This window comes from Molothrus ater, chromosome 2 (genome assembly GCF_012460135.2).
Source record: "Molothrus ater isolate BHLD 08-10-18 breed brown headed cowbird chromosome 2, BPBGC_Mater_1.1, whole genome shotgun sequence".
NCBI lineage: Eukaryota > Metazoa > Chordata > Aves > Passeriformes > Icteridae > Molothrus > Molothrus ater.
The window spans coordinates 19,562,719-20,704,578 of NC_050479.2; the positions used below are offsets into that span (position 1 = coordinate 19,562,719).

General features: G+C 39.8%; 7 protein-coding genes and 3 long non-coding RNA genes across 19 annotated transcripts; 3 read left to right on the forward strand and 7 right to left on the reverse strand.

Moving 5' to 3' along the window:
- Positions 1-1,691: 1,691 nt before the first annotated feature.
- Positions 1,692-22,399, reverse strand: MSL3 (MSL complex subunit 3). Its single transcript, XM_036381933.2, has 13 exons — positions 22,161-22,399; positions 20,276-20,358; positions 19,604-19,699; positions 18,939-19,039; positions 17,958-18,049; positions 17,109-17,231; positions 16,515-16,675; positions 14,453-14,611; positions 13,368-13,630; positions 12,867-12,976; positions 12,578-12,677; positions 12,057-12,141; positions 1,692-2,594 (listed from the first exon to the last, which is right to left on the reverse strand). The coding sequence occupies exons 1-13, from the start codon at positions 22,257-22,259 to the stop codon at positions 2,495-2,497; spliced, it is 1,572 nt and encodes a 523-aa protein (XP_036237826.1). The 5' UTR covers positions 22,260-22,399; the 3' UTR covers positions 1,692-2,494.
- Positions 22,400-59,914: 37,515 nt separating this feature from the next.
- On the forward strand, positions 59,915-377,114 carry ARHGAP6 (Rho GTPase activating protein 6). 3 transcript variants are annotated; one of them, XM_036381638.2, is made up of 13 exons: positions 59,915-60,418; positions 317,034-317,193; positions 335,318-335,389; positions 344,622-344,878; positions 349,425-349,620; positions 352,606-352,661; positions 356,340-356,490; positions 357,708-357,856; positions 360,926-361,105; positions 365,392-365,489; positions 371,602-371,864; positions 374,221-374,301; positions 375,041-377,114. In XM_036381638.2, the coding sequence occupies exons 1-13, from the start codon at positions 59,915-59,917 to the stop codon at positions 375,727-375,729; spliced, it is 2,856 nt and encodes a 951-aa protein (XP_036237531.1). In that variant the 3' UTR covers positions 375,730-377,114. The 3 variants fall into 3 exon arrangements, with proteins under 3 accessions (XP_036237531.1, XP_036237537.1, XP_036237545.1); XM_036381644.2 differs by lacking the exon at positions 59,915-60,418 and adding an exon at positions 217,701-217,833; XM_036381652.2 differs by lacking the exon at positions 59,915-60,418 and adding an exon at positions 256,839-256,921.
- A 23,553-nt stretch (positions 377,115-400,667) lies between these two features.
- Positions 400,668-726,113, forward strand: MID1 (midline 1). 5 transcript variants are annotated; one of them, XM_036388529.1, is made up of 11 exons: positions 586,463-586,687; positions 630,418-631,133; positions 662,086-662,169; positions 683,596-683,691; positions 695,548-695,655; positions 698,731-698,879; positions 702,212-702,339; positions 710,486-710,629; positions 718,898-719,059; positions 721,075-721,282; positions 722,843-726,113. In XM_036388529.1, exons 2-11 carry the CDS (start codon positions 630,474-630,476, stop codon positions 723,189-723,191), a joined length of 2,088 nt encoding a protein of 695 aa, XP_036244422.1. In that variant the 5' UTR covers positions 586,463-586,687; positions 630,418-630,473; the 3' UTR covers positions 723,192-726,113. The 5 variants fall into 5 exon arrangements, with proteins under 5 accessions (XP_036244394.1, XP_036244402.1, XP_036244422.1 ...); XM_036388519.1 differs by lacking the exon at positions 662,086-662,169 and having other exon boundaries at positions 722,843-723,208; positions 723,848-726,113; XM_036388501.1 differs by lacking the exons at positions 586,463-586,687; positions 662,086-662,169 and adding an exon at positions 400,668-401,063.
- Positions 726,114-735,965: 9,852 nt separating this feature from the next.
- LOC118688022 (uncharacterized) lies at positions 735,966-741,535 on the reverse strand. The gene is made up of 2 exons (XR_004980431.1): positions 739,047-741,535; positions 735,966-737,098 (listed from the first exon to the last, which is right to left on the reverse strand). It is a non-coding gene; the product is annotated as an uncharacterized LOC118688022 (long non-coding RNA).
- A 79,049-nt stretch (positions 741,536-820,584) lies between these two features.
- On the reverse strand, positions 820,585-865,207 carry CLCN4 (chloride voltage-gated channel 4). 2 transcript variants are annotated; one of them, XM_054518512.1, is made up of 12 exons: positions 865,187-865,207; positions 851,353-851,504; positions 850,896-850,995; positions 844,816-845,003; positions 839,282-839,404; positions 837,535-837,741; positions 837,363-837,443; positions 836,297-836,842; positions 834,117-834,303; positions 830,676-831,074; positions 825,809-826,025; positions 820,585-824,417 (listed from the first exon to the last, which is right to left on the reverse strand). In XM_054518512.1, exons 2-12 carry the CDS (start codon positions 851,494-851,496, stop codon positions 824,327-824,329), a joined length of 2,283 nt encoding a protein of 760 aa, XP_054374487.1. In that variant the 5' UTR covers positions 851,497-851,504; positions 865,187-865,207; the 3' UTR covers positions 820,585-824,326. The 2 variants fall into 2 exon arrangements, with proteins under 2 accessions (XP_054374487.1, XP_036258753.1); XM_036402860.2 differs by lacking the exon at positions 865,187-865,207 and adding an exon at positions 862,639-862,734.
- An 810-nt stretch (positions 865,208-866,017) lies between these two features.
- WWC3 (WWC family member 3) lies at positions 866,018-965,156 on the reverse strand. Of its 3 annotated transcripts, none has more exons than XM_036382673.2 (23): positions 964,775-965,156; positions 927,776-927,885; positions 922,876-923,079; positions 919,796-919,872; positions 917,621-917,700; positions 911,340-911,469; positions 905,718-905,867; positions 903,591-903,664; positions 894,380-894,622; positions 891,360-891,449; positions 889,635-890,209; positions 883,582-883,702; positions 882,733-882,807; positions 881,639-881,725; positions 879,124-879,316; positions 875,533-875,700; positions 874,751-874,902; positions 873,940-874,099; positions 872,676-872,840; positions 871,463-871,555; positions 870,213-870,440; positions 869,336-869,463; positions 866,018-868,521 (listed from the first exon to the last, which is right to left on the reverse strand). In XM_036382673.2, exons 1-23 carry the CDS (start codon positions 964,981-964,983, stop codon positions 868,455-868,457), a joined length of 3,579 nt encoding a protein of 1,192 aa, XP_036238566.2. In that variant the 5' UTR covers positions 964,984-965,156; the 3' UTR covers positions 866,018-868,454. The 3 variants fall into 3 exon arrangements, with proteins under 3 accessions (XP_036238566.2, XP_036238554.2, XP_036238560.2); XM_036382661.2 differs by having other exon boundaries at positions 875,551-875,700; positions 964,775-965,048; XM_036382667.2 differs by having other exon boundaries at positions 883,654-883,702; positions 964,775-965,047.
- On the reverse strand, positions 875,932-879,105 carry LOC118686451 (uncharacterized). Its single transcript, XR_004980173.1, has 2 exons — positions 877,641-879,105; positions 875,932-877,610 (listed from the first exon to the last, which is right to left on the reverse strand). It is a non-coding gene; the product is annotated as an uncharacterized LOC118686451 (long non-coding RNA).
- Positions 965,157-983,797: 18,641 nt separating the features above from the next.
- LOC118701981 (uncharacterized) lies at positions 983,798-1,017,382 on the forward strand. The gene is made up of 2 exons (XR_004982617.2): positions 983,798-984,052; positions 1,016,839-1,017,382. It is a non-coding gene; the product is annotated as an uncharacterized LOC118701981 (long non-coding RNA).
- CLDN34 (claudin 34) lies at positions 994,687-995,331 on the reverse strand. Its single transcript, XM_036406975.1, has one exon. It carries the CDS (start codon positions 995,329-995,331, stop codon positions 994,687-994,689), a length of 645 nt encoding a protein of 214 aa, XP_036262868.1.
- Positions 1,013,634-1,129,792, reverse strand: SHROOM2 (shroom family member 2). Its single transcript, XM_036406963.2, is given in 13 exon segments — positions 1,013,634-1,016,461; positions 1,020,352-1,020,624; positions 1,025,190-1,025,370; positions 1,026,242-1,026,793; positions 1,030,453-1,031,202; positions 1,048,464-1,048,567; positions 1,050,445-1,052,232; positions 1,052,234-1,052,263; positions 1,052,265-1,053,087; positions 1,057,336-1,057,467; positions 1,059,570-1,059,674; positions 1,083,067-1,083,218; positions 1,129,497-1,129,792. Coding segments are annotated over 13 exon segments (5,376 nt in total). The 5' UTR covers positions 1,129,716-1,129,792; the 3' UTR covers positions 1,013,634-1,016,194.
- Between the last annotated feature and the right edge of the window lie 12,068 nt (positions 1,129,793-1,141,860).

Genomic DNA, 1,141,860 nt, shown 5'->3' on the forward strand with positions numbered 1-1,141,860 from the left:
ACTGGCTGTATAGGTACATTATTAAGCTTCCTGAGTTCAAGAACCCTTGAACATTATATTCCAAGTGAATTTTGAGGCCCACTCTGGTAAGTCTCTATATATTTGAAGACCAGTAAGAACTATCCCTCTGGAGCACTCTGTTTCAAGTTTTTGAAAGTGACTCCTGCTGCTGCAGCTTAAAAAAAATTTAAAAATCAGGTATTAAAATGTTGAATGCCATAAATGAAGAGTGACAGGAAAGAGGGATGTCAAAGTTGCACATTACTGTAATTGAATTTATAAAACTAAACTTTTAAAATTCAAATATATATTCAAATATGAAAGTTATATCAGTTAGAGGTGTTGAGAAGCACAAAGAGGTACAACTTTGGAAAAAAGCTTTTGGTTTTTATGAAAGTAAGATAGTTTGGAATATTATATACAACAGCAGCCTCAAGAGAATTTTATGAAAAATTCTGTTCACAAAGACTTGCTATAACTGGACCATCAGAGTTCCTCACATCTTTTGAGCATCGCCACAAGGCAATACCAATGGTACTCCTGACCCCTTGATGCAGAAATGTTCATTTCAACAGTTAAACACAGTCACACAACAGGACTCAGTTTGTAATGCGTCTTATACTCACAGGTGCAAAAAATGGAACAAAACCAGATCTGTCCTATTACACATGAGCATTCTTAAAATAGAAAGGATTAATTTTGAAGTTTCAGGCAGCATTCCTAGACTCATCTCGTGTTAGACAGTTTGTTTGTATTTTGTTGAACGCTTTTAGAGAAACAGCATTTAAACCTAGAATGAAACATGTTGGCAAAGTTTTGATGTACATGGATTCTACTAGAGACTCAAAACTTCTGTCATTTGAGAATGATGAAAGCTTACAAATATGGGGTTTTCTTGGTACAAGAGAAACATGTTTAAAAAAAGAGTAGTGCTGCTAAATGGCAATTTTTAGAATTAACAACCATCAAATCTGCATGCATCCATGCCACTGGTTTTACAACAACTGAGTTCAGCAGACTCTTCATGGAAGTTTTTCTAAAAAGGAGAACCTAATTTACTAAAACCCAAGTAATCCTAATCTTTTGAGTTCATAAGCTTGAGCATACCACAGAACTCTGAAAAGTGACAATGAATATCAACAGCAGATTTTACATTTCTTTTGGCCTTTTAGCCTGAGCCTGCCATTTATGTGTGAAAGAGGATGCCTTCAAATGACTAGTTTCTACAAATGTGAGGAAACTTGAGCTCTGCATTATAGGTGGAAGGTTTCTGAACCAAGAAGGATTACAGAGTGATTAATGCAGTCTGTAACCCAGAGTCCTGTTTTTTCTCAATGCTTTTAAAATCTGTGTCTATATTGATACAGCCAAGGATTTTGAAGGCCAGTGTTCTAAGTCCTGCATGCGGTTTCAACAACAAGAATTATGTTTCAATTAATTTCTACTGAATGTGTTGTCACATTTGTAGGAACTCAGTTCTCACTGAACTGCTATTTCCAGAGCCAAAGTGTCTAAAAAAGTCTAAAGAGACATCCTTCAAGTCTGCAGAAGAACATCCAATGATACAGAAAGGGCTCCTCTCCATATGTTGTCAGTGCTCCCACCTCTCATGATACGCACACTTAGCACCCTCAAAAATACTAATTGAGCACGAACAAGATGTTTTAGACAGTTAAAATCACACATCCACACAGCAGCCACTGTGAACTTTATTAAGAAAATAAATGTTTGCCAATTAAACTGCAATGACTTCACTGACTTCCCCATTTACTTGTAGAAAATGAGTTCTTTCATAACGGCTCTGGAAATCATTTATTGCCAGGTAAATGCAGAATCCCTGGCTGTGGCTGGTCTGCTCAGAACCCTGTCAGCTTTACCATGAAAGGTCTATATTCCTCTCTGCAAAATGCAAAGTCAGCAACACATCTTTCATTCAAGCAACAAAGTCATTTTTGAGGCAGATGTCACACTAGCCAAACAGCAACGTCACCTTTACATTAAGCAATACTTTCTATCATGACAGTTCCATAGATGAAATGTAATTTTTGAGGAAAAGAATCCATAAGATACCAGTCACAAATTCTCTTCATGTAACTGTTTAGTCAAGTCTTATTTCTCAGGCAGGAGAGGCTGAGCTACAATGAAACACAGCATGGTGATTTATCTTCATGAGAATGTCCTGTTGCCAATGCATCTGCTTTTGCCTCCTTTGCTTTTTATTACTCTGTGTAGTCCTGTGCAGTAAAGTCAGAACAAGGCTTCTTCATTCATCTGGAGTCAGATTTATATTCAACCCTCTAAGTGACTCACACCACTGTTTATACACATCTGTGAAAAGTAGTTCTCCATTCCTAAGTAATCCAATCATCATAAAGATATTTTCCAATGTCTTCAGCTCCAGAAGTTGTTTTAATTCCTTTCTCATCTTGTAGCCATGTAGCAGAATAGCATTGTCATGGCTATGTATAGCAGGATTTAATCCTTATTAATAGCTTCAGTAGATGGCTCGAGGATTTTTAGTACTGTAGTAGGCTTCACATGCAGCTACATAAGCAGATTCTGGGAAAAAATCATCATGGTATTCTGCTAAAAACCTGAGAAGAAAGCACACCAAAAAAAAGAGAAGAGAATATAAAACATTTAAGAGAAAAGCTTTTTTCCAATTGATTTTTAAGCTCAGCAAAAACACAGCCTGGGAATTAAGAATTATTACTCTTTGAAATTTGGCATACAAAGGATTTGCCCTATTTTTTACAAGTTTCACATAGTGAAAAACAGCCTTCCTCTTGCATTCTGAAATCCAACAAGAATTTGAAAAAAATTCCTCAAGATCAATAACAAAAAAAAACCCCAGAAAGTTAAACTATACTCAGAAAAAGAATTCAAAGAACTAGCACAGAAGGAAAAAGAAGAGATCTTTCTGCAACTTCTGCTCAGCACACTACTTTCATTTATGCCCAAACCAGTATTTTCAGTTATCACTTTTTCAGTATCTTATACAAATAGCCAGGATTCATTAAGGAGCCAAACTATATCTTTTAAGGCAAGTAAAGCTATGAATTTTCATATATTTCATGTGCCTTTAGGGTCTCCATCTTTCTGATTTAAATGTGGGTTTCAATGACAATACACATCTTTCGCAAATTCAGTTCCTTAATTTCATATTACTGCAAGATGGTCTGCAAATACTATTCAAACCACCAAGCACCCAATATTTTATCAGGTTTTCTTGCTCTGCTAGCACACAACCTTTTCTTTGGTTTAGGACTGAAAATGAAAATAAACAGTGCTGCTATGAACGCCAGTAACAAACAGCTAGAATGACTATAAGCTCCCTACTCCTTCCTTTGATTTCAAAGATACTAGGTATATAAATGGGGGAAAACGGGCAAAATGGTTATTAAACTCAAGATTATACTCAAGCTGTACTTCAGAAAAAAACACAGACCTTCAAAAATACTTGGATATTAAAGATCAGCATCAATAAGCATGGCAAAATGCTAGCTACATGTTGTAAGAGTAGGAAGCAAAAGAAAAAACAGAAAACAACGTCATTTACAGAATCTGTGTTCTCTCAAGAAACAGTGGCTGGGGTGATGACTTCACTATTGGAAACTGAAAGTATCAGTTGTGCATAGCCAATACTTTGGACATAGAAAGTCCAATTTAAAAAGAAAATATTCATGTGAATGGCATAAAAAATACAGGCCTTCTCCAACCTCACTCACTGCTGCACTGCCTGAACTGGGCATGTTCCTTGATCTAAAGAGAGCCAAAGCATCAAAGAATATTGGCAAGATCCTCTTAAATAAAGCACTTATATTCAATAAGAAATATATTAATTGCTCAGAGCTCATAGAAAATGGTGACAGTACAAAACTGCAGATAAATGAAAAAGGGTTGATTTTCCCCCAATCCTTGCAAGTGCAAGGTTTCTGATGTAAAACGTTTCAAACCACTAAAAAAGAATAGCAATTTAGAAGCTAATAAAATACCCAAGTCATCAACTGCTATGACCTCTGGCTTTAGTTAGCTATAAATCACTTTCTAGGATGAGGGGTTAGTATGGAGCAAGTGTGGAAAAGCCTAAAACTTAACAGACTTGAACCTAACTTTGAATGTACTTAGATTGTATAAAGTTAAGATGAGCAACAAGTAGTATTTGATTAATAATTCTTCATTAACACACATTAATGACTCCAAGACATTAAAAAAAAAATCACAGGGGCTGATGAAAGTCTTACTATCTTTGGATAACATTCAGTAAAACACAGTACTAAGAGCTAGATCATGCAAGGAAACATGTTTTAAAAGAACCATCAGAGGGCATTTGGGTAGCTGACAGTTCCAAGAATTTTAACAGCAAGTAATGGGAAAGGGTGATCTTTCTCTTACAAATTTCCTGACTTTTGCTTAAATCATCAGTGATACATGCCAGTTTGCTGCATGCTAGAGTGACAGCTGGTACAGATGAGAAATTTTAGCTGAGATGGTGTGCCACAGCTACAACTCAAAAAAAAAAAAGGCACACAGTCAAACATACATCTCCCTGTTTTTCATGTAACAGTTGTGAAAAGCAAAATACCCCAGAGCTAGCAAATTATTTTCTGCAGAGTAGGAGGAGAAAACTACTGAAGGAACACAGCCAGCCTCTGTCCCAGTCCCTTCTATACCTGCATACAAAGAGCAGGGGCCCTTCTGAAGCTGCTTTCTATTCAAAAGGCATCAGAGTGCAGAATGCTGGCACAGAAATATTAAGAGTCTCCTAAGACTTTTACCTACCAGATATTTGACTATTGCTTTGCTCTTGGACAAGCTAAAACAGCACCAAGATCAATTACACTGCTACCTGAAAGTCATGAGCCAAGATTTAAAGACAGAGGGAGCTGTAATTAGCAGACAGAGCCAATGTTCAGCAATAGATCAGAAAGCATACTGCTATCGAGCTATTCAGAAATTGTTTCATGATTAACTTACAAATCTGATCCATTCAGCCACCTGTTGCATTATTACCCTTTTCATTTTCATACTTTTTACAGAGTTCATATGCATACATCTATAAAGCAAGACTGCTGATGAGCAACCAAGTTCTGGGATGCACAGTCCATATTGATTTGAGACTGCATGCATTTTTCATAATGAATGTTCTTAAAAACAAACTCATGCTTTATACCATGCTTAGAGAACCGAGAACAGAGGTAACATGGCACAATGCAGTTATTTTCCTCCCTACCACATGTTCCTAGAAGAGCAACACTTCAGAAAGGTCTAGAGGGGATGGAGACAAGGGAAAAAGATGTGGGCAACTTAGGAATTCTTCAAGCTATGTTCTGATCTTCAAGTGTGGGTGTTTTTAAGCAAGCAATAGCGTCACAAATACACTACCATCTGACTGACTTATACAGGTAGATCTACCAAAAAGAAGAACTGAATTATCACTATCCACATTAGAAGGCCATTTGACACATGTCATGAACATATCTCAACAAGAGTCACTGAATTAGTATGAGTTTTAAGAGCATATTCTGGTGGGCCTTGCCTTGACACCACCAACAAAATTTATTACTGGAAGTCTCTGAATGAAGAAAAAGAATTCTTTTAAATGTCAGCTACCATCAGATGAATAAATTTAGGGACAGCCCAGAAAGTGTGAAAATGACAAAGAAGAGAAAACCTTAGTTTTTAGAAAGACATCCTCAGCCATTATGGTATAAGAAGACAGAATCCAAAGGAAAAGTTTCCAGGAAGGTGACCTTAAAAACTTCTCCTACAGAATTTTAAAAGGTAAGCAGATGCTTTGATGAGATCAGTGACCTGTTTGAAAGGCTACTGTAATGATCTATCTAAATTTGCTAGAAGACCATTATGAGTCCTAACTCTGTGAGTCACCTCATCAAAAGAAATGTCATTTGCAGATTAAGAAGTTACCTCATCTCTGACACTACTACTCAAATGCAGGATTTGAAAACTAAAAGGCTTTAGGTTCATGAAGAAATGTATATGCCACCATCTGACCCTCACAGCTCCCCAGTTTGTAGGCCTGTCTCCATCTGGAAAGCTGTTCAGGGTAAAGATGACAAAGTCCATCATAACCTCATTGCAGTCAACAGAAGAAGTGAATTGAGGTTTCAGATGTTTGTTCTAATACCCAATGGCTCAAGAACCATGCTAAAGGAGTAAACTGGCCTGTTTTGTTGACTGGACTCTTGTCACTCACTGATATATAGAAACTGAGATAATATTCCTTGGCCTTTTAAGAGGAAATGTGGAGAACCCTGAAGATGACAAGCTACCATCATAACATTTCCAAGAATCAGACTGAGTGAGCAAGAATTTAATTTTCCCAAAGACCTTTTGGGAAAACAGTCCTACAAGAGCTCAATACAGGAGTCCTTGGTTTGCCTTGAGGATGAAGACCCCATGACCAGGCCAGCACAGGTCCCTAGAGCTGCCTTCTAAGAAAGCTACTGCAACACATTTAAAGTATTTGGGGCAACCTCTAAATGTAGATACATGATCCAATCTCAACTATTGACTAGCAATATGCTCATTCAAATTCCCAGGCAACTGATGATTTGGAAAGCAGAAGGAAGAGAAGCAATCCACATGGAGAGGTTCAGGAACAGTTTATGGCAATGCAACAAACCTTAGTTGAGGACAAGAAGCACCAATGAGCACGCTGTGCAGACCAAGCAGCCACCCAAGCCCACTGAAAGTAAGAACCTGCACAATACCAGGTACTCACTAAGAAGCATTCTACCTAAAGGTGCCAAAAGTTTGAGAGGGCCCCTTTCTACTCAACCGAGCAAAGAGAATTCCTTCAGTTCAGTGTGTTTCAAAACTTGGAAAAAAATGTTGCTCTACATATTTGTGCATTCTAAACCCATGTCTCCATTTATACTCAAACTTGATTTTCTCACATTTAGGTTCCAATTCCATGAGGTTTTCTAGTGTGTCATAACCAAGTAACTGGTTAATCCAAAAAACTGAGAGGAAAAAACCCAGTATGATTCAACAATATTAATCAGTTAATAATACAATATAAGAAACATTGGCACAATGGCATGCTTTTCCATCTTTCAGAATGTGATTTTTAATTACTTGTCCTTTTACAACTGAAGCCACAATGACTCACAATGAACAAAGCAACTTTGCCTAACTAAAGATGTCTTCTAATTCATTCACCATTTGCAATGATTAATTTTTTCATTCTCAGACACAAATAACCTCTCATAATTGTACATTAGCACAGACTAGTGGTGATGATTCACCACTGCAGTTATATATAATAAAAATTACTACACAAAATTTGCTGTCAGCACCAGAGATCTATTTCTTAAGGTTATATGAAACAACTTGTCATCTTTGTATATACACATTTTATTTTTACAGTCCTCTGATTTGGCTTCCTTCTCAGAAAAATTCATCAGTATCAAAATATTTTCCTACCCATGGAGCAGAGTGGCACAATAGATACAAGCAGATTTTAGAGCATCAGTGGGGAAAAAAAAAGAGGTTTAAGCTTAAAGGAAATACTGACTTTGAAATACCTGTGGGTTTTTAACAAAACTAAAATATTTGACTATTAGCTCTCCATAATCTGAACTAATACACTGGCCTCATCTAAAAAAAAAAAAAACTTACTAGAAATTTTAGAAGCAATAATTTAATTTGAAGCAATAATTTAAAATAAAATATTTCATCACTCATTTATTCTTCTGTACGTCATCAAAGTCAAAATATCTGTCTATGCATTTCTATACCACTTCATTTTGCCTTTTTTCCCAAAATGCAAACGACATTCTCTGAAATTACCTCAGTGAAGAGGGGTCTTACTCTTGTACAAACAGGCATACTGTATCCTCCTCCTAACTCTTAATAGCTCCTATTGGTTAGCAGACTTGGGAGGGGGCCTCTGATTCCAAAACAGTTTTCCAAGCCAAGGCTGTGTGTAAATTAATGGAAACAGCAAAATAGAAATGGGCACCTTCCTGCCAGTCAATTCTCACCACTGAGACAACCTTTGGAAGCATGTTAGGCACCTTACAATGCCAGGGAATTGTAAAATAGAGCTTATTGCAGCATTTTATTTCAAAAGCGGCTGAAATAATGGAATTAGTTTAAAGCTAATACTTCCTCTTACTCTAAAGCTATTAACAGGCCAGGAGATTTAATCAGGGGTCTTTCACTAGTCCAATTACCAGTTAGCACCAGTAAGCACCAGCTAAAGCATTAGCTCCCACAGACTAAATGTGCACCAAGTGAAATTCAGTGAAACCAACTGGTTTATTTTAGACTGCAAGTACTATTATTTCAGAAGTAAATAATTTAAGATTCAGAGTTTTGTACTTAATTTGAGAATCTGATTTTCTTCTGCAAATTCTGTTATTGAGAAATCAATTTTCCTGTTCTCCATTAAGAAATTTTCATTTTGCACACTTGTAGAAAGCTGGACTAAGCACAGAGGGGTAGAGTTTCTACTTAACAAAAAAGTCAAAAAGATGCATTTCATACATTTCTTAAAAATATATGTTGTCTGGGAAATTGAGAAAAATCTTGTCTAGCAGCAGTCTGAGGGCATGACTGGAAAATATTATCCATATAGCATCTCAAAGCTAATTTAATGCATCTATCATGAACTAAGCAAACTCGAGACAACAAGCTCCCAGAAAAAGTATTACATTACACAAGTCTCAGTTTCTCAGCCCACAGGAGATTTATATTATAAATGGTAAACTATAAATTTTAGCCACAAAATCATAAATCAGAGTTATATCAGTATCTATGCAAGAACTAAATCAGTTGTGTACTGCATGCAAGTTTTATTTAAGAATACATAAACTGCTAATGCTTGGACTACTCTACTAGACATCAAAGAAGATTCAGGAGTAGTTTAATTAATGCAAGCAGACCCATAAATCCTTTGCCTGCTATTAGAGAAATTAAAAAAAGGAGAGTACTTCAGCTTCTCACTCAAGAGCAGTTCACTAAAAAAAAACCCCAAAAATAATTAAGCAGTCCTAAGTAAACTGGCTGCTGTTACCTAATACATACAGATTTTGTAGGAAATGCATACAGATTTGTTGTAGGAAAGATCTTACTGTTTCAAAAGTTAAGCCAGAACAGAACTGATATAAAATATTTATAATAATCATCCATTAATCCCCAAAAAGGAAAAGACAGAATGTGAAAATTGAAGAACTAGTACTGATGCCTAAAGATTTTTAGGTTTTTGTATCTTTCATGTATCTTTCATGAATTTATAGCTTTGTAGATTGCTAAAGCATGGCTGTAGTTTCCAGCAATTTTCCTACCTTTCTTCCCTACATTTACAAACTATTAGCTAACCTTATAAATAGTGTTTAGTCTTACTCCAAGAAGAAAACCAACTACACAGACATTCTGTTTTCCAACCAGAACCTGGACCAGACATAAAAAAAGTGGGGCAAAAGAAACCTCTGCCTTCAGTGGGCCAGGACCCCAGGGATTATTACCTAACCAATTAACCTTTTAATTGGACAGTATATGGTAAGTATAATACCTGAGTGACTTTATAAAAATTGTGGAATTACTATACCATGTGCAATTTTTGCCACATTGTCTACCTGAAAGCTTTCAAGTAAAGGTTTGCTTTTATATTCACTCCAACATTGTTGGGAACATCTATTTTCCAGGCATCAGTACAAGATGTCACCTCAAACTCAAGTTTTCTTGTGATTAGAAACAGATAAATCAGAACTATTTCTGTGATAAAAATCAAGCATGAACAATTGTCTAGAAAATAATTTTTTGACCACTTTCAATGATAAGCGGCATGAAGAAACAAATACCCAAATGAAAAACTTTTCAAAGCCCCATGTGAATACATGTTGAGAAAAAAGTATCTAATAATTTGTACTGGTTTCTGTTGCCCAGTAGCATAGCTGACAAGGAAAGCAGACTAAGAAAAGTATTTATTACAAAGCTACCTAAGATCAAATGCTTCCTACAGCAGTAACTGTAACTTTGAAGCTTTCTTGACACTGTCAAAAAAGAAAGTGCTTGGAAAAAAATAGCCTTCAAATATTTTGCTGTAACAGATACATGATATCAACATTATCCTTGCCTTGTGGGGCTCATTTGGTTTTGTTCTAGCCTGGCCTCAAGGACTGAAGCACACCCCTGGTTAAGTGTTTTCTGAAAGGAATGCAGGTTGTGTATTTGGAGGACTGTCCACCACGACACAAAGCATGGAAAAGGCGAACTACTGAAAGATTTGCTTCAAAAGCACAGTTCTATCTCCTCTAAAAATGCTGATGTGGAAACATGATTTTTATTTCTATTTATAGATGACTACACATTTCAATTAAATGCTCAGATGGAAAAGTAAAACACATACAGATACTATCACTAGAAATTTCAGTTACCTTAATCAACCCTTTTCCAATAGGCAACCTTTATTTTATGGGCTGTAGGGGACATGTTTCTCCTTCTATCTATTCTACTCCATTAAAGCTTATCCATAGAATGGATATGAAAACATGGTATTATAGGGGGACACAGTATGGGTAAATGAAGTAATGTAGAATGTAATCTTATCCCCCAATGAGTTGCAGCTGGACCCTATTACTAAAGATTAGGAGCAGGCCGGATGATTACAGGCCGCACCTGTAACCAATAAGAACTGGTGGAACAAAAGAGAAGGCAGAGAAGTCACAGGAGTCAGATGGCTGCTGTAAGGACCAAGAACAGCCAGTGCTTAGAGGAGCTGCCTGCGAGAAACTTTGAGGAGGTATGAAACTCTGAGGCTATAGAACCCTTGCACCATAATGATAAAAGAACTCTTGATATATAAGACAACGTATAATAAGAGAACTGTTGTAATATATAAGAGAACGTGGTATTAAAGACACTAAAGAACAGAGATCTGCTCTGATCAACACTCTGAAGAATCTGAACAGTTAAAAGTCTGATAAAAACTGATCTGATCCACAGTGAGTTAAGCTCTCTAAAAAATATTCACTTCAAGCAAAAATAGTCTTCCAAAAATGAGCTCTAATTCTTTTAATTTAAAGGTATTTTGAATGCCAACAAGGATCTGACAAAAGAGATGCAAAATGGAATCAGTAAAACTTGACAACTAACTGCTCCCAGAGCAAAACTGTGTTTTGTAGAAACTCTGACATTGGAAACATCTTTTATTTTCAATAAGCAATTAAACTAAAAGCATTTTAAAGCTTTCATTTCCCTGATATCTAACACAAGGTTTTTTTTATGCTGGTGTAATACTATGTTACCTTTCCCTAAGTGGCTACTGAAGTCACTGACCGAATTTAAGTTACAGTTTCCATATCTGTTCCATTACCATCTACAACACCTTCTACTCAAAGTTTTCCTAGGCAATTTTGTTTTCCAGTGTACTGACGCTGCACAACACAGAGCCAACACTAGATATCTAACCACATCCTCAATGTCATGCAGCAATACTAATTACAGTACCTGATAAACCAATCTGATCATGGGGCAGATATGACCTTACTGACTCCAGTGGTGGAGCTAGTGTAGTCACACAGAGTTGTGTATCCCTACAAACTGCATTGTGTATCCCACTGCACAGCATTACAGAGAAACCTTTCTGTTCAAAGTTCAGTTAAGACAGACATTTCTATTAAGAAATCACCATAATTAAAAACACGTTTTAAAGAACAAGTTTCTCCTCCTGCTAATATTGATAAAAATACCAATGCAGACTTTGCATTTCTTCACATGCTACTTAACCAAGTCAGACTTGTCATGCTATACATATCAACAAACTTTCACACTTCAGTTCTATATCAATGTGTTTATCAAAATTCAAAGTAGAAAATTCTGGTTCCCTTCAACTGGAATTAAAAAAATAAAAAAAATCTTATAGTCATCTTTACTCAAACTGCTATTGTTAAAATGGTATACTAATTTTACCCTAATCTTGTAGTTATTGAAAATTAGTATCTCATTTTAAACCCCCTTAGCCATTCCAGGACATTTATATCTATGTAACAATAGAAAGACTACTATGGTACATTGTGTCACATTACCTCAGAAACATCTCGAAGTGTTTTACTAAAGCCTTTAGGTTTTTGTCAGGAAAGCACATCTTCCCCAGTATTTCTGGTAGTTTTACTGTGAATAAAAGAAATAATGTTTATACCTCTTCTTGTAAATGCAACTTCAAATTACTTTTATACACTACATAGAAAAGAATATAAAAATTTCTTCTCACCACAGACCCCACTTTTCCTTGCAAGCTACTTTTTTATCTTTCAAAGCCTTACTAAATAGAAACGTGCTGAGAAGGTGAATGCTGCTGGGTTTAATGATGTTTGATAGTGTATGGGAAGTAACACTGCTTTGCCTTTCTTAAATGAAGGCTTACAGAGCCAATAAAAGATAACCAAATCTATGAATAGCCTAAAGTTCCAAATAGATTAAAATGTACATTCCTCCAAGAATAAAAATAAATTTAATAAAGCAAACAGAAAAAAAATCACACAGATATCGGGACTGGAAAAAAATATAAAGCAACTTTGATTGAGCAGAGAATTTTGCATTAGTTTACCAAACATCCTCAGCAAATGTTGAGATCCATAGATATATGAAGGAGGTGGTGGTTGATCGCTTGGTGGATAATTCTCTGGCATCAATTTCCAGGACAAAACCTATAGATAAAATATGAAAATACTGGTTATGAAAATTTTATAACATCATAAATAATTTAGAATGCACAGAACTTCAAATTCAAAGATGAAATAAGTAATACCAACAAAATCTTTTCTTACATAGCCCTACTGTGAGGTCCACAATCTTTCAATCCTTGAATGTGAGACAGTAGCATCAAAATCTGTTACCTCATTCAATTCGTTGTTTCTTCTACCTTCAAAGCCAGTAAACACCGTGCTCCCTTCTTTGCTAGGAGTCAAAGTTATAGGTGAAGATGACCCACTATGGACAGGGGTTTCTTCAAAATGAAAGGAAAAACAAAACAAAAGAAAAAAGAAAAATTTTATTACTTGTAAACTACTACCTGGAACTATAAGCCATTAAATGCATCTAAGGCCTGCTGCTAAAATGTTTGAAGTTGACGTCTTAAAAACACTGAAATTCAATTAAGGTTATCCTAAAATATACTCTCAGAAAAGCAGCTCATTGCATTCTCTGGAAAAATATACCCAAGTACTGACAATAGCCTTGTATTTCTCTCTTTGGTAATAAGGCCTCAGAGTTAAAGAATTGATACAAGAAGTTAATGACTTCCATTTCTTTCACTGAGTTTACAGCCCATGCAGCACTAAAAGAAGAACAGAACTTTATGCTTTGTTTAGGCCCAGAATGTAAAAAGAAAAGCCTACTTTTTTCCAGGTGCAGGAAGAGCTTTGGCATGGACGCGGGGGTGTCGAGGTGCCGCCGTTTGGGCTGCGGGGACGCGCTGCTCTCCGATAGCCTGTCACAGTTGGAGCTGTGGCGCGTCGAACGCCTCAGCGACTGCAGGATTTCGGGCTCAGCTTTCCGCCTCTTCGGCGTGGCTGGCTCCCCTGTGGTGGGCTGGCTGTCAGTCGACTGAGGCGTGGGTGGATTCAGCAGAGGAGGGCTTGGGGAAAGTTCCTCCTGATTTCTAGGAAATTAGGGCAGGTTTACAGAATTGACAAGGTCAGGGCTCTAGGCTCTAGGCTCTCAACAAAAGAAATTCTTCTAGTTTTATTGCCCCTCTGCCCACAGGGCAGGCTTTGCCCCCGAGCAAGGCAGCATGGACCAGATAGCTCAGTCCCTCTTGGGGACAGTGTCCAAATACCCAGGCTGCTCGTAGCTGTGGCTACCTTAAGCAAGCTTAGTGGATATCAGCTCTTTAGTGATTTATCAGCTCCCTTAGTATTTCAGCTCTTTGCTTGCTAAGGTGCCTGGCAGGCTAGAGAGGAAGCAGACAAGAGAGGAGAAGAAAAATCATCCTGGGGTTCCACAGCCATGGTTTTATTGAGGGGTCTGTGAAGGGCTCCAGTGACAGCTCTTCCTCTGCTGAATGGTCTAAAACAGCCCCTTTTTATAGGGTACAAAGGGATCCAAACTTGTCAATAGTAGGGGTTAGGGGAAAGTGACCTATGGGGTTACAGAGATAAACTAGGGTCCAAAAGGCAGAAAAGGCAGAGACGGGCTTATTTTGCTATCTCATCATGACTCAGCAGTTCTTACCATTAAGTCTCAGCCCTCCATGGAGCCCTGGCCAATTCCATGGAGTCTGCTACATAGTTTCACAGATCTTATTGAACATTTTTATTCAGGTAAAACAGTCTCCTCCCAATAACTATTAAAGTGATGAGGTCTTCTATTAAATTCTATTTTCCAGAAGTGTACTTATCTTCAAATCAGTTAAAAACCATGAATACCATATTCTCCTATTTTGTGAGATAAAGGAGTATTAAACTTCTTATATCTAACCTACCTGTTTGTATTTGTTGAGTTTTCTTTGATAGGAAGAAAGAATTTTGATGAAGTCACCTTCTTAAATTGAGCTTGTTCATAAGGATAGAGCAAAATTAAGGGAAGTGTGAAGTCAAAGGTTATTCTCAGCCCATCAACCATCTCTTTACATAGCTCGACACTAGAGGGGAAAAAAAATATGATTTTCTAAGTTGCATGGCACTATTTTTCAGCATAGTTGCACAAAATTGCTCTTTAATACAGTCCATTAACATCATAGCTACAATATACTGATTCAATCACTAAGTAATGATAAGCAAATAAAAACACACTTAAAAAGAAGGTGATTGCTCTTGTTAGCTTCAGAAATACAAGTTCTTTTAAAAGGTCTGCTTCATAACCTCAAACAAAATCACACAACTGTACTATTACATTATTCACTAAACTAATAAAATCTACTGTGGAGTAAATAAAGTTAGATGTTTTTCAGGTAAACATTATTTTGGTTTCCAAGTTCACTACACTGAAAAAAGAGGCACCTGCCAGAAAAGTAAGTACAAAACAGACTGAATCTCTGTTTAAAAGGCAAAAACAGAATTTGACCTATAGCCACTAAGCTGCAGTTAAGGCTGTGCTCAAGAGGTATCCAGTGAACCAACAAAACCAGATAGATTTGCATGAGCAGTTTCCAATGGTCTGCTCTGCTAATCAGAGCACTGCATTTGGAGGCTACCGGGAATTTCAGTTTCAGGTCTGTGTGAAAGACTTACAAAATTAGATATGAGTACATGAGCTATTACAAGAACCAAAAACACAAAGTGCAGCACACCTGCAACACCTCTAACCTTTGTGAAGGTCTTCCCTTCTCATGTTTCAAGTGCACACATGTGTATTGTAAGAGAATTTGATTCTGCCAAAATGATCCATGTTAGACATTCCAAACCTCCAATATTTCATATCACCTACTAAAACTGATACACATGAATTGGGCCAGGGGACCATCAGGTGCAGAAATTCTATAAATCCAAGAAGGTCAATAACCTTCAGTGTTAGAGCAGTAAGACAAATGCAATGAAGATGTCAGTTGAATCTCTCCTACTTAATGATCACTGAAACTATACCAGTTTTTTTTACTAAAGCACTGTTTTTTATTGAGGAAGTGGCTTGAACATGAACCTGTAAAAATCATAATGTGTGTAAAACCTTCTGTTCGTATTTCTGATATTTTATCTAACCTTTTGTTTGGGAGATTATACTACAAAGAAGGAAAAGTGTCAATCTGTCAAAGAATGAATGACACCAACATAAAACAAGACACTCAGGCTAAAATATTGCAAGGAATAGCATAAATACACACCATTGAAACAGAACACGAACACAAGTCAGGATTTCTCATTGATAAAAATAACAAGATTTCACCCCATTGTACTTAGATAGCAGCAGTCTCATCTAATATCAAAAATCTTTAACGTAAGAGAAAATAATCCCCAAAACAATCAAAAACCACCACACTGCAAACATGTATGGTCAGTGCATTTTTTAACATGGTAGAAGAACATACAGCTCAGCTGAGAAAACAGACTAAAACACAAATTTCAACAAATCACAATTTGTGTTACCACAGTTTTGCTATATACTGTCTCTAGGATTTAAGAGCATATATCCATTTAAAACAAACAACTTGCACTTGGAATTCTTTAGAAGTGTTTGTATTAAATTTTTATCCTTTTTAAAACATGAACCTGTTCAAGTTTATCTAAGCAGGGTATTCTTATATCAGATATGAAATTCTCCACATTGACAACAGCAACACATTCTTCAAAACAGATCTCAGTATTTATAAGAATTTACATGATAAAACAGAATATTGATACTTTTGCATAACAACTTTTCAGAGTACAGGGACTCTCACTGGTAAACAAATTCTCAGTGTTACTCTGCTATAGTTATCTGTCAAATACTTTGAGCCCTGTAAATAGATATACATTATGGTATAAGCTCACAGAAGTGACAGCTATAAAACTGAACACAGAATGCAAGGTCATTCTTCTTGTGACAACAGCAGTGGACTAAAGATTACTCACTTCTTCTCTGGTGGCACATAATGAAGATTCATATTAGCATGTGGAGTCATCTGATGGTGCCGAGACCTTTCATTGGCTGAAAAAGCAGCATTAATTGCAAAGTGTTTTACATATGACTCCAAGATGGTTATTATATTTGTCTGGCAAGGAAGCTTCACTAGCTGAAAAAGAAACAAAAAAAAAAAAAGTCTTACAAAACTAGTAAGTTGTAATGTACCAACTGATTTAGTAAATATCTAGTGCATAAAGCAAATTCAGGACTATAATTTCAACACTTAAACTGCATTTTTTATCAACATGAGAAGAAACAAGAAACATGGTCAGATTAACAAGTCTGCTGCATTTCCACCTTTCAAAAGCAATCTGCATTCTAAAGCACCATGAGGAACCACAACAGTACACTGCTAAATATGACAAGCCACTGTTATAGCTATAGAGAACGCTACTCCCTACACTTTATATTCTTCCTTGCCCTGTCAACATGGAGCTAGAAAGGTGAAGTTAAAAACCTCCAGGAGTTGTATAAACAAAAACTACTTTTGACACCCTCCTCACACCTCCATGCACATTAGAGCCCCAACTTTTATTTTATACCCTTTTTCTTCTATTAATATAGTAGCAGTCTTCCTCAAGCTTCTTTTTCAAGACTTCAGGAATTTCTATGCTTATTGCTCTTTCTTCCATGTCCCTTTTTGTATGAGTGTCTTGTTCTTCTTTCTACAACAGATCAGTAAAAGAAAACAATATATTGGTTGTGAAACAATAACTTCAATAATGATACAAGTGGATAATAGCCTTAAACTATTTAACAATACTGCTCTTGAAAACATCTGCAAATTAATTTTAATTTTTTTTTTAATTTTACGTTCTCTTAAATATTTAACTAAAGAAAAAAAAAAAACAAAACAGAAATTTGTCAGGTGTTGCTGCTTCAGATCACCCACACTGTAGCAGTAAAAATCTACACATCTTCACACCAACTGTTTACAGGTAGAAAAATAAATGTTTCTTTTTCTTGAAAAAAGTCCTCTCTACCTTTTAATTTAAGACCAGGGTTGATATGCCTGTCTTACAGTAAAATACAAGACAAACATCCTGCTGCTATCAGGGTTTGTTCAACCTGCATAGACAAGTAAATTTTTACAGCATCCACAAAAGTGGAAAATCTAGTCTGCTACATTTTCTCCACATAAGCCTTTTGTGTAGAATGAGAGAAAAAGAAACAAATGTGTATTTTTAGCATAATATCATACAGTTCTATAAGAAAATGACATTGTATAATTTTCAAAATCACAATCAGAGTAAACACCAGGAATAAGATAATTATGCTTTTAATTATCGCTAAATAACCAGTTGTGGCCTATATTTCATCTACTTCAATTTTTCCAGAGTTTCAAGTGCAGATGTTTAAATTCTATTAACTTAAGGAACACACAAAAATACCATTTCTGTCCTCTCATCTATGTCACTTTCTTCACTCTTTATTTCTTCATCTGTTCCTTCATCACTGTCATCAGAAGAAGAACTACTTATAGCTGCATAAAAGAGATTTCACATATTCATTAATACATTACAGAGCTTATGACCAATCAGTTTGAGGCCTCAATGCAAAAACAACCCAAAAAACCAAAAAACCCAACCCACTAAAACATCACAATTATCTTGTTATATTTAATGAGGATGAGTAATTCTAATTGAATTAAACATGCATTATTTACAGCCCACTACAAATATTTTAAACATGTAAGATGACTTAATAGGAAGTATTCTTCCTCTCTAATTGAAAAACACTCACTTTTAAAAGCTCCCTACATTCCTGAGCACCCACATTTTCATTGGACTTTAGTTCTGCACAGGGGATTAACATATTAATCGTTCAATCAAAGGGCATGAATCTGTGCAGCAGCAGTTCCCAGAACATCAGTTATGTGCCAGCCAATATTCCTGCTGGCTTTCTAGTCACAAAGGAAAATGCAGGAAATTAAAAATCTGGCTTGAAAGTGAAATCAGCCAGTCAGCTGACAAGAAACAGACCTTTGTGTGAGGTAGACTGGGGGAAAAAATAATCTTATTGCCCTCAAAAATACAAAAACACTAGCAGGGAAATGTTGTGTTTCCTAACCTCAGACAAAGAAATATGAGGGGTTCTCACACCTATTAATACTACACTAAAGAAAACAGCACTGAGCTCTGAAATCACTGATTAGAACAGCTGAGTAGAAGAGATGCAAGGAGAAGCCTCTAGATTACAAGAAGAAAACAGATATTCCAACTTAACAGATGCTTAGCATGAAACATAGTTCTCACTCTTCATATGACTGCCTTTGAATATTTCAGAAAGGACCAGGATACTCTCATGGCAAGTGACACTTATCCCCATGTCAAGGCATCCCACCAGTTACCAAAGGATGAAAACAAACTCACAGTTTTCGCTACTCTCATCATTTTCTTCAGCAGGAAGGCTTTTTAACACAGAGTCAACACCAGGCAACCTGCAGCGTCTCTTCTTTCTTCCCTTTCTTCTCCTACAGAACATAAAATGGTTCACTGACATCTGGGTAATATTATTTCATTTGTTTATCCTAACTAATTTGATTATGTGCAAATGCACAGGAAACCTATGTTTGAGCTATTTTCATTAATTAAAGCTGAAATTATTTGGACAACACTTATTTGAGAGTGGATACCCCAATATCTGTACATTATCTCACATGCATGTTCTCAAGCAGATCCTTGGGCCATGGCCAACCAATATTAGATTATTGCCTTTGGCTCAAAAATACTTCAGGTTTTTCCTGCAGTGCTTTGCAAGTACATTTCTTTGGGAAGATGCAGATCCAATACAGAGGCATTTCAGAGCAATAGTTAAGAATAACACAGCTATTGAGTTGTTAGTCTTTTAGAGTGTTAATAGCAATCCACAGGTCTCTAGCTTAGAGTAGCTCTCTAGAATGCACTGACTGCATTATGCATCTACCTACCACCTACAGCATGAGCTCAGATGCCAAGCTCAGTTGTAGACACCTGGATGTATGTGTCTGAATCTGAAAATGAATCTCATTTCTTTTGAGGCCAAAAGGATTCCTTACATGCGAGCCACAGCCTTCCGTGCCAATTTACGCTGTAATCTGCGGTTTTCGTCTGTATCCCGAAGAACATGGTCTTCAGCTGCCCATCTATCCCAGCTAAGGACAGGTCAAAAGAAAGTATAAAATTACTATGAATATATGCCACTCATGATTACCAATGAATTAATATACTTTAAATCTACAAAGGACTCATTTAATGTCATTCAGAAGCAACATCTGCATCACAAGGTTTGCACTCTTCTCTGTTGACATGGCTTCAGCTCTCACATTGCCATCTGAAATCTCTCAAGCCTTGACTTAACCCAAAACAGCATTTCTAGCACTGACACATGCTATCAACCACAGCCAAGACACTGCAGTCATGTACTGATAATCAAACAATCCAGAGCTAGATTTAACAAAGCATAAAACTTTTGTTAATGGAAACTTAGGTGCCATAAGTATATGGCATAGGCAGATATCCCTTAAGGTTTAAACTCACATCTATCAAACCAATTACACTAAAATTTATGGATACAGACCAATGTCAACATGAGCGACTACATTAAAGGCATTCACAAAAATAAAAATACTCCTGCAAACATTGGCTCTTTGATATTCCATGCAAAGCCTGTCTTTGCAGAATAAAATAGAAGAAATGGAAGAACTGAAGCCACACGTATAGGTTCTTACCTTCTGTTCCAACCGTTAAAATGGATCAGATATTCTGGAATCTTTCTGCCTTTCTCATCTTTTCCAACAACAATATCAACAATCTGAAACAAATATTGAAGGGTACATATTAAAAAGCTTGAGAGAAAGTAAGCCTTCGGGTATTTAGAAAGTTTATACACAAAGAAAGAAAGAAAATTAAATAGACTTGATATTTTGCCAGTAAATATTGACATGAACAGAACGATTATACTAAATTATCAGAAAACCTAGCTTTCTTGCTGACTACTCTTAACATTGCAGACTGCTCACTATCTTCCTCCTATCCTCAACGGTCCCACAAGGGAGACATCAAACAGTGCAGTAGCACAGTATGAATATGCAGATTTGGGCTACTTACACTTTCTCTCCTGTGCTGTCTGCTCAAGCCCCCTAAGTTCTCTATACATAAACCTCAGAAATACTGCTCTGTTGAACATCACAGACTCTCAGCCACAAAACATTAAGAGGCTTTGGGAATATCTCAACCCTTGTTTTCTTCCATTTTCACCAATGTGCAATGGCAAGAATGAAAGGGCCTGCACCTCAAAAGAAAAAGATGTGGTGCCTGCACTTGAGTGGCTTTCAATAAATCATTATCAGTACTTAGGCTACAGTGATGTTTCAATTTGGGTGCCCAGAATTTAAGAACTACTGATGGACTCACAGACAGTTATGCTGTTTACAGTACTAGGCAGTAAAGAAGAGGTACAATGCATTTTTTTACTCAGGTTATAGGTTTATAGGGACAGCAACTACAGCTGTCAGGTTGTTAGGACACTGGAGTAAATGTACAAACAAAAGGGCAGCCCAAAATATTACAGGATGGTGGCATTACTAAACAAAGATGTTTGAGAAACATGGATAAGCACAACTCGCAAACCTGCAGCAAAAAGTACTAATTTCATCAAGAATCCAGTTACAGCACTTCCTTTTTTATCCCCCTCTGTAACAAAAAAACACCCAGAATTCTAAGTCAGACACAGATGACTTAGGATTGAAAAATAACCTTGTGTATCACTGGTACCTTAAAACAACACTATTTACATAAAGCTCTATCATTACTCTCACTACCCTTACGGTTAGGCCCTAACTGAGGCAGTCACCTCTTACTGCAACACCTACGGCCCACCGCGCGCTGCTCACTCTCCTATTTCCGTATATTCTCCTTCGCCAACGGTACCACTTATACCTTTCTGAAACGCAGAGGGGCGGGCAGTAAGCGTGGGAAAGCGTGAGAGGAAATAAATCCAGCTACACTACAAAACTGCAGGGGCGGCAGTAAGACTTCAGAATTACTTTGCAGGTGTTCAGCCGGGAGCGGAAGGCGGGAAGCGCGGCCGGCACTCCCAGGGCGGCTCGGGGCCCCGCTGTCTACCTGCCGCGGCGGGCAGGCCCCATCGCCAAGGCCCAGAGGCTCCCAAACAGCTGCTACGCGCACCCCCACCCCCGGGGCTCCCGTGGCGCGGGGAGAGAGCTGAGCCCCACCGGGGCACCGGCCTGAGCCGCCCGCACGGAGCAATAACGGAGGGAGGCCAGGCCCGGCGGGGACGGCACCGCCTCGCTTCGTCTCCCTGTCCCGTGGCGGCCCCCGCACCGCGGCCTCCCCGCCTGCTCCCCCCTCCCCGGGCCGGCGCCCGTTTTCCCGCAACAAGTGCAGCTGCCGGCGGAGCCGCCTCCCCGTCCGGGCCCAGAGCCGCTTCCCGCGCCACCTCCCGCCCGGGGGCGCGCCCAGCGCCCGGCGGGAGCAGTAACGGGAGAGCAGGAGCCGTAACGGGAGCGGGCGGGCCGCGCGCCGGCCCCGCCCCACGCCCTCCCGCCCGGGGAGACGCGGGAGGGGTAGGCAGGAGAGCGCGCGGCCGGTCACCTTGGCATCATAGAGCACTTTGGCTTTGGTGGGGTCGGGCTCGAAGCAGAGAACTCTCTCTCCCCGGTGGAACTTAAATTTCATTCCCCGCGAGGTCATTTGTTCATCATGGCGCAAAGGAGAGGAGCCCCGCCCGCTCCCGCGGGGAGGCGCCGCGGACGGCCCGGCCCCGCCCCGCCCCCGGCTCCTCCGGCGGGGGCGGGCGGCCGGGACGGAGCGGGGATGCAGCGCCTGGCTTCCTCTGCCCTCGGCGGGGGAGCGGCGTTCGGCCCCGGGCGCTGCGGGGACGGGCCGCCCGCCTGTGCCCGCCCCGCCGGTCACGCGGGGTGCGCGGCGCGGGATGCGGGAGCCGGCGGCGGGAGGGGCGGCGGCGGCGGCGGCGTGGGGGACGCGTCCCGCCGGGCGGAGGGGCGGCCGCCCGCCCTGGGCCGGGGGAGTCCCTGCAGGAGGCGAGAGCTCCCGGCCCTGCCGGCGGTGCCTCGGCGCCAGGGGGCCGGGCCTGTGCCCGCCAGCGGAGCGGGGCGCGGGTGAGGATTAAGTGCACCCCGAGAACAACAGCGGCCCTTCTCTCTGCTGCTGCTGCTTTCCCTAAACATCAGCAGACATCCCCATCCCTCACCCTCTTTCCCGCGTTCTCCGCTAAGCGAAGAACCGCCCCTACTCCCAAGATGGCTTTGTGTACATTGTAACTTCCCGCAAGGTTTGTTTTGCTCTCCGTTGTTCTTTCAGCCTTCCTTCAGGAAAATAAAACCAGGAATAAATAGGGTGTTGGGACTAGAAACCCAATCCGCTGTTTAATTTCAGATTCTACAAGCACACATATAGTGCAGATAATCAAAATCAATACACAGCTTTCTTGCCAGTTTATGCTGCGTGATGCCTGGAAGGGACCTCATGGGGCTCAGCCAGGGGAACGCTGCAGTTTCCCACACGATGTTATTAGATGCTCCCTCAGGCTGTTGCAGTTTTTATGCGAATTCTGGATTTCTGATTTACACAAGACCATAACAGGGCTGGGAGGCCTGGGCTCAGCCAGCCTTGTGGAAAGACCAGTTAATTTGTGATTATTTAGCATTTCTGAAGTTGTTTTTCTGTGGAAGCTGTTCAGGAGATGGATGACTCTAGACCGTGCAACTGTGCATACACTAGTTTGGTGCTAAGGAGAAGAGGATTTTAAATCCTCATATCTTTTTTCTGCTCACTGAGGCTGATAGCAAAGCTGGAAGCTGTAAGGAATGCCATGGGAAAGAACATGGAGTTCTAGTGTATTACCAGAAAGTTTCTTAAGGTAAAAAGTGATAGGGGGTACCAGAAAACAAGACTCTGAGAAGGTGACTGCTCCTTGGGATAGGATGGACTGAGTACTCAATTTCTTTTGATTCAAAAGATACATATTTTTATAGTGGGAATGGTAGGAAAAGCCTGTAAACCTGCTGCTAAGACTGGGTGGGGTGAGAGAAGCCAATTAATGGAAAAGAGTGAGAGAAATTAAGAAAGCATTCCTGAAATACACTGATGCTAAGGTTAGAAAACAGACTCCAAAAGTGCATGGATGCAATGTCAATTGCAGGAAGTGTTACCTAAGCTGTTTTTTGGGGGTTTGCTTGTTTGGTTTTTGTTGTTGTTGTTGTTGGGGTTTTTTTCTTGGTTTTTTGGTTTTTTGTTTGTTCGGTTTGTTTGGGTTTTTTTGCAAGATAAAGAATATGGTGTTTGGAGAACAAAGCTGCTTCCATGCCTTAAAAATGGGGCAAAACCAGCAACAACAAAACAAGGGAAGAATCACCAACTTGTGCTTGTGTCCCTGCCTCCAACCTGGTGAGAAGAGTACTCACACAAGAGGAGCCTCACACCACTTCTGCATAAACAGCTTATGTGTTTCCACACTGCCTCCTAGATTTCTCCTTTTCCTTCCTCCTCACTGGTATCCACTTGCAAACTCTGCTTTTTGTTCGTCTCAGCTTCTCCTAGTTCACCCCAGCCCACTTTTATGGCTCCCACCCACTCTACTCCTCAAATCTTTGGACTCAAATTTCTTTCTGCTTGGGTCTCCTAATATTATATACAGCTCTCTGCCATAGCATTTGAGATCCAGTTGTTGCCCTTTCTACTCTCTCCCTGCTCCCACTCTGGGATAGATGCACATGTACATCCGTCTTATCTCCCTGAGCCACCTTGCTGTAGATAATCCTTGCCTGCAGATCCCTGGTCTTGCCAGATCTCCTACCAAGGCTCCTCCTCTAGCAGGGCTTTCAAAATCCTGTATGTGAGCTGTGCTTAACTAAGATCCACCCAAAGGGACATGGGAGAGAAGAAATGCTGGTGTGTTTATGGAAAACCTGTGATAGTGCTACCCAGGCAATGCCTACTTCTAGATAAAATACAGAACGTGGACTTTTCAAAGGTACGGAGTTCTCCATAGTGAAGACTGCCAAATGGCTGCCCAAAATCAAAAATATAGAGCGATAGCCACTTGGAAAATGGTGTTTGTGTGTGTATGAACATACTGCCCATGTAGCACCTCCCGTGAGTTGTTCCTACCATGTACAGCACATAAACAAAAGGCCCAGTATAGATCTACGAGATTTAGCAAAGTTTGAACTGCAGCTCCTCACTCACAGGCAGCAAGGAGACAGCACAGGCAGCAATGTCGGGCAGCATCTGCAGGACCATCGTCCCAGACACCGAGGAACAGTGAAGGGGGGTGGGTGGTGCGAGAGGCCGGCGGCCGGGTTTGGTGAATATTGCTGAAGCAGGAGATGAGCTGACCCACCACGTATTTTGAGGACATTCCCAGGACACTCACTACATCGCCTCCAGGAAAGAAAAGCAGATTTACAGCTCCTCTGGGAGGCAGAGCAGCCCGCGAGTGGAGACTCCGGCCTCTTGCCAAAGTGAACCCAGCGAGATCATGAGGGCTAATTCGGCTAATTCGAGGATCTATTTCAGCTGCCCGCCTCCCCGGAGGCTCAAAGCACGCTCTGAGAAAGTTTTGTTCAAGGACAAGTTTTATTTCGACAAGGCGTTGTGTTTGTGAGGGGGAAGATGGAGGCGGCGCAAGGCTCGCTGGGAGCTGTAGTCCTGCGGTGGGCGCGGGCAGCGCCCCGGCCCCGCGGGGAAGAGGTGTCGGGGTCCCCTGAAGAGGGAAATTCCCCACCTGGATCCTTCCTGCCCAGAGCACTGGGAACACCAAGAGGAGAACAGGGGTGCCCGCGGCCTGCCCACGGTCTGCTCTGTGCGGAGCCTCCAGTGCCGCGGTTACGCTGTGTGTAACCTCATTTTTACCCGCACGGCTGCTGGTGCCGGGCTTCTCGCTGCACGTCCGCAGGCAAACACAAAGGTGGCAGCAGCCTAAAGACACACCCGGATAGTCTGGCAAGATGCAATATGCAAACTGTTAGTTCCCGTTGTTGTTTGAATCTGCCCTGCTTTTCATTGTTTCTCCTGGGATCGCTGTTCGGGTGCCAGGTGTGTATTTACCTGGCTCACCTGGATTGGTGCGGTGCTGAAGGGAAGACACGGCAGTAGAGACAAGGGATGTTTCCATGAATCCCAGCACACACACTGTCACTGCTGCTTGTAAATCCCGGTGAGATTTCAGTTATACCTAAGCAATCAATAATTCTTTTAGCCCTGCACTGAGTTCTGTAAAATCCCTCCTTGATTTTGTTCAGCCTGGAAATGGCAAGCAGACACTTTTAAGCATTCTGAGAGTATTTTGGCTTTATGAGGCTCTCATCGCATTGGCCACATTGGAATCTCAAAACTGTGTAACTTTCTTCCTAAACTTTTATACTTTTATTCAACAGCCATCACCTGCATGTTATCTTCTATGTTTTGCTTGTTAGAAAGCAAAATTATTTGTTCTGGTATTGATTAGGACAAAATAATGTGTATATATACATATATATATATATATATATATTTTTTTTTTTTTTTTTTTTTTTTTTTTTTTGTAGAGTGCCATTCTTCTTTTTTGCTCCCTCATTTTTTAAAAGTAATTATAACCAGGAGTTTTAGTATTAGGATCATGGAAATTTCCCCACTAATATCACAGGACACTCAGAGGAAGCAAAGGACATCCACAATAAGCAGGAGGAGGAGGCAGTGAGTGTCAAAGCACAGCTCACAAGAAAGAGACTACAATCCTTTAAGAATATTGTATTGTTTAAAAATCTTGCTGTATTGCAGTGCAGAGAATACAACTTCAGTGAGTTTCTGCACATTTAATGAAGCAATAACCCACTTGTCTTCTCCCTGAAGTTAATAAAAAATTAGCCTAACACCAACATAATGCTATCCTTGATTATTTGAGAAAATCCTCAAAAAGCTGAAATGGTGAATGTTTAATAAGGGGAACACACTTCTTCAGGACCTCTAAACTATATATATATACATAAATACTAAGCTATCTGCTTAATTTTATTAAGGCAAACACTGCTGCTTAATTATTTGCTTGATTTTATTAAGGCAAACCCTGTTGCTTTCAAATCTCCTAAAGTTAATCCCTAATGTTTACACTCATTTTGCTGTTTACATTGGCTTCATGAACCTTCAGTGTAAACAGAGAAAAAGAAGTAAGGATTCTTCCCATGAAACAGCTCAAGAAAGAAATTCTGATATCACTTAAATGAAGCGTGCTTCCTGTTTCAACATAATTAAATTCTGACATCTTAAAAATAAAAACAAAGAGAAGGAAAAAAAACCACCCTAATTTACTCTTAAAGCTACAGACATCTCAAGGATAAAAAAGAACTACAGATGGCGAGATTATTGTTACCTATGAAGGACATTCCTCCTGGTGTTCTTATTTGGGTGTCTGTTTAAACAGAGAGGTTTCAGCCAAAGCAATTGCTGTTTCTAGGATCAAAACTAACATTTGTTCTGCACAAGGAAAAACATATTTCCTGGTTCTAATGCCCTCACAGAATCACAGAATATGCTGAGCTGGAAGGGACCCACAAGGATCACTGAATGCAGCTCCTGGCCCTTCACAGCTCCATCCACCATGTGCCTGACAGTATTGTCCAAATGATGGTGACCTTAACGTCACAGGTGCCTTCTGCCATCCCTGTGAAGGTAAGACCAGATTCTTGCAGCTGGACTATGTTTATAACACCAAATAAAACAAGTGAAGGCACTTGGCTTTTTGGCCAAGTACCAAGACCTGACCAGATCCATTTTATAAACCAGTTGATTTCTTTCCATGGACCTACAATACAACTGTTAGCATGTTTGTGCTTTTTTTATTCACTCTTTCTTTTCCTGAAAAAAAAAGGGTTATTGGAGTGACATTTTCATAGTATGAAGCTGAGAACACGTGTCCTATGCTCTGGAGAGTCTGAAGGCAGTGAAAAAAGGTGATTCTAGGCACAGGAAGAGAGAAAAGGGGAGGCTGGTCTGGTGTTTGCCTGGGGTATGCTGGCTGCTGAAATGGGCTGCACACTCAACATCTCCTGGTCTGGATTCTGTCTGGGACAGTGGGAGCTGACATGAGCCAAACCTTTTCCAGGACACATGCTTGCAGTTAAGCATAATGGGCAATTAGCAGTTCAGTGCTTAAGCTCATTTCCAGGCCCTATTTTTTCTATTGCTGTGGTCATAGCTTTAGAGTCCTTTGGGCAAAAAAAAAAAAAAACAACCCACCCCACATTAAACTGCATGTGACTGGTAGAGATTTATTTTATTTTAGAAGGTCTCAGGCCAGGATTCCTTGAAGAAGCTTAAGAAGTTTCTGCTGCTGGCTGTTTGACCCCTCCACCACCAGCTGTCCTGGCATGGCTGTGTGTGCAATAAGGAGCCTCCTTGGAATATAGATTGAGCAAATATAGCTATGGCAAAGTTGAGTAGAAGCTTGGGCTGAAGTACAAACAACATATAGTGACAAATATTCTTAGAAACTAATCAAGATTTAAATAACTCCAGGTAGAGTTATTACAAATACACATTACTTTTGACTTCAGGATTTTTGCTTCGGTCCCTGTCTTATGAAATAAAGATAAAACTTCAATCTAGCAGAGAGCTAAAGCTAAAATTTTTCTACCTTTCTGGACTGTAAAGGAATCATGCAGTGTGAAATGGTGCTGGCATCAAGGCATGGGGCCTGCAGGCATCCAGGCAGCAGGCTGTACAATCTTCAGGCCTTCAGTTGTATTTCCAGTTTTACCTTCAGGTCTTTGGTGGCCCAAGACTTTTAGGAGAAAACATACTGAACACACTTATTGTGAGAGAGGCTTGACCACCGTAGCTGAGTGGGGTCAATGAAGCTGCAGAAGTACTTGGGGGGGAGGGGAAAGGATAAAATAATCATAATCATAAGTAATTCAAAGGTTGTGCATTGAGGCTTTATAAATGCTCATCCCCATCTGCATAGAATAAATACAAGAAAAATAGACAAAATTTTGCTGGTTTCCTTTAGAGTCTGTCATTATTTTATGTTGCTACGGAGGGCAAAAGTTGCAGGAGAAGAGGTAGAAATATTTATACATACCACGTATCATGGAAATTATTTGTCTGTAGTAGAAAACATACTCTGGGTGTTAGGATTGTGCATACTTTTCATGGGAAAGAAGTGGCTCTCTTGGAATGCAAGCCTCCCTCATTCCTGGCCTTCACACTGCAACATTGTAAATAATACAGCAAGCTGCTGCCCCAAAGTCAGAGCTTGGAAAGGAAGAAAAAGATACAGACCTTGTGTGCCTTGGTGAGCAGAGAAGTGCTGAGCAAGGCAGGGTGTGTAAGAGGGCATGTGCAGTTCCAGTCAGGAGAGAACAGCTGGGGCCACTGAAGGAGGGTCAGGTGGGTGTTGTGTGGCTCACCAGATGCAGCCAGTGCCAGAGAGAGCGGAGAGCACCCCAATGCCCGGAGACTGAGGGCAGAAGAAGCTGCTTTCTGCATTTGTGGAGCATGGCCAGGCTGTGCAGCAGCAGGCATCCCCCAGCTCTCAGCCTGGGTCACCCAGGCTCTCAGGAACACAGCCTTGGAAGCCCTTTCCATCCTGCAGGCCCATAGCACAGAAGCGTTCTTTGCTTTCTTCTTTTCTGCAGAGCCACTCCCTGGGTATTGATGCTTGTGTTGCTCTAGAGCCCCTAGAAGTTGCAGGCAGTCCCTTGATGTGGTCTGCAGAGAAGTCCTCAATTCAGGCAGTTGCACAGGCTGAGGTGAAATTCTTTACTTTTGGAGGGGTCTTGGGATGCACTCATGGCTCTTGTTTTCCTCTTTAATGTAACCTCTCTAACCCCAGCAGTCCTGCTTTTTACCATCTCCATTTTCTATTTCAACACTGTTTAGTTTTTCCCCTTTCATTTGTATCACTTGTGATCCCACACAACCATTTGGTTTTTCTGAAGTGTTTTTCTCACCCACTTTCTGTTTTTGTAGGGTGGGGAGAGATGAACTGACACTTTGTTCCATAACAAAATGGGCTGCTATTTCTAGCTGGCATGTGACAAAATTTGCATTTGCTTTTTCACCTAAGCCTTTTTTTCATTCCCATTCTTTAATAATAATAATAATAATAATAATAATAATAATAATAATAGTAAAGTAGCTTGAGAGCACCTCCCTGAAGATTTCTAGTAGTGCTCAGGAAAGAATCCCAACAAAAGAAATTTGCCCATGCCACAGCTTCTGGTCTCCTCTCATAGCCTTCAGCTCCTCTGACATCACACTCTCTTGGTTGGAGTGCATGTTCCCAGGATTGTCTTTGGATGTAAGGGTTTTTGCATGACTCAGAAAGGGAAAGGTGAGAATATGCACAAGTTCAAGATTTTTCCTCATGTTGGTGTAAGAGTATAAACTGGTAATTAATGAAAATAAATCGCGATTGATTAAAAAAACAAACAAACAAACAACCCAAAACTGACTTTGTGCATTTATTAAAAGAGGCAGAAGGGTTATTATAAAGTACAGGTAAACAAATTACACCTTCCCTGCTTGATCTATGAAATTACCTTTTCCAAAGAAAGGCATGTCCTCATGCTGCCAAACATACTGTGTAGTTTCAACTGATGTACTGGTACAGTAAAGTCTTTCTTCTCATATGCCCATTCTTTTGCTAAGCTCTATTTTTCATAGTCACCTTATTCCAAAGTATGAAGTAGGGGAGAGGCTTTAAAAAAGAAATACCTTAGATAACAAGATACAATGTGGTCTTTTATTCTGAAAGATCACTCAGTCGAAACCTTCTGTTTCTCCCTTTGCTTCTTTACCTGCACATTGAATGAGTCAGCCAAAGCAGTTTGAAAAGTCAAAGTACAGAGTGATATTGAAATATGATTTAGCTAAATATTCTTGAAATGTTTAGCTGTTTCTAATACAACAGGATGTGAACTATACTTGAAGATCAATGTAAAAAGTTACCAGGGTAACCTTTGGAAGACCCAAATAACAAGCCTGCTATAATGAAGATATATTTCCTTGAAGCATTCTTAACAGTTTTTCATTTGACATGACAAGAGCATTTCTGAATTATTTCTAAATGAACTGAAAAGGAAAATTCCACATGGGGGAAATTGTTTCATGACTTAACCTACTTTTACTCTTTTCATTAAAGAAATAATGGTGGAGATAGGACCAATTTTAAAGCTTTAAATGAACATTTTCATGTGTTTGTAATCTGCCCAGTAGTTTGATATTTTCAATGCTTTATTTGACCCCTATGCTTTTAAGCGATTCTGTCTTTTCAGAATTCATAAACTGTTTTTAGGCATCTCTTAGGTTATTTAGACCCTAAACATAAATTTCCATGAGTAAAACATTTTTGGGATATATATTTCCTTTTCTTCCTTGCTTGGATAGCTTCAGAATGACTTGAGCTACAAACTTGGCATGCAGTTGCTTTGGAACAGAATGTCGTTTTTCTGAGCGTGCAAAAAGAAAATTCTCTCTGAAACAGTGAAGCTCTCCATGCCCTTCCCCACATGACATGTATTTGCAAAAAGTACTTCAGAGTGGCAGTCCTGATTTCATGGGAAATAACCATGAATGGCCTTTGCTATCCTCAGAGTGAGGATCTGACTGATGGCTCTTAGAAAAATAAGTATAGAAAGGAGTGTAGTTCTGGAAGCAGTTATGTGTCTTTCCATATTTTCTTCATCTCTTCCCAAGCTGAGACAAATTACTGTGGACAGACAATAGCCCTGTCTACAATTATAAAATGAAGGATATTTGGCATGAGGTAGAGGTCAGAGGTGGGTTTACGAGTCAAGGACTAGGAGTGGTGAGCAGCAGATGGTGTGGGAAAGAATTTGAGAAGCCAAATTGATCTCTGTGGTCTCTGTCTTTGTGGTGTGAAATCCAATCCTTTCAGTCCTTCCTTTGCTTCCAAGCTCTGACTTGGAAACCAGTTCAGAAATAAAGTTTACAAGTTCCCCATCCCTTCTTCCCACTCAGTCCATCCTAATTAATTTATAAGAAAGGCTACACAAACCAGTCTGAAAATGAGAATGGAAAAATAAAGCTTTTGTTTTCCCCACACCCTCATTGCCAGAGATTTTCTCCCATTTCTTAGAATACCACCCAACATTCAATTCGCAAAGTTGTTCACAATGAGCTTTCTTCAGGCTTCCCTTAATATTGCTTCACTGTGTATAAATACTGCTGTGAAAAAAGACTCAGTGATGGGGACTGACTGCTCAGGCCACTGGCTGGGTCTTTCCTCCAGGAGGCAGGACCTGGACCTGCCCCTGCTCCAGGCAAGGTTCGTTCACAGAGGCTGATAGATGACAAGAGTTAAAACTGTCAGTCTAGCCTAGTCCAGGAGATGAACCACAGCAATTCCTCAGATATGAGTAGAGGAGGATTTAGATATCTAAGGCAGAGAAACTACCAGAAAAACTGCTCTACCCCACCTCCAGTGAATTCTCTTCAAAGAACTGAAAATAACAACTTTCCCTTCTGGGATTTTTTCCCTAATCAAACCTATCTAATACCTAATATTTAAATTGTTTTCCCAGTTAACATGAATTTTTGATTTTTTTCTTTCACTCCATTTTAGATATAAGATTTATAATTCATAATCTAGTAATATAGATGTTCCCACTGTCTTTTATTAGTAGAATTGAGCATGTAGTTTATGCTAATTTAAAGCAATTACTTCCTCTTTTTGATTACTCAGGCTGCTGTCACTGTTACATAAAGAATTAAAAATGTGGGTTCATATTCTTTCAAGCCTTGAGTAATTCCTTTCTCAACATATTTATTTTGTGCTAAATGAATGTGTCTTTGTTCTTTCTTGTCATTTCTGCCTTCTAATATTACTTGGCGCGCTCTGGACTAACCAGCCTTTCCCAGGGAAGAATGGTTCAACTAAAGAACACACAGTGCAATTTATTTTTTTACCATTTGCAAATACAAGTAAACAGAGGTAATGCACCCTGGAAAGAGGAAGAAGGAAGGCTTCTCAGATGGTGGCCTTGCCTCTGTTCTTTGGTTGTTTTGCTGGAGGCTGAAAATTCAGCAAAACACATGATTAGCCCATATTTGAAAGTCTCTGTTTTGTTGGAAATGAAGCAAAAGCTGAACTCTGTTCCTATTCAGCAAAGAGTATTAACACATGGTGAAATATTAGTAGCTACTTCAGTGTGACAACACTGAAGGTCCCTGCTTTGTCACATCCAAAGTCAAGAGGTGAACATCATCCCTGTTTGTGTACATGGATTCTCCAGGGACCCTCTTGGGCTCCTGAGGGCAGAAGGACAGACTTGAGGGTGATGTCCCATCTGTAGTGGGGACAGGACATTAAAGGACAAGTTAATATCCTAATTAAATCAATCACAAGTAGTTTAGCCCTTCAACAAAGCTATATTTAGTAGATACTGTACTATGATGGGGTGAAAGGGGAATTACAGTCAATATATAGGCAGTAGCCCAAGGCCAGGATGAAACATGTCAAAAACAGTGGACCCAAGTCTGGAGAAAATGTGAAAATCTTTAATGGTGATCTTCTTGGCAGCCTACTAAGAAAAAAGAAATACATAAGATATCTTGGAGTCAGCCAGCAAGACTACAAGATGTGTTATGCTTATTTTCCTTGCATGTGCCAGTTAAGAATGACTAAAGGTGGCTGGCTAACAGAGGCCTTCAAGCCCCAGAGGAGCAGGGGCCCTCAGCCCTGGTACAGCCCTGCTCCTGCTAGGCCCAGCACCTCAGTGTCAGGGCTCCTGGGGAGGGCTCTGGGATTCATCTCCATCAAGCATCAGACAAGGGCTGTTTGGGGACTTCATGACAAAACCTGCAAATCCAGGAGAGCTGGTGCTGGCTGAAATCTTCTTGGGCAGTGGGTGCTGAGATGCGACTTGGGGTCTTCTCAGATTGTGCATAACATAGGAAGAGAGCTGAGAAAGGCTGAATAAGCCATGAAGTGGATCACTCCAATAGCCTAGAATATTGTTCTTTCCAGTACTGATATTGGAAAGACAGGATGTTGGGATTACAGAGAAGCTACTTGGAGTAAGTGGCTCATTTTTATCCAATATTAATACAGTATTTGGCATCCAAAGTATGACATTTTGCACTTAGATTTCTGTGTAAACTAAATCACATTACATTACACTGTTGTTTTTTATATTTCTACTTAATTTATTTATTGAATGTAATTGTTTATCAGACCACTCATGCAATGTCCAAACTTCTTTAGATCATGTATACTAAGAATAGCCATGGCTACTGGAAGTGGCATGGATTTATATTTCATACATATCTGAGAATATCAAGGACTAGAAAATAGTTTCTGAGAAAGTTTTAAATATCTTTTGAAAAGGAAACAAGAAAACTGACTTATGCCTATAGGGGATCATATAGCTAGAGCATAAAATGTTAAGAAACATATGGTCTGTATATAAAACATGAACTTAAAAATGAAAACTGAAAGACATTTTATTGATTGAGTTCCAGAAAAACCTAACAGATGTGAAAATGGTTATTTAAAGCCTGAAAAAGGAACTCAAATACTCTTGGATTCTGACTATATTTCAATGAGTCAACAAATGCAGTCCTTACTCCACAGTAATGTAACCTGTCATTCCAATGCTAAACACAGTCTGAGGAAAGGAAAACACTTCATCTGATTGCTTTATGGCCATGTCCCACACTTTAACGATGTCTTGAAGTGAAATCTAAATGTGAGCAAGCTACAGAAAGTGTAGATTTTCAACTTAAAAGACACCATGAATTGTTATAGTTTACTTCCAGGGAGGAACTGAAGCCCATTTATCTCCTAAATGGGATATAAATGCCCAAATAAACGGCCTGGGCTCCCCAGGCCAGCTGAGGGTACTGCAATCTTTCACCCTGCTGGGGATGCTGTCCCTGACTGTGAGCACTGTGGCACTCCCAGCAAGTGGCTGCTGCTGCTGAGCCCCTTCTTGTGCAGGGAAGCAGGGCCTGATGGAAAACTACAGCTTTCTCCTCACCTTTCTGGGGCTTCTTTGTGGCACTGTTTTTTTCCTTGTGCAGTAGTTAGTTTTCAGCATTTCAGGACAGCTCTGTGTACTCTTGGCATGGATGCAGTAAAGTGTATGGAAATGCCTTCACTCCAGCTTGGCATTGCCTGGCCTTAGCTCGGGTGCCAGGTGTTAATGGTGTTCTGCTCTGAGTTCAGACAGACTATTTCAGGGAAAAGGCACAGCACTAAACTGATTACCAGATTACATTTTATTTGTTAAATGTTTACTGCCAACAGTTTATAGCCTCTCTGGAGACAGATGATTATGTTTTCCACCATATTATGAAAATAAATCTCCTCTCTTCCTCAGGATGTTTTCTGTTTAAGCAAAATTGAGTATCTGATCTTTTGAGGGACTTGCTGTGGTTACATCACTGCCTATATTTCCTTTAGTAGTGATTTCAAGGGAGTTTGGGAAGATAGTAAAACTTTCTGCAACACTCTTAATTAATAGGGCTGAACAGAGCCAAAAGTACAACTTCCAGTATATTCACCCCCAGCCTGGCGTGGTTCTGTGTTGTTAGCAGTGTAATTTAAGCATACTGTTGTATTTCCTGGACTTTGGATTGGGTTTTTCATGATGTTATAGGATAGCATTTTTCAAAGAGATCATTTTTGGTGCAAATAATTTGCAAAGACATCCTTGATTCTTGTGGAGGCAAATGCAAACATTCTTCCTGATCTTTGGCTTCTTCTATTAGAGAGCCACATAAGGGAATGAACAGCACTCCATATTTTAACAACAGGGAAACACTCTTCTAGGATGTGCCCTTTTCATATTTTCAGGTGCAAAGTGTGCCTCTGATACCACTGAGAGCTTCTGGACCTCTGGTACATGAACCTTTTGAGAACCCCAGCTGCAGAGATTGCAGAAATGTGTTATAGCAGCACTGTTTGAATCTTACCAAGCAGAAAACTTCTTGTTTAGTATTTCCAGCTGAGGGTGGAAAGATATCCTTCCAGCCTGGAATGATCTCTGGGATATTAGCTAAACATTGCCAGGTTTATGGCCAAACTGAAATGTGGAAATCATCAGTTAACCTCCCTTTTGTGCAACTTCTCAGCTAATTACTTAATTCTGAACATGAGGAGTTCCCTTGACCATGTGTGAGTTTTCTGTTTTCAGCTACATGACTGTGCTTTTAAGATTGAAATTTTGTTTGAAATAGCTTGTTTTGTTATCTGCTCAGGCTGTGGTTTGACATGATTATTTAGGGTGTTTCATACCCTATCTAATAGACACAAATTGCAAAGTGCTGGGCAAACTCACTCTGCTGGTTCATACTGGTTCAAAAAAATGTATGTAGGAGGTATACGTCTTGTCCTAGACTTACACAGGCTGTTTGTATTCTTATTACATAAGCTATATATATGTAAGATATTACATAAGGTATTATAACACTTTCTTTTGGCTGTGGTATTGTTTGTTCTCCTGTACCTGGCAAGAAATCAACATACCTAACATATTTTTCACTCTGATTTGGCATAATGCAGAGGTGTTCACATCTGATACCAGATCTGTGCTGCCGGGTGATCCAGTAATACAACTTCTGTATCCATTACCATGACTTACATCACTTTTTATGGGAGAACCTAATCCAAAAATGAGCAAAAATCTCTCTTCAGTCAGATGGCTTTGGATCAAGTCAGTCTCTTATTGCCTTGCTTCCTCCAGGTTGAGACAGACTGGGGACCTTAATAGGTTTTAAAAGAATGCTTAATTTTTCAAGAAAATGATTTTGACTTAAGGTCATTTAGTAAAATGCTATAAAAGTGAATTTGCCACAAATGAGGAGCAGAACATTTTATATTTAACACTGGAATATCTTAGCTAATTTTTTAAAATTATGTATTTATGGGGTTCTTGAAAGTAATCGTCAGTGTAGTTATTGACTTGTTCATACACTAGTCCTGGGGAGAGCAGGAAAGGAACATGTGGTATGATTTCAGTCATGAGATCACCCCTGACTCAGCCTAAGACAGATAGCTAAGGTGTCTAATAGCAGTATCTGCTTAAGCTACAAAAATTAGATGTAGTTTGGGATTTCAAAGACCTCAAATTATGGAAGAGTTTCAATGTGGTTTTAGTTTTCACCTGGCTTAATTACAATGCTCTGTTACCACAGGCTGCTGCCGGTTTCTATTCCTGGCATCAAACCTGAATGCACTCCTGATTCTCTTGAAGTCATACCCATGATAAGGCTCTTGAATGGAGTAAAAAATAAAAGCTGCTCACAAAGCTGTGCCTCAAACCTTTCCAGACCTGTAGAATATTCCCAAGATATGTTTCTCTGCCTTGTCTTCAAAAGGAGTGCACCTGCCATGCCGAGTGGGGCTGGTCTTATCAAGGAGCTCATGGAGTCGGGGAGGTTTCGCATTGCAGTGAAACCACATTGCCTCATCTCTCCAGATAATCATTCACCTGCTTGCACACACATGCTGCTGGCTGCAGACTCACAGTGTGACATGCTGAAGCCACAAAAAAGGGCTGTAGGTTGTTGTGGGAATAGTTGGAAAAAACAGTCAGCAGGCATTTGTGGCATTTCCTTTGAATTCCTGCATTCTCTGCTTCCCTGGAACATGGCAGCTTATAGACCTGAAGGCTTGGAAGTGGAAGGGGAGCAATGAAGCCAGTTTAGGTAGTATTATGGGCATATAGGGCACACTGAAAAAGGACATTACTGAGTGATGGCAGTACCAATTAACAAAAAAATGGCTGCAAAATTTATGATACCTCCTGCACCAGCACAGGCTGGGAGTGACCTGCTGGAAAGCAGCTCTGTGGAGAAGAATGTGGGGGTGCTTCTGTCCATGAGCCAGCAGTGTGCCATTCTGGCCAAGAAGGCCAGTGGGATCCTGGGGTGCATTAGGAAGAGCATTGCCAGCAGGTTTAGGGAGGTGATCCTGCCCCTTTACTCAGCCCTGGTGAGGCCACATTTGGAGTGCCATGTCCAGTTCTGTGCTCCTCAATACAAGATGGACATGGAGCTCCTGGACTTGGATCCACTGGAGGGCAACAAAGATGACTAAGGGACTGGAGCATCTCTCTTGGGAGGAAGAGCTGGGGAAGCTGGGCCTGTTCAGCACGGAGAAGAGATTAATGAGAGGGGATCTCATTAATGTCTGTTAGTATCTGCAGGGAGGGTGTCAACAGGACAGAGCCAGGCTCTGCTCAGTGGTACTAAGCAGTAGGACAAGAGGCAATGGGCAGAAACTGATGCACAGAAAGTTCCACCGAAAGGTAAAGAACTGTCCTGCTGTGCATGTGACTGAGCACTGGACTGCTCAGAGAGGCTGTGGAGTCTCCCTCACTAGAGATATTCCAGAACTGTCTGGACTCAGTCCTGTGCCGTGTGTTCCAGGGTGATCCTGCTTGAGCAGGGAGGCTGGAGCTGATGACCCACTGTAGTTCCTTCCAACCTTACCAATTATGTGCTTCTGTGATTTGCTTCATCTGTCCTCCTTACTCCCACTGTGCACCATTTTACCTCTGTGATTTCTATTAGCACAAGAGTATTTTTCTGTGTTCTTTTCTGATTAGAGACATGAAAAGCCTTAAAGATGTATGTATGTATGTATGTATGTATGTATGTATGTATGTATGTATGTATGTATGTATGTATGTATGTATGTATTGCAAAACCAATGCCCTGTTTTCACCCAGGCTGCTTAGGAATGTCAGTGGGTGAGATGGAAAATAAAGCATCAGGAGGAACAGGAGAATCTCCTAATCTGAGTGCTGATTTGGGAGAGCAAATGCAGGTGTGAGGGAACCCAGTGGGGACTGGGGTGTGGGCCTGGGGAGGGACACAGTGTGGACAAGCATGAGGACCAAAAGAGATTGAGAGGGACATTGATGGCATTCCTCACATGGTGGGAAGAAAGATCAGGTGGGAGGACATGCAGAGCCTCAGGCAAAGCAAGAGAAGCAGAGGATGGTGGTGTGAGGGGATGGGGTGTAGAGAGGCTCTGGCATAGAACATGAGGAGACAGTCGTGGGAAACTGGGTGCATGGTGAAGGTCCCAGTGGTAAGGCAAGGAAAAAAAACTTCACAGTGGTGTTTTTCATCAAATTAACAGTAAAAAGAATTTTTAAAAATTAAAAAAGGTATTAATGACAGAGGCAGAAAGAAACAAACAGCATAGTGACTATGTGTAAAGAGAAAGCTCAGAGGAAACTTTAGAAGAGGAATAGTTCAGATTTAATAATTAAATCTGTACTGTAGGTATGTATTGACAAGGAGCAAATGGCATCCTTGAAAGGTGCCTTGTCAAATTATTGTTTCTTCCTCATCAGTAAGAAATAGGTCTGTGTCTTTTTACCCCTGACAACTTTCTCTGGATTTTTTTTGCTTAAAAGGAAATATTTATTTCTTCAGAAGAACAAAAATTCAGCTTAAACAGACTGAGAGTGCTTTTTCTTTTAATCTCTTGGTTTGTTTAAGGAGCTGAAAAATCAGTCTGAGGCTCAGCCAGAGCAGTTACAGATACTCTGCTAGCTGCAAAAATTCATCCCTCTCCAGAAGAGGCTGAAACACATCTCTTAGCAAGGCAGAGTGGGAGCACACACAGAGTTACTGACAAGCACTTCCCTGGAACTCACTGACACGACTTGGAAACATGCCTCATTTCCATTGCTTGGCTAAGGATTTGTTCAGCACGTCCTGAGGAGAATGACAAAGTGCCTTCATACCCAGGGGCTGCTGCCAGGCTGATCCTGAGGACTGTGCTGCATTTCACTGCTCTGCAGTAGGGACCCTCCTGCCAACAACAGGCATATTTCAGCAGTGCACCGAGTGTGACCTCTTGCTTTCAAGCAGGCATGGCTCTGATGCTGGCAGGGGACCAGATGAGTGCAGTGCAGGGCCAGCATTGCTGATTCATCAGCCATACATCTTCCCACACCACCGAAATCCTCAGCTGACCTGTAATCAGGGCAAAGGAGGATGCATCCATTGCTAATGCTGTAACTCAGTCTAGCTTTATGATATTAAAATCTTACCAATTAGTGATGCACTGTGGGATGGGTCTATATAGCTAATCAAAAGCAGAGCTCACAGCTTAAATTTTCAAGCCAAAAACAAATGAGTACCTAAATGTAGTGGGAACAAAAAAGACTAACAATACATAAATAACCATTGCAATATATTGTCTGTTGGTTTGCTAGGACTTGTTACAGTATTCCTGCTTAAACTGAAAATGCAAATGTTAGCTGGATATGAGTATGCAGGCAGTTACTGGAAAGAATGGGCAGATTCTGTGTGTTCTTTCTTTTGATTCAAGATACCAAACTACTGCACATGCATGAGAAGAAATACACTTGAATTCTTGCTTTCCACTTTGGGCAGCTACTACCTCACTATTTCCATTCCAAATGTTCATTTATTTTGTTTATCTTTTCTCATCTCTTTCCCAGGACACATGGCTGTCTCCAGAACAATTTCTCCCTACTAAATATCTGCAATGTGTCAGAATTTATTCCTCCAGCCAAAACAACAATCTGTGTAATAATTTCTGCATTATGAAAACAGGCCAACTACTAGGAGTTGGTAAAAATCAAAGTACTCATTTGTTATTTGCTCTGTAGTCTGCGGAAAGAATGAAAATGAAAAGACTATCAATGCCCCAGGAGGATAGTGAACACTCTTATTGGCCAGGAAATGAAAGTTTACATTGAAACTTTGTGAATACCATGCCTGTGCATGTGAAGTTTCATCCTGTTTTAAAAAAAGACTTTCTTTTTTTGATGGTGGGAACTTTTCCTGGGATATAGGAATGATAAACACCAAGAGAGAATCCAAAAGACACTGTCTTACAACTGTTCATGGTCAGATTTTCTGTCCTCATGCTGCTGCCCAAGTCGGTCCAACTGGAGGTGCCTTTTGTGATGCACTTGTGAGATGGTAGCTGCGCCCCCCAACCACCCCAAATTTCAGACAGGGACTGCTGTTGCAGTTAATAGATGTAACACACCCATGAGTAGTGCATCACCTGAGGCAGCTGACTTCCCAACAGAAGATTCTCTCTCTGCTTGAGAGCTGGGAAAAGTCTGATGGCTCCAACAAACATTTCTGAATTGCAAATGCAGCTTTGAATAAAACAGACACATATAGCTATTTATTTATTTATTTATTTGTTATGCTTAGACCATTGACATTTATTTAAAACTTGAGAATGAAATCCACTTGGTATTTGCATATAAGAGTTTACATTTATATAAACTTAGATTTATATTTTGGGGGGAAGGAGAGTAAAGGTAGACAGGCACAATGTTTTGGCATCCTGTACAGCAACTCACAGCTCAATCACATGCAGGTTTAGTCATTGCCATGGCTGGGACTGGTGTGACTTGGGTCCAGTGCTCTCCTATGTTAGACTGCTTTGTGAGTACATCCTAGCTCTGTACCTCACACCACAGAGGTGCACAGCTGCCTTGCCCAAAAGCCACAGATGGGCAGCAGTTCACCTCCTTTGTGTTCCTGCTGGCGATGCTGTTTATAGCAAGCAGGGATTGGGACTCATCAGGACCCACATGCCCAGGATGCTGCCACAGCTCTGTGGCACCTGATGCCAGGATCAGCTCAGCTGTCTCTGCACAGGGCACCTCCCTGCTCCTGCAGTGACACTGAAAGTCAGGGAGCATGCAGAGAGGCACCTCCAGGGATTTTTCATCTGTTTCTTTTCATATTGATATTGGCAAGACCTAGTATTAATCTGCTTGCAAGTCTGGATGAGAGAAATTCAGTGCAGCTTTACCAAGGACAATACAGCCCAGCTACACCAAACGACTCTCGAGAGGCATCGTGTTGCAAGTGTGGACTGGCTGGTACAAGTCATGTCTTGGGAAGGCCCAGGAGTCTCCAAAGGAAAAATCCACCCATCTGGAATCACTTGTATGAGAGCCCATGATTTCTAAATCCCTAAGTGCCAGATCCTACAGTCTGCAAATACCCAAAAATATGATTAGCATTGACAGGGGAAACAGCTGCTTTAAGCAATCTCGAAATGAGAGCTTATTTGTGTTAAATACAGATTAAATTCCGAGTTTAAAGCAGCAAGCAAGTTTTTAATTGCTCCTTTCAGCTGTGGTTTTCTAAGAAGTAGAAAATAACTGCACAAGTGTTGGTTAACTTAGAAAAGTCTACTCGGAAAGGAGATTTTGCAAAACGTTCAGAATAATAAAAGAGAGCCATTTTTGCATTGTGCCAGAAAAACTCCAAGTTAACAAAAAAAAAAGTCTGGCTCCAGGCCAGACCACCAAAATAGAAACTAAAGACAGTGCTACAAATATAGTCTCAGAAACTGGTTCACGTAATTTGTTTATCCTCTAAGTAAATAGAGAAATTATTTTAAAATTGTTTTTAAAATGTTTTGAAACATCTCACTAATATTACAAACCATCTTCATTAATGGAAAAGCCAAGACTCATGTTTTGTAACCAAACACACCTTTATGCAGTAAAAAGTGCATGAAAAGATTGTTATAATGTATTTCTAGGGCTTTGCAGTAAAGTGGGAGAAATTTCTGTGCAAATTCCTAGATCACTCAATTTTCCTTTCAGGGTGTAAAAAGGAAGAAAACATCTTAGAATAATTGAGAGGGGTTTTCAGGACCTTTTCTGTTTTATAGGAATTGCTTTTCTCTGGAAGAAACAAATAACTTTTCTGATGCCACAACCTGTTAAAATAACATCTTCAACAATGAAAAGACTCAATTGGAAAATCAGAAATAAATAAATGTACATGAGTGTGCTGAACATAAGAGGCTCATCTGTTGAGAAAAAATGGAGTAATTTTTATATAGCTGCAGTAGGAGCAGTTTCACTTTGAACAAAATGGGCTGAATGATATTTTTTTGACATAATGCTGCATCCTAGGTCAGGTGACTAAGCTTTGTTTTAAGAAAATGAGAAGTAAAACCTTGCACTGTAAAGAACAGCACAGTGTGTCAGAGGACAAGAGACATGACAGGAAGAAAATAAACTCACACACAGAAGTTGAGCTTCTCTTACCCACTACCTAGCAGAGGTATTTAGAGATGTTGGAAACATGTTCATTCAGAAGAAATTAGAAGGAACACTGGGATATTTGGAAATTTGTGGGTTGAATAATTATCTTTAAAGGAAACTTTAAAGAGAAATTGCCAAGGACCCTGGAAAACTACACTGAACAACAGGAGGTAAAATCCACCCTACATAAAAGCAAAGGAGCACACATGAAAGGTAAACCATGAGTGTATCTAGGAGAGCTCTAAAGAGTTTCTACTCAGGGCATTGCCACTGACTGCCCCTGGGAACTCCTAGTTAAAAAAAAAAAACAACAAAAAAAACTGCAATAAGAAACAACACAGGGAACAAATATTCATGTACCACTCTCAATAATTTGATCTACACAATGCATCACTATAATTTATCTCTCAGTATTGACTGTCTTTAACATGACACACAACAAAGTCTTACAGACTCAATTTTCTTACTGCTTGAAAGACGCCTCCAAATAACAGTATTTCCCCTAGTTTACTGTTTTCCCCTAGTAGACTATGTTTTCTCCAACCTCCTGTGGCTCTGTAGTTACAATTTGCAATACTTACTTACGAATTTGCCAAGCTCATCTTTTCTAGACATCAACTAAATTTCTGCTTCCACCATGAGCTCCTAGAGCATGATGAGCTCAGGCAGTCGTGCAGCCTTGGCACAGCACAAAGTGATTTCCTGTACTGCTCCCACCAGCCCTCAGCCACAGCTCACCCACCTCTCCCAGCAGCACCAACTGCTCCAGCATCACCTGGAACTCCACAAGCCAGGTGTCACAAGGAACACGGCTGGTAAACTGACCTCTTCCTCCTGCCAAAGCCTCTGCAGCAAGCATGGCAAAGAGGCAAGGAGGGAAAGCAGGGAATCTAAAGCCAGCTCCAAACTTCACCCCTTTTCTGGAGCTCTGTGTAAGTACTAGTGTGTGGAGTGGGTGCATTTCCTACTTCACCAAATCCTTAGAATGGACACCATAGGTGAAAGTTATTAAATATTGGCAACTTTCCCATCCTTACCTATCTCAAAGGGCTCACTCCTCCTCACTGACCCACTCGGGTGCTGCTGGCTCTTTGCCTCTAGTCCAGCCTGTTTTCAAGGTGCAGCAACAGAGAGGAGAACATCAGATAAATGGCACTCTCTGAAGCTCCCTAAGTCAGTCCAGCCTTCACCTTGATGTCTGAGGTGCTCCCTTTTCACACTGGCATCTCTCCCACAGACTGGGATGAGGGAAACAGGGAAAACAGGAGGGAGGGGGTGGAGGAAGGGAGATGACAAATCAGAAGATTAGGTCCTTTGACTGCCGTGCATAAAATAATTAATCAATAATGACACTGTAAACCTGTGGCGCAACTTCACAGGCATTAAAATATGAATACATCAGTTAATTTAATTACCAGTAGTCTTGAGCAGAGCACACTCACAGATGAAGCATCTACAGCAAACATTTCAAAGCTTTCAGTTCTTGCTTGACAGGGCCCATTACTTGTATCATCACTTTTAAAACACTACATCAAAAAGGCACACACACTCAAGGCAACAACATCCTCTCAAGAAAGTAAGTTGTGCATTTTGAAAGAGAATTAAGACATGTTTTACTTTCCTGTGGCTTGCCAGGTTAAGCCACAGAGTAAGCCATCTTACCAGAACATATCTGTTGAGTAATTTTTACCTCCTACCACAGCCAAATTTTCCCATGCTCATGCTATTCAATATACAGGGCATGCTGTGGTACTCTCCTGGACAACACAAGCCACAGCAATAAGTAGGTTTACCTTTTCTGATCCTCTATCACTGGGAGATATTAACCAGGCTATAAGAAACAATTCCCAGACTTAGCAAAGCTAAGTAGCATTGCGCTTTTCTTACACTCAACAGTAAACGTCTCAGCCGTTTCTGTTTCTCAGTTACAGCACTTCTTGCAGGAAGGACCTTCAGAGAACAAGGTGTCAAGACTGAAGCTGCAGAACAATTGGAGCAGGGAGAGGGGGGAAAGTAACACAAAAGGAAAGTTTCTTTGTTTCCATGCTCTGCAGAAACTGCTCTTTCAGGGACTGTGGGCTGGGGAGATCAAGAGAAACAAAAAGGTACAGTTTATCCCAGCCCAGCAGCTCTGACGCAGTGAACGCGAGGGGAAGCAGGTGACCCAAAGTCTCCTTCTCAGCTTCTTCGTTTGGGGAAGCACTCTGCATAAACAGCTTCCTCATGCAAGAGGCAGGTAAAGGATGTGCCCATCCATTCCTCCCCCTCTGATGGTGAACAAATGAGATTATTTACACCTCTGTGCAACACAGGCCTGTGAACAACTTGTGCTGTTCTCAGCAGTGCAACAGCCTTGCAACCTGCTAAGGGTTTGTTTTCAATGCCTTGAGCACTGACAAAAAACCCCAAACAAATCAAACATGCTTTTAAATGCTTGCTAACAAAACTAAAGAACATTTTGTCTTAACACATACAATTTACTTATGTGTTAAGACAGACATACCTGTCGTAACGCACAGGTAAATTGTATTGTTTTCTAACACTGAAAGATTCAATTTTACTCCATTTCATTTGCAGGTAATCAAAATGTTTAAAACAGAAAATGCATGGTAGGAAATGGTACATATCAGGTATCACTCACTGTCCTCTTGAAAAGCGTTTGCAACTGTATTTCATTCTTACAATGAAAGTACTTTGTGGCTGTGTGGTTTTCTGTTGTTTTGGGGTTTTTTTAAAGCATGCTAAGGCACAAGAAGAAGAGTGGTCTTTTAAGGTCCCTCCTTGGGCTCCATAGTTCTGTAATCAGTTCCATGAAATGCCCTCAAGCTTGGTGGATCAGCATCACTGACGGCCTGGTCAGCTTCACCCACTGGCCAGGGCTCCTTTTTCTGCTCACATATTGGCCCACAGAGCACTTGCAGCAATACTGGTGCACGTGTAATTTACTTTCTGCAACCAAACCCCCTTGAGATATTCTGCCCAAAGCTTTTCCACTGGCCACACTAAGCCATAAAGCTGCATTCTCTTTTCCTCAGTGGGAAAATAATTGACAGACTGGGTACCTTCAAAGTCACTATTTTTGCCTTTGAATACCACCAAATTTTTTGTGCTGCTCCTGGAAAAAACTTCATGATCTTACAGGTGTAAACTCACTCATTTCTCCCAGCAATCCCATGTAATGGTAGTGAGATTTCCCCTGTTATCCACCAATGCTCAATAACAAGGTCACATACCCCACTTGGGAGAGTGCTGGTGAGGGAGAAAGGACAAGGAAAATGACACAGGCAAGGAAAACAAAATGCTTCTCCCAATTCAAGGACTCTATTGTTTGAAGTCCACTCAGTCACAGCAAGTGCAGCAAGACACACACCTGCATGCCCTGAGCAAAGGCACCCTCAGAGATTTCCCCACCTCAAACCAACCTTACTTTATTATTGCCAGTGTGGACTTGCTAACATTTGTAATCCCAGCACCTCTGTTAAGTACTTGTGTAATTATCATTCCACAGCTAAAAGATGGGGAAAAGAATCTTTTCCCTTAGCACTGCATTGAGCATCCCAGGGAGGTGCACACAGCAGAGAACCATCTGCCTGCCCTGGTGCTATTTGTTTGCTCCACACACCATCAATGACATTTCACTGTTACAAAGTGAAAAAAAAACCCCAGGAGCTGAGACTAGGCAGGTATGGTGGAAGACACATGCCAGAATGCCCAAGTGCAAGGTGGGAAGTTCAGGCAGAGGAGGTTGGAACTCTTAGCTCATGTTACACATTTCAAGGACACGCCTTGTCCCTGTTTATGCCAGCAACAACTACTCCTGGACACACAGTCCAGGTCCTCTGCCACCATGTTGCCTTTCAGGTTATCAACTAAGCAGCCCTACCAACCAACATCAGCACACTTTACTGCCCACTACCTTCATGTAACCTCATATTTGGGGGTAACAGAGGGCATTTATGGACACTGAGTATCAGCAATGCAGATGGTGCTTCTATCAAAAGCACTTACACTACAGCCAATGTAAGCAATGTAGCTGGTTTTAAACAACCACTCCTGACTTCAGATCATTAGAACTGCCATTTGAAGTGGCAGGTGGAATCTTCTACACCTGCTGATGTAGGTTCAGATAAAATGTTCACATTGCACTGGTTCAGAAAATTTAAAAAAAAATTCTGGAAACTGAATATGATCCAGGTTTAGCTATGAATAGAATAAATAACAAGCAACCTAAGTTTTGTGCAAAGGATTTTATGGACGCAAATGTTTGCAATTAAAAAATATAAAGAAAACACTTTGGTGTTTTTATGTAAACATTTCCCTGCTGCCTTGGAAATATTGACACAGCAATAGTGCACTGAGATGTTGCAGAAAATAAAGTATTCTTCACAGTAAAGAAAGAGCTACAACCACCAAAAAAGGTAAAAGTACTTATTGAATTATTTCAAGTTTACAAATAGTAAGACATTGTAAACACGTTCCAGCTATTTAAGTCTCTGCTGCTCTTTAGCTGATTGCCCAGTAAACTGCTAAACTGCACCAATGCCAAGTGTTTTTGATGAGAATTTCCAGGTGAAGAAAAAAAAAAATCCTGGATCTAGATTTTATGGATAAAGTGTCCTTTACTGGGTTGGGCTGAGGCATGCTAAACTTCATGACAGGGTAAAAACCAAACCTTGGTACCAAAACAAGAGTGGAAAATAAGATATTTATCGTTTCTCCAGCCAAGTTTTCAGAGACGTAATCTCTTTGTAGGAAAAGTTACCAAAAAGCACTCCCACAGACACTATCAATTGTTGCAGTCCCGGTTAAGCCTATGACCTGAAAAGAAGTTTGGTAACTTCACCAGGCAACATCTCCACCAACACCAAGGCTGTTAGAACTGAGTTGTATCCCTTCCTTCAATGGTTACATTACAACAGCCTCTGGGGCTTTTGGGTTTGATTTTACCAGAGGAGTGGACAGAAAAGAATGCTGGCAATGCCACTGGCTTGTCCAAATCACACAAGCTTTGCAGGTAGCTGGGGAGCCTCCTGTGTGCTCTCCACCCAGCCATGCTTAGACACTCTCTGACTTCCTTCATGCTAGACTACACAACCTGGCAGAACTACCCATGTGTGAAAGGCTCCATAAATACAGACAGGCTGATGAGATACTGCTCTCAGATGTCTGCTGTGCTCACCAGATTTTTATAAAGAAGATAACCAAGTTGGTACAATGATTCAAGACAGCAGAAGATGGGAAAGCAATGTTTGAAGCTTAAATTGGAAGTCACACTGAGAAGAACTCATCAGATACTGGAAGCAATTTTGCTCAACTGCAGATGCAACAGGCTACCTCATACAAAACATTCTGCTATCACCTTATCTTTAAAGACACATCATTGTACAAATAAGGCCAGAAGAGTAGTAACAGCCTTGTCTTTTCAGATGCTTTAAATACCTCAAACCGAACTGCTGCACACCGGTGGAAGTTAGAAATCCCAATTACTTGACTCTACTTCTGCTGCAGCTCAACTCTGAACTCCCCAAGCACGTCAGCTTACTGAAAGAACTACACATTTTAGTCTTATCCCTACATTGCAACTTGTTTTGTGTTTTGACAGAATCACACTGCGTTAGTTTTGATTTGTTCTTTGCAATAACAATGCATATAAATCCAGCACATGAAAAAGCATATCTGTGGGGAAAAAAAAGCTATCCTGCTAGAAATCCCTAGAAATAAACTTATTCGAAATTACTCCTCAAAAGTATGCTCCTTAATTCTAGTTAACTGAGAGAAAACTGTTTTTCTGTAAGCTGCTGGTCCTCCCATACAAATAAATTCCCACACATTTCACAAATATTCCCAACTGGAAATTCCATCAGTCGTAGGGAAAAGTTTTGCAGCACCTTTGAACAAATGCTCAAAATCTTATGAGCAAAGCATAAGAAATTGCAACTATACCAAAGACATCCCCCCATGCTATGAAATAGCACTTAAAGAAATAGTATTTGTAGAAAAATAACTCCCTATGTATCACTGGTTTCCACTGCAGATCACACTTACTCTGAGAGGAACAGAATCATGTTCAATCCCAAACCTCTCTCCAAGTGTGTGCCCTATCCTCACACAGCACTTTAAATTAAAGTGTTATCCCCAGTGTCAAGGATAGAGGCAAATCCATGCAGTAAACTAACTGCTGAAATTTGAAGAAATGCCTTGAAGTCCAACATTTTAATGAGAAACTAGTCTAGAAGGAAATTTCCTGCAGAATCTTACAGCACAGCAATGAGAGGCAAAGCACACATGCAACAATAAACCCTAATGCAAGGATACACAAGTACCACAGTGAAATTACAGAGTGGCTCAGAGTGAGGAAGAAAAACAGCAAAGAGGAGAGGAGATCCCACATGTTGCAAAAACATCACTGCCAATGACATGAACTACAACTTCATTATGAAAGCAGGCAGTGATTTTAAAGCAGCCACTGGCACTGGAGAGCAAGGTAGGCATCTGGCAATTCTCTACAGCAGATATGGAAGACAGGGTGGTCCAACCCAGAATTAGCAGCAAGGAGGAGACTGGGTGGTGACAGCGCCAGGAAGGGCACCAGACTGTATGAAAGCTGCAGAGAGTAACAAACAAACCCAAAACATTCTTGGCAGAAGGACTCAGCAAAGAACATTAGAAAATGTTTTAGACTCCAGCTGGCTATGCTGCTTTCAAAGCAGATACAAAAAATAAAACTTGCTGCTTTGCTGCTCTGAGTCTGTAGGTTAAGACCCACACTTGTATAATTCATCAGGGAGACAGATGAGACCAGTTTTTGTTCACTCTTCCTCACTCCACATCCACCTCTTCCCAGACCTCTCCCCAAATCCTGACACTACAGCACTTGCTCAGGCAGAGATCCCTGCAGTGATGGAGCAGCCATGTGTTTCATGTAGCAATGATGGTAACAAACACAGCACAGACCAGTGAGTAACCATGTTCTGATTTCTTAAAACAGGAGGACAAGGGAAAAATAGCATGAGTGATCAGATGATTGAGCTTAAGCCCCTCTTGAAAACAAAAAGTACTTTTGTAACGTGTAAAAGTGCTCTATATTCTACTGTATCAAATGCAGGAATCTCAGCATTCACTAGATCAGTTTTGGAGACCATTAAGTATTTTAGTACAGAAGCTATTTCATTTTCAAGGCCCAATATGTACTATCACTGTCTCAAAAACTGGCAGATGAATAAGCTACAACAACTACAGCTACATTATGAAGTCTTTATGCAAAATATTGGACGAAAATTCCAAAGGCTAATTTATTTTCACTTGTTAATTAAAATTCAGTTGTGTTTTAATAACTGAAAACCAGAAATTGTGTAAAAAGTCAGCTGATAAAAAAAGCGAATACAAAAGCGAAGTGGCAATACAAGAACAAGGGAGGAAAAAACCCGGTAAGATTAAGAATAGCATTTAAATATAAAAATTTATTTAGGTGAAGTCACAAACAGTTTGATATCAATTTACAAACACTTTATGTTATGCATATTATTGGAAATATTGAGAAAGGGAGAGGACATAAGGGCAGCTTTCTCCTGAAACAACTAAAGGCAAACCCTTACCATCATGAGCATTACTGGATCATAGTATTACCTTGACCATACCCCTTAGTATGCAAGGATAAAGGAGAAAAAAACAACATGCTGAGATGCAGAATGAAAACTGTGAATCAGTGAAAAAGATTTTCATGAACACCAGACTACAAAGGTCTAGTCTGATGGTCAGGATTTTAAGTAATCTACTAGGATAAAAACAAAATTATAACTTAGGTCAATCATTATAATTGATGAAGAATTTTGTAATGCACAATTGGGCTATCTGACAATGACAGTAATGGTTAATGCAGAACAATGGAAAGAGGATACTGAGCCTAACAGAATAATTCTGTTGACAACCTGAGTTATTATCCCAAGTGTATGATACTTTTCTGAGTCAAATACACATTTATGTTGCAGATACTCTCAATGAAATGGCAAAAGTAACAGCTGTAACAAGACAAGTTATGATTTATTTTTTTAAACAAATATAATACATAGGGTTTTGAAGTGTCCGGTTGTGATCTGCAAAGATCCAGGATTGCACACAAGTTTGGTCAAATGAGAAGGTTTAATCTGCGCATTAAATTGGCTTTTACTTTCAAAGTAGTATTTTAGGGCAGGATTCTCCTCCGGGAGAGTGTTCCTGACCTCATTCAACCAGTGTTCAATTTATTCACCTTCCTGAATCTTTGCCCTCTTTGGATAGTCTGTGACAAGTGCTGCGCTGCAGGAATTCCTGTTTTCCAGCAAACTGGCTTGCTCTGCAGGTTTGTAGTCCATTGTTACAATTGCTGATTGGTAAAATGAATTTCCTACGTCTTCTCTAGCACAGCTTGCAACGCAACAGAAGCAGAGGTAAAAGAATGCACTAGAATACCAGAGCTCCACTTAAACACCAACGGAGTCAGGCTGTTGGCACCAATAAGAAATTCTGTATTTAACAAATCTGCAAATATTTAAGATCCAAAGTTATTCAGTTTTATAAATAAACTCACCCACTTAGTCTGACTCCCATCCCAACTGGTCTTCTGTTTTCATGGAGTCTGAGGAAAAAAAGAGAGTTGTCTGAAGTTATACACACAGACATAAATTTGCAGGAATGACTCTCACCTATCCTACACACACACACACACACCAATTATCGCACTCAAACTACAACTAGGATTTCCCACTTTGTTCTTTCCACGTAATGCAAAGTTACAGCTCTCACCAGTGCCTTAGAAAGGACAGCTGTGCTCAGACACAATGCTTTCTACACTTTGACTTAATTTTTACTGTTTAACCCTCTGTGGAAATGCAGAATTAGAGATACAGGCACTAAATTAAATGATACTGAAATTTAAGGAGTCTTGGACTAAAAGGGGGAATGAAATCCAGTCAGGCTGCCTAACACTATCCCTCAAAACTACAAAAAGAAAATAATTTCAAAATAACAGCCTGGTAATAAAGGTTTTTGTAAAACACCTCCTCTTCCTCTTGACAGTGTGAATGTTGAAAAGCTTAGGTTCTGTCCAAAGTCTTGAGGCCATAAAAGGCTATTCTCTCCCATTTTATTTCTCCAGTTCTTTTGCCCAAGTGTGATGTCACATCTTTTTGTGCTGAAGTAGTTTTACACAACAAAGAGAGCTTGCAACAAAGAGATATGGGGAAACACATAGGTCACCTCCAAGAAAATATTTCCTTGCTATGACCATGCCAATGACAAATTCATGCTTTATCCTAGGACTCATCTACATTCGACAGCTGCCTAAACCATCATTTCATTTAAGGACATTTTTAAATAGTTATAAGAGACTAGATGCTACCAATTAAAAACTGCTCTAGTAACAGAAAGGTGGCTGAAACCATAACAATTAATTGCCCAAGTTTTACTTTTTCATTGTGCTGCTAAAGTACTACTCATTTTACAAACATTAAACTTTTGATATTTTGTAAGAGTTAAAATAAACATGTTTATTTTTTTCTTTACACTTTCTGGGGGAAAAAAATACAACAATGCCACTCATAAAAATCAACTAGGAGGTTTCCATGAAATCAAAGGGGATTGAGACCCCTGGTGCCTCAGCAGAAAACCCAGCAAAGCTCAGCACTGACAGACCAGCTGCTGTGGAAGAAGTTACAAGAGTGGTTAACATGACAAGCTGAAGGTCCAGTCTCACATGAGATGAAAGCTATAAGCCATTGCCCATCTGGTGCTCACATAAGATCTGTAGGAAAATAAGAACTAAGCTGTTCACCTTGAGAATGAAGAAATGTAAACAGACATATCAGAAAAAGTTGCAGAACACAGAGCATCAACCACAGAAGGTGCAAGGCCAGCAGGCCTGGGTTTATCTATCTTACTGTGTGGTGTTTGCTCCCTTTCTTTGTCACAGGTTGGCCTAGAGAAGTTACTTTTGATATGTACCAAAGGCAAGACTTGCTGTGATACACCAAGCACTTTCAGATGCCTTGAAAGGGACCAGGCTAACATGAGTCAAAGCAAAGAACTTAGTCCCCCTGTGCTGGCAATCAGACAAGCACAGCATCTGATAAAGCAACAAAAATTCTTCTGGAAAGCAAAGGTTCTTTCTACAATTGTAAAAAATAATTGATTAGAAATAAACCATTATAAAATAGCCATTATAACAGAATCTCTCTGTCACCATTCAGCTGGCATGAAGCTCAGCGTTCAGCTGAATTTTCTGTGCTGGGGATTTGGCAGACTGCAGTCACTGGTGTAACAGAAGCAGCACAACCCCTCATACAGACAGGCAGCCTGCTGTGGCTGTGGAGCTCAGCACCATGCCTCAGGCAGGAGAAAGGGCAGACCTGCCTGCATCCACCACAGATTATACCAATGCATATAGTGATGCCTGTACTGAAAGCAAACAAAGTACACAAAATCCTCCCTGCTTCTCCTAATCACACTCATCTTTTCCCACAAAACAGGCTCTAACTTGTGGATTAAATCTAGTGAGCCCCAAAACAGGTTTAATCTTCAAATCGTGGTGAATTTGCACACCGTGGCCATTCTTATTGAAGGTTATCTTTATTCATATCAATTTTTTGCCATCCCATGCTGTCTGCAACTGCCCACATGCTCCCATAGTAACAGGAGAGTCTGTACTCTTTGCCTTACATACAGGTAACTGTATTGCTGAGAAAGTTGATTTTTAAAGACAACTCGGAGGAAAAGAACAAAACCACAGAACATCTTTCTTCTAATGTCTTCAGGAAAATGCAAAAATACACCAGAAGGAGGAATTAATGGGATTCCTATTTTCTGGTGAGTGGAGCAAAAAATGCTCAAACATTCTCTCAGAGCATCCATCCGCGTGCACACCTCTCACGGTGGCCAGCTGGGCACCCGTGATACCGTGTCCCTAAGGTCAACACGAGCAAAGGGTCAGTGCCATGAGACGAGAGCTGCCGACCAAGACAAGGGCACCCCAACTGCCCCTTTCTCCTCTTCCCATCCGAGGGAGCACCATGCCCAGCCAGCAGAGCAGAGAAACACGCGGCCATCGGCCCATCACACCTGGCTTTTCTCCTCCTGCTTGGGGCTCTGGCCCGGCGGTGGCGGCTGGGCCGGCGAGGCCTGTGTCTCGCTGTCAGTACGCAGGCGTCTGGGGACAAGCGACTTGAGGGGCGCCATCCACTTCATCCACAGGTCCAAGTCAACGTCGCCCCAGGGCAGCGAGGGGTTCTTGGCCGCCCGCCGCCGGAAATCCTCATCGTAGTTCATCCAGGAGGTGCCCCCGTAGGTGGCGTGCAGCTTGCGGATGGTGTCCAGGTACTTGAACATGGCTCCGCAGCGCGCCGGGTGCTTCTCGCACAGCACGCTGGCGTACACCAGGAAGGCCGAGACCCACTGGTCCAGCGTGTCCCCCGGGCGCGGGCCGTGCTCGGGGGCCAGCTCTGTGTGGAGCAAGGAAAAGAGGTCAATGAACTCCCCCCGCCAGATCCGCTCCTTCGTGGCCTTGGCCAACTTGTAGCCCAGCGGCCGCCGCAACCCCACGTAGGGGGTGGCCGCCGCCTCGGCCTCGCCCTGCCCCGCCGCCGCTGCCGGAGCTGGGGCCGGGGCCGGAGCAGGGGCTGGGGCTGGGGCCGGGGCCGGGGCCGGGGCCGGGGCCGGAGCCGGAGCCGGAGCCCCGGCCGCGCCGCTCGCCGCTGCCGCCTCGGCGCAGGGGCTGGCGGCCGCCGCCGCCGCCGCCGCCGCCCCCAGCGCGGCCTGGCGCTCCAGCCAGCGCGGGTTCACGTAGACGGTCCGCAGGCGCGGCGCGGCCCCGGCCGCCGCCGCTGCCGCCGCCCGCGCCGAGCCCTCGGCGCCGGGCTGAAGCCGCAGCACGGCCAGGGCGGCGGGCGCGCCGGCGGGCAGGTCGCTGCCGTCCCGCCGCGGGGCCGGCTGGGCCGCCGCCGGCACCTGCAGCAGCGAGGGCGCCGCCCAGGGCGGAGAGCCGCCCCTAGGCCCGGCCGCCGCCGCCAGCGCCTCTAGGCCCGGGAGGCCGAGCCGCGAGCCGGGCGCCACCGCGCCGAGCACCCATCGGGTCTCGGCGATCCCGGTGCGGTCCCGGGGGCTCCGCGACCTCCCCTCCTCGCGGCGGCCGGCGAGCGCCGTCCCCAGCGTTAGCGGGGCCGCGACTCCGGCCCGGCGGCGGCGGCGGCTCCGCCGCCTCCCACGTGGCATCGGCACGGCGGCTGCGGGCGGCGCGCGCGGCGGGGGCGGGGCCGCGGGGCGGGGCCAGAGCCGAGTCCCCGCCCCTGCCCGGCCCCGGTCCCGCCCCCCGCGGTTCAGCGATCCCCGGGACGTTCCAGGGGATTGTCCGGGCGGCGCTGGAATGCCCGGAGGGGAGCGCAGAGAGCGGAATACTCTGCCTCTCTCTCAAAAAATGATCCCCAATCCCACTGTATATATGTGCATGCTCTATACATACATATGTATATACGCACACATTTACAAATATGTACAGCACATTTAGTTATATATACGATATGCTATATATTAGATTGGCATGCTGTATATATAACTTCTGTAAGGATATGTAGTAGGCACCCCGATGTCATTATTGTTCCTTCAGATTAGCAAATGTTTTGAGGAGTAAAGGCATTACATTGCTTCTCCCTTCCATTATAAATAAGCCTCTTTTTCTCTTTACAGAAAGTGGTGCTTTTTAATTTTTTTTTTTTGAGTACTGTCACCCCAAAAAAGATTCAGCTTTCCTAGCTAAGCACTGAGTAGGTCACCAGCTGGGTGAAGGCTGAACCTCACTGGAGTAAAAGCTGGGTGCTGGCTCCTTCTGTGGACTTATGCATCCCACTCCACAGCTGCTTCCACAAACACTTCTGTAGCACTCTCCTGGAGGAGCAGCCTTGAGTCCTGTGCTGAAATGTTTATAGATCAATTGCACTGCAACAAAGACAAAAGTTTTGTAAAAAAATATTACAGTTCTTTCATTTTCACAGAAAGACTAGAAGAGATACATTTTAGATTAAATCCTTTTTGACCAAAAAATCAAATCCTAGGAATGACAAACAGAAATTCTTCTGTAAGAAAAAAAAAAAGGTAAGGTAAAAGAGTGGCTTTGGATTTTTTTTAATGCTTAATAAATTCTAAATAAATAATTAGAGTAGCAAAAAGTTACTATTTTCCAAATCACCTTTATTTTCAGGGATTTTTCAGAAGTCTGAACAAACCAGGCTTTTTTTCATTCTTGAGATGAATACACTCTCATTTTGATAAAAAATATTTTTTTTAAATTCAACCAATAACAGGAGACAGTCACTCCTTCCAATTTCAGTTTAATGGGGCATTAATAAAACCAGACATTGTTAAAATAACAATAAGACCATAGTTTCTCTAAAACTTAACCATGTAACATGCTTTTTATAAAGTCAGGTAATAGCCATTTACACAAAGTCTCTGAAAATTTTCTGAAGATTAAGATTTTCTTGACTTTGCTTCAAAATTAGTATTTGTTTAGAACCAGAAAGTGATTCAAGTTGGAGGGAACCTCAAGAGGTCTATACTCCAACCTCCTGGTCACAGAAGGGCAAAAACTAAACTGTGACAAGATTGCTTAGTGCCTTTTTCAGTTAGATCTTGAAAACTATCAGTGATAGGATCCCATAACCTGTTCCAGTACTGATGATTACCCTTGGTAAATCCATGCTGAATCTTTCCAGTCACATTTTTCTCCTCCATGTGCCCACGAGTTCTCTTCAAGAGAACTTTTGTGATTTTCCTGAAGTGAAGCCACCAACCTTTAGCAGCTTAGGTAGTCCTTGCTCTTTTTGAAGACAGGTGCAACTTTTAGCCTTTTCCAAGCCATTAGGTACTTCTCCAAATTTTGATGGCCTTTCAAATATAAAAAGTGGCCTTCCAGTGACATTATCCAGCTACTTGAGCCTCCTCAGATTCATCCCTGCTGGTTCCTAAGACTTCATTTGTCTGTGACTCCTCAAGAAAAGATCCATGACATGGTCCTTTCCCCCTATTTAGAGGTTTTTTCACCTTGAGGCACAAAGGGCTGGGAGACTTTGTTGGTGAAGGTCGAGGCAATGAAGGCATAAATAGAAATCATTTTGCGCCAGTTCTACAGGTTTTTTAAATACCTCCAGGGACAGTGCCTCCACCACTTCCTTGGGCAGCCTGTTCCAGTGTTTTGCCTCAGAAAGGAAGGGCTAGCAGCATCAGATCAACTAGTATTATCTCACTAATCCTCTGCAGATTTGGCTGCCCAGACAGTATCTTGTGGCTGGAAGTTATCAGTAAAATTTGGGAATTAGGACTGTGTTTTTGTCCTGTGCCTGTACCATGCCCACTAAGAGCTCAAGCCTATTTCAGGATGGTGATGCCAGGTCTCACAATAATGCAGCTCATAGTGATAATGAACAGAAACTTCAAAAATAATCAGTAAGTGCTTTTATTTGCTATTACCCCTGAAAGATGCAGACAGCAGCTAAGAGCAGCAGTGAAGTTGACTACATGGAGCATGTCTATGCATATGCTGCATTTACTCTTTGAATTGCAGCTGTGATCCTCTCTGTCTCATAAAAACTATAATTTTCATGGAGGCTTTCATGAAGAAAACCAGCTGGGCAATAAGTAATACCTGGGCTGAGCAGGTGGAAATAAGAATGCTTTGCCTCCACTTCATTTAGAGCTGCTATTTGTGACGTATGCCCCTAACAATGCACTTATCTGATCGTTTCAGCCTCCTTTCACAGGCTGTGTGCGCAGCGTGTAAGGCTCTGAACTGGAAACTTGGGGGTTTGCCTGCTGGCAACCGGCTGTGCCCAGGAGTGTCAGCCCTTCAAAGTGGGCAGGGCACCTCCCTGCTTCAGGGAACTGCTTCTGGTGAATCTTGGAGGCAAATGTGATTGTCCTCTCTACTCCTCATGTGATGAGTTCCTTACAGCTCTGAATTTCCCTCTGTGACTTTTTCCTCATGTCTTCCTGCCCCTTTATGTTCCCATGATGATTGTACAGGACAAAAAGAGCAAATACTTGGAGCCAAATGTACGTATATTTGTATTGCAGATGTGTCTCTCAACTAAATTGCTAGAATAGGCTCAGAACGGCAAAAACAAATGCAGATTGTCTTATGCTTCAGACCTTCTTTTAGTCTCAAGCATGAGACCTTATTGAAGGCATTAATGAAGAGGCAAAATGAAATGAAGCTCTAAACAGAAACAGCTGCAACCTTAGCTGTGAAGGAACTTGGAATTAGGCAATAGGACAGTTCATGAAAATAAGAGGGAAAAGCTACTTTGCAGACCAAGAAAAAAGAAATCTCATTTGGAAACATTACCTAAAAGCAGAACACCTCCCTTTGAAAGTGGATGTACTTGTGTGCTGTTGCTGTTCATGAACCTTAAAGAAAGCCTCAGAGGAGAGAACTTCCTACTCTATTGATGAAACCAGAAAGTGCTGCCATAGAGCATTTACCTGCATTGGCTCCAGGACCACAAAGAGAACAATACAACCCTGCACTAGGGTTTGAGGAGAAAATGCAGCATAAGGAGAAAATAACCCTTGTGTCATGTCTTTTTTTTTTTCTTCAAAATAACCAGTCTTTTTCTAGGCAGATTTTCTAAGAGCTGCCTGCAACAGTTTTTGGGAGACTGGGGGTTTGTGGAGCTGGTGGGTTTTCAAGTCAAAAGAAGGATGCTTAGGCCCCATGGAATCAGCAGTCTAACTGTGAGTTCATCTGAGACGGGAGAGGTTTGCCACTTCACAGGGGTTATCCTTGGGCATCTTCCACTTACTCCATAAATAAAAGTATAGGTCAGGAAAAAAACAGGATTTGGTGCTGTGTGTTTTGCTTTCCAACTCAAAAAATGTAGTGGCTGTAGCATTCACTGATGCAATAGCAGCAGAACCAAACCCACCCATGAAGCTAAAGGTTACTTAATAAAGTTTAAACAGAGTAAATGATGGTGTTGGAGATCCAGGAAAAAAATCTGACAAACATCGCTGCTGAACTCCCCCAGTGAGGGGAGGAGGACTGTTAATATTCCCAGCTAGGAGCAGCGGCAGGAGCCAGATTCTGCAGCTGAGGGGCTGCTTCCTTCACTCCAGGTGAGAAGGAGCTGGCTGCCTTCATGGAGCTGCCTGGTATTGTCCCTCTCTGTGCATTCTGCTTCTGCCTTTCTTTACAATTTTGCTTTCCCCAAGTTTGTTCTGTGTCTCTGGTAGATGTTTCCTTGCCTATGCTTGCAGTGGGAACAGAGAAAGTCTCAATGGAAGATAAACAAGTTCAGTTACTTGTCCTGAGGAGGCTTAGCTTCACTGGTCCCACTCTTACCTTTTCTGTGGCAGTGACCTCAGAACTCAGCAGAAGAGTTAAAGGTCTCGGTGACCCATGCTGCCCGTGGGGCTCACGTCCATGCACCCACAAAGGAGGCGTTCAGAGGATGGAAGAGAGACGTGGGCCAGAACACAGCTACAAGTCGAGCTCCGTTGAAGACCCTGTCCCGTGTGCTGCACAGTGTGAGTATCCTGTTTGATGCTGGAAGTTTTCTCAGGAGATACCATCTCTGCCCTACACAGGTGGGGCGGACGGGGGGTCCATAAGCAGCAGCGGGGCCGGAGTGGGACGCGGTGCAGGGCTCGGGAGCGATCGCTCCGGAGAACAGCTGTCCGCCGCTGCTCGATCCGTCCCCAAAACGCAACTGCACCGTCCCAGGGCGGCAGCGCCCGGGGCCCGCAGCGCCGGTGCCCGCGCAGTCCGGCGGGGCTGCCTCCCCCGCGCCCCCGACGGGGGCGTCCCGCGGCACAGCGAGGTGCGGGCGACACCGGGAGCGGCTCTTGCCGCCCCGTGAGGGGAGGCGGACGGGCCCCGCCACCGCCGGACCCGACCGGCTGTGTGTGTGGGGGGAGGCCCGCGACTCCCTGCGCATCGCGGCCGAGGGGGGAGTGACTCTGGCAGCCTGCGGCGAGCCCAGATAAAAGCTCCGCTGCTGCCGTTTTCCCTCCCCTTTTCTCTCGTAACTTTTTTTTTTTTTCCCTCCCTCTCCCTCCCAGCAAAGTGACCGCGCCGGCGGCAGCCCCGGAGCAGCCCCAGCGCCGGACGCCGCCATGAGCCCCGCGGTGCCGCCGTCGGGCCGCGCTGCCGGGGGCTGAGCCCGGCCGAGGGGGACGCCCCGAGGGCCGCTCCGCGCCGCCCTGGCGGGGGCTGGAGGCAGAGCCAGCGAGAGCCCAGGCAGGACCCCCGGCCGCCCCGCCGTGCCCGGGGCAGCGCCCGCCGCGATGTCGGCGCAGAGCCTGCTGAGCAGCGTCTTCTCCTGCTCCTCCCCGGCCGCCGCCGCCCCCGCCGCCGCCAAGAGCCTCTCCAAGCGGAGGCTCCGCCAGACGCGCAGCCTCGACCCCGCCATCATCGGCGGCGGCCGGGAGGACGGCGAGGGCGCGGGGCGGACGCCGCGGGCGCGGGCCGCCGGCAGCCCCCCGGGGGAGCGCCGCGGTCCGCGGGGCGCCCCGCCGCCCCACGGCGCCTCCTTCTCCACCCCCTGCACCCCACTGGAGCGCTCGCCGCCGGGCAGTGCTCTCTTTGACGAGGAGAGCCTCCGCGGGAAGCGGAGTCCCGGCTGCGAGCTGCCCTTCCTGGCGCGCACCCCCTCGGCCCTGGCGCTGAGCGGCACCGCCAGCCCCGCCAACAGCATCTTCTCCTCGCCCCGGCGCTGGCTGCAGCAAAGGAAGGGGCAACCCTCGCCGCCCGAGCCTCGCCCCGCCGCCTACGTCGTGTGGAAATCCGAGGTAGGCACGCCCGCCCCCGGGGGACGGGCACCCGCCGCGCCGCCCTCGCCCCCGTGCCCGTGTTTCGCCGCCGCCCGCCCGGCCCGGCGGGGCTGCCCCGAGGGGCTCCAGCAGCGCCCGCCGCGGTGGGTGCGCGGCGCTGCGAGACCCAGGTGGGGCCGCCCCGTGCGGCGGGGCCGTCGAGGCCGCCGCGGGTGTTGGTGCCGGGAGCTGGCATCTGCGGCGCTGGAGGGTCGGATATTTGAGGTTCCCTCGACGGATTCCGTGTGTATGTGTCCCAGGCCTGTAAAACCTTCCCCTCCCAGTTTCACACCTCTTAAACTGAAGCATTTGATGGCTTCTAACAAGATCGACAAATTGTTTTTAATGTGCACACACCCAGTGAGTTGTGATTTATTTGAAAACGCACATCTGTCAGTACCACGTGAAGAGCAATTGTATTCCAAGACAAATCCAACTTTGCAATGCAAATATTTATTCATTTAACTTGGATGTCATCGATGTTGGGCTGCAGATACCATACCATGTGGATGAATGTTTCAAAAAATGTGGCATTGTTTCCTGGTAGCAATTGCTCATCGAGTTGGTTATGCTGAGCCCTTTGTAGCAGCAGAAGAAATTTCTTTGTTTTGAGAAATTGTCCATCCTGTTCATGTTGATGAGGTTTCCCGCTTAACTGTTTAGTAATGCCTTCTGGAGAACTGGGATCAGAAAACAGCATTTCCTTTTCCATTTCAGATGAAGTTATTATAAATAGTTGGTAATAATTAGATGCATCAATAAAACAGCCCCATTGTTGCAGTGGGATGTGGAAGTCTTTGTAAAATGGTTACCTTAATCAGATCAAAGCCAAACTGGGCATCATGATAGCACAAGATTACAAAATGCAGTTTTCATAGGCAAAGCTGCATCTTACCCTGAGCTCCAATATCTCCCTGTTTGCTTGGAGTATAAAAGTTAGTGTCTGCCAATTGGGATGGAGTGTCAACATGTGGGTGGGAACTTCAGGCATAATGCTGGCTAATGTTGAAAGAGGTAGGTGAAGAATCTTAGCAGTTTTAAAAAATGGATTATTATGAAGTCTTGTAAGCAGAAGTTACTCTAAGCAATACTTCATCCTGATGCTTGAATTTTAAGATAGTAAAAAAATCATGGTCTCAAAGAATTTTGTGGGATTTGTAGCATCAGTGAACAGTGAGAAAATAGGTGATCACACTAATTAAGGATAAAAACCTCCAGTGGACAGTGAGATAAAAAGTGATCACGCTACTTAAGGATAAGTTTGCTGCTTATCCACTAATGATGTTATAAGATCTATTGAAAAGTGTAACATACATAGGATTTCCTGTGCTGAGTTTCCTGACTGAGTCCAAGACTCACAGCATGGCTTCTGATATGTAAATCTAAGCAGCTCTTCCTTTTTTCACTGAATCTATGGTGGTGGACACTTGGGGCATTTTTTTTCAGATCTGCTGTGTGTCAAAACACACAGCACATCTTCAGGCTGCATATTGCAAAGTACTGGTTCTTCCTTAATTTGGTGTGTCTTGAGCATTTTTAGATAGTCAACCCTTCTTTTTGGGAGGGATGTCATTGTCCCAGCAGTCATGGTAGTGAGGCTGTGATGTCAGGAGCGGGGTGTGCTGGCCTCCTGCAGTGGGCCAGTGTTGTCATTGTGAATTTTATGTCAGTCCTCATTTAACCTGATAGTCGCTGGTTTCAGAGTTGCTATTTCAAGACATTATACAGGTATGAACTTAGTTGTTCAGCAAAGATATCTACAAATTATATTAATCTATATTTTAGAAGAAACTGCTCATACATAATATTTATCTTATTCTCCCTATTATTTTAGGGATGCATCCTAATGGTCATTCAGCCTGGTCTCATTATAAAATAGCATTATTAATAAAGGACTTAGTTGTTTGCTTCCTATTTAGTGTTTATTTGAAGAGGTGCATTTTTTTGTAAGTAAAGGATTTTTTTGTCTCTACAGCTTCATCCTGGCTGTGGCAAAACAAGTGTGCTTGAGGAGGTGGAAAAACCCACATTTTATTGGGTGAAAAGGAAGTAACTGTTTATAATATTATAGCTTTAAAAGGTCCCATTATTCAAATTATTGTATTCTCAGCAGAAAATCTGTAGTTCCATTTCTGTTCAACTTAGGAAATAAAATACATCACAATAATGATTTTACTCGGCCGTAAAAAACAACTGAATGATGACTGCCTAATGAAAATGAACATTGAAAGTTTTAGTTGTAATCCTTAAAAATTCCCATCCTGTAAGTTGGGAATAAAATAAATGCAAAATCAGTTTTCTTTACCTTCATTCCAACACCTTCAGTATCATTGCCCTTTTTAGGAAATACTGCTCTACACCCACTGTGGAAGCAACAGGGTTATGGACTAGGAGATAAGTGTGGTAATTATTTTCTCCCCCGCTACCTTAAAGGAGTAAAGAGAAGTAAAAATGCCATGGAAGTTCCATTCAGAACCCCTTCAACATTATAACTTCTGGGCCAGACCTCCTGCACCTATCCCAGGCTGGATCAGTGTGGTGGCATCCACAGGGACGTGTTGAAGGTGGGGTTTGCAGCCTGTGCTGGATGAATCCTGCCCTGGGACAGCTGGTACCTTGGGGCTGCAGGGGTAGGGCACTTGGCCCAGCTCTAGTCAGGTTTTAAAGCAGGCATGCCCCACTGCTCTGAGATTTCTGTATATGAGGCCACAGTGTCCATATTAGCTTTGTTATGACAGGAGAATAAAATGGATTGCTTATTTTACCTTTTTTTCATTGTAATTCTTTGACTTCTGCATTTTATATGACAAGCCTGTCTACTGGCCTAGGGAGAGAAAGGTTGCTGCTAAGTTCATGCCACCATTCATAAATAATTTTTAATGGAATGCCTGAATGCACAGGGGATTTCCAATTTCAGCAGCAGGTCACACCTAAATGTGTTTGCCCTGTATTCTTACGTCGACAGATTTTTGAATGTGAAGCATCATCTGACAGATGTGTCTCTCACTGTCCAGTGACCTGACAGTTCTTTATTGACATGTTTTCTTCACAAGAACCTTTTTACAACTATAAAGATTATTTTTTGGCAGAACTTTACTTCTCTTACAAGCATTCTTTCACCTTTCTGTTTTCTGCTTATGTATATAAGCTGCTTAAATAAAAAACCCGTTCCTGGGTTTGTGTAAATCAGCAACTACATTTCCAGTGGTTTCAGCAGGACAAAGCCAAGGGGGATTTTTAATAAGGAGAAAAAGCATTCATCTTTAATTCCCATCTGATCTCAGCTGTCCTTTTATGCTGTTTTCCTTAAAGAAAATTCACTTTCACTTGCAAAATTAAGTCTATTATCCTTTCATTAAGTGTTTCATATGCTCAGGTAAGTCTCTAAGTAAGCTAAGTATCATGGATAAGATGGTAAAAATACCTAGAAATACTTTAATGCCTTAATTCTGCCAAAATTTGTCATACATTTATGTCTATGTATGTAAAATGTCTAACATACCTGAGTAGATCTGCACAAGTTAAAGATGCAAGTGTTCACACTGACTGACTGGCTGAAATGCATTTGCTGGGTCCAGAGTAGCTCAAGATTAATAGATCTGTGTGAAGTCTCAAGTTGTGTTAATTCTTGTGCTTACTTTTCTGTCTTAAAAACGGTAATGGAAAGCCACAACAAGTGGATAAAAAAATATGGCAGATCATGGCAATGTATCCAAGTAATCTATTTGTTGTGAGAAACCAAATCTACACACTTAAATTTATATGGTCTGATTATTTTGCTGTCATAATCCGTGCGTTACTAACTAGTTAAACATTACCATCTCCAGCTAGTATGCTTTTTTTGGGGTAGAGCTGATTTTAAAGTAACGGTAGCATAACATCTGCAGCCTTCCCACCTGCATGCCTGGCCCCTGGGAGGCAGGGGGCAGTATCCTTAGTTTGCAATTTGCTTTTCAGTGAAATCGGGTTGCTGCAGGTGGACGGCTCAGCCTTCCACACCTCCTCCTCCTCCTCCTGACTTACCCTGTGATCCACTTGCTCGCCCAGTTTTCTTGCTCGCACTACAGGAGGAGTTTGCATGGAATGGGAGGGAAGGTTGCCTTGGTTCCTCACCAGGTTTTGGGGGAGAAGCCAGGATTTGTCCAAGTGTCTCCTGCACTGCTGGCTGGCCAAGCTGTGATGAGCTGCAATGATGCTGGAGAAGCTAATCTGCACTACCAGAACCACATTGGTTTAGCTAAATTATTTTATAGCATGGCCATCAGAAGTAGTGAACGTTCACAGCACAGGTTTCAGCTGACAGGTGCCTTGGCAGGTCAGCTTTGGTAAATTCACTGTCTTGATACTTTAGGAGTTTAATCCATTGGGAAGGCAGTGTAGATTCTCTCTTTCCTTGTAGCAAGTGAGGGTTCTCTCTTCTCTCAGGCATGTAGTGCCAGGACAAGAGGAAATGGCCTCAAGCTGTGTCACTGGAGGTTCAGGTGGACATCAATTGTGAGAGCAGTGTCTGTTACCCTTAAGCACCTTGATAGCTAACCCAGAGATCTTGCTGTATGGATAGAAGATATGTTGGAGCATATTCCCTTGCAGAGCTCTGATTAACTGTCCTGGAAGCAAAATGGGGGGTCTAGCAGGTTTAAATCTATAACTTGCATTTTTTCTGTTGAGGGGCCTTCTTAATGAGATGTGTGAGAACTGTACTTTGGAAGATTTTTATATTTTTATTTTTATAAACTAAAAACTGTATGTTCTGGTATTTACCAATGAACTGCTCTGCTCTGGAGAGAATATATATATATATATAAAGCACTGTTCTGCTTTATTTTCTTTCCTAAGACATTCCAAACCACTGGACATGCAGATTAGTTTCAGCCTGAGTCCGTTCCATTCAATGCAGTAAGTGTTCTATAATTACAAAATTTGGTGGGCAGGAATGTTGTGGGTCTCTCATGACAGGAATGCAATTAAAAGGAACTAAATATATTCAGTATTTCCGATTTTGGCAAGTGGACTCTTCCCATTCTCGACTAAATTACGTCTGAAGACATTGGATGAGAATATGGGGGTTGATGGCTAGGACAGACAGAATTTTTCAAGTGTGCATTGCTTAAGTAATGGGAAAGGAACTTGTGAAAATAATAGAAATGAGACTGAAAAGTAATTTTGAGTAACCTCTAAAATATTAACAACCCAGACTGCTGTCTTGACTTCATGGTGGAGTTGAAGCACATTTAGTTTTGCAGACTCTATTGGATGAGAAGATCTGCAGCTGTGACAGCTTGCAGGTGAAGAACATTTCAGAGGTCTCTTCTGCAGTGTTCTTGCTGTACAAGTATTAAGGCTGTACAGGTATTAAGCCTGTTTGGGGGATTTGTTTTTTCCTTCCAGATGTAAATTTCATAATTGAAACCAGCAGGGGGGTCTGAGCAAGGAGGGCTGAACAGTCATGGCATGGTAGTAACTTCAGTGTATTAGTGTCAGAGTTGTAGAGTTAAAATCTTAGTTAAAAAAGGTACTAAAAATCACAATCATAATGGCAATCCTGTCTTAGTCTCCTTAAACATGATATAACGCTGCTCATATTTGATTCTCTGGCTATGTGGCACAGTATTTGAGAGCATAAGCACCACTGGAATTAAGCTAACATTTTAAAATGCAACTTTTATGCATCCTGGGTTCCACTGGTTGCTAGCTGGACCAGGTGTCTGGATTGTGGGAGAAGAGGCCAAATATTCCATTCAACTTGTAGAAACTGTAAGGAGAGCAATAAGGAGGTTCAGAGCAAGGTTCAGACTTCATTTGACTTTGCAGCTTATTGGGCAGTTTTGGAAGGTACTGAGCTTTCAGACTTCAACAGAGTACTCAAATGTGTGCCTTCCATTTAGTCCTAGGAATTTACTTTCTTCACCTCACTTTAAAACTTTTGTATCAATTATTGTGTACAAATGTTTAAACTGTGCTTGTTCAAAATAATTTTTATTTTTTTAATCTTTTCTTATCCTGTAACAATAATACATGTGAATGGAAATGTATGTGGAGGCTTTCTGTTTGAGTTTTAGTTTTTCCTAGATGTGTACAGACTGGCTATTTCAAGTTACATGTTTTTTCCACTCCGGTTGTCAGCTAAGAATTATTAAATCCCGGGAGAGTTGAGAGTGTTTTTGAAGGATTTGATGAACTGGAACTAGATGTTGGGTACCACATGTTTGTGTTTTTGGACCTAAGTAGGTTAGGTACAGTGTCTCTGGCTCATAAAACCAAGCATCAGTTTCACACCCTACAGCTGTCATCCCTGGGTCATCATCCTCACAGTCCTGGCCATGGGAACAGCTTGCATCAGCATCCCCAGTTATGAAACCAGAACTGTCTTTTCTGGATCTTCCTATTTCTTCTCATCTGTATCCTCTCAGAGAAAAGACCTTCTGACTTACACTATTTACCCATGAGGACTCTGAGTGTGTGAGGTCAGAAAGACATTTTTGAGCACTGCACTTAGTGAGGAGGCACATGAGTGGTCAGTCCAATGCACAAACTCTTCTTGTGGATGCCAGGAACTTGCTTTTCTCTTTCTCTCTTCTTAGGTTCTGAGTTCTGTTCCACATACTTGGACCTTTTTAAGTTGGGCTTGTCTTTTATCCATTTCTAATACAGCTTGTTATGCATAGCTTCCTTTATCCTCCCTGCCAAAAATTAAAGAGGAAGATACTGTGTCTTGTTCCTTTCATCACCTGAAATTCATACTGAAAAAGAAAAAAAAAAGCTGTTTTACTGTAGATGTTGCCTACTATTTGGATTGGCCAAGTCAAATTATAAGTATTTTTCTCATAATTGGACAAACTGTTTTTCAGCAAAGTACAAAGTATGTTGCAGACCTTGCTAACAAAGGAAGGATTTAGTTTTAGGTTTTTTAGTGCAATTAAGATTTCTTTTGCATTGCCTTGGAATTAGCCTGGACTTGATTTTCAGTGATGGAACTACATGTACCTCCGCTGAGCACATATAACTGATTTTGCAAGAGGAAGACTAATACAAAATTTCCATTTCTATTTTCAGGTTTTATTTACTTTATCCCTTTGTTTTCTGCCACTGTTGTAATATGGCAAGATTGTTTCTGAGCACTAACTTTTTCATTTTTTCTCTGAAGGGTAATTTCAGTTGAGTAGCACCCTACTGAGACTAATGTGGTGAGAAACCAGTTGGCTGTGCTGTGTTCAGTTTTCATTTGCCTCTCTCTGTAAAAATTTAAAAATACTCCTCCTACAGGAAATGTTTTCAGTTCTGTTATGTCTCTTGCTTCCCATAGGAGGTATTCCTTTTAATTTATTGAGTAAACCCATAAAAATTTTGGCACAATAGGATCTTTGGGCAAGCTGTTTAAGAGATCTCACCATCTTCTGTTTTTAGAAAATGTGCAATTGTTTCTTTATACAGTGCTATGAGGCTCTGGGGCCAGCTAACAATTATGTGAAATGGGAGAATTTGAAGCTAAAGAGTGTGAATTGACACATCTGCTGTCACTTCTCAAATATTGTTATTTTGATTGTTCGTATTTCATATTTATCCTTCTTAAACCATAATCAATCACTTTTCTCTTTCCTCTGTCTTCAATCTTAAAAGGATTCTGGGTAATATTTTGCTCTCAATCTCATCACCACAATTCCTTTTGTAAGTGTATGTGTCTATAGGAAGGTTAAATCCTCATAATGTCCTGGTTGGAAATCAGCTCTATTTAACTGTTAATTTAATTTGATGACAGGGCAGACTACTATTTGAAAGGGGTGGTGGGGAAAGAGAGATTGGGATAAATTACATTTTCATGCTCCAAAATAAGACCCTATCTACTCTATCATAAATTAGAAAAATGTGGTTGAGTTTTCTTGTGGCTGTTTCATAACATTCCTACCGACAAAATATGGCGTGCCTCTTGCTCATTGCTTCACTACTGTTTCTCAAGCATGTGTTTGTGTCTGCATCCAGTGACAGCTTTTGTTCCAGCACACCACAGGGACATGTCTTGGAGGTCTTTAGAAGGGGGCAGTGACTCAGAAATGCTACACAGAATGGGCTCTGCCAGGGAGTGGGTACCAAACCACAGCAAGCCAGGAGAATGAGGCAGCCAATTACTGAAATAGACACAATTAGATGTTTTAGTTATTTCAGAGATAAAGGGCCTTAATTCTGTATTCACTAAAGGAATGCAATGGGCAGCCAACATATATGGAGGGTTTTAAAGACACTTTTTAGCATAATAGTTAATAAGATTTACATTGGCAAATTGACATATTTTGAGTCTCTAGCACACTGTCCAAAAGGCTTCTCAGTGCTTTTCTCTTCTTGAGGGATGAGCACATATGATTTCCTCGCCCTGCCAAGGCTCAGATGAAGTCTTTCTGTTCCATAAACCTCTCCTGAACAGAGGCAGAGTGAATGTAACAGATAAACATACCTTTTTTTCTTGGAGTAAATTGTGTAACAGAGCTTCCTGCCTGTCTTTTAGCCCAAATGCAGATAAATTATACCACCTCACGTGGACTAGAGGAAAGAAGCTAACCTAACTCATTTAGTGAGCTGTGGAAGGTGTGTAGTGTGGAGAGCAGGATACCTGTGTACTGCATGAGCAGAAAGGTAACAGACAGGTCAAGGGAAGGGACTTCACCCTTATGAGGCCCCATCTGGACTCTTTGTACAAGGGAGATGTTGACAAACTGGAGCAAATGGACTGGAGGGCCATCGGGACAGTTAAAGGATGAGAATGCTTAGTGCATGAGAAAAGGATGAGGTTTGTTTCAGCCTGGAGAAGAATCAAGGGGGAATGAAAATCCACTTTTACTACCTACATGGGGACTAAGGAGAAGGTGCAGCTGGATGTTGTCAGTTGCACAATGACAGTCACAAGTTGCAGCAAGAGGAATTTTGAGTAGATCTAAGTAAAAAAGCATTCACAGCAGGAGTGGTTTACTTTTGAGATGGGCTCCCCAGAGAGGCTGTGGAGTCTCTGTTCTTGGAAATTTTCAGCCCTTGACAGGTCAAGGCCCAAAGGATTCAATCAAATTTTGAAGATGAGACCCAGCTTTGAGTAGAAGATTGGACCAGATGACCTGCAGAGTTCCCTTCTGACCTAATATTTTCTGTGATTCTGTGACTCCAAGTATCATTTCTTTCCACAGTAGAATGAAAACTGCTGTTCTCCCTTGTGCTGCAACATACCTTTGATGGGACATAAGTTGCTGAGTTGCAGAAATTATGATGCTCTCCAGCACCAGCATTGGAAGCAGGCTTGTAGGAAGAGTAATTTTTTTCATTCAGTCATTCTCCAAAGCTGTTGTTCTGTTTCTACTCTGTGAGGCATATCCTTACTCTTACTCCTACTCTCCTGGTGTCTCACAAATGCAAAGAAAGCCAGGGTAGCTCTTTAAAGGTGTCAGTAAAATTCAAAACAAAGCCCAACCAAACCTTTCTGAAATCCAAGTGTTTTGCAGAGGCAGATAGACAGTGCCATAGCAGAACTTCAGCAGGGATTTGGCCGGGAACTTTTCAGTAACTACTTGCCAGGTTGGTTTCCTGCCACCTCATTTAACCAAGCCAGCCTGCTTCTTCCAGCACCAGGGAGCCCAGGGCTAAGAAGGGCTTACACCTTTAGGACAGCGTGTTGTTAGGACAGACTTGTTCTGACATTGAGCTCATCTGTTTTTGTGGCTTGTTTACATTTAAAATATTGAATGTATGGCAGAACACCGTTAACTTTTCCTACCATTTCATGGTAGCTCAGTGTGCTCATGACAGGCCGTGTGATGTGCTGCCTAAAACACTTCAGTTCAATGCCTGTGATAAAATGATGGTACAGAAGCATTGCTGTCAATTTAGCTTTTCTAACTTCCATTTGTGTCATCTTGCATTATGAAAGTAAAAATAACCTGTGAGAGAAATGGAAGAAGGAAAAAAATTGAAGAGGTATGCAAGAAGGAAAGGAAATCTCCTGCTGAGCTTTGAGCTTGGAATTGCATCAAATACACAGAAAAATGGGTGTGGCAATGGGACTGTTCAGGATTTGCCTATATTGTGTTACACAGCAAGAGTTTAACCTGATACTGACCTTGCGATTTATGAGCTTAAGGATACAGTTATGTAACTGGGATCAGTCAAAGCTAAACGGAACTGGAATAGGCAGCTGGGGCCACACAGCCTGGAAAAAGCTGGTACCAAATTGGCTTGCTGAAATAAATGCTTCCATTCTGCTATTTAAAAGGAGCACAGGTCACAGTTTGCTGCTGTTTACAATGCAGCAGTGGGCTTTTTTGGGCTTGTGAAGCATGTTGATCAGTATCAGACCTGTGTGTCTTTTCCTTGCTCTTGAGAAATTATTTTGGCAAGTCTTCATTTAGCTGGCAGAGGTTTTGTCAAGCAGGTGCAGCCTCCAGCATTGAGTATGAAAATGGGCTGACAGAAGGATCTTGCCCACAGTAAAACAAAGCTTGGACTCATAACTGTTTGCAGTCTTGGTAAGTACTTTTTTCCTTCATGGACCAGAACATAAGAGGAAGAAAAGGTGATTCCAGCTATGTGGTTCAAATAGAAGAAGACAAGGAAGGGCAGAAGTCAGCACAGTATGGTAAATGAGTAGCTAAGTGAACATCATTTGGAAAGCAGGATTGCCACTGAAGTGCCACCACCGCCAGGCAGAGGAGAGCTTTGACTTCTGCTTGGGTGTCCCTGCCCTGTTTTGCTCATGGTATGATGTCCTGGTTTACTGCTGGGAGTGCTGAGCCCACGGTGCTCAGGTCATGGTGTGGTTCAGCACGCTGTGGCTCTGCTTGCTTGACCTGGCCCTCAGTGTGGTTCAGTCAGAGGAAAAGCTGGTGCTGGACCCAGCGGTGCGTGGTCTGTCCTGGCTGCCGCAGTGCTTGGTGCTCCCTGAATAGTTCTCACCATCATCTCTGCAATGAGATTTTCTGAAGCTTTTGACTCATTTTTGAAGATGAACCTTGAGTTCCTAGATTATTTGGATAGTTTTTGAAATCTTAATCTAGATCTTCTGTATTACTTTCTGTTACTGTAATTAGAGCCTTCTTTCTTTCTTCTTCCTTCCCAGAGAAGGACTCTAATGCTGACGTCTTCCACACAACTGAATAAATAAATGTTTTTTAATGGTAAAGGGGATTTAAGCCTTGTTTATGTGTTTCCTTGTGCAGTTTTTCATTTTAGTAGCATTTTCAGCTGTTGTTGTTTTAAATGTTCATGCTTCATTTGTGCTTGTTTTGTGATGGTAGATATGTGCTTTAGCACAACTTGCTAAAATGTATTTGCCTCTACTATGATTGGTTATTTTTGCTTGTGATAGCTTACCTGCTTTTTTTTTTACAAACACATCTGGAGGCTGTATCAGTGCATTGTTGAAGTCCAAATGCATTCACTTTAGCTCTTTAAACCAGGAGGATCCAGCTGATCAGATAGTAAATGGAAATTCTGATTTCTGTAGAATATGGGGTGTAGAATAAGTGCCAAAATTAAAAAGAGAATATCTGCTGTTCTTTGGTAACTTAATGTTCTTTGGTAACGTAATGTTCTTTGGTAACTTATGTGTGATAGCTGGCCAGGAGGGGACTTTCAGAGAGGGAGCTAGGCTGCACTGCTGTATTTGTCAGAGCTTCCTCCCTGGAAATCCTTTTTAAGCAAAGCTCTCAGGTGTTTGAAGGCCTGGTTGTTTGGGAATTTGTCTGACAAACTGGCTAGAAACTAGACAGCATTTTGCTTTCTACCAGGGAAGTCCTTCCCTTATCCTGACAGGCTGCTGAAGGCTGCAGCCCTGCAGGGGCAGTGAGGTGCCGCTGCCAGAGGGGTGGGTGGAGATGACAGGGAGATAACAATCCTTACTGCCTGTGCTCCACAAACACAAGCTTTTCTGCCAAAGCTGCTGAATCCTGATGATGGGGTGGGGAACAGAGAGATCCCTCATCACCTGGCAGGCTGAAGAGCTGTTGAGCCCTGGGAATAGAAACACTGGGAGCAGCAATGAGCTTATCTTCATGGCCATACTGCAGTTGTGGTGGTCATGGTCTCAGGTGGCAGGACACCTTTCCTAAGTGGTTTGAGCTCTTGGAGCCCCTTCTTTTGGACCAAGTCCAGCTACTTGGACTTAGCATACAGCATGAGATTTAACTATAGAACTTCTTTGAGCTGAAGATAGGAGGCTTAAGATGAATTAACTTGAATTTTGGGTGAAAAGAATAAGATTACTTCAGTGAATTATTTATTTCTGGCTTCCTTACAGTTTTTTGAAACACACTCCCTTAGCTGAGATGAAGGCATTTAATAACCATATTGCTCTGCAAGAGGGTGACTGGCCTCTTGTGCTGGATCTGACTCAGACAGATGGAGGTGGAGTGGAAGCCAATGGGAAAGAAAAAATATGGTTGTCAACATGTGGGCCAAATCAAAGAAAAACTGGAAGGGAGCAATTTGTCAGGATGTTCCCAAGGAGAATGTGAGGATTTCTGTAGAAGGTGCATAGCAGGGGGAGCTACAGAAGGGCTTGCTTGCTGACCCCTCTTGAAATAAAGTCTAAGGCTAGAGGAGGCTGAAAACAGAAAAGCAGAGGGGAGTTTGCATGACATGTTCCTTGGAGCCAGCGAGAAAGGGCCAGAAGAGCAAGGGAAGGGATTTGCTTCCAAGTTTAAGTCCTGGGGTTGTTGGTGCAGCAGAAGCAGCTGCTGAACTGTTGAGGACACAGAAAATTATCAGCATGTGGGAAGTATAATGGGACCTTCCATCAGGTCCAAAGATTATTTAAAAATTTTTTTTTACCATTTTGGTTATTTTATAACCCAGCCTTTTCTGGCAGAGAAGCCCTACTGGGGAAAGGCGTGAAAGATTTTGGAAAGACTGGGATGACTGAATAGAGATCTCTAGATCAGTGAGCATGGTGTGAGGTGGAACTGGGTTAGCTGTTCCAAGGCTTTGAATGTTGATGCACTCAAAGTGTCATATATATATTTCAGGATAAGCAATTGAATTGCTAGGGCTTGCCTTAGAAGTGAAGATTATTGTGTGCAGTGGCAAAGCACTCTAATTTATTTTTCAAACCTTAATGAAGCTTGAAATTGAACCCTGGAGGAGAGAAATTGGGAATTACATCTCTACATTATCACATGCTATGTGAGGTGTAGTTGCCCAGGAAAGCCAGGCTGCAAATGTTTGATGGGAGAAAGGAGAAGACTTTAGGAGCACAATAAGGGTAAAGGAAACTAGAGGTACTTTGGGATGCTTGAAATTGTGAACTGCAGGGGAATTACTTAACCTTTGTGACAAAACATTTTGACTGTAAAATATATTTATATTTAATACATATATTATTTCTTTCTTTCTAAACTTGGAAATTATGTTTGCTATGTTATATTTTTGCATGGGAAATACTCATTGTGTCTGTATTTTTTTCTGACATGAATGATTACCACATGGAAAAATGTTAATTTAACCATTTCACAATAATTTAAGTACATCTGGAGTCCAGGTTACTAAAAAGCTGTTACTTATACAACATTGAGATGTACAATGTCAGGGAAAATAAAAATAATACAAAATGTACTATTTCTCAATAATGTAAGTCAAGATTTTATTGTCCATCTTTTTCATTCTGTCAGGAGACATCTCCCAGCTCTGAGATGCTGTTTCCTGGAGATGAAGCACTGCAGAGCTGGGTGGGTGAAGGTTGTAGTGGGTAGAGCCAGGGCTCCTCAGAGGTGTGTGAGTGCTCACTGTGGTGAGTCAGTGGCATATTGCCCTGCATTCCAGTACAGCAGCTCCACAGCTCCGGGCTCCCCACCAGGCACCACTGTGCTCACTCCAGGTGACATTGGGTGTCCCGACCCAACTCCTTCAGATGCCTCCCATGGAGGAGTTTCCCAAACAATGAGGGACAGGAGTGGTTGTGAGATCAAATAGCTGGAGGTCACTTGCTCCCAAAGACAACTGGAGGGCTTTTGCCTTAACTTTAGAGTGAGGATTTGTGAATTATGCTCAACTGGCGCAACATCAATGTGTAGAAGGGGATCTAACATACTGTATTTGAAAGAAATGAAGAAATATTTTTTCCATGCTTTGTATTAGGATAACTCTGGAAATATTCTGTTTCTGATTTTGCTTTTGTTCTTCCCAGCTTTTTAGGAAATATTTGAATTAAAAGGGTTGAGACAGTGCTCAAGACCATTGAGGGAAAAAATATTTTGCTCATCTTGGAAAAGGATCAATTACAGATTTTGCTGCAGGGACTAAGAACTTTCTGCATATTCCTTCTTCCTCCTCTGGTGCTATAGATTAGGGCTACATCCACTCTGTAAGAATATATAATTTATTTACAGTAGGCACAGCTCAGATTAGAAGTGAAGCAAGTGTTGGAGTGTCTTTTGACTTCCTCCCAAAGAGTGGGACAGAAGCAGTGGGCAAGTGATTGCTTGGTCCTTAGGAGCTGCCTGGGGGTGCTCACTGAAGCACTGGGGAGGGACAAGGCTTGAAAAACCAGAGCTGCAGATGAGCCTGTGGATGTGGTGGCTGATCCACACAGGGCTGTGTGAGAGCCAGGTCTCTGTGCCACAGGGCCCTACAGAGGAGGGCACTGGGGCTTGGGTTTGGCAATTGCTGCTGGGTGTGTTTCCCTGATGGGGGAAGGGGATGCAGCATCAGTTATTTCTGGAAACCACACAGCCTAGAGAAATGATATTTAGATGTTAGATAACTGGTTTAAATTGGGATTATGCCCAAATTAGGGATGAGACAGTAAAAGTGAGTGATAAGAGTATCTGTTTCTGCCCTGACTGTGGGGGGCTGAGGGACAGAAATGGGCATCCAGCAGTGTGCAAATCCATACAGAATCCAAAGAATTTGTGTGGGCATCCCTGCATCACAGGTTGCCCTGCATTGCACAGGTGATTTTTACATTACCATAGTATCTTGGCACGCTATTTGTGGGTTAGGACATCCCTGTACAAGGTGTATAAACACACGAGACTTTTATTTCCAGAAGTTTTACATAAGAGACAATAGATAGATACAGTTGCACCAAGATTTGTACAGAGACTGTTTTGTGATATTTAGTGGACTCAGCAAGCAAATGTTTGGCCTTGCTAAATTTTAGAGATTCTTAAACCATGGGGATAATGTTATAATAATAAGCATAACAATAAATATAATAAAATATATTAATAAAGATAATAAGATAATAATAAAGATAATAATAAAGATAATAATGAATATAATTAATATAATAATATTTAGTGGTAATTTCTTCAGAAATGAGAGGAGAAGGAGATAAGTTGCCAGTGCAGAAAACTGGGTAACAGAGACCTGACATGGTGGAATGAACATAGGAGTAAATGAGGATGAAGAAAAGGATGGGACTAGTTAGGAAGAAAAATGCCTAATAATTGGTGTGATAACAGGCTGAGATACAATGGAATGCTACAAAGAAAAGGTGGCATTGTCAAAGCCAAGATGCCTTTGCAGAGCATTGTGGGTGAATGTAAGCAGAGCAGCATTGGATTGGAAAGGTGAGGAAAGAAAATACCAGAGCAACAGAGAAGAAAGCAGTCTGCACAGATTTCTACCTGGTTTTTGTATTGAAAAGGCTGTGTATTAATAATTTGTACATAAATATAGCTTTCTTTAGCTCCTAGACAAGGGTCAGTGATAGGAGGAATATGGCAAATACTGATCTTTGTTACCTGCCTCCCTTTTCACAGGCATCAGATTTTCCCAGTCCTGGAGACTGTGTGTAGATGCACAGTGTGGCATGGTGTGAAGATCTCTAAATTGAGAAGCTGATGCAGTGTATGGCTGTGCCACAAGGTCTGTTGAGATCCCAAAGAAGTGCAGCCACAGTCCCACAGTGACCAAGCTAAGAAATATAATAAAACCTACTTATCTGGTAAATCACAATAATAATAAGTTAAAAGTAAATGTATTTAAGGATCAGTCTACTTTTATTTCTACAGAACTGAGTCTGTTTGGATTAGCACATGTTATAGCTTACTTGGGTGGTGTTGGATGATGCTTGTGCTGTGAAAGGAGTTTGACACCTTTATGTGTGAGACTTCCCAGAGATGAAGCATAAAACCAAGTTCAGCTCCTGCCCATGTAGGGCTAGCTCACCACCCCCCTTGTCTCCTGTCCCAACTGGCTGGATCTCTGACAGCTCCTCCCCTGGGGCAGTTTTACTCCTCTTCCCAAGAGGTGTTGTACAATCTTTTTTGATCCCCCTGGGCAGTGTTGTTGTTACCCCATCAACACTGAGTGTATGGGATGGGGCTACTTATGAACCAGTTACCCAGGTACTGTGGTAGCTGTTTGCTACCACCACAGGGTACCACCCTCTCTGGTAGGCAACTGAATCCTGGTGTCTGGTTGACACTTGATACAGCCCCATTCTGCCCTTTTGGCTGGCAAAGGCAGAGCAATCATCATCAGAAAAGGAAGAGGTTATATGTGTGATTTTAGAGATTATATGTGTGATTTGAAGTGCACAAATAAAAACATTAGGCAGAAACATTTTATTTAAAAAAAATTCAAGAGCAGCAAAAGAAAGTCTTGATGAACAATACTAATACAGAAAGCAATTCCTTTTGTTTGAAAGTTATCCAGTTTATTCCAAGGACCTTTTGCAATGGTCTCTTTGCCCATTAAATGTCTTACTGGAGAGCTGGCATCTTGCTGTGAATTATTAACACTTACCTAATGGGTGTTTACATATGTTTGCCTTGAAACTTAGCTCTGTAATTCAGTATGAAAACATTGAGTTTGCAAGCCTGCGCTTTAATGAAGGTGCAGAGGATGTAGAAGAAAGTGTCTGTTGGTTTTTTTATGTGTAACAGTCGTGCTGAGCCTCCTCCAGTGTTACTGTTAATGAACTTTAGGGTTTTTTACCTGCTTGTTATGACCACTTAACTACTTCTGACCTGTTATTCTGTCAGCAGCAGCAATAGTAAGCCTCTTCTCTGAATACCTGTTTCATTATTCCTCTATGAGAGGGTAAACCAGCCTTCAGCCATACCCGGAGTGCTCCATTCCCTGGAGCCCCATTCCTGCCCATACCCCGTGCTGCACCACAGCAGCTGTGGGGCACAGAGCCAAGCACAGCATTTCCCTTGTCAGCACCTCAGCCCTCCGACAAGGAGAGGTGCACACCAAAGCTCCTCACTGTCTTCATTTGGATGGGTGTCTGTGTTCTCCATTCAGTACCTCTCTGGGGACAAGAAAGCTTCTGTCAAGCTTCCACCTTGTAATTACATCTCTGAAGGAAGCAGGTGGGTATTATAGCCAAGGTGGCTTGCTACAGTTCTTGATCCCAATCCTGCTGCCTTTCAGAACTGTCATCCTCCCCTAACCAGGGACTACTTCTGTGAGAGCTTGCTTTGATAAGAAGGAAACTTTAAAAATTGGTTTTGCAGTGGCCACTTTGTAGTACTGGGGGGAAAAAGGGAGAAAAAGATGCAACAAAACCACCACAACCTGAAGACCCTTCTCTGTTTAGAGGCAAAATATCTTACTTGGAAATGCAAGTTCAGAATGTGACTTGAATTATTGGTGCCTTATCACTTGAGAATTAATTGTTGAGAATTTATTGTTAAGAATTAATTGTTATCTTTTGTCCTTGAAGATGGGGATTTCAGTTCCTTGATTGAGGAGAACTTAGAGTGGGAAGCTGGAGTGGAACAGGAAGCTCCTCTTTCCAATATTTCAGCCTTGTTAGGGCACTGATGGCTTTTACAGAAGTCCTTGCTCTGGTAGTTAGCCATTACCAAGAGAAATCAATCTAATGATTTACCTTTTTCTGGACAAACATCTCCTGAAAGGAGAGCAGAAAGGATCCAGTGGCAGATGCAGTGAAGCCTGTTCTGCCAGCTCTAAATCTGTTGTTTTGGAGGCAAAGCCTTCCCTGTGCAGTGGTTGTGACTCTTGGGACAGCTCTGTATGCCCAGGCTCAGTGACTGCAAGGTTGCTCTGCAGCAGTGGTGGCACTGGTGACACAGCTGAACATCCCTGGCTGTCCTTGGGTGTGTGTCCCCATGCCCTGTGGGATACCTTTCTCCTCAACACATGCAATTCCATTAACAGGACAAGAAAAATGACAATCTTGAGTGCATATTTAAATACAAGATTTTGCATACTTTTATTTTTGAATCTTTTCATCTTAAATGGCAGCAACCAAGTTGAATCTTAGAATTCGCTGAATTATGTATTTCATCTTAATTGATAAATCTCTTTATACTATTTGAAAAAATAAAAACTTCAATTTTAAAGGAATACAGTTGATTCTCCCTAAAGTATCAGCTTCTGTTTGATTTCTGATCCTGGGCTCCAGTTCTGCTCACAGACATAGGAGAGAGTTGCTCACATGAAGAATTAATTAGTATTTGTGGTACATTTATCCTGCTAGAATGTGTCCAACTTCAAATAGCCATGCTTTGATTGTTTTGCAAAAAAGGCATCAGTCTGTAGGAAAAATATTTCTAGTCGGAAAATCGGAGAATTTTGTAGCAAATTCTGCTTTTTTTTTAAACAAAACAAAAAACAAAAACAAAACAAACCAAAAAATAAAAATAAGATTGCTATGGCCAAGAAATATGAAGGTTTATCAAGCAGCATGCTGATATTAATTGCCTTGGTGTCTTTTTTAGTGGTGGTCTTATTTAAACCACGTCTTAACACCTTGTGGAATCAGTTAATTATTAGTTGCAAATGATACGGTGTTTCAACAGATGTGTAAACACCCTGCCCTTCCTAACAGGAAAAGGTCACAAATAACTCAGCTTTAAAGTTAGGGTTGATAGTGTAATGTTCATGAAGGAAATGTGTTCTTTTATACTGGAAAAATAGAGGGTATCCTGGTTCCTATTTTTGGGACTGAAGCAATGTAATGTTTGTCAGGGAATCACAACACATGGTCCATTTTTAACTCATGTTTATTTTAATAAAATGAAAAGTATTATTCAATAAAAAAGCTCTGGTGTGATGTTGTCAGTCAGGACTCTGTTGCAGTGTTCATTGACAGTATTTCTTTCTGTCTGTGACGGGAGTTTGTTTTTACAGTTAATTTGCCTCCCCATAGTAGGGAGGAATGTATTTATTAGATCTTACCCTGCCTAATCTAACCTGAACACCTGCTGGGAAGCTGTAATACAATGTCAACTGCAGTGGTGAGATAAGGACCTGATTTGCTTTTACTTGACACTGTTTCATATTTACCATATTTCTTTAAAGAACATTTTGAAAATTTTGGTTTGTGGGCATATTTGTTTAGGCTGTCCCATCAATCACTGCTGTGTTTCACTTCCATAAGCAGTGCTGTGGCTGACTCCAGTGTGTCCCTGCATGAGTGTCTTGGTAATCTTTTATATGAGATGCAATCTGTCTCCTTCCAGACTTCATACATCCACAGGCTAATTTAATTTTGAGACTTCTTTCACTTCACTGTTCTTTTTTGTGTAGATAACTCAGTACTTCATGGCTTAGGCAATTTTCATAGAGACACTCAATGATATTGCAAGAGGAGTAAGCAGCATTCATCTAGAAAGCATGTTACTCCTATGACTTGCTCCAAGGTATGATTATTCAGTTACCTGTTGTGCTGTTTGCAGCTGGTCAATTAACACATGAATTAATTTATGAGATAGCATTTGTGATAAAATATTTTTCATCATTTTTGTATGGAGTATTACATAGCTTTTCTTAGATGTCTTACCACTCTTGGAGGCAGACAGTTGATATGTCATTCATATTAGAAATAGCATTCAACAAGATATGTATTATTTTCTCTCTATATATACAAGCAATGTTATATTCTGTATTCCCTGAATTGAAGGACATTACTCATTTTGATGCTTCCATATAAATATATTTTCACTAATACATGCTGAGACCAGAAACAAATATGCAGCTGAAAAGATAAGATTTGAAAGAACAATACCTTGTACATCTGTATATTCCTGTATAGATTTGTGCATGAATATTTTTGTGTGTTCAAATGAAGGACGAAGTGTTTCCACATTTAGCTCTGGTAGGCTGAATTTTATGTGTGAAAACTGGACAAACATAAAGATTGATTATTGACCTCACATCTGAGGAAGCTCTAGAGCATAATATTTTCCTCCAGGGACCTCTTTAGGCTTTTATTTAGTACATGAGCTTCAGATCTTCTGTTCATTGCTATTCTAGCACAGGAGGAGGAGCTTTGGCTTATCAAATACTGCCCAGCAAACTGAGGAGTGTAGCACATCTCCACCTAAGTTCTGTGTTAGGACAGGGACGTGCTGGGGAGCTGATCCCCGTCTGCTGGCATCCAAGAGCCACCTGAAGAGGTTAAATCTTGCTTCCCAGTGTCTAACTCCTTCCTTCATGTGGAAGTGAAGAGGCCAGGGTGTGGGCTGAGAAGGTCTAGAGTGAACCAAGGTCCTGCCCCTGGGCTGGGAGAAGAGCCTGCAGGACCAAAGGGCACAGAGGAACTACTGAGTCTGTCACTGAATTAGCTACTCCATGTAGCTAATTTAGCTGAAAATTTAGTTTGGCCATCTCTTTGCATTCTTAATGCTTTTCTGTGAATGAGGGAGAAATCTCTGTATAACTGATGACTTCTATTATGTGACTTTCACAAGTGCTCTTTGATTTTGCATGCGACTGGTTTTTCACATGATGTGTCCACTGCTTTTTCCAACAACAATGCTATTATGTTTAGAGTTACAGAAAAAGCCTGTAGAGCATTGTGCTAGAGAAATTCTGGTGATTGTGTACTTACTTAATGACTGCTTCCCACTTGAGTTTAGAGTCAAAGTTACACGAGCAATTTTATCATCAAAAGTTTCTGGGTTTGAACACTTTGTCTTCTTCTGAGGTGGCCTCTCATGTGGGATTAAATTTACCAACTGCCAAAAAGCCTAAAAGAGAAGGATGCCATTTTTCTTTTTTTATTTCTCTAAGTCAGTTTATCCGGATCAGAATTCTGGGAACATTCAAAAAATAACATTTACTTTGTTACAGTTCTATATATGTGTGGAAATGTGGAGTGGTTGCAGTTGATTTTTTTTTTTTGGGTGTTGTTTTATTTGGCTTTGTTAATGGTGAGCTGCCAATGAAATGATTAAAATTCCATCCACTTCAGCACAATCTGTATAAACATAGGCCTTCAGAAGGCCAGGGCTCTTTTAGTTTTAATCTGAAATATTTTCAGTCTTTATTTAGTGTCTTCATTATCTTTTTTACACTCTGATCTGCTTTATTGGGGTCTGCTCCATTAAGATGATCCAAAATGCTTGATGCTTCCCTGGCTAATGACAGGGGTAGGTGAGGTGTCGTCTCCTATTGCCAGTCCACAGTTTCCCTGGTTTTCCTGTTGTTTGTCAGAGCTCAGGTGAATTGTAGATTGGCTATTTTTGTGAAAATGCATTCACCTTTAACTCTTTGCAATGGGATTAATTTCTTTAGGGTAATGTAATTGTGGGTTGCCAAACAGCCTTCAGGAATAAAGGACAGACTTCCAGGGAAAATGTAGCTAATTTGAAGTGATTTGGGGGCTCTCATCAAATAGCTTTGGCAAAGATTTCTTCTGTGTTTTGAGTAGGTAAACATCAAAACTTTGCCTTATTCCACTGCTAAAATACATGTAACTGCAGACATGAGCTGTGGTTATCTGGAGAAACAAAACTTCCTTTAATCAAGGAAAAGAGAAGGAAAGTGATCACTGGGACTATCACTAAACCTGTAAAATTTTTCTGGAAAATACAGACAAAAGTGTGAATCACATCTGTAATTTCATTAAAATTACAATAAATTAGAAAACTAAGAATTATTCAGTTGTCTTTTGTCCTCAGGTGCTTTTGGCATTCTCTAAGTTTGTTATTTGGTCTTTTATGAGAACTTCACAAGTGCTAAGGATGTCATATGGTGTCTATTATCTGAGTTATAATCCTTTGTCTCTTGACTGGGTCTTCAGTTACGTTTTTATTAGTAGACCTTTAAATCATATTTGAGTTTGCAGTTTGATTTTCATCACTGATTTTAAATGTGTACTTAATTTAGTAAGTGAGTGGCTTAAAACTTTTTGGATCATATTTCAGAGTTATTTTTCTTGGAAGATGATTTGTATTGATTGATAGCTGTTTCATGTGTTGAGTGTCAATGGCAATATAATCTTTTCCTTAATTTAGTACTTATTTTGCTGTTCAGCCTGACAAATTACATACATACTTTTTTTTATAAATGGTGAGTAATATATATAACATGTGGTTTTATTTGTGATGATGTCTTGGAATTCAGTTCATAAGGCAGAAAATCAGTATTGTAGAATTGGTTAAAAAATACTGAGTACATAGAAGAAGTGGAAAATGTGTAAAACCACATTGTTATTGAAATTAAGGGAATTATCAGAAAATCAGTTAATGTGCATTAAAATGATGAATTTAATTTGGATCAGGTGTGTGTATTTTGAACCACTCTGTTGGTTATCTGCACTCATTGAGCTTGATTGGGTTCACATCCTGGAGCAGCCTTGGAGAATGGGGATGCAATTGTTTTTATATGAAATTAGACTGCCAAAGGCACCACTGTGTGCTCAGCCTACATCAGGTACTCAGGATCTTTGAAAAATCAAACTGTGCTTTGCCTCTACAGCTGAGGGCAGGTTGTTAGATCTCTTGGACAGCATCTGTAGATAGGAATATGTAGGTGTCTGAATGGACTGGTTTTGGTCTCCATTTCTTTTTTGGAGCAGTGTCAGCCTCTTCTGCCAAGTATGTATAGATTGGAAGTTAGGACTTTTCCAAATCAGTTCTCCAAGCTTTAAGGAAACCTGTTCTTGAACTGAGCTGAACTAAAGAAAATGCTCTTTATTATCAACAAAATAGTTTGTGATTAGAAGTTTGTTTCCCTGTTGAGTGTTTGCTTCCTTGCAAACTTCATCAGCAACTATTTACTCTTTGAATTTAATACAAATTCTTTAATACAATAAGAAAACTTTAGTTTATAGTAATGAAATTTTCACATTCTGAAATTTAATTTTTTGGAGATATTTTCTGAGTGTTAAGGACAGTCATACACTGTCTGTAGCTGAGGTATAATGACTTGTGTGCTGTTTTAAAGTTTTTATCTCTACAGAAATAGTTATCTGTTCTGTCAGTCACTGATACTTCTAGTCTCCAAAACCCTTGGATGCAAATTATACCTAGCCCTCATTATTTCTGCTCTTTCTCATGTTCATCTCTCAACAGTATATTTCAGAAAGAGTAATATGGATGTTACTTTGCTAATATCCTTCCACTATAAATATATAGGATACAGAAGATGCAAAGAAATCAGTCATCCTTTGTGTATTTTCCTTATTTTCCTGTTTTCCTTTCTTGTACCTATTTTGTTTGCTGTTATTTCAAAGTGGCTCTTCCAGAACATGGGTAGGAGCACCCTGGGCAAGTCAAGGGAGATGCTTCTTCCCCTCTACTCTGCTCTTGTGAGACCCCACTAGCAGCACTGGATGTGCTGCATCCAGCTCTCAGGCCCCCAAAATAAGAAGGACGTGGATCTGTTGGAGCGGGTCCATAGAAGGGCCATGAAAATGATCAAAAGACTGGACTGCCTCTCCTGTGAGAACAGGCTGGGAAAAGAAGGCTCCAGGGAGACCTTGTAATACCCTCCAGTACCTGAAGGTGATAGGACAAGGGTGAATGGCTTTAAAGCAAAAGGGGATAGGTTTGGGTTAGATGTTAGGAAGGGATTTTTCACTGTGAGACCAATGAGGCACTAGAACAAGTTATCCAGCAAAGCTGTGGATGCCCTATTCCTGGAAGTGTTTGAGGCCAGGTTGAATGGGACTTTGAGCAATTTGGTCTACTGAAAGGTGTCCCTGCTATGGTAGTGGGTAGCATGGTCTTTAAGGTCCTTCCATCCCAAACCAGTCCCTGATTCTGTGTTTCTAAGATGCGGTCTTGGAGAAAATGAACTCTTCTGCGCTCGTACTCACATCAGCAGGGATGTAAGCATAGAAGTGTCAGGGATGGGTGAGAAGAAAAATCATGCTGCTGCTGCCTCCTGGTGACCAGTTGTATCAGCATGGGTGTCCCATATACTCAGAGCTGTCTGTGTCCTCCTGAGATGGCTGGCCCTGGGCTGTGGCAAATAGAGCAAAGGAGCAGTGCATCTGTGTGCTGGCAAGCAAGAAGCATTTCTGTGGCTGTGGCCCCCTGGTCTATCCTTAGTGCATTGTCAGAACTGGCCCCATGGGCTTGTTGCAGTTGGGACAGCCACAATACACAGAGCATCACCATAGAATATCAGAAGGCTTTAAGCATCCACCCATACAGAGTAACACTGTAGCACATGGGAAGGCATCAAGGACCTGCCCATACAGAGTAACACCATACCACTTCTGAAGGCTGTACATGTCTGCCCTTCTTGTTCTTTAGCCCAACCTTTTATACCCTTCGTGTTCATGCATTGCACCTGGGTGCCTTCTGTTCCCTTTGGTAATTGGTCAGTGCACTCTGCACTCCATGGCTCATTGCTGTCAATGCTGCTCACCTGCTTTTCACAGCTGTAGCCCATTGGGGATGGGGCTCTGCAGCAGCGCCACTCCCAATTACCACAAACTGTGTACCTGCATGGGCTAGTAGGGACTGCAGGGGGGGGAAGGACAAGTGGTTTTGGGTTTGTGGCTTTGTACTTTGCATAGCAGAGTGTGAGCCCCAGCCTGGAGCTGGCCAGGCAGGCAGTGTATGAAACTTTTGTGTAGTATCCATATATCCCATGAGAGCACAGACTGTGTGCCCAGTGGGATGCAGATCAATAAACTCATTGTCCTTGTACTTACCTGGCACAGGGTTGCAGTTGTCTGTATATGCAACAACTGAAAGTGGAGGAAAAAATTCCCCTGTTGCTTTTGGGTTTCCCAGGTCCAAGGTAAGCACTGATACTGAAAAAGAACACTATATTTTGTTCAAGTGAGGTCTTTGCAAAATCTATGCTTTTGTCTACTAAGGAAAGTAGTAGATTCCTTTCAGTGTTTCTTTCTTCTAGCTGATGAGTGTACTTGAACAATGTGTTAAGCATCACAGCTCTTTTGAGTAGGGAGTACTGTCAACTCTTGGCTTATTTTCTCATTTTCTCATGTTTGACTACAGCAGCAAAATTTCACAACGTGTGCACAGAGTTTTATGTCCATTCTCTATAAAGTTTTTCTTTGGCATATTATGTGCTGTCATTTGATACTGCAGTTTTATATTCTTCCCTTCCTTTCCTACCCTGCCCCTTCTGTGGTTTTCATATCTGTTGAAGTGGCATTATGGCTATTTGCAGTTATTTACCTTTTTCACAACTCTAGTTCAGTATGGTTTGTATTTTCTTCCAGCTTGTTACATTGCACTTTCAGGTCATTAATCTCTACATTCTCTGCCCAGGGAGATTGAGGAGAATCAGACCTCGATGGTCTCCTGGAATTTTCTTTAGCGGAGTCCAAGGTCATGAGGCTGAATGCCTTGTTTGAATATTCATCCAGCAGGACCTTTGGATATGCAGTGACTGAACTCAGCTGAGCACTGCTGCTTGCAATGATCAGTCTTTGTTTATTTAACCCAGGCTGTACTTTAAAGAGGTTTTGGTTACAGGCATATTTGGAGTCCTTTACAGATCACAGCATCACCAATGTCCTTGTATTATCTCTGAGAATCTTTATTGTTGAGAGGGAGGCTCTATTCTTTTCACATGGTTATATAATTAATGAGTTATTCTAATGGTTTTTAGATCTTATTATTCAGGGATATTTTCAAAGTACAAGGTCATCATTTCAGAAAAAAAGTGAGGCTGTATTTTATAGCTGAGGGAGTAAGACGCCTGCATTATCAGCTCCAGTAGAATTTAAGTTCAGCTAAAAACATCTGTAGTTCTTTTGGTTTCAGGAGGACCTCTCCCCCAGATGTGCTGAGCTAAAAGCTCTTTTCCAGATTTTGCCATTAGACAGCTCTAGAACTTGCCACTTCACAAACTTTGCCAAACTGCAGACAAGTGATTCTGATAACATACTGGGCAGTTTCCCTGTGGCTATTTCAATCCTTGGGACAGAGAGGAAAATGGCAACAGTCACATGTGCTTCCACTTAAATTTCTTCTGGATGACAGGAATAGTTATAAAAGCTAGTTCATGAATATTCACAGGGAAGGAGAAATAGAAACACTAAAAACTGGAATAGAGGACTGGAGGTACAGGCTTAGGATGCCTTCATCCTAGACCCAAAGTCTGAAGAGCTCCTGATGGGGAAGATGGATCATCTAGAAGGAGGGAGGTAGATTTTGGGATGTTTCCAGGGAGATTTCTTGTAGGACATATTGGGAACACTCATTCCACCTTTCATACATATTAAGAGGTTGTTTCTTTTAAAATGATACATAAATGAAAGAAATCTGCCAGACCTGCAGTGTTCAGCACTTCAGTCCCTTCGGGACTTTGAAAAGACACCTGCTCAGAGCAGGTTTGGTGTTTGTCTGTAGGTCTGTGGGGTGCTGTGTCTGTAGGTGCAAACCCGTGACACTTTGTGATGTCAGACAAAGAAATAGGGTTTTGTGTCCTGCTTATGATCACACTGCCTCTCCAGCTTCCTGAGATGGAGAAGTCCCTGTCCAGCTGCTCACAGGCTGCTCCTACCTGCACAGCAATGCTCCAGGTGAGCAGCACAGCCACTTGTGGGATCCACGTTGTGTTAAGTCTCAGTTGTCTGGGCTAGCTTCCAGTACTGCGCTCTCTTAGTGCAGCTGTTTCTGCTGAAAAGGTGCTGGAATTCTCTTGGGGGTGGCTGTGCCAGCCGTGCAGGGCAGGTGCTAATCTCCAGTGAAGGGGAGATGACAGGCAATGGGGCAGGCCAAGGGCTGTAACCTTTGCAATCAGCACAGCTGGCATGGCAGAGCAACACATGGCCAAATATCTCATCTTTGGGAAGGCATTTAATACCCACTGTGCTTTTATTTATCACTATACATACCAAATATTTTATCTTTAACTTATGCAGTGAGGGGTTTTTGTGCTGGGGATATTGATTGCAGCTCATTGATTTGCAATATCTATCCATTTTGCATGGGATATAAGAAGCATTTTGCAGTAGGAATAGTTGCAATATAAATGTAGGCTCCACTGCAGCCATTTGAAACATTTTGAATGGTTATGGCAAAAAGCATCAGGAAATGCAGTATCTGGACATCACTATAAGTTAGTGCATGCTGCTGAAGGAGCTCTGCACTAGTCAGACCTTATGCTGTGGAATCAGTCATTCTATCACTGGCTGTGCCTGATGCTCAGTTCTGTAGAAGCAGATGAAAAATTCATAATGCAAGTGTGTGTGCCTGTGTGAATACAATTACAGAAGGAATTCATCTACAGTAACTTCAAAGAGCACTCTCCAGCAGGCAGAAAATCACAGTTTAATGCATGGAGTCTTCTGTCCCAAGACATTTGTCCGTGTTGCCTTACAGGGCACAGTTTGTCTTCTCCAGCAGATGCAGTACAAATGATGCAACCCCACTTTCAAACACTCAGCTGAGACACACAGCCCTGAGAAACACTCATTATTCCTTGGCTTCACTCTTCCTTTTATTTCTTATTTATTCAAACAGATTACATTCCCATTTGGATAGGATTAGCTGTGGTTTGAAAGTATTGCTGCGGTTTGTCCTGTGAACATGAGCGTAGTATTTAGCTGAGTGAGGTCTGTTTCATGACCTGAAACCTCTTGGATAGAGCACACAAGAGTGTCAACATTTGAATCTAACTAGATTTCTGTTGTATAAAGGCATGAGGCACATTTGGGGACCTCTAAGGAACTTTCTCATGGGGTAGAAACAGCATTTGGGGGTTTCTTTATAGCTTTTTATAGGAAACGTGGAATTTTTTTTCCTCCTTTGCTGTTGAGCTTCTGATTAACATTAACAAATGTATTCAGAGCAAGTGAAAATAGTAGTGCTCAACTTTTTGTTGTGATGGGGCACTTAAGAACATCCTGCAGAGTGACCTGCCTGTGCATGCATGTCCCCAGTGTGCCCCCATCCCCATATGGCCTAATGAAACCTGTATACAGCTGTTTTATAACAGTCAGCAAGGTGACTTTGTCCTCAAACAATTCCATTTTTAGGATTAAAACTAACCAGATAAGTGCAATAAGTGTGATTTATATTTCTGTGATTTAGTATGGCAAGTCCCAATTTTTTTAGGCTTATGCAGTTTTTCTTCTAAATTAATTTTTCAAAATGCACAACAGGGCATTTAATCTGCTCTGAATAGCTGTGTTGCTCCTATGAACATGAAATATTTTTCCTAATTTCATGTAATAGTTTTATTTTGGATACAAGTAATTTTGTTAGTGTTGGAAACCCATGCACTGTAACATAGCTCTGATGTTGAAGAACTGAAACTCTAATTGACTGGCCTTGTCTCTCTAAAGGCAGAGTGCAGTGTAAACAAGAAAACATGAGCCATAAATGGTGAGAAGCTTACTTTTTGGATTTTAACCTCCTGAGCTAGACTACTGAAAATTGGTGCTGGGAACTAACCTCAGTGTGAACTCACACTGTTATTTTAATAGGAAACATACAGGTTTTTATGCTCTGTAATTGAGATATTATCAAAGCACAGTGTAACTGTTTTATGCTAAATATGTGTTTCTTAGCACAAATTAAATTGTTCCTAGAGCCTTCCTTGGCTCAAATTGAAGTAAAGTAAGAATTTGTTAATATTAATATTAACAGGGTGCAAACTAAACTAAGCTCAATAGCAGTCTCTTCCTTGCCCTGGGGAAGCACTTCCAGCACCCCAAGGGAAATTTGTGTCCATCTCAGGCCTTCCTTCTGCTGAGGGGGACTCGCTGTACCTGCACTGCTGTTCTGAGGTGGATGGCATAATCCTCAGGAAGTGAAGCATAATCCTCACATTAACTTAAGTGGCTTTAACAAAGCCACTCTGAGAATCCCTATCTTTAGGGAAGATATGATTACCTCTAAAGGGTCTGTGTCTGAGGAAAAAAGTTTCTAACCTTCTTAAGCATAGTCTCAGGAAGAATAAGATGTTTTCTTGCCACTTTGGTTTTGTGTAGCAGCAGCCACAGATACACCACAAGATGACAGGTTATAAACCTGGATTGCAGCTGTACATCTTAAGTTATGTGAACTCAGGCACAGTCAGTTCTTTTCCTGACTATGTTTGCTTAAATGAAGTCTAAGACACAGCTTAAAAATTTAAGAGTACCCGAATGTCTACAGCCTTAAATGGGAAATAAATGCGTATACCTGGTTACAGTGCTTTGTTCTGTACAATCCAGTATGTTTTTGATGTCCCAAATAAGTCTCTATCTCTTCATTTTAATTCATGAGCTCTGAAGAAACTTGTGGCTAGTATTACATACAATGACTGTTGCAGAATTCAGCATCAGGAATGTGAAAACTCTGCTCTGGTGTCTTCTTTTAGCATTTCTGTGCAGTTTGGCTTTTCTGCCCACAGCCAAATATCCTTTCTTCCCATAGGCATCCCTTCAGGGTCTTCCTTGTGATGGAGACTGCTCTTACCAGCTGTACCCCATCAGGTCCTGATGTTGATGCTCTATAAATGATACTCACCTTGTGTGGTCCTCTGTACCTGATGTAAAGCTATCTGTAGTCAGAGGGAGACTTAAGTGAACTTTGTGTCAGACCCTTTCCCAGTAGCTGAAGCTACACCAAAGAACCCCCATTCCCACCAGAAACTGGGACAATCTCAAAACTCTCCATGTTCGCGACTGATTGCAGCTCCCATGGTAGAGCTTATCTCATCCTGAGTAACACTGAGAGCCAGAGCTTACTACTTCTCCAAACTGAACCTAGAAGAGGAGAATCAGTTCTTTGTTTCTGTTTTTATATCCCAATGAAAAGCAGTACCTAGTACTTAATAGGAAACCTCTGATTTCTAACTGCAGTCCACTCTAAGAATCAAGGAACTGGAGACTGGTTCCTCATTTTAATTTTTCCTAGACTGTTCCCATCACCTTGAGCCAGTGAATAAATTGCCCCTGTGCTGTCTTGGCTATAATATGTCCTTATTGTACTCCACAGCTGAAATGAATTGTCAGAGAGCAGGAAACTCTTTTTTCTAAATGCATTTGTAGTATATCCTTATTTTCTTGATGAGGATGGCCTCTTGAACTTTTTCTAGTTACCTATATGTATACATTTCTTAGGAAAATTGAATTAGTCCAATTCCTTGTTTTATCTATATGACTCTTTAACAACATTCAGATACACATGATCAAGGTGATGAAACTGTTTTTACAAGAATCCAGCATTGAAAGAAGGGTGATTCTTTGCTTTCTGCGATACTAAAAGAGAGAACCTTAAGTGTTTTAGCAGTATAAAGTAAGCCAGTGTATTTTTGTATTTCAAATTGTTATGTAAAGACATTTGAAGCCTCCTGTAGTTATTAGGCTTTTTCAGATGGATCCAGGGATATCATGCAGAGCTGCAAAAAGCATTTTATGATTCAGGTTGGTATCTGGTGATGCAGTCTTCAGAAGAACTGCTTGATGCTTTCCAACTTTACATTTTAAGGTATACTATTAATTTTCCAAATACGTTCTGAAGGGCTGGTAGCATTTCAAGAATGTGCAGAGTGAGGGGGTGCAGACTCTAACAGGCAAAGAGAGGTGAGGCTGCTGTGGCTCTGTGTCCCCAGGTGTGGTTGTATCCCCAAGAGGCACATGTGCACACTGTATATATGTGTGTGTGTGTATAAACACAGTTACAGGCACACAGATCAGCAGAGACAGGATACACAGCTGTAACACAAATAGGAGTGCCCTCGATGGCCTGGTTGGTTTGTCCTCTCCAGCTGTGGAGGGTGAAAGTCAGATACAGACATCTATATAGCACATCCTTGTACACAAATATACAGTGTATGCCTGTAGATACATGCTCTCAGTCTAGCCTGTAGCTGTCTCTGGATCCCTCCCAGTGTCCCCAGCTGCTGACACCTGGGCATGCAAGCCAGTGCAGTTGCTGGTACCCCAAAATGGGGACCTCTCTGCCCAAACTGCTGCATTCAGAGCCTTCTACAAACATGTGCAGGCAGAACAGACTTCCCACAGGGATGGCCCCCTCTTGTGATAGCTTGGGGGTGATGAATATCTTTGGTAATTAATCAGCCACCCTAATGAAGAGGTCTGTGCTCAGAGCTGCTGAGGCTCAGGCTGTGTGTCTCAACTGAGATGTTCCTCCTATTTTTTTACCAACTGGTGGGGTAGGCAGGAACCCTGAGGTGTGCTGGTACCTAAAGGTTATGAATTATGCTCATTTCCTTAAGGACTCTGTTGAATATTTGTTACAGCACTGTTTGTCTTCTTTTATTTCTTTCTTTTTTTTTTTTTTTCCTGGAAAGCTGAGTGTAAATATGATTTCTTTTGATATTCGAGTTCTCAGATTTTCTCCCACTGACTTCACACTGCTGAGAGAGGGGGACTGCACAGACATAGCTTTTGAGAAACTATAGCTGAAACCTTGTGCCCCTGTGGCAGACTGCTGGGAGGCTTTCAGGAAGGCTTTGAGCTATTCAGTGGGAAACAAAGAGAGCACTGGTTTGCCCTGGAAAGATGAGTCGGTACCCTGGAAAGAAGGAGGTCTTGGTGTGTGTCATATTACTCTGAGTCAGCTTTATCACTGAGGAGGTTTAATGATAAAAGCATGTTTATTCAAAATACAGATTTACAGGAATGGAATGAAGTCATAAAAAAAAGTTAAAATCACAAAAACATATTGCTAAGGGTACACAACTCAATTTTTTCTTTCCAGCTTCAGCAATTTAGATTTGTGAGGCTATTTTGCTCTTGTAGTGTGCTCTGCAAAGTACTTCTAATTAAATGATGAGTTATGGGGATCTGGCTTTGGTTTCCAGGGAGAGCTGCTTTGGGTAATCCCCTCCATTGTTGGCTCAGGAGGGAACAAGCTCCTGCCCCTTTCCTGTGTAACTGGCCCTGGTCCCTGTGGTGGGTCAAAGTCACTCACACCCACATCTCACCACCCTAGATTGATGAGCATTTCCTCATAGCAGTGGTTTAAGTAGGCATTAAACTGCTTTCATTGTGTTTTTATACTCAGTGCAGCATGTGACTTAAGGGTTTTATTTCATGAACAATAACAGTAATAGATTTTTTTTCTTCACTATATTGGTTGTACTTGCTACTCTGCAGAGAAGCTACCCCAGGTCTGTAAACTCACGGAAAGAGGAACAGAGCACCTGGGCACGGTGATCTTTTCCTATCTAAAAGATTAACATCTCCAAGGACCTGCCAGAGTCTGGTTCTTACTGAGTTTGCTTTGTTTTGCTGCACTGGAAATGGTCTTTGATGGAATGGAAATACTGAAGAGGGAATGCCTAAAGAAGAGGAAGTGAGCTTATTAGAAATTTTGAGCTTCAGATCTGGTTTTGGAACTTGAAATAGTCAACACTTGGTTGAAATTAAAGTACAAGCCCTTAGGCTGAATTTGTGACTGAAACTGAAGGGAAAGACAGAAGATAGGCTGACCTTCAGATATTAAATAATATGATTCTTTTTGCATTTAAGGTGAAATTAGAAAGGACTTCTGTCCTAAGTGAGTGAAATTAGTTGATCCAAGGGGACCTTTTCAGTTCATTGCACTGGTTGGCTGTCCTGTAGGATGAAACAGCTGAGGACCAGAATCATGGGGATAACATCACCAGGAAGGTGTATTGATTAGTAAGATTGTCCTGAGTTGTGAGCTAGTAAACTGCATTTCAAATATCAACATTTAGCCTGAAACAGTGAACCAGCCTTGAAATTAGAACAGTTTTAATTACATAATGATGGGAGTGCTTGCAGATAGATATTTGAGATGCATACCATCTGCTGCACCAACATTAACTGTAGTCCTCAGTTTTGATGTGCCAAGTGCCTTCTATAGCCTAAATGTATGAGTCTGTGATTATATCCAAGGTTGCTTTAGTCATGATAGCTGCTGATGTGCACTGTCTTTCTGCATGGAAATAACATCATTCAAGCAGTTTGTTCCAGCTGCTGCCTCTCTCAGTAGGTGTCAGCTGGAAGCAATGCATTTGCACTAGAAGACTCACTGTTAGAGCAAAATTTGTGTCAGTGCTTCACTGCTTACTTGGTTGACTTCATCTCGACAATTTTTTTCCATTAGCTTTGAGAGCTATCTTATATAATGCTCTGCTGAACTGCTGAAATCTCTGGTGTCCTTGGTGGGACAGGTCTGTTCAGTTTTTCTTTCAAAATTCAAGGAGGTTCCCTAGGTCCTGTGTTGTGAGCATCTGGAAGGGATTTATTTATTTTTTACTGTAGGAAACACTGGATTGAAATGAAAAAGCAATAACTTGACCTTATTTTAATACCAAATATTGATTTTCCCCCCCTACTGATAAATGGGCTTTGGCAGTTGGTAATCAATAGTTTCGACCTTTTGAATGTTTGTGGGATGCTGCACTAGATGCAGAGTGTTAAATTGTTTCTAGTTGCTGGAGAGGAATTTGAATGTTCTGCTGGCCAATGATTAGGTTTTATGGATCTTTCAACTCTGGTAAGACTCCAAAAATGTGTAAAAACTCTGTTTTGTAAATTAAGATCAGAAACTATTATTAGCTTTTGTTTGTAGTTCAAGCATGATGTCATATTTGGCATAGAGCTAAAGAAAAACTCCCAGCTCGTGGATCTGTTCTTTCTCAACTTGGTGTCTTTGGTGTTTGCTCTTGAGGCTGTCTGTCTCTCCAAAAGAGGAATGGTTTGTGTGATAGCAGCTTTCTGAGAGCTGATTTAGTGTTATCACCCTCATGGGAAGAGGGACAGGAGGCTTTGTTTGGAGCTGGTCATGACTGCATGATTTCCAGCCAGCTTATCCTTGCATAAAAGTGTCACAGCTTCAACTTTTTATGCTGGTATAAAGTTCTCTAAGGACATTCCAGATGGACAGCCCTGGCCTTTGTGGAAGGGGTGCACAGGATTTGTTGACTAATTTAGGGTTAAAAAGACTTGAGGAAGCATAATATCACAAATCCCTGCCCCGTGTTTGGTTTTGTAAAGCATCACAGGAGACAACATTCTTCCAACTTCCAAGAAGTTGCAGTGTGTTAATGGCCCTTCTGTAACATCTTTTTAAAGTCTTGCTTTTACCCCTCCACAAGGAGGGTGGAGGCTGCTGAATTTGGGAGTAACTACATTAAGTACGAGTCACTGTAGTTGTGGAGAAGTAATTTGGTCTGTAGTAAGTCTCTCTTCTATCATTTGAAGTTTTCTGTAATATTTATTTGAATAAAATTTGAACTACAAAAAGCTTGAAACTCTCCTGTGTATTGTGACTATTAAATTTAATTTTTTAATTTAGTTTTGCTACAATCAGGTATAAACAAAGTCTGTTCATTGGAAAGGCAAGTATACAGAAAGAGGAATACTATTTATCATTCACTTAAAAAAAGATTCTTTCAAACCAGTCACATGATCAGTTTGTAAGGACTGTCTTACTAATTTTCTGAAATTATTGTTTCAAAGTTCATTGGCCAAGTATGCATGTGTGTTTAACAAAAACACTGTAGGGTTTGCAGTTAAAGGTAAAATACATATTTATCAGATGACTGGTTTCTCTGTTTAGTTTGCTGGCTGAAACATCCTCTTTACTGTTGTCTACAGAAATGTTTCCTTCTTCAAAATGTGGAGTTTCTTTCTCCTATAAGGTTGAAAAGTATGTGGTAGCTTGAAGGGCAGAGGAGCCAAAATATAGTATATTAAAATAATGGCAGATGTACAGCCTGGTAACTTGTGACTTAGTAGGACCATAAAAATAAGCCTCACACTACTAGAAAGCAAGCACTCAGCTCTTCCTAGAGGAATTGTCCAACATTTATAGTTACAGTGTGTCCCAAGAGGAGGCATTTTACATCATTGTTGTATTGGGCAAAATAGAGGAAATACTAAAGAAGTAGACACTGAAGAGATAAAGAGAAGGGTAAATATTTCAGAGTTGGAATTTACATTTGTAACTCCACATGAAAGCTAGATGTCATGAATGAAACAGCTCAGCCTCGCAGGCGTGTGGACAGAAAAGGCAGCCCAATGAATTATCTTTGTTATGGCAATGGGGAGGCAGGGCATTGTCAATAAAAAATGGCTGATGATGTTGTGTCTCAACCTCACATGGCTCCTGCAAGACCAAGCAGTCATCTCTGCACTGCTTTGCAGCATTCCCTGTCAGATAAGGGCTGTGTCAAGAACTGGGACCAGCCCTTGGGGCTGCAGAGGTTATGTGTGACTTTTGTCTTGCTGCTGCCCACTGCAGGCTGGAAATTCTCCTGGCTGGATCTCACTACAGAGATTAATACAAACCTTCCCCGAACGGTAATGACTTACAGAAAACACTTGACAGCTGAGCTTTGTGAAAGGCTTTTGTTGACATTCACTAAAGATAAACAACATCGTTCTTTGGTGGTTTTGCAAGTCATGAGCAGTGACATGATTTTGGACTATTCTGTTAAAGCCTTTTGGCCATAATGGCAGTGTGTGCATTGTGCAAGTACTGCTGTTTTGTATAGGCTGTTTAAACTCTTAACAGGTGTCTTAAAGGCACTAACAACTCCAGAGCATTTTTGGAAATCATTATTGTATTGTAGTGTGCCATAAGTAGTCAAAATTAAACAAATGTTCATCTTCCATGTTCCTGTAAAAGTTCTGCCTCAAATATTCAGCTTAGCCTTGTAAATAGTCCTGATGTGGCTTGTTTTACGTTCTACATTATTTGCATTTGGTCAACTCTTTCTGTGAAATATAACCCTGATATTAAATTTCCAGTTTTCAGGGCTCTACAGAAAGTAACTGCTCATGAAGTACTACCTCACCTTTTTGCTTCAGTAGCTCTAGCCTGGATGGTAAGAATCTCATAGTGTTACAAAGGATGGGGTCATAACAAAGCAGCACCAAGACAGTTAACAAATGTCACCATGCACACAAATGTTATATTAATAAAATAAGCCATTTTAAAGGCTACACCAGTTGTTTCTCTAAAAAAGCCCCAACAGCTTTTACTATGATAATTTTTTAAAACTAAACTTCAGGAGAGGTGAAGAATGTTCTCTGTACAACTGTGCTCACACTAACTGTTTTAGAAATGGCTTTCCAAATAAAACAGTTGGATTTTGTGTGTGTAATGGTCTTGGTTTCTAACTAATGTAATACTTCAGTCAAGGAAATTCAGTATGAAAACTGTAATGTAAATATTTTCATTCTCCTGATATATATATATATATATATATATATATATATATATAAAGTTCTGATTGTGCTGTCAGATGCTATAGGCTAATGTTTTCTGAGCCCTTGTGAGGCAAAGGAGGTCGCAACTCTCTGAGCTTGTTTAGTGCTCTGTTTCATATCCTTCCAGATCAGAAGACATTGGGATTTATTTTCCCTCCCTGCTCCAAGTATTTGCAACCTCAACAGCCAGCAAAGAAAGGATAAAGAGTGACACTGCCGAAGGACATTCATGCAGGGATTCATCTAAATTCCTGCAGCAATTGATATATCTATTGGGGATTCATCACATTTCTGGGTACTAAATAAACCCAGATGTTTACAGTTGATATGAAGATGCCATTTGTCTCACAGCCCAGCATGATTGGTTTTTTGTGGCTCTCCTATCACATAGTCAATAAAGGAATTAAGAAAATGGTTCTTGGATCTCTGCTGCTTTGCTGTTTAATTGCTGTTCATAATAGTTGGAAGAAGCTTTCTGTCTGTTACTGACACATACTTACTCCAAAATAATTGTGAAAATCAATGGCCTGTGGAGCACATTACCAGCTTTAAAAGACACCTCCCACACCCCAGGCTGGATGTCCACAGAAGGTATTTTGTGAAGTTCTCTGTCTGAACTTCTAACTTAAGCAGTCTTCTCATGGAGCCCCAAATATGCCAAGTTAATACAGGGTGCTTACCATAGTCCACTAAGGTTTTGAACTTTGCCAGCTTCTGAACAGAATATTATGCCAGAAGTGTTTCTCTCTTTTTTCTTCTCCTCTTTTCTTCCTGACGTTCAGTAGTTTCATTTGGAGTTGAAGACACCTTAGGCTCTTTTATAGTGCTTTGCGCAAATAGTCGTGCAGTTCAAGTTTATAGTAATTAATTGAATTTAAAAATTCTAGAAATGTGATACTTGCAGGTTTATTTTCCTCCTTAATTGTGCTTTATATGTGTCTGATGGTGGATTTGTATAAATGAGCTCCAAAAAGGACAGTAGCATTTCCTTACCTTATTCCTGATGCATCTGTTCCCAGTAGTTGACCCATCTGCTGACCTTTGTTATCAAGTTAAGTTTGTGCTGCCGAACCAGCTGATTTAAAACAGGGAGTTTATTTATTGATTGTGAACTGAAATTTTTGCAGTTTGCCCACAGTTTCACAGTGTTCAGTCTTTGTTCTTATTTTCTAAAAACTCTTGAATGGTTATTCTTTACTGCCGTTTCAGTACATACAACAAAGCAAAAGAGGTCCAGGTCCCTACTAGGCTGCCTCCCAGAATATCATTCACAAATCAGGAAGAGGAAAGTTGCATGTAGAGGATTATCCCAGTGCCAGAGATGTCCTCACTGGACTACAAACTCTGTAACTACACCAAATAAAAAAACTTTTGACTTTCTGTAATGCAAGGTGAATTCAAATGAACTTGAGATTTTTTTGGTTAATTGAATACATGATGGAGAAAACCTATAGTGATTATTTAATGATGAATGCCAGGAAAAATTTTTAGTATTTATGTTAGATGAGAGCAGTTAGGTTGATGAAATACAGCCTCCATTGTCACCCTCTTCTCATGTTTGTGAAATCTGAGCACAAATTCAGTTGTTACTGATTTGCTCCTCCACATCTTTAGGCGTTGGAATTGGGATAGCAGGAAATTCAGCTGAGACACTGTTATTTTTGTTCATCATACAGGGTTTATATTTTAAAAATAAATAAAGTTCTTTTTACAGAAGGGCAATAATGTGTGTGAACATGACAGAAAAATCACAGAGGAGACATCAAATCTTTAAATGTTAAATAACCTGCTTTACAAATTAGAAGAGTTATGCCAGTTCCCATCCTATCTGAGACCTTTCTGCACTGAGAGTTTGGAAGACTGAAATGTGTGTTTTGCAATAGACAACAGTATATATTTCTGCTTTAGTGTTTTTCTTTTTTTCAAATGCAGATACATAAAGAAAATTTCCCTGTGTGCTCTTCAGATTAATTTCTGCTGTATCCAAAGTAATGTATTAGAGTTTAAGGCAAGAATGGAACATGATGATTCAGGTTGACCTCTGTTGAGGCCAGCTGTTCCCATATCTATCCCAGCATCTTGTAGTTGAAATAAATCAGCTTGTGATATTTTTTTCATAAGTACAAAATTAAATGCAAATGAACAGTTCCACTAATATTTGTTAGATACACTGGCTCCAGATGTCAGGTAAATAACCTGTTTGAAAATTTGATCCCTTTTTTCCCCTTAGCCTTTTTGTGTTGAATAGAAGACGTGTTATTGTGGACTGGATGACCTAACTAAATGTTTGATATAACTTACTCATAGTGAAGCTAAGAAGGGCATTATAAAAAGAGCCAAAAGCCTGAGAGCCTCCTGGTCCCCAAAATTCTATCCTGGCTGGCATAACTTTAAGGCAGAATAGGTACTCCCTGTCATCTGGTAACTGTTCCTGGGATGGGAAGATGGTTAGAAACATTAGTGGTTAAAGGAAAATCATTAGGAAAGCAGGACACAATCAGAACAAAATCTCCACAAGAGTGGAGAAAATACTGTGACGAACAGGTTTTTCAGGCTAAGTGTTGACAGGATAGGTTTGGGAACTGTTAAAGAAACTCTCCTTGCATTGATTGTACTGTGTAGAAGGGGAAAGGGCACTGCATGCTTTTTGTAATAAAGTCGGGCTTTATTAGTCAAATGCACAGTCCCATTGTGGTTTATTTTTCTGACACAATTAACATTAAAAGCAGAAATCTGATTTTATGGGTTAGAAATGCATAAATGCTTATATGCACAATATGCACACCTTTGAGCACACCTGTAACTTACACTTCTGATACAGCAGATTAACTAGACAGAGTTAGTAATGAAGGTCAAAATCTAATAAGGTTGTCTGCTTCATTATAATGTATTTCATTTCAGTACAGAAATGGTGAAGCTGGACTAGACGTCTAAGCCAATACACATGCAAAACTAATGAATTCATTTTGTACTAATTGACACAGTTTGTCTTGCTCAAACTTCTTTGGCTCCAGGAAAAAAATAACTATTGACCTAGTTCTAAAAATATAGAGGATCAGGTAATATCTTAATTCTGATTTATTTGGTTCAAAATTTGAAACGCTATCACTTGCAGCTGGAAGATAAGCAGTGGTAGGGAACAGTGCCATCATGAAATGCTGCAGACTGAAAAAAATCACCTGCTTGTCCTGGGATGAGTGCCATTGCTGTCTGATGGAAACATTGGGCTGGTCTCTCATCCTCTAAAAGGGATGCAGATGTTTCTAATGGAAGAGGAATTTACCTGTACAGCATAGGGGATGATGCAGCAAGAGGTGACACGTAGCATTTTGCATGTGACTTCTTGTATCCAAACACTGGACTTGTTTCTTTTTTTCCTTTTCTCTAAAGGCAAGCCCACAACATGGTAAATATTAGAAGCAGATTGCTCATATACTGGCAGAGATTCTTGGCAGCTGTTTGTTTTGGCTGACTCCATTTTAAAATAAATACCTAACAAAATAATGGAAAGAGTATATTTGGAATATTGTACCTTTGTTTGGCATTTATGCTATAGTGAACAAAGTTGCATTAGAGTTCTCATCATCATTTTTACATGGTAGTTGGGCTTTTAGTCAAAACCATGTATATTCATAAATAACAGGCCTATGCCTGGAATATTCTGGCAATATATGACATTGGTTGTCCTTATTGCCCTTGCTTTGCTCTTTTTTATTTTCTTCACTTTTTTTGGGCTGGGCATTAGATTTGAGATCTGGGTCCAATGTTTGAATCCAATTATTGGATTATTTCAGTTACTCCTCTCAGCCATTTCTGCACAATCCTTTGATTTCTTGTATTGAAAGTGGGCTGCAGTTAATCTTCCAGGATGTTCTTCCTGGACAGGGAAATTGAGTGGATTTATTGATGTTTTCCCATTTTTCTCTATCTCCTTTTAGATCCCAACCAAAGGTGAGACAGCAAAATGAAAATCAAAATCCTGGAGTCTGCAGATTAGAGATAGAGATACCAATCTCTTGCAGTCCCTGAACACTTGCTTCAGCAATCTCCCACCAATAGCCAGTTTGTTCTGTAGCATATTGCAAGCTGCTTTTTATTACCTCTGTTGACAACCAGTTCCTACTCTCCATGCATGCAAGAAGGTTTATGGTCCCTGAGCTGTCACCTTGCCTCCCCTTTGAACTTGCATCCTTGGATGAAATCTGGACCTTCTTGTAGACCTTCTTCCTTGCTTATTTGTTTAATTTCATGCTGAGTTGACTGACTTCTTGCTCTGGACTTTGTCTTGATATGACCACATTTTGTTTTCAGTATATAAAGTTGCAGTAAACCTATTTTCTGTTTTGTTGTAATTCTTTATTTTAGTACATTTTAATGTATCTGTCCATGGTTTTTTTCTTGTGTATATAATATCAAATAGGAAAGAAAATTCAGGATGATTTGAAGGAAAGCTTTATCAGCACTAACATGGGAATAGTTCTGTTATTTTTGGGCAAGGGCCAGCAAATGAGTTATTCGGGACATGATAAATGAATGGGAAACTATTCTAAGAAACTTCTCTATCATGTATAACCCACATAAATTACTGTATATATGGAGAGGAATACTTTCAAGAACTTTAAATTCTTGTTAAAGACTAGAATGAATTCAAAATATAAATGTAAATTTATTAGAACAATCCTATTGATTGAAGAAGCTGATGGTTTCTAGAGCAGTTTAGGTGTGGTGAATTCTTACCAAAGGAATTCAGGGCTCCAGGAGATGCTTGACTTGATGGGATTACTGGCTGACTCCCTTGAGGACCACATCTCCATCTCCAGTACAGTTTGTCTGTTGTGAGGTCACCACTTCCAGAGCCCATGGGCCTGAAGCAGGAGATGTTCCAACTAGGATGACCCCAAAGTCAGGAATTTCTGTCGCTTCTCGTACCTGTTTGCTCATTCCCAACCTTTGTCCTAGCACCCCTGGTGCAGCCCAGTTAGGCACACTGTCACTGCATCTCCAGCAGCAGTGTGCTATTTTGCTGAGCAGGCATAAGAGGAACCAAAGAGTGCTTGTATTTTTAGCTGAACAACATTCTAGGCCAGGGTTGATTTATAATGACTTTTATAAGGATCAGGTTCGCTCAAGAAAGAAAACAAATGCACTTGAAGCACGCAGGCAAGACCCACAAAGTTTGGTAAGACATGATTTTTGTCATCTCTAGCAGGGCCTCTTCCATGTTGTGCAACTAGGATCACTGGCATACCTTGGCCCTTTGCTCCAGGGACCCCTTGGAGCTGTGATGAAACACACATGTTGCCTCTGACTTGAGGAGCCTCTTTTTCCAAGACTGGATTATTTAGCTTGGTGCAATTGGAGCTTGGGAAACTTCTCTGGTGGTGTAGGGGACTTCCTTTCAGTCCTGCAGAGATGTCAGCAGCCAGACTTATTCATGTGATGACCTTGTTTGTAAGAGTGCAGTTTCTCTTCCTGCTTTTCACCGCGCTGTCTTGCCCAGTGCCTCCAACCATAACATTTTTATTCTGCAAAGTGGAAGAAAATAACATCTTCTCTGAGATACTTAGTCAAAATAAGTAGTTCATTTGAAGCTCACTGACGATCAGGAATGTTGAGAGAAAATCTGGTGGAGGAATTAATTGTGGTTTTGGGGATGGGATATATTTGATCATAACTGTGATCTGATCCTTAAAAGAATGTACAAAAAGCTGGGCGTGGTTCAGGTTTCTTATATGTAATTTTTCACTGCTGATAGTGGGTCTAAGCAATTTGATGGGCCTTAGGAATAAGGTCTTAGGTTCATAACAGCTAATTTTTGTAGACACAGTTCAGTAGCTGTCAAAAAAGAAAAAAAAAGGTTAGAAGTTATAGAGAAGGAACAAAGAACAACCAGAAACAATTTTTGAAGCAGTTGCCTGATGCATCCCTGCCTCCTGTATTTTGGCTTACCTGGGAGTAGCTTCAGGGCTACTGAAGCTGAAGTTGTTTTAGGTGAAACTCACCCAGAAGATGGACGTTGGAAGCACACCTAATGTTTTCTATGTGCAAAAGGACATTGACTCTTACCTGTTCCAAAATAGCCCCCCCAAACAGGTATGTAGGGCCAGGTCCTCCTCTCTGCACAGCAGCCCCTGTGGAGTTGGAGATGGCGTGGCCAGGAGTGTGCTGCATGGCTGAGCTCTCTGTGCCCCTGTTCTCCTCCCTGGGTGGCTCCAGGGACTGGGGACCTGACACTGGGCCAGGCTACACCTGTGGGCTGTTCTGCTTGGGTGAAGGATCTCAGGACCTGAATTGTAATGGAGATACTAATAGAAATATTACTGAGAGTTACTGAAAAATCAAAACGGCCAAAATTTTTTTGGGTCGTTTGGGTCAGTTTTTCTTTTTGGGTCATTTGATAACTAGGGACATTACCAGGAACAATGTATTTGTTGTGTCCCTTTCTCCATGTAAGAGAGAGGAACATGCATCCTGTAGCTAATACAGTCCACATCCCTCATTAAGCACAAGCTTATCTCTCTCATGAGAATTAGATTTACTGCTGCTGTTAGCAAAGGCCTGGGAACGGGATTCTCTGGCTGAGCTGCACTCCAACTCTGTCCATCCTGGAAGTTTTCCCTCTGTAACCTTTTCATGTCAGAGGATAATTTTTTCCTCCTGGTGATGCTCCAACTTAATTCATTCTGTCCTATGTAACTTGAATATAGTGTCCTAGTTAATTGTCACCATCTGTATGTAAACCACAACAGTTTTTTTCTACCATGTCACAACAGTGACTGAACTCTGGCTACTTGAAATGTGCCCAGAAGCAGACACCTAACTCTGATCCTTTGAGTTAGTGTCAGTCACTACTTCTATTTGCGAATTCCACATGTTACTTGGAATCACAGGACCAAAGAATGGTTTGGGTTAAAGGTCTCTTAAAGATCCCATGGACATGAGACTCCTCTCATGGGCAGGGACACCTTTCACTAGACTAATTTTCTAAAAGCCTCATCCAACCTGGCCTTGAACACTGCCAGGACTGCAGCATCTACAGCAGTGCAACCTGTTTCAGTGTCTCATCACACTCATCATAAAAAATGATTCCTCCATGCCTAGTTTCAACTTTCCCTCTTTCTTTTTTAAAACTGTTACTACATGTTACTACATGTTGCTACATGCCCATGGGGAGAGTCCCTCCCCAGTTGTCTTGTAGCCCCCTTCAGGTACTGGAAGGTGCTGTGAGGTCTCCCTGAAACCTTCTCTTCTCCAGCCTGAGCAAACCCAGATCTCTTAGCCTGTCTTCATAGGAGAGGGGCTCCAGCCTTGGACCCACTCCAACAGGACCATGTCAGTCTTGTGCTGGGGCCCCCAGAGCTGGACACAGAATCCAGGTGGGATCTCACCAGAGGAAAATAGAGAGGCAGAGCAGAGTGGAGGGGAAACTTAAGCTCCTGCACTTTGGTGACTTGTTTTATAAGTCTCAACTTGCTGGGAGTGGAAGAAGTATAGACAGTATGTGTTTTCTGAGCCACAAGTTACATGAAACTGCCTGGGAAGCACAACCTGGGGACAGTTAATTATAGGGGTATTTCAAGTTGCCTCCAATGTCTTGACACATAACAGCCTTTCAGTTTGAGGCAGTTCCTTGGTGCAGTGCCCAAACTATGTGCCATGAGGCTGAAGGAGGTTTTCAGCAGCAGAAGGTAGGCAGCAGTTTGAGAGGAAGGGGGTAGGTACAGATGCATAGAAGATTTGAAAACCCCCAATTGCTCCAGTAATCAACAAAGTGAACATTTTAAAACAGAGCCTTCTGCAGAAATTGTGAGACTTGAGGGAAGGCTCTGGCTCCATGCTCTCAAGCAGTTTTTCTTTCTCATCCAGGTATCCTAAAGAATTTTCTCAGTGGCCTGCCTACATGAGCAGTGAGGTTTTTGCAGATGTCAGTCCTATTCATTCCAAGGTCATAGGCCCTGGTATCAATCTTGGATTTTTAATATAAAAATGATTAGTAACTAACATGCATATGCCCATATAGCAGGAATGGTGCTGATCAGGTGATGAGCTGTCAGTTCTCCCTCTCTCTCCTTTTCTCTAATTTATGTGCAGGCCTTGGCTGCCATCCCTGGAACCAGCTGCTATCAGGCTGTGGAAGATCTGATGCCAGCAGCAGCATCTGGATGCCTGGCACAGCTCTTTGAACAGTTGTCTTGATTTCTATTGCGGTCAGCGTGCAGCTGGAATTTTTTATCCTGCCTGGGCAATTTTTCTCTTTGGCTCACCTTGAATTATTTGGAATTTGTGTGTTTCCATCTCATGAGGGAAACAGGACTCTCTGCAGTTACTTCTCAGTACTTGCATAGAGGGTCCTTGCAGTTGAAATATAGGGAGAACTCCCTTCTGCCTTTGTGTTTGTATGTGGTTTTTACAGGAGAAACACACTAAAATTTACTCTCACCCTGAAGCTATTGCACATTTACAGAGCACAGGCTGGGACTGTGAGTACAAAATGAGAAAATTTTGTAGAGATGGCTGAAATTTTTTAAAATATGCTTTATATAAGAAATTTCTAATTATACAAGCAGAAACTTTCTATATTGTGTATTTTTTTGGATCTAGGGTAGGATTCCTACTGGCAAATACAGATATGAGAGCAAGAAAAACCCTATGAATTATTAGAGATGAACCTCTCCCACCCCATCATCTGGGTATGAGGAGCCAGGTTCAAGGTCTTTCTCTACCCTATTCAGTGCTCTAACAATCTGGCTGAAAATGCAGGATGTTTTCCATAGCAGCCTTTTTTTAGTCTGGCTGAGAGGTAAGCCCCATAACTTGCTGAGGAGCATGTGTGCCTGAGAGACAGGGGCTTCCCTGAACCAAGGGGTGAACTGGAGAGATGGAGGAGGATGTGTCTGCCCCCACAATGTTAAAGAACTATGTTTTGTTCTTTAACAGGCAAAATTAGGTATCAATGCTGCAATTTCTTTATTAGGGGTTTTGTTTATGGCCTGGGCCATACTGAAGCACTCATTCTTTTCTCGTGCTTCCTCACTCTTTGACTGCATGTAGGCCCAAGATGTCTGGGGTGCAGGTTTCATCATCCTAGAAATTCACCTCCACTGCCCTTTGCTGTGCTGAAACAGATCCTTGCCTGGCAGCAGTTTCCTTGGTCTGCAAGCAAACACAGCCCACAGCAGGAGAAGCCAGAGGATTGCTACCAAATTAGGAGACCGGGTTGCTGGCTAGGTCAGCAGAGATACTGTGGAAAAGTAAAAGACAGCTTTCAGATCCACAGCTGCTCTGAAGAGGCGTGGAGTAGTTTCTGGATCAACTAGCTATTTTTGGGATTCCAGTGGAAGAGAGCAAATGTTATTGGGTTACCTGGGGCTTCCTTTACTTAGAGCTGGGTGGTTGTCACTTTTGGCACCTTTGGATGTCTTTGTTTTGGAGAAAAAACTTCATTGTGTACAAAATGGATTCCCAAACTGCACTGGGGGACTCCTTCCTGGGAAAACACAAAGCAGGGTGTTGGCACTTGTGGTGTGGCTGCTGCTGGGCTTGCAGCTGCAGGCAGTGTGAGCTGGGGGCCCAGCAGCCTGTGCCCTGCCCAGCTCAGCTGCTCCTCTGCTGTACTGGGTGGAACAGAGGGAGAAGGGGGTTTGGCCTCCTCAAACTCTTGCATCTCTATGGAAGTAGCCAAGGACCCAAAGGGAGATTTTTGCAGGTGATTGCTTTGAGTTCCACCCCCCTGAGTTGTTGATGGCAGAAGAAGGAAAGGAGAAGCTGAGTGTGAGCAGCTAGGAATATCTGTTGGTCCCATTGACAATGGACAGGCTGGGGACTGCTTTCATTTGTCCCCACTGGCCCCTGTCACCCAAGGTCCCTCCCAGGCAGCAGTGATGCCCCTGCCTCCCCATGGCTAGCCCCTCCCAGGTGATTTTGGGGTGCAGATCAAAACAAGGCAGAAGTCTTGTTAGCAGGTGTTCATTGTAGCTCTGACCTCTTCAAAATAATAGGCTTTATTTGGCTTTTGAACCAAAAAGGTTGGGACACCTTCAGTTCATTTTGTGCTAACAGCAAGTCAGCAGCATTACTCACAGGACTTTCTGCAATCTTCCTTTCCTACCTGTGTTAGCTCAGTATTCCCCTTGCTTGGCAGATGTGTTAACTGAAATAATAAGGGAAGATGTGACTGTGGTTGCACATGGTGCTTGGCAAGGACTCTTTGTCCTGTACGTTAGCCACAGATTTATCCTTCTGCTATGCATACCGTCAGTTTTTCATTTCCTCCCTTTATTCTGTATTCCAATTTCCCTTCTTTTTTTCATCATTATCTTTTCCTTTGCCTAGCCTTGTTTCTCCCTGTGGTTCAGTGACTGCTGTCTGTTACCTTGGATCTCTCCTTAAGCACCAGGGAGAACAGAGAGTGTTCACACGTACCACACACAGACATTTCACAGACATTTCCAGCACACACACGCACACACCATGCACTGGGATCCCTGCCCACGAGGACATGTGCACATGCCCAGCTATGTCTGGTTGGTTTTGCACCAGTAATTTAACCTAAGCCAACCAGCTTTTATTAAACCCACGACTGTCAAATAGGGTATAGGCAAGAACCACAAACCATATGTTTCTTCTGTTCCACCACATGCTGCTCTGCATGCGTCTTAGAAGTAACGTGGATATACCCCTAGGGAAGTTACAGCAAGGTGGGGTGTAACTAGAAGACAAGGTGGGGTGTAACTAGAAGATGATCTTGGGATTTGTAGTTTGGACTGATCATACTGCAGATAAAAATCTGTATGTTCTGTGCGTTTCAGCTATCAGCTATTATTACTACAGGCTTTTATTTTTTTTCTTTTAGCAGGTGAGGAGTAATTCTAGAGTATTTTGTAATATATTGCTTGTAACTCAAAGGTAGGTTCTCTGAAACATGAAGCTGTGTGCTAATTCTAGCTCAATTCTAGAAGATATACATTTAGTTAAAGAGGAGGCTTTAGATTCCTGGGTGCTATCCAGAGCTCAGTCCAATGACACTTTAAAAGAGTCAGAGAAAAGAATAATTTCAGTAGTTTTTCTTTCTAACAGGCTGAGAAAATATTTTCTCAGTTTGATAGAAAGAAAAATTACTGAAATTATATAAAATAAAACCTGAGGAAGGTTTTATATTGTTTTCATGGGCAATTTACTTTGTGCCATAATTAACTGGCTCTCCTGGTGATATATACCCAATCTAAAAACCTCCCTTAATTTATAAACTGCATTGGAGAATATCCTTCTCCAAAATTGTGTTGCTATTTTTAGCTCTGTTAGTGTTGGTGTATGGAGGATGACTGACAAGAACTGAACATTAACAGTGATCTTAGGCTGCTCCAGAGAATCGTAATTGCTATCTGAAATGTCCTTTTTGAATATGCTGTTTGAGGACTTGGTAACATGTTAATAGTTGTGTTAAAGGGCATTAAGCTCCACTCAGACTTATAGAAAAGAGAGATCAGTCTGAAGCAATTTTCATTGTAGGAGAAGTAGAGGACACTACTTTGTCTCCCACAGACCTGACTGAGCCCACAAGGAGGGTGAATGGCTGTGTCAGGTCCTCTCCATCCCTCCCACTTGTTGGTTAAATCTTCCTTTCCTTGATTCTCTGAATTTCTGAAATTCAGGTTTCTGTTTCTTTTCTGACTGAGCAGTTCTAGTCTCATAAGATTTTTAGGAAATAAAGTCTGGACTGGTTATGGAAAACACAGGCAGTATATTGAACATCTTAGTAACTTTTCTGAAGGCAAGATCATTCCTTGGTTAACCATTTATTTTCTTACAAACTGAGTTGCTGTTGCAAGATTTTTTTTCCTCGTACTGAATGCAGGGCCTGTCACAAATCCATCTAACTTTTTGATCCTAGTTATCAGGGTAATGCTGTGGCCATGTGGAGCAAAGCAGTCATCCAATATTGACTTCTTCTGCTCTTTCAATATTTAGGAGTTTACCTTATGCCAGCAAGATTTCTCTGTGTTAGATGTTGTTTTGGCTTTCTGCAGCCTGCATAACAGTATAGTGACGTGGCTTATTCAACAAAAATGTAATTGTGTGTCTGTTCCTGGCCTGGATCAAATTTCTATTGCTGTCTTATCCAGCAGTGTGCAAGATGAATATAATGGTGCATGGAACCACCCATGATCAAAGGCCCTTCCTGGGTGTATTTTCATAGTCTTTGCTATGACTGGACCAGGAATGAAAGGGTCCATAGTGAAATGTAGATCATCATTAGCAAATTTCAGAGTTTTGTCTGTTAAAGCTAATGTTATTCACACTGCTCTTGGTATTTAGCATGCAGGGTCAGGCAGGCAACTCTGCACTTTTAACACTCCAGTGATAAACCTCTCTGTTTTTGCATCTGCTTGGCCTGGAAAGAGTTGACGTTTCGTGCTGTGTGAGCTGCCTGTGTGCTGCACCTCTGTGTGTGGGACAGATGTTTTCAGCTACCACAAACAGAAGCTAAGAAAAAATAGTGGTGATCTTAGTGTATCATCTCACTTTCTTGCAAGTGGAGAGATGACAAATGGAAAAATAATACTGTTTTCATAATATTTCATACTTCCTGACCGCTGTGTTACTACTCAATCCTGAATAGTTAGAAATTTCAAAGGGGAAATACAATAAAATGAAAACATTAAGAATTTTTGAATTGTCTTGCTGTATCAATTTAGCTCAGAGTACTGAGCAATGTTGTATTTTAAACCATAAAAGTTTTGCTTTCAGTGGTGCTGTGAAATTGAGCTGCCAGTCTACCTCAGTTTATTTTCTCATAATCGTGTCACTGCTTCTACAGAAGCAGCACAAAATATTGGTTTTCCCTACCGTGATTAAGATTCATCATCTTGGGGAGATTTCATTTTTCCTTCTATTTCCATGATAAAGCAGTGACTGATCAAAATCGTATCCTTGAATACTAGCTGAAAAATTTTAAATTGACAAAAACCATCAGTCTAAAAGAGAAACTAGCTTTGCCATAACATCTGTTTCTTTCAAGGAAGCAATAGTTTCATTTGGGATGGAAAATATGTATTCATGGATATGAAAATGTTCTTTTGTGGTATTTTGGTGCATTTGCTACATTCCAACACTGCATTTTATGCTACTACAGACAGTTTAATGCTTATAAAAGAGCTGTCTCTGCTAACTGGTAGATGATTAACCTTCATAATGCAATTCATACCCCCAAGCATTTTTCACTGTAGCACATTTCCCCAATAATCCTGATTTTGTTACTTGAGCACCTGTATCATCCAAAATGGATGATTGCTTTAAGCATTAAATTCAGAGGGAAAAGCTCTGTAAAATGAAGTTGTTAAATAACATTTATCCAGGCTGGGAGGTTCTCTGACAAATGCTTTTCAAGACCTTTGGTTGATGTATTGAATTGTTACAATCACAAACCACTCTTCTCAAGAGGAGAGGTGACAAGGAAAATAGCCAGGCACTGATTTTGGGAGGAGAAAACTCTTATTGGCTGGACCATCATGGCAAAGGCCATGAGAGCAGCAGTGAGTAAAGCAGGGCGTGGTGAACCTGTGCTTCAGGATGCTGACTGACCTCACTGCCTTGGGCCTGAGCACGTGTGGATGCCCATGGATGAGATAAAGCATGGTCACTACAGGGCAGGGGAGGAGACAGAGGCAGGAGGTCAGGCACAACTACTCTGTGAGCTTGGAGAGCTGGCTGGGGCCTGGGACCACAGTGGGACAGAGGAGCTGTGCTGGAACATAAAGCTGGCACACATTAAGACTGACCCTTTCATGTGAAGTGTGTAACCTTTCCAGAACATTGTGTATTACCAGTGGGAGGCTGGAGTACATATGTTTGCTTTAAAGACCTGATGGTGCTTAATTTTTAAGGTATTGATCTTTTTTTTTTTCTCTTCACTGTTTCTGTTTATCTATTAATATCTTCTTGGGTGGTAAAACCAAGCAAAATAACTCTCAAGAAGTACAATCACTGATAATGCATCAGCTGGAGAAGTGTTACTGCTGTTCTTCTTGGAATGATCTTAACAGAAAGACAGCAAACTCTGGACATGGGCAGATCAACAAAAAAAGGGTAATTTATTACACTTGGCTGTATTTGTTGTTGTAGTGAGTGGGTGTGAGAGGAATATTTTCATGATTAGCCTCAGATTCAGGGCATGGCATTGGATCAGATTGTTAGTAATAGTGTCTGTCTGGTCTCAAGTTACTATGCTTACAACATGGGTTGCCTACAATTAATAACTTGTTCCAGGGCATAAAACTTCATTGTTTCCAGTTCCATTTTGTTGCAAGTCCTCACTTCATTACATCAGGTCACTTGTGGCACAACTCCAGCAAGGAGCTGGGACTGTGGGTCTGTGGGGTTTGTGTTCTGGGTTCATGGAGAGGGACAGCCTCTCCTTGAAGAGGAGTCCTTGTGGCTGCCAGCAGGGAGGTCAGGGCTCTGATGGGGAGCAAGAGGGCTGCATGGGAGAAAGGAGATGCCAGTCTGTGCTGCTCTGCTGCCAGGTCCCAGATGGGTGGCACCACAGGTGATCCCTGCCAGCTACCTGTTTTCAGCACCATCCCTGCTCCTTGGGGTCTCTGGGTCTCCTCTGTGGATGACCTCCCCCATATTTAAGTCTCCTGTTTGATGAAAGTTGGCTCAAAAGCATTAAGTTGCAGGAAGTGGTGTCCTCTTGTAGCTCTGTTTTCCCTTTCTATAATGTCATTGGATTCACCAAGAATCCCATCCATCTTCAGGTGAAGGAGGTGTCATCTCTTGTAAGCAAAGGGGGAACATCCTCTTTGTGGAAAAGAAAGTCAGGGATGAGCTCTAGTAAAGTTTCTTGCTCTTCTTTTTCTCTCTCTTTTTCTTTTTTTACAGAGATTAGTGAAACAAAAATACATTTGTAAGAAAGCAACTCTGGGATTTTGTAGCATACTTCAGTAATGCTCAGAAAGATGGTGATGATATGCAGCGAACATATATCAACCACTGTTGAAAAGAGTGAGGAAAAATCTTGGTGTTTTTGGAACGATAGAAACTTAATGCCCTGACTCTGTCAGGCAAAGATATGTGGAGAAAGCCTATTTAAGAGATTATGGGAATTCATCAGGCACAAACAGCTGTGAAGGCAGCCTTAAATTTTGAGATTGATGGGATTTCTGCAATACAGAACATTTTAATTACTTAATTTAGGTGCTGGTGCATTTCTTGTCAGCATGCTGACTTTTGGCACTGGTGTCACAGTGTTTGAAAACACTGCATCATATATGGAAGCAGCAATTGCCCATGCATGCCCTTGCACCGTAAAATGCCCTGGGTAGACTCGAACATTTCAGTTGTTTATCACATACAACCACGGTATGACAGGCTGGCTAAATACAGTAAAACAGGAGAAGAAGAATGTGGGACCACAGCCTTCATTTTTCTGAATTGCATAACTCCTTCGTAAAACTAATCTCTTTAAGGACAGAGGATCAAATTCTCATCTCTCAATGTAGCTGAAGTTACCCCAGCAAATCTGGAATTACTCAGGAGACGCTCAATCCCTCAAGCCCTTGATTTTTGCATAAACTCACATAGCATGAGCCACCTGCTGTGGTGTATAATAAAGCCTCTATTCTGGCCTTATTCTCAAGCAGTGCAAGATAGCCCAGGAGCCCAGTCCTCAGGGAGACAGGGTGCCCGAAAGCTGGGCTAGCTCGAGGCCGATCGCCGCGGGCTTCGCTCTAGCAAGCTTGGTGATTATGAGCTCTTTAGTGATTGCAAGCTCTCTTAGGATCTCAGCTCTTGCTTGCTAGGTAGGGAGCCCTTGGCTGAGGCTGCAGCAGACGTGAGAGAGGAGAAGGAGAGGTCCTGGCGTTCCACAGCGATGTTTATTGGGGGAGTCTGTGAAGGGTCTCAGCGACAGCTCTTCTTCTGTCGAATGGGCTAAAGTAGGGCCCTTTTATAGGGTTAAGGGGAATCCAAACTTGAAAATAGTAAGGGTTAAGTAACATAGCCTATGGGGTTACAGAGATAAGCTTTGGGGCGGGGGTCAGGGAGACAGGAACTTATGTTGCTGTCTCAGCAGTTCCTATTGTTCGATTCTCCATGGGGCCTTAGCCAGGTCCATGGGATTTACTACAGTGGTGGAAGCTGTTGGGCTGCAACAGCCAGAAGGACCAAGAAACCTTCAAAGTAGCAGAAACAATTGAGTTCAAAGTGAATCAACTTACCTGTCTTGTTATTCTGCTTTTGTTACTAATTTTTTATCCTTTTTATCCTTTCTCCCATTTCACTGGCCTTACATTATATATTTATAGATTGCAACATATATGTCGCCCAGCAGTGAGCCTCCTTAAACATTTATGTCAGGCTAAACTGAGTAAGTATTGCGGACTGCATCTGTATTTACTAAAGCACAAAGCAAAATATTCAACAAGGAAATAATATATAATGACAGGCAGCAGTAGCAACAAAAAGATGGTAAAAACAGGTAAGGGAGGCTGCAAACATCGAAGACATTCCCTCTGCCAGAGGAGTTGCAGGACCTGCTCCATCCTTGCCCTCTTTCCACACTGAGGACCAATGCTTGTCTTGGCTAGCAGGAGGAAAGGCACCTTCATGAAGCAAAACCCAGCACCTCCAGTAGCACCTCCAGTGGCAATCTGTCTTGCAGACTCTGCAGGAGTTTCTGATTATGCTTGTGGTCATCATCCCCTGCACAAAACCCTTTTGGGAATAAAGCTCGTGTGGTGCAGAGCAGGAGGGAGCCCTTTGCCCTGGGACAGGGGCTGTGAGGTGCACTGGAGTACATGGGGTGTGACACAGCAGTGAAGCTGCAGGCATGGCTTTTGCCAAGTGCCAGTTAGACACATGCCCATGGACATGCTTCATCTTGCCTTGAAATGCCTTCTGGGATGCTTGGGATGCCTGCCTTGGGATCAGCTTGTAAAGTAGCCTCCTCCTACTCTGTCCATCCTAAGAATGACCTTGTTTCCTTGGACAAAGAGTTCAGGCATCATGAGCTTATTAAAGAATTCATTTTACCAGAATGGTATTGAAATGCTTCAGCCTCTTTTAGCAAAGTCCTTCAAAGCCCATGGTTTTCTCTCAAAGGAAAGAAGCGAGTAGTGTTATTCTAAAGTTTGCCTTAGCTAATCACATATTTTACAAGCAGGTCACCATCTGCACTGTAATGATTTTCTTCCAGGAACATTCCTTTTGTTATGTTCAAATAAATTTTTATAATGGAATTGTTATTCACTTAGCTTCCAGTAATGCTGCACTAAGAGCAAGAAACTCTACTAGAAAACCTTCTACCTCCATGTCAGTCAAATTGTGTAAGTCTTATTACAGTATTCCTATAAACGGCTTAGTAGCTGAAGAATATTTTCAATGAAGAAGTATTTTACTATTGTAACTTTTTTAAACAGCAAGTTTTGACTGGTATTTTGCTTGCCTCACGAAATAAAAGCACCAAGTACTGATTTTTGAGGTTTTATATCTGTGTGTGCCAATGATGAAAATATATTTAAGGTCGTGGAAGCCATTTTTTTCTGGATATTTTATAACATCCCCACACAAATTGGGAACTAGATTTTCTGATGCCAGAATTTAGGTTTTTTTCTTCATCTGGTTATTCCAGTGTTATTCTCGCTCTTCTAGTACTACAAAATAAGAAATGCAAACTTTTGCTGCCAATCTTGATAAAAGATCCTCACTTCTGAAATATGCAAAAATACATTTCTTAGCTTCCAGTTTCAGATATCTGCATTACAGCTGCTTGCTTTGTACCTTGCTCTTGATTCAGCACAGAAACTTCAATGTGATTATTAATTAGATAGTAAGACATGACAAAAAAAGTGTCCTGGAAGCAGAGTTTATAGTAAACAACATACTTTTCCATTTCTTATCTACATAATAAGTGTCTTGAGAGAGCACCAGGACTTTGCAGGCAGCACTTCAGCTTCCATCTGCTTTGCAAGTACAGCTAGAGTGAGTTTCAGTGTTGGGTCAGCAGCCTGCTCCTTGTGGGTTACTGCTGTGGCAAAGTCTTCTCAGCCACCTTTGCCTCCCAGTGGAGCTATCCTTGCTCTTCACTTTTGGGCTGGCCTTGCAGGTCTCTGGGATGAATGCTGACTACAGTGGGGTTTTTTATAGAGCAAGTAGATCAGATGCTAAGGACAGGAACATAGAATCATAGAACGATCTGGGCTGGAAGGGACCTTGGAAGATCATCTTGTCCACCCCGCTGCCATGGGCAGGGACACCAGGATGCACTGCTGAAGTCAAGGTGGAAGCAAATGTCTGGGGACTACACTGCTACACTGCTTAAGGGCATAAATAAAGTGTAAATTTTTACATCAGCCAGACCTGAGGAGGCATTTGAAAGCCCTGGTAGTGTCACTGAGATGTCCTTTCACCCTCTGGTTTGCAGTGTATTGTTCCTGTTCCCCATTTGCAGCTTTGCAGCCTGCGCTTTGGTTGTGCTGGAGAATCCCACACACTGAAATTTGTCTACTGCTTCCCCAAACTCTGATCTAGCCAGTCCCTCTACTCCTCCAAATACTGGTATATGAAGTGGGTTTTTTTCCCAAATGTCATTTTCAGCTTCTTACCCACTTACTAGTCACTGAAACAGTGGGAATCATTGTCACCACCATTTTGCTCAATTATTATTTTTCTTTCTCTTGCTAATGTCTTTGTTTGTTTGTTTGTTTGTTTTTAAGGAATAGTGTTTTATCAGACCTGGATGTGGTGCCAGAGATCTCTTACCTAAGGAGAAGGAAAGACATCACCACAAGGCAATCAGATCCCCATGTAAACAACTGGGGTAGGACTGTCTGGGGCCATATAAAACATTTATAACCTGAGGAGGTTAAAGTCCATCGTTGCTCCTTTGGTGTCCTTCCTATACATTTCTGCAGCAATGCTTGATATTTTGATTTCCAATTTCCACTTGAGTTTTACTTTTTTATGGGTAATAGTACTTGTTTTGGAGGAAATGAAAACGCGGTGCTTATGTTTCTATTTGTAATTTACTTATAATGAGTAAATTATCTTAATTATTATTTTAATATAATCTTAATTCTAGTTTAACATATCATTTGGATAGAAAATTTGCTGTGTCATTTCCAGATATTGTTTAGGTCTGGTATTTAAAAAATATGAATTGCTTTTTTTGTGTCATGGAAAAATAAGGAAAGCACAAGTTTTAATGTGCCTGAGTCACTCTGTCTTGCCTATCATATATAGAATATATGATATCATGTTAAAGGAATATCCTTTTAATTGAAAAAGAAAAAAATCAAATCTGAACCTCTATGAAGCAACTCTTTTTCTTTCAAGCTTCCTGTCTAGACTTGTAGTTGGAAAAAACTCTCCAGGAACCGGCTCTTCCGTTGCTGTCTCTGGCACGGTGCTCCCTTGGGCTGGGTGATAGGCAGCTCCACTCCGTCCATTCAGCAGCATCTCCTGCATCCCTCTGAAGAGTCCCAAGAAAGCAGCACCATCTTTAATCAGATGTCAACAGGCTCCCTGGGGGAAGAGAGAGATGGTTTCTTATCTCTGGAGATGTCACTACAGTGTTTACATGGCTGATGAAGAAAGGTGTGGGACAGCACTTGAGCCTACCAAGGACTTTGCAATGGTATGTGGGTGTCTGATAGTCCCTAGGTGAAGATCCCCAAAGGGCCTCTCATATCTTGTTTGATGGTTGGGGTTTTTTCATCTTATTTATGTGGATTTTTTGATATTTTTGTTTAAAATATCAAGGTAAAATCCTGGCATCCTGCTGCAGTTGGTGGGAGCTTTGCCAGTGGGTTTAATGGAATTCTGTAAATATAAAAATATTTTCTTCTGAAATGTTGCATTTCATGTTTGTAAGAAGCCCTCCTGCTGGCAGAGCAGGAAGCTTGGGCTTTGTTTGGAAGCTTGGGCTTTGGGGCTGCCCATGGACCATCAGGGCAGCCCGAGGGGCTTTGCAGCCAGCCTGCTCCTGAGCTGCTCAGCCCAGCTGGCTGGGCTGGGCTGGGCTGGGCTGGGCTGGCTTCTGCTCTAGCCAGGGGCCAGATCTGGCAAGAGTTGCCTCGTGCTGCTTGCTAAAGTGAGCTGGATGGACTCTGCAGCTTGGTGAGAAGTTTGTGAGCAAACTCAGAGAAGCACTGGCTTTTGAATGCAAGGGCTGGGAAAGCCAAACAGGTTGGTGTAACTCCTTGTGAACTCCCAGGTTTTTTGAATCCTCTCTTATCCAGTAATTGCTGCTTAAACATTGAGAGTCAGAGAAGCATACTGGCTACACCCATAAAAAACACAGGCCCTTGCCTTGAGGAGAACTCCTCTGTTCATTTTACACGTGAATTTACTTTGTGCACGTGCTTTAGGAAATAGCAGAAGGTACTGCTGTAATTCTCTGCATGGCAGAGACCCTTCTTGTGACCTTGTCTAACCCCATGGACTTGTTTGAGCTCTAGGCTGGTCTTCAGCTCCAGACCTAATTAGGAAATCCTGTTCCCTTCCCAGCTCCTGATGGAGGCTGCTCTCAAGGAGGTGTGGATGCTCCTTCAGCTCTCCCCTGGGCAGCCTGAAGTGCACCATTATCCCAAGGAGGGTACATTTGGCTTTGCAGGCAATGCTAGTGCTTAAGGAAGCAGATAATAAGAGTATGAAAGTATTCTATGCCTGAATTTATCATCAAGGCCAACTGGAGAAGATAATTCTTCCAGATGTCTTCTAAATGCAAATTTGTTATTTTTCATAATAGTGCTATTATATTGTGATCAGAGAAAATCAAAGCAAAGCTGCAGTTCTTGTTTAAATGGGAATTTAAAGCAGACTTCTAATGGACAGAAACCAATTGCATATTCTGTAGCCTTTGCATGTGGCTCACATCATTGCTGTTTCTTGCACACGCTTGTTTAGTGTTTTACTACAATCTTTATTCCTCCCCCAAAATTCCCTTTGGCTCTTTTAACATCAGGCTTTGCTTCTGACTGAAGGCTATAATAGACTGAGTCCTCATAGCCCATTCCTCTTGTGATCCTCTTGGAGAAGTGTTTCTGGGAACTTGGAGAGTTTTTGCCTCCAGCATGCTGCAGGATACAGGGAAAGGAAAATGTTTAATCCATCCTAAAATGGTAGAAGTGTGTGTTTAAAAACATAGGTTTAGCACACAGCATCCCATTTCACACAAGTTTTCCTTTTTTTACTCTTCTGAGAAGGAAGCCCGTGGGGTTGTCCCCTGGTGCTCCTGGCAGCTGGCCATATCAGGAGACAAGATTACAGCCAGGAGAGAGGCAGAGGGAGATACCTGCCTCAGCCTCAGGTAAGGCCAGGAGACTCATGCACTTCAATTTTTAAAAATATGTATGTCAAAGAGAAGGGTAATAGGAAGAAACTAAAAGGACTTTATAGGTAAAGGGCTAAATTGTAAACTGTTCCCTTTTTGAAAGTTGAAGGATATTGAGGTTGTGACCTGATACATGATCTCAGAGAGGACTCAGCTCCAGATGTTGTTTTTTTCCTCCTTGAATGCTTATTATGAAGAGGAAATGTAAATTTCTTCACTAAGAATTCACGTGATGATTCTGGGGCTTCCAAAAAAAATTGGTCTGGTTGTTACACAGTGTCCTGTCTGGAGGTGTTGTAAGCGCTGTGCAGAAGGGATAAGAGCTCTCATAGCTGCAGAAAGGCTGTACATTTTGATCCAGACTGATGAACTTTAGCAATTATTTACAGTGCTCACTTCCTGAGTGAGAGGGGTTTTGGAGCAGTGCCCTGGTTTTGCTGGATGCAGGAAGCCTTGTCTGCCTACATGGTGGACACTGTGCTTTCTGCCCATCCAAGGAGCAGGGGCATGTTGCCTGGCCATTAATGGTGCAGTGGGGAACCTTGGCAGAGTGCCTATGGCTGCACCATGCTGATGAGGTTTTGTATGGGGAATGTGAGGGGCAGTGGGATTCACACCAGCAGACTTCTGGATGAGGATATCGGGCTGGTGCTGGGTTGCTGCACTGGAGCGTGATGCCTGGGGACCCTGGGGAACTGGTGCTCCATGCTGCCAGCACAGATTTGCTGGTGAGAGCTGTGTGGTGCTGTGGGTGTTTTGCAGCAGGGCTGGACGTGGTCACCACCATGGTGGCTCCCAGAGGAACAGGCTGCATGGAGATACTGACATATGGTCTGTGCTGCCCATCTCTGGTGCTTCCTCCTTCCAGTCCATCTGCAGCTGCTGAATGGTGCCCTGGTTGGCCTCAGCTCCAACTTCCTGCTTTTCAGACATGTAATGATGTTTTTCAAATGATGACAGTATGTTTTGCTGTTTCCTCCCTTGTGCTCAGCTGCTCTCATTACCTTCAATAAAGGTGTGGGTTTCAGGCCACTCAGCAGAGTTTGTAATTTCCCTTCTCCTGTGGCTTTTCTTTCATTCCAGGCATTTTATCTTATAGGAGACTGAAGTAGCATTATTAATAGTTGAATGTTTTCCAAGCCCTCATTTAGCACACCATCCAACTTAGACAAGCAAAGGATAAGTAAAGACAAGTAAAGGATGATGGGGCCTCAACCAGGCCATGATGAAGGGCTGGATAAATGGACATAAGCTCAGTACAGTCAAACAGAGTCACTTTAGGAACTCATGAAAATGGAAAATGCTTCCTCTCTTCATAGATATATATTTCCAGATGATGTTTCAAAAAGAGGACTTTTTTTTTTTTTTTTAATGTGAGGACCAGGAGAATCCTGAGCTGAAATCTGCTCAAAATCTGTAAAAGTACTTGTCCATACATATTGTGAACTGGTCTCTGCTTTCAGCCTTCCATTCTGTTTATATTTTGTAATTATTTGTGGTCCAGCTGTTACTGCTCTGTATATATAAGAAACTAATGAAAGTTAATGGGCTTTCTCATCTGAAACCCTTCAGAATGTGTTTTGTTATTCTTGCATGTGCCATCTGTTTTTAACAAGAAGGGCTTGGATTAATCAACTATAACAACTGGTTTAGTGGTATTATATTTTCTAAATAGATCAGTTTCATAAGTGTGATTATATTTGGCATGAAGAGCTGGTAGATCTTATTCCTGCATATGTAGCTTTTTCTTTTCTTCAAAGGGAATTAATTCTTTTTTACTCTGAAAAATGTCACTGTCACTGAAGAAATGTACAAAAGAGGAAAATTGTGTTTCCTCAGGCATCCTAATATCCTCTGACTCCCTATCAAGGCCATTCCTGAAAGAGTTTCTAGAGCAGACATCATTTAAGTCCTTTGTCATATAATGAATATACAATTTATCAATAGTTGTTTCCATATATTTAGAGATTATAGTCAGAAATCGTGGGGGTTTTTTCCCCCACGTTTTAGTATTGCCCCCCTTTGCTTTCAAAGAGGATGGTAATTTATTTGCACTCTTCCTAAACTCAGCTTGAGGCAGATGAGACCCATGTGTGAGCTAATAATTCTAGATACAGGGCATGGATGGGATCTGAACATTTGTTTCTCTTTTTCATTCTTCTACTGGTCTATATTGAGTGGTTTTGCTAATTTATTGTATCAAATAAAATAAACAGTCCTTTAAGAAGTAGTAAATTTGTGTCAGAGAGTTTGGTTGAACATGGAATAAAAATGACGTACACCTTCAGTGAATAATTTCAGCTGGAAAAACAAGGAGACACATTACTGAAAAATCAAAGCATTTGTCATCTTAGAAATTAATGTTTCATTTCTTTTATCGTGAAATAGCACTTGACACTGAATATAAATAAAATCTATTTAAAAGAAAGTAAAAAGTAGCCCTTAGCTTCCTAGAAGAAGGAATGGGAAAGACTGAGTTGATGAACTTCTTGATTTAATTTATAGTGATATTGATTATAGCCAGTTGTTTCAGGAAGAAAACAGAAATAGCTTCTGTACAAGAAAACTGTATTTTCTGCAATTCTTCAATTTTTACATTGATTCAGAAAAATCAGTTTATGACATGAATATAGCAATACATGTAGTGTCTCAATGCCATAAGGTGTCAGAATCTTACTGGTCTTCTCATTTTAAGGATATGTGTGTAATAAACAATACATATATAAACAGAAACTGCTAATGTGTAGAATCATAGAATGATTTGAGTTGGAAGGGACCTTAAAGATCATCGACTTCCAACTCCTTGCCATGGGCAGGAACACTTCCTCCTAGACCAGGTGGTATCCAGCCTGGCCATTGAACACTGGGGCAGCTACAGCCTCTCCGGGCACCTGTTCCAGTGCCTCACCACCCTCACTCACAGTAAATAATTTCTTCCTTATATCTACTCTAAATCTACCCTCTTTCAGTTTAAAACCATCACCCTTTGTCCTATCACAACAAGCCCTACAAAAAAAAAGTCTGTATTCTTTCTTGCTCTAAGGTCTCCCTGGAATCTTCTTGAGACTGAACAACTCCAGCTCCCTTAGTCCTGTCCTGACAGGAGAGGTGCTCCAGCCTCTCCTCACGTCTGTGCTTCTCCTCTAGACTTGCTCTTACAGGTCCCTGTTTTGCTGAGCTGAGGACCCCAGACCTGGGTGCAGAGCTCCAGGTGGGATCTCACAACCTGAGACATTTATGTCACTCTTGCTGGCAACCAAAGAGTCTCATCAGATTGTTCTGACTTGATGAACACCGTTGAAAGTTTGAATATAATATTATAGCAGATGTTGACATCATTTTGGAAATGAATCTGTTTAAAGTTGGGTAAATACATCTATGTTAAAAGACATTTCAATTTGACAGCATTGTGTAGTTTTATAGCATTTTATTTTTATGGCTTCTTATGGTCTCATTTCAGATGTGAATTGTAGCATAAACACATAAAGTAAGTTGTTAATGATCTGGGACTTGAGGTTCTGTTTGGATTTAGTCCAGGTGTAGTAATTTTACTGTACACATAAAATGAAAAGCACATGGCTTGAAACTTCAGTGCTTTGCATATAAATGGTTTATTGCAATCACTATGGCTTCATGAACGTGCTATCTGCAGGATACCCTCCATGTACTGAAATATGGAAGTTGTGAGAAAAATGTGTTTACACATGACAGAAATAGAAAAAGAGTGTATTCATAGCTTGTGCCAGAGAAAAAACCCAAACTGTTTATATACTGGTAAAATAATTAGATCATATGATTCACATTTTGGAGGGGCAAATTCGTATAGCAAACAGTTATTTCTATTTTAAATGTCATTGCATTAAAAATGTACCTAGGTTAATTTTCTGCTAAGTTTAACATCTAATTTTAAAATTATAATTTCTTTTTAGGATGAGAAAATGTGACTCTAATCTTACTGTAACAAATCTGCATACCACATACATACATATATATATATACACACATACATACATGGGCTTGAAAAATATTTAACATCCTGTTAATGCTGATGACTATTGAGGTAGGCTAGAAAAAGTGTTATTATGGTACTTCATTACTTGAGGAGCTGTGGGCATCTCTTGATGCCATCTAGAGACTCAAACTGCTAGTGAGAAAGGGAATAAGCGTGTCACTTTACCATTTCTATGTCACAGTACTTTGTTTTCCAACCCTAAATTGTTGACTAATTGTTGTCCCTCTGAAAGTCCAGCAGCAGCTGTGCAGAGTGGGGGACTGAACTGTAGGTCAGCAGCCGTGCTGCAGCACCACAGAAGCTGGTGCTGCTCTCTGAAATGAGAAGTTCACATGTGGGACAAGGCAGCACAGCTGCTTCTCAGGTTTTTTTGCTAGTGAAGGCTCATCTTGGTTGATGTGGTGAGCCAGTGCTGTTTCCATCCCAGCCCCAGGGCTGCCTGCACTTGGGGCAGTGTTGCTTTTGGTTGGAAGAAGCAAAGATTTATGATGCTCATTTTACTCTGGGAATCCTAATACTGTGGTCCCAAGAATTTGTCTGGTTTGTCTCACTTTAGGTCCTGAGTGGTTACATGTCTTTCAGATGTGTTTAAAGGTGAATCTCCACTCCTGGGCCTTTTCTACTTCTTGCTCATATTTCCTTGGAACCAGTGCATGCTGCCAGGTCACTCTTTTGGCCCTTTTGGTGGAACTAATGCCCTTGTGTCACAGCCTGGTGGTGCTTGGGGCAAGGCAGAGTTGGTGTGACCCTGCCCTGGTGTTTGCAGATGCGCACCAAGGGCTGCCAGCCCCACTCAGCCTCCTGGTGCTGGCCAGGATGCAGACTGGGGCACTCTGCAGCACAGGCTGCCTGCAGCTGCATTTTGACTCCAGGCTTTATAGAAGTTAAAGCAAGATTTGCTAAACCCCAAATATTTTGAGAATGCTTGTTCCTCGTTGCCTTCAGTTTCTCATCAATAAACAGAGGATGAAGTGAGTGAGACCACTAATGCATGTACAGGGGAGGCTGCTGAAGAAACAAAAGCACCAGCTGTGTTTCTCCCAAGGAGCCAGCATGCTGACATAGAAGGAGAATATCATAGTCTGCTTGGCACTCATTACATTCATATTCTAAACTCCTGCTTTTAATAATTTACATGTTAGTTTCTACTTTGCCACTAATTATGCTCTATTTTTGTGTCTACTTCACTTCTTAATATCAGTTCTTCCCTTAAATATGTTCGACACGATTATCTCCTTTTAAAGAGAAGTCCCCATTGCTGTCCCAAAAGGAAATGTGTTGGCCATTTAGATCAAGAGGCTTCATGGGTGAATAATTGTGAAGATCAAAGATCCTCACATATCTGGTGATCTTTACAGCAAATTAAGTTTCTTGGAGAAGATGCTATTTTTGCTTAGTGTCAGGCATCAGCCTGTTAATATCATGCTCTATTTACAGAGACTGCTTTCTTTCCTTCTCTGTACAAAAGCAACTTCCTTTATGTCTCATCTGTTTCCACCATCACTGTCTGCGGGATAGAAATAAATTTCAGTGAGACTGTGAATAATAAGGAGATGAGTAAGTAAACCACCCAGAGAGAAAACAGGGAGAAGAGTGCAAAGCAGCCTAATCCTTCTGCCCTGGGTAGTGGAGAAGAAGGGCTGGGGAGAGGTGCCAGCAGAGGCAGCTCTATGAGATGCCAGTGCCAATGGAGCAGCCCTTTCTGCCTCCCCAGGTGCCCAGTTCAGCAGCTAATGGCACAGGGTTCAGTTCTCCCAGAGCTGTTTATGGGCTGTAACAGGCAGGAACAGCCGTTAATGTATGGGTACAGGCACAGGGGCATGGCTGGGGGATGTTAATGTGGGCAGCAGGCTCCCTGCCCCAATGTAAAACATGACCCCAGGGCTCTCCAGCCCTTGCTTAGCACCAGCAGGTCCCCTGCTGTCCTCCAAGGGCTTCCCCTGCCAGTGGGACATCTTTAGAGCAAAACAATGAAAAGATATCTACTCTTGCATCTTTTGCAATGAAGTATTTAAATCTCTGAAGTTGGTCTTTGCATAAATTTTAAAACATTCAATTAGAGGCTGTATGAGCTGGTCCTACAATCAACATCCTCTGTTGTTTATAAATTGCCATCTGAGGAGGTAACATTTCCTGACCCAGACAGAATTGTCTACTGCCCAGGAAGAGTGCAGCTCAGAGAACACTTGCTCCTCTTCATGTGCCTCTCTCAGTTCTGTCTCCAAAGAAGAGCCAGCATAGGCAGGATCATACTCTGTGGCCTCTAAATGGCAATAATTTACCCTGAAAGAAGGAGGCAAAAAGATATTTTCTAAAGGTTGTTAGAAATGTTGGAGTAAGTGCTCCCACAGGATGAGTTTTATGTAATTATAAAGGTGGCACATATAAAGTTTTAAATAGATATCAGTGAGAGTCTTTATGCTGTCATGAGATCTGGGAGCCTGATTTTTGGTCTCCCACAGGCACAGACTGCCTGCCAGCCTAGGAGCTGTCAGGGAGGTAACAGGTACTTGGGAAAACAGGACTATTTCTTCTGTAAGGATATGGGTTTGACAATATCTGCTGAAATGTTTCATGCTCCAAGAACTGTCATGTTCCAAAGGGAAAGCATTTTGCCTAAGGAATTTTCAGGAATGATGATAGCAAGGTTTTGCGGTTTGGGATTTTTTTGGTGCTTTTTTTTTTTTTTTGTTCTTGTAAGTGGGTAAACAAAATGTATGTGAAAAAATAGCTAGAAATAGAAAGTCCAATTGCTTTATTGTAATATTCCTCTTTTCCCCCTTTCTCTGGCACTGTTGAAAAACTGTAACATACAAGGGATATAACATTTTAGTTGTTTCCCAGCTAAGTGAAAGAGTTGAATTTAGGACCTGGCTTTGTTTGTGGACTGTGCCAAGTGCCTGTGATGCCCTTGTGAATGTGGCTGACAGACTAAAAGCTGCTTCATACCACAGTGACAGATTCAGCAGAATAACCTGGGGAGATACATGTGTGTCCCAGCAGCACCTGCCCCTGCAGTGACTGTGTGTGGAGACAAGCACTTTGTTTGCTGGTGAATTTATTGAGTTGTTTTTTTCATCAGCTGAGACTGCTTTAATTTCAGCTTCAGTGTTTTAAAAACCACTATGAAGAAGCAAGTTAGGAGAACACAGCTTCATTCAGGGCAAAGATACTGAACAGTTGATTGATATTAAGGAACTGCAGCATTGCTTTTGCCTGCCCCTCCTCCTTTCTTGTCTTCAGATGGTGAGAAATTTGGAGAGATGGCACCATCCAGGCCTCCATTGTATTTCAGTGTTGCTGTGATCCTGCTTCATTGGGTTATTTTTCAAACCTATTTCAAGTCCCCATTTCTGTCAGGGCGTCCCTGTACTCTCTTAATTTTTCTGCTGTTGTGCATACTGAGCAGTGACCTTCACGCTGTCATGCTTCATTTTCGTGAAACTGACTACACCAAAGCAACAAAATGAAGCCATTTATGTTCACATTCAGTTTCCTTGAACATGGTGTTCATGAGAGAAATAAGCACCTTTGCAACACAGGGAAAAGGAGAATAAATTTTGCACACATTGAACAAGTGTTGTTATGTATTATCTGTATTTTTACACATCTTTTGTCTGCTGTGATAAAATTAACATAGAGTGAATGGTTGAGAAAACAGATCAATCCAGAAGTATTCTGTCAATAAATCAGTCTATATTTATAGTTTCTAGGTTTGGCTGGTAAATCTTTCGCATTGTTTTAGTTTGTATGTTCTATCACATTAATTTATTGCATATTGCTTTCATGGTATCTAGTATCTATCTTTAAATCTGTATATAGCTCATTTTTTCTTCCTTTGTCTTTGTGCAAATCTACAGTTTCTGGACTCACATAAAATCAGTTTCTCCATATGCCTTGGCATCTTATGTGAGAATTTGCTCCTTATCACCTATGCAGTAGAAATCTTTAGGACTTTAATTGATTCATAAATATTTCAAAGGTCTTTGCTCTCCTTGTTATCTGTTTGGTTTACATAGATAAAATGCCTAGAAGGAAACATTTGATAGCTAAAAGTGTAGGGGCTCATTTATAAACCCTTCAGAGAGAGAATGACTTCTCATTCATGTAGAAATATACTGGGAGCTCCTGCCAGCCCTCACTGCCATGAGCTGTCTGGTTGGGAACAGCTACCAGCAAAACTCCTGATGTGCAGTGAAGTGAGCACAGTGAGGAGGAAAGGAGGCTTTGGGTTGTCAGATAGTTTTCTCAGCCACAGAGGGAATCTGTTGCTGAGCAAGTGCTGCCCTGTGAGCAGGTACCTTGGAAGGGTTGTGATTTGCAGGAAAAATAACACTTTCTAGTGCGGTGCTTTATAACCTAAAATTGTAGCAGGACAGTGTCTGCTGGTAGGAGACAGGGCTTGGCAGCTGGGTGGGGAACTTGTGGCACTGCAGATGTAGAGGTCAGCAAATGTTTTGCTTTAGTGACTGAATCCAGCCCACTGCTCTGGGCATCTGTCTGCCTCTGGCTCACAGATACACACCAACACACCCTTTTACCACCTCACTTCTGGGGAGAATGGACATTGCTGGTGCCAGCACCATTCTCCTTGGGGGTGTATAGATATGCCCACATGCTCTTTTAATAGTTGTGATTTTGTTTCTTGATTGGCTGTTCACAGCACACTGAACTGTGGGCCCAAAAACTAAAACAGCAGAGCTTTGCTCTATTTTGCATCTCTATATTACTTACATATAACACCACAACAGGCTGTCCTGTGAGGAAGAAGAGTAACAGAATGTGTTCCTTTCTAAGTCTCACCCGTGACATGGTAGTCACTTGACGTGCTAGTTGCTGGCAGTCACTGATATTTCTGGTAGTCTTTCTCCCATCCTTCCCTGTATGGTCCATCCTGCTGGCACTGCTTGGCCAGGGGGCAAACGGGCCCTGTCCCTCCCAGGTCCCCTTTGATGGCCTGGCTGGCACACACAGTGACAGGCAGCCCAGCCCAGCAGGTCAAACAGACTTGTGCTGTGCTCACTTTGTGGTTTTCCCCTCTGGGCTTCTGCTTGTCAGCCAGGGATATTGCAAAGTCTGTGGCAATGCAACTCATCTTCTGCCAGTCTTCTCTGCTCCTGGAGAATATGGCTTGAGCTGTCCCAAAGTGCTGCTGTAGGAGGACTAAAGACAGACAGACAGCAAAAAGGGCATTAGCCTTGTTACCTTAGAGAACTGGACTCAAAATGGAAGAATATTTATCAAACTCCCTTTTCCAGTGTGGAGTCTTCCCTACAAGCTGTTAATGCTTCAGGACCAAGAGCTCTGCTAAAATGAAAAGCATAGAAGTGTTTGGGGCTTCTTGTCACATCAGCAGTGGTAGGAATATTAACAGATGCTGAACAGCAGGCAAGGTTGGCTCTCTGTATGATGATTATAAAATCAAACCTATAATTAGAGATATGAGAGTTTAAAAATTGATGAGATATTGTTGAATTAAAACATTTAAAATAGTTTCTTTAGGAGGAAAGACCTAGCAGCACACATTGACTAACACAGTCCATGTTACTGCTGCACAGAGACCCAGGTTTCATGAGAAGTTTTGTTACAGAATAACCCTGCCACTTTCTTTTTGGAAATCTTTAAAAAAAATAGCACACCATTGTGCTTGCAAGTACGCTGTTTTGATGAAAATCTACATAGAAAGATTTTTCTTCCTGTTACTTTTAAATTTTTGGCACAACCTCTGAAGGAAACTTAAGTAACCACATTTGCCTTATTTAGGGAGGGAGCAAAGGTGGAAGAGAAAGCTCTGGGTCCTGAGTAGTATGTGTTGCCATGTAAACCATTTAGGATTTTCATGCTTGACAATGAGGCATCCTGATGTTATTCTTAACATAGTGTTTTCAGCATGCCCAGTGGTGGGGAACAAAAGGATATATTTATGTCTACCTATCAAACATATGTATTATATGACCTCACTTAAGCAAAATATTTTGCTGCTTCTTTGTGCTGAAAGAAAATGAGATGATTTGGAACTGCAGCCTAAAAACTGTCAAGTGCCGAAGCTCTGAATGTAATTCTGTGGTTTTGCTCACAACAGCTTATTTTTAGATTAGCCTGTCTTCTCCTTGCTGGGGAAATAAATCAGAAATCATTTACAAACAGCAGATAAAGAATTGCAAAATTTCAGGCTATATACCCTTAGCACAGGCTGGTGGACGGATTCTCCTGAAAATATTAAATACTTCCTGATTTTCATCGAGCAGTGGAGAGTGCTTTGCCTGCAAATGCATTCATCTTGCAATATGTTGGATTCAGTGTCAGATTTTTTCCCTTGCCTTTTCAACTATTTCTTGATTGATTTTTTTTTTTTTCCTCTTTCCAGGGCTCATACTTTCTAAATTCCATGCAGGTGCTTCTCTGAGTATTTTTCAGGTGAAGAGGTTCATAAACCCCAGCCATTCCCACACATTCAGATATGAAGCTTTGCAGTGCAGGTGTCCCTTCAGCTGGCTGCATCAGCCTTTTGGTGGTGGTGGTGGTGGTGGTCTTCCCACTGCTTCTCCTGTGGCCTTGCTCACACATTCACCCTCTGCCAGGACCTCTGCTGCAGGAAAAGGTCTTTCCATGGTGTTATGCCATCCCCTCTCATCCACTCCCATTGCCATCTGTTGTAAAGTCACAGGGATGCCTGCTCTGTTTCTTGCATCCTTAAGCTTATACTCAGTGGTGGGTGTACACATGTGATGACTGCAGTTGTTGTCCAAAATTAAAAAATAGTTTGTTTGGACTTGCAGAAAATACCTTGAAAGATAAGGAGGACAAATAGAAACTACCCAGTAGAGGTTTGAAGTTATTTTTAGGCTGTTTTGCTCTGCGAGTGAGTCTCACACAACCACACTGTCCCCCATGAATAATTCTGATTTTGTGCAGGAGCTGGGAGACAGGGAAAAGCTCTGGTTTTGCAGAGGTCAGGTTCAGGTAGAAGAGTGGTGTGGATGAGCGTTGCCATGAGGGCAGCTCCTGGGGCAGCTCAGCAGGCAGCTGTTGTTCCCCAGGGACCCCTGTTCTCCACATCAAGGTTTTGAGGTCCTGAGTCACATTTTGGAGGGTTTTGGTTTGGTTTTCAGATGTGTACTGAAGATGGGAGAGACAGACATCCCAAGTGCACTCTGGCTTCCTGGAAGTGTCCCCAGGTCTGTGTCCCTGCCTGAGGCATGAGGGATATGAGGGGCTCATCCCACCTCGGGGTGCACAAGGAGTTCCCACCGGGCAGACACTGCTTTTAGCAGCTGGGAGTTTATCAGAGATGGGACATGGCAGTTGTCTCTGCATGGTCACTTCTCTTCCTGGATCCTGTTTTCAAACTGGTAGGAGTCATTAAACAATCAGTTTAATCTCAAAATTAAGTTATAATTATAGAATGAAGAAGCATTTCCCCTAACTTCCCCATCTTCCTTCCCTTCCACTGATTGTCCTCATTAAGGGATGTCATTTTCCTGTAAGCCAAGGGACATGGAGGACAATCTCAGAGTGGATCCAGTTACTAAGCAGGCATTTGCCATGGCTGGCTTTTGCATGCTTTGGGAGTTTTACTGAATATATTTAGTAACTGCAATTGTTTATGGTTGTGCTTTTTTGTTGGGAGTGCTTGTAAGTGTAGCTGCACTGTTTTTAACATCCTAATGTCTCCAACTCACACTGGCAGCCATGAAAATCGATAGTGTTGGATGTGAGCCTGGGTGTTACTGGTTTGTCAGCATGTCCAGAAATGCATACATTCCTTTGGGGTCAAGTCCTCAAAACTATTTAAGTGAATCCTGGATGATAAATAACAAGCATATTTATTTCAGGCTGAATGAGAAGATTAATTTCAAGGGATTTGGTGGATTTTTTGCCTTTCAAGTATTTTTGCTGTTTATGCAAATAACATTTTGAAGCTAAAAGATTGCTTTGAGGAAGAACACCAGATAATTAAAAAAATTTTGAAGCACATCAATTGTTTTGGAACTACTTATGCATTGATACAATTGTTTCATCAGTACAAAAATGGACAGGCAAAAGAATCTGATGCCACTATGACTGTGTGACATGCATTGGAAAGTCCTGAGGGAGCACTTTCATCTTGTACCCAAATCTGGCCCTACTGGTTTGGAAGTCGAGCCCCACGGAGCCCTGGGTGAGCAGCTGCTGCCTCAGGGGGGTGACAGTCACAGGGTGTCAGAGGGGTAGGTAGGTAGCCTAAACCCAAAAAGGTTAATGAGTCCCACATCAGCAGCTGAAGAACAAGGTGGTCAAGCATTAATTCACTCCTGAAGCTGCACCCAGTGTTCCTGGTGCAGAGACCTCAGCTAAAAAAGGGTGTTTGGTTGCTCATGATGGCACAGAGCTGCTTCAAGCTTCCTGAAATGACATCCCGTCATGAACAGTGAGACTTCTGCCACCTGTGACTTTGATGAGCAGTAGGGATACCAGAATTAGAGCTAGTTTTTGCCTTTTTGAGAAGAGACTATCAGGTCTTGCCTCATGCTGCTCTATACCTTGTCAAGGGAATATCAATTAAATGACTACAGTAAAAGATGCATCTGTTTGGTGCAAAGGAGGTTTACTAAGGGAAATGTCAAATTGTGGCTCCAGGAAATGATGGCAAGAATTGCAGGAAATACTCAGTGTGTTGAAAAAGACAGCAGCATCAGCCTCTCCCTAGAATCACAGCATAGCCTGCCCCTCTTCTCCTCCCTCACCACCCAGGAAAGACATAAAACCAGAGGGAGCAAACACTAGTGTGGCCAGTCAGTGCTGCAGAAATATCAACATGAAGGAATGGTATGGTAGATTTCATCTACATCTGCCCACTTCATTTATTTGAAATTTTTCCTGTTCCTCATATACTTCCTTTACTGTATTAAAGCTTTGGAGAAGGTAATTTTGAATGTTACTGGAGAAAAGATTTTAATCTGACACAGGTCAGGACAGAATAAATTAAATTTCTGTTTGGAACTGGCTGTTAGCACTGCTTCATGTTAGCTTTATTTTATCCCTTGCGACTTACTATTGGAAAATACAGCATAGGATTCCCTTCTTAAAAAATTCAAGTAATGTGTTGGCTTTTTGTTAATGATTATATGCAAATCTTTAGCACTGCAGTTCATTTCTACTCTGTTCTACTCTGCACATGCGATTTCTTAACAGAAAGTTATCATTGAGCTGTGCATGATTGAGACTTGGGCACAACTGACACTTAAAGTTGTAGTAACAGTTGATCCCTGTAGTAACCATGACAGGCTGGTCAGTGCCAGGCACAGGCTGCTGGATATGGGAAACTCCATTACAGCTAGGTGTCCATAAAACTTAACTTGGGTTTTAATCATTAACAGCAGCATCAGCTTCCAGTTAATGGACTCAGAAGCTCGCTCAGAGCAGAGCTGCAGTGGGTACTGCCTTCCAGATGAGGCAGGAGCAGCAGCAGTCCTAATTCCTGCAGGACCCCTGTCCTTCAGGATGCCACTGGAGTTCACTTTTTTTCTCCATCTTACTGAGTGGCTCTATAATGATGCTTCTGTGTAAACTTTAACCATAAGGTACTTCTCCACCAGCTGCTGGTTGCTAAAGGGTGCAGGTTTAGACCTGCCACAGGTAGATTTCTGTTTTTAAAGTGCCCTTTACAGCTTGCTAGAGAAAAATGTGTATTCATTTTCTGAGAATCCTAATTTATTTCTTAGGTGACCCTGGCACTGAGACGGGCATTTGGGGTTCACAACTGTTTGGAATCAGTTGAGGTGACCTTGGCTGTCCCACCTGGTGTGAGTCCAGCAGAGGGCTCACATCACTCTGCTTGGTCCCCAGAAGTCTTGTTTACCCTAAAGTACATTTGAAGTGGCACTAGATGGCCATGCTTAGGCCCCAGGGTGCCTCCCAAAATATATGCACACACCCATATGAGCTGGGTGTTTTAGTGCCTCTGATTCTTCTGAGATCACCCTGTTACTAGGGAGGAAGATTAAAACAAGATAGGATTATTTTAGAAAATTTTGTTTCTTCTGATTACAGAAGCATGCTAACTAATTCTTCTGATTAGAGAAACATGCTAAGAATTCAGTTCTGGATAATATTTGACTGTAAAGCTCATCAGCTGTTGCTGTGATGCTCAGCTGGTGTAGGTCTAGGACTGCCTCATCCCATCTCAGAGAGCTTTGTGAAACTATCATGTCTCTGTTCTTTCAGTACAGATGGAGATCCCAGCTGCTCTCCAGAGACACTGTACTCTCATCTTGATCAAGATGAAAGCTGCTCTCTCCTGCTTCTTGTCACTCTGCTTTTCCTGCCTCTTTCCTTTGCTGCTCCCCCTGGATTCACTTCATCTGCTGTTCTGTGTTGCTTGGAGTGACATCCAAAGCCACAAGATAAGGACAGCTTTGAGGGTTTTGGTCTAAAGTGAAGATGGCAGAAAAGAGAACACTTACATAAAACTGCCTCTTTTGTAAGGCAATTCTCTGCCTTTTGAGAGTGTCTGATGAAGATTGTAGTTTTTGTATCATTCTAAAGCTGTACATTAAGCAGCAAGACACCACTCTAAGCTACATGCAGCCAGGAATTTGTACCCTACCATACAGAGCTTAACCTTGGCATTTGTCACCTGTAGATCAGCAGAACTCTTGAGCCACTTGGTCCAGATTTTCACTGATGCTGCTCCACAGATGGTTGGTCCAGTGGGCTCTGTATATGTCTGCCTTATGGCGCTGTGTGGAGAGGCTTTTTTTAGCACCCAAGAGCAAACTGAAGGGTTTTAATATTGGAAATTTTTAGGCTTGAACACTACAAACCGTATGTGGCTCTGAGGCCATGATTTCTGTGCGAAAAAATTCTTTGACGTTCTTGTATTGAGGTTATTGATACCTGTGCATGCCAGAGAGCTTTTACAGGTTGAGAGCTTGCCCAAAGCAAGCATACATGTCCAGGAGTGCCCATGGCAGCAGCTGCATGTCCCATTGAGACCTGGAGCAAGGAGAGCCCTTGGAGCCTCCCAGAGTGGCACACAGAAAGCACAGCTTATGTGCCTGCTTGGCACAGCGTGGGAGATGGAGCCTCAGCTGCCCCTCGAGGGTGAGTGGTGGGTTCTGTGGGGTGGATGAGACAGCTGGGCCTGTCCCCTTGGTGTGGATACCATGCTGCCCCAGCAGCATCCTCCTGCTGGACACGGGGATTTTAGCTGTAAAGAACTTTTGTGTCTCTTGAGAGGAGTGCTTGTAAGAAGGGTGGATCAAAGGCATGATCAGTAGCTCCAGATGAATTGCCAGCCACCTCGTTAATCAGCTAATAAAATGCAATGAATATGTTGCACTTGGAAATCCAAGTGAGAGGCCTCACAGTCCCTTACACTGAATTTCCCACGTTGTCCTCATTTAACCTTGCTGTGCAGTGGCTTTCCTTTTTTTTTTCTTACATTATTTATAGAGTGGATATTAGTGCAATGCTTTCTCCTTCAGCAGCTGGTAGCATCTTCAGAAACAACAATCAAGTTCAAATGGAAAACAGAGGCCCATATACTTTCTGGGTATATTTTACAAACCTATTTGTAATGGCTAGAGAAGAAAACACAGTTAATAAGGAAGCAGGGAGTGGAAGCTGCATTCTTTTATCTGAATATTTGTTTTGGCAGTGATCTGGAGTTGTCTGAAACACTGGCTTAATTGTCTCTTAAGTTTGCCAACTGTAATTTTCCCTCCTATTATTAGAAATAAGGGCATTTTTTGGTTTGCTCAAAGAGATTTATTTTCATAGCAAATGCATTATGTGTATCCTGTTAATGTAAAAATAAAACTTTTTGTTAATATCTTGCATGAAGTTTATTTTATGGGCCCAAGCTCTGAGATTTAACTCTAATGTATCCAGAGTCAGATCACATGTGAGGAGCTGCTGGCTGCCAGCTGGTCCCCTCTGTGGACTTTCACACACAGCCCCATCAGAGTGTAGGGCTTTAAGGGAAAGAAGCACAGTCAGAACCTTCTGACCCTTCTGAGCACCAGCATTTTCCTCTGGTGGAGCCCAAACTATGTCTCCTACAAGGGTAGCCTCCATATCCAATAATAAGTTCCTGGCTCAAAGAGTGCAAGTGCTTGGGCCTGAGTTCATAGCAGCCCCGTGCACTTTACAGTTTTCATTAGACTTCTAAATGTGAAATCTAAAAGCAAGGAAGAAAAGCATTCATTTCACTTTTTATATGGAACCAATAGCATTTTTCTTAACACATTTTAAAGTAGTCGATGAAGAACTTTTTCTGTAATGGAATATTCACATTATTCTTGATATTAAAACTACAGCCAATTAACACTAAAACAATTACTGCCTGAGAAGTGATGAAATTATGAGAAAAGTACGAGATGATTGCCTTTACATAAAGATTTTCTCTGAATAGTAACTCTGCTGCTTACATTTCATGTAGAATGTGGAATGAGAAATCTGCAGTGTCTGCCAGAGGGGACAGCTTTGCTGTACAGTTTGGCCTCAGGGGAAGCTGAAGGAGCCATTATAACTGACAAACTTGCTAAGTATTTGTGTTTGTGTACAAATATTCACAAATTAACAAAGTAACATCCATGTATGCTTTATCCATCCTGTTTTGATGTCCTTCAAAGGAGAAAGCTTCCTCTGTCCCTCAACACCTGCTGTACTTTTGACTGCTGTGCTGCAGTTTATGTGAGGGATGTTTCTCATAAATGTTCCTTATCCATCCAAAAAGAAAACACTCAATTTTGTAATGGAGTAGAGAATCCAGTCTTTAAAAAACATCTTTCAATTTATACTGTTTGTTTTTTCTGGCAATTCCCTGTGACCATTGTGCTTTAATAAATTCAACATGTTCCCTTTTCTGTTTCCTTCCATCTTTTCCTATACTGTTAGAAGCAAAAATTAAACCAACCTTAGTGGTTTTTTTTCCTCATAGAGTGATTTGCAAGACTGAAGTGAGAGTAACTGGTTTCTTATTGTGACATCAGCATTCTCCTTAAAAATAGGGTAGGAATAAAATTATAATTTAGCATGTTTTGTCAGGAGCTGGTTGGTATAAGTTTCAAACAGCTCTTCGTAATGAGATTTCCATATTTATAGTCATCATGCTAATTGACAATATTCTTAGGCACTCTGTAATTGTATGTCTTGTAGCATTGAATGCTCTTTCTTAATAGCAAAGGACAAGTTTTGTTAAACTCTAGTGAAATTTGGTAGGATATATTAGTAATGTGGTGAGGGAATGGAACTGAATTACAAGACCATTACAGCTTTCAAATATTGCATTTGCAGTCTAAAAAAGAATTAAAACTTAATGAAATTATGAGTTTGGGAGCACTGCAATAGATACATTGGGTGTCAGTTGCATAATCACATTACTGCTGCTTCATAGTGTACTGTACTTTAGTAAAGAAGCTGTTTTGTAGTAGTGTGTGCTCATGTTCCTTGGCCATGGAAGGAACTAAGTAATCCAATTTAGCTTAGATTGCAGTGAAAGTAGGAGAATTTAAGTTGTATTACTTGCATTTATCTAACTCTAAGCACGTGTAAGAAGAGGTAATGGCACACCAGCTGGCACACAGGAACTTGTTGACTCCAGGGAAGAACCATGTGCTCAAGCCCTTAATTTTGCCTAGGAAGAAAATTTCTATCAAAACAACATTCAAAAACTTTAAGAATATTAAATGTCTTGGTCATTTTATTTCATCTTAGAAAGGAGTGGAATACCTTACATTTAACCTGAAAGTGGGGTTTATGGGCATTTTTTTGCAGTGATCCACATAAACCATGAAAAACATACTTTTGAGTTGAAAATTATTTTTGAAAATAGTTTGTCCCAAAATGGAATGTGATTTCTCCGTGCAACTATTTGGAAATTTGGGATGATTTGGTTTGGACAACAAAATGCTTCAGGCTAAAGTGGTAATTCTTCTTGATGAAGAAGTGATAATGAAGAATGAGTTCAAGACCAAAAGGACTCAAAGCCATATCAATCATCTCTTAAGAAAGTAATATGATCTACAAAATAAGTTATATTCGAGGGTATGTCACTCCTTATATCTCCTGTCAATCCTGTTCCTTTAAAAACAATAAAATAGAAGACTTACATATTTGGTGAGCCCTAGGAATTAAGGGTGGGGGTGCCAGCATGGTTAGGGCACATGCTCAGGTCTGGACCTGGCCAACATGGTTATCTGTATGCTTGCAGCAGCTTGTAATTTCCTACAGCTCAGCACCTTGCCACCCTCTCAGCTGCTGTCCTCCCTTCCCTATGGTGTTAGAAAACATGCCCAGGGAACAGGCATTTCAGTGCAAATTTTAATACTTCCTTTCCCTTGCAGTAAAATCACGGGCTGCTTTTCTTGTTTAACTTCAATGAGAAAACTTTAAAGTTTTTTCGTGTTTTTTTTCCTTAAATCAACCAAAATGTTCTTTTTCTCTTGCTGAATCTGTAAAATAATAAAGTACAAGCAGGTACTCAAACAGTTGCAATTAAGATTAATTTTGCCACCAAAACAGGTATCCCCAAATGGGTTCACTTCTCTGTACCTTTGACCCAAGCAGGGTCGTCTCTCTCATCTGAAATGTGTGGTGATCTTGCCAGCCTTGTGTGACTCCACTTGCTGCTTACTCTGCATGTGTAACTACCAAAGCTGCAAAAGATGTTGCAAATCTGGTATTGCAACAGCCTTTGGAAACTTAATCATGAAAGTAAATTCCAGGGAGTTAGGGCAATGGAGGAAAATGTTGATGGCAGTCCTGACCCTTTGTTCTGTGTCCATTTAAAACCTCTCTCCACAGCACCTCCTTGTTTGCATGGTTACTCTGGCTTATAAGAGTCTGTCAGATACACCTTGACTTTTAACTTACCTGAAAAAGAAGCATAATGAATTCACTTACTGTAAGCTGGTGAACTTTATACAAGAGATAGGGAGGAAATTTTCAGTGAGGATGTACATGATTTACTGTCCTATGAAAGGATACAGTGGGATGCCTATAACCCTGTTTAAACCAGGGCTTTCCAGCTGCCAGAAATTTGAAATGTGCTTTCTGTAGCGTTTCTGTCCTTTAACTGGTTGAAAAGTTGAAAATTAAAAATTTCAAGGCAAAATTTGTTTTTAGCTTTGGAGTCTTTTTTGATAGAATTAAAACATTTTTATACAGACGAGTCAACACATTTTTAATTTTCAATTAATTACTGTATAGTTTTGGAACATTTTTGTTTTTCAGATTCTTTGTAACAGGCAAATTTTTCATTTTTATCTGTTAATAGGATCATGCTCCCATAGTACCTGTAGCCTAGAAACAGGGTAGATGAACATTACAAACCTATTAGAATTCAAAACCTCTGATGAAAATTTTTTTTCAAATAATTTATTTTTGCAGAACTAAGTTTTCTAAATATCAATTCCAGAAGGATAAAATTGTTTTCATTGTTCAGTGTTGGTGTATGGCATTAAAAGAATGCATGACATTTTAAAGAGAACAACAGGTTCCTTTTAAAAATAGTACTTAATTCAGGAATAATGCTACCCAGTGAAAGATCATGAGTGTCAAAGCGTGTACAAACACTCACTTGAATTTATAGACTGTGTATTTTACCCTTTTTCCTAATAAATTTGGAAATTAACTGAGAAGAGATATTGCTTGTATTTTATATCTTCTATACTCTGAGATTACAACCCACTGTGTTTTGTGGTTTGTTTGGTTTTTTTTTTTAAGAATATCCCACTAAAATCAGGGGATATTTGTAGCATAAGGCAACCTATAGTAACCCAAATCCATGCTTCTCATCAGTGTCAACCAGGGCTTTCTGAATAGCAAAGAGGACTTTAAAAAGAGCTCTTGGAGAAGCCAAGCCTCCTGCTTTCTTTTAATTTCTCTATTCTGTGGGGAAGGCAAAGTCCTGCACAGTTAAGTCACAGGTGTGACTTTTTTCTCTTTTTTTTCCTGGGAGAAAAAAAGAGAAATATGTGTCTGTCAAAACTAATACATTTTGGGAAAAAAAATTAAGTACATGTTTGAAAATATTGTTCAGTTTAGAACCATCAACTTCTTCCTGGTCTCCATGGTGTCTGGACTGCCTTTAGTGTCTTTTTCTAGAGAAAAAAGTGACTCTGCTGCTTACCATGGTGTCATAGACCTAGAAGGGTGTTTTCTGTGGTGGAAGGGAAAAGGTCACCATTCCCAGCCATCCTTATGCTCTGAGATACCTCCCATGGAGGAAAGTGTAGTGACAGGGACACTCATTGTCATCGAGAACCTGCTGCCAAATGCTGCAGGCCATTGGGAAAAGTTCTTAAGAAAACTGAGGCATTTTAAAAGAAAAATTGTATTTTTCTGAGATTTTACACTTACAAAACCTGTGCTTTTTGGGTTAATTCAAGCTGTCTTTTGAAAGTTTTGCTTTGGATTTTTTTTTTCCTTTGTGGTGTGAATGTGACTTTGAGAGACCACACCCCAGTCCCAGTAGAAAGGCCAGATTCTAGCTTTCCTTTAAACCTGGCTGCCAGATTTCATGTGGGGTTTTTTACCCCCCTCTCTCTGCAGACTAGGGTGTAGCAATGATAGCAGGGACAAGCCCTGGTTAGTTTGAGGCAGATAATTTTGGCAGGGATCACAGAGGTGCTGTGTATTCCAGAGGTGCTGTGTTGCACCGAGGTGCAGTGTGCTTCATCACAAGTGCCTCCCTGCTGAGGGGCATTCAGGTCAATTCTGAGAAGCAAATAGCTCTATTAATAGTAGCATCCCTACAAATATCCCTTAGAGGTCATCAGTGACCATATCTAGTGTGATCCTAGAAAGCCAGAAAGCAAGGCAGTGACAAGTTTAAGTGGGATGAAAAACAGAGGCACAGCTCAGTTTTTACTGGGAGAGACAACTGTAATGTGCTCTTGGGATAGGTCTCTCCTCCCTTTTTTTCCTTCTGTTTATAACTTGCTTGACTCCTGTGAATGCCACTGTGAGAGCCCAATGCTGAGCTCATGTGGTTTTAAAGAGGTGCCAGCCTTTGGGATGGCAGTAAGCTTGTGTGACAGGGAAGGGGAGGAATAGTGGAGCTTGGTGGGGACAGGATAATCTCCCAGTATATGCTTGGGACCCCAAGGGAAAAAAACACAGGGAACACCTCTGGCAGAAGCTGCTGCAGCTGTGGTGTCCTGCCCTCAAACACCAGCCCTCCAGCTGGAAATGGAACTGACCACAAAAATCCATCTCGGTGTGGTGAATGTTGGACCTCCCTATTCAGGATTTCTGTGCACAGGACGCTGCCTCTGTCACTGTCCCAGATGCTGACACAGCTTTAGCTGCTGACAGCAGTAGAGATGCTGTCCCCCAAGGAGTGAGCCCTGTGCACACAGGGAGATGCTGTCCCCCAGGGAGTGAGCCCTGTGCACACAGGGAGATGCTGTCCCACAGTGGGTGAGCCCTGTGCACACAGGGAGATGCTGTCCCACAGTGGGTGAGCCCTGTGCACACAGGGAGATGCTGTCCCACAGTGAGTGACACTGCACACTGTGCACAGTGCTCTGCCGCAGCCTCACACGCTGCCAGCCCAGACCTGCTGCTCTGCAAGGTGCCCCTGCTGCCAGGTTGGGGCTCAGAGCACTTACATGATCTTGCTGAGTGTTTAAAGCACTTTAAAATAAACATGCTGGGAAAAAAATAAACACACAAAAGACCTCAGTTACAAAGACATTCCCACTCCTCTTTGCTTTCCTGTTAAAGTACTGATAGGTTATCTGTTGGGTGGGGGGTGGAAAAAGAAGAGCAAGGGTGACAAGTGAACAAAGCAAATGACTTCTGAGTTCAAGACTCAGAAGAAATCTAAGCTCATACTGCTCATACCATCTTCTTCTTCCATTGTCTTTCCTCCCAGAAAAACAATGTGATGGTAAAAAAAGAGATGTTTTCAGCAAGAGCTATATTTTGTTAGAGGGACATGGAGCAGAGCAAGGTGAATTACAACTGTCCCTGTTGTAAATGCAGGGGAGCTGTAACAATTTACTACAATTACACACAAGTTATATAGCTTGTTTATGTATTATGTCACATTTCTGCACCTGTCAAAACTTGAAATTATCAATTCTTGATAATATCATACTTCATCTTCTTCTGCATTATGCACTTCCCTTCATTTGTGGCTACTGCAATAACTCCTGGATAGGAAAATAAAGTCATTTTACTTTGTTCTGCAAAGTCATTTTACTTTGTTCTTCTATTTAATGTGCAGAACATTAGTTCTGCACATTAAATAGCAGAAGTTACTGTGAAGGCTCAGAAGTTGTTTAGCATTAAGCTTCCACCTTTTTCCTCTCCATAAGCTCTTGGTCCCCAAGGTGAGTCACTGGTTCTCATTTTATTACATTTGTGGTTTTTTTCTTATCTCCCATCTTTGGGTCTAATAAACACTGATGGTGAACAGGAGGATAAACTGGATTACCATACTAGAGCTTACAAATTTCAAATTGACTGTTACCATCTTTCTGAAGCAGACAATAAAATAAAATATTTCTCATGTGTACTGGATTTTAATAACAAGAAGGAGGAAGTTGATTTTAGCTGTCATATATTGCTGAATGCTTTGTTTCAGCCGCTTGCAACCATGGGTGGCCCTTCTGTTTAATTCTACAGTAACTGCAAAATGCTGTGATTGGTGTGGTGGGTTTCCTTCCCCAAAACAGAGGGAGCCAGTTTTAGAAGCATTAAGATAATGCCTTTGGGATTCTGTTTTCATTAGAATGCTGAACAGTCCTAGATTTACAGCTCTCTTTGCAGACGGCTATTATCTCTTTCTAATGACTCTTTTGTATTAAAGAAAAATTATGGAAATCTTCCAGTACTGTTAAAATGCTTCTAATCTTCCTTAATTTGCAGGAAGACAGCAGAAATCAGTAAAGGGTGAGAGGAAATAAATATTAGGACATCCATATAAGCTATGCTGGCTAAGGAAATGCATAAAAAAGTTTTCACCACCTGGATACAGAAAGGACCAGAGAACATTCATTCTTGGTAATAGGAGTATAGCACACCAATAATAGTAATTTTTTGGTCCTCAAAAAGAGCATGATGTCAAAAAGGCTTGCTTGGAAGTGATAGCTATGTAGGATCTGCCACTTGAGAAGTGTGTTTTTTCATTAAAGCTCATACTGCAAACAGAACACCAATCTGTGGCTTACAGAATGGGTATGCCTTCTCACTTGGTATTTGTTTAATGTTGCTCAGGTTTTATTTTATTTATTTTATTAAGCTGTTGAGGGGGGAAGAGATTTGTTTCCTTTGATATTAGTTTTACCCTCTGCTGCTGCCATCCTGTAGAAGACAGTCTCCACTAAGGACAGGGTGACCGTAGTTCCTCCCTGAATTCTTAAGACTGTTTTAGGAGTCCTGAATATTTAAGTACAGACTCTTTTAATCAGCTTAAAGCCAAATATCACTTACTGGGTTGGACAAGCTTTCAGGAGAGGGGAGCTAGAAAGTAAAGGTGAGTTACTGCTGCTCAGTGAGATTGACAGCAATCCTGTTTGGCATGCAGATGGAGAACTGGATGGTGATCAGGAAAATATTTAATGGGAGTGTTTGTAAAAAAGCAGCATGTTGTATTTTGAAGCTGAATTAACTCTGTGCTTTGAACATTTTAAATCAATTCTGCAGAGGATATGCTGAAAATTCCTGTCACCAACAGCCTGATTTTATGCCTTGCATCCTCATGATTTCACCCTGTAGTGGTGTGCAGTTTTCCTTCCCATAAGAGCATCATTTTTTGTTCCCAGTGGCATTTAAGATCACTCTGTCTCCAGAAGTGAATGGTGATTATGTTTATTAATTCTAAGTATAACTGCAAAGCTACCTCAGCAGTACAAAGAGGTGCCAGTGTCTGGTGTGTGCCTGTACTGCCAGGGCAGGGCCAAGGGCAAAGCTGAGGGCTGTGCCCAAAGCCATGTACCCATGCTGGGTTCAGCGCCTCCTGACTCCTGCCCTGCACTGCCATAAGGAAGGTGAAAGAAAGACAGCAGAGAGAGGTTTGCTTGGAAAGGCTCAGAGTGCATCATGTGCTTGATGATTTCTCCAGCAGTGGCCTGTTGGAAGGGTCTGCCCACAAGTGTGGCACAGATGACAGAGCTGGTATGGGTCAGTGCTTATTAATGGATTATTTTGTTTCTTGCATGTTATACCTTGAGGTTCAACTCCATTTCACAGATATTTCTTAATTTTAATTTCATTAGATGGCACACTCTTTAATCATTTCCCCTGTCTCTGGTCTCCCCTCCCTTTCATGTAAGAAATTCCTAAAAATCATAAAAATATTATTATTGGGTTCTTCTATGTTAATCATGGTTTTGGTGAAAGACGATAATAAGTAGTCATTTGATTGAACTGAATTTCCTGCCAAAGTTAATAAGAATGATGATACTAAATTTTTTATGTAAAATACACAGCTTGAAATTAAGAACTAGCAAGAACATGATGCAAAAACTCTGATTCTCCCAGGGAGATGCTGATGTTGTGTTTTATTATTCTGCCTTCCTTTTTCTCCCACATCATGTGACAAAACCTATTCGTTCTGAACCTTAGATACTTCCTATACTCCAACAGAAACTTAAGGCAGTTGATTTGCTTGGCTTTTCAGGCCCTTTTTAGAGAAAAACAAATATTTGGACCCAGGCAGTAAGCCTAACACTTTGTTTTTAAAACACAGTTCTTTATTCAGAATTGGATAACAGGGTAATTCTAAGACCTTCTGTAGGCCACCTTTTTTTTAAAAAAGCATTTGCTAATATTCTGTTATAGGTACTTCTAATTGTAAGAACATGTCTTGTGCTTGTTTTTTATTTTGAACAGTTCTCATCGCTGTCCAGAGGCCTGGAGATGCTTTACAGGTTTCTGCATTGCATCAGAACAGGTACTGGCATTTTCACAACTGAACTGAACTGCCTGGTAATGAGCTGTAGCAGTGCTGAGGAAGAAGGCAGGCTGCAGAGCTTGTCTCATTGCCAGCTTTTTTTGTTTACTTTTTATTATGATTAAATGCCTCTAAAAATAAGCCAGTGATTGAATCCAGTCCTTAATTTGAAAGGGATGAGATGGAGCTGGGAGTAGGAAATGTCACGCCTGAATCCCTTAATCACTAAAAATCAAAGCTTTTGCTGGTGTCCCTAGCTGAACCTTTTCTCCTCACTGGGGGCCTGTGTCTTTAAGATAAGGCAGTGGGGATGTATCTTCAGAATAACCTGCTTGGAGCCTTGGAGGAAAATCTTTTGTTTCCAAGGAAGAGGGCAAAGTGTTCTGCCACATGGGAGAAGACAGCCATACTGTCTTATACTTGAGAATAAAGTGCCAATTTTAGCATTGTCAAGGCAAACCATTACTGCTGTGATGCCATGGGCTGGAGGTCACCCCTGTGCTGGTGTGTTGGATGCTCTGATTCCAGCTGGATGTGCTGGCTTCATTGTACCAACCTGTGCCTCTGAGAACAGCTCACCCCCAGGCTCAAGCTGTACCCTTCTCATGCCAAGGCCTTCTTTCTCCCCTTCTCCTTGTCCCTGAAGGGTAGAGGTTTGTCTAGTCTAATTCTGGATATTCTCAATGTAAACCTCTGCGTGGGCATTATCTCCCCAGGGTCTCTCTGCAGTCAGTCCTGTGGGGGGCACAACACCAGCACTTCTTGTACCTGTTAAAGAATGGCATGAGTATTATCCTGGAATATCCTGTTGCTCTTGCCTTTAAAAAGCCTTTGATGAGCAGCTTGGATATACAAGGTTGAATCCTATCCTGTCAGTCCCTGATGAGGACTGAAAAATGACAATTAATTCAAAGGAATGGTTTGGTTTTGGCTTTTTCATCTGGATGCATACTCCAGTAATACTTTATGTAAATAACATGTATATCACATTTGGTTGCTCCAAGTACTAGAGTTCCAGAAGAGAGTGGAAGTGAAGGAGGCCAAATGCATGAAATCTGCCTGGAAGATTCCATATTTTCTGCTCAGGAAGGATGACCTAGAAACTGGTCTAAGAAAGCATTTGCTTTTCAGGGACTGTCTTTAGATGCCTTATAGTCTAAGAAACAATCATAATCATGCTGTCCCTTCAAGCAAGTACAATGACTCTTTTTTGTTCTTTAATCCAGAAATCCTTTGTACTTTCTGTTGTAAAACTGAGCATGCACTTCTTAAAATGAGACCTACACAGACACTTGTAGGCATGACATTTCCATGAATATTACAGATGGAATTACAGATCTGTGAGGGCTTTCTTGTTTTGGTTGTCATTTGCTCAGAGCCCATTGTGCTGTCACTTGCCACAGTGTCTCTGCTTCTGGCCAGAACATGGGTTGTGCTGCAAGTGTGCTTTTCCCATGAAGGAATTTATTCTGTAGTCCTAGGTTTTTATAAAGGGAAATCCTATCATCCTGTATCCTCTGTTTTTCTCTGGATCTGTCTCAGGACGCTTCAGGACTTCTGGCAGGAGAGGAGTTAATGCACTAGAAAGGGATCACTGCAGACAGTGTAGGTTTGGGTCTTCCCCCTTTGCTTCTTTGTATACAAAAAGCATTTCTCTTTGAATTAGAAACTAAGTTGGACCCCTGGCTTTGGGATGATAAAACAAACTCTTCCTGGAGAGTGACAAAAATAAATAAAACGTGTCCCTTTCTTTTTGAGTATGTACAGTACAGTTGCTTTTCTTCAAGAAAATATCAACAAAGCCAGTCCACAGTCTGGCCAGGATTAGTACTAATAATCCATTTCACCTTTGGCAGGGTCAGGTTGTGCTTGGGCCTTTTGATTTCAGCTTGTTTCTCTGAGTCTTTTCTGTGCTGCTCCAGAGACACGCTGGTCTTTCCCCAGATGGTTGCTGTATTACAACATTGCTTTGTGGATTTTTAGGGCTTCCACTCTGAGGACCAATCTTACAGGCTGGGTCCCATTTGAAGCTGGTGCAAAGGCAAGGCAACAACGTGCTTTGCCCTCTTCAAGAGAAAGATTCGACCCTAAGTCAATCTTGGTGTTTGGCAGTGGTGTTTCAGCTCTGTAGAAACAACATTAAATATGCACGGAACGAAGAAAGAATGAATGCTAAGAGAACACAGAATCTTTGGGGATGCTCTGGGGAGCTTTCTTTGCTTTGAATTTTCTTAAGAAATGACAGAAGAAGGGATATCACATCCTGTCCTTGAACTCTTAGGAAGCAAAAAGTTGACTGGCCTAAGAGCAGCTCTCTTATGGTGGTATACTTTAGTTCAGTCACTTATGAGAAGAACTTGTGTGTCATTAAACAGATATTGATGTTAGTGATGGCAGAATGCTGGCAAGAAAATGACCAAATGTTAAATTAATGGTAGTTGTACTTAAGCCTCATTGGATCCATTAAAGAAGTGTCTTTTAGATTGCTGGTGAGTACTTTTACTCATTAGTATGGAAGTAGACCTCCTGTATGTGTGTGTGGGTGTTTTTGTTAAATTGAAACTCTGAAAGGATGTGGGAGAGACACACTTGGAAATATTCCAGACTTAGACTCATCCTCTTCTTTTCACAGAGATTATTCATGAGACTTAAAAGCACACATTTATCATATAATCACAGCAGAAAATAATTGAAGACATGTTGCTATCACCCCTTTTCTTTACCATGTTATCTCCCAGAACTTAATCTGAAGAACCTGTAGGTTTAACACGTTAGTTCTGATGAAAAAAGAAGTTACTGCTAAAACTGTACTCTTTGTATCAGCTTTCTGATTATTCCTCATGTTTGCAGGTGAGCTACTGTGACAATGAGTTTCTGAATCAGATGAAAATGTTTTCTTGTACAGAATTTATTGCATTTTAAAATGGGGCAGCTTCCTCCAAAATGGGCTGCCATCAAGAAGAGAGAGTGAGGAAGCTTAAATGTAAACATTCATTTGGTCCTGGAAAATATAAAAGCATTTAGGGTCATTTGGGAGAATTATCCACAAAATGATCCCATATTAGAAGAACTCAGCTGTTAAGTTCAAGCTTGGTTTCATGCTGGAAACATTGTGTAAGAAACATTGTGTAAGAAACAGATGCGGGTTTTTTACTGATTATTTATAATAGTTTCTATAGTACCTATGATTCCATGGGGAAATTGTGAGCCAAATATCAAAGGATAAATTGCTTATGAGTTTATTTCCCCAATAAATAATTTCTAAATGTGGGATGTGTACCAAGCATCCTTAGCTCTTGCTGGGGTTCTGGTTTCTCACTGGTGTGAAGGTCCTGGGGCTCTGCTTTGTTGATGGACTGTGCCTGAAAGGCTCATGCAGCATGCCAGTGGCCTGTCATGTTGGAAAAACCTTCTTCAGGGAGCTGACAGGGCACTCCTACCCCATCACTGCAAGAATCAGATGCTGTGCTTTGAGGGAACATGGTGTGTCTGCCAACATCTCATCCTCCCTTTGGCCTAACCACAGGCTGGCTTTTGTGGGTTATTTTCAGAGTATAGGTGGGGTTTGCACATGAATAGGGAAGAGTTGCAAGGAGTTTTCTCCTCCAACTTTATGGACCAGGTAGCTCCTGGGTAAAACAGCATCAGTGGTGTTTACTGCATTTCTTCCATTCAGGAAGGAAGTGGCCACCATGGCCAGTTATGGCTGGTGGAAGGAACCTGGTCTGCAGTCTAGCATGAACCCTCCAAGTTTTCTTTTGTGGCTTTTGCTGGATGTGAGAACTACTCTTTCAGATCAGCAAAAAAAATTGTAAATTATTTCACCTCTGCCCCAATGTAGTTGTAGGAGAATTACTGTCCTGAGAAGGTGTGGCACTGTATCTTCCACTTAGTGGAGGCAGCTGGAACATAAAATATCTGTAATCCACAAGCTTGTATTTGTTCACACCTCAGTTTCTGGTGTTGATCAGTGAAGCATTTCACTTGCTTGGTCTGGACTGCCTAAAAGTCATTTTGGTTATTCACAGCTTTGAAGGGCAGCTACACAGTAAAACATGAGTGCAGTAAAGCATGAATATGTGTGTAGAGATAGTAAAAATTACGTATTTTAGAAGAAAACTTAGAATGATGCAGGTCAAAAGATGCAGTAAGGGAGTGTTCTGTACATATCCTGCAGATAACATCTAGCAGTACTGGCCTAATTTAGAAAAGTTAGCAAAGAGAAGAATCTTGCTTTGAAAGATCTGGAAAATCCATGTTTATAAAATGATAAGAAGAACTGGCCTCTGAGTAGGAAATGAGCATTTTCTTGAAACAGATACTGTTTAAGATAAAATCTTCACAAAAGGATCATTTAATATTGAAGAGACACAGACCCCTGAGATATTCTTCCATCTTTTAATATCTCTTTCACAAAATGGCAAGATGAAGATGTTAATATAAAGGCAACACAAAAGTCCTTTATTTCTTTATATCACTGGTGGGTAATTTCTAAAAGTAGTGTTGCAGGATAGTGAAATGCTATCTCAGTTCAACAAAAAAGCCTGAGAAAAGAAAGATGATTCTTAACAAAATCAGTTGCAAATTCATCCCCTGTAGTGCCTGAATTCTTGAAAATGTATTTTACTTTAATATAAAAGTATCCTGAAATGTGAATTATTGAAAAAGTCTCCTGCTGCTGAGGGGCAGCTGTCATCATCCTTTGGGTCACTCATTTGCGAATTCATAATCCCTGGTCTCTGATTTTTTAAATGTAATTTTTCTTAGAATTAATGTGACTTTCTGTTGGTTTTCTCTCACACAAGCCCTTGGTTCCTATGTAAGCTGTTGCGAGAGTCCTTTAGAGTGCATTTGATGCAATTTTCTTTTGATAGAGTTGTCTTTCAAAGCTCTTCCTGTGCTGGCCTCCCTTTGGATGGAGCACAGAACCTGGTTTGTGTCTGGTAGGGACACATCCTTTGGAGAGGTCACACTCTGAGCAGCCCGGGAGAGCAAACAGATTGTCCCAGAGCACACTCTGTGAATTTGTGGACAGAGTCAAGTCCTGTTCCCTGGCTGTGGGCTGGTGTGGGTGCTCAGTGAAGGTGATGGGAGATTTCCTGCTGGCTGGAGATTAAGGGTTGATAGAAAGGAAAGGTCAAAGAAACTGCTTCAGCCTTTGCTTGAGATTCTACTTCTTGAATTTTTACTTAGAAAATGAGGATGACATTAGCTAAAAAGGTTAGAGCAGTCAGATGTCTTGAAATAAATGTTTCTTCTTTGTATTTTCTTACAGAGGTAGGGTTTTCGGGGAAAAAAAAAGACATTATGAGAGCAAAAGAACTGATTTTAATACTAGTTTCTTCTTTGCTTTTGGCATTGGTGGTGGGCTGCTGTCTCATTCTGTTTGATCAGGGTGAGAGACAAAAACATTTGGAAGGAAAAATGTCAGTGTATTATCTGAAACGTAGGGCAGAAAAGCCAGTAAGTGGCACAGCAAAAAGGACTCAGGCTTGCACAGCTTCATGGAGATGAGCCCAGGGAAACTCTTCCCTCCCTCAGTCCCTGTGCCAGAAAGTCAGCATTACCAGGCTGCTGGCACTGATCATCACAACACGTGCTGAGGTTGGAAAAAGTGGTTTTTAACTATTCCTAGATGTAAAAGGCTCTCACCAAATAACCAATGAAGCTGTTAAAACTCTTTTATGTGTGGTTTGGTGAATAGTGTTAATATTACAGAGGAACTGGAGGTGGTATTTCAAGCTGAGGAGAAATGCTTGCAGAGCAGCCTACTCAGCCCAGTCAAACAAAGAACTTTTTGAGGTAGTTAGAAGCAAGCAGTGCATTTTCCACAAAGATTAGAAAAAGAACAGAAGCCTCAATGAAGGAATGTCTAAAAGTCAGAAACAGAGACCTGTATTAAAAAACCATGAATCCTGCTTGGTTACCATAAAAGAGATGTGCCAATAGTAAAGCTCTTTTTTAGAAAATAAGGGATTGCATTTGCTCTGCAGAGATAGCAGAGCAGAGAACCAAAATGATTAAATGAAAAATACGCTCCAGCTGTCAGTGATGTCCATTGAAAGAAACAGGGCTACTGGAAGCAGAGGCTGGGAGTGGAAAATAGCACAGCCAAGAGGACTCAAGTGAGTGAATCAGGGAGTGTTTCTCTGATTATTGCCAGAATCTTAAAGTGAATTAAATAGTAGATCTGACATGAATATTTAATGACTATCGAGTCTGTTAAATTGGTGACTGTCCTTAATGAAACACACAGCCAAAAACATAGTACTCAATTTTAAGAACAGATAGAAAAATGTGGTCTAGGCAATATGAATTCATTAACTGCGTTCCTCTATGACCTGAGAGCTTTGAGCATGTGTTGAAGGAAAGACTAATTAAAGAAAAAAAAAAAAAAAGGAAAATAACCTAATGCTTTTTTTTTTTGAGAAGAGCCAATTTTTGCCGCTGTGCCGGATTATTCTGACCAGCTCCCGGCACCAACAGTACAGGTGGGCTGCCCTCAGAAAACTGCTCGATCCGGGGTGCAGCTACAGGGTACGGCAGCTCTACGGCTCAGGTGGACTGCAGACTGTGCTGAGGGTAGGGACAAGGATCAGGGAGAGGCCCTCTCTACGGTTTCCAAAGACGTTTATTCTCAGAGGTTCAGTGACAGAAAGGGCCAACTCAGCTCCATACATCTGATTATAAGGGGGCGGAGGTCTCAGGGAAGGATACAATCTTAGACCAATTGGGAGAAATTGGGGGTGGAACACAAGGCGGGGAATACAATGTTTAAACCAATAAGGGACTGCAGGGGAGGAGAATACTTTAAACAAACCAGTGGGGTTTCGAAGGACACAAGATTGACAGGGAAGCTTCTAGAGAAAGAGGCAGGCTTGGGGAGGGATTGACATTCGATAGGAGGAGGAACAGGGAACAGAGGGGCAGATCTTTGGAGAGATGGACAGCCAGGGCAAAGCCAATAACGCAGGGGAGAAAGAACAATCCATCAAGAATAAAATATGCTATAACAGTACAAAATAAGAAAGATTACAAAACTGACTGCTAGAAATACAGTACAATTAAAAACCACAACGCTACATCTCCCTCTTTTTTTGTTTAAAAAAGAAGAGAGCGTTTGAGGATGCAAATAAGTTTTCGGGGTTAACAGTAATTACAGAATTAACAGTTTTAAAAAGATACAGGACAAAACCTTTTCCCTGCGAAAGAAAATTTTTCAAAGAACTTTAGATTACTAAGATTAAACAAACAATTGACACAAATTAATTTGGAATACATAAAAGTTTGAACTCAACATTTACATGGGAATTAAGATAGTGGCAAAGAAACAAGATTCAACAAACTAGCATAACTTTAACTGGTCTCCACTGAACAGCCATATCAAAACAATTGAAATTAAACAGTTAAACTCAACAAATTCATCCAAAAACAACATTCAAAGGTGTCAAAACAACTTAACTTAAAACCTAGTAACATTAAAGCACCAAAGATAATTAAATGCATTATTGATACGAAACTCATGTAAACCTAAAATAACCTAGACAACAAGGAGGAAATTTGAAAAAGGTTTCGAGTAACTCAGATAATTCGAACAGTCACTTTTAGTTCCTCTTGAATGGTGGCGAGGATGACTGCTGAACTTGCTGAAAGAGCTGACAACTAAGGAGTCTGTTTCCCGAGATGTCTTCTTGCCAGCAGCTTTCACATGTTTGATGATGATGAAGGACTGTCTGAGTCCCTGGCAGGGAAGAGGATGAAGACAGGACAGGGGAGCACACAAAACGACAGCCTCCAACAAGAAGGATCCCTGACAGGGTGGCCAGCATTGCCAGGGCAAGGGTACCAGGGAGATTGTGGGAAGCCAGGGAGAGGGTAGCAACCCTGCGTCTGCTGTGGACGGGTTGCTCCCCCAAACCCACCCAGTACAGGAGAAAAGGATTTAGGATCGAGGGACAAGGAAAAAGGGGTCTGGGTATAACTGGGGAAACCAAAGTGGCTATTTCTCCACCCTCCCTCATGTTCAGCTCAACTAAATATATATGTAACCTTAACCTAAGCCTTCTAAAACTTAAACTCTTCCTTAAATAAATAAACTAAAATCCCAAATGTGCCCCTACCCAAAAGGAAATCTACAGACGGGCAAGACAAATCTAAAAGCAAATAAGGTGTTTCTTGGGGAAAATGGAGAAGCTGCCACTTGATTAATTCTTCTAACCTCCCCTTAAAAACTTTAACTTTCCCCTCCCCCCCAAGGGTACCCACAACTGGGAAAGGATCTCCCTTTGCTGTACTGACAGATCAGCACCCAGCCTGTCAGAAACAGCAACAATCTGCCCTCCCCTGCCGTAAAACGAAAAACAAGAGTAAAAAGGGTCCCAAGAGTCGAAGGCAGCGGACTGCTCGCACTGTGCACAGTGTGTCCCCTCCCCTGGGATCAACAGCCGCCTTACGGGAGCCACTACAGCCCGGCCCACCCCAACGCCACCAGGGAAAACTTACCAAACCCTCGACTTCAGGGACAAAAACCTGCAGGAAAGGTCCCCTACCCGGGAAGCGATCCTCTAGGTGCGAGAGTGTTGCTGCTTCCCCCCTGGGAGTATTACCAACCAAAAAGTGAAGTAATCTCCCAGGGGCACTGATGCACCAGGGCTTCAGTCCCCACACCTGGGTGGTCCAGCACCAGTCCAGCCTCTTCAAGGGGTCTCAGACTGAGGCCCCTCGTTGGTGCCACAAATTTTCAAAAATGGGAGATGTACTAGACCTGATTTTTATGTTAATATTGTCTTGAAAATCCCAGGAATTGTGGAAGTTTGGTGTGCTGTGTCTCCATAACCACAGTAAACTGTCTGTGCAAGTAATGGGAATTATATACTGAACAAGAGGTCAGTCTCAATCCTGCGTCTGGAGCCACACATCTGTCACCATCCAGTATGACTTAACCTTTTTTACTAATGACTTGGAAAGTGAAGTAGAGACTAAGTTGTAATAAGAGAATAAGTTGTCCCTTATTTTGGCATTGTGCAGCCAATGCCAAAGTAAGAGAGGAATCACTCTACAAAAACTGGAGAATGGGATTAAAACTTGTTTTTCTCAGCTGGGTTTGAAATAAGATACAAGTCAAGTACAAATTTCTATATTTGTTTATGAGCTATCAAGGGCACATCCCCATGTTAGGGAATGAATTGTTTGCTTGGCAAAAGGTCTGCAGAGGAAGATGTGGTGATCATTGTTGCCTTGCATTTAATCTGTGGTTCAGAGTGGCATAAACAGGACTGCTGTATACAAAGACATACAAAGGCTGTATGCAAAGACATCTGCCTGATCTACTTAGCTCTGCTGAAGCTTGACTGAAAACGCATCATGTCCACTTTCAGGCATCCTTCATCAAGAACTATGTGGGCCATCTTGAGGTGTTTCTGATCTACCAAAAGTTTACAGAATTTTATGTATTAAAAAAGTTTGAAAGGAGTGGGTTTGTTTAATTTATAGAAAAGATGTCAGAGAAACACCCCAAGTTTTTTGCATATAACCACAGGCAAAGAGGCAATATAATTCTCAGCATCCACAGGAAATAAGACTCTCCAAAACAGAGTGAAAGGGAGACATGTAAACATCAGTATTTCTCTGATGATAAGGATAGTTCAGAATTGAAATAGATTATCTAATCTGTTCTGACCTTCTAGGTAGAGTGATTTCATGGATTTGATAGGTAGCTGTGTCTTGGAATAGCTCAGCTGCAGCTGGTTGGGGCTGTCAGGGTTTTCCAGTTGTCTTCAGTGACTTAATATTTGTATACAGCTGAGCACAAGGGTTTACACAGTGATAAGAATCAAGCAGAGAAGGTCACAATGTGTTGTTTTAGAAAGAGGAAGTGTGTGTAGGTCTTCAATGCCTAGAGTTTGTTGGCGAATTCTACTGTAAAATGAGATAGATCTGCTGTATTTTTTAAATCACCCAAAAATGCATGACAGAATGTGCCATTAAGTGTCAAGTGAAGGAATCAAAGACTGCATCAAGTCCTCTGTTAACAGGCTGCTTTACAAAAAGGATATAGCAATTAATAGCAGTGCACATTCTCTGATGTGTGCATAGCCTACGTACCCAGACACCTGAGGATTATCTGCAAATCCCTCATATGAGGAAAAAGACTGCTCAGACCTACTGGCCTGAGTGCATTTTAAACACAGCCTTTCTTGGATATGGCAAGATGTTTCTTGGGCACAGCAGTGCAGCTGCATGCAAGTCAGTCAGTCAGTCTAGCTGTTGTAGCAGGACTTTCTTTCTACTTGCTAACTTGTACATGCTGTGGCATATGGAGCTGAAAATTGATTATTCTGTATACTCATTAAAATAGAGAGCAACATCTTTTCAGGGATGGTGGGAAACATCACTTGCCTCAGAATGATCAGAAATGCAGTTCTGGCACCCATGGTATGTGCCAAAAAACACTGGCTCTATCTCCTAAGAGCTCAGCCCCACAGTGAGGGCTAGCCCAAGATTTTGGGAGTGAGAAACAAGGAGGAAAAAACCTTCTCTGCCCTTAGTATAAAGGTATGGCCAAGTTCTGCAGGTGACTCTGCAGATGTGGTTGATATGGTAAAGGAGCAGGAAGATGTGTATGTTGGCCAAACCCAACCAATGCCAAAATGCCTGAATGGAGATGAAAATCTCCAAATGCATGAATGGAGATTACATTACAGAAAGTACCTTCATAAGGTGCTGATCCAAAACTCATTTGAGTGGAAGAGGTTATTCTCTTGGTGATAGATTTGGCTCATGTGGTTTCTATTTTTATTTTCCCACTAGAGCTTTTCTTCCAAATTTGTGAAGTAAACATTTTTTTAAATGGACTGCAAAAAGTGTATGTGTGTAGGACACCTGGTATTAGATTTTCTTTCTTTCTTTCTTTTTTTCCTCTCCCTCTTGCCTATTTCTTCATAATTAGAATCAACTGAGAAAATTGGGTCAGGCTAACACTGGACAAATAGTTAAAGTACCAGAACTGAGATGATGGTAAATTTAGGTAGGAGGCTTATATGAACTATTCAAAACAGTAAGTGGATAAACTGGATTTGGCAATAATAGAGTAATTCTGGTTACTTTTGAATAACAATCACATTATAAAAATAACATCAAGCTGGTGACATAAATGAAATCTGTAACTTACTTTATTGAAAGGAACAATTATTATAGATAAACTTCATTCTACCTATTCTAGTCTCCTGTTAGAGAACAAAGACCACAATTTCTAGAAGCTGGTCCAGAGATGAACAGAAACAAAAATCATGAAGTCTCAGGAAGCAACAAAATTAGATTAAATGTGGATTCTAAATTTAAGTGAAAGAAGAAAAAAGAATTCCATCCTTGTTTCTGTGGGGAGGTTTTAAATACAAACCTTTCAGGAAAAGACAAATTAGGCTCTTTAATCAAGTTCTTACCCAAAATGTACATGCCCGTAGAGAGAATACCAGAGCAAAGGAAGTAGTGGGTAGAGCATATCACAAAGAGGTTTCTCTTTTTCTAAATTACATTTACATTAATTCAGCAGTGTAGAAATGCACTGCACATTGTGTCTTGAGCTTCCTTTTGCACATGCCTAGGGATGGGCGTGGGCAGCCCTGTCCATTGTGCATGCAGGGGTGGGGGGACAGGAATGCACAGCTCCCCCTCCCTGTGTGGGAGCCAGCTTGGGCATGCTCAGGCCTCTCAGTTTGGACTATAAAGCCTTTCAAGCAGATTTTTCTGGAATAAATATGAAAGAAAAAAGATGGTGTGCAATGTAAATGGCCCTAACCCTGGGAAGGTTTTATTCTTATTACTGAAGAGGGCACTACTGGAGATACGAAGTCTTTGGATTTTTTATTTCGGAGGAGTTGAGGTCAATATAGGAAGGTTTTGGTTTTGTTTTCCTGGAAGAGTCGGTCAGGACAGGTTCCTCTAGGCTCGTCCTCGCAGCTGTGAAGATGCTCAAGCCTGGGATAAGGCCCGGAACAAAAGAGTAAGATGAGAACAGAACTCCACAGTGAAGGAGCTGCCAAAAATGCTGGGTTCACTGTCCTGTCATAATTGTGTGCAAGTCCTTCAAGGATAAAAGCCTGATGTGCATTAGGTGTTTGTAAATAAAGACACTCTATTTCTCCACTGCTTTTCCCCACAAACACTGCTGTGGACCTCTGAAAGGGGACAACCAAGCAGACAGAACTCAGGGATCACGGTCTAAGACTTTCAGTCAAACCAGATGAAAATTAAATCCTTAACAACATCAGAAAAATCTTTTTAGGCTGTTATCCTGTAGTCTAATCCTCTATCTGTTAATATTTATTTATATGGATTCTTGAATAACAACTGGATTGATCTTTTTACTACTGACCTCCTACTTTTTAATTCTGCAAATTAAAGGGAGGGGAAAAGAGAAATTTGCAAACTAAAGGGAGGGGAAAGTTCTCCTATTCCTCATGTATTTCCTGCTAGTGCTGCATGGCTGTCTAAACAATGACCCCAAATGTTTCCCAACTCAGCATTTGTGTGTGCACACCAGTTACCTCCTTCATGCCAACTGACACATAACTTGGATTTTAAGCTTCTTTCCTCCTTCCCTACACTTTGGTTTTCCTGGAAGGAAAACAGGCAGAATGGTCAGGGCACATGGTGATGGGCTTTATGGGATGCTCTGTAGAGTCCAGGTATCTTGTTCATGTGCAGCACACAATAACACCCACTCTCTTGCCTTTTTCTGACAGCCTCAGCACACTTCATCAAGGTGTACTTGTGAGCTTGTGGTGCACTTCATTGGGACTGCTTCACTGCTTGAACACTGACATTTGCTAGAGCTCAAATGCTGTTTCAGACCTAGAAGTTGGGAGTTATTTCATATCCAAATTTTCTTCTTGTATTTCTCTGTTTCACATATAATGACAATGTTTTTACTATAGTAATCCATCCCTCTGGATTTATTCTTCGTAGAGATGATTCAACATTGGCAAACACAGTAGAATGAATTAAATTAAGCTGAAATGTCTAGTTTTTACAGCAATACTCATTCCAAAACTATCAGACATGACTGTTTGGCTAAGAAGGGGTAGCTTTGCACAGCAGCAGACTAGATTAGATGGTTGTCTCAGGTGGTATAATTCTATAAATTCAGAGCAGTAAGGTGTGAGAGATGGTAACTTCATTTGGTCATCAAGCACATCACTCAGTAGTGCTTCTCTTGCATTACTCTAGGTAGTATTGCCACCCAGTGGAGAAGAGCAATATACTCTGCTTCTGAACAAAGTAAAAAAAGCAAATAAGGATTTCTTACTAATAATGATGCAAACCCACTAATTTTGAGAAGAAAATAAGAGTTCTGTTCATTTTCTATATTAATTAATTATCTTGCTATTGTCTTACTGTGATATCTTTTTTCCTGCTGATTTTGTTTTCTTCTTAAGGTAGCTTGTATTTTTAAACTGTGCTGAAATGTAGTTTATAGATTATATTAAATTCCATTATTCCATTATTTCAAACATCTGTTTTTCATTGAATATGATGAATGCTATCTTATTTTGAAATGTTTTTATATACTTCTTAATTCCTTCTATATAAAAGAGAAAATGAAACATGCAAAAAAAGTAATAATTTAATTTTGCTGTCCATAATATATTTCTCCAGCTCCTCTATCTGTTGTCATTATATTGTAAGGTTTCATATTGGTGTCTCCTTAGTGCAAGGGTTCCATATTGCTAGAGTTTCATACCTCCTTGATGTTTCTGGTAGGCAGGTCCTCTAAGCACTGACTCTCCCTTGTCCTCACAGCAGCCAACTGACTCCAGTTCCCCTCAGCCAACCAATCCACTCTTTTATAGCACTCTTCTGATTGGCTACAGCTGTGGCCTGTTAAAGTCAGGCCTGCTCCTAATCTTTAATAATTAACCCAGCTGCAACTCTTTGGGGAGGTAAGACTACTTTCTATACCACCTTTATTTACTTATATTCTATCCCCCTACATCTATCTATGACCTCAAATCTGGTTTTCTGGCAGGAAACTGGAAAAATGCATGAGATTTTTTTTTCTTGAGATTCATAAATACTGGTTTTGATATCTTGAGATCTTATCTCAAGGAACTAATATGTTCTCAAATGACTGGTGCACTATAATTAGGTGCTTGTAGTCAAGTTTGTTCTTTTAGGTGTCACATAACATGCCATCAGTCCTGAATTTCTCTGGAAAATTAGGGGTTAACGACATTCCCAAAGGAGGGAGCTTGGCAATGTGCAGTTGACAGAAGTGTGAAGCTCTCTGCATGTTGCCTGAAGCTTCCCTCTCCCCAGCTGTGAGTGGCATCCCATGGTTTTCCATTGGAAGGCTCCCGGGGTCCTGCAGTGTCACTGGGATTGCTCGTGCTGCTTGCTGAAGGCAGCAAAGGCACCAGGGAAGGAGCACAGGTGTGATGAAGGTGGCTCTCATGTTCAAGAACTTTGGTCCCTCCTCCACCACTGCCTTCACCTGAAAGGATGGGATTTTAGTTGAACAGTCCCTGTCTGGTTTGCTGCTGAATCCCTGGAGCTGTGAGCCCTGGTTGAGCCTATCACTAAAGGGGTATCAGGGACAGACAAAGGTGATACAGAGACTCCATCATCAGAAGGCGCAAAAAGGCACTTTTTTATTTGAAATCCACGGTTCTTATAGAAACAATGGTAGACCTAAGACCTGCTTGGCCTTTAGGAATCTTCTCTCACCTATTGGTCAAGAAGGAACAACTCCTTCTGGTAAGCATCTTTGACAAATAGAGATTGTCTGCCAGGTGCATTGATTGAGGTAAAAGTTGTTTTAATACTTTCTCTGAGCTTTCTCACAGCTTCCCAGGAAAATCCTGGGAGATCTATTCTCTCTCTGTTCAGAGGATATCTGATTACCACATGAACCCAAGTGAAACAGCCCACTGTGACATCGATACTGTCCCATCCCAGAGCGCTGCCTGTGTCCTCTGTCTGATCTAAGAGTTTGTTCGGGTCTGCTCATGAGCTGCTGCAAAACAAATTAATTTTTCAAGTAATTGTTTGCTTGGCAGGTGAAAAGAGATAAAATTATTTTCACTCAGTGTTTCTTGGCAATCTGACTGTTTCTGTTGTGTTGCGAGGGAGACGCATCCATCGTGGTGGCTCACAGCCGCACTGTTAGTCATATGCTGGCCTGGGTCAGTGCTGCCCAGATTTTGGAAAAATGAATCCTCTCAGGGAAAATGCAGCCTTTGCCAGCCCAGTGGATTGATGCTGAGGGGCCACTCAACTCGGTGTATACCTGGCTTGTCTGAAGCTGTAGTTGCAGCCTCATGAAATATCACCCCATAGTGCACATTTTGACAGCTCCACTGCATCAGGTTGGATTTTTCCAGTACTGTTTTTCATGCCCTGGGTTTGCTGTTTTCAGCCCCACTGCAACTCTGGGGTTCCTCCTGGTGTGTGCAATAGGGACGGCAGGGCTGGGATAGGGAGTGGCTGCCCTGTCAGCAGGAGCCAGGCATGGTCATTTCCAAAAGAAAGCAGGTGTGGACTTCAGAGAAACCTCTCTTGCTTTGTTACTAATGTTTCAGTTAGCAAACCAGTTCCTGAGCAAATTATTTTCCAGTCTTCACCTCAAAAAAAAACCCCAAATCAGCTATTTTTTTGTTTAGCTCCTTTAGTTTTGTTGCTTATTTTTTTCATATTGCCCATGACCTCAGAGTCATGCCGTAGCCATCAGATTTGCTTTTAAAGCACCTTCTGTAAAGGTTGTGGGTGTATGTGAGATTTTTTGAAAGAAAAAAGCTGCAATTTGCCATGTGGTATTTCTTTATATGTATGGGAATAAGGAGACAAATAGTGATTGGGAGTTAGAACATTACACTGCTTTACTTTAAAGGTTGTCGGTGACTGTTCTTTGTGATGGAATAATGACTAATTTTGCAAAAATTATTAATTAAAAAGAACTCTGCTGAGTGATTTTCTTTACTTCCTGGGGGCTTGTACATGGTGTTTTGCAGTGACTCTGAATGGAACAGCAGGCCATGATTACAGCATGTACCAGTGGAGATGTGTTGATTTCAACTGACCAAAAAGCTGAGGCCTGTGCGTCAGGACGTGTGTCTTTTACAGCATGTTTGCTGCAAATGTAGGAATCAGAGCTTGAAAATGTTTTGCTTAATCATTATTCAAGCTGTAGTTTTCAAGAAGCCTGATGATACAGATATAAACCTCACTGGACTGAGATTAGAGGAGTGTGTATGCAGCTTTGTAAAGTGGAAGTAGAAAGGAAACGTCATTCTTTTTTTGTTTATGTACAGACATACACAAGTTTCTGCATCTTGAACTGTCGCAGATACTGCGGGTGCTGCACGGGACATCTGTGATGCAAAGAGTGTTCAGTGATTCACTGATACAGAACATGAGATGCCTCTGATGACTCACTTTTTCCCTCACGCTTTCTTTTCCCGTTAAGCAGAAACAAAGCCTAACAACTTTTACTAGAATTTAAGGAAAGGTTCACACAGGCTCTAGTAATTTGAGAGTTAGATGTATTTGAATACAAATTAAGTTTTCCTTGAGAATCCCTTAAGGGAAAAAAGAATCCCTTATTTCTTTAGATAAGGACAAATGAGCTAGACAAAACACTTGAGAAATGCTACAAGTATTAAGCTTGAAGCAATGCCTATTTCTGATACCTAGTTACAGGAGAGATGGCTAGTTCTTAGGAAAAAAAGGATAAAATTATATGAAGAATGTTCTGTTCTTCCAAACCCTAGCTTTTGTTCTCATTTACAGAAATAAACAGATGTTTCTGTTTGACCACCTCAGAGTTTTCCCATATAACTGAAAATGAAAAAAATTCTTTTGGGAGAAAAAAGTAAAAAACTTTGGAAGCCACCACTCCTGGGGAGGAAAAAGCTGGGCATCTGCTGTGCTGTTCAATGGCGTCTGTTTCAGTAAAAGTTTGTGATGGGATAGTCCCTCTTGAAGGGTTTAGACTTTTTTTGCCATTGTTTTCCAATGTCCCTGGTTTAATGTCAACGTTTGGCTAAAGTCGATAGAGTTTTTCCCAGCCTGCTGTTTGGTGGCAATTCTGATTCAGCTTTTCAGGAAGGAAGAACTCTTATTTCAGAGACCACATGAGGGAGTGTTGTTCTGCTTGTCTGGCTGCAAGCAGCTCTCTTGCTAGCAAGGGCGCTTAAACTCCGTGGTTTTTCACCCTGTTAAAGGAAAACATTTTCTTAAGCAGTTCTCAACCTTTTTCAGGCTGACGTAGTTTCTCAATAATCCCAAACTTTTTTTTTCGGTGGAGAGTGTTTGGAATTTGTTGTTTCATAATGGCACACCAGCTTTCCTGCCTGTGCACCAGCCGTGCTGGGAGCGTGTGTGGTGTGGGAAGATGAGTCAGGGGAAAGCAGGCAGGGTTTGCTTTGTGGGCTTCCTGCTTCTCTCTTTCCCTGCCTATAGAAGCGCAAGTTCAGTTGGAGCTGACTTGCAAACGTTCTACCTCCAGTTCACTGGTTCGTGTTAGAGCATCTGCTATGTTGGAAATGTTTGCCCAAAGTAATTTATTTTGCTCTTTAAATTTCAGTATATAATCTTCTCAGAGCACCAACCTTTCTGTGCCACAGAGCAGGTGTTTGCTTTAAAGCTTGCATAGACAGATTCTTTGGTGCTGCATTGTTGTCTCAAGCTGGCATCCTACATGAATTAAACCTAGATGCTTGGTAGCTGCATTCTCTTGAGTTGCTTGACTCTATTCTGTTGCTTGTGGCATCAAGGATGATGTTTGTATTGAAGAAACAATGCAGCTTTAAGTGCTGAGACACGAAGTTAGAACTGGAGCTGATATCTGTATTTGCATGTCTCATAGGACAGGTTGCTGCTGGATACTGCCAGGACTTGTAACTCTTCAGGTGTTAAATGAGGTCTATATGGTAGATGCACCCAGAACAAGACTTTGGGCAATTCTTCCAATATCTACTTTTCTGTTGAAGACTGGGACCTATTTTTTGGACAAAATGCTACCAAACATCAAAAGGCAAATGTGAAGAGCCCTGCAGAGACCACTTGCCAATCAGTTTGAAGAGGAACATTATCTGTGAGTGATGCTCCAGGAGAGCCCTGAGAGGACAGTCCCTTTGAAAGCACTGTTTTATGAGTCTCTCCAGAAATGTGATCTCTCCCTGCAGTGTAATTTAGCACATGTATTTCAGCTAATTTTCCTAGCTACATATGGCCTAACACTTTGTTGGTGAGAAGAAAGTACCTCTCTAGTAATGTGTCAGCCTCCTGCTGACAGATTTTCCCAAGTGGCCTCTATGCTGGAGATTGAAATATTTCATTTTTTATTTTTTTTGGTATCTTGTCCCTGCATTCCTCCTTCATGAAACTTCAAAGGTCATAATTCAAAGGCTTCAGACAGGGGTGCACAGAATTCAAAATGCTGATGTGCTAAAGGCACTGTCATGTGTGGTGGTCAGACAGAAAACTGCCAGTTTGGAGATGTGCTTTAGCTTGGCCTGTGGGAGTTAAAGCAAAGAAAGTATTCTGTTTGACAAGAGTAGTAAATGATCAAGTAATTCTCTCAGGACTCCCTAAATAGCTCCAAATTGTTCCAGGAAACATTTGGTTCATCACAGCGGAGAGATGCAAAATCAGACATGTGGATTTAGCTTCCTGGAGCAGTCTCAGTGGAGCAAATGGTAACATAGCTTTGTATAGTGGTATGATTAAAACATACAGATGAACACAGATGATAGGTTGCACCTCTTTTTACCAGATCAAGTATTCCAGTGCTCTGCAAAATGGAGTAAACACTCCACACTGGAATATCCATTTCAATCAGCCAACTTGCAGATTGTTTCCACCATACTCAGTCCCACAGGACATAAAATATTCCTTGGTATGACTTAGTTCTCTTCTTCCCAAGTTTAAAAATTTCCAGTTTTTGTGGAACAAATGCTTGCATTTTCTGAAACCAGCAAATGCATTTTTAACTATATGTCAAAAAAACTTAATATAACTCTGGTCAATCTGCAAATTAGAATATTCCAGCTTTCTGCATTCTTTATGCCTAACTTTTCCATTTTTCTTCCCTCTTTCTCCATGCAAAAGTATATTTCTTATCCAGCAGAGCATTTCATAACACAACTGCCCTTGCGATTGAAGTGTCAGCACTAATGGATCTATGACCTATTTCCTTGACAAATTCCACTTTTTCTCTCAGAGGTAGCCTCTAAAACTGCCCAAAATTTTCAAAAGTCTGTTCAGTTCCTGCTCTTGTGTATTATTCAGGATATTGGGCAAGCTGCTGTGAACAGTTCCCCTTTGAGAAAGAGAAAGCTGAGGGCATGGCTATGCCATATAACTGGTGATCTTCCAAAAGCACACAGTTGCACAACTTCTCTTCATTCAGCCACATCTCCTCTTGTTGTTGGCCAAGCTTTCAGCAAGAGGCCCCATCAGCCAGGAGAGCTGAGTATTTGTTAGGCCTCTGGTTATGAGAAGGATTTTAACCTTCTGCCCAGCTTCTCTGCTGGATAGAACAAATACTGACCTGTGTAGCAGGTCAAATGCATCTGATAACAGCAGTGATAATGAATTTATCATTATCTGTACAGAGGGACAGATCCCTTCCAGTGGAGGATCACAACATACTTTTTGCTGAGGGATGCTGAGTGGTGCTCCCAGGTTATATTTCTGCAATAGAACTGGTGTTTTTTGAAAGTGCATGATTGAATTCCTGCATGGTGTGAAGAGGAACAAGTACATAGATAAAAACCAGCGTGCTTTGAATATAGCTTGTGGCACTCTTTACACTTTGCATTGCTAGAACTGTGTGGAGAAGCCAGTCAGTGTAAGGATAACGTCATAATTGCCCACTGCTCATATGTTCTTGTTAACCATGCAGTGACAGAGGAACAGGCTGAGATCGAGCCAGCCTTTGCTCTGATACACCAGGCCTCAGAGAGACCCATTCATAGGATAGAAAAGTTGGGGTTTTTTTGTGCTGTAGCCTTCCTAAATGATGACCTTTAAATCCTTAGACTTTCAAGTGTTGGGGTATTTGCACAGCCTTCTCAATGCTACAGCTGTTCCAAAACTGTTTTAGTATAGAAATGGTAAAGATTTATGAGGAACACTTTGGAGAACGAGTTGTTTTACTGTAGTGGAATTTGAAGAACTGGAAAATGGGTTAAAAATGGAAACTACTTTTAAATTTCACAGTAAGTGCACAAATACTTGCACCTAGTATTTCCCTTCTCAGCATACTTGAGTCTTAGTATTGTTGTTTCATACCTCTACCCTTATGAGTAGGTTAGGCATCAATATGAGCTGCAGGCCACATTGCTTTTGATACAGCCCAGCTCACAGTTGGCTCTCTGGCTCCAAGAGCAGGACATGTTGAGCTTCTTGCCAACCAATACCCCCCAGGTTCTTCTCCTCATGGGGCCTCTCAGTCTGCTCTCGTGTATCGGTGATTGGAATTGTCTGTGCCCAGATGCAGGACCTTGCATTTGGCCTCACTGAAAGTCATGAGGTTCACGCAGGCCCACCTCTCCAGCCTGTCCATCCCTCTGGATGGCATCCCTTCCCTCCAGTGGGCCAACAGCACCCCACAGCTGAGTGTCGTGGGCTAACTGGCCAGAGGTGCACTGGATCTCCCTGTCCATGTCTCCAGCATAGACACTAAACACCACTGGTCCCAATACCAACTCCTAAGGGACAGCATTCATGGCATACATTATGGTCTTTGTAAAACTATTGATTTACATGTGTATATATAATTTTATTTGAAAAAGTGTTACTCCATTGTACAAAGTATGACTAAGGACTTCTTGTGCAATTTTGGGCATTCCTATTCAGGTAAAATGAGCCAGGGCTGGAGTGGATCCAAGTAAGTGCTGCTAAAATCAGAGAGGGGAAAGATCAAAAGATTTTAGATTGCTTAGCCTCACAAAAGAAGGACATTGGGAAGGCAGTAGGATTATCCTTTCTTAGTAGGGACCAAATACTAGGGATGAAAGAGAAGAGCTATTTAAGCTAATGATTTAAAGGGCTATAATGTGGCACTGAATAACCTTAGGACAGAAATTAGAAGATGGTTTCCAGATAGTGAGACTTTAGGACTCTTCAGAATGAAAGTAATGGGAGTAGAGGCAGGTTTATGAAATATTTGTCTCCTCAGGAAGCTATGATTGTGACTTGAGCAGATACTGTCCAGGGCTCTTGTCTCAGAGGTGTCTTCCAGTCCGTGAACTGTAGTTTCTGTAGCTATAGGCCAAGCCTAGTTTACTTCCAGGCATACCTTTTAGCAATACTTTTTATTTGTCAGCATGAACAGATATCCAGAAAAGCCACTAGGCACAGTCAGCACACATTCCAAATGGATTCTTTAAGCAGGCTGTAAGGCTTGCCAAATCTGTGGCTTTGGCTTCAGCTGCTGAAGCATTGTGGTAGTGTTGCTCTGTAGCAGCATCTCCAGGTGTAAGATTCTGCTTCTTGACTATCAGTGCCAACTCTGTAGGGGACAGGGGCAGTCAAGTGTGGGATGGAGTTAGGGACAGGGCTTGTGAGTCCCCAGGTAGGTGGTTACTGAAGCTCTGAACTCTGTTTGAGAATGGTGCTCTTTTGAAATGATTACAGGGTAAGCATGATTCAAGAGGCCTGTGGGAGGGAGGGCTTACCTAAAGAAGGGATTCAGTCTGGACTGCCATCAGGTGGGAGTAAAAAGAGGTCTGTGTCTACCTGGCATGTGTGTAAAAAGTGGTACAAAATCAATACATGTTGGTTCTGTTTTCTGTTGGGTTTTCTCTCTCTCTTTCTCTTTCCCTTTCTCTCTTTTTTGCTTTTTGGAGTTTTTTTTCAGCACTAATAAAATGATCCTTTAAATATCCCCAGTTTTTTTTTCTCGCAGCTTCCTCTTTCTGATTCTTGACTTTGAGTCTTGAAAAATATTGGTGTAGGAATTTATTTGCTTTGGTAGAAAGGTAAAAAAGCATTATTGTGACTGATGTGAACTCCTGTTTTTGAATAACTAGCTAACACTGAACAAAGAAACAAGAGAGGCGAGTGAACAACAGATCAAATGTAGCCCTAGAGAGCGTCAGAGATTGTAAGGAGGCTCTCATAAGCCAGTCTCCATGGTACACAGCATACATTTCCATGGTCTTGTTTATACAAAGAAATATTGAGTAGGCAGTTTAGCTGTTTTTTTTTCTTTCTCCAGGCAGTCTTACATTAGAGGATTTTAATAATGCAATTACCATTGTACTGCTTAGTACACCTACAAATTATCTTGCATTCTCCCACCTCTTCCCCAGCACAGGAGGCATACCGCAGAATAATGCTGGAGAATAAGCTGTTCAGAGATTTCCACCTCTCCCTGCTCCTCACAGCGGGAATAAACCTGACTCCATTTTGAGGGAGAGGAGCCACTTAAAGGGCTGGAAAGGGAGTCAGAGGATGACAAGACTGTTTGAAGGATATTGCAGAAGAGACTGGGTGGAAGAGGGATTTGGAGAGAGAAAGGTGGTGGCAGGGAAGCAGTAGAAATTGAGAGGCATCCCTAGCTTGATTCCCACTGATTCCTCTTGATTCCAGTAAGGACATCAGTTCTACCTGGACAGACAGATCAGGGAAGTGATGCAGCTGGACTTAGCCATCTCCTGCACAGCCTTATGGCTTTACTGCCTGTTTTAGGTGAGCACAGTGCCCTGTTACAGGCCAGAGAACTGGCTGACACACCGTGGTTCACCGCCTGGAGCCAAGGGTCAGGGCTGAGAATGTGCCAGGTCTGGGGTGCCCCTGTTCCTTCACACACTGTTATGCTCTGACACAGCAAGAGGCATTATGTACTAGTTAAAACCAAACTTGAATACAACTTTTAAAATACATTACTGTTTGGGAAAGGGGAGAACTGCTCAAAGGGCTGCCAAATGTACAAATCAAGCATGTCCCATGTACTCAGCAGCAGTTCTGTGACTGGGTCTCATGGAGTTGGTGGGACCAGAGTCAGATAGATGAGCTCCTTCTTCCCCAGATATGCCCCAAAAGGCTGTGCCAGGAATAGAGATGCCTAATCTAAAGGCCTGGAAGTGTTTGTGAGAAGGGTCATGTGAATCTGAAAGTTGGTGGCAAGTATCTTGCCCATGGGACTTGAACTTGCTGAGACATGTTTATGTAGATGGAAGTTGTTTGTCCAGATGGCACTCAAATATCTTCACTCTCCATTTCCTTGTAGCAGTAAAAGAATTGCATGTGGATCACGTTCAGGAAGTTGGCCCTCTTTATTTTTCAGAAGCCTAAATATTTATAGTTTTCTTTCTGGGAGAAAGAAAACCAGGTGAAATTGCATAAAAGTCCATCTATCAAGAGGAATTAAATGAGTTGACTCATCCTGCTGACAGAGAGGAGAGTTCTGTGGTTACAACCCAAAGCTGAGGCCAGCTCTGTGCTCCAGACCTTTGCCAAGGCAGCTGGGTCACATATGGGGTGTGAAGCTATAAGAGCCTTGAAATCCATGGTTTTTCCTGGCAGGAATGCCTGGTGTGCAGGTAGTCCCTCTGGCAAGGCTGCACACAGCTTGCTGTGTGTTTCTTCTGTGAGCTGGATGTTTTCTGTACAGCAAAAAGCAGCCCTGCTGAAACAAGGGTATCCCAGCCAGAGGCAGGTTTAACAGATCAGCCTTCCTGTGGGACTGAAATGGTTGGGAGCCTTGAGGTAGGGAAATCTAGAAAACTGGCTTGGCAGATTCCTTGTACATTTAACAATAAGTTGTACTGGGGCCCTTGGGGATGGGTAATAGTTTTCTCATCAGCTTGCTCTTGTATGTTTGTCCCTCTTGATATTCCATTGCTACATGGTAGGGCTGCAGCACTTAAAAACTCAGTTTGTTGATGAAATGCTGCATTTGTTTTCTGGAGATAGTAAAGAGTAGTCATGGGTGATTTTGTTTGCCCAGCTTGAAGCATCTTGAAAAAGGCATGGATTACTGCATGCTTTTCAGAAAATGTGGTCTGCGTTTAAAATCCTGCCAGTTTTTCAAAAGGGACTAGCAATTTTAGATGTCTAATTTAGGCCAGCAAGCTTAAGATAGAAAGCACTAGGAAAATGCCAACACTTTTAATGTTGGCTGCCACTGGACAGGATACAGTAGGGTTTATGTGCTGTGGCAGATGCAGCAGAATTCGTTTTTTATAGTGTTAAACCATGGCTCTTTTCAGTGAGGTTATTCTGTATGTTTCCTTCTACTTGCCTCCAACAAAAACACTGTAAAGTGTGGGCTGTGAGGGCAAGGAATACTTAGAATGCTATGAATGCTTTTTCTCACTTCTTGAAAGAGAATTGGCTGGAAAACTTAAGCCACAGGATGGTTTCTTGCTGAATACTGGTTCAAGTGATGTCAGTTTAGTAATTGGGGAACACATCTTCGGAATACTTTTGTGAGGTAAAGGATGATGGCAGAGACCATTGCAAGTTCAAATCCAGAGGAGCTGTGAAAAAAAAATATAAATCCACAAATTACGTGTGAAGTCAACTCGTGGCAGAGAAATACCACGTATTAATCATGTATTGAAAAATAAGTATTTTGCCTGTGAATTTGGAACATAAGATGACCCAAAATATTAACAGACTGGTTTAAAATAATGACTAAAACAATATTAACTCTCCATAGCTAGAGTATTTTTTCCTAACTTCTACTCTGCTTTGGTCTTGTTTTCTAATTCCTCCTGGAAGCAGAGTATTTCATTGGTCTGCTCAACACTTAAGGAAATGCATTGCATACATCAAGAAATTATCTTAAAATAGTTGCTCACTAGTCCCCATCCTCAGTTCCTTGCATCCCTTTCCTCCCATTGCTTCTATTTCATCTCCTGTTACTGTCTTCACACCGTGGCCTGTAGTTTTTGTGTTCCCATCCTCTTCAGTCCTTTCTCTGCCATTTGCATTGCTCAGTTGTTGATGCTCGTGCCCAGCTCCCCATTCAGTGGAAATGTGAAGTGAAAGGTAAGTCTTCCTTCTTAAGGCTCTTTTCAGCTTAATTCACAGCATTTTCCTCCTCATCTTCACTAGGTTTAGGATGAGAAGCCTGTTGTATTTTGCTTTCTTCAGCGGAGCAAGCAGAAACCTCACAGAAAAGAAAGGTACAGGTGGAAATCAGTCCACTTCCAGCTGCATTGATTCCCAATATCCCCAGATCTGGGGGACTTCTGACTATGCTGAAATCATGTAAAGTCACAATTTTCTTGTGTGGTTTATAGCCATGTACAAAATAATAGGCTTTATAAGAATACAGTGAATAATATATATTTTAATCCTACCATAAGAGCAAAATACCAGTGGCCAATAAATACTGGGATGCCGGATAAATGATATCCTTTACATTCAAGTAAAGATTTGAAGTACAGGTAGAAAGGATTTTGAATGAGAAAAATTAAAAGTGTATGGCAATATGAGTTTTAATTCACTCAGGAAGTACCCATGTTCTTTCAAAATCAGTGGGATTCCCATACTTATTTTGCATCTTTTATTATTGCTGTCTTTTATCATAGATACTGCCTTTTTGGCTAAGGAAAACCATCTTCTAAGGTCATATGTATAACTCCTTTAACACTGAGACATATGAGAAAGGAGCAGAAAAAAAAGGAGCTAATGTAGGCAGTCATATGTTTTCAGAAATAAATTAATTTCTCATTAGGTGACAGGCCAGCCTGATATCGTGATCTCTCACTGCCCAAGCTCTGGATATTCTTCTGTATTTCATTGTTCCATAAGCTTGCATGGAAGAGTGGCATTAAAAGTTTCCTGGTGGAATTCAGTTTAAAAAAGCATGAATATGAGTGAATTGGCACTGATGTGATCTTTCCTAAGGGAACAAGTCCAAAGTTGAGCTGTGAAGGACAAACTGTTTAACTATAATCTTGTCTGCAGGTTTAGAAAGGCTAGACTGATTTTTGTTAGGTACTCACAAAGATGAACATTAATACCACTGGAAAGGAGACCTTTAAAACTGATGGTCTCTCCCATTTTAGACAAAACACACACAGCGCTGTCAGAGATAGCATAACACAGTTGTCTGTTTTCACTGCCCTTTCTCCTTAAGGTTTGTGTGGAAATTAGGAGTATGCAATGTTTTATTTATCCACTTGTTCCTTCTTAGTCTCAAGTACTTCCATAAGAGTTGCAACATGCTAGTTTAGGTCTCCATCTTTCAAATTTTTACATAGCCCTAAAATTTAGTACCTATGGATAACTGCAGTGAGATCAAGTAGTTCAGTGTGTAGAAATCAGAAAGACATACCATGTACAGTTTTTGAAGCCTGATGTTGCTAACTTTTCTGAATACAACAGTTCTGCATGCCAGAAAGGTTTGTTGGTTTGAGTTTTTTAATGTATATACATACAATGGAAAGTGACAGAGAAACTAAAGCCTTCAACTGAGTTCAGTGTGCTGCAGAGGTTTTGTGGTTGTTTTTCTCACACAGACTTAATGATAGCTTGAAAGCACATTGCTATAAAAATGTCACTGAATTGTTTGCACTTATCATAGTTATTTGCTGGAAATAGTTTTTCACAGTTTCTTGCCAGAGATTAGGATGGTAAGAGGAAAGGAGAATTATTCCTGTGCTTGTCAAATTGCACAGAAATGCATTTGCCTGTGATACAGCAGTGAATCACCTTTTAAGCATGGCACAAGTGTTAAAGCTAAAACTCAAGGAATGTAGCATCTTAAATGTGAGCATATGTTGGACTGCAAAAATCCTTAACAAAGGACCAATCCTGGCTCACAGGACTCTTAAGTCACCTTATGAGTAGGTCAGGCTGAGAGCTCACATCTGCCAGAAGGGACAGACTAACTCTTTCCTCACTTGATCTTCCCCAATGTGTCTTCCCCCTCTCATTAGGTCTTGGCATTTTTTATAGTGAATCAGTTCATCTCTCAAACCCAGCCAAGGTTTTACAAGGCTAGGACAAACAGTTATTTAACCCAAAGTGACCAAACTTAATTTGACTATCAGACTATTAACTGCTACTGAACCCTGAGGTACCATTTTAGTCACTTCTCACTCAGAATGATCTGGAAAGTTCCAGTTTACCACTTGGGCATTTAAAAATGTCTTACTGTGCTTTCAGTGCCTAAAAACTTTCAGTATAAGGGACAGGAACCCCTTTGAGAATTTAAATTACTGGACCAAACTTAATTATCACAGAGAAGTCAGAAATTCAGCCTTGATGTGCCCTTGAGGCCCGGATATGAACCAGTCACATATAAACTTTGTTTTGTTGAGAATATGGGATTATCATGTTAGTCATCAAGGCTAAGATCATGGGGGAAGTGAAGAGCTAAACTGGATCATTCCCAGTGGAGTTTGTGTGTTGCTTTTTCTCCTTGTGGCAAGGAGGACACTGTGTTTGGCTAACCACAGGCTCATGAACCATGAGTTCTGTGCCCAGGTGGACAGGTCGCTGTGTAGGAGGGCAGACTGTGCACTGCAGTGACTCTGATTTGATGTCCCCACAGCAGGCTGACAGATCACCTCTCTCATACAGGTCAGGAGGTCACACAATGAGCTGGCTCACCCAGAGCTGCCATCCCACTTAAAATGAGCCAGCACAAAACGATTATTTTCAATCTAGATCAGCACATTAGCCTGTTTCACTACCCCTCCTCATTTCTACCTGTACCTGGGAGAGGCTTTTGTGGGGCTTTCCCCCCTGCAGAATGTTCCTGCTTCTTCCCTGGCATCTGTGTGGTGGTGGAGGGATTCAGATGAGCTCACAGGCACAGAAAGGAGCTGGCCTGCCCTCTGAGGCAGCTTGACATGGTCTGTGCAACCAGAAATCAAGCTCAGCACCAGGACTGGGGGACTGATAACTCGTGAGGAATGCCTCCACTTCAGTGGAGAGAGGGACCCCAGAGGGTGCAGGAGAATGTCTCTTGGAGGGGACCAAAGAATGATGTGGGTGTGCTGAGGATCCCCATCCAGCTCCTGATGAGCCACTCTGGCTAGAAGGCCCTTATGTGGGGGCTCTTTTCTGTGTCACATCTCAGCTGATGAACCCTCTCTTGCTAAGGTAACACCGTGTGCTCTTGACATTCCAGTTCAGCATGGAAGCATGAGACAATAGGAGAGACAAAGAAACCACATGCCCCAGTTTTATGGTCTGATAAGGATTGAAGGAAGGAGATTGTTCCCAATCCTAGGCAGACCTCCCAGTTTTGTGTCACCACGTTATCCAGAGGCCAAAGATAAGGTTACTGTCACCTGTCCTCCTTGCAGCATGGTTAACATCACCCTTGTGACTGCAGTGTGTTTAAAGGAACCTGGGGAAAACAGGAGAGGACATTCATAGGGATTGTTACAATTAAAATCAGTGAGGAGCTGCACTCACACCTTTTAATAGGTCTTTGTTACAATAGCATTTTCTAAAACTGAACTCGCTGCAGTCCTAACTCGAGCTGTTGTTAACCCCAATTATTTGGGTCACATTTTGGGGACCAAAGTTAGTGTTCAAGGAACTGGAGAACAGACAGTATCTCCACAGTTCACTGGTGCAGGTGACTATTGTGTCAGCAGGTGACATTGTGTCAGTGCCACACCATGTTGGTGCTTGGTGACATTTTCATTTTACAGCAGGATCTTCAAAAGTGTGAACTGGCTTGCTATAAGACATTTCTGGGATGGGGAAAACATTTTTATTGCAGGTTCTTGCTTTAGTTTCCTTTCTTTGTGGCGGCTGCTGGACTGATCTGTGCTCACAAATGGGGTCCTTGCAAACCCAGCAGACCATGGCCAGGGGTGCCCAGCTGATGTGGAGCTGCCCCCAGGTGCTGCTTTCTCCTGCTGAGGAAAGAAGCACCTCACATTTGACTTCTTCTGGAGGCAGCATCTCCTTGTCTGTGGCACAAGGCTGGGCACAAGTATGTCTCATAAATCAGTGTTTCTTGGAGTTGGTTTCATGGCAGGCTTTGTACCTTTTGGTATGTGCTTAGTTTGTAGTTCTACTTCTGTTGACCTATCATTCAATGTCACCTAAATTAGACAAAAGCAAAATTTAACATCAAGGTAGAATTATGTGGCTATATTTGATGCCAGAATTTTAAAGTTAGTATTTGTGTCAGCCATGCCCTACAGGATTGGGCATTTAATAAGGTGATAATGAATCTCACAGAAAACTTTTTCTGATTATACAAATCATAAAAACACAAAAGAAAGATGCAAAAGTGTCAGAGCCAACCATTCCCTGAAATGAAAGTATGACAATATCTCAGTAACTAATGCTGAACAAAAGCAAAATGTCTGCAAAAATGCCCAGCTTCCTGACTTCTCACAGAAAATTGCCTTGCTGGTTTTGTAGAGGTGTTTGTATCAAGCCTTTCTGATAACAATAACTGCTGCTTGTGCTCTTCTTTGCACAGAACTATTAATATACTGTGACACAGACACCCTTAATTGCGAGAGGAGTGTGAGGGCCCTGTTTGCACTGCACCCATCAGACTGCTGAGGGGTCCCTGGGGTCATGCAGGTGAAGATTTCCTTGTAGCACCACTCCCTTAACTGGACTGATGCTCTTGAGTAGCTCTAGGGAGCATACAAAACTATCAGCCACTGTTACCATATTTTGGTTAGGTTGCTATTTCATGATTTAAGGCAGTTGGTGTTTTTCTGCTTCCTGTGTCAGCACTCAGTAAAGACATGACTGCATAGCAAGTTGTTGGACCAGAGAGCTGCTCCAGCAGAAAACTCATCTTTTGCTGCTTTTTTTGCCACTGGGTGAATTTACAGTAAGTCATTTCCTTTATCAGCCAGTCACACAATTTTTAGCATTGCAATGAAGAGGAGACTGGGACCATGAAGGCAAAAATGATGGGAAGGTGTGACCATCACTTCAGGAAGCAGTTACACTAAAACTGGACTAAACAAATCAGGAAAACATCTTAATTTTTAAGCTGACATAAATATTTAGTGGCTCTCAGTGGGATATAGACAAACCTGTGCAAAGAGGTTCTCTTTCCCATAGCCAAACAGACATGCCTGTATAAACAGCCTCTTGTGAAGAGATTAGAATTTAGTACAGTGATCTCATACTGCTCTGGGAAGAGAAGATAATTGAGAATTACTGCCTCCAAGTATGCAGCTGGAGAGCTGGAGGAACAGAGTGGTCAGAGCACTCAGTGATACATTTCTGGTGACTGCTTCTTTAGCAGTGCTTGCCTGGTATAAATTTTATAAACTTTCTATGATGGAGAAATTGCATTAGAGAGGTAGAACTGCATAACAGAGAATGTGTGATTCAGGAGTGACAGCAGCATCTCAGTAGTTTTATGAGGTGGTTCTTTGATGTCTCTTCAGGTGTCAAGGTACTGGCCAGCAGTAAGCTTTACTCACCTATGCACAACTCAATCCCTTCCCTCCTATGATCTGCAGGTGGGCTTAGTCTTTGGCAGCCTTTGGATATTTGGAGACTGGCACATCCAGAGTTTTAGACCGGCAGTAGCCAAGCTTTGAAGGCCTGAAAATTCGGATGTATTCAGAGGCTGAAATACTTGTGACTATTTTTGCTTTTCTCTGTGCCTGTTTGTTTCTTTTCTTGTTGGTTTTTAATGAAAAACCTGGAATGAAAATTTCCGCCATTGAATAGGACTTCAAGGTCTTACACTCTTCGAAAGTAAGCTGTCAGGAAACCAGACTTACTTTTGGGCATCTCTCCTATGAGGAAAGGCTGAGAGAGTTGGGGTAGTTCAACTTGGAGAAGAGAAGACTCTGAGGAAACCCTACAGCATCCTTCCAGACTGAAGGGGGGCCTGCAAGAAAGCTGGAGAGGGACTTTTTGCCAGGGCCTCTTGTGAAAGGACAGGGGGAAATGGCTTCAAACTGAAAGAGAGTATGTGTAGGTTAGGTATCAGGAAGGAATTCCCTTCTGTGAGCGTGGTGAGACACTGGAACAGGTTGCCCACTAAACTTGTGGCTGCCCCATCCCTGCAAGCATTCAAGGCCAGGCTGGATGGAGCCCTGAGCAAACTGGTCTGGAGAAAGGTGTCCCTGCCCATGGCAAGGGGCTTGGAAGTACAAGATCTTTAACATCTCTTCCAAGCCAAACCATCCTGTGGTTCTGTGTTTCTATGATTTTGTTACACCCAAACAGTATTGAGGCACGTAGAATAAAAGTAGCAAGCCTTACACAGAAAGTGAAATTTGTGAATCTTGAATTCTCTTGACATTTTGTAAATGACTTAACATTGCTTTAATTTCACGTTGTTGGTTTCTTTGCTACTGCTTGTTAGCTGGACTACTAAGCAATAATATTTTCACTTAGCTTTATTTATATTCCAGTTGAAGTGGAGTTCTTTTACCCCTTACTGTTATGAAGAAAGTGCTGAAGTTTGAAGTTTCAGACTTGTGCTTCATGGTATCTAAAGTTACAAGTACGTCTCCCTACCAGGATATTTTCCAGATGAAGTAATTCTTGGCGAGGCTAAAAGACCCAGAACATAAAAGATGGTATGTTGTTGTATGTTGTATAAAACAAAACCTGTTTCTATACAGTTGGTTTTTTTTTTTGAGTAGCATTAATATGAGAATCTTGACTGAGATCAGCTTTTACTTAGAAATCATTAATCATAGTAAATTATAATATTTATACAGCAAATATTTACAAGAGTTTAGAATTTGTAATATTTGTATTATAAAGTCAGTGAACGAATAGGAAAAAATAACTTGTAGCAAAAATTAATGATAGATAATTGAGAAAAATTCACCAACAGCTCAGCTTCTTGGGAAGTACTTCTAGGTTTTGTACACTGGGATTAAGTTAGTGGAGAGCAAAATAAAAGTGGTATTTCTGAGGATTTCTGAATGTGAGAGATGGAAACAGAATCCTCACTTTTTACATTGCCCTTTTCCTTCCAACTTTCTCCACTTTCTTACCAGAGAAATTTAAGAACAGATTATCTCTGTAAACTGATGCACAGCTTTCTGATTAATTATTCCAAATGCAAACCTTCCTCTGGCACTGCCTCCTCTTCCCTACCCCTGTGCTCCAAATTGCCACGCTCTCTGCTCTGCTGCCAAAATGCCCGTGGTCTCAGTGGGCACAGCCTGTTTGACAGTGCAATCCCACACTGGCACCATGAGGTGTGGTGGTGCTCAGCCATGGGCAGAGAAGGGAAAGAGACATCAGGGAGCTGAGGATGCCCTATGCCAGTGTTGCTGCCAGAGGATTGGTTTGATAGAGGTTTGGCTGCACAAGTCTGCAGGATCAATAAATTCGGCAGCAACTCTTCTTGTGTCAGCCTTCCATGCTGCTTTAACTCAAGACAGAAAGAGAGACCTAACTCTGGCCAAGTATATGTGAAGTGGAAGGTGCCCTGCCCTCTGATTTGCATGGTGAGATTGACCTTCCAAAGCTGCACAAGGTTCACAACGTGTGTTGTGTTAGAGAGAGAAATGCAAAGAGAAATAATAAAAAGTATATGGGATAAAGAGGTGGCTATGTCACAGCCACACAAAATATGTTCTATAGGATAAAATCAAGAATCTATGGTGGTATGAGAGCATGGGGGACAGCATGAGAGTGCAAAGCTTGTAGAGATACTGCTCAGGACTGTGCTGGGTCCACCAAGTGCTGCATGTGTCAAATGTGGTGATTTGGTCTAGCAGTTTATATTGATGCTTTTAATACTTTGATGTGATTCAGAATTTTAAATTTTCATTTTCATACATAGTTCTAGTTCTACCATGGTTAGTAGCTCCTCAGCAAGACAACCCATGGGACTTTCTCTTATTTCAGAGGAGCATGATTCATCTCAGATGATGGGATTACACATGAGCAGGATTTACAGTATTGTACATTATTTGAAGTTGGGTTTGGAAATACTTTAAGAAGAGTTTCCTGGTTGTGTATGAAGAATGTACCTAAGTACATAAACATGGACTTTTCCATCTTCACCCTTCTACAGGAAAACAATACAGCCTTTCAAACAATGGGAGATTACTGCACTCCTTGGGAAGCTCAAATCTTTCACTTAGGCATGTAGAATAAGTGATATGGCAAAACTTCCTAATGTTGATAACAGCACTCACAATTTTGTCAAGAAAAATCTTTAGAAGGAAGCACATGAATTAAAAATGTTAGCATATCTCATTTGAAATGCCATATTTTATGAGAAAAACTTACTTTCATCTGCAAACTGACTGCCTAGAGTATTTGTGTGCTTTAAAGTTCTGCTGGGAAATGGGAAACATTTTCATTCCTAACATAGATTTTTTTTCATTCTGAGGGTCCAACAGCTTCCATCTTCCAGACCACTTCCAGACCATTTTGCTGGCATGACTTTAGATGTTGCCTGAAGTAGGGAAAACAGACCTGGATGATGATGCTCAGACAGGCCACCTGAGCACAGACACATCCATTTTTGTTGTCCCTGTTACAGGCAAAATATTGTCTGGCAAGGGGGCAAGACAGACAGCTGGGGATGGGAGCACCCAGCCTGAATCTGGGCTCACAGGCTTCACTGGCACAGAAAAAAGAAAAAGAGGAAAAAAGAAAAATGAAAATAAGAAAAAAGAAAAAAAGGAAAAGAAGAGAAAAGGAAAGAAGGGAAAAGGAAAGGAAAGAAAAGAGAAAAAAAATCTGCATTCCTTCTATTTAAGTCTTTTTATAAATTGTTTTTGCAGGCAGCACAACTGCCTGATGAGTACGCTTATTCCAGTAAAGCTTTAAACAGCTTCGCTAGTGCTGGCATTGGTGCTTCTGGCAAACTGCTTGAGAGAGAGAAACAACTTTCTGAAAAACCCCTGAAGTGATGGTTTTTCTTGTGTCTGAATTTCTGCTATCAGCACACTGTAAGGTCAGGCAGGAGCTGATGCAGCTGTGCTGCACCTCTTGGTGGCACTTCATCATAACCTGTAACATGGAATTGCACCCTTGATTGGCTTTAATTCACTTCATCTCCTGATTTAGGGAGATTAGTTTAAAATGCTCTTTCTAGCATGTCATTGAAGGTGCTCTCAAAAACCCTACTTCAGCTGTCTAAGTTATTCCCTCCTTTCTCACTCCATCTACCAACTGGACGTGGGCAACTCACAGCAGCTGGGGCACAATGAAACAGGATAAAAGGTCTGTCACTTGGGTGGAAACTGTCAAACCTTGGCATAAAACCACCATCAGGAGCAGCTTAACTGAGCAGCCAACACCCTTCCAAATCAGCTTTGGCACAAGTGTTCCTACAACGCAAATAGCCAGAGCTGAGGTGAAAGCCATGCCACGCTCACTTTGTGTGCTCAGACTGGGTGAAGACAAAGGGAAAAGGGGGCTGAGTATTCCCCACTAGAGGACAGGCCAGTTAGCAGATGGTTTTACTCTGTTCTGGCTCTAGTGGTTTTGGAAGATGATTTCATGAAGTATTTGCCCAAGCTTTTTCCTTTATATGGTGGGTTTTTGATGTATAGTTCTTTAATTGAACAAAATGTTTTTATTACATGGAGAATCATTATATACAATGAGTCAGATTAGTAGGAGAAAAATCTGAGATGAGTAAGGAATTGGCTAATGGGGATATGACAATTAGTGCTGGAAGCTGAAATGTTGGAACTTACTAGAGAAATTCCTGTTGGTCTTGGGAGCAATTTAGTACAATAGACCTTTGCAATAAAATAACAGTACTAGTGAAATATGCTGATGACTCAAAGTGTGGAGTTGTAATGAAGAGAAAGGAGGATTCACATATCCCTTTCTTAAGGGGAAGGAAGGAGCTGGATCTCACAAATCAGACAAATGAAGTGGTGTGATATGGGCAGCAAAGTGACTTTTTAAGGAGGTGAGATGGAGAGTTTGGCAGTTTGGATTAGAAAAGCAAAACCTGAGAGGTCAATTGACTGATTGATTGTTACCTGTCTGGAAGATAAAAATCAGGGAATGCTTAGGACTGTTTCAGTTATAGGCCTGTCCTGCTGTATAAACAGATTCTCTGAAGAGGGGCACATATAGGCTGGAAATTAGAAAATATTTTGCACCAGCAGAGGACCAAAATTCTGCAACAGCTTCCCAACAAGAGAAGTGGAGATGTTTACCTATTTCTGCCTGTGTGCTTAGGTGATCTACAGAAAGTTTTGTCTGATGTGGATGTTTGTGAGAGGAGAAGATTTAACTTGAGATGCAGAATTCAATATTATTTTTCCTGGCTGAGAATATCTGAAAAAAAAACAAAACCCCACTGGACATGATCGTAAATGCTGTTCCTAAGCTATTCAAGCTGCTTACTTCAGAGTGTGATCTTCCCTCTTACTTCTGGTAATTTCATTAGGTTGCTAACAAAGCTGACGTTGATTTATCACTGGTTTTCAAAATTGCTCTGAGCTGAGAAAGGTCACACCTCTCCCAGCTGTTGTTGCAGGTTGTCAGCAGAGCTTGTTCAAACACTGTGCCACTGGTATGCATTGAGTCAGAGCTTTGTAAGTGCTCTATGCAGCTTGGAGAGACAGGGATTTACCCAAATTTCTATCAATAATCTCATAGTTAGGAGATAAAGTATTCCCTTTGCAGGAAAGTGTGCCAGGTGTCTGAGTATTGTGCACTAAGCCCACGAGGCCACCTGGGCTCAGTAGGAGGATGTTGGCACTGTGCCACTCCAGAAGTGCCCACTTCCTGTAGGGTGGCACATCAAAGGTTCATGAACTTCAGGCAGAGGCTTTGGATGTAGCAGGGTACTGCCAATTGCCATGATCAAAGAGAATAGCCAGCTCAAATAACACTTGGATTAGGTCAGAGTGAATTTAGATAGGGTAAACAGCATGTGTGTCTGGAGATTTCTAGGACTGCTCACCTCAGTCCCAAGTTCCTGTGTCTGTCTACCTGTGAGTGCAATGGCTCAAAGTGAGCATAACAGAGCTTTGCTTATATAGAAGCAAATTCTATTAATCTTAGCTTTGTTCCTGATTTGATTTTTGAAATGTATTGCCATCACAATCTGAGCCCTTTAGCTGTAGCTGGAACCATATCTGTGGAAAGTTTGGGGACCTACTGTCCCTTACCACACCTCCATTCTATATCTATAGGCCTCTTATTGTATAGGCAAAAGAAGTCTATAAGGGCTGAGTCTTTTCCCAAGGCTTTTCCAGTCTTTTGAGTAGAAGATGTGCTCTGATAGTGTTCTTATCCTAGAGATGATCCCATTGGCTTTCCATTTTTATCATCATCTCTCTGTACCTCATACAGTCTAAATCACAAGGATTTTGCTTGGTCCAACATCTGTGCACTCTCACCTGTCCCAAACAGTATCTGTATGTGAACAGATACATGTGCTGACCACAATGTTTAAGTGCACTTTTGTTCAGAGAAGTCTTGTATATTAGAATCAAAACATCCCTGGTGATGTATGCAATTCTGCTGCAATTCTTGATGGAGGTGAAGCCTGCTTTTCCCTCCTACCCATCCAGTGCAGTAGGTAAGCTATGAGCAAGGCAGGCTGCTTGAAATGCTGAGTGACAGCCATACAGGGAGGTGGTATGACAGGCTGTTATTTCTCAGAAGTATCTATTCAGTAGAATATGTCACATTTCCAGCCTTTCATCCCATTTTAAAATGGAAAAAAGAACAGAAATACAATTTTTTTTTTCATAAAATGGATGCTTATGATTCATGCACACCTCTAATTCGTGAGATTTTTCGAAGAACTGTAACATGAAAATTAAAGTATTAGAAAATATTTTGTTGACTGAAGGAAACGAAACATTGTTAACACTTAATGAGCTCTGTTACCTGCTGCCTATAGAGCTCCATATCTAAACTCAGAAGAATGGTGCTGATGGAACAATACACAGCAATGGACTTCAACCAACCATGAATTAAATGAAATAATGAAATAATTTCAAGTGGTTTAAGTAAATGTAAAGCTATTTTTCTTTTTTGATAATTGATCTTGACTCTGAATTAATGAACCATCTATAAATTACATGTTTCCAATACAAAATTGCTCATAGAATGAAAAGATGACCACATTGAGAAATTTGTAAATTTTGTTTAAAACCAATATTAAGGATTATTTGAGAGGTGGGATGGTGTTTAAAAACCCAATAATCTTCTGTTCAAGCCACCTGACTGAACACTGATGGTTCAGTTCTCCATGTATTTCTGGTTTCCTGCAGTACTAGGCAAGGCCTCACTCTGACTTTGCTACTTATGCTCAACATCATTCTGCTTCTGTGTTTCTCTAGATGTACTGTTCCCTACATGCCTGGAAACTTTGTCAGGGCAACTGTTGAACATTTTTCTATGATTCCTTCAAATGTCTTACATCCCAAACTGAACTGCCATGCAATTGTGTAGCACCAGATTCAGGTAAATCCAGTGTTTTATGTGAGCTTTGGTCTCAGTGCCATATTTGTGGGTAATTGCAGATGAACTCCACAGAGCTGCTTGTCTGGCTACTGATGACTTAATATACTGATGACTTTATTCATTTTTTTAATTTACCACTCCAAAACTTTCTGGGCAGTCCCAAATAGACCCAGTGGGCCTAATGCTTACAGGAAGTAATAGAATTATTGCATCTGCTCTAAGCAAGATCTCTGAACCAGAGAGTCCTGGCTTGTGCAATGAAGTTCTTAATAGTTGTTCTTGGTACAAGAGCACTTGTTTGGGGTAAAACTCTGGTTTGCAATGGAATGCTCACGGAAATTATTAGACTTCTGGGCACACTTCACGTGGTAGTTACTGAAGAAGTTACATTATCAAGGTAAAACCAAATTATGTGTCCAGTCTGTTATGAAAGAAATCCTGAGTCAGGCTTCACATGAGCTTGCAGCTGCATAATCACCTTTACTATTGCTTCTTTTTCGGGCTATAAAGGAATTGAGGACTCATTGCCTCATCTGACATGTTAAGTAAATGAAACAGCAGAAAAGTGTACACAGTGGGAATTGCAGAGCTTGGAAGACTTCAGCTTCAGCATTTTTCAAAGGCATCCCTGACATCACTGCTGCTGTTCCTTGTACACGTGCATATATGATGTAGCAATCCTAGTGATTAGTGGGCTATTAGCAAAGAAGAATTTTGTTCCAAATGCTCCCTTGAGCATTGTCTGTTCTAAGGAAAGGAAGAAAGAGCCTGGTGAGGCAGACTGAGATTTCCATGCAACATGAACTACTGTTTTATAGCTACCAGTTTAATAAAGTTGTTCTGAATTACTCTGATTTTCTCTGTAGCCTTTTTATGTCCTTCTGATGACTGAAAGTTGGTGATGGCTTCTTAGAATAACTGGTGTGATTTGGCTGTAGAAACATCTTTATTTTTTGTGGGAGAGGTAGAGATATTCTGTTGCAACAGAACTGGGTAGGAGCAGGTACATCACGACCTGGGTCCTGCTCAGCAGTGTTCAGTGCTGCTGATACGTGGGTGATTCATTAATGCTTAATAAGAAACTTGTAAAGACCATGCATGACAAGAAACAACCCTAAAATGTTATAGTTTTACAAAGCAACAGCAAGTGTGAAGTTTATTATGCCACTCTGTGCAGTTGTGTTATTATAAAGCAGGTATGTTATTACTTAACAAGTATGTTAAGGTTCATTAAGGATGAGGTAGGACACCACAGTCCTTTTGCTGTGCAGGTGCAGATTCTGGAATGAAGGATGCAAAATCTTGCTGTGTTTTGGGTCAGCACAGTGGTGTGCAACCCTTAGGACAGTCTAGCTCAAGCTTGATTATACATTTCTCCTTAGATTTCTCCTTATTCACCTTTCTGAGTGATCAGCATTCATTTCCTTAAAGTTGCTTAAAACACAACTTCAGTTTTTTCCTGTTTTCTGTATTTAGTGCCATTGTTCAGGTCCCATTCAATCTGCAGAGGGTACACAGCTGCAGTTGCTCAGAGCACTCAGCACTGGCTTTACTGCAGGCAGCACAGGAGCAGTGCACTAATAGATCCTGCACCTATCCTGTCCAGTTGGTGTTCTGCTATTTGAAATGAAATAGACTGCTTTTCCTCAAAAAAGGATTAAGTTCCCTTGTACACAGCATGGCATCTGAAGGGCTTTTTCATAGTACACAAAACAAAACTAACTTTGCTCTTACTTATAGAAGAGCCACACATTTACTTCACAGCTGTATAACAGCACCTGGATGATGGTCAACAAAATCAAGGCCACAGCATAGTAAAAGATGCAACATTTCAGAAACAAAACCTACCTACTGTAGTGGATCTGTATGGGAGGGAAAAGTAGTTTCAGTTCAAAATAAAATCCATTTCACACACATTCACCTACTCTCTCATACCCATGTATGTACACAAAACCACCAAGACCATATCTCAAAGTGGTCTGGCATTCAATCACATATGACAAAGATTGCAGATGTCAAGGGATACAGGTGAGTAATAGTAATGCCAGTGTATATCTGATTACAGTGGGATTAGGAGCCAGACTGGGGGAGCTGGCAGCATTGGCCAGGCTGTGGCTGTGGGTGTTGGGACATGCAGTGGCTCTCAGGTTGTTTTTGTTGCACAGGAAGGAATGAGAAATATTCTTAATTTAAACTAAAGAGGCAAAAAAGTGGTTGCTTTATATGCATTCACCTGCCCTTGTGTTTCCTCAGATTTACTTGTAGAGCCAGGTTAATCAAACCCCAGGGATTGAGTTATCTTGAATCATTTGGGCATGAGTTGGGAAGTCCTTGGCTGAGAAACAGAGCCTGCAGGCCTGAAGGGGCTTCACCTCCTGCAGAGGGGCTGTGAAGGACTTGGGAGGCATCAATTCCTCCTCCAGGGCAGCCCAAGCCACACAGTCCTCCAGAAATCTGCTCACTGCCTTATGTCCCATCTCTGGTTGATCTGTTGTTACTAGAGTATCTTGATTTAGGAGGGTTGCTTGGACACATCTGATGTAAACACATTAACCTCTAAATTCTAGAAATAGTCATATCCATCCAGAAACTGGGTGCATAGGTCAGGCCTCAAGCAGTATCTTTCCAAATATAATTTGAAGAACTTGTGTGTCTGTGGATTTTATCAGTATTTTCAGTAAGTTTATTTCCAAGGATCGAGTGCAAAATGTTTTTGAGGCAATTATGAGTGTGCTATCTCTATGGAAGTGTCAGACTGATACAGTAACTGAAACATTTAGAAGCAGAGAACTATTTTAATTTGCTAGTGATAAAGCCATCACTTTTCTTGAATAGAATCATGTCCTCAGTGGAAGTGCAGGTGCTGGTTGCTGTGATCCCTTTCTCTTGAGCATTCTTATTCCAACTTCTCCTCCCTAAATGTCCTCTGTCCCTGCACCCTCTGATAAATTCATTCATTGGATCATGTGAGTTGCAATTTTCCTATGCGGGCCAGTTGCCTCTGTGAGCCCACAGAAGAGGTTGTCAGGAATCATTTGGGTTTCTTGGGGAAAAAAGTTTCTGAGGCTGCTCCTGGACTAGCTCACAGCTGTATTTACTAGTGTACACCTTTATGTTTGTTTGTTTTGCGAGGGCAATGCACAGCAAAAAGAGTGTTTAACCTTAAAATTGTACAACAATATATTTTACAACTATGGTTACACTCCTTCAGAAATTTCCTGTGCATCCTTTCTCTCTGTGCAGGGTGTTTCATTTCCATGCATTGAGCACTGCACATGGATGTCATTGGGGTCCAATCTGTCTCCAGTTTATGCTCTGTGCACCCCTGCTCCTCCATCTCATAGTTTCTGAGCAGGCAAAAGAGCAGCATAACTTCCAAGGGCAGAAATGTTTTGCTCTCTATGTTGGACATTGGCTAAGTACACACCAAGGTGGGAGTCTTTTGGAAAGACTGGAAGAATCTGTGTATCCACTGACTGTTTCTAGTGGGCTAAGTTAAATCTTCCCGACTTCTGAATAAGAGTTTTCATGGAAAGTTAACCGTGATCTACTTGATAGGCTTGGCTTGTATAACTTCAGCATGTTAGCTTGCATTTCTGAAACAAACAGATATGCTATGTAGAGGCCAAAGTAACTAACACAAATCTCATCCTGAAAAATACGGTGTATTGCAAACACTTTTTTTATGAAAAACCCATTATGTATTCAGGTTTTCAAGACTGTCCTGTATTAGAAATCCTCTCCTACTTCCATTACATTTCCATGTGTGTGCAATCTGTGTGAATTTAGAGCCCCTTGCAGGAGAGCTGATGGAAGAAGAAAGCCACATGATGAACTGCTGGACAAAACCCACTGCTCTGGATGCATTCTGTCACTGTGTCTTTAAGCACTACTTGCTTGAATGTCCAAATTGCACTTCCCTGTTTAACTATTCTGCTTTCTGTGTTTTGTGCTCTCTACTAATGATTTCATAGTAATTATGTCTTGCTTACTTTAAGCTCTAAAGTATTTCCTTGCTCCCATTTCGTCCACAGACATAGCAAAGTGGCTGGAGCATGTGCTGTGCTGTCAGGCACATTCAGCCAGGCTCACCTGTGAGTTTTATGCGAAGAGAATTTGAAGGAGCATAGTCCTGCTCCTTGCAGTGACTATGCAATCCCAGAAGATGGAATGGCAGGAAGACATGACATGAGAAATAAAAAGCCTTTTCCCATGTTTAATTGGGGAGCTGGCAGTTAGTGAAAGCACCCTTTAGCTTGAAAACTGTAAAAATGTGCAAAGCTAATTAGTAAAAACCAAAGAATATGGGACCCCTGAATATCATTTTAATTAAAATAATTTTTCAGAGGAGAACAGCATTTTAAACGCATACTATTGCAGCAGCCCTGAGAGGAATATTAGTAGCAATATGAACTAGAAACTGACAGTCACTTTTGGAGAAAAAACAGCTCAAATTGGTGGGCACAGTCAGATATGCCCTTTCCAGGTCCATGTGGAGCTGTAACAAACTTACTGCCCTACTCCCAGAAGCTACTGATTTCTCAGCTGAGTAATTGAAGACGTGAGCACTTACACTTGGCTGTCATAAACCAGGTTTGCTTAAATCCCCCAGCTGGGGGGGTGCTGATTGCTGACGAGATGAGGGAGCTGACAGCTGTGGCCAGTAGCTTTTAAACAGCTCTCTCTTGATTGCTTATAATTACCTACTTATAATTTGAATAAATTAAAAAATACACTTCTACTTAAACTGCCATTAAGGCATGTTGGAGCTGGGACTGTTGCCTTTTAGATCAACTTTTCTAAATAACAACAATTTTTAAAAACATCACATTTCTTTTGCTCTCAAGCACTGCGAAATCTGTTTCCATAAATTGCAACATGGTGTGTTAAGTCAGAGCAAAAAGAGCTAAAGCCTGGGAAATACTGGCATCCAGAACCAACATCCAAGGGCAGCTAGCAGCTTTCATTTGTTTCATCAGACGTTGGCAAGTCTATTAAAAAAAATATTTATCTTTGTTTTTTGTGATTCTAGGGGCCCCCTTGTCTACTCTGGACTTTTTCTTCATTTTTCCTGTCAGTCATCAAGGCTGTGACAGCCTTACCAGCCTTTGCTGACTAACTGGTTGCTGAGGATGTTTTGTTCCTCCTTTCCCAGGGCCCCTGGCTCAGGAGCCCCCACCTTTGAAGTGTCAGTGTCAGTAGGAAACCTAAACTTAAACAACGTCAGTTTTGTCATGTCCTTGTCCAAAGGCAACCTGACAGCTCAGAGGCTTCTCTGCTTGTTTCCTATGTACTGACCTGCCCTAAAACCTAGATATTTGGGTTATATCACCACTGGTAAAATAAATCCATGCTTGTTTATCCAATACAATCTTGTTATACTTTAATAATAATTTCTGCTTTCCCAGTGTCCTCAAGTTTGTTGATACCATGGAAAGTCACTGATAAGATGTGATGAGGTGGTAAGAATTCCATTGTGACAAAACCCACATAAACAAATAAATCTGTCATTTGTATATGAACACACACAGACTTCACATCCATTGAGTTTTGTTAGCTGGAGGCTTGGGTTGTGCAGTTATCCTCCGTGAGGAACATTTGTGTCATTGTTTAAATACGATATAAGTACGTATGTATTTGTGTGTATAAACCCAGCCTTTTGACCTGGAGCATGCTTTGAGGTGACAACAGCTATGAGGGTTTAAAAACCACATAAGCTGCAGCATTCATCTCTTTCATAATTGTGAATTCAAGTCACATCTCAGAAATGCTGTTAGGTCATGGCTGCTGAGAAGTCTTGGATAAATCACTGCTGTCAGCAGCTGAGCAGTCCAGGTTGGGGAGGTTTTCTGTTTCTGCTGCCGCTGTGGAGGGAGCCCAGTGTGAGAAAAAGCAGCTGCGAGCCTCAGTGGCTTTCTCTGGAGCTAGACAAAGCCTAAGATGGGAGGAGACCACACTAAGAAAGATTGGGGGTGTAAGGGGAGCAGTGGTGCCTGAAATACAAGAACTCATTCAAGTCAGTATCCTGGCTCTCTGATAAAATGAGGAGGTGGAGGTTGCTCCAGAGCTGGGCAAATCCCCTGAACCAAAGAGATGCATTCCTGGACTGCATCCCACAATGCATATCTTCAAAGCTGTGCATGTCCAACTGCATGAGTTGAGAGAAAATTGCCATTTACTGGGGATTTACCAAATCTGACATTTCTTAATATGAAAAGCTGATGCCACAGCAAATACAGATCCATGGAAAACTGAGTGAATCATTGCAGCTGTTAATGGGTTTCTGAGGAATCTCCTCTGTGCCTGGTAAGAACTGTTCTTTTATTACTTTGAGACCACTAGAACAATTTATCTGCCCTGTGGGTGTTATTAACATATGCCAAGAATATCAAGATAATATCAAGAACACAGAATGAGAAATAATAATTTAGAGACTGAAATGTAATGGACTCAGGGGGACATGTGGACTAGTGACTGAATAAAATGGGAAACCAAACATTACTGGGGGGTTTCTTTTTTCTTTCAACTATGCCACATTTAACTTCCCTGTGCATGAGTCTATAATGAAAGTACTCATGTTTACTTATCTTCAATGTGTGTCAAACCTTTGTCAGTGAAAGGCTTTACAGTTTAAAATACTGAAGATGTGCAAGGTTTATCATAGTATCTTAGCCACAAATATCCCCACACACAAAAAGTTAGTGTGGATTGACCCTGTTCCCCGATTGAAGCAGTTCTTTATTTCCTTAACATGTTGCCCTTTCCTTCAGAAAGGCTTTTCATTACTAAAAGAGTGCTTTTGTGAAATGAATATTTATGAATGAGTGTCTTGATTTATATTTATTCCATTCCATCAACCTCATAGTAAAATGAGACCTTATAGCTTCAGTCTGTGTCATTCACTTGAACTGCAGGATATTTGCACCAGGGAGTATCCCTTACTCTGTGCACACTAAATATCTTTCCTGAGCTCTTCCTGTGTCACTTCAGTATAGTAACCACGTGGAGGATCACAATGAAGGGATTACAGGAAAGGACTCTCTTATATAAAGCCTGCATTACTGCTAGATTATTTCAGCTATTTTATAGGTAAATGATGGGCTATGTGCAGCCAAGTTTGCTGATAATACTTCTAACAAGAACAGAAAGTGAGTGTGACCAAAGTTTTGACTGCAACAGATTGAGACACAGTAGTTTATTTTATTTTATTATATAGCCAAAAAAATCTGGGAAGAGCAGTTAAGAAAACAAAGTAATTTTAATATGTGGATATGAGGAAAAAAAAAGATTAGTCTCTTCACATTTGAAAGACATAGTTAAAAGTGACAATGGAAACACTGAGTGAAAGGGCATAGTATTAGTGACTGGGATAGGCTGGCATGGTTGTAATTAGCATTTAAAAGTTGTTCAGTTTTGCAATTAACTGTGAAAGGGAAGGAAATCACGTCTGCACTTTATTCTCTAGGTGGATATCTGGATTTTCTTTCCATGCATGAAGCTGTTGAGAACAGAGGTTTCATAATTTCTGTGTCTTCTTATTCAAAGTTTGTGCTATGATAACTGTGTAATTTCACAGAGAACAAAAAAAGATATTAAAGATTGCATAAAACATAATATTCCTTAAGTAGTTCAGAAATGCAAGACCTAAGCTGTATGTTTTCCATTGAGTTTTGGAAGCCACCACAAAAAAGAATTAAATATATGTGATGTTATCCCATGGTAAATGTGTGATCAAACTCCATTTTTACCACCATACTGATATAAAAAATAACCCAGTGTTTTGATAATAGGCCATGACAATATGAACTGTTGGCACAGAGGCCAGATAAAATTTTTGAAGAGAATTTAGGAGGCCCACTGACTTCACTTGTTTAAAAGCTGAGTATTGATTTGCACTTACTCAGTGTCACAAGAACACATCAGACATCTTAACTTATTAATCAGCTGAAAAATGAAAACATATCTTTATTTAATAGATATGCCTTTTAAATACCTTTTTCTCTTGTCACCTGACATTATAAGAGTGTTGCTATTTCTATCCTGATTTTTTGGGAAATGCTCTTAATACCAACATGACAGAGAACAGCTGAGTACCTATGGATGGATACTTGATAGAAGCGAAGAGCTGAAGAATATTTATTTAATAACCTATTGTCTTTACATATCTGAATTTTTTGCCAGCCTTTTTATTTAAAAGTCAGAAATTCAAAGCTTTTGGTAAGGGCCATATTGTTAGCCAAACTGAGTAAGATTGGCTGAAGTTAAGATGCCTCCATGGCTGCAGTTTCTTCTGGCTCCTTACATTGTCCACCTGCTGTTGAAAGCCACAGCTTCTAGTTTCTGAGTGATATTTTTGCTCTTCACTTCTCCACTGTGACAGCTTGGAAATATAATTTAATGTAATGAGTCAGAGGCTCAGTTTCATCACATGAAGATCAGGTGAAAGCAGCCATCAATTACGCCTGGGGATTGTGTCCCACTCATCTCTTCAGCTCCTTAGAGCTCGTTTCCTCATTTCATCCAGGGTTTACACCAGATATCTGGAAGCAACATTTGGCCACCGCTAATGCCTTGGCTGCTTTCACAATAGGTCTGCTTGGTACTTACAATTTAAAATACAAGTGCAGATTTAGCCTCTGTTGCATCTCTTTGATGATACCTGCAAGGCAAAGGCTCGAGAGCATTCCAGAGCCACAGACCCCTCCAAAGGGTCAGCTTCTGCTTCAGTGGAGCTACTAATCTCTTGTCAGTAGAGAAGTGTGGTCCTGCTCACTCTCAAACAGAGGCTCATGGTGTTTTATTGCAGGTGGCCCAGAGGAGAGGTGGGTTGATGCAGTCTTGGAGTCAACATGGCCAGAGCAGGAAAGTTAGGGGCATTACAGATGGGACCTGCAGGCATCTTGTTTTCATTGCATATTTCAGAAACACAAATTAATAACTGTTATTTTTTGCATTGCTTAGAAGAGAAATTACATAACCTTCCTGTGGAATTGTACATCTCCAAGTATGGCCTAAGTTACACAAGCTAAATGGCCTCCTTAAGGGCTGTGTCCTTGACAGTGTACTTGCAGTGCTTTTTGTTGATTTATGCTCTTGTGTTTGTCCTATTTTGCAAATGCAAATATTTTCTCAGGTATTTAAAAAGCCACATCCCTGTTTTCTGTAAAATATAGCTATCCCTCACCCTTCTAGTTATACAGAGTAAAGCCTTTAAAAGAATTAATCTTCAGCAGAGCATCAAATAACAAATAAATCACATATCCAATAATATATCCAGCACAGAACCTCTTAGTTGAATAAATACATCCATAACATTTCTAAGAATCATTGCTGCATCAAATACCTTATGATACCCTGCCTTTTCCCTCTCAGCCTCCCATGAAATTTAGTAATACCAATAGACTTGCCCTCACAAAGATGAGAATTCTTTGTGTTTGGGAAGTGACACTGACACAATTAATGGACCCTGAGAATATAATTATGACTGTGTGCAAGTTTGATCTCAAGCCCCCCGAACTGTCCTGGTTTCTGGGAGCTGTCTAGCATGGATGGATTCCTGAGCAGGGGTGTGCCATAGATTTTCCCTGGCAGGCTGAGTAGTTAGTGCCAGCAAGTGCTGTGTTGTCTGGATGCAAAAATGAAGGAGGTATTCAAGCCACAAAACAGATTACTGGGGATGCTTTTTAATTGCTGCAATTAAGATGAATAGGCCAAATCAATGTACCATTGTATGGAGGTGGCTGGCATGTTGCTCTAAAATAATACCTGTACCTTTTAAGTATAAATTATTCTGTGATGTGAATTGCACATGCCAGGTCTTATTTAAAAGGCACAGCCTGAAAGCATAGCAGCAGGAAAGAAATGAGAATGTCCCCATTCATCTTAGCTTTGATGTCTAAACAACAATTTAAATACCCATTATTGATTTGCTACAGAAACAAGGACATCCAGCAAATGGTTTTATTTCACTTTAGCTGGAAATGTTAATATTTGTCCAGTTGCCTGATTGTTCCATGTGTGCATAAGTCCATGACAGTGATATGAATAAAATATAATAACAAAGTCAATTAATATAGGCTGATCACATTCTCTTTCTGAGAATACTTGCAAGGAATTAAGGAGCTTAGTAACCAATCACTTCACATTTAAAATTAGCTTTCAAAAAGTGCAGGATACATAATTTTTTTCTGGAAATAAAAAGAATACATGTTTTGGTTAAATTTCCCTCTAACACCTTTGAATGTAAGTACTGCCTCCACACTCCACATAGCCTAGAAAGTGGGATGTAGAGATGTTTCTTCCCATGTTGCCTCCAGATGCTCCTTGGGTTCAGCACTTTGGGATACGACTGGGCTGCTTTGGAGGCACAAGCTCAGACTTCCACCCCATGTTCCATTGTTCCATACAAAGGTCCCTGCTTGGATCTGTGCTGGCTTGGGTGCCAATGCTGCATTGTGTGGCTTTATGTGATGAAGCAGCACTCTCTCTGTCTTACCCTCCACTCATCTCTTCCCCCCCTGGGGCCAGCCCAGCCACCCTGCAGAGCAGGATAGGGGCGGGTGGGGCTGCACAGGGACACTCCCATGTTACCTTCATCTCCTGCCCCTTCCCTGCTCCACGTGCCCCTGTGAACATTGGACCAGTTGGATGCTGTTCCCCTGGGTGCCCAGTGTCTGGGGTGAGGCTGCGTGCAGTAGGTGACAGCAGGTGACATTTTCCCCAGGCCTTGGCTTTCATGGAATGAGCCTTGCTCCCTGTGCATGCTCCCATAGGCAAAGAGAAAGTGATGCTGGGGAGGAGGCATTTTTCCCTATCTTAACCTTGTGCTGTTTTTGCTTTGTGTAGTGGGAAGGCTGCCTGTGGCATGGCAGGGGCTGCCAGGACACTTGACCTGCTCTCAGTCTGCCAGTGAAAAACCTCTGCTGAGCTCAGTGCCTTGTCAGACATGGTGCTTCAGGCCCCGTGTGTGGCTACATGTTTGGGAGGCCCTGTCACAATGAGGTCCTCGTGTGACAGGGGTGTCAGCATGATGCTGACATCCCACTCACTGCCAGGGACTGTGCAGGGGAGATGAAGAGGAGCAGCAGCTTTTGGGGTGGTACAGCCCAGCAGTGCAGCTGGCTCCCTCCTCCCTGCACTGCCTGGGCTCTGCCTGCCACCAGCAGAGAGAAATGCTCGTGTTGGTGTGCCTGTGTTTCATTTTTCCCCACTTTAATGAGATCATGACCCCAGTGGAGATGCTGCCCATGTAAAGGGTACTTTCAGCCATAGCATGTGTAGCTTTTGGCACCATGTGGCCAAGTAGGGTCGTGCATATGGACCATGAGACACATTTGTTGTCTCTTGTAATGCTCCATTCAGATAAAAAGAACCTAAGGAGCACTTTGGTAATTCTTAGATAAAAAGCAGATACCTCCAGTTGGTAGCTCATGTCTCTAAATTAACTTTGTGCTCAGAGGGGATAGTTCCAAGAAGGGTCTTGTGGAGGGCTGGGTCCTCAGCAGCTCTGTCAGTGCCTGGCACTGTGACCCCGTGCCAGCCAGGCTGATAAACACTGCAGCAGGGGCAACGTTGAACCACAGATTAGTTCTAACAAAAATGCATCTTTTCTTACTCCTACTCTTTGTATTCTTTGTACTGGGGTTTTGTCATTATATGGAATGGGATTTTTGGCTTATTGAGAGCTACACTTGCCTGTCTATGTTCAGTAAAAAGGGATGAATTAAGTGGCTGTGACCACAGCTTCTCTGGAGCTGAGGCCAACTGCAGCATGGTCAGGAGTCCCTTATATCCGTGGTGAAAGATAAAATTTAGCAAAGCATTTCACAGCATTAGCACAAATCTGCAGTTATAGTAGAGCACTCTGCCAGTCAGACTCTTGAAAAATCAGTAGCAAGGTATGCATTCAGTTTTTCTCAGAGAACATTATGATTTTCTTACAGTGACAAAATTAACATTAAGAGCTGGCTTCATGCAGACATTTACATGCTGGCATGAGTCATGAACTTGAAAAGGAGTCTGCCTAGGTAATTAATTTTCTCTCTGTTATTGCGGATCTTGTCTTTGCTCATGTATCTATTTTTTTTAAGGCTACATTTAAAAATTATTTTAACCCTAAGATTTTGGGCTGAATTAATTTTAATATTACTCCTCAGCATGACCTCCAATAAAGGACATGGTGGAAATTCAGTTTTAAATTCATGAGAGTCTTGTGTTTTAAGTACTTGCCTGGAATTAAGTGAATCTGCCACAGAAGACTGACCCATGTGTGTGATCTTTTGCACGTTCTTCTCTGCTTTTGTTGCCAGCTTTAAAATGAGGATAATTATATTCATTGTAAGAATGTCCCGGGAGTTGAAAGTCTTTGTGAAGAAGCTTGATTTCATGATGGCAGAGATTCCCTGATCTATTGCATGTCACAAAGCTGGGATCTTCCAGGGCCAGTGGAAATACTTTATACATCTGTGTAGAGAGCTGAGTCATTTACCTCATTCTTCTGAGGCTGTGGCAGAGTGGAAAACAAGCACAGGCTCATACCAACACTACCTTTTATAGCATCCATTTTTTTGCTTCAGACTGATGTCCCTCTGGAAATCTCATCTAGGAACACTCCTTAAGGTGCTGGGAGATGCCCTGAATCTCAGACAGCACTGCAGAGCCTTTTCTCTCCACCATCATCATTGCTTCTCTTGCCAATACTGCCCTGTAGATGAGAAGACGTTTGAAATACAGGGCAGAGCTAATGAGATCTCACAGGCAATATCTGATCAGGCAGCATCCAGTTGATGCTGAAGATCACATGAACACTGCTGAAGGGCTGATACATAAACATAATTTGTGCACATGAAGCAAATGAAAAGTTAGTTTGCATCCCTGCAAACCTCTCAAGATCCTCATTTAATTGTGCTGGCACAAAGCTTCTGAAGGCTTTCAGTGGCAGAGTCTTATTCCTGCAGCTGCAAAATGGCAGCAGATTAAAACTCATCCTCTGTTGTTGAGAATGTTACTTGATGTACTTAACATGCTGAGCCTCAAGAGTACAGTGCTGAATTTCTGGGGTATAAAAAGCACAGCATGATAGATTTATGGATTCTAGTGCAACCTACAGCACCAATGAACACAAATAAAAACACATCTACAGTAAATATGCCTACATGAGCAAATCCATCCTTAGAAAAATCCATGCTTTAGGTCTTCAACATTGCTGGCTTGGAAAAGTACTTATCAATAAACATATTTTTTAATGCTTAGATGCATATCATATTTTGGTCACTAAGGATTTCTCTCTGGATGAAAAACAAGTGGGTTTTTTTAGCTCACTGAACTTTTGAGTAATCAATTGGTAGGATATGGATACCATATATGGATATAGGTAAATGTATTCTAAAATTATGATTAGTATGGTTTACAAGTGTTAGGAGAATCAATTTGAAATAGTTTGAATACCTAATGTGATAAGAAACTGTGATCATTTGCACAATAATGTAATGTTTTTCTAAGATTTGTACTGTGTAACTTTTTTGGAACTTGCTTTCCTTCAGGAAGAAAGGTGGTTTTTGTCTGATACTACTTTGACAACAAGAAGAACTACTGAATCCTTTGGATTATTGTAGAATCATAGAAAATTGAGTTGAAAGAGATGTTTAAAGGACATCTGGATCCAATGCCCTGCAGTGACCAGGGACATGTTCAATAAGATCAGGCTCCCATCCATCCTGACCTTGAATGTCCAGGGTTCAGACATGGACCACAGGTTGCTTCCTGGGCAACCTGTTCCAGTGTTTCACCACCCTCACTGTGAAAAACTTCTTTATATCTAATCTAGATTGACCCTTCTTTATTTTAAAACCACTGCCCCTCATTCTATTGCCACAGGCCCTGCTAAAAAGCAGATTTCTCCCAGATTCATTAGTGCCAAGGCTTTTTTAAACAAGGAAAGAAAAGTGTTTGTTCTGGGGGAGATTTCTGGAAAATAAATAAGTCACAAGCACCATATTTCAGCACCACTTGTGCTTCCTTGTGGGGTGTGTGCTTGTCCCACCTGCACTGGGTTTGTGTAGAACAGAGTAGACCCCCTCCATGTGCCCATGTGCTGTGGACACCAAATCACAGGAGTTAGCCAGACCCCTGATATCCCACATGAGCATACCAAGTCACCATAAGCAAATTCACTTTTCAGATTTATATGCCTATGAAGGCGTTGCTGCTAGAAAAGGCCTCTGGATGTGCGACTTGGGTTGTTAAAAGGACACCATCTTGGGAGCAATATGCTCAGAAAAATGGTTGGGAAAAAACTGTCCTAGCCAGTATATGGCTCAAATGCCAAAATATGCAGCAAAACCAAGTTAAATAAACTGCAAAATCTATTTCCACTGCTGATTGGCAACTGCTCACTGGGTGTCATGATTCTCTCCTTTTGCTTGGGTTTACTCTTTTCCATTTTTGAGAATCCCTTTTTTGAAATCTCTGTTTACCTTAAACCAAACAAGTATGAGAAGCATGGTATCCCTTTTTTTCCTGGGTTTTGAAAAAAGGCAGACTTGAGGAGTCATCCAGTCCATATTCTTGGGCAAAAGCCAGATTTCTGTCCTTCTCACAGGCATAGCATAAGAATATGGTCTCTGTCTTCTCCATATTAGCTCAAATACCTGGTAAGTGATGATCATGATGATGATCATCAGGAAAACAGCAGGATGATTAGCTGTTCCCAGTAGTGTGTTGTCAATGCGCTGCCTTCCATGATGTCCACCACTATTCCACCAGATACTCCATCCAGGAAAATACACCTGGGGAAATACACTAGCTTCAGAGGCTTAGTGCTGAACCAGCTTGCAATCTCAGAAGTCCTCTTTTGTCTTGGAAAAGAAACTGATAGCACCTTTTCTAAGCCTGGTTCCTTTTTTGCCTTTTAAATTTTTTTTTTATTTCTCTCCAGTGGTAGAGAGAAATAGGTTAGAGCTTTTTGCTCCAAAGCCAAGAGTGAAAACAGCCATGAATTGAAGGTTGAGAAAATTTCCACTGATTAAAAGAATGCTTAAATATTCTTTCAGGACAAAATAAATTAATTGTGTTTTGTTAAAACATATTAAACCTGGTGGGAAATCATTCTGATTCCTGTCAACTGTGCTTCTTTCTCAAGATACCATTTTGAGAGGCTCACCCTTTTTCTGAAATATTTTCTAGGCTAGACACTAATTTCCCTGCTGGCTTCTATTTATCTATCTCACTTATTTATTTTCCCTTCCTTTGCTCTGGAGGAAGGGAGTGTCCATTTCAGGTTCTGGTTGCTTTTTCAGTAAACTGTGGGTTTATGCTGTTTGTGCAGCACCTGGCAGAGAGAGGTCTCAGCTCACGCCCAGAACTCTGCTATCAGAGCCATGCTGAAGGAATCATGCTGCTCTGGGAATATCACTGGTGCATGGAGCTGGGGAAGGCTGCTGCCTCCATGTGTTTGCAGGCTTCTCTGGCTTCCAGCCAGCTTTGGTGAAGTGGTCCTGATTTACAGCTGTTGTCCATTGCAAGAGGGGAGAAAGGGATGCTGAGAGGGGTGAGCTCCTCTCTGGGAGAAGTGGCTGTAGGGAAGCACCATGCATGGGTGCTGGCTTTTTGGGGGAGGCAGCAGCCACACAGACATCTCCCACCCAGTCTGACCCAAAGGCCCTCTTACATGAAACAAAATCAGTGTTCAGGAGGTTGTCTTGGTGCACGTGATTATAGGGTTGGGCTGCGTGGTAAATATTTTGGATAACTTGAACATAAGAGGTGGGAAGAGAAGATCCTTTTATTGTATTGTATTTTAAGGAAAGTTAGTTGAGTAGTTGCCAATAAGGAAAATTTTGCTTCCAGCCTCAAGGGAAAATTTGCATTGCCCTGCTTCCTTTTCCATATATATATATATATATATATATATATATATATATATATATATATATATATATATATAAAATTTATATATTATTTATATTATATATATATAATAATTTCCACATATATATAACATATTTATACACACACACATATATGTACGCATGTGTGTGTGTGTGTGTGTGTATAAATATGTTATATATATGTGGAAATTACTTTGTTTTTTAATAAGGGGTTTTTTTGTTCAGCACACTTTGATGTTTTACCAATAACTTTTTATTTTAACAATAGAGTTGCTCTAAGACATGCTATGAAGTTTTGATCATTTTTGATGGCTGTCTTCTTGACTACTAAATGTGTTAAGAACACGTATGACACATATGACATCAGTTTGGCAAGAAGTGCCAAACTTAATTGAGGAGTGGTTTTGAAATCTCTGAGCTTTCTTGTCTCCATGTACAGCAGTTTATACTGAAATTCTGCAGCACACCATCCTGAGTGCTAGAGGAGAGAGTGTAAAATTTTCAGTCCAATATGATCACACTGAACTGAGAGGACAAAAGCAAAATCTCTTGAATGATGCAGCTGAGATTTGGCTAAGTCTGAGCTGGATCTCAGGTTGTCTTATTTCTCAACACCATATTTCTCTTCTTTGCAAGTTATATTAAAAATCCTTCACCTTCCTGCACTTGCTTTTCCCTCTAAAGGGTATGTGAAGAACTCTGTGTGATGCCAAAAACAATATTAGTTTCTGGAATCAGCTTTCAGGATGTGCTGAAAGCTGTGTAATCAGCACCTTACCTCTCAGAAAGACTGGGTGCTTTACTCTCCAGCATCTCACAGGCAAGCAGGGCCTGGGAAAGTTGGTTCTTTTGGATACTCGAGAGACCTGAGTAGAGAATTAAATAGTCTGGAAGTGTATCAAAAGTTTCTCCACCCTGGGTTCAAAGCTAGCTCATCTTGACATCAGTCTTTCTCCAGGCTACAAAAATATTTGGGGGCAATAAAAAATGAGTCAAAAGAAACTTTGAAAATATCACAATAAGTAGAAGAATACAGTCGAAAAATGCTAAATAAGGTTATAATTTTTGCTAAAACTGGAGGGAAAAGCAGTAATAACATTGTGAGAAGCACTGGAAAAGAAATGTGCACCAGCAGGGGAGTGAGCTGCTGGCAGTACTGCCTAGTCTACAGGCAAGCTATGATCCAGCATAAGGAATTCAGGTGATCAGAAGCCATGGTCTGTGCTCTCAGCTTCAAAACTATGTTCCCTCTACAGACTACAGCATTGCTGTTCTAATGTGAATGTGCATTCAGAAAGCTACTTAATGCAATATAATCATATTTTACCTGCCTTTGGTGATTTGAAACAGGAGCTAGTTACTGTCATACCCTTCCTGAATTGTACCTTCCATACAGTGATACAGTGATACAATTTCAATTTAATTTGAACTACTGGGCTATGGGGCTCTAGAAGTTGCTTCAGATGTTCAGCTTTCCCTGCTGTGGTCACTGTGTCTGAGCAGCAAATGGTTGGTGGATGTCAGTACCCACTTCATCGCCTCGCTGCGTGTGAACCAGAGCTCTGACTCGCAGAGAAGCGGTTTCTTTTTAGATGGCTTAAATAATATTTGGGTTTAGATGATATTTATGAAGCACCTTGAAGTCCACATAAGATAGGCCATTCAGGACTATGCATGTGTAAGCAACTTGTCTCTCCTTTTCAGCAGCTGCCTAAGCAAGTTTCATGATTAAACGTTGTGTGTTTTGGGCTGTGGTTCCACAGTGCGAGTGGTTTGGCAGCAGCTCTGGATGAACAAGTTCCTGCCCTGGCTCTGTGCTTAGGGCAGTGCAACTGCTGTGAAGTGGGGTTTTGCCTTTGATGCTGCTGGGAGGGAGACAGTTCTTGGGCATCAAGGAATTCTGGGTCACCAGGCTTATGAATGGCTGAATGCATTTGACAGTGATACACAGTAGAATAATTATTAAGTGGTCAAATGGGACTGACAGGAGCTCACCTGGCTAGAGCATGGTGCTAATAATGCCAAGGTTGTGGACTTGCTCCTTGTGGGTCCCTCGCAACTGCGAATATTCTGTGACTTGAAAGTAGATTTTTGTTCAGCAGAGAATGCTCCTCCTGTTGCATGGTGGTTCAGAAAAGGCTGGTCCATGTTCCCCAGGGAATGAGCTGGGGGTTGGTGGGACAAATGGTGCCAGTGCTGAGAGACTGCAGCTGGAACCATACCCTGCTCCTGGCCTCCAGAGCTCACACCCAGCCAGGGTTTGTGCACAGCTCCAAGGAGGAAAAGCAGTGTGTTGTTCCTTACTCATAATAACAAACTCCTTGGTCTCAGATAATTAGAACACTTGAGGATAAGCTAGACCTGGAGATTTGGACCAGAGCATCCTGAAGGGAGAAACAGAGCCATTCAGATGATATAATAAGGGGAAATACCAGCACTTACTTATTTCTTATTTCTGCTGAGATCTCCTCTTTGTAAATGGCTAAGTAAACAACCAAGGGAGCTGCTGACCAGTTTCTTTCACTTCATTATGTAGCACAGCAAAAAGCAAATAGAGATTCTTCTGTAAACGATCAGATGATAACAGGTTGATATACTGTGGGGAATATATACTATACATATATAGTACCTTGATAGACTGTGGGCAATATATATTTTTAAAAACAGAGAAAACTTTGCAATGCTTGTCTATTTTTGAAGAAATCACAAGCTTTTTAATAAGGTAGTTGATATGAAATTCAAGGCTGGTATCATCACAGTGAAATTGAGTTTAGGAATTAATGAACACCTTTAAATATCTTTGTGTCCAGGGTAACTCCATATTTAATTTTGCTTTCATGAATGATCTGGAATTCTAAACTACTTGATTCTTGCAGTTTGTGGGAAGTTACAATTTTGAAGCACTGAAACTGCCTTGGAGAGTTCTAGCAAAATCTATGGCTCCCAAGAGGAAATTCAACATTATAAAGTTATGTTCATGAGAGGAAAAGGAAAATCTCCAAAGACAAACTTATCAATCAAAACCCAGAGAAAAAAAAAGTTATATAGTAACAATGAGGGAGAGGGTCTGGGCATTAATAGATAACAAATTAAACACACCACATAGTAATTTGCAAGAAGGCCAAGTCTGTTCCAGGCAATGCTCCTAATATTTCAGCTGCATCTGATCCAGGATTACATTCAGTTCTTCCCTATAGGAAAACTGCACAGTTTAAAGATGAAATGTGTTAAAGCAATGGCAGATTTTAGTTTCAGGTTGTATCCAGTGAGGGTTTCTAATTGGGTGTGTGCCCTGGACATGTATTATTACAGGTCATGGTAATGATTCTGAGTTCTTTTTATCCTTTGTCTTCCCTTTAAGTCCTCAAAGTGATCGTTTTCTCTGAACAAGACATAACAAGACTAAACAAGACTGGGAATGATCAGGAAACACTGGGAAGAATAGAAAGGAAATAACAAGCCACTTCAGTGAACAAGGGACAGGGATAACTTCAAAAGTTAGGAAAAATTAGGCTTAAGGTCACCTTTCATGACAAGGCAGGTGGAGCTGGAAATACACAGTCTAAGAGGAGAGCCATGAGCACTATTAAATTATTTTAAACCAAAATGTTGGTATTTTTAAAAGTAGTAACGGAAGAAAAATAATTACTGCAGGTGACCAAAGAAATAAGCCAGCAGAGAAAAAGTGAGAAAACAATGTATTTGGGAAAATATGTAAGACTGGTTAAAAAAAAAAAAAAGAAGGATTTGCATCTCCCATGGAGTTTGATGTGCTGGAAACCAGCTTAGTTCTTAGAGTGATTATAAGGAAACTTTATTTTCTATGGAAAAGTTGAGCTTCAATGACACACAATATAACCTCAAAAAGTGCTCACCATACTGAAAAAACAACTTTTCTCAATAGATTCTCTCAAATTAGAAACAAATTACTAAATGTTGAGATTTTCTACTAAAAAAATAATAATATAATCTGCATTATGTGCTGGAACAGAAGCAAAATTTTTTGTGAAGGTAAAATTTTTTCCAATCACCTCCCTGTGTGGCTTTGCTTTCCTGAACAAGATGTGGCTGTCTAATGGTGCTAAACCTTGGGGATCACATCCATGATCAGGCATCCAAGAGGGCAGAGCACCTCAAACTCTGAGCTTCCACTGTCCCCTGCTGCAGAGATGCCTGAAGGCAAACAGTGATGTTAAAGCTTCCCAGCAGTGGCTGTAAAAGGAAAGAGGCCAACCAGGAGCTCCTTTCTTCCTTGCAGCTCTGAAATGTGGCAGGAGAGCAGTCTCCATCCCCTATGGTTCTTCAAAACTGTTTTCCTTGCAGAAAAGGAAACTTCTGCAGTTTTCTGCCTTCCCTTTGCCTCACTGCCCTGGGCTCATAGAGAAAAGTATGAAAAATATGTCAGTGGAAAACAAGGAGTAAAGCTGTGGTGCACATTGTGCTTCTGTTCTGAATCCTTAGCATTTAGACAGCAAAAATAGACAGACACTCTTGAGTTGAGGTCCATATCTTCTACAAATTATCTGACTTGCAAACTCTGCAGTGTGGTGGGTTAAGTAAATGCCCTTTTGCTTCTGAACAGTAAGCCCAAATAATCAAAAAGTAATGTCCAGTTAAAAAATTATCAAACAATTGGGTTTCTTTCCTAGTCCATGCTCATAAATGGCAGCAGCCAAGGCATGCATGGGTTTTTCATATCTGAGCAGCAGTAAATGAGTGGGGCTCTCCAGGAGAGCCTTCTCCAAGCCTCCAAAGCACTTGGGAGGTGAGGGGAGCAGAGAGGGTGGTGACGGTGGGGGAATACAGGGACTGCTGGCAGCCTCTGCAGAAGAGCAGGGATGAGGCTGTTGCTTTATGTTGATCTTTCAAAGCAGTAAGCATTTCTCAAGAGACCTATCTGCTTTTTTTGTTAAACCCTGACCTGCCTCTCTCCTTCCCTGTTAGTAATTGTGCTTGGCTGTGGGCACCAAAGCTGTCTGCCGACTCTGTCCTTTCCACTCCTCCTGTCCCACTCGTGCCTTCTGTGCCCAGCTCTGTAGCACAGCTATTCAAATAAACACGGGCACGAGACCTTTCTCCTTTTAAATGCTTTTATTAAAAGTGATCAGCTCGGGTGGGGAGAACCCACGGGTCCGCGCTCACACCACCGCTGCTGCCAGGAAAGGAATGGAGGAGGAGGAGGAGGAAGAGCACAGCTTTGTCCACTGGTCTGTGGGCAGAGCTGGGGGGTCCCTCCTCAGGACAGCATTGGGAAACTTCCTGCCTATTGTTCAACACTTGAGGTGTTCTGTCTAGGCAACATCAGGTTAGGGTGAGGGTTAAAAAGGGTCTTAGCAGATACTAGATTCTGTTCCTCACATTTAGTCATCACTTTGATTCATCAATTTCGTGTTGGCTCATTGTTTTAAGGGGTTTTTGGCTAGGTTTGGTGAGGGGTCTCTCCCGTTGCATGCTGGATCCAATGTCATTTGCATGCCAACTCGATGTCCCTTCCTCTTCACCGTAGGGGTGCCATCCTCAGGGAAGCAGCAGGGGGCCACTTGACAAAAAGGGGAACTCTTAACCATCAATGACAGGTGATTACAATAACAAACAGTTAGAACTCCACCCTGGCAGCAACTAGCCCAACCTGTTAGCTCTGCAACCTTTTTTAAAAAATGGGCAGCTTTTCTACTCATAACAGCTATGAAAGCTCCGCTGCTCCCCCTGTGCCTGCTGGTCCCGGCATGGAGCCTGTGCTGGGCAGGGAACAGGGTCTGCCTGCCCTGCTGTGGCTGTGCCCTAAGGAGGCAGGTGAGTGTCAGGCTGTGCACACAACTCGGGGGGATTTGGGGTTCTGGACAGAGTGTCTGTCAAAGTATGCTATGCTCTGCCTAGGTTTCCCCATCACTGATGAATTGAAAATAGAAGAACCAATCAGCAGAGGGTCTTGTTCTCTGAATATGAGTCTATACATCAAAGGACCGTGTTTCAATGTCATGAATTAATGCAGGCATAGGTGAGCTGGGTCTCCACCAATCCTCTGGCTCCAAGTTCACCAAAGCATTCTTCTTCAAGAGTATTCTTGAGCACTTGCTTTCATTTGTAGATCTGTTTTTATAGCATCCTGATTTCTAGAGTGAAAGGCAAATTAATGTCCTGTGAAATGGGGGCAACCAGTGAACAGCAGTACTGAAATCTCTGACTGCATCTCCTTCAGCCTACTGAGACATAAAGGCCCCTTCTGCAGAGAAACTTGATCTGTCTAAACCTGAATCTTCATGCAAAAGCTTAAGTTAATACATAATGTGAAATTAAAATCAAATCTGAAGTCTAAAATTTAAAAAAAATATTTCCTCTTAGTATTTGTTCTTATTTATCCTTTTAGTAAAAAAATCATCTTTACTGATATCACTTGGTCCAAAAGCAATTCACTTTGCAGCTATTCTGTTTTCCCTGCTCCATTTTTCTTTTTGAAGACATTTGGCTTCATGGTTCTCCTTTCTTTCCTCCGCTTTTCAGGCTCCCTTTTCAAGCAACTCTTTATAGAGGAGTTCTGCATTTGTAAACTTTTGGTAGTGGAAGGTCAAGAATGCTAGTGACAGCACTGTGTTTTCTCTGAGGGTCTCCACAGATGAGGTGCCAGACTCCTGTGAGGTGTGGGTACATTAACATAAGAACTGGAATCCTGGTGGAGATGAAGAGAGGATCCCTAATGCTCTTTCCTGTGGGAGGCAGGAATGATGCTTAAAGAAAGTGTGGTAGACAGCAGAACAATTAAGAAGTGTAAGACAAAAGTTAGGTTTTCCCCTTCCTTGTGGTTAGTGATTTAGGGTCTTCTGCACAAGAGGCAGTATTGTCCAAAACAATCTGAGTGATGTTGTTTAATAGGCACTGATGGCTGGGAACATCTTTATTCAGTTTTTAAACTCCTTAACCCATTTTTACTCCTGGTTCTCACTGTTGCTACAGTAAATTCCACAATGGAATTATTTCCTAATGCTGATAAAGGCTTTCCTTTTGTAGAAAAATCAACACATAATGTCATCTCTTTTTGGAGTAGTGTGCCCTAAATACACAGGATTCGGGAAAAGAGAATGTGCAGTTGCACCAAATGTGTAATTACTCCAGTTTAAGGATTTAATTACTCCAGTTAAAAGCAACCTGAAATCATCCGTTCCTCCCACTTCCCCTGCAACACTACAGCAGTTGAGTGACCTCAGAGGGAATTGATGTGTCAGACAGTTAATCCACCACAAGACTATTAATTTCCCTTCAGAGTGGCAGCCTTGCCACAAACACACTAAACCTGGAGTGGATGGACATGAGAAGAGTAGAGGAATGCAAGGCCACTCCTCCAGTGGCAATCCACCCCCTTCATGAGTCTGCACAGAGTCTCAATGTTTGAAAGGTATAGGGCAGCTGTTTGTTTAACCTACTGCACAGATACCAAACCTTTTCAGGGCTTTCTCATTAAGTGAGAAACTTCTTTGGTATTTTTCAGTCCATTAAGACAAATTCCACCCTCAGTGACATGGGCACAACAGCCAGCTAAGTTTGAGTGAAACATAGTTCAGTCACCTCCAGCAGAACAAGGAACAAGGGGTGTCAGTCCTATTGTGCTTGACAAGGAGGAGCCTCATAAATGTAGCTCTCCAGTCTGTTTCCCTGACCTCGCTTGGGGAAAAAAATCCTACCAGTTGTGATAAAAATTGTAGCTCCAAGTTTTCCTTCTCTGTATTATTGCTCTTCAGATGTTAAATTGAGAGTTTCCATTACAACACAAGGCATGAATGTACTGCTGTTTTGTGTAATGCACAGTGCTTATCCACATATTGGCAGGACCTTTATGTTCCAGTGCTGGAGGGAAGAAATAAGAATTTACTTGCAGACAAAGTGACAGATGCTGTCAAGTTCACTTAGGTATTTGGATTTAACTTCTGAATTAAATCAAAAGAAGAGTGATTCACTTAATTTCTTTTCCTTTGGATATATCTCATATTGTTCAATTACAATAATATCAATTTTGCCATAATGGAATTGCTCATTTAGTAATATTGAACTGAAAATAAATGTGATAGTTAAAACATTAAAAGTTCCTGAGTCAGCTAAAAAAAGCCATGAAGTTCAGACCTTAAAGGATTGGGAGATTCTAATAGAGATTTTTTTTCCTATATCTATTTAAAAAATTGAGCCTGATTTTTTAAAACTGAGGGAGGGGAATATCTGAGTCTCCCTTCGCTCACTTAAAAAGTCTGCAAAGCTTTGTTAAGAAAACAAACAGAAAAGCCTCTGAGAAATGCATGAGCTCCAAAGGAATGCTATGGTCCAGCTGCAGCGAGGCTGAGGTACATCGGTGGCTTCAGTTCACTGCAGGCACAGTGAGCTTTCCTCCCTTCTGCTGAGAGTTGCCCTGCACTTGTTTTGGTTGGATTCCCACCAAAAAAGGGAGAGTGTAGGTCTGTGTGTCACGCCAGACCTCGAGCAGCAGAACTGCCACGCTCTTTTTAGCCTCCAGCAAGTGGGCACCATGGTTCATGGGCTGGCACCTCCTGCAGCATTTTTTGTGCTGCACCTCTGGCAGGATTACACACTTCAGAGTCCAAAGTGAAACACTCTGCTCCTTGGATGGTACACTGTAGGTGAATGTGGAGGGACTGATAAAAGGTCACAGCAGGGTGCAATAGTGAAACTTTTGTGTGTGGCTTTCTCCAGTTGAATTACAGTGCCTCAGAATGGGGTTCTCCATCTGACACCCTTAGCTGGATCTGAGGTCGTACAGAGGTAGCAGATCAAGCTTTGGTATAGAAGATATCAAACCAGAGGCATGTAGTTTCCTCTGCCTTTGGTTTGGAAGCAATTTTCCATGTAAATCCCATAGTTAAAATTTCCAGGGCTCACTGTGGGATTCACCACGCTGTTCTAATGCTTTATAAACAATCAAAGGCAGAAAAGAACCAAGTTAGATTTAGAATTTTAAAAGTATGAACAGTCTTTGGTACAGACATACTCAAAGCTATGTGAGTAGTTAGCTGCTACCTTGAATTACAGCCATTGTCAGCAGCCTGTGATTAAATGAAGAGTAAGAGGGAGATGTGTATGAATGTGAATGTTTCACAATGTTTTTGAAGTGAAGTAACACAATACTGAGAACATTCATTCACACATCAGCAGGGCAACCACAGCAGTCTAAAAATTATCCCATTTGTTGGAATAATCCAGATGGTAGGCACACATATACAAGCATTGTCTTCTGGGTTCCTCTAGGCTGATGGAACAGATCACTGCAGCCATCTGTTCATCACTGTACTGTGCTGGTGGGTCTCAGAGCTACCAGGATGGATGCAAGCTGGATGTTTATGGTTCAAGCAAGAAATCAGTCAAATCTTCAGTGTGGACCATTTAAGTAAGCCAAGATGCTTTTACTTAAAATTAAATAAGGAGCAGCATACAGATTTTTCTCTCTGTGGACCCATGGGATCAGTAATTTCTGTTAGCACAATAATTTACCCAGGATCACAAAAGAACTTTTTGTGCTGGTACAGCTGTACAGCTGGGAGCAGACAGTACAGAGGGAGCAGAAGAGTCTGTCGTGGGTGATTTTCAGACGTGGCTTTGTTGTTTCATCTCTTTTGTTGGAATGTTCTATAGAACGGCACCAGCATAAACACCATCATCAGCAAAATACTGCTGCTTGCCTTCTCATAAGAACCAGCAAAAAGTGACAATCTACCTTTTTTCATCTCGGACAGTGTGCCTGGGTCTCTGTCATGTGAACATTGCTCTCGTTTCGTTTGGAGTCTCCTATGGGTTGTAGCCATTCTCTCCAGTCCTCACAGGGCATTTCAAGGGTTGTAATTCCATCATGAGGCAGCAGTAAAGTTGTGCTGCACAGTGACTGATCCATATCCTTGGCTGTGAGTAGAGCTGAGCCAACAGTAATTGCTTGGACAGCCTTGCTGGGCTGACTGGGTTCCCAGTTTCAGAAATTTAGCGGTGTCTCAGAGAGGAGCACTGGGAGCTTCTGGCCATCGTGTGCTCATCTCTGAGAATTGCTCCAGCCGGCCCTCAAGCTCAGGCACTGATCACATTAAAGTGTCCATTCTCAGCTAAGGGGCAGGAATTTTGGTCATCCCTGTTGTATTGCAATATCAGTTTCTTCATTCTTTATCTGCTAATACTACCTTTCCTCACATTATCTGTCACAGCAAGGCTTAGCATGTTTGTTAACAATCCTTTGCCTGTATGCTATATCATACTTTAGTAGAAAAAAAAACAAAAACTGCATTGCTTTGCAAATTTCAGCTTAGTACCAATGGTGGATGGAGAGATGTTATAGATGAAACCTGGGGGAGGGATGCTTTCCCATCTTGCTTGCAGGCCCATGTATTACCTAAAAGGGAAGCTACAGATCCTTTGATCCTCACATCCCGTCTCTGAGTACTTTGGCGTACTTTTGACTCTAATTCTGGGTTTTATGGGTAAACTTTTACGTGACGCTCCATCGAAAGAACATTAAAGGGAAATCTTAAATTAAGGGGCACAGCTCTGGCTATGGAGTTTACAAATTCCAACTTATGTAAAGTGAAGAACTCTTATTACAGAGTGATATTCTAATAAAGCTGCTTTAGATGGCCATAGCAATTTTGAATTGCAATGGAAATAAAACATATCCATTTGATCCCTGTAATTGCATCCATGTCAAGACTTCAGCTACATGAGTAACAACTTACACTTCTAAATTGGTTTTGCAGTACAGGTGAAACTTTTCTGTGAAACTTGAGTTAAGGCAGACATGTAGGAAAGGGAGTACATGAGAGCTGCTGGGTGGGAAGGAGAAGGAAATACCTGAAAAACCTTTCCTTTCCTCCAGCTGTGCCATTTAACTGTTTCTAACTCAGAGACCAGAGCAGCAGTCTGTGAAACAGAGTGGTAAAAGAAATTAAAGAGTTAAAATGAGTTGGACAGCAGCAGAGACAGTGCAGATCTGTGGAAGGAAAATACTTCCCAAAATGGGTCAAAAATAACAAATACAAAATGTACTGAATGAACTTTTGTTTTTGCTTAAGATTAACTTAAATTTTTAGAAGAGAAAAAAACACTTTCTCTAACAACACGAACCCTGTGTATATTTACCTGAGGCTTATAGAAATAGCTCATATGACAAGTCTGGCTCCATAAACTCCGCCTAAGAAGTCTGGATCAGCAAAATTCAATCTGGAAGCTGTCTATAAATTTATTAAAACTGTCTGAGGTTTGTAAGTTAACTATTGAAGTAATATTCTGTTTGTAAAAAGATGTAAGTTTTATAAGTTAGTACTGAAGTCCATGGAAATTAACTTTCAACATTCAGTGCTTTGGTTAACTTTAGATTTAATTCTTCTGATAAAGAAATGCTAGCTCAAGACCAACTACGTAAAGTGAGGTCTATTTGCAAATGAATTTAATTGATTTTAATATATTTTTGTCTTTTTTACTCACTGGGGATTTTCAGCAGTTTCATGCTTCAAGTAAATCTTAAGGAAGAAGTCAAAGCAAGCAGTCAGCTTCTCTCAGGCCAATCAAATAGTGCTTTTCTGCATGTTTTACTGACGGATGAACAGGCAATCCCATTTATAGAGCATACTACATGTTGACGGAGAGCATTACTTCATTTTGCAGTATTGGCAATTTGAGATCTTAGCAAAACAATGCTGAGGTCGCTCTCATTCTGAATTGCCATCCTTGGAATGTGGCTTGGGTTTTCATTAACTCTCTCACTACAAGGTACTGCAGATGGAGACAGATTTTATAGCGGGGGTTGTAATAAACATCAGAGAGTGGAAAGTTGTAAACAGCCTAAATTCTTTGTCCTGTGTGGATGAATTCCTTTTCCTTAACACTTTGATGTTCTCAGCATCTTGTGGACACTTTTTCTAATTGGAGGTGAATGGGTGGATAATGGACACGGACTTTGATACCTCCCAGCTGGTGTGTGGGGAGCAGTGGTCTCAAACTCCAGCACCCAGTGAATACATGCCTCAATATAAACAGCAAAAGTTTGGCTATTCAGCCTGGCTCTCCGCTTGCTGCATTCTGGCTCTGCTTAGGAGCACAAATCGTGTACAGGATCACTTCCAAGATTTCTCCTCGACTGTTTAATCAAGGGAACAGGACAGAAAGGGAGAATAAAGAGAACAGCTCTAGCCGGGCTCTCTTTCACTGCTGCATTATTCCTGCTTTTCCCTATGCTGGCTTCATTGAAATCACCACTATTATCAAGTTAGTGTAAAACTGCAGTGAGTCTTTCCAAGGCCTTTTCCATACTTACATTTTTTCGAGTCTTACCAGGACAGTTAAAGCAATACAAGTCACTTGAGAAGAATTTAACTACAAAGGAACTGGGCGTCCTTACTGCCAAAGGAGAGCAGACTGGTGGGAGAATCTCTGGGAACAGCTTCAGCGCTTTCAATTCATAGCTTACCTTTTCACAAAACAATTGCCTGAGAATGGCCAACATTTTTATACAACCCAGCCTTTCCCAAGCTGTTTTGCCCAGGGGGATCTTCTCCTCCCAGATTAGCATAAGTGTCCTTGCTCAGCAGCACTGTGACTATACCACCTCTGGATCCCTAGATCTGGAAGGCTGTGGATTATGCTTTGTCTTCACCTTCCTCCAAAGGGAACAGCCACAGTATGGGGTACCCTGGAATAATTGCACCCAAGCTATGAGGAATTCAGTATACTTCCATCGAGTAAAGGATCCTGCAGATTAAAACAATACAGCTCTGCAATCAGAGAAACTGCTTGGATTATGGTGCATGTCTTGAATTGTGCTTTCATGTTCCTTTTGCTTTTTAAATCACTTTCTCTACAGTGCTTGCACTCAGAGCTCCAGTTTCCAGGTAACAGGGAGAACCAGACGCCCAAGTGCTGGGTGATTTAACCTTTTTTCTGAATACAGCTGGGAAGCAGTTTGAGCACTAACATATTATAACTCTTCAGTTAAACTCAGCTCTTTTGGAATGTAGATTAAATTGTGAGAGCGACATGCCACATTTACATGCAGTCACATGTAGTACAACTGTCATGGCTGCTGCAGGGGAGAACAAAAGTGCAATAAATGCACCTTTTGCTTTATGTTTACTGGGCTGTGTTTTCAGCAATGTGCACTGCTAAGTATCTAGTTGGTCCATGGGTCTTGTTGGGTAAGGTATTTATCCATTTTGCCTGGACATGTAAGAAAGGACTTTTTGCAGATCCCTTCCCCAAGCTCCAGCTTGCATTGGTTTAGATTTTAGAAACACATTACTGTTGAAAGAGGCTATCCAGGCAGTTGGACCAAAGGTCTTTAACACAGTCATTCCTACCTTTGGGTAGCACAGCTTGTTCTAGGGTTCTGTACATGAATGTGTCTGCAATGGCAGCTTCTCCAGGTGGGCACATACAGTCAGTGCACTCATCTGGGTCTGGAAATGTGTGGAGCAGATCAAACACAGCATCTACTTCAGACTGCCATGTTCCAAACTCTTTCAACTCTACTGTCTATATAGAGTAGGACCAAATGGGGCCCAAGATGCATAACTCATGGACTCTATGGACACTGATGGGAACTATCTGAATCTGAAGAGGAGTCGCACCTGGAACACTTGGACTTGGTTGTTGTTGTTGTTTGTTCTTTTCCTAACTTCTTTACAATGTTTTTAGACTTAGGGTAAGAGTCATCCAGAGTGTTTAACATTTTGCATTTCTCCATCTCCTCTTTGAGTACTGAAGTCTGTTCCCTCATATTCTCTCTCACTTGTCAGGTCAGGGAAACTTTTATTCCTGAATCTTTAGGTGACTGAAGTTTCTTACTAAAAAAAAAATATGCTTTGATGCTTTTTCAGCCTCAAGGTGAAAGCAACAATAAACTTACGGCCAGGGAAAATGATGCTTAAATAAAGCTCATTACTGCTTGAAACCCTCAGACTCCACATAGTGAAATTGTAACCATTCCTGTTCCTCAGAGTAAAACCAGACAGTGAATGTAAATTGCTAGAGCACTCTGTAAAGATGCTCATTGCTAATTTAGTGGACAGTCATATATACAAGTTCAAAATACCTCATAAGGAACTCAATGTGTGGGGTTATTGGATATGATTCTGTTTCATAAATACAAAAGAAGAAACATTTCAGAAGTCATTAATCACGCTAATGAGTAGAAATTTCCTATAGTGGGGAAAACTGATTTACTGGCTTTCAAATATTTCATTTGCAACTCCTTGAATTCACTTCTAATCAATCCGGGAAAACGATTCCTGAGTTCCAAGCAGGCTGCATTGACACTCTGGGTTTTTGACTGGGAAAAAATCCTCCTGGGCTGTCCCACAGCCCAAGGCCTGGGACTGATTCAAGAGTGTATATCTTTGGTAAAGTCCATCAAGCGATCCAAGCCCAGGCCCAGTGATCCTGAAAATTCTCAGTTCCAATCCCAGTGTGGGCTGGCTGGCAGAACTGCTCTGCAGAGGCCTCCCCAGCTACAGGACAGGCTGCCTGCCAGGGCTTGGCACCGCCAGAGATGGCACAGCCCTGCAGCTTGTCAGTGCCAACACCTCAGGGCTTCACAGGACTGTGGCAAATCCTAATTCCATAGTAATTCTCAGGCTGCCTTTTTGGCTTCCCAGGCTCCCTGCCCTGGAGCAGAGATGTACTGGGATGCCTCCCAGGGACTGTCACTCCAAGGGCAGTTTGCATGAGTGCTCTGCCAGGCTCAGAGAAAAGAGGAATTTTTGTCAGGCTCATTGCTAACCAGCAGACTGCTTCATGATTTGTCTTTATCTGGCTCAAAAAAAAGTATAGGAATTAATAGTTCACAAAAACTTTGAAAATGTTGGCTTTAGACTCAATCAGATGAAAGTCAAATTTTGAAAAGCAAAGTTCCTTCTCAGCTGGAACACTAGCTTTTCAACCAGCCTCAGTGAATGCTATGAATAATAATACCCTGACTCTTAATTTACAGTTGAAATCCAGAAGAACACAATGTCCATCTGCTTACATGATCCCCAAATTATTGACAACTACAAAAACATGATGTTTGTAACCACTTCACATATAGCCTGAAATGTATTAAACAATGACTTCATTTGAAGAGGTTTGTTAACATTATGAATATTATTATTGTGGGTCACAAGAGGCTTGGTCTTGTTCCAGTCTTGAAGTAATTACTTTTACACTGCAAAACTGGTTTATGAATTACAACATTAAATCAAAATGTACAGTAGTCACGTTACTTCTTGGGAGGTTTATTGTGTAGTTATTAGTCCGCAGACTAAATGGATTTTAACAATCTCATACTATTCATGAAACAATTTTGAATAAACTTTTGGTTTGTGAAAGAGCCCTTCCTCCTCCTAAATTCTTGTCAAATATTTAGATGGTAAATTTAGATAGGAGCCCATGCTTCTGTCTGTTGTTGATAAGCATTCTTCTTTCTAGTCTGAGCAACCAGATAATGTATCTGTGAGTGACTTGTTTCAAGTTAGTGGTTTAAAAACTTTTCTTATATAGCTGCAATTTCTGTAAAAGTCATATGTAATGAAAGAAAATTGTGTTTTTCTCCTTCTTCAGTTCTTGGAAGACATTTAAGGGAGAAGGGTAATTGCTAGTGAGAGCACAGCCCGGTTTTACTTTACAGTGAAGGTGAGTTGCAAGGAGATAAACAAGGAAGGAAATACATGGAGATCTACCCACTCTGAGGAACTAGAAAAATCTTCCAGTGAATTGTTATTTTCCCAGATGTGTATGATTTACAGAGATGAGACTTCACTGAGATTTTGGCTTGCATGCTTAAGTGTCCTAAGCTGTTTTGATACTCTTAACCTGGAAGTTACATCTCTTTCCCCCCCGCCCCTTTCCCCCCCCCACCTCCCCCAACCCCGGCATTCTTCCCCTTATTTTTATCTTGGTCTGTGTCAGCAAGGAAAAACAAACATTAAAAAAAAATTAGGCCTGAAACCTAGTCATTCATCTTCACATGGAACTGTGAATGGTTACATTTATTTAAACTGGAGCCTCTAAGGCGAGAAAAATATGACAGGATAACTGGTATTTTCTTTTGCAGCTTTAAAACCCAAATGAGTTCTAGTGACCCATGGGGTTAATGCTAATTTTTGTTGAAAATATATTTTATGCTATGTTTTAGGCTATGCTGTGTTTTTGACCTACAAGTTAGTGGTTTGTAGTTTTAAAGATATTCTAGTGAATTTTCACTGATGCTGAAAACAGAGACCATTGTGCATATGTAAGGGATACAGAGAAATTTAACCTTTTTTTAAACCAAAAGTATTTTAGATTAAATTTCTTTGCCATGCTGCTGATAACTCATAGTGCAGTAATATGCTGTAACACATGTAGGACATCACTGACCAAGAGTCAATTATACAGTATGCATATATATAGGGATTTATAAATTAAGTGTAGTGATTTATCCTGTGTGAGGTTCTGGTAGCACACCAGTGCTAACAAACTCCTGGATGTTTGCTAGCATCTTTCACATTATGGGAAAGGTTTTCCTTGGGATTGCTCCATGGGTTGTCCATTTCTTGTATCAAGCGCTTACCAGAACAGCTGGTTTTGGCCCCGGGCCATGTTGTCTTGATTCTCACCTTTCCCTGTGCCTACATTTGTTGCTGCTGCTGCTCTTTCCCGGCTGATGCCCCATCAGGCAGCAGCAGCTCTGGCTGACTGACCACAGGCAGAGGGCATGGAGAAGAGTCAAGGGTCCTCCTCTAGATATGTACTGATCACACTCTTAAGAAAAGCTGCTACTCCTGCCCCTCTGCACAGCACACTTTGCACCTTTAGGTTATAATCTGGAGTCTGGTTTGCCCTCGAGGGCTCCTCGGCGTTGGCTGTGCAGGAGTGTTCCGGGGTGTGCACAAGGTGCAGTTCCTCTTCCTTGCAGCACCTGCTGCAAGCACAGATAAGTGTTTGCAGTCAGGTTGCTTTGCACCAGCCCCCAGGAATAGGGCACTCACTTCTGCTTCACCAACTTGGGCAACTCCCTGAGAGCAGTAACAGGGTCACACTCTTCTCATGTATTAGGTCTCATATAAAGAGCTTTCAGACATCGAGGAAATTACAGTGATCAAGTCCTTTCCAAATAGGATTTCTTTCTGTCTAAGAAGATTTGCATGATTATTGTAAAGAAGCATCTCCAGGAGTGAGGTGGCACTTCATTCTTCATGGGCATTAAGTACAATTTCCCTAAGTTCTGTTACAAACTGGTGAGAAATTATCAACATATTTTGATAGGCAACAGATAAATAAAAGAAAAAAGTTCTGAACAAAATATTTTTGTAATGTATTATCCCTAAATTCCAATTCCTTAGTTTCTAGGTTTTGTTTATGGAACTTTATGCATTTCATATACTTGTCTGTCATCTTTTCTCTCTCTTCTTTTTGGGAAATAGACTTAAACCATTACTTGTAGTGACTGAATGAACATTTGGCCAGGATAAGAAAAGTGCTAATTCCCCAAGGAGGAAGTGTGCTGCTAGTATCACTCTTGGCTCTAGTTCAGCAGCCACAGAGGTGAGTCTTTTCCAGATGTGGAATTACCTCTGTATGGAAGCTGCATTCATGTACTATTGATTGGAAAGGTCAGGTGAAACAAGACCTTCATGCTTGCTTCAGGCTTTTTCACCTGAAGATATTGATTGTGTTTTCACCTGTATGGTAGCCCCTGCTTTTCTGTATGCAAAGAACCAAGGCACTGAGACTGTTAAGGACTTCTCTGAAAGTCAGGTGAGCTTTAATAGCTGGTCTCCCAGGTGGGCTTCTCCTCACTTAACTGCAGATGCCTGAAGGGCAGCCTCTGACCTGATTGTCATGGACTCCCTCTGAAGTAGCACTTCAACTTCTGTGTCCTACTTTAGATGTCTCCTTGGAGTGACATACATACACACCAGATGTGTGGGCTTCTTCCTGTGGAAGAGGGAAGCATAGAGTGGTAAGCTGAGATGGAGATTGTAGATGTTTTCATTCAGGTTAGACAAATCCTTTACTGCAGTAAGGACCATGCTGGCTGCCCTCCCAAAACAGGATGCATTTGGAAACTTTTTCCTGCCTCATCTGATGAGACATCAGACACCTTGAGTCACAAGCTCCAGGTGAAGCTCATGGCAGAGAAGTAGAGAAGTCTCTTTCCAGTTTCATAATTGTGTGCTGTCTGAAACTGTATAGCTATTTTCCTTTGTTTATTAACAGTTACTGTTGAGAAAGCACTCAGTTCCTACAGTAATATTGGAAAAACAAAACTTGGCTCCACTAATGATCAGGTAGGTAAGATTCCATTACCTACTCATTTCCCAGCTGCTGTGTTGTAAGCAACTAAATTTTAGCTGAAGCTGTTCATTCTTCTTTTCTGTTGTCAATGACAAATGATACACAGGAGAGGAGTGACAGATTTAATGAAATCTGTTTGCAGGTGTAAAGCCCACATTACAGCTCCTGAAAGCTGTGTAAGGAACAGCCACAATGGGAATCATGGAAAGCATGAATTGATTGAGTTGTCCTGGAATGAACATACAGGAAGCTAACTGTGATGCTTTGTATCCTCTCTTAAGAGAAACTGACCTGGAAGGTTTACACTTCCCAAAGTGAGCTGCATGCATTCCTTGGGCACACATTATCAGGTAAATAAAGGAGAAAGAAAATTTGGAAGGAACAGCTGGGAGGAATCATAAATGCATCATAAGTGAATAAGGATGGAATGTGAAAGGGTAAAATGTAATCAGAATGGCCAGAAAGATCTGTCTGTAAATCTTGGCTGCTAAGTGGCTGAAGAGAGGAACAGATGATTGCAGGCAACTGAGTAGTACAGCTCAGTGTGTTCCTCTTCACTGCAGACCAGGGTGGGCTCCAAACCCTGAGCAGTTTGAAATCAGAGACTCCTTGGCCACCATAAATACAGTGTAAGGGAGCTTTCTAATCACAGCCACAGTAGCTTGTGTTCAAAATCCAGAAATCTTTTGTTGAGATCTGGCCTTTGAAAACACCTTCTGTAGTCTCCAATTAGTTTTAAATTCTGATACGAGGTAGACACAGGAATCTTTTCTCCCTGTTTTTTATATTATGTGTACAGAATAAAACTGGATCTAGTAACCTGCATTTTTCTGGGTTGATACCTCCCAGTCTGTAAGTTTTTGCTCATAACTCTTCCTTGTCATCATAAAAAGTTCAACTGCAGTTTCCTTATCATGTATTCTTTATTTTTAATCTTAGCTGCACCAATGTAACAACCTGTTATTATTGCAAAGCACTTCCATGCATGCTCTTCATCTGCCCCCAGTATCCTACTCCCAACTAGACAGTCTCCAGATTTCTTTTGTGCCAGCTCTGGCACTCATCTCCTCCCTCAGAGGGCTGATTCAGTCTGCTAAATGGAAAGAAAGGTGTGTGCTTCATTTGCTGCATTGGTTTGTGAGAAGCACGGAGCCAGAGGGAGGCAGAGGGAAGGGAGGTGGTGGCAGTGTGTGGCTGGAAGAGGGGGATGAAGAGGGTTAATGGGAGGCAGACTCTCCTTTTCAGTGGCAATGATTTTCTAGGCCAAACAAGTTTGACCTGCAAAATTTCACCTTTAGTCCTTCCCCTCTCTGGCTTCTCCCTCTAGGGCATTCTTTACCTTCCTGTTTTTTTCCCCTTTCCCTGAATTACTCTGTTTTCTTTAAGTTTTGCATCTCTCCCTTTACTGGTTTGCTTCTCCTCTACCTTCTCTACCACTGGGATTTCTGCTCTCCTCCATACTATTCTTTTCACCTTGGGGTATTTATTAGAAAAAACACCCCTGTTTAATCCTTTTGCAATATTTTGCATTTCCTTTTGCATTGCATCTGTGGTTAGAAGAAGCTGGTGATGGTATAGAACTTGAGCACAGAAATCCTGCAAACCTCTTCCCATCTTGCTCATCTACTTTCTGTGGTCAAACCTGCAGAGCAGACAAACAAATATTGGGAATCAGAACATATGATATATGCAGAGTTTCCCAACTGAAAACATCTCCTTGAAATAAGAAGCAGAAATATAGAAGAGAAAATCAGGCATTCAGGGTTTTATTTTTTTACCCTTTTTTTTCCCTCCTACCTGCCTGGAGATTCTCATGATTTGAATTTTGTTATATAAGGTTTCTTTCTGTTGGGTGCTGCTTTCCAATAGATGCTCTGCAACTGCTCAAATATCTACCCTGCCTTGTTTTCCAGGAAGGGGAGTAGCACAGATTGTTCACCCGAGAGACAAAAATGGACTTTATTGGTAAATGCAGATACCGTGTTCTTTGTTCACGCCAAGTTAACTGTCCATGGGAACACTTAAAGATTATTTCCTCTGCAATAGGGACTAAGATCCATGGAAGATCCATATAACTGAAAGCTTGTTGAGTACAGTACATCAGCATCAGAGCACATAAAAACTTTGGCTCAACTGATTTATCTTTTCAGGATATATTTTGTGATATTGTACACATTTCTTTTTTATTTTTTTTCCTCAAAATACCTTCTCCTTTTTCCCTGAAGTACTGTGCTACCTCTGTTTTGAGATAATGCGATGGACTAGTGGCATTTGTCTAGATTGTAGGTTGGAAACTGATGAATTCCATTTATGTCATGCAGCACTAGGATAAGGCCACTTCCTCAGAGAACAGCTGAGAGTAATTGTGGGGGTTGCTGCCCTTACCAAGATTTGTACGGAGCATTTAAAAATTACTATAAGGGTGAAAAGGGGCTCAGGAAATCATGTAGCCTGGCCTAGGCTCTGCTTAGTCTATGCTTAGCTGAGGGAGGTTTATACATTTTTAAACACTTCCATTGATGGAATAATCTCCCCAGGCAAGTCACACAGAAGTCACTACTAATTATATAACACAGCAAAATGCAATTTTCCTTCAGAATGTGTTTGATCTTCTACAGTTTGTAAAGACACATTCATGAAAGAACAAATAGGCCATGACATAGCATTTTGTTTTGAAAAGTCTACGTGTTAAAGAATCACGAGCCAGTTCACTGAAAGTACGCACTGTAAAACCATGAACAGGAAAGTTATGTTTTATTTGTCTCTCTCTTCTTCACCTTTAGGTTCTCTCCTGCAGGACCAGGTTCCTCGCCCCCAGGTGCTGCCGGGGGCCGGTGGGCTTTGCCCAGGGCTGCGGGACGGCCCGGCTGGATCCGCGGCTGCCGGGCTCCGGGGCTCGGCACAGCGGGGCGGCTCCCCCGGCGGGCCCCGAGCCGGCGTCGTTGTCCGCCAGGGACGGCCGGAGCCGGGGACGGAGCCGCCCGTGCGGGGAGGGCTCGCAGGTGCGCCGGGCTGAGCGCCGCGGGGAGGCACCGCGCTGGGCGGGAGAAGCGAAACCGCCGCCCCTCCGGCGGCGCCGGGAGCCGCCTCCTGCCGCTGCCGCCCGGCTCTGCCGAGGGGCTGCCGGCTCCGCGGCGGGGTGGGGACAGCCGGGGGCGGGCTGCGGGCGGGAGTTACGAGGAGGGGCGCCGGGGGCCGTCGGCTGCCGGGCGGGAACCCAGCGCTGCGGCGGCCGGCAGGTCAGGGTCAGTGGCCAGCGCCGCCCGGGTGGAGGCAGCGGCGCCGCCGGCCGCCCGTTCGCGCCCATGGGGGACTCGGTGTTCAGCGAGAGGCCGGCGCTGCGCTACGCGGTGAGTGCCGGGGCGGGAGGGGGCTGCGCGGGCCGGGGCGCCCACGTGTGCCATGGGGTGGTGGGAGCGTCCGTCTGTCCGTCCGCACAGGCGCGGAGCCGCGGGTCAGGGGGAGGTGGCTGCAGTCCTGCCCCGGCGGGGACTTGATGCTCTCAGCCTGCAGGCACGGCGTTGAGCTGGAAGCTTTCCCCCGCTTTCCCACCTGGGAGTGTCGCGCTTTGCTGGAGATGACATAAAAATATATATTTTTTAATTAATAAAGGAGGGGGCGACGCGGCGCCGGCCGCGGGGCAGCCGGGCTGCAGCCGGCAGGAGCGGTGGCGGTGGCGGTGCCGCCTCTCCCCGGGGTAGCGGGGCGCTCCGGCTCACGGAGGCGCTCGGGGATCCCGGGAGCCCCGAGTCCGGCCCCGCCGCCCTGCTCTCGTCCGCGGGTTGGGGTGAGCCCGGCACCGGCAGGGCTCTCGGAGGCTGGTTCCGGCACCGCTCCCGCGGCGGTTCCGATAATAACACCAGACTTTATTTGATTTCCTTCACGAGAGCTGGTGCTGTTGAGAAGCCGCTGTACTTCCACCAGCCTTATTAGGAGCATTTTCTCGTTTGCTCCGGCAGGGAAAAAAAAAGAAAAAAAAAAATAAGCCGCGTAAAAACAACCAGCTGCCTCCTCTCCTGAAGTCATAAATAAACTCCAGCACGAGTTATTGCTTTTGCATGCAAGGGCTGGTGCCGCTCTCGTTTGCACCCATGTCAGTGATGAATACTTTTATTGCTGTTGTTAAAGTTGTGTGGGAATTGTCAGTCGGAGCAGGCTTGCTTCGCTGGTCCTGGGAGCACGGCTGCTGGATTGGCGGGATGGGTTGATGGATTTCTGATTGTATCAATTACGGGATACACTGCGATGTGCTTCTTTTTTTACTTGCTTCACTTTGATTCCTTCAGTATTGGACATGAAATTAAACTTCTTTTTATACACTCTTTTATTTTTAAAACCTTGTGTAAACAATTTGGAAGAGACTACTTGGGTTTTTTTGGGCAGCAGGGTTTAATGTCTGTCTCTATACATATTTTTGTACCCACTCAACTGTAGGTGTTAGTGCATTCAGCTTCTGTAGTAATATGAGAGTTTTTCGAGGTAATGGTAAGCTAAATTAGTTAATAGAAACAAATACCTTTGTAGTGGTAGTGATTTCATCAGGAATCTAGTGGTCATACACCAAACAAATTGGAACCACTTCTTTCAGCAGGGTAATGGTGCCATGAGTATTTCAATGTGTTGGTGACCACTGCTAGTCACGTCACATGCTAGCACCATGAAACTTTTATTACTTCCTGTGATTGTGCTTGTCAGTCTACCACTAACTACTAGCTGCAAACACATTATTATTTCTGTCAGTTGGGTATCAGTCCTGTTTTATGCCCAGAGCCAGCAGCAGGTAGTGCATTGAATTCAGGACAGCAGGCATGCAAGGGAAAAAGGATGGCCAGCCATATTGGATGACCATTACCCCTTTGACAAGACCCCTGGTCTTTGATTGCTGTATATCACAGCAAAAGGGAAATTGCATACCTAAGAATGAAACTTCAAAGTATTTTTTACTATTTTAGGATATATTTCAATGATGAAGTAGCAACACATAGTTATATCTTGGAGGTAAGTGACATAGTTGATATCACTGGCTTGCCTGGAGAATTGAGGTCTGGATACTGTGCATAATCCATGCGTAGGCTTAACATGGAGTCTGTGAAATACCTAGATGAGAAGAAAAGTGTGTTGACTTGATGATGAGCTAAGACTGTAGAGCTTTCTTGTTTTAAGACCTTAGTAATTACTGCTTAAATGTAGTGAAGTACCTTTCTCATTAAGTAGTTGCGTGGTGTAAATACAAATCAAGTTCTTGGATTGTTTTGATAACTGTGAAATAAAAATTATGCAGTGTTATAGCATTTAATAGCCATTAATTTATTGGCAGAAGAAATTATAGTGATTTCTGTGGTGAGCTTCTCTTTGGATTTTCAGGACTGATAATTAAAATTTCATGGTTTTCATAAAAGATGCACTGGCATCTTTGTTCCAAAGAGCAGTGTGCTTCTGAGGGCAGTCTCCCAGTCTTCCCCAGTTGTTTGCTTTGCTTCATGTCTCAGGCTGGACAGAGCATGGGAAACAGCATTTGTTCAGGTGATGCTGAACTGGGGAATATGCTCCTGGTGCTTCTCAGCTTGGAGGGTATTTGAGCCTCAGGACCAAGCTAGAGTCTGCTAAACTTGGAAAATTCGTGTTGTTTGGACATTCCATCCGCTGTACCAGCCCCTGAGCTCTGCAATGTGCTACAGCCAGTGCAACACAATAATGTAGCCATAAATCAACAGGGATGGCACTGTGATTCTGAGGCTTGCAAGCATAGCTTATGCAAACACAGACTTAATAGCTTAAGACTGTTATGTCAGTGGCTATGATCCCATCACCTATAGCACATTGGATCCTGTGTGTGTTAAGTGAGAGTGGAATGACTGATAATTATGTCACAGTTTGAGTTTGAACTCGGCATTGGTGTTGACTTACCTAAAGATTCCACCAGGCAAAGAGGTAATTTTAATATGCTGAAATATTGTTGTCAGTGAAAAGTAAATTAAAAGAAACCAGCCAGTTGAAAATGAATAAAAATTTATTATTAAAGGAGTAGGTGTAAGAAAAACAAACCAAAATGCAGACTGGGAGACAGTTATACTTGCATTAGATCACAGAAACCATTTTTTTCCCTCCTGATATCTTTTCATTAGTCCAAAGACTCTTTTCCCTTTCTTATATGTTTAGATGACATTTTTATGAAAACGTAGAGAAAGGTAAATAGTATCTCATTCTTGATGTATGTTGCCTGGCCAAACTGTACTCTTTAATTTTTAGACATTGGTTAGTTTACCTGTCCATTAATGATCTGGCTGAATTACTCTGAATTAAAAGCTCTTTTTGGTGTCATGGTGTTTGTAACTGATACTAAAATCTCCAAATGTTCCAGGAACAGTTTTCATATAGTTTCATTAAAAGGGATAGTCACCTTCCTGACTCAGGATTTCTTTTTGTTTATTGCTAAATTCTTTTTTTTTCCCCCTCCATTTTAGTAGCTTTATAGGGAGCTAAAAAGCTGCTTCATGTATTTTGGCTAAAACACCAGAGAGATCCATTGGTTACTTGAGATGTAGAGTTTTTTCCTGTGACAAAAAGACTCAAAACAGCCTCAGCTGTTGCCCAATCAACTGGTCCCTCAGTGGTTCAAAGCTGGAAACTTGGAGAATGATCTGGTTTGGATATAGCCATTTTAATCTTAGTGTAATATCTTTAATCTTGTTTTGTCTTGAAACATTTACCAGAAAGGATTTCCCTCAAGGGAAAGGACATTTTACCCTGATGAGGAAACTCTGACTGCCTTTCACCAGGGAATATGAGAAAATGGGGAGGAGCTGGGATTTGGAAGTGGCTGCCATGGCTTGAAGGATACCTTGGGGAATTCATCTAAGGAGAAAATATGAGACTTTCTTGGGGCCAAAAATTGAGTGTTCTGGCATCTAGAGTGGAAGGGATATGTGAGTCCTTGGACAACACAACTTTGAGTTGGTTTAAGCTTCTGAATCTATTGGTGATAATGAGGTCACCTCAAATTCAGACATTGGAGAGTATTTTGAGAAAAGAAGGAGTTTTTCCCAGCCTCCAGCAGTGTTTGGGGCATTGTATTGTGTGTTTGCTCAGCCTGTGCCCAGCTGACCCTTGCTGGGCTGATAGGCAGGCTTGCTGCTCCCTCTTTAGTGTCTTAAATCCATGAGTCTGCATGGAAGGATGGAGAAAACAGAAGAAACAGTTTTCACTGGAAACTATGACACTAGGAAACCTCCTGCTTTCTGGAGCACAGAGGGAGTAAAAAGAGGATAACAGACATTTTCCTCCAATATTCCAGTTGTAGTAATGATAACTGTACTTCATAAGAATTAGATATTAGAATAATTCAAGGTGGAATAGCAAGATTGGTGGTGATGCTGTAAACTGGGATGGTAAAAATCTCCTTGTGAGGAGGACCCAAGCACTGCCATCCTCCTGTGGGCTTGCTTGTGTTTTGCAAGAATCCTCTTTTAAAGACAGTTCCTTGTGTTTCTGATTTCAGGACACATTGCCTTATGATTTGAACCTTCAGGCACTCATGGATTTTAACAACAAACTTACATGCCACAAGCAGACCACATTTGTTACCATAATTGTAGGAAATCCTACAAGTAATTTATCTGACTGGACTAATAAGTGTGCTGTCTTCACCTAGACCATTTGACTGGTTTCTCTCTCTTCCCAACAGTCTTGCCAGCAAGAAACAGCATAGGACCAGGCTGGGCCAGTGTGTATCCAGATCAATCATAGTGTATCTTTGTGCTTAGGTTTGGTGAGGTTGAGGACAGGCTGTGGGCTGGAGAGTAAGCTCCTGTCCATCAAAAAATCTTAAACATCTCTACTTCACAAAAGGTAGCTGCTTATTTTCTCCTATCCTGAGTAGTCACAAGCAGAGTTAACTTGTTCAGGAAGTTTAATTGCTCTGTAGGTGTTGTTTTCAAATTAGGAAATTTTGAAGAAAACTATCAAATTAACAAAATAAGAAAGCTACACAAGAGGCAATTAGCAGTAGAGGAATTGTTAAATGTCAGATTTCTGGCATCTGATTCTTGGATTGTATTTGTCAAGGACTTACCTCACCTTATGCATGTTGGATTTTTTGGAAGGAGGAATATGATTTCTGAGGCAGGTTGAGCCCAGTGCTTCATTCTTCATTTGGGTGAAATTCCCAGTGACAGTGGTGACTCATGCTTGCACTTCTGCAATGCTTGAAAGTACTTTTATTGCTAATCTCTAAAGAGCATGTATAAATATAGGAAGTGAGCTCTCTTTGTCACTCAGTATGAACACCAAGACCAAGCTTTGATTGGGATTGATGGAATTTGAAGTGAGTCCAGCTGTTTTTTATCTGCTATGCAAAGTGGCCGTGAGTTAGCACCAAAGAGCTGGAATCCAGGAAGCGAGGGGCTTGTGTGTGTCGCAGGATTTTAAAAAGTTACAGGAAGTAGATTTCCATTCTGATCAGATTCTGGTTTTTTATAGCTCTTGAACACCTCATGTATTCTGGGAGCTCTTCACTGACATGTGGATATCACTGTTCTTCCTCTCATGTGCAGGAGAAAGATGGGGGCAGATGCAGGTGGAGTTGGTCAGGACTTGCTAGGTTAGGTGCAGAGTCACACTCTGGTTTATTAGTCTGCTCCCAGACACTGTACAGAAATATAAGTGGCCTAAAGTACAGAGAAAGTGGCCACCCTGTGTATAGACAGCAGGAGGTAAAGCTTCCCTTTATTCAGTATCTCTGACCCTGCAGAGCAATTACAGTTCTTGTCATAGTACTTGCAAAGAGGCTGTTTAATAAAACTCCCATGTGAGTGGATCTTCAGGGTTTCCCTGCAGAGGGGCCTACAATCATTAAGCTCAGATGTGGTGCTGTGCTTCCCCCAGGAAGGTTTATGCTGATACAGCTTCTCCAGGAGAATTGAATCAACCAGCACCAGTCCTCTGCAAAGTTTTGGGCTCAGGTCTGCCTGAGCAGCAAGGTCATGCTTGGCTAAAATCAGCACCTGTGCCAGGAATGAAGGTTAGCCATGTAGATGAAGTGCAAGATGAGGATTTCAGTCTCTGTTATGTCCTTTTTGGTGACTTTAGAGCAAGGCTGTTCTCTGGTCCTTTTTCAATTTCTTTCTTCCCTTGTGGAAATACTTCTCTTCCTAAAGAACCTGTGTGTGGAAGCATGCTAGCCTTAGTGATTGTTCAGGTATGATGGTGGTGTGAATACAGAACTACCCTGAAGTAAAAATGTTGAACTCCACCTAGTCAATATTCCCCACAAAAGCTGATTGTTTGTATTCCAGTTCTGTTTTCCAGAAGCTTTTTGAAATTTGCTGATGTGTCTTCACACTTCTTTCAGCCTGAAGAGTGAAGTAAATGGAAGATGATTGAGGTCACAGATATATTTAGGTCGTTGGTTCTACTTGTATTTATCTTCAGTTGCAAATTGGTTACCTTTTATGCACAAATGTCTGTGTAGAACTGTGAGGAAGGAAATTTACTTACTCAGGAGATGTGTTTCTGTAGAGTTATAGGTAGTAAAGTAGTTCTGCTGGCTACAGCTCTTCAAAATTTCATATATATTTAGAATTTAAATCTCAAATGAGAATGACACCTAAGGAATACTCTGGTTTACATGTCATCATGTAAGCAGGAATTTTTGAACTTCTTTCATTTGTCTGCTAAGGACATCTGTTATTCACCCACTAGTATTTCTGGGCAAGGTGTGTTTGCTGCTCTTGTTCTAATGGAGTACCTCTACCTGCAGCAGAAATACAGCTGAACTCTTAGTGACTTGGAAAAGATGTACTCAGAGTTCAAATTCCACACTATTGCTGCCTCTCTATGACATTTGAGAATATAGAAAGACATTTCACTTTATGGAGTGAAATGGCTTTTACTTGTCTAGGGAATAAAGGAGGTCTGCATGCATTGTACTGCTTACAAAAAGAATCTGACAGCCTTTCTGTAGCATGCCTTGGCTGACAAGTCCACATGGTTCACATTAAGTTTCTCTAAAGGGGTGTCAAACCTTAGTGCTCCCTTGGGAGATACCTGGATCTTATCAGGCATGGCTGACTCAAAAAGAAAAGTAAGTAATGCTTTTTCTTTCTAATGCTTACTATCTAAGTGTTATTGATACCTCACATTTAAAAGGATTTTCTGAATATATTCTCTACTAAATCAAAAAATGTTATGATATGCTGATGGAAAATTGAATATTACAGCAGTACTTAAATAGACTGTATTTAGTGTTCAGTTGCTAAGGGCAACCTAAGTAAAGTTTGGGTTTTTCAGGCTGTGGTGCCCTCAGGTATGCAGGAAGAGTAAGTGCTGATCTTAACTGCCTGCTGTTATTTCATACTTGGATGCTTTACATTTTTGAAACAGGTGATTGAAGCTGTGGAAATTATACTGGGGGCTGTTAATATTAAATCATACAATTGAATTGTTCACTTCTAAATAATGCCTCATACTTATGTGCATTAGTTTATATGAATCTGATTATCAGTCACTTTTGCTGGCACTGCCATGAAGATAGATGATCCTGTGATTTTATAACTACTACAGTTCTATGTAATTATAGTAGATTAGAGCCAGTCTTCACTGTTTCTGTTTACTGTAGATGATCAATTGCTTTGAAATCAAGCATCTTGTATAACTAAGTATACCTGTAGCACCCAGACTTTGGCCTGTCTAATCTCCTGAAACTTGCTGTAGTCTTCTTTTGATGTTGATAAAGGTATAATTCTTGCAAAGTTTTAAATATTTACAAAGTCAGTTGTGTGGTTTGGCATGTCAGGTTTGATGCAGAGACCCAAGTTAAATGGTGTTTAATGATGAGTATTTTTTCCCTTTTTCCTGTTAGTTTGTAAAAGGTCCTGTTACACTCATCTGTATGTGACTTGGCATATGGATCCAGCATCTTTGCAGGATGAAATTCTCATTTGTGTGATTACTGTATTTTTTCCAGTCTGGTCCTATTAATAAAGATCCTGAGGCTTGCAAAGCACTTTGTTCTTTTCCACAAGCTGTGGAAAAGAATCTGAAGATCATTGTTTGATTAAACTCGCTTAAAAACTTGCAAATGTATTTTTGCTTTCCAGGTGGGGTTTTGAATGAGCACAGTATGTAGAGCTATCTCTACATACCAAAAAAAAAGGCAAAAAAGCAAACCCATAAACAAATTGTGCAGGAAGAAAACCATAGGTACTTGCAGCCTAGTCCTGTTCTTGCTGAAATATGTCCCAGCTCATGGAACAGATGTGGAGTCCAACTTTGTGCAGAGGCCACACCCTCCATTTCCCTTGGCAGATTGTCTCACATTCCAGCGACCCTCTGGATAAAACCATCCTTTAACTGGTGCTCTGGCCTTAAATGTTTATTTTTTTCTTTTGTGGTAAATGGTTCTTGTTCTGTATCACTGCAGGCTGTCATTAATATTTGCATACTGTTATTATATATCCCTTTAAATGTCAGATTTTGTAGCTGCACATATTGAATGTTGGAAATATTCCCAATTTCTATGAAAGTTATCTCAAATAAAAAAGAGTGATTCATTTTACTGCAGAGTATGGCACTGAGGAACTTGTGGTAGAATGTCAGAGGGGTTTTCTTGTTTGCAAGCAGAGATCTCTATGTGTAATTGAGGAACCCCCTGATTAGCTGGTTGCTTCCTCTCCCAGATGTGTGTTTCTGTGGTCTCCTTCATGAATGCTTTTGTTGTCAAGTTCACAGCCTGTTCTATCCTCTGAGCACATCTGGGCAAATGGTAGGAACAGGTGGCAGGAGGGGAAGTACATGGCTTGGCCTTTAACTGGAGGTTGCATGTCTTTCAGAGTTGTAGCTGCTGAATCTCTTACTTCTTGTGGTGTCTGCAGCGTCTTGCACAAGTAGAGGCAGCAGCAATGACCAGGGAGTTTGGTTTCAACCCATGAGAAGCACATGTGAGCCTCAGGGGCTGCCCCTGCAGTGAGGGATGCAACATGTTCATGTCTTGAGCCCAGGTTCATATCTCAGTGGTGGGTTTGGTGGGTTTTCACTGGAGAGATGCACCAGGTGCATCTCTGGGTGACAGGCAGCACATTCCAACACCTCTGTTTAGCTCAGGAGCAGGGCAGCTGCTGAGCCCTGTCCTTGTGACCTCAAGAGCTGAATTACCTGAGCTGCCTGCCAGCTGTGACACAGACTGTGAGCAGCTGAGAATTGCACCACTCACTTCCAGTTGTACGTGATGGACACGAGCTGAAGTTTTCCAGGAGTGAAAACTGCAATGTCACACAAGTGCATGAGTCAGTCCGGCTCTCAGCATGACCTGGTAGTTTTGGATTTAAAGCCACTGGGATTTCCAGAGGCAGTTTGCAGTCCTTCTTCAGCAGAAAGTGAACTCCTGCTCAGTTGTAGTTCAGAACACACAGTTTTGTCTCTTGGGCAAGGGTCTTGCTGGTGCATCATTCTGAGCTGCTTTGTTTCCTTGTGGTGAGTGAGCCTGCAGTTGGACACTGTGGCTGGAAGAAATGAGGTTGCTAGTGATGAGCTTTGCTCTCAGAGTTACTGAGGCCTGAATTTATATAAATACTATAAATACTTTTTTTAAATATTTTTAATTTTTTATTTATTTATTTTTGCATGTCTTACCCTGAAATGTATTCACAAGGTCTGATTTAGATTGATGTAAATCTGAAATTCAGTCTAAGGCCATAGGAAGTGGAATAATTAAATGCAAATTTTTGAGCTTTATTACCCTTCACCTGTCTTCTTCCAGAATGTATCTGCATTTTAGTCAAGGTTTTCCATGCATGAATGCACAGCCCATGTGAAGCAATGTTGAATTCCTAAATTTTAGGAATTTACTATGATAAAATGTTGCAAGAGGACAGAATTAACCTCTGTCAGAAATACAGAGGAGAAAAAGGGTAAAACCAGCAAACTGTGCAGTCCTCTGCACAGTAATGTACATTGTACATTACTCTGTCAAATGTTTTTGTTACTTTATTGTAACAAAAAGAGTTGTTTATGTTTATTTACAGAAGAGATGCTCTTGTCCTTTTTGGATGCTGATCAGTTGATGATTTCACTTCTGGCTAACTATATTTTTTTGAGGAGGCATTCTTCCTGCTATGAGGTCTGAAATGAACAATGGTCATCTCACTACAGGTGATTCATGGCTTTGGAAGTGGTCTTTGCAAGTCTTTATTTTCTGATAGCACTGTAGTCTTGAAAGCATTCCTTTCTATGAGAAATTTGTGAGTCTCCAGCTACTGAGTCTTTCTGCACAATTTTGGATAGTTTATTGTGAGTGATGCTGAATTATGTATTTTACTTCCAGGGAGTATACACAATGGCTGGAGAGTATTTAAATCCTTCAGTACTAGAACAGCATTTCTGGCCATGAGTTAAAATTGCCATTATGCCTATTGGTCTCTAAATTAGGCTGAACTCGAGTCAAGACTGTGGCCCTTGCTACAGGGCTATGACTTTAACTTTGTCAATTCTGTGTGTCACATCAGTTTGTATCATTTTTCCTTTCTGCATTTCCATCATCCATGTACAGTCATCCCATTATGTATTTTTGTTGGTGCAGGCTTTCTCAAACCCAGGTAAGCATGAACTATTTTTGTGCCCTTAAATATGTCATAGGTGCCTTTAGTCATCTTCTGTGAAGTGATGGGAAAGAATTACTTGGCTGATTGTCAAATTTATTGTCTTTCAGCAACTTTGAGGTCTGTACAGCTGAATTTGAAAAGATACCTTTACTAGGAGCTGGCCCTGTTCATCTGGCCAGCTTTTTTTCTTTCTTGTATGGCATTGCCAGATAATACCCAGTAATTGTTGCTGTGCAGCAAAACGATTCTTTGCTGTTGCAACTCCTTTTCTCTCAGCAAGATTGAAAAAGGTGAAGGGGACGGTGTTTCTGCCCTACCTTAAATAAAGAGTAACTAAAATGTACACAGGGAGGAAATCTGATTAGTAACAAGCTGCTGTTGTTTTCTCTCTCTCTCTCTTGAGCATAACATCAAAGTGTTTGACAAGAAATATTATTGCCAGGAAGTCCTTACAATTATTATCTATGCTTGCAAATAGAGTGTCTGTTCCTTCAGCTAGCATGCAATATTAATCAGAGTTTACTTATATCTTACTGTATTTTGTACTAGTTGTTTAAATCATTTGCTCTTTATGTAGAATTCATGCCTGAAATTCCAGCTGAAGAAGTATTATTGAATTCCTTTCCTTTACTATCATGTTTCTGATGATGTTTTTTTATCTATTGCTTATTTTAAAGCTCTCTTAAATTCTTTCTCTTGCAGGAAAGTGAGAAAATAAACCATCATGAAATACAGATGCTCTGTAGATTATGCACAACAATTTTTAATAAAAATGCTGTGCAGAGCACATTTATCAGCCTAACTCATTCTGTATGATTTCTGTTGGAATATTTACACTTCTTGATCAACTTTCCATATACCATATAATACCCTACATTAGCTGTTAATAACTATTAATTTAAATGTGTGAGGCTTTGCAGATTAGTGTCCCTTTCACCAAAAGTCACAGGAAATAACAAAGTTTTTCACTTCTTCCAAGTTACGTATGTAATTTGGTAATACACATTCTCCCAATTTAGAGTTGTTAGAGCTCAGATCTTCATGCTGTTGCCATTTGTTAATTATATTTCCTTGAATTTTGCAAGGTGAGGCTTTGGTTTGAAATCTTCAAACTCAGATAAAGACCTTCAGCTGCAAAGGTTGATGTTAAAATGACTGCTTTAGTTTTTCTCCTTGTCTTGTACAGATTGTCATAGTCCTGTGTGTTTGAGACACCTTTAGGTTTGCTCTCTTGTCTAACACTGCCTCTCTCCTAAGGGTGCAAGGCCAGGCTAAGTCAAGGTTTCATTTTACATGGACAAATGTTTTCTTTACAGTATATATTACCGAAGTTTTCTGAAACAGTGCAGCTCTGCTCCCGAGGTCTGGTGTAAAAAAAACTTCCAAACGGAGAGCAGATTTCAGTCATTGCTTCTGAAAATCCCAGCAGTCATATGGCTGCTTGACAAGGGGTGAGGATGGTTTCAGTGTTTATGAAGCCAGATTTATAAACTGACAAGAGCAGAGTTTGTACATAGCTTGTTCTGTAAAGTGCTTAATGCATTTTGGTGCATTTAGAAGCAATAATGTGTAATAGAGTGTGTACGTATTTCCTTGGTTTTCACAAATAACCTTGTTATGTTCTTGGTGATTCATCTTGCTGTTTTCTCCCATGAAGCTTTTTTTTCCCACTAATGGTAGTACTACTCAGTTTTCTGTGAACTCAGTAGAATTTCTATTTATCTATTAAGAATGCAAAATCAAGGGGAAAAAGGGGAGGTCACATTTATTCTGGGATGAGTTACCATGAGGAATTAATGTCTTGTTATTTTGCCTAAACTGGCCTCTAGCTATCTTTGTGGATCCCTTTTAAAGCAAGCTTGAATGCAGCTTTAGCAGGGTGATTGGAGCAAGGCAACAATAAATACTCTGACTCATAACAGTGTGTATTTAGGTATTTAGACATAGATTTAACTCTAAGTGCAATTTCTCAATCTGGCTCCAAATAAGCAGACAAAGAAACAGACATTTTGATTCCATTCATCAGGCAAATGAGGTTGCTTTTATGTGAGCTTTCTTCAAATCTCCTCAAGGCTTCCCTGCTTGAAGCAGAAGTGGGTAAATGAATGGCTCTGGATTCCCTGGCACCATTATAATTGTCTTATGATGCAAATTCATTGCATTTGGGAGTCCTTTATGTCCATGTTAAGCCACATGCAGTTCAGATGGCCCCAGCCTCTACCAGTGGCACTTTGAGCCTCAGTGATGGTTATAAATAAGCAAATATAGTGAAGACTGAGATCAGGACTATCCTGACCTGCTCAGAGCTACAGGAGTGTTCACATTTGTTTCAAACAAGAGAAGTAATGTGGTGTTTGGGTGGGCATTGTAGATACAGTCCTGCTGATGGTGTGGCTGGATTTCTTCCTGAGCTCCATTCCTGCTGGCAGGATCACTGCCCCTTTGGCCAGTGTACACCAGTGTTTGGTGCCACCTCTGTCTGAGTAACACTTTAAAATAATTCCTTGTATAGAAACTGTGTTGACACTCAAGAAAGGGCTGAAAAAATACTTCTGTCCTCTGGTGTTCCATGAATCCTGAGTCTTGTCAACTACTTACCAATGTCTTGGTTTTCATTAGTCTTATGGGTTGATAGCTCTCCCAGACTTCAGCTGCAGATTTGTTTGCTCACTGGGGCATCAGCATCACTCAAGAGCAGCACTTGAGGCTGAATTACACATTCTCATAAGCAGCCCTGCTGACATACCCACGTAAATGAAGGCCAAACCATCATGTTAGCAAGGAGCAATGCTCAAAAGATGTTTCTTTGGGGAAAGATAGATCTTTGTAATCACAAGCTTGTCTGCTTTCTATATGAATGTGTATTACAATGTATTAGTTGCGTGTGTTTTTTACACTGTTCTTGTATTTTCTGTTGGAAGTATTCACTTCAGATTATCCATAAGATTACCCAATCTCCACATCACAGTTGGTTTCTAACAAAAGTCATTGGTATCAATGGCCACCACATTGGAGGAGAGAGCAAGGCTTGCTGCTTGGCCTCCTGAGGTTGCAACAAAGCTTCTTCACACTTGCTGGAAGATGCTTAAGTTACCTTGCCAAAACTAAGTTCAGCTATCCATTTAAAAATGTTTCCTTTATGAGAACAGTCATTTCTTGTATCTTGTAAAACAGAGAGCGGCGTGCCATGTTCTGATGCAAGCTTAGATTTGCTGTTCTAATCCCCAGTTGTGAGTATGGACTGTTGTGGCATTTTCAGTGTTAGTATTACTGAAACCTCACCTGTGAGTTTGGTATAATTATTTCTCAGAATTCCTTTTCCTTAAACATCTTCTCTTTCCAGTGTTAACTTTCATCAAATAAAAAGAAAGAAGAAAAAGTTGCGGTTTTGACAGCAGCAGAAGTAATTGCATTAGTTACAGAAATGAACACTATACCAACTTGGAGAAAAAGATAAGGGCCAGGTATGTGTATTAGTAAAACAGAGGTGAACTTGCAGAAATTACACTGCTGCACTTTTACTTGTAGCTGTGCTTGCAGGAGGGTGCCTCTTCTACAGCACATAGGCTGGATCTGAGGCATAAATATAATCCATCCAGAAGTTCCTGGGGTCCTTTATTAGTTTTCACAGCCTGCTTTCTGATGCCTTTTTTTGATGCTCCTCTGTGATTTCTCTACTTTGGGATCAAAAGTGTGTCTGCCATTTAGTCTTATTCTGGGGCGAAGGTGTGTGACAATCCTGTCTCTTAGTCATGGATTTCTTATACTTGTGTCAGGACTGTTTGGTAGTCTCCCTGCTCACCTGCACTTTCCATAGGTTTACATGTATGCAATCTTAAATGTATTTGAATTGCTTCCCAAATGACCTCTGAAACCTATACTTCTAGTCTTAGTAAATCTCTATAGGTTTGTGCATCAAGGAAAACAGGAGAAGAAAAAGACAAAGAAATAGCAGCTTCTGTGGAGCTCTCTTAAACATGTACATGCCCCCCATTGCTTTGGTACACATCTTTCTCCCATTTGTAGTAGGTTTAGATTGTTTTTATATTGTCCACTTTACTCTGTTTCCTGGAGACTCATGCAATTTAGCACTGCAGAGGGACTGGAGGAAATTATCTCTAGGCTGACTCTATTAATTATTGTTCTCCTGAGAGTCTGCTTCTTCTTCAAAGAGAATAGCAATAGCAAAGAGATAAAAAGCACTCTGGAAACATGCTAGTGCAATTATTACTTACACCTCTGGCAAATCAGGGGACTGATCCTTTTCCTGAAAGTTTCAAAGAAGCATATTTGTTTGGCTTTATTGTTACTTTTTATAAGAAGTCTTTGAGCCTGTAACTCTTCATAATTGTTTAAGATTGGAAAGTGATTTCTTGGGAAGGAAAATACTTGAAAAGTTAGCAGAATTCACCTGGCCAATATCTCAGAATGTAAGACATGGGACCCCTCCTGAGCTGTGGATCCCTGCCCCTTGCTGGTGCACACAGCTACGTGTACCCTCTTAGATAAACACAGCAGGGTCTGTGTCTCAGAATTTGGGTGGCTTTTTCAGTTCACTGCTTCAGCTAAAGGGCTCTTCCAGAGCCCTGTGACCAACTTTTCATATTGACTTAAATTTATTCTTGGGGCAACATGAATATATGAGCTTTTAGCTGAAACTGCACTTTTGCTGGCCTGTTAGTTATCCAAGCTTTCCTTCCTTCATTTTGTTTTGCCTGCAGAAAGGATGCTGGCTCTGCTGTGAGGGGCCCCCTTATTCTGTGTCTCTGCCTAGAAACTGTCCTCTGTGTTTGTTGCCTTCTTCAGGGGTGGACTTCGCACACAGTGTGAGAGCAGAGTGACAGGAGCTCATTTCATAGCCTGAAGTCAAAGGGAAAATGTCCTCTGTCATGATCCCTTCCTCACCCCAACTATAAATGGAGCCCAAGCTTAGCAGCTGACATCAATGCCGAGTGCTCTTCATTTAGATGAATACTGCTCTTGGCAACCTTTTCAGCTAATGGCTTTACTTTTTTCTTTTTATTTCCCATCTTTTAAATTGTTGCCTTAATCAATTTATTCTGCTCTTCCTTAGTTAGAATGAATCATCCTCTCAGAGACTGAGATCTGCTGCCTCTGCAGGTGGAGGAGGAGAGGGAACCCAAGGACCTACCTCATCTTCCTCATTCTGCTGGAGTTTCTCTTTAAATGTCTCTGTTAATGGTGCTTGGTTTTGGGCACAGAAGAGGGAGAGGTGCAGTTGGGAGACAGCAAACTGAAGATAATGGGGGACAAAAAGGAGGAGAAATTGCAAAGTACTGATAGGAGAGAGATAAGGCATGGACGAGGTGACCCTGCTGCTGTTGTATCTGGCAGCCAGCCCACAGCCCAAGCACTGATCCCTTGCAGCTGCTGCAGCCCCCAGGCTTCTCTCAGTCTCTGTGCCTTGGCCCAGGGGCTGTAAAAACTCCTGGCACTTGTAGTAGCAGCTGTGGAGGAAGCTCCTAGGTGTGTCCCTGCCACATTGAACCACAGTAGGTGAAGCAAATGTTCATTACCGTGGGCAAACCCTCTGCTCATATGAACAGGGTTCCTTTTGTTTGCACCACTGCTCCTGGGATGGTAACTCCTTTTTGTATGGATAGCTTAATTTGGAGGAAAACTTCAACTTTTGCATTTCACTATCAGTGATTATGGATACATCATCAATGGGAAAGGCACATGTCTGCCTGGAATGTAGATGTTTGACAGAGATGACCTCACCAGCTTAAATAACGTGAACATTTTCAATCTTCTTCTTAACTCATTTCAGTGGTGCTCTTCTTTCTGTTTTGCTAAACCTCTGAAAACAGAAAACATACGACTAAGAAGTCAGAACAGTACATATGCTTTAAAGAGAATCTTGTGAACCTATTTCTTTTTGAAATTAAATATATTTTTTAAAAATTCATATTGGCTTTTTTCCTCTCTTGCATGGCTACTCTTAGGATTTAGGATCATTATCTTGTGCTAATCAGTGGCCCTTTGTGCAGGCTTGCCAGGGATATATTGCATTTCTGGGGGAAATGTAATTCATACTTGCAAAATTTTATGGATGACATTACATTAAGTAAAGGTGTTTTTTGTTTGCTGTGAATCTGAATGGGTAAAGGATGAACAGATCTACATATGCCTCATTGTTTCAAGTGTAAGTGTGCCAGCTCTCTCCTACATAATTTTCCCCCAGGGCTGTAAAGTTTTAGTAGCACTTAGCAAAATGTTAAAAGGAAATGTATGCCAGTATGATTTTAAGGACAGCATAAGGCATTTGGAAGTGGTGACTCATGCAAAGTGTTAATAAATACAACTGCACTCAAGTACTTAAAGCTGCCTTTGATACACTACTAAGGTGAGAGGTTCTTCTGAAATGCCAAATTAAGAATAAATTTGCTTCAAACTTGTCTGTCTGTAATATGTCTAATAATGTTAAAAATATTTTGTTAGGTCAGACTGGCTGATTGTCTCGCATTTTTTGATAGAAGGGATCCACAAAGTTAAGAAGTTTTAAAAACCATGGCAAAGTTTCTGAATTTTTAAATTTTTCTGTCATTTGGATTATTTCAAAAATGGATTCTGGGTGAATTTTTTATGAAATAGGCAGCCCTGTTAGTTGTGCTTCCCAGCCTGTTCACCCAGTGGCAGAATGGCCTGGGGGTGGTGAGGAGGTCATCCCAGCTGCTGGGTGATGGGATGGACAAGTGCACAGGTCCCTGCTCCTTGTCCTGCTCTACCTTATCTGGGCAGGTGTGAGATGTGAGGTGCAGTGAGGGGGTGTTAGGGGTCTGCTCTAGATGCCAAGTTCAGCTTTTGTGTAGAAGTCAGCATTGCTAGAGAAGGAAATCCATATCTATGGGAAACTTTTAGTCCTTGGAGAAGATGCTATTAATAATGATAGGAAGGATATTTCTGGATATAGTAGTCAACATATTTCTTCTCCTAATAGTTACTGAATGAAAAGATCACTCCATTTCAGGCTTGGCTTTGGTATGTAGGAATGACCTTATGGAAGAGCTGACTATGAAAACAATTCTGGAACAAATGCTGACAACTTAACCGATTTCAGATGGAATTTGAACAAAACACAGGGAATAAAGTTGAGGGAATTAATTAACCAAACAGAAGAGACCAGGGGACAGTTAATTTTTTTTTTTTTCTCCAGAAAACAAAGTCCCCAGGCTTTCAGAATCATACATAAAGCATTCTATTGGAAGTGCAAATGGACAATTAACTGCCTCAGAATAAAGGATAAGCAGAGATCCTGCAAACAAAGAGGGCTAAAGGCTTCTGTGCAAATTGTAAAAGGTCAAGCTGAGTTCTTTGCAGAGGAAGCTGATGCAAATAAAAGAGGTCCTTCAGACAGAATCAGGGTCTGAGATGAAGCCATGATGCATTGAATAAGCAGTATACCTTAAAAATAATACAGAAATTATCTCAAAAAGAGGTATTTTCTATGTCACTGTCAATACAGTGGTAATGTTGGAGGTGCTGTACTAAAGCCAAGGTTATTTGTGTAAATGAGAGCCTGAAAAATAGAATCTCTGTTTTAAGAATAAAACCCAAGTGTCTGATCTTCCTGGATCCTGGGAACCATATGATGTCCATCCCTAGATGACAGTAATAATGGCACAAGGTTATCTCCCTAGCTGTATTCATTGTTGTAGAATATGTTACTTTCTCTATGAAGTTTGTGTTGGCTGTGTCATTAGACATCAGCTCAAAAAACTGTATGGGTTGACACATAAACCTTAAAATCTGATCTCAAGCATTTTTGGTAGCTCAGACCATCCGGAGCTGTATGACTGGAGAATGACAAATATATTTTTTTTACCTGTTAAAAAGAAGCAAAAATCTGACTTGAGTACCAACAAGTTGATTAATCTGACATTTGTTATGAGAAAGAGTTTAGAACAAGGAAGTCATTAAAAACAAAGAATAATGATGAATGGGCAAGGAAAATGAAGTATAATTTTACCATAGCCAGAATAATTTGATGGTTGTCCTTGATAGTTGTCGCATTTCTGAATAGTAGGGTATTCTTTTTTTGTTTTTTTCTTTTCTAACCACAAGACTTATATTTGGTGTTAGATTTCTGGGAGAGAAAGAAAAGTGTTTATAGCATTGCAAAGAGCACTGATACAGTTTCACTGGGAATATGAGTACATTTCCAGTGCCCCGTGTTCAAGAAAGATGAATTATTGTCTGGAGAAATTGTGTGAAAACAATTAAGGAAATAGAGGTGTTCTCATCCTGAGGACTGAAGGAGAATAATGTTGCTTAGCATAGTGAAAGGGAAGATGAGATGGGTGCGATTATTGACAATGATACATGAAGGGAATAAACAGAAAAGAAAGAATTCTTTCCATGAAAGCACAGCCATGAATCATAAAGTAGGCATAAATAAACTCAGGTTGGCAATTAGGAGCTGACTCCATAGAAGCAGGGTGTTTCTTGAATAGCCTCTCGGTCTGTTGCTGTTCACCTTTCTCTTGTCACATCTTCTCATAAAAAATGTTGACTGACATATTTCTGCCCAGGACTCATGGGGTCCACAAGAAATATTGATTTTCACAGAACAAGTATTTTCTATTAATAAAATTTGCATTGAGGAATTTGTGGTGGTTTTTGTGTGTGAGGACTATTAGTGTTGTATGTATCTGTTCAAAGGCTCATATTCCACACGGAATAAATGAAAAGTAGAGCTTTGAGTAGTCATGGAGACAAAACGTGCTGGAAGACATGAAAATTGAAGAAGTTAGAAGATATTTTCATCTCTAGAATTTTTTTATTATGGAATGTATTTATGATGGGGACAGATCCTATGTACCAATTGGTCTTCTGGGCTTTAAAGTACATTAATATCACAAAGGCAGGAAATGCAGAACTGAAGCCAGCAAAGATCGGTAATCAAGAGCATTAGGAAAATTAAGATTGAGCCTTAGTTTCACTGTGCCAGGAAGAAAAACTGTATAGTTTCAGTTATTTAATCCAATTACTTTTTTTTTTTGACAATTGTAATGTAATTTTAAATTATTCTTGTATTTTATAATTTATTCTAAGGTTTCTGTCAGGTGGCAGCAATGTTCCTTTGCCATCCCTTCCCCACTGGTGAGGAATGAGATGGTGGGATTGTCTGGGGACAGGGCACGGTTTGATTCTCATAAAGGGATGGAGAAGAGCCCTGGGAAGCGCTAGCAACCCAGTCCAGCAAATATGTGAGGGTTTTTTTTTTTTTTAAGACAGAAGCTATGCAGCCTTAAAAGGACTTGTTTAAATTTTTGTGTGTGTGCTGAGTATGTCAAGTTTGTAAGGAGCCAGTGATTCTTGCATCCTTTTAAAGTGAAAATTATAGAATGCTTCACATTCTGTTTGTCACCAAAATGCAGATTTCTATCTCTCACTATGAGTAGAATCATAAAAGTGATTTTAGTGAGAAACAGCATGAGGACTGTTTTGATAATTTGTTATTTAAAAATGGGTCAGGAGGCCAGGATTTGCTGGCTTCCAACAACCTTGACACAGTGCAGTCTGAAGAAACCCCCTTTCCTCCCCTTTCCCTCCCCCTGCAAATCTAAACAAGTCCTTTTAAGGCTATATGGGAAGGATGGCTGATAGCTATGGATATAGGTGCTATGTAAATCATTAAATAATGGGAGGGGTACTGGAATAACATGGAAACCATAAACAGCAGTAGAAATGCAAAGCTCTGTGAAAGTTAGCTGGAAGTTTGATGCACATCTGGGCTTCTTTACCTTCAAATTGTTTCAAGTGGCTGGGGAGCGTGTGGTTTGTGTCTGTTGTACAAACCTAGCTGAGCTAGGGCATCAAAGAAGCATCTGAGTGTTTTACAAGCCCTCAGTAGTTAGCTTCCATGAATTACTAAAGACTGCAGTGAAGGAGGCCTTTTGGATTTCAGCATATATGGTTTGATAGTAGGATCTGAGTGATGGAATACTCATTTGCTTGTCATTTTTTCAGTGTGTTTCCTTAGGTTACAGTTATTATGTAGAAGGTAAATCCTGTGAGCCTTCAAACAAGTGAGAAATGGGATTGCTGCTTTGGGGCAACTTCATTCTTTCCTATGTACCTTACATTTCTGTCTTTTTCCCACGTGGAGCTGTTGTGGTTAAATGGGGCACTTCACCTAACTTTCCTCCCACCAGGCACTGTGCTTCACTACTCTTGCATTACTACATTTAACATTTAATGCCCTCTCCAATGTGTGGTTTTATTATGAAATGTATATTGGGTTGATGGTCAGGAGGTGCTTGGCTTTGCAAGCTGACAGAGCAATCTTTTTCCTATTCTAAACTGTATTAATTTGGGTATTAGAATGGGTTTAATGCAGTATCACTTAGATAAAGCATTAAATAATTCCTGTAAATCAAATCCCTTAATGCATCTTGTGATCTGTGAAACCTCTCTGGAATGGCCTTGGCTTAGCCAAGCTGCTGTCTAGTATGGGCAACAGGCTGGGGGTGTGATCGGGCTGGAAATAAATGTAGTGCAATAAAGTCTATCCTGAAAAAATTCTTGGCATTGCTTCTATTATGTATAGAACTTCTAAAACATACTTGATTTCTGTGTGGCTTGTGGAGTACCTCTGTCTGCAAGACTCTGATCCTAATCCCTTTAACATGAATGGGAGTTGTTTCTTCTCTCGCTCTTTCTTCCCCCCCAGATACTGCTGGTATGTCAGACACTCCAGCGCAGCTTAAGCATTCCCAAGTGTCTATTTTACCTCTGGAAATGGCTTTTTTACCAGACTTTGAATAGGGTCTCTTTAACTGGGCATTGTCTGCATTTGTAATCATCATGACACGGAGGGCAGAACAACCTTTCCTACTTTACAGTACTCAGTATTTTTATTGACAATAAATATTAGCATGCCTTGGCAGTACAGGATGCAGCTGAATCCAGCTGTGGGTAAATGCTTGCTAACCTGAGAAGTTCATTTACCTCTGTTAGTAAGGAACACCAGGCTTAAAGACTTGTGCCATTCTTTTCATGTCGTCTTCTCCTTAGCATTGAGTCAACTTCCACAGCTGATGCTGTTGTGACATCAGTGAAAGTAACATGTCCCATTTGTCATGGAGTATGCAATTAGCTAGTTCTGCACATTTGAGTCCCTTTCTGTGGGAAAATGGGCTCAGGAGGTGCTGAGTTGGGACAGAGCTTTTGTGAAAAAGCATCCTGGCAGGAGGGCAAGAGACTTGATCAGGGCAGCGCTGTTCCTCCCTGAGTGTCAGCATCAGAGTGGTGCCAGGATGTGTGGGTTTTGAATGGAGCTGCCCATCAACAGCCTTGAGTCCAAATGGAAGATACCACTCCCCTATGGAGGAATTTCAAGGCAGTGAGACAAACAAAAACTCCTCAAAGGAAGAAATGGTCTGACTTTATTGCTTTGTGACTTTAGAAAATGTCAGTTTTTATTTTGAGAATTGCTTTCTTTGGTTTGCAGCAAGAGACCAGACTGTTTCCTTGGATTTCTTCCCTAGACACACAGTCTTGGGCAACTTCACATTCACATCTGAATGTAAATTATTTGAGTCAGTCTCATCATTGGCATGAAATAGTAAAATAAAATCTAAGTGAGATGGATTTCTTTGAAATGAAAAAGGTTATTAGGTTATTAATTTCTTGTAACTTGGTAATGAGTTACTCAGACAAATGTTTTTATTATGTTCCTTTTTACTTAATTTTTTTGTTTGTTCTCTCAAGGAGAACTCCTGCTTTTGGCAATGATTTTCACTGGCCACATGTAGATGAAATATAAGCATGCAGCTGGCATGCTTTCATGTGCTGCATAATGAAAAAATATGTGCTACTATTTTGAATTATGAAGAAATTTGTTTTCACAAACTTTTCAATATTCTCTGGGGTGTAATTATTTAACACAATAGGTACTTTTTATTTCAGTGTACTAATTAGCATATTAATAAATTTAAAAATTCAAGACTGGCAGTGAAGGCTTGGAGAAAATAGCATAATGTAATAATTTGGTTTTTTTTAAGTATTATTTTGCCACTTATTCTCTCAGCTGGTTGGTTAGCTAGTGTTGATAAAAGCTTCTGTTTATCTGACAGAAGAAATTTTATGGAGTTAAAACAGTTTTTCCTTTGTGAAGGAGGAAGAGTGAGGGTAATGACTCTCTTCAGTCTTCTGCTAAAGCTTTAGTGACTGACATTGTCAGCTTAAAAACCCCATATTTCTTTATATGCATTCTTACTAGTTTTACAAGTGCTAATATGACTTCTCTTTCTCCTTATTTTTTACAGAATTAGGGAATAGTTAAGATTGGATGACTTCCTCTGGAGATCATCTAGTCCAATGCTTTGTTCAGGTCAGGGTTAGCTACAGCAGCTTGCTCAGGCCTCTGTTCAGTTTTATTTTGGGCATCTTCAGAGGCAGTGACTACACAGTCTGTGTGGGCATCCATGCCAATGTTTGACCACCCTCACTGTAGAAGTTCCTCCCTATGTTTAGAGTGGAATTTCAGTCTGTGCCTACTGTGTCTTGTCCTGTGGCTGGCCACCAAAGAGAAGAATCTGTACTTGCTTCCTCCTTCAGGTATTTCTACAGATTGATAAGACCCTTCTAAGGCATCTCTTCTCTTTCAGCTCTCTCAGCCTCCCCTTGTATGAGAGATGCTCCCATTCCGTATTCATCTTTGTGGCCCTTTGCTGGAGAACTTTCTCCAGTGAGTAAGTCCTTGTCTCTCTTGTGTTGGGGAGCCCAGAACTGGATCCCACATTCCAAGTGTGTCTCAGCCATGCTGAGCAGAGGGCAAGGATCCTTTGCCTTGACTCTTTGTCTAATGCAGCTTTTGCAGGATAGGAAGCTGATGGCCTTCTTTGCTGTGAGGGCACATTTCTGGCTCAAGTTCAGAACTAGGGCCCCTTCCATAAAGTTGTTTTCCAGCTATATTTGGCTCATATGCTGAGCAGTTCTTGCTTTGCACCCAAGTTTCCCTAGAGGTCAGGCAGGTCAGATGAGATGTGGGCCTGAGAGGTGACCTTGTCATTAGGTTTGTGTGCCTTTGTGCAGCATGCCTGCCCAGTCCTGCAGGCAGCAGAGGCAGTCTGCATTCCCATCAACTCAGGCAGCATTTGTCATCTGCAGCTGGACATGACTGCAGTGACCTGCTAGGGAACATGGTCCCAGTCCTGGAATCAATCAGTACCAGGTGCTCTGTGTGTTCACACTGTGTAGACGAGTATGCACGAACTTGGTTCCACATTGAGCTTTCTCTGTGGCAGGTAGCTTTGTGCCTTACCTTACATAAAAATGTGAGCTAGTATCTGAAAGGTTTTAACACAGAGAGAAGTGGTCTTGTCCTCTAAAGCCAGTGAAGTTCTCTGATTTTTACATACCCACTTTCCCTGAGTGGTCTGTAGATGCAAGCCTTTCTTTGTAGTATGAATCTTTCAGTGACATTAAGGAAAAGCTTGTAAACCAGCAAAACTTTGTAATATTCAGCAGACATAGTACCTGTCACTACTCATGGCTTCCTGTTGTAGTTATGCTGGATTGCAGCTCACCCCTCCTCATGTTTTCATGTGTATGAAATTAAGGAGGCTGGAAAGCTTTATGCATGGTTCAGGGCCAAGAAATCCAACATGTGGACTTAAGATATCTTACAAAATCTTCATCAAACAGGAAGAATATTTTGAAACAAAAGCAAGGAAATCAAAGACCTCTAACATCATAACTTTTCACCACAGTGCTATTATAAAGGCATTTAATATTTTTACCAGATGCAGTGGTCCAATGGAAGACTGGTAGTGTCTTTCAGGAACAAGCTGTTGTGATGAGCCACGTGTACCTGTAGAGAAGAAGAGCACAGGTGTTGCAGGTCACTGAGATAAAAACAGCTGGAGCAACCATCTTCACTCAGTGAAAGGAAAGGGGAAAGAAGGAGCAGAGTGCTAAGCTTTGTAGCTGAAAAGAAATAACATTTTTGTTGTTTTGGATGCTCCTCAGTACCAGTTAGGAAGCCAAATATTTCTGGTTTAAAGTGTGAGGTGATTTGTCATTTCTTCATAGCCTTCCTCTGGACTGTAAATGTCTACTCTCAGAGGTGCACCAGAGCAAGGAATGTGCCTGGAATATATATACTGCTGTAGAAATGATTAATGATTTAGGAGACTCCTTTTCTAACAGTGGCTATTTCTACTCAAGCTGAGCAGTATTCATCTTACATGATGTGCACAAAGTTTTGGACTGAACTGCTCATACTCCTCATACTCACAGAGGAATCCCTACTAGATCTGGACTGAAATAAGAACCTGTGTGTGAATCCTGATGGTAAGTACATGGATGTGTGAAGTGAGGTAAGGATGTGTTGGAGTAGAATAGTTTCCTTCCTGCTCCCTTTTAAAGGTTTCTGCTCTCATTGAATGGTTTTCCCCATTGCTGTCCTGTATGTGAAAAGCAGATGTTTCTGATAAGCAAGCTTCCAATTTCTCCTTAGTGTTAAGATACAAGGTTTTTGGATACCTCATTTTCAACTTTTCTTTTGCAGCCCTCTGGTACCTTAGCTCCACAGAGCTCATGGCAGCTCTTGCCAGCTCTGGTTGCATGCGAGACCCCTCAGTGCAGAGATTCTCTTGATGCTGAGCCAGCAGCCTTAGTAGCTCAAGTATTCACTCAGCTCACTCTGTTGCTTAGTGTTCATTGAACCTGCAGAAAGCCTTTCAAGAAGCTGTGTTCAGTTGATGAGGGAGAGCTCTGCACATATCATCCCTTCTACACATTAACCTGGTCTGTTCTTTAGTTCTTAGCAGCTAGGACATAATCATACATTCTAGCTGTGAATGAGTGAGTTTCTGTTTGACTACCAGTGTCACATTGTTAATGTTTGGGAGGCATTAATGTATTGTTATATTGTAAAACATGAATATCCCACTGGATTTTTGGAAACATACAGAGGTTGATTTGTTGCAGTACCAATTTTCATGGAATTTAAAATGAGAAAGCTGCTAGATCTGTTCCTTTTGGAAAGCTGCTGTCTGAAGTTCGTGGCTGTGTTCCCCAGTTCATCAGAGAAACTCTTCATCAGTGTAATGAAATGAATAATAGAAATGACACTGCACTCTATCTTTACAATAGACTTTATATTCTCATTTTTTCCCCTGCAGTTCCCTGAGTGTTTTGCTCAGGGTGACCAGGGCTGATTGCCATGTACACAGAATCCTCTTATCCCTGGCAGTGGATGTGATTATTCTGCTGGATGTATTTATAACAGGACCAGGCTTAGTGTATCACTACATGAAAGAAAGAATGTTCTAACATACATCAGTTCAGTCATTCAGTTGGTAGAAGCTACTTCTTTCAGATTTTTATCAGATTCTGCTTTAGGGTTTACCTCTGCTGGTAAAAATTTTTGCATCTGTTTTTAACTCTGTTACTTAAAATATTCTTAGTTTCAAAACTACTCTCTTCGTGCCTCTGTATTTTCTTTGGTAAAGGTGTTGGAACCCAGCCCTTTGTCATCTTCACATTAGACTTTGAGAAGCTGTCACTGGTGACCGTCAGTGTAGAGAATGAGGAGATTTGGTAATTTACAAAAGTTATTAAATGATCCTTGTCATATTAGATTTTGCATGGGCTGCCTTTTGATATTGTCTTGACTGAATACCAGGATGGTGTCCAGCAAGGATCTGCCTGTGGTGGCCTGCCTGGCCTGTGGGTTCCCTCCCTGCTAAGATGCAGGGTTGGTACAATGTCATACAGAGGAGGTACTCATGGAGGAAATGTGTGCATGTTGTCCCACAAGACTGTTGATGTAATTTGTTTATGCTGAGAGAAAACCTCATATTACAGTCTAGTAGGATGGCAAACCACAGTCAAAACAGTTACATTCGTACACCATGTGAAGAAGCTTATTTAATCCTCAGGCAAGCTTCAGAGGTCAAGTCCTTTCATCCCATTGCCTCGTCTTGGCAGAGGCCCAGTGCTGAGGAAGAGTCCTGTCCTTGCCCTGTAATTCCTCCTCCAGACAGCCTTCTCAGCCAGAGGAGACTCTGTCTTCCTTGGCTGTGTTCTCTCCCTGGACCTCGTGCATGCATGCACAGAGCAGGCATACATGCATACAGCTATGCTGGAAATGTGTATTGCTCAGTCATCTTCTAAAACAGTTCTTGATGGTTCTCTTCAGGCCCCTGATCTTACCTTTTCTCCTTGCCCAAGTTGGAGAAATGGAAGTGTGTAGGGAGCTAGGGCACAGTGAGTTTCCCCATGGATATCACTGTGGGATGGCACCACGTACGAGTGGAGGTGAAAGGGCTGAAGTACTGATGCATGGGTTTAAGGTGGAAAGAAGAGGTAGAAAGTCAAGGAAAACAGCAGACAATGGCATGTAAGGGCAAATGTCAGAAGTGCTTGAAAAATTTTTTTTTCTGCCTGATTTTTAGGATGTGTGTGTTGCTCTGTGAAAAATGGGAGAAAACCTGTGAAAACTTGGCTATGTGCTGTATGATTGTTCATAAACAGGGAAGCAGAAAAACCTTGCATGTTCTCAGAGTAACTTCCATCCCAGTGGTGCACTTGTTTTGCCCAGTTGTGTTCCTTGTGAATGTGACATTCAATATATTTCCAGGAGTCACTGCTCTTGGAATGCCCCAGTTAGCTTTGGGCTGGTGGGGACAAGCAGCTGTGGTGGCCTCTGCTATCTTGGTGCCAGGTGGGGTGGCTGCAGAGAGTCTTCAGCTCATCCTGAGCTTTGCTTTCCAAAGAGTTTATTTAGCACTTGTCAATTATTTATGATGTTAAAGCTGACTTTTATGGGAGAGTCACTTTAATTCATGCAAAGTAAGCTGCAGATGTATATGGCTGAAATGTTACTGAGAACTCTGTGGCTCAAAAAGGTAAAGCTTATTCAACGACAGTACGCCGCTCACATTTCCCAGAAAACACATCATGAAGGAGATAGATTTATGTTAATTGGGTTGGCACCAAGAAATAAAAAGCTCTTTTAGGCTTGGTCTCAAGAGATATGGAAAGTTCTTGTTAAGCATTAAGTGTCTGGGGAAGCTCTCACCTTTCAGGTGCTCAGACATTTGCAGGGTTGAACACCTGGAGAACTTTTTAAAGTTTGTTTTATTGACATATATTTGCCAAGTTGTCTAGTACTTTGTTAAAAGAAAAGAGGCGGGAGCTAGTTAGCATGTATGAAGAGACGTATTAGAAAACAAATTATAGTTTTGTGGTTAAAAAGTCTTTTAGGTCTTGTAGCATTTTTTTTTTTCTTAAAAGAAAATAAAGTGTGGCAGTGGCAGATTACTTCACTTCTGTCAGGATATTCCCATCAGTGCATTATTTTTTGCTGTCATGCTGTACAACTTTTGAAATGTCAGGTTAGGGGAGGATCCTAAGAAAAATGTGATTAAACATTCTTAGTTGCTCCGAAGTATACCCAAAATGAGGTTCTGTTGCATTATTTATTATATAAGAATATTAAGTTTTTAGTCTCCTTCATTAAAAAACCCCACAACATTTGTGCAAGGTTAAAATAAATAACAGAAACAAAGTATTTGAGAGGGATTTGATGGACTCTGTCTCAGATAACAGATTTTTTTTTTTGTTTTTTGGTATGGATATGTTCTGATGCATTTTCCCTTACGTGCAAAGTAAAAGGATCAGTTGTTAATTGCAGTAATATTCCTCTACACTTCTCTGATTATGTAAAGCAGCTATTAGTGGTACAATATGTGTACTCTGAAGGTACCTTACGTGACAGCAAGACTTGAAACAGCTCTCCTGAATGATCTACATTTTGGAAATGTGAGGAAGTTCCATCAGGATAAATGTTAGTTTGTTGCATATGTGTATTAAGACATTTCTGTCCACACAAATGTGTCACTCTTATTCAGTTATGCACAGAAAGTGGCCTGTTCCTTTGTGACAGAAGGGTGACAAAGGAAGCTCCCAGTCACTGTGCAGTGGCCATGTGAGCACAGTGTTCTTTCTCCACTGTGATCTTAGCGCAGCGCTCACCCAGGGGCACTGCTGCTGCAGCTGCCTAATCTGCCTGTGTTCCATGCTAAGAAGAAATCACACTACTAATATTTTAATAAGTGCAAGAAGAGTAGAAGCAGGGGAAATGGTACTATTTTCAAAGAGATTGTGCTTTTCTGTTAATGCATTTCTAGTATATACTATGGATGTAAAAACAGGTGAAGAGGAAGATGCACTGAAGAGAGTCAAGAACTCTTAAAGAGGAGGAAATGGGCAAAGGAGAATGCAGAGCTCATCCAGGCAGATGAGATGGATTAGCAGACAAATGTTATAGAGAATGGGACAATATCAACGAGGAGTAGGTCAAATGATGCCTGAGAAAGATCCCTAATAATAATAATAATAAGCAGTGGAGCAAATAGGTAATGTTTTGATAGGTGACCAGGAAGTTTTGTAGATCAAGAAGTCAATCTTTATTGAATGAAGGAGGTGAGTAATGGCTGACTTCAGTGCTAAATGAAGTGGGTTATATTTTTAATCTTTATCTACCATGAAAGCATTTTCCTGGGCAGTTCTGGAGCATCAGCATTAAAGAGAAAATCCTGTGTGACTGAATTCAGTGTGTATAGACCTACTGACTTCAGCAGACTGTTTCTATTCTTAAGCTTTCAGTATCTTACTAAACAAACTGACAGCTTGAAATATACCTGAAGAGCTCTTTTTAAAAATTCCCATTTTGAGATCTGGACCTATATAAAGATTGTTTCTTTAACACTTACAATTCTAATTAATTATGTAAAATCTGTGTCAAAGAAATCCCCGAACTTTTTTTTTAAATTGAGAATAAGGGTATTATAACAAATCTTAAATTATAGTTGACCTTACTTGGTATGACTTATTTGAGGTTGAATATCCCACCCTGAGGCCAATATAATATGTCAATAAAATTGGGTATCCTTTTCTTTTACTGACTTTTTTGTGGGATGTTATTTCACTTCTAGGTTTAAATTTCCCTATCTCTCTATTGATTCTGAGAATGTCTGTCTGATAATTGTTCTTATTTCATTTATTAGGGATCATCATCTGGCTTTATTCCTGTTTTTATAGATGCTGCCTGTAAGAGATGCCTTTCTAATATGATTGAGATGCTCTTAAGCATTAGAACAGTAGTCACTCCAAATGAAACAAAAATCTCCAGTTTCTGCTCTGCTGGGTGAAGGTTAACTAGGTTTAAAATCTAGTGCTGGGATGTATCTTTCCAGTGAATTCTTTCAGTGAAGCTATCAGACACTGATGAAATCAGTAGAGTTCTTTATGAAGTTTTTTATAAACCTTCCCCAAGTTCACGTCCATGTCTGTGTATGTATGAAAGGTGCTTATAACAAGTCAGTAAATGTGAATGTTAGCATGCATGCAGATTACAATAAGTAGTGGGCTATGAATGGATGAAAAAATGAGTACGTTTGGATGTCTACTTGGTGCTTCTTTTTGGTGAAATTGTTAAGAACCTGGTTACAGGAGGGGAAAGAAGTTGTTGATTTTCATAACTTTTTTAATAAGAACATAAATTCTGACCTTTATGTATTTTATTCTGTCTTGAAATAAATGCCACAGTCTTTTTTCACATATATAATACAAAGTCTGCAATATACACATTTTGTCTGCAATATGCACATTTTGTTAAAGTGTTAATTTTTAAAATCATCTTGAAAACTAATCAGTCAAATGTAGTTGGTATATAATAATTCTTTATGCTTACTTTCATCTTTTCTTTGTAACCTGCTGACAGATTAAAATGAACACCTAGCTAGTAATAAGCTTTATTCTATTTTTTGTATAGAAGTTTCTAATAGGTTATGGCTTGCAGATACTTTGTCTTTGTCTGTGCAAACTCAACAGCAACCAAAAAGAAAACCCCTCTAACAACACAAAACTAAGGGTATTGTAAACTACAGTGAGATAGAGAAGAAAGATGGAAAAATCTGTTAATAACTTTCATTCCATCCTTTTGTCTTACATCACTTACCATTGTGTGACAAGTGGAAAAACTCCTTGAGTTTCTTTGAAAGAGAAAAGAATTTGTATAATTTATGGGAGCATTCTTCAAATGTATTTTTCCTCTGTGTTTTTATTACAAATTTTCAGCTGAGCTGTGAAGTGGAGCGACTGACCTAACATGCAAGATATATATAGAGAGGGAAAACATTTAAATCATGTTTTATGTCTTTCTACAATGTTTCTGTCCAGTAGAATATAATAAAATAGCAGGAAGTTGGAAATAGAGGAGAACTTGATAATAAGAAGACTTGGCTTTAAAAAAATGAAATGTTTGCCCTTAATATTTTGTCTTGCTTCCTTGCCAGTGCAATTATTTTCAGTAATCTCAGTTCTTTTTCAAATATTGTATTGTGAAAAGGCAGTTAGTGAAAGACCTAAGCTGGTACAGAAAAACTCTTCGGTCCAAACTGATCATTTTCTTTCAGGGACACAGTAAAATACTGGTTTTGAATTGTAAATGGTTCCCACATGTATAAATAACAATAGAGAAAAATAATTCAAACTTCAATTTTCATGTGACACTAATACAAAACAAATCAGAAGCTCAGCTGAGTAACTGTTTGGGAAATAATTTAAAGTTTATTAAATAACAATCTGTATAGTGTTCAGTATAGTTAATTGATTCCTTCTTGTTTTGCAAGTGGTTAAGCTTTGGTGTTTTTTACCTGGCTCTACAGGAGGCATTTTTGAGTCTCCTACCTTGCTGTCCCACATGTTTTATGAAGACAGTAAATTAGTTTTCAATGCTCAGCTGTGTCCTTCCCTTCCTTCCTTCAAATGCATCGGGGTCTGCCTTGGTCCTGCAGGATGTGGATGTGACTGTCCTGCTGCTCCCTCTTGTACCTGCACAGGGGTGGCTTCTCCTGTCCCAGGGAGGGTGAGCAGGCCCAGGGCTGCTGTGGCACGAGGCTCTCCTGCTGCTGAGTGTGGGCACTGCTGCTCTGAGGTGACAGCAGCTGGGGCACATCTGCACATCTGCTGCTGGGGCACATCTGCTGCTGGGGCACATCTGTTGCTGGGGCACACCTGCAGCTCATCTGCCCACCTGCAGCTGGGGCACATCTGCACCTCTGCACATCTGCTGGGACACACCTGCAGCTGGGGCACATCTGCCCACCTGCAGTTCATCTGCACACCTGCAACTGGGGCACATCTGCACAGCTGCAGTTCATCTGCACAGCTGCAGTTCATCTGCACAGCTGCAGCTGGGGCACACCTGCACACCTGCAGTTCATCTGCACACCTGAAGTTCATCTGCACACCTGCAGCTGGGGCACACCTGCACACCTGCAGTTCATCTGCACACCTGCAGTTCATCTGCACACCTGCAGCTGGGGCACACCTGCTGCTCCCTTGGGCTCAGCTTTGGGAGCTGCCTGCTGAGCGCCGCTGGTTGTGGAAGCACCCGGCTGTAGCTGCCCTCAATGCTGCTGCCCAGCAGGAGGATTCAGCTCTGCAGGCATGGAGGGTTTGAGAGTGAAGCATCAGAACTCACTGTCCTTTTTGCACACATATTTTTTTCCCTGTTGGTAACAGTGTTGGCTTTTACAGAGGCACATGAAAACTGTGTGGGGTCAGTGCTCCTGACAGAGCTGGGGTTTCACTTTTGAAAAGAGACATTTGGCTCAGACATAAGAAATGGTGGAGGTTCAGGTGCTGCTGGTGGTTGTCTGACCTCTCTCACTCTTCCAGCTCACCAAGGGCGAGCCTACTCTTCATTGCTTGCTGGGCTCTCTTTTCTGCTCATCACCATGTAAAGTATGTATTTATAACTCTCAAGTGTGTAAACGTTGCCACAGAGTTTATTAGCCTATCTTCTGTTTTGCTGCATGTGGTTCTAAGATGCTTTTACCAAGGACTATTAGAATAAATTATAAATAGTTAAATAACTGTTTAGAAATGTTCTGACTCAAGCTTATTGTACATACGAGGACTAATTCAATTTTTTTTTTTTTGTAAATGGCAACAATTTTCCTCAACAGTTTGAAACTCTGAACGACAGAAGGGTCTGCAAGCAAATTAATCAGGGGGAAAGTAGTAAAACCAGCCCTTCTCAGGCTTTTTTCCTCCATTCTGTGTGGGAAACATGACGTTTTCTAACCCGATAGTGGGAATGTTTTCTTCTGCAGGCCTGAGTCACTTGGGAGGAATGCTAAGATTAATGCACAAGATTAATTTTCTCACTGCTGCCTTCTCCACTGCAAAAATGGAAGTTTCCTTTTCTTTGAACTTTTCTTTCATTTCCAGCAAAATTTCAGGTACTCTGAATATTTTTTCCATACCATTTCAAACCCAGTTTTCTTCTGTAAAATCTGTAAAATTTTTCCTTGCCTTTTAGTGACCATGGGCACAGAAGTGATTAATCTTTGTTTGCTCTGCATTTTATGCAGTTTTGCAGAATACAGAAAACCCTCTGTTCTCACAGACTGTGAACAGGAGTTTTTACTTTATCAGGGTTCCCTAGATGTACAGTATCAGTTTGATCCAGTTTTTTTCCATTTTCAACCATAGTAATTATACCTAATCTATAACAACAGATGTTCTGAAATGGCTTTATATTTATTTTGGATCCTCTAAGAGAGATTACTTCTGCTATCATCTTTCTTAATTAAGCATTAACAATTAATGAAAGAATTAGTCTTAAATGCTAAAATTAAAATAAGATATAAAGGATGTCTTCCCAGTTGCTCCAGAGTAAGTAAGTAAACTCTCTATACATTGATACTCATCAAAGGCCAGATTTTAATGCACATTAATGTCATTTTGACATGCATTGCATAAGTGTTCCCATTGAATTTGAACAAAAAAGACTTAAAGCTCTATCTTAAATGAATAATCTGCCTGTTAAAGTAATTTTAGGAAAAGCAGTAGTACAAAAATGAGTTCATGTTCCCATGGCCAATGCACCTTAATTTATATAATTTTAAGATTTGACAGGTGTAGTTGAAAGGCATCATAGTGAAAGGTGTGCAGTTGGCCTTTTTTCAGTAGTTTGTAAATAACAACGTGTTCTGTACAGTCCCTGAAGGAGCAGGAGCACTTTGGGCCAGGCATTAGTTACTAATCTGCAGGGGAAATGCCTGAATCTGCTCCCTGCCCTTCCTGTGCCCCTGTGCTGCTGCCCACAGGGGAGGGATAGAAGGTGACCTGGAGGTGATAACACTGGCTTTGGACCCAACAGTATCTTTATGTCTTTTATTTGATTAAAAGGAAGTCAGTCTGGAGAACAGTTAGGAAGAAATGGAGATGCTTCAGGTGAGTATGAGTAGCTTGGTGTGGTCATGTGCAGGTACCACTGCTGTGTGTCCTGTGTGCCTCCTGATGCTCATCAGCTCTGTTCTCTGTGATGCTTATAAGGTTGGACAAGTTATTATTCCAAATAAGGCTACAAAAAAAAATATTAAACATAATTTCCATTTTACATAGGTTGCTTTCTCAGAGAGATTTATTTTCACAAAGACCTATAAAATCCTATTCCACTGATGTAGCTGAAATTTCTGCCTTGTTCTTCATTTAGGATACACCTTTACTCAGGGTTTCTTGTAGTGTTAAGGGACAGAGATTATCTTGTAGCAAATGCCCTGTTCTTGTCATTGAAGAGATTTGGTTCTCCATTGTGATGAGGAGATCACAGAGGTGAAAAAAAGGTAACATTAAAACTCTTGAAATTCTGTCTTATTCAGTCAATTAGAAGACATAATTAGTAATTGAAAGGGTAATTAAAATTTGACAGGCTGCCAAAAAATTGTATATCACCTATTTTTTTTTAATAATGTCCTATTTTTTGAGATTATTTGTGACTCTCCTGGCCTTGTTTTTTTTCTCACCTTCTTGCATCTGAATGGATTTCAATTCAATTGAAATTCATTTCAATGCTCCTCATTTTCTAAAGCCCTGATTTTTTCTCTACCTGTTGCCAACATCCTATTTCATTCTGTGTTCTCTTTGTTTACATTTGCTGCTTTTCTTCCATAGGTTTCTGACACTGTTGATTTCCTGCTCAGTCCCATATTGGCTACTCATTAACTTCCCATGAATTGTTCCCTTTGGGTATTGAATGCTTACTTCTACAGTTTTTCATTATCCTTCTTTTGTTCCTTTCTTGTTATATCACCATCAAGACTGGTCATTATTCCTGTTTACCAGCATAATTTTCTGGGACTTTTATATCATTAGGTAGAAACGAAGGCAAATTTGTATTTGGTTGTACTTAATGGGGTAGAAGTTAATTAGAAATGTAGAAGATAAAACTGTTCCCTTGCCTCTGAGACTTAAATTTCATGAGAATTTTCTATTTAGATTGCCTTGCAATTTCTGATTTTCCATATTCAGATCACCCCCTATTTTCTCCATATCAATGGAGAACTTAGTTTAGAACTTGTTCTCTGATCAGGGAAAAAATTCAGATAACATGGATGAAAACTCTAAACATTTAGTCTAAATGGGAGGAAAATTTATCTCAGTAAGACTTAGTGAAAATATCTGAAGCATCACACAGATTAATAACAAGCCAATGTGTCAGGTTAAACTGGAGAAGGAAACAGATTAAATCACAAGCTGCAGAAGACTTTCTAAGCATCTTGCTGAGGCCTTTTCCAAAGACATTTGTTTTATTTATGGTGCATGTTACTTCAGTATGTTTCTAAACAGACAAGGAAGAGGAATCAGAGTCTTAAGAGCAGAGACATGTACTTGAAATTTAGCACTTCACACTGTGTTCCAGCCTGTCTGAGAGCAGTTGCTGTAAAGCATCTGGAGAGGAGAAGGGATTAACCCTGGATCTGGGACATGGATGCACTCATACTTGGGCAGAGAGCTGCAGGGTGGGGTCTGCATCTGACACTGCTGCTGCACGGCTCTTCCTGCCTCTACAAATGGGTTCGTGCTGACCTTAAACAATTTCCTTGGGGCTCCATGAAAATAGGGAGGGAAGTGTCAAACTGCAAAGTTGAAACAGACTTTTGAAATGCTTGGCTTTTTCTGGAGGGGAAACTGCAGCCTTGAGTGAGTGCCTAAGCTCCCCTTGCAATGGAAAGGATGAAGCAGGAGCTGCATCACAGACCTGCCAGTGTGCCAGAGAGGGCTGCACAGGACCCAGAAAATGTGGGTTCACTGTTCTCCAGAGTGGCCTGGAGGGAGGTTCCAAGGCCAGTTTCTTGGAAGAGCTGCAAGCCACTAGGTTAGAGAATAGCCTAAAATTGGGAATTTCTGTTTATGTTTGCTCTGGTTCATTATGTTGGTTTGGGGTTTTTTTTCACTGGTGGTCACATCTGACTTTTGGCTTTGATTTGAGGGTTTTTGTTTTCTTTTTTTTTCATTCACCCTTTTCTTAGTTTATTTTGTTCTTTTTTTTTCAGAAATACATTCGGATATCTGTGTAGTGTTCTGAACATGAAACTTTTTTTTTCAGAATAGAGTGTTTCCTTGTTTTTGAATGAAAACTGGTCATTTCTTTGTCCTGTAAGCATGTGGCCTTTCACATGTACCTCTGGGAGACCACCTCCTGTACTTTCTGCCTTCTCAGGCACTGCTCTGTGGATCTCAGTGTGATGTGCTGGGGCTGAGGTTTGGAGACCAGACTGAGATTTTGCTGATCATGCCAGAAGGGCTCTGGAGAGCTGGGCAGTTTTCCTGGTCTAAATTTAAACACCTGTGTACAGTCCCTGTTAGGCATGTGGCACCTACCTTTTGTTTTGGTTTTCTCACATGTAAATTGGAGAGATTGTTGAGAGCTGGGAACTTCACAGGAATATGGATTGGTCCCCTCTGCTGCTCTGGATTCACTAAGCTGTATATGTTGTTATAAATGCAGATTGCAAGCTGATCATGGTTGATTTGTTCTTACTAGTCACACCTCTCAAATCCTGTGAGGTATTATTCCCACTTATTTCTAACACTGCACAAAAAGAGAGTAAAGATGTTAATTTTCAAAGTAAAATCAAGCAGTCATTTTTTATGTTCTCAAAATCTACCAAGAAACAAAGACTTGCCTTCTTCTGATTTTTTTCTTCATCGGATCTTATGTAACAACTAAAGTGATAGTCCTTAGACTGAACTTCTGTACGTTATTAATATGACTTTTCAAGATCTTGCATGCTTTTGCATATCAGACATAACATGGCATTGGGACCATCAGTAGCAATTTGGATCACTTTATCACCAGTTTTTCTTTTTACTTCATAAAATCTTTACCCAGAGGATGTGGAGTTATTCCTCAGGGATATTTGCATCTTAGGATGTCTCTAACCCTTTCTACTGAGTGCATTTCTTTCAAACATATCAAAATACATGTGGAAAAGCCTAGTCACCAAAAATTAGAACATCTGTCTTTCTTGCTTTACAAAGTGACTGAATCTGTAAGATAAAACCTTCAAGAACCTCATGAGAAGTTTGTGAACCTTAGCCTGGCTCTGTTTTTAAAAAGGCTTTCCTTGTGTCCAGTGTTTTTGCCAGTTAAGACATTAGAAAAACTTCCACTAACAAGGTGTGAAAGCAGAACAAATGAGCGTGGTCCTGCTCCAGCTAACATTTACTGAAAGATTGATGTGAGCTTCCTTTAGGGCAGAGTTGTCTTCCTGTCTATTCATTATAGAGAGAGAGAGATGGTATTGAGTCTGTGCTGGAGTTCTGTAGCTATTCCACTCTGCCATTTTACTTTTTTAACTCTTTTCTCACTGACTAACTTAGTTTACTGGCATTGCTAGGGACCCCTTTAAATGTGGCATCGTGGACAGTTTATGATTCTATTTTCTAGATTTTTGTTTTCTTGAATGATGCACAAGCAGACCCAAGTGTCTCAGAGGTCAGGAGTGTTTTGGGGTACCTCATATTTCAGATGATGAAATCAAGTTTGATTTTATTCAAAGGATGAGGGCACAGCATCAATCTGCCTCAAGAGGCTTCTCAAAGTGAATGGTTGTGATCAAAGTCTGAAGCAGCATATTTGTACAAAAAGCCATACTCCCATGTCACAGAGAGTGAGATTATCACTGTGCTCATCCTGGGGGTCTTGGTCCCTGTCAAGATTTGGGAGAGGGAATACCAGAAGCAAGATGTGATCTGTCCAAAGCAGCAAGATCTTCTTTTGTGTGAGGGAATAGAACAGACTGAAGCTCTGAAGTCATGCAAGCATTTCCTCTAGGGAAGTATAAATGTCTGAAGTATAACAGAACCCAGTTTAAACCAGGACTCTTTTAAATACATCTACTCAGAAGAAAATCGGAGCATTTTGTTCTTAAGCTTGCAAGTCATAGGCAGGATTTACGTAAGTATTGTTATTATTTACAGTGATTGTTACAACGTTTGAGTTAAATATCCTCGAGCAATCAGTAAGGAGCTAAATTTACATCCTTGCCTGGTTTTGTGTGTCACACAGTGCTATATATTAAACCTATTTGTCAGGTGAGTGTTGAGCTGAACAGAGCAGGTCTCTTGCTCAGAGCAGCCCTGCTCCTGCTGAAGTTGTGCCTTAGCTTCCAGAAATGCAATGTAATTGAATGCCAGTAGACATTGTTAACTTGGCAGCAGCTCAAGCACTGTATTGCAGTAAGGCTTGATTTCTTTTATGCCAAGGTAATGTTAGAGCAGCACTTGATTTATCCTGAGTTTACAGGACTGTGACAGACTATAATCTAGTTCTGGGCATTGGAATACTTCCCTGAAAAATAGGAGGAGTGTAGTTTACTTTTTGTAATGGTACTGTTGGTTTTTTATGGCTAATAGAATATTGTTCATATATTATATATAATTCTTGGCATAGTGCTGTGAGAGCTGGATAGTTAGTATAATATAGAGCTAAGAATACTAGAAAAGCAAAAAGCCTGAGTCCAGTTTATGAAGAATGTAGAGCAGTATGGCAGATGTGTGAATGGGAAAATTCCCTGCTTTGTAGATTCAAGTAGCATGTATATATGTCCAAAGATGGCTTTGTTGTGTTTTTTTAAATAAGAAAATAAATCCTCTCATTCTCAAACTTACCTTTGGAGGCAGTAGGACGTTTTCTTACTATTTTTCTTCAAGCCTAATCATCCCCTATATTCAGCTGTGGTTCTGAATCCAAACAGTACACCTTGGATTTTTTTACTTGGATTTCGTGCTGGTGAATAAAAATTCACAGTACTCCCCATGAGAAGCAAACAGGAGACTAAATATCTTGACCTGCAGTGTTATTTGGTTATTTAAGATTCTGATCTTCATCTACTTGGTTGAGCTGTAAGGATATTCATTTTAATGCACAGGCTAGGTGCTAAGTCATGTGAATATGAATGCTGTACATGTGAAAATCTTTACACTGGTGCTTATTCTGAAAATCTTTACACTGGTGCTTATTCATTTCAAGACACAGGAAGTTCCATGCTACTCAGCTGCTTGTTCTTCAGCAGCACTTCTCAGTGGAAGTTCAGTGCTAGAAACAATAAATTTATATTCATCAGCTTCATTGTGCAAAACTGTACAGATAGAGCAGTTAAAAGAATATGGTAGTACTGAGAAATTTACTTCTCATTTGCTTAGCTGAGGCTGGGATTCTGACTTCATGTTCTGAGTGCCTTTCAATCTGGTGTATATATGATTAATGTTGGTGAGTCACTTCTGATGGGAATTTTCGCTTTTTCTCACATTGCAAGATAGGGAGACTTTCTGCTCCTCCTACCACCAGTTCAGAAGCACTGTAGAAGACAGAAACGAGGAGATAATTTTTCTTGTTTTCAGAATTGCACTCTGTTAAAGGAACTGAGGAGATTGCCAGTCCCTTTGGCATTTGCTGCACAGGTGTCTGCAAACCAGCTAGGACAGCTGGGATTGGGATAAAGGTGTAAGTAGATTGTTATGCACTTGAGAAATGTTCTTACTGCTATTTAAATTCAGAATATAGGTGGGAAGACTAGTCTAGAAAAAATGGGAAGGAGTATTTGGGAAGGAAATTATTCTGTAGGTGCAGGAAGGCAGATCATGACTTGAATCCTTTCGGGGTTCACGGTAGGAATTGTTGGAGCTCTGGATATCTGCTTATTCCTGTCAGAAGTAAATAAATGAATTCTCCAGGGAGGAATATAATGCTTCATTAACACAGCTTAACTCAAAAGCTCTATGTAGCTGACTGTAAAATAATGTAGGCATGTCTACAGAACTTTCCCTGTGATTTTAGAAGATGCTTTTCCTCTGTTTCTGTGTGTGTCCTGTGCGTAAAGAATGCAAATACATAGGTTGATTGTGAGATTCAGTTACCACAAAATTCATCAAATAGGACAGAATAGCTTCCATATTGATGAATTTTAAAGGGCTCTACCTCTATCTGGAGACCAGACATTTGGAAATGCCTAGGTACATAAATGTACTGGAAATCCTCAGTGGTATTTTGCAGGGTTTAAAGCAATTTAATAGCTGCTGATTGCAGCAGGGCTTAGGCAACTGACTTGCTTCTGGTTTAGGCAGCCCTGCAGGACCTCTGTGTGTAATTTTAGTCCTCTAAGTAATGTCAGAACATGGTCTGATGCTTCAATGAGTACCTTCAGCTAAAATTTAAAGTCTACCTGACCTCACATCTGACACTGAGGACAGACATCTTGAGCTCGTGTCTTGTGGATTTTGTGTCCAAATCGTGTTTCATGGAGCTGTAGCTCTACCCTAGGACAGGACAAGATCACTTGAGGCAAACCACTGGTACTGCAGACAACTGCATCAGGCAATTCTTGTTGTTATAGTTGTGATGTTCACTACAAATAACATTACCAACTATTTGGTGACCTCTAGGAATTTGTTCTTCTATCTTCTGTCTGTCTTTTGGACTTTGGTATTTCAAAACTGACTCAGCAGAAAGCATATGGCTACAGTGAATATCAATGCCAATTATCATGACATCAGTAATAGTGCTGTTAGTTTGGATTCACATTATTGTTGGATATATAAGTTTAATTCATTCTACTATGGATTCAGTGTTCTGCAGTAACATTCAATTTGTATTGCTAACAGGTTGGAAAAGAAACTACCCATGGGGAAAAGAAATTTTGTCTAATATATGCACTAACAACACTTTAGAAAGCGACTTCCATAAAAAAAAAAAAAAAAAGAGTAATTAATTGTACCAGAGATTGATACTTTCCCTTCTTTCCCCTCTGTTCCTCACAGCTTTTGGAGCACTGTTTGCTTTCCAGAGGTATAATGACGTGCTCTGAGTGACTAAAAAGGCTTATTTCTGCCCTAGGCTTAAAACATAAAGGACGAATGCTTTGGTAGTGTAATGCTGATCTGAACACTAGGGGAGAAAACTGAGCTTTATGAAGATGGAAAATGAAAAGATTTTATAAATGTCTTTATTACTTCTAACATTTGTTGTCAGTATCTTCTGCAGTATTTTTTTTTCTTGAAGAAACCTATAGCTTCCACACAAGTTCCTTTGCCCTGTTGGTTTTCATGACTCGTTATTCATTAGAAATCTTTTACTACCAACAGAAGATGCGCAGGTCAAGCTCTTGGCTGCTACAAAATGCACACTAAATACTCAGTGTGAATTCTGGTGGGCATTTGCACTTACCCAGCAAGTAAGGATACTCTTGGGAACCCTGCAGAGAATTGCTCAATATTCTCTGTAAGACTGCAGTCTCCAAATTCAGACAGTGTGGACAGCATGACTCTTTGAAAAGACTTTTAAGAGTAAGACCAGAGAAAATGTTAGGAGTGGGCAAAGAAAAGCAGAACTGTGCATGTTTGGGTGAGGAGGAGAGTGTTTCTCCTGTATTCTGACCTTATTTTTTCCCTTCTCTGTATGGTTTATTCCCCCTTTCCCATGCAGCAAGGGACCCTCTGTTGTACTCTGGAACAGTTTGTGGTTCAGGAGGAGGCAGATTCCAACAGCCTTACCTGAATCAGCCAGCATAGGGGTACCAGGTCTGCACCATGGGCTGCCATCCTGGAATTTACAGTCTTGCCACAGGCCTGATGAAGGTGGTCCAGCTGACTGTTCCCTGGTGGCATTGTAAGCTCAGGTTCCCCACAGTACATGGAAAAATGCACCTCTGTGATCACACACTGTGACTGTAACACCTGCTAACTACTGTGACAGGAGCTTTCTAAACACCCTGTGTAGAGCATGTTTCTATTATTCTGAAAAGGGCTCAGAAAAATGACTGGGTACGTTGCCATCTCTGAATTCCTCTTTCTCCAGGCACTTTGAACCTGTGTACAGAGACCCTTTTTTTGTATGTTTACCTTTTCAAATCTGCATATCATCTGAATTGACAAAGGAAATACATCTTTCTGCCTTCTTTTTTCATCACCCTACAATATCCTAGATATTATACAAGGAACACTGAGAAAGAAATTGTAAAAGGAAGATGGAATAGCAGATCTGGTTTTGTAGTCCCTCTCAAAGCTTAGAGCCAGTCTGTTTTCATCCTGGCTGTTATTTCCTGGATTATGGATTATCATAATGAAAAATTACACAAAGTAAGTGGTCAGTGTGCAACAGTTAAAAATAACTAAGTGATGCCATCTGCTGTCTTAAAATCTTATTTAGCATTACATCTGACTGAATTGTTATCCTGAGAAGTGGGAACTGCCTACGCTGAGTATAATGTCAGACATGTTACCTTGATGTGTGTCAAAGTTAGGCAATATAAATATTGATTGTGATTAAATAGTAGACTATAGAATGTCAGAAGAAAATGTGATACTAGTGTCAATCCAAAACAATTCCTTGGTGAACTTACTTTGCAAGTAATTTGAGGGGTTTTTTTCCAGACTGTTTTGGGTTTTTTTTATTTCTGAGAGGAAGAAGTAGAATCTTGTGGAATAGAGGGGAGATTGGTGACACACCAACCCATTAAAGTGTATGTTTATTAAAATGTATGTGTTACGTGGTGAAATTCTTCACATTACTTCTATATTTAGTACAAGTTATCTACAGTTATCTACAGCTTTATCTATAGCACACAGAGCTTTTTTTTAGGAAAGAGTTAACCTGACCATGGTCTTCAAAGAAGTTGAAAACCACATTTCTGTAAGACATGTTGCTCAAAGAGAAGTCACTCATTGTCTCAGATCACAACATTTAAGAGTTGAATATACATTAAACTAAGCTACATTTGAAGTGGACTATGGAGTACCATGCTCAGCATTGAAATCATTCAGAGAATATTCAGAGAATATAATCTCTGAATATTGAGTGTATCATGATATTCAGAGTATCTCTGATATTCAGAGAATATCAAATAGTTACTTATTTCCTGTATGTGTTTGGTTGCTTGGGGGTTTGACAGCAAGAGTAAAGGATGTGTTCTGTTCACATGCAGTTATGCCAGAGTGCAGTTCACAGGTTGCCATTTAATAGAGCACTGGCACATGGTAGAGGGATCTGAAATGCAGTCAGCAGTGCTTAGCAGGTATAAAGGGCTGCAGAACCAGAGAGATCAGATTTAACTCTTTCTGCTTTTCTTCTCTGTTGCTTTTTGTAATGGTCTGACATAATCTCAGTTTGCTGTAGTTTTTTTTTCACCACAGTGAAAATCATCTGAGTTCTGTGAGGGTAACTATCACTATTGCACTGTTGTGACTTTATATTCTGGATGGATATGCCTTGTTTAGTGAGGTGTGAGTAAAGATATGTTTGGACGTAAACTTATGTATAACCACAGTATGAAAATGAAATGTGTAATTTCTTGTGGATGTTGGGGCTTTTTTAGTTTATTATCAGTACTGCAGTGATGTGTATTTCTGTTTGTATTTTTAAATGATACACAATCGATGTTTAGAGTTTTGTGTAGTTTATTTTTAATAGCAAAACTTATTCAATGTATAAATATTCATTTCCAGATGTAGTACACTAGAACTGCTCTCCTATTGGAGCATTATAAATAATTTGGTTTCTCTCCTTGCTGTGGGAGCATATCTGTAAAATTCACAAATGACCAAACCAACAGCAAATTAATTCTACTCTTAATCCCTCAAAGTGTTTTTCTTTCCAGCTGCCTTTTTATTAATAAGACCTGCAAATCATGCTTTGACAGAGAGAAAGCTGTGTGTGTATTAACATCTTTCTCGTAGCATGCCATAACTCTTTTAAACTACTGTAAAATTCCTTTGCAGCCAAACTGTCCAATCTGGAGCATTAAGCAATCATGAGATGGTTTGAAAAATATAGAGATGTATTTTAAAAAATCTGTATTCAATGAGCTTTTAGATTTTTGTTTTCTTAACATTCCAAACTGTCTGCACAACTCTGAGGGCTCAAACCTCGCTTTAAGAGGCAGGATAAAATGTGAAATTCAGATTTTCATGTAATTGTGGTTTAAAAACACAGAAACTTCACTGCACTTCACAGAGTTTACTGTGAATTTCCAAGTGTCCATCAACCAAAAGCTGTGACAGCATAGAATTATGATGCATTTACTTACATGCAAATCTGCTGCTGTTAATGTAATCCTAAGTGGGCATGAACTGTAAACTGTATGTTAGGCTTTATTTGGGATAGTTTCCAAATGAGTGGGAAGGGAAATAGTACTTAGTTTAGATAATATAATCTATAAGTTCCTATTATATTTCCAGGGCAAATGCTGCATTCATAATTAGAGCATCAGTAACAATGTAAGGAAATGTTATGGTCTTGGCTGTAGAAAAAGCTACCTGAAGGAAAGAGGAGAATTTAAAGGTCTTGTGAAAAAAAGCAGGAGGAGATTTTATTCCTCATGAAAACTCAAGGAGCTTCTGAGATGATATTTCAAAGAAGTTGCAAAAATGTACTCATTTTCTAATTAGCTCATCTTTCTCAGGGAATGATGACTGGCTGTTAGCAAAGGCTTTTTCTGGAAATGTCTAGGCTTTTGGGTAACACATCTTCCACCACACCAGTCTGGCTGTATGGAAGACTGAAATGGTCTCAGTCTACAGGATAATGCAGTATCAGGGTGCCCAGAGTGCTTCTGATTCTGTAAGCTGATGTGGGCAGTAGAGTATGGATTAAAGGCGTGGATGATGGGAAGGCATGACCAAGATGTCAAGGGACCAAGGGAAGATGGAAAAAACAGAATTAAAGGAAAACTAGGCTGTCAAAATTTTCTTTTCTTCAGTCTGCTCCACAAGATTTTGTGCTACGTGAATTTTTCACTATAGCAAAGTGCTTCATAAATTTAAAATGTAAACGCAGAGGATTTCTTTTTCTTATTCCCTGGTGTAATTTTTACTTTTATAACTCAAGTTCTTTTCCAGCTGAGTGCTATTTCCAGGGAAGCCAATTCATGCATTTTAGAAGTGAGCAGTGCTTTGGGAACTCTCCAAACTGACTGAAAAAATACAAAACCCTTAGTGAAGTAACAACATGAAGATCTAGAAATGCAAGGAACCATGCACATGATCACTATTTACCTTCATTCCAGCCATTCCTACTTACAGGAACAGAAACACTTCAATGGCTTGTCTTTTTGTTTGTCTGTTTGTTTTGATGCTGAATTACCAGAGATGTCTGATCCTGAGTGTAAACTCCACACTGTGAGAGGCTTTGAAGTGCTCTCTGTCACGGGAGGGGGCTCGCTGTGAATGTACCTCAGGTCTGCCTGAAAAACATCACCATGTCTGACTTGCTGCAGTCTGACACACCTGTTGGGAAGATGGAGGAATACTCATCACAGAATTTTCATCTCTGGAACAGAAAAGGCCATTTGTTACAGATGATGAACTAGATGCCAAAATGCAATTTCTCTGGTAACTTGGAGCAAATGTGTAGCAATAGTGTTGGGGGTGCTTGTGTGACGTGCTTGGCTGAATAAATAACTGATCAGGATCATGATGCAGGAGGCTGGGTCAATTTTGTTTTTCTTGTTTCTCTCTTAGTCTGATACCATATATACAATTCTTTTTCTGCAGCTGAAGATTTGAATGATGAATAGCAGCTTATTAAGCAATAATAAGGTGCTTGTGGGATAGGTTGGAATTCTGGTGTAGGATTTTATTGATTTGGAAAGATCTGCTTTAGTTCCTTCAGCATTACCCTACTTTGTCACCTCAGCTTATTTCAATAGCCTGCTCTGTGAAAATTGGATTGTATTGAGTCTCCCTCTATGATGTTGGAATTCAAATAAATATGGTGGTGTGACACCTTAGATCAAAGTTAGGATTCAGTCTATACTTAAGAAGATTTGGGGTTAAAAATGCAAAATTACATTCACAATGACTTGTCAGTTCAGAAAATAATTGCTTCCACTCACTAGGGCAAGCAAGTATGAACTTTTTCTGCTTGCTAGAGAAAAACTCAGGCAGCAGTAATTTTTAAATAAAGTTAGATAATCTGCTGAGGAACAAGAATTCTTTTTCTAGGTAAGTAATTTTCTATTGTTTCTTTTTCTTTTGCTTCTTGCCTGAATTATATCATGGAGTAAAACTCTAGCATCTTTGCATTAAAATATATATATATATATATAGTCACTCTTATTTCCTTACTCTCTTAAAATGGATGTTGTAGAAAAGTTAAGATTTTGTGAGTGTGCTGGTTTTCTTTCCTTCCAAGCAATGTTGCAAAATGCATCATCAGTTCAGCAGTGTAAGCATGGTTGCTTCTGAGGGCCTGGAGGAATCACCTTTGGCTGCAGCATTTAATTTGCCTGATTTGTGTGTGCTGTGCTTTATGAGAACCATTAACAGTGGCTCTTTGGAGAGTGTAAATACAAGAAACTGGGTACTTAAAAGCTTCAGAAAATGCCCCTTGAAGTGTGTGCATTGTGAGGTATTTCTTAATGTGGTTAGGCAGCTTCTGTCATTTGTTAAATTGCCAGGCCTTTAATTGTACTTTGTATCATTAGATCTGGACTCCATCCAGAATTAATGTTTCCCACTTCTAATATTTTGGGGTTTAGGAACTTGCATGCTTTCTGTGGGAAATTGAGGCTAGAGATTGACAATGACTTTGATAATGTTCCTTGGGAAACAAGTTAGAGCTGATGCATACTGTGGAGTTAAGGAAAGGGGGCAGGGAAAAAGTAGGCACAACACAAAACCTGTTAAATTTAGGCTCACTTTCTCTTCTTCTAGTTGCACTGATGTATTCAAACCCAATCTCTTGTCTTCTGTATAGTGTGCTGTGTTGACTATTTAGCTACTGGACAAATTTACAAGATGCTGGAAGGCTGGGAAAGGAGCGGTTTAAGAGCATGCTGGCCATGGCAGGAGAAGTATTGAGCAGAGCCAGGTCATGGCAGCTCAGTCTTTAGAAGCTTGGTAACTTCATCAGTTTTCACCTGCAGAACTGTCTTCATATTGACAGTATCAAAACTTTGTGAGGAGAAGATAAAAAAACAATTAAACTTGAGTCTCTCCACAGTACTTAGTTTCTAATGGCAAATTTATAGCACTAGTAAGAGCAGAGTGGAGTTAGTGTTTACAGACTTGGAGTTTGGTGCTAAACATAATAATTTATAATTCAGTACTGTCAATTAAAATTGGTCAATCTATGATCTGATCTGATGGTTGCAGCATTGCTTTGTTATATTGGTACAGTGTGTGCATGCAGCATTAGCACTCTGCTTAGAAATGAGAGGCTGTAACATCCCAGCTCATTGCGTGATAAACCTTCCTGCAGCAGCTCTTGCTGTCCCTGGGCTCTCTCGTTGCAGTCACTTCATGTTTGTGAAGGCTCACTTGCAGAGTGGAGTTTTACAAATTCCTGCTCACCCAGGATCTTGAGGGAAATGTAGAGTCCCCAAATGTGGGAACAGAACCTGTAGGAATCTATAAACTTGGCCACAGAGAGAAAATGACCACATCCACTGAAACATGAGATAATATCTCCCACACAGTGAAAGGAAACTAAAAACAACATGCAGAATCTGACTGTGAGAAAGGATTATCTAGTAAGTTTAAAACAGCACTGTATGTCTTTCTATTTTAAGATTATTTAACATAAATTGATGTTTTCTAACTCCACATGTCCTCAGTGGGGGAATGTCATCCTGAGTGCACAGAACATGCACACTGACTTGGAAGAATAAACAACTCTTCTTTGCTATTTTTTTTGAAATGCAAAGGCAGGAAAGAGGGAATGTGATTTCCCTTGCTACCTTTAACTCCTTCCCCAGGCCAAGCATGTGTCATAAGCTAGCAAGCAAGCAAAAAATAATTTTATTAGAACAAATAGGGAAAGGATCAGCTAAAGTTCTGAAGACATCTCAGCTTCTGAAACCTCTTGCCACTTTGCATAACCAATACTCCTAATACTCAGGATTTTCCACTGTATGAAGGTGTGGAAACCTTCTGATGATTCTTCTCAGTTAAGCCTTGGGATGAAGTGGCCTTCTCTGGGAACTGAATGGGTGTGAATCTCCATGCTGAAATCCAGAAGGTTGAGGGTGGATGGAAAACAGTCAAAACAACACTCTGGTTTTAGTAAGCACCATGGTTCCTACGTTTTCAGTTTTCTATGTACCTGGCAAGGGCACAGAGGCTATTTTTGAACTGTCTAGACTATTCTTCTAAAAGAGATCTCTTCTTTCTCGTCTTCCGGTTATTGGTCATCAGGAAGAAGGGAGTTAGCATGTCTGTTTGTGAATTTGCCCACACACTGAGCCCACATAAACATTTTACAAAGCATATTTATAGAACTGTTGTAAGAGCTTGTGTCCTCAAGAGCTGTGCATTTATAAAACTGACTTGCATGTAGTTTAATCAGTGCAGAAGCATCACTACTAACAAATTTTTGCATGGCATTTTCTATTTAATATAAAATCCACTCCTTCCCTCTACTCCCCCAGTTTAGCTTAAAAAAGTTTATACATGAACACAAAGACAAAATGTGAATGTGCAGCCCAGTAATTTGAAGTTTACACTTCTGGTAATAGATTATTTGAATAATTGATTATTCCAAAGGTGAAATCTATTTCTCCACATTTGAAAAGTCTTGAGAGTCAGATGAAGTCCCCGGTGACTGGAAAAAATGAAACATCTATTTTTAGAAAGGGGAGAAAAGAAGACCTAGGGAATTACAGACTGGTGAGCCTCTTTCTCATACTGAGAAGATGATGGAGCGGATCCTCATGGAAGCCTCATTAAGACAAGGAGATGATCTGAGACAGCCAGCACAGCTTCATTAAGGGCAAATCATGCCTGACCAGCCTGATGGCCTTCTATGATGAAGTGACTGCAGTGGTCCACACGGGAAAACTGACCAATGTCATCTACTTAGATTTCTGTATGGGCTTTGACATGGTCCCACACATCCTCATCTCCAGTTTGGAGACACGGATTTGAAAGGTGGATTAATACTCAATAAGAAATTGGCTGGATGGACACAGACAGAGAGTTGTGGTCAGTGGCTCTGTGTCCAGGTAGAGGCTGGTAGTGAGTGAGTGGTGTCCCTCAGGACTCTCATGGGACTGGCACCCTTTAATATTTTCATCAGTGGCATGGGCAGTGGGATCAGGTGCACCCTCAGCAAGTTTGCAGGTGACACCACAGCAGGACAGGATGCCATGCAGGGGGCCCTGGACAAACTTGATGAGTTGGGCCCATGAGCACCTCTTGAAGTTCAAGAAGCCCGAGTGCAAGGTGCTGCACCTGAGTCAGGGCAATCCCAGACACGAGCACAGACTGGGAGAAGAAGTCACTGAGAGCAGCCCTGCAGAGAAGGACTTGGGGGTTCCTGTGGATGAAGAGCTGGACATGAGCCAGCAGTGTTCACTCATGGCCCAGAAGGTCAGTGGTACTCTGCATCAAAACAAGGGTGGCCAGCGGGTCAAGGGAGACGATTCGCCCCCTCTACTCTGCCCTTGTGACTCCCCACCTGGAGTGCTGCATGCAGGTCAGCATCAGAAAGACATGGATGAGTTAGGGCAGGTCCAGAAGAGGCCATAAAGATGATCAGAGGGCTGGAGCACCTCTCCTAGGAAGACAGGCTGAGAAAGCTGGGGTTGTTCAGCTTGGCGATGAGAAGATTCTGAGGAGACCTTATGGCAGCCTTCCAGTACATGTTACTTCTTCTCTTTTGATAATGCTCTTCCCCACTGTTATTTTTTTTTATCCCCCTTCTCTCCACAGAAAAGAATTTAGGAGGATTCTAGGTTTCTTCTGTGAGTGTATGTGTTCATAGTTTCATTGCTATGAAAGATTGGTTCTGAAATGCAATAGCTTTTCACAAATGTCACCTTGTTGTAATCTGAGACCATACTAGCTTTTCATTAAATGGGATTGCTTCATCAAAGCTGACTGGTGTTAGAAGTTGCTGTGGGTTGCTGCTTCCTGGGTACTTAGAAACCACTTGGAGTTTATTTTGTGCTAGCATGGAAAAATGAAACTAAAATGACAGTAATGGTCTAGTTTTGAACAGAGCAGGCAAGAAGTGGTTGATAATGTTAGCTGGGGACATGATAAGTAAAGCTCTTTTCTTCTCCCTGCCCCCCCATCTTTGCCTCACTCTTAGCTTGGCTGTGTGGCCAGTACAGCCTCACACTTCCTCTGCTCTCCTCAGCTGTGTCCAGCTGCTGGTGCTTTTCTTGTTCCTGCTCTGCTGGGGTGTTTACAGACACCAGGCTCTGCTCCCCTGCCTCTGCTGGTATCTCTGTCTGACAGAACTTGTGGTGCTTAGACAGGAAATGGAGCTCAAATGAGATGCTGGGCTAGTGTGACTCTGAACAAGCCTCCTTCATGGCTTCCAAGATTGGTGTGTTTTACATAGAAACTCATGGTATGTTTTCATCCAGATGCAAAAAATGCTCTAAAATGTTACTCCTTGCAGCAGAGGCTGTTTATATTGCTTCTATTATTATTGTTAAGCATTTGGACAAGCCACTTGTATTAACCTGATCTATGACAGTAATTCAAATGGTAACTACAGCTTTAACAACATTTGAAACGTGGAAGAGCAGGACGTGCCAGGAGCAGCCAAGTGTCCAAGGAGAAAAGTCCAGGAAAATACTGCCCCTTTAAACATCCACAGATGTATTTTGTATATGTGTAGCAGGTTAATAAAAGTATATATATGCATAGTTTAACAAAACTATGCTTCTTGTAAAAATCATGTGACATGTGAGTCAATCTTTAGGGTGACAATTACAGGCAACTGAAATAGCAGATGTGCTAAAGTTTTAAAAATAGTATTATTTCTGGAGATAAGCTCCTGCTCATTTCTCACAAACAGCTATTTTTCTAATCTCTGCTGCTTATCTGGGTGGATGTAGGGGCAAGATCAATATAGATACATACATCTGACTGGTAAGTTTCTGTTGCATTTTGTTTGCAATGTATTCCTTCTGATATTCCTTGTAAAAAACCCACAAACCTTATGTATCATATCGTAGTTTCACAGTGAATTTAATACTGCTGGAATCATGATAAGCAAGGGCATTTGTAAAATAATTTCCTCTCTGAACTCTACAAGATTTGCAGGACAGAATTCAGAATGTCTTACATTCTTTGAGTGCATGTGTGAATTCCACATCTTGACATTGCAAGTGACATCACAGCTTGATGTAAATTGTATGTCAGTATAATCATGGTGTTGTTTCATCTTCCTTTCTCCTTTTCACATTTAACAAATGCTAATAGTGATTGAATATCTCAGGATTGCTTGTAGTCATTAATTTCTGAGTGCCTACATGGCTCACCTGGTTATTTTCTGCATAGATCAAGTTCTGCACTCAGATAACCAGTGTTAATTTCTGAGTAGCATTTTAATAGCTTAGTTCTGTATAAAGCAGTGAGGGATTTTCCTTTTTTAAGCTGTGTTTTCATTTTAGTAAAGCAGAACAGCCCTTGCTTTGTGAGCCAGAGATGCACTTAACAGATTTGCACCATGGACTTGATGGGGAGGGAGGTGGCACTTTCGTGTAAAAGCATTTATGCCAGGTGTGTGCTTGGGAGAGGACTATGGAGCTTCCAGAATATGGAGCAGAAAAAAAAGAAGGGGCAAGTAATCCAAGCAAAATTTTTGGGCAGGCCAGACCTGACCTGTTGTGTAGCCTGAGTTTCTGTGCTCTTACCTGCAGTTAGAAACGTGGCCAAATCCGTACACAGGTGTCATGGTACATCCATAAGCTATAGTCAGCCTTCTGTCTTCTCACAGCAGCAAAATAAATTTGATTGGGAAAATTCTTTGTGCATTAAGACTGATATTTTAGGAACTAATATTGTAGGTATGTCCTAACAAGAGGTTGGAGCTGGATTCCTTCCTCTAAAAAGAAAGTATTGACTTATTTCACCATTGCTATTCTGTGGTTCAGCAGTAGATATTCAAGATCTTGCAGTCTCCTGGTGGTTTTCTGCATCATAATGTTGACTTTATTATTGGAATGTGATTATATTGCACTTCATTGATACCTCAATATGCTGCTGGTACTTGATATCTGAAAATTTTTTTTCTTTGCTATGAAAATGTTGCTAAGGCAAGTGGGGGCTTTGTGATTTGTTTTTGTTGGGGGGGGGGGTGTGGTTTACAAACTGCCTTCAGAGGAGATGAAGCAGAAGCTGTTTAAACAATTGCAGTGCATCACCTTTGAGGAACAGTAGCTTCTCATATGAATGAAGAGAATGAAAATCCAAAAATGAAAGAGAAAAAAAAAATCCTACTTTCTCGAGAGATTGATTTTCTTTGCTTTTTGGTACTGTTGCAGGTGCTTATGTGGGGAAATCTTTAGTAATCTAAGCTTTCTTATGTTTCCTTGCCCTATCCTGGAGCTGTTTACTCCTCTGTATTGCTGTAAAACTTTTTATTTAGAAACTTAAAAACAAGAATACACTCCCCGTCCCCCCAAAGAAACCGGAAAACCCAAACAAAACCCCTAAGGGCTTGTGCTATAGTGTGTGACTTACCATGCTTTTTTTGGAAGGAGGAACTTGCTGTATCCTGGTACGGATTCAGAAGTAGCCAAGCTGCTAGGCTCAGACATTGGAGGGCATTTTCCCCCTCCTTCTATCAGGCCATATGTACTCAAACCTCCTGTCTTGGGAAATGAGTGTAAGTTTCTTTTTCTCCTTACGCCCTGGGGGTTTTTGTTGGGGTTTTGTTTGTTTGGTTGTATTTTTTGGTTTTTTGTTTGTTTGTTTGATTGGGTTTTTTTATCCAAAGGGAGCTGTCTAATCAGCTCCAGGAGTGGGATGTGTGGGGTAAGAGGTCCATTTTGGTTTGTAGGTAAAGCAGAACTCAAAATATTATTAAACATTTGCTTGTTCTAAAGGACAGATTCACTTCATTATTTACAGGCAGAAAGAGACAATGTTTTAAAGTTAAAAATCTGAAGTTATAAAAAAAAGTATTTTAACATCTGTCTCTGTAGTGAAGTTAGACAGAGACTGTTCCACATTTTATAATTTCAGCTTTTAAAGTGTCACCTTGTTTATATATGAGTAAAACTTGGCTTGAAGATGTGTTCCTTTACAATAGCTTTTAGTAAAATAATATTTGAGGCAGCAGAGCTACTTGTTGTACATTATCATTCTAAACCAACAGAATTCAAATTAAATAGGTGGGGTACTGAAAGTGAAATCAACTTTGCAACTACTGGAGCAGCAAAAATGGGTGATACAGCTCATAATGTAACATTTAACATAAAGCTGTAAATAATAGAGGAAGTATTTAAGAAAGTATTATAAATACTTGCCTTGTGCTCAATAGCTGGCTCTGTCAGCTGGCTGTCACATTTAAAATGCTGTATTTGAAGAGATTTGTGTAATCTGGACAGTTTTGTATGGGGATAATAGAAAAAAACCCTGAAATATGATATGCCAGCTGAGAAGTGGTGATGAATTTCTATGGTCAGTAACTTTGCAATCCAGTCTTTTCACATCTGGGAAAGTGTTGTGGCGTATGGCTTTGGAACTGCATGGATGTTTTTATCTTTAGGATGAAGATCCATGGCTGATTTCAGACTGATCTTAGCTGGTGAATTAATGGGATGGAGTGCTTGCTCTGCTTTGTATTTAAGCACACCGTAATGAATTAGGCTCTACTCCATCACACCTTTTTTGGATGTAAATCTCGAAGTTGTGGTTTGGGAACTTTAGTGCAAAAGACAGCAGCCCTTGTTTATTGCTCTGGTGTCCTCTATTGTAGCCTGAAACCTGACAGTCAAAATATCCAAAGGTGGCCTTGAGCTGCTGGCTGCCCTGTTTCTTCATTCTGTGCAAGATGTACAGATGCTCAGTGGTAATAGAGAGCAAATGGTATCCTGCACTTCCTTCAGGGTTGTTTCATTAGCATAGCAGCCTGAGCCCTTGTCATGGAAGTGCATGAGCCTGGATAAATCATGGGGTACCATAAAAATTAGGGACATGGTAAAAGAGGGGCAGCACCAGAAGCATGAAAGAATGGCTGAGCACAGAAAGACAAAGCTCCTTAGAGCACCTGCTCAAACACAAAATGCAAGAGAGACTAAAAGCACAGAGGTATGGGAACAGTCCAACAATCTCTTAAGTGCAGAAGAAACACATTGGCTGCTTTGAGAATTTTTGGTAGGACGAGCAGCCACCAATGCCTATTCAGTGACTGCTCTTGGTGGGCAGAGCTGGGAGTGAGTGAAAACATCCCTCAGTGCTCCTCCCTTAGCTGCAGGGAGTGATTTTTGTTCACCTGGGGAACAGACTGGTTTGTGGTTCTGAGCAGTGCTGGTGTGTCACTGCTCCCAGGAGTGAAATGACCTTGTTTATAACATGTAGCTGGGCCAGTATGCAGCTGTTTCCACTGTAAACTCCCAGAAAGCTGGGTTCAGGGTATGCTTGTGCATATTGCTTTGCAATTAACTTTGTATGGACACACATGCCCTTCTCCCATAGCTGCCTCAGTGCTTCTTGCTGCTGTAGGCAGCACAAGTGCATTGTTCATTTTTAGTTCATTTTTGCCCTGTCAGAGAAACAAGTGTGTGGGTAGAAAGGAATGAAATTGATGCTTATGGTGCTGAAGAAATGAACTACAGGGTGAAGTGGCTGGGTAATTTAGGTCTTGCTAGAGGAACCAAAAATAATTTTTAATTTAACCATTCTACAACACACTTCAGAAGAATCATTATAAAACTGGAAAAGACAAGTATATCCAAGATGGAAATTCTTTTGGAAGAGCAGAATTTGTATGTGTTTTGAAGATAATCTGTGCAATACTATGGTGCTTTCTTTTCAGAATAGCAATTAAAAATAATCATCCCATTGTGTATAACAGATTTGCTTGCATTAAGTGTTCCTAAGACAAAAAATCATTTAGGCATGAACATTTTTTTAAGCATCACATTCTAGCTAGAAATAGGATGGAACTACTAAGGATTGAAGGAGGATAGAAAGTGGGTAAGCCCTCCCTTCATTGTGCAAGCATCCTGCTCTGGGTAGTGTCCTTGAACATGTAAGAACTTCCAGAACTTTGCTTATCATTAATATTGGCATGCTGCACAAAGGGGAGGAATATGTTTTCACTTCCTCATGAGATTTTCTTCAGTAGTGTGCGATTTTGTCCTGCTTCTGACAGAACTTTCTGTTCATGCTAATGGTTTCTTCTCTGCTCTCTGTAATTTTTTGAGTGTTTTTATTTTTTTTTTTTTTGTTTGTTTGGTTGGTTTTTTCTTATATCTTTTTTTTTTTTTTTTTTTTAGTGTGTTCAAATCTTTGTCCCATGGAGTAGAATTTCAACCAGTGAGAAAAGACTTGTCCTCCCTGGTGGCAGAGCAGGGATTCCCCAGGAATGATTGAGAAGATGTGGTTGTGGAGAGGGTTTTCTCTTCAGGTGTTGGGTAGGAAGCCTCTCTCTGCTGTTGGATTTCCTGACCTAGAGGTGTTGCAATGTGTGTTTTGTGACATTGTCCCCATTGCATGGACCTCTCTCAGGATGGGAGGAATGAGAGGGGAAGGGGCATCTGACAGATGTGTGGACATTTTGTTTAATGCTGGAGGATGGAGTGGTGAATTAAGCTGACTGGAGTAACATTCTGTATAATGCAGAGAAAGAAGGGGGAAAAGGAAGAGAAAAAAAAACGAGGGTAGATGTATGGGGGGAAATCCAAGAATTTTAAGGATTTCTTAAGGATTTCTATTCTACAGGAGCAATCCTTGGAATAAAAGGCCTACGAGGGATTTGTCAGCTCCTTGGAGAGCCTCTTTTTAAACAGTGCAAAAGTGCCAGGAACCTGTCCTGTGGATGGAGCAGAGCTGTGTTGTGTGTGAGTGTTTTGGAGAAGTTCTGTATCTCGGAGGAAGAGGAACCAGAGTGTGGTTTGACAGTTGCTACAGCAACTAAGGCTTTTTTAATGGAAGGCAGGGATAAGCGACGGTATAAAGTCTTGTGTAACTGACGTACCTTCCCCCGCTTCCTGCCAATTTTCCACTATATTAAAACAATAAGTAATTTATGACTTGAGCTGAGAAATGGCTCTATGTTTGCCCAGCTCAGACTCGTTTGCAAGACTGCATGATCTTAACAGAGACAACAGAAAAGAAATTATTTACATAACAGAAAGCAGGGATTCAAGCATCTCTGAAAAGAATGCTTTTCAAGGGACAAATGCATCCCTTGTTCTGCCTGATGAAATTTTGTTTGATGTGGATGTCAGTGGGACAAGTTTTTTTATCTCATAGCTTCCTTTCTTCTCATCCTCTCCCTTCCTCCTGACCGTGATTTTTTTTTGCAAAGTTTTTAAAACTCTTTTGGTTACTATGGAGTTCTTTGTAATGTAGGAATGATGATGTATTATAGAGTAAATGAAAGATGATGCAGACCTGTGGCAGGAGGGGAGTTCTGCTGGCTGTCTCTGCAGCAGTGTTACAGAAGCAGCCCCAGCACAGATGTGCTCCAGTAATTGCTGTCCACGAGAGACTTTAACCCTCACAATATTTTGGGACTCAGCTGCTTGCTATTATCCAGGAGGAATGATACTAGAGTGGAAACCACACATCACATCCCAGAGCATAGAAACACTCACTTTTGGATTCAAAAAAGTGCCTATTGTCCGTTCACTAGTTTAAATTTACATATTTTAATTCAGTGATGGTTTTGGTTTTATTACTGAAATTTAAGGGCATTTGACAGCTGCATTTCAGGGGAAGAGAGTTTGGATAATGCTCCTGTTCTTTGAAATGTCACTGGAAGTCTTAGGCTGCAAAGGGGCACTTTGCTTCCCCCTTGAGTTCTTTATGCAAGATCAGAGGTAATTCTTAGTTAAGGTTGCTGATTTTAATTGAAGAGTAGTTATTAAGCCAGTAATACATTTGTAAATGAAACACAAATATGCACAGATATAGAGCCTTAATGTTTTTGCAGTACTTACTCAGTTTTTAAGCCTTGTTTTCATGAACCAAACATGTTTACCTAGCTCTTCAGAAGTAAGATTTATTTTACAGATGCCCTTGCTAATGTTTTGAGCATTAACAACTCATAACCAGAGCTCCCAGATTTGTAGGTTTGTTCCTGGTGTTTCATTTTGCAGTTTGAAAGAAAAAAGTTATCTTCAGTAGAATTCATGACAGTATTACACAGTGCATTTTCCAAAAAACTATGACTGAACTAAGACCCAGTTTTCAAGTGAATGACACTGAGGTATTTAACTGGAATAAGTTCACTGCTCTTGAGTTGCTGAGAAGCAGTGCATGAAGCATGCACATTTTTTTCACGGATGAAAAAGTAATAAACCTTTGCTACCAATTTTATGCATTTTAAAACTCAGTAGAGGATAATTACTGCCTTCTTGCATTCATTTTGGCATTTCGTGCATTCACGTGAGATGAGAGAAATAACTGAAATATTTGAGCTAAAGGGAAGACTGGCAAAAAGGTCTCCTTTTAGATATTTACGTGTTAGTTTTAGATATTCATGTGCAAAGTTTGAATTCTGCAAACATGAATGTGTTCCTCCCATAGCATCCTGTCTGCCATTTTCTTCCTCCTACAACCCTCTCCTCCTCCTTCCTTACCCAGACCTTGAGATGCCTTATCCTTTTTGCTTCTCTGACTCATTCACTTGCCCTGGTGACACAACCCCATCTCCAAATCTCTTTCCCTCTCACTCCTTCAGCCTCCCTCAGGGTCACCCTACCACAAGATTCTCCTTTATGTCTCACCATCTCTCCCTCAGAGGGACAAACCTGCTTTCATCTCTCTCATCTTAAGGTGCCTGTGCTATTCCAACTGCTGCCCATCTCCTTTCATGCTTTTCTATCAAATAGATTGATTCAGCTCCTCAAAGTATTTTTTCACTTCCATCTGGGCTTCCAGACTGGCTCTCATCCCCTCCATGGCCCCTGACTGCCCTTGTCCAGCATTCCATGACTGCCCAATAGCACTCCAGGTTTTCAGAGGGACACCAGCAGAACTTGCACTTGATCAATGCATTCTTGCTGCCCTTTAGGTCACACAAAGTGGAAGTCTTTCAGCTCCACTGAATTGGTAGTGAATGTGGAGTGATTTTCTAGGGATCACATAAGGATACCTGTGATAGGAAAACTATATGTAACTGAAAATGTTAACATTTCAATTCTTCTATTGTGTTATAAAAGGTAAGAAATCATTGAGAAAATGTGATGGTCAGGGTGCAATGCACAGTAGGCAAGCCTCCCATACTTTTTAAGTTAAGGGTTTCTCCTCTCAGCTGTATTTAATTGTGTTTCAGGTAAGTCTTCCACTTAATACTGTGGATTATGCTCTGGCATGAGAGTACATGCAAGTATTTATTGCATTTTTTTTCCAAAACTGGGTATGCAATTTCTTTTTCATACAATTATTGGATCTCTGATTCATGGGTACTCATCTGGAGTGTGCCAATGCTGCTGACAGCTGTAGGCATGCAGCACTTACGTAAATTGTCTGAACAACTAAACTTTTACTGGGTGATATGAATATTTTAGTGTCTCATTTAGCCAACCACTTCAGACTTTCCTTTAGATAAACTGGAGTTTCTCACCTGAAGAAATTGTATAATCTGAAAGCAAAGGCAGGTTACTTGCAGTTTGTAAGATTAATCAGTCATCACTGGCATCAGGAAAAAGCTTAGGAAGGTTGAGGCAGAAATATATGAAGATATTCAGAAGAATCTTAGCCAGTTTAATTTAGTAACCTAAACTTTGAAATAACACTAAACTAGTGTTATTTCAAATCCTTTCGGGCATGGATATTACACATGCATTTTTTTCCCTACAAAACTTGAAAGAGAAGTAGTCATCTCTTTTTACTTATTTTTTCCCCAGATTAAAAATGGCAGGAAGTTATTTGCAGTTGTCTTGAAAGTGAATTCTTGCTAAATGGTTAGAAATAGCTACTCTTACATATTTTCAAAGTAGCATTAAGCCAAAGATTTTTATGCCTTCATGCTGATGACATTACAGACCAAAGGAGTTGAACTGAAGCCCAGTTTATGCAACTAATGATAATATTTTATTGTCAGAAAGCAGCACTCCTGTCTTTATCTCCAGCATTTTTTGAAGACAGAAAACTGTAATTTGGAAAATTGAACAGAGTAATTCTATGGTTTTCAGCAAATGGTTTTTATGAAAACAGGTGGTCAGCTGTTAATAATAAGAGACAACATGCAAAGTGGTCCACAAACATTAAATTTAGCAAGCAAAATTCTGTGTCTTTAAAATGAAAGCTGACTTGGCTTGGGTTCACCTTGTTACAAATAGAATATGTTTTTCCAATGCCCTTGTCTTTCTCTAAGGTAGATGCACAAGCTCACCTGAGGCACCACTGTATTTTATTGGGTAGCAAAAAAATCTGATTTAGTTTCTATTGATTTTACTCGGTTAACAAGGTCATATTTAAAACTGTAGGAATGACTGGGTTTCCATTCTGTAGTTTCATACTAATGCACCACTAAAGACACTGATCTAAATTGAATGGTAGAAGGTTGTTATATTCAACACAAACCAGAAAAAACCCCAAAGCTGCAGCAGGGAGGTTGGGTCTTACAGGCTGCACAGCTGCATAGCAGTGAATTAAGAACATGATCTAGAGGAGATGTGTCCTGGCTGTCTCTGTGCAAGTACCCCGCCCAAGTCAGCCCAACATCAGAGGGACTTGCTAAATCCTCTGCAGCAGGACAGGGAGGGAGCTGAGTCAGTGGCTGGGGAGGTGATGCTCAAGGTGTTGGTGCTGCCAGGTGCCAGTGCAGCAGGACAGGGAGGGAGCTGAGTCAGTGGCTGGGGAGGTGATGCTCAAGGTGTTGGTGCTGCCAGGTGCCAGTGCAGCAGGACAGGGAGGGAGCTGAGTCAGTGGCTGGGGAGGTGATGCTCAAGGTGTTGGTGCTGCCAGGTGCCAGTGCAGCAGGACAGGGAGGGAGCTGAGTCAGTGGCTGGGGAGGTGATGCTCAAGGTGTCGGTGCTGCCAGGCTGGGAGGGCCCAGGGACGTGCAGAGGGAATGTTCTGCACACCTCAGGAGGAGCTTCTCCTCTCTGTGAGGGGCAGCCCCTGGTGAGTGCAGCCCCTTCCCTACTGGTTCCCTTAGCTAAGTAGTGGGGCTTTGTGCAGTGGGCTCTTGTGGCTCACACAGAGGCTGTGGTGAGGAGGATGTGCCTCTGAGGATTCCTTGGGCATCCCTTGATCCCATCCTGTGAAGAAACACTCCCTTGGCAACATCAGTGTTATACTGTAGCCATCCTGCTGTGTGGGGCTCCTGGCAGAGGTGTCCAGGTGGTGCCTGGAGCAAGGGAATTCAGTGTGGAGTACTGGAGCATGGTGCTGCATTGCTGGAGCCTCTGGGAAAAGCTCTTCCATAGCCTGTGAAACCTGGCAAGTCAATGTGCAAGCTACAGCCTTACGTAAGGGTGCAGTTACAGAGTTAGCTGCAGATAAGGGGTGACTGAGATATGCTGACTTTTGTAATTGAATAATTGATGCTCTGCTACAAGGAGTTGGATTTTAGTCTGTTGGATCAGCTGTGCTCATAGCCTGAGAGTGAAACTTTGACAGTTCCAGCCCTGTTTGGACCAGTTGCAGTAGGTCTTTTTATCTGGTCCACTATATGGAGAGTTATGGAGTGTTATCTCTGTTGCCTAATGTCTGCATATGATAAGTTTGGTTACATGAGACTGCCAAAATAAAAAGGAAAGAAGTTCTGGTAGCTTTCTAAGAAAGGCACTCAGCTCTTTGCAAGAGGAAGCTCTCTTTGATATATGATATCCTGGAGTGTTAAATGTGAGCCCAACCTTGCAGCAAAAAGGGCTGCTGTATTTTTAACCCAAAGATATTTGGAGAGTTTTCAGTGAGGCCTGGCCTTTGTTTCTAAGTGTTTATATAATCCACATTGCCTGGAATATTGATGGTTACATGCAGTTTTACAAGGGGGTGTGTTTAACATCTAATGCAACAGCAGTACTTGTGTAGGGCTGTCACGTCTTTGTCACACGTTTATTTACATTCACAGGTCTGACAAGTCTTTCATCCTGGTGTGTGTTTCTGCTGTTTCCCATACATCCTGGCCAAGCAGTGGGTTTGTCACTGCCACCTTGCCTGTGTGGTGGTGCTGGTGAGGTGTGTGAACTGTGCACACATCAAGTCTCTGACTGAAAGAATTTCCATAGCTCTCTCTACGTAACCACCCAGGTGCAGCCTGGGTGGTTACATGGCTCTCCATGTATTTATGGGTATGGAAATAATCTCTGTTAGTAGAAGCTGGTGTTGGTATACTCATCATGGGGAATTATATTAGCAAAACTGATAAGGCAAAATAAGGAGAGGATCATCAACAACTGTACTTAAAACACTCACTGATGAACAAATGCAGCTTCTGCCACCTAAATTTACAGTGCAAACTCCTAACACAAGTTATGGAAGAATAGCAGCCATTTGTTCACCCCTTCCTAGATGTGTTTACCATGGAGCGTGTGTGTTAGTAATGCCAAATTCTGGCACATTGTCAGAATACTAATTTTTCTCAAAAATAATGATTACCTTATCACACTGTTGTGAGGTCATTATTGATTTGGGTGGTAACTTCTTCAGGGGTGTAAATCAAGCCAGGCTGTAAGAGTGTAGCAGCTGTCAGCTTTTGAGAGCTTCCATACTGCCAGGATGTTGCTTTTTCTGCAGAAGCAAAGGCAGCCATGGAAGAGCCTCTGCTACTTGCAATGAGATTCCTCTTTTCAGGAGTGTGGGTCAAGGCTGCCTCTTTGCTCATGCAGGAAAGCTGTGCTGTTGGGAGTGTAGGTTCCCTTGGCAGGCAGCTGTGCTCCTGGGCTGGAGGAAACCAAGCTGGGACGTACGATGGTCCAGACTGGCCCTCTCTTCCCCAGCATGTGCAACACAGAGCATCTCAGCCTGGAAATGAAAACAGAATGGGGAAATGGTTGTACCATTTCCCAGATGCCTGGGCCTCTCTAGTTGACATTGGGTTTTCTTTCTGAAGAGTAATATGGCCTTTATGGTGATAGCCATCCCACCTAACTTGTTTAGCTTATCTCTCAGTCAAATTAAACTGTACCACTTGTTGATTGCTCGACTCTGCTAACAGGAATGTAACATAGGAGATAACAATTGAGAACAGAAGCTGGAGGTTTTTTTTTTCTGGTAGTTAAATGTGCAGGAGGTATCACCAATTAAGATTTTACATCTAAATAATAATCCTGGGCAGTTACCTTGCTGTTACAAAACAGCTGCTTGGCAGTGGAGTGGCCTGGAGACTGGAGCTCAGAAATGGGTAGGCAAACTGTGGCTGGAAAGAGGAGATGGCAGTGGCAGGTTGGGAAAAGCTTAACTGGAAAGCTCTCAGTTAATGGGATTACAATAAAAATATCGTGATTTGCTGTGCACGTAGTCAATCTAGAGATTTATTAACGTGGCCTTATTGTGGTTTAAGACTGGTCACTCATGGATTGTCCCCCTCAGGCTGTAGATGTGCTCACAGGAATGTAATGACAGGAGCTGTTTACCCATAGAGAGATAGTGCTGCATTGCCTTCATCTTTTACCTTTTGGGATCTTATCAGACAAATAATCAGGCTCTCCAAATGATAACGAATCTGGCATATTGGCTGAGGTGGTGCCAGGTTTCTTTGGCTCCGACAGCCTGAACACGTGGGGTGATGAATGGCTTGAGAAAGAAACACTTGGGTGCTCTCCTGCTCATACCCACTATTCCTCTGGGCGCTTGCAGGGTGCTACATCACAGAGTTGCTTCAGACCTGCTTTGTGTCCCAAGGTTTACTTTTCCAGTTTAGTCTGCTATTGTTTGAAATGTCAGCCACCTCCGGCCTTACCCTGCCTAAGTTGTAAAGTTTTCTCTCTCTCTCTTCTCTTGGCTCAGGAGGCGGGGAGGTTTTGGGACCATTCCAGGGCTTTTCTGAAGCTGCTTTTTCCACTGTCAGGCAGGGTCTGGCACTGAGTCAGCCACTGCTTCCTGGTTCTCACCCTTCCCTTGCAGGCAGACAGATGACCTGCCTTAAGGGAGTGACCTTTCTTGGAAGGTGAAATCGAGCACATAAATTAAATGCTGACCATAAACATTAGCCACATACATACTTACAAACACATTAATCCTGTGTTAACAGCCCCCAGTGCAGTGCTCATTGATCAGCTAGTTACTGTTTGTGCAGTGCTTGGAAGATGACAGCAATATGTACATTTCTCTAATCATTACAGATTTGCATATTACACCAAGGCAGAAACTTTACTGAGATAATTTATCCATATTCTGATGAAGGAGGTGTGTGTTTATTAGGAGAGCTCAGTGAGGCACAGAACATATTTCTTACAGTTTTGAAGAGGAAAAATTTGATAACTGAGCAGGAATCTTATTAGCCACATCTTGCCCTGTGCTGAGGAGGAATGAAGTTATTAATTTACCTGCTTCCTCTCTTTGTGAGTAATGTGAACTGACTTTTCTTCCTGCGCTGGTTCTTCTCTGGAAGGCTCCTCTCTCATTTAATGAATGTTTGAGTGCCACCAGTTTTATCTTGCCCAAGCATCTCTGGAAGAAGATGAAGGAAGACACTGTTTAAGTATCTGGATGTATCCTGGGCTGCTCAGGAAAGAAATAAGTACCTTACCTATCTCTACAATGTATGATCAAGGGGAGTTTGATCCTCTTGACATTCACCAGGGCTGAAGGAATTCCACCTTGAGGTGTTAATTTCCTGTTCCTTCCTTAACCTTGCTCTTCCTATCTCTGATCTCTTCTGCCCCCTCCATTTAGTCTTCACTGTTTAAACTGGTGCCATGCTTAACTTGATCTGAGTTCATGCTTTGCATAACTAGATGGGAGAGAAAATATGATCTGACAGTAATAGCAGGAATGCTTTTTGGAGTTACCAGTGTGTGTGTAACCATTAACTTAAGGAGGAGCTCACTTTGGTGTAAAATAACAGTCCTTACACAAACACAAAATTTAAACACTAAGTCATGTGAAAGAAGAGCCTGTGTCTAGAAATCTCCATGTTCCTGATCTTACCAGTGGTTCTCTTCATAGAGATATTGCACTTGGATGGTCAGCTGCTGCCTTCTGAGCTGCCCATGTGGTTGGGAAGGGATGGGAGAATCCAGGAGAGTGGCTGACCTTGCAGTCAAGGTCTCTATTAATTGCCTCTTTCAGTTGGGCCCTTTAATGTTTGCTCTGACTGTGGGCTGCTCTCTTTCTCAGCTGCAGGGGAGTGATTTCTACCTTATAGAGGCCTTCAAAATCATCCCTTTCTCGTCATTAATCAAGAACCTAATCAGATTACAGAGATCTAAATGGACTTCAACACTGTTTTTAAGTTCTGTGGAAATTTTCCACTCTTTAACATGTGATAACATGCAGACTAATTTAAGTTAATTGCATAATACTTCTCTCAGGAGATAATTTTCTAATTGATCTTATTGCTGGTAACATTATCTGTGGACAATTAATATCTGATGGGATCCCTTTGCTCCTGCTTGGTGAAGAGATGAAGCCTCCCAGGGCAGCTGCATTCCACAAAGAGCTGAGTTGCTGGAAATCCCTGTGGGGTCCCAAAAATTCTTAACTCTCTTGTTTTTAAAATAATGTTTTTCAGTCATTTTACATGGCTTTGATGGTAGAATGTAAGTGATGGAAAAAAAATACCTGAGTCACTTCATGCTGTTCTTTTTCGTCATGTTATGATATTTGAAACTTTGCAATTTGGTTGATTTTAGTTGTCATGAAGATAAATTTCCCATGGATACTTTAGACTTGAGAATACTTGTACTTTGCTGAAAGTTTTGGGAACAATAATAAATAGTCTTTGCATGTGAACTTGCATCAAGAGACAGAGATATTAATCTCTTGGGGAAATCATAGATGTTTTGCTTTCTAGATGAATTTCAATTAATTTCTTATTGTCTCACATGGATTTTCATCTTCTTTTTGTTAGTTCTCTCTTTTTTATTGTTTGCTTTACACCAGTGTGCCTTTTCTTTCCTGAAGTTTCATCTACTTTTTTCACTTGTCTGTAATGGGATATTCAGTTTATCTCACACTCACAGCCCAACTTGGTTCTGTACCTTAGGAAACTCCTTTATCTTCTCTCAGGTTGCAGGTTGGTAATGTAATGTCCCTTGCAATCTACTGGAGGTTTCCACTCTTTTCTTGTCATTTTTCTCCTCTTGGTTTTCTTCCTGTCCCTTTCAGTGTCTTACAGGATTTTTGTCTCATTAATTATCTTGCAGTTGGCTGAGACTGAAGAAAAGGAAAGTTTTTTTCAGGCATTTTTTGTCTGCCTTGAGTTCCAGCAGTGCCCTGTGCTAAATATGATGTGCATTTATAGAGATCACCTTTTTCCCAGCAGTAAGTCAGTAGCTGTAGGAAGAAAAAGGAGCTCAGCAAGATGTAGCTGATTTTCCTCAAGTTGTCTGCTCAATGCAAACATGTTATGCCTGTATGCTTTCTTCTGATATGAAAGGCTGTATATCAAAGGTAAAAGTGAGGGAATAGGACTAAAATCCAAGTTCATAACTTTTTTTCTGAGAGAGGAATGTGAAGGTAGTGGGTATGTTGCTTCATGGTGAGTTGAGCTTACCTTTTGTTCTTCCTTGCTTAATATGTGAGGAAATAAGAGAATAATTCTCTGTCAAGCCTGAGTTAGCAAACTGGGTCACGCTGCTTTCAAAATTTAGAAGTGGTAAATCTGTGGGGAAGGGATTCTGGAACAAGTGACATTGAAGTGGTGAGCATTTTTGTAGAAGTGAACGATGTATGAAAGAAAGATTGTTTGGAGTTATTTTCTTGTCACTTCATGTCTTTTGTCAGGGTAGTCATGAAAATGGACCTTTCTGAAATCATAGGTGACAGTTATAAGCCATTGCAAGGTGGTAGTACATGGACACCTAACTGAGAGATCACCTTCTCTTGTAAAATTTCCATCTTAGGAGACGGGTTTTCAAAAGCATGCACTGAGAGAGAGATTCATTTCTTGTGTTTCCAAATGGTTAATGTGCCAGTGTTCTTCCCAGGAGATTGTGGATCTGAGTTGTCATTTGTGACCTTGGAAGCCTGCTCATTGTAAGCCAGTAGGTAAGAAGATGCAGAGATCCCTCAAGATGTTCATATGCAAGATTTTGGTTGCCATTCACTGGCCTACATGCAGAAGCTGTTGCCTCTGGTTTTTCCAGTCTTATTCAAATGAACTCATTTTGTGTCTTCCTTTTTCTGATACCAGTTCCTGATTCTCATTTCTCTAAAAGTCTCACTTTGGTTCTCAGAAACAAATGAAGGCAATCAGTCCAGTCTTAACTTGCAAATCAGCTCTAGCAACAAACTAAGCTGAACACCTTCCACTTGAATTCAGTGTTCTTGCTTCTACTTATGCTATAAGGTTAGTACATTTTTAATCAATATTAGTTTTGTCAGTCCAATACTGCTTGTTGTTCCCATTCCCCCCACCAACCCTGATCTCTTTTTAATTGTCTTCCTCTATTTTTGTCTTCTTTGATTTTTTTATCCTGAGTAATCTCTTTTGGAAAGGAGATTTTTCTTGCCCCATTGCTGCTGCTTTTCTCTTCTTGTGAACTGCACCTCCTGTGTTTTGTGTGTAAGCATTCATTGCTGTAAGCTGCTCTTTGAGATCCAGAGGCAGACACAGGACCAGTTCAAGGGAAGCAAGTAGAGGTTAAACTCTTGTTTGTTGTGTTACATGGTGGGACAATCCCACATGGTGGAGTTAGAGAGGAATTGAAGTGCATGATCCCCAGTGCTGCAATAGCTCCTTTCCAGTTGGACTTTGAGATGAGCTGCTTGTAGATTCCTAAGGCTGGAATGGACACTAAGGAATTATCTAAAATAAGGGTATTCTGCAAGATGTCCAGTGTAGTGTAGAAAGTACTTGCCTTTTAAATAACAACACTTACCATACAGTTATTTTTAAATGCTTGATACCATTCACACTTTCTTAGAGCAAGCATCCATGCAGGGTGATGTATGTAGAATAAAAGTCTCTCTGGATGGGCAGAACAATGTGAAGGTTAGGCTTCACTTTGATTACAAAAGCAAACAGTTGGAGTCAAGTGAAGCTTTTTCCCCTCCTTCTCTCTCTAGGTGGTTGCTGCTAGTCTTACATTTCTTTCATTTTTATAACAGAGAAAAAAGTAATTTTTTTTTCTAATTGGCCATGCATTCTAAAAATACAGAATATTTTGGATGAAAAGTGGATTTGGTAGTAGAAATATGACTTTCTTTTGGCTTCAGGGGATCCTGCCCTGACAATTAAGCTAATAAGAACTAATCTTTAGCAGTTCTATCATGCACAAAGGAGATGAGAGCAGAAGATTGTGCCTTGAAGAGCAGTTTTGTCAGTGATGCTGAAGAGGGTCAGAGTTTGGTGCCTGAACCTGAAACCAGGCATTGTAGGCAGCTTTTGATGCTGCTGCTGCCAGCAACACAAGTTCGACATAGAAGCAGCTACTACAGGTCACTTTTGGGTGCTTTTGTTCCTGTTGAATAAAGCAAGAGTAGAGATGTTTAAGGGACTGGAAGTAGAGACTGCAAGGCTCAGTGGGCATCTCTGGGGCTGTGGCTGTGCACTGGGCAGCAGCAAAGCTGGGAGTGTGTGCCTGGGTGCTCCTCCCGTGGGCTCAGCACCCTGTGCTCACCTCAGGGACACACTGGGGATGGCTCAGCACCCTGTGCTCACCTCTGGGACACACTGGGGATGGCTCAGCACCCTGTGCTCCCTGCTGGGACACACTGGGGATGGCTCAGCACCCTGTGCTCACCTCAGGGACACACTGGGGATGGCTCAGCACCCTGTGCTCCCTGCTGGGACACACTGGGGATGGCTCAGCACCCTGTGCTCCCTGCTGGGACACACTGGGGATTGCTCAGCACCCTGTGCTCCCTGCTGGGACACACTGGGGATGGCTCAGCAGCTGGGACACACTGGGATTGCTGAGCCTGTGCTCCCTCAGGGACACACTGGGGATTGCTCAGCACCCTGTGCTCACCTCAGGGACACACTGGGGATTGCTCAGCAGCCTGTGCTCACCTCTGGTAGCTGAATCTCTGAATCTCTGCTTTCCTGTCACCAGCTCTGCTGCCTCTCTCCAGGAGAGCTCTGGCAGCACTTCTGTGTCACAGCAGGCTGACAGGCAGTGTGGCACTGGCTTCCAGGAGATCTTTTTACTGGAAAGGTTGAAGCCTCTTTCATTATTTTCACGGCTCTTTGGGAAAGTTCTGACAAGTGTGGCATAAATCCACTCCCAGCATGCCAGCCCAGTGATAGTCCTCACTCCATTGGTAGGAAATACCTCTCTCCTGCCTTTCCCTGAGATATGTCTGTTGAGGATGCTGGTATAGCCTGCAAACTGGCACTGTGACTTGAATTGTATTGACTTTATGGTATAAGGCTGTCAAATTTAATTTAGGGATATTATAGTTAATAACTCCCTGTGTGAGTGTGCCAATTTACAGAAGTATAAATGGTTAAGTCTCTCTTGTGACATGGAGCTAGTGAAGCTGATATAATAATTATAATATGTTTTTTAATTAAGTTCAGTTCTCTCAAAAAAAGGGTTTTTTTCTCTTTCCTCCTTAGTAAGGGAATGAGTGTGGCCTTGTGTTCTTGTATAATTTGCAAAAACAAAACTGGAAACAGTCCATGGAGATTTAATTCTCTTTTTATAAGAAGTGCAGGGTTCTTTGTAACAGTGTTATGTTCTCACTGTCTGAAGTTAAATTCAATCATGATATGCATACATGGTGTGGATTATGTATGTATTTTAAGTAATATATCTGTATTTCAAGTAATTTTTTCAGATTAAAGTTATCAGGTAGTCTTTATAATGTGTTATATTGTAGCTTTTCAAACCCCAGTGTGACCATTTTTCAGGATAATGTGTTTATTCAGTTCAATCACTGCTGGTTTTGGTACAATGTGTACCAAAACTCACCTTTTAAATACAAAGTTCATTGAAAGAATTGTTGCTTGGTTTGTTTTTTTGCTTTTTGGATTTTTTTTTTGTTTTGCTTTTGTCTGGAGGTATTTTTATTCTTTTCTTTTTTATACACTTTTATTTTTTTAAGTTAGAGTGCTCCTTGAGGAGGAGGGTTAATGGAGGTATGCACTGCTGACTGCAGGAGATGGATTGATTTCTGAAAGCAAGTGAAAATGCCTGAAATTTTTCAGCTTTTTTTTTTCTGGTTTCCTGATCTTTAATCCTGAAGGAAAAGGAAAAAATGAAATTAAAAGCAGCCTTGCAGAGAGCTCTCATGCAATAGTGATGGGGTTTGTGGTTTTTGTCTCTTCTAGTGGAGATAAGAAATGAGTTCAAAGATACTGAAAGAATGAAATTCCTTGACCTTTTCATGAGTAAAAGCATTAGTGAGCTTAAAGTATGAAATGAGGAGAAAAGTGGTGAGCTAAAAATATGTGAGCTTGTTGCACTGTTAAAAATCTCCAATAACCTTCATGCCTTCTGAATCACTTAGTGAGCATGTACTGTACTGCAGGCTTGGTTTCTTTTAAACAGAGCAGGACATGTTATTAACTCTCTCTGTTGCAAAGGCTGTGGTGCTTATGTTTATTATTTTCCTATAGGATACAAGGTCCTGCGAAGTGTGGTCTTCCCTTTGTACAGCATTGCAGGGTTTGTTAATACACGTTTCTTATTCTGAAATTCCATGTAACTTAATGAACATTGACAGGACAGACTCAAGGCTGTATTGATATCACAGCTCCACAGAGAGAGATGACTGTCAGATCAGATATCTGGCTTAATTACAAATCGGTTTAAAATTTTATCTTTTGCTCCGATCTGGCAGAAGCTAAACTGATATAAACCAATCCCAACCTGACAAGAGTGTGACTGCACAGAGATGGATACAGTGACTTAATTAACACACTCTCTGGCTCAGGGGAGGGTGGGTATGAGGGAGAAGCTTTTTTATTGCTGCTTCCTGCTTTTTCCTTCTGGTGGACTACTGTGGCTCCAGCTGTCCAGGAGCAGACAGGATGGTGGGTTCATGGGACACCTGGGCAGGTGGGATTCCCCTGCAAGTTGGGGCCACATGGGTTGGCTGGCATTTCTGGGCTGCTGAGGCTGCTCAGGTGGTTCATTTGTTCCCCCTGTGCAGTTGTGCAGATGGAGCTGGCTTGGCAGGCTGGGCTGCTGGGGAGCCACCCAGCCTGAGGGGCATCAGCTGCTGCTGGAGGGCCATAATGGGGCTGTGCTGGGGAGGTGGGGGGCTCTGCATCTGTGCCTGGTGTTGGCAGTGTAGGCAGCAGCTATGGAATTGTAGCCATAGATAAATGCAGAGCTGGAGAAAGACACGGATTGTGTGGTGTTCTTGCTGTAAATTTAGCATGTATGCTCTGGTGGCAGGTCTTGACTCTTGAGGATAGTGCCTGTTATGCTGTCTGGACTATGTAATAAAAGGTTTTGGACCACATTTTGTCTTCCCTGTGATTTGGTAGTCTGCATCTTTTTGAACCACATAGAACACTATTACATTTTCCAAAATGGAGGTCTTACTATTTTTTTAATATACTCTCTTCCTCAATTGGCAGGATGATACAATAGAAGCATAATAGTGACAGGACAAGGAGCAATGGCTTTAAACTGAAAGACAGTAGGTTTAAATTAGATATTGGGAAGAAATCCTTTGCTTTGAGGGTGCTGAGGTTCTGAAACACTTGCTCAGAGAAGCTGGCTTGAAGAAGCTCTGGATGTCCCATCCCTGAAAGTGTTCACAGCATGGTTGAATGTGGCAATCTGGTCTAGTTGAAGGAATTCCTGCCCATAGGTTGGAAATAGATGATCTTTGAGGTTCCTTACAACCCAAACCAGTTTATGATTCTGTGATAACAAGGAAGCATTGCAGATGCTTACCCTTGTGAGGTGTTTCAGGGGAAAGTGTCTGAACTCCACAGTACAGTGCCATATCTGTCCCCATGTCACATATGGCTTCATACATTGTCTTCCCTTGTGTTTGAATTCAAGCTATGGAGCATGCAGGAAAGAAGTTTCTTTTGCTTTCTCCTAGCTTAGGTTCCCATGAGAGTACTGAGGCATTTAATTTTTCAGGTGTCTTGACGCAGCACTTTTAAATGTTCAGTGTTTGGGTTTTTGTGTAACAAATGTAAGCACTGGTGCAGTAGCAATCTGCCTCTGTATACAGATTCACAGGCAGTCAGTGAATGCCAGGCTGTCTGTGATACAGATTTTGTGTATACTGACAAAATCAGAAGAAATTTAAATGTCACCTCAGGTCTCACCAGGCTCTGCTAGCATTTCAGAGGTGTTGCCACCTTCCAAAGAAGTTATTCCTTCATCCAGTGAAGAAAAGGATTCAATGATAATCCATAGGTATGTTAGCTTGGTATTTTGCCTTACCTGAGAACAGATGACAAAGCCAAGCATTGTGTTGATTGTTCTGCTATGCTCTGAGTCAGCTGTAACACCCAGGATGGCATAATTTCCTAGAGAAGGTTTTCAGTATCCTTTGGGTGCTGAACAGCCCTATAAGAAGACAGAACAATTTAAATAAAATAATTCAATGAAAAAAAGTGTTGGACTTGGTATGTCAAAACTTACAAAGTTTGAATAATTTCTGGCAGTTCAAAGATGCAGATGTTAAATTGACAACTGGCAGTTCAAAGATGCAGATGTTAAACTGACAAGGCAAGACAAGAATGTCTTTTCAGGTGAGTCTGGAAGCCAGAAATTTCTGGTTTGGAGTTGCCTACTGGGCCAATGTCATAACATTTGAGAAATTCTGAATTTGCCAGGTGAAAAGGCAGACAAGACATTGTGGTAAACTTTTTTTTGTCTTTTTCCCCAAGAGAACAGAGACTCCTGCTGTAACACATTTTGAATCTTTTGTTATGGGTCTCATGAACTGAAACTAAATTTTTTAACTGTTACCATTTCATGAGAATGAAAACCCTGTGTTTCCAGATCTGTTTCAACTTCTCCCCTGCAGTCCACAAGGCTAAAACTTAAAGCCACGTGGTCTTAGAGGAATGGGAAATATTTTTGTACTAGCTAAAACGCTAAAGCAGGAAAAAAACCCAAAACCCAGATATCATAGTTTCCAAAATCTGCAGTTTTCTTTTCCTGATGTAATGATCAAGTTTTCTCTTATGAAGGTAACCTTTTCCAAATACTCAACACTTTTGAACTTACTACTTATGTACAGGCAAAAAAAAAAAAAACCAAACCCAAACTACTCCTTAAAACGGGACAGGAATTTTGGGATTTTTCCCCTTTACTTTAAAGGATATAATGGACTTTTATGAATATGAGGTTGCCTGAATACAACTATATGAACATCTCCCATTTTTTGGCAAATTTCTTTGTCATAAAATACAAGAACCCCATAATTTAATTTACTGTGCAAACTTCCATGTTCAAAACAATTTCTGGACTGATAAACCAGGAAAATAACCAGGATATTCCTTATGGTTGGTGTGTTTTCATCTTCCAAACTTGTTTTAAAATGGATTGTCTTTGTCTGAAGATTCAGTGAGTCAGGTTCGCTTTGCTGTGCTCTGGTTTTATATCACTGGAAGCTGTTTGACACTGATGTAACTCAATGAATCACTGTCTGCTTGCTGCCAGCTATTCTAAAGTGAACAAGTGTGTCAGGAGGATAAAATACTTTACATTGTAGCTGAAATTGATAAAAACAGGTTGTATTGGAAGGTCAAGTAAACTGTAAGATGAATTTTGTTTACCTTGGAGTTATGAGGTAAAATTACCCTGAAGTAACATAGCTTTTGGCCTGGGCTTTGCTGGCTGTCTTTGAGTTCATATAACGAGTGTGGCTGTGATGAATTTGTCTCACTGAGTTACTGCTCTGCCACTAAGGGTAGGATTTTTCAAGCATGAGCTCTCTTATCTGCCAGTTAAACATATAAGGCAATTGTCTTGTACCTCACTCCAGTCAACACAGTGAGCACCTCTTTAGGTCAAAGGATGGCAGGATAAGTGAGATGATGTGCAAAATAGCTCAGCCTTACAAAACCCAGCCTACATCTGTGATCCAAGAGATTAATTGCACACAATAGATAGCAAAACTTCTCAAACTATGCATGTACTCAAATGTTTTGCTGACTGGCAAATTTGCCTTTGGTCTGAAGTCATTAGGAGCTTATTTTTACATGAAGCATTTGCAGTCAAAACAGTGTTGTTATCTCTGCTTCATTTCTATGGAAAGATTAAAAAGTTTGCAGGAGTTTGGAAAAGAAATCTTGCCCTTTGGCCTGGAATGGCTGCCAATTCTGTCACATCATGCCATTCCAGGTATCAGGAGAGCAAGTTTGGTTTTGCAGGACTAAACCTTACTGTGTGCTGGTCATGGGGAGTTTGGGAACCTTCTGAAAGTAGTGATGGCACAGGGCTGGTAAATGCCATGTGCTCCCTCTGAGGCCAAGGTGGGGGTCTCTGTTACCACCCCCCTACTGGGGAGGGATAGAATGTAAGAAAATAAAGATAGTGCAAAAGGTAATCTCACACCTGAGGAGTTGCAGCTGTACTAATCACCAAAGATTAGGCCCTTAATAGGCCACAGCTGTGTCCAATGAGAGGACGAGTGCTACAAAAGAGTGGGTTAGCTGGGTGAGGAGAGCTGGAGTTTGTTGGTTGTGCTGTGAAGAGAGATGGAGTTTGTTGGCTGAGCTGTGAAGAAGGAGTCAGGGCTGTGAGGAGCTGCCCATGAGAAATCACTGAGAAGGTATGGAACTTTTGAAATAAGTTGACAACACCCTGCACCTCCAGGGTGTGTGTGTGTGCTGCTGGGCTGTGGTTCCCCTCCATCTCTCTGACCACTGGCTGAACCCGCTGTCTGGAGGAGCCCTGGGGGTTTAGAGGAACCCTTGATCTGAAGGAAGGGGTCCTTCCCTGCACCACAGCAGCTCTCAGCACCAGGGTTCGGCCTTCCCCAGCCAGTGGCATTCATTCATCAGACAAGGCTTTCATTCCCAAGAGGTCTGCTAAAATCTGGTCAGAGCACTTTGTGTACAGATCAGCTTTATTCTTCCATTTGGAATTTTCACTTTATAATTTTGTATAGGTGTGGTTTGATGTTGCATCAGAAAGTAGGAAGAGTATTCACTGTGAAATTTAACAACACTGAATTGCTGTTGTAGTCACAGTGTGACTCTATTTCCCACTGGGGTAGCAAATGTTGCACCAAGGAGGCAAGTGGCTCAACATTTATCGCTTTGTCTTTCTCAAATTTTAGTATCTGTAACAAGAGGGGGAAAATATTGCTTTGCTTGTCATTATCAGAAGAAAATAATGGTCATATATTAGCATCTGAGATATCAAGGACAGATTTTCTGCAGTCAATTTGGAAACTCTGTTCATTTATTATTAAGTATTTAGTGAGAACAGCAAGCTGGTGATAAAATTGGACTTTGGAATTTCTCTTAAGACAGAATGCAAATGTTTGAACATTTTTGGTTTTGGTCCCCACTGTTTTTGCAATCTCTGAGGGCATTTCCCTTTAATTTTGAAGCCCTGTTCATGAGTACCAAGAGCAAAAGGACTAAATGTCATTTAAAAGTAATGTAGCAATACTTGCCAACAGCACAGCTTTAGTAGATTCTGAGACAGGAATGTGGGAGCAGTCATAGCCTTAAAAAAACAACAATAAGCTTTAGCAAATGGAGAATCTGCAAAAATATTTGAGAACTGTGCATGATGTCTTCTTGCTGTGTTGAGTTTTTGGTCTTAGGATTTTTTGTGGGTTTGGTTTAGGATCTCTTTCTTACGATCTTCTTTCTTCTTCTTAACATCTCAGAAGACTTTTTAAAAATTTGAGAAAAATATTTACTTAAGAGCTGCCTTGAAGACCACTCCCTCACTAGAATTAACTTTTTTTTTTCTCCTTTCCCTGGCTGTTTTATCTATCTTACTGTAACTTAGTTCACAGATCATAGCGTTTTGTGCCAAATTCTCATAGCGTTTATTAGTTTAATGGTGTGGTGCATTTATCTTGCTGAAAGTATTAGCTGAAGTGACCTCTGCTCAGAAGTGTGCATCAAAGTTAAGGAGGTCAAGCCTTCAGTGTGCTGCTATGAGCAGAGCTAAGAATCTGGGTGGAGTTGATATTTCCACAGCAGGAATTTGTCCCGTTCTCATAGTTTTGAGAAATAATAGGTTTCCAACAAAAAGATTTCACGGCTTCAAGATTTAGTATTTGGAGGAGGAAGAGGATTAGTATCTATTTGCAGATAGTTTTAAGTGATCACAGAAGTGTCACCCATGCCTTACCCAGAGGATGAGCACCCAGATCTCCCTACAGGGAGCATCCTTGCTCTCCCCGGTGAAGAGGAGAAGAGTGAATGGGTGAATTCCTGCATTTGGATCACATTCTGAAGGGCTTTCCATCTCCCAGCACTTAATGACTTCATGCCTTTACAAATAAGGCTTTGAGGTCATCCATCATTCACATTGTCACAGCTGGGAGCTGAAGAGAAGTAAAGTATTTTGCTTTTCTTGCAATAAGCCAATTTAGGTGATGTTCTGTGTTAGTAGTGCTATATCAGGTCATGAAAATAAGCTTAACTCTGTGGTTTGATAATATTCAGAAATAATTTCAGGAAACAAAATTTCAGCTTTTATGTATAAAGCTCCTGGCTTCTCAGGTATTTAGGCATGTATTTTGAAAGCTAGACATAATGTTTCTGCTGCCCTGGTGTGAAGTTTCAGGACAAAAATATTCAGGGTTTTCATGATGATAAAAGTTAGACTAATACACTAAATTTTTAAGTAATTTAAAAATTTTATTATACTACTCAAGTTTTCAATATGATTATATTATTAACATTATTAAAGTCTCAGTAAGGAAGAACATTCCAGGAATACTGAGTAAGGCACAGTAGATTACAGACTGTGTTTTTTCACACAATGGAAAATAATGCTATAGTAGTATAAAACAATCCAAATATTTTCTATGACATAAAATTTCATGTCCCGTGAGAGTTTTTTAATGAGCAACTAGTGTTAATGTTTTGCATTAAGTAGGAGAAGGAATTGAACAGTGGTTTGATTGGGTAGTCATTAGCTTAGGTAAAATGCTCAGCATTAACTGAACAAAAAATGACAAGTACCTTTTCTGCTGGCACAGCCAGCCTCTATTGAAAATCCTTATGCAACCTGAACTTCCTGCTCTGCATGACTTACACAGAGCCTGTTAGTGGTTTATTGTGGAGATGAGAATATCCCTTCTGCTGTTGCTTTTCAAGGAGTAATGGGATCACCTTCTGCCAAAGAGTGAGAGGAATAGCTCCTTTCCTTTGGAAAGATAATTTTCTCTGGGCTAAAGGAAAAAGATTAAATAGGCTGCAAAGCTCCTTCTTAGCCTTCTCAGGGTAGGAAAATAAATCTGGTAGATTATAGGTCTCCTTTTTTTTTTTATTTGCTTTTCCAAAGTTGAGGAAAATGTCAAACTGTTCTGTTGTCCCAGAAGAACCAGGAGAGAGGGGCTTGGAAACAGTGGAATCTCCTCTTAGTAACTGGAATACTGCAGCCATCAGGGAGCCTGTTGTGTCAGAGCAAGTCCTTCATGGGTTTTTGTTTTGTTTTGTTCTGGAATCAGGAGAATTGTGCAGGAGTGAAAATAGAAAAATACGCTGAACTGACAAATCTGGTTTAAAATGTGCAATGAAGACAGCACTGTGGCAGCACTTAGCTCTTGCAGAGCTAAGGACTGCCAACAGCAAGTCAAATACAACAGAGTGGCCAAAGGAGAAATATCCTTTGTATTTTCAGAGATTTAGTGATTTGGCTGTCACAGAAAAGAAGTCAGATGTGCGTAAGTGCTTGGCCGTGCGATTCCACTGTCTGGTGTGTGCTGCGAGCAGGTGAAAGGAGTCCTTGCTGCTGTCTGTAAATAGCACTGGTAGCTTCAGCTTTGTCAGCTGCAGTGTGCAACTTCTGTGTAACATTGGAGAAGCAATCCCAGTGTCTGCTTTGTAAGAAAACAGCATAGAATGGTAACTAATTATATAAATCACCCTGACTTGGGATACCTTGAGTCTTCTGGCATTTGACCTTAATCTAGCTGAAGGTTGGGTGAAGTTTGGAGGCAGTTTAAGAAGTTTTAAACCAGTTTTAGTGTGACCCTATCAGTAGGACTGTGAGGACCTTGGGAAGGTTGTCCTAATGTGGGTAAAATGGTAATTTTTGTATAGCACTGATATTAACAAGAAATGTAGGTTATTTTTTGTTGTGAGTTAAAGCTGTAGAGTATACACACAAGTTCACTCTTACATGAATATTTCACAAAGCTTGGGCAGCAAAAATAAACCATAAAATGCAGTATTACCATTTTTGTGCAGGTTTGAAGAATAGACCAACTCAGTCACAGGCCAGAACTTCGTTCTTTCATATGCATGCTGAAGGTGAGGCAGTAGGCAGCACGGCTCCAGTACAACCATGAAGACAGAATTAAGCCAAGAGAATGCTTCTCTCTATGCCACTTTGCTTTACTCTTGACAGTACTGCTTCATGTCTTTTCACTTGATTGCAGAGCATTTCTTGGAGATACCTCAATGCCATGCCTGCCTTTCTGCCTCCTGCTCTGCTCTCTTGGGCCATAGCTACACAGAGATCAGGCTGTGTCAGAGAACTTCCCTGGTGCTGGGACTCGATCATCTGCACCATCAGTGTATAGAGCAGGCACAGGCCAGGAGTTATTTCTGACCAACCTCTTGGACATGGCCACTCTGCAGGGGGAGGCAGTTTTGTGGTGTGGGTTAAGGCTGTTCCCCGCCAGCTGGGTCATTGCAGGAGCTCAGACATGTGTAGTTTGTGAATCTACATTACAGTCTTTGGTTGTGGGTTTGTGGTTTTCTCCAGCATGACAACACAGCACTTCAGCCCTGAGTGACAGAACCTTCTGGTCAACTGGCCATATCAGCACTGATAAGCCATGCTAGTGGGAACATCACAGGGCTGCTGAAGCTTAACAGATGGTAGAGCTAATGCAACCAACCAGAAATATGCTCTTTGACTGGCAAAACACTTTGCAACACATTCATTTTGATCCTGTTCAGGAGCTAGCAGATAGTGTCTTTCCATGGCCTCAAGTTAACAGTGCTAATGCAAGTAATAATTGCACTGTGCTGTGTTCCCCTAAATGTAGGGGCAGACTTGGGGGTCACATACTTTCTGAATATTTATATTTATAAAATACAAGCTTCTGTCATTGATGTACATGAAGCTGTGCTTGCTCTCTAGTCAGGGCTGGCACAGCAGTGACAACCCTGTGATTAAAGCCAACTTCTCTGGGCCTCTACAAACCCCTTTGGGGACAGTGGGGTCTGTCTCTACCAGCACTTAGGAACCTTCAAAATCTTCAGAGCATGATGCCATACAAGCAGGATAGGCAGGAATATTCACTATCACATGGAATAAACAAGGTGAGGTTAACTCTTAACCCACTGGAAGCCACTGCTCCTTGTGAAGGACCATGTAACCTGTATCCTGCGTGGCTCTCTTTCTGCTCAGCCCCTCTTGGTACCTTTGTATGGAAACTTGTTAAATACACAGCAAATTAAAACAGGTAACAACTTGTTACAGCATGTTATAAGTTTTAGTAGGTGGGGTTTTTGTTGTTGTTTCAGATGTTTGCTAGTGCATTAGCAAGGCACAGTGGGAATTTTGTAGCCCTAGCACATGTAGAGGCACACAATAACTCAGCCTGGGTGGGAAATGGGGGACATAGGAGAAAGCTATAAGGTCTTCCTCCTGCTTCTGAACCTGGAACAACTGAGTGTTCTTATTCTGGTTTTACTATTTTGTCAATTAATTGTTCTAAATGTAAGGTATTTTTCTCTCCAATTGGTGATGCATACCCATATCTGTAAGGCAGACACACACATATCTGCTTCCACATTTTATGTTGAATCCTTACAGCTTCTGCAGGGCTCCAGCTGTATCTGTGTTTTGCACTGGTTTCCCTGGGGCTGTTTTACTGGTGAGGCAGAGTCCAAGATTTAGAAAACAGGTCTAGGTCCAGCGCAGCACAAAACCCACATGATGGCTTAGATGAATATTTCTTGGCTTGTGGAGTTTTAAAATCCATGGTGGCTGTCAGCAGAACCAATAAATTCTGCATCCTTGGCGTTAGACAGCAGCACAGTACTGTTGGCAAGGTAAATGTCTGCAGTTTGGAGTTTATCATCTGTCCAGAAGGTATGTCTTTATACAGAGGATGCCTTTATATAAAGAAAAGTCTGTGAGGAAGTGTGTAATGTGACCAAGAGGGAAGCAGCAGATTGTGACTGTGTTTACATGAGGACAAATGTAATTTAGTAGCCTTATTAATTCAAACTGGAAGGAGCAAATCTGGTGGTAAGGTCAGTGGGGAACAAACACTCAGTATAATTTTTTACATTCAAAATGTGGATCCTTAATTATGAAACAAGATACTCAAATAAAAACATGAGGTAACATCCTGATTAATAATGTTTTCTTCAACAGCAGTGTACTACTAAGTGACCTTTCAAGCATTTTGTTCAGAAAAAAAGTCCTGTATTTATTTCAAGCATTTGCTGATTTTATGCCAGCATAATATAAATCTGAGCAGCTGTAGGTACACAGATAAGTAGATTATCAAATGCTTTCTATGCATCATGTTTTAATAAGGGCAAATACATTTTATTTTAATTTTAGGAGTTGCAAAGGCAGTTCCTGGTGTTGTCTAGAATGAGTCTGTATGGCCAGCCCAGGGCTACATTATACAGCAAAACAGTTGTCTGCTGAGAGGCTATGCTGTTTGGTGACAGAAGTGTTAGGGAGCAGGACAGAGTCATCCATTGGGGCACAGCCTGGCCAGTGGGATACAACTTGGACTGCCATTCTCTAGAGTTGCCTCAGATAATTCATTTCAGGTGGGTAAAAAGGGAATACAGTTTACAAGGGGTAATTATCTCTAAAATCATACTGCTTCTGAAATACTGCATGTGCTGTAATACAGGAGGGGTATTAAGCAGAAGATAAATGACAGTCCTTTTCCCTCCTCATCCTTCTGATTTATTGCTGTATTCTTTTGTGATGTTAAGAGCTGCTTAGTTTGTCATTTGCCTTTGTATTGTACAGCAGTTGTTTTCCTTTTGTGGTAGTCCTGCAGGGCTGAAGGGCAGGAGGGGGAGTAGTTAGAACAGAGCAGTAGGACTAGAGAAAAACATGGAAGAAAAATGGGCTAAGAGGGTTAGAAACCTAAAGTGATGCCAGCTGAGGTTCCTGTGTGCCTTCAGGACTTCCCCCTCAGCTCATGGCTGAGTCCCAGTGCTGGAGGTGGGTGCTTTTAGGGGGTAGCACCCTGGCACTGAGCTTTTGGGGGGGACAGCTGAGGCTGCAGCCCCACCTCTGTCAGCTCTCCCCTGGACAGGAGCCTCTTGTGTCCTGCAGGGACAGGGACAAGGTGTGGGATGGCTGCCTGGCTCTTGGCTGAGCTCAGTCACGCTTGTCACATCCCAGCTCCTGGTGCAAAAGGCGAGGGAAACTCAAATCGGCTGTGCGAGGTGCTGCGATGGAAATGATTTCCTCTTCTGGAATGGACCCTGCTCTCTCCTCCAGTGAGATAAATGAGCTGGGTCAGTGCCTCTTCCCTCTTCATTCTACCATCTCCTGCCCTCTTTCTCTCATAATTTTCTGGGAGTTTTTGTCTGGGTAATCTAAGGTTTAAACAAACTGTTCATCTTGCAAGTCTGAAATGATTCTTACCCCCTCACCCCGTGGTACAGTGAAAAAACAAGTCGGCACATTTTGTAAAGGCATCTTCATCAGGATGATGGATGATTCTTAGAATTACTTCCGTAATTACCAGAAGAATTGAAAATAAATGAGAACCTGAGATGTGCAGTCATGCTTTAATAGTTGGCATCTTAGTCTTTTACCTAGAGCTGAAGGTTTAGATGAAGGAGTTCACTCCTCTTTTTTATGCACCTATTTTTATAAAAAAACCTAACCAAATAGAACTTGTTGATTCTGTTCAGGTGCAATGGTAGGAAATGATTTTAAAAAACAACCTGAGACTTTTTAGGCTGGTAGAAAATCTTTATTGATTTGGAATACTGTATAATAAACTCACATTTCAGATATCAGAAAATAATATTTCAATGTGCTTTTTCCAAGGCTGTACAGTGTTTTATTGTGTGCTTTTCTGCACATCCATAAAAGACTGTTTGGGAAGGAAAGAGTGAAAATAATTTCCAGAGAGAAATGTTTTAGGATACTGGGCATTTTTCCACTGAACATCTCTGTGGAAATCTAGAAAAAAATGTTATTTCAGTTCTCTACAAGAAAACAATGTTCTAACTGCAGTGCTCTTTCCCATCATCAGTAAATTTGAGAAAATTCTTTTGTAATTATTAACTAGCAGAAAAATGGAGCTTTTTTAGGAAAGCAATTTAGGAGATTATTTGCTTTTAAACAGTCTTCTTGGAAGTGTGAACTATGGATGGTATTTGTACTATTGTTTTCTGATTTGCTTTCAGATAGAGGGCAGTTTTAGCCCTTTGGAAAAGATGAGGGAGGAGGACAGTATTAACTGTGTCAGTGCAATATGTGGATTCTCTGCTCTTTGCACTTCTCTCTGCTACTCTCTGCAGTCCATTGAAACCTGAATGCCTCCTGTGTAGGACAGACTAGCAATAGCCAAGTCCCTAATGGACTTGACAGAGCTTTGACTCTTCCTGTTGAAGGCTATGGGTGGTTTTTTGAGTGAAGACAGTAAAAGGCAAGGAGCTTAAAGCATCATTGGTTTATATTGGTTTTTAGTACTTGCTGTTAGTTACATAGCCACAATGCAGTAGAACTCATGATGAGTATATTATTGTTTCATCTGGGATTTTATTCTCTGTACTGCTGTTTGGTTTTTTTTGGGAGTTCACATCCTTAGTAACAGAACTCATTGGGGCAATTTTCAGGGTGAAATTTTTTGCAGCTGGAAACCATTCTTTTAGAGGCTGGCACTAAATTAATTGAAAGCCAGTAGGAGTTATAGTTGAAAACTGTGACTGACTGTTGTTTGTTTTCTAATAGCACAGCCAGCAAATGCCCAGCTCCTAGGGGAAAAGACTCTTGCAGCAGCTGAAGAATGCAGCCTGTGATCTCCTTCTTCCCAGGGATGCTCCACCCAGCCCCATGGCTATAAATGGCAATTGGACTTCAGGGAATTTCAGCAGTCAAATAGCTGAGCAATGGCAGGTTCATCTGCAGCTGACATTTTCACTGTTGGGCACGAAATTCATGAACTCTGGCCTTGAGCTGTTGAGTGAACAGTGCAGGGTCTGCAGCTTTGTGTGAGGCTTGGTTTGGGCTCTGTTGGGGTGGCTCAGTGCACTGAAGGTGGGGCCAGTCTCTGCCCAAGCCACTTCTCTCAGGGGACTGAGGCAGAGGCTGGGGCTGAAGGAATGCTCAGCCCTGGGAAACTTGCTGGCAAGTTTGCCACAAACCCCCAGGTTTTATCAAGGAGCTGTGGAGCTGGCCACTGAGAAGCAACTTCATGTATCTGCAGCCTCACTAGCATAGGTCAGAGCTTGGAGGAGACTTAGTGGTGCTCAGCAGCCAGGGAAAATGGTATTTAATGGAGGAATTCAGTTCATTCACTACATGTTTGCTATTTAGCCACAGTGTAGACATACACCTCTGTGCTGGCCACCTTGCACTCCCTCCCTGCATGGGAGGAAATGGGGAAAAAGGCATTTCTGGAGGTTTGCCCTTATCTCTGCGAGCCAAACGAAATTAATTGCTTCCCCAAAAGTTCCTGTTTCTCATTGCTGGTTGGAAGTGGTGCTGAAAATGTCTAGTTAGAGATGGTGGTATTTTGAACACAATCCCACTGCAGGTCTGGTCTGCTCCACAGCTGATGTGTCAGCATTTGCAACATCCATAATTAGCCTGCACTTTTGTTATCATTGGCTTTCATTTCTCTGTCAAATGGAAAAGGTGAAATTTCACAAAGTCTAAGGGATTCCTGAAGGATAATTCAGTTCGGTCTGTAATAAGTTATTTATGGATGATAACAATAATAATAATGATAAGAGTAATAGCACCAGTAACATAAGTTTCATTAATTCCATGCTGTATGAAAAGTCAGAGAGAAAAAGCATGTTTAATGTTTATTCAGTGGAGGATTTGAATGGAGAAGTGTAAGGGAAGTAGCCTTCTGTGGAATAATAAACACCAAGTTATACATTGAACAAATGCTTCATTTTTATTATTCCCTCAGTTTCCGGCTGGAAGCATTATGGACTAGCTGTATCCATCTCTACCAAAACTCCTCTTGTGTGCAGTGCTCTCAGGCTGTCACTTTCCAGCAGCACACAGAGCACACCTGCAGGCTTCTCTCTGCAACAACTGGAGTTTTATTGTATTCCTTACGTAAATACATACAATGAGATGTGCCCAGACTTTCACATACCTCCTGGAGATAAAGCTTTAAAGCAAATACCAGATACCACAAAGATATTTTAACTCATAAAAATGCCACAAAATGTGCAAGTGTTGCAAATGCCTTTAAAATCAATGTCTTCTTTTAGAAATGTACCCAATTTTCAGCTTGGCCCCTGGAAAGCCATTCTTGTAGCTGAGGATATTTATTCTGCTCCATTTTTTGAATGGGATGCAGCTGTTGAATTCTTCAGACCTGAGTAAAGGCTCTTAAAGAGTTTTATTTATATCCCTTTTTTTTCTTTCATCCTCTGTTTCTGAACAAACAGCAACAACTTCAGCTATTGAGAATTGTCACACTGCAGCTGAGGCAGGGGGATTTCTCTGAAGAGCTTGACACTTCTGTGAGTACATGTGTGTGATTATATTAAAGTGAGTTTAACTTCTGAAGGAGGTTGGCATGAGGCTGACTCTCCCCCCAGTGCAGAAGTTCATGTAGGAGATCCCTGGGGATCTGGAGAACAAGGAATGTGCCTAAGGTGATCAACTAAAACTCATCCATAGCCTGTTAGAAGCATATTGCAATGATGCTTAAGTGTATAATCCCTCTTATTTCAAAAGAAAGGTTTTTGGATTGAGTTTCCCTTGAGTATACTTTGTGATTATTAATGATCTGTATCAAATAATCTTATTTAGCTCATTAAAGGGCATAATGCAGATAAGAGCTCTTTAGACCTCATAAACCTCAAAATTAATCTCTAGACCCATATCTTACTGGAAATCTTTGATAGTAAGCTGAAGTGCTGTGATACTTTGTTGAAAGTTCAAAAGCAATATGCAGTGCTGTTATGTGTCTGTGGGATGGGGAGTTCTTTGTACAGCAGCAGTGCAAGTTTCAGCAGGAAGCTCAGCCTGGGAGGCAGTTGTTGGTTTTACAAGGATACTGCAGTGAAAGCTCTTTGACTTCCTGTGTCTGTGTGCCTTTTGTCTGCAAGAGCTTCATACTGGCTCTTAAAGTCCACACTTTTGGTTCCTCTTCTTTTCACTAAACACTTTGCTCAATCAATAACAAAAGGTAAAATTCGAAGAGAGTTTCATGGATCTTTGAGCTAATATATATTTTAATTGCAGTAGTAATAATGTTGGTGAGAGGAGCTGTTGAGACTACTTAACATAGACATATTAAAATAATTGGATTGAGGATGCTTACTAGATTGCCATTAAAAAATTTAAATAGGAGCAGAGAGTGTTGACAGCCCTCTGACAGTCAACAGCCAAGGCATATAGAGAATAAGGGGAGGGGAAGACAAGAAATAGAAGAGGGGGTAAGGAGAGGACATTGGAAAGCTTTTGTGCTCTTCATTTATCTAAAAATAGGTTTTCAGTCTGCCTTTGAGTTTGTTTATGTTTGTCTTTCCTTTGGAGACTGTGGATGGGACGTGTCTTTTCAAATGCTTTGGGAGTAGTGCCTGTGCTCTTTGAGCTTGGTTTCTGAAACAGAACTTGGAGCTGGGGTTGCACATTTGGGGAGCTGCTGCAAGCTTCTCCCTGGCCATGCAGCTCCCTCTGAGGCCTGGACAAGACTCCTCCTGCACCCTCTTTTTTAAAATCTAGTGCAGCATTTTCCAAAATGTCAGTTCAGTCCCTAGTTCTCTCTGTGCTCTACTTTCTGCAGGTCAGATATCTAAACATCTCCAAAGGTGGGAGTTTGTCCTTGCGGCTCAAGGGCTGCTGAGGTGTGGGCTGTACCTAATGCTGCTTGTCACACCTGGATTTTGGAGCTACACTAAAAATAAAATCTGCTCTGTGGTTTTATGAAAGAAAGCTGTAAAGTGGCATTTTCAGGATATTGCAATGACTGCTTTTAAAAAGTCTTGGAGAAAATGCAGAGAATCCTCTTCTTGGAGATTACAGCCCCAGCACAGTCATGTTGGAGCAAACCAAGCTTTGGTTCCTCCAGGATGGCCTTCTAGTCTCCATCAGACTTTCAGTCTCTGCAGCTCCTTATGATGTTTTCCTTTTCTGGAAAAAGGAATGATGCTGCATGTTCTCTCTTCATCTGTCTCAATGTATGGGCTTTTATTAGAGTCTAATACAACTTGTCAGAGTACTTACATCATCTCTTTTGGAGTCATCAGTTTCTGGTGATGGATAACACTTAGAATCAAGAGCTAAAAACCCCCAAGTTAAATATATTTAATTGGTTTTTATTTGCTTTCTGCTTTTTAGAGATTGTGAGGCACAGGCAGAGAGTGTCTGGAGCAGATGGGTGTTTTGTGGTTACTGGACCAGACAGCAGAGCTATAATTAAAGTGCCTTTTTTGCATATGCAACTTGCAACCACTTCTCTATTTTCACAGGTCTTAGGATCATATGAAGTGTAAATTTAATAGAGGTTGTTTTACTTCTCTTATTTATTTCTATTTTTGCATGAGCTGCTTCAGCTGAACCTAGTGCACATAACCTTGCATGACTGTGAATGCTCAGTCTGTCTCCAGGCTCCATGGTGGAGTTTAAAAAGAATGCAGGAAAGCCTAAACTAGTGTTTTTCAGTTAATTTTCATGGAAATGTAAAGATCCAGTATGTTTTTATTCATGATAGCTCTGCTGTGTCTCCTAGAAGCCATTCTGCAGGGGGTTTTATACCCCAGGTTCTTTCTAATGAGCCTGGAGGGCTTTTGGTGGTGTGATGCCATCCCTGGAGGTGGAGGAAGGAATCTGTCCTAGGAACTCCAGCTTGCAAGGGGAAAGATACATAGTTACACATTCCAAGTTCTTAAATGGCATCCCCTATGAAGCACACTGGCACATTTTGGACCAAAACCATCATTCTTAGCTGCAAATGCATTTTAGTTTTCCACCACGCCATTGTTATTGTCCACAGAAAACATATCTTTTTTGAATATTCTTTTAAGACAAAATCCTGTAATTTTTTTTTCCCACTGAAAAAAAATGAGATTTTAGGTCAATTCTGTTTCTGGAGCTATTTTTGGCAGTCCCATGAGGCATTTATATCTAGAATTGGTCATTGGTGTAACAAGAGATCAGCCAGAGGAATTCTCAATGCCTGGTAATTCAGTTCTCTTAATCCTGCACCTCTCCAGAGTGTGAGTGAGTCCTTGGAATTTTGCACAATTAAGAAACAAACTAAAAGTCCCATACTCCTTGTCTGTGAACGACAGAGTTACAATCTCAGAAGTCTGTAATTTTTCTAAGAGAATTTAGGCCAAGCTCAATTCAAAATTTTGAGATGAACATTTTTGAGTGTTCTGGGAAAAAAATCAATCCAAAGAACAAAACAAATGTTCATTTTCTCCCTTTTTGTTGCTGATAGGGTATATTTTTTATAACCTCTCCACAAGCTATGAATATTTTGTCATAACATTTAATTCTGATATCATGTATTTAAATATAAAGCTGTGCATTACTGAAAAAAATAGTTTGAAATGGCAAAGATAACTCTCTGGATGTGCTGGTAGCTAATAGAAGTTATATACAAATAAGTTCATCTAGACAGTGTAGACAGCATGCCCCTGGGTTTTCTTGTAGGAAACACTTTTAGTGTATAGTGCATAACCTGAGGAATCCAGGTTCAAAGCAGAATTCACTTTTTAAGAAGGAAACACTGTCAACCTGTATCTCCAATGAATATGAATTTGTACCTATAGTTCCAATATTGTTTCACTTTTTAAAAAATTTAAGATAAAGGGAAAAACCTGTCTCTGGAGCTCAGAAGTAAAAGTGGAAAAGGCTATCTCAATACTTCACAGACATTAAATTTTATCTTTTTGCGGGCCACCAAGAAGGATTGGTGATTTTTAGATACTTTGTTTGCAGGGCAGCTGCTCTGCAGAGCTGGAAATGGCAGTTCCTTCATCACATGGTTTGAGTAAACCAGGCTCAAGAAGGAGCACAACCCCATTTCCAGTTATATAAATAGAGTTTTGCTCATTAAGGAAACTCAGAGAATACTGGCACAAGGGATATGTGGGCTAAAGAAACTTACTTTTGAAGAAAGATTGCAAGGACTACAAATGTACAGCATATTTTTGGGAGGACTAACAGAACACTGCTCTTTGGCTGCAGCTTCTCGACAGTCAGTGACAGTACTCAGCTGGGGTTATTCAGCTCTCTCTGCAGATAGATAAGAGAGCTTGTTTGCCTTGGAAATCTTGTCTGGTGTGATGCCTAATGTGCAGCACACCAGCTGCTCTTGGCACCTCTCAGCCCTGGGCAGCAGTGTGGAAAGAGGCTGGAAATGGAGGTGAGGAGCTGCGTAATTTGAGGGTTTGATGTCGGATCTGAGGCACTGAAAATGCTGAGGCCTCTGCATTGATTTCCCTGGGCTTTTCATAAGGCTCCAGAATTATGGACAGCTGATGTCTGAGTTTGGTGCTGTGAGGAATGAGGCTGATGGCCAAGATGTCAACCCAAGAGGGACTGTGAGTTTCTGAGCTGGGGCTCTCATACCCTGGCTGGTGGGAAGCTCTTCAGCCTGCTGATTTAGATGTGGATGAAGCATCTGGGTAGATATCTGGAGAGGGGGGGGGGGGAAATCCAGGAAGCTGCACTACATAATCTGCCTTGCCATTGCTGTGAACTCCAGCCCATGGCTCTGTGTGCAATCTGATGAAGCACTAGGTTGTGCCAGCCAACAAACAAACTTGTCTCTCTGAAGAATGACTTGGTGAAAAGCCACACAGGGCAGAGCTGCCATCAGAATAATTGGTGATTCACTGTTTGTTGCTCACAAATTCCTACACTCTCTGCCCATGCACTATAGATGACAGCATTCTGTATGGGGACTGTGAACATGACAGACATTATTTATGAAGTAGTGCCTTTATCAAGGATATTTTTTTTTCCCTAGCAGACTGTGTAAAATGCTCAGTCTCTGTGTTACTGTTGTCAAATTATGTTATAAATTTATCTGGCCTGCCTGAGTAAGTTTTCAAAGGTGTTTTAAAAAGCTCTGTGCAAGAAGGTCAGGCAGAAGCTGCTGAGAGCTCCTTGCTGTGTTCTAAGGTGCCACGGCAGCTGTGTCCAGCACTCTTGGCTACTCCTGATAGAGGGAGAGTTGGGGCAGTTGCAGAGGGTTCTGAGTTTCCACATCCCCAGGTTGAAGGATTTTTGGGAGGAGATCTGCCCCTTCTGCACAGCTCCTTCCACTAGCTCAGCACATCTCTGGAGTAAGAAGCAGGGAACCCAGTCACAGCCTGTCTGTGTGACTGAGCTTTTCCTTGGGCCAACCTCTCAGCTTGCTTCAAAGCAGAGAAAGGAAAATACAATTTTTCCTCTTTAAGATTCATGACGTCTGGCAGCAAAAGGTGTCCTGGGAGTCACAGCTGCTCCAGCCAGGCTCACTCTCAGCTGCTTAGTACACAGCTGCAGGTCAACAACATTATTCTTAATTTATTTTATGATGCAGCATATCTGGATCTCTGTCCTTAATTCAAGCCTGAATATCTGATCAAATACTAAAGAACACTGAAGACAAAAGAGAGCTCAGTTAATGGGTAAGGAAAATGAATAATCTTGTATGTCATGGGATAGAGGTAAGTGATGAAGAACACGGTCTGAATGTGGTGTTCATGGTGACATCAGGTTTTATGTTTTTGGGCTTTAGATGGGCTTGAAGAGAAGTGAACATCTTTGATTCAGTGGGGGGAAAAAGCAGGCACTTACCAGGCTCTGGAAGTCCATCACCAAACTGAGAGCCTTCAAATACTGTTTGTTTTCAGACCAGTTTCCTGACCATGCCTGTTTTCATAAAGACTGAGAGTAATGAAACTATGGAATGAGAAGTGACATTAACGTTTGGAAACCAAACTCTGTAATTAGGCTGATTTGTATTTTAGTGGCTTTGTCAGGTGGTTTGCTTTGGATTCTGTGGTGACATGTTTATCCTTTTTTTGTATGCTCTGTGCATGAAGGGCACGTAACCCAGGCAGTTGTCAGAAAAATATGATGAAGATAAAGGGGTTTTGAAAGCTGATGGCATGACAGCTGCCACTGCATAGGTTCATTTTGGCAAATAACAGTTTCTGTATGCATCAGGTTTTATGGCCACGGCTGTGTTATTGTTGCATTTTTAAATTTGAGTTAACTGCATATGAGAAAGTAGAGACCCAGAGCTGTTCATCATCTGGCTCAGTCTGTGAGGAGCTTGTAACTCTAGCAATTGTTTCTGTTTTTCATAACAGTGGGAACTTTATGGCTATTTTTCCCCTCTTCTGTCCAAAGTAAACGTGCTGTTTTAAAACAAAGAAGTGGTGGAATGTCTGTTCAAATTTGGGGTCCTTCAGGTTGGAGGGGCAGTATAGAAAATACACCTTTTTCCTGAAAATTGATGTTGCAGCAGTTTTTATTAGTGTGGATCTGTTTTACATTTCTTACTTTAGAAGTCACATTTTTAACAAGCCTGCAAGTTAACAGACAATGGTGAGCTTTAAGGTGCTTTTTAGTGATCTTTCCAGGTACATACAAAGATCCATCAGTCTGACCTATAGCTATATATCCATTCAGAGCTGTTTGAATAGTTCCAGTATAGTTGAAGTGGTTTCTTAAAAAATATTTAAGCCCTGTTTGGTAATGAACTTAATGGCAAATCAGCAGAGTCATGTGTGCAAACAGTAAATTTTTTCTAAGAAATGCCAGAATAGTGCTTTTCATTAAGCTAATGTAATGTGCTGTGCTTTCCAAAAAGAGATCATATTGTGCTTCATTGCATAGGAAGAAGAGGGAAAGTAATTGTATGGATGAAAAGTATTCATAATACTAAGGAGTGCAAAGCCACCTCATTGGTACTCACAGTATTTTTCCTTGTAATTAGAGTTTGTGTATTTTCTGAGCTTTTTCCATAGAGAATCATCTTTGCAGGGTCTTCAGGAAAGAGACAGAATCAGCAAAACAGCTGCTGGTATGGGTGGAATTTGATATCCCAGATCTTACAAAACCCCCAACAAATAAAGGAAGAAACGCAGTCCCAATAAACTGGAGTAGATTGGCAGAGCACTGTAACTCACTCTCTGATACAGACTTGTCCTGGGCTGCATGACATCAGGGTAATGTTTGCACTCGTGAACATAGTGGGAGAGTAGTAAAACTGAAGTGTAGAGTGATTATTTAGCAAAAGAAGTGAAAACTCCTGTTTTCTAAAAGCTAATTTTTTACTTGTTGCATGTCTGAAATGCACTTGTCCCTACCTTCCAGAACTCCTGTGTTGCTTACACTGCAGCACTGCTGTCTGGTGAAATAAACTCATGACTCAAAGAAAACTTCCTTAAAGAAGAAAACGGCTCCTACAACCTTTTTTCAGCATTTATCTCAGCCAGTTTATGAAAAAGAGAATGGGCATGAGGAAGCCCACATGGTCACAGTACTGAGTCGGTGGGTGGTCACTGTTAGAGGTGTCCAAGTCAGCTCTCAGAGGAGCCATTCATGTAATGAGTTTGCAGATGGCTCTGGAAATCTCTACTGAGGTTCAGCATAGTAGGGATGGAGATGTTGGAGTAGACAGTGGCCTCCTGAGTAGGGCAATTGTCTGGGATGTGGTAAACCTGGATCCATGGGCCATGCCTGGCAACATGAGGTTCAATAGGACCATGTGCTGGGTCCTGCACTTTGGCCATAATGACCCCAGGCATCTCTCCAGTCTGGGAAAGATGTGTGCCAGTGGAAAAGGACCTGAGGTTGCTGGTTGACAGTGGCTGAACAGGAGCCAGCAGTGCCCAGGGGCCGAGAAGACCAATGGCATCCTGGCCTGTACCAGAAATAGTGTGTCCAGTAGGTCAAGGGAAGGGATTCTTCCCCTGTCCTGGGCACTGGTGAGGTCACACCCCATATCCTGTGTCCAGTTCAGGACCCCTCTCCAAAGACACTGAGATGCTGGAGTGTGTCCAGGGGAGAGCAGTGGAGCTGACGAAGGGCCTGGAGCACAGGTCCTTTCAGGGGTGGTTGAGGGAGGTGGGATTGTTTAGCCTGGAGAAAGAAGGTCAAGAGGGGATCTTACTGCTCTCTGCAACCAGCAGTAGGAGAGGACAGGCCCTCAAGTTGCACCTTGGCAGGTTCAGGTTGGACATTCTGAGTAATTTCTTCACTGAAAGCGTTGTTAAGCATTGAAATGTGCTGCCCAGGCAGGTGGTGGAGTCGCTGTCCCTGGAGTTATTAAAGAAATGACAGTGTGGCACACAGTGCTCGGGGTTTAGTTTGCATGATGGTGTCCAGTCAAAGGTTGGACATGATGATCTTGGAGGTAGTTTCCAACTTAATGCTTGTGATTGTGTGAAAGCCTGGTTCAGACTCTTGCTCCAGGTCAGGTCACTACTTCCCAGACTTCTTCCCAAGTCCTTTGTATTTTAGCTGTATAACTGAGAGCTGTCACTTTACTTTGCAAATGTCAGTATTTAGAGATATCTTGCATTTTGTATCTATCAAGTAAATAACACACAGCCCCACTCTCCCCCTCAAAAGAAGAAAATAACGCCCTAGAATTGTTTTTCAGCCAGATCTGGTATTCAGGTAGTCAGATGACTGTTTTCCTGTGTGCAACAGACCTCATTTTTCTTTCTGTCAGTTGTACAAGTTTATAGAAAAGACTGGTATGAACCACTTGAAACAGTAAGAGTAGAGTTTTGTATTGAATAAAAGACTATGCTGTTAGTCAGATCTCTGTTCTTGGAGCTATAGAATTATTTGATTTTTAACTTTCATTATGAGATTGTGACAGTATCCTTGTCAGATCACGTAATCTGCATGAGTCTTAAAAGCTCAAAATCCAGGAAATAAACTAGAGTACTCAAATACATATTTTTAGCTTTGTGTACAATACTTTGGCAGATACAATTTTTGCAGGCTTGGAAATTACAATGTGTACTCTTTCACATGCATTCTCTCTTTTAAATAGTAGGTAATTTCCTTTCTTCTAAAATGTTGCAATTTTTTCTTTTATATGGACAAATATATGCCTCTCTTTTATATAATACAAATAGATGCCACTCCTAACTGTTCAAAGCATTGGCTATGGTCATATTGATACCTCTAATTGTGTGCAGAAATGGTTAATTTTGTGCTGTGCAAGCAGTGATCCTCGTTGTTTCACTGGGATATTTTGTACTACAGGATCATATATCCAAATAGGACACATAATTTTTTTCATTCAGATTGTTTAAATACAGTTCACATATAGTTTCAGCCTTACTATTTTGTTTGCTTAACATTAATCTCGTTAGGCTTAGGAGAAGGAGCACTATTTCAATAATCAGAATCTCACATGAAGCTTTACATTTAGTAAGCACATGGCTTTTCTAGATGGCACTCATGGAATAAATGGATTACAGTAACCTGCAGTATTGAGCAAGAGTTGTCCTCAGGACAGTCCTCCTTTTCCATAACCTGTGGCACAGGAAAACTCAAAGAGTAGTAGATGCCAGTCTTCAGTGTATCATGGCTGTAGCTCTTCATTCACCTTCACAGGCAGCTGAACACTGAGGGCTGTTGGGATCACATCTGTGTTGGTCATAGGAACTGGTGTGGAGTCTGTTTAAGTAAGCTTTGCAACTAAAAATAATATTTGTGCAGCTATTGTATTGGATTTTGGTTCAGCTGCCATTAGCTTGCAGAGTTCTTGTTATTCCAAATGAAGCAGGAGTTTAACACTTGGAAAAGTGTTTAACACTTGGAAAAACCTAGCACCAGCCTCTCAAAATGTACAGTAAACGAACCAATAGAAAGGAAAATAATTCTCTTAATGTAACGAGACTACATTTTATGTAGTCCCACATTTTATGTGTTGAGATTGATGAAACTTCTGTAGCTCACTGCTGTGCTCTCAGATGGTTTAACTACTGCAGTTTTTCAGTTTGTTACTTCATGCAGTCATAGTTGTGACAGCACTGCTTGTACCCTTAACCTGCAGCAAAATTCACAGTATTGCAGTATGGCTTAATTCTCTATTACACATGAAAACACTCAAAAAGCTGCTAATGTGAAGACCAACAAAGTTTCAGCTGTAATTCTGAAGTTGGATTTGGGCTTTTTAAGGTGTTTTGTATCTATTTTGAAACCTCCAAAAAGGTATTTGACCATGTCTAGTTTAATTGTGTGTAAGAAATCCAAAAAAACTGACCATATATTTTGATGCATTTTAGGGGAGCTTTCTGACTTCTGGAGGTTGGTTTTTGGATCAGTTGAAAAAGTTCAGTATAGAGTCCATATGTTAGGGATGAATATTTTGCTGGGCAATATCTTTGTACATCATTCAGGTTTATTAATGTCAGAAAAGGAATTAAATACATCGCCATTACACATCAGGGTTTTGTAAGAGAATGCCTTTTAAATACTCTAAACATGAAATAGTATCCTGAGGCATTTAGAAAACTTGGAAAGGTTGATCTGGAAATATTTTCCCCTTTATTTCAACAGTTTTAATACTCCTATGAAAGCATGCTCATTGTTCTGCTCTCTGTTTATCCTTAGACCAAAGTTAGTTTTTACTCTGATAAATGGAAATCACCACTGTAATTAATAGTCTGAAATGGATATCTTTACCTGGACACGAGTTCATGCCTTCTTGCTAGATGAAGTATTTCTGTTGTGGGTGTGAATTCTGTCTCCCCTGAGTGGAATACCAGCTTCCCAGTGTTCCCACAGGGGTTGCCTTGCAGTACTGATCCTGAATACATGGGTTTCCAGCCTTGGGAATGAGACAGGATTTGAAGAAGTGTCTGTCTTTGGCAATGCAGTGGTTATATTAATTAATTGCCATTAGGTAGTTTTGATATCTCAACCAGTGTTTTGTAAAATGTGATCTTTCCAACAAAACTACACTTAAATACAATGTAGTGTGAGATAAGGCAACTTTAGTGCAAGGCTCCAAGCTACCACAGAATCATCTGGACTGTACTTACTCTCTTCCTAGAGGAGACGTTATATTAATAATTTTGCCACTGACGTCAAGGGGAACAGGATGTCACCCTAGATAACAACTCTAGTGAAGTCAGTCTTTCTTAATGAAGATTAATTGTTGAGGCCCCATACTTTGTATATCCATGTTTAGATCTCTTCCTCTGATTGCTTTAATGTCACACAGCAAGTCTTGTGCTTCTTTGTATAGTGTTGAGGTGGCATTTCCTTCATCTGAAGGAATTCTTTTGCAGTAGTAGCGGACACTTGGGAGCATCTGTGTGATCTGAGAGCATCTTGGGTTGCAGTTGTTAGCAATGCCTGCTGGAAACCAGGGTGCTGCCTGTCATGCACTGAGCTGTGGATGCTATGGAAGAGCATCTGAAATGAGGGTGGCAGAGTGAGTCAGGTCATAGCACATTTGTACCATCTACTGCTTTTTAACTTTTCCTTAATTTGCCGGTAATTATCTGGGATAGCATTAATAATAGTTTCCATGCAGTTCTTAACTGCATGTAATGCTTAAAAGACTACTTAAATGAGTTTTTCCCCTTCTCCTTCATTTTCATCCTGTCCAGGAACAGTGTTTTGTATGTTGATTCAATAGGACAGAGTATGTAGCTGTACTGAAGTGACTGACTTTTACTTTAGCAGCACCAGGGAAATGAAGAGGGATTACCTGTACCAGTAGCCAAATTGTGAGAGTTTATGCCTGAGGAGTCTGGAAATAATTGTATAGAGAGTTGAAATAAATGACATGGGGAAACAAAAGGTTGTAAAATGGCAGTGATATACAGTTTCATGAAGCTTAAAGAAGTAATTAAACAAACAGAATTAAGACACTCTAATACTATATTATTTGCAAATTGCCAAATTATTTGCAATATAATCTTTTTGTGCAAAACCACTAAGTTCTTTTATAGTGGACACCCATCTAAATACGTGCACATAGCTAAAAGTTGCTAGGATAGAAAAAAGTAGACGTAATCGGTTTTGATCTTAGTGGTTTCAAATGATTTTGAGCAAAAGACTAACGAAAAGTAGACAGCTAATCTGATAATGGTGTTCACCTAAATCAGTACAGACCAAAGTCATTAACAATAGCAATAAGGCATAAGACAAAAATTGCATTCTCCATCTTGCATTAAATTCTTTTTTATAAAACTGTGACGTGTAAGGTTTCTTATTTCCTAACCTTTTCCCATCCACATAACTCATTAATGCTTGAAACTCCACAGAAATCAAGGCTGCTCACTGCCTATAGATTTGCATTTACATTCAGCATTCTGTGCAGTTGTCAACCAGTTTCTGTATTGTACCAAAGACAGAAGAGCAAGGCTTTTCTAAAAGACATCTGCAAGATTTTCTGTTGGAGGCTCGGGAGAAAGGTCAGGCACACAAGAATAGCTTAGACATGCTTAAGAGTAATTTAAGTGCATGGTGTTACTTAAGTCAGGATGTACCACTTAATGTTTATTTTGGAGTTACCAAACATCCAGCCTATTAGAAAAATGCTTGAAGAATATCAGAAAAGCTGCAGTCTGCATCTTATTAAAAATGTGCTCATGATTGTGCTTATGACTGTGGACAAGAAGTACAGGGAAAATGGACAGATTCAGATTCTTCAGAGGCAAAGGTGCAGTTTTCCAGCAGTCTTCTTTGCTGAGTCATCTGCTCTGGTATTTTAGGTAGTTACCTGGTAAGTGAACTGCTCAGTTGAGTGGAGGAAAGATGTTAGATGTTAATGGGCATGCCAGAGAGAAAATGCAGCTGAAGTTGTGGATTTGAGAGGAAAAATATGTGACTGGTTGGTGGAAAAAAAAAAAACAGAGAAGGCTTTTGGTCTAGGTTATGGTTTCATAAAATTCTTTGATGAAGGCAGCTGTGCATTTAGCAGTTTGTGTCCTGTCAGGCTGATCACTTTATCCCAGAACAGTATTTCTGTTTGCACTCTTCTGTTTCTGTGTTGCCTTTTTTCCTTCTTGGTGATGGAATCATTTGCAGAGCATATTCAGACTTACAGTCCTATAATCTAAATAATAGAAAGCAAGCTGTGTACTACGTCTGCACACATATAAGCATGAACTTCAAAAACAAACGTCATTCTGACTTGTTGCTTAAAGGTCTTCTGCTCCTTTTAAGCTTCCAGCTAGGTCAGGCTGATGTTGAATTAGGCTGGTGAAGTGTTTCTTCTCATATGGAGAGAGAAACAGAAAATATTCTTCATGTCTGTGCTGCCCTTATCCTCCTTTGGTTGCCCCACAGAATGCTGAATAGCTTTAGGCAGATGTAATTACATGAGTACCCATTCTTCAAGGGAGTTTGACTTTTCTGGACCTCTCCCAAGCCTGGATGATTTTGCAATATTTAGAGGCTGTTTGTATAACTGTGCAGTGTTTTGGGAGGAAGATGAGGCCTGTAATTTACCCTGTGTTTTGTAAAGCATCAGAGTATTTGAATAGATTAAATTCTCAAATACTGTGTTTTGACTCCTAGAAGACGGTGATATATAAGTGATATATATTTGCAAAATGAAACAGAATTTTCCAAGGAAATGTTTCTTGAACTGTTAAAGATTGGGAGATTTCATTGGCCCTACCTACCACATGATTTTCCAAAAATATTTTAGTTTATTAGTCATGTGTTCCATTAGCATAATAAAAACCTATGTTAATGTGACCTAGCAGAGATTTTATCAAACCCATCAAGTGTTGAAAAGGAATGTCTTCTTTAGTGCACAGCAATTGGGCAGAGTGATTGCAAACCCTTTAATCTCAGCAACCAGGCATTGCAAAGTGCAAATGTTGCAAATAACTGTTTTTAGCTAGACAGTGAGCACCAAGAACATATGGGGGCCTTGCAAACTGGCAGAATAACAACCTGGGTTTTTTTTCATTTATTGTAATTGATTTTTCATTTCTTTATAAATTATTTTTCATAATTCTATTTCATTCCTGAAAAAGAGGAATAATTCATGTATTCATGCAGAATTCAGTTAGGAACTTTTGCCTAATTTGTGGTAATTCTTAGAAGTCTCATGCTGCACTTGGTTTTTGTGGTCTACAGGAAACAGGACATGTATTCTGTTACCTTAACGTTTTCTTAGGGGTGTCATTTTTGCTTCCCATTCCTGTTTTAATATTAAGGGTTAGGATTTCAGATTTTTTATGGTAGACATACCAGTGATATTTTTGTTTATAAAAATGCTCATGAGGGAGAAATAACTTAAGATAAAATACCCTAAACTCCATCATAAAAACCTGTATTTCTCTGTCTGTAGCATTTTGACTGTAGAATACTTTATATTTTATATGTTCATGAAGATTGAATGGCATACTTCTGTGCTTGTAAAGTTTCTTTTGCATTATCAGGGTTGGAAAGGAATTAGTATTGTTGTATACATTGTCTGGTTTTGGATGATGTTTTTGATCACTTTTATCTATAAATGACAACAGCTTTCTAAAAAATGTAAATGTTTACTTGCAGTTTTTCAAATAAGGTTTATGTGACTCTTGCTGGTTTGGTTTTGCTTGACTTAAGCTACACAGCTTGGCTTGTAACACTGTGCAAGCCTTTAGTCTGAGATTACTAAATCTTATTAGTCAACAGTAAGGCACCAGAAGAACAAGAACAGGTGAAGAGAAAAAAAATGAAGTAACAAATTGCAGTAGTTAAATACTGGGGTAACACAGAAGTTTTGCATATGTAGCCCACGTGCATATAAATAGTATAAAGACATTGATCATAGTACATGCATTAAGATATAGAGGTCCAGTTGTTGACATTGAGGTAGTGCCTTTATCTATTATGATTGCTTAATGACTTAAAAAAGCTACTCTGGCAAAAAAAGAAAAAAAATTCCTTGCTGAACTCAAGCATATTTTGTGAATCACAAGAAAGAGTGTTAACTGTGTAATTTCTTTAATCTGTATTGCTAAATGGTGCTGCACATTTGTAAATGGTTTTTGTCTCATGCTTCTATGTGGATACACTCACAGTCATAGATGTGCATATGTGCTTAAATGCAAATGTATGTACAGGTTGTACGTGTGTATATAAATATACATAGGCATATATGGGCAAATTATATGGAAATGTGCAAAAAGATGTTTGCATAATGCTAAGTAAAGTCTAATTTTACTGATTTTTATATTAAGGAGCTTCTACCAATAATTTTTGAAGTCCTTTGACTGCAGAACTGATGAATCATAAGTTTACAGTGAAAAAAATTAGTATGCAGTGAAGGTAAAGATGTTGAAATTTAAACTGAAAATGAGAGTGAAGTCTTTTAATTGTAAGTCTGCCATGCTGTGATAATAGGCAGGTTGTTGGGTTTCTTACCGCCCAGCTGATGTGCATCAGAGTTTTTTCATTATCAGCAGCTGCATCAGGTTATACTGACTGACAAGACTGATGTTTATTTTTTAACATGGTCAGAATGAAAAACAAATTCTTTCTCTCCCTGTACTAGTCTGTGCTCTTTGAGATGAATTCGGGAAGTTTTACGTTAATTGTCAGGCTTTAAGGTTGTGTTTGTGCTCGCTCTTCTTTTTGAGTGATGATTACTTCTCTGGCCCAAGCTGAATACTGGGAGTATTTTGGAATAGTTTTTTTGTGTAGGTTCTCACAGGTGGGATATACAACAGCTAAAGCTTTCAGTTTGCTTTCCAAGCATAATTGGTATCTTCCAGAGATGTAGCATATCTCATGCTGTTTTCCTCTATAAATGTTAACAAATAGGTTGTTATTGCAGCTGTTCAAAAACATGGAATGTCTTGTCATTTAGTCGTTCATATTCTAAACACAGCCTCGTCATAAGGAGGAGATGAGATGTGTTGGAAAAGGGGCTCTGCCAGTGCATTCTCCAAGTCTGCTGGAGTAGGATGAGCAAGATGTGGGAGAGAAGATGGATATTGTCCCTGGAGATCTGCTGCTCTGACTGATGGTGCGGGAAGAGAATTAAGTAACGTCAAGTGCTGTACAGAGAAAGTAAACTGGGAAAAGCAGACAAGGGTGCTTTTTTTTTCCCCCCCTTCCCTGCTTAGTGCTTTTTGTTATTGGAATCCTAATGTTTTTCAACAATACTTGATTAAATGGCTTCAGACAGAATTGACTTCTTGTTTTGCATGTCTGTATCCCTTTTAAGGAATGCTGCTCTAGGGAAAATAAAGATATTTGAAAAGTTAGATGTCTGAGAGAATGGCCTTTTGGTGAGAAGAACCTGTGTTGTTTTTTGTAGCAGTAAAAGAGATGGTTCTGTTTATTAAACTGTGTGCATACCATATGATGCTTCATATTTTTCCATTTGATTTCCTGTAGGGTGATTTCACTTGGAACAGCATGTCAGGGCGCAGCGTTCGGCTGAAGTCAGTTCCCGTTCAGAGCCTCTCGGAGCTGGAGCGTGCTCGGCTGCAGGAAGTGGCTTTTTATCAGTTGCAGCAGGACTGTGACCTGGGCTGTCAGATTACTATCCCCAAAGGTAAGGGCTTGATAAGCTGTCTCTATTTAGATTGTTAAGCCACTGATTTCATATCACAGCAGTAAACACTGGGGTTTTTTATTCCACAGATACTGTCTTCCATTTCAGTTTTGCTTAACCACAGTCATTATGTAAAAATGATGAGTAAAGTTGTTTGTCTGCTGTGTCCAATTTGGGCCACCTAGGGGTGGGATCATCTGATCAAGGGCAGATGTCTACGGGGTAGATAATCTAAATCAGACCCAGTCATGCCAGGATGTCTTGATACTCAGTTGAGGGAAAAATGCATTTCTTATATTTCCTGATATCCATAATTAAATGTCTATGTAGGTAGATCTTACCATAGAAATGGTTTTTTTTCACTCTGTGTAACATTGTCTGTGAAGGAAGCCAACTGTCACTAGTTCAGATAGACAGTGAAGACATTTATGTCAAATAATGAGTCCTACCAAAGTTTTCCTAAAGACAGTGTTGCTTATTTCCTAAAAAAAAAGATAATTTTCAGCACAAAACATCAAACTCCTAGGAAATAGGACATGAAATGAAAAGAAGCTCAGCTATCAGAATCCTGATGTGCATGTGGTAGACCTGTTCTTAGGTTACCATGGAAAGGATCTAAACCTCACTAATGAGAAAGTTTCTGTTGTTTCCTGTAGGCTGCAGATCAAGCATAGCAGAGATAGCTGTTGTGCAATCATCTGCAAATCTGGCTTTCCTATGGTTTCTTTGCAGTTGTATACTTACATAAGGAATAACAAAGGATCACTGAATTCTCACCTTTGACCAGAGGTGCTGTGTGGTAGCACATACACAGTGATGCCACAGAAGCAATTTTTAATGAGTCTAAGTTAAGCAGAAAAAAAGTTGTCTAGTCTGTGAAAGTAATGACATAGAAAACAAGTGTGAAAGAGACAGGCTTTTGTATTCATCAGCTTTTTAGTATCTGCAGAAAACTCCTGCCAAAACCAACAAAATCCAACTTCATGCATATAGCAAGGCATCAGTTTGTAGTGAGATGGATTTTATCAATTTCTTCAAGCCTCACCAGCTTCCCTGGTCACTCAAAAACAAGTTTGATCAACAGGAAAACAATTTTATCAGATATTCCTAGGAAAAACTGGAACACTAAGAGCATTCCAATAATTTCTGACAGTCTGAACTGCCAATGGCTGTTCCCAAGAGAAATGAACATGCACATATGGAGGTCCTGCATATGTGGATGGATGTGTGGTAATATCATCCGAGACAATTGAGTATACACATTCATAGAATGGCTTAGCTTGGAAGGGACCTTAAAGGTCACCTAGTCCAACCCCCTGCAATAAGCAGAGACATCTTGAACGAGATGAGGTTGCCCAGGGTCCCATGCAATCTGGCCTTGAATGTTTTCAGGGATTGGGTATCTACCACCTATCTGGGCAACCTGTTTGCAGTGTCTCATCACCTTCACCATAAAGTATCTTTTTTACACCTACTCTAAATCTATCCTTTTTTGTTCTAAAACCATTACCCCTTTTCCTGTTGCAACAGACCCTACTAGAATGACTGTCCCCACCTTTCTTTTAATCCCCCTTTCATTACTAAAAGGCCACAGTAAGATTTCTCCAGAGTCTTCTTTCTCTGAGCTGAGCAACCCCAGCTCTGTCAGCCTGTCTTTGTAGCAGAGATGCTCCATCCCTCTGGTGATTTCTGTGGCCTTCCTCTAGACCTGCTCTAACAGGTCCATATCCTTCCTGTGCTGAGGACCCCAAAACTGTATGCAGCACTCCAGGTGGTGTCTCACCAGAGCAGAGCAGAGGGGCCCTGCTGGCCATGCTGCTTTGGATGTAGTGTAGGATGTGTTTGGTTTTCTGGGCTGCAAGGGCCCATCGCTGGCTCATGTCCAGCCTCTCATCCACCAGCAGCACCAATTCCCTCTCAGCAGGGCTGCTCTGAATCCATTCATCTCCAGCCTGTATGGATGCCAGGAGCTGTCCAGGTGCAGGACCTCATGGGGTTTCCCTGGGCCCAGTTCTCAAGCTTGTCCAGGTCCCTATGGATGTGACCCATCCCTCAGGTGTGTCAACCACTCCACTCAGTTTGCTCTTGGTAGATTTTCTGAGGGTGTACTCAGTGTCACTGTCTGTGTCACTGACAGAGATACCATGCTCTGGGGGTGCCAATGGGGACCCCTGAGGAACACCACTTGTCACCAGTCTCCACTGAGCTATGCTCAGAAACTCTGAGTTTGAAGAGTGAGTATTGCTTTTGTGTTCTGCTTGCTGTTTCCTGCTGGGACTGCCATGAAAGCCCAAATATTTGGGGAGTCTTTCAGGTTTGCATCACACACAAATCCTAATTTTATTTTCACAGCATATATATATACATGGGTAAATATAAAACACGAAGTTTTAGATATATTGGGTCTGAAAAGTGTAATTGTAAAGGTAGAAACTAAATAAGAATATAAATGTTTGTTAAACATTTAAAAATAAAAGGCATTTCAGAAAGTCAGGAACTCCAGGCTACTGTTTCATCGCTACTGCTGGCCCCATCATTTCATGAATCTCTTGGCTCAGTTTGACTGAGAAATAAATTGGCTATTCAGTTCTGCTCTCCAGTTTGGATGTACCAGTGAGATTATTAATAAGAGGCAAATAATTGCACATCTGCATTCTTGCTTTGAATGACCAGATCATTAGATTTTCTGTGTTTTAAGGTATACATCATAAAAGAATAGCCAGTACAATTGAATTTTAAAATGTTGTAATACCATCTATTGAAGGAAGTGAAGGTAATAGCTAGAATTAAGGTACATTTCGTATTTAACTGTCCATCCTCTTTCAAAGCTTGGCACCAGTTTTGACAACAGAAATAAATAATATTTTGAAGTGGGTATATCTAATAATCACTCTGTCAATCCATCATGCTACATCTGTGATGGTACTTTGATAGGAGAATAAGAATCTACCATGTTCTGAAATTATTACAGATTGGTTTAGGCCCTTTGCAGAGACACTCTGAAGTCCATTTCATGTTCCTATAATTTTTAAATGTGTGGAATGAAAATTTATAACAAGAGTTTACTGGCAGCCATCCAGTTAATCATCACAGTCGAACATCATGTGTAAAATGGGAATTTCAAGTTTTATCCATGTGAAACTGGCTTGGGCACTTTGGACATGCAAGAATGCAAATAAAATAGAATTCCATCACAGCCATCAGGTTAAAACCAGACTCAAGTTAAAAACAGATTGTTAAAACTGTGAGATGTAGAACTAGTACTGTCTGAGAGAGCTAGAGGAGCTCTGTAGGTCTGGAGAGATCCAGAAAAATGAAAGATGTACTCTACAACTCTCTTCTACTTCAGAGAATGCCATATGAAAATATTCATGAGAGGAGGCAAGTGGAGCTATTTATGTATTAGAAAATTTAGAAATCTGTGCATAGAGTTTGACTTCTTTGTGTTTCTTTGGCTGCTTTTCAAAACTTGGTAGAGAATTACATTAGAACATGCATGTGCCTGCTGGGCATTTGCTTCCTACAGGCATTTGAATGATTACATTTACTGGCATAGGTATGGTGAAAAGTAAAAATTCATTGTTTGTGGCTAACAAGTGTTTGTGCCAAACGTGCTTGCATGGAGGTTAAACCAGAGTACAGATGCCTCTGCCTTATCTTTGCAACCACAGACACTGTTACTGGTTGCTTCTTCATAATGCTTCAGCCCTACCATGCTCAGACAGTCCCTTTGTCACAGCTAGTGCAGTTTACCTCTGCCAGGGCTTGTCTGGCTATTCCCATGCTTGTGTAGGCATGCATAGACTGTGATACCTCATATGTAATCCCTCTCCTTCACTGTATTGTAGCTATTACTGTTAATGAAGAACATTACTAACATCTCCTAGTAAAATATCCTGTGGTCACAGAGATCACTTCCCACAGGAATTTCTTTAACCAGCATATCATTTAAAATATGCTGCAATTGCACTAAAGTGTATGAATGAATTCAAGTTGATCAAGAGGTACTAGTTTTACATATACCATGAGATGTTTCACATTTGTTTCTTGTTGTCTTGCTTTTCTGCCTTTTATCTTTCAAATTCTGTAATCAACTCCTTTTTTGCTCCCCCATGTCATTCCCTCATTTTCCACCAGAAATTAGACCAAGAGTCATTTATCTTGTGTTGGTTAATGTGTTACGTTGCACGAGGATGTAATTTCCAGGCAAAGCATTATGCAGTTTCTTTACCAATTCAATTACTCTGTGAAAGATTTTTAATTTGCTGACATTCTGAATGTCACAACAGTACCATTCTGCTGATGCTTCTTTGCAATTCATGTTTACAATATAGCGTGTCTTTTCTCATTTCAGGGAAGTCAATCTTCTCTTTAGAATAGGAGAAAAAAATGGTGATGCAACTCACTTCAGGTGTGCTTACTTTTTGGTGACATTAAGATTTTGTGTATGTCCTTGCACACAATTAGTGAGAACAATGAACCTTTTACAGGTTTTCACAAGCAAATGCTAACTCAAGTTAGATGGCTTCTGCAGGGTAAAACTGGGATCAGAGCAGCAGAGGACCTCATTTTCTTCTGTTCATTGGCTCAAAGGTATCTCTTGAGCTGAGAGGTTGTTGAATGAGGTTTGATTGGATCAGTTCCTTAAATATCTCATGTTTATAATGACCATCTTAACAGTCCTGTCCCACTTTACTGACCCTGTGTTTGGAAGCAGGGGTAGAAACTACTAAGAGTTGAGCAAATGGAAAACTAAGGCTTCAGCTCCTAGAGCATCTGCCTGAGTTTTGAAGGTATGATGGGAACGTGTTGGTGAAGGGGCTTGGAAGAGGATTTGAGACTCAGGGATCACATTCGAGTCTTCTCTTTATTCAAGAAGAGAAAATCACTTCTTATGTTCTTTCCAGTTCCTAACAGGATGTTGTTCTTCTCAGCTTTGCAGTGGGGCTGGAGGATTTGTGGAGAGCAAGAATCAATGATGATAGCATTTTGGGGTTATATATGGTTCACTGGTGATTATGCTTGTGCTGGGTTGACAGTTGGGCTGGATGATCTTGAATGTCTCTTCAAACCTTGATGATTCTTTGATTCTGTGATGTTTTGGGAGAGAGAAAGTAATTCTTAACTTCACTGTCAGATCTGGTTCTCAGGTCATTTCTTTAGTTGCAATGAAGATGTTGCAAGGGTAGGTTTAGAAGCCTAAATGCAGTCCCAGTTGTTTAAGGAGGGTAATTTTAAGGGAAGCTGCTGCTGCTTGAACCTGTGGTGGTGTATGGTTTTGTATGCGAGCTTTGTGACATGTGACACCGTGCATCTGCTCACATGGAGTGAGCACTGGTCTCCTCCTGTATGACTTGTTTTAGTAAGGTGAGTGTGAAGATGCAGGCATGGATAAGTGTGTGATTACAGACTGAGAGCTGAGGCAACCCTGTCTCTGAAATGAAGGAAAACATGGCTGGGCTTTCTGAATTTTTACATTCATTTGTGTACTTTGCCCCCCCCATTCCAGTTAAGCTCTGAATAGAAAAGGGAATTAAGAGTTACACAACACAATTCTATGCTTCTGGTTTATTTTGGCAGGGCATGCTTCTTTCAATCTGTTTTTTGCTTACATTACTCACCATTATATTTCATTTTTCATTTTCCTTAACACTGAGAGTGACTGTGATTTTTATCTGGGCTTGCATTTTTGTGAGGGCTCCAAACTGCTCTTTGTTTTTAATCACTGACCATGTTGCATACATTATAGCTGTTGTGGCAGTGGAAAACATCTGAGTAAACTGTAGCATATACATTGTGGAGTTACAGGCTCAGGGACTGGCTGCTTTTGAGCTGGTGTCAGGGTATCTTCTGAGTGTAGAGGCTTCTTACCACCCCTCTTAATGCCAGCCTCTGCTGATTCTTCTCATATAAATACTGTCTCTGGCATGGGCTTATGAGTCCATAGCTTTTCTTTCAATGTAGTAGAGTTCATGAAGATTATATTTAAGACATGTAAGGCTGAGATAAATTCTCCTCCTTTATGCTGCCTTAGTAAATCTTGGCTATGCTGTATGAGACAGACTGGTCAGAGATAAAAACTGTTCAACTTGCTGATTTTCAGACTGAAACTTCCCACCTGTCCACTCCAATTTAAATATTTCATGGAAAAATGTATTTTTCTACGGATTCCTTTTTTCATTCTAAGAAAACAAAACCAAATATCTCTCAGTCTGGGTAAAAAAAAAAAAAAAGAAGGAAATAAAATTGAATTAATGTTTTAAGCTAGGAGAAGTCCCAGCTGCTGCAGGGTAGAGGTTGTGAGACACAATCTTGAACTATGCTACACAGGCATTTATCAAAGTGAAGGTGACAGGAGTTTTTCCAGGCAGAGAGATAAGAAAACAAGAAAAGAACTTTTTCATATTTTTTTTCCTCCCAGTAAGGAAATTTGCAGAAATTTTTGTCAGGATTTTTTCTTTCAAATTCACTTTTTTGTCACTGTTGATAAAATAACAAAATGGAAATACATCAAGCTTGCAAGAATATGATTTTTCTAACATTGTAACAGGGGAAATAATTTATTATCTTCAAAACTTAAGAGGGAGGGATGTTCCCTTTTTTTATTTTTGCTGTGAGGCAGTCTTTTTCTAAAAGACTCTGCAGTGCTCAGCAAATTGATTTCCGAGATTTTCTTGTGTCACATAGCATGTTTTACATGTCTGTTTACATCAGGAAGACTTTATTCAACTTAGCTATTGTGTCAGAGTTAAGCTAATAGGTTTAAAAGCAAAAGGTTTTACTCATTAAAAAAATCACTACAAACAAAAAAACCTAGTTTTTTTACTAAATAGTATTTTGTAAATAACTAGGAGCTTTGATTGATTGATAAGCAGCATGCATTTTCATTGTGCTGTATGAACACAGAACAGAGGTAGAAAATGCTGTAGGCTTCACAGGAAAATCAATGGCACTGATAAATGTAAATATGACAAAATAAGTGTATAGCTTAGCACATTTAAAATAATTTCTGAGAATTTCTGTAATTTCTGAGAACCTACCTGTTGAGTAGTATTTTGTGGAGAGAGAGGAAAGGAATGAGGACAGGGATGGACCCTGAAGGAATACTTAGCTGTGGGGCTCAGTGGGCAGGAGCACTGACAGACAGGAGTCTTTCAGTTCCCTTCATGGTGAAGGAAAGAGATCTTGCTTAAATTCCCAAGGTAAATAAGGAAATATTACAATCCATGTTTCCATATATCGTGAAAAGTTCATATGTCATATATTCATATATCATGAAAAGTTAGAGAAGATGGAACCATGACGAGGGTTTTTCATTACTAGGGCAGTTGCTTATTTAGATGCTGTCTGTTGTACATTTAGGGTACTGCTTTTGAAACATCAGATCCAGAGACATATATTTGATGTTATAAATACACCACATATATTTGATGTTATGTCCCATAGAATTTAAATATTACTTCTGAGACAGAAAAAAATTTCTATCTAATGTAGCTTCTTTAGGACTACACTTGAAATAGCTATTGACTTGAAGTATGTGTAAGTATATTTGGTATTTTGTCTGTATTAGTGTCAGACAGGAAAATCCCAGCTTTCATTTTAAAACATTGATCTTGACCATTGGCCATATTCAAAAGTTGAATAGAGAGGTAGAGAGGATCAGTGTTGGGAAGCAAAATACACATTGAGAGGCTCTAAAACTGCGTTGCAAAATTAGGTGTATTTCAGTCTTTTTCCTTTGAGAGAACGCTAGTGTAAGAGAGACATTCTTGGATGTGTTCTGCCAAATCTGTCTTTAACACTTCATGTAGTACTTACCCTTTGATTCTGAATGCCCATCTAGGCTGTCCTGTTTTTTGCCAATAGTAAAATATATATGTCTGGTGATTCGATAGTGACTTATGAATTTGTGCTTTGTTGTGGTTCAAAGCCAAAGAATAAATACCAGTAAATACATGCCAAGGAAAAAGCTTTTGAACCTTTATTAAGAGTACTGACATTGCAGCCTACCAGTTTCTATATTCTGCTTGCCTTTGGCAGAGCTTTGCCAGCATGGAACATCAGTATAACGTGTACTCTTCCAGTATACTTCTGCAAAAATTTCAGTTGTAAATCAGACTTTATTTATATTATCTTGTCTGCGTTGCTCCTTTCAGAAGTGCATTAGGGAATATTCCTGATGATTTTTTTCTTGCCTTAGGTAATAAATTTTCTCTAGTTTTTCCACAGGCATGATTTAAGTGCAGTTGTGGTTGGTGCCAGAAATGTAATGTCTCTAGATACTAATTAGGAAAGATAAAGTGACTCCAGATAGATTTATTTTATCAGAGCTGTGGTACTATATATATCTTTGTATTAGGCTTTTACACTGAAAAGGCTGCCTTGAGATTTAATGGAGATGTAATCTCCTGCTGAAGGATTTGAAGAATAGATTAGACAGATGTCCATGTGACTCTATTTCTGTGCAGGAAGTCAACCCAAGTGTTCTCTGCAGAGCTCCTTGTGTCTTTTTTCTGTGTGGTTTACATTTTCAACACCTGTTTCTGTTATGATTGATGATACAAAGGACAGGTAATTACTACAAAGAGACATCATTAGAAGTAAGATCCGTTGGTCATTTTTCAGAGGGATAACAGCTCAGTCATTTGAGCCACCAAACTGTCCAGTGAGAGACCTGCTGCAACATGATTTCACTTCTACACACTGAGAGCTCCTTTCTCATTTCATTTCTCCATCACAGCTCTGAGCAGGACAACTGTGGACTAGTTTAATTAGTCCCAGAGAGAGTAAGTTAGGGAAGCTGTTTTATTTTCTGATGTGGCTTCTTTAAAGTGAGAGTCTGAGGACAGACTTATACAAAGGAGTCATAACAACAAGATGATGCTCAGAAGACAGTGGAGACCTGAGTGCCCTGAACCATCTCTGTGACCACTGGCTGGTCTCCTAAATTCCAGAGGGTTAGAGGAATTTCCTCTTCCTTTGAAGAGCTCAACTCATGCTCACACTGAGAGCAATGCAGGGGGAAAGATTTGAGATGTGAAGAAGTTTGGTTGCTCCTTCACCTGCCAGTACAGGTGTGCAAGTGACTTTATTGATAACAGTAAATCCAAGGCCAGCTACATGCTGGTGATTGTGTCTGTTCTGGCCCTGGCCCACCCTGTAGTGTTTGGATTGAAGGTAACTCTCCTTATCAATTTCTGTAGTTCTGTAGTTGTTTTTACTTACTAGTGTAGATAATTTTTAACTTTTTTTTTTACCTGTTTTACTGTTGACAGTTTTTCTGAGTTATGAAAACACTCCAAGAAGGTAGTGTTGTTCAGTCTTTCTGAAAGCTTTCAAACCTCTGCCCATCATCACAGTTTCTGAGTGTCTTCCACTTAGACAGAGCGACAGCAACAAGGTCCCTGGTGCATCCCAGGCTATTTAAGTCAGGAACTTTCCTATTTTTGGAGATCAGGGAAACTCCTGTCACACTGTGGATACTGCTATAATGTGAAAAAGTGGTGTCTATATTTTGTCTTGCACCTGCTATTGATGTTACTCTTTCATGAATGCTGTCATCAGTGTCAGTGTAGCAAATATGCCCTGAAGCCTAGAAGGAGTGGTTCCCTCTAATTTCAGTGGGCCTAGAGACAAGTTTTACTTCCATTATTGACACAAGGCATGCATTCCATCAAAAGACCTGGACCACTTTCTATGGCTGTTTTGTTAAGAGATTTGTCGGGGGATGGGAGGTGGGATTTTGGTATTATTTTGTTAGATTTCTGTGACTGGGGATTTCTTATGGCACAGGCAATCCTGTGCTGATGCATGTGCTGAAGCGAGCAGAGCTGTGTATGAGTTGAAAATCTGAGTGTGTTTATGCACAGGGAAGTCAGACCTGACATTGTGTATCTGTTTTCCCTTCCCAGGAATCTGCCTGCTTTTTGCTGCTTTCCACTAACAGCCACAGACAAGGGCATTTGACCTTTCCTTCATAATCCTCTAAAGGCTGCCAGGTAGCTTAGCATGGGTTTTTTGAGTTACTTCCATCATCCCATCTATGTATGGCAGCAGCAGCCATTTTCCTCATTCTGGCATAGAAAAGTACTTGAGCAACTGTTTATTTTTAGGTCAAAATGAGTTTTTTCCAGGGGTCTAGCTAAAGGTTTAACAAATCAGCTCCCAGACAATTATAATTTAGTGTTTGGATACTAAAACTCACTGAATATCTTGTTCCTCAGAGCTTGTGTAATGCAGCCATCTTAAATGTATTTTTAGTTTAAAAGTATTTAAATGGCAAAAAAACTATATATGTTTTCATTACAGGAATGGCAAAATAACTGAACAGGGTTTTTTTCCCTGACTTCTCCAACGCAGTTACTTCCAGTCAATAGTCCAAATGCAAGAAGATTGAAGAATACCTTCAACAAAAAAACCCCCCAAAAATCAAATTAAAAGGAAAGATAGGAAACTTTATTCTTGGTTTTGTTGTGGTGGTTTGAAAAATTCTGCAACTATTAAAAATGTTGTTATTTTAAGGATATTTATACACAGCTTGCACAAACAAGGCAGGCATCCACTTTGTACTTGTTGAAGTGTTTCTTTTAGTGCAGCTGTGCTGTGTTCATCTGTAAGACCTGTGGCTTCCTGCACAGCAGGAGTGCAGTGGCCTGGGCAGGCCTGGGAAGCTGCTCCTTCCCAGCTCTTCTCCTTGCATGGGTGGGCTCTGACATCCCCCTCCCTCTGGCTGTGGCTTCAGGAGCCCTGACCTTGCTCCAGGGCTCAAATCCCATATTCCCTATCAACTTAGGTTTGGTTCTCACCCTTAGAATATGTTGCACCTACATTTGCCCACCAGTTAATGCAAGTCTCTTCATGACAGAGAGTCATGGAAGAACATATTTGAAAATACAAAAGTAGTTATTTCTTTACAACATATATACTTGGAGACTAATTAAGTCCTTAAATGCACCAGGGAACATGTAGGCAAATGCAGTGGGAATGTCATGTTTTCTTATGATTCCTCTAGCCACAGGAGTTGGGTAGTATTTGCTATCTGAATTAGAGCAGTGACCAAAGTAAGTTGTTGTTTTATTGGTGGTGGTGGTCTGGGTTTTTTTTTGTTTGTTTGTTTGTTTTTTGTTTTGTTTGTTTGTTTGTGGGTTTTTATGTGAAGGAGAGTTAATACCTATCTCACTGCAGTTATAGTCTATTTTTTTGATAGAAATAGGCCTTGCAAATAGTTTTCAACAGAAATAGTGCATTTTTCTAGATTTGAGTCTAGTTTGGAACTACACTTATCAGATTTGTTTTCCTAAAAGACAGGGCAGTCTACTGGTAATATGTTCAGCAAGTATAAATTGATATATCACCTTTGCCTTCAGAATATCTGTTCAGTATCAACTGATGTGTATAAAAAAATCTATTAGTACCTGGCAAGCAAATGTAGGGTTGGTTGTTTGGGGTTTTTTTAAAATTTGTATCAGAACCACAGGAGGTTATTGTGAACTGTTACTTGATAAATAAAACTGTAGTTCCTATAGGGATGCAGCTTTCTTTTGAAGTAGGTGAGATTTCCATCAGTTTTGCCTTCTAGATGAGTTCCATGGAAACTTATGAATACGTTCTAGATAAATAATTAAGTTGTCTACCACTATCACCAAGTTCTTACTGTTCAACAGTAAAGAAATCATGTATAGTGCAGCTTTTAAACTTTCAGCAGCTGAATCTCTTAAAACCTGCACAGCTGGACTTTGTAATTTGTCTGTGTTTCATTTTAACAATTAGTAGTGCCTTAGCCCAGAGGCACTGAAGGCTAGGTCTGATAAGATTCACTAACCACAGGTTACCACAGAGTCTGCTGGGATGTGGAAGAGGTGAATTAAAAGCACACTTTTGTCTGCTGGTTGTGGATTTTCTCAGGTGGTTGCACTGTGTGCAGTGTGTGTTGCTGAGAGCTTTGTTTCCTGCACAGTTGACTTTCCCCACAGCTCTCCTGGTTTCTCACGGTTGCCCTGAGAAGGGTTGGGCTCAGGTGCTGCCCCTGCCCAGCCCTGTCCCCTGTGCACAGCCCAACAGGAGGGACCTCCCTTCTCCTGAAAAACTGGCTTTGACTGCAGCTCTGTCCTTTTCATGCTGGTTCTTCTGCCATGAGCACAGTCCTCAGGAACCTCTCAGAGAGGGGAATGCTGAAGCTTGTTTGCTGCATCAGAGGAAAGCTGCCTCTGTTGTGTGTGTGGTGCCTTTGGTGAGCAGCCTCTGCCTGCTGCTGTGGACTGAGGTGAGCATCTATGAGCCAGATGGCACCTGGAAGGCCACGACTGCAGCTCTGGGATATTCTTGAATGATTATGGCTTTTCTTCCATCAGCTGCTGGCTGACAAGCACAAAGAAATGCTGATTTAAGTCAAAATGAAGTAAAGCATGGAACATAGACTGTAAGGACAAATGGGACAATAGTCCAAGGCTTCTGAATACACACAGTAATCTGCATCACTGATGGAGGTCTTGTGTGTGTATGGCTGAGGCAAAGGGTGAGTGTGAAAAGAAATATCTGAAGGCTCAGCCTTCCCCTTTTTGTATTGCTTTATGTGCCAGAATCCTGTTTGTCTGGTTGAATTTTATCTTCCATTTGTGTTGCAGCTGGCAGTGCTTTGGAAATTACTGCATGGGAACAGGGCATTTCAACAAGTTTTTAAAAATAAATATTTCAAGACGAACATTTTTAGTCACAGAAATGGCTAAGTAAAACCAGCACCCTCTTCTTCAACAGAGCAGCCCCAAGTGCATATTCAGAAGTAAATTTGCTTTGTATAGTGACCCAAAGAAGCAGCTACAACCACAAACACTGTGCAACTGTCAGTGAATGAAGTGCAGTCTTGCCTTTATTGTGCTCTGTCAACAGAATTTAGCAGTGTTTTCTGATTGACAGTCTCAATTACTTGCAGTATTGCACAGGCCACAGAGACTGCAGCTTGACATTTGGCACACAGGCTGGCTGTGGGAGGCTGGCACTTGGGAAATGAGTTGCTCTGGGTGAGTGAAGTGAACCACCAAGTGCTCAAGAGAGGTCTGACTTTGTGCTTTGTGGTGCCATTGGCAGTAATTTTCAAGAAAGAATTTATTACAATCTTAGAAGATATATTCTAAGTTTTTTTTCTTTAAGTACTGTTAGATCCATTTACTAGTGGGTATTAAGAAAAATGGCCATGAATAGAATTAGAATTACTATGAAGAAGTAGTTTAGAATTCTCACAATATCAACCTTTTTATCCATTTCTGTTTTGATAATTGAGCTATGGGTCTGATAATCACTGAGATAGGTCCTCTTTTTACACTGTGTTAAAATAGCACTTAATTGTGGAACTTGACAAACATTCTTCACTAAATGGACAAGAAACTCATTTCTCTTAAGCAAAGGAACTTGCCAGTAAATGGGAAGTTCTCTTTGTTCTCCAACCCTGTCAGCAGCATATCTCTTATGTCAAAAGCCCACCGAGTTAAATTAGTTTAAAGGATTTGTATGAATTTATGAATTAAGTTTTTGAGTAATAGAAAGTGTTGCATTAAGTGTTTGAGTAATAGAAAGTTACTTGCATGTAAGTAACATAAAAGGAATATCATTCTTACAGATAATCCACCAGTCCATGTATAAGGAAAGTGCTGAAAAATCCTATTTTTGTTACAGGTTCACTTCAAGCATATTTGAGAGGGTATTTTTTTCATTATCTGAAGCCTAATACTGTAATATTGTCCCAGAAACTATGTACAAAGCTTGGATGCTGTTGTACTATTTTACTGCATAATTTACTAATTAGTAAAAGCACTTTGGATTAGGGCTTCACAGGATATTAAGTGACATAATGTGAAACTGTTAGGCCAAGACTTTCTGGGTATTAACTTTGTGTACCACTAACTGTATAATTCTGAGCTAAAGCCCTATACCTAATTTGTGATTCTTTAGCTTATGCTGAGCAACACTTCTACCTACCAAATAGACTTGTTCATTTCCCAAAACATAAGTTGAAAAAAAAAGTACTTGAAGTAAATAGTAACAGGATTCAACCTGCACTATTCTCTCTCTTGCAGTCCTAGAAGGTAGGTGGCCAGTAGGTGGTCTTGTGCAAAGCAACAGAACAATAATTTTAAAAATGTACGAAGTTCTCTTTCTTTCTTTTCATGTTTTGACTGTCATAGCTGAAGTTTATATATCCTCAGTGTGAAAATGACTTCTTATTACCTAGCTTGTAGAACCATGGTCTTACTTAGAGAGAAATCTAAGCCCTCAAATGGTCTGTAGAAAATCTGGGATTTGATAGTATAAATACTAAAAAAATTGTGCTAGTGATGACACTGCAGGTGAATTTCAACTTTAACCCAAAATATTTAAGTTTTGATAACCTCAGAAGTCAGACTGTTCAATTCTTGTAAAAGGTCTGTAGATCAGTATAAATAATCTTGTATTCTGTAGGCTGTGTGGTTCACTGGCAGAGTCCTAAAGAGATGACCTAATTTTTCAAATAGAAAAGTCTTTTTGGCACTAACTGAACCTGGAAGTGCTCACCACTTTGGAAAAACAGGTCACGTAGCAATTTAATGTGCACTCAGGAGTTTGATTCTAGACTCTTGATCTTTAAATATTCATTGTGCTAGTCTTAATAAATAAATGCCTAGGGAGTGATGTATGCATTACAGTGAAAAATGCAGCAAACATATAAATTAGTAAGTACTGTACAGATCAAGTCCATTTCTGACAAACAAGCTGATCTGCACAGCTGTCTGCACAGGTGTCCTTCAGGAAAACAGAATGGGTTAGCAAAGTTAAAAAACCTCAGCCTCCTTCACTGTGACAGTTGTCATTTGAGTGCTTCTCTAGTCCTGCTGATGTTCTTGAGTGGAACCTGTTGAAGGAGCAGTGTATTGTTGATCTACAGAAAGAAGACATAAATTGAGAATTTATTGACACAAAAGGCTGGATAACAGCCCAACAGCTTTTACCACTTTATGTGGTTTAGACTTTTCCAAAGTGGAAATTAAAAGTAGCGATCCATCCATACCTAATAGCACTTCAGACTGATACAATGCTATTTTGCAGAAGTATTGCTAATTAATTAAAAACCATGCAGTAGGTACTAAGAGTGGGTAATGATGCTTTGCCTGTTTCTCAGTAATGTTTTGGATATTAATTATATTTTCAAAACCACACTGCAGCTAATAAATACTAAGCATTATTATTGTGAATGGGATTCATTTAATATGTAAAACTGCTGGCGTTGCATAAGTCTTTAAACACATTATGAATATTTCAGCAATGTTCTGCCTGATGTGCCCTGTATTAACATAATTTGAAAACATTTATATGTACAGCATATGGACTGTAATTTATCATGTCTTTTGCTGGGGAGGATGAAAACTTGAACTGACCTCAGACCTCTTGGCAGATCTTCTGAGCTTTAGCTTTTACTGAGATTTTCTCAGCCTTATTTTTATATGCAACTCTTTTTCTCTTGCTGTGGGCTGAACTGTAAATTTAAATGAGCATAGCAAAACACTGCAAATTTTGATTCCTTCTCTCATTTTTTTAATGTCTCAGTATATCAATAAATGGGTTTTTGGAGAATATGACTCCAAATAAATATAAATAATCTATCAAAAAGAGTCTGTGAAGCAGTAATTTGAATTTAGAACATGGAAAAGAATTTGAAAATCGTTTTATAGGTATAAAGCCAGACCACAATGGGTAGCAGGGAACCTTATAAAAACAAGCTGTACTGTCAGGTGTATTGTAAGCAGGCTACCAACTATTCACTTTGCCAAGAGGTGAAAGAATTTCTCTTAAAAACGCAATCTTAACAACAGGAAATGTCAGAGGGTGTGAAAAGTCTGGGCTTTTCATCAATCAGAGTATGACTTTGAATTATAGCCTTGTCATGTGGCTACGAAAAAAGGGGAAAATCTAATCATAGACTGCTTCAGGCAATGAATTACTGCCATTATACTGCTGAACTCTCACAGTATCAGGGTACCTTATCCATCTAGTCAGCCTTATTTCAGAGAGATGAATTCTCACCACAGCAGGTGTGGGAAAGGGGAGTAAATATAACCCATAACCAACACTTAGCAATTGTACCTCAAGACAGGAACCAAATATCCGAGTTGTGGGTGCTGGGAGCCCTTCCATCCAGGAGGGCTGATGGTATCCTGAGGTGCATCAGGAAGAGCTTTGCCAGCAGATCAAGGGAGGTGATCCTGCCCATCTTCTCACCCTCAGTGAGGCCACATCCAGAGTGCCGTGTCCACTTGTGGGCTCCTCAGCACAAGAGAAACAATCTGCTACTGGCAAGGGTTCCAGCAAATGCCTACAAAGATGATGAGGGGTCTGGAGCATCTCTCTTGTGAGGAGACACTGAGGGACCTGGGCCTGTTTAGGCTTGAGAAGACTGAGAGGAGATGTCATCAGTCCATATAAATATCTCAAAGATGGGTGCCAAGAGGATGGTGCCAGACTTTTTGCAGTGGTGCCCAGCAACAGGACAAAGAGCAATGGCCACAAACTAAAACACAAGAATTTTCACCTCAACATGACAAAGAACTTAACGCCGAGGAGGTCAGAGCACTGGAATAGGTTGCCCAGGGAGGTTGTCGATTCTCCTTCTCTGGTGACATTCCAACCCCACCTGGACAAATTCCTGTGTCACCTGCTCCAGGTGATCCTGCTCTGTGGGGGGATGGTTGGACTGGATGATCTCCTAGGAAGGGGCTAGAGTGCCTTCCAACCCTAACCATTCTGTGATTCTGTGAGATCCTGGAAATAACTGCAGAGTGCAAGTGGAGTCAGTTCAACCACCATTACAAAAAGAAAAAAAGAAATGTTACTTTTAAAATAAAAGGATATTAATTGGCTATAAAAAAGTCAGAATTTGTTGAGCAGTCTATCGGGTAATGATCTGGACTTGGTTTTCAGAAGGATTTGAGGGACAAGTATGGAGAAATAGCTTGTGTTCTCTCATTACCTCAAACTGCAAAGATGAGAGCTCATTACAGAGATCCACTTCACTCCTTTGTGGTATGTTCCTTGCTATAAAAGACTTAAGACACTGGCTTACACAACTAGGAAAATGTGTTGAGACACATTACTTGGTGACTCTCTTGCCCTAAAAGTGAAATGGATATGGTGTGCTTATTTTTGAGTTTTTACCATAATACAAAACCAGTAAGGGAAAAGGTACTTGTTCATTAAAGTTTATCTAGAGCAGTGTCTATGGTAGACTCTTTATATTACTTTAGAACTTAAAAAATTCCAAAGGTACAAGTTAAAGCAGGCCCCTGACTTAATCCCTGGTATTTGTTGAGACCTAATAAATAAAATTCTGTTTTGTTGACTTTTCATTACAAAAGATGCTGCTGAAGGAAATAATGGTAGTCAACCTTTTGATATAATTGTTTCAAGAACCAACCTGCCTCTGATATTGCTTAAAACCACTGGTCCTTAATACCTAGGTGAAAACTTGGACAATATGTCGATTGTCAGAACAAAAACTTTTCTGAGGCTCTAATCCACCTGAACCAATCTGGACATGCTGTAGTCAAGTGCCAGCTCCCAACATGAGTTCAGCTCAGATGGGTCATGTGAAGGTGGTCAGCTCTCACCCAACTGGTATGGCTGGTATGCAGAGTTTATCCTGGAGGTTAGCAATCCTCCCTTTCCAAATACTACCTTTAGTTCCACATCTGAATCACAGCCTTGTGACCATTGATGAAGGCTATTCTTTAGGATAAACCATAAAGCTTTTAGGTTTATGGTGCTTTGCTATGAAGAGCATCCAGCAAAACACCTCCATTGTTAACTCTTCAGTGACCACGCACGTGTGTGTAAATGTGCCCAGCAGCATGCTGGGGGTACATTTGTGTTCCCCACTACACCCTCAGTGTTTGGGTGAGCAAAGCCACTCTCCTTTGAGCCAGAGGACTGTGATAGTCCCCAGCTTTTGTGAAATGTGCCTCACACCCTTCCTGATCCCCAGTGCTGTGACCATCTCACTCCATGTTCCTACAGCTTGTGCAGCAGTTTCCTCAGGGTTACTTCTCTTCACTTACTTCCTTTTTTTTGTTTTCTTTCTTTTTTTTTTTTTTGCCTCTTACAGATGGACAAAAGAGGAAGAAGTCATTAAGAAAGAAACTGGACTCTTTAGGAAAGGAGAAGAACAGAGACAAAGGTAAAAATGAGTACATAGTTGGTGATCAGGTCTTAGTTTTGCATATGAGATTTCTTTAGTCTGATAAATACTTCTTGAAGTAGAATGTTGTTGAGCTGATATGCTGTCTAGGTATTTATTTTCAGCCTAAAAAGTATGTTTTATCTTTTCTGTTTGACTTTAGTGTAAGTCAGATCTCTTCAACTGAAAGGTTTTGGTTTTGATATGGTTTTGTTGGTTTTGTTTGTTTTTTTTTTTTTCCTGAGGAAAAAAGGAAGGCTTAAAGGACTGTGTCTTTTCTCCAATTTTCTTTCTACCCACTTTCACCATCCAGTGCAGAATGTGGTCTGTATAACATGATCCAATTCTTTACCTGCATTTGTACTCTCAATTTACAAAGCACGTAAACCCAGTACTGCCCAAGCAAGTCTGTTGGTATGCTTTTCTTTCTTTAACCTTAGGAAAATAACCATTGTTTAAAATATATAAATGCTTCAGTGCTACCGATCAGTTGGATTTTAATAAGCTCCACGTGACACGGATTTACAGATATGGTTGCACTCTTTTGTTTGGACACTAATCAGCTTTATGGGCTGGGCCCTAATCCAGGGCCTGAAGTTGACCTGTAATTCAGAGCCATTTGAACCAAGTCTGAATACTGAGATGCTGGAAAGTGCCTGTGAAATCGCATGTAGGAAATTGTGCATCGAATTTTGTGTTCATTTTTGGAAAAATGGTTATGAAACTCAGTATTGATATCCCAGTTTCACAAACATGCACTCAAATCCAGGAATTTGTGACAGAAGAAGTGACCTGGTTACTCTCAGGTCCTCACTTTAAGTCTAGTTTAGCAGAAGAATGGAACTTTGAAATTCTACTGTAAAAATTAACATCCCCATTTTGAAATTAGTTTACAGAGTTATCAAGAAGTTATTATTTTCATTTTAATATGTTTAATGAGTTAAAATGCATGATTATTATTTTCTTGATTTAAAATTGGTTATGGAAAATATTTGTATTAATCTTTCTAAAATGGAATGTGCCCTGACACATTGGTTTGGTACATCCAGTGGCTTCTTGTATTATTACATTGCCAGTACCAAACTTTTAATTTTTTACAAGAATTACTTGATAGGTGGCTGAAGCCACGTGCAGGAGGAGTCATTAAGGAAGAGATTTAATGATTTTGTAGCCACCTTTGGGGGAAAATCTTTTTTGCATTGTCCTATTAATTCATTACATTTGGTTACATGGTAATTAGTCATTGCTATGTTTTTTTCTGTAGTTGTTGATACAGATAAGAGTGTAAAGCAACATAATTCTGTGCAAAACCTGCTCTGCTCTTCAGTGTGCTTGCCAGATATTGATCTTCACAGGGCCTGTGAGGTGCTCCTCTGCATCAGAAAAGGCTAACCACATCCTGCGTTTTAAAATGTTTTGTCTCTCACAAATTTTTGTGTACTGAGAGCTTTCATCTTTCCTTCCTTAGGGGTACCATGACTTCGGTAGTCTCTGTTGAAAGTTTATTTTTAGAAATTTGAGAGTTAAAATACATTCTGGCTTTTTTCCTCACATTTTTTTCATTACCGTAGCAGATTTTAAAAATTATAAAGTGCTTTGATAATTCAACAAAGCCAGAATTTTGCTGTGTCACCCAAACTTGGTAGATCCTTGCAGTTGCACTTTCAGAGCTCCACCAATGCTCTTTGGTGCCTTGAGAAGTGAGAGTGTCCTTTTGGTGATGGATACAAATCCTTAACCCAGAGTTGGTCTTTATTCCAACTTCTCTGTTGCCAAAGATCTTTCAAACAATATTTTTTTCTTATATTGCCTTGCATTCTATTTTATTTCCTTAGCCATGGAAGCTATGGTTTATTTCAGCTAACCATGGTTTATTTCAGCTGACCTTTGTTTCTAATAATTACACAGCTGCACCAGTTGAGCACTTCAAGATAATATTATTTTCTGCTATTACACTTCTGCTCAGGGATTTTCTTTTGTCTCTACCTTGCATGGTAACATTTATACTCCATTCATATACTCCTCAAACCTTAGTAGGTTTGGGGATATACTTGATTTTTATTCTGAAGAGTTTTCTGAGTGCACTTTGCCTTTTAGGGTTCACTAGTTGCCACTAAAGATCAGCACTTTGTACTTATTCATCATTGTTTAAATTTATCTACTTCCTGGTTTTCAGCCTTGCTCATACTATCTGGTTACTTATACCAAGCATTTTTAGAAATCACTATGCTGATTCTCCTAATTTTAATTCCTTTTTTCTTATTATTATTTGAAATTCAGATGTTTCAAACATACTGCTTTTATCCTTTTTCTATCCCATCTGCTTTTATAATTTTTCTTCCATCTCTTACTGTCTTATTCTGAGTTATAGAAGCTTTACATGCACTCTCCACTTATAAAGTATTATAGGAGCTTCTATAAAATAATATAAAATATTATAGGACCCTCTGAGAGGAAAATATCCCAGCACTTTTCAAACAGGAGAATCTGTATTTCTCTCCTTTAGGAAAAACGTGGGTTGGTGAATAAAAGTCCAGGAAATTGGAAAGAGTCACATTCTGAACAGGTTGTGTTAGCAGAGTGAAAAGAAAGGCATATCTACTCTTACTAATTGCCAACAGCAAATGTTAGGCAAAAATAGCCCAAATAGCAGCATATGGTATCTTACTTGTCAGGTTTTCTGGCCATGCTTAGTCCTGGTGTACTTTTCTCTGTCCTTCTGAGTTATTAAAGATCATCTGCCATTCAGGTGCTTGCTGAGCAGAGTTTTAATGCATGACAGGAGAGGGAATGAACAACCAGGAGTGCTGGTTTGTGCCAGGGGGGCCATCAGCCTGGCACAGTGCCTGAAGGGTGGCTGTTTTCTGTGGGAAGCAGCAGCACCAGTTTCTCCTCCAGCCTCAGGAGTCAGGGGGGACAGTGTTGCCCAGCTTTCAGCTGATGAGTTAGCTCAGGAAAGAAAAATCTAAGGCCTTGTGCTGCTGGTCTCCATGAGGATGAGCCTGCTATGCTCACACCAGAATTGAGCCCCTCCACCTTCCCTGAGTAGTAGCCTCCATGTCACCTGGAGTCAGAGTTAACCTCCCTTGACATGCCTTTCACAGCAGGCTTGTTCTGTAGAGAGCTATCTTCCATTTCTGGGCAGCTGCTCCAAGACAAACACTCCTCACTGTGAGCATGGGTGTGCTACACAAAAAGCTGGGAGCACGCACCCACCCAGGCAGGTCTCTAGTGCTCATACCTGAATGGAAAGCCTACCTTCTGTTTATTTTGGGGGGTTTGTGGTGGGTTTTTTTAGTACCTAGTCAAGCTGCACCGTTGTGAGAAGAAAACAAGAGCAGGCCGCAGGATATCGGAGGGGGAGCAGGGAAGCTGATCACCAGACACTTCATACAGAGGTGATGCAGCTGCCTTAGTGCAGACTTCATTTCCATCCCTTCAGCATCACCTTTGTAAACACAGTTGCAATTGGGGGAGTAAATTATCCCAAACATTTTGTGTTTTTTCTATCTCAGCCTGGAAGCCCCCACACACCTGGACAAGTGGCTCAGGGGACCATGTTGTTGGTCCTGCCCAGAGTGTGGGCCACATGAAAATCTCCTTTTGTAAAGACAGACTCCTGAAGGTTAATCCTGACAGTCATGCAGCACCATGTGATCATGTGTGTGGGTTGCAATCAAAGATAGCAGGGATGTGCCTGGCACAGGAGGCCACAGAGGTGGAAAGGAAGGGCCACCATGCTGCTCTCCAGGGATGCACGATGGAGGCCTCGCTGCAGCTCTTGCCTGGCAAAGCCTCTCCTTTAGCACTGACGTGCACTGAACTGCTCCATGGTGTAGGTTTCTGGGGTTGCTCTCTCTGGAGATGTGCCACATCTCTCCAATTTGTGCCCAAGACTGTTCTTCGCCACCTGCTCCACCAGGCATCTATGCTTTAAAAGCATAACCAAAAGGAATGGTGCTCATTTTTTCTAGGACTGTTTGGAGATTTAATAACTTGTATTTTAGGACTCAGTCCAATCTATGGAATTTTTACTGTCTAAGCTTCACATTTTATTCAGATGGATCAGTCAACCTGTCTGTTAAGTGAGAGTTTCAGTAACTTGTCAAGCTTCTGAAGGCCAATAAAGACACCACAGTGGAATTTAATGCATATTAAATGAGTTTCATATATCTTTGTCCTTTTTTATATCTGTCAACATCTTGTTAAAAGTGGAGAAATTGTAAAAGAAATGTTTTTTCAATTGTTATTACATCTCTGAGTAATTCACCAAAGCAGGATATAGCAAACTTACTGGATGTAAACAGACTAAACAGGAGAGCAGCACTCCACCCAGACATTTAAGCAATATTTTCAGCTTCCATCCTTCAAGTGTTTTTGCTTTACCCGGCCTCTTTGTTATTAATGGCCATCATGACCCTCAATCCTACTGTCTACAGATGTCTCCAAACCTTGCCTTTGGCTGCTGACAAACACTACTCAGGCTGAAGGAGCAGTAACATGTCTGTGCTGCTTGGAAATAAGACATTCTCAGGATGCTGTCTGCTGGCAGCTGGATATTGTTCCCTTATGAATTCAGTGCTAATTTTTAAGGCAGCAGAAGCAGAGTCTTTTGCCATCCCTTTCCAGTGATGTGGGTGTCAGTGTAAGCAGGTCTCCTTTTAGAGTACACACAGGCATTCCTGAGAGGGATGCCTCCCAGAAATTACTTGCTCTAGAAGATTTTATCAGTAAACCAAGTTTGTTTTGCCTTGGTTCCAGAAAACCCTACAGGTTAACAAAGAGACCTGCTCAGAATGTATAATCACTTGTTATGTGATTGCTTGAGTAACTGAGAATCATCCCTTTTGCTGATGCTTCTGCATGGGATATACTTGACAGGTTCATCTCTAGGGCCTTAGCACAGCTGCTGTGTATGCAGGACTTCATGAGAAAAGGCCTTCCTGGTAAATCTGTGGCATATGCAGATCCAGCAGATGTCCAGTTTTTCTTTAGTTCAAAATTCTTGAAAATGTCTTTTGTGTTTACTTCCTATTCATGCTCAGTAAATTAAGATATTAATTAATGTTTGCATTTGTTCTCAGTAATTCAGCCTATTGTGGTGTCTATGTGCCTGGGCACAGCCTAAGGAGGGAGCTGAATAAATGAAGTTTGTTTTTTATTGTAGTTTATCAGAAATTGGTTTTTTTAAAAGCCTTTCCACTAACCTCTATAAAACCATGCCTCTATAAAAACACTTTGAATATGATTCTCATGCTCTCTGAGCATAAAAAAGAGGGGGTTTAATCGACATTGTGTCATATTTTGTACTGAAGTCAAGTAAAGTACCAAATAATGTCTTTAATTTTTTATAAAAACATCCCAGACCTACTCCCAGAAAAAAGCATATGTAATTGGGAGGGCCTTGTATTACTCCTTGAAGATCAGTGAGCTGTGAGTAGCTGAAGAAGAGATTTTCAGCCACAGAACTGATGCTGGAAACATTGTCTTACGTCAAATCTCCTGGAGTCAGTGCAGGTTTTGAAGAACCTTCAGATGGAAGGAGTTTTACAGTTCCCGTTATGGACTGAGGTTTCTGTTTTCCTTGTTTTCTGCTTCAATCACTGTCTCTACTGATCTGAAATAATTGATTTCAGTTAGCAAAACAGAGTTACCCTGTCTGCTAGCTGGGGAGATTGACTTAAAGACCCCATTTAAATATCCCTTTAAAAGCTTGTTATTCTCTGATCTCTATTCCTGTTATTTAAATAGATATGGTACAAGCACCTTAATAAATCTTGGTCACAGATTTTAGCAACCCAAAACCAGCATTTATGATGTACTTAAGAAATAACTCCAAATGCTAAGGACCCTAACCATAGTTACTTTTCACTTTATTAGTATTGAAAGACTCATTAGAATCTAGAATATAGATCTCACTGGCTCCTAATAGACTGTTAGGTTCTGTGGGATGGAAAGCAGTTTTTACCTGCTGAATCTTCAGAGAAATCTTTTAAACTATGTTTGGACAGGGTGACATGAGGTCAGGTAAGCTATAACCATGTGGGTCAAGATCCTGAATATTATCATTTGATTAACAAAAAGGAGGATTTGGGATCACTGAAACTCTTATTTGATCTGGCTAGGAATTTTTCTGTGATATGCTGCTTTTTATTAGAAAATGATGATTTACCGCCAAAGAAAGATTCTTAGGAACATATCAGTTTCAATCAAAATTTTGTTAAGAATCTTGCCTCAGCTGCAAGACTGACTTTCTGGTAAGAGAAATTATGCACTTCTCCAAAATAGTAAATTTCCTCCTTTGCCAGTAAACACTGAAAACTGGAGTGTATTAAAAGTGGTGCTGGCTAAGGATAAAGTCTGTTTCCAAGCTGATTGCCCAATCTGCCTGGTTGTTTCACATTTTTACATGATGCTTTTTGCAAAATGTCTTTTTAAGCTGCCCAGTCTCCTCACTGAATAAGTGATCAATTTTTTGTTGAGTTTACAGAGAATAACTACCTTTGTAGCTTTGGCACTCAGTATGTATACAACAGACCAAGGTTTGAGCCAGTGCTTTAAGGTACATTTCTTCATGCAAATGAAACCTCTCTGACAAAGGGATCCCCAGCACACATCTGTAAAAAGGCAGTTGGTCCTTTTACCTTTCTTGTGACACTAGAGCCTCAAACCCACACATCTTGTGATTTGAGTTAGTGCCCTTTCTCTCCCATCCAAGGGTTGCTAATTACTTCACATAAGTAGTTTTTCTTTTGTAATGAATCTGAAATGTCAGAGGGGCTAACATTCACTCTAATTACCTGTCCAACCAGGAAGCTGTTGGGATTGAATGCTTCTGAAGAGTGGTGTGTGGAACATGCTCCCTGCCACCACAGCCCATGGTGCAAGCACACACACATTTTGCTGGGAACTTGAGGCTGCAGGCAGTCTGCAGAGGGGGGAACCGATTCTCTTAATTTCAACAAATGAGCAAAACTTTACTGGGTTTGCCAACTCTTTAATGTAATTACCACTGCCAGCCAGCACCACTGCCATCTGTATTTAGTCTGAAATTCAGCCAATTGGTTTTCATCCAGTTCCACATCTCTGCCAGACACTGAGAAATTGAGGAAGTGGTTCATGTCCTCTGAGAAGGTCTACATCAGAGCAGCCTGGAGTAGAGGCTCATTGTCCTTTCTCTGGGCCACATTGAGCAAGAGCAATTAAAAACCTGGAATCCCACACCTGTTAGTTTCCAAGGAGGGACAACACCTACCTCAAAATGCCAGCCTTCACATACTGGAAGGAGAGGGTCATTTTAATGAACTTGTTTTATGAAGCAGTGCTGAGAGCTCATCTCCTGCTGATCTTGCCCCAGTTGATGTAGCATCAATGGCACCAGCCTGCTGTTGGGCATCACATGAGCTAAATAAATACTGCTGTCCTCTCCCAGTCTGAATCATAGGCAGCTCTGAGCCAAACCAGAGGAATATACTGTGTTGGCTTTTCTCAGGAAATAAAAAGGGCTGCTGGGAGTATAAGAAAGCACCTGGTTAGACAGCCAGAAGGGGACACAGGTCGCATATGTGCGGTTCAAATTTGTCATCTTAAATGTTCATTAGGAAGATAATTCAGAACAGTCAGAAAAATAATATTAATACTGTCATAATTTTGTAGACACACTCTGCTGAGTACAGGAGGGAAAGGTCTAACTGAACTCCTGGAACTGGCTATCCCTGCATTGCTTGATATCTGTGTGAGGATGATCTTTCTTGTCCTAAATTAAATGCAGATGGTTTTAGGTGTCGTTCTACTCATAGGTCACCTCCAGAGTTGCTTGATATATGAGGCACTTCTTCCTGATTTAGTTTTGACTGGCCACAAAAGTTAACTCATATCTTAACATTTCATGCTTCTAAACAGCAGGAATGTTTCTACCAAATCAGAACAATGGGCTGTTGTTTCTTTAGTGTGATAGACTAGTGTTGTCCTCATTCAAGATTCTTAAAATATCCTCTTTTTTTCAATGCCTTACTTAATACAAATCCAGAAACAATTTGCAAGTGTCATCAAAGATCTAGTCAGACTTAAAATCCCAGAAGGATTTTTGGCATTTATATGATTGTGGCAAAAGAGAAGTATAGTATCTAAGAATTTTTCTATGTGTTTCTTTTTTTTTTTTAATAATTCCTTTTTTGATGCTTAAAGAAATTTGATTTTAATCTCTGGTACTTTATTTATGCCTGATCTGAGCAGGTCTGAAGCTGGAACCTAGTAGAAGTTGCATTCATTTTCACCAGGGTGAATAGCATCAATAGCTCTGGTTTTTTTCATATCTTTTGAGCACATGCCAGTTCTAGTTGGAAATCTGTCTCAGTAGTTTTGCTTCTGCTAATCTCAGATAGATACAATTTGAAAATTATTGATGAGAATTTTGTTGTTGCTGACTGATTCACTGTAAAGCATTTTTCTATTTTGTAAAATATTTAAGCATTTTACTTTGAGATATGTGCTGGTTTTGTACATTACAGTTGTATTGATGTGAGAGGATTATGTTCTTTTTCTTAATCAAGACAAATGTGTTCTATATTTCCATGTGTCCATGCTTTTTTACTGTTACAAAGGAACTTTATACTGATATACCACTATTAAACAGGTTCAATCTTACCTGTATTTAAAACAGTATAGTTCTTCTGTGAATTTAAAACTATATCCTTGAAGGCTTAGTCTGAGTGGTGAATGTACTTCAAAGCTCTCTGAACTGTAGTGAAACCCCTGCACATGCCAGGACCCCTTGACTCTGGTGCCCTACAGCATTCATGAGAAAGGAGCCTGGTGGAGGGATCTGAAACACGAGAAAGAGCTTTGGCACAGTCCAGTGAGGCTCACAGACTCAGGATGGTTGCCAGAGTTTCTGATGTCCCTGTGCACCATCTACATGTAACCAGAAGTGCCTGAGTTCAGTTTCATTTGGTGGAAGTTAACATTCTAGCTAGATTTGATCTCAAGTGATTTTCCAAGATCCTGTGCAGAGTATCTTGCATTATGTGATTGGATCTATCATTCACATACTGTGGGCTACGACAACCTGGCACTGTTGTTGTTATTATTACTGAGTCCAATACTTCATTGGAATTACTACATATTTAAAAGGACTTCAGATTGTTTTTCTTAACAAAGAAAGAGTTAATTCTTTTTGTACTAGATAAATACCAGATGTTTGGTAACTATTAGGGGTTTGTTGTTGTTGCAGAATTTATTCCCCAGGCTTTTGGAATGCCTTTGTCTCAAGTGATTGCTAATGACCGGGCCTACAAGCTCAAGCAAGACTCTCAGAGAGAAGAGCAAAAAGATGTTTCAGATTTTGTGGCCTTTCTCTTGCCATTTGGAACTAAAAGACAGAACAAAGAACTTTCCAGCAGTAACTCATCTCTCAGCTCCACCTCAGAAACACCGAATGAATCCACTTCTCCTAACACACCTGAGCCAGCACCACGAGCAAGGAGGCGTGTAAGTAGACACATCACAATGGGGTGTGTGATTGCAGGTCCAGAGGGTCTAGCTGGACCAGGACAACCCTGTTGTGTGTGTGGACTGTGGAAGACTTTTTGTTCAAATAGTGGGTTTTTTCAGGTGGAAGTCAGCCTCATCAACATTAGAAAACTCTTCACTGTGGTGGAAATCTTCTTTTGCTCATGCTCGTGGGAAAAGGTCATATAGACCCTGTGAGTCTGTAACAGATCATAAAGAGGCAGAGAGACTATCTAGAAGTCTTCCTGTTTGCTCCCTTTATCTACCTCCTTCTAAGTCTTTCAGATTTAACAAATTCGTTCTGTCTTTAACCTCATTCTTTCAGCAGTTTTAAAGTCGAAACCTATGTGTTTGATGTTTATAGGTATATTTATCTTAATCTAGCTCTGACTTGATAATAAGTCTGACTATTAATCCCTATCCTTATATTAATAAAAATCCTCATGGTCTAGCCCATATCATATCTTCCATGGTAAGTAAGGAGTTCTCAGACTAGATTTGTGCCAGGGTCTTTGAAGGATGTTTCTGCATGCAGACTAGGAAGATGCCTTTGCCAGCAAAATACAGAGTGGTGGGTTTGGGTTGAATATTAATCTGCATGTAAAATTGATCATTTTTTAGCATATATCTGTTCCTTGTAATTAAATTTTATGCTCTGAACTTTCTAGTTCTACAGTTAGTAATTTTTTTTCTTTTGTTACCATGGAATTGAGGTTCTAGACTTTCCTGCTTTTTAATTTCATCTGCAATGGAGGGAGAAAAAAATGCATAATAAAATACTTCGAATAAAACCTTTTTTAAGAAATCTGAGCAAGAATTGAGGTACAAGAACAGACTCTGGGAAAGAAAGTATTTTCTTAAGAACTTCACCTTCTTTCATCCATAGGCTAAAACTGCTTCACAGAAATTCTCTGTTGGGCTCTTCAAACCAGGGATTAAGAGGGGTAGTACCAGAGTAAATTGCAAATTGAGAGAAGGCAGAAGGCATGTCATGGGACTCTTTGTCTAGCTGCCAGCTGAAGCCTGAAGTGTCTATATTCTGTCTGCAAAACTGAAAGCATGATGTTTACAGTCTTGTATACTCATTAATGCACATCTGTTGGTCTATACAAACCATATGAACAGGCATTTGTGGTCACACAAAAGTGCAAAGTTACTTGACTAAGTTAAGTAAAGGGAAACCCATGAACTTCTTTCAGAGTTTGGCAGTGACAAAAAAATAAAACTTTGCTGTATGTACTTGTTGGCTTCAGAACATTTTTTCATAGGAGAGAAAGAGAACTCATGTGTCCAGAGGTGACTCATCTGCTGTTCTTTTCACAAAGATTGGATTATAAGATTTCTGACATGTATTTGACCAGTGAGCAGGCAGAAGAACATGGATCCTTTGGTATGTCCACAGAGATCCATCAGGACCAAGTTTCTAGAAGCTGAGGGAGGGTTTTACATGTTTTGTTTGTTCAGATAGTTGGGGATTTTTTTGTCAATACTGGCATTGCAGCTTTCAGAGTGCAGAATTGGAGCCTTTGGTCCACAGCCATGAGGATGCAGCAGGACATGGTTCATCCACAGAGAAATAAAACTTAAGGCAGTGTGACATGAGGGAGCTGGCATTTTCTTTAGGGAATGAACTTACTTAATGAATTTCATGAATTTTCCATTATTTAACATTAATATCAACTCATGTCCCATATCTTGTCTGTCTCTATATTTCTGTTTATCGGTGCACTTACCCCTCTGCCCTGAGCTTACTTAGGGGGATGATAAGGAAGCCTGCACTTATCTTTGATCTCTTGAGCACCATTGCACTGTTTTCAACTGACAAATGCTTACAAAAAAAAAAAAAAAAAAAAAGAAAAAATTATTTGCTAGTAAATGCAACTGATACAACCAATTTATCACAAAAATGCTGCACAGACACCTGGAGTGCAGTCCTCTTAAACTTAAACTGGAGGGATTGTTTATCATTGCACCATTCACTTCTTTGCAACTGTGTCATTCACTTTTGTGTATTTCAAACACAAAAGTGAGTCTTCAAACAATGACCTGAGATTTTCAATTGGAGTTAGAAAAAGGTAATGCTGGCTGCAGAGCTCATGGTGTGAGTGCTGTGGTTCTCTCTCCAACAGCTTGACAAAAGTCACTGTTGCTGCATTTTCTGTATAGGATTTTTGCCCAGCAGTTGGAAGTTGAGACTTTAAATTCCGCTTTCCTTCATGTTTCTGTGTGCTTAGATTAAGACTTCCCCAGTGTATTTAGGTTTTGAACTCATCATGGGGGAGCAAGGACTGGCATCCATTATGTGCAAAGGTAATGGCTGGCAGATGGAACTTGATTTTCTTTAGTTGCTGGGCACTGCAGTGTGTGTGTTACTAACCTGGAGCAGTGGTGTGCAGTCTCCTCCTCCTCTGTTCCTCAGCAGTCAGGTAGGTCAGTCTGAGCCCAGACTAACAGGTCTGCCTGAGTTTCAGCTGGATTTGTAGAGTATGTTGGTAACATTTGCTTGAGCACTTGTAAAATCAGAGCTGGCCTGAACTTGGTATTGCCAAGCCATGACTTCAGTCACTGAACTCAAGGTCACTCTTCCTAAAGCCAGCTCAGTGTGCCAGTTAATCCACAACTTTGATAAAATGCCCAAGGACCACGTTGAACTGACTGTATTTGCATCTATTTTAGGGATCTGAATCCGATTTAAGTGACTCTGATAATGATTCATGAGGTGAGGATGCCTTGCAGACAGGAAAGGACCAGTAAAGGCAGGGTATAAAGGAGGGCACCTATCACACAGGGGCTGCACTGGTGAGGGTGGGGTGAGGATTTTCAGTGCCAATTAATTTATTTGAAGTTTGGGATGCCAAACTCTTAAATAAAATCAAAATATCATTCAGTTGGAATTTTATACACATGGATCATAGCCAGAGGTTCTTGTTTGGTCTGGAGGAGTTTTTTATTTGTGATTTTGTTTCCTGTTGGCAGGAAAAGGTAAAAGGAATCAAGCAGATGTACTTTTGAGAGACATCAGAAATACAGGTCAAAAGCTGGATTCTAAAGGATCCAGTAATTGTTTATAGTAATGTGGGTAAAAAAAATCTGAAAACTTCACTGTGTTTCATTTATACATCTACCATGATTTACAAGAACCAGAACTATACCTGATAAGTTAAATGGGGTTTTTTAAGGTATTAAGAACTAGAAATTTATCAATGAGTTTGAAATCTCGGTGGACTTTTTGTAAGTTTTGCCTATGAGTTGAAAATCTTCATAAAGTTCAGCTGGCTAGGCTGGTGGAACAAAATACTTTTAGAGCTTTGAATTCCCTTGTAAGCAATTCTCATTTAATTCTCAAGTTCTCATTTAATAGACATAGAGTTCTGATTAGCAGTCTATAAATTGCCTGTCAGCTTTTAACAAACTATAGTTGTCAGAAAAGTTTTGAGTAGAAATTGACATTTTCATTATTATTTCTTAGGATGACATGCTGCATCTCTGTACTGTATGTTTTATGTTATGGCAAAATTTATGCTTTGTTTCAGAAAGAAAGAAAATAGTTTACAACAGATATTTTTAATAGGAATAAAACATTACTTTTTTCTTTGTGTTGATTATGATGATGATGATGATGATGATTATTATTATTATTATTATTATTATTAGTAATGGACCCTAGAATGTTTTTTGCCTCATAAGTTTAATTGCTTTTTACCTCATAAGTTTAATAAGACTTGAGAGAAATGGTAATTTTGAAATGACAGTAATCTTGTGCTTTGAAAAAAAAAGTCTTATTTTTAAAGTGTGAAAATTGAAACATACCAGAAAACTCCAGCTGCTTGTGCTGCTTTATCCTTTACAGACTGCTTGAACTTCTGCACCTTGCTGTAATCAAAACCTGGATTTCAAAGCTTTCATTGGAATTTTAATGATTTTAAAATATTAAGATACTTGAAGTAGAATTATTTTAAAAATATTACCCCATAACTTCTCTGATGTATCTTTATTCTGTGATAGAGTAGGATTATTTCAAACTCCACAGCTGTTTGTATTTGTGATATTAACTGTTAACTGTATGTGGTGTATGGTTGTTAATCATTTTGCATAAATTTCACTGATACAATGGTCCAAGATACAGAAAAAGTAGGCCCTAAGATTTAAAAATATCTATATATCTCCATGCACATGAATATGGTACTTCTGAGGTGCACCCACAGACCATGATTCATCCTTGCCCTGCAGTATGTGCAGGCTTACATCAATAAAAGAATGGAGTGAAGGAGTGGAAAGCATTTCAATTTTCAGTATTTTAATTTGTATTCATTATAATATGATAAGAATAACTTTCGTACCATAGCAATTTTTCCTATCCATTACCCTGGTATTATAACTTCATTAATTTATAAAAATGTTGTAGCTAATGGTATTTTTATATTAGTTTGTTTAAAATGCAGGTAGGCAAAAGTCTTTGCTGGACATCCTGTGATGCTGAGATTTCCCCAGCCCTACTGATTGTTCACGTGTGTGTGTTTTACAGGGTGCAATGTCTGTGGACTCTATCACAGATCTTGATGACAATCACTCAAGATTGTTGGAGGCTCTCCAGCTCTCTTTGCCAGCAGAAGCCCAGAGCAAGAAAGAAAAGGCAAGAGATAAGAAGCTAAGCCTGAACCCTATTTACAGGCAGGTTCCCCGGCTTGTAGATAGCTGCTGCCAGCACTTGGAAAAGCATGGTAAGAATATTTTGTTTTCCCAGGAGTGGCAGATGTATTTTTACTATAATATAAATAAATGCCTATTTTGAGAAGTAAGTATATGCAAGGATGTCTTTGAAAGCTAGACATTTTCCCTCCTGTTTTGCCTCTTGCTAAAAATACTGTCTCACAAGTAATTCTGTACATGATAGCTTCCCAAACTGAAGATCTGTGCTACGAGCTTGTAAACTGGCCCATAGAGCACAGGAATAGATCCTTTCTTGGAGGTCACCCCTCTTGTACTGGGGTGCTCAGCTCTGCAGAAACAGCTCTTCACACCCCACAGGTTTACCTGTACCTTCAGAACAAAAAGTCTGAAACGCTCCAGGCAGTCTGGAGTCATGCACAGCCAGTGGATCTTAAGGTGTGAGATCTAGATTAACTATTTATACTGTAAGACTTTTGATATTTGAAGATGGGGGTTCAGAATAAGAAAGAACTCCATGGTAAATATATATTAAGCTCCAAGTAGCCTCTTCCTGTTCACTGCAAGGCTTGAAGGCTGAATACTCAGTTTGTCTCTGGCTTAATTCCTCCTGATCAGCCTCAAGCTCAGGCCTGCTCTCTCCAAAGGAAATCACAGACTCCTGCCAGCATTCTTCCTACGTGTTCACGATTGTCCAGACACAAGCCTCCCACAGCTTTACATAGTACAGAAACAGTAGTCAATCTAGCTATCTGCTCACCATCTCTGCCAGTGTATCTTAGCCTTGTAAAGTTTTTTAATGAGAATTGAAATAACTTGGCCACAGCAAGATGGAGCTATCACATGGCCAGATAATCAACAAACCATAAAATAATGGTGATTGTAACAGCAAATGATGTATTTGATGCTAATTTCACCAGCAAGGAATAATTTACTAACTCTGAATGAAAGGCTTTTGCAAGATGAGGGACTGCAATTTAAACAACAATGCTGAGCTTTCACAATTCATAACTGAAAACTATCTTCCTTACAAATGTATCAAGGAACATTGCAAAAGATAGTTGCTGTTAATCTTTTACAGAGATTAGATACCATGGCTGACAAGTAAGTATGGGATGATTAAATTTGAGATGAATGACTTCTATCTCTTAAAAAAAAGGTAGCTGAGTCTGGAGAACATCTGAGTCAGCCAAAGAAGCCATCCAGCTGAGCATCATTTGGATACTGTGATTTTATGTCACCTGATCATCTGTGATAGATTTTTAATCCTTTTAATGCACTTTCATAACAAAGTTCTTTTCCATATGATGCTCTTTATGGAAATATTTCCTTTACATTGAAGTTTTCTTCTAAAGGAAATTTAGTATGAGTTATTGTGCTTTGTTTGATTGCATCACAGTGCAATAATCTGATATAATCTGGGGCAAATTCTTCAATTTTAATCTGCTTTCCACAAGACAGTTATTGTCACTGAGAGAAACCTAAAAATGGTAGAAGGTGGACACTGTAGCAACATCATTCCTGATTCTGAAAATACTTGCCTATATGCATAAATCCTTTTTCAGCAACAAATCACCAGCAGTTTTTGATGACTGCTTTAAAGGATAATTCTGAGCATTATAGGACAAAAAATAGTTATGTTTTTAGACATAAGAGCACCTGTCCTTGTTCACCTTCCCTATTTTCCCTGGATTCACATCCCAGAGATATAAAGGCCTGGCTTTCTGTAGACCTGTAGTGTAGCAAAAACACTGTCTGTCTGTGTAGGAATGGGTAAGCAGCCTGCAGGTTGCCCAGTGTGTGTAATCTCCATCTCAGATGATTCCCTGCCAGTATTCCTGGGTTTACTAAATGATAGTCCATCAATGTAATTTTCTATTAACCAAAGAGAAAAGATTTAAAAAGAGGTCTTATGTTGAGACTAAAAACTAAAAAGCAGACTCCTATCTGAATTTCTCTGATGAAGATCTGCAACTCCAAATATTATTCAAGGTGACGCATCTCCAGCAAGCAAGTGTAGCCTAATGGCTGTCAGAAGGCATTTGTTTCACAAGGAAATTTTACACTTCCTGTATGTCAGTAGAGATTAGAGCTGCAGAGTAGCCCTTGTTAGACCATAAACTTCCAAGCTTATGGATAGTTTCATCCCTTTTGCAAAACTGTGTAACCATGTAAAATTATATTACATACATGGGCCCTTCAGACTTTAGAATTTCCCCTCACATGGTCAGTGCTAAAGACCAGGTCACCTCTCAAATTTTTCAGGTCCTGTTAGTCTGCAGGATATGTCCATTTTGAGAACCATATTATAATTTTGTGTATTTGTAGTGGCTTTCTGCAGGGCTACAAGAAGGTTTGAACTGATTTCTTATGAAATAGCAGGCAACACCAATTTCCTAATCACTTTAAGTCTAAATGACACACTTCTGCACTTTGCCTTAAGTATCACAATGCTTCTTTATAGCTTTCCCTCTATATAATAGCTGTTCCTGCCTTATAAACTGCACACAACTCCCTGTTGAAGTTCTTCCCTCTCACAGTCTGCCTGAGTGCCCTATTTAGGTACCTTTGAAGGAGACTCTCAACTTTGTCATGACAGGAACTTTAGAGCCAGGGAGTTGTCCCAAATACCAGCTTCATCCTGTATCCAAATACACAGCTCAGTGCCCAAATATTTAGTTGTTTTACTGCCTCTTTCCTTTGATATCAGTCCTGGAAGTTCAACCTCCAAACCCTGAGCAGTGCCTCAGTCTCTGCATCACTCTGTTCCTCATAGCAGTGGCACATCCAAAGTGGCATCACAAGAAATGTCACAGAGATGCCATTTTGCAGATTAAAAGTGATCCTTAAAAACCACAATTGATGGCTTCTTAATCACATCTTGCATCAATGGTAAGTACACATTTGTGGAGAAATATGTTGCTTTTCTTTTTATTTATTCTTATAAGTACACACATAGGTCCGAATGCTTTGTTTCAATGCAATTTTCAGGAGAAAATTAAACAATAAAATAGTGCTATGATGTGTTTCACTTGCAGGTCTCCAGACAGTAGGAATATTCAGAGTTGGAAGCTCAAAAAAGAGAGTAAGACAGGTGAGTGAATACAGATATGGCTTTCTTTCATCAGCTATAATACAAACAAATCTGATGCCTTTTGTTATGATTTCTTTCTCATCTGTAGCATGGTGAAATTTAGGCTTTCTGGGTCAGTGACTTCGCTGTTTTTTTGATGGCTCATAAAAGGCTATTTCCAGTATCTTTTACATTCTGGTGAAATCCTTGTCAGGTTCTCAGCAGGTTAAGTCTCTGTATGTTTTGCTCTGGAAAAGTAGCACAGGGTTGGAGATCCAAATAAACTACAGTGAAGAAATTTTCCAAAGGTCACACTGCAGGGAAAAAAAAATCTTGGCTGTTCGTTTCATCTCAGAAACAGCTGAAGCTCCCAAAGTAAACTCAAACTGTAAATCTTCTTTGGAAAACTCATGGTATGAGAAAACATGCAAGTACAGAACAATCTCTTTGACCCTAAGATTGCTGCTCCTAAATATCACCTTTCTTTTACCCCTGCTAGACTTCAAGGTCAGAGCAGACCCTTCCAAGTCTTAGTCTCAGCCAGATTATGAAAAAGCAAAGATGGTGTGCAATTAGGTTCCAGATATAAAGTCAAATGTGGGTGTTAGCTCCTAGGTATACCCACCTAGACATTGCCAGAAGCTGGGAATACATGTTGAATTAGAGCAGTGGAGGTAGTGGTTAGAGTTTGCATGATGCATGAGGAGGGGATAAAAAGATACAGGAAAATGTCCCTTTCAGGAAGTTAAGACCAAAAACATCAAACAGAAAAAAAAAGGCAACAGAAAGCTTGACTGCATCTGATCCTACAGTTTATAGTTCTTTGCAAAAAGTTGCAAAAACTTCATAGTGTAATGTTTTATCGTTCTGGAAAGTAACCTTGAATAGCTAAACTGAACTGATTTTGGCTGGCAGGACAGTATAGCCTACTAAATTGTAGCTCATTCTCCAGCAGTTTCTATTCCTAGGGTCACTGGTGTTACACTAGGCTAAAAAAACATCTACAGAGGCAATTTTCAGATCAACACTGAACTAGATAAAATATTGAATTTGCCTCACATTTGCATTGCAAGCTTCAGTGTCAAAACGTACATAATCATTTAGGGGTGAGTACAATTGCATCATACATCTGGGGAAAAAAGCAGAGAGCTTCTATCATTCACTTGTAAACTAAGCCTTATTCTGAACATTAATGACTTTCACCACTTTTTGTTCTACTTTGTTTTCAAAAGGTGAGGAAATCAAGAGATTTGGGTATCTATGTTTTTTATTACATGGACTAATTTATTGAACTAGGTAAGCTGATATATTTCATTAAAAAACAAGGAAGCATCAGCTTGGCCCTTGTAGTTACAGTAATAAATGCTGTCAACATGAACACATGGGAAAGTCTTGATTCAATTAAAATTCCACTCATTTTCTGAACCGTAGAAAGCCAAACCCAGCACTCAGATTTTGGTGTGCTTTTGCAGCTGTTCATTAGTTTTTCTTGTGTAGAAAGTAAGCATATTTTGTTTTCCTTCCTTCCCCAGTTAGAAAATGTCCTGTTTCAACTGTAGTTTGTTGCAGTAAATACATAAGTAAGTAGATATATGTGCCAGAGGTGTTTTTTTTTGGTGAGCAGGAAGAGAAAACCTAGAACATGTGCATCTCTTGCAAACCTCCTCCTTCATGTTCAGTGAGGTGTAGGACAGAGATTCCCAAGCTCACGTTGACTCAAGGTGGTAGATCTGGTGCATCAGGGGGCCAGGTACCATCTTGTGTCTGAGCATAGATGCCAAGATTGGGATGGGCAACCCTTGATGCTGGGCCTGGTGACATTGTGGCAGATTCAGCCCTGAGGATGAAGAGTGAAATAGCTGGAGCTCTGCTGTCCTATCTCCTGTTCCAGCACAAATGTCCTCATCTCTCATATCCAAGATTCAGTGGATGCTGTAGTTTAGAACCTGTATCTTCCAAAGTCCGAAAGCATTCTGTGTGAATGGAGTCTGAAAGACTCAAAGTTTAAATGTAGAATATACAGTTTTAACAGCCATGATACCTGGGCCTGAAATGTGGCCACATCTCACCAAAGCTGCTGTGGTATTTTGCTGCTGAGGACATCTCTGTAGGTCTCCCAGGACATCAGATCACAAGTGCCATATTCAAGTCTGTAACAGCAGTTTATGATTTAGCCAGCTATTTGGGAAGTCTGAATTCCTGATGCAGTGCTAATCTGTTTCCTCAGCTGCTTTTGGGCACTTAAGTGCAGAAACAATCTTCTGGATTGAGGTAATTTATGGTGCTCTGCAGGGATGTTCTGCATTTGTCACCAATCTGGAGAGTAGAATTAAGGTGGGAATGAAGTCCTCAAGTGGGCACTGGAAAATTTTTGACCGTAAATCAAATAATATTATTAGATAAAGAATATATTCTGGTCTTCATAGTGTAATTATTCATTATTAGTAATGACTGATATTAATAATGTTAAAAGTGATCCTAATAAATTAGAATGGAGGCTGTGGTTTTTAATGAATATCTGTCACACCCATTATGAAAGCACAATCTGAGCTGAAAACAAAGGATTTTCACACTGAACACACTGAAGATAGATTTGCATGTGACCAAGACTTGCCACACATTTTTACAGGCAGATATATATAGTTTGCTTGTGACTTAGCTTCTTTCCTCTCTTTGGTATGTTTGTAATATTCCTGGTGAAGAAACCTGGTACCTCAGATTTTCTTGTTTATAAGATTTAGGTGTAATCACTCTCTGAGAAGATAGGTGTGACATTGTGATACCTCATAATGTTAGCAAAGGTACAATTTTTTTCTAGGAAATAGTTTTAAAACCTCTTGACTGTTTTCAAAATGCAAAAAGAGTAAAAGGTGAAGCTGTCAGCCTGAGGAAAGTATTCTGCTCTTGCTGCTGGAAAATCCCTCCAGAAGGGCAAATTTTTACCTTTTCATAAGGTATCTTGGATTTGGAAGACTGTTTTCATCTGCCTTTGGGAAGTGATGATGCCTTTGAATTATACAGCATTTCTCTGAGGACCAAAGCAGGGGAAAAAAATTAGCAATACTTTGTAATGATGTTAGCTTGCTGTTTGTGAACTCTGTAATGATGATTACTTAATGAGCATAACTAAATCAGGAAGGCAGAACAAGGTGTGTGTGAAGGAATACTGTGAAGTCTTAGTGAACCTGTCTGCTTGCCACCTATCTTTACATACAGTCTTAAATGACAAGAGAAATGTGAATTTGGTGGATATTAACGTGATATTACTACAAAATGTTTTTCTACAAAATCATAAATGTTACAAAATGCAATTTTAGTCTTTCTGATTCCAGGGATAATACAGTAAGGTGATATAAGAACCTGTCTTGTAATTTTCCTTATTCTTTCTGGTTTCTGCCTTTGCTATGGATCTTACATTTCTGCAAAAATTATACTTGGATGCCTGTTTTCATACAAGAGTGTCATGTACTAGCTAGAAAAAAAAATTGTATTTTATTACAGCCTGGTACAAACCTTAAGTTATTTATCATGTAATAAGCAGCAATTAGATATTAATTATGTCATTGACCTTACCAAAGACTAGTCATGCTCATCCTTGAAATTAAAAATGAGTAAATATGCTTTTTTAAAGATTTTCTGTGTTGGGGTGCATTAATGAGGACAATAAGTGACTATGGTTTTCTCTGATTATTTTTTCAGTTACGTGAAGAGTTTGACCGAGGCGTAGATGTTGTATTAGATGAAGAGCACAGCATTCATGATGTTGCTGCCTTGTTAAAGGAATTTCTGCGTGACATGCCTGACCCACTTCTCACCAGAGAGCTTTATACACCTTTCATCAACACTCTCTGTGAGCTCTACAGCATCTTGATTTATCAATTTTCCAAGGCTAATGTGTTTGAATTCTTTGATCTCTACTAATAGCCTTCTTTTATTCTATTCCTTTAATGCTCTGGCCTTGATTTTCTCCAAATATTTATTTAATACACTATAAATTATATGGTATATTTAATAACAATACTATATATAATATAATACAATATAGTGCATAAGAATATAAATAATACAGTATATTCTTTAGTATAAATTTACTGAGGTCTTGGTTTTATACTGCAGAAATATAATCCAGAAAAGTAGAACAAGGGTTTCACTAACTATACATAGTTTTGCATTTTTAAGGATGGAATTCATGTTGTCTATTAAAACCTGACCCTGTCTTTGATCCAGCAGTGCCAGGTCACAGACTCCCATTTGAATCCTTGTCTCTTAAAATTTTTAGATCTGTCTACTGACCAAAGTTCCAGCTTGGCTTGAAAAATTCAAGTTTCTTCATATTGTTTCTTTCATTCATTCTTCTTTGATGGTGCTCAAAGCCATCATATTAAGTACTCCCAATTGTGTTGGCTAAGACCCAAAGGCAGACTCTCAGGGATTTAGAAAAAGTAAAGTTGGATGTTTCAAGCTTAAGCAGCTGCCTGGTATGGGTTCTTCAGATGCTTTCTAGCCCTCATGTGTGAGATCCTGCCTCTGTCCCACCTTTGTCACTGGCTGCCATTTAGATGGTAGATGGTAGAGGTAGCAGAATGTCCTTTATTTCTCTGGTTGCTCTCCAATCTCCTGGTACTTCTGCAAGATGAAAAACTGTAAGAAAACTGATTAAAAATGTCTGAAGCATAAACCTGGTTGGAATGCTTGACAGCTACTATACATACCAGTTGCTATACCTAAATGAATGGAGTAAGTAGAAAAGTAAGCAGAATATTTGAGTCCAGTAACAGTGATGGAGTGTAAAACATGGATTTTGCTCTCTTTCAGGATAAGAAAAATCTTACTGAAAAATCCTATCTTGTGAGCAAAATGTTGACCAACTAAGGCAAAAATCCCATAGCAGTAGTTCTTATAGTTTTGATGTTTCCTTAGAGTTTCTCTTTTTCTTCTGATGTTGTAAGGAAAATGGTTCTTAAACAAAGCTATTCCTATACCTTCCTTTGGGTTGGGATCAGTATATTTGTTCTGCTTTTAGGTTAGTTGGAGTGATTTCTTAGAACATATTTTTTCCCCTCTTAGTATTAGAGCCAGATGAGCAGCTCAGCACCTTACAGCTTCTCATTTATCTTCTACCTCCTTGTAACTGCGATACCCTTCACCGCCTGCTGCAGTTCCTCTCCACAGTAGCTGGCCATGCAGAAGACACCAGAGACAAGGATGGCCAAGAGGTAAGTCCTGGTCACTTGTGTCCTTTGACTTTACTTAATTCATGGTCTGAAAAGAGATCTTTAAAGCCTTGGAACATACACAGTGGTGGCATATTCCTGAAAGATGGGAGAGACTTAATCTGTTTGCCTGCACTTCTGCCATTTGTTTACTATGGGGCTGTGAAGGTTTAATTTTTGTATGACTTAACCAGTAAAGCATCTACCACTTCCTTTGGGAGATTCAGTGTACCAGCCTTCCTGTCAAGAACATCTAATGTCATCCATCCTTCCCCTGCTGCCTTGTTTTATCCCATAATATTCTATGGGAAAAGTACTCAGAAAAGGTCAGGCATACAAGGATATGCTGCTTCATTTTCTTTTCATTCTCTGTTGTTGCCTTTTTAAATGACTTTTGGACAGAGTAGTTCACTTCTTGGTTCTCTTAGCTTCCTTGTGGGCCCTGGGTAGTGAAGAATAAACAGAGGACAGGAACTCCATCTGTATCCTTGCAACTGACAGACCTCATCACTAGCTGGAGTCAGGGTTCATCTTTCTCCATTTTCTTTCTGACCTCCTTAACTCTTGCAGCCTGGACCAAATTCGGTGGAGAGTTTGATGTGCACTCATCTCACAGAGACAAGATTGCCCTCAGCTATGGGGCTGAGCTCTAGCCCTGAGCATTTTCCTGTGTGCACCCTGTGTCCATTCACACTGGAGAAGACCTGAAAATCCAGTCTTCCTGTTTCCTGCCAGGGAAGTGCCTGCATCAGTAGGCTGCTGTGTAGAAGGAGGCAACTCTGTTAAATGAATAAAATAGATATAATCTGTCAGTGCTTGACAAAAATGTACTGGTTTATCTGTGGAAGGACTTCTCAGTCCTCTGAACTGCAGCAGAGACTACTTCTGAGACTCTTAGGAAACTCCTCGAGAATTTTTTCTTCCAGATGGAAAATCCTGCTGATTTTGTCAAATTTAGATGCCTTTTGCAGTTGTCTGATTTTAACAATTAGCACTTTGAGACTTATTTTTGCCAAATTTCTGCCTCAAATCCTAGCTTCCAGTTATTCCATCTTTACAAGTCCCTAACTTCCAGTGTTGTATGTGACTTCAGGCCCATTTCATTTTTAAATCCACTTTAAATGCTACTATTTTTGTTCTCAGCAAGGAGTTGATAAAAAACTATATCACTGTGATGGGAAGCATTTAGAAAGAGCAGCCTGTAATAGTTTAATGTGCTTAAAAACATGTATAAGCCAGCTAAGGTCATGGTCCCCCTGGTCCTGCAAAGAGTTCTCTGTTGGTTCAGGAATGTACCCAAGAGGATCTTATTGCAGGGCTAGGGGATGCTGCTTAGCAGAGTTCATTTGGCTCAACCATGGTACATCAGCTTTGCCACAGGTATTTTGGTAAGGCAGGTTTATGTAAGTTATCTTGACAGTATTGTAAGCATCAGGAATATTATTTGCAACTGGATACCTTTTATAGATAATACAGTATCCTGCTCACAATTATTTAAGCTATTTCTGAAGAATTAAGTGAATAAAGGCATTCAGGGCAAGAGAAAGTATTTTATCAGACTGTTTGCTATCACTGGAAGGAAGACAGCCAAGCTTTGGCATACAGGCCCTCTTCTTGATTTCTTTCAACAACCCTTCTCTCACAAAGATGAAGATGGATGACTAACTTTATTAAAATTGCTCATTCAGTTAATTTCAGTGGAAATGTTTACAACATTTTTTAAGGATGCCCTGAGGCTGCCCTTAAGAAAAGGCTCACTGTTTGTACAAACAGCCTGCACATGCAGATCTGGGCACAGCCAGAGGCTGCCCTGGCACACTTGAGGCCCCCTGTGCATCTGTGGTGGCTCAAAACTCAGAGTTTAAAAATCAGGTCACCTGAGAAACAGCTGGGTGCTTGGTGCTGTGTAAATAAGGTTTGCTGTTCTCACAGTCATGCTGGGATGAGTCTCTAAACAAAGAGCCAACATGTTTGCTATGACTGCCCATGCACCTACCTAGTACAGATGTCTTTCCAACACTACACACTGGTCCTACCAATAAAAAGCTTTTTACTGTCATTTCTCTGCTGTCTAGTTGAGTTCTTTAAAAAATAAACCAGGTGAAGTCAGTTCAGTTTTAAGTTTAACTAGAGTATTTGATGAATGATCAGCTACAAAAAAAAAAAATTAAAATACTGCTTTGAAATCATCTGTTTTGTACAACTCACATTTGGAGTTCTATTTTTACTACCTCTTTTTGATGTCTCTTTATATCCTTTTTAAAAACTATTAGTTCAAGTGACCTCTACTTTTTATTGAAGAATGGAAAGGGAAATTAGTAGTCTAATCACAAATATGACAATGAAAGTTTTGAAGTAATAATGTATATGACATATTTTTCAGGTAATTCCTGTCTAGTCTAGTATGTATTCCTAGCCTTTTGCTTCCTCAAAATTCAGGTTACTGTTGCTTCCTTAAGCACAGGTTTATAAAAGTAGGAAAAAAGATAAAAACCCTAACAAACTAAAACAAGCCACCAAACAAGTAAATATTTGGCATGTTCTAGAAATACAGGAAAATACTCATAAAAGAAGTGACCCTGCTCCTTAATAATCTCAACAGTTTAAACATGGAAAAGTATCACTTTATATGTTTCAAATCATGAATGCTGCTTGAGAAAGCCAGGAGCTTTCAGCATTAGGTCCTAAGAGACAGTAATGTGCTAAGATGCTGAGGTAGGAGGGAGGCTGCTCTGAGTTCAGAAGTTTGCCACTGTGGAGCTCCCAGGGAATTAAGGGCAGAAAACACTTCCACCTTCTACTCCTCTAATCCACTTGAAAATATAACCAGAAAATCTACAGTGCTTGTTGCAGAGATGTTCAAAACAAGGTGTTTCTAAAAGTTGTTCATTTTTTATTGACAAGCAGCAGGTTTTGGTTTTGATGAAGGAAGCATCTACAAATCAGGGGGTACAGAGAGTGTGTGTTTGTGTGTGGGTGTTAGGGGTGTGAGTGTGTATAGATGTGTCTGTATACATATCTGTATACATTAGGGCCTATGAGACCCCACCTCATTTTTATTCTCTTTTCTAGATTACTGGGAACAAAATGACATCGCTTAATCTGGCCACCATCTTTGGCCCTAACTTGTTGCACAAGCAGAAGTCTACAGACAAAGAATTCTCAGTTCAGAGCTCAGCTCGAGCGGAAGAGAGTACTGCTATCATAGCTGTTGTGCAAAAGATGATTGAAAACTATGAAACCCTGTTCATGGTGGGTGGATATTTTTTCATATTTCTCTTATACATTTGTAAGATAAATGCAAAAATAGCTGATTGATATTAAAGTAGATGGGAATGAAACAAACTGTAGAAGCTGCATTAAATTAGGATCAACAATTATTGGTAACAAAGAGTAGTCTTCTAGCAAGGAGAATGATTTGCAGTAAGTAAAAATATTAAAAATGTGTGCTTATATCTTGCTTAGAATGGTTTCTGTGTAGGTAAAGGTACATTGTTTAGAAGATTGTGAAAATGATGGGGTTGGCCATTCAGTTGTATACTGAGCAATGCATAGACAAGACTGAAAATGATCTTTCACATCTCAGTTTTGGAAGTCAGGAAGAAAATTTTTCTGCAGGGATTAAGATATCCTTGATTAATTTAAGGAATTACCTTCCCTACCCAAGACTTTTTTATTGGTTGGATGGAGAGGAAGGACAAAGCTTTCTTGTTTATTAGTTGGGTAAAGGGAATAAAACATAAATCTGTGTAGTTCCTGAGTTCCCTTCAGTTCTTTAGCTGAAGCAAGCAAGTTCTTCATAAGAAGGCTGATGGCCTTGGAGTTGGACATGTTGTTTACTTAAGACACAGCTTAGTTAGGTCACATTTCTCATGCCTAGCAGTTACCTGAGCAGTTAATTCTGTGGCTTTATCTTATGCTCTTTTTGTGTACAGAATTGTAGGTCAGCTCAGCATGACTTGTGTCTGAGGAGCCCTGCTCTGGGGGTAGCAGAGGCCAGTCAGACCTAGTGGTGGTCTTCATTATTCTGTTTTCCTTTTTGTAAAAATACCCATTGTAACAAAACCAGTAATCTTGAAAAAGTGGAAAAAACTTTGGTTGTTGTGTCCTGAGACTAAGCAGCACTGTATTTACACTGAGGAGATAAGTTCCCAAAGCAGAAAGAACACTCTGGAAACCTTCAGTGCTTCAGCAAAGCTGAGTGCTGGAGACCTTGTTGGAAGAAGATGAACAACCCTGAACTGTGGGCTGATGGCCACATAGTACTGTAAATGGAAGATGTCTATCAGTTTTCAACAAGGGAGTAGAGCATGAGAAAGCAATCATGAGCCCTGCTTCAGATGTCTTAGCCTCAGATGAACTTCTTTGTGGTTTTCCTGCCTTTTATTTTTATTCTTATACCAGTGAGACACTTGCAGTAGTTTTCTTTATTGTTTTCTTTCTTTTTTTTTTAATGCTTTTTACAGTTGGGGAAAATGCTAGGTGCTATTTTTCCTTCCACATCAGTAAAAGAGACAGAGCTGCACTCCTGTGCGAAGGTCTGCTGGCCCAGAGTGTGGATGGCACTATCAAGTTTGAGATAATACTTGAATAAGAACACTAAATATAGTTGAAGGGTTCTTATTGTTTTATTCTCTTTAAGAACTTCTAACAGCACAGACACAGCTCAGTCCATAATACTTAAGGCATGCATTGTGACTTTCAGTGTGGAAAGGATGGATGTAGAAAGGGGCTAAGGTTAGACTAACCTGCATCTGGGCTCTAATTCTGATGGATTTATTCCTTCTTCTCTTCAGTGCTTCAGCTTTCTTCTGGAGGTTAAATGGAGTGTGGGAAAAAGAATTTCTTTTGTTTTCCAGAGTTGCTTTTACTGTTAATACTCAACATTTATGCTACATTAAAAAAAAGAACATCTGGAGTTAAGCATTCAGCTACAACTATAACATGGTGTATTAATGCTCAGATGCTTTTGTGTTAGGTTTTTTTTTTCTTTCTGTTACTTTTATATATGGGAGATTATGAAACTGTGATTGGTTTCAGCATTGAAACTGGAACCACATTTGGAACCAAACCCTAGGAAACCAAAATGTGGTGGGATACCCAGACCACAATATCAGAATGATTCTGACTTATTGGTGGATCAGAGAAATTCTGTTTGTTGGAACAACCCAGGATATTGAGCACAATTTTTACTGAGTAACTATGATTAACATCAGTAGCATACAAAAGTGGATTTCCTATAGAAGATGGAATCTGGTCATGCTTCATTGATATCAGGGATGATAATCACTTTCATATCCAAATTTTGCCCATTTCAGTGAGTCTTGGGGATGTATTAAAATGTTTCATGGGGACGTGTAAAGGACTGTTCTTTGCCAGTCTCTGCACCTGAATGAAAGGAGGCACAACTCAGCCACTCTTCATTTTTGACTTGGCTTTGCATAAAGGATGGAGATCAGCAGCTTGTTCATGTATTTCATCTCCTAGTGTCCAAATCCAGCCCTGCTGCAAAGAACTGCTAAAGAGTATATGAAATTTCATATTTTTTGCAGTTAGTTATTTTACACTGCCTCATCAGTGGCCAGGGACAGCACAAAGGAGACACTTCAAGGGTCCCTCCACCCTTCTGTGTGTCAACAGCTGTGACTCTTCTTTTAGCACCCAACCCCAAAATCTCAGAATATCTGGTACTCTGCTGGAGTCCTGACAACCCTGGAGCCCTCTGATATGTCTCTGTATGTCCTCCAGAGCTGTTTTTTCACCAGCTTCCTTGGCTTCCCTTCTGTCCCAAATTTCAATTTCTCATCCATCTACTTAGGTGCAATTACCAGAGAAACAATTAATTCAGTAATGGTTATGGTGACATCTTCCTGAGATACTGATATTGTAGTTCTATGTAAGTGTAAGTTTATAATTACATGCATATCAATTCTACACTTGCAAAGTTACTGAACTAAACTGAAGAAAATTGCTGCACAGGAGGAACCTCCAAGCCCAGTAGGCACCTAGCAAGGAGACCATCAGTACAAATCTGCTTGCAGATTCATTCTGGTAAAACCCCTATGAATCAGTAGAACCATTAAGTTTGGGGTTCAGAGAAGCTTTCTGCTGGAACTGAACTTCTGGTGGAACTTTTTCAGACTTTTTGTGATGAATTTATTATTGTTTTTTAATAAGGCAAGATATATTTTTATTTTCCTGACAAAATTCTCTCAGTAGTTTCTTACAAAATTATTTGATAAAAAGCTGAGTAGTAAGTTACAGACAAAAATGTGTGGATAGTTTTTTTACTATGAAACTTTATGTGGAGTTTCTTCTCGTGTACAGAAAGGCTGTCTAAATGGAGAAGTTACAGTACACCAGGTTTCTAAAGATTATATTCCTATAAAAAAAATTGTCTAAAGACTAGTGTATCAGTGACCATCAGTAAGATACTTTTCCAGTTCAGAGACTGAAAACAATATTTAAAAAGTGAGTATGTGGTTACACAAGTTTTTCATAAAGATTTTGGATCAGTTTGAATTAAATTATGCATATCTTTATTTATTTTCTAATTACTTCCTTATTTTAAGAAATATGCCTTTTATGTAACTAGACTCCTTAAATACCTCCCAAAATGGGATATTCCTCTGGGGAACGTCTTAGTAATTCTATTCCTATTTCCCAGGAAATGTCAGGGAAAACAAATGGTCCATGAAGTGTGACTTGAAGCTCAAGAGATTCAGGCTCTGACAGATTGCATCCAGAAACATATATTGCCCAGCTGATGACCCCTTGCTGAGATTGTCTTGCACTGGCTTCCATGTGTCATGAGTGAACCTGGGCTGTTAAAGTTTCTTGGATGGTTTCATCTGTTTTCAGTGTTTTGAAGTTTGTGTTGAACATTCTGCTGTAATGCAGACAAGCAGACAAATCCTCACTTGAAGATTGATAAGAGTCATGGAAAGTGCAGTTGGAAACACAAAGTTTACTTGTGCAGATTTTAGGGTGCCATTTCTGCTACCTGCCCAGGAGATGTTGCTATATCCTGCAGCATCTGAAGCTGTCAAGGGTTTTGAAGGTTCATACCCATACAAAGTGCAAAGAGAAAGTTAGAGCACATCAGAAGGCCAAACTCCAAAGAAGGTAACACAAATTCTGACTGAGCCTGTTGGTCAGAGTGGCTGGAAAGGCAGAGATGGAGATTGGTAAATGTCCTCAGACCTTTGAAGGGTGGTGTAAAGTGAGGACCTTAAACTGGAGCTTTTAAGATTGTGATACATAAGTAATACCACTGTTATTTCCAGATATAATAACCAACTGGATACCTACCAGTTATTCAACAGTAATCAGCACTGAACATTGTACAAAGTGATCTTCAGTCCTACTTCATCTGTTCTTACATGAAATTTCTCTTTTAAGGGAAAGCTTCTGAGTATATTTTATATACTTCCTGTAAATGTACTTGTACTTGTTCATTTAGATTAAGCATAGCACCAAAATTAATGTATATGAAAGGATATTAACCTCCAGCTAAGTAATCTTTTATTTCTTCATAGGTTTCCCCTGATTTACAGAATGAAGTGCTTATTAGCTTATTAGAGACTGACCCAGATGTTGTAGACTATTTGCTGCGGAGGAAAGCTTCCCAGTCATCGTGAGTAATCTGTTTTTTCATCATCCCTTTTTCTTCTGGGAATTTCTATCTCCCACTGGAAGTGTCCAAAAGGTTCTAGTTTTCCACAGCTCTTCTGCACTGTCTACAGTGGAGTAGAAATATGCTCCCTATTACACAGACTGTGCCAAAGAAATTATGACTCTTGTACAGCATTTTCTAAAGACAAAACTTGTTTCCCTGATTCAGAGGAAAGATTGTGTTCTGCTGCAGAGAACAGAATGACATGTACATAAAAATATTCAGTGCACTATTATCTGACAGGATGTTTTTTAGTCATCTGCTGGTTTGTGTCTTGGGTTTATTGTAGTCTTCAGTAACAGGAAGCATGTATTCCACTATCCTTGAAACACACCCTAGAGTGCCTTAACACCATCACAGCGAGCTGCTTTACCACTTTGTCATTCTTTTCCCATCCTATACATGTAGTATATTGTGAACAAGGCAACTGCCACAACAGCAGCCCTATGGAGACTTTGGATATTATTTAATTGTATGCTTTGTGAAGGATCTGAAGAGAAAAAAAATCACACTGGTCACTATAGCAGTTATGATACATAATACGTTCTTGTGTATGGTGTATATTTACCTGCACCCTTGTGCCTTAATGCTGTGAGTGTTTGTACATTCAGATTAACAGTATTCCTGGCTTTCTTATGGGACCACACAGTCATTGTCTTTATTCTAGTGAATCCCAATATGGCAGACCCAAAAATCACAAAATTTGACAGACTTGCTTTAAATAATTTTTAAGAGGGTTTCTAGACTCTAAACTCTCTGGGACATATTGGACTTAGTCTTCCTGTGTTTGTGGAAAGTGCCTAGTGCATTCAGAATATAATTAAAATTGAATTTGTGTAGTCAGCTATGATTTTTTTTCTCTCCCTCTTAACATTTTATATTTGGAGGTAATGTAATAGTGTGCCTGGCTTCAAAGGGAAAGGTATACAAGAAATATTGTTACTAACACCTTCAGGAAAAAGCTTTCTTTAACTATAAAATTCGGAAACAAAAATATGTACAGTATATATTGAGTTGTAATGGATTTTATTAGTTTGCTAACTTAACCACATGAAGTAGAAAATTATCACAGATCATCTGATTTGGGGTAGTTTTCTCTGTGTGAAGTAATTTCAGCTAGTTTGTCTGATTGACAAGTAACCATATGTATATTTAGATCACAGTAAGTGCAGGATAGTTAGAGGTACATAAACTGTCTTTTAGACTTGTTTCATGTTTGCCAGAAGCCAAGACTACAATTAGGACAGACACTACAAATCGTATGACGTAAGGTAGTGTGTTGAGACTCTTCCTTTGAGGCCTTAGTTTGGAATGATCAGATAATTTCTAACTCAAGCTAATAAAAACTTCATGCAGAATTTCACTGTCTGTATAACAAAAAGACATTAAATTGTATCTCACATGTGACTACACATACCAATTGTGCATAACTTAGTCACAAATCATTGTGGATGTAACAGGTAATTGTTTGATCCCGATTCCTTAATTGACTTTTCCTCGAATTTCCTTTCTCTTAGCCAGCATGCACACCTGCAGGAGAAAATGCAGCTTTTGTGAAAAGCTGGCCACAACTGACAAAAGGCATTTTGTAAGGAAATGTTCTGAAGCCAAACAGAAGCATATAGCTACAGTAGTACTAATTTATTGTGTTGTCAGTAATGGGCAGATGAACTATCACTGAGATAGGAAAAAATTACTGTCATTTTTTTTCTATTTTGCTGTCATGTAAGTGATTTACTTTTAGTGTCAATGAGATATGTTTTCACTGTGGTTGCAACTTCTTGGTTAAAATATTCCAGGCAATTAGAGAGAATGTTGCTTAGTGTTATTGCTAGGAGTGGGATGCTCTTAAGAGATTCATGTATTTCACAACATAATCTCACCTTTGAGGCTACAAATGTGTTGCTTATTTTTCCTGTAAGAAATGTGAGACAGCAGACTACAAGGGGATGTTTGTCTTGATTTCATAAAAATGAGCCTCCAAAATATATCTTTCTTATTGGAAATTGCCTGGTCACATACTCAAAATACAAATGTGGATCTGTGGACAAAAAACTTTATATATTCTTGAGACAGTCCTCATCAGAAGAGCTAGTTGACTCATAGAGTATAGAATCAACTTTGAGACTTTAATGTCTCAATTATTGCTTTGAAGGTCCTGTTCTGCAATTGCCCTCATATTTCTGCTCTTGCTGTCATTATAAATGCTTTCTTGGCTCTGATCTAACACAGAAAACACAATCTCTTTTCCTCCCCAGTGGAGGACAAATCTGATGTTCCTCATCTTTCAGTTCCCTTAAGAGCTAAGCATTGTGAACAGTGTGTCAGGGAATTTATGGAAATTGTTCATGATAAAGTGCTAATTACAAATGGCAGCAATTGTGAAGTGTGCTTTTGTGGATAACTTCCCAATTTTTTGTATGTTGGCTTGATGACAATGGAATTTGGGTTTACAGCTGTAAGATGAAGCATCTTTAAACTAACAAAAAATAAAATCTATTTCTTATGTTATTTAATGCTTATCATGGTTAGTAGTCCTTTCAGAGTAAATAAGTTTCAAAGTTTTTGGAAGCATTTCAAAGTTTTTTCAAAGCATTTTTGGATGTTTTTGGTTTATGATAATGAGTTTTAACCCATCCCGATCTGGGACACAAAGATGAAGCCGTACAACAGGTCATACAGTATGTGTAAATGCAGTTTTTAAAGCTGCAGAGGCTTCTTGAAACATTGAGTCCTTTACCCTGTTACAGCAGCAACCTCATCACAATCCCACAGTAATCTGCCTTGTTGGTAGCACCTGTGTTACTGAGATATGTGTGGAAATTAGTACTGTGTGCTGCCAAGACATCTCACTCCATATGATTTGCCTCTTGAAGGCATAATTGTTTTCCCACTCAGAAGCTTTAAGCTAAAAAAGAAAAGGGTTTCTGCCAGAAACAGAAAGAGATTTCCTGTTTTGATAACCTTGATGCTAGTAGAAAAGTAGGAATATCCTCAGTAGAAGCAATTATTGTGATTAACACATTTCCAGTTCACCCATGCAGCTGTACTCTGGTGGACAATATCAGTTCATAGAATGATGCCTGTTGTTTTGGAATCTGAAATTGCATTTTTTAATTTGTGTGGCATAGGTTTCTTCTGCTGCTTTCAAATCTTTCCATTGGTACTTAGCCACTTTTAAAATCTTTTCCTTAACATACTTCATAGTCCCTGAAAAATACTTTACCTCCCTTCCCATTCCTCACAGTTGATTGCACGTAATCATTTATTATTCCTTGTGGGGACAATTATCTGCCCTTCCTCATATATTGCATATAGAGGAGTGGGTATCTTACACAGTATTTATATTTGCCTTCCAATTTAGTTTCTCCCCAGTGAGTGGGTAGAGAATCTCACTGTCCAAGGGAAGAAGAATTTTGAATTGTAGTAAACATCCATTTGCTAATGAACTCAAACAGTAAAGCAAACAGATGCAAAACTTTCATTTTAAGAGATTTGTGAGAATTCTTTTTTTATTTGCAAAGAAACAAACCAAAGTCTTCTTGCAAGTTGTTTTATTTTGTTTGTGAAGTAAAGCTGCAAATGTATGAGTTCAACTTCCTGCTTTTAAGTATTTAATCCATTTTGATGGTCTCTTGTAGTAAGATTGACAGAGTACACAGCATTTCCTTTGATTTTTAAAGCTATTTTGCCTAAACAAATTTGAAAGTGATATTATTTATGTATATAAAAATAATATCCACTTACCAGCCAAAACTGTAAATCAGTTTAGAAATTGAATGTCTGAATCTTTCCAAAGACTTGAAAGTTTCCATTCAGGTAAATTTTTAGCAGGATCTCTGTCTCGAGAAGAGGTAGACTATAACAGATCATTCAAGGTAAGACATGAAATCAGTGTTTCACAAAGCTCAAGTTTATGTTCCCACATTCTTTCATTTCCATTTCCATTTCCCTTGTTCCTTGTGTTACCTTGCCATGGCTAAGTGCTGGTTTACCTCTGTCTTCGCCCTGTGCAGCAGAGTTTTGATGGTTTTGATGCTGCAAAGACTTACATGCAATAAACCTTACTGTTTGGATGACATTCAATCTAGCAGGCTGGAAAAAAGGACATTTGATCATAGGAAACTTACAGATACCAACATTTCTCCCCTTTTCTAAGTTCGAGTTCCTTCTCCCCTTTTCTAAGTTCTTCTAAGTCCTTCTAGCTCTTCTGAAAATCCCAAGACATTGCTTAAATCTCATATCACTGTGCAAGGGTTTTTAGGCCTTAGGAGGACAGAAAGAAAGAAGCAAGTTGCAAAAAACAGAGAAAAAAGGTTTGTGATAGCATTATATATACTTACAAAACTGTAGTTCCTCAGTGTGTGTCTGTTTATAGACTAATTTACATTGATTTATGTTCAGATAAGAAATTTAGTTGAGAAGTTATATAATTGAGGCTTTATTTTTTTTTTATGGTTCCCCAGCATTACCACTGTTCTCTAGGAAGCTTGTGACAGAGCAACTTTGCCAAATGGCAGCTCTGCTTTTTGAGCTTGCCTGAGTTGAACGCCAGTGATGGTTTTGTCCCTGAGAGTTACTGAGGAGTAACATTATTTAATTAATTCCTGACACATTATGGTTGCTTTCATACTGGACAAAAAATAGGAATATTGAATGACATAATAATCCTGCTGTTGATTGTATATATTTTATTTTCTGGGACATGTGATATGTAAATCAGCCAGGGAAAAAACAACAGCTTGAAAGTGGTGTTAAGTTTTGTCATTATTTCTGTATTAATATTTATTGTGCTATGGTTGGCTGTGTTTTCTTTATTTTCTTTCTTCAGTTTTATTTTATTTGTCTGGAAAGACAGTTACTGTTCCATAGTGAGAAATGAGTTTTGGCTGCTCACTACATTCAAGCTGTCTTTGGATTTGACTATGAAAAGGGCTGACCATTTTCAGACGTTTACAGGAATGAGTCTCTGTTGTATCACATTAAATTAGAGCAGATATTAATGAGAGGTCACTTAAAGAAGTGTTTGACTCAAGCAAAAGATAAGCATCTATAAAACAGAGGTGCAGAGAAATGAAAAATGAGTAATAGAAATATGAGTTAGCAAGGAACAACAGGGAAAAAAAGTGTTTATTTACAGAGTAGTTCTACATGTTCTTTGTGGATATTCAGTGACCCACAGCCTGCCTCCTACCTGCATGGCAAACTGTGACAGTTCAAGAAATCTCCATCATTGCTCCCAGCACATTTCAAAAATTAGTTGTTTCTCTGACCTTTGGCTGTACTTAGGTGGGAGTCGTGTTTGCCTTTTCTTGGCAGAATTAAAGGCAGTTCATGTTGTTGGAGGTGTGAAGCAAAAAGGTAAAAGAAGTTGTAGAAGGTATCAGTGGAATCAGTTGTTTGATGCCCCAGTCATAAGTACAGTAAGTACATAAGTACTAGTTGTCCCCTGTAGAATATTTACCTTCTTATGTCTCTAGAAGAGGATCATTCTCATAGTTTGACAGGCAAGCTGAGTGCTTGTTTTCTCTATGTAAAACTTCAGAATACAAGAATTTGTTTTAGCATACTGCTTAGCATCAAACTAATCTTCCCTATCATGCCTTCAGTTTTATTGTTGCCACAAGCTACATTGTCAAGGTAACATAAGGAATTTATTAACTGCTTGGTTTCCTCTGGTTTACCATGCAGTTGTGTGGGTTTTTGTTGTTTTCTTTCTTGACAGCAACATCTTTTGATTTTGAGTGGCCTCTGCTGGCCACTTCATGGCAAAAGTTTTACTCATGGAAAATCCACCTCAGTAACTGTTCTGAAGTGTTTTCATTTCAGCAGCTGTGGCCATTCTCATGCGTTTGATTTGATCTGTGTGATCGTAGAATCATAGGATGGTTGGGCTGGAAGGGACCTTAAAAGTACCCTAGTTCCACACCCCCTGCTGTGGGCAGGAACACCTTGCACTAGCCCAGATTGTTCAGAGCCCCATCCATCCTGGCCTTGATGCCAAACTGCACCTGTAACTGTGAACATGAAGCATTCTTTTATTAACAGTAGTTTGTTCATCAAAATTTCTCAGGAGCCCTGAGATGCTGCGGTCGGAAGGTTCCTACTCCACAGGAGAAAGACATTCTTCCACAGACTCCAACAAAGCTTCCAGTGGTGATGTCTCCCCTTATGACAACAACTCCCCAGTGCTGTCTGAGCGCTCGCTGGTTGCAATGCCAGAAGAAGTTGCCCACAGCCCAGATAAGCTGTACAAGGTACCTGAGCAGTACACACTGGTTGGACACTTGCAAACTAAGCCAAAGGAGAATTCTTCTGCATCACAGGCTGGAAAAGGTATGGTGCATCCTGCTTGTGCTTCTCTTCCTCCTCCTCAGTGACTGATGGAGACTCCTGAAATAATTGAAAAGGGCCAGATTTCAGATATCAGCTACCAGGATTTGAGGAGCAATAGTGTAAATAACCTTATAAAAAATGACAGACCAATTGTGACGGTGGTCACAGGGCTTTTCAGGTGAGGGAAGAGACGAGAATGTTGACTCCATGGTCAGAAGGCTTGATTTATTATTTTATAATATGGAATACATTAAAACTATACTAAAAAGAATAGAAGGAAGTTTCATCTCAGAAGGCTAGCTAAGCTAAGAGTAGAAAGGAATGAATAATAAAGGTTTGTGTCTTGGACAGAGAGTCCAAGCTAACTGGGCCGTGATTGGCCATTAATTGTAAATATCCAAGATGGGCCAATCACAGATGCACCTGTTGCATTCCGCAGCAGCAGATAACCACTGTTTACATTTTGTTCCTGAAGCCTCTCAGCTTCTCAGGAAGAAAAATCCTAAGAAAGGATTTTTAATGAAAAGATGTCTGTGACAACCAATAGCCTTTTTTTTTGTGTTGAGCCCCAAAGGATCTATGCTGAGTCCTTCTCATTCACTCAGCCAGCTGTCAGGGATGCTCATGGTGAGGCACTTCTCAAAACTTGGAGCCTGTCTCTGACATCATGGCAAAGTCTAGTCCTGATTCATGGGACCATAATATCTGCAAGGTTATGGTTCAGGCTTTGGAAAAAGCTCAGATTTTAAGATTTCCAGTTGTAAAGAATGACCTCAACACCCTCTCACTGGAAACCATAGCTGAGCTGCACAGCTTTACATCTGCAACCAATTACACACTGAGCAATACTAGTGCAGGGATCTGTTATTCCCATAGCTTCCTGTGAAGTGCCTACCTGAGTGATTTTTTTGGTAAAGAACTGTGGTTTAAACTAACAGCTCACCAGCACTTCAAGATGCTTTTCCTATAAAAATATATATGTTAAAAAATTGTCATCCATGAAATTTATACGTAGCGCACCAAACTTTAAGAATTTTCAATGCTTAGGGATGCACATAACTGTTTGGTAGTATTTTTAAAACCTCCTAATTTCAGATGTACTGCATAGGCACTTAATTCCCTTTGGACTTAATGGGATTTAGACTAATATCTCAATTATATGCTTTATAAATGCCAACTGGAATTTATCTTATGTATTATACATCTAAATCTCTGAACAGGTTTAAGAATTTTGTCAGATTTCTATTAAGTTGTGAACAGGAAATTACATTAAGTTTTATTGTATTAACCATCTTTTGGATTTTAATATGCATCACAATGATACTGGACCAGGACAAATTAGGAAGTTCCTCTACTGACTAGTGAAATCAGAAAAAGGCATTAAACTGTTTATAACCCAACATTTTATTAAATCTTTGTTCTGTGGCTGCACTGCTGGGTAAGAGTGGCAGCTTCCTTGGGCTTGATAGAGCATGCCTTATGGTGACCCCTGGGGCTGGGGCTGCCTGAGGGAGCTTTGACAGAAACTTTGTGGACCAAACTCCCCTGTTCTTGTGCAATTTCTCTGACTGCAGTAAGGCGGAGGACTTAAGGACTCAGCAAACTCAGGCACCCTGCCCATACAGAGCTCAATGAATCCATTGCAGGATCTGATCTTTAAACAAGTAGCTGTGAGCAAATACATAGAATCATAAAATGTCAAGGGGTTGGAATGGACCCTAAAGATCATCAGTCCCACCCCGCCCCTACGATGGGCAGGGACACCTCCCATTAAGTCAGATTGCACAAGGCCTTAACCAGCCGTGACTTGGACACTGCCAGGCTTGGGGCATCCAAAGCCTTCCTGGGCAACCTTTTCCAGTGCCTCACCACCCTCACAGTAAAAAAATTCTTCCTAGTATCTAACCTGAATTTCCCCACTTTCAATTTTGCACCCATTACTCCTTGTCCTGTCACTAATGCCTGATGGAAAGTCCCTTATTGGCTTCCCTCTTGGCCCTGTTCAGATACTGGAAGGCTGTTACAAGGTCTCCATAGAACTTTCTCTTCTCCAGGCTGAACAGCCCCAATTTTCTCAGCCTGTGTTTGTAGACAAGGTGTCCCAGTCCTCTTACCAGCTTCACAGCTCTCCTCTGGATTTTTTCATGCACTTCCATGTCCTTATGTTGGGGTCACCAGAGCTGTACACAGAACTCCTGGTGGGGTCTCATATGTGAGGTGCTTGTGTTAGGTACACAGTGAAGGTGCCACTGGATGTTAATGACTCTGATACATTACTGTTCTACTTGTGTAGTTCTAAAAAATGTCTTGAAGAGGATTGATTAATCATCTTTTCCCTGCTCTTACTGCTGTTTAGATGTTTCTGAAGATCATTTTGATATCTGGGGCACTTGGCATTCAACGCTGAAAAGTGGCTGCAAAGATCCAGTAATCACAGGTCAGTAATTTCTTAATTTTAAAGCCCAAATCTAGCGAAGAAAAAATCAATTCCTTGTTGTCAAGAAATCACAGTGAAACCAGTAGGAGAATTCACATTGTCCAGAGCTGGACTTTTAAAAGGTGACTCTTAAGTAGGATACAGAGGAGCACAGTGGTTATACTTCTCTGTATTCAGTGAAATACAGAAAACAACAACATTTCAAACTACCAAATATAATTTAAAAAGTCAGATTAAAATTGCTTCAAGAAATACTTTAACATTTTTGTAGGATTCGTAGAATCATAGAACCATAAAGTGATAAGGGTTGGAAGGGACCTTAAAGATCATCTAATCCTAACCCCCCCCTCGCTTGAGCAAGGACACTTCCAACTAAACTGGTTTGTTCAAGGTCTTACCCAGCCTGATCTTGAACACTGGTTGGGCCATCCCCAGTCTCTCTGAGCAACCTCTTCCAGTGTTTAACCACCTTGACAGTAAAACTTTCTACTTCATATCTAACCTGAATTTCCCCTCTTTAAATTTGTACCCATTACTCCTTGTGCTACCACAACTGTTCCTGATGAAGAGTCCCTCTCTGATTTCCCTGTCAGCCCCCTCCAGATACTGAAAGGTGCTATGAGGATTCTGGGCAATCTTCTCCTCTACCATGTGATCCAAGGGAAAAGCAGTAGTAGCTTGTTAAATGCCACAGGAGTGGCTCTGCAGGCTCATGTTGTGTTTCTGCCCCCACCCCCAGGTTCTTACGGGAACATTTATGAGAGCAGCTCGCTGCGGCCCGGACAGTGCTCCCTCTCCCAGGGGAACCTGGCCACGTGTTCCCCTCGCTGGCAGGGCAGCTCCTCGGACCTGGACGGCGGCAGGCAGGCGATGCGGAGGAGCCAGACGACAGCCGCCATTGCCGAGTGCCAGCTCCATCCCACGGGGTCTCGGCCGTGCGGTGACCCCCACAGGGACGGCGGCTGCAGGAGCTCAGGGCTGTCCCACTCCAGGTCGGAGCAGCGCTTGACTTTGAGCAGTGTGGAGGACCTGAGTGAGTGCGACTCGAACGCGGGTTGTTTGCAAAGCGCAGCCAAGCCCTCCTACAGGAAAGAGCGGCCACCGCCCCCTTACCCAGGCCCAGCAAAAACGAGCTCGAGTGTTTCCTCAACGCCGCACTCTTTGTGGAGACTTCAACGCCCAGAAAAGAGCTCAGGGCCAAGAGCAGCTGGAGGGCCACCAGGCAGAGCCCCTGACCAGGCCGCCTCCAGGCAGGAGCAGCCAGTCCCGCACACACAAGCGGGTCACAGCTATTCCACAGCACCTCACAGCCAGAACAGCAAAAGTGCTTCAGAGGCGGACTGGAATGAGTGGCAGAGGGAGAGGTGGCAGATCTGGGAGCTGTTATCAGCTGATAACCCTGATGCCCTCCCAGAAACCCTTGTATGATCTGACTCTGTGGAACTGCCACTCGTACCCATGCCTCCGTCTCATAGGAAAACAACGGTGACATCGGAAAATGGGGGGGGCTTGTTTGTTTTATACCAACTCAATTGCATATACTTTTTTAAAACTTTGTTCACTTTAATTTCTCAACAGCACTGTCAAGCAGTTAATTTGCAACTACAGCATGTTCCTGTTTTTCAGCAAGCTTTTGAGAAAAAACAAGGTGAAAACTTTATTGTAATAACTCTGTATTCATATGCTGTGTATAAGATAAAACTGTTGCTTTGATGTTGCTAAAAATGTATTTATATATCTGCAGTTTTGATGATTGTATATTCTGTAATGGGTATTGTATGATAATCATGTTATGTTTTCATATACAGATGTCAATCAATCGTGACTGCTTTTTAAAAAAATCACTGCACTTACATTACCATGATATGCATTGGAATTCAATAGAAAGTGCACAAGCTGGTTTCTGTGCTTATATATATATATTAAAAAAAAAGCTGTTAAAGGGTAAAGTTGTACTTCTTTTCACTGCCTTTTGAAAAACACTAAAATAAAGTGGAACATGAAAAGCCATATATTTTATAAGGGTAGTAGTGAGCTTAGAGGGGGAAATACAAAATATTTTTCTTATACATGTATTTGCAAAAAACTTTAAAATTTGATACAAGATTATAAAAGTATTTTTTTAGGTTCTGATAGGAAGCAGCTCAGAGAATCTAAGAACAGCATTGTGCCTAAACCAACGAAGTATGTAGTGCAAAGTCTGCCCTCCCATTCCAAAGGAAAACCAATGTTATATATGCAGGATATAATATATATATTTATAAATGTATGATTTTATGTATTGTTTTAAAACAATAAACTGGAATCCAAATTTTAGAAAACCAAACCTAATAAATTGAGATGCATAACACTGAGAAAGAATATGGCTTTTCCTTTGAAATAACAAAGCTCCAGTATTAAGAAAGTTAGAGAAAAGAAAAAAATTGCAGACAGACACATGAAAGGGAGTGAAGCAGAGTTTCAGGAATGAACATGACATTTGGAGAAGCTCACAACTGTGTTTCCACGAATTTTGTGCCAAAGTCGGGGTCAGTCCCACTGCCTCAGTAGCTGTATTTTGTCTTGTGTTAAATGTTGCTGTTTTATTCACGTTTTTCAGCTGCAGAGCCGCCTGTGGGCAGCGGGTGGCAATGTACTCCAGCGTTCCAGAGAAATTCCTTCTTGGCACTCCACAAAGGAAAGTGTATCATAGCAAAATAATTTCATAAAACATAGTAGTCTTAATCTTAATGAAGTTGAAGACTTATTCAGTGATGTTGTCTTTAAGTTCTATCTTGTGTCGTACTGATGGAATAAAAAGCTAAGTAAAACAATGAGCATAATCTTTGCTCCCTTTTTTTGAAGGTTTACAGGATATTGATGAGTTTTTATTGCATTTTGAGTATCTATATAAAAAAACACCTAAAAGGCATAGGAGCTTAAGGGCCACCTTCAAATGCAACTTAAATATACAAGATTTAAGGTTTTACTTTCATTTGAGGCTTAAAATCCATCATATAAAGAGTCCTTCCCTTCAGATCTCCATTTCTCATCGTATCTCCATTTTCCCAGTAAACTTATAAGATAAAACCACAAATCCAAGTAGATAGGGGCAGGATTTGGCCTTTTGACTGTTGTAGCTCTTTTTATGCAGAATAAATAAAATTCTCTTCTGATAGTTGGAAGGCATTTCCAAATATTATCGTGGTATGAGACTTGACAGGAAAAGGTTCATGTGTGTCCCTTTGTTGCAGCAGCTCTGTGTCAATTTATTCCAAAAAGAAAGGCAGTCCACCCCAAATTAAAATGATTGTGGAATATAAAGACAGACAAAAATGAGCTCTTATAATCTTCACTATTTGATGTTGCCTCAGTATTATTCCAGGCTTGATACAGATTTGCTACAGGGAATTAGCTCCCAAGTTGTCCTCAAGACCAGTCATAGTGTAAATCTTGCTGCAGAAGATACTATATTCACTAGATGTCCATCTCTTCATTTTAAACCCTTATAAATATAGGACTACCTGCACCCTTTTTAGTGAAAGATGTCTGAGGATTACTCAGCCTCATGAAGAGATAGCTTTTTTCCACTCCCTCTCATTGTATGTATTTATATATATACATATATATATATATATATATATATATATGGGTATTAACATCTACATAGAGTTTATGCAACAAAAGATGAAAACAAAAGACTAGGCCACTGCTGGAGGACAGCCTTGTGTGCACACATTTCAACAGATTGTCATGTGGAAGAGAAAAGATACAAAATAAATTCCAATAAATTAAAGTAACACTTGACAAGACTACATAATTTCTGTCATTTTCATTTGAACAGGCAGAGCAGAATTATCATGAGCAGGTTAAGAATGTAATTTTTAGTTGTAAGTCTTTCCAGGCTGAAATCAGTGGCATAATCTTTATGCCTTTTTTTTCTTTAATATATATTTTGTAAGAAAGGCAGCCATGAAATCTTGTTTCTAGTTTTATGTTGGGTGATAAATCTGTGTGAGATATCCCGTTTTAGATCTCTTAATGATCCTATGCTCTTGAATACACATGCTATTGAATAGCCATAAAACTCATTTGACAGGGAAAGTTTCCATAGTCAGGGTATCAAAGCTTTTTCTCTGACTCTTTCCCTTGGGAAGAGGATTCCTGTTTTAGCAAAGGGTCATGGTCTCTATCACACTCTCCATTAAAGGAGTGGTGGGAGGAGTTCCAGGGCTGGTTGATCTGGCTAAAACTTGTCCTGAGCAAGGAACATATAAAATTAGTGGCTCTCACAAATGGTGGCACAGAGAGGAGGAGGAGGGGGGACATGGTCAGAGATGGGGAGAGGAGAAGGGTGGGGCTGGCTCTTCTGTCAGGTGCTCCAGCATCCTTGAGGCTTGCTGCTTCAACCTGCAGCCAGGAGCCCAGCCAAGCACTTGAGAGTGGCTCTGAGGTACAAACCTGAGCCCATCCAGCTGCTGCCTTGGGTACATGAAATCTCAAGCCCTCTGCTGTCTACACTGGGAGCCCAGGCTGCCACCATAGATTAATGCCACTCAGAATTTCTCTGCTGTTGAAATGATGAAGTTCAGTGGACTGGAACTTGTGGTTGTATGGTGTGGGGAGGGAGGCATTACCTGGTTTTTCACTGGTTTTGTGGTTTCACAGGCATTGGTAGAGGTCAGAAATCTCAATTCCAGCCTTTCTGGAGCACCAGTTTACCCTGCATTGCTGGTCTGGCAGAGGATCAGGGCCTTCTTTCTTCTCTGGGGAACAGGATGTCTGAGCTTCATCCTGCTCCTTATCTCTGTCTCTCCCTCTCTTCTTTTTTGCATTAATTAAAAAAAAAAAGTAGCTCCATTGTGCAATACTTAACCTCAAAGAGCTGCAAAGCAGTGGAAATGGTTCTCAGTTGCATTAAAGAGTATTTTGACCAAGTCCTTTTACATCACTGGGAACTGTAAAGCAGTGCTGTGCTACATTTGCTATAGGGAAAAGTGTCTGCAGCCATACAGTGCTGCAGAGACCACACAGCTATTCCAGGCATGTAGACACTCAGGCTGCTGGCTCATAAAATGCAATTCTATGAGAATAGCTTTAATTTTTTCTGAAGTGCAAAGCATTTCAAAAGGTGGTATCTGCATCTGGAAAAGTTACTCACAGGCTCCCTTTATTTAGTGGAAAGAGGAGGTGGGTATTTCTGTGCCACCTTGGTACACCCTACATCTGTCTTTCTTTGAAGGACAGTCTCTTTTGAAGGGCTGCTTACTAGAAGGGCCCATTTTTTTCCTCCCCCTGCTATATAAAGGAAGCATAAATAAGTTACCCAAAATGGTAGGACTCCAAATTTGTTGGACTGAATGCCACCCTGAGGGTCTAGTAAAGCAGAAAATGGATGGTGAATGTTCAACACAGGTTTCCAGCCCCTAGGAAAAGTGAAATTTACCCAGAGGCCTCAGCATTGTGGTTCCTAGGTGAATCTGGGACTAGTGGGGCTGGCAGAGTCAGTGCTGCTCCTGGGGCCTGGGAGATGGCACACTCAGCTCTGTGAGAAACGCAGGCTTTTTGCAAAGGGAGAGACACTGCCTGGTCTGGAATTTAACCTTTGTTTTGATGTGTGACTGCTTGGTTGGTTGGTTGGTTTTTTTTCAAGTTGGATGTCTTTATTCACTGGAAACTCTGTTCCCAGATGAAGTGGAAGTTTTTAGGAACAGACAACAAATTTGAACACAAAAAAAATTGATTAATTTGTTCGGTGACTTAAAAATGAATATATGATTTCTAGAAGCAACCTAATTTGGGCATTATATATATAGAGGAAGGTGGTTTGTATTGATTCCCAAGTGGCACTGGCAAATAGAGACAGGCAGATAAATCTTTTTGCAAGATGCGTGTTAATTCTCTTTCTTCTGCTTCTGAGAAAGTAAATGTTTTTGCCACTGGAGTTTTGGAGTCAGAGAGTAGAGTAGGAAGGAGGAAAGAGGATCCACTTCTGTCTTAAATTGCAGTCGGGAGGGGTGAAATCATGTGCAGGTGAGAGCAGTATCTCCAGCTGGGTGGTTGAAACACTCTCTGGGGGAGGACTTCAGCCCCAGACTCTGTGCACTCTTCTAATGATTATTCAAACTTTTAAATAAAAGAGAATAACTTTTAACAGAGTCTCTTTTGAACAAAAGGGACATGAATAGACCCTTCAATCACCATTTCCTTTTGCTTTGTTTGCTCAATTCCATTTTCTTTTGTTTACTTCCAACCATAGCTATGGGTTTTAATTAAAAAAAAATATAATGGGCCTGGGGAAAAACGATTTCTTTCTGCATCATCTTAATAGAAATCCAAATTTTGTCTGCTTTGAAAAAGGAGTATTGACCAAACAAAGCATCCTTTAGAGTACAGAAACTCTTCAATCATTATGAAAAAAGACCACCTGACCCTGATTACTGTCTTCAAATTCACAGAGGTGAGTTAGAGACAGCATTCAAAAAGGGAGGGAGGGAAGGAAGGAAGGAAATTCAGACTAAAAAGCACTTTATCATGCAGAAAATAACAGATGCACATGGTAACCTGCCAAGCAGGGTTACTGAAGTAAAAACACTGTTCACTCGAGGACAAGAATCACTTTGGGGAGATGGAGTGTTGAATATGGAAGCAGCATCTGGCTTTTCTCCTGAAAAAAGGCTTAAAAGGGTGAAATGCTGAACAAACTCTTCCTTTCACCCACAGGCTATTTCTGTAGATCTGAACAGCAGCTAAAGGTTACCAGCTGTGCTTTTGCCCAGGGTGGTATTGATATTGTGTAGTTGTGGCCTTATTTGTGATTGCAGGGAGAACTGGAGCCCTGAAAGAGCTCAGAGTCGCAAGAAGGCTCTTCTGAAATATTCCTAAAAAAAGCCACAAAAAGCCCTGGCTCCAGTATTATGAGCCACTTTTCAGCCTGTGAAAAAAGAGAGCTCTGGAGCAGCAGCCTCATCCCACTGGGGCTTTCAGTGGGTGATTGTTATTTTGAAGGAACCTATTGCTTATAACTCTGACGTTAGCAAGCAAGTGGTAGGACCCAGCGAGCTGGGAGGCTCCTCTGTCAAAGGAACAACAAAGGTAATTTAAAAAAAAAAAAGGAAAGAAAGATGGAGACAGAGAAAGTCTGTAATGCAAAGTGAATGCTGTTTTCCCATGTCTGCCCCTAGCAGACAAGTTTCCAAATCTTCAAGTTTTCCCATCCTTGAAGAGTCAAGATGTGTAGTTGGAAACATTGAGAATTGGTGTGATGGAGTAGAGCAAGGTCCAGAGAACCCAGCAGGTGTGATCAGGCCCTGCTCTCTTGCATGTCTTGTCCTCCATGGTGCTGGAATTAATTCTGTCTGATCCTGGTGCTAGTGAGAAGATGAGTGTGAGAATCTGTGTGAATTTTCAGCCTTGCTGCAATGGCATTGCTACACAAATGCAGGGACAGAGTCACACTGTCTTTTGTTCTGCTCTACTTCTGGGTTTAGGGCGCCTTTATTCCGCCTTGTGCCCTAGCCAAGACTGAAGGAATAATCTTCAATATGTCCCTCCTGTCATCTGGTGATTTGAGCAATACTTCTGGGATGTACCAGGCATATTTAAACTCTGAGTATCTATCCTCTTGTTCTCCCATCCTGTCACTGTCATATTTTCTGAAAAATCCTTTTGCCAGGATTTCTTCTCCTGGGAAGCTGAGAAGCCTCAGAGAAAAATAAAAGCAATAATTATCTGATTAGCTTCTCCTGTGTTTTGCTGCTCTGGAATGTGGTTTGGACATTGTTTATCAACTGGTCATTGTTTGATTGATTTCATGTGAATTGTTTTGACTTATTGACCAATCACAGCGAGCTGTGTTGGGGCTCTGGAAAGAGTCACGAATGTTCATTATTGTCCTTTAGCCTTCTGTAAGTATCCTTTCTGTGTTCTTTAGTATAGTTTTAGTATAGCATAATATAATATAATATAATATAATATAATATAATATAATATAATATAATATAATATAATATAATATAATATAATATAATAATAAATTAGCCTTCTAAGAACATAGAGTTAGATTCATCTTTCCTCCCAGTGATGGGGGACCCCGAAAATAGCACACCATCCCACTGGTTAATGGGAGGGACCAAGGACAGTGCAGCAGCTGCTCAGCTCTCATCAAAGGACCACACACAACTCTCAGGTCCCACCTTCCTCAGGGCTCTCCCACTGGGCTGAATTCTGGGGACAGAATTCAGAATTGTGTGTGTGTCTCTCCCACAGCCCATGATGGCAGAGCTTAGCTGAGAAGCTGATATTTTCCTCCAAGGACAGGGAAGCACCTCTGAAGTTGGTGCTGCCCAGTACTTGGGATCTATGTGGAAGTTTCTGTGCCCTAGGACCCTTGGATACTTGCTCAGCACTGAAGATTAAATTGCCTGAGCTGTTTTGGCTTGTGCTGCACTGAGACTCCAACGCCCCAAGGGTTTGAGCATGTGGGTATGGCCCATGGTGCTTTAAGGCACAGGGAGCTTGGGAGAGCTTTGTGCGCCCTGTGCGAGCACCACATTTTGTGCTGGGAGTAAATGGAAAGCCTCATACTCTGAGGCACCCCTTGGACACCTTCAGACACCAAATGAGAGTCTTCCCTAAGAAGAGCCAGACAAGCTGAGCCAGGAGCCTTGGGAAAGCAGCAATGTTACTGCTGCAAAATGAGCCCTTGCTAGCTGGTACCAGAAATTTCTGTTTCACTCCTCTTGCAGAATCATGGGGAAGTGCCAAGGGGAGGGGTTGAAAAGAAACTAAGGATTCCAGAGAAACCTCTCTTTTGGTAGGGGTAATTCATCACTCCTGCCCCTACCCACAAAGAGACATCCAGTTGTCACTGCAGGTAAGCCCTGAGACATGGAGGCACTCTCACACCCTCCTGGGGTGGGCAGGGCAGTGCTCAGCTCCCTGCTACAAGAGCTATGACTGTGGTGTGTGTCCTCTTTGTGGTTGCTGTGGGGGTCTTGGTTTTGTTTGGTATTTCTCTGCTCTGTTCCTTTGTCTCTGTGATCTTCATATGCACAGGGAATGTAGGATCTGCCCTGTGTGCTAAAGAGGGAGCAGAAACCTGCACTCCCTTGTGAGGACAGCTGCTCAGAGGAGTTTTAGTTTAAAATTCATACTGTCCTCAGGCAATTTTCTACTCTGTGTTTTAAGGGATTGGGCAGAGAGAACGTGTAGTGGTTGTTTACTCTGGTATCAAGGGATTAGTTTAAGGCCATGGATAAGGAGCATCAGGGATGCAGATGGCAGTGGAAGAATAAAAGTAACCATAGGAGACTGGGAAGACAGAAAGCTCCACCATCCCTTTTCACAGAAAAGATTTTTTAAGAAATCTTCCATGACCATTTTTCCTTCAAGCAAGTAAGAAATACTCCATGTCAATTCTGATCAGCCAGTGGACTGAGACAGAACTGAGTACAGTATAAGGCAAGGAAATAAATTTGAGCACCACATACAATAAAACCATTCTGTTAAGGTGTTTATGCCATGTTCTGCTGTACCAAAGCTCATATCAATCATAATGGTCAAATGTGGATACCTTCTGCCTAAGTCTGGACATTTGCCACAACATACAGAGTCCCTGAAAACTAAAAGAAATAGGATGAGATCAGAATTTCTAGGTCATGATTTGTATTTGCAACTTAATAACAAGTACTATCCTCCCTCTTAATTTTTTCCTTAAAAAAAACTCCCTAGTGTTTCTATAAACTTGTCTAGGCACAGCAAGGAGGGCACTTCTCTGCAGTTCTGCATATTAGAAAAGGGCAGAAAACACTTCTGCATGTCCATTGTAGGGCTAGGTTTGGACTCAATGTCAAAAGCCAAAAGCTGCCTTGTGCTGACCCTCAGGTTTGCATTTACCTCTGAAAAAACCTTAAAGGGTATTTTAGGTGGGAGGGAGAGAGAAAAAGAAAACATGAACCACAGTCATGACGCTTTTGCCACTTGGTGCACGTCCACGTCACATCTTTGTAGGCAATTTGGTGGATTTGCCAGTGTCCTTGAGTGCTGTGGAGACACCCTCCATGGCTCTGATCCCCTCCATAGCACATCCCTCCCTGCCTGGACATTTTGTGCAGGACAAGACTCTGTGCCAGGGGGTAGGTGGGCAAAAATCCATGAGCCCCAGGATTTTTGCATCCTCAGCTCAGCTGCAGGCGGGATCTCAGAGCGGCCATGCATTCAGCTCACACTGCCAGCCCTGAGTGACCCTGTCAGATCCAGTGACTGGAGAAACCTTTGTAGAGCAGGGATGAGACTATGCTGTAAGGGTTAGCATCTCACACTCAGGACTTCTCACACTTGTTTCCAATCACCCAGCAGGGAATGTTGTTTATTTGGCAGGCCTATGCAAACACACTAGCAGGGCAACTGGAGCAGACCTTTCTGCTCAGAAAGTTTATGCTCACTGCACGACTGTGTTAATGTAAACCCATTATATTGGCATCAACAAGAACCGTGCTGAATACCTTAATTCTTCCACCAGCAAACAGGCTACTGGGCTGAGTTCCTCGTGGCTGCAGCCAAAACCCTGCCAACCTTGTCCCCTAGGAACTAGATGTTTAGTGAGGAGGGAGACAGGAAAAAAAGACTTTTCTTAAAATACATCCACACAGGCCTTTCCTTTCAGCTTTATAGATTTATTCAGTAAACCAAGATAGAAGTCACACAGCAAGACAGCAGAAAACTCAGATATCTGTTGCATGTCAGAGCCTGTGGACCTTTTCTGTAAAGTGTGAGAGTTTTAGACCATATTCCCAGGAAAGGGATTAAACAGAGAAAGAGTCTCATTACCCAGCTGTCTGCCAGTCTGGGGGCTAGACTACCTTTCATGTTTCCTGAACATTATACTCTGGTAGATGCAGCAGAACAGACATTAAATAGCTTTGTTTGTCAGATCTTTTCAAAGGGCATTAAGTTCTGTTTCAGTGTTTCCACTTGTTGTTGTCACATGTTTAACACGAGGGCCACTCTGGAGTGAATAGTGAATGGTTGGGCTGCTAGAGAAAATCTGTTTGGGGATTCATGTTAACAGGATGGCACTGCAAGGCAGAACAGACTCCTGTAACACTGACCCTTCCACCTGACTGAATGCCAAAAAGTACCATTTGGAGAACAGAGATTTCAGCTGTCAGAAGAACCAGTATAAAGCAAGTGTGTGTGCTGTGACAGAAACAGCAGCAAGTCCTTTGTGTGCTCTTCAGGCAGAGTCTGAAGCTCTTGATGGAATTATAAGCACAGTGTCCCAAGAAATGTGCTCATGGCTCACATCAAAGGTCATCTCTAACAGCCCCTTAGAATGACTGTCCTTTATGGTAGACATCCACTCCTGGATATTTTAGGGGGTATATAGGGACATTGCACGTCACAAGACAAATCCTTGCACAGCCCCAGGTGTGGCTGGGGTGCTTTCCCAATGTTTTGGAAGAGCACCTGGGGAAAAGCAACACTGTAGCCCTCCTTTCAGCTCTTCTGTCATCCCAAGCATGAGGGGGGAGCACATCCTAATGCCTGTTCTCATAGACAGGAGCAGTCCTAAAATGTTTCTTAGTATTTACCTCTATGTTGCATGATAGATGCTCAGCAAAGCGAATGACGTGGGCTCAGATGAACATCCTGTGATGTGATGCAGTAGTTTACAAAGGATTCTTATACCATAAACTTTCAGACAGCATGAAATAAAAAATTGACAAAATCTCATTTCAGAATTTTTAACTGACATTGCTGCCCTAGCTACCCAAAATGTTTGGGTTTTGCCTTGTTTTTCTCTCAGGACAAATTTATAAGCAAAGGCCCCATCTTTGGCATCATCCCAGCTGTGCTGCTGTTCCTAATTTTGCTGTGGTGTCTTGGGCATCACCTGGGATAGCTGACTTGCATGCTGGCAACTTGTTCTCTCAGAGTCTGGGATGGCCACTGTATTCTGACCACGGGGATGATGGAAGCATCCACACAGCTTCCTTTTGGAAGCTCTATCTGTAAAACAGATTGGGTTGCTATTCTTCATTAGTGGCTCCTGAGGCCTCCACTGTCATGGAAGACAAGAGCACATATGGGAGCACATGTGGTAGAGCAGAAGGTTCAGCTTCAACCTTGCTGATCCCAACACCTTCTGTCCCAGCCAAATAGGGAGTTACCCTGTTTTGTAATGTAAAACATCAGGATGAGTATTCCAAAGCGGCTCATCACCATGTCAGGAAGCTCTAGGATTTTGAAGAGGATGATGAGCGTTGGCTTTCAGTCAGGTTGTTAAAATCTACTGTGTTCACACAGTACTGTGATGGGATAACTATACCCCTACTAGTTCAACAGCCAGCTACAGCAGTTTGGAGATTTTCGTATACCTATGCTTAACCTACTCAGACAAATTACCATTTTAATTTTTTTCTATCCCTATCAAAGGAATCTTTGCTTGCCCTCTTTCTTCACACAAACTTTTTCTTTCCACAAAATCTCTGAGACTGCTGCACAAAAAGTGGGTATCAGCACTTAAGATCCTGCAGCAACTGAAGGCCTTCTGTACTGTGTTTTTTGGCTTAATCTGTCTCAGCTAAAGGATAATCCAGTGACCTTTTGCTGCCCTGACTGACAGTGGCACATATGTTCATGACAGGGACTCCCACCACCCCTTACTGATGTAGCCAGACACAGGAATGGTAACAAATGCTTTGTTGATGAAGTCCAATCCTTCCAGAAGATCCCTCATTTTAGTCCTGAGTTGTAGAGAAAGCTTCTGGGCAAGTGGTTAAGTCCTTTGTTCTACTAATTCTGTGTAAACCCCCTCCTCTTGGGACTAATATTATAGGAAATTGCCTCCCACCCTACAACTACTCCCATTGTACCAAGGACAGTTGCTGCAGCCTTTGTTTAGTGTTTACATCCATCTGTTCTTCTCACAAAATTGTTTATGAAAAAATCCTTGTTTTCTCTATGTTTTGTATATCTCTGTTTCTCTGCTCTGTGCTGTTGTACCCCTCATGCTTTCCATGCCTCTGCACTTCTCAGACATGAACCCCCCAGAAGCTTTGACACTTCTCAGCATGGAGTTGTCTTTAGGGGCCATCCTGTGCTCACCACAGTGAGATAATGATGGTGAGGGAAGATAAGGGTTTTATCTGTGCCAGGATCTGTGGTACATAATGTACCACTGCTGTGAGGGACAGGGATGGAATATGAATATTTTTTCTACTCAGGGACCAGAGAGGAGAAGGGGTGGTTTCCCTGTTATTGATCTGCCTCTAGAACTTCTCTCCTCTGAGCCCATTTTAAGAAATCCCACCCAGAGGGTCTATATTATCTTTCTTACTCTCTAAAGCAATGTACTAGATTGACTTGGCAAGATCAGTAACACTCTCAGACTCAGGATATTAGTTGCAGGTTTATTTTCTGGAACTATATAAAAAGTTCTTTTTAAAGATATTAACTATGAATGGTTCTTTATTCAAACCAAAAAATATTTTATTTACTAGATGGAGGAACTATTCTGACTCAAGAGATAAATGCTCTTATGGGGTGCTGCTTTTGTATAAGCAAGCCTGGAGGGATGGGCTGACAGATTCTTTTTAATCCCCTTGGAAACGGGACTGGGGAGAGGGATTATTTCCTTCAAGGAAAAATGCAGCTTTGGCACCCTAAAGCTATGTGTCTGAACTTGCTGGGTAGTGTGCATTCTGTTGTTTTATACTAGATGAATAGAAGGGAGGCAGTCATCTCTGCAATTTGCTCAATAGCCAGTCCAGCAGGAATGTGGAAGACCAAGTTTTGACAACTTTCTCTTCCTGAGCAGGAATTTCAACTCCTTCCCTCCTCCTCCCATCCCAGTTTTTCTGAGGACAGGTTATGGCTAAAGGGTTTGTGCAGGCAGATCTTCCTCAGGGCGAACTGGTAGTGCTGAGCCATCCATTATTAATGTGCAGATATTAGAAAAAAATAGGCAACAGTGCTGAGAGGTGAGAGACATGCTGGGAGTGTGAGACATAATGCAGCTCCTCCCCCTGGCTGGAGCCCAGTATTTTCCACAAAGCTCTGTGTTGTGAAGAAGAGAGCGAGGGAACTCTGCCCAGACAACCCTTATCACTTGAAGAACAAGGCATGTAGAAGGCAGATGATAAAAATTAAATAGCCTTACATAGAGAATGAGATTTAAACTAAATTTTACATGCCTCAGGTAAATGTCCTGGCCATTTGAATGAAGGAGTGTGTATTTGTGGGAGCACCAGCGCTGACTGAAATTTGGTTTAGGTCCTGACAAGTGTTTGCTTGATTTGGAATGAAATGTGGGATTATTTCCAAGAAAATAAAACCAACATTTTCAGTGATATGTTCTTTATTTTGGCCTAAAGACCAGCTCTTGAACTGGAAATATCCATTCCTGGGCACATGATGGTGCCTAGCAGCAAAGTGCTCATTTAGCTGCAAGATGGATAAAAGCTATAGAGTGGTCCTTCAGACTGCTGTGCCAGGGGTGCCCAGGTATCTTCAGGAGGACAGAGATGCTGGGTATGGCTTGCATGAGAAATAAATTCTTGCAAGAAAAGATATCTTCTCTCTCTTTCTTTTCCTTATCTTAGATATTTTGGGCCATGCTGAGGTTTTGGTCCTAGAGGCATAACCATTCAGTGAATTCTGAATTGGTTCCTTGCTAAATAATCTGAAAGAACTCAAGAAAGCAGAAAAGCATGACCCTAGGTTGAATAAGAGCTTGTATTCCTCTTGTTAGTTCTCATGGTTACTTACTGAAGACAACAATTCCAAATATACAGCATTTACTTTGTATGCACTGCACTCATTGTGGTGTCTGAAGGTTTATACATATAATATGTAAGAAATCTCAGAGGGCAATGAGATGTTTTGCATCTTTGGAGTGGAAACTACTGAACTCCCTCTAGGATTTTTGGAACAAGACCATGCTAAACACTAGGATATTATTTGCAAAGTTGGCCATGTAAATTTGTGCTGAAAACTAAGATTTTTTTTCCAGGTGTGTCTTAAACCTGGTTATCTATTGTAACATTAAAATCTGGCCCTTGCAAGCAGCACAGTGATGGTTAAGAAATCTGTATTTACTAAAAACATACTGGACACTGAGCATGTTCAGTCCTTGCAGTGAACTTGTCTGCCTTCAGAGTTGGCTGTGAGCAGCAGTGTGAATGCAGGTGAGAGCACCTGCAGGTATAAGGAAGTCATATTACAATTGTTGGTGGTTCTTGAAAATAAATGCTTTATACAATGAAAATTTAGCAGAAAAAAAAAATCTAGTCTATCAAGAGGAGGAAACAACTGGTATTTGCAAGAGAAAAGTTCCCAAATATTACAAATACAATTGTAGTCTATAGTCTGTAAGTAAGTAAAGGTTAGGGTGGGAATGAAGGAATAACAAGTGTCAGTTCTTTACCCTGAGGAGATGTTATCTTATCCTGTAGCATTTTCAGCTGATTTAAATATTACTGTGCCAGTTTTAAAGCCCTTGGAGACAGGTGTGTGCACATTTCTGGAAGCCCTACTTAACAACCTTTGTATTGTCAAGGATGAAAGTCCTATTTAAAGGACAACATCAGACCCTACCTGCAATGGGTGTTAAAAAGCTCAAAATATCTCTTTTAAGACTGGGAGCTCTGCCTTGGTAGTCAGCCTGAGCCTCTGCTCTTTCCTTACCTCCATGCAGTGTACCACTGTGTACCACCCAACCCTCTTCTTGCCACGAGAGCAAAGCTTCAGATGTGCTCATGTGAAACCTGCCTGCACACATGCACATTCCCCCCTTTTCCTCAGCTCATGCTGAAAGCACATCTGTGTAGACTGAAATTCTGTTCTGTTTTGGCTTATGAGACACATGACCCTTAAACAGCTCATTTATATTTTACATTGCATTTCACATAACTTCTTTTTTTTTAATGTTTCAGTTCTACTTTCTAGTGAATATATAGGTACAATACAAAATGTATAGTATGACTTTAAAGGGATGCATAATTTTACCTTATTATACTGTCAGTATACTCTCACAATCAGGATTAGATCCTTTCTTCCACAAAGACTTCAAACCTTTCTTATGTTTTGTTTATTTTTCGCCTCTTAGGTTGTTAAGTAGAGTCTGCAAGAGTTTGCTCTTCTGGAAGATAAGCACAGGAATAATCCAACTTTCCTCTCTTTAGTAACTGACTGGATTTCTAAACAAAGGTGACTGGCAATGTCCTAGCCAATGAGGATTTGTTCAATGAATGGGGAAACACTTTGAACTTCAGGAATACATGCATTTAGTGAATGATTGATTAATTGACTTCATTCTCTCCTGTCATCAGTACTTTGGGAGAATGGGCAGATTGTTTTTTACAGGAAGTTCTTAGCACAGCTCCCCAGAGTTGATCTCTGCAATACCTGCACTCACTGGGTTGCTGCTGCCTTTGCTGCACGTGCACAAAAGTTGCCTTCTCCTCTACCCCCATCATTTTGCTGCCTGTGACTCCTCTCCAGCCCAAATCCCTCCCTGCAGCCATGGATGCTCAGCTCCCCTCTGTCCCAGGCCTGACTCTCCTTGGGAAGCAACCGAGATGCCTCCAGCCTTGCTGTATCCCACAGGTGTTGGCAACAGGTTTGTGACCCCGTGGGCTGGCACACCTGGCAGACATGCATTGCTTTTGCCTTTCAGGAGCTGGTGCTTTACCAGGGTTGTCTGAAGAGGGTGTGGAGGAGAGCTGATGTCCAGGGATAATCTGGGGAAATGCAGAGCTATTCCTATGTACTGGTCAGTATCGTGGGGCTGGGACACTGATTGCCCTTCGGTAATCCACTACTCTTTTATCTTGCATCCCTTATCAGAGACTTTCATAAGCAAATAAGAAACATGAGGTCCTTGGACACAGCTAAGGTTCTCAGAGAAAAGACACCCTGAAGGTGTGCTTGAGCACTGCATAAATTTTCCTTTTATGAGGACTGAAACTATGGAAGGTTATAGGGGTAGGAAGAGAAAAGGAGAAATACAAAAAATGGCTGTCTAGATGTGTGTTTGGATGAAGTGGAAGATGTCCACAATGGAAAGGAAACTCCACCATATACCCCTGAACCCATTCATGATGTACTCTCTGTTTTCTTGTTTCATGCAAGAATGAGATTTATGCAGGTTTTAAACGGACAAAAATCACATTAAGTATGGGTTTTAAAGGTTACAAAAAAAAACACGAATTTTTGTTGTTTTGCATAATAATAGCAACAATAGTTAAAAATATTAATTAAAAACCAAGTTTTTGAAATGCCATGTCAGGATTTTTTCCCTATGAAGCGATCTGTGCTCCAATAATCGATTTCAAGGAAAAAAACCATTCATCCTCAGCAGTGGGAATACTGGTGCAAATCCCTGTTTGTTATGGCTCTAATAGAAGGGTTTTTTTGTCTGTACTCCCAGACCTTTCGTGTTTCCTGACCGCTGGACTGCTTAGTGATGGAGGAACTCTTCAGCTGTATATTTAGGGGTTTTTTGGTGTTTTTTCCTCCCTTGTAAACATCCTTATAAGGGTCCTTTCCTTTTCCCAGGTCCAGCTCAGAGTGGGGGTGGGCTGGGGCGTGGGGAGCAGCAGGCAGGGAGAGGCTGGGTGGGATTTGGAGCAGGCTGTGAATAAGTTCTCTCCAGCACAGGTAACACAGGAGATCTGGCAGCCAGTGGAGCAGGACTGACCTGACATTTTCTGCAGGTTTCTATAAAAATGGGGGCTGGTTTGTAGCCTGCTCCTGGAGGCTCTTCCTCCACTGCCCAGTGGCCCTCCCAGGCATCTGTGCAGGGGCCACTGCACCCCATGGTGCTCCATAGGCACCTTCTGTTGGGATGACTCTGGACCACAATCAAGTACATCCATGTACAAAATAAAAATGCACATCCCCATCCCTCCCTACAAACCTTGTGGTTCTTTATCAAGATGAAGGAACAGGACACTCTGGTGAAAACCCACCTGGAGTACTGTGTCCAGCCCTGAGGCCCCCAGCAAAAGAAGGATGTGGGCCATGAAGATTGTAAGAGAGCTGGAGTAACCTCTCCTGTGAGGACAGGCTGAGAGTTGGGACTGTTCTGCCTGGAGGAGTGTCTGGCACCTTCCAGTACCTGAAGAGGACCTACAAGAAGCTGCATGTGGACTTTTGACAAGGTCATGTAGAGGTCAGACAAGGGCAGAATGGTTTAAAGTGAAAGAGAGTAGATTTAGACTGGATACAATGAAGAATTTGTTTACAATGAAGGTGAGGCACTGGAACAGGCTGCCCAGAGAAGTTGATGCCCCATTCCTGTGAGTGTTCATGGCCAAGCTGAGTGAAGCTTTGAGAAACCTGCTTTAGTGGAAGGAGGTGTCCCTGCTTAAGGCAGGGCGTCTGGACTAGATGACCTTTAAAAGGTCCCTTCCAAACAAAACTATTTTGTGATTCTGTGCTGCTGTTCCAAGGCAAAGCCCTGTGCTGCCTTACATGGTGCTCACAGCCTTTGTAGTTAATATCCTTTCACCTGGTGAAACTGCTAAAGAGACTGACTGACACCCAGTATTATTGTCCTCTAAACCTTAAAATTTTGGGGTCAAAGTATTCGTACAGAAGCTGTAAAAAGAGGAAACAAAAATAAGCAGTGTGGCTTGATTTCTGCCTGAGGACTTTTTGTAGCAGCCCTCAGGAGCCTGACACAGGCTGAGGGAGCAGTTACAATGAGTGTCCATCAGGATTTTCAAAGAGGCATCTATGGTTCTTAGGGAAATCAGAAATGAAGTCATTTCAGAGAAGTATGATCCCACTTATTCCCATTTTTCTCCTTTATTTGTCTGCTAACAATTTAGGCTTCTGAGGGTTTAGAATTAAATGGTTTCTAAGCAGAGTATGTGTCCTTCATGCTGTACTCTTGGTTTGGAGATGATATCTAGCTTTTCTTCCATCTTTTGTTATTTTAAATACGTGCTCAGCATTATGTCATTTACACTTGGTGCTGATAATTACAGATACATAAAGAGTAAACAACTTTATCCAATGTCACAGTAGGAGTGTTGCTGTGAAGTATAGGGCCAAGGAAAACTTAAGGCTCAGTGCTGAGATAACTGAATGAACCCTGAATATAATCCTATTAAGAAATTGATTACAAAAACCTGAAATGAAATTGCAAACAAGGCTCTCTGTATGGCATATCTCGTCCCATCCAGATTAAGAACCAGCTGAATCCTACAAACAATTTAGAGAAAAGCAATTGCAAAGTCCTTCAGAAGATAACTGCATATCCTATTTGCAGTTTAAATTAAAGACAGAGACCTAGTCAGGCAGGCAGGCATAAGCAAATCCTTGGAGTTGATATGAGTTAGTCTGTTGAATTACTTTAACCAGAGGATTATATAGATTATTTATTCTATGTTTTTTTATGCTCGTTTGGCTCTACTACAATAACAAAGTTTTGACTGTTTAATTTTCATTTAAGTATCTATATTTCATTTGTTAAGCAAACATAGCATAGCTTCTGCATTGTAACCCTGTGTGGGTTTATATTTCTATATACACACACAGAACTGAAGAAGCCAAACTTACCTTTGGCATCCATATGTGAGGGAGCTTCAGTATTTTATTCATGATATGTGAGTCCATTGAATTTTTCTTTTTCCTGTAGACCATTTGCAAATATTCATTGTGGTAAATCCTTCCTCCCCAAATCACAGTCTTGAACACTCAATACAGCTAAATTTTGGATGGCATTAAATGAGGATGTAAGTGGTCCGTGTGAGCCTAATCTCCATGCTGGAGGTTTAGAAGGAGAGAGGTGATAGGAAAAAGACCTAAATAAGGCTTGAAGAGTTTTTTTTTTTCATATGGTGTGCAAATTTTGGATGCAAAGCCATTTGTCCCCAACTGTCTTGGAATTTCTAAAACTTTTATTTTATTTCTACTTCCTTAAGTAGGGTCCACTCAGAGTACAGACACCTAATTGCTCTGGCACACCTGTTCAGGTCCATAATAATTTTCCTAATGAGATTGTTTTTGGGATTCATTCAGCTATCTTCCTTGGATATCTGAGGGATTCAGAGCATGGAAAACAAGGTCCTTTGGAGCCTTCACAGATGTAAGCTGCTGCTTCTTCCTTCCTGCAGGGAAGCTGAACTTGCCTTGAAACATCTGGGGATGATACACAGAGGTAAGAGACAGAATGGCTTTTCTCTAAAATCCTTTTATGGTTTCCAGTTTGCCTGCTCAAAGAGGTGAAGAGAGGGAAGGCCCATGGTGGTGACTTTCAGGGAACTTGTAGAAGAGCCAAAAATCTGTTCCTTAATGCTACAAAGCCTAAAAATCAAATCTACAGGGAAAATAGTAATGCAGGGTTTGACTCACTATTCCCTCTGTCTTGAGGGGCATTATTGTCCCTCACAGCAGAGAAGTCAGGTTATTGTAATCAAAACCACTAACAGAAAAATGTTTCCTTTTCCCAAACACGACAAAATAAAAAAGTGACATATCTTTTTTTAGCATCCTGTCAATTGTATTGCCACTTTCCTAAGAAAAAGCAATACAAACTCCTGCAGCTGATTCTGTCAGTCACCAATTTTCTAAACAACCTCAGCCTCAGAATTGAAGTCGTGCTTAGAATGATGCAAGAGCAGCAGCACCTTGGTCATCTCTCACTTTCTGTGAAAAAGCATCCTTGCTTTGTATGCTACAGTGTCCAATCAAGGCTTTTCTCTAAGTACCATGGAAATGATGGATGGATGGATGAATGGATGGATGATAGATAGATAGATAGATAGATAGATAGATAGATAGATAGATAGATAAAAAGAAAGTATGTCTTTGCTCCATACACCTTATATAAGGATGGTCTGCATTACAATTGAATAATTTTTATTTATAGAAGGCAAGAGCAAGGGAAAAAGACCACAAACATGGTCATAAGAAACTTCAAATAATCTTTCTGGATGACCATATGCATCAATAAAAATTTTCAAATTTCTACCTTTAAAAACTTTCATGTCTGTAATTTTTAACTTGGGAAAAAACTTTCACAGAAAGTTTTAGAAGGAAAAATGACATTTTAGAACAGCTGGCAAAGCAAGATCATTTACACATAACTTTGTTGTTAAAGTGCTTTTATTATTGGATTTCTGTTATGATTTTATTACTGAGCAGTAGCAGATTCTTGAGATTTCTGTACAATTGGGTCAGTCTCATCAAGCTTCAGCAAACTCTTTTGTTCTTTAAAAAGAGAAATTCAGCATTAGCTAACTTTTCAGGATGTCTTTTCTTCCATTAGGAAGTGTACACTGATTTTAGCAGTGTATGTAGCACAAAAAATACCTTCAAACTTTGCATGGTATCCAAACCACTGAAATGCCAAAGTTCATACCTCTGCTGGAGGTGAATGGATTTGGTAAAAAGAAAACAGCCTCAGGGTTTGCATCAAAGTAAAAGATCAACTACAAAATGTTAATGATTTAAAAGAAACCCCCCACTCCCCCTCAACATTTGCACTTTAATTCTTCTCTGACACTAAGACCACTAAAAAGTCTCTGAAATTCAGCTTTTGTTATAGCTTTAGGCCTCATAGCAGACTGGTCTTTATTCCAGATGGGGATACAGATTTCTCAAATTGACCCAACTTTTTAGGGATTAAGCAGACCTCAGAACCTTCTGACATGGTTGATGTTTGCCCATGAGCCAGCTGCCTCCCTTTGCCATTGGCTGGGTCAGAGAGAGAACAGACACAAGGAGGTCTGTCCTACAATGGGGAGGTCCTGGGGAGAAGGATGCTCCACCTGCCCAAACCTGAAGGGCCAGGAGAGCCTGTGGGGCCTTGGCAGCCCTTCCATGCTTGACACCCAATTGCTGATCCTCTTACCCACCTGTCTAAAAGAGTGCCAGAAACTGTCACTCACACAGCTTTAGCAAAAACCCTGCATTATTAACATTGCGAGTTTTACTACTGGAGTGCTTCAAATAACTCAAAACATTCATTGTCTGACTAAGGTGGAAACGTGCTCTATAGTGTCAACACCAAATATTAATTGTATTGAAGTGGTTTAAAGGAATTTTAAATCAAAATGCTGTGTGATTTCAGCACAGAGCATAAGTGAGCATTGCCCCTATTCATGCAAGATCAAGGAACTGCAAAATTAGTGTATACAGCTAGTGTCACCTATGTGGGGCCTGAGCTTGTAGCCACTCTGTTACAGCATACTAGCCTTTGGAAGGAGTGCTGAAAACAATAGCCAAACCTCATGCCAAAAATATTTTTTATAGAAAGTGATTTTTTAAAGTGTTGAGCTGACTTTGAAGCATGTAGATTGATTTTTTTAAAAGACTGTTCTGCTGGGGATAGCACTTAAAGGAAAAAATGCGTTTACTAAAGTACTCTCTCCTTAGAGTGGGAAGTGAGTTCAGTTCTTCTATTTAATATATTCTACTTTTAATCACACTTTTTTGGTAAACCCAGTTGGAAGAGGAGGGGGAAATAAAGGGGATTGTTGTTTGTTTCTGAGCCCCAGTGTCTGCTAGAAATTATTACTGTTTGTTTCACAGCAGGGTGTGAATTACTTGGTTGCAGTCAACCATTGTTTAGAAATATATTTTGGAATGTTTCCTTTATGGAAGGTTTTCATTTGCTTAGGACTCATGATTCTGTATTTCTTTCAGCTGTTCACATATTCTGTTGCTACAGAATGCTCACTTTTATAATAATGGGTTCAACTAATAACCAGACATTTGTTTCAAACTACATCTTGAAGCATGGTGCAAAATCTGACTCCTGAAAGCTGCATTAAATCAGGATCTCCTACATTGTGCACTCTGCTAACAGTGATCCTGGGATTTAACTTTTAATAGAAATCTTCCATTATTTCCTGGAAATAATTAAATAAAAGGTGGTCCTAAGTTTTTGCAAGTGTGGTGAACATATTTTCAAATGTGATGATTTGGATTGAGCTGTTTTGGATCCTTTTAACATGTTGGAAGACAGCAGTTGTTTTTCCCATTTTGTCTGACTATATGTGAATTAGCTACATAAAATGCATCTGAGTTCAATACTGCTGAATGATCAGGGAGACTAAGGCCTAATTTTGGCAGTGGGAAAGAAATTGGGGTTTTCTTTTAAGTGTTGATTAGAACTGGATCACTTCCAGATTAATCAGTTTAATCCAAATATTGCCATTGTCCCTCCTCTCCCTCCCATTTGTCAGAGGAGGAATGTGCCTGTGGGAAGGACAGACACGTGGCTGTGCTGGTGAAGGCAGTAGAGTTGGAGGGCCTTTCTCACACAGTGACAGTGTTTGAGGGACCAAGCTGAACACCAAAATTCAGACTCCAGCTTCTGGCTCAAAGGTGCCGTGCTGGGTACCCAGAATGAATAGCTCATGGAGCTGTGCTTGCTCCTTGGTAAGCAGTTTTGAAGACAGATTTTGCCTTTGGGACTTAATGAATTTTGGCGTTCTGGAAATGAGAGTCATGGATGAAAATTAAACCTTGCTAACCACATAACTATTTTTGATCAAAAATTTTGAACTTTCAACTCTTTATCATTCTCTTGTTGTTGTTTTTTAGGAGATATTTTACTTTATTTTGGATCTACTTTACTTACTTACCTAGATGAAAGTGAGCAGGTTACCTCAGCAGAAAAAAAAATCTCTGAAATGATGCTGTGTGGTGCTTGTGTCAAAGTTGCCATCTTTCTTTGTGTTCATTATGTGGAGACATACAGATACAGATAGGAAAGGACCTCAATCACCTTGTCCAGCCCACTGCTAACTTAGACAGCCACATGATACCAACACCTGAGAAATTCATCTTTTTAGGCTTAAGTTCTTATCCCATGACTCTTTTTGAAAGGCTGCTCCACATCTTTGCTTTGTAGATTATAGAGGCCTTTTCCCAATTACATGTGAATGTTCTCAGTCAGAATTGTCCTTACAGCTGGTTTGCTGCCTCTGTAGGTTCTTCCCCCTGGGCAGAAGAGGCTATTTTTCTGATCTGAAAGTTCTTTATACTCTTTATGTTTAGTATAAATGCTGAGTCCAGATACCTGCTGCTGCAAAATGGCATTTAGATTTTCTTCCTCCTTTTACCATTTTCCAGACTGCTGCTATGTTCTTCCTATAAAAAATTAAAGGAGTTGGAGCTTAAGTTTGTCTGGATGATATTCATGTAGAAGGATTTGGTTTTTGTCCCCATGATATTTCTTATTTGCAAGTTATTGATCCTAAGTTTATTTTTAGTTTTTCTTTTACTCATCTGTTGTGTTTGGTTTGGATTTCGAAAAGTAGGTGTAGACCTTTGTGTTTGCAGCCTCAGTAAAGATGATAGTACACAAGTAGAGTACCACTGCAGGAGCCCACAAGATTGTTTCTATCCTGCTGTGCAAACTGGAAATCTTGTTCTCCTTCCTCTCACCTCTCCACACTCTCAGGCAGAGGAGGTAGATCAGGGAATAAGGACGGTTACTGCATTCCTCTGACTGTCCTGACATTTTAATTATACTGAGTGGTTCTTTTAGCAAATACCATCTTGTTTTAGCTGCAAGTCATTCTGTTAAACATTTCATATGAAATTCAGTGTGGAAGAGAAACCCTGGGCAGTCTTGAAATCCTTTACAATCCCCAGGCTGATCATCTGTCAGGGCTCCAGCATGTTCTGCAGTGCCACGGCTCCCTTTCCTGTTGGCTGTTTGCTCATGTGGGCTGGCCTGAGGGGATTCTTTCCTCTCCAAAGGAATTTGCCTTTATCTTTTTTTGCATCTACTGTACATGATTATGTTTTCTCACTTTGCTTCATGCTTTGACTTCTGATGCATATGGGATGTTCCAAGGTCAAACAGAAATGTTGTGTGTCCCTTTTCCTGCCTCCTGTGATTATCATCTCCAACAAAGACAATTTTTATTGGTGCCACTGAGACCATGCAGGGCCAATGGTTTTGTATTAGAGATGAGATTTGATTCAGAGTTTATAGTTGCACTTCCAGTTTCTGGTAGGAAAAAGCCATTTTTAGTAATACTTTGCTTTCTGATCCTGGCACATTTTGCACTGCATGCAATTTGGGTCTGTTTACATATACATAAGATTGCCAGGTCTCAATTGAAACTGGTATTTTAGAAGCATGGAGAGAACTGGCAGGCAGGAGGTGCCACAAATCTTACATGTACAGCATTTCTCAGTTTTTTGATTGGAGACTGAGCCAAATGCTGCTTTGCTGCCTGATGATACTGTGGTTTTATACCAATAACCTATGTGAAATAAATACAGTTAGGCTTATGCCTGTGGGTTTTAGTGAATATATATTTTATAGATTGTTTTCTGGAGGACCTGATTCTGTTTCTCTTGAAGTCAGCTGGAAATTCACACCTTTTGTGCCCCAAACATACAGCGTGCATGCCTAGCCAGTCAATGAAGGTGCTCTGCTCAGCTAAGATGCAGATTGGATTTAATTTTTCCCTTGGTTGGACATTATCTATTTCAGTTTTGTCTGGCTTTGGAACATAAATTGATTTTTTTTCATTTGAGTTCCTCTGGGAGATCTTTAAAATGAAATCAGAAATTGATGATAAGAAAAGCAGAGCTAATAAACACTGTGCATACCCAGCTACTGAGCTTATATCCTTGCCACATTTGGGGAAGCCTTGGGGTGTATTGGATTGGAGCCTAACTTCTTTTTATCCCCCCCTAGTTTATCATCATTTAGCATAGTAATTCTTATCAGCCACCTAGAGCACTGGGCGAAGGAAGCACCAGCTGACAATGGTCTCATGATTTGCCTTTGTCAGTACAGATGGCAGCATTCCTAAAGCTGAATTAATCAGAATCATTTCCTGCCACTGTCCATGGGGGCAAATGGAGCTGGGTGTGCTCTGAAACAATTCTCTTCCCAGACCCACTCCCTGCAGGCAATGTTTGGGAGGAAGGGAATTTGGTGAGCGCTGGAGCTATTTCCCATTAGGGGACAAACTTAAACAGTGAGATTTTGGAATGAAACGTGTGTTATTTGGACTGCTCAAGGTTATTAAACAGGAGAGAGAAACAGCCAGTTGTGACTCTTCAATTTTTTATATGATGGGATCAGTTTTTAGAGAGGAGAATGATTATGGGTGCCCTACAGTGTAATTGCTGTCAAGACCTCCAGAACTTCAATCTCTCTGGATGCTCAGAGTTATGGGTGAGGAGGGAAGGCCCATCTCAACAAACAGGCTCACTGTGTCCTGGTTTTATAGTCTCTCTTTCATAAAGACAAAATTCAGGTATATTCAGCTTGCAAATTGGGACACCTACATTTAGATGTCTATGTGTGGGTGTCACCATGTGGGCAAAGTGAGCTCAGCAGAAATCAGGCAGCTGTCCAGGAGATCACTTACAGCTCCATTTTCAGATGAGCAATTTGAACGTGGTGGGACCTGAAGCCCCAGGCTGACATGGGGTCACATACATATGACAATATATCAGTGGTTTTAGCTGAATCCGACCCTCTCTATCTATCGTCTGCTTTGCTGTTTTGGTTTTTTGTTTTTCATATAGGGCAGAAATAATTTCATTCTCCCATCAGAAGTTGAAGAGGACTCCAACTAAAATCACTAAATCCTTGTACCAGCTCATGCAAAGATTGACTTTACACACTTCTTGAAGAACCTGGCTTTGTGGTGCAATCTGGTGGGGGCGATGGTTGTGGAAGAGCAAAGGCATCAGCAGCTTTCAATATTAAAGCCCAGCACAAGGAAAGCAGAAGGGTGTCGAGGCTGTGTCTCCAAACATCTTGGGATCCACCCACCTTTATGAAGGTAAGCTGCTTCCTGTGTTTCTAATTATTCAGGGGTAATCACTTTCAGTAGTATTATTTCTCCAGCAAGATTTTACTTTGAAAAATGTCCTGTTGCTTGTGCAGCTGATGTTAAATGAACATGCAAGTTTTGGCTCAGGGCTGGTGTTGACCAAATGAGATGAACTGAGCCAATATCTGTACCAGTGAAATGAATCCAGTAACATTTAGATCAGATGTTTTCCCCCTCACGCCCCTTTGCATTCAATCCGTGTTTCACCAGTGTACTGTAGTGGCACCTGAATAAACACTTGCAAATATTTATAATTCCCCACCTTCTCATAGGGAGCTTTCTGAGATCTTTCCCACAACTCTCCCATATAAAACAGTTGAATCCCTCTTCTTTCTTAATATAAACATGAAGGTAATGTGCCCCTTGTCACAGCAGACATCTGTTATATGTATAGTAGTTATTCTGTAGCTCACAAGGTTAATCATTGTGCTCCATCTCATTTTGCACTGCAATCTGCAAATTACAATGATTCCTCGAAGAGACGGAAATCAGGTTTGTTTGTTGTATTATTAATAAACTTTAAATCACTCCCATATTCATAACTGGGTTTTTGAGATTTGTTCCAGTCTCCAGATGACAAATATTGGCTGCTAAAGACACTTTACTATGATCGCCTTTGCTAATTGCCATGAATGAATTGAATTGAACATTAAATATTTCTGTAAAGGGCTCATCACAGGAGAGCCTTCTGGACTTGTGTGAATTTATATTTAACATCCCGTGATAAATGCACGCCTTTCAACAATTGGTTTGCAACTCCTGACAAATGTTTTTATTTCATTTTATAAGTTATGAGTTCAGCCACTGCATCAAAAATAGCCATGGCTTAGATTTGCATTAAGACAAATAACTCTTGAAATGCATTTCCAGTCTTTAGGGAATCAGCAGGCTTTCTATAAAATGAGGATCTTCCTCCCATTTTTCCTGACTGTTTATGTTTTATATAACAAGACAATTAAAAATATCCATAAAGGCACTGCAGTAATTCATATGTTGGGCATGATGCAGTAAAGGAATTTGTTCCAAACCAGATCTGTGCTTTTTTTTGGATTAGGCTTAACGTTTCCATCACTGGAAAATAATTATATATTAATAGAAATACTAGTTATACTTGGGATCCATTCTCATATTGCCACCCTCCAAAGAAGGTCTTGGAGGAATGCTGGGTCAGCCCTTTTGTGACCATCTTCATCAGCAATTTTATTCTTTAGGACAGAAATTTGGTGTTCCAAATACAATCCTGAATGGTTTATTTTGCCATTACAGGAGCAATGGCAAACCTTGAATTGTGCTACAAAGACTGGTTTGCTATGGCTGAGCAGCTGAGTATATTGTACAGTCTCCTACATATAGGAGACTGTACAATATACTCAGCTGCAAATATTGGAAAGCTAACCAGAAAGATGTGATGAACACTCAACCCAATTGCTGATATGCAGCTAAAGGATATTTTAAGGTATTTTGATGTTGAAAAAATAAGAGGATGAGAATGCACCCAGCTAGCAGGAATGTCAAAGGACTGAAAATAAAATAACAAATACCCATAATGTCAAATATTATAGGTGAGTTCTTTGGGTTTTTTTCACAGCACGGTTTTTCAGAAGTCTTAACTTCAAAACTTATCCTGGAAAGAGGAGTTCAAGAGTGATTTCCATGAGATCCATTTAATATATATAGAGTATTCATTTAATATATATAACTCATATAATACCATATATACATATATGTGTGTGTGTTTGTGTAAATATGTGTATGTTTATTTATTATTTTCAATAAGCCTTTGTCACACAATTTCCCTTTGCATTTGGTTTGCATTACAGCATGGGCTAATGCCATTGCTCTTGGAGAAGACTTGTACAAATATACATCAATTTCATCTATTTGTGCTAATAGAAAGGATTCTCTGTGATTTTTTTGGCTCTGTTGAGTTTATACCACATACATCCACTTTACAGTATTGTCCATGGTTTATCTTCATTAGTCTCAGGTTTTGCAATTCTTTGTCTTTCACATGGCTTGAATTTTGTGCAGACCGTGAGGCTGCATACACTGGGAACTAGCCTGGAATTCAGGAGAAGCAGGGGTTTTTCTTTTCTATGATATTGGGCCTTTTTGACTCCAGGCAAGCCTTTTGTGCCTCTGGCTCTTCCTGCATTTCTGTCTAGTTAGAATCTGAGACCAAGCACTTCAGGGACTCTGACTTTGCAACCACATGGTGACTTGAGAAATCTGTGGATGTCTAGATGTCACCATGGCTCCTAAAAAGTGTTTGCTTTAGGAAAAAAAAAAATCAGAAATAAAATGTATTTTCAGTACTTTTTCATGACCTGCTAAGTCCACCTACAGGCTTGTTGCATGGCCATAGATGTTTTTGCAGCTACACAGAGGGAAATACGCATCCTTTTTCCTGGAATGGGGCCTCACATAGACTTTACTTCTTTGGGGACATTTGTATGCTCTCTTCCCTTCAGGGCTGTCTCATTGTGTGCTTGTTTGCAAACCTGAATCTTGCTGTGTAGATGGCAAGGACTCCTTGCCATGGGTGGAGGAAACCACTGCCGTTGTGTTCCGCCTTGGGCTCTGCAGAGTGCCAGGTTTGGGACAGTCAGCGCTGTCTCCAGAAGCTGGATCAGCTGGATCTTGAACTACAGGCTCCTGCTGCCCACTGCTTGAAATATGCCACCATTAAACTGCTTAACCCAACACCCTTAACTTTACAGGTTAGCTGAAAGTGACTGGTCCCTCTGCTGAGCTCTGCTCTGGTGTGATGAGAGCCTGGATGAGGTCGACTGCTACTATTCATGCTCTGAAATGATGCATCTGCTGTTATGTAGATTTTTGGGATGTTGTTGCTTGGGCATCTGGCAGCTGAGAAAGCTCCCTTGAATGTGCAGTGGTTTATAATCAGAGCCTGGCAGATATATTCAGTTAAAATTTAATTCCAGGCTTGTGGTTTACCCTTGAGAGGCTTCCTTCCATCTAACAGCAGCACTGAGCTCTCATCCAGACTGAAGCTGAGTCAGCTGTCTGTTTTCCAGGTACTTATCTTCTGAAGTGCTGAAACATCTTATGCATTTCACTGCCTCCTGTGTCATGGGAACCCCAGTAAAAGCAAATGACTGGAGAAGAGCTTGCCTTTCTAACATTTCCAGGCACAGCAATAAGACAAGTTCATGGAAGAACTCTTCAGCCAGGCCTATTAAACATTAGATGCTGATGTGACCATTGGCTTAGAAAGTTTTAGATTGTGCAGGGCCAGAAACTAGTAGAATATACAAGGGAAAGATCTCTGTCTGCTTTCCCTTGTCTCTTACTCTGTTCCAAAATATTCACTACTCTCACATCATCTTCTGAATTAAAAGGATCTTCAGTGTGGTCCTGCAGAGATGGATTTCTCTTCCTAACCTCTTAGAGTGTTTCTCAGCTATTTGAAAGCACTGTGTGGTCTCCACAGAAAGCTGTCAAGGGACCCAGATCACAAGCTGGACAAAATGTATGCATTGTATGACATTTAATATGAATGTTTTAGTAATCTCTAGTGGACCAAAGGAGGGATCTGCACTGAGTGGGGGGCAGACATCAGGGCTGACTAAGGACAGTAGTCTTAAACATGCAAGTTTAGCAGTCCCATCAGTGTTCATTTTTGGATCATGTGTTCCTGGATGGCTACAAGCAAAGTGAGGCTGAAGAAATCCTGCTGAATAGTCTGAAAATCAGAGCAACATAGATTGTCATGGGGCACTTGAATTAGCAGGAAAACTTGAGTCCAGAAGAAAGGGAGCAGCTGGGGAGGTAGGAAAGTATCTGAGTTCAGGGTCTCAGGACCTGCAGCAAGGAGAGGCAAGACAGAGGTTCTGGCAGAGTGGAGCTGAAACAGCTATGCAGGAGCATAGGATTTTATTTGAGTTACGATTTAGTAATTTATCTTTTTTTTCTGTGCTTGTGTCTAAAACCCCTTTAAATCTTGCAAAGTGGAGAGTCCTGCTAAAAATGTCTATGCATTTGTTATTAAACTGAGGTTGAAGTAGTAGAGGTGATGCTGGTAAACCTAGGGTATGTTGTTGCCATGGTGGTGGTAGATCAGAGTAAAGAACGGTACAGGTAATGTAGAGGGTTTGCTCAAAGAAATTTAGGAATCATATTCTGCTTGCAATAAATCACAAAAATATGGGCTTAGTTCTGACAGATGCTCCTCCTTCCTTCAGGAAGGGAAGTAGTGGGGGGACACCAAGACTCTTCCAAAGTACTGAGAAGAGTTGCCATTAGCATACGGCATCTGACAGGGCTTTTTATATATTATGGATTATGCTGTAGTTTGAGATACATCACAAGGAACATATGGGGAAAATTATTTTTTCTTGGCCCATCCCTATGTGTAATATGGGCAGAATGATATCCCTATGCACAGGCAAGCTAGAAAAAGAAATATACTGCAATAAGGTGAGCTGGTCAGAGAAGAATGGCAACAGCAATAGAGTTATTTTAGCTAATTATAGAGGAGAAAGAAAAACTTACATAAGGTTTTACCCTGCAATTTGGCTTTGTGACAAAATTCAGTCTTGCCTTGCTTTTGTCATCTGAGGAGCTGTAGAACTCACTGATCAAACAGCAGCAATTCATAGTTGTCAGAATGGATAAAATTGATAGTTTATTAATAAAAACAATTAACTGGTGTTGTAGTCCATTCATTATTGCCTGTTTGCAGTTCTTTCATAAATTAAAAGCCCTGCACAGATACTAAGCTTGGCAAGAGTTTTACTTTAGAGTGTATGGTGTGCACGCCACTCTAGAGTATGTGCTTAGCCATGGCACTTGCCAAATATGTTGTGGTCATAAAGGGAACATTTTCAGTAATAGTAGCTCACATACTGGGTATTCCTGTTGTGTTCATGGGCATGAATTGTTGAATAAGTTACCATTAGATATACTTAGCAATCAGTGACAGATTCTGCCTCTGCGAAACTGAGCCCTTTCCCTAAGTAACTGATACCACTGAATGCTTGACAGTTCCACTGTATGATCATTTTCATGAATTTCCTGCCTTTGAAATTCCAAATGGACCACTACAACCTCTGTAGAGACATTAATTTTACATCTGCTTTTTTTTCCCCCTTAGAGCTGAATTTTTTAATTAACACTAAATAAATATTCTTTACAAAGTGTTATTAACAATAGCCATGAAATCCAGTGGGTAACTGGTTTGAAGCACAGCTGTCCTGTTCCTTTTTTACATCACTGGGGGCAACCCTGTCTGTGCTTTGTCCATATGAACTCCTCTGCCCACACACCTCTCTCCTCACATTCAGACATTGTGGTTCCAGTCGAATGGCAGCCTATTAGGTCCCAAAGTTTCAAAGTATACAGTGATTTCCCATCAACATCAAAGCAAATTATTCTGATTTAGTTTCTCTTTAGAAAAGGAAGTGGTCGTTTATTTTCCCACTGCAATTTGTTCATCCTTACTAAGTGTTACTGCAGAGATCATTCCCTCCTTACAACTTCCTTTTTCTTGTTTTCCCCTTCAGTCTGAGAATTTCAGTCAGGCACTTTTATTTGCCATTTTAAAGGAATGTATTTTGCAAGCACAGGCCTCAGAGTTGTGCTCTTCTGATGTAACTGGAATAAGATGATTTGGCCACAGAGCTTTGAAAAATTTGGAAGGGATATTACAGAGCAAACAAATAAATTTATCATATTTTGTGTCATTTAAATCTCATTTTCATATCAAAATGCATAGTTTCTGAAATACTCATTTCAGAGGTTTAAATTGGTTTTTGCCCACTTCAGTTGTACTTCTTTAGGGCATATTTCCCCCTTCATGCATTACTGGACACCAGTTCACAGATACACTTTAAATGCCAGAATAAACTTTTGACAGAAATAAATCATGATAATACTGAATGAAAACCTATCTCCCTCAAGAATCAAGTTGAGAAGTGAGATTTCTACAGATTTCTAAAAGTTCTCGCTGAGATTTCTAGATTACTCTTAAAATAGGAGAGAAAGAGGGTAATAAAAAGAGGAATTGGCAAAGTCCTTGGAAATAACCAACAATGTTGAAATATTTTCCTTCATATAATTATGCACTTTTATCTGATTTTTCCGTCTTACTCAAAATTAGCTTTCATTTATGCTTTTGAGATCTCCTCAACTTCTGTAGGGAAGAGATTTAATGAGGCTGATGATTTGATGTCAGCCATCAATGTCAACATGTGCTAATGCCATTTTCATAGGCAGTAAAGTCCAGTTGTGAAAGATACCCAGCTTGACTGAAAAACTCATTCAAACTATCATCCTGCATGGTCTGATGCTAATCTTGTAGGTTACTGATGCAAAATACAAGTTCAAAGTACACTTTTGGATGAAAACTGATAGTTTCCAAAGGTTAGGCCACTGGTGTTTTCTAAGGAGCTAAGAGCAAGGCCCAGTGTGGAAATTTGGACTTCTCACTACAACTGAGGACTTTGGTCCATATCCAGCAAAGATGGGAATGAGAGACCATGAAATACAATTTTAATGTGGTTTTCCAAAAGTAATGAAAAAATGAATGCATGCATGTTTCTGGGTTTGATCTGGAGAGATTTCTGTGTAGATTTGTCTTTAGTATTTTGAATCAATTTGTCTTCCAAAATCTTTCAATAAAATCTAAGTGCAAGAGCATTCATTGTGGTTTTGCTTATTCTCTGTTTTAAAAAATAGCAATGAAAGCTGAGAGGGGACAAAGTGCAGGGGGGTTGGTTTGTTTTTCTCTATGTACCTGATATTGCAGACTTAAGATACAAGCTATGAAGAAATAATTAAAGCTCCCAGCATATTTTTTCAGTGTATATGAATAATTAATTATTTTAAAGGTAAATATAATTTTGGCAGCTTTTTCTATTTCATTTATTGGTCAAATTTTCCAGTATAAGCAGGATTTCTACCAAAATTAGTTATTGAGAAAACTAATGGCAAAATGTTTCTCACATTCATTATTTTGGAATAAAATCTCAAAGTAATAATTTTTGGGATAATTACCGTGCAGAAATGGGTTTTAGCCAGGAATAATATAATGCATGTCAAACCCCAACATCACAGTTTGCCTAGGGTTTTTTTTAACTACCCCACCAGAATATGCAGAGTTCTGCATTCCCATGCCTGTGGAGCAGCCAGCTCTGGGGATTTTGCTGGCTATCCCCAGGCTTACAGAGATAGGCAGGCAGCAGCTCAGTCTGTCTGTGAGAAAGGACACATAAGAAGTTGTTACAAAGCCCTTTGCAGATAATGACCCTTTTTCCTAATTTACAACTTAATAGTCTGGACAATTAATAATTGTCTTGACAATGAATAATCTTTACTGAAGTGCAGTGTGAAAAGCAAACGACAAGCTGTGATTCTTTAGTTTGTTTTCTATTTTACCGTTACTGCTAGAACAGTTAAAGTGCTTCCAGAGGGCACCAGGAACAGCTGGGATTTCTTCATATACCTGTTATATGGTTTGGTATACATCTTTTAATCTGCTTTGCTAGAAAAGCCTACAAAAGCAAGTCTAGTGGGAACTATAAAAGTGTAGAGCAAACCTTCCCTGTCACTACTCTTCCTTCTGCCACTGTGGCTCCCCCTCAGCTGGATGAGATCATGGCTTAGGTACCAGGTGCAGTCCAAGCTCAAAAAAAGATGCTTGGGCTTAGATCATCCTGATCATGCCCCTTTTCCTGTCATCTTAGAGACAGTCTTCATCATCTGAGCAGAGTAGTATTCCTCCTGCTGGTACAGAACATCTACTCTTGATTTTTTGCTGGCTTTATAACTACTCTGCATCCCCACTTACATGCTGTAATAAGTTAAAAGGAAAATAATTACAATTAAAAAAGCTGTTTTCTCAAAGAGACTCACGATTCTTAGGTATGCACTGAAATAGACTTGAAGAGCTGTAAGTCCCACATAGCTCTGCTTGTGTTTTGCAAAGCTGGGCAGGGTTTGACAGCTCACCCTGGCACCCAGTGCCAGATGCCATGGGGTTGGGACTATGGGTGTTTATTAGGGTACACTGATGGTGGACACCATTCCATCAGGTGCCACATCACTGCTGTGTGAGGTGGGCTGCCACTCTTCTCACAGTAGGAACAGATGACTTTTCCAGAGGGCAAGAACTTGGAGAGAGTGGTTTATATGACCAGATGGAGCCACTGTGATAATCTGGTGTGAGCTTCCAGATAATTTAATAAGAATTGGCAAGAGCAGGCTATTAGTTCCTTGATAGTTTTTTTTATGAGGGGAGAGAGTGGTGAGGTGTTAATTGAGAGGGAATTAACTCTGGTTCACTCTGGATCTACATGCTCAATGATGTGCTTTCCTCTCTTTTTCCTAGGCAGAGAACACAATGCTAGAATCCTACTGGCCTTTCTTTATAAAGATTCCAGGGCCTGAGGAGGTCAGGGGAGGGAAGCAGGGTGTCAGTGGTAATGGAGCAGGCAGTCCATCTAGATTTGCTCCCTGGAAATCTCTCTCTGGTGGCCTGACCCCGGGCAGTGAGAGAATAACAGCTCAACACCACCGAGTGCCAAGGTCCCGTGCTACTGAGGTGCTGTCTGCTATTTTGGATCATGGTGAAGCTGATAAGGTTTAAACAGGAAGTCACATTACAAGTGTCTGGGGCATGCTGGTGTTGGCTTTTTAAAATAGATGTCCACAGCTGAAGCACAGTGCTCACCTCTCTGAAATCCATCTTTGGGGTGCAGTCATACCCCTGACATGAATTCTACTGAATATGTAGCAGGGGTGCCAGAGTGATGAGGGCTTGAACTGCAGAAAGTGAGCGTGGGTGAGGGTCATTGAGGGTTTGATGGATAAAAACAGATTCCTGAGCTCCTCATTCAGGGGCTTCCTGCTGGAGCAGGGCTGTGCCAGTAGGAGATACCCAAAGAAGCTGCTTTTCTTTGGGCATTAAAAAAATAATGAGAAAAAAATAGCAAATGTCTGGAAGAAGAGCAGACTGAGAATTCACTTCCTTATAATAAAATTATCTCTTCATCTGTGTAGGCATTTCTGCTAGACTGATACTCTTTACAGACCTGAGAGCTAAATGAACAGTTGAGTATCCACTTGTTCCCTCAGCACTCACACACTAAAAACCATGGTGGAAGTGCTAAATGCTTTTCTTTTTAACTCCTGAGACAGTTTAAACTATTAAAACTCTTCAATATATTGTTTGTTTGGTAAAGAAGTGGTCATGGAAAATTATCAAAATTACATTAATTAGCAAATTGCAGAGAAATGTCTTTAGGACTTAAAGCTCCAATGTGTAGGCAATAGAACTGTAATTTATAAGCTGACATACCAATTCAGCTATAGGCAACTCCAGCAGCTGCTTTGCTACTCATTAAAATAAGTGCACAGCTATCAGACTAATTATAGCATGGAGCTAAGTAGAAAACTGAACCCAGACAGTGAGACAGGAGATCTTCTGACAGAAGTACCCCACAGCCCCCCTGCAGCCTGGAAATACTGCTGCATTTTAAACTGCTGTCTCCCTGGACATGTTTGAATGCTGCTTACTTTGTACATGTTCCTCTGTGCCTCAATTTCCTCAAAGATACCACTGAGTCTCAGAAGGGGAGTCACCAAAGGTGTGGGGGATGCGGCAGTTGCTGCTTTTGTGTTTTGCTCTTTGAGAATGTAAACCCATTCTGGTTACTCCTGCTCTTTTTATTATTAGAACAGACTTCAGCAGCTGCCTCACCATGAGGGCAAAAAAAGAGTTGTTATTTTCTCCCTCATTCCGTCTCATAAAAGGAAAGACTGCATCCAATTCCACATATCTGTTTCTGTGTTATGTTTGTGATTAGGGCCAGCGTAGTGTGCCAAATTGGTTTAGGTGAATAGATAACTCAGATGGTTCCTAATGCCTTGTGGAAATGTCAGGTTTTGTAGAAGGTGACCGACTTCTGACTTTTCTTGCATGTCAGTGGGTTAATTTCTCTGGCTACCTGTGTTCATGTTTATGTTCTTGTAAGCAGAAGTCCGGTACTACTGCTCATTTTAACTGGGCGTGTGTACAATACAGCCAAAAGTTTTGTCTCACAACCTTTTTTGATTAATGAGGCTTAACTAAGCTCTTGGGAAAAGTGCTGTATTTTATTGTCTTGGGGCAGCCAGTGAGTAGCAGGCAGGCCTGGTGGCCTCAGCTCTGCAGAAGAGGGTCCTTAGCTGCTGCTCTGCCATCAGCAAGTGACTCCAATCTCCTTCAGAGCAGCTTGGACATGCTCAGCATTCTGAGGGATTTCTTCTGAGAGAAGAAGACAGCTGGCCTTCAGCTCCCTCTGTAATGTTGGGCTCATCTTTGTGTCACACAAGCATCCTCACTTCAAGATGCAAGCTAGGCTTGCTAAATTTTGGAGTCTTAAGCTGAACTTCACAGCCTTCATTCACATCATTACCATATCTTGATTTGTACATTTTCTTAGAGAAGACATCTCAAAAGATAAAACAGATTTGGCAGCAAAAGAAAAAAAATAATAAAAGAACCCCCTCCTAAAATTATATGCATGTTCAAAAACTTTCTAATCTGTCTTGACACATCTGTTTCTTTAGAAGAAAAAAATTCCCTGGCTGCACTGGGGCCCTGCAGCTACATGTGTTGGGGGCCTGGGTGTATAATTTGTGGAGCATAATAATTCTATAATTATATTGCTAATTGTCTGCTACCCCTTTTTTATAATAACAGAGTGAAGTGATTTATAACGTAGCAGTTTTACAGGAGCTTAGACAGACTGTTAACTGAAAATGAGCTCCTGCAACGTAGCCCCTAATAACTGTTATTGTTAAGGACACACTATCAAGCTGCCCAAATGCCTCTCTGGAAGGTGTAGTTCTGCAGAAGTGTTTCAGATTTAAAATCTCAGCCTTTGTGCCTTTGTGGTCTTGCCTTTGTGAAGAATAATAGGAGAGAGGATGGAAGAAAGGTTAAGAATAAGAGGAAAGGAAGTCTGAGCAGTATCCACAATGAAGTTCAAAAGGCTGCAAATGGTAGGAAGAATCCAAATTGCAAAATGGAAGGGGTATTTGAAGTGAAAAGTGGATAGGAACTGGATTTTGCAAAGGCTAAAATACTTTTCAGTTCAGTAGTGAGGAAGAATTGATAGTTTGGGGATTAGACAGGATCTCCTCTCTCAATACTTAGATGATCTAGAATTTCCAAACTTGATTACAGAGACAAGATATTTACCTTACCATTGATGCTTTGGATTTTTGCTTTGTCTGAGCTAAATCTGGATTTGGAGCCAAAGCTGCCCCCTGTGTCTGTGGATATATTTTTTTTCTGGGTGCTGCCAAAGCTGCTGTTGCTTCCCAAGGCAGCAACCTTGTCTGGGACAGGAAGGAATAGCTGTTTGGAATCATTCAGGCAACACATTGTATGGGTGGATTTGTGTTTCCACATTATATAAGATGGAAATGTGCAGCATTTTACAGAAATAAAGGGATTAAAAACAATCTTTAATGCTTAGCTACATAGAAATTCTACATATAAAAAGCAGCAGTATTTTTTCTTCCCTTAAAAGCAGAATATTCAAGTATCTGAGCTCGTGTGTAAAGTGCATAGCAATAACTACCTGTTGGGACTTTTGACTGCATGCTGTTTGCTCTGGAACTGTTTTTAATTGTGCAATTGAAGGTGCATTATGAAAAGAACAATTTTTCTTTCATACATGGAATATTGGAAGATGAAACACATCCGATATTCTTTCCTCATTCCAGCAAGTTTCCTTTTATGGCAATGGTTCCTTAAGTATTTAATCTTTTAGAACTGATGATTTACTACACTTGGCTTTGATTTTTACTGCTTTCCCCATATAATTTCAAATATAACATGGCTTATCACTTCAGATATAATATGACCTAGGTTGTGAAATCATTATGAAAGATTGTCATTAAGAGTCATACTGGATTCTTAGAATTATTTTATTTCAAAGGATTTTTTTTCCCTCATTCATCCCTAGAGAAATTTTCAAGCCAGCTGGTTCTGATATGACACAGACTATATACAATACTCATTTTGTACTCACAGTTGCTTGATCAGTAGATTAAAGGACACGTGATTTTTTTTTTTTTTTTGGAAATACTTGAATTTGGAAACCATATTAAAATGAACATATCTCAAAAAATTAGCTCACAGTGTGTATGTGTGTTTACATGTGTAACTTAAGTATTCTGCAAAATATGATACCAGACACGTTGTCTGACTCCATCTGTATGAGTTGTTTTGGCATGTTCAGAATTTGCCTCACAGACTGAAGTCAATAAATAGGAATAACTTGTTCAGCATGTCCAGACAAAGTAGTTATAAAAGAAAGAAAGATTAGAAAAATTTGAGCAGTGGAAATATTTTAAATAAAGGGATAGGAATTTGGAGTACAAGAAGAAAAACAGAATATATGAATATAAGGGATAGTTTGGTATTCATTCTTTTTAGCTAAAGCAGTTCTGGTCTGCTCCTGCCTCTCAAAATCTGAGGCAAGGTCTCTGTTTTTGTCAATAGGCTGTAACTGTACAACCTCTATTATTCATGTCCAGCCTAGGAACAGTTATGTTTTTTCTTTTTCAGTGTGACAAAGCTATTGGCTTTGGGCTTTTACTTGTGAGAATTGCACAGTCTCTGATGGACACGTGCCATTGCTATTCCTAGAGAAGCATGTAAAGTTCTGTTGTTAGGAGGTAGGAGTTTATTTTCTGCTAAGTAGGATTTTGATTTTTTTTCTTTCCACTTACTAATAAAAATATTAAAGTAGTTAAATGCACTTCATGAAATCACAGCATTTGCCTTAGATTCTCTTAATATTATCCTGCTAACAATAATTTCCTTTATAGCTTGTCACCCACAGTGTTCCCTTGCACACTTTAATGTAGTTTCCATTCATAATCTTCACTGTTTCATTCTATTTAATCTGCTTTAGTATTTGACTTTATTGTATGCTGTTCTGTGGACCCTACAGCTACTGAAGTACACATCCAAGTGGAAATCCAGCAGACAGGAATTGAAAAACCTAAGCAAATAGGCTAATGCTCCTTTTTCTTGCTTATGCATTTCTCCATCTTTAAAATGTATATATTGCTACTTGCTTTGGATCTATGGGTGAATTTTTTGTGTGAAAGATTACCAGTATTGCCTTTTGCTCCGTATCTTTTCCTGCAGCTCTGCTTTCTACTTCAAAGTAACATGAGATGACTCTGGATGTAATTTTTGGCAGACATCTTTTCAAGCAACTTGAGAAAGTACTAGAAATTTGTCTGTACTAAATATGTACAGAAAATTGATCAACTTTTTTTTCTTGTTGACATATATAGTATGTTATAGGGTATATTTCTGTAAAATCTGCATGTCTCACACTATTAGAACTATTTATTTTTGTTATCTGTTTTTGTTCTGTAGATGAATCTAGACTTCTTCTTGACAGTGTTTGGTAAAGACAAGCATATAAAATCTTAAATATTTTCAGTCTGTTAATGTATTCCAATCTTAGAGTGAATTAATTTGATGTGAACATTCAAAGAGATTTGGTGGAGAAAAATAATTCTGAGATATTCTAAAAGCTTTAATGGAATAAAATTCCATTTCTTTCTTGAGGTGAATTCCATAAAAAGACAATAATACATTTATCAATATTGAATAGCCACAAGAAAACCCCCTGCAACACTACTATTAATTTACCTTTCTCAGAGATTCACACACAACCTGGGCTTGTATGGTCCTGCAGAAACACCATCTTAAATTCAGCAAGACAAGGATCATTTGCAAAGACTTGAGCCTTCCTCAGTCTAACCTAGCTGAGCTAGGCTCAGTTTCTGTGACCTAGGAAGGCTCATGGCAGCAAGCACAGTTTGTTTCAGGGGTGTGAAGTTAAATTTGTTGGGAACAAATGTCACTCTTCTGTATTTGCACAGTCAGCAAAGGGATGCAGGACACAAATTTAGCTTAGTGGAATTCCTGCAATTTGGGCAGGATGACCTTTCATCAGAATGTCCATCTACAGCTCAGGCAGTGTGTGTGAAGGCCAACCCATTTCCCATCAGTCACCAACCTTTACCAGTCACAGAGCCTTTTACCTAAATTAAGGCATCTTCTAGATCTGAGCTCAGTTGAGCAGCACTGTGCATAGCAGTGGTGTATGGGCTTGGCTTTTTATGTGCATTATTTAGAATTTGCTGAATCCACACTTTTCTGACAACTCAAACATCCTTTAGGAAAAAAAAACAATATAAAAAAATCTTTTGCATCAATGTACTGAATATAAAATTTCTGCAGCCTTTAAATATACTTTATGCAGGTATCAACCTAGATAATGTGTCAGAGCAGAGAGCTGAAATTTCTGGAATTATTTTTAGAGCTGCTTTCAAAGTGGGACTTTTCTGCAGTAAAAAGGCCCTTTAAAATCCTCTTTAAGTCCTTTTTAAACACTGAACTGTTGTTGTCTGTCAGATGTAGGGGATATGGGGATGTTACAAGTAACTAGGATTATTTCCTGTCTTTCCCATTAGTGAAACGTCTAATGCTGATTTTAAAGTACATTTTTACAACATAATAATTTTTAACCGGAAGACATGGCCACAAAACTGGACATTGAATATATTTATTCCTTTGGACACACTCTCTGCACCTTAAGAAAATACATCACAGTGAGTTAATAATTATTATTTTTATACTGTGTTATTTTATGGAAAGTATCTCTCACCAGCAGGAAAGTACAAGGACTTCTAGGAATCACTAGGGTATTATGAAAGTTGCCAAAAATGTAAACCAATACAGATTTTCTTATGAACCATGAAAATATTATGTTTAAACTAAAACCCTAACCTTTAGCCTTTGTATGAGAACAGCAAAAAAAAATATGGACAGGAATTTTAAAAAAGTGGGTATATAGACATCTGAGGTCTTAGGTCCTATTTATTTAATAGAAAAAAATGGCCTGAGACCTTAGAAAATAGCAGCCAACTAAACTAACATCAGAAGATCAATGAATGATCTGTGAGTAAGTGGAAAATTTCTAGTCTGATTAAATCTGCAAAATGAATCTGAACAGTAGGGTCCCCCCTTTTTCTTCTCAAGTGTTTTAGTGTGCATTTAATTACAGCAAGATACCTTTTCACCTCCATAAGGGCATTTTTTCCCTGAGATTTTTCCATTCTGCTCATACTTCCATCACTTACTAAGTCTGCAGACTTCAGCCAGCATGCCAGCAATACTCCAATAAAAGAAGTGACCTACCCAGCAAGCAGCACCCAGCAACACAATATCAGGACAAAAGAATTATTCCTCCTGAAGAGAAAAACAATAGTAAAGTTTCCAGGATGGTACTTGTTAAGGTGTCAGTGTTGAAGAATACCACGAGAGGATTTCAACTTCATGGCTTGAAGATCAACTATACAATATGGGTCACACAACCAAAGAAGGAAGACTATGAAGATATTTTAAAAAATGAGATAGATTTTTTTCAGTGATTTATCATCTTGATGAATTCAGTTGTGGATCCACTGAAGTAATTTGTTGAGTCTGTATTCATAATTACTCTTGGCAAGAACATGTGAAACAAAATTAGTTTTTTCATTTTGAAGTTTAACCATAAAAAGAACCATGTATGAGGATAAGATAGAAAATCCAGAACACTCTTGAATAGCTTCAAACTGAATGGTTGCAAAACTTGTTTCCTTTTCAGAACAGAACAAGATTTTTTTCTCTCTGTCTTTTTTGTTTGTTTGTGTGTTGGTTTTTGGTTTTTTTTTTTTTTTTTTTCAATTGCTAAAGGGAATACAGGGTTAAAAAACCTCAAAGGAAACAAAAATCAAATGAAAGTTCTGCCTGACCCCAAGCATTTTTTACAGTTCTGGTTCAATAACCCAAATGAAATATCCCTTGTTAACACAGTTCTAAGTACAAAATACCTTAACAACAATTCCCAGGAGATGTTGTAACACCTTTGTCAAATTCATTTTAATGTTAAAGTAGCTGAGAACATGTTCATTCTCTGAAATAAGAGGTATTTCAACATTTCCATTCTAATTTTGGATGAAAACAAATGTTGAAATGTTAGAATTTCCCCCAGGATGAAAATTCTAATGTTTTGTTCGGCTCTAGTTTCCAATAACTCTTACACTTTAATTTTGTAATATTTAACTTAATGTTTCCCATGTGAGTATTATAGCACTAGTGGGTGAAACTTTAGTCACCTCACAGATTAGGCATGCAAAGGAAAACAGTTCTTGTATGTAGAGGGACAGATTTCTCCCTTCACAAGTACCTTCCTCTTGTTTCCCCTGCTGATGAGATGTCAGTTCATTACAGACTTGATGAATGGAGTTTCCTTTCCCAGGAAACAGTAGTCAGGCCTATGGAAGCATTTATGTAACAGCATCCATTCCCTTCCCTCTTGTTCTCCCTTCCCTCAGCAGTGTTGGGCCGCAGTCAGAGACTGCCTGAAGAGGAAGAGTGAAATGCTGCTGCTGGGATATTTGTGGGAAACAAAACCTAGCAGTCCTGGTCTCAGGAGTGGTGAAGCCACAATTGACCCCTGCTTGCACCTCTGTGGTGCTGAGTGAGACCTTCTGCACCTCTCATCCCTCCAGATCAGGGAGGCTGATGCTGTCGATGGGAGGGCAACTTCACACGCATGTGCACCACACTGGATCTCATCACCTAAAATCTCTCTTGAGCAGACAAGTCTGCTCCTACCAGGTTGGGTCCCAAACAGCCCAGGCCTGCTATGACTATTAACACTGGGCACCTCCAAACCAGCCAACCCAAATGAATTTCAACGTGAGCTAGATCCAGTTCCCATTCAAAGCAGGTGCAAGATAATGTGAGCTTCTCCATAGCATGCACTTCCCTAGATATCAAAATACTTTACAGATTAGCTTGATTGAACTATCTCAGTTTTACAGGTTGGAAAATGAGATGTTGACACAGTTAGAGCTACAAAATTGTCCACTGTGTTCTGCAGCATAATTAGTCTTGGAGCCTGTGACACCAGACTCCAGGTCACACACTCTGTGCTGGACCATGGTCCTCAGGAGGTGTTTCACAGAATGTGTGTTAGCAGGTCTTGGTCTTAATTCTGTTTTCCTGCCTTAAATGCAGCACATTGTGCTGTCCCACATGTGCCTGTCCCAATACATGCCTTTTATTCTGATCCATGTGAAGGATGGAAAGTGCTCAGTCTGTCTCTTTCCCCAGCCGAGGAATTCCTGGTTATGGCAGCCTCTGGCAAAACTTGAGTTGTGGCTTAAAAAAGCTCAAATGGAGAAATGCTCTAACCATGGCTTCAATGACACAACTACTGCCGACTTTACTGCAATAATGTAAGTACTATTAAAGGGTCAATGCTCTCATGCCCAAACACATGAACTTAGTTCTTGATGGGATTTCAGGCTGTGGTCTTAGGTGTGCATGAGAAAACGAAATCTCAACCTCCATAATGTGTTGGTTTGTAAACATTGCTCCAAAGAATCAATTTCTTCTTCCTTCCTTTGAGCCTTAAGTACCTAAATCAACTTTTTCAGCTGTAGCCCAGGAACCAAAACTACTGATACGGTGTGGCCTGAGGTGTCCTTGCACAAATGTGAACCTCAGCTTCAACACAGTCTCTACCCCTGGGACATTCTTCACTGCCACTCTTAATGAGGGCTGTCTTATGGAGGGGCTAGATACAGTACAACTTAGAGACAATAAAAAAAATACAAAAGCTCAAATGTACAGGCTTTGGTACAGTACAGTTATGTACAGTTATGATTAACTCAATACTTGGACAAGGTTACTGAAGGTAGGTGTTGAAATATGTACAGCAGTTTATACAAACTGGTACATTGTGCATGCTAATATTTATTATGTGATGGGATACAATGATGGTACTAAAACAAAGGGCTATAACAGCAAACCTAGAAATACCTTAAAACATTTATAACCAAAATGGAAAATTATGTCACTGCTGGAAAAATGTTTCTTGATTTTTAAATTATTCTTCCAGTGCATTTTGCTCCTTGGCAAATGCAGCCAAAGAGACAGATCCAAGAAGTTCAGGTTCCTAATAAAATAATGAGTTTTTCCACCCTCCCAGTGTTCAATTCAGCAAACTACTTTTCAGGAGAATATATTCCTAGGGTGCACATAGCCAGGAAGGACTCTAAACCAATGTTGCTGATGAAGCAGAGTAAAGTGAAGGTTGTTTCATTCACTTCAATGCACACTTTGAAAGTATTTCAGGTTTATCTTATCTCAGAACTTTCCATACGTGCTATTAATAGCTTGTAAATTCTGGCACTTTTATTTTTACTTTTGAAGCTTTTTGTCTGCAAGTTCTTTATTACCTGTGGACAATTCATCATTATCTGTGCTTTGTTTTTAGTACACTTTATCACAATTCATGTATCAAATATGATTCTTTAAACAATAAACCATTTCTAAAGATTTGAAAGTATGTTTGTTTTCTAAAAAACAAATGCAGAGTTGAGCTCTAAGTCAAGTCTGTGTGAAAATCAAAGCCTAACCCTTACTGACCATGTTGCTTTTGAAGAAAAAGTAAGGGGAAGCATAGGATCAAAAAAATAATTCTTCTTAATGACTCAATGTTAGGTACTTTGATAAAATCTGGAAAATGTATTTTGAATTGGATAAGATGCTAATGTTGCACAAAGCCCTAAAAGAGATTTTAAATCTTTTTCCCCTTCAAGTCTGCTTCTAAAACCCAGTTCTGCATTTCCCTATTCCACCACACATGACATTTGGCATCACCACACTCAGCTCACAGCAGTTGTTGGTTGAAGTCTCCTGGGACTTCTTTTGTGATCTCAAGATGATGGTAGAGGGAATATTTTTGCAAGTTCAGCTGCCACAGTTAAAACTAATAAAACTTGCTTTAAATGATATTTCATTTGAAACAATGCACCAATAGCAAAGAATTTCTGGGCAGTGTCTCTAGAAACCAACCTGTGTTTGCTAGCCCTTTATGAAGAGCCAGTAAATCCCACTAATGAGCATGAGAATGGGTGCTGAAACTCCTGAATTGTTGACTTTGCTATAGATTTGTTAGAGGCTGTAATGAAACAATTTTTCTGCTGTTTTCTTATTTGTCAAATAAGAAAGGAAGCTGCAAAAATACAAACACAAGTTACATGTTTCTTAAATACTAAGTAGTAATACTGTGTAATTAAAAATTAATATCACTTAGGTGATAACACAGAACAATGATCTGCGCTGAATATTTTTGTTCCTTCCTGAGCCAAGAAGTCCTGGGTGAATATATTATATATGTCTTGTCAAATTTGTCTAACTTGTTCTTGTGGGAATTATAGTGATAGAGATCTCTGAGTTTCCTTAGGCAATCATCTTTCTCAAAAGCTTTACAGAACCTCCCATCTGACATGAACCTCATTTGTTTCAGTTTAAGACCATTTATTTCTGGTTCTGTGCATGATGAACTTGATAAACCGATTTATGGTTTTTTTAATTTCATCAGACTTACAAAGAAGATACTTATATGTTGAGTTGAAATTAAACACATTGTTTATATCAATTATAGCTTGATAAAAACAAAACAAAAACTGTTTTGTTTTTTTTTTCTATTTGAGCAAGCTTATGTAAAACAATCTTTGTTAAACTTTCTATTTTGTTTCCTCTGTATGACTTAGTAGAGGTTTCAGAAAGGTTTTTTTCTGATTAATCTTGTATTGCTAGAATGCAGATACATGTTCATGCAAAAAGATTAGTGATCTATTTTACTTGGGAGGTGATGTGTGATAATTGACCAATCCAATAGAAAGGTGTTCATAATCACAGACCAAATTCCAAGGTCCCTATCTTCTTTACACTTGAATGCTTCATTTAAGACATTCAGAGTTACACACATCAGGAAATATTGTGGTTTTGAGGAAAGGATTTTGGCGAGGCCTCACTCTGATAGCATTCAAGCTCAGGAGTTCAATATTGACACAGTCAATATGAGTGAGCTAAATTGCTTTACAATAATGGGCAGAAAGTCCATCTGTTCCTCCTTTGTGATAGGAATGATCATATTCAGAATAAAAATACTGATGTAGTAAGAACTGGAATGCTCTTTAAAAATAGAAAGTTAAAGAAATAGGCATCCCATTTAAATCCCCAAGCTAAGGACTGGAACACAAAGGTTTTGTTTTGGCACTTAAGATTCCCAGTACATCTCAACGAAGACTTCCTTTGAATTTTATTGAGAGTAGGAGCTGGTTTGTTTGCAGTTTAGCTCTTGAGGAGGCTCACAGTGGGGGCAAGCAAACAGGGCCATAGGCACTGACGTAGACAGAGGTTCTTCCAGACGTGCCACTGCTCTTTTCTCAGAGATAAAACCCAAGAGATTACAGATCCACAGTAAACTTCCTTAAGGTGAGGCCAATGGTCTAATGACTCTTCTTGCTTTACAAGTCCCAGGGTGTGTTTGGGAAGGGAAGCTATTAAAACAAATGAGGTTTGGTGATATATTGTATTCTGTGCTCCCATGGGACAAAGGGATCCTTTGATTCCTGCTCACTTCTATCCCTCAGTTGCATTGAAGAGGCCAACCTACAAACTCATTAGAGGACCAGATGTACTTAAAACCCTTTCCAAATAATTTTGTTGTTGCTGCTGCTGTATCTTAAAAGCTGGGTCTGTTGCGAGGTCCTCAAGCAGCAGTTTTTCCTGGCTGGGAAGGCTCAGGGGAGAGGTGTCTGGGTGGCCAGGGGCTCAGTGAATTGCTGGGAAAAGGAGGGGGGGGAAGTAAAACCATCGGGCTCTGTAATGATGTGATTGCCTAAGGCAGTTGTCTACAGAGATGAAGAGGAATGAGGAGATGGTGACTGCTGGCTGCCTGTGGTGTTCCTGCTGAAGAACACCTTCTGGAGTTAGTATCTGTTCACCAAATGCCTCGTGATGCTGGTGCAGCTACAGGAGGAAGCCCCAGGGGAGCTGGGCACTGCAGGATGAGTGGTGGCTGGTTCCCATCTTTGATGGGGCAGCAGGATCCTCAGGTCCAAGCTATGGGACCCTCCTGACTCTGGCTTCCTTCTCCCCACAGTACAAGGAGAACATTTCCCACAGCTTCTTTCCCAGCCGTGTCAGTGCTGCAGGAAGCACAGGGGTGTAAGAAGGAGTGGTGTAAGGGGTGACCAAGGGAAGGAAGGGGACTCTTACCGGTGGAAGGAAATGCTTTCCTTGGTGAGAATGGACAGGATGGTGAGGGGCAGAGACAGGGAATCAGGGTGTCTGGTCTGTGTGGGGTAAGGGCACTCTGGTTAGAGCACAAAGTCCCTTCTGGCTGTAGGGGAGGTGAGAGCTGTTCCTGTGCTGGAATAGAAAGGAATGTTTTAATGGGTGGTTGGGTTGGCTTTCAGTGGGGAGAGATGGAGGTCTCTGTCCCTACTGTTCAACACTGCTGGTAAACTTCCTTTCCCCTACCTGAATACCCACTAAAGCCTTACTGATATTTCCCAAAGCTGCTGAGTGATGCAAATGTTTGTGAGGAGCTTCCAGCAGCTCCAGTTCAGCCATGCATCTGTCTTCCATGTTCACACACATGTAGTTTTGCTAGAAAAGAGGAAAATGAAAGAAATTCTCTTGGTCCAATAGTAGGTGTGCATTTCAGTTTGTTCCCCATACTGTGGACTCCTCTTGGAGCAGCTTACTGTCATCAGACAGGCTTTGGGAGGCATAGCTGGGTAGGCATGGGGCCAGGTTGGGAGCATCCTTTTGGAACCTGGAGGGGTGAGTGCTCTTTGGACTACCTGCTGTGAATGGGGTGGAGCAGCCCCTTCATCCTTCCTCTGTGATCCCCTTGAGCTCAGTTCCTAGGGCAAGTTCTCTCTAATACATCCTGTCTAAGTGCTGAGCTCTTCTGAAAGATGGCAATACATGCAGCTATCAGTCTTTTGCCCTCTTCAATGCCTCCACTGAGTAAAGTGTTGCTGAGATGGATACTGCCCCTTTGTTACTGGTATTTAATTGTTCCATGCTGATGGTGTTGAGAGAAGGATATAAAAGGGACAAAGCCTGTGTAATTTGTTTTTATCCTGTGACCTATAGCTCAACCAGCATAACACTTTTTGCAGCTTTTTTCATGCCTGAGTGAATTGAGAGTGCCTATTGTTTCAATAAAAAGCATGGTGATCCTTAGTCTGAGCATCTGAGGCAGCTGTGTCTGCTGACACAGCGAGGTGCAACAATGTTCCACTGAAACACCGAGCATGGAGCACCAAGGCATGGCCACCACAAGCAGCTGAACTAACAGTTCCCTGAGGTGTGTCTAGCAAATGAACTTTAGTCTGGGAGTACATGCTAATGAATCCAGACATTGCCTGTCCAGTCCAGAGCCTGCACAAGTGTATTTGGATAATGCTGCATCGTGCCATGAAATTATCCCCATTCTTTCACAGGGAAGAAAGATGATTGAAGTAAAGGTCAACAAGTGGCAGAGCAGGTATTAAATAAGACTTTGGAAAAGAATAGAGAGATGGAGACATAACAAGTAAGCAAATGAGAGAAAAGTTACAGGAAAGTTATAAAAATATTGACATCTGTTCTGGATTTCCAAGAAAATTTTATTGTATTTGCCATCTGTATGGCAGCTGTCTTCTGTTAAGTGGGCAGTTTTCCTTATCTCTTCCACAACCACTCCTCCCTCCAGGGAGACATCTGCTGATAACAGCTACTGAATGTCACTGCATGACTGATAAGAACTACAGCATCCCATTGGGAGATGCTCTGCCCAGAGGGAGGAGCCAAGCATTCCTACTCGGATATAATCTTGAGGTCCTGAAACACCAGCACAGCTTCTCCACTGGATTTCCCAGAGGAACAGCAGCTGCCTCTTCCACTGGATCTTCAGAGGAAGACTACACCCTTCTACAGGATCCCTGCTCCAACAGAACCACACCTGACACTCCAGGAGGGCTGCAGCCACAATTCCAACTGGACTGCTACCAACACCCAGAACAACAGGGTGTCAGGTTGTATTCTGACTCTGTCAGTGTTGTTTTAGTTTACTGCATTGTTTATTCTATTTTTTTAAAATTTTCTTCCCTATTAAAGAACTGTTATTCCTGCTCCCATATTTTTTGCCTAAGAGCTCCCTAATTTCAAATTTATAACAATTTGGAGGGAGGGGTTTACATTTTTTCCATTTCAGGGGAGGGTCCTGCCTTCCTTAGCAGACACCTGTCTTTCCAAACCAAGACAACATCATAGACATTGACATGCCCTGCAGCTTAGACTACATCAGGAGGAATAGGACTTACGTGTGAATTTTAGGATATGTTACATAGTATTGGACACACTTATCCCACATGCATATTGCACAGTACCTTGGATTACTGGGATGGTGTTTGTAGCCCAACTGTTGATGTCTCCTGGGCTCTCCTTGCCTTGTCAGCCCATATTTGAGGTTACTTCTGCATATGCTGTCCATGAACAGGTGGCAGCCTTCATCCTTATGCTCCATGCATGTGAAAAACAATTATCCCCTTGTAATTTTGAATTTATTCACAAAATGAATAAGAAATTAAGCAAGAAAACAGACCTCTCTGCAGTTCACAAAACTCTCTTCCAAACAGAGCTGAACATGGGGGTTAGACTAACACTCTCTTTCTCTGAACAATTTGTAACATAGCAAGAAAACTTACAGCATTTTAATCAGGATTATCTCATGACGTCTTGTTAGATTTTAGGGCAAATGTTTTCAACTAGTGCAATATCATTTGGACAGATACTGCCTATAATAGCAAAAAAAAATAGTTACCAAAATGATGGTTACCATAAGCACATGGTGTGACTGCCCATCTCTAAGGAAAATTAACAATTGGACCAGATGGCTTAAAGACAAATCATAATTCAGGAATGCTGAGAAAGAAATCAAATACATTAATAACCATGCTTGAATCTTCTCCAAGGGCAAAATGTAAATGTGTTTGTCTAATCTTCTGTAGTAATAATAATTTTCAGTCCAGGCATTCTTTCTATTAACCATATGGTTTATCAGGCTTTTCTCCCCAGCAGCAGTCCCCAGTGGAGGGACTGTGTTGCAGTTGCAGTGCTAATACAAACATCCATGTCTGAGGAGAATGAGAATACTGTATTTGAAATAGTTGGAGTCAGATGCTGATAAGCATTGTCAATCATGTTCCCATCTTTAGTTCTTTGTAAAACAGGTATTCTTTCTTTTAAAAAACTACTTAATTGTTATGGTTACAAATTTGTATCTGACTATAGAAAGATCTGGTGATTTTTACTTGGGATGAGTGTACAAAGAAATCATTTTGAGTTCCTGTGAGCAGACCTATTTGCACTGAAGTATCCTTCATCTTACAGCTCTCCATGTATGATAACTGTGTGGGATAGATAAATCAGCCTTTTTATTAAGAAAAAACACAGGAACTCTCTCCCCCCCTGTCCCCCCAGAATGTTAGGAACAGAATTAAATAGTTAATTAAGTTCAATATTGATTTTTTTTACACTGAAGTTTTATTCCCTTTACCTTAACTAATGATAATTTTCCTCTTATTTTAATCTGTAAGATGAGAAACTGTCATTGTTTTGGTACAAACAGGATTTAGTTGATTTTTTTTTCCCTACATGTTCTTCAGCTTTGGGTTTTGTGCAGAGCCTGAGGAGAGGGGCTAAGCAGGTAATGGACACAGCTTAATATTTTGTGTTCCTCATGAGCAAATTATTCACAGCTGCAATTAAATATGCAATGACATTTGTAAAGTTGTACAATACAGATGAATTGAACCTAGTCATTCTCAGCAGACTTGTTCTTCATGGAATATAAGTACTAAAAGAGAATATGGCTTCTTTTTCCTTCTGGTATCCCTCAAGACTCCTTGCTAAAGTCATCCCCATCATACTGTGGGCTTTATTCTGGGATGCTTATGTGAAATTGATTATTTTACTCTCTCAGTAAAAAAAAAGAACTTGAAATGCAAACATGAGTAACTAAGGCCAATATTAAGCAATGTTGTGATGCCAAAGCAGCGTAAAGAGGCCTCTGTGTAAATGAAAATCAGACTTTATGTTTATGTGAATTACACATCTGCAAAATATCTATAATATAGGACATAGCAGTTGTTTAATTTTTACCTAATTAGAGAGGCTTGAAAACATCTGGCATTTGACACCAATCCATTTTTTCATTGTATCCTCTCTTGGTAAGCTGGGAATGGAATACAATCTATCCCATGAGATGCGCTTTAGTTTATGACAGGTGTGCATTTCCTAGCTGGTCATTCATTGTATGACACTATTTGTTTCCCACAGATACAGCTGGAAATACATTTATTTGGCAGTGAGGAATTTGCAAGAGGGGAAAAAATACTGGTTTAGGGGGAAACTTACATCAGAGATGTAGATATATAATGTTTGCACAGAAATCTCAATGTGGCATTTCGCAACTTTCACAGACATTTGCTTTGTCAACCAAAATATCATAAATTTAATAAAGGATTGGTGAAAATTTTCCAACATTAGTATAAAAAGTAAAATGAAATGTGTGTTGTCAAGCTATAACCACTCCTGTAGCATATGTAACTTTTTATTTAAGCACTGAGCAAGTTACTCCTGTTGTGCTTTTTGCTGCTAGGATGAGGGGATGAGTGAAGTTGTCCAACTGTTGGCCAAGGAGTGCTTTGGGCTCTGTGTGGGGTCTGTGGGCAGGCAACAGGGAGCTGAGCTTTCTCCTCCTTCCGCCTCCTAGATGATGTGGGAAGCCCTGGGACTGCATGAGAGATTGTGGGAAAAGCTTGACAGAGCTCATATGGAGACTCTCATTCCCTGATGACAGAAAGAGCAGCTCTAGATGTGCTGCTCACAGAGTGTGCTTGCTTAGGAGCAGCATCAGCCTGGCACTGGTCTAGACTGGTGCACTCACCATTGCCTGGGCAGCAGCTCTCAGCTGTGCTGGTAAACTCCTACCCTGCAAAGCAGCCATGCAGACCACCTGTTAGCAATGGACCCAAGCTGACTTCCAAATTACCCCTGGAAACAGTTGGTGAGTGTTCCCCACAGTGTAAGTCAAAACCAACCAGAAGGAAATGATACACGTGGACAAATTGTAGCGCCTGGGAGCATCCCCTTCTGTCACTTTCTGGTATAGGCATAATCCAAATGTCCTTGTGTAATTTATTGCTCTTAACATGGAGTTTCCCTAGAAAAGCCTATGAGGATACATACAGAGTTGTGAAAATTCCTAGTTTAGCTAAAATTCACAGCATAAAAAAGGACATTTCCCTAATCCAGGAATTTTTTTAAATTGTAACATTTCTGGTTTCACTGTCGTTGCTATTTTTTTTTTTCATTTTAAATGAAGCTTATCTTTATAAAATCTTCCACAAATCTTTTAGAATGGAAAATGTCATGTAGCCCCTTGCCAGGTATAAATATGCAGGACATGTGCGTGCTTTAGTCCCATATGAATATCTCATGAAGCAAATGCATTCAGACCATGGGTACTGTGAACTGACTGTTTTGTATTGCAGGCTTTCTCCTTGTCCTCAACCAAAGGAAATTACTATGCTCCAAGTTTTTCCCCTCAGATGAATGAAGGATGGTGACTAATTTTCTGTATTGGATTTGGCACAAAAAAAAACCAAAACCAAAAACCCACAAAACAAAATCCCAAAAAACCCAGACCAAAAAAACCCCACCAAAATCCATCATAACTGTGCAATTGGGAAGGGATTTTTTTTCCCCATATGGAATATGGAAAACCTTCACTCCTGGTGGAAACAGGCCCAGTTCAATGCTGCTGGATATGAAGAAATGAGGTTGGTGTGGGTTTTAATAATTATTTTTCACTGAACTGTTCATGTTTTCTCTCACTTCATTTAAAAAAAGTTAGTCTTCTGTTATTCTTCTGAAGTTTTTTCTTGTCCTGTCATGCCCTCCTGCACCCCTGAATAAAAGCAGTGCTTGATCTGATGACATTGTCAAAATGGATTTATGGATTTGTTTACTAACCAGGATTCAGAATGGGATGAAACAAGTTTGCATTTAGGAATGGATATGACAGATGCTGCTTTCTGAGAGCTGATTCTTGCCATAATTTTTAAAAATAGATTACTATTGTAAAATGATTCATGACTAAAGAAAATTGAGAGTAAAAAAAGTACTTATATAAGTTCTGAAAATGGCAGCCTGGCATTTCTAAAGCTGAGAGGTGAAATGTAACAGCTCTGTGAAAAGCATTTCCTCTTTTCTTTTTGGCATGTTTTCACTTATATCCAGGGTGGTCCTGAGGATTTGTGGGCTCAGAGAGAACAGGAAAGATTTCTCATCATGTATTCCTTTCCCTCCTGTTTCCCTCTCCTTTCTTTCTTTGTTCTTATATATATATATTTTAAAAAATGATTATTTTCTCCTTTCCTTTCCTTTCCTTTCCTTTCCTTTCCTTTCCTTTCCTTTCCTTTCCTTTCCTTTCCTTTCCTTTCCTTTCCTTTCCTTTCCTTTCCTTTCCTTTCCTTTCCTTTCCTTTCCTTTCCTTTCCTTTCCTTTCCTTTCCTTTCCTTTCCTTTCCTTTCCTTTCCTTTCCTTTCCTTTCCTTTCCTTTCCTTTCCTTTCCTTTCCTTTCCTTTCCTTTCCTTTCCTTTCCTTTCCTTTCCTTTCCTTTCTTTTCTTTCCATTTTCCCACTTTCTCCTGTTATGCATGGGTCCAAAGAGTGGCATCTCAAATGTTTGGATACAAACATGTCCTGTATCCTTAAAGGGCAACCTGTTCAGCCCCAAGCCCTTCCAGGGAACAGCTGTTGGCAGGAATTTCTTGGTGCTTGGAGCAGACAGTGTCAGCTCCCGGGGGCTCCCAGCCTTGCTGGGGTTTTGCTGCTGCTCTTCCCCATGTGCTCCCTCTGCCTGCCCTGAGGGACAGGGATGTTTTGCGTTGTGCTGCCCTGCAGGAAGCCCATGGCAGGGATGAGGTTTGATTTCCCTCTGCTCCGTTCCTCGCAACTCCATCGATATTTGGTTGTTTTGGTTATTTTGTTTGGTTGGTTTATCACTTCTCAGAATTGCACTTACAGCTTTAGCATAGTTGTGTTTTCAAGTCTCTGAATCTTCTCCCAGCTGCTTTTCTCAATCACTGTAATCTAATACTCCCTGGTTTTCACACTGAAAATTTCAGGCCTTGTTTCTTCCAAATACACATATTAAGGCTATTAAACCCTCCTAGACCTTAAACCCTGCTCAGTCACATCAGAAAATTAGCATTTTTAGCAATTGCCACTTCCATTTAATAGTATCACAGCCAAACCAGATGATGTGAGGGAGCACATTGGCATTGAAATAGCCCTTGCTGAGGAGAAGCACATTCCAGAGGAAATTGATTCTCATGTCACCAACTTACACATATTTTGAAAATTAGGTTCCCAGCCACAGGTTTCAGAGCTGATTTATTTGTCTTTATTTTTTGCTAAATTTGTTCAAATGAATTTTTAGTGAACTAACAAGTTGCCTCTGACACAGGCTGAGGAAAGGTTCATGCAGAGAATGCACAGTGCAGCCCAGTGTGTACATGGAGGTCAAGCCAGGCTTGTGAAATGCACAGAAATGGTTCATGGCAGTGTCTGACCAAGTCCACCAAAAAAACTTGGGGATTCACGAAGCCTAGGCTGGAAGGCAATAGTGTGGTCTGCTCTCTGTATCTCACAGGCTGCTACGCTTTATCCTGTTATCCATGTTGAACACATTGCTTCCTGTTTAACTTAAACATGCCTTCCCAAAGGCATCCGGTTTTGATCTGAAATTAGGGAAGGTTTGCTTTGATAGCTTTTTGTTGATGATTGACAAAGTCCAAACAAATGATTACTCTCAATTTAACTTTATCTGGCATCAGCTTCTGACCAGTGAGGATTATGCTCTTCAATTAATGAGCCTGTTGTTTTTCTCTATGACATAACTGCATGCAGCCATGTCGTCTGTCCCTGTTAAGCTCAGTCTCTATGTCTGCCTCTTGAAGATATTTTCTCTGCCTCAAATGCTTTCTTTTGTACCTTTCACAAGGTTTTCAATAGTCTTTCAGAGGCGCAAACTGTGGATTATAGCTGGGATCTTAATGTGTTACTGTGTGCCTCCTGGCAGTTATGGCAATTAAGAAAATATGCTCTTTGATATAACATATAAAAGTTGAATGCATTAAGTGAATTATCCCCATATACATTAATTTAAGATTATGGATCCAGTCACTGCCTTCAAGCTGGTGACAGTTTTCCTCCTGTCACATCAGTATGCATATGGCTGGTACTGGTTTTCAGGATTCTGTAACCATTTTAGCCTATGCCAGAAGGAATTTTTTTTCATGAAGCAGCTACATGCTTTAAATTAAAAATTTATGTTTGCCACATACTGTGAAATGTTCTCTTCATGTTCTCATCACCAGTCATAAGATGTTTGAAATTCTGCTGGCTCTCTTTTGAAGAATAAAGAAAAAAAAAAAGAAAAAGGAAAGATTATTTTGGTCTAAATTGGGTTTTGTTTGTGTTTTCATTGATAACATGATTTACTGAAGGGGTGAGAGAAGAGGAGAAAAGCTTAGGAGAAGGTACAGATAACTCCCTGGCTGGTAGGGTGGTTTCCTCTCAAGCTGGAGACTGGTGATAATGAAGGTGTGTCATTCCCATGCCGAGGACCTTCTCTGAGCTCAGATGACTTCAGCCTTGTGGAATCTCCTGCACCTCCTGCCAGCCCAAGGGAGAGAGCTCACCAAAGAACTCTTTTGCCATGCTTTGCTTTCCTTAGCTGCCATACTTTGCTTATCAGAACCATTTCACTTAACAAAGTGTGCATCCCTGGGACATAAACTTGGCAATGGTTTTGATAATTGCAGTTTGTATTGCACGTGGTCAGTGCTTTCCCCTGTCATTAATGCTCTCTTAATCGTGTCTGGAATTCTGCAAATGTCAGGAATTCAGGCAAGACATGGCCTGGATTTTTCAGGGCAGATGCACTTTAACCCTTTTTAGGAGATGATTGAGGGGAACTGCTTGAGTTATTAGTTTTCTTTATCTTCCCCCACCCTGCTTCTCCAAGTAAACCCCCCTAAATTATTCTGTGCTAGCTGTCTGCTTGCACAGCAGAGCCAGGGCTAGGAGAGCATGCTAGTGACTCTTGTAAGCAATGTATTTATCCCAGCTATTAAAGAAAATGAACTTTTTTGTGAAAGAGATATTGTAGAGGTAGGAATAACTTGTTGTATTGTACTTCTTAAATGAGGATGGGTAGGAGAAGGATTTTATCAGCAGTTCATGGCTGTCTCCCCAGTCCCAGTTGGAGGTTTCTCTTTATCTTTGTCAGCATGCCCTATTTTGCATATGCCAAATTGCTCTTTGTTTGTCACTTGCAAGTTCAGTCTTCTGGTGATTCATGTATTGCAGCTTTTGTGGGAATATTTGTAAAACTTGTTCACTTGGCTTTTGACTCTTTTCCATGGCTCAGGTCATGAATTAGGCAGATGTTCACAACCCACATCCCGTGATGAGCTCAGTGATACGACCTGGGGAGCCACAGGAGTGGTGTCTGACCTGTTTAGAATAATATGTGCCTGAAAACTAGGGAAAGGCATTCAGTATATTTGTGTCCTAACATATTAGGTCCTTTACTTCCTAAATCATGTGATTGCTAAATCAGATTGTAAATTTAGCAATTAAGACACTATTTCTGTCACATCTAGTTAGACATGGCTTCTCAAAATGTGCTTGATGTGGCTGAGCAAATCTCAGTATATGACATTATTTCTGAATTTTCATTAATACTCAGTTTCAGTTTCCCTGATCTGATTTGCTGGGAGGCTGATGTGTGAAGTGACCCTAATTCTGCAGAGGCTGGAGAAACACAGGAGATGCTTGGTATTGCCAATTTCCTTGTACTTCTGAATGAGCTTTGTGTTCTCTACCTTTCACCTTGTGGCTTTCAACATGAGAGCTAAAAGAAACTTATTATTTTTATTAAAGTCATATGTTAGTGTCACTTTGTAGTTTTCTTCTGTGAAATGATTATTGAAACTAAAGTGATTAAATTGGTATAACCTTGTGCTGTCCTCATTTGGTATAGCAGTGATCTGAGTGGATTATCTGTAAATGCTGAGTAATCCTTGCCCCAAACTGGGATTATATAGCTGGTAATAAACAGCATCGTAAAACTGACATCACTCAGCCAATGTTTTTCTTTGGACTTAAGTGATGGTTTGTATACACTTTAAAGAGAAATTTTCTCCCATTAGAAGGGCTGGGGGAAGCCACCTGGAAAGTACACTCATCTGCAAATGCAAGCTTTGAGCCCAGGGTGGTCAAATAAGTTAAAAAGACAGAGAGAGAAATGGACTAGAAGAATAAATGTGTACAATTCTCTGTCTTGCACATTTTGCAAGCAATAGCCAGAGGGATGGCTTTGACCTTAAAGTAAGGTTCACTTACAGCACCATGGATTTATCTTGCCTGATAGTTAATACTGCTCATATTTATGAAGAATGGGTTGCTTATCCAGAAAATTTGCTTCCTTTTACCTAAATCATAGTGCTAAGGAGACAATCTTTCAACATGCAAAGTGATGGTGTGTTGTTCAGCATACAATACAATTTTTTTTTTCCATAGCTGAAAAGCAAATTCAGTTTGACTCTGATTTCAGCTTTTGAAATCTTAGAATCAACTTTGTTATACTAAACATGATTTAAATATTTCATGTTATCAGTTAAATTCTGGTAGCAGAATTTAACATAAATTGACTCTACATATGTACATAAAGAATAGTGAGGTGTTCTGACCAAAGTCATAAAGTAAAAATCATAGTGAAATATTTTGCCCAAGTCATAAAGTAAAAAGCTATTGGGAAATCTCAGACTTTTAGATTCATTATCTGGTGTCCCTTGCACCTAGACCCAGTTGCTCACTGACTGATGTTATAAATTATTTGCCTCTATGGGAAAGTTTTTGGTGATCTTCCTCACTGAGAGCCAGACTGCAAAAGCTGAAAGGGGCATTTTCTATTTGCATGCAAACAGGTACATAAAGTATTAAAAAAGCAAGCCATGGGTTACATCTTTAGAATTTCATGCAGTTCACTGGGATCTCCATAAACACAACTCTAATAGGGGGCTTACTGCTGCATAGCCTCAGGAGTGAAAGCCCAAGTACTCCATAGCTAGCTCTAATAGTTTTCCCTTGTAATATATTGACTAGTTTATTTATAGTTACTTTGCTTTTTGTAGCAGGGCTAATGTCAATGACAAATGAAAGTTGTGGGAAAACTCCACTGTTTTTAGAACTTTTTTAAGATAGGCTTTATATGCAGTGATTAGAGATATATATACCAAGCATATATACCATGTATTGGTGAGAATTTACTTTTCATGAACATTTTTAATGCTTTTAATACATTGAGAATAAATGTTTTTGGCTTTGCATCCAGTTTAGAATGAAAATGGATGAAAAAGAGGACAAATGTGATGGAATGGAGTAATGAAAGCAGAGGAGAAAGATGAAGGAATAACAGAAGCAGCTGTTGGGTAGAAAGGAACAAACATAAATCAACTGAAAAACTGTATCTATCCATATATTTATATCTCTATATATAAATTTATATCTGTCTATCTATCTCTATATCTTATGCATTATCTTTTCATAAGCACAGTCTAAGTCAGAAGAGAAAGACATCAGAGTCTGAATTAAATTAATTTCTAGGCTATATCTGGGCAATATACCATTGTTTGCCTGTTCTTTTCCTAGATCAAGACCTACCTGCTAAAAGTAAACATATATATTATGGCAGGGGCAGCAAGGTTGTCTTGTACATTCTGCACCATCTGGGCAGTGTGCACTCTTCCCTTGTGCTTGGCCTTCTTGCTGCAGCACATATCACAGCTTTCTCCTCTGCTGGAAACCCAGTGTTTGTATTGGATGGAACTCAGGACAGGGAACTCTGTGTATAGGCATTAATTATAGAAATCGGGTTCATAAACTTGCCTGTTAGAAAATTAAACACAGGCTTCAATTTTGCAAAGCTGCTATTTCCTCCACACCTATTTTCTTACTGCAAGAGATTTGTACAAATTTTTTGTGGATTAATAGTGGTCAGTCCACATTTAATAGCAATATGATAAGTCAGACCTTTTAAAGAGGTCCTTGTTTGTTTCCACATCTTCAACACTGGCTCCTAAAATTCTCTGAAATGATGCAGAAACAGCTGTCTCATCCTGGAATCTCCCCACAAAGTTTGCAGATGCTTGAACACAGAATGTCTGAACACACAAACTGTTTAGGACAGCAGACAGGATGGAGGGAGTTACACCAAATACCATCTCAAATGGGAAGGGCAGCAGTGGGAGCTGGGGCTTGTGCTCCTGCAGAGAGCTGCATTCATGGCTGTGTGGGGGAGGCTTTGAGCCCTGCAGGATGAAGAGCTAATGCTGTGTTTGGCCACAGGATAAGCTGTCAGCACATCCCTGGCCAGTTCAAGCTTGTGCACAGATGCGTTCTCTGAGACTTTGATAGGTTAATAAAGCAAAAGGAGGGCAAACACTGGGGGACTTTGAATGAGTGTGGCTTAAACCCTAAAAGGAAAGCTCCTGGCAACTCGTGGTTTACTTTGGACATCTTCTCTAATGGGAAGAGGCAAAGATCTTTAATTTCTCAATTCTTCTAGTGTGTAGTGGAGAGGTGGTTGTTAGCAGGGTGCACTTCAGCCAGCAATATTTTCTGGTGTGCTGCAGTCTCTTCTATAAAGTGTGTTGCTGTAGAAAAGTTGATATGAGAACTGAGGAAAATATGTCACTATGGCAATAAAACTAAGCATGTCAGACTTTGCTTTTGTAATGTAATCCATTTGTCACTGTAAATAAGGAAGGAAATAAATTTAGATTTTAAAATATCCACAAACTTACTTTTTCTTCCTTTCCTATACTGTCTGAATAAAATCTAGTCACACAGATGTGTAATTCATCCTCTTTTTAATCAAGAGCAAATTATAAAATGAAAGTCAAGGTATTAAGCTCTTTTCTCAAACTACTGAGATGATTAGGAAATTGGAAAATTTGATGTTTTAATTTCCTATCACAGGAGTTTTACTGTTTGCCTTAGGAGGAATGCCTTAAGAGAGTTAGGTCTGTAATTCCCTAGACTCTCATCACACATTCACAAGCCTGAATAACCCCAGACACTATACCAGATTCCACTTCTCCTTTTGACAGCTATTTTTAGTCAGTCGTATTTCTGCCTTTGAACACTATCCCAGCTGAGATCCAGACTGAAAAAACTGAAGCTGCTAATCAGCATTTTGCCTCATGTGAGTGCAGATGAGCCATCCACAGTTTGTGGCTTTGTGCATCCCCAGGGATGGAGCCTGAGAACGTGTGCAGTGCTCATTGTCAGCCTTTCCTGGAGATCCATTTCTCTCAGTGTGTTGTCAGGGTGGCACCATGTCTGCCAGCACTGTCACCTCCAGCATCTGTGTCTTGTGCACCCATGGCAGGTATGTGAGTTGTGCCGGCCGTGACAGGCATTCTCACCATCTCCCCTGAGTCACTGTTGCCAGCTCAGTTCACTTAGATGAAATTTAAGGCTGAGACCTTTACTTGGAATGAGTGATGGTTGTAAGTACCTTTCAGCCCTTCCAAGATCTAGTAATTTTGTTCAGTTTGCATTACACCACAAAGTCTCAAGCTAACTTTATGCCTTGTCACCAAAAAGTGAAATCTTAACAGGAAGGGGGCGGCTTTCCCTTTTCACCACTCTCTCAAACCATAACCACTGTTGGCTGCCCCATCTGTGTGGCTATCTGACAAAAAAGATGCTGGACTTCACGGAGCCCCTGGAGGAAGGCAGAGGGTCAACTTAAAAACTAAAAAACTGGGTCAACTATTTAGTACTAAATGAACTATTGGCATTTCCCTGTTCTCACACAGAGACAGAGCCATAGGACATTATGTAGGAGAAGTAATGGATTCTTACAGTTCCAGTGTCTGTAGGGAAAATCACGAGTCCCCATGACTCACAGCAGAGTAGCTCCTTAGGACTGCAGGATTCCTTGGAAGTGGCTGGTCTCTATTCCAGGAGCAAAGCAGCCAAATTCACTACTGACTGTATTGTTTCTGATTTGGAACAAGCTGGGTTGATGCTGGATCAGGGGATCATGCACCATAACCCCCTGCACAACCTTTAGGTACTGATCCTTTCTTAGTCTTACTGATCCATGCTTAGTCACTCTGCTGAGCCTGCACTTGGACTGAAATAGCAGAGATCACACCAAAATTCACTGAAAGTCCAGGTCAGAAGTGAAGTAAAGCATCAGGATGGAGCTGATTTAGGTGATGCTGTGGTGGTAAGCTTCTTAATGGAAAAAAAGTGCACAGAGCCACGGATGCCATTTACAATGGGTCACTGAGTTAGGAGATATATTGGCAATCTGTCTCATCACATCTTGGGCACTTTGTTGAAATTATCAAAGACCTTTATAGTGTAGATGTTTGTATGGATATTTGTAGACATAAAGTATATTTCTGTATTTGTGAAGAAAGGTAACCTTGCACTGCACAAGACAAGTGCTGACTGTGTACTGCTGTGTGTGCTCAGCAAATAGCTAAGATTCCTTCAGGGTTTTAGGGGATGGATCCATTCCCCAGTGCTTTTTGACAATAGTATGCTAACAAAGGGAATAAAAAAGAAAAATAAGAGGCTTAAAACTGTCATTTACAGACTAGAAGCACAACAGATTTTCCCGTAAGGCTTTCACATCTTTATTCAAATTTCATAACGGCCAAACCAAATTAAACAAAAACTAAATAAAGTTTCAAAGGAAGACTTCTTGTAGCAGTTTATGCTGAATATTCTTCTGAATGTAAAGACCTTTCCTCTCTGCTGTTGTAATTTAGCATGGGAAAAACTGATATTCCTGCACATAGTCCTGCGAATCAAGGGGGTAGTCTGTAGCTGGGAATCTTCCAGTGGAACTTTGCAGCAAAACAAATCCCTAAACCAGTGTATCCAGAATATTTGTTCTGGCAACAACATTGATTTGACTAAAGCTCACTAAGTCTGCCTTAAATTTCTAAGGAAACAGTTTCTGTATTTCTGTTAGTTTTATTCTAATACACACCTAGGTATTTTAAGCAGATGTCTTTGAGGTTTTTTACCCATTGCTTAGTACAAATAACTTCTTCAGTGATAGTGTGAGTGGTGTCTCTGACAAAGTAATTTTCTCTGAGCTGTTATGAATGTGATCCATGCAAATTCTTTTGGTCCATCACTATCCAAATTAGGTACTGAATAATGCATATTTATAAACAATGCATATAGATAAGGGAGACATTAAAAACTCTTTCAGAGGCCAGACAATAAGAAAAGAATATTTTTCTCCCTCATTTGTTGAAGTGAAGCTGTTAGTAACTTCAGATGTAATAGGGTTACAGAGACACAGGGACAAAAGCAAGGAACAAAAAATGAAATGAAACTGCCAATAGAAGCTCTAATTTTGAAATTTGAACGCCTTGTCTCATTTGGCATGCACAGAAAAGTGCCAGTTTTAAATGGTGATGGTATTATTTGTTGTGCAGTGCTATAATAATTCCAACTCATCTCTTTAGTAGTTTCTCCTTCTCCTTTTTTTTTTCTTCCATCTGTCTCCAAGACTGAAGAGGAAATGTAGTAACATCTTAAATATTTCAGCATAATGAAATAATATTATGATTTGAAAGTTGAAACCCATGTGGTTTTGAATTCGGAAAACCTGGAGACCCAGAACTGTGGTTTGTGAAGTTTTGTATATGCTACACTGGGTTAATATTGAAGCTCCTATTTTGCTTTAATATTATATTTCACTGATTAGGGGATTCCTTCACTTGATACATTAAAGAAGGTATAAAATTAAATTAGCTTAACTCATTGAACTGAAGGATGTACCTATCATGATGCCAGTGCTGCAAGTTTTTCTTTGACTAGGAAGTGGATATTGAAGAATTTTTCAAATGTTGATAGCCAAATCTTTGCTTGAGTGAGGTTTCTTCCCACAGAGCCCCATTCTGAGAGTCTGGGTTTTGTGACAAGCTGATGTTGGGGAAACTCACTTTTGATGGGCACTTCAGACATTACAAACCAAATGAGTTTTGTTCAATTAGTTTTCTACTAATATTTCAAAGCTGTGTCTAATTTTTCTGCTGGAGCATACCATGCACGCCCTGTAGTTCTGGTCCATGCATCACTTGCATTCTTGTCTGACCCCTGTATTTGGGTTTCCTTTCTGTGGAAAGTGGGAAATGATGTTGTGTATTTGGGTTCTGTCCTTATAAGAAATAGTCTGGGCCAGGGAGACAACTGTAAAGCAGGGAAACATTCTCAAATTCCCTGATCAGATATAACCTGAGACCTCGCTATGAGGGCAAGCATTTCTCACACACAAATACAACTCATTGACACGAGCTCGTTAATGAGCAGCAGTGGGTTATATTGTCTGACATTTCTCTTTTTTGTGCATTGTTAGAAATCCTGAGCTTGTAGTTCCTTCAAATTACCCCAAATTGCCTACTGTTTTTCATATTTAAGTGACTGAATTGATCATAGCTTCTTACATGTCACGTTACTTTGACATGAAATAAAATTAAACCAAAGCTGCTTTTCTAGCTTCTAAGTCATGTGGCATATCTAACTCATCTCTGCTTTCTCATAAAACTTCAGTAATTTTATTAAAAATTATGATGTAAATAGGCTGAATCAAAACAGTAGATTCAATGTTCTTGTAAAGTTTTCCAAGAGGCCAGAATCCCCTGCCTGTGAAGAAGATAGTGTCCTTAATGTTACTGCAGGCATTACAAAAAGAGCATAGTTATTCACTGCACTTACAGCTCTATGGCCTGTCCTGTCTTGCTGGGAATCAACAGTCACCTGAACTTTTTGAGCCTCTTAGGCCAGGGTTGAAAAGTTGTGTCAATTTTTGTAGTTCAAAATAGATTATGGTTTCACAAGACAGCCTGGTTTACAGAGAAATGTCATGCCAAAGATCACATGGCCCTCGACCTCTTGACTCAAATCAGTAAGTTTCCATTAAAGCTGAATTATTTGGAACAGACTCTAGCATGAATCTAGAATGAGAATTTAATTACCTTTCCTCTGGTGTGAGATACATAAACTCTGACATGCTTCCAGTAGGAGTTTATATTATATAAAAAACATTATTTTGATACTTCCATGGAAAGTTGATTTTTGGTTTTTTTTTTTTTTTTTTTTTTACTGTTGTTCATAGCTTTTTACTGTTGGATTTCTCAGTGAGAGAAATTCTGGATGATTCTGAGATTTAAAATGAGCAGAAGTTCTCTGTGACATTTGTGAATTTATTTCTTGTGAAACAATTTTGTCAAATCTACTATTCAGCTGGAATTAAAATTAAATGAGAATTGTGTGTAGTGTAACTTAAATTTACATGGTATAAAACATAAGAAGACCACCAGGGGAGCATAATTCTGCTAAGTCCCAGGTAGCTAAAGAGGACAGCAGACAATTCATCTGATTCTGCATGCCCAAAGTGGTAAATCATCATCCCACCCTTACAACCATACATCCTATTGACTAATTTAAGCTATAAATTTGTACCCTTAAGTCTTGATCTTACAGTGTCCCTATGACCTGTGAGACTACTACAGTCTATGACACCACTAGTTTTCCTACTCCTTTCTAGGTGTCTGTCAGCCAACACATGCTGACTTGCATGGAAAGTCTCCATTCCTGTTGGATTACCTTACATTTCAGGTGCTTCAATTAAGCCAATAATTCAGATGCCTCTTGTTCTCACTTGCTAAGCAGAGTTTGAGATGAATCTTGGTGGACAATTGAAGCATAATCTGTGAAAAATCCCCATCCAGTACCTGCCTAGTCTATTTTAAGCCTAAATGTGATGCACATTTTCTCTTGTTGTCTTTCCCTGAGAAATGCCATTAAGTCTTTCATACCTAATCCTGCTTAAAATACAGAATCTTAAAATCCTAAGCTACGTGGCACTTGATGGCTCCCAAGTGCTTTAGAAGAATCTCTTGCTGCTGCCACGTGGGTGGAGCACTGCACAGAAATTGCAGTTGTAGCCAGCTTCTGAACATTATGCTGACTGGGTGGACAATGCCTCTTTCAGGCAGTGGTTAGACTTTGTGCTCCAGAGTCCTGCCTCTGCCAATGCAGCATCCAAACTATGGATCCTCTCTTGGGGATAACCTGGGGCTGAATGGGAAGTCGTGGGCAGGCAGAGAAAGCCAGCACTGCCTCTGCTGCTGAGCAGCCATGGTGACTCTTTCAGGAGTAGGAGAGTCAGACCTTGCTTAGAACTATTTTCTTGGGAGGCAGAAGAGGGAAAAGAGGCTGTTATGACAGCTTAATTGAGCACCACTCCTGTCTTTGATATCTGGCCTCCATTATTCAAAAAGGTCTTGGCCTCTGTGCATGGCATTGCATAGACTGTAAGGATAAAGTTTATGTCCTCAACAAGGCTGGTACAGAAATATTTTATGGTCATCAATTTGCTTGGGTATATATGGGTGGCTTGTTACACAAAATGGTCCATTTTTGTCTCAGACTCTGGAATCCTTTTGTCCCAGGGATCCTTCAAGGCCAGAGGCAGCCCATGTTCTAGCTTTGGACTTTCAATGACTTACTGGAGATGAATTCCCTGAGAGGTTAGGATTCTTCAGCAACTAACTGGTAGACACAAAAGCAGTTTACTGGGTTATACTTTCTATGAAGCCACTCTGTAGTATCCTGATACATGCTGTTTATGACTGACCCAGCCTTTTAGGACTCTCTTCTTTCAAAATTCTCTTTCCAGAAGCCCAGGATATATGAGCAGGCCCAAGTAAACTAAAGTTTGCAAAGTAAACATTCTCCTATAATATTGTACATTTCAGTGATGAAAATGTGCAACATGATTGTCTCGGCAAAATTTGGGCAAATATTATTTCTCCAAACTAGTCTTAACAATGTTTCAGGACTACCTTAAAATAGTGTCAATAATATCTTAAATGTAAATACGTCATTTTAAAAAGAAATACATCTCAATTCTTTTAATTCTGTTTTCAGTGATGCTTAGGTACACAGAGTTAATTTGTTTGACTAATTTTCAACTTACAATGGTATAACCCAGGTAAAGACACACAACTGCTCAAAGCTTTTAACATTTGTTTTCAACGTTAATTCTTCAGCCATGTTTAGAAAAACAATTCTTTCAGAAATCTGATCTGCACTGCTTCATTTGTAGTGCTTTTGGCTTTCAGCTGTCTTCCAAACCTGCAGTAATAGTATTCCTCTATTATTCATATTTGCTTGCACAAATCCTAGCTAAAGAAAGCAAGCAAGGAATCAAACTGTCTTCTAAATCAGCTGAGATTTGAACTGAATGAACCAAAAATACCATTCTGCTACAGTCTTTCATAGTGCTTCAATTAGCTCTTGTTAATTAAGACCATCAAACTTCTGCAGTTGTGTTTGTGTCAAAAATATAGTTCTGTTTCATTAAATATAATTAGGAACAACCTTTAGGAACAATAAAAAAAGTAAATTATGCCTTCCTAGTGGTATGGCTTACTTTGTTTAACATAGGAAGGTAGCAGTGTTTAATATAGGAAGGTAGTTTTAGTTTTTTGCCTCATCACTCTGTAAAGGAAATATTTTTCAGTCAAATCTCCCTTTATACCAGTTCCACAAATAACCTCTCACACATTATTTCAAAACAGGTTTAAACAGAGTAGAGCAGTGCATTAAATGCATCACAGCTGTTACATATACTCTTGAGTTTTGATTTACTTCTGTCACAGGAAAAATAGATTTTCATAAATGGATGTTTCATGCTTTTCACTCTAATGTATGACATACAGTGAAACTCACATTTCCCCTAAATAATGGTTTAGCCACTGTGAATCCCTATCACAGCTGTTGAACAGTGACTCCAGAGCAGATGATTTAACAGAGACAACAAGAATTCTGTGAAAGCTTCAGATTCAAACTGAATCCTTGTTCAGAGGCTCCTAAAACAAACTTTCCAGTTTTTCATCAAAAAATACAGTACTTTGGTGTTCTAAATTTTTGTTATATATACAAATGATAAATGTCAACCCAAATAGGCTTTGGGAAGAGGGCATTTTAAAATGATGTTACCTTGTGTAGCTGCTATTAGGAGAGAAAAATATTACAAGCCATAAGCTTCAAGGCTTGCTAATTTTCTCTGAAATAAATAAACCCAAGGGACTTAAGAAAATGTGACATAAATTTGTTTCAAGAAAATGTGAATGACAAAATGCCTGAATATTAATTTGTTTTACACAGTTTCTTTCTGTTAGAGATTTTGGTTTGTTTTCCTCTGGAATTGTTTTGTTGCCACAGGGTAATAAATTAAAAAATACCCTTAGACGTCTCTTTGGAAAATGCTTTATTTAAATTCTTTCTCCCCTTCTTTTAAAATTTAATTTTAAGAAGAACAATGAAGTCCATTAGTAAAGCTCTGAACTAGGGCCAAATCTAAAGATTAAGCGTGGCAGGTTAATACTTCTATAGCTTTCAGAAATTTAGATTAAGTAAGGCAAAAATACTTTATGGTCAAGTTAATGGTTTTGTGGCTATTGTTGTTTTTTTCTTTCTTTCTTATTGTGGTCTTTCAAAAATAGAAAAACCCAAATTGGATTAATTTTTTTTTAGGTTTTTTTTTTTGAAAGTGCTAAGAGTTGAAAGTCAGCAAAATATCTGGAAAACCTGTATTACACTCAATGTCAGAAGGTGTCTTTTGCCATCTTTGAAATTATTTTTTCTTATAGATTATAAGGAAGAAAATTTTATATGTTAGTATAAAAAGGTATTTGAAAATGTCAATCTGCATAATAAAGGTCTGATTTTATTATGTTTGTTTGCATATTGAGAATTTACTTTCTCCTGTGTTTTGTTCTTCCAATACCAGAAGGAACTTTTGAAGGTTGGAATATTATTTAACATAAACTGACATTTGAGAGTTCATGAAAAATAATTTAAAAACCTTAAACCAGAAATAAACTCTCATCTTTCTAGGAAAAAAGGTTGCCACACATCTGCACTAACCAGGATTCTAAGTTTGGGGATACATTTTGCTGAAGTTATCTTTTATAAGTACACTTTCTCCATTTCTTAATTCTAAAGCACAGAAGGTCCTGTCAATTCAGACATTACATTTTAACATATCCATTTAGAGAGAAATTTCATTTTTCTTTCCTGATGTCTTCTTCTGCTACTGAGGAGAAGCATCTGTGTGTAACAAGAGAAAAGAAATTTAAGCTGTAATTTTAAAGAAACTGCACTTGAAGACAATGGGACTACCAATTAACATAAAGTTAAAGAAGCATTAAATATTTTACAGTAACAACTTTAAAGGAAAATATTTCCTTGGGAAGCATATTATTGTAGGAGCTAATATAATAAAAAATTGCTTTTCGTTGCTTCTGAAACCCTCTGCTGTATAGTAATTTGTGCTTCATCAGGAAGGAGAATTTGTGCCCCAGTGTGCACTCCAGAAGAGGAGAAAGGTCACATAAAATCCAGGATTTCACAACATCTAAAACACACAGCTTGTTGCTTGCTCTTTTTTGTTTATTTCAGAAGCTGAAGTTTTTTTATTTTCAGTTCTAGGAAATGTGCCAATCTGACACTTCAAGTGACTAAGTATTTCTCATATGTCCCAAGGCTAAGCTTTGGAGAGGAAGGTTGTGAAAGAGGTAATGGAGTAATATCTTAAAATTGAAAGAGCAGGATTTTGTGCAAGATTTTAAAAGGCTTACAGTTCTTACTGCTATTATGATGAGTATCACAGTCATATCTAAAATAATATCCCAGATAGAAGTGCCATTGTTAAAGGCTGTGCAAATTTATAGGGTGAGGGAGTTTGAGAAGAGTTGAGACAAGATGAAAACAGTCATGTGGATATAGTTATTCCAGCAAGTAGATGAGGAATATAGCAGAGATGAAGTAGTTCAGATATAAACTTTTTTGATTAAAAATGTACTTTAAAAAGTATTTTGTGAGAATATCTACTTGTAGCCGAACATGACATCCTAGAGAGTTGCTTTTAAAGTTCTAATATTTTCAAATGGCACTAAAAATACATATTTGTCTTTTCCAACAGCAGCTGTGTTTTGATAAATCAAACTTTGACTAATATTATGAAAACTTTGGAAAGATAACTGAGAAAAAAAATCTTTTTTGAAAAAAGACACAAGTTTATATTTAATGATAATAACTTTTCACCAGTCACTAGATGTTTGACTTAATTCAGGCCTTGGATTTAAACAGCTCACATGCCTGAAAGTCAGACCTAGATCTGACAGATATATGTGGAGCTGTGAGAACTTCTTGAAACAGACAGAAAAATGTACAAAAACATAAAGAAGAGCACTAACCCAGTGCAATGCACTGTAAATCCACCAGTCCTACACTTTCTTATGCTATTATAAGTGTGAAGTAAGTCAGTAGAATTACATTAATTTCTTTAAAACTCATAATGCAGAAAAAGAATTTTGTTTTGTTTTTGGCCTTCTATAACTTTTTTTCCTTGTTTGGCCTGGGATTTAATTTCTTTGCTGTTCACATTTAACAAAAAAGGCCTTCCAGAATAACCATCCCTCTCTGGCATTTCATGTGACAGGAGGGAAAGAAAAGACCCTCTATACAATGCTGAGCTTAAAAATAAACTTTTCGGGTTTGCAAATAAGTGAAAGCACAATGGAATCCTGTGTTTCAATCTCGTGTGTGTATTCATCATGGATGCCTAATTATGAAGCATAGAACTAAAGCTGAACTGTGTACCCCTGGTTACAGGACCCAGGGGATGACTGGATTCACTGGTTGTAACTCGTTCCTCAGGGGCCAATTAAAAGCACACCAGGTAAAGTTAAATAAAAAAATATATAACTCCTGTATACTACAGATTTTATTCATTGCTGAAAACTGGCATCAAGAGAACCTTGGTAAACTGCACTTTTTATTAACTGCTTTATATGAAACCTTTAGCACTACCTGTAAATTCCCATTTGTGTCACCATTTATTGTGAGAAATACAACTGGAGGAAATATTTAGATACATAGTTCTTCTGCTACCCTTGTGAAAGAATTATTATCTTTGCTAAGAAATGGTTTCTGCACTCTTGCAGCCCCTACAAGAAAATATTCCTTTCTCTGCTGATGTTCATGTAGAGCACTGTACGAAGGAATTTCAGATTCTGTTTATATCAGTAATTTAATCTTAGAGTCATAAGAGTGTGTTTATTTTAGCTCTGCTGGTGATGAATTCTTTCTGCTTTCAGATAAATCATAGTTAAGTGAGTTGATGAATAATTCATCAATATAATTTTGAATACTTTAGTGTATCAGATCTCAGAAATATAAGTAGAAAATGAACAGGAAAAACATAAAGCACCCATAATGTATGGCAAATGCTTGTGCATGAAAAATATGGACTTTGTCTGTTTTCTCATTTTTATCTAGTGTTACACTGGTGTGGTTGCTTGAGTTTAATAGGACTAGCTCCCAGTCTGCAATGACTCAAATGGTAAAAGAAACAGGAATATGATCTGATATGCCTGGGTGAAATGGAAAACACAGGAGCAGATATACCCATTGCAGTAATGTGTTGGCTCATGTTTAAACATAAATGTCTGTATCAACAAGCCAACAGCCATTAATAAACAGCTGCTAACCCTGCTGGAGATTTTATCATATGCATGAGTACTTTTTGCTAATGAGAAAATGCTTCGTTTATCAAAGTAACATTGGTTTCATAGAGATGTAATTCAAAGTTTCTTGTGCTGCACTGGGAATACCAAAGGAAGTAAAGATTGTATTAATTGGTATTAGTGTACTGGAACAGATTTAAATAAAATAATTTGTGAAGAAATCTGTACTCTAGTAAGACTGAAAAATTCTTTAGCTGAGAAACATATTGTTTGTGGATGGTTTGCTAACAAGCTTGTTGGGAAAACCAACAAATATTCAAGGCAAAAAAAGGTCAGGAACACTGAATATCTGGAAACCCCTATCATTTACATTTTTGGTCAATAAAAATAGTCTGAACCATGCATTTAAATACACTCTGTAAGTAACTGGAAAAAACAAGCATTCCCAAAGGTCCCTACATCCTATCTTGGACACAGAGGTTTAAAGTCAGTGATATGAACTACTGTCTGCAAGTTCTCCTGTCTCCCTGATGCGTAGCAGAGTTGCTTACATGAGGGTCCCACATCCCTGCAGAACACACATACATTTGTTATTTATGAACAGAAAGTAACTCAGTATGCTACAAAGCACACAAGGGACAAGTAACAAAGAATTTGAAAGCAACTAGTAAATTAATAAGCAGATATCAAAATGACATTAATATTAAATGAACTTCCAATAGTTCCAATTTGCAAATATTAAGCTGTATTGGTTGTTGCACATAAGACACTCATTAGAAGCTTTTTTATTTTTCCAACAGAGCAAAGCAGCTTTATATGAATGTTGTTTCCCTTTAAGACTTTCTAAATCTGATGCTCTGAGACATCTGGACACTCACAAAAATTCCTGAGCCTATAAACTTACAGAAACTGTCTTCTGAAGGTCAAGATGAAAACTTATCCCCAGAAACCTTGGTGAATCTGAAAATCACAGACGATGCAAATAATTTTTGAAAGGTTAAGTTTTTTTGTTTGTTTTTATTTGACTGTTACTTCAGTTTGTTGGCAGGACTCCATGTTTAAAATTCAGAAAATAAACATAGATATAGAAACTATTAATCAGTCTTTGCTTTTTTATAGCGAAATTGGAAATACGTGAATATGTGAAGACTTGAGCTAATTTTATGGGAGTCAGTAGTTGTTGTAATTCCTTAATTCTTTATTACAGCTTGCAGCTGGAATTTTGCTATATTTGTTATATTTGTTCTTGACTTCTTGAAGTCTGTCAATTCTAAAGCTTTTGAAAAGAAATGTCGAGTTTGGAAAGGGTCTTTGTTAAAGAAAGTTCCATCAAGGACTTACAGAAGCTTGCGGAATCACGAGGTAATGAGAGCTGATCTTTACAAAAGTCAGACAAGCTTGGGCTAGAAGTACAGGACAATTATTTTCTCTATCAAATCACAATGGCTGTTGAGGATACCCATTAAACTGCATGTCATTGCCAATCCTTAAATATTTTTATCATGTCTAAAGGAACAATAGGGGGTTTATATGAGCTATAAATACTGAGTAAGAAATCCTCTGCTGAAAGTGGCTCATACTCAGAGCAGTGGAAAAAAGAGGAATGTGGCTGAGGAGCAGACTGAACAGAGCAGTAGTTTGACAAACATCATGGGAGCATAACCATGTTATTTATTAGCTATGTTTACCTAAGAATTTTAACATTAAGGTAGTGATCCCCAAACTATGATCCTGAGACAATTCACCATTTGCAAGCTTGTTAGAAATGGCCTCTACAAAGAATCATATCAAATATTGTCATTTAAGGCATCTTTCTGGCAAATCAAGAGTGTAAAAGTGCCAGGCAGTTTGTCATAAATTCTTTAGGCTGAGGATTTACAAATGTGAGGATGTACTGAAGGGAAGCTCCTGACTGGGGGTAGGACTGCTGTGGTGTCACTGGAATGACACCATGCCCCAAGGCACGTCCCTTGCCCTGGGCACACAGCTGTCCACGAGGTCACCGTGGCTTGGTGCACCCAGCAGGAGATCAGCCAGAGAGAAAGGCAAAAGGGTCTGGTGGCATAAGGGGCAGCACGAGAGGACCATGCACAGCACTGGCCTTACGTGTTGTGGGTCTGCTCCATCAGTATCTGGTGTTTCCTCCCTGAGCTTCTGCCCACCTGCCAGGCACACTGGTTACACCTCCTCCACTTTTCATTTAAGAGCAATGCCATCTGGTATTGCTCTTAAAGAAGCCTTAGAATGACTTTTTTTTTCCTTTTTGTGGGCTGTTTATAGCTACTCACTGAAGTACATCATAGTCCTGGAAAAAAAAGATGAGATTTACCAGATAATTTCTGTTAAGTCTTACTGTTTGGTTTCCTATTAGTTTAGATCTAAATTCTCTCTGAAGCATCTCATGCTATCCTTCTGTGAGCTCAGACAAAACATGCAATGTAGAAAAAGTCTTCTTTTTACTGCAAAGCAGACTTCAAGTAAGATGCAGAAAATATTAGACTTCATTTAGTCAAATAACCCAATCAGCATAAATATATAGAATTCTATGCACTCTAGCACATACATAAAAATGAATTTAATTGAGTTAACCAATATGAAATGCCAAATATTTGTAAAATTCTTATCAATATTATGGAAAAATAGGAATCTAGTGGTACACGTTTTATACATGACTTAAAAACATTGCTAAAATAACTGCTTTCCTAAGAGTATTGATATCTAAATGTGGATGGCTTTAGGATAAAAATTTAATTTTACTGCTACATGACCAAATTTCTACCAGAGGTTTCATTGATAGAAGAGGAAGTCAACACAAGGTGGAATATGGGAAGTCTTGATTTTGATGATACAAATTTTTATCCTGGCAGCAGGTAAACACTTTAATAGATTGCCTGGAAAGTCCATGAAACTCCAGTCCCAGAGACACTCACTGACTGAAAAAAGCCTTGAACAAGCTGGTAAGGGATATGTGTCCTTTGTGCAGGGGTGTTCAAACACTGGGTTTGACATATGGCCCTGAAAACCCCAAGTAATAACTGCTAGGAGATCCTCATCATAGGAAAAATGGTCTGAGACAAGGCTGCTCATGGCTGTCCTGTCAATACAGGCAATACCTTTTTAATTACAAAATTCAACTAGGGAAATAGGTTCTATTTACCTTTAAATGAGGTCTTCTAATGAAAGCAAACTGCTAGAGGAGTAAATCTGGTTCCATGATTTTTGGAAAATAGGATGATTTGGTGAGATATCTTGACAATGCTGGATACAAACGATCAATTTGGGTATAATTAATTTTCCTACACACTATGGGGCTCCCTAATATATTCACAGCCTTATGTAGTTGACAGATATTATGCAGGATATATGAGACTATGGCAGGTCCTGGTAATTTGGGACAGCAGCTGAAAGAGGGGATATATCCCCAAGGGAAATATGCCCATCACAGATGGTATTCGACACTTTGGGAGTGACTGAGCCAAGCTCTTGGCAGTCTTCATTCAGACCATCTCCCAGACCTTTGGCAGGGAGTGCAGCTCAGAAGTGCTCACTAATACAATGCAAAACAACTAATTCACATCATCAGGGAGTTCAGGGAAAATTGTAACCTGCCTTCCCAGAAAACTGGCTTTGAAGTGAGAATTGTTGCCAGATACATCTTGAAAAAAGAAAGAAGCTACCTCCCTTGGCATGCCCACAAAGTGAGTTTGTTTTGGAGATGGAGACTGATCCCTCTGGCTTGTGTAGCACCTGCCACTGCTCTTGGTGAGACACCCTGGAGTGAAGACAGTAGTGGGAGAAGGCAGATGATGGCAGTCCATTGTATGCAATTCCAAGATACCAGTCTCCAAGGAAGAAGCCTGAAAATTCTGATGCTAACTTGGATTCAGCTTCCAGCCCTGCCTAAATGGACTTGAAAATCCTGGTTAGAGAGAAATGAAGATTTTTCCAAGAAAATATTCTTCTTGTTGTTTGGGTTCTGGTTTTCCATTTTTTTTTCTCTTTTGATAACACCTGTGAAGATTTGAGTTCTGCTTCACTAGTTTTAAGTTCTGATTGATGTAGTGATGTTTGTTCTGTGAAGAAATAGCCATTTATTTACCCTAAAAGCAATATCTATAAATTATGTACTTACAATAAAGTGTTTGGGATAATATTCACAAGTTTTTTAATTGAAGAAAGAGTTAATAACTTCTGCTTGTAGCAAGTGACTTAAAATTCAGCTAGAGGTCACCTATTCACAGGCCCATGTAAAGTCACATTTAGTCACAGGACCAGAAATATACCAGTGCGGGTGGCAGTGAGGTTTGTCTGCCAGCTCAGCCATTTTTATGAAATTTAGCCTTATGACAGGTTTCATTCCTCTTCCTGGTCCCCAACTGGTCCAATTGCATCTCTCTACAAACTTATTTTTCATTTCTCCACCCTGCATTATTTTGCCATATCTGTGGTATTTGGATGTGGGTAGTAGTCTTTCATAGCACCCCTGAAAAATCATAAGTGTGAGCATCCTATCCAAAATAGAATTTTAACTCTGCTTTGTACCGACAAAAGCAAGAAAATCCAAAGAAAGAGCTGCTTTTTTTCATAGTGTATGGGTGGTGTAGCATCCCAGAATCAGTGAGCTCCTGTGTGTGCATGCCTTCAAACTCAGACATTCACAGGATGATGCTTTCAGTTTGGAGGAGTGTCCTTTAGAGATGGCAATATGGCATCAGTGTTACAGTGCAAGAATCAGCCAAAGAAAAATCAAATTCATTCAAACACAGTGGTTTTTGAATCCAAACTACATATATACCTGAAGCGTTTTCCAATGAATGGCTGAGTTGGCACTCAGCTCAAATCACCCAGACCTTGTGCTTTTCTAGCAATAATCCTTATGTAATTACACATTTGACATGTGAGAACTGCCAACATGGTTTGACACTGCTTAACAATATGTAATCTTTCATGCTACAATCTGTAATTTTCATAGCTGTATGAGAGACTATATGCTGTCAGCTCTCTGCAGTCTGGGCTCACTGGAACTGACAGGCTGCATATTTGTTAGCTTATTTTTGCTTGCTCAACATGAAATTGTATAATGAATTCAGACTCTAATTAAGTGAAATTGAAAGGTAATTTCTAGAGTTAGAATACTGCTAATCCACTCTTGCTGTTGTAAATCTTCAGATTGAATGGACTGAGATTACTGTTGCCTATGGAAGACAGACTACTGGGCTCTGATTCTCCATCAAAAGATTATGGTTTCCAATTTTACATAGCTGTTCTTCAGTTGATTTCCTTATAAGTAATGAAGAAATGTTGCAAGCATTATAAAATAAAGGGAGCTTTGAACTGGAGATAATTTCTGAATGTCTGACTTTCAGTCTTAATAAGAAAATTATATATGGGAGTTTCCAGACTCAAAACCCACTTTGCTTTGATTTGTACATAATATTATGAGTGGCAGTGGGAGAACAAACATTTGAGACATGACTTCAGTTTTCCTTAATCTTTTCCCCCTATATGGAAAGGTAAACATCTGATTGAAATAACTGCACAGGCTCTAGAATTGGAGAAGGGGAAAATATTTACATAATACACAGTGCAATGGGACCATTATGAAAAGTATTTTGAGAGTTTTGCAGATAGCTCTTGTACTTAGAAGACAAAAAAAATCATGCCTTAAAATCAAACAGATGCACTAAGCAAAGTCTGAGAGATTTGCTAGAAGGTAATAGTTAGCATAACTCACTGCTTCTTCCCACAATGAGCCATTACAGCTCCTGTATTTTTGTCCAAACTCGATTCTGGTACTTTAACATTTTTGGCAGACAAGTTCTTCTATAAGCAGAAGAGACCAAGTGACACTTAATTTCATGTCAACCATCATCATAATTCAATGAATACCCTGGAGGCATGCTTTTAGGCTGTACACCCTAATGACAGAACAGTTTGTTTCACTACTGGTGGCTTCTAAAAACTTGTGCAAAATGTCCTCTTCTGCTAGCTTTTTGTTTCTACTCCCATTAATACCTCTGAGACACTCTCTATGTATTCATTTTATACACATTATTTTTTCCCATCTCTTGAGTACTGCATAGGCAGTTCAGCTGCTTCTTTTATGAGACTGACAAGTAAGAGTGGCTAATCTGTGTCTAGGTAGCAAGAAGGTAGAAGACCTTGTTTGATATGTGCATGTAATTTTTGTACCAATTGAGACCTTCTCTATTAATCCATCCTGGTCAAAATCTTGTTTTCATGTAAAAACTAAGCCTCCTTGAAGACATTAATATGTTGTTGTGAGTGAAAGACTGGTTGGAAAATTGTGAAATCAAATAATTTTCAATGGTTTCCTGGAAATAAGAGATTTAAATGAAGAAGAAAGCTAAATTAGGAAAATTACATTAGAGCTCCAAGTTCAACTGTTGTCTATTCTCACTTTACTTTGTTTCTTCTATTTAACTTTGTACTACACACTTGGCCACTAATTCTTTCTCTTCTCATATTCCATTGTTTTCAGAGGGTTAAAAGAAAAGGGAAGTATGTAGTTCAGTTTCATACAGCACTTAAGTTATTCCTTTAGGAATACATTTCAGGATGGGATATGAGTTCTTGACCTTATTTTTCCTATGCATAGTTTCTGTTTTACTATTTTATGTTCTCTGAAAGCTTTATAATAGATGTGAACATTGAATTCTTCCTCTAATAGTATATTACAAAATTTTCCACCAATTAGTTGTATGAATGAACTCTTGCACTTTCATTACAAGTTCATAGAAATTAAGGTAATTTTTTGGAACAGTCATGGATGCAGTCACTATGGTATAAAATGCCTCAAATATTCACAGGCAAAATTCCCAACATTTCCTTATATTGAAGCAAAGTTAATGTGGAAATTAGTATTGTAGCACAGACAAGACCAGCTGGGTTGTGTTATTTTTTAATCAGATACTTAATCTTCCTCTCAAGCCCCTCAACCTGAATAAATGACACTTTGGGATTGACATAAAATTATAGTACTAAATTAATTTTTTCTCACGTCCTCACTGAGGCACCATCATTCCTCTTACTGTCCTGGCATCTCAATGTTTGAAAAAAAAAAACCAGTTCAATAAAAAATAATTGGAGAGGTGGAGTATGGTTGAGTGGCATCTGTACTATACGTACCCACAGGCACACATCATTTCCTGGCTCTTGGAGCAGTGGTGAAAATGTAATGCTTGAACAGTATGTTGCTATGGCTGGCTGGTTCTTTGCCAAAGACATGTATAGTTGCATGGATTTCAAGAATGCTGCCACTTTAGGGTTGGAAATGAAGCCCTAAAAATCAATAACTTGGCTTCAGTATTAGGCTGTGTACAGTAATTTCATTGTGGTTTTATTAGATCAGTAAAATACCCTCTGTGGGACAGTATCACAAGGAACTAATTCATGTACCAAGCTTGAAGCCTACTACATGACTTGGGGCTAGAGAAAGGGATTTGAAAGAGGTGGAGGAATTATATAGAGGCTTTAGTGTTTAAAAGAGTTTTCTAATGAGAAAAGAGTAACAAGAAACTAAAGTCTAATAAAGCAGATATTGTAAGATTTGAAGTTTCACATTACCTTCATTTGCTTTGTAAATTGCTAAGGAAACAAGCTCCTTGGATGCTTTCCCTAATATGCCCTCATCAGCATGTGTCTCTTTCCTTCCATCCATGCTGTACACACAGAACTGAACAATTAATGATGTTGAGAATTCTTAAGCTTATTTCAATTAAATTTGAACCAAGATTTGATTAAAACATCAGCAAATGTGTTTGTTCCAAATGTTGGCATATGTCTGCCACCTTTACACATGCTGAGTAAAGTCTGCCTGCAATTTTTGAGGTTTTGAACAAATGAATCTTTGTGATGCTCTCTCATCAGCAGTTCAGATTCTGTTCTCATTTTCATGTGTGTGCAATTTACCAAGCAACTTTCCTCTTTAGGTATGGGATGTGGAATCATCCTGGTGTTTGATATTACATTGGATTTATGTCACTGTGCTTGGAAATTGGAATTTGAGCCTCAATCAGGAGATCAAACTCTTGAGCAGAAGTTGTTCCCACAGACCACATTTCTTTCAGAATAACAATCATATTGGTCAAAGAGGTATTGCTGAAGTAAGTTGTGCCACTGGCATAGATGAGTTGGCAGAATTCCCTAAGGTACTCACAGCTATGCCAGTAACACAGCAGGTTTTTATCGAGTGAGAAACAGGAAGATTTATTTAAAATGCTATGAAATATATTAATTTATTATTTATTTCAAATGCTATAAATGCTACATATTTTATTTGCCTTATAGGGCATCAAAATGAATTTGTACATTGTGTCTGAAAGAAACATTCCTCTACCAATAAAGCATCTTAAAGCAAAAAGAAACCCTAAAGGGCAACTTGCTACTAATAATTGCTGGATGAAATATCAGTGTTTTTATAGTGCAGTAGCAATGGTAACACCTGACATGGAACATGAGGACCAAGTAGGAGGAAGCAGTGTGAATAACACTGTGTTTGGTTTATGTTCATCAATCAAACGATTTTGTCAAGAATGAAAGAAATTAAGTCTGAATTCTGAGAAATATTTGAAATTTGTCAAAAGAAACTGGGAGGAATATTTATGAGCAGTTTCACTGTCCTCCTGTATTTAATCACAAACATTTAACACTTCACAGACCTGACTTCATTCCATAGCCTTAATTACTAATTTTCTACAAGATTTACTTATTTAGTGCTCATAATCAAAAGATACAGAAGAGATACAGAAAGACCAACACACTCTGGTGATAGTGAAGTGCAAATTGTTGGCATGAATTACAATGCCACTGTATGGCAGGTGGGGGAATGTCCTGAAACCCAGAACAACGTGAGTACCAATGCTTTAATGAAAATCATGATGAAATTGTTGTTCACTTTCTGTGCAGTCACACACCACGATGTTTCTGTATATCATGAATTTTCTATAATAATGAATTTTATGCACACAGAAAACTGAATAACTGAAGACAAATAGCTGTGGAAACACTATCTGCCCGTTCCAGATACAGTCTTTGATATTCATAATTTGTTTTCAATATCTTTCTGTTTGGTAGAGAAATCCACAGGGTTTGCTTTTGCCTGTGCCAGATGCCTCTCATATGAGAGGAAGTAGTTGCCAAATTGCTCACCATGCAGCAGAAATGGCAACTGAAAGTGATTACACCCAACATATGGTCCAAAGACAGACATCTGCTGACAAAGATTAGGGATACTGTGGCAGATTCTCACTTGTTCTAATGAGCCAAATGATCCTGAGCATAAGTCCATTAGAACAAATGAGAGTAGCCATCAATGAATGAATTTTGCATCAGACCTGCCTGTCCCCATTCACGGCTGTGCTTTGCCAGCCTGGGTGTGCAGAGGTATCATGGGAGGGGTGGGTGTATTTGCCAGAAATATTTCATGAAATCATTTTAATCAGTTACAAAGGAATAAAAATAGCAAACCAAGCAGTACGGGAAGTAAACCTAACAGTTTTAGCCAAATGCAGTGAAATCTTAAGGTGGGCACTGGAGATGGTAAGTAGTACACAGGGGTACAACAGTAAGTCCATTGTTTCTCCTGTCTGGAGATGAAGTGTGCTCTTTGTTCCCAATCAGTTTCATCACTGGAGAGGCAGCACTCTTCCACAAACATTAGCAATGCAGTCTCTTAATTGTTAAGGGGGGAGGGGAAATTATTTTCTATTACAAAGTTGAGAATTCAGGGCCATGAGGTGGAAAGAGCTCAGAGTTAAGTACCTGCATGCCAGATGCCTGTCTCAAGGTGTCTTGTCTATCACAAGGTGCCAAACTCAGTAATCACTGGGGAAGCAGGCATGGAAGCTGCAATCAGTGGCATGCAATACTGCATCACCCCATGGGGCAGGAGTGGCAGAACAGGAGTGCTGGTGGAGAGAATGGCTTGAAGGAAGTGTGAGTGCTGGCCTCTGAGGAACTCTCTGCTGAGAGGTAGATCTGAGAGTGAATGCCAGGGACGGGAAGTGACTTTGAAAGCTGTGCATGCACTTTGGGAGGCACAACTTTTAAGCTAAGAACAAGAGTAGTAATACCTGGAGATGGTGAGGCAAAAGGTGCTGGAGAAAAAGAAAGAAAAGAAAAACAACCTCTAAGGTGAGAGTGACAGTAGTGATGAAACAAGATAATACTGACTGCATTGATCATGCCAAATGCAGCTGGTCAATAGAGGAAAAATGGAGACAAAGAAGTTTGGTCACTAGTACTTGCTGAGCAGTGAAAATGCAGCTGTAGCATAACCTCACTTAGAAACAGAGATCTTAATTTGACATCTTAATTGGGAAACATTTAAATAAATGTGGAATCTATGCGAAGAGGTTGCTTAACCCATCTATTATCTAACAAAAAATCACAGATGCCTGTGCAAGGGTCAAAATTAGGAAGAAACTTGGGGTAGAGAGAATGTGTGCAGCCCTGGAGAGCAAGAATATGGAAAAATGATCTCCTGCACACTTTTTTTACAACTAAAAGATTATTTTTCCACGAGATCATTTCAATGTTAAGTTACTTCATGCTATTCTTCATGTACTTAAAAAGACAAAATCAAATGGTTAAGAAAGTTATGCACCATGCTGAGTTATGAGGGAAGATATTAAAATGAGAGAATATGTGTGATATGTATACAAATCCATGAGGTGTATGTATATTACCATATATTACATATGCAGACTAAATTTGTATCTGTATGTTTAGACACAGCTATAGACACAGATATGGATGTATGAATACAATAACTGGAATTTATAAAACCATTTTAGGCTTTCTCCTCTTATGGGGAGAATATTCTGAAGTGTCTCCAGGAATATGGCAGAGTTGAGATCCTCTCCAGCTTTATGAGAAAAGAACCTCTACTGTGCAAGTCATTTTTGCTGAGTCTCTGGAGTGTTACTTGATACATTTTCAATATTGTTTGTAAAGTATGGTGGAAGCATTCCAGTAAAGAAGTACAGCATTAAATATAAGATTATTAACTTCATTCCTTTTGGTCAGGCAGGTAGAAGGTATGCATACTTTTAAACTTTTTGGGCATTTAAAATAACCTCTCTCTAAATATTTAAATGCAAGTATTTTAATGTTATGACTTAAGAGAGGTAGGAGTACATCTGTGATAATTTTTCAGTTTTCTGCATGCTTTGTTTTGATCTCATACCCTAAAAAGGATGCTAAGGATCATAAACTTTAATCAATTTGACATCCTAATTGGGAAACATTTAAATAAAGTTGGAATCAATGTGAAGAGGTTGCTTAATCTAACTACAGTCAAACAAAAAATCACAGATGCCTTTGCAAGGGTTAAAGTTTTGCTGTTTGACTTATGGAAGAGATAGAATTTTCCTTGTAGCTGCAAAAATCAATGTGCAAGATTGTTTAGATATTAACATTTCAGAAGCTGACATGTTTTCTCTTTTGATTGAAGAATGTTGTCCTGCCCTCTGGTCTGGAGATGACATTTTGCAATTTCTCTTCATGTAAATTGATAATACAGTGGAATTCAGACTTCTCCAGAGTCAGAATCAACGATCTTAATTTCAAATTTTCAAATATCTGGCTGTATTACATCTTAAAGATATTTTTGTTTTTTCCCAAGTGAAACGACGAAAGAGGACACTGCTTGTCAAACACTTAAACAGTCTGCACTCCTTCTTAGCTCACTATAGAAAATTGAAAGTTAATTTTCCTTGATATGCTTATTCAGTTGCCTGTTAGACATTGGCTGAATGTTCAGGCCAGAGGCTAAACTGGGGTGAGAGTCTTTAATCCACATTTTGCCTGCATTTACCTGGCAGATCATAAAAAGTAGTATCTTCACAATATTCCAGTGTGCAAAAGTCTCTGCATTTTTTCCTACTTTTGTTCAAGCTTAAAACCAAACAACACAGTGCAATGTTTTGGGCACCCTCTAATATTAAATTAGGAAAAACTGAGACATTGAAGGGGACTGAGTGGGTGAGAGCTGTTCTCACTGCTCTGCAGAATTAGGGCTGGGTTTTGGTGGTGTCATTTAAGAAAATATTGTCTACATTCTGCTGAAATAACTCACTTTTGTACCTCATCCATCTGTGATGTTGTTTTTTAGTCTTATGTGAATTAATATAACTTTGTAAACACAGAAAAAAACCAGATAAAAATGCAGTGTTGTAGATAATGTATGTGTGTGACCCACCCTGAGTATGAATTGCAATGGTAGGTGGTGGCAAATAAGGGACTTAGACATCCTTTGGGTATTCAGTAATTTGTTGTTGCAATTGACTTGTTTTTGAAGCATTTGGAGACTCATTTCTACTTGTAAATTGTTCTCCTAAAATGTATTTATGAGTCAATGTCTTAAATTAGGCCTTAATTGAAAAATGGATGAAGCCTTAGGTAATTCTTTCCTCCCCTAGCCATGCAAAAAAAGTTAATAACTGCTGTCTTTCTTTTTCTGTTTACTTTCAGTTACTAATTGGTTGCAGTGATCAGAATTGTATTCTTTAGACTGTAAGAAATGGAATTCCAATAGGGAAAACTGAAGTTGTCCTAAAAATAAACTGTACTCTACTAACTTTCAACCAGTGTGTAGAGTTGTCACGCTGTTTGCAAAAGGATACTTGCAGCACTCGAGTTGCTTTGCTTCATTCTGTGGCTAATGTGGGGAAATTGTGCTGCTTTGTTGCAGTAATTGTAAAAGATGAGGTGGAAATTTACATGAGTAGATTCTAAGCTGGAGTCGTTTTAAAGTGCATTGAGATGAAAAATGTTCATAACTGCGCGAAATGTTAAAAAAATAATCTTTTAAATGTGTTATAAAGCAAACTATGTGTGTGAGTAAAAAGTTGTAATATATCACTTCAGCAACCTTGTTTATATTTCCAGGTGGTCATGATGCCTAAAGAATACTATATTTAGATATATACTGAAAAAATTACTTAAGAATCCTATTCTGCTGTCCTGCTGAGCTTGATTTCTGAGCAAAGGCAGTCTCTACAAAGCAGTTAATGGAGTACAAATAGGGCTTGATTTCTACTGAACTTTATTATAGTGTGTTTAAAGCTATTGGTAACATCACTATGGTTCTACTGAGAATGCTTGCTATGGAGTTTCTCAGCATACATTTAATTTAGAGGTTGATATGATGATGTTGTGGATATCCATATCAAAGTATTCATGGTAGAAAAGCCACAGAAGTGATTTAATAGGTTTATATCTAGTAGGACTTCTATATGAAGTTGTGTAGCTTTTTATGTCTAGCATAAGTGTTTCAACTGATTTCTGAAAATTTCCATTTTCCTTATAGATCTCCTTCATTCAGAACGCTTTTCACCTGTAGTGATGTTGTGACCTACTTTTGTATCATTATCACAAGCATAGCAATGTTCATTGAGCTTCTTGGCCAATTCAATCCTCTAAAATATTTTTCAGAGTCAAATTACTGTCAATGGGTAGCTGGGAAGAAATGTAGCAACTAAGCTTTGGTTTTACTGACATCTGTGAGGAGATCTAGAAATAGGTCAAATATGGTCTCTTCACAGGGATGCAGTCTGTTAATTGACCTTCTCCCCATGAATTTCAGCTCAGCCATTTTAGCATTTGCTAGTTTGATATTAACAATGAGGTTCACATCTGAATGTCTTATACTTTACAATTCTGAGGTATGAAAGGGTACTTTGGAATCTTTGGTTTACTGAGCTCAAGCAGTGGCACTCCTATGGCTGAGACAAGACTGAATCTCCCCATTTTGTGGCATCTACTTTCCTTCTGAGATGCATCACATCCTGCACCTTGGAACAGCCCTGACCCAAGCAGTCACAACTGCAACTGCACACAGAGTTACTCTGCTGAATTTCCAATATACAGACAGATGATAATTCAGCTATACTGGATACTTTATTTGAGTATTTGTAAATTTTATTTTGCAGTCCTAAAACTGCAATTGAGTTCAAGAGGATTTATAAAACAATATACTGGATATGTTATGTAAATGATAGAAAATCTGCAATTATCAAGGATTTAGAAATAGTGTGGTATTAGAGCTCCCAAGTCATGAAAACATATTGTTACCTTATTAACATAATATAATATTCCTGCTATGGATCATATTTTATATAATTTACCAGAGAGCAGGTTTATTTGCAGTTCAACAAATTTTGAAGTTGTGCAATGTCTTGCATAAACTGAAAAGTGCAAGGCAAGAAATGCAGTCAAGGGGAATCCTACCATACCATTACTCTGTTATATTGCTGTAATTCTCCCATCAGTCAGGGAATGGATTTGTTAGGGCTTCCCTGCCCTTGGGCAGCTCAGGGAGCCATGTCAGTCAAGGAGGTCATCCTCTTGGTTTGGCAGGTCAAATTCACGAGAAGACACAGAAAAGAGGGAAGAAATGAGGGAAACACCAGGTGGCAAATGCTATTGTTGATGTTGATTGTTGATTACCTGTGGAAGCAAATAAAATTACATGTGTTTGCTGACCCCAAACTTGCAGGAAAGGGAGTTAAAATTAACTACTAATTTATTCAGTAAACTCTTATTGATTTCTAACTACAAAAGCAATAAGACGCAGGATGGCTGACAAGAATTAGCAGTCCTCTCACCACAGAAATAGTAACTTAAAGAAGCATAATTCTAAAATTCTGTACTATAGTACTATTACAATAAGACCCAGAGTATTTAACAATTTTGGGTGGAGGCAAATGCTTCTGGTTTAGTACTTCATTGCTCATCAGATTCTCAAGTGTTGATGTATTTTGGATTTCTGTCTCAAACTGCTTAGGAAGGCACATAATTTTTTAATAATATGACTAATAAATAGATCCTTGTTTGTGCAGGTTAAGCTCTTAAAAAGATTGCTCACTCTTAGCGTGCAGATGTGATGGGATGTGCTGCAATCCAGCTATACATTGCTGGCAATATTGACATCCAAGTGACAGTAATGCCAACAGTGCCTTGCCTCCAACTTTTTAAATGTGCCCACATCTACAATTCTGCAACCATCAGGGATGTTACCGAGGTTTTGTGTGATTTCATGTTGCCTGTATTCATCTTCGTGAACTAGGGCAGAGAAAAGCTTAAAGAAATCTGGGACAAGGTGGTGGAGTTGGCAAAGACGTTAACTAAGTTTTGTCTGTATCTCCTGGTACTTTCAGTTTACAGCAATGGCAATATCTACTCCCTTTATTTTCCTCATTTTCGAAGCTGCAAAAATACCCTCAAGTTCTTGCCAGTTTTAAATTTTTTGTGTTTGAGTCGTATGAGAAAATCGGCGTTGTCTTGTCATGCAATGTTTGTCACTCAGCCTGCCCCAGCTTGGAGACACTAGGTCTGCTTAATGCAGCAAATTACTTCAGCCACATTGTCCTCATCTGTCCTCAACTTCTGCTGCATTCCCTTTGCTGGAGATAGGTTAAAAAGCTGAAACATTGGTAACTGTTGGCAAGTTTTGTTTTATGTCCCATGCCTGAATCTGATCATCTGCCCTGTTCAGTAAGTTGTGTCTCAGAGTTTCTCTTCCATATGAGGTAAAGAAGGGAAAATATTATGAAACCATGGATTCTATATCTTTATCCATATCTATGTAACTATATATATAGACATAATGTTTTAAAAAGGAACTTATACTAGTGCATAGATGGGACAGAAATTTTCCATCTCATGCCTAGAAAATAGTTTGATAAGATTCTTCTCCATAACCTTTTAAATTCATCTCTTTCCTGAAAGAATCAATACAGAAAGTAAAGTTTAGTCTTCATAACTTTTTTAGTGTGTTACTTTTGTGCAATAGTGAAAATTGAATGCAGCAGGGAAGATGGAGTGCCTTTTCAGACAACTGAAATGAGCCATTCCTTAATATTATTTTTAAATTACTAATGAGTTTTCCCTATTTTCTCAAGATTATGTTACAGTAGAAAGTCACTGTTACATATGAAAGATTTTTTTCCTCTCTGTGACTGGAATTTGCTAGAATTACTCAAGAAAATTTTATTTTTCTCTCAAATGATCCACTTCTGCTATTGCTATTTCATATTACTGGTTTTTCAGGTTTGCTTGGCAAAAAGTGTACCTATAGTGTCTGTTTAAAAACATAGAGTAATTAGTTATATCAAATGTACAGAAATTATCCCACCTGCTGAAAATCTTTTAAGTTACATTTTAAAGGAAGGTACAGCTCTCATGTTGAAGTAATGGGGGGAAGAAAGCCCATGTGAACTAAAGAAAAGAGTGTCTTCACTCAGATGTTTACAACAGCTACTTCTATTAAAAAAATTAACTCCTAAATTCATCTTTGTATGTTTATAGAATCATAGAATAGTTCAAAGGGACCTTTTAAAGGTCACCTGGTCCAAACTAGCAGGGACAGCTATGAGCAGGGACTTCTTCAACTAAACCATGTTGTTCAGAATCCCTTCCAACCTAATGTGGAATGTTTTCAAGGATAAGGCATCTACCACCTCTGTGGGCAACTTGTTTCAGTATTTTACTGGAACAGGTTCTGAAGAATGTTCTGAGAACACTTTTTGAGGCCCTGGGACAATTATCAGGAACTGAGGGTTCTCAGTAAGTGTAGAAGCAGCAGTGTTTTAGATGTCCTGCTGTTACCACTGTTTGTGCTATTTACCGCTTGCATATTTTTATTCTCTTCAAATGCTTACTTTGGAGACAGCAACAGAAATAATGTGCTGAACTAGAGCCCAGTGGGTTTCCCCATTTCTTGGCTGTGTCCCTGGAGCTTGCCTATGAAAAGGCAAAAAAGACTATGCTCAATTAGTGTGGCTGAGGGCAGGTTTAAAGGCTTAAAGGTGAATGAAGACACTCTTAGCATGCAGCTCTGTAAGTATGAGGGTACAAGTTAGAGCACAACCTAAAGCCAAAGGACCTGCCATATTTCAATTTGGTCTGAATCTCTTAATCCCAAATCCAGTCTGCTGATGCATACAGGAATGTAAGCAAGGTCAGGGTATGGGACTGATGAGGGGGAGGAGATACTTTTGGATAGCCTGGGCAGCAGTTTACTTTATACTTTATTGCACATTACCAACAATTCAGTTACACTGATCAAGACTCTTTAAAAATTACTATGATGGTCTAAAAATGGCAATATACCAATATTTATGTACTAATTTTATTAGACCTGTTTATGTCTCTGTCTGTTTTAGTATCTTTGGTCCTTGTGATCTCAAAAATTCTCCCAGCTGAATTGATTTTGTGGTGGTGGAATCCTTTTTTAAGCACAATATTGCAAAAAATAATTAAAATTAAAGATTCATGTAGCTCTTTGTTTTAGAGTCATATATGTGTAACACACATGTCTATTCTTTTTTATCAACTGTTTGGAAAATACATTTATATTTACTTTTTGTTAAAAAAATTGATTGCACTTTGGAGTAAAATTACACGAACATTTAATATGGAAAATATTTTTTGGTGGGAATGATGCCCATAAAGATTTCATAATGTTTTTATTGTCTGAATATCTGGTACAATATCATGTTCAGGCAACACTTTCTATGTAATTCAATGTTAAATGTCCCAACATGATATGAAAACTCCCCAGTGGGGAGGAAATAATGGCATTGCATAACCAAATTAGATTAATGTACAAATTTTTTTTAAAAGGTCAGGGAATTGAAATCTTGGTTTAGGTAAATAACAGGTAAAACACAGCAGCTAATCTTGAGAAGGTTGCCTAAAACAATTAGGAAACTTGGACTTTACTGCCAATCAGTTTGACTAGAAAAAACCTGACTTAACATGAGTCAGAGTAATATGTGCTTGGCTTCGTTTGCACTGTGGCCCAGAATTTTGTATTATTTGCATTGTGAGAAAAGAGAAGGTTTTTTAAAGCAAAGTACGACATCTCTGCCCTGGCAACTGCAAGGGCAATGCTGTTAAAAAGCACATATATTATACAATTTGTTCTCAGTAACTTCTGTTTTCCTCTTCTTGCTTCAGGATATCAAAAAAAGACATTGTGATAAAGGGTGCAGATTTTCTGGTGGAAACTAGGTAATTTTGTCTTTCTTTGAATATTACCTCTTGTGTCCTCTGACTTTTTTTGTGACTGGAGATATTGTTATGTACCGATTTGCTCAAGAGATCTAAATGATGAAGAAATTTGCCAATGTGCAAAGATATGGTTTTGTCCAGATTTATTTTTTTAAACTTGTAGGCCATTTAGTAGTCACACATGCATGTACTGTTTCTAAATCACATTCCTTCCTTGGCTGCCTCGGATTTTCCAAGTGGAATTAAATGCAGGATGTGGTCCAGTGTCCTACGTCCCTAAACACAGCCCATCTCCCCCTCTGCCATTCAGACTGTGATTACATTTGGCCTGATCATTGGCACAGACTGACTCTCAGCACGAATGATCCCCTTGGCTTTTCCAGGCTGTCTGTATCCCAAATGCACACTTAATCCTCAACCACTGCCATCTCGTAGCATATGCTCTTTTTCTTCCTCAGAGTTTCTTGATGTGGTCGAACAGGCCCCCTGGGTCAAACACTGCAGCTGTTTGGAATTATCTTTTGGACACATGGGAAACCTAAGAGTGATTATAAATTTGGCAGACAAATCCAAGGCATAGCCAAAAATACCCCAGATCTACAGTTTGTTTGGTGAGCTATAAAAATAGGTACCTATGTCCCAAGGAAATATATATGAAAATCAGTTTTCCTCCCAAAACTCTTGGTTGTTGCTTTCTGTGTTGATACCTCCAAAACATAACAGGAATACAAGAATTGACTGTGTATACATATTATTTAGTTTCTATAGGAATAGATCATGTGACTCATCAAGGAGTGGTAGATCAAAAATTCAGCCTTACTACATGAACAACATGGTTTAGTTGAAGAAGTCCCTGCTAGTCTTGGACCAGGTGACCTTTAAAAGGTCCCTTCCAGCTACTCTATGATTCTATAAACATACAAAGATGAATTTAGGAGTTAATTTTTTTAATAGAAGTAGCTGTTGTTGTAAACATCTGAGTCAAGACACTCTTTTCTTTAGTTCACATGGGTTTTTTTCCCCCCCCATTACTTTAACATGAGAGCTGTACCTTCCTTTAAACTCTTACACCATTTTCACAGCTCCTGCAGGTTGGAAGAGTTCATTGAAGCTCATGAAGTTTAGTGTAGTGAGTCTCCTTCCACTTTTTCAAGGACTTAATCTCTGGGTGGCCTAGGACAAAGGGGAATGCCCCAGAAGTGAGGAGCCAAGTTGGAAGGTAACCAATGTCCTGTCTTCCCTATAGAATATTAATTTTTGTGGAGCAATATTCAAATGCTAAAGAGTAAACAGCATGATATGTTGTACTGAAGTGCTCTTACAGGGCACTGTGTAGTGATTGGATTCAGGCTGTAACAAGAAATTTACTCTGTATATTGTCCCTGAATGCTTAAACTGTTTCCTGAAAATACATTTTAGCAGCAGCTAGGTTGTTCAGCTTGAAAACTGTTAAAGGAACTTAAGAGACTGTTTCTATGGTTTACAAAAACACACCTTATAAATAGATTTTCCTACTGGAAAACCCTCTGTCAATTAATTCTTCCAATTAAACTTTAATACATATACTTCTTGAGAATTTGCATTTGTGCCTTAGGCAGTGGAATCATGCATAGTAATTCCATGGACTATAATAGTCCTCAGCCTACTCTGGGATCAAAGTTGTATCCTTATTCTTCCCAGTGTTTATTGGAAGCTTTTGATTCCATCAATCACACCAAGGCAATGTCAGCTTCGAAAAGGCACTGCTGGGTTACCACAAGTACTATTTTGGCATGTTTGGAGTAGTCTCAGGCAGAGCTCACAGATAGTTATTCTGCTCAACCTTTTTTCCTTCTCATAGCTCTTTAGGGTTCCATCTTCAGACCTTATTAGTCTTTTGTTGTTTTTTAAATGCTGGTATCTAGGCTACAGTAGCCTTTTAAAATATTAGATGTACCATGCAGATGACAAGGCTTCCTTTTTGAGCTGTCCCCTCCAAACTTGGTTTGGTTCCTGTAGTTTCTGAGCTGCCCTGAAGACTTATTTCTGAGTTTCAGCCAAAAGAAACCACATTATTTTGCTTTTGTGACAAAACATAAGCTGTATGTGTGGAACCCACTATCATGCTGGACTAGCTCTTTCTTCACAGTCCCTTTGAGACTAATTTTTCCATTTCCTGTCACTACAGATTGCACTCTTGGAGGCAGTTTTAAATCAGTAATGTCTTTGATGTTTTTCTTTCACCATGCCAGGAACATTCCCAGAATGACATTGATGCTCTCCCAGGCTGTCCAAATGTGTATTCATGGCAGGCTTCTGCTAAGCTGCTGTAACACTCTCCCGCTCTGTTTGCTGGCTTGCCAGATGTGAATAAGCTCCAGTTAATTGAAAATACCAGATTTTGAATAGGTTGCAGTTAATTCAAAATGCTATGGCTAATACAAAATATGATGTGGCTAAATTTTAACCATTGCATGTCTCTTCAGTGAAAATCAAATGACAGAAACATTTGTCAGATGTTTTCAACTTTTTCTTCTTAGGCTTCCTGAGCCCTTAAAGAAAAATGTACAGAGGATCTTTCCAAACAAAGCTGAATGCGTCTGACATAACTGAGGATCAGGTAGACTAAATGGACTCGGTCTTTTTAAATGGCAGCTGAAAATGAAGTGCTAACATAGTGAATTGTTTTCTGATACTGCTGTGGAGTTGCATGCCTACAGATGGGAGGCATTAACTTTCTGTCTGTTACTCTAAGAGCTTCTTTTTTTTTGCTTGTGCCCTCTAGTATGTTAAGCTGCAAACTGGACTTTCTGCATAATTGTACTTTTGTGATTATGGCAAAAACAACTTAGAAAAAAGATTTTGTTTTGTTATCACTGTTTGGAAGTCATATATTTCATAGTATTTATATTTCATCCATTTTGAATTTGAGAGAGGTTGTTTGCAAAACCAGGTATTAATACTTATACTTCTGTACCTTGAATAAAATATTTCTGAGGCTAGGATTTTGAATAGTCATGCTACATTAGAAATTTTGTATGTGCTAGAGCCATAGCCATTTCTGTCTTCCATGGTACTACTTCAATTAAAAAAACAGATACTCAGAAAAAGATTTTGTGAAGGATATGGAAAAGTCTATGCTTTTCATTATAACTATGAAAATGAATGAATCTATTAACATCATATGATTCAAATAAAACCCCTGAGTTATCTACCTGATGGCAAAGAGGCTCCAGGCAGGAGGGTGTGTGCTAAGGTGATACAAGTAGCTGAAAAGGGCAGGCAGAATAACTGAAGCTATTAGACCAACCAGGCTGTCATCAGTCCTAGACAATAGGGTGAACATCAGAATGCTGATATGGGATTTAATTCTTTACAACTCAAAAGATGAGAATATGAGTCAACCACCCTTTATGGCTTGTGGATCTGGTTTCATTCCTCTGATAAGTTTGCTACATTAAAGCAATTATTTCATACCATAGAAAGTGCCTTTCATAAAGCCCTGAACTGCATGTTATTGTGATTAGAAGTCAACACTATCTGATATTGATTAAGTGTAAATTAAATGGATTTAGACACTTGGTAGCTGGTATACATCAAAGTGGTGTCATGGAAGATTTATCACTGAATAGAAGTATTTCAAATAGGATTTTGCAGAGATGAGTTAAAGGTCAAGACTATGAAATACTGTTCTATAAAAACCTGAAAAAGTAAATATAAAAGCACTGTGAATAAAATTTATGGATGATATAAAGCATGTCAAAGTATTGAGAACTGAGTAGCCAAGTTAAGCAATTTGGATGTCTTAAACTGGTAGGATGCAAGCAAAAGGTGAACTTAGATGTTAGGGTTCCTGCCTGTAGAGAGTCATGCACAAGCAGCTGCACAGGCTGGGAGGCAGCTCTGCTGCTGTTCCCCACAGTCCTCTTGCCTGGCATGCCGGTTTGGCTGAGGAGAATGACACTGTGACTGTGCTTGTGGCACCTGAGCCAGCTCCCTGCCTGGCTGCCCCGACACGCTGGGCTGTCTCTGCACTTACCCAGTCCTCCTGCAAGGGTGGCTACAGACCAGCAGAAGTGGCACCCACAAGGAAGACAGGTTTGCTATTGGCTTCAGAATAATTTGTATGAGCAGATTATAAAAGTAATTATTTTAGTAATTATGTCCTCACTGTTAGTTGTAATTTATTTACCAGCACAAAACCTAATGAAAAGCAAGAGAACAAAAAAGCTTCATATTATGTAAAATTCCTTATGGAAAACTGAGTCTACAGATACTTGTGCTGGATCTCAGCCTTGAAACACCTCAGTAGCTACTCACATTTGGCTTTGCTGTTCTCCTTATCCTTGCCATGTTTTGCTGTGCTCCCCTTCCCTATGTGTGGGCTTTCCAAACCCAGGATTTACTCACCCACTGCTTGCATTTTGCACACTTGTTCCTCTTGAGCGTAGGGGGATACAGTATGAAGGTGGTATAGAATGTTATCTCATCCCCCAAAGAGTTGCAGCTGAACCAATTACTAAACATTAGGAGCAGGCCTGATCTTAACAGGCCACACCTGTAGCCAATAAGAACAAGTGGTATAAAAGAGGGGATTGGTGGGATCTGGAGTCAGATGATTACTGCAAGGACCAGGAACAGTCAGTGCTTAGAGGAGATGCCTATGAGAAACATTGAGGCAGTATGAAACCCTGGCAATATGGAGTCCTTGCACTATAATGATGTTAGAACTCTTGGTATATAAGACACTTGAGGTTGATAGTTTTATTTCCTGAGTGGAAGTTGCCTTCCAAGGGATGAAAGCTCTTGTGGACAGTGTTAGGGATGATACCCAAGCTTTGCAAATGGAAATGGAGTGGGGTTTTTTTTCTGTTTGAAGTGCTCCAGAATAATAGAAAGAGAGATTACACCAGAAATGGATCATCTAATTTTCTTTCAGGCTAGTTATAAGCCTCTGGGTTCTCCTTGTTACATCTGGCAAATTAGTCAGAAGGACAAGAGTGAAAATGGATGGTTTGGCTCCCTAAAGCAAATGTACTCCAAGTGCATATTCTACTATACGGTACAGTGCATTAAGGTCTCATGTGAAAACTCTCATCCCAAAACTATATGAAACAAATACCACATTAGCTTTAAAATAAATTTTAAGAGAGGTCCATGTGGAAAACCTGACTGGAACTACAGCTGACTTTGGATGTACAGGAAAGTTTATAATTCACATTTGCTGAAAAGTTTAATCCAGCAGTACTAAGACCAATTTATGAAGTTCTGTATGAGAGGAACAGCTTGCAATAATACTTGTTATAAGTAACAAATAAAGAGACAGGGAAAATTAGAATGATGTTTACAAGCCCAAGGTCTGGCAGCAATGACACTGAAAAAGGCAATGAGAGCCACAAACTCCAAGTGAAAAGAGGCAGCTGGTCTGCTAAGAGATGGGTGCTGTTGCAAGACCAGGGATGTTCCTGTTAGCATCTCTAAGATCAATTAGAAGCATGAAAAGAGAGTGAGCTCTCCTGAGAAACAAAACATTTGATAGCAATATACCTTTTTTGCTTTTCATAATAATGGAATAAAATATTGATCCACCAAGAAACATTTCAGAAAACCATGAATAATTGCCCCATGGAGACAGAAGGGAGGCAAAGGTCAGGTTCAGAGCTTGTTTTTAATGTGTGGGGCAGCATGGAGGTCCTGGGCTGCCCGTCTGAGAACCAATAAGGGGAAGGGGAGTAGCTGTGGAAGAGGAGCAGGATTTCATATCATCCTTCTCCAAGGATATCATCCATGCCCTTCTCCAAGCTGCTACCTGGGGCTTCACTCATGACCTTTGGAGGCTCAGTTATCTTCTGCTGCCCCACCACCTGTAACCATGGTGACATCATCCCAAAGAAGCCAAGCATCATTCTGGCTGTGACAAGGGGCACAGCTTCCAGGGCAGCCAGGGAGATGGAAAATAACAGTGTTACTGCTCCTGCAGGTGGTGAAAAATAAATACACCTGAGTCCCAGAGAAAGGTTCTTGCAACATCAAATGGGGTAGGGCAATTTAAATCTAATAATCTCATTGTGGCCTTTCTCCTTCCTGGTGTAAACAGGTGAGAGAAGCAGAAAATGAAGGTACATAAAGAGGAAAAGTTTGAGAGAAAATGAGGAAAGAGGAGGCTGATTGGCATAGAAAGCAAGTGTAAATAAATGGCCTCTCCTGGCCTCCCCAGGCATGCTTTTCACCAAGGTGTAAATTCCAATAACATATGTGTAGTCTGTGAAGTAATTTAGTGGAGAAATGAAAGTAGTAACCAGTGGACAGTCAGGAAGTACTACATTAACACGTTTAAAGACCTCTAAGTAGCTCTGTGTGACGGGAGGCTGGGGCAGCAGCAGGTTTCTGTACGTGTATCCCAGAGATGCCAGTCCCTGCTCACAGGTAAATGAGTCTGCTATGTGCACTGCAGTCTGAGATGGTCTCCGCTCTATTGGATGAGATTTGAAGGGAGCAGAGCAGTGGGCAAAGAGGTGCAGTGAAGGTGAACCAGCACTGATGATGGAAACAATTCTTTCAGTGGCATCTAAATGACAGTGGTTTATTACTGTGCTGACTATTGCACAGCATGCTGAAATGACTTTTTCACAATAAAATGCAGCCTTTCTCCTCCTGGCACTTAATGTAGGTGGCTTTTTCTCTTGCTTCTATATGATTTCTGTGCCCCTACAGTCACTCTGTGAGCATTATTGGTGCTCTTGTTTATGCAAAGGTCTTTCTCCAAGATTCAGTTTATAGTGAATTGCTCAGGAATTACATTATATTTTTTATCGTCTAGTTCTGCAGTCTTTCCATAAAATCCAACCACAGCATGGAAATATGTATGGTACATTTATAAAGCCTTCCATATGTAAAACAAATTAAGCTCTAATATTACACTCCAGGCTATTGTGCTAGTGGGAGACCAGGATTCTGTAGTTGCACTCCATGGGAACATTGCTGCTTTTTGAAGTGTACAAGCAGGCTGATGCATTATCTACCTGATATGTGTTGGAAAGTGTGAACTATGAACTACCAGGTCAATGAAAAGGGGACAGTACAAAGGACAGGCTGGAAACAGTATGTATTGAAGACACAATGATGACAGCTTGTCACTTAGAGCTGTTTCAGCAGGAGCATCTAGCTAGCAGCATGCAAATATGAAGGCATTATGACATTATCAAACTCATGGAGTGCAGAGTTTACCAAAAAAGTCTGGTAACTGAGAAGCTCGGCTAGATATTGCTTGATGCACACCTTGCACACCTGAGCCAACTTGGCTAAAGGTAGACATCCCCAAGAGAGCAGTTCTGCTTCAAATTTACCAAATGTGTGATCCTACAGGACTAAAAACTGAACTGCAAAGACCAATCATGAGAATTAAATCCCAGTCCTGAGATTTACTGGTGCCAAGGACTATTTATTCTCTCACCTCACTCTAATATGGTCTGTAATTATTGGCCTGTAATTCTAAAATACAGAAATGACGTTTCTGCACTAGCACATCACTCAAAGCACTGTCTTGCCTCTGCTGTGGACAGTATAACTGTCCTGTTACTGACTGGGTGATTCCCACAGAGTTTTTCCTTGCTAAATGTGTCCTGTCAGGAAGTGGCTTCATAAGTGTTCAGACACTGTCTGAACTGAGAGCAGTAAGTTTCTTAAAAACAGCTGATGCTTCCCTTCTCTACTTCCACCACCCAGTAAGTTGCTTCATTAGAGTCAGAAAAAGCTCCAAGTATTTTATTATTTTTGGAAGAAATTGTAAAGAAAATTTGCCATTCTCTTCCCCCATCTATTTTATGAAAAAAAAAAATTAGAATACATTTTTGAGGATATAAATTATGTGCAGGGCTGTCTCCCTATTTTTGTTATGTTTTCAAATTTGCTCCCAGTGTATTATGCACTCACATCCCTACACATTCATTAGGCTATGCATTTAGTAACACAACTTATGCTAAAAAGAACATACATTTAGGAAATGCAAGTGCTATATTTGTAATCAAAAAGCGATTTTACACTGGTATGTTAAATTATGAAATCTTTTCTTTCCATCTTTCTCTTCCAATCAATTAGAGTTTTTAAACAGAAACCAAAAAGAGGGACTCAGCATCTAGTCTGAGACTGTGAAAGCTCCATCTCTTGTGTTCCTAGCTCATAGTAGAGTGCAGTCTTTATTAGTTTAAAAATATCCAAGTAATTTGGCAATATTCTTTTTCCTTCTTTTTATTTCATGAGACTTTCTACAGGGTAAACATAAAAGAAGCATTATAAAATCTTGAGTCATTTTGCAAACAGCTTAAAGAATTGAATAATGATGCTTTATTTATTCACGAATATTTGAATATAATTCCAGTGTAAGATAAAAACAATATGATCTTTCTTTTTCAATATCAAAATGGGGGGGGGAAGTGCACTTTTATCATCATGTAAAATACAGTTATCAGTATTTTGTATGTTGTAATCATAGAGAAATCTTAGCTCTATTTAGGATAGCCTGTGCATGAAGTTGGTAGAGAACCCAAAGGTAGAATTTTCATAATTTGCATTGGTTTAAAGTTTACATAGCCAACCCTTATAAAAATATAGGTGTCCAGTCACATAAGAGATGCATCCTACATCCCAGGACAGGCTGTGGAAGCTCCTTGCTGAGCTCAGGCACACCATGCCAGCTCCCACAGAGTGCACGCCCCTTCAGCACAGCGCTGCTGCTCTGGCTGCCCTGCTCTCTGCTGGACACCCCAGGGGGCAGCAAATTTGTGCTTGCCAACAGATTCCTTTTCAGAGGAGTGCACGATGGGCCTAACATGGATACAGATTTGACAGCTCTGTATTCCCTACCCAGCAGCTGCTTTTTCCTTTTGACAGAAGAGTCTGTCTGGAGTCTGGGAAAAACACTTTCCAACATATTTTTTTTCTTTAAATGGAATTTTTTTGTTTCTTAGAAATATAAACGTTTCCATTTGTGATGAAGAAACAAAACCCAGCCCAGCTAGTTGCTACTAGCACAGTCTGAGTGTCCCATCACATCAGACAAAAACCTACTAGGCCCTATGGTCACATCAGATTTCTGTAGCTGCTGTGTCTCACAGGTGGGCTTTACATTGTATTCTCCTGGTCTGTGGGTGCAGATACAAGGGGAAACAAAGGTCCCACCATAAAGGACTAAGGAGAAGACCCCAGATTCTCAGAGAAGCAGCTGGAAAGCCCAGGCAATCCCCACAGTGGGGATAACAACACCACTCATCCCAGGCAGGTGTTCCTGGCACAAACCAAGCCACTGCTACAATGGGCAGGTAACTGTGATGGCTTTCAGCAGAGAAACCAGGTGGTGAATGGATCTGCATCCCTCCCTAACCCCTCAGCAGCCAGGCTGGAGTGCTCTGTTGTAGATGATGGGTTTGGAGCTTTCCCAGGCTGCAGAAAAATTAAGAAATTTCTGGTCCTGTCTGTTTTTCAGGCATCTCTTGCTATTTGCCTCTTAGAACCTGTAGTCTGATCCAGGGAATTCCTGTATATGTTAAAAGTATGAAGGGAATAAAACAGCAAATGTTCTTTTGCATTTCAGTGTTCTCTCTGCTTGGTTGGATCTGTCAGTCTCCAGCAGGAAACATAACTGTAACTCAGGAAGGGTTTCAATTATCTTCTTGTTCACTGGAAATAGAAGAAACCTCAAGCTGACATGTTTCTGAAGAAGAATTCCAAGGGATGCATACTTCATACCACAGAACCACAGAAACCAGAAAGAAGGAAAAAAAAAATAAAAATTCCTAACTAACTAAAGTCTTCACTGTCCCAAATTAAAGGGAAGCAGAACATTATTAGCTTTGTTATCTATTTACTAGCACCTTACTGTCACTCATGTCTTAAAACTGTGGTATCAAACACACTGGGGGACCTTGCTGTCATGCTAATGAGCTGGCTTGTCACATCTATCATATAGCTCATACTTACAAGAAAGAAAAAAATCAGACACATGGTTTGTAAATATATGCACAACCTACTGCAGGACCTCAAGGAAATGTACACTGTGGATGATTATAGAGACATCACTGTTTACCACCTGAACTGTCTCCCCTGGGTTTTAGCAGTGGAATTACACCTCAAAAGCTGCCTTCTCTACATGAGTAACTACAAAACACTGTAACACTTCTTTTTCCTGCATATTAGCATCACCATTCTCCAAAAGCAGAGAAGGTTCTGCTTTCTCCCAGCTTTCCTGAAGGCATTGTCCAGGGATAAACCTTGAGCCTGAACAGTTCTTGAGCTTAATGATAATAAATAATAAAGTGGTCTCCCTGCTAATTTTTTAATTTTAGTTGTGTTTTTTTTAGGTTCTACAAGAAGCCATAATGTATCATACATGTGCCAGCTGAACCCTGCAGAGGTGAAGCCAATGTCAGCAGTATCACCTCCTGTCAAACAGCTCAGTAGCCTCTCAACAAACAAACAGCTGGGTCACCCCATCTACCAGCACTCCCACCCAGCAGTAATGGGTGACTGGTTTTTCCAGTTTCTGACAAACCAGAAATATGTTGCAGATACATGAAAAGGTAAGGGTAAGAAGGTGCCTTCCCACCTAGGATCAATAGGAATCTTGAGCCTGTATACACATCCCCACCCCCACAGACAAACAGCAGCTCCAGCTGGTGAGAGAGCACATCACCTGCTGAAACCATTTGGGCTGTTGTGCTGAGGCTGCTCAGGAGAAAGGCACATACTGCTCTACTCCTTGTACTGGGAAAAGGAGTGAAGAGGAGAAGGGTGCTGGGAATCCCTTCTTGGAAGTGTGGGAGATGTTATAGACCTGGAAGAGAGCAAGGTGCAAAGCTTTCCTGTGCTCTGAGCATCAACTGAAATATAACTTTTTGAATAATCCTGATACAAGATCTAATTTTCAAATGTTGATGGGTGACTCTCCAGCTGATTTTCACTTTTTAGGAGTCTGCTGTGGATTTGGTTGGACAAAGCTATTACAAAAAGTTGCTCAGGTAAAGAACTGGAAGGTGAAGAAAATGCCATGCATGAAGCAGATTTAACTGGACTGGAACTTTACTTGAGATAACTGTTAATATTGCAAACCTTATGAAATTATTATAAGTAGTAGCACTCAATAAATATAAACACGTAAAGCTTTGACTCCCTTTCTGCTCTAAAATACCTTGTTTCCAATATCACAGTATCATTTCTTCATTATTGAATGACCCCAAATAATAGTGTTTCATATATAAATCTATAGGTACTGGTCTAAGTACCTATAAGACTTAGCTTCTTCTAAGCCTACAATCAATGAAAATGTCAAAGTAACTCCTATTAGTATCCTTCCTATTTCAGACTTTCAACACCACGAAGAATGAGCAATATTTTTTTCCTTTTTTAAAGTGCAAGTCACCTTCAAGCACCTGCCTTTTTAACAAGAGGAGAGAGGCCATTGAAACATGGCTTCTTAAAAAAGGGCAAGTGTTACTCGGTATCATTTCATAGTGTGTTTACTGAAGTACATTTAATTACTTCAACAGTGGAATAAATAATTTTTTATGCAAAATGAAATCAGTATTTAAATGTTTTATGTAAATTCTGATGCTTCTCTTTGGAGTGTATGTTTCAAGCCACAATAGGTCCTGTCAGTTTTTTTTCAATCAAGTTTGGAGACAAAGCATGCAGAAAGCTTATATTCCAATAGAAGAGTGAACTTTTCAGGGAATGAAAGTTGCCTTCACTTCTCACAGAGATTTTGGTCTTGCTCACAGGGATTTCTGAGCACCTTAGGTTATTCTGGTATCTCTAGCCATAAAAACCAGATACTTCTTTAAACTCTCCCATTTTCCCTGACCTATGAGCTCCCAAAGTAAACTGTTTTTTGATTCCATGAAGGCTGTCATTCTAACACTGTTTTGAACTCAAAACTCCTGGATTGAAAATAAGGTACTACTACCTTCAATTTTTAGACACGACTGGTAGTATTTCCAAATTAATTTAAAAAATATACTGCAGCATTTTCCATAATGGGTTGAACAATTTTGTCCACTTCTTCCTTCAATTACACCTTCAATATTACTGGAAGGGAGAGTAACAAGAGGAGTTTAAGCAACAGAGGAAATAGGAAAGGGAAAAAAGTAGATGTTGTTGCCAGGATAATGGAACCCCAAGGACAGTGACTACATTTTCCTAGCTATAGATCAGCTCACAGACTAAGTTTCTTAACAGTTAGATTTAATTAAACTTCTTTTTCTGTATCTGCCATTAATTGAGCATTTATTCCTCACCTTTGTGATTAACATGGGTTGGGCCAACATGCTTGTGCAATAGTCTGTAGATTTTTTTAACAGAAAAATTATTTTTAATTATTCATGCAGCTCTGATTCCTTTTAGAATTGGTCAAACTGTGGATCTGAAACAACATTCACAGACCTGTTAGTTTCCTACTTAGAAGAGTGCAGTGTGTTTCAGGAGGGCTTTGAAAAGGAAAAAGACAAGAAAAAAATGCTGGCTTATTGCTTCTCTCTACTAAAAAGAGTTAGAACAGTCAGCACTCCTGTGAAGTTAAACAAAAAAAAAATTAAAAAACTAAAAAGTAATCTAACCAGCCAGCTTCTACCCACCAAATACTTACAGATGTGATTATATTTAGTTACAAGAAAAAATAGCTAAACTTTCTTTATTGCACATAATGTCTCCAGGGATCCTGGCAGTGAAGATGACTGGTTAAAGGTTATTTGATGATTTGCTTCTATTCCTCCAGTGACAGATCTGCTACTTTTCTACTACTGCCTGACTGCTTACCATAGTTGGTAAGGTGATGCCAAATTTTACAGAAAAATAAATATCTAGAGGTGGGAATCAGCTGACAAAGTGTCTTAGCCAACGATCAATATTCACTTTACAGTCCCCAGAGAAAAATAGGCACTTAGAGGGCATAATTCCTAAAGCAGATGCCTAAAATAGCTGAGCTAAACCGAGCCCTGGAAGTGCTGACTTCAAATACAGCAACAGCCCATAGCTCAGAAGTGGAGGCAGCTGTATTATGGATCTGGGAAGACCTTTCCTATGGCAGGAATCTGATTATAGAAGATGCTGCTGTAGGGTAAGGTGGCTTCCACATACACAGAGCTGATTGTTGTGCCATGTGCAACAACATACCTGAGAGCTGCCTTGACAAGTGAGTTTAAGCTTAATTACTCCCCATCCCAGCATAGTGCACCAGGTGTTAAATGCTGCTTGAGAGAGCAAGTAGCTTGGCAGGGTGAAGCCTTGTGAAGGCTGAACTAGAATAGAGCCTAGAAGGAGTTAAAGAATAAAGAATAATTCCTCAATGGATACGCCTTGGGCAGTACAAGAGCCCAGGCAGGCCTACACCCAAGATGAACCCAAAACAGTCACAAAGTGGATCACCAGTCACTTTTATAAGTTCTGGTCCGTTTGCATATTGGAGTTAATTGTCCAATTATAGCTTTAGGTGATGAAGTCCCATCCTTCTTGTTTTTCTCTCTTCATTCTGCTGTTGTTTATGCTCTTGGGCCTGAGATTTGGATCCTTTGTCCTTGGTCCCAAGCTAGGAAAGGAATTGTTTTGTCTACCTACTCTGTGAAGAGAGCTTACCATCCTCTAATATGAAGATCAGAACTACACACTAAAGCAGTAAAGAATCTGAAAAATATAAAAGCTAAAACCTGTGGTATCAGGGCAATGGTTTCCCTTTGCCTGGGTTTGTGGCTGGCAGTGTAGATGCTGTGTGGCAGGGCCAAAACAGCAGAATAATGATGGAGTGGTCTGGCATGATAAAGCTTCCCCCTTTTATTTCCGGAGGATGTCCTGAACTTTTTATTTAGTAACATTTAAATCTACATCAGAAGAATGTTTATGGGTAAAAGTAATGAAATCCTTTGGAAGAAGACACCAGATTAAGGAGGTCCAGGTGTCACTCACCAGCAAGCCTTGGGTAGCAGGAGACAATGGAATAATGGAGGAAATCTATCTTCTTTAGAGTAGATGAAAATTTACTTCTGTTTTTTTCTATCTGCTAGTCTCCAGCTACAATTCTTTGCTTGCTGTCAAAATAGTTTTTTATTAAGGTAGTTAGGGAGTATTTCTGGTCACTCTATATTGTATATAATAATATGTGTATATATATATATATATATTTATAATTATTGTCTATAAAATATATATGCATATAATAATCTGAACTAAGTTAAACTGAATTCAGAGAGACTACTTGCATAGCTAGGAAATTTTAAAATGCTCAAGATTTTGCAGACTGGATCTTTACTCCTCTCACTAGCCAAATACAGTAAAAGAATTTTTATATGTAAAGTCCTAAACAGAGACTCCGAAGCATAGGCTGAAAGAAGTTAGTATAGGCTGAAAGAAACTATCCACTCCAGTCTTTTGCATATTTTACAGGTTTATCTGCTTCACTATTTTGAGTATACTATCTAATCTCCCTTTAAGCATTTCCTCTTCTGATATCCCAGAAGTTTCTCTTGGCAGACTTCTCTATTGATGAATAACTCTTATTTGTGAGATTTGTCCTCACATCTAATCTAAATTTGTCGTATTTTAGGTGAACATTTTCCTTAAACAACCACAATCAAGTCTCTCTCTTTTATCTTGAGAAGTTTCTATCAAAAACTTCTTAAAAGTTCCATATTTTGTTTAAACTACTTGTCCTTTCCATCTTGTTCCTTATGGCTTGCAGCTTTCTTAATGTTCTTCATCTTTGCTGCTCTCTCATCTTCACAGTGAGAAGGTCAAAGGATATCCTAAGTGAGGCCTCAGCTGTCATGTGTATACATGATTTATTACCCCCCTATTCTTAAGTACAGTTCTTGGAATATGTGTTCTTTCAGAACAGATCAGAGTATTATCTCTGATTTTTGTTTATTTAGACACAAATCTAAAAATGCATTTTGACTAGTTATTTTTAATAAGTTTTGGAACAAAAGAGTTCACTGTTTACCTTAAGTAGTGGCTGGGACAGATCACTTTTTATTAAAAACCTTTGATTTTGCAATACACACACATTTCTCCTTAGGTGCTGTTGATGGTTTCCTTCCTTTTCCTCACTGGGAACTCCATGACAAAACTTGCTTTTGACTAGTGTTTCAGGATTTCCACATAACAAAGGCCTGTAAATAAAAAAAATCCACACTTCCTCTAAATACTCAATCTCCCAGAATGCAAATTTTTCTCTGGCCTTTACTGTCTGTAAGTTTTGATGTTGTTATACACACAGTTAGTCTTAAAGATATGGACTGTTTAAAACTAAGGATCTAGTTTAAAACTAAGGACTGTTTAAAACTAAGGATCTAGAACACACTAGTCCATGTGTTCTACTAAGAAATAGTGCTGTTTGAGTCACATAATCTGCTTACTATCCATTTTCTTCAATATTTTCTTAGTCGTGTAGCTCATTGGCCAGCAGTCATATCTCCCCATTTAAGGAATGTAACTGGCACTCCAAGCCATGTGTGTGGTCACCCTCTGAAGGGTTAAGAGAGGTGCACCTCTCTCAGGTGATCCACTTATTCACGGTCTGAGAAACAGCAATATTTTTCTTCCAGAAACTACAGAAGAGCTTATGGTGGCCGGGCTCCAATTTCCAGCACTTCACCTTTGTAGTCAGGTAAAGTGAATTCATGCAGTTGCCAAGCTGTGAGTCCTCCAAAAGCACCAGGGAAAGTGTGTCAACAAACCGTGGGTTTGATGCTGCCCTCATGGCCAGCAAGGGAACCTGCAGTCCTGCACTGCCCTTCCTGCCCCCTCCTGCCCTGGAGCACCTCTCTGGGCTCATTTTCCAGGATTTTCCAGTACACATGCTTTCTTCTATTTTCTGCAGTATTACATGGGATGAAATATGAAAAATTAATCTGCCAATGACTCTTCCATTTGCAGCATCGTCCTTCTCCTCCATGCAAAATTGTGTTACTGATTTAACTAATCTGATAGTTATGTCAGTTCAAACATTAATGACATTTCTACTACCCCATCATCAGAAAAGTATGCTTAATATGGAAGGTGCTGCAGTTAAAGACATCATGAGAGGACTTTAAAACAAACCTTCAAGCACAGCTGGTCAGCATTAAGCATCACAGTGCTTGAAGTCCCCACTGTTGATGTTGACATGAAGATAATTTCTGCTGTCTGGAATTCTATGGCATTAAGAACTAAGTGTTTTCCAAATGTCCTTCTTAGTGTAGGTATTCTGAGAGTTTTTTCCCCGGACCCTAAGGAATTTACACAGTCTGAAAGCCTGTTTAATTGTCTGGTTTATTTTCCAAATGCCATTTAAATCCATCTCTAGTCTTCATTAATAACAACATTATAATTACTTCATTAACTTTTCCAGATAAAGTGTTTAAATTCTACAGAAGCAAATAGCAATTTTTTGCTGGAGTGTGTGCTAATGGCTTCATCTAATACCACAACCCTGAGTTTAAAATGTATTTAATGAAATCATAAAGCTCTTGTTTAGTGTGTGTTACTGAAACCTGAAGAACACGTGGTACAAGGGTAAAGATAGCAACTTGTCGTGTTACATTGATTTAATGATGCATTTTGAAAGACTGGTGAGGAAAAAAGCTCAATTCATTTCCCAAGGGTAAAAATAATACCCTCAGTCATTGGCCTTAACTTGTTTTGACATCTTTGTTTCTGTGTAAAGGTTAAGTAATGTGGTCAAATTTTATAAGTAATGCTTTATTAACGAAGTACTTGCATTAAGGCTGTAAAATTGAACACCAGATCAGGAAATAATAAAAAGTAAGGGTTGTATCATAAAGTTAACTGATTCGTACAGCGAGTGTTCCCCAGATAAGGTACATGCTCAGCTGCCCACAGTATGTGCAGTTGAGTTACTGCTTCTGAATAAGTTAACCTTTTAGTTTCTTCTTTTTGACTACGTTCATTTTCAGCCTGAATGTTGAGCAAATGCAGGTTCTTACAATAACTTTTTGTTTGCCTTTGCTGGAAGAAAAGCAAACCCCTGTGCCTTCTCTTAGCTGAGTGAATAAATTACAGTTTGTGGCTACATAGCTCTCAGGCCCAAGTCTGTGGCCAGGGTACCTGCTGACCTGGAAATCTTGTGGTTTTCCCTGAAGTTCCTGTGTGCACATGGTTATAGGCAAGGAACTTGTGGCTGAGAGACAACAGCTTCAGCTCTTTCTCAGATGTGTGACTGTCATTTAGATGCCTCTAGTGCATTTCAAGGTGAAGTCAAATGACTTCAGTGAGTCACTTCAGAGGGCAATGTGTGAAAAGAAAGATTTTTACTTTTCCATGAAATGAAAGATTTTTACTTTTCCATGAAATGAGATGGAAGCATTTATACAAGCTACTCTGAAATAACTTCTGCGAGGCAAAAGCAAATAACTGATGAGGAGTAGTAAAGAGAAATTTCCAAAACTTCTGTGCTGTTAGTCTCTGGACTGGACAGTTCACTTTCTCATCCCCTCCCCAGTGAGATATGGGAAGAAAACAACAAAAACAGAAGTCAGAAAATTCATGAGCCAAGACAAAGACAGTTAATAGGTGAATATGGTGGAAAGCACAGCAAAGTAACACAGTGACCACACTGCCATAAACCAGTGTCCAGCCAGTTTTTTCTCCAAACAATGGTTACCTCAGGAAGCCACCCCCCTTCTTCTTAGTCAATCTTGGGTTTTTATAAATAGTTTTTAGGTGGTATGAAACGTCTCTTTGGCCAGCATGGGTCAGCTGTAGTGACTGGTATTCTCCTCTCTCGTTTCATTGCCCACTCTCTTTCTCACTGGAGTGGGGCAGTGTGAGAATAAAGGGCAACTTTATGTGTTGAGGTGGTGCAAGCACTCTTCAGTAACAGCCAGACAAAAGTATTTTATCAACACAGTTATAGCCACAAAGCCAAAACACAGAACCATACTGGCCCCTCAGAAGAAAGTTAACTTTATCCCAGACAAATCCACTCAGATGGATTTCTCCAGCAGTTAGCTTGCTTGGGGAAGGCTGCACTCAGCACCAGGGCATTTTGTTCATAGTTTTTTCAGGTTATATACTAAAAGTCTGAGTGAATCTGTGTATTTGTGTATCTGTGTATACTGCTACAGTATCTTAAAATGCTATATTAGCATTCTGTATGTATAAATGATTTAATGGCAGTAAAGAAAAAGCACTTGTGGACTTGTACACAGAAATGTATTCAGGGGTTTAGGTTTTTAATCTAAAAACCATTTCATGTAGAAAGAGAGGTGCCCTATGATATTGCATATCTTTGGAGAGACTTGTATGTGAAACAAAGCCTATTAGAACTGAATCTACCTCATTTGTCAGGTACTCACTGCTGCCATTCTAGCTGAGCACGTTACCTGATTTGAGGGCTGGGTAATGTAGCTGAGAACAAAAAAATAAACTATTGAATGAATGATCTTGTTGCACCCCACAAACAGAACAGACATTGTGGGAGGTCAGTGATGCACATCTCTGAGGGAAACTGAAGATGTAAAGATGCAGATACCAAGATGAGGTTTGAAATCTTGCCTGTATCAAAGTGAAAGGAAGTGTTGCCATTGCATGGAAGAAATTAGAACTTCGAGAATGCATGAACAGCTTGATTCTGGAAAATGTGCAGCACTGTGCACTGTGCAGTGAAACCTGAGAGATCTCTGTTGCTTTATACTTACCTGGATAAATTGAGCCAATTTATTTAGCCACTCAAGTGTGGACAATTTCAGCCTACAAAGAACTTCAGAAGCAAACCTTGTTACTAAGTAAGAATTCAGCGAAAGGAGACTAAACCTGCTGTGTTTCACCCTGAGCATTTAATAAGGAAAAAGTTGAAGGCAGATATTTAGAGACTCATGGCAAGACAAGAGGAAACTAACATGATTTGTTTCATATACATTTCTTGATGTACTGCTCTCACCTATTCCATTCAAGCAAAATTCACTATGAAAATTTACACTAGGTTTCCATTTCTGGTACAAAACCACAAAGAGTGACATGACTATGTAATTAAAAAGTGGGCAGAAGTGGAAGAGGGAAAATCCATCAGTCTTTTCATAAGAGAAAGTATTTCTCATAAACCACTTTTTGAGATGAAGCAAGTATGGCTAGTAGGGCATGCAAATGGAAGTAAAGAGAAAGGCAGTAGCACACTGATCTGTAACCAGGGTTCTGCCCAGGACTGTGATTCTTGGCTCTGCTGGACAAAGGTCATTTGGCTTACAAATAGTTACTATCTTAACAGCAGGGACTAAAATAGCACCAATAAACTGTTTGTATGGATTGTGCACAGGAAACAAGCTAATGACACACTGAATGAGAGTGTCTGCTTAATGCTGGGCTTTTGCTGGGGGCAGCTTGGAGCACAGCAGCAAAGAAAATAACTCTTTGTCATCAATTGCATTAATTTCTAATGAACATTTAATTCCTAGCATTAAACCCAACATATCCTAGAGGTCTGCTCAGATCTTTTCTTACACCCTCTGATGCAGAATACAAGTTCAAATTTGCTTGTATTCTGTACTGTGCAGACCTCTTCCTGGAGAAGAGGAGAAGATAGCTTCAGCATAATTACTCTTAGCATTATATGAGGATAGGTATGTGTGACAGCACAGTAAATGGGGTAATAAGTCTAAGTTACTCTCAGCTTCAAGAATTAGCTAAATTGCTTGAGAATTATATAGAGTTTTCTTAAAAAACTTAAAGAACTCAGAAATAAAAAAAGACCTGACTATGACATCTATTATGATTAACTGCTGGTGATGCTTCAGTAGAGACATGCAGTGAAAATATAAATAATTTTTTTTCTGATTTATGTTTGAGGAAGAAATGTTTATTTTATTACAAGCATTGTTTAAGCCAAGAGATTCTCTCTTGCAAAGGTAGCATATGCAGGACCTGGGGAAACTTTTCATGCTTTTGCCAGCACTCTAATGAAGTCACAGCTTGGGGGCCAGGAAGTAAAGAAAGAGATTTCATGCCTGGCTCTAAGAGCTTAGATTCCCTGACTGATTCTCAATATGATGTTTGGGTAAAGAGATGGAGGTAAACAGGTATGTCAGGAGGTAAAGGGGTATGTCAGGTGTAGAGTATGAAAGTTAGTTGAGTTTTCAGCTTGAGACTAGGGTAAGTAAAGCTCGTGTATGGGCACTGAAGAAATGGTGGGAAAATCCTTAATTGAGGGGTATTTTAGATAAATGAATGTGATATTTTAGATAAATGAATGTTTATTGTGGTTCTGGGCTGACTAACAGAAAAAGTGCTAGCCTAAGGATAGACTGTCAACCACACTTGAAGTGATATCTACTATCTAATCTACTATTAGCCTAGTAGCCCTCTTAAAATTCTTTTGTTGTTGCAGTTTTGGGAATCTGATGAATTTTAATTGGCTTGACTCATGCAAAAAACCTGATACTCATTCAGGAACTGGTCATGAGATCATGGTGGTAAGGGAATACTTGGCTGTGTAGTCCAGTGCAAATGCTTTGTCACAGGAGCATGAACTTGGCAAGGCCAAGATCCTCTTCTTATGCAGTGGAGCCACAAGTGAGTTATCTGTCCCAAAAGAACTAAATGAAGATCATTACACCAAACCCCTGGCCACATATTCCTGATTCCCTATACACTGTATGGAGAGACTGTTTTAGATGTATTTATTGAGTGCCTTACAATTTTATTGATATTGTTTTTCATTTTTCTCAACTTCTAAGCCAAACTCCTTCAGTATCATGAGGCTGAATGTTTATGCCTCAGGGAAAGAGGAAAATTATAACTAAAGAAGTATTGAAACCATTAGGACTGGACATTAGGAATAGCTTTTCTGTGCAGTATATTATTTAATGATCTTCAAGTCATATATTGGGCAGCAATAAAAAATGCTGTAGTCCAATGGATAATTATGATTTCCAGCTTTTGGGTGATACACTGTGGTTTCTAACACTTCATAGGTCACCAGGAAGTCAAATGTGTGTCTCTTGTGCATTTTGAGTTATAGACAACATATCCAGGGGACAGAATGAAAAATAATTGTATATTTTAGAGCTCATTGTATTTTTCAAGCTAGCTTCTCATAATCTTATCAAATCTTGAAAATTTTCTCATTTTCACTTATATTTTTGTGCTCCTCCATCATTTTTTATTGCTTTTTTCCCTATCCTCATGCTTTTTGCTGTCTAATTCTCCCTGCATATCAACAGTGTTTTAGCTTGTAGAAAAGCCATAACTAATAGTGAATCTTGCCTGAATATAATAAAGTGACACGTATTACATGATTTTCCATGTAATTAATTAATTAATTAATTAACTGCCTGCTGAAGTTCTTCTAGACAAACAAGTTGTATTTGCAGAAAAAGGGTTAGCAAGCAGTGAGCAGTCAAGGTGTTGAAAAAATATGTGAAATACATTTGTCATTGCTCTGTAGAGTGCAGCATAGGCTTGTTCTTGGTACTTCCTCTATTTCTGTTTCCCTGTTTAGGTAGGGGTGTGTCTGTTAATATATTGTAATAACACATCTCTGACAAAGACAGATCTGTCACCAATACTTAACCATTACATTGTATAGAAAATGAACCTGGAAAAAGTAAAACAAGTTTTTCCTACACTGCATCTTTCCATCGATATCAGTAATGCAATCCTAATTTTCTAACCTTTTCACATAACACTTGATATATGATAGTCTTTTATGGAAACCTCAATATTGTGGGAATTATTTTAACATTTTTAGAAGGTGTGTGCACAAACCTTTGTCACTTTGTAGTATTACTACATATGTAGTACATCTTTATATGGAAACTTCAATATTTTGGGAATTATTTTAACATTTTTATAAGGTCTGTGCACAAACCTTTGTCACCTCCACTTTTCTAGGATGAAAATGCAATCTCAGTGTTCTGTAAAATCGTCAAATGTTTAATGTAATGTGAGCATAGCACTCAGTATTGCTCTGGCTTTAAGTAATGGAATAACTGCTTAGGTGCTACTATGCACCCATTGCTTAAAGCCAGAGCAATACTGAGTACTAGTTCACATTACATTAAACACTTGACGATTTTACAGAACTACTGCAAGGAAACTGCTCTCCTTTCTGAAGTCCCTTCCCCACGCTGCACTAAGCAAACTTCAGGCGCTCGGACCCATTTGGTATCCGTGGAGTTAACTAAATTAAGCTTACTTCCAGTTAGCCTCTGTCACCAGGAATGCAATTTGTGTTTACCTATATAAGGAAACCTGTCGGACCTGGGGGAGCTCTGGGGCAGGGCTGTGCGCGCCTGCAGAGGGGCGAGCGCTGCGCGGCGCTGAGGCGGGCGGGGCAGAGCCGAGCCGAGCGGGGCACAGCGGCCCGAGCGCAGCCCCAGCGAGCGCGGCGCTGCCAGGGAGGGACCGTCCCCCTCTTCTCCGGCCTCGGCACAAGAGAAAAAACCTGCCAGGGGGAAAAATGGAGGAGCAGGTACGGCAGGCGGGTCCTCGCAGCTGCGGGGTGGCGGAGCCGGGGTGCGGGGAGGGTGGGAGCGAGGTTCGCGCTGCCAGCTGCTGTTCCCTGTGGAACGGCCGGGGAGCTCCGTGCGGGCTGCGGGGCAGAGCGGGCGGTGCTGGGGAGCAGCTCCCGCAACTCCTCTGACATTCCGGGTGCTCCTCAGTGGATGCACCTTCGTGTTACTGAGAGATTCTCAAACTTTCTCAGCTCTGCTGGAGCACAGATGTGAGCCGAGACTGGAAATAGAGCTGAGATGCTTTGGTCTGTTGGCAGAAGCGCTGCAAGTCCATGATGTTACCATCCTAGTATATCTGGGGAAATAAGTTCTTGAGGTGTTTGTTATTTGGTACATTTTTAAAATTTGTTAAATTTCTTAAAATTTTTTAAATTTTAAACTGTAGATTTTGCAAAAGGTGCACTCTAGCATGTCTAGGGTTTTGGTGTATTTTATTTGGATGTGTGTGAATGCAGTTAAATCAGCATAGCTGGAATGTGTTTGTTACAATACAGGGAGTTCCTGTAGCAATAAAGATTTTGCAGTGAGTTAAAAAATAAACTTCAGGTACTGTTATAGGAAATGTAAGCTAAACAGGTTCTACTACAATGGGGATTACCCAGTTCAAAACAAGGATTTGTATTTCTTAGGAAGTATTTGCAAAGTATGATAACATTTTTGAACAGGTTTTCAGTAAAATCCTCGCAAAGAGGGAGAAATTTTCCCCTGCAGATTTTAGTCAAGGCATAATGAAAAACAAAGTTGCAAACTATTTTCCAATAGGTCTCTAGCTGTAATACTGGTGTGCAGTCCATCAGGACAGTTACTGTTAAGTAGCAGCATGTTCATTGTGGAACTTTATTTAAGTCTTCTGCCGTTATGGTGTATTACATAGGAAAGGAAAAATATTTTCAGTTGATCTCTGGTAGTATCTTCTAAGGAAAAAAGTTGCAGAGCACTAGTCAGAATGCATTTTCAGAGTGATTTTTGGTTTTTTGACATTAGAGACTGATATGTGATTGCTTTCCTCTTATTTTCCTGATTATTCATATTTATGTGTGCCCAGGCATGTGAATGCACTCATTATGGGAGATGTAGCTACATCTTTTCTAGTGGGAAAGTAAAAGTCCTAGGAGGTTAGAAGCTTACAATAAAGATGATTATTATTTAAAAACCCCCTTCCTTTTAAATAGCTGTGACTTATGTCTCCCTGAGATTAATAACATAGTACTACCTCCTTAAAATTAATTCAGAATAAAGAAAGAATTAAAAGTCACTTGTGTTCATAGAGATTCTCATTAATTTCTGTGTAAGATTTTTGCTAACTCCTGACTTTGAATCTTGAGTGAGGTTTTAATGGGAATGACACAGGATAGCTATAGTAGTTTCAGTAGAAACTTTTACAGGAGCTTCAACACCACAAAGTACATTGCAAGTTCCTAAATACTTATTTCAGGACTGAAGCTAATGGGTTTATTGGGATGAATCATCTTTGGTTGTGGTGAAGCCACAAAGAAAGCAAGGCTGGTGGACCAGAACCATAAATTTCACTTGTTGCATTTCTCATCCTGGTGGTTTTGTGGAATATCTTTATTATTTTGAATTGAAAAGGAGTACAGAGAAAGGACTTTTAACAGGGCTGTTAGTAAAGCACAAATTTAAAGGGCAAGAGCAGACTCCAGGGAAACCTGCTCTTAAATCACTTTTTTCATGTCTCTGCAGGAAATTGCATTGCCCCCATCAGTTTGTCTGGCAATGTTGCAATCGTTAATGGTCTTTTGATTTCCCAGTGCCAAGCCGGGTAGAAACGTGGTCCAAAGTCTCTGCAGTGTATTTGGGGTAGGCATGAGCTTGTTGTGTCCCAGGATGTGAGCAGACCTGTGTGGCCATGCTGGGCCTGCCTTCCCCGTGGTGAGCTTGGTGGCTGTGACCCTTTGAGGGACACAAGGGGAGGAGTTGGTTCTCACTCCTCCCAGCCACAGTGCCTGCCTCTGCCACCCACAGGAGACGTGCAATGATGTGGCTTCAGAGCTTGCAGCATCGGGGGACCTGCCTAAAGCCAGTGTCTGCCTAAAGCCAGTGTCTAAAAACCCCAGGGTTTTACCTCAGCTTGGTGCTGTGCCTCTGGTGTGGCACAAGTTTCCATTAACCTGGATGCACAAAAAGCAAATTCTTTTCAGGCCAGAACTGATGCCTGGGAGATATCCCCCATGGAAATTTTATCCTTGTTTATGGTGTGAAAAGAATTTCAAGGTAAATAAAATTAAAAATATTTTTATCCCATTTAAAATGTGGGATAATTAAAAGTAATAATATTGGGATGGACCATTCTGTGGCCTGAGCTCCTGCAAGTCAGCCTGCTACCCTAGGCATGGATCTCTAACCCATGTTAATAGGTGATGAGCTTTATTCACTGATTAAAGAAAAAAGTTAAAGATTTTTTTTCATTCATTCAAGGATTCCTTTGTATAAATTTTAATGGCAGAACTGTGTTCAGAGTGCAATAATGTTGTGTTGGACTGTATATTTTGAGGATGAATGTGTTGAACCCAGGTGAAGGCAATGAGCACATCAAGTCTGTGCACACATCTGTGGTGCCAGCTTTAGTTGTGTAACTGGGACAAGACTAAAGGAAAGCAGAAATACTTGGACTTGATAGTGCTGATAATGAACCAAAATTATCTTCTGCCTTCCTGTTGTATTACTGATGGCTTAATTCATGAGAACTATTATTAATTTGTCACTTCTAAATCAGAAATTGCTTTAAGTATTTAGCATATAGTATTATAAAATTTTTGTTTAGAAATGAAAGACTATACTAAATGTCTTCAATGTTTTTCCACATTTAGTAACCTGTTCATCCTAAAAACAAAGTTAGGACACTTTTTTGTAGGTTTGCTTGACTCGCATCCATCACTTCATTTTTGCTTTCAATTTCTGATTTGCATGTAATTTGAAGCTGAGTGCCCTTACATATTGTCAGGAGGCAGTTGGTACCTCATGTTTTTCCTGGTATCTTTACATATATTCAATAAAATTTAAAATAAAATACTGACCTTTCGAAGGTGCAACTGGAGAACTTGAAATAATAAAGGAACATGCTGTAGTTGCATGCTCCCTTTACGATTTTGTTAAAGGCTTTACCATTCCATTATGCTATCATTTTGTAGTGTAAGCATTTTATATGGCATGTGTGATTTCATTGCCCTTAAGTGACCTTAGTAAATTCCTTATTTCCCCTGAAGCACATACCTAATTGAAAATTGCCATCTGCAGTTGAAGAGCTCTGAGCAAAAGCTCTAAGAATAACTCAAGGTGGAGATGGGTGTCTAGAGAGCAAGGCAAAATCACTTTTTCTGTAGAATTCGCTGTATTGCATGAAGTGAAATACTTGCTTTGAAGATGAATGATAAGGAATTATAGGAAGGGCATCTTTATCTGTCTGCCCAGTTCATCTGCCTAATGCTGCTCTCCAGAGATCATGTGATTCACAAAAAGTGTGTGTTGCCTAATTTTTTTAACCTTTTTTAAAACTGGCCTCTCTTTTTTCAGCCTTTGGTAAATGTATTTGGAATTTAAAGTTAAAAACATCATTCCAAGTCTGGGCTGGGCTTTCTAGTCCAGCAGCTGTCCTCATATGCAGAGCCTCACTTGGCTCAGGTGTGCCACTTTCAGGATACAGTTATGATGATTGCAGTCTGCAAGCACAACCTAAAAATGATGGGGTGTTCCCCCTGAGAAACCTCTGGCCAAGCATTGCATTCAGTACAGCTCCTGTGAGCATGAGTGCTTAAGAGTCATGAAAATGAAGGAGGCAAAAAGCTGGACAGTGTGAAGCTGAGGAATGGCTCAAAAGGCATTTTCATAGATGAGAAAACATTCAACTGTGCTCTGGATTAGAAGTCTGTGACATCTGTATATTTGTTCAGTATTGTGTAATGTAATTGTTTAGGACAGGAAAAATGCAAGTATTTTATTTAAAAGGGTTGGGAAATGTGAAGCATGAAATATCTGTGATGAAGATGTGAAGTTTTTATCCTATCTTCCTGTGTGTTTATTCCTTCCAAAAAGTTGAGAGAATGACTGGGCTGCAAATTAAGTCTCTACAAATTATCTAGTCCTGTGTTATCCTGCAAGTAGTCTTATTTATGAAAGCTTATTCTTTAAATCTATTTTTTTTCCTGTGTTAATTCCAAGTTGTGTTTCAAAACCATTTATCAGGGTTAGAGCTTTGGAGTACACATGGCTTTGAGATTCAGAAGGGCAAGATATTAAAAATATGCAACCTGTTAGGGTCTGAGTTTACCAGCTGCTTAGGATGTATTTCCCTGCTGTTTTCTTTTTTTTTTTTTCTTTCATTAAAAATATTAATATTAAATCTAGATTTTCATGGTGTAGCAAGTAATCAGGGGAAGACAATATTTCATTGCAAATTTTGTGTGATTCCATATTTTAATTTTTTTTTCACACTAAATATGGTTTTTTGTTCAACAAGATATCTAGAAATATACTTGAGTCTAAAAGTCTGTACAAAGGCAGATGCATGTTTCCTAATCTATCTATATCTATGATTGTAACACATGTTCAATTTCAACTGCATCTAAAATCTCTGCTGATTTTTTAAGTAAAGTTACTATTTTCATGTGATTGTGTGCACAAAGACTGGAATAATTGGTACTTGCTTTTAAGTAAATCAGTAAATACTCGGGATTTTCCTTGAACAAATTAAGATCTGCCATTTAAGGGTTCATTAGGGGGTAGAAGTTAAGTTGCACTCTCTCTTTTCTTTTGTAGTTTTACTCAATGCTGGTTTTGTATTGGTCCTGTGAAAGCTGGATTTAGGGAGATGGCATATTAAAAAAAAAAACCAGTTGCTTTTATTAGACATCATTCTATTAAGTTCAGCTTCATTTAGCATTCATAGTGTTCACATTCAGTGTTATGAAAGAAAGGCCATTTTTGACCGCTTGTGCACAGTTCCAGTCACTGCAGTGGCTGAGAGGGCTCTGCTTGGGGACACACTGGATTGCAGAGTGCTCAGGGTGTCACTTTGAAAGTGCCATGGTTTGTCTGCTGTGCTCCTCCAGAGATGCATGTGCTCCTGCTGCTGAGCTTCTAATGCTTCTGTTTTGTAGCTGCCTAGCCGGGAAAATTCCATATAAAACCTCAGATCCAGCCTCCTAAGGTGGATTTTTTTTTTTTTTTTGGACAAGTTTAATTTCACTATGTATGAAACAACATTAATGTTCCTGCTGTGTTAATTCTGTAAAATGAGTAGTTGTTTTACTATACTCTTCATATCTTAGTTGCCTCCTTCATGGGAAATTCCATCCAATTTTAGCTGGGGAGTTTAGGCATTAGCAGTTAGTTATGAATTCTTACCTCAAGTACAGCAATGTACCCAGGGTGTTTTGGGACATCCTATTGGTTGTGGGCTCAAAGTTATGCAGCTGTGCTTAACACTCCAGTGGGAAGTTCTGGCCATGTTGCATTTGCCTTTGATATGTTGCCATGCCACCACCATTAATGCAAACTTGGACTGCAAAGATCTGTTTGCTTTTATTGCACATGTGTCTTAATATGTTTGGTTTGTACATGATGTGAATCACTGGACTCAGTGAGCATGTATGATTGGTTTAATAAATAAAACTTGTGTTTATAATAAAATGCATGTCCTAAAGAATGATATATATGATATACACAGAACAGTGGGTTTTTAAGGGTTTGGGAGGAGTCACATAAATGTCAATACAAAAGGAAGGATTATATGCATCCATATGTCAGACAATGATGATGAGACCAGAGAAATGCACCTGACAGAAAACAAAATTATTAAAGCTTGATATCCTTCATTCTAGAATCTCACCACATTTATGGCATGAGTGGAATACTTGTAAGAAAAAACATGCATTTTGATATATCTACATATGCTCTAGAATGCTGCCTTTGATGGAAAAGGTTACCTGGATTTGGAAATAAGTTTAGCTGTTAATCTCAGCAATTTTTCAGCAATATCCTATAGGTACATTGATGTTTCAGAGACCTGCCATGTTGGTTCTAGCATGTATCATTCCACATTGCTGGGATGCACAAGCAGATTACTTTGGTTTGGATTAATGAAAGTGAGAGAAATGACTTACAGTTGTTAGCTTGCATTTTAATTTTGGAGGTTAAGCTAATGTGCCTTGAAGGTTTAATTCATATGTTTCTGTACCATGAGGAGTTCAATTTGTACATTTTCTCTGCCACATGAGAACTGAAGCAACAAAACACAAGGAGAAAATGAAAGATTACAGTTGAGCAGAACCATCAGCTGAAAGGCCTTTATTCCCCCACAGACATTTTAAAGTTGGTATGCAGAATTGCTATAATATAATAAAAATTAAAACAAAAAACTCTCTAGAAAGGGCTTGCAAAACCAAAAAGTTTAATTGATGGAGTCAGTGTCATCTGCCAAGTTTCCAGTACAACACCCAGGCTGAGGGAGGTAGAACTAAATTTGAAAGTTATTTCACTAGCTGGCAAGCTGGTCTGAAATCAAGAAGATATAATGGAATCAAAAGAAGCTATGAGTTTCTATAGTCAGAGTAGAAAATATAATTTATTTATAGAAAATGGGGAATAATTCAGTCAGCAGGAGTATCTGTGGGCTACCACAAATTAGAAAATGAATGCAAGCCGCTGATGAGGCAAAATGCTGAAATGTGAAAGCCATTCTGGGAGTCATTACTGAAGGTATTATCAACAAGAGGATGAGAAGTAAACATTTTGCCCTGTTCTGTTGTGATAAATGCCATCCTGAATTGTTCACCCAGTTTTATATGTGATACTTTAAGAAATACAGAAATAAACTGGAGAAAGACTGATGGAAAGCAAAGCAAAAATTGTACTAAGGAAATGTGACGTAGATTGCATGAACTGAGTGTGTTTTATTGAAAATCTGGCTTCCCAGTGTGTCCTGTACAAGCATCTCATGAACCAATATTCTGTCCATCTGCCTTCTCCCAGAGGTCCAGGGAGGAGCTGAGCTCTTCCTGCTGCCCACTGCTGCCTTCAGGAGAGATAAAAGGTGAACACATCCAGTTGCAGCAGCCACCCCTGAATCTGGCAACTCATTGCTTTTTCTTGCATGAGCTCAGCTTGGTAAATTGCTGTCTAGAAAAGAGAATAAATAATACAGACATGGTTGTAAATGTGACAGTAATTAATTGTTCATCTCTGATTATGGAACAAAAGGCAATTTGCATTAATGGTGGGTTTCATTAGATTCTAGGAAGAACTCTACAGCTGGTATTTAGGCACTGTGATGGGTTAACCAAAGAAGCTGCCAGGTCAGTCTTTGGAGATTTTTCAGACTGAACAAAATATTTTTGTGGAGGATCTAAATGTAGCTCATCCTCATGGTGAGCAGGACTCCACAAAGACTTCTCAGACTTACAGCTGTAGTTGCTTGCTATGACTTTGGCTGTGTCCCTAGCATGAAATCTGGAAATATTTTCCAGTTTCAGACCACAGCCTGTCTCATGTCCATGTCCCATCGCTGTAGCGGTGCTTAAGCTGGGCCTGCATTTTCCTTTCATGTCTTCATGCCTCCAGTTTCCATACTCCAATCAGGTAGATCAGCAGTGGAACTGATGTCTCACAGCTGGCCCTTACCTGTAAAGAAGAGCAGGTTCAGCCTCAGACTGGGACCCACTGCTACTCTCTTTATGGATTCCAGTACCATAGACTCACTGCTTTAGTTTGGGAACTCTGAATGACTATGTTACTTGAGCTTCTACCCAGTTATCAGTCTCAAGAGTTATTGCCAAGACTCCCAATTTAACATTAGCGTTGAGTAACAACAAATACAGAGATTACATGAATGAATACAAAACCTAATAAAATCATGGTAAAAGTGTGAATAGTTACACGTGTGGAAATGATGCCTTAAGCCACTGCCATTTACTCTACAAAATACACTCCTTTTTCTCTAACTATATATATCATGTGATGTAGCCATGAAAACTGGAACAGCACAATCTCTGTTGATGTAAAGTAAGCAAACACATAACTACTGTAAATAAAAGTGGGGATTATGTTAGTGGAGGAGAGGAGGCTGTTCTCCTCAGCACCGAATCTAAGTAGGAGGTAGATTGGATAGTTGCATGACAAGGTTCTTCTTGGAGAACAAATTTGGTTTGTTGTGTAAAATGTGTTATTGATGTGCTACGGGCCACAGCTGAGTCTGTCTCCCCTGTTTGTGTGGCAGTGCTGAGTCATTGATTACGGTGGATCGATGCTGTTCACTGCAGTGCTATATCCATTAATTCCGCTGTGAGAGTACAAGGCATAGCATTCAATAAGGTCTCAGATTAAAGGCAATGATCCAGGAAAAGGAGAATGTAAAAATAGAAAAACAGGAAATGGGAGTGAGATTAATTTCTTCTACTTGATACTTCCCATAACCTTCTCATGACTCAGCATTTCTGAGGTTATCATGATTCATGAGGTTTGTTTACTGAATGAGTTCCTTAATGATGGTTAAATTAATTGTTAGTGTCTAATTCATGAAATGGCAAATGCTGAACTGTTGACCTTCCTAAAACTGGAAAATTATCTTCTACTGTGATTTTAAAATATAGGTGAATATTTTTACTTTTTACTATCACAGTCATCCATTTGAATCAGTCTATCTGTTCATTTGCCTTTGAATACTCCACTCTGATTTGGAGGGTGCAAAGGTGTTACAGCAGAGGTATCTGCTCACAGAACAAAAGGCAATTTGCAGTAATGGTGGGTTTCTACCCACTAATGGGTAGAGTAATGGGTGCAGTAATGTGCTTTCTACCCCACTGTTCAAAGACATCTCTCAGTGGCAGAGCCTGAATATGCTTCACTCCTCCATTCACAGCTGGGGCTGTTCTTCAGAACTCTTCTCCAGGCCAGTATTTAGGCAGAGTGGCGAGAAAGTCCCTGTGAATTTCACAGCTCTCTGGGCAAAGACTGTGGCTGACTGGGGACTCCATCTTGCAGAAGGGATGCCATAATGCATTCTGCTCATTCCTGTTGGAAATTTACTGTCTTCCACAGTGGTTTCTGTCTTAATTCAATCCTTATTCTGAGCACAGAGGAAAGGAACGTTGTCTCAGGCAGTCAATGTGTAACTGTCAGGAAGAATACTTGGTTTGTGATGGCAATAATTACTACAATCTTTAATTACTGTGTTTTTGGGAGAGAAGCATATTATTTCATATTCACAGGCAACAACACTATACGACTCTCTTTCTGAGGTTTAGAAGTTTTCTATCTAAAAATAATTTGCAAAAATTAAATTGAACCAGGCTACTAAAATATTCCGTAATTTTAGCCAACTGTATAGCCATATGTCTATTCCAACCCAGCTTTTGACGTCTTGCCTAGAGGAAAATACTCTTTAAAATGTTTAGACAGACTACATCTAAAGCTAAACCTTGTTTGAAAGATGAGATTCTTCTGAGAAAAGTTCAATGTTTCTCCTACATCAGGACTGGGTCAGTGGTTTTTCATGGTTTTGTATTCTGAAAAAGAAAATCTGGACAATAATGAGCAAGTATGAAACCAATATTCAATAAAAAACATTCTGTACTTTCTAAAGAACTGTGTCTCAGCATTTCCCCTCCACTGAAATAATTTAACAGGAGATTGAGAAAGATATGTGCTGCAACCAGGTTTTTCTAGACTTCAGAGTGTGTGAGGTGTGATGTTAAGCCTTGACATCTGTGCCTGTTGCAGTCACTATCCCCAGACCAAGACCTACAACATCCCCTTTACAGGGAGTGATGGGCTGCCCTCTTCTGATATCCAGAAACTTCACTAATTTCTTTAGTGCCAGTGCATAGTTTTGTTTGCTTGCAATTTTCTTCCAAGTGTGGTTGCTAGTTACTATTCTCTCAAGAGCTGGACAAAGCTCATTGTTTTATAAGCCCAAGAAGAGATTCTTTAGGTTTTATCTATCTTTTTATTACTAACTTGCCTGGGAAATGCAAGATGAGTGCTGGAAACCTTCCCTCTCCTAAAGAGGCAGTGCTATGGCCACAAGGTGACATAACTCTGTAAATATAAACTCATTCCCTCCTGGACTGTCTGTATCACTGGAAGAACAATGTCACAAAAGTCAGAACTTTGTGATCCTCTGGGGAGAGCTGTCACCAAAGGAAGGGGGCACCCTGGATTTTGGGCATAACTGATGTCACTCTTATGTTTTACATTATGAGGATGTTGACCCAAAAAATCATGGAATTTTTCCACCCATGTGGAGGCTGCGAATGTGACAGGTGGAAAACTAAGACTAAATCCAAACAGGCTTTCAAAAGCCTTAAAACTCCATCTAAAGGTAGGTGCCTCCATGGGCTTCTGGCACTTTGATTAACTTGGGTCTCTTGAATTATGAATAGATAGAGATAGCAACCAGGTACTGAGATGTTTGTATGAGCATAGAACCTGATTTGTGTTTTTCTTGGATTTTTAAAAAACAAAGTTTGTCCAAATTTATGATCCTTTCACTGTAATTGTTTGACTGTAATTGTTTCACTGTAATTCTTCAGACTCTGAAGAAGTCACTGCTGTTTACCCCTGGTTCCCAGGCCTCATGTTTAAGGCACTGTGTGTTTTTCAGTAGAGGGTGAATGGGGATGTATCTGTTGAGCAGAGTGCTGGGAAGGTGGCAGCATTACACATTCCCATCTAGGAGAGACTGTTCCCAAGGTCAGTTCCTCTGTGCCCTTGAAGTCATAATGTCTAAATCCCTTGGAGTATTCTCCCTGGTGATACATCAGCTTTCTCAGAATGATCAGTGTTTTCAAAGCAGTAATATTAATCTGCCTGCAATTCCTAGGGGAAAAAGGGTTAACTTATGAACTATGGGGAGCAGAGAGCCCTGTGTTTAGGGGACCACAAGATTTCAGGGCTCTGAACACATAAGTAAATAGAATAGTCCATGTAAAGTGAGACTCACCTAGTTTTTAAAACTTGCAGGTGTGTCATGGAATCTCTCTGTATTATCAAAATTCATCAACAGTAGCGAACACATGTAAGAGCTGAAGGCAGTTTTTCTATTGTTTTTTATATTCACTTTTTACTACCTGCCCCTGTTTTCTCATGCTCTCAGATGGGTAGAACTTTTTTCTTATGTACAGTGGTATCTACTATAGGTTATGTTGAACATTTGAAAATGAAGCATGACTTTTCTGTTCTCAATTGCACTGGTATAATTTGTCTTTTGAATTTCTTTGAAACTGCAGGGAAAGGAGGTTTTAAGATACTATAAAAAGTGAAAGGATTTTGCCTTTTTCTGTTATGACTTGTTAGAAGCCCACACTTGATTTTGGACAAAGGATTCCAGACAGCTGGCTTCTCTCCAAAGTGACTTCCAGCTTTATTCTTAAAGGAAGAGATCCCAGGTGCAGGAGACTGAAGTAACAGGGGAGCTAATATTAAGGCTGTCATTTTTTCCCTTCTATAGCATGTTTATTTTTTCTGCCTAATGTAAGATAGGTGTAATTCCAATCTCATTTACAATTGCAATGGTAAGTACACTTCCTTTTTGACTCTTCAAGTGAAAAATACTGCAGTGCTGAACCCCACTGTCCGTGTGTCTTATAGAAAATAAAGATATTTGTTCTTCTCCCTTTCCACAAAAAAGACAAAACATCTTTCTGTTTCAAGAGAGATTATTCATCATATATGTTGTTCTAGAGTTAAGGTGCAAGCTCATAAACTGAAGCAATAGGTAGCATGGTGTTGCTTTTGCAGTGCTCTGTTTATCTGCTATAAGGAATACAACTGTCTGAAAAGGTTTCAAAAGCACAAAAGAGGAATTATTTACAGTATTTCATTCCATCATGTACCAAAGAGAATGTTGAATGAGTATTACAGAAGCATTTAAACTGCAAACTGTACTGCTCAGCACACAGAAATTAATATATGGTGTGTGACAATTTTGATGAGAGATCTGTATCCAATTATAAATTCCTCTTCAGTTTATGACTAATATTTATGGAGTAGTCTTTCAGGGGAAGTGGTGAAGCACTGTGTACTCAACTGTTGGCAAATGAGGTCTGCAAAATGTTTGAAGGCTCTTCATAAAGCAGATTTGAGAGGAGCAGTGGCGTGGATGTGATGACATGGTGGAGTTTCTGTGTCTCAATTCTGACTTGCATTTTGACAGTTGTGCTGATGCAGAAGCACCAGATTGTGCCAAATTTACAGCATTCAGAATAAATGAACTACTTCCTCCAACTCTCTTGTTAGAGAATTTTCAGATTGGAGTTTTTTTCTTGTGTTTAATTTGAAAATATGTATGTATTTGGGATTCAGGGGAATTGTGTGACAGCTTAACTAGGGATGGAATCACTGTTCAAAGCACAAGAAATAACAAACTCTGAACTAGCAAATGTCCCACCAATTACATGACTGGTTTGTGTTATGAGAAAGAGAAAAAGGTTGATAGATGTGGTACCTCTATTACAAGGGGTGGCATTAGAACCCACTGTGGGCTTTGTAGCTTGTCTGTAAAGAACATCTCAGCAGCTTACTTAGAAATATGCCAAATAGCTATGTTCCATATTTGCTGAAGCTCCTTGAGTTGTTTATTTCTGGTTTGTGTTGTTTTATTAGTTTTTTCATCTACTGTTTCTGGTTGAAAGCATGAGTGGGCCAACATGTTTTCTTGCAAGAATTGATTAATTTTGACAGCACATCTACTACAAAGAGGCTCTTCAGTCTTAAGAACAGCCATTAAAGTGGAGGGTGTGGAGGAGGAACAGAGAAGCTGCCTTCAAGAGTGCACATGAATTTGCTCTGATATGGGATTTTAACCCTGAGTCTGTTATGTCTTGAATAAGTGACCCAGTCTCTGGCTGCTTTGAGCTGTTCCTGGCAGCTTCTAATGTTGTATTTTGTATAATTATCTGAGTTTGTTTTTTGTCAGAAGAACTCAGAGCACACATCTGAAGTGACTTCTAAGGTATTTTATCAGAGTCTGAAGTGAGTGAGTCTTCCTTTCTGTTGTCTTTCTCTGCTTCAGAACACCATAAATTTACCTAGGTGTATAATGAGGAATTTCTGAAATGAAAACCTTTTTGTCTAGTTTTAAGTTTATTGATAGAAAGTATTTTGTCTAAAAAATTAATTTTTCCTGTGCCTCCTTTCTTTGCAGTAACCTTTAAAAATACCCTGCTCTGTTGGAATTATGGTACGATGAAGCAGGCAAATGTGGTCCTATAAGGCAAATATCTCTGCAGCAGCTGCTCTATAAGGGAAGATGAAGGGACCTTGTTTTATGTCAGACTGGTACAACTGGCAGCTTCTTATACAATGCTGTTGGAACAAGTTCAAATGGCTTTTAATGTGGGGGCCCCTAACCATGTGAACTACCAGCTTTACTCTTATGATCTACCACTCAAAAGTGACTGGATTAATAACAGGGCACCAATGTCTCTTTTGAATCTTTTCTTTTGAACAGGATGGCATCCTGATTTATCCACAGCTTTGTCAGCCTGTCTCCTTGTCTGGGGCCCTGAGCATTTGTCCTCACTTATGCAGATGTTGTTTTTGCTCTGGCTGTGATTCCCTCTTTTAATAAACCTGATCGCTCTTTGCTGAAAGCTTGTTTATTTGGTAAACTTGACTTTTGGCTAAGCAAGGCTTGTAGCCTGTTAGGAACAAGATTCTTTGAATGTAGCAGCTTTCCCTGTTGTTTTTCAGCTGTGTGCATGTATGGTCATGCTGAGAAAGGTATCATGCCACTCCCACTGCAGTGGGGTGCTGTGCCTACAACAAGTGTGCCTGCACATAAGCTATCTGTGATGAATTCATATCACTGGCCAGTTTTACAGCATTAAAGGACTTTCAGAACTAAGTGGTACAAAGAAATTACATATCTTGCACACAAAATTTCAGTGTTTAACAATTGAAAAGGACTCAATTTTATTGTGAATATTACTTGCTATGTTAGGTCATGAGAGCCAGAACAGGGATGTAATGATCTGAACTTGCAAACATTTACACATTTGCTTAACTTGACTGTATAGCATAGTCCTGTGTAGGTTAGTAGGTCTGCTCATGGCAATAAAAGTAATCATGTAAGAAGGTCTTCATAGAACTGAAGCCTCATATTTGATTCTCAACAGTATTGCAGAATAGCTTAACAGACCCTACTGGCAGCTAGATGATTTTGTCCATCTGAATTTTGAAGAGATGGCAAGGAGCCTATATATTGTAAACTGAAAATATCTCCCTGTAACACGTCCCTGTAAGTGTACCAGAGTAAAGTGTCACTGCAAGGACGTAGAAAGACTGGAACACAAAATATTTATAGATGTTACTTTTCCATTTTGCTCTTCCCAATGCTGATATTGCTCTTCCCACAGTCTTGAGATTGACCCAAAAATGCTTTGACAATGTTAGAAGTTGCTTGCCTCCCTTTACCTATCACAATTTGCTAACCAGCATTTTCATGCAAGATTTGAGGTGGAAGGTTGTAAAATTATGTGCTTTTAGTCTGTAAAACTCTGGACTCTGTCCAGCAGACCGTTTTTACATGGCCTGGATCCTTTTCAGACAAACAGGATCTGTACCAGGGTGCAAAATTGTAGACAACTGATGCATTCTTTAAAATAACTACAAGTTGGCTCGCTGCCTCTTCTGGGAGTCTGTCAAGACTCCCCCACTGGTGCCTAGGAATGTATTTTTGAAGCAGGAATTGTGAGTGCCAACAAAGTAATAAGTTTATAGGTAAGATTTCTTTCCTGTGGCAGTCTGAGAATTTCTTTGTAACTTATTGGCCCTCTAAGTAAAATGTGTAGGGCACTTGATCCTTCTGGACCAACATATCTGTTATCTCAGCAAATAAATATTTTTATGATCTATAAAAGGCAAATGTACAATAAGGGTTTTTTTTCCTTTTTAGTGGTAGACCAGCTTCCTAAATCTGTAAGGTCATTGCCAAATTTGCAATTTAGAAATTTGTTTCTTGATATGTGCAAATTAATTCAATCCAAGCCTCCTCCAGAAATCTGCTGTGGGTAGCAACTCCTTTGTACCCATCTGGGGAAAACTACTCCATCTCCTTGGACCTCCTAGCATTTATTAGTTGCATTATTTCCCTGCTTCTCCTCATTTTTGTCCTGTATTTTCAAACACAGAACTTCTGGATCTTCATTGTTCTCTGCCATTTACTTGATGGGATCACCTTTAGCTCCTTCCTTTAGGCATCTGTTCTTCACCTTAGCTGTGGCAGTAGCATATGAAAGGTTTTATCTATCACCTCTGCTGGATTCAGCTAAGAGGTACTTCAGGCAAGGAGAAAAGTACAAGTGCTGGGGGTAGGATAGGTTAGAGAGGGCTGGATTTGTTCTTTTTGTTCTCTCCAAGGTGAACAGGCAGGTCTCTCTCAGCTGTAGGTGAGAAGAGGGAAGGCTCATAGGCAAGGGTCTTCTACAGAACAAAAAAATGATGAGTGACAAATGCTTTTCCCCTGACCAGTTAGCAAGGGGAAATGGTTCCAGATTATCTTCCATCAGCATGTCCTTTTAGACCTCAGGTGGGAGATTTGGCAGGGCTCTTACAAATATATCTGCTTCTCCATGAAGTAGCAGTTTGACTCACCTAATTCTCCTACCTAGACAGTGATACTAGGGATGCTAGCAGAAACTGAGCATCCTCCCTGTGTCAGTCAGGTTGAATAGGAGTAACTATGTCTAGAACGTGTCATATTTAAACTCATGCCATTTTTAAAATTCCAAACTTGCCTCAAGTTTGAGTAAGCACATGATGATTTTTGTCCTGAGGTTGGCAGGGGAAAGGTTGGAGCCTTTGGTACTGTTAATTCCACAAGTGTCCTGCTTATTAGAGCAGTGAATGGGCTGTGGCAGTTGCAACACCACAAAATTATATCCCAAATGTGCAGGCATATGCTTTATGAAGTTTCTCACAGATAAGAAAGGTTGTCTTGAAGTAAGCCCTCTTTGAGTTCCTAGTGATATCTACTATGGCTCTAGAAAAATACACAAACTCAGGTTGCCTTTAAAAGTTTGGCAACGGTGTAATCAAAGTGAACATTTGCAGAATTGGCTAGGTGTTTTGGTCCCTCTAAATTAATAGAGAAAGGTACAGTCTACTGCCAAAAAACTAAGAAACACAACAGCCCAGCTGCTTGCCAGCATTTGCTATGCCTTAGGAGACATTCCTTTTTGTTCTTTTTCTTCTGAATATAACCCAGGATTGATGAGAGTAATTATACGTTTGCACTGGCCCTGGCTAGAATAGAATATTTCTTTTTTTCATAGCATCGCTGTATTTCAGAATTTTGACTGAAATAGAAGTGGTAACACTCAATACTCTAGCTGGTGCTAAACAATGTTTGTAGAGCATCAAGGTCTGCTCTGTTTGTCACCCTGACACCCCACTGAATAGATTGAGGGCGAAGGCTCACAACCAGGCAGATGACCTGAAGCAACCAAAGAGATATCCCATGGCACATAAATTCATGTCTCCCAGTAAAAGGGAAAAGAGGGAGATATAGGGAATTAGCCATCTTTAGCTCAGGAACTCTCTAGGCATCAGTCTACCCAAAGAAAGTGGTGAGTGATTGCTTTTGCATTGCTTGTTTTCTCCAATCTCCCTCCCCCTTTTCTTCTAGTTATTCAATTATATTTTTTTATTTGTTCAATCTTATGTTTTCTTGTTGGTTTGTCTTTATTTCCTTTCTTCTTCCCCCATCCCAGTGAGGGTGGTGCCTGAGTGACTGTGTGGTGCTTACCTGCCCACTGGTGCTAATCCACAACAGCCATACTTTGTAGGATTGAGCTACTCATCCCCAGAAGATTCTGGCATCATCCTTGTCTTGATGCATCCAAATCTTCTGATTCACACTCTTAAAATAAATACATGTATGTGCAGATGTGAGTACACAGGTTTGTGTGTGGATCAGTGAAAGAAGGAAAGTGACTGCTGAAGTGGAGCCCAACTGAACAGTATTTTAATATTAGCAGTTTTTTTCTGTTCATAAGCACTTTGATAAGTATCTCCAGCAAAGGGCAAAACACCTTTAGAGGCTTGTTTTAAAGTGAAAAGGAGACTCCTATATTTATGGAACTAACTTTGGATTCCTTTAAGTCCAAAGCTGCCTCACAAGCAGGCCATCTTCCCTATATTTTCATATTTTTCCTTCTACCCTTTGAATTGTTATCTGTTTGGGGTTTTCAAAAATACAAGAACAGATGGATTTTGATTATGTCTGTATTCATTAAATGACATCATTTTGCTCAGTTAAATTGCAGCCATTTTAATGGATAAAATCTAGATAAGCAGATTGAAGAGGAATATTTGTTGCTGGGTAGTCACCTTTGATTTTAGCCTTTTTGCTGTGTGATTACAAGAAAGACACCAAGGAGAATCTGAAAACATGTTCTTTAAAGTTGTGACATTAGTCATTTTTAGCACACTTTCTAAGAACTGTCAAGTCAGTGATCTGTTTTAAAGACTGAAAACCAAAGCTGACTATTCTTTTCATTGTTGATAGAGTTGTAGAGGAAAGACATGCTTTGAATTATCTTTGAATAAGATCTTAGAATAAATAGGGATGTGACTTGGCCCTCAGTTCCACTGAGTAGAAAGAGAAGCTGTGCATGCACAATAAAATGCAGAATTTGAATCTTTACTTAATGAGGGAAACAAATGAAATTTCCATGATTCTTTGCTCTTTTACAAGTTCTGTATAATGATCATAACAGGAAGTACTGTAAGTTTCCACAGGCTGTGAAGATGGCTATAAAAAAATAAAATGTAACTGAATCAATATGGTAATCCTTACCAATAAACTTGATTAATTTGATTGCTAATTTCTTGTTCAAGTACCCCCCAAACTGTAGAAAAGAGGAGTTTTATTTAAATAGTTAAAATAAAAACATAATAGGTAGTAAAAAGGATTTTCTGCCTGAAAGTAAAATGAATATCCTTTTATTTTTTTAAATACTTTTCTTTCCTCCTGTGAATTACCCAGCATATTAAGCAAGCACAATGTAAGAATGTTTCTTGCAGTGTTTCAGCAGGAAACATGTAGCTTTGGTTGTATAAAATGACAGTGCTCAGGAAGGTAAACATATTGAATTACTCCACTAATAGAAAGGAGAAGGTAGTAAGGTAGTTTTTCCCCCAGGCACTGAGTTTCACAGGTGCTGTAATCATGGTGGGCTACAATGATAGTACTGTAAATGCAAAAAATAACAATGTGCAATTAGATGAATTTTTGTGTGAAATGTGATAAATCAAGGAATGGAATTTGTCAGACATCAATTCCCTAACAGCAAGAATGTTTATCTAAACCACAAAAACCTCACAGCTGAAATCACTATTTTCTCATGTTTTCACTCAGATCACAAGAGAAATATTAACAGCACCCTTTTGAGAAAGAAGCTTTTTGGTCTCTTTTTGCATTCCTTAAAAAGTACTTGTTAGGTAGGCATACTTTTGGCAATACCTGTACCTTCATTTCCATGCTTTCTGAAAATTGTCATTTTGTGAGTGAAATGACACTGCCTGTCATTTGCCTCCCAGTTTGGGAAGGGTAGACTTGAGAAATAATTAAGTGAACTCCTTCAAGGAATTCTGCACACCCATCATTCTTGGTCTGTGGGAAGTGTTTCTTAAGAGAGGATGCTGGCATATTATCTAGGTATCACTGCATTTTCTTTGATAATGCTAGAAAATGTGTTGTTGACAAACATGTAACTGAGAAACTGTAACTCTTCAGTGATAAAAATGTTACCTTAGCCATGACCTGATATTGGAAATCACAATTTTCCTGGGAATCACACTTTCTTCAGGAATTTAAATATTATGGGTCTTAATTTCTTGTTTGCTAAAGAGAGGTGTTTGTTTTCAAATGTAGAAATAAAATTACCAAATGATGCATGTACAGAAATGTGTTGTGAATGACCATCCAGCTGCCCTTGAGATGTGGTGTCTGCCCATAAGGAGGTGCCCTAGAAGCAGAACTGAAGTTCAAGAGAGCTGCAGCTGGGCTGTGCCAAGACACCTTTGCCTGTCCCAGTTTTGAGAGATCATTCCTGACAGCATTTTGGCTCATCATTTCATGATGAGCCCTCAGCTCAGGGGCTCAAGGTCCCTATTGTCTTTTGGGGTGCATATGAGTTCAAAGTCTGAACTGTGCAAGCACTGAGCTTGTTGGTGCCTGTCTTCTTTGGGCTGATGGAAATCTTCCAAGGTGCCACTGCTCCCCAGCTTTCCATGTGGGATTTACTCAGTGGGTTGTCAGCTGAACTTGACGCTGGGATAAGAAGAGACTCCATCTGCATAGATGAGGCAACTGAGTAATAAAAGTAATATTTTATATTTTGCAGCATTAACATTCTCCAGAGATTGCTGCATTTTTGTCACAAAGAAGCTAAAAATTTTACCTTTTTTCTTTGTTTTCCTTCTTTTTTGAACTTGATTCCTACGGAAGAATGAATGATTAAATTGATATGGAAATTCCCCCTATCAAAACACAGACAGGGCCTCTCCATTTTCTTTTCCTCTTCATGATGTGTCATTCAACTACACAACATTAGTTTTTCTTATCCTGTTGACTGCTCTGCAGACTCAGGTTCGAAGCGTAGGGAACATGTTCAAAGCTTGTGATTATGTCTCCTGTTCCTTGTGACCACTCTGGGAGTCTGGGCCATGGTGATGAGATGCTCTAACTCTTCAGAGGCTGTATGATTCCAGGAGTGGGGAATAGAGTTCAGGTCCCACTAAATACAGTGCTCCTGGGTTATTTGCCTCCAGGGCTATGAAGTGCAAACCAACCCCATGGTCCATCCAGTAGGTGAGTTCAGGGCAGTGACACCTCAGGGACAAATAGTTCACTTCCTTGGTGACAGTCCCAGAGAGCTGGTGTAGGAGTGGCTGGCCTCAGGCCAAAGTTTACCAGCCTGCATGTTGCTGTTGCTTGAAGGTGGTTGGGTTTACTGGAACGCAATAAAAATGCTTGAACATAAAGGAAGGTAAAGTAACATGGTTAATGTGTGAATTGTTAACCAGAGTCCGACAACAAATGTCTGTGGTGGATGCAGGACTCTCCGGCCAGTGCCTGCAATGGAAATCAAGTTTCCATTCAATGTGGCTCTGAGTCACACCCGGGATACAAAGGAAAACAAACAGGGACTATTATCTTCCTTCTGAAGCAGCTCCAAAGTGAATATAAACACTGATTGTTTAGAGACCATCAATTAAGCTAAGAAGTATTTAGAGCAGGTGCAAGAGAGAAAACAAATGAAAAGAAAACTTTATAGTCTAGTGTATTTTAAACAGTTTGGCTTTTTGATGTTGTGTTTACGGGGAAGAGTATTGACTTGATAGTTGGAGCCTGGGACTCCTTTATGAACTCTTTTCAGTTTGATAAACACACTGCAAACATCAAGAGGAAAGGCCTAAATGATGGGAACTTTAATGCTGGGGATGTTTTATTTATCACTGCAGTAATATTGAAAGAATGTTTGAACTTACGGGTAGAGGTTTATGGTCTTGTTAACCTCTGTTTTATTAAGGAAGAGTTATGCAACCTTTCATATTCTGAACTCCCTAGTAGTGTCTAGGGGAATTGCTGAGAATAGGGCTTTCTCCTGTTAGTCACTTTGTATGATGTGCTTCCTCAGAACTTGAAAGCCATTTCAGATAAAGGGTAGGAGAAAGGAAACATTCATTATCATGACTTTACCAGGGAGAATCTGAGAAATAGAGAAGCAAGGGACAGAGATTTTACAAAAAGGTACAATGTTTCAACCAAGAGAAAATTTAATTGACTTTTCATAAAAGAATCTGCAGATGAAACAAGAAGCTGAACCCTGATCACCCAGAAGTAATTGAGGATAAATGTGGATCAATGTAGCTTTTTCATCTCTAATCTTGAAAAAATATTTTATGTCCCTTCCTAAAATAGGTAACAATATGAATTTTATATTTTTGTTTGTTTTTCAACACCTCTTGTCCTTTATTCTTTCAAGATTTATCTGTCAACATTCTGCACTTTCACACTCTACACAGTTTGTTCACTCATTGAAATTAAATGTACTTTACAATAGGTTTCTCAACTTCTTCGTTTTCTGGAAAGGCAGCTTTGCTATTCAGGGCTAAAGGTGATAGTAGGAAATACTTTGGGTGTTAATGAGAAGTGTGGCCCTGGCTTACTGAATCACTTAGAGAAAGCCATTTGATCTTCTGGGCAGCTCAATTGTTAAATCAGTAAGCAGGAGCACTGACCACTCGATCATCCATCCAAGCCAACCATCCCTTGGTGAATGCATCACCACATTCAAAGTAACCTCTGCTGGCAGAGGTGAAGCATCTCCAGCAGCAGTGGGCCTTGGGCTGCAGTGGCACACAGAGAGTGCCTGTGTCCCATGACTGATCCTGGGGAGTGCTCTGCATGCCTGGGGTGGGGCACAGCAGAGGGCTGGGGGTACATCTGGGGTAGCATGTGGCACAGGCATGCCAGGGCACTGTGGTGAGCACTGATGCTGAGGCAGGACTGCCTTCCAGCACCTCTTTCCTGTCCTGTGCTGCTCTGCATGATGGCAAGGCTGTACCAGGGAGAGGTTTGGTGGAAATATTGCATGGTGCATCCTATTCTATACATCCTGTTTCTTGTGAAAACTCTGTTTGGTAATGCAAGCCAAACTACCCAGAGTGAACAGGAGATGACATCCTTGCCTGTGGGAGGGTGGAGGTGAAAAAAGGAGGCTGTGGTGTTTGTGAGGAAAAGCTTTTGGTGGTGGATGGCTTCTGTGAGAAGCTGCTAGAAGATTCCCTGTAGACATGATATTTTCTGAAAAAGCCTTTCCTTAGGATTTTTTTCTCCTGAGAAGCTGAGAGGCCTCAGAAACAAAATGTAAACAATTATTATCTGCTGCTGTGGAATGCAACAGGTGGATCTGTGATTGGTCTCATGTGGTTGTTTCTAATTAATGGCCAATCACAGCCCAGCTGGCTCGGACTGTCTCAGTCAGTCACAAGCATTTGGTATCATTCCTTTTCTATTCTTAGCTAACCTTCTGAGGAAATCCTTTTTTCTATTCTTTTAGTATAATTTTAATATCATATATATCATAAAATAATAAATCAAGCCTTCTGGAACATGGAGTCAACATTCTCGTCTCTTCCCTCATCCTGGGACCCCTGCGAACACCATCACAATTCCCCAGTTCAGCTTCCTCAAAGATGGACCTGCTGCTGGCTGAGTCCATCACTGACAGTGGCAGCACCTCTGTGCTAACTTACTAAGGAGGGGAAAGCTGTTGCTGCACAGAAGCAATTGCAGCCAGAGAGGAGTGAGAATCTGTGATAGAAGCAGACCTGCAGAGACCAAGGGCAGTGAAGAAGGGGAAAAAGGTATCTCAGGTGCCAGAACAGAGATCCATCTGCAGCCTGTGGTGCAGATGATGCTGAGGCAGCTGTGCCCCTGCAGCCCATGAAGATCCCTGCTGGAGCAGAATCTGCCTGCAGCCTGTGGAGGACCCCACACCATAAGAGGCAGGTGCCCAAAGGAGGCTGTGACCCTGTGGGAACCCACACTGGAGCCATATTCCTGAAGGACTGCACCTCATGGAAGGGACCCACACTGGGGCAGTTTGTAGAGAACTTCAACCAGCAGAAAGGAGCCATGGTGGGAAAGAGTGTGAGGGATCCTCCCCCTGAGGAGGGAGTGTCAGACACACCTGATGAACTCATTGCAACACCCATTCCCCATCCCCCTGTGCCTCAGGAGGGGAGGAGATAGAGAATTCACAAGTGAAGTTAAGCCAGGGTCAGCCTACTAATGTCAAGAAACTTGATGTTATTGTGGTTTTTTTCTCATACTTCCATCAAAAATCTCCCTGGAAAATCCCAAGAAAACACTGTCTAGTCCTGATTACTAAGGGAGAACTTCCCAGTACCAGGAATGATTAAAAAAATAAATTAAAAAAAAAATCAGCTGGTGATACCAGCAATGAAGCAAATGTTCCTAGTGGATTCATCCCATGTACCAGTGGGGAGAAAAAATCCCTTGTAGGGGCAACCACATTACTGGAGAATCCTTGTGCTGAGCAAGTGAGAAGGATGATGTGAGGATGAGTTTTAGGGTAAACAGGAGCTGAAGCCTCATGGACTGGTTAAATTACTTTAACACCATCTTATCTCTAGCACAATCAGGCATGCAGAAAGACACATTCTTTACCATGATTGAACATATGCCTTTATTAATATAAAAAAGACAGAGTTCTATTTTAGTCAATAATAACATAGTTTGCTGTTAAATTCACAGTTACACTGAAGGCATTTTTACATTTGGTTTTAGTTTATTTCAAACTGCCTTGCCATTTTTAGGCCTCAAATATTTATAAAATCCATAGAATTTTTTTAGCCAACCAAATGATTCTGTGATTCTTATCTATTATATTTTTATGAAATAAATATTTTTTTACATGAAACTTGCTCCTAATTCTTTCTGCTAAATTCTAGTTTCCTCATATATGTAAAGGAAAAGAAAAAGAGGGGTGAAACATTTAGATTTGTACTAGTGCTTATTCACTTTTTATAAACTTGCAGTGTAGTTTCAGTGTAAAAACTAGAGTTGTGAAATTACTAAGCAAGGCAATATTTTATATATGTATGCATACAAAATGTATAATTGTGGTGCTTTGAATTTAGTTTTGAAAGTAAATATGGATTTAATCAACCTTGAATAAAATGTGGCATATAAATATATTATCACTGGAGACTCTAAGGTTCTCTTTTAAATAAAGGGCTTCCTTATAATTTCTAGAAGGATGTGGCAGCCCAGGTGTGAGTTACAAATTAGTCATATATGCTGATATTATTATATATCTCACCATATGAATTTGCAAAATATTCTGCTAACTACATGAGGATATTATGCACTTTTAAAATACCAAATTATTTTACCCTGTGTAGTTATACTTTGAAATTTCAAACACTAAAACTATTAGAGAATTAAGGATTAAAATTGTCTCAAAATTAGTCTCCTGAGATCATTCTAATATAGGGGTATTTTTAATGAATCTTCCACTGAAAAAAGTTTATTTCTTATGCTTTTTTTGTGTCTGTCATACAAGCGTTCAGCATTCTTTTCATTTGTATACTAAACTTCAATTTGTATTGCCTTCCTAAGATATTTCTCTAAGGCTTGAGGATTTTGGAATTCAAGTACCATTGTAATTTGTGTTATCTATTAAAAATGCAGGCATTCTTTCTTTTTGCTTTTTTTAAAAATCCTCTCTTCACTTTATTTTTTAACAAGCAGCAGTTAAAAATAACTGTTTAACACCCCCTGCAAATCCCCTCCCAGCTATGACATAGTTTAGGTTTGAAAAGCCATATAAGGACTTTTCATTACCATTTCGTTTCCACAAATGGTATTTATAGAAGGGACCCTTTTTTCCTGATGTAGAGTTACAGTCCATGGTGGAGCTTGCAAGAGCCCTGAGCAGAGGCAGCCCTTTGGCAGGGTGCTGTGTGCTATCACTGCCCCGTGGGACAGCTGATGCTGGGGGAGAGGAGAGCAACACTGAAGCTTAATTATTTTTCCTCCACCCTTCTGTAGGTGTCTGGCACATGTCCCTTTTGGAATGTGCCCCCAGCTTGTGTTGGTGTGCTTTCCTTTGGCACCCTGCTGTAGTGCACCCTGGAAGAAGAGAATGCAGCCTCAGCCACTGGGTTTTGCTGCAATTACCCCTATATGCAGCCTGATTATTTAAAAGTGCTAAACTTAGAGATGACGTTTTTTGTCAGGAATCATCTATTGGTTGAGAAATTCCTGGTGTGCTTGTGGCTTGACACGGATCCGGTGTGGACTTTTTGTTTTTCCCTGTTTGGATGCTCAGGTTACACAAGGTGGTTCCTCCATTAGATGGCACTGTGCGTTTCGGCGGTGCCTCTAGTCACTCCCCCTGTGTTAAATGGAAAGTAATTAACTTTTAGGAGGTGTGTTTGTTATAAAAAGCAGTCTCTCCATGTTGTTCTTATCAGACTAAGGAAAACGGAGTTGCTCTCTCTGTATTTTTCTTCCCCCCAGCCCGTATAGCAGTACTGGAAATGCAGAGTAGTAGAAAGTACATGGAAGTTGCCAGCGAGATCAGAACTGATACATGCCTTTCCTCCCACTCTGAAATCAAAGGATTTTTATCTTTCTATGGGTGATTTAATTTGGGTCCCTGTGATTTGAGAACTAATATTTTTGGCAATTTTTTTCATTATTAATGGTCATGTTGCAGAACAGCTCTTTTCTTTCCTTAAATTTAGAAGCACCAAAAAGTATAGATCTGGTTGTTTCTCACAAAACTGTGAAAAGAGTGTGGATAAAAAACCTGATTTCCTAGTGACTGAGAAGGAATCAAGTTATTACATTGCTGCAGCTGCTATTTGATCCATTAGTGTTGTTAGAAATTTGAGATAAAGGGAAATTATCTTTCTTTAGCTTGGACAGAAATTCACCTTGGAAGAAGGGACCTGCAGGAGACCAGGGCAGGTCTCTGCTAATGGGGAAGGACCTGAACATGATTTTGACCTGGCAAACTAATGCTGCCTTCCTTATTCCCAGGTGTGGTTTGGGCACCAGGATGAGCCAGGGATAATCCCTGCAAGAGATTGTGCTTGTGGCCACCCTGTTTCAGAGAGCATGAGAAGTTAGCAGTGTGAATGTGAGATATTCCATGTTTGCCTGTGCCAGAGAGCAATCTCAGGTTCATTTAATGGACTCATATAACTGTAGACACTGTGTCCCAACAAAATGCTAAGCAAACACTGGAATTTACCCATTCTGGGTAAATTTTTCAGCCCTAGCAGGGCAATGAACAGCAGTAGCATACCTGGTGAATATTTACTAGACAGGTCTTTGGAAGTGCTCTTGGCTTCATCTACAGTGCTTGTAGTAGGGGACAGTGAAAACAACCTTAGTCAGGAAAAACAACAGCAAATGGGACTGGGGTTCAATATTGTATTTAACTGGGAAGATAATTTCACTCTGCAAGCTGGACTGGGGTGAGGGAAACATGGATTGCTACGTGGCTGCATTATTGACTCTCAGGGTGACTTTGAGCCAAATACTTCAGTTTTCAGAAGTGAGTAATGAGTTTTCCTGCTGGCTGGACACACTTCACGGGGTCATAATTTTGTCCCTAAAATGGTGGCCCTCTGTACACCCGAGGCTGTAATTTTCTCAGGTTTGAATCTATAACATGGGAAAGCTAATAAAGGCACTTTCCTCATCCTTTTTTTACTGTTCTTATGTACTGTAAATTTTTTGCAACCAGAACTGCTGCCTATTATGTGTGGAAGGTAGTGAGCTGAAACACAACCTCCCAATCCCACATTTTGGGTGACAGAGTATATTTGTGATGCTTAAAATAGTATTCAGGTTATTTATATGAACTATAAAATTTATTTTTATGACTGATGCATATAAATAAACATGTAAATAAAAAAAGTTGCAATCTATAAAACAGACTACCTAGGTGAAGAAAAAACACAAATGCATACTTTAATAATACAGTTTACACAACAATAAACCATTAACAAGTCAGCTTTTGTATAGCTTTTGAAAGCAATTTAAGCAGATGTGGCAAACTGTAGGTTGAAAGTAAAAAACTCTGTAAAAATACAGGTTCATTACTGTTTAATTTCAACTGAATTTCCAAAGCTTGAGTTAAGACTCCACTTTATGTTTTAATTACAAGCAATTTTTCAAGGTCTTATTTAATAACTTCAGTCTATAGGTTAGTAAGATGTATGCAGATATGATTTGAATTTTATAAATCTACTTGAAATGAGAAACTGCTAGCCAGTAAAATCATCTATAAACCAATAACTGCACTAACTTTTAGACCACACAAAGACTACCATTTTTGTGGCTTTTTCCCATTGGTAAAAGGGATTTTTTAAATATAATTTTGCCTAAACTCAAGCATGGCTGTGCCCTGTTGTTACCTGTTGTGATAGTCAGATGTCATGCATGTGTGAGAGACCTGCATGGTACCAGGAGTGTAAGGGGTGGAGGGTGGCACTGAGCTCCTCAATAGTTTGGAAATGCTGCTTAATCCAGCACTAAAAGCCTATGCTGGTGAAGCTTCAGATTACCTTGTCTATTCTGATTTTACCTAAGTACAATGCTTGTTATTTTTATAGGTATACAATACCATAATCACTCATATTATTGGTTTGCTTAGGTGGAAAGGTAGGTTAGCCAGAGACCTGTCTACTCTTCTGGAGCTCTTGGTGATAAAATTGTATTTCCCATTTGGGTTTGGGTGCAATGCCAGTTGGTCTAATTAAACTGATCTTGACAAATATATTTTCTCACACTTCAATGTTTGGAGCCTGATCTGACATACCTTGTCTAGCCTTCTTAAATTAAATTTGTTGAAAAAACCATGCAAAAAAAAACCAAAACAAACCAGAAACAAAATTTTTTGAGAAGAAATGTTCCCTAATAATGACAGCAACAACAACAAAAGGCATTCTGTATTCTTTTTTACTTGTGATGTTTCTCTGAAATCTGATGCTAGACTTGAACTGTAAGATAGTAGTTATTTTCTTAATCACATTTAATTGAAAACCCAGTGTTGCTAAAACAACATCATGGTTTTCTCAAGTTAATTTAACATAGATTTGCTGGCCTCATTATTACTCTGAATGTCTTTCCTATAAGACTTCACATGGAATAGGAACTTCTATTCACAGCAGTAAACAAAATTAGGAAATGTAAAAAGCAATGAAAGAAATGGACTTTATGTCCATACAATATAAGACAGTGTCTAAGAAGTAGCCTGGCACAATTTAATGAGCTTTTGTCTGGATTTGCCTCCTTTTTCTTGAGCTGTGGTAGGGAAGAAGTTCAGCACAGTATAAAACCAACACAAATCTTTCCAATATGCTTTACTTTCTGTAGCTTTTCTCATCCCAGCTTAATCTGAAATGCTGTATACAATTCAAACATGGAGGCAGATGCTAGTGGCTGCTAAAATCTGTAGAAAATAGTACTAGAGAACTTAAATTTGTTTAAAAGAATTGGAGAAATGAATAACAGAAGCAAAGACAAATATGCAGATTTACACAAGGAAGAAAGAAGGAAGAATGTAAATCAGGCAAGTCCTGAAACCAAACCTTCATGTCCAGAGTCCTTGAGGATTACCCATGGGTTCAGAAGAGTCTGATTTTGTACATTAATTGAAAGAAGAGTGGAGTCTGATCCAAAACTGCTGAAAAGGATCCTGAAGAACATGGTAGGTGATACAGTGGTGAAAAGGAGTGACAGACACAGAAATGTTCCGGGCATGCCTGCCAGAAAGATGGAAAGGGAGGAGGTTCTGCAAGGCCATCCAGGGAAGGTCCTTTGAGAAATATTTAGAAATACAGAGACATTCAACAGAGGTTCAGGATGAGAGACAAAAACAGAATGAAGAGGGTCCAACAGGCAATAGCACTAAGATGCTCTGCCTGCAAGCCAGTCTTACTAGGTCTCCTGACAACATAACAAAAGACTGAAATTTACAGAAAATCATTTCCTTTGAATGGATACATGTGTAGCACTGGCATTGCTGCCTGAAATGAGAAGTGACTCAGTTGTACATTTCTACAGATAAAAAGAAGCATGGGCTAGGCTTTGCAATCTTATCACATATAAAGAGAAAATACTGAAAGTTTTCCCTGAAATAATTTAGATTATGCTGGTTTTGGCTCAGTCACTTAGGGAAGAGAGAGATCATTATTTCTCTAGAAAGCAAAATGTCATGACATTGTTATTTTCCAACAATGCAGGGCACACACTGAATTCATTCCCTTGATCAATGTGTGTCTTCAGGATTTGTTTTGCTGGTGGATTCCCAGGGGGAAGTCCCATGCCCACATCTGATACTTTCTCTAAACACAAATAATATCAACACAAGTGTTTTTAAAAAGGGTGATTTTCACAATCTTCTCTGCTAGAAGGAGAGGACTTTTCCTCTGAGACTGTGGGTCAAAAAAGGGCATAACCAGCCAGGAGATCTGTGGAGCTTTAAAACCCTTGTTTTCCATCACACTGGTGTTAGTGCTGTTCCCTTGCAGGCTTAACTGGAAGTAACTTGTTGCCTGGGGAAGGGACAGCGAGCTGGGTCTGCTTGTTTGAGCCACTGAGATTATGCCAGGATTTGCACAGCCAACACTCAGGTTAAGAACATCAGAAATGGTACATCTAATAGAATGATCTGAAGAAAACAATGAAAGGATATTTAAGTGGGTTTTTTCCTTTTTTTTTTTTAATTATATCTCAATGTAAGTTCCATTTATAATAAAACACTTACTTTGACAGGTCTGAAAATATTATTATTTTTAAAGGCTGACTAGACTTAATGATGGCTTGGGCCATAATTTTTTTTTATTATTGCAAGGATATTTCTCTGCCTCTCTTTTTTAAACTAGCTTAATTGAGAATCCAGATAGCACCCTTGAGATGACCATAGGGGCTGAAGGCAACCACATATTAAAGTCAAAATCATCCTGTTATCAAAAATAAATCATGGTCTTTCTCATTCACAAGTTCTCTTTAAGTATTTTCTCTTGGGTTTTTTTTATGACTTTTCTTCTGTATGAAGACTTGACAACTGATAATGAAAATCATTTATAGTTCAGATTGCCTGGAGAATGACGGGGAGACCAACCTGACTTCATATTAGGAATTCAGCATTTGGGAAACTACCATGATCAAATGCACACTGCACAAAAGGAGAATTTTAAGGACCTTTTATCCATGGCTTTGTGGGACATTCAAAAGGTGGTGCCAGCTCAGTACAGCTTTTGTATAAAATAATGGATCACTTATGAGCAGTAAAATACTGAGACATTCATAGAATGTCAAATGTCACTGGGAATCTGAGACTTCTGTTTCTCAAAGCAGGAGGAACTGATCTTGCAGAAATATTCTCTTTCAACTATTTCTCTTATTTAAGAGAAAATGTATTTAGGGGGCAGTGTTGTAGCATGAGGCCAGAAAATTATTCTTGGAGATAATTTATTGCTGAAGTGGAGGTTTTTTCCAGCTCAAACTATTCATTGCAAGTAATATTATGAGTCTCATTTCTATTAAAACAGACAGTGCTTAGTTTTGTACATGAAAATAAAAATGGGCCAACATCAAGAGCACCGGGATAAATGAGGAAAATTATTTTTTGGCTTTGTAAGGACTCTGATAAACATTTATGGATTATTAGGTGAAATATTGCCATTCCTTGTGCAGTACAAATGAGGTGAAAGCCACTCAGGAGAACAAAAGTGCAGATGGGAGGAGAGGCCCCTGTGGTCAGGGTGTCTGTGTTGTTGGTATTACCCCAATAACACAGCAGGCAGCTTCCAGTGGAGCACACTCTGTCCCAGCCTCACAGAGTCGTGCTCCTGACAGGGCTCTGTCATTTCAGGACTTGAGTGGGTGCCCATGCTGCACTCCCACCCTGCTGCACTCCCACCAGCATCACATGAGAAGCAGCTCTGAGACCTGGCAGAGGAGAGGGGAGGCCAAGCAGTGCTGTGTTAAAGGATATTTGCACTCTGGATGACACCAGATTTGGGGAGCTGGAATTGGTTTCCTCACACGGGCTTTTGGGTTCTGCGTTCCCTCTTGCTCCTTCATGTGGCTGCTGTCTTCCTCCTCTCAGTTCACTGGATCAGGATGAAACAGAATGGGATTCTGCTTTATTTCTTCTCCATCTTCCCTCCCACGCCTCCACATTAGATGTGGGACTTCCCATTAGCATCACTTAATCCAGCCCTGTGGTTGTTTTCAAGTCATGGAGAAAATGTGTCCCTCACTGAGATGCTGCTTTGCAGAGAAGTGGGGAGCCTTCTGTGAGACAAACTCTCTTTGGAAGGCATGGCCTCTGGCATGACAGTCCTAGAAGGTTTGATTATTCCTGCTTTAATCTGGAGGTTGGCCCAGATGACCTTTGTGCCTAAATCCATCTATGCTGTGCAATTCTGCAGTGGCTGTTGAGGGGGGTTAAAAATCCCACCACTAAACAACAAGATGCTGATAAATGAAAGATAAGGACTTGGAATTTGCAGCTGTTCGATATTAGGATGATGAAGCAGGATTACAGTGGCTGTGCTTTCCTGGGGAATGAAAACACAGCAGTCCTGGGTGCAGCCTGTGCAGGGAGCATTCTCAGCATGTCACACAGGACTCCTGAGACATCGATGACCTAGTTACTCTCACAACTTCAGCCACACAACATTGCTTAATTAACTAATGCAAGCATTTGCATGTTATATCTGTGCACACCATTTGAGGAGCCTTTTCAAAGCAGCTGGAACTTGAGGTGGGAATTTTGTCAGTGTGAATTCTAAACATGAACAGGGAAAAGGTTACATTTTTGAAACATCTGTAATCATTTGTGTGCCATATAAGTTAATTGGCTGTGTATGGATTTTAAGCAGTTCACTCCTCTTCTATTGTGTTCTGACAGTGTATGCTTTGCATTCTTGAAACCCTTCTAATTTTCCTAGAGTTTCTAGAAACAAAACCTGAAATCCAACTAAATTATGTTCAAAATTCAATAACATAGCTATTATCTGCCCGCTTTTTATTATTTTTTACTACATCTCTAGTGAAAAGAGAAAAAAGGTATCAATAGGGGTTAAGACCTCACTGTGTGACTTTTTGGTAATGTTATAAAAATACAACAGGAAATAAGTGAAAAAGCATCTTGTATTTCTCTGCATGGGAAACAAACCTGTGGATAGAAGTATGGAGTCCAGTCAGAGAAGCAGAGCATCTATTCTTACTAAAAAATACAAATTGACTGCAGGGCTTGAGGTCAAATTGAGCAAAAATAAAGACCTTGTGTTACTAAATCAAGAGTGTGCACAAGAGAGGTTTTCCATGGTGGAATTATTTTGCAAATAATTTACATCAAAATTTCAGATTTTGGTTAATAAGAACAGTATCTGTATAGACATTGGTTTGGTTGTTTTTTATTGGTTTTTTTTTTTGTTGTTTTTTGTTTGGTTTTTTTTTCTTTCTATTGATTTATTTTTTTTAGAAATAAATAGTTGTCCAGAAGCTAAAATACTCTCTTATTCCTCATTCTAGTTTCTTTCTCCTGCTGGTTTTCTTTCCTGCTCTGCCTATAATCTGATGCTGGCTGCAGTGAAAGATGATGTCTTCCACTGTGCCACATGAGTTCTTTTAAATCCTTATTTTCCCTGAGCAGCAAGATAATTGATTCCTTCTCCTAAAATGTAAACCTCACAGCTTTCCTTGTCTCAAATACATCTACAGTCATTTTAAATAGAATAGTATGTGTCCTACCTTGGTGCAATGTGATCTCCTTCCTGGACCTCTTCTTCTTCTGTGTTTTAATTGGCAGTAATCTGAAACTGAGCAGTCACTTAGGCATAGTGGGAGTATGGGATTGTATGCATATGGGCTTATATGGAGTCTGGGAACTTGATTGTATTCAACATCAAACTGTAAGACACTGAGAGTAAAAATAGCCGGGACAATTAGGTGCCTCACAAAAAGTGAAGAAACAAAGCCTTTCATTGTAGACGTCCCAGTACTTATCAAAGTCGATTGACAACACTAATAAACTGATTCCTGCTTGGTGCCTCATGTGCAACATGTAGTTATGAACATTTTGCACCATTCTTCTTGCCTCTGGCAAGCTCTTGAAATAGCAACTTGTTGAAGCTCTTTTCTCTGTGGAAATGAAAAGGCAAAGAGCAGAGCTGCTTGCTCATCCTTAGCTGGGGCTCAGGCAGGGAGGCTGCAGGGGGCTGGGGGGCCTGTGCTGCTGCTTGTAAGATGACTAAGATGATTTTTTTGTTGATTTTTTTTCTTGGTTGGTTGATATGGGGGGTTTTGTTTGTTTTGCCTTTTTTGTTTGTTTTTTTTGTTCTTTTGATGGTATGTTTTTGTTTTGTGTTGTTGGATTTTTGAGTGTTGAACATCAGGTAATTAGTTAATTTCACAGGAGTTTAAGTGAAAGACAAACTGATTCAATAGCTACTCACAGCATGAATCTGATTTCATACAGAACAGAAATTGATGAAGGGACCAAACATGGGCCATGGCAAAAGTCAGCTCAAATTCAAGCAGTGAAGAGCTATTGAATCAGTTTGTCATTCCCTTAGACACTCAGACCTGACTCTCAGAATTTGAATGTATTTCTCAAAAAAAAAATAAATTAGCTTTCTTGAATGTTTTTAGTTAGTTTATTGGGTTTTTCTTATGAAGTACATAAGGATGGTGGCTAATTGAAACACTAATATGCTGTAAGTCCCATCTGCTGGTGAATAACTGAAATGATGAGCAGCTGAGCCGAGTCCTTGTGCTGCCTGGTAATTGATCAGGAATATTGTATCTGCCACAAAGTGTTTGTTTTCTCTGTAGTGGCTGATGGGTTCTTTCTGGTAATAGAACAAAATCAACATCCAAAACATTTCAAACTATCAGCAAGAATTAGTGATCAGCCTCTACACAAGCCTAGCAATAAATCTGCTCTGTTCCTCTCTGGTCTTTGTGACAGCTAGTGACAGAGAGACTCTTGATATAATTGTTATGACTAGTGCATGCCCCTGCCTTTTGTCCCTGCTATTTGTCCATTAAAGATAAGTGCTTTCTCTCTGAGATTGGTTAAATGCTATTGCTTTCAGTATCTTACTGTTTGTCTTTCTCCTATTAGCACTTACAACTGGAACAGAGTGTGAAAGTTTTTAGCTTTGCTCAGAGTATATTCTCAGGTAATCCTTGGAATGCCTCCCTGAATCAGTATTACTTTCAGATTCAATATTTAAATTCAAGATTAGGAAACCAAAATGTAAGAGTAAGCAGCATCTGAGTTTGTTCTGGACTCTCAGATAAATGGGCATCAGCAAGAGCAGGAAATAATTTCTCCATTCTCTGTCCTGTCTGCTACTTACTCTCAGATACTGAAGCTTTTAGAACCCCGTGAGAACACAGGGTTCAAAGCATCAGTAGTTTCTTGCTACTTTTTCAGTCATGGTCATATTACTTAGCTTTATTTCACCTGAATGATGAGTCACAAGTGGCCTGCACCTCCCTGTGCCCTGTGCCCTGAGCTGCTCCTTGGTCCAGCTCGTATGTGAGGATGCTCCCCTGCCGGACCTTTGTTGGTACCACTTGTGCTCTGTGCAGGACCTGCCTGCCCTGGAGGCTGGGCCAGGAGGGCTCTGCTCTCTGTGTCTCTGTGTCCACAGCAGGGAACAGTGAAGGCCAAAGGGAATTCCTGCCTTTGGAAGCAGCCCAAGAGCTGTGGAGGAAACTCATGGTGGGGCTTTCAAAGGTCTGGCTGAGCATCACTTCAGGGCCTCCCAGTATTTTTCTTTCTGCCAGTGGGATTTACTGGGGTTTTGTGTCTCCTTTTCTAGGGAGCCAGGAGCAAGGAGAATGCTTGCACTTGAAATGATGTAGTTGGTATTGTTAACCTAAATAGGGAACATGTATATTGCTAGCATTTCCTAAAGTATGAACCTCCACCAAATGCATAATTCTATGGACACTTCTGCTGAAAGCAACAATTTTTTGTAAACTAAAAAAGAGACTACTTATTAAGTACTTTCTAAATTGTAAATGAAATTAATTAATTGCCTGTTTTTATAGTCTTTCAAAAATTACATGACACTGAGGTAAGTGAGAGAAAATTTTTTAGATTGAACTGGTTACAGAGATTAGATACATTGGTAGAAGACAACTCTTTTGCTTTCAGAGGTCAGAAGTAATCACATATGGTGTTTTATACTATATATCCTAGGCAAAAGGATGGGGTAATTGATAACAGATTGAAAAGAAATTTTATTTATTTGTATTTTCAAGTTGTTTAGCAACTGCTGTAAGATTCCATTAGTGATACAGTATAAATAACTATTTTTTATTTGTTACAAAGACATATATTAATCAATGGAAAGTCAGAAATATGCTTTCATTCCATGGCATAGAATAAAAATATAATTCTAACTTTTTATTAGGAAGCCTCTAGCTCAATAGCATTTTGTGCAGATTCTAGTAGGTTTTTTCACATGTCTGGATTATTGCATTTAGTGTCAAATTGTGGAAAATGACAATTCAAGACCAAAAGTCAAAGACCCTTTTCTATGAAATTGAATTTCCAGAGCCAGAAACTGTGAGCCCCTTTTTCATTGGAACAGGTGTTGGCACTCAAATTCCTTAGAAAACCTTCCACATGCAATCCATCACAGAGAGGTCAAAGTGGCTTTGGTTTGTGCAGCTCTTAGAGGGATTTGCAACCTGCTCAGGAAAGGCTTTAACTGCTTCTTTGAAATGTAGATCTTTATTACAAAGAATGCATGCTATGTGTGTAATGTGGTTCTGTGCAACAGGCTCAATTCTCAAAGGTGTGTTTTTCATGCTCTACTCTATCCAAGCACACCTTTTCCCTCATACTCTCAATCTCTACAGTAAGATTAAGAAAATCATGCTACTCTCCTTAACTCAAAAACCCCAAATGAATCCCAAGCCTTTTGTCAGGCTTTTACTTCTGTTGTAACAAACATATATTTTTCTCAATTTAAATGATTACTGAAATGCAAAATAACAGATGCTTTCTATATCTCTTTATTATATCTCTTTAGCACTATGAAAAACATAGCAGAGGACAGATAACGTGGGGCTAGTGCCTCACAATAGTGCAATATAATTTATAGAATTTATTTGACGCATGCAATGATCTGCCCTTTTCTGAAGTGGTGACTGTTTGGAGATAGAAATGGAAACTCAGGTCACTGGGTCTTACTTCCATGCCTGTATTTACATTGGTCTTATTCTTATATTCATCTAAGAATACTAATAGTTCCAATCCTATTTATGTTTAGTACCCTTGGAAGAGAGATGAACCTTTTAAAAGCAAATGGAGGTTTTCAAATGACTACAGTGGAGTCAGAACCATGATTATAGCTCTTGCAAACATAACTATTGGAAGACTATAATTTATAATGAATTTATTCACAGATAAAAGCTGTTCTGTTTAAAATGCTCAAGCATATACATACACATGCGTGTGCTGATTTTGTTGATTATACTTAAGTATTTGTAAGTTTAATTTGGAAATTCTGTTGACTTTATAAATCACTTAAAGATTTTATGGATATAAGGCAGATGTGGATTTTTAGCTGTGTCTTATAATCAGAATGCATTTTAATATTCTGATTGAATATTCTCGAAAATTAAATGCATGGTTCATTGCCTTTTCATTATGAGTTTGGTGTTTGAGTGGAGAAGGTTTCTGCCTTTCTGCACCTTTTTCTATCTTGATTGTGGACACTGATCCAAATTATAGGCATAGGGTTATTTATTTTTTTCCAGAAGTTTTAGTTAACATTTTTGAGTGAACAGAAAAGGTACTAGAATTGAACAGGTTGAAAATTCTGTCTCCTCTCTTTTGAATATTTGAAGGAAACAGCAATTAAATTTATGGCTTCAGGAATTTGTGGGGAGGGAAATAACCTTCATCGAATTTAGGTGAATACACAGAATTTTTCTTTACTTCACATTTATAACTCCTATTTCTTTTATCAGTAATTAAACACACACATTAAGGGAAGAATGTCACAATGTTTTGTGTATTTGAGAATTTTGTCATAAGAACAGAGTGCACATTCATGCCAGCTGGATTTGTTACTGACCACAATAGCTGCAAAGGAACAATTACACTTTATTAGTTCAATAATTTTGCTAAGAAGCAAATATTCATTGTAGCTCTGTGGATGAATAACTAGAGAAGATTCACATCTTCAAGGGAGCATCAGTAATCCCTTTCCAGGAACAAGAGCTTCACTTTCTTTCTGGATGCTCTATTCTGGAAAAAGCCACTGGCATGGGGCAGAGCAGTGCTGGGAAAAGGCTCTGCACAGGCTTTGTGCAAGAAACCTTAAAGCTGCTTTTTTAGTGTGATGTTGCAAGGGAAAAGAATGGAAAGAGCCTGGTTTAGTTTTTATTCTGTAAGCATCCCACCTGTTTTTGCTAGAGTTAAGTTGCATAAATTTCATAAATAAATGTAAGTAACAGGGTGTACATTGGTGTCCTGGATCTTGGTAACCCCACGTGCTACCTTATCCACATTCACATTTGGTAGGACAAGGTTTAAACTAACAGTGAGTAGATTCAGCATAGATACAAGTAAGAGGATTCTTAAACTGAGAGTGGTGATGGTGGGACAGGTTGCCCAGAGAGGTGGTAGGTGCCTCATCCCTGGAGACATTCAAGTCAGAGTGGAGGGGGCTCTGAGCAACTTGGAGATGTCTCTGCTCATTTCAGGGAGGCTGGACTAGATGGCCTGAACTCTTCTATGATTATGACTGTACATGTGGAATTAATTTTGTTTAATTATAGACAACTTGAGTGGTTGGTTTCAGCTAGTCTTGCACTGGCCTTGTATAGCCAGAGGACAGACATACTTGTGAAAGGAAGCTGAATCTAGTTACAGGCACAGTGGTTGAGCAGGAATGGCCTAGCTGAGCATGGCTGGGTTTGCTCACAGCTCCTCAGCTGCTTGTTCTTCTGCAAGTTCAGACAGATTAACATTTTGAGGAGTAAGAAGAAGAAAGTGATATGGGAGACAGAAGGAATGCTTTGCTTAAGAAAAAAGCATTTCTGAAACTTTATAGAGCAAAGGAGCGCCAGAAGCAGTATCTATTCTCCACATGATATTCCTGAGATACCTGCAGCATTTTAGTGAAACTTTTAAGTTCAATAAGCAGTATAAATATGGAAAATAAATTTATAAATAGAATTTTTAAAAAGGATTTTGGGTTTTGTAATCTGAACCTGGTAAATGTTTAAATAGTTTGCCTTTTCCACGCTTACAGCATTGTGCTGCCTTGTATTCAGCGTGAAGCCCAAAGCTGGCTTTTTCTAAAAAGGACTCTGCCAGTTAAAAGCTTGTTGCAGAAAAGGATGGTATTCTATTATCTGAACATCACATACAAACATTTTAGTTCTGGAATGACCAGGCTGGTAGAGACTCCTTTCTTCTCTATGCTTCAGTCATTGGAATTTATACTGCTGATTATAAGATATGGATTCATATCAATAAATTGGTAACAGAGATGTGAATTATGTAATCCAACTCACAATTTAGTAACTTAAAAGCACACGACGAAATAATAATGAATTCAAGGGGGCTCACAACTTTTAGGGGGGAATTTTTCTTGTTATTTTTGTTTTTGAATTGGGTTTTTTAAAGCATGTGTGTGGTTCAGCTTACAATGAGGGGCCTCCTGCACTATTATTATGGTATTTTGCCCTCAGTAAATGACAGGAGTTATTGGTACATAGAGATACATTACACATTCTCTCACTGCAAAGCCTCCATTGCATGCCATTAGATAACAGCATGTGTTCAGTAGCTGTGGTCTCTTAGCAACTAACTCTGCCTCTTTCTTTTGAATTCTCCTTTTGTGACCCAGAGTCAGGTCTTTAGACATAAACCTCAGCCTGCTTTTCTACTTTCAAGACAGGGAAAAGTGGAATGTTTTGGGATGCTTATGTAAAATCCAGATAGTGTGAGAATATGTCTTTCTAAATCTATTGCAAGTATTGAAAATTAAGATAAATTTGTATTTAATAATAAATATAATATTAAAATTCTGCTGGTTTATGGTATTGTTGGTAGTGACATGTCAATATATTTTAAGAAGACACATAATTAAAATCTCCAGATTTGACAGCATTACATTTATGTAAAAAATGTTGATTCTTTCATTGATGTAGATAATAAAGTATGCACTTTGGGAGATGGTGGTTTTTGGTTTGGGTTTTTTTTTTTCCTGTTATATATCTGTATTTGAAACAAGAATGGACAAAGAAGAGCATTCCTTCTAGGCAGGAGATTAGCAGCTGTGCTTTCAAAACGGGGGTTTACATTCAGATCTTTATGTGTATGCTCCCAAAGCTCCCATTTAATGGGGTTTTTTTGCAGATGTTACTTGCCTTTAAGTAGAAATGTGTACTGGAAAACTCTTTATTGCCTAAAGAAAACCTTGGGTTCAAGAATTATTTTATTAACCTAAATCTTCTATTCATTCAATTAAGGAATGTAAGAGTTACATTCCTAATTACATTCCTCCTTTGGTGAGGTGGTGGTGAATTGCTGTAATGAATAATGGTCCTTCTAAAGTCCAGATATGTTTTTATGTCTAGACAGGTCTGTGGTACAGAAACATGATTATAACAGAATATGTCAAAATGCACTGAAGAGATTTTTCATAATAAGCACTTTTTTGGTTTTTGGGTTTTTTTTTAAACCAAGGCATGTATAATGTTTAGAAATGTTTCTGAAGTGACAATTCTGGTCAAGTCTTCTATGTTAAGCTGATTAACTGTTTCTGACCTTTCAAAGGATGTCATATATAATCCTAGAAGACCACCAGAGTTGAAACTATTCTGTTAGTTTTGACATTCCCATCAGGCTTTCTGTCTGTTTCACAAGCAATCCTAATTCACTTGTTTTTAGTTAATTTGACAGGTCATTGTTAACATCATTACTAATAGCAAACTGCTACAAGTTACACATGTTTTGACAAAAGGAGTCTTCAAGACATGGTGATACCCATTAATTAGAAGAGAAGGAAAATGTTCATTTCTTTTTCCCAAGGGCTGGATATTGTCTTAATATTTTGGGACTAGAAAAGAGAAAAGAGTATGTTTCCTTCAGGAAAAAATTATATATTTCTGTCTGAAACCAAATGAGAAGCAAGTGGAAACAATCAGGACACTTTAGTGCACATCACCGTATTTGGAAAATTTCTCTTTCTTGTAGCTATTTGTCAAGTAGATTTTGAGTGAAGTATCACTTTTCTATGTGGACCTGCTGCTAGTTTATTTGGCTTGTTTTGATCAACTTTTTTTTCATGTGTATAACCAGTTTTCTCATTGATTGGGAAATAAGAGTTAGTCATCTGAACTCTTTCCCTTCCTCAAAGGTAAAAATTTGAGAAGATCAAGATTCTTACCCACTGAATGCAACGTAACCCAAATGTGGGCCTTCCAGGAGAGGGATCAAAGACCATTCCTGAGAAGTCTGTTAGGTGATGCATGGTTCCATGTAGGAGGATAGAATATAGGTAAATGAAAGTGGTATAGAAAGTAATCTTGCCCCCTAAAGAGTTGCAGCTGGGTTAATTATTAAAGATTAGGAGCAGGCCTGATGTTAACAGGCCACACCTGTAGCCAATCAGAAGAGTGCTATAAAAGAGCGGATCAGTTGGCTACTGTGAGCATAAGAAGAGTCAGTGTGTAGGAGAGCTGCCTACAAGAAACATCAAGGAGGTATGAAGCTCTAGCAGGATGGAATCTTTGTTGTGTAATGACAATAGAACTCTTGCACTATAATGATAAAAGTTCCAGGAGTGATGTGAGTGAATCAGGATTTTGTTGCTGAGAGAGACTGAAATCACAAACAGTTGTGCTTGCTTTGGCTGGAGTAGAGTTAACATTCCTCACAGTGGCTGCTATGGGGCTTTGTATTTTGTTTTGTATTGTTTTGTATTTGTGCTGAACACATGCCTGATAACACAGAAATGTCTCTGTTATTGCTGAGTGGTGTTTACACACAGCCAAGGCCTCTTCTGCTTTTTCTGCTGCCATGCTGGTGAGGACCTTGGTGATGCACGGGAGGTTGGGAGGAGACACACCTGGGACAGGTGACCCCAACTGACCAAAGGGATGTTCCAGACCATCTGACATCATGCTCAGGATATAAAGTGGGGGGAAGAAGAAGGAAGGTGAGGACCTTTGGGGTGATGGTCTTTGTCTTCCCAAGTTACTGTGGCGCATGGTAGGGCCCTGCTCTCCTGGAGAGATGTCTGAACACCTGCCTGCCCATGGGAAGTAATGAATGAATTCCTGGTTTTGCTTTGCTTATGTGTGTAGCTTTTACTTTTCCTATTAACCTGTGTTTCTCTCAACCTATGAGTTTTCTATCTTTTACCTTTCCCATTCTCTCCCTGTTCCTGCTGGTGGGGAGTGAGTGAGCTTGGAGTGAGCTGTCATTTCCATAGAGCTTGGTGGTTGGCTGGGGCTAATCCATGACAACAGTAAAAAGAGATAAGAGGGTGGTATTATGTGTGGTTTAAGTGAGATCAAATTTCAAGGAGAAAGAGGAAGTACAGAACAGAAGTTTTGGAGAGGAGATTTTCTGCTTTCACTCACCAACCAACAAAGCATGCAAAAGCTAGACTGATCTCAAGTCTTAAAATCCAATATCTGATCAGTAAAAATGGTCAGATCTTGCTTTGAGTTTCCCATTTTGGTATAAAAGTTATGAATTAAACATGAAAAATAGTTTGGGTTTAAAACAAAATTGGAGCAAACCTTCAGGAGGAACAAACTCAGGTAGGTACTATACTTGAAACCAGTATCTGTCAGAATCAATGAAAGTGTCTTTCTGCAAGGCACTGAATTAAAGGCACATCCCCTTCAATGTTCATCCATTCCTGATTAAACAAAAGCATTTGAAGAAGTTCTGGGTGACTATATCCCCTTCCTGACACAGTTATGATCAGGCCCCAGTTGCTTTAAAGTCTGAGTTGTGCCTCTCAGCCCTTGGTGATGTGGGCAGGGGAGTGCACAGCACCTCTCTCTGTGCCTGCATGCCCTGCTTGCTTTCTTCTGGGAACCTCTGCATGTGTGCAGAAGGGAATTGATGCCTGTAACCTAAAGAGCTACAGCGAAAACCAAATGCCACTTTTCTGAGTATCAGGACTGATTTCCACCAATGTTAAATGATGGCTCCTGAGCCTGATCTACTTTGCCTGTAGGAAGTTCATGGAAGTGGGGATCCTGACACAAATGTAAAGAAGGAACTGATGTGGAAAGAATCTGGGATGGGAATTTGAGGCCTGACACATTTACCTACAGGTTGTACTGGCCTTGCCGTGTCTGTGCCCTGCAAAGAAAAGGAGCAAGTATCTGAGGTTGTAGCTGTTTTGTTTGAAAGGTTTGGTAACAAAATATTTGTGGAAAATGCTTTCAGACAGTAGGGGGAAAAAAGAGCAAGCTGATGGCTTCATAACTACATGCTTGCATTCTTTGAACTGCAAGAAAATGATCCTTAATCATTTCTGGAATAGATAATTATAGTGGCTGACTTTATGTGTTAGGCTATGTCTTTTTCTGACATATGCCAGAGAGAGCTCTAATTTATTCTATTCTCACCAAGCCTGTTTATGTTGCAATGTGATTTCTCTCTAGTGTCTTGTTTTAATATCTTCTTTTGTCTTATGTTTAATTGTATCATTTTCAGGAAAACTTGTTTTAAATTATGCACCTTGATAATGTCATCTGTTATACCTATATAAGTATACACATTCTATAATGTTATCCTGTAATATCTGACTTTTAAAAAGGAGAAAATTAACAAATCAGGATAATGATAGAGCAACTAAGAATGGTAGCCTAGGACTAGAGAGTGTGCTGTAGTTTGGCATTTAAAGTAAAGAATGACTCTGAAGTAGCTTTCTTTAGGCAGTAAAGAAAATGCCAGTGCAGCAATTTCTCTAATCACATGGATTGACATTTACTTTGAGATTGAGCCTGCCTGTTAGTTAATTAGCATGGTGGAGTCACATTGCACTCAGCCCTGCATCTCAGCAGGCCCCTGTTGCAAGATTTACATTTCACAGGGAAGAAACAGTCTTGATAATGAAATGATGCTTTGCAGAGATATGTGCAAGGGAGCACAGCCAGATTATGTAAATATGATTTATCCAGAGCTATAGCACGTGGGTCCTGTTACTCAGATAGAGATCTGTAACTCTCTGATGGCTCTTGTGATTTCACATATATGTGCTTGGTGATTGGTATTAACTTTTAAGATCATTTATTTTTATGTATGCCATAAAAGGCTTACATCAAAGTTAATCTATATCCCCTACATTTACCCTGATAGCATTTTGTGATGTTTATCTTCTCTGTCCTTTTCATCAGTCACGGTGACATTTTCAAAGGAGGAAGATTCCTACTGAATGCATCCCATTCAGCACCAGAATTAAGTTAGAGATGCTCAGGAACTGAAATATAATGAGCAGTACATACTTGCTTCATTAGAGTTCTTTCAGCTGCGGCAACATCCTATTATTTTCTCATTATCTGAAGAAAAAAAAGGAGAAGGATGGGAAGAGGAGTTTTGCAGAAAGTTGTGTTGCTACCACTGCAGTAGCTGAAGTTTCTGAGCTGGTTCAGGGAGCCATGGTCTTTGGGATTTTTTCCTAACTTATTTGACCCATACTGCATTCCTTTGGCTTCTCCAGTTGCCCATGAAAATGAGGACTCAGGAGTTTGTGCGCATCAAAGCAGGGCAAGCTCTGGGCCTTACACTGTTTTTCTCTTCCTGCTCTCTCAGGTTGATCAGATGTTTTCAGCCTGGTTCCATCTTCATAGCACTGTGTGCCTGAGGATGTTCTTTGCCATTATCCCTATGGTAGCTTCAAAACCTCATGGCCTCTTTCAACCAGGCAGCCCTGGAAGGGGATGCATTTCTCCGGAATTTGTAGCAGGAATGCCCTGTGGGAGTGGGAGCCACAGTGGCTGCCCCAGGAGAGGCCCAGAGGCTGCTGTGAACTGCTGCGTGTTCTGCCTGTGAACTCCCACAGGGTCTCCCTTGGGATCCCTCCCTACCTGGGGCAGCCGCTGCACATGGTGAGGCAGGGGTAACCTGTGCCTCCCTGAGAGGAAGGGCCAAAATGGAATCCCTGAGAAATCATCTGCACTCACTAGCTTTAAATTGCTAGCAAAACACAATGCTCTTCCAAGAAAAGCCCGCTCGCTCTTAACCTGAAAATTAATGCATTAATACAAATAATGTCTCTGTACCATTAAAGTACTCTGGAGGGAGAAATAAGAGAATCAGATCCCATGTTTCTAAGCTCATCACTTTGGAGAATTTGCTGAAAGTGATTAAATTGCTACATTCAAACAGAGAGGGAAAACATGCTGACAGCGTGTTGCTTTTATTCTGCTTTTGGCAAGCAAGAAGATTTGAGTATCTAAAGTCCCCATTGCATTTTAGGAATGCAAGATAGGGTCAGGAATTGTAGAAAACAGAAGATGCCATTGTTAGTTGTTGACCTAGGGTCCTGTTCTGCTGATTTTTGTACAAGTGGGCAGGCATGACAAGTCATTGAAAAGAGAAATTTGCAGATGGTTTGAGAACTGTGACCACAGTTAGAGAAATCAGAAAGCTAATTAGGCTTGTAAATATGTACAAAACCCCCTCCAAAATAAAAACTATATTTAATTGATACTTATGTGTATTTCTAGTTGAAAAACTATCATCTGCATGGAGTCCTTTTTAATAAAATTATTTATAAACATGAAAATCTTTGGTTTCTACCCTTTTTAAAAAGTATAATAGATTTCAGCTTCTTCCACACATCATTTATGTAAAAAATCCTCAGGTTTTATTTTTTACCTCTCATGGCAAAAAATTGATTTGAAAGTGAAAATTGTGATACTGTAACAGGACTGTAGAAATATATTTTAAAAATTACTCAGACCACCTTCAAATCTCATAAATTTGACTTCACAAATAGCAATAGGAAACATAGGCATAGGTTTGTGCTTTTCTTGGAGGGGCAGAAGTCCCAGATATCCTTAGGGCATGTGAGTAATTACAGACTGCTTCTCTGGGGAATCTCTGTTTCTGTATTTTTAAAAGTGCTTCTGAGTAGACAAATTAAGTGCTTTTCATTTTTCTTTGAACCCAAAATGTCTTTCAATTTGAAATTCTTCCCTTTGAGAAAAAACTCAGCTCTGTAAGTGCTTCAGTGGTTGGCTCCTCATCTGAAAATGCCAATAGAGCTAAACTGTAATGATGTTTTAGTGCCCTAAAGGGCTGGATCCACAAGGGAAGGCTTATGATACTGTAAATTCCACTTAAATCTCAAAGAAAATTGCTTACACTGCATATTGACTGCAGGTTAATGGAAATTCATTCCACTTTCCCTTCTTTCTCCTTAAATCTGAGTATTGAACAGCTTTTGCTATTCAGCCTCTTTGCTTTCTGGGAGGTTGTGAAAGAACTGCTGGACTTTTCACTATGTTTTTCACATGCTTTTATGGAGGATCAGCTGCACTTATGCATAACTGTTCATAGGTTTTCTTATTCTTCCCATGTTGTTTTCCTCCTGTAAGAGTGAAGTAACTGAAAAATTGGACCTAAAGGTCTATCCTTGCCTAATGATAAAGGTCTGTAACCTTTTTCTCTTGAATAGCATAATGCAATGTTCAGCCAGACTGATTTACATTTGCTGCTTCTGATTTTCTAATTTTTCCCAGGCTACAAAAGGGCTGGTATTTCACAGCTGGTACCAATGACAGTAACTGTTGTACCACTTCTTTTTCCTTCAGTACATCTGTCTGATATTTCAGTTTCTGGTTGCACTTCTTACTACCAGCTTATATAGCTAACAGTATTAGTTTCCAGCTATTAAGTATATGTTAATATGCAAAGATTGATGACATATAAAATTATTCCTGACTAATATTGATAATTTCCCATCATTCCTGTGGATGCTTGAGATTATTACAGTAGAATATGCTGCTGACAATATAGTTCTGTCTTTTTATTTTCTGCATATATTTTATCTTGAGGCTTTTGCTTTTTTGATAAACAACAGAATACTGGAATAGTAACTACAAGGTACCAGTTGGGTGGATCCTCAGGTGCTTTGATTGCCATTTCTCCAGTGAAATTATTTCCCACTCCCTCATGTTTACTCTAGGTATAGACTGTGACTTTGGACTAAGGCAAGTTTGCTTAATGCCACACTGACAGTCTGTGGTAGAGGGAGGAACTGATCCCATACACATACCTTTATTCCTGAACCAAGATTTCTCTGATTTCTTACTACATTCTATTGTGTACCTGCTTTTGAAATAGTGCAATGTTATGAACAAGCTCAAATAATCAAGTCTGAAACATATAGTTGACCTTGGCACTACTTAAAGAAAGCCATTAGTGTGCACATCACGGGCTCCTTCCAGCTGCCACTGAAGTTTCTGTTAAGATTTCCCATTACTTCTTCATGACCTGAAGCAGCTTCAGGAGTGACAGTGTATCCCATCCAGTTGGAATAGCATTCCAGTTTAACTAAAGATAGATGTGCAGTTTTTAAACAGTGGAAGGAGAAAAAAGGCAAAATAATTTCATGTGAAAATTATCTGATAAAATGTCTCCACTGGTGTTTAGTTTACAGTGAGGAAACAAAGCTATTGGCTGAGGAAATTGGGAAATAACATTTAAAGCCTCAGGAAAGAAACAAATGTTTAAAAAAATCTTTCCATCTCGTGTCTGTATTTTCTGCAGAGCAAAACAAAAATATTAAATAAAGTGTCAAGGATCTTTCACAGGAAATAATTTAGCTAAGCGCAAGTGCATGAAATTTGAGAAGTTTTTAACATCTGTGACAGTTTGCTGTGTGCTTTGAAATAGAAAGCAATACTAAACAAGAAACATTCAGTTGACACATGTTCCTCAAGTCACTAGAATTTCAGCTATGATCATTGCAATCCAGACATCAGGAATTGACAGATATGATGTTTGGCAGCCCTGTCTGGTTCTGCCCCAGTCTTGGTCTTATTTTTGATTCCATGAAAGTGAATTATTAAACTCTTGTTTCTGTCACTGGGAGATATCTGTGCCCTGCTGTGAAGTTCATATCCAAAATTCTGACAAGAATATACAGGTAACATTTTCTGTCAGGAAAGAATTCAGGGTAAAACTAAAGACACAAATTTTTCTTTTCATCTGCATTACAGAGAACCAAAAACATCCATCCAAATGATTTGTAGCAGTGCCTAAAACCATGATGTTTCTGTTTGGCACAGTGTACCAGTTGGTACACTGAAACATTGTGTTACATTGCTCTGTGATTACAGCTGGGACAGGATCTGGCACCTCAAACTGTGATAAATGTTTGTATGATTTTCTACAAGACAGTAAACATTGCATAAAAAGAAAAATTTAACTTTTAAGCAGTTACACTAGCTTTTGCATGACTTTAGTGACCAGCTAGTAAAATATAAGATGACATTGCATGACCAGCCAAACCATTTCTATGTGCTGTCAGCTTTAATCCCTGCAAGCTTTCTGTGGATTTGCAAGAGCTGAAGTCCAACTTTGCAGTCAACCTTAACAATCTCAGAAATGTTGCTAACGTGAAACTGCTGCCATTCTTTATGTATGCTTTGTTGTGAATATTTTTCTCCAGATATTCTAAAAAAAACATTTATTAACTGCCACTATAAAGAACACATTTCTGGAGGAGGATCTAGGGAGAGCAGAGGAGAAGCTGCTCTTTAAACTGTGTTTAAACCTTTGAAATTGTGAGCAGTAAGTGGCCATAGAGCTTTTACTAGCCCAGGGAGCTGCAGTTGGTTTCATTCTGAGTAGAAAGTATTCAGGCAGGAAAAGGTTTTCAGAAGTACAGGCATCCAAAATATTACCAGAACAACAGCCAAGAGCAAAGTTCTTGGTCACAATAATACAAGAATATAATTTGAATGCCCAAGTATTAGTTATCACTTTATTTATAATAATCACAAGAGAGCAGCAGAAATGGTTATTAAATATGTTTGGCAAGTGCATGAGTTACAAAGATACATTGTTTCCTCTAATTTTTGAAGTAAAAAAATAAATAGAGGAATGCTTAGTTCAGTGAAAGCAATGATGTGGCTCCCAGTTTTCGTACAGAGAGCACAAACACTACTGTGTGCATAAATCAAGATCATTTGTGCCAGACAATTATTCCCTCTCACTTGGTTTAAAGTGAAATGATGAGCTGATGGCCAACTCAGCTTTTTCATGTTTTAGTAAGCTTGGTGCTTTGAAGCATGGGAAACATAAGCTGTGACCAACATGGTACTCTGGTTGCTTATGGCTGGTTCAGTGGAATGTATCTTTAATTTGTGGTTATTTAAAATATTTAAAAGAATAAGATATTTCCTTATTTCTTAACCCTTTCCTTGGGAGTTCTATGGGGTTGTTATCATTCTTGCTTTAATAATTTCAGAGTAGTACACACGCTGAATAAGAACAGTTCATGTGACAGAAGACTACACTGGAAATTTTTGGTATTACAGTATTTTTTTTTCCTTCTCATTAAGTGTAGTGTTATATATTCAGATATACTGCCTATTTTTAGGAAAATTGACCGCTTTTCCCTAATTTTTGCTTTTGATTCTTTTCTCTTGGCCAAAGGAATCTTGCCCAAATGCCATCTCTTTAACCAACCACAAAAGATGTTTATTCTACTTAATTTTCAAAGGCTAACAAACTATAATATCACAGACCTTTCCTGTTTATCTCCAGAGAGGTGGTGTTTGCTTGGATCTGTGTGCTGGCCTTGCCATGGATCTGAACAGTTTATGGAAATACAGGGCTGAAAATCAGGGATTACTTATACATATTTCATTTTAGTACAGGCAAGACTGTTCACTGCAATTGTTTGATTTCTAAAATGAAGAATATTTATTAATTTTACTGAAACCCAAGCTCATAAATGCTGTTGAATACATTCCTTTTCAGATTTTTTTTATCTTAAGTGGTTACAAAAGCAACTTTGGCTCTTCAATAAGATGCAGTACTTAGCCCTGTAATCCTAAATTTACTGTCCTGACAGCTGGAGAGCTGGAGAGGAGCAGCCTTTTCTTTATTTGTGTTTCTGTCTTTGGCAACTCTTCCTGGTTCATGGTGGAAATGCTGAGTTGAATATATCTTCCTTATGACCCTCTCAGCTCAGCCAAAAAGAAAAAAAGAAAAGAGAGAAAGAGGAAATCAGTAGATTAAAATAAGAGCATTTATCACAATTGGAAATTATTCCATTAGAATTTTCACAAAGTTTAGTTTTTAAAGGCTCAAGAAATGAAAGTTAATAACTTCTAGGACTGCTTTAAGAATTAGAAAGGTTTCTAAGATTAAGTGAATAAGAGGTCATCTAGCAGAAGAGCAAAAGCCTTAAAATATCAATTTTCACATGGGGAGTTTGACATCACATTTGGCACGAAATATTTTGTATTTTCTTCACAAGATGCAGGTTCATACAAAAATGTGCTAAGCCATTTAATGCTTAAAATTTTAAAAAGAAATTTCAATTATGAATAGCCATGACTCTCCAGGAGATCTGCTCTCACCTCATCACTGTTGGTATCCAGGACATTTTCAAAGAGAAATATTCTCTGTGGTAAATGCCTACTGGCATAACTATATCATGCTAAAAAGGGATTAGTTTCACAAATTACTTTGGAAAAACCAAGGCTGAAACACAATTTCTGGCTAAAATTTGAGAGGAGCCTTTCCCACAGCAGCTGGTCTCAAACTTGGGTTGTGGCAGATAGTCTGGAGTCATTGCCATGACTGATTTGCTGCACAGATGTGTAAAATCTGATTATATCCTTAGTGTAAGTCATCATTCCTTGGTAAGATCATCCTAAGAAAGGAACAATCTTGTATACAGTTTCAAGTACCTACTGCTTTGCTCACGTTTTCCACATGTCTGTCTGTCTGTCTGCATATTTACACACTCCTGAGCCTGTGGCTCTTGGGTGCCTGCTGGGTGTGCAGGGGCTTGTGGCACAAAGCCAGCACATTCAGAGGCCATGCATTAGATGACAGGAACACAGAAAGCCATGACTGCCAGGAACACAGAAGCTGCTTAACCAAGTATCCACAATGGTTTTTGGAGTACCAAAGAATTTGGATTAACATAGCCAGTTTTGTTTTGGTTGGTCTTTTTTTTCCATCACCATCCTTTTGTTGTTTCTAATTTATTTCTGCATTTGCAGCTTTGGAAGGGCTTTTTTGAAAATGGCAAGGAAACTGGGAGTTCTGAGAATAAAAGTCAGATTTCCTGGCTACAAGTCATGTGCCTGGACCACAAATTTTCCTTCTCAGAAAAACCAAATTTGTACTAGCTTGTATCCTTGATTATTTCTCCTCTCCTCATATTTTCGGTTGGTTTGAACGATGTCATAGGATACTTCAGAATAATGCCTCAGATGAAAAGTCTTTGTTAAGAGAGACTACTTTAAATTTCTTCTCTTGTTTCTGTGTATTTGTTTTCTTAGCAATGGCTAGAGTCATATTTCACCATTGTTTAGGATGTGTCTGATATATCCAGAGAAGAGTAATGAAACTGGTGAAGGGTCTGGAGAGTGACTCATACAAGGAGTGGCTGAGGGAGCTGGAATTGTTTAGCCTGGAGAAAAGGAGGCTCAGGAAAGGCCTTATCCCTCTGTACAACCACCTGTAAGGTTATAGACAGTTGAGGGTCAGCCTCCTCTCCCAGGCAACAGTGACAGGACAAGAGGACACAGTCTCAAAGTGTGCCAGAGGAGGTTCACACTGGATATTAGGAGAAATTTCTCCACTGACAGGTTAAGTGCTGGAATGGGCTGGCCAGGGATGTGGTGGAGTCATCTGGAGGTGTTCAAGAAATGACTGGATGTGGCAGTCTGTGCCATGGTTTAGTTGACATGGTGGTTGGTCAAAGATTGAACTCAGTCTTGGAGGTCTTTTCCACCCCAATTGATTCTGTGATCCCACAACTCTTTCATGATGAAACAGCTGTTTCATTTTAAGTCATACGTATATGCATTTTTCAAAGGTGTGGAGGTATTTGACTAAGACAAGAGGTCCTACAGACACTGGCTATCAGACTTTTAATGAGTCATTGCTCATGTAAGTAATGAAATCTGTAAAAGATAGCTCAATAGGCCATGCAGACTTTCTTTCTAATTTGAGTTATTTTGTTCTTTTTTCTTTTGAGTAACTACTTCTGGACTGTTATAGTTATCTTATTAAAGGTATGTCTTATTAAAGGTATGTCTTCTGGCTCCCAGTGAAATACCTGAATAAAAGTGCTGCAATACTATGATCTTTCTAGATACTAACAGGTGTTTCTCTGTTGAAGTTCTAAAAGTCCTAAATTACATTAAATATTTTTAATATATAAATACTATCCAAATCCCCAGAAACAATTCTAGAGTCTGCTTTTAGAGTACAGTTCATATGTAGAAGATTAAATAGGAAATTAAAGGAGCTCTCAGTCTTTCTTTGCAGTTAAGCAAATTTGGGTACCCAGAAGGGGTTAGAGAATCATGTAGATACCCCCTAGTTTTGCATTTCAACATTGTTTTCAAGGCTTGCATACTTTTTTTTTTTGGAGTCCTGGCCTGCATAAATAGCTGTAATTTGCTGTAAAATTGGAGAAATAATAATGGTGCTTTGCTGTTCTGCGATGTTCTCTCTTTTCAGTGCTTCTTGAAGGTTATTCTGACACATAGTTTACTCACACTGTATGCTCTGCTCTGTGGAATATTATTGGTAAGATCACAATTCAAGGCTGCTAGGTATCTACTTTGAATTTCATAGTCAAAGACATGGTCTTGTTTCTGAGCTGCTATTGTAAAACATATTTTTCATTTCTATTGGGCTTCTATTGGATTTTTTGCATTCATGTGCCAAAAGCCTGCCTTGAACTGTGCACTTTAAAGGAATACAGTCTTTCATATAGAAATCTGTTTGACTACCTGGGTAAATTTGTGAATGGAGTAGAGATGCAATGTTTAAAATTTGCAGTGCTGCCATTCAATAGCTTATTTGAAGTTATGTGTTATAAAAACTAAATACAGAATCATTGTTCTCCCAGTTCCCAGGAACTACATGAAAGATGGTTAGTGTGTTAGCAATAGAGAGAGGTCATTGACGCTTTGTACTAATAAAGACATCCCAATCTGTTTAGAAAAACTATATTTCCTTTATTTTCCTTTCTTGTTTATTGTAGTTTTAACTGTAATACATATGCATGATGGGCAGCGATGCTGCTCTCTGCGTATATTTTAAGATTCAGCAAAATGATGATCTATCCTGACTGGAGCTTTTAGAGATGGGTCCAAGATATTTTTAGTTCATTAGTATTGAGTAGTAATCAGATCACCTTCTGTGATATGCTTACTACTTTAGACAGGTAAATGAAGTAATTAATTTATGAGTAAAAAATGCAGTAATTAAGAGAGTAATTAAAAAACTCATATCAGGAGCAGTGTATCATGCATGTACTTCTAGCTTTAGTCACTCACATTCTCTGGAGTGAGAGTAAACATTTCTCTGAATTGAAAAATTGAATAATTCTCTGAATTGCTGAATTACTTCCTGTAATGTACCTGGGTTCTCTAAAGTCACACAAAAATACTGTTTAAGGAACGAGTTAAATGTAAAACATCAGGTGTAATTACCATGCACAGATAAAGGTAATAAAACAATTCACTTTCAACAATACATGGTAGATTCATGTGAGATGTGGAACACGCACTAAATATGATTGTGAGGAAACAAACTCCATAAGTCATTTAGACACTGCATTTTCATCCATTATAAGCCAATTTTTGAGAGAGATCATTCTGTATCTCCAAATCTCCAGCATGCCCTCTCAATTTTCTCATTGTTTTTCCTTATTCCTCTGTATCTAACAAAAGGAGGTACAAGGCAGCAGAAGAGCAAAATATGTTTCAGGTGAGGAATAGATATAAAACATGGGACTCCTGGTGGGGATTAGTGATTGCAGGACAGCAGTTCAGTAGATTCTCTGTGTCCTGTTAGTGCTTTCTTCAGCTTTTGTTGAAATCAAATTCTGCTGGATCTATACCATCATCATGCTATTTTATTTTACACATACACACAAATCAAACAAGGGCTGATAGGATTCTGTTAACAATTTTTATTTCTTTGTTTTTCTTACCATACACTTTACCTTGAGTGTAGGAGAGAAACTATGAGAAGACAAGCTTGCATAAAGAAGCGGTAAGAACCCCCACTGACTGAAGCATTACTTTCCTGCTTTTTCAGTGCTGTTTTCTGTAAAGCTTCTTCAGAAATCTTTCACTGTAATGCTTGCAGACAAAGAGCTACTGCATATTAGCTTCAGTCTTCATTATATGCCATTATATAGACTTGGTTTATTCAAACAGGAAATTATTATTTCCTAATTAAAAGGCCTTTTTCATTCAGTGGAATATTGTTAAATTTAATTTTTTTTATTAACTGCTATTCTTAGGCATTAATTCTCCACCTTTAAGTGGAATCAAATGTGTTGAGTCCATTCTTATAAAATCCTGCCTACATTAGGAAATCTGTTCTAAAAGTCAATTTGGCTCATCCAAACCTGCAGTAACATATCCTGATAACACGTTCCCAAGTCTGCAAATGGGTTTCCACCCCTGCTCCAATTATAGCATTTGTTTAAAAACTCGGGGTCAGTGGGTGGTCATGAGCTGTGGCAGAGGGGGTGACTGTGAGAGGACCTTGTAACAATCCCTGTGGGTCTCAGCACAGGCACACCAGGGTCCTGCTGCTGGGCTGAGTTGTCCACTTGCCTGAGAGGTGCAGCACTGCAGGCTGTGGTGGGGTTGTGTTGCATGTTGGTGCTGTTGAAATTACTCTGCCTTTTTATCTTCCTTTTGTTTTATTTTTTTAATTAAAAATAATTCTAGGAGTCAAATTATTAGTGTATTCTATCCAGAGGCTTTAAACTTAAAAAAGCCAGCTGATAAGGTCATAGCATAACTCAGGTTGGAAGGAAGTCTAGAAGTCAATCTAGACTAACCCCTTGCTTAGCCATAAGCTACCAACTTAGATGAAAAAGGACTTCCTTGAGTTCTCTTTTTAAAATTTTAAATTACATATTTTTGTTGGAACCTGACTGATGATATAAAACATGTTATTTAAGTAAGCTTACAAAACCCCTTCAGCTAACACAACACAACTTTTCCCATGTCTATAAAATTCCAATTTATGTGTGTGTGACTTAGCAAAGCTGACAATTGCAAAGATTTGTAATATGTTTATTTTTAAGCTTCTTCCACTTTTTGATCTTTTATCTGATAACACCATCAGAAAAATAATAAAAAATGACTTTGAAAAAAATAATAAAGTGTGACTTTGAAAATATCATTCTGTTATACAATGATGTGAAAACACTTATCCAAACCATTAAATCAGTAATGTGGTGGGATAGATATACATTATAGTAAAAATAATGAATTTTAGAGGACAAGAGGACTGGAGGGTAAGAATGCATTTCTTTTGCGTTTGAATCTGTACATCTTTTTCTAGAAGATGTCTTCTTTTACATGGAGTGATTTTTCCACCAAATGGTGCTGTGAGTGACACGTGTTAGGCAATGTTCCTCCTAAAAATAGCTTTACTGTAGAAACACTTAGTTGTATTTTTAGAAAGGTGTGGCAGTGACTTTGGTTTCAAGAACCAACATCTCAGTAAGACAGTTCAAGAATTTGCTGTGCCTTCTGGTATCTGAATACCTCTAAAGACAGCAAAGCACAGCTTGTTACACATCTCTGTTAATTACAGTGTGATTAATTGATTCATCAATCGGGTGTGTGATGTGTCATGTTCCCTGATAGTCTCAGAACTCTGTTAATGGCTGATGCTGTCCTGGAGCCTGCAAGAACTCTCTTTACTGGTTCTTAGAGTACCTGGTGCATCCACAATCCCATTTCATGGACATATAAAGTGCAGTGATTGAATCCAGCTGTTTGCATTCTGTGTGTTGCTATCATTTGCCAGCCACTCACCATGAGAGCTGGGCAGGAAACAATTTTCTCATCCCATTAAAAGGAATTTTGTCATCCCTTCTGAGATTAAAAAAAAAAAAGAAAAAAAACAGAAGAGTATTTTTAGACTGTTCCCCAGAAGGGGTAAAAACCCCTTAAAATAGCTTGTCCTTATGACAGTCACTTCAGATGTGGAGGTTCAGATTCCAAACTGCAAGCTAGATATCTTCATGAAGTGTTTATCTTTTTGAATAAATCTTTTGAAACAGTAATTTCCTGATGAAGAGTATTTAATATCCCAAATTCCTGATCTCTGTCTACCAGAGCCACTATTTGTACATAGATGATCTGCCCTTGTTGAAAAATGTAATTTTTTTTCCACTTGAGCAACAGCCAATGCTTTGGGAAAAGCAGACATTGCACACTAATATCCCTCTCACCACTGCAGATCATCCATGCTTCTTACAGCATCATTAAATATATCTGCTGAGAGTATGGATTGCATTTCCTGCCTCTTTTTTTCTTTGTAGTCACTGTCAGTGACACGAATCTAATAGGAAGAGTAGGTATATGCCTGTTCACAGATGGCTTTCTTGTAAAAGAGGAGGAAGTAAACCCATAAATCTCTTGTTACGTTACTCACCTAAATGTCAATTTTGGCTCTAACTCTAGTGCTTCATCTTATTATTCATAACATTATACTGCATTATATGATATTATTTATACATTATATTGTACTTGAAAAGCACATTATTCTAGACACTGTACAAGCTTAATAGATGGCTTTCACAGACTAAAACTGAAGATCTAGGAATTTATAGTCTTGCTTTTTTTAACCCAAACTCATACTGCAGTGTACAACTTCAAAAGGTTGTACAAAGGGTTTGTTGGAAAAGGTTCATTGGAAATTCTGACCTAACACATATTCCATGCCCATGGAGGTGTTGGCTCTTAAGGGATAGTGGGAAATGAGAAGAAAGGGAAAGAGGAGGCTATTTTTTTTCCCTGAAGTTGTGTATATGTTGGGGATTTTTCATTGTGTGATTACTCTGATTAGTGAGAGATGCCTCTGCACAAATTAATATGCAAAGGAGATCCTATGCTGAAGTCATTAATATGGATTTTATTTAACAGTAAATGTGAAGTAGAGCAATAGAAAAATAGGAAAAAGAGAGAGAGAGGGCAAAGAAAGAGACTGACAGACAGATTAGAGTAGAAAGATAGTCACCATCCCTATGGATCCAGTGGCATCCCATTGGTCCTCTTCTTCTGGTCTTCTTGGTCATGGGGGTCCCCCAAAACATAGAATCCAGTGGGTTAATATCCATTAATATAGGTACATGTGGGTACACCCAAACACCACCCCTGCAGGGGCCGGGGAAGATTTACACTGCCTTTTGCAAGACTGGATCTGTCACCACGTTTGTGGATCACACCTGGTTCTCTGGTGGAAGGCCTCAGGAATGAGTCTGGGGGTATTTTGAGGGATAGTTGATGATCCTTTCTAAGACATGGCAGCTGCCTCTCACATAAGTGTGTCGTGTGAATGTGACCTTCCTGGGGTGGGGAAGTTTTACAACTGGGCCAGTTTGTGTCAGGGAAGAAAATTCACATGATAAAAAGCACCATCCCATCTCCTCAGGGTCTGCTTGCTTAGCCCAGCCTGCAGCCTCTGGTGGTGGGTGTTCACTTTTTCTGTCTTATGTGGTCCAGAGCTTTCACCATCACTCAAAAACTCCTCCTCCCCCTTGACTGGCAGGGAAGGAGTGTGAAAACCTGGCCTCAGCAAATGAACCTGTGGGCTATGGCATCCCCCAGCCATGTTTACTTATCCTTAGACCTGAGATAATTGGACAATAGTAAACGTTTGTCTTATCTCAAGGTCCTGTCAGGTGGCTTAACTCAAAGTCCAAATTCCAGAAATCCTGGAGGCATATTTGGGGTGGGGGTGGGCTTTGGTAGTCACAGCTTTTTTATAGTTTGCCAGAGAGGGCAAATCCTTCAGCGATCCTAATTGCGTTTAAGACAAGTAGGATTTTTAAGTCTCTTGCAGGGTTGAAGGCTAAGAAGGCCAGAGCTAATTGTCCTATGAATCAGAAATAGCACTGTAACTGGAACACCAGGTAACTATGAACCCTGCAGGTTTTCACAGTGCAGATCAGCAAAAGATTGAACACTAGAACTGCTTCAACACCCTCTCTGCTGCTGCTTCAGGATGTCTGTGTGTGAGGAGCAGTGTTAGTAAAGGCAGTGTATGCCTGCTTTGGCACAGGATATGGTGCTGTCCCCACTGAATGCAACAATAAGGCTTCCAGCAGCTTTTTCTCTAGATGATGTTTGATCTCCTGGCTCCTGGGGATGTCTCCAGACTGTCTGTTCACCCCCAGATCTTTCTTTGTGGTACTACAAATGGTGTGTGATGTCTGTCAAGAAACTGCCGGTACTGGGCCAGTGAATAGGGAGAAAGTGGCACATCTGACTCTGGGATACTCCTGAGAACTGGGCAATGCTGGGTTACTCTTGTCAGTGCAGCTCCTGAGTGTTCAGCACATCACCTTTCTCTCTAAAGACAGCATGACTTGTTGAATGCAATTTCAGTATGTTATTAATTGTAAGTGAATTGTTTAGAAATGGAATTCCATGTAGGCAAAACGATTGATACTTCATAGTGTGCTAGATACTACATCCTATAAATCTCTCTCCTAATTTATGGTTATTTCTCTTCATTCTATGAAAAGATCAGTAATAAAAGGAAAACAGCGATGAACAGCTTTTTGTGATACTTTCCTGACTACTGGTGTATAAATAGTGTCTGAAGGTTATGGTTAACCTCCCTGGTGGGAAAATAAAAATGCTAAATAATTCTAAAGAGTGGAAACAGCTCTACCCACCAATTTATTTCTTAAGATACCAATAATAGAGCTGGTAGCTTCATGATTGCTTTCTTTAAATAGTTCAAATAGAACAAGTATAACTAAAAATCAAGGGCTATCGGGATGATATAGACTTTGTAGGGTAATCTTCTCTTATATATATCTTTTATTTACAGACTCAAAAGCTTATGATACTCCTCCACAGCATAGCTGGATATCCCTTAAAGCTTAATGGCTTTTTCTTAACAATGCTTCTCTTTTAAGAGAACAAAAACTCCACTATAAGGACAGGTAAGGAAAGAACAGCAAGATCAGGATTATCCAAGATCACAGTGGAGGCACACAATAGCAATAGAGATGAAGTGCAAACTTCAAAATGTGTATTAACACCTAGTCTCTCCACATATCCTTTCTACTGCTACACACTGCTTTTATTGGTAAGGACCATCACATGTTGTGTGATTTAGTTTTCTGTTAATGGCAAGGCACCCACAATTATGTCTATTTTTCCAATGCTCTTTGAAAATGAGTTCATCAGTACCCCAAATGTCTGCAGTGAACCATTCCTGTTGTCACAGTTGCTATTCAAATGATAGAAACATTCAGAGCATGAGATTTGCCTGTGTGAATGAATCCCCACGATGGAAGGTGACCTCTGTCTGCCAGAACGTTGGGCGGGTTCACTGTGTGATCCAGCATTAGAGGAGCTGCCTTCCAGCCCCTGAGCACAATGTCTGGGATCTGGGGTCACCCTGCAGCTCCCCTGCGCTCTGCTCCAGGCCGCGGGACTGACCTCCTCCCTCGGGGAGCATGACCCCTGCCAGCCCAGCTGAAATGGGCTCAGCAGACTCCCAGCCTGAGTGCAAGGCTCAGAGCTTGGCTTTTGGCAAGAAAATCAGTAATAGGAGCAAACATTTGTCTTTGGAGGCACTGCTACTGCCAAAGAGGATATTCACCCCCATTCTTATTCAAATAAGGTGCATATTCAAGACTTCACTTGTTCTAAAAGCTCTGTGAAATCTTGAGGAGAGAAAAATAGAAGAATGCTGTCAAGCTTCCCTGGCAATTAAAAAAAATAGAAAGGGATGCTTTTTCTATAGTGATTTCTAGTGTAAGTTCTGTGATATGGTTGCACTTATATATGTAAGCATATGTACATGTAATGAGTCCATATAAGCAGGGGAATTAAATAGTATCATCGTCATCAGAAAAAACCACAAACAAACAGGGATGTCTGAGCTATTTAGTAAAGGTTATCCGTGGAATTGGGAAGTTTCATGTGTGATTGATCCAGATTCCTTCCAGTACCCTCGTTTAATTCAGGACTATTTGTATGAATGAGAGATGCCACATCTTGTTGTTGAGTTGGTGCCAGCATGAGGTTACTGTGTGGGTTGAAATAACACACTACTGAAAACTAACACATTTTGCATATTTGATATAAAAGTTGCTTCAAGCACTTTCAGTGTTGTTCCCTTTACTTCATCACATGGAAGACAAATCAAACAGCTGCATTACAGAAAAATAAGACATTCCCAGGATACAATACTTGCAGTGTTGTTACTTCTTCCTGTCCATGATACTTAACAGCTCAAACTGAATTTCACTCAGAGGAGATTTACAGTCTGAGGATTAGATTCATTTGTTCTCCACATCTTTGAATAAGAGAAGGTGGGAAAGACAGACTGAAAGACCTTGAAATTTGGTACATTCCAGATATTAAGGTTTCTATCCAGCAAATTACTTCTTGGAGTTACTGTGTCTTAGAGCATCTCTGTAGCTTTTCCCAGATCTTCTTCAATTTCCACTCACATGCAGAGACCTGAGAGAATATTAAGTTTTCTTGCAGAAGAATTTATTGTTTATTTGAAAATTAAAGCTGTCCTTTTTATTTTTCATAAAAACTGTAATAGTTTAAACTCTACAAAAAAGCTGGTATGTAGGACAAAAGGGATTCCTTACCACAGGATCAGGCTTGATTTTATATCCCCCTTTTCATTAATCTAAGGTGCCTCAGAGAACTGTGTGTATGTCAGACTGCATTTTATTGCAGAGGTTAATTGCTGCAAAGGATGATCTATCTGCTAGAATTTTTGTTCACATTAATAAACTCTCTTGGTAGTCGTAGAAACATTTACTGTAGTCCATTAATGAAAAGTGTGTTAGTGCAGGTACTGAGTACACCACAATAAAATTTTAGCAGTCAGGAGGTTGTTTATTGTACTTGGTCACATACTCTTTTGCACTCACATGTATTGAGACTGAAATGGAACAAATGAAAAACCAAGATTAGAGCCTCTTAAAATGGGAAACAAAAAAAAGGAAAACATTTTTAAACACTGTGCCTTTTCTTTCAGCTGTAAAACAATGCATTATTAATTTAGAAGAATTAATATTATTTCTCCAAGCATGCTAGCCATGATTTTTGTTTTTCTTTCACATGATAAATACTATTGCCATAAAAACAATGGAAACCAAGAACTCGTGACAACTCATTTGAGATCAGGTAGGCTTGAAGGTAAGCTGAGCTGCCCAGAGAGAGTTGGTGAAAGAGTTTACTTGCTGTAATTGCAATAAAGGAAATTTAAAAACCACAACCTGTTTCAAGTAAAAAATGAATAACTGAATATTGTCTTAAACATTGTTTCCCCTCTTCTTGGAATGCTCATGTTCTTTAGGCAAGTGGCATTATTGGACTCAGTTGCTATTTCCTTAGATAAGTAAACCTGTGCTTCTGAAGCATTCAGTCCAGTAAGTCCAAGTTTGTACTATCAGAACCTTGGCTTTCCAGTGTAAGAAAAAAAAAGTAAAAGCTAAGAATAGATCATAAGAAGGGATCCAATCACTTACATTATTTCTTTCTGGTGTTGTGCTTCATACATGCCTAAAGGGTTTGAGGAAATGTTAGACACGTTTGTTGTTTTGTACAATTCGTACAAATGTTAGACACATTTGTTGTTCCCTATCTCATATTTATTCCAGAAAGGTGTCCATTCCCTGATTGCCATATTATTTTAGCTATTAAAATATTTCAAAAGCATAAAAATTTAAAAAAAAAATAATTTCGGTAGGGAAGTGTGAGGTGCTTAGCTAGAAATCTCAGATTCATGCCATTATTATTATTACATCATTATAATATATTTTTGTGTGCCCGCAAAATACGGATTTCTGGATTTCAGTTTCCATGTGCCTCGCACATGTAATAGTGAGATTGTGAGATTTTTTAATAGGTTTCTCTCTTTCTCGGCTTTCTGTCTGAAGCATCCTGCTCGCGGTGGTGCTCACAGCTGTACGCGGTTTAGCCATAGGAGGGAGCCGCTCCTCTTCCCAAATCAGCTCGGGAGGGAGCTGCAGCAGGGCTGGCCTTGGCAGGGACCGCACTGGCACCTGGAGGTGTGAACGCTTCCCTCGTTCCCGTGCGGGTGATCCCCTGCATTTCCCTTTACACGGGAGTCAAGCCTGCTGGTTCCACAAACAGCCGTGCAGAAATGATCAAACCTGCTCCCAGGGGATTTTAGAAGTGCAAGATCATACCTGCACAGAAAGGGATTCAGGTTTTTTTGAAAATAGCTGGGTTACATAAATATCTGCCAGCTCACTGCATCATCCAGCTGATGCAATGAATGCTGTTTACCTGGTGCTGCAGAGGTTATACTCTGCCCTTTTTCATGGCATATTTCTCTTCACTACAGACAATAAACTTTGGACAGTCAGTTTTTTGGTCGTTTTCCATTAATTCAAGTTAGGTTTGACCTTAGCACAAAGTTTATGCCGTTCATAATAAAACTTATTCTTTAGTGGAGTTCCTTTAGGTGGAAGGAAACATGTGGCTGAGTATAATAAAATTTCTGACTACTTTGATTATGTTGAATTGCCCCAGTGAGCTGCTATAAGAGAAGGAGAATTAGTCAGTCAAATTAAACCCCACAAAATAAATGCAGAAGGGAAATACATCATTACAGGGGAAAAACAGAATGGTTAGGGAAGCCTGAGCAAAAGAATAACATAAAATGTTATAAGAGCTTAAAACCCAAATTATGTTAAATTTTAGGCAATTTGATTGCATAAATCTATATGTGAGATATAAAGGAAGGTGCCCTTGAAGTTTATATATGGTCAGAAATAATTTGCTGTGGTTACTTGTGCTTGGTGATTCAGCTTGAGGCTCCCTTTTGCAATGGCCAGAGGTTTCCCTTATGTTTGACCATCAGGTATGCCATCCTCTTCCTCATCATATAGGTCTGAGCCTGGGGCACTGAGGGTGAAGTGGCCTCCGAAAGAGGGGTGGAGATTGCTGCTGAGATGTTTACAGAAACACAGCACTTGTGGTACCTGGAATGAGAGCTCCCAGTGTACCCAAACAGGAAAGTGGGTGCTCCAGCCTTGCAAAGATGCCTTTTCAAGTTTCTCCCATTCTTATTTTAGTTATATGCCATATTATTGCTTTCTGAATCCTCTGCTATTTAATATATACTCTGAAATTTGTTCTGGATTGTAACAGGTTTATTTTACACTATTTTGTGGGGGGGAAAAAAAAAATCCCACATTTTCTCACAGCAAGAGCACTGCATGGTATTAACTCAGGCATTTATCACACCTAATATTCTACTTTTCTTGCATACATTATTGGATAATGTCCAGATAAAGTCATATGTTATTTTTTCTTGTCGTATGAATATGATGATAATTCCTGGGAGGAATCTTTAATGAGGGAGTAAATCTGCAACAGTGCTTATGTTCCAGCTCAGTACTACAAATTCTTGTTTGTGTGAGTAGATTTCTTGTGTGGAGTCTGATCAACTGTAAGGCATTGATGATGCTTGTATTTGCAGCAGTTTGCAGGGCAGTTTCCCATAAGCTATTTATACCATATGTCTGTACCCCTCTTTATTCCTTTCTTCTCCCCCCACTTCCCAAATATACCCTAGTTAGCTCTATTAATTTCTCTTTGTTTTGGAAAAATGGACCAGAATATCACTATTTAAATCATTGTGTATATGTTTTCACTGTAGTAATATTCAAAAGTTGGAATTCCAGCTGTGCTGCAAACCTCTGAGCTACAGGGAAAATACATGTGTCTCCTCCAAAAGACTTAACAGTCTGAGGCTCCAAGCCTAAGAATTTTTTAGCAGATGTTTGTCTTTAAATGCTAAAGGGGTTACACAAGTCTTGATGGTTGAGCTTGAAAGGCCTTCCAGTCTTCTCAATGCCTGTATCTGTGTGCCTGCTCATGTCAGTCTGTCTGTAGCACAGTTGTGTACAATATCTGATCTTTAAAAAGTACCAGGGAATGTCCAAAGTGTGCATGTCTCCTGACCCCATACTGCCCACTCATCCCTAGGCTGGTGCAGAAGCTGTGGAAGATGGGTTGGATTACGGGGATTTTTCCTGGCTGCACAGGAGGTGTATCCCACTGTCCCAAATTACAGTGTTGGCTTATCTTTGACCAGCATGCCATGTCTGCCAAAGCCCCTGAAAAGGCACTCAGAATGTGTTTTCTTGCCAAATTTACAGAGAACCTCTTTTTTTGCTCCTTGTATCTTATTGCTGAAGGAGGAATGAAGATTTAGTGTTGTGCAAGCCCCATGCTGTTCTCTTCCTTTGCTGTTTTAATCTTGCTCTTCTATCTAACTTTTGGAGGACTGACACATTTACTGGAGTTTGCAGGCTGATGCACCAGTGTTGGCTGATGCACTTTGAAGTTCCAAGCCAGACATCCTCAGCTTCAGGCACACACTGCTAATGTAAACCCAGCTGCACTGCTGAATCCCTGCTTTCATCCAGCTCTGAAACAAAAGCAGAGAGTGGGTTTAGGCTGAACCCATGGAGATCAAACCCAGGGAAATGCTACTAGATAACCCTTGACAAAGTGAAATGTTGACTTCAGTGACATTCTTACTCAAGTGACTCTAATCGTCAGAGTTTTTAATTTCTCTCCCTTTTTACCCAACTATGTCTTTTTACTGTGCTCTCCTCTCATTGCTAATCCTTCCTTCCTTCTTGCCAGGTCATTCCTCTTCCAGTTTGCAGAGTTGCCACCCCACTGCTTTCTCAGAAGAAAACTGGTCAAATAGATAAAGAATATCCCTGAAATTCAACATACATATGTTATATGAGCACAGATCATTAAACAACCTTACCATTGAATAGTAAACTTTTAAAATAAATTGACTGTGGTAAGGGTCCCATTAAAAAGCGCACTCTTAGAGCATCTACTGACTATGGAACTCATGTTTCTCAATCAAATACTTAAAAGTCGCATGCTGTATCTTTAAAATGTGCATTTCCGTCTGTTTTTAAAGATATGCCATCTCCAGATGATCTTTAAGATCCCTTCCCACCCAACTTTTTATATGATTCCATTTTCTACAATGCCTTTAAGAATTACTGGGAGTTTAGGGTAAAAAAAAAATTAAAAATCAAAGAGCTGCAGTAGATTGGTAGATTGCACTAATCAGAGTGCACTCACCAGCAAGTTTCAAAGAATCAAGAATCTTTAGTTTTGCTGGAATCTTTTCCAGTGCAATTGCCTGCACCACTCTGCCTGTAGAAAAGATTCTTCAAACTGCTCTTATGATTGCTGTTAAACATGTATGGCTGTTATCCAAATGAAAGCCTTATCCAAGAGCCTTATGTTTTTGTTAATCCTATAAACATGGAAAGGAGTAAATGTTGTGCAAAAGAAAAAGTGCTTTGGACAGATTATACAGATAAGAGGATATAGTTGTGAGCAAGCAGAGAAAACCTTACAGAGCAGAGTGTGCAAACCTGCTGCTATTTCCTAAAGCTCAGACTGCCTTGAGATATTTATCATGAGTCTGAAAGTTACATTCTGCTACAAGAATGAGAAAAATGAGCTCTTCCAAAATTTTAGTGCCTGTAGTTTTTGTTCTATTGTGAATTTTTTGTTCCTCTGAGCAAGCTTCCAAGTACAAAGGTGTCTGCATTTTTCATGCTTCATTCTTCCTTTTGATCAGTAGAGCTCATCTCATTTGTGCATAGCATAGTTAACCACCTGCTGCATGGTAGAAAACTTTTTATTAAGAGGTAATGTATTTATATCAAGTGGTCTGTGAAGAGGCCTTATTGTTTCTGAAATGTTTAAGATACTTCCTTCTTTACAATGGGAATGTTCTCAGATTGTTAGGGAGAAGCAAAGAAGCAATGGTGGCAGTTTAGAAGATGTAATTAGGATATAAATGGTCCACAAGTACATCTTTTAAAACTTCTTTTCCAAGGGTGAAATTCATACCACATTACTTTCATCATGCTAGAGTCCCCCCTAAGTCCCACAATGGGGTCACTTAAACCAAGAGTGTAATTCTAAGGTGGTTCTTAGGAAAACCAAACCAACAAACAAACACCAAAACAAAGCAAAAAAATCCAAAAAACAAACAAAAAGCAAAAAAGCCAAACTAAAATTAGACTTGAATTGATGAAACTCAAAAATTGCTGATATTCCTCTGTTTAAATCTGTCAGATTTTGGGTTTTTTTTTTAATATCAATCAATTTCTGTCTTTTGTTTGATTATCTTTCAGGATCATAAGTTAGGTACTACCTCACAGATATTCTAATTCTGTTCAAACAAAAATATTTTTAAGTATGGAAGCACTTAAATACTGTTATCTGAAACAAAGTGGATCTTTTTGAAAAGACAGTGCTAGTTTTTGGAAGAATGAACAGGAGCCCATATTTTTTGGCAGAATTGTGAATATCAAATCCCAAACTAGAAACAATAGTAACATAATTTGTGCGATAACAAATACAGACCATAGGAAGCTTTATCTCAAACATGAGTGGACCAGGCCCTGGTTTCAGAAAGCATCTTCTGGAGCATGAAGATCACTGGAGCTGGGGTGAACTATTCTGGAACAGCAGAGGTTTGGCTTTTCTGCCAGAGACTTCCTTGAGGCAGGTCCTTTGGCCCCAGTACTCACCTGTGAAATCAGAGATCTGACACCCTCCCGTGTTCCTGGTGAACCCATCTGATCAGATGAACAATGAGAAACAAAGACTGAGATATATTAACAGCCTGTGCTCCTCTCTAAGGACATCAGAGGCCAACTACAGGCATTAGGATATCTGTTAATGAGCTCAAGCCTGTGGAGGTGGAGCCTGACATTTCAGAGTTCAGTCACCATCTTCCCTTTTCAACTGTTTTCATGGAAAGGCAATTTCTTCATGAAGAGTTCTGTGAAATCTGGGAGGATTTTTATGTTAAATATGTTAATCTTGTAAAAAGATTTCTGAAATCATTTTAGTAGAGAATCTGCATTCAAATACTGAATTTGCAGACATCAATTTTAAGATGTATGAATCCTCTGATACTTTATGGTGTCTTTTAGGTAATAAATAAAAGACATCACATTGTAATTGTTTGCCTCAGATTACTCCAGTGAGACCTTTGTCCAGTACAGAATTGTTCAAGATTCATGGTTCAATAACTGAATTAGCACAGCTAAGAGATAATTCACAGAAATCCCAGTCAAAGTGTTCTTTGGTCATAAATGAAACAAAGCAAATTCTTTCTTTCCTTCCTTCTTTCCTTTGTTCTCTGGTGATGTTGCTATTTTCTTAAACTAAAATATGTCTGAAATAAACAATTTGAATTAATTCCTCCTCTTGGAGCCTTTTCCTTCTGCCCTTAGACCCGAACACCAAGAAAAGTGGAAAGGGATTCCCTTAAATTCACATTTTTGAGGTAGGAAAATGTGTTCCAGGCATTTATTGCATGTTTGTTTCACTGTTAAAATGGCTCTGTGTGGTGGAAGATTCTCCTCTGCTCCTGTCCCCTCCTTCAGCTGAGCAATAATGGGGAGACAGGGCTGTGAAGTCACAACCCACATTGTGAAAAGAGATCCCATCCATCAAACTGTCACCTTGGTTTTCTCTCCAGGGTCACAGAGGAACAAAGTCAGCTTGTGTCAGGTTGAAATAGCATTGGTAAGTGTTAGTGTGTGTGAAGCTGGTGGCTTGAAGTCTATTTATTTTGTTTGAAAGGCTCAAACAGCGTGCTGCCAAGCAGAGGAACAGGCAGGAGGAAGTCTCCTTATAAATTATTACTGGAAGGCTCACAGCCAACATTTAAGATGTGAAATTATGCCATCTGCTTTTCTAGGTCTTTGATTTACTTTGTGGCAGCTGCCTGTTTCTGGGTTCTTTGCATCTTGTGGACAAGTAAAACTTGTGCTAAAAACTATTATGACAACAGTGTTTCTTTAGCAGATTTAATGCTTTCTTGAAAAGCAGAGGCTAGGTAGGGGATGTTATCTCAATATCTTTCTCATGTTTTCAAGATAATTTGTATTAAAAATGTTGTCTCTTTTTACATAAACTGTAAGTGAAGATAGAATCCTTTTCTCATTGTAAAATATCCAATTACTTGTTCTGATTTTAGCTATCAGAAGCATTTCAGTGAGGCACCAGTGGTTTTTTAATATGGTGCCTCATAATGTTATTGATTTTGTGTCTGTTGGGGTCTCTTTTCTTATAATTTTGGTATTGATTTTTTGGGTGAACATCTTTGTTGTTTTTTGGGTGTTTTTTTTTCTGTTTGAAATATTTAAGATTTACTTGCACTTTTTTTGTGAAAACCATCTAAGGCCCACCAAGAGCTTTAGGAAGTCACGTGCTAATTTTAAAAGCAGAAAAAAAGCTCAATTACTTCAGTGCAGGCTAACTGAGATGCATGCGGGGGACTCCTGCAAGCACCCGGGGTGTTCTCATTTCAGAAATGAGTGGCTGGGAGGGTGATGGCTGGAGATGGGCACTTTCCCGTGCCTTGCCCTGTCGTGCAGGGGGTGGGTGTTTTGCCCGGTGCCTGGCACGCTGTGGCTGCTCTCCCTGGGGATGCTGCGCGGCTGGGGCTGAGCGGTGCCAGCAGCATCTCCTTCCCCACCCCCCGAGCATCGCTCCTGCTGAAGTCATTTGGTGCGCGCTGCTTTTCCCTCTGCGAGGATTAGGGAGTAGGAGAATGGCTTTGTGAGGAAGCTCGGAGAGTGGGAGCTGAAGAGAGGCTGAACAGAGGGGCCGAAAGACTTTAGCCTTTCATAGTTCTTTCAGTCAGTTCATTCTCAGAGACCAATTGCATGCGAAACGGCAGCTGGGGGTTTTGTTTTCCTTTCAGCTGTGTACTGTAGGAGAAGCTGGTAAGGTTATTTTTTTTTTCCTTGTTCTACTGTTCCATGATGCTATTGTGATTGCTTTATCGAAGCGGCTGTTTGGTGAGGAAGGGAAGTTGGTTAATGATGCTGAGGGTCCCTGCATTGTCTCTGCTTTGTGCAGCTGCACTTTGGGGAGAGGCACTGTTTACAGCACAGGGGCTGGTTTCCGCTCAACAACTTTGCTGGTATTTTCCCAAAGTTGTTTGAGCCTTTCCTTCGGCAAAGCTAGGAAAATAAGCAAATAAACAGATTTGGCTGTTTGGAAATGGGTAAATTTATAGAGGTTGCAATTTGTTGAAAAATCTGCTCTGCCTAATTCTTAGTTTCAGATGTTCTTGCTTTGATGTTATCAGATCTGTTACTTTGCTGAATCAACTCCAAAACTGGGTTTTATGTGAGAACCTTTCTTCACAAATCTTTTCATGTTTTCAGCAGGGCCAAGATAAATTGATAGCCAAAGAAAACAAAACAAAAATCTATCTGTGGAAGGTGAAAATATTTGAGGAAAGAAAAAATCCTAGGGGAATTCAGGAATTAAAAAAATAAATGAAGAAGCCTTAATTCTTGGCAGTAAATTTTAGCAGAATATCAGTGTAATAGGAAGCATGTGGTTAGGCAGAGAATAGAAATACTCTTTCAGGAGATCCAGATGCACAGGTGCATATCCTGTCTAACTGCACCCTTCCAAAAGAAAGTTATCATATTATCGTCTTAAAAGAAAAAAAAAAAGAGTGTTAAACCACAAGATCCTGGCTATCCTGTTCCTTTTGTTATTTCTAGAATAGTGACTTGTGTTGGTCAGAATCTTTTATTTCCTTTCATATTATCGTGGGAAACTTTAGCTTGAATTGGTCGGACATACGTGAGCGCGGCTTGGGGTACACCATGCCTATTCCACAGGCAGGCTCTGAAAATCCTGCCTGTGACTCAGATGAATTGTAAAGGCCATAATTACCAACAAAAGTTTCTTTTGTGCCCATTCAAAAATCACAAACAAGGTAAGGGGGAATGATTGACAACTGTTACACTACTGATTGACAGAGAACCAAAAACTTGGTCTCTGACTTAGTATGTTAGTTTTTCAAGAAGTGTTGACCTTTTTCACTATTATTCTGTTCTTTCTGATGGACTATTCCCAACTCCTCTATTGAGGCTAGAACGTCTATCTAAAATGTGTCTTTGTAATTACTGCCTATAGTCTGTGTGTCTCTTTACAATGATATGCTTATTTGTTGATGCCGAAACAAAATTGAGAGATGCATTGCAATCAGACCTCCATGAAAGAATGTGTATCTTTTATATGCCTCACATGCTTAGCTATTGATTTCAGCTACAGATTTCACTCCTATGAAGTAATGAAGTGCCACATCCAAATCCTGAAGATTTACACTCACAGTTCTAGCTGCTAATAATGGAAGGCCCATGGATATCAATGTGGTTACTCATGTGAGTAAAGATTTGGAGACTCATTTCCCATTCATGAATGAAATGGTTTGGGAAATGCACAGTTACTATGGTTCTCTTTTGGCTTAAAAACAAAAATCTCCACAAAAACAACCACTAATGAGATCTGCTAGAGGGGCCCAAGGATACAAAAATTCAGTGATTTAACATACGAATGCAGTACTAATATAAGAATGTGACAGCAGTGTTTTAGGAGTTATAATAAAAATGTTCCCTCTCTTTAGCTTATTAACAGCTTTAGAAGCAAGGGAAACTTAATTAATCTCTTTAGTGTTGCACCACTAGATATGGCCATGACTCTTGAAATACCACCACAACTATGAGGTACTCCTTATCTTAAAAATAAAAGTGAATTTAGAGTGGTCTTTGTCACATACTTGTACCTACTCTTAGTGATAAGTGTCAGTCCTAGCAAATGACAATAAGCTGCTGTTTCTGGTTAGGCTTCTCCTGGTTGTATGTAGCCAAAGGTAACAGTATCTCCAGGGTGCAATGTTTATTTCACATCCCTTGTTTCACTGCAAACAAACAAGAAGCAGGATGCCTTCTCTGGTAATTGATACACCAGTTAAGGATCCTCAGTTCTCCAAAACAGAAATTACTCTGGTTCAGTGTTTCTAAACTGTTCAACAGCATCCTTTAGTTTGCAGAGATAAAAGAGATGTATTTGCTGATACTTCTTTCCTAGTTTTCATGAATTCTAAATTCCCAAATTGTATTTTGGAGAAAAAATAGGCATCTAACTTAAAAGAACTCACAACTGATTTTATAGCTCTGCATGGTAAAGGAACTATACAACTATACTAAAATTCTTTTGCCGAAGAGTCCTGAAATTACCAGAAACAGAGAATTGTCTATCCCATCAATTTTTAAAAGCAGAGATACTTTATTTTTAAAAGCAGAGATGGACTTCATACGGCCATTATTGTTGGAAAAAGGGCCTTGATCACCACCAACATCACATTTATGCATAAAGAAGTAAGTCTTGCCTATAAATGTCTTTTGTTAAGTTAAAGCAGAACAAAATTCCAAAGGTAGAGAGAAACACATAAGCAAACATAACACTCATTTATAAAATTAGAGCAATGTAAACATGTTCCAGCAGTCATTAGCTATCTGCTGTGTGTCACAACTGAAAGGTTTATGCAGATCAAAACAGTAATATTGATTCTGAAAACACATAAACATTTCTGTAAAAGAAATTGTGGAGGTAGACCTGCCACACTGGTGCTGTTCTGGAACTTGGTGATTTTTTGGTGAGTTTTTTTCCCATTTCTTGGTCCAAATGTCACATAAGCACCATGTAGAGCAAGAAAAACCCCAACAAGAAAAGGGGGTGTGTCTTCTATATTATTTATATATATACTTATATAAAGATGTATAAACATTGACGAAAATTTATTAAGATGTACTTGGCACACTGCAGATTTTTTCCCAGCTGGTTTTGGTAGTATTCTTTTACTTGTACTCTAGCTTGCACCACTGTGAGATCTCTTCTTTGAACAGGTCTGAAAAGACTCATGCAAACATCAAACATTGTCCATGTTAGCTAAACCCTTTCTATGTTTGTTATTAGGATTGTTAGAGGATTCACAAATCTTACACTTAGACCTGAAGGCTGCCCATCTTCCTAGGAATTACTACCTGAAGTGAATGTCACTGAGTCAGGCTAAGCATACTCCAGAAGGATTCTACTTGTCTTATTCTTAACAGGAGGAAAACACACCTGGGCTCTCCTGGGAAGCTGCCATGTTGCAAACAGTAAACAGCATGAGGTCCAGTCTGGTGGGAAGGGATGGGAATTAGCAAGCACAGATCCCACTTGCCTGACAAAACAAAAGAAGTTGAATGCTGCTTTAAAATTGTCACTTATCAATTTTTTAAAAATGCTGTAAAAGTAGTCAGTTACCAATTTGATATTTTTTATTCATGAAATAATAGAATGTAGAACACTTGGAGTATTTCTTGTATATATTTCAATGATACTTATAGTTTCTAGATATGTCTCTGTAACTTTCAAAACTTTGTGAGGGAAATCTGCATGATTGCTGGTGCATCATTCTGTTATGCACATCCTCCAGCACCTCAGAATCACAGTGTGCTCCATATCCTGGGATTTTCTTGTTTTTAAATCCATTGTAAACAGGCAGATATTGAACTGCTGATTAGAAGATCATCTGTAGGATGGTTTGAATGTATGATCTGTGGGAGATGTAATGATATATGACTGAGGTTTGAAGAGTTCACTGCATCCCCTCTCTTAAGTGGGGTATGCTTCAATAATATGTAGCCATAACCCTTCCTTTTTGAAAAGTTGTAACATTTACAAGCATGTTGTACTCCTGGTTGGATGTAAGTAATCTTCATCTTTGAAATCTCAGTTCTTTCTAGAAAAGTAGTATTACTTTTCCATGATAAACCTCCATGTTTTTAGAGATTGACTTTTGGTCCACTGAAAGTTAAAATTCAGACCACAGGGTGTGTCAGACTGGACAGGATGCTCTGTCATAGCTGATGCAGAGTGAAATTATAGAGATGTGTGGTCTTACCCAATTAAAAGTGACTGAAATTTTAAGGATCTTTTGGTTGACACTTTGGGAAAAGACCACCAGTGATTTCCTAAGGGGAAAGAACTTTTAGCTTCCAACAATACCTGAGTCTGTCCATGCCCAGTACATTATTAGCTGACATCTATGGAGATTTGTAAGGACTTTTGAAGTTTTCTGGATTGTATACAGACAGAATAGTGAAATGGATTATTTTTACTTCCATGAATAGGAGTATCATAGTTCAGGGCTAAATAAAGAAAGCTAAGGGTCAACCTGTCAGTCAAAACTCATCTACATTACAAAAATGCAGGATTTTTTTCCTGATTTAGTCCTTCTTACCCAGTGCAAACTCAGTGTAGAACTGGTGAAAGAACTGATGTAAGAACTGAGACTTTGGGACCTCAAGGACTTTCAGAGCATTCTCAGAAGGCAAATGAAGGAACAATGAATTTTGACTGCCTCTGCTCCTCTATTAAATACTAGACTTTGCACTGAGTGCTACTCCATTTTATAAATATTTCTGTACTACACACCCTTTGCTCTCTAAGTCAATAAATTGCCTAGAAAGTGTTTTGAAATGTCAGTGGATGCTGAGAGAACAGTAAGAGCGAAAGCTGGGAGAACATGCAATGCAACCTGGTTGGCATTCAATTCCAGATTAAGATTATCAAAATTGGGTGAACTGTGCATAAATGTCCACATTTGATTCCACTCAAGTGACAGCTGACACCTGAAGTACAATTCTCTTGCCCACACATGGGAATCTGGTGCCACCTGAGACGCATTAAGGTACCTCAGACACCCCCATGGGACTGAGAGGTGACACAGGACATTGTGACACATTGCCTTTCTGGAGAAGTAGCTCTGACAGGGCCTCTGATATGGCCCCTATGTATAGACCCCTCAGCAGGGAGACCATCTCAGAAGTTCTTCTCATTCCACTGCTCATGTGGACTCAGTGATCACTGGCCAGCTTATAGTGCCAGCTTTCACAGTTAGCCTGTCTACAGGCAGCCACACACAATCTGAATAATTGCTGGTTTTTATTACATGTTTTTATTATGTCACTACTATTGAAGCAAAAGAGTTATTTATGGACTAGCATTAAAGTGTTCCTGTTCACTGTTATAGGAGGAAAAAGGAAAGCAGGAAGGAAGGAGGAAATTGTATTTGTCCCATCTTCTGAAGGCACCTATTTTGAATGCTTAAATTAGGACTCTTCATTGGCTTTGTAAGCTAATGAGACCTATACAGACCTTATCTCAATTATTTAAATTGTGTATAAACCCCTAGCCAAAGAGAGACAGACTCCTTGGATGATTCATGTGGCCTTGGTAAGATGCTGAGCTGGTAACCTCTAGGACTAGTTGATAGAAAACATCAGGCATGCTCATTATATCTCAGGTCATCTGAATATCACGCTTTGCTAAGGTTATTCTTAGTTCTGCTAATATGTGTCCAGACTAAAAGAGGTTTAACCAACAGTTTTTTTCAAGATATCTAACATAATATTCTATTAAACTAATTTGGCATAACTTCTCTCTTAAGTGGTTGGAACTGACTTCTAGATGTACCTCTCTTTTTCATTTGCATGGGACCATCACCTCTGAGAAATTAATCTGAGGAAAAAATGCTTTCCTTTTGTTATGTGTCATTCACATGAAGTCCTTTTGCTGACACATCTTTAAACTTTCACGTTGTTATGCATATCTATAATGTTTGTCTAATGTATCCATGTGTATTTTGTAACAGTATATATTTGCACTCCACCTCTAAATTCCTTTGTTTTCAGAAAATTATTTCCTGAACTGAAAACATAAACTAGAAGTCATTGTCTGGTTTGGGGCCCTTAGCCAGAGTTCAGATGGTAGGGCAATTGTGGAAGGTTTTACCAATTTACATATTAATTAAGCATAGTTTGATGGACCTTGATTAACATAGGCTCAGTCAACATCTTAATTAGCCAGAAGCACATAATGAGGTACTGGTGCCTGTCTTCCAACCCCTGAGATTTTTTGCCAAGCAAGTACAGGTTCCTCAATAGCTGTTTTCTATAGCATTGTTAAAGCTAAGACCTTAACAATTGCTCTAATGAGGGAAGTTAGTTAAAACCACGTGTAGAACACCTGAGATAGCAAAGCATCTTCATTGATCCAGCCAATTTGTAACCTGGATCAGGTATGATATTAAATAACACATTTGTGCCAAAATCACATTGAGCACAGAACACGTTTTTTAAGAACTGTGGATGTTTTTATCTGATTGATTAGTTCCACATGTATGCAGCCCCAGGAATCTCTCCACAGGAGCCCACATGGAATTGGGATAAGCACAATTTAAGTATGCCTTTGTAGTTGAGTAACCTGCTGGGCAGGACTTCATCTCTGGTAACAATGTCTCTCCTGATATTTTGTTTAAAGGCTTGCTAGTCTGCAGCTAATTTATTTTACAAGTAAAAATCAACTTTCTCCACACAGATATGTTTTAAAATTCCTTGAATCCTATCAAATATTGTTTTCAAAAGCTGGCCTGCCTGAGGACTAACACCCAGTGGGACAAGGAAACGTTTAGAATTTTTCCATATTTGATTCCTTGCTGTACATCTTTCACTGCTGCAAAATATGCACAATACTATGTGGATGGAAATGTTAGGTGTATATTTATTTTTATTTTCAAAAGGAGAATTTTGTTATGAAATGTTTGATTTTAATGGGAAAAATGTTTCTTTTATTGAATGAAAGCAGAAAATTATCTCCCTTATTATATGCTCCCACTATCACAAGTATGCAGAATAAAAGTGCAAATAACATGTGCACTGTGTAATTTCTGTCCTTGCTTTCATGATAGCCGGTGTAAGAGCCGCTGGTGGTGACAGAGAGAAAAACATCTGTTTTGTTGTGTGGAATTGGCATCTGAGAAAAACAGGGAGCAATTTATGACCTTATATTTTCTACTGTCATCAGGCACAACATTGTGATTTTCTGCTTGGTTTCTGAGAAGAAGAGATAAGAACTATCTTTGAAACCAGTACCAGTCACTGCATGAGTGTTGAATTCTATTCTGGCCTTCCACCCGAAGGGACTGATAGCACGGCCTCCCATATAGAAAGTTTTCTCTCACTGCAGAAATGCAGGAAAGTTTCCCTGAGATCAAAACCACTTACAAATTACAGATACCTCTTGCCAAAATTGAGAGAATTTATTAGTGGAAAAGATCCAGGAAGCTTCCTTGGTCTACTTGCCTGCCAATATCTTGTTTTTTCTTATATCCTCTCAAGGGCTGCATTATTTGCAATCCACTCTTGTAGGTTTTAGTGACAGTCTGGACTCTTATTTGGAGGTTTTTTTTCTTGGTATTAAATATTCACTTCATGCTCATGTTTGTAGTACAAACCACCCTGCTCCCTTCAACTCAGGTCACTAAACAAAATAACTACTCTGTATATAATTATAAAAACATTTTAATTGCATTTCTAAATATATTGTAAGTTTCAGATGAATGGTGAGAATTTGTATTGAATCCTTTTGTGAAAAGCAAGCCTATAAGGCTATTGAAGCTGTAATGTTTGCCATCATAAAAAAAAATCATGGCTTGAAATATGGAGTGATAGAAATTGCCTTGACATATAGAACTTTAAATATCTTAGGCTAAAAAGGAGCAATTTTAATCTTTGTGGAGCCAGGCATTCAAAAAATTCAGCAGCTATCTGCAGTTGCCATATTGCATTAATGTGGATGCTACCAACATTTCTTGGCCTAAGTACATAGGAATTGATGGGTACAATTTTTTAAAGCCTAAACACATATTGATAGAGCTCCCACTGAGGTTACTGCAGGCTACAGATGTCATGTGGCAACTGAAAAGGGCTGTTTGGATGAGTAACATGACTAAAGCTAAAAATCTCAGTTTTAGTGTCTAGAAAATACAAGGGAAAGCATCTTAAACCTTTAAACACTGATTCTTGAGATGATTTTTGTATCTGGAGTTTGGATATTTTTTTAGCTATGGAGAATAGTGCTGGAAACTGTTCTGTCTAAATCCACAAGGAAACTTTTCTAACAGATGATTTTAACTTCAACCTTACCTCCTCTTGAACATCAACAGAGGAAACTGTGCTTGGGTTCTGTTTCATCTTTTATTAGATTCATATTACTAATATGTTTTATATTATTCCTTGTTACTTTTCCTTCTGATATTCATCCTGGATAACTAATTAAAAATGGAGATTTATCTTTGCTCACCTCCATGAATCAAAATGACAGATTGTTTCATTGTTAATTCTAAAGGATAAGTCTTTTCATTCGTGCCTTCTGGAGGTTTGTGTCTTTCTGCATTACAGCAGAAGCTCACGTACTTAGATTTAACCCCTAATTTCAGTGTTTAAAATGTGAGATAAATCTCTCCTTTAATGACTTAAATTTGGTGTCATTATGTTAAAGTCTGCAGAACTATCTTGACATTTAAAGAACATAAAATACCATCCCTACACACATAGACTGCAAATGTTTTTAAAGAGGAGACACACGTAAAATACTTAATCACTCTTCAAAATTAATTGTTAACAGTAAAAAGTGTATATTAATGTGTAACCTGTTTTTCTCTGGAAAGTTATGGTACCTATTTTCAACAGTCTTAGAACATTATTTTCTAAGGGTTTCTTGAGTTCTTAGATTAAATATCAAATTCAAGTGAATGCAATCAAGAAGCAAAGCAAAATATTAAAATGTCATGAAGCTATGTGAACAGCATTTTCTTAAGATACTGAATTTGCAAGTCCTAAGAGTGAACAAATGTTTTCTGCAGTAGTGTGGTTTTTCCATGTAAGTGCTTACAATGAATTTCAAATAGGAAAAGAGATAAAAATGTTATGTCTCATACACAGAATTCATCATGTTGTTAAATCCCCATAATCAGTCATCCTCCTGGAAGTATTCAAGTAGTTACATGTAATTAACTTGCATTTGCACAGTATTTTTCAGCATAAGGAAATCTGTACAAAGTGCTCCCACTGTACAGAAAGGATAACAAAGAGGTTCAGTGTTTTGATCTGATTCTGGAATTTCTGAGCCAAGCAGGTCTCTAGTGTTCATGATCAGAGGTCAGGACATCCTTCACATATGCTCATCTCTCCCCCATGAGAAGAGGCTTTCCCAGAATCAGTCCCAGGGAGACCTATTGGGGAAGCAGGTGGGGGCTTATTAACAAGACACATTTGTTTGAGTACAATTGGAGTCATTAACAATGCAGCCATTGAGCTGCATATACACAGAAAGTAAATATTTATGTGATTGGTGATCTATCTGGAAAAAGTAAAAAATGGGGGAAAATTATTTTATTTTGTTAGATGTCTGAATTTCTGTTATGCCATTTCTATGTTGTCATCTTTGTATAGAGCTGTAGGCTTGGAAATGCTACAAGATTCAAATTGAAAAAAATTAAAGTTAAAAAAAAACCAAAAAAACAACAACAACAACAAAACCCCAAACAAACAAGCAAACCAGCAAAACAACAAACAAAAAATCAAAACAAAAAACCCCCCAAACAACACAATATGATACAAAAAAACAACCAAAAAAAGAACAAAACCAAACAACAAACAAAATGCTGGGAAAAAGCATGCCAAAAAAACCCAACCAGCTGTAGCTGATACTGTTCAGCATGAAAAATGTGGTGTTAATTCTCTCTGGTTTTTTTCTGTAGGAGATCATTAGAGGGCTTTATGTTCTTTCCAGACCAGTACAAAGGCATTCAATATCTTGATGTGTCTCTATGAATTTGAAAGATAAGACCTCCATAGGGGATACTACTGTTGGTTTTACACCATTAATGTTTTCCTCTATTTATTTCTGCAGAATACCTGCATCATCTTTTAAAGTGGGAATTGCCTGGGGTGACAAATTGAATCTTGAATCTTTGCAGCTGACGCCACGAGAGCCTATAAATTAGTCATGGACTAGGAAGATACAATCCTAAATGTTTCTATTTCTCACAGAAAAAACAATCCTTGGGGTCACTAACAAAGAACAAAAATCCTGTACTTATTTGCAAGAAAGCAATTAATTATTTACACACATGTGAGTATTTGCCATTAGCATCTTTAGAACTTGGAATCCTTGTTCTGCTAGATTTACTTCTGCCCTTGAGAGTGTAGCCATAGCCAGAGTGTTGACTCTTTTTAATACTGGGAAAAGCAAGCAACAGAAAATATGATTCTAAAGCAGGGCTATATGTGTCCATTGCTTTTGATCTTTCAAAAGAAACAAAGATTAAGGTATCTTATTGCAAGGCTACAATAGTGTGGAATCACTGGTAGTGACTGTACTATCACCCATATGGTGGTTTATTATTCTAGCACATTCATGCCCAGGATGAAGCAAATAAATTATTGAGTGCTGTGAGTGATTTCATTTATGTATATATGTATGTATGCATGTATGTCATTTTTAGAGCAAACAGTAGAGAAAAACCTTGCATCCTCACATGCCTCCCATGGGGAATCTTAATGCCATTCAGCCAGGTGGAGCTTCTATGTGGTTTTTTTTCCCATTCACTGCCATCCATCCATCCATCCATCATAATGCCCTGAGCAGTTTTCATCCATGAAAACTCCTTGCTATAGCAATATATAAGCTTTGTAAATAAAGTCTGGCATCCTTGAGGGGAACAATATAGACTTCTAGGAATTCTCATATATTTAATCTGGTTTAAGGCCTGAAAAGTATATGTCTGTAATAAAATATTTTAATACCTTTTTGTCCAGGGAAATTTTTTTTCCATGGCAGGTGACCCACAGGACTGCTGCAGATATGAACATTTAGGAGATTCAAATGGATGCAGTATGATGCAGGAATTTTTTAAAAATTACTCCAAGGGAAAGGACCCCACCCCCATCCTCCTCACCCCCAGTATCTGAGCAGTTTAAAAGCATAAATGTCCATGTTATCCCTGCAGATTTAGGCAGAAAACTCCCAATGGCTACAGCCAAAGCTGCATGTGGGCATCCAAGTGCAGTATTTTGGTTTTGAAAGTTAACTAGGATATGAGAGAACAGAATAGTGTTTTCTATAGCACCTTTCATACTTGTTACTGCTCAAAGCACCTTATAAGGATGTAAATGAGATACTGCTAGCACACAGAGCATGAAGAAAGGCTGAGAAGGTATTAGGTGCTTAGCAGGAGATACAAAGCATTCCAATGAGCAGAGCTTGATTTCATAAAAAAGCAATAATGACCAAAAATACTGAGTTATATTTTTTCTGCTTCCTCTTTCTCCCTGTCTCTTACATGCATTAAAGTTGCCAGCAAAATTTGAGAGGTTTTTTATCCACTGGCTTAACACTTTTGACTTCTTTTCCCTTAGGCCTTGTCTTCTGACCATTCAGCAAGACCTGGGTGTTAGTTTTGAAAAACAAAACATCTTTTCAGCTTTGGCCTTACAGTGTGAAATGCTTTAGTCCAGTTGTGACAGAGTTAGGATACAGAGTGTAGTAGGATACGTGCAGTCATTTGGAGGGAAAACCCTCCTAAGCAGCAAAGCAAGGTGGGCAGTTTTCTAGTGCCTTCTTTAGGCACCTGTGCTGCCTGAGCAGAGGCATCTGAGTTGTCTTTGTCTCCGTGCACTCAGGACTTGGGGGTGTGTGCCTCACCTGAGCTGACAAATCTTGTGTGGAGCTTGAATTCAGAGCCAGTATTGTCTCATTTAACTTGCTTTATGAGTGCTTCCAATATATTGGGCTCCTCCTCTGTTGCTTCTTGCCGTGATGTGGGTAAACCTTCACTGTGCCACCCTAATTCAAGTCCCCAGTGACTGGAACAGCAAGGTATGTGGATCACGCTCCATGGAGCAATGAAGAGCTGCCATAAGAACCCAACCAAGGGGGAAATGCTGAGCAAGGAGATTCCTCTGTAAAGCTCATAGTGAGATTTGGGGTAGCTGAAAGGATGTGGGAGTTGATAAGCCCCTGGAGCCCAAATAAAGTTAAGTTTTTAAGGCAAAAGGGGCAGTCATTATCTGGAGATAATGTATTTAGCTGGAAATTCCTGACTTCACCAACTGAACAATTTTAGAATTTGTGGGTTCTCATAATCTGCTTCTGATGCAACATGATAGTTGCATGTGCCTGTAATTTCCCCTCTAAATCAATTTGTGAGTTATCTTTCTTGCAGTGACTACATAGTTCTCATTGTTTACCAGTCTCTCTTCATATTACTGACATCAAGGTCGGATTTATCTGATTATATTTACTGAATTGTTTAATTTGTTAAAACATTTAATAGAAGGCTTCTGGATTATATACTCAGTATTTTCACTATAAAAATAAGCAATAACATGTGTATCTGTCTGCTATTGCATTTGAAGTGATAGGATTTGATTTGGGGCAGTGCCAGGACATTGTGACTTTTGTAGTCTGGGTGGAATAGCTTGGATGCAATCAAGGGTTTTCTTCCTGTTTAGTCTCTGCCTTACAGTACACAGGAAAATGGGAAGCATTCTTAAGTAATTATCATCATAATAAGATTACATACCTACAAACATCCATACAGACTGCCCACACTACTTTTACAACTCTGATATATGATTATTTAACAGCCCTACTTTAATTGATTCGTTGAACTGCTTTCTTGCATGCCTGCTTGCTTGCTTTTTATACATATCTATATAACTCTGTTTACATATTCTTCCTGCCTGTTATTCTTTTTTAGGTGAGGGTGAAGGCTATCAATACTGCTGCTGCAGGACCCAGGTTTTTTAACAATGTAGTGACTGGGGCCCATTTTGCCTCATTAACTCACCCAAGACTCCCTATTAATCTGTGATTTTGCACTTGGTATTGCAGTAGGAACTGAAATAAAAACAAAATGAGGAGGTATGATAAGAAGCCCAGAGGTTTCTAAACGGTAGTGTTTTAGTTAGAGTTAAGGGAACAATTGCCTTACTTTTCAGATCATACCAGTGGTCACAGGCAAAAGCCATCTCATGAGGGAGTGCAGTCAGGGTGCTGCTCCAAGGGGAAGAAAAAGAAAAGCTGGAAAGGAGGTCAAGGCAAGACCTCTGGGAAAAGGGACTTGTCTGCTCCAGCTGTTGAGTGAAGTGGCATGAAGGGCTAAGGTGTGGGACCTAGCTGGGAAGGAGCAGCTTTCCCTGGGCATAGCTGCCCTTCTTTGCTCCTGTGGGACACTCACTGGCACCCATCATCTCCTGGCAAACCAGGCAGCAAGGCCAAAGGTGCTCTCTTGTCCCCACAAGCTGGCTGCCATGGTTACTGTGCTCTGTGTGATACGGCATAAAAAAGGGAAAATATAAACCCCAGAAACGTACACACATGTGTGGTTACACAAAAGAGTTTGGCAGTGATGGGCTACAGGAAGGTCAGCAGGGCAGAAAATGAAAGTCTTAAAATGCTGATAACTTTGACTGTACAGTTAACTGCTTTTTCCAAAAGGGAATGCATTCAGGATCAATGTGGTTAGTGTCTTTTTGGTATCTCCCCTTCCAAACAGCAAACAGGTGTGGGAAATGGGCTGGCTCATGAACAAAGATTTCTGTAGTCCCTCCCACTTAAAGCCTGAGCAAAAACTAATGAATGCCAAGGAGTCAGCAGGCTGTTTTAACCTGAAAGTTAGGATGCTTTGCACACCCTCCTCTGCGTAGGAAGGGAGCTTGCAGCACCCTTCTGGCTATCACAAGACATATTATCCCTTCCAGGAGCTCTCTGCCTAGGCTGGCATGAGCACAAAATGAGGTCTTTTTTTACCTGTAGAGGAGAGCTAACTTTCAAAAAGCATTAACCTCCTGCCAGACTCCACCTCTTTGACAATCATAATATTTTAGGTTAAAAATCATAACATGTTAAAGACAATTCTGCATTCCTTTTTTCTAGCCTCTGGCTTTCAAATTGTAGGGGTTATATTCAGGTCAGACTGTCAGCTCTCACTCTGTAACAGTCTAAAGGCTAAATCCCTTTCAAAAAAGAAAATAAATCTTCAGTTCTCACATAATGATTTGGTATCTGGAGCTGAGGCTTCACGGAAAAGATCAAATAGCCTAAGCTTTGTGACAGAACTGTAAGGAACGGCAACTCCTCATTATCCCACAGAGTAACATCTCAGTTATAGCAGTCTGTGAATGTTCTCTGAGACACATGACCAAGAATATATATAGTCCCAGTGACAGGACTGCTCCTATGCTGTGTGTGTTGGGGATTGCTGTTTGTGCTCCAAATTTCTATATTGTTATAGCTGCCCACTCAAGCATTGCGTAGGGTTAATTTGATGGTTGTGGCATGTCAAATGGTAACAAGATGTGAGATACTGTGCAAAAGTTAATGACTCATGGGCACAGATGGGGCCAAAATTGGTTATGAGTGGCTGCTTGGCATTAAATTCCTGGAAAATTAAAGAATAGTGATGGAGGGACAATACAGTGAACAGCTTGTTCTTCCTCGGTGATCGTCCTTGAAAAGAGAGCAGGACCCTTGTCCCATTTGGATCCAACCATGAGCTCATCTCAGCCTGCACACTCTTCTTCAACAGCTGCAGCTGTGTTGGAGCAACCTCAGTGCCTGTGCTAATGGGATAAAAGCATTTCCATGTGCTCTTTTCATTCACAAAGCACATGTCCCTCCCATGGCCTCTAGTGTATCCTCATTCCCTTGAAATGGATTCAAATATTAAAGCCTGCTATGTTTAATTATTGCTCTGTCTGGGAGGAAATAAAATCTTACAGCCCTTTTAACGTGTTTCAAGACAGGTAGGTGTAAGTCACAAACGTGGAATGAGTAACAGGAAATTCAGAAGCCATCAGAAAGCAGTAATGTGCTCTGAAGAGAGAGATCATAAAACTTACATGGTCTTCTCAGCCACGTGTGCAGGGTTCTGCAGTTCCTGGCCTGATGAGTATCGTTCCTCAGCAAGGATCTTTCACAGTCAGGACCTGTACAGGACAAACTCACCTCAAGGTGAGGTGTGGTAACACTGGAGGTGTTATAAACCAACCCATGAGCAGGTAGATTGCTACTGGGAGAGTTTTGTCCTGAAAGTTTTTGAATCCCCATTATTTTAAATTAAGTCAAATGGAAGAGCTTGGCTTCACCCCTTTTGCCTACAATATGCAAAAAAAAATTTTCTTTTTTTGCTTGTGTGAGTATAGAATGAAACACATGTGGGAAAGTTTTCCCTTTTATATATACCCCTGCTATCCTTCTGCTTTGCTTCTCCCACAAGTTTCTGATTTTGGGGAAATACTGCATTATGCATGAACTAGCTAGTTGATATTACCCTTTGACTCAAATGGAGCTTTTTGTGTATATGTGTATACACATTTTTATAAAGGTGTGTGTCTGCTCTTCCCCTGTTCCCCTCCTTTTCCCAGCACAAAAGCCATTGCTTTGTTTAAGTAGGGTTGTAGCAAAACAGCACCAAAACAATTTAGCATCATTCTCTCTTCCCCCATTAGAATATCCATTATGATATCTGGCAGCCACAGCAGCAGCAGGCAAGCTCCACTATCCTGTGGTTTGGGGCTTTTTTAGAGTATTTATCTATTTGTTGAGAAGCAAACAATCAAAATAGAAACCACGGCTTACTTTCAGTTTTGCACTTGCACTACATGCTTTTTGACATTGCCTTTTTTTATTAATAAATCATTTCAGTTTTTGTTCTGACTCATAATCACATTACACTTTCTTCTTGCATGAAATTTTCCTGTGAAGGTTTAAAGACTTGTTTTTGCTTGAAAGCCCTCCTGTCTTTTTGTTTCTAAAAACTGTTTTTTAAAGTCTTTAGACTACACAGGAAAAAATTACTAAGAGATTAGACAGATATTTCTTGGAAGAGGATATAAAAATGCATATATTATGTTTTGTGGAGGATGATACACCTAGTGATGTAGTTGGAAGAGGTTAATCAGTGTTTTTTTCACATGGAGATGAAACTGTTTGCTAATGCCTGTTGACAATATGTGTTGATGGTGCTAGGCTTCTAGCCTGAGCTTAGCAAGTGATGATAAATTCCAGACTCTAATCAAACATCTTTCAGAAACATTAACATTTGCTAAATAAACATATTTTTCTCTTCTCTATTGCATGTAATGGATGTTTTTAACATTGTTTGCCAGTCTTTTTATAAAGCATAACAGATGGCCACTGCTTCTGATGAAATAATTATATTACTTAACCCTTTTCTTGGGAAAGAAAAGGCTTGGGCTTGCTACTGCCATTCATATTTTCTGTAAATGACCCTGATGAAAAAGACAAAAAAGTTTTTGGTTGAAAAATCTATTGCCAGTTTTAAATGAAAGAATGGCTACTTCTTTCAGGTTTGATTTTCACACTGGTCACCCTCTTCATAAAATATGACCGGGAAGGTTTAATCCAAAAGTCTGTGAGGAAGCCCAGAGCTGTTAAGAGGCAGCTCTCAGAGTGATGTGGTAGATCTGTGCTGCACTCTGAGACAGATCTTGGGAGTGGTCAGGGACACCCTCTTCTTGATCTACCTGATAATACAATTGCTTGAAGAATTTTATGTCCATACCCCTGTGTGTCTTATTTGACTTTGTGTTCTTGGTGACACACTAAGGCAGCTGGCTGAGTATTACTGAGGTACTAAACTGGCAGGTACAATTAGGTATGCAAGGAGCTGTATGTGGTGTAAAGTGATCTCTAAAATTGGTTAAAATCAGGCTCCCAGTTCCAGTATTTGTGAAACACTGGCTGTGGAGGTTAGTCTGCTCTCTGAAGTCAATATTTGTCCTGCTGAGAACCTGAACACTCAGAACAGATGCACTGGGAGTGTTCAGGAGCATTCTGGCAAGATGGAGTCCTTTTGCAGCATGCTGCTGTGTGTGCACGTGAATGGCAGAGTGAGAACAGACTCTTCAGATTCAGAATAAACTTGATTCCTAAACATTTCAAGAAAGTATTTGGCCTTTGACATTGATGACATACCAGAGATTGCTAATAATAGCATGCCTGAACTTTTGTTAGAAAAATAAGCACATCCCTCAGCAATTCCCACACTCCTAAGTTAAATCACCACAACATCATAATAATTAGGGCTGATAAGATAGAAAGAAATATTAAAACCTCAATGGAATAAAATTTGTTCTCATTTGAGAGGTCTTTTTCACAAGACTGAAAATAAGAACTATATGATATCAGCTAATCGTTTGTCAGCACCCTTGCTCTTGGACACACACAGGAGTGGCAGGATGCTCTTGTCCCACTTGCTTGTCCAAAGCTGCTAAAGTTCTGCTGAATTGTTGTGGCAAATGCAGTTTCATTCCCTACCCCTAAAATAAAGGAAGTGTAAGTAGGAGGAAGAATTAATTGAATTAAGATAGAAGAATTCCTAAGAGGAAGTACTGCAAATGGATGAGCTTGGAGAGGAAGTTTCATCTGAAGGTTAAGCTGTATTGTTTTTTGTTTGGGGGGTTGCAAGGGGTTGGTAAGATCAATAAATCTATCTCCCAGGGGAGGTCAAACTTGTATGGATACTTTTAGGTTTGCATATTTTTCAGAGTGGTAAAGACTCAACCTGTTCACATCCACAAATCATATGAAACCGATCATTCACAAAGGTGGAAATAGGGGGATATATGCCAAAATTTCATAATATTTACTGTTTCTGTATCTAGGAAGAAATGAGCAACAGAAATCTTGAGTGAGTGCAGATGGGGATAAAAGTTTGTTTCATTATGAGGAAACCTGGTTTTAGCATGGATCTTGGAGGATGTAATAATTAGTGGACTAATATTGTTTCCATTTTATATGATAGCCGCCCTGGTATTGAGCACATTTCTCACCTGTCTGGACATGACATTCAAAACTTGGTTTTTTGTCTGATACAAAAATTCAGCATTTGTGTTTACTGCTTTTTGCTTTTGAAGGGAAAGAAAAATGTACATGTTAAATTAGGAAAGACAGAAGGAATATGAAAATGACCAAGATGGATTGATATCCAAGTGAATAGTTTGAGTTATCTCAAGGTTTACTTGCTGGTGATTTATCCCCCCCTTATGCTGACTGTCAGGATATTCTGTTGCTATAGGCTAGTGTGGAACACACTGCATTAATGGTCAGAGTTCAGTGATTTAATTTTATTTTTGCAAGCAGAAAGCTGGTCCTTAACAGAAACTCTTGTGTCTCAAGGGGGTAGGCATATGCTGGGAAGAAAATATATCACAAATTTCAAGTATGCAAACTTGTGGCCTTTTAAGACTCTAAGTACGGAGGAATTACAGCACAGAGACTTCACGGATATGGTAATGCTGGGGCATAAAATGCAACTCCTGGAATGCAGCAACAGTATGTTTCCTCCACAGCCATTAAAGCCAGGTGAAAAGCAGCTGCTGGTTTGAACCTAAGCTATCTTCTCTTTGTGTGGAGAAGTCAGCTTTAGCATCAGAAAAGTTTAGAAGTGGAGTTGATGTCATCTTAGGAAGAAGTGGATCTTTTACAGTGTTAAAGATGAAAGAACCGTCTGCTATATATGATTTTTAAAAATGCATTTTATGGTTGCTAAGTTTGGATCTGAAGCTTAGATGAGAAGTAACCAAAAACTGTTCAGATTTTCCCTGCAAACAGAAAGTTTGTGCAGTTTCTTCAAGAAACTGGTGTCACATCTGCCTCTCAGAGAGGTTCCTGCTCCTTTCTGAGCCGCTGGATGTGGGAGCGGTGCAGGCTGTGCCCAGCGGGGCGGGCGGAGGGAGCAGCGGCCCCGGAGATCTCCCGGAGCGGGACACTTACTGCACTTATTAAAGCTTAATGTGAATTTCTCTTCTACAAATGCTACGAAACTGATATATATGCTTATCTGGAAGACACCATCAGTTTCCTGCTTTATCTGAATCATCAGGGAAACAAAAATGGCAGACTATTCATGCTGCTTTTACAGCTTCTGAGCACTGAATCCTCATTTAGAAGATCAAGGTGCTGCACTCAGCTTTGCCACCGCGCCCCTGCTCCCCGGCCGGCCCCGCTCCTCTCTTTGTGTGGATGCACCAGTTCGGTATTCCTGAGCTCGTTGTTCCGTTTTAACATAGGTGTGCGAGTTCTCAAGTGTCTCGGTCCCTCTGCGAGCCTCTCAGGAGCCCTGGGCCAGTCCCGAGTCGGCAGACACCGGGGGGAGCAGCCCCAACACGGCCGACAGCGGGGAGACTCTCTCTGTGTGTGCCCCGAGGGTGCTGAGGGCACCTGGGCTGGCAGGGAGACACTCTCTGTGTGTGCCCCGAGGGTACTGAGGGCACCTGGGCTGAGCGGGGAGACTCTCTCTGTGTGTGCCCCGAGGGTGCTGAGGGCACCTGGGCTGGCAGGGAGACACTCTCTGTGTGTGCCCCGAGGGTACTGAGGGCACCTGGGCTGAGCAGGGAGACACTCTCTGTGTGCCCCGAGGGTACTGAGGGCACCTGGGCTGACAGCGGGAGACACTCTCTGTGTGTGCCCCGATGGTGCTGAGGGCACCTGGGCTGGGCGCCTGTGCAGCACAAGAGACACCAGAGACATCGGTAGAACATAAAGGGCCGACTCTTAGCAGGGGTTAATCCAAGGTTTTATTAGGATCCCAAAGCAGCTCCTGCACCTCAGGGGCCTCCTGCCGAGAGCCCTGGGAGATGGGCCAAGGTCACATTTAAAGGGAGGTGGAAACCAAAAGTAGATAACATTTTACCAACCAATGAGTGACCCTAAGGGATGGGTACTGGGGGATAGACATTTAGGACAGCGTATGGGACTAGGCTGGGGGGCTGACCCCTGGCCTCGGGCTAGTCACTCGACAAACTGGACCGAAACTTCTGGATGGAGGGATGGGATGCTGAGTGATTGACAGAGAGCCAGGGTGGGGGTTTGGGGATGATCTCATCCCGGGAGAGGGATAACACAGGTAAAGGGAGGGGGGTACAGTCTGGGATAAACCATTTGGGAAAAATATGGGGATACAAAACAAAGCTACTTCAAAGTACTACAAAATATAAAAATGCACTACAACACTCAAGCACTGGGACAGGGAAGTGGTGGAGTCACCATCCCTGGGGGTATTTAAAAGTGCATAAAAACACCTACCCTGCGTAGGGACATGGTTTAGTAGTGGGCTTAGCTGTGCTGAGTTAATAGCTGGACTCGACCTTAAAGGTATTTTCCAACTTAAATGATTCTGTGATTTACATTAAATTTTTGAAGTTTCTCCTCTTCCCATCTCTGTCTCATAATTTATCACCCCATCTACTTTTGCATGTTTATTCTTGCACTTACCCTGTAAGTGCTACAATTACCCAAATACTGACACCAGTGACAGAATCATTATGATGGATGATGTCTATCTTGGTAAACAGAGGGTCAGCTGCAGCTTTGGGAACAGATTTCCTTAAAATTGCTAAGCCTTCTGGCAGATGACTTCACCATCACCTTCAAACTTCCCAAGTCAGGTTTGGTGTGTGCTGAAGAGCAAGGGGACAACAAAAGCCTTTCCTGCACTTCAGAAAGGAGCCCAAATACAGAATGAATCTGGGTGGGTTCATTTTGTAAGTAACACAAGTGGTGATTGTAGAACAAGCATGACAATTTTACCTCAGGTAACTACAGTACAAAAATGCCTCTTGCTGAATGCTTATTATTGTATTTGCAGACTGGCTTCATATGTACCACATGTGCTTATTGTTGTTGCATTGTGACTTCAAGCTTTTATGAAGTGATAAGCCACATATTAATAGTTTTAACAGAAGGTTCTCTAGTTGTTAACATGGTAACACCTTGCAAGTACAACATGTTATGTCCATTTTTCGTTCCAGAAATATGCAATATTCTGCACTTCAAAATACATAAGGAAAGTGTCTATTTAGTACTTAGATCTGCTCAATATATTATCTTCCATGAATTCCTACCCTGTTGCTCAGACCTGCTATAAAAATTTGCTGCCTCAGACTGCAAAATATTAATTCATTTCCCAGGAATCTCTTTGGATACAAGCTGTAAAAGCAGATCTGGAAGTTGCAAGCACATTTTTTCTTGCTCAATCTTACTCCAAACTGATTGCAAACACTATTATAGTAACAGGTGTTCAAATGTATCCAACTAAATTATTAGCCAAGCTTGGAAGATTCTTTTTGTTTTCCCTGACCACAGTCAGGTTATCAGTTGTATATGGATGTAATCCTATTCATACTTACCTCAGTAAAAATTGGGCCATTTTTAAAATAAATGAGTTTCCTAATAGCAGGGCTCCATCCTATGACTGTATCAGATGTCACTGGAAATTTTCAAAATAAGGTAGCAGGTACATAATGATCACAGTGACCCAAAGAAAGTCAAAACATTAGTGTTTTGTGATAATAAAAATTAGAAAATCTTATGTTTATTTACATTCTATATTTCCTAATAAACCAAATTAGGAAGTCAAACTAAAATAAGTTAATGTGTTCCCTTTAGCTGCATCTCGAAGAGTACAAACAAGTATAAAAATTTGAAATTTGGTGCCTTTACAGTAACTTCATTCAACCTGCCCTTCTAAGTGGGCAGTGCATGAAAGCATTTGCCCATGAGTAATATCTTAGTAAATGGTCGTGATTTGATGTGACACATTTTCCCCCCAATTTGCATACCTGATAATAGGCTTCCCAAATATCACCTTCAGATTCAGTGGCAAAAAAGGAACTCATCTGAAAGAAACACTGGATGTAATGTTGGTGATGGGACAATCCCGGGCCTGTGTCCGAATGTGAGACAAAGAATTCAGACCATTAAAAGCTATATGGTCTATTGCCATGCTAATGTTTAGTTCTTTGTTTAGTGCAGACTTTTAAACATGTTTCCATGACTCATTAAATCCTCTGAAATAAAAGTTCTCACAATTCCAGTACAGTGGAGCAGTTATTTTTGGACTTAATTACAAACAGGCTAGATAATGAGCTACCTAACTTGTCCCCTTTTCTGAAGAAGGAAAATGGTTCGTGACCTCTCCTTTCTCTAAACAGTATCAAAATCCACTGTATTTGATAGATAAGGAGTGGAAAGTCCATTAAAAAATGAAAGGGGTGCATAAGCAAATGCCTGTTGGGCAACTAATATTTTAAATAACAAGAATATGTATTTTGTGAACTTGTTAAGTATTCAGCTTAAGAGAGTATGGTAACCATAGCAACCCCTTATCACCTGTTTGAGATGCTGTAACATCTCCACGAAATGTGCATCAAATGCCCTGCTAATATTTGTAAAATGCTGATAATATTAGCTCTTGGAAATGGCCACACTGAAAAGCAAATGCATAAAAATGCTTGAGACTCAAGATCACCTGTCTACTGTCTGATTTCTCCTTGCCCTACTACTTTCTTTTTATATATCAGTTTGATTTAGCAAAAGCAAAAGATTAATGGGTTCAAGAAGTCACTGGAGGGAGCAGGGTGGTGGACACACATCACTGCTCACCTACAGCATGTCCATAATAACCACCCTCAGTTAAGTGTGCTGAAAGTTTTAGTGGTTTGTGGTGGCCAAACAAAGCCCACGTAAAGGGAAAAGTTTCACAAAAGGATTGAGCATGAGAACTCACAGGAAGACACCTAAAATAAAGTAAGTACAGATCCCCTCCTTGCAGCAGTTATCAATCTAAAAAGACTGTGAGTTGTGCCGTTTACTTTATTTGCAGGATTTCAAATTTCATAATGCTGTTACAATAACGATTTTTCTGACTGTGGAAACAGCTTCTCTTGTTTTAGATGTTGCATTTCAGATGGTCTCCCTTCTTTTTCAGCTTTGAATATGTAAGTGGCCAGAGCTGTACCCTTCTAAGGTCTAATCTAAGGATATGGGAGGTGAAATTTTCTGTGGAGTTATTTCTGTGCCCCACAGCCTTCAGGGCTCAGGATGCTGGGATGGCCTGGAGAGGTCCTCTGCTTAAGTTTTATCACCGTTTTCCAAAGGGCTCTGTGCTTTGTTCTTTTTTGTGGTGTACTATCTTTTTCCACACAATGAAATACTTAGAGAAGCAGGTAGTCCCAGTGAATTACGAGTTCCTGTGATAAAAGAAACATGGAAATTGTGTTTAAATCATGAGTCTTTCATTTTTGAATCCTTAGTATGATTCTCTTTTTCTCTCTCACTTCAGTGTGAAGTGCAGTACACTGTCTACATGTGCTTCCACTCCGAAGAGACATGCAGAAGGAGGAAAGCAAAATCAGTTGTTGCCAAGTGATTTGGTAATTGAGCAACATGACTGTACAACTCAGCTTAACTCCTCTGTACGTGCTGAGGGGTCTTCCTGTCTCATTTTGCTCTGCAGCATCATTTAGTATCAAGTTATTAGTTGTTAATTTTAGGTGACAGATGGTAAACTGAGAGCACCAAAAGCTTGGATTGCTGAAGATGACAGGGTATTCAGGACATCACTGTGCATTCCCATTGACATCAAGGACTTTCTTTATGCTCAAGAGATGTAGAAAAGGCTTTATGAAATGCATGTTAGGACCTTTGCATATCATTGCAGTTTCATAGTGAATTACAGCAAAATTACAGCTAAGGGAGATGTCTGAACAAGAAGGAGAGAGAATATGAGCATATGTGACAGTGTGGCCCTAGGGATCAAAATCTGCATGAAATAGTTTAGAAGGCATGCATTAACCTTCATCATTGGGCTGATGTGCAGTGGCAGCTACTTCTGTGCTTTCTTTTACCCTGCTGTTGGTGTAAAATAATGATATTGGAGAATGTGTTGCAGGCAGGGGTTATAATGGTTGAGTCTCCCTGCAAATAAGTATGTATATTTAAGAAGTAAGACTCTGGACAATATCTGCCTATTTCAATATTGAAGTGATAAATACAAACTAATAATAACCTGTGAAAATAAGAGATGCAAAAATTAATGCCTAAGCATTTTATTTCTCTGCTGGGCTTCACTTTCCATGAGTCTTACCTGAATTGGATTTTCTGGGTTACTTCAGATTTTTTGAGTATCTTTATGAAAATGTTTATCACCAACTATGAAAACATCGTTTTCATGGGCCACTCTGTTTTTTTTTTTTAATTTTAGCTTTTTTTTTTTTATATGGGCAACTTATAGAATGAGAATCAAAGGTTCAGATTATGAAAGTGGTTTTCTTGGAACCTGGAGAAGCACATTATCTTTGCAGTCATTGTCGTTTATTGCCAGTGTCATTTAACAAAAAGGAAGGACTGAATAGGTGACACCTCTGGAAATGTGAACTAAAGAAAGTAAAAATTATTTTGGAGACAGGTAAACCTACACTGTATATTCCTGTAAGTAAAAGGAACAAGGTACAGGGACTCATAAAAGTGCCATCTGAAAATGGTTTAAAAGTTAAAAAAGGGTTCCTCGACACAGATAGAAGCGTGAGACCCAACCAGACCAGTCCTCCCAGGGCAGCCCCCGTGAGCCTATTTATAAACACACCAGTTTGAAACCCTCCTTAGCTGGTTTTAAGCAATGCTCCTGATGAGAAAAAACATTAATGTGATAAGCAAAGACTTTCTGAAACTGTCTCCAACCTAACTTCTGTGACTAATGCTTCGTGATATCTGCCCACATCCTTGAATTGCTTCATTTAAAATCCTCTCATAAGAAGGTTCTTTTGATTTTCTTCTAAATTCTTTGCCTGTTTTTCTCATTTGAAATTAGAGGAATGTGATGGCTTTGGTGTTAACCTTCCCACATAAATATATTACATGGTCGGTACCAAGGGTTTCTCTGAAGCAGTGGGAAGGTGTAGTAATCTGATATTTCATAGGTAACCTGACCTTGATGGTAACCCCAGTGAACTTCAGAAGCTTGTGAATAGAATCATGAGTCACATATGTTAGCAAATTCTCAGTTGTATAAAGCGGTTTTCCTGGCCAGAGTTTAAGGATTTGGGATTTGGGTTAAGGTTTTTGCTGTCATTCCCCAGCCCACCCCCTACAACCTCATCTCACCACCAACACTGCAATCCACTGGTATCCTGAGTGGGGAAATACTTTGTTCAGTTGTAGGGAAGAGCACCTTAAGACTCAGTTCTTTTTTCCTTGAGAAAGTCCGAGCATATGCCTTAGATTTTTCTTAAAGAATTTGGACATATTTCTCTACACATTCATGGATGTCTACATGCACACACATCCACAGACACACACACATTTCTAGAAGTAATATCAGTAGTCTGATTGTTGTGTTGTCTGGTTAATACACACTTTTGCATTCTAAATACTTAGATTTAGTCCAGAAACTTGTAGTTACATCTGCAAAGATTAGTCTTATTGTGTCTTTCATTCCTGCTTATAGCAGAGACTCTGCTGCCCTGATTACAGCAACATTCAATGTTTTAGCATTTATAGATTTATTCTCTCTTATTATCCTCAGCAGTATAAAGACAGCTTGAATACCCAGTCTGAGAATTCCAGTGAAGGAGATGAAACCCCTTGCACCCTGGGCACAAGCAGTTTTCAGGCTGCAGTTCATATTTCCAATGTTTAAGATACGATTCCAAATCCCATCGCTTCACAAGTTTTCCATGTGACCCCCTTGCTGCATAGCTGAGAGGTAACTTTAGTACCCCCCATTCCAAGAAGCTGCTGTTTCACAGAAGCCCTTTTCCCATGGGGCAGGGGCTGGCATGGGTAGCCAGGACACTGGGACAAAGAGAAAAGTGAGAATTCTCTACAAAAATGTTTTTGGGAATTTCACCTGCAAATAATAATCTTCTTATTCAATTGAGTTTCATATGATAGTGCAGACTGCTGGCAAAGTTTCATGATTAGAAAAATGACATAACAATACTTTAGTCTGACTTGAGCTTTTAGACAACTTTGGCTCCATTGATCTTAGCTGAAATACTGATTTGAGATCAGCAAAATATTGGTTGGTTGTCCCTTCAGTGACAAAATCCTGGGATTTTTAAAGAGATACCTGAGCTAATTTTTTTACCTCTGTATTACCAAAACTGTGTAGTGTCACTCCAGGGAAATACAACAGAACATTGAAATATCAAATGTTTTCTGAGAACAAGAAATATGAGGAATTAAAATTTGTGCAGAAATATCCCAGTTTTTCCTGTTAATGCCTTGTCCCAGGTGAGATTTTGACAAGGTGTTAAAAGACCAGCATTTCTTCTTTTTTTGGAAAGTTTTGTAACACAGAGTCAATCTCTCTATAATTCTTCCTGGACATGGCATGGTCTCAACAGTGCTTTGAGTTTCCCACTTCTGACACACTTGTACATGGCATATGATATGTCTAACCTGTTGCATGCAGGTTCTGTTTTAGAGCAGAGTGGCTTAATTGTGAGTGTTACATGATTTTTTTTTCTAAACCTGTGGTTTAGGGGCTTTTATTTCTAAAGGAAGGACTTGCTTGCATGGTTTGATGATCTCAGCTAACTCACAGATAATGGGGATTCGAGTAGATGCCTGCTTGCTTCAAATGACAATTTATCAGTTTAGGCTTTAACTTGTTTTAAAGAAATTGTGGCCAGATGACTCTCCCTTGAACCTGTGTTTGGATATATCTCCTGGAATAGGAGAAAAGTATTGATTTTGGCAGATACTGTTCAATGTTTGACTGATGAAGGAACATTTGTTATAACTTCTGCTGTTTGCCCAAATCTTTATTTGCTTATCTTTAATCATTTCATGACTGACTTTTGCAACTGGTCACTAAATAAGCAGTTGGCACAAAATGCAATGGAATAAAGTTACTCTCTTTTTTTCTATACTAATAGAGGTCAGAGATACATAAGGCAATTCCTGACTTCTTACTTTAAAATTCTTTTTTTCATGGAGGCTTCTAAGGACTGGAATATTAAAAAAAATGTAGTAATTTAACTATTATCTACTACTTCTAAGAGTAATGAAGTATAATTATCACTGAAGTAACAACTAATTGTAAAATCCTAGGAAATCAAATGGAAAAATAGTGGTAAACTAATTATGATTTCCATTTAATTCAGCATTTATATATACTAGAGAACAGATGTTTTAGAAATTCTGAACCCTTGTAGCATCCTTCTTTGTTAGTCTTTTTAGCTTACTATACTTCCATAGAATTTTAGAATAGACTATCAGAGTCTTCTGATCACTAATTTATTACACATGACTGTGCACCAGCTTGTTCAGCCTAGCAGATCAAGTATCTGCCTCATAGCAGATGTAGTAAAATGAAATCCAGCAGATATTATTCTTTTGATTAAAAAGCCTTAATCAAAAAGTCTAGTCAGTGTAGTCCTAAGGCAAGTGCAGATGGATAATTGTTTAACCACCTTTTTGTCTGTTTGAGCTGAGGATTACATAGTTTGCATAAGTTATGGAGAAAGAAGCTGTCCTGAAGATATCTTCCCTTCTCTCTTGCCTGTGACTGGTGCAGTCCCAAGTGAGATCAGAGCACCTTGAGTGATTCTGTAAAGGGTGAATGGTCTTCTAAGGGTGGTTCCACCAAGAAGACTGAAGGATGCCCTGATCTTCCTCACATCTGCCTGTTTTACTGATACCCTTCCAAAAGGGTGAGTCTTGAAAGGCAATGAATTCCCCAAAAATCCACCTTAAGGACACCTTTGTGCACTGTGGCTTTCAGTGTGCATGTGTACGTGCAAGGATGTCTGACACTGCTTGTCCCAGTTTTAAAATTCTGTCAGAAAATGTGTGTGCATTTAGATGCCATGATTCAGACATTCTGCCAGTTCAGTCAGTTTGTCTTCACTGCATTCACTGCAGCAATTTTTATAAAAGCAGCTAAGTACTGCTTGGTGAGATCCAAGCCCTGAACAGTCTTACATTCACAAGTGTTAACTATATCATTTGAAATCATTGCATGATAATATTCACATCTTGAGAACAGTTCTTCATATTTGGGGTATTTCAGCATTTTTCCTCCTTTTTATATACAGTCTTCTCATAAATTTTTCTTCATCTTACAATCTCGTATTTTGTGCCAGTTCTTCTAGAGGTTATTTTAAATGCCAGTGTTGTCTTGAGTTAAGTATTCTAGTGTTATATGGGGTTATTAAGAAGTATTTTGTATTCTGGACATCCTGCTCTTCCTGCAGGTGCCAATTTAAAACTACCAAGGGAAGGACTGTAAAAACAATTAGAAATTAATTTCAATGCCAATAGTTTGGGTGTGAATACTACATTTTCTCTCTCAAAGTGCAGCAGTCTAGCTGCTTGTCTTATTTTGAAAAACATGTTTTTATTAGTGGTCTATATTGCAGATTAAAGGCAATATATTTGTGATTTGTGAAACTTTATACCTGAAGATGCTCGTTTTCAAACTAGGTTGTTTCTTTTTAACCTGTATGCTGGGTCATATATTTCTCTGCTGCAATTCTTTCACTCCTACCTATAATCAGATCCTGGGGTCTGGTCTGTCTTTGTTTGGTGCAGCTCAGTAAAAGAAATGGAGTGGTTCTCTGTCTTTAGCGTATATTAAATTCTCTGGGCCCAGGAGGATTTCCATGGCAGCTGGAATTCAGCTAATGAGAGAAAGTAATTTTTGCCACTTCCTGTTCTGTGCTCCCCCTGCAGCTGATGCAGATTTATCTTGGTCTGGACTACGTAAACTGTATTACACCAAAAAAACTCCAGCAACTGAGTGAGTCCACATTAGGCTGTTTTGCATTTGATCCCAGTTCAAAATAATTCCTGTGTTTGGTAATTTATTAGAAACAATGACAGTAGATAAGGAAGGTTTAGTTAAAAAATCAGTGAGCAAAATTTTCAGATTCTGAAACAGTGATAAATTTTTGGTATCAAGATTTTTGTCTTTGCCTTGTTACAACTTAAAACCTTCAAAACTGCACACTGTATTGATAAGAACTGAACTAAGCCTCTTCCCACTAAATTTAGATGAACATTTTAAGAAATAGTTGATGTGCTGACAAAGAGTACTCAACACCTAATTTACTATGTCTTTGTAAAAAATGTGTAATATTTTTACATAATGTACAATTTGTAACTGGTATTACAGTGGTGAGGTTTTCTGCACATTTATAGGAACTCTCAAAGCTTTTTGACTACATAGACTGGCTCACTGCACATTCTAACATTATATCTTTGTCTTAAGTAGCAAAAGGAGGCAGGATTTTTAGTTAGAACTCAAGAGCCTGAGTTTTCACAAGTGCCTGCTGACTACTTTTACTAAATCAAGAGCAGAACAGCACGAACCATGCTGAAGATCTTCCTGATCAATGCTGCCAATAATGGAAGCCCAGCTAAAGTTATCCTGCCTTGATTTTACTTTAGTGAAGGGGGCAACAAAATGCTTGAGACATGAGGCTGGATGGAGGGCTTGTGTGTCTGCCCTTTGTGTCTGGGAGTGCTTGGTGTGTGATAAGGACTGGGACAGGCATCCACAGTGAGCAGCAAGGTCAGAGCTACTTTGGTATTTGTGTGTCACTCATAACTCCAAGGGGTTTGATAAGAGGGATATGTGACCATAACTGCTGATAACCAGTGTTCACATAATGTAAAACTGCCAATGGCTTGGTGTGCATGTAGCCATTTTACTTTTAACTTGGATTAATCAATAAGAATCCTTTAAAACTATTGCGGTCTCTACCATGACTTTGGTCTGGCTTATACAGGTCTTTGCTCCAGTGATGTCTGAACTTACACCTGGCATCAGCTCCTCTGGCTGCTCTTACCTCCACTGGTTCCACTGAACAGACTGTAAAGGTTTCCTGTCAGGGATAGAATCTCCTTTTACTTCCCAAACACCACAGGGCTTTCTCATGCACACACATACACTTGGGTTATAGATAGGAAATCTGATTTTCTGAGGAAGGTGTAAAAACCAGCACCTGTCTTCTTGCATCCCAGACAGCAATTCCTTTTCCTCATATCCAGCTGTTTATCTGTGTCTTTGGATGCTGCTACCCTCAAACCACCTCAGATACCGATCCTCTCTTTTCTTCTTGTGTCACTCAGAGTACTCTAGGAAGTGAAGTGCAGGACCCAGTTTTCTGAATCCACTGTGTGTAATAATACCACTGCACCCCCTGCAGCTGGTGCAGACTCATCTTGGTCTGGACTACAAAAACTGTACTACACCAAAAAACTCCAGCAAATGAGTGGGGGTTAATCACAAAGTACATTCCTCAAAGGTGGAAAGTGAATGGCATAAATAGAATAGGAGCTCTGTGACTCTGGATTTTAAAAAAATAGTCCACACCCCACCCTGAACATAGGTCATCAATTTTAATGGTTTCAATTTTTTGCTGATACTGGAAATGAGTTTTCGTCCTATACAATCCACTCATTTTTGATGCCGCATTCTGCTGGGTTTTCAGTAAAATGCAGTACCCACCCAGTTCTGTAAATTGTGCATGTTATATGAGAAAAGGTGTCTGCATTTACAGAGAAATTACACAATTGTTTTATCTTTATAACGTTTGAGTTCTTACAGAAACTTTTGCTCTGTTCCCATGTTAAACTCTGAAGCTGTCCTAATAACCCCCTTCTTAAAACCCTGAAATCAAATATAGGGGTTTTGTGTAAATCCTTTATAATCCTTACTAATTTTGTAAGTTTTGAACTTTTTACTACATCCTCTTCACCGGGGTAGTTTACCCCTAATATTCTAATTATTTTGAAAAAGTAAATTTATATTTCCTTTGAATGCATCCTGGAGAGGATTCTCCTAGATTTAAAGTAGTAAAAGGTCTTCACATACCACATACTCATTTTAAGTGACACGTGTCCCCGAGCTATGCTTGGGGAACAGAGGACAAGCATTCCTGCTAAGTGCTTTTAATGCACCTCACTCTGCATTGCAGCTGCTTCAAGCTGCTGTGCAAGTGTGCAGTGCTAGACCATCACTGGGGCATCACTCGCTTGTCTCCACATTGGCTAGAGAAAGTGGTTTGTCTTACCCCTGTACAGCTGTTATACTGATCCCCGGAGATGGCTGGTGTTGTACATTAAAACATAAAATTGGATCCTTCCTTCTGAGGACACAGGCCAGGCAAGAATAAAGTTGGACCTGGATAAATTCCAGTAGTGGTTTCAGTCAAGTTTTCTCTCAAACCATGCCGTGGATGACCTAGACAGTGCCAATGTTATGCAAGCTCCTTTATTTCTTTCAGTTGCAAGAAAAATCATTATTGCCTTTAAATGGAAAAACAAATAAGTACATATTTCAGATCTTTTCTTTCTTTTCCTGTGACATACCCACTGCTGGAGCTTATCATAAATTAAAAGGAAATCTATTTTTGGAAGCTTTTAATTAAAGTCCTGCAAATATATCATTGTAACTTTTTTTTTTTTTTCTGTAACTCAATTCAATAAGATTACTTGAACTGCTAAGGGTTTTTATGGTTAGTGGCTAATTTTTTCATTGGTAGATAAAGCCTACCATGAAGCAAATTCATGATATTGGGACTTTACTTCAGGCATCAGATTTGCCTGATTGTTCCCTAAGATCAAAAGACAGATTTCCATTAAGAACAGAACAGAATAACTAACAGGCTTCTGAGCTGATAGTAAGTTAGAAAAGTCAGAAGCCTTCTCCACTTTGGAGAAGATTGGCTGGTGTCAGTTTGCAGGCTTGCACTTCTCTGGTTTTTTTTTGTTTGTGGGGGTTTTTTGTTGGGTTGGTTGGTTTGTTGTTGTTGTTGTTTGTTTGGGGGTTTTTTTTTGGTTTTTGGGTTGGTTTTTTTTTAACTCCAGAAATTTAGAACTAACCCAAACAATTCTATAATTCTATGAAAAGTGTAACTCAAACAGCAATGGCACTTCAGAGTTGAGATTTTTGATTTTGTCTTTTCTTTGTTGATTTTAATGAAAGCCACCGAGGGGCAGCAGATAGCAGCTGATCTCGTTAAAAAACTAAACAAAGCAAAACACTTTTTTTTTTCTTTGAAGTTGCATTTCGAGTCCAGTGTTATCTTGCATGAAAAACCTCAGCTTCAGGAATGAGGAAACGACCCTCCCTAAAGAAGGGAAAGCAGACTGAAGATAGGGATGATTAAACGTTTGCCACTAAAATAAATAAAACTTTGCAACAAAACATTTCCATAGCCTACGGACCCACACATGTATTTTCGTTCCTTCCAACAGAAAGGCACTTGCCCTTAATGTAAATGGCAAACGGAATTTTGCTTCCTGCTCTTGTCATGATGTAATTTTCCCTTTAATCTGACATGAGGAAATCGGTGCTTCTGGAGACGGGATATCGCCACTTTACGGGGCGGCTGTCGAGCGTTCCTGCATCACTCTGATGCTGCAGTAATTTCAGCTGGGCATTTACATATCCTTGCCTGGGAGTCGGCTAAGCTTCGAGCAGACCCGGAGCAGTTACATGAGAATGGGAATAATCTCTTACACCGCAAATTGACTTCCCTCTTTGTAGCCCTAGACACTGTTTCCAGCTGCTTTCAGTCTTTTAAATCCTTGAAAGCTTTCCTAATCCGCGTGTAGGCAGCAGCCTTTATGTGCTCTGCCGCCCTCCCCTTCCCCGTGATTGGCGAGGCCATTCCACAGCCAACTGCTCCATCCCTGGGCTGGGTTTGAAATCAGAGCCGGCCGGACAGTTGCCTCCCTGCCGCCGACTTTTCATAGGCTGGGCAAAGAAGGTTGGGAAACTTGACATTGTCTTAGGGCTCTCCCCTAGCCAAGAATAAAAAGAGGGGGGGGAAATAATAGACAGGAAAGAGGAGGGAGGGAAACTTGCTTACGGTGGGAAACTTGATGGATTTGTGCCCTGCCGACAGCAGCGCGGAGTGAGCAGCCCTGGCCGGCTGGATGGATGATGGGAATCTCACCATGAGGCAGGTAAGGAGCCTCTGCCCGCCGGCTCCGGCCACCACCGCTCCCAACCCCTGCCGAAATCCGCTGCTTTCCCCCCCTCTTTATTTTCTTCTTATAATTGTAAGTTTCCGGGTGGGAAAAAAAAAAAATTCTTTCCCCCCCCACCTCCCTGGGGGAGGCATCCCTGCCTCTCCGATTCCCCCGGTAGGCAGGGAAGGGATGCCAGGCAAGTCATGGTGCGTTTTGGACTCGCGGGGAGCATGGAAGCGGTTTGCGAGCTATGTAAATCAATTCCAGTTTGCCATGGTCTAAGGGCATTGTGTAGGCTGTCTCGCAGCCCTGTTTGTGACATGCGAAAGAACTTGCTGTGTTATAAGCCTAAATATGCCAATAATTCAGCCCAAGGATAATTTATTAAACAGCTCTGCGTGAGTTCCTTGCCTGCCAATGCTTTAATCTTCTGATTGTTTTAAAACGTAGTAGTTTCAAGCTGTCTTGCAGCTTCACAAAAGTACTTTGAGATGGGTTTTCTAGGGATTTTTTTCTAAGATTATTCAAATTAGGTTTTTTTTAAAGACTTCTATTCACCTGAGGAGACAAAAGGAGCTTTTCTTTTCATTCTCACAGTTATAAAGCACAGTGGCAAAATGTTTTTGATTCTTGTTTTTCATAGTTTTACAGCAACAATGTACACTTACAAGAGCCTTGTGGGAGGAAGAACAACTGGCTGTATCATTCAAAGATCTGTCCCAGTTAAAAAAGCCAGACCACTTCATAAACTTGCTCATAATATGTTATTTTTTGGGTAGGCAATAAATAAATAAGAGGTAATAGAAGTTATCTAGGTTTTTCTGTGTGGGTGTCATTCATTCAGTTCTCAGGGGGACTTTTATAGTACATGTCCAGGAAATGCATGTGTGAGGATTTTGCACCTGTAGTGCAAATGGAACATTTGTTTTACACTCGCTTTCTGAAACCATGGTGGGAAATCCCAGCTTCCTTGCCAGTTTTCTCTAAGTTACAGGAGGTGAGGAAGGGTGAAGAAAAATGCAGGTGATAGAAGAAGAAAGGTATTTCTTGCTCCCACTAGCAAAATCACCACTCTTTAAAGAGAGAGAAATTCTTGTCCTTGCAAAGCACAATGAAGGACATTTTATATACCCAAGCCAGTCAGCTGGATGTACGCAGTCATCAAAAATCATTATCGCCACAAGAGGGTACTTTGGCACAGGGGGTTACCAACGAGGAGTGCAAAAGAAGCAGAAACGTTACAGGACGGCAATAATAAAGTGTAAAATGCTCTGTGAAACGTGAACGTCACTCTCCTGAAATATTTCCACCTAAAGAATAGGCTTCAGGGTTAATGAAGATTCATAAGCGGTGGGTTAAAAGAGCGAGGCGAATGAGGCTAACAGAGAATGGGGGCGGAGGGGGGAGGCTAAGGCGCACACGTACCCTGCAGAAGAGGAGGAGGGATGGGAGACATTCCATGCCGAGGAAGGAGCAGGCACAGGCGGGCCGGTTCTTGCCGGGCCCGGCCCGTCCGGGGCTGCGCGCTCCCGCCGCGCTCCTCGGGGGCGCGCCCGCCGGGCAGGGTCTGTTCCACACCTGCCCCAGCGCCGCCCCTCTCTCCGTGCCAGAGGAACACTTTGGGACTATTCCTCTGCCTTCCCTTGGCTTGCTGTGCACAAATAGTTTCAGTTTGTGTGGGCACTGCTGGGGCCAGGGACACAGCCCAGGGAGATGGAGGTCAGGGTGGTGCTGAGCTGCTGCGTGCATCAGCCCCTGTCAGCAGAACTCCTGTTTCAGTGGGAAATGAAGGTTGTGATGGGCCGTGAAGTAACCATATAAAACGTTTAGGAAATCCAGTACAGCTGACACTTAGAAGCAGGCAAGCCATGTGAAGCTGGAGCCCTCATCGCTGCTTCTAGTTGGAAATTGTTAAAAGTTGGAAAGTTATATGCAGAGGGTGACTTTTCCATGGCCCTCCTATTCAGAGCAACAGAGAGCTCGTTTTTACCTTCTCTTCCACCTTATAATCATCTCTCCCTACCTGTCCTGTTGCTTTCTCTGCCCTTCCTTGGTGATCCTTTCCTCATCCTTACACCAGCTGGGAGGGAGTGGGTTAACTCCTTCCTCTTCACAGGCTTTGGGAGTGAGTGCTCCCACTTTGAGAGGCTCTTGGTAGAAGCTATAGCTCAATTTGGTGTTGCAGAGTTAACTATCAAGGACATAGGCATATGGCAGTGTACTGCAGGTGTTGGAATGAAACCATGTACTATGCTGATGACTGATCTGACCCAAGGGCAACCCACAGCTACTGAACAATAGCACATAGAAAGAAAAATGCACTAATTTCCCCAATAGAAGTGAAGGAATTACTGTAGAAATGTAATATGCAGCCTGTTGATAAGATTCAACCTACTTTACTACTGTGCCAGTCAAATAGTCTCCAGCAGGTCAAAGGGGTTGGTGTAAATACTGAGCTGAGACTTGTAAATGAGAGAGTATAAAGAAGCAGCAATTTGTAGCTGATCATTGAAAATCTCAGCAAGAGCTGTCTTCTTGCTGTCTCATAGAATAAACCTACCTTATTTGTTGGACAAATAAGGTCCAACAACAAAAGAAGGAACATTTCTATCCCATCTGGGAAATTATGCTGATCACAATGTACCAGTAAAAGTTTAATCACAGGAAATATGAAATATACCCTTTTGTGTGTGCTGTAAGACTAATGTTAGGAAGCAGAAGTGCAATTTTAAGGGTATCTTACATAGTTGCAAAAAAATATAAATGTAACTTTTTTTCTTTTTTTTTTGTTTTTTTTTTTTGCTTTGCGGAGTACTGAGTTCAGTTTGTTATTTATAAAGTAAGGAAATGTGCAGGTGATGGAAATTCCTAAAGAGGTGCTTAGCCTTCATGAAGGTGGAGTTTTTGTGAGGGTGGACACAGTTTTGAGGCTGGATTCCCTGAGTTTGCCGCAGAACTGGAGAGGGCACTGTGGGCTCTGTTTTGTTTCCTAAGCCTACTTCACAGAAAATCAAATGTTTGATGAATTTTAATACTTCATTTTCATTCCCTTTCAACCACAATATATCCCTGAAGTGCAGCTCAAAGGAGTGTCATTGACAAAAAATGCAGCTCCTTATTTTGGCCTCTTCCCGTTGAAGTACCATTGACTTTGATTGAGGCAGTCTTGAGCCTTGAGCCCTTTGTCACATAAAGAGGTTCAACTAAACAACTCTTAACTGACAGGCCACCTAAAAATGAAAAACTATGTTTCTAAGATACATAAAACCATTACAATTACTTATCGTGTCTGCAGTCATATGGCTTTTAGTGTGCATATAATTCACCAAGTGAACAAAGGCTGTATACAATTTCGGTGCAAAACATATGCAAAATTCAAAATCACCCCCTTTCCTTTCAGCTGTTTAAGTTTTTAGCATGTGTTTCTTATTTCCTATTTTCTTTTGCATACCTTTTAAAATTCCTAATGTGTTCTTCTGTAGAAAAGTTGTATTTTTATCCTGAAGTTCTGTAATCCTTTGCCTTATCTTATAGAGTTTATCCTGGGATGTTTTGTTGTTTGTTTGGCCTGTAAGGGAAGAAAGAGCATCTTAAAGAATGCTGTCCCTTTTTTGTGTGTACCATGCAGAATAAAGAAAACAGGTGTACAGAGTCTGCAGGCTGGGAGTGTATCAGTTAATTAGTGACTGGACTTTGCTGGGTAGGAAGCCTGGTGAGGATTTTTTTGTGTGTGTATATGTGTGTTGTCTGCTCCCTTTGATCACTTGTGTGGTAAATAGACATGCAGGGTAGCTATAGCAACATGTGCTGTAGGTTGGTGGGAACAGAGGGGATGGGTTCCCCTGACAAAGGGTAGTTTGTTAGAGTGGTTGGTTCTGATTAGAAAAAGGTGGCACCAATCAGGGCATTTAAAAACATCAGCTTTGAAAAAGCAAATGAATGTTATCAGTTTCAAAGTAATGCTTGTTTCTGTAGCTCTGCAAGAGTAGATTGTGTGGAAGATTGGTGAGGAAGGGGGAGGGATAATAAAAAGCAGAGCATAACCCATTTACACTTTTGAATGTAAAAATATTCATGCTGGATGTGCTTTTTCCTGTGGTGCTGCACTGTCTATGCAGTTTGCAAAAGAAGCCAAATTTGCAGGAGCCAAATTCCCATAGATGATGATACAAATAGTTGTGTTTTTAAAATATGGCTTCAGGAGGCACTGATGATAATGTAATGTTAAGTAGTGCATCTGCTCCATTACCTTTCGCTGATTTGTAGGAGTTTTGTGTGCAATTTGCGATCCCAAGACCCTGTTCCTATTTCAGCAGCCTACCTGTAGAGGTCAGACTTGAAGCTCTCAAAATCTTCCTATGATAGAATTTCGACCTAAAGTTGCAAATATACATATCCATAACCACTTTCCTCATTAACTTTATGTGGAATACTTTTAAAATAATGTTGGTTTTTCAGTGTCAGGTTATTAAGTAACACCACGTTCTGCATTGATGGAAGCCTGAAATACATCAAAATTCAGCTTCATTTCACATCTTGAACAGAGCCCAACCTAAAGCTTTTATTAGTGCCTGAATTATTTAGATGTGTATCTCTGTCTCCATGATCCCCACCAGGCCTCCCACCTTTTACGAGGTCTGTCTCCAGCTCCCTCCCTCCGGCCTGCCCAGCCCTCTGCTGTGCTGGCTGCCGCCTTCCCACCGCTGCCTGGTCTCAGGGCTTCCCCCCTGGAAGGGACAGGGAAGCAGGCAGTGCCACAGAGGGGCTCAGCAGCTTCTGAGCACTGCAAAAAGTTGTCAGACCTCAGAGTCCCTCCACAGAGTAGCACGAGAGGTAAGGGGTCTGCTGGAGCCTGGGCTCAAGGAAAATGAAATGCTGGGAACAAGGAGCTCACGGTGGTGAATGCTCAGGGAATCTGCTGAGGCTCAGAAAGTGCTTCAGCATTTGGAGAAACAGTTTAATTTGTCTGTGGGTGAAGAATGAGTGGAGGGAAAGGAGCAGACAAGTATTCACACCGTTGTATTAATTGCTTTTTGGATGTGTGCTGGCGTTTTGTTTGAAGTGAATTTCAGACTTCATAGGGTATTTCATTCTTTAGCCTGTTTTTGGTTCAAAGTCTTTATTACAGTCGTGCAGCTTAGAGCTTGTAATGCTTTAGCAAGCTGTAAGGAATTACTGCATATCCCTGAGATCCCTGGCTTGCCGTGCAGAATACAGCCTGTCTGAAAGTTGGGAAAAGTGCTAAAGGGTGGGAAGCTGATTTTGATCTCTTTTCTAAACAGTAAAAATAGTTCTTAATTCTTTAAAATTCTTTCCCATTTGCTGTCATGTCATGTTTTTTTATCATTAGTATTTATATCTTCCCGGGGGATGTGGGAGGAGAAAAAAAGCTGGAAAGGAAGCAATGTTTGTTTGGCCCGAAAAGTTTTATCAACTTTGTTGATTGAATAAGTGTTGAGATAACTGGGTGCAAGAACAATTTTAAGATAATAAAACAAATAAAAGAAATTCCAGGCTTTTATTCCTGTAAAAGGAATGAAAGGACAGTAAATGAGAAGATCCATGGGGCTGATAGGATTTTTTTTATTGTAGTGTGATAGATTTTAAGGAAAATATTTATGGAGGAACATTTTATGCCTCCATAGCTGGTGACAGGTTACGACAGTTGCTGCACATTTTGGGTCAGGAAGGCAAACATATTTCTCATGCCTTTGGTGGCAGCAACATCTTCCCATCACTCTTCTCCCAGGCTGTCCTGTGCTCCCTGTACACCTGTGGGGCTCAGTGTCTGAGCAGGTGCCCAGGACTGATGGCATTGATTCCTCTCTTTGGGTCTGCAGGTATTTAATTACTGAACAACTGCAGCAGGAGCTTAGAGAGATCCCCTCCCCAGACACACACACCAGAGTGGTAGGGCAGACTCATTTGTGCTTCTGGCAAGCTGATGCACTTTGCAGAATCAGGTAAAGCACAGCTTGCTTAGATGAGACCCTCCCTCCCCCTCCACACCATCTCTGGGTCTCTGGGATCTCCCTTTATTTATTTTTTTTTTTACCTTTTTTTGAGGCACTAGCTGAGACTGATGATTTTTTTTTCAAAAAATACCGAGAAAGCAATATTTTATGGCAAAATTGTTCTCAAAATAATTCCATTCTTTTTTTTAGTAGTTATTCCATATGGAAACATGATCCCTTTTGGTTTTTATTTTGTTTTGATTTGGGGTTTTGTTTAGGGTAGGATTTTTGGTTTGGTTTTTGTGGTTTTCTTTTTTCTCTTTTTAATTTGGCTTGCTTTGTGTCTTAGTTTGGGGAATTCTCTTCCTGAGGGGCAATTGGAGACATGAAAAAAAAAAGGGATGAAGAAACACTTTTTCATAATTTATATTTTGAATTTGAGTTGCCACATCTAGCCACTTCATCATTAAAACAGCCAGCAACCCAGTTTTAAGGATCTTTTCATCACCAAGCAAGCTTCAAAAGTTTTGGAGGGGGTTTTGGATATATCATTGGATTGTACCTAATATTATACCCTTATTGCAAAATCTGTATGTATTTTACATGGAAGATGTACACTCTATTGACAGCTTCTCCTTTGTGGATCAACCCCAGGTCTGCCTCTGCTTTTTCCTCCTTTGGAACCAGCTCCAGCTCCCTGGGCAGTGAAATCTCAAGCCCTCAGCCTGGTCTCTCGTTCCACCTCAGCTCTGGATGCAGGGATACAGACAGACCTCTCTCTTACTACTTGTGCTTCTGTTCTTGTTGGAATTGCAAGAGGCTGTAGGCAGAAGCCTACACAACTCTGTAAATAATCTCACTGAAAAATACGCAAGTTGTAAATCTGATATGCAGAGGAACAGCAAGAATAGGGGAAGGGAAAGCTGCCCTGGGCAGCCTGGGCAAGGAAAAGGACTGTTCCTTTCAGGGCACGTGGACACAGCTCTTGGGCAGGGACATGTTGTCAAGCACAGACCAGGTTTGTCCATGCAATACTCAAGGGATGGTGTGTTCATTGCTTGTGCCTTGTACCAAATGCCATCGATACCAGCACGCATTTCCTCACTGAGAGCTCCTAGCTACATGGGCCTCATTCTGAACAACTCAGGAAGCCTAGGTTTTAACCATACAGGTCAAAATTTGCCCTATCCCACCAGCACGTATTGAAATAGGTAGATGATTAATGACTTCACTTCTAAGTGGGAAACCTCAGAATTATAGTTTGGACAGAGATTTCAAACTGGGATTTAAGCAGTTCAAAAGTGCATTGTATTGTTTTGGTCTAATTAACACAACATGGTGATAAGACATTAAAGCAGAGTGACAACGCTATACATTGATAACAGGGGACATTAATGCCTGGAGACACAGTCTACATTGTAAAAATCTGAAAAAAAAAGGGCTTATTATGTTAGATAGGTCAATGTGATTTGACCTAGTTTTGCTTTGCTGCTTGGAAATTATGTCAGTATTTGTTATGTCATCTCCTTGGATGAGCAATTTAACATCCTTTTTGCATTGCAGTGTTGTCCTAATATTTTATATATTTACTAGGTCTCTAAAAGGATCCTTCAGGCTAATTCTAGAGATCCGAGGAAAACTGATACAAGACAAAAACCTCCTGAAACCAGCTTCCCTTTCATATATGTCCTCTGTATAACAAAAAGCAGTAAATTTAGTCACAGCAAAATTATAGCTACAAATTCTGAAAAGCATCTTGTCCCCTTTGTATTTAAAACTCAGTAAAATTCATGAATATAAAATAACTATGCTAACACATGTAACCATGTACACCTTTGCCACAGAGGTTTTTAATTGCTAAGACCCTTCATTTTTAACTTTACCCAGATGCTTATGTAAAATAGAGTGGCTTAAAGGAACCACACCATATTCTTCCCTGGTAAGAAGAATAAGGTCTCATTCAAAGTCCTCAGTATTTCTCTTGGGAAAAATGAGGTGTTTTTTTAGTCTTCATCAAAATCACAAGCCCTTTCCTTCATATTTATATTCGTGTTGGTTTTTCCCTCTGCTGCCATCTGGACTTGTAAGACATTTGCCAGGGCTCAAGTTGTGGTACATCAGGGAGCAACCAGGGAATTAGATGTTCTTTGCTCTAATGGAAAAATTTTGCTGTTGCAGTACTTTGGTAAATGTTAGCAAAGGAAAGCTCCGTCTGTTCCTTAGCTTTACCTACCTTCTCACAGCTATGCCTCTTACTGTGTTTAACAAATGTAGGGTATGGCAAGGTTGCCCCTTTTGCTTCTCAATATTTCTTGGTCCAAAATGGGTAGCTCTGAAACCTGATTTTGTTTCTGCTGAAGTCAGTGTTATTGGGGAGGTCAGGCAGATCCCCCGTTCAAAATATTCAATATACATCTTTGTGACAAATGCTGAACAGATCAGGTGGTACTGTGAGAGCAAAAAACAGGCTTTCTTTCCCAAATTTTTTGGCAATTTAAAAAAAATTCCTATTTTCTTGAATAATAAGAAATTTATTCTTGAGTTTCAGCATGAGCTTTTTTCTTTCAGTGTTAAAATGAGCTAAGTAAAATCTGTACAAGTTCTTCACAATTTCTGCACAAATACATCTAATCTTCCAAAGGTCCTACTTAGAATTCTCAGCTCAAGTAAAATTAAAAATTGTAATAGCTATCTGAATTCTTTGAGCGTACTTGAGATGCAAATGCTCTTACATCCCTTGTTAACCCGCTTAATTGGAACAAAAGCTCAATATCAATGTGTGTTCAGAGGTGCCTCTTCTTTGCTATAACATTTGCTCTTGATCCCTAATTAAGCCTTATTACTGAAGGTTAAAAAATCCTCCTGCATTTAACTCTCCTTGAATGTCTGGACTGCAAAAAAAATCATCAGGGTAGGAGTCTGCTATTGCCTCCCATGTGCCTCCTTCTTTTAAGTGGAACTAAAGTGTAAACTGCTTATGAAGGATTAGCAATGACTGGAAATACATATCACATATCTCCAGAGTAGCAAAAGCCTCATGCATGAGGAAGATGATGGTTGTGGGCTGACAAGACGATTCACATAGCTAGAAAGACTGTGCAGGGATTCATGGAAAGTTCTCACTGTACTTTGGAGATTATCTGGCCCAACCTTCTCTTCAGCACAGGTTGCTACAGCAATTTCCTCAAACAGTATTGAGTATTTCCAGCGCATGAGAGCCCACTGCATTCCTGGCAGCCTCTTCCAATTTTCTTTTTTCTTTTTTTCCCCCCTTCAATCTAGACAGATTTCTCTTGCAGCACTTCATGCCCATTACCTTTCTTCTGTCAGCAGGCATTCTTGTCTAGAGAGTAGCTGTTTCCTCTATAACTAACTATAGATATTCAAGTAGTGTGATTAGATCTCCTTTGAACCTTCTGTTCTCCAGGCAGAGTAAACCTGTTTCCTTCAGCCTTCCTTCATGTGTCAAGTGCTACAACACCCCAATAATCCCAGTGGCCTCTGCTGGGCCCTTCTCAAGTTCTGCAGCTGAGGGGCCACAAGTGGTCACAGTATTCCAGGTGTGACCTTGTCAGAAGAGTGAAATAGCCACATTTCTTGGGTTGCTGACTGCACTCTTTCTGGAGCAGCCCAGGAGGCTGCTGGCCCCCTTCCCTGCCAGGACACACTGCTGGCTCCACTGCCTGCCACTGCCCCCAGGTCCCTTTCAGCAGATTCTGCTCCAGCCCATCAGTCCCCAGTTTGTGCTGATGCTTGGGATTACTTCTTTCCAAGTACAGAACATTACATTTATCTTTGTTTAAACTCACATTATGGCTTCGTTGATAAAGTTACTTTACAGTCTCCAAGAGGATCTTCCTGGCCAACCTAACAAAACAAAAACAAGCCCCCAAATTTTCCTTGTTTAAGTTCATCTTATTGCATGATTGCTCACAAAGGGCTTTAGTTATTTCTGCAGCATCATCTGTCTTTCTGGACCAGAAGTCCTGGGGTATTAGATCATGGATTTTGTCTAATTTTTCTATTTCCATGCTGTTTTCTATTGTGCGTTTCTATGATTTTATACTTCTAAATATTGTAGAAGAGTTAGCTTTAGGAAGACAGATTGTGTCATTTTGGTCTTGAAAATCTGGAAACTGTTACTGGAGAAAACAGGTTTATAGAGCAATGCACTTTATTTCCCCATTTATCTTGAGCTGATGATGCAGGTATGCACCAAAAGAGACCAATAACCAACGGTGCTGATTTTTTGCCTAATGCTCCCTTGAGTTTTCAGATTAATTCCAGTACACTTTCTTAGACCAATTATTTTTTTTTTTTTTAGCTCTTTGTATTGAGCCTTGCTGACCCCCTCCCTGACACTGTTCTAGGTTTTCTGTTACTGCCTCCTCACTTCTCTGTCCCCAGGTTTTGGCCTCCTGCTCCTTCTCCAGATATCTGAACACTAGACCTCTCAAAACTATAGGGTAAATGCGAAAGAGAGAGGAAATGTTGTCTCAATCCCTCCCCTTTTTCAAACGTGGATTTAACTTCATCAGTGAGGTATAACTCCTGGCCCTATCAGTGTGAAGCTGGAAGCTTGATCATGACAAAGGAGAAGAAAATTGATTTTTCCCCTCTTTTCCTGTCCTTCTAACACTGAACTGGATTTTCAAATTTTTCTTGAAAAATCCTAAGATAGAAAATCTGTTCTAGCCTTTCTGAACATCTTTTGGCAGATGTTTGTGCCATTGGTTGGTGCTGTGCCAAGGAACATCTAAGTGTGTTTGCTTTTTTGAGGGACTTGGGGTAAAGGAAGGGGAAGAGAAAGGAAAGGAAAGAAAGGGGAAGGTCTGGCTGTTTGTGTTATTCCTACATAATAGCAGGGGAAGCAGCTCTACTTTTCTTGAGAGAAGTACATTTTAAAATATTGGGATGCATTCCTGAGACTCGACTAGGTTACTTAGAAAATAAAGTACATGAGAGAGGCACAGAGGGAAAACAATTGTGTAGGAGAGGAGACCAGGAGGAAGTCTGCAGAGAAGGAAAAGATTAACCATCTGTCTTCTTCCAACTGCATTAGGAAAGCAGAAGAAGCAGGCTTTATCCAGAAATCAAGAATGAACCTTGTGTGAAAATCTTGAGGATGAAAATAGGATTTTTCAGTGGTACAAAGTCAGAACTTGCTGTGGTAAGCACCAGTGAAAGAGAGGATTACTACAGAAACTTCAAGATCTTGGAGACAAAGAGAAGGAAGGTAGAAGACAGAAAGGTAAAGAGGATAAAGAAGACCTCTGAAGGCTTACAAAGGGGATTAAACACTTAGAACCTCCATGGAAACAGTCTGACCTTTCTCCTCTTGAAAGAACCATTCCCAGTGGTACTTGTTCTTCACACTTGCATTGCAGTGTAATGGGATGATCAATGGAGTTTTGTTTTATAAATCCTCTAGAAAACTATTTTCCTAGCAAGCTTTTTTTTGCAATGTCTTTTTAAAAATCATAAGAGTCTTCTGGAGTGTTGGGTATTTTAATGTCTGTAAAAAGCAGCTAAAATATAAGGCTTAGTTTTCTCATCAAGCTGTAAGGCTTCTGACTTTTTCAGTCTTGAGTTCATTATGTCGTGTGTGCAAATAAATGGTCTCTACCAGATGGTGAAACCTTGTCCATGAGGGCTAGAGGTACATGTAATCCTTTAAAAAGTCAAATATACCAATAACTTCGACATCTTCATTTCTGAAATTTGTTAGCTGGGCTTCTGGGGCAGCACCAATGTAAAAAATTCTGAGAATAATTTTTGCATTAAGATGCTGGTAAAAAAGGGTTCTGTTCCATTTGTAAGAGCATTACTCCTGATGAGTTTCTAGATCTTCCACTGCATGAATAAAGAATCACCCTGCAGAAGTGACAATTCCAAAGCTTTTCCCCACAATTTTATGATTGCAGTTCCATGGCAAAAGCTATTTTTTTGTGATAAAGACATTTGATGTTGTCACTGCAGTAAAACACACCATGAAAGGTATATAACCTAAGTGGTCTGATATGGACAGATGTGCAGTGCTGTACTTCAGGCCAAGCATAAGTCCAGGCATTATAGCTGTAAGGTCAATTGTAATTAATTTTCCTAGCTTTGGACTGTTTCATTTGAAAGTTCTGTGCAAAGACATTCATAGGAGATTTAAAAGATGTGTTAATGTGTTATGTTGTGCAGATCTACACTAAGCAGTGCTGGGATGGCATATGCACTGCAGGAAATGAAACAAGCTTGGGGATTTGCTCATATTTAGAATAGACATTTATTTACTTAGTGTGTTCTCTCTTGTGTGGGGTGAAAAGGTTACATATGTCTTCAGGTGATAATGGACAAATTATTTAATTAATAGGGGTGATTTTGCTCAAAAATCAGAAGGTCAAGAAACTTTGCCCAGTGTGTGGGAAAGAACGATACTCAGAGTGATTAACACCCAGAGGAAATTTCTGAGTTTATTTTGGCTGGTCTATAGTTGATAATTCCCTTGGCTAAAGGAATGCCTGGCTCTATGTCAGTCACCATTTCCAGAGCTTAACTTTGAATAGCAGTTATTTCTCACACATGTTGGACTTGTCAACTCTTGTTTCAGAGACAAGATGCAAATTGGCACAGAGGTAAACTATAGTATTTGGGGGTTTTGTTTCTACTTTATTGTTGTTGAAAGACTCCAGTTTTTAAAAAAAGGAAATACAGGAAGATTATTGGTATAAGCCTGTTTGTATGAATTAAGAGACTTCGTGCCATGCTACTTTGTTATGTGGGCAGAAGAAATTTGACAGATATAAGGAGAATGGGAAAATCAGATTCCAGTAGCTCAAAAGGGCACAAGGAACATCCACTCTCCAAATCTTAATTATAGAAGTAGTGAAATGAGTCATAGTATCTCAGAAAATATTTAAGGGAGATGGTACAAAACATCAAAAGCCATAAAAGCTTCCAGAATAGCTCAGAATGAGGGAGATAAATTGCTAGTGTTCTTGCACTAGCAGAGAAATTTGGGGAAAATTGGGGGAAATTGCAAATGAATAGGAAGTCGACAATGCTCATACTAAGAAAAGCTGCTCCATAAAATAATCTAAATCTCCAAATCGGACCTTAGAAATTTCTGTCTGGCCTCTAGATGTATTATCAGTTTAACTCTGAGCATGTAAAATGAACTGACCATGTTTTCCAAAGATTCAGAGCATTTTATTTCAGTGGATGAAATAATTCACAGATGTTTTACCATGCCATAACTTGGCTGTGGTTTAAAGCATCATTTCAAAGGTTTGGTACAATGTTGTGTTTTTAATATTCTGCAGATTTATCTTTATCTTTTAAATGCAAATGTGCTGGGCCAGGAATCCTGGACTTGGGTCAGTCTGTGGTCTGTTACATTTCCATATGTCCACACTACAACTGAGGAATTTATTATTCAGCTTGTTTGGGTGGTGGCCTCCAGTTTTCCCAATCTAAAAACATAGGCTGATCTACTTTCATGTCAGCCACTATATGTTCTTTATTCACCTCGGGGAGAGGACACAGTCTAAATCAATTTATGCTGCTCGTTTTCTAATACCTGTTTATACTTCCCTCCAGAGTGCCCAGAAGTTCAGCAAAGACTTCCTGCATTTAAGTGGAAAGCATCAGGGAGCAGCTTAGGTACAGAAACCTCAGCAATTGCCCCAGCAAAACACAGGAACTTCAGTCTGAAAACTGATGTGCAAAAACAACGGAGTGAAAATTTTAAATACATGAGTTGAACATGAGTTTATCTACCTTACTTAACTGAATTTTAGGTGTCTGGGTCTAAATATGTAGCTTATTAATTTTATCAAAAAGGGAGGAGATATATAAGAAGGAACCTGCAGAATCACGTCTTTCCCAAAAATACCTTGCATAACTAATCCTTATCATCTGCATAATCTGTCTTCAAATGATGGATGGATTGACATAAAGAGCTGAAGCCTCCTGGTGATATGTTGGATGTTCACTTAAATAAGGAAGAAAAGTAGTGAAAGGCTTTAAATAGATTGTGGTAAAAGATATTTTGTAACATAGGTTTGATCTAGGTATAACAATACAGAATAATGAAAATAATATTGAGCATTTGCTGTTCTCTGAGAAGTCAGGGTAAGTGAAGGGTTACTGTGTTAGTGTTTCAGCAAGGTCAATACAGTGTGAAGAAACAGGGTATCGAGAAAAGGCATCTTCAGTAGGTATTTTAAAGAAAATAAGAAAATCTCATGCTTGCCTTAAATCCAATAGTACTCTTAGTTTCCTGTGTTCTCCTCTCATCCTTATTAAAAAGATTTAAATGGTAGTGGTGTTTGTTTTTTCTTAAGACAGGACTAGTATTTACAAAATGAGACAGCAAAAGATTGTGCTGCCTATAGAAGACATACCTTTTAAAACCAACTTTAACAAAATCCAAGTGTGATATTACACAGATTTAAAAGGCATTCATAGGCATTTGCATATAATTAAACATTTGCAAGAAATTCAGTGACTCATTTAATATACATGAGGGAAGGGAACCCATCCAGAGGGAGCTTGACAGGCTTGAGGAGTAGACCAATAAGAAATTAATCAAGTCAGGGGAATGCCCAGTATCAGTACAAACAGAGGGATGATTGGATTGAGATCAAGGCTGAAGACAAGTACTTTGGGTTACTGGTGGGTGAGAAGCTGGATATGAACTGGCAGTCTGCCCTTGCAGCCCAGGAGGCCAACTGCTTCCTGGGCTACATCAAAAGCAGGTCCATGGAGGTGATTTTGCCTCTCTGCTCTGCTCTGGTGAGACCTCACCTGGAGCACTGCATCCAGCTCTGGAGTTCCCAAAACAGGAAAGTCATGCACCTGTTGAAGCAGGTCTGGAGGAGGGTCGCAAAAGTGCCTAGAGGAGTGGAGCACCTCTGCTGTGAGGACAGGCTGGGAGAACTGAGATTGTTCTCTGAGCCTGGAAAAAGAAGGCTCAGAGAAGATTTTATTGTGGCCTTTCAATAATTAAAGGGGTCCTACAAGACAGCTGAAGAGTTTGTGGTGATAGGATAAGGGGCAACAGTTTTACATTGTAGGAGAGTGCATTTAGATTGGCTGTAAGGAAGGAATTTTTTATGATAAGGGTGGTGAGATACTCAAACAGGTTTTCCAGAGAAGTTTTGGGTGCTCCATCATTAGAACTGCTCAAGGTCAGGCTGGAGGGGGCTTTGAACAATGTCATCTATTATTGTTGGTGGCCATAGCAGGGATGTTGGAGTATATGATCTCTGGGTTGCATTGAAAAGACTTTTATTCTATGTTTCTTTTTTTCCTTTGTTTATATAGGTCATGTTTTAAGCAATATTATGAGGGTCCTTTTTTAAATGAGGCATTCTAAACTTGATTAAACCATGCATGACTGCATTCCAGGAAGTGTACTGATTTAACTGGAAATTCTCTGGATATGTTGTACTTTTGTGATGAGAGTTTTCTGACAATGGGAATTTCTGTGTCTTAGCCCACATGCTATTAGCTTCCTTTGTAGTCCTGGATATGGGTACTTGAGGAATAAGATTTTTCTTTGCACTAAAACCATAAAAAACTGTAAGATAAAATGATTCCTTAAAATGCCTGTTGAGTAGGAAAGGATCCCAGGATTACAAGGATTTTATAATCTATAAAATGATAAAATCCTTGTATATTTTAGACACCTCTACTTTATAAGATGAACAGGAATTTAATATTTAGAGGAGGCTTTGTTTTCCCTGACATCTGTTATAGCCCATTCAAAGATGGCTGTATAAGACATGCAGCAAAATCCTGCTTTATGTTGTTTTTCTGATCTAAAGTCAGGTGAGATGAATTTCGGCCTTTTTAGAGAGTGTGACCAACCAAGGTTAGCAGAGTGGTATGCTGTCTCCTGGCAGCCAGAGATGATTTCTTTACCAGAATTTTAACTGCTCAATGGTATTTCATCACGATGAGCTGAATGAGGGCACAAACTGACAATTTAATTTCAAAAATGTTGACTTCTGAAGCATTTCTCCCATCCAGAATGTAATTATGGTTGAGACCTGTATTACACCCTGGAAGAATCCTAATAGGAACCTTACCTGTGGAAGGAAATGTTGCCTGCTTCATACCACACATTTTTATCTTCGTAAACCAGGATTGCAGTCATTAATATCTCCTGTCTTTTCCCACTCATTCCCATTATTTCATGTTTTCCTGTATATTCTATTTCCAAGACTCCACATTTCCCACTTTCCAATCTTGCCCACATTTAAATTTTTGGTCAGATTTTCCTGAAGGTTTTGGCATATTCCGTGCCTGTATCCACATTAACAAGTCATGCTGGACCTGTTAACAGCAGATCAGGAGAATGAAATGATTGATGCAGAGAGCCCAATACCCAGACTATACAAGTCTTTTTACCCATACTGTACTCCTTATAGTCAGGCCCCAAAGACTTCATTAGCAGCAGAAGGTCATTATTAAGTGCTCATCTAAAGCTCATCATCTCTGCTAATAAATCTGAGAGGATGAGACTTCATGCACTGCAGCATTAGTCAGGGATGTGACTCCAAGCCTGATTAATGGAGAGGATTGGGAGGTTGCTTAAAAACATTCCCATGACCTGAACAAAAGCACTACCAGGAAGATATACAGCAAGCACAGCTCCCACTTTGCAAGGGCACAGATATCCTTGAATTAGCATTTGTGCTGCTCATTTCCCTAATGCAGCTCTCCAAGCCAGGCTTATCCTGAGTGAAGGTGCTGGCAATGCAGATCCAGCTAATGAGCCAGCCGCGCTCAGGGGCTCACAGGGCTCAGAGGTGTGGCTGCTCCTCAAGTGAGGAGGTGAAGTTCTACATGAGTGAACTTGGGTATTCCAAGCACCATAAAAATGGTGAAGGATAGGCTTAGCAGGAGGAAGATGAGTATGGGTCAGACTGGGAGAGAGGAGTACTAATGCTAAACAGTGTTATAGTGCTAATCCTTTTAACTTCCCCTCTGGGCTTTGTTGTCAGACCCCTATTGGGGCCTGATTATTCAGACTTTGCTCTGTCTTCCCAGGCACCCGTTCTGAGCAGAGCTGTCTCTTTCCATAGTTAACAGGGAGCTGAACTGCAAAAGGCAGCTAGTGTTTCTTCAAGGTGGGAAACAGGTTTTTACTGTTAAAACATTGTAATTCAACCAAAGTTGTGGAATATCTGCTGACCAAGCTTATGAATGTGTTTAGGATGTTATGCTTCTCAGAAGTATGGGAGTATTGTATCTGCATTGCATTATTTCTTATCTCTGCTAACCATGGAAAGATCTCTTCTATAGAAAAGCTCAGGAGTACATAAAGGCACTGTTGTTTCTTGGAGTTAGTGAAGCTATGAAACGCATGAACTTTACCCCTTGTCTCTACAAAAGATTTGCCAGTTCTATGAATTTTAAATCCATGGGAAATTTTTGTTGCCCTCAGCTGATGAGGTTCAATGGCTAAAACTCTTTTTGAAGTTATGCTTGAATGCTGCTTTCTTTATAGCCTCCAAAATGACACCTTATGTTTTTCCTGCATTCATAACACTGAGAAAAAGATGAACAAGTGTTCCCTATTTAACCAATCGTCATATATCATCTGATCTGTTTGGCTGCTTGAATGTAGTGATTAAATGCCCTTAATTCCAAGAAATACTAAAATGTGGTTAGCAGTTTGATGTTTTAAAGTCCAGGAATAAAAAGGCAGATGTTATGATCCATGAAGGAATGGGACATACAAACTGGGGGTAGGGCACAAGAAAAGTAGAACTGTTTCCTGTGTAATGAGCCATGCATGGCAAAGACTCTAAGGAATGGCCAGCAGCGAAGAGCTACCTACAGATGTGATCATTTTACATTTCATTAAAGCCTCGTTATTTTAGAATTTATACAAATTTATGCTGCAGGAAAATATGAAGCCTTTTGTAAGGAAGAAAATGTTAAGGAAGAAAATCAAACTTTGAAGAACTAGGCTATCATTTAGAAGAACTGCATCCATCCAATTCTGATTTTAACTGAGTTTTTTGGAGATGACTGGCAGAGAACTTTGATTCAAGAAGGAGATGGTAGCATACTGAGCACTGGAAATTACATGGCGCACATGGGCATTTGCAAATGGCAGCTTTTGACTATGTGACTGTAGTTTCATTTTTCCTCACTCAAGATGATGGGCAGAAAGAACACCCTGTATTTTCAAGGTCACTAGAAACACATTTAATGGATCTGGCTACTGAGAACTTCTCAAAAAAAATTGGACACGAACTGGTTATATAAAACGCATATACTGTCATATGCCTTTTTTGAAAATAAAAGTATAACAGTAAGAAAGTGAAAAAATTAATTTGCCTTCAATTTCCCATCCATATTATAAACCAATATCATAACCAAAACCATTCCAAGACACATCCTGTCTACTGAGTCAGAAAAAAAAAAATCTAAAGATCCCAATTTGAGAGTTCAGATAAGTCTCTGCATCTATATTTTGTTCTCTAAGATAAACTGGGACTTGTGTCAGAAAATTTATCTACCACATCCCCCTTGGAAAAGCAACCTTATCATTAGTTTAACTGTCAAACATGCTCCTAGCTTAAAATAAATCAGGTAATACCCACCAATAAGCCTTGTGTCCTGATTTCTGCCTGTAGTGGTGTGTCCAGCTTGACAGATACAGAAATATCTTCAAAGAGGGTGGTGAGAAAACAGTGTTACCAGACAACAGATTGGCAAAAGTGTGATTTTGTTGATTATTGGAGCCATTCTCCCTAACAGCATTCTGGTAACCTGTTCACTAACCAGTTGTCCTGGCAGAGCTGGCATGTTCCAGATGCGGTACCATCACAGAACTCCTTTCCACTCCCCAAGCATCTGAGAAAGGCAGGCAGGAAACCAAGGGAGATTTGCCAACACTGCCCATAAAAAGACACCTTTTTCCCCTATATCTTAACTACATATTTTTACAATGTCATTTTTCTGATATAGACAAATACTTGCTTCTGAAATATTTAAGTTGAAAGCAGGCACTCATTCTTTAATATGAGGTAGCAGAATAAAAAATATATACGAGAGAATGCTTTAAAAGATTGTGTGTTCAAAATGTTTTGTCCTAAGAACAAGCACCATTCGATGTACTGGGCATGTACCAGAAAAGAAACTGATCCTGAGAACTAATTTAATCTGCTACAACAGAGTGATACTTATCTTCAAACTAGACAGAAGAAAACTTTTCAACCCCTTTTGTACAGGTCTGACTCAAAGTAAAGAAAGATATTTATCATAGAATCTCAAGTGGATGGTGAAGTATTATGCTTTGAATTGTTTATATTCTCCTCCCTCTCCTTTATATTATTTAAAACTTCGTTTTGCTTGGCATCTGAAACAGGATATCCATGTTCCTAATGCAACATGGACATGTGTGACATGGAGTTTTTCTTGTCTGACTTTTTAGAGGAGAGGTGCTAAACAAATGTAGCTGGAAAATTTACATCATTCACTGATTGAGGGCTCAGGTTTCATATGTCTGATTTACACTGTTCAGACCATTAGTGGTGGCATAGACATGAGTAATTCTGTTCATAATACTGTCTGCTGTCTGACACTTTTCCCTGTTACTTTTGTATAAGATCTGAAAAATATAATTTGCTTTATTGGCTTTGGTAAGTGAAAATCATTCTGGGTGTTGTGGTCAGTCACTTATTTTGAAATTTTTCACTGCATTTCTCATTTCAAGGCTCTCTCACAAAGCAAGTGTTTGGGGGTTTTATTGCTTTTTCCTTGTATGCACAGAATATGAATTTTTCATGCAAGTGAAAGAGTTAACATCTTAAGATAAGCTGATAATACCATGTAATTATTTATGTGGTTCATAATTATAAACCACTTTGATCACATTCTGATTATGTACAAATGGTCCAGGCCACCTTCCACCTAAAGATTGTACCTAAGCCCAGTTTGATTTCATAATAAAGCACTCAGGAAGACAAGGACTGTGTTTTAGAATCAAGTTTGTGTGCTTTGATTTCCAGGAAATGCTAATTCTTATTCTATCACCCAAGTACAAACATAATACAAGCCATAGATCTGAAAAATATGTGGGATTTTTTGAGTACTAGCCCTTCAGTATTCAAAATAATATACAATAATACAAGTGCTGAAAGGAATAGTTTCTTTACTAAAGATATTCTGTACTTTGGGTGTGTGATAAAATGCCAGCATGAATGCCCAGCAAAATGAAGTATTAACTTTCTTTGCTTCCTAAGGAGTTCAAAATGTTTTGCTCCTGTGGGATTTAATGTAAGTGATGCTGGATATTTAGTCTACAGCATGCTATTCACCTTTGAAAAGCCTAGGTTATAATCTGATTTAGATGACAATTGAAAGAGCTCAGTGGTCTCAGTTTAGTCCCTTTTTTATTAAATCACCATCAGACATTTAACACAGTGCTGATCTTGGCAATAAGACTCATTTTGAGGCATACTGGCACTAATGGAGTAGAAGTGGCATGGAGTATAAACTTGGCTTTAAAAAAATGAAATCAGAAAATGCCTTTATTTTAGAAAGCACAAACATTTATGGAAATTTTGCAGACAAACCATACCTACTGCATGGATGCCTTTATTCTCAGAGATAATAGACTACACTGCATTACAAATGGCAAAGATAGTGATACTGCTGGAAAAAATCCTTAGTAGGAGGAATTGTATTATGGTAGCAGTGATTTGCACTGGCATATTAAAGCTATCAGTGTAGCAGAATCTGGCCAGATAGTATATTGATAGGTGTGGCCATCCAGTCAGGAACTATGCTAAATTAAGAAGATGCCTTGGTCAACACTTTCAAACATTTATTTATATCTGATCCCTTCCAAAGCTGTAATGGAGATGATAGGGTAGTATAAAGACCTGCAGCAATAAAGTAAATAATTACTATCAGTTGATCTAGGAATAAGCAAAAACGTTGTCTTAAGTAACAAACTTAAGGAAGGAAAGGAAATAGCAAAAGTTTTCTTTATTATAAAGGAAGTTTCTAATCCTGCATTATTGCATTCTGAATAGAAAGGTCAGTTATAGTTTTTTTTTTAATGGTGTGCCAGTTAATTACATTTCTGTAATGATCTGCAGATCAAAAACTATGCATTGCACCCATTAGTATAGATTTTTGCAAGATACAGGCTAGACATAGCAGAAGAAAAAGGCTTAGAATCGAGCACCTCAGGGGGCTAAGGTGTTTTAAAGCTCCTACTCAAAGGGACCACAGCCTAATCCCTGTGCTGCTACTCAAGACAGTGATTAAAAATCACCCATTCAGGCAATTGCTTCTGGGTGTTGATGTGCCAGGCTGTGGGTGTGGAGTTAAGGGGGTGGAGAAGAGGAGGGTTTGTGAATGTATGGCTGATGTTTGACAAGCTGAATTTCAAAAAGAAGGAGGGGAAAGCAGAGGAAAAGAGGGAAAAACTCAGCTTGCCCCAGGAGGAACGAAAAGGAGAGAACAAAGCTTCCTTCAGTAAGCTCAGGCAGTCTTATAATTTCTGAGTTCCTCACAAGAGAGCTCCCCCATATCACTACTCTAAAGAGAAAACAAGATTGTGAAATCAAAAGTCAGCCCTGGGGGAGGAGAAGGGGAAGGAAGTTTGTAAATGAGACAGGATTTATCCTGAAATAATAACCTTAGCAGTGATAGCAGGGCTCCTGGTGAACCACTTGGTGGACTTTTTAATCTGTCTCCTTAGATGCTGAGTGTCATTTTTAAAGCAGGCTCTTTATGTCAAAGGAGATTAGCACTGGTGACAGAATAACTTATCCTTGAATGTGAATATGGAGAAAAAAGTACTTTTCCCCATCTTCCCTGCTGGTAATTCTGATATGTTTTCGTAATTCTGATATATATTGCTATATTATTTCCTTGTTTATTGTGTAGATTTGTTGTATACAATTACTCCTAAATTATTTTAAAAAATCAGTGTGGAGAAAAAACTCTTGTTACCTAAAAAAAGAGTCACTGAGGATAACATTAAATCTTCTTTCAACATTAAACATTTAAGTAACTGATGGCTGTGCTGCTGCCTTTTGAATCCACGCATGGCTGCTAAAATATTTCATCTCTCAGGGTTTCTTACACATCTCATCCATGCTAATGTGAGGAAAATGTTTTGGTTTCTCATCTTTTACAGAAAGTATCTCATTGAATGTCTAGTACACTCAGCTTCCTGAGCCAGTGTGACCTTGGTGCCAGGAGCAGATCATCATGTGGCACCTACAGGACAGCTGAGGGATCTGGCCCAGCCATTGTGGGTTTAGGAAAGGCAGGTCCTGCTTGACCAACCTGATCTCCTTCTGTGACAAGGTGATCTGCCTTGTGGATGAGGGAAAGGCTGTGTGTGGATGTTTACCTGGACTTCAGTAAAGCTTTGACTCTGTTTCCCACAGCATCCTCCTTGAGAACCTGGCTGGCCATGGCATGGACAGGTGTACTCTGCTCTGGGTGAAAGAAATGTCTGGATGACCAGCCCAGAGAGTGCTGGTGAGCATCCAGCTAGGGGACAATCACCAGTGGCATTTCCTAGGGCTCACTACTGGGGACAGTTTTGTTATATGTATCAATGACCTGGATGAGGGAATTGAGGCCACCCTCAGTCAATTTGCAGATGACACCTAATTGGGCAAGGGTGTTGATCTGCTGGAGGATGGAAAAGTTCTACAGAGAGATCTGGACAGGATCCTGGATTGGTGGGCAGAGGCCAGTGGTATGAGGTTCAACAAGACAAAGAGCTGGGTCCTGCACTTGAGTCACCACAGCCTTTAGCCACGCTAGGGGAGGTTTAGGTGGGGCTTTAGGAGGAAAGTTTTCACAGAAGGGGTAATTGGGCATTGGAATAGTCTGCCCAGGGAAGGATGGAGCCACCCTCTCCAGAGTTTTTTAAGGAAAGACTCAGTTCCTGGGTCTAGTGGACAAGGTGGTGTTGGGTCATGGGTTGGACTCAATAATCTCAGAGGTCTTTTCCAACCTAATTGATTCCATGATTCTGTATCCTCATATCTAGGATTACAAAAGTCTTTCTCAGAATAATACTTCTTAATCTAGCCTTCCCCCTGCTTGAGGAATCCTGTTGTTTCATTGAATTATAGACACCCCGATATGAGTTGGAAGGTTAACAGGCTCTGTTGCTACCACCTAATTTTCCATATCTTGTTTATGTCTTTTATACAGGAGCTCTGCCAAGCTTCTTATCTGGGATCTATACTCATCTTTATTTTCTAGAGGTGTACATCATTTAGGAAAGAGAAGCACTCCAGAAAATACTATAAATAAGGTGTACATATGTGACTCTTTCACATATGCAATGTTGCTGACTTGAGTTCAAAGACAAGCAAAAAGAAAATAGTAGTGGTTTCTATGAGATTTTTTTAAGGCTTGGTTATTATGACCTGGAAATAAGAGCAGCTTTAACTGGTATTTTAGATGTTGTTTAAAACTGGGTAAAGATAGTGAAAACAGACTTACTTTCTTGCTCTGGTTTGTGGGGGTATTTTTATGTCATTCAGATGGAATTTCCCATCACCACTGCACTGGAAGTCTTCCAAGTGCATTTGCAAGATTAGCAGAAAGAGGAAATCTATGTTGAAACAAGTTCTGTCCATTTCTGCTTGGCTTCAGTAGGTCTGGCCTTTGTGAAAGTCTTGAAGAAATGCTGGGTCATCCTTTCCTGGTGATAATCCAGGAACCCTGAGCAGGGTCTGAAGGGAGTGATATAAACTGGATAGGAGCTATATGTTTCACTGCCTTTACACCCTCCCAGCTCTTCCAGAAAGGGCTGGTTTGGCTGTCTGATGGCCAAGAACCCAGAGCATTCTGGCTGTACTGTTTTTCTCTGAATTTTTAGTGGAAGAGATGGTTACCAATAAAGACACATTCATGCTACCTAGCCATGGAGACCTATCCCCCAAGGAAGATTTATCTCATCCCAGTCTGTAGTGCCTCTTTCACTCAATTTTCTAGACAGAACCTGAAACAGGTGGCTCAAATTTTGTTTAGCTTTTTAATGGCTAAAAATAAGGTTTTGTTCTGTCATGTCTAGAGGAACTTAGCTGTCTGTTGCTTGACACAGGTCACCTGACTGCCCCATTTGCCCAAGCCCTTATCCCATTTGCCCTTTCTCAGACTGGTTTCTTGACAATATAGTCATCCCACACTAATCTGGCTCATCCTGTCTGTGGCATTAGAGATCACTGAAGTTGTTTTTTCCTAAGTGAAAGTGGAAAAAGAAGCTGCAAGAAATCTTACATGGAGTGAATGGATCAAATAATGGATTTCTATTCCAGGTGTGATTCCCTGGCAGATGATTATTCTGACACCTTTTTGGGTGTGTATCTCTGTGCTGACAAAGAAATTGGAAGGGGTAGAAAACAACTGCAAAACTCAGTGCAGGAGAAGAGCCCTTTACACATGAGTCTCATGGGATATAACTGATCTGCTCTAACTCCCAGTGGCAGCAAACTGTTCTTTCTGGTATATTGTAGCTACTTCTTTTCTCCAGCATCTCAAGCAATACAACATCTTTTCATCATTTCTTGTTGCTGGAAGGGAGGTGATGAGTGTTCATGTTCTGCTAGGGGAATTTTTTCATCTAGGACAAATGCAGGAAGAAGATACTATTAGATTGATCCATCAGGAAACAAAGGTAGTTAGAAAATGTGGCGTTTATGTCCTTACATCCACCTATAAGAGTATGTGGTTTTAAGACTAATACAGTGTGTCTCCTGTCAGGGAGAGTTAGCTGCCAGCCAGATTGGTTTCCCAGAAAAGAAGTTTCTGTAGGCTGGCTGCTGTTTAATAAGTGCACTGTGTCCATTATTCAAGCTTTTGTGTGCATTCCTTTTGCGTGTTACAGAAAAAATGGAATTATTCTCTCATTGTTAAACAAAAAATCATCACGTTTTTGACTATATAACAGATTCATGGATATTAGTGCAAAGTGATCCAAAGGTGGGTTGTTTTGCCTGTCTTGTCTTTTCCCCCCTCCCCTCTTTCCCCCCAAGTCATGCTCAGATGTCAGATGCTGCTGAACCTGTTTGGCCACTTTGTGAAATCTGGAGGGGCACAAGCTGCCACCTGGAGCTGCTACCCTAAGCAGCCACTACTACGTCTGACTAGTTCACAAAGACACATTTATTCTGGTTGGCATTCATTAGATCAAGAAGGTAGGAAAGGAAAAGAGAAGAAAAGAAGTTATTGCATTCCTGAGCTGATAATATATACAGGACTGACAAGTGGAGAGGAAAATTGCAGAGCATAGCTGCTGTCTCTACTGGCAACTGAAAACAGCCCAGTAACTTTGTTTTCAAGGGATTTGTGCCTTGTCTATTTGCTCTAAAGAGAGCTAGGTAGGATAAATTGATGATAGTTGTGGCAAATAAATGTTACCTGGAATGGAAAATTGAATTTGAAACAAATATGAAAAGCATAGAGTCCAGATCCCAATTCTTTGAATCTTCACTGTGTAAAGCACTAATAGCAATGGGTTTTTAGGGAGGAAGGTTTTTTTTGCTGGTTTCTGTCTGGGGAAGATTTGTTAAATTATTGCTCGGCAAGTCCAAAACTTAAAACTGACTGTGGATCTCACTGCAAGGGCATGTTACAAAGGGCTAAAGGATAAAAAGGCTTTCAAAGGAGGAACTAATGGAAGATGGGCACATGGATGGCTGTTCCACCATGTCAGAGTGGGTATTCCTGGGAGAGGATCAGTCAGTAATAGGTTTGTTCCTCAGTTTTCTTTTACCTCACCCATCTTCTATGGGACCTAGCCTTTCCATGGTAACTGAAGAGAGCATTTTGTTAATCTAGTGTGACTGCTCCCTATGAAATTATATATCTGCATTAAAAGTCTCAGATTCAAGGAGATTAAAATTAATGGCTGCAATATGTATTATTCTCAACTGGTATTCTGTGGTATGTTAATACCAGTCCTGTAGGAACTTTAGCTTTTAAAACATATTGCCTGTGTGATGACCTGTTCATTCACAGAAACTTGAAGTATAATACCCTTACCAGTTAAACGACTTTGCCATTCCTTTTAGTCTGAAAAATATCATGCTCAAGACCTGGAAGTTTCATAAAAATTCCTCCCTAAAGATATTGCTACTGCTTAATAGCCATCTGGTTTGGGTTTTTTTCTTGAGTCAATATGGGGACCTTTGTTCTTTGGCTTACCTGCTAGACTTTGTTTTTATTTAAGATTTTCCCTTTTCTCTTGCTTGAATACAAAAGCAAAGTTTATTATCATGCTTTTAGTTGTATTTTACATTGTATTTTTTGATAGGTTACCGTAGTAGGAGATTCTTTTGAAGAACAGAAAGATATAAAATATTGAATTAAAAAAATATATCCTTTCTTCATCTATTTGTCAGCATTACTTTTGGGGAAAACTCCGTGGCATGGACTATAGCAATAATGGTACTGAGAACTGCAGGAGCTCTGGGGAGCCTACAACTTGAGTGACAGACTCTTCTTTCAGGGTGATGAGAAAGAATATTTGCACGAATCCTTAATCTGAAATTTGACAGTCAGTTGTGCTTTTTTTTTGTCTAGATGCAGGTGCACCACCCTGAAGAAGACTGTCAAGAAAATAAGGAGTAGAGTATGACACAAGAGGAAAGTTGCCAGATAATTAGAGGTTTAATAATAAATAAGAAAAAAGTGATTGCTGTGTTGTCTAGGACTTGGTGCTTATTTAATTTCTTGCAGATCAGGAGTACTTAGAGGGAGAGTAATTGATGGGATTAATTAGAGATATTTGTTTAACAAGTGTTCCTGGCTCTTGTGGCTCATTAATTAAAATTTGAACTTTGTAAGAATGTTCTCTGCAATCCATATTGGTTTGTGAATTCAAACCATTTTGGTTTTGAATGGAAGAGAAATCAGATGAACAGGTAATTAGCGCAAAAACATAGTACATAATGGATTTGCAACAAAAATAGTACATAATGGGTTACAGTCATTTATATTTCATTGGAGAATCAAAAAAAAAACCTGAACCAACCCATAAATCAAACATAACTGGCAAGGCCTGCCTTTGTGGAGATGTTTTCTTTAGCAGTCTCTGATGGTCTGTGTTTAAATTCATCTTATGTGATGTTACAAGAATTAGTCCTTGAACTAACAGTAGACTAAGTATATAATTTTTATGCTTTAAGCAATTTGTTTTCCAGTGAGAGCATTGAATACCCAGAATATTTTTCTTTTGAACACTTGCATTTGTGAATAGTTATTCTCTTGACTCTTCACTTGACAAACTATTAGAAAAATAACAAAAGGGTGTAAATGTTTCTCTGCACATCAAGGGTCTCTATCCTGAAATTTTTGGAAATCCAAAAGGCTATGAATTCACTAACAGACCCTGTGGTGGTAAGTAAGGTTTTGAGTTCTCTGATGCTTTGCTTTGTTTTTCATTAGTTAGTGTTCTCTATTAAAAGGCACAGCTTTACTAATATTTTCAAGGCTATTCATTTTAATTTGTTAATGATCCTCATTTATTTTAAAATATCCTGGTACAGTTAATATATAAATATCACTGGAAGACAATAGACAATACCCTCAGGAGCAAAGATTATTTCATTAGCATAAAATTGTTTGGTTCTAATCCTCTAAGTATTTGTCTATGTGCTTATCTTTATTTAGCATTCCCAAGAAATTCTTGTATCTGATGTTGTCTCTTAGTGTCTGCAGAGCAACTGCCACTACTGTTTTCAGTAAGATGTTCCCTTCAAAAGAAAGCTGTTAAACTATGGTTCTGGTTGGAAACAGAACTGAAATTTCAGCAAAAGTGGGAGCTGAGTGTGAGGCTAAAATACACTTGTAATTGCTGAAACTGTACATTCATACTACTACTCATGAATACCACATAATCTTCCCATAATACTAAGGGCTATATTTCAATGCTTAAGAAAACAAATTTAAATTTCTTCTCTAATGCAGTTTCCTGTGGCCATGGTATAAAAACATGTCCAGATTCAGGCAGTATTTGTCACGTTTGTTAAAGTGAAGCCTTTATCCCAGTTTTCAGAATCAGATTGCATAGAGGAAAATCATAATCAGACATCCTCTTTGTAAAGCATCTCCACCAAAGACACTAATCTACCTGTTATGCTAAAAAAACCCATAATTTTTTTAAAATAAAACAGTGGAGGATTTAGATGTAGCCAAGAGCCTCAAAATTAAGACTGAACTCTAAACCTTCCAAAGTTTTAAGGCTGTCTAGATTTTAGATCCCAATATCCTCTCCACATTTTAGGATTAATCGCCTTTTCAATACTGTAGAAGAGACTTAGACTTCAGAGGATGTGTTTAAAAACTTCAGGTTTCACATTTAGTAAGTGTCAGCTTAAGTTTGTTTTGGCATCATACTGCTAAAAAGCAGTTAACAACAAATGAAAAGAAAACAATTTTCTTATCTTTTCAATTGAAAGCCTTCCATGATTGAAAGGGTAAACAATCCTTTTGGATATTTGCAGGAGAAAACATAAAAAGGATCAAGTTCCTGTGCTTTTGACTGGGTTAGTTTCCACCCCCCCACCCCCAGTGTCTGAAGAATATCAGACACTGATATTCTTCAAATCTTACTTTGATAGTCAGGTTCAATTGATGTTTTCATACTCCTGCAATGATCATTCCCTCAATGATTTGGGGGTCAGACTAGAATTCAAATCCACAAATTAGATGCTGTGTTGTTAATCTAACAATTTAGAACTGACAGTTCCAAAATCCAAAATGCAGCACTGAGCAAGAGGCTTCATTGATCACAAGGAATTATTAAAAGCAAGTTCTGTGTAGCAGTGGGAGTAGCTTTTCTTTTTCCCTTTCTCTGCCTCACCTATCCCCAAATTTACAAGCAGCTGCTATACATTCTAAGCAAGGGGATTTTTTTTGTTTGTGGATTACTTTGAAGTTTAGTAAGATAGGCTTTTGCTTAAATTGGGGAAACATGATATTTGATAGAGCAATTTATAATCTATTCAAATATGAATCAAGTACTAAGTATTTCACCTTCAGCAAGGCATAAAGTATTTTAGAATCCCATGCTGCTGTTGAAAGTTTGCCTTTCTCTAAAGAGCCTCAATGGTGGGTCATTTATAGTATGGCTTATTGGTTCAAATTCAAATGATATTTAGATACAAATGAAGCACTAGGGGAAAATGGCATACCTGCATACAGTGACCCATCAATGTCTTAAGAGTTGCATCAATGACACCAGAGGAGGTTTAAAGCTCAAAGAGCAATTAATATTAAACATCTATTTAAGGGAGAATTAGCACTTAGCATTCATATGAAACAGTTTCATACTAAGAAATTGCTCAAATTGTATCACATGAATCACTCTTGTTGACATGATATTTCTTAATTTTTCCAAAAAGCCAAACTGGCTTTCTTTTTTCCTTTTATGTCCTTACTGTGCAAAGAGAATTGCAAGGTGCAGGTAGTGACTTGAAGGGAGGGGCATCTGTATTTTCTCCACTTCCTTCATTTGGGTTGAGCAGAGGATGTGGCTAATCAGAAATGTACTGAAGACATTTGCCTGGAGCAGGAAAACCCTACTTGTCAGACATGCTGTTAAGAACAGCAATGAGGCTGCTCTTCCTCTGGCCCTGTTCAGAAAAATGTGAGTTTCTAATGCCATTTGGATCAGCCCCTCTGTGCTGACTGACCATATGGCAAGAGAGGAAAGACTGAGGAGATACTATTTTTAACCCATCCACTGTTGTTGATTTTCTTCATCAGAGAATCATATGATTAGCTGTATATAGAACAAGTAATCAATGTGATTATTCTTGCCTGTGAAAAGTTAAAAAATGAACTGCAGACATTAGTATATTTTTTCCATTTGTTAATATTACAGTTTCAATAGGATCCATTATACTACACTATGGTATCTGCTTTCTGAAGACAGTGGACTGATTGTTTAGAATAAGTGCCCAGCAGCAGCACCTATCAATCTAAAAATTTATGTTCCCTGTCCATCAAAATAAGATAAAATTGCACATAAAATGAACTATAAAAGAAATATTGTATTTCTGTTCTGCACATTGAAGGAGTGGCATAGAGAATTCTCTTTTGAGGGCAGAAGGCAAGGCAGTAAAAATGACATTTGGTAACTGCATATTACTATTTCCAAACTAACAAGAGAAAAATCTTACTTTTTAGCTTTCTCAAGAACCACATGAACCAGTTTTCAAGTCCAACTGTTTTTATGAACATATCTATGCCTGACTTACAAGCAACACAATTGAATCCAGCAAAAAGCTGTCCTGGATGCTTGTGGGTTGGTGAATTTCAGGATTAAGATTGGATTATGATTTTGAGCCCCATCTAAGTTGCTTCTCCCCGTCAGTCCTTGTATTGTCCTTTTCTAGCACTTTGAATATTTTCTGGAAACAGGATTTCTTGTAACCTAGCTGGGCACTTGCTTGTTTCTTTTCTACTGATCTGCTTCAGCTTCTAAAGTGCTCTGTTTCTTGATTGCCAGGAGCATTGTAACCAGAATAACACTGTAACTGCAAACCACGGCTGTGAGGCATGCAGAATGCAAAGTATGATACTCGTGATGCTTCCCTAAACAACAGCATCATGCAGATCTAACTTTTACTATGAGGAGCTGACTGAATTTGGCAGAAACAATGGCTGCACAGCAAACAGACACATTTTGGTGATTCTGGCATCAGAAATACATAATTTTAGGACTCGTGATGAAAGAATAATTTTACATAGAGTCAATAGATGGACTTTCTTTAAGTCTCCTAGCCTTAAGCTGTATTAAATTTAGATACAGTAACTTATCTCTCTAGTAATATATTGGCTCTGAGTCTTGGACTGAAATTTCTTCACCTCCTGTTTGAGCTAGGGACGTTGCCAGTTGATATCTAGTGAATATTTTGACATAGTTTAAGAAATTACTGTCATAAGCTACCCACTTCTTTTCGCTGCTGTAACTTACTGCAACCATACACACCTTAAGCAATCATTTTTTTTAGTTTATACCATGGAAAGAAACACACAAGCTGTGGTTCAGCACTTAATCTACTGTTTCTGTGGTGAAGGTGGTAAGTTTCAGCAGAAAGGAGCTATTGGTGCTGAAGTAACTTTTGTTTCCAAAGCTCTTGGTGGGGATCATAAGAACACAAATGCACAGCTGTGTTGGCTCTGAGCACTAGAGATGTTATCTTGTTAAACTGTGGTAATTTGATTATATTCAGTCATGTATTTCAGTCCTTCTGCTATATGAGAATCCAGCTTCATGTCTAAAGACACTTCTATTGAGGTTTTCATGAATTTCAATAGATATTGAAGGGGAAGAAGGCTAAAAGACATCCATTTTAGAGTTCACAGTTGAGTTGAAAAGTGAAAGAAGGGAAATTTGTGTGGCAGAGGATATTTGTTAGATGATTTCATTATCTTAAGGTAAGGTTTTTGATTGATAACTCAAACAAGCTGGCATCACAAGTGACACAAGTACAACTTCATGAGGCCATGGGTTTGAACTCATAATTATTCACTTGTATACATGTGTATATGTGCATACAAGTGCATAAGCAGTGAGAGTATTCTGAAGCCTTTGCTGACAAACCATCACATAGGGATACTCAGCTCTATGAAATCTCTCTGTGTTGTTTGTTGTAACACATGCAGTGTTATCCTCAAACTGAAGTAAATCTCATGCAGGAATTAAGGGACATGTATCAGTAAAATTGAGATTGTTTGAATTGGTATCACTTTTATGATTGGTGTCACTTTTATGATTGATTAAGAAGAAGATTTAAATATAAAATGTTTTTTCATTGAAACTGCTTCAGACTGTGACTGGTTGCTGCAAGCAAAGGGCATGAAAAGGCCGACTAACTATAATGTGGACAAAGAGAGCAGCAGAACAGCATCTAATAATCATAGAATCAAGAATCCTTTGAGTTGGTTGATCACAAATGCATCGGGATGAGTATAAACCAGCATGGCTGGACAGACAGTCCAAAGAAATTACTGATGCTGTTTAATGAAAGATCAAGGACAGGATATGTGTTGAGGAATCTAAAATTCTTCTGTCTAGGACTTGTGCTGTGGCTCCTACTGGGCTGCTTATAACTTGACTGTAGGTTATCCATGGACATTCAATATCATGGAAAAGAGTTCTAATAATCATAATCCCTCTGCACATCTGTCTTGATTTCTGCATGTTCAGTTTGCCTGTTAGAAGCTGCTATTCTACACACAAGTTAACAGACGTTGCCAGCAAAAAGCTTTAAAAACCTTATGAAGAACATGCATTTGTATGAGGTCTCTGGTCTATTGTTTCAAGGAAATGAAATGAATAGGAAATTAAATAATCACAACAGTTGTTTATTGCTTCAAAAGAACAAAGTGCAGGCTCTTCCATGGAAGAAAAACCTAAGACAAGTGTGGGTTTGCAATTTTATGCCCAGATGTCTGAGGTATGTTTTGTTTCACTTTGTTGTGTTACCATTGTATGAAAGAGGGCATTGCAACATGAAAAACGGAGAACACAAGGAAGCAATTCTTTCCTGCTGTTTCCACTTTGTGTGATTTTTTAACACCTTTGTTGGAGACCAAATGTCTGGTGTGACTCAGTCAGGATTCCTCCCGGGCACTTTGGTAAAGCATTTTCAGTTTCCTGCTGCAGTTTGCTGCTTACATACAAGTTAAGATAAAATTAAAAAAAAAAAAAAAGGCAACTGCTATCATCTTGTGTTTCACCTGGTGAATCTCAAAACAGTAGGTTCTCTGTGGTGTTTGTAGGAAGTCTTTCACACAAGTGCTGTACCCTCAAATTGTCCCCACTTTTAGCAAACTCCTGCTGGACTTTGCACTGTTATATTTTTGAATAAGATTTGGAGAAAGCACTAAAAAAATAAGTGATTATTTTCCACAAGTCTGTCGTGCAGAGTTCTGCCATTCTGGAGACCAGCAAATGTGGAACTGTTCCTTTTGGGTGTGGCAGGTTTGGCCAGCCCGAGCCAGGCTCCCTCACAGGGCTGGGTGCTGCCAGCCCCGCTGTGGGCTCATTGCCCCCAGGGCTGAGCTCAGCCTCACCCGGGCCATGGGCCAGCGCTGTCCCACCACAGCCCTCGGTGGGATGCTCTGCAAGAAGATCCCTCTCTTCCTGCCTTCACTCCACCAAGGCTGGCCCTTGGGAGGGAGAGGAGGTGTTTTGCTGTGGGTGCAGCTCGAAGGGCTGGCCTCAGGAGCTCGGATCCTGGCGGAGGCAGTTAGGTGGAGCGGGTTTTCCTGCAATTGTAGGGGAGATTTTCCTGTTGTGTTTCAGTCACAACTGTCTTGCAGTTGCAGACGCAGTCAGTGCTGCCACAGGATTACTGGGACAGTGCTGGGCTCTGCTCCCTATCCCAGCTGGGCTGCTGGTGGTTCCTGGAGGGTCAGCGTGGTCCCTGTCTCCGCAGCAATGCTTCCCACAGAAGATGTAGGGCGGGATCCAGCGGTGGGTATGCGGCTGGGTGGCTTTGTGGGAGTGGAGCAGATGCATATGTGTACGCTTGCCTAATTTAGGAAGTATTTTATAATGTGTTTAGCAGTCCTAGGGAGGAGTTGAGGTTTGCTCTGTTGCTGTGATGAATTATCTTTTTGGTACTGGAAAGTCTGGAAAAAAATGGAACATTTTTTATCTCATGTTTTCAAACAAGGACTTATTGTCTTGTTAGTTGTCATAAAACCAGTTAGAGAGATAAAGGGGCATTAGCATCTGCATAGTGTTAACAACATCTGGAACATTATAATTCTGTTTTTAAAATAACAGATGAAGGCTGAGATACATGTTTACATGAGAAAAATTTTAAAAATACAATCATTCCCTGATGTGTGCTTCAGTCCTTGAGTAAAGTCTTTCAAACTCCATTTATTTATTTGTAAAGGATGAAGTTACATAACCTAAAGCAATGACATGTTTCAAGTATGATGGCTGAGAGGTGATGTTTTTTCAAAGGATGTGCATTTGGCACCAGTATGCTCAGGGTGATGGTCTGGTCACTACGGTTATTTTGCATGCAAATTCTATAACCACTAAAGCCCACAAAATGCATACATTTAGCATACATTTAGGAGAATCAGCAGCATGTATAGCTCATAGGTACAGAATCATTGTGTGATTTTCCCAGCAAAGTATTTCAAGAAAAACAGTTGTCTGAGGATAAGATGACATTCAGTGATGTTTGAAAGTAGGTATTTAGGAAGCTGCTGGAAGAAAAAGTTGGAAGCTGTGCAGATGCATACCAGTAACTCTTTCTCAAGTGCTACTCTAGTTATTACAGTAACACTGACCTGCTTGCCAGCTGACAGGAAATGTACAATTTTGTTCTGGTTTTTTTGAGATAAACTATGAGGCTTTTTTGATGAAGAACATATAAAGGGATGTAATAATTAAGCTATTGTTTTCTCTTTCCATTCTCTCTTAAAAGTTACTAAGCTGTTATATGAATGATGTTAAGAATCTTTTATTTGAGAGGCCTGTTGGTCATATTGATACAGTAATTCAGAAGCAGAACTATCCAAATCCAGAAAATCCCTGCTCAGTGATGTCAGCTGGAAAGAGGTTGCTCTGGGATCATTCCCCTGCGATTCAACTCAGTTTTCTGTGTTTCCTCTTGGATTTTTAACTAGAGAAAATAGAAATTAAGCATATTTGAAGATATTTATTGGAAGCAAATTTGGCTAAACAAGTGATCATTGAGCACATAAGAATAAAAAATAGTTGTTAGATTCTCTATTTTCTCTTTTTAAAGCTCAAGAGCACTGGAAAGAGTTGCTTGTTAGTTGATGTGGTCTTAATTTCTTAGATTCTAAAGTTCCTTTCATACCTGGAATAAATAAACAGATCTAGAAAGCACAGATCACTTAATACTAAAGAAAAATTCATGTAGACCAAATCAGATGGTTTTAGAGATAGCCATTTCTTTCCATTGATTTCCAAGGGACCCTATAGAGACCAGTTCAGATGAAAGCCACTTGCATTTAGGAACCACTATACTGCAAGAGAGAAGGACTGCATTCTCATATTTTTTCACTTAGTGATTTGCTAACAGGTACTTGCAGATTTCTGTTCTGGACTACTGAGCTGAAGAATGCTCCTAAAAATCACTAATGGTGATTGCTAATGGTGAACAGGAGCCTGGTACCCCAGGCTGTGGTGGCAGATACGTGCCCATGGTGGCCCCGGTGACACCAGTAAGACAGGAGATGTCCCCACTCCTCTCAGAGCAGAACTCAGGGTCTGGCAAGGGCCTGGGTGAAGATTCTCCTTCCTAATGCAGTAGTCCTCCTGCTGATCCCACTTTATTATTTTCAGACCCAGGAAACCTGAGCTGGGTGTTTCCTCCAGTAGTGAGAGGTTTCTGTCAGGGATCTAAAACAGATAACCTTCAGACCACAGATATGACTTGTTCCTTATCTTCTATCTTCCCATGGTTCACAGCTAACTAATGACCTAATTAAAATCTTGAGTTTTAAATACACCAATGATCTTAGGGAGTTCAGTGTATTGAGAGTACAGCAGGCATAAATTAGAAGGTGTTAGGCCGTAGGATGGATTTTTTTTTTGCAATACCCAGAATCTCTTTAAATTCTTTGTAAATCTGCAGAGTAGAACTCTATGAAAATGTGTTCACTCCTTTAAAAAAATTTTTATAGGCTTTTTTGAGGATTGCAAATGAGGACCAGGGAACAGGACAGTGAGAGGTTAACACTGTGTATTTTGTAATGTGATTATAAATATAAGGAGCTTTAGTTCATCAAAAATACACCTTGCAGGTAGTTTAAGTTCAGAGCTCTATGTGGTGGTTGAGGTCACATCTTTATATCTGTACCAGTTCCTGGGAATTATTGCTGTTATTTTAAATGCTCTCTGATAAGAAAGCAGAGCCAGATAAGAAAGATATCTCTAAGATAAGAAAGCATAAGAATAGCAGGCTATCCTTCTGTGAGAAATTAAAATGTGATTATCTAGGTGAAGACAGTGATTGTGAACTTTAGTACCATGATTCCCTTTACTTAGCTGTGGGGAAGGATTCATAGAACAACTTGGTGGGAAGAGAATGCAAGAATTTCTTTCTGCCACCTCTGAAAACTCACAGTAGCTTAACAGCTACAGAGGTTCCAAGCTGCACTAACATATCTCTGTGTGACCCATTGTGACTAGAAGGAATGTGTTGGAACACATGATTTCTGAGTGCTTCTCTTGCTGTATAGTCTATGTTAAAATTCAGGGTGTGCTGTGTCACCTAAGGCATTACACAAGCTGGGGAAATGTGGGAGATTTCCAGCTCTACCCAGCAACCAAAACCTTATGGAAACTGGTGGGTTTGGGTGGGTAAAATTATTTTACCTTCCTTTTGTTGTGGAGTGGCATCCATCTATATCAAGGAAGCTGTTAGCTTGAAATGAGTGAGGAAAAAAGAGTGGTAGAAAGCAAGTTGTCCCCTTTGGTAAGTTTTTGAGGTTGCTCCATTTGTAGTTTTCCATGCTGCCAGTATCAGACCAAGATGTGAACTTGATATTTGCTCCTATACAGCAATGATATACCCCAGAATAAATACCATTTTCTCAAATGAAGAGTGAGATTTAGTTGAGGAGATTTTTGGAACAGACCTCAACCATAAATTTAATTGGAGATCAATGCTGATTCACCTGTGCTAAAGATTAATCAATTAATTGTTTTCCTTCCCCTGAAGAATTTTGAGGAAATATTAAATCTTCTATCTAAAGAATGTAAAGGATACAAGAGTTGCAAGAACATGAAAACTAAAGACCAGAAAGCATTCCAAGTGTATAGTAATAGAGGTTTATGTGCATGTATAATATTGTATCTAATATATTACTATATATATACTAAATCAGCAACTTATTGATTGCTTTGGGATTTACAGGTCAAGATTTTTTTTTTGTAGTCTGTTAGTTTTTGAGCCTTAGTTATTGTTTTTTCTCCCATGGGCAGGAACATATGATGTTGTGCCAAAAACCTTAATTCTGTGAGATGTTCTTGTCTCACTGAATAACATAACAGGATTCATCTTTTCAAAAATATATTCTCCTACTAGCAAATGTTTCAACCGGAAAGGAATGTTGTCAAGGCTTTATAACACTGCAAACAGCATAGCAGGTGTGCTTTTCCTGTATTGATGTAATTTAAATGTTGCAAACAACTCTCTCAACATTATGGAAACACTGCATGTAACTTCTAGACAAGGCAGATGATCATTCTTCTGTCAATGAAAATGTATGGATAGGATGAACTAGTAATTTTCTTTCATGCTGATCATTTGTTTTTGCATATCAGGAGCTGTTGAACAGACTACTATCCTTTGAATATTTATTAATTCTCACTGCTTTGATAAAAGCCAGTGGGAAAACAAGTATTTGCTTGCTTCGGGGTGTGTGCAGCTTGCTTTCTTTACTGCTACAGTAGTTTCCATTAAACATTTCTAAAAACAAATCTGATGTTGGATTATCAGTTCTTTTTGCACTACTGACACAAACCTCTATTTACATGAATATCTCAGTAGCTGTGCTGTTGGCAATTGCTATCATAAGTACCCACAAGCTTCAATATCTGTGCTGCAGAAGGTAAAATCTGTCATGGACTAAGGACCACCTAGGCTGTGCAGGAGTTCATTGGATTGATTGCATTTGAAATGTTGGTTGAATGGGCTGTGGAACAGTCACATTCACTTGTTGGAAAGAAAAGTTGTTCCCCAGACAATTTTGTGTATATCCTAGAAAATGATAGAAAATGGCAAAATTCTTTTTTTTTTTTTTTTTTTTTTTTGCTGTTAACAGAAGAAATTGAAGCCTGGATGTTTTATTTATAGCCTGTAGCAGGTTTATCACATGAACAAAAGATAATTACTTTTATTGTGCACTTAACAGAAAAATGTTGTGACTTGGAAAACTACAGCTCTGTATTATGGTAGTAACCTGCTTAAGCATTCCATGGATTACTCAGGAATAGTGTGGCTGCTGACTGCAATTCCCCTTATACTGTAAACCTAGGATACATACATATGTATGCAAGCATAACTCATTGCATTACATACTTATATTTTGTATTACATTTCTTTTCATATTCATATAGTGACATTTTAATACATTTCATTTCCTATCTGAAAAAGTTGCCAAGTGTTTTCAACAAAAATCTTAGTCTTCAGGTGTTCAATCTTTAAATTAGCCAGTGGTCTTGCGTCCATCCTGTATATGAGTTTGGAGGACCAGGATTGAAATGGCCTTACTGTAGCAGCCATTCCATAGCAGTCTTAACACAGTAAATTGTTAGAAAACATGACTAAAAAAATGCTATTCAAGCCTGCTTAGGCATATTTTGCCTATAATTCACCAACACTTTTAGCCAGTGCTACTTGTTAGTAAGATGCTTAAAATTTCTGGAATGGCCTACAGTTGCTTCCTCCTACAACAGGACCGAGTTCACTACAATTGAGATGAAACAGCTTTATTCATGCCATGAGCTCCACCTTCACAAAAGCAGAAAGTGAAGTTTTGTAGGACATGGTTTCCCACTGCCTTTCCACTCCTGAGGAGATTCTGTTCTCACCTCTCCTGAAGGTTGTAGGACCAGCTGGAATGGAAGAAAAGCAGGAGACACTATGTGGCATGCTACAACATTGCCTGCTAACTTTATTGTAGTAGCTAGGGATTTTTTTCAGTGTAGGGAGAATTCTGTAGTGCTTTACTGACCAAAAGTGATCTCAATATACTAGAATTTTTGACACATTCATTTATAAGTGTAGTTTTATACTTGTGGTGAGTTGACCCTGGCTGGATGCCAAGTGCTGACCAAAGCTCTTCTGTTACTCCCCTCCTCAGCTGAGCAAGGAAAATAAATACAATAAAAGGCTGATGGGTCAAGGTAAGGACACGGAGAGATCACTCACCAGTTACTGTCATAGGCAAAACAGAATCAACTTGGGAAAATTAATTTAACTTTTTACCCATGAAATCAGAATCAGGCAATGAGAAATAGAATACCTTCTCCTCCACCCCTTCTTCCCAGGCTTAATTTCACTTCTGATTTTTCTTCTTGTTCTCCCTAGCTGCAGGAGATGGGGAATGGGGGTTGCAGTCAGTATATCATACATTTTTTTCTGCCACTCCTTCCTCCTCAGATGGAGGGCTCTTTATCCTCTTCACCTGCTCTGGTGTGGGGTCCATCCCATTGGAGACAGCAGTTCCTACAAGAACTTTTGCAACATGAGTTTTTCTCATAGAATACAGTTGTTCACAAACTCCAGCGTGGGTCCCTTCCACAATGTGCAGTCCTTCAGGAACAGGCTGTTCCAACACGGGTCCATCACAGGTTCACAAGTCCTGCCAGGAATCTGCTCCAGCATGGGCTTCCCACAGGGTCACAGACTCCTTTTGGCATTCACCTGTTCTAGTGTGAAGTCCTGCAAGGACTGCAGGTGGATCTCAGCTCCACCATGAACAGCTGCAGGGGGACAGCCTGCCTCATCATGGTTTACACCTTGGGTTTGTGTGGAAAAAGTCACATTGCCAGAGGTTTATGTCCAGAAACGTGACAGAAGTAACTTTATTCATGAACAAGGGAGTGGCCATAGGGAATTTCTCCATGGGGTCTCAAATTGCTGGAGGACGCAGCCTCCTTTTCAGCCTAATTTTCCTGGACCCATCACTCTTTCCATTTCCCCATTGGCTAAGGTACTTGGAAGGTGCAGACTTCCCAATTCACCTATTAATTGTTCCCCTTAACATGCACACACAAACCCCCCACACACCCTGTGTATAACATAGCTCTATTAAATCTTTGTTCTTCTTCTCAAAGTTCAGAAATTTAGCACAACCTTGGCTGAGCAGCTTTCCATGTCCATTGGTTGTATTTTGTGAAACTCGTAATTTTTTCTGTTACTTCCCTACCTACAAGTCCCTGGGCCCTATCTACAAGCAGATTCACACCATCTGTTTGTAAAGACACATTCATCTTATTCCTTTCAAGTTGCAGGGAAATCTGCACCTGGAGCACCTCCTCCCTCTCCTTATTCACTGTCCTTGTTGTCTGCAGGGCTGTTTCTCTCACATACTCTCACTCCTTTCTTCTCTCATTGCAATTGCTTCTCTGCAGTAACTTTTTTTTTCCCTTCCTAAATCTGTTATCTCAGAAGTTATCCTAGTTGCTGCTGGACTATGTCTTGGCAAATGAAGCTGTTAATGCCACCTACAAAATATGTCATGTTTGTAAGCAGAGGTAGAGAGATGCTAATTCCACTAGGGTTAGTAAAGTCTTGCAATGAACTAGATTGATGTTGGGATTTTATTTAGTGCATGTTTACAATATACTGCATAACTTATCATTATGTGCCTAGGGGGATGTCACAAATTCAAAGTTACTTAAGTATATTTTTGTTGTTTAAATAACATTTGTTTTGACAATCTCTTTTATTTTGATATCTGCTCTTAAAATTACCTCCTGTGGGTAGAAAAATAACTCTTGTCATTTCAATAACATTCTGGTAATATAATTTTCTGACAATAATTCCATATTTTTGCAAATAGGAAATTGTGTACTTGAAATTCCTTCATTCCTTTCTGCGTCTGGAGGCTATGTGCATTTCAATTTTTGAGCTGGCTTGAATATGGAATACAACCTTAAGTTGTATTCCATACTATATGCATACATAAACAATGCATGTTGTGTTTCTTCCAGTTTTCTGTAGCTATGAATTCTCTACCATTCTCAAGGAAGAAAGAAAAACCCAAACTCAGTATGAAACCTTAAGGCAAGGGCCAGTGAGTTTGAAAGATTTTGTAGCTGGATCATCAGCACACTGATTTTACTTTAGGCACCCACTTAAATGTTAAAGCAGAAATTCAATGGATTAGAGTAGTCATTTGATTGTCCAGAAATGCAGCCTGTCTTTGGTGAGAGGCTCTCAAAGGATTCATTATTCAGTCCTAGATGCGCTGTGTTTTGACTTACTTGCAACTGCAAAAGAAAAGGGTGAAATGTAATTTTTTTGGTCTCTATCAGTGTGCTCAGCTTTGTTTACCTTGGAAGATAGGTTCTTATTCCAAGATGTTTACAGTCTGAGATCAGATTTTGGCACCCTTGCTCATACTGAATAGCATTAGTTAGGGCTCAGCTGCTGCTCATTCAGGTCAGATAGATGAGAGTTAGTCATCAATTGAGATGGTGGTATTTGTGTAGAGCCCCGATGGTGATTCAAACATCTTTCTGTGAGGCAGTGATGCAAATGTTTTTCTGCTGCTTCTAGCTGTTTATCTATACATCTCTTTGATATGAGTACCATAAAAAAGCCTTTGCTTTAAAAAAAAAAGCTTTAAGAAGGAAACAGAATGAATGAAACTGGCACATGGAAGAGGAGAAGGAATTTTGTACAGAGAGATTAGCATAGAGGAAAGCCCTGTATACTGAGCGTGGTCCTGAGAAACAAACCTTTAAAGCTGGCAGGTTTTCACAAGGCTGCCAATAGATGAGAAATGAATAGTTTGTCTTTTTAAACATTGTCTCCTGCCAAACCCAAATCCCCTTCTCCCTTTTCCAGTGCAGTATTCAGCCTGCAGGATAAGAGAATGATGAGGTAGACAGTTGTGGTGTGGAAGGGATTCAAACAATGGGAATGAGATTTTGATCTTTTGGGACTTCTGTGAGACAGAGAGTGAAGAGGAGGAAAGACAAACTGGTCTTCATTTGCAGAAAGGGCTTTAATCTCTTCTGTGCTGTATGGCTATGGCTGAGAAGGGAGTTGTCTTCCTGCTTTTATTAAATTTCCAGACATTTAATTTTGACCAGATGCACCGTGCAATTATGGCAGCTGATGGATAGCTATAAATGAATTAGTCTTTGGCAAACTGAACTTTATTTCAAAAAAGATTAGCATCATGGAAGATACAGGAAAGCAAATTTTGTGATGGGGTCAGTGCATTTTTAAATGCTCAGATTTCTGGGCAGAATAAAAGGACGCATTAGTGCAAAGAGGCAAAGTATCCTCATTTCTAGGCATACCTCTGGAACAGACGCCTTGCTGCTCTTCCCACACATCAAGGAGGACTAAATACCAATGGTGAAGTCTGAACCTTGCCTCTGTTAGCTGAAGTTTCCTTTTTGCTTTGGTTCATGTTGGGGTTATAGGTAGCATTCCTATCACTGCCTCCATGCTCCCCACGCTAATTGTCATGAAGTACAGAAGATTCAAGCCTGCTTGGTTCCCAAGGCTGCTAATGAGCCCTGGGCTTTTCTCACCCTTAATGAATCAAGGTTTGTTTGTGGGGGATTCTTGTCCTTCTGTCTTTTTCCCTGGCCAGGGGAGGAGTCAAGAGTTCACACAACTGAACAATGACTTTACAGTGTAAAGACGACGCAGCTGTGCCATCTGAAGCCATCCTCAGTTATGAGCAACAAAGCTTAAATAGATTGTACTGTGAAGAGGTACAGCTCTGTGAGTGTGAAGCATAGCTTTTGCTTCTGCTTCACTGACCCGTCTGCTTGCGGCAGTGACGGGCCCTTGACGGGAGCTTAGGCAGGGAGAGTTGCGTAGGGCGACTCTTTCAAAACCATTCTCTGTAACGATGAGCACAGGAAAAGAAGCAAAATGAAGTCTCAGTTGATCTCTGATGGGGGTATACTGCTGCCTTCTCCAGAAAATCCCATGCCCTCCATTCAAAAAATCGTTGATTCTAGTCCAAATCCACTTCAGGGGTTTAATAAGGTCACTTAAGTAAGCCGTAGTTCGTATGTTTTAGCAGTAGAGAGTACTCATACGAAAGTGGATACTTACACAAACTCCTCCTAAGCAAATCACACATTTCTCTATCTCACTACATTTTACTATCCTACTGTCTAGAGGCTTTTCTTGTATTGGAGGTTGGGATCATCACTAATTTGGGCTAAGCTATTGTTTGGCATGTACCTAATTAATCTTCATTTAGGCATTTCAGTTACAGCACTGTGTGCTCCTGTGGCTATATTAATCTTACTACAAACGTGTATGCGAGATACTTTTTGGCATATGTATACAGGTATATATGCACAAAAATATAGCTGCACATAAATACAGCTGCATGTGTTTTTGAAATACATAGGAGTATATATTATATATATCATACATATATGTAGGATATCACCTGCTAGAAACATTATTTCTTGTGTTTAAATCCATATATATATTTGCCCAAATAAACAGAGATGTACTCTAAATGATGTGCTATTGCTATAGTAGCAAGTGAAAATTTCAATCTGATAAAAAAATAGAGATTTTAAAATTATCAGTTATAATACTCTGAACTAATCCTTGCACAATGCCATACAAAATTGAAGGATTTTTGGTTTTTTAAATTTTACTAATAGATGAGTGAAGCCAAAAGCAGCATCTGCAAAAGAAATCTAATTTTGCTGTAATAGACTTTTGAAGTTCATCATTTTGGATTTTAATAATGCACAGAAACATCTGCTGTTTTCCTTGATTGCATAAAAGAGAAAGGAAAAGAGAAAAAAATTAAGAACATTTGGGTTTTTTCATTCTTAAGTGAACAGAAGGTGGGGGGGGGGATAGAATAAAACAGTTTAAATACCTTGATGTGTGTATGTGCAGGTTCAAAACTTTTGATTGCTCTCCCGCCTGGCATGGTGGGTTGATAGACCAGGGAGCAGTGGCGAAAGTTGACAACCCCCCATGGCTGACCCCTCATGTTTTCTCTTGCCTAATCGAATTTTACATGTGTTTCCAGATAGCTGATCAGCTTCCCTGGATTTCGCTGACGCCACAGGAAAGCTTTGCCTGAAGATGGAAACACTGGAGTCAGAACTGACCTGCCCTATCTGTCTGGAGCTGTTTGAAGACCCGCTGCTGCTGCCTTGCGCTCACAGCCTCTGCTTCAACTGCGCGCACCGCATCCTGGTCTCCCACTGCGCCACCAACGAGCCGGTGGAGTCTATCACCGCCTTCCAGTGCCCGACCTGCCGCTATGTCATCACCCTCAGCCAGCGCGGTCTAGACGGGCTCAAGCGCAACGTCACCCTGCAGAACATCATCGACAGGTTTCAGAAAGCCTCCGTCAGTGGGCCCAACTCCCCCAGCGAGACCCGCCGGGAGCGGGCGTTCGATAACAACAGCATGTCGTCCTGCGAGAAGGTGCTCTGCCAGTTCTGCGACCAGGACCCTGCCCAGGAGGCAGTGAAAACCTGTGTTACCTGCGAGGTGTCCTACTGCGAGGAGTGCCTGAAAGCCACTCACCCCAACAAGAAGCCCTTCACCGGCCACCGTCTCATTGAGCCTATCCCGGACTCTCACATCAGGGGATTAATGTGCTTGGAGCATGAGGACGAGAAAGTTAACATGTACTGTGTGACTGATGACCAGTTAATCTGTGCCTTGTGTAAACTGGTCGGGCGACACCGTGACCATCAGGTGGCAGCTTTAAGTGACCGCTATGACAAGCTAAAGGTCAGTGTTACCTATCAGTTTTTTTAGCCAAGCAGTGAGTTGTTGGGAAGGAAAATACTCTTTGGTTGCATGCTAAAGTCCTCATTCTGGCAGCAGTTGGGAAAGGCAGGTGTGCAATCTCTAAGACACACATACAGATCTGTATATGCGTTTGCTCACCATGTAAAAGGTGCCAGATTTTACTTAAGAAAAAATTCCTAACTTGTGTTTGGGTTTCTCTAAAGCTATCAAAAGGAATATGCAGTGCAAAGTACTGTTCAGGTGAATTTTCCTACCTACCTGCAGCTGGCAATGTTTTGCGCTGACTTCACATACGCAGACTGAAATGTCATGCATTCTTTGCACACGCTTTGCTGTTGATCATTTTTCATTAGGTTGCTTTCATTGTGAAAAGCCTTTCACATCACCACTAACAGGAGATGCATTTATCTATGCTGGCTTCAGGGATGCCAGCTGCCCATCCAGCCAGGGAAGCCGAACGCTGGCTCTGCTCTTCCCGCGCTGCCTCCCAGCAGGCTCGCAGGCAGTGCAATCCTAGTAACAAAGCCAAAATTGTTTCTGATCTTGCAGCATTCCCACGGTTCCTCAAGCTTCTGGAACATCTCCTGCCAGGTAGCTGGGAGGCTCCCGCAGCCTGGTCCTGAGCAGGACGCCCTGGGCAAGGTGGCAGTGGGCAGCCAGGTCTCAGGGTGCTCTGGAGGCTCTCCAGGCTGCCAGCAGAGGCAGAGCTCCTGCTGAACATTGAGGCCAAGGCAGGTGGCCTCACACCCACCTGGGTGTACATTTCTCTCATGCTGATTCCTGTGCTGCTGCAGAGCCAAGGCAGGAATTGGGCATCCCCCACTTTCCTCCACCCGCTCCCTCCAGACTGTCTGCATGTGCCTGTGTGCAGCTGTGGATGGAATTTTTAAACATGGACTGCAATCCAGAAATCACAAGCATGGAGAGCAGGGTTCATCTGCCAGCCTTCCCAAACAGAATTTTGAACGTGGACAAAACACTGAATTATAGGTTTAACTAACTTAAATACTTTCAGATTTAAGTGTGTGGCTGCACTCATGTCTATGATAATTTAGGTGCTCGCTAGTGAAATCTGCACACACATTCTGTGCAGGTTTTGCCCCTCTATGCTATGCAAACATGCACATCATATTCATATTAACATAATGAAAGACACTTCTTTACCTGGACCCGGTAACTTCCTTTCATCTCTTAAAGACTTTTTTATTTACCAAAAAGTTGTTATTTTTGCTTTCTTTTTTTTTTTCTGAACTAATTTCTTATTTTAATAGTTTTGTCATTGATAACATTAGCATGGGCCATAAAAGTGAATAGCCACCTGGATTTACTGTGCTTTTTATTAATCCAGTGAGTTTACATCCTTAACAGGTGCTACTATTTAGTGGCATAACAATGTATTGATTGCCAACTTTATACCAGTAGGAATACACTGCTTAACATGAAAGACCTTCAACATTGCATAGTGGATAAGCATATTTTTGATGATGTAAAAAAAAAAAGGAGTAAACATTTCTTGGTCTTGTTGCACATAGATAATGCAAGTCTTGAAAGAAGACTTTAAAAGGCCTGTCTTCTCCCTTGTGATCTTTGACTATCATACTGTTGATAGGATGAAAATGAGTGTATTTTTTCATGATCTGTGTGTTTTCTGTGCAAAGATAACTAAGAAAGCTTGAAGCTCAAAAAGATAAATAACATTCACATTGGATGTCTCCCAGCTTAGCTAACCTAAAAGTAAGGCAACTGAAGTTCTAAGCCTACTAAAGTTTTTTACACCAGCCACCTTGAAGACTAATTGAAGTACTAATTTAATGGTTAGTGTAGATTTGAACCAAATAACTCTTGTCTCAGAATGACAACTCCGAGCATTATTTATATTATTTGTATGATATTTTTGAGATGAAGATTTTCTTTGTACCCAAGCTGAATAAAAGACCTTTGCACACACGATTGGTAGTCCATATGAAATCCTGTTCCTATCATCTTAGTCATGAAGCAGCCTATCTCATGTTGGTAACACCAGTGATGACATCAGTCATGCCAATTACGCCACATGTATGACACATTTATGCTCTGGTCCAGGAACATTTGTCCAAGTGGTTTCCATGCAGATCCAGCATCCATTCTGTATTCACAAGCAGGTAATCTGAAAGTAATGTCTTTCCTTTTCTTGTTACTTCTCCCATCACAGGAGTTAGTTCTGGTTTACAAATCAATCTTAGAAAAAGAGATTTTTCAGTTCGGTAGATTGGCATTTATCCCTCAGGAGTAGGAGTGATACCAGTTCCACCAGCTTTTGGTAGCTGATGGTCAAAAATTTCATGTCCATTTCCACATGCAGACCTCTTCCTCTTCCTTCATTCAGGGTGATATGACCTCCTGAATCACTGGTCTTTTTGAAACATAATTAGGCATGAGATTGTAGGTGGTCTTTACTAACTTACAGGTAATGTGCACACACCCCTGGCAAATTAAATACTAAAATGGATTAGAAAATCCCCACTCGAGAAAATGGGTTGTTGCTTGCTGTTTTGCTGCTGTGACTTTTTAGTATACATAGGGTTTGATATGGATATAGGCTACTCCATTCTTTAAAAAAAAATCTGAAAGAGTGAGATAGCCAGTAGTATAGTGGACCACTTAAAAAAATGTGTGGTTAATGTTACCTTTCAAAAAGAAAAGCTAGCCCACTTAAGGTGACTCTCTTTTGATTTTTCTTTTTTAATCGACACATTACTGGTACTAACAACAGCAACTGGTGCTGTTCTGGGTGTTAAGCTATGCTAATTACTTATATTTTCTTGCAGTGGTGTTGCTAGTGATTTAAACAATATCTTACCCCTCATTAAGCATGGGACAAAAGATTCCATTACAATCTAGCTCCTTTTGTGGCAAAAATGAAGCTCCTTAATTAGGAGTTCTGTACTCTTGTCCAGTAGAGGCGTCTACACTGAAGTGTGTTTAACAGCAAGTGTAACAACAATAGTGGACATCTCAAAATGAGAAAGTGCTTTCCTTTGGCAGTGATATCTCCATCCCTGAGAGGTGCTTCTATTTCTCAGCCTGTACTGGGGCAGGGGGAATTGAGGGCATTTGTGTTCCTTGAGGAGCAATCCTTTCTTACTTAGCGGTACACCCATGATACCACCTTCGTGCTCACTGTTGGTGTAGTGCTTATAGATGTGCTGTGGTTTGGTTTTCATTTTTCGTTTTAAAGTTGATCATAAACAGATGCAAATTAGTAATGGAAAAAGCAATAAACCATGACCAAAACTGAAAACAGGAAATATCGGAAATATACTGGTAATACACAAGATTTATGATGTGGTGATCAAAATTGTGATAAAAATAATTTTTAAGAGCAAAAACAATCAAGGTTTTAAATATAGAAAGAATAAATGGCTGTGCTTACCACATCATATTACTGCAAAAATATTTATGGTTAATTTTGATATTGATTCTTCACTTTCTTTTCTTGTTGTAAAAAAAAGAAAATAGCAATTTAAACATACATTCTTTTTTATTTTTTCTTTCAGGAAAAGATAATAAAATTAGTTTTGTTTGATAGATGCACTTAAACTCATGAACATGAGAAAAAAACCCAGTCAGAAAAGATTTATTTTGAACAACAGAGAATATTTGAGGAGGAACAGACTTATAAGGTGTGGATGGAAATATATTACTCATTTAATATTAGCAAAGAGCCATGAAGAGTTATAGCAAAAGAGAAAGATAGATGGTAAGACGTATTTTGAAATGGTGTAAAGCCAGCATAACATCATTGAAACAAAATTTTTTTATCGGTCTTCATATTTATTTAGAATTTAGCCTCTAACATATATCTTCTTGCCAAAAATAGTTTTGGCATAATCTTTCTAATGCTTAGTCAAGAAAGATCTTTTGCTGAATCAAACTGTTGTAGCTTAGCTTTGGTTCACCATATTTTTGTTTGAAATTTATTAATGCTGAATTGTTTTGGGCATGTTTATGAATTAGGACAGCTCTCTGAATAGCACTCAGCAATTCCAGAAGCAGAAGGAGATTCTTGTTTGTCTGGTTTTCAGATAGTTTTAGTGATAAAATCCATACACATCTATTTTTCCTAATTTGTTGATTCAGGATGCAAGGATTACTTTTTCTATTGTGTGTCAATTCAACTACTCACGAATATTAAAGGAGCAGGAATTGTTTCCACATAGGGAGGAATGAATTAATCTTTTCTAAACCTTTGACTGTATAAAGGTAGGAGACTTTGTCAAGTCCACACCTACTACAAATGGAATCCAAAAATATGTCTGCTTCCCTGCTATATGCACATTATAGATTGAAAGACTTATGTTTAAGTAACTTTGCAAAGATTCTGGAAAAATATGTGTTGAAACTTTCCAACCATTTTATATGGCATTATTTTGTAATCTCAGTTGATAATTAATTGATATATAGTGATATTATAAGAACACAGAATTTTAAAATATGTATTCCTACAATGGTGGCCTTGACAATCCAGGAACATTGTATTCTGGACTTTCATATAAATATATTATGCACATATATATGTAAATATATATCTATATTCATTCTATGCCTGTATTTACAGTGCTTGTGTCAGTATATAACACCAATACTAAAATTGCATAATATAATATGTTGGCATTTGTGTCTATGTAGAGTTGTCTACCATAGAAATTATGGGTAACTTTCAGTAATGTCTAACTTAAAGAATATCTACAGTCTTGAATTTGAAGAAACACACATATGCCTGTGTTTAAGTAAAAATATACAGTTTCATATATATGTGTAGGTCAGTAAAAGTATAACCAAAGTCAAAGGTCATATATATATATATTTATTTATATATTTTATATTTATATATATATATATATGTTTATATATTTTTATATTTATTTATTTATTTATTTACTTACTTATATAAATTATGCATCAATAGATTTACTTGTTTTCTATTTTTACAATTCTATGCATATAGCTTTTTAATAGCTGAATATTTTAATATCTAAATTTACAGTTTCTCTGCATACCCTTAACTTTACTAACTTTTTATTTAATGCAAGCTATTTTAATAAAATCCAACTGATAGAGATGCCTTTTTGCTTGTCCTAAAAGCACAAGCCAGACCCAGTTAGGTGATAAAAAGAGGTTACCTTTCTGAGGATCTGTAGATCCATAGGTGCACAACTCACTACGTGGAAAGCACCAAAGATGCACACGTAACATAGAGTGCATACAATTTTTTATGTGTTTAGCAAATTAGCATTACTGACAAGAATCTACAATTAGCGACTGAAATGACAAGGTAATTCTTCCCTGATTCTACCCTTTTCTGAATTCCTCCCCACCTTAGATACGAACTAAGCTTTGTTTACAAAAATGTCTCGGAGAGCCGGTTTCAACCTTGGCTTCCCAGAGAATCTAAACTTAGACCCCAGGGCTTGGAGCCATTGGGGAATTTATTTTGTCTTTCTGTCTAATAGGGTATGTAAAGTACTAGCTATGAATACAATAATTGGCTACAGAGCTGCAAAAATATATGTAAAGAATATAGAGAATATATAAAAGCAAAAAGACAAAAATCAATTCAGCCTCAATATATAAAGACATAGTATGCCAGTGTAATGGTGATATGTGTTATTAAACACTTAGATAAATGGCACCTTCCTTTACATTGTTTGTAACAGATTGAGAGTAGTGCCAGTTCTGCAAGTTTAATATATAGTTAGAGCATCATATCCAACCTGGCAAAGTGTAGAGCTCATGGACTTTCATTATTATTAGATTAGATGCAGCTTCATATTATTATTGTATTATTATTATTAGATTAGATAGTGCTTGATAGATTTTTCAGTGTACAAATTTTTTATGAAATTAAAATGATGAATGGTCACAGTGACTATTATGGAATATTATTTGATATTACTTAATTATTTAACCCAGAAATAGATGTAAAACTACAACTAACTGTCTATGCTTCAGTATTTGCAAAGATCCAAAAATATGAAGTTGTTGCATGGAAGAGGATTGATGTAGGAATAAGCTCTTTTACTACAACAATTTTCCATCCACACTTATTTTATTACATTGAAATATAATTACTAAGGCAGACTTTGGAAAATTTTCTCTTTAGCTCAGTGTTATCTGCTTTGTTTTTTTCCTCCATTTGGTATTTCTTTTCCAAGTTTAGAAGGATAACAGAAAGTATTAATACAGAATATCAAAATTAGTCTTTTATCAGGGAAGAGTGGGTGTGTGTGTTTATTTTAGACACATTTTGAAGTTCTTCATGTATATGACTGTGGATAATGAACTATGTTTTTACAATATTTCTAAGTACTATGAGATTAGGGGGTTTTATCTGCCCAAGTTTCCTTAAGTAATATAAGCCAAATTTTAAAACTTAATTTCAAAAATTTAATAGTTGGCAAGTCTTCCACATACGGCTTATTTCCTCCAATTTTAGTGGAAATGATGGTGTTGAAGGTCTAATCCATTCAGGAAAAATGAAAGAATTAAACAAAATTGTGAATAGTACAGCATTATTATCTTTGTTCTCATGACCCTGATTTCCAGGGAAGCCAGACTAGTTCTCAATCTTACGTTGAATAATTTTCATGACATCTTTTTTTGTTTTACTTTTTCTGATCTTACAATACACACAAATTTCACAACGATCCCAGTATAATCCTTCAAATTTTGGGCTTTACAGCTCTGTATCTGTTATGTTTTACTATGACCCTCTTTCTTAGGTAAAATGTACACTTCCTATCAAAACAACAATACTTGCATGTATTATTAGCACTGGGAACTTTACATAGGGTTAATAACAAACAGTAATGGTCACTAATTTGGAAAGCCTGAATAGTTCATGGCAAGGGAAACTCCTGCAGAAGGTCATGGACTGGAAAGCTGTGCTGGGTTGCTAAAGCACACTTTGGACTCTAAGCCTGATATGGGTGATAAGACTGTGCTCCCTTTCTCTCCCATCTATATTTACCTATCCCAAAACCAGTCATCCAGACTCCCATCTCTGTGGGTGTCCCTTGACTGTCCCAGCAAGAAGTGTTGTCTTTTGCTAGGAGGATATTTTTGCCCTTGAGAGAAAACACCCACACCAGGAACCTGAGGCAAGGGGATTCCTGTCCTTCACAGCTTTCACATCTCATTTATAATGTTGCTCTCACAAATCTATTTTCCAGTTGTCTCAACCCAGTGAAAATTGAGGCAGGAGCAAGGAAAAAGTTAATTTTATCATAGTGTGACTATACTGAGCTATTCTTACACCTTCTGAAAACACTTATTTAAGTAATCCTTACACTTTTGCAGATCAAATGCTTAGTTGAACGTATACTGTTTTCACCAACAGAATGCTTAGAATATCTTGGTTAGCTAATAAACATGTAATATATATCACAGACTTTCTTGATGATTAGCCTTGATGGTGCCAGCAGGATTGATTTTTATTATAGCCTTTTCTTTTATAATTTCTACAGGCTGGAGTAGTAGTATTACTTTTTTAGATATTTCTTCTTTGTGTAGCATGTTGGTCCTATGCAATATCTCAGTTTACAAGGGTGGAAGGGCTGCATCTACAGGGTTATTTCAGTGCCTCAGACAAATGCACATGAAACACTGGGCCTTTGGGTAGCTTTTGTACCTTACAGATCCCCTCCATTAAAGATGAATACCCATTTTCAGCTGTTCCCAGTTGCCAAGATGTGATTCTTTGTAGTAGCTAGGACTGCACTTTCAAAATTTAGAAAATTCTGTGCCCCCTACTAGCAGCTGTGTTTGCACATGCACTGTGACCTCTCCGTAAGAGCTCCCTGAGATTCTTACCACTGAAAATCAGAGAGGGTCAGAAAAAGACAAAAGCAAAGTCCATAGACAGGCATATGGTTCTGTAGAAATGTTTTCCCTTGATCATCTCAATTATTACTACCCCACTTCCAGAATGGTTGGGCTATTTACATTTTTATGTTTATGACATGAACAAAGTTCTGTCAGTTTGACTAAAACCAAGAGTGTGTAGTGGTTTGGGGTTTTTTCCATGCTCACAAACTTTGCATTTCTTGAGAACTGAAAATTTCCTGTCTAAATGTAGTCTCTGTCTTATTTTTTGAAACTTTGCAATTTTAGATTCCTTAGAGTATGTTGACCATATTAACATAAAGTAGCAGTATGATCCTATAATTATATTTTTCATCGTGAGAGAAATCAAATTCAGCACAGATGAGAAAAGTAGCTAGAGTGCATATGACTTTTTCCTTTGTTATTTATCTGTTCAATTAGTTGTGATATTCAGAATGGTCTTCTAAATTACCCCAGACCCCTTGTTCATAGCTTTTTAGTGGCCCAGAAAAGAGTGGCTGCAGAAATCAAATGCTGAAAAAGTCAAGGATAATTTGATGGAATAATATACTATATAAAGTTTCAGATTTACATGACAATTGAGGGCATTTTTTTAACAAAAAAAGGAAAAGAAAATTTTTGTGGATATTTGTGACTTTTAGACAGTTCTCCTATACCATCATCTCTGCCAACTACATCTATCAAGTAAAGAAATTAATTTATTTATTTTTACTCTTATTTTTACTATGGTAATCCCCAAATGCTCAATTGAAACAGAAATTCCGATAATATAAGGTCTTTTACAAGTACTTGAGATGTAATCCCAGCTTCAAGGAATATTCATTCAGACATCCTTAAACAAAATACAACAGGAAGCATGATAGGTACATAGATATTTTTTATGGTAACAGTAATGTTCAAGTGAGCTGTTTGCATCATGTAATGGCCAAATTAAAATAATGTTTGAAATTAATATTGGCTCGTTTCACTAGTCAGTGGAAGCACTACTATTTGATTTCATATAATTATTTTGGTTAGAAATACAATAGTCCCACCTCCCCTTGTCCTTATGTTGAAAAGCCTGGATTTTTGGGTCTTCATCCAAGAGAAGAGGTACCACTGCAGTTTCTGGCTCTGTATGTCCTTCCTTATGTGCCAGTCTAATTAATTACTTCTGATGTTGAAACTGATGTTGGTTACTGCTATAACAGTACACTTAATTGACTTAAATCTACACACCCTAAATTTGAAAAAAAAATCAAAAATGTGAGAGAATCTCTTATATCTTCTGAGAAACAGATTGGCTTCTGTCTTATAAGTGTCTCAGCTTTAATTTCTTAATGACATTTTGGGTTTGATAGCAAATTATTTTTAAAGGTTTATTCAAAATAAAAGGAAAATAAAATCATTGTACAATGAGAAGAGATCTTTAATGTAAATTATGTATCAGCTCATTACAATAAATAGCAAAATGTGTGGCCTTTTTCATGCAATTACTTCCTAGTGCCATACTGCATTAATCATTTTTTTCACCATTGTTTACCATAGGCCCAGCAGTTGTGGGTGATAAATCATTGCTAATACCAGGACAGGTGAAGATGGAAGCATCAATCTGCTCTTAGGCTGAGTGAAGGGCTGGGAGTGTGGGGCTGGGGGGTAGAGCTCTTGCAGCCCAAGACTTATATCAGGGTGGGATTGTTCAAATACCTCTTGTTCAGGGGTATACCTAAAACACTAAGCACTACAGCAATTTTTTTATGGTTTACTGTAATTCTACCAGTAGTTCATGCACATTTTGAAGTACTTTATAGATATTAAACTTCTCTTTCTGCCTCAGAAGATAAACACTAATGTATTTGTCTACAAATTAGCTGGAACATCTCTGATTGCAGATAATACTGAAAGATTTCTTAACATACTCAGAGTATCAGAGTTGAGTAAAGCAATGGCTAATTTGAAGCAAATGAAGAAAAAAGAAGTGCTTCCCCAGTTAAAATAATCTAGCTTTTCTCTTTTTTTTAACTATCCACACATATACAACAAAACATAAGACTTTTCAAACTCTCCTGTTTACCCCATGCAGGTCATGGTGATTGAGATGTCATGTTGTCTATGAATAATAATGTCCACTCAAGCTTGTAATGTGTTTGAATGTCAGAGAAATTTTCTACATGTAGATCTGGTTGATAGTTAAAATTAACAAAAGTAAAATATAAAACACATTATCTTTCCTTAATTACCAGAGAAATAAAAACTTCCTGTGAAGAAGTAAAAAAGAAGAAGCTGTGTAGCTGAGTTGGATCTGTATTATACAGGTTAATATTCCCTTGGTAAGCACCCAGAGCTTTGCTCTAAGATCAGCTGGAACTTCCATAGGTTCCCACTCTTCAGTAGCCTTCCCCCTGAAATGCATCTGCAATTTGGAGATGTCCTGACTATTCTGAAATGTGAGACTATAAACCCAAGTTTTGTTATTTGTTAGGATACTGTCAAACTTTGAAAGTGATTAAAGACGAGCAACTGTTCACAACATGTGTGTCTTGTGGTAGAAGCATTAAGCAGATTTGTTATGCCATAGGTAATGACAGCGTGTGCAAAACTTATTTCCAAATTAAGAGAGCAGCATATGGAGATTATAACTCATTCAAACTGAATTTAAACAATATCTATCCTAACAATAAGTTACTAAAGAGAAGAGAATATTCTGATCTGTGTATGAATGAAGGTTCATCTGAATAGGTATTTAAAATATTCTATTTCTTGTCCAAAGACTTGGAACACATGCATGCAAGAAATCCCTTCAAAGAAGTAATTCAAGTAACTGGTAAAATACTGCAAATGATATCTGAATGTAGTTAAAAAAAAAAAAAACTTTAAAATTCTCAATCCAAAAATAGATTTTTTCAATGCATTTCCCCATATAACAAATTGGACTATAGTCTGTAAACTATAAAAGGGAGGAGAATATATGTACAGATAAGTAAGAGAATGATAGAAATGAATGCTTGGTAGTGAAAGCTCCTGTGTTTTTGCAGCTGTCATGGATCTCCAGTATGATCATGCCTGCTTCCCCTGTGTAGGTAGGGGTCTGCTGGGGCATCACTCCAGGATGGCCCCACCAGTGCTGGGGCTCTCCCATTGCACAGAGTGCTCTTCAGCTTGGCAGGGTGAGCTGCATTTGCTTTGTAAGTGCTTGCTGTTGGAAGGCTGGCACTGAGGGCTCCAGCTCATCTCATTTAAAAATAGAACTCATGCCAACTGCATTGAAAAATCTCATGAGAGAGAGCTCCTGCACTGAGGCCCTTCTTCAGCCCAAGGGTCAATAAGGTGCCCACTTACCAAAAGGACCCATGAGATGCCTCATGGCATCTGAGGTCATGCAGACTTTGGGTGAATTTATGTGGCTGTTGAGTCTTTTCTTGCCTGTGCCCCTTAAGTATAGGCAAACATTGTTCTTGGTCCTGCCTTTGATTACAACCTTCAAAAATATGCTGGAGCTTGTGGGGGAAAGGGCATTATATTAGCCATACAAAAATGTTTTCACCCTCCTTTGAGCATTGCTTATGATCACTCTTGGGGAACAACTGACCTTTCCAGTCAAATCCACCAAACAGAGCAGCACCATGAAGCCTTTTTATGGTTTTGCACTTTTTTTGCCTCTGCTGAATTAGCTTTCTTTTCAGACTTGATAGACACATTTCTGAAATTTTGATGCACTAAAATTCTTATGCAGGCAGAATGCAATTTATTACTGCAGTTCTTTTGGGGTAAGAATATTATCAGAACCTTTTTATACCCTATTAATTTCCTTGATTACTTCCAGCTTTATTCATATTTATACTATTTGAAAATGTTTGTTTGAACATGCAGTGAATTACTCTGAGTAAAACTACCTCTTCAGGTTAATAATTTTCTGGTAATGTCTTTTGTTAGAAGAGGTTGGGTAAAGAGAATGATAAGCTACTAAAGCATTTTTCTGAAAAAATGAAAAACATTTAAATGAATTCTGAATTTTGAGTAGTTTTAAATGGGTTCTTGCTCTGCCTAAATAGTTTAGCATACTCTCACTTGAAGGCAATGTAATTTTTCTGTCAAATAAGTCACTACTACACTTAAGAAAAAAAAAACAAAACAGCAAATAAAACCAATTTGGCATTCTACTATAAAATCTCATAATACTTCATTTCAACAGTGAAAGCTTCAGATAAATATTAAAATAATTGTGAATAAATTAGGAATTTATTTTAGTCTAGTTTTTTTCTGCACACCTATTGTGTGCAGAGTTGAGTGCAGTATAGTAGTACAAGTTAATTTTTGTATTACAGGTAAATGGTTGTCACAAGTTGCAAATTCAGATGTGGGAGAGCTTATTTTGTAATGATTCTGATTATAGTTTGTAGTGGAACTGTCACGTTAAGGAAGAAAACAGCAGAAGAAGGAAATGCTTGTTTGTTCATGTAGTTTGGTTTGGGGTTTTTTTCTGACGTGTTGTAGACATGGTAGGAACCCTGGTTCACCCTGAGGTTCCAGACTGGAGTGCCTCACTGAATGACTCCTGCTTGCAGAACAGGCTGAGTCTGCTGTCACGTGTTTTCCTTGGAGGAACTCATTTCCTTCCCGAGCAGGTCTGCAAGGTCATGCAAATAAATATCCAATCTTGGAAGCTGTGTGTCTCCAGGCTGCTCCCTCTGAGTCACTGTTTCTACAGAAAAATTCATAGGGAAAGTCTGTCATAAACTCCAAAGAAGCTAAGTGCTTCCATAATGGGAAGCTGTTTTAAACTGGGCGTACTGAGTACAAGAGAAGTGTTTTGAAGCTTTGGTGTTTCGTTTTCTAATACATTGCATATATAATTTCAGTATTCTTGTTTAGTCATAGTTATATAACTTGTTTAGTCATAGTTATATGACTTCAGAAGTCATATAATTCTTTTTTAGTGTTGTGAAGCAGTATCACTTTGGTAATAGGAGTAAAAGGTGTCCTGTTCAGTCATAAAAATTATTATTTTTTGCTTTATATTATGTTTATAGTATATATCAAATTCAGGCCTCAGGCAGACCACCAAAATTCCGCATTGCTTCAACAAATGTGACGGGATTTTTAAATTATTATTTATTGTTTGTTTGTTTATTTATCATTGACAATTTAGGATTTTTGTTACTTACACTCTTAGCACTGAAGGTACATTATGAGATAACGGAACTAATTTAACAAGCCTGCTTCCACCAAAAATTGTTCTTTCTGATGATGTTGCTCTCCCTGTCTTCTGTGCATGCTGCTATCATCCCACTGGAGCACCTCCAGTAGCTGTGCAACCTTTTGGTGAACTGATTCCCTGCATTTTTTGCTGGCCATGAGCAGCCCCAGCAGTGCAGGGGAGGAGGCACAGCTGAGGTGGGAGCATTGAGGCTGGTCCATTTCCTCCCTCTTCAGGCACCAGCAATCTCCAGGGACTGCACAAGTGAACTCCAGGAAGACTGCTGCCCTAGATGCTGATAGTAGATGCACAAATTAGGTGCCTTAAATACAATTTCCCTGCAGCTATAACAATTTGATGGCTGGTTTCTGTGCATCCACCATTTCCCCCTCCCTGTAGCAGCTCATCCCTACCTCCTATGCCCTGCCTGCTCAATCCCACCCTTGCTATGCCAACTCTCAAGAGCAAAAATCCCCCACATCTTTGCACAATAAGTGAATATTTCCTAGGTGTCTAGCAAGTTGAAATTATGCAATGATGGGTCAGATTTAGTCTGGTTGTGGTACAAAGTAAAGACAAGGATCTGACAGATTAGGGCAGGAAGGAAAGGGATTGAATGAACTTTAAATATTATCCTAAGGAAGGAGAAGCAATTCCACCTACAGTCCTTAACAGAGTATAACAAAAGGGGATATGGCAATTTCTCTATGTCCAGCTCTGTAAAAGGTTGTTCCCTTTATCAGCACAGACTGATTAAGATGTACAAATGTGACAGGATTTTAAGAAAGCTGAAAACAGAAACTTTCTTTTTCCTTGTGTTCTTAAGTGGCCAAAAATGATTTTTACCATTAAAATTACCAGTGTCGATAAACAAAGTAAACTGGAGATCCAAAAGTGGTACTAGAACTATATCTATAGAAAGACTTCTTTCAGTACAAAAATTTCCTGCAGACGTTATGCCCCTCACATGATGTTGGCATTCTGGCAAAATCTTCTAGTGTGAAGCTGTGGCTTTTATTTAGAATAGTGGTAGGAAAACAAATTTGATCTTAGGCGGTTTTTACACTGTAGCTGTGTATTTTGCCCTATGATTAGGCATCATGTCACCCCCTAACTTGCTATAAATCCTCCAGAGAGTTTAAAAAATGTTAAACAAATATTTCATAAAGCTGGCTTAACTTTGAGCTTGGAAGTAGTTGTAGAAGTCATTTGGTTTCTATTTCCTTGAGAACCCATACTAGATTTCTGGTAGGGATATAATACTTTTCTGCAGAAAAGATTCATCAATGAAAAATATGGGCAAGACTGAAGATTTTTTATATATGTATTTATTTTGATTTATACACATGACTGGAAATAGTCCTGTAATATTCTTTGAAACATAGTGGAATGGATCTGTCTGGTAATTCCCTTTTAACCACAAACCAGCAGGAGTTCAACAGCTGAGCTGCAACAGGTGTAGATATATCTGCTTTTTAAAAACTTTTGTCAGAGCTTTACCACTTTCTCACAGACTGCAGGATATATGGGCTTGGGATTCATGCTCACTAAAACAGGGTTATTCTAAACTAAATAAAGAGCAAATTCCAGAACACACCAGAGTTAATTTGCCATTGTTTTCACCATAAGCCATAATGAATCCTCATCAAATGAATGCAGCTGCTATGGTGCTGTATCCAAAATAATGTAATTAAATTGCTGCTTGGGGAATTTTAGAGTATAAATTTGGCAGAGACTCATTACTGGCAATTCGACAGCAAAGCATTTATAATCTTATCCAAAGAGGTGATCCTGTGTTCTGTCATTCTAAGAACAGAGAGAGGAGAAACAGAATCAGGATGACGAATGGCCAGACCAAAATCTGAAACAAGAAACCACAAGAACTTAAGGCTAATCCAAGCCATGCTGGAAAGCCTGTTGGGATGGCAAGGGGAGGACAGGATGAGAAAAGTTGAATATATTACATCAGAAAAATTCTCCACCACTCTCTGCAGTGACAAGGTCAACAAGGGAAGAGGGCCCACCACAGGGAGCCTGCAGGAGCCACAGCTTTGCCACCATCAGGGTCAGAGGAGTCACAACCCCTGATCAGGCTGGGGTAGCTCTGCGGCCTCATGCCCAGAGCTGACTCGTCCTCTCTGCCTGCTCCCTTACAAAAACACTGGAGCATTGCCCCTCCTTCTCTGTCAGGGCTGTGTGAATGCTTGACTGTCACTGCAGCCACCTCCTCCAGCTGGGGAAGGCAGCAAGGTTGGCCTCTTGCATGATGAGTTTCCCAGAGCTGTCAGGACCCAGGCTGGCACAGGGAGATTCAACACACAACTCAAACAACTATAAAAACTTCCGTGATGAGCGCACCATTGTCCTCGCTAAGGCTGCTCAAGATCAAACAAACTGCCATTAAAGTGCTGAGAGTTGTGATGGAGTGACTTCCACAATGACTTTTGTGATTACAAAACTAAAACTGAAACTGGGGTCACCCAGTCTCATAAAAAAGCAGGTTATGTTTCTAATTTGTTTTAAAAGTAAACTCAAATTAAATTCTAATTTCAGGAGAGATACATTTGCATTTTGGCCAAATCTAACTTTTAAAGTTTATGCTTAATAAACCTTAGTATGCCCATTCTAATCAAGCCTAGATAAAATATTGCAGCTTAGAGCATACTTTAGTTTAACAACAATGTTTGTGTTCCTTTATAGGCTAAGAAAATCTCATGGGGTTGTGTTTCCAATATGAATATTCACTATTATGGCTTCATAATTGGATATCCATCAATATTTAACATTATATGTCCCTAAAGGAGTTACCTAACACTTCAGCCTTCAGCTCAGGGGCAGCTGATCAGATGAGGCTGAGTCCTTCATTTTTTTTATTTTTTTTCTTTTTCTTTTTTCTTTTTTTCTTTTTTTCTTTTCTTTTCTTTTTCTTCTTTGTTTTCTTTTTTTTTTTTCTCGGGGGGAGCAAATTTGCAGAAGCAGCAGCTGCCAGCAGAACTAATTGGAAAAGGGGCTTGGGGAAAGGGACAAACAGAGAAATTTCAGAGTTTTGATGAAAACCAAAATAAATAATTTGCTAAAGATAGAAAGAAAATGTTGAGATTAAAGATCAACATGTTCAATGGTAAATTTCACAGAATAGCTTAACAACTTTGATGTGGAAAGAACATTAAAAAAACTAAGAGGAAATAGTTCAAAGTTAGGTGGGAATTCCTATTATATGTATATACTTGGAGAAAGACTGTATTGTGGGACTTGAAGAAAAAATGAACCTTCTGTATCCTTCTTTTGCTCAGTATTGACCAATGAAAATCCTATTGTATGGAAATAGAAAATAGTCATCAGAGGTAACATTCCACACCTCAGGTGAGTGTCCCAGAAACATAAATCTACTCTAGCAACAGACTGATGTCTCCTGAGCGAACTGCACAAAGGGAAGTTAAAGAGAAATAGGCAGGGTGGGATTTGTAGATTTGTCATGGATTTCATGACTTTCTTTTGTTTATGTAGCTTTGGAAACCCAAAGCTCTATCACATCTAGAAAAACAAATATTCATGTCTTCTTAGAGGTTTGTCAAATGACACAGTGTTGGCAATCTTAGTGAGAGGCTGAAATAATTTGTTGCCAGATTTTCTCAGCTCACAATAAGCTTTACAGTTATCCTGGATTTCATATGCAATGCCATCATTGCTGGAGACAATTAAGTGCCTCAATCCTATGCAATACCCCCAAAAATGCTGTTGCAGTTGCTTAACAACTTCACTTTGATTTTTTGCAAATTACTTGTTGATGACTTCAGCTTTGGCCTCTTTGGTCAGATTATTTGGCTGCTGTAAAGCTCTGGAAAGTCAATGAGAAAATGCTGGCATAATCTTGAACTTAATGGAAGGATCAGACTGCCCTTATCCTGCAATTTAGTCAACAGAGTTGGGTAACATTTTAGTGACTGAAAATTCATCACAAATGGAGTTTTGATCCTAAAGCTGTTTCCACTTTTTAGTAGAATGGCAGAATTTGTTTGAGGTAAGGAAAAAGCAGCCTGGAGGTAAACTCTAATCATGTTACCCCTCTTTTGCCCACTAACTCAGGGGTTATGGAATTTGGTTTTTAATCTCATCATGAGGGCCTTGGAATCAACACCTTCTACAAAAGGACAATGTCTCTGAGGAGAAAGTTGGAGGAAATTTGCAGTGAGCTGTTCTTGTTTCTGGCCCCATGTCTTGAGCCCAGCCAGGCAGAGGTGGTGGGCTCTGGGGTTCTCAGTCTGCTGTCTGAGCTGCTTTGGCCCACAAAGTCCCTGCAGCACACAGCCTTGGCACTCACACTGCTGCTGGCACAGCTTTAACATCATTGCCCATCTTTGCCCTCCTGGCTTGGTTGTCCATCGAGCCTGGATGTTCATTCTCTCCCAGAGAAATGGGAACACCAGGTCAAGTTTGTTCTTTCCCCAGTCTAGAGCAGGGACTAAAGAAACAGCCATGTTTTGTCTCCAGTATTTCAGATTGGCTGCTGATCCAGAAAATCAATTAAAGTCACAGCCTTACATAGTGCAGAATCAGGTAATATCCAGTATGACAGTGACTGTGTCTGGCCCATGTGGAGCTTAGACACCTGCAGAGGCTGGCTTTCTCTGTACTGCCTTACTTAGCACTTTATAGCCCTTTACAGGGCTCCAAATGAATCTCCTTTTCTGTGCAGGTTTATTTAAAACAGAGATGTAGTGAGTTAAGAGAATACCTTTTTTTTTTCCTTTTTGGCACAGTAGTTCTACAGACTGGTCTTAGATGAAGTTCAACTAATTTATATAGTAACAATAGTGAGCTGATATTTCCTCTGATACTGAGACTTGGCAGAGAGGACCAGAAGGAAGTGTTTCAATCCAATATATAAGACAACAGTAAAAGGAAAAAAAGATATTTCCTCTTTATTATGTGAGGAGAATAAATATTACAAATAATTTCCACCCATTAAAATGCTCTTTTGTTCTTGCAGCCTGGTTTGGGATTTGTGGTCAGTCCAGTTTTGATCACTGTAATATCTTTGCAACATTCCATCCTTGTTTCCTCATATCCATAGCTTGCTTTTGCTTGTGTTCCATCTGATCCCAGCTGTTGACATTCAAAGATCATTAATCAGGACACTTATTGCTAAAGAGCAATGGTCAAAGTTTGGCCTATTCCGGCCCAGCTGCTGTGGCTGGATTTTTCTGGTCCCCAAATGCAGTCATTTCTGGACAACTCTGTCTTTAATCAACTGGCCAACTGTAATTTAGTCTCAACACTATTGGGCCAACTTCCTTAAACAGAGCTATTTAAATCATTTTTGTGTAATTTTGCAAATCCTAAGGTTAAATCTCAGGTTTAGAAGCTTCCCACAGAGTTTGCAGAAAATAACTTTGGGCTGTTCTCAGCGTTTTTAGTGTTTGCTTGAGTTATCACTGTTCTTTGGATTCTACATTTTGGCACTACAAATTAATAGCAACTGGAGAAAGAAGAAGGAAATATTTCATTGTTATTTTTTTGCACACACCAACAACACAGCAATGTTATATAAGTTCATGTAAGGCAGGTTTTCTTTAGAGAAGTACACGGCTGCTTTTGCCTGGTTTGTACTACAGGCATTATGAAACTATTAGCAACTCATCCCTGTGAGCATTATTTCAGCCTCAGAGCTCTGAAGGGCTTCTGTTGTTTGTGAACCACACACTAAAGAAGGTCTGAATTGCTCAAAGGCTTCTCACTGGAAGCGTTCCATGGAGCCTGATGTGTGTCTGATTGGGACACCACAGGGCAGCATGCAGTTAAGCAGCAGAAGGGACCAGAGAGATGCTGCCAAGCCCTGTGGAACACAATACCAGGTCCCTCAACATAGGAGAGGAGAGGGAGATTTTTGGATGCTAAGGTTTTCAGAATGATCAAGAAGTGGCAGTAAGTACTGTCAGGCCTTGGGAAAAGGCTGATTCCCAACCACTGATTTTTGATAGTTTTAGAACATGCCCTATGCCAAGGATTCTTCTCTCCTCTGTGTTTTTCTTTCGTTGTAGCTAAAATCAAGAAGCCTAGAGGTCTGAACACCAGACCAGACCATAGAGTAAAGTCTTGGAATTAAAATTATCCAAATAATAAGCAAAAATTTTGGTTCAAATTTTGGTTGATTTATCTTCATTTAAACTAACTGCTATCATAATAAACCTCTCCTTCTGAGAAGCAATGGAGTTTAAATTCTACAAGGACTTCTGTCTAAAATGTTATTTTCTGGGGTTTTTTTCTTATTTAAGTAGGAATTTACAGTAGCAAAATTTTGATTTTGAAATAAAGAATAAAGTTAGAATGGGCAATTTAAAATTCTGTATTCAATAGTTATAGTGTGTGAGTCAGGGGTCCATTCCCAATGAGGATCTTCTGTTGTAAGTTAACACTTTTCATGAGATACTGATACTCTAGTAGATAGTGGATGGCATTTATCCATTTCTGCAAAACACCTTACCTTACTAGTGCAAGTGGAACTTCGTACTGGTGAGCAAGCTACAGTACTAGTTCTTACTCAGCTTCTCATCTAAATTTATCTTGTATGATAATAATGCACTTTTTCTGTGCCAACTCTGCATCAGATCATAACATTTTCTATTAGCCTTGTCCATTGTGCTCAAGTGGATTTCATGGGCGAGAAGGGCTCAAGGAACCTACTGTGGTTCTCTGATTCTGGCTAGCTGAAGTTCATCAGTATTCATGATTATGATATCTTTTTCACATTCTACCCCTGATAAGTTTGTAATAAAAAGCTCCCATATACTCAGGTTTTCTGAGGTGAGTTCTCTCCTGGATTGTGCAAATTTTTAAGGTCAGAATTTCCACATGGTAACTCTAATGGCCCACATGCTTTAATGTAGATACTAGCTGTATTGTTTCTTATAACTCAGTGACCAGATATAATAAGTCATTCTAGAAATTCAAATTTCTACTAAAAGAGTGTTTCATTAATTGGAAAATCTGAGTGTTGCATGAATTTGGCTGCTCTTCATCTGGAGCCCTAAACATCTTTGGGATTTCCAACAATCACTACCCAGGCATGTGCATGCTGCTCTTCACCTGTGCATGGGCATCCTGATGCTGCCAGGACATCCAGTCCTCCTGAATATGAACTATATTATATATTCAGTTCCAACTGTGTAATAAGCCTTCAGAAGGTCCCTGGCAAGGGTCACACAGTGCCCAAATGGCCTTTGCAGATCCAGAATTCTATATGCCTTCAATTTTTCAGATTTATTGAATATACAACCAGTGTTCAAAGCTTTTACATCAGGAAATTTTGCCTAGCAACAACTCTTCTGCATAACCCAAGCTCCTGGCCCCCCAGATTGTCCATATTACAATAGACATAGGTGGAAACAAAACCACCACCAACTTTGTAACTGGAAAAACTGCAATGATTTTTCCATAATAAAAGTAGTCCATTTTACTTCTGCTCACTGACTTGACACAGTGTGGTTGCTTCATTAGAAAAACTAGCCCTGTGCTGAGGAAATAATTCTAGTGAATATTTAAAGCTTATATATGACTTTATTTCATTCTTTATTTCTCCATTTCATTCCTTTGATTTTATTCATAAACTAGTAGCCTACCAAGCTATTGTAAAAATAGGTGGAAAATGCATCCTGTCTTCCTGCTAATGTTTCCAATTCATGCAACACTATTTCAGTAGGAATTTGAATTTCTGGAATGACTTATTATGTCTGGTCACTGAGTTATAAGAGACACAATATAGTTCATGTCTACTTTAAAGAACAAGGATTGATATCTCTTTATAACTGTTTCTTTTCCTTCTGAGACAGTATGCTTTCCTCCTGAGTTAAGATAAAGATACTCAAGTACTTTAACTTTTACAGTATATATTTATTCTTTTGAGCATTCTAATGCATTTTTAACTTTCAAATTTCATGTGAAAAGACAGTAATTGCTATGTTTCAGAAATTCCTGGTTCTAATACAGATGCTTAATAATAAGATATAAGTTATCATAATAAGATGCTTCTGAGGCAGATATTTGGCAAGTGTATTAGTTATTTATTGACCTTTTATCTGGGAAACATTAGGTTTCATTGTCCTGCTGTTGATGTCTCTGAGCATTATAACTTGCTTATAATTTGTCTGAAGTGAAGGGCTGTTATTTTTAAGACATATAAATTAATTAGTGAAAGGTCGTGTTTTAATGTAATTTAAAAGTATTTCAGGACTTATATTTTGCTCTGTTTTTTTGTAAAACCTATAAAAGAGAGAAAAAGAGGAAAAAATGAAACCCAGACTACAAAATATGGAAGAAAAGGTAAATAAAAGCTGTATAAAGGCCCCAGTCTTGTTCATGGAAATTGTGCTGTTCACTTAAATGGGAGCAGGAACTTGCCCTTTAGCAGAATGCCCTTTTGCTTACAAGATATGGAACTGTCATTATGTAAAGTGGTTTTGTGTTTTTGCCATATTTTTTTCGTGTCATTCAAGAGCTAAAGACCCCCAGGCTAGCATTAATGTCTAATAGAAGTTTTGTAAACCTTTTACTTCCAGTGGCAATCTGAGTCTGTCCTGCTGACAAAAAAAAGGTCTTTAGTGAAGTTAAACATGAGCTGTTCATGTCTGAGAACTTGGCATAGGATGAAAACTGGAGACTCAGTTCAGTGTCTGACGTACAATAGGTGATTTCACAAAGCACCTTTGCAATTTGACAGCTTTGTTTCCAAGAGATTCAATGAGCCTATAGTGAATTGCTTAACATTACCCCATAGAGACCTGCCTCTGTAGGTCAAATCTAAAGTCAATTCAACACCACACTTCCTGTGCTGTTTTGGCCCTAAGAGTACAGCAGGAGACATCTAGCTCAACTCAGTACACATTTCAGTCTGTAAGGTATCTCTGGGTGTAAAATGCGTTTACATCTCTGAAATCCACTGAAGAACTCAGAGAATATAGACATATCATGTAGTGAGAAACTTTCAAATTACTTTCGTTAGCCTAAAAAAAATTAGCCAAAGTCACCAAATTAAATCTTACTGTAAATGCTGTGGGTTATGTTTAGGAAATCAGAACTAATATCACCTGGGTTTTTCTACTCTGGCTATAACCTCTTAAAAGTACAATCCAGTTTTTATCATCAGTTTTTAGTGAAGATTGCAGTATCTGTACCCTATGCTTTTGGGGTAGGTGGGTGAGCTGCAGAAATGGAATGAAGGCTGCACAATTTTGGGGACACTGAGAAGGTGTTAGGCAGCTGGTTCCAAGCATAGTCTGCAGCGAACCACAGCCCATGGCCAAGCAGGCAAGAGCTCCCCTTCCAGCACACAGAGAGAGGAGGGCAGTAATGAAGAAGAATGGAAGTTTGGACAGGCAAGGACCTTCAGGAGGATGAGACTTCCCCTGAAGGCTGAGGCGCCATCACAGAACCACTTCCCTGCTCTGGAGAGTGAAGAGGAAAGACCTGTCAGATCAGGATTGCTGCTGGAACTGAGTAAGGCAGCTCCATCTGCTCCCTGTGTAACAACCTGTGCACCGAGAAAGGGGGACTGGTGAGAGCAGTGGGTGACTCTTCTGCCAGGTACACAGGGAGGCACCCATGTGCTCAAGAGAGAGGTGCTGCTTACCAGGATTTGTGTCATGGGTGTCACTGACAGACTGCCAACCCTCATACAGCCCACTGACTAATACCTGCTGCTGGTGTTCCACATTGGTACCAGCCAGGAGCGGCTGGAGTGGGTCCAGAGGGGATCACAAAAATGGTCAGAGGGCTGGAGCACCTCAGCTATGCAGACAGGCTGAGAGAACTGGGGCTGTTCAGCCTGGAGAAGAGAAAGCTCTGGGTAGACCTTACAGCAACCTTCCAGTACCTAACGGGAGCCTACAGGAAAGCTGGAGAGGGACTTTTTCCCAGGGTGTGTAGTGACAGGACAAAGGGAAATGGCTTTAAACTAAGAGTAGGTTTAGCTTAGATATTAGAAGAAAATTATTTTGTATGAAGTTGGTGAGACACTGGAAGTTGTTGCCCACAGAAATCGTGGATGCTGCATTGCTGGAAGTGTTCAAAGCCAGGTTGGACAGGGCTTTGAGCAACATGGTCTAGTGGAAGACGGCCCTGCCCATGGTAGGGAGGATGGAACAAGGTCCCTTCAAACCACTCTGTGATTCTGTGAACATCATTCTGTAATGTAGAAGATCTCTGCTTTGAGACTCTTAAAGACAGGTGTTTAGTTACAGTATTTATTTGATAAGTTCATAATAATTCACATATAATTTTATACTGCACTTGTACAGTGTAGAAACTATCAGGATTAGAAGGTTGAAAAAAAGGTTATATGTTCAAAAAATAAACTTCTTTCATAAATGCATTGGATAATTTGTGGTATTTATCTGTTTGTTGCCTTAGGCTAGGGATAATGGGAAGCTGTTTTTTCAGCACTCATGGATAACCTGACCCTTCAGTAAGCTTAGGTTCCACAATGTGGGGTAACTGTGATGGGACCCTGACTGAAGAGGTCACTGCAGTTCAATGCATGTTGCTTGAAAATAAAAGTTATCCTGTGTTTTGTGGTACTGTTTAGAATGGAACTTTTAAAGACTGAACATGTTATGTCCAAGCTTTTAAGAAGGAAGAGGCATGAATAGTTAAAAACAATATAGTTTATCGGCCCCATGTAATGGAAATATATGGTAAAAGATGTGTTTCTCTATCCAGCTACACTACTTGCAGGAGTAAGGACCACACATATGAGGATTTATGGGATAAAGTTCAGGGCTACCATTTCAAAGCACTAAATAGAAGTGTTAAACAATAATATTTTCCAGGAATGTCTCCATCCAGCACTTTTTACCACAGTACAAGAAACAACAAACTGAAAGCATGCCTTTCTCTTTGGCATATTTTCCTCCAGATAACAAACCTGCTTATGCATGTTAGGAAGAAAAGAACATACTCTTTTAAGTAAAGGGCTGCATTAAGGAGGACAGATTTATGTGAAAAAATGAAAAATTTTTTCATCATTTAAATGTCTTGGTATATTAAGTTTAAATAAAAAAAAACCTAGTGAGTCTTAATAATTGCCTGGACCAGGATTCCTTTAGGGTATTACAGGTAGCACTTTTGTGTCTTGTAAGTCATCCTTCCAAGGTAGGTGTGTAGCATGTCTCAAATTTATAAACAACCTGAAAAACAGAGATGCAGCCTGTTCCTTCTAGCTGGGACTATTTATTCCTCTAAGTCACCATCAAAACTTGCAGCAGAGATCACAGAGATGATATAGGACTTGTACTGCTTCGTGGATTCGACCTGAAAATCAGCTCTCACTCACTGGGTTAGCATTACTCTTGGCAAATTTTGGAGAGTGAAAATTACTTTGAACATTATGACAGCTTCAGCTTTTCTTGACTTTTACTGAACTTTTTAAGCTAGATTATCTATCTAAACTTTTGAATTAAGGTGCTAGCAGAACTTAGGCAGCATGAGAGAAGAGCTTTGTTGGAACTTGAAAGAAAACCACAGTGTGAAGCGAAAGCAACGTGACACTGCAGAACCACCACAAATGTTCTTTCATGGCTTCCATTGTGCTCTCTCCTTGAAGCACTTCAAAACCAAATCTACTCCCACAGTTTTTGTGACCTTACCCTCAGTTTAAAGCAAGAACACAAAGCATTGTGTTTGTCTCATCCACAGTGGCTGCCAAACCTTGAGATGGAACCCAGGGTTTTTTCTTCTGTTAAGTACAAGTATTGTGCTGATATTCTAGCTAGTAAACAATGCTCCCTCAAGTAAATGAAAAAAAATTTCTGGATTCCTCTCTAGGTTTCGGATTTCGATCACCTGTTTTATCCCAAAGGGTTCAGTGTTTATTTCAAACCGAGAAGCTGAACAAATACTTTATTTTTAATTATGTTAGATAGAAATATCTTAGAAGTTTGACAAAGCATTATGCCTTACTAGAACAAAAAGAGCAACCTGAAACTTTACAAATGATGAATGCTGCAGTGCAACTCCCAGTAGAAAATCTCAGGATAGGGCACAGGCAGATCAGATTAGGTTTATCTTTGATCAAGAGCCAAAAACAACAGGAGATAATGATAGTGATTTTGTATTCTTTTATTTTCATACAGAACATGAGATAAGCATTGGAAACAGTTATTATTTATATTATATTAGGAATTCATTATTCAATTACTTTATTTAAAACAAAGCTCAGACTGAGTGAAATAAAATTGGATAATGTTCTGCCATTCTTACTCTTAATATTCAATTAATTATCTTTTATTTCATTTTTCAACCTAAAAGAAAAACCCAACATCTTAAAAACAAACAAAAAAAATCTTCCCAAAACTTTTAAATGACATATAGTCTGATGCCTGGGCACAGGTCCACTTTTAATGCTACAATTCACTTCAACGGGGTTTTTTTTTAATTATTTCAGACCCAGCTACTGAATCTCCTGTCACTTAAACACAGTATTAGGTCACAAAGATTCAATTTCCATTCCACTGTAACTTCCAAATAGAGACAACTTGTGGGTTTTTTTAGCTGATTTATTTTTTCTTAATTAATGCATTGCAATCTGTGCTGCAAAGAAAAGAGTCCAAAGGTGAACCTTACCTATCTTACAGAACTGTTATTACAGACACGTATAGATATCAAGGTGATAGGATCCTGTATGGGAACTGGAAGCAGGGACAACTAGAAATTTGAGCATGAACTTTCTACTGCAGGTTTTTTTGTGAGCTGGTAGTTGCATTTTTTTTCCAGGTATTATCTATTTTTAATAACATTTCTGCAGAAAGCCAGAAATTTCTTGAGAGAAAAGGGGGATCCAGATTAACCTTTGTATTCTTCAGTAATGATTAGGGAGAACTCTTTGTTGGAAGTTCACAACTGTTTCTGTTAGTGAACATATATATAATGGGGCATTTTGTGAAGGACTGGGGAACTGCATGCTCCTGTTTCAGGTGGATTCTTAACTGACATTGAAGGAAACTTGTTCCAGTCGGTAATATGGCATGTCAAAGTTCAAGTATATGTTTTGTACACTAGGTGCTCAATCTATGACTATTTATAAGTACTGAAATCACAGGTGGAACATGGATCTCTCACACTACTATATTCATACATGATAAAAAAGTTTCACTGCAATTCAGGAAAGGAAGCATAGTTCCTTGTACATGTATGTAAGAGTCATCTTGGGGCCAATAGAAAATATAAAAGCTAAAGCCTACTTTTTGCTTATCCTATGAAGTTTCTGACCAGTGTATTCAGTTAATTCAGTTACCTTTCTACCACCATTCTTATGAAGCTCTGCAATCTTCATTTTTTGCTGGAGTATATTCAGCCAGCTGTGGCTTCTCTCATACTCATTTGCCTCCCTGTGCTCCCACACTTTCTTCTGTTCTTTAATCCACATGGGCTTCCTTCCACAGCAATGACAACTGTTTCCTTGCCCCCATCTGTCTACTACTCTTTAAAACTTCCCCTCAAAGAATGTGCATCTAAGAAACTAATTTTTAAAATTTTTGACACTATGACCTTTACTGACATTTGGGAGGCTTGACATGACTCTCTGAGAGTCACATCTCAGCATCTCATAACTCACTCTGTACTTCCCATCAGCATGCTTGGTTTTAGCTTATTGCAGTTGAGATCAGTCAGGAGTAAGGTCTGAAGGCAAAAGAGCTGGGGAGAAACAAACACAGCTTGGAACAAAAATAAAAATTACTGCAATCTGCAGAAAAACAGGCAGTCACATGGGCAGAACAATCTGCATTCATGGAATCACAAGAGGGCTTGAGTTTGAAGGGACCTAACCCTCTGACGCCACCATGGGCAGGGATGCCTCCCAATCAGATCAGGTTGCTCAGTACCCCATCCAACCTGGCCTTGAACACTTGAAAGGATGGGGCATCCAGAGAATGGGACATTTCCAGATGTTTTTTCGTTTTGTCAAGACATTTCTGATCTGACACTGGCAAGTGTCTGTGTATGCATCTGTATATATATATATAGACATACACAGATGAATGAATATTTTTATATGTTTGTGTATGAATATATATGTGTCTATCTAAAACAATATTTTCAGACAGACTGACATTTTTGTATGTTTAGCCTTTCATTTTCTCGTACAGGGGCTCACATGCTCAAGTTCTTGCTTGTCTATACACTGATCATTCCCCATACAGGCTCCTACTCTTGTCTCTTCATGAATTTGGTTCTCGGCTCATTTTGTTCCTCATTGTCCAAGGTGCTACTGTCAAAATTGCCTGTCCCAGGTATTGACTCAGCCATGTTACTTTGCCATCACTTTAGATATTTCTGTTTTGATGTTCCCTGAGTTTCAGCTTCCCAGGATTCCTCTAAACAGCCTATACAGTGATACTTTGCTGCTGCAAAGTATCGTGATGTTCCCTTGATCTTGTCATTGTCTCAGTGCTGTCATTTTCCATATGAATATCCATTTTTCATATTTCATCCTCTTACCTAGAAAAATGCTCAGTGTTTCAGGGCAAGGTTACTTCAGGCTCAAAGACAGCACTTCCAAAGCAGTGAAGTATAAATTTTTGCCTTTTCAGCATGTCATATGTCAAGGAATTTAAAAATAATTATAATAAAAGATGGCATCCATTTTTGATCTTTTAATGCTAGTCTCTTTGCTTGAAATGTTTAGCTACTTTTGGGGTGAGACTACATTTTTGTCTTGTATTCATACAGTATCTGCAGAGCACACTTCTCATATGGGACACCACTCTGTAGAGGGAGACAGAGGAAAGAATGCAGTATGTCACTTCATTTTCTGATAAATCAATTGCTTTAGCACAGGTATTTCAAAACTAATGACTAATTTCAGCTTTGGATCCACCATATAACAATATAGTAAGTATTAAATGCTTCAGCAAAAAATTCTAAATGCTGTTTTCATGATTTTTTGGCTTATAAACATTTGGGACAGTTCTCTAATCATGAAATATGGTTTTAAAAGCTTGCTCTATAATATTTATATATAAAGTTGATAAATTAGTTTAATTTTAACCAACTATCACTCATCAGTAATCAATTAATCATCTATGAGCAATGGATAATTATCACTATTTATGTTTTAACCTAAATTCTCTAACATTTAGAAAAGGCAGTATTTGAATAAGTGTCCCTGGAGGGAATATTTCAGTGCTTAGCTCTGCTTTTAATTACTATAACTTTCTTTTAATTTCACAGTTATTCACTAGCGACATTTTATTTACAGATAAATGTCTCATACACTGAAGAAGGAAAGAGGCATTAGCAGGCTCAAAATTTAGTGTTTGGTCCTTTCTTATGTGTTGATAATCAGCATATTAAATGATTAATTGACTATTTATTTGCTTTTTGCACTTATTTTTGGATTTTGGATGTTGTAGAGTGGTGTAGTTCAGATGGATTCCTGGTGCTGAGTAACAGTCCTTATAACTATGAAGGAATTCAAGAGTGAGCACATGCTTATCCAACTTGATGAATTCCAGGCTAAGTCCTCTGAGCCAAGAGATGACTCTTTCCCACCTGCAATGTAAAAATGGGGCACTATCATCACTAATGGCAAAGTCTTCCTACCAAGATTTGAAGAATTCGCTGAGTTCTTGGCATCATAGTTTGAAAGGAATTAGCTAAAGTACTGGTCTCTAGGATAGAACAGTTCTTGTGAACATTCTTTAAAAGTGCTTAGAGGAAATGGGCTGGTCCATAGATCTAAATTCATTTTTTGATAATTTAGACCTTTGTCATTAATTTAGATTCATTTCCCAAATTTGACAGGCACACAAACATTGCAAATATGTGTGTGAAACGGTGCCAATACATAAATGTGCTAAAAATGTAAAGCTGCATTCACTGTAATACTTTTCTGTAATCTGTCATAAACTGTGCTTTTACTTATCCTGTTGCAGTTAGTGGTACTGCAGTAGCATATTGCAATATTGCAATGTAGTATGCCTTGTAATAATGCATAGCCCACAGTATCATATTTATTTTGGTATACTATGCCATTATTTATAGTGGCACCCTGCAGTATTTTTGGGATACAACCAGTATTCACTGCAGCACTTTCCAGCTGGGCTCAATACCACACTTTTTGCCTCGAGAGCAGCTGATGCTCAGGAATTCTGACAAGAATTTATTCCTTGCTTTTACTTCTCCTGTGGCTAGAAGTTAGCTCCTTTCCTGGTGTTCATAACCCCGCCCCAGTCCAGGCTGGAGACTCTGGAAAGGTGGCAAGTGCATTACAAAGTAAGCTCTATGTGCAGCAGGGCCAACAAGGCTACAAACAGAGCAGCTTTTTCCTCAATTACTGCTCTGAATAAATCCAGTTTCTTCTCATGCTCCATGGGTTCAGGTTTTCTTCCTTGCTATGCTTTCTTGAAAAACATGTGGATGTCCTCACATGTTTTTCAATCCCTCTTCCTTTGCATGGGCTACCAGCTGGGCAAGCAGCTGGGCAGCACAGGGGAGGTGTCCAGGGTACATGGATGCTTCAGCAGGCCCTGAGTCAGCTCAATTCACACCATGGTTTTCCTCCTCAACAGGATCAGTAACAGGGCTCTCACTTGCCCATTCAGCAAGAAATTTGAATGAAATTTGTAGGACTTAAGCATATATGAGACTTCTGTCTCTGTTTATTTAGACATTCAGTTTGCAACTATTGCAGATGTGGAAGATAGCTGCATGGAGGTATTATAAGCAGTCAGGTCAAAGTTAGAAAGAAGGTTGAATTTAAATGAAAACCTGTAGGAAGCAAGTGTTTTCTTCATTATCCACTATATTATCTCCCTCAAGAATGCTAAAAAACCTACTTTTTCACTCCCTCCTCTTTCCTCTTTCACGAGTACAACTCTACAAAGTTGGAACATTTTTACCCAGGGAGCAGCTGTTTAAAGTATTTCTGTAGTTTCTGAATTTTTCTGAATGACCCAGTACTTCAAGAGACAGGTGTTCTGAGGATACTCATCATACTACAGCTGTAGTTTGCTTATCCAGAAAAATAATATCATGCAAATAAAATAATTTTAAGTACCTGAAATTTAACTTAACCTTTACTTTTTCCAATGGGCTTTTAGTTTATGGGGTTTTATTGTTTGGGTTTTGGTTGTTTAATCCATGCCTTGGAAATGTGTCCTTCGAAACCAAGGCATCTGGAAAAACTAAACATTAACATTTCTGAGTAAAAGTTGCTTAGTTTTCAGAGGGGCTGCAAGACTTTCAACAGTCATAAGCCTAAAGAAAATAGTGTAGGCTCTAGAAACTTCTGAGGAAATTGTCATTTAGAGAAGTTTTGTGAATAATTTCAGGTAATTTGAGACCTCATTAATAGGAAAGGTGGTTCTGTTTCACTACTTGCTTCATGATAGCTTGTTATCCACCTCCTCACTGGTGCTGGCTGCTGCAGTCACGCACCTTGGAGAAGGATTTGCTTTCAGTAAGATTAATATTTTGATGTACTTGGCTATATGCCCCACATGCTGTAGTGCTGATGAAAGGGTGAGAGCAAGAATGACCCTTTTAACAATGGCATATTCTGAAGTTATTTTAATAACTTTTGAAATTAAGTCACTAGCTGCCAAAAAAGAAGAGGGAAAAAAAGTATGGCAGATAAAACTAAGTTTTTCTCTGTCTGGAGAAATGAGCTTAAACAGAGTCCTTCCTCTACTCTGAAAAACAATGTAGATTTTTTTATTGAGGGAGTCTTTTCTGGAATTTCAGAACCAGTCTCTGAGTCACATACCACACACTGACTTAGCTATCTAATTCCTCTCTTTAGAATTGCATCTACCTTAAATAAAAGATGCAAGGATGCCATAAACTCTATCTGTATCAATTCATTTCTTTCTCACCAAGGAACTAACCCCACCCTGGAGTCCAGAACTTGCTGAGAATTCAGGAGCTGTGGCAGTATCACTCTGTAGTGCCATGGCAGGCCAGGTAAGGAAACCTGCATTTATAATTCAGTTTCCTGAACACAAGTATATACCCATCCCATAATGAATACATCCCAGTTGTCATGTCAGATAAGTGGTTTCAGTAAATGAGAGTATATTTTGTAATTTGAAGTAAAGCTAACCTTTTGACCACATATGTAACTTTAAAATAGAAGGGAAGAAAGAGATTCATAGCAGAAGTCATCATGCCAGTTCAAAATAAGTAAATAGAACATCCCTAAATTATCAGATGTAATGAGTTAGTAACATTAATTTGCATCTGCAGTTGACTGGCTCTTTTGCACGTTGAATAAGGTTTGACCAAAGAGATATGATCACACACCTCAGCATAAGATTTCCTGAACACTGGCAACAGTTGTACAGTTGCTCTCTTCCCTCCCTTTTTTTTTATCATCACATGTAATATAAGGTGCTGGGTTTCCATTTTTTGTTAGTAAATTTCTCTCCTTTTAATATCACAACATCAGTGAAAGTAGTGATCTATGTGAGTGTATTTTAAAGTGCTAAAGGGATTTAGTAAGTCAGGATTACCTTGTAGTGAATCCACAAGATGCTGCCCTTGGCCTGGAGACTGCCTGGCAACTTCTGACCCTTCAGCACCTTGCTCTTCTTGCTCTGTCACAGCTCATCAGCTCCTCAGTTTTTCTGCTACAAGTGTCTGTGGAGATGTTGCAAACTAGATCTGTTATACATGTTTAAAGGAAAATTCTCATTCTCTACTTTTTTCCGGAGATTTAAGCCACATTGGCTTACAGTGTAGCTGCACAGAGTGGTGCCAGTAGGATTAGAATAGTGGGGGTGGCAAACCTATATTTCTTAAACTGGCCTTGTAATTGCAGCCAGAAAGTGACAGTATCATATTAGAGACTACAGGACTCCTCATATTCAGTGTTGTTTGTATTATTTGTATATATGTCCCCATTCAATGGGGAGAATTAACAGGTAAAGGTGGCCAGGACATTTGTAATGCCTGCTCCCACCCCATGAGAACCACCAAGTCCCAGTACAAGAAGGGTGGCTGTGGAAGGCTTCTGGGTACTGCCCTGAGGCCAGTTTTGTATTTTCTCATGAAAGACAATTAAGCCAATATTTCTTGTTCTTTTATAGATGAAAAAACTGAAATACTCAGTGATGTGAAGTGGCAAAGGCCATAGAATAAACATCACTCCTGGGAATAAAAGTCAAGAAATAACTTACATGAAAAACTGTAGGGGCTTTTTCCTACCAATCTGTGCTTAAAATAATGCAGCTCTCATAATGATTTCTTCTTCTTCTTTTCATTTCTGGATGTTGCCAGTCAGGAATGTTTCTTCCATAAGAATAGTAAGAAAGTAACATAGTAAACCTGTTGCTTTTAAAAGCATGCTCACTGTGCCATGTGCACTGTGCCATTTTCAGAATCTTTTAATAAAGGGGTAAATCTTGCTATGGTAAGTATTTTTTTCACAATAGAATTGGGGTTTGCTGGGATTTCTCTGTGTGGGTTAAGCCAGGCATATGAATTTTGTTTTCAAAAACAGTTTTTCTTCTAGACAATGCCCTATTCCTTGAACAACCAGCAATATCTAGCAGGGTAGGAGAAATGGCTAGCACTGAATAAAAGTATTGAAGGAGAACATTTCACCTTTATACATATGACAAGTGTTAAATACTAAAATATCTCTAAAGCCAGCTGGCAGAGTCAGGCTGGTACAGTGCTACATTTTGGGTTTAGTGTGAGAATGATGTTGATAACATGCTGATGACTTGTTGTTGCTAAGTAGTGCTTAGTCTAAAACAAGAACTTTCTTTACTCTTTCTCCAGTCTTTTTTAAAACTTATTTTCTATTGGATGTGCTAATCAGGAGACCCATACTGTATATCTTCAAAAGAGTTAAGGATTTCACTCCAGCTAAGTGGGTTTGTGTAGCCTTGTGAAAAGAAGGCTTAAGGCAGACCTTATCATCATGTTTCAGTATTTAAAAGGTGACTACAAAGAGGATAGAGACTTCTTTTTACAAGCAGTCCAATGGAAAAATGAAGGGCAATGGGTACATGTTACTACTGGGGAGATTCTGATTAGACATGAAAGGAAAATTTTTCACAATCAGTGATTGGAATAATCTCCTCAGGGAAGTGGTGTTGGACTCCCCAGTGCTGGACAGTTTTAGGATTCTGCAGGTCAGGGTGCTGGACCATCTTGCCTGGACTGTGCTTTTGCCAGGAAAGTTTGGACCACATGATCCTTGAGCTCCTGTCCAACCTGGCTGCTGGTACTCAGACAACAGCTGGGGTTAAAGCATAAAAGTGAGAAAACACATTTTTACATGATTGTATATGGGAAATGAAACCACTTTACCTTCTTCTTTGTTTGGTAATGTCAGAAAAGAAAAGGAAAAAAACTTACTAAAGAGATCAAAGTCTTGATCCTTACACTGAGGTATCCTAAGCAAATGAAAGCCCAAATAATAACATTAACATTGCAGTCTTTTGTTAATTAAAAGCTAGATTGGGAGAACAAGTGCTTTATTTCAGTTTCCTTTACAAACAATGAAGGGGTGCAATCCTACCTAAATCAAATCAATGGCAAAACTCATGAAGATATCACAAGTTGATAATTCAGAAGAGTAAAGGATCCTTTGATGTTTGCCTTTTTAAGTGTCTACAAAAGAGCAGCAATTCCAAAGACAACCATTGGACCATTTCTGGTTTTTACTTCTCACATTTTGCATGTAAGAAATATTCCCAAGGCCGCAAAAAAGATTTGTGAGAAACAATAAAACCAGACTCTCTGGTGAGAGACCAGTTGTCTCTGTTGGTCTCATTTATGTGATTCTGTTGTAATATATGATTACACATGTGCTGGCAGATGGAAATGTTTTACTAAATGGGAAAATATAGCTGATATCATAGGGATCATTTGAGATTTATTAGAAAGTTATCTGGTGCAGACATTTTCCGTGTAAAATAAACCCATACAAAGTCCTGCTAAATTATTCACCTAGAGGCTTTTTCCTCTGTCAGAGTCTAATTTCTAACTCCCATTTTCCTTCCTTAGACTTGGTCTTCCTCTTTCCTGACACCCAGTCTTAGACTCCTTGCCTGCTCAGATCCTTTTCCAGTTTTCCAGTACATGGTCAGCATCCATGTCCCCAGATTAGTATTTTCCGGCTTCTACATCTGTATTTATTCTGAACCTTTTCCTTTGGTTCCCAGACTGCTCGGACCTCCATGGATGCTCAACTATATTCGGTAAGCCCCTGCCATCCCACAGACCACTGTTCTGCTCAGGACTCTGCCCTCTTTGGTCTCTTGCCCTAGTGGTTCTACCCTGCAAGGCTTTATTTTCCCAGCTGTTTACCCAGCTCAGTAATTCCCATTTGTATATTCCCATCTCACTATGCTGACTTTTCCTTGGTCCTTCTTCCGCTGTTTCTTCTTTCCACCATCTCTGCCCCTTTTTCGTTCCTGGGGTTATCATTTGCAGTATCTATGTTGTTATTTTACTTTCTCATTTGAGGCTCACATCTGGTTGTACTTCCAGAGAGGCTTCCAGCTCACCCATCTCCCAGTCTCAGGACCCTTTTCCATTGTGACTCTTTGCTCACTCTGCTTTTCCAGTTATCCATCCCCATTTGTTCCCAGCACCTCCTCCAGCCTCACCAGGAGCATTTTTTATCCATTGCTTGTCTACCTAATTCCATCTATTTGTCATACTCCTTTCTCTGTTTCTAACTTACAGTGTTCGTTCCATTTTAATTTTCAGTTGAACTCCTCTGCATTAACAAGTGTGTTCTCCAGGGAGGGGAACTGGGGGCAAGGAGAGACAAATTCTGCTTTTAGATCTGGAATGTAACCCTGCCTTAGGTCGTCAGGTGGGAGAAGTCATTACAAGGATATTGTAGGCGAGTTTGAGTAGCCCTGACCTGTACTATGATAGTACACATCCCATCTGGTCAGCTGGGAGTCTGCAGCTCAGCTGGTGTTGGCAGTCCTCAGAATTTTTAGTTGCAAAATTGTGATGTACAGTTTTTTTCAGATCTTATTTGAATTTGGAAGGGCTGGCTGTTAAAGGCAAAAAGGCATACACCTGGCACAAAAACTTCTCCTGCCAAAGTCCAGATTTCTAAGCACTGAAGCAGCAGAGCACAACTTTTTATCACTGATGGCAACATATTTTCTGTAACATTTTTGTAAAATTAGCTGGTGGTTTTATCTGACATTTCTATAAAAATGAAAATTAAATAAAATCAGGCCAAGGAAATATTGCAACTGGAAACTTTAGTCTGATATAACTGAAGTTTGACATTGCAGTATGTGAAATAAAGAGCTAATAATGGGAAACGTCAAATACACATAATGATAGATGAAACTACAATCCCTGCTGATATGAGTAATATCTTTAAAAAGTCTGAAATATGTTCTAAATAGTTGAGGATAAGTTATGAACTGAGCTATATCTCTCAAAATTATCTGATTCTTAACATTCAACTAATGCCTGGGTTTAGCCCTTTGTATATAGCAAAACTACTTTTTAATACAAAACTTGCTGCAGGGAGACATTATAAATTCTGTGCATTCTAGGGCCAGGTATGACCACAGTAATTGCAGAATCTGACCTCATGCAAGAGAGACTACAACATTTTGCATACTAATTCTTTTATTTCACCTATAACTCACAGAGGAACAGGCCGATGGCTGTTAGTGTATCTGAATCCTGCTATCCATATGCATGGGTTCCAGATGGCCGTTTCCTGGGCTGGATTCAAGGGAAGAGGTCAAACCTAATGGCCTTAACGACAAGACTGTATCTTAATGGGAACACACCACTAGCAAAACATTCCAATTAACAGGGGATGTACTGAGCTGAAATAAATGGTTTCAAGTGATGATCAGCCTGGTGTGAAATTATAAACTCCATTGTTATTATCAAAATGACTAATTACAGCTCTGATGCATAATAGCACACCATTTTTTTAAAACTGGGGGACTAAACTGAAAATGCATTTAGCCTTTTGCTAAACCTCTAGGGAAAAATGAAGAGCATGTAATTTTTAGCTTGTATTTTTATTTAATTGGGACATTATTTCAGTACAAAGCATGATGTAGTATTTCTTTCCCCTTTCTCCAGTCTTTTTTAAAATAGTGTTTCCACCGGATGTCCTAATTAGGAGACCCATACTGTATATCCTCAAAAGATTTAAGGATTTCACTTCAGCTAAGTACCATTTTTGACTGTGAAAAAAAAAAAAAAAAAGCACAATTAAATGGGGGAGAGAAAACCAGGGCAGCCAGGCTATTCAAGGAAAACTGAGAAGTAGGCATAAGTTTTACATAAGCATTGTAATATATGTAGGTGGTTCTGTCTTTGCAGTTTTCTAACACTGTATAGGACTAAATTATGTTAATTTCTTTTGTATTTCTACATAAAGCAATCCATACACATTTTAAGGCCTTATTTCCTTTTGCCCTACAGCTTTCATATCAAGCAAGTAAATGTTAAAAGCAGTTAAAAGCAAGTCTGAATCTGTCCTCTCCATTAATGGGTTTTTAATTTAAAGGTCTTTGAAATTTTCATCCCCATTAGCTCAGCCCAGGAGCACTGAACCACAACTGTCTGATGCATGTGCTGGCAGACTGAGTCCTGAAAAAAGTGTGGCAGTTCTTCCACCCCTGGTTAGACTTCTCAATCAATGCTGAATTACAGAAAATAAATCCGATTTTTCTATTTAGTAGAGTACACGAAATAGGTAAGGCTGAAGAGGCCTTGCAATTCCTGTTCTGTTTTGTTTATCTTTCACAAGTGCACTGAAAACTGAAAATTTCCCTTAATAAATTACAGTCTTGTTCTTTGTCAAAGATTCCAGGCAAAGCAGAAAAGGTGTGATGTTTCTGTAACTGTATACTACCCAGAAATAATTTTATTCACTGGAACTTGATATCATGCAGGAAATAAAAAGTCAAAGAATAGATTAAATGAGGGTAATAGAAAAGCTAGGTATCCATATTGTTCACTCATGGTTTAGAACATACTTTGAATAGTGCAGTCAAATGTACAAAACATTGTCACTTGTGCTATACATCATATACGATAAACTTAGCTTCTAAAAATATATTTCATTAAGTTCTTTATATAAAAAAAATATTTATGGCTCAACTAATTTATCTATAGATTTTCAGAATTTCGGTAATATTTATGATTTATAAAAATAAGTGTCTTAATTACAGAATTAGAGAATAATTTAGTTTGAAAGAGACCTCTGGAAGTTATCTAGTCAGCACCCCCTTTCACAATGAGGGCAGGTTGCCTAGTGACTATTTTAACTGTCTTCAAGGATAGAAACTCACAGCTCCTTTGTGCAACCTCTTCGTCATTTAAACACCTTCAAGGCATCAGCAGCTACCTTTGCTGTGAGAGCACGTGGTCAGCTCCTTGTCCACAGGATCCATGGGGCCTTTTCTGCAGCTGCCAGGGTTAACAGCTGTTTTTCCAAACACAGAGTTTGCTTAAAGAAATTCACCAAGTTGTGAAATCCACTGCTTTTATTGTGATTCCCTTTTCTTTCATTTCCCTTTTCTTTCTTTCACTCACATTTGATTTTCATGCTAGTTGTTTGACCCTGAGACTCAAAAGCATTTTAGATGTACAAAATTCATTTGTACCTAAGACATTTCTGAGGTTACCTTTAGGGACTCTGCAAGATGAAACAAAGCAGACTTCTATTTACTTTGAAAAGCACCCAGCAGCTAGTGTCATACAGTGGAGACATACCACAGCACATATTTAATAATGAGAATGGACAACCTTAAAGGTCTGGACAAACCCATCAAGAACTATTGAAATCTTCTTTTTTTTAGACAGTTTCAAAATTACATTCAGTTTCAAAATTACATTCAGAAGCAAGGCAGGGTTTTTTGTTTTTTGTTTGGTTTTTTGGGGGTTTTTCTTGCATTTTGGTTTTTTGTTTGGTTTTTTTTTTTTTTTTTTGTAACGTTTCTAAGGGGCTAGTTTTAAAAGTCTGAATTCAGAATGTTCATCCAGTAAGTTTTCACTTTGATCACAGGTCAATAGACTGTGGCAAGGGCAAACTACCTGTTATGTCAAACCTAGGAATCTTTGCTTTTCCTGTCTTCAGTAACCACGTATAGATTGTTTGAAAATAGCTGACACCACTCTAACATACAAGTAATAATCATTATCTTGAGCACCCAGACTACTTCCCTGAACAAAAACTTTACCAGCATTTAGTGTCCATAGTGGGAGGGGCCTGCTTGACTTTACTGGCTTCTGATGACTCTCATTCAAAGCCCATTGACTCAGTAGGAAAACTAGCATAGCCTTTAGTGCATATTTGATTAAAGGCATTTATCTTAGGGAAATTGACTAATCTATGAAATAAGGATCAGGATATTTTTCTCTTGTAAAAGTAATTGAAATTCGTATAGGGAAAGAACAAAGTAGGCATTATTATGCCTCTAACTCTATTAAGAAATTTTGTCTTATCTTTTTTTTTTTAATTAGTTAAATGAGTAATTTAAAGCATTTTAGCATTTCATGTACTTGGCACGTGATTTGGTTCTTTCTCTTGAAATAAGGTGGTTACTGTGGAAACAAAGACTATGGAAGATTTGCATCACTGTTAACTTCATGAACAGATACATTGTTATGAAATGAAAAAGAAAACAGAGATACTGAGTTATAAAGTAAAATAAGTTCCTTATTAATTACAAAAATCATGGGTAAAAGCTAGTTTTATATATTCAATAGGAACCGCTCTGGCAGAAACAACTGCAAAAAATGGAAGTCAGTGGAACTGTCATTTCAGTATTCCATAATATTATCTAGAATATGTAATTTCCAAAATGTATGTCCCATCTCCTGCATGAACAGTTGCAACAAAGTGAAAGGCTTACCAAAACCAACTTGTTTTTCCTATCAGAGTGTAACAGCAATTTAGAGAGTAGAGCCTCTCTTGACATAGTTACAAAGGCAATATAGGGCATGGCTCTCCTGGCCCCTCCTCAGCTATTTGCACAATTATTTCTTGGCCATCTCACAGACTTGCGTGTTTATGCACGGGGTGAACCAGTTCATGTGCAGAACTAAGGAGTCAAAAGCCCTCTGGGAAAGCCTGGCATTCTGAGGTTTGCAAGTCTTGCCAGGCTTTGTTTTCCAAGCATCTGGAGATACAGAAAAGTGTGGACCAGGCCAGTAGGAATTAGAGAGATGTCAGTTCTCCTCTCCTGTATGTAACTCACTTTGTTAATGGCACTGTAGTGTTCAAAATCAGGGAATAGTTGCATAATTGAAATAGTTTCGGACTGGGCAAATCAGCTCAAAATACAGCCATGAAGCTCAACAAGCTAGAATGAGAGGCCAAGCTAACCAGTAGGTTGATTTCACTGGAGGGTTTGCTAAAACAAATCCCTATGTATACACATGCCCATGCACACAGGGCCATACCTAAAAGAATGAATCAGTTACAGATACAGCTCCTTAACTAATAAGAGTGGTTAATAAATCATCAATTGTAGAGCACCACACTTTGGAAGGGACCTCCCAAGATGATCAAACTTTCATGTAAGAGGGAGCCTAGATGGCTATGCAGACTATCTGTCCAATTGCATATTGAAGACTTCCAGCAATGAGGACTCTCCCTTGTCCCTAGAGAGGCTGTCTTAGTAAATGATTGTTCCCACTGCAAAACATGTCTTTTTTACATTGAGTGCAACTTATACCTGTTGTTTCTTATCTTCCCTGTGTGGCTGCTTGTGAAGAAATGGTCTGTTTGTAGGTACCCTTGAAGTATAGGGATATTCTTATGAGGCCCCTTGAGCCTTCAGTTATCCAGGGAGAAGAGATCTTACTTCAGTCAATGAAAAAATGAGGAACTTAAAAAGTTGTTGTACATGAAATCAGGCTCAGCACTCCATCAGTATTGTGTGACCTCAAAATGCTATTGATGACCATGTGCTTTAGAAACACCAGAGAATAATCTGTTCACTCTCTACACCCCTTGCACATTGCATTACTCATTCTTTTCACTTTACAAAGCATAGATATATGCTCTATACAGATGTATGCTTTTTTGTGTATGTTTTATATGGCTAAAGAGAAGGTATTTCTCACAAATCTCTCAGAAAAAATCGATGTAGAAAATACAGAAATAAAGTACTGGGTAAATGAAGTTCATATCTTTTCTCCAAAGAAAACTTTGTCTGAGATCAAAATCAAACTGAATTAATTGAAGGCCTCAAGTTGAGACTTCCATGTGCTTTACAGTTTTAATATCTTCCCAAAGTGCCATGAAAAGCATACTTACATAATCAGCATTGACTCATGTTTTCAGCAAAAAAAGTTTGGGAGCCTTGATAGTAGGCAAAACTTCAAAGGCTGTCATAAATCAAATGAATCATTTGTCTGGAAGTAGTCGTTATAAATTGGTCACGTTATGTAAATGTATCAAATGAAATGTTAATATCTCCCTCTTTCTGTAGGAATAATTGGATTTGCACTTCTCTCTAAATTGCTAGTCTTTTCAGCAAAATGTTAAGTCATTTATTTTTCATTACTGGAATGCCTGTCATATTATGGTTACAGTGTTTACTAAAAAATAAGCAAAGCTATATGGGAGGGTTCAGGCAAGCTGTTTGTATGTTTTACTACTGTTATCCCACCTGATGTAAAGATGATCAGCAGGCCATGTAAGACTAGCTCAGTTTTGCATCCTTAGTTTAGGTATGCTAGAGTGGATAAGATGAAACATTCTAAGATTCTTTGTAAATCATTCAAAGGTCATAAAATCATAGCATATGCTGAGTTGGAAGGGACCCAAAATGGTCATTGAGTTCAACTCTGGCCCTGCACAGGATGCCCCAACAATCCCACTATGTATGTGCCAGAGAGCATGGTTCAAACGGTTGTTGATCTCTGTCAAACTTGGTGCTGTGATCACTTCCTTGGGGAGCCTGTTCCATGGCCCAACCACCCTCTGAGTGAAAAACCTTTTACTGATATCCAAACTAAACCTCTCCCGACCCAGCTTCATGCTGCTTCCTTGGGTGCTGTCACTGGTTATGAGAGTGAAGAGATTGTAAATCGTTGAGATTGGTACCTGCCCCTCTGCTTCCCCTTGTGAGGATGTCCATGACCACAGTGAGCTTTCCCCTCAGCCTCCTCTTCTCCAGGCTGAACAGACCAAGTGTCCTCAGCTGCTCCTCATACAGGTCCCCCTCAAGGTTCTTCACCATCCTCATGGTCCTCCTTTGGACAGTCTCCAATAGCTTGATGTCTTTTTGATATTGTGGCACCCAAAACTGCCCCCAGCACTGGAGGTGAGGCTGCCCCAGAGCAGGACAATCCCCTCCCTTGCCCAGCTGGCCATGCTGTGCCTGATGCCCCCAGGACAGGGTTGGCTCTCCTGGCTGCCAGGGCACTGCTGACTCATGGTCAATTTACCATTGACCAGGACCCCCAGGTCCCTTTTCGTGGCGTTGCTCTCCAGCTTCTCATTCCCCAGTCTGTACACACAGCCTGGGTTACTCTGTCCTAGGTGCAGAATCTGGCATTTGCTACATTGATCACACCTCTAGAGGACCATCGTTTTTGCATTTGGCATTTTGGAGGAAGAAGAGGTACCAGGAAGGTGGCCCCTTAAAATTATGATAATTCAGCTGAATTTTTTAATACGTTAAAGAAAGGTGGGGCTATACCTGTCATTTGCTGTTCTTATAGAAAATGGACTGTGGATTCAGGTGTTTTATTCTCTATTATTCATAAGTATTTTGTTCTTAATTGAGCATTTATTGAAATCTAGTATATATATGCACTTATAAATTGCTTTTGTTTTCTGAGGATTAAATGCCCTCTTTTCTGATGACAGATTTACTAAATTTACTAGTGCAAATTTCTGTGCTTAATATTAAGGCCGTAAATAGAGAATCTCATCCTTCTTTCATTAGTAAAATGTTCAAAGTCTTTTCCTGTTAGAAGCAGAGCTGTTATTGATTGTTCTAGTTCTCTTAGAGAGCACACAGGCCTTTCCTTTGTGTTTTGCCTTTCAGGTGAAAATCTGAAATGTCAAGAAAGTAAAGTTCTAACTCAGAAGAGTACAAAATACTGTTTTAGAAATTGAAACAGATCTGTGTTTGTGAGTTTGAAATCCTACAGGTGCACATATCTAGGCTTCTACTTGCACTCTTTTCCCTAAAAACATCCTTTGATTTTATATGATATGATCTATCACCTTGCAAACAACAGCATAAGATTTATTTTTAATGTATTTTTTAAATGTCTTGTGGAACCAGAGTTCTGTGGTGATGTCACAAACATTCTAACACAATCACTAATTCTTAACTCACAGAAAATTTATTTCTGTTTTACTTTTCAAACTGTGTGTAATCAGAAATAAAAAATAGACAAAAAAAGTTCGGTATATAGTCATGGGATCTCAATTATTGATGGAGTAGAACTGGCTTGAGTTACATTTTATGGTCAGGCATGCTGCAAGTGATTATAGGAGCACAGTAAAAAAATACAAGAGTACTTACAAACATACTTCTTGAGCCAAAACTCACTACTTTGAAGTATCCTCATGCAATTGCTCATACTGGCATGAACAACTCATTAGTTGATACAAATTGATAAATTCACATTAGTAAAGTGAAACACGTCTGTGATTGTCTGCAGAGCTAAGTGAACAGGCAAGTCAGCTGTGGCTTCCACATGGAATGTTTGCTTATGGCTGGTTCAGTTTTTTAATCATTCCATATACATTATTGAGGACTGCTGAAAAATAATGTGTCCCTGCATTACTGGCCTCTCAAATTATAGTTGGTTTATCACTGAATTGATTATTTAATTTCTTTGTGGAAGTGCACTCCATAAGGGAGTGAAAAATAGTATCGTAGCATGGGAAGGAGTTATTTCTTCAACTGTTCTGCTGTCTGTAGCATGCATCCCTCAGCCCCTGAGGACTTTCTTGAGCATCCACATTACTTTCAGACCTTCCTCCCAGAAACTCTTGGCACCATATTCTGCCAGCAAATCAAGAGCCAGAAACTGAGTTCAACTCAGGTTCAAAAAGTCTAGCAGAAGGTGAGGGGCGTGTTGTAGCAGCAGCTGGACAGGTCGCAGCATGACCAGAAAAAATGGGGCAAAATCATGAGCATGTTTTGGAAGTAGGAGTAGTGAGGGAGATCAGGATGTCTGGGAATGGAGCTGGATACATTGATGAGGTAAGAGAAGGAAAAGCCTTTAGCATTGTACACTAAATGAGAGAGGATGATACTTCTGCCTGCTGAGTGTCTTCTTGGTTTGTTTTTCTTTCATTTATCAGTTGCAAAATGCAAGGGAAAAAGAAACTACTGGATTTGTTGTGGTTATTTTTCTAGTCCATCAGTACTTAAAATATACTCAGAACTTTAGGTTTTCAGCTAAAACTCTTGAGGGGTTTGTTGGTGTTTGGTTTAGTTTTTGTCTTTTTTAGGTTTGGGGTGGGTTGGGTTTTTTTGGTGGTGGTAGTGGTGGTTAGTGAATTTGAAATCTTAAGTTGATCTCTGAGGAAGTATTGGCAATAAAGACTAGGCAGGTCAGAACAGAAATGTCACCTGACTAGGACAGAAATATGAAACAAAATCTGTTTCCAAGTCATGATCTACACCTTTCAATTTATACTCCCTATTCAGCTCACTACCATCATATTCTTTTAGTAAGTCCCTAAGTATGTAATTCTACTAAGAGTATTTAATGTTGCCATCTGATTTTATACATAACAAATTATAAAGTCAAAGATTTAAATATAATAACATCTCTGTACCTGAAATCTGATTCAGAGATTGATGCCTTGGACTGGCTGCCTAGAATAGAGGCTAGTCAGAGTTAGAGAATAAAGTAATGGCAAATTCTGAACAAACAATATTGTCCCTTGTAAATGTGGCATTTCCAATTTAGACAGTGTATTTTTTCCTAAATGTGTATGTACTGCAGACAACCCAATGCACATCATATTCCTTACAGGGAACTACATCTAAAATAATAGTAAAGGAGGCAGTTTTACAGTATTTATTGTGAAACCAATATTTTACACATTATAAATGCTCCAGGTGCATGGATAATATAAACTGGTACTATCAAGGAATCTGATCTGCTTGCTTTTATTCTTTCTAGGTATTTTCCATCATTTAAATAATAAAAAAACCTTTAAATATATTGTTCGATCCTTTTTATCCTTCTTAATATTTTGTCTCTTTGCAAGGATACAGCAAAGCCGCTGTTAAAAAAAAAAAGAAAAGAAATCCTGAAAAACTCGTGACCATTGTCCATATTGGGTGTAGCCTCTGAGAGGCTTTTGCACTGCCCAAGGTGTATCTATTGTAGGTGTTCAATAAATAACTCTGTTTGGCCTCTGTTCTAGGTAGCCAGTTGAAGGCATCAAGATAATTATTTTAGTAACCCTTAAATGTGAGACCTGGTGCTTGGTCAAAAGCTTTTTATAGAAAAATACTGATAAATTATATTATCAGGTTGGGAATTATTTTAGATGAATGTTTTCAAAGAAGTTGAACTTATATCTAAACTTGAAAACTGTGGGAAACTCAAGTTCCCCACACCAAACTTCCTCCAGGGCATTTACTCAATCTAGTAGATGGTTTTAGTTTGCTGAATAGGCAATAGAGCAGATGAGGAGAAGAAAACAGAGAGATTTATACTTCTGTCTAGAGCAAGCTCTAACCATGGGCAGCAAAGTATTGAGCATGTGACAGAACAAGCACCAAACTAAACAGATGCCAACTTTTTCATGGTATGCTGTCTGCAAGGTATGGTATATGGTATATTCACAGCAAGCAAAAGGCAAAGCTTTCAATGCCTTCAGTGAGTAAAAAGCAGAGTGCTCCAGAGGGTTGTAAGTAGCTCCTGGTGTACTTCTTGGCAAAATTTCAGAGGGTTCATAAACACAAGAAATAAACCCCTATAAAACACAATTGTAAGTGGTGCTTTGATTAGTATACTTCACCCTGTACCAGAATTGGGGTTTCTGCTTAGCTGGTTTGGTGACACTTGCCTCATGCACCATGACATTGAAGAGTGGGATCAGCATTTTCCCAAAGAGGCTCAGTTCTCTGGCTTCCCTTGGGTTCACCAATGGTGCCTGTATGGCTCCTACAGCTGCTGGGGACACAGCTGGGAGTATGTGGTGTTCACTGATGCACCTGTTTGCCCCCTGCAGTGGAGCTGCCCAGACAGCCCCTCACATTTTCTTGAATAGGAGCTGCTGGTGTTCTGTGTTAGCCCAGCTGCTACAAGCCCACAAGGCCAGTGTGAGTCCTGGGTGTGCCAGACCTTCTAGCTGTGCCAGGAGATGGGCCCACAGCTTCGTTCTCTGGATGGACAATTAATATCCTCAGGAGGGCAATCAATAAATATCCTTCAGTGTGCTGTTTGCTATACTGAGAAACAAATGCAGAAGGCTGCAGCTGCCTCAAGTGTCAGCTTCATTACAGGCCAGCAGAAGGAGCTGAATTAGGCTTGTGACAACTCCACCACTGTTACCTAGTGCAGACCAAATCACCACGTTGACCTGCTCCATTTCTTACCTATCCAGCTGTCCTTTCTAACCTGCCAGCTTTGCATAATACTGAATTGTTTCTACACATACCTGCTTAGATAAGATGGAATTTTTTAACCGCAAAATGCAGTCATATGTATTGACTGATTAAACCCAGATTTTTTTCCACAATAAAACCTCTTAAATAAATATAACTTTCAGAAATGTTTAGGCAGACATCTGTAGAAACCCAGACTTTAATAATACTGCATAAATTTTGGTTCTTTAGATAACATTTTTGTTTTGTTTTTGTATAGATGCCTGTCACTGGTTAGGTGGAAAACTTAGATTTTCAGGTTTTGGAATGAATACTTCTCAGATCTTTCTTGAGCAGGATTACATTATGCATCTTGTGGGCAGGAGCTTGTGTTGAACTCCTGGTCTTAAATACATTCCATGTCCTGGGAGGCTGGAAGTACATTTAGCTAGGGTGCTGCAGGACAGTTGTGCAATAGTTCAAGTTGTCCTTAACCCCCTTCATTGCACTGGATTAGTCCATGGGGAAAAGAATGAGTTTATAAGCCCTCTAGCTCGACACAATAAGTCTTTAATGACATGCATTAAATTCAGGTGTCTGGTATTTGTTTTGCTCTTTTAACACTTCAGCTTCCAGTTTGACTCCTGCACTGAGGCAGGAAAAAAAGGTCAAATATATTGTGGCCTCAAAAATATTTTTACACTTTTGCAAATCTTGTTAACTCACATATCAATCCAAACTGTGTTTTAGTTTTTAATGTGGTAAGAAGCTAAATCTATTCCTTCTTGATCCTTGATTCCTGATTATTATTCTGGTCCTTCTTTGATTAATGACTCATGACTCATTAAAAAAAGAACTGAAACACCCCCTCAGATCCCAACCAAGTTAACATTTGTATATCTTCTAATAGCTTAATTGAAAAAAAAAAATCTCAGTTTATCCTATAGTCAGTTTTGTCACTATCTAAACTGGAACAAAATCCCTTTAACAAGTTTGAAAGCCTTTAAGAGAAAATGCTATTTTCACTTCATTTTTATATGTCCTTCTGTTACAATAAAAAAATAACTATGAAAATAAGTATGCAGTGAAAGTTTCATTGACCTGTGTTCTGGGTAAACATTGTCTCTGCTATGGGCAAATAGTTTTTAAGTGTATGTATGGTTTCTTTTCCAAACTTATAGTACACATCAATGGAAAACTTTTGCTATAGGGTGCTATGTATATAGCTCTTGTCCTGTTCTTTTTCCTCCGAGGCCCCAGGTATGAAATTTCTCTTTCTCCAAAAGAGAAGAAGCAGTGGAGAAAGACTGAAAAGCAACTCACAAGACAGATTGGTGTAGTTAAATGAAAGGCCAGAACTGCACTTACAAATGACAGGAAACCCTGGTATATTTGAGGGCATGGCTTTGCAGAGACACAAGAGTGTAATTGGAGGTTCTCCCTAGAATATTGCTTTCTCAGTTAATAAAGATTTTATGTGGTCAAGAATTTGAAGGGCTTGGATTTCCTTCAATTTCCACAATGTCCCATGTTAAATAGACATTAATGAAAAATTGTGACATTCCTATGAAATATGGAAATATTCAATACTCAACTTAGTTAACATCATTGGAGTCATAATGGCTTCCCATGCAGATATTTTCATTGCACTTTTAATAAACATAGTCCTGGACAATTAATTAACAGTGCAGTATCTCATGAGTCTTTCCTTGTGATATACTATAATCACTTGAGGTAAAAATCCCAGTTCCCAGGAGTCCATCAACATCATAGCTGTTATTTCTTTACACATAGGAATGTGGAGTGCAGTTGTTAGGCTCTGCACATTTGAGACTTGAGGTCAATCATTCCTATTAAAGTGTTACTATTCCCTGGCTGGAGAAATACAGAGTTGATCACATGAGTGCTACAGAAGAGTAGTCATCTGTTTCAGAACAAGTACATAGAATAAAAATTAGCTTAAGTTTTTCCATGTGCACCTGGCATGTCCATTTAAATAAAGAACACCAAATAAAGCATTGAGCTCACATATACACCAAACCTGGCTAAAAACCACACTTGATATTCTGGCAGTTATTCTGGATTTGATTGGCAACTGTTTTAATAGGTTAGACACAAGTCCTGGAGGCAACAGGACTAGTTCATGGGGTATGTCACTATGACGAGGTGAAAATAGAGCTGGAGCACATGCAGGACAATGCCTTTGAATTTGGAGGAAAACATTTCAGTGAAGATGTGTTTGCTTGGACTGTGTTAGTGACAGGGAGTACATTTATGATCTCTAACCAGCCTGCAAGTATTAAAGATTGATCTGCCATGTCAACACCACCCTGCTTTCCCTGCTGGCTTAAGTTAGAATTGTGATCACACTTGTGCTTTGTGATGTTTTATTGCTCATCTACAGCAGTGTAACTGTGTGGCTTTAAGCTACACACTTTACTAACCCAGTCTGGAAATGTATAAACTGTTTCATACTGACTGTTTGTAAAGAGATGATGGGAGGGGGGCAGTGGTTCTCAAGAAACCTATGTAATTACTAAACTTAAGTTCCACTATGCAAAGTTGTTTTCTTTAAACCAGGAGATAGACTCAAAATGTGCTTTACTCTGGTCAGTTCTACACTAGGATCAAAGGAAATGCAAACTGCAGTCAATGCTTGCTGAGGCTTTGGTCATGGTGGAGTTGCTTTACTTCAAAGAAAATTGAAAATTTCATTGTACCTGATAGCTATCTGTTTTATTTTTTGGCTTTTAAAATAGACTTTTTTTATAGAAAATGTCTCTGAGAAGATGATTTTGGGAATGCTTTTATTTTGTCTGCCATGACGTAAGGCAGGAGCACACGACTCAGCATTTCTCTTCTTTAGAAGCTTACATTAATTTATTTTGACAGCATTTCCAACTCATAGTAGCTTAGGATTATCTGTTTGTGCTACCTTCTTATTTTAGACAAGCAATGCTTTGCGTGAGACTGTTAATTTGGCAAAGGGCATGGGTTCACATTTGGTTTTCATAGACTGATAGATTTAAAGACTAGAAGAGACCACTGTGATCATCTAGTCTGACCTCCCACTTTAATCAGGGCACAAGCCTCACGCAATCGTTGCTGCAACATGATCATGACTTCAGCAGCAACGTGTTCATGAGCTAGACAGCGGCTTAAAAAATGTGATCAATACTGAGTTGCCTTCCTCTAGGTTTTGGCATTAATTTTTCCAACTTAGACTCCTGTTCCTGGATCATATCATTTTATAGGCATGCAGAGTCAAAATGAAACATCATCCTTAACTGTCCTTTTCAATTACATGTCTGGGGCTTCATCTACTTGGATTTATCCCAAGATTATAGGAATATTTATGTTGTATAATTGTCAGACCGTGCTAAATGGACAGTAAGCATTCTTTTCACTTTATACTGTTGTAAAAACAGTTTCAAAGCATGAATGGAATGTCAAGATCTTGGGCTGGATCTACATTGGTAAGTTAGGAAGCATTCAGCCTTGCTTTTGCTTTTTGAGAACAATTTGCATCTACTGAGTTAACATACATGAAGCCTGTCCACAGAGGAAATGCAGAGCAACTCTCATGCTTCTTTAAAAAAAATCAACACCAGAGTTTCTAAGATCAGTTTTTAATAAACAGGTAACAATGAAAATTAGCAACTGACAAAAAAAGATAAGAAAATGAAGGTGTAAATGTGTAAGGAATTGTGATTTACCTAGACCATTACCAAAAATACAATTGTAATTTGGTGTGCCCAACAGAGCAGCAGTAGAAGATTAGGTGGGAAGAAGGAAGGTACTTGGAATCAGGTTACTCTGCTACTCACTTTCACATGTACTCATCATAATGTGAGAGCACACTTTCTTAGACTTCAAACCTGGCTAAAATTCACTCTCCCAGGAATTCTGGTCTACAACAACTAAATTAATTTTCCAAGTTGGCCGGACCTCTAAATCTGGCAGTGTTGTTTTATGCAACTGGGGAAGTTCCTGGTGTGGATGAGAAATGAGGTTGCAACACTTTGGAAAGTCTCTGAGCAAACATCTGTTTCTGAAATTTAAATGTTCAAGCCTTTTCTGTGTCACCCTTCATGGAGTAAAGAAAGAGGGCAGATCTCAAACTCTGCAATTTTACTATCACATGGTAGCTAAAGTGGCTCCATGGTCTGTCTGAGAAAATAATAGGGGAAAGTACTAGAGGACAATACTGCTGAAAGAAAATCTGGGTAAACATACTGATCAAGTTTTATGAGCTTTAAGACTTTCAAATCAGGCCACTTTTTAAGAGCTGCCATTCAGTACTGCCCTAGTGAAACTGGAAAGATTGACATTAATTTCAGACAGCAGCCACCAGTTTCTTGTTGTCTGGTAAAGCATTAATAAAAACTGATGTTCTTCAACAAAAATTTAACAAAATTCTAATTATTCTTGACTTTAAAAAAAAGAAAACAATCTCTTGCATACTAAATTGCATGGAAACAGAATCCAGGTTTCCCATATTTAAAATTACACAGTTCAAGGAGATAGAGCATGGGAATGGATTAACTTTATTTTCTCTTAGGCAACTCACTTGTTTCACAGTTTTCTTCCATTTTCATGGTCAGGAAATGCAGAAGATATCAAGAGACCTGTGTGAAGCCATAATAATATATGTGGGTTTATATTTGTAGTCACTGGATAGGAAACTTATTCTAAGATTTTGTTTTTCATCATATATATATATATATATATATATATATATATATATATATATATATATATATACACACATATATATGAAAATAGATTGAATATAGATTACTATATCCAGATTTTGGAAATATTTATAATATAATAATGTATATATAATCTATGGGTCAATACATTTCTGTTTCAGGGAAAAATACTGACTCTTCTTGTATTAATGGCCTTATCTGAAAAGAAATAACTTTCAGTAATTTGAAATCATGGCAGTGTTCCAAAACCTTTTTGAATACATTTTTTCTTCATAGTCTATATATGTACCAACTGCAAGTATTTTTTATGTTCAATAATACATTTTAAATTAGATAACCTCAATGAAGAATACACAATTTTCATTGAAATATTTTAGTGTAAAATATTAAAATATATAAAACATTAATGTGTAAGATTAAGAAGTTATAGAAATAAAATTTCAAGCGTATCTGCTAATTTGAATCAACTTAAGGAACTGTTTATTGAAGGCAAAAGTTATCTGATATTGTAACTATATATGATATTTTGACTTTGCCTATGAGCTACAAAGGGACATCTGACAGCACAGCCAACATGTCTTTGCAGCTAAGATTTTTCACATTGTGGCTTATGGAAATGTAAGATCCAGCACAAACAGTAAGGTAAAAATGCCTGTTCCTGTTACTCTTTGTTTTAATGGGCTATGAAATAAGTGTAGTGTAGAAGGTATTTTTACAGCCAGAGCTTGTCATACACAATATGCATGGCTCTGCTGGGAAGAAAATGCTAAAATTATGTACTTCGAGCACCCATCATGCTTCTTGGAAGGGTCATATACATAAAAGCCACCAAAATGTTGTGTTTTCCTTAGTGGAACAGAACTGACTGCCTCTCCAGTGCTTACAGCATCAACTCTGTTACAAGCTAAAGTGTTTGTCATTCAGCAATTCAATACTGCCATCTTCATTTGCTTGTAGCCACATGCAAAAATGGGAAGGGAGCTGCATGGCTGCAGGAAGGGAGGGCAAAGAACAAGGTGTTTTAAACAGCATGAAATAGGCAGGAAATGACAACACCAGAAAACACACTCTCTAAATGTGGGTATGGAGGTGGGAGTTGGGGGAGGATTATACAAGTCAGGTATGTTAATGGTAGCTGCAGGGACTGAAATGATAGAATAGATACACTAGAGGGAAAGTAGTAGTGTGAAGAAAAGAAGGTCATTAATAAAAGATGAGGAAGGTTGAAATTAATGAAAGTTGCGCAGAGACACTTGCAGCCCTTGTCAGGAGAAAAGCAGAGGACTCCTGGTATTCCTGTTCTGTAACTCCAGGGAGTGGGTCAGAGCTGTCACAGACCTGCCCCTCATGTGCTTGGGTTCCCCTCCTGTGGACACAGGGAGGAGAAGGGAGGCTGAAACATTTGTTGTTAGATCTCAATCTCCCATGCAATTGCAGGGAGCCAGGATGCATCCTCAGATCTGTGAGCTGGAAAGCACTTTGCTCCAGCACAGCTGCAGATATTTATGGCAGCCATAATCAGTTGATAAACACAGAAATGTGCCACAAGTTCTCTCTTAAGAACAGTTAGTGAAGGCAGAGTTTGTGAGCTTCATTCTTATCCATAGAAAGGATGTTTTTCTTTTGAATTATTTATTAAAAAATATAATTCTGCTGAGCTGGGGAATAAAATTAAATAGACCAAAATCTCCCCAGGATTTCAAATCCTAAGAAAAAAGTGCTGACCAGTTCTGAGACCTCAGTTAGCAGCAGAGTTTTAAATTCAGATGTTAGATTGAAAGCAGGAAAGAAGGAGTAAAAAAATGTTCTCAGTTAAAATAAATATTTATTTTGGAGAAATGTTCTTGCCTTTTCTGGTCTTCTTCTAACTCATTTTTTTCCTCTTGAATAAAACTAATTGCTTCATCTAATTATTATTAGGTCCTTAGAAAAACTGTTTTCCAGAATTCACTCTTTCCTTGAACTTTTTTGCTCTCTTGTGTTGCACAGACAAAACATCTAATCTAATCAAGCATGTAATGGAACATATCAATATGAAAATCTCATGTTCATATCTGTGTAATTCGATTTTTCTAATATTCACCAAAGTATTAAAATCATTGAAATGTTATTTTTTTCTTTTATTTTTACAGCAAAATTTGGAGAGCAACCTCACCAACCTTATTAAGAGGAACACTGAACTGGAAACTCTTCTGGCAAAACTCATTCAGACCTGTCAACATGTAGAAGTGAGTATGGCCTCCATTAGAAATTCTCATAAACTTAATTACATTCATTTCTAGCATACAGGAGCAAACATTTAAACAAAAAAACCAAACAAAACCCCAACAAAAATAAATAAACCAAACAAACAAGTGAAGAAATTAATTTCAGTAATGGTAAACTGACTTAAAACTTTTTCACTGATAAGGGGTATTCTCAATACAGATAACCTCCTTTACATTCCTTTCTGTCCTGTTTTAATTATGGTGTGTTGCTATGGCCTCCACTGCTACTATCCTTGAACACATCACTTATTACCTTTAACATTTGTCTTTCTGGATCCTTTGAGATAGAGAAATATTTACAGGTGGAAAATGAAGGCAAAAAAATAGGAACACCCAGATTCCGAACCTCATTTAAGTTTCTGTTTAACACCAGATTTGTTTTCATTTTCTTTTTTTTAGTCAGAATTAACTGAATACCTATCTGTACTCACATGTCATACATGAAGTATATTTATCTTCCAAAGAAAACAGGTTCTTACAGGCCTTCTAGTTGCTTCACTTACATATTCCACTCTGACAATCATTCTTTAGCAGGGTGGGATCTGAACCTATAATTTCCCCCTAGAAAGGGTGAAAAAAAGTTCACCCAAAAAAGGCAAAGCAAACAAACAAAAAAAGGAAACAAACTCAAGAAACAAGCCAGCCAACCAACCAACCAAAGCGAAGCAGCCCCCTATTCTTCCAAAGAGATCGTTCATCTTATCTATGTTTGTATCTGCTCCGCTTCTCTGGAGCCTCACCAACTTCACAGAGCTCAATAAAACCATAAAAGTCTACCCACAGTATGAGGCATTAGGTGGATGGTTTCATCCCTTTGTATAGGCACCAATAACACCAGGCAGAACAGCTGGAATGGCATTAGTGGGTATTGAGAGACAGAGATAAGGCGCAATTTGACAGACGGGCTCAGGACAGCATAAAGCCTCTTCTTCACTGGTGGCCTGTGTCCAAGATGTGCTAGAGCTGAAAAACTTAAAATTGCTCCTCTGTCTTCTCTGCAGCTCTGCAATATTTTACCAGCTCTTAGTTTAGTGTTACAAGGATCCAACTTGTTCAGCCGGTAACAGATGCGCTATTGTCCCTGGAGTCCTGGTTTAGAAAATTTCTCTGAAGACATAAAGCAATCGCAACATAGTTGTTAATGAATTCCTACCATGTTTTATTCATCAAATTAGTCTAATTAGCATTTAAATTAGCTAAATATTAAGAAATGAGCTTCAGTCAAAACCTTGGACCTTGGCTGTGCTGGAAATTGGGCAAGTGGGGATGGGGAAGTAAACTTTGAAGTTATCTCTGTTTCTCAGAGCCCTGTGAAAATTTCAGATATGATGTGCATATCTCCAGCATTGGAGAAAATGTGACTTAGATAGATTTTTGAAAAGTCAGTACATTCTTTCTCTTCTTGGTTGCTCAGGAGAGAAATTCAACCCAATACAGGGACCCAAATTAAAAATTAGATTAAAAAGATTGGCTAGATTAATCTTTAATCTAATCTATTAATTAGATTAAATTAGATTGGCTAAAACGTTAATAATGCAAATTTAAAATTACAAAATATTGGGAAAAGTTTCCAATTACTGTATTAGTTTTGACATATGAACCCACTGAAATGTTGAAACTGAAAAGGAAGTTAGTTTTACAGCAAATGCTTTCTTTTTCATTATTAGATTTATTACAGGTAATAATGTAAAATACATTGTACATCATTTGTAAACATATAAAAATATAGGTAGTAAATTTAAAGACTTTTGTTACCTACTTTGATTTTCCTTACCTAATTTGAAATCATTTTGATTTAAATTTTGGGGCCTTTAAAACTGGTTTAAAAAAAAGAAAAAGGAAATAAGCTTTCCATTTCAGATATAGTTTGAACTTCGAAAAACAAGGAAGGAAAGGAAATTATTATTATTCCTTGTATTAAAATTACCAAGACTTTATTCTGATATAGATAAACTTTTAAAAGTCATGCTCACTAACATCTATTTGTTGCTATAAACAGTAACTTTTTTTAAGCCTTTATCATGTTATAAGCCAAAAAATTCAATGTTACATGAAAAATGGAAAAGGAATGTCTTCTGTGGTTTGATATGGAGCAAAAGCTGATGTGTCCAAAAATGAACGGAAAACAGGCTCTGTGTGTTTTGAATAAATTGATCCTCACCAGCCAAACCAAATGTTGTCACAAAGCCACCATTTCTCATCTCAAGAGTCAGTGGCTTCCCAGGAACCAGCTTTATGGCAGATTGGTGATCCAGCCATGCATCCTTCCCAGCTGTACTGTCATCCAGAGCAAAGGCCAAATCCCAGTCTCTCTATGTTTTAAAACTCATACTTATTCCTTTCTGAAACACTTCTTTTCATTTTTTTCCTCCATGAGTGCACAAGGACTGATCAGTAATGTTGATAATCTGGAAGCTGGAGACCTTCCAGCCACTGAGGAGGGGTATCTGGTTTGGCCTCTCATCACAGCAATGGAGACATAAATCTGGCCAATTTTTAGATGGAGGTTATCAATTTATGACAGGATTTATCCTGATGGAGAACCTGATCTTGGGAGCCTCAAGAAGTTCACTTCCAGTCTTGCATTCCTATGGGTGATTGTGGTCATAACAGCAAGAAAATCTTTGTGAATAAATCAAGCCTGTATTCTTTACTACTTTAATTAAGATATAATATTAAACATTTTATAATAATAATAGTAATTTTAGTATCTGAATGTCTGCTTTCATGCCTAACATGGATTAGCTTATTTGCTTTTGGCAACAGTTTTTAAAATTCCATTTTCTCAAAGGGAACCACACCCTCAAATGTGATTGCTTGAGACTGTAACACTCTTTTCTGTCCCAAACCTTTCTGTTTGTTTAGGAGCATGCTGACACACTTGTTCTACTCATCTTTCAGACACATCTCCAACATGTTTTTCATTTTACACTAATTTTTCTGTCTTTCCATTCTCCCCTCCTCTGTAATCCTGTCTGTCATTACTTGGTTTTGCAGAAAACCCAGAAGGCTGGTAATCAGGAAAGTTGTTTTTTTTCCTTCCTTAGAGCCCATGGCAAATCCTCAACCTCATACTTCTGGCCTGGCTGCTTTCTGCAGAGCACCCCCTGGCCCAGGGCAGCTCTGCTGCTCACTCTGTGCAGGGAAGGCACCTCTGGCTGCCTCCCCTGGCACAGCAGGGGGGGCTGCATAAAATGATGAACTGATGCATGGGATAAAACAGAGCTTTCTCCACAAACTGAGAATGGAATAGGAATGACTACTACTTGGATATGTATTTCTTTGTAGTCCTAATTGACTGCATTCCTACTTCTGATAGGATCTAGCATTCATTGACAAAAGGGACAAATTTGGGCATGAGCCTCTTATGCCAGTTACTTTGTTTCTAAGCAATTTGAGTTTTGATTTTGGATTTTTTTTCTCATCTCTTTTAGGAAATGCATGATTAAATGTCTGTCATATTGTCAATACCATAAAGCTTCTCATCTGTTAGATAGAAACATAATCTGAAGTCAGCTGGAGGAGAAATTGGAGCAATTATCTAGGGGGGAGGAGAAAGGAAATAGGTTTTGCTTGCAGACAACTTTATAGCATCTGTATCTCAGTCTTTCTGCTTGTTTTGTTTTGTTTTGAATTCACCAAACGTCATAGGAAGCAGATTCTGGACAACACTGTAAAATAATTTTGGGTTGCATAAAGAAGAGGCGTTTTCCTCTGGTTGTATAACCCTCAAAGTGCTGCATCCATTGCTCTTTGTATGTAATAGAAATGCTCAGTTTCTAGCTCACTTCTAAAGATTTGCTGCAGGCAAAATCTCAGTGTAAAGTTCCCAGTCAAAACTGGGCTTTTGAGTGTCAAATGGTGTTTTTTATAGTCATGTTATATAATCACCTGAATAAAAAGTAGTTCAATGAATGAACCTTTATTTCACTGGCACAGATACTCAGCACTCACACTTATCACATACATTTTGCATTTCAGTGTAAAGCAAGAGTGCAAAACCAATGAAGAGAAGATGGCAGCACCTAAAAAATCTTGCTGTTGCTATTTTTTTTGCATGGCTGATAAAAAAGAAATGAGCCAAACAGGAAAATTTAATAATAATGGAATGCTGAGTTTCTAGTAAGACTTCAGTGACAAGATAGCTCCTTCAAATTTTGCAACAAAATGTCTCTATCAAGTTTTGTGTGGCATTTCTGTTCCTTGAGAGACAGTAAAATCAAAACTCAGCTATCAATACAATTCTCAAAGGACCCTTGAAAAATAAAGAGGTTTTGTCTGTCACTATAAAAAACAGTGAATATTCTGTTTTCACAAATTTTCATGGTACTCACTCCTTGAGATTTGGGATTATTTTTGTCAAAACTCAAGTAAACTGAGAGGTTCTCAATGGGAAAATTTAGTTAGAAAGCCTGTATGTAAATCCTGGTGTCTGAACTGCAGTGAACGGCCTTCAGAGTAATACCAAGTCTTGGAATAAGGAATCTACTTTGCTGGGGATTTTTTTCCTAGGAAAGGAGCAATGAGTTAGGTAAGTGTTTACCATCACTGTGGAATATGTGTGATAACTTAAAAAGGAACTCCACAGAAATTTGCTTTTTCCTCTGCCCCACTGTCTTCCATTTTTGTGAAGATGCTTGTTCAGCAGCTACATTTATTTGCTATATTTAAATGCTAAAAGTAAATGGTATTTTTTGGTTTTTGAAATAGACAGAAAAATATGATTTGAAGGAAATTAGGAGTTTAGGAGTTCTCACTCTCAGTAAGATACTAATAGCAAACCTGATCACATGCATAAAACCTTAAGATGGCGTTTACAGCATTTGTTTTTTCTAAGACAGTTTCTAATGAGAGAAGGTACAAGAGACTTCCTCTATTAACATTATTTTGACTTCTAATTACTTTCATTGTACTTTTAATTCCACTCTCATAAAAGTTGATTTCATTCAATGGAAATCGCAGGTAAGCTTTAGTCGGTGTCTTGAATTTATGTAGCATCTGAAAAGAGAAACTTCAGAAATAAAAACTGACAAAACATGCTGCATAGCGTCTGGTGATACAGAATATTCATTCAAGGATGTCCTAAGTTGCATGCCTAGTAAGCTGTAGCCTAGTAGTCAAATACTATTTCCCTAAAGAATTATTAAATTGATTTCAAAAATTACTTATTAAATATAGAAGTGATCCTATACAAATATAGAACTGCAGCATTTATGCATATATTATATGCAGAGATTAAGCACGAGCTGAAATATATTATTACACCTACAATTGTTTTGTACCTTCTGTAAATTGGAGTTGTAGTTATGGTAAGAGGTCACACAGATTGTATATAAACTAATAGCAGAGTTTTTCACTGCTTGCTAAGGTGGCCTGTCCTGATTTGCTGCACCTCTCCCTTTCTCTCATATCCAGGTGTTCAGATTTTTGATGGACTGATATTCTTGCAAGACTTTGACCTTAGACTAATAAATAGAGCTTAGTTCACTATTAACTGGTAAATTAATGCAGCAGGTAATATTTTGTGCCTGCTATCAGAGACTGTAACTTTTCAATCAAAATGTTGTCAACTTATGGAGCTTTCTGTCTCTGAGTTGTTTGTTTATCATTATGGGAACAAAATACTCTTGAATTCCTCCTTTTTCTGCCTAACATATCAGCTAAAGAGCAACTAGAGATGCGGGGAGACCAAAGGCACTGGTCCTCTTGTGAGCATGTTAAACACTGGGCTAGAGACCCTGGGTCCTGGATGACAGTTTTAAGTATTGAACTATTGTTTACAAGTGCACTGGTTTCAACATCATGAAAGGATGGGCAGTCCTTTGAACTTCTATGATTATTTGATAGATTTTGTTTTTCTATCCTATGTGAAACACATGAAGTGGAATATTTTGCTCAATATGGAACAAAGGCTTAATGTCAGCAGGAAAAACAAAAAAACAATAAATAATTAAATATTTTTCAATTAAAAAGTATTTTCATTATTTAGGTTTAAAGAAAGGTCTAACATAAAGTGTAAAAAAACAAGAGTGAAAATAATGAGATTCTTATAATTATTTTTTTCCCCATGAAATTCTGAGGTTTTTCTGTTTTAGGATGAGACTGTAAATGTCACTAGAGGACTTCTAGGTGTCTTGCTGGTTAGTTTCTCACCAATGTGCTTCAAAGTACAGTGGGACAAAAAACTTCAAAACAATGTTTTAATAAGTAAAATGAGTACTTCAATATTCCAAGAAGGGTTTACTTTTAGTCAGGATTGGGGCAGATAGTCTTATCTGCTGGACCCAAAGAGGTTTAGCTCTCCTGGCCTAATAGATCCTTCGTTCACAGAATTCCTACGTAGCCAGAGTAAGATGGAATATTTTTGCACTGACCTTTGTTTAACCTGCTCTGAGACTGCCTCTAAACACAAACACAGGTCTCCTGGTTAGAGATAGATGTGGAATGCAAACAAAAACAAAGCCTCTGGCACACTTGAAATGGAAGATGACCTTTTTTTTTTTTTGCACCATCTCAAACTAAAAAATTTATACTCACATGGCAAGCTGATTAATATCACATATTTCTAAAGGCATGGTTTGTCATCACAGATAAAATCAGATTTACACTTAGACTAGGGAAAACCTGAAAAAGTTATTTTCCAAGAGTTCTGCTTCTGCTCCGTAGAAGACTAAATTGAACAACCCATAACATCAAACATGAAGTAAAGGAAGTTTTAATCCATGACTCTCATGGCCATAAAAAGAAAGGGAAGACATTTTTTCATGAATGTTCATTAATGATTATCCTTTTCCATTAAATAAATAAATTACATATGGATGATGTTAAAATAATGCTTCAGTGTATCCTGGCTCTATGAAGAAAAGTTATTCACTTTACAACATGGAGTAAAATAAACAGGCCTCTCTCTTTAGAAGAGTATAATCCTTAAATTAATGTAGGGACACTAATCCAAGAGAATGTGTTCTACATCACCATGGCAATGAAGAAGGTTTTCCTAGAGCAAGTAGGTATCGGCCACCATATGTACAAATGTTAGGTTTTTTTAATCTCAGTTTCTGGGTTTGATGCAAGAAGAAATTCAGGCTCAAATCTAAAGTGAAGTATGTGTCAATGACGCAACAGGTTTTGAGTGGAATCATTCAATTTAATTTTCTGATGTTTTTGTCTTATTTTGAGTATACAGTAATTGTTGTGAGTATATAGTCATTCTTATAGCCACAGTATATAGTTATTCTATAACTATCAACTCAAACACATAAAGAAAAATTCATACCTATTCTGTACCTTTATGGCCACAGCTGCAAAGAATTTATTTTTTTAAGAAATCGAAACCATTTTTAAATCATGAAGCTGAAAATCAAATTCATACCTCAATTTCCAAAGATCAGACTCTTTCTACAACCTACTTTCTTCCATTTTGCATAATCAACTGGTGACTAGGAAATAAAAATTGCTCTGGTTTTGATGAATTTATCACAGTGAGCATAGGCTTAAAAAGCAGACCCCCTCTTATTTAAGATGTCTTATTTTGCTTGTCATTTAGAGATTGTTTGCCAAAAAGACACATGAAGAGTTTCACTTGTGGGGAGAATTGCCTCACCTATCAGGAATCTCAGAAGAAGAGTTTTGCTATTGCAAGGAAAATTCTTCTGAGACACTAAAAAAATCCTTTGGTTCTTTATATTAGTTGAGGAAGTTTTCATGGGTATGAATCCAGCCCTCTGATTCTGTTTGCCTTTAAATTAACCATAGAAGCTCCACTGTAACCTCAAATCTCTAGCCATTCTGTAGTTTTGTGATTTCCCAAACATCTGCTGGGGAGTTTTGAAACCACCACATTCATTTTCTTATGAGCTAAGCTGCAATTTAACTCAGGTCTCTGAAGATGAAAGCCTAGGAAGCCTCCACAGAGAGCAGAACACTTTCCAAATCAGTTCTCAGCTTGTGGAGCTGGGAACAGCTGGCCTGCTCTCCCCTTTGGGCTAAGAGGTCTTGTTGTTTCCAGTTCCCTGACAGACATCTGAGGAACCCCCATTTCTCTTCTTTTTTTAACTACACCTACTTCCTGAGGCAAAGGGCCACAGTCCCTATCCATATGTCTGGAAAACCTGGAAAGAAACCTGGAATTTTAAGGTAGTTGGGTTTTTTAGTAAACTATTTGAGGTCTGTGTATGTTACAGAAATAGGAATAAATTCCCCACAAAATCAGGAGAACTAGAATTTGTCCTTCTCCTTTGTAGAGGTCATAGTTCTTGCTAAATCATAAGGCCTCCTAGTCAATTTTAACTGGCATGGTAAAGAAATTTATAAAAATGATACCAATAAACCAGAAAATTTTAGGTTCAAAGTATTTCTGGACATGGATGTTTAAGGAACCGGTTGATGCCAAAACTAATTGTATTAATAGTGACATTTTCCATAGAAAGGTGTCACCAAGTCTAGCATAAACTCTCAGACAACAGATACCTCAGATTAAAGAATCAGCCTTTGTCTTGGCTGAAGGGAGCCCAGACTGAAGTCAACTCTCTCTATGATTTGGAGACTTTCACTAAGTGTGTGACACCATCACCAGACTTTATAAGGCAGCTATCAGTCTCTTTTAACAAACTCCTTGGAAAGAGGGCTTGTTTTTAATGTGGAAAAAATGTAGAATGTAAAACCTCAAATATTTTCACCAGACAGAACTCACATTCCTTGGCCAGCCCAGCTGGAAGTTATTGTCAAGGTCGTTGTTTGTCAAAGGGCTCAAGCAGAAGGAAAAGCCTCATTCTGTTATTTTTGCAGCACCTGTACAGTGGAGCCCTGGTCCATGCCTGTAGCTCTTTGGTCTGACACGTGACTCCTCAAGAACACACAAGTAAATAATATTTAACGGTAACCTCACAAATAGTCCCTTTGGGCCACAGCTAATGTAGTGCACTTAAAATTAGGCATGCGCTCAATTATAAAGTTATTATTGAATCAGAGGCTTTGGGGGCTGAAAATATGATTAAGGAGTATTTCAGCTTAAGAAAAGCCCCTGGATTAAATGCTGAGGGATTTTTTTCATACAAAGCTCAGACGTATCATATAATTTTAGAGTATTATTTTCATTTTTAACAAGCTTGTCCAAGTTATAAAGTTGGGAATGTCTTCAAATGGTGTTTAAAAAAAGTATATACTTTTCAGATTTCAAAGAAAAAGAGAAGCCTGCTCTCAGTGCATTAAGAAATCCAGAGATTTTTTTCCAAGCATTTTGCTTTTCTTCATCTAGAGCTTTTTAGGTTAAGATCCAATTAATACATTATTATTCAAATCAACCAGAGTATTAAATGAAAGAATGTTGATTTAACCTTCCTGTAACTTTATGTTTCATGACAGTTATCCCAAAAATTAATTAGATCTTCTTGACAAAGCAAATTGGTGATGTAAGTGGTGCTAGAAGTAACACTTTGAGTGGAAGCTACTCAAAAATCCCATCAAGTGTTACCATAATGAAGTGCCAGAAATGTTCCTGTAATTAAGTGCTGAAGTTGGCTGTGGCATGGACCGACCTTGGTATTGACACAGGAGCTGTGCCCACATGCAGTGGATGTGATCCCTGCCCCGGGCTGAGCTTGTGTAGGCTTCCCTGATCTTCAGTGGAATTTCAGTCCAGTAGTGAACCTGAAGTCAGGACTGGGAAACCAGTGCATGGTACAGCTTGTTGAAAGCAGCTCTGCAGAGTTTCATGCCAAAGCAAGATGTGTGATGCAGCTGAGGTACTGGGACAACAGGAACAAAGGGAATAGGAGGGACAGTGCAGATTGACTGACTTTTCTAGGTTATCAGTGGAGAGACAGTGGCACTGCTAGGGGTTTTGGGTGGGCTATTTCGTGCTCTCTCTCCTCATGTACTGTGGTGAGGAGCCAGGCAGAGCAAACAGCAAATGTAAGGAGAACCATGGGCACCTAAACCAGCATAATAGGAATGCGTTCTACATCTTCACCAGCACTTGCAATCACATCTGACCCCTTCCAAAAAACAAATGTATTCTCTCTTTATAATCTTGATGTCTTAATTAATAATTAAGCCTCTAAAATGTGTAAACAAACTTTAACTTTATGAAGATTTCAGAAAGATAATCCAAAACCTTGATGAAACAGGTCTTTATAAACAATTCCTCTCTTTGCCTGGAGGATACTGTGTATTTCACATAAGAAGGTTATTTGTAAAATTGGTTCTGGTCCAAATTTAGATATATAAGCATTCGCTTAAGCTTAATGAGCTCTGTATGTGCTTACAAGTAAATGCATGTTTAAACACTGTTGGAAGGAAAGAAAAGAATACTGATGCAGAATCATGGGGCTGATCAGACTGAAGGAACAATCAAGGGTGAAATACAGTTACTTGTCACCTGAAAGTAATCCTTGTTGTTGCTCACCCCTGACTCATTATCCCAGTGGGAAAGGTGACATGGCTGTGGAGGCAGCTAGCCAGGGCTGAAAGCTGCTTTACCTCCTTACCCTCTTTTTAGCAAAGTGCAAATGGAAACATAACTCTGAAATAAGTTCTTTTTTTTTTTATTCTAGACATGATTAGAACTTTTAACCTTTTTTTCTGAGTCTTTACACATATATGTAAGCTAGACATGCAACTTCTGGAAGGAAAGTACTTTCTTCTGGTTGTACATGGAATGTTGACTTTGCACTGAAAAAATCAGTCTCCTTCAGAAACAGAACATATTCATCTGAGAACCCAAACTTTCCTATTACAAGTTTTCTTCTTTTTTTTCTCTCTTTTTTTTAATAAAAGTCAGCACTTTCTACAGAAAGCTAATATTTGTGACGGTTTGTGCACTAAAAAATTTTCATTTTCTCATATATTTATACTCTAGAAAACTACATGAGCACATTATTTTCTATCTGGTTTGTTGCTGAGGTAAAGTAGGAATAATTAAGACAGTCAACACATGTCTTGGTATTGTCACGTGGATCTTTGATATCTTGAATCTCTAAGGAACCAATATGTGGATATAAATGTATCAGTAGTTCACTGCCATTTCCAGTGAAAGGACTTTGGATCATTAAATGCAGCTGGAAGGAGATAATTTCAAATCCTCCTAAAAGGACCCAGTTGTTTACTTAAATGTGAGTTAAGCTGTGGTGCTCATTTCTGTAGAATGATGCAGATTTTAAAGGTTTCCAGGATTTGAAGGAGACATAAAATAAATCCAAGGTATTTAATTCTTCTGAATATTAGTAATGATGTATAAATTACGTCTGGTTCAAGAAGACCGAGCTACAAATTGTTGGAGGATGAGAAAGCACTAATGGGAGTCATCATATGTGTTGGGACTTCTTTCCTCCTGACATTCTTTATTATGAGATGCTGGCAGCAGCAGCAGTGAGAGGGGATGCTGCACCAGATGGACTCTTTGATCCAGTATTTGTGCCCTTGAACACGCTGGTATTCACTGCAGTGCTTCGTACGGCTGCAAACCATGATGTGTGAAACACCTCCTGAAGAGACCCCACTTCTCACTGGTGTGTGTTAGAGCTGACACCACTCAATACTCACCAAACCAGACTTGCCTCACTTGAGTTAGAAACACCTGATTATTTATTTGCAAGTCCTGCCTCCTGCAAACAATACATTGCAGTACTCATGCAGTACTCAATTCAGTACTTTGCAAAATCCAAAAGAGGAGACAGAAAATAACACACATTATACACACAAAGGAGAAAAAAAATGCCAAACCCAACATTTTAGAAAATGCAGTTTTTAAATTTGAAATTTTGGAAAAGGAAATGTCAAAAAAAAAAGTTTTGCTAATCATAAGGTTTTGCTTCATAGGTAAATGCATCCCGCCAAGAAACCAAGCTGATGGAAGAATGTGACCAACTCATTGAAATAATCCAGCAAAGACGGCAAATAATTGGAACCAAAATCAAAGAAGGAAAGGTAAAAGCTTTTCTTCTTTAGATCACAAGTAGGTCAATGCTGTTTCATTTGATTGCAGCTTTTTTGACTGCAGATATTATTGGTAGAAATTTGTAAAAGTCCTTATGTAGTTCTTGGCTAGTGACTGATACTTTCAGGTAAAGAAGAATGAAATCCTTGAAGACTAGTACTCTAGACCTCAACTCTTTATTTGCTATTTCTCTTACTACAGGTGATTATGGATTTTAAGGATAAAACCAGAAATTTTGTCATAATTGGTAAATGACATATTATGTCCACTTAATGTTTCCTTCACTCTGTTATGTGCCTGACAGTATTTCCCCCAGTGTTAACTTTCACAAAATGTCACAGCATATAGAATCATGTCTCACAATTATCTTCTTTTTTTTTTCTAGGTACTTTAACTTTTTATTCAAATACTATCACATTAATATTCTGTTCCAGTCATTGTCATTCATGAGGATATGAAGTCTTATTTACAAAAAAAGATATTCAAAAGTATGAAAAAAATTAAATTAGGTGTGCATTTCTAATTCCCAAAGTTCCATGATTATTAGTAGCAAACACATTGAGCAGGAAAAATCCCTGATACTCAACTTTCAATGTATTTTGCTAGCTAACTGTTAACTCAGAAATGCATTAGAGTTGAATTAATGTTTTTATTTTCTAGGTACAAGGTGTTTACTGTTTAACTCCTAAACTAACTAAGTCAGATATTCGTTCTTCTTGTGTGGGAAAAGCTCAGGAAAGGAATAAAGTCAAGAGCAGGTTACATGGTTCATGTGGATGTCAAGATATTCCAATTAACTTGAAATGAAAAGTCTGTAGGCAAGGGCTAACTTAAACACGTTTGAAACCACAAGTCCTGTACACTGTGTGAAAAAACCTGAATTTCCTCATGCTGTTAACAAAATATAATTCCCTTCAAATGAAATAAATGGCCTTCATTTTTGTTTCAACTCCTTTTCTCTATGCAGAGAGACCAGGTGTGCTACAAATGAAGTAGAAAACCTACAATTCATCTGGATTTGTGCAATATACACATTGCTTTTAAAAACTCTGTTGCTTGCAAAAATTATTCTAATTTCTATTAGCATGGAAGATTTGTAACACAATTGACTCCAAATTTATTTAAATAGAACTGTTATCAGAATCTGTCCCCATTCTTTGTTCTATTTTGTTGACCTGGAGGTCCAATCAAGTTCTGGAATCAGTGGAGGTCCAATCAAGTTCTGGAATGCTTTGACTCAAATGTGATATATATTGAGAGATTTCAAGGTCTCAAGAGACCCATGTGAAAAGCCACAGGAAGTTCTGCCCAGTGTATCTTCCTTTAAGAGGACCTATGGCTAAGAGTCTTTCTGGAAGGGAGAGCATGACAAATTTCTCTGTAGGACTGCAGGTGTGTCTACAGAGCTGGAAACACATACTAAGCTCTAGCTGTGCCTGCAAGGCTGCAGCTTCAGTTACACACAAGTCTGAACACCCTGTGCAGCTCCACACTTACTCTCACCTACCACCCAAACCCTATAAAATCCCACAGAACATGCAACAGGAAAGAAGCAAATATCAACTAGGTAAGATAATCCTAGGGCAGATGTCATTCCTACCATTGCAGTAGTGGGTGGGGACTGAATGAGATGAGACTCTTCCTTTTTCAATTTATCATCTTTCTCTTCTTGAGGATAAAAGAAAGAATCAATCAAGTGAAAAATATAGTTCTTATATAGACATCACAAGTCATGACTTGCCTTCTACTGCAGAAAACTCATAAGTTAAAATTTACTTCTGTTCACTGTTTGCTTGTTAATTAATTAGGAAATAAAGAGATGAACTTCTTAACACTGCAGTGAACCTTTTCCTGGTTAAGCTGGTGTAGACTGAATTGTAATCTCTGCAAATGCACAGTTACAGGAAACATTGTGGCATTAGTTCATCCTAGAAGCTGATCAAATCCTTAGCATTACCAAAACCTGCGTGTTCCCTGCATTTTCTTCTCTATCTTTAAAAACATGACACAAATCATTTGGCCAGTATCTTTTTGCGAAAGTTTTTGGAAAATATTTCTTTTCCTACTTGTTTCTGTTGTCAGATAACTGCACTAAGATACCCTCATCACTGCTTAGGATGCAAATATATCCGAAACTCAAATCAGCAACTTTATAGCCTGTGCTCTAATTCCTGAGATTGGGAATGTTATCTTGATTATAAATGTGGACATTTCTGCCAGCCCACTTGGTTGTTAGTTCCCTCATTTTGCATGTAACTGGGTCTTAATGTGCCTTTCTAAACTCCAGAGTTATTTAATTTCCTTCCTTTTTCTTACTCCTGTTCAAACTATGATCCTGATGTGATAACAAAGGGAAGGACTCCCAGACCTTTCAGGAACTATTGTAGTTCCTGAAAGTTTTTTAGCCAACATTGTCTTTAAACGGAGGACTGTACCCTTCCCTAACCTTTTTGCTAATGATTACAGTCACATCTACTGTGTTTATCTCCAGCACATATGTTTGCAATAATAATAATAATCAGCTCTCCAGCACTACTGTGCTTTTTTCCAGTTAAAAATAACCAACAAGAAAACACCCTCTTTTACTTAAAGCACATAATGAGTTCAGGTATGTATTGTTAACAGAATTGAAAAGTATTTTTCTGTTAACTTTTATTTTCAGTTTTCTTCTTTTTATGAAACTCAATTAATAGAAAAAATCTAGTTAATCTATAAGTAGCCTTTAACACAGATCTCATAATTTCTGGGAAATGGTTATCTAAATAGACCTTAGTTATCATGTAAGCAGAAATTACCAGGAAATGACGTTCCTTCTGCTGGAAAATAGGCCAGCTGTGCTTGTTTTGGCTCTCCCCTGTTGTTTTCCATGTGGAAAATATTCAGGCAGAAAGGCTGTGCCTGTCCCTTATTAAAATGTTACATGGCTAGATGGAGTTCACCGCAAAGCTTGTCACCAAAGCCATTCATCTTAACTCCTCCTTTGCCCAGCTTTACCTCTGAATTGCAAACCCAGCCATGATTTGTGACCTCAGAGACATGACTGCTTTCCTGTGTTTCCACTCAAGGTGGTGAGGCTGAGAAAACTGGCTCAGCAGATTGCAAACTGCAAACAGTGCATTGAGCGCTCCACGTCCCTCATCTCTCAGGCGGAGCAGTCACTGAAGGAGAACGACCACGCTCGCTTCCTGCAAACTGCCAAAAATATCACTGAAAGGTAAGGGAGATGTTCCTCTCAGCAAAAAGAAAAACCTCACTTTAAGGCAGATGTGTTGCCATAGTTGCTGTATTGTCCTGTCACATCAGACATGCGGTCAAAGGCAGCGGGGTCGTTGACATATTCCCCCAAAATGCTACTTTGTGCTATACCAGGTTGGGAAGAACCTTACTGTAGTCCTAAATCTAAACATCCCTTTGAGAAGAGGAGCAGTCAAAAAAGGGTACAAATTAAGAGTTACAACAAGAACAGCATGCACAAGTGAAAGAGTTAGAATGGTTGCCAAGCAGATGTCTGATGTTAAACACACTTAAAAAATGGGTTTATGGCTGAAATTCCTACTTCATGAAAAATTCCGAGATTGAGAAAAAATTAGACAGTCAGTGCATTCATTAGAAGAAACTGGGAATGATCTTAAGGGATTCATTTTTTTTATAAAATGGAAAGCTACAAGATAATGAAATTTGTAACTTTGTGAACCTGCACCATGCATCTTGAAGAGATGGAGATTCAACAGTCCAGGAGGTTTGGATGTTACATCAGCTGTTGTGCTGGGCTCCTGGGTGCAGGGAATTTCTACTCATTTCAAGATCCTGGCTCCCCTCAGCATGCCAGATGTATCAAGGATCCCAAAGACAAGGACCATGCTATCAGAAAATTTGCTCTGGTTTTCAGTGCAATGCTGTGAATGCTAAAACATACCCATTGAGTTTCAGCAGGATTTTCTGACGAAAAATATTCTGCTGGAATATCAGCTGTTTAGCAATCAGAATTTTTTTTTAATTTTAAAAGTTTAAAGAAAGAGAATATGGACAACAAAGAAAGACATCAAAAGTATGCTCTTTTAAAATTTTTAATAGTTTTTTTTAATAGTTATTTTTTTATTTGTGGGTTCACATTATATCTTCACATTTTCCAGCCAATTTCCCCAAATTCAAAACATGAAATTCCCTGCTACTATTACACATTTTTTTAAGTCTTTCCCTTACTCTGGTGTGCTGCATCAGTCTTCATCAAAGCTAATTACCAATTTATAAATAAGCCAGCAATACTGGGTTGCCTATTACAGATTCAAAGAATTGAACATCAGTTGAAAAAGACAAGGCCAGGCAAGGCAGTGGGTTATATGCTGTTTCTCAGACTATATTCTGTCACCAAGCAACATTTTGGCATCCCAGTTGAAGTCAGTAGCAAAACTACAAGTATCAAAAGCTGAAGGTGAGGGTCTGCCCTTTTTTTCAGTGTTCAGCAGAAGCAGCAGTAGGGCAGAAACTTGTGGAGACACAGGGCTTTCTAACTGACTACCAAAGAATATTCAGAGAAGCTCCATTTTGAACTTGTAAGCATGAAGAGTTGCATCTTAAATACAATACTTTGTACTTTCACAGGAGAGACACTGGGAGAGCAGAAATGAAACAAGCTGACATACGTGCCCAATCAAACAATTCTTGGCTATTACAGATTGTTGTCAGTAATGAAATGGCTGTGAACACCCTGAAAATCAGAGAATCATTCCAAGCAGTGAATAAAACCAAGGGTAAAAAACATACCAAGTGTTTGCAGACAAATTACTAATGGAAAAAGAGGCTAAATAGAATTATAAATTATTCCTCACAAGTAACTCTCTTAGTTCTCCTGTGGTGAGCAACATTTTGTTTGCTTTTAGACTGCTCATGTAACAGTCTCACCAGGGCTCTGAGCTCCAGCAGCTAAAGAAGTCTCCTGAAATCATGCTCATTGCATTTCTTCATCCACACATTTCAAAGTAATTGCAGTAAAATATTTTCTGTTGTAAGCACAACAGGTAACTGCACTAGCAGAGTCATTACATTCACTCTGATGATTAAGTTGTGCATTATTTGCAGTGGATGAAATACATTTATCCTAGAAAAACCCTTTCCAATCAACTATAGTGTCAGTGTTTACAGTGTCAACAGTAGGCAGAATTACAGGATGAAATTCAGTCCTCTGAACCTAATATGGTTCAGCATGGTGTCTGAAATTTTGAATTGTTGATCTCGCCAAAAACTGACTGTAACTGACTGTAAATACAGAGCACCTTTTGCATATCCCCTAAAACAGTCCAAAAAACCTGCTGATATAAAATAAAATTTAAAAAAAATGTGTCCTAGGATCTACTTTAAACTGAGTTCTACATTCACAGCTGCAGCAGAAACAATGCTGAAAACTGTATAACAAGAATATTGACCAGGAAACCTCCTCAGCTCAGCTTTTGAAAACTATGCTGAAGACAATGAGATGTACAGCTCTGGTTTTGACTTTCCTTATTGTATTTTCCTAAAATACTACACAAAAAATATATGAAAAAATAGTCCTTAGTAAACATTCGTCCTGAAGTAATTTCAGTCCAGTCTACAGAAAAAGAATAATATGGGAAAATTTTAAATTGAAGCAATCAAATATTTTGATCAGACATGTCAAAAATGATATAACAGACATAAATGTCATAACAGATAACAGACATAGATTGCATGCATAGTTGTATGTTTATCTCCAAACTGAAACATTTGCCTAATTTCTGTTGTATAGCATAAGGTTTAGTGATCTCTCTCCTTAAACCAGTCAAACTTTCTGTAAACACATCCAGTATCCAGCTCTCCAGAAATATGCATTTGGTGAAACCAGCTGTATGGACTGGAAAATGCATTTTTCTTGTGAAAGTTCATCTCTTTATATTAGTACATCTGGACAGAGAAAATGTAAATGTAGCTCCTGAAATGAGGTCGGTGAGGAAACTTTTCCATTTTGGAGGAAATATAAGTATGCATACATGCTTTGTAGGGAAAATAAACCATGCTGACATCTATTTGTTTTCTCTCCCTCCTGTGCCTTTTGAAGTTAGCAGCAGTGTGCTGTGGTGAGCAGCTGAGGAGCTGTGGGCACTGTGCCTAGCCCTTGGGACAGCAGTGCCAAGGCGTGCCTGGAGCAAGAAACTGCTTGGGAGAACAAGGGCTGGGAGAGATGCAGCATCTGTCAGGGTTGCTTAAACACAGCTAATTACAGACCTCTTTCTTCTTTGGTTCCATGGGTGATTAAAAAAAGAATTCAAGGGATATTGTTATTTGGCCAATATTTTGTTAAAATCTTATCTGATACTGCGTGATAGGCCGAAGTTCAGTAAAAAAAAATATTGGAGATCTTGCTGTCAAAAATAAAAGTGGCAGTTCCTAACTTAAACCATATAATTAAAATACATATATAAGCTTTTATCAAGTTTTTTGAGAAGCTGTAACAACCATATTCATCAAGTCCACCTTGATATAAAAGTCGTTGTGTTTTGAGTGCTAAAAGACAATTTTTTTTCATTACAGGGTTTCCATGGCAACTGCATCCTCCCAGGTTCTAATTCCTGAAATTAATCTCAATGATACTTTTGATACTTTCGCACTTGATTTTACCAGGGAGAAGAAATTGTTGGAATGCCTTGATTACCTTACAGGTACTTTTTTTTTTTTTTTTTCTTGAGCTGCTACTATTATATATTCCTCATAAAATAGTAGTGATAGGATTTTCTTCAGTTCTCCTTGTGGTTGTAACTTTGGCTGGTTGCCAGGTGCTCACTCCATCTCCTCAGTAAGGGGAGAAAATAAGATGAAAGCTCAAGGGTTGAGATAAAGACAAGGAGATCACTCAAGAATTACTGCTACAGGCAAAACAGACTCAGCTTGGGAAGATAAATGTAATTTATTGCAAATTAATTGTAAAAGTAGGACACTGAGAAATAAAAATAAATCTAACAAAAAACTTTTCCCCACTCCATTCTTCTTGGTCTCAGCTTCACTCCCAGCTCTGCTACCTACTCCCCACCGAGTGGTGCATGGGGATGAGGAATGGAGGTTGTGGTCAGTTCATTACACATCATCTCTGCCACTCCTTCGCCTGATGCCCTTCCCCTACTCTGGCATGGGCTTTCTCCCACAGAATGCTGCTCTTCATGAACTTCCCCTACATGGGCCCTTCCAACAGGTTGCCATTCTCCAACAACTGCTCCAGAGTGGGTCCTTTCTGCCAGATGAGTCCTTCAGGAGTGGACTGCTGCAGTGTGAGTCCTCCGTGGGTCACAATTCCTCTAGGAAACCTTCATCCCATGTGGTACTCCCCCTCTGCAGGCTGCAGCTTCCTCCAGGTCATATCAGCCTGCTCCAGTGTGGGTCCTCCAGGGCTGCTGGTGGACATCTCCTTCACTGCAGTCTTCTGTGGGCTACAGGGAAACAGCCTGCATCACCACAGCCTTCACCACAGGCTGCAGGGGAATTTCTGCTCCAGCACCTGGGGCACCTCTTCTCCCTCCTTCTTCACCAATCTTGACATCTGCAGGGCTGTTTCTATCACATTTTCTCACTCTCTCTGCCCCCACTGCTGCACAGCCTTTCTTCCCCTTTCTTTAAAGTGCCATCACAGAGGCACTATCAGCACTAGTGATGGGCTCAGCTTTGGGCAGTGGCAGGTGGATCTTAGAGCTATCTGTGTCTGATACTGAGTCAGCTTCTGATCTTTTCTGACAGAGATAACCCTCGCAGCCCAGCCACTTCCAAAACATTGCTGCATAAACCAAATACACTCTCCCTCTTAATCCTGAATATATTATCTCCAACAGCCCCAGAACACCCCAGGAAGCACTGGGTGCTTCAAACAACTGGAATGCATTTCCCACCTCCTCTCCTTGCATTCTTCACCACCAGAGTGTGAGGAAGTAGGTTTAAGAAATTATTAAAAGCCACTGCAGCAGGGTGCAGTGAAAGAACAGCTGGAGCTCAGCCTGGAGCAAGCCAGGGGGAGAGCAGGGTCCAAGCCCTATTTCCCAGGAGATGGATGCTCCAGGTGTTACCCTCTCCCTTGGGGCTGCCTCCTTGCTGCAGCAGATTGCTGCCTGGCAGAGTTCCCATGAGCAATCAGAAGCTGCTCAAGCAATCAACATCACAGTCTCAGCAGTGAAAGATGTTTTCTCGTGTTGGTGACTGTGTGAATTTCCCCCATCACAGAACTGGAGGATCTGGCTGTGTCTGGAGCTAGAGAGTGTGTGGTGTGCTCTGAGTCAGGCTGTGGGGTGGGATCTCCACACTGCAGAGCCCCACCTCGCCTAACTGAGGTCTTTGGCCTGAGGAAGCCCACAGGATTAGACCCTTACTGAAAGCCTGAGTAATGTGTAGTCTCAGAGTGTACAATGACTCACAAAGAGAAACAAATTACTGTAATTTAGGGTGTTTTGATTTCAATGCCAGAATTAGAACAATTCATTCCAGCTCAATTGAAAACAGAAGAGATGTGGTAGGTTTTTATTTTGCAGCGTCTTTAAGCATCTGCTGTTAGCAGCAAGAATTTGCAATGAAAGGCACAAAGCACTGCTAGAAAAGCATTGGAAAACACTTCCTGGGTCCATTCACTTGTCCCAATTTTCAGAGGATATACTTGTGTTAGTTCAGGAGAATGTGAGGGTGCAGCCTCCTCTTTGCCAGCCACTCTCTTTTCCAAGCAGAGGACTCCAAGCAGAGGACTGGCTTCTGGCTTTTCTTCAGAGGAAAAGCTGAGAAAGTTGGGGTTGTTCAGCCTGCAGATGAGAGGGATCCAAGGAGACCTCATTGTGGTCTTTCAGCACTTAAAACATTTTAGTAGTGTCTGTTGAGAAAGGACATTGGGTAATAGATCTAAACCAAATGAAGATAAATTCAGATTACATATAAGGAAAAAATCTTTAAAATTAAGGTTATGAGACATTGGAGCAGGTTGCCAGAGAGGCTGTATAGGTCCCATACCTGGAAACATTCAAGGTCAAGTTGGACAGAACTCTGAGCAACCTGTCCCTGTTCATTCTCTGGAGATTGAGGCAGATGACCTTTGAAGGTTCCTCCCAATCCAAAGTATTCTCTGATTCTGTGATTCTATAAATAGTGAATAGATTAATACTGGGAAGCACAAGATTGGGTGCATGCACAGGGCAGCAGCAGTCTTGCCTGATGCAGCTGTGGGATTCTTGCCATATCTAAAAGAGAAATTTCATCTGAAAGAAATTTCTTTGTCCCTGTGTGACAGATGAATACAATCAGTGTCTAACATATATTCAAGTAAATAAAACACAATAATAATGTGACAAGATCAATTTCAGCTTCTTATACTGTACCAGTGAAATGTTATGTTGTCTGTCTCTCTCTAAATCTGCAGGAATTTTGCCATCATATTCAGCCTTCACCCTAAATTTATAAAAATCCAAGGAAAAGAAGGATTAAAACAAAAAACTGACTCATTCACCCTAATCTAGCAATCGACCTCTAAAATAATCAGTCTCATCTTCCTTTATGATCAAAGAGAAATAACCATTTGAGAACATATATTGAGGCACTTGACTCCATTCTGGAGTTGTCTACTTCTCCCATTTGTCTCCAAACAGAGGATAGATGTACTTATTGAAATGCAGATAGCTGTGGTTTAGATCTGTGAAGTTATATGAGGTTAATTCTGTCTAGCAGTCTGTTCCTGCATCCCTCAGGTCTTCTCCCCTTTGTACATCATATGTCAATATTATCAACTTAATTGCTGTGCACTGCAGAAAACGAAGGTTATATCTGTACCAAAATGAAGGGTTGTATTGCTACAAAGATATTTTCTGTGATCCATCATGATGACTGTGTCATTTACATAGGTCCTTCTCTGCCTTTTTCCTAACTAATCCACGGTCTTAAAAAATTGCTCATAATGCAGTCTAAGGAAACTTGCATACGTATCAAGCATTTTAGCATGTTTTTTTCCCTAACAAGCTATTTTTATCCTTGATGCCCAGTGAAAAACAGTTCTAACTGGCCTTTCTTCACATTAATAAATAGCATATGGGCTGCAGTGGCAAAATGCAAAGCACATGTCCAAATGATCTGAGCATAAAATGCAACCTATGCAGACAGTTAAATACATTTATGTAAATATATGCAAATAAGTATACATGAGCTATAGGTATATATATATATATATATATATATATATATATATATATGATCCCAAGAGTAAAATGCATTTGATTAGTCTCTACTGTTGTCCAGAAACTCCAGAGAAAGCTTTATATTACTCCTTTCAGATTGGTGCATGGAATTTTCATAGATCATAAACTGAATACTTTGTGACAGAGTGAATTAGGCTTTACTTTTATCACATTTCACAGTTAAGTAAAACAAAGACCATTTGTACATCGTAGCCATAGATCTATGCTGTGAATTAAGTGAAGAAGCCTACCTTATGACTGTCATCTGTACTGCTTCTGAACAAAATGTCAAAACGTAAATTTCAGCTTCATTATCTCTGCTGTCAGTTGCTTTTGAAACAATTGACCTTGGCTGTCTCCTGGAGATTTTTTTCTCCTTTGGTTCTTCCCAGTATAATATTTGTCAGATCTTCTTCAATCTCCATATCCCCAACCTTATCTTTCTTTCTTTCTTCCTAGGCTATTTCTTTACTGACGAAATAAATTTAACTAGTTTGTGCTTATCATTTACGTAGATGTCTGCCCAAAGCTTCTGCTATCCAAATAAAATCTCTGATATCTTTTTGAAAGTTGCCAGCCAGACATTGAGATATCAAGCTCAGTATATTAAAACAATACTTTTAATCTTAATCTGCCTGTTTTATTCTCTCTATATATAGCCTTGATGTCTTTTGAAAGCATTCTTATCTTAACAGTTCCTCAAGCTCTTCATCTGGAAACCATCTTTCTCTGGACATGTATCTAGCTGGACCCAGGCAATACGCATGACTTGCAAACTCTCTGCACAATATTACTGTCAGAAGGACTTTTTTTGTCGATTGTGAATCAAAAATGCTTGGTTTATGTCCTAATACTTTGAAATCAATTGCAGGAGCATCCATTCTTTGACCTTGCAATTTGCCCTACTTCAGAAATCCTATCTGAAACAATGATAAGTTTTTTTCATCCATCACTTCACCTATGACTGCACAAAGAAATATGTATTGCCTAGCATATGCCAGCAATTTTTTCACACAGAAACAACTTTGTTCTGGAAACTCTTGACAACATGTCTTACTGCTTAACCTTTTCAGCACAGAAAGATCAAAGACCAGTTCCAGACAAGGCTCGTGCAATCTCTTCTCATTCTGTTGGCTTTGAGCAGTCCTGGTCTGCCCAAAGACTGGGTCGGGATGGTTTGTGTGTATGACCAACTCACACATGACAAGTTAATAATACTTAAAATTTGTATCCACATCTGATGGAACTGTGCTTTCCAATTCCTCCATGTTGATTCAGCCCAGTGTCATGATACAAGATGGAATCAGTAATGAATATCTAAAAGAGAGGTTCAGAGCAGCTCTGCAACTCCCTCACAGTCATACCAGCAATATGGATATTTCTAGCACAATTAACTCAAGCAGATTGCTTAGGTCTTCTTTTAGCTCTTGATACTCAGTATCAAAATCCATAAGGAATCTTTACAAAGTCAGTCACTTGCATGACAGCAGGGAAAGAGAAACTGAGCAAACAAAATTAATTTGAGGTTGTTTTAGTCAATCTCTGTGACCTTGTGCTGAGAGGATTTAAATAGTGTCTCAATAGACACCCAGGAGGCACTGCATTAATGCTGAAAATCACCAGGGAGAGGTGGCAGTGTCCCTAAAGTGTCCCTCAGGTGTGCAGACCTTGTGAGCCATCAGAGCAAAAGCCATGCAGATGATATGGAAATGAAGGTGCCTTAAACTAAAAGGGTTGAAAGGGAGTAGTTATGCTGGTGAGATCAGTTACTCCTGAGAGCAAATTTAAGGAACTGCATTTCTAATATTAATGCCTTTCAGGCATTTTAGGTGTGGTTACTGACTTTTTAAGTGTGTTTACTCAGTTTTGAGCTAAAATGAAGCAAAACAGCCTTCAGCAATGATTTTTCTGTCTTGTGAGAGAGTGTTGATTCACAAAATTGGTGAATGAAAGTCTGAGTGTCTGAAGCAGTTTCCACTCCCAGATATGTGCTCTGATCCTCTGTGGAGAAGTGGATTGTGTCTTCCACTGCTGTGCTGGAAGCATGCTGGGCTTCCCCTCTGGAGCAGTGGTGAAGCACACCCGAGCCAGGGAGGGGAACCTGCTGGTGCAGCCTTGAGGTCATTGGAGTCTTTGAGGAGGTTTCCCATGGCACAGAGCTCTGTAACAGTACTGGTGAATTCAATAATTCACCAAATCACACACTACCAAGTGCTTTACTGAATGAAGCTAACTGGCTGAGGTCAATCTCTTTAATTGCATTACAAATTTACACTCTCTAAAGGAGTACGTGCTGTGGAATTATGAATTTGGCAGTCAGACAGCTACATTATTTTGTCATAACAAAGCATCTGAATGTAGAATTGTCTGCCCTTCTGTAGGAGAAGCAGGTGTATTTGTTTTATTCTGAGTGGTTGATGAAATATATGTTGCCCAAGAGCTGAATTCATGCAATATAGTCTCAGGTGAGTGTGGGTTAATCACAAGAGTCAGGGAAATCATGTCTTTCTTAGGTAAAATTTCTTTCAGACATTTTCATTACATGAAGGGCTGTAGATTTGCAGCTATAAGGCCAGGTGTGCACACAAAGAGCAAACTTAGGATAGCATTTTCAAAGAAGCTGAAGATGCTTAGGTGTTACTGAAATGCAGTTTGCAATTAATGAAACCTTCAGTAATTTTTGTTTTCCATAAATTAATATTTATTTTCTGTGTTGAAATAATAACAAGTACATTTCTTAAGTAAAATGTTCTGCTGTTAGGTGCAGGAGATGACAGAAGAAAACTTTAATTGAACACCATCAGACAAATAAAAATTGATCTACTTGTATATTTGTTATTAACACTTGTTCCAGTTTTTGTTTGGCCTTTGAAGGACAGGCAAAATATTGAAATGAAGTCCCAGCTAGGAATGAAAAAAAAAAAATAAAACCTCCAGTGATTGTTGTACAGGATACATTTTTGGAACATAACTGATATTACCATTAATCTTTTCAGAAAACTGGGGACCGTTTTTTCCCCACATTTTGATTATATTCTTCTCACAGATAGCTGTTCTTACTTGAGTTTATTTGAATTTCTTTTCATTAATACCCTTCTGTCCCAAGGGTTTTTCTGACAAGTTAAAATAAAAAAGCATTGGTAGGCTTCTGTGATTCAATATTTGGAGCATCACAAATCATGGTCATATCATGGAACACATTTGAACTTTTCCTTAAGCCCCTTGGTTAAAAGAGGCTGCTTGGGAACCTGTCCGCACTCTAATCCTTGGGAACATACATCAGTAAGCCAGAGACATGATCTATAAAAATTCTTGATGGAAAAAAATAGATGCTTCATAAAAACAGGATCTTGCAAAAGTAAAGGTGGAATCCCTTCAGAGGGACTTTTTTTGAGGCTATTATTTGTGGCTATCGGAGGCTAAAGAGCTGACAGAAAAAAAACTCAAAACCAAACCACAAACATTCATAGTTGCCTTCCTTTTCCTTTAATTCAGACATAATTTGGTTGTTTCAGCTTGAGTGCCCTCCTTCTTCACTCTGTGACAGCTGGAAGAAACACTATTAAAGCAAAAGGATTTGTGATTCTTCTTTTCATGATGTGGCTTGTAGGGAAGATGATTTGGAATGAAGCTCCCACTGAGACAAGAATGCAGGAACATCCCTCAGGAAGAGAGACTCATTTCTTTGTTATTTAAGTATTTATCAAAGTGTTTGGCTTTTTAAAGATTGCAAACAGGAAAATTAGACCCCAGTAATTTGCTTCAAGTTTCACTTTAAATAGGTCTTTAGAACAATCTCATGTGCTAATTATGGGAAAAAGATTGTATATCTTGCTACACAAAGATTTTGCCTGTTGATTATAAAAAGAGAGAGACAGAGGGCTCCTGGGTGACTATTTCCTTGTAATATTCATATGGTCATTATGTTATGATAAGAACTCTTTTTTTAATGCTGCAAAATATGAATTTTATAACCAGCAGAAATTATATGTATCTACATTAGAAAGGATAGCTAGGAGATCAATAAAAATTGAGAGAGGAGAAAATTGGGCATGAAAGTATGAGTGTTGGCAGCTTCCCCAAAATTGTATATTTAAAATACCAGTTGCTAATAAACGACAGATCATAGTGCAGCCTAGAGCAGGTCCAGGAAGGATGGACCACAACAATACCACTTATGGCAATCTCTGGTAAGATAGGCTGGGCAAACACTGCTTTCAAATCAACAGTGAAGAGTGTTGACCCTCCCTCTTGATATGCTTCAATGAAATTTTGATAAATTTGGTGAAATGATCAGAACCATCTTAGAAAAAGTAACTTGCCATTGTATCCATCTAATGTGACACAGATACATCACTTGTTCTATGGCATCTGGAACTAAAGCTACTTTAATACAAAATATTTTCAAAATCTGGAGTTCCTAGGTGTTTATGTTGTTATTAAGAATTCCTTCCTAACAGTTAATTGATAATCAAAGTTAGTACTGGAATTAGCGAAAAGTTGTTGAAAAGTCTGTTGGATGATACCTCTACAATCTCATACACATCAACTACATCCCCTAATCTCAGGGGAGAGGGGAGCACATCCCTGACTGTGCCTGCTGTGTTGTATCTCACAGCTCCCAACCCTCCCACCATTCGAGAAGAGCTCTGTACAGCCTCCTATGATACCATCACTGTGCACTGGACATCAGATGATGAGTTCTGTGTGGTTTCCTATGAGCTGCAGTACACCATCTTCACTGGACAAGCCAACGTTGTTAGTGAGTATATACCTTCTCTTTTCTCATTGTTCCCTCATGGTTTCTGTGAAACCCAAGTGTCTTTAAAGATAAATACACTCCTATGTCAAGTACAAAAGGAAAAAATTATTTTCTAGAAAGATTTAAAGCCAAAATTTTCAATCCAAACCAATAATGATTTTAAAAGGCATCCCAAGTCCCTTTTTGCAGATGTAGCAAGTTCAAAGATCTCAGTTCCATTCTCTGCACTAGTCAGGCAGTGTGCACATGGGAGCCTGTGTTGAACTGGTCATTAGTTAGAACTGCAGCCCCATTGTCATTTATATAAACTTGACATCTGGACCTTTGTCTGAAATACAGATTAAGTCCTTCCGTCTGATTTTTATTGTCTTCAAGGCTACAAAGCATAGATCTCACTGAACTACAGGCTAAGCCAGAAAACATCAGTGGAACAACAATTTATAAGTTAACTTGGTTTTATTTAAAATGAGATTAACAAACATTGTATATTTTGTATTATAGTACATTTTTTATGAGTACACTCAATGTTTTGAGTCTGTGACTTTCTTTAATGGCTGAATTTACTTAATTAGATTTTTGATTGCTTTATTGTTAAATAACTTCTCCTCACTGAAAAAAATATATTGTCTAATCTTTGGTCAGGAAGTCAACTTTTCTGGATTCAGTGTTCTGGAATCATTGGGGTCTTTGACTATGAATTTGGAGAAGTCATTCAACTTCTTCCTGGTCACTGTATATTTAATGGGCATACCACTAGCTGACACAGACTTGTTTTATTAAACAAGGAATCTGAAATGAACCAAATCAATCAAAATGTGGAGTTTGTTCAAGTCAACACATATTTAGATAGGGAACTCATCACCACAGGGGGTTGGTGTGTTTTGAGTTCAAGAGATGCCTGGACAGATCATGCAAGAAAAATACACTGAGAGCAATGAACTGCAATGAAGTTGCTCTGGAATTGCCAGAGCTGTTAGCTGTTGATGCCTGAGAGAGCAAGGTGAGAAATGATCAGTGTGTGCTTTCCCTGTTCCTTGAAACCTTTGTACACCTTCATCTTTCCCCAGCATCAAATACCCTGGCCACGCACTGAGCTAGATAGGCTTAGTTGTGACTCAGGGCAGAAATGTTTTTCTTCTTGCAAAACATTTTTATAAGAAGAAAATTTGTTGAGATACTTTGATGAAAGTCAGTGCTGTGGGCATGCTTACATGCTTTATGTCAGTGGAAAAATGGTATGGTCTATGCCAAGTTTGAGTACTGAGCCAAACTCTCCCACTGACTCCTCTGTTACTGTGTGCACCTCATCCTCTCCATCACTGAGCAGGAGTTTATTTTCCAAGCCATCTGAAAGGACATGTGAGGATTCATGTGCTGGCATCTTAATACCTTTTTTAAGTAGCATACTGTGAATGTATTACAGTGTTCAGGACTGACTGAGAAAAAGAAGATGGATTATTGAAAATTTGATGAATGTTTTGTCAAAACCTCCATTTAGTGTTTCCCTTAAGAGTCTGATTTTGAAGAACACACTGCAAAATTTAAGGCTGTTGGAAAGCCCAAATAAACTTCAACACATGCTTCTACATCTGAGCAAGCTGGATAATGAAAAAGTCTAATAGTAATTTTTCAAAAATTGAAGCAAGGTAGATAAGGATGGAAAACGTTATCAGATAAATCACTGCCAAGCAGAGACGACAATGATAAGCTGGTGTTGCTTGTTTTCTAGTCCATTTTTATCTATGGCTTTATGCTGTGCAAGTCAATTCAATAATTGACTTGCACATTATGTATGAACATGGCAGAAGCAAAAGGTGTGCCATTTCCACAGCCTTGGGATGTGGGATTTTACTCCTTGCTTACTAGTGAATAAATAACAAGGTATTTCTATTTTAGGCTGTAGTGTAGGTTTCCCATGTGGAGGTGAAAGCTTTGATCTGAAAAACATATATAAATAAGTCTGCTTTCAGGGATGCATTATAATTTTCAAGCATGGCATGAGGTGCTCAGTATGCAGTCTCAACTTTCATATTATCATTTCGCAAAAATAGTTAATTAAAACTTTGAAGAGTAAACAAATCAACACTGTAAGAAACTTAATTACAAAATGCTCTGAAGACCTTAAATGAAAATAAAAAGAAATGAAAGAATGGTTCTTCCTTTTTTTGGTGATATTTTTTGGTTTTATTTTGTTTTGTTTGGATTTTTGTTTTGAGTTTTTTTTAACAGAGCTAATTCTTATGCAAATATCCTGGTTTAATTGAAAGCTATAATGTTAACCCACATTAAATATGTGCATGTGTAAGTATATGTGAAAGGCCTTTCTAAATGTTGTAAAGCCTTTTTTTAAATACCATTATTTAATATAGACTTGAACCCCTCCAATGGTGATCTTCCTGCCAACATGCTACAAATCTGTCTGGGTTTCTAAAATATGAGATTCTCACAGACCATTCCAAATTACACTGGTATTGGAGATTTACCCACTAACATCACAGAATCATAGGACCACTTAGGTTGGAAAAGACCTCTAAGATCATTGAGTCCATCCATTAACTTAACACTGCCAAGTCCACCACTAAAACATGGCCCTAAATGTGACATCCACATAACTTTTGAATCTCTCCAGGAATGGTGACACCACCACTTCCCTGGACAGTCTGTTCCAATGCTTGACCAGCCTTTCCATGAAGAAATTTTTCCTAATATCCAGTCTAAACCTCGCCTGGTACATCCTGAGACCATTTCTTCTTTCCCTGTCAATCCCATCCTCAGAACACTGCTTGGATGATTATTCATTTTGTTACATTCTATACTTGATCCTGCAGAAGGATTTAACATCACACCTGTTACAAATGGCTTTCCAAGGCTGTTCTTAGAATATCACAGTGTACCTTGCTAGTGCTGTTGAACACAGAGAGCTGCTCTCACTGTAAGTGGCATTAACAGGTGTTGCACTGCAGCCTTCAAGTTTTGATGAACTGGAGATAGGTTTGTGTTTTGGGGTTTTTTAATCCTGTTTTAGACTTTGGGTTAGCAAAAATTTCCTCGTATTTATGGCATACGCATGCTGTTGCACATAACTGTATTTTTATTTCTCTGTCACATCCCAGAAATTCCCAATGGTATTGTGAGTTGCATATAGCAGATAATGTAAACAGGCTCATAGATTGACTTCAGTTCTGTGGGTTTTTAGCTATGAATTAGTCACCAGGGAGTAGCTCAAGTAGTGCATTAAACCCACAAGCTTTTTCCCTGGAGACAGTAGGAATCACTTTGCATACATACCCACCTACCGTGCTAATGGAGGCTGTTATTTTGGAATCTGTTTCTTAAACCACATAGCCAGCCTGACTGCACTTTCCACTCACAGTACATTTCCCCCACCAGAGGCATATATCATCCCAAGATTGCTAAGAATTCAGTAACAAAAACAAGCAATGCTATGTTTTTTTAGTATACTTTCTATCCAACATAATCAACTATATTCTTTTTTATTAACTGAAAAATTGGAAAGTTAACATTTGATGGCCAAGGTCCAAATAGAGTATTTCATTTGAATTCTATTTCATACAGGAAAGATTATTTCCAAATGTGGCCAAACTTCTTGGCTATTGAATGCTTGGCAGACCTGCTCTGTGCATAAGAGCTATACAGAACTCTAGATTAAGTAGGCTTTTACTAAAGCAGTTGTCCTCAGAGTTATACCATTTGTACATTTGCATTTCTGAGAGGCAGCTAATCACCTGCAATCTGAATATGGTAAAAGCTTTTAAAATTACTTTGTCATGAGCTAACTAACATGCATTATAATTTCATTACCCCATTTCAATAGATTTTGAAGTATTCATTGAGTATGCCCTTTTTTAACATCATGGATTTGTTAAAGTGTGTTTCAGGACGGTTCAAATTTTTCTCTAGCTCTGATGCAAGATTCTTCAGGAAAAATACATCTCTCCCTTCTTGATGAAGAGCAGCAAATCATTCTCTCTTACCTTGTACAAGAAATCAGGGATAATTAGTTATATAGTCTAATTTCTAAAAAAATCACTCTGTGAAGGGTACAGTGTGCTACTGTCAGAACCTTTTCACTGTTACAGGACTTCTTTCCTTTGAGAGAGGATAAAAGTTTTTGGAAGGACCTAAGACAATTAGGAGCCCAAGCTTTAATGAAAAATAGTGAATTTTTTAATATTCTAGACTTTGCCTCTTTCTGGAAGTTTTATTTTAATAAAAATAAAATTTAATAAGATTCCTTACAGTCTTCAGATTTCTACTAGAGATTTTAGTGAGAATTTTTAATGGCAAAAAAGCAAATTTGGGATAAAACTAGGAAAACTTCTGCATCTTTAAAATTATAAAAAGACTGTATTTCTTAAAAAAAAAAATCAATGTGTTTTTCAGAAATCCTGCACATATTTTTTTTTTCAAATGGGAATGAATAGTGGGGGTGGAGAGCTATTTGTTACTTTCACCTACCTTATTTTCATTTCCAATTTGAATTGGTAATAATTTATTTAAATAAAACATTTTACAATAATTAAAATACTCAAGAGATTAAACAACCTTCCCATGACTTTTGTGCTCCTTTCCCAGTTTTCAAGAAAATATATTTTATTAAAATCTATCAGTGTAAATTTTAGGAGGATTTACACCTTGGGATTTTTCCCATCTGTTTTTTAAAGTGCATCAACAGCCAACACCAGGGAAATAGCTTTACAAATTATTACCTCTAGACTCTGAGAAACTTGTTTTGAAAACTCACACATCCTGTATGGACATCACTGTGCTCACTGCACCGTTCCAGGATGTAATTTAAATTCTCTGCATTTTTGTAGGCTACAGTTTTAAAATACATTGTTTTACCATCTGCATAACCCTGTAAAAAGCCCTGGGTTTTTGAAACAAGAAACCTGAATGCAGCCTGGATTAGGAGTGGATACAATGGGAGACCCTTGGCTCCTGCTGTTGCACCAGTGAGGAGATGTGTACTTTCCACTTCACCTGCTGCCACCGGCAGGGAACTGAGAGGGCAAACACTTCCCCTGGATGCCAGTGTGATCAGGCTGCTTGTTCATTTCCCTGAACTTCCTTAATCATATTCTTTTGTATTTAGAGAAGAAAGGCTGTCCTGACAGGGCATAACTGGAGACAAATTCCTTTGATGCAGTGACAAATTATTCTTTCATAAGTAAATGCTTAACTTGGCTGACACAAGTAACTATTCTCCCTTTTGAAGGAGTTTGGACTTGTAGTTTGGCATCATCAGTACTTCATTCCCAGAATTTTTGAATCAAAGTACAATTTAAAGCCTGTTATCAAAGAGCTTACAGTCAGAAAGCACCAGAACATATCGTTGAGCCCTTTGGTGCATAGGCAAGAGCTGAGCTTTTTAAGACAACAAGGTTTGTCAAGTAAAATAACCAAGTCAGTCACTGCACATCCAGCATTTATTGCAAATCAGTAGTCTGGGATGCCTAAGAGTGGAAGGACAAAGAAAAGAAACCTAAGATGTGTTCTGTCGTCAAAGAGATAGAGCTTTCCTCTAGAACATGAGTCAGGTCATGGCCACATTTGGAATTAATCTTTACTGTATGAAATAGAATTCAAATTAAATACTCTATTTGGACCTTGGCCATCAAACGTTAACTTTCCAATGGCTCTCTCTATTGACTGTGCAGGTTTAGGGTGGGTAAGGCCTTCAGTGATTCTTTGGTATGTATAAATCCACATACCCAGGAGGAGGGCATGAACTCAAGAGGAGACTCATAGCAATGCAACAGTTCCTTTACTGTTCTTTATATACTTATTTGGACCAAAGTTTTATACTTTGTTAAGGAGCAATCAGCCTCTGGAGGGTATCGTAAAAAGTGTAATGGAAGTCTTAAAAATGGGCCCATTAGAGAGTTGTAGTGAATAATACAAAACTAGTTTCTAGATGAGTTACCAAAACTCTAGGCATTTCTATGTCTGCATAATCAGTTTATGATTATGTTTTATGTCATATGTATGGCAGTTTATGTATGGCTTATACATACTACAGAACTTGCTTTCAAAGTGTGGTTGTGGTTGGAGAAGACACTTCTAGGCCCACTGTCTGTATCCATCCTGTTTATTGTCATTTGTTATTTGGTATCCTATCAGAGGCATTTTAGTTAAAGACTCCTTGATCATATTAAATTTCTTTTAAAAGCAGTGCTTATTTTTGTTTTAACATACTTTAATTTACTTTGCAATAGCACCAGTAAGGGCTAGTCTCAATGCAAAATCAATGTGGTAGTTCAGGTACAGGAGTGTGCGATTAATATCTGTGGCAAAGTGGGAAAAGATGAGATTTCCTCTGAGTAGTCAGTGAAATATTTTGTGTCAGGAAGCTGCTTCCTTTATTTTCTTTCTTCCTCATAGGAAACCCATTCACACACCGCCTAAAAAAATAACTATAATTTGGTGTGTAGGGCTCAGTGAGAGAAGACATGGACGGATGTTGCTTTAAGCAGTTCACTACAAGTGGTGGGGTTACCATGGGGTATGAAGTGGGTTCTTTCTCTTCATGACAAAGGCAGATAATTGTTCTATGCAATCATATATATATATATAAATTATCTACAGATGAGTGACTCATCTCACATCATTTTAGATACCTGAAATTTGAGACCTCATCTATGCTACTCACTGATTTCTGCCTTTCCTCAGAGCACAGAAAAATAGGTTAGGCATTGTAGCTCTTCATTAAGTGGCAAGATAGTATAAATCTAACCTGAAACTGTCCACAGTTACCCATTTGCACAGCAGGATGAATCTCTGTTCTGCCTGCCTCTCAAAAATGCTTTGTACTGCAAGAGAATTTTGAGACACAAACATCATAATACTCAGATTGAAATTTGGAATTTAAATTCTATTTCTAATGGTCATTTATTATGAAAAGCACATATCACATTAGGAAGGAATCTCACAGTATGCCCATGAATTGTCTATGAGTCTGCAAACCTCTATCACAGATCTGTTTCTTTCAAGTTTTGTAACCAGTAGCCTTTAAATTTTATTTTACATAAAGTTTTGACATTGTCTGATATACAGAGCTGAATTACTACTGAGTTCTAAAAGATTGTCTTCATGAGTGGCTTGCTGGTAGAACATTCTTTAAAAGCTGAAAGCTGTCTGTAAATAACAACAGCTTCCATAATGTGTTCTGTGCCCAGTAAACACAGAGGCCAAGAACTCTGTCAGTCTTTCTCTGTTACATTTTCCAACTTTACATATGTGCACACATGGATACACTTCCACTTGCATCTATCTATTTCTGGCTGTAAAACCATATAAAATGTTGTGAATAGATATACTCTTCATAAATGCTATTTTTTTTTATGTAAATATCTACAATAAGAGGCTGGGGAATCCATTAGACCAGGAGCCGTTCCAAATATACAGTGATGGAACTGTATGTATGGGCGATTGACTGCCATTGCATTTATATCACAGTAGGAAAAACTTACGAAGATTAAAAAGTTCATTTTAATAGGGTATTTTCCTGATTTGTTTATGATATTGGTACTGCCTTCTTCTACTTATTTCCTGTGTGTTATACTTCTGTGGTAGGCATCAAATGTAAACCAAATATAAACCAAAAAGGTTTATAAATGGAAAATTTTCCATCTCTTTCCCAGCTGGCATCTCAGCATGAGGACATAAATCAAAAAGTTGCATCCATTAAATTTACTGGCTTAGATTACTTTCTGGCAAAGTCTAAAGTGCAAGAGCCAAAGGTTTCCCTGAAGCCCATGCTCTACCCTGTTTGGCCTCCCATGATTTGTTTCAGGTTCTGAAGAATGCATACCTGGGGACTGTCAGCAAAGGTGCCTCCCCAGCCCTCCTGGCTTTACTGCTCACGTTCGTTTTCTGAGGTTTAAACTGAGTTCATTAATCCAAACAGTAGATTGATGGGATCTCCATAATCCTCCAGTTCTTAAGCAATAAAGAATGCCTTGTGCTGGGATATGAAAAATCTCAGACTGCTAGTGTCTCCACTGAGCCATTTCTTAAATGCCCACTCTTTATGGTTCACTTCACATAGCAAGAATTTAAAAGGTGTCTTGGCTGTGGGTTGATAAAATGAACTAGCGACTTTAAGTAGTGTCTCAGTAAATGGAACAACACTTTAAAAGGTACAGAAGCAAAGCTCATATTGGTTGTTGGGTGCCTGGGAATGCTCTAAATGTCCCTCTGTGTGTTCTGTGTGCTATGACTGATGTGCTCTGTTCAAAATTGCAGGTTTATGCAACTCAGCCGACAGCTGGATGATTGTTCCTAATATCAAACAGAACCACTACACGGTGCACGGGTTACAGAGTGGCACCAAGTACATCTTCATTGTCAAGGCCATCAATCAGGCTGGCAGCCGCAGCAGCGAGCCTGGCAAGCTCAAGACAAACAGTGAGTAACACCAGATCAGGATGCACGGAGTCTTCTCCTTTCTGGCCTTCCTTTTAGGTCTTATCTTTGGAAAATACAAGAGGACAGATAAGCTCAACTTTTTTAGGTGGTTTCCAAAATGAAAGCCACTTATTTAATACAATTCAAGACTGTCTTAGTCTTCTATAGTGCAGAAAATATGTTGGGGTTTTTTTGAGAGATATATCTGTAGTTTGATCACTGGAAATATCATATAGGAACAAAGCCATCATACATGAAATGGTTGGAAATACTCTTTTGTGGTTTTGTTTTAATATCCTCTCTATTCTTTTTTCTCTACAAAGCAAAAGCTTTTCTTATGTTTGCAGTGAAACATTTTATTTCTGTGGTGTTCATAAGATAATTGCTAGTCTAATTTTATCCTCCAGAATTATCTCTTTTTTAGGACACTGGAAAATTTCTTAGCTGCAACCCCCTCATTTTTTATCGAGTTCAGCAAGGTGATAGACTAGTCAGAGATCCCACTTCAAAAAAACAATGGTTACTCAAATTATTAGCAGATGTAGAATAGCAATTTTAAGACTAGTTTTTAGCTGTTTTTTCCTCTTGCACAAGCTAATCCTTCAGTCATGTAGTCATCATGGGCAGTTCTGAGGGCTGGAAAGAAAACACAGGAATTTGTGCATCTTTTGAAACCTGCTTATTGTAGGGGAGGGTGCTTGAAGAGGATGGTAGTGAGTGGTGCAAGAGGGAGTCTGAAGAGAAAGGCATGTACACCTTTCTGCTTTCCTCCTGTTTGCTATTAACCTGTGTGATGTGACCAGAGACAATTTAGTACAGAGAGACATCCTTCAGATACTGCTCCAGCACACAAAGGCTACTAAGCATTCAGAAAGGCAGGAAGGAGGTTATGTTACTGCTGTCAGGTAGTAAGAAATAGCCCCCAAATATTTTGCAAAGGGTTTATTCTATGTTTGGTCATAATATGTAGTTAAATGCACATTGCAAAAGTAGATAACCCTGAACAGTCTACGTTTTACTTTAAGTACGTGTGCCACTGCCTCACGCAGGCTTCATGATAGATCTAATTTAAATTTTCTGAGCATGCCATCAAATCTTCTGATTACATGTTTTTCCCCTTGGTATGCAAGACAGTAAGAAGAGAAAAGTGCTTTGCTGGACCACTTGTGGAGTTGTAGTCTTCTAGTTGTCTCTTGGTGGAGGCAAATGATCATTCTGCTTTCTGACAAAATGAGCAAGCCTGTCAGAATTTTGGTGGGCTTTATATATCTACAAGATTTGGTTTACCAAAAAGCTTCCTGTTATTGTCTACAAACCTTGTGCTACAGCCGAAGATACTTGCCAAGAGCAACAGCCTGAGTAATGTTATTGCACCATATTATTTGGACCAAGTTACAGTTCACTTCCTTCCTTTTAATGCACAGTATCCAGCACCACATGGGCATCCTTCCAAAGCAATCCTGAATTGTTGACTGTGCTTCTTACAAATAAAGCTGTCAGTGAACAAAGAGACAAGCCTAGTTCTTCTTATTTTCAAACTCATTTTGTGGGATTTGAAAACATACTTTTTGTAGGAATGATGAAGATGTTATTATGGAGCTTTGCCCCTAGAGAATTAATGGAACACAAGTTATTCTAAATCTAATATGCTGTGAAAAAAGCAACCCTCAGACCTTTATTAGCATGTATATTGGTTTCAATTACATGCAAGAATTAGAGTATTCTGGTTACCTCTAGGTCAGAGATAATGGACATGATGATTATGCTGGGCTCTTTTCAGGGATTATCAACACGGGGAAGTTAGTGCACAATGAAGTTGACAGTAAACTGACAATGCAATAGAAACTAGCTATTGCAGGGAGCTGGATAGGTTAGTCTGTCTCAAGAATGCTTGAGAGGAGGAAATTAATATGGTTATGTAATCCTGTGGGCTTCTTAGAGGCTTGCTAATCCACTCTCCTTTTAAAAGTCAAAGCCAAACCATTCTTCTGTCATCTTTGTCTCTGCATCTCTAGGTCAGCCATTTAAACTGGACCCCAAATCTGCTCACAGAAAATTGAAAGTGTCTCATGATAACTTGACAGTGGAGCGGGATGAAACATCATCCAAGAAGAGTCACACACCAGAGCGATTCACGAGCCAGGGGAGCTACGGGGTAGCTGGCAACGTGTTCATCGACAGCGGGCGGCACTACTGGGAAGTGGTGATAAGCGGCAGCACGTGGTACGTATATAAAAATATAGGTGGAAAGAAGCTCTGGTTCCCACCACATAGGTGCTGGCACAGTTTCTCTGACAGAGACCAGTAGCAGAGACATCAGGAACAGTATAAGGGCAGGCCAAGCATGCATTTTCAAATAGTTTGTCAGATGAGTTTCCCAATCTCCAGAACTTTTGGACTCCAGAAATAAACTTGTCAGATTATGCATCTTTGTATTTAGCAGCCTTCACAGGACTTTTACTCCACAGCTGGGGTTGGTTGTTTTTTTGAACCCACATAGAGTATATATTAAGTCTTTTTTTTTTAATTGGAGGGATCATCATCTTGTTTACATAGAGATAACTTTGTAAATGTGATCACTTTTACTAAATGTAGAAGATTTTCTGTCCTACACTATAAAAAAAAAATAAAACTCAGGACAACTTGATGATCCAGTTTAACAGGGGCAGAGGTCAGATTTGCTTTTGGGAAGGGGACATGAAGCAGCAGAGCTGTAGGTCTGTGCCCCAGGGAATGAAGCAAGGGGCAGGAAACAAAAGACTGCTTTCCTTCACTTCTGAATGATCCTCTGTGTCATACAGGGGTGTATTTCAGAGGGCCTTTAGTCAATGGAAGAGATGTTATCCTTTGGTATTCAAAGACATCATGATGAAAGTTAATGGAGTGGAAAAATCAGTGGGGTCTTCAGGTATTTCCCACTGTCTCAAAGAAGTAAAATGCTGTTTGTGCCAGTGCTAAGGAATGAGGGAAAAAAACCTTATGGTAGATTAATCTCTGTTGGTTGAAGGTCCAACAAATACTGCAGTGTCTCTAGAACGTGAGGAACTTTTACATTTCTGTTATATATGACAAATCAGGTATTTTTCCTCAGTATCCTTTAATAAGAATATTTTCACAATCCTTCTGCCCTGCACATCTTGCCATAAATTATGGTTTGCAGAGCAAATGTCTTCACCTACAGTTGCTTAACTTGGCCTGAAACCCAGTCTCAAAAATGTTCATTTGAATCTGAAAACCACACCAACATCTGGCAAAACATATTTAAAAATGGCAAAATGGGGGGGGGGCAGGGAGAGGGGAGAGAGATGTTTAATGTGTCCTTTGATGTTTATTCTTGCATTCCTTCTTCAGGGCCACATATTAAAGGAGCAAGGAGAGATCAGATTAGCTGACAGATAGCAGTGTATTTTAAAATCAATGAATTCCTCTGTATTCATCTGTTGGAAAGGGAAATTTGAGGTCCATTGATTTAAACCCTGAGTTGCTGAGTATTCAACAATCTTCCTTTTCAATACCAGAGGCAAGCCCTCAAAAAAAATTGCCATAGCTGCCAAACTAGAAATAATAATATGAGTTTCCCTGACCTCTCAGACCCAAAAGAGAGACAAAGCATTAATTAAGCCTCTGCAGATGTTGTGGTGAAACGTTGTTTAATTAGAGCTTAACTCAGGGCAGTAAGAGGCGGGGGCATTCCAGTGAGTCCTCTGGGCTAACATTTGACTTCACTGAAAGACAAAATGGCAGGAAGCATTTGTTTCCTCGAGATGTTCTTTTGTTTTGCAGGTATGCTATTGGTATTTCCTACAAGTCAGCGCCGAAGCATGAGTGGATTGGAAAGAATTCTGCCTCCTGGGTGCTCTGCCGCTGCAATAACACATGGGTGGTGCGGCACAACAGCAAAGAAATCCCCATCGAGCCCGCGCCTCACCTCCGGCGCGTCGGGATTTTGCTGGACTACGACAACGGTTCCCTTGCCTTTTACGATGCTTTGAACTCCCTACACCTTTACACTTTTGACATTACATTTGGCCAGCCAGTGTGCCCCACGTTCACGGTGTGGAATAAATGTTTGACCATTATAACTGGCTTGCCCATCCCTGACCACCTAGACTCCTCCGAGCAGCTCGCGTGACTGCTGAAAGCCAAAAGGTAGGAGGGCACATCTTCCAGGGCGGCCAGGCGGGGCCACCAGGAGCTCACCCGGAGCTGGCGATCCACGTGGCATCCCACACAATGCTGCCAAATTTGGGCAAAACTGACAAGGAGAGAAAATCTCTTCCTGTGTATTTTGTACTGAAGGACAAGAAGTGGCTTTAATAATACCTTAGAACTCTTTTTTTTCAGTTGCTTTTGTTTGGTTCGTTTTGTATTTCATCTCCTACAGGAAGATTTATAAATTATTTATAAAAATGAAAAAAAAAGAGAAAAGTGAAAGCCTAGTATGGACATCTGGGAAATGACTTCTTGTTTTTTGGGAGGGGGGGTTTTTTGCACATTCATGGTCCTCTTAATTAAAGTTTCATCAGCCTTTTGAATAATTTTATTTTACAGTGGATAATAGAAGAAAATTGGAAAGATGAAAACTGCATAGTGGACAAGTCAGTATACTTCAGGTTTTACTTGTAGCAACATTAGTGGTCTCATTACCAGCCTTGTAGAGTGTGAGAGCTCTCAATTTCTACCTTGCACATGGGAATGTGCAGACCAAAAGAACAAAAATAGGCAAGCGAGGAAGTGGAGCTCGCCAACACAGCAAAAGAATAAAGTTTAATTTACTTCTGTTCACAGGGCAATGCTCTCTCAGTTCATAAAAAACATGTGGAATATCTCCTAGAAATGTGAGTGGATAAATCATCTGGTGATTTATTTTATTGATGGCAGTATTCTCATCTACCAGTGCTTCACTTTCGTCTTTGGGAAACTTTATAGAATCACTGAGGATGTGGAAGCCCGATACCATCTCTGAGAATCAGCAGCACTGGAGGAGAGCAGCCAATCCAAGGTCTGACCGTAGACTAATTTGATAAAGCACGGCATCATTTAAGGATTGATTGTAATGGAAGATGTCACAGTTCTGATGGCAGACATGTGAATGCTTATTGCTGATTTTACAAGGTTCAACATAGCAAGCCCAGCCAACCACTCGGAAGTGAGACATGCGCCACTTTACCATTGGTTTTAAATTAAATACAAATGTTTCATTGTCATACACTGTGTAGTGTCTACAACAAAGCAAGGAAATCTGTTTTGCATGTGCTGTATGGAGAAACACTGCAGCTGGAGTTTGTTCATAGTTATCATTGTCCCAGGTTGTTTGGGAAAGCACAGTTCACTTTGTGAATGAAAAGTAAAGAGTAAGCTTTCAGCAGCAGTAGAAATCTGCATAGGGAGACCCAATGTTCATCCCGGTGTTGGTAGAAGAGCTTCAGTGAAGGCAATAGAGGTTCTATGTACTTTATCTCAGAGCTGAATCAGGTGCATTTTTTTCTCTTTCTCTTTACAGATAAAAGCTTTTTGTAATTATTGCGATGCTCATGTATAAATGATCATTTTGGGAGATGATTGAGGCATATGACAACTTTAAAAGAATGCTTTTCCTGCAGTGTTTTGTTGTTACTATGCAAGTGGTGAATATCTGCCTGTGTAGAGAAAAGATAAATTGAATATCAGCTTTAAAGATTTGCTCGGTAATTTATAACCATGCTTTAGGTGTCTTTTGAAAAAGATGCTTTAATGCACTTTGTTCAGTAATGGGCCCAAAATAAAATGGTCCCAAGCTCAGCTTCAGATTTTTTAAATACTGATTCTCCAGGTACAAAGCTCTACTACAGTTTGCCTTATGATTATATCAAAAATTTATGAACAAGATGAAGAGAATACATACATGCCTGTTTGGGTTTTTTTTAATAGAAAATAAATGCCTTTCCATGTTTCTTTGATTTCCCTTTACATGCCCTGCTAACTGCTGAATTAAATGGAGAAAAATCTGGCAGTGTATTGCTGATACCATGGCTTTCAGCTGGGCAGCATCCCATAGCTCACAGGTAGGAGCCACTGATCTTTCCCAAGTAGACATAAAAAGACAAAGTGTGTACATATAGTGAACCTCACTGTTTATCATAGTATCATTAATAATCAAGAAACGTATACCCTCAAAAATGACAAAGTAAATCAGTCCCCAAGCATCTGAGTACAATGCTACTGGTACAATCTGATATACAATGCCCAGATGACCTGGCCTGGGATGTTTGGGAGCTAGTTGAGATGGTATGAAAATTTTGAAAATTAGTTGATAGAAGATGTCTGATCCAAAGCAGTGATAAAAGGATGCATGAAGAAAAGACTTTTATTCTAGGGTTATTGCCAAGTTTCTGCCTAAAAGGAAAGAGTGATTACCAAAGTACATGTAGCAAGGCTGTGTGTCTTCTCTTTTGCAAGAAATATTAGATCTAGAAGCTGATTTCAGTAGTGGATAAACTGAAAACACTGCTCAGTGTTTGCTTATACAATGTTGGCAGAGATTGAGCTGGATGGAAATACAACCATTGAATTTGGAGAGGTCCCAAATGATTTCACATATTTCATTGTAAAGATAGAGCATGAGTCTAAAGACAGATTGTGGTTTTGGCCAATGGAAAAGGGATGGTCTTTCATCTACAGACCTTGGTGTATCATCTTTATTTTAACACAGAATACTTCATTTGGAGCTAAGCCACATTTCTCCAATTAACTCAGTCAGTACTCTGTGCACATATGTTTGTGTATATATGTACACATATGTATGGGTATACACACACCAGCATATGCACAAATATAGTGTGTAATTTGTGTATACACACACATATGTATATACACAGACAAAGTGACAGCAACTAGTCAGGTGTTTCTTTTTTGCTTGTTTCTTGGAAAATTTCGTATTCTGTATGACAATGAGGAAACAAGTTTGCTATGAATAGTATTCTTCTGGACATTTTTTAACAAACAAAATCTGTTTATTTTACAATACTTGATTCAATGCCTGATTAATCAATAAAAACTTCCATTTGAAAATGTAGCTTCTGTGGTCTGTGGCATTTTGCATGGTCCATAGTAATGAATTGAAATCCGGGGGAACAAGTAATCCTTGTATAAAAATAAAATATGGTACTTTAATGTAGCAAGCAGTCTTAGATAAGGATTTTTCCCTTTTTTTGAAAGTTTTGTGACTAGGAATGAAGTAACATTATATAATGCTGTGTTTAACAAATGCAGATTTTTGAGGAATAATCAGCTGAGGTGAAAGCAATGCAAGTGGTAGATAAAGCCTATGTTGGTATAATGATTGTTTCAAAAGTGTACTTAAAACCCAATTTGGGGTTCAGCAGAATTAGAGCAAACAATAACACAATCTCTTTAGGAGATAGTAGCAGCTCAGAGTAGTGTTGGGCTTGAGGAAATGGAAGGGTGGGGGACTATTTTTCTCTGAGACCAGATAAGATTTTCCATATGTTTGACTTTTATGTGTTAATGCACACCTAATAGGGAAAAAAAAATTGTGCTGAAATGGGCTGTATGTCATAAATTATTTAGTAGACTGTCTCCAGTCTACTGTATTTTTCCATTGTTGGCTTTCAGAGAGCAATAAAGTTGCTGTTTTTTCTGCCATTAGTTTATTTTTTATGACTTTTGGGTATCCCATTTTTCAATTGCTCCACAAAGAGACTCTCAGTTAGCAGAGGGTCCCAAGGGTAAGGTGCATAAAAGTCTCTCAGGTCTGGGTACGCTGTGAAAAGCAGGAAATCTGCAAGTACAGGTGAAAACACATTTTTCATTATTTTAGCAATAGTAGGTCACTAAACACCAGTGTGCATCATCTGTTTTAGTCCTGTGTCTTAATTGCAAACACTATATTCTTTACACATTAGAAAACACAACAGGACACTATTGAGAGCACAAATTAAAATGTCAGCTCATTAACCAGTTCATTTTGAGATGGCCAGACTTTATAGCTGAAGGACTGTGGGAGATTCCATTAAAATATTATTTAATAATACAGTAAATATTTCTTTTTTAATTGTTCTTATAAAACAGATGTCTAGTAGTTAGCAGTTGCTTTTAGCTGCAGCAGCACAATTTTCAGATAAGCCCATGAAACCAAACATAGTGAGGATTGCTAGTGGCTCTCATCTGTGTCACCAAAACTGAGGGTATTCATTTTAGTTGGAAAGGCTGTTTTAGTTTGAGGTTGAGGTGTGAAGAAGAGCTGACCCACACAGGAAGTGCTCACCAGTACCTCAGCTACTGACCAGGGCACACCTGGCCTGAAGGCCTTCAGTGGGGCAGCTTTGGGAAGCTGGTGATAAACAAAAATATGCACAATTTGCTTATGGAGTGATGTGCTGGGAGTTTAACTGTTACACCATTTCTCATGCATTTTCACATACTGATTTTTATAATACTGGAAGTGTGTCTTGAGATAGAGGGATGTAAAATACAGTATTTTCCTGTCTTACTGAGTTGCTTGCCCATATAGAAATGAGCACAATGGTTTTGTCTTCTCCACATTGAGGAAAATCCCACTCACTTCTAAGTGCTGATGTTGAACTACTTGTATTTAATATGCTTTCTGAAATTAAAGAAACCCTCTTTACATTTTAACTATTGATTTAGTACTTGATATAGTAAAAAATTAAGAGACTAAAGAGCAATGATGTTAAGAATGCTTTCAGTGTGGGCTAGACCCTTGGTTTGGACTCTGACGTTTAGGGCATCTGTGTACATAAATCAAATCTCTGTGCCAGAAACATTAAATTGTCATTCATGTGGGAGTTGAACAGTGCAGGTGCAAGTGTTTCCTTCTGAGGTAGGCTTTTGCATTAACTCCACTTTTTGAGTGGAATATTCTGTTTCTTTAATTTTTTAATTGGCTTTCTGATTCAAGTGCAGGCCCAGTTAATGAGACTTTAAATAATACAATCATTCATCATGTTACTAATTTTAGCAAGCCCTGCCATATCATGTGCCTCTGGCAGGTTGCTGAACACCTCAGCTGCAATCTTAACCTTTACAACCTCACCTCCAACATGAGGACTGATGCTTAAGATTTTGACCAAATGTGTAACTTTCCCAGGTGGAATTCGTCCTGCTTTGAGTAAGGAACTCAAGCACAAATCATGATACCAGTTAAAGGTGAGGGACACATATATTGCACAAGGGTGATATAGGAAAGATATGGGCTAGAAAACCATCACTATTGAGGCAGTTCTGGTTTAGAAGTGCAACAATATATTAGGAAGTTGTGAAGTCTTCTACTACAGTATGATCAACAGTGGCATTATTACTGCTGCCTGAGAGAGGAATGGAGTAGCAAAAGAGGGAGTTCTGGAGCAATGCTGAGAGAGATCACTCAGAGTGACAGGGCAGCTGAAAACCTACCACCACTGCCTTCCTTGGCACCATGCTGCAGCTCTGCAAAGCAAGCCTGCACCTATTCATCCTTTTGTTCCAGCTCAGTCTCAACCCACATTCCCAAATGACAGGAAAAATAATATTGCAATTACATATCTGAAAGCCTAACCTGAATAAAAGCAGCAGGGCAGGGATGACAGCCCCGGGCCTTGATCCTCCTTTATTCACCCAGATTTTTGCAACTGCTGACTTCAAAGGAGATAGTCCTGATTTACACAGAGGTAGGTACAAGCCCATGAATCTTCACTTTCCAAAGAGTCAAACCCAAGTGGAGCAGGAGCCCCTGTGAGAACAGCTCAGACTTCCCAGTAAATCATGTCTTTGGAGAAAGCACTTTAGCTGCTAGCAAAACTGCAGTTTCTCATGAGCTGTTTCCCAAGGCCAGCACAGGTGTGTTTTAAAATGTCTGGTTCTTTTAAAATGTATGGCTCAGTAACATTATTCTTGGGTGAATTGTTCAGACAATGCTTTGCTGTTTCCTCCAAGTGCGGGAACTATTCTCTTAGCAGGTGTTGTGTTACTTTTATAAAATCTTGAGATTCACAAGTTATAATATAATGCTCTATCTAGCATAAGACTATTGTTCTTGGACTTCCATTTAAAAAGGGATAATAGCTAAAAAGTTTAGAAGACTGCTTCCTGTACCTGTCCTAATTTACATAGTTATTTGAATTCATGGAGATACTTCCTCTTAAGGAATAGCACCTCATTTCTTGTTAATATACATGGACAGATAGTAATTAGGAGTATTCCTGAAAATTATGAACCATTACAATATTTTATAATCAAACCTTTAAAAGGCAGCAGATGGAGGCTTTGTGTTTTGTATAGTCATTGAACAGGAAAAAACCAGCTATAGCTGTTTAGATCACTGAAAGGTAAGAAATGGCAGCTAACTGCTACATGACAGGATGGGAAAAGTTTTCATTAGCAATTTTTTACTTCACTCTCTTTTTTTTTTTACTTGGAAAACAGACAATTCCACTTGAAAATGTTTCTCTGATATTCTTCTTTTTCTTCACCTTTCTTTTGTTTTCAGTCTCATTTTTAATTTTTAAATATTAGGCAAGAAGTGTGAGTTTCAAAAAGTTGGCTTTATTTTTTATTTTCTTTAAAATTACCATTTTCAGGATGTGGACAAGAAATCAAATGAGAAGTCAAAATACTAATGCAATAATGTAACTTGAATGTTGAGAATATTTTTGAAGCATAATTTAAAGAAAGAATGCAGATAAACCTGTCACTCTTCTACAAATACTGAATTATTTGGTTTCATTATTCTGGGCTTAATAGCATTTCTCTCTAATTAAAACAGCACTAGGAGACCTGATTAAGGAGCACAAGCAGAGAGATAGTAGATTATTTTAGGATAACCCTGGAACCAGCTCCCTTTAATAGCAGTAATTTATATACTCAACCTCATTAATGCCAGCTTGGGGTTTGGGGTTGTTTTTTTTTATTATTGAATTGTGTGTCCTCACTAACAGTAGTTCATAGCCTAGAAGTATGTGTCTCACTTGGGAAGCATAGATTCCAATCCCTTATTCTATTGGGATTCTATTCCTTTATGGAATAGTAAAAAAGTCCTCCCTGTGGCAGGTGTGAAGGTGATGCCAACACAGTGAGAACATCTCCCATCAGCAGAGGATTGTTTGATCTATATTTCTGTTGTCTTGTTTATGCAAGTACCAGTGATGGCCACAGGATGAAGTAGATTCATCCAGATTTGTAGGTACGGGAAGATGTGAAAAGCCTCTGTTGCATTAATATTTACAACCAGTGGCACACACAACCCAGAATTAGAAATGAGCAAATGGAGATTTGTTCCTTTATACAATCAGTCACATATTCTTTTAATTTCTTCCAGTGACTGTAGCCTCTGTCTCAATTTTTCCATCAGTTTACATTGACATGCTCCCTGAACATTTCTTAAAGTTGGTGAGGTTTTTTTACATATTAGGTTTTAGTCAAGCAAACATTTTTTTAAAACAAACATTGCTGATATAATGTCAGCAGGTTATGGTAAGGAGTGGAGATGAGGAGCAATTTAGAACCCAGAACAGGTACAAATTGAATTCAGAATAGAATAATACTGTTTCTCTTCTAACAGTGTAGTCATAGAATTACTACATTGCATATATTTTGACAAACAGGGTTTATTATTGAGGAAATTAGAATAAACCTTTGAATTATATACACAAAAAGAGAAGAAAAAATTTATTTATTCACAATCAATAATTCCAATTTTCCTACTTCCTTCCATGGGAGGGATGAAAGAGGAATGATTTGTCTTTCCATTTTTATGAAGTCACTGCTCCATATTAGTGTTACTTGGAAATCTCTCAGGATGAAGAAATTTCATATGAACAAGCACAGCATTCTCAATAATCTTGAAGTCTGCATAAGCCATTAGCCAGTTTTAAGGCTGGCAGTTACTCATCAAGTTATGAATGCTTTCATGTTTCTACTGTGCCAGTAGAAACATGTAGCATTAAAAAAAAATGATCAATCAGCTACAAAGCTGCTACTTGGGATAGGGAAAGGAAAATATTTTCATGGACCTGTACTCGTGCTGGTTCTCATGCACAGAGAAGCCCTAAGTCCTGACAACCTTTTATCTGTTTTTGGAATTCCAAAGCTCTGCAAATCATGGTTGGTGTATATGGGTACAGCTCACCCCAGTGTCCCCACTGTCCCAGTTATTTCTGCTTCCCCACAAGCAGAAGGAGAAGCAAGGCAGCTCCCAAAGGTCTTCATCTCTGATGCTTCCCTGACATTTCTCATGGCAGGAACAGTAAAGGCACGGGATGGCCACACCTTGTGTGGCAGCAGAATTACACCATGAAGTTTTAAGCAGGCTTCTCTAGGATAGGACCCTACCCCACAGAAAGAGAGGCTGAACTGGCTCCAGTAACAAGGTCCAGACATTTTTTAAGTAACTTGTCCAGCTTCTGCCATGGACAGGAAAGGAAAGGGAAATCTGCTGCAGGACAGCCTATGTAAATGGCACATTTTCTAAAGGCATGTCCAAAAGGATCAAAGAGAAAATTTTAACATAATTCATCCTCATAGGTAGGTCTGCATAAGGAGGATGGATACATTTTTCCATGTTTCCATGGAAGCATGGAAAGCTGCCTCCTTGGATGTCAGGTTTGGCACTGTTTGTGGGCAGGCAGCCCCTCATTTCATTTGAAGAGTGAAAAACCATTTTCCCACAATTTTTCTTCTCATTCTCCTAAAAGTTTGACAAATGGGAAGAAAAAATTGTCAAATTTCATTTCATGAAGGCTCCTATCACTGATCTTCATTGTCAATGCAAAGAAAATGCAAAAACTAACAAAAAAACTAAAGAAAATACAGCAAAACCTCTGTGTGCAAAACTTTAATTTGTTACAACTGACATATCTGACATATTTTTAATCTGCTACTATTAAAACAGTAATGGATTAATAGTACTGTTATGAAGCAGAAACAGGGTGGAAGATTTATCATGACTGGAACTCTGACAGAGAAAGAGAGAAATAGAAATAAAAGGCAGAAAGAACATCCCTGGGAAATACACCTAGGAAGGTAAAACCAGAAAGCATTGCTACCCCAGTGCAGTGAGTCTGGTAGACACTCATCTGGAAGACTGCAAAATTCTGGTCTAAAAGAAAGATGATATTCAATAACACGGGATCAGAAAATGGCTCATCTTAAGAGAAAGCTAAGGAGGAGCTTGGGTGATAAGGGGAGATGTAAATGTGGCAGTGTAACTATTGCTGTCTGAATAGAGATAACAAAGTGGTTGTGCTTTTAAATACATGATTAGGGATAGCTCCAGGAAAGGAGAGTCACAGTTCTGAACAAAAGTTAAAATTGGTACAAGAATAAATTCGGTCAGCTCTTTTATGAACAGTTAGATCTATAGAAATCAAGACATTTACTTTATGGGATGGCAAGAGGAATAAAGAAACCTTGCTGATTCGAGAAGTTTTGTGTGTGAAATTAATCACCCTTCAGTCTTAATTAGCAAGTATTAGTCACCTAGGTATAAGCATGTTTTCTAGGCATCTTCCATAAGGAATGGGAAACAAATAGCACCTGCAATTGTTCATTTCAGGTATTCTAGCCACCTAACTCAGAGCAGGGAGAATCTCACTCCATGCCTGTACTTTCACTATTGGCCCTATGAGGAGTCACAGACAGCTAGAGTGTATTTGGTATCTGTCTTTTAGATAGCTCAAGTCAGATCAAGTGACTACCACTCCATATATTTAGAAAATGGTATATTGACATTTTTATAGTGGTGATTAGAGAGTGAATCCATTTCTTTGGATATAATACAGGAATTTATAGACAGCTCCTGTCTTAAAATCCTTACTATGCTGAAGTACGAAGGCAATTTTTCACTGGCCTCAGTGAAGCCTACATTTTGTCTCTTAGATATGAATCAGGTGAAATATTGTAGGTCAAAGTCATATTAAATCTCTCAAAGACATCTCTCGACAAGGAGTGTTCTGGCCACTGAGCCCTGTTTTTTCAAAAGAAGGCATTTATAATAATGCTTCAGTAAAGCAGCCATTCAGGCAGCATCAACAATAAATAAACTTTTATTTGACTACAGAACAAACTGGCTTGAGATTTTATGTGCTCATATGCATTCTATTGCATTGATCCTGTGCACAAGTATTTTGGATTCTAAATTGATTTGCTTACCCAATGCTGAAAAATGCTACACATTAATAGCATTTCCTGGGCCAAGTGATTTGGTTGTGTTAAGGAACCAAGAGCTCCTCAGCAAAACTGTCTTCTAACAGAGAAATAGCCAACAGTTAAAAGAAATGCATAAGAGATAGCTGAGAAGTGCTGGCTCTTAAATATATAAGTTGGATGCTGAGGTCAAAAATACTTGGTTTTTTATGTTATTTATTTAAATCTTCTGCAGAGGAAATGGGTCAGGTGCTCTGAAGGATAACTGGAAAGCCTTTTGATATTCACAGTAGATTGTTTTGAATGGCTGCCTTCCAGAAAATGAGCAGAAAAATATATTCTGTAGATGGATGTAAATATTCCTTTTTCCAGGGTTTTAACTTAGACTCACCTCTCTATATTGTATAGGTCACTTTCAGAGGTTTCATTTTATCTCTTTCTAAACAGCATGAGTATTATCTAATGATGCTGTGGTGAGGTATGCTTCATTCTTCAGGTTAATAGAGTGCACAGTTGAAAAAAACCTTCACATGCAAAGTATTGTTAACTGCTTGTTCATAAAAGGGAAGGAAATGACTCAGGCTGAAGAAATTTTGAAGTTAAGATTGTTGATGCTCTTCAGGCTGATAGAAAAAGAATTCTCAAATAAAAGGTGAAAGTTTCTTCAGGAAGCACTTTCTGTTGGGGAAGGGATTAACAATCCAGGAAGGTCAAATAAGGAAAACTGTCAGAAAATCACTCAAACTAGGGAAATATTTTGTAAAAAGTGTGACACAGAGGGAGTTGGTGGGGTTAAGGTAATGGTGAAAGGTGACTGAGATAGCCTGGTGTGCTTTGGAGGGACTTTGTGAGGATTTCTGTTCACAGAGAATATGGGAACAGTTTGTGAAACTGCACTGGCCCGTACTGCTTAGGGGTCTGGGAGTTGGAAGCAGCATCAGAAAATAATGGAACTGAAAAACAAGTCAAGAGAGAAGGAACTGGGAACAGAAAATAGCACAACATGGAAAACTTCTGTAAAATGAGTCTTCTTACTGCTGGATTTGTTACATTGATGAGTATTGAAATGGAGACAGCTTTTAAACTGTAGCTTATTTTCACAGGCTGTGGCAACATGATTCATTACTTCTGTTAATTTTAATTATTTGAACAAAAATGTTCCTCTGTTTCTGGTGCCTAAATCTCTATCTGCCTATAATCTTAATTTATGTGCAAGCAAGGCCTTACATCCTTAGGTATTTCCCATCCATAGAAGCATGGAATTAGTCCTATCTCCTCATAAAATTTGGGCTCTTCCACCAGCATGGTAAAGAATGTGGAGACACCTTTTTCTGTCTCTAGTTGAAACAGCCAAAGTGTTTTGGTAAATTATGTAACTTGATAGGTACTGAGGCCTCTTGGTTTGGGAGCTTGGTGGGTTGATGTGGCAGAAGCAGTGATGGTTTGTCTTTTACATGGAAGCAGGCACTGATTAGGTGATTAAAATTCAGATGGTTTTGTGCTGAATTGCTGGAATGGAATGTGTCTGAAGGGTGGTGAAGATGTTTGATGCTGGAGCATGAGGAAGTTTTGCCAAGGCATTGGTGAGGTGTCACTGTCAAAGAAGTTAGTGAATGTAACCACAGTCACTGTAATTAAAAAGGAATTTGACAAAATCTTTGTAAAGTTATTGTGCTCTGAATGGTGTTAAAATATGGAATTTATGTTAATGTAAATGAACTGATGTTTAGTTATTGGAATAAGATACTACAGATGTATTGTGGGATATATATAAATGAATGTGTAATCTAGATTATGTGGGTTATAAAAGATGGTGCTTTGACCATCTGTCAGTGGTTTGCTTTTACTGGGCTAAGGAAATTGTGGCTATGAAAAGAAATAGCAATTTATTAGCAACTTTTAGATTGTATGAATGTGTCTTGATTTTGTAATAAAGAATGTTAACTCTACTGCTTAATTTCTGCTAAAGTAAACCAGTGAATTTCAGTAGCGATTTTATTTTGGGCAGAATAGATCTTAACAAAACCAGGAGTGGTAATCAAACCTTATCTAATCTCAGTTTAAGATAATTGTCAACAGACAAATAAGTGAATCATAGCCTTGCTAATGAATTCCCATTGAAGGGAGGTCAAAGGGCATATCCAGCTGGAGGCAGGTCTCCAGGAATGTATCCCAGAGGTAGCCCTGAGGAAAACAGGGAAAGCTATAGTGAGGAAAAACAACATTTCTGACTTTTTATAATCAAGGATAAAATTTCTGACTTTTTATAATCAAGGATAACAGCTCTCCTGGCAAAGGGAAGGGAAGGGCTACCAGCCTCACACCTTCACATTAGATCAAAGTGACTCCCTGAAACAAAGCTGCTCACCCCTTCTCAGACAAGTTTCTCCTCCATGTAATTTCATAGGAACTGAAACAATTCTGAAGCAAAATGATTTTGTGGTATAGAACTATGGAAGTCAGGGGTAATAACAGCAAAGCTAAATTTGCAAAGGTGCACAGGTAAGGAGAGAACAAAGAGGGATTTTACTGGGATTAATGTGCTGTGGGAAAGATGAGTGAAATGAAGTTCAGAGGATTTTTTTCCTCTTACTGAATCAACATAGTTTTGGGATTATCTCTGAGTCATAAATTCCAATTAGCAGTATAAAAAATAACTTTTAACTGAAAGACAGCTTTCTATCATGTTCCCAAAGCCTTGCCTCAGATATACCCATCTAAACTTGCTCAGAACTACTCACCAAGTTCACTATAGAAGAATCACACCTATTTATTCACCTTTTATTACTGAAAAAAATATATATATATAAAGTACAAGAGCCAGCAGTGATACAGGATTTATAAACTGTATACTTCTCTCCTGGCAGAGGCATGACATGATACATAGTTAATTGTCACTTGAATTAGCATGCTTTATGATTACTTTATTCAAGACAAACTCTCAGCCTGCAGTTATTGCAGTCCTGTTCTGATGTCCCATCAGCTCTCCCAAGAGGGCTAGGCCAAGCCCCAAGTGCTGGAAATGCTGAATTTCCATCCTTGCTCTCATCAGGGTGGGTGCTGAACCTCCAGCACCCAAACATGGCAGTCAGGTAGTGCCTTCCTTGCTGTGCCTGAAGACCAATTCCACCTCCCCAGCTTTTTTCCTCTCTTGTAGCTTCAATGTCCCTAGTTTTTTTCAGTCTTCTCCAGTAAGTCACGTTTTTTGAGGTTTTTCATCATTTGCATTGCTTCCCTATGGATTCTTTTCAATTCATCCTACATTGCTTTTACTACAAGGGCAGTGTCCAAAAGTGAATACAAAATTCAGTGCAAGACTTTACCAGCTGTTTGGAGCAAAAGGATAAAAACAATCATTCAAGTCTTCAACCCCAAATATAGTGCTTGCCTTTCTCATGACACCAGGTCAAAGTTGAATAACACTCCCCTCCCAGCCATTGCAGCCCCTGTGGACTCAGGAGAGCTACCTCCACTCTGTCTTCACCTTGTCAGGAACATGTGTGGATTTAATCCCACCTCATCAGGATCATGTTTGTTTTCAGTCCTGTGCTGCAGTGAATTTACAGTCTGCATCAGCTGCAAATATAAGAAACATATCCTCTGTTCCACATGTTGAGGTGTCTGGGAGCTAATGGAAAAACGTTAAGCCTGAGACAAACCTTCTCTTTCTGTGACAAATACCCATCAGTGCCACTGTTGTGACAATGCACTTGCTGACAGCTTCTCTCTGAGCAGAGTTTTCCCAGCAGCTCCTATACCTGTTCGTGCTAGTTTCAGTCTGGTAACATTTCCCTTGTTTATTTGTAGAATTACCCACAGGTCACAGTGCCAGAAGCCTCACTGAGAACTGACTGTGTGACAAGTACTGCCTCTTGGCTCTTCCTGGTTCTGGTTACCCTGCTGTAGGGAAAGGAAACACAATTTGTCAGATATATTTGTTCTTGACAAATGCCTATTAACTTACACTCATTTTGAAGCTGTTTTCTAGGTGTGCTTGCCAATTTATTTTACAAGACAAGGCACATAAAGGGCTGACAATGATGACTGTTATTCTAAAAAAATGGTGTGATTCATTTTCCAATAACTGCTAAATGCTTTCTTCACCTTTATATGCAATATAAACCACAAAAAATTCACCCCATGATTCCAGAGAGATGAAAGAGGAAACAGATATTCTATGAGATGTCCAGTTGCAAACTAAGACACCTAAATGCCCATATGTATGTGACTAATGCCTAAGCATTGGCATCTATTGCCATTTGGGAAACCTCAGAGCTTAGGAGATAGCTACAAGGGCTGGCAGATGTGCCACAGAATCTATGGGAGACTTGCCTTCTCCAGAGCAGCAGGCAAGATACTCTGGATGTGGAAAATGGCCCATAGTTAACAACTGGGTCATTCCTTGGTTGACCTAAATTAATTGACCTTAATTTTGTCATTTTAATCTCTAATGGAATCTCTGCTCATTCAGTTTTATGCTAGAGCTGAACTTTGGTTCCCTGTTTTTGGTTGGCCCTCTTGGGCATATCATCTTGAAGCTCAGGCTAAAAGAGAAAAAAAAAAAAAGCCCTTTTTTTTCTTTCTTGTGTTCCTGCCCTTTTAGAATACGGTTATTTTTACATATAGGAGGAGGGAGGAGGAGAATCTTTTCCCTTTGCTATATACTCCTTGGAGCAGACTTAGCAGTATCTCAATTTAACTGCCTTTGCTCCAGTAATTACAGTGAGTCAGAAACCATTCCCAGCACTGCTACTTGCATCTGAATTACTGGTGCTCTCTCAAGTTTTAAAGTCAGGGAGCAAAGAAAAGGGATTCTTATACTGGTCTGAGTTTAGAAAAGGCCTTTAGTGGGTACAATGAATCACTAGCTTAATCTAGGAAGAAAAAAGAACATGTGAAAATAATCCCATACCATTGGGAATTAGGATAGCACTGTGATGCAAATGGAGAATCTTAGAATCAGAAAAGAATATGCATAAGGAAAAAGAAAGAAAAGGCTGAAGTTTTTTTTACTTGCACAGAAGAAGCTAACAGGCAGCTTTTATCATACAGGGAGAGGTATAAAGCAGAAGGCACAGATTCTTCCATCTCTGTCATGTGATTTATTAATTTAAGTCCAGCTCTCTCTTACTGCGGTGGCTGGAGGTGCACAGAGGGTTGGTGCTGCTCTGCCCTACACACATTGCAGGGGAGGAGATGGATTTGCATTCACCAGGGGACCAGGAGCTCTGCCTGAGAAAGGCAAAGGGTCCTTTCTGCACCCCACGCTCTGCTCAGGATGCAGCCAGATCCCCTGCCTGGCTGTGCCATCTGCTCACAGCCTGGAGAGCCCTGAGGGGAGACCCTTCTGCAGCAGCAGCACCCAGGCTCCTGCTCTGGCCGTCCCACAGCTGGGGCCATACAGGTGTGGCATGAACACAGCGACATGAGCGTGTCACCTTCAGCCTCAGCAGAGAGTGCCTGTGTGGCAAGGACCCGTTACACCATCATTATGTTCTCTTTTCTCTGTGTCCACTTTGGCAAAAGCCCAGTTTTTAATCTCACCATATCCAAGCCAGTTGTGGTCTGGAATCTGTAGAGCTGTGCTAACACCAGACTGTCCCAAGTTAATATACAAGGTTAGGAGGCAAAGTGGAAGCAGTGAGTTGCATGTGGTTTTTTGCAATGTAACTCCCATGCTAGCAGAGCCATGCACTTTCCAGCTGAGGCAGGCTTACAGAAGACATTCCCAAAGTGTGGGTCTTCTCTATCCATATGTTCATCCATACTTCAACCAATTAACATCTCATCCATCAATGTAAGTCAAACACAAGCTAAGTCTTTATAAAACAAGTTTCAAAAAACTCACATTTTCTTAAGTGTCCTGGCAACCAGACTCCACAGTCTGTTTTGGAGATTTTTTTTGTTTCGTGCCTGAAAAAAAATGGAAATTGCTGAAGAAAAATGCATTAAAAATGTTCACAAATTATTCAAATTTTGTTTGAGGATAACTTAATTCTAAAAAACTAGAAAGGCAAGTGATTGCCATGATTCCTGAACAATGAACAGCTAGAACATTATAAACATTCTTAACTGTGTTCTAGTTACTATGAATCTCACAATTTTCATTGTGAAGCTATTTAAATTAAGGAGGGCTAATATTTCTTTTTCTTTTCTTTTTTTTTTCAGTTTTTCTGGGCCAGTTGGAGGTGGCTTTGAAGATTTCAGTAGGAGAGTCTTTATATTGAAATTGTTGGGGTGATTAATGTAACAGAATAATGGTTTTGGAAAATAAGTCTTACCTTAATTCCACTTTTAATTAATCTAGTTTCAGCTGCATGTGAAAACACAAAATTCAAGATTTAAACAAATTTAAAATTGCTTTTTTTGGAGAGACAGGTATACCTGAAAAAATGGAAGTGGAAAAATCTTTAGAAGAACAATGTTTTTAGAACTTGGCATTACACATATGATTTCTTGGGAAAATAAAAGAAACATTGCGGGGAGAATTATCTTTTTAGCTTTCTGTTTAAACCACTAGATAATTCAATAAACAGAGAAGCACCTTGCTCTGCTTGTCATATTCTCAGGTTTAATCTCAGCTATAAGAAGCTAGTCCATTGTTAGGACTGGAAACCTCCACTGTGAAAGGGAAATACAATAACCTTTGCTGTATAGACACCAGGTGGTTTTCCCTAACAAGAGCTGTTGATAGAGTGATGTTTAATCTTTGATGGAAATATCTAGGATGTATTGATTTGCAATAAAACCAATTTCCAGACACAGTATCTTCCAGGATTATAAAATATATGGACAAACCATATGATTCTGTATAATGGCATTAAATGCTACCTTGTAGTGCCAGGGACATTCAGGTATTGTAATTTTGATGTCTTACACGGAAAAATCCAGAATATTTGATAGCTTTATTAAGTGGCAAGATATTGTTCCTGCATATAAGGTCAGCAGTAAATTCTTACCTTATTACTGTTATAAAACTCAGTAATAGAAACCTGAAGCTGTGTTATATGACTCTCCCCTAGGAAGGGTCAGTGATTCACTTCTTCTGCTGCTGCATAATGATGGTAGGAAGCACCAGATTTGCAGAAGAAAATTAGGAAGGATTGTGATCCAAACTCAGTACTACACAATTGCAATTTAATGTACTACTATAGAAAAATTAATTTTATTATCATGATCAAAGTGGATTCTCACTGGAAGAAGAATTTGGGAGGGAATTCAGAATTGTTAGAGTAGTCTGAGAATTGTGTATGAGCTAAAAATGAGAGGGAAGAGTGGAAGGAAGAAAAGGCTAGAAGTAGAAGATGGAGTGATATGCATCCATTTTCATATTACATCCTTGATCAGGCATCCGACTGGTTCATAATTTTTGAAGTCCTGTCTCAATCTAGGATAATATTTAATCCTAAACCTGGTTATGGGTCATAGGTTATGGCTTTAATGTCTGTGGTTCAGTCTTGTGCTCTGAAAAAGTAGGAAAATCATCATCCTTCTCCACATGAAGCCCCTGACTGAGGGAATCAAAGAAAAAAGGCTCATGTCCCTTGGGGCCTTTGCCTTGGCTGCCTTTGCATTTCTGCAAGACCCAGCAAATTGTCACCACTGAAAAGTAAAATCCAGGTTTCAAACCAATCATCTCTTCAAACTGGAACCCAGGAGAAAGTTGGGAAAAAGGGTTAATGTGGTTCCAGTAACTTAGCACTAAGCAGGAATCTGTCTTCGTGTTTCATAGCTTCAAACACACTTCATTTCCACCTCTAGGCAATAGTAAAGTATGTTACCAAATTCATGGGACAGGATTAAGCCTGTTGTAGCCAGGGAATTTTTAAAATGAACTGGGATTAATCTTGCCTTCCAATTAAATGCTAATCATTTAGCCTAAACTAGCACTTAGCTTTCTGCTATAGCCAAGGGAAAAGGACAGACACCTCTAAAGAGTGATTATTCCAACTGCTACTGAATATCCAGGGTGGAATGAATCACCTTTCACAAACGTCTATAAATCTCCACAGAATACAGGAGTCTGGATGATTAGCTAAACTCACAACTTTATTTTGAATCATGTTAAACTAGATGGGATTAATTTCATTCCTGCTGATTAAAGTAAGGCATTTTGCACTCTGACATCAATTGTCCAGACAAATACAAATGTCAAATACATCTGCTTCTATCCAGCCTCATAAATAGAAGAGTCTGGTATTCAGTTAATTACTGCTTTTTTTCCAGATAACATTATTGAAGTCTGGCATGGATAATCTGATTCACTGATTTTTCCTAAATGTCTAGATTTAAATGTCTAAATTTTTCTAAATCTCTCAATTTCTCTGAAAGAAAAGCAATCTTACGATAGTACTGGTTATGTCAAATCATCATCAGCTTTCTGTGGACTTGATGTGATTTTACAGCCCAAATTACATTTTTTTTATTTTGAAAAGATGAAAAAAAAAAAAGATCATTTCGGCTAGAAAGAAGTCTATCATGTATCACTGCCTTTTGTTAAGTAATTAAAATTGAAACCACACTAATGCCAATTACTCCAGGTGCAGTGACTCTGTAATTCATGCTCTGTTGTTCTGAAGCTGCAGATAGCCAAACAATGGTAACTTTAGATGTTGTGGTCCTTAATAATGTAACAGTTCCTTGAGGACCAATGGAGTGGTGTGGCAGGTGGAAAGACACGCCCACGCTAGGAATGACCAGCCCGTCTCCAGCCAAGGGGGGCGCTTCCCCAACACGAAGTCGAGTAATGCGCCTAAGGCAATAACCTGCCTTATGGACGTAGGCCGCAATGATACTCCGAGCCGCAGGATTGAAGAGGCGTCTCTCACTTTCTTCGGGGCAAACGGGTTTATCGGATCAGGGGAACTGGGAGTGAGGGAGAAGAAAGCTGAGAGCCGTGAGGTGGGGAAAAACCCCGGGTTTTAAAGGGGATGGGAGGGGTGAAGGATGACAAATCAGAAGAGGGAAGGAAAAGATACATTGGGGATTGACACAACACCAGAACCAATCGTGGATAACTGAGGGAGGGGCCCTGGTCCCTGAGCCAATCACCCGACACCCTGGCCAGAAGATTCTGGAAGAGGAGGCAGGGGTGCCGAGTGACAGGCAGGCAGCCAGGGGTGGGGAACAAAAATGATACATTCGACAACCATAGTAACTGGGGAGGGGTTAAGGATTGACAGATAACTGGGAATAGGGCAGGACCTTTAACATGAACAGTTGGGGAAACAGAACGGACACAACACAAACCACAACAGACCAAGTCATCCCAGTTACAAAGAATGATGGCCAGTGTCACTTGCTTTGCAGTCCCTGCCACTCATCAATTTTCTAAGACTGGAGGTAGGGAAATGTGGGATCTGGCTTTTCTAACGTTCTTATTCTTTTTGAAATGAGGCCTGTTTTCAGGGAGCCTGACAAACAAGATTCTTTGGAGGAGAGGTTGATAATTTCCATTAGCAGCAGACAGTAGTTTTTCCTCTGGCTTTCACCAGTCAGGGGGAATACAAATCTGCTTTGTAGAATGCAGCTCACATAATCCTAGGGGCTTCTAGAGTTTCATTTTGTTTAATGGAGTTTCATTATGCTGGGGTAGTGAGGTGGTTAATACCTACCAGACCAACTGAAAGTTTTCTACCCCTGTGAGTTCCTGTCACATTTAGTTTACTTCTTCTGCAAAGTAAGTTGGGAGTTCTTTGTAGGTTGGTCTTAGGTTTAATTCAAGGGCACTCAATCTTCGAATGTCTGCTGTAACTGACCTCTACTGGTTGTTGGTCATGCTATACTTAAGGAGAAATCAACTACAGATCATAGATACAGTCAGACAAAGATAGATAGATAGATAGATAGATGATAGATAGATAGATAGATAGATAGATAGATAGATAGATAGATAGATAGATAGATAGATAAGCAGACAGACACAATCTCAGGGACAAAGAGAGATTTTAAACAGATGTGTCATGCATAGAGCTCCCCGCAGTCCACAGTTTCTCATTTCTAGGGATGGTGTATCCCTAGTCATCACACTGCCAAAAAATCAGAAGGGAAAATGTATTTAGTTATTGTCCTAACATTCCAGCTATGGAATGGGCACAGAAAGGCATTGGTGTTCCCAGCAAAAGCTGTGTTCACCTTCAAGAAAGAGAGCAGACCCAGGGAACTGAGATCTCCCCATTCTGTGGTGGGTTATGTAGCAAGGCAATACCAAGACTGGCAAGACTTCTGAGTCCCTGCTTGGAGTCATGCAATGAGTGTTGGAGGTTAAAGAGCTGCAGAAGGGATGAAGAATTTGTCTGGGAATCAGTATTTCCTGGGACCATGCAAAGAACCCTGCTGGAGCCAGGCACTGTTGGGAGAGCAGAAAGCTTTCCTGGCAGGATAACTGGGCCTGTTCATGTGGGCAGCTTGGATCAGGAGTATTAACCCTGGAACAGGGCTGTTCTCCACAAAGCCACCTTGGATATCCTGCAACAATTGGTGTAAAACAAAAAAAAAAAATCCAGCCTCAGCATGAAACACCAAAGTCTGGTTCCACTGTTTGCATCTAAAAACATACCAAAACCAAATTAGGCTGGTACATCGTTGGGATAACAGAACAAATGACAGGACAGCTACAGAACACGCCAGGATTTTGCCATATGTAAAACAGTTTTCTTTGTTTGATTTCAGGAGACCATTAGCCTTCTAGATAACTTTAGCTGATAGTCATCTTTATTCCTCTACCACCTGTAATTACAGAAGAAATTACTGACTTCATAAGGAATTAAAACTACACTTTTAACTCCAAAGCTTTGTTAACATTTCCATGACCTTTTACACCTTTTTGTTATTTTGAAAGGATTTTTTCAGCAAGTCTGAGATCTTCATTGAAACGACTGCAAAGCAATCCTGAATTCTTCCAGTGAGCTGAGCTACAGGGCACAAGGAAGTACAAAAATCTGCCTTGTGCTCAGGAACAAGAGGCATTTCTTTCTACCAAAAGTAAATCCAGCTGCTGTCAGCAATGGCTGCCCTTCTTTGTTACCCTGTGGCTCTTCACAGCTTTGATTGAGTTTTTTAATAACTACGTTGCAAATCTGCCATAATTTTCACCTCTAATTTTGAGTTACTTTTCTTCTAACAATGTGCCAAAGAATATATCTTCGACCTTTCTTTACCACCAGATGAAAGGCAGATGGGAATAATTCTTTTTGTTAGTTCCTACTCCACTCACATATCTTCCTTCTTAAAACATGTCCCTGCAGGCACTTCTTTTCTCCACAGACATGTTTTCTTCATCCTTATTCTGTCTCTTTGTTCTGTTGTCCCATAGGACTCCCTTTTCAAGGAAGTTTTTAAGTATTCATTTTTTTTCCCCAAATACTTTTATAATACATTTTTTATTGTGGTGCTCCTTATGCTGGAGATCCTCAATTACAGCAACTGTCTCGACCTCATACAGAGACTGTGGACACATATCTGGGCAGAGAGCAGTTTTCAATCTGCTTCTGAATCATCCCTTCCACCAGAGGAAGAGAAGGATCACAGCAAGGTTTCAAAATCATGGTCAAAAATCTATAGATGTTGCATCAGAACCAGATAAAAATCAAAAGTTTAGCTAGTTCTTAGCTTTAAAGCAGGTTGAAACAATGGGGAGAAGAAGAGAAGCAAGAAATAAAAAAGTACTTGCAACAGAGAAAAAGCAAATAAAATGAGCTGAGCACAGGCTATAACCAAAATTACTGCATAAGAGATGAAATTGCAAATAAATAGCAAATGGGATACAAGGAGGAAAGAAATCCATGGGTCTCTGCCTCTCTGTCCTAGGCACTGCAGTAAGAGTTCAGGGCTCCAGATACCTGTGTTTTTCAGAATGCCATTGTGTTTGCAAGTGCTGGAAAACAGATGCTTTGACTGTTCCTGCATTCCTTCTGGTAATTGTTAAAGACTGTAGTAACACATTGCCTCAGCTGAAATATTAAAAGCCCTCAGCTGCAAACAAGCTGACCCAAAAATGAACACTTTCTTAGCTGGTGGAGAAATCCCTTCCTAGTGAGATTGGATTGCTTGGTATCCTTTAAAAATTGCATGAGATATTTTTCTGGGTTTTTTTCCCTAACCTCTGTATGGGGTATTGACTGGAATCTTTCACTGAACAAGATAATGTTTAATATGCAAAAATGCAGCTTTTAATAGCACTCAGTTTTAGCAAGAAAAAAAAAAAACAAAAAAAACACTGCTGCACCAGATATAATTATCAGGTATCTTCTATTGTATGGCCCTTCATTATTGCTAGCAAATATTTTTATTTATCATTAGAAAGTGACACCAAAGAAGTGACACTTTCTTAGACGATTTACAAATTCAAGAAAAGAAATTAGCTAATAAATATGTAAAGACATGTCTATGTGTGTTTGCATTATTTGTGAGCATATCAGTATTTCCTGTTAGCAGCAATTTATGCATGGGTGCTTCCATATGTGCAGAAAAATAACACATACATCAGCGAACACAGGTACGATAAGTGCAAAATTAATGGATGTGTCATAAGGCTTTCTTGCAGACATTTTTTTAATTACCACATTTCCAAAAAGTAGCATCATTTGGCCTAAGTAGGTATATGAGAGCAGTGGTGTTTGAAATGGAGCTTTGGGAATCACCTTACCCAAAATTTCCACTCAGAGCAGAGTCTGCCAGGCCATGTCCAGTCAGGTTTTGAATGTTTCCACAGCATCTCTGGGCAAACTGTGCCAGATGACATCCAGAGGAAGGAAGTATTTTCTTACAGATATCTTTATGCAGAATTTCCTGTGTTCTAGTTTGTGCCCACTGCCTCTTGTCTTGTCACTGGGCATCACCAAGCAGAGTCTGGCTCCTCCTTCTTTACTCCACCCCCTGGTATTTACATATACGGACGAGATTCCCTAAGCTTTCTCGTCTCTGAGCTGAATAAAATCATAGAATCATGGAATTTTTTGGTTGGAAAAGACCTTTAAGACCATTAAGTCCAGTTCTCAACAACTCCTCAAATGGAAGATGCTAATCTTTGTCACATTTGTGGCCCTTTGCTGGGCTCACTCCAGAATCTCCATGTATCCCTTATACTGAGGAGCTCAGAACTGGACCTGGCATTCCAGAGGTGTCTCACCAGGGCTGAGTATAGAAAAGCCAGTCTACAATTTTCCCTCTTTCTCAGCATCCCTGTGGCCATGCATCCTGCTGACATCTTCTCCCAGCTCCTTTCCCTGTTGACTTAGAGCCTTCCCCCATGCACATGGATTGCATGTTCGAACTCCCTCTTCCCTGGTCCCAGAGGGAGACACAGGACATCCTTTAGTGCTCTGGACCTCCGTCCTCCTGGGGAAGATTGCTCTGGGTCAAGGTCTCTGCTGTGCCAGGGGAGTTGATCCCATGTGTGCTGCGGCTGTGCCTTGTGCCGTGTCACCACCATCACCAAGCACAGGTACAGGGCTTCTGTCCTCCACTCTTGCACTCTTCTGCATCATCTGCTGCACCAAGTGCTGTGTCTTTTGGCTGCCTTTGCTAGCTGCACATGACCTTCATAGCTAGTTCAGTTTCCATTCTGGTCATCTGACAAACCCTCTCTAAAAGTGCTGACATTTTCATGTCATGCCATCATATATTTTATGTATGCTTAGAGAGAAATGGACTCAAGATAACCTGTTTGAAACATTGCTCAAAGTCTTGTCCTTGCTCTTTTGCCTATACAAAATATATGAAAGCAGGTTAATAATGTAGTTATATTGAAGATATACTTTTGCATATAAATAAGTGATCAAATAAATGATAACACATGCATGCACATGCACACATATGTGCCTTGCATGTGAGGAAACATCCAATAAGGCATTCAGCTTGGGACCCACAGAGATGTGGCAGGTGTTACCATAGTGTCCAAAAGCCTAGAGCCAAATTTATAGAGCTCATTTAGAGGCCTGGAGGGACCTAGACCCTGTATGGGTACACTTTAGGCTTTCAGACAGGGGTTTGCCACTGCCAGCACTGTGGTACCAAAGACAGACCTGTCTGGCAGAGCATCAGTGTCTGTATTTGCCTAAGGAGCTACTTCTGTAATTGGTGTCCTGGGAATAGGACATTTAGTGCCTGAAATAATTTCCTTCCTTTGAACAACTAGAGTAGTGGTTATGTGGCTCCTACAGCCAGCTGAAGGCTCTGGAATCACAGGTGCTGCCTGTTTGAGCAGCTGGCACATGTAATGAGAGCACCCTATCTGCTGGACCCTGGAGAGAAGGGGACCCCTCATCACCTTCTCTGCAGAAACTCGGCTGGCATGCAGTCAGGAAAGCCAAACTGCAGGGTTTGCTTGTAGCTTGTTTCTTATGATGTACTATAATGGTGTGCAAATGGTGTAATGGTGAGACAGTAGGTGTTACCAATCCAGTCACCACTGGAATGTTCCTGAGAACATTCTAGGAATATTAGGTTACATTAAAACTGTGAACTTTCTTATTGCTATTACCTAAGACTTTTTTTTTTATGAAAGATTCCTTATTGATTTTCAAATATAAGAAAAATATCTCATCAGTGTTTTCTGAGCTGTTCAGGGTAATAAGCCCCAAAACCTTAATTAGCAAGCAAACAAAGACAACAGATGCGCAGCACCAATAATTTACAAAAATCTTTCCTACTAAATTTATCCATGGAAAATATATATGGCAAGTCTAACACAGAATTTGCAATTGCCTGTTATGTTCTCCAAAACAGGATGGTTGTTAATTAGTGAACAGTATATCCAAGGACTCATTGTGCTATTTTTTATTTCTACTTTGGGATTCTGAGATTTACAGAGATTCTCGTATCCTATGAGAAATACTGAAATTGTATTTCTGAAGCAAATTTCTTACAGCGTGTCATGATCTTTAAAAGTCATTGACAGAAAATATGATATCTGAGAGATTCCAGTGAACTGAAATTAAAGTTCAGTCAAAATTAGTCATTTCCTTATCTGTAAATTACTGTACCCTATACATCCCTCTTTAAACTGTGTAGCTCAGCCTTGCTTTTTATTGACCTCAGAGCCTTTAAAAAATCTTAGTGACAGAGTTCAATAGCACAGTTATAGAAATAGGCCTCAGCAGAAGAAAAAGTTTATTGACTTTCTGACTATTCAGGAATGCAATACAATTATGTGACTTAAATTATGCAACTCTTTACATAGAACTAAACACACCCAAAGTGTCCCTAAGGGGGGGTCTGCATCAGAGTTCAAACCAGAACTACTGTGTCCATACATTTACTGTCTGTCAGTAACACAATGTAATGTGTGCTTTGCTCAGGTAAGGGACCAGCAGCTAGGGAATTAATTGTTAGGGTGGGAAAAGATTGTTTATTCATGCTCAATGGGCCTAATTTAAGAGTTTAAACTGTTAGAGAAGGAAACCATGTTGAAACCTCCCAGTTTTATTAGTTCAGTCAGTCATTCGGGATTCACACCAGAATTCCAAGCCTGATATGAAGCTTCCATTATGACTAGAACCAAGCTTTTAGTATCTCCCATAGTTCATTAAAATTTACACTTATTTTTTATGGTCTTTTCTTCCACACATCCTTTAGCATATGCTGTCTCAAACTGACCATTTGTTTAGCATATAACAAGGTGCAGTTGTATTTTTCAGACAGTTGTTGTAAGGAACAAGGATCTTGAGTGACATTCCTCAGATTTTCCTCAGGTTTGCTCAGATGAACAGCTGCTTTTGGCATCACTTCAGCAGTTGTTGTCTGAGAAGCTCCATGGGCTGGAAGGAGATTTGGTTACTCTAAAACGACCCTTTCAGTTCCAGTGCTGATCAAGCCTTTTTCAGTCATAAGTTCTCTGAGCGTCAGTGAGCCTCGGGGCTCTGTCCTGAGCCTTTCAGATCTTTCATTAAAATTAAACCTCCTTGAAGCATTGATTGTGCCATATGGCTTTCATTATCACAAGCACACTGGTGATATTCAGGTTCATGGTACATGTTAACCTTTCCTACTGAGGTCAGTAACAATATCACTGAGCATCTAACAGCTGTCTCCCTGTGGATGTATCATGATTTTTTAACATTAAACACAAGCAGTAGGAGGCTCTTTTAATTGGCCATGACAGTTTTTATCCTTCTTTTGGTTTCATGGTAAAGGTTCCCAGTACCTTCAGCTGGGAACTTGGGTTTTATTCCTGATAACATTTTCTTATCTACCACTCATATTTTTTACTTCAACAAAAAACACGTCATAACATCTCATAAATTTTCCTGTACTTAATCATTGCATCAGTAAAGCCATCCATCTATAAGCTTTTGGTTTTGTGTTTAGAGTATGCCTTTGCTCAAAATCAAATTTGTCATATCAACATATGCATACTCTTCTGCTCGGAGCACCTCTCTTACACTGGTGGTATGTCTCCTCATGCAGAATCTGCCAAGACCAGTAGGTAGCATGTGCTCAGTGAAAATGGAGTTTTGCTCTCAGGAAGGCTGTTCAATAAAGCAGCAGAGTCACTGTCCAATGGTCCTTTGAAGAGGCTGTTATGTCCCAGTGGCTGCTCCTCTCCCAAGTGACAGCGATGGGGCAAGTAAAAGGATTCTCTTTAGATTAGGAGATAGTATCAACATATATCAAGCTGTATCAAAGGCTAAGAAAAAAATATGTTAAGGTTTTTATTTGGTGGTTATTGAGAAGTGACAGAGATGTTTCATTTTCTGCTTGTGCTGACTTTTTAATAGGTGTCTGTTCGTCTGCCAGAGGTAAAATATGGTCCTAATCTGGGCAAAGACGAGTCTGTGTTTTTTTCATTTTAAACCAAAGAGTAACAGAGATATAAACTTCTGTCTGTAATGAGAAAAAAAAAATCAACAAACTACAAATTTGTTGAAGATTTTAAGGTCTGGAGATGAAGTGCAATGCTGTATTTGATGATGTATAATGGTGAATATCCAGTAAATAGTACGTTAACATTTTAGTATTGCCTGACTTTGGTTTCTGTTGCAACAGCGAGACCTGAAAGAGACATGGGAAGGAGATTTTTCTCATGGTAATGGACATAGTGAGTTCTTTACAGTCATATTGTGCTTGTCTGCACATGCTCAGCTCTCTGAGAGCTCAGCTTTCAACCTTGACACTGTTCCCCTCTGAGCACCTTCCCAACAAAGAATAAGGGAAAACATAAAGTCTTGATATGTTCTAAGAGCATCACTCTTACACAGGCACAGACTCTAACCTCTACCTGTGCAAGCTGCAGTATCTGAGGAATGTGTCAGAAATGCATGTCAAAAATCAGCACTTGATCTATTCTCCAAAGGTTTCCTTTGTGCCAGCTCTGAGTGCCTCAGGGCTGCCACACTGAACTCCCTGCTGTCCCTCAGCATCAGTAGCTTCCATATTAGTGACCCTCTGTCTCTCCAGTCCGTGGACAGAGGGTGACACCCAGCAGTGCCACCCTGCAGAAGGTGGGCTCTGGGTGAGAAATTCCCCCGGGAAGCTTTGGTTGTGCAAATCAGCTCCTCCTTGCTGAGAGCGGACACCACTGTGTGCTCAGGGCTGCTGCCACACGTCCCCACCTGAAGCTTGAGGCAGGCTTTTGCTTTCTCAGATAAACTCAGGGGTAATTGCAGAGCTGGGGATTTTCCACTTCACATATATCTACTTTTCTAACAGTCTGGGAACAAAGGGTCTGCCTGAGCCACCAGAGTGCCCCAGCTCCCTTCTCCTCAGAGGCAGGCACCTCCCATTAAAGACATTTTTAATGAGCAATCATTATCTCATGAAGCAGTAGGACAGAAGTATCTTGCTACCAGGCAGCCATAAGTCTTACTTTTTATGCATTTCACTGCTCAATGAACAGGCAATAATTCTGACACTGAGAATCAAAGAAAAAAACATTAAAAATAAAAAGCATTAAAAAAGTATTCTGCTTTACTGCATTAAGAAATGTTTTGCTTTTATATACTTAGATTTATACTTATAGAACTGTGAATCAAATGAAGTAAAGATAAGATTCCCTATTTGAAAAAAAAAATTCTTTATGGATAAGGATGGAAGAGAAAATCTGGTGGAAAAAACATTTTGTTGTAGTATGGTCTTATTTAGCTTGGAATAAGCTTGTTTTTTCAAATGCAAAGTTGGGAAAATAGCACCATGCATCTTCATTTGGAAAAAAATGCTTCAAAATGACCTTCAACTGGAATTGTGGTCATTACAAGCTGAAAGGATGGAATCATACATGTTTTAACAATGTTGCAGGGAAAAAAATAAATTTTAACAAGCCAAATACTTTCTATGGGAGCAGGAGGAAGATCAGGGAGAATTGTGTGGGAAGGTTGATTGACAGTTAGTTGAAAGTAGAAGGAATAATAATGGGTTATTCTCCAATTTTCTAGCTTTTCTCAAAGTATAACTAGATGGAATCTGGCGATAAATAAAAGAACAGAGAAAAACTTCCAATACTGGCTGTGAATGCAGTAACCACAGAAAAGGTTTATGTGAATTTAAAGGCCTGTACCACATGCAGTTAAATAATTTGCAGACCAGTATGGCCAGTATAATTGCATTTTCTTCCCTCTATTTTGGACAACATCTCCCTTCCCTCCCAGAAATCTTAAATAAAATAATGTATGTTATTCATATACATCACACCAAGACAATAGAAACAGTTACAGTGAATAAATCTATTAGTACAGATTTTGAAGCAAAAGAGTACAAAAAACTCTTTCCATTTGTTTCCTTAATTCTGGGTAGTTCATTGATGAAGGTATAACTAGCACCTCAGTGTTGGACACATCCATTATAGTGAATTCTAGGAGGATTTCCCCTACTTAGAGTATGCTTACAAATAATTTCTAGAACAGTTTCCTTTGGCAGAAAATCCAAGTCTCTTTCACTGAACTCCTATAAATTAGTTTTGTATTTCTTCTTTTCTAAGCTCATTCCTTGTTGGGAATACCCAATAAGAGCAGGAGCAAACACAAACTATCTGGAAATAAATGTGTCTCCAAAGTCCCCCTGGTACAGTTTCTGGAAGATGTTTGTTGAGAAAGTTCTTAAAATGCAGCTGTAAAATTTCCTAATCACAGTCCCCTTTCTTGTTATAACCAATGAAGGTTTTAAGAAGATAAACAAAACACTACAGTAAAAGCATATAAAAATACAGACCCAAATATACTTTTCCATTCTTCTGTGAAAGAGCTGTGTTTATCAGACACCCTTCACCCTCCACATTAACTACCTACAGCTACCCTATTGCTCCAGACAGGTGGTGGTTTTGAAAAACAATCTGACCGATAGAGCAAGAAAAACCACTAATTTCTCCTGCCATGGCTGAATTGTGTGTCTCAATGCTCAGTGCTAACAAACATGGTTCTTACAGGGCTGCAGAGGCTACACCAGCACAGGATCCTGGTAAAAAGCTGCTGGACACAAGGGAGCTTTCTTCACAGCATTTTTACTGCTTCCATTATATGGCAAGACATCACTGGCAGATGAGTAACCCTGAGCATCACAGTAAACTTAGAAAGTAAACTGAAATGAATTCTGGTCATGTGAATATCAATGTGATCTAAAATGTCATTGTCTCCACTCCCATTACAACAAATTTGTGATGAAGACAACAATGTCTGGCCCAGACTGTGGTACCTATCTCAGACTTTTCATAGTTCTTTGCTGCTGAAAATATTTTCCTTAGACTTTTTTTTCCTACAGTAAAGTTTTATAGAGTAATACTTGCCACTTTACTAAAGCTAAATTAGAAAAAGAAATCTGAAGTATATGGACTAAAATACTACACATTAAAAAGTATCAAATTAGAAAAATAATAAGCTAACCCTGAAGAGATTTTATTTCTATGAAAATAGGCACTTTAGAGCATTTAAATTCAAGTTAAACCCAAGGTACTTAGGGCCATTTTGGCTATTCTCATAAGACTGACAAATTTCACATGTGGGAGCAATAAATTTGGCAAAGAAATGAAGGAATAACTGAGACCTAACTTGTTTTATTTGACTTGATTATTTAAATTATATATTAATCTTAAAATAGTTGTTACTTAAAGCTACCTTTCTTTGCTCATATAAAATGTCTTCTATTGAATATATTCCTTTGGTATCTTTTCATCTAGGCATCCTAAAAACATAGAGAATTCCAAAATAATGTGACATAGAACTGAAGCAAAAAAAAAAAATTAAAAAGAGGTTTGTGCACATTTCAGGATCATTCAGAAAAGCCTTGTCTGAGAACCACAGAGGAGGTAGGGCTAGTATCAGTGAAGACCTAAAGCAGGAGGTTATGTAAGGTGTTACATATATGTGAGATGCTCGGCTTCCAGAACATGATCTGAAATGTAGAGTGAAGACCTGGAATATCTTCTCAGTGAATGCATCAAAAATGCTCCAGAGAGGCTATTCAGAGAAACACATTTTCAGAGTGTAGAGGTACTACAGCTTTTTTCTGTTTATTATTTTTATTGAGGATCTGGACTGTCTACCATTTTTGTTCACAATAGTTCTGTTTTCCAGGTTCTTTTAATCAATAGCTTGTGATTAGCAAGCTCTAGGATTTAAGGCAACCTCTTTGTTTGCGTTTCCTAATCATTTCCAAATGTTTCCTATGATGATTTGTTCTGAGATACATCAATTCCATCTGCTCCTTAGTATACATTGGCTCTGCTTCATTTCACATCTGAATTACATTGTTTCAGAGTTTGAATTAGTACCTCTTGTATGCTATACCACCTATTTATCATGATTTCTGCATTTGCATCTTCTCTCTTCCACTTTTCTGAGCTAATTATTGCAATAAATAATGACTAATTCATCAAAATTAAGCACTTTTCTATACATTGCAGCACACCTCTAAATTATATTTGAAACTCCTTGCAAAAAGATACTTGTGACATGTACAGCAGTAATGGCTCTTGGAAAGATGACAATTAATAAAGACACTGAGGGGAACATTAATACACAGGTATGGAAAAAATATAGAGCCCTGGAAAGAATATAAACTCCCATTTGTTTATTGAAAAATAATACAGAGAAGTTGTTACTGAATTTATGTCTAGAAAGCCAGTAGTTCTCTGGAAATCTTGAGTAGCACTCAGATGTACTATATCATTAGGAGGATACTGAATTTCATCTTCAGGAAATAGGCATGCTTACAGGCAAGACTTCTGCTTGACCTTGACGCAGAAACAGTCAAAAGTATCTCCATACAGAAGAGAAGTAAGACTCCAATGGGCAGTCAGCAGTTTCAAGATGTGGTAAAACTGACACCTGGATAAAGTTTGTTAATCATAGGCACCAGCTGGGAAGAGTTCCTTAGCAATGGATCATTCAGTTAGGAACTAAATCTATGAAAAGGAATTTGTCTGTGCATTTTCCTATTTAGAGGAAAAGCAACCCCATTGACAGCCAACAGGTTTTTAGTTGAAATTTAGCAGTAGGAAACCCTTACAGAACTTACCAAAATCCAGAGTCAACAGGCATGGGTTTTATCTATCTCCAGGCACTTATCTTTATACATAATTACTTTCCAATCCCTGCAATTATTATGAAAATTATTTATGTTGCAAATTTTTCATGTTAGATAAGGCTCTAAGATGGCTGACTACGCCTGAGGAAATTTGTTATCCAAAAGAGCATTGCTAAACAGGTTATTGGTCTAGTTTTGTCATGCCCAGAACCCCAAAAACAACTGGGCAACACCAAGTTCTGAGATGCAATGGGTCAGTTTGGTTTTGCAGGGTAGCAGCCTAGAGAAACATTTCTGATGAGTGAAATACATCTGGTAGGCAAGGAAGATATCAGTATGCTGGTAATTTTCTTAAAAGCATAAAATTAGCTTTTGAAGTTTTCACACCAATCCTTGGAGCTATAAAGAATGTAAAACTTCCCTTTTAAAAGTAATTTGGCTGGTTAAACTCTGAACTATTATCAGTGCAGGATGAAGAAGCAGTCACTGGAATTGCATATTTAAGGATGTAAAGCGGTTGACCCAAGGTTAGAGACCAAGATGGCATTCAATCCTTTAGAATGATTCTAGGTAGTTATATTTTACCAGCTTTACCAGTCTTAATGCATTTATTTCATTCAGTGTCTTTGCTCTCATGAACAAGACACCAGCTTTGCTATATCAGCCCTTTAGATACAAGCTAATAGATTTTATAATATAAAGTGTGAATTGGTAGGGGCAGCTCAGCTTCAGTCTTTGTGCAGCTGTTCTGAACTTAAACAAACAAACAAAACCCCACAAAAACAACCAAACCTTAAAAACTTTCCATTAACTATATTGAAATGACTGTCGCAATCATTTCATTCTCATTATTACCTTTTCCTGATTTCACCTGCACAGTTTCTTGGAATTCCAAGTGGATTTCAAGAAACTGTGCAGGTGAAATCAGGAAAATATAATAATGAGAATACCTGCAGCCCATATTGCTGCCAGAGACTTCATGTTGTTGAATCATGAGTCCTGCATGTTCCTGAGGGCAGAACATCTAATTTACATCTCCCAGGTCATTATGTCCCTTTTTGAATGCTTTAAGTCTTTTCCTCATATTTCTTTGGCATATTTGCTGCTTTAGGAAATAATAGTCAAGAATTAAGTTCTCAGATTTTGTGTGTTATCCTTTATGCAGTTTTTCAAATCATATTCACTGCTTTAGTGACCCAGTAGGTCTCAGCGGATGAATATTCATAATTTTAAGATATCTCTGACCTGAATGGTTCCAGAAAGATGGAAGACATTTTAGATTTGTATTTTTTTTAAACTTCAGGGTTTTACCATCTTCCATTGATTAATTTCATGTCCAAAAGATCATCTAGAACTTTCTCTCTCTTCTCTGCAGTCTATTGGTCTTAAATATATTATTCTTTATTTCAGGGATTTCTCAAATGCCTTCCATTTTGCATACTGCTATTGCAGGAAAGACAAATATTAGAGTTATTACATATAAATGGTTTTTGTATGGCCTCTCTTAAACTAACTTGCACTTGCTAACATACTGCTGGTACGGTAACGTAGATTTTTTAATTCACATTTAAAACAGCCTAGTGAGTTGCTGTCATCTCTGACTGTAGAGCACAATCTCTCTTTTGACACTCATAAATAGCTGAGTCACAAACAGAAAAAAATCTCACCAAAATAACTGAAAAAAAAAAACCCAGGTAGATGTGTTGTTTATGCAGAAACATAAATTATAAATCCTCAAATACTCAGGTAAGTTTGGAAAAGTTTGCTAGCATGTTCAGCCTCATCATTCTGTTCTCATTTCTCCCCCTCTAAAAAGTCATAAAGCCTCTTTTGTTCCTTGTAACTCTTTGCTGTGGATAGATTATATCATCAGAAACTCAATACAACCATTCCTGTCAATTTGCAACAGAAATCCCTTTCTTCCTTTCTTCCCTCTGTTTGTTGGGTTTCGGGTTTTTTTCTTTTCATGTAAACTGTTTAAAAAGGCTACTGAGATTAGATGGCTCCTTATATCAGTAGGCAATGCTTTCCCAGGGTGAAAGACTAATTTCCTCCTTTTCTGCTCTGGCCTTGCACCCTGCTAGCACTGCCAAACCAGAGAGTTCCCCATTAGCATCCTGAAAAGGTTTCCCTAGGTCTTCGTTTGTAGGCGTTGGCAAGTGAAAAGTGGAGTGATAAACTGAAATGTATCAGGTATGGAGGTGGGGCTTTACTCTTCAACTACTGGAAATCCAACCTTTAGGGACAAAAAAAATTGTGCTTGGCGCTCAGTTACGTGTGTTTTGCAAAATGTCAAGAATTACATAAGGGCAATGTTTTCAAAGGTGTGAGTTTAAAACAAATTTAGGGCTATTTTTATAAGCAGAGGAAAGGCTGTCTGGAGGAAAGGCTGAGGTTGGACACAGCAGTCTGGCAATCTGGCACACTATGGCTATTCCTCTCAGCATTACACACTCCAGTTCAGTTTCTGCTCTCACATCAGAACATCAAACTGAGATTTCAGGACTGAGCCAATATGGGCTTAACTCATAGAGGGGAGGGGATATAGCTGAGCACAACTGCACAGTTGCTGGTGTTGCCCACATTGGGCATTAAATGTTATTGGTTCCTGTGAAATGTGCTGCCAAGAGCAATTCTGTAACTGCCCTGAAAGGCACCCTAGCAGCTTCTCCTCAGGATCCATGTTCCGTGCCAAGGATGCTCCCACAAGGACGCTCCCCACTCTCTCCAGTGTTATAGATGGAATGAGATGATTGGCTCTAGCAATTAAAGATACCTATTGTGTGACTATTAAGAAAAGCTTTAGTGCTGTATAGTTATGTTATTGTAGTTTAGATGTCCTCTGTTCTCCCCACGGTTCCCTTTCCCTGCTGTATTGTTGCCATCAGACAGCCGGGGCTGTCTAGCACAGGTACAAAGAAGCTGCACACGGTGTCCCCTGCATGGGGCAGCTGGGAATGGAAAAGCTGGGTGCTCAGGGGGTGGGCATGGCAACACCTGACCTCCAATCAGGTTACAAGAAAGCAGTCTGCACTGACAAATGGCAAAGAAGAGCTGACTGACAGACTTTGGGAGGGGCCAGGGCTGGCTGGTGCAACCCCAGGGGTATAAAGGACTGAGCATCCATCTTGAAGATGAACCAGATGCGTGGTGTGCACAAGGGGTAGTTCCCAGCACTGCAGCTTTTTCCTTATGTAGTCCTTTGTTGTATTTTTGTTAAGGTTTAATAAAGCTTTTTAGATTTTCCAAGTGAGCAGTTGTTTCTCACACCGGCCAGGGGTGGGCTGTCCTGTCCTCCTGGCCCGCGGTGCAGCATGCAAAGTCACTTTCTCTGGTTACTGCTGATCACTGTGGGAAAGTAAATAATAACGAAGGGTTTATTTTCAGCTGCTGTCTTACCCAGTGAAGTCCTTTGTCATATTCAAATGGATCAAAAGGAGGCCTGAAGTTTCAGCTGAAACTTGAATCTGCTCTGAATCAAAATTAAGTATTCTCCTTTTCCTAAAAGGTAAAGCTAAGATGCTCATTTTTAGCCAGGCTCTACTGCTAACTCCCTGTACAACTTATTCCCTCAAACTCATATTTTATCAAATCCCAATCTTATTTTCACACTGATTATGCCCTTGGCATGAAACAATTTCAATTTCACAGTAAATTGTAGCACTGAACTTATTAAAACCTACTGAAAGCCCTTACCCTGTGAAATAGTATCATACCCCTTTCTGATAAATAGCATAAAAAATGTTTGTAATCCTAAACTATGTGTGCTTCTTACCTAGTATGACCATAGCATGCTTAGAAATCACTTGAAGTACTGTCTTTTGTGAACACATTTCATCAAATAGTGTGAGGTCTTCCTGACAGCAAAATTCTTCACAGGTCAGGATGAGTCCGGACTAGTACTAAAATACAGATGACATTCATTATTTTTATGAGAAAATCCATAGCAATCTAATCTGGAGTACAGAAGAAAATTAGTTAACACAGCAATTTAATTTAATTTAGTACAGCAGTATAAGTCAATTTCTTTTATTAGCTGACCTGGCACCTAGAAACTGTATGTTTTAGCTAAAAGACAATATTCAGTCTAAACTGTCCAGCTACTCAAATACCAGAGAGCTGGAATAACAATTTTTAGATCTATGTTTTAGAGAAAGAGGCAGAGATGGTATTTTCCACAGCAAGCAGCTTTTTCTTTTGGATTTTTTTTCTGTGTTAAAAAAAAAAATTAAACAAAGACAACTCCTTCAATTTTCTGCTATGGTTCTTACCTCTTACAAAGACTGTAATCAAAGTGGGGTCCAGAAGCAGTCACAAAATTATCTGGGTTTCTCAGTTAAAAAAATCCAAAAAACAAATAGCAACACCACCCCCATACCAACCTCCAGTTTTCAGAAGGTGGAAACACAGATTCAGTCCTGAAAATTCTTTTAAGGAAAGAACCAATCTTTAATAAGGGTTACTATAGCTTGGCAGCAGCAATAACCAGAGGTTCAATTCTGAACTGACCTGCTCATGCAGGAGAGTTTACATGTCCCTGCATTTTCTGATAATGACAGTGAATGACTGTAGAGGAACAGAACTGGTCTATTTAATCTCTAGGTAGCCCTATAAGAACATAAAAGATAAAAAACTATTCAGGTACTGAAATAAGGTCCTGTAGCAATTGCCCAGAAATTCACTGTATTGCAAATACAGGCCCACCAAGTATTTCACTTAAAACAGGTGGGCTATAAAAGCAGAATAGACTGGTGTATTATTGCATAAAACCTCTTTTGAATTAATTGACCTGAAGTATCTTTGGCCCTACAATTGTTTTCATTAAAACTTGAAAGATTTTCCAGTGAATTCAGTAGACCTTCTCTGAATAAAAAGATAATAAAATAATAAAAAGGTCTTCTGAAAAAATAATACACAATATAGCTGGCATTTTTTCTCATCTCCCCTTTGTTGTTTTCCTGCAGCCTTTCATATAGGTCCTCCATTTAACCAACATAGAGTGGGTGAGGATTTTCTGCAGAAAGATTTGTTCCACATTGAAATAAACATCTAAGGCAAAAGATGGAAACATCTCTCTTTGCGGGTCATGGAGGGAGTTTAGATAACCAGCTTAAACACAAGACACAGACAGAAATTCCGTTCCAGATTCTTGTGTTCCTGTTAGAGTTAATGAAAATTGACATCTCCATTCAGTTGCCCCAGCTCAGCACCCAGTGCCTTTTAAAATGACCTGGGTAAGACATTTTGCCTTTCTGCTGCTGCCTGGCCAGCACAGCACAGCTGTCCCCTGAGGCCTGACCCATATTTGCGGCACCTGAGCAGATTCTCCTGACATCCTGGGTCTTCTGAAATAGCCTATTTTAAGGCCACCTTTGTTCATACAACTGAATTGAGCCCCTACTAAATCCAGTAAGCAAAAGGTGAGGCTCAGTTACCCAGAGCCAGGCTGTCAGTGCCAAGTGAAATGGCCCATTGCACCCAAGGCTGGCACCACTGGGGACTGGCAGATTGAGCCCATGATATTCTGCAGCAGCAGCTCAAGCTGTGTAGAATAATTGAAAATATCTAACTAGAGGAAATATTTACCATCTCAAAGGGTCTGTTCAGGCAGCTGAACTTCCCACTTCCCTGGACCTCAAGAGCTATTCACCTGATGAAAAGCAATTCTAGATACTGCATTTAACACACTGTAACATCTCACTCAGATACAGAGAGAAGGGTAGGCACTTAAATACAGGTGTTTGAATACTGGGCTTGATCTGTAAATTCATTAATTTTAGATGGGATGTAGCTCACTGCAGTTGCTTTATGCAGATGAAGTTATATATAAACCTTCGCTGATCTTGCAGCACTTGCCATGATTAGAATTTGCAAAGTATACACGTTTCCACTGTCAATTATAAAAAGAATACCTCACAAAATATGCACATTATTTAAGAGCATTTTACTTTCTGGCATTGTGATAGTTCTGGTTTGTCAGCATTTCCCTTTATCTTTTATATATCCAAAGTTTCTCAGAGACGTTTTCAGCATTATAGTAACTTCTTTTCAAGTTAAATTACACCCTGCTTTGCTTGTCATTGGCCTAAATACATTTTTAACCAAACATTGTAAATCAGGGAAAACATTTTAACCTCAGGCAGTTTAATTCTTCAAGACACATTTTTGGCATAACAAAACAATTTGTGCTAGAAACAGAAATTTGGCATCACAATTTTAGTTACTCCTGAACATTGGATTAGGCTGAATTATCCTTTTAGAAGCTGTGAGCCAAAAATTTCTTTTTCCACTTGGGTTGAAACTATTTGGAGGATTGGATTCTTTTTTTTTCCCAGAAGTCAAAGTTAGTAACTTGAAAGCCTAAAAATTCAAACTCTCATCTTCAAAATCCAAACTTCCTAAAAAAACTTACAGTAGTTTCAGATCCTTTTTCATTTCATTGATTAATTTTGGATTATGCTCTTAGTTCCTCTCCTGATAGTGCCTTAGATGTATAGACAAATGCCAGTAGGGTACACACTAATCACTAGTCTCCAGGTTAGGAATTTTGTGAAAAAGAACCAGACTATTATGCCTGTTGGAATGGGAAAGCTAGAAAACTAATCTATATTAAATGCTTGTAGATATAAAGAAAAGGTCTAGGATATAAGCACCAGTCACATTCCTCAGCCATAATAAAGACTTTGCTTGTAGGGTTATAGAAAGAAACATCTCAGGCCTCTTGCTCTTGGATGAGTTAGGTAAGGATCCTGACTACCCTCCCTCGTTAAGATGCACAGCAGATGTGATATATTAACTTAATTGTTGCAGCAGAAGCACAGAAAGGTACCGTGGGGAAAAACATTGTCTTTTTTTCCTCCTCATTTCTTAGGAAAAAGTCATGTTTTGACTGGACCAAAATAATTACCTCTGGACACTGTGTCCTGAATGCTACATCTTTTCTATTTTAATTCTTACTGTGTGGCTTCAGCTGAGCAACCAGCATGACACAACTTTACACGTAACCAATAAAGTAAAACTGATCCAAGCAAGGACTCCATACCCACAGCTATATAATCCTGTGCCTGTGCTTAGATAGCCAACAAGCATTCCCAAGGGGTCCCGAGACATTTTCTGTTTCTGCAGTTTATTCAACAGGATGAGAAGATTCTCAGCATTTACTGAAGCCCTAAAGGAAATTCATAACAGGAATTGCTGATCTCCTTTGAAAGGATGTGACTGCAAGTGCTGGGGAGTGTCTCCCTATGTGTGGCTCACAGTGACTGGGGTCACAGCTCCCACCACCAGATGCTCTCTTTCCATGCTGCCCCTTCAGAGCCCAGCTCCTCCTGGAATTCCCCTCAGCTCTCATACACATCCAGCTCACTGCCAGCAGCTTCTGGCAACTTGCATTTTAGAGGCACCAGGTTGCATCAAAACAGATAACTTTTTGTGAACAGTGGTTTTGTCCTGAAAGAATTACACTTTCAGCCTTGAAAAAATACTTCCAATATGTATGAATAGTCGCATTCCCTAAATAGGATAAATGGCAGCTGGCCCCTTTGCTTAAGCATTGCTTTGTTTTACCACTGGTTGGAAGACACAGAAACTTTCCAGAAGAACCATGCTGTCATGAGAAGTTCAGTAGTTTTGCAGCTGAACCTAAACTCCTTCTCAGTATATGTATTTATTATCTGTGATAAGCAACTGTATCACCTCTGCTGAAGACCTAAAACAGTTTGTAAGTAAGTCTAGTGATATCAGCTTTATGTATGGGAGACTGAGACACATCATTTTTCAATTACTGTATGCCATATTCATTCATATGTCATTTTTGTCTTTTAGAAAGCTGTTTTCTTAATATGGAGGAAAACCTATCCAACAAAAATCACTACAGTATTGTAGCAGTTGCACTCTGCAGCGAGTGAATCTAATCAGAAACCTCTTGAATCAATTTTGAAATTCCCCTGAAAAGTCAATATCGAGCATTATCTCTCACATTCTAGGCTACCTTAATACAGCTATAATTTTCCTTCTGACTCCTGGGGGATTTTCATAAGCACCAGGAAACTCCTGGCTCAATCCTATTTTTTTCATTCCAAGATTTAGTCTGAGTCTTACTGAAATTACCCGGAATGTTTGCATCAGTAAGGCAGGAAACATTTTATGCTATCCCCACAAACTATGCGATAGGGAAATTTGTCAGCCAGGCTTTCCAGGAATGATTGCATTGATTTATCTTCAGTGTGGTATGTCTCAACAAGATTTCTCCAAACACTTCATTCTTAAGGCTATTTCCCTTTAAGGCACTCCTGACATCTGCAGCTTTTACAGCTTGCAGCACTAGAAGGCTGCTCCTCAGATGGTCGTTACTCCACAAACAGCCGTGGTTTTGACGTTAGCCCAGTCATGGGCTGCACACTGCGAGGTCCCAGATCTCTGCATCAGAGACTGCAATTCTACTTTTGGAGTACAACTCTTCTGACTTCCTCTAACACTTGGTTTATTTTGCTTAGTTTCTTGTTATACTTTTAGGAGCCAAAAAGGGGCTCTTTATCCTTTCCCATGAGCTCCCTACATGTCGCACTTGTGTGTTTTCTCTTGTGCCTGTCCTTCCAAAATCTTCTCTGCCGTGGCGGTTGGTTATGTTAGGGATGGAGGCAAAAACTAACAGTATCTCCTGGGCCCCTTGACTCCAGGGCAAATCCTGCGTGGCAGCCCCAGTCACTGCCTGTCCAGGAGGGCTGAGGCAGGAGAGGTAAGAAAGGTGTGTGGACTCTCTGGAGAGCCTTCTTGGGAGGCAGGGGCCTCCATAACAGTGGAGCTCTAAGCACCAGGAGGATAGTGTCTAGGATATGTCCCATGCAGACCAACCAAAAAACCAAGGACAAATCGTAACTCCACAGCAAGTTCAGCCCTTTTTCCATTACAGATTTTACAGCTTGAAATGGTTCTTCTTTTAATCTGAAATCTCCTCAGTAAGACCATAGTTTAGAGAATTTATACTGAGCTGTGAAGAGAGAACTTTTGAAAACTCAGGCTTGGCAGCTTTATCTGGAAAAGCTTTACTGCCATAATGCCCTGGGAGAACAACAGAGAAAATGTAGGCTGTTAAAAATTAAAAAGATAAATAATGTAAACAAGCTGATTAAATTCTGTAACCTCTTCAACTTCATGACCCTAGGGTGGCTTATGTCCCCTTCAAATGAATGGATTCTACAATCTCAGAGAAGGAAATTAGAGTTGGCTAACAGAAAAACCTCAAGCAGTTCGCAGTAGAATAAGTCACAAACATCTAAAGAGAAATTGTTGCTTTATTTTATGCATCTAGTCTACTATTTTGGTGATCTACCTCATTATTTCACGGGGTAAAATATGATAAGTGATTACAGACAAGGCTTTACAGAATGCGGGTAATTTTTTTCTACCTAGTTATCTGATCCTGTTTGAAGCAGATTTGAATGATACCATGCCCAAAGCATTTTCCAGGGTAATTTTATCCATCCCAATTTAAAATACATTAAGATATAATAAGACAAAATTTCTATTCTGTCCTATTTCATAATTTCTTAGTTGCAGTGTCCTGAAATTAAGGAAATTATGAGGGATAAAACTTTTTTCAGCCACTCCTTTATAGCATGCACTTGTTTTCATGAAAATTTATGGGTGTGACTCCATATAATAAGGTAGAAGCGAGAGAGTAAATATAAACTACTAAATATGCCACAGGTTATCATTTTCACATGTGTGAACTTAGAAGAGGCACAGAATATTTTGTGTCTATGTCCTTTGCCAAAAGTTTTGTCAGGTTGGAATGTCTTATCTTCTCTGAGATGTTCCAAAGTTCCTACAAAATGTCAATTCCATGTCTGCTGTGTCTGCCTCTTTGGTGTCACCTTTAACATGTTTGATAAGCCCTATGGAGAACAATATCAGGAAAACACATGGTCACAGGGATCCTTGGGATCCTTGAGGTTCAGAGGAGCTCTGTTGCAGGAGGATGCCTGAACCAGTGAAGGTGCAGACGGGCAGTTGGCCTTATTGTCTGAGGTAAGAGGTACAGGTGATGGGATGTCATACTCTGAACATGCCAAAATGGAATGTGTGTACCCATGGAAGTGGAATAGAGGAGAGGGAACTTCACTTTCCATCAGGAATATGTGGGGGAAATCGTCACTGAAAGAAATCTATGCAAATCTTGAGCAATGTCATTATTTCAGAATCACAGAATCACAGAATATTCTGAGCTGGAAGGGACCCGAGAGGATCATCGTAACAGTGGAAGAGGTGAGGCAGAGTAGAAATTACTCTGTAGTAATTGGTGTTACTACAGATTAACACCAACCTATTGAACACAATTCTAGAGACTCACACCAGTGCTGGAGAAGTGCACACTTTGCTGTGAAAAGAGAATGAAAGATTTACTGCTTTGGAGAACTTGAATCAGAGAGGCACATGATGCAATGAACTGACACGTCTTGTGAAACTGTCAGTCTTGTTTTCTTCCAATACCATGAGTACACAAGGTACAACCTCTCTCACAGGCAGGAGAACTGAGAAGGGTTGAAATATTCCAGTAAGAATCAAAGCATCAGAGAGACTTCAATGACTTCAGTCCCCTGTCATTGCTGGCAGTCACATCATGTAACCCCATAGGTTTATAATTGATCAAGCTCTATTTTCCAGCTAATTAGATTTTTTTTTTTGCCTTAATGCCTCCAAGTAGAAAGTTATTATGGTTCTTCACTCTAATAATGTCTAGAAGTGTTCTAATTATCACTATAAGCTTCTTTACAGCCAGGTTATCTAAGTTCTTTAACCCAAATAACACTTTTCCCCACCATGGGATTTCCTTGGTTAATACATTTATAAAGTCAAACCATAGCTCTTTTCATACATTAGTGGGAACATAAACCAAGTCATTTGCTCATTTGTTTTCTTGCTTTTTACACATGCTATTCTTAACAAGTGGGAGTGGGAATGTGAGAGGTGGGGATCTGGGGACACAGTCTGCTTTAAACTTGCCATGAGTCACAAGGTTAAACCTCTGCTCATCACTCAGAAGAGAAGTACCTCTGGGATCCTGCCTTTCTAAACTTGTAGAACTAAATAGTTCAGACAAAACTCTGATCTCCAATTGACTGAATTGCACTAGATGCCTTTGATATAAATATTGCCTTTGATATAAATTAACAATGAGCCAGCCACTGTTACTGTCATTTTAAACTCATGGGAACGACTTTTTGTACATGTACTGTGCTTTTTGTAATGGATTTCATTTCTCAGTCGAGTTTGTTTGATCTTCATTTAATTGCAATAATAGAGGGAAGAGAATCCTGAACTGTCTTTCCTATTCAGTGTTTAAAGCATTTGTATAATTTCAAGCACATAAGACACAATATCATATTGTTAACATGTGCTCTTATGAATTCTTTGAAACCTAAGCAGCAATGTTTAGACATTGTTTACACAGGGACAACCTTTGATATAACAAAATACACTGAAAGCAAGATGAAAGAAAATAAAATCAAATTGTAAATACAGTACAAAATAGAGGTGAGTTCACCAGAATAATTGAACTCTGGGACAGTTATTTAAAATAATGTGAGTTTCTACAGTAGCAGCAATTTTAAAATCAAGATTGCATGGTCTTCTGAAATGTATGCATCATTTTAGAGAAAAAATTAACTCAATGAAGTATTTAGGCTACACTAGGTGTTCACAGTAATCACAGTAATCCTGTCTATCAATATTTTTTTAATTGCTAGATATGTTGTAGATTTTGAACATTTTGAATATCATTCAGACTGCTTTAGGCTAGAGCTACAAAAAATGAGGTAACTCTTTTGCATAGGGTTGAAGCTGGTAGCTAGCTTCTCTTAATAAGAAGTTGGAATGGCATAAATAAAATCTGATAACAAATATGAAATACCTATGCTTCCTTTTAATGACCATTTCCTTCTCAAGGATTAGCAATTTCTCTGGAATAATCAGTACGGTAGGTAAGAAATTCACTGTTATGAGTGGCTAGAGAAACTGCTAACACTTAGAAGACCAGCTCCCATCTGTACCTAAAAGTGTAATTCCTGGAATTGAAAATCCTCTTGAAACCTCTCCATAGGTGCCAAGGACGCTGGGACATGCTGACTGGAAGCTTTATACTACACAAATTTGGAACAAAATGCCAATAAAGTGGCAGGTTTGTACTGATTACAAGCACACCCCACTACACCCTACCTGCCTTTTCACGTTCAGTGTGAACAAAGTATTGCCATACTTTAAGCAAGATTCATTCCAAGAAAACACATGGTAATTCTGAGCAGATGCTGCCCTTCAGTCACCAAAGCAATTGCAGAAACACTGTTTGGAGGAGGCCTCTGGAGCCACTTAGCTCAAAGAGCTGGGCCACTATCAGTAATTAGACCTGGCATTGTCACATCCCACTGGAGAGGGATTTACCACAATGTCTCCATGCACTTGTTCCAGCACTGTACTGCCCTCCTACATTTTTTATACATCCTGCCTGCCAGAGTTTTCTAACATCCAAACCAAACTCCCACTCTGTGGGCATTGCCCTCTATTCTAAATTAAATTAAAAGAACTTAGGTCCACCATCTTTGTAGCAACATTTCTTCAGAAGTATTGCCCTTTTGGTAGATTTTGGTTTGGTTTGCTCTGCACTTACAGTCATATAACTTTCTCTACATGTTTATTGTCTCCCACTCATTAGTTATGTTCCCTGGCAATTCTATATTCCAAAATCTATGGCAATTTTAGTATTCTCTGATGAAGAAAAGCATCACATTTACCCTTATTTCATAACATTTCTGAGATGTAATTCTCTGTTTTGCTTGACTTATGAGGCATTTGGGGGAATGATTCAAAGTTCACTGAAATCTTGTGGGAAATTTCTCAAAAACACTGGTTTGATTTCAGCTTCAGGTGATTCATACCTTCTCCAATGTACCAATCATTCCAGAACCAAAAGTGTAGTATGACTTCACACCAGTGAAGTTCCCCACACCTATATGTGAGGCTTAGCAACACAAACTAGTGTAAGGGTAATGAAGTCTTGCTCCTCTGTCTAGCTTAGTGTGAATACAGACCTTTCCTATTTCTCAGACAAGTATAGGATGGACTGAAGGGGAGCAAAATATGAGACATTTTTTATTTAACATAATGATGATGGAGTTTTTGACAAAAAGTATTAGCAAGTTCCATGTTTCTCTTCTGCAAGATACTGAGAGAGGAACATAAGACAAAATTTTTACTGAGTGTTACTTGATGTACAAGGTACATTCTTTTGAAGTATCAATGCTCTTTTAGAGCATCTGCTTTTCAAAGGAAAAAATGACAACTGGTTTGAATAGGAAACCTTAAGCCCTAAGCATAATAGATAAAGAATGTGAATGCCTTTTGATGTAACCAGAAGTCTTTGATGTATTTATAAAATCTTGCAACTCATCTTGTATTTTCAGCCAGTTAATATATGGATTAAAATAATTAGTAATAACTAACACATTTTACAATGTTTTAAAGCTGTTCTCCTCCATCTTCCTTTTTCTTCCTTCACTGCTAGGTTTGGAAGCCATATCACTGGTTTCTATAGTCAAAGGCAGATGTGCTGATACAAAAATTCCTAATGACCCAAATAAAACTTCCTTAATACAAATGGAAATTAAAAGCAGAGTCTGTGCTGGATAAGGGAAACCAGGCTGTTGCTATGCGGCTGGTTTCATTTATAAAGTTGACATTTCCCTTGCTTAGCTGAGAAAGAGCCAAACTGAACTTTCATTTCATGACACGATTGTATAATCCACACTAGCTCCACTGAGATCAGTGAATTTATTCTGTTTATCTCTTGGGGAGCAGTATTTGGCCTTCATTAAAATAGGATTTCATTTACCACCTTATAGGATTAATGTGTTGGAAACATTTAAGAAACACTTATACTGAAGTATTCGTTCTGCAGAGGTACCAGTGTTATTTGCATCTTCCTAGTCCTTTCAAATAACTGCTTTCTATGAAGAAAAAAAAAAATTTCCTCTGGCTTTTGGGAGTTTTGTTGAACCAGAACTCTCCACTGCTCCTGTCCCACAAGTTGAGAATAATGCCTTTCCTGAAGCCCTGGTTTAATACATCCAAACTTGTCTGGTGCTTCCATTTAATAAAAAAAAAAGTACTCAGAAATTTTCAACAGAGTTCTTTTGGCTCTCTGGCCACTTATGACTTTATTTTTCACAATAAAATCAGTTGTTTTCAAATCAGCAGAGTGTAATTGCAGGTGGTAAGGGAACATTCACATCTCCTCTGCTATAATGAATGTGTCCCAGGGCTGTGCTATCTCTCTGCCCTTTCAAACTGCCTGTTTAATTTCCCTTGCAGCAACCCTGCACCTGCTGCTCATTTCACCATGGGGACACACCATGAATTTTTCTAATAATATTCATGCATCTGTCCTGCACACTTCCTTACATGAATATCTCTGTTACTTTCCTTCAGTCAACCTACCTTTGTTTCTGTGACCTTTTATGAATAACTAGGGACTTAGTGCTATGTGAAATTTTATCATGAGTGCCACCTGGTCTTCAGACTTGTCTACACAACCAAATAGCAGATATGATACACCAAACATTGAAAATATGAGAGAAAGTCTCCTTGTCTTCAGTTCTTCTATTTTATACTTTCACAGAAGGTTTTCCTTGTAAAATTATAGAATCATAGAATAGAATCATTAGGGTTGGAAAAGGCCTCAAAGATCATCAAGCTCAACCTTTGACCAAACACTAATTTCAACTAAATCATAGCACTAAGTGTCACATCCAGTCGTTTCTTGAACACTTCCAGGGATGCTGACTCCACTACATCTCCAGGCAGTTCCAATGATTAACCACAGTTCCAGTGAAGAAATTTTTCCTAGTATCTAATCTGAACCTCCCTTGGCAAAGCTTGAGCTGTTTTTTCTTGTCCTGTCTCTAGCTGCCTGGGAGAAGAGGCTGACCCCCATCTTGCTCTAACCTCCTCTTGGGTGTTTGTAGAGTGATAAGGTCACCCCTGAGCCTCCTTTTCTGCAGGCTAAAGAACCCCTCAGCTGCTCCTCACAGGACTCGTGTCTGAACTTTCACAGGCTCCATTGTCCTCCTCTGGACACTCTCCAGCACCTCAATGTCTTTCTTGTAGTGAGAGGCCCAGAACTGGACACAGGACTCAAATTTGGGCCTCACCAGTTCTGAGTACAGGTGGACAATCACTGGCTCTAGCCCTGGTGACTGCACTATTTTGGCACTGGACAGGATGCCAGCAGCCTTCTTGAGCACACTTAGGGCTCATGTTCAGCTGCCTGTCAACCAGCACTCCCAGGTCCTTTTCTGCTGGGCAGCTTCCCAGCCAGTCTTCCCCAAGCCTGTAGCTATACATAGAGTTATTGTGACCAAAGTGCAGGACCTGTCACTTTGCCTTATTGAACCTCTGCAATTGGTCTTGGCCTGATTTTTAACCTAGCAGAGAATGCACCTGTCCATGGGCTGCAGGTTTTTCAAGGAGAATGCCCTGAGACAGTATTAAAGGCTTTATTAAGTCCAAGTAAATAACATCCACATCCTTCCCTTCATCTACTAGGTAGATCACATTAAAGAACATTAGGTTGGTCAAGCCTTTCCTAAAGGACCTGCCTTTCCCAAACCTCTGCTGGCTGGGCTCGATCCCCTGGTTGTCCTTTATGTCCCATGTGATGGCACTCAGGATGAGCTGCTCCATAATCTTCCCCACACCAAGATCAGGTTGAGAGGCCTGAAATTACTCAGATCCTCCTTCTGACTCTTCTTGGATGAGAAGGATGGCTCTTCATGGATGGTTGTCACATTGGCCAGCCTCCAGTCATCTGGGACCTCACCAGTGAGCCAGGACTGGCAATAAAGGAGGGAGACTGACTTGGTGAGTTGTTCTGACAGCTCCTTCAATACCCTTAGGTGGATCCCATCTGGCCCCATAGATTTCTGAGTGTCTAAGTGGCTCAGTAGGTCACTAACTATATCCTTCTGGATTACAGGGGGTCTATTCTGCTCCTCATCCCTGTCTACCAGCCCAGAGGATAACCTGTCTTCCTGTAAAAGACTGAGATAAAGAAGGCAGGAAATACCTCCATCTTTTCCTCATCCTGGGTTGCATTTCCCTGTGTACCAATAAAGGAGGGAGATTTTCCTTTACCCTCTTTTTGTTGTTAATGTATTTATAAAAACATTGCCCTGTCTTCAAAATGTCATAAACTCTCTGTTTTTCTCCTGAGTTCCAGTGAAAGCTCCCTGCTCAGCCAGGCCAGTCCTTCCCTGCCAGCTCACCTTTCAGTACACAGGGATGACCTACCTGTTCTTGCACCTATAAGATTTCCATCTTAAATTATGCCCAGCCTTCCTGGACCCCTTTGTTTTTAACAGCTGTTTCCCAAGGGAGTCTGAACCAGGGTCTGAGTAGGTCACAGTCCACCCTCCAGATGTCCAAGCCCCTTCCTTACTTCACCAAGAATTGAAAACTCTATGATCTTATGGTCGCTACACCCACGATGGCCTCTAACCACCAGGTCTCCCACTAGTGCTCTGTTTGCAAACAGCAGGTCCAGCAGGACACCAGTCCTGGTAGACTTGCTTACCAGCTGGGTAAGGAAGTTATCTTCCACACACTCCAGGAATCTCCTAGACTGCGTCCTTCCTGCTGCATTTCTAGCAGACATCCAGCAAGCTGAAGTCTCCCACAAGAGTGGCTAGCAATTGTGAAATGGTACGCTTATAAAATTTTTATCCACCTCCTCATCCTGATTGGGACTTCCTAACAGACCGCCACCAGGATGTGCACCTTGTTATCCTTTCCCCAATCCTTACCCATAGGCACTCAACCTTGTCATCACCATCCTGGAGTTCTATACAGTCCAAACACTCCCAAGCATACAGAGCCAACCCACTGCCTCTCCTTTCTTGCCTGTCCCCTCTGGAGAGCTTATACCCATCCATTGCAGCACTCCAGTCATGCAAGTCATCCCCCACATTTCTGTGATGGTGACTACTTCCTACCTTTCCCACTGCACAATGGTCTCCAGCTCCTCCTGTTTGTTTCCCATACTGTGTGCATGGCTGTGGGTGCACTTCAGCTGTTGGTTTCACCCCCAACACTGGCATGTCACTCCTAGGCACATCTCCTGGTCTTATCCCCTTTCTCCTTCAAACCTTGTTTATAGCCCTCTCACTCAGTGCTGACAACTCATGGGTTAGAGTCCTTTTTTCCCTATTAGACAGGGGAATGCTACCTGCCTCCAGCAGGCCTGGTGACATGTAAACCAACCCTTGATTGAAAAAGCCAAAATTCCACCCATGACACCAGCCTTTAAGCCACCTGTTGATCAGGGTTCTTCTCTTCATTTCAGCATTCTTCTCTGCAACTGAAGTGTTTGAGGAAAACATTACCTGTGCTCCTGTCCCTCCAAACAGTCATCCCAGCGCCACAGAGTCCTTTCTAATTGTCCTAAAACTTCTCTCCTCAACCTCATCACTGCTGACCTGGACAACCAGAAGGGGTAATATTCAGAGAACCAAATGAGTCCAGGGAGTCTCCTAAAAGTATCTCTTACAGGGACCCCTGTTTCCATTCCCCCTCCTCCCCATGGCATCTTCCACTCCCCTCCTCCTGCCTGATGGCAAGAGGGTCAGGTTTCCTCCTCTGACTCTTGCTGAACTTCCATCCACTGCTTTTCTTTCAAGAGCAGAAGGGTGTGACTCCACCAGTCTATTGCTGTCTCATATGTGGTTTAGGAAAAAATATCAACAAAACGCTCTTTCTGCTTTGTGCTTTTGTCTTACTGTCCTCTCATCACCTCTTTTTTTTGCAGGTTAGTGCAATTTGCCCAGCTGACTTCTTATTTTTTTTTACTGCTAAGTTATGTTTCTGCTCTTTTGCTTGATTTATTTTGTTAGAACTACACAGGTGATGTCCCCGTGGCTCTTTTCCAGTGATGTACTGGACAATGTGGGATTGAGACCTGTGAATTGAGGTGATTATGTTTGAGCTATAGAAAAAAAATCAGTTGCTAACCTCAGCCCAAAGGTAGGTGCCTCATGTCAATTGAAACATGCCAGGGCATGCATCATAGCCATAAAGGAACAGCTGGCATGACACACATGCCATGGGAAAACTTCTGGAGAAGCAAGCCTAAGCAAAAGGCCCTACAACATCCAGAGTGGTTTAAACATTTACCCAGAGGCATGCATGTTGCTAATGCTATTCCTTTTTTGATGCCCTAATCTTGATATTCATCCTGCTGTATGTCAGTCAGGAGGGGTCAGTCCAACATGCTTTATTCAGGCAAGAACCACCCTATTGGTGGATGGGCTTTTGCCTGAACAGGGCCTGTTGGGTTGGATTTCTAAGCATGTGTGTGATTACTTTTTATGCATGATGTATTTAAAATATTGTTTAGAATATCCCTTTTTAAAATCACTTAGTCACTTTTCAAGAAAAACCAAAACAAACAAAAAACCCTAACAAACCAAACCAAACAAAAAACAACAACAAAACCAAGTGAAATCTGCCAGATTTAAAGGGGTTTTTTTCCCATTCTCTTACAGCAACTTTCAATTTTTGTATCTTAAGTCTAGCACATAGGTTTCTTATTATTTTCCTTTGGATCACTCCCAGATACATGAAGGGCCCTATTTTCACTTTTCTTGAATATGTGTCATGAGCAACAGGTTTTGCTCAGCAGTTTGTTCCATTAGGTCTTATAATCACACATTTTGTGTGGAAATTCTGCATCATTATAGGTCAGATCTCCGCTGTGATCAGAGAATCAGCACAACTCATATGCATGAGAAGGGCAGTATCCAAGAATTGAGTGGTGCACAATGGTTCAGCTGATTCTTTTCAGACTTAGCTTGGACCTTGTTTTTATTGCAGTTGGCTTCTTGCCTTTACCTTACATTAGAAAAGGTTCTGCTGTTCCTTGATTATGGAGAATGATCTAAAAAGGGCCTTCCAATGTTTATCACACTGCATTAAGGAGTTTTCTTCCAGTTTGCACCACTTCAATAGTAAATAATACTAAATGAGAAACAGAATCTGGTACAGACTCATTCAAACTGAGTCTAATTCAAATAGATTCATTCAGATCCCCCATCCTCTATTTCTACCCTCTCAGCAAGAACAGGGCTTTGTGGATTGTCACAGGATCTCCTGCTCTGGAATCTCTGCTTGACTTCATAACACACGAGGCTGAGAAGCTACAATAATGGATAAGGTCCAAATGTTTTGAGTTTGTCTCTGGGAGATTTTGTTTATTTTTGACCTTACAAAAATTAAATAGTCATAGTTTTTGACTTCTGATTTTTACCAGAAATCCCTCTCTCTCCTGGATTAAAAAAAAAAAAAAAATTAAAATCCCAGAGGCTTGGTTTTAATAAAAATGTCTTGTCTTGGATTTTCTTTATAAATGTGACTCTCTTAATTTTACAAACTCCTCCTCAAATCTGCAGTGCTTCACTGAAGCTCCATTACATTTCATCTCCTCCAGATAAATAATGCTTTTAAAGAAGGAGTAATGCAGAGAATTAAAAGGAGAAGCTATTTAATGAAATTGAGAGAATTAATGAGAAATAGACAAATACTGGCTTAGAAAAAGGATGCCAAAGAGAGTAAGGCAAGAAATCAAGAAAAGATAGTCCAGTGAAGCCCACCTTCAACCTTTAAATATAATATTTTCCCTCTTTAAACAAAAATGAAAAGCTAGAAAGGAAAATGCAAGAGGTCTCCTTTAAGGAGTTTAAAAAGGAAAGTCATCAAATGGCAGGAAATGTGGAGGTTCAAACGAGTTGTTATGCCCGGGTCTGCTCTGCAGATTTAGAGGAAGGTTTAGGGGTTTTTTTTGTTTGATTCACTCTGGGTGATGCATGGGGCAAGCAAAATTCTCAGGAGGTTCAATAACAAACTTCAATTTACAAACTGAAGAACATTAAGGTAGAACAAAATACTTAGGCAATTTTACAACAGTATCTAAACAAAGTAAGGCACTTCACTAAATTTAACTTAGCAAACTTAAAATTTAAACTTAGCCAACTTATCCACACACAATGATGCACTCACTAAGGCATTGACTGGAATTTTTTAGTCTGCCTTACAATGTATTTTGAGAAGAAGATAGGAGAAGAAAGAGAAAAAGAAGGAAAAATAATAAGAGTAGAAACATATCACCTCCCATGGATCCAGCAACAAGGCTTGATTGTTGCAGTTCAGATGTCTGTTGGTCAAAGTGTTGTTTGCTCTCTTGATCAAAGCGGGAGGGGGAGGATGGGGACGGGATGGGACACCCACAAAACTCCAGGTTCACTGGGTTAAAATACTCTTAGACTTATGTGGGAGTGCCCAAGTACCTGCCCTGGGGGGTACAACACTGTGTGTGGATAATACTGAGTCCTCTGGTGGAAGGCCCTAGAAATGAGTCTGAGGGTGCTTTGGGAGTCTTTGAAGGTTTATGAGACCTTCTAAGATGTGACAGCTGAGTCTCACACCAAGGTAGCTGAGCAAGTTATGCCCATGAGAAGTGATGAACACCTCCAGTCCTATGTGTGAACGTCCTAATATCTCTCCTGGGTGAAGGGGCAGTTTTACACCTGAGCTACTTGTGTAAGGGGACATTGGCATGATCAAAAGCACCGTGACACCTCACAGGATCTGCTTCTTGTCAACCTCTTCCTTCCTTGGTTTAAAACCCAACTTGTAGCTAAAGGTTGATTTGTCTCCTCTGGTGCTCACGCCCTCTGCCTGGTCGGTTATCCTGAACATCATCAGCAAAGCACTCTGCTGCTTTTGAAAATGGCTAATTGTTTGAGCCATTAACCATTAATATTTCACTCTCTCACAGGAGTAAAGGCCTCCTGTGTTACTGAGTCTGATCCCCTGCTATTTTAACCAGTTTTTCTGGTAAACTGAGCAACCACCTTCAAACCAGCTGAGCTTTTTGTCCTTTCATGCCTAAAGGGAATCCACTGCAACATTGCTGGCTTCCTGACCAAATCTGTCCAGATTAATACAAACCAATTAATTCTTTTTACAGCATTATTAATAGACTTCAATATCCTCATATGTCAAACCCCATAACACAAAGCAAAGGGGTTTTTTTTAAAATGGGTAGTTCTAAATTACTCCTTTATGAATACATTGTGATGACCATTAAATTTAAGTAGTAAGCCTTATCTTGCAGTACCAAAGATTAAGATTATTGCAATGTTATAATGAGATTTAGAAGATTATAAAGATTAAGTAAATTTCAGATTATGTATGATAAAAGTTTTGGTAGTCTATAAATTTTCCAGTGCCCATATTAGCTTCAATTTCACCTCTGGCCTTGGGACTTCACTTTGCCAGCTTGTGCTGTGCTGTCTGCCTGTTCACTAAAATGGGGATAGCAGCATGTCACCTGAGGGTAAAGGGAATCAGGTCCTGAGATACCAATAGTCATACAGGCATATGTTTCATATACAGTACATAAAATATGTATCATATTTCATATAGCAGCACTGAAAGCTGCAGTACATTAGAGCTTGTTTTATATAATCAGTTACTCTGTGATCTAACAAAAATTCAGGCTGTGAAGCATTTGCAGACTACAGTGTTTGTAAAAGTGCTTGTACCCTAGGAACTGCAGTAAATACGCCCCAGTAAAGACCATGTGGCATCCTATTTGTATCATGTCACATAAACATATCAATATACAGAAAAATTCAGTAGTGAGAAACTATCATTTATTTAATGCTGATTGTGAAAGTCTGAGTAGTTAAATAACTCTGAATATTTATATAATTTACAATTAGGATTGGTTATTTCCTCACTCCTGAAAAATGCATTTACCCAAATGAAAATATGAATGAAAAGGGAAAACATTTTATTTCCCATAATTAAGGGCAAGTAAAGGAATTGAATTACCAAAAGTAATAATACAAAATTTTAAATAAAAACAAGGTATATAGGACCATTTTTTATGTGTTCATACCAAGTAAAACTTGCCTTGGCCAGTAGTTTCACAGAATGTACCAGTTTATGTGCACATTGAGGTGTAAATCATGTTACCTGGCTTTTGGAGTTTACACCTTTCATAGTCAGGGGAGAGAAACAGATCTTGTGGGTATGACTCTCTGCATTTTAGATGCCAGCTTTAGAATGGAAAGAGTCCTGCCTAGTCCTCACCATGGACTATAACGTGGAGTTAGACACCCAGCTCAGAGGTAAATGTACACTGCACTGTTACCAACACTTACAGCAGGACTCAGCTGCTGAATGTAGGCATGCAGTCATTTTAGGTGCTGCTGGGTTCTCCTACTCTACAAGGATGCTGAAAAGAAGAAAGAAGCCATCATGTGTCATGTCTACTGCTTCTGTGCACAAATCTTGGCTAAACTTTCTCATCTGATGCAGAACTGTGTACCTGTGCATCAAAATGGTCTTCAAAAGTCCCTGGCATTGCCATCCAAGTGGCATATAACAATACAAACAAAAAGCATAGGAGAAAGCTTAGGGGAGAGAGAAAGAGAAGAAAGAAAACGAAACTGAACTTCAAAAGTTCCACATGCACTGAACATCTGCAAAAGGATTTCCTGTATACTTAAAAACCACAGTGATTTAACATGCCCTACATCTGGATGTCCAGATCTATATGCTGATTAACTTGGACCACAGTTTGAGCTCTTTAAATGAAAAAGCAGGTGTTTCTCAAAAAAAGTGGGAATGTTCTTCAAACCTAGTTGTAAACTCTGACCATTCACAGAAAGAATAAAAAATTCTTAATATTTTGTTAAAAACAAAAAAGAAAAGCAAGAATATTATATACTGAAACCCATGGCAATATTAGGCTTTACCTAAATCAGTAATTATTAAAAAAAGCAAATTGTTACAATGCATTTTCCTACAATGGATAGGAAGGTTCTTGTCTTAACAAAGGAGTGCAATGCAGCTACATTTGAAATTGTCTTTGTATGCAAAAATGTCAGTCTGAATGTAGACTTTTATATTATGAACACAGTTTTTAAAGAGTTTGATTTTTACAGGCTCTTTCATGGGCTGCAGAATAAAAACACTAGCATATGCACTTTGTGATAAAGGGCCAAGGCTACTTTCGTATCTCTTTCTTGTTAGAGAGTGAGGTACATGGAGGGTGAAACAAGGAATTTAAAGGATTTTCTTATCAAGACCTTTCAATTGTTGCTTCTCCATTTGGCCACATGGGCATAGAACATTAAAAACATTGATCTTCTCTGCTGATGAAACCTATCCCAGTGGGTTTGCACAGTTTAGTTTCAGGCACTTGAACAATCTTCAGAAGTCACTTAAACCTCTCCACTGGTTAAACAGGAATGCACACTTCAGCATACTCTGAACCATGCATAAAGCAGACATCTAAAACCATCTTCTCACAAGTGGCCTGAACCATTATACACCTTCTTTCCATCTTGACCTACCCTGGGTACACATTTACAAATTATCTTTTCTTTTATTGATTTATTCATTGTCTTTCTGGTCATATTTGACTCCAGTTTCTACAATATCCTGTGGCAATAAGTTTCACATTTCTTATTAAGTACTGTGTGAAGTAAATAACTGGTTTGCTCTTAAGATTTTTGATCTTGGCAAAACAGAGACATGATAAAACTGGACTATCGCCCTCCTCATATATGTTAACTCTGTGCATTGCAGTGATTTTTGTGTCTTTACAAGTAGGTATTCTGTTTGAGAAGATACCCATATGAACTGTCTTCAAAACTTAAAAATTAAATAATATAATTTTTCTTTTGCTTCTTCAGAACTTTTAAGATGATCAGCTAAATGGAGAGTGATTTTTTTCTAAAATCTCCAAGAACTGCACAAGATTGGAACCTCACAAGGCTGAAGTAACCTATTATTCACTGTGTACAGCCAAGCTGCATGAAACATAAGACTGCTGAGTTGCAGACAGTCTTCTTTATTACAAGGGTATACAGTGCCTACCACAAGGGAGACATAACTCCTGCCTCTTCCTCTGAGGCTTTTTTTATTCTCCCTGAGCAAATATGTTCTTGTCAGCACTGCATCTATGGTTTGGCTGGGTTTAATAGGATGGCTTCTGTATTCTTTCATTGGTTGGCCACTTGTGTTGGAATTAACATTTGTCTAGTCATCGAAGACATAGTGTCAACATCTGGAAAACATTAATATGTTGGGGACATTGAGTTTGTACTTCTTCTTGTGCTTATAAATTGCCTATATTCCTTAATGCCAACTATTTTTGTTACCCTTTTAACATTAATTTATTAAATGTACTGATAGCTTGATAAATTTTCTATTTTATCATTTTAGATATTCATATGTACAATGATATTTCAAAGAACATGCTTTTCTAGAAATTATTGTATCTCCTATCTCAATCATGGCTATGAAATGATTCTCAAAATAGATAGTTATAAACATTGTGGGCTTATGAAGTTTTTTGTGACTACTTGCAAAACTTTACTCAAAAAACATATTCAGACCAAAGGCACCTATTTGACAGAGGCTGTTTCATGGATTGAATGTCTCTGGTGGATCTCATTACCTTTTTCTCTAGAAGTCCTAGGTAGGATTTTATATTGAGTATTTTATGCCACATGAATCAGTCCTTCCATTCTTACTCTTCTACTGTCTACACCATTGGTTTTTTTTAGGTATTTACATGTTGATTTAATAATTTATGTACACTGTATAATTTTTTTCATGGGCAGTGGAACTAGTTTCTTACCTGTTTTTTAGGATAACTAAAATGTTACTTACCTTTAACATAACTGATCCTTTACATTTAGAACATTATAAAATCTTTTGGCAAACTTTATTTTTGTGTAGTATATCAAATTGAGTAAGTCACTTACCATCTTTATGATTTAGTTGCCTCACCTAACAAACTAGGGACTATAATCCCTACCAATCCCATAGTTATATAGTCACTTATGCAACATGCTGTACAGCTCTATAAATATATAAAATATATTGTGTGATCACCAGTCATTGCTAATAAAGACCCATTATTTTAAAGCAGATCTCTTTGAAGATCATATCTTTACAAAATGAGAGTTCATTGACATAAAATCTATTTCTCTCTCTCTGCATTGTACTGCATATGGCACTGAATTGTTCTTGAAGAGAGTTAAATTGTCTCAAACTATATGGAACTTTTGTTTCAAAAGTAAAAAAGTGAATTTAACTAATGACTTGATGTAGAAAACTAAAGGAGACTGCAAAAACTTTGATGCATTCCTCCTGTTAACTTGCTTTTAAACCTCATGCTTTCTTCAGCCTTTAGCAACATGCACCTAAATCTTTCATAAAAGGTTCTGTACACTCAGGGTAAATCCTGTCATCATGTGCTAAAATCCTTGTACTTTAAGAAAGCAATGTCTTTTTTAAAATCAAAAGGCTAAATAATAAAAGAAAGAATACAAGACTATATAAATTTTTTTCATTGTATTTTCTTTCTTTGTTCTATCTTTGGGCCTCAAACGTGAGTTTAAATTGTTTGTTACTGCCTATGATTCCAAAACACTTGTTTTTAATCAAGATAAATTCTTCTTTGATTAAGGGTTTTGAATACAATGTGAGTGTAGGCACGAAGCACTCCCACAGTTCCTCGGGAAGCTGTCCCACCATGTTGGCTGGCTGAAGGTGTCTCTGTCATGATCACATACACAAGTCACATAAAATTGGCCATCACAGGAAAGGAACTGCTGGGCAGAAATCTCTCTACATCTCCCTCCATCCAAAGAAATAAATAAAATCAAACATTTGGATGTGCTGTTTACAAAAAAAAAAAAAAAAAAAGAAGCAAAAAAGAAGAAGAAGAAAAAAAAAGCCTTCCACAGAGCTCCTCTACCCAGATAATAAGCTCAGAAATAAGCTCAGAGTCTTTACAAGCATTCTTTCCTTTTCTAATGCAATTACCTGCCTGACAGTAAAGAGTGATCCTCAGGATCACTGACTTCTCAAACCTTTACAACTTTGGGACTTTCCAGGCTGTCATGTGAGGACATGAAGCCAGAACTTATGGCAGATTTCAGATTTTAGGGTGTGTTGGGAAAGGAAGAAGACAAAATACCTCTCCTTACTGTTTCATGGAGAAAATGTTTTCTGTGTTGAATGACAGTAGGTGAAATCAGAGGAAAGAACAAAATCAGAGGAAGAACAAATACCTTAAAGAAGCTAAATTCTAAAGAAACAAAAACAAAGAAAGGGTTCAATAATATGAAAAAGAAGCTTCTGGAATCTGATTTTACATCAGGGCTTCTATTAAAAAACAGTATGTTGGGCCAAGGGAGTAGATGCCCATCTCAGGTGAAGAGGTAACACAAGGTCTCAGCTCAGAGTGGGCATCTGGTTATCCTTTTACAATTAGGTCACCATTTAGAGGACAGAGAAAGGGTAATACTGAGTGTGTTTTTCTTGTCTGCTGAAGACATCTTTACAGATAACTAATGTCAGATTTCTAGTTTGAATTTTGAACTAAAAAATTTAAATTTTGTTTGGAGCTGAGACTGCAATACAAATAACTGCATTGCCACCAAAATCATAAACACCATAAAGCAGAAGTAAAATTTAGTGAGATATATGCTATGTGTCATGGTTTGGCAGTAGACCAACACCAGGCACATGGGAGTCACTTGCTCACATACTCCCCACACCACAGCTGGGCAGCAAAGAGGGAGAGAAGGAAAAAAATTAACAAAGGCTTCATGAGTGAGATAAGGACCAGGAGAAATATTTCAAGGGCAAAACTGGCTCAATTTTAGTTGCAAAGTGAATTTATTACTAACAGAGTCAGAGGAGGATAATGAGAAGTAAAATAAGCCCTTAAAAACACCTTTTTTTCCCCCATCCCCTCCTTCCTTCCCACCAACAGTGCAAGGAGACAGGGGTTGGGGTTTTGGTCAGTTCATTACCAAGATCTTCTTCCACTGTTCAGGGAGGGGAATCCTTCCCCTGGGAGGCTGTGGGGTCCCTCCTACGGGAGACAGTTCTCCATGAACTTCTCTGCCATGGGTCCGCTCTGATGAGCAGCAGCCAAACCGCACCTGCTGCAACATGGCTCCCTCTCACGGGCACACAGTCCTCCCAAAACTGCTTTGACGTGGGCTTCTCTTCCCACGGGTTGCAGCCCTCCAGGGACAGGCTGCTCCAGCCTGGGACCAGAACCCCTCTCCCCTGGATCTCCCACTGGATCACAGCCTCCTCCAGGCACCCACCCGCTCCGGCCTGGGCACCTCCCCATGGGCTGGGGTGGATCTCTGCCTCCCCCATGGATCCCCACAGGCTGTGGGTGGATCTCTGCATTCCCCATGGATCCCCAGGGCTGTGGGTGGATCTCTGCATCCCCCATGAATCCCCAGGGCTGTGGGTGGATCTCTGCATCCCCCATGGATCCCCAGGGGCTGTGGGTGGATCTCTGCATCCCCCATGGATCCCCACGGGCTGGGGGTGGATCTCTGCATTCCCTGTGGATCCCCAGGGCTGTGGGTGGATCTCTGCATCCCCCATGGATCCCCAGGGGCTGGGGGTGGATCTCTGCATCCCCCATGGATCCCCATAGGCTGTGGGTGGATCTCTGCATCCCCCATGGATCCCCACAGGCTGTGGGTGGATCTCTGCATCCCCCATGGATCCCCACAGGCTGTGGGTGGATCTCTGCCTCCCCCATGGATCCCCACAGGCTGGGGGTGGATCTCTGCATCCCCCATGGATCCCCAGGGCTGTGGGTGGATCTCTGCATCCCCCATGGATCCCCAGGGGCTGTGGGTGGATCTCTGCATCCCCCATGGATCCCCACGGGCTGGGGGTGGATCTCTGCATTCCCTGTGGATCCCCAGGGCTGTGGGTGGATCTCTGCATCCCCCATGGATCCCCATAGGCTGTGGGTGGATCTCTGCATCCCCCATGGATCCCCACAGGCTGTGGGTGGATCTCTACATTCCCTGTGGATCCCCAGGGGCTGTGAGCAGATCTCTGCATCCTCCGTGGATCCCACAGGCTGCAGGGACACAGCTGCTCCACCATGGGCTCACCATGGCCTGCAGGGTAATCTCAGCTCTGGCACCTGGAGCACCTCCTGCCCCTCCTTCTCCACTGACCTTGGTGTCTGCATGTTGTTTTCCCTCACATGCTCTCACCTCCTCTTCTCTGACTAGAAGCCAAAACCTTTTGATTTTGTTGTGATTTTCTTCTTAAATATGTGATCACAGAGGCATTACCAGGCTCTAAAATTGGGCCAGTTTTGGCCAGCAGCATGTCCATCTTCAGAGCCATCAGCCACTGGCTCTGCCAGACACGGTGGAAGCTTCCAGCAGCTTCTCACAGGAGCCATCTTTGTGGCCCCCTGATACCTAAAAACACACCGTGCCAAAACAATGCACTATGATTTAACTTAGTGCATTTAAAACTGAAAAAAAAAATGAGAAAAACAAACAAAACCAAAATGAAACAAAAAACCCAAGCAATCTGCTTTTAATATTTTACACTGATTTTTTCCTAAGACACTGAAAGGCAGTAAGTACATGACATTACAGATCAACACTGTCTCCTTCGATGCATTCCCTCCACTCCTAATCTTACTCTAAAAGGTCAGAGTGAATTATCCCAGGTTTCAGGAGCATTAAATCTCCAGGACATTGGTGATTTCAAGAGGAGAGTAAGAGTTCATCACAAAAATCAACACCAATATTCTGGTTTTCCTTTACTAACAGTTAGTAGCAGCAGAGCACTGATTAGCATGCTCTCCTTCCCTCGTGACTGCATTCACCCACATACTGGTTCAGAACCAAGCAGCCAAAGTGATGGTAAGATTTTAAACCACTCTGTGCTTTCTTTTCCTGTATTCTAAGATGTCCAACTTTGATTCTTATTACCACTGCAATCTCCTGTAGTGGCAGTGCAACAGATGCTGACAGAATCTCAGCTGTCTTGCCCTGGCTCTGAAAGGCACTAATGGGGTGACCATGGGACTCTGCTTCTCTCTCTTTGTCAAAGCAACCATCTAGGAGCTGCAGTGCTAAAAAATTTGGTGCTGTCAGGAAGGAGCTTGTCACAAGCACCCCACAGCTCTCACAGCTCTTTGAGCATGCCTTGTCAAAAATGCATGTATCTTTTCCCAATGTCAGCTGTGCCGTGAGTCCTGTAGGTTAAAAGACACGTTGCAGGGTTTTTCTGAAGAAACAAAGCTAGGCATGAAATGTCTCACTGACTTTTTGGTATGCTCTCTGCTCTTAGCATCCTGCTTTCTCTTTTGACTCTTCACAGCAGTGTTTATTACTTACACCTGAGTGATGGCTTTACTGAATGGTAAAAAAGGGACATAGGAGGAATCTGCTGCTGCCATGGGACTTGGCAGCCACTCACAGTCCCTTGTCCCAGTCATAGTGCAACAAGGTCTCCACATCCATGCTCAACTTAATGACAGCAGTCACCAGTGCTGTTTGCAGAGTTTCCTTCACAAAACTTTGCTCAGTTTTCAACAGCAGAGAATTCATGCTTCTAGGCGATGTCAATACCTCAGTCTTGTGTTGGTTGAAAAAGGTCTGATACAAAGCCAAGACCAATTATACAGCAGAGGCCTCCTCTTTCCCATCCCCAGTAATCAGGGTATCAGTTCCTTTCTTTTAGTTGTCTTAATTTTGAAAGGGAGAGTATATAGATAACAGGAAGATTGTATCAAATTGTCTCAAGGAAGCAAATTCACTACCCCAGATTTGGAAGACATAAGGAAGAAGGAGATTTATATAAAACATAGAGCAAACTGCCTTTAGTGACCCTTTGCCTCCATCCCCTCCATGCTTTATCCCTCTAGAATACAGTTCTGTTGTCTCCAGGAACAGGAAGCAAACTATTATTAGATGCTGTGCAGGATTGCCTGGGTCCTCCATGTTTATCTATAGCTGTCCTGTTATCTTTCCTGATTGCAGAAACACAACTCTGCTTGTTTATTGCCTGCTCCTAAGGAATTTCCCAGGCTGTTGTGTTCAGGAGTGACTTCTGCCATCCTGTTCTTTCTGTCATCAAGGTTGAGTTTGGTTGGTCCAGCTCACTCTGTGGATTATAAACAAACGGAGCTGCACTATTTTTAATGTGACATTCTGTGGAACCTTCTTAAATATTCAGTCTGGAATACTGAAGAATGCTTTTTCTCTGATGGTGGAACTGCCTATGTAATGGTAAGGGAGTTTGCAGGTCATGGCATCCATCAGAGTTCTCGGGTATTTTTCTTTATAGATTGCAGAAATAATATAAAACCTGCTACAATATTTAAGAAAGTTTCTTTTTAAGACAATTGCAGAAAGTACTGGTGTCTAAATATGCTCCAGCTTATTTAAAAATTGAAAACAAACCCATAGATGCATTTTTGCCTCCTCCTGCACACTTTTTATGCTGTCTATGCACAAAATATAAAGGTAACCCAAACCACAGAGAATTTAAACATTAATGTCAGCCCCTGCAAGTAAGATGCTGAATCTCAAAAACTTAAGGCAAACCCTCTTGTTCACGGAATTTAAAATTATAAAAACAAACAAACAAAAAAAAAAACCTAAAGAAACCCCACCACTCTCCAGTTATAGGTCATGTGCAATTACCTAGAATTGTAACAAAAAGCTGTCAAGAGAAACTTGTGGGCAGTGGGGGTTGTTGGAGAAGGAATCTCACTTAATGGAGCCCCACAGCACAAATGTGTGAGACTCTTTCTGATAACCTTGAAGTGTTTGATAAGAAACATAAAATGTTTTTGCTCTGAGCTACTTCTCCAGCTCTCCACTAGTTTGCCATGGAATCAGTCCCCTGCATGAAAGCTCTGAAAATAATGCTGTGAATGTCACCCTTTCAAGGGTGCCCTGCAGCCTACCTGATAGTTCCCTCAGGATGTGAAAGCTGCATAGCACAGAGGCCTCTGCCCCCCTTCCTTGTGTTCTTCTCTAATGCTCTCTGAAATAACTTTCCTGACCAGCTAAAGGATTAGGGCTGAAGAAAACCAGATATCACCAGCTTTGTCCCTGATGCTAACCAGAGGAATTCTCCAATCACTGGCACTTATCATCAGCCAAGAAACATGAACTTCCAACGTCCAGTATGTGCTGGGGTTTTAGATAATAAAGGCTCAGAATTAGACAGGAGTAACATGTGAGGCATTTTCTGTTAGTTTTAGTGGAGTTAACCCACCTCACTCCAACAGTTAATGAACTTGAATATTTCAGATACTTCTTTGAAAATTACCTCTTTCATCTGGTGGGATACCCCATGAGATGGAATACTGGGCCATTGAAGACATGACAGAGCAAGTAAATCTGGGCTGTATATGCATGGGGTCTGTAGACCATTCCCTAACATTTCCAAATGGTTAGAAAGCACATCTATGTGATGACAGAGCTTCCCTTTTCATGCAAATATAAATCCTTCCAAATTATTTTTAAAGAAACTGTCAGAGAAGCATCTATGGGAATCTGAACAATTTTCACTCTAATTTTTCTCCTTTATCTGATTGAATTTCTATGAGTTTTCATTGTCTAACTTCTCAAGAGAAAAGAAATCCCTTGCTGGTATGAGCTTTGAAGAAAAACAACCTTGACCAAATGAGAAGTAGAAGAATGTAGTGTTCAAATGCAGCTCTCCACAGATGCCACTGCTACCTCAGGATTTTTACAAACATTCTTCAGTAACAGATATACTACTTTTAATGTGAACTTTCGACAGACATAAAAAAATCAACATTGTGCTTTTAAAAATACACAGCTTAAAAATGTTGTTGGTTTTTTTGGTTTTTTTTTTTTTGAATAAGGAAAATTCCACCTCCTATTGTAGCATTTTCTCTGTGTCTCACTGTGCTACAAATTGTTCTTTCAGATTGTCAGAATTACATGGCTGTGGCATAGCTGCATAATTCCTATATGGTCCTTTGAGAGCAATAGGACTGGATTGCTCCAGGCAGTTGTTCACCCTGAGGAAGTGAGTGCTAGGTGGAATGAAGCAGAAGTGTCTATTTCTGGTGGCCCATGTGGGAAAATAAAGTGAGTGCAAAGTTGACAAGACACCTGAGTGTGTCTGATTTGCCAAGAGACTCTGCTGCCATCAGGTAGCTTCCCCATCAGTCAGTCTTGCCTGTTCTCACAGAATTGCCATCTCATTAATTTTAATAGGGTTGCTTGTTTGGCTGGGGGGGTCAACACTGATTAAAATTGTTTCAGGCTGTTGCTGATAAGCTGGAGCCCAGCTCTAATCCTAATGAGAGGTCAAGAAAGGTCATGAATCAGATCCTACAGTTTTGGACAATTGGGCCAACAGTAGTCAGAAAAAGAGGGATTGCAACGGATAAGTGCTCACGAGTGACCCAATAAACAAGTGAAAAGGAGGCAGCAGAAATACCAAGTTCTCTATGTAAGGATCACAGTCAGAAATATTAGTTATGAGACCTGGAGTTCCAGTACCGACCTTTATATTTTAAGGCATTATTCCAACAAGGCATCGCTTTCCCTCTTTTTATGATACAAGCATAGCACTGGGTAATAACACCTCAGGTAAACATTCCAGGCTCACTTTGCAGTCAATAGAAAGAGGGATGTTCATCTAAGTGCAATCCATCATTTTGTGAAATCTCAAATAAGCCAGATGAATCACACCCTAGATGATTTCTCTGTTGACTGTAAATGAAGCTTAAGACAATTCAGTATTCTCAGGTGCAAATATCTTCAGTCACTATCCAGAGTCAGGAGAGAGGAATCTCACACTCAAAGGTACAGTACTTGTGAAGATGCTCTGGTTTTATTAATGCAAAGGCACAGACTCGAGGAATGTGTTCTTATACTGAAGACATTCATTTCTAGCCAAGACTGATGGTCTATATAAACACTGCATGAGGGAACATGTAGTTGCAGGTCCTAATGTTGTTCCCCTGCCACAGGCCTCTTGGAAAGAGACCAAGCAGTTGGAGAAAAAAACTGTACTTTTGAACACCAAATTTTGCACAAGCTCCATTAAAAAGAGCTGGTTGAATCTGGAGAGACTTTCATTGTCAAGCCTACAAGGTTTGTTTTGGCCAACATACTTGCCTGCCAGAAAGCAAAGAAGGCATATAAAAAATAGATGGTAAAGATACCTTCCATAGACATTACTCCCCAAACAGCTCTTTTTCAGAGTGCTGAGTCATCAGACTGAATCTTAGCAAGCTCTTCTACAGAGTATTTAATACATCAAAATCCAAAAAAGATTTTCTGTGAAAGAGATATCGTTAATTACTAGCAGAATCACAAAACCAGTATAAAAGTAAACTATGTATAACTTTCTTTTTATTTTTTAAAGGATAGAAAATACAGAGGGTATAGCTGGACTTCCAAAGGGCACAAATACAGTATTGCTTGGACTTCTTTCATTCCACAGATTTTGTCTTCTTTGACTGGAGAGTCTTGTCATATATCTTCATGGGACAAATATTTCTGTAAGATTTCCTGACATTAATTGTCTCTGAATTTCCTGTGAGTGGTTTTTTCCTTGTGGAGTTTTAGTATAGCTACCTCTAAACTTAGTCCACCCCTAACTGCTTAAACTAACAAAGCTGAGCAAGATAATGTTGAGGTTTAAAAATTACATTTTGAATTACTTCTTACTGAATGTGAGGATTTTATTCCTTAAGCAGGGGCTTGTCCTTTTCTGCTGGCTGAATAGGTTGCCAAACCTCTATGGTCTCTGCTGAGATATTTGCATGGTGACTGTGCTCAGTCCCCACTAGCTCAGGCTGGTTGAGGTAGTGTTTTGTGTGTGTGCATTTATCTCCTCAGGGTTGTGAAGACAAATGCAAAGGTGATTATTGACACCTCAAAAGATGTGCACATGCTCCTTGTAACTGAAGTAAAGCTGTAAGCAAAGAGATACAACACCAGAGTGGTAGCAGACATCTGACTACTGACCTGTGTTTGCAGAAAATGGAGATGAGGTCAAATCTCAAAATGAGCCAGGAGAAAACTGGGCAGACAAGCTTTATGATAATTGGTGGTAGAGCTCATACTGTTAGTGCTGGCCAGAAACTGGAGTCTTTTCGTGGAAATTTTTGGGTTTTTTCCAAACTTCCGGCAAAATAGAAAATTCCAGCCTCTTTAGTCATAGCAGGACCAAATGTGCAAAGAGGGTGCTGGGTATAAAAAATGCAGCTTTTGATTACAGACCAGATATAACTCCGGTCTGAACTACCAAGAAACCATACCTTATATTAGTTTTAAAATACTCATTAGATATGAAGAATTTCAGGTGAAAGATGCTGACTTTAATTTACTGGATTTTCAAATGTTTGTTGGGATTTTTCAAGGGAATGTTTCCAAATAGTTCAGCATACGGATTTTTTTGTCAACTCCAGAGAGCAACTGGAAGAAACTGCTGGAAAATATCCATGAGGGCTGTAGCTGGGCATTTCAGGACAATACATTTCACTCTACATCAGTTGAATAAAAAATTCACTGTTAATTCACTGTTTCAGTTGAATAAAAAATTCACTGTTTGGCCTTGTTAACTATATTTAATCTATATTCCATTGATGCACTATCCAAGTCTGTCTTCCTCTCCCACAGCTGTTCTTCCTGTACTAAATTCTTATTTTTTTGAAGTAACAAACTGCCCCTGGAAGTCTCTCTCAAGTTAGGTGAGAGGACGTAAAATCTGAAATACCTTGAAGTAATACTTTTCAAACTCAGAATAGTACCTTCAATCTAATGAAGTCTAGCAACAATTTATCTAGCCTTGACTTGACTCTCCTTGTTTCAGTCACAACAGTCTCTGTCTTTCAGTAGAAAGCAAGTGCAAAAAAGATGTTTTGGCCAAAAATAAATTTTGGTACACAAACAGATAAAATTCCCAAGCAAAAATATTTTTATTTTGATATCAAGAACAGGAGCAAGTGATCAAAGACTGGAGAGGATGGGAAATGGGAAAGCTACCTTGCAAAAATATAGTAAAAAACATTGTAGCTAGGCTTACATTCCTTCAGATTGTGTCTGATGTTCGTCTGGGGACAGTGATATTTAACATGGTGATTTACAAGATAGCTCTATAAATTAGTTCCTACAGCCCTGGTCCAAGCTGTGCCCATGCTGGAGGAACCGAGGAGCACCTGAATGTGGACAGTCTCCTGTGTGTGCAGGTTCTCATGCTTTGGTAGAGCATGTAATTTTCCTTCATCTGGGTTGCTCATCCATGTTTTTGCCCATTGCTAGAGCAGAAATATTTCAGAAATAAGTCCCCTTTCCCTAACATTTGATCCAGTAGCCCAAAGTGACCTTGGCAGCTTAGTATAAACCTCAACACCAGACTTTTTCAGTTTGTCTTCCACAGCCTTTCTTTTGACAGGTTTATTAATTTCTAGTTATCATATAAACACACAGCCAAAATCAACACAGCTGCTAAAGCCTTATCCATGTCCTACTCTAGAAACCTTTCCAGCATGCCCAGGTTCTTGCTTTGGACTTCTTTCTCCCCCTCTGCCAAAGGCAACTCCATGTCACAGAGAACAGACACAAGGTCTTGCTTCAAAGTTGTTCCCTTGATCTGCTCTGCACCCATCTGAGATTGCTCATGCTTCTGATACTGAGTCTCCTGCTGCAGTTTTTGGCAGCTGTTCAGCAGACAGCATTTATTCCAAGCTTTTTCTTTTTCTTTTTTTTCCTTCATGTCAGAATTTGTACTTGAAACAACTGCCTTCTAGCACTTTACAGAACATAGGAAATCTTGATCAGAGGTTTAACAATTTCTAGTCTGTGTTAAGGTTTTTCTTTTTGGTTTGGTGTTTTTTTCCTCTTTTAAAATGATACAGAAAAGGAACATCCTATATGTCCCTGCATGGATTTGTGAAACATTTACGGCTAAAAACACTTTACAGTTTCCAGCCACTATTGCCATATCTTTGATCTGGACCTGGGACTACTCCAATAAACACATTCTCTGTGCATGATGCACTGTATTTCTTTTTCACCTGGCCTCTTCCATTTAAATTCTTTCTTCCATTGCTTTTAACTCTTTAATATTATTAAGTGTTGTACTCTAACCAGTCCATATTGATTTTTATCTGTTCCTTAGTACAGTCATATCAAGCAAAGAATGATACAAAAAATGTATTGGGAAGATATGAAAAAAACTGCCTTGAGATGAGAAGAAAAAGTAGCCTAAATCTCTTGGGACTTTCTTTAGAACTGTGTAAAGTATATTACTTTTTGATGATGAATGTTATATTTTAAGAGTGCATTGCTCTTGCAAGAAGTCTCAATGTAGGACAGAAATGGTTCCGTGACAAGCGTGAAAAGACAAATAAGGACACCAGGATCTGCATCCAATAGTTCAGGGCAGGCACAGCAGCAGAACTGCATTCTCTATGTCACAATTAAAATTCCACACTCAGAGACCATATCCAGTGTATGCAGCATTAACCTATGAGTTACACCAACCATTTGTATCCTCCATTGGGATTCCAGGTTTTAAACTGAGATAATAATCACAAATTAAAGTTATCAAGAAACATGTCAGGAACAAACAAACAAAATGCCTGTAGAAGAATTGGTAGACTTTTGAAAAGAAAAATTGCATAAACTATTCAGGAGCACAACAGCCACTGACATGTTTCTTCTTGACATGATCTGTATTCATGATAAAATAAGACATTTGAGAAAATATTTAATACCTTATGCCAGAAGGAAGACTTTTTTCCAGTAAATTGCTTTGTGTACTCTTAAATGAGGTAGGCATATTTGAAAATTCCAGTTACCTTCTAATCCCTTTCATCTTTTTGCAGACATCAATGCTTTTTTTTTCACATTACACTAGAAATTCAGTCAATAAGATGTGCAGATTTATCTGACCAGATGCAGATGTTGGTATCTGAGTTGTCATCTTGCTGTCTTACCTAGGAAGGACTTAACAGGTGAAATGCATCTGGAAATAGGTAATTCCTTTCCAAAGGTAAGTTTCTATACATGCTACTAGAGCCAAATGCCATGAGTACTTCTTTCTTTTCTCTGACTGTGAAAAGAGGAATATGTGAGCAACCCACGTACTGCCAATGTTCTTATGGCATTTCAAGTCAGGTAGGATGAATTCCAATTCCAGAATCACTTCCAGACAACACATCCACATTACCCATATCATACCTTAGAGCCATCATCAGTCTTCATTTAATGGTAAAACAAAGACAGGAGTCTTTCATGTCTTTTATCTTTCTAAAGTAATGGTGGTAATGGCAGAGAGCATAACCCAGCCAACGAATTTCACTGTCTCATGCATCTTCCTACCTACTGTGTCACAGGGCCAAGGTCAAGAAAAAAATCAATACATTATAGTTACCTACTACAAAACCCTTTGTCTTTGAAGCTACTGCCTTTTTCCCCCCTTTCTGATAAAAACTGTGTATTTGCCCAAAAAGCACAAACATAACACAGATCACCATATTGTTCACTTTTTGTTTGGATTTTATAGTAAAGTTATATTAATACCAAATAATCCTAGTTGATAAGGTGGGGTTTTTCTTTGCCTTCTGGGATATTGCTAGTATTCCCATTAGTTAAAAAGTGTTCAGCTGCACTCATTGTCATGTCTGCATCATTTGCTAGTACTCCCAATTGTGCTTTCTTTTAAGCTTTTTTCCTCTTTTACCACATTTGGCTGCAGTCTCCATTTCAGCCTCAGTGCATTAGTGAAGTTGTCTTGTGCAACACGGGGAATTTCTGCCTGGTGATGGGGATGTCTCCTGGGTAAAACATATGATGATTTGTCATTCAGAATGTGCTACAAATTGGAGGCCTGATTCCACCTGACAGCTGTTGGGAGGGCAGCTGTGGGGACGGGAGAGCTGCGTGGTGTCCCAGCTCGAGGGAGCGACCGGAGCTGTCTGTGCACGCCTCGCTCCTGCCTCATCCAGGGCTCGGCTGGTCCTGTGCCCACCGCCCCTGTGTCCTTTAACTTCATATATTGCAGTGCCTTAAACTAGGAGTCCCTTTAGAATAAAGCAGGGACAAATGGAAAATACTCTTTTTCTTTCCAAAGTACTCGGTTTTCTTTCCAAAAAGGGACTCTCCTTTCACACTCAGTAAGTGATTTTTAAGAGTATGATACACTTGCTAGGTTCTTGTTAGAGAGTAACAATTTAGTGCTTTTTCAAATTAGGAAAGAATAAAACAAGTACAAATTTTTAATTTTCCAGTAATAAATTGACTATAAAAGATAATGCTATTCCAAACAATAGGTCTCATTGTTTTTATTCAATACCTTTTTTCCCTCTGCAATAGCTCGTAGGAATGAAGCTCATATCTCTGAAAAGTATGCTTGTTGACATCTGTATTTTTGGGAAAATGTAGGTCCTTGAAATAGCATATAGGATACACATTGAAGCAACTGGGAAACTGCTGTTTCTCTTGCATATTTCCTGTGGAATACATTCATTTCTTCATGCATGTTTTTCTATGCCTTGCTTGTGATCTTGATCTTCTTTTAATGAATTTATTCCTTGCTCTGAAAACATGTACACATTACCTCCTGGCTGAGTCTTAATGTAAATATGTAGAATAGAGTAAAGCTGAGCAGAACAAAATGGACTAGAACAGACTGAACATATTAATGTAATTAACATAGGTTATTCTAACATTTTTTACATTTTAAAGTGCACTGCAGTCATATGCATATTTTACCTTTGTAATCATAATGGCTAAAACACTATTTTCTCTTCTTAAAAAAAGAAAAGTCTTGAATATTGGATGATTTCAAGACAATTGTAAGTAGTGTAAATTCTTGTGAATTTTCAGAATTTGTCAGAAATTGTGAAACTCAGCAATTCTGTTTGGAGTACCAAGATTTCACCAGTTTTTTTTGCAAATTATAGGAAATGAGACTCCCTCAGCCTTCTTTGCTTATTTGGAACAAGAGGAAAAAAGCCCTGAGATTGAATTTTTAATGGTTTATACCAAGCTTGGCTAAAAACACACAGATGAACATATTTCTTTTGGAGAAGTAATCCCCAAGTCCTTTGTCTGGAGTGCTGAGTGTGGCAGTGCTGGGTAACAGAGAGGTATTGCAAACAATGAAGAAATAAGTGTTTGGCCTTCTTTCAAATTGTGTCTATAAACCGGAATCTTTTCTTGGCTGATTTTGCCTGGTCAGACATCATCTGTATGGTCTCCCTCCGCATTCAGCAGAGAAAAATAATCACCTCCAGGCACATCCTATTGTGTCAGCTGAAATGCTCTCTCTGGGTGCCTGCACGTCTCCATGGAGGGTTCCTTGATGAATACTGAGAATAGATAGGCAGCTTGTACAAAGGAAAAAAAAAGGGATGAGATGGATCCCTCTTAATTGTTCATGGTGGGGCAGGAGCCCTGCCCCCGCCCTGAGCCAGTGAAACCTGCTCCAATAACTCATCCAGGCTTTCAGCAGTCAGAGCCTGGCCATCCTGCATTCCTCGGGACATGATGGGGAGAGCTTCAAAGGGAGCTTGTTCTTCACTCAGACTTCAGCAGAAATGCCAGGTCAAAGGTTGAGGGTTTGTAAACTAATAATCCCCAGATGACAGAACAGGAGCCCTTACCAATATTCTTTTCTATTTTCCTTTTTTTTCTTTTCTTTTTTTTTTCTGATTTCTTTACTTCAAGGGAATTATTCAAAAAATGGCCAAAGAAAGAGGAAGACAATTTTTAATGCAGGAAACAATGCTGTGAATATCTTGAGTAAGGAGAGAAGAAATACATTCACATTTTCACATTTGCATTTTAGAAGAGAATATGCCTGTGCCTTGAAGAGCCTCACAGTTCAACTCACTGAAGACTGTATTTGCAGCAGTGCTAATTTTTGGAGTTTTCTGCTTGTCTTCTTTTAATTGTCTTGGAGCCATGTGAATTGTATAATAAAAGAAAAAAAAAAAACCAAGGAATTCAGCTGATATCCCCACTTTTATTTTGTAAATGAGCTATTAAAAATACACAAGATAAAGCAGATTCTGGATGAAAATTTCAGCAATCAGTCTATAGACAGGTCTGCTTTACTAATGCAAGGCTTAGATATTTTATATGGCAGACTTTGTAGGCAGGGAATATAAATGGAAGGTTTGCAACAACCTAAGATGCTGAAATAGTCTTTAGGAGAGCACTTTCCAGCCAGAGGCATCTGCTATCTCTTAGCCAGCAATCCCAGCCCGTGCAAGATCAGAAGTTTATCTCCAGGGCTTTCTCCAGCTCAAGCTCTCACAGCTCAAGTACCCCAAGCTCTGAAGAAACATGAGACAAAGCAGCTCAGTCCTTCACCCCTGGTCTCTTGGTACTTTGTCTGTGAAGGAATTTCTTTCCTGCAGTTTCTATATGTGTATGTAGATAATGAAGACATTTACGACTACACTAACTGGAAGAAAGCAGCCAGAGACCAAGCTGTGTGAACAGCAATGCTTTCCTTGTGTACAGCCACAATTCTGAACACATGCAAGGTGCTGCAGAGAAGGGCAGGAGAGGGCAGCAGCCACTTCAGCAGTTACTGATGTCAGGAAGGCATGAAATTCTTACCTGCCCATCAGCAGGACAGAGGCCAAAAATGTTGGACTAAGTGCAACTAATGTTGCACTAAGGCTTGACAGCACATATTGAAAAAACATTGAGCTCTCCACACAGTCTCTGACTCCCACCACAGACCAGTCAGTACCCCCCAGGGCTCAGTTTTGGGAAAAGTCCTGTTCAATATCTTTATCAATGAATTGGATGAGGGTATTGAAGACAGTTTCTAAACAACACCAGATTGGGAGGAAGTGTCAATCTGCTGGAGAGTAGGAAGGATTTGCAGAAGGATCTGGACAGGCTGGATCAGTGGGCTGAGGCCAATTGTGTGAGTCTCAATAAGCTGAAGTACCAGGTCCTGCATTTGGGTCACAATAACACCAGGCAGCACCACAGACTGGGGGAAGAGTGGCTGGAAAGTTGCCCAGCAGAAAACAACCTGAGGGTGCTGACCAACAGCTGCTATACATGAGCCAGCGTGCACCCAGGCAGCCAAAAAGGCCAAAGTTCTGTGCCAGAAACAGTGTGATCAGCAGGACCAGGCCAGTGCTTGTCCCCCTGTAGGCAGCACTGGAGAGGCACACCTTGAATGCTGTGTCCAGTTCTGGGTCCCTCAATTCAGGAAGGACACTGAGGTGAAGGAGCGAGTCTGGAGAAGGGCAGTGGAGCTGGTGAAGGGTCTAGAGAGTGAGTCCTATGAGGAGTGGCTGTGGGAGCTGTGCTTGTTTGGCCTGGAAAAGAGGAGGTTCACTGGGATGTTCTCTCCCTCAACAGCTCCTGAAAGAAGGTGTGGGAATTGGTTTCTTCTCTCAAGTGAAAAGTCAAACCAAACAGCCTCAAGCTGTGCCAGAGAACATTTAGATTGGATATTAGGAAAATTTTTTTCAGTGAAAATGTGATCAGGCATTGGAACAGGCTGCCCAGGAGGGGTGGTGGAATTACCATCCCTGGAAATGTTCAAAAGGAATGTGGATGTGGCTGTTGTGATCACGTTTTATTGGTGAACAAGGAGGGGCTGGGTTAATGGTTGGACTTGATGATCTCAGAGGTCTTTTCCAACCTAAATGATCCAATGATTCCATGGTCATGGATTTTGTCTGGGTGAGAAAACAGCAGTCACCATGCATATGGGACTCACCAAATCAGTTTACAAGCTTTCTTGCAGCTAGACATATGATTGAAAAATTGATGTAACAGTGTCAGTTTAAAGGTTAGATGCTGATGGTTAGTCTGAACTGGCTATCCATATCTTACTTAAATCTACAGAGGTGAAAGAAGAAGAAAAAAAGAATTTTATTAGCAACTCCTCTCATGCCATCTGGGAATTATTAATTTGTAAGCCTTCATAGTTTGACTGAAAAATTTAAGTGAGAAATAACTTCTTTGAAGCTCTTCTCAGCTGCGATAACAACCAGATCTCTGTATCTCAGACTGGCTAAAGCCCAGATGAATTACTTCACTAGTTTGGGACAGGTTATTTATGCCCATACTGCTCAGTCTAACTGGGAACCATCTTCATATGCCTAAAAATGGGCTGGCTTAAACTTTCATCCTCTGATTAAAAGAATTCCAGAAACCTTTAGAGGAGAATTCAGCCACCTCTCTTGGACACGTGTTTTAGGACCTGCTGGATCTGTCCTCTTGAGTTGTAGCTCTCTGTCCCTCTTGCACTGACCACAGGCAACTCCCAGGGAGCCAGCCCAGAAGAATTATCTCCTCCAAGGACTCCAATGAAGCATTCAGAGAAAATGGTAAAAAAAAGCATAGAAGAGGAAGAAAAGGACAAGGGGCATAAAGCTCAAGGGTAAAAGGGTTATGGTAGGTAGCTCTTCACAAGGGGAAAAATACACTGTGCATTCATTCATTCAATCACATACAACTTCTTCCTACGCAGCACAGCTGAGTTTTCTGCTGGAGGCCTTGTTCTCTTCTCCATGCAAAGAGAAATATCTCAGTTTTACACAGAAATAGCTTTGTCTGCACATTTTTTTTTTTGTCTTTGTATGCAATGACCATAAAAAGTTGAAGCTAAAGCCACAGAATAGTGGCCGCTGTCCACATACTCTACCTCCAACACAGCCAGTGTGGTTTTCCCTAAGAATAGCAAATTTGTCACAGGACAAATACATGACATGCCTCTGTATGGCTTAAGCAGCCAAAAATACATGACAGAGAAAAGAAGGAAAATGCTTAATGTTACAAAATCAACAGACCTCATACTCAGAAAAAAATGTAAGCAATTTATTACTAATCTAACAGAGATCATTCTGCATGACTGTAAGAATAGCAGGGGAGTTTAATTGTTGGGGAAAAAGATCAATCTTTTATTGGAATCTGAAGGATCAAGGCAAAACACGGCATTGAGCCCAGCTTAAAAAAACTTCAGTGACATATGAACCTTAATTTTCTCTGGTAGAAAGGTATTTTCTCTTCAAGTACATTATTTTTTTTCTCTTTGACAGTCATTTGACTACTGCAGAGCACATAACACACACAAGCTGCCTTCAATTCATTTATTTGATAAAGTATGGTGTGTCCAGTTCTGGATTAAGAAGAAAAATTTTGGAACAGCTGAAAATTCCTAAATATATCCTTTAACATTTTTTTAGAACTTTCTAACTCTTCTATGGAAAAATACATTAATTAATTAAAATGCAATTTATATTGGTATAATTGGTTTCTAAGAAAATAATGAAATCCCCAGGTCTCAAGCTGTAAAACTGCATTGCCCTTTAATATAATCATACCCAATATTTGATATATCTGTGGTCCTTAAGTATTTTTTTCCAGTGATTTTGTCCCAGATTTTGTCTGGTTTTTTGTTGGTTTTTTGTTGTTGGTTTTTGTTTTTTTTTTTTACACTGGCTTATCCAGTAGGAAAATCCCATCTGTTAAATCCAAGTACAAGTAAAAAAGAGACCTTTGCATTTTCCCACAGCAATCCTGCTTCTGCATTTCCTAAATGATGGATGAGGATTGGTTTGAGTCCAGGAGTTTTCCTGTGCACTATGCCATGAAAAGGTGGGGGTGAAACAAAACAGGAGAAATATCAGCTAGGTTTTGTTGGTTTTGACCTACGTTTCCTTCTTGCACTCCCTTTGTATAAACAAAAGGTTTGCCATTAAATTTGTTTTTGCATGTAGCCAGAGAGCCATACTGAAGTCAGCTGAAACTGAAATATTTCTGTGAACATGGGCAAAGTTGAAATTTGTCTTTTAAGCATCTATAGACAGAACCAAATCTGCTATTTCCATTTTATTAATCTTCCTTTTCCCCTTTTTTCTTCTTTCCTCCCTGCCCAAAGAAAAATACTTCAGGCTACTGGACAACGGAAACTTTAGTAAATGTGATTCTCCAATTCCTTTTTGGATGGAAATAAACCATAACCACACAAATGATCAAAGAAGAGGGAAATACTTTGCTTCTCAATTCTGTTGCTAGCAGTTACATGTAATATATTGGTGAAATCTTGATCCAGTGATATGTGTACAAAAAATTTCAGCTTATTTTAGTGGGAGCTGCTCTTACATCATATCTTACACTGACTGAGGATCCAAAACTGTGATTCTTTACAGCCAAGAGATGAGACTACTCATTAATAATGATCAAGATGTCACTCTTAACTTCAGTCTGGAGGTCCTACAACAGGAAAAATCTCTTCTTTGTTAGGTATGTAATAGCCATCTTAAAGCCAAAGAAAGATACAAATGCCAGTGTCAGTGCTTAAAGGCATCATTGCTGGTATTCCACCTAACAATGCCAAGCATACTGTTAATTATACAGGTGGTTCAAGTGACTTGCAGTTATGTTAAGTGATCAGAATAAAAACCTGTTGAATTTAAACCAGTTGAAAGGGCTGGTGGCTGCCCTACTGCTTGGTTTCATTCTAGCATTAAATCAAAAATATGTGAGAGAGCATTTAAAGATTCCCAATGGATAAAACTGTAATATGCCAACAGGAGTATGAATGACTCACAGCTATTTTAGGAAGAACTTGATGTGATAAACTTAAACCCCTTATGATGAATTTATAACTGTTTTATTTACAGTACTACCTCCTGCTATAAAAAGGTGCAGGAATTATTCCATCGCTCTCCTGCTAAATGAAAGGCTCACACAAACAGGGTCATTTTAAACTCCAGGAAAACAAAAGAGAGCACAAAGAAAGGGGAAAATGTTTTCCATAGTTTTGCATCAATTACTTAAACCAACTGATTTCAGCTGGTAGTACTCTCATAGAGTCTAAAGAAAGGCATTAGCTGATTGTATTGTTAAATATTATATTGTATTAAACAATTTCCAGTCCCATATAAACTGACCACAGTCTGACAGTCTCTGTGATGATGCATTTTGAAACCAAACCTTTGGAAGGTAAGTTTTACGGCAGCTCATTTTAACCTTTAAATTCAACTGAAAAATGACATCATGCTCTCACAAAGGCAATTATCAATGTTTGCTCCAGGGACCTTTTACTTTGAGGAGAAGTGAATGATATGGTTGTTTGCATGCATTGTATCCTAATATTTGCACAGGCTGTACATATATTTGCACAGAACTGTGTTTATACAAGTTCCTGTCTGAAGTGGCCAGCTAAACACAAACTCCCTTCCTAAAGATATACAATCATGTCAATATGAAAATATGCCAGGTGGACTTTGTTAGAGTACTTCATGGGCTTTTGTGATCTCAACCTGTTTCAGGGACTCAGCTGCCTCAAAAAGGGGTGTCTTGGCCTTGGCTGCATTTCTCTGTGCAGACAAACCCCAGGGCTCCAGGCAGAGATGTTTGGAGGCACCTCAGAGGAAGACGCATGGGCCAGTGTGTGCTCCTGCACTCCCAGCTCAACTGGAATGTGACCAGTTTAGAGAGAACCTTTACATTTTCCCTGGAGGCTGAAATTATGTGTAATGGCTTACAGATTTAGCCTGGATTCTGTGAACACAGAAACATTTGGGAATGGCTGGGGCCATGGTAGGGGTGATGCTGGAGAAGCTCTGGTGCCTGCTGGGGGTGCAGGGTAAGCAGGAGGGACACCTGAGCCCGTGTTTCATCCCCCAGCCCAGCAAGCGCTGACATGAGCACAGACAACATCCCAGGAGGTGAGCCCAGAGGGGTTTTGGGGCATACAATGGCTGGCTGTGGTGGGAGCTCTCCTTTTCCCACTCCCACTGTGCCCACCAGCTGGCTGGTTGTGCTTCTCAAGGACAGAAACCCATCATCCTGAACTTGTTTAAATTGTCTTTGTCTCTCATGGGTTTATAATTTGCACAAACTGTGTTTACCTTCATCTACAAAATAAGGGTGATATCTAGAAATCTGGTAACCCTGTCAGATATTTTAATACACTGGCCTTTTAATTCTGAATCTTCAGGTGTCCTCTGGGAGCCAAGAAAATCCCAATTATGAAAATCAGAGGGACGTGGAAATATTTTGGTTCAGTTGGACGTGCTGGAATGGGTCCAGAGGAGGGTCATGACGGTGATCAGAGTGATGGAGCACCTCTCTCATGAGGATGGGTTGAGAGATTTGGAGTTGTTCATCATGAAGAAAAGAAGGCTTCAGGGAAACCTTACAGTAGTACCTTCAGTACCTGAAGGGAGCCTGCAAGAAAGCTGTAGAAGGACTTTTTACAAGGGCTCATAGTGACAGGACAGGGGGGAATGGCTTCAAACTGGAAGAGGATAGGTTTAAGATTAGATGATAGGAAGAAATCCTTTACAGTGCAGGTCATGAGGCACTGGAACAGATCAACAGAGAAGTTGTGGATGTTCCATCCCTGAAAGTGTTCAAAGCCAGTTGGGTGGGGCTTTGATCAACTTGGTCTAATAAAATATATCCCTACCCATGGCAGGGGGGCTGGAACTAGAGACTCTTTAAGGACCCTTCAAGGACCCTTTAAGGACTCTTTAAGGACCCAAACCATTCTCTGATTCATTAAGTGTCTAACATATGTGAAAGACTTCTTTACTAGTTTTTCTAGTAAGGCAAATACAGCACTTTATCTTCCAGAACATTTCTTCTGTTAAAAACACCTCTGGGTCATTGGAAGACGGAGGCTCTCTCTGCTCCAAGACCCAATACCTGGCAGGGAGGGCTATGCATTGAAGGAGGGAGGAAAAAAAAGGGGGCTGTACCAGTCACCAGTCACCAGGATATGTCTAACCTGTTCCATGCAAACACCCCCTGGGCTCCCCAGGTGCAGGGAGTAGCACTGGCTCCAGGACCCAAGCTTTCCCTGCAGCTGGGGGACAAGTGTGCAGGCTCTGGGATGCAAGAGGGCCTTGTCAGAAGTGTTGAGGCTGTTTTAGTGCTTGAAATCACAACCTTTGGAAATTTAAGCTCTCACAGTTCCTTCTCAGCTATGAATGTTTTGGGTAATGGCTTTGGCAGGAACAGGTGCCCAGTCAGTTAAATAAAAGAGCAGCCACTGGCCCCTGAATACAGCAGAGATACCCAGCCCAGGATGAAGAAATCCAAGGGACTGACAGAGTTTAAAAAGTAGCTTTGAAGAACTGTAAATACATCCATAAAATCTGTGGCAGATTATTTTCTTTGGTAAAGAAATTACGATGCTTCTTGCCCCCTGTTAAATCTTCATATTGTTTCTGTCACTCAGAAGAGCACAGAGATATTTCTTTTTTAAGTGTGATATTAATAAAGCAGAGTCAAAGGCACACTGGTGTTTTTCTGCTGCTAAATGGCTTAGAAAGTATGCAGCTCTATTTTTAGGAAAGAAATGCTTTTAGGGATTAAAATTCAAAGGATATAGTAAACAATTTCACATAACTCTTTAACACTAAAGATGATTTTTCCCTTCAGTGCAGGATAGTGCTTTCACAACAGGCTGATGAAAGAGGCCCTCACTGCTTTTTTCCCTGTATAGACTACAAAGGATCTCAGATGAAGTGATAAAATATGGAAAAGCAGCACCAATGTATATGGACAAGAGAGGGGAGGGGGAGGTAAATCCAATAAAATTAGACTCTGATAGTTAACTGTCCCAGCTGGAATTAGATTCTATCACTTGTGAATATTTCATAGTCACGAGCTGAAAGGCATCTAGTGAAGCAATTAAAGCCAATCAGTGGAAGAGCTGAGTGTTTTGTTTCTCAGCCAACTAAAATAAGCCACAAGCTGTATTAAGGTTTTAAGGGGAAAAAAAAAATCCTAAAACCAATATATTTTTTCCACTGGCCACTGGCAACCAGAAGGAATTGCAGGTACAATTTTGTTAGTAAGTGTGTTGCTGAATGGTAACTTACCCCCCATCTGAGGGAACAGGGACTCCTGTGGGAGGCAATATTCCAGGGGACTCTGGGTGTGCATTTGTGGTGCTCTGGTCCATGCAGGGGGCATATGGGAAAACCCCCTCCTCCACCTGGCTAAAGTATACTGGATGATGTTTGGCTGGCTCAAAAGATCTTTCCCTAAATCCCATCTCTAAGCTAAAGGCTCATTTATGAGAAATGCTATGGTCTAAAGGAAGCAGTAGAAGCAGAGCTTCATGCTGTAGCCCAGGCCTTCACCCCCTCTCCTTTTTCTTCTGATGGGCTATGGAGCAGATTGTTTCTGCTTTCTACTGCAAGCAAATTTCTTGTTTCCTGAGCACAAAAGCATCAGGAGAAATTAAAGCTAAAGCTCATTTTCTAGAACGGTGTTAACTTCTATGAAGAAATTAATTGTTCGGCTGGCCTATTAATCTAGATGACAGTTTTATTACAATTAAAATATCACCTCTAGGAGGCCCTTTGTTTGCATTTGACAGATTTTATTGTGTTTATATAGGCTAATGAAGCAGAATTAAATTATGCTGCTTATATTAAATTTAAATGACTGATTCATTGTATTTAAAATCCAAAATTTATCATGCATGTTCTTTAATGCCACACAAACTACATTAGTTCACTGCTGGTTTATATTTTACTTTGGTCATTTGCCCAATTGAAAAAGGTTTTGTAGGCACACTAAAACATGGTGAATTAATGTCCAAATGGCTAAAACATGAAAGACTGTCTTTAAGTATTTTAGAAGAGTAAAAATATTGTGATGCTACGTCTAGCCTGTGCTTCAGGTCAGTGGCTCTGATTTCATGGTTTACTATTGGTGATTTCACTGAAGTGCTTTTATTTGAGCCTTTGCCAACTGAGATCAATTATCTGCTGTGCTCATCTCTGTTGTTGATATTTCTTGTGACTTATTTTTATTGATCTAGCAAACTTTGTTATTCCCTGTTAAATGTGCTGCTCACATAATCCCTACTGCCCACAGTATTCCATAAAAAGGAACACTGAGTACTCAGGTTTCCGTATAAGTACAGAGCTGATCACCTATAAATATGAGGGTAACCTGATGCACATTAATCTTTGTATTTTTGGATCTTAGAATTCCTCTGAGTTTACTTTAGATTTCTGTCCCATAGATGCTTACAGCTCATCTCATTACTCTGTGTTTCTTCCTTCATTAACAGAGAGAATTGGATGAGTGGTAAGATTCCCTGGATTTGTATTTTAGATGCTGCCTTTAGGGCTGTGCTGTAATACCTCTATTCCTTTCCATGTTGAGGAAACCAAAGCTGATTAGTTGAGAGACAGAAGGCATCTACAGTGCAGGTATCTGTTTAGTCAGATTTAATCCCATGGCTAATATCTGAAATATTGCTAAAATATTTTCCAGTCACTATGAATACTGGTACTTTTTTTTTTCTTTTGTCAATACAAGCATACATGAAGGTCTCGATAAAAACTTTTTTGTACATCTACCTCCAAAACAAATAACTGGAATCACTGCTATTAGGATATGTCAGACAAATCTATGAGTCCTTAAGTAGTCCAAGAAGTGCTGTTTAAGAATATCAATTTTGTTGAAAAATTTTACTTTCAGGATATAAAGAAATTTCATATATCCAGTTTGAATCTGATAACCAACTTTGGCCAGGGAAACAACAGAAGAAGAATTTCAAAAAATCATTTTCCTTTTTTAATAGCAGTACTTGGTGAACTCATGACATCAATGATTTATTTTTCTTTGTAGTATTGCTCTATCTTCATCTTGGCTTTCCATTTTGGCTATTAGCTCACAGACATATATTGTTTCAAATATAATACTATGGGGAAAGAAACCTATCAGAGTTGATTTTCTGCTCAATTATTAAAATGGTACAACCAAGGGAACAACTTAAACAATTTCCTTGATTAAATGTATTGTGTAATGACACAGATGTTTGTGGGTATGAGTAAACTGGAACTAGAAGCCAGCTTTATTTTCTGGGACTTTCTGCAGGATGATGAGTTTCACTACCTTGTCCTTCAGGTCTCAGCTACCTGTAGGGATTTCTCTTGCCTTTGGGTGGCATCCACCAGTTTCATCAGCAGAAAACTTCATGAAATCTTTGGGACTCAACTGTGCTGATATGAAGTTCAATTTGGTGTAAGAAAGGATCCAGTAACTTTCATCCCTTTTTGGTGCATCAATTTTCATCTATTTGAACTGTAGAAAAGTAGGTCTACGAAGGAAGCAAGGTGGGAATAGACTTCTGGCAGATCAGTCCTACTTGTTGCTAACTCAGTGTTTCAGTCATGGAATCATAGAATGGTTTGGATTGGAAGGGACCTTAAAGATCACCCAGTTCCAGTGGCCCTGGAATGGGCAGGGCCAGCTTTCAGTAGGCCAGGTTGTTCAGAGCTCCATCCAGCCTGGCCCTGAGCACTTCCATGTGTTTAGCCATGGAAAACACATAGGCTTACAGACTTGTTAAGTGCCAATAGTGTACTGAGATTTGGTGAATCCCATGCATCAGAGTAGGGAATCCCAGCAAACAGGATCCTCTTTAAAATATAGAGGGTGATTCTAAAATATATTGGCTTTGTATCTGATACAAGGAGCAGCTGTGTCTGGACATGAAAGTTCAACAGGAATCTTCCTCTGCATGACTCACTTGAGGAAATCACACTTCTCCCTCACAGAAATTCCAGTGAGAAAAGTTAACACACCATGTTAGAATGCACAGAACTCAATACTAAAAAATACAGTTGCTTCAATGTACCACAGTCATTTTCCCTAAAATCAAGGTGACAGGTTATTGGTCCATCTGTAGCAAAGGCCTAGACCAAAGCCCCATATGTTGCCCCTTTCCAAGTTTCTAGCCTGAGGGTACATCATGTCTCTAAGAGAGGTCCAGGGATTGCATGAAGAGCCCAAAAGCCAGGGTAGTTCTGGAAAGCTCATTAGTGATGAATATGAGCTGTCATTGGAGTCTCTCTTATATAAAAAAAGAAATCAAAAAATACTAATATGTCTTTTAGTATGGTAAAAATATGCTTCCTCCCTGGAGCAGCATCACCTGTTCCTTGCTCTTTGACTTGTCTGGGTTCTGTCCTGTTTTGCTTTACTTGAATCACAGTGATGCAATGAGCCTTAAAGCAAAGTTGTTCCCTTGTGCTAATGGTGTGCTTGCCCACTTGGTGTTGGTATATTTGTGTCCAGGTAAACTTTGTTCTATGTTGCAGTAGATAAGTTGTTTTTAAAAGTTTGTATCAGTTTGAAATGTAGAAAAATATGAAGAATTTGTGACAAAGGAAGAAAAGGGTTCTTTCTGTGAGCTCATGTAAAGAATATCTACAAAAGAAAGGTTTTGCCTCTGTGTATGAATCAGCTATAAACTGGATACTCCAAGTATGGTCCAGGAGCTACAGGAGATGGTTCAGCAGAGGGGCACAAAGATGATTAGAGGTCTGGAACATCTCTCTTGAGCAGAGGCTAAGGGAGCTGGGCCTGTTTAATCGGGAGAAGAGAAGACTGAGGGGAGATCTCATTAAGGCATATAAATATCTCAAAGGTGGGTTGCAAGAGGATGGTGCAAGACTCTTTTCAGGGGTGCCCAGAGACAGGACAAGGAGCAATGGCCATAAACTAAAACACAAGAAGTTTCATCTCAACATGAGGAAGAACTTCTTTTCATTGAGGGTGGCAATCACTGGGACAGGCTGCCCAGGGAGGTCATGGAATATCCCTCTTTGGAGACATTTAAAATCTACCTGGACATGTTCCTGTGTCACCTGCATTAGGACACCCTGCCTTGGGGGTGGTTGGACTGGATTATCTCCAGAGTTCCCTTCCAACCACAACAAGTCTGTGATTCTCTGTGTTTCTCTGTTATTTAACACTGTCATTTTCATTTTTCATTAAGTCAGTCAAATTAGGAAAGTAAAATAGTTCATTGAAGCAGAAATATGTATATTAGTGTATTTGATAGGCCAGTTACAACCTTTGTAACAATTCAGCCCAGGCTGTATATGGTAAGACTATACAGAGCAGAAGTTAATATGCCAAAAAAGCAGTCAGTCTGTACAGCTGCCAGAAGAGGTGTTAATATTTTTCTCCATTCTAGTAGAAGCTCATTGGGATATGCAAAACTCATTCGTTAAGTAACACTGAAGAGTGACAGATGCTGACATATATAATTTGACAGCTGCAAATACCAGGTACTAGAAAGTGTCATTTCCCATAAGTATAAAATAATGGGTCATTATTCCCTGACAGATTAAAACCCAAGTACTATGAATAAATGAATCGGTAATCCTGCGTACTCTAAAAGAAAAATAGAGCATTCTTTTTCTTCTTCCAGAAATAAAGCAGATTTCCTTTGTTCTCCTCTCACCTGTGTGTGTTACCACCAATTGCCAACCCTCTGATGAGGTGGAGCAGAGGAGGGAGTCTCTCACACGATCTACTTAAGGCATTTAAGACCTTTATGTTTCCAGGCAGGGGATGCTGGTTCCCTAGGCAGCCAGTGCAGAAACAGCACAGCATCCAGCAGATAGCTCAGAGGAGAGGCTTGCTGCCTCTTTGATTGCAAGAGGATCCCAGGAGCACAGGCACGCCCAGGTCAGAGGTCTGACATGAAGAGTGCCTCTTCAGGGTTACCTGTCCTGCTTTGTGCCCATCCATAGGATGGATGCTGTTATGTGGCCGCATAGGAGGGCCTCAGCTTTACTCTTGCCTTTAATTCTGAGCCCATGTTTCCACTACTGAGGCACACTGACCTTCCTCAGGCAGAGAGCTAACAGCGGGGGACCCCTGAGGATCCAGAAGTAGCACCACTAGAGATGTTTGTCTTCCTCTGGGCAAGGGAAAATCTGCCCACTGGCTGAAAACCAAGCCTGGGAGGGGAGCAGAGACAGATCACACCCTGCAGAGTTCTGCTGAGGCTGCACTTGCTGGACTCATTGGAGGGAATTAATCTCTCCAGGGTCTAGAGTGAGGCTCTGCCTAATGTGGCCCGAGTCCTAAAACAAGCCACCAGGCACCATTACCAACAGGAATACACTAAAGCATTTTACAGGACTTAGTTGATGTCAGTGGTTCCCAGTGCCTGCTGTATTTAGCCAGCTGTGCACCTACAAGCTTGGCTATACTGTGCCTGTGGCTAGCAGTTAAAACATGGCTGGGATATGTCTTCTTTCTTCCCCCACCTGATTATCAAACCCATCCTTACCACAGCCTTACATTGTGATGGATGTGGCTGGGACCAAAGGCTGTTCAAAGCTGAGTTGGTATTGCCCAGTCACAGTAGCTCCAATGTTATCATGGAAAGGAGCATGGCAGGAGCTGTGCCAGTGCCTTCGGGTCACTGGAGAAACCAGCTGAGGAATCATGGAGTCATTTATGTTGGACAAGACCTCTCAGATCATCGAGTTCAACCATTAATCCAGCACTGCCAAGTTCAGCACTAAACCATGCCCCCAGGTGCCACATCCACATCCATGCCTTTTGAACACTTCCAGGGATGGTGATTCCATCACTTCCCTGGGCACCCTGTTCCAATATGGTGCTTACCTTCTCTGTGAAGAAATTTTTTCCTAATATCCAATCTAAACTCCCCTGGAGGAAGTGCATCCCTTGATGTCTAGTTAAGTAGTTTCTGATAATCCTTTCCAGCAGTTCTGTAAGAGCCAAGAGCTCTTTCCTGCTTGAGAAAAGTGCTTTTTGGTGTCTTTTGGGACAATGTTTTCTTTTTTTGCATTAGGTACCTTCCAAAAGAAGCATTATTTATTCATTTATTTCAGTTTCTTTAAATCTATGTCCCTTAGAAGTAACACAAAGCCATTATAACTGACAAGTTCAAGCTCTTGTATAATGGAGGACCCACAGAATTTCACTCAAATCCCTGCATTTGGGACTTGGTCTTTTTTTTTCCATGCAATCACAATTGCTCACATAAAAGACAAATAAAGTAATACCTTCACCCATTACTTATTGAATCCGTGGTTGTAAGGTTTCTAAAAAATAAATAAAGATTTTCAATGAATTTTAAAATGTAACGTGCATTTAGTTTCTCCAACAAATCATACAAAATTTAAGATTGAGGGGGTTTTGTTTTTTAGAAAAATATGCTTGCTACTGTATTTTTTTTTGTAGGAGATGAATTAGAAGCAACTACCATCCAACACTGAATTTATTGGGTGGATTTCCTGTCATCTTTGTGGTTGAATAAATTTTTTATAGAACCCTGGGCAAGGGTTCTACATTTAGCACAGCAGCCTTCTGCTCTGTGTCTGGGCTCCTAGAAACTATTATCATATAAATAATAATTAGATGGAAGTTAAAACCAGCATGACTGTACTGAACAAATATACATGATTGCAAATGTGTCTGTATCAGTAGGAGAGAAGGAAAGTGAATCCACTTCAAATGTTCAGTTTTACACCTCATTAGTTGGAGATGATTGTTTAATGATTTGATAAAGGGAATTTTACTCCTTCCTCAATCCACTTGTTTCTTCTGTATTTAGTAATTGACTGCAGTTCAGAGTTCTGCTGAATTTCTTAAGGTTTTCATGTATTTCTTTTCTAGAGGGTTTTATCTTCAGGCTGACTGGTGTTTGTGGGCTCAACCTCACACTATCCATAGCATAAGATGCCAATCTTCCAGCACCAGTTCTGTTTAAAGACAGGCACTTGGGCTGTCAGCAGTGGGGTGTATTCTCAGCTTCAAGGACATACTTTGGAAGTCTTTGAAGGCAAGGAGCATCAGAACAAGTTTGCGGACAGGAGATCATAGACAAAGCATTGCAGAGATCAAATGAATGCTTTCCTCAGTCTCTTAAGCTCCATGTTAATCAAGTCAAATACTAAAGGGCTGGAAAATATTATCAACAATTGCTTAGGCAAGGCCAGACTTCTATACATTTACAAGATACATGAAACAAATGTATTTACAGTAACATTGGTTAAATTTCAGTGAACATAGGTAACCTTTTTTTTTAATTCTTACATCATGAGTAGTAGTTTTAGTGAATTTTCATCTTCCAAGGGCCAAGATTTAAAAGGGGGAAAAATCAAAACAAAATATAAGGGTAAAATCTTATTGAAGGAGCTGGGGTTCATGCCTCCATACTATCATTTTGTTCTTTCAGTTCTAGGTGTTGGTAACTGAAATTTCCCTTTCACAGAGCATATGGCTGCAGTAACAATGTGTCTGTCTCCTTAGTATTTGTTGGCAGACTAGTTTGCTTTTGTTTGTATAAAGTAGAAAGGAGCTTTAAAGGCAGTAGTCCAGGATGTGTGGTGCATGGAGCACTAGTAAAGTGGTTGAGACACTGCTGGCAGCAGGAGTCTGCAAAGAAACCATCACATTGGAACAAAAACAGCTGTCTGCCAGCACCATAAACTTTAGGAAATGTTGTGGGTGATTAGTTGCTACTCCTAATGTGTGAAAGTTGGCCTGTCTGCATACAGGCAAAATAAACTCCCTTTTACTTCTTGCCACTCATACATAGAAATCACAGGACATTATGGAATTGATTATGAGCCATAAAAGCCAGGAAGTTCAGTTGTAGAGTGAAAACCATGGCAATGACTGTCTCTTTCTATTTGGATGTCACTGCATGAAAAGCTAAGGTGAAATGAAAAGGAACAGGAAACAAACCTCAAATGGGAATGGGACAAAGATCACTAATGGGAAAAGCAACTCAGTCAGGAAGGAACACTCAAGCATATAATATAAGGCACCTGGCCTCTCTGAAACTTTTGGTTTTTTAAGTAAACCTTAGTGGTCCTGGAACAATAGTAAAAAAACAGTCCAGAAAACACATATTCTGCTGAGTGTCACATAGATTTTTTTTTTCCCCAAAGACAGGCATCCTTCCCATTTCCACCATCCCACCAGCTCACATAGTCTGAATAAACAGCACTTCAACAAAAGCAAGAAGGAATACAGATTGATTGCAAAGAAATTAATAAAAATGGGTGTTTGGTTATGAACCCCTTCAGTTACAGTTTTTGGGGATAAACTGTTTCAAAGGCCATTTCAAAATTAAATCATCTGTGAGTGCAAATGTGGGAATTTACCATGAAGTGAAATTATCCTTTTTTTGTGCTGCAAGGCAGTTTGAATATTTCCTTTCTGTGAGGGATTTTTTTTCTGAACTGAAATAGATGTGAAAACTAAGGGCAGAAGGTGAGGCTATTTTATTTTTTTCTTTTATATACCTCTGAGTCTTCTGCTTTAAGCAATCTTAACAAAGATAAATATTTATATAGTACCTGCCAGTCTATGGCTTAAAAGCACTTAACATGCTTTAATATATACTGTTGCACAGAAATAGAAAAAATACAGTTCTAGGGTGAAAGGTAATTTCTGGCTGTTAGCAATGCTGGAAAACAGAAAGTAAACAGGATTTAGAGCAAAGTAAACCAGAATTCATTCCTAGTAAGAATAAGTAAAAGAGAAAAGCTAATATTTCCACTTCTGCAAACTTTGTCAGTGGGAATTTCAAAGCCTGATTTCTCTTATCTTTCATAAACAGGCTGTAAATCTTAGGCCCTACAAAGTAAATGGATAGCTTAGTACTCTAACAAAGGACAAGACTTCATTCCCACAATTTAGTAAGATACAGCTTTGGAAGAAATGGTAAGATCTGAGTCTAAGTGCCTTCAAGGGGTTAAGAGGGGCTGTAGAAATGACTTATGCTTTTGACTAGGCAATAAAACTACATTCTTGGGTGGGGGGGAGACTGCAATATTTTGGAGTGCTTTTTCCTCACAAAAATGTCACAAAAAGATTTTCTTTCCTTCAGCATGATCCACTTTATTGTATTTGCAAGAAAAGTAAAGGAAATTAAGACGTTTACTCTCGGAAATGCCCGTTTTTCTTTCTAATGCAGTGATTTAGGGGTCATTCTCAGGAGAATACCAGGATTAGCAGATGGTCTCAGATAAAACTTTTGGTTTGTATTTTTTATTCTTGACTTACTGAAGAAATCCAGCAAGCAACAGAACCAGAGGCTTTAGATAAAAGTCCTAGAGGTTTCTCCAGAATTGAAGAATCATTAAGATTGGAAAAGAGCTCCAAGATCATGGAGTCCAATGTTTGACCGAGCACCATCACCATGTCAACTAAACCATGGAACTAAGTGCCACATCCAGGCGTTTCTGAAACCCTTCCAAGGGTGGTCCATCCACCACTTTCCTTGGCAGCCCTTTCAATGCTAAAGTCACATTCATACTGTGAAATGCATACCTAAGTGTTTGTGGAAAATAGGACACATCCAAGAGGAAAGCATGAAAGAGCCCTGCCTCCAAATTCCCTGTCTCAGAGGACTGATTTATTTCATAAACATAGAAGAACTGCTAATTTTGCATGTGTAACTTTAAGTATAGCAGAATTTAACTCTTTTTTTCCTTTTTTTTTTTTTACTTTTAAGGCAGTTGGGAGGTTTTCTTCTTAGTAGTGAGACTATTTTGAGAATCAATTTAAATATCTGAAATGATTATGCATAGCTAGTACAAATATGCTAAACCTAACCTTTGAAGTAGTGCTTAGCTCTTCACTTCCAAAATGAAAACAAATTAATAAAAATTGCTCTGGATTAAAGAGGCATACTTGGTATTTCATTCTCAGCAGAGAAACACCTCAGACCAGGGCTGTAAAGGTACCTGTTTTGTACTAAGGAGCTTTGGTCCTGACATCTTCAAACGATGTTTCACAAATTCTCCATCACCTCTCTTGGATCCCTCAGAGTCAGCAGGAAGGAATTTACTCATTGCCAGATATACTGATCCAAACAAGCAGTACAGGGCAATATGTGCTATGTCAAGACACCAGCCCTGGTCCCAGGGTATTCTTGCTTTGTGGGCACAGCACTTCCCAGCTAATCTTTTCCCCACACTTCCTAGCCCAAGTTGACTACTGTTAAGGAGGCATGTTTCAGACCATCTATAGCTTTCTAAACAAGCATTTTGTGCTTTGCCATGAGTCCCTCAGCTCATGCACACAACCTCCAGCACAAGTGGGACAACTTGGTCTGTCTTAGCCAAGCCAGCCTTCTGCCAGCCAGCCTGAGCTGGTGCTCGGGCACTGCTGAATGTCAAACCTTCTTTCTTTCAGGTACATGACCAAGGAAGAAGTGATGCACTGGACAAGCATCACCTGGCTCTATGATCCTCCCCAGTCTGGAGCCCTGACTTTCAGGTTAGGAAAGAACAGAGAGAAAAGCAGACTTTTCTCTTTTCTCCTGAAGCTGGGCCACAGGAATGCGTGGTGCTGGCCCCAGTATGCTCAGGAAATCTCTAACTGCAGTGGCATTTAGTTTTGAGGTGGGAGACTTCCTTTTTGTCCCTGTTCCCAAGGCTGGTAATATATTGTACATTTGAGAAAACTAAATAAAATACATTAGGAAAGATGGGAGAAGGAGTGGGAATGAAGAGTTTTCTTCTCCTACTAATTGCAGCAATCTCTCTCTTCTCCCTTCTGCTTTTATGTGTTAATTTTGCCAGGGTTTGCAGGATGGGGTCAGCCTCCTTAGGTGTAGCAGTGAAAAGCCCTGACCCTTGATTTTCTGTTTCTTGTTCAACTTTCTAAGCACATGTAAGATGCACCACAGCACCAGAAGCATTTCCACAAGTTCTCAGTCATTTTTCACAAGAAAAAAGAAAGCAAGTGCTCTGAGATGTCTTTGATTACCAATATAGGGAAGAGGTAAGATCTTATGGTCTTCTCTGGCATTTTTTGTTAGCTAATATCAGCTGTTGCCTGTTCTGTGTGGTAGCTACTGTTAAACCTGTTTCTCAGCACTTAATTCTCATTATACTTTTAAAAGGATATTTAAGGATGTAACATGGGGTTGTAAATTGCACAGAAGCCTAAAGGTTACATATGGTAATGCTACCAAGGAGTGTATGCTGCTTTCCAGATCTGACCAAATGTTTTACAGAGAAGGCATTTTACTCAATTCTCTAATGTTGTTTTATGTAAACAACATAAATAATAATGTGTTTTAGAATTGCCATTGCAAAATAAGACCTTTCTATGCTCAAAGGGCCTCTGTGCATTCCCTACACAGATATTGCTATGCTGAAGGACATACTTATGCAAATAGGAATGATGGTAAAGAAAGTGAAGAAAAATATCAGGTCAGAAGAACAAAACTGTGTTTCTTCTAGCTCCATCAGCTTGGCTATATTTTCTTCCTGACAGCGACACTGGAATGGCAAAAGAATTCCTTCAACCAACTCTTCCTGTGACCTAAATGCATAATTGATGAAAATGTATTGTTTACACGAAAGCCTCATAGAAACCACCAGGAAAGCATCGCAGATTATTTTTTCCTCCTTTTGCCACTATGTTTTTACAGATGTGATGTGTGGTTTAAGGAGCCAAAGCAGACAGTTTAGCCCTGCCAAATATTCCAAACAAAGAAAAAGGTTTCTTTCTTTCTTCCTCTTTTCCTGACAGAATATATATAGCTAAAATAAATAAATAAATACATAAATAAATACAATTTTAATCGCTTTTAATTGTCATATCTACAAAACTTCATAAGGCAAATTACACATTTAGAGCAAACAATTATACAGCTTTGATTCCTGCCAGAATGAGAAGTCAGCGCACAGGCGGTGGCCTCTGTCAGCCCGAGCACGGCTGGTGGCACCGGCGCTGCCGCCGCAGCCTTGCCGAGGGCTGGATTGCCACCTAGTGGGACCCCTTTGCTCCAACCCACTGGAGCTGGTGAAGCCCTGCTCATTGTCCTCACCCTGATTAATAAATACTGCAGGTAAATTTAGAGCCTGGAGCAGTGGATCACTAAACACCCTGAGCTTTCGGTGCGGCACAGAATGAAATCATAGAATCATGAATGGTTTGGATTGGAAGGGACCTTAAAGATCCTCCAGTTCCACCTCACCTGACATGGACAGGGACACCCTCCATTTGACCAGATTACTCAAAGTTCCACCCCCACAGGGCAGGGACACCTTCCACTTCACCAGATTCTCAAAGTCTCATTCAATCAGGCTTACAGTGATGAGGCATCCTCACCTTCTCAGAGAAGCCTGTTCCAGTGCCTTGCTACCCTCACAGTAAAGAGTTCCTTCCTAATATCTAGTCTAAATCTGCTGTCTTTCAGACTAAAGCCATTACCCCTTGGGGAGTGTTTGCCCCAACATGTTGCAGATGTACCCAAAATATCAGTGGCTGGTTCAGAGGCAGCACAGAATGCCTGTGTGGCGCTGCTAGCTCTCCTTATCACATGAGGATGCTGGCCTCTCTCAAGTGTCCTCTGGTACTTGAACACTGTTATAACTGATAATATCTTCTCTTTGAAGCTGAGAGAAAATCTAAATGTAAGAAAAACCATGAGGCCCTCTTGTCAGGGCAGGAAAGATATGAGGATAGACCATGGCTGTTTGCTGTGATAAACTGCCAGCCCCTTGTGCTCAGTGCACATGGAGTTGTGGCAGACACAGACACGGATTTGGTTTTCCATTGATCTGAGAAAGGCAGACTTTGTGCAACTGCAGAAAAGCTAAACACAATTCCTGGTGTGGCTGTGCAGTGTGATGCAGTCACTTACTGAAAACTCCTCCCTGACTAACTGGGAGCTTAGCAGGAGGGAGCAGTGGGGTGGAAGAGGCCAGCCAGAACTTCTGAGGACCAGCTTAAAAGTCAGTCCCAACAGGGTGTATCATCAGCCAAGTATCACAGCTCTCCACCTTTTTCCTCTGTGCATTCCTGCTCCCAGAGCCCTGTTCCAATGAAGGTGGGAGGAGGCAGTGGTGGCAGTGGCCTCCAGCTCTGCTGGCGAGGAGGTGTCTGTGCTGCTGTTCCAGCTGCTGTTCCAGTGTCACTAGGTAGAGAGGAGCACCTGCTCTTTCTGTGTGTGAGCAAATGTAACCACTGCTAAGGTTGCTTTCATCCCTGGACTAGTGTATATGTTCATGAGGAATGAAAAACTTCAGTAAGAGAGGCAAAAAAACTCCATAGTCTCATGAATGGGGCATTATTCTGAGACAAAAAAAAAGGGAACTTGGCAAAAGGAACTCCTCCTGTCCTCTATATTGTTGAAGCTTGAACAGCAAGAAGGCAGAATTCTAACATGAAGCCAGAAAAAGAGCAAATAAGGCAGTAGAGGTTACTGTGGCCTGTATGTACCAGGCCATCAGATGATCGAGCTGGCCCCTGGTTCTAGTCCCTCAGTGGTTTGTATTTTACAATTCGTGAACACTGAATATTTATTTGGTGGAAATAATGGTCAGCTTAGCTACTGACTTTGTTGCTGGCAAATTTGCATTCTGTGCAGAAGTCCCAAGTGAACAGAAAGAGCAGATGTGTTGATTTGTTTGGGGGTTCCTCAGTTATTACAGAAAAGCTGCAGCAAAGAGGCAGGAGGAGTTGGTTGAGACTGAATGAGGAGAAAAACATCAACATGAGAAAAGGAGGAGGGGATGGAGGTGTTAGTTCCCTGCCCTACCTGGTTATCCTTACACAGAAGGAAAACTGGTACCCTTGGAATGGTGGCTGTTTATCTGGAAGGAAGCGGCCTGACATGGAGAGATTTACTAAGCAGGAGTTGTTGTAGTCATCAAATGAGCAGGGATTTCTATTGCCTAAACTTGGCCTGACAGAGAGAAAAGGAATGGTTTCATGTATGTTCCCACAGGCTTGGAAAGAAGAGGTGCAGAGGAGCTTATGTTTTATTCCTTGCGTTCCTGTGACTAGTGCTTTGTCGTAGTGTTCCTTAAAGGTTGGAGACAGGGCCAAAACATAATTCAGCATCAATATTAATTATCTATGAGGTGGAAAATCTTCAGGCAGACTACTTACAGCTTTATTGTACCTCTAATTATTGTACCATTTGAATTAATTAATTGGATAAATATTATTATTATTATTATTATTATTATTATTATTATTATTATTATTATTACTACTAACCAGGTGCTCAAATGTTGGACAGAGATCAAAAATCAAGAATTAGTACAATAATCTAAATTATAATTGATCTCAAGCAGTGACTGCATGTTTAAATATTCTGTCCAATGACAAATAGCTGTTAGATTTTAACTTCAATTACATGAAGCAAAATACTATGTTTGGGCTACAGCAAGGCATAAAAATGTGATGAACATCCCAATATCTGAAAAATGGGAGTATCAGCAGAAGCCTAAGTTTCCTATAACAATTTAGATACAGATTCTGCATCTCAGTGTGATTAGAATTGCTATCTGAGTTATTTTTAAGTCTAAAAATGTCCCTTTTAGGACAATGCTCCTTCTGGCTTGGCAGGAGGCCCACCAGAGCAGAAGTTGGCAAGGAAGGAAATGGAGCTGCACTATGGTAACTTAGTGAGCTGCACTTAAATCAACACCTATACAACCTGTATTGCATGGATAGTTACCTAACAAAGAGACTCTAACCATGAGGTTACTGTGAAAAAGAGAAGGGCTGGTATTGGCACATATGGTGTTTCTTTCCTGAATCTTCACTGCTGACTGGGGTAATTTTGGAGCCTTTGGTAGAGTTTGTGTCCTCTCCCTCATCTGTGAACCACAGCAGAGCTTAAGTGTCTCTCTCTCTTCCCAGGCTTGGGGACTTCAGGGGTCTGGTTGCCCCCTGTACATAATTCAGAAATTTTGGATTCTAATGCTCACATAATCTGAGAGTTAGGTAAGTAAAATTTGTCTTTAGGCAATTTGCAGCTTTGGAAATTATCTAATCATAAGGCTTCACAACCTTTCAATCTTACCTGTTGGGCATCTTTAGAAGCAGAGAACTACATCTGACTTTTTAATTATTTAGAATGGTCCTTTTGCATGGCACAATTATGGCAGCCACTCCTTTTTACTGCATTTATCAAAGGAGAAACGTTCCGCTAGCATCAATGCACTAGTCCTGCAGCACTCCACATCAAATTGTGCATGACCACAGTCTAGCTCTCGCTAGCAACTGCAGAAACAGCAAACTTATTTCAGGGGAAAAAGTTGTATTTTAAAATGCATTAGGAGAGAAAAACAATAGCATTGGTTGCAGTCAATACAGATATTATTTCAAATTTTAGGTATTATTTCTTCCGAGTAGTGAGACCAGCCAGCGTATGGTATGGTTCTCCTGAAAGTGGGATGCCTCTGTTCACATAACTTTGAGACAATAAAGCAGCTCTTCCTAGCTAATATACTAGTTTTGTCTAGTTTGTCTAGATTATATATAATCTATACTAGATTGTCTAGTTTCCTAAGAAATCTGCACATTTTATTCAGTGCCCTTTACTGAATCTTTGTGGATTAAGAAAGACTGGTTAATCTGAAGGGTATGTAACATCAGCTGGTCACAAACATTGCTCTAAATGCTGTTCAAGCCAGAAACAAATAATCAGGCTTTGCAAATCCCCACAGAGAGTTGTTCACTGATTGTTCAGGCTGCACAATCATTTCTCAAATGAAACACAGCTGAAGTGCCAAATGCTGACTCTCCCCAGGCTGGCTGTTACATATGGTTATGTCTTCCTAACCAGTTACCTGCTGTGGCTGGGCAAAGCCAGTAGGAGCACTCAGATTATTTTAATCCTGATTATACAAGATAATTCTGAAATATAACAAGGGTTGAAATCATACTGTAATAAAACAGGGTTTATGATGTGCTTAAACCAAGAACATTAATTATGTTCAGAATACAATGAGTTTAAAGGAGGGATGGAGAGTTAACCAAATGCTGCAGCTACAGGTCAGCAGTTCCTGTCTCATTCTGCCTAAGAGCCCATAATTGCTTTAGGATACAGCTCTCACAGTCACGTCCCAGCTCCAGACTGACCTCACTGGGAAGTCACCAGTTACTGGTTGAAATGGTGAACATAATAAATTGATCTGTGAAATACAGCAGCTATTTTTCTCAGAAGTTCATTTTTTTGATATTGCATTAAGATAGTGTGAGGACTTCAAGAAGCACAATGAACAGTCCCAAACACTGTCAAACAAGAAAGTTCCCACAAGGGAAGCCACCACAACAGGACCTTAGAATAAGCACAGATGGCAAAAAGGAAGGCAGTAATACCAGACCTAACCAGAGGTGAAAGTTTGGAATTAACACACTGGACAAAATTCCGCTGTGCAAACTGTGGGAAAAGCACTGACAGCAACAACAGGAAGGTGCCAGGCCTGGTGAGCCAGATCTACGTAACCTTCTGGACAAAAGCTCCCACCAAGGCAAACTGTGAGAAAGGAAGTGTCTTACACAAGTGCCATCCCACGCTGGGTGGGAACAGCACCCATGCCTTATGGATAACAAGAACTTGGACTGTGGAAAAGTGGTACCTCCACAAGAACATGGCAAGCAGGCCAGGATGAAGACGGTCCATCAGGACATCACAGGATTCCATGTGGCGGTGGTATCTTTGCTCAATCTCTCTCTCACACTCTCTTTCTCTTTTCCCCACTCTCTTCTATCCCTTTCTACTTGACATTTACTATTTGCCCCTTAATTCAGGCAGAGACAACTCAATAACCAGATCCTAAGAGATAGCAAGCCAAAAAACAAATAAAAAAACTCTGTGCAGCATTCCAGCAACACTGTGTTTGCCGCGTCCTCCAGGAAGCAGCAATGCAAATCCTCTCTGCCACAAGTGGAGGCCCTCCCCTGGAGATGCACATTTCTTATTTGGGATATGGTGTCTGTGAGACTGTGCTTAGTGGGCCACCACAGCAGTGAGGAGCTAGAAGCAACATCACATTTGGAGCAGAGGAGCAGAACAGCACAAGGAATAATACAGCTTGTAGGAAATAGGTGTGGAGGAAGAGCCTCCTCTAAAGGAGCAAGAAGGCACATGGATGATAACAGGCTGCTTGGTTTGGATTTGGAGGGCACGCCAGGGTGTGCGGAGCACAGCTGCACCACAGCAGTGCTGAATGCTCTGAACATTTTCTATTCCATTTCCCAGCTGCTCCACCACAAGTGATGACAGGTAGGTCTAAAGTTCAGAACCCCAAGACCAAATACAAACTACAGGAATTATTACTACAATTTATTGAAGTTGCTGCATGCCTGATGACTCCTGGGTTATGGTGTGTGTTTTGGGTTGTGTTAAGGGCACAGCAATCCATGGAATGAGTTGAAGGCCATGGGACTGCCAAAACCAGCTTCTGAAATGAGCAATTTAATTTGAGCTAGGATATTGCTGGCACGTTCACCTTAGTTAGTGTTGATCAGGATCGAGCCCATATTCTTTGCTACTACCTAGAATTTAGCCTCTGACAGAGATTTATGTTTCATCCAATTAAATAGGGATGATTTAACTTGTCATTTTCAGTCTTTGATCTTAGCTCTCAATTAAAGTGCAATTGAAAAATGTATACAAAAAATCTAACATAGGAGCTTTGCAACATCTAGTTTTAAAGTTTCATGATCTCTTAGACAGAAAAATTGTGATGGTGTTCACAGGGGTTTTCAGGTGAGAGAAGAGATGAGAATGTTGACTCCATGTTCAGAAGGCTTGATTTATTATTTTATGATATTTATATTACATTATAACTATACTAAAAGGAATACAAGGAAAAGTTTCATCTCAGAAGGCTAGCTAAGCTAAGAATAGAAAGGAATGAATAATAAAGGTTTGTGTCGCGGACAGAGAGTCCAAGCTAACTGGTCTGTGGTTGGCCATTAATTCTAAACATCCAAGATGGGCCAATCACAGATGCACCTGTTGCATTCCACAGCAGCAGATAACCACTGTTTACATTTTGTTCCTGAATCCTCTCAGCTTCTCAGGAAGAAAAAATCCTAAGAAAGGATTTGCATGAAAAGATGTCTGCAACAAACAACCTGGTTAGATAAATCGTTTTTCTTCTCTTTTTAGATAAAATACCTCCTCTAAGGTATTTCTGATGCTGAATAAAAAACATTTTTCTCTGAAAATAAAATAGCCAGCTTCAAAACTGATTCTCTGAAGTCCACTGCATGAACTTTACTAACTCCCTTCTTAATATTACCTAACCTATAATTTAATTGGATATCCTAGATCCCTAGAACTCAGGCTTGAATTATCCCTGTGAGTGAGAAAACAAAAGATAAAAATCATTGAGGCTTTAAGTTAAATTATTTTCTAATTAATAAGATAGCCAAGAAATGTTTCCAGTACTGTAAGTCAGTTTTATTTAAAAAATAGAGTCCAAACATTGTTTTCATAAGGTGCAACAGATACACTGTTTTCTACAATTAAAAAAAACCCAAAACAACAAACAGAGCCAAAGCAAAACTACAGTCATAAATACAGTGTCATTCAAACATGGAATCAATGAGTCTTCTGTAATCCTTAAACATTCTTTTTCTGCTTCTTCAAAGCATAAGAATTAATACTTAGTGTCACTGGGACAGCCAAAGGGTCTTTCTAATGTCATCCATTTCTGTACTTTATTATTAAACTTTCCGGTACAGATTGCTTCAAGTACACATCAGAAGCTGAATGTAACTTAACACAGTTCATGCAAAACAAAGGTACAATACTGAACCTCCATCATTCAAAGATTTTTATTCCCCTGTTTATTTTAGTTGGGCATTTTTGAAGGCCAACTGCTTGAAGGACTGAACTGAGGTTGCATAATTCAGCAGTATATACCAAAATACTCACATAACTCAGATTGATAATACTACGTGACTACCTTGAGCTATACAAACTCAAACAAATAGGGCCGAGATCTGGGCCTCTTGGAGTCTATTCAGTACCTTCTGAAACAAATTTTGGAATACAGATGGAAAACAGTGCCTGATAATGGGCTTATTAAGGGGAAATAAATCATTACATCATAACTGCATTTTTTGAGATAAGCATGTTATTAATTTATATTAAGAGTGTTCCCTTTCAGACACCAGTGTGGAGAGCAATAAAGGCTGTAGCATGGAGGAAGTTTTCTATTTAGCAAAGTCTGTCCTGTCTCAAAGCCCTCCATGTCATTCTAGCATCAGCCTCAGCCTTGATGATAACACCAAGCAGCTGAAGCTAGCCATGAGTGTGCCATTCCTGGACAGCCAGATAGCAGCCCCTGCTCTGGTTTAACATCTTTTGAACAGACACTGGAACAAGGAGCAGCACTACATGGTTACATTTAAAGCTTTCCATCTAGAGAGGAATGTGTTTGACAGAAGAGAGCTGCACACCCATTTACCTGCCTTTTACTTGGGTGGTAGTCCAGGGTCAAACTGCATTCACAACAACTACATAAATCTCAATTCCTTCTGCTTGCTACAAATCACCATGTTGGTTTTTTGGGTCTTGTTTTTAAGTCCTGAGGGCTCCTCCTAAGTAGTCTAATAAGGCAAGGCAACAAGCTATCACAGGGGTGACTTGGTTTCAGTAAATCAGGCCTCTGGGTATTAATGGGAATTAACCACCCAAGTCCATGCCAATGCATAACCACAGATTGAGTTTAACCTGATAAGACAAGTTAATACATATGTGAATTTGTATTCACAGCCAGATTAACCTCAGTTAAGCAAGTCCATGTCTTTTTCTCATAAAATTATAATGTTTTTCAGTGTTGATACACTGTATTGGTTGCTGCTAGCAAACATGGAAAGTAGAATATGGTCCTACAGTTTTAATCCAAGAATGAGATTGCTCTCAAAAATCAGCCTTTTTAGCTTAGTCTACATCCCTTAGATTCTAGAAGTTATGGGTAGAGACTGACAATTGTATAAAGCCCCATTTGGATTCAGTTGTGGGAATGAACTGATTTTATGATGGCTTCTCTGTTCAAATGAGGGAATCTAGTGTTTATGAGCATTGTTATTGACTTGGTTGGCTTTTTATGAGTTCAGCTGCTGACAGCTTCACAGAAAAATGTAAGAAATAATCACATTATGTTCTATTTCCTATTTTCAGAGGAAAGGGGTTGCTCAGTCCTATAGTTTACATGGTGTTACCTTTTAAATAATACATTGTACTGCAGCTGTTCAGTTAACAAAAAGTATACATTGAAATATTTATGGGCTTTGGCCAGAGCTACACATCTTTATGTCAGTCTGTTGCAAACACCATTGTTAGGTGGAGTACTTAACAGATTAAAATTCCCTCTACTTCCGTTTCTTTTACTTGAGCAATTCAGGCCATACTCTGTGTGAATGCAGTGGGACACAGGCCAGAAGGAAGCAGGGTCACCAGAGATAAGGGGAGGAATTTGTGACATAGAACTTCAGCATCCATCTCAGGGTGCACCTGAGCAGTTCAGGGACACAACAATCATGCACATTGCCCACATGTTAAATCAACAGTCTGGGTTTGGGCTGGAGTGAGCAACAGGCTGTTCTGGCATGGAAGGTCATCTCTGTCCATGAGAAGCATCCAAACACCACCAGTTATCTGGGTGAATTTGAACAAAAATACCAGAGGTCTTAGATGCCTAAATGAAGGGACCAGGAGGTCTGAAGGGGATTCAAAGCACAACCTTTCTCCAGTCTTTTAAGTTTGCATCTATAAAGCAAGGGCAGTGTGAATTATGTGTTACAGAGAGTACAATTTGGTATTCTGTTACTGATAGCAGTACTGACTAAAGGGTTGACCCTCTTTATCTCACAGAGGACCAGAACAAGGGTTTAGGAAAATTTAACATTTTTACCTGAGTGACTTAGAGGTCTCTACCAGGGTCTGGTAAATCTTGTGTTCTTGGTGCAAACAGATAAATACTTAAAGCTTTCCCATGATCATTTGCATTCTCAGTCCCTCTGATCTTATCCAGTCACAGTGCTGTGGAGAGGAATTCCACAGTCCTATGACTGACAAGTGCATAAAAAGTCAATCTCTTACAGAATAAGTGTCTATGACTGTTAAATTAATTTCAGCCATCTCTTGGCAGATACAGACAAATGCCAAGAAAGAGCAATGACAAAAAGGACCTAAGTGGACAACCAAGAATCAATGCAGAATGTCATTCATTTGTGAAAAATTGTGATGTACATAAGGGAAGACAGTGAGGGATTCAATCTCTTGTCACTAACACTGATGAGAGACAGATACCACTGTCCTTTTCTTTTAGTGCTTTTGAAAACTATTTTATGGGCTTCTATGTTTTTTCCAGTTACCACAGCAAACCACAAAATACTAAGTTTTACAGTACTTGTATGCAAAATTGCATAGAGAGATAATAAATTCTTACAAATAAATCCCATTTCAACATTTATAAGGGAAAGCTGGTTGACAGAAATGCTAAGCAGTATAAAATTCAAAAGACTAAAGCAGGGAGCAAGGGACACTATATTTTAAAGTGATTTGAGGCATAATCTTACTCTTTTCTTAAGACTTAACTCCAGTCTTGATTCATTAAACATTTACAAAATAAATGAAGATGACAAAGTCTTTCATTTAAAAATATGTCAAATTTTGTCCATCATGAAAATGGTATAACTCAGTAGCAAACAAATAGCCATGATTCCAGTGACAAAAGCAACTGACATTACTCATCTACACTCAATGGCTTGGAACACAAACCTTTCTATCTCTTAGCTGCTTGTACGTGAACAGTGTCTGCTACTCTTCACACCTGCCTCAGGAGTTACTGTGACCTTGATGCCTCCCAGGGGTGCCCGTGGCTCTTTCTCTCTAAGCCCCGCATCACTTACCCCCACCAGCGCTCCAACTGAGCTCTTGGGAACCTCATTAAGGAAACACAGCTTGATGTCTGCAGCTGCTCAGAGCTTCTAAACTGCCTCCCTCATTAAATAAGTGCTGTCCTGCATCCACTCCCTCTGTCAGAGGCATATCAGGCCATTCCTCATATACGTTACCTTTTTCTCTTTAAGCAAGATGAAACAGCAAACACAGCCTTCGTGTTAATCTAGAAGGGATTCCTGCGGGGTTACTTTCTTCTTCTTTACCAGTCTAGTTAAACATGATAGATTCAGGGTCCTGGTTTGCCATTTGAGCCATATGTCTTAATACATCCTTTTTAGTTATGATACCCAGCAGCCTCCTATAGGAGAAAAGGAAGCGAAAGGTCAACAATCTCATATATCATCCAGGTTTGTTCCCTGTTCAGCTGCAGAGACATTTTGTGAGTGCTTCCATACAGTACTGTCCATCTCCCATCTCATGTATTCCCCAATTATTACCTTTGCATAAAAGTATTCTCACCTCATGTATTTCTACTACCCCAGCCACGATAATTAAGTGAAATACTTTGGCTTATTACCTCTCGTTATTGGGAACATGACTGAATGAGGAGCTACAAGAATTAATAACTGGTACCACAAATAATAAGTATCTTTAGGTTCAGGCTGTGAGGACCAGCAGTCAAATCCAATGTATCAGTGCTTGGTAGTACACAGAGTAAGCTAAAGCACAGGGTTTCTGAAACTCTCACTGACAGTATAATTCCTTCAAATTTAAATGATAATTTCTCATTTATGTGAACCTAAATGAATTATATCTGTCAAGAAAGATGAGGCCTATGGGATGTCTGGCCCCAAGAGTCAAAAAATTCATAACCTTCAGTATTCAAGGGCTTTTTACTTCCAGTCCTTGAAGACCATTAGGCACTGAATATTGAAACTGTGCCATTGTTAATAGTTTTTCCACCTTTCATTTCACGTAACTTCTAAAACTCCAGGTATAAATTTCTGAATCCAGGCACCTAAAATCAGAACCCTTATCTGTGTCCCAATAATGGTTCTTATTTTCTTAATGCTGAGGATACTGCATTGACAGTAACAACTGAAATGCAGTATTTTTGAATAACAAAAAGACTCTCTAACAGAAGAATAAATTTTAGTCTTGCACATTTGAAAGTGATGGCTGTGGTTTGGCTATCCTGCTATCACTAGATCCTGGGATGAGCCATGATGCCCAAATATCTGAAATTCCATTGGAACTATGGAATGTTATGTCTAGTCCACACGGTGCAGCTTTTTATTCCCCTAATTTCATGTTTGCCCACCTCCTTTGGCTGTTATTTGAGGGCCTTTAGTTTATCCACCTTTCCATTATCCAATAAAGAAAGTTGAACAGAGTAATTTTCCTCCAGTGCCATCTTTATCACAATTTTCACAAACATCTAATCTAGCTGGATATCTCAAAACAGTATATTCTTTGCAAACAATACTGCTTGGCAGATCTGCCTCTGCTGAAAACTGAATGATAGTGGGAGTCAGAACAGTTTATTTTGTATTTATTTTTACCTTATCTAAATGAGAATACACTAAGGATTTGGGGGAGCAGAATGAAATATAACACCCTGCAAGCACCATTTTGGTTCCGAGTCTGACTTCTTTTGCTACCCTGGAGACACATGGGTGAGGTTCCCTTATTCATCCATTCACAAAATAAGACAAAATAAAAATGTTCACTTGACTGTCAGCTACTCACCCACTGCGGGTCACCAGACACTGCCGGAGCCCAAGCTTTCTGAAGATATCCACCACAGTTTCCATGGGCGTGTGGTCTGTGACGGTGAAAGGGCTCAGGTTGAGAATTCTCCGCAGTTTCAGTGGGTGGGGACTGTTGGGTGGCACTTCTGGGGGGTCCTCGGTGAAGTACACGATAGAGTTGCTCACCACCCCATCCTGACGCTGTCGCGCATTCTCTGTACAGCACAAAAATTGGGGCAGATAGTGAATTAAGTTTGGCAATTAAAAAGAATCACTCCTTTGGAAAGCAAGGTTTGATTTTGTCTTTAATGTACTGAAGTCCCAGAAATTTGGGTCTCTGAGTAACCTTGAATTTCTTTGAGCCATCACTCCCTCAAAGCAAATGTGGTATTTTTATGAGCACATATTTTTCTTGGTTGGGATAATGCTTTTCTGAATAGATATGCAGCTCATTGCATTCACAAACTTCACTAATCCAATTTCTGTCAAATTCAAATCACTGTATGTAATTTCCTCTATTGTGAGAATCACAACAGAAACTTTATTACATGTCTGAAGGAGTGGAGTCAACAGCTGTGTAAGATCCCAGCTGGCTTGGAGCAAAACTTTGCAGTGGATTTGGGAAAATGTGGACATGGTGAATGGATTTATGAACACAAAGCTGGGGAAAGACAAATTCACATTCCAGGGATCCAGGGGTGGTGTGGGTGTTTTTCTAGATCAGCACACCTCGCTGGCATGCAGGGTAAACTTTGTGGGTTTACACTTAATGCCTTATATAGCTTGCATATCTAGATTTTAAAAAGGAAAAATAAATTAGATTCCTACTTAAAGGAAAATAGTAAAGGGACAAAAAATATAGCAGTAAACAGCACATATGTGACCATTTTCAGAAGTTCAAAAGCTTGGATCAAACTTGGATCAAACTACAAACTGAACATTATTACATCTGGAATTTGCATGGTCAGTATAAGCCTTCTACTTAAAGCATGCCCCAAGACTTACCACTGGAGTACTTTATTTTCTTTGTAGTGTTTACCTCATCTCTACTCAACACTACAGGGTATAAACATTATATGAGACAGATTTCCAAATGACAGACTTTTCACTCCCCAGAATAAGCATATCATGTGTTTGGCTCTGAGGGTTTAACTTTTTATTTTTTTAATAAATCCTTGGAAATAGTTAAATTATTACTTTCAATTAACATAGGCTGCTTCTGCTCTTGAACTCATACTCCAGGCATATGTAAATATTCTTGGAACTCTCTGCCATCAATCAGAGTGAGAAACCTGCTCCTGTGACTTGTAATGTAGACAGTGATGGTTTCCAACATGTTTCAGCTGCAATTTTTTTTACATTTAACGATCAGTGTCTTGTAATATTTCTGGAACTGGAGCAGTGCTGGCTCAACCCTAACATCAGTACAGTATGTGATTCTCAACCTTCTCACCCCACATATTACAAGCCCTATTGCAATTTAGAGGAATGATGTTAGTTTTGTCTCAGCTTGTTTCAATTCATACGTCCAATTTCAAGTGTGAATATGTCTGCATAGCTCTTTGATACATGATCTGTGCTAAGAGGTAACATTAATCAAACTGAAGGTAACTCCCACCCTTTGATAAAAACCTTTGACAGCTAGGTATTTCCTTCCCAAAGCTGCACCCTAAGAAATAGGGCCAAGCATTTTGGTTACCACATTGCTGTTCCCAAGGCAGCAGTGACCCTGAACAGCAGTGATTAGCCAAAACCATGATTTCACTCTTCCATGTCAAACACCTCTCTAGAGAAATTTGAATGATGTAGTACTATGGAGTCAATTCAGTGGCATCAGAAAAATGGTGGATTTTGTATGCAGTCTCACTGGATGGGGGAGTGGGAGAAAAGGTAAAACAGAAGAGCAGATAATTTTTGCAGTCAGTGGGTAAGAAAAACAGATACAGATTAACAGAAAGAGCAAAGCAAATGGATGACAATGTCTGGTTTACAGAGCAATCTATGCAGGCTCTTGTCATAGCTAGAGAGTGAATTAATTCTCCCAAATGTGAAACAGCCTCTCATATTCAGGGGTTCACATTTCACAGCCTCTATCAACTATGTTGATCTCTCAACTCCATACTGGAAAAAAAAAAGCATATTATACAGACCACCTGGCTATTGTCCAAGGCTCTGCCTTTTGCATGGTGCCTCTGGAGCTGGCCAAATTTAAGAAAAGCTTTACAGTGTCAAAACCCTCCCTCTGTAAGACTGTAAAGTAGATGTCATCTAAAATGTAGACACCTCTTCCCAGAGGGTGACTCTGCCACCCCAGCTGCCTACCTATCCAACAAGGATCAATGGAAGGACACAATCCTCCTGAGGATGCTGCTGAGCAATCGGAAATACCATTGCCATTCACTTTACAGGTATTTGATGCATTTATAGAGCATGCTCCACTCAGTAGGGAAGAAATTATGTAGGGGTAAATAATGAGGCAGATACTTTTGTGGGAATGGGTATTTGATGGAAGACTCAGCAGCTATAGCCTTCATCCTAGAAGGCAGGTGTGTGAGGGACTTGGAGTATTTCCCCAGAGTATGCCCTGGACCACCATACTACTGATGCACAATTAATTGGGCCTGAGAAAGAAGCTGAAATTCTTGATTGAAACCATGTCTCTATGAAGTGCAAATTGTTCTTATGTAGAGGTACCAGAGCTAGCTCAAAGTGAGGAGGCATTCTGCAGGGCACAATGCCAGGAGAAAAGAGATACTGGTGAATGAACAGATATTGGAGTGGGCCTGACTCTGCTTTTGGTAAGACCTCACTCCCTGGCTGAAATGCTGCATGGATGGGACTTATGCTGTTCTGAGATGTAGCTCCAGTATCTCTGTCAGGATGAGCAGGTAAACCTGAACAGGTGAATCAGAGATGCTTCACCTTGTGTGATATTTCTCTCTTGGTAAGCAAGTTTATGGCTTAAGGAGAATTGGTGTAATGGCTCCATGCTCACAACCATGAAGCAAGCTGAGGTGGAGGTTCGGAACACATTAGCTATCCTTGTGGTAGTGATCAACAATACCAACTCTGAAATTCAGGCAAAGCAACTTCAGAGAAAGAGGATTAGCAATCAAAAGTTGCTAGCATGGTTTGCCCTGCTCTGTACTGGAATCATATACTGTGTCTTTCGAAACCAAAACCAGATTTTAAGTCACAAGGACACAAACCATACTGGAAAGATTAACCATTTATCATAGTGTCAGCACAGAATGACAGCACTCACACTCAGCCCAAGGTGAAAAGAGTTACCACTGGTGGCTGAGGATTTTAGAAGAACTTATCAATGCATGTAAAAATTTAATTTTAAATCTAAGTTCTGTCTCATTATCTATAAAAGATGCTCTTAATTAGAACTGATCAGGAGACAGTACCTTTTCCACTGAAAAATGCAGATGTCAAACAATTTTCGAACAGGAAAGCATTTTGATCTAAATGTTTATTGAGTTTAATTTTAACTGATTTCTTTGTTGTCAGTTCATGGCCTGACATTTTCTCACATCTTCTGGCAAGCCCATTCAGCCACACTGCCATTTATGACCTGAAACAAATTACTCAGTTCCTCAAAGTTCTTTGACTGACTTCAAGCAGCCTCTGATCTTTCTGATTTTAAAGTGAGGGCTCTTCATCTTCAATCCATGCCATTTTCCCAAAGAAATACCTTCCTGAAAAGGAGGTGCAAAAGACTATTAACTTAGGAAGGCACCAAGTGTTAAAGCCATAACATGGCATGAGCAGCATGAAAGACAGACCCAGGGTAGGCTAAATACATCTAAAACATGTGTTTTAAAGACTTCAATTTTTGTTTTAGCTTTATGGGAACTGAGCTGGAAAGTGACCTTCAAAAATAACCCAAATTTTCCATTTATTAATTTTCTTGTTTGAAAAATATGTGAATTTCCATCAGAGACAACAGCTTTTTTAAGGTGCCTGAACAACAGGGATGAAACAAAACCATGCAGAGAAGAATAATTCCAAGTCAAGGAGATTTGGATATACCAGACATTCCACTCCCCTGCAAAGTACAAGGCAACCATGCCCAGATGGCATCTTGCCTGCCTGCCCAGCTGGCCCTCAACACCACAGGACTGCCAGAAATGGGAGCAGATAGTGGGTCAGCCTTGCAGACCTCTGCAGTTCTGGATGCCCTGGGTCCAGAAAAGGTGAAAAAACTTGCTTTCATCCAATACACTTGTTCTTCAACCCCCACTCAGTCATCAGATCAACCAGGAAAGGACCTGACAGTCAAAATCTTTAGTGACCTGGACTTGAACCCTCAGGCAATCAGCCAGCTATCCACTGGATTCCAGACAAAATTCACCCATCTTTACCAAAAAATATTGTGCACTGAAAACTTTCCACCTGTAGCACTAAAAGCCTGCATGTGAGGAAAAACTGAGACAGAACAACAGAAAGCAGCACAGGCTACTTCATCACTGGGGGACCAAAGTTCATGACTGCCCCAGCCCATTCTGGAAGCCCATGGAGAGGGAAAGAAACTGACCACTACACTGACTTTTGGTCTGGTTCTGACAAAAATTCTGGCATAGGAGTTGAGTTTCTCTCTGTTGTCTCTAGAAGAATTTTATTTTACTCTTTTGAGTGACAGCACAATTAAGCTCACAAGGGTCAAGCCCACAAAATTCTATCAGGTGGTGTGATGCAATAGAAAAGCTTCCATGTCCTAATAACTAGCAAAAGATTTGAAGAGAAAGTTAGATTTGGTGCTTGTTTATCCATTCTTCAAGGTGAATAACAGTGTTAACCTCCTATCTTGTCTAAACTCCATTCAAAACCAATCTTTTGGACATGGACACTCTACTTACTTATTGCAAGGATCAGCTCTCGTCTCTGTGCAAATCCAATAAGTCTCTCTGAGTCTTTGGAAACCACCACTGGGAAGCCATTGTAATCAGTCTCTTTGATCAGGGTCTCCACGTCCTCCACGGTCATGCTGTCCTGGGTCAGCACGGAGAGAGGCGCCTCGCCCCGCCTCGGCCGCATCACGTCCGTGGCCAGCGTGCGGTGGGTGAACTCGTCCTTCACATCCAGGAAGGGGTAGCCATTCAGGTGAATGTGAGCTTCATAGATCCCTTCTTTCCCAAAGGCATCTGCCACCCACTTGCTTGTGACAGCTGCAGCCATAAGAGGTACAATGTACTCCAGGCCTCCCGTTAGCTCAAACATAATGACCACCAGGGAGACTGTCATTCGAGTAACGCCACCTGCCAACAAGGAGAAGACTCAAGTTTCTCTCAGTGCTGGTATACATACTAAGCAACTCACTTATATCTTTGAGCCTTACACTCAAAAATGCATGTAATTATTTATGCTGAGTACTTTGCCCTTATACTCTTAGGCTTGTTTCTCTGCAGAAAGGTATTTTTCATCTACTGTAATTTTCATCACAAAGGTAGAGGGAACTTGCTCATGCCAGAATTGCTAGCATTGAAAAGCAAACAATGAATGCTAAAAGACAGAGCTTTAAAACCAGAAAGGATGCCAAAAAAATCAGCTTTAATGGATACTTGAGAAAGTAAAACTGAATCCTGCTGTTAGCCCTCTAAATGACTCCAAGAATCAGTTAAGTGCCATGGCTGAGGCAGGTAGGAACGTGGAGATGTGGCCTTCACACCAGCCTGTCTATTGCAGTCATACTGAGGAGAAAACTGAGCATTATCTTTGGACACAACATGGTTACAAAATCCTACCTTGGAACAGCTTAGGGCCACTGCAAGAGCATGTTACAGCTTGGATATCCCTATAGTAATTCAGTTTGAACTGAGTACAACTTGGTTTGAGGCCATCCAGGCATGCAGCCACAGGCAGGGCTGTAGCTGTATTTTTCAGTGTAGTCTTTCCATATTAATTTCATAAGAAAGTTCCTCGCTCCTTCAGTTTACATTAAAGGATAAAAATGATCACATAACTGAGGACAAGTGTGTATGTATCTCTGAATTATTAGGTAACATTTCTTTGCCTCTGTTCAAAAGGTAAATGTAATAAATCTGCTATTTTTAGGGCTCAAAATACAGCCCCATTTTAGATGAGAAAAATCAGAAACAGGTCATTAAAAGATCTTTTTATCTAGCAGCATACAGAAATATTTGATTGTTGATTACTTAACACTATGATCTAGATATGAATTTCATCTGAGGAATGCCTTAAACATCTGACTGTGAAAAGCTGAGAGCAAATACCAGAGTAAGGATCATTTAATACTCCATTTCTCTTACTTCAGGCAAGACAGTCTTTGGTACAGAAAAGCTTAAGTACAAGCTGTGACCCTTCTACTGTATTTCTCACCACACTATTAAAAACTACTGCACCTTAATTTGGACCTTTTAAAAGAGGAAGAAATTGCAGCCTCACCTTGAGTCCTGTGTGCAGTTTTGGGCATTACAATATTTTTAAAAAGGCATTAAGCTATTAGAAACCATCCAAAGGAAGGCCAGTAGGATGATGAAGTGCCTGAGGGGGAAGCCTTTTGTGGAGTGGCTGAGGTCACTTAGTCTGTTAAACCTAGAGAGGACTAAGGGGAGACCTCATTCTGGTCTACAGCATTCTCACAAGGGGAAGCAGAGAGGCAGACACTGATCTCTTCACTCTGGTGACCAGTGACAGCTGACCCAAGGGAATGGCCAGAAGTTGTACTGGGGAGGTCTAGGTTGGATATCAGGAAAAGGTTTTTCACCCAGAGGGTGGTTGGGTATTGGAACAGGCTCCCCAGGGAAATGGTCAAAGCACCAAGCCTGACAGAGGTCAAGAGGTATTTGGACAATTCTCTTGGGCCCATGGTGTGATTTTTGGGGTGGTCCATGCATGGGCAGGATTTGGACTTGATGATCCTGATTGGTCCCTTCCAACTCAGAATATTCTATGCTTCTATAATTCTATGCTGACTAGCACATCATCTGCAACATCATAGCCAAATTTTGTGCATTATTTATTTAATGAATATTAAGATCATTTACTGTAAAGAGGAAGTGCTTTACTTGTTTGGACCGTAAAATTCATCCCAACTTTTTTTAAACTGTCTTCACTGCAGTGGGTGTTCACATCCAAAGGGATGACCCAGATTGCCTTTATAACCTCTAGATAAAACCAGGCCCTTTTGAGGCCAAATTCATCTGTTCATTTGCCTGGTTTTGGATGTGTATTGGCAGATGAGACTGATCTTTCCCATACCTCATTTTTCTGTTTTGACTGTGAGGGGTATTGGATGTGTATTGGCAGATGAGACTGATCTTTCCCATACCTCATTTTTCTGTTTTGACTGTGAGGGATATCAAGACAGTTAAGCTCAGGTGTTGATATTCACATTACAGACATTAAATTTTCAAGAAAATCCCACCCTTCCTTCCTCTATATTGATCACACAAATGATCCTGCTTTTCCAATATGAGCATCCAAATCTGAAATTTTTCCAGCTCTTCCTTGAGTACATCTTCATTTCCAACCTACCCAGTCACATTACTGGTGTGTTATGCCTCTCCACTATTTTTTCATACACTGATGATGGTATCAATAACAGCAACAAAAGGAGATAGAATATGCAAGTACACGAGGGGAAAGATATGATCAGGTAAAAACATGCTCAGATGGTATGCTTGTAACATTCTTCTTGTATCTATGGCTAGAAATTTAATATGTGAGGTATTTTCCAATGATTTTGCTTTAATAGTTAACAGATCACTGCTGTTATATCCAATAAATCCTATTGATTGAGTGTAATCCAGCATTGGCTTATGATCAAAATGTAAACCAAAACACAGCTCAGTTGACCATAGCACGACACGCAGCCAATAAGACTCAGAATTTTTGCCTCTGTGTAGCTTAAAATTTAGCAAAAACTGGGATGTTTTCTTCCTGCACTGAGAGAGAGCACAGTCTAAACAAGCAAGTAGCTTTAGTCCAGTTACAGTGAATTTCATTACATCAAATGGAAAAAATGCAAGCAAAAGTACTCCTGCTTGGAAACCTGCAGCCTAACTTCAATTTGTTCTTTCCTTTTCTCTGCTTTTGGCAGACTACAAGGAGTAGACATCGATGACTGCAAGCCTTCCTGTTGCTGACTATCTGGCAGATCACTGGAGCAACCAGTAGAGGAAGCTGCCCATTCTTTAGCCCATCATGTCTTGATTTCAACTTCTGTTGCACCCAGAAATGCCAACACAAGCAGCTAACACCAACCCAGGGCCCTCCACAGCATGTCCCCAAGCACCAGTGTTGGTCACACCCAAACCAATGACCAGCAGAGACCCTACCCAAGCAAGCTGCTGCTCCCACCATGGCATAAAGGCCTGGTGTGACACAGTCTGCCCCAGGTCTGCACCAGTTCCTGAAGATGATCCAGTCATGGTGGTGGTATGCCAGCTGCTCCACTCCAATCCCAACCATCCTGCCAGCTATGGCTCCAACAGCCATGCTAGGAATAAAAAGGCCTGAAGGGATCTGGAATGAAATACAGACACATGAGCACCTTGACAAAAATGGCAAGTATCAAACAATTTTAATTAACAGCAAGAGAACCAAGTTTCCATAGCCTTATGGCAGCCTACAGGGCTGATCCCCGTGGTCTGACACAGTTTTCTGCAGTGACTGAGTTTATGTGGCTGCACGTGTATTAATAGCTTTATAAAATGTTAGTGCATTTTTTAAAGAAATTTTGAATCCTATCTGCTGCATCCCACTGAATTAGGGAGATAAATGCTGTTTCTGAATAATAGTTTGCTTTTGAAGTCAAGACGTTCCTGGCTTTGCCTTTATTGCTTTCTCAGCAGGAGGTCAGGAGCTGCTGATGGTTCTGTCATAGGCTTGAGAATAAGCTTAACTGAAAATAACATCATGATTTCACCCTCTATCAGATGGAGCACTTTATGGTTTTATTACTACTTTTTCAGGCTAAATCAGACTAGATTTTAAATTAAATGTCAAATGAAGAATAAAAATTCAGAGAAAGGAGGCTGACTGCTCAGGGGCAACTAATTCTCCATCTCAGTTTACAATATATTTTCCAGGAAGCTCTGTGAATCATAACTTTGTTTGCTATTCAGAAAAGTCACAAATCATCAAAAACAGTACTTAAATGAGAATGGAGGGAAAAAAAAAAGAGAATGAAAATGTACTTTGCCTTGGATAAGTGCATTTCCTCTTAGGAAATTTCCACTTAGATGTCAAGTGCACCAGCAAGTTAGAGATATATTTCCTGCTGGAGAAGACAACTCAGATCTGTGACAAGGGCTTGTATGCAGCTTTTGCTGTTTTCAGAAAGGAAAGACTATCATATCATTTCAAGTCTGAAAATATACCATGAGCCTCCTAGAGAACTTAACTAATCACCTCATCAGCACAGCCCAGAGGCATCTAGGGCTGATAACAGTGGGTGCTACAGCCCCCACCACACTGTGCTAACTTTGCTGATGCAGCTCAGTTGAGTCTTCTAGATTTAGTAGGTAAAGCTATTTGGTCTGTTCTTTTACAGACCGGTTGAAACTGTCAATTGCTTCTAACAATTTTTAAATATATAGGATAAATAAAGAATCACATTCTGAATAAAGAACCAAAGCTTTTCATGAACAAGCAAAACAAAGGGCTGGCAGCCATAAATCGGTTTCTAGAGTGAAAGGCTACACTCACTTCAAGTGTAGTGTTTAAGAGAAAGATGAGATACTGTAGTTTTGAGCATGGTATAAAATATAGTGTATAACTAAGAAAAGCTTCTCATTGTCTGCAGTCACCAGATCCACAAATAAATGCTCAGATAATGGGAGCTGTAGACAGACAGAACCTGTTTTTTATGTGGTCTATTAATCAGATATATAGAGTTCACCACAAACAGCTTGGTATATATGGAAAGCTTGGATAAATTGTTCTTGGACTTTTCATCACTCATTTATGGGAGAAGGAGTTGCTGAAGGAAAAAGTTGCAAATCCAGAATATTCAAATGACACATCAGTTAGTCTTCTCATTCATTCTCCATTTTTTCCGAACTACAGTGCTTAAAAATATTCAAAAATAGACCTTTTCAGGCACTTTTATATTTCTGTGATGCTCTAAATGTGTAAAATAGTAAATTTAAAATTATTACTTCCTTGAGTATAGCTACCTTGAGGCACATTAAGACATTAATCCAACAAGACAAACAACAATGTAAATAGCCCATATCCATGAGAGAGCTAAAAAACAGCTGCAGTGGGAATCATCTTGAAATTGCTTATTGGCAACAGCGGGTTTAAATTTCCACACCGATTTCATTTTCACTTAACAAAACCACAGAAGACTGGAAGGTGGAAAAGCATGGCTCAGTCCTGTGCTGCCACAGGGACGGTGCTGGCAGGGAGAGGAGCCAGCACCACCTCCACCTCAGGGACAGCCCCGTGGCTGGTGCAGGTCAGAGCCACAGAGAGCCCATGGCAACCCATCTGCGCCCGTGCTCCGATTTACCTTCATGCCGAAAGTGAATATGGTGATGACAATTTTGAACACCAAAGCCAAGGCCAGCTGCCACATGGCAGAGTAGACCCCAGGGCCAGCAGGTCTGTCGGGAATGTCATCCACAGGCCGGGTCATGTTGGGGTCGTTGATGTAGTCGCAGAGCTGCGAGGACTCCAGGGCCCCGCAGTCGTTGAAGAGCTCGGAGATGAGCTCGCTGGTGCTCCTGCGCGTGTAGGGGTTGGGGTAGGCGATGATGGCAGTGATGGCTGTTATCACAATCACCTCCAGCACTGGGTATTTCCCAAGCCTGGTGGTTTTCCTCCTCCTGCACCAGGCGATGTTGCACCGGATGAAGAGGGTCCCCCAGAGGCCCCCGAAGACGCCGAGCAGGATGAAGGGGAAGAGCTCGGCCATGTACCAGGGGGTGTGGTACTCCACATAGAACAGCACCAGCCGGCTGTTTCCAAAAGGATTGATGGACCTCAGCGTGAAGGCAGCCACCAGAGCAGCAAAAAATGACCTCCAGAGGGTCTTCAGGGGAAAGTAGTAGCTCACCTAAAACCAAGCAAAGACCATAAACATTTCACTAAGTGTCACAGAGGGTGCTTCCTTTAACTACCACCACCATCTGTTTCATTTGATCTTACTGTAAGCACTAGACCTTACCACAGCCTGAACATGTTCACAAAGATATCAGAAAAGGCACTTTCAGATTTCATAAGAGGTAGGAACTAGTTTAAAATTCATAAATTTAAATCCAGAGTTGCTGCCTAGAGAGTATAAGAAATGCTTGACAGCTTGGTCCATGCATTAGCTAGCTAGAGGCTGGAGAAACCTCAGCAGAGGGATATATTTCCATACTGAGTCATCTAATTTGTTTTCAGAAAGCCAGTACCCTTCTGCTACTCAGATTATGCTAAAATACCTGGTAATTTCTTATTACTGGAAATCATAGATTATTTTTGTTATAGGGTAAAAAATAAGCACATAAATATTTGAAAAATAATAAGTAGTCTTGGAGAAAGGTATCAAATTGAAATATATTTACTGAAGCAAGTGAACTGCCAGGTCTCACCTCTTCCAGACTAAAAAGCACACCTCCAATTGGAGCCCCAAAGGCAACTGAAACTCCTGCAGCGGCTGCAGCTGAAAGTACCTACAAAGCAAATGTTTACATAGAAGGCATGAGTTGTTTGAAACCCTGAGTATCCAGACAGGGAAATTAAAAATTTATGAGCCAAACTCACCTCTCTTCTCTTTCCTTCATTCTTGCTGTACTTAGAGAAAAGGCTGCTGAAGAAGTTTCCACAGCAACAGGCCACATGGACTAATGGGCCCTCTTTCCCAAGGCTGAGGCCTGAAGACACCACCAGAACCAAGGTGACTGTTTTGATTAAAAGTGTCCATTTTCCCAGGTAGCCCCTAATAATGAACCCACTCAAGATGGTTTTTATCTGGAAAGCAGGAAGAACATGTTGAAAAGATGAAGAATCCTTTTCTACACTGAACTTTCAAATGGAGTTAAAACTCCAGCAGAGTTTAAAAAGTTGCAGACTGCTTGAAAAGAGACAGTGATGGAGAGAAAGCAACTGTAGGTAGGGCAGCTTTCCCACAGCAATATCTGAGCAGGGGTTAAGCAGACCACACTTTTACTGCTGTTACGGGTGGTCCCCATAACAGGCACTAAGGACTCTCACAGAGATCAATAGAAATATGAAACTCTTACATATCTCCTTGGCTTACAAGATCAGAGTTAAGCTGGATTTGAGTTTAACAAAGCAGAAAAAAAGCAAATAAACAACAACAGACTTTTTCCAGATAAAATGCACAAAAAACGTTCTAGATACTTGGAATCACTGTGCCATAAAAACATGCACATATTATGAAATGAGAAAGTCCAAAAGATCATATTTCTACACATTTTGTCTTAATTTTGCTAGTGAGTGGCTCAGAGAGCACAATGCATGTGCATGACACAAAAGCTGCAGGGTGGGATTTGGGTTTGGACTCTAGGCATGCAAATGGGCTGGAGCTGAGCCTCACCTCACACGAGGGATTTACCACTTGGAAACTGGCATTGTAGTTAACTATGAGAACTTTTTAAAACCACAAATATATCAAACACATAACAAAGACTCACATAACTACTTTCAAACATGTAAATTATTCAAATATTTTAAATTATTTGTGGTGAGTTTTTTTGAAACATTTGGATGCTTTTCTTACAGATCAAGAACAAAAGTATGCCAAGATTTCTAAGCTTTGGGCTGTTAATTCTGTCTGCCACATTCCTAAACAATAATTCCAGTAGTTCCATAGCACTTTTAACAAGACACTGCCCTGATTTCAAAGACTTTTAATAACTCTGCTGGTTGAATTACAAGGTTCTTCATTTTACAGCTTAAATATGGACTGAGGCTCAATATGTAAAATATTGAAAACCAAGTAGATATTTTGGCTGCTATAATGTTGTCATGCTGGCACAATGCACATTACTCTGTCTTTAGTAAAACAATTTGCAAAATACGTGCACCAGACACTTTTTAGGCATCCCAAATGATGGGCATCTTCAGCAGTTTAGGAAACCTTAGCTTTGTAGCCCACCCTCTTCTTTTTATTTCACTTTTATTTAGAGTCTAGCCTAGAAAGTAACTGGTTTTGTAACTGGCCCAAGTAATTTCATCCTAGGAAAATTCTCTATAATCTTCTAGTGAGTATGTCTCTTGGAGATGTTGATTTTTAATTCACGCTCTGGCAAAGAACAACTACATGCATTAACCTGTCACAGTGACACATGAACGCTTTTTACTATGAAAAACTTAGATGATCACCATAAAAGCATAAAAAAAGGAATGAAGGCAGATGAGATGGAAAGACAATTTTCTTTGTTGCTATGCTATCTCATAGTACAGTTCTGGTATGGGAAAATGCAGTAATTTTTTTGTTGTTGTGGTTTGGGTTTTTTTGGATATTCATGCACAAAGGGAAACTCACCTCTGGGATTCCAGAGCCACAGGCATAAGGAGCAAACACTCTGACCAGGGAGACTGCCAGGAAAGCAAAACATAGAGCCCACATAATGTACAGAAAATAGTTTAGAATGTAAGCACTTGCACCCTAGAAAAATAACAGTAACAAACATTGTTAGACAAACGCGGATTGGCAAATCTCACACTTCTACTAGTGATCATGATGGCATGGAGCCTAATTTTTCATTTACATGGTAAGTGCTGCTTTTCCTCAGGAAGGACAAGTAGTTTTATATACTCCAACAATTTTATTACTCATGGAAAGAAGCAGCATACTAATAAATAACTAACCCAGTCCACACAGTCTGTTTGCAAGGGATCCAAATACCTTAAACTGAGCATCTTTCAAGCACTAAAAAATCCAACTAACCCACATAAAGTTCCAAAACATCAAACAAATGCATCATAAGGACAAAAGCAAGAGGTAATGAAAAGCCATCTAATGAAGGAATCTGCTATGTTCATCCCATGGTGGGGGACAAGGAATGAGACCCTGCTAGGAATTTTTCTGAGGGCTGGTATTCAAAGGCCAGTTCTCCATGCAGATGCTGATTTTTCAGACAACATCCCTGTGTACATCAGTAGCAAGTCCAGTTCACAAACAGGAAGGGTAAAACCATACAAAAATAATTTATTTCTATATAGTGCTGTCCACGATAAGGTTGAAAATAATTTGGAAACAGCATAGCTTGGCAGAACCCACTCACACACCTCAGGCTTATTACTGACTGGAATGATTTTAAAATATTAGGGCAAAAATTACTATCTTCAGACTGAATAGCTTTACTTTTCTAACAGAATGAGAATGCTAATGATCATTAGCAATGGTTGACTGTGTAGTGCCCTGGTGAAAGCGTAGTCAATAGTAACCTTCAAGTTTCTACCATTTTTCAATGGTCAAGTCAAAACCTTTGTTAAAATCTGCCTTGGAATACCTCTGCCTCTTCACATGCATATTTTTTTTTAGATAAATTTCAAAAACCCACCTACATGGACAAAAGAGAATCTACTCAGCAGCATCAAATCAATACAAGGAGCTTAAGCCTTCAAACAATATCCTGTAGCAACATGACACTAGAGAATAAAAAACTGAGATGGAGCTCAGTGCATGAATTGGTATGAATCCTTCACCTCTAAGTGAACTCTTCCTACCGGATGCAATCCCAGCTGCTCAGGAGCATCAGGGCCCCTGCCTCTGCTCTGCAGGACGGCAGCCTGGATATCAACATTATGATAAATCAAGTAGGAAAACAGGCATTAATCAATTGTATCAGTTAACAGAGCTGGCCAAACCTTGTTCCCAGTCACAAAAACTAAGAGATGAAAAGTCTCCCTGTTTTCAAATCTGCAAGGAATCAACTTTTAACAGCATGGATGTTTGCTAGCTTCATTTTCCAGGTGTGTCCAAATGAAAATTCAGTAAGGACACCACTAACCCTTATCCTAATGGATGTATCTGGAAGAAGGGCAGTTTGTTAAGCTGGTGCTTGCTGAAGTGAGCAGCTGGCTTTGCTGATGACAGCAGAATGCTGAAGCAATACAGTGCTATCCTCCAGTGCCCTGAGACTGAGCAGTCATGGATCCCACACTGGCAGTGATTGACATCTGGCTGTGGTAACCAAGGGCCTTTGTTGCTACAGCTGAAGACAGTCTTGTGAATGTCTTCTCCTAGTGCTTTCAATTACAAACAGCTATGACAATATTTACTCTTCCTCTAGAGAAAACTCTGGATATCTTGCCTCAGGGCAAAATCCTCCTGTCAGTGTGAACCTGGAATACCTCCAAAGAAGGCCAACACCATTACAAAAATTTGGCCCTTCTAAGGTTGAGTAGAAACTGTAGTTTTGCTTTTAAATTCACTGGAGAAAAATTAACTTTGTTTCCTTTTACTTCTTCTTCTTCTTTTGCATCTCAGAAGTCATAAGAAAACTCTGTCAGCTCGTTACTGCAGTCACACATACACCTACAGTGCTGTGGCAGGACCCCACAAGAGTCTGTATGGCCAGTTCAATCTTATCCCTTGGGACAACTTTCATTGTTACATTTGCCAGATATCTGGCATTCTGCAGGTTCAACTGTAACAGTGTCTAATGATTAATAATATGAAAACCTTTGGGAAGTGAAGTAGCAGTAACTCACTACAGCAAATGGTTCATTTCTCATCCATTACATGCCATTACTAAGGCTCTGAATCAGTGAAAGTCTTGAGCATGTACACTGGAGTCAGAGGCTGAAGCAGATCACCAGCAGAGCTGATCCTGCTATGACCTTTCCCATGGCAGCTCAAAAGACTCACCCTGGAAGCAATAGTAATGGAGCAAGAAGGAAAACTGAGCAAAATTTTGTATTTTAGTTTGCAAGACCAAGCAATATTTCAGATCTGGTGTCAGTCCAGTTTAGATACAAATGGAACACAATTGAAAACAACCCTCACAAACTCAGACCACTGAAATAAACCTCATCCCTCAGGATGCTCTCCAATGTGTGGTTACTGCAGAGGCCCAGAGCCCTGCTCTGACTCGATGGGGATCTCACAGTTTGCAGACTCTCTCCTATGGATGTTACAGCAGGGTGCATCCTCAGGACTGGCAGGTTCAAGGCTGCAAAACTGAGAAGTGGGTTCCAGGTTTGGAGAGGCTTCCTTGTCCTGCAGCCCTCAGCTTCATGACAGAAAATCCAGAAGGCTTGGGATAGGAATTCAGTCCATTGCTGGATCCAGTGTCACAATCCATGGAAGACATGGGGTCCTTTCCTCTGCCCTGGACATGTGTCCAGCCATCAAAACCTCTATCCTTACACTGGACATGTGTAAGCCATCAAAAATGGGGTCCTCAGCTCCAGTGAAGCTGGACTGGGGCCAAACTCAATCTGCAGAACAGGGAAAGTCCAGATCACCAGTGACATCTGATGACCTTTTGATCTGCCAGTGAATTTGAGCTTTTGAAACTTCCTCACACCAAAAAACCCTCACACCTCCTCTTCCAAAGTAGTTCAAGACCAGAAGGGTGAAGGATATTTGGCCGACAAAACACTGATTAGGGAAGAAAACATAGCTTGGTAGGTGTCTAATGGGCTATTATGTTTTCCATAATAATTGATAGCAACCCTCTGCCTTGGGCTCATTTTATGGGAGCACTAGAATAGAAACATTTTTCAAGAGATGCCATAGGAAAAGTCACAATTCTCCATGAAAATGTATGTACAGGGTTTATCACAGCCATAAATTGGCAAAACCACAAAGAAGAACTGATCTAAATCTCAGTCCTCAAAATGTCAAAGTTAGTTGGCTATGACAGGAAAGAATCACAGTTATACATAAAAAAAGAAGGCATGTCAGACCAGAGTACCTTTAGGGAAACTGCTCCAAATACTTTTTGCCTAAATTGTGCTCCAATGAGCACTGTTGTTTTATAGGGCTCTTCTGTAAATGTCAGGCACAAAGTGAAACATGGGGAAAATCCCAGCAAAATTATTCTGAAACTCAGTCAAATTCAGTGTATTTTGATACCTCCTAAAATCCTCTACCTCTACAGGAACCATACAGCACAAAACTTGCCCATATCATAAGCCTTTTGAACAGAGGGCTTTTGAACAAAACTGAATTTTTCCTTTCCAAATTCACATTTTTATTGGGCTTTCCCTGCAATTTCAGTGTAACAGTAACAGACAGATATATTAATAATATTTACAGCCTCCAGCAGACCCTCAGGAACCCACAGATCTTAGAGGCACATTTGTTTTAGGAAAGTAACTAAAACTAAGCCAAGATGAACCTTTTCTTCTTTGTCCTACTGTGACAGTACAGCAGGAGGTGAGAAGCTCAATTTGAACACAAAATGAGTGAAGTTTCACAGTGCTCACCTGGCTGATGGCTTTTCTAAAGGCCACAGCACACAACAGTCATGACTGCTGGTTTTGAGAAGCAGAAGAAAGCAATACATTTTCTCAAGGACATGCATCTTTCCTATATTCCAGCCAAAGTAACAGAATGACAAACACATGGACAGGATTTCCAAATCCCCTAATAATTTTAACAGTATCCTCTTTTTTCCCTTCCCACATTTTGTTTTGGTCTTTGGTTTTTTGTTTGGTTTGGGTTTTTTTTATTTTGTTTGTTTGTTTGGGGGTTTTTCTTTTGTTTTGGGTTTGTTTTTTTTTTTTTTTGGTTCTCTTACATTACATCAGCCCCATGCTGTAGCTTTATATCAGAGTAATATTTCTCATGTTCACAAAGACCCAGCCACCCCAAACATCTGTTAATGAAGACCAGGGTGAAGCTAGCAAACCTCTGGCAAAGGGAAGCTTAGCACTGTGACTGGCAACCTGGCTGAGAGATTTTTGTCTCTGATCATGTGGTGAGAATATGCAGGGACAGTGAGCACCCCACTGCTTCCCCTGGGGTTAATTAGAACTAGAGAAAATTGAGCTATACATACGCACAGGCACTCCCACCTTGTACTTCTTGTCCTGTAAAGCTAAAGCAGCACTGAAAGGAGCATGAATGACACACTTGCCTGGCAATGAAGGTGTCCTTAAACACTGTCTGCAGGACCAGACAACCTCCACACTGGGGGGAAGATCTGAGACAACCATTCCAGATCACCCACCCACTCATCATATTCAGTTTTCATCAAATTCAAGTCAGAAATAAGGAAGAAGGGGGACAATAATTCTGCCAAATATTTGAGTTGTGAAGGAATCAATATTATTCAATACATTAAATAACTTAGGTTGAAAATGAAATGTGTTTTTTGGGGTTTTTTTACAGCTATTATCTGCCAAATGGAGTACAGAAAGGCTTCTTTTTATTGTTTTCAAAATGAAACTTTCACCTATGTTGCTTTGAAACAGTATTCTTTGTATTTAAAATTACTACAATGATAAAAAAAAAAAGTGCAAGGGAAAAAAATCTGAAAATATAAGTTTTATGTCTGTCCAGATCAGCTTTTTCCCTTCCTGTCCAACAGCCCTGCAAATCCTTCACTCTGGTGACCCCCAGGGAGCCCACTCTTTCCCCAGATTTGGTGCTAGCTAAGTTTCTTGATGTGTCATAGAGAGACTGATTGCAAGGGATAAACAAGCAGTTCTCATGCAGCTCCCTGTATCAGAATACATAAAACCCCATCTGCAATCCCAAAAATATCCTCACAAATGTATTTGTCAGTGCTCATCTTTTTTTTTTTGTCTCATAAAATTATGTTTAAAAGGAAAAAAAGAAAATGCAGCTCAGGTCTCCTGGTGATTATACTATGCATGTTATGAAACACTTCTAGTTTAATACTGATAAAAAGAGAGTGCAATCTCAGTTTTCCAGTTTCCATTGCACTGAAACCACAGGACCTCCTTCAAGTCAGGCAGATATTGCTCGTTGAAATGTCTTTTTTTGCAGTATGCTCAGTTCATTACTTTCTCTCTCAGAGCAGCTCTCTGGAGGGACCATCAGCCAGTATGAAGAAAGGCATTGCCCAGCCTGCCGTGACCCCCAAGCTCACCCCATACCTCGGACTGGCTTACGAGCAGCTCCGACCATTTCTGCCACTGGGGGCACTTGTCCCTGTCATCGAACGTGGTTTCATTGGAGGTCCAGCAGCACTGCTCATGGCTGTACCAGAAGGCAGACAGGCAGACACCCTCCTTCAGGTCTGTCATCCAATCCACAGCTAAATCTATCACTCCAGCCAATGTACCTGGGAAAAGAAATGTAGGAAAAGAAATGCTGGCATTAAAAACAATCAAGTTGCAAGGACACTATATCTAATTTTAATAACACAATAAAAGCCATGATTTGGGTAAGCAGGCACAATGTAAGGCTGTGTTCTCACTCTGCAGAGGAGAAGCAGCCTCCCAGCAGCCTCCCAGAACCTGAAGGGGGCTTATCAGAAAGATGGGGACAGATTTTCTATCAGGGCCTCTTGCAGTAGGGCAGGGCTAACAATTTTAAACTAAGAGAGGGTGATTTAGACTAAGTATAAGGAAAAATATTTTTACAACAAGGGTGGTGAAACACTGGAACAGGTTGCCCAGAGAGGTGGATGCCCCATCCCTGGAAGCATTCAAGGTCAGGTTGGACAGGATGGCCTTTAACAGCCCCTTCCAACCCAAACCATTCTCTGCATCAATAAACACAAACATGCCAAAGAACTGGGGGCAATAGCAAGTTTTTCTGACCTTCAATGCTCTCTCCTAAGCTTTTATTTCAAACATTATCATTTTCATACTGACTGATGGCCAAAGAGGGGAACTATAACCAAGGCCAGGCCTGCAGCCTCTCCCAGGCAGGTTCCCCATCAGCTGAGATGGGGAGGGAGGACACCGTGCAGGGTCTCTATACACACACCTGGTGTATCACCGCGGTGTATCTCAACCTCACTGTGTACTTCAGGGGTAAGGGAGGAGAAGGATACCCATGTTTGTGTACAGCTTTACTGGTCCTAGCACAGCAACCTTTTAGAAGGATGATTTCGTTATAGATACAACATAATGCCAAATTCTGACTTATGAACTTAACAGAATGGGGTTTTTGATAAGTGTGTACAGTGATCAGCAATCTGGATATGCAGAATAAAATGATCCTTCAAGTCCTCCGTCCACCACAGCGCTTGTTTCAGCTGCTCCCCGGTAATTACACAGAGCTACAGTGACACCCGCTGGCCACCAGGCACAGACACAGGTGAACTTTGTGTCTACACAGACACAAAGAAAGAAAATTTCTGCTTCTCTAGGTCATTCGCTCATCAGCAATAACAACCTGCCCCAGCAGCAGCACCCTCAGAGCAGGATATGTCCCCAGGAATGCAAGAGCAGCAGGAATGGGAGGCTGGGAGCAGCCAGAACACAGAGAGGCAGACCTATGTTCTGTCCCTATATCCATACTTTCTGGAAAGAATTCAACCACCAACTGACAGAAGAGTCATTTAGCATTTTCCAGATCCCTCTCATATGCAATGGAAAGCAAAAGTCATCATTACTTTTACAAATACTCATTAATAAAATTCCAGGAGACTGCTAATTATTTGGAACAGAATTTATCAATGCATATCAATGTACTGGGGAAAAATACTGTGTAAAATGCAAACTGGTTTGGTTTTATGTTTCCAAAACTTATAGATTTGTGTCTTCTGCTAAGAATACAATTACATGAAGCAGAGGTGGGGGCTGCTCCCTTTCCCCCAGCAGCTGGGGCACACAAGTGAGTCCAAGAGCTGGTTTATTTCATCTGGAAATAAAGTTTTCTGATGTTCATTTCTGTAAAAGAGACAGTGGGGAAAACACATTTCAAATAATTCAAGACCCCTTTTTTTCCCTACAAAGACCATAAAAAACCCACGTGTCCTTAAGAAGGATACTTGCCCCCACACTGGCAAGCAGAGGTGCTCAGGGTAGCAATGAAGAATTTCTGTTGTATAAAAATAATCTGAAGCACTATACAGATATACTAGAGAGGATGACACACACAAAAATAAAGGCTGCGGAAGGGAGTGATGATATCTTTAACAATTCTTTTCCTTCATTAAGATCTTGCCTTAATTTGGTTATTCTTTTCCATTTTTCCCAAGTTTCTATGGAAACAATGAACCATCCTGCTAGATGATGATGAATCATTGCATTGCTGGCAACAGCAGCAGGCAAAGCTTCCTGCTTTGCAGTGAGCTCTAAATTCTCCTCCAACTTTCTGAAAGTTTCAGAAACAAGGAATTTTCATCTCTTGGACATGAGCACCAAATGCTGTGCCTCTTGCACCTCTTGATGGATCTTTAACATTCTCTGTAACCTTCAAAGTTTACACTTAACCATATTAAGCTGCATATTAATGCTACCTAGCAAAAGGTGCAAAGGAAGACAGACTTTTGAATATGTTTCCCCAATAAAGTTAATAACCACACTGGAGAACAAACATTCAGTTCTCTAATATAGTAAGCTCACAGCCACCTCAGCACCTAAGACAATGTGCTTAATTATGCAGCTGATCTAATCCCTTTTTCCAAATTCTTAGGGATTGAGGAGGAAAATGCTTTTTACTACATGCAATTTACTACACTGGCCTTCAAGAGAAGAAATTCATAAGGAGACCCAGGATAATAATGCAATAGTGAATGCTTCATCACCTATGTGACCAGAGTTAGAAGTTTTTCAAGTTCTGAATTTTTGCAACTTTAAGTGAAATTAATGCAAGTGCTAGACAGTTCAGCATCTCAAGTTCAAGCTTTTAATTTCTTGTGCTTATTTTGGCTGCCAAGACTGTAACAGAGCATAAATTTATCTCCCTGCTTCTCCCATCAAAGGAGCTGATTTTGTTTCCCCTTCCATGTAACCTCCTGCCTGGAAGGAAAATAACGAAGTACTCCAAAGCCAGACAATGCTGAACTTCATTTTAGATATTAGCCTTTTACCTCTCTCCTTTTCCTTCTGTTGATGATGGCAAATTCTTCCTTTACAGTGCCCTAATGAGAATGTTAAAGACTTGCTTTGAAAAGATAGTTTTCCTCATGCACCTGTGTCAGAAAACAGCATCACCCAAGTGGTACAGCACAGAATTACAAAGAGAATTCTTGCACATCCAGCCTCAGCCTCAGAGCATTTCAGCACTACTATAATGGCACTTTTTGTAACATAGCTTTAGAAAACACAGACACCTGATGATCTATCAAGAGCATATGTTTTCAGTTGGCCAGTAGTAAGGGTTAGGCTTAGGAACAGCCGCTGGTCTGCAGGCAGGACGGGCCCAGCAAAAATTAAGAGTTCCTTAAAAACAAATGCCTAAAATTTTGGCATCCATATGTAAATTTTTAGGCTCACTCTCCATGCACTGCTTTATATGAGGAAAGCATGGAAACTCTGACTGAGACAGGCCCAGGCAGAGTTCAATATCTTTTCTAGACCATTGTGTGAACAGTCTTCACCTGAACAGTCTTCAGCAAACATTTGTGGGTTTTACTGTCCCTTCCCTTTTCTCTGCAATTAGCAGGCTTTGGCTATCAAAGCCTCATTTCCAGGAGCTCCTCAGTGCCCTTCCTGCCATTTGACTGTGTCATTTACCATCATCTCCCTCCAGCCTGATGTTCAAGGTCCTGTGGGTACTTGCCACAGACTGGAGGCAGTGAGTGGCTCTGCTCAGGCTAATTTATGTGTCCACCCTCACACAGGAAACTATGATATGATCCCAGTGGCTGCTGTTACATTCTCAATATACATTGGTGCTATCTGTAACCCTGAAGCTGGCACTGCTGTGAGCAGGAAGCCAGAGCAGAATCCCCTGCAGACATCCCTTTCCCACCTACTCTTTTCTGGGACTAACAAAGGAGGCAGGTTTGATGACAGTCCAAAACCAACAAAATACATAGCTAGATAGATAGATAGATAGATAGATAGATGTATGGTATGATATGATATAGGTATCATACTGCCAAATAGGATGATCCTCTCCTTCCTGCCTCCATCAGCAATATTTTGTTTGCTCATGGCTCTGTTGTGACTAGCACTGCTGAGCCCACAAATCAACTGAAAACTAATCTGGCCAAAATCCATTTTTTCTAGCAAGTCAGAACCAATATTCACTCGTCCAAAGCAGCTACACATGCACAGAGAAACGGGGCCCAGGGACAGATGCACTGGAGAACAAGGATTGCTCCTTTTGGCCTTGTTGGATCGTGTTGGCAGTAGTGGTGCAGCCTTTTAGGTGTTCCAAAATCTGAAAGATAAAGTTTACCAAATTGATGGGATTTAGGCTTCTAGATCAGTTAACTCCATTTAAACTCCTGGGCCTGGGTAAATGACCCAAGTGCTTTTGGAAACTTGTGGAAGCCCCTGGCAGCCTCTTCCCAAGAGTCCCATCTTGCTGTCCTCCATGGCCAGCACAGGGACAGCAGGAGCAGAATGCTCCCTGGGGCCCTGATGTCCTGAGCACTGCTGCTGCCACTTCTCCCTTTCTCTCCCACTCCTTGCCATGCTTTCTGCTTGCTTCTGGTAATGCTTGGACCCAGCTGCTCAAGGGTTCACCCAGGGTCCATCCACTGAGCCAGGCCGCTCCCCTTGGAGCAGGAGTAGCTTCTGCCTGTTCAGCAGAGCAGGGGTCATGGGGGAGCCAGACTGGTCCATGCAAGCCCATCTGATCATACAGATGCCACTTTCTTCTCTGAACAAGCAATATTTTACAAAGAGAGGAAAACAACACAAAGTGCCTCTTGACTGCACCACCATCTCCTCCCTCCCCAAATCTGGTTAAGATACCTGACTAATTTGATTTGATTCTCTGAGGTAAAACATGTTGGTCTGCACCCTTGTTGTTGGAAAGGTTGCAAAAGCTGCCAGATCTCAGCTGTAGCTGACCCTCAACCCCCATTCCCAGGCTGGGCATATCAGTGTTAGGGCTTATCAGAGGACAGTGACTCTGGCTTTTAACAGCCTTGAGGGTTTCAGCAAGAGGTTTCATTGCAAATTAGAACTGAATAAAACCTTCTGGGATGTTTATACTTAAATGGGAATGTGTGCATGTTTACCACATTCTTTGTGTGAGGGGAGAATTACTGAGGTCACTAGAGCCCTCAAGGGCTTGCTCTAACTTCATTTGCAGGCAGAATTCTTCATCCCAGATGAGACCAACCCTGGCCTTCAGGCAGGACTCAGCAGCCCTGCAGTACACAATCTATCAGACTCTTCCCATCTCATTCTCCCAACCAATCTTTTGTGGAAACAATTACATGTCTATGAAATCACATAATTTGCCAAACAGGTCACTTCAGAAATGTTTTCTCAAGAACTTTACCAGTGCTTCTGAAGCTCCTAACAACTGTAATGAACATATTAACTTGACAGATGCTGAGCAGGAAATTCCCATCATCCCCTGGAAACTGGGAAACTTCACATGGTGCTTTCACCAAGCAGCATGACATAGGAGCACCCTGACATCACTGAAAAAGCATAAAAAACGGCAGCTGTCTGAGCTGGGTCAGAGAAGTGGAGCTTTCCAAGCAGAAAGATGTGCTAAACTGAGGAGAAGACAGGAACAATTGAGGAAGTTAATGAATTTGCCATGTGAGTTTGAGCAGGCTGCTGAATATGTAATGTCTGTCTGGCCTGGAAGCAGATCTGAACCCAAGTCTGAATCTGTATTTTGCCTTCATGCATACATAAAGAAGATAACCCAGAGGAAATAGCAGTTTATAAAGCCCCCCTTTGAGTGTCCACAACCAATATTTTCCCCACATCGTATTTTTGACTTGCAGAATTAAAGTGATGACAAGAAAAAAAATCCTAAAAATAAAATTGACTTCTGCAAAGCGAAGATTCAGAAAGTCAAAGCAGCCCATTGAGTTATGAAGCACTCAAATGCAGATTTCCCAAAGCAATAGAAAAATCTCTCTGATGGTGAAAACATTTTTTCTAGGTCAGCACTCAAAAGGAGACTTTGCAAGTGGGTATTTTTATTTAGAATCATAACTGCATGAAGGCAAAGTTGTCTTTCTAGCTTAAAAACAAAAAACATCAATGGAGAGACAATGAAGTACAAAGAGAAGCAGATGGTGGTGCAGCAGCTGGAGTGAGATGCTTCAGGCACAGCTGCAGCACTAACACATACATACCTGCCAGTAGTCCTATGAGAAGCATTACAACCCATCCTGACCAGGCATCCAGCAAACTCTTGATGAACTCCCATATGGATTCTTTACTTTTGCTTGTAATCTGAAATTAAACACACATGTAGATGTGCTGTTGATTCAGGGTGACAGTTTTAGAGTACAAAGTTTAAAATAATTAAACTCCTAAATGGCGCATAACATTTCTCTACTCCCTACTTCCTTCAGTCCTAGTAATTTATTCAGAGATGCTCAGCTCATTAAGTTGCAGCAGCCCTTTCAATACTTACAAACTCAGGACATCCCATGTCCATATATTTAAAAGTTCTCCTCAACCCATCCCACATCTACATGTTTAGAAGTTCTCCTCAAGTCATGCAAGAAGGTAGGAAGCAGTAACTTTGGAAAACCACTGCTTTTGTCACTGCCAGGATGGCAGTGGCCCAGGCTGTGACACCGGTACCTTGCGGTGGCGGTCCGTGTCACGCGATTTCTCCCGCAGCCAGTCGATGGTATGGAAATCCTCATAAGTTCCAACATCAGGAAAAGGCTCATCCAGAAAATCCATCAGGTTGCCTGAACCATTCATGTCTCCTGCATTGACCATATTAGGATCTGTGTGTAGAGGAAAAACAAGTTTGTCAATAAATTCAAGCAGCTTTGTCAGGCATTTCAGAACCAAGTTTTCTAAATACCTCCACAAGCCAGGAAGTCAAGACAGCATGAGCAGTAATCCTGGGCAGCACACACAAACTCTTCATATTTGCTTTTAAGAAAGCAGAGGGAGAAATATCCACCACATATCCTACTAAAGCACAAGAGGAAATAAAAGATACCTGTCCCCAAACTAAAACAAACAGTTAGAAGAGGCATTTGATGGGAACTTGGATGAGAGCACGTTGGAGAATAAGAATGTCTGTTCCAGCAAGGTGGTCTGTTCAGGGACATTGGAATAAGATGGGCAAAGGAGGAGAAACCAGAATCAAGATATACAAGAGACACAAACCTGACAGAGCAAACATGAAGAACATGAGCAGAAAAGACCTCACCACTCACATTAATTGGAGAGCTACTGTGTGTGTGCCTCTGGGATACAGGCTCAGCTGCTGGCTCAATCTGCACATAAGAAAGTGGCAGCCAGGTCCAGGAGGGCTCCAGCAGCTGGGCAGGGGTCCTGGGCTGGGACTGGAGGAGGCAGCTGTGCACTTAACATCACTTAACAAAGTGTTGTTCTAAAGAGCATTAGTCCCACACATCCTAAAAGAGATGCCTGGGAAATGGTGTTTTCCAGGGAATACCTAGGGTTTGTAATTTGAAATGGTATGTCTAAAAAAAATCTATTATCATGGAGTTACAAGGGAAAAACAGGAAAACACCCCACCCATAAGAATGGGGATATACACAGACTTTAGGGGTTGTATAGAACAGATCCTGCAGAGCCTGTAGCTCCTTGATTGACACAAGGTAACTTTTGCTGGTCACTGATGAGGCCAGGCCAGCACAGCACCAATGACTGCTGCCCACTTTGTTCCACCAGGTATAGAAATGGGAATTTCACAAGAATTTGAATCTTTGAAACTGTGAGGAAATTTCCTAACTCTGTAATTGGAACAGGCAAAAATGTAGCAGATAAGCTTTTAGTGGACTGTCCTGATACTCTGTTCAGCTGTCTTTACTTGGTGTCTTTTTTCTTCCCCTCTCCTCATTTTCATCTGTCTTACTTGAAATCTCACTGGGTAATTTTTTTGCCTTAGTGGGGACTTCAGCAATGTAATAAGTATGAATACTCAGCTTTGTCAGTCTCTGCTCTCCACTGTGTAGGGTTTTTGGGTGACACAGACAATGTGCTGAGCACAAGCAGCTGAAAAAAGCATTATCTTACAGGCAACCAGTAGGTCACCATTATACCATTAAGAGAAGCCCTTTCAAATGCAGAAATCAAGTAATCTCCAAGCACCACGGCTTGGAGATGTGTTTGTCTGAAAGAGAATCTTAGTGAATCACAGCCTGGGGAAGGAAACTCAATGCAGAGCAGGTGTCCCATGCAGCGCTGCAGAGCACGAATAAGCTGCCACAAAGTTGGGGTGATTTAAAAAGCAGAAGTTAAGAAGAGCAGCAATGGAGAGCAGCAATCCTTCGCCAAGCAGGTGAGAGCACCATCCCACGGTGCCTGAGTGAAACAGGAATCTGAAGGGGGATGAGTGCCTGACTACAGGAGCTGAAGCTGCAAGGGGATGCTGAGCCCAGTGTCTCCCACGAGGACTGGAAAGGGAAGCTGAAATGAGGTGAAAGGATTAGACCATGCTATTACTTTGTAGCATTGTGATACTTTGCAAATCATTTGCTTCACCCAGTTCTTCCTGTTATAGATGGATGAGATGATTGGCTCTCGCAATTAAAAGATACCTATTGTGTGACTATTAAGAAAAGCTTTAGTGCTGTATAGTTATGTTATTGTAGTTTAGATGTCCTCTGTTCTCCCCATGGTTCCCTTTTCCCCCCTGTATTGTTGCCATCAGACAGCCGGGGCTGTCTAGCACAGGTAAAAGAAGCTGCACACGTGTCCCCTGCATGGGGCAGCTGGGAATGGAAAAGCTTGGTGCTCAGGGGGTGGGCATGGCAACACCTGACCTCCAGTCAGGTTACAAGAAAGCAGTCTGCACTGATAAATGGCAAAGAAGAGCTGACTGACAGACTTTGGGAGGGGCCAGGGCTGGCTGGTACAACCCCAGGGGTATAAAGGACTGAGCATCCATCTTGAAGATGAACCAGATGCGTGGTGTGCACATGGGCAGTTCCCAGTGCTGCAACTTTTTCCTTATGCGGTCCTTTGTTGTATTTTTGTTAAGGTTTAATAAAGCTTTTTAGATTTTCCAAGTGAGCAGCTGTTTCTCACATTTCCATACAGCAAAGAAGGACCTGTAAAGAACGTGCAGCTCCGACTGTCTGACTGCACAACGCAGCACCCTCTGCTAAATAAACAAACTTCTGGAAACTGAAAGCATTGGCAAGTTTTCCTTCATACCACAAGAAAATTACCCATCATGCTAGTTATATCATGTAAAAAATAGCTTTTTAAGTATATTGTCAATGCCCAGCACATGACAGTATTGTGATGGATAATTCCAGGCCAGGCCACAAGTATGTAGGATAATTACAATCTCAGTCTGAATCTATCCCAAAAATACGTGCTACACAACATGTCCAAGGAGAGGAAAAATGTGCTAGAAACCACAGGGCCATGGAAGACTAAGAAAACAAACAAACTTTGAACTCAAGGTACCACACCAGTACCTGGGAATTGCAGTGAACTGGATGATTGCCAGCCTAAAGTTCACTTCAGGTACTAGGCTTTTGAAAGCAGAGATGTGATATCAGATTATGCAAAACAAATTTTAGTAAATAAAACCTAGCTACAGCACTTTTGAACTGAGTACTACAGAGTTTCCATCTTATATCCTATCACCAAGCACTATAAGTATCCCTTTCTTTCTCTTTTATTTTGCATTTATTTCTCTCATTTTACCTTGGCATCTGTAATAATTTACAAGGTTTATTTCAGGATGAGCTAACTTGCCCTCTGAGTGAAGCTTGCAGAGATGCTCTCAGTTCTGTCAGCAGAACTGGAGCCTTACAGCAATCAACCAGTTACAGATATTTTAATACGCATAAATTAAGGGCAAATTAACCTCATCCAAACATGAATTACAGACAGGGGTACTGCAGCAATACACCCCAATGACGGCAAAAGCATGAACAGCCATGGTGCTGGTTGTCTCATCTGGCATGAGAAATCTGCACTATAGCCAGGACACTAAAACCTAGACTCCTTTCACAGCTGATGACAGGAAATGAACTATTTACATTAGAATGAAAGAGGTTCCTTCCCAGAAGGGATAATTCCTGTTTATTGATCAGAAAGAGATGTCAAAGGTAGACATCTTCTAATCTGGCCCAATGAGTGCAACACTACCAGTTCAAAAGAAAGCATTGCAATACCATGACATGCAGAATTAGTTACAAATGCAGCTCCTTAGACCTGAGCATCTGAGAGATTTGGATGCTCTGACAGAGCTTATTGTACACAATGAAAGGTGTTCAGTCTTTCTGAGGAATTCTCTAACATTTGTATTTTGTCCTTTCACTGTTCCATGAGTTAGGCAACCTTGCTGTCCTTTCCACTACATTTGCAGATGCTGATGCAACAAAATTTGTGCAAGGGCTGCTTCCTGCCTAGTCTTTTCCTAATAATTTCTGGCATTTCACCAGCTTTTCCTAGGCAGACATCCAATACTAAGCAGTCTGCTGTGACTCCTTGAGAGACAGTGGCCAGTTTGGAGCCCATCATTCTGTAATCTCTTAGGGACATTTTCCCCTTTATCCACTTTGAATTCCATCAGCCATTTTATTCCCCACAATACAGTGGAGAGCCTTAGCAGTGAGCACTCATTTTTAACAACTAGCTTACAGTATCTACAACCGAACACGTGTGTCAACAGTCTGCTTTAATAATTGCAAACAAGTTCTTTCTAGAAACTGAACTAGAAAACAAAGAAACCTGACTGTACCACATATCTCTGGAACTCACAGGGTTCTGATTAGCAGACTTCCCTGGATTTAGACCCATGCCAGACTACTGTGATCCTGTAGATGCAGCAGTCCTGGCAGGGACTGAGTCACAAATCAAAAAAGGCCACAGTGCTGGACTGACAACTGTGCCTCCTGATAGAGATTTTCCTGGCTGCCACATAACCTTAGACATCTTCCAGAAATCTTGGGCCAGATCAACCTGATGGTCAGTCCCTGACCTCCCAGCCAGCTGTGCTTGGTGCACAGTACTCTGAAGCCAGAATGAGTTAGTTACCCTACAAATATCAGAGGAGCTGCATGAGAGCAAGCTGGAAGTAAGGGTCCAAATATCAGCCTGTTAAGCTTTATGACTGTGGGAAAGCAGATCATTTTTGAACACTTAAGGAAAGCAGAGATTCATGCAAACAAACTAGAAAAGCCAGGGTGCAAACACAGGGAGCTGCTGATGGACCAGAACACACCAACAAGCACAGCTGGTACTACATAGACACAAGATCTCGTTACATTTACTCCCTTTTTGTTATTTTCTAAAGAACCAAAAGGTAGTAGTATAATCATATTTAGGATCACTTTTTTCTCTGCAAGTCTCACAGTGAGTAAACTCTTCACTTGACTTTGATCAGTTTGTTGCTAAGTTTTAGAGAAGAGCAATAAATCACATTTACAGTGAAAATGCTGACAAACTCAGCTTTAGAGCATTGTTACAGCACGTGCAAACGTAAAGCCACAGCTAGAAGAGCTCTATCAGTGAACTGACATTCTAGGTAATATGCTGACTGACTGATCAGACATGAAATGTATCTGACATGGCAAGCACAGACCAAAACATCCCATGGTTCAAAGAGGCTGAAAAGTATCCTGATGGAAAACAACGAGCTGAACACTCATCAAAGGAAAACTCTTGGCCCTGGCCTATTGCTCCTAGACATGCTAGTTCCATGCTATGTTCTCCTCATCCTGTTTTCTGTTTTAATTGGATACATTGCACTGAGGCAGGCAGTATGATTTTTAATGCAATTCCAACAAGTTTCAAGTTACTTTCAACAGATCACAGTTACTGAATTACTTCAACACTTCAAATGTTTCTAGCAGACAAACGTTCACCTGCATGCTTTGCTGTTTTCCTTCAAGTGGGGGGGTTGCTATGTGACACATGACAGGATGCAGGCAGCAAAGGATACCTCTCTTCTGCTGTGGCGTAAGTAACAAGTGAGCCTTGCAAGAGGCTGGGAAAAGAAAGCAAAAGCCTAAATGCCAATTGCAAGTTTCTCAATTCACATTTGGAGTGTCTTTTTAAGGATGTTGAAAGCATCACCTGTTCCATCTCTAACAAATGTCTCATGTGTTAGCCAACACACCAAAGGAGATCACGATGTGCCTCAGGGCTTCTCTATGCTCTAGTACCAACACATCCACTGTGACAAAACAGAGGAGATCCCACTCCAGACACAAAGCTTTCCAATCATGACTCCACCAGAGCTGAGCCCACCACTCACCTGAATTGCTGGTCAGACGAGATGTGTTCATGTGCGTGACATGGCAGCAGTTACTGCAATAATGAAGGATTGTGGGGGCTATGAAAGTCCCTGGGATTTATTTTCTGTAGTAGTCAGTAATGAACAATGCAATTTTATTGGCAATCCTCACATTGGCAGTCCCTTTGCACAGGCAGGTGGTTTGCCACTCTGTGTCCCTAATTCTTGTGTTGACTGCTGCAAGGACCAAGAGTGGTGGCCCAGCCTCATGGCCTTACCTGCTCAAAGGGATCTGTCAGGCAAAGGCATCTCCTCCTGAGAGCTGGGTGCTCTGCCAGCATCCATCCATCCCCACTCCCAAGGAATTCAGACCCATCACAGAGGTGGACACAGAGCACTCTCCTCAGAGGGCCTGAATCCAGGCAAACAGGCCAGTGCTGCCAGCAGAGTGAGCTGAATCACAGAACCAGGGAATGCTCAGGTAGGAAGGGTTCAGAAGGAGCCCTAAGAGAGTAAGGCTGAGGGAGAAAGTTCCTAGAGCTGAGCACAGTTACACCACAGGTCTCCAGCACCACCTGGCCAGAGAAAATGGGCCTGACAGCTGAGGAGGCAGTGAGCAAGATTATTAACAGGGTCACCATGAAAGGCATACATGAAAAGTACATGATTATGTCTTTTGTGGAGGGGTCAGAGACTGAGGTCTGCTTAGTCTAGAAGAGACCAAGGAAGGCCAAGGTGGTGTGGATGTAATTCCCCTTCCACCACCTGCCAGGTAGAAGATGATTTAGAAATGGCAATGTGTGATATAGGAGACAGGGAAACAGTTATCAAACATTCTTCTCAACAATAAGATGCTGTGGGGTGGTGATTTTACAAAGAAGAAGTTTTCAGCTAAAGCAAGCAGGCTGAATCCCCAGCAAGTTAAATGGGTAATTTTCTATAGGTTGAAAAATATTTACAGGCAATTCAAGATTATTCAATTTAGAAGCTTCAGACTGAACAAGCCAAACAAGTTATTGACCTTCTGTCTTAATGATGAAGTATATAAAAAGGTGTTAAAATGGCCTTGAACCAGAGTAATCAAGTTCAGACTCCTGGAAAAAGCAGAAAATGCTGAATCCATTTACAGCCCTTTTTTTGGAACATATTATGGGAAAAAATTCCCTATAAATTGAGAAAATATAGAGGAAAGACAAGATTTTTAAATTGGCAAATGCCTTTCCTACAATTCAGGGACTAATTGCACAGCCTCCAAACACAAGTAAATAGCTCTGCAAACCCTCAGTTTCTCACCACACTAGCACAGGCAGGCTGCAGTATCAGAAACAGTACAGTCAAATATTGCAGTGTTTTATTGTATGGCCCCACCACCAGATATTATGGAGTTTCCAGCTATGATAGTGTGGTCAAGTTAAATACAGTCACATCTTTGACGTGCAGCTTTACCCTGAATAACCTCCATGGAAAAAATTACGAAGCCACAGCAGAGCTCAGAAAACACAGGGCACCAGATCACAGGGGAGAGGGCCTTGGAGAGAAGGGAAAGGCAGGAGGGAACGTTTGGGATAAAGGGCAGAAAACTGAGCACTCCTCTGACCAAACCACAGCCTTCAGCTGCCCCCCTCAGCCACCAGCAGAGAACAGAGCACAGGCAAAGGGAGGCTCAGGGTGACATGGGTGGGAGCTGATATCCAGCCACCAGGGCTTCCCAGCCTTCCCTCACAGCCAAACTCCCTCTTCTCCTTTTCTCCTCCATTCTCTTCCTCTGAGGGGTAAACCACACCCCAACATCCCACCCCCTGCTCCTTCCCACGATGACTATCCCTTTAGAAAACAATTTCTTTTGGTATGAAATACCATGTGCCTGCTCCCCCTTTAAGTTTTCTTGGAAAGTCTGAGCAAAATTAGTTCAGCTGCTCAGTTATGTCAGAAAAGGGGGAAAAAATCCCAGCTCTTTCCCAGCAAGGTCCAAATGGAATTTTTGCCAAAACTGGCTCTATATAAAAAAATGTTAAACTCACATCTCTGTTTCCAGTGAATCTTAAAGGTCCCTCCAATAAATTTACTTGTTAGTGAAGATGTTGAGGCTGTGGAAAAAGCAGGAGGGAAGCATCACTGCCTCTGGAATATTCATCTGCAGTTTTGAAACTGAGCTGAAACATCTCTATTAAAGGATGCTCTGCTGCTAACAGCCCAGAAGTTTGGGCAGATGAGCCTCATTAACTGTATCAACCCCACACCCCCTTACTTCTTGAAGAAAACAAGATATGATTAGGTAAAACACTGGAAGCCTTCAACTTCTGGGTAAGAAACTACATTTCAGGAGAGAGGACACCCTGGAAACCAGCCCTAACAGTATAGGAGCATGTATGGTTTCTATTCTTGGTTTCCCTCAAGTCCTCTTCACAAAAAAGAGGGAGAATTTCCCTTCTGAACCCATGGTTTTTACTGCCACAGAGCTCTAATCCACCTCTGAAGAGTCAGGGGTGCTACAGGGTTTTCCTTTTTATGTCAGACACAGCTGAGCTTTGCAGCACCAGATTTCCAGTGCTGCTCTTTGCCTCTTCGTTCAGAAAATTTTAATATTAAGGGGAAAAACCAGGTTTGGAACTGCAAAAAGAAAAATTGAATGTGTTCAGAGAGAGCAGATTTGCACTGTCAGGAGGGAGGTGCCCTGGTACACAGTTACTCCTAACCTCTCTTTCCTGAAATGGGATGTTCAATGGCATTTAATGCATCTCTCACTGAAAAACCTTTTTGAGCCTTCAGCTTGAAATAAAACTGATAAACCCACATTGGGAAAGCCATTCATCTGTTCTAGCATGTCACTTGTTGTGATTTGGGCAGAGGCTGTGAGTCATTTTTACACAGGAGGGTGGGTGATGTTTTCCTGCTCACAGAGCACTGGCTTTCACTGCTGCCCTTGATGCCTATGGGCTGCACAGCTACAGACAAATGATTTCATTCCCTAAGAGGAAGCTTCTGCAAGATGGGGAGACCCTTTCCTTGGGGTGATGCTTAAGAGCAAAGTGTTCAAAGTGTTTTAGGATCAGCACCCTCATGTAACCCTGCCAGAATAGTCTCTTCTTTGACATTAATAATCATGTGTGAATTTTTTAGTTTAGCCAGGCTAGAGATGAAGAAAGCTGAAAAAAAACCAACACCTGGTGTGTATGTATGCACACACAAAAAATGAATTAAGACACTTTCTCTACAATTTCTCATAAAGAAGAAAAATTAACAAACACCCCACACCCCTGTTGGGTACCCTGAAAGCTGCAGAGTGGTGGCAAAAGCAGCCAGGAAAAGGACTGGGACCTCTGGGCTCCACAACCCTTTTGAGAGCATCATGCTGAGCTAGGAGCTGTTCAGGCCTGAGAGAGGCTGAACATGACACAACACCAAACTTCAACACAAGCAAGGTGCCTCTGGGCTGTGGAGGAGCCTGGGGCTGGGAGCATCCCCTTTTCCCTGCTGTAGTACCTGGCTACAGTCACAATCCTGCTCACTTTGCTCCCCAGGTCAGCAAACAACAGTTTCATGATGAAGCAGTTCCCAGCCCCAGAGGTTACAGTGCTCCAGAGGAGCCTGTTCTGTTCAGGCAGATAGGAAGTTCTCTAACCCAGGGTCAACACTCTCCACCTCCTCCTCCTCTGGTCCCTGTTTAAAAGCTTCCAGCCTTTGAAAAGGTACAAGGGGTGTAAGAGAGGCCCCTATGGGCACAGGGGCTGAGCACTCTTGCAGCCATGGCTGGCATGGAGAGCCTGGCATGACACCCCAGTGCTGCCAGGGAGAGCCCCTGCCAGCTGGGGATGACCCCTGGATCCCCCTTTTATGCTAAGCAACTCTTAGGACACTTAAATCCTTAATTTCCAAAGGCCTGCAGCACACACATCAGGCTGGTGCCCTTCTTCCTGCACAGAAGATGTCTGACTCAAACTGGGGGAGCAGGAGTTCCCCTGCCTGGCACACATTTCCACAGGATCCAGAGGAGGGGGGAACCCCTCACACCTGTAGAACCCAAGCGTGGCAGCCCTGCTGTGCTCCTTGCACAGGCAAAGAGCCAAGTGCCAGTGATCCTGGTGGGTAAGGGCACAGCCTGGCTCACAGCCAGTGCTGGAGAGAACTGAGCCAGCCTTGACTCCAGAGGGATCCAAGGAGAAGAAACCCAGCATTGGCACTGACAGGATGCAATTTCCCCCCCGCCCCCATCACCTCATGCAGCAACAGGTTTGTATTTCTATTGCTTTAGAGGCTCAGTCTTGAAAAGACAGGAGAGGTTCTGTTGGAGAAAAATAAAATTGGAATTTATTTTTCTTTTTAGTTTGGAAAAAACATTGTAATTTTGTACTTCAATAATTCATTATCTACTTTCACTCCCACCACACCTTATTTTCTGATCCTGACACAACTGCATACCTGATCTCTGGAACCCAGAATTCACCCCTCCCTAGGATGTACAATCTGCTTCAGCACAGGAGATCCAAAATATCCCCCCCTTAATGTATGGGTGAGCACACAGAGATTCTAGGTGTGCCAAATTTTCACATTTTTCCAATAGTGGGAATAAATTATTTGAACAAAGAACAGGATTTGGAAGAATAAAAAAAAAACTTCCTGTAGAGCAGGAGTAAAAAGTCACCTGACTCTCTGCCTGATGAAGCTGCAGCTTAGTCATCCTCGGTTCTCTGGCAAAGGCACAGAATTATTTATTACAATTGTTTAAAAAATATATCATTTTATTTTCTGACTAGTATTATCTCAAAATTAGTTTCTCACACTGTAACATTTGTATTAGAATAAAGCTTTTAAACAATTAAAAATTTTAAAACACTAAAATATATTTTAAAAGCTATACAGAAAAAAGCCCCACAGGAGAGTCACCATTTTTTTCCTTTACAGATATATATTCATGTATTTGTACAGAGCACATAATTAAATATCCACACCAGGAAAACAGACTCTGGACTTTGCTTCCACAAATATTTCCGAAAGCACAATTTGCCTGGGATTTTTCAGCCTTTTGGTGATCGGCATTTTGCAAAGGAGCAAAAAATCTGCTTGTCGTCTCCTACGTTCTTTTTGGAAAAGGATTTTTCACATTTATATAGGGCAAGGAAAAACTGACCTTTTACTGCAGCAAATTATGCAGGAAACCTGTCGGACTAGGTGCTTTGAAACCACATCAGCAAAAATTAACAATAAAGGAAAAGCCTCTTTTCCCACATACACCTCTTAACCCCTCAAGCAAGTTAATCCTCGTTCCTTTATAAGCTTAGACACAACAGCAACTTCCTTTAAGCATCCAGTGGAAAAAAAAAAGGCAGGGGATGCAAGCAAAACACTATTGCTGCTCTCTTTGCACGACTGAATGATGATGGCTGCTCACGTAAATACAGAATTCCGCAGACACCCGAAGGAGCCATCGGAAAGTACAGGGAACAAAGGGCCTCCTTTAGCTATAAAGCTCCATCTGGCAGCATTTTTACAGAAGATGCCAGCCGGGAGATCAGCACAGAGCCAGCAGGCAGCCTCTGCACCTGCAAACCCTCTGCTTGCAGAGGAAATGTGCTGCTTCATTTTCCAGCAGAAAGTCTGCCCGACGGAGCCGGGGCTCTACGACTGCAGCACAAGAGCAACTGGCAAATTATTTTTTTTTTTTTTCGAAGAATTATGTTGCTTACCTGCAATGCAACATCATTTAGGCCAATCCCAATGATTTTAATAGCATCCTTCCTCGGGTGGTATGGCTGCAGCAGCAGTGATGTCATGGGGAGGAAGCAGTAACAATCATGTGACTGCATCCTCCGTCTATAGGATATGGGATCAGGCACACGCACCAGCTGCAATCCTGCGGGATTAAACCGCAAGCCTCTTTACCCTGCCCTGCCTGCTCCTCACCACTGGAACACTCCCTAACCTCAGCTAATCAGGCCTTCTGTGCATTTTTTATGCAACAGCACAACATTCAGGTTTTTCACGAGGTAAAAGCATAGGAAGTATGCTGTGTGCATGCCAGCAAGTATTCCTGGTGACTCGGCAGGCCAGGTTGCTGCTCTGTGAAATATGTAACACAGCAGCTTGGAAATGAGGCAAACTGCAATTTCACCATCCCTTGTGTTTTTCTGGCACTGCGTTTATTTCAAGTTTATCCAAACTGACTTCCCTCCATCTTCTGTGTCAAATTCATGCTTTGCAAGCCTCCCTCAAAGGTTTCATCCTTGTTACCTTCACTTCTTAATTCTTCCCATCATCCATCCATCCATCCATCCATCCATCCATCCATCCATCCATCCATCCATCCATCCATCCATCCATCCATCCATCCATCCATCCACTTCTGCCTTTTCTTCAATGCAACTGTCACGGCTTGAAAGATCCCCTTCTATATGCCAGGCTACTTTTCCTTTCCAAAACATCTGCTTGACCTTCCCCAAATATTGAAAACCCAGAACTTCCTAAAATACTTTCTTGAAAAGGTAATTAGCCTTTCACATTTTGGTTAACTGTGTATAGCATCTCAGCTGTAATCTTGGAGGGGTTTTTGTTGTTTGGTTTTTTTGTTGTTGTTGGGTTTTTTGGTTGTTGTTGTGGTTGGTTTTGCGGTGTTTTGTGGTTTTTGAGGGGCAAGGGAAGTGTTTAAGAATTTTATCATACTCAGCAATTTATTTGATTTCTACAAGAAGGTAAGAATTGCCAAAGTTCTAACTGCACAGATTTTGTACAAGCCACTAGGGCTGTATTCTGCAAGGCAGAGGTTGTACCTGTTCTTTCTGAAGACCCTGTACATGTTTGTACACGTGCAGCGTGTTCTATTTCAGGACATGCCCCTTACTGCTTACCTTCTGTATTTGGATATTGTGCAGACTGCTTTTACCCCTACAGGTAACCAGGCAGGGGCTTTGTGTTTCCAAGCAGATGCAACAGCTGAGTAGAAGGAGGTCTTGCACAAGCACCCATGAAAATACCCACAGGTGACTGAAGGCACATAGTGACTTCCACTCACTTCAAAGTCGAAGGAATTCAGTTCTGGAAGACCTTTTTGTCCCAGTGTGCTTGAGCAGTAATTTATGGATGTGCCAGATATTTCTGATAGGAACTCCCCATGCAAAGCCACACACTGGATTTTACTGAGAAATATGAACACTTAGCTTGTTTCACCTGAAGTTCCCACACCTTTTCTGGAGCAAGAATCATGCCTTTAGAGAAGAGGTTTGATTCTGCCCTTCACACACAGCACTGCAGATCATAATCCTCTAGCACCCATAGATCAGTAACAGCTCAGGCCTTCATAACCATGTCAGTGCAATGTGGAAAAGTTATACAAGTGCCAGCTTCCTGCCAGCATCTATTCTTTGTGTCCATTAAAATTAGTATTAATAGGTCAATTGAATTTGTGAAGGAAGCTAAACACTGAGCACTTGATTTATTTACTTGATAATACAACTGTAATTTCCTTCAATCAGTTTATGAGAGGAAAATATGGAAAACAGGAAGCAGGAAGTAGCATTTTCTTGGTGAAATATCTACACCTGGGAACTTCCATGCCAAAGACACACACTTGAACACAAACACTTGGCCCTAGACAAAGAATAGTAATTTTGTGTGCTTAAAAAGTGAGAGTGTTAGGGTCTCAATCCTACATTTTTTTCCTGGACAGACTTTCCTAAATTAATTTCCTGGTTTTATCTTGTCTATTACCAGCTGACCTCATTAAATATCCTACTGCAAGTACATTTTTAGTTGGATGGTCAAACTGCAGACAAACTAAAGGGACAGAATACCTGATTCTCTATTGAAAATACAATAGATATCTATGCTCAAATATTAGAGATTTTCAGAAATTATAAGGAACCAGAACCAGCTCCTAAGAAGCTCCAAAATCCAAGAATATGGAGATTTTCCAAGGGCAAGCAAATGATTTAACTGACATTTACAGATTCCAAAACCAAATCAACTTTACTCCTTGGTATTTTCTTCCAATGCTACTCAATCGAGTGATCTCAGAGAAAAAAATACATTCTTCACATGATGTTTTAGACAAGGCTATTCTTGCTTTTGTTAGCCTGCAGTTTCTTAAGTCTCTCTGCAAATGCTTTTTCCTCTCAAAGATGTACAACACTATAGCCACAAAGAGTCAAAACAAGCTTTGATGGGCCCTCTTCTCCAAAAACCAAAAGACTGAGTTCATCTAACTCATTAAAAAATTATTCTTCTTATAACTGCACTTACCTTTAAGTCCTGCAAAGTGCTTAAAAGAACTGCAGCAAGAAATACAAATAAGACTTCCTGCTGACAAGAGAGAGCCCAACCCGACGTACCCATTACAGCTTCTGCTGCTGCTCCTGGCGGCAGCGAGGCAGCGACGGTTGCCGTTCCAAACGCCTATTCCGAGCAGACTGTTTAAAAATAACCTAAACTCTGTCATACCCCTGATGCCTTGCAAATACTGCAGAGACAGGAGTCACATGTCCTTGCTATGATTTTGCCTGTGCTCCTGCAGCTTAAGGTTGCAGAGGGAAACTGAGAAATGGCCGTCCTGTAATTATGCAGATTTAATGTTTCCTTTGTGAAAGCAGCAGTAAGCACCAGCCTAAAAAGAAAAGTCAACCAGTATTCTCCTGAGTGGTTTCCACCTTGGAATTAGTCATAAGCAAGATATTAATTAAGAACTAATAATGTCAACTTGCTTTCCATACTAATTTAGAAAGTGCAAATGTTTGTTATGAAAAAAGGCAGTTCAATGTGTTTTAAGTGGAGCTACCCAAGAATTCTGGGAATATTCAACTATGAACTTCTGATACAGCTGTCAACTTATCGTGACTGATAAGCACATGGAAGAATGTATCTGCCCTTCCTTACACTCTGTATCTCTTTCAGGTCTTAAGTATAGCTCCTTTAGATCTTCAGTATCCCAGATTTTCTCTCTTACCTTTATTTGAAAACTCATTACATTAACCTAAATTACAGTGTTATTCAAAATACCATTTTTTTTCATTAAATCATCAGGTATGTGGCAAATATAAAAGATTCAAGAAATATCTTTGATATAAAAGAAAACCCTTTTTCTGTTTATGGCAAATTATTTTATTTTATAGAAGAAATACTTTCAAATAATACAAAAATGACACAATCATACAGAACTGTGACAAAACAAGAGAGATGAATACTGAATATGATAACTCATTACCACATCAAGACAGAACTCATTATAGCAGTCAGAATCACAGACCCACAAGATACACTGACAACATCTCACAGCAGTCACAATTTAAAAACCCCCTGACAGAGAGACCACTGGACACTGCCCCTTGGTTATAGTCACAGAACAATTCAGGGTGGAAACAAGGTCCCCACTCCCTGCTCAAAGCAGGCCTAATGTGACAAGGATGCTCTGGGCTATATCCAGTTAAGTCCTCACTCATCCACCCTATGGACAGAGTGCTCCACCTCTCTGCACAACCTCTTCCAGTACCTGACCAGCCTCACAGGAACATGGTGTTGTCTGTTCTTAATACACCGCAAGCACTTCTGGTGTCACTGCATGGTAACTTTGGATAAACACTACTGTGTGACAGCCTCCCCTGGAAATGAGAAACAAAATTCTGACTAACTGGTCTTTTAAAGTAATGAGCACTGAAAAGCTTGCTGGCCCTAGACTTTTACCCAAACACTACAAATTTCTCACATGATTTGGTTTTTATCTGCATAGTTTCTGAATAAGTCTAGTTGTGCCCAAGGAACCCAATATCATCCACCAAAACTTACAGGCAAAACAGGCTTCAGGATGAATAGCACAATAAATGCTAAATATACTTCAATTCCATATAAATTGCTATATGATTGTAACACTTGATGCCTGTAATGACTATAGGCCATATAGGAAACAGGAAATACTACCTTAAATGGTTGTGTTTATTAACATTTATGCTTACAATCTTTTTTCCCCGTTACTTTTTGCCTCAGTGTGGATAACTAGAAGTAATTCAATTTCTCTTCCAGGTTTTCCTTACCTTTGACAAGGTAGCAGAGTCTAAGTTCTTGAAACTCACTAAGAAAACTTACTTACAGAATATTTGAAAATATTCTGATAGATTTGTTTGTTTTTTGGCCCTTGTTCTGATTTCCTGACATAGAAAACTCTGGAACCAATTTGAACTTTAATTAAGAGACAACATGATCTTCCTTTGGGGATATTCCAGTAATTTGCAAAATCAGTCTTGTGTTGGGCACCTCTCTTTGCAGGTAATGTATAATTAGGAAAATATGAGAAACTCTATTATAGTAGCTTAGTAAAGAAGTATTTTTACATACTTGCAGGATGCAAGGACACAAAACTGGCATTCTCGGGAATTTGGGGTGACAGTCTTTCATTAAAATGGATGGTTACAAATAAAATTATTTCTTACCAGATTTTAGCTGGTCCAACTAGCAATCAAGTGAGCTGTACCTTCCAGAATTATACACCTTCCTCCTGGAAAGTGTCACTGTTCAACAGAACTTATTTGCAGTAACCACAAAGCACATCCTTTAGGATGAACATGTGTTTAAACACCCTTACTTAAAGCAGCTGCTTTCTGAAATCAGAACATATGTGCTTTCCTGAATCAGATGAGAATCTGTAGAACTGTAGAAATTACTGTAATAGTCCATTAGCAGGCTATCCACACAGCTAGCTCAAACTGCTTCTTAAATTCCCTTTTCATTAAACAGTAAAACAAAGACCTGTCACCCTTTTCCTTCCCCCGTTTAAACTGAGGATCTAGTTAAGAATATAAAGATACTTTAGACACAACAGAAATGAAAACAATCTATTAGTGCACAGTAAGAACATGCAAATGAATTCTGCAACGTTTAGCATCACTTCTAATTAGTGTTAAACACATTGCAGGTGATAATATTTTGCTATAACACAGACAGTGCTAAAGAATACAATGTACATAATAAGCTACAGATAATAAAGCTGAAAAAGTGACAATTTTAGAACATAGTATTTTCATTTCAGGTATCAGAAACAAAACCAGCTCAATGGTTCCATTCTACTGTATGACAAATACTGAGGAACAAAATTTCAGTCTTAAAATACATCTTAAAGTAGGTATTTTCCTTCAAGGAAAAAAGGCACTATAAATAAATTACACTACAGTGAATTTGCCTGAACTCACTTTGTTTCTGTCTTCCAGCCTTTAAGTCAAATAAAACAGCATAAAAACTGTACACGCTCTTAACAGGATAGTCGATCTTTTATAAAATAAGTTGTCTTCAGAGATGTCAGTTTCACAACAAGGAAAAACCAAGCCTTGTTGCAGTCGCTATTATAAAATATATATGTATATATATTTATATATATGTTTTTGTTTATGTTTAATTTTTTTAACTTTTTTTATTTTTTACAAAACGTGTATATTAGCTTTTGCACATTTTTTTAAAGAAACTTGTCTAATCTAAGAACTTCATTAAAATAAAAGCGATAAATACTTCATGTTTACAATGCAACATGTCATACATCATCAGCTGGCAGAGGAGGTATGTTAATCCTTGGTCTTGTAAAAAAAGCTATCTTCTCTCTGTGACCAAAGCAAGAGAAAAAAGAAGTAAATAAAATTATGCCTACGTTCCCCCTTCTCCCCACAAGAACATGGTTTCTTTACTCTGGTTAATGGTTAGTATTTGTTATTTATGTACTGAACTGGCCTTTTATTTGAGTACAACAAACTTCCAAAAGCTACTAAACCTCACTAGATACTTCTAGCAACATTCCATTGAAGACAATTACTGTTTTTAAAAACCTGGGTGGAAGCTTTATATAACTCACTGAACTTCAGTCATAGTTAATTGTAGAAAGGTTTCACAGGACAAGTTCTGCAATGCAAAGTTCACCCTTCTATGTTTTGCAAATAATGTCTACAAAAAAGAAGGGGAAAAAAAGATGGCAACTCTGGAAACAGAATCCAAAGAAAAGGCTTATTGAAAGAAAATTCCAATATTACTGAGTAATTCTTAGGGAGTGTGTTACTAACAATTTATATGTATTACATTAAACAGATTATTTATGTCCACAGGCTTGTATTGAAGAACTGGACTTCACAGCAACTAGGCTAAGTTGGAAGAATCACCTAAGCTATGCTTATATTTGAAGCTTTTTTTTTTGTCATGTATACTAGAATTGTAACACTGCAATTTTACCTTAGCTTTGGCTCTTTTGCAGAACAAAGCATTCAGAAAGAACTCATGTCCAAATCCAGATACAGTTTAAAATCACTGGATAATTACTTGTTATTAAAATCAAAAGAGACACAAAATTTAAGCTAAATGTTTCAGAAGGCTTTAACCAGATTAATGAACTGTTGTTAAGTTATTTCAGTATGCATTACCACTTACCTAAAAGTCTGCACCTGAATAGGTTCTTTCTGATTTTGCCCACGCAACTGGTATATTTCTTTTGATGCTTTCTTTAGCATCTTTTCAGCTACTTGCTCTTGATGATGTTCAAATTTGGTCTGTCTGGTCTGAAAACAAGAACATAATGCTTAAAAAGGCCATGTGAATGAATAAAACACAAGAATATTTACAGTTAAAAGAATGGATGTTTTTCCCCACCCACCACAGTGAAACCACACTAGTACACTGTCTGAAATAGCTGATCATCTAAGAACTATAAATGCAAAAGACTGAGTTGTTTCATTTATTAATGCTCTTCAGAAAGACATGTAATAAATTAACAAAATTTACTGCACATAGATCTGTCAAACAAGACCTTACTATAAATTTGGGACCAGTTTTTGTCTCTGATAATCCAATGTCAATTTTGTCTGTTGAGCAGTTTTGCTATCTTTTTCTACAACTTCTTTCTCCAAGAACAGGAAAAAAAATTACATAGGGAACATTCCAAATACTTGTAAAAGAGTAAGTATCAAATCAGCAAAATTTCTTTTAAATACCACAAGAAATAAAATTATTGAAGTTCTAATAACAAATACCTAAACAAAAACAAATTAACAACAAATAAACAAAAATCCAAAACAAAACATGCCACTGGCAAAACAGTGCCATTCTCCAAAAATTGTCCTCAAATAAATACACAGTTTGGTAATAATCAATGTAATAATTTTTATTGTGCTAACTTCAAGAATATAAAAGAAACATTCACTGTTTGAGATTCTGCACAAACAGCTCTTTAGACATCTTTATCAAAATGAAGACACTTTGAAACAAGAAGTTTCTGAGCAAACTGAGTGTTTGTGTCATATTACCATACCTGCCTTTCTGCTTCCTTCAGCAAGCTTCGGAATCTCTCATCCCGAAGGACCCAGTGGGGTAAATCTGTCTGCCCTCGGAGCTGGGCGTCTTCCAGGCGCTGTCTCAACTCCCTTAGAACACAGATCTCCTCGTTCAGCTGTCTCTGTCGAGTTCTGGATGCCTGGAGATCCAGCTCCAGGTCTAAGGATGTCCTTGCCATGAGTTCAGCCAAAGATGATCTGCAGGACTGTTGAGTTATTAGGATTCAAACAAAATGCACAAAATATTACTCCCAACATAGTTTACTGGTCTGTCTTTAGCTCTATAACCATACATATGCTGTACTTCACACACAAAGTCTGTCCCAAAGGAAGTTTTGGAAATTATTTACATCCCCCAGAAAAGGCTAGATAATGTAGTACAGAAAACCCCTATAGCTAAATTTTTCAATTAATACCTTCTATTACTTCCTTTTAGAGTTTTCTTTCAACTTACAAATATTTACCTAATGAAGTTTATGGACTAAAATTCCATGTTATGATGATAATAAAAGAGATGCAATAAGAAAAACTCAATGACATCAGAAAAATACTGTTCTGAGCAAGACTCCTCTTAAAGAGCTCCATTCAATATTGGTTTTAAGATACATTCTGAATCAAAATGGGAGTCATGGCTGTCTATCTGCCTACACCAGCAAGGCACTACCTTCTGCTAACCAGATAATTTTAAGTCATTTATATACACAACATTAATGCCTCATCTCCCCTTCTCTGCCCACTTGTTTGACAGCAGGAGGGGTGGCATGGGGGCAAAAGGAGAGCTTAACCTATTCATTCCTGAATACTTGGGTCTCAAACACTGTTATTTGTTAGGCTGTATGGGAGGGGAGTTGCATGTCTTAATGTCACATTCACACACATCTTTGAATCTGCACCCTGCACCATGAACTAGATTTGAAAGATTTTGAAAGAAACTTTACATCTAAATCAATATGAATTCAGTCCCCATTAAACTAATTTTCATCTGCCATTCTTTTTTCCCTTCTTTAAAATTGGTCACAACTTTATTTGACTTTTTTATGTCCACCTTTTAGCTTAGAAAGTCCAAAACAAACCCAAAACATGCACCCTGCCCCAATTACATTGCAGAAGTTTTGTACATTTCCTACAAGGATCAGAATGTACCTGCAGACATCTAAAGCTCTCAAGTATAGAAGTACCATTGTTGTAGCAACTTCATGAAAGCTGAAGGTTATTTTCCTGGGCATACCTGCTTGTACCGCAGAGTCCGCCTCTCCAAGGTGTTCCGGACAAAGGGGGACTTCCTTGGCAGGGTTGAACTGTCACTGTCACTGCGATACAGCTGATTAGAAAAGACATTGAAAATAAAGGTTGCTTGCAAGATCATCTTTATTATAATATTTGGTGGCTTTTTTTTTCTTTTTTGCCTTTGAGATTTCTTTTTTAAAATACACTGAAACTATCTTGTTTTAAGCAACCAGGTTTTTTTAAGTTATTTATAAACATTTATATATAACAATGCTCATATGGTAGTTACAATAATTCAAGAAAATTTACAAACTATCAATGTTTTACAGATAAGTTTCTATTCTACTAAATATCCAAGACAATCTAACCTAAAAAAAAAAGAGGGAGGGAGGACTCAAAAGCAATATTTCATCTTAAAACATATACTGTCACGGGTACAAACAATACAGTCTCCCACTTTCTCCCCGCATCTGATTTTAAGTAAGTGCAGGTTAAGTGAGCACAGAATTTAAAAATCATTTCCTGAATTTTCAAACTCAAGATCTCAGAAGCTTATGAAAGAGTACAATCAAAGCTATGGTAATATTGCCAAGCCAATACCCATGTATTGATCTGCAATACCATGAGCCAACTGCTTATAAGTCTTCTGCCACTGAACACTGCAAACAATAAATGTGACCTTGAAAATGTTGTGCTGGTCCTCAATTACTTGCACCAGTGCACCCAGGAATCCTATGTCCCACAGTAACAGGCACCTTATGACTGATATTCATGACAGCAAGCAGAGTCATATGAATATTTATGCAATGGCCCTAAGATTAAGCATTCAGTGCCGTTTTTCAAACTTTTAGGTATGTGAAAATTAAACACAGCTTCTAAGCTAACTGCTTATACACCTCATTAGATAGCATTGTAAAATCAACCACCCACACCTAACATCTAAAGTTGCCAGGGAAAAGAGCTTAACATCTAATTTATCATATATTCCTAAATTTCAAATTAAATCCATCCAGGTAAAAGCACTTAAAAAAGAGTCAGGGAAGCTCTTCCCCACTGCATTGTTTAAGTTCAATTAAAGATTATTCATTAATATTAAAAAGTAATATACGTCTCTTATAAATGCAATGAAATCTTATAGTGAAATGATCAAAAAATGTACAATATGCTTGTGTGTGGAGACCCCTTCCCCCTCCTCCTTCTCAAGCTTTACTCACTCTGCAAACATATTGACTCCGTGCTCCAGGCGAAAAGGTCTGGGAGCGAACAATTGTGCTACTGCGAACAAAAGCAGAACCCCGTGGCCTGCGGCTGGTTCTCTCTTTTGGAAGAATAGCAACTTCTTCAGGAAACAGATCCTCAGTGTTTGTTTCCTTATCCACCTAAAATTTCAACAAAGGACATTTTTTTGTTTCTTTCTTATTTTCTTTCTCCTCAAAGACAATCAGACATTTCAACAATATCAAACGCAAACAATTTGCCCTGCTAGCTAGATTCAAATTTTAATGAGCACTGAGAGGATGTAAAAGTTTTAAAACTGGGTCATTCAAAATTGTGAGATTACCTTTCCAGAAGCCTTTGCTGGAGCAGTCACAATTAAGAGATGCAGTTATAACACAGCTACAGAGCACAAGGACTGTATTCAGGACTGGCAATTGGGCATTACCCAAACTACCACCTGATCTCCAGCCTCAACAGGAATAAACTGAGTCACCTTTCAGTAAGCACAGTGACTCTGAAGCAACCACTTTAAAACTACAGGAGCTTAAATGAAGACAAGGAAGAAAAAAGGAACTGAAAGATTGTTCACACAATTATACAAGAAGACTAAAATATTCAGAAAGACAGAAAACATAGGCTACTCTAGCAAAGCTTTCAATGTTTCAGAAAACTCACTCCTCCATAAGAGGTGTGATCCTTGCTAAAGGCAACACAAACAGCTTATGTTCCTCCACTTCAATGGAAGTCTGCTGATTTCAACTTCTAAAGGATTATTTTCAAAAGATTTTAAGTACATCAGTTTCAGCACAATTATTCCATGTTATTGTAAAACTGAAATAGTAATGCAAGTCCTAAAATTTCTTTCTTTACAATTCCTTTAAAAATTCTTATAGAAATAAAAGCATTGGAATTGGATCATGATCTTTTCTGTTAAAATTTCAGGTAAATGCAGAAATTGATACAAGTGCTTATTTATAGATTAGATAAAGGCCACAGTAAAATCAGTTTTCCTTTTGATATAAAAACCAAATTCTGTTGAGAAGTAGTAAGAAAATAAAAAATTCCCAGCCCTAAAGAGTGAACTTCTACCAACTCAACAGCCATACAGCTGTCACGAAGTCAGCACTCATATGGAGTTGCCAATGACATTGCTGACTCTTTCCTCTCCTACCCAACTCAGACTCCAACTCCAGGCACAGCAGTAGCTCACTGTGCCAGGCAGGGTGGCAGTTTTCATGCTGCAGGGTCTTCTCTCCTTACCTTCAGTGGTGGAGGCTGCATTTTTCCAGAACCGTACTGGCCTGCTGGAGCTGCAAACACGTGCCCAGCTAACGGATCCCCACAGAAGGGCTCTGGATAGGGAGGACTAGTCTGGGTACAATTACTGCATCCACTGTCAACAGACTCTGCTTGCCAGCTCCTAAAGTCAGAACATCACAATAATTTTGCAGGTGTTAAAAAATATCATGCAATTATGCATTACATTTATGTATTACATTATCTAAGCCGGTTTATAATTTTAGAGTATTATTTCTCCAATAAAAATACAGTATTTTCAACAGGAGAACAGAGCACACTTGCATTTCTGCAAATGCAAATAAGCAAATACATTTCAAAGAAAAAAATTCACCTTCCCTAATTTTCTTAAGGCATGTGTTCTGGTCTTTGTAACAGTACTAAGAAAGCAATAACAAAAAGAACAAGAAAAGTCATGTAACAAACCAGGACTATCACTAGGAATGTCTCGTGTCACCACTAAATTTTATTTACTTTTTCTTAATACAAGGCTGTTATAAACTCATTACAGTTGCCTCCCTAGCAAAGTTTATGTTTGATATAAAGTTTCCCCACTCCCCAAATTCCCTTAATTCAACCTATTCAAGCTATTCAAATAAGGTTTCCTCCTGTTTGCAGATCATGACATAATAGAATGTTATACTTGTAGCACTAACAGGAAGCAAATCTCAGAATAACAACTTACTGCTTTATTTCAGATTATACCCATAGTGAAAATATCTTTGAGGAAATATTAGTTATTATCTGTTTGATGAGGTATTTAAACCATTTTTACCTTTCTGATATGGCTTCTGCCTGATCTTCTTTTCTTTCCATCTCCAAGATTTCCTCCTCTGTATACTCCAATTTCACTCTCTCTTCTGCCAGCTCTCTCTCAACTGCTTCCAGCTGGGCAGTGGTCCTAGCTAACAGGGCTGTCACTGCATCCTGAAAGGAAAAATAGACTTTAATTAAATCTGTTTGGACAAACCAATGTATTTAATGTGTATTATTCAAAGAAAAAATAAAACCAAAGCCATCATATGTTCCTTAAAAAACAAAACAAAAAACCAAACCACCACCAAAAAAATCTGTCTTGAATCTTAACGATCAAAAGTATGTGGTGTTCAACTTGTCACAGAAACTGGGCAGACTTTACTTGACTGTGGAGCATCACCCACAAGTTAGGTCAAAAGAGACCTCTGCAGGTCACCTAGTCTGATGTGCTGCCCAAAGCTAGCAAGGCATCATAGTCAGGCTGTCCAGAGCCCAGTCAAGGGCTGAAAACATCTTCAAGAATGAAAATTACACAACCTTTCTTGACAATCTCTTCCAGTGCAATGGCAGAAATTTTTCATGTGTTTTAGTTAAACTGGAAACATGCATACAGGGTACTATTTCAAGCATCTGCCCAGACATGATCTGGTTTTCAATTAGTCTTCTAAAATCTAGTTCTTGCCCCAAGAGTTAAATTAAGTTATTAGTTCCCATGATAAGTCAAAAACCTGCACCCAAGGTAAGATCACAATCACCCTGCTGTTCAAACAAAGTAAACAAATAATTTTTTTAGGGCCATACTGTTTTAACTGTAGTTACATTTCCAGAAGACTGAGGAATACTGTCTTCACATTGGTTTTTGGTCTTTGCTCTCTGGGGCTCTGAACCAGTGAAGATCTGAACAGGGTACCAGTGAAGCTGCATCTCACCAGAACTCTCTGCATCAGTCAGGTTTATCTGAGCAATGCCCTGTAAAAAAACAAAAAGCATTGACCACAATAAGATACATATACTCTGCAGGATAGACACCTTCTCACTTAAAGGGTATCTTACAGTGTACAACTCCCACTTCACCAAATACTACCGTCTCTTAAAAAGAGACAGTTTTATTCTGTTGTGTTATGATGTTTAAGATTCTGAATTTCTTGCCTCTTTACTACCAGGAAGAATGGGAGTAGATAGTAATTTTTTTTGAAGTTGAAAAATGAAATTTGTATGACTGATGTAGATATAACCATCCTTGCATCTCCCAGATTCAGGTAAAAACAGTTTTAATGGAGACTTCTCACTAAAAGTATTTCAAACTTTGAAGTAGCCCTACTCCATCAGAGAGAGCTCATGTAAGAAATTTCTCAGTGGTGTTCACCTAATTGAAAAACAACTGTGAACAAATCCATGCTGCCTATTTTATTTATTTGTTTTTTCAATCTGTTCACTAGCTGGACCTACCAATTATATTAGTCAGCCTTAAGTACTGTTTTTTGTCTCCCTGGCTATCTTTTCAGCAATAGCATAAGCTGTTTCCATGCTTATGAGCCACATGCTAAAAATGTCTTCTTTTGTATCACTGGAAAAGTCCTCTAAAAATGGCTTTCATCTCTCACAAATCAAGTAATTGTATACAATGATTCTAACAACAAAGACAGTAGGAAATGTAGACAGAATGTGCATTCAACTTGAAGCAAGTAAAGAAACAGTTATGTAGAAAACAATAATAATAATTTAAAAAAATCATTGTATTGTTTTTCCAAGACAAATGTTCCCTGGGGCTCTGTTTAAACAGGTGCATAAAGGACAACAGCCTAACAAAATAATGTGACATGGGGATACAGCATGTTATTGAGAAAGTCATTTAATGTCAATATATCACAGGCTACAGAGATACCTTTTCTTTTTTCTGTATAACATAGATGTCTTCTAATTATCTACTCACTCTGATGCAGTGGAAGATATAAATGTGCATCAAATACTCACACTTTTGCATCAGACTTGGAAAATGTTTAAGACACATTGAGTTTAGTTTAGGAGGTAGAGAGTAAAACTGTTTTCCTGCCAGCAATATTGGAAGAAGCAAAGGCTAACTCTGAAGACACCTGACACTGAGTATACACTGCATTTATTAGGCAGCTAAGCAAGTCTGCCAAAGAAGCTGCCTCTACAAAGGGAGTCAGTAATTCCTGACTGACTGAATGCTGGGGAGTAGAAAATCACCATCAAACTCAATTAAGAATGATCAGTAAGTACTGAAAGGACTAATTAATATTTCATGTCCATCTCAAGATTTGGAGCTTACTCAAAAGGATGAAGAAACCAAGGTGGGTCTGCTAGAGGTGTATCACATGCCTGTTCAGATGAATTTGTTAATGACTTGGATGGCAGAACAGTAAAAGTATTTATGAATATCTCTGTGATGTCTGACAGACATGTCTCTTTATGAGAAAACAATCAGGATTTTAAAATCATGCTATAAAATGGGAGAGATGTTCCAAAATGAAAACAAAAAATGCAAAAAAAAAGTTACACTCAAGAAGAAATCAAATAAATTAAGACAGAGGGAATAATTGATCAGGGCTGTAAATGATGAGACACTGGGAGTGAAGCAGCAATGCTGGCTGACTGCAAGAGAGACATTCATACTTCTTTTATCTTTGAACATGAACTGTATATGCTAATTGTGGAGAATAACAATTCCCTTACCTCAACATTGACAAGGCCACCAGAGAAGAAATAAGCCAACTTCAGACAGAAAAAGATCTTTCAGCCATGGAAGGCATAAGAGTAAAAGGCTGAGGAAATGGAAAGACCATCCCCAAAAGTGTAGTATATTTATTTCTTTATAATGGAAATATTTCCCAGGATTTTTTTTTATTATTCTTTTCCTTGTTAAGGTACAAGTAAGGTACTTGTACCTTGTTAAGGTACAAGAATTTATATAAATAGGATAAACTCCACTCTGGCTTTTGCACTTAGGAAAATATTACACTGGCATAACCTAATTGAAAAGAAAACAGTCATTAAGAATTTGAGAAATATATGCATTATTAAATAGATGGGAAAAACCATAATCTCAGTGGAAGGCATCTTGAAAGACAGAGGCCTTGCTGACAGGCACCACCACAGCAATTCCAAAGAGAAGTAGCAGGTAGCAAATGATGTCTCAATGTAAGAAAATGCTCATTCTCAAATTACAGCTGAAGAAAACAATGATCATAATGTTTAAATAATTCAGTGCACATATCTGAAGAAACTGGCATTGTTTCTCTATTTTTGAGTAGTATTGTTAAATTACCTTAAACTATATTACCAATTACTGTTGACTCTGACATAACCAATTGAAGACCACTGAAAGAGAAAAATCCCTACGAATATAACCTGAAGACCTATTTTTTTGGCAACTCAATAACAGCAGTTAGAATAAAAGCACCCTAAACTTAGATGCATTTGTTTCAATAGAAAGATATCTTACACTTCAATAGCTACGTAGCTTCTCAGAGGAACAGGATACACCTGTTGCATATAAAGCATTTTACACCATCATTTCCAGCCTGTTCCTGAGATGCTTTCTTTTTAATAACATTGTAGACAAAACTTCCTACTGCAGCCAAGATCTTGGGTCCATTTCTATCAACATTAAGACCCTCGTTTATATGAGATGCTACTTAGATTTAAAGGTGGATTAACAAACACACATTCTTGACCAGATTTGCTCAAATAAACACCTCTTATCCACAGCCCAGCATGACACTGAGATGCCTATACCTCTTAACTTCTTTGACAGGCTTAAAAGTTTTTTTCACTAACCCATTCAAACCCCCCACTGCAAAGACAGCCTACTCACTTCAAAATAGCCAGAACATTAGCCCCAAGGCAGATTTAGTTATGCATATTTGTATTTGACAATAGCTAAATGAAGCTAACGTTTAACACACCAGAAGTTAGCACATGATACCTCTATCAGTTTAAAGTAATAGGCTGAAGTAACAGAACTGTTCCAGTGCCACTATTATCCTGCAACAAGGTTAAGATTGATGTAATAGTAGTCCTCTTCACCCAATGTTATATAATAACAAGGTGTCTGTATTTGTTATTTTTCTTAGAAGGAACCTGTCTGAACAGTACAGATTCTCCACACAAGCATTATAGTACCATGCAGAAACCTAAATCTTGAGGAAACTGTAGTCTAAAAGCTGTTAGATGAAGTCTTTTTTAAAATCCCACCTCTTTATTTACAGAACTATACTTATAGCTGTGAACACATGGACACATTAACATGTAACTCTATCAGAACTTCTTATGGAAAAATTAGGTTCTCTTTTTAATCTTAAAAAAATAATTGCTCAGGTAACTTTAGTTTCTCATATCACATGGCTTTTAAGAAACAGAACTACTTACCAATAGCTCTTCTTGTTGCTGATGATCAACTGAACAGATATACAGCTGCAGTGATTTTAATTTCAAAGCACTTGAGTGCATGGGGATTTGGAACACTTCATTAAATATTAACGGAGTTTGGAATTCCAAAGCTCTCGAGCAGTAAGTGGTTGGTGTGCCCGACTCAAGCGGTGGCAAATAAACTCTCACATGACTGGGAACAGCAAAATAGACAAATAGCACAATTAAGACAAAGAAAGCCATTCTGCATTTCTCAAAATCAAGCTAAGCAAAAACATCAGTGGAACTTCTATATTAAGAATCTGCCTTGAGATGTCCTCATCACCAGAACTATTTTTGCATTCTAACACAGAAGATCTGCAAAGCTAATCTCAAAATGCTGTATTTTTTAACAAAAACTTTTTTTTTAACTTGGTGCTTAAGCAGAGGCACCAAGTGGCACTTGAGCTGCCCTGAGGTATCCAAGGCATCCAAAAGGAGCTAGCAATTAGAAGAGGATCTATGGGAGAGCTACGCAGAAGCTCCCTCTGAGCAGCAGCAGCTGGAGGCCAGGTGCTGTGCCATGCTATTTCAAATGGAAACACGTGCCTATGTTTAGACAATTGAATTGTCCTGTCAGTGTCACCAACCCATTTCTTTCTTCCACCCACTAAGCAACCTATTCCCCTTCTTAAGAAATTAAGAAATTCAGATTCAGGCAAAAGAAATCTGCAGTCACTGCATTTATCTACAGTCTCAAAAGACAAATTCAAATATGTGGTACCATATCATTTAAGACTCCAAGACAAAAACAAAATCAACAACCATTTTCATCTGGCAGCATAAGCAGCAGAGCTACTTAGAGGATTGTTTCCATGTTCTCCCTCTCCTGACTGCTTTCCAAGCCCCTGCAATATCCTATTCCTTTCCTCATGCCAGCAAACAGTTTCAAGCAACTGTATTGTGACCCAGATTACAAAATTTATCTGGGTTAAAAAAACTAACCTAACTAAAAACCCACAAAGCCTTCAGGATTAAAAAAACCCACTCCAGCTCAGGTTCACTCAAGTTGACTACATGGCTGCAGGAACTCCTCTGCCACCACTAAAGAGGGGCTGACACTGGCAGGCAAATAAATGGTTATAAGAGCTCCTTATGGTGTAACTGCAGCACACTGGACTGTGAAACATCAGTTAAACAAATTCTTGTCCTGTAAAAAGGCAGAGACCCAGCTCCTCTGCTCCCTGGCTGCTGTAGTAAACTTCCCTGCAGCTGCCACAGCACCTGATTCAATCAATGTACAGTTGCACAGAGGAGTTTATTAAACTCAATAAAAGCTTCTTCTGCTTTTTGGTAATAGAAACTTACTTTTTGACTAGACTAATCAATTCACCCTGCAGCAATGCAACTTCTTCATTCCACCAAAGGTAGGCTTGAGAAGGATGAAGAACAGAACTGTATTTTGAGTCCTTAGATGCCTGGTTGCCTAGATGATAATGTCCAACAAACCCTCTGGACTAACTTTTTTCTTTGGTAACTCTACTACCTTCTTCAGATGATGCTTACTTCTTCTGATGACAAGGCATCATGGCTGAGTAATACACAATATTCACATTTTCCCCTATCATGCACCCTTGAACTCACACCGAAACAGAGCAGAAATCCAACACTAATGTACTAACTGACATGAAAAATTTCCACTGCAGTTTTGCAGAGTTAGCAAATGGTGAAGTTCTCAACAAACAACAATTCATTCAGAGAGATGTATTTCAATTTAACACCTCCCAGCAAATGATTTATTTTACAATAAAATAATGTTATCATACCTCAATTTTCCTGCTTTCAAACAATCTCTCCCAGAGACAAAGATCAACAATTTTTACATGTTGAATTTCTTTAAAATATGCTAAGATGCATATCTCTAGATAAAACAGTGTTTCATGACAACATTATTTAAGAAACATTTATGAGAATAAACTAAGCTATGTTCTATATGTGATACAAAATTTGAAAAAGTAGCACAAGTTGTCAGAGGTTAAAAAATTCAATCTTTCGTACTGATTCTCAGCTAGTACTTGTGTTATCAGAAGGTCTTTAATGGATACTCAAGGAGAGCTGTACAGGCCACAAAAGCCTGCAGATCCTTTGTTGTTGTTAGCATGTTTTCTGGTATGGTTTTCTTTCTTAAAGATAAAAGGCAAGGCAGACCTCTTACTGATTAATATAGATGTTGCCATAGGTATTGAGAAAAATACACTAAGCATATTCTGGAATATCAGATATTTTTCAACAAACTTTCCTTTGCATAATAAACATGAAAGAACACAGAGACTACACTTGTTACCTGAATATTGTGACATAAGTTGCATAAAAGGGATATTTTGTGACCAGAACATTAACTCTTTCTTCATGGAAATTAAGACATACCATCTTCTCCAGAAATGGCTTAATTTTGAATGAAGCCAAATAAATCTATGGTATTTATAACTGCAGCATAAAACAAACAATGATGACTCTGGGTGAAATTTAAGCTTACATTTTGCAGTTTTCTTTAACAACTAGACTAGTAAAGTTCTTCAGCTGTAATACATGGACTAGCAGACATTCGCTTCCACTGTCATGCCTGGAAAATAAATTTTCTGTGTTAGTCACCAATCATTGATAATTTGCTTAAGAAATAAAGATGAAGACTAAACAGATTTAAAGAATGTAAAAGCACATTTTGTTAAACAAATTTCTGGCACAAACCAGTTTCAATCAAGAGCATTAACTACAGTAACAAAGTTAATAGAACTAAGTGAACTTAATATTGTTCAGCTTGAAATTAAGTTGCCTTCATATGCCTCTTGACAGCAAACAGGCTTTAACAAAACAAAATCTTTCTTTACTTTAAACAGTTACACCAATTGCATTTGTGTGTGTGCATGTGTAACATATCAGTGACATTAGACAAATCCATCTGCATTATTTTCATGGGCTATTGAAAACAAATTTTAAAATTCTACTCTTTCACATCATCACAAATTTTGAAATGCCACCAACAAACCTGGTTGATATTTTAAAAACTTCCAATCTTAGGAATTAGTTTTGAAGGGGCAGAAAGGATTTTGGAGGGCTAAGATATGATACCCTGTCTTGTATGACAATAGTCTGCCCTTCCCCAGGCTACTCCCACTACCAACAAGAGCATGCCATAGGCACAGGATTTCAAAGATGCATTGTACAGCTGGGACTGTACAGTATTTGTGTCTCCTCACCTGTGATTTTCCTAAGGTAATACTCCTTTATCTGGTATAAAAAGGTCTCGCTTACAGAGACATATCCCTATACCCATACCCACATTAATGGCCAAGACAATGAAAATAAATGCTACTGAAAGAAGTAATGAAGGCTCTTTTATCAGTCAGCATTGAAAGGGCACTTAATGAAATTTGATTAAACCATATCCCCAACACAAAGTGGCACATGACTGACTGATCTGTACATCCACTGAACTTTGGCTGCCAGTTCAGAAACTTGTTAAAATCTCCCACCATGATTTAGTTTATTAAAAAGCTAAAAATCATAAGCAAGAAAAGTAGTGAGCACTTCCTGTAGAGTTGACAAGGAGAAAGAGGAGTAATTACTCACAGAAATCCAACATGTATTTGTGGTTCTTCATTACTGGCAGCATCACCATAAACAGGCTCTTCCAGATCTTCATTCCTGCAGGAACAGAAAGTACTGTAAACTACACAGTGACCTAAGCTGCTAAATGATGAACTAGCATTTATTCTGTGATTTGTGGATATAAGCAATTATTTAACAATACAGGAGGGACTGGTGATGTAGAAGGAATTGAGACATACTACTGTATGTTTTATATTAAAATATACAGTAGTAGTAATTCACAAGTGTCAAAATTGAAGTTTTAGAATTAGTCTTTCAAGATATTTAGGTTATTTTAGCATTTATTTTGTCTTTCAGTTCTCTTTAGCATCCTCCAAACCTTATCTTCTTCCCAGTTACTGCTTCCTGTGTTAAAACAGTTGTATTAAGCAACATGTCTTTCTACATCCTTCAATCAATTGGTCAACCTACGTATTTTTTGGCTTTTGACATTCATATATTTCTTCCTTAAAGTTATACTTTTATCACATGATACTCAGAATTGTAAGTCACACTCTGTATAACTTTATTTTGTTACAGATGGTTGAAATAAAATTACTGATTTATGACTAACAGGATGAGGAAACTATCTTTCAAGGGAGATACGATGTTAAAATGTCAGAGAGAAAAAAGCAAAAGGGACTTGGCACTTGAAGATGACAGTGGACTGCATGTAAAAAGCTCCTTTCCTTTAAAACATGCCATCTAGTTGCTTTATGTTACTAATAAGTAGCAATTTTGAAAGCCTACACATAAATTCACAACTAATTCTTTCGGGCCATGTGGCAGAACAGGAATATTTCCAGCTTACTATGCATTTATACACCTGACCTTTTGCTTAAAGCTTCAAACACGCCACTGTCACTAGCCAGTGAATGATCTGAGAGACATGCTGAAACTCGCCTGGCTCTCCTCTCCGATCTTCTGCCGCTGTCTCCGCGCAGAGTTACAGCTGCCATGGAGAAAAAAGGGACAACAACATCAGCTCAAGGCAACTTCTTCAAAATTAAACAAGAAACATTTATTGTATCAAAGCTAGCAGCAAAACAGCACATATGCAGTTCACTGATTTTTCTTCTAACTTTAAGTTAAAAGCCTAGAATAGGATAGACCGGAGATTTTCTGTGGAAGAATTAAGGAAGGAAGTTTGTGGCTAATTGCTCTGTGACAAGACTAAGTATAAACCAATTGTATTGTTACTAAATGTTTTTCTGGTAGAGTAATTCCTTCCTAGAGGAAGACTTACATTAATTCACATATGTACACATGATAGCCTAAGCTTTTCAGATTTACCTACTGAATATACAATAGGTTGAAAACAAACACAGAGACTAATTCTTTTTTAAAGTTATCTGATAATACAATGCAAGGTTTTGTTCTCATTTGTTTCCTAATACAAAGTCTCAAAGCATACTGTTTATACCATCACATAATAGCAGCTTTTATTTACAGTCTGAGAGGCATTATCAAAAAGAACCAGTGTTTTCCAGCTCACTCAGACCACTGTTTTTTTTAAAATTCTTGGTGAACTACTTTGAAAACTGACTGGGGGAAGGAGGAAGTGATGTTCAACCTTCTTTGCCACTCTTCCCTGAATCACCAACCACACAATAAACAGCAACTCAGCAATCACTTTCATGTTTTAAGTGTACCAACAAAATTATGTTATACACTGGGTTTTGCACAGGCAAGTAGGCATAGCAGCTACTGATCCTTTAAAGTACATGCACAAGCAGTGACGTTCAAGAACTGCATAGAAAAGGCTTAAACACTTTTAACAATATCTCCTAACTTGAGGTTGTTTTCCTTTGAGTCCTAGAGAAAACCACTAAACAGACTTGTGAAGTGCAGTTTCTTCACTGTGGAGAGAAGAACTTTTACCCTCTTTTGCTCAAAGTTCGGTGAGTGTCCTCAAAGCAGGAAAGCAGTGGTCGAGAGATGGCACTTCAAAAGCAGGGAAAGCATTTTATTTGCTTCTGCTCACGCTTACAAACTTAAGACAGCATGGAAGCATTGACAGTTCCAGCAGAGTGAGAGTAGCACAATGCATGGGGGACAAGCACCAGCTGACATTTACAGCTTACAGCCCCAACAAGGGATGAAGCATGTCTTACTCAAAGTAACAACTTGTTAAGTGCCTCTGTTGCACATTATCATGAGCCACCTCCCTGCATGGTACCCACCTCACCTCCCACCCAAGCACCACGAGGACAGGACATCAGGACAGGAGAACTGGATAAAACCCTTCACAACCCAACCACGCTGCTGCTATCAACAGCAGGCTCTGGCTAAGGTCAGCTTTAACCCACTGTGGAACTGGCAGAGAAGGTGCACCAAGCCCAGCAGGTTGTGTGCCAGCCCAAGACACATTCCTGTTACCAGGCCACTAACGGCACCATATTACCAAAGGTCTTACAAAAATCACCCAGTCCTGTTTGGAGCAAAAACTCCTATGTATCAGCAGAGCCAGTTCTCTGTCCTTTGGAGTAATAAGTAGCCCTTATGGACCTCTCCTCCAAATTCAATGAAGGATTTAGTCACCTTTAGGTATTCAGGAAATTTAGTTGCTGGCTAGGAACAGCCCAACCTGTACTTGTCTCTGCACCCAGGGAAAGAGCCACCACTCCTCCCCATCCCACCCTTCTTGTCCATCTTGTACACATTGTGCAGTGCTACTCATGACATCCTCACCACAAATGAGAGCCAAGTTCAAGTGAGCACACAGAATGCAAAAACTGTATTTGAACCACGCTCTCCTCTTTATCATTTGTACAAAAGTGGTGGTTTTGTGGGTTGTTTTGACTGGGGTTTTTTGTTTGCTTGGTTGTTTTGTTTTTTCCTTCTTTTTCTTTTTTTTCCCCCAAGGACTTTTGGTTTGGTAAGCCTATCTCACTGCCTGGTATTTATGAAGTTTATTCTGTCACTGGTATTTATGAAGAATCATAAGGATCATGAAGCACTAGCAATCTGTAGAGACATCTACATATTAAAGTTTCTCCAAAATTTTACATCACTGGAAAGAGGTTGAAATTCACAAATGTTTGCTTGTTTGGGTTTTTTTAAGTGCTTCTATAATTTCTGTACTAATTTCAACAAGTTATACAACTTAACTTCTTTTTGCAAATAAGCCCTTGGCTCACCCCCTACATGAACACTTTGTATAAACGTAGCAGAGGAAAGTTCCTGTGGACTCTGTCCTTGTCATGTTTCCAGTTTGGCTGGAAGGAAAAGCTGACATCAAGCACCAATATAATACAATGAAAAGCTGATGCATTACAACAATGTTGTAATTTGACAGCGATTTGCTCACTGTCTGCAGGCCACGGAAGCATTCAATAACCTCTGGACAATGGCAGCAAACTTGAGAGAGATGCAAACACCAGAATATCCCCTTGGGGTGGGGGGGGGGGGTGGGGGGGCGTAAAAAATCAGCAGGAAAAATTAGTCAAGACCAAAGACACACCAAATTTTGGTTTAAGAAAAAAGTTTACCACAGACTTTGCAATGCTGGAAGTTAAGGAATTGTTTAAAAAATAGGTTTCTAAGACAGACCATTACCTTACATTTTCTTATTTAAATAACCAAATCAGTAAACAATGGATATGATTTCCAGAACTACTGGGTGCCAAAGCTTGATAAATATAAGACAGCCCTGAATGAAAGAACATTCTCATTATCATTAGTTGAAAAAGTGAACTTCAAAGCAAATTTTGCTGTCCAAACTTTCATTTGCTAAGAAATCACATAAACAAATCTAAAGCATGTTTCACAAGCTTAGGTGACTGGAAATACTGCATGTCAGCTCAAAATGCACTAATAAAAGAGTAGAACACTCTCATAAAAACTAATCTGAGACAAAACCAGACCTTACCTACCATAAGACATTACTATTATACAACAAAGCTGAAGGTCAAAGAACACTTTCTCCAGGAATTTAACTACAGCTGTGAATATGTTGTTTAGTTGACATAGCAAGAGAATTAAATATGCCATAATGATTAAACAGATACAGCAAAATATCAAACAAAACCAAATGTAGCAGAATCTCCTGTTTCTTCTCATGCAACTCCAAAAACAAAAAATCAAAACTAAACAACCCACCCCAAAAGAAAACAACCAACACATCACACAGAAAAACACACAATAAGAAATTTCAGGTTCACTTACAGTGAATTTTTCTGTTGCGCCGCATGAGAAACAAGACAAAAAGCATACAGTGACAAATCACCCTTTAGATCTCTGACAATATTTTATAAACAAGAGACTATTTAGGCATTAAAAGAAATTTAGCATTTGAAAGATCTGGTATATAGGAGAGATTGTGAAGCTATTCAAGCCCAATATTTTATTAACATGTTTCCTCCCACTCCTAGCTTTAGAAATATGATGGATTTAACTTTTCAAGCATATTCTCTCATTCACACATGAAAACTTATTTCACAATGTGACCCTGTGACAGATGCAGAACAATAAAACAGCAAATCAGCAACTGAACATCAAAATTGCAGTTCCTGAAGTACCCCTTGAACTTTCTCAAGTGCTGCATCAGTGCAAAGTTCATGCAGTTTATTCAGCGCTAACCCTCCCAGTCCCCATTATCTGCAAATTACCAAAATTACCTCATGCTTTGCCTAGTGAAGGAGCAGGCAAAGGTTTGTGGGAACCAAGACCTCCTGTTTTTGCAGAACAGCATTCTGCTGCCAGGCCATCGGGTGGCAGCAGCAGGGTACACTGCATGGTACCTCGCAGAAAGCCAAACCCCAGCATCTGCCAGCTCCCAGCTCTGGCATACAAGCTGGATGCTCCATCCAATTCTTCCAGGAAAAGAGTACAAAACCAAAATACTTTCAAAACTTCCAACTGCTACTTGCAAACAACTGCATTACAATTCCAAACCACCAGCTAGTGAGTGTGGAACTCAAAGCAGGCAAAAATCAGCAAGGGTAAATTTTTTTAAGTAATTGTTTCCAAATGCAAATATCAAAAATTAAAAAGTCTCAAAAGAAGGCAGCCTAGCTACCTTTTAACCACACATTCTTCCTCAAAAAGCAACACAAAATACTCCATTGTACATAGAGTAAAGCTGTAACCTCTGGGCTAGGAGCTGGACACCCCAGCACTGACAGCAGGTTAAGCACAGAGGTTTTCAGACAAATGTGAGATGTGTAGAAACACAGCAGAGAACTGAGAAAAGGAAAATCAAAGCATGAAGCTCCATCCTGCATTGCTGCCTAGGCTCTCACACTAGGCCTTCACTTCTAGGAAACACATACAAGCTATAAATGAACTACTTAGATACTTTCACTTACCACAATGGGTGAAGACATGCTGTGGTCTGATTTGAGGTTTAAAGAAAGCCTCAGGAAGCCTGTTCACAGCACTAATTTAAGCACAAGTTTTCATGCTGGTCTCTGGAATTCTGTTTATTTTGGTCTGAAAGCTACAGTATGGGCACTAGAAATGTTTACAGCTAGTAAAAGTAAATTCTGCTGCAGTATCTTCTGGGAGTACTAGCTGCATTAAGGAAATTAGGTAAGTCTAGACTCAAATGCTGTTGAACAATACAGGCTTTTTAGCCCTGTGGCAATGATTTCTTTTAAAATGAAAACCAGAAAGGTTTTCTGTAAATACCATCAATGTTCCTTTGTATTATCACTTGCCAAGTAAGATTTTGGTAGGATAATATGATCCATTCTCTGGTTATAGTTCATATTATTCCTGACATCATGAGTCCTGAATGCAACATTCTACACAATGCTAGCACAGAATTCTGGATATAGAAATGAGATGGGATTCACAACATTTAATATTAAACTAAACTCTAAAAGCCTTTTTCTACTGGTATGGTATCATTAAAAAAGCAAGCAAGTTAACACACAAAAATGTTATCGTGATTATCTTTTTCACATTAAGAGCAATTCTTCATTAGTTGGTCAAAACAGGAAAATAAATTTGTCATGTGCCTGTATGCTCAGGCTTTTAATTTTGTTTCATTTTTTCAAAAGTTTTCTGTTTCCTTTTTTGATTTCTCTAATTTATGTTTCTCAACTGCAGTGCTTTCAGAAGCTTCTGCCAAGGCAAGCTAAAGCAAGTCCCTCAATTCGACAGTCCAGCAGGAAAGGAAAAGTCAACAGTGCATGTGCTGTGCTAGCTGCACCCATCACCCCCTCTGCAATCAGAGCACACCAGCCAAGATGCACAACATCTCACACATCCCCTACAAAAGATGCTCCTTTGTTGATGAAGCACCGACTCATGAGTGCACTGTGCACTCATTACAGCCATGCCACTGTGGCTTCTGCTCCTCACAGAACTTGGACAAGGGAACCTGGGCTGGAGTACATACAAATTCAAAATTCAGCATTGTAGTCAGCCAGCCTTCAAGCGCAGTCAAAAGCATCACCTCATATTTTGTGTTCGGGTTTTTTATTGTAGGGAATAGTTGTTTGTTATTTCCTATCTCTCCTGAGTTTGCTTTGCTTTCCATTATCAGAATAAAGGCAACATCAGCACAACTGGGGGCCTCAGAAGTAACTAATCCATACTAATACTTTACTTATTCTTGCTAGGTCCTTGAAAGGCTACACTCCAATGAAAGTCTATATTCCATTCCCTTTCTTCCAGTCAATTCACCACTGTTTTAAGATCTATTGACAAGGTTTCTCTATTCTTGCACCTCCTTGCCCTAAAACTAGAGTTTGGGTTTGGGGGATTTTCCTGTGTTTTGGTTGGGCTTTTAACAGGTAACACCTACCATGCAATTTTTACCCGATGGTAGTAAAATACTCAGGGACTCAGGAACAATCTCTACTGTGCTGGCATGCTTAGGTCTGTGTGACATTTTCTAAGACAATGTGGCAAAATAATAATATCCACAAACTCACCTCCACCAGTTTGGACAGCAGTCAGGTGTGGTCCCATTTCTCGCAGCCCCTCACTGTCCAGAGGGTAAGCAGACGTCTGAGATGAGCTCGTGCCTTGTGCATCATCGTCACCCAAGGCTGTGGTCTGAGCCCTGAGCATTTCCAGGGCTCCCATGCCTGCAATCTCCTCAAACCCCTCTGACATCTGAGCCAACGGAGAATCCCGTGACGCAGAGAGAAACGGGGTGTCCAGAGGCGAGCTTGGAGGAGACAACGATGACAAGGAGGACCGCGACGACAGCGACGCCAGGGACTGCGGCGTATCCAGGGACCTGCGCTGCTTATTGAAACTGGAGTGTCCCATGGGATCAGCATAGGGCACGTCCTTGGTGAGCGCCTCGAAGGGAATGATGTCAAAGCGCAAGTGCTGCCCGTAGTCTGTAATGCTGTCTGCCTTGTCGTACTGGGGAAGGCCATAGATGTCCGTGAAGCTGACTGAGCTGAGGGAGCCTCTGCTGGAGGCCAAGGATCCTCGACTGGAGGCCAGGGATCCCCTGCTGCTGCCAGAGGACATGGTGAGGGTGCTAGCTGACAGACTATGGCATGCAAAGAAAGAGAAAACACAAAAATGCCCTTTCAAATATAATCACAACTACCAATGCAGACATTAAAACACTAATCCAGATTACACAAGCAATTTTGAATTTATTCAGTATGGCGAAATGGAAAGATGACTTGGCTTTTTAAAGCCTAGCTCATGTTTCTTGCCCTAGCCTCAAGCACAGCCATGACTGGAGCAGTACACGTGACAAGCAGATCAGGGCTAAGTGCCTGAAGACAACAGTCCAACAACATCCAAGAGCAGGATGAGCCTGCTCTTTTGTCCAACACGTAAACAGCTATAATTTGGCAGAAAAGAGGCCAGAGTAGGCTCTAGCTCAGCAAACTCAATGTAAAGCCAGGAAGGATAGATTACCATGATCCAGTTCAAATTTACATTAATGATTGGTAATAAACAATCCAGGGAGAAGAAGTGCAAAGGGATTTGCAAAGTCCTAACAAACTGCTGCGTAAGTCTCACTCTCACAGGTTTTTCCAATGCAAAATAAGAAGAGTTTAGGATGAATCCTATTCCACTTCCTCTTACCATTCTCAGCTAAGGGGGGCAAGAATATTAACGCCAGAGAGAGATGAAGTGAGACAGGAACTCAGCAGGAACTGAGCTTTTCATGCTGCTATGGTGTTAAACTGAAGAATCCCCAAGAGCTGCATCTCAAAAGGCAGCTGTGAGTGTGAATATGCAAACATTCTGAACTTCAGGTGTGAGTCTTAACACATTCTCGTATTTAAATAGCAAAATTTTGTCATCTTACCAGACATCAAAACCCCCTACCTTTGAAGGTATCAGAATATTAAGAAACCAGAGAATTTAAAAGAATGCTATTTGCCCATAGTGAAACTGTAACAATATTACAACAGATTTTAATAACTTATCTCCTTTTCAGAAAGTAAGGCAATATAAAATTCCCAGCTACACTTAATAACGTACCCCAAGCAGCCATCACTAATACTATTTATAAAACTCCATCCAGATCATCACATTCCACAGAGCAAAGTGTATAAATGTAGTGAAAAATTAATTTACTTGGCATACATACACAGAAGTATAAAAGATAAACTTCATACATTATTAATATTCTTCTCTGCTGTAGTTACTTCCAAATCTGCTGCTTTTATATAACTTACCTTTTTAACTGGGAGTGTAAATATGAGGTTAAACGTGTAGCTTCTTCTAGTTGCATAAGCAAACAATTTCTCTTCTCCTGTAACAGTATCCTATAATTAAACATATGCATATTACTATTTTCTTCATCACAATACTGTTCAAAAAGTGCTAGGCACTTCCCAAGTGTGGAAAAACATCAATGCATTGAAGTTTGGAATACTGAAAAAAGTTGCACTGCTTAATGAAAAGTTTTAATTTATGCTGCTCATATGCAGCGATGGTAATTCCAGCAAGAACACAAGAACCAGGACTCCAGGAGAGTTCCCAGACAAGAGAAGTAACTGAACCATAATGTAAGAGTCATGATGCTGAAAATACATTAAAGCAATTAGCAGTCATAAGAAGTCCTACGTAAAAATATCAGACTCTACAAGATTATTTTTCTTCTCTTGCATCAACCAACCTGATTCTGCTATTAAAATACTATGCCCTTCCACCTTGTCTCAAAAAAAAAATTCCAAGAAAATTAGTGTAAAAATTCAAAGATAAAAAGAAAAATTTTGAAGGATTTCTGTTGAGTATAACCACCAATGTCAAATTTAATCTTTTATTCCATGTGTTTTATGTGCATTCATTTATCATTATATTTAAGCAGGCAATACAGCATCTTGACTACTACATTACGGGAAAAATTTCATGCTGCAATTTATTTTTTGCCCGTTGTAATAACAAGCAGCTGAATTAGTCAGTACCACTACCACAACACAAATAGAATGTAACTTTAATGCCATCAATCTCACACACCTATAAGATATCTTAAATTCAGTATTCTGACATTATTAGAATTTCAAATAATAGATTTTATCTACAATCTACTCTTTTTCTGGATCCAGAATTATATTCCTGATGTTTTGTTTTTCCAAGCCCAACCACTGAACTTCAAGATAATATCAGGGTAGTATTCTGGTTTGTGTTGTACATTTTGTACATCCAGAAAAGTTACAGCTCCAGCCCTATATCACAAGGTGGCTGGAAATGGAGATTCTGACAAATGGTTTGGAGAAAGCAGATCAAAGTTATCGGGCTGCCTCAGACCTTCCTCAGCTGCAAAGACAGCTGTTAGAATTCAACATGTTAATGAAGAGGATTTTAAAATCAACAGAAAGGATTCTAAAATCAACAGAAAACTGTTTTATCCAGTTCTACTGGATAAAATAGCACCTCTCAAGCTTTCCTCCTCCCTTTGTGCACTCCAGGCCAGGTTAACTAGCGGCACAAGGAAGGCTGCAGCTCAGCTATGCAAACTTACACCACACAGGCACTGCATGCAGGAACCAAGAGAAAAGGAAAAATGGACACAAGAAACTAAACTGATTCAAAAGCTTTCAGGTGAAAACAGAGATATTCAGACCATCTACTGTAAGAAACAAACTTAGGAACCTACACTCCACAGTGATAGATGCTGCAGGGTAGGTATCCGTGCTAAAAGGTAAAAAATGCCACCAACTAAGGCTGTCAGCCAATACCAACAAAAACAACACTATAACAAAAACAAAGAACAAAACCCTCAGTCATACAGATTATAAGTTCATTCTGATCTGTGCATAACTCAGTGCCTTTAAAACTCAGTAACAGAAGTGTTAATTATTTAAGAAACACCTTCGTATTTCACAATTAGAATAAAGTAGAAATACAAAAGCAGAATTAGAAATATTTTTGGTTATTTCTGAGCCTAAAACAAACAAAAAATCAGGGTTACTTATAGTTAAGCTTCCTCCCAATTTGTCATAAAAAATAGAGTGCCCATCAGTATTATTCTAACTTTTGCTCAACTTCTGCTAGCATTTGAAATATCAAGTACCACAGTAGAATGCTGGTTTCCACAGCATGAACTCCATGGAAAAATAGCTTAGCCTTCTTGCCAACACAGTATGCACTACCTAACATGAGAGCCCAAAACCAACAAATAAAACTTACTACACGACAGAGTAAAGTCAACTCCCTTTTCTGTCAGTTTAAGCTGGAAAACCAATGTAACGATATGGCAAAAATTGCAAAATATATTACACTGACCTGCAGGCTGGCTGTGAATTTTCTATCTATTGCCTGAATTTGCTGTCTGAAGTAAGAATTTTCAAGGAAACTGAAGTTGTCAAAATCTGTACCTGGAAAGCACTTTCAAATATTTTGAAGTGTCTTAATTGTGTAAATATTAACCTTTACACAGATCACATTAAAGCCGGCTCTTGTAGGTTTTCCTTAAGTGTCAAAGCTGAGGTTTTACCACTATTTATGAGAAGTAAGAACAAGTATTTTCCTACTTTCACTGGAAGTAGTCTATGGTAAAAAGAGATTAAGAGGTTTTGTCCTTTTCTCTGGCTACAGGAAAAGCTAAGCAACTTTGAAATAAACACTGAGTTTCCACTAATATGTTTTTGGGTTGTTTATTTTATATATAACTTGATTTTTAAGTTTTCAAGAATGACTTTGCTTACTATGCTCACTGAATGTCAGAACTGGGATGTGTTCCCACTGCTGAGATTGCAAATGAAAAGGAAATATTGTATATAAAAGGCAGCAAAACCATAATCATTTAACTTTCCTGTTATAGGTCAGAAACTAAATATAGCAAAGGATCTTTGTTCTGATGCTTTTGGAGATGACTACTACTCCACTGCAAAGAACAGAAAAATCTTTCACTATCCAGGTACTGTCATTCAGGTCTCTATTATCAGACAGTATCACTCAGACCTATTCCAAGCATCTTTCAAGATTCTATTCAGATTTCTTCTTCCTATTCAGAATTTTTAGATGAATGAAAGGAAAATTAACTAGTCAACATCCCTGTGACTCTGCTTTAGAAAAGTTCAAGACAGATGGAATTAAATAGTGACAGGAGTGGTCTTCAACTTTTTTGAAACTAATTTTTTCTCTAGCAATTTACTTTTTTCCTTAAACACAATGAAACTCCCTACTCTTCCTTTTGAAGCTATCTACATGGATCTCATAATAGAGGAGAAAACAATCCAAGTTCCCAAACCTTTCAGTGGCCCCATGAGCAGACGTTGCTCGAGCTCGCTGAATTTCATCCTCCAAGCGTCTTTTTTCTTCCTCCAGACGTGCAATGTCTTCTGGGGATCGTCTCTGCTGACTGATGAGCTGCAGCTCCTGAAGAAGAGCCTCCTTCTCCTTGATGAGCTGGAGACGGTCCCTGTCTGCTTCAGCCATTCCTGGCCAGGATTCATTATCCAGCAAGGCCAGCTGTTGCTGTATATTTGAAACTCTTTAAAAGAGAATAAATATATTTGAAATTTCAGAAGAGAAAGACAAGAGGAAATATATCAGAATGTGAAGCCTTTTAATGCCTGTGCCTTTTTTCTTCTAAATATCAAACCAAGAAAATTTAGAGGGGTTTGGAAGGATTGTTTCTGGGTTTTGAGGTGGGCTTGTTTTTGGAGTGTTTTGTTTGGTTGATTGGTTTTAGGAGTTTTTAAATTGGTTTTTTGTGTATTTTTAAAACAGCAAACAACTGCAAGTGTTCCTACATGTGTAGATGTGTGAGAACTACAGTGTTTTATCTACTGTATAGACAATATCTGTCTTCATACCTTTCTCATTTTGTAATAAATTAATATTTTAGAACTCAAGTTTACTGCCTGTACAGCTGATGAAGCTGAACATTTTCTTATTCATCCTTCTTCTACAATCAGATCTTAAATTAGGATTTCAAAAGTGCAGTAAGAATTTGAAGAAGCTGAAGGTGAGATGCTTAACTAGAGACAACAGGTCCATACAATCATGTCCCACCTCGCAGAGGAATGGTTCAAGGGGCCAAAAATAATAGGCTACCCTAAATGACAAATCTTAAAAATTTTAACTTTTTAAAGCTGCCATTAAAACAGAAAATCAGTCTGGAAAAAAGACTTACTAGTTACAAAATACAAGTGGCTTTAGATGAATCTATCATAAAATATGCAATTAAATAAGCTAACTTGGGATTTTTTCTCTAGTATGCTTTATAGTTAGAAGTGATTTCTTGTATCTTAACATGCTGTACCATTACATGAAACAACAGCTTTAAGAATAATTCCACAGCTGACATTTTAAGAAAATGTCCTTTTAAAAACAAATTTTGAACTCTTATCAGTATTACCAAGAACACTAAAGCTAGACATTTCATGAATGTTTCTTTTGGCATTAGAGGGAGAACACTTACTGTTAGGTATTTATGTTTGTCTTGCAATGACAATTTAGACACTTTAGAATTTAACAGCTAAAATTAGAGGTAAGTAAGAGAAAACCTAGCTTTCTGATTTTTGAACATTTGAAACTCAAGAACTGTACAACATTTATTCACTTTACACCTCAGTTTCATCTTTGAAATGGGAGCATTCAAACAAAGATCAGTACCTCTAAAAGATTACTACCCTTTAAATAAATAGGGCACATAAAAAATAATTAATTATTTAATTAATCAATTAAGGCACTTTCAAGCCAGCCATAAAAGTGAGATATAGCTCATTGGTTTTGATTAAAATAATCTTTTTCAAAAATATCTGGTAAGAAAGAAAATTAGTAACAAAAAAAGCAAGGTAAAGGCACATAACACACAAACAGAACATTCACCGTGTGATAATGTGATTATGAACAAAAGAAAAGATATCAACATGACAAAGTCATTTCCCCCACCTGAAAACAAAAGCTCATGCAATAAGATTTATTTCCTACTAACATCTGGGAAGCATTTGGCCATCTTATTCGGGGAAGGGAATAAACTATCAATATAAGTAATTTTGCAGTGACTACATCCATATATGAATAAGAATTTCACTGCAATTTCCCCACATCCCTTAGATCTCATTTCAGGAAGTAAAGAAATTGGGTATTATGTCACATTTCTGTCTAAAGCAGAATTCTTTATCAAGCCCTTCAATACCATTTCCTCCTCCTTGAATTAATAACAAACTTCCTGCCAATAGCTACTGAAGGCACCACTGTGGATCAATACATACAGTCTACATATTTCATGCTTCAGCTATTGTGCATGAATTCCAGATGCAGCTTCCTGAAGAGCACCTCGCCCCATTGACCAAATGTCAGGGCCAGGAAGAGCAAGCAAGGTCAGGATCTCTTCTCTCTCCTACCCAGGCTGCTCTGTTAAATATTCAGTAAACACTCCTGAAGCACATAGAGCTTGATTTTCAGGTGTTCAGTGCCAAATGAAACAAATAAGGACTCAAGATCCTTTCAACAGAATCACAGAATTCTGGTACAATTGAGTTATCACAGCTTGGCAAGCGAGCGTGAATCATATGAGCCTGGACTATTTGATTGTGTTCATAAGCTTTTACACAGCTTGTGGACAAAAGAAGATGAGATTCATCTGAAGTCTCTGTCTTTCTTCATAAGACAGCTGAAGGGCTGACCCTTTCCTTCATTTTAGCACTCTCAATTGTTTCGGTAGTTATTTTGACATTGCAGGAGGAGCTGCGTAAGAAGCAGATCACAGGTACAAATGAACACTAATGAAGGCAACAAGGAACAGAGAAGTATGATCAGAGAAGAGATTCCCCTCTTTCAGTGCTAGTGAATCAGTGATTCCACTTGTCTGTGAAGTAAAACACCACCTTCACTAAATACAAGAGGTTTTAATTTTGACTCTTGAGCTTGCTGAGAGCACATAACTCCCTTTGTGTATGACATTCCAGCTTAAAGTTTGTTTTTTCCCTTCAATTTCTGTTATGGTGATGCTTTGAAAGTAGGAAGTTCTCATACAATAACTTAATTATACTGTTATTAAAGAAAGGAAAGTACTGCCGTGGACAAGGATTGTATCACTGAGGAGTTCCAAAATTTGATTAGGTATTTACTTTGATTCCCTTGACACTCTTTGCTAGCTCTTTCAGCTAGCTCTTCTTGTTTCTACAGTCTTCCCTTTACACAAAGAAAAAGCAGGCACAAAACACTATATAATGCAGGAATCTGTTGAAGCACCAATAAGCCAGTTTTCTGCAACCTCTATTTCCTGCACATGAACTGAAGTTATGGGGCAGTTTTGTTGCTTGCTTTCCACTGGGGAATACCTCTGTATGGTAAGTTGTTCCAAGAAGTTACCAGTGACAAACTCGAATATTTATCTCCTTGGACAGAAGACACCCCTAAGGCTTTTATGGTCTCATTCACCCAAAATTACGAAAAGAAAATTGGAGTAGTCATGTTTAGTTATGCTCAGAACTTAATAAAAAAGTCCTCTTAAGTATGTTCCATAACTGCAGTCTGTCTCCTCAAACACAAACTTTTCTTCCAATCACAATAAATACATGAATAAGCCATTTCACTATGCTTGCCTATGCCAGACTTTTATGCCTGTACTACATTAACCATTCTCACTGCTGCTGTGTTAGAAGAAAATGGCTGTTGTCAAACTCAGTGCATACATTAACCTGCCTTAAAATATCCACTTAAATCAATGACTTGACATAGATTGCAACCTAAAGTGGAAAAAAAATATTTAGGATCCTTTATGAAGCCTCTGTTTTTCAAACACATTTTTCCTTCCTAACGAGTATTTAAAGATACTACTTTTTAACTGTAGTAACTGCAAAAGAGTGTTTTTATTTGGCCCAATGCCAGACACTGAGGTCCCTACTGATCCAGCCATTTAACATATTCCTGTGGAAAAAACTGTTAATTTTGAGCCATCAACATTCCAGGCATTTTGCCCATTCCCATCCTTGCATAACAAGTGCTGGGGAGCTTGCATTCCTCACTGGAGTAGGTGGTATCAAATGACTGGCTCCCTAGGTAGGCAAGCCAACTTGGTGCTTAATTCAGTATTTAAAAAATTCTAATGGAGATGAACATAACAGCTCCTGTTAAGGGAGGGGCACAGATGGGATGACAAAGGTTTAACCTGGTGATGACCTTAAGCAAACACTGACTTGAAATGGCACACCTGTCCTGAAATGGCCATACCTAGGGATCTAGAATGATGTCTCACTCAAGAAAATGCAGACGCAGCATGAGGATGAAGATCAGCAGAGACACTAGTTTACTATGCAAACTACATCAGGGGGAAAAAGGCATGTATTTCCAAAATTTAATTAGACATAATTTAATTAAATTTAGTAGAATGTCTGAGTCATTATAGCTGTACACAGCTCTCTCCCCCTGACAAAATGGGGCAACCTTTCTGTCACTGAAAATACCTGGGGAACATTAAAGATTTTATTAATGTCCAGAAAATCACATTCAGGGGTGGTATCTGAACCCAGCACTAATGAACTTATATTGCTGAGCTCAAGAGGATATTTATTAAATAGAGCATAAGAAGTAAGTAAAAATCAGTCACTGTGAGATGAGTGATTTACAATTACAATTTACCCCATGTTTGATTCTTACTCAGACTATAAACAAGACAGGTGTCTTGGGGAGGGAAATACTCTAAACCAATTCAAAGGTACTAACTCATGCTCATAAAATGGACAAATTATGGGTATCCTACAGCTGGCACTTGTTCTTCAAACTTACCATGGTTTGAATTTTACAAGGAAGAAAGGAAACCCAACAACACTCCTTTACACTTAAAGGCCTAGGCTTTTGGCTGACATACCATACCACTCTAGAACTGAGGTCTTTGTTACGTGTGGTATGGGAAGACCAGTGGAGACAAAATAAAGAAAATATTCTAGTTCCTGTTTGAAAGAAAACAGTGGCTAAGATCACAAAAATCAGCCCTGCTTACTCTTTTCCCTAGGCTTATAATTGAACCCAGTTCTCTGATGCTTCAGGAAACAGGGAGTATCTCCCACATGCAATACCCAAAGGAGGTGGCTGTGGGACTGAAGACACATAATGAAAGGTGTAAGAACTTGGTAATTTCTAAGAACTTGGTAATTTCTGGTATTTACTGACCCTCTTGAGTGTGGATTATGATTTATATCCAAAGAGGGGAACGCTAGAGAAAGACAAAGAAAGAAATGGAAAATACAAGAAGCTGGGGAACTCAGCCAAATGCTCACAAAATTTCTCCACTGTGTCTATTTTGGCTGCTCCTGCAAGTATGTGCCACTGTAGCTTTGGCAGACAACAAGAGTATGGCTCTGTACAATACCCAGCCTTCTTGACAACCCAATTCATTCAATAACAACAAGGTCTTAAATTAGCTTAAGAAACTCATGAAACCATTAGAATCCACTGGCATTTTACAGATTTTAGGAAAACTGCAAAAAATCTGCTAAAAGCAAGTTGTCCCAAATGCACAGGTGAAATAGTACAAAACTTTAAAGAAACTCAGAAGCATGTCTAAGCTCCCATTATAACCCAAAGGAAATGTTTTATGTTTAAAAACCAACACTGGGAGATTTAGGTTTGGCTGAGCCAGGTACTTATGTGCTATCAAAAGAATTACTTCATCCTTAAATCAGATTTTCAGATTTGTTCAGCAGAATAAAGCATACAAATCCACTGAATTTCACTAGAGATTCAGTAATTAAACCTTGAAACCTGCCTATACAAGATAAATTTTAAAAGGAAACTACTTGACTGTGTTATTGTATTAGTACTGGAATGTTGCTGTCAATATCCAAACAACAGGTCACTATAAGCACAAATTGCACTGCCACACTTCTGCTTATGCTAATGATTTTAAAGGTCGAACTGAAATTTAATTTTCAAAATGAGACAAGTTTGCAACAAACTATACTGAACAGAAAGAAGTAACATCCTTAAAGACAACTGTAGAAATATTATGCATCTCTGAGGAAGAGGTTTTTTTCAAGGCTAATATAAATCTCTTGACATCCACTGCATGCCTCCATGAAATGAATGGAAAAATAACATCTTTGAACTCAAGTTCACAGAAGATACAAATAAATACTACCCAAACTAGGTAGGCTGGCTGAAATTGTTTCAATGTATTTTTAGTTCATTAAAGTTAGCTACCATCAGACTGGACGATAAAAAAAAAAAAAACACAAACAAAAAAACCTCCACAGCTAAAATTTTTGTTGCTTCTTATTGGACAGATTATTTTTCATCTACTGGTTAACACACTTCACAGGACATGAGGCACTGCAGCAATGACATTTCATGAACATTTGTTAATATACTTCATGTAGTCATTCTACTGAACAGCACAATTTAAGAGTTATCAAAGAAAAACAATTTGCTTTTGATTTCTCGTGCTATGAAGCAGTATATTCAGAAAAGCGCTTGAGGGGTACATTTTCCAGTGTGCAAATGCTTTCATGAGAGGTGGTCTCACTGAAATAGCAACTGAAACTAAAAACAGTATTTATCCAGGCAGCTTGGGGCTGTCTGTTCAAAAAGACCGTCCTCCCTCCCCCTCCTGCTTCTCTGGAGGGCCACACTGGCAGATCTGAGAGGAGAAATTTCATGGAAATAAGGTACAGTTTATTTAGAAATAATGGGAGAGGGGGAAGAGTACAGAGCGGAAGAAAAGTGATTGAGCCTCCTTTCAGCATGATTGGTGAGTTAAAAAACAGAATTTACAAAACTCCTCCAAGAGCCTGGATCAGAAACAGGGGAGAGGATCTCTTCCCCAGCGTGCTGGAAATGTCAGAACCCACAGTGTACAACATCTGAAATGCCCATGGGAAAAATTAAATTGCAAATCATCCAACTTCCTTCCAGTGGGAAAGTGATGGAGGGGAAAATAAACTACGTGAATGTCTTAATTTATGCGAAGGCCAAACCATTCAGCAGTCAGTGAGATTTTTGAAGGAGGAATTAAAATAAAACTATCCTTTATAAGGGAGGAAGGATATTTTGGGAGTGCAAGCCAACTCTTCTGCAATCACTGGGTCTCATCTGAATTTCTCAAGATAGTTCATTCAAAAATCCCTGCATTTCCTTGCTTAAATTCCATATACAGAGAATATTTTAATTTTTAAAGACTTTACATCAGGCAAATATTCTGCTTATATATGGCCAGATTCACAAGAGCAACTAAAATGCATCACTCTGTCCTTCAGTTTGTAGAGCTTTTTTCCTGCTTTCCTTTCAGGGAAAGGATGTACTTTTCTACAGTGCATTTTAAGTCTCCCATTAAAAGTTTGTCAGTTGTACTATTTGCTGTATGTTTCAACACCCACTTGACAAGCAAGCAGTGACAATATACTGCCTTACAGTTGTGACATACTGTAGCATTTTAATTTTCTACTTTGTAGATTTAATCCATGGCAGCACATTCCATCACCCACACTGTGCAGTAACAGTAGATATTTCACCAGCCAAGGGAGAATGAACACAAAGATATTTAGTAGAGACAAAAGCCCTACAGAAATGCCAGCAAGCTAAGGGGAAGGAATGCATGATAAATGAAGAATGCAACCACAGAGATAACTGGTAGGGGCAATGAGCTTTGTGCAGTTCCACTCAAAAGCTGAAAGCTGATTACTTCCGTACAACATACTGGGCAGAATAAGGCTACTCTTTTAAAGCAACTAACATGCTTTTGCTAAATAACAGACCATTGTCAGAGCTGCTATCCTGGGAAAGCAAAACTACTCTTACTGCAATCACCATTCTCTAGTTGGAAGGTTAGCTACCCAGATTTTCTACACTTAATTAAGATCAAACACCAGCTCACTTCTGATGTTCAGAAATACTGCATTCCATGCAGAAACAAATGTTCGGCATTTCCAGCTGAGAAATGCTTTGCTACTAAAAAAAAATTAACCCATAAAAACCCAACACCTCTTTACCCCCTCTGAAAAAACACCATCTTTTCCCTGTCATAAACAAATAAGAAGATAATTGCTTTGAAAAAAACACAGAAAAGCTATGTCAGACAGCTGAACTAAAAACATTTTAATACAATCTTCACAGCATCCAGCGGCTCTGTTAAACTGAACAGTACAAAACTAAATTCCATCATTCTTCTTTTAGCAACTCTAAGTTGCTAAATTATCACTGGACTATTAAGTGCTAAATTAGCCTGTGAGCAAACACAGGACACAGAAACATTTTTGTTTTGTTCTTTTTTCCCCCAATTATTTAACTTTATTAGGTAATAGTCACTGGTATTTACACACAGTATGTACAACACAGACTTCCATTCAAGTTATAAATCCTGAAGATTTAGCCATGTTTATCTAACTTGCTTGTACCAACTTAGTTTTTTGAAGCCTGTATTGTGTCCAAATGTGGTAAATTTTCCAAGAACAACAAAATGGTGTACTGCCTATAAACTTCCAATTCTTGCCAAGATATGTGACAGCATTACAGATGTCCCCAAAGAAAAAGTCACCAAGATATGAAAAAAAGAGGCAAAAGAATTTAACTTCTTTATCTAATTCTTGTTCTGAGAGATGTAAAAAACTGGTAGAATAGAACACAATGAAAAGAAAAAGAAATCCTAATTAATACAAATTTTAAAACTATGGTTTTTGACGTTAACTATATTGAATCTTTTAAGTGTCAGTCGAATTAAGTAACAGAATATCTACCAGCACAAATAAAAATAATTATAAGTGCATTAATTTACTGACTTTAAGTAAATCACCTGTACCCACACTATTGTCCTGAATATGTGGCAAATAGCTGAAAACAATGAGGTTCAATGAGGACCTGCTAAAATATTTAAGCAGATTGTACTTTTAAAATTTCAATAAGCTAAATGAAGAAATACTGCAAGACTGGACTCTACAAGAGAAATACTTACAATAAGCATTTAGACTGAAGGACTTATTGAAGAATCAATCTATTTAAAGTAATACTTTTTATCATCTTTATCAGAATTTTTTTCCAATTTCAACATTTATTTTTATGTACCCTTTTGTTCAGTTCTGGACATCTTCATTTATCTCACAGGAAGTTCAACATTCTTTCTTCTTCATGGCTTCAGTACCCTGAACTTAAGACACAGGTATGCAAGGCTTTGGGTATCCTGACAGACCAGACTGATAAGTCTAAATTTAAAGACTGTTTATATCTAGGTTTGAGAAAGAGGGTGAAAAAATGTAAAACAGTTTAATTAAACCACTACAATTTTGTGTTTATACAAGTATAGAACAGGGCTGACATTTAGCTTTATCTCTGCAAACAAATATAATAATCTGATGATAAAGTCTTATATTTACCTAAACTTTCATTATCTGTGAACTACTCAATAGAGAGCAAATTAGTGTTCTCAAAGACATTTCAGCTAGGAGGCTGGGTCCAGTTCTACTTTGAAAACTTTAATCACAAAAGTAAATATAAAACCCAATAGATTTATCTTTAATTACCTTTTCTTGGCCTCTTCATATTGCCAGTTCAGCCTTACTTTGTCTACAAGTCTTGTTTTGTCATCAAATCCAAACTTGCAGTGTTGAATAGCACAGAGAGGAGGAAAAAGAAAGAAGGAAAGAAACAAGTTAAAAACACTCTCATCACAATAATGAAACGGATATATTAGTCTTCCTTACTGGATTCACTAAAGAAACCTCTATGCTTTTAAGCAGTAACATAATAAAAAATCAATTTTATGCCTTAGAAATGCAAAACTAATTTCTTGCTAAAAGCAGAGAAGAAAAATAAGCCCTTTCAATAAATTATTAACCTGGAAATCAAGGGTTAGCAAATTGAATCATTGATAAATGGTCAAAGCATTTCAACTTTATCCAAGTCTACAAGACAAAGAGTGTTTTAATTGAAATATTCTGCTATTTAATAAGGCTATTTTATGAATACTTTTATTAGAAGCAATTCAGATTACACTCCCTGTACTGCGATGTGTTACCCAGCACCTACAACATTAGTGCATTTTAAACATTAGTACAAAAAAAACCCCACCTGATCCTTGAAGCAGTTGTAGAATGTGTATTTATGCTGCAACTCCTACTGCATAGTGTTTGTACAGCAATTTCTATTTTAGGGCATTTGGCACTTCCCTCCTCAGAAGTTTGTGTATGGTCTAATAGTTAAAACCTAAGCTCCTACACAAGTGCATTGCTGCAGCTCCAGAGTTCTCCTCTAGCTGCTGCTTTTTCTGTCTCCATCAACCCATGGGTAAAAACTCCACCCTTTTTCTACTCACATGGCGCTAACAATAGTTCTGTGAAAAGATTCAGGTAATTATGTATTTTTGTTTCCCTTACAAAAAGCCTACACCTGATAAACATGATTTCCACAGTGTACTTGTCTTGGATTGTGTACTGCAAATGAGAAAATACTCCTGTGTTCCTTTTGGTAATTTGTTTCAGAATTCAATAACCCCATCCACGGCCCAACTGAAAAATTACACCCTGAAGGCACCATCTGCCTAACACCCTGAAAGACAGCCTAGCATTAGCTCAGTTTTCTCAAAAACAAGATTTCCTCTTCTGTAGGGACCTTCTGGAGACATCCAATCTAACAACTAGCCAGCAGTGAAGGAGAATTATAATAGGTGAGAAATGGGATGGGGTAAAGCCAACAATGAGATGATTTCTAACTAAATGTAAAGTACCATCTAAACTACCATACAAACAAACTACAAACAAGTTGCCTTCTTGCTTTGGTGTCAGTCATCCACAGAGGCATAAGTTTTATTACTCACTAACAACTAGGTTGCCATAGTACTAGTGCCAGCTGATTTTTTTCTTACTATTATTTGGAGTACACAATTTCATTCAGATAGAATGATTTCCAAGGAATGCCAGTATGTTCTCCTCAAATATCATATTTAAAGGCACATTTGAGCACAAAGGTATAAATAGACTACATCGTAAGTTTTGTTGATTAAGAAAAATACTTTGAGAATAAAAAATACTTTCCTTGCCTTAGACAGAGGAAAGGAGCAGACATCTACTACACATCTTCAATACATATGAACAATGAATATGAGCATGATAAAAACAAGATATAAAAAATAAAATTTAAAAAAATACATAGCTATTACTACTACCCCAATGTATACATCTCATGCAAAATCATGTCTCTACTGCAACTTCAAGCTGGCTAAAGGATTTTCTTCCTTCCTGCCTTATTACAAGTATCAGTAATTCAGAGCTGGGAATATGAAGAGAAGAGGTCCATGGACAACTAAGCAATAGCTGTTACTCCAAGATGAACCTGCAGTCACCAAAGTGGTAATGCAGTAAGGGTTCTGCTGGGCTGGCTGAGTCCAGGAGCTGACTTTACCTGTCACTGCCCATGAGCACGCCCCTGCATCCTTCTGCCATGCTCCAGCAGCAGAACCCCCAAGCCCATAGCTTGCACACAGTGGAAACAACAAGCAAATGCAACTCCCTCAGCAGCAGTAATGCTTTGGATTGTTCCTTCTGCTCCAGCCAACACCTCTTCAATTAAAAGTGTAAGTAACACTGTATCACTGTAGTTCAAAAGCAGCTAATGTTGTACAGCAAATGTTTCACATAGGAACACTCACATACCTCTCCAGTGATGTCAGTCTGAGAACAAGCATCACAGTGTTGTTGAGGTAAACAGGAGTCACTGAGTGAACTAGAATTGTGCTGGAGATCCTGCAGGGAATCTGTAATACAACAGCTATTCCTGAATCCATCTGTTAATTTGGCCAGGCTCTAAAGGAAAAGACATATTTAAAAATATTAGAAAAATTTGTTCTTATAATACTTCTTAATAACAGAAAAAAAAATTTAATTGCTTAAAAAGACTAGTAGCCTGCCTATACAGAGCTATTTACAGAAAGTAAAATTCATTGTTGTGTTACCAGCATGCAAAAGGTTTGCTTTGAAATAAACCTCTCCTTTTAAAGATGAATGTAACAGTAAGCAGACTTAACATTATTTGTTTTAGATCTGTGAATGTTTTATCTTCTGTATGGCTTGCAGCTCTTTAAATCTAGCAGCTGTCAACTTCACATTAGCTGATAGGGAAGACAAATGTGATTCACCTGCCCTTTTGCCATCTTCTGCACAGGTTACATTCCTTAGTCACTACTGTTATCTCATCCAACTTGATGAATACCTTGTATTGCTTGCACTTTTATGACAGCTGGTATCATCCCTGTGCTCTCTTAGCCAGGGTTCACATAGTTAAGAGATATTTTACGCTTTGGGTTAAGCAAGGGACATCGCTGAAATGTCTAGACAATGACACAAACTGTCAGAGTAAAGCAGAAACATCAGTCTTTGAGGGGAAAGGGGAATATGACAGAATCTCACAAAATAACAAAAAAAAACTTTTTTGACAATATAAGCTTGGTTGACAGGCTCTTACAAATAAAAGAACAAAATTATTAGTATCACTTTTACTTTCTCATTATGCATTCTCTCTTGTTCAAAAGTTAAAGATAATGTAGTATTAGTAATAAAATCACCAGCTGTCATTTATGACAGAGATCCTAAGCATTACACATCACACAAAAATGAAAAAACATTCTGTTCTCTCACTCATCCTTCACAGGAAAAAGGACAATCTAAAAATGTGGGGTAAAAAAAACTATCAGAAATTTGAAAATCTGTAGTAATTATAAATCATAACACAATCAAAAAAATTAGTTCAAAAAATTCACATAAAAAACTTACTAAAACTGCTTACTCTAGTGTCTGAATTACAGAGTTAGGGGCATTGCATTGGGAAAAGGCTGGTCCTCAGGAATTTCAGTGGCTCTGACTACCAGTGATTTGCAACAAACCGAGGTTACTGTCCATAACCAATTATCAGAAAATTTCTCAGTCTTCAAAGTGTAGTTTAAAAAGAGTAACACAGCAATGCTGCTTTTTCCTTACATCAAATTCAATTAGTAGAGTCTAGAAATGAACCTGTGTAATAGCAACTGTTTGCTACTGACAAGAAGAGCGAGGCCATGCTGGAGGCATCTGGTTTCAGAGCCTAGGAAGCATCCAGGATCATGGAACTGTAGCTGGCCTGAAACTAGCCAGCAAAGCAGCTTTTGCTGATGGCCTCCATTTCCATCATGCATGGCCCATTCACTTTGCTCTCATATACCAGCCCCTCTCTCAGGCCAGCCTCCACCAGAAATGAAAAAGAGGGAGAACATCCAGCCTGGTACAGGATGAGTGAGCAAGTGGGCTCCCCAGCCACAAGAGTGGGGCCCTGTGCTCCTCCCTGACAGCCCTTTAAAGCACACTGTTTCCCTCCTATTGGGGAATGGCACGTGGTTCATGCCACGTATGGGACAGCTTGTGCTGCTCCCTCTTCAGTCTCTGCCTGCTCTCTACAAGTCTCAGAGGGGCTGGGATTTCACAAGCAGCATTGGCAAGGACAGAGGACAGAGCAATGCCAGACATGCTGGCAGTAGGACAAGGCTACCATCACTTGCCTCCAGAAGCTTAACTTGTCTTGGGTCCACCAAAAAAGCCAATTCTTCTGCCACCTCCCAACTGAAACAAGCCATTTTAGAATGAAGGATAAAAAACATATTTTCTTCTCAGCCTGAAACTGCAAATTCACTTTCAAGTTACATTGCCAAGAGATCCCTAGCTAGTGTCCCTTTATCCTTAAGAAAGGAACTGCTCCACAATGTGGGAAAAACCCCACAACTTTTACTTTATAAAAACTGTAGACTCCTGTCTAACTCTCTTCTTCAAAACTCACTGGAAATCATCCAATCCTGTCAAGACTCCAGCTGTATGGAGGATCAAGAAGGATCTCTAATGGGTTTGTAACATGGAAATAATAAATTCAGATCACGGCCTCTTCCCAGTAAAGCATGGCCAGTTGCATCAACAAAAACTCAGGATTCAGAATGCCTGAAGTTTCTCCTAATAAGTTATGTTCCATCTGCCACTTTGGCTAACACATATTATTTTACAGGTATGTGCAATACCACAGATCCTGATGCTAGAACTTAAGTCTAAATTTTTCCCTGTATTTCAGCTACTTTATGAACTCCTGGTATGCTCCTGATGCCCTCAAGCATTCTCCCTGCCAGGTAACGAAGGGCCACTTACTTGGCTGCTGGCCAGGCTTCCTATCCAGGCACAGCTGCTGAATCCTGGCCCCTACTTAAAAATGAGGAAGCATTTGACAGGTGGCAATCACCAAGCAGCATCACCTTAAATTACATCTACATGCACAGATGACAATACCCTAGGGCAAGCATAAATGCTTTAAGTCCTAGTTGGATGAGTGAAAACAGGCACCAGCAACCCTACCATGGAAAATTACAACCAGAGTTAGCACATTTTCAGATAGAAACAATTTATAATTGTTATTATAAACAGTAGGAGTAATTTCCTCCCCAGCTACACAGAGGAATCCATCTTTCATCTGGAGTTTAAGGATTGTTTATGGCAATCCCACGGAAACTGTCCAATAAGCCTCCTGCTAATGGGAAGTTCTAGGCACACCAGCCCAGACTTACCCAAAACCAGAGAAATGAGCACTGTCATTTCACCATTATCTGTTGATTTGGGAGCACTCTGCACAATTTCAATGCACTTCCTATCTAACCTATTTAGCCAATTTATCTGGTAACAAAGTGAAAAGAAAAAAGAAGAAATAAAAACCCCACAAAAACCAAAGTCTATCGCTCTCCAAGGACGACATTTTAAAACAATACACATACTGAACAGAAACAAAATTAAGAAAGAGATGGGGGAGGAGAAGTAAACATGCTGCTTTCAGGAACCTAACCATATACCTTTATTATTCAACCTTATATAAGAAGTCTGCCCACTTTTTTTGAGCAGTAGCACTGCATATTTTGCTTTATTTGTAATCACAGCATCCAATTTAAATCTGACCACCCTCACCCACACAACTAAACCAATTATCATACTTCTACAACAGCTACAATTTTCCAAGCACCTACACAAGACTGAGTCACTTCTACTATGTTTAGTTCTGTTGCTTACACTGGCCAGATTAAATTAAAAAGTAGTAAGAAACGGTCTGTTTCCCTTCTCTGAAATAAAACCCCATATTTTTTACACTATGCTTCTAAATCATCTATTAACAAATTTCAAAATAAAAAAGATTTCCTAAGGAAGTTTTTCTGAACAGCAATAGCTTTAAAATGTATTGTTTTCAAGGACAGTACAACTCCAGTATTAATAGGAAAATAAAAATTGAATTCTGAACTTATTAGGAAGACATTTCAAACAGACTTGTACTTATTTGACATAGCTAACTAAATCTATGACAATAATATTCAATAGTTATTATAAGGCATAGCACAGATTACTTTGGTGACACTAAAAGTAATTTTTTTGGTCAAAATTTAAAAAGAGAGGTGGGTATTTTTGCAGAGCACAGTAAGCTGGCAAAAATACACCATTTTTTTACAACTACAGACCTTGTAAATGATGACATTTAATTCTGTATAGCCATTATAACAAAACATGAAGAAATGTTTTGCATGCTACACTTGTGTGGAACAACTGTTTTCTACATTCTCCTGGACTGCATATACTTTAATGCTGTAATATTGGATTCCATCAGAAAAGATTGTAATTAATTTAAAAAAGATAATTCCTAGACTCATATTTCCTGTACATCACACAAAGCCATGAAGAAGAATGAAACACTTTCATTTTTGCTTTTGTTTTGTGCAACCTCTACATTCTGGTCCTGCCAGCACTGCCAAATCCTTGATCCTAGAGTTCTAACTCCCACAACACTATTTAAAGAAACTGCAAGCACATTTAAAGTTGGTTTACCAAATATGATTTTCAAAGCATCTGAATGTTTACAGCTGGATTTACTGCCACTGAGGGCTGAAAACGTAAGGAAAAGAGGCAAAAAAATCTACTGGGGAAGTAAAAACAAGGCGAGTAGTTAAACTGCTCCAAGAGCTCACACATAAGTCCTTATATTACCAGTTATTTTCCTAAAATGTGTGTTATTGCATCCATGAAGAACTGTCTTTCTAATCACTTCTTGCTAGCTAGGCACATGGAACACTGAGAATCACTTTAAAACTTGGCCAGCCCAAAATAACAAGTATGCTAAAAGTTGCCAAGGCAGAAACTTTTCATAGTGACTTCAGTGTTCTGTCTACTTGAACAAGGATCTGTGGTCCATCAGATGATCTTTGTGTAATGCACTGGAAACTTAATAATTACATAACTATGGAAATTCATTATATGTAGATTATAAATTTCCTATATCATTTAACAACTGAAAAGAAAAAAAAAAAGAAAAACACTACTGCAGAGAAAACTGAAAGAAAACATTTGCATGGCAATGGTAATTTGTATGGTTCCATAACCTTAGGTAACAAAGATGCCTTCTTCCAAACAAATGCTTCAAGACTGGGTGAAGAGAACTGTCCTTATCACCTCTCTGTATGTGCAGCATATTTAGGCAGGTCTGTAGTGAAATCCCTTGGTGGCAGAGGGTCATTGTTCTTTGATCAAGCTCTTATCACATTAATAACAAACACACAACTGGGAGTTCGAGGCAGAGCACAGAATCCATTCAGAAGTTCCACTACTTAGGTTTGTATCTCCCCTCAATCCTCATGCTCTAATTCATCAATTTCATGCTTGCATACACATTGTATTTATTCATACTATTTGAAGGTTTTGTGAGACCATTTTGAAACTAACAAGAGCCTTGATATACTCGCAAACTTGAGAGCTTGGGGCAAAAAGGGTGACAGTGACAGAGGTCCAGTGTGGGGAAATACATACAAAGGGAAACACATGGTTGACACAAGGATAAATCATTTTAGCACATGAACTCTCAATCCTACTTCATTATAGGTAATACAGAGAGACATAAAATAAAATTTAAAACAACTACCACAAATCACAAAGGCTTTTTCTTAATACCATGTAATTACTACATAGCAACTATCAACATAGCAACAATAAAAAGCTATATTCAATTAAACACTGAGCTAAATGAAACTTAAGACAAAAATATGAAATGCATATGAAGTCCTGTGCTCACAGTACAGACAATGACCACTTACCATTTTTGACCTGCTTGCTATTGGTAATTATCAAACAGAAAAATCAGTTTAGGTCATCCTACTTTTTTATTTAAACTTGGTAAACCCAATGCAATCCCAAGCAAGAAAACAGAGATAGGTTATCTCTATTTAGCAGCATATTTTTTACCTGCATAAGGTCCTGCCTTTCTTTTTCACCTGTGCATATAGCTTTCTTTATGGTTCGAAGTTCACTCATTATAGCTTGTGCTTCGTCCAGTCTGTAATTTGTATGAGCATTTGACATCTTACGATCAATCCTGTTGAAAATATTAAGAAAAATTTAGGAATTTGCACATAATTAGAAAGCACATGTACTTTTTAAGACCTTGTTTATTCATGTACCACTTCATTTCCAGGAATAAAATTATACTCTACTTGGAATTAACACAGCACTCAGTGCCAAGACCACTCTAAAGACAAAGCAAAGCAATTATCTACCCAGGTTCTGCAGAAGCAACAAATTTCCTGGGTTTAATATCCTAATGCAGAGCTTACTTATGAGTAATGTCTGTGGGTGATTTCATGCACCAAAAGCAAAATTAACCTAAAATTAACCTAGATGGTTATAACTCAAAAGGTTGAGCAGTCTGGCTGTCATGTTTTTCATGCAGCATCACATATTGCAGTATCTCTTCCAGGACTTCTACTTGATCCTGCTTTACAAGTTTCTAACAAGGGCATTTAAATTTTCTCAGGAAGAAATTTTTAATGCCTAAAATTTTATTGCAAATGCTATCCTGCCATTATAGGCCTCTTTGACTATCTTTTCCATAAGATATCTATAAGATATTATCATTCTGCACTGAAAAACATGATATGGGAACATCCCAGAAGATTTTACACCTTTAAGCAAGAAGCAAGAGCACAAGCTATGACATAAGATTGAAGTAATACTAATGTTTCCATCTTGACATATTAAAATCACTCAAGTGGAACATCCACTGGCTGAGTTTTCAACCTATTTTCCAACATTTCACAATAGTAATGGACAACATCTCAGGATGCAGAAGACTAGTCCAGTGTATAATCTTGATAATTTGCTTTGATTTACAGATAAAGAATAAGACAAGAGACTATAGTGAACTTATGAGAAGAACTATTTGGTCTTGGATTTACAACAAATGGCTATGGAGTTTTAACAGGTTATTTACACCAACTATTGAAAATCACGTGAAGTTCCTGTTAAAATATGGAAAACTAAATTTTCCTGTAATCTATCATGAAAAGAATGTATATAGAGAAAATGTGGTAAAGTGTATAGGTCTTTAGGCCAATGCTAAGAACAAATAGCTTCAGGAAAAGGTATGCCATGTTAACAGAATTAAAGATAAAAACACACATTGTTCATGACAAAGGCCATCAATCTACAAAAAGATGCAGTAGGAGAAGGTATGCTATACACACAGAAGAATATCCAAACTCTATTTAAAATATTGAGACTAACTAACAAGTTTCAAGATAGCTATTACATTAAACTAAGAGTGTCAACAAGAGTCTCTCAGCATGTTCTGCCAGTTAAAACACAAGCAGTGCAATTCCCCTTACACCTGATTACTTGTTTTAAAATTAAAACTTTAAAATGAAAAATCAAAAGGAGTAAATGAAAATCCTGTGGTTTTATTGCATAGCTCACAATATTTAGGAAAAAAACAGGTTGATTTCTACAGTTTTAATTTGTTATGTTTTTTTCTGACAGTTGTTCTTTTTGGAGACAACACAAAATAAGTCTGCATCTCAAGATTTTTCTTTGAACACAAATTTCCCCAAGTTACATAAGAAAACATACAAGCTTTTATGAATAGTGGTTCAAGAACAAGAAAGGACTTAAATGTCATGTGTATTAAAGCTGGGGGTTTGTTTGTTTTTGTTTTCAAAATGTTGAGTCTTCACTAAGTTTTAGTTGAAATCCTGAGTAGATAAAACAACTAATCCAATTCACTAAAAGTCACGTTAAAAAGATAACACATTTTTATATGAAGGTAACTGTAATGTTAAGAACTATATTCAAATATTAGACATGAAAATGCCTTCTACACAACTGCTCGTTATACTGTTTGCCAGGACTAAGGTGGCATTTCAGGAAAAGGAAATTATTTAATTTCAACCAGATTTCTGTCCAGTTATCCACATATTCATGTTCCTGGACGCCACTTTGGAGCCTAGCTTATGAATTGGTATTTGTTTAAGGAAAGAATTGGAGAAGTTCCTCCTGCCAAAAATATTTAGGCTTAAATCAGTATTGCTGGCAACCCAAACTGACTAAAGTAGCTTACAAAATTACCTGTTATTTATTGTCTAATAATTCTTTTCCTTTTTTTCATAAAGATCTATTTCTGAAAGCCTAGAGTTAACAGGAGTCTTCCATTTTATTAATGGAAAATAGCATGCTAAAAATATAGATCAGACCTTTGTATGCATAGCAAGAATATTCAACTAATATGCAAGACTGTAAAGATATGAAGATGTTTCTAGGATACGCAGACTATTAATGTTTGGTCATTGTTTCAGTCCTATGGGGCAGATTCCATATTCCTCCATTTTCCTCCACCAAAGCACAGGCCTGTACTCCAGTGAAAATCTAATTTTAAAGTTTTTGTCAGATCTCCTAACCTCTAAATTAGTCTGTAGCTACAAATTGTTTAGCCAGTCCTAACTGCTTGTCACTCCCGACTTCTCACAGCATTCACTCTGCTCTCCTGGCCAACTGGCCAAGTTTTCATTTCCTTTGTTGCTAAACGCCTTCTTCCTCCAAAATTCCTGCCAGGGAGCAGTAGGGTCACTGAAAACACAGGGGAGAAGGAACTGCTCCTCCTTCTCAGTCCCTGCTGCCAGGCCAGAGGAAGGAATTTGCTCCAGAAAAGGCTCATATTTAACCCTGTAAGTTTGGACTGTGACAGGATCAGACGTACCTTGGGGCAAAGGTGCTGGAGGCCAAGGTGCACCATCCTGCAGGGTGGGGATCTTTGCAGGCTTTGAACAATAAGCTCTACAAAGTCTCCACTGGGCAAACACAAACCCATGTCCAAAGGTTTATCACACACAACATTACCAAATTTAGATGAAACTGTAGAAAGTACAGTCCTGATATTAAGCTGCAGCTCTATGAATATTGGAATTCTGACAGTATTGAACTTGTAGAGGTATCAAAATCCCCCTCAATCATGTCTCCACTCATAAAACCCCACTTCTGTAGTCATTTTGTGATTTTGTTTTCTTTTCATTCTCCTCAAAGATGGTTAAGCCATTTTACTAAAATTAAAAAGAACAGAAAACAAAACACAGTCCAAGGCAGACACTGTACATGGAAAATGTCAATGTAAGAGATTTGCATTTAACAAAGGCATTTGAATCACACAGCAACATAAAATTATGGAAATACTGAGCAACCCAACTACCCTTTCCATAAAAGCTGTCTCTTCTCTGAGAGCTATACCAAGCAAGGCTGCACAGAGAGTCACCTGGCAGCAAGTTCCAATATCTGCACATGATGCCATTTTGGTAACAGTTTCAAAGCAAACATTCAGCCAGATGTAAAGCCCCAAGTTTGATGGCTCCTAATGTTGTTCTTGGCTTACACTTGAAAAAAAGTGATGTACATGCCTTTAAAAAACCCGAACAGGATGCATGCCATTTGCAGTCTAGCAGTTACTTGAAGATTTGACTTAGCACAAGAAGGAAGAAGAATGACGCAGACCAAAACTTCAGAAAATGTAACAGAAGTGGGAAATGTCTGAAATGAATAAACTCTAAAGGGGAAAGGGAAGCGGAGTAGGGGGGAAACACAGTAAAAAAAACTCAGCATTTTTGTTTTAAAGAAGGAGCAATGAAATTCTTTTCAGACAATATACTTACTTTGAGGATATGGAAAAACTAAACTACTTCAGCTTTGGTACTTGACTTGAGTGACCCTTCTCTCCCAACAAATACAGGAGGTAAGGGAGAGATTGCACAGGGACAGGCTAGAGCACAGTTAGGCTTTCAGGCTAATTTGTCTACTGACTACACAAAGAGGTGAGAGAAGCTCCTCTCTTCTGCTGTTAGTTTAAGTATGCTCCAAATTGGCTCACTTCCTCCTAGAAGCAAAATACTCCCAAAAAAACCACATGTATCTCACCAGAAGAGGAAATAAAAAACCACTTAAAAGCACGAAACAAAAACAAAACCACAAGTCTCTTTCGTAAGTGAAGAAGTCACTGCAGAGAGCAGAGCACAGCTCCAGGTAACTCACAGGCAAAAGGTTCTCCCCAGCTCCAGCAAACATAACAAGAGCCACCAGTGCATCAACGGGACAGAGAGCAACCACAGCAACAGCAGCAATGAGCAGCACTGAAGCCCTGAGTTGTCATGCCTGAACTTCTAAACTACACACCCAGAGTGACCACTGATAATCACATATGCTTTAAAATAATTCCTCTCTTGAATGTCTCTCCTATAACCCCATCCTGGAACATGGGCAACTTGACCTGGGCTATAATCCAAGACTAACATTTGTATTCTTAATCATTTGCAGACCTTATTTTTCAAGAAGTTGCTCTACTTTACTGGACTATCTTAAATGAATTACACTAATTAAAACAATCTTGAGTTTCAAATGGTCTTCAAATGCTTTCATCATCCTAGTCAAGTGGTTAGTCCTTTTATAAAATAATTGAACTTATATCCTTAAAATAACCCAATAATCCAGAAAAGGAAAACAAATTTAAAAAGCAGAAATGGAATAGCAATTCTTACTCTAAGAAGATATGATTAAGAATCATAAGACAAAATTGGTTTTGTTCTGTTACTGTTTACATATCTACACTACCATACCGATATGTTGGCTATCTTTAAAATATTACTTAGTGTATTGAAACTGCAAATACTTTGAATGCTTTATTTTACTAATTTTCAGATAATATCATACATTATCTATTCCCTCAGCTACCTCTAAATACTTCAATAAAAATACATTTATTAATAAATGATTACCTTGTATCTGCCAATTAAGATTTTTGGTATTTTGGTTTAACAAGTTTTCTCCTATGAAACTTTCTAAATGCACTATAAACCAAAGAGCCTTGTTTTAAAAAAAAACAGAAAATTTTGTTATTAAAAAACCAAATCAGACACACCAAAAATATTAAGTGTATGGGTTACTCCTTCTTTTTTAGAAGTTAAATCTGAGAATCTTCCTTTAATTTGCTTTGTTATCATAGTATCAATTAAAATTGGAAAGTAAGTACCCTAACTGCTCCAAGATCCCTGGAATTTCATCAGAATTCCTGAAGTGAAAGCTCATGCTTTGTAGCACCAACACAATAAGTCCAAAGCTTCAAAATATTTCTGCAGCTGCTGCACTTACGTTGCAAAATCCATTAGACATGCAACAGTTACAACATTTTCAGGAAGCTCCTGCATTAGGCAGTTTGCTCACATGCATGCTGCAAAAAGGCCAAGGTTTCTAAAGGCACAGCCACATATCCAAGGCAGATCCAAGTGCTGTTCAAGCTCTTGGTCTAGCCACTGGCCTTGCTGAAGGAATCTGGAAGCCACAACAACCTGTGTTTACCTGCCATCTTTTTCATGGCCTGGCAACCTCTCTCCCTATCCCACTGGGCATCGCGTGTATGAGCTACGTGTGCAGGTGACTAAGCACACACAGAGGGCAGCCACGCAGTTCCCTTCCCATCAGATGGCCTGCAGGAAGAGTGGCAGGGAGAGGGTCACCACAACATTTCACAACCTCTGACACCACTGTGCACACAGCAAACAGCAGGGCTGCCTAATTGCCCTGGGAGCAGTGGCAAATTGCCCTGAGCTTCCTTTCCTTACCAGGAGGAGACGAGGAGTCACATTTACATGCAGACATTCTGCACACATGCAACACAACCCAAGGTCTCACAGACCACTAGATTTACAGTACAAGCACAAATCAGCCATACAGTGCAGAGTGAGATGGCCTGACCATCAGGTAACAGGGAGAAGCAGCGTTGTGGTGTACAGAAATCCCTCAAGCAAAAGATCTGTGCCCAGCCAGAAAGCCTTGGTACTGGCATGGGGAAACTACTCAACAGCATGGTGCTTTGGGCTGTGCTCCAGGCAGTAGGTATCTCCAGAAAGATATTTTGGGAAATATTTTTTTAAATCTAATTCTAGTTTGGCAATATCTTGAGGAAAAGTTAAAGAACATGGCCTATAAAGCTATTCTTGCATATGAACCTACAAAATCACAACTCCAACCAATTCTGTTTAACTCTTCTTCTGTCCTTTCACATTGTTCTCACCCTGCATCACTATCACAGCTGAAAGTCTGAAGCAAAGCCTTTAAAGTTTTATTTTTGACAAGACTTTTCTATGAAATTCATTCAAAGGCAATTAAAAATAAACCCAAACCCCAAAAAAAGATCCTCCCACGAACTCTTAACTTACTCTTGCAGAGTTTCCACTCCTTTTTCTTTATATTGCAATTCCTGCTTCATCTGTGCCAATTCTCGTTTCAGCCTAGAAAGCTGAATAATACAAAATAATTAAAAATAAGTCACAGTAATTTCCACAATAAAAATAATTGGTTTTTAAATACAAAATCTTAAGCTACTTTAAAGAACTGGAAGTGATAATTTCTCTTTTCTTTTTTTGCTTTAAAATTGTGCATTAAAATAACAGAAGACTTTCTTAAATATCATAAGGCCCAATCAAAAAGCAGTCAAAACATTCAGCTTTCAAAGTATCAATTTCCTCACCTATTCTATAAGGTTTCTTTTTCCAATAGTTTATGCTAACAGCTAGCAAGTTTCAACCCATATAAATTTTCTTCTCCCTTTGTAGCAAAGACACCTCTCAACTGTCTTAAATTCTTTAGTCAACTTTAAAAAAGACAAAACATTCAATGCTGTTAATTTTTCGATCCAGGAAAACAAAATTACTGCCAGCAGAACTGGTCTCTCTCCCAGAAATGGCAGCCTGGCTTGCCACAGTTATTTTCATATTATCCTGCCCTCTCAACCCTCTGGTCAATTATCTTGATCCAACTAATGAGCATAAATCGAAAGTGACATAGCAAAGACATCTCCAAAAACCTGTTCTTGTGGTTTTATGGAAACAGTTACCTGAGTGGGTTGTGCAGACCATGGAAGAGCCAAGCATGATCTGCAGAGAAAGAGCTTCTTGCCCTCCAAAGCTGACAGATAACTGAAGGCAACAGGGAGAGGAGAATGCAAGGGACAGCAGACAAATGAGGGGAATAGGGGTGTTTCAGTGAGGCTAAGACTGAACTGTGAGCCCAAAGAGGGGCAGGGATAGAAGGAAAAAAGCTCTCTTTTCTGAAGCTACCAAACTCAGGATATTTGCTATAATTCACCCAGAGCACTCTTGATTTTCACATGTACATCAGTAAATGAAAAAATCATTACAAAACAGATTTTTTAAAAAAGAGAATAAAAAATTAATTTTTTCTTCCGCTCTATTCCAAGAGCATAGGGCTTTGCATCAGTACCAGGATGCAAACCAGGACTGTCAGAGTCCCACCATCCTGCACAGCTCTCTCCCTTTCATCAAAATTTATAGCACGAGCCCCTAAGCTCTATATGCTCACCAGCTCCTTTAACACTCACCAGAAGTAAAATGAGAAAATGCAACCTGTACACAAAAAGTTTATAGTGCCTATTTCATTCTATTTCCTGAAACAACTCAATGACTATGCACACAGTCACCTGAACATGATATCCTATGTATCCTAGGTTGTTTTGTTTAAGGAGAAAGAGAGGAAGATAGTCATAAGTGAAAAACTTGTTTATTTTCTTCATATATTAAATAAATAAGGCTTGTTTTCTTGTTTAGAATACACTGACATTTAGAGTATGTAAAACAAGCAAACACTAGTCAGCATGTAATAAATATATACAGATAGAATAAATGCCTTTGAAGGGTGGTGAACAGGATTTATTTTCAGAGGCACTCATGTGAAAAGTGGTTACTACAACAAAAATGGAACACTATCCTGCAAGGATAAGTGTTTTCTAAAGTACTTATTTATCAAAACCATGACTTTAGGTTTTTTTAAAAATACATAAATAAGGAACATTTTTGTTACAGAACTGCCTATTATTGTCCAAATACTTGAATTTCCCTCTCCTCATAAAAGAGCTCTGGCCAACCAGCTGAAAAATTCTATCTGGCCATTGGTCTACTGAATTGTGAAGAGATTTCCAAATAAGTGGCTAAACCTGCAGTCCAGCAGAACCTCACTGAAAATGGGTAAATGAGTTTGAACTGAAAGAATCTGGCTGCAGAGAATTTACTACTTGTGGCAGTTTGTAGAGAGAAAGCAATTTCTGAAAGCCTGGCTGAGCTTGCCTCTGACATTTGTGACAAAAATGTTTGCATTTTTACCATGGAAAAAGCATTACTTCTCAAGTCACTGAAATGCAGTTAATATAGAGCTGTTTTAACAGAGCAATGGATAAGAACAAAAAAGCACTTTTCAATACTGTACTTCTAGAAATGCATGCAATGTTCAGTGTAAATGCTAAAGTAAAACAGACCCTTCCCTCCCTCCCTTCCCCATGCCTAATTCATATTTTTACAAAATGAAAAAAGATTACTCACTCTGTCACGACGGCTGGCTATTTCTGCTTTAATCTGATATGGGTCATACTTGGTATTAGCTGAAAATCCAGAGAATGCTAAACAGATGGAAAACAGTATTTTACTTTTTTTTCCCCGTTCTTTAATACAATTGTTAAGATGTGGCACTATTTGATAAATCATTTAATTAATTCTTTTACTTACAAGTCACTAGGTTCTAAAATTATCCTCTGTGCTAAAGTACAACTGAAGATTTCCATTTGGCCCACCTGAAACTTTCTTTTCATCCTGAACACCACCAAAAATTGCATATAGCAGCACTGCACATTTCCTAAAAGCAATTAGCTCCTGTGATAGGATGATGGCATCTACTGAAGCAAGCAATTTGTGTAATATTAATAATTACTAGTTACTTCCTAGGTACACTGAATTTACACTATGATAGGGACTAAAGTTAAAAAAAATTATTGTCAGAACAAAATTAGACCAGCTAGGGAGAGAAGCTGCCTTCTAAAGCAACAATGTAGGGAACTGAAATACAAAACAGCTAATCCTGGCAAGTAAGGCCTTAAGGTGTCTACAGTCAGGCAATGATTTTAAGCTGTGGCATTACAAGCTAAAGCCTGCACAGATGAAGTAAAGGTCCTAGAGGATAGATGGGGCAAGAGCAACCATGATTTATGGAGCAAACCATTCAAGGCAGCACTGGCCCACTGAAAAGTGCCTGGTATGTGAATGGATGGGGTTGTGCTGTCAGACCTTCCATCCTTTTGCAGAGCTGAAGGCTGCTGCACTGAAACCCAAATCCATGTCTGGGGCTGCATGGGGCCTTTTGACTCTTTAAAGAATACTGCAATGCCAAGGTCATGTTGAGTGTGCAGGAACTTGCCAAAATGAGTAGTCATGCCTGGACTAATTCTCTAAATCCAGGATTTTCTATGGATTTTTTTTTAACTGTGCTGATCACAACTGAGTCACAAAACTGCTGCATGGGCACCTCCTTGCCAACCCACAACCGCTGAGCTCACCTCCCACTCATGAGCACACGACACTGAGTCAATGGCAGCACCCACAAGCAAAGTGGAGAAAAACAATTTGTGAAGTTCTAGTTCTTTAAATTCAACAACTTGAAACAAGTGGTAGTGGAGGAAAAGATATTGGCTATATAAGCATCCAACTTTGGTAACGTAATTAGAAGTCTAATATTTCTGTAAAATAAAAAGAGAGACAAGCATCCCACAGTGGAGTGGAGGAGTCAAATTAGGAAAAACAAGTGGAGAAGGAGTTTTTGGGAATCTTGAATTGACAGCATGATTAATCCCAAAAAGGATATTAAAAAAAAAAAATTAAATAATCTGAGTAATCAGCCCATCCCATTTTCTCAAAACCAATGCATATGACCTTAAGCCAATACAAAATATATTAACACATCTGTAGAAAATCTGCACCTCAAAACAAGCAAATGGTTTTATGTAATTTCTCTTACAGATTCTCATTATCAACTCCAGATATACCTACAAAACCCTGAACTATCAGAAGAGAAACATAAGTAAATTGGCATAGCATTTGCTTTCATTACAGATAACCCCAAATTTTGTCATTTTCAGTCATTTTTTGTTGCTGTTTCAAATAACTTGTTTATCTAAGAGCTTCAAAAAAATGAAAAAGGTTATCTTTTTTCTAGTATATTTTCATCTTCAACAGAACTTTCTTTCTGCATATTCACCTGAAGTAATTCAATAAAATATCCCACAGAACTATTGCAAATAAAAAAAAATTTAAAAAAAGCCCAAGGTCCTAGAAAGGTTTTGCAATAAATATCAATTTAGATTTTATAATCTCAAAAAATACTGCTGACACTACCTTTTACTTTATTACAAGTCTTTAAATACTTTTTAAACACACTTTACACAGTAGTTTCTTTTAAAAAATTCTTCCTTAATAGGAAAATATCTTGCTACTTCTTCAGAAACTTGAACATGAGAGGGGGAAATAAGACTAGTCACAACTGTTCAGTTATGTTACAAACTGAATGACAGAATACATATATATAAACTAAACAAAAATTTAATCCCAGCTCAACAGTAATAGAGTACTGGATGAGTACCCCTGGATGAATAAATACAATTGAATCAGTAACTAAACATCTCTATCCAGATACCTGCTGTAAACCCCCTTCCACAGTCAAATTTCTTGAACATTTTCAGAAAAGGCTAAAGCAGAGTTTCCCATTCTTATTAAATCCTTGGCATTTAACAGCAAACCTGCAGTTAAAACAATGACTGTACAGACACTGAAAAACTCCAAGTAAAAAAAGAAAAAGGCAAAAACCAATAAAACACCACTAATTTCCATGTGGCTGTTGGGTATATCCACTTCTTAGAACTAGTCTGGTTGACTCTTTGACAAAGACACCCGCACCAACCAACAGCCATGACAATGGGGCAACATCTTCAGAATTCAGAAAAAGTGTATTATCTACTCCAAGCTACCAGAGACATCTGAAGAATTAAAAGGGCAGGAAATTAAAGCTCTCTATCACCAACATCAGTATCACAGGCTGGCACTCAAGAATGAGGTGAACTAATGCAATATTGTCTCCTGCTTCATGGTCAGAGGTACTCTCGAACAAAACAGCTTGTCCCTAACGCTTTGTAAATTTGCTAAGCAGACTATGGATCCACAGGAGGCTCCCCCTAAGCTGATGGCTCCCTCCTATGTTGAGTGGAAAATAATCTTTGAGTTTAGGAGTGCAGGTAGGCAGCTGATCCAGCAACATTCAGCCCTTGTTGCCTTGCAGGAAGCCTCACTACACCTGGCTCCAAGATGGGCAGAAATACCAGCTGGGATATACACCTGCTTAAAGTTACATCTCTTTTTAATGCTAACATTTATCCTTATTAAATCTCTGTTGTAATAGACGTAACAGGAATTGGAAGACATTGAATTGTTGAATTGCAGAGTCAAAGGACAGCACCTCACTGCTGTAGTCAGGACCTTCATTCAGAGAAGATTCAGGTGATGGAAATAGTTCACACTATTTCTTACACCACATCTTGTGAGGGCAGGTGGGTAATATCAAGAAAAGGTAGTAAACTCACAGCTGGCATAGGAACGGCTGTCATCCTCACACATTTTGTGCAATTGTTGATATTCTTCTTGGGCTAGCTCAAAACGCTGCTGCTTTATTTGGTAAATCTCTTTCTTGGCATTGAGTGCCTCCTGGGCAACTACTAAATATTCCTTCAGCATGCGTTCTTGCTCCCTTCTCCATTGTTCCCTTGGATCCTCAATTTGTGTGAGCTCTAAGGAGAGAAAAGAATAATAATATGACACTTTGTGCCACCAAGTCCAAGTTACTTTTATTAATGTCCATTCTCAACCAGCACACCTGACACTACAGTGCCCAAAGTCACTCCAGCCAGGAAAGAAGGAGGAAGGACGCAGAGTGAAAGAACAGGAAAGGCTTTTCAAATATAAAAGGCATTTAAATGTTATTCTTTTCTTTACAAACCAGTGCAAACCCAAAGAAAACAGTAATTTGGCTCTAACCTTCCCTCACAGCCAACTTGAAAATTCCAAGAATTACCTAAAATCCCAGAACCACAAGGAAAAATTAAAGGTATCTCATAGCTTAACCCATAAGTCTATAAATAGCTGGAACTAACTTATGATACTGCATACAACTTCACAAGCATAACATCTTAAAAGGACAGAGGCTACCCCGGCATAGTTAAGAAGAATGAGGTAATTCAACAGAGAAGTCAGCATCTTAGTCTCAAATCCATAAAGCTTTTAAATCACTACTCTTTTTTTTTTCCCTTAAGAAACAGCAGTCTGATGTTTTTCCTTGCCATGGTTTAGACCAGATTATTTAAACACAAACCTAAAACAAGTTTCCACCAAAAAAAAGTCTTTCCCATATCTATTGATTTTCAAGGTTATTACTGCAAAATGATCTCTTTGCAGTTGCAAAGCCATTTGAGGATGATGCACATTAAAATCCTAAAAAAAAATTGGTTCATTTTGGCAGGGGGTTGTGAGTCAAATAATATGTTTTACATAACGCTCTTGATGTAAAGCCTTGTGTTTAAATGCAATGTTAATTTCTGATGATTGAAGCTCTACCAGTAAGAAGCTGCTGCAGACACAATGTCAAAGTAGTGGCAAAACCTGAAGCAGAGTCAGGAGCTAAGCACCTAGCAATTTTTTCCAAAGTTAGTTTCTTACAAGAGATGAATGCCAGTTATGTTTTGCATTAATCCTGAGTACATAATTCAGTATATTGGTGCCAGTGATGAAATACAAAACTGTAGAAGATTAAGCACAACAGATTAAGAGCTCTAATGGTGTCAAGGTCATGCTAGCAGCTCTACCATTTGAGAGCCATCTGAAAAGTATATAAACAAAAACAGAAGGCTCATCAAAGAGCAGTGCTTCCAACAGATTTGCAGATTAGGTTCCTAAATAACCTTTTCTCTTAACAGTTGTACCTTTCTCTCCCTGCAACTCCTAACATTGAAACAGTATAAAGATAGTGCCTACAGTTCTGCAATTTCTCCCCACTTCCCAGGGACCCCTTTGATTCCCTCCTGGCTCCAGTGTCCTGAAAATATCTCCTCTGGCAAGGACAGGATGTGCTTTGGCTTGTTGAGCTGCCATAAATCCTTCTCTACATGGAGGGCAAGCAGAAGAAAACAGAGTTCTGACTGCTGCCCACCCTTCACTGAGGGCATTTCAATTTCCACTGCTACTTCATTTGTCCATAAGCACCTCTGAAATTTGTGCAAATTCTAATATTCCTAAGATTGCTAAACACCCATGGAAACAATGAGAAATCAGTAAATATTTATAAAACAGACAGGCTTACTAGGATTCACTTTTTGTCTTTGAATGGCAAATTATTAGTCCTAATCTCAAACAACAATCCAGACTAAAGTGTTACGTTCTATCACACATTAAACTTCTGAGATCCTATACTTCAGGGCACTGCATCTCTCACAGAATTATTTCAGAAGCCTTCTGAAAAGCTAGCAGCATTCATCAGAGGTAGAAAACTTCTTTAGTGCATGGGAAGCTCTGCTTTTTTCTGGTTTATGAAACTTTGCCCTGGATTTCTAAACAAGTTTGCCACATAACAAGACTAAAGCTACATTGTATGATAAAATTAACTTCCTTCATTTCTTTACAACCAATTAAAAAAATCCCACTATAGTAACTCAGGAACAGTCCCAGACAAATGCAGAGAATATATTATTCCCTCACTGGGGAATGCCCAACTGCTTAGAGGAGACTTCAAAGGCTCCCAAGACTCTGAGGAGGAGGGAAAGGAATTCTGTGGCTGGCAACCGCCAAGGTTTTTAAGCAATGGTTGGATAACAGCCAAGAGCAGCTTAGTAAGGGTGTCAACAAAGTACTGAATTTACAGAACAAGATGGAGATCAGGGTTGGAAGCACCATTGAGATTTACAGAAGATTCTTCTGTTCCTTGGTTTTTTTCCAGTTTAAATGGAAAACTATTGCCTAGAAATCTTTTTCTTGCTTCCTGGGTAAACAAACATCGCAAAAGACTTAGAAAAAAATCAGAAGTATTGCTGTTTTCTTTTGAAAGGTGCAAGGGCAAAAAGCTTGAGAGAGTGCACAAAACATGAGAGGTCCCTGGTAAGTGTAAGTGTAGAAAGACTCTCTTTGAATTATCCCTTGCATTTTCTCACAGTATTTCTTGACACTGAGGCACTGCTAACTGTTTTGTCAATTAACACAGAACTCGAATGCTGCATAAAGCATTTAACTCAGTCAGCCACAAAAGACAATCCAAATGTTTTTTCCTGAAGCTGCCATTCCAAGTGGTTTAGACATACTCATTTCAGAAAAAACATTTCTTCAGCTCCAAGACCATCTCCTCCACTTGTATGACACCACCTCATGATGCACATGATTGTCTACTCATTAGTTCTTAATTCTACAAAGGAAATTTATGCAGTCTTGATTGACACCTTTGTTGTCCACAGTTTAAAAATTAGATCATGTGTCCAACTAATTTCTGAATAATAATTATCCAGCTATAATATCAACTCTGTCTTTCCTCTTATTATAAATCTTGCTGGTATATGAAAGCACTGTATTAGCCTAAGGGTGACAAACCCATTTCACTGTGACGGTTGAATTACCATTTAGGATAATATCTGTGGGCTGCAAGTAATTAGCTATCATGAAAGAGACAAATTTTGCAACCTTGTTAATTGTTGAATGATTCCTTTTACTCGGTTCAGCACTGTCTGCATGAAGCTTCTACCCCTCTGTTCGTACATTAACTTTATTTCATACCTAATATAATTAGCTTTACTTTTCCAGACCCATTAATATTCATCTTTTCTTTCTGTCTACTCACTGATCATTTGGGAACTCAGCTGCTCTTTGCAAAGATTCTCTTCTACAATTTTTGCTCACAATTGCACAGAAAAAAATGCAAGCCAGACCTGACATGCCTACAATGATTAATATCCCTTCTGTAAGTTCAAACTTGAAGTCTGTGGTAAAGCCGCTAATAACAAAATTCAAAAAGCAAAAGGAAGCTCTGTTTTTGCATGTGATGGTGATTGTTATTCCTATCACAGAGGCCTATTAGTAGCTTTTTTAAGGCATTGCAATAAGAATTCATGTTCGACTCATTTTTTGCAGGGACTCTAAACCTACCTGCAAATTAAAAAAAAAATTTAAAGAGTTGGCAGTACCTTATTTTTGTTTTTTAAAATATATGCATTCATGCACATACTTTGGTGTAAGTGTGCTCCATTACTGCACTCCAATGTAATCCTCACTTCTTATTAAATTTCAGCATTAGTAAAGTTAGCATGACAGTACTCCTTAAACTAATACTTTTTTTAAGCACAGAGTTATTTTAAGAATTACCTAACAGTCTGTATTTATGGCCTTTGAATTTTCTTGTCTATCTATCCTCGTGATTAATGTATTAACAGCTGTTTAGAGTTTATCATTTAGTTAATGATCTTTCTAAATTACACAACAAATAAGTACATGTATAGGTCAAACGATACCATGGGAATATTTATTATTCTGTTGTTTAGGTTTTTTAAAGCAAGTAATTGTGAAACCACAATACACAAGTAATTCCAATGATGGCTGGAAGCCCAAAATTATTATTACACTTTCATTTTTTAATTGACTAGATTTCAAGTAGATAGTATTGAGGTTGGTTTTTCAGATTATACTATTTACCATTGCTGTGATAGCCCGTGTAACTACTTTCTTCTTTTCTTAGTCCCCACCAACTGCCAACTCCCACAATACTGAAAGCATTCACTCAATGGTGATAAGAAGCTTAATGATAGCACAACAGTAACAGCAGCAGCAGTACAAAGCTATAAAGATAAGACATTTTTTTAAAAGTAGAACTGGCAAATGTGCCACAGTGATGATACAAAGCTCAGTGACAGTCCAAAAGGGAAAGTGTTCATAATTAGTTTCCAAAAGGCACATCTGTTGTCTTTTTGATAGCATTTTGTACAGTATTAAATCATAAAATATATATTGCTTAAGCAAGAATGAGATTACTGTATTTCACAGTGCTTCTGATTAAAAATCAGCACACTTCTCTCAGAATGTATTTTGGTTTTCAATCTATAAGAGTGAACTATGGATGACAGGAAAAATAGGAAATGTAAGAATATAACACAAAAATCTTTCTGACATATGACAAAAAGCAACAACAAAATTACTAATACTTCACAGTATGACCAAGCAAACCAAAATATTTTGATACAATACAGTTTAATCATAGGTTGTAAAATTTTTACAAATGGAATTCTTTACAATTATGTCCCCATATGAAAGATAAGGAAACACGTTCAGCAAGAAATTATTTGCATACGTTTTCTCACTGTAGCACGAGGTGTATAAATGGTATAGGAAGCGAAGTTAGTGGCAAGAGTAAACACCAGCTTGCTAGCATTCCTCAAAACAATCACATTATCTACTCACGATTTATGTGGTCCATATAATAAACTCCAATCTGTTGATCGTAAACAGTTTCCCATCCTAAAGGAAGCTCATCACCAACACAGTCAGCAAACGTCAGGGGCTTTGTAATCCTGTAAATATAAAAATAACACAAATAAATACAAAAAGGTGCAGAGTTTACAATGCAATGAATTGTACATCTTCAAAACATGTAATGAATGTTATTGCATGTTTTGAAGATACCTTCGCCAGTTGATCAGAAACTAGTTATGCGACTTAGGAATGTGCTGATAATTACAAACATACAGTTTCAAAATAAATTTTCATTTAAATATGCTGACAGATACTCCCCAAACAGGTAAGACAAGCTTCTCCCCTCTAGTTTCTATGTATAACAATTTAATTATAATGGCATGCAGTCCTGCCAGTTTTTCTCCCATACTGCAAAGAACACAAATGTGAAGCTGGAGTTCACCATTGCTGAAACTACTAGAAGCTCTATAAGTTTTAACTTCTTTCAAGTGACAATGTAGCAAAACTGTTTGTTTTTAAAAAAATAACACAAAATTCAAGACAGCACTTTATAGCAGACTTCCTCTTTTCAACTATATATTTTCAACTATTAATGATATTCTCTAGGTCCAGACATATCCAAATTACTTCCTCCGCCTCAAAAAAGAAGAGACAAACAAATGTCTCCGAAAAATTCTGAAGCAATTAGACAAGAAATAGTAATTAATAAGTAACTGCATTACTAACTAGAAGCTTAAAATATCACAGCCCTTGCTAGACAAAGTCTTAATAGATCAGTGGGCAATAGAAAACCGGCACAGCCATGTCAGTGTTGACAGGGACATTGAAAGTTCTTGGTTCCATATTATACAGAAAGACTCTAAACCAACACTGCTCTAGAACAGCAAGGTATATAAAAAATAGGAAGAATAAATGATATAAATAAAAAATCCTTTATATAAATATAAATCCTTGATGCTAATCATATTTATTATCCAAATATTCATTTTAATCTTTACTTAACCCCTAGGGTAATGTTTTCCTCTAAAAACTGTCAAAAATTCATTTACTGAAAAGCTACTAATAAAGTCATTTCAATTATATATGGGATATAGACACAACACCTTCCTCATATATCTGTTGAGGCACTTCTAATACCTACGACGATGACAACTTTGCATACATTAAATACATGCATTAATTTAGGGACTGACTTAAGCTCAACAGAATCTGTAGCATTATACTCTCTGTTGTACTTCCACTTTTATATTGCAATATCCAGTTGAGGTTTTCTGACATCAGATTTGGACTATGCTTACAAATACACTGCTGAATGGAGAGACCATTAGGACTCATAATTGCCCTTCATCAGATAACCTGTATAACACAGTAACTTGTCTGAACTAAACTACATCTGTCTTTGAACTTGGAAGTGCTTGCCCACCCCAAAATAAAACAAACCAGAACAATCCAGTGGTAAAGACTTAAAATGATGGAAATACTACTACAGCTACATTCTAGCTAGCCCAATGGTGCAGTAAGCACACCATTCAACCACCACAAACAACACAAAACTTTGCACACAGCAAACAGAAAAACTGCATTTACCCACCTCCTGAAACTATTTTATAGTGATTGAGGTTACAGTATTCAAAATTAACTGTAGCAGAATAATTTAAAAAATACCCTTACTCATTTCAATGTTGTGTTTCAACAGCTCTGCACAACAGTAGGAAGACCAAGCTACTCAGGTCAAGTAATAGCTTGATACTACTTGGTTGATTCTCCAACATGTATAAACAGTTTAGCAAGAAGATGTACATAAACTTGTGCACCACTATTTAAAGTAAAATTTTTCCATTACTGACAAATATGTAGTTTACATCATGTAATTATGCAAATCCAGAGATGCTCTATTCAAGAAAGAAAATGTTACTAGGAACTGACATAAGCACTCTCATTAATTCATCTAACAGTCAGGCAGACCAGATATTGCCAAAATACTCCTGATTTCCCTGGAATTCAGTCAAATATTAAACATACAAAGTGCAGCATTTTTTCTTAAACTCCCATGGTCTTGTTCTGAAGACATAATGTTTACAATTTCTCAAAGCAGTCTAGACATCAGCTCCTAAATTACTGCACTATAGACAAGATTTTCTTTGGAATGAGTTATGAGACTTGCTTGCCTGTTACACAAACATACCCTCACCCTTTATTCATAAATAAAACCTGCACATTATACTCTAACCTTTCACACTACAAAAACTTTAATTCAATGCTCTCTGTGATCCTGCCAGGACTCAGACTTGCAGGACAAGGACAATGTTCACTTTTTGGAAAAGGGAGACTGAAGAAAACCAATGCATCTGGTTTAACCAGTTTTCATTACAGAGTTATAAAAGCATGTATGAACAGTTTAATTAATAGTTTTGAAGGAAAACTTGTAAGGAAAAAAAAACCCCAACACATAAAAAGCTGTCTTACCGATATTCAGACCATTATTAAGTTGATGTTGCTCATTTTAAACTATAATCAAAGTTGCTCCAAATTGGCTTCCCTTCAGACAAAGCACAATGTCATATTGACTCAATGCAGTCACATTTATACCTATGTAGCTGGACCTTCAGGCAAAGACACAAAACTAAGAATTGGAAGTTTCTGCCTTGTTTTGCACTGCTTTGACAAAGTGAACTGAAAAAATACCTTCCAGGTTTAGCCAGCACAACACTGAGGACAAGATTAGTTTCTTGCCAGTTAAGGAAACTAGGGTTTTTCAGAATAATAAAGACAAAATGGAAGAGATGCAGATATCTACATTGGAGGTCAGCCACAAAGTACAGCAGTTGACTGCTGAAATTAAGTATCTTCTGGAAATACTGCTTTATCCTCTGGGTTTGTTTTTAATTAGCTTAAGTTCCATGAAATAGAAGAGATCTTTTCTACTTTTTTATAAAGAATTGTACAAGGTACATCTGTTAAAACATTTCAAAGTATTGAAATAAAGACAAAAAACTTTTCCAAGCGTTATGAAGACAAAGACACAACAAAAATGCTGCCATCTTTGATGAAACAAAAACCAGGGCTGTCCCAAACTGTGCTATTCACAGTAAAGAAAAACTAAGGCATTTATCTGATTGAGGTAGCCAACAATAACACACTCACCCATGATCACCTGTTTCCCCCAAAACAACTGGCAGACACTAACAAGAAGGTTCTGAACTTTCAGCTGAAGATGAAAATCCTCTGGGACCACTTTACAGCATTAAGTTTTTGCAGCCACTGGACCTACAGGCAAGGTACAAGTAACAACTGTCCATGGGGACTAATTCTGCACAGATCAAAAAAACCAACCTTAATGTCAGATTAACTGACTTTATCCTTTCCAAAAATGATGATGCTCTTCAGTCCTTAGGCACCCAATCTTTTGTGACTCTGAAACCCTTCAGAAGCGAATAAAGAATCACATAAGAAAGCCTTCATAATCCAAATCCAGTATATCAAGCCTAGAGAAAAATCTTTGAGCAATGTCATGCACCTCGGATCTGTCACTTCTGACTCTGCCCAAATTATATGTTTTCATCAAGAAATAAAAGCCAGGTATTTGCACTCAATCCAACAGACACATCTGAAAAGACAAGTTTTATTCACATTTTCTCTGCTTCAATTACCAAGCTTAACAGTTAGAATACAGAAATTAAACTGTAAAATAAAAGCAAACAAGTGACTAAAATAAGTATTTTCTCCTCCTTGCATACTTATTTTGAATCTTTATCCACTACAACACAAAGAAGGATTCCACAACACATTATTACAGCTTTCTGAATATGTGGCAGCAAAGCAAGTATTTCTTGAATGCATCAGTTCATGGGGTTGGATGGGGAGAAGAAAAGGCATTAAAAGATAATGGCTAAATACCATTTTAGATAATTTACTTCAAAAGTGCTTTCAGCTTCAGATACATTGTTAACAGCATCTAATTTCGACCCCCTCTTCCCATCCCCCCCTGCAAAAAAAAAACCTCACAGAAAACCTCAAACATTAAATAATAAAGAAAAGCTTTATTAGGAAAGGAAATACATACTTCACATCTCGAAAGCACAGTTTCACACATAGAGTAGGGCAACTTCATTGTCACAGACCTTCAAAACCAGAACCAGATCACTAAAAGCACAAGGCTTTGGAAAATTTTAGGTAAGATCCTCAGTCTTCCCATGGCCCTGATGCCACATTAGAGGACCCTGGCTGCTTGAAATCCCTAGGTCTAATTGAGTAAAACTTCCCCAGGGAGGAACTAAATAAAGACAAACACAGTCTGTTTTTCCAAGATCTTGAACAGGAAATCGAAAAGGTGTTCCAAAGTAGAAACTGCTGTAAACTAGCTGCCCTCCTTTAAACAATGCCTAAACACCTAAATTACATACAAGGTCACCTCACCTTTCAAAGTGGGCCTTGATTAAGAGGAAAGCACTAACCATGAGAGCTAATTATGAAAAAGAACCACCGAGTTCTGAACAAAAGTCTGTAGGAGACAGAGAGAAGGATGCAAGAATAGCAGCTGTCAGTGCTAAATTAAAAACAGTGTTTTTAATTTTGTTTCTGATTTTGGTCAGGTCCAACGGCAGCAAAAAATATAACAAAATAACAAAATTTGATACACCTCCACAAACAACTAGGAGAAAAAATTTCCTTAAACCTGATCTCAGTCTGAATTGTCATCTAATGGGATAGATGTTTCTGCTTGACAAATGCAGATACAGAAACTGTATTACTAATTTACTAGGAAACTGCATTAATTCACATTAGAGATCTGAAGAACACCATGCAATTTAAAAATTAGTAATAAAATAACTAGAAAAGAATTAGCAATCTGATAAATCTAGCAATAGTTTCTCCAAAGAAAGTATTATGCCAAGTATATTACTGAAGTGTCACAAGGCAAGAAAGAGAAAAGGCAAAATGAGAAATCATGCACACACTTTAAAGCTTTCAGTCAATGGCTTTTTCTTTCCTCCTTTCAAATGTGAATTTAAGTTACAGATACTGCTATAAAGTTCAACTAACCCTCTTGTCTTGTACCATGGCTCTTATTCCCTCCAACTGCACAGAGAGAAAAAAAAAATAAATAAAAATCCCAAACAAACCAAACCAAGAAATTGAGAAGCAATGTTGTTTCACAGACGCTGGCAAGAGCTGCTTACACTGAGGGGGAGAATGGGAGGATTGCTATTATGTTGTTTTTAAAAGTTACACTGCAGTCCTGGAGGCATTTCTTCAACATCTTCCACCACCATGGCTCTGGTCTGGGCAGCAAGAGCATCTCTGTGACAGAGAGGGACACAGCTGTGCCGTGACTCCGAGCAGGCTGCCCTCCCCAGCAGGCACTGCCCAGAGCAGGGCAGGGACACGGCAGGGACACAGTGCCCAAAGCAGGGCAGGGACACGGCAGGGACACAACAGGCACACACTGGCCAAAGCAGGGCAGGGACACGGCAGGGACACACTGCCCAAAGCAGGGCAGGGACACGGCAGGGACACACTGCCCGGAGCAGGGCAGGCACACGGCAGGCACACGCAGGGACACGCTGGCCAAAGCAGGGCAGGCACACGGCAGGGACACGCAGGGACACAGTGCCCAAAGCAGGGCAGGCACACGGCAGGCACACGCAGGGACACACTGGCCAAAGCAGGGCAGGCACACGCAGGGACACAGTGCCCAAAGCAGGGCAGGCACACGGCAGGGACACACTGGCCAAAGCAGGGCAGGCACACGCAGGGACACAGTGCCCAAAGCAGGGCAGGCACACGCAGGGACACACTGGCCAGCTGCCCAGGGAAGGAGCTTCCCCCGGCGGGCAGGACCAGGCGCCGGTCAGAGCCACGCCAGGCGGCCACGGGCTGCTCGCGGCAAGTGCCACCATGAGCTCCAGATCCACTGTTACAGCGCTCTGGAGTACACCGTGGTTTTCCTCCTCTCTGTCCTCCATCCACTCAGCTCTCTGCAAGCAGCCAAGTCATAAAAATGAACTGCATTTTGAAATAAAGTTTGGCAAATTACATACCAACTGCTTAGTCAAAAGTACAACAAAGTTCACCCAACTATAAGCATCTTTTCAAGATACAAGTTTCTTTTAACCTTTTTCTTAATCCAATTTATGTATCTTCATTTACTATGTGATTTAACATCAGACTCTGAATAAAATACCTCACTGAACAGCTATTCAATTCGTCCTTAACATCTATTCAATTCTTCCTGAAAACAGATCCACAATACAGATGGCCAGACTGAAACTTACATAAATGAAATTCTGTGCTCAGGACAAACAGTTAAAGAAGAGTCATTGCTGGGATACATTACTCTTGGAAAAAAAAGGTAACCTGCAGCAAGGAAATCACAGCACCAACTCTTCTAAAGGTCACTTGAAATTCAGTCTTTTTAAGACCACATTGTATTTTGCATCTATTGTTGTTGTTATTATTATTATTTCATTATTTTTTTTTCTCTACAGCAAATAAACTGACAATGGTGTTAATACTGTCCAATTACTGTATTTGCTTCAATTTACAAGCCAACACAGCACAAATCAATGTGCAAAACACAAGGAACAGGATGGCACTAGCTAGCCATTTGTACAGTAATAAATCAACATCTTGAAGTGCGAGGAAAATGTGTGATCACTATCAGACCATTTTTTAAATTTAAAATCTGAACAATGAGATTTTGTGATGCAAAATGTATATAAAGTTACACAGCTGAGAGAGAACCTATACGATTTATTGACTTACAAGAAGTAATATCAGCTTACATTGTCTATAAGCACCTCTAAGAAATGTACCCAAGGACACCCTCTTACCTTTCACTATTCTAGAAAAAATAAATATTTACTAGCAAGCAACAATAGTCAAATAACACACTTTTGTTTTTACCCTTTCTCATAATCCCCAAAACCAAAACAGCTGAAAACCACTGGCTTAATATGTTGAAACATAAAATGCTATGTTCAACTGCAGCTCTCGCATAACTTGTCTGGCTGCTCAGGAACTGCTGAAACAGTTCCACACAAGCAGCCAAGTCTTCCAGCAGCTATCCATTTCTTAACAGCAGCTATGATCCATATCCAAAATCAGAACACAAATATTATGGGAAATACTTGCTGAAAATATTTCATGCACACAATGAAAATGCCTTGCTCAAAAATCATAGCCAGGTTAAAAGTCAATGCTTTTAAGAAAACTATTTTTGTATCTGCAATTTATTGTGTTTTTTTACAGAGAATAAACAGTAAAAAATGGGCAGAAGGGTTAAGTAGGTCTATCTATGAATGCTTTAAAACTTATTTAGTTTATGTACACATGGATAGCCTGAAGTGACCAGCAGCTGTACAAAACCACCAGCCAAATCCTAAGATTAGCAGTGGGGCAAAGACAATTGCTGGAGGGTCTGGCTGAAGAAAAGCAGACTGGACAGCAGATGACTTGACATCTAGATCAGAAAATAGACAAAAGTATACATGGCAGCTGGGTATAAACTGTAAGAGGAAAACAGTAGGAATATGTGGCAGATAGGACAGCTAGGGAGGGGAAATTAGGAAACCGCAGTTTCTGATTTCAAATCCCACCTTCATACTGAATATGCTCTTTGCTAGAAAGAGTAACATGCAAAATATTTAAAACTTTTCTTTTGCCAGTGCTACTCAAAAATCTCTAAATATTTACAAGATCTTCTCAAGGACTTCCGTGTAAGACTCCAAAAAAAAACCCCTAAAACCAAATGAATAAGAATCAAAAGCCTTAACTAAACAATAAAGAAAATTTAACAGAGAATTTCAAAATTCAAGAAGCAATCTGAATTCTTCCACTTGTGTAAGAAGCCTAACATGACATTACATGTGTCCAGACACAGCACAGCTTTGGAGCAAGCAAGTATGCAGTGCTCTAGTTTCACTGATTCTGAACCAACATTTATAACTTTTCTCCAAAATCTGTGCATAGTAGCATTTTCCAACTACATCTGATTGATAATCAAGGTCCCAGTTAGTAAAGGCCAGGCATGTAGTTATCCATTTATTTCTTCCATCCTGCAAATCACAACTCTGCAACCTTCTCTTGGAGACAAGCAAGTCATCCAGCTGTCAGATTTCTATGTCCTCAGAATATACTAAAACCCATTTCTATGTTCAGTTCTGGCTAACAAACTGCTTGACAGTTTGTTAGTAACCTTAGTTTTGTAAAGACTCCTCTGGTTTGAGAATATAAATTTCTAGCTAGCTTATTGACCACGATCCAGCCCACCAGTTAACTAAACCATTGTGGAGAGGCAGTGGGAGAGGCAATAAGTGCTTCACCCTCACACAGAGGAGTCTATGTATGTATATGTACATGTGCTTGTGTGTAATGCCTATACACAGAAAATATTCACTTCCGACTGCCGGTCACAACTTCTGCATGCAAACATCAGATGAGGAGGAAACACCTGCACTTTCCTAATGGAAGTCACCCGAGCAAAGGTGAAAAAGTGCATCTGGCAAGATCTTACCAGCAAGTTCTTAGTAATAAGCATTTTGCACATGAACAAGAATCATGGGAGGAGTTCAAAGCAGGAAGAAAATGTAGCAGACAGGAAAATGGTCCCCAGCAGAAAAATGGGACATAAAACTCCAAATTCAAGTCCATGAAGCTCCATGTGTTAGAACAAAAAGAGGCACCAAAACAAAGCTTTACATCTCAGTAAGAAGTAAAATGGTCTTACATGCTGCAAGACACTATCATGCAGTTGAATACTTCCTGAGGACTCTTCCACGATCACTCGAAGTTTACATCAAAACAGATTAGAACATCCTCACTATTACATTGGCTATTTCACTACCAGTTTATTAAAATGTTTTGGCTATCACTAGTACTGCTTACTAGTGCAGTAGAGAAGTGTAAAGTTCTTCAAAGCTGTCTGCCCATCTATTACATTCTCTTGCTAACCTCAGGCGTCCTACATCCGTAAAGATTACACTACATTAACTATCTTGTTACCTTTAAGTCTGACTTGCTAGACTAAACTTTTCTTCAAAATTTTGAAGTCTATGTGATTGTCCCAAACATTATAGCAAAGATTTTTCTACAACTTTCTAACAGCCAATGGTTACTCAAGTTTCTGTACATTTATAATGGCTATGTCTTCACTGCTGAAGGTGCTCCCCTCCCTTAAATTTATTATTCTTCTTTACCAATTATCCGGACTGGAAATAACTAAATATATCTGTGTGTGCATATATGTATATGTGCACACATACACACACACACAAGTGATGTGTCCACATAATGTATTGATTTAATGGTCTAAACACCATTCAAGTGTTAAATGACTTAGATATTCTTCAATAAAGAAAGCACTGTGACACATTTTTGTGAACTCCTTAAACCACTTTAGACAAGTCTTAGCAACACAGAAAATCTTACATTAATTGGTAGCCTTTGGGTTGACTAGAAGGCAAGTAGTTGAAGATGCATAAAGGTTAACTTTAGAATCTTGAAGTACATATGCAGTTAGAACCCAATGGATGCAGGACTGGAAGGGATACAATCAAGTTCATAGACAATACAAAACCAGGAGGAGCTGCTGACTCCCTCAAAGACAGGGAGGCCCTGCAGAGACCTTGACGAATTAGGAGAGATGAGCAATCACCAACTGTATGAAGTTCAACAAAGGAAAGTGCCAGATTCTGCACCTAGGACGGGGCAACCCTGGATGTATGGACAGACTGGGGAAGGAGGGGCTGGAGAGCAGCGCTGTGGAAAGGGACCTGGGGCTCCTGCTCAGTGGCAACTTGAATATAAGACAGCAGTGCCCTGGCAGCCGGGAGAGCCAACCCTGTCCTGGGGGCATCAGGCACAGCACGGCCAGCTGGGCAAGGAAGGGGATTGTCCTGCTCTGCTCTGCACTGGGGCTGACGCACCTCAAGTGCTGGGGGCAGTTTTGGGTGCTGCAATGTAAGAGAGACACTAGCAAGCATCTAAAGGAGAGCAACAAAGATGGTGAAGGGCCTTGAGGAGAAGCTGTATGAGAAGCAGCTGAGGGCACTTGGTCTGTTCAGTCTGGAGAAGAAGAGACTGAGGGGAGGCCTCACTGCAGTCTACAGCTTCATCATAAGGGGAAGAGGACGGGCAGGCACTGATCTCTCCCTTGTGGTAACCAGTGACAGAACCCAAAGGAATGGCCTGAAGTTTTGTCAGGAGAGGTTTAGATTGGATATTAGGAAAGGGTTCTTTCCTCAGAGGATGGCTGGGCACTGGAACAGGCTCCCTGGGGAAGTGGTCACAGCATGAAGCCTGACACAGTTCAAGAAGCATTTGGACAATACTCTTGGGCACATGGTGTGACTCTGGGAGATAGTTCTGTGCAAGGCTGAGACCTGGGCTCTATAATCCTTGTAATCCTCCATAAACTCAGCATATTCCATGACTCTGTGAAAATCTCTCTCATACACTAAGGTCCAACATTCTGAAAACATGCCAACAAATCAGCTAAAGGGATTTTTTATTTCTGTAGTCTGAAAGAAACAATGTTTTAGAAAAGGCTATAGCTAATGTTCCCCTACAGGTAAACTGAAGTTTAATGACAATAGAAACACACATCCATGTGCCTGTATGCACAAACAAGCCTAGCACTACTCTCAGTGAAAATTTAGTTAATTTGATGCTTTAAAATATTTTAAGCCCCAACCCTCAAAAAACTTACTATACTTATACTTATTCAATTAAGTTTTTCTGAAATTATTTTCATGAAACTATTTGCACCAACAAGTATTATTCAATTATATTCATAAAAAAGAAAAAGTATGTTGAAAGTTACCAGAAACCATTTCTACAGAAATTGACAAACAATGGGAGGAAAAAGTAAATGCAACTGGCCTGAGTTAAAAAAAAAAAAAAAAAACAGTTGGAAAAATACATATTCAAGAGACTGTTCTTTTCAAGTCTTGGAACAAAGTGATGTGTAGATAAGTGCCAAAAGAATATGCATACCATGACTTCACATACATCCTATTCAAAACAAATTGTGAGGTAAAACAGTAAACAAAGGCCTCACACCCAGAAAAGTCTACAATGCCAGCTAATATTAGAAATTCAAGACAAGAGTTTCTCATTTAATCTTTCAAACCAGCTTTTCTCCTCCTTATCTTCCAACACATTTGAAAATGTGTTATACTCATCCTATATTTTTCCTAAAAGTACCACATATGGCATTTCTCAAACATGTTCAATTATCACATTCCTGGAAATTTTATGGACTCTTTTGTACCATTTCTATGTTATGTCTTCTAACATGCTACTGAGCTGTCACGCACTGACTTCGCCTGTAAAGCAGAGAAATTTTGCCTTGTAAAAGCCACAGCTCTGGCTCCAAGCCCCTCTCAGTGGAGTCTGTGCCCATGGGCATGGAGGGAACCCTGCAACCAGAGAGGACATTACACTGCACTGCAGCAGCCCCCTGCCCAAGCAGTGCAGATCTGCAAGGAAGGCTTTTCAGACTGCTCCTCTTCTTAAGTTCTGAACTACATTAATAAAGCAATACTTTATGTGAAGGTGAAAGAGTGCAATTACTGTGACATGCACACTGCATCCAAGGGCACTGTTTCAATCCCTTGCCTGAACAGTTACTAAGCCTGATGTAGCACCAAGCAACTGAAGTGGAAATATGTTGACAGGATCTTTGATGCTTTTGGGTTTCAGAGTCCATTTCTTGCAAGCACTGATCTACAGCAGTCACCTCATTATTTAAGGTTTTTCCACTCTTCCAGGAGGAACAGACCCTTAGTCAAGCATGAATGGATGAATGTTTCAGCTGCCTAGAAGTGGTGATTAGTGACTATTGTATATGTTAGCATCCTCAATACACCCATTTATTTCAAAACTCCATATTTTAGGTGGAATTACAAAAACAGTTAATGATTATCTATAAGATATTAGAAGCGGTCTAAAAATAAACCCATTAAAGAGAACTGTGCTTAAAATGTTTTATTTTCCAAACATAATCAGGAGACCTAACAAAAGAAATTTCATCTCCCTAAAACCTTTGCTGCTTTTATACCAATGGAGCAACAACCCCCCTACAAAGTAAAATAATTTCTTTAAGCCAAGTAAGTGCCTAGGGTAAAAAGCAATGGTTCTCCAACAATTTGCAGCCTTGCTACATTTCCTCCTCCACAGCTCACTCTTTGCCTTTAAAATTACAGATACAGCTGTCAAGTTATTTACACTTTATAACACGTTACTTTATATAATTCCTAAACTTTTGATTCTCAACAGTCCAAATCTACCAGCCAGAAACAGAAATTCATGTTATCTACATATATATAATGTTAACATAGATGTTGTGGAGAAGATTCTCTAAGACATGCACTTAAATTCTTAGAAGTGCTTCGACACGCCAAGTCAGCACCCTTGTCAGACAGTAATTTTCAAGCTTTTAGGAAAACTTAGCCCAGCACCTGTTCTCCCAATAAGCAATTATCCTACTATTATTATCATTCCCCAAATACACCTGCTTTCTACAGTCTTCCTTAATGCTGACCTTGCAAATTTATGCAGTATATTCCCCAATCAAAATTAGTGATTTAGTAATATATCCCAAAGTCAGTTTTACAGATTTATGTTCATCTGAACATAAGGTTCTGAACATTTTTAAGAGGTTGAACTTACAAATTTTGATGCTATTACTTCTATGGTTGCCAGTAGTTGTACAATGTATTATACCTGAGCTTCCTGTTAAACTAATAAAGTAGTTCCCAATAAGTAATACAAGGAATTACTCATAACTTCATGCTTTTACATATATACAAGAATAAAAAATACTTTGTGAAAAAATCCAGAGAAATCCAGTGAAATAATGTACTTCTAATGAATTATAATAATGCAGCATGAAAAAAAAAACTTAGAAGAATCTGCTCAAACCGAATGTAAAAAAACACTTTGAACTCTCAGAATTTTTTTTATATATAAAAATAAATCAAACCATAAAACAGCACAAGCAGTATTGAGAGTTATTTTACAGTATAAAATTTCACATATACCAGAAAATGGGAAAGTAAAAACCAGTAAACAGGAGAAAAAGCACAATTATAGAACACTGGCCATGCCATCAAACCTACAGTGATCCTAATTTGAACATAAGTGAACATCAACAAATACCTCTTCATTAAAACAGCAGTGGAAATCTGATTAAATTTACAGTAAGATATTGAAGAGGCTTCAACAGTAGATGGCCTCCTCTTCTTCCGCCCATCTCCCATGACGGAGAAGGGTAAAAATAGAGGCTTCCGTTTCCTTAGATTATTTCACTTTAAACTTTTCTAGAGCACTGAAATAGCTACTTTGCCAGCTTCCTACATTTGTGTTAGAAAAGCAGCGTTAAAAACACACATTTACAGCAACTCAGGAAACTGGCTTCTGTGGCTTGCATTATTATTATCATTTGTAAATGACAAGCCTCTCTAGAAGTGGGAGGTATCTCTTCCAAAGTCTCCTCTCGGATGTTGCTCACCCAAAGGTCCCTTGCACCACATAGTAACATATTTTTGGAATAAGCTGTACTGGCATATTTTTCTATATTTATGCATTCCTTTGCAGTTAGTAAATGCAGATATTTTCAGTGCACAGTGCTCAGTTCCCCATATCCAAAAGCAGCTCCGCTACTAGGAAGCAAAGCTTAAGAGCTGTAGAAAGACAGCTTCAGCTCCCTCCCTCCCTGCCCCGAGCCTTTGAGGAACTCGGCCACAGGAAGCCCCTAACTTCCACCACGGCAGTACAGAGTGGCCCCAGCTGTCCAGGTCATTATTTCAAGGTCAGAAAGTCACTGTCATCACCCAATTCAACTCCTGCATCCTACAAGCCACAAAACTTCAGCTGGTAATCCTTGCACCTAGCCCAACCTCATGGGTGACCTAGAACATACCTTCCATAGTGACAAGAGAACTGTTTGTAAATATTGAAAAAATTTACATCGCAGAATAAACATCTGAATTCTTTATCTGGAAGCACTGAGTATCAACAACCAAAAAGTAGCAGGAATCTAAATTCTGCTGCAATATGATGTTGTATCATCTGCACATTACTATAAAGCAGTGCCACCCATTCATTAGGAAGTCTGGTATGCTTCATTAGGCAATTTTTTTATTGCTTTTTATTCTGCTAGAGTAGAGTTGCCTTGGCTGAAGTTCTCCCTTCTGAGGGTGTGCCTCCTTCTCATCTCTTGTAAGAGTCAATTAAAACAGCTCTGCCAGTTGAAACAATGAAGCACAGGAAAAATGCTGTCCCGTCCCTCCCCACACCCCTGCTTCTATTCTTATATCAATCTCCCAGATAACCTCAGCACTGCTAACCCTGGGACCTGAATTCTGTAGGTATCCTTCTATTCCCAAGGAAAAAACATTCAAGTCTGGTGAAGGTACAAGGGAGTTGAAGAGGGGAATATTGTTGCACATGCTCATCATAGCTCTGAAGCACGGAAGCTCAGGTCTTTGCAGATTTAATCTCCACTGAACAGGATCTCCACTGATCCAGCTTTTCAGGATCTCTCTTGGCCACACAGCCATTTAACTCCAGTGTTTCAGGACATCCAAGAGGATTGCTCCTCTTTTTTTGCAAGGAGCAGCTCCAGAAAAACAATTCCACTACAACCCTGCTCCTTCAGGGAGAGACTAGGAAATCAGTTTCTCCTTCCAGTCTCAATACAAACTGTTAGCACCTGAATATCACGGAGCAAAAAAAGGAAGCAGACACAAAGGGACACAAAAGAATGAGGAACATGGGAACCAGGTGCTGGCAGAAGAGGCAGCAATGAATGCTCCAAGGAGGCACAGAGGGAGAAGCAGGATACGCAAGGAGAAAGATTAACAGCAGAGCTCACAGAAGGGACTGACCAGCAGCAGCGTGAACAGGCCACAGCCTATCTGGCTGGATGGGGAAACAAACATCTACATCCCTCTACATCCCTCTGAGCAGCTCTGAGACTGCTCTGGCTCTGTTCTCTGCTGTGCTCTCCAACTATATACCATAAATCCCACCTGCAGTTTTGTATGAAAGCTCAGTTATAACAGCTTGGTACCACTGAACTGGAGAGATCCCTGCTGCCTTCCAGTGTGCTCCCCTCCGCTGCCCTAACCTGCACAATCCCATAGCACAGCTATTTCTAACACTCATCTAACCAGACAGTAAACTAAGAGTAGGTACGCTTCACCTCACCAGAACTTCAAAAAAAGTAATGGAGAAAGGGGAAAGTAGCAGTTTGTTGTGGGGGGGGGGGGGGGGGGCATGGACACTGCATGGAGTTTATTTTGCTATCAGATGAGCAGAGAGGCAATGTAAAAAATGCATGAGGTGAGCAAGATCTACTATTCATAACAAACTACTAGCCTAACTTGCACTAAGCATCAGTCAGGTTGAGGGGCGGGGGAAAAAAGAAGAACCAAAAAGCTCACCCAGATAAAAATCAGAACAGCCACATAAAGACAGTTTCACAACAATGACGGTGCGGACATGAATTCTGGCATTTTACAATGCTTGGTCTATGCTTGGCTATGCAATTTTAATAAATATGAAAAAACACACAGATGCATCACAAAAACTTCTCAGGAAGAAAACACTGAGGCACTAGGATCCATATGTTAAAGAGCCTTCTAAAGTTTGGAAGAAAAACACAGTCTATTTTAATAGTTTCTGAGAAGCTCAAGTATACAGCAAATGAAAAACTAAAACCCCAAAAGCACCTCTGAATATGCACTGCTAGATAGTGGTACTGTAGCCCCCTGGAAGAGTAATCCCCAATATGAACACTTCCTTCAGTGCTCATGAAAGGTTAAGACCTAACAACATAAGATAATGACACAGATAACATGTTTGGGAATCAACTAATTAATCCATCTACCCGTTAACATTGTTAAAAAAATACCAAATAAACCCAAACACAAGAGCTGTGCAGGAAATAACTAGATATTCATGAAGGAAATTAACTACTAAAATACATTAAATGATTGACTGACCAAGCAATCATTAAAAAAAAGTGTGCAAGTGAAACAAGCTACTGTGTTTTGAGTCATATCCTCAACTATATATTCACTAAACACTATTTTTCCATAGTAACTGCAATTTAAATCTCTTCCCAGCTTCTCTTCTTTTACTCATATAAGATCAAGTCTATCTTTAATACAGAAAACACTTGCTCACATGCAACCACAGAAAAGCCACAAAGACATCAAAAATGCAGATTAAATGAGCAGCAGGAAAAACTGAATTGTAAAGAAAAGCATCTGCATTTCCATGAGGTTTGTCTGGTACTAAGTAACAAGCAGGTTGGACAGATGCATTCAGAAGAGAAATGGGGTTTATGTCTGACATATTAGAATTCTAAGTTCTACCAGAACGGACATATGTTTCCTTTACTTAAAATACAGAAAATTATTTTCTCACAGAAATTATGCAAAATCTTGTCAGAGTAACTGCTCCCTGCATTTCAAGCCTTCTGTGTTACTAGCAGAGGAAGCATATAAAGTTTCAGTTTCTTTAACTCCAATGCACTTATTTTCTTCAAAACTATTCATATGCAAGAGTTAACCATCAATGAGGGCCCCCCAGTCTCTGAAGTGAGGATGGTAGGCAGGACTGTCTCCTAGACTTAGGAGCTCATCAGCAAAATTTTAGATAGGTAACAACCTTTTCCTGACAATGCTAGCTATTTCCAGTCACTAAAAGATCTACTGACTCAATCTCTGAGTAGCCTGAAAGAGAAAAAAATTCCAGTTTTCAGAAGTGTTCTAAGCCTGCTTGCTTAGCTGGGCTGATGAGCAATGCTTCAGGAGATCCAGTAAAAGGAGAGCATGAGGCAAACTGAACCACAACTGCTATTCCAGATGTGTGCTGAAAAATTTGTTACTCAAGTGTTTAACAGTGCAGGACTTCAAAACTTACCCCAGCTTCCCAAATGCTATTAGGAAACCTGAGTGAACTGAAAGGGAAACTATGGCGCATGGGAAGGCAGCACACAAGTCTGACAGGGAAATCCCAGAAAAACATGGAAATGACTCCTACATTCCCCTCTCCACACAATTTCATGTTCTGTCATTTTCTAAAAACCTTTCACCATTATCTATTAAGCAAGAAGAAAGCCTCTCCAAGACAGCTGTGGAAAAAGAAACAGGAGCAGTCCCTCTTTCCTCCCCCATCCTGTAGCTTATGCCACTACTGAACAAATAATTTGAAGAGATTTTCTCACCATTTCCCAGACTGCTGCTGCCAGGAAAGCCTCTCTTCTGCCATCACCCTTCATCTAGCTTCCCTCTGCAGGCCTTACTTCCCCAAAAGCAAACCCAGATGCTTACATACGTAGCCACTCTCTGCTCTTCCCAGAGCATGAAATCCGCAGGATTTCTTATTCACAGGATTTGGTTTTCTGAATTCATACTGCCACAGCACAACAAGGAACTACTAACAACAGAAGCTGTAAGATGAGCAAACATCCATCCCTTCCCTACTCTTCATCATAGCTGAAAGACCTAAATTCTTAATGTCCTCAAGTTAACTTCCCTGACAAGGAAGTTAGAATATAATGAAAATATGGCCAGTTAAATAAACTATTATCATATTGCATTAAATCTATTCCTTCCCCATGCAACTGACAAGGTGTTTCTAACAATCATTCTGCAGCAAGTCTTCTCAGCCTATCCAGTCATCTTTATTTGGTTTTCACAACAGCCTTCTGAGGCAAGGAACATCACTGCATAGCCTTAAAGTTAAACCCTGTTGCTGTGCTGCATGTTAGTGAAAGCCTGAATTTTACAGAAGTGACTGATCTAGGCCCCCTCCTACCCTCTGGCCATATATTGAGCAATGCATCTTACTCACAATGACTTAATGCTTCTAATTTCTTCAAAAATTAGTTTTATGGAGACAATTTTCCCTAACTCCTCTCAACAAAGACGCATAAACAAGTACACCAATTTAAGACACCCGTCAAGTCTCAAGTGGAATGCTGATTTGGACAAGAATACCAATCCCACCCACTCCCCACAAACCAAAGCCCAAACCCTCTAAAGAGAGCACCATGCAAGGCAGCATATCAACTACCTAAGACATCCCTGGACCACACTGCTTTCAGAGGTGGCACTGAAGTGATGCTGAGGGCAGACACCCACGCACAAACACACACTTCCACTGATTGAGTAATCTGCATTTCTCAAAATTCCAGCAAACACGTAAAAGGGACGCTTTTCTTCTTAGTAGAAAATGAGTGCTGACAGAAGCAGAGGACAGGATAACATTATTGTTGCCATAATACAAATTCAGGATAACATACAATTTATTGACAACTGAGCCAAAACAATTTCATAATGTAACAACTTATGCAATCCAAGAACAGCATAAAAGTAAACAAAAAAAGTTTATGGACTCTAATTGGTATTAAAAAGGAAAACTAATTACAAAAATGCCATTTTAAATAGTAGCTTGTTCTAACACATGGTTTAATTTAATAGGTATTAAATATATTGTAAGAATGGACAAGTTCTTCTGGCAATTTTTAGCATCCATCAAAATCAAGGTTGAGAAGAAAAAAAGAAATCATTGTCTTCAAAGATCCACCATAAAAATAAAATTAATTTCTTGCTTCTCTCAAAAGTAACCATGAAAATGAACTTGCCTTGCCCTCAGTAGCAGTTCATCCTCATGTATTTTGTACAATTAAGCCCAGCACATTGTTCTGTTGTTTTGAACCTACATTGCTTTGATCTTCAATTTCCAAAACAAGAGAACTACAAAAGCATTCTCAAACACACCTTTTAGATCAGGCATGTGCTCTCCCATGCACACATATTAATGGCACAGAGTGCACTGTTCCCTTTACATTGCTGCCAACTGCAAGCTTTACGAAGTGTCAATTTTGACTGTACACAATACACAACTTTCCAAACAATTACACAAACACTTTCTTAGTACTGTCTCCCTTTTCTTCTATGCCATTTTTCTTTCCTGTAAGCACATGAATGCCTTCTCACAGTACTGGGAGCAGTCTAAGCCCTCCAGAGGCACAGCCAGCCTGTTCCACACAAGGATGGTGAGCTCCAGCAGCATCTCTGTGAGCACCATGGCAGCACTGCTGTGCTGCATCATGGCACGTGCTCCTCCAGCTCCTTTCAGGGCACACGAGTGGGAAGATTCAACTTAGCCTTCCAAGTGATTGGATCATATTAGAAATATTCATGAAGTCATGGCTTTATTTCAAAGATCTTTGCTTGAGACAACTTTATTATATAAAAGATGCTGTACGACTGCAAATCAAGAGGCAAGAAAATTATCAATTCATTTAACACTGGTGATACAGACTATGATAATACAGATTTTATGCATTATTTATAAATACAACCCCAGAAGAAATAACTAGAGCCTACAGCTTACACAAAATATTAACTGACTTCTGTAAAGAAAGTAACATTACAGTAAAGGTACTGTAAATTCATATTATAAATTATTTACCTCACACAAACACTTCTACATTTGTCTACACAGGATGTTTCCAGCAGACTCAAAGCAGCTTTGCAGTGGCTCCCATGAGTACAGCTTCCAGCTACTTCAGTGTGGCACAGAGCTCCATCTAATATAACCTAGCCTACACAGGGCTTGTTAGCTCAGGTCTGGTGATGAATTAACCGCAGCCACTGGCTCCCAACCAGCTCAAAGCATGAGCCAAATCTGCAACACAGCATTTAGACACAACCGACAGCGTCTCATAATGAAATTGCTTACTCACCTTATTCACCTCACTTACTTCATCTAGTGGAATAAACTACTCACCTGTATTGCTACACAAAAAGCATTCATACAGAAGATTGAGGGCCCTGTTTTACTCACACCTTAACTTACTGAGCTTTTCCAGGTAGAAAACCTGTGCTTCATGAAGGTCAAAACTAAGGTGAACCATTTTTGCAGACAGTGAAACCAAAGGCACCCACTGCCCTTGACAGTATTTCACACAATACATCTCTGATACTTATGAACAATAAAAACGACTGCTAACAGCTCTAGGAGGTACATTAACAGCAGGAATCTCAATGATAAGCCTTCAGCAGGACTCTGGCTCTCTACTCAAGATAACATTTTTTGCTCATGCATTTAGGAAAACAAACCTAAAAGCACACACAACTCAGCCTAACAGCTACACTAGAAAATTAAATCTAATGCTTTGTTTCATTTGTGCATGAATAGTGCATCCACTGCACATACACACAGAATTATTAAAGTCTAAGTCTGTACCACAAAATCTGGCACACTAATCTCAAAATGTATTTCTGACCATTTAATAGGTAAAAGCATCACTTGGTTTTTAAGAATTGGCTCAGTTTTCAAACAAAACTAGCTACTAAAAATTAGCTGACAATAGGGTCATTAAAAAAAAAAGAAATCAAGGACTCATAGTCCCATCTCCTATAAAAATATGGATATGTGATTTTTATTAATAACACAATTAATAGACTTAAGTCTATTTGGTTTTTTTTTCCATTGATGAGTTTTCAAATGAGACCCCCCCCCCTACATAATTCAAATACCTATAAAAGTTTATGAAAGTAGGAAGTCTAATGGAAAGTGAGAAACACATGTTCACACCTAACCAGGTATCAGAAAATCTGCTCAGGAGCAAGTGAATGCAAATAGCCCAAACAAAAGGCAAAAAAAGCATCCAACAGAACTTTCACCTTCCCAGACTCCAAAGTCAATTGGTCATAAGATTCAAACCCACAGGAAACCAAGCTTCACCAGTTCCGGTACTCACGGAAATACCTGATTTCTATAAACAGTAACATTTTCCATATAACATCTACTGAGAGCTTCTTCAGCACATCAAACTCTGTACCCTGCAAGGCATCTCCCTGCCCTACCCTAGACAAGCTACCCAAATATTTTTCCTTCCAAATGTTATTTTCTTTAAAAATACATTAAATATTTCCTTTAAAAATCCACAGCTAGTCCTATTTATGTGACTATTTGCTGGGTGGAACAAAGTTAGATGCTAAGCTGGAAATACCATAACAGCTGAGTATTTTAACTGGCAACACCCTTGTAATGACATGTCTGTGTGTCATATCAGCTAGAGACTCCACAACCTTACAAATCTGACATCTCTCATCTTAAAAAAGTGATTTAGCAGGTTTACCAGAATTTCACATGCACATGGGCACAGCCATCTTGCATTAAAAATACCCAAGAGCAATGTACAAAGTGTATATTCATGAGCTTGACACTTGCCACTGATGACTTCAGTACCCAACTCAGGCAGCTCAATATGCCATTCCTCCAAAATAGAATAAAATTTTTGTGCCACATCATAATATCATTTATGATACAGTATTTTTCTGTAAAACAGAAGCCCAAAGTCAAGGTCATATATTGCTTTTAACACTGAAGTTTTATCTCTTTCCAGATAAAAATCAATAGCCTTATCACCTGTACCCTTCCATCATTATAGGTGTGCACTATTGACACAGATTAGCAGTGTTATACAAGGAAGCTGCTCTAAATAAACATAAATTGTATAATAAGGATATTGCAATTCATTGTACATCTAACACTGCTGAGCTTGGGAGATTTTTTTCCTCCATTATCTGACAGCAAACATATGGCAGCACGTACAAAGACTATACTAAGCTTTCCTTAGTATATGTATTTCCAATGTATTTCCCAAAATTGCTGCTTAGTATTTTAAAACATCAACTTCCCTGACACTTATTTTCTTGCACTTTAAAAATGTAACAAACCAAAGGAGAGGAGAAAACTGAGCTATGGCTTGATTCAGTAATCCAGTAGATATCAGTCTTGACTAAATAATACTTCTCCTGATTAAAAGCAACCCACCCATGAGAATCAAAGAGACAGAAATTTGGAGACATGCCAGTTCATACAATAACTATGTTTATTTGTTTTAATAAATATTTAAGAAACATGACTTGTGGTATTTGATACAACTGAGACCATGGTTAAAAGGCCTCTCTCCATGACATAAGCAAATACAGCCTATCCTCTTTATTTGTCCAACTTCTTTTCGACATTCAAGGCTAATCTAGTTTTAGGTCAGGAAAGACTGCGGTCTATCATTTTAAACAAACCATTGTAGTAAAACGTGAACAGGAAATTCCTAACTACACTGTTCAAAGAACAATGATTAGAAAAACAACACAAGCTCACAAAGCACAAGAAGGGCAGTCTGGGTGGAAAATTAAAAAAAAAAGCATCACACACATCCAGTCACCTTGCTCATTTTACTTTTCCCCTGCCAGCCCCTCATCTCTCCCACAAAGGCCAGGGGTCCTTCAGACCTTGCCAAGGGAGAAACCTTCAGATCCAAAGGGGAAAAAGTGCATACCTTGGAAATATCCGGCCTGCGGGAGTTAGCGCAGGCATGCCATTCATTCCAAAACATATAAATGCCCTCTTTAGAGCCTCATCCAAGCAGCAGTTTCATTTGGATTTTGAGGCACAGGTCTGCCTTGTTTTTCAATAAGCTGCAAGCTATTTTTGCCATGAAAAAAAAAAAACCCCAACATTTTAAAAGTGTGCCTGCCTAGCATACACAAAGTATATAAAATGAGTATAACGTGGACTCAAGGAAAATCTCCTGTATTAGCACTCTACTCATAGCACAGATTTCCGCCTTCTAAAAGAAACAAAACCCCAAATACTTAAACCCCCAAAAGCACAACAAAGCTCATGTATTTTAAATTCCACCATGTGTAGTACCTTAAAACAGTCAAAAATTCTTTAACTGAAGTGCTCGCACAACTATTTTGAAATTATTCTTGTAAAATCTGGACAACTGACTATCTTTGCTAATGGGAAAAAATGTATTCCTAATTTGAGAAAGAAATCACAATAAAGGGGAACTAATTCACTTCTAACATCACATACTAATATTAGATTAAGAGCCTATTAGTCTGTATAACATCTGTTTTTTTTTCTTTACAGAAAACCTAGAAATTTCTGGATATGGGTATTAGTATTTAAATCTTCATCCACTTTGAAAAATAAGCTTCTGAGCACATACATAAAAAGACAAAAGACAGAAAAAAATGAACACAGGATCTCAAAGGACTTGCATTTTAAAGAACCATATTCAAGGACTGGAGGGTAGGGAGAAAATTTCCACAGTTAGGACACTACCCGTATTTTCAGGGTGTTCTAAATGGAACCAGAGTTTTGGACACAGGGTAATTTGTATTTTAAAGAGAACAGAAAAGCCTTTTATAAATGCTCCATAGATTCCAAATGTAAAGAAAATAAACTTACAGTTGTGATTCAAGTAAAAAATGAACATGTTTTTCTTTATCAAGTCACTTCAGAAAGAATAAAACAAATATCTTAAGGACCATGTGGGCAAACAGTCACATGTGCAAAACTTCAAAAACTCCAGATGTTCACATACCAAACATAATTACCCCAAAGGAGATATTCCAGAAATTTATTACAGTATGTTTTAATGATAAAATGAGGCAGCTGTATTTTAAAACAACAAAACTTTCTAAAAAATCTGAACCCATTCCACATTAGAAGAAAATAAATTACCAATATTCCCTTTCAGATACTTTTTCCAAAAGACACAGGTAAGGGCCAAAAATTTTTGTACAAGTCAGAAAACAGAAAAAGAAAGTCTTTAACTCAAGAATTCAAACAGAGTCCCATCAATAGTAATGAAAGTGCAGTGTTGCCTATGGGCTGGTTTGGCAGATGATGAGACAGAGCAGGGGACACGTCTCACTCCTAGCAGGCAGATAGCAAGAGAACAAGATCAGCTACATCATCGCTGCAACCCAACAGAAGCCCTCAACAGGCAGAGACAGAAATTCAAGATTACCCCTAGAAATAACTTCTCTAACACAGTATTACAAGAGAGCTCACTCTACATACAGGTAATGGTATTTCAGGGGGAGAAGTTTGCACAAATGAACTACTTCCCACAATCACTGGAGCTTTATTCAGCCCATATCCCAAACATTGTGACATGTTTTATGAACATTAGTTTTAAAAAAAATACATATATCTCAAGTCATATGAATCACCTGCTGTTTTGTCTTTTATTAAGTAATAAGAATAATAACCCTATAATCCAGCTTAGATGTAAACTTGTTTTAATGCTAAATTCTATGAAATGCTGAAGTTTTTTTAGATTTTCTTCTAAGAAAACTTAAGTCTTTTTTCTAAGCACATGACGCACTCCAAGAAGACAAAAAGTTGAGATATCAAAATCTATGCCAAATCTTCCAGAAGCCATTTCTGGAAATGTATTAAAAATTAAGGTAGCTGGTAATTTCCTAAAAGGCCTTCAATCCCTAAGAACAGATTCAGTACAAAGAGTAAGGATGTTCTGAATGACATTTACAGCCAATTACAGGAAACACTTCTATGACTTTTCTTTAAAAACTGAAACCAACAAAAAAAACCATCACAAAACTAATCATGGCTCAGCACACCTTCCATGGATCACTCCCCACAAACATTTCTCAACTCCAACCTTCCAGATGTAAAATCAGAATTATGTTTACTAAGAGAAGCACTGAGATTATACCCATAAACAAATATTGTACATAGTAAGTTGCCTGAAATTTCAGATGATTGAACGACATGGTACAGACCACTCACATACTCCTTCCTACACAATTGTGTTTGGATACTTGCTCATGGATTAAAAATGCTCTTTGCTCCAAAAGCCTTCTATCATGTCCAACTGAAGAAGTTTGTAACACTTTACCAAAACTTCATGTAAGTGCATATAGAAAACTACTAAAGATGACAACAAGGAACTTACAAAGTAGCTTATTTTAGAGTAAGAAAATAATTCCTGGGACTGGAAATACAGTATCTTCATTGCACCATCAACCTATCAGAATCCAAGAGTCAGCCTGATCATAAACCTCTTGACAGTTTACTCCAAAAAAAGGCTAAAGGGAAAGATTTTATTTAGCAAATATTAAAGGATTTATTCCACAATTTCTTGGGGAAAAAAAAAATTGTAGCTGTACTCTATTAAAAAAACAAAACACAACAACCCAACCAAGCCATAGAGAACACACCAAAATATACCAACCTACCACTTTCACTCTGCTTAAGACAAGTATGCAGGGCTCAGCACTTAATTTTTCCCTCAACAACATCATCATGCTCTTGAACAGAAGACATTAAGTAACACACTTCAAAAACAGTAATCATACTTACACTGCAGATCAGTTCCAAGGTACTTAGCTGAAAATAGCCATTCACTAAGATCAAAGAAAACACTTCTTAAATTCAGTGCATTACACAGTGTTATGAGAAATGAATAGCCTGTTTAGGTCCATCAGTACACAAGACTCAATATACAAAGATTATTAAATACAAGGAACACAAAAGAAAGGATGAAGGCAAGTTCTAGGACCTCTCCTTCCACCTCTCTACATGCTTCCCTTGACTAAGGCAAAAGGCTTAAGAAATCTCATTTCTTGAACTCCAATACGTGCTGTGGCCTGCAGTAATGCAGGTAGTTAGAGAGTTGCTTCTTTCTGCAGTCCTGGCTATAAACAAGGACATTAAAGTACTGGACCATGCATGCATTAAGCTGCATTTCCAAGGGCTGAGAACTGTGTGAAATCAAAAAGAACTTTTCACAACAGATATTCCTCTTTATGATATGACATTTACTCCCAAAGTCCCCTGCCAATCAACACAAAATTATGGTAACCAGTCCAAATACAAAATACAGCTGATAAAAAATACTTTATCATTTTTAATTAAAATGCTTTTGTTTTCCTTCCGGGGAAAATTATTTTTTAAAACCTTTCTGAAATATGGAGATTTAGTTAAAACTATGTATTTTGCCATACAGATGAGACATAAGCATCAAAATCAAACTGCAATCAAGAAACAGGCTACAATGGATTTTCAAAGTACTTTTAAGAGAAAAATTCAGCCTCCAAAGCATTATCAAATTAAGAAAGTAGAAGCTCACAGGTGTACATCTATTGAGGCATGGATCAGATCTGATTACTTGAGAGGAATCTCAAAGAAAAGCAAGAAACAAGCCCATCATTTCAAAGAAAAGCAAGAAACAAGCCCATCGTTTCAAAGTACAGCATTTTTAACCATCTTTCTGCAAGCTGGTACTAGTGAACATTTTTCTAAAAAAAATAATTCTATAATTTGTCCCAACTGAGCAGCTACATTAAGCACAGAAGTAGTATTCAAACGCCCGTGCAGAGTCTTGAGCACATGGTGCTTGTTTATCACAAATCTCAGTACACCCATAACCACAAGAGCACCACTAGGCTTTCCCTTGAATAAACTATGAGCTGGCAGAAAAGCAAAAATAAGACAAGTCAAACCAACACAAAGTAGCATACACTTTTTTCCAAATGTTGCCAATCAGTACACTGCATACAGTTGAAAACAAGCATATACAAATATACAATACGAATGTACATGTTTTTAACCAAATTTTTACAAATTACCTATTGCAGTTTCATCTCCAACCATTTCCTCCAACTTATTTTTTACCAATATAAAGTAGAGGTCAGTTATGCTATCTCTAACAGATGATCATCAGGTTAATTTGTGTTAATCATCAATTATAGTGTTAAAGGCTATTTAGAGTCTACTAAAACTAACCTTTGATCCAAAAGCCATGATGGTCATTAAATCAATTATTTCTTGGGTTTTGTGGTTAACTTATTCTGAAGTTTGGCGTTCAAGAATTTTTATCTATGTGCCTTATCATATTTTTAATAATGTGATTCTTAGTCTTATGCATAAGATGTAATCTGTGGCAAACAAAAGACACACAAGTGTTCAAACAGTTATTTCCAAACGCGCACTTCCTTCTCCATCTCCTAACTGTCCCTACACTGCCCAAAATAAAAAAAAGACAGTACACTTTTTATTCTGCAATTCTCTTTTAAGCACTCGTAGAATTGCTGCTCAAGTCAAGTAAATTTGGACTGTCTCCACCTTTGAGAAGTGGGTCACAATTTGTTTATGCTATAGAATTAGATAATTATGCAGTACTTCAGCTGCTTTCCCAAACATGGGTAGGTCCTGCTTTCTAAGAAAATGTTGTGCACTACTGCTTTTTAAGTATTATTTTTAGCTGTTTAAACTGCAATCCAACATTAAATAAATCAATTTTGAAATATTTTACATTTTCAGCTTCAATACCAAACTTTGCATTTTGCCATAAAGAACACTAATCACTCATTGTGCAAAAGAGTTTCAGCCTAAGTACAATATAAGTCAAAACAGTTTCAACAAGATTCTCCATAGATATTTCATCTTGAAAATAACTCTTTCAGAGCACTATGAAAGATAGCCTTTGATTCTCTGTTGCTGGTTCAAGGGTGTTGATATCACTGAACTTTATTTTTGTCCCACTGCCAATTAAATATACTGAAATAGAAAAGTCTTTGAAAATAAAAATTAAAAAATGTAGCTGCTTTAGGTTTTGATATTTACTAACTCAGCCCTTGATGGCAACCAGCTCCTTCAGCCAAAGAGTGAACAGTACAGCACAGAACTGCCTTCATCCTGCAAACCACGGGGAGACCACCAAGCTCATCACTGGATGCAAAAGCCTTTCCCTACTCCAGCCAACACCCACAGAAAAGTAGAGAAACAAGCTGAGAAACATTACAGCTGATTTGATCATGCAACGTGTACCTAGAGCAAGCCTCACCAGGTGGGTAACAGTATTACATGGCTGACTCGAAGAATTCAATCAGCTATTAAAAGTGACAGATCGTGCCTTGCCAACCTTTTAGCACACTCTCACTGTATTAAATCCAAATTAATTTCTCTATTTGGGACAGAATAAGAAATTATCAAGACCTGGTGCCATGGCAGAACAAAGCCTACACCCCCATTCCTTGCTACTAATGACTAGCTAAGAACTGAAGGATTTATTCTCACAAAACAGGCTAGATTGGTATCAGGGAAAAAGAACACATCATCAGAGTCCCTGCTTCTCTCCACAAGCAAAGATAAAAATCTTGTTCATCTAATCCTAATATTTACAACCTCCTCCTCTATGACCTGGCAATTTCCACCTGTACACACTCACCTCCCTTAAAAAATTCCCCAGATGCACTGTAATGATCTTTTGACGAGTTCTCACTCCAAACACTGATGACAAAACCACCTTTTAAGTCACCCAAATAGCTGCTCTGTGGTTTTTGCTGTTACCTTGACATGCCTTTTCATGCTCCATCCTTTCCTCAGGCACATCCTGCACTTCTACACCCGACTGAGATCTTCCGTGGAGGTGCTCCACTGTCAAGATCCTTCCCACATCCACCTGAACTTATACTCACTTCTCTAACACACCTCCCGAACACACATCTGGTCCAATTCCCTCACACATCAACTTTGCTCCCTGTCAGCAAGGGCAGTCTCACCACTGACTTCACCAAGTCCTTAGTGTTTCCAAGCTGCTGATGATACCACAAGCTCAGTCCTCAAATCAGTTCTGCTACTTGCACCTCTATCACCTCCTAATAGCCACTTCAGTGCTGCTACTCCAAAAACCTGACTCTGACACCTATTTTCCTTCTGTTGGCCTTTAAACAGCCACCTTATGTCTGAGAACAGATTCCCTCCTTTTAAAATGTAACTTTGAAGCTGTGTTGTTTTACTATGGGAATATTTTAAAAATCAGTAGTCAAGGCTGCCATTTACAAAGGGGATTTACTCAAAGGTTTTAAACTGACTCATCACTTTTGCCTAATCCAATTCCTTATTGAATCCAACTTAATTGACATAAACCACTTAAATACCCATCTGCCCCAAAGGTTAAGTCAGCTTAGGGAACTAAACCAGCTGAACACTACCCTTCCCCAAAAAAGAGACATAGAATACTGCTTAGGGTTGGGGGTTTTTCTCATTTTTCTTACTGCAAGGTCAGATAAGCAAGAGTACCAGTGCAAGAGAGGGGTGAGACCATGTGGTTTGGCAGAGAGGACATGACTGGTTTTGGCAGCAGTGAATTATTAGCTCAAGAGCACTGTATTGCCAAACCTTGCTGAGCGTGCTCCCTACCCTGCCACAGCAGGCAATGAGGTAGGAAAAATACCTAGAGCGTGTTTTCTCTAGCGTGCTTCTTTCAACCAGAAACAAGCTGAAGATTACTTAAAAGCTGCAATACTGGCTGACTTTGCTGGTGCATGTGAACTGTCACATCTGCAGCAGATAAGATATTCAGGAAGTTCTATTTTTAACTGTAGGCAGAAAAGTATTAGTTTTACTTTTTTCAACAATGTATCAATGAAATGCTCCTGTTTGGCCTCACCTACAACTTTACAAAGCTCTATCTTCCAACAAACAACACAAAATTATAAACCAACATTATATTTAACAGGCACCTCTGTGAAGCTTGTTAACAGGGCTCTACTACAGATAAGTTTCTAAGTTATTTTACTGCCTACAAGTCACTTGTTCTTATGTTTACACAGCATTGTCACTATATTTATATTTGCTAAAAAAAATGAAGTTGTTATCTCTCAAACTAATCATTAGCATCCAAGCCTAAAAAGGAGTTTTTTCTCCACATAATAGAACTTAAACCCCAGCCTTAGCCTTCTGACATTTCACATCTTTCATTCTCACGTGTGCAGATCCTGAAAAGCAGAGACTTCCCTCCCCATACTCTTTAGAACATATGCTAATGCAAACACCCAATTTTCTTTTTACAATGCGTGGCGCAGTTTAATTACAATAAATACAACAACTATGTCTTTACCAACTTAGATACACACTAATTTATATATGTATAAAAATAGCAAAGTACCTTCTCTGACAGTTTCAAGCATGGACAAGTTCCAACAGAACAGGGTTTCTCAGTTTGCAAGAACCAACACAGATGTGAGTCAATATCATGTCACAGAACCCTTCATTCAAGAAACAGCCCTCATAACATGTGCCATCACATTGCTGCACCACACTCAGAGCACAACGGCTAATTTAGTCCTTTCTAGCATGCACACAAATACAATAAGGCAGGTGTCTACATTACATATCTAATTGCTGAAAATACTTCCATTAAGTGGTAAAAACTCCACACACAAAAAACCCCTTCATCTTTAACAAAATGTCAAGAAGCTTAACAGCGGTGGCTGTTTTTGTTAGTGAGATTTCTGTGGCTCAATAGATGTTTTGATGCTTTAGTACACATGCATTAGGTCTTGAAATTTTATGCTGCCTAAGCCAGATTTTCAAAGGATAGGGTATTTTAACTAGCAAAAGCCAATTAAATAAACCATAAATCACTATTATTGTACTATAAGGAAAACCTTTCATCTTAGGAAGAATAGGTGGATGTCTTCTACCTCTACTTTTCAATACAATGAAAAACTACTAAAAACATTTATAATACTCAGTGATTGGAGATGTAGCACTTATTTATAACAATGCTAAATCGCAAGAAAACATGAATGCTCACTTCATACAGGCACTGCTCTTCTAGCAGCAATATAAATCTGAAATCAAGTTACTTTTTTAAAACATTTAAATCAGAGATGAGATTAAGGGAGGAGAGGGGGAAAAGCAGCAATTTAGAAGTATTTACTAATTATCAGCCGATTAACATTGTAACATGTTAACACCTCATCCAAATTTACCAATCAAACAAAAGACTCCGCTCGAAGAGCATAGGTAATACCAAGTAACATTAATTCTAGGATGCCTGCGTCTTCATTCACTCTTAATCAGAAACATTTTCATGGGATTCACACACAATATGAAGTTAAATATCGGTCTGAGGACCTACCAGATAGGATGAAAATAAAATATGAATGTATCTCCCTCATGAAAGGCAGAGAAGTAGATCTATCATGGCACATATATATATATATCTATGTGAAACTTTCAAAACAAGTGTCAGCTATAGCATGCCCTTAAAAATATTACTGAATTCATCTGAGGAAGAGCTAAAGTACAAATATGTGCACATTGCCCAGAGAGGTTCAGGGTGCTGCAGCCCTTTCTCAACACCATTTGCTGCAGCATGTATTCCCAGTCTCATACCAGGAGCAGTCTACACAGCTGCACAACTTTCCCATCCACACTGTGGCTGCATCCAGGCCTGACATTTACAAAGAAAATTCAAAACATCTGGATCTCAAATACTGCTTTATATGCAATGCTTTTACATAAATTCTATCAAGTCCACTGTATTGCCAACTTGAGGTAATCAAATGGTGCAACTGCAGTGACCTAGATGCCTGAAGTAATGACAATAAATAGGATTTCGTCCCGGGTGCATAAAGAGAAACAACGAAATAGAGCAGGTCTCCACTTTCTAATGAAAGGACGGCTGCTCTGCCAATCCTTATGAGATACATTTGGCTATATATATTTTAAATACAGGTCAAATGATATATCATGCAATAGAGGCAGTAAAAACTGATGGTCATAAAAAATGAGACTTAAAATGACAACCGACTTAAATTGGGAAAAAAATAGGCGATTTCAGCTATAGAGTAAAGGAGTGGAAAAACTACTCTGACATCTAATATCTACTACGATTAAAACCATAGCATATTTCTGGTTTTAACTTCTGACTATCAGATGCTATTACAAATCTACCAAAGAAAAGAGTTCTGAAGTCTCTGGTATCATCTCTTTTTATGAACAGTACTCAAATCACTTCTTAAACACCTCTTCAACTGAATAAATTCAACTCTTTTCCTCTCATGGGAAACCATATTTTCCAGATCTATACTCATTCAACAACTCTTTTTTCCCTTTCCAAGTTTCTTCATCTCTTGCGAGCTTGGTAACAACAGCCTAAAATCTTGCAAAAGAAAAAAGCAAATTTATAAAATCACAAAAGCAAATTTATAAAATCACAAAGCAAATTAGCATTTAACAGTTCTGCTCCACTTTAAACATTTTCAAAGAATCACTTCCAGAAATGCATTTCTGTACCTTACAGGTTTCATTTTACGTTTTATATTAACAACCTACATCATAGTCAAATAAAGCATATGATTTACATTTGTCCAGTCATTGAAATATTTTCTGAGAGAAGACTAAAGTAATGATCAACAATCACTTTGTTTTCTTCCCATTCCACAAATGATATTAGCTCAGAACAAAACTATGAGTTGACAGAGTTGAACATCAAAACACAACAAACAGGAAGTAGACAAGTCTGAAAACATACAAACCTGAAGGCAACATTCAAAATGGCAGTGGTACTAACTATACCTTCATTTGTCTGATGTTATGGAATATAAGTACTTAAATTCTAATAATGAATGTCACTAATTGCAACTCTCAGTACAGGGGTTTAAGGCATACCCAGAAAAATCTTATTTTTGAAAAAAATTTAATGCTTCTTATGATTGTCTTTGGATTGTTGAATACTGCCAACTGTACAGATAAATTCCAATACACTAGGAAATATTCCCTTGCTTTGACAAAGAGGCCACTGACTTGAAAACCTTATCACACAGTGGCATGTCAAAAGATCCCTTGCCTCCCTAAAGGCCCATCTTCCAATTTGGGCAAAAAACTTCAGAAGCAATTCTCATCACTTCACAGCTCTCCCATCTGCCCTCAGAGTTGCTCCTTTACATGTATCAAATAAGGCAAGAAAATTTATGAGAAAATAATTTGTCACTAAAAATGCTCTTTTAATATGAAACAAGCAGTAGCTAAGGGAACCAAAGTCTGGAAATTTCTAGATTTGAATATCTGACATGAATATGCTTTTTATTTAGGCTTCTTACTTACAATTTCTTATTCCTTTATAAAGCCAGTCTGGGGAAAGAGAAATCACAAGATGCAGCATCACACCAGCACATGTTTGAACACCTTGTTGTGCCACTTGCCATAACTGAGGCCACAACAGTAGCAGACTTGTCTCACCCAACAGGTAATACAGACAGGGTAATACAGACACTTGCTAAAATCAAACAAATGATGAGAATAAGGAGTCCTGAAATAGTTCAGCAAAAAGCAGTCAGCACTTCTGGACTTTCCTGCCCAGTACTCACTTAAACATTTCTACTCTGCACTCCTAACAATAGATACCTGCCACTAGTGACTTTGCCAAGCTGACTCCTTGTTTTAAACCCATTAGCCTTTCCAGCTCATTTCCAGTCTCTACAATTCTGACTTTTCAATAATCTCCTTGTCCAGCACATCTTACATTTCTTGACCCCCATACTCACATCTCAGACATAGTTCTTATATTTCACCTTCAAGTCATCCTCCCTTCTTCACCTAGACTTTGCATACTGCCCCTCGTGGTATTTGCTCACCCTGAAGATTCCTCATCCAAACCCAGTGTTTCTTCTTTTCCCTCAGGGTTCCCTGTACAGAAAAGAGCTGACAGCCTCACACCCTGAACCTTCACCAGACCAGTTTCTCCTTACCTGTTGCTCCCTGTCCTACTGGTTTTCAGTCCAGTTCCCCTACTTTTGTCTTCCCAGACTTCAGGTGCCATCCACCTTCTCTCTATCCCTAGCCCCTGACTGCTTTGCTTTCAAAACCTACCAAATTTCCCCCCTTCTCTGTCAAATTCCAGGGCCAACCCCATTTGATCCCACACTCCTTGTTCCAACCCACCTCTTCTGCAAGGCCAGGGTTTTCCCCCTGTGCTCACATCATTCAGCTATCAGGCCTCAGAACTAGGATGCTAATGAGGACATAGGACAGAAAAACTCCCTAGTACCAGCAGTCCATGTTGCAGGAAGTTACATGAAGCTGCTAAAACTCAGGTCTTCACCAAGCCCATACAGATTTTATAATTCTTCACCGACTGGTCCAAATGGGTGATTTCTCCATGCAAAAACACTCCTACACCTCTTAAGTCTAAAATCCTCACTCCAAAAGAATATGATTCAAATCTTTAAACCACCAGGACAAGTCACATTAAGAAGCTGAAAGACTCCCTCTTCCCTAATTGTTAAAAAAAACAACACTGTATTTTAGGTGAAGTTTCCACATACAGCAAATCTAGCAAGACTCACGAGCTCAAAAGCTTTTGCCAAATTCCAAGATTTTTTTCTAAGCTCTAATCACTTGAAAACAGTCATGTAACAAACAGCAACAGTAATAAGATCTCTGGTGCCACAAGGATCATCAATATCAACCACAAATACAGTCAGTCTTTTATAAATTCATTTACAATCCCGTTATTGAACAGAATCTCAATGTAGCAAGAACTGTGCAAACACAAGATAAAAAGGCAGTTCCCTGCCTTGAAGAATTTACAACCTATTAAGATAAAAGACGACTACTACCACGAGATGAAAACATGCACTGAATGGCCTTCTGAGATGGACAGGATCTGCTAAACAACCATCCACAATCCATTCATTACACACAACCCATGCAGAGCAACACAGTATCCTCCAGAACCTAACCACTGATTTGATAACCACTGAAGATAACATCATTCTCAAATCTGCTCATTTTATCACTCTTTCACCTCGTTTTTCTTACCACAGAAAATCATAAGGTACCCACTTGTGAGTCCTTTTTCCCTTCTCAGTCTTTATTATTCTGACTTGCCTCCCTTACCCTCATCATCTTCTCTTTCCCAAACTGCAAAATCCTTTACAGAGCACTTCTCCAATTAGCATTTCTTTGTCTTTTTGGCTTCAATGGGGAAAAACATTGGGGGAGGGGTGGGAAATTTGTTTTGTTTTGTGGTGGGATTTATAATTGAATAATTATTTCAAATCAAATTCACTAACCAAACTATACAAAAGGCTCAGAAATCTCAGGGGGAGTCCTGAAAAGAAAAACAAAAAACAAACTACTGAGTGCCAGCTAAATGGAAAGAGGAGCCTGTGGGGGTTCTTAGAGACTAGTAGCCATAAGAAAGCTTGGAGGTGCTGATTCTCAGAGCCCTTGATCAAGTGCAGCATGGCCTGAGGTCTCACAGCTTTGTCCAATTCCTCCTGGGTAGAAATAAAACCACCCAAACACAGAAATGGGGGGCTGAACTCTGTCACTCTATGCCTAACTCATAATACTGACGTGCATATAACACAAGTAGGTTATTCTACCCTCCATTTAACCACTTTGTGCAAAAATACAGCTTCAATACCACTTCATTGCTGCTCTTACCTTTCCTTTCCAAACTTCCTCAGAAAACAACTACCTTGATCCTTTCCTACTTTTCTGCTGCCCCTGGGAATCTGAATAATTGCAATGAAACCCAAAAAGATTGGTCACTTTCTGCCATGCAAAACCCAGACTCTCACTAAAATAACAACAGTAGTCTATTCTCAACCAGAGATTAACACTGCAGTCATAGAACCAGCTCCTGCTACTTGAATTCTCTACAAACTACTGATAACATGCTCAGGAAAACACCATCTCTTTTCTATCTGCCCCAATACAAATGTCTCAATCTCTGCCGCCTGTCCTCAACCAGTGTGAAAAATAGATCTAAGTTTAAAGCTTGGAGTGAAGTATTTAGACAAAATTTCAAGCAACGTGTGGCATTTCAATTATTTCTTCCAAACATGGAGCCATAATTTTAGCAATACTACATAAGCTAAACAGAAGTTCAATTTTAACACTGTAGTAAATAGCTAAATCATTTCTGTATTGTCTGTATAGAAGATACTGCAGAAGACAAAACCGCATACTCTGAAATTTAATGGAAAGGATGAAATGCAGAGAAGCAACAGACATCGATTACCTTTGCAACACGGTATTAAAAGTAACCTAACGATGTGTACATGCATTCTGATGTAGAAAAAATGTGCTATCTAAAGAATATTAACAAATACTTAACATCTCAGCAAAAATATACGTGCATGCATAAGTACGTTCACATAATGAGATAAAACACTATCCAGTAGGTAAATATTTAGGCCATTTAAACAATTATGCATTGTCGTGCAAAACGACAGGAATCTCTCAAATTACTAGAGTCTTTAACCCAGACTGTGCTCAATGTTTCTGTGGCCTGCTTAACATTCCAGGCATACTTCTGGCAAGGTAGCTCTCTCTGGCTGAGGTTCAAACTGTCCTTGTCCAACTTTCACTTACTATAAAAACATTGTTTAATATAGAAAAGCATACACAGAGACATATGTTTCTTATTTCGCAGACACCTAAAATACTGACACTTGTGTTCACTAACTCCGCGTGGAAATTTTTAGGCGACCGCTTTGAAGCGAGGCTGTCCTTTACTGGGCAGCACTCGCAGCAGAGCCCACGCTTCCACCAGACTTCAGCTACGACGCTTAAACACTGCTTATAACGCGTTTCTGCTAAAGCAGCAAGACCTGCCCGCAGTTATTCACCCTAAGTGAGAAGAAAAGGCCTAACTCGGTCTCCGCATGCACCACCGGGCCGTGCAGACGCTGCCCCGGACACCACGCAGCTACAGATTTTTGCTGCTAATTTGCAGCAGACCGCGTATTTGTCAAATTAAGTGCAGGAATTTCCCGGTTTGCTTACCTCCACGCAGCGTTATCTTTTATGAGGAGGTAATCTACCAAATTACTCCAGCATGCCTCCAGCCTGCTGCTGCCAATTAGTTCAGCCCGGCTAATAAATCAGGATGGCCAAGCCGCTCGGTTACAGCGGGGCTGGTCCGGTACGCGGGGAGTATAAACACAGGCGGTGGCAGCACTCCTGCCTCCCCATCTCCCCCCGCACTGAAACAACGCTTAGTCCGAGCACCCACTACGGGGAGGTGGGGGGCCGAAAGCCTCAATTTTTTTTTTCTAGATCAGATTTAACATTTAACACTCCCGACAAACCCATCAGCAGCAAGGGTAGAGGCTCTGCCCCCACGATGGGCAGCGGAGGGCCGGTGTGACAGAGCCCCCACCCCGGGCCGCCGACCCGGAGCCTCCGACTGCCCCGCCGGCAGCGGCCCCACCGCCCACACCCTGCCGGCGTCCGCGGACGGGGGAAGGAAAATGTCGCCGATGGGCCCGGCCCCGGGTGAACGGGACTCAGGCCCTCTTTCCCCCCCGATCTCACTCGTACCTGTCCCGGGGGTCGATCCACGAGGTCTGCCGGGTGTTGTGGTCGATGTAAAAGACTCGCCCGTCGAAGTCCCTCGCTTCCTCCCAGCCGGCGGGCAGCGGCAGCTCCGAGCTCTCCCGGCCCCGCTGTCCGCCCGCCGCCGGCCCGCCGCCCTGTCCCGCCGCCGCTTGCTGCTGCCGCCGCCGCCGCCCGCCGCTCAACCACGGCATGGCCGCTCCGCCGCCGGGCCGCCGCCGCCCTGCTCCGGCCGAAAGCCGCTCCCCGCCCGCCGCCGGGGCAGCTCCAGTCCCGCCCGGGCCGCGGCCGCCCGCCGCCTCCTCCTCCTCTTCCTCCTCCAGCACTAACAGGCGGCCCCGCAGGGAGCGGGACTCGGGCGGCTCCGGCCGCGCCGCGCCGAGCTCATCCTCCCCCGCGCCAGCCCCGCTCCAAGCCGGGACCAGCCCCGCCGCGCTTCCTAACCCCGCCCGGGACCTGCCCCGCGCCGCCCCGGCTCCCAGCCCCCGATCCCGGCCCGAGCGCCCCCGCCCGCCGGTCAGCAGCGCCCCGCCGCCGCCTGCCGCCCGGCGCCTGCCCCGGCCATCTTCCCTCCCTCCGCCCCGCCCGGCTGTTCCCACGCCGCGCAGCCCTCCCGGCCCGGCCCGCTCTGTGGGGCACGGGGGAAGCAGCGGGGCCCGGCCCGGCCGCACCCCGCGCCGCGGAAGCCGGGCCCAGACCCAGACACGTCGGCTCTGGGAGAGGGCGGCTGCCTTCCGCCCCGGGCCGGGGGAAAGGAGGCTGAGGCCCTGCCCGGGCCCGTCCTGTCCTGCCTCGGGGCCTGTGCTCTGCCACGGCCCGTGGGCGGCCGGGGGAGCGAAGGAAAAGGCGAGCCATGCTCGGCCCTCGCTGGTTTATCTTTTTTTCCGGCGCCCACCAGAAATGCCTCGGAGGTGCTGAGCAATCACGATGTGCACAGGGACATGGGAAAGGCATGAGAGTCCACTGCAGAGGCTCAAAAGATGTTGGTGGAGAAGTACTGGAGACCACACGACTCATGGAGATCGTGCTGTCTCCATGGTTGGATAATGGAGGATGGAAAATTATACATCTGGTTTGCTTGACATCTCAACTTGGTCCCTTAACCCCATTCTGTAGAGCAGAAACCAGCTGTATCTGATTTGACCTGAGCCTGCTGGAGACCACAATGCATTCCGGCTATCATCTAGAAGTAAATTCCATGAAACTTTGTTAAAACAGAGTTAAAAATTGGCATATGGGACTCTCTGCCTTGGCAGGATGCTGCCGTTAGCTAAACCTTTAAAAATCTGGAAATAAAGAGTTAAAGTAATGGAGGCTAAGCTTCTGAAAACTAGGGGGTTAACAATATATTCTCAAACAGTCTTAACTCAGCCCCTTGAAATTGGCAATACCCTGCCAGGGATTATATTGCAATTCCAATTATGTTTCACTTGCCTTCACCGTTTTAAATTACATTTCTATGAACATTAATTGCTGCAGTATGGTTATAAGTGCAGGAAATTAGAGGACTTTTGCTCCTGACTTCTTAGAACTTTCTCTTCCACCCCCCCACCCCACCCCCAAAAAAACAGTGGTTATCCAAAATCAGTGCATGAGAGAGGCAGCATGGATAATAGAATAGATCTGACTTTCTACTTATGTCTTGTAGGTAATTTCAGTAGCAGTAGACTTTAGTTTTCTTACCCTGGTTACTGTCAGCCATGAAGTGCAATAGGTTAATAGGGGGGTTTAATGATGGGCAGTGTAGGAAGCTCTGAGAGCAAAGGTGAAGTAGATTAAAATGTAGTAAAGGTGTGACATTTAGCAAATGCAAGGCTGTAGATCTGATCTTTATAAGCATAACAGCTTATGTTTGCATCAGCTCATCTCAACAGAGTTTACTTCAGCAAACACTGGTCAGGCCATCCCATGTGGTCCCGAGAGTTCAGCAGTATCTCCAGGACCGAGGTGCTGTTTCTGTGCTACAGATGTTTCTGAAGAGTATTTCAAAGTGGGCAGAGTTAAGGCACAGTACAAACTATTTTTTAGTGGTTGCAGGTTCTATTATTTTAAGTATGTCTCCCAGATTTTCAGAAGTTTTGTTTAGCAGAGGTAGGCATTCTAAATGGCCCACGTCTGTATTAATCTTTTGGGAGGATGGATTTTTTTTGTTTCAGAAAAACCTCAAACAGCTGTCCACTGTGCACCACAGCTTTCACTGCTTTGAATGCCTTTGCAGCAATTACCTTAGCACAGTAGCTGCACAGCACCATTCTGAGACACTGGACTAGTTCATAATACCTGGAAGCAGTACAGCCAGGTTGCTATAATAATCCACCAAGACTAATGAGCCCTGCTGAGAATACGTGCAGCACTGCCCTCCAACATGGGCTGTTTCTTCCTCATCACTCCCCAGAGTCCCAAAAGAGGATCAAGCTTCAGCGAAAAACCTGTAGATGGAAGTTGCAGAAACAGCGTGGGACTGACCATGGAGGCAGCAAAAAAGGAGGCAGGGAGCTCAACACAGCAGTGAACAAGAGGGAAACTGGCAGGATTAAGCGTGGAACATTTCCTTCAGGTCATAGCCCTTCAACTAAATTCTTGTCTTAACTTTGGCAAATTGCTCCAGGTTAGAGCCAGAAAAGGACTTGGCTGGGCTGTGGTTTCTCAGGCAGAATTAACATGCACATGTTCCGTGTAAAACATGATCTGTATATCCAGTGTGTCCAGGATCTCATGGATTCATTATAAAAGCTGGTGAAGATTCATATGCTACTATGTAAAGCACACGTCCAAGATTTTCAGGTGCATTGTAGTTGCTTCTGCAACACATTGCATCTTCCAAATCTTCAACAAGATTCTGCCTTGGCGAAGTTTTCAGGTTAAATATGAGAACATGTCCTAAAAAACCCTTAGATTTAAAGTGATCCAAGACTTCAGGTCTAACTTCTAGGCTGTCTGTATCTAGAAATATCATTAGCTTTAATTAGGAGCTGAAGCTTCTTAAAGACTCATGAATAAAAGTATTGAAAAATCTGATTTCAAGAGTCCAGCCAAGAGTGCACAGAGCTGCCTATGGGAACTAGTAGGATATGATAGGGCTAGCACTCACCTCACCAAAATTGAAACTCCTTCTGTCTGCTGCACATCCATGCCAAGGTGCTAGGCAGGAACTCTCAATTATTTTCCAGGCCAGAACAGTACCCTTCCTCGGATGTTACCTCATCCTTCTGCCCATTCCTTGTGAGGAAATGAACAAAATATTCAGGAGCCAAGGATTATTTTTGAGTAACATTACAAGTCAAGAAGAGAAGAACCTAAAAAGGTCACTGTAGTTTTCCTGCCAAAGTACTAATTTGCAATGCATTTTGTGCTGTCCAATGAGCCCCTCCCAGGCCTGCATGGCTGCTCCCTCCCTTTTATTTTCCTTCATCTTTAATGTCTGTCCTACATCCAGAGGGTAATAGGAAAAAGAGGGACAGAGAACCTGGTGCAACCCAGCTTATCTCTGGTTTGGGTTGCAGAAGGAAACACTCTAAAACAGAAAGAGAATCTGCATAGTATGGAACATGTAATAACACAGAAGATTTTGACTTAAAATAGATAAACATCCACCACAAGAAATTAAATGTTTGCAAATGGCAATAAATCATATTTCATATAAAGTAATAACTACATAAGTTTACACAGTTCCTTGTCTCACATCTTCTCCAAATAAACATAATACACATATCAGTTCTCATGTATTTCACACACCTACATTCCACACCTGTTTTCCCTTCCTTCCACTTTTTCCACCCACAAACATTGCTCACACATTCACTCATTCCTTAGGCACACCTATACCCATTAACTCAAAATTACATAAGCAGCTTTTGTTCATGTGCCCTCCCTTGCCATCTTCAGTGTTTATAATCACAGGTTATACCTACACATCTCTGTTAAACATGCTTTTATACCCAGGTTTTGAATGATATCACATTTTCCCCAGAAAATGTAAATATTTCCCACTGTAGGTTGTAGATAGTAAATTCTAATTTCATTTATATCCACAGCAAAAGCCATTAACTCTGCATAAAAATCCCAACCTCATTTTGGCTCTCCACTTCTTTTTCACAATTGCTGGAAAATGGCAGCCAGTCAGAACTGATATCTTATTGTGTATAACAACTCCATCCCCATCTTCTAATTATGAATACTTATTTGCAATTTATTTCCCATTTCCCAGATATTCCAACCTCTGTAGGACCCTTGTACTATCTTGACACCTAATTTAAAATTGTCACTTCTCTGGGATCATAGATGTCATCTGGAAGAGCAGAGCAAGTCTTTCTCATCATCATCCTCATGGCCATCTATCACACTCATCCTGCAAGCTGGGGCTTGCTGCTCTTCCCATATCCAACATTAAAATCATAAGAGACAGGGACATAATTTCTCATTACTCTGTCCCTTTGGGTCATTTATTTTTCCCACACATACACGTGTATGCAAAAATATAAATGCAAAGATAAATTAGAGATAGAGAGGACATAGAAATATATACACACATATACACAGAAAGATTTGTTGTAAGGCCCATCTCCCCAAAGCAAACAAATCTGCACTCTGTCTATGACAATCTGTTAGCTGGTTGAATGGCTTCACTGCTGAGAAGTCTATCTCAGTTGGAGGCTTTCCTTGGGCTGCCTTACAGACATTTAAGCATCCTCCAGCATGGTGGAAACCATAGTGGCTGCCCTGCCTTTGCAGTCTCCAGCTGGTGTGGTGCCTGGAGTTCTTTCAGAAGGTTGCTAGGCAAAGCAGAGTTTTGATACCTGAGGAGTACTGATTGAGATGGTAGGGGAACTGGACAAGAACCATTCCCCAGGGATTCCACAGGGTTCAGGGATGGTGTAATAGATGACAGATACCGTGTGTAGTTGGAAGGGTGATCAGCAGTCATCCATTTCAGAGGAGCCAAAAAGTAGCAAACCCTCAACTCTCACTTGCTGTCAGCAGCCAAGAGCAGGGCTCCAGGAATAGAGGGCCTGTTGATGATCATTCTCTGGCTCAGCTGTAGGTGTGAAGGGTGCCAGGAAGCAACACAGGAATGTAAATCTCTGAGGGCTTTCAGGATGGGTTACAAGAAAGAAGCTGTGTCTGTGTACATGTGAAGGAGGCAAGTTTTTCCCTCTATACATCAAGCAAATCTGACACTTTTCATGAGGAAGGGTATTTCCATGTGAAAAGTCGACTGAAAATTCCAAATCAATGCGGGAGCGGGGGAGGGGGGAACCACAGAGGATAAATCTGAATCTAACATGAAGTATTAATGAAAGATTTCACAAACAAAACTGTGTTAGAAGGAGGCATTTATTCTGCACCGTCAAGTCATCTGAGAGAAGGACAAATATTTCTATGAGCCTTTTGTAATCATTAATATTTTTGCCCTGCTTCTTTTCTCCATAATAATTCTATTTAACTGGAGTATGGAAGCTCTGTAGTTGGAGTCTTTGGGTCAGTAGTCCACATCCAACTGAAGAAATAAATAATAACAAGTTATTGTTTGGTGCTTCACTTCCTGGTAGGGAAATAACATAGTTGCATTGCCATAGTGCATAGTGTGCGTAGATGACCCGTGAAGTAGATGACAAAGAGGACAGTGCACCTGGGCATGTCAAGAAAATACTCTCTTACAGTATTTTTACTTCAAGCATTGAGGCTGTGGTTTGCCTTTAAATAAATGCAATTCAAATGCTTACATACTCACTGCAATGAAATGCATATACTACTATTTTTTTCCTCCTATCATTATGCCTATGAACCACTGAAATATGTATATAATATGCCATTATAATGCACATTCAAAATTCTGTGGCATGCCAAAATTCTTATTTTATGACATTGATTTAATACACCAGATACAGGACAAATTATTGAACAGTGAATTTTAAACAAACCAAATTATGTAGAAATAATGAGATATGATACTCCTCTAGGCTTCACAGCTTAATAAGACTGTATTAGCTACAAACAGAAAATTTATGAAATGTTCAGAAGTTAGATATTAAACCACTATAGCAATAGATTTAAATATAGACCAATTCCCTAAGTGTGCAGGCCTGCTAACATTCAGCTTGCATATCCCTTTCTAATCTTCTTTGCCACCTACTTATTTGTCTCTGAAAGGCCTGGGATAAAGACAATGTGAATTTCTCTTTATCATTCCTAATATAACATTTCACTTGATTTATTTATCAGCTGTATTTTCTTCAAACAGCATAAATGCTCTCAACAGGATATCTCACTGCCCCACCACAAATCTCATTCTTTACATCACACCTCTTCTTGCCAACTATTTTAATTCCTAGATTCGGCATTTTATCTATTAAAACATTTCAGATTATTATAGCTATAAAAAACTGTTATTTTTTTTCTCAAAGACTGAGAAAATTGTTGTTTTATTTTCTCAGAAGTTTTTCATGTGCCTTCCTGTGGTACAATCTGTCCCAGCCAATGTTCAAGTCTGAGGTTCATCATGAAGTGCTGTGTATAAATTGCACAATATTTTAAATTTCAGATTTTTAAAATTATCTGTAGGGATCTGTTGAGTTGTCAAGCTAGTTTAGACAATATAAAATTCCTGCTCCAGCATGCCACCACAGAGTGAGAGGGTAGGGGTAGGTAGTAGGGGGTTTGGAGCAGTTACCCCACAGTGCCTCTCTCTCAACTCTGTCTTAACCCTGAATACTCACACACTTATTCTATTTGCAAACTTAAGCCTATTTCACTTAAGTGCTTTCCCAGACAACTATAAATAGTCTCTTGGAAGTGGTAATTAAGTCAGGACCACATTCACTCACAGGAATTTAACAGCTTCTCCTGGCAGAATGCAATTGTTTTTTCCTCCTCCATCCAGGTCTTTGCAATTGGCCACAGGGGACCTGGAATGTTTTAATGGTTCAAACCATTTGCAATATGATTGCATACTGGCACATTATTATTTGTTTTGCTTCATTATTCATGCTGCTATTAATTATTATTTTAAAAATAATGTGAAGAAACCGATTAAGTCTGAGCTCAGACTTGTCATGTGCCCAAAATAAAATGGGATGGTGAAAGAGAGAGTGGAGCTACCCTAGAGGATCCAAAAGGCTGGAGGACAAGATGGTGGGTGCTAGGGAGGACCTGTGGAGATGTTAGCAGAGACAACTCCAGCATAGAAAAATATATTTCAACTGAGATTACAGTTTAAGGCTTATTGTAGTGTATACTAACTTCAGTGACTGCAATGACAATTTTGTGTTAATTGTATAATCATAAGTTGCTAGAAGCAGCTTGTCTACAAAAATGTGTTGAAATTAGCTTGATTTTTTTTCTAAATGATAGATTAAACTTGGAGGAAAAAAACTAATTTTACAGAATTTCATGTCCCTTTATACTTAAAGTAAGGGAGATTTATTTGTCCTGTTAGATTTAACAAAGAAATCTCTCATGCCAGCACTTCATACACTGGGTGGCCACAGCCCACTGCGTTCTAGCTCTAACAGGAGATGTTTTTTTGCCTCCTGACCTTGGAGCCAGCGTGGTGCTGTGCTACCCCACGGCAAGGAGGCCCCTTCCCTGCTGCTGTGCTGCCCACCCCTTGGGCAGGGTGCTCAAGGGAAGGCCTGAAGATTGGTGTGTGTCTTGTGTCAGTTTGAAAGACAGTAAATGTAGTCACTGTCCTGCATAAAGCTTTTACAAAACAGAAATAGAGAACATTCTAGATAAAGTACCATATATAGGCTTTATGCAGGACTCCCCAGCACATTCGCTCAGCGACTCCCAATTACTTCAACAACACTGGAGTGCTTGTTCTCACATTGACATCACCAGAGAGACATTTATTCCAACACAAGATGTTTGCTGTGCAGAATATGTCCAATTTTGTTTTACATAAGCAGATTATTACAGTTCATTTTTCATTTTCATCGAAAGATGTCTGTGGCGTATCCTACTCTTAGGAGCAAAAACAACACAAAACAACCTCCCAGCAACACCCTTTTTTTTTCCTCCCATCTAAAAGAAACATGCCAGCTCCCATGTGTTTCAGTAAGTACACATTCCAGTTCAGCAAGACGAGTATCATTGGCAATGCTTGTTGTGATTTGGATACTGGAAACATAAATATATATACACACACGTATGTAATACCTCTGAAACATGAGGATGATTTTAGCAAGTCAAATCAAAGGCCATCCAGCCCAGCACTGTGTTTCCAACAGTGGCCACTCCCAGCTGCCCAAAGTAGTTTAGGGACAAATCAGACACACAGTGATTTTTTCAAGAACTGTCTTCCAATCTTCAGCAAATTCCAGCTCAGGATATTCTTGCCCAGAGCCAGTACCCCTGTATGGAACAGTTTCCAAGGGACTCTCTTTATTAAATAATCAAATTATTTTAGCATCCACAATATCTGTGGCAGATATCTTTATCTATACCCTTGGAGAAGTATTATCTTTTGAACCTTTGTGCTGTTACCAGTTTGATGCCTCCTATCTGTTGCACTAAAGGAAACAGTGATGATTTTCTGTCTTCTTCATGGAGATTGCATCATATCTCCCATCCATCCTCATTGTGATGTATTTTGTGATATTCCCAGCCTTATGGAGGAAGAAATCTCATCTTTATTTCTTGCAAATTGGACTGAAGTGATCACTGCCCATCATTCACCATGATGGCTGACCAACAAATTAGAAAACAGGGTTGGATAATAGTCCCCACTAGTCTGTCCTATCTGAAATAGGAGCAAAAAATGCAATGTAATGGTTTATTTTGGCCTTCAGTCCATTTTTCATGTGCTGTGGATTTGCATAGAAGTGCTGACTATCAGAACCTCCAAAGGCTATGTAAGTTCAGAAAAGCAAAATTCCTTACAGAATTCCCCAGTACGCCCAGATCAGAAAAATACAACCATCATACTATTATATTAATACTATAGGAGTATTGCATTCGTAACTAGAAAGCTCCTCCTCTTATATGACAGTCATCAATAATTTATCAGGGATTTTTTTTAGCTTAGTTTTTTTTGTTGTTTTCATTTAATTTTTTTTCTAGGCAGCTAGGCAGCATGGCTAACCCATCTGGATGCATATTTTTCTTTTAAGCCATCAGCCCTTGCAAAAATCAAGGTGATATTTTATAATCATGTAACAGATCATTGCTAGATGTAGGATATACATGCAAAGAATTTCTAATTCTTTTAATTTCATGGAATCATTAATGTTGGAAAAGACCTCCAAGATCATCAAGTCCAATCTTAGACCAAAGGTTAAAACCAGCAAAATAAAAATAAACAAAATTAGTTGGATGATTGTTCTTTGAAATTTTTGTCCTACATCATCTCCTAGTGAGTTTCTCCTCACCAAATTGAGGAGAAAGATAAATTTCTTAGACAAATTACCTAGGCAGACTTCAGTGTGGTCTGAGAGCCCTTAAAGTTCACATATCCACAAGTTCTTATCAAATTTACATTAATATTTAAATTTAAACTGTTCCGCAAAGATTACATTTTAAATATAGGTGCATTAATATTTTCACTGGATCACAAATAATATTAAGCAAAGTTAAATTATGATATAGGCTGCTTAGATGTTTTTCCCAGTATTTAAAAACCTATAATTATTTTCCAAAATCTAAGATTTCTCAGCCCTTTGAAAACCTTGCAAAACAAAGGCTCTTTTTCTTTGTTTTACCTTTATTATAGGAAAAGCAGGAAGCTTCTGTAATGCCTAGTATTGTAGAAACCATATTGCTCTACTTGATATAGCAATAATACAGCCTAAGAAAAGCATCTGCTGAGCTCACAATATTGAATTAAGACCAGTGTCCAGCAATGGGCTTTTGTCACTAAATACAGCAATCTGGCACAAGGTTAAAAATCTATTATTTTACTCAATGCCTCATTTGCACAGAAAAATCCTTATGTCAAGGTCAGCACCTTCCAAACAGTTTGATGCTGGAGAGATCTGTGCAGGTACTCCTTGTGTCATGCAAATATTACTCTGAAGATTTGGTCTGACTCTAAATAGAAAGAAATTATTTTCTATGCTCCTCTAGCAAAGTCAAGTATTTTCCTCTCTATTGACTCTACTCTTGCTTTGGATGCTCTGGATTTTTATGAGTTACACACCATGAATGGCCTAAGCAGATAATGAAGACACTACCCTTTGGTATTCTCTGTTATAAATAACTGTTGTCATATATCTGTTATAAATGTGTCCATCATCACAAAGAATGAAGAATTCTGTGGCAAAGAAAGGGCTGCAATTTAATCACCAGACTTTCTCTTAGCACAGTGTCTTGCCTCATGCACTAAACACTTCCAGGTTTTGGGACAGAGAAGGGAAAAATGCAAAGTCCTATGAAAATCAAAGTTGAAAGGTTTAAAATGACACAAAATATGCAGGTGAAGAGACCTTCCTGTATGAGCAGCACTGAGCAATGCCACTGACAACAGACTGCAGGTCTAAGGGTTGGATGTGTTTCCTTCACAAATACTGACACTGAGATTGCCAGAGGGAAATTTCCCCGGGGTAAAGTTGAGGAACTGCTTCTTTTTCCTTTTAACAGTTGCCAGCATCCTGCGAACATCCAATGCAATGATGGAAGGGAGGCTGCCATGCCCAGCTTCCAGGCCTGGCTGTCCTAAAGATGCCTACTAAATGTTTCCTTGGCTTGTAGGGCTCAGAAACCACTTCTGCCAATAACTGACACAACTGGGAGAAAACAAATCTGTACGCCATTAAATGTTTCCCAGAATTAAATCAACACATAAACCAAACCAAACTAAATCACAGAAAGCTCAAAATGGAATAGTATGTATGATGTGTCTGATGACATAATTTTAATCTATGCCTGAATTGAAGATTATAAATTATTCTGTTTTAATTTCATCATAAGACCTGATAAGACACTAGAGAGGTCACACAGAGGGGAAAAAAAAAGGAAAAATAAAGCAAAAATGCAAGCATTAATTGACAATGCTATTCAGAATATTATAATTGTGTCCATGAAAACTTTGGTAGTCCATTGGATCTCCCTGCTGCCATCCACCTGACACACATTATTAGTATGCACTTTTCTATAACCACTAACTTCTGCAGAAGTTTTGGTCAGCATGTTTAGGATGTCCTATTAAAGGAAAATCTAAAAAATGAGCAATGACTACTTCAGGTGTTGTTCTCTTTTCTGTTGTGAGTTTCTGTTTCTTTCTTTGCTGTGGTTGTCAACATTATCACAAAGACACAGGACTGCACTCTACAAAAGACGTCCCTTGAAGCAGAGGTCAGTGGTATGCTTTGGGACTGAAATAAAATAATGTTTTTCTTTTAGCTGGAAAAACTTATAAATGGCATTTTCCTTTCCACAGTGGTTATTCTAATTTTTTTTTCCTATGAGAGAGTCTGTAGATCAACTAGGTTAACAGCAGCTAATTTTCCTAATATCATGACCCTTTGGGAGTACCATTTTACTAGAAGTAAAATGAGATATAATCCTCCCCCATAGCAACATCATTCTTTATTACCACTCTATTAATAGATTCTGTAACTTGTTTTTATTAACAAAAGATATGACTGCATATTTGGCAGTGGCTCTCTTGATATCAAGGCAAAAAGTCACAAGATTAGAATCATATTTTCTCAACAACACTTTCTAACAACAGACAGAATTCACACTAAAGAGCATCTTGCTAAGAATAGATGGAATTATTGTGTAAAAATGCTTCATGTACAATGGAAAAAATCCCAATAATTTTGGCTGGAAGGCTACGACAATTCGAGACAAAAAGAAAATGATGCAGAAAAGTGCAGAAAAATGCTTTAGCTCTACTAGGGTGCTGCTTCTCTGCTCACCCCCACTGTTTCACACTCATTTGGAACTTAATTTTTTAAAACTTTGCAATTCTTTGGTAGTTGTCTGTCTCCTGCATTTAAAAAATGTAGTTGTGAACATCACACCTGAAGGAAAATTGAGATTACTTTGCATTAGCATTGTTTTTTCTGAATGTGTATCATCCCGGTGTAACTTGTCTTGAAGTGGAGGAGTGCTTCAGTAACATCTTCAAAGCTGCACCACTAATCTTTGAGACACAATTTGATAATACCTGTACAAAGTCAGACTGCAGTTAGACTGACAGTGTGCTGACTGTGTGTAATACTGGCTAATACTGTATCACACTTTATACATTGGCTTTTCAAGTTCCTTCTTCAGCAGAATGGGCTCCTACCATTGTTAAATACGAGAACATAACTGGAATAATTAGCAGTCCCAGTTTCTTCATTCTCATTTTTAGCCTCCCCTTTTTACACGGGAGAATAAAAGTCCAGTGTCTTCAGGTTAGAGCAATACTGTATTTTTCAATGGTGCCATACATCACATAATCCCACTGAAATTAATATGAGACAGGACAGTCCTTTTTTAGGGTATAGTCAACATACATGGAACACCCATGTCTCACATAATGTGACGATGTGACTTGAACCAACCACTCCTTGGCACAGTTGTTAAATCCTAACCAAAGGGAACACGATCAGCTCCAGCTGCAGCGATGCCATATTGAATAAAGCGCCCTCTGGCTAGAGCCTCTTACCCACACCGTGCAGAAAGGCAACACTCCCTGCTGGCACATTCCCTCCCCCTTCCATTTACCTCCTGTCCCACTGCTGAGGTGGGGAACCAGAAGCTGGGCAGCGCCGTTGGGGGTGTGAGAGCTGCAGGATGTGGGTCAGCACTGGATGGTGCATCTCATTCTCAGTGGGTCTGTGAATTGAAAGCAGGGAGGCCTGACTTTTCTCTAGTAAGCCTTTGACCTGCCAAAGCAGCAAAACATAAAAATCACTGTGATTTTAGAGAAATGTAAAGTCTGCTATAGAAGAATGGATACCTTTTATTAATGCATTCATATTTAGATATATTTTATTTAAATGCTTTCTTAATTTCATTTTGGACTTTTCTACCCCCAAGTTTGAAGTGATCTAATGAAATCTGTTGCTGTCAGGTCGACCTCAATGTGTAGATTTGAGTGTAGACAGGGCCTTAGACAGAAGCCCTGCTACATTTTACAGCTTATAGGAAGGTTAAGTTTAAAAGCTGATAGGAAGGTTAAATTTAAAATTCTTCCAGAGGGCACAACTTCAGATGACAGCTTAATTCTCGTTTTCCACAAATCACTGTGGTTTTCTAATGCAAATTTCTTAGTCTTCAATATCCTCTCTCATCATGTGGGAAAAGCACTCCTGCATTTCAAAATCCATACAGATAATAGTTTTCAGCTTCAATCTTCAATTCCCATACTGGCCATAAAATGCTGAACTGTGTCTTTAAAAACAACAGCATTAAAAAAAAAAAAACCAAAAAACCATAGGCTGCAATGATTTCTATGTTCTTTCACATTTTCCTGCCACACTTCCTTTATTTTTGTCTGTCATTAGTTTAATTGTAATTTCATCTGGCTTAAGCATCTGTCATTTTGTTTATCTTTTTTGTACTATGCATACCAATGGCACTGCCTAAGTAACAGTACAAGTGTGTTTATGTTAATAACAACAGGCATAGAAAGAATTGTTCTATGTCAGGTGCTATCTTACAGCATCCCTTTGAAAGAACAGATTACCAATGAACACTAACACCTGCTTTTTGCATTCTTTAGTAAATGACTAATGTTTATATACAAAGAGAAGGTGACCTCAGTCGCGAGCTGTAGCAGCTGGCAATCACACTGCCAAATCCCTGCACATGCTAGCTGGTTAGCAAAAACAAGTTTTGTTTTTGTGACTTCCAACCATCAGCTTTATTTGTTCTCAGCTAACTCAAATATTAGCTATCCACAGAGGATCATAGGCCAATGTACTTCCTGCAACCAGCTGCTGGCACCGAGCGTGCCCCACTGATCAATAACGAAGGCGCTGCGAGCACAGGATTTGTCTCCACAGAAGACTTGGCTGGTTACGGACGCAAGATCCCCTGTGTAAGGCACACAAAGCCATACAGCGTCCCTAGAGGAGGAGCAAAACCCATTTCCTGCCGGGCTGGGATGGAGGGCAGGCGGAAAGGAGGAGGAAAGGAGACACTTGCATTGTTTACAACTGAATAGAAATTCCAGCTCGAAGAGACCAGAAGCAGAGGCCCGAGAAGGCATAATGACATTCCTCCTTCCTCACATGTTCAAATCCAACTGGCTTTGAGAAGCACCTTCAGAAATACCTTCCAGGAGGAGAAGCTGAAAAGTATTCCTAATCTTCCCACAAAACATGCACAGAACATGAATGCATTTCTAGAGGGAAGAATATTTCATTGACATGAAAATCAAGGCAACACACTACATTAGAATCCACAGGCACCTCTAGTTCTTAGGGAAACAGATTTTCCATATTCTTATTCAAGCGATGCTGGAGGCAAAGATAGAGGTATGATTCACAAACCACAGCCTGCAGTTTGGCTGCTCCTGGTACTGCAGGTTCAGAGCCAGCACAGTAAGTGGTATCTGTCCAAAGGAAATAGCCTGCATTGCAAGGAAACATTCAGAAGTCTTTATGAAAGCTAAACAGCCAAAGGGACACCAATGGCAGGGTGAAGGAAAAACCAGCACAATAATTATTATCATTAATTGGCATACACATGCCACTTAAAAATAAACCAGTTTAAATACTAATACTGATTATTGACATTTATTTCTTGGTTACAAGAAATTTTTTTAATGTGTTTGCACTATCACTCACAGTCCTAAAAGTTGTTCAATAGAAACTTTACTTGCCTACTCACAGGGCATATGAATTTTGGTAACCAACTCATCTTTGAAAATTATGAGCAAAGAATATAAATTTTACCTCTTTCATGGTTCTGTTTCTTGTTTTAATTCTGTTTTTCATATTATGTGTTTTGTCATCTTTCATATAATTATATTTACTGATATCTGCCTATGTATAGATCTAAAATCTTTTCCCAGAATTCAAGTTACTTTAAGTGTCTTCTTTCCATCTCCATCTCTTTTTTTGGAACCCAAACCAAGCATGAAAATTTTCAGCCAGAAAAAATGTTTATGCTAATAGTCAGGGCACAACACATATCTGTGTCAATGCAAACACTCCCTCTTGCTGCACAGGATTGCATTTTTTTTTTCCAGCTTTGTAGTTATTTATGAGAAAGTTGATTTATGGGTAGTGCTGATCCAAATGAGAGCTGTCATGGCATTTAAAGTAGATGTAGCACCATTCATTTTGAGGGCAGAATAAGTTTTGCATATCTAGTTTTTGCCTTCTGTCTTAAGGATTATCTATTAATGTTACCTGCTAAGGAATTTTTCTTTTCCACCTCAATTGAATTTTGATGTTTTAACTTAGATAAAATCCTGAAAGCTGGAGTGGAAGGCAACTTACATATTTAGGTGCCCAATACTGCTTTGCAGTCCAAGAAAAGGGAGAGCTTCTGGTCAAAAGCAATTGAGGATCAATTATCAATGAATGTTTTGCAAAATCCCATCCCAAACCGTCTGGGTACAATATAGTGTGCAGCTAGCCCCCTCTCCCAGCTTCCTTAGATCAGTGTGACACCAGCTCTAACAGTATGTGCTTAAATGGCAGAGCACAGGGCAACTTATTAGCTGTCTTTGATAGCTGTACGATTTTTGCACCATCATGTTATCTCAGTTCTGTAATATCTAATTATGTAAGTCCTTCTGAATGTTTATTGTAGAACTTCAAGTGGATTTTGTACTCTGCTAGCCACATACCTTAATGATAGATTTAAAATTAGAGAGAAAATTAAAAATCAGGTGTTTCCTACCTGGTCAAGGCTGTTTTTAGTTTTGTCTGTGAGAGAACCACAAGTTATTTTTAAATAAAAGGCTAGGTTTATTTTGTTTCCTTTCTATAAATTCTCCAAAGGAAGGAAGTCTTTACCAGAAGGCTCCTAAGGTTGGTTTCCTTTTACTGGCATAAGAGATGTCATTTGATGGTTTGTGATGAAACTGAATCCAAACATCTCATCACTGCCTGTCCAGGCCCTCCTCCAGATTAACTTCATCAAACAGATTAAAATGTGAACAACCTGAAACATTTTCAAGAGTTTGGCATGTGATACACGCTGTGTTTCTCAGGACACGGTATTTGTAATATCTGATCTCCTGAACTGCTGGAGATGTGAAAGTGCTGTTGAAGGGAAATTACCAAACAATGTCAAGCACCAGGAAAATTAAAGAAAGAAATGAGGAAAATTTCTCTGGCATTAGGGAAATGAGGTATTCAGAAGACAAAGAGTGTCTGCCATAAAAACTGAAAAAGAAAGAAGTCTTTCACAATAATCATAATTATTTTGCCACAGTAGTGTAATTTAGTAATTTTAAAAGAGTAAAATAAGTAAAATAAGCATATCCTTCATAGCTACATCAATAAATTATCATGCCAGTCTCTGCCCCAGCTCAGGCTGCAGCAGACAGTGGTCTATCATGTTGCCAGACTCAAATGCAGTTTTCACAAGAACTAAACCAGCATTAGGGTACAGAGCTGTTCCTGTGTTAGACCCAGGCCTCTATGCTTCATTCTCAGTAACAGAGTAGAAGCTGGGGAGTGTGATATGTAATTCTGTCCTGTAATGCACACATAGCAATACCCCACGGGAACATTGGTCTTTCAAATGACACTGACATCCTTTTGAATAGCAGTGTGGGAACTGAGCAAGCACCCTAAGAAGCCTCCAGCTCATACAGCATGCCAGTACTGCGTGGTTCAAATCCTGCATAGTCTCAGCCCGGCATAAATGGTGTCAGATGAATTTCCAAAATTGACTTTCTAGAAGTGCTAGAACTTCAAAGTGAGTGGAATAGGACAAAATATGTCAGAAAAAAACCCCCAACAAATAGGGTATTATTTAAATTGTTGGAACTTTGAGAAAAGTCAGTTTTCCAGCACCTTGGTCATACATATTATGAGAAATGAATCCAGGTCTGGGGTCCCATGCACAAGAAGGAGATTGACCTGTTAGGGCAAGTCCAGAGAAGGGCCACTGAGCTGATTACAGGGATTTTCCTCCTACAAGGAAAGCCTGAAGGAACTGGGGTTGCTCACTCTGTAGAAGAAAAGGGATCTTCCAGCAGCCTCTTCTGAAGGGAGCCCACAAGAAAGATGGTGAGTCAATTTACAAGATCATGTAGTGACAGAACAAGGGGCAATGACTTCAAACTGAGAGCAGGTTTAGGTTAGGTATTAGGAAGAAATGCTTTACTGTGGGGTGGTGAGGCACTGGAAGAGGTTGCCCAGAAGAGCTGAGGATTCCCTGTTCCTGTCAGTGTTCAGGGCCAGGTTGGATGGTGCTCCAAGGAACCTTGTCTAGTGAAGGGTGTTTCTGTCTGCGGTAGGGTGATTGAACTAGAGGATCTTCAAGGTCCCTTCCAACACAAACCCATTCTGTGATTTCTGAAAGCCTCTTCCTGGACACCTCAAGTGATGCACCCTCACATGCTGCTCAGCCTCACGGGTTTGTGGGGGTGTGGTGAAAACGAATCACCTTAAGACGTGTCCGGACGGTCTCTGGTCTCCCCGTGTGTTTGTGGGCAGCGGCGAGCAGCAGCCCCCGAGCGGAGCGGCTGGAGCTCGGACCCTCTGCAGGAGGCAGCTCTGCCTCCCGGTGCCCGAGGGCAGCGCGCCTGCCTGGCCAGCCTCCCTCCGGCACCGGCCCGAGGAAAGAGTTTCTTCCATCCCATAGGGGCCGTACTGCTCTGTGGGGCCTGAAGAGGGCAAACCCAGCTGCGGACACAGGCGTTCCTCTGCCCGCGGCGGGGGCGCTGCTTCGCCCTGCCCGCTGCTCCCTCAGAGCGCGGCGCGCACGCACGCGGGCTCCGCCGGGCACGCGCCTTGAGGCGGGCAGGGAGGGGCGGGGCGGGCGCGGCGCTGCCCCCGCGCGCCCTCTGCCGGCCGCCGGCAGCAGCGCCGTACCCGCGCCCGCCGGGCTGTGCCGGGACCGGCTGTGCCGCGATCGGCTGTGCCGGGATCGGCTCTCCCAGGGCCGCGCCGGGACCGGCTGTGCCGGGATCGGCTGTGCCGGGATTGGCTCTCCCAGGGCCGCGCCGGGACCGGCTGTGCCGGGATCGGCTGTGCCGGGATCGGCTCTCCCAGGGCCGCGCCGGGATCGGCTCCGCCGGGGCCGTAACCCCGCGGCTCCCGGTGCCTCTCTGTGGGGAGGAAGGGGGGAAGAGGCCCTGTGGCGGCGTTGCAGCGCCACCGCCGCCAAGCGAATGACGGCGCCCGGCCCGAGAGAGCCGCCGGCTGACGCTGAGGGTGCTGCGGACCACCGGAGCGCCCGGCTTTCACACTGCTCCCTTTCCACAGGCCTTTCTCCCAGAAATATCTGCTTTTTTTTCCTGGACTGAACATCCCGGTGACTAGCCTTACACAGGGTTTGAAGCTATTTGCAGGAAAGCTTTGTTTCTCACTGCAGCCCACCCTGGGCTGGAGGAGTATTTGAATTCAGGAGAAAAAGAAATGCCTTGACTTTTAAAATACTTATGGAACTCAAGATTACTGGCATTGAAACAGTTGATAGGAAAGGTGGTTAGGATTCCTCCCACTAGGTAAAGAGATATTTCTTAAACTCTTAGCTAGAGATATCCCACAGGGCAAAGTGGTCCAACTGTATCCTTGCTATCTCCATGGCAGCAGCTATTATAGAGCAGTCTTGGTGGGCAATAACTCCTGTAGAGAAAGGAGGATTATATAACAAATGACAAAAGCTTTTAGAAAATGTATTCAGAGTCTGAACCATGAAACATCCACAAACAAGCTGAAAGTAGTGACCTCAGTATACTACAGTCTCCATTCTATAGGAAACATTAATACTATATACAAACCCCACCCTCATACCTGGAAAGCAGTTCCAATTAGGCAAGATAAAAATGATGGACAGGAAATTGCTAACTGAAGGTGATCAGCTGTTGTCACATCTTTGTTGGGTGCAATGCTGGCCATGAAGAAAACTAAGCATTCACTGAAACCAGGTGCTTGGCATCAGTATGAATTTACAGAAAGGAAGGCCTGAGTTCTGGGGTGACCTGAAGTCTACGTTGTATCCTGCAAAGCTTTAATGGATTCAGCTCCTCACAACATGCAGTGACAGCCTTTAAAAAATGCCTGTGAGGATGTTAATCACCATTTTCTTTCACAAAGAGCACATTTTTTAAAAGCACAAGGATCAGAGGAACAGGGTGTCCACAGAGTTTCCAGACATTCAACCCTATGTGGTATTTTGCTCTTTCCATGGGGTCTGCAGGTAAGTTTTCTTTTAATATCTGACTGAAGAAAAATACTGAATTTAATTCTCATTCACTGTTCTGGGGGAAAAAGCTATAAAATGTTTCTGTGTTTCTGAGCTTCTAAAATTCACATAACAGAGGATGTTAACACAGAATCATTCAATTACTAGTGTTGAAAAGACCTCCAAGATCTTTGAGTCCAACGTGTGAGCATCCAGACCTTTGTCTGAGATTGATGCCATCTCATTTCTCAGCCCAGCCCACGCCTCTAGCAGAAAAGCCAAAGGAATAATTTCAGAACCATGTAGCAGTGGCATAATATTGCTTGTTTTGCTTTAGTGGGCTGCATCTCTAAAAGAATCCTCCAATTACTATCCTAAGGTTTCAATTGAGATGTTTTACTGGAAAACTTTAACTTCATCAACATGGAGAATTTAGGAGGTAGATTTAACAGGGCCTGTTGTGATAGGACAAGGGGTAATGGTTTTAAACCAAAGGATGATCAATTTAGATTAGAGATAAGGAAGAAGTTTTTACATTGAGGATGGTGAAACACAGTAATTGGTTGCCTAGAGAGGTGGTGGATGCCCATCCTTGGAAACATTCAAGAGCAGGTTGGATGGTTCTGTGAGCAACCTGATCTCATTGAAGGTGTCCCTGCTCCTTGCAGGGGAGTTGGACTGGACATGCTTTAAAGATCCCTTCCAAGCCAAACTATTTTATGATGATTTCCCTTAAGGAAATGTGTCACGGATGGTTGTTGCAAGTGTTCAGTCCTACAATTGCATCTGTCGTCTAAAACACTTGACCAAATTATTTTAAGAGGCATCTTTCTTTGTAAACAATTTTGCTTAAGCTGTAAGAAAAATATTTTCTTTCATGCCTTTTATGTGAGTAGAAATTTTCTCAGTTAAGATAATTTCCTCTTATGATTCAAATGACTAGCACAGAAATCACAAACAATGTGCTGGGGTTTTTTCAATAATCCCATGGCCAGGTGGTTACTCCAAGAAGGCTGAACCAAGTTTAGTAGAGTTTTCAGGAATATTTAATTTTTGTGTTTATCTCTTACAGGACAAGACTCATTAATGAGTTTCCCAACTAATGTTAATTGGTTTCATTTTATGATGTCAGTTGATAATTTTTTTTTCCCAGTGATGATTTGGCAAAAAGGCAGCCTGTCCTAAAACCAAGCTGGTATCTGTAGCTACTTGCTTACTTTTAATGGTAATTAGATCACTGATCCTTGGTTCAGCCTTCCAGGTGTTGTCTGAGCAATGCAAACAATTTTCTGAGTGCTACAGACATGAATGCATCTCCCAACAGTTGTGTGTCTGGCATTGCTCAGAGATTAAATCACCACAGGAGCTGGGAAAGAGCATTTTTGCAGTTCCTAAACCAGACTTTGGTCACCAATACCAATCTGCCAAAGTGGACTGATACAAAAGAGTTTGTGATCAGTAAAAGCTTGAAAGCAGAAGCTCCTCCTATCTGGTCTATCCACTCTACTGTAAACTGTTCTTGCTTTAAAAGACAAAGAGCTCTTTTTCATTGGGACTTTTTGCTTATGTTTTAGCACTGAAATAATCAGAGAAAGCATTTGTAAAAGGCTATGTTAAAGTGGACTTCCTCTGCTGGCTTTCCAGTAACTGAGCATGATTTCTAAGACTTTATGTAAACAAAGGATTAAACTGGATTTGGGGTTAAACCTTCCTATTGCAGCATAATTCATCAGCAGTGAATGGCCAGAGAAAGCTATTAGTTGGGAGTACATGGATATACTTTCTCAGGATGATGGTGCTGGTCATCTAAAATAAGATGTTTGCCATCAATTTACAAATCCCTTTAATTCCAAAAGTTAACTCCTGAGAAAGGCTTAGGCAGATGAACATTAATATGAGGACAGGAACTGCCAAGGCTCCTGTGTACTAAAAAATATATTTTGTACATGTTATATAAATCTGCAGTTGCTTGTATTCTTCACTGTCACATGTACCTGCCCTATGCTCTCTGGGTGGGAGCACTAGGTGCTCTGTCAGCCATGAAATTACAGGGCAGCCACCTTCTCTCTCTGTGTAACTTATTCTTTTTTCTTCCTTCTGAATTCTTCTCTCACTGTTTTGTCCTCAGTCACTTACTCAAGTTTCTTCTTCTTTACCCCTCATGACATTTTTTTTATTATTCCTCTGTCCAGTGTTGCTCTTCTACTATGCCTCCAGTGGCTTGTCCTTCACTGCTGATATGCTTGTGTGATCTCCAGATTGCACTGGTTATTTAGACAAGTCTTAGATCTCTTAAGGTATCATACTGGACTTAAAATAAGGATAATTGTAAAAGAATTGGAGTTCCTTGTCAGATTTTCTAGAAATATGATTTGCAAATAAAATAATGGAGAATTTAGGTGGTATGGACTTCTGATAGTTTTCTTCAAAGTACCTACTTTTTTGTTTAGTTTAAACCAAGAAGTTTTCACAGTATATCCTTAGGCAGTTTTGCACATCAGAGCTCAGCCTTTTTAGACTAAAATTAAAAAGCAATCCTGCAAGATGCTGACTGCTTTTGTAAATTCCCTCTGACTTCCATAATCAGATTCCTGTAAGATTCGCTTTTCAGGCTAAAAGTCTGATTTGTCTTTTCAAACTCAGGTTAGTTTTGCTTATGTCTATTCCAGAGTACTTTGTATTTGCTGCAACAAATACAAAGTTTCAGCTACAGAACAGATTTTCTGAAGCACTTCTGGGCCTCTGAAAAGCAAGAAATGCTTTTTTTCAGAAGCAACTAGAAGCAACTTTTAAAGTAATGATCTTTATGAGACTGCTGCTTGAATGTTCATGTCAAAGCTTGTGAAATTTGTGGACCAAACTTCTCCTGACATAGTGTATGGGTAGTGTTAATTCATTCTTCAAGTGGACTGACAACCAGCATTTCAAAAGGAAGAACTGCACATGACAGCAGGTTCTGAGGCCTGGGCTGAGCATGGCAGCCAGAAGGGCCCTGGAAGCACTGAAGATGCCACCAGTTTTGGGGAATGTCAGTATTGGTTTTGAACATCACCAGGATCATTTGGGAATTCTGAAGTATTAGCACAGCAAGCAATGTTTACTATTTACAGCTGCAAAATGTAAGTCTGAGAATTTTTGGGTTATCACTGGAAATGAAGCTATTTATAGAGAGATGTTCTGGTGGATACAAACAATTCAGAGAAATAGTAGAAAGAAGATAAATTATTAAGGCTCTTGCGACTAATCCCATTGATAGGCTCTTGGGTATGTTTTCATGGTGTGGGCTCACAGAAAGATAGGATAAACTGGAATGTGCTCAGTGCATTCCTGCCAGAGGGATATCATACCAGTTAGTTTGAAACCCTTACATTAAAAAGTATAGTGACTTCCACAATCTCATTTTATTCCTAGGTTAAAATATTTAAATCTATACTTAACCAAGGCAAATATTGTGTGTAATGTAAGCCATGATCTCTGTGCTAAATGCAGTTTAGTTCTAAAACAATGTTATTAAAAAAGAATAATTTTTGCTGTTTTGGTAAAGGAATCGTTGATGCAGCATTGTATTGAAGCAGGCAAAATTCAATTAAATGAACACTGAATTTAGATATCTTTGAAAAGCAAAAGTCCAACCTATGCAGAAGGTTACTTTAGAAATAACACTCATCAGCAACACTGAAGTCAGGTACCTGTGTGAAACACAGCAGTGTTTCAAAGTTAGCTTAAAAAAATAATTCTTCATCTGAAAATAATTAGTCACAGAGTATATTTCCATTCCCTTGAATGAACCGACAGCAATGGATGAATGTCACTGAAGAGCCACAGCTGAACCCAGAGAGCTCCTTGTGCAGATGAAGTCACTGCTTTGCTATGCTTATGCTGTAGCCCTGCCTCACATTTCTCGCAGGCATCTGAGGCCTGTTTTATCTGAGCCTTGGCATCCAGCACAATGGCATGTTTATGTTAAAAGGAAAGGTCCCACTGCGAGCGGCAGGACAAGGGATGCCGGCAGGAGCGGCTTCCTGTGCCCCAGGCTGGCGTGGGCAGTGGGGGAAATGAGACACCACGGCTTATGCTGCACACCAGAAACTGCAGTTCTCAGGGATTAACACACATAGGCCAGTGATAATTTCCCACATCCCTCCAGCTAGGAAAAAGCTGATATATGGATTTTGAGCACATCTCTTATAACTATTTCTTAGAAGAAAGCTTGTAGGTCATTCCTAGTGCTCCCAGAATTGTAGCAGCCAGCGAAAGCTTCTGAACATCCAGGGTTTCCAGGGGTAAAGTCTTCACTGATCTTAACTCTGTGATAGACTTTTGTTGAAAAGTCCCTGGAGACTCCAGTGGGCATTCAAGTTTCCCAGTTCCCACCTAAGCAGTGCTGGAGGAGATGACAGAGGTGTCCCTGGTAAGCCGTGCTCAGGGCTGCACGGGAGGTGACACCCAGCATCCAGCCCAGCTTAGCTCATGCAGACCAGCTGGGGGTGGCACCAAACAGGGCATGGTGCAGACACCTCTGACAACTGCCACAGCCGTGCCGTAGGCAAGCACATCCAGGATGGATACATGCGGGGGCAGAGGGAAGTACAGCGAATTATTTTATTTCCTGGCCTGGGCAGAGTGGGGCTCAGCACACATGGTTGCTGCTGGCACTCTGTCAGTGGAGTCCCTGATGTCCACAGTGCTGCACAGGATGTACTTCCCATCTAAGTCATTGCCCTCAAGGAGGACTCTGCCAAAGTTGCTCTGGTTAAATGTGGGCCCCTCTCTGCTGTTTTGCAGTGTTGCCTTCTGTATCATCTACCTCCCTTTTCATGTGACATTTTTGTTGTTCATTTTGGCTTCTCTTTGAAACATGATTCCTTCTTTTTTGTTTATCCTTCTTTTCCAGACTTGACAAAATCACTTGTTAGTCAAATATTTATTATCATTATGTCAATCAGCACTAATTTTGTTTATTTTTATAGCATCCTACAATCTGCCTCTTTTTCTCTTTCATTCCCTCTCTTTCTTCTTCCTTTTCCCTTGCTGTCCCAGTTTTTCCCCCTTTGCCTTGCATGACACCATTCCTCTTCTGTCTCTGCTCAGTTGGTAACAGCAAGGCAGCATCACACACCCAGGAGACCCCTGCATCCCTGAGTCTGGCTTCAGAGTATGAACACAAACCAGTGGTTCAGCAGATCTCTTGTAGTACTTTCTGTGACTTCCATTATACCAATCATTATACTTAAATATATTCATTATCATACCTTTCTGTGAGTTGCTACTATCTTTATTTTACAAATGGGTAACTGTTGTAAGGGAAAATTGTGTGTCAGATCTTACACATATTTGGAATACTAAAACTCAGATGTGAGGTCCACTGAAATAAATTATTCTAAAAGTTGCATGCAGACCAATAAAGCTTTTCAGTCGGACTTTTGAAAGTCAAGTAAATGGATGGCCACAGCATTATATGGATAAATCACTAGGGATCTGACTTGAAGTGATTCAAATGATGAAATGATCACTTGAAGCAATTCAAATGAAGTGATTTCAAATTCCCCCAAGATCTTTTTTTTTATGGGTATTATGTAGTTCTTCAGAGATGGATAAACATCTCCATGTTCAGCAATAACACCAATATTTGAAATCTCTTCCCCAAACAGTGAATGCTTCATTTCCAGTTCTGCATTCTTCAGGGTTTTTTAAGCACTTCTGGTGTTCAAGGGATTCCCCCCTGTCCCCCTCAATTTCAGTCAGCTGGCAGCTGCAATGCACCTGCATAGTTGTGGGTACCATGAATGCCTTCTGTTCTGTTTCTCACATGCTATCTCACCCACTCTAATTTTTCACCTTTCCCTATTTATATTATAATGGGGCCACGTATTCAGCTGCTGAAAATCAGCCTGCACATGAAGTAACCTTGGACAGTCAGAATGTATGCACTTCTTCAAATAGCATCCTGGGAATTAAATTCATACTTGGTTTTTCCCACCTATAACCCAAGAGGAAGGCAGTGATGTGACATTCTGTGAACTGGATATTAACACTGCATGCTGTACTCCATTCCCAGTTTTAAGCCAGTATTTATTTGGTTTATAATTCTGAGATGAGATTCACTTATATTTTCTTGTTTGGCATGCAGTTGGTTTTGACACAGTAATTAAGAGCCAGCACACTCCAAAGCACCCAGCTAATTATTGAACCCTCTCAAGCAAGGGAAACAGTACATTATCTGAGCAGTGGAAAGGGAAATAGGTCAGTTGAAAAATATGTTTTTATGAGCTGATACTGGATTTGACAATACAGATGCTGGCAAAAATGAAAGGAATTCCAATTCAGTTTTGAAAAAGGTATATTTTTCACAAGAACATGTCTCTTCTGGGAACCCTTAATTTAATGTACATTGGTTTCCTATTTTAAGAAAACAATTTGCCATTAACACTATGCCAGCCAGATTTACATTTTTTAAGCAAAACCTCTTTGTCCTAAAGTATTTCATGGCCCAAAGAGGAGGAAATTGGCTGTGACATTTCAGTTTTTCCATTCTAAGGGGAAAATGGTTGCAGGTCTAAAAATATCCATGAAAACAACCTCCTTTCTCATCATTGTAATATACCATAAGCCATGTGACAACAGAGACATTTTTTTCTGAGCTTAACATTGTTTTTAATCAGCTAAATCTGCAGCTGAGACTGTCTTCATGTAGAACTGCTGACTCAAATAAAAATTTTGTTTACCTGACTAATTTGATGACCTACTCTGCACTACAATGTCTCCAGTTCATCCTGCTTCCTTTGCCTGAGCACAAATGACAGTTGTCCTGAATTGTGTATTCATCTGGGGGGGAAAACTCAGCAGGCTTTGTGCTGTGGGGCTGTTTCTGTCAGGCTCTGTTCAGCTCCATTCTCTATTTGATCATCCATCCTAGAGGAATATTGAAAGTATATTCATATATTTTTTGGTCTGTGGCCATGAATGGACAAGTGAGGTAGATGTTACATGTAAGATGAAGAAAATGCATCCTGTGATGGATTAATGCCAAGGAGTATGTTATGGAGGTCAAAGATGGGGGCCTCATCATCGTTATCCCCCAGCAGAACTCAAAGGGGATCTCGGTATTCAGATTATTCCCCCAGCAGTGAATTCAGACATGTGAGTGAATCACAAGGTACTTGTTTATTGTAAACTCAGAAAAAATAAAGCGAGACTGGTTTATGTGTAGACTGAGGCCAGTGTGGAGACATTCCTAGACAGGGTGGAGCCCACAAGGCGAGCAGTGCTGTCACTGGGGAGGGAGCAGGTCCCAGTTTGCACTGAAGCTGGAGACAGAGCTTCATGATATGATCTATTCTGTGGTGAAATTTGCTTAGGAGGTTTTTGCCCCTTATCTCTCTACCTCACAGCCCTGGCCTCTCACTCTTGCCTGCATTACAGCTTCCTGCCTGTCCTCAATTGTACTGCTACAAATGAGTGTGGGGCCAGGCTATTGAGTAGGTCTCTAAAGCAGTCTAGGTTAAAAATAGTCTTCCAAAATAATTTTGTATTTTTAAGTTTTAAACCAAAACCATTTCAGTTGCCTGATTTTACAGACAACCTCTAAAAGTACCTATATAAGCACAATTGACATGGTAACAAACAGACCTACTGAAAGGTAACTTAGCTTCTCAAATTTAAAACAAATGTGTCACGTAAATATACACAAAGAAACTATGCCACCTCGCTGGTGAAGGAAAAGCATGGGGCCTCTGCTTTCCTCCAGTATCAAAATTGTGTTGAACACAAACATTCACTAAATTTTAATGAATCACACTGCCCTGGTGGATCAAGGGGAGACAGGCTCAATGCATTGAAATCAACAGAAGTTTCACCTCTCCTTTGTTGTGAGCTAAGAGTAGCCTAGAGAAATGAGGCTCATGGGTGACCTGATCACCCTCTGTGACTCCCTTAAAACACAGTGTAGCCAGATGGGTCAGTCTCTTCTCACAGGCAACCAGTGACAGGGCGAGAGGAAACAGCCTCAAGCAGTGCCAGGGGAGGTTCAGGCTGGTCATCAGGAGGAAATTCTTCACTGAAAGGTTTGTCAGGCATTGGAATGGGCTGCTCAGGGAGATGGTGCAGTCACCATCCTTGGAGGTGTTCAGGGAACAGCTGCACGTAGCACTCAGTGCCATGGTCTGGCTGACAAAGTGATGACCAAAGGTTGGACTTGATTATCTCAGAGGTCTTTTCCAACCTAAATTATTCCATAATCCTGTAAGATTTTTTTACTATCTTTTCTTCAGAGAAGGACTTGGAATGTTAATATAGACTAGTATTTGAACATAGATTATATTTTGCCATATATGCACATAGCATCTGGATCATGTGACTATTGAGAGATAGGAAAGGATGGGGAAAGTTCCATCCTGGGAAAGGATGCCAAGAGTTCCATCTAGATAAGCCCTCTGTCCTGAGGTGGGCTCACTCATGCCTACAGCCTTCCTGGCATTATTTGCCTAAAATTTTTTTGAAAAAACTTTATTTTAGAATCCATCCATCTCCTCAGGTAATCTATTCCAGTGTTTAGCTGAGGAATTTCCCCACCATCTAGTCATGTTTGACACACAACCAATGTTTCATAGCCACACATCAGTACAGATGAATGTAATTCCCAGTGGAAACAGCAGTGGCAGCAACACAGAAACTTGGCATGTTCCTGATGATGTTTGTTCCTTTTTCTTTAGCCAAATGGACCCAATGATTTAGTGAATATAGTTAACAAATACAGTTGGGGTTGCTGACATTTCTGTGCATACATTAACTCAAAAAGAATTGAAGAATCAGTAATTTTTCCCTAAAGTTGTCATTTCCTGCTAGGGAATATTGATAGTTTACTACTGTAATAAGTTTACTAGTGGCATAAACAGATGGATAAATCTCTTTTTTTTCACTTACAACTATAATAGGATATAATCTAACATTATTGTAGGCCCTGAGGGAAGAGATGACAGTACTATTGCCAGTACTATGGATTTGTACCTTTAAAACCGAAACCTACCAGTATTGTAAAGAATGTACTTCAGAAACCAAACTGGAAACAATGTATAAGAAACAAGCTATTAAACTGCCTTCATTGAAACACCACTTGAAAGTGCTTTAAAGCATCATGAACAGACAAAAGTTAAGATTCTTGCATCAATGAAAAAATTACCAATGATGAGATAAACTGCTGTTTCAAAAGTGACTGGAGAGGAAATGAAGGTGTTGTGGAGTTTCTATCTTGTCAGACAGTACAGCAAAGTCAAGCCCAGGGGAAGATACATAGGAAAAATTGGACTGCTAGAACAAGCCAGGCTAGTAACAGCCACCAGCAGGATGTCCTGGTTTCTTGGCATTTTGCCTTGTCTTGCAATGTCCAAAAACTATTAGATTTAAAAAAAAAAAAATTTTGTTCTTTCTATGAATCCATGAGTATTTAAAAAAATGGGGGACAATTAAAAGAGTAAAACTAAATGACTTAGATTTCTGTAGCATTTCCTTAACAATGTAAGATTTTGAGGACCTCTTTAAGATATCATCTGTTTGTCAACATTGTTGGCCCATTCCTCCCAATCTCTAAACTTTTTTTTTTTTAATTGTCCTTATTGCAGTATTTGAGACATTTTCTTCTTTTCTTAGGTGAAGTTTGATTATATGTGCCACAGTTAGGAGCTGGGTTAAGAGAAAAAGGTTTTTAGGGAGCATGTAATCTCCCAGCCATTCTAGGCATCTTGAAAAAAGGCAGCCTTTGTCTCTACATTGATTATAAACAGAACCTGAAGTGGCCGGTTTGGATATAGATTTCTACATCAGATGAATCATACCCTGAAAGTTGCCCTGAGTACTCCTGGTTACTGAGAGCACTGATTTTGACATTGGTTTTGTAATAACTTGTACAAGTTATTTCCGTCTTATGCAATACATTTGGATTCAGTGACGTGTCAGATGAAGAAGCAAACACTTGCAGACTTTTTGGCTCTGCCTCCATTAAGAACTAAAGAGCTCACCTTCCCCACAGGCAAACATGTTGCAACATAAAATGCAAATAGCTTGAAAGAAAAACAGAAGCAATAAAGGCTTTTTAGGGCTTTTTATGTGCCCTAGAGGAAGAGGAGAAACTGGCAAGACATTTATAAGACAATTCAGGGAAGAGTTATTTGACACAACCATGATGACAATCATATTATTGGTTTTAAAAGTCTTGACTTGTCACGAAACATACTTTGCTACAGATGTAACTAAATAAACAACAAAAGAGCTTAGTACTGACAAGGAAAGAAATTCACATTTAATACATGTTACTTCACATTTTTCTTACAGGACATTCAAAGTCAGCTCTTTGAGCATGGTAAACATTTTACACCAAAAAAAAAAAGTTAATCAATAATGTTTGTATATACAAAAGAGGACAACTGGCAAAATTTAATTACATTTGCTGCTCAACAGCAGTTATCTCAAAGACAAACCTCTGTTAAAAGATGAGTGCTAAGATGGTGACTCAACTGGTTCACATAAGAAAATAGCGTGGCTACTATAAAATAAAATTAAATTCTGCAGTTCCTTAACTTTACAACCACTCATGCTGCTTTCCTTATCTCTTAACTATGCTCTTGTTCTGAAATAGCATGGGGGGATTTGTGCTGTCAGGATTTTGTGATAGTGTTTGCAGTCATAGGAAATCTGTATGAGAGAGAAAATGTCCCACTTAGCAGCAGGAGGATGACAGCCACAATCCCAACAGGAATGGCAGCACCAGCTTCCTGTGCCACTGGACTGGAGGGCATGTAGTAAGAAGGAGGAAAAGCTATGCTCTGGTTGTGAGTTACAGAATAGAAATTCCAGCTCACAGGAATCAGGACACACAAACCAGCAAATATGTAGAAGAAGCCACCCACAAGGAAGAACGGGGCAATGAGAGTTTTGTGAGTGACTCCCATATAGACATTTCTCAGAGCAAATATTGTAGCAGCCAGTCCCAGCAAGCCCATGAACATGGCAGTCAACAGGAGACCCTGAGCAGCATAAATTTCATGGGGGATGAAGGAGTCATAGCCACTGAATTTATGGCAAAACTGTTCTCTGTAGCCAGGTGAGACATAAAGGTAACTGATGAAGCAGACTTTCCAAATCCCCACCCAGGCAATGCCAGAGGAAATGACAGTGGTGTTGTCCACATGCCACACTCTCCATTCCACAATTCCCATTGAAACCGTGCACAGGATCCAGCCTATGGTGCCCAGAGCAAAGGCAGCAAGCTGGAGGTGTGAGGTGCTGACCAGGGAATTCATCCTTTGGAGCTCTCCTGCTCTGTCACAGACACAGTTGCCATGCAAAGAGAGAGAGCCACTATAAAGAAACAAAACAAAACAAAACAAAACAAAACAAAAAAAAAAGACAATTATTATTTGGGTGAATAGATGAACCTGTCAGTGAAAAAGAGAATGTGTGTGTAGAGGGAAAACAGCAGTCATCTTTCCCCAACTTTAGTGAACTGTTGAAATTTAATAACCATGAACAAGTAATATAGAGGTTTTAATTCTGTATATGCCATGGTATCACATAGAGGAGAAAGAGTCTCTGATTAACTCCCCATAAGATCTCCTTTTTACATTCACAAAAGGAAAATTGATGGATTTTTTCCAAGTTATTGTCTTCTTTGTTAATTAACCATTATGTTCAAAGATCCTTTAACACATTACATATAATCAGGAGCCCTAGAGTTACTGGTTAGCAGGAACAAAATCTGAGAAAATCCTCAGGTTCCTGACTGTTGAGAGATCCTACAGAGCAGATTCTGTGCTCCTTTCTCCCAGCAGCTGTGGCTTTGATGCTGGAGCCCAATCTGTACAGACTTCAGCTTTTGTGCTGTGTTTACTGAGAGCTGCTGGGACCAGTGTCAGACAGAAAACACCACAGTTCAGAGGCATGAGCAAATCCACACCACAAAGTCTAACAACAACCACTGAACTTTGACCATTTTCAGATTAATTAGCCATGAATGCATTAGCAGAAACATTTGCATTAATCAGAAATGTAACACTGTGCAGAGGCTGGAACCTGGATATGCTGTCATTGCTTTCCCACCTTCAAACTTTACCCAAGGTTTTTTTGCTGCTTTACCTTTGCAAATCCCACTTGTTTATAAATTGCCCAATTTCCCCAGTTTGAATAATCCTAAAACTGTGCTGGAAAATATTTTAGTCATTTAGATTTAAGATTTGTTTGCCAACTGTACATTCTGAGTGCAAATTAGGGTTTTATTGTATTAGGAAAAAAAAGAAAAAATATAAACAAATCAACACTTAATTTCCCATGTCTTTTGTACCATCTTTTGAATACTTATAGGAATGATCTGTGATTGGTGAAGATGTGGCCTCAAATTTACAGAAGTCTATAGGATTCTAGGAATCTGTTTATTTCATAAGTTTCCTAAAATACTTTTTCCACTGCTCCTATTTCATTCAACACTGGAGAAATACTGTACCAAGTTGACTCTAATAAAATATATCTGCCACCATATTTTGGGTACTAAACAATGAACATAAAAACTAAAGCAACAATTTTTCTATTTACTGATCTTAAGGTAACCAGATTCAGTTGGCAATACAATCTAGTTGAAAAATCCACCTGTGGAAATTTTAAAAAATAAATATCTTCATGACAATATGGCCTTAAGCAGACAGTGTCCCTCTTCTCATACCAGTGCCCACTACATACTTACTTCAGTCCTGAAGATGATGCAAGCCATGAGAGGATGGGACAGAATGATTTTTGATGCCAGACAAACACAGCAAGATCTGCAATTTTATCATTTTGGCCTCCCAGTTCATCTATGTGTCTCCAACAGATTTCCTGTGGGATATATTAATCTCCATTATTGCAAGTGTACACTTCAATCCTCACCAGCATGGAGAAAATTGCTCCAGAAGAGTCTCTTGTATGTTTATCTACTTAAGCTGAAACCAATTTATAAACACTTTTTCAGTTTGCTGCATTATTTACAAATAATGCAATTAATTTACAAAGTGATTATAAATCCTCCTTTCTAACTATTTTATCAGGCAAGGAGCACAGTAGCCCCTCTTTCTGTCCCAGCTCCTCAAAACAGCATCATTTCTGTTCCTGCCCAGTGGTGGGAAGGTGCTGGACAGGAAAGAGGGTGAGCAGAGGAGTCCCATGCTGACTCCATTTGGTTTCTCTTGGAATCAGGGGAGCACAGAGAAGCCAAGCCTGAACCACATGAAGAACCACATTTTGTATCGAGCCCATATGTCTGTAACACTTCTTGTGTACATCATAAACATTCATTTAAACAACTTGCTGCTATCAAGGTCATAAAAGATATGTCAGCAGGTGAATCCTTATCATCAACAGCTTTTCAGAGTACATTATCAGCATATCAGTATATTATAAACATATACTTCATTGCCTGAATGTACCCAACTGTCTGCTCACAGAATTAAATGAGAATAAATGTGATTCTGAGCCCACTATCAAACCTGCATGTGCTGAGATAGTTAGAATCATGCCCATTTTAATTACAAAATTAAAAATTAGGGAAAGATCTTTTTCCCTTTAAGATCTCAAAAAAACATGTAACAAGAAAACACACAGGGTGAAAGATTTAAAGGCTTATACAAAAGTTCTGAGAACACTGGGGAATAACCAGCTAACAAAGATGGGCTTTGGATGAGTTATCAGGTGTCTAGACACACAAAAAATTGCTTATGTAGGAAATGATTCATTTTGGCTCGTTTTTCCACACCCTGCCCACTGGAGCATATTTGATCTAGCCTGGTATGACTGACTTAGAGAAAAAACAAGGTTCAAAAGAAGTACTTTTGAAATCGATGATGAAATTACAGTTCTCATACTTTTCTATTTTGGAAAATCAAACAGAAGCCTATACTTAATGACCTCCTGGTACTGAGATTCAGCATGAAAATAAGGAACAAAATATCAAGATAAAATAGTTACAGGATTTTTCTTGACATAAGAAAACATGTCAAAATTTAAAAAAAAGTTCTAGTTCCCGATTCCAATCTCTATCACTATGAATATTAATAAACACACTACAGGTTTGGTGATACAATGAAAAGCAACAGGTATGTATCACTTATGTATCACTTGCCAGAAGCATTGATTTTAAAGGAAGCCTTTGGGCAAAGAGGATCAGGGAAACTCCTTTTCTCCCAAGTGTAGAAAGATACATTGATTTTTCAGAACTACAGTGGCAAGTATTTAAAAAAAACCCAAAACCAAATAAGACATTGCTCTTGCAGATGCCAAATAAAACAGGGAGCGAGCTGCAGAGGGCGTCGTCCTCCAGGATTTCAGCCATTCCAGCGACTCCCTTGCTGTGAGGCCTGAAGAGGGAAGAAAGGAGGGAGGAAAGGAAGGGAGGAAGGTCGTATCAGGCTGGGGTTCACAGCAGCGCTTGGGCCAGGGCTCTGTCAGCTTTTCCCTCTGCTGGACCTTGGGGCTTACCCTGCACAAGTCTCTATCCACAGGAGGTGGGTGGTGCAGGTGCTGACCTTGGCTCAAACACCAGCAGTGCCATTCCTGTGGATTTCAAGAACAGAGGCATCCCTTTTGGAAAGGAAGAATTTGATCTGTCACCAACTTGTCATCCACAGATAAAAACCCCAACAAACTCAAACAAACAAAACCCCCCATAAACAACAACAAAACCCTAAACAAACAAACAAACAAACAAACAAACAAATCCACAAAACAACAACAACAAAACCCCAGCAAATTTTTATTTTTTAATAAGTTAAAACTTCTGGTCCCTGTGCAAATGCCCTTTTCAGCCTTCTGGGAGAAAAATGGGAAAGCTCAGTCCTGTGCGTGTTTGAGCTGTATTGGATAAAATACAGTTCAAAGCTCAGATCATATAGCAGGCTGTGCTAACACAGACAGCACTGGCCAGTTTCATGCTTTAGTAATTACATAAATGTTTTGAATTAATTTAATTAGTGTAGTAAGGTTACTTATATGGTCTGAATAATACAATGATGTAACACAGTCACTAGATGAAATGTCCTAAGGCTAATGAACTCATACTCAGTCAGCTACAGGAGATCTTCTGAGTAATTAGGTGGTGTCACTGCCATGTGGTTCTTGATTCAGGAGCTCACTCAGAGCTGCAGACTTCAGCATTCCAGCTTTGCAGACCGGCTACTTCATGGGATGGGGTCAGCCTACAAAGGCAATCTGGCCAGCAGGAACAAGCTGGGTCTGTGTGCTGTGTGTGGATGAAAAGCATGACTGAAAACCCTTTTCACTGAAAGAAGTGAGAAGTGGTTTTGAGAGGTGGCCACAGTACCATCTTTCAGTTTCCCATTATTTCATCCACCTTTTCATTTAAAGTATACTCAGTTCAATCCAACAAGCACCCCAGCAGCTTTTGGGGATAGTCTTTGGAATGTCTAGAAACAGTAGCTAAAAAACAGAGACCTGCTTCTACAGGCTTCTCACCTGGCAGCCATTTTCTCTCTAAATATATCTTTCATTTCCTTCACTTGGAAGGGCTTTCCTTCACAGATATGTTTTTAATTAAATACCCTAGTGAAGTAAAAGCAAGACTCATAGAATCACAGGATGGTTTGGGCTGGAAGGAATCTTAAAGATATCTTGTTCCAATCCTCTGGCCATGGGCAGTGGCACCTCTCACCAGACCAGGTTGCTCAGAGCTCCATCCAACCTGGCCCTGAATGCTTCAAGGTCTGGGGAGTCTGCAGCTTCTCTGGGCAAGCTGTTCCAGTGCCCACCCCCCTTACAGTAAAGAATTTATTCCCAATATCTGATATAAGCCATACTGTCTTTCAGTGGCAGCCATTCCTCCTACTCCTATCACAGCTCCTGATGAAGAGTCCTCTCCAGCTTTCCTGTGGGTCCCCTTCAGATTCTGGGAGGCTGCTATGAGGTCCTCACACAACTTTCTCTTCTCCATGCTGAACAGCCCCAACTTTCTCAGCCTGTCTTCATAGGGGGATTCATTTAAATGTAAATTTGCTAGCATTCAATGCTGGAGAAGACAGAAGGTACTAGTAAAAGATGATACTTGTCAGTGTATTCATCCAAAAATAGAAACTTGATGGATCCTTTTGTATTTATTGCTGATTTTACTTAAATTAATCATTGCACAGTGAGTAGCTCTTTTTCTTTATGAAAAGTATGTTGAGCCATTGCACATGGACTTGAGGGACAGAATGAGGCATGAGTTTCCCACTCTTAACTTCAAGAAACAGAGAGGATGCCTGGGAGCCATGTTGACTTTCCTACAGCTGCAAGCTTGCTTCTAGGAGACAAAAAATGAAAGCAAGCTGCTCTCTGCCAAGTGGTTTCATAGAGGGGGGTTTGGTGCATCAGGCTTACCTTTAAAATTACTAAAATGAAATGGTGCAGTTGAATAACTCAGTTCTTTGTGGCCACAGCCCCACCTCCTGATATTCTCAGCAGCAGGAAAAAACAGAAATTGAGCTATCTTGTAATTTTGTCAACACTTCTTTTTCTTCCAGTAATTGTTAGTAACAAAAGGCTGGGGCTATGATATTGATTCTGAGGGTGGAGAAACCTCATTTACACCAAATACATTTCACTTCTACTGTGTCTTCCAAGCTGTTTTAATTACATTCAGTAGTCTATATGCATTGATTTGGTTTCAAACCTGCTTTCTAAAACTCACCCTGCCTTAAGTTCCTGAAACAGAGACTTAAAAAGCCCTGCAGGTAAATGCAAGAGAGAAAACTCTATCCAACTCTCTTAATTCATGCATTTAAATATTAATTGGACCTTTGAGGTTACTGGGTCTCAGGCTCCCTCCTAGGGGGATGAAGGCCTGTGCCAGGGACAGATGTCCAGATTGTAGGGGTGGCATAAGGAAGTGTCCCCAACCACACAATCACCTGCAAGACTTGTCTTTAAATTCATCATTTCATATGATGTATTGAGAGCAAGAGGGCTGCAGCTTTCAGAGGCATTGAAGGGAGTTTGCTGTTTAGGAGAGGTTCTTTGGTTGGTGTGTGCTGGGTAATAATTCCCCAGCAGCAGCACCCCCTCTGCAGTATCTCTTACCCCTCTGGGACCTGAGGCTCCAGGCAGAGCTGGACAGGCCGGTCATCAACACCTGGCACATAAGGTGTCAAACACTGAAACTGCAGGGAAATATGAGATGCAGCTGGGTCTTGTCATGGAAATCTGTGAAAGTCTTACACAAATTGCATGATCCTTGACATGATATTCAAAGACTGATTAATGCCTTAGGATCCTTGAGTTTAGATGTGTCAAGAAGAGAGCTTCAGAAATGTTTTTTATCTTTCTGCCGTCACTGTTTCAGCACAGCTCTGGCTGAAGGACAGCTTTGTCTAAGGCCATCTACTTGCTGTGGTCCAGTCCACAAGAGTTGCCACCACTGGCTGATAAATCAGTCCATTCCTACCTTCTTCAATAGACATTCCAAACAGTCAGTTTGGCAGCTCTTTTGTTCCTATTTTCCTAGAAATAAAATTACCTGCATTTATGACCCATTCCTTGAATACATCTCCCTGACACTCATGAAGTGAGTGAACATGATGTCTCATATTTAGATTTTAGCTAACATACTTATTTTCAGATAAAAAAGAAAGTGGGGCCTAGAGTCTTAGAAGTCATTGTACGGTATGTCCAGATTTGTAGGGTATGTTCAGATTTAACATGCCTTATGTCCCCTGTCCCTCCAAATCTCAATGTCCAATGTTATAAACTCTGCTGCTTCCATTTATTCACTGTTTCAAAAGAAGCAAACCAAAGTGATCTTCATTTCTCTTCCATCAAGTAAGAATACATTGAAACTTAGCTGTGTAAAAGTCTCTTCTTATTTCAGGAAAATGTTTTGATTTGCTTTGATAATAGGATGAAATGAAACCAATTCTATAAATTCTCACTGTTTTCTCACCCCCTAATTTACTTTTCTCTGTCTGAGCCCATCTTATGCTCTTGTCACATAAGGAAACATTGCAGGCTGGTAGGCAGTGGGATTGACCCAGGACCCAGATGACCCAATATTATCAGAGTTGCTACAGATTGCTTTGCCTCTGTCCTGAAGGGAGCTCCATTTAGAGCCAAAGTGGAACAGTTTAGAGACATTCAAGGAAGGACAGCCCCTGAAAAACTAAGGCAGATAACCTGGCTGTGTTGAGATGGGATCCTTTCAGGAAGCTTCAGAAAGCAGAGGGAGCACAAAAGCTTGTCTACTCTGGGTGTCTGGCACAGAGAAAAGAGCACTGAGGGTTCAGTGGTGTAAATAAGGCAAGCACATCTAGGTCCCAGAGAACTCACACAGCACTGGGAAGATGAGGCACTGAGCACATACTTGGGCCATGGGAAGATGTCACCCAAGAGCAGACACCTCCCAGCCAAAAGAACAGGAACAAATGCTTCCTGGAGCTGCAGGGGAAATTGAGAACTCCTGAAGAAACTTGAATGTCAGCCTGGAAGTGCTGCACAGGCACCTGGTTGGGAGGCAGGAGCATTCCCTGAGCCAAGGGCACGTAAAGGGGCAGTGGGAGACCACAAAGGCTGCACACAGCAACCTGCACACAGCAACCTGCACACAGCAACCTGCACACAGCAACCTGCTGGCCAGGCTTCCTTCCTAGATGGGGAAGTGGGTGCAAGGGGAGCTTTCCCAAAGGATAGGAGACTGTACTTGCTTCCTAGTAAATGATAGCACAGCTAAAATAAAATGCGCTAAAAAATGTTCCGACAGAAGAGCGATGTCTGAGTCTCCCTGTCTGAACCCACTTGCCTGCCAAAAAACTGGGAATTCTACTGCAGCTTGTAACCAGCTTAAAGAGAAAGTTCATGATAAACTCTTCTTATATAAAATAAGCCCACTTGCCTGCCAAAAAACTGGGAATTCTACTGCAGCTTGTAACCAGCTTAAAGAGAAAGTTCATGACAAACTCTTCTTATATAAAATAAGCATGTAATTATTTTTTGCAGCCCACATAAGCAGAAATTCACTTATTTCTACTTATTTCATGCTTTAAGCAAATATTTTTGCTTTAGCTGATGCCAGGCATCACATGCATTTCTAAATTAACATTCAAATCCTGCTTTTGAAAAGTATTATAGCCTAGATGCAGCTTTATTGGGCTATACTGAACATGGTTTACTGACCAAATCTTTTGTTTAATGTAAGTTTTGCAGCAGAAAGGGAATTTAAAGAAAACCAACAGTATAGTAATTACAAAGGTCTCTTCTTATCAATTTCTCTACGATTTAATACTTGAAAACTTAATTCTTCAATTCCCAGTTGGGAAAGCATTCGTTATAGAAAACAAACAAATACTTAAATCTCTCCCCATCTGTTCTCTATCAGCACTTCATAAAACAAGTAATATTAAAAAAAAGGGGGGACTTCTCTCTGAGTCTGAGAGTTGCCTAAGGCTTTGAAGCAGTGTCAGCTGGATGAAGCAAGTTCCAAAAGGGAGGTGGAAAAAAATGCCCATGCGAATTGTTCAACTTGTTATGCTACCAAATAGGTACCTCACAGTTCCTTGTCACTCTCCCACTAAGTCAACAAAGAAAGATGTAGGAAGTCAGTTAATCATTAACATATAAAATATGAAAGCTTTGCCATAAGCCATTTATTCTAATTCCTTTAAAACACTTACCAAAGTATATAGATAACTCCCATGGAAATGACAGTTTTCTGTAAGATACCCTTTCAGAAAATCTACCTTTTTGATTACATGATTTTTCAGCTTGAGACCACCATGATGCCCCAGTCTGACAGCCCAAAAGACACAGAATTCTCATCTTAAAGAGAACAAAGTGATTTCATAATCCTTATTTTTTTAGATTTTTCTTCCTGTATTTATGCACTAATTTAAATTAGTGCACCTCTGCAGTGGGAAGAAATATAGGAGAGAAAGAGGAGTTTTTCTAAGGAGCAAATTCAAGCTGAACTGCTCTCTTGATGGACTCTGGTTGGCAGCACCCACACTTTAGTACAAATAGTACTTTGCTTGCTATCCCAGTTGCTTTAAAAACCACACACATTTTTAAAAATTATGTTATGTTTGCCTTGTTTCATGGTTTTCCCATGAATGTAAACAATGGCTCTCACAAATTGGAAGAATGTTCTTTACTCTGTTCTGGTTTCTTCTCTTTGAACCCTATTCTAAACGCTGATAAATTCCAAACGAGGCACTGGCTCAGCTGGTTACAGAACAGTGCCAACAGCACCAACACTGTGTGTTCAACCTCTGTCTGGGCCATTCCCATAAGAGCTGGACTCAATGATCCCTGTGGGTCATTCCCATAAGAGCTGGACTCAATGATCCCTGTGGGTCCCTTCTAACTCACAATATTCTGTGATTCTGTGACATTTCAAAGCTTGGTCTCAAAAGACAAGTAAGTTTATTTCATAGAAATGCCCTGAAATGGGGAGGCCTCATTGAAAAATTCTTCTATTGAAAAGTTCTTCTCATTGTAACATGCACAAATGCTGGTCATTGCCCTCACTGAAGAAGGCTGGAAAATGTCCTTAATTCATATCCTCCTGTTTTCTGCATCACCTTTAATCCTCTCCTGCTGTATTTTCCAGCTGATGCCAGTTCACTGGTTCTTTGTGCAGGTAATGCAGCCTGGCCATGACAACAGAGTCTTGTCCTCTCCTACAGCTCACCAGCCTGGGATCTCCTCTCTGGCTGCTCACAGCTGGATGGGGTTGGTTTGGTGCTCAGGCAAACTCAGCTGCTCAGGCTCTGCTGCTGTGTGACAAGAAACCCAACACACACACACAGACAGACACAGACAGACACAGACAGACACACAGACACACAGACAGACAGACACACACACATCCACACACATCCACTCACACACACACCCCCCGATGGGCTGCTGTCATCTGCCAGACTCCAGGATGGCCTTCTGACATCCTGACAGGGCTGCTGATTCACAAGGACAGCATCCTTGGGCAGCAGGCAGCTGGCAGATAGATTCCTTTTTTTGCATTTAATAACTGTGTGGGAGAAAATTTGCAGGCAAAACCATTGCTGATTTTACACATGAAGCTGCTGCACATCCCTGTTTGTCTCACCCTGCAATAGGAGGGGCATCCCCTACACTATTCCTAGAAGAACAATTCTCACCAAATTCTGTATCTGACCTATTTCTTCTCAGTCCCCAAAAAACAAGGCAAACAAAAACCAACACGACAACAAAGCCAAACCCACTGTGATGCTTAAGAGATCAAATTGTACTGAAAAATAATGAGGTCAATGTATTTGTCAGCCACCACCATCACAGTGAAGTTTAATTCAAATGGAAATCTACAGTTCTCAATCTGTGATAACAACCAGCAGCATAAGCATCATTACATTGGTGAGAAATACAATACACACAAAATGGAATGAGAGAAGATAGGAAGGAAATTGCAGTATTAAGTGTTTTTTCTTCTCAGTGTATGATTATAAACATATAAACATACACTATAAACATATTCCTTCTTAGTGTAAGAGTGACAAATTATTAGGAGGCAGATAGAAATTAACTAAGTTTCTAACTACCTTATTCAAAGGAACACATTTTAAACCAAAGACTTTATTGTTCCTTGAATGCAGTGGTTAATACTTTTGGAGGCAGAAAACATTTGCTTTCTTCCTCCATGGCCTCCACCCAAAGCACACTGAAATCAGTGGAAATAGTTCTGCTGACTTCAAAGACCTTTAGATCAAGCCCGGTCCCTTCTGTGGTTTACAATTTCATTGTTAAATACCACAGAACAGGAAATATTTGTTTCAAGTTATTTTTCCTTTGATTTGCTACACATTTTAAAAGCAGCCTGAAAGCAAGATGCCATGCAAGGTCCACTGCCCAGCAAGTGGTACCTCATAGACAGCTGAGAGAGCCCCTGCACAGCTCAGAGGCTCAGGGACAAGTACGTTCTCATTTTTTGTTTCTGTGATGAAGGCTGCTTCTTCCAGGAAGCACAGCAGCCCCCTGCAGCAGCTTCCAACTCTGTGATCAGTGAACTGGGCATTAGAGTTGTTGCATCCTCACTCTTGGTTGCTCCCTGGCTGTCCTCAACAGATCATCAAATCCAAATCTAAACGTGTGCCTCTAAAACCACTGTTTGAGTCTAAGTATTTCATAAACACCTTTCCTAACTGTTTACCTTTATGGCCAAACCAAGTTGTCCTTTAAAACCTGGGAAATTCAGAGATGACACAAACACCTCTACCATACTCAACACATCTCATCACTGAGTGCTTCCCAGCCCAGCAGCAGCTGACCTTCTGCCTGTTCTGCCCAGGCCTCTTCAGACACAGATCACAAATACATTGTCAACAGCTGCCTCTGAAGAGGCAACCACTGCCAGCCTCAAGGGACTCCACAGGGAAGCACTACACATTATCAGACACTCAGCTCAATCCCAAATGACACCCACCCTGTTTATAGCTGCCAGCAGGTGCTGTTTGTTTTTATTGTTAATCCCATTGGCTGGGAAGTTTTCTGGCTCCAGAGAACTTGCTAATAGGTTTGTTGTGATTATGACATTATATTTTGTGTGGCCTTGATTTCTCTTCTCTTTTGTGAAGTTCCAAATAAACATCCACAATGCTCAGTCCCTACCATCCACTGTGTTAGTTCCACTTGTCCATTGAGGATGGGATTTAAACAAATGTTTCAGTCTAAAATTACAGTGCACTCTGACACTGTATGTGAGGGATTATATGTTATCCCTCCCAGCAAGAGAAACACTGTTCAATATCCAATTTAGGTGTTACAAGCTAGGGAGACTGTACCTCACTCATGTCTGAACTTGCTTCCTTTCAATCTTGCACAGCACTAATATCCCTAACAGTGGTCACATACTTTTTAGTGCTTCTTCTATCCAGAATATGTCAGAGACCTTTTGTCCAGCATCTACAGCACTGGTAGTGTCCTCAGAGCCCCTGCTGACACACTAACATCCCTTTATTTTTGTCCTTAACTTTCCCTAGATTCCATAACTGAGCTAGAAGGCTCACAGAAACTTCCTACAAAGAATCTGACTCTGTTACTATTGGTCCATTAAAACCCAGGGGGAAGTGGGAACACACCAAACCCAGCTGCCCAGGCTGCCTCCAGAATGGGCTGCTCAGACCTTTTCTTCAGAGACCAGCAACTGTAGATCCACAGGAATGGGCTCACTATCAGTTTTTGAAGCAAAATTGAGATTACTATTACAGGCTCAAAAAGTTTAAGAGGAATCATTTCACTGTGATTGTGTCTCACAAGGGGCTGATTTAAAACCAATAAAATTTGTCTTTGGCTCAGCAAGAAATTGAAGTTTTTTCACAGAGATGCAGAACACAAAAGCTGGCATGCATGAAATGAAGGGCTGCTAAAATTAGATGCACTCTTGTGGTTTGGGTAGGCTCCTGGTTATTCCCAGATACCCAAAAGTAGGTCATTCAAAGCTTAACAAAGACATTTCCCTCAGACTTGACATTTTAGAGCCAGTTGAAAGGACCACCTGACGGGAGAATGTTATCAACACGTCACACTGGGGTTTCACTCTGCCTTGGCAGCGTTCTGAGAGAGCTGCAGTGCTGCACCACCAGGCTTTTGGCACTTCACTGCAGCTGCTTTAGCAGCTTGCTCTTATCAGCTGTTAGAAGTGACAAGGAAATCAAACACCAATGAATTTTCATTAAAGGGAATGAAAGCAAGAGATCAATAGAAACCTTTAGCTGCTAACAGAGCATGGGGGTTTAACAGCTTTACAAAGCACCTCCCTGCATAAATGATGGGGAAGTATTAAAGCAGTAGTTTAGGAGAACCATATGAATAACTGGTTGCTCATTAGCTGATCATGGCCATGATGTGAGGTAGGAGATCTTTAGGATCTTTACTGACACCCTAAAAGGTGTACCTTTGCCCCAATTCCTGGCTACTGTAATAGCTAAACAATGACTGTGATCTTTTATCTGACCAGTACCCTATTTAGATTAATGCAGTAGGAAGTAGATAGAAATATTCTGGTGACCCAGAACATAAGTAAGATGGGATACTGCAGAAAGAAAAACAGATTTCTTAGGAAAACCTGAACAGCCACAAGCTGGATGCCAGTGGAGAGCAGGATGCAGCTCTGCAAAGAGCTCCAGACAGGACAAATTCCTTAAATATGTGAAGAGAAGTTGCTTTTCAAAAGCATTTTATTCCAGCATCTCCAGTGCAGAGGCAGGACAGCTCTACTATTTATCCTTTTGCTGGTCTGTCATTTACTTGAGCAGTGGGGGGAAGAAGTGTCACACTGCCCCTGCTTTCCCTCAAAGCCCTCCCTCAGCAGATCACAAGTCACAAGGCAGAGATGAAAGGTCATCGATGCTCCAGCACATGCTGGAGCTTGGGACAGTTTCAAAATGTGGGGACAACCACCTGGAAGGCTCTGATAAGAGGGTAATGCTTTTATGGATAGCTAAATTGGTCAGCACAGGAGCACTGGTAGGGAGCCCCAAAAGCAGGAGAGAAAACAAAAGCAAACTTAGTAACTCATGGAGCCAGGAAAAGGAGAAGGGTTTGTGGCAGTTCCTATAGGTGCGTGCGTGGAGGGGGTCTGTAATGGAAGAAAAAAAAATTCTCTGAGCCATGCTGCCTGGAGTGTTCAAGCCAGGGCTTGCAAACTCCCACCTGCTTTCCTGGCCTGTCAGCTCCAAAAGCCATGTTATAATGACTGCTGCCCTTTAGAGACCCCTGCTCTAAATCTGTAGGCAATCTAAATATTTACCAGAGTAGTCACACCTCGGTACGTGATTGTGTACTGTAAGAACAGCAAACACAAAAGGTGGATTTATAGTGACCATAAAATTTTCATTCCCAGCTTCCTGACTTACAGAGACTTTATGGCCAGCCTTCACATTGCACTTCCCTGTCATTTATGACAGCAGTACTGCACTCCTGACACCCTTGAACATTTGCAACTAATTTTTATTTTCATGAATCTGTCTGGTACTTCTGGGTCCTGACAGGGCTTTCTCAGCTCAAACGAGTCTCATGCTGTATGTGATGCTCAATAGCACACACACACAACTTTTAAATCCCACTTTTGACCAGTGAGTGCTCTTTGTTGTCATGACATACTTTCTACTCTCTAATAATTTACATGAATCTCTTCTCTCTTATTCCTGTCCTTTGCATTGGATATAGACTGTGGGATTAGACACAATATTTTAGAAAGTTTATGAAGTTTTCAGCATCACAAGTTACTGGTTTTCCTGTGTTTCAGTCTTTTTCCTAGAGCATAGAGCTCATGTGAACTTATCATTCACTGTGATCCCACACACATTTAGAGTGTGGTCTATGTCATTGCCCTGTCCATGTGATTGCCATAATTTTCTCCTTGATTAATTGCTTTGCATGTCACCATGTGAAATAATAATTTGTTTGAACACACCCGGAGTACCAATTTTTCTCTGTGCAACTTTCCTCTTCTCTGTTTGCCATACATGTTGCAAACAGTGACCATTATCACTGGGCTTCTGTTGTAATTATCACTTATTGGTTTTGTGGAACTGCCCATTGCAAAAAATGCTGGTCTAAGTAACTCTGCCTTTGCAAAACCAGTGTGACAATGAAGTTTACTCACCTAGATTTTTTTCTTCCCTGTTGTGTAAAAATAGGAAGTGGTGGGTTTTTAAGAATTCTTTAATGGAGCACATTCTGGTCACACTTCTCCATGGAGTATTTCTGCTTTCAAATTCACTGATGGCCTACCATGAACTATGTAAGAACATCCTGGGAACAGAAACCCAAGATCCTCTACTCCCTATTGATAGAAAGGCTGAATGTTTAGATCTTCAGCTTCTTGCTCTCTAAATTATGCTTTCCTGGCAGAAAACAATGATCCAACTTCAACAGGAACTGGTATTGGGAATTGGTATATAATATTCAATTGGGTATAGAATTGGTATTCTGCCCTCAACCAGAAGCCTGGTATTAAAATGAGCTCCAAAGAGGTGGGAATTAGGTCAGCAAAACCCCAGAGAGCAAGCCAGGTCACTCATTCTGCAAATGTGTGTTGTGCTGTAAACACCCTCATCTCCCAGCTTGTGTGACTTCAGCAGCTCAGCATGTCCAGCGAGCTGGGCTGTTAGTGAATTAGGATGACCTCAGAGAAAGGATGACTTCCTCCACAAAGGGTAACTTCTTGGAGGCTCCTTAGTGCCAGAGCGCTGTTCCAGTGTCTCCTGAGCCTATAAAGGGTTGTCACTGAATGCACAGAACACCATGGTCTTACACAGCGAGATCTGAGATTTTGAAACTCCGAGTTATTCCTTGTAACTTTAATTTTCAAAAATGCTTTAAGGTATTTTTACATTATAGTGACTAAAAGGCCTGCCCTAGCACATGGAGACAGAACAGTTCTTCCTTGTCACGTACAGAGAAAGAAAACCAGGAAATTCAGAGTCCCAAAGCACTCTACCACTGGTTTAGTTTTAGTTCCTTCAGGGCACTGATCCTTCCAGGCTTTCATGGTTTTCACTTCCTTGTGATCTCTATCACCCCATTAATAAGAGAATGACTGTTCCACCCCTTTCTAGTCAGTGTTGGCCACTTTCAATCAATCATCACAGCTTGTTTTCCCATTTTATCTCTGGAGGAACCATACCTGTGTGAGAAATCTGCTGAAGCTGCAACTCCTGGGAGTGGCAATCAATAGTATTCACAGGACTCATGCCTTTCATATCTAGATACTGAGATAAACAATCTTATCTTCCTTCTATTGCTTATTATTTAGCCTGCGACTGCTCATTGTATTTATATTTCCCTGAGGCATTTAGCAAAGACACAAGTGTAATTTATCAGTAACAAACACTATGAAGAGCAGACAGCTGGGAAGTGAAACAGATGTTGAAATGAAATGATTCTCATAATGAAGATTTTGTTAATTCCTCTCAGGCTTTTGGACTTCACAGCTCCACCAAAACAATGTTTTGGTACAACACTAACAAGCAGACATCCATTACCCCATTTCCAGAACATGTTCTCCATAAGGAGCACAGCAGATGCTGCTGTCACAAGGACCAGCAGCAAATCAACAACTCTTGGTAAGGTTTGACCACAGCTTCCTCAGAGCCAGTACTGCCTCCTCTCACAGAGGTTGCTGGGAATGAATAGTCTAGTTAACACAGTTGCAGCTTGGTATGCACTTAAGAAAAGGCTTTCTTTCACTAATTCCATTAAAATATAGGAACCTAAAATTCTTGACAGTTCTCACCTGGGACACGTAGCATGTATGCTTTTTAGATGCCATTTTGCTGGAGATTTTATGTTACTCAAAGTAAATTTGATTATATTTCTGTATCTTCCACTACATCTTCAGCTTCACAGTCACAAATTCATTTGCTTTAATTAAAATCGAAGACAATCATGAGCAGCAAATGTAAGTATTCCAATAAAAGATGAAATGCATTGGGAATCTGGTTGTTCTCTAGTGGAACTGTTGCAGGTTAACAAATGAAACCTGGAGAGGAGTTACAGAATTCCTCCCTGTGCTTCACCCCAGAAGGGATGCCAGAAATCACCACAGATATTCTTGGTATCCCAGCCCTGGCAGCAGCCAGCACAAATCAGTCAGCAGCAGCAGGCAACAGGTCATGGCAGCTAGAGGATACATTTCTTGTTAACTTTACCAGTTTGTTGCATGGAGGGGACTTGAGAGGAAGGGATGTCACAGGCTCACTAATACTGATGTGTTTGGCAGTGGTGGAAGGCACTTCCAAAGCCACAGGGCCATCTCCCCCTGCAGAACCCAGACTGCTTCCAAGACAGATATCAAAGCATCTAAAAATGAAGCCATTGTGAGGATTTTTAACATATGAGAAAAAAACCTGCATTTCCACTAGCCTTGTGCTCAGGAAAGGCTCAACTGCTGCGACTAAAATAAAACTCAGTCTAAGACACTGGCCAACGTGGTTACAACCAAGAAAAAGGTGTTTATTGTAGCCTGAACTAAAGGGATACTTGCTCTGCCTGCAGGTGTGCTACTGTAGCCTGAGTGAAAATGACCTCCTGTTACTGAACTGCACCCAATTTATTTTAATTCAAATTTTCCTCTGGAATGTAGTTAACCTACTTCAAATGGAACAACGTTATCCTTAAAAACATTATAAAAACAGCAGGTAGAAAGAATGAAACCCAAGATTTCACAGGTGAGTTGCTAATTCACATGGGTTACCCATCTTACAGTTTATGGGCCATTATAATTAGTATCATGGATCATTATAATTAGTCCAGTTGCAGACTGGAACTGTGGCAAGTAAATGTGATGACTGATTTACCACTGCTGACAAGTGACAACATATAATCCAGTTTAAAGATGTAATTGTTAATTTTCATAACATTCTGTGGGCATGATCTGCTCAAGTATATAGATAAAAAACCAATTTGTCTTGTTAAAAACTTGCACAACTGAAAAGCCCTTAATTAGAACAGGCCTTTAAACTTCAGCAGTGAATGAGCAGACACCATTAAAGCAGGAGCTGCTTTCTACTGCATATCATAAGGGCTTGCTAGAGCTACTGGGTTGCCAAGAGGTTCCTTCAGCTGTAAAAACTGTGACAATTAAGTACACTAAAATTAGTCACTAGAACTTGATTAGGAAAGAACATTGTGAAATGGTGACTCCTTTGAAATCTGAAGGTCTCAGGTACCCCATGAGAAAAAATAGAGCTGAATGTCAGTTTAAAGGAAGGCAATTTAAAAAAATGCAAATAGTGCACAAAAACTGGACTGTTACTCCTCTGGAGCTGCCATCCTGGATTATACCTAATGCTCACAAAAACAGGCACAAACAGGTGGGTCCATGTACAAAGAGAGGAGGGAGAAGAAGGGTGAAAAGAAGTTTAGAAAAATCCTACAAATACCCAAGTATTTTTCTTTCCCTAACTTCCTTTTCCCAGATTTTATAAAGACCTTCACAGACAATCACAGATGATTTCCAGGACCAAGCTATGGTTCTGTGATCTGTGGTCACCTCTACTATAAATTTGTGCATACTTGCCAGTGTTTCCCAGTAAGGCAGAAGATTCTGCAGTTCATCTGAGAACCCCCATTAAACTGAAATTTCTGTGAAAGTCTGTTACAGTTGGGAGAGTTCACAAGTGATCTGTTCTTGCAGAAAATCTCACACACCACTGACTTTGGATATTTCTGTATGAAGTATCCATTCTAAACATGGATGAAGCTGAAACAGTGGAATAGCCCAAGCAGGAAAATCTAAACTGCTCCCCTAGGATGTGCTCTCTAAGTGGTGAGAGACCCATTTGTTTTATTGACCCCATAACAGATTTTATCTGTCTGCCATCTCATATTCACACTCTTAAAATATTAAATAGACACAAACACATTCTGGTACTTACACTGGGAAATTGAGAATGACTAATTACTAAACATATTATATAAGCTATACAAAGACAACAAACTACTTCAGACCACAAGATAACTGGCCTGGCCTTGAAAAGCATTATTGATGGGCACCATGAGATGGCCAACACTGCAAAGCAAAGCAGAAGCTTTTGACATTACCACTGCACACAAAAACTAAGTCTACATTGAAATATACAGTTTATTTTCTCGAAGTCAAGCAATACCATTTGTCAGTAGGTACATGTTAAGTGTCAGGCAGGAAAACTGTACATTTTCACTCAGGGCTGCAGGATCCAAACAGTTGGAGAAGCACTGTGGAAATCTTTCACTATACAAAGAGATCTAGAATTGAGAACAACAAAGGATGAAGAAACAGCCATCCCCAGGACGCCAAAGGCAAAACATTAGCACCAGATTTTTTTCAAAAAGCAACAGTACAGCTATTTACAGATTTACATATAACATTGGGAGGCCACCATCTTCATGTTTCCAGGGTGAGTGATTTTCAAAAGTTTTGAAAAAGGAAAGGAGATATTAGTGTCTACGCAACTGTTCTGTGAAAAGGATAATAGATACAGCTTTCACAATATTGCTACCTTTTATCAGAGATCTAAATCAAAGTACTGTATACAAACACATTGTAATTATATTATTCTTCACATTTCACATACACATTTCAGAGTAACCACAATATGTAAAATTTTTAAAATGCCACAGATAAAACAATGCACACTTTTATCCAAGCTAAGACAAGCATAATTTATTTATGTTTAGTTTTGTGTTTGTTATGGTTAAGGGATAGGTTTAAGGACAAAGGGGCCAGTTGTCCTGGGAACATAGCAGCAAATAACTGTGAGATGCCAGAAGACTACATTTCTGAACTAGGAGGGAGAAACTAAGGTCAGCTGTAGGTCTTGTAAAATGGTACCTCCATTTGACCTCAACTGATGCACATCAACATCATTTCTATTAAAATTTGGTCCAGGTATACAAAATAGTGCACGATAAGGGTATGTGTGGGGGCAAGAGTCCTTTTAATGTTTGCACCTGTCTGTAAAGGAACTGGTTCCAGAGGAGTTTTGTTTCCCAGTTCCCCAACTCACAAGGAATTCACTGATCAGTGCCTTTCCAGTTCTCTCCCCACAAAAGAAAGGATTCTTTTGTAAGGTAAGAAGGACAGAAAAACTCTTAGGAATGATGCCATACTGCAGGAGTAGTGGGAAGAATTCTTTGCTCTCTTTTCAACAACTGACTGTATTTTCAACCTGCTTAGCTACAGACTGGCATTCACATCAGCCTTGAAAATGGCTTTTGGTTGGGAAACCTATTTGTCTGAGGAGAGATAAATCTTTCCCTTAGGACAATGGAAATGGCATATCCCAGACTTTCTTTGCCTGCAAAACTTTATGTTAACATAGAACTTGACACTTAAGACACTATGGAATTTTACTGCAGGTATCTATGCAAGTCAGCATAACCCATTACTGTGCTGCAAACATGAGTTAGCACCTCTTTTTAGAGCTACTGGAAATTATCTAAGTCAATGGCAGTATGATGAGATCAGATTAGTGTTCTGATACTGTGAACTAACATCCTCTCCTTTATCACTGCTCAATGGAGAAAACAAGCAAACAGCCCCACTTAGGTTCACAGTTACAACACAGAGTTGCTCCAAGAAATGCACAGTATTTACACAGCAGAATTGTTTCTATTGCATTTGGTAGTCTGAGAAAGAGGAACAAACAACATTATGTAGGTCAACTTCAGTATAACTTAATTGTCTATATAAAACCATCACAATGTTGAGCAACCAGAAGAAAAACACAAGCAGTGTCCTTAACCTACATTTATTTCCATGAAGTGTAGTGGGTTTGGGACAAGAAGAATAAAAACATGCATAAAAAAGCACAAAAAAGCAAATGAGCCTTGTAAATAATTTAGATGAAAAATGTTTTGAATAAAATCAGCACAGTACTTCCAGCCTGTTTCTTAAATCAAGTACAACTTGGTAAAGAAAATCATTTGCATTGCATTAAGAGTGTACAAATATGTCTTGCAAAATAATTTTAAAAAAATCTTCATCAAGATAGGCATTAGGTGATTTGCAAGCTGCTTAAGAAGCATTTAACTAGACTGATTTTGAAGTTGTTTTCTGCATGGGGAAAGTGCCATCCTATATACAATATTACAAAAAAGTGTCTGATGCCACAGGATCAGAGTGACACTGTATTTCAGCAATCTGAATATATTAGCTATAAGATGCATGCTTTCCCTATTTAACGTGTCTTTAAAAAACATAAAAACCCACTAAATTTAGAGCTTCTAAATGTGTGTGCATTTGTGAATTGCTGTAGAGTTTTCCAGCAGACTGTGCAGCATCTGAACATAAGGGAACTATACAACCTATTCTAAAAACCATTGTTTGCATGCACAACTGCCACAGACTTTGAACATACTGAGCAGAAAGGTTAAGAGTCTCTCCCCTTTTGTGGAGCTTTCTGGAAGTTAAGCAATGAGGAACAGCTGTAGAGTCCAGCAATAAAAATGTGTTCTAAAAAAATTAAATACATCATTCAAAAAAAATGAAAGAGAGCATTATTGCTGTTGTGAGAGCTATTTTTCTCTTGTGCACTTGTTTCTCTACCAGACACTCAAGCAAGCCAAGAGACTCATTTGTACACTTGGAAACTGCCCTATCCCTTCCTTCTTTCCCATTTTCCCACTGCTGGTTGGACTCTGCCCTTATTTGAGCCGCTCGGGTTGGAGGCTGTCAGTCAGACACTTCAGCTGCTCCTCCCCCAGCTTGATCTTGTCCTCAAGCTCTCGCTGCTCGATGATGAGGGCTGACTTCATTTTCACAAAGTGCTCATAGTCTGCTAAGTTCTCCTCGCTCAAGTAGTTCGCCAAGATGTCGAAGACAATGCGCTCCCGACGATCCAGGTTTTCCTTCAGCTCCTTGGCATCCTCGTGTTGCTGGGTCAGCAGCTTTTGCTTATCTACCAGTGTCCGCTTAGGAGAAAAGAAAAACAGTCAAAAATTCACTGGGTTCACTAGGCTGGGCCAACAGCTTCACTGTTCAATTCTCTCTCAAGTTTGTTTTAGCTACAGAGACCTTCCTGAATATTTAGAAAGGTGGAAAAAGAACACCCCTTAAAATTGAGACTAATAAAATGCATTAACAAACTGATAAAAAACTTAGTAAAACAATGAAAAACACACCATTACTTTCTGTTGGCCTCAAAAGCATTACTTCAAAGACTCCTTTACTATTTAATAGTTATAAATATATATATACAATATATATATATATTACTGTATACAATATAGTTGTCTTTGTAGAATAGTTATTCAAATTAAGACTCAGCTGTCTTACATCTTTCATACAGCACTAGCACAGCCGTGGTTACAGAGCCCAGAAACAGACCAGCTAATGGAGCCATGTGTCCTTATACAGCACCTGATACTGTGTATTTAGCAATTCTGCTGCATCCACAAGCCTTCCCAATGACATGTGAAGTCCTGTGGTCTTCAGACACGAGCAAGAGTGAAAGCTGAGGCAAGACCACAGAAGGACAAAAGGGAAGCAAAAGAAAGAGGACAGCAGAAGACAGCAGCCTCTCCCCCAGCATCACCTGTCTGCACAGCCAGCAGTCCCACCTGAATCACCCGGCTACCCTCCTTTGGCAGCACATGGACAGACACAGGAGCACCATCAATCCAACCTATTTCACATGTCTGCCTACAAGCGATTGCTTTTTTCCAGTGACAGAGTATGGATGGCTTACTCTGACATCAAGAATTCTGTACAGGTGTCAGAACTTAATTAAAAAGTGTCCCTAAGAGGTACCATCCATAACTTCTAGCTTTGCTTCAGAGATGAATTTTCTTTGAGAAGCTTTCTTCAAATAAATCTCAGTCTGTTCTAATAAACGTGTCCTTCTTTTTAATTTGCACCTACTGTTAAATCACACATGCTGTTTAATAAGCCTGAAGGATTTATAGAGAAGTGTTTTTGTAGAATATAAAACAATCTTTTCAATGTGGAAGTATGAGACAAAGGGGCTACAGACTAGTGAGCTTTAATAAACCTACCTGTCAGAGTTGCATATGCATCCTGTGCTATTTCTACAGACAGACCAAAGCTCAAGAGTGAAATGTTTTCAGATTTGTGCTCTCAATGTACTTAAAATACACAGCCTAGATTAACTCGGGATTCAAGACAGCTATGGAAGACAAGTCAGAAAAATCCCACACTATTAGAAAAAACAGTTTAATCTTCCCTTGAGCTTATGCCAGGGGAAAAAATCCCACAGAAAGTTGCAAGCAGAATTATCTGCTGCAAAGAGATGGAACTAAAGGTTCTCCTGAACTCACCAGGGGCAAGTAGCAGACAGCCTCAAACCCAGAAGTGTGGCTAAACTGCTCCCAGGGCAGCCTTGCAGGTGTGTGCACACTGAGCAGCAGTAACTAGCCAGAATCTGATGAATGCAAGAGGATGTGGACATAAAGTGCAAGCAATGAGAAGACACTGGCCCTGTTTGTAAGAGGAAGGGGGCTGGTAGCTCTTCAGATGAAGCCCCTTTTAGAAGCTGAACTTGAAATACCTGATACTGTTCCCTGTGGCAAAAACAAGACCTCTGGCAAAGCATCTGACAGTCAAAGCATTAACTCAGCAGTTATTATTTGACTGCTTTTATTGAGAAAGTCTGGTAATCTGTTGCTGGCTCCTAGAAAGTGGAAAGCTATCAGAGCAATGTTTATTAGATATCATCATCTTGGAAAGAAAAATCTCTGGTCACTGGGAATATGCTCCCCAACAATGGAAGCAAAATCTCTATTTTGTTTGTATGGTACATGAGTGGTTCACCACATATTATCATTTGACCTACTAAAATACTAAAGGACAACCAAAAAAGCCACAAGCACCAGTCTAAATTCAAGACTTCAAGATACATTTAATAGAATCATAGAATGGTTTGGGTTGCAAGGCACCTTAAAGATCATACAGTTCCAACCCCCGCTCTCACCAGACCAGGTTGCTCAAAGCCCCATCCAACCTGGTCTTGAATATTTCCAGGTAGGAGGGTGGGTACCCCTCTGGGCAGCCTGTTCCAGTGCCTCACCACCCTCAGGAAAGAACTTCTTATCTAAACCTGTTCTCCTTCACCTGAAGGCCATTCTCTCTTGTCCTATCACTACATGCCCTTGTAAAAACTCCCTCCTGTAAGCCCCCTTTAGGTGCTGGCAGGCTGCTCTAAGACCTCTTTGGTATTCTCCTCTCCAGGCTGAGCAGCCCCAACTCTCTGCTTGTGCAGTGCTCAGGCCTCTGATCAATGTGGACGTGTTCCAACAGGTCCATATCCTTGTTGTGTTTTGTGCCCTAGAGCTGGATGCAGCACTGCAGGTGGGGTCGCACAGGAGCAGAATCCCCTCCCCTGACCTGCTGGCCATGCTGCTTTGGATACAGCCCAGCACACGTTTGGCTCTCTGGCTGCAAGTGCACATTGCTGGGTCTTGTTGAGCCTTTCATCCACCAATATCCCCAAGTCTTCCTCCCCAGGGCTCATCTCAGTCCTGATGGATCTCTCCTGATGTTACTATGGCAAGATTGGTGTCACGCATGTGAAGATGAATGCGGATTGAAATATGTTAGGGATTTGGAGTTCTGTCAGTATAAATTTCACATCAGAACACACAGATAATTTCTGACTGTCCTTACTACACCACGTCCTCACCATCTTCCTTTTCCACACCCAGCCAGTAAACTATTTTTATCACAGCTCTCAGACTGTGTTTCCTATGTACCCAAATCATGGTAGCTCCTTCCCCGTCATGAAACTGCAACACTTAGAAAATAGTCTAATGAGGGATTAAATTTCTCCAAGTGTCAGAAGCTTTGATCTGCCCTTTAATAAGCTGTCAAATACTTTCCTTTCCACCTCATTCAGAGAGAAGTCTGAAGAGCCATTAATCAAGTATGTTGGGGCCAAACAGCAAAAGCACAGCTTCAGATCAGTCCCAGCACTTACTGGTTCTTATGTGTGAAATAATGCAACAGGCTGAAGAAGCAACATGAAGCCACAGCCTGTGGAAAATATTCTGTTACAATACTTACGTGGACTGTTGGCATTTCAGTCCACAGCTACAAGCCAAAAATCCTGCTTCACATTCACTTAACTGTAGAAGCTAAACTCACCCAAAACACACACCCCCTCCACACTCTCTATTTATTTTAGCCCAAGTTTCACACGATCTACATCTCTCCTTTGGTGCATATCTGTGTTGCTATCTCTCTCCTTCCTAGGTAAGTTCTGATGGGATTTGAAGTTTAAAAAATTGCTGCAAGCCATTCCTCTCCCTGTTCCCCCCCTCTCCCCTGCTTTTTTTTAAAGGCTTGTCCTTCTGTTGTTTCTTGCTCTTGCTCCTCACTAGGCATTGTGGAAGGAAGCTTTTAGTAGATGAGAAGCATTTTCTTTTTAACAAGCCTACAGATTTGTATCAAGATCCTCACTGAGTATAAAGAAGTCTGCAAGCTTTCTGCATTACAGCACAAACACTCCTTTTCAAATCTTGAATTGTTACCATATTTTTGTTCGCCTCCTTTTTATGCTCTTATCAGTAGATTCTCATTTTCTTTAAACTTCTGCCAAGAAGTCTGTTTTCTAGTATGTTGCACCCCAAACCCACTTTTTCTCAGCAAGCCACTCATATTTTCAGTATTCCAAGAAAAGAAGGCAAAGAGGAAAGTTTTAAGAAATTTAAAAAAAAAAGTCTTATAAGATTTATCTACACATTATCCCTCATGCTGAGTGCTGCAACTTAGATGAACAAAACCAGGCAAACTCCCCTGTCCCATGAGCTTCCCTAAATGTAGGAATATTATTGTTGGCCCTTCTCACCCGTTCTTCTGGAGAGGTGTTGTCATCCAGGTTATTGAGGGCGTTTTCCACCCGGGCCAGACGACCAGACAGGGACAGCAGGAGGTTGACCACTTTGTCAAGGTCACCAATAAACATCTTGAATTTGTCAAACTCATTTGGTTTGCAGACTTCTTTCACAATGGCCTCTACCTCCTCTCCCAGGATATTGTTTGCTTGGATGTCTTCCAGAAGTGTCTCCCGTGCCTCTCTCAGCACCTGCAGCTTCCTACTAATGCTGTCAATAAGTTCTTGCTGTGGAAAATAAAGGAGATAAGAATTTATTAGCACTTCAGCCTTTTTCCCTACTTCTGAAAGTCATGTCAGCTGGCACTTAAATACATTTCAGACTTCCATGAAGCTTTGACAATGAGTGCATTACAAATAAATACCTGCCTGTGTCAAAGGTCTGTATCTCTGCATTCAAAGGTTCAGGACATAGCTGCACAATGCTCAGCTTAAGACCTGTGCTAAAGCAAATTACCTTTGTGGAAAAAGATGAAGGCTTTTCACCCTACCAAGAAGCCTTCCCGCTTTTTCTCTGAGCAGCTTTAAAGCTGCTATGAACAGCAGAAAGTACAGCACATGTCTGTGTCTCTAAATACCAGGTCAGGTCCATAACGCCTTGCTGAAGAGCTACATTTAGGAAGATACACAGCACTAGAAAAACAATCCTGTATTTTCCACATGATGCAGTTAAAACTAGGGCACTGTCAAGCTTTCTCTTCCTTTCTGCATAACATTAGCATTCCTCCAATAGCAGTCCTTCCACTCTCAGAAAATCTTAGCATTAACAGAGCCTTACAACATTTCTGCAGGGTAGTCATAATCCCTAGGGCACAGGGAGTAAAATCTGCTGCAGTGTACAAAGCAGCTCTGCACAAAGCTGTGCAAAGTGGCTCTGCCAAAGGACCAGAGAAGCATCACTGTCCTGGGCCAGATGAATACACAGCCTCACCTGAACTTTGGGGGGGTTCTGTACTATAGTCCCCACTGCCTGAGGTACACTTGCACTGCCTTAGAAAAGCACATCAGGTGCAGAACCAGCAGAAACCAGACCAAGAATCCAGATCTCCTTTGATCACCTGTGGTCCCTCTGTGCTACCTCCCTGCATTTGGGCAAGAGTTCTTGTTTCTCACATGCCCATTAGCTTTTGGTGCACAAGTGGTGTGAGTTAGCTCAGCCAGCTGTCGACCCTGAGATAATTCACACTCTAAAAATGCCTTGTTATTTAAATGTAGGTGCCTATTTGGTATTCAGCTAATTTCAGGTAAGAAAAATTTCCAAAGCGTTCTCTAAACATACACCTCAGTGCAAATTCTGAATGAAAATTACATCCTTTAAAATAGTCATTATTTCACAGTACCCCTAGCTCTTTTTTTAAAATTGCTCATGACATTCTTTAGGAACTCTGCTTTCTAAATGCAAATCTGATTACAAGCCTTCATGATTACTGAGAAACATACTGATAGCAGCTGCTGCTCACAGAGGCCACTGAACAGTCATTGCCAATTTATTTTGGGAACAAAAACCAGCACAAAACAAAGTCTGTCATCTTAACAGAAAGCAACTACACCGTGAAAAAGCAGCAGCCTTTTTGAAAGTAGAAATTCAACCCATGGATTATCCATACTGGCTTTTCCCTTTTTGATTTAATGTACTCAGTCCAGGTTAATCTGGATCTGGGTTATCTGTTAGCCTTGGTGCCCAAAAGATTAAGGTAGTAAGCAGTTCTACAGATGCCTGCTTTACTGACTGACTAATCGGCAGGATTTTATTTTTTTTCCCCTCTTCTCTCAATGCAAATGCAGTTTGATTTGGATTATGTAGGTCACAGTGCTACACTCTCACTTCCCTCAGATGACATGCACTACGCTGCTGTTTCACCATTTAAACACAGCAAGATACTGTGGTGCTCTATGGTATTATCTCAAGTTGTTTTATTTTTCACTTCTACAGCTATGCTGCAACTTTCTTTAATTAAAAAAAAACAAAAACCAACAAAAACCAAAACAACAAAACCATGGCCGCTCAGCATTTAATGATCTGGTCTGCCAGTCTAGATCAGCTCTCTCAGTTTCTTTCTTTAAAAATGAAAGAAGCCATTTTCCCAGTGACATCCTGTTTAGTAACATCCCAAGCAGCTAAAGCTAACCTCTAAAGCAACAACTTTTCAGGTGAGAAGGCCATAAATACTAAGACTGTCATGTCTATTAAGAATTGGATTATGATTACTGATTGCTTCATACCCAGATGCAGCAGCCTCTGCATGCAGCAACTGTGAACTCACTACATCCTTTTGCTGAACAGCAGAAAACCTGTATTATGTTCAATATCTACTGAGCCAGAAGAGCTGCAGTCTACATCTTCAGGCTGGCAGATGAATAATTTATAGCTGTGAATTCTGTACCAGTACACAAGAAAACAATAAAGTCATTCTTGCTGATCTGACTAGCAACACAGAAGGTGGCTCAGCACAGCACTGCTCAGGTGGCTCACTGCTTGGCATGCTTTTGTGTAAATTACACTCTGCTTTCAGCTCACCACCCCATTCCTAAGGAATTCAAGCCTCAAACCAGATAAAAATTGGTATACATTAATTATTTTTACACTCTTCAGCAGTTGCTGAAACTTTCCTAAGGGCAAAGGGGAAACTTCTACACAGCTATACATGGATTTTCCTTACTACAAAAAACACTCTTATAGCATTTTCAAAATCTGATCAATATTTTATAATTGTGGTAAACCTGCAATAAACTCAGTACACAAGACACACACATTCCACTCCTGCTAGCTGGGAATACAGGGATTGGCTCAAAAATCAAAATAAAAAAATTAACAACCCTATATGAAAATCCAATACTTATTTCAAAAGTAAAAAATAACACCACACATTTCTGGTTTGCAGAGCAGAGAATGACAAATACAGGAATAATTTCACAGTGGACTGCAATTAAGATATCTCATAACAGAATTACCATTTTCCAGGAATCAAGAAACAGGTTCTGGGCATATGGCCCATGTAAAACTAGTGAAGTCAAAGTGTGCCATTGAAATGTTCAGGTCCCTAACAATCCCTTGTTAAACTGCTGACAAATATGAGAAGCTGGACCAAGCTGCATCTTCTGTCCATTTAATAAAGATGCCTTGACCCACTTACAAAGAGTTTTATATGTTTTCTGACAAGATCCATGATGAAAGCCCACTGAACTGAGTGCTCCATCTCCATGTGGAAGAGCAGGAGAGAAGCAAGCAGCAAGGCATGTGTGCTACAACATGTACACATGGAGGAGAACATGGGAGGGCTCTGCTAAAAGCCCTTCATGAAAACCTTCCTGTGTCATGTGATTAGTGGTATATACTGAAGCTGGGGGATGGATGGAGAAGTATGGAAAGGATAAACATGATTCTCCTGTTAAGAAACCAACAAAAGTAAATGGCACTCTTGCTTATAAAAGTTTTAGTATTTAGTTTGTTGAGCAAACAAGAAAGGCTTAATTTTACCTCCCTCCTATTCTGTAATTAATGAGAATGAAACTAATTCTAGCAAAATCATGAATGTGACAATCACTTGTGGCACCAGATAAAACCAAATTATTTAAAATGAAATGAAATCTCTAATTTGTCTAAGTAGCACAGCTGTTGGATCAGCAGCTGTCTAGAGGGTGAGGGAAGGGCTCTCTGCAGGCACACCAAGCCCCTGGCAGTGCACAGCACATTCAATGGTGCAGACGGAGGCTGAAACAACACAGAGGTAATAGAAAACACAACAGCCCCCTCAAAAGCAGTGCCAGCCATGCCTGCTCTGAACCATAGGTGGAAATCTCTCATTCTTAGCAACTACATACAGTCCTAATAATTAAAAATAATTTCTTTGGGACTGGATTATCAAGTTCACCCTAGGAGCTGATTTTTAAGCAGAGAGCTGACTTGGACAGGAAAGGTTTGCACACCACTGCATTACTGGCTTAGGTAAACAGAGTTAAACTACATCACTTTACTTGATCAAACAGAACATTTCCTCCAGCTTATCCATACTGGGAACAATTATTAAAATATTTTGTGCCAAGTTACTAATGAGATGAATGCAATGATATTACTGCAGGACAACACTTCATCCTACCACACATCCTACCACACAAATGTCAGATCATCAGTGTAGTATCTAGGAATTATGGCAACCTTTGTTCAGAAATAAAACACCAAAGGATGGGGATGAATAAGGGCCTTCCTCCCTTGTGACAAGTAACTTCCAGTGAATCCACCAGCCTAATTAATTATCTCCCAGAATCATTATTAATTTGGGAAGCAGGAGGAATATTTTGCTGTTAATGAAAACACAGGGGGAGGAAAAGAAAAAAGAAAAAAGAAGGTGTGTGTATGTTCCTTCTCTCTCAAGACAAACCCAAATTCTGGACCTAAATTTCAAAAATTTGGAACAACTAAAACCACCACCAGCTTCAGCAGGATACATAAGCACTCCTGTTTCTTTTTACATAGTGAGAAATAGAGAAGGACCTCAAATGGAAAATGGTATTTTGAAAAACCTCCTCAAAACTTCTCCCTTTGAGACTTTCCAAAACACACAACAAGTTGCAAGAAGCACCTAATATGAAGTACCTAAATTCACAGGTGTGCACTTAACTCATCCCCACAAGCAAGCAAAAACCCCCCAGAACCAAAAGAGGCTGATTTTTTCCAAGTGATCCTGCACATCTAGAAGGCCTTTTATTGGAGGCTGTTTAGTCAAACAAATTCACAGTTAATGTAATGAACAGAACTCAGAGACTCCCATTACACTTTTAGAAATGTCTTTTACCTTCTTCTCTGACAAGTCATGATCCAGCTCATCTTCAGAATCATCCTCACTCTGCTGCTGTTGCTGCTGCTCCTGCATGTCCTTCATTTTAATCAGCAGCTCTGCCTTTGGTGCAGATGTGCTGTAGTAGGTAGAATTGGTTGTCAGGGAGATGGCAGATGGTGCACTCTGCTCCTCTTTCCTGGGAAAAAGTCAAAACTTTCATTAGCTGCCTTGACACCCTAATCAATGAAAAAAAAGGAGAATGTTTTAGAGCCATCATTTCCCCAAGCAAGCAGGGGGTTCAAGAGAAAACCATTACCTATATAAATAAGATAAATCAACAGTCTGAGAATAAAATCTGTATGAATTCAGTACATGCTCAGCAAAAGTTACAACTGAAACCATGCAGAAGACCATACGTCATTACAAAAACTGAAATGCATCAAAGATATTGCAGCTGGAAACAAAATGGTAAGTTACATTTTACAAAGTAGTGCAAAAAAATCTCAGTGTCATAGACAGTATCCTTTTGGATTGGGACAGTACAATTTTTGATTAGGGGATCATAAACTTCTTGAGAAGGATACAACTTATCCAATAATTTGGATCGAGAAAACAAAAAAACAAAACATCAATGTGGATGGAATTCAATTATTTTCTTTCTTTGATCTCATGCACTTCTAGGAAATGCCTCATGCCCACTTCAAGGTGTCATCACAAATTTTCATCACATAAAAAAGGCAAGAATATTGTTCCTTTTCTATCCAGTTACTAGACTGGATGATCTTGGTAAAATATGTAATCACAATGAAATGACAAAAGTTAATTAATTCATAAGTTGTCAAAAACTGGCTTTCAACCATGTCTTGGAAATCTTTCATATTGTACAACACTGTTATTTCTGTCATTAACGGTATCATTAGAAGTATATGCTTGACTACTATTTTATCACAGAAGTCTCAGAAAAGACCTCCACAGAAGGAAGACTCACCTCCAGCCCCCATGGAATACTGACACACTCTGGATAGCAGCTTACAAAGACATACCAGCTTACAGAAGGTAATACTCACTTCTCTTCTGAAAGTTTTGGAGAGGGAACTTTTGGCAGAAGCTTCCTGCGCTGCTGAGCTTCTTCTAGGAGATGTTCATCTTTAGGGAATATACCAACCATCAGATCCATTGTTGTTTTTATTTTCACATTAGGATCTAGTATGTCTGCTAGAGATTTATCTCTTCCCACAATTTCTCTGGCGAGTTCCTCTGATTTCCAGTCTTCTAAGGTCTTTTCTTTGGCCTTTACATAGCTGGATGCTTGCGTGGCAGCACTGCTGTCCTTCAAGTTGCTCCCAGGTTCTTCAGCTGGTTGAGGGTCAACTGGTTTGGTTCTGGCTTCTGGCTCTGGCTCTACACCTTGCCTGGTGTAAGCACAGAATCGTGAATAGGATTGCTCAGAAGTGCTGAGTGTTTTAATTTGGTCCTTTTCCAAACCACTGGGTAATGCAGGAGGCTCCATGGTACTGACAAGGCTCTGCCGACTCTCCTTCTCTGCACTGCTCTCAGAATGAACTATCTTGATGGGAACCATTTTCACTGTAGTATTGTTGTCTATAACCCTTTCAATTCTGGAAAATAAATAAAATTCATCCTTAGAAATGGAAGAACCATAAATCTCACTTCCTATCTGCAAATCAGAGGGGAAACCCAAAAAGACAGGTAAGAGAGTGAGATAATGGACTACTCCTAGCACTGTATCTCAAACCCTAAATCTACACTTTCTTTTCTGCCCACAAATTTTAAATGGTATTATTAGCTCATTTGTAAGGGATCCCAACATCAGCCTTGTACAATACGCATGACACAGAACTTCTGTTTGTTTCCATGAACACGAGGGTCCAATCTCAGCAGCCAGGCCCCAGATTTCAGGCAGCACTACTGAATCACCTTTTACCCCTTTGCTGCCACAGGCACAGCGGAACACACGCCCTCAGCCCACCCTCACTGCCTCACACAGACCCAACAGTGGCCTCCCCCCTTGGCCTGACAGGCAGCTGAGCTGCCTGGGGAGTCTGTGATGCCCTCACATCAATTCTCAGCTCTTCCAAGGCAAGAGACAACAGACCAGATGGGAGCATCCCACAGGCTAGGTTTTTGCTGAGCTACAAGAATAAAAAGAATCGCACATGGGAAATCTGGAAATCATTCAAAACTTAATTACATGGTTTAAAAAAATCTTCACTTATAAAATTTCACATATGACATAGAAGTTTAATAAATAGATCCTACCATAATGTTCTAGATTTCCACTTAAAGAAGAGAAACCAGTCATTGAAAAGGATAACACACAATTCTGGATATTCTTTTTAAGAGAAGCCTGTAGCAGAAGTTCTGTACTGCACAGCACAAAGGGCCACCTTAGCCATTCAGTAAGGAAAGGTATTTAAAGCAGATGCTAACTTAGATTTTTAAACTGGACAATAACATGTTAAATAACATAACAGAAACATCTGTAGCATATGTAAACCATATAAGAAACTGAAGTCTAGTTTAGTGGTTCTGAGTTTGCAGAAAGTTTAAAATTATTGTCACAATGTGGGTTTGGAACCTCTACAGCAAGGAAAGGAACATTGCCTACTAGCTAAAATATCTGGTTTCATCTGGCTGGGTAGCTTGCTGCCTTTCAGATAAGTGACCAAGACATACTACAGCTCTTTTCCTCTAAGTGTGTCCCTTTTCCACTGTTGGTAACAGCAGAATCTGTTTGACTTGACAATTTTGTATCTTGTATTTTAAAGGTACATTTGCCTCGGAATGAACGTGCAGCCCCCCCCAGTAGGTATTTACTTTCCACAAGTGCTTTGTGGATATGCTGAGACATACTGATCCCACTCCTGGGGCAGGTTTCCAGCCCATGCTGAACCTCCCTACTCCATTTCATCAGGCTGTTTTCATTCAAGGGGACTGTCACTTTGAAGAGCTCATTTCTGTGCCCACTGCTTCGACCCAGCTCCCCAGCTGCAGACTGGGACTCTCCTCCTGACTGCAGCAGAGCTGGGCAGTGCCCAGCCACCACTCCCAATCCTTTCTTTTGCTTATTTTAATTAAAGCCCACACATTTGAAGCTCCATTAGAATGTGAAGAGGAACATATTTTGGAATTTGGGGGAAATAGAAGATGAATGCATGTATGGGAAAGAAGTGAGCTGAGTGCAATTCTTCATCTAAAATGCACAGCATCTGTTTTGAGACTTTGAGTAATTCCTCTCAGCCTAGTCAATAACTTTCCAAAAACTTAAGGCATCATTAAATCGATCACTGTCAGTAAAAGCAAAGACAGTTCAACACCAGGTGCTTCAAAAATTCTGTTTCTGCAATCACTACCCTGCTGATTTCTGAAGCTTTGCCATTTGTGGGAAAGCAGCATGAAATTTTGACTTGCAGCAACTCTGCTTGTGGACATTCCAAAGCTTAACCCAACCACAGTCCCTCCTTGACGTTAGTTTAGGTTTAGTGGAAATCTATTGATGCACTCTTTTCAGCTTTGCTGCTGCTAAACAGCTGTTTTTGGCAATAGCTGAGTTGTGTACACCACTGGTGTACAGTACACCATCAGCACAGCACACAGTCATGTGAGTGTGCTTGCCCCACACACATTGTTCTATCACTGGGGGAAACCCTGCACACACACTCACTTTGGCCTGCTGATGAACAAGACACTTCTCTTAAGAGAGTACAAAAGCTATAAGCTAACACCATGGAACATTAGCTGCCCCAGCATGCAAAGAGGCATGTCCAAACACTCCTACACAAGGAGCCAACAGAAATTATAAGCCAAATCTGATTAACTACATATTAAGATAAACCTACTTAACATATTTTATTCATATGAAATAAACACCATATCAAAAGTTCTGAGGTATGGCCGCCACACTTGTCCTTTTTGGCCAAACCTGTTTTAGTGAGTAATTTAATAATTAACTGGGGACAATACATTGTGTGCAAACAAGAGCTGTCTGGGCCTAAGAATTTTAAATGTTAGCAAAAGATTCTCAGGGTAAGTATTTAATCTTTCAGCTATGGGCATAAAATTAGGCACACCTCAGTGCTCATTTCAATATTAAAGCTTAGCAAAAAGGAAGGACAAATACAATTGCCTTTCTACACATCCTTCGTATCTGTTCATAAAGTAATACATTAAGGAAGTCAAAGCAAAATATTAAGGAAGTCATTATTGCCATCTACCTTAGCACATGGATTCTAGGGTTCATATGACATATTGCACTTTTCAGTGTAAATGATATTAATTACTTCATGTTAAAAACACAGCAGAATGAAACCTCATTTTTTCCTCCAGTTGTAAGGGGAAAAACATTAAGGCTTATTTAGGAAAAAAAAGTGATTCATGTTTTCATGTCATTAGGCAAAATGGAAAACAGCCTGAGTTTGTTCAACCATTCACATTAGAGTAGAGAAAAGCCATGCCAACTGCTTTTGCTCAGAGAAGCAACCTCTGCAAGAATTTAGAGGTTTTGTTTTCATTCTTTAACCATGAATTATAGTGCTGAAGGATTTATGAAAACCAAGATTCCTGAGCTTCCTGGAAGAGTGTGTTATCTTGTGGGAGAATAACCTTTAATGATGTTAGCAGCATATGACAGATGCAGCAAATCCATTAATTCCAGTCAGTTGTCCAATTCTGAGTTTATCTACCCTGGGAAACGACTGACAATCTCCTACTGAGTGTTCAGTCCTTGTCAACATAAAGTGTTGAGGACCCCTCCACAGACAACCTGAAGTGCCACATTTCACTGTAAAAGCAACATAAAACCAGTCATGATTTGGCAAGTGTATATTACTCTGTGTGTTTTTAAAACAGATGTTCTCACAAAGGATCCAGCTTCCCTTCCCACATCTGCTTTGTCCCTCCCTACACTGATTCATGTTTATATACAGACTCAGGTAGGGGAAATGATGACAGGGACTTTTCTGACTTTGCCTGTACATTCAGAGGAAAATCCCTTAGACCGTCCCCTTTCATTTTCTACTAACTACCAGGTGTAACACCTGGGCAGCACAAGTCAACTAAAAGAAACCACAGACCAGCTGAAGGACATTAATGGTACCAAAAGGAATTTCACACAAGTCTGTGGTCTGTAAAATATGCTGCAATGGCTCAATGCTTAATGAACTTGAAGAATGCGTAAAGAAAATGAAAAGACAATCAATAATAAGGTCTAAGTGGGCAAGAAGTGTTAATAAAATAGTAAAGGAGTTACATCTAGTACCTGGCTGGGTTCTCATCCTGTAGGGACACAGGAGGTTTATCAGTGAGCTTCTGTGGTGCAAACTGGGGAGAAGGGGACCTTGATGACTCCATGCCAGGTTTTTGAAGATACCGATACTTGGAAGACTCAGACTTAAGGTGTGTTTTTTCTTCTAAGTGCTGACAAACATTCTCTGTGGATGACACTTGCTGGAGCTGCTGGGGATTAGCACTCTTCAGTTTTCCACTGAAAGCTGCAGGGCTCTGACAGAGAGAGGATTGACTGGCAAAGACCTGGGTGGAGCTGGGGGATGAGGACAGGAAGGGCCGGCCAGGTGCCACCAGCAGGGATTCAGAAGAGGTGCCGAGCGACGGTGCAGAAATATCTGGTCGTCTGTATTTGTCTCTTTTAGGCGGTGGTGGCCTCTGAGGAGCAGGTCCACGCTTCTTGTTCAGCGGCACTGGCTCTGTTCTATGGTTTTCCTCTCCTTTGCCCCAGGACTGACAGGAGTGGTTCTCTTTAGAGGTCTGTGGCTCAGAGCAGGGCAGGTGAGGCAGGCTACGATCCTTGCTCTTCTCATTCACATTTTCCTGAGAGTACCGGTAGTCACTAGGCAATGTCCCAGACCTGCCCCGACTCTCGTGAGGCAGAACTGTAGGTTCTTGCACGTGCAAAGGTCTGACAGAAGACTTCCACTTGTGGCCTAAATTCTGGTCCAGCTGATCACTCTTCTCTTGTGGGCTTTCCCTCAGGTCCCCTGTGTCAGCTTGCCTAAAGAAAAGAACATGCTTTTAGTATGCTGCTGATTTATTTCCTTCGGTGCAAGGCCGATGCACCAACCCAGGAAGCTTGAGCACCGAGATCACATCCAACACTGAACACCAACTCCTCCAATCTATGGTAAGTGTACAGCACAAAAACATCCTCTTATGTATGGGCACACATGGTGTACTTAATCTAACGTGATGAGCCAAAACATAATGTCAGGCTAAATTAGGGTATGGAGCACCACAGGACGCGACACAACCTCTGGGTAACCCGAGGCACTGCACTGTGCACAGCGTAGTTAAATGCACAGCCAAACAGCAAATGTTGGTAGAAAACAAAACCGTCTCCAGTTTTATTTAATTCTAAAAAAAATTCCAATTTAATTCTCTTCTTGCTCCATAGTCAGTAACAAAGCATGTGAAACATGCTTGCTTATCTAGGTGCAGTAATACTTCAGTAACATTTTAAAATGTGAACTGAATACCAGGAACTTTAATTATCAATCTGGAGGTTGACTTTTTGTGTGTCTGCTGAAAAATTTAATGAGAGCAAACAAAATGTTTGCTGAAGCTAAAAAATTGGGGAAAGTCACTATCTCCTGAATTAAGGCAGAAAAGAAAATTTAGAAATTTATTTTCTGGTCAGATTTATTTTAAGGTTGAACTTCTTTTGCCCTGTCAGCACAAATTACAAACAATGGCCAAAAAGGCCTTATCTTATCCTAAATGGTTTTGGGTTTATTCCAGTTTCACACTCTCTCTCTAGTCAGGAAACAGCCTTTCGCAGTTCCATGCTTGTCCTTTGCCACACAACACGTAGAACATTTGTGCTCACCAGAAAAGACAAAGTGGGGAAGGAGCAGAAGGCAGGAGAAAGTACCTCTGGAGCCCCGAGAGGAGACTGGTTTGCCCTCTGCTTTAAAGGAGGCTGAAGAGACATTATGAGCTTAGAAAACAAGCTGCAACAAAGAAGTCAAAGGCTTCAGAGAGTTACTAATGTAAATTATGCTACTGACAGTGCTGGTCTCTGTATTTTTAAATAGTAATCCTGTAGTGATGCACTGCCCAAGCCTTCTTTTGAGGTAACTCTGAAAGAGGCATCTTTCCCAGCCTATTTGTAAAATAAAGTTTAGTTGAATTTTTCAATGTAAACATGTTATTAACATCACTGTACCAGTTTTGAGATTGTCTATAGGCAGTTAACACCAGTGTGTAGGAAAACAAAATTTGAGATAAAAGCACATACATGAAATAACTATTAAAGTCTGTTGTAAATTCTAGAAGAAAGAAAAAAATACACACTGCATTTGTATTTTAATTAAATTAAAACAAATATTTAAAATGAAGTATTTTATGGAAAGATGACTGATTAGATGTGGATTCCTGAGAAGTCACATACACAATCTTTCTCTCTCTCTCATGTGAAGTGTAAACACTAAAATTCGACTTTAACCTGGTAAATTGTAAATTTAACATGAATGAAGAGATTAGTGTAGTTGACATTCAAGTCTCTTCATATTGCTCTCACCTAAGAGTAGTTGGTTAAGACAACTTCAGGTTGTCTGACAAATTCAGAGTCAATTCTGATTTACAGAACAGTATTTATCGACTCCTCCTTTGACAGTAGATGAAGGACAGTCTTGTGAAGTAGAAAATTATACAAAAGGCCCAAAAGACCAATACTATTCAGGTTTGGTTACACGGCATCTTGGCATCTCAAGAGTCAGCTCATTTTCCCTAGTGAGTTCAACGTAAGCAGAACCAGGCCTGTAAACAGATCCACTAATTTTAATGGAAATATTTACCAAATGAAGACTGCAGGCCTTACATATGAAATACTGTGCTTAAACCAGCATTTTTCATTGTCTAGATAACCTATGAACAGCACAATTTTCTCCTTGTTAACCCGTGCAAAAGCTCTTCAGTCCTCCCAATTCATCTTCACATCCATAAGCCACAACAAAGAACAGTGCAACAGATGCTCTCAGATGCACAGAAGAATCAAGGGTATGACACAAAATGTTGCAAAGACATCAATTACATGCATTACCTCAGCCAGTTTGCAAAGTATACCATGAACTTGGCATGCACATTGGGATTGGGAATGCTGGTGGAAGCAAACAGGACAGAGAACATCACCAATCTGACACATCTGCATATACAAAACGTGTAACCAATATATTGGTGTGTATATATATATATATATATATATATATTTATCTGGCTCAAAAATAATGAATGCTCTACCAGTCCTGTCACTTTCCAAAACTGAGCAAAAGGACATAAAGAATTACAGCAGACAGAAATTTAGAGATGCCATATTTGCAAACATGGAGATAAAATTCAGAGATTACACACATGACTTCATACAGCTTCCACAAAATTAATAAAAAATTTTGCAGCGCCACACAAAATGGGTCTGAGGACAAGTGGTGGCTACATTCAACACTGAAGCTAAACTGCATTCAGTGTGAGTGCATCTTCATGCAAAACATGCTCATCACATTATCTCGGAGAGATTAAGCTTACTGTTCAGAAAGGAGGAAAAGAAAACAAGCTTCAAGCCCCAGGAGAACACAGTGCCAAGAACCTGCAAAGGTGTTACATTATTATCAATACTGAGAAGTCCACTAAACTGCTTGTTATTTGTCAGTGCATTATGTATAATCTGCCCAGAATACAGCTGGTTTGGAAATGAGGCCCATAGGATTATGCAAAGATAACATACCACTGAAAGGAACTCATCATTTATAACCAAACATCACAAAGTGAGAGACAGAACAGTTTTAAATCATCTGAAAACATGACAATTGACTTAATTACTATTTTCATTCTAGATAACAAACCAGCCAACATCAAAAACATTAAACTCTTAGTTATCTTCAAACCCAAAGCTCCCCCACTCCCATAATACAATGCCACAATTACCCCAGTTGCAGGAGCCTTTCTGAGACAACAGAACGGGGAAAGCTCACAGCACATTCCCCACCCCAGCACGGCACATTACAGCTTTCACTGCCAGGCAACTTACACCAGTCACTTAACCCCAGCTGCAAAGCAAGTGTAATTAAGAGTCTTATGTTATTGCTACAAAGTAGTATTCAGCAAGGGTGAGTCTAGTACAGGAGTCTAACATGAGTCTTTTCTACCACATTTGTTTTTAGTATTTTGCTGTAGGAGCTTTCATATCTAAATGGCAGGAGGCAGAAAACCAATGCAGGCTTCTGACTGAAAAGAAGGAATTGCTTCATTACACAAACCAGTCCTTCATATTTTTGAGAAGCTCTCATTTAGCAGAGGGCTCAGCATTCCCAGAGGGGATCTGTGTAGAGAGACAAGAGGCTGAGCACTCATCAGTGAATGCAGGAGGAGCTCTGCTCTGTGTCTTGCACTTTCCCAGTGGCCACAGCCACACCAGCATCACCTACTGCAGTGGGGGTGGCAATGTGGATCTCCATACTGGCACAAAGTACTTTCTACCTAAATGGACAAGTACCTCTCTCAGTTTCCTTCTGGCCCCATTAGCTTGGGGCATACACACTCAAGACTGAAATATTAAAGGCCATGTAAAGAATAAGCTGGGCAAAAACCTCCCAGGTCTCATCCCCAGCCTGGACACCTCTAGTCCCCCAAGCAAGACTACAACAGGCTATTCCAACAAACCAGAGAGAGGTAACAGTAATGTGAGCTCTTGCATGAAGGTTAAACCATATACACATACACACACATTAACCTGGGGCCTGCCAGTGGAGTCAGTGAGCATTTACAAAAATGAATCATTATGCATAGATGCCTATCAGAAGAATAACATTTTTGGTTGCCATAAAAAACAACTCCAAATAATTTTCTTCATTTGCCCCATACTCAAGACTTGACTAAATCTGGATAGAGAGATAGCCAATGTTGTATCTCAATAAATGAAAGTGATTTCAATAAACTCAGTGTGTTTGATTTTTATCTGTCTGATTTACAGTTTCTTGAGAACACTTCAGGCCAACCCAAACAGTGCCACGAGATGCTTCAACTTCAAAATCCCAGACTAGATAAGCTTTGCAAAAATGCATTAGCCAACATTTGAAAAATGTATCATTCGTTAAAGACCTGACCTCTGTGCAAAAGTTTCACCATAAAACATAAGCACTGTTATGTAACCAATGATATGTCCTGCACTAACTCACTGGCAAAGGAGAGCAAATGGAGTGGCTGTTTCTGATTTAATTTAAATTCCTTCTCAAGAAATACAAGCTACACTGGAAAAAGGCCTTCATACCTGAGTATGACTCTACCATAAAAGTCCTCCCCCTACAAAAACAAACACTCTCAAAATAAAGGCCACAGTTTTGCAGTCCCTTCAAAGAGACCATATGCAGATACTCTGCCAGAAGAGGCAGTCTCCTTCTTAGACACTTTGAGCTTGCTCTCCTGCTCTCTCCAGCATACTAGCAGTAGGAATTGTACAGCCCCACCGAAAACTGGATCAAGGACCTGACCTGGCTTGAAACAGATAACTATGTGGCTTAAAGCAATTGGAAATACTGTCTTTGCATATGACAAAATCCTGTTTATAGGCACAGCTCTTGCCAATACTTTTTAAGCTATGAACTTCATGCGCTGAAACTATGTTTTCATAGTGTATTTTTCTGGCACGTGGCACACTGGGATCCAAAGCACTTCTGCAATAATCCACAAATAAAGGGTAGTTTCTTCTATCCAGTATAGTTCTGCTTGAGACAACACAATGCTATGAAGTTAGAATGGGGTTTCCAAGACTGTTGGAAATTCAGGAAAAAATTTGCCGTCTAATGCCACATTTTGATCCATATTGATAAGCACTAACTAATCATGATGGGTGTCTTCTATTATTTCAGAAACTTTAAAGGTTCAAAAGCATCAGTTCCCCTAAGAGAAGGCAGGTGGAAGGCAAGTGGGATATGCTAGGCTATCTCAGGTCTCACGAGATACCTGTGTTTAGACAACCATTAAGCCAACCAAGTTTAGCCAACTTAGAATGAAACCTGAGTTCTCTGAGGACTACAACTTGACTCAGGACTTCATTTGCACAGAGATGTCTCCCTTCTGTTACTTATCTTTTTTTTTCAGAGGGTCCAGGACAACTTAAGCCCTTAAAATGGTTTTACTATTGGAATACTCAGGAGACACTGACAACACAGCACCACAGTTTGGACATGCAATACCAGGGCAATTGTTTCACCCCTGGCTAATTTTCTGATGAACTCTCTATCTGCTTTCACTACGGAGTCAGTACAGCACACACTATCTATCCATCAGATAGCGACAATGTAACGTATTCCAAAGATGTTATATGAGAGCTTTATGAAAGTACTTAGAAATCTTAAAAGATAAATGCAGAGAATAAAGAACCCTCTAAAGAACCATGATGGCTGTACCCTAACAGTCATGCCATGAAGAGGCAGAGCATACAAGCCACTACAAAGAAGCAGAGCTGTCCACTGCCTTGGTCTGAAGAGGCAGATGATGGCAACCAGCATCCAAGAAACACTACTGAAGCAAACGGTCCTAAACCAAAACACGTATTAAGATGAAAAGAATAATGAATACTGAGTGATGAGGGAATGCTTTCTCTCTCTCAAGGGGGAAAAAAAGGCCTGTCAGAAGACAACTGAAGGTACAAAACTAGTAAGATATTTCACAAAGTATATCCCACAGCACATCACTGGTACGCTACAACCTGTTTATCATGGTGCGAGTGTTGGTTCTTCGATTCTGTCTCTGAAAGCCTGTTAACATTATCTGTGCCTGAGTGGCAGCTATCTGTTTAGTCAGTCACACTAAATACAGCTTAGTTGTTGCACCCAATGTGATAAAGCAAAATATCACTCTACCTTAACAACCCTTGCATTATCACCTGGCTTTATCACAGAATGAAATACAATAACAGACACTGCTTGCCAGTCCATCGATCCCACCAGAATTTCGCTCCTGTCCTGCCTGCATGGCAACATACACACTGCAATGAGTTTTCCTATCTCATTCTGTCTCTCTAAAAATGTTACCTCTTTCCCCATGAAAATCAGAAATAAATAAATAACAAAGAACACATCCACTCAAATTCTGCAGTAAATAGACAAAGTTATGTTGATGGATGAATGTAGGCCAGTCATGGGTAATAGCAAAAGACATAGGCCCATAACAAAAATAAAACCTGATTAAAATTATATTTCTTACAGTAGCACAGGGGAAGAATCTTGTGGGAAAGGGCAGAGGGAGCAATGCTTTCCTTTCCTTAGTTCAGAAAACAAAAGCCCCTCCTCCATTCTGCTGCACATCAAAAATAAACAATAAAAGGTAATTTTTATGGCTGCATTCTTATTATCTATTGCATGACTCTCCTAGCACGCAGGGGATTACCTGCATGGAATTAAAATTACCTCTACTCAAGTCAGCCAGTTAATGTGTTCAGTACTTACACACTGAATTCAATCATCAGAATATCCCAACAGTATAACGAGAACCATCATATTACACAAATGGCAACCATTGCAGAGACAAAAGACAATATTTTCCAACACTGCTAACAAGGAAATCACAGTCACATTAAAAAAAAGCTCAAAGAAGAATAATTGTTTTGTCAATTTACTAAAAAACCCCCTACATTCCAGTTGCCACTCCTTTGATTTTTTTTTTTCATTTAGACTTTTTTGTCCTGATAATGCTGTTGCTATTTTCTTGTTGCTATTACTACTGAAAACAGCTGCTTGCAGCTGAACAAGAATTAGGTAACAGAAGACAAGCTATAAAATGAAACACTTTATGAATAACAACTAGGTCACCTGGGATTCACAGGCATTCTCTCACCAAAAAAGAACACATAGCTAGCTCATCTCTAAAGGAAAAAAAAAAAATCCTAAATCAGTTATTTAAATTAATTAGCATGCACACATTTCAATAGCCATCTCTTCACTCTGAGCCACACTCACCCGCTTGCTTCTGATAGTCACATCCAATTCTCTTAGACTCCCAGCTAACAGCTCCTGCTGCTGTGGAAAGGTCTCCGTGCAAGCCTGTACTCACAGTAACAGGCTTGCCAGGCAAATAACAAGATGAAAAGCTCTCGCACCACCCCTAGCCGAGAGGAACCCTGAGCCTGGCACCCTGAGCCACAACAACGGCACTGCAGCCCTCAGTCCAGAAAACAAGTATTTTCCAAAGGCACTGCCTTCTAATTCCAGTGTGCATGATGCCAACTGTGAAAACAAAAGCTGCTAAAAACAGCGCGTGTGTGCGAGCATATGCACACAGAGCATCTTAGCTGGAATTAACTCACGTTTTCCCCCTGTTCTCCCAACCCATCAGCAAACACAGCAGTCGATTGCACTAAGCAACATAAAATTCTGTACCAAGCATTGCAGCATTGCTAATTTGCTACTGTAGCTTTTGCTGATAGAGGCAGAAGATGCAGCCTATTCTCAAAGACCTGAAGAACAAAAGAAATACTGTATGAATTAACACTGCAAATTTCTGTTCACAACTGACAAAAAATGGTAAATAAGGCACACACTTCTAGCCATTTCTTTCATGCTTTAACACTAAAGACAAGACAATCTTACCAGAATTTACAGCTTTTTACCCATATTCACTGGATATGTGAGCTTTGCATCCCTGCAAATGTGCCAGCCAGTTTGAAAGCCTTGCAGAACTGAATCTGTCTCAACCTCTGCGTCTCATTTACTGTAACACAGAGGATTTTCAAAGCCATGCCTTACAACAGCTGGCTTGTTTTTGCCTGCTTCCTATGATTGACAAGTTCATACAAGCTCTGTCAACTTTAACCTTGATAAGTGAAGGCTTAGTCTGTATTGTATGTTACATCACCAGAAACTTCTGACCTCAGGGAAAAGATCTCAGAGACTTCAAAGCTTTTCCTTTCCCCCACCCTCACCTCCTGGATTTGCTTATTAAAAAAAAAAAAAAACCAACAAAAAAACCCCCCAAAACTTAAAAGTCCTTTAATTTTCTAAGGGTTTTCATTTGTGAAAATCATGATCTGCATGTCCACAACTACAGCTCTGCAAGTTTTAACTATTTACAATGATTTTAAAAGATCAGTGTGTCACTAGGTTCCTTTCTGAACAACACTCAAATAACCAAGTCTAATTCTAGAGAAGAGAGTTCATCAACAGCCCTCCAGCCTGAAGTTTTTTGCATGTGTTGTGTGCACAGGCGCCCTCTCTTGCAGGAGATTCTGCAGGGAAAGAACTGAATGCTTTCATGCTGCATGAACACATTGCCACCCCCACGCTCCATCTTTAGAAGGCATCATGGCTTTCATCAGAGCAAAGCTCAAGCTCCTTTCAATTTATCTACAAGAACACATTAAAGACTTAATAGAAAAGTTGTGGATAAGGCTTTAATATGTATGAAAAGATAATTTTAAAGATGACCCACTTTAAGAGGAAAATGTTATTTAAAATGTACACAAAACCACATAGAGCAGCCAGATATCCAGTAAATAACCTCCCCTAAAATTTTTCTGCCTATTTGATTTCAACAGTGAGAGAAAATGACTTCAAGAAAAAATTCCAGTTTACATAATACAATACAACTGGTTAACAGACTGCAGCAAGTCTGGCTGGTCCATGCAGAGAAATGGAAGCTATAGCTGCCACATTACTTTTTAGCACAAAACTTCACTCACATTTACTGATATAAACAGTCTCCTGCGTGACAGCAAACCATAACCATGTTGCCTAAGGGCTTATAGCAGAAAGTGAACATTTCACAGGCTAGCTTTTAGTACCAGAACACCATAAAGCCACTCCATATGTCAGAAATGCATGAATTGCTACACTGAGGAGACAAATCAATCACCTATTTCCAATTATGCTTTTCATCAAGCAACTTAAGGGAAAATAAAATCTACAATGAATCAGCACATGATGCTTTTATGACTTTAACCACTGGAGACTATATCTTACATTATCTCTAAATCTCCATACTCAACAGGGCTACATGAAGATAGCTGAATTTCAAGCAATGCAACAAAAAATATCTTTAGATGGTTTTCATTCTAATCCTTTTTCCAGGAAAAGCAGTAAGATCAAACCAGAATACAAAAATGAACTAATGTGTACAAATTTATCTGTTTCTCTCTCCACAAACACTTCTGTGTGTTCTTTCACTCACACTCAAGTTCAGAATAATGTTTAGGACTTCTTCCAGCTACTCATGCTTGGTAACACCTTTAGGGGCAGAGGAGGAAACTTTCCTTAAGAAGAAACCACCCTCCAACACTTCCTTTTATCAGCCCATGATGGCCTCACATACCCCTGGCTGACACTGCATGCAAAGGGAGAACAGATGTGCCAGGAGCAATTAAAGCAAAAATAATTTTACTTGGTAGCAAAAAGCTGCAAGTAGAAAAAAGGGATATGTGAGATAGGGTAGCCACCCTCAAGTTTAGAAACAGGGATTCAAAGTTCACCTAATAAAGGTAGAGGGAGAGTCCACATTTTCAAGGGTGTGGAGAATGCACCAATTGGATGGGGGAGAAACAGGGCTGTATTACTGTAGTAGTGTAAACCAAGCACAGGTTTTGGAGGCAGTCCAGCACCCATTTACTGAGCTGCTGGTGAGCCCGAGTGGAGCATCGCAGTGATCTGCAGGACGCACACCTGACAGCCGCCGGCTGCCAGCAGAGTGAGGAATGGGGAGGCAGTGGCAGGAGCCTGCAAGTTCCAACAATTTATTTAGCCACAACCAGCCTCCAAATCCCAAAATAATGCATTTGTGATGCTTATGAAGATGCCCACACATCTCTCAGCTCATCTAGCCTGGAAGTTTTAAAATGGACAACAAGAGAAGAAAAAGACTACAAGTGGGACAATTTATCATGCAACTTCTGCCTTGATCCTGAGGCATGGGAAGAATCTGGTTCAAAACTTTACTATTTGAAGAGCTACCCTGTGCCAGTGGCCATATGCATTTAGAGAAATCTTTTTTGAAAGATTAAGAATCCACACAGTGGTATTTAATTCTGAAAAAGACATTTCCATGCATGAGATGAATATTTTTTAAGATAACAAGCCAGATGGTATAATGCTAAGAGATAACATGCAACTGAAGATACAATATATGAAACTCAGAGGAAATGTGTAACACCTACTGAAACACCCAACCACCGTTCTTCCTTCCCTCTCTCTGCCCTCCTCCAAAGGTTGAATTAAATAGGAATTAAAAGGAACATCCCCCAGAGAACTTAGGTCCTACTCAAATGAGGAAAATCCAGAACTAACCTAGCAAAGCAGATGCATAAGCAAAATATGGTAAATAAAGAAATTTTAAAACAAAAGCTGAGGTACAAATCCTTAGAAGTGTTAGGATTTAAAAAAAATAGGGAAAAAAAGTCACTTCTTCAAACACAGATATCTGCCAAACAGATTGTAGGGATGAAAGTACAAGAGTAAGAATACAAAGAAAATAAGGCTGCAGCAAAAAATGGACACGGTCTCCCCTTCACAACTCCACAAGCAAGAACAGCCTTTGCAGGAACTATTTTCAGATGCTGCACACCATTAGGAGTGGGCTGTCATAAGCTACCTGGGCCATATGACAATCACCTGAATTTTCCACAGGAAGTTGCTGAACTGGGATCTGTGATGCACAGCCACCCACTCCTGTAATACTTGGACAGCTGCTCAAGCACAGTGACACATTCACTGCTGGGGGAGGGAAGGTGTGAGGGTGCTGAAGAGAAAGAATGAGGGAAAGAGAGCAAGAATAAAAAAAATCTCACTATGAATCTGGAGAACTTCAGAATCATGAACTTAACATCTGAAATAAGCAAAAAAGTAGAAATTTTATTAAGAGATTTAGCAGCTGCACTAATGAGTAAAATTGACAAAGAATAATTTGGGCATGTGTAGAAAAGGTATGTCTTGGATGCACTACCAATCTTAGAGTAACTACACATAGGGACAAGAGTGATCTGGATGACAGATGCTGGATTTTTAGATGAGTTAGAAAATTAAATTTAATTTAATTTAATCTCACCTGAGGCTCTTAAAAATTTGACTCCCATGAGACAGAGTCCTCACTCATCTCATCACATCATCCACATCAGAACTCATTAGATATAGATGATTCACAAAAGGGGTGAAAAACTAGGTGGCAGCAGTTGCTGCTATGAGGAAATTATTCAGATTTAATAAATGCAAAGTAACCCACAGGAGAGATTTCCCTGTACTTCATCAACCTTTACAATGATGTAAAACAAAAATTACTGCTACACAAGAAGGAAAAGCTGAATTTCACAGACTGTTCTAGGAACATACAATCTTTGTACTTCACAGCAGTAACAAACTAAACAAACCCCCTAAGATAAAACAAAGCTCAAAGATAGGCAAACCAGCAGAGGCTTGGCAAGATACCCAGCTGCATGGCTCCTGGTTTGCCCTGCTTTTCTGTTTGCCCCTCCAAGCATCTGCTGCTGGCTCACATGGAGAAAAAAACCCTGTCTAGGTAGACCTTTGGCCTGCCTTTAAGCACTGACACCCATCAGCTGCCATTGTGCACCAGTGATTCAAGGTTCCACTGTCTCAGAGTGAGATATTTATGTATCTATTAGTAGTCAGTCACATACACCAGTACACTGAAAGTTCATGGCAGTGAAATTTGTACTAATTACAAACATTCACAGAAACCTAAGGAAGATGAAAGGTTACAGGGGTTTCTCATATATGAATAGATGCTCACTCTCCTCTATATGCACAGGAAGAGCTACAGTAGGTTTTTCCCATTTTCAAACAAAATACAAACTTTTAGCAGCTCAGACTGTACTGTGTCATTGCTATATGTCACACACAATGACAACACTGGCAAAAAAAAAAAGGTCTGAGAAATGCCTTAATAATCTGTATCTCATGATAAAGAAATGCTAAGGACATGGACCTGCTGGAGCAAGTCCAGAGGAGTGCCAGGGAGGTGACAGAGGGATGGAACACCTCTCCTGTGAAGACATGATGAGAGAGTTGGAATTGTTCAGCCTGGAGAAGAGAAAGCTCTGTGGACCTTGTTAACACATGCGTGAAATGTTTGCCAAAGTAATTTTTCCACTGATTTCTAAGGAAGCAGTTGCACAAGATCATACTATTTCTTCCTCACACAGAAAAGGGAGAAAACATTTTGTTTACATAGCTCTGGTAATGGCTTGGTAAGTCCTTCAATGCCTGAGACTTACTTGTCCTGCAATGTTCAATCAGGAAAAGCAACTCACAGATTGCCTGTTAATTGCAACAATAAATGAGTAATTTATTGTTGACCTCATGAAGGTCAACAAGGCCAAGTGCCAGGTTCTGCCCATGGGTCAGGGCAATCCCAAACAGAAGTTCAGGCTGAGAATGGACCAAGACCAGCCTTGGGGAGAAAGATTTGGGGGCGTTTGTGGACAAAAAGCTCAATAATGAATTGGCAGTGTGCGCTCCCAGCTCAGAAAGCCAAATGGCTACATCAAAAGCAGTCTGGCCAGCAGGTCAAGGGAGGGGAATTCTCCCCCTCTACTCTGCTTTTGCAAAACCCCACCTTGATTACTGTATTCAGCTCTAGGGCTCCCAAAAGAAGAAAAATGTGGCCCTGCTGGAATGTGTCCAGAGGAGGGCCACTACTATGACCACAGGACTGGAACATCTCATTGAGGACAAGCTGAGAGAGTTGGGGCTGTTCAGCTGAAGAAGAAAAGGCTCCAGAGAGACCTTACAGCACCTTCCAGTACCTTAAGGGGGCTACCAAAAAACTGGAGAGAGACTTTTCACAAAGGCATGAATGATAGGACAAGGGGGAATGGCCTTAACATGGAGGGAGGCAGGTTTAGATTAGGTATTAGAAGGAAACTCTTTACTGTGAGGGTGGTGAGGCACTGGAACAGGTTATCCAGAGAAGCTGTGGACTCCCTGGAGGTGTCAATGACCAGGCTGGATGAGGCTCTGAATAACCTGGTCTAGTGGAAAGCTCCCCGGCCATGGCAGGAGGGTTGGAACCCGATGATTTTTAAGGTCCCTTCCAAACTGAACTATTCTAGGACTTTATGATTCTTAATAAAGAAGTTTAAAATAGATATGCAACACAATGCTGGCAAAAGTTCTTGTTAACTATTTAAGGAAATGGCCCTTTTGCTACATATAAAAAGTATTGATGACCCTCTATTTCAGTAGCTCAGTTCCTAGTTAAGCTGATCCTAATACTGTATATTGGTACTTTGTTAATTTCTTTGACATCACAGTAAAAGAAACCCAAATAAAATGTAGAATTTAAAATTTCTGGAGTTATGAAAAACTGTAGTTTCTAAGACTCTTTCCAATGAATAATTTACACCATCTACCATTGTCTAAGGAAATGAGGAAACTAATTTGTCCAAATGTGTATTGTGGATTGTTGGGGTTTTTTTCACCACTGTTAATCAGTCCTCATAGATATGTAAACCCCAACCCCTATAATGGTCACAAATCAGAAAAAGCTAAGAGAAATAACTATCAATATACATGTATATTATATATGTCTGTATATATATACACACAAATATCCACATATGCATGATACAGATAAACACAGACACAAATGGATGACTGGTAACTTTTAAATTCTTTTCCATCTCACTCAGTTCAGAAGACATAAGGTCAGTCATATTCCTGTGCTGCTGAAAGTCCTCCTCCTTCCTTTCACAATAATTTGCTGCTCCTCTTGGTGAGTATGGAGCCTAGATATTCACCAGGTGTTGAAAAATCTTCTTTGTAAAGAGTCTAATAAAAAACTTTGGAACGTGTCTATAGGCTCCTGTTTCTGGATTATCAAAGACTTTTCTAGAACATTATACTTGGGCATTTAGGACAACTTAAGCATTAAGAAATTATTTTTATTTTGGTTTTGTATTGTAAAGGTTGTTCCTCTGTCTTTAAGAGCTCAACTCAAATAGGAGTAACTACTAAGGTATGAAAACACTGAAAGTGTTTTACAGTGTTTAATTAGAGTTGAGTCACACTGTGGTCCTACACTTGACATGCATATGCTCTCGGACTTGACATCTATTAAATGTTGAAATATTTTCTGCAGCCTGTGATCTCAGATATCCTTTTTCACTTTTTGAAGTTATGTAACTTTAATAGACATCACAGGAACAAATTAATAGAGCTAGTAGTCAAATGTTCTTAGAAAGTAAATAATGGCAATGGCTGTAAACATCTCTAGTAGATGGCAATCTTAAGAATTAGATCATAAAGCATGAGTCTTCTGATGCAGAATGACTTATGTGTGCATGTCATACTGCAGGAAGCCAGAGACTACTGGTCAGAGAATTCATTTCCTTCTTTAACTTTTTGAAAGTCTATTTCAGCTTAGAAATTGTGAAGACTTCTATAAGGAAGGCAATTATATAATCAGTTTAAGTAATCTTACAAATGCAGAAAGAGAGACATGCTTAAAGAAGCACAGACTTCACATCTGTAAAAAGGTAAGCTTTTGTAACTAATTTGAAATAGAAAGAGGCACAACAAAAATAAAAAAGCAGCATTTTTTTTGTTTTACAGATCAGCCAAACTGTATAATACTTTTAAGCTGTCCTAAAGTTAAGAACATCCATAGAATCACAGCAACCCCTCGGTATAAAACACTCATCTCGTGTTAGATGACTGCATCCCTTTAAGTTCCTAACAAGAGTGGTTTGGTTCTTCCATAAGAGATGACAATGGCTGCTATGGACCACTATATAATACCCTAATACTATTAAATACTGCAGTTCAGAAGAACGTGGTGCAGCTGTTCTAAAAAGGGAGATGAAACAACCTGAATTCACTGGAAGCATTCAGTAACCTCAGAGGGGAAAAACAGAGCTCAAAGATAAAAGAGGTTCACAAACTATCTTCATCAACTCAACACTCACACACCACCCCCTCCCTCCTGCCCCCAATTTTTCATAGTACTGTTAATTTACATTTTACAATTGTGTGCTAAAAAAGAACAGCCAAGGAAATACTGTAGCAAAATGCTCAGGAGAAAAAAAAAATCAAACATCTTTATTTTTGTTTGTTTGTTTTTAAAAAGCCATTTGCTGTTACAGTATTCTAACCCTTTTTCATTCTAGAGTCAGTGCATTTAAAAAAACTCGTATTTCATATTTCTGAGGAAAATAATCAGGTAGCTGTAAGTGGTAGCTATTCAAAGTTTATTTCAAGTTAATATTGTTTTCATTTCTGAAAACAACTGAACAGAGGCACCCTGTAGTGTAGGACAGTCTCTAACCTGGAGAAAGCACCCATGGACTCCACAGGTGTCTCTCAGCTTGGGTTCCTGCAAATCTCATGCCCACAAGTGCAGAAGGGCCACTCCTGTGTTCAGCCCCATCACACTGACTTTGGTAGCACAAAGGCCACCATAGCACACAGGTCTCAGTAGCACAGAGTAACAGCTGCCAGCTATTTAATCCAAACATAAATTTTAAAATAGGGTATTAAATATGACCATAAGGAAGACCTCAGATTTGGTTACTATTCATGTTCTAGAATATACCCTGAATTAGGTAGATTTGCTAGCCATTTGCAGATTGCTAGATTTTAAAAATAGAAAGCTAAATGCCTTTAGGGCAGCTCATATCATAAAATGATCATAAAATCCATGCCATGAGGCCAGTTCCTTTTGAGCACAAGAATGCCTTGTAAAACAGGAGCACACGGAAATATATATTCTTCCCATAAGGCAGCCATTCATTATCACGCAGCGGTAGTTCACAACACAGGAATTAAATGCCTAAATGAGGGATTTTAATCAGTTTTTTGAATACAGAAGGCATATCAAGCCTCTGCATATCAATGTTGAGACAAAGAGACCATTTCACAAAACCTTCTGTAATGCACGAAAATAGCCAAATACCACATCTGAAATAGTATGTCAAAATGGGCTCCAGCTGAAAAAAAAGTTACTGCAGCTGGTGCCCAGTCATGTGATTGTTATGGATTCCATGATTATAAAGCAAGAATTGTGCTGCACAAACACTGCTAAAATGCTGGCGTAGGAGTATTATTCACATGCTTTTGTGAATAATGGTAGATGGGAAGCATTTCACTCGTCCGGAGCTGCTGCTCGCCCACAGCAGCGCGGCCGCTCCCGCATCGTGCCCGCCCCTCCTGCCCTCCCCGCCGCCTCCCCACGGGGCGCGCACACTCCACCCTCCGGGGCTGCTCATCTGGGAATCGCTGCCCTAAGTGCAAAGGGCTACCAAACACTACAAAAACAGGGGGTGGTCTCTTCAGCTAAGCCATAAGCAATGCAAAATACAATCATATGAACCCACAAATAAATACTAACTTTTTACATGGTTTTAGGGTCACAGCTAGAGTGTGTGTTCGCTATAGTTCATAATTTCCTCTCCCTGGAGGGATTAATACCACTTACAGAACTGAGGAAAGCCTACAGAGGTTCTTTTTTCCTATGCATGGGTTCCCTCTGTTATGAAACCCAGAGCTGTCAGACCTGGCAGCAGCAGCATGTGCACAACCTCAGCTGGGCTTCAGAAGCCGCAGAATCAGCGATTGCTGAAATCACTGCTTACACCACATCTGAAATCACTGCTTACACCACATCTGAAATCACTGCTTACACCACATCAGGGCCAGGACGAGGACAACCCTCAGCATGCTAGACCTTTAATGGATTTAAACCACACTGTGCATACAGTCACACCTTTGAAAACATTGTATATATATTAATACATGGATTAACAGAGAAAATCTGAGCTCTTCAAACAGTGAAACAAATTTTACTGTCTTCTATTCATGCACTGTATTCTGTAAAGCCACAAGAAAAGCAAAGACCAATTTACAGTACTACTGTGTTTCAGCAGCATTCTGTCTTTGCAAGGATAATACTGGAAATCCCTTTTGGGGAACCCCAGGGCCCCCATCTACCCCCAAAACACCCATAACTATCACACAAATAATTCATGCACACAAATAAGAATCAACTGCCTTTGAACAAACTATAATATGCTCAACACTAAACAATGTCTTTAAGCTCACACTAGAGTCCCCAAAAATTTCAGTCCCAACGTTAATTCTATCATGCACATTGAACTATTTGGGCAGAAGAAGGGAAATAAGGGAAGAAGGCACTGCAGAAACTCTGAAATCATCACAGCAGAACTTGCAGTTTGAGTCAGGAAAAGATCAGATCACAGAAATTTGTCAAAAAGATTGGTCAAAACCAAATCTTTTAGAGAGAGAAATTAAGAAACACTGTACTTACCTTACAGTGCAGTTCCTCTCATCCAGTTTGTTAATGTTAGAGAAAATACACTCCCCATCTTCCTTTAAATCCTCTGCTTGCCTCCTTACTTCAACTGATACTTCCTAAAAGAGGTTTGTAGTACAAGTAAGAAACCAAGTCATCGTGTTTCAGACTCCCAAAAAATCTGTGATTATGGAACCTCTTATTTGTGGGTTTGCTCTGTTCAAATACACATGAAGTCAACAGCATAGCATGTTTTAAGCTTGTTTGGTTTTAAGCAGTACAGCGTGCTCTGTGACCTCCTGCGCTGCACTCCCGACCTGGCAGTGCTCGCCTCGCTGCTCTGCTCTGCTGATCTATAGAAGAGCTTAACATTTTTATAAACGTTTGCAACTTCCCTTTGGCAAAAACAAAAACAAACAAAAAAAAAGAGGCACAGAAGTTGCAGAAGAGTTGCTCACATTTTAGGAGATGCAAGTATGCACCAGATTGTGAATCCCCATGTGAGTACTTCAGTTTCTCAGTAGAACACCAACAGTGCTGTTCCAGAACGTTATTATCTCCCTATCTTCAAACAACCCCACCCAAAGCATAGCTTTGCATTACAAACACTGAACCTACAGGAAATTTAATTGCACATTAGCACTGGAATCATCTGAATCACAACATCTTTATTTACTTCAGTCTCTTGTAGGCATCTTCAATGCACTTATCACCATATTTTCCAGGTGCCTAAACAGGTGTCTGCTTTTTGCCCCAGGAGGTCTATACTGAACTTAAGAGCACTGACTAATAAACCAGAAATGCATACAGGGAATAGATTATTGCCTGGGTAGGCAATTATTTAATAATTCAGAGAACTTAATTTTCAGAGTAACTTCCAGGTGAAGATTGTCAGTGCTTCCAATCCCTACCCTAGTAAATTATCCACATAGTTAAGTCTGCACATAGAGTTCAAAAAGAATTTTTCCCAAACTTAAAGACACAAAAAACTTATGGAAAGACACTCAGCAACTTTCAGAGATCAACATTTTTCTACTCCATGTCTACACACACACACAGAGGTGAACTGTGTATGTATGTATGCAATGTTTTTATTAAAAGGGGAAAAATACAGAAGAAGTAATATACAACTGCTTTGCTTCAATTCTATTCCTGCAGAAGGCAAAGTTCAACACAGGTTGAACACACTATGATTCCTTATACATATCAGGCAATCTCATAGTAGCTTGAACAACATCTTTTAACAGAGAACTAAAGAGACTTGGTTTCTCTGTTTGCTTCCAGTGCCACCTGCCAACCATTGCCTGGCCCTATTGGTTAAAAATTAACGTAATATTTACTTGCAAGTTGAACAGACTTTTGGCATCTCTCTACGGAATAAATGTATACATCTTAAATCAAGCAAACTGACATAAAACAAAACATTAAGCAGTTTCATTGTTGCTGTGGCTTTAGCATTAATAGGCATATTTGTAATCTCTAAACTTTTTCAGGCAGAAGTCCTATGAAATTTTGCATGAAGCAAGTTTAGAAAAAGAGGAAATCCATGGAAATTATTAGACCATCAAAAAATTAAACAAAGTATGTATTATTTACACGTGGAACACTTTTCTTCATCGTTTCAGAGAATTCAAACAGGGAATACAGCCACACCAATGAAAAAATAAGTCTGGGTGAAAATTTCTTTGAACCTTCAAAATATGTATTGTAAAAAAGAGGGTATTAGCAAATGAATCATTTTTTTTCTATCCAACTACAACACACAAGAAATTATTTTGATCCAATTGCTCTTGTGCAGCACAAACTTTGATCTTCCTCGTTTTACTTAAGATAGCTACCTATAACATTTACTCCTTTACTGACAAAAGTCAAATACCACTATTACATAGTGTTCCTAAATTGGAAATTGACATAAAAATTCTCTTTTCCCCTCCTTTCCTCTACTGTCCTCCACCACACTAGGCAACTTAAAGGATAATGCAAAAGATATGTGTACCTGTTTGTAGAAATCAGTGGAAGGGGATGATCTAGACCTCTCATGGGAGTATTGGGATTTCCCATGCTGTTCATGGCCTGTATCGAGGATATTATCAGCTGAGTGGTACCTTCCTGAGCCCCTTGGCTCTACTGGCTTCCACTGCTCCTTCCACGATGCCTCATACTCTGCAAAGGTTCCCAGGCGCCGTGGCTGTGCAGATTTCCCAATCCTCTCAGCAGCCCTATTGCTGCTGCTATGGTGGACACTATCTTTTGAAGCATGAGCAGTTTCAGGTCCAACAGAGGCTACCTGATCTCTTCTTTCATACCAGAGCTCCTCTCCCTCTTGTGCTTTCCTATCTGGCCTCTCAGGCTGTCCCTCTGCCAGACCATGGGGACCTGGTTTCTGTGATGATTTTCTAAATGCAGGCTTACTTGTTTCTTCAAAAAATTTCCACCTGTCTGCAAATGAACCCAGGGCTTCTTCTGATACGTTTGGACGGCAATGAGCATGGCGTTCATCCTCTGACATGCCCACCTCGTTCATCTTCTCTGGTTCTGAGTATGACTTCAGTTTTTGCTCCGTTGTGAACCTCTTCCTGGCTCCAATCCGAGAAACGTGATGAGTGCCACTCCCTGTAGGATTTGGTTTGGCTTGTGTAGCCTCAAGGAATCCAGAGGTATCTTCAGAAACCAAAGCCAGTAATGAAGAGTTGTAACTACCAGTTTTCCGCTCAGGTGACCTGGGGAGATACTCAGCGGGGCTGGGCTCCAAGTCCCGGCGTTTGAAGGACGTCGCGCTCAGAACCCTGGCCTGGGCTTCCTTCAGGTGATCTTTGTAGGTGCTGGTAAAGTTTGTGTCGGGGGATGCGATGACATTCCCTGTTGAATCTGGTTTCCAGGTCTCACTGCACTCCTCTGTTTCAGATGACCCTACTAGTGTAGCAGTACTTCTACTTTTCTGCAGCTTTGCTCTTCTCATTTGGATCTCATTTCTGAGGGTTGTTGCAAAACGATCACTCCTTCGTGCCTGTTTAGACAGGTGAGTGTCAAATGAGGTTTGTCGTTCTGATACCACTTCTGGGTTGTTGTCAGACTGTTTTTTCCCTTCCTGAGCTAAAGAGTGCAACATTGGCGTCCTCTGAGGAGAAATCTTGCTACTCTCATCTTTCCCCCACCTAAAATCTTTCTGAGCAGATCTGTTTTCAGTGGTAAGGACACAGCCCTTTACATACTCCTGCTGACCATGCCTAGTTTCACTTTCCTCAGAGCTGTTCTCACAGCTTTTCTTTTGTCCAGATTTTTCAGTATGATTATGTTTTTTAGATTCTTCTACTACAGCACACCTAGCATCTCCCTCTCTGTCCACTGGGTAATGACTACTGTTCTCACACCTTGTCAGTGAGGGTTCAATAGACTGTTGAGGTAGATAGTATTTTGGGTTTGGGGCCATTGTAATAACTGCAGAATTTTCATGAGGTCCAAGTGGCAAATCAGTTCCCACTGCAGGTTTCCAGCTGTCATCCTTGAGTTGTAGTGGCTTTGAGCTTCCCTGAGCAGGCTGTTTTGCTGTCACACAATAATATCGACTTTGTCCAGTGTTGTCCACCTTCTGTTCAGCAGCACTGTTCAAAGAGGAAGTGTTGAGCAGACTGGCTTGGTTTGGACTGTAGCCATGAAAATGATCTGTAGTTAACTCCTGAATGCCACTGTAGGACAGGTAATGTTGCTGATCTTTAGGTGCAGCTAAGGTTCTTGCACTGTGATAAAAGGTGCTTTCATCGCTGTACTGGTGCTGGTGGTGGTACAGAGTAAGCCGACTGTGCAAACCTTATGTCAGGTGCTGGACAAGGATGGCTGCAGTTTGTTCACAGTTCCTGCATTACTGCTGTACTTATCACCAGCTGAAGAAAAAGTGTGTTCTGAACTGAGATCAGATTTGTAATTTGAGCTGCTGATCCTCTTGTCACATGCTCTGGAGGGCCGTCGCTGCTGCTCTGCAGTTTCCAAACTCCAGTCACTCCTGGGCTGTGATCGGTTCAGGGCTGTAAAGTGCTGTGTGCTGGCACCCTCTGAGTACACAGGGCCCTGGGCTTTCTCGTGGCCCTTGGTGGCAGCAAAGCTGTCACTACGAAGAGGTGGAGGTGGTGGGGGAGGAGATGAAGACCTCTTTTTATCAGGAACGTACCAGACAGGTCCAAAGCTGGATCTTCCTGAGCTAGTGAGCTTGCCATCTGGGTGTTCCTCTGTTCTAGGACTCCTGTTGTTCTCATATTGGATGGGAGCTGGCAAATACCCAGGTTTGTCCTCTGTTCCACTGCTGTCATTCAAAAACTGTCCAGACTTGCTTCCATGCTTAGCAGTCTCCCAGGGCCCCACTTTGTAAAGCATGTTCTCTGTTGAAGAGGTGTCTGCATTGGACAGAGTGTGGTCAGGGGTGCTAGAACTTGTGGAGAAAGATCCATAGGCTGAATCCCGCTTACTTTGGCTCCCTAGATGATCAATGCTACTATTAGACCTTGCAGAAGAAAGTCTTCCATACTGGGCTACTTGGGGAGTGTGGTCCCAGCTGTCCATACTTCCCAAAGAGCTGAATTGGTCAGAAGTGCGGTATAGACTTGACTGATCCCATGAGTTTGACAAGTCATGAGAAGAACAGCTACTGAAGGAAACAAACAAACAAACAAAGTGTCAGAATAAATTTAAAAAATGTCCAAAAATGCCACAACATAATTATAACCACCCATTTTAATAATATTGGTTAAATCCATCTGCACAGCAGTTAAAGACAAACAATCTAACAAAACAAAGTTTGAACAAGAAGTCAGGGCTCCAACTTGATACTCTACCACTGATTGAAAGCTTGAAACCTTAGAAACTACCTCAGCTTCCCTATGTATGTTTGCTAGTAAGTAATACGCATTTATCTCCTTGAATGGTCCCTTTTCCCTGTGCAAATTGTTGATTTTGCTGACTTTGCTTTTAGAAAAAATTAGTTTGAGATCCATTAGCTCCCTCTTTCCCAGGAAAAACACCAACTTATTTTTCAGCTTATTTTCCAGGCACCCCGATTCTTCCAGCTGTTAAACTCACGTACTTCCTCTCTTCATCTTTGAAATATGACTCCAAACTTCTTCAGCCCGTGATGTTATTCCCTTGTCAATAAGTTACTCCAATAAAGTTACATCCACACCTGCCTGTTGGTTTGATGTTTTAAGCAGAGACACACAAAATGCATTTGTCTCAAATACCACCTGCACATGCACCTTAGCAGTGTTGTTTCAAACCACTCTCAAGCTGACACTCTTAAAACAACATTCTATTCCACCCAGTTCCACAACACTGGCAGGAAAACTTCAGGAGGAGATGACAAAGCTCTGCATGGCCAAACTTCTGACTTTCCTTCAAGAATCCTTACTTGCCACTAGTTTCTCCCTACCACTCTTTCCTCTATAAAAACAACATCTTTGACACTGTACTTTCTTCAGGTCTTTTGCTAAGGACACTATTCCAAAATCCTGCTGCTTCTGTTACCTTCCTATCCCATAAGTTTTGTTTCAATTCCTTTCATTTATTTTCTCTCTCACAGTACCCACCTCCTGTCAATCCAACACACTGATGCTGAGATGACAGTCTTGACAATTATTCTCATCACATCTCCCTCTTTGAACTTCACTGGCAGCTCCTCCTGCTTTTATATACCAAATTCAAATTCTTGCCTTTGCATGCAAAGCCCCTTGGTAGAAATCCCAGACTTATTCCACTTCCCTGTAGCTATAATTATATGAAGCATCTATCAAATCTTGTCTAAGACCTGTGAAAGCTAGCAACGAAATTAGATTAATCCACATAAAAAATACCAAGAGTGATACAGGTCTTCTGTAAAAAATATTGCAAAGGTCTAATCAACAGTTCTTTGGAATTCACTATTAACAGAATTGGTTTTTTTCCCCCTCTACTACTATAGCCTTTTAAACTTTTCTTATACAACATGGTCAAAAGCAACTTATATGAAATAAGAGAAGATATGCTTTATGCTTATTTTCTTAAAGCATTTTATTAACAAGATACACTAACAAATGGCCTCATCTTGTGGGATTTTATGTTCTTTCATTTGTTTATTTTCAGCATTTAAAACATCTTGCTGAATCCTTTAAAAGGTCTTAATTGTCATATTAAGCTGATACTGTGTTGCATGTAAAAAGTATTGTGGTCATTACTAGGATTTTTTGTAAAAGAATAATGTAAGTCAGCTATTACTAAGAATTGCTGATATTCCCACTCCCTTGAGCACTAAGGAGATCATAGAACCATTAAGGTTGGAAGAGACCTTTAAGTTGATGAAATCCAAACAGATCCCTGGCATCAATTAAAAGAAAGATGCCACTTGTGCAGGAAAGCCTCCGTTTACAGGTCTCATGTAAATCTGCCGGTATCAACTGTGAAGCAGAGATACCATCATAGGAGGTCAAAGCCCTGCTAGAAAATGCCTAATGGGAACCCAGCAGAAGCAGCAAGCACTTCAAAGGACAGGAGGGTTTCTAATGGCATGTCACTGCAAAGCATGGCCTCCTGTGGTCCTAAACTGCAGGGCAATTCTCCTGTGAACCCTGACATGGAAGAGAGTACAGAGGCCAGTTCTGCCTGAGCCTGGCTGGCATCCCAGGATAATCTCTCAGTGGTTGTTTTAGAGCAGATTCATAGAAGCACGTACACCGCTGGTCAAAGTTGGGTAGGTGAAGTCCAGGAATAATCTACAAACACCATCCCTTGGCCACGCTGGCCAGTAAACACCCATCCCAACCCTGGGGCATGAGCTTCTGCTCCTGGACCCTTATAGAAATTATCTCCTCAGCAACTGCATGGGATTACAAATCAGATGCACCTGACCCTAACTGCCCCAAAAGCTGAGTTTAGGCTGCTCACTTCTTTTTGCAGATCAGCAAGCCCAAAGAACCCCACTCTGCAACTGAGATCCCCAAAGTACCAAAATCCTTGGGCTGCCACTATGGGAATGCTGGGTATCCTCCAGCAGCAGCATGGTAAAAGCAGCTCTGCCTCTGAAACAGTCTTGGACAACAGACACCAGGGCTAACAAATCTCCAAATATATTGTCTTTTAAGTGGGCAGCACAGGTAGCCAAGGGGTTCAGGATGGCAGTGACCTGGGAACTGTGATATGAGACTCTGCTAAGGCCACTAAATCTTTCAGCAGCATGTGAGAAAGAATCTCTTGTTTTTATTAGTATTAGTGTCTGCCAGCAGTTGTGGCTCTTTCTGCTTTGTGAGGGGAGAGGACTGCTCTATTCCCATCCCCTCTTTCTTTACACCCACAATTTCCTGACTAAACCTCATTTCAAACTGGCATGGAACAATTTTTTTTCTCTATTTTACGTATTGGGACACATCCAGCTCCTATCAAACACACCTTGAGACACATCTTGTGATATTTTACTTTCACAAGGTACAAGGACAACCACCAGGAAGAGCAGGAAGCATATAATGATTTACAGCTTAGTACAGAAGACTCATTAATAACAGAAATACTCTTTAGCTATAGCATTGCAATGAGGAAACCTATAGAAGATTTTAGAAATTTCTGCATTTTGTTTCTATGTACAAGGACTTTTACTGTCTTAAAATCTATAAATCTAAATCAATGAATATACAAATCTAAATCAACCTAAAAACCTAAATCTAAATCTATTCTATGATATTTAAACACAAACTTTAAATCAGTGTAAACCAGCAGAAATTGTAATCAAAGTTTCTAAGATTTCTACTAATAAAGTATTACAAAAAACATTTAAAAAAACCCTTTCTGTCGACTTTATTCAAGGGTAGATTAAAAACTTAGCTTGAAAACAGTAGGGAGTTTCCTAAGAAAACAATGTAAAAACATTGTAAATGTTCATCTAAATGTAAAAATGAGATGAAAAAATAAAATAAAATACTGAAGTATTAATGTTCTTTTGTTTTGACTAGCACAAAACATTAACCTCAAGAAGTAATGATTCAGCAGAGAATGCACGGCACTAAGTATAGAAACCAAAGTCTATTTCCCAAACCAGACTAATTTTCCATAATGCTCAGTGTAACTATGGGCCAACGGGAACTGCGAAGGAAAAAGTAACAAAAGACAAAAAAAAAACAAAAACAACATCCCCTCCCTCCCAAAAAACAAGAAAATCTTTCATGAGAATGATAAAGAATGTCACCTAGGAGCAGGAAACAAACAAGAACCTGCAACCAGACGCAAAGAGGCGTTAACTAAGTTTAGAGTTTCACAGCTAAAACTGCCTGGGTGTCAGCCTTTCTCCATTAGTGTTGAATGTGACCTAACAAATATTAAAGTGCTTTAAACAGGGACTGAAAATCATTGGTGTTATTACCTCTCTACACAAGGAGGATCACAGATGCAGGGAAGGATTACAGAAAGACAGTTTAACTAATTAAACCAGTAATACCATAAAAGGCAACAGTAAAGCATTCTGCACCCTCTCTTTAGAAAAAGCCCTTTTAATTGTTCGAAACAGCATTTTTATTTTCTTCTCCCTTTCCTATTTCTCTTTATGAACGTTAATTTTGATGGTTACTTTGCCTTAGGATTTTCCCAGTGGACATTGAAAGGAAATGCAGAGCAAGAAGCAGAACCTTGTGACTGCCTTTAAAGCCAGTTTCTTACCTTTCAATCACACGCACATATCACAAACCGGTTCAGAAATCCACTCATCCACACGTCAAACTTCCCCAACTCCCCCTTCATGCACTGCAAGGACAGGCAACTAAAGAAGTACAACACCACGATTCTGCGTTGGTTGTTTTTTATAAAAACCCCTCAGCAACATGAGCTGAGTTATTGTAGGCTCACTGCTAGGAGCTGGATGTGTGTAACCCAAGCAGAGACTCACCTTGCATGGTAGCTGGAGTGCCAGGAGGCGCAGGCATGAGACGAGGCGAGGTGTGACGTGGCTGCCTCAGGCTGACTTTCGGTAAATTTGGTTGCGTGCCAGGAGTGCGGCCTGCAGGCTAGGTCATTCCTTCTGAAAACAACAGAGGCACAGGTGCTGCTTTAGTGCAAACACTTCAGTAAGGTGATATGCAGCAAAAAAACTACCAGGGCAGCAGTAAAGCATTTCACAGATAGGACTGAGGCATAACGACTTTCAATGACAGCAAAACTTTCTACGTGCATGCATGCCACTTTTGAAAAGACATCACCATTTCTTTAAATTGCTTGAGATGCAGTGAAATACCAATTTATTTTTTTTAATGGGTGGCGAGGTGGGTGTTTTTTACAAGGAACAGAGATTGATAAATTTTAAAGTGCCTGACATGTATCCAGAGCTGTAATAGTTAAAGCTAATATTAGACTTTGAACTCTTTTACAACTTGCCAACAGTAAGGCTTTGGTAAGATTTTACTGTAGGTACATGCATATAGGAGGAACTTATGGGAAGAAATGAGTTAATGACAGGAAAGATTAAAGCCATATATATTGTTTCATACAAGTTAGTGATACAAGCAATCATATTAACTCCAGGCAAGTTCTGCTTCAGCTCTTGAAATGTTTGGCATCCCAGATATGCAGGGAGGTTTTGTTTGTTTTGGTGTTTTCTGGGATTGTTTTTTAAAGAATACATCTCAGTATCAGTTCAGTGAATCATGTAAGTCCCCAAATACCTACTTGGATATCACCTCCAAATGTTCCTGCTCACCTAACAGAAGAGATCCCTTCTAAGAAGTACGAACAATAGGCTGTTGTTAGAGTTATGCACCTTAAAAACTGTTTTGAAAAACTGCTTCATACTCCTCTACCTCCTTCCTTCTGCTCAGGAATTACTAACTACAGCTTGCATTGCCTTCCAAGGACTTGCTGTTTTGTTACAGCTCTCAGCACTCATGGAGTAAGTGCATTCTTTTTTCCCTAAGGTTAAATAAGCCTTCTGGGTGGAATCCAGCTACTTCTGTTTCAGTGAGCAGATGCCAATTACAGGCCATTTGTCTAGACCCTCTCACTTGGGAATGAAGCAGGACCTTCTTCAAAAGTAATTCATCCTGCCCTTCTTCTTGGCTCATCCTGGAGGAAGTGTAACTTAAAATTTAGATGCAATATGAGCTTTGACAAATCCCATCTTTTGAAGTCCGAGTATGAAATAAAGCCTTCTAGGACCCATAGTTGTTAAGATTTTTTTAATGTACTTCTGTACTTAAGAAATCTATTACTCCAAGGTTACGTAATTTGCTACACTGAAGAAGTGTTCCATATTTTCAATTTGAACTGTAAAAAGGCACTTCTGCATTTTTTTACTCATTCCCCCTTTTTATAAATTTGTCTGTTATCAGACCACCACTGCATTTAGTGACCAAAACTAAAGCAAATATCTTCAAAACAGGTCAGCTCTGAGTACATGGCTTTTCACAGTACATTCAGCAAGGTCTGGAGAAATCAGTGATCAATTGCCTTTCCAAACTCTGCATGCAGGATTACAAAAGGAGAATAACAATTCTACAGGGAAACTGTAATTTCACTACAAAGTGTAGCATCATTATTGTGACTAAAAAAAGAAGTAATTGTTTCCATAAACAAAAGCCTACTCTTTTCAGTGTTACAAAAGAGAAAACGATTAAGCAGAGCATCTCTAGCTGCTCCTTCTTGGTAGGGATAGTGGAGGAGCCCCAGTACTCTCAGTGCAAACAAGTGCAGAAGATTCTGCTCAGCCATATGATGACAGGCTCCAGACAATCCTTGCTTGCTCCAAGCTTATGTGCAGGTTTGGAAAAAGTTATGATTCCACTGTTCAGCTACACAGAACATCACATGAACTTTTCCCCCCACTGCTCATCTTTAACAGTACTGACAAACTCAGCATACCACAAATACCTGGTAAGGCAAATTCAGCAGATCTCCTAGGCATCAATTCAGCTGAAAAGGTTTATCTTTTATGAGACAATTACTTTTGTATGATGTACTGCTAAGGAAACACAAGACTAGGAAACTAGCACAATACAAGCAGCATTTGGAGCATAAGGAAAGGAAGGTTGGGAAGAGGGCTTCTGTGACAGTTTGGGCTTGACAAATGGCAGGAGGAATCCAAGCACTGGGAAGAAACAGAAGGGATGCACATGTAAGTCAGTACTGTACCTCATGGAACTTGTCAAGATCTTGATAAGATAGTTCCTCGCTACATGAATGTCATTTTCAGAAGGCATTTTCTCTGCTACAATATCCACCACCACTTTCATCCTCCTGAGCAGCCAAGCAAGGGGAGGAACAGACTGGACTGAGTTGTGTCATACAGCAAGTCAAGTGGACAAGAATTTACAAGTTCTGTTGAATTTTCTGTTTTTGTGGCCACACAGATTTTTGAGAGAGTCCTTTTTTTCTTTTTGGACATAATGGTCTGAACAGCCTAAAAATACTGGTGGGATACCCAGAAGGGGGAATCTCATAGACAAACACCTGCTTTTGTTGGGAAGTTCACACACATGACTAAAAATTAATTCACTGTGCAGAGTCAACAGTACTTTCTGATAGTAATTCTAATTAAATGGTAAGACTCTATCCTGCACTTCAAGGAACGATTTTTTCTAAAATGTGGACTGCAACATAAAAATTGATTCCAAAATTCAGCAAATGGATAGAAGGACTAGAAAGAAAAGATTCAGAGATTCAAAAAGGAATATTTTGCAGACAACTGAAGAAGCTGGAAGCTGAGCATTTACATTCTAATGTAATACCCCTCTGTTACTTCTGAGTGACAGAATGAGATCATCTGAACCTACAACTCAGAAAACCTCCAGCATTAATGGAAGCATTATTAAAAGCATTTCACTTAAAGTGTCTTTCTACCAGTGCTTTTACAGAAGCTGCTGGAAGGAAAATGTTGATAGGCACAGAAGATAGGTTACAAAGGAAAAAAGATAAGAAAGCCAGCAGATACAACAACAGAAGTGTGTATTTCCCCAGCACCACCTTCTCCAAAAGAAATTGTACCATTCTTATCTACTGAATAGCACCCTGCCATACAGGCTTGTGCATCTGGAGTAACCAAAGCAAAAATGTGACAGGCAGTTCCAGGGGCCTGCATCCAAATGAAAACCAATTACTAGAATTTATTTCATAGAACCATAAAATAGTTTGGGTTGGAAGATCAGTTAAAGTCAGTTAAAGATCACTCACTTAAAACACCCCTGCCATGGACAGGGGCACCTTCCACTAGAGCAGGCTGCTCACAGCCTCATGCAGGCTGGCTTTGAACACTCCCAAGGATGGGGTAGCCACAACTTCTCTGCCAACCTGTTCCAGTGCCTCCCCACCCTCACCCTAAATAATTTCTTCCTAATATCTGATTAGTCTGGTAATGCTTCATTGCAGCCCCCTGCTGAACGAGCCAAGGCCCAGCTGCTGGCACACACCTCAGGCCTGAGGCAGCCCAGCTCTCCCCGCAAGCAGCGGCACCGCACGGGACAGAGGCAGCCGGTGCCGCTATCCCGAAGCCCACGGGCCGCGTCTCCCTCTCCCGAGATCCCTGCCCTTTCCCGAGATCCCTGCCCTTTCCCGAGATCCCCGCCCTTTCCCGAGATCCCCTCCCTTCCCTCTCGGCCTCCTCTCGCTGCCCCGCCCGGCCCCCCGCGCGCCCCCTGCCGGCTGCCGTGCCCCGGGAGGCCGCGGCTCCGGCGCCGCCGTCACTGGCGATCCTCCGCCTCCTGCCGGGATTGTTGCTCATCCCTACGGAGCGCTCCTCAGGCCGGTACAGCCGCACACGCTGCCGTGACCACACGGTGGTGGCTTTTCTCCTAGCGGCTGCAGCCCTAGGACTGCAGAATTGCGCTCCACACCTGCAGTAATCACTGACAGCCAGGGCTCCCCACAGCACATCTAACCACAAGTGAGCATTAGAGGCCAGTCCTTGCAAATGTGGTGTCACTCACTGTTCATCTCTATCTGCTGTGACAAGAAATTAATCATGGAATCGATCAAAGAATGGTTTGGGTTGGAAGAGACCCTTAAGATCATCTCATTCCAACCCTTCTGATGAAGGCAGGGACACCTTCCACTAGAGCAGACCATTTGCCCAGAGCCCCTTCCAACCATGATTGAATGTTTTTAAGGTATGGGCCATCCACAGCTTCTCCAGACAACCCATTCCAGTGCCTCACCACCCTCAGAGCAAAGAGTCTAATCTAGACCTCCTCTCTTTCAATTTGAAGCCATTCCCCCTTGTCTTGTCACTATATGCCCCTGAAAATAGTCTCTCTCCAATTTCTTGTAGGCTCCCTTTGGGTTCTGGAAGACTGCTATTATGTCACCCCAAAGCTTTCTCTTTTCCAGGCTGAACATTGCCAGTTCTCTTAGCATTTTCCCGTAGAAGAGGTGCTCCAATCCTCTAATCAACTTGATGGCTTCCTTTGGACTCACTCCAACAGGTTGATTGTCCTTCCTGTGCTGGGGATGCCAGAACTGGATGCAGTACTCAAGGTAGGGTCTTCACCCTAATAAAACCTAGGTTTAGACAAGAAATCCCGATTTTTCAAAAGTAAAAGGATGGACAAGTCAGTGGCTTCAGTCAGAACTGAGCTGAATCTACAAAGACAGGAAAAAAATCCCAAAGCAGAAGCATCTGTTCTTTTTAACTCTTACTGTTACACACTGTCAGCCCTAAGTCTTTGAGTGAAAACTGTTGTAGCAATCATTTATATTAAAGATTCTTTAAAAATAGATATATTCCCTTTTCAGTCACTTGTGTTTCTACAGAAAGCTGTAGACCATGTTTCAAGGTACAAACACAAGAATTTGGGAACCAGTCAGCGTAGTGATGCTGAACAGCAGCTATCAAAACAAAACTCTTCTCCCTCCACTCACCACAGTGCTACTCAAAGCTTTTCAGCAGTGCAGCAAAGCCTTTCTGTGTTGTTAAGAACTTTGTTTTTAAAATAGCCCAAGTTCACTTTTCCAAAGTTGCAGCAGGAGGTCCAAACTACTGGCAGTCATTTCAAACCTTGTCTAGAACCAGAAATGTTGCCTAATCCCAGTGTAATTGGCTACAAGACATGCCAAAGATGCAAGGCTAAGGAAATGCAGAAAGGCTGCAGCCCTGAGATAAAACGGAAACCCGCACAGGCTTAAAGGTCAAGTGCAATCACCGGCACTCTCAAACAAGCAGCACACCTGAGCACTGCACGGTGAGGTACAGCTCACAAGGTGCCCTTAGATTGTGTCAAAGCCAATAAACCAAACCACACTGCTCTTGTTTGTCCTGCAGAAACAGAACCAGTTACAAACATGCTGCCCCATGCCAGCTACACAAATTACCTAGGAAAGGTTCAGGTTTTGCAGTGTCCTCAGCAAGCTGCTCACGCATTATTTTTTTTCTTTTTTTTTTTTTACTCCATGTCAAGAATTTGTAGTGACAGCACAGGGGCTCTTGTTTGTCCGCTTATAAATCCCAAGCAGCTTCAAAGTTCTCAGTTTTCTCACCTCCCCTCCCTTACAATAACAGTAGGCTAGACATACCAATACCTCATTAACAAATTTTTTTTAGTAAATCTGTATATGCTGGGGGAACAAAAGTCTTCCCAATCCATGAGGGTTTTTTGCAGTTCACCAACCTTTTGTTCAGTAAATTAAAACACACCAGAAGACCAACACATAATGTAATTAATTGGGTATGCAAAAAGCCACTGCAAAGGAACTGCAAAATAATTTATTCAATGTATTAAAAACATGTTTGAATTTTTTTAGTCTTCTGAATCCTTGGCAGGAAAAAAACCAGGAGGCTGAATACTACCATGAGTCTGCAGTTACCCACAGAGGCCTCAAATAAAAAGAAATTGACAATGTAACTGTTTTTCATTCCAGAAGCTGTTATATGTATTGGTCACTGCAGATTTGAAGAATTCATTCAACTGCCTAACATGGGAGCTCATGATTAGAGCTAGATGATTTTTCTAAAATGAAGAAATATTTTTTTAAATGAGCACTTAATTTGATCTTTCTTCTTACCCTCTCTTGAAAACAGACAAACATTCCTTTCTATAGAATACCCAAGGAGTCATCATCCTATACAAAGATATTTGGTATTATCTATCTCAGACAGCTATATTCATAGAAATCAAATTACTTCATGCTACAGTAGTCACCACTGGCAGATCTATCTGCCAGGGAAATATGGAAATGAAGTATCTAAAGTCTGGCAAAAAGCTATCACACAGCAGCAAAACCCTGTAAGGAATGTGAATGGTTTATTGTGCCAGTCTCAGTAAATAAATACATGCAAGAGTTATCCTAATTTAGGCTAAACCAGTTGCTATCAATTCCATAAAAAAGCTCTTGATTAAGTCCAATACAATTCCCCTTGCCATTTTCAGTGTTGTCCTGTCTCCTGACATAAAGATATAGATGTATCTTTGGATGTAACAGCAAACCAAGTGAGGACAGAGCATCCAAAACTTGAAGTGGAACACTTTTTTCTGAACAGTTTCCTGCTTTATTTTTTCTTCATTTATTTAAAAATAAAGGATGGAGGGTGGTATGTATGTCAAAGATTATGAGAAGGAAGAAAAATACAGAGAGTCCTCCTGAAAATTTCCATGCAGAAATTGTGTATTAAAGGATTTCCCAAATAAAAAAAAACTTCCAGAACATATTTTGAAGTAAACCTTCACTGTCAATCATATCCAATAGTGATTATATGTATATACACACACACATATCTATCTCTCTATATAGATTCATGCATAGATTTATACATACATGCAAAGTGACTTTTTAGGCTTTTCTAGTTCTAAAATACCCACAATTTCTCTGACCAGGCTGATGGTTTTGCACTCCAGCCACTGCTTTTTTGGTCTTCCCAATATACTGAAGCACTGCTAAAACCTGTCCCACTACCCACTTATGAACTCACCCCTATGCTGCTTTCTAGAGCCTCACAGCCTCAGCCACTTCCTTCCCTTTCTCTTAAGCCTGTCCTACTGCCTTTCCCTCTGATTCTGTCTTAGATGCCCCAAGTTCCTACTGTCCTGGGGCTAGACAGCAGCAACTTAAATGCTTTTTCTAAAGTACACTCTTTGCCAGCATACAGACTGCCCATCCAGGAGAGCCTAAAACATCCTTTCAAGTAAGGACAGAAGATACATTAGCCCCTGGCCTTTCCAAGAGAGGCAAAAACATCAGGACTTGAAATTTTAACTGTAGAGGTATCACACCCTTACTTTATATTATAGAGATTAAACTTAAGATATGTAAAATGTCTTTTCATGGTGAGCAAAAAACCCAAAAAACTCTTGGTAAGTATCATCATGGCAAATACTTTAGGGTCATGTCTTTTACCTCTGCAGATCTGTAGTGAGCTTTATAAAAACAACACATACCATCCCCTCCTTTCTTTCAGGGTCACTCCCTGAATACAAAAAGCACCTGAATGGAACTCTGTTTCCAATGAAGCCAAAACCTGTCTGGATTTACATCTGGCTTGTTCACAAAAGAATGGTTAAATCAGATGCACTGCAGGAACATTTAGTGAAATATTTAATTAAGTAAATCTTTAGAACAATAGTGCTGATCCCCATTAGAAACAATATTGTTATTTTCATCCAAAAAACCCCATTGGAGTAAGAAGTAGAACCAACTCAACAGGCCCACATAAAGTCTTATTGCTCATCTTTTTACAAGCTTTCACCTGTTAAATACTCTAATACTGCTTCTCAGCCTATTCTCACAGCACTTGGAATTCTCAAGTAAGCTTCCAAATAAATACTGATCACATCACACAGCATCCAAGACCCATTTACTCCGGCTTAGCCATAACTAAGACAAAAAATGAGTGTAATACTGTAAAAAATTACATTACTTTCCACATTATTAAAGAACTGAATAAGCTTTTCATGTAGAAATTTTCCCTTGAGGCATCTTGGTCTCAGAAGGACAATAGAGATTTGAAAGAAAAATCTGCTCCACCAAAAAAAAAAAAAAAAAATTAAAAAATCCCAAACCAAACCAACAAAAATCCCAAAACAAAACAAAACAAAACCAATCAACCAACAAAAACACAAACGAAAAAAATCCCACCAAACCAAAACCAAACTCTCCCAAAAACTCTCTTCTGAGAAGCCCCTCCTGGATTACATATACAAGTGCATGTAAAAATTTCTACTTCTTCCACTGAATTGAGGTAGCTATGCAGCTGTAAATCACTCTTTGATACACAGCATGGTTTATAAAAAGGATTTTTTTATTGTCATAAAAAACTATTTTCAGATTAAAAGAGACATTAGAGTTTTGGCACATTACAGAGCTTGTAATCTGGGCAGGAAATCTCAGCTGCCTTAACACGTTGGAAGCCCAAGGCATAAGGTGGTTACAGTTGCACAATCATCCAAGTAACCTCCCCCTCCTTACCTCCCAGGGCAGCTCAAGTTTCAGGTGAATTAATTGTTAGTTCCAAATTAAATCCCGTTCTTAATCTCCAACTGATGACTGCAGCCATAACAGCATTATAACAAACAGCAGCACAATTTGAAACACTTACACATCCATCTACCATTTCTCCACTGGCAAAGGGCAGATATTTTCCTGCAACTTCTTGGAGCATGAGCTACTCTCTTCCTATGCCTGTACTAACTCAGGCCAAAAAATTTCCAACATTTTCTTTAGACTCTTAATGGAAGTAGAAGGAATCTGCATGGGCAGGTACAATGCTGTCTCTGAGAGCTCCTACCACCCTGTGGGTAGGAGCCTGGCCCTAACAAATGCAGTCCATGCCCTCCATCCCTAGGGGGAGATGGGGACTGCAGTAAAGGCAAGTGCAAGAAGCTGGATCCTCTGCTGAGGCTGGTTCTATGTCCTACTTCATCTTCTGACGTTTCATTCTGCGAGAAACAGAGTGTTCCCCTTGATTTGGATACACTGGGAAAAAGTACAAACCCTCATTCTGAGCAGATATATGGCAGCCCTAAAATGCAATCACCTGGAGCTAGAACATTAATAATGACCAGACAACTCTCATTTCTGGGATTCTTGGAACAGTACTGATTTTGCTTGGACAACTAGGTTTTTAGGCTTATTTTACAGAAACTGAATATGCCAAGATATGCACCCAATTTAACATCATTAGACTTGAACACTGGGTTCAGTCACTTCACAGCAAAATAAAAGCTATTTTCCGAGCAAAATTGAAAACAGAATCACTTCACAGCAATAACAACACAAATCTTCAATAGATCATTTTTCTTCCAGCCCAGCTCACACCACCCCTTCAGATCTCAATCTTTAGCCACCCTAATTATCACCAAGTGTAAATTTTACAAGAGAGTAAATCTGGTGAAAGTAGAATAATAAATGCCCACAGGTTGAAACGTGCTTTGATACACAGAAATCAAATCAGAAACAATCTTAATTTTCCAAGCCCAGATCAGTTACAATTGATGACAAAAACCAGGAAAAAATTCTCTAGTTAATATTCATAAATAGTTACTTCTGCTGCCAAAGCTTGTTTGTTAAAAAACTGCAGGAATTATCAGCATCCCTCCAAAATGATCAAGTAGTTTAATAACTGAGCTCATCCATGCATTCTTCCTGCATAAACCAAGGTATCTATAGACAATCTCACAACAGACCACACAGATACTATGACTACATTCACATGCAAATTGTACCTACATCACTATTACTAAACTTGGAGCAGTGAATACACCTCTGGGTACTCAGCTGTTTGCATTATATGTGCTGCATTTAGTCACCTTCAGATGGGAAACAAAGCTGGCTTTTAACACTCCTAGGGTGGTGCAGAGCTGTGCACAAGGATGTCTAAACAAACTCAAAGAACAGAAAAGGTATCTTCATGTAGAAAAAAAATCACTGAGACATACTGACTACCACATATGAGCTCCAAGTGACTAATGCATGTCTAATATTTTACAGCTTTACTCAAAGTTCAGTGAAGCCACAGAAATGTGTGATGGGTTTTATGTGCCAGGGCTCTGCTGGCAATATGTATTACTATGTTATTATAAATCAATAGTAACCTGCAGACATTGATCCTGACTCTTCTGGGATCCTTCCCCACAAATACAGTGGGGAGATCCTACCTGAGGAGCCCTCTTGTGTCAGAGGGTCCATTAGCTCACCAGATTAAGGATTTCTCTAATGGAGATGACTGGCCCGTCTGGTCCCCACTAGAAGATAGAGACAGAAACACATCCTGAGCCCACGCTGCTCCAGCACCCCACCTTCACAGCATATATGTGCTTGAGAAGCTGGAAGCAGTGACTGCCTGGCAGTGACAAAAAAAAAATCCTAAATTAATCATTTGACTCCCTCCCCCTTCCCCAAACTGTGTAAGACAAGTGTATTTAAATGATTATGCTGTTTTCCCCCCACTTTTGCTCAGTACTTCATAATCCTCTCCTTCACAAGCAGAAATCCCACAACCCTTTCTTTAGATTTATTATGAAGAACAAACCATTTTGGTCTCACATTTATCAAAATACTCATTTCCTCTTGCACTGTTCCGTAAAAATCCCCTTCCACCCTCACATAAGCTCTGTACATGTTGGCAAACAGCTCACAGTTTCACTGGGAAACTTTTTCCACCCAATTTTCTTTCCACACCACTAAAAGCTTGAGGCCTAAAAACTCTCAGGCCTTGACACTTTGAGTTCCACTAAGAGTGACTCTGAAGCTCCATTTGTCTCCATCCCATACTGGGATGAAGACACCACCCAACAAAACTGGTTGCAGACCTCTTAGAAAGTAGCAATGCAAACCACCCCAGTGCCTGGCTCAGCTGGGAGAGGAGTGGTTTTGCTCAGCAAGACAAAGCACACTGAAGCCATGTCTGCCTGAGAAATGGGAGGCAAATTTGAAAGCAAAAACAAAATACTCTTTTCAAAGTCACCTCCCTTCTTCCACACCTGCGACTCCACTTCAACAATCCTATAATGAAAATTTAATCGGATGCATTTAAGACAACAAAGCATAGCTTTTTTATCCCCCTCATCCAACAAGTTACAAAGACAGAAAAAAGCCAAGAGAAAGGCACCCTGAGCACTGGCTTATCCCAGCATCGGAAAGAAGGGGTGAGGAGCTGCCGGAGTGTCCCTCGTCCTGTGCAGGCTGGCAGAGCCGCCGGTACCTACCCGGGCTCCGTGCTGGGCGGTGCCTCCTCCCTCCGGCTGCAGGCACAGCTCCCGGCTGGCGGAGCGGGACCGGCCCGAGAGCCGAGCCACGGGCCCGAGCCGGCACCGGGGCCGTTTCTGGCACCCTCCTGGGCTCTGTGCCCGGCAGACGGGGGCGATGCCGGCCGAGCAGAGCATGGGACTCCTCAGCCCTTGCCACCGGCTGTCCTGTGCTAATCTGCGGCCGCCAGCTTAGGGATATAATTAGACTGACAAAGGAGCCTTGTTAGCGCTCCTCGCTAAGAGGCCGCAGCACTTCAGATTAGCCAGACCCGCGACTCTGCCGCCGGACGCTGCTGCGGAGCTCGGCGGGGAAAAGCTGAGCAAAGCCCAACAAATGAAACCAGTGGACTGTTCCTGACGGAGGAGGAAGGAGGGGGATTTTTACTTTTCGTTTGAAGTGGCGTTTGACATGGTGCATGTAAAATGCACTGGCATTATGCTGCTGAAACTGTTCGTTTGATCTGTTCTATCCTTTTCCAATATTCTAAGCAAATACATGGGCAGGTAAATAGATGGGTCTGGGGCACTGCATTGTAAAGAAGTTTATGTCACCTATGAGACGACAAAACTAAAAGAAAATCTCTTAAGAGCTGATGGATCATCAGTGGCAGTGGAGTTACAGATGTTTTTCCTAGGCATGGAAAACAACCAGACAGTCTTCTCAGGAAGCAGCACTTTCCCTAAAAGAGAGGCATCCTGTTACATCCCTAGAAATACTGCCCCTCAGTATGCAGGCACTGGAAATCATCACCTACAGAAAAAAGTGGAGGTACATCCATCCCCCAGGGAGAATAATGTTTCAAATCCTGGGGATTTCTTTCAAAGAGCAATTTATTTTAAAAGTCTTCTGAAAAAAATAAGCTTTACCCCATAGTCACACAATCCCCTTCTGCTAGCCAGATTTGCACATGTAAGCTTGCTTGATGGTTGTTGACCATCATTATACCTGAGGATATAAAGGATACAGTAACAGGCTGCACAGAGTTTCTTTGGGGGAAAATGAAGAAGATTAATTATACTGTACCATTAAGGATTGGCACAGCAGAAAAAAAGATAAACTTTCTTCTTACACAGTGGCCTATGTGCCACAATCATGTTTTCCTTAGGTTCACTGACCCATCACACTAAACAGCAGCCATACTTTTTTTGGTTCTGTTCTATAACAGAGTGGACTGATTGCACCACAGCATCCTTACCGACTGATTGACCATTGACCCCCATCCTGCATGTGTAAAATGAACAGCTTCTCACAGGTCAAAGCAGGATGCATTTATAGTTGTAAATGAAAAGCTGGAAGTTCTGGGGATTTACAGAAATACTCAAACTTCAGGAAGGAGGTTGGCTAAAGGGCAAAAAGTGGTCTCATGTTATGCAAGCATACATATTTGGATTTTAATAAGAAATACAGTTAAGACAGCATATGACAATTACAAATTACAAAGAAGTCCAACAGCTCAACTGTGTGAACCTGCTGGAAAGTTAGATGGCGTCTGGCTAAAACTTTCTCAGCCAAATTGATATATTCTACTAAAAACAACTGTACTTCATATAAAGGTGAGAGTATAGATTACTCACAGATGTTAAACCTAGGGTAATGAGGTTTTTTTTGAAATAGCCTTTAATAAAGGTAAGCTAAACCTAGCATGATGCCTCGTTTATTAACATTAACACACATGCCTGTGTGTGCATGTGCATACTCAGTCCAGAGAAAGGCAGACTGTGACTTAATGGCTGGCTTTTCTAACAATGTTTCAGAAAGAGTCTAACAACCATGGAGTTATTGCTGTGTTAATGAGGATGCAGACCTGACAAATATTATTCTTGGTGACTTATTTGAAAAGACAGAGAAGTAAAATTCAAGTGGGGAAAAAAGAACTTTTTTTCCTGGATTTCCAGAAGCAAGTCATCCTCTCTCTACAAAACAGAAGAATAAATTGCATAGGGGAGATACTATTGAATCTGCTGTCTAAAAAAACAATGAGAATTACATTGAGTGGTAAGAGACAAGGAAAACCTACTATTTACTTAATTTTAAAGAAAAAGAAAACCTGAGCCTCAAAATACAGTTGACTAATAGGATTTTTAATTTGCTTTAAAAAGCCTCTTTTCAGTCTTAATCTGCAATCAGATACTGCTGAGCTGTCCTGCTAGACTGCAGCCAAAACAGCAAACAAGCTCATCTTACCTTCACTTGAAAAACTGCTGGGCACAGCAGTACATTTGCTGGAAAACAGCTATAAACAGTCACATAATTGCTATGAAAGCTTTCCCAGAAGACGAGCTAAAATTTTAAAAATATCCCTGAAAGAACTAGGATTATCACAGTGCTTATGTGACATACAGGATCCAAAGATGAGTGAAGGTGGGTGATCAGACAAATGCCACACACAAGAGTTCAGCCTACAGAAGAGAAACTTTTTAGTCAGGGGCCAAGATCCCTCTCATTCAAAGTCTTATCTCAAGTGTAAACCTGCCTCTCTAAGAGAGTACAACTAAGTAAACAACCTGGAATCATTACTCCAGTTGCTGTTGGGTTACAGCATACAAGGAAAAGGAGCCTACACCCAACATCACACCCTGGGTATTAATAATACAGACATGCTTATAAAGTTCTGGGATTGTGCATCCAGTGTCATTAGTATCAGGTCTATGCAGTAGCAAACAACTGCTCATTAGTAACTGTTCTTGAAAGAGCAAACTGTATGTCCCTAGTTCAAAGGAAACCCCTGCCCACCACAATCTGAGCTCCTAGGCATTGCCTCTTTGCTGAAAATTAAAACAGCAGCTAAAAATTTTTATTAAAAAACAGAATAGGTCAAGGGTTAACCCCCCATCTTCTCCTTTCCCATCCCCAGAATGAGAAAGCACAGATTCGGGGTGAAAAGTTTTTAAGTTTTCACCAGGAACACACATATCAGTTTCACTTGAAAAGTCTCCCAAATCAATTTTCATTCCTTTTAATAGCCAAAGTTGTAGGAACTAACTTGCTCATCAGCAAGAGCAGCACCACAGGAAGAGCAGCATCTGCAATCAAGCCAGTTAATGAAGGTGCCCATCCCTGTCTCTCCTCCACCTGACTGGCTGCCAAGGCAGATTTCATTTCCCTCCAAGCCTCCCCCATTTGTCCACCATGCAAAGGCATATGGCTTTTCACCAAAAATATACCAAAAAAGGAGGTTAAAAACATGAATGCTCAATATGACTGTCCCTTTGAGATCTTCTGGGAAACTCGCTTGGGACACTTTTGCCTAGACTGACCTTCCTGTATTATTAAAATATATATTACCACATTTAATTTAGGAACTTGCAAAACCACCACAGTATGCTTATCCAACACAGACTGTTGTGTCCTAAGGCAAAAATTTCTAAATAATATACATATTTTTGAAATCCCTTAAGTCGTTTAAATGAAAGTAACAGCCACAAGAGAGCGCTACCAGCAAAGGATTCAGTCACAGGAAGAAATCAGACTTCAAGCTATTCAGTGTAATAAAAAAATAAAGATTGTGGTTAGGCAGTCCTATTTGCACATCTAAAAAGTGACCTCAGACATTTAATTGCTATAGCTGTGATCTTCAGAAGTCAGAAAATATTCTGGATGTCTCTATTTTTGAAGGTGGAATTTGAGGTAGAGCATTGACTCTCTTTGTTTCAAAGGGAGATTAGTCAGCAGTTTCTGGATTTTTCACACCTTTAAAATGATCCACTCCAACACCTGAAATTAAACAGCTTTTCTAGTATTACCAGTTTTTTTCCTGAATGTTTGTAGCTGACTAAAACTCAATGCAATGAGTTAAAACAACAAAACTGAGGCCTTGTTGTTGTTTATGATCTCTGTGTACTGAGTATCTGAATACCCTGTACTCCCTTCTTACTTATCTTTTCAAGAAAAGTGCCAACAAATTATAACAACAAAGTCAACCTATTTTCCGGAAGAAGCAAATGGAACTGCAGCACTTTTGTCCATGCAAAACAGAAGGAGTTCCTGTTTTTGCAATTTCAACTTCTAGTATCTTATCATAAAAGGAAATGACTTCCAAAAAGTATGCCCAAAAAAGAAGTGACCTAGAACTTAAAAACAAGAAAATAAAAATATAAACACATGCTAACCTTACTTCTTAACTTCTAGGGGGAAGGAGAGGCTCTAAAAGAGAAAGCAGTAATGAAAGCAACCTATTAATATTCAGGTATTCTTACAATGGCAAATTGAACCAGTATTTTGACAGAAAAGTTATTGACAGAATTCTATTGTATGGGTATCTGTAGAAATCCCTATAATTTCAGCCAAGCAGCATATTCTACCTTAAATGCCCATTCTCACATGCCAAAACTCACACAAACGTCTACACAATCACCTTGTGCCTTACTGTCAACCATGGTGACCTATAGGGCCTGTGGCACTGCTCTTTGTTTTCTCCTCCCATGTATCAGGTAACCAGTTGGTCTGACCTCCCTGCACTTGAAAAATGGAGCAAACAGCAACACCACACTACAGCCAACAGAGCCTCTTTTAATGCTGGAAGGAGCATGACTGTCACAGCACAGCAGCTCCTTTCCTATCCCATGCTCTAATTGCATTTTACATACAAAGAAACTAAAGAGACCTGCAAAATGCTCTGCTTCTGTATGTGAAAATAAATAAATGCAAATAAATTATCAACCCTAGTGCCCTTAAAGACTTCAGTCATTAACTTGAAGAAATCAGGATTTCATCATCACAGTTTGCTCAGGTTTTCCTTGTTCCTCAGCCCAACTGTACAGGCTTGAGCAGGATGGAACAGCAATTTCATCTATAAATAAGATATGCACTGTCAACAAAGAGGTATTAATTTGTATGAGGTATAACATCATAAATCTTCCTGCCTTCTGAATTCACAATAGACTACCATGATAAAGCTCTCATATTCTGGAACTGTTTTTCCCTGCTCTGCCTTGGGGAACTAGAGAGACACATGTGGATGTCTGAGATAAAAGTATTGCTCTTGGGATTTATGGTATATTATATAAGCTACATAAATATTTTTCCCTCATCCTTATTTTTTGCACATTCTACTACCTTTTGATGGCTAGACAGCATTAAACTCCTGATGTCACCTTCTTACCTCAGTTTTTACCATAATTTATCAGAATTCCTCAGAAGGATAATAGAACATTTTTAATGAGTATTTATTATTGGGAAACATCTAAAGAGCTTCACACATTGAATAAATTGGTTCTGGCAGGATTTATTTTCAAGTATCTTAGAAATTATCATGCCATGTAAAGTGCTAAAGAAATTAACCTTTAAGGTAAATATAACAGAAGCATTATTCACCAGTAACAATGAAGAAAAATGCAGCCTCATGAGGGCCAATGCTAACAGCAGCAGCAGGAGTCCAAACAAGGGGTTTTGGGCTGTCTTATCATGGCTGAGGTGAAGGAGCAGGAAGCAGAGCAGCCTTCAGACACATTCCTTCCTGCCATCTTTGCCCAGGATGGGCAGAGAGAATGCCAGAGCAGCCCAGGGCTGCCTGCAGCAGCCTGAAACGCTGCCTTCAGCAAGAAGGAACTTCCCACATCCTTGGGGCACACAGCCACAGAAACCCTGGTGCTGCTTGTGGCCAGAAACAACAGGTGTGTTTTGCCTCCCAGCCACTCAGCACAATAAGCTTACCCTTCAATAGCCATCCCAAATGACTTGAGGTTCCTCAGAAACCACATGCCAAATACTGGTCTTTCTACACAGGTGTGGTGTTTTCCCACACCGATTTCAGCTGTAATTTACCTCACCACGTCCAAGGTGACCCAAAAACAGGAATGGGGAAAGGGAATTCCTCTTCCCAGGGCATTTCAGGAGACAGCCCAGCCCTACTTCATCTTCATCTTGGTTAAAACACTATAGCCACATGATGCAAATTACAGAGCCTCCACAAAGAACTGTGCCACAAGCTGGCAGGGTTCAGGTTTTACCTGAGAAAGCTATTTTGCTCTGACATGACCTATGCCAGACCAGTTACCATCTCCCAGAGGGCTTTCTTCTCCCAGTCACATGCCAGCCCTGGTTCAGCTGCCCACCTGCTGCCAAGGCTGCTCCATGAGCCAGATCAAAGAACTGACTCTGGTTTTGATTACAACTCATCAGAAATTTCCCCAAACTTCAGCTTTTGTCATTCTGTCCTTCCTCTGCACTCAGTATGAAGCTGGCCTAAAAGCACAAGGGCTGTATAACTCAGCAGTGTGGTAGCTGTGACTCTGTGCCAGACCTTGTTTTGCCAGGCAACCCAGTATTATGCAGATTCAGTAAAATCAACCATAAAATATCCTGAGTTTCTTGTGCAAGAGATAAGATGCAAATTTCTTCAGTTATTCAGTAACTAAATCTGCAACACACATTCCTGCCCTTCTTTGAAGTGGTCACATTTCTGAAGTTAAGGGTTGGATTCAGAAATTATTTTAAAACTTCTTTATAATCTTCTCAAATTGAAAGGTGTTACATGTAGTTACTTGAGCAAGTAGAGCATAAAATCTCTACACTCAATATGGGAGATACTTGATGCTGAAATATAAGAAGTGCCAAGTGCCAACTTGTCAATCATTTAATCCTCAGGATGGGAAATATGTAACCTAAAATAAAATTTCCACAAGGAGAAAACTGCAACACCCTGAAATAGGAGTATTATTCCTTCTCTCTTGAAATTGGACATGTATATCTCCACATCCTTAACTAGTGTTAAACAACCCAACACTCTAAGGTGCTTAAAAGCAGGCCCCAACAATTAATTATTTCAAAACCTATAGAACATACACAGAAGCATACCTTCAACATGGAAAGATCATCTCTGACATAAAAAGATTATTCATTTGGTCTTTAATAGATGGGTTTATAATTCTGTTTCAGTCAGGAGTCTGAAGATATCTACAGTATTATTGAACACAAAATTATCTGTGTGGGCATGGAAAAGTATTATGTGAAATGAGTAAGTCTTCAGATCCCTAAAGTTTAGAAGGCTCACTTGTTCTCCTCTCTCTCACCCAAGAGGCTACATATTAGAGCTTCCAGCACCTACAATGAAATTCACAAGTGGAAGGCAGTTTTCAGAGTAACTCCAATGTACCACCTTGTAAAAAGCTATAGTTAGATCCTGTAAGCACTTCTTTACTTTTTTTATTTTCAGTCATGTGAGTGCTCTTACTAAGTTGGATGAGACTACTCATGCTCAAAATTAACCATTCTGACAAGTGCATGCATGATTGAAGGGAAAAAACCCACTACTAAAATTCAGTCATGACTCACCAGTTGTTACTGTTTGATGGATATCCCATTCCACAAAAAAGCTATGTTGCCCAATTTTGGTAATTACTTAAAAACTGAACAGTGCTGCCACAAGTAACCTTTTGAATAAGCATATTCAAATTACAGAATATTCCTTTTACCTAAAAGGAAATGTCTGTGCCCTTCCTACTAGCCCAAACATTGTCCTAACAGAGTTGCCTTGGTAAAATATTGTCACATCTGTTGTCATTTTGGCTTTCTGTTATTTAAACTTTACAGGGCACATTTTTTAGATTTGCCAAGAAATAAATTATGGAAGTTGCCACAAAACAAAAACATGTCAGTCATGACATAAGTATTTGAGAGAAGCCTGACAGCTGTATAAGACAAACATCTGAAATCACAAGACAACAACTTGCTCTTTGAAACTAGGGACAATACACCACCACCAACTGGAGAATTAAAGCTTACAATCACCTCAAGCATCCATCAGTGTGGCATTAACAGCATGAATCAAATCACGTTAATGCAACCAAGAAGCAAGTGAGGTGGGCAGAAAATTAGGAAATAAAAATGCTTTTTAGATGTACAACCCCACCAAAAAGGCAGGTGGCATGGGAAACATCCTGGGTAATATTGCTAGGGTTACAGCAAAGGGAATGTGGATTCACACTGTTAATGTGTTGGGTTAAGTGACTGTGATGCAACCAGGAAAAAAGGTCCTCATCAGGGCTTTTCTAAGGGATAATTTGCTGAAAATATAAGATGGAAGTGTGTGTTCCTCCTTTTGTCATGTCCATTCCCCTTCCATCAGTAGTGCAGGATCACACAGTTGAAGGATAAGGAGCACAGTGGAGGCCCAGTCAGCCTTGGGTTTGCCCACGGAGAAGTTGGAAGGCAGATGTGAGCAGGAGGGGACCTCCATATGGGCTGGTCCACTCTGTGTGCCCCAACTGAGCCCAGTGTGTGTACAGGGTGGTTTATTTGGCAGATGCTCCATTAAACATTCCTTCATAGAAAGATCCTGCTGGGATTACTGGCACTCCTTAAAGCACAGGACATCCACCCCAAGGTCCTCCTCAGCTGGGTCTGGAGGTGCTGTGCAGTTTGCATGATGCCCCATGTTTGTCTCTATCTGGTTCCTGCCACCCCACTGTGAGCCATGGTACCTCACTGGCAGCAGCAAAGGAGACAAAGAGGTGCCCTAGCCTGGTCATGCCGTGTCACAATTCCTGAAACACGTGGCTTACTCCCCTCTCCATCACCAGGCCTGGCTGGGAGCAGTGTCCATACCTGACACACATTTACACCTGCCCATCCTGCTGAGAGCAAAAGAGGGGACCCACAGCAATGTACTAACTCACCTCTCAAGTGAATTTGCAAAGTGGGAGTTAAAAAGTGCCCAGCCCTTCTACCAACTGTAGTCCCACAGAAATGTTCATGCCTTGCACTTGAAAGCTGTGTGTGTCTGTTACAAATACCCACTCCCAAAGATCTGCAGTGGCACATCCTGCTACACAGCTGTCAGTTCAATAAACATGGGTGGCAAGGGGCTATCGCACCCGCCCACTTCTTACAGCAGTGGTACATGTATGCAGATAGAGCCCTGGAAATGCCTATTACAGTTCCCAAATTTTACATTTCCAAAGTTTGGTTGAAAATACAGGAATTTAAAAAAAAAAAAAATTAAAAAAAAAAACCCAAACCATTCTTGGTCAGTGAAGGCCAAGGTCAATCTTAAAAAGGAGGAATTATGGCTACAGGGCAGCAAGAGAGAAACCACTGCTATTTGTTTTGCCATAACAAACCCGATTCCAGAAGAAATTAAATCTAATTGAAAGACAAATTAGATTTCACTTGTAATCAACAGTGGCTCTCCACAAGTGCATTTGGTTTATTGAGCAGTGCTTAACCATAACATAGACAAAACAGTATACTAAATGTTTAAAAGTAATTTAGTATACATCTAATTTTGCAGATTGTTTTCTATACCATTTTAGTATCTATGAAAATAGAAGTATCACGGCCAAACACAGGTAAGAGACAGAATTCACAGTTCTCCATCTCTATCTCATGATTGTACAGAAAAAAAATCCCTCAATTTTCCAAGTAATCTCATAAGTTGATATTCTCAAGTTTCACAGAGTACTTCTGCGGCCAGGAGCCATGAAGTACAGAGTTAGCTACTCCACAGGTCATAAATAGGTAAGACTAGATCTCCTTGCTAAGTTACACAAAACCCATTACAGAAAGGTCACTAGTGGTGTTCAGCAGGTTTCTGCTCAGACTGTGACAAATTTCAGTGATCTCCCAACTGAATGTTGTAAATGACTGTCAAGATTTTTATTCACAGATTTCTGCTCAGGTCTCAGGTGTTTGCAACAGTACTGTACAATCTTGGAGCCCTCAAGACATTCATTAAAAACTCCTTCTTCTGTGCTTTAATTAAGAGTTGACTGTCTTCATGAAGTGCCATGCAAACACAGACAACTCTAACTTTCCATGTCTAGGTGTTGATAGCACAAGCATCTTGAAAGTCACTTCCCTTGTTAGGATTTTGCACAGTAATGTCAGCATCCATGCTACACTTCCAATGACAAGGGTGTTTGCTCCCACTCTCTCCCTCTCCTTTAACAAGGGACTTCCTCTGCATTGCAAAAAGAGCTTGCACTTCAACAACATGAAGGCACAACACCAAAATGCTACAGAAAAGGAAAAAAACCCTACGAATTCTCATATGTACACGATATGGCCAAAGTACAGAACTTTAGAACTACAGAGCTGGCCAAGTTAAACGAATTCCAGCTTCTCATCACTAGCAGACCCTGTGGAAAAGAGGCTGCTCCTGCTCTCGCCCCCCCACTTTGACTGCTGCTAACAGAGGACTCAAGCAGCCAAGAGGACAACCCAGGTAACTTCTTAGGGTGACACCCAGAAGTGGAAATCTCACCCTGCCTTTAATAAAAACACATGAAAGCCTCACCTATGTGCCAATTTTTAACAGTTTAATGTGTCTCATGAATGCATAGTGAAAAATCACTCTTACTATGGATTTGTAATTTATGCTTATGTCTAGCATGTGCAAAAGAGTGAAGATGGTACGTAATAAAAGGAATTTAAGGTAGAAATATATGCAAAATAATTAAAGTACACAGAATATGGCAATCACCTCAACATCAACAGTCAGTATCGACACTCAGAGCAATTTCATTTGTATGCAGAGATGCACACCACATCCAAACAAAAATTCTCATGTAATTCCTTTAAGAAATATCCTAAACAGTCTGCTTGCCATTTTCCTAGGAAAGGAAATTACTCAGTACTACGTTGAAGAACTAGCACACAATTAAGATGTATTGTTTCTACAAATCCACTTGAGAAAATAACATGAAGCCTCCTGAGTCCTATTTTAATCAGGACTGAAAGTACACTGCACTTGTTCTACCATCAATATATGTAAGCCACATAATTGTCATGTTTGTTGTTGAGCCAGTTGCACAGTCCTGATTTGGTTTAGACCACAACTATGCAATGCTTCCAGAAAATACAGCAAAGTATATATGCTGATAGCCAACACATTTATGGTGAGTATTTGGCACTGCAGACAGTTTTATTAGAAACCAGTGTTATGTTCCTGTGTGAGTCAATAATCATATTCTTTAAATAGAGCAAGCAAATATAATTTTTTGGAAGCCAGCTACGACTGCAGAAAATCTAAGACCCTTAAGAAATCCTTGTCACAAAGTAATTGTTGTGAATGAAACACATTACTCTCGCTAAAACATTTTCCCTTGGTCTTTGCTGTAGGTACATTAGGCTTCTAAACAGACAATAGCATGTCCTACTGTTTCCTACATACAGTTAGCTCAACATAGCATCAGGCTGTGGCTCTACTGCTTTGAGAAGAAATTTCCCAGGGACACACTTCTCAGCAGAGGCAAATAATGTCAGTATAATTATAGTATATATTGATTATACTGACATATATCATAATTATACTGACATTATAGCAAGGAAAGTTCTCTACTTTCCAGAAGAATTTTGTTAAGTAATTTTTTCGTAACATAATAGATTTTTAGAAGTCTGCTCTTCACTTCTAGATCATTATATAATAGGTAAGACAAACAACCCCAAGGAAAAATGTTTTCCACATAAAATCTAGATCTTGGTTATGCACATTAATGCTCAGAGATAGCAAAAACAACATGATAAAAACAAAGATTCTCTTATGCTTCAGGATTGAGTTGAACTTCAAACCTTCTGTCTATTCTGTGCTTCAGATTATCACACTGACACCACGGAGAATAAAATGTTAAAGCAATGCTACAGAGAGCCACCACAGTGCTAGACAAAGGACACAGGGCAAGCAGACAAAAGATGCTAAAATGACTTGCAGATCAATACTTCATCTTCTATTTCTACAATGAAAGGAAATTGTAGGACTGTTCCCAGTCTCTCCAGGGAACAGAAGCGTGGATCTAAAAATGTAACAGTAAGTGTGATCTAAAAATGCTACAACAGCCTTTTGAAGATTGCTGCAATTGATTAAAATGCAGACTACCTCTGAAAAGTGGTACCCAGCTGAAAACCTACTTACTCAAGTAATTTTGTAGTCAGATCAGTTCCCTGATCCAATTCAATCCAGACCTGCAGGAGTGCTCACACAAAGACTAAACAACTGGTTTGCTTAAACACATGACTGTTTAAAGTACTCATAAAAATTCAGCCTAAGATTTAGGGCAAACAAAACAAAACTAATACTGTTGCTCAAACCATAACTTCTGAAAGAAAGCACGCAACAAGACTTTTGCAAAAACCTGCATCATTTCAACTGCCAACAGGAAAAGTTACTTCAGCACAGTGACAGTAGTGCATGAGAACAAGCTGGCCAAGAATAAAATGAGACTGGAAGTTGAAAGGTTTCTGACCATCAAAAGGACTGATGTCCTAGGGCAACTTTCCAAGAGAAAGAGCAAAGTTGAAAAACCAAGACAAAAGCCCCAGCTAGTTTCATTCAATAAGTTTTATGAAATTTTATCTAATATTGTGCAGGCTTGTCAATGACCCAAAGGGCTATTGCCTCGTTTGGAAGCTATGGAAGTTCTTAATGAATTTCAGACAATAATGTTTTCTCTAACAAAGCCACTGTTTCAGCCTCTTGGCTAGACCAGCTAGCTTGTTTTTGACCATTGCACACATGCTAAGGAGGGAAAAAGGGGAGGGATGATAAAGGACTGATGAAGATCATTCAGTTTTGCACCGAAGTGCTCAAGGGCATGTGCACCAATGGGTTCTGCTGCCTGCAGAGAATGGCCATAAGCCCCAGCAGCAAATCAGCACTTGATTAGCTGTAGCAAAGTTCTCCAAAATCACATGCATGAAGTGAATTATAGGATCATCAATGCTGAAAGAGACCTTTAAAAGATCCAGTCCAACTGTCCACACAGCACTACCATGGTAACCCCTAAACCACTAGAACATAACACCCAGCACCAGATCCAGGTGTCTCCAACACCAGGGAGTGACTCCACCACCTCCCTGGGCAACTTATTCCAATGCCTAACCACCCTATTGGTGAAATTTTTTTTTTTACTATCTAATCTGATTTTCCCATCTTAAGGCCACTTCCTCTTGTCCTCTTATTGCAGTCACAGTAGAAGAAAATGGCCCCCACGTCACTGCAACCTCCTTTCTGATGGTAGTAGAGAGCCGTGTGGTATGAATAACAAGAATGACACAGCTGTGCCTCTCATGAGGGTATTTCTGCACCAAACCTGCTGCCATTTCCTAAGATAGACCAGAATTCACAGATGCTAAGCAAATTACTGTCATAAAATTGAAAAGCACCAAGAGAGGGAATCTTTCTACTCTGTCTAAAGCTTTTCTTGGTAATTAAGATTTGCTGTCTTGGCAGATTCTTCAGTGTCTATAAAACTTCTCAACCCTGAAGTTCTCCCTTTCTCTGACAGGAATAACTGAGGTAACCTCTGCCAACAAGTGCTTTTACTGGAATAGCCAGCGCAAGTTGGAACTGCTGAACATCAACATGATTTATGGTAGTTATGAATGTATTTTATTTTGCTTTTATTAGCTTCAATGCTACAAAAATTTGGTGAGAGCTTCTGGAAGTAGCTATTGTTGAGGATATAAACTATCAGCTGTGAAAGAGCTCCTGGTTCCCATAATTGATTCTATCAAAATACCTTATAAAACCAAAAGTGAAAAGCACACTTTTGTACCTCTCTTACCTATCATGCTATTTCACAAAAGACTATTCTTGTTTGAGATAGCCTCAGTCATTTATGGACTGGATCATCATACCTGTCAAGCTCATGTTCAAGGTCTTGGCATTTTCTGTGTTGCATCAAAATTCCTTTTGGATTCCAACAAATTCTCACATGAAAGACTGGCTGGTATAATTTGATAAAAGTAATTAACTAGAAAGTTCTGATACACCAGAGTAGGAAATTACTAACAAATATCATGTTGTTCAGATTTCCTGGTTGGAATTTTATTCAGCAATTACAAGATTTAGCTACTTTGACATTGGATCACTTCTGTCAAAAATAGTTTATGAAAATTATTTTTAATTCAAGTTAGCAAAAGTTGTGTGAACTTAACAGTCAGAAGTCAAAATGTCAAAAAGTTTTCATACCAAAAATATGTTCTGTTTTGATAAACCACTTCACTTTTCCCCTTCACTAATAACCAACCAAAAGTACTCTTTATGCAAACCACTTATGAAATGTTTGAGATCTCAAATACTTTCAGAGTAGGTAAATGCTTTTCCAAAAGTTTCCCATGTAACCTGCTCCTCACAGCACAACTGGCCCGCATGGCAGATGCACTAGGGAGTACTGCACAGTATGAGGGTGTGACTTGCACAGCAAAGGCAGGGGAGCAGGGCAGAGAGCCCTGCAGTGCTTTGGGCACTGCACCTCAGGAGGACAGAGGCACTGTCCTGACTCATTACATCACAGCACTCACAGAATATACTGCCTCAGGTTTTGCCCTGATCAACAAGCTGCCTCTCTCCACACTGGATCCATAAAGAGTCTGTGTTTAAGGATGAGTTGAACACCACATAATATGCACATTAATAACACTGAATGAAAGTCATTAACTTGCCAAATCTTGGCAAATTTAGTTGCTCAGTAGCTTATAGGTTGAAAGACATTTGGTGTTCCAGCTAAGGACACAAGCTTACCTTTTCACTACAAGCTTCAGTGTCTTGTGTGAGCCTTTCACCAGACAGATTGCTTCTTGTCGGAAGCCAGACAGGCCCACATCATTGATGCCAACAATTTCATCCCCAGCCAGTAACTTGTCCACAGCTGCAGCTTTGCTTCCATCTTCTATCTGAGGGGGGAAAAAAAAAGTATGTAAGAAATAGTAGAATTATACAGGTTGCATAATGCCACCTTTAAAATACACTAATGAGCTTTCAATACTGGCTTCAACAAAAATTAATACAATAATTAAGTGCTTAACATAATTAGGAAGGCACATTAAAAATCACTATAAAGAAATTATACAGAGTAATTATACAGAGACAATTAGAATATGAAATAAATAAAAGAGAGGAAATCTCCTGAGAAAGCTAGAAAGCTTGAGGGAAATTTGGGAATATAAGGAAGAACTTCTTTGCTGTGCATGCACTGGAACAGGTTGCCCAGAGAGGTTGTGGAGTCTCCCTTCACTGGAGATGTCAAGAACTGTCTGGATGCAAATCTGTGCTCTGGGATGACCCTGCTGGAGCAGGGAGGATGGACCAGATGATCCTCTGTGGTCCCTTCCAACTTGTTCCATTCCATGATTCTGTGAAAAGCATCTGTCATCTCGACCTCTGTTCAATACAGAATGTGTAATCATACTTGCAAATAGAGCTCTGGGCAGGCATCTAAAAATCTGCTTCTCTAGAGAAGGCAGCCAATAATATAAACCATTTTGTCAATAACATTAACATACAGCCAACTCCAAAGATCTGGCATGCAATAAAATCCCAAAATATTGCTTAACAGGCTGGTCTAGAAAATGAAGGTTTTTTCATCAGGAACATAACATTTAGGAAAATACCTGAAAATTTACCATCCATACAGCTAATTAACAGCTCTGGCTTAAACACACAGTGATACTAAGGGAATTTCACGGAAAGATTATTTTGCTGCCACAGGCAATTCTTGAATGCATTAAATTATTATACAACTGTTCTTTAAAAGAACAGCTAAATTAAAGGCTTTTGTAATTCCCACCCCTACAAAGCTAAAAAATCCCACATTAAAAGTTACCCATTTTCAAAATTTAAAACAAATCTCACAAGCTTAATCAGACAGATTAACAAGTACCAAGAGTTTGAACTGATTTGAAACGATGATTACAAGGACGTTATGAGGTTATGCAGAGAGAAAATTAGAAGGCCCAAAACCCAGCTAGAACTTAATCTGGATACTGCTGTAAAGACAATAAAATATTTTCATAAATACATAAGAAAGCAATGGAGGGCTAAGGAAAATCTTTATCCTTCACTGGATGTGTGGGGACCATCCCTCTAAAAGATGGGGGCACTTCAGTACATGGTTTAGTGGTGGACTGGGCACAACTAGGTTAACAGCTGGATTCTATGATCCCAAAGCTATTTTCCAAACAAAACAGGTCTATGATTCTAAGTATAGCTGTAGGTATTGAACACTTTGCAATTCAATCCCTTGGCTTTCTAGTTTCTTCCTATCTCCTTTGCTGTCAACACAGCCTCTGGCTTCTGAGTTGCTTGGCTTCATGATCTATGTATTTAATTTTATTGCTCCCTCATTTGCTCATAATCCATATCCCACATCTTCCTATACATCTGACACTTGATCTTCAAAGACTTTCATTTATGTCTTCATTATATTTTACATTGACTACAGTATCTCTGAGTCCCACATTATTAAATGCCAGCAAATTTACAAAGAGCAACTTCTTGTAATCACCCCAACTGCAGACAGCTTCACAAAGAACTGCCATCTTCTGAGACACCCAAGTCAATCAGCAATGAGATAAATCCAGAGGAAAGTAACTTCATGAATTCTGAAGCTCACAGTACAGGTTTTAGAAAGAGTCCAGCCACAAAAATATAAATTAAATGAACTAATAAAAAAAGCAATATCTCTTGATGAAAGTACTTTAGGATGATCTCATACAGCGCTCAATCTCATTGCAGGCACATAAAAGCTCTTTTCATGTAAGTTCATTATAGATGTTCTTAAAAATCTTCAGGCCTGTAAACCTAAGCCAAAAAGAATACTATGAAAAATGCTTAGTCTTACATCCCATTCTAAATCAAGAAACTTTATTTACAGAACTTATCTTAAAAAAAACCCAGATAATTAAAGACAGAGCAAGTTTCCCATCCCCATACATCTAGTTTTCAAGTTATGACCTGTCCTCTGTCCTGCTCACATATCCCCTGAGCATCAAGAACTTACCAGAATACCAAATTATCACTGCAAATATTCATTTAGCTTGCAACCAAGGGAGTAGCAGTGGAAATTGCTTAGATGTAAGTAAAGATTTCAGTTCAGAGATGTCAAATGTAGAGCATGTGCCATATAAGGGACACTGAAATCAGGATGAGCAGAACAAGAGAACAGGCAGCCTGGGACACATATCTGATGCCCAAGTAGGTTAGAAAAGTGGAAGAAAAAACATTAAGGAAAGTCAGAGCTAAATCACTAGAATTGCTGAAGAAAGGTCAGGGCAGGGGGTGGGTGTTGGGATGGGACACACATGGCAGGGGCAGAGAGGGAAAGTATCTTGGAGGGCACTTTAAATTCCAAGTGTAGATGACAAACCATTGAAACCATTTCAGACCTTACGCCCCAAGCAAGGCACCCAAACATAATGACAAGGCTGAGACACTCCTGGGCCCCAAAACACTTTCTGTCTGTAAAAAAAAAAAAAGGGGGGGGGGGCAAAAATCAGTCTCCTAGGATTTGAAGGAATGTTCATTGTTCTCAGTAAGCATGTTTGTTTTTTCTTCAGGCTGGCAATGCACTGACAGCAGGGAGTATTCAGTTACCCCCTCTGAGTTTTAATTTCATCAGGGGAACTACACATTCCACACAAAGCAAGCTTTCCAAAGAGACTCTGGCTGTCCAAAACAGCATTAAAAAAAAAAAACCTCAAAAAGTATTTAAAAAATCGAAACCTAAACACAAAGCTGAAGCCATCCTCATGAAAACTTCAAGTGGCTTTAAGATCTTGTCTTCAGATCACCTACAGGTAGTGAGAATAAAAACTACACATCCATTCACAGCAGAAGTCTTTTCAAGCTGAATAAATTTGAACATAAACCTTTCATACTCAGATCTATACATGGCTGTACAGATATGATTCTACTTGACAATACACTTTAAAGTGGAAATGGGAAAGTTAGACAGGAAAAATACAGTTTCTTCTGTTACACTAGAAGTCCTTCCTTTAAGTCATACCAACTAAAAACATTAGGCTTTGCACACATATAAAGAAACACAGCCAAAAACATCCACAAGGAAAAGGCCTCTTCAAATACACTGCTTTATTAACCTGCCTTCTTTGTGCAAAACCGGACAACACCATTCCAGTTTCTACTCCAGGTTTTCTTCTGTTTTATTAGTTTTAACACTTATTGGCTTTATTTATTCACCCATTGAGTAACTTTCATCTCATCAGGCCTTAACTAGATGTGTAAATACCAACCAAACTACATAAACATTTTAGAACTAGCAAATTCACTCAAAAATGTCATTGCTTTTCATACCTCAACCACAAATGTATTTCACTCACCATCTTCAGAGTCAGCTGTGCTATGCTGTGTTTGGGATATAAGCCCATCTTTTAAGACTGAAGCCTGTATTACTTATCTACCTAGCATCAATTTCTTTTAGGATTTCAGGTATCCAGAAAAGCTAGGTCAATAGCTGGAAATAAAGCCCTGAAAATGCAGAGGGAGGTTTTAAGATGTCTTTCAAGAACAGTCAGGAAGAAGAGATCTGCCTCAGTCACTATCAGCTGGCAAATACAACTGGATGCAACCTAGCACGAACTGAACTCCCATAAGCACACACATCTTTGCATTTTTCTAGTAATAGCAGGAAACAAAAGACATAGAAGAAAAACAATCAACACCTTATTTTCTTATAAAGAACAGGCATAAGTGTTCAACAAACATATATAGTTACACAGCTTATCTTGAATGAGCAAGGGTTCCAGAAATGCCCTCAAACCATGCTTTTGTTATGTACTAAAAAGTCATACCCTCATACTGTGCTAAATTAACAAGTGTAAACATGTTGACTTCCTATCCTTAGCAGTGATGTTGGTATGCTACCAAAGAAAGTGCTTCCAAAAGGAGATGAAAAGGATGTTTGTTGACCAAAAGCATCTGCTTAGACAATCTCCATCTCTCACCCTACGGTCCCTGATGACCTCCCTACAGCCAAGAGCAAAAGCAAACTTTGGGATCTGTGCACCAGGAAGGATTGTGAGTGCAGACTTTGCCATCATAACAATATCTGTATTAATTGTCACATCTTCCCAAATTTATTTTTGCTTATATCACATCCACAAAACAGGAAGAAACACTGATTCAAAATGTATATATGAGGATTTAAAAAAATTGTTGAAAAAACAATGCACGTGTAAATCTGGTATGTGAAATTCTTCTTGTAAAAAGAAGACAGCCTTGAAACATGCAGAAAATATCTAACAGCTAGCTAGAAGCACAAACATATTCAAAGGATACTTACAAGTCTGTATTCCCCCTGTTGGTAATAAAAAGAAAGGGAAAAATAATGGCTTATCTTTCTAGCTTTGAATTGCTGCAGTGTTGATGGGGAGCACGAATTCTAGCATGTGACCCCTTCACTTCTGTGTTTATCAGGTCCAATGCTTTCCTTAAAATACCCACATTCCTCTATAGGCACCTGTGTAAACAAGCAGGAGACAGGTTGAGGAAATGCTGTGTCATATGAGAGATCTAGTTTTGTTTACAAAGCCAACAGTTTCTTGTCCACACTCTCTTTGGACAGGGTGGGAGACGGGATGGAAACCCAAACCCACAGACAAACACAGGAAAAAACAGCACCACTTATCAGCATTCTGCTATCAACTGTGATAAACTATTTTATCATAATTCATTTCTTGTACAGCCAAGAAATGTTTCCCTGGTTGTTTGTATTATGAGTATCTAATACAGTTTTTCCACAAACCTAACATCTTTGTAGAAGATCTTCAGAACAAATAAAATGTGGAAAGTGTCAATTACTTTGAATTGCAAAGAGTTAAACAAAGGAGAAAAACCTCTACAGTTCAAGCCTGGCATTTGTGTAACTTTAAGGAAAGAAGAGAAAAATAACAGATCTGACCTAACTCCAGCTATACATTCTGCAAATGCATTCTTGAGTGCCAAAGGCTGCATTCACCAGCAACACTGGTGGCTCAGACTGAGGCAGGATAAAAGAGGGGTGCAAACTCCAGCAGGACCTAACTGGTCCAAAGACAATGTGTGTGTGTGTGTGTGTGTAAGGCATCACACACAGGCATGCATACACTAGAAGCTGAGCAAGGCTAATGCATTTGACTTTTCATTCCTATACACCCTTCCCACTCCATATGGATGTTGAAAGAGACTGCTGGAAGGACACCTGGAAGGGAAGAATCTCCAGCCCCATTTTACAGATGGGCTCAGAAGCTTATATGGAAACAAGGCCCAAAACAATGCAGCATGGCTGCAACAAAGCAAGGAATTCCACACAAACCTTCACATTAATGGAGGGTCCCTGTAACCCTGAACCACCTCTCCCCACAGACTGCAGGGTAAATAATCAGCATTAACTACTCAATATGAACTTTAAACACCACCATGTAAAAAAAAAAAGCCAACTTACTGATGAGCTACCAACTTGCAAACTCTGTGCCTATGCAATACTATCCAGTATTATTAACTTGGCAATTGCTGCACTTCAATCAGAGAGGTGGGTGTCTGCTGCATTTGGTGATACTCTAACTTAGCACAGAAGCCAGAACTTCCCCTTTGCCTGGTATCATAAATTCACACCCCACAGCCATTGTCCATATGTGCTCCTCCTGAGATTATCTTTAAACATTACAGCAAACAACATTAAAGTTCAGGAATCTTTAGTCCAGGGCAATGTATTTCCCTAACAACAATTTCTTTCTTCCCTAGACCCAAGGGAAAGGGTTCATGGTCACTGTCACAAAACCACTGCACAGGCAGAGAAATCCCCCTGGCCCAGCTGCTCTTTCAAAGTGTCCCCCATTGTGCTGCACAGATCCTGAGCTGGCAGAAGCCCTCCCTTCTGTCAACAAGTGATTCTTAAAAATCAAAATGGAAACATTTTTTTAAAGGGTAGTGTTGAGTAACAGGACACAGTCTATCACAGCCTTTTCTAATTGCTTGCTATTTAGTGTATTGAAATATTTGCATATTTACCCAGTAATCTTTCCTTCCTTTGCTGCTTTTTGTTTGAAAAAAAGCGCATATTTTGAAAGTTGGTACAGTTCTTTAAGTATTTATTCAGTTTTCACAACAGTGTCCATGCCACTGTTTTGACAAAGGGCTGCTGTCACTTTCACTAGAACAGGCCATTTTTGTGGGGGATTAATTACAGCTGTAAAAACTGACTCCAGGCTGAAACATAACTTCAGAGTTCCTCATGCCAGAAATGTTTAAGAAGTAAGGTAATACATCCACCACTTCCTTTTTTAACAATTCATACATACACTGATTAACATTTTGGTTCAACCTACATTCAAAACAATACCTACCATAAGCCTGTGAAAAAATATTTCCAATTGCAAATCATCAGTTACTATTTCTAAAGAGGTTACTGTTATTATTATTACTGTTATTATTATTACTGTTTCTTTAAATCACAGGGCTGTTATGGACTAAAGACCAATTAAAGTACTTGAAGTTAAGAATTTAATGAAACTTTCCCCCAAGAAACTAATGATAATTTCCAGATGAAAAGTATCAGGAAGAGAAACTTCACATAGATTTATAGGTTTTAAAACACTGAACAACAGCTGTTTATTTTAAAGGGTTTTTTTCAAAGTGATTCCATTGTTTCAGCAACAGAAGTTGGAAACTTTTCATCACTGCTGAACAATTCTACTAGAAATAAATTAATAATAATTTTTAAAAACCCACCAACAAAAACCCAGAACCCACAAACCCCCAGAAACCCTTGATGTTTGAAAAGCATAGAGCTGATGTATGAAAAAAAAAGTGGGGCTGCTTAGTGTCAAGTACATAGCTGGTCTTTTGCCATTAGTACCTAAGCTTTACTAGTTACATTTTACAGCTTCTGAATAATATTTGCACATATGCCAGAGCAGCATGCCTGCATAAATTCCACATCTACAAAGCATCTAAATACAAACTGTAGTCTTTGGAAATCTTTCTATGCAAGACCCTCAGGGAAGCTTCCCAGCTCTCACAGTCCCTACAACCCTAAACTGGCACCCAGGCCAGAGCAAAGCCAAAGCAGACCCAGCTTACCTGGAGTAAGAATAAGGCCAAGACAAGAGGGGAAAAGACTGAAGTGAGTGAAGATTCTGGAAGCAGGGGTGATGGCAGAAGCCTGTTTGTAGTGTTGATCCTGAAACTAAACAACTCCAGGGCTGTCCCTCCCTCACACCAAAGGAACAGTTACAAAGCATAGCTTAAATTCTGGGGGTTTTTCGTACCACATCAACAACATCTAAACACCTTCCTACTGCTGTTTGATACAGCATTCATTTAGACAATCTGTACAAAGCTTACTCAAAAATTACTGAGAAATAACTCCCATTTACTTTCAGCCACGAGTTTAGTTTTGCATTTTACAGAAACTAATGGCACATCCAGCCCAGAGGGACCCATCTGTAGTCACATATGCCTTATACTGTTTTTAAACATATTTTGCTATATTTTTTTCCCTTCCAAATGACAAAATAATCTGTGTAAGAATGGAATGAATAATTCTGCTATGAAAAGAAATAGCCAGCTGGCCTAAAGAGAACTGCTTTCTTTATATGCAGTTTATTTATTCTAACAACCTCCAAGCAGGGAAGTTTGATAGGGTTGGATTATCCATATTTATTTGCCCAAGTTTACTTATGGATGACTATATATATATAGACTGTTTATGTATGCAATCTGTGCAGTTAACATTAAGCATTTTTATAGGTCTGCATTTTTGTACTTTCAGCTATTATGAACACAATAAGAATGGTTTATAAAGAGGTTATGCCTAGAAACAACTTGTATTTTATCTGTCCAAACTGATAACAGGAACAGACTTCCAAGAGGAAAAGTATGACCTGACAAAGTAATCTTTCTGATCATAAGGTTCAAAGTTTTTTACCTTGCAACTATCACACAACGCTGGTTTATCTTTCTGCCTTCCTGTCCATCCCAGGAAAATAATGTCATGGTTTGCCAATGTACCCTTGACAAAAACAGACTGAATGCAATCCAAGAGGCCTACAAAACCACTGCATGATTAGGGAAAGGGTAGGAGTTACAGACAAATCAAATTTTAAAAATCCCTGAATGTGTCTGTATGATCATGTAGATAGGACTGTGCATTAATTCAAAAAGGAAAAGACCAGTTTCATCAACTTGCAGTTGGTTTGTGAAGGACTTCACCAGGTCTGAGAGACAGACATCGAAAGACCTAGTGGATGGCAACAGTACACTCACCAAAAATAAATTTAAATTATTTTATTCAGTCTACCGGTCTAAATGTGACCTTTTACAAAAATTTAAGTTGCATCTATGTCTACAGATTGCTGTGGTTAAAAAAAAAAAAAAGAAAAAGCTACACTTTTAGACACAGGTAGCACTGATTAAGGCCCAGCAACAGAAAAAAACCTTCACTGTGTGTTAGTTTCAAAAAGCACTATGATGGGTCTGCCAAAACCCACAGGAATTTTACAGAGTGTTAGGTTTCCATTTTAAATATTTTCTCTTGAACAGCCCATTTTTAACAGAATGCTTATCTTGACTAACTCATAGCATTATTTGGTTTTAATCACAGCTGCTGTTTGGGATCCTCCATTTTTGTAATAGCACAAATGCTTACTTCTGAGACAGAAAGTATAACATTTCCCAATAATTCTTGTAATAACTTTCCAGAAAATGTGATTTTATCCCAAAAGTAAAAGTTTTTTGTAATAGTTACTGCAGAAGTATTTAAGAACCTATTATGTAGTGAACAGAACATAACATTACACATCTAAACAAAAATCTAGCAAACAATGAGAATGACCTGCTCTCATAATAACTGATAGCAATTTCTTCAGTAAGATTGCTCTGCAAAATTATTCAACTTTAAAGAAAAAAGAGGCTCAGTAAGGCACTGAATTTTAAAGCATGTCTTTGTTGATTCCCTCAACCACTCCCCTGCAAAGAAAACAAACAAAAGACATCAAAAGAAGGGTCAGGCTCCTCCTAAAATTTGAGTGCTTTAAACTTGAACAACAGATTTTGTTCTTTACGTTAACTTTTGATCTCTGTTCAGAATTGATATGCACATTCACAGAGTATCCAAATTACAACCTGAAGCCATCCTTTTCCACCATCTTCCTCAAGCCAAATATTTAAAGTCAAGTTCAAAGAAGATGACACATTTATCCCTTCCTCCCCCACCCCAGGGTTAAAATAGTCAACAAAACCTAAAGTTATCTTGATTCACCTTTATATAATTTATACAACTCCTTTTACTATAAGTATGTGGTACTTCAAACTGAATAGATGCAGATATCTGCACCCACTGTATGAAAGCCATGCTTCTGCTGTGCACTCTGCACACCATTTCAATTCTCCATTCTTAGAGCAATAAAAAATCGGAAGCAAGTGGGATGACCCTTAAGAAAAAAAAAAGGCCTATTATAGAAACAAAAAAGGTCTGGGTAATCTTGCCCTTAGTTTGTCTTCTGTTCTTGTTTATTACTGTCTCAGTAAAGGAAGAGAGCTTCCCTCACTCCACTTTGACCCAGAAGTCAAATTTGAAAAGATGAAGAAGCAAACACTAAGTACAGCATTGAATATACTTTTTTAGGGCAGGAACTGCAGTGTAATTCCTCCTAACATTACCAAACACAGTTCACAAAACAAGTTGCAAAGGACTGTATGGCAGTTTCTACTTGCTGAGGTCCACTTCTGCCACCTTGCAGTATTTGAGCTGCCTGGTACGGTCAGACAGGGGCTGCTTCTCTGGAGACAGACTGCTGATACAATCAACATAAATCTCTCATGATGCTCCAGTAATAAAAAGAGCACATCAATAAAAAACCACCAGTGTTTTATGCAGTTTATTGACAAGATGGAATAGTACTCATCTACCTTCCTAAGGCACACACTTGACTGAGTAGGGCGTGAAACATTCATGCAGTTAAGAGTTAAGCACCAATATCTTAAGTCTGTTCTGAGTTGGGAACTTGAGAAAAAGCAAAATTCAGTTCTGTGGAGAGGAACTAATCTGTAGCAATTTACACCCCAGGCATCAGTCTCATTATGGCATCCCTGCCCTTTTTCCCCTAGCCATCAGTACCCTGTTACCATATAGCTGAGATCCAACACAAAACCAAAACCAACCAAGCAAAGCCAACAACAATAAAAAAAAGGCTAACAAAACCCCCTCCCCCAGCAATCCCAGAATTTTCTTTAAAAGAAATTTTCCTTTTTCCTAAACAAGCCTAGATGTTCATAATTTCAAAGCATTCATTTTGTGTAGTTTATTCTATAGACCATTCCTTAAAACCTCATTACTTTATATCATCACAGAACATTAGAAGAAATTCCTTCCTCATAAGAAATTTACCATAGGAATTAGATATGCAACCATTTTTGGCATCTCTGTGAGAATCCTGCCACCTTTTCTCTACGTCAGAGACTTAATTCTTCCTAGAATTAGGAATTAACCAATTAAAATAATTATATTGGGTCAATGACAAAGGTTATTTTTTCTTAAGAAATTATGGGATTGTGCTGTGAATTATCAATTAATGAATTAAAATCACCATGGTTTGTAAATTTATGCAAATAGAAGCTACAAAAAGCTGCATGGATTTAACAGTAAATTATAACATAATGCTCAGGAATTCTTATATTCACAAGTTAGAGGATGCTTACTACTCTAAATGGACATTTTCCAAATTGGCTTTACTTTGCAGGCCTTTTTTCAAAAGATTTATTGTATTACACATGTTACTGGCCTAATTTAGTTCTAGGAGCAGGCACATTACTTCAAAGACTTTAAAAAACGAAGACATATCCAAACATTACTCACACAATTAGCTGCTTTTCCCAATTAAAAAATGTGCATTTAATGATGACAAAACTACTCAGTTTGACATACATCTGTATTTCTGTTTGGCAAATGTATCTGTCATCTGTGCAGATGCACTTATTAAAAGACATTCTGCTCAGGCAGCACAATTCACAACTTCAGTGTGCAGTACTCACTCGAGTACGAGTGGAATTTTGGGGAAAACGTCTGCACGATAATTCCTGTGACACAGGAGAAAATTTATAATTACAATTTATTTTCTGAGATTGGTGGTGGGAGCACTGTATGTGCACACAAGCATCACACACAGAGCTTCTTGTCCCCCACTGCTGCCCATGCCACGAATGTGACCGCTTCTTGGGAGCCTCTATTCCAGCAGCATGCAACCACACTCATGAAAAATTCATGTCTGAGCACACCAGTTTAGGATGTCAGTGTTGGCAGGGGGTTGAATGTTCAAATACCACATTGCCCAGGAGTTTTTGTACTTGCTCATCTTGATAACTGTGCTTTTAGTGGCTTAAAGACAGGCTTTAAGCCACTGAAAACACCAGAGAAACAATCTATTCTTCTGAATGATAAAAATTTAGATCACATACTATATTACATAGTATGCAACAACAGTGGCATACTGAAAAATTTTCTTTGCACTGCATTTAAATTATCTCTAAATTCAGTAATTTTTACACTGTAAATTATAGGAAAACCTTAATGAAATTTTATTTATCATAGGAAAAGAAAGTTGAAGGTCTGACTAAAGCAGCAACTGGAGAGCCTTCTGCTGACTGTCCCTGTCTGAATTAACCTGGGAGAATTTGGACTGTTTCTCTGTACAGCTGTTCATATTGGGATACTTCTTTAAATAGCTCCTTGCTTAACAGGGAGGTTTCTGGATTACCTACTTCAAGCACTTAATTACTATAAAACTGCATATCCACTCTAGGAACTAAACATCAGACACTGTAATGACCAATCTGTAAACCTCTGGAGTTTTTTGTTTAGCTAGCTATAGACCTGAAGAACAGTTAATGAATTATTTTGAAGTACGTATCCAATTTCAGCTCCTGAAGATGAACTTTGCTATCTTTACCAATAACTGTAACTCTCCTTTTAAGATATAAAAAATTGGTATTCCTAAAATTAGATTTGGAGCTTTTATTTCCTTGTTTTTACTATTAGAAGAGTGTATTATCACTAAATATCATCATTAAGGACTGTTGAGATTAAGAAAGTATTGCAAGGCTTTTACTAAGCAGGTCAGTCAGTACAAATCCACGGTGTTTTTATTAGACAGCTACTCCTATACTTCCTGTGCTGCTGTTTGTTTCTTTACCTCAACAACAGTAAGCACTATGAGAAGCCTGAATTCCCATGTCTCAGTTCCTCCTGTTTATGTTCATCTCGTGTTTCAGAAACAAGCACTTGAAAAGCACTACACAGATACACCAGAAAGACATGAAGCTGATAGGACTTCGGAGGAAAATTGCACTGGTGTTCTTGGATTTTTCTTGTCTGACAGAGGTGCAGATGTACCTTTTGAGAGCCCATCCCAAAACTCTCAGCTTCCTTCCTCTAAGCTGAACAACACTTAATTTCTAGTGAACTGTGGAGAACAACACATTAGCTCATGCCAAGATACAGGAAGGCAGAGATGGGCTAGCAATAGCCTATTTAACTTGGTCTGGGACCACTCCACACAGCAAGATATTAGCAGCTGTGATATTGTGCTGATGTGGGCTGAGGCTGATACCTCTTGAGCCACTCAAGAGAGGGAAGAACCGCAGCTTTTTACATTAGGGAGTTTCCGGAGCATGAGTAACACTGAAGTGCAGGAAGTTAGATAACTCTGAGGTAAAAGACCTAAAATTCCCATTTCATTATTTGAGGAAAGCTGTAGAGACTCCTGCTGCGTTCACATATTTTCTGAGCTGAGTGAAGTAACTCCAAGTAAAAACATTTCATGAGGATCTCTCAAGTGCATGGACCCTACCAGTTAAAGCAAGCAGGGGGGAGCTGCTAGATAGTACCTCTTCCTTCCTTCCTTCTCTAAGCCACTGGTTTATGCTCCTGTACAGAATATGCAGGAATTTTCTTATTTTGAAATATTAGCAAGTTACTTGGACAGACAGGTTGGCTACATACAGGATTTTAGAGCTACAACAGATCCATAACTCTTATCAGTCATAGTTTTTTCCTTGTTTGGGCGTAATCCAATTTAAGTACAGATAAAATTTCACTTTATTTTTCATATGATTATCCAAACCACAACTTTGTGTCTTGCATTCATAGTTCTCATTTCAAATGCAAATCCCTTTCTCTTCCCTCCTTTATCTGTTATCTACTATAATTATTTTTATTTCAAGATTATTTCAAAATTTGAATTAATTTTCTGAAAGTACTATGTTTTTAGTACATAATCTTTGAATTCTTCAGTTTTACCATTCCTATTTTAGAACTTTTTTGGTATGGTATGGTGATGTTTCCATGAAGTGTAAAGGCTGTGATACAAAGAAATACCCACACACTAATTCTAGAATACTGCTGTAGTACATTTCATGTTGGAACTGTGATACTTCTAATTTATCAGCAAGGCCAAAGTGTAATAAAAGATCTTTTAGATGGAAGAGTTTTGTTATTGACAAAAGTGAATGAAGCACTTTTGGGGTCCAATACACAGCTATGTAGTTTAGCAGCTTTGTGGGACTAAAACAGGAACTCTGTACAAAGAGTATTCACTCTGCTGTGGAAGTTCACCCTCTCAGTGCTCCCTGGCAGAGCCACCAGAGTGGCATTAAATGCTATTAATTTTCCCAATTCATTACTTCCTGTAAGCAAATCTCCAGAGGAATACACAGAGCATAAACTCTATTGGACATGATCTCTACAGTGACCTTCTAAAGACACAGGAGCAGACAGTGTGCTGACACAGAGCCAGCTGCATCATCTGGGCTCACAGCTACAGCTTGCTTGGTAGCAAAACAGTGGACAAACTACTAAGTGAGTGTACTTAATAATGCTACAAGGTACTCACTAAAATGGCTTAAAGCTGTAAAAGTGTAATTTTAAAAGTTTTCCACAAACAGGAAATGAAGACTCAAACCTGGATAAAAACGTTACCTATTACACTCTAAACGAAATGTGCATTTTCAGGAATCTTAAAATGTCTGTCAAGTGCAAGCAAAGAAAAACTGGCTGACTTTAACAAATTGTGCAACTTGTGATAAGGAACACAATACTACTTCTCCTGATGGAGTTATTAATTGGTAATGCTTTCACCCATGCTGGTATTATGTTGCACCTCTGCCTTTCACCATTCCTTTTGCAAAAGGAACACATTTTTTTCTTCAGGATGATAATCTAGATTAGGAGGCAATATAATCAGCCTCTTAATTATACATATGCAGAAGGAGCACAACAGTTGCTCTGCTTGTCAAGAGGATTTAAAGATGTAAGCAGCACAGGGCCAGAAAAAAACCCCATTCATTTAGAAAATTAGTCTTCTACCAGAATAGAGAAGTAAACAAAGGTTTCTCATTTGCTGATATAAAAATCATACTTAAGATTTATCAGCACAAACTCTGTGCAAAATGAAACTAATAGGAAAAGTCACTTTTTAGTTAATTTCAACATTACAGATATTTTCAATACAGTAAATGATACATTTAAAAAGCACCTTTAAGGCAACATCATTCTGCAACATGTCAGTTTTCTAAAGAACACAGTGAAGAAGTTACTTTAACTCCAAAACCCTAACAGTCAACTTCCTTTCACATAGTGGCATCACCCATAACCTACAACACTATGAGCTGTTACAGCAGGTAGTTTTTCAATTTAATAATAAGAAAAAAAAAAAAAACAACAAAAAAAAAGGGAAATAGAATGCTAAATAAAAATATTTCCTTAGCTGACAGTTTTCTTTTGCTTTTATGTTGCCCTGTTACCAACGGCAGAAAAACAAAGTGCAGTTCCATCAGTCAATGCACAGCTCAAAGCAGTCTCCAGGCACTGGACCAGAAGGCAAAGCTGAGCTGGCCCTAGTGAGAGGCCACGGTGCCCTCCCTGGCAGAGCTGCTGCCCACACCATGGGAGCCCCAGGGGAGGCTGCTCCGAGGTCCCTGGGGAATGAGCACAGGGTTCATTCCCTGAGCTGTGCTCCTGCCTGGGCAGCTGGGCACTGAGCAGGGGGCAAACCTGGCCTTGTGCCACCAGCCCACCCCAGCCATCCCCTGGTGGAACACTCGGCTCTAGCGTCAGGAAATTACAATGGAGAAAAACTAAAGAACCTTTAAGGTCACAGTTTTTCTCTTTCACCTTAAAATAAAGACCCTTCCCTTTGCTTTCAAGCATAGAGTTTTTACACTGGACTGTTAGTCTGCATAGTACTGAATATTACCTTTATCTGAAGTATCTCAAGTATAAAGTGCACTGAAATATTTACAGCATTGCAATGCTAATAGTGTTGAAATGGTTTTTTGCCTAAGCTTATCAAACATGTAGCTTGTCTGGGGGTAAGGGGGGAAGTTACAATGTATAAAATTGGAATTAGGTATTCTCTCTGTTGGTTTGCAGTTGACAAGTTTATCTTAGTTTGTACTGGCTGTGCATTGTTTGCCAACAATCACGTCCCTGAGGCTAAACAAACTGATAGATGGAAGGGACAAAATACAGAATCCAGCCTTCAAAATCTGCCTGTCTGCTTGGTCAATAGCAGGAAAGTGCAAAAGAGCATTTTAAAGGGCTTTGCAGGAAAAAAAAAAGCCAGGTTTTCTGTGGCAAAATAAAAAAAAAAACAAAACAAAAACCGATGAATCAACTGGGGGAAATGAAAGAAAGCAAAATAACCAAGTCAGGTGAGGTGTACTCATCAGCAGCTGTCCTGTGGCTGAAGAGACAAAACACTTCTCTGTTAAATGAACACACTGGCAACATTTGAGAGCACTAAGGAATTATTTTAGGGCAATGCCTAAACATGCTGACATTTAACAGGTTTTCTTTCAGACTCAGGGCATCTGCTACACAACACAAATCTAAGTGTTTTTTAAAATTATTTTTAGAAGTTGTTCAGATTGTGAAGAATGGATAAGCAAACAATGCTGCTGCAGATTATCATATCCAGCTATGTCCCATAGTATGATAAAACCACAAATATTAAATAGTTATTGCTTCTATTGGCATGAAAGCAATATTGGGATATATTTACTATTTTTTTGTTGCATTGAGCAACACCAAAGTAGGATCATTGCCAAAATACTTAATGCTAAAGCACATTTCTATTAAATTCATCGTTTGCCAAGATGCAGAGCAGGCAGAGTTGAGACACAGCAAGACTTTACCAGTTCATTTCTCTGGACTCAAGTAGAGTTTTAAGGGAATGCCTGCAGAATGACGAGGCTAGATAAGAAACTCCTCAGCTAATTTTGGCCAGCTACCAAACTGAAATATTGGAATTGGATTTGGAAGTGGTAAAAAAAGAAGAAAAGCTATCTGGATCATGACATTTAACATCTGACTTGTGTAAAAACTGAAAAAAGTCATTCTGCTAAATATTTTCACTTTTAAGACAGAATATATTAACTGAGGAAAGTAGAGGACAAATAAAAGAGCTTGAACTCTCTAGCAGCATGCCTAAAGCTCAAGGATGAAGTACAACTGACCCCACACAGAGCCATTTGAACATGTGCCAAATGCATGAAGCTCAGAAGTTTCATGCTCTGCTAAGGCAACTTTCACATCACTCACTGGCTTCATGTCAGATCAAAAGCACTAAAGGAAAAACTGTGCAGAGAATCTGATTACAGATGGCTTTTACTGATGCTTTCTACTTAATCTCCTCTGGAATGCGAGGTCATAGCCCTCCCATATTTTAAAAGGGATCTATATACTATTTGCACACTCAGATATTGTCACTGTACTGTATTTTGCTTTCTCATCTGAGCAACACGACTTAAGGAGTTTATTGCAGCCCAGATTCCTACCCACAAAACATACACGTGGGCTGTGTGGTTTCAGAGGAGATTGCGCTTTCCACAGCGCTCATTGCCTTGTAAATACAAAAATATTTTCTATGCTGCAGTTACCTGTATTACAGCCTGTAAAAGATGCAAGGCTGGAGTGGTACTCAGTGCTGAAAAGAACACCTTAAACCCCTCAGGACTTGTCTGCCCAGAACAAATGCACCTACATCCTGCAGGTTACATGGTTCGCTCCAGTTTCTGTCTTAAAGACCAAAATCTATCTTCAAGCATCCTCTGTGTCACAGGGCAGGTTTCAACCACAAAACCCAGAAAATTCAAGGCCGAGCCACACTGGACAGAAGCCTCATTCTTCTCTTAAGTGTAAATCTCCAAACTTTTAACAAGAAATAAGACTTCCTTGCTTTAACCTCGGTTTTCTCACAGAGATATTCTCCTTATTAAAAGCTTATTAAAACCCCAATGATTTGAAATCTGTTTTTACTATCCTTAAAATTCTCAGCAACTGTGAAAGCATAAAACTGAAACTGTTCAAAATAGTCTACTAGAAAAACATACCAAAAAGCAAATATTCTTTGAAAATAAGAAGTATTTGAGAACTAATTTAAAAACCTTTCCTTGCTGTTCATTAAAGCATTGACCCTCTCTTTCTTTTCCATGAGTCAAATGAAAAAGTGAAGAGAGAGGAAAAGGTTTTTTCTTTCCTGTTCTCAATCTCTGCCTAAGTTGAACTTTCAGTTTTCAGCATCTTGTATCTTCCAACCAGCATTTTTAAAAATCACACCCAACTAAATTGTGCCACACAGAAGACATGACATTTTTTCTTAGTGCAAGGTACAGCTGTAATACAAGATGCAGTGTTGATGCTCCAAATAAAATGTAAACTGTAGTCAATGTAAAGTCTTTCAAATACTCATGTGACAAACTACATTGGATGAAAGTAGATCAACAGTCCTAAAAAAGTCGACTACATAGCTCTTTTCTATAGTTTTTGTAGTAGTCATGCTCCTGGACTTTGAGACCTCATGTTTTTCTGTTCTTTGTTTACTTGGCCAGAATTTGCTCCTCTAAGTAATTGTTTCACAATTTGAAATGCAAAGGGGTAATGGAGATCACCTTTATGCGAATATCTTCACCTGGGGGACCCTTCTCCCCCATTTCAAACTATATGCATGTGCTTGTAGAGGCCTCAAGTGTAGCAAACTGAAACAGCAGAAGTATCTTCAGGTTCAAAAGGCAGCTCCACCAAAGATAAGAGACACAGACCCACACTCAACTATACAAACAATGAAAAGCTTGCACCAGGGTCTTTGAGATACTCAAACACCCAAACCTGCTATGCACAACATAGCTGAATCTGACTTTCTCCACACAGAGAAATTAGAATTGAAGGGCACAAAAAAATGCACTGATTCATCCAAACTCTAAGCACTGGACCAGGCCTTTATAGGAAGCATATACTACAAGCTAAGTACAATAGAAGCAAACATTTTTGCTAAACCTTAGAATAAGCATGAAACTGAAATTAAAACTGTAGGTTAAGTACAAATAACTCAGTAGCAGGTTAGAGAAGGCATGCTCCCTACCTTTCATACAAGAGCAATGTAAAAATAGAAATGTAGAGAGGGATTCTTGCCCCAGTAATGGTGCTTTCAGTTGCTTTACACCTATCTTGACTTACTTGACACAAATCAATCAAGAGATTCAACTCTGCTCAGATCTTCTGTACAGTCAACTGCAAAGCTTCCCCTGCTACCCCCGGCAGCTGTAAAAGAACTCCCAAGCATGGATGCATACAGATCAGAGACTCATGACCTGGCAACATTTTGAGGCATCTCTGTAATTTTTTGGGGTCTTCAAGGGATGCCCCACAATCCCACTTCACAGGAGGTGCCCAAGGAACTTGTGGCCAACTGAGTAATAGTTGTTAGCCTGAATCATTTCCTGTAGTCTTATCCCAACGTAATTCTGGCTTGAGTTTCCATCTTACAGTCTCCCTCAAACAAATGTGGACATAGAGGAAACAGGCAGAATAATCAGACAGCTTTCCTGAAGGAGATTTTTTCCCAACACCCCAGCTTCCACTGCCTTGCTTGCCTGTTTCATGGGAAGTAAATCAACATTGTTTGCATTTATTACATCACCTCTAAAATGTCTCCAAAACTAGAGCAATGTTAACAAAAGCTTTCATAAAATTATAAAAGAGCATGTCTACCACTAAAATAGTGCTACCCTCAAGCCCAGAGAGAGGCTGCACCATTCCCACTAAACAACCCAAGCAAAACAATCCAATAGCAGGGAAAGACCCATGCTCTGATAATCAATTCATTCCAACCACAAGAAAGTTCAGAAGGGCTTCTCAAGTCAAGTACTTAACTTAGCAGTAAATATAAATAACAATGCACAAGCAATGCATACTAGCTTTTAAGAAATAAATCCAAGCAATCCAAGCTTTTAAAAATGCATAGTCTCTTCTTATCTTGATGCTTACATGTACAGGTGGACAATAAGAAATTAAAGCTCCTTGGTTCTCAACTGCTTTGAGTCAATTAGTCCTCAGTAATCAGATTAACATTAGAAGGAAGAGTTCTTCCTTATCACTAGTAAGTGCTTCCTTTGCAAAAAATGTTCTTTGCAACCTGGTTCAGGCACCTGGAAACAGAGGCCAAGAACTCAACATGTCTGAAGCAGAAGTCCAGCAGCTGCTCACCCTTGGGAACAGGGCTCCCAAGGGAAGGTTTAAGACACATTTAGCAGCATTGCATGAGGAAATTTGACAGATATTTCATCATGGTATTTTTATTCTACAGATAGTGAACCGATCAGCAAGGATGTCAAAACAGCAAATTTTTCATTAATCCTGATTTCAAACATGAATGAGTACAGGGAAATGGAGATGTGAAGGTAAGCTAAGCAGCTCCTAAAGCTTCTTTCTTCCACAAGCAGGCCAGAGTGCCTATTACAGGTTAGGAGGCCTGGGGGGCAGGGGGTGTGTTCAACTCAAGCCTGCTGCACAGCTGTTAAGACACAGCAGGAGGGATCTGGATATTGTACTTAGTGAATCAGCTAAAGAGGTCTGAGCAAACTGATGTTCCTAATGAGAACTGTAGAATTCCAGTCATACAATGGGTGGCAGTGGGCCAAGGATAACTTGCTAAAAATAAGAGACCTAGAAAGATAAAAAAGTGAAAACATTTCTTGCAATATAGAACTAGAAAAAGTCCAGATAATACTACACATATAACTATTAAAATACTCCCACTTCCTGAAGGGCCTTCCAAGAATATAACATTTCCAGTGATTAAAAAGGGGGGAAAAAGGGGGTAATCCTCCATAGCTGGATGAAAAAGATAAAACTTGACCATTTGGGAATATTAGAGTATGGTAGAAGACTTGTTTTAAATTAACACTTGACCATTATCACTAGTCAACTTGATAAAACTCAATGTAAGAATGAAAAGGCCAATTTGAATGAGTCTTTGTCCACATCAGCTAGATGCTAAAGAAAGATACTATTTATGTGCATTTGTTTTCCCTTGATTTTTCCCCCTATATTTTAAAGATCAAAGTGATAAAACCTCAAAAATGAAGATACCTAGCACTCAGAACAACAAAAGTGTGTTTTTTATTTACAACTGCATGGGTAGAAGTTTACATCACTTTTTTTCCACATTCTTCATCCACATAGGTAAGCTGCTGTTGAAGATGCAAGATGAAACAACAGGTAATTAAAATTAACAACAGGTTCTCATGACGGCAGGATGGTTTGCCTTCCTGTGGAAAGTAGCTCCTCGCTATTCTCTGCATTAAGAATAACTGGCTAAGAGCAAAGAATGCATTCTGCTCCTATCCCCTTCCCCACACAAAAGTAAAATCCCATTGATATAGAGTTTTTGGGTGGAGTAACCAAACTTTTACAAAGCAGCTTGACTTTTTCCCAGACAAATGACTTGGCTGAACTTAAGAAACTCCTTTCGCTATTAAAAAATTCCACAATAACTGCAGTTCTAAGAAAAATCCCAGAATCTAGAGTGGAAAACCCCTACTGAATAAGGCTTCCAAGAGTCAGCAAGTCTTAAGAGTTTATTTAAACAGAATTGTCACTCAAATATCAGCAAACTGCATGGACCACACTGAAAGGGAACTAAACAATATAAATCAGGTGACTATTGCAGCTTCTCCAACAAAATCTTAGCTCTTTACAAAATGTCAAGACAGCTGAATCTTAGCCGAGTTCTTAAAGACGGCTGCATGCATTTAATTAAGTCAAAATCGAAGCCAGATGGCACATGATGCTTTTCCAATAGACTGGATGCTGTCACAGGAGGCACTACTTAAGCATTCCTTGATGATTCCTGGCACCAGTGGCTACAAAAATCTCTTTTTACAATCTACCATACACCCCTCCCTTTTTTTCCAGTCACCAAGCCTTTAAAGAGGGTGGGAAGGAGGAAAAAGAGAGCCCCTGAGATAAATTGACTCAGTGTGTGGAATGTAAGGCAAACATTCCTGTACAAATTCAGATTTGATTTATTTTCTTTAGGAAACTTCAGCGCAGGAAAAAACCCCAATTGTCGGTCTTTGCCTTATACTCACTAGGGTTATCACCTGTCTTAAAGGGAGAAAATGAAAATAGGTAACTATAGTTCCAAAGTACTGCACAGCAGAGGATGATGTTAACACTTTAGCCAGTAATAAATGAAAGTGAGCTGGCTACAGAAATCCTCAAGAATTTGGAAGTATATGGCTGAAACATTAACATTTCATCTCTGGACTGCATAATCTCTCAGTGAAAAATGACAGTGGATGCTTCTGTGGTCAGCACACATGCAGTGAACTCCTACTCACCAGGAAGGCTAGCAAGTTATTGCCTGCTGTAGTCAGCCAGAGTTTTACAGGGTTGGGCCAGAACAGACTGGCAATACCATATTTTACTTCCAGTACTGTACTGTACACGGAATTTAACAGAGAGGGCAGGAGCAATGCTGCTGGTCATGCCTCTCAAGGCTTGTAGAAGCCAGTCAGAATGCCCACCAAGGTGTGTCTCCAAGATGATGGGGAATGAAAAGCATCAGAAGTTAATATAAATGAAAAATATGCTGCTGACAAAACACCTCTGCTTGATTTTTACTTTGAGATTTTTCTGTTCCAGAATTACTTAAGCAGCTGCCATATTGCTCCCAAAAGGATTCCTGAAGATGTTTAGAGCAAAAGGTGGGAACCATTATGTCTTTTTAATAGACAAGGAAGGTTCAGAGGCCCTTGCATTCTCTCTCCATGCTTCCATCAAATCATACTGACTGTGGTTCACTTTTTCAAGTATATCATTGTTAGAGCAATCAGACAAAGCATAGACATGGACAAAGGCATAGGACTATAATTTTAGGTTATTTTCTAACTGAATGATCTCCTACTGAGCACTACTAGGGACAAGGGTTTACTTAAGTTTTAATTGTGATTGCCACATTTACACATATCCAGTCTCAGCTTTCATTTAAAAATGGAATTACACACTTGCACTGAGTATCTTACTGCTCGTGCAATCTGTTAAAAACTTATTTCCAGCACTGCTGAGGACAAAAACTTGTCTGCTGAAAAGAGTGGATGTGTTTAATAATTTCAGCAGAACAATTCCTCTCTCCTAGTTAGTTTAAAGCTCCATTAATCTTAATGCAAAACAAAACAGTTTCCTTTAACAGCCAAATTCTTGACCTTGAGCTGTTTCAGTGTCGAGTTGGGGGCTGGGGTAGAAAGGACATGGATTGACTACAACTAAGAGTTGAAGAATAAAAACACTTGGATAGAAAAAAACAGGGGAAAAAAAAGAAAAGAAAACCCCACAAAACAAAACTAAAATTATCTCTGTGAAAGATTAACACATCAATTTCTGCCACCTGGACATCATCTCCATCTTTGTTACCCATTTTCACATAGATTTTTAAATATAAGGAGTGATGAAAATTATGAAAAGACAACCAGGAATGCACAAGCTAATGGCTTTTAAATCACCCATCCTAGCACTGACCCACAGCATTAGCCACTAGAGTATTTTCTGACTAATGTTGCCAAAGAAATCCAGTCTAACTAGACAGCATTATTTTCAGTGTGAAAAATATGAGCTATAGATGGTTTCTTTGTGGAAACTGAAGATGCCTCTTATTTAGATCTGTTATTTTTTTATTCAAAATTAATTTACTCAAATCATTTATTATATATAAAACCAGCTCAAAGTTGGACAAAATAAGACCTTTAAACCTATTCTCAACAGTTAACATCCACAGGGCTTTTTACAAACAGGTCTTAGGCTCCCTTTACCCACTGCTTTTCCATTACTGAGTAAGTGCTCAGCACAGTGCTTTCGTTGCAGGGACCTTACAATGTAAGTGACAGACCCAGGTGGCAGAATGTATTTGAGTTGCCTCTAAAATGGCATTCAATTGCCTGTGATTTATCTCAGTATTCTCAGTTTATTAAAGCATTATTTCCTCACTACATCTTGCAAGGGGCAAATTTCATCAATTGACAGTATTTGCCCAGCATTGACTGTGGCTAAGGGGGCACACAGCAGTTCCCATAGGCTGATTTCTGTGTCCCACACTGGCACCACCTTGCCCTGGAGAACAGCTCCTAGAGGCAGCTTTGGTTTGAAATGCTGCCAGAAGGAAGCTTTTTAAATGGCTCAGACATCAACGAGTCATCCTGTATCAGTGCTCACAAAGCTTTGAGGGGCCTTCTTTTACAGAGAAGGACTGGACAAAGGGCAAGACCTAATTTTGCTTATGAAGTCTGGAGGTTCGCATTAGACTACAGTTTTGGTCTAGTCAACAGTCACAGACACCTTACAGAGAAAACAAAAAAATTTGGATTAGGTTCACAAATCTGATTTTCTTCCACAGGTACGTACACAGGGCTGCTTGTGAAACGAGAGGTATGCTGAGCAGTATGGTCCTCTGGGGACAAGAAAAGTCCTTTGAACAAAAGTTTCTCGCTCAACACAAAGGAATTTTTCAATTATCTCCTGTGCTGACTCAGATGCTTTTTGGCTGTTGTTATTACCATTTACCATACAGTTCTGCATGGTTTACCTGAAGTCCCAAAACAAAGCACCCACTATTCCTGCGAGAATACTTACACAAAGACACTTACAAAGCCAGAAGAACTTACTATTCTTAACAATTTTCATTAACCAGCTATGACTAGAGTGGCAAAGCTAGCTTTACACACAGCCTCAACAGCTACTTCAGTGTTAAAACCTGAGAAAAAATATGCACAAAACACCAGCTGGTTGGATGCTGGTGTTTTGTGCCTATTTGTGCATAAAGAAGGATCCATCATTCTGTGGATCCAGAAGACTTAGAAGTCGCTGGATAAAACTGTCTGTTCCCAGATGAGGAAAATGGTGACCAGCATAAACACTGAAGGCCAAGTAATACTTTAACCTAGTGGCCTCCTCAGTCTTCCTCAGCTTGCAACAGAAGAAATTGCATAACAGAGCAATTGAAACAGCCCAGCAAACACAGCAGGTGGTCCTGTCTTACAAGCCTTCCACCAATGGGTTTTGAAATTTTACACTCAGCCTGGTATGCACCCACATACATTAAAGAGCCTAAAACTTTAAACATCAGAGGCAAACGAAACATTTACAAAATATAAACCCTATCATTTTGAACAAACCTTGCTGCAATCACAGAGGAATGTTTCTTTTGGCTGCTATTATGCTCACTTCCATTTATTTATATAGAAAAAAGCAAACAATATTTTCTTACCTTGTTTTTTTAATTGGCTACATATGGTACAAAATAGTAAATGATAAGGCTGGAGAGCAAATTTATGTCTTTTAATGAACAGACTGATATGCAAATGTTGCTAGTATGAGATTTTAAGTGCTTGTCTCAGTTACAGAAGAGAGGTCCTGCAATTAGAGAAAACTTTGCAAGAATTTTCTGTCTTTCAAATAAGGAAAAAAAATCAAATACCAAAAGACAGTGGGTCTGTAATGACACACTTAAAACAGCCCAATTTACCTCAATCATGGTAATAACAAACTGCTGCTCTAGTCTTTCTTCAAAAGTACCAGAATACTTAGCTTGTTAAGTCTCTCTGCATGAAAGAGTTAAAAAGCACAGATCTGCCATCAATTAATCTTTATTAAGACTCTCCAGAACAAATCACAGTTCTCAGTTATTTAAGCAAGCACAAAATTCTGAGCTAGTATGATATTTTAAAAACTGAGCACAAATTGAGCAGTTCACAAAAGAGCTGTTCTGCCAATTTCTCTGCATTGTATTTCAAGTTTTGTTCACAACTATTACCTCCTTATATCTAACTACAAAAAATCAATGGACAGAAACAGAAAACTGTAAGCAACTCAGGCATACCCATATGTAGCTTCCCTACAGACAAACAGGGCACCTCATGGTTAATTAGCCCATTTACAGTAAATCAAGCCCACTGCTGAGCTAAGATGCCAGCCTGCTGTATTCTCCAACCAGCCAGCCCACACAGTGGGCTGGGAGAATGATATTTTCTCCTAAGCACAGCTGAGTTCATGTAAGTGAACAAGGGTGTGACAAAATAACAGAAAAAGGAGATTACAAAGAATGCCTGAATCTTGCACTGAAGTGTCTTTAGCCAAAATGAGATTTGAAGAAAGAAGTGGGGGCCTTTAACAAATCCTGAAACAGAATCCAGGCCCCCGGGTAATATCTAGTTCACAACATAACCTTACATGCCCTTCTTTTCCAATAATCTCTATTTTGGCACAAGATGCCTTGAAAAAAACTCCATAATTATGCAAAGATTTGTCATTTCAAAAGGCTCACTCAGCTCACAGCCCTTCTTTAAATAAGGGAAGCAACATTGTAACTCTGGCTTTAAGGCAGAATAAAAGACATGCTGCTTCCTTGTGCCTGAGAAAAGCAAATGATGTTCCTACCCAGTCAATGCCAGATAAGGGAATTATGTTGTCCAAGCACTTGGAGAAATGAAAGAAAACAAATACAGCCAGGCAATTCTACACCACAGAGAGAAACTGAACATACTGAAGAAACACAGAAAGCATTATCAATACATGCAAGTGGGTTTGGGCTCAGTGATTATCAAATGTCAAGCCTCAGAGTCAGAACACATTCTGAAAAAGCTTTTAGGACAGGACTGTCCAACAAATCCAGGACTGGTTGGACAGGAGTCTAACAAATAGGACTATCTTACTGAGAAACAGCTTCCTCCTACAAAGTTAATTATCCAATTAAGTAATAAAGAATACTTAATAATTTATAAAAACAAAAAACAGGCTATGGTCTGTAATTCCATGAGACTACACACAAACAAAAACCCCAGATCCTGGAGTAATGCTCAAATTTTGCTGGTAAATATCCCTGATCATAAAATGGATTAGGCTTATGTCTTATAAACAAGGTACAGGAGCACTGACAGAAAGAAAATACAGCTGCTTGTAAAATCTGCTTTTGGTCAGGCATCTGTGAGCATAAACCCATTGCTCACACTGCAAGACAGGTTTTATTCCAGGTCACTCTCTAAAATCATCAGGATCATCTAACTTCATTTTCTATACAGTCTTTCCTGCTCCCTTAAAGTCACAATGCTGCTATTCTAACACATGTCAAGAACTGAACTAGAGAATTTTGAAGATCAAGAGGGGAGCCTCAGTATTTGATTGGAGAAGTCAAAATGAATCATTTAGATCTGCATTCCCAATCTCTACAGATCCTGAGAAACAATTTATGTGCAATAAACACACTCAGCAAGATGCTGCATTGCCACTAACAGTTAAGTGGAGCATTGTGTAGAATTTTAAAGGAAAAAAAGTTTTAGAGACAAACCTAGAAATTCCCATATACCAGAATAATTTCTTAAAAAATTGAGAATCAGGAGAACAGTCACACTGATTCAACAGCAAGAGGGAGGGAAAAAAATCTGACCACAACCTTCAAAAAAGTCAAGACCAGGCTACGTTTTAAAGCAACTCCTACTGCAGAGTAGGACCCCTCATTTAAAACAACCTTGCTACCTCACAGAATGAAAGCAATATATTAGTGTCCACAGTAGCCCCACAAAAGTGCAGAGAAAATGAAGGCAAGCCCATGACTACTAGTTTCTACCAACTTACACATTACAGAAGATATGGCATCAGTAAAACACAGGAGGCAACAGCAAAAGGTGATTTCTGCAGGCTTCTGTCTTGTAGTTGAGTCACATTCTTTGCAACTCAACAGAAGTATAGTATATTGTTCAGATAATTCTTTCTCCCCAGAGAGGGTTTCTTAGTTTTTTGATGGTGTTTCTTAACAAAATTATTATAAGAAACTATGCTGTCACAGGATTAAAAATAACTCCTCTCTAAAAGCCCAGTCAGGAGGTAACAAGGGATAGAAATAAAAAGGCCAGTTTCACAATATTGAAAGGATACCAAAAGCATTTCACTGGAATCTACACCATGGACTGTGCTGTTCAGTATTTCTGGTTTTGGTTCTGGGTTTTGTTCATGTTGTTGTTAGTAATTTTTTTTTATTCAATTGATCTGCAAGAGGATGAACAAAGTTTGTCAGTGATGTAAGACTACTTGGCTTAGTCAAAGCTGCACTGGCTGCAATGAGCCATGCAATGAAGACTGAATTGCCTAAAGTCACTGTAGATAAGGGAACAGACACACAAAACTCCACACACACCCACACACAACAAATACCACCCAAGGCAAGGCTCTCTGGGCATGCCAGAGATCATCACTTGCATCATGCTCTGTCTGCTGTGCTCTGAAAACAGCAGCTCAAGTAGTCAGCCACCAAACAAGTAAATAAAATATCTGGAATGACCAGAAAGGGAATAGCTTGCTCTCTTTCAGTCACATGATGGTCCTGTGTCACTGAATTCCCTATGTTATTGTAAACAGAAAGTTTCATGTAATCCCACCCAAACTAGAATCCAGAATTAGAATATAAGAGCATAGAACAGGCTAGTCAGAGATACTGACCCAAAATCTTCATGAAGAGAATTTAATCAGGACAGATGTGAGCTTAGAAAAGATGTAGCAAGAAGAATTATTATATAATAGACTGTAACACACATTTTGAATGCAAAACAAAATCGAGAGGGACAGTTATTTCTCAGAATTATAACAAAGCCAGCTATAGCTGTGTAAAATAGCATCATTTTCTTAAAAGCAGGTAGAAAACGTTGCCAGTAGATACCAAGGAAGGCAAAAGTTCAAAAATACAGTGAGTTTAAAAAAAATTAAAAGTGTCCTGCCATGAATTTGCTAATTAACTTAAACACAAACAATTCAGACATCCCTACCTTTCTACTAAAAACTGTATCAAAAGTGAAAGAAAGGGAAATAATATAATTTTAAAATTACATTATACTTCTGCTTCTTAGAAGTATTCCTCAGTTATTATTATCAGAACTATTCCTTAGCTACTTCCACAAACAGGAAACTAGGTGCAGTAGACTTTGTCCCTACTCAGTACAGCTGTCCTCATGTTCCTAGATACAGCAGATATGACCACCCAGACAATATCCCTGTCTCACAATGCTAAGGAGAAAAATGGAGGAAACCAATCCGTAACACAGAGTACATTAAGCTGGCTATACAGCAGCTACTACAAAGTGCATGTTAGCAAGTCAAGAAGAACAAAAAATAATTTCTTTTTTGATTTAAAAGTAGAGGATGCTGTCAACAATTACAGGTAAAGTGTTTTCAGAAAGAGGTATAAGGTCATGATGTCTCTAAGCAACATGGTGATAGTCAAGAGCAACAGATGTTGTTTTCAGGACTAAACAGGTTTGGAAAAACAGTACTGGAAGACTGCATTCATAGAATGGATATTCATAGGATGGCAATCTCAAATGAAGGACCTACAAAAACAACAAATGTCTAACTCTGAAGACAAGAACAAACAGTGAATGATGAAGAAAAAGAAATACAGACAATATCTAAAAATCCTTAAACTGTCTGGTACCAATTATCCTGCGAAATTCATGGCGACACTGTATGTGGAGCACTAAGAGCATAAAATACTAAGAGTATTTTGAGTGTACTTATAACCCAAAGTCAAGCAGAAGCTTTTGAAACGAATTGATACAAATCTGTATTGCTATTTATCAAATAAAATTTTTAAAAAAAGGAAATATTACTGACTGGAAAGAGCTGCTAACTTATCAGGCTCTCTGGTTTGGACTGGACAGTAGATAAATCACCATTTTGTCAGCACATACTGACAGAGGCTCATCACAAACAGACTCTACCAGTGCCAACAGCTACCATTTATCAAACAGAAGAATTTCAGCTGGGAATTTTAAAGCTTCATGAGGAAATTGTAACTCCAATCTCTAAATAAAGCTGACAAATACTCAATTTTTGCAAAATCTCAGAATACCAAGGCCAAGTTGTGGCAAAACAAAATTACATGAACTTATGACTAAATAAAAATAATTCACAAGTTTTCTCCTTGCTTGTAGTGAATCCATAAATGCACACCTAAATAAAATTAACAGAAATCTTCCTAGGCAACGTAACATCAACTGAAATTACTGGTCTCCTTAACTTTTCCAGAAAGACCCTATAACTACTTTTTCCCTCTGTGAACCAGAGTATGTTCTTTAAGACCTGAGAATACTGGTTTTCTCTAAATGTATGAAATTTTAAATGTGGAACAAATTAGAAGCTGCTCTCTGAGAATACACAGAGATGTTTCTGCAACAATCATTACACAGAGACTGCCACAAATCAGGAAAAAATATGTCTAGCCTTTAATGGAAATCTTTGATTGGCAAAACCAAGATGTTTTCCTCATCACTGGGGTAGCCAATACATCACTATTGTTCATGACCTGCACGTTAAGATCTCATCACATTTGCAAATCTATTAGCCACATTTATTTCCCGAAGATCTTTCCCTCTGAAACTACCAAGCAACCAGAAACTGTGCCCTGATACAAATCCCACGCTCAAGGAGTCACAGGCTGGCTCCAGCCAGGTTACAACAGAGCATCAGTGTGACACAGCTGCCCACGGGAAGGTTTCCTTGGGAGAATTACGAGCACAAAACTGATCCAGCCACAGAGATAACCACAAGTGGCTGCTATTGTCATCTCGGCTAATTACCTCCAGTGCTGCTGCACACCCTCAGGTCTCCACCCAAAAGCAACCGCAAGCAAGAGGAGTATCTTGGAAGAAACAGGCACTGAGGCTTGTTATAACCTTAGCAACAAAGAAGTTGTAAGCATTTTCCTAGCTAGTGCACAGCAAATCACAGAATAGTTTGGGTTGGAAGAGCTAGTTCCTCCCCCTGCCACGGACCCAGATACTTTCCTCTAGAACAGGTTGTTCAATCTTTTGTTTTCATTAAAAACAGGTTACAATTCAAATACATTTACACATCATCAGACACACTGCATCAAACTCTATGAGAAGGAATTAAAAACAGTGTAACATAATGAGAAAGGTAGAGAATCCAAATGAAAAATTAAATGCAATTTTGGTTTCAACCCTAAAGATTTTGAGTTATTTTACTGCCAAGGTGGTCCTTATGAAGAGAATGGATAATTTTAAGAATTTTTCTACACCCAGAGAAGGCCACACAAAGAGAGCTTTACCTCCCAACACTACTATGACACTGAGCATAAGACTAAGAATCACCAAGAAGAGCAGGATGTAATACAGTATTCAAAACTACAGAGATATGACATTAAGCATAATCATTTAATTATAACTTGCATCTAACTTATCTCAGTGATTTTTTCCAGAGCTACTGAAGCTATAGCTAAGTTCTTAAAAAAAAAAAAAAGGGGGATAAAATATAAAGCATCACTGAAGAAATTCCAACACTATCCTCTATAATCTCAGAAGTCATCTGGAGTTCACATGATAAATGAAAATATTGTACTATTTCAGAGAAGGACCCGATCTCATATCTTATATAAACATTCTTATGATCATGAAAACAGGGATTCAAAGCTGTGTTTAACTATCAACAAAGCCACATATTTTCATCTGAGTATCCTGAAAACACAATGCAATACAAAACAAAACTCTTTTTTTCCCTGTACATTACTTGAATGGCATCAGTCAAAACTTTCATTGCTCAGTTGCCCTGTGACAACTTGACAGATTACAGATCCTATGATTTAACAGAATTTACTCTGCCACCGTACAACTCCAGCTTTTTGGTTTTGAATCCCAATGTAGTTTTCTGTTTCTTCAGAAACTCTGAATGGACAACATACTAAAAAGGTCCATCAGTTCACAATCCAGCTTTATTTCTGATCTACCTTCTTCCAGGTACACTGACACCGAGCCAATAACTTCTTTCGCATTGAGCGAGTATCTTTTAAAAAAACAAAACAAAAACCAAAAAAAACCCCAAAAAAACCTCAAACAAACAAAAAAAAACCCACAAAAAACCCCAAAAACAACAACAACAAGCCACCAAGCAAGAGTAAACATAAGAACAAAGTTCCAAGAAGTTCCAAGACATACTGCTTAAAGGGTAGAAAAAACTATTACTATTATTTCAAACATGGCCAAGTCTTCAAGTTTCTTAATATTAAAAATCCATTGAATTTTGGTCTGTGTTTCAATTTCCTTGAGTAAAATACACTTTGTCAGTTTTTAAGTAACTCTGGCTGTTCTCCAGCTCCATACTAGACTTTCAACATACTTTAATAAACTGGAAGCTTGTGTCAATTGTCAGCACCAGGATTAAAAAAACCTGCCAATTTATGGTGACTGCAACCTTGGCTGTAACACCCAAAACTTTGCACTATCCTTTCTTTGATTGCCACTGCATCATCCACTTCTCATTAAAACCTTGGTCTCTTCTTGCCTTGGGGGGGGAAGTCCCCATCTCATGTGCACAACCCACACTGCATTACTGAGGTGCAATAACTGAGGTAACAGCTTACAGGTTTGGGTTTTTTCCCATTTCTTTGAGAACGAGCTCCAGCATTCAGTAAGCAAAGGTTATGAACTTCAAGATTTAATTTTAATATGTAACTTTGAAACCTTTCAAGAAACTGGCATCCATTATCAGATTTTTGGTCAGTTCAGGAAATGGATCTGTGAACATAAATCAAGTAAGAACAAAATGCATTTGAACTGTCACTTTTTTAAAACAAAAAACCTCAAAACCAAACCCCTGAATATGCTGGAGGTCATAAGGTGTTCCTGCTTTCCTTCCAAAACTGCAAGCTTTGCATAAGGTACTCAAGAATGGAAAATTCCTTTTCTGACACTGTACATTAAAGCTATCTCTGCTGTTAAAAATGCCTAACTACTCCTAGTCATGATCCTTCTGCCTCTACTCACAGCCTAACCAGAAAGGGAAATAACTCTCAGAATATCTCAGAAAGGAGACACATTTTTCTAGTGCTTTACTAAAATTTAATCAGCACCTGGACAACTATCATCAAACACTACAAAACATCCCCTAACCTTGCTACGCACTTTTGTCCTCAAAACTAGAGCTGGATGAGATGTTTTAGCTGCATGACTCACAGAGATAGAGAAAAAACAATGTGCTCTCTTGCGTACCAAAATTCACAGGATACTTTTTCAGGTCACAGTTTGTTATGTGTACTCTGGCTTTGAATTAAAAAAACCAGACTGATTAACTTCAAATACAACTACAAAAACATAAAAGTCACAGTTCTTCCTGCAAGCTCTTGAGTTCCTATTCGTTTGTATTTAAATTTATGGAATAGAAAATACAGGCATCATTTTGTTGCTCTTATTTACATATGACACCTTTCTAATGAAGTAGTATCTAAGCCATGGTTTTACAAAAATCATCTTGTGTTCTCATCTTACTCCAAGATCCATTTCAGTAATTAACCACAGGTGGTATTAACCACTTCACTAATCAAAGTTGTTCAATGCTTCCATTATGAGATCATACTTTCTTTCAGTGGTTGATGAATTTCCCATAGTCAATTAGTTAGGCAGAAACTCTTCACTGTACATGTAAGATTCAAACACTGATTTTCTTACATTTCAGCTGAAATGGTTCACCCAGTTCCAAGAAACAAATGAAGAAATAAAATTATGAAAAGAAATCTTTATGTTAAGAAGTAAAACTGGCAACTACACTTGAAATACTCTTAGTGACCCCTGCTTTAGGGGAAGAAGTTATCAGACAGCATCTACAATGTCATGCCTTATGTCTCTTCACCTTTGGAAGTGCCCAGCTATTAGAAGTCTCAATCAACTGCAAGTCCTGAGAGAAGGTCCTTCACATTTTGTAGGCTTTGGCCTTTAAAGGCAAAACAAGCTTTGGAGATTGGTAAAGAAATAGCATAGTGAAAGAAGCAGGTAAAGAAAGAAAATGTTGGCTATTTAGTGGAATTCAGAATCACTTATGTAGAGAATGACAAGGGAAAAAGACTTTTAGGTAAGAAGAGGTAACACTCAAATGGTTTAAAGGAAATTCAGAAAAGTCTGAGCCCAAGCACCAGAAAGAAGAAGAAATTACAACACAGCCCCTCCAGAACCTGGAGACCAGGTTCCTGAATCCAAACATTCCTTTGGCAAAGGAGATACCTAAACCTACGGGACAAGGTACCCCAGTCACCTTCTAATGCTGAGTCCCACAGGAAAATTAGTTTGGAAAATGCAGTTCAGCTGATAAAATTACATAAATACCACTAGGACATCTGTTTTCTTTTGCTTTTTCTTAAAAAAACAATAAGTAAAAGCAAAAAAAAGCCCAAAACTATTACAAGTATATAAAATGTAAAGACCAAATCACTCTGTAAAATTATTTCAGATTTCTGTAATTGTTACATATACACAACTCTAGCCCAGATTCCTTACAACCATGCAGAATAATATGCTAATGCTAAATTCAATGGACAAATAGAATCATAGAATGGTTTGGTTTGGAAGAGACCTTAAAGGTCATCTAGTTCCAAAACCCTGGCCATGGGCAGAGACACCTTTCACTAGATCACATTGCTCAAAGACCCACCCAACCTAGCCTTGAACACTCCCAGGAACGGGGCATCCAGAGTCAACAGATTTAAACAAATCAGAAAAATAAAAAAATATTCTATGCAAAGTTCAAAAACATTTTTAAAGCAGTAATTACTAGCAGCATGGTATTGAAAGGTATAAAATCAATTTCGTTTAGTATCAAAACAAGAGGCCCAAAAAACTTCATAGAAATTTCTCCAAATTCAGAAGAAAGCTTGGCCATAAAAAAACTGCAGCCAGCATCAATCAAATGGAACAGAAAATTCCAAAGTTTTAGGCAAAGAAGTCCCTATAAGAGATGCAGACCCAGCTATAACATGTCATGACTTAATTTAGTGCTGATTTAGCAAACATGCTCTCTAAATAACTAAATGTCAAGTATTTTTTGCTAGTCAAAAATAAAACAAGGCAAAATAGTTTTCTTTTTACAGTGATATTAATAATAGTTATGCCCATTCTGTCCTCAGAAGAGAGGTGAACACATTTTAGATTCAGACTGCTTGTTAATGAAAATTCAAAAGTTAGGAAACAAAAGATAATTATTTTCAAAATTTTGGTACTTGAATTTCATTTTCACTGGAAGTCAGCTGGACTAAAGCCTGTTAGTCACTGCAGAGCATGTGACTGTATACCACGATATTGCCACTCCCTGCTGCTCATCTCCACTCCCTCTAATCAGTTAATTAAATTGCTCGTGCAACATTTCCCCAGTCAGCTTTCAGCAAAATAAACCAGGTTGCTAAAGACTCGATGTTTGCAGCAGTGGATTTAAGGTGGAGCCTACACTAGCCCAACACCTTGAGGCTGAAATGCAGGGTGATGGCACCAATTGACACAACACAGACAGTAGCCTCCAATTACTGCTAGTAATGTGCAGACAAACTAAACTTTTTTATTTTGTCTGCAGCTAGAAGAAAACATGCACATGCTCCCCTCATTCTGCTGAAACTTGTATGTTGTGCTATCACCTTAGACAATTGATGAAACCATCATCAATCTTCATCATTGACAGTATCTTTCTATTAGAGAGCTGTAAGTGTGTCACAATCACCAGAAATTGAAGAAAATTCAAGTGGTCAGCAAGGATGCATTTTGGCTACAAAAATATATTTCCATATGAAGTTTTATTATCAACAATTGTTTCAAATGGCTGGCTGACCTACTATTTAAGTAGTCCACACTCTGGGGTTTTTTTGCCTCGCACTCAGGTGCTGACTCACCTCACTCCATTCATCTCTTCTACTTTCTGAAGCACCAAAAGCATCTGTGCATTTTGGCTAAATACTGGGTTTAATTTTGTAAACACAGACCTAACTGTACACTTCGGTACATTACTTATGATGAACATTGTAGATAAAACAATACTTGTGCTTGTGTCTACTGTGAAGAAAAATGAACAGAATCACATAGCTGTAGCCTTTTGACACAACTCTGTGTACCCCAAGGGTTTTCAAATGTCTGTTTTCTAGGTCTTAACAGAAAGACTAGAAAGTTTTTGTCACTAATATTTCAGCCCTTCTGCATCGTGTCTGTTTAATGAGAAACAAGACTTCTGTGAAATAGTATTAGTTCTATTCATCACCAGAGGCAAAGCAGACTCAATTCCACAGAGGTACATAAGCAACCCATGGCAAAAGAGGTAATTAATTTACTAGATCTCCCAATTTTCAATGCAGTGAATTTCCAGTTCTTTGCTCGGACAGGGCTCTGTGATGAAGCTTTGCCAACTCAGAGCCCTTACTGGCTTCAAGGGAGCAAACAACCACCAAAGAGCCACATGCATCTTGACTTGCATATTCTGATCACCGGCATCTTTGACAGAACAGGTCACAGCTACAGTATTTGTTCAGATGATGATTTCCTGAATCAGACAGAAGACATGCAGTTGAGCAACAAAAGACCTGTCGTGCACCCCTCCCTACCAAGAGACTGAGTAATTGCAGAAACTCCTCAGGTCTCCAAGGTGTCAGAAAAGGCACGGCCCTACTCCCTGCTCTTGATAGCTATCTTCCACAGCAGTCAGGAAAAACACCAAGTTCCCAGAAGGTAATAAGTGTAGGAAAAAACTTATTTTACCAATATATCACTGGAGTTTCCATTTTATAAGTAGGGGAGCAAATTGTTTTATGTTACCTTTTATAAGATGGGATAAAGGGAAAAGAATAAGAAGTACAAAAGTTCTATTCTAAGAATACATAATTTAAAAGGGGAAAAAATTACCTCAGAACTTAAAAGCTGTGTTCTACCAATTTTTTGAAATTCAGAGAAGCATTATGACATGAGAGTTGCAATTATTTACATCATATCTCCCACAAAACAAGATACTGTTTTTTAATTTTACAGGAGCATTTCTATTTGGAAATAAAGGCACTTGACCAAAATAGTTATGTAAGAAAAATATTAAAAACTGTTCATAAAAGCTGTTTTTTAAAGCATACAGTTCTCTTAAGTCTTGAGTTAAACATAATTATTGTTTTGAATAGTTAACAGACACATGAAGCTTCAAGTTTTCCCTGCTATCCTAAAATTCTTTCCACATATAAACACCCAATAAAACACTACTTTATGTCAACACAGCATGTTTGTATCTTTCTTTTACTTGAATGAATGGATGTGAAATGGATGTTTTGCTATTCCATTAAAAAAACCCTGCAAATGTTTCTGCTGAAAATCTAATGTTCCGCTTTCTTCTGGGTCAACAAAACATGTATTTGTAAAGAAAAGAAAAAAATTTGCAATACTGTAATTATTGCATTATCCAGAATCCAAATACTCATCAGGAGCTGTATAATTCACTACATCAGATATCAGCCAGCTAAACACCCACAAGCCCATTTTTGCATGTAATTTGTTTAGGAAAATTAACACACTGATGACTAACTGACACTGTGTAGGAAGCACTTCACTTCCTTTGTCATTAAATCATGTTTCTATGATACTATCCTAAAATACTAGAGTATTTTAATGAAAAATACACAGCTTCCAAATAAAGTATTGCTATTCCCAAACAGTATTCACTGAATCAAATCAGAAGCTTATTTCCTAAAGAATGCTGACTACTTTATATGTATTTGGGAAACTGGGAGACACTGCTTTATTTCATAATTTATGTGGAAGTCTTCAAAGCAACTGCGTAGCAAAGAATGTTTTATCTCAAGAGAGAGAAAAAAGTCCAAAACAATCTGTTTGTATAGCTTTGTGAAGGTTTTTTGAGAAGAAGCATATTTTACTGAAGAGGAAAAGTACTGAAACTGCAATTTCAAGTACAGCAGTAGGTACCTGTGCATCACTTCTAAACAAATTTACTGGACTTTCATGCTCCCCATTGACAGATCCCTCCCTCCTTCAGCTATCCAGACTTGACTGCAACTCCATTACAGAGAGAATATTCTAGAAGGACTGAGGATGAAGAACTTGTTACTCTAAATTTAAAAATTTTGGCCATTTTAAAAGGCTCTGGATATTTTTTCAAGTAAGTTTCACATGGATCTTTTTTCATTAAAAAAAAAAAAAAAACAAAACAACAAACCCAAACACTCAAAGCACAACTTCTAATGAAGTTCATGCATTTCCATTATTAAAAAAAAGCTTAGTTCCAGTAGGTTATGCTGCAGTTTCCACAAAATCAAGTTGAATTCACCCTACACACATCAGCAAAAGCATTCTTAGACTCGCTGCCAAACTGCTCAGAGATGCCTCTCTGCTCTTACCAGAACATTAAACATCCAGTTGTTGTAGATTACACAAATGCACAGCTAAAGTCTAGAGTATTTTCTGTGCAGTGAGTACAGAAATGATCTAAAACTTATAAACATGATTGACAGAACAGCAAAGAGCCTGGAGCAAAGAAAAGATCCAATAAAGCCACCTACAATCACAATTATAAGAACACCCTCAATCATGATCCATTTTCCCTCTGAAAGGTCACTCAGCCAGAGAAATGACTGCAAGATTGGATGAACCTGCACTGTTACTAGCTATCCAAAGGGATGCAGCCTCTCAACACTGAAGTAGATTTCCCAACTATGTTACCCATTTCTAGCTTCCAGACACTAAGATTTGGCCTATCCTTTTTTGTACCATCTTGAAAAACAGGCCACTCTACATCTTTAAAAAAAAATCCTCATTATTAAGTACAGTTCTTCAGAAAATCTGTATCTAAGAAATGTGATAATGTGTTTCCTAGCTCATATATCAGTTAATAGATATTTCTAAGCAAGTAAGAGGAATTTAAACATTTCAAAGAACCTAACAATTTAGAAATGGACAGATTTACATGGAGAGAAAGCAGGGCTGGTGGCAGAGGGGAAGTCTCCCTTTCTAATGGGGTAAGGCAGGAGAAGTACAGGGACAGGATGTGAGGCATTCCCCTCAGTGCCAGTACTACTGAGCTTTTGACTAAACAGCTCAAACCTTTCAGTAGATTTTGGCATTTCATCAGGATTTGGAGGAACTTTGAAATAACCACCTCTTCTCTATCATCAAACACTCAGCTCCATCTGTTTCTACTCTAAGAGTCAACCCAAGAATTGTGTACCTGACAAAAGCTATTTGGTTTCTCAAAGCTGCAATTTGCTGCATTTCTAGCATTTACCAGCAAGCTGGCTCTTTCTGCCTGGGGGAGTCCAGCACACCACAAAGACCTTCAGATACACAAGAAGGCCACTAAAAACCCCCCAAAAATCATGTGGCAGATGCCATTCTCTTATCTGCAATAAGAGATCTGTGCTTACCAAAAATGCCCTGAATTATTCAGAGACTGAACACTAATACTGTATTAATTTACTGAGAGAGGAAGGAGGTTCTCTCTAAGTTCATAAATGTTGTCCTTGGTAGGTAACAACTCTCCCCTGATCAGCTTGATAAACCAAAATGAAAAGCTATGCTCAGAAACAATCAGAGAAATAAACTCTTAAAAAATATTTTAGGTATAGGCACACATGCACTGCAAATACAGAGATGTTCTTGCTCAGTAATATTTCACCTTACTACAGGCACCCACAGAAGATCCAGGCATGTGCTGAGGAACCAGGGGCTTCCTCAGATTCTCACACAGTTGACAGCAAGTGACAGGCACCTCCAGAAAGCAATTCAGAACACTTAAGTCCTGCCTAATTTAAATACTACAAAATACTTTTCAAAACTATCTCCTTCTAGTAAACATTCATCTTAAACCCAGATGAACACCAGTGGTAGTCTCCTGCTTGGCAAAACATATACAGAGGGTACAAACACATTCAGAAGTCCATCAAGTTGATTTCTGAAAACTGATTCTAGTTCAAAACTTTGTAGACTATTCCTGTCACAATGAATTCATTTAAACACTAAACATTCAGTTACTCATTCCAAAAACCTTACATTCTCTCTTGCTTGTGTATGACCATATCTGTGAAGTTAAGAGTACAAAAATTACAACTCCCAATAATTCCCCCCAGAGTAGCGATAATATTCTTGGAGAGGGTATGAGGGGATAAGGAGAGCACAGCATACTTCCTGCATAACCCTTAAACTGAAATAACTTAAACTTAAACCCATAAACTGAAAGTATTATGCTACATGGAGTTAGAAAGCTTCCAAGATTGTTTCTTACCTTAAAGATAAGCAACCTACCCCACACACACTCCAAAAAAAGCCCACAAAGTAAAAACAAGCCCAAACCCAAAAGTGCAGAATTATTTTAAGTTTTATAGAGAGACATCAATACCAAATAGGTTCAAAATAAACAGCTGAAAGCAAGTCCTCATAGATTAAATGAAGTCTTAGTATAACTGCATTAATTTTTACTTTACCTATGAAAATCTGCATGCACTATATCTCTTAAATGCACAGCAAGTAAAAAATCTCCTTAATATCTAGGACCTGTCTCAAACTTCTATGACAAACTGACCCACACAACTAGATCCATATACATATTACTTATTCTATGTGTAGATTACAAGTGCATAGGAAGACTAAATACAAATAGCTTTTCTTAAGAAGAAAGAAGCTCACATGTAATAAAATACTGCCTTTGTTACTACCAAACAGTTGTTTCCTCTAATCTATTCACAGCCACGTTTCAATTCCCATTTACCTTATTCTTTCCACATTCCCATACTTTAAACACTTATTAAGCAGAGAGCACACAATGAATCAAGGTCTGCAGATAAAAATAAGTACAGTCTATTGAGTAACTGAGTAAAGCATATGTAGCATATGCATAAACACCACACATACCCACACTGGTTTTCCTCTTAAAAAAGAAACAAAACCATAAACATGATGGATATCTAGATAATAAATTGCATTACTGGCAAATCTCTGATAACAGCAAGCAACAACTAGAGGTATCTTGCAGATCTCTTATTTCCACACTGATGTCTATGAGAGCATCCAAAATTCATACTGAAAAGCACACATTAACATATGTATGAACTAAGAACCAGAGAAGTTTAAATTGTCCTTTAAACAGACCACACATTCAAACAGTCAATCCAGCTCTCTCACTCCTATTGCAGTAACTATTCCCACAAAACACACAATTCTTCTGGCAGACTCCACAGACAGGAATGATTCTGTTTGTGTTTTCTTTCAAACTAAAAAAACATGATAAATTTGACAGTTTTTGCCCAAGTAGCTGAAAGAGGGAAATGCAGAGGAGATAAAAAGCAATTTGGAACCAACCAGTATATCCAAGACTTAGAAGTTCACTTGTTGTAACAAAGTTTCTTAGTTCTGATTTTAAACAGCACTCTGAGTCCTCTGGAAGATTTTTCCCCTGAAATGTTGTGTGAAATGCACAAAGGAAGACTGCAATTTCAGTACTGCAAGTTTACACCATTAAACCCCACTCTCACGCTCTTTGACTGCTAAGCACCTAACTCAACTGACTTGAGACTTCTGAAGTCACAAGCCTTTAAACTATCCTTTCATTTCAATGCCTTACAGTTTTTAGATCACAGGTGGCAATATCCAACATAACTTTTAAATGCAATTTCCAAAACTGGTGCCATTTCAACTGTTAAAGCCCTCGCAAAAACAAAACAAATCACCAAAAAAACAAAACAAAAAAACCAACCAAACAAACAAAAAAAAACCCCTGCAAACCCAACCTCCCAAGCTTCAGACTTCCACACCACATATGAGGGTGGTGGTCTCCACCATTCTGCCAGTCAATTAACAGTCATAATAAAGAGATCATTCACTAGCTGTTAAAGCACTAAAATCGAGACCATTCCCTTCATCAACCAGCTTACCAAATTAAAAGCAGTAAGATCTTCCTGCATCAAAGCAAGCCAACTCCTCTCTTCCAGTAATAGAAACCTAGGATCTAATAACCAGACTCCAAGGAAAGCACCACCCAGAACACTCTCTACAGCATTGAAAAAAAATCCCAATTTTTTACATATTTGGCAGGGGGGGATATATAAATAACATTTATATTTCCCCCCCTGCCAAATATGTTAAAAATTGTACATTATACTATTTCAAGCCTAAAACATTCGTTTTAAACACATTTCCTAGTACTTCTCAACTATCAAATTGAGCAACACAAAAAGATCCAACTCAGACCATAAGCCCATCTTGCAAGATAAACTGAATATACATTTCAAAAGAAACACAGAACATGATCTGATACATTCTTCCAAAATTGTTCACTAATACACTTGTTAAAATTCTGACACATACAGGTCAGTAATTCTACTTGGGTTTGATGACCAAAAGAAAATGAACAGAAAACAAAACAGAATGAATAATCTCCATGTATTATCTTTCTAGAAGTGAAGGAAGTGAATGAAACTTGTTGGGATACGAAGACCTAGATTAGAATTCTTTCTTGGCCACAGTACAATGCCTCCTAAGAACTTATAAATCAGCTATTTACACAAATGGCTGCATTTAAGTTGAAGCAGTCAGGAATTTCACAGGATTACTGCTAAATGCTGGTTTATCTGGACATCAAACTTCACAGCCAAATTTAAGAATTGTTAGTGTCTACAAAGGGTGCAGCTGACCTCAAACACCTAACTTGGGGGAAGAAACTGGCATTTGTGTTTGATTAGGTCTTTCTTTTTTTTTTTTAATTTGTATACAGTATCAATAAAGCTCTTTTACACCCTAAATATTGTTGCAGTATGGTGATGCCAGTAATTGCTTTTAGTTACATGTTTAAGGCCAAAGAATAAAGAATTACCTAACTAAAACAGCAATCACTTACTACTGAAACAACAAATTAATACGAGTCACATGGAGAAGTCTTACAGCCAATAAATAGAGAAGTATTTCTTTATACAATTTAAATGATTGTTAGGTTAAAAAAAATACAATTCACATCTAACCACAGACAGGAGCACATTAGGAAAGTGCAGTGGAATAAAGAAAATAAAAGTTCTGAGTCTGATACTCCTTTTTAAAAGGCAGCACCTCCAGCTGGGGCATGAATTCAGCACTGATTCAGGAGACAAGAACTCTATCTACTAAATCAACAACAAAACTTCTTGCAACAGTCCAGGTTTCACTTGGAAATCTTGCTGAAATACCAGCCAAGCTCAGCCTTGATTAGACTGCAATGAGCTCATAGCTTGAGGAGGTATAGCTGTGGGCTCTTGTAAAGCTGATACTAAAGAGAAATTCATTTAAATGATACATCAATCTTTCTTGAAATGCATGAACTAGAATGTTCTCATATTTATTAATGTAATATGGATAAAGCTGACTGCAGAACAACTTCAGAGTTCTTAAGGATATTGTTAGTACAGGAAGTGAAATGACTCTCTACTCACCACCCACAATCATAGTATGATTGACACTGCAAGTTGGGCATCTCAGATAAGAGCACTTTTAAAGTAAAAGTAATCAAGATAATGCAGCTATGGGAGATTTTAAAGAGATTCACTCTTGAGCACTCTGACTCTTTATTTTCATTATTTCCAGTAAGACCTCCCTCTTCAGATGTTGTTTCTTTAAAAAAGAGGAAAATACAAACTGAGGCTCCTGAGACTTCTAATTATTGTCCTCTAAGTTCTCATTTCACCTTTTGTTGAAATATGCATGCTGCCATAAAAAGCAAGTCCTTTCTTTTAAGATGTCAAATTAGGCAAGAACAAGCTGCCTTTGGGCAATTTTTTTTGGAATGTTATCACACACACATGCAGAGCTCAAAAAAAATGTAAAGTATTTTTTTAAAGGGACATTAAAAATAATGGTATGCAACACAGTGACAATGCTAAAAGACTTTTTTCTTAAATATTAGCAACACCGTTTGCACTTGGGTGGGGCAAGCTTTAGACGACCAGCTATGTTTAAAGATCGAGCAAGCTGTATCATGCACCATTTTTCTCTGTACCTATTGCAGCAATAAAAAAAAGGGCAAGGGAAAAAAAAAAATTAAAAAGGCTTGCGCCTGGCAGGTGAACTTGATACTCTGCCTACCTGGTTCTATTTCTGGACTATTTCTCCAAGTCTTGTTTCAGGTACAGAAAGAAAAGCTACTGTGAATGGGGAAATCTGCCCACCCTAAAGTGCTGGGCACCAGCAGTGTGACTGTGCACTGACCTCTCCGGGGCAAAGCACTTCCCTCACGGCATCAATCATGGAATAGTTTGGGCTGGAAGGCACCTTTAAAGGTCATCCAGTGCAACCCCGCTGCAATGAGCAGGGACAAAACTCCAACAGCTGAGCACACACTTACACCTCTGGTAAGGCTGGATACATTTTCTCCTCTTTAGCTTGCCTTGCTTTTTCTGATTATTGGCAGTTTGGTGGATCAAAAAGTTGTTCTTGTTTTAATTGACTTAATTTCTAAAAAATTCCCAAGTAGTACTTGCTGCCAGTATTTGCCCTAGACTCCCCCCATGATACACCTGTAGTAAAAAACTTCCCTTCCTAACAGCAAGTGAAATAGCCACACAACCAGAGAAATGGAGAAGTGTATTACAAAGTGCTGAAAAGTGAACACCATATATTTACTCACGAATTTTTCAGTTACAGTATTTTTTGGTGCTACTTCTCCGGCAGTTGTGCCATATATGCTAAAGAAAGTGGCAAATATTTACAAACACAGACTTCTCAGCATTTACATAAAGGTGCAACTTTCTTCAAAGGCTCATCTTGCTTTTGAGACTGTAAAAGCGCAGAGACAAGCAGAATTTTAGAAATCCCCCTTAAGCAGCTGCTATCTGAGACTCCATTCACACCTTGTCACATTCCTTGAAGAGTTGGCAGTTGTCGTCATCCACCCTCACTTCCCCAGAGATGCTCTGGACTAGAGTGAGACAGAGCTTTATAGCCAGCTAAGGCTGAAGCACAGATTCAATCCACAAAACCAGGAGTTTTTCCACAGCTGTCCTGAAGGATTTAGTCCACTGGGTTTTCCTGGCTCTCCCACTGACCAGCCATCAGTCTTCTGAGAAGGAAGGACACATGCCACAGAGAGAAGCACTGGTGAAACGGCATCTCCTCATCCTGGCAGTCCAATGATCCTCACTCAGGAGCAGGGTAACAAGTTCAGAGCTCTCTTCAGCTGAGAGGAGACAAACTTACATCTCCTGCAAGGAGGGACTGTTTTAACCACTTTTAAATTATTCTTCCCACCACTAGAAGCAGTACAGTAAAAAAAACCAAAACACCATGATGGGTGGGCCAAATCAAGGCGGAAAATTTTGCAGCTAAAAAATCATAGTTCTGGGCACACAAGTTTCAGTCCCTGGTTTCAAAACTATTTCTATACCACTGTATCCAACAACAGCAATTAAAAATATACTCCAAAATTTAGACCCAAGGATCCAGGTTCCCCTCTTATTCCAAGGACTGTACGGATGGACCCAGATTGCTCTTCCACAGAGCAGCACAGTTGTGTGGTTCCACTTAATTATTCCCTTGCAACAGACCCAGTTTAAAAGGTTCCCAGGCACAGACACTTCTCTCCACATACCACTGCCACATCCTCATGCCACAAATATTTATGCCTGTTACTTAATACCTAGGTAACATTATGAATAAGCATCACTGATCAGTCTTTAGATGTAGCACTTATTAGCCACTACCAGAAAGGTGGAATTATTTGAATTGGAACTTAATAGCTAGTGCATATGTAGTAAAATAGCTCTGTTCTCCTTTTCTCAAATGCTCACAGCTTTGCTGTTCTCTAATTCAGGACAGTGGTAAGCAGCCAACACTCCTGCAGTCATTTTTCAGCCTATACATCTGACACTGACTGTTGTTCCTTGAAAAACAGCACTAGGGAAGTGATCTAGAAACAGATGGTTTGAAAAGTTCTCACTGGGAAAGTTCATAACACAGTTGTTTCAAGGGTGGGAGAAGGGAACCAGCTAGAAAACTCACAACAAAACCAGATGAAAAATAAGATTAGTGTAATTTCTGTTGTGGATAAACCAGGACTTGTTGACCTCTGACACTCTCTGGCACTTTCAAAATGGGAACAGGCAGAGTCTGGAGGTCTTGGAGACAAAAGCATATATATAACTTTCTGACAGATCTTGAGCAAAATGTGCTTTGCTAATGTGACTTCTTTTTCACTACAACATATGGATCTATTTTCATGTGCTTTCACTGTGCAACATGAAAGCTGTCTTAACTGCAAAAACCAACAATTACTGAGAATGGGGGCTCTTAAGTCAAAACACATCCAGATGAAAAAGAATTTCTACAAAACGTGAAGCATTCCTTTTAACTTGTGTCCAGTACACTGAGAGTAAAGCTGTAAGCATACAAGGACAAGAAAAAAAGAAAAGGAAAGGGAAAAAAAAAAACACAAAAGAGAAAGAAGGCAACCAGATAGTGCATATATACCCAAGCATGTCTCTCTACCCCGTGCATGGATTTGGTCACTACCCACAAGACCTTTTTGTTTAAAGAAGAAGGGACAAACAAAAGGCTATCCTAATTACTTAGAATTTGCAAGTGCAACGGCAGCGGAGGAAACAGCCTCGGAGCCGCGAGTTTCAGTCTCCATGCCCTCCTGCGCCAGGAGCCCGGAGGGGAAGGAGGGAGGGACCAGCCCAGCAGAGGGTTTCGGGTCCCGCAGTTACCAGCGCCCACAACGACGGCGCCGGCTTTTTACTGGGGCGTACGAGCGGCCAGAAGCGGCGGCTCGGAGCCGCCACGCTGCCTGCACCCAGCAACCTGTTGCCCCCAGAGCTGCCGGGATGAGCCCCGCACGCTCCGGTACCGCTCCCCGGGCGCTGGCGGCGGCCGTGCGGCCCCGGAGCGGCCCCGGCCCGGCGGCACCTGCGCTGGGCGCGCTGCCCCGCGGTACCTGCGCCCCGGGCTGCGGGCAGGCGGCGCGGCCGGGCTGTCACCGCCGCGGGCACGGCAAAATGGAGCCGGCCGGACCCGCCTCCCCCCCGCCCGGCGCCGCTCACCTTGGTGATGATGAGGGGCTCCCCGTGCTCCCGTCCGCCTTTCACCGTGAAGCCCCAGGGAGCCCCGCCGGTCAGCTGCACCTCCACCAGCTTGTAGCCCTCAGCTGCCCGCTGCTCCACCATCACCATCACGGGCCCCGGTTCCACCAGCCCGCCGCCGAGCCGTGGGTCGCCGACGGCCAGCCGCTCCCGTCCGCCCCGCAGCCCCACGTCCTCCATGGAGCGCCCGTCGCCGCCGGGGCTGGCTCGCCTCTGCCGGCCGCTCCCCGGTGCGCGCCAGCCGGCGGCCGCCCGCGGAGCCACCTACCCGCCCCGCAGCGCCGGCCGGCCCGGCCCCATCGGCGGCGAGAGAGGGCTGCTCCGCCCGCCCCCTCCCCTTCCTCCTCCCCCACAGCCCGCGGTATTGTCTCACGCCGAGGCCGGAGCCCGGCGGCGAGGAGGGGCGGCACCAACTTGTGGCAACTTGGCGGCGGGGCAAATGCCGCCGAGTAACGCGGGGTGCTGGGAGGAGCGCGGCGGGGAGAGGCGCCCCCGCCTCCCCTTCGCCTCGGAAAGAGGACGAAAGCCGCGTTTCACCAGCGGGGCAGCCGCTCGCCCCTCCCAGAGAGCGGCAGCCCCGCAGCGCGGTCCCCCGGCCGAGGAGGAGGGGGGAGAGGGGAGCAGCCCCGGGCCGGCCGCCAGACAAAGGCAGCAGCGAAAAGGTCCGTGAGCCCCGAGTCACCCCGCGGCTGGGCCCGGGGCCGGGCCCGGGTCACCCCACCGCACGCAGGGGCGACCGCGCCTCCCCTCCGCCCCCGTTCCCAAACAAAAGCGGCGAGCAGGTGGAGGGTGGGGTGAAAGGGCAGCCGTGAAAGAAAGACCCGGCCCCCCGTCCGGGCAGGGACGCCCCGCCTCCGCCGTGCCAGGCGGCGGGGGGCCGGGGCTGGGAGCGCAGAGGGGGCCGGCTCTTGCCGGCTCTTCCCGTCTCGCCGCGGTGTTCGGGGAGGGGGAAGCCGGGCAATGCGGGGGGCAGGTCAGCGGGGAGCCGAAGGAAGGAGGAGCTTTCCGCCGGCCCCTCCCGGCCCGCGCTGCCTCCACCACCTGTGGGGCGGGAGGGGCCGCGGGCTCCGGGCCGCGCTCTCCCGCCCGGCCCCTGTAGCGGCAGCCCCGCGGCACCGCCCGGCCCGGCCCGGCCCGGCCCGGCCTGGCCCCCGCCGCCACAACGGACGGGCCGGGCCAGGCACTGGCAAGAACCGCAGGGAAACACAGGTGAAGCTTTCAGCAAAGAAATCCAATAGAGAGGAGATTTGGAGTCCCAGATTTTTAAAAAAGTTTGATGGCAGAGTGCGAGGCAGGACTAGAAGTGCTAATCTGAAGGCAAATCTTGGATGGGAAATAAATGCAGGGTTTGGGTTTGCCTGATGCCTTCTCTGAGTTAGTGGTGAGGCTGGGAGTGAAATACTTATTGAGATTGAGAATACTTTTTTTGCAATTCTCGATGTTTAATTGAATCACTTTATAGGAGGTTTCAGTGCCTTAAATCAGGACCAGGCTTGAGTACCCCCAGTGTGCTAACACACAGTTCTCCTTGGCATTTCACTGAAAGACTAGTGAACCTCAAGGTACTTTTTCATGTGATGAGCTGTCTCATGGAGGTGCCTGGTTATATGCAGTGGGATTTTACGGGTTTGTGTGATGATGTAACAGGTCACATATTTTGCGTTCTGAAAGTGAATCTTGGGACATTCTGATTATGTGGTTTGTTCCTCTAACTCCTGTTTCAGTTGGTTTATTTCTAATAAAACTCTCCTGCCTCAAACTAAACTTTTTTTTTGTTTCTTTTTCCCCCCCCACAGTACTTCTAGGATTAGCTACAGGATGTTTCTTCAATACCTAAAGAAAACTTTGGGTTCAGAACACCTGAACACCTGAGGTGTCAATCCCAGCAGCAGATTGGAGAACATCTAGAAAAAAGAAAAATATATGATTAGGATGATTGTTGTGATTAAGGGACAGAAGGAATAGTGGAGGGGGTACTCAAACTCATGCATTCTTTTATGAGAATCCTGCAAAATACAAACCTTATACCAAACCTAGGTATTGCATCAAGTTATTAAGGTCTCTAATGACTCACAGATCCTCAGTGAGATTTTTTCTGCAATTATTTTCTGTCATATAGGCAAGTAGTTTTCCCCATGTCCTGTCTCTAATTCTTGGAATCTGAAACAAAGTCTTCATTTATGTTTGTGTAACACATATTAAGTTGTCCTCATAGCAATATGTACTCAGTAACATATAGCTGGAAGTTTTAAGGAGCTGAAGTATGCAATTTGTTTTCTGTAAGTGTGATAATGAAAGAAGATACAGAATAGTTACTTAAACTTTAGTGTATCCCCAAGTAAGCACATTGAAATGAAAATTAAATAGCTCACATCACTAATGAGAAGAGCAAACACTACTAGCAAAAAAATGTCTTCTCTGTTTATATCCCACCTTTTTCAACTGCCAAACATTAATTCTTCATCTTGAGCATTTTGTTGTCCATAGAAATTCAAGATTTACATTACTGTTCTGGCTTTTAGAATAGGTCTTAAAAATTCAGTATTGAAGCATGATGAAGAAATCTGAGCACAGATTTTAAAACTGGAAAATCTAGAACAAGGAACTGGCAGCTATTGAAAACTGTCAAATTCTGCTACTGTAATTACATCAGTGGAAGACATGGACACATAGCTCTTGGGAAAGCAGTTGCCTAAAGGAGGCATTTTGTTCTACAGAATTTATTCAACTTCCATTCTTTCTGTTGCACATATTAAACAAAGGATTTATTGAATGGATTCTAAAATATTACTTTTGATTTGTGTGATAAGAGAACCAATGATAACTGTATTTGTCTAACAAAAGCCTCGGTGACCAAAGCTTTCACACTCCTGGTTAAGAGAAACCTCAGTAAAGAAGAAGTTTCTAGCTAATGCTTGCTTAGAACCTGATAATCTGACACAGTTGTCAAGCAGATCCTCAGTTTGTGGCTGACAGTTCAGAAATCAGACTTCCTTATCTTGAATGACACCTTTTTTGCCTTTTATTCTTTGATGCTATCAATATTACTAAGAGACCACAAAGTAAAGTTCTTCTTACATATGTTTGACCAGCCAAAGCAATAAAGGAAATCTTTTTTGTCATATTGGTCAAATTTCTGTCAATTTCTTTTATATCCTCCCTCTCTGTGAAATCTGAAGCTTATTCAGAACTCAGCTGGAGACTTCTACTTTTGTTCTTCTTAAAATATTGTGATAATTTTATTACTTGAATTTCTACAGCTTCTGCCAGTCTTCATAAGGTTTCAAATAGTCATAAAGAACAAAGGATTTATTGAATGGATTCTAAAATATTACTTTTGATTTGTGTGATAAGAGAACCAATGATAACTGTATTTGTCTAACAAAAGCCTTAGTGAACAAATCCTCAGCTTTTTTTCTTGCCAGATGTTTTCTGAGCACACAGAAGTTACCAATAGAAGGTAGAAATGCAAGATACATCAGGGTGCCATAAATATATCAAAGGAAGTAACATACCACTTTTTCACACTGAGGACAGAGAATGATGCAGCTATTACCAGCAAGGTATGAAAGGGATCCTTTAGTGTAAAAATGTGTGCCAAAGATACATGTATCAAAGATACTTCACTGTGATACACAAAAGTTACCCAAGAGCTTGTTCCTGCTGTGCAAAAGGAGCAATCAGACTTGTATTAGGAGATGGTTCCCAATCCCCAGATTGTGCATCTCTGCCCTGTGAAGCAAAAGCTTTCTGCAGTAAACTGGTCTCCTCCCGTAGTACTTCATGTGATCCTACTTTGGTACTTGAAGTTTAATTAACAATTTCAAGTGAAATTTTGTTCTACAGAATTTATTCAACCTCCATTCTTTCTGTTGCAAGTACTAAAACTCTCTGTTCCCTACTTAGTCACTGAGATTATGAAAACTGTGAATAAATTACTTTATGGCAGGATTTTATTTGAACAGGCACAGTATGATGTTAAAGCACAGCCTGTTTCACCTTTGTGGCTGTACAAAACATATCTTTTCCTTAAGGCACAGCACCTTGCAGTGAATTGCACAGGATACCTGCAGGGTGGCTCTAGAATAGGCTGGTTTACTCTCAGTCCTGAGGCCATTCATTGTGCTGGACATTGCAATATCAGATATCAGGAGGGCTTTTTTTTTTTTTTTTCCCCAGAAGCCAAGAAATTTGAGCTATGTAGAGGCTCCTGACTCATAGTTACAGAGTGAAGAACTGAGGTGAGGTAAGCCTTTACAACCTTCCACTTTGTCACCAGCCCTTCCGGAGCTAACCACCGAACATCAACAGGCTGCTGAAGAGACAAAGTGCCTCTGCCTCAGCCATACAAAATCAAAGGCTCATGCCCTGGAGCATGCATAGTGCATTGACAATTTAAGTTCAGATGCCAAAAGAGAAAAGCTGATTCATGGTACATATTCTGAGAGAAATACAGGATCATGGAATGGTTAGAAGGGTTGGAAGGGACCTTAAAAGATTATTTAATCCAATGTCCTGTGGGAAGGGACTTTTTTCACTAGATTAAGCTGCTTAATGCGCCATCTAACCCAGCCTTGAACGCTTCCAATGATGGGGCATCCACAGCTTCTCTGGGCAACCTGTTCCAGTGCCTCACCATCCTCACTGTAAATGATTTCTTTGTAATACCTACTACCTCTTCCTTGCCTGTCCCTTCTGAGTTTACAACCACTGATGGCAGCCCTCCAGTCATGCAGTTCATATTCACCACATTTCAGTAATAGTGATTAGACTGTAGCTTTCTAGGCTTGCAGCTCTTTCCTCTTTCCAGCTCTAATGTCTTTGAAAATTATCATCACAAAGACCAAAACAACTGAAATAGTGATAAGAAGTTCCTGCAACAGAAGTGGATGGATTTTTTGATCAAGTACTTCAAGGTTTGTCGAGCTGCTGGCAGTCTGTTGTGGAGTCTGAAAGTCCTGAGAACCTGGAGAAACAGGTTGAGTAGCAGCCCGACAGACAGACATGCTGGCATATCTGGGAACCAGGAGGCTTTCCTTTGGAAACCTGCCATGCTCTTCTGATGGATTCAGCATAATCATGCTCTTCTGCTAAACACTTTGATTCCAACAAATTACTCATTTTCCCAGAATGAAAAATACCATGTTGTAAAGTTCCAGCAGGATGTCTCTGATTTAGTCACCTTAAAAACCTTTCCCAAGTGTGTGTTGTTTCTCCTGTACTGCAAGTAAGGCTTTCAAGCACAAAATTAGTGCTGGAGAAAACCTTAGAAGTTCTCAAACTTTCAGATATATATAACTCAAATACTTGTTGAACTCTTTATTTCTTTACAATTACAATAAAATCTATGCTCTGTATCTAAAGCTTTCTATAAAGCTGAAATTCATGCAGGAATACCAGTTCAGATGATGCTCAGGTATTTGTCTCCCATGAAGATTTTGATTCAAACTTTGTTCAATTCTCTCTTATTCTCACAGCACATAAGCTTTGTACCTCAAAGCAATTTTCTGACAACATGAACTGTGGAAGAAGGCTGAGAACTGAGAGGCTGTGAATGGCCAAGAGAAAAAAATATGAAAATTTTGCTACAAATAATATTCTTGACTCAGATCTGGAGACCTATTTGACCTGTAGACAAGAAAAGGGAGATGAGTCTAACACAGACTCCTATAATCCACAGCCTGCTCAAGGACTTAAAATTTTCACAACACTGCATGATAAAAAGATGAAAAATCAAAGAAAAGGGCAACTCCTCATTTGGTTGCGGAGTCAGAAGATAGCATACACAAAGCAAGAAGAGGTGAATAAGTAACCAGTTTTCCCTGGAGATGTAGTTTTCAGCTTGTAGTCAAGTTCAGGCACATGTTAAGTCCTGCCTTGGGCCACATTCCCTCTGGTATCAGTGCATCTGTTCCCTTTCCAGTTCCTACATTATGGCCCTTAATCAAATCATATTACATCTCAGAGTTCCACTTTACAGAGAAACCAAAGAGCAGAGTGAGAGCACAGAGGCTGAAATACCGGTGTGTGGCAGTCCTTACTGTTTCATTGTCAGCAGGCTGACTAGGCAGCACTTGGACACAGTTTGGGGGATGATGTGGGCCAGGGACCATTACTGTGAGGCTCTAAGGATGCTATGATTTTTTAGTTGTGGAAGAGAGTCCAGCAGCATATGCATATATACACTATATAGCTGCATTTGATCAATGTATGTGCATTGCAGCTTCAATAACCTGGGAAATTTTTTGTTTCATGAAGTTTCATCATTTCAGTGAAGCATCATTTGTAATATTTATTCTTGCTACCAAGTTTCTGATCATGGTACATTAGGGAGTGCTTTTCATGGTCCATCTTCTTTGATAACACGTGTTACATGATAACATTCTCTGTACAAACTGTACTGTGCCGCTTCCTCTCATGTACCATAAAACACTGTCCCATTTTAAATACATGAGCGATAGTCTCAGAGGCTAACAAGAGTCTTTAATGCACTTAAACTCTGATATCACAGCATGTTATATCTGAATTCTGTACTTGCTGAAGATGGTCATGGAAAATGCAAAGGAGGGTTTTAAATGCTCTTTGTGCAGAGAATGCTCCGAAGGCTTTTAAAAGGTAAGATAAATAGCAAGATGCTGGAGTATGCATGAGAGCAGACAAAAGCCTTGTAATCTGGTATTTGGACTTTGTCTTCATTTGCTAGCTAGCCCCAAACAGACCTTTTTCTGCCTATCAGCCATGTATAAATAAATCTCTCAGTGCTTTCTATAAACAAACACAGTTTCTGCATTACAACTGACCTTTCTACCCTCAGCTTGATTACACAGAACATGCACCATGTCCAGGTGAAGGTCATAGGATGCAGAGCCTTGTGAGAGTCCATCTAAGCATGCATAAGGCATGAAGTAAATGTTCTTTTTTTGTTGCAGTGCCATAGGAGTTTGCCCAAAGCATCACGTGTGCTTAAGAGGCTGTGGTCAGCAGTGGCAGATGCAGGTTATTGCATTAATGTGGTGATATTAAGGATGATGGAAGGCTGGTTTGGGCATGCCCAGGAGTCCAGGGGGAAGAAGTTCTTTCTATGCATGCCTCTTCCCCACAGACTGCTATGCCCCTTTTTGCTGAAGGTATAGGTGTGGTCTCCTCTCAGTTCTGCTAACAGATCTGCTAGCAGTTGATAGGATATTTGAGGGAATCCTTCTGAGTCATACACATGAGAAAAAGTGCAACATTCAGATTAGCTTTCCATGGCTGGTGTTTGACTTAGAAAGGATGAGGCTGTGGAAGGTACTGCTTCCTTAGCCTGAATTTTGTGTAAAGCAGACTCATGGCAATGGAGCATTGTTAATAAAGTCCAGAGGAAACAGCTTTGGGGTGGGGGTACATTGCCCTTCTTCTTTGTTAACATAGATCCTGTCAGAACCTCGAAGTTTAATTATTTTTGAAGGTCTGAATTTGTGGAGTATTAAAGGTACACAGAGGATCATTCTCAGAACACTGCTTTTCCAAAGCTGTTTTAGGACCAATCAGTTTATTGGAATTGTGCTCATAGGAAACTGACTAATAGAAGTAGCTGATGTAGCCAAGCTGTAATATAAAAGTATAATGTAGCTATATTGCTCACCTAAATGTATATCCAGTAAACTACATTGGATGCTCATTACTTTTTCCACTCTGGACTTTGAAGTCCACCTCTGACAATGAAGTTGCGGTCTTTAATCCTGAAGAGCAGAAAAGTCAAAAGAGTGGATCACAAATCCTTTCTGCACTAAAATGTTTCTGCTGCTATTACTGCATTTCCTCTGGATTCTCTGAGCAAGCTAAGCTGTGTTTTTTAGCCATCTGCTCATTTCAGAGACTTCAAGACAACAATTTGTGGAATAGAAGGTTCAAACTTTCCTTCACCCATTCGCAGGATGCTGCAGGTCTGACTGCTGGCCATGCAACCACTGCAGAGTTAAAATCCTAGTGAAGCTCATGGGGTTTTTAAGAGGAACATTGTCTGGTGTCTGTGGTCTGGACCTGGACTGTACATTTTGTCTGATTTCCCTTCAGTTACACTTGTTTACAGTGTCCAACAAGACCATCTAACTGGCTATGGTACACTGAGATTTTTATCAATTCAATAGAGCCTTGGAGAGTTCTTGCACTGTAAGAGCAGTGAAGTTAGTGCTGAAGTATATTTTGATTAGATTACATAGACTGGGCTGAGGACACAGGTTTTATAAGAGAAGTTTTTTGTGCTAATGGGCTTTGAGAATATAACTGCTGGGTGGTGGGAGTTGTAATCTAACAAGATCCAACCATCTAGCAATTGTATCAAGGATATAAGAGTGTCCTACCTAATTTCTCCCGAGGGAAATTATTCTTCCTTTGGAAGACACTGAGGACAGGATAGACATTCAACTTTTGTAGGTTGGGGTACATGCCTACAAACATTACTATCCAATTTTCAGTATCATAGTGTGTGGGAGATAATAGTCTTTCTTTTCACAGTCTTCTTCATCTATCAGTTCCTGTTCAAACTGTATCTTGTAGTGTGCATAGGTGTGGGACAAAGTCTCTTTATTACACATGTGCTGAAACTGGGAGATCTTTTTGTTCTGTGAAATAGTGTAATGATGACAATGACTAAAGGTGGAATTCATTGAGAAATGAGGCTGGCCACAAAAATCCATCTCAAGGCAAGCTCAAGGACTGTAATATTCTCAGCATTGGCCTAGGGAATTAGGGATTTTTGTCTTCCAATCCCTAAGCAAAAATAGTTTTCTTCAGTTTTATGGACACATTTTTCTACTCAGTTATTTTGTACCTCATCTGTATAAATCTTGTTTGCTAATTTAAATACATTAGGGGTACAGTTTAAAAAACTAATTTGTGTGTGTTTCTTCACAAAAGCCAGATAAGATAACATTTTCCTGGAGAAGGTATGTAGTAAGTCAGTAAAATACAAGTAACTTGATTGCATCAGTCAAATACACACAGGTATTTAGATGCTCAAGTGAACACTCATTTGATATATTTATGTTTTTATTCTTTGAGAAAACAAAAAGAACTCAAATATTATTACCTTTATGCAAATGAGATACATTTATCCTCAGCCTTTGAAATTAATATTCACCATCCTTAAAAGTAAATTATTATTTTACAATTCTATAATTGTATTTAAAAGACAGAGGGAAGGAAAGCGATTCCTCTGTTTTTCTTTCAGTAGTTTCAAATGGAGGCAGTAGCTGTTATAATCTGTTATAAAACGTTACACCTTGAGTATCACTATTGTTCCAAGATCCCCAATTTTACAGAAAACTAGAAATAGCAAGAATGGAGTGTGAATTTATCCATTCATTTCAGTTATGCATTAAGTTAAAGGTTTAAAGTTACATTTTAAAAACTAGTACAGCGAATTATGGGATGAACATGTCTCACAGTTTTTTCCAAATTAAATCTAATTGCAGGAGGTCTGGGTAGATAAAATAAAGAATGGTGCTAAAGCATGTGGAAGATTTGTTTAAGGAACATTTTGCAGGATCTGTTGCAGAGATCATAACTGCATCCATTGAGCTTGAAGACAGACCTAGCTTTCTTCAGTTTGGGAAATGTTAGTCAGGTGTAAAAGACAATGAGATCCTGAACTTTGACAAAGTATAGCTTTTACATTTCTGAGGTGGCTAAGATCTTCACTGTCAGGCAGTGGTGCATTGAACTGTACACATAAACAAAACTAAGCTATCCTCTGTCTCTATTTCCACAAATTTCCTTTTCCTTTGTAAACCAGTGCTGTAGTCCCAAATTTAATTAAAACAGTGATTAAAGTATGTGCAGCTGCACACTCAAACATAAGCCATACCCACACTCCTTAACAACTCAAGTGCATGCCTGTCATATTTTTGTAAACCTGTTGCTTTCCCTTCAAAGCAGGCAAGCCAGTGTTTCATCTTAACTGGCCACAGACTGGGATGAAAGGTTGTGTTCTGGGTCCAAGAAGAGAGTGAGTAGGTATTTCTAAAAGTATGGAGCACATAGCTGTTTCCAAAGGAACACAGTCTTGTTAAGCACACTGTTGCCAATGTCCAAAATCGTGACTGGAATTTTCAGTGCTATGCAATGTTGTGCAATGTTGTACTTGTGCTGTGAGTGTGATTGATTGCTGTTTGCAATGCCAGGAGGGGTTTATTTTTAGTGTTTCTTGTATGTGTGCTAATGGTTGTCTCCAAGCTACATCATTTGCTTAGTTGAGATCCTGTCTTGGTGCAGAAATGAGACATACCATGTCTGCCTTTCTTGTACACTGGCTGATGCAACAGGAATTGTGTCAATAACTTCAGAGAGTAGGGAATTAGGACCTGTAGAACGATGCAAGTTTTGTAGAATACTAAATAAAGGTCCTTAACAAGACAAAATCAATATTCTCTTATTTGTTTCACTACTTTTCTGCTTCCTTTGCCTTTGTCCCCACCTTTTATCCTCTTATTTTCATAATCACAAGAAGCCAAATTAATCTTGAGTATGACTGCCAAACCAGTTTTGAATTTCTTTGACTGTTCTAACTCTCTATACTTTGAGCCCAGCAATAAGAACCAGAGACTAGCTAGCTCTTACCAGCTGAGGTGTTGCATGGCTCATTAATTTGGTAGATGCATCTCCCACTCAGCCTCAAATGTTGGCACATTTTAGACACCTCTACTTCTATCATGGTAAGTATCAGTTCATTCATGGGTCACTTAATTTTCCTTTTTGCATTAGGTATGCTACAGGTCATGTGCTTTGCTTCCAATAAAAACCACATACTCCCTCTGAAGAAACTATGAAATCAAGTCCTGAGAAATTACAGGAGGGAAGGAACTCAGGAGAGGAGGTTAAAAACCAATGCTCCACTCAGAGGAGTAAAGGAATAAAAGGAGTGGGCACAGCTGGCAAAACTGTGGCAAGAAAAGAAGGGACATATAAAAAAATTAATCTCCAGGGTATAGGAGTACAATAGAGGAATGAAAGTAGTTTCAAAGTGGCAGAAAAAAAAAGGGAGAGAGAAGTTATAATAATAAAATGGTAAATTCACATGGGCAGAGTAGAAGATCACAGTCAAGATCAATGAAAACAAACAATAAGCAGAAAAAGCAAAATACACAAAACATTCCTATCTGTAAGCCAGAACAAACAATCAGGATAATGACTTGACATGCTTTTCAAATTTTTGAAAGAAAGAAAATGGCTACAGAAATAGCAAAGGGAACAATTTTAGAAACTGATAGCGGGAATGAAAGTCTTCTATTAAACAGTTTCTCTCTAAAATTTCAAAGTTTTTCTCTTCTAAGTATAGCCAAGCAATATAAATTTTCCTTCAAATTAGAGCAAACTTTTTTTCATTTATATGTCTTTGAATTGTATATGTAGCATAGGATGGTTTAATTTTAACTAGTCATCTGTCTCTGTGGACTGCAATTCCTTTGTTCTTTAGTAGCCAGGTAGGTTTCAATGTAGTTTCTTGACAGAAATGTGGCAACTCCATGCCCCACTGCTCTAGCAGAGGTGGAATAAAGCCTGAGGAGTCCCAGACTTGTACTGCACTCTGATGACAGAGTCTTGTATTGACAACCTCAGCATGAGTTTATATTTCTGGAACAGAGTAATCTGATTTTGCCACCTTGCTGTCCCCAGTATGTTTTTGTATGCATGGTAGCAACAAATTGTAGGATTGCAAGATCCAGCTCACTCACCTGTCCTCATCCAAGGAGCAGGGAAATCTCTTTATGCTGGAAAGCAGCAAAAACACTTGGCAAAACATTCAGCTCAGCTGCCTGTGTTTCGGAGTCTTTGATGACATGTATGCCTAAATTCACATTATGGTCACTGGAGCCTCCTCAGCTCACCCTGTGCTTTTATTTTCAAAAGATCTGAACAACTCTCTAGACAAAGCCTAGACCATGAGCTTGGCTGCCTAAGGCCTCAGCTGACTGCAGCAGGAGCCCAAACACCTTGTTGATGTACGGCCCTGCACGTGTAGGAGTCTGGCTTTGCAGGTGACGCTCTGCTCGTCGAGTGCCAGTGCCCTGGCAGCAGGATGGGTGGGCACACATCAGACCTGGCAGCTTGGGCTCCTGCTGCCCCCCTCAGCCCTGCCAGCACTGCCCAGCACTGGGAGGCTGCACAGCCCCCACCAGCAGGCTGAGGAGCTTGGTGGAGTTTGTTCTTTTGCTGGGATCGAGTGTATGAGGTCTCTTGGCCAACGTATGCGGCAGGTACCATCTCACCCAGGGCTGCAGCTGGTTTCCCTGCTGAGGGCAAACTCACTGTGTTCATAAACACTACACACAAAACATTCCACTGT

Excerpts from the sequence above, each read along its gene's own strand:
- MSL3 (XM_036381933.2), bottom strand. The coding sequence starts at position 22,259 with ATGACCTCGCGGGGAATGAAATTTAAGTTCCACCGGGGAGAGAGAGTT. Across the intron at positions 18,050-18,938 it reads TGATGAGAGTAGCGAAAACT|CTATAAGTAGTTCTTCTTCT; the intron begins GTGAGTTTGTTT and ends TCTTTTATGCAG. Across the intron at positions 12,678-12,866 it reads GAAACAACGAATTGAATGAG|GTTTTGTCCTGGAAATTGAT; the intron begins GTAACAGATTTT and ends TTTTATCTATAG.
- ARHGAP6 (XM_036381638.2), top strand. The coding sequence starts at position 59,915 with ATGTCGGCGCAGAGCCTGCTGAGCAGCGTCTTCTCCTGCTCCTCCCCG. Across the intron at positions 344,879-349,424 it reads CACCACGAGCAAGGAGGCGT|GGTGCAATGTCTGTGGACTC; the intron begins GTAAGTAGACAC and ends TGTGTTTTACAG. Across the intron at positions 361,106-365,391 it reads ACTATGAAACCCTGTTCATG|GTTTCCCCTGATTTACAGAA; the intron begins GTGGGTGGATAT and ends ATTTCTTCATAG.
- MID1 (XM_036388529.1), top strand. The coding sequence starts at position 630,474 with ATGGAAACACTGGAGTCAGAACTGACCTGCCCTATCTGTCTGGAGCTG. Across the intron at positions 631,134-662,085 it reads ACCGCTATGACAAGCTAAAG|GAACTAACCCCACCCTGGAG; the intron begins GTCAGTGTTACC and ends TTTCTCACCAAG. Across the intron at positions 662,170-683,595 it reads GTAGTGCCATGGCAGGCCAG|CAAAATTTGGAGAGCAACCT; the intron begins GTAAGGAAACCT and ends TTATTTTTACAG.
- CLCN4 (XM_054518512.1), bottom strand. The coding sequence starts at position 851,496 with ATGGTCAATGCAGGAGACATGAATGGTTCAGGCAACCTGATGGATTTT. Across the intron at positions 837,742-839,281 it reads GTGGCTCTGGAATCCCAGAG|ATAAAAACCATCTTGAGTGG; the intron begins GTGAGTTTCCCT and ends CCTGCTTTCCAG. Across the intron at positions 836,843-837,362 it reads TGCTTTTTAGTCTGGAAGAG|GTGAGCTACTACTTTCCCCT; the intron begins GTGAGACCTGGC and ends GCTTGGTTTTAG.
- WWC3 (XM_036382673.2), bottom strand. The coding sequence starts at position 964,983 with ATGCCGTGGTTGAGCGGCGGGCGGCGGCGGCGGCAGCAGCAAGCGGCG. Across the intron at positions 894,623-903,590 it reads TATGAAGAGGCCAAGAAAAG|AGTTTCAAATATACAGCAAC; the intron begins GTAATTAAAGAT and ends TCTCTTTTAAAG. Across the intron at positions 882,808-883,581 it reads TTTGAAGCTTTAAGCAAAAG|GAATGAAGATCTGGAAGAGC; the intron begins GTCAGGTGTATA and ends CTGTTCCTGCAG.
- CLDN34 (XM_036406975.1), bottom strand. The coding sequence starts at position 995,331 with ATGAATTCCCTGGTCAGCACCTCACACCTCCAGCTTGCTGCCTTTGCT.